Source organism: Tyto alba, unplaced genomic scaffold (genome assembly GCF_018691265.1).
Source record: "Tyto alba isolate M040663 unplaced genomic scaffold, T.alba_DEE_v4.0 Super-Scaffold_7, whole genome shotgun sequence".
In the NCBI taxonomy this organism is placed as follows: domain Eukaryota; kingdom Metazoa; phylum Chordata; class Aves; order Strigiformes; family Tytonidae; genus Tyto; species Tyto alba.
Window position 1 is genome coordinate 39,404,790 of NW_024881328.1, and position 1,146,901 is coordinate 40,551,690.

The 1,146,901-nt window shown below is 42.2% G+C and overlaps 10 protein-coding genes and 3 long non-coding RNA genes across 35 annotated transcripts; 6 read left to right on the forward strand and 7 right to left on the reverse strand.

The window, feature by feature from the left end:
* Positions 1 to 3,184: 3,184 nt before the first annotated feature.
* On the reverse strand, positions 3,185 to 124,205 carry IKZF2 (IKAROS family zinc finger 2). 8 transcript variants are annotated; one of them, XM_042784214.1, is made up of 9 exons: positions 123,993 to 124,205; positions 122,510 to 122,545; positions 121,154 to 121,202; positions 120,321 to 120,425; positions 61,332 to 61,598; positions 51,489 to 51,656; positions 27,609 to 27,746; positions 20,159 to 20,302; positions 3,185 to 14,288 (listed from the first exon to the last, which is right to left on the reverse strand). In XM_042784214.1, the coding sequence occupies exons 3-9, from the start codon at positions 121,185 to 121,187 to the stop codon at positions 13,564 to 13,566; spliced, it is 1,581 nt and encodes a 526-aa protein (XP_042640148.1). In that variant the 5' UTR covers positions 121,188 to 121,202; positions 122,510 to 122,545; positions 123,993 to 124,205; the 3' UTR covers positions 3,185 to 13,563. The 8 variants fall into 8 exon arrangements, with proteins under 8 accessions (XP_042640148.1, XP_042640149.1, XP_042640151.1 ...); XM_042784215.1 differs by having other exon boundaries at positions 121,154 to 121,235; XM_042784217.1 differs by lacking the exon at positions 122,510 to 122,545 and adding an exon at positions 122,962 to 123,040.
* LOC122152442 lies at positions 123,097 to 124,024 on the forward strand. The gene is made up of 2 exons (XR_006164558.1): positions 123,097 to 123,193; positions 123,734 to 124,024. It is a non-coding gene; the product is annotated as an uncharacterized LOC122152442 (long non-coding RNA).
* A 53,187-nt stretch (positions 124,206 to 177,392) lies between the features above and the next one.
* On the forward strand, positions 177,393 to 598,682 carry SPAG16 (sperm associated antigen 16). 5 transcript variants are annotated; one of them, XM_033010723.2, is made up of 17 exons: positions 177,393 to 177,474; positions 181,325 to 181,371; positions 181,788 to 181,886; positions 187,273 to 187,400; positions 193,374 to 193,511; positions 199,230 to 199,337; positions 199,961 to 200,078; positions 201,496 to 201,565; positions 207,134 to 207,282; positions 247,665 to 247,795; positions 388,562 to 388,705; positions 412,586 to 412,771; positions 437,580 to 437,706; positions 471,785 to 471,850; positions 487,737 to 487,863; positions 597,388 to 597,603; positions 598,582 to 598,682. In XM_033010723.2, exons 1-16 carry the CDS (start codon positions 177,414 to 177,416, stop codon positions 597,564 to 597,566), a joined length of 1,878 nt encoding a protein of 625 aa, XP_032866614.2. In that variant the 5' UTR covers positions 177,393 to 177,413; the 3' UTR covers positions 597,567 to 597,603; positions 598,582 to 598,682. The 5 variants fall into 5 exon arrangements, with proteins under 5 accessions (XP_032866614.2, XP_042639767.1, XP_042639766.1 ...); XM_042783833.1 differs by lacking the exon at positions 487,737 to 487,863; XM_042783832.1 differs by lacking the exon at positions 598,582 to 598,682 and having other exon boundaries at positions 597,388 to 597,747.
* Positions 598,119 to 650,907, forward strand: VWC2L (von Willebrand factor C domain containing 2 like). Of its 4 annotated transcripts, none has more exons than XM_033010724.2 (4): positions 598,119 to 598,900; positions 601,040 to 601,506; positions 619,941 to 620,070; positions 650,248 to 650,907. In XM_033010724.2, exons 2-4 carry the CDS (start codon positions 601,096 to 601,098, stop codon positions 650,394 to 650,396), a joined length of 690 nt encoding a protein of 229 aa, XP_032866615.1. In that variant the 5' UTR covers positions 598,119 to 598,900; positions 601,040 to 601,095; the 3' UTR covers positions 650,397 to 650,907. The 4 variants fall into 4 exon arrangements, with proteins under 4 accessions (XP_032866615.1, XP_032866616.1, XP_032866617.1 ...); XM_033010725.2 differs by lacking the exon at positions 650,248 to 650,907 and adding an exon at positions 626,552 to 629,047; XM_033010726.2 differs by lacking the exon at positions 619,941 to 620,070 and having other exon boundaries at positions 650,248 to 650,383.
* Positions 636,421 to 650,240, reverse strand: LOC116965805. Of its 2 annotated transcripts, XR_004409664.2 has the most exons (3): positions 649,696 to 650,240; positions 646,730 to 646,878; positions 636,421 to 642,005 (listed from the first exon to the last, which is right to left on the reverse strand). It is a non-coding gene; the product is annotated as an uncharacterized LOC116965805 (long non-coding RNA). The 2 variants fall into 2 exon arrangements; XR_006164514.1 differs by lacking the exon at positions 649,696 to 650,240 and having other exon boundaries at positions 646,730 to 647,673.
* LOC122152430 lies at positions 650,821 to 656,527 on the reverse strand. The gene is made up of 3 exons (XR_006164513.1): positions 656,442 to 656,527; positions 654,874 to 655,036; positions 650,821 to 652,205 (listed from the first exon to the last, which is right to left on the reverse strand). It is a non-coding gene; the product is annotated as an uncharacterized LOC122152430 (long non-coding RNA).
* A 15,821-nt stretch (positions 656,528 to 672,348) lies between these two features.
* On the reverse strand, positions 672,349 to 716,603 carry BARD1 (BRCA1 associated RING domain 1). Its single transcript, XM_042784390.1, has 11 exons — positions 716,444 to 716,603; positions 716,291 to 716,347; positions 712,630 to 712,775; positions 704,996 to 705,990; positions 696,356 to 696,436; positions 695,414 to 695,586; positions 687,587 to 687,695; positions 685,871 to 686,006; positions 684,741 to 684,833; positions 674,567 to 674,664; positions 672,349 to 673,856 (listed from the first exon to the last, which is right to left on the reverse strand). Exons 1-11 carry the CDS (start codon positions 716,575 to 716,577, stop codon positions 673,527 to 673,529), a joined length of 2,352 nt encoding a protein of 783 aa, XP_042640324.1. The 5' UTR covers positions 716,578 to 716,603; the 3' UTR covers positions 672,349 to 673,526.
* A 15,143-nt stretch (positions 716,604 to 731,746) lies between these two features.
* ABCA12 (ATP binding cassette subfamily A member 12) lies at positions 731,747 to 818,657 on the reverse strand. Of its 2 annotated transcripts, XM_033010734.2 has the most exons (55): positions 818,246 to 818,656; positions 813,876 to 813,969; positions 798,978 to 799,125; positions 796,264 to 796,352; positions 794,751 to 794,860; positions 793,830 to 794,015; positions 792,854 to 793,032; positions 789,763 to 789,875; positions 788,571 to 788,664; positions 786,657 to 788,440; positions 784,292 to 784,754; positions 783,541 to 783,656; positions 782,753 to 782,859; positions 781,033 to 781,286; positions 780,802 to 780,914; positions 780,205 to 780,329; positions 779,203 to 779,376; positions 778,113 to 778,277; positions 776,976 to 777,177; positions 776,244 to 776,383; positions 775,564 to 775,683; positions 774,294 to 774,384; positions 772,761 to 772,940; positions 770,984 to 771,299; positions 768,252 to 768,366; positions 766,580 to 766,909; positions 765,810 to 765,879; positions 765,574 to 765,708; positions 764,714 to 764,869; positions 763,765 to 763,942; positions 762,020 to 762,238; positions 761,175 to 761,371; positions 760,616 to 760,776; positions 758,757 to 758,981; positions 757,636 to 757,774; positions 756,055 to 756,307; positions 754,721 to 754,807; positions 753,443 to 753,536; positions 751,796 to 751,923; positions 750,814 to 750,901; positions 749,308 to 749,413; positions 745,786 to 745,840; positions 745,115 to 745,292; positions 743,093 to 743,208; positions 742,325 to 742,484; positions 740,694 to 740,962; positions 739,819 to 740,029; positions 738,034 to 738,143; positions 737,275 to 737,419; positions 736,995 to 737,129; positions 735,535 to 735,638; positions 735,172 to 735,264; positions 734,607 to 734,712; positions 733,761 to 733,898; positions 731,747 to 732,541 (listed from the first exon to the last, which is right to left on the reverse strand). In XM_033010734.2, exons 1-55 carry the CDS (start codon positions 818,312 to 818,314, stop codon positions 732,422 to 732,424), a joined length of 10,053 nt encoding a protein of 3,350 aa, XP_032866625.2. In that variant the 5' UTR covers positions 818,315 to 818,656; the 3' UTR covers positions 731,747 to 732,421. The 2 variants fall into 2 exon arrangements, with proteins under 2 accessions (XP_032866625.2, XP_032866623.2); XM_033010732.2 differs by having other exon boundaries at positions 784,292 to 788,440; positions 818,246 to 818,657.
* Positions 818,658 to 846,311: 27,654 nt separating this feature from the next.
* Positions 846,312 to 869,843, forward strand: ATIC (5-aminoimidazole-4-carboxamide ribonucleotide formyltransferase/IMP cyclohydrolase). Of its 2 annotated transcripts, XM_042784291.1 has the most exons (16): positions 846,312 to 846,451; positions 847,067 to 847,193; positions 848,979 to 849,055; positions 850,125 to 850,191; positions 852,506 to 852,594; positions 853,744 to 853,895; positions 854,028 to 854,184; positions 855,899 to 856,024; positions 856,193 to 856,300; positions 857,548 to 857,633; positions 858,913 to 859,002; positions 860,634 to 860,762; positions 861,736 to 861,828; positions 867,751 to 867,933; positions 868,846 to 869,001; positions 869,489 to 869,843. In XM_042784291.1, the coding sequence occupies exons 1-16, from the start codon at positions 846,430 to 846,432 to the stop codon at positions 869,606 to 869,608; spliced, it is 1,782 nt and encodes a 593-aa protein (XP_042640225.1). In that variant the 5' UTR covers positions 846,312 to 846,429; the 3' UTR covers positions 869,609 to 869,843. The 2 variants fall into 2 exon arrangements, with proteins under 2 accessions (XP_042640225.1, XP_042640226.1); XM_042784292.1 differs by lacking the exons at positions 846,312 to 846,451; positions 848,979 to 849,055 and having other exon boundaries at positions 847,084 to 847,193.
* A 4,131-nt stretch (positions 869,844 to 873,974) lies between these two features.
* On the reverse strand, positions 873,975 to 928,316 carry FN1 (fibronectin 1). Its single transcript, XM_042808472.1, is given in 47 exon segments — positions 873,975 to 874,826; positions 875,232 to 875,342; positions 875,558 to 875,664; positions 876,249 to 876,374; positions 877,617 to 877,781; positions 879,226 to 879,364; positions 879,928 to 880,394; positions 881,233 to 881,322; positions 881,857 to 882,036; positions 882,255 to 882,344; positions 882,583 to 882,759; positions 882,938 to 883,025; positions 884,139 to 884,326; positions 886,209 to 886,478; positions 888,195 to 888,308; positions 889,111 to 889,266; positions 889,976 to 890,140; positions 890,550 to 890,666; positions 891,066 to 891,335; positions 891,915 to 892,004; positions 892,981 to 893,163; positions 894,215 to 894,487; positions 896,819 to 897,010; positions 897,771 to 897,857; positions 898,164 to 898,332; positions 898,690 to 898,784; positions 900,392 to 900,658; positions 903,870 to 904,142; positions 905,540 to 905,734; positions 906,290 to 906,379; positions 906,490 to 906,618; positions 908,243 to 908,419; positions 908,544 to 908,721; positions 909,948 to 910,069; positions 912,456 to 912,599; positions 914,223 to 914,351; positions 916,258 to 916,410; positions 917,332 to 917,508; positions 919,012 to 919,191; positions 919,677 to 919,877; positions 921,268 to 921,426; positions 923,949 to 924,086; positions 924,215 to 924,346; positions 926,109 to 926,246; positions 927,714 to 927,842; positions 928,111 to 928,201; positions 928,203 to 928,316. Coding segments are annotated over 47 exon segments (7,464 nt in total). The 5' UTR covers positions 928,281 to 928,316; the 3' UTR covers positions 873,975 to 874,751.
* Positions 928,317 to 1,094,471: 166,155 nt separating this feature from the next.
* On the reverse strand, positions 1,094,472 to 1,116,767 carry MREG (melanoregulin). Of its 5 annotated transcripts, none has more exons than XM_042783927.1 (6): positions 1,114,402 to 1,114,599; positions 1,112,121 to 1,112,280; positions 1,103,581 to 1,103,671; positions 1,101,687 to 1,101,850; positions 1,094,920 to 1,095,008; positions 1,094,472 to 1,094,754 (listed from the first exon to the last, which is right to left on the reverse strand). In XM_042783927.1, exons 2-6 carry the CDS (start codon positions 1,112,157 to 1,112,159, stop codon positions 1,094,586 to 1,094,588), a joined length of 552 nt encoding a protein of 183 aa, XP_042639861.1. In that variant the 5' UTR covers positions 1,112,160 to 1,112,280; positions 1,114,402 to 1,114,599; the 3' UTR covers positions 1,094,472 to 1,094,585. The 5 variants fall into 5 exon arrangements, with proteins under 5 accessions (XP_042639861.1, XP_042639858.1, XP_042639860.1 ...); XM_042783924.1 differs by lacking the exon at positions 1,114,402 to 1,114,599 and adding an exon at positions 1,116,639 to 1,116,767 and having other exon boundaries at positions 1,094,474 to 1,094,754; XM_042783926.1 differs by lacking the exon at positions 1,114,402 to 1,114,599 and adding an exon at positions 1,116,639 to 1,116,767 and having other exon boundaries at positions 1,094,637 to 1,094,754; positions 1,094,885 to 1,095,008.
* Positions 1,116,768 to 1,125,831: 9,064 nt separating this feature from the next.
* LOC104358456 (putative methyltransferase DDB_G0268948) lies at positions 1,125,832 to 1,130,466 on the forward strand. 2 transcript variants are annotated; one of them, XM_033010729.2, is made up of 7 exons: positions 1,125,832 to 1,125,935; positions 1,127,049 to 1,127,177; positions 1,127,449 to 1,127,609; positions 1,127,902 to 1,128,115; positions 1,128,767 to 1,128,867; positions 1,129,549 to 1,129,686; positions 1,130,238 to 1,130,466. In XM_033010729.2, the coding sequence occupies exons 2-7, from the start codon at positions 1,127,067 to 1,127,069 to the stop codon at positions 1,130,326 to 1,130,328; spliced, it is 816 nt and encodes a 271-aa protein (XP_032866620.1). In that variant the 5' UTR covers positions 1,125,832 to 1,125,935; positions 1,127,049 to 1,127,066; the 3' UTR covers positions 1,130,329 to 1,130,466. The 2 variants fall into 2 exon arrangements, with proteins under 2 accessions (XP_032866620.1, XP_032866618.1); XM_033010727.2 differs by lacking the exon at positions 1,125,832 to 1,125,935 and adding an exon at positions 1,125,956 to 1,126,427.
* A 1,553-nt stretch (positions 1,130,467 to 1,132,019) lies between these two features.
* LOC116965807 (interferon lambda-3-like) lies at positions 1,132,020 to 1,136,138 on the forward strand. The gene is given in 7 exon segments (XM_033010731.2): positions 1,132,020 to 1,132,042; positions 1,134,896 to 1,135,100; positions 1,135,372 to 1,135,449; positions 1,135,631 to 1,135,774; positions 1,135,880 to 1,135,960; positions 1,136,042 to 1,136,119; positions 1,136,121 to 1,136,138. Coding segments are annotated over 7 exon segments (627 nt in total).
* Positions 1,136,139 to 1,146,901: the final 10,763 nt, after the last annotated feature.

Here is a 1,146,901-nt window from a genome sequence, read left to right on the forward strand (position 1 = left end):
ACATACGAGAGGACATGCACAGATGACAGCATGCCCGTAAGAGCTCAGAGGAGCACTTGCATCTTGCAGAGAAACAGGGTAAATCAGCTTAGCTCCAGGCCATGTAGGCTTGTAGCAGCTGAGGGTCCGGTCCTTCAGGTGCTGTACCTCCTTGTGACACACAGCAGCTCGTCCCTCCTAAGGTGGGACCGGTTCAGAAAAAGGTTTTGGAGAGCCAGAGCATCTGCAGTACTGCTGACAGCGGGCTGCCAAAATGCCTCTTCACAGCTTGTGTGAAAATACAGCTGTGTTTCAGGCATGTCTGCTACGGCTCGCCTGGAACTGAAAACAGTTTGACAACTTTACTCGAGCCCAACAGCAACTGCAGAGCTCCCTTTTGTAGATTAGTCTTGTTTCTCCACCGTCATGAATCACATTCAGAGGCAAACCTTTACACTTGTTTTTTTAAAATCAGTCACCAAGAGACAGCCAGTGGCAGGCTATCATGGCAGATGAATTTGAAAAGGGAGGCCGGTCAGATTTTGCAGCTAACTGATAAAAACAAATCAACTGCAAAAACAAATTCCTCTACTTGTTTCAAAGAGGGAGAAAAAAAAAAAAAAAAAAAGAGACGGGCTTCGAGCAAGATCTCTTTTTCTTCTCCATCTCAGAGATTTCTGGGAGTGCTTTGAATGCTTTATTTTAGCAAGGAATAAAAGTCCCTGCTCCTGACAGATTGCAGGGTTCTCTGCCCTGAGAACAGATCAATATTACAGATCGCAAATAAAATAGTCAGAAGGATTGAAAACAGGATTTACAACTGAATAGCTACCACACCTACATGAAAATAATAATTTACATTCCTCACCACGCCCTATAAACTACACACAGGCAGCCTGAAACAGGAAAAGTAACAAAAATAATGGGAAAGAGCAGCAAATAGTGTCTTGACATTATTTGAACTGATATGAAAACAGGAGTTGAGGGCAGGGAAGTATTTCCTCTTGAAACCAAACAAAATAACCCAGAAACCTTTGGAGGGTTTAGAGTTTCAGGCTTTCTTATTGAGCAAAAAAAATCCCCAAATCCTCCCAAATCTATGAAAACCAGACACTTTCCATAGAGAATGGGTTCATTGAAAAGCAATTTTCTGTTAAAAATCAGTTTTGACAGGGTAGTTTCATCCAGGCTCAGATGTTGGATGCCACAGTAGTGTTTGCCAGGAATAAAAACAGGCGTTTAGCTCTGAAGGGCTGGGCTGCCAGGGTTAAAGATGATTTCTTCCCTCGGGAAGAGGTTCCTCTGTCCCAGGGATGGCCGGTGACAGATCAGAAGGGATAGAGGTTCACGATTTGTGTGGGAGTCTTGTATAATCTGTTCCTATTTTAATGTGAACATGGGTGGTAACACGGAATTACAGCGTGTGGAGGCGGGCTGGTGTGCGCGGATTAATGAAAAATAATGAGATAATATTGAGCATTTATACAGTCTCATTAGAAGGGCTCAGTTTCTCCACTGACAGAAATCCCTGGGAAATGTTGTACTCTGGGACACCATCCCTAATCTCTGTACCAGGAATTAATAGGACACACACAGGCTATTTCACAAGTATATTCCTTTGAAAAGAGCTTTCATTCTTACCCTTAAATTTTAAGCGACCTGAGTACTTGCACAGTAATCCTTTCAACTCATATTTCATTGAATCCAGAAGTCGTTGTGGCTCTTAAGGTACTCTGCTGTGAAGAAAAATAAACACTGATAATTGCATGCTGGAAATTACGACTTGCTTATATGATACACGAAGAAGAGACAAAAATAAGCACTGAAGGGCAGAAGGGTAAAGCTAGGTTTACTGAGGACTAACGACATTAGGGTTGACTAAAAAGAAAAAAAAAAAAAATCAAGCATGTTCAAACTGCAATCCCAGCAAAATTTATTTTTAGTCCCTCGATTATTGTGAGTTTCATAACACAATTTTGAAGGCCTACCGTTGCCTCCCATTAACATGGTTCTGTTACATATTCTGTGGTGTCTTGGTGGGAAATGATTCATTGGAGGGCTGGGATATGACATTCGAATACAGAGATGGAGAAAAATGTACTTTGATTCACCACGTTTTAAAAACACAAGTTTACCCTCAGCTTTAGTAATTTCTTGAAAGTACTGCATAAAAATAGAAATATTAGCACCATAGTAGTGAAAGCCAGGAACCAACACTTAAACCTTTATTAACTGGGAAAACTATATTGGTTTTGGTAAAGCTGCAGAAGGCACTTGTCAGAGCACGCTGCTCAAAATTCACTTGCGCTGTCACGGCCTGTTGGTGACGAGGGGAATTTCAGCTTAATGCTGAGGTGCTGGACAGGCAGGTCAGAAATAGGTCGCCTACCTGGCTACTAGATTGATCCAGTCGATCAACATGAAGGGTGATGCTGCAGTTTAAAAGACCCGCTGCAATTACATCATTTGATCCACTAACAGAGAAAATGACGAAGTATTTTGAAACCAGTTGCCTCCCATAGGGCAAATTGGGACTTGACGATGACAGCATATGCAGACACTGATCACTGGAGTAATTTTTAAGCCTCTGTTACGATCAAGCAGGAAAAGGCTGTTTTCAGTAGAGTAAGTTTCCCAGCAAAACCGATGCAGGGGAAGGATTAGCCACGATTCCCTGCTGCCTAGACAGATTTGAATGGGTGAGGTCATCCTGCCCTTTGCTTGCAGCTGCTGACAGGGTGGTCTGGAGAAAAAGGCGATGGTACACCGTGGTATGACTCTCACCCAGACACTTGAACAAGCACAACCTGCTGGCCCTGAATGGCGGCCAGATTTTTAAGACTCTCTTCCTTAATAACATGAGGCCATGCACAGAATCTCACTCCTGCAAGTGACTCAGCAGCCTTAATGATTTTCAGTCATTTAGTTTCTACCTGTGAGCTCTCCCCTCATCTTCTCAGACCCTTATCTGAAGTCAATGAAAAGAGCATCACCACCTCCAGTTGGTCAAGCCAGTCATTTCTGTCTTAAAATGGTACAACATGATTTCTCCTTCAGGCATTAAATATTTGGACTGTTCCATTAGCTGAATCTTGCATCTTTCTGAAGCAAAATCAGTAATCTGGCAACCCTGAGCAAAAGAAAATGGGAAATTCTGCTCATCGAACAAAAGCATTCCTCGGAGACAACATACATCAAACATGACTTAAAGGAAGATTAAGTTTTATTCAGATGATATCTTAAGGAGTTTCCGTTCTCATGTCAATGATGAACACTTTTAGTATGGGGAGAGGCTGGTTAATCTTTAACCAAGACTTTACAAGAGATTCTTAAAACAAACAACAAACAACTTACAAGGCTTCATGAGATTTTCCTTTTATTCTGAAGTTTGTACTGTGAATGCTACCAGATTGATAGCTGCATTACGAAAGAAAGAACAAGTTAAGTGCTATGAACTACCCAATAAATCCCTACTGAGAAGATCACCTCTGGATACAGCAGAGGGGAACTCAGCCAAAAACCCATGCTGAGGGAAGGCGTTCAAAAGAATTGTTTACGTGGTCTGAGTGTTTTCTAGAAAAAGTTGGACCTTGGGCCACTAACTCATTTCAAAAACATGGTAGACCAACTGGCAGGTGACCAATGCCACCATTTTACGTAGTAGGACCTTAGGGGGAATACTTCTCTAGCTCATGCTGAAGCTGATGAAGGGAATGTCATTAGCTTCAATGAATATTAAAAGTGGATCTGTGCCCAATTCGCCAGTCTCATAATCCATACTCATAACCCCAACTCATAACGCATTTAGTCTCTCTAGTTAATTAACAGGATTTGTTATCAGGTAGAAATGCAATTCATTTGAAGTGCCAAATTCCCATGCGTGTTTCCTGCTGCAAGAAAGAAAACTGTATGTATACACCAATGTTTCCAGAAAGCTTGAATGGAAACCCCTTTCGTGTCAGAAGTTTATTTTTATTGGTAAAATATTAAATAATATACAGAATTAAAAACTGCACTTACACTTCTGAGAAGAAATAATTCTTGGACAAATTATATGCTTGTTCCTGAGATTCCCTACATTTATTCCAGTAGCTGTGCACTCAAGACAGTACAAACCTTTATAATATAATCCTTTTCACAAAGTATTACAAAGTTTCTGCAGCTTCTTTTATTTATACACACATACAGACTCACACTCTCACATGGCTGTACAACACTCACACATGTACAGAGTACACACATACAGATGTGGAACCATATGTATGCATGTATACTAAGAAGGAAAAAAAATAAGTCCCATAGTTCAGTCTATAGCGGCAAAACGTTTTTAGCAGGGGGATACAGGTTTACATTAGGGTTGCTCACATGCACCACTGTCATAGTGATCATTTCTGAACTCCTTTTGTAAGAGCATGTTCCAATGACCACGTAGAGCAATGGGACAATTCCCAGTGTCTTCACTGGCTTTTGGAATAAACTCTGATTTCTCTGTTGTTTTTGTTTGGTTTTATTTTTTTATTTTATTTTTTTTTATTTTTTTTTATTTTGAAAGATTTGAGCTCAGAACATCTGTCACAGAACTAAAAGTTTGTAACCTGGGAGAAAAGTGGTCATTTGCCAGATTACTCACCCGGCTTGCTTCAGGAAAACAGCACTAAAGTGGGCAGAGTGCAACTCTGTATGAGGCAGGGAAGATGCCGTGACAAAGAGGTCAGACCTGATAGCCTGAAATTACATGCACAAAATGGTGCGTGCTTTGCTGTGATCCCACTGCTTCAGTGCGGTCCCTGTTTGGGGGAGGACCTGAACAACCTACGTGAGGTTACCAGAATTTGGCCCAAGGAGCATGAACCTGTGGGCAACTGCAACAGTCGCCCACCAAATGCATTTTTCTTTTTGAACTCAAACGCAAGAGTCTGGGAAATAATTTGGCAATCAATCAGAACAGGATACAGTCTCCTCACCTTTGTTATTTTAAAAAGAAACATCTTAAATACAAATTTAAAAGACAAAAGTGGCTACTGTGCATGCGCAGTAACTGCCTTTCAAAGAAATCTCAACGGGATTTTTTTTTTTTTTATTACGTACCTAAATACATATTTACAGAACAGCGGCTTCAGTCTACTGGGGGAAAAAAAAAGGCATTAAAAATACACTATATATAAATATGTATGATATGTAAAACAAGTCCCATCTAAACTTATATAAGACAAGGACAAGTCTAAAGAAGCTTTTCTGGTCTCTCAGGTAGATAAAGGACACGAGTCCTGTAATTCTTATGCAGGCAAATCTCTCCCATTAGAGTAAATGGCAGTTTTGCCCTAGCTAAGACATTAGGCCTAATCCAAAATCCATCATCAAAGTCAACAAGAGTCTCCACTGAGTGGGTTTTGGATCAGACCAAAAGAGCTTTTTTTTTTTTTTTTTTTGTTATTTTTAATAAACATCAATATTAAGTGCTTTACTTAAAAAGAAAGCTGCAATTATAAAAGAAAATGAAGGAAGAGGCAAGAACAGGTATGTCCTTAATTCATACACTGGATATGTTTCAATGTCAAATAAAAACAGGAGTTAAGGTATGGGCTTTCACCTTAATTTAGTTTCTCACCTTTTGTCAGTCACAATCTTAATTCACGTAGTTAGTTGAACCTTATCTTTGAATGTATTTAAGACAGAGCATTTTGTTTCACTGATTTGTGTAGACTGAGGAAAGAAAAAAGAAATCATTGTACATTAATAAGACGTCAGGGAAAGTATTGCACTTGAACAGAAAAATAACCCAAAAAGGTGGTTTTGTTGGTGAATTTTTTTTTTTTTTAAACTAATATAAGCAAATCATCCATTTCTGCAATAAGCATGTTTAGAAAGCAGGATCCAAGAACAAAGCATAAGAAACAAATCTGGGGTTGGTAACCCCCACCCTGGAATACAACAGTAGTAAAACTTTTTTTAAAGCATTTTCTTCCAGCAGGAAAAAAAAAATTATATGACTTTTTTTACTTTACAATTTTAAGTCTTTCTAAACATTTGCATTAAAAGTTTCCAGTTTCTCATAGAAAGATATACATTTTAGGAAAAAAAAAAAAATACAACCAGAAAATAAAACCAACTAAAAAGGAAGGCAAATATACAGTAATTACATCACTGTGGAATCATCTCGGAAGGTACCCTAGATCTTTAAAGTGTTACAAAGAATATGTACCTCAATATTTTTTTTTTCCTCAAATCAACTATCTTTTTTTCTTTTTCCTGTTTTTAATATAAAACTACGCTTGAGTACAAAAATATGTAAACAGACTGTACAGCCAATGAACAAAAAAACCCCCCCCAAAAAAACCCAAACAAAAAACAAACCCCAGAACCCTTAGACAGCCCAAAGCTACAGGAGATATGAGCAGGCCCAGACTTAAAGCTCAGAGAAGGAAAAGGGGGAGAAAGAAAGAGAAAACCACTGAAAGCCAGAGGAGACTGCTACATGGCAGAGGAAGTGAATATGTTCAAGCTCTGAGGACACTTGACAATTCGTCAAATAATTGATCACAGTTTCAGAATCTGAGCGACTACAAAAATAACCAAAAAGTCCTTCCCTTGTTACAGTGTGTTCAGGAACGAACATCCATTTCCAGTAAGCAATGTCAAATCCCAGTAAGTGCATAGTAGGGGATTCAGTGACCTCTACCCTTCAAGAAGCTTTTCTTATTCGATGTCACTTGAGGTAAAACTAAATGGCCCAATTTACTGCAAACTGGCCTCGTTGTGCCAATAACGGAGTCGTGCTCTCCACCGTGCCTTGCGGGAGGCGTCTGTATTTCATCTGTGATTGATAATACAGACGAGAGGCTACCGGTATTCACGTACCGCTGAGCGCGAGGGATTAAGGCTACTACACAAATGTAAGCGAACCTTCCCCACAGAGCCCCGCCAACTGGGAGCTGGTGACTGAGGCCTAACCAGAGCTGCTGCGCCCCACCACTTAGCAAGCAAGGCCCCGATCTCACTAATAATGGTAATTATTAAGCACACGGCGAACTGCGAAGCTCCTGTGCGCTTCCAGATCTAATCGAAGGGACGGCAGCAGGCTAATCGCGTGCTCAAATGTTTTCTTGGGCTGCAGTGCAGTCGCCTAAATCAACACCTGCTGCAGGAAGGAAGCATCTGCCCAAGCTTCGGGCCAAGCCTCTCCCTTTCTCCCAACAGAGTCCATCCACATCATGCGAGCCCCTCTCAAGACATGATCCAATTAACTTCGCCATCATTCACTCTGTTAAAATACTTCACATACTGCTAGCAAATACATAACAGTATTTTTTTTTTGTAACTGTATAAATAACATTAGGTTTTACCACAGCAATGTAAGTCTTTGTTGAAATGGTCATTTCTATCCATTAGGTCCCCTGATTTGTATGTAAAGGAAAAGTTTTTACCGAAGGAGAGAGCATGGGCAGTTATCCTCCCAGATGAGGATCCACACGAGCACACTGATAACCACCTTCCCAAAGGCCAGAAGCAAAGAGGAACCGGGAATGCCTGTCTGCATGATCAACTGAACACCTAGGTGACTTAAACAGATACCAGTTTTATTGTTGTCTTGGCCTGTTAAGCGTGCAGCATGGCAAAACGTCAGCGCACCACCTCCTCCTGACTGTCCTCTGTTCACTTCAGAGCCTCAGTGGAGGAGAAGGACAGAAATCACTCCCAGGCATGGCTGTAGGAGGGTAAATTAGAGTGACGTTCTCCTTGACCTCCACTTCTGGACAACTCTTAATGGGGTAAAAGGGAATATATTTACTATGAAACAAATTCTACCTCTTTCCTACCTAATTCCTCCTTCCACATACTCTCTGTGACTGCTGTGGGCCCTGAAGCCAGCGGAGAGGTGCCGAGGAGCTGGGCTCGGGGTCTGATCGAAAGCACGCTGGCCTAGTCCCCTCCCTGCCCAGGCCGGCACGCTTAGATGCTGCGCCCGTCCGTGCAGGGTAAATAACTAGATCTGAAACTAGGTCACCAACCAGCCAGGAAAGTACCAAAAGAAACATGGCGCTTTTCAGCAAAGTGTTCCAGCTAATAAACCCCCACAACATCTTCTACAGGTGGGCTTCTCTCATCTCTCTGTCAGTTATTAGGGCGGCAGCAGCACGGCAGTCAAACTTGCAAACCATTTCCAAAGGACTTTTGTTCTTGCTGGATTTCTTCTTCCAGGTTGAAGCAAGCGGCAGATGCTTTAAAGTCTGCTCCTGTTCCTAAGCGGGAACTTAAAAGCACAGCAAAATCCACTTTCGAGAGTTGCTTTACTTAAAGCTCTGGAGGGGGAGAAACAGGAGCGCGCTGCCCTGGCACGCTGCAGGGCAACGGGCACCCGGGGGCTTTTGCAGCGAGTCTCAGTGTCGCTCTGGGGACGCTGTGTTGGTTGGGACCAGCTCTGAGACCAGCTCTGGCTGGAGAGCTGGAATGCCCTTTGCTAGGGCAATTTTCAGCCCTTCCTGCTCCTAAAAAGCCAGCTGGCTCCAGGAAATCTCACAGCAAAGGATCAAGATGGCCCTCTCTCCCGGTCAAGCTGCTGAGGAGGGTGCAGAAGGGAAGAGGGATCTGCCTCACTACGCCATAGGAGAAGGGATGTTTACTTTGGGTTGTTTTTTGTCGTGCATTCTGAAAGGGTATGGTAGGATATCATGAACGACACCACGAGCTTCCAAAATGCATTTGAAAAAGGCACATATACAATAAAGCATATATCTAATTATACAATACCATATATATAAATATACTTTCTCAAAATCTCCAGCTGCCCTAGACTGCAGGCCATTACTGCCATCCATTTTTGTTTTTAAATGATACTAAGCCAAGCTAAGATGCAAATTTCTAACATCAAAGCCAATTTTGTCACACTTTCCCTAAAATCCCATGCTGAGTTTAGGCGACTCAGGTATCAGTGCAGCCTCCCTCCTCCCTCCTCATTACATTAATAATGCACAGCGAAGAGTTAAGGAAAGGAGTATTATGTAGCGAAGAAACTATATTACTGGGGCTCTTGTCCTTGACTGAAATAAGCACCTTTCCCTAAATTATCACCAAAGTTTCTTTCTGGAAGAAGGAACGTCTGTTGTCTGGCTTCTTTCAAATATGAAAAAGCTAGCTCTGCACCTAGACAACAGTAGTAATGTCCTATATTAAAGGCCAGTTTTGAAGGGTTTGGTTTAATTCGTGGTCTCCTTTTATATCTGACAGCCCCAATTTAGGAATGCCCTTGTAAACAGAAAGAAATTTGGGAACTCTTAAAATCGAGAATTTCTTCACTGTTTACCAAATATACTTTAGTTCCACATGGCTATTTTGTGAGCTCTGTCCTCACATTGTAGAAACCACTACCATTAAAAAATCAGGCCAATTAACACATTTAGGTTCTTTCTCTCTAATACAGACCAATAGAGGTTAATGCCTAGATACCTTTCACACCACATCATAGATGGAAGCACTTTTTAAGGAGAATAAAATTGTTTTAATCCCATAAGTTACTGAGTAAAGAGCTAGCTTTACTGAAAAATGCTATATATTTTGGTGTGCACTCCTAAATGATTGCAAAGAGAGGTGGCTGTAAAATTCATTGGCCATAACAGCAGATATATAGATAATGCCCTTTGCTCCAAGAATATGGATCATACCAAGAGCAGAATAAGCAGTCACACTTCTAGTTCAATTAATAGGCTTGCAATACCTTAAATTGAGTCAGAATCTTGCCATTTTTGATGTAAAAAGAAGCAAAAGGGTTTACTGGCAGGGATGTGTGCAGCAATGGCTTTTTTTTTTTTTTTTTTTAATTAAAATGGGGAATGCTCACAGGAAGCCAATTCTAAATTTGCAAATGCATGTTTTTAACTGGAAACCTGATTCCAAGAATTTCAAGAGAGTCCAATAAAAATCAGCCAGGTTTGATTTCCAACACTAAATACTTAGAACAAATGGATCCGCAGGCCAAGGATTATCTCCTGAAATTCCTAGTACACTGTGAATGACTAATGGACTTGACAAAACTCAAGAGCTTTTCTTAGAAATCTGCAGAGAGCAAGCAAGGGGGAAAAAAAAAAAAAGATCTCTGAGGCCCCATAATGCACACTTCCGTGTAGGGGCAAATTGCTTTATCTAAAACCCTCCAATTTTTTTCAGTAGGAAGTGAAGGCTACAATAAATGCTAGTCCAAAACTTTGTTCAAAATTTGAACAAGAATTTAATCTTTCTCCTTCCTCTAGCTCTAGGATGAAAAACTTCAGTGAGTGTTCTGAAAAGGACATTGATAACAAAAATTAATGCAACCCCTCTGGCTTCTTACTCTCCAAAACATGTGGGTTTTGAGACATAACTAAACCAGACGGTCTCCCCACTGCCTCCCCAGTTCTCTGTGCCTGTGATACCGGGACAGGGCAGTGCTTCAGTACAGATCATGCAAGCTACCATTGGAACAAGAAGTTGGGCTTAACTGAAGCCAGCTACTAAACCGCTGAGCCTCCCCATCTGATCTTCTAAACATCTACGGAATATACACTACAGGAGGTATCAATGAATCATCAGTGAAGGAAAGTGCACACTAACGAACTGCAGATATAATTGCAGCTAACTTATTTGTGGATACACAAGAGATTCTCTGCCTTTCCCGTATTCTGGTGCTTTCCCAAACACGGGCAGAATTTTTTAACACTTTTTCCCTAGTGCTACCTATTCCAAGAAACCGTAGCCCACTTTCTTTCCACTGACCACAGAAGGGAATACGTAGTGTTGTCCCCCAGAGACTGAAAAGGGATTGCCAGCAGCCCTTTTCTCTGGTTCAGGCACATGTCTTTCTGGAGGCCCATGTAAGCCTAGTGACCTTCAGGGCCAGCATCTTTCCCTTTGCATATTGTTCTTGAAAGATCTTTCCTGTCTCAGCAGATATCACAACCACTTTTTTTTTTTTTTTTTTTTTGGTGGCATGCTGTAAAAGCAACCCCTCTTTTCTGAATTTGCAAGCACATCCTGATGCAGAACATGGCTGGCCGCTTCCTAAGCCAACCTTCATAGCGGCAGAGAAGCAGCCGTATGGAATAGAAGTGATGCCCTCCAGCATCTCCTTGTTTTATTCCTGCACAAAGTCCTTTGATTGCACCAAGCACAAGAAAATGAGAATGGTCTGGAGGATGGCAGCAGTTCATTTGCCTGAGTTTCCTCTACATTAGGACAAAGAAAGAAGGAGGAGGGAGAAACCCAACAACATTAAGAACAATGTTGGGAATAGGTCTTTAAATCTGTCTCTCCAAAGCCTGTATATTCCCAGCCTTGATAGGTCTCACATTACACAAGATGACATTTCTCTCCATATTGTATTATAATTAATAGGCTACTGCAAGACTTTACCAGCTCCTACTTAATAGCATTTCAGTGCTGGGAAGCAGTCATCAGGTAATCTGGCCATGATCTACTGTATCCTTTCTAAACACAGGTTCTAGCTGCCAAGAATGTCACCATAAAAAGATTTCAATCAATACCACTCAGCTCCTACTTTCAAATGCTCCAGGTCTAGGAAGAGAAGAAGAAAAAAAAACCCAGTACCCTCAAAACGAACAGCAAACTGGCATATGCATCGAGTACGCAGATTGAAGTGAGCAGATGGGAATTCATTATGGCCTGATCTTGCTCTCTCTTTTATACTTTAGTAACTTTATACTTTGGAAAAGGTCTCACCAAGCGCATGGAGACCGTGTGCACAGAGGGGGTTAAACCCATGCAGATCTTTCCATTCTCAAGCTGTGCTCTTGTTGCCAAACAACAACATTTCAATTGTGATTGGTACAAACAGTTGGGTTTCAATGGCAATCTGTCATGTAGGTTTAAGCCTAGTTTTTACTGATGTAACCTGCAACTTGCTGGGTGGTTGCTGGCTTTGTTTTTTATTGGGAGAGAAAGAAAGGAAACAAAACAGATTGGTGGTGTTTTTTTTTCCCTTGTCCAGTCTGTAATTCAAGGACTTGCTCTGGAGTTTCTTTCTCCATTTGTTTTCCCTAGAATAAAATCAATAAATTGGGAATAAAAATTACATCTGCAAAACCAAATCAAAGCACAGCACCTGCATCTCCATGTATCACTTTCTGAAGAAGTAAGGAAGGTCATATGTGATCTGTTCATTTGCAGGGCTTCTGTGCTCTCCCAGAGCAAAGGCTATCTAGCAAAACCTGCAAACACTTCCACCCCTAAATTAAAGCAGAATTGATGACTTAAAACCAAAAGCAAGTCACTGGTTCCATGAATTAGCAAGTTGTCAAAATTAGTTAAGATGTCAAAAGGAGAAAAAATGGTCAAGGCTCGGATTGTGATGTAGCTGAAGTAGTTGGGGTAGTTCCACCAAATTCAATGGAGCCAAGAGGATGAATGCTGGCCAAGGATCTGGATCCTAGCATTTTCCCAACTGCAAGTCTTAGTTTAGGCTGTTGCCAAGAGGTTAACACTGTGGTAATAGAATGAGAAATTATTTATATAATTATATATCTCTATATACACCTATATTTAAAGAATGCTTTGCTACTAGTACTTTTGTCATTTTAAAATCTGTAATTTTAAAACAAAATTATTTCAGATGAGCAGCAGAACCTCTTGAGTAAACTACAGACTCTCTCACCCACTCCTAGGCTACTTACTGTCCCAGAAGCAAGCTTAAATGTTATTTCTAAATGCTGTTTCTTAAAACATAGGGTGCAACTAAGTAAGTAAGGCTCCCGAGGGTCTCTAAGAAGCCAGTGAGTCAACACATAGGCATGGAGTAACAGCAAATCAACAATTCTAAAAAAGGTGCTTCATAAGTTAAGGAAAATAAAAATACAAAGCCTCGGACTTACCACAGAAGGCCCTCAGACTTATGAAACTAAACTGCTGTAATGTGGTACAGTGTTAAGACATACATTTCTTTTTTTTTCTTTCTTTTTTCTTTTTTTTTTTTTAAACATTCTAGAGGGGCAATACACACTGAACCCAGGAAAACAGCTCACCCTAGAAAGTAATATCGACTTTGATTCGTGCTCCTAAACCCCTAACAGTTTTGCTTTAAAAATAATTGTTCATTCTGCAGAATAAAGTTCCCCCCTCCTTCAGCCACCAACACCCTGCACCGTATCTACACGTTTGACAAAGGCTCTCCTCCAAAATGTTTCTACCTATTCATCTGAAATTGTACGAGTGGCATCTCATTGGGACTTTAAAGCACCTAGCAGGGTTGAGCGATATCCCGAAACAGGACATGATGTACAGCTGATTGAGACAGAAACGGACTGCCTTTCAATTCCCACAGAAAGCGAGGCAGGTCACTCACCAAAAAGTGACAGCAACAACAATCCCCTGTTTTATCCCTTCCCTTCCTTCTTTCCATTCTTAAGCTGGGCAGAGCAAATGAGGTTGGGTCCACAAAAAATAAGGTTAATAATAATAATTAAACAACAGCAACAACAACAACAGCAACAACAACAAAATAGGCGTCTCAATGTCTGAGGAAAAAGTGGGATTGTAAGTGCAGTATTTCTTCATGTGCAGTTCTTCTACTTCATACGAGTCCCCTTTGGATGAGAAGGCCTAGTGGAATGTGTGCTCCCCTCGGACTATGTGCGACGAGAACTCATAGCGGTCCTGGCTTCGGTAGCCACAGATGTTGCACTCTAGCGGGTCCCGGTAGCCGTGGCAGCCCATGTGGATGGTGTACATGACATGGTCCAGGAAAAGGACGCGACAGTGCTCACACTTGAAAGCTCTAATCTGCTCCCCTTCTCCATTGATGACCTTGTAGATATCCTTTAAAGAGCCCTTAGAAGCTTTTGTGGCATCCAAAGCCTTGGCGTCCTCCTTCATATAAGCCGGGCTTGGCTTTCTCTTGGGATTTAAGGCAGAGTTTCCTTGGTAGGACTGGCGGTCTTCGTGGCTGCTCTCTGAGTCAGTAGAATCCAGGCAGCTATTGCTGGGGGAGCCCTCTCTATCCTGGGTTCGACTCTTTGGTCTGATGAGGGAGATCGGGCCATCCATGTTGTTCTCGTGACTGTCAGCTGTTTCCCTGCTAATGGGCCTTTCTATCCTGTTCGGATGATAGACCTGAGCGTAAGCTGAGCTGATGACCGGGGACACCTCTGCAATTGTGCTTGGTGTGTGCTGCATCAGGGGGTGAAGTGCCTCAGCTCCAAGGTAGGTGATTGCATTGTTGATGGCTTGGTCCATCATGTGAGACTGCATCAGCTCAGCCTCCTTCTCATAGGTTAGGTTCATATCAAAGGGGATATCTGGATAGCCAAATCTCATGAGCTTTTCACCTAAGGGACAAGAGCAAATGAATGAGAAAAATCAATGTAATCCTTCTAAGGCTTCACTGTAAAAGGGGTAGGGAGGGACAGGAAACCCCCGGCTTGGGGTGAAAGTTAGCCTCCTTCTACTTGTTTACTGACCTCCTACAAAGTTCCTCTCCTGAGATGGGTAAAACAGCAACCTCACCAACATCTTTTTTTATTTATTTTTTTTTTTATTTTTGTATAGTGAAGCATGTAGCTGCAGTGACCTCCAGACTGATTTTAAATCTTCCGCTGGGCCTGACTGTGCCTGTACTTCAAGTTAGGAAACACATGTTAACTGGTAGAAAATGGGATTGAACCTCTGAGGTCAATGAAGCTCCAACAGTTTATATCATTAGACAAACTTTCCCAAAATTAGAGGAGGCAGTACACCATGTATCCCCCACACTCTGAGGTTCCTCATACGTATGTTACAACAGGGCTGCATAGTGAGAAACCTAAGCAATGGTACAGAAGTGGCTGGTATGGTGGCACAATCCTTCAACCAGCATAAAAAAAAAAAAATAAAATGACTGCATGTGGCCACAGAATGAAACAAGTAATAGGAGCACTGGACGCTGACCTGCCATCTCGCGTTCAGGCTATAATATCTCTGTAGTTTGCTTCCTCAAAAAAAAATAATCCTATCCCAATGTTTTGGACTGAGAAAAAAAGATTCACACACCCCGTGTCTATTTAAGTAAGAAAACAAAATAGAGAAACCACACATATAGCTTGGTTTAATTTGGTAAAAGGCAAAAGCAACTTTAATTGACACAGGATAAATAAATACATAATGATGAAGAAGCTGGCTGATTCATCACTCTGTGAATCCAAATACACATCCCTGTAACCTTTTTAAATCAATGGCACTACAGATATGTGAAACCAGAACCACATGCTGGTAAATTATGCTAGTCACAGGGTATGTTACGTATCACAGCTCTCCTTCGAAGTTAACAAATTTACCACTACTTACATCAGGGCTCAGCTCAGCAGCATTGCTTTTTCAGTGATGGCTTTAGAGTGTCAGTACAAGAAAGTTCATATAATAACCCTTCTTTTTAAATAGAAAAGGTTATACGTAAAACTACGTGTAAGATACAAGATATACATGCTCATATATGTTCACACACACACAAATAACAGCTGGTTAACTTTTTAAGCTGATTTTACAAAGTCTGATAAATAATTTTGGTTGATTTTCATTGTCTTTGTTACTTTTCACTGCCTCGGTACGTAAACCCAGACTTTTCTTCAATAGTGTAAGCTAATAAATTCAAGGAGTCACTACATACAACTAGTTTGGCTATCCAAGAATTAAAGAACTCAAGAATCTTCTATCACCTTTTGCCAAAATTGCTTGGAACAAAATGTGTATAAACCACCATAAGAAAGAAACAGAACTGTAATCCCAAATCTCTTCCAAATAGCATTAGTACATTTCAACATAGCTATCACTCAGCATTTTATTTTTGACTATAACAATTCATTCCACTTAGCGCAGCTTATCTTAAAGTGATGCATAAAGAGAGAAATAATTTTACATTACCCATGGAACAATCAGGTTATCCTTGGAGATGATGCATCAGTTTGGGTTGGGAATTTAGCCCTGATTAGCAAGGTAATGAAACGCAAGTCTAAAGTTAAGCACGCAAACATTCCTACTCTCTACAGCAGTGTTGCTTACATGTTTCTGATTAGACACCATGTTCATGTACTTCACTACCCTTCCCTACAGCTGGCTGTGCTACTCTTATAGCTGACCAAAAAGCAGCATAATGTAGAAAACTGTTCCTGTTACACAGCAGACATTTGGAGAAAAATATGAAGGAAGAAGCTACAATGACAGCCTTTGTAATCTAACATGACCTAAGGATGATTCTTGCCATCAAACATCCTGTTTTGAGTGTTTCTGCCGTGGGCTGGCAGTCTTGCTGTCTGCGATGGCTGTCCTGCCGCTGATCGGATGGACAACTCTCTAACAGGAGGTGGCTCCAGCCTCACTTGCAATTGAGCAGCTCCCTCCCAGCTGGGGCCAAAGTGGGACTGGAGGAGAGCTCCAGGAGGCACATGATGTCTTTGGCACAGTGGGAAAAAAGAAATGAAAATGGCCATTGGTCTCTGTCACCTGCTCTGGCCACCTGTATTATTCCTGCATTTGAATAAAGAACTGGATCTAGTGAGAGCCTGATCCAGCCACCGAACGAAGTCAGTCCTTTGTAGGCTATATAGATATAGAAATAATACCTATCCTTTATGGACTACTTGCATGAATGACGCAAACCTTATTTTGATTCTTTTATCTTCCACATTTAGCTACTCCACCACAGAGAGCAGAGAAAACTAAATTGCCAGTAACCTGAATTATTCATTCTTTTAATTATGAACCGGTTCCAAAGATGTCAGAGCCTTAGAAATGGAGCATGACATTAAAAAAGTAAAATAAATTATAACATGGGGAGGAGAGGGCATAAAACACAGAGCTCAGAAGAAACATTAATAAATCAGTGCAACATGGTTTTCAATTTTAATTCCTCTTTAGCCAAATCTGTACTTAGAACTAACCAGATTCATCATTTAGAATTTTCACACAAAATAATGTTCAATTTCTATTTATTCTTGCCATACATTAGTGAAGTAGAAGAGGAAACATTTTCCACGGTGGTTATCTTATTGTATGACATTCAAATAAACTTCAAAACAGGTATTTGAAGCTAGATAAAAGCACACAGACACAGCGGTCCTGTGATGTGATACCTGCAGTCCATCTCACCAAGTATCTAAAGCAACTGCAACGCTGGACAGTTGGGAGAAAGCTGCAAGAAATCTCAGAGGAAGCAGTTACAGAATCTACCACTGGGTAAATGTCTTCCTTACTCCCATTTAACTAGAAGCTGACTCTAATTTTGAAGCTGGTTGATCTTCATCTGTTCTGAGATGCCTGTGTATTTTTAATTCTTACTATAACAACTGTGGTCTTATCATAAGCCACATAAATGTCTCCTTTTGCATCCCGACAGTTCTTAACCCCAGTGACACTCTGGGAGAGTAAGCATCATACTCAAACTGAAAATACGTGAATTTGCTTCATGTGATCAGGTTGATGATGGTTGCTTTCAATTTCACTAGCGTCTGCTTCTCCCTTCATTGAAGGAAAGGCAAAAAGAACTACTCTGACTCCTGCACATCATAAGTTATAGTTTCTGCCTCCAGTATTTCAACAGGTTTGGTAAGACTAGTGCCTCAACAGCAGATATATAACCAAGTCTCTCACTCAGAAGTTAACTCTATTTGCCATATGCTGCTTCCTCGCCTCCCGAAATTTCAGCCAGAGTAGAGACTGTGGTCCGTAACCAAGGTCCCTTGGAGATTGCTGATCAGAAAGAGCAGTAAAGCATTGACAGATGTAGCATGCAAAGATTTTAGCTTATGCTTACATGACCTTCTCATAAATACCATTAAGTTGTTTTGGACAGGTGCCATACTTGCAGTACGCACAGGAAAATTTCCTGCAAGCAAGAGAACCATTACAAGTTCTTCCTGATAGAGTTGAACAATATTTCATCGCAGAGAAAATGGGAAGAAAAGTAAGGTCATGGTGAAAAAAAGAAAAGTAGCAAAGCAGAGAGTGCTGTTTTTCAATTCAAACACTGTTATGCCATGAAAGATCAGAAAAGGCAGAAAAAATAAGATATGGTAAATATGAAAGAGGACACTTTCCCCCTACAGCTGGATCTGGACAAAAAAGCTGCATGTCAAGTGAAATCCTGAATTCCTAGCCCCAGGAAAACGCAATACCAAAATGATCTGTTACACCTATAGAAGAAACCAGTTTCTCTAACAACAAAGTAACATACCCTACTGATGAGAATAATAATCTGCTATAGTGTATCTCGGGCAAGGATTTCCTACCAGTAAATGTGCCTTTGAAGACAATAACAACATAAGGTTAATTCCATGTAAATGGACAAGTAAAGTAACCTTCCTGATCTAAAAAAGAGACTATAATCTACAGATTCCAAAAACGGTTTAAATTTATACCATCCAAAAAGTGGGTTGCCTCATTTGAGAGGTATATTTACAATCAGTGAACTATACTGTTTTGAAAACAGGTATGGGTAAACCAGAATTTAAGGGAAGGGAGCAAGGTCTCCAGCTCTCTCAGTTTCTAGCCCCTGCAAAGATAACCTCTGAGAGATATTGCAAACACAATTCTGTTCAAGTCAGTGGACAACCCGGGGGGAAAAAAGATCAAGAGGTGTGCAGTGCCCTTCTTTCTTTTGAGGCTGTAATGTTTCTGAGGTATAGACACACCAGTTTAAGTCTCAGCACGGTTAACTATTTCACTGTTGATCACAACCTGCATGAACGTGCAGCACTTGTTGAGACGACGCTAGGGAAACCTGCTATGATGGGGCCATGTTTACAACCTCATAAAGCTCGAATTGGCTTGTCAGTAGAGAGGCCTGCTCCCATTTCCATCCTCTTCAACCCCAGCTGTTGTCATCGCAGTAAATTAAATCAGAGTATAAATCCTCCAGTTCTTGTCAGCTGTATAGTAACTCATTTCAGACCACTCTTAAAGACAACAGCCTAAGAATTAAGCTTTTGTCTCAGAGGAACTAATAACAACACAGGTAATACTGATGCCTCCCAGTGTTCCTCCTGTGGGCTGGATTGTTCCTGACCTAACCTTGGCTTAGCACTGATACCTGGGAATGGTCAGATGGCTGAGAGCAGCCAGGTCAGTGTGTTAGTGCCCCCCAGGTGAGCTGCTGCATGCTGCTAGCTCCCTACTATTCAAAATCATGTGGGTTAGCTTAAAACCACCTTCAAGTGGTGATTTAACAAATCCATCTGAATCTGCATTTAGCTGAGGGGCAATGACTTTTCTAAATGGTTGCCTTAATTGCTTACAGTCCTTTGATCCTCTCTCCGTAAGTGTCCTCAGTGTAGGCAGAATGAGTATATGACACCCTTAAATTCTGCACAACTGTCCTTCCAGGGACTGAGTGTGGAAAATGCATATTGCATGACTTTGGAGCCTAGCAGCATACACTTCCCCCAAATAATTCCCCATCCCAGCTCCTCTCCAGCTCCTCTCCTAAGAAGTTCAGCACTGCCTCAGTAGCAGTAAAAAGAAGCTTTAAACTACAGCTCAAACCCATACTGTTTCCTGTTAGAAGCTGAATCATTTTAAGATATCAAGACACAAAGCAATATATGAATTCTGGGCCTAGGATTCTAAATTTGGTAACCAAAAGTCATTCAACGCTGTTTTATATTCATGCATTAATAAGTTTATTGTGTGCAGAATGCTGCACTTGAAGCAAGCACTTCTGCCAACAGAAGCGATGTGATTTTACTTCCTCATGCCGGCATTATCAGACCAGTTGTTGCCAACTCTCAAGAATTTAATACAAGTTACAAGTCTTAAGATACTTGTTGTTTGTTTTTTTAACACACACACATATGGAGTCAGATAATTATATGAGAGCCTTCGTTCTTATTTGCTGGCGCAAGGAGAGGGAAGGTGACAAGTCTAAATCTCAAAAGGGCCAGAGAAAAGTTAAAAAAAACCAAAACAGCCTTAAGGCACGGTAAAAAGCTCGAGATATTCTAAACCATTTTCATGATTCTGGGGACCTCACTTTTGAATTCTCTGGATTGGTAAAATTAATTCAATAATTTTCATGATTTCTTGCTGTAATTTAACCATCTCCATTGTTGTCCCTCCCCATCACAACAAGTTCTGAGCACGCTACTTTTCCCCTTATTCTTTTGGCTATTATAGATGACAAGTAACCTATACCTACACACTAAAAATAATAAAAGGCGTATTTCAAGCTTACCCACAAACTTCTGTGGGGTGGAGCTTTTACGCTTTCCCATGTTGCTTGTCAGCTTCTCTATAACAGCAGGTCTCTCAAAAGGCACCAGAGAAATATTGTTGTCCATCACAGGCTCTTGTTCCTTACAATCTTCCATAGGAGGTACTACATAAAACCAAAAAATCGTATCAGACAAGTCTGGTCTACACTTCACAGACAACACAAATCATTTGAGCCCTGCTGATTGCGCAACAAGTGCAACACAATATAAAGCAAGGTGCAAGAACACACTGGGCATCAAGATAGCAACCACCTTTAAGCAGAGCCACATTTACAGATTGCCTCTCTTTGGGACCCTCTTCGTTAGCAGAAGCCCAACTATAAGCATTTATTAAAGGACTTGTTTTGTTCTGAATACTCAAGATCTCCAGTGAGGAGGGGACACTTTTGAAAATTCACTCTGTAGATGACGTTTTCTATCATTCTCCCTTCAATATTGTCACCTGTTGCCAATGTAGCTTTTTAGTTAGCATTCTTTGTGTATTCCCTTAACTTCACGCTTATCATACGGCACACTTACTGTTCTTGCTTTCTTTTTGTGCTAATCTCAATGATTAAAAAACATACAAGTCATTGATGACTTGTGCTTCCTGGGCCTGGCTGTGTGTTCCCCAAGACAAAGGCTTCCCAAAAGAAGGATCTGTTTGTTAAAGCATGTTTCCTCTCTCTATACGTGAGATTGTAAAATCAACAAACACTGTACTGGAATTACAGCATTAACATTGTATGGAAATTCCCTTCAGAATCAGTTGCATAAACTATCAATGTTTTGATCGATATTTTATCCCTTCAAACACAGACCTAACAACTGTGAATGCAAGTCTTCTGAGTCTGTCTTCCCACTCTCTGGGATCAGCAGGAAGCATTCCTGTGCTATGTTAGGGGAATGCTCATTTGAGACAATAACAACAAATCAACGACCTCTTCTGCCTTTACTCATTTCACTCCTCACCGCTTCTTGGGTTAGGGAATAAGGTGCTAGAGCAAACGAAGCACAGGAATTGCACAGGCTTCTGACCAGGGTAGTGGCCAACTTGCGCAGGGTTTTATGTCACTTGCTGACATAGCGATTACACTAAATACCTACAAAGCACCCTGATTTTGTTCAGCATCTCATTATAAACACCAAGGAGGGCCAGTGGCACTGTGCTGCAGATCAGGCTCGGAGAGTCCGAGTCATTTGCAGTATATGTCAAGTGTGATTCCATGTGTAGCTCTGTTCTGCTGCCATGAATTTAATACATGGCCTAATTGCCCTGCATTCATCTCCAGAAGGTAGCAAGAGAAACCTGAGAAGGATCAGCCACTAGTCCATGTGCTAAGGGCATGGCTGAGGTGTAGAAGATTTTTTGAGGGGAAGAATGGATAGCAAAGAAATAGAAACTGGGACGATCTTGCACAAAGTTCCCACAATTTGTAAAGTGAGCAACCCAGTGCATACTCTGTGTTAGATAAATTTCCCAGTGAAGTCACAGGTGGTACTGCAGAGGTAGCACAGAAGGACTGAAACCCCTATCTTCTGCTACTCCTCCTCCGGTCTCTCATTATAGCAGCCTTCTGTGTCACAGACACCTTCTCCCATTGTGTGCCATAAGTGAATACCACCAGCCTACTTTCCTCCCAGGTAACTTTACTACCTTCAGGATCCTAATATGGAATAATCACTCCCCTGTTCTTAAACATGCAGCTGTTTGCTAGCACATAATATATGAAAAATGGGGTGATAAAAGCCTTGTCTTTGCCTTCTTTCTAGTATGGAAGAACAAATACCAGGCAATTACAAAACAGAGTATCTGCTCAGGTGAACTTCTAAATTCAGACATTCATAATAAGAAAACATGGCAATTTATTCATTTGATTCCGTTTGTGCCTCCGCTGCTATGGAAAGCTGAGTACTTTGAGGCTTAGAATCTACCATATGCTATAAACTGATTTACTCTGCTGCTTTTTTATTTGTACAGGATGCTCCCCCTGAGAAACACAATGGTTTCTCATTTACAAGGCAGTCCTGCTGGCATCAGTGAAAGAGAGGAAGAAAAAGCATAAATATGAAATGAATCTAATGTTGCAACAAAATGGGATGCAGTGTTCAAGTGACCTAATTAATGCCCAGTGCAGACTGGGAGGTCTGGCATACTTTAATAGTTAGGGTTAAATTTTTAAGGTTATTTAAATAGCGTGCTTGGTCGGGAGCTATCTGTACTAGTTCTACTCAAGTATTTACAGAGAAGATTTTGGAAGAAAGGAAAGATTCTGTCTGCTGATTTTCACTGGGAACTGGCATCTGACCGTCCTTTTGGCTTACCAAAAAAGAGTGTATGCATGCACGTGCACACACACTCTGCGTGAAACCCTGGATCCCTGCTCAGTGGCAACAGCCATCCTCACTGCGATGGGCCAGGTTTGCACGAGTGCCACTTCAAGGACTTCCAGTCGTTGGTGTACAGGACATACAAGGCTAGTAGGGGGGTACGTAGGGAGGCGTAGAGGGCTCTAAATCCCTCCTAGGAAGATTTTCTAAAGGTATGCTGGCTTTGTAGGACTGTACTTGCCCACAAAGTCAGTTGAAAACCTCCTGATTACTTCTATAGCCATATGATTAAGCCCCAAATGCATTGACATTTGTATGTCTTACAACGAAGAAGTAATAATTAAATAATTCTACTGTTGGGCATATGTGTGTAAAATTTACTAGACGGATTTTGAAACCTTTCTTCCATGAAAAATGAATAGTGCTAAAAAAGACATCTGCTCTTCTCTCAGTCAGGCAAAAATTCTGCTTGGACTCTTTTTAAAAGTAACATCGTCACCAATAAAAGCATTTTCTTTTCTATCTTTCATGCTGCAAGCTCTTTTTCCCACCTCAGAACTCAACTCTATAATCCAGAGCACGGCTCTTTTGCAACAGAATCACGGAATCATGCCAATGTTTGTGTTGCGAGGGGAATAAGTTACTGGAAATGTGTTTTGTCATGTAGATTTCCTGGGAGAAGGGAGAGATGGAAGTAGTCTAGTTTCTGAAACCATTTAAATTGCATGCAAAACCCGACCAAACAGGTGAGATGTCACATTTTAGAAACCCAAAGAGTTAAGCTAAAAATCACATTGTCAATTTTAGATACATTAATTTTCATTTCAATGTAAAAATATACAAATAAAGGGCAAACAGCCCAGGCTGCATAATATTTCCATTTTGAGGAAAAATAAAAAAATTAAAAAGGGGAAAAGCAAACTGATCACACACAACCAACAGTTATCACAAATCAGCTGCTCTGTGGTAGAAGCTCATGTGTACACATCTACTCTGCGGTAAATGCAATTCCTTTTTTGTTGTATTTCATTGTACTTCATTCCCTTGGTAGTGGGAGCTACCCAAGAACAGTTGACATGTTATAACTAGCTTTGATACAGCAACTCATTTTAGGCTGTGAACCTGTGGTCAGGAGCTCAGGAAGGCTTTTTAATTCTAAAAGTTCAAATTTTAGTACGTTTCTCTTCAGGGATGTGCTTAATCAGCTACCAAGGCGTGCTCGTGGACTGCCCATGCAAACATTCACCACTTCTGACACTGTTAATGTCCTCAATTGCAGTTAACACCCAATGTTGTTTCTAAGCCCAAACCCTCAATACACAAACATGGATTGTCTTCAGAACAAAGACTTTATTTTCCTGAAGACATTGGTCTTTCAATCATAGTGCCCAAAGTGACTAACTTTTCGTTTCTGATTCTTAATTTGTAAGAAACCACACATACATACTACTAGAAAAGTTTATGCTGTTCCAGTGTGCGTTTTGCTGATAAATACTTTTGTGTGCAGACAACAGACACTGGGCTAAGTCTCAGCGGGTATAAATTAGTATTACTCCATCAACTTCAATTTCCTTTCTGAAGCTCACAATACTGCTATTTAAAAAAAGTGTGTGCACGCAGAGAAATGACAGGAAATATTCCCATGGGCCCTGTCTGAAGTGTCCAGTGGGACCAGTGTTTTAACGATGTTTTAAGCAACTCTGTAAGGGGGAAGGACACAAGGCCATTGTGTGTTTTCTGTGGAGCTGGCCTTTGAGCCTTGCACAGCCTAGGGCTAGGCTTCTTTCTCCTTCTCCTAAAGAGTATCCTTCCGCACCCCACTTTAAGAAATTCCCTGGACTTTTTGCTTTGTGGAGATGGAGAACAACATATAACCAGGTGTAAACCATAGCCAGCCTTCAATATTTCTCCCTGTTTGTTCCCACAAAGGTCACGTTCTTGGCATTCAGAGACTGTCACTTCTGTCACACCCAACACACCGCTAACTAGGAGACCGCAGACTAATTTCTACCTTCGGGGCCAGCACTGTTTAGCAGAAAACTGTCAACAACAAAGTCATGGGAGGTCTCTTGCAGCAGCCGTGGTGCTGAGCAGGCAACAGGAGCTAGCCACAAGGAGGGGCAGCTCAGCAAGCAACCGGCACTCTGCAAGATGATGCAGAGGGACCAGGAGACTTGCACATTCCTACCCACACACTGAAAGTAGCCCTCTTTCCCCTCCTCTCTCTTCCCCATGTGGCTTTAAGTCAGGTGATCTAGCCATCTGCAAGACAAAGATAATTGAAATTAAAGGCCTCAGCAGGCCGCTGCGAAAGCACCCAAGTAGATGTCTGTAGCATGCCTATAAATTGATCAACTTGAGAACAGTGCTTGAAAATATTCCAAACTCTCTAGGAGCTGCCTCCAGTTTTCTGGAACAATTCATTTCTGCAGAAATAATTTAGACAGATGTTAGATGTTGGCCATATTGGTGGAGACCAAGCATAGCCACCTGTGTCCTTAAAGCAGGATGCTGGTTGGGATAAGAAAATCCCCATTCCTATCTATTCTGTGCACCGTGGTGAAGCTGTGACCAAGAGCCATACCAAAATGCATTCAGAGGCTTCAAAACACTCAGCAAGGACAAAACACTTAAAAAGTATTTGGAAAGAGAGTTGGGAAAGCTTAACCCCAATGTGATGCAAAATAAAGCAATGATCAAAATCTCTGAAGCGTACACCCACTCATCCTCAGGAATATCCATTCCATATGTGACATGGAAGAGAAGGAAATTAATACATTTTTCAGGGTTAGACTAAGACCTAACTTTGAGCTGAGTAATCATTTGCATACTCTTCCCTGGTGTCTTTATAGTCCCAGGAGAAAGGACTTTGCTGCAGACCTCTACAGGCTGCTGCTCATGACCGTCACTCCCGTGCTGAGCTTCATGGGTGGGAGCTGTGCTGGAACGCGAGGTGAGATTTATTACTGGTCCCAGCTGAATTTGGAGCTCCCTGTCGCTGCCTGTCCTCGCTGTGCACTCACTAAACAGCTAAACGAAGACAGTGGATCAAACATCCCCTTAAACATTCACCAGGGGAGATTTAGACATACTTGCCCAGAGGAGAAAAAGGCACTAGTTGAATTCAAAGTGCTGTTTTAAGCTAATTTTGTTGAGAAAAGTGAAGTGGCTGTGTGAACATTTCTATTTTAAGCCCAAGCAAAGTCAGTCAGGCTGTAAATAAAAGAACCGTCCACATGGGGTTTGCACTGGTTTAACTTCAGTTGGTAGGAAAATCAATGCAAGGTCAACCATTCCAGCTTCTCTTGGTAGACAAGGTTAAGGAGTTACTCTTCTTGTCATAGCATTAAGCAGCTTAGAAAAAGCTTTAGAAGTACATTATCAACAAGACTAAACCCGATTTTAATAAATAACTGAATAATAAACCCAGAAGTTGAGTAGAATTTGGAAAGGTCCTCCACAATATGACCTCTGAAATAGCCTGGCTGTCATAATTATGTAAGTCTACTGTTATTTCCCTAAGGAAAGGCTGACTGAAATCATCATCCAGATGGTTAATACAACAGGCACACCCTTGTAGAGTGTATTTTGTTAGGAATGGAGTCAGTGGTTAAAATCCTACTATCAACCAAGCGCTCCATCTAACGGACCAAGCACACAACAGGTACCTGCAAACGGCAAAGCCCTGAAATCAGTTTTTCCACTGACTTTTACAAGCATAAAGTCAGGTCTAAAGCAGATAATCACTAACTTTAATGTCTTTGAAGTTATTAATTTCATTTTAAATGTTGTTTTTAGTCTCCAGGGTGTCTAAAAATATAGCAATTACTTAATAGAGCTGTATGAACGTTTTGGCAATACGTATTAAATACGTTTAGAACATCTTTATAGGATTAAATTGTTCATGAAAAAGTACCCTTTAAAATTTTTTTGGTTATTTTTTTTCCACCAAAAAATAACCCATATTAGAAACGCTGAATAGATTTTATTTCAGGTTGTATCTTCAGGTTTTTTAGAAATGACCTTTCAGAACTTTTACGCAATTAATTTCCAAATGAAGCCATATGACTCCACTCAACAATGAAAAGCAAAATGACAAAAAAGAAAAGAGGAAATGTTCTTTTGCCTTTTCATTTACCTACAATCTAACTTTTTGGTATTCTCAGATACATGGTAATTTTTAACCAAAATGGAAAGCATCTAATTTTTGTATTTTCTGATTAATAAAAAGTTTTACATATTTAAAGTACCAAACATCTGAAGACAACTTTTGAAAGTTAAAAGATGCTCTGTTTTAGAAAAGTTTCTGAAACACTAATTTTGAGTAAAATTGTACCAGTTTTTGGACAGCTACCTTTCAGCATTCAGTGCTACAGATAAGCCTACAGCCCTGAAGTCTGAGACATTATGCTCACTACCCATACTAATAGCTATGGAAATTTTTGAAAACAAATTTACAGAGTTTGACATTTCTTGCTTTCAACAATCTTTTTGGCAATCTTCAGTTTTTATGTATATTAACACATGCAGTGTTAATTAACATATTAATACTAACACATGTAAATGCATATAAACATTTTTTTCTTTGGTTATAATTACTTTCATCAACACTGTTGAGTTCCATTCTGCTCTGGAAATTTTTATATATATATCCCTCCCTTTTTTTTGGATATAAGATAATATTACAGGGAGTAGAAAAAATGACTCCTGAATACCTCCATCATCCTTATCTCTTATAATAACCAGCCACTATCAGAAAGGAAGGGGAGGGGAATCATACATTTTAGACATGGCTGAGTTCATTTTTAGGGTTACTTCGCACAGGTGGCTTTGCTTTATTTTCATGACTGTATATTTATACATACTAGAAGGCGAAATACTGACTTTAAAAAAAAAAAAATAAATCCAGCAAAACCAGTGCTATTAAATTGGACAGAGTGAAGACTTCACCCATCTTTTCTCTTTCTGCCTATCTGAGTATAAGCAATCTGTAAGACGGAAGTGATGCAAAGCTGAAAAGAAGGAAGAAAAACAGATGGAAAAAAAAACCCCAAGAGATGCTCCAAGTCCGAGAGACCTCAAGAGGTAGTTTCCACCCACCATGGTGACTCATGACCTGCCCGGCAGCCTCCATACTGACGTTCTGCAGATAGTTGTGGCAGCGTTCCTTGTGCTCCTCCAGCGAACTGCGCTGCTTGTAGCTCCGGCCGCAGTAGTTGCACTTGTGAGGCTTCCCCACTGCGGAAAGAACAAGAGCATCAGGTCAAATCCACTTCAACCCACTTTTGCTATCAAAAAAATCACACCGTTGCAACAAACAGCTCTTGCGATGGAAAGACACCCAAGAAAGGTTACTCGAGTCCCAGACCTTTTTCCCAGCCCCATTTTCCCACCGCACACACGTCCTCCCACCCACCGGGTACTTCACCCCATGCGTTTTTCACACTAACGCGCCGTATCAGCAGAAGGAAAAAGAGGCGGACTTGTTGGTCGCAAAGCAAATAAACAGACGACAAGAGGGGAAAACAAACCAAACAGCTGAATCACACCTCAGCATTGCCTGTGTGTCACCGTGTCTTGTGGGAAAGAAACTTCTGAGACATTTTGCCCATGGCACGAACGGTTGCCTTCACAAAAACGAGCTGCCCCAGTGGCCTAATTCTGCTCCCAACTGTGGGGAAACCCATTACGTGGCCCAGAGGAGTTGTTCTTTCATTGAGAAAATGTTGCCAAAATTATGAAGGGAAGGTTGGAAAATAAAAGGCAACAGAAAGTAACTTTGGTAACAACACTGTTACATGCCAGAACTCAGTTGCCACCAGTAATTCACAGAGACCAGACAATATTAAAATATATATAATATAAATACGGGTATACATATATATAAAAGGCCATCTAGAATAAAAATCAAGCCAGAAAAAATGCAAGATATAACTCCAATTTTAAAATGTTTTTGTTTTACTCGGCAGCATTATGAACAAACGGCAAATGCCTCTTAATACATGCAAAACCTGGCACCAGATTCTCATAAAGTATATCCTTTTCATAGCATGTCATTAAGAAACCACAAGAATGGCCTAACCCAAGGCCAGAAAGCTAGCCAGAAGTGTATTTTGCCAAGCTGTGCTAATAAAGGCTTTTAATATAAACTTGTAGAACATGAACATTTATTCTCTAATAACTAAAGAGCTATTAAGTCAGTACTGCAAGTCTAGTAAAACTCCATTGGCTGCAATTTTTAGAGCTGGCTGAAGGATGAGGATGGTCAAACTTCTTCCAGAATCTCGAAAATGTTAGGTAAGAATTTTAGTTTCCAGCCAAAAAAATTGAGAACGTCCTCTGTTGGATAATATACATGTTTCTATTGGGTTTGTCCCAATACTGACAGCTTTTCATGGTCATTTACTTAATGAAATCCAAGCTGTACTAATTGCAGCCAAAATGCACTGTCACCACTGGGATGGGAAAGTGCAGGGGAAACTGCGGGGAGGACACCCGTGGCCAACAAGAAGCCGGGCAGAGGGCTCCTTGCGTTGGGGCTGAAGCCCTAAACATCAAAGACCCAGAGTCAGGGAAATTCTCTGGGGTTCTGCAGGACTAGCACATCCCACAGTGTGTGCCCCACATCACCCATATGATGGAAGATGAAAATGCCCAAGTCTCCACTATCAGAACTGGTCAAAAAGTTTCAGAGGTTTTCGTCTCAGAAAAAAGGGATTCGATGAAATGAACACACTTGCAGAAAGTTTCTGTTTTTCTCAAAAAGTTTGTTTCTGTGTGCAGTTCAGTGACACAAGCAAGTTTGCCAGCGGGGGAAAAAAGCTGCTTTTAAAAAGCATCCAGACTAGATTTACTTCTCTTTACTTAGAGATAAGGCTTATCCTCAGTAAAGTAGTGTGTCTTAGACCAAACAGTTGTTGTAGTCTTTATTTTATTTTCCTCACTAGCTTACACTGTTGCCGTAGCTGGCGCTGGTACTGGAAATCTCAGTGGAGGCCAAGTGTGAGGCTCATTATCATTCCCAGAGTAATTGCCCTTGATGTGAACGACCCGGATCAAGCCTCAGCTCTTAACCATAAACCAGCCATCTCATTCTAGAAGCACCTTTAGGAAAACACACTGGTGGCTCCCTAGGATGGAAAGACTTTTATCATCACCACTACAATGCTTCATCATGCATCTAGACGGCATCAATGTCTGCCACTCTGACACCTTTATTAGAAGCTAAGTCAGTCAAAAAAACGAGTCCAGCTAAATGGATCAAAAAAATCCAATACAACTGAAGGGATTAAGTTAACTGAGCCGAAGCACAGCTGAATTAGCCCACCTGGTTAGGTTATACCAGGTTATCAAGCAACTTAGTTAAACTGTAAGACACAAGGGAAAGGGATGATTGTTTTCAGATTTCAAGAGGCAGATACAACTAATTAAATATATTATCATTTAGCATAGAGAAACATATTCTGCTCCACGCTGACAATATATAAAAAAAATCAACAATAAAAAAAAAGTTTGTATTACACTTCTTCAAATGGCTGCTCCCTGCAATGCAACGATTTCAGAAACATAAGGCCGAGCGTTTCCAATGATATCTACGATAGTCAGCTACCCAAATTCCATCAAATTTCAAGGTTCATAGAGATGATAAAAGCCAATGATAAAGGCACAATTTCTACAGAAAATATGGGATTTGAGGAACATAACTCCCCAAGGAAAGAAATACTCCAGCACACAGGTTCCTTCCTCTGGGGAGAAGATTAGAGAATAAACAACACATGACAAATGTTAGTTATGTTGCCTAATACACGACTGGAAGCTGCTCTGATACAACTGTGAAGAACGCAGTTTGTGAGCTCCAGTTGAGTAGGATTAAATATAAGCCCCCTCGGGTTCATTTCCAAATTCTGTCCCCCCTGCTCTACGGATGCAATCACATCATAGCCCCACATGTCAAAAATCTGATATATACTATTGAAGAGAAAAAAAAAAAAAAAAAATCACACAAAGTGACTCTGACTTGGGTTGCAACACAATTGATCAGATCAGACCACAATGGAATCAGTTCTGATAGCAGCAGTCTGTGTCACCAGCAATTCTCACAATGCATTTGCTAAGAGGTGCAGCTAGCTGAGGCCGCAAATACGGTCTGGATCTGAGAAACCTTGTTGTTGTGACAAATGTCAAGTCATTGAAATAGCTGCAAATTTCCCCTCGTATTTGTGGACGTGAACGTTGCCAGTGCGCGTACATTTTTCCATATTTCATATTACCCAATAGAAAGCTGTAAAAAATGTGTTAGCGAATTCAATTCTGGTGATCTCCTCAACAGCAGACTTTGTTCCACATAAACCACTGCATGAAACCACATGACTGCCAAGAGAGATTTCAGCCTCTGTCAAATACTGTATAGTAGGTAAACGTTAATAGTCAACGTTTGGCCCCAAAACATGTGACTTGAACTACGAGGCACGACATTGACTTGAAGGCAGAGAGCACAACAGTGCTATAGCCTACCAAAATGCTTGCCAAGACCCAATAAAGGCAGCTCTTTCCACCATGGAGCCATTTCCACTGTGAAGCCACTCAAAGTTTGGCTCAGCTTGCTTGGTATGAAGATCCTCACTGAAGACCATGGTACACGGACACCACATTCGGCACTGTATGTAACCACTGCTGCCAATGGTAACAGCACCCAAGCAAAGTCAGTTTGGAAATCCCTGGTTTGGGGTAATTATTCCTTTATCACCTATACAGGGTAAGCAATCAGATAAAAAATTACCATCACTCATTCTCATAGAAATGACACAATACGGTGAATGCAAACCAGCCCAAAATCTTGAGAAATCTTCAATCTGTTGTTGAACTGGGAAAGACCAGGGTACTGGGCAAAACCCAGCAGCCATACCTATGAAACAGCTAACGTGAAGAACATAAAAGAACACTTTATATTTCTTACTGAAATGTCAGAATTTCCATGCATTTAAGCTCAGATTCGTACAGATGACAATGTGGCACAGAAAACCCACAGTGGAGTCTAAGCCTCAAATGGAAAATATTATGACAGTCACAGTGAAAAAGACATTTAAATTTGAAGTACACTTTTTACCATGAAACAGGTAAACCACTCGTCGAAATTCACAGAGAAACAGAGTTTCCTTGTGAAATTAAAATGCTTGTGTGGAGGGAGGAGGGGGAAGAGGAGGAGGACATAAAAGGTAAGGTGTTTCTGAGTTAGGAATACTTTGAGTCCTGTGGGTGAACTTTGATAGCTGAGAAGTCTGCGTGCAGCGACAATGAGATGGTGTAACTCTAAGGTCAATATTCAAGACAGAAAGCAGACTTGGGCCTAGGGAAACTTCTTTAAAGTCATAAAAAAAGGTCAGTGAAAGAGAAAGAGCCCGTAAGGCATTTGCGCAGCATTTTGTTCTCAAAAGAGATGGGAGTGCATAGCAGAATATAAAGTAAGTCAAAGGGAAATAACAAGGCATCCCAGGTAATACCTTGCCATAAGCATATAACAGCTTACAGAGCGGGTTAAGAGCAACGGTACGCTTTGCTGGGCTAAAATCCCGTCTCCATTAAGACCAATGACAAAACACACACCGGTTTCAGCAGTCAGGATTAACTACTCCCACATTTCCCTATTTTGGATACCACGTTTTCCTCTGCAGCAGCGCAGAGCGCAACTCCTTCCCATCCACCTGCCCGTGTCCCCAGCCCCTCCGACTGCTCAACTGCTAACGTGACCGGCTCATACAGGAAAGGGCATTACTACAGCCGCGCGACATAGGGCAGCCCAATCCAAGGACTAAGAGACTTTGCACTGAGCTTTGCATCACACTTTTATTACTTCTTTATTATTGCCCCCTCAGGACCTTGGAAAGGAAGCCAGCCAAGATTTCTGAACTACGTGGCCACCTGACATAGCTACTTTAGGTCTGAAGAAGTCCCTCAGATAGCAGCGCAGGAGCCCAACTTATTTCTGTAAAATCTGAACTCCTACTTAGCCCCTAGCACCCCAGAGCTGGAGGAAACTCCTGTACTCTCCAATTGAAGCTTTCTGAAGCTGCATTGAAGAAGTTCAATTCTGGGGAGGGGGTTATACTCTCACCTATCAGTGAGGTTGCAGAATTGTCTGTCACAATCATAACCAGTATTAATTCATTATTTCTTCTTTTTTCCCTAAAACTGGAAGCTGCCTGGGAGAAGGGAGCTGTTCTGCAGTCACACAGGGCCTACCACAAAGCAGTCCTTTGCCCTGAACAGGACTTATCACAGTAAGATCAGTTCTAACACAGAGGTAGGAAATATGATTAAGGTGCTGGGTTGGGACTAGGGAGCATAGGGTTCAACTCTTAGTTACGCGACAAATTTTGTGACTGCAGGCAAGTTATTCTGATTTCCTGTGCTTCAATTATTCATACGTATGATTAAGGTAATAATTCCCTTCTTCGCAGCATGTAAATGAATTCATGCACTTTGCGAGATGCAGAGGCTCATTTGGTGAGCTTGCGCAAGTAGGTAGACACAGAAAAAATATGGCCCATATCTCTACTGAGAAATTAAGGACTTAATAATGCACTGTGATTTTATTAGATATGGGAGTGAACACTAAAGAACAGGAGGAGATATTTGGGATGGCGCAAAGTAGAGGATCAAGCAGGAATAAGAAAATCAAATTAGAAAAAAACCAGGTGGCATGTGAAGCAATTTGCAGGCATGGTGTCCTTTCAGGCCGTGAAACGGTCACACCAAGGAAATGTAAAATGCCCCTGAACTTGCTGACACTTAACACCAAACAGGACAAAAAAAAAGTGCGTGCAATAGTCACAAAAGGTGGATAAAATAGCTGGTGCAGTCCTTCCCACCTCCAGCTTCCTTGAGCCAAAGAAGCAATTGTCAGAGCCAGGGAGGGCCAAGGCAGCACTGAGGTTTCGGCAGGAGGGCTGAGGCTGCAAAGAGGCGACACACAGTCCCTCCGGTTCACTACTGTAATTAAACAGTGCACTTTGGCTTTTCTAGAGCTGCCTAGCTCAAAGCTTCGCACACAAAAATATTTACATGAATAATAAACCCCTGAACAAATTAATCACAAAAAAAATTAAAGTCAGACCTAAGCCCATGCTGGCTCTGAGCAGCACGTAGCTTTGCAAAGGAAACTGCCTCCCACTCTGATGCTGTATCTCGCTGCTGTGCTTAATGACTGTAAATGTGTTCATTGAAATTCATGGGGGCTCTTTGATTTGTTGCTTTTTTTTTTTGCCTGGGAGATTACACACACACAAACGCACAATAATCGGTATATAGTGGAGTTCAGAAATAACAGCAAGTCGCACAGCTAACCTGAGTCTGTCCAAGACAACCTGCATGCAGAAGTCACAACATGTAACCTCTAAAATAATGCTCCAGGCTGCTGGTGCACACAAACACACAGAATTGCGACATGCAGTGTCAAGTACTTCCACTTCTGAGTGCCCAACTTATGACATCTGAAAGTGGTCTGATTTTGAGAAAGAACCAAATCTTTAATCACATTATGAAAACTTTGCCTTCATCTGGTAATGCTTGCCAGTCCAAGCAGTGGCAGCAATACCTGGGGTATGTTTCATGGGATGCAGATACATTTCTGGACTCATGGACTCCTGATGTCTCCATTCTACAAGCGCTTTTTAGATTACCATGTTTCAGGCCAAGTCTTAAGGTTTGTGAAGCCATGTGGTAAAGGATAGGTTCACTAGATCATGCAGCAGAGGAAACCATACAGCTAGATCTGTGCTTAAAAAGGTTTCTGAACACCTCAAGAGGTTCAAAAAACAAAATCCAGCATTACAGCAGGTGAAGCCTACATACATGCCAATAAGCAACTAGTACTTTCTTGACTTGGAGCTTGAAATAGAGCACTTGACTCGCTTCACGACCTCATGGCCCAATGCCTCTTAGTAAAGATTATTATCAATTGCCTATTGATATATATGTGGCTATTCAATATTTTGTGAGCCTCCCAGCAAATGAAAAATGGCTTGTCCTTACTTTTTGCACAGCGGCAGTCAACGATAATTTATTTCTGTTGACAACTACCACGTACTGTTACAGTAGCCTTATGCAGCTAGCAGCGAAACACCACTAGATACTTGAGGTACATCAGCATGCTGTAAAACAATGGCAAAACATTGCACCTACACACCCTTTGTTTTCTAGACACGCCTGCTTTTCCTATAAATATCTCCAGGGCACAAAACAGCAGCTTGACACCTGCATCTACCTGCCAGTTGTTTACAGTATTGTAAAATAAGCGGCTAGCAGTGAAATACTGTACTAGTGCTCAGTCCTCCTTTGATCTTCTGCGGCAAGCAGTATTAAACATCAGATTATACGTAAAATCTGAGGACTTCATCCATGCTACATTTTCACTAGAACGGACCACAAAAACATGCACACGCAGAAAACAAGTAAATACACTAGTTAGGAGAAACTTTCAAGCATTATACGTTCTCTACTCTCTCTAAAAACACAGGCCGGAATCTGGTGTAAATCAGTAAATGTTAGTGCTCATGTACAACAGCTAAGGGGTTGGGGTCCTTATTTGTACCTTCAAGGCAGTTCTGCCTGCAGCCTTTTATTACTTTACTAGTTTATTATGATTTATCTTGCAGCTGCTGGTGGCTCTGTTATTTAATCTGATTCATCAGATTGTGTTTATTTATTAACTGATCTGCAGGATTTTACAGATAAAACAGTGTTCCAATCTGCCACAAGGGTTATAAATAAGTAGGTGGCATTTTTGTGCCAGAAGTTTAACAAACAAACAAACAAACTCCTGCTTCATTGGCACAGCCACAGAATTACTGAACTCTCCCCAACCATCCAGATACTTGAAGGGCTCCTGCCACAGTCTCGCAGCACCCATTAAATGATCAGAAACAGAAAGGTGAGAATCTTACACCCCATTTTCTTCCTTTGCAGCACGGAAGACAAACAGTTCACTTTGTAGGTTTGCATGTTGCATCTATGTATGTGTGAAAAATGAAGGAAACTATACCTGTCTGTGTGAAACCATACAAATTCATCACATACTAAATCAAGAAAAACACATATAAGGACACTTACATGTGAAAAGATGAAATTCACGGTTACTTTATTCCAATTCCATGTCCCAAGAAACATACATTGCACCACACAGAAGCTCCCCTCATATGCTTCTCTTGGCTTACCTTTATTTCCTTCAATATAAGAACTTCAAAGCTGGCAAAAGCACCTGACACTCATTTTTTTAGTTTGCATTAATGGCAACGGAGCTTTCAGATTCACCTCCACGTATATTTGAAAATTTCGAGTGCAAATATTTTGCACTTGTGCTGTGAGGCCACTGAATCAGGCGCGCTGTCCTTGTCCCATACCACCATGCCCCAGTCCTCCAGGCACCCCTGGCACTGGTGGGGTTCCCAGGGGTTTTGCATGGATTCTGAAACGGTTAAACACTATTAAAAAGGGACTCTGTTTAAATAGCACTCCGGTGGCGAGATAAACTAATAAAAACCAGGAAGTCAACTAAATAAGTGGGTGTTTTATCACCTGGCTAGCTTCAAAATCGCTTAAAGGCAGCTAGGTTTCTGACAACTTACTTTTAAAGGGGGAGCAGCCCTGCTAGGAATACGAAAGAAGTGACCTCCTCCCTGCAGTGCCTCCATACTAGCTGGATGTGGGTAGGAACTGGCTTAAGACTGAGGTTAAACCTTAACTGGCTGTACTGGCCCTTGATAAACGGAGCGTTAATTGGTTCACACGACAAGCCTTCCAAAATACACTTGTTGGCATCAATTCGTTTTAACCCTGCTCCTGGCATGCAGCGAGTAGCAAAAATTAAGAAAGAAAAAAACAAGTTTAGGTTGGTCTGTTGTTCTCCTCTGCCCTGCCCTGTCCCATGTGCTCCCTGTCAGTGCCACAGCTCAGCAGGAATTTAAGGAGGTGACTGGAGATCCACACGTCTACACAAGCCGAGGTCTGACTGCAGGTGGAGAGGAACAGCTCAGCCAGGCAGCGCAGGGTGTGGGTACCTTGGTGCAGAGCAGGAATGCTGCTGGACAAACACTCCCTTGAGAAGTGCTTTTGTTTGTTTTGGGTTTTTTTCCCCCCCCCTTTGGGTAAAACAAGTGTAGATGTTGGGCCGGATTTGTAGGTAGCATCAATGGAAACAATACCCTGAAGTGAATTTACATCAGCTGGTTACAGTTTATATTTATTCCAAGTGCTGTCCTTTGCATATCTTGCAGAAACCCTTTAGATTTATAAAGCCAACAGAACCTATGAGTTATCTGAAGCAAACAGTGACAAACATAGTGTTACCAGTTATTTTATACTATATGAATAAATGGACACCAACAGAATACATAACATTTAACTTTCAGTATAGTTTTCTCCTACATAAAATCACTGAACAAGCCCTTAACTCCAGCTCATTTCTTTTCATCCCGTGGCAGGGAGTTCCACTATTCCAGCTACACGTTCCCGCATAATAAAAGGCATTTCTTTTAGTACCTGACACCTTTTAATCTTTTGTCTCATATTAGGAGATAGGAACAAAGGGCTCCAGTTTCCCTTTACGTAAGGTAGTTTTCCCTTTTCTTGTCATTGTCAGAAACAAAGATTTGGAAACAGACAATTAATAGAAAGCTTTCATGAAGATAGTACCAACATGGGAGGAATACTATTGACAGCTCCTGTTCTTTTACCAACCAATGAAGTTGGGAGTTTTCACTTATTTTGATCAAGACCAGCAGTGAAGGAAACTTCGCTTCCAAAAACAGGTCAGACTGTGAAACTAATGGGCTCCTTTGGGACATGAAAATTTTTATTCGTACTTTCCTTACTGCCCAAGAACCAGTGTGGCCCATGCTTTTGTGTCACCCTCGTAAAGATCTGCTGTTCAAGCATGTGGTTTTGCCATCTCTTGCACAGCTGTCAAACGAGGTCAAACAGAAAAAGAGCTGACTGACTCCATTTACCTATGCAGGTTTCCTATCCGCTCCTGTTGCTCTCTGCCAAAATGCCTGACAACATATATATATTTATCACCAATGTTACAGATGAGCTTGAAATATGGGTGGGACTTTTCTCAAGCAGACAGTGCTGAGCCACGCTGTGCTGTGCACTTTGGAAAACCTCATGCTAAAGACTTCCCCAGGAAGAGACTTTTTGTGGCAGCTCAGTGCTCCCAAATGCTTAGCCCAGCTCCCATCACATTTCCTCCAGTTTCATCAAGGCAAATGAACCTGCTGCCACGAGGGCTGGACAGACACCTCCTTTCCCTGCCACGCTTGTCACCAATACTTGTGGTGTTCACTGCTCCAAGTTATCCATAGTACTTGGCAGGGGGAAGCCAGGATGATTTTTTACAAAAATAATTCTTAGCACAGATAAAAATTAACAGTAAAGATATCTTTGAAAGAATGATGGGATCCTTTAACTCTCCAAGAGATGAATCTGGGATACTGGACAGCTTCTGTTCTAGCACAAACCCCTCCATAAAGTGTCTGTGTCTGACACTGAAGCTACGTTAATCTTTTTCTGGGTAATAAAATTCAGCAATTCCTGTTAGCCTCAATATCTTTCCTAGCTGTATTTTTTTTTTTTTGTAACACAAAAAATAAATGACAGTTCCAGAGCACTTCCTACAGCCCAGGATTTTTTAGATTCGCTCAGTGGAGAGAATGAGAAGGGAGGGAGGGAGAAAGGGAGGGAGGAAAGATTTGAAGGTTTTAGGATGTTTCTTTTTTGGTGCGATTAGTTTTGCACTACAAGACCTGGATAGATTCAAAAACTGTTATCGTGACTGAAAGGGAGATAGACAAAATGAAAGGAAATTAAATATGGGTGTGAAATTAAACTAAAAGAAAGAAAAAGAAAAGGAAGGAAGGAAAAAGCAATTGAAAGTAAAGACAGAAAATCTGGAGAACACAAAACAGCTCTCTGAACATCCAGAAATGCTCTTAAAAGGTTTCCTGCAAAACCAGAGAATTTAGGAAACTCTGAACGTACTTAGCTGCATTCCTGACAGAAAAACACCCAAACAAAAATTCATACTGAAAGTTCCAGTAGGCTATTAAAAAGAGGTGTTTTCTCTGAGAAGTCTGAATCAAGAGGGAAAGAGTGCAAAACTTCTAATTTCTCAATAGCTGGGAGAAAAAAAGTCTCTTCTCATTTTCTTCCTTTCTCTGTGTGTGTGGTGTGTGTAGTCTTTTAACTGGGTCAGCAGACAGGGATTTAGGACATCTGAGTTCATTCCTATATGTGACACTGATGTCTTGAATGCCTTTGACAAGCCCCTTTTTGCCTGTATTCTGGATTCATCCTCTGTAGAAGGTGGTTGGGCAGTAAACCTTGATGCCCTCTTGACTTAGACTTGAACCCTCCAAGAAACAGCTGTCTCTCAGTAGAAGTTATATATTACCTGACACAAAATGGCCCTTTCCCTTCTCCTCACCAATGGTGCAATCCTATTGCAGTGCCTGTACCCCAGCCAGGTCAAATTCATCCCAGACTTCATGCTGATTGAGGCAGGAATCTCATGCATCTCAACCAAAACTGTACTTGCAGTCTCCTGAAGCTGGCTCATCATTAGCCCTTGGGACAAACTCATTGCTTGTAGAAGACTAATGATATGAACGTAAAGGATATATTTTTCACAATATAGCTGGCATGGACATTTTACTGTGGCACGTAAAAGTCAAACAAAGCACTTTTCCTGGTGGATGATCTATTCCTTGAAGCTGAGCAGCTTCATTCCAACGAAATATGACAAAAATCAGTCCTTCATTGCTGCTTGATGGTAATGTAGCTGTGGATATTGAGATACACCTGATCCTACAGTATTATCAACACCTGGAGTTTCACCCCAAGTCAGATACAATACTATGTCTTCCTTCAGCTACCAGCTTGTGGAGTCAGTTGACCAAAGAGAAAAGCTAGTGTGCATGTTTTCTCACACCCTCCCCACTCATGAAATAAATATCATAAGGTAAATAAAAAGGCCAGTTTATCACCTTTCACTCTCATCTGTAAGCATCTACGATCTGAGGGATCCAGATTAATGATTTTGTAATTCCTAGGGTTAGAAACATATCAGCAGTGTAAACTATGAGGCACTGTGCCAATATCAGTTGAGTTTCTACAGATTAGTACAACCACAGTTGCTATCAAAAGCTGTCATTTTGTTCAAAAACAGTTTTCATGAACCACCTATTTTCCTACTGGAAATTTTCCACTCTCCTGTTGTTTTAAAATCCAGTGGAGTTAAGATGGCTTTTCTCCCTAAATGTGCTCTTACTTACCCCTTAAATCATTATCCTGGTGTTTTATAGGAAGAAAACTAATACTATACATGAATCACAAAATAAAGTGCCTCCTACAAAAGACATCACTCTATTAGGAACACATTCTAAGTGGCACATTCACTATGCATTTAATTTTTCTTTACAGTATGCACTCCATACCCGGTACGCTGCCAGTATCAGTTTTTGTTTTCATAACCTATTCCTGACACTTAACAAGAACTGGGAGTGCTGCTCCAGGATTTGGCAAGAAGGAACAGGTTGTGGATGAGCAGGTTTCTCTGACTCACCTCCACGGATCAACAAGGAAAAATAAAAGGGAGAGGGTGGAGATTGTAAAGGGGAAAAAAAAAAAAAAAAAAAAAGGGAGAGAGAGAGGGAGAGAGAGAGGAATGACGTGTTCCTTTGGATGCGGTGTGTAATGCAGCTGGCAGACTGCCTGCTCGTGGTGCCACAGAGTTCCAGACATGCCAGTCCAGCTGACTCAGCTCTTCGGAAGAAGGAAAGGGAAGGGAGAAATTTCTCAAATGTTTCTGATATCCGAGGGATGGGGATTGCTAGGCTCTCCTCGAAGATCTTTGAACCTGTCTTTCACACCAGGGACCTGAGTGGTGCCCCCAGAGAGGTATTAGAGAAAGATGCTCACACGATAACCTTGTACAGAACTGCTTATGCTTGTATCAAATCATGTCTCTGTGGTTGTTGGAAAATTCAGCAGCACAGCTTGATCCCACAAACCAGAAATGTCAGGCCTTTCTTAGCCAAGGCTAGCTGCTCTCAGACAAGCCACTGTCTCCAAGGAGACGAGCAAAATGCATGCACATGAAGGGTATCCAAGTGAGAGAGAGTCTATGGCCCATGTCGCTCTTCTGTATAAAAATTTCATCATCAGATTTTCAGCAGTGTATCCTTTGCATGTGGTTTATTTTCTAGGAAGAGCTTGAAGCCCTGAAATAGTCTAGGCTCTGCCTACCTGTGAGACCAGCTCTATCCCATGATACAGTACGGTGCCGCGGGCAGCTCAGAACAGCCCTGGTCCTGTTCAGCTGGGGGGAGACTCTGTGCTGTCCCAGGCTTCCACTCCAAACTGGAGAGGCAGGAGGAAAGAAGCACTGATTTCCCAGCAAAAGGAACTGAAACACAGGTTAATGCCCAGATCGTCAAAGCCCCTAATTCTTGCTAAAATCAAGCAGACCTCAGTGCTTTTGAAGATAAGAGCAATGGTGAACTGGCCCCAAAATCAGCACTAGGATGAACTTGTCTTAGTTTTCTGGTCAAGAGCCTCACCATGGGCCCTCAACCATCTCAGAGCACATGAGAGCATTCACTCTGGTCTCACTGGAAGGGAGTGAAAGGACATGTGCTTGGGGAGCACAATCTCACATCCCTAAAACAGAGTAGCTGGCTCTCCAGGCAGGAGGAATGTCAGGGCAGCAACATCCCAGGGAATTCTGTTGCTTGACACTGAAAATCCTACTGAATTGCACCATCCCACCGATCACTTGCAGCGCTTCCCACAGAGGTACAGTGACTCTGGCATATTTAACAGAAAACACCCGAACAACCTTTAAGTAGAGGCTTTTCCAAAAGCGAGTGCTTTGCAGTGTACAGATAACTGTGTGGTTGGGGAAGGGTCCCAGCCAGGTGCTCTTTGTCAAAGTTTCAATAGGCAGGGCCTCAACAGCATTTCTCCAGCTTCAGGAATGAAGATAGAGATCTTGTGTCTCTGTTGCAAGGCACGGAGGGAACTTGGGGCACCCTGTCTGAAATCAACACAGCACAGTTATGCAAAACATGTATGCAACTGGCATCTCTTGTGTAATCCTGGCTGTAATCAACCTCTCTAACCACTCCAGAAAGGAAGGAGGGGCAGAGGGTGGAGAAAGTTCACACTTAGATCAAATAAAAAATGGGAATATATCCAGAGAGCTTTAGTCAGGTAAAAACACAGTTCCCTCTCACGGGAAACCTCCAGGACAAGTTTCCTTGAACTTCACACAGGGTTATAAATAGGAGGAGAGTCACACAGAGTTCAGTACAGGTTGACTGTAAAAAAATCTAGACAATCTCATTTTCCTTCTTGAATGATATCCATCAATATCTTAGCTGTAAGCCAATTCATAATTACAGGTTGCTGAGAGCTCGAGAGAAAATATCAGTAGCAGCTTTCTGCAGCTCTGCAATGGCCTGGTGTTAACTGGGTTATTTTTTTTCCCTTTTAGTTTCTCTTGGCTTCCTTTCCAGATGGCAAAAATACCTCTCTCACACCCTAAAGCACTCATATATTACCAAAAATGTCAGTGGCCGTTCTCCATTTCGCACTGCCCAATAAAATAGCTCAGATAGCAGTGAAAGATGGTCTCGAACCACTGTTTGATTCCAAGTTCAAACTTTCTCAAGCCGAAAGGTTTCACAAACTCCTTCAAGAACTGACAAAAGCCAGCTCCAAATGCTGGATCTCCTTTCCTCAGAGACAATATGCAAAAGCTTTTTGCCCTAGAAAGTAATTTTCTCAGGGGGAAAAAAAAAAAATACTATCTTCCTCCTTAGAGATGCTGTGGTATTTTGCTGCTCAAACGGAGCACCTGCAAGAAGTGGTCTTGGTTTTGCTGAGATATGGCTTCATCAAGTCAAAACCATTTTCTCATCTCAAGTGCACGAGAAAGCTCTCAGTCACCTCTTGGATCCCTGTTCTGCAAAAACCACTGCAGCTACTTCAGAAGGCTTCCTCTGGAGCAGGAGGACTCCTGATGCACTGCATCACGTCCCTCAAGCTTATTCTAACGCAATGAGACACCCAGCTCCCAAAGCCTGTCTGGAGCCTGGACATGCAATGCCTGTGTTTACAGCTGCACCTTAAATTCTGATTTTGTATGTACATATGACAACTCGAGCATAAAAATAGTGAATTTGTGAAACAGTCCCTGATGACAAGGAAAACAAAGCCAAAAGAGGCTTCTAAAGTTCGAACTTAAAGGAGCAAAGAACTACACATCTTTAAATACCCAAGCTACTAGGCCCCCACCTGCCAGTCTGTCCGTAGTAGTTTTGGTGCAGAAAGACAAGTAATTCACATGAAGCTACCTTGGTGCTTAAGTACCTGAATGTGCAAATTGGGTCTCATGGGGTTTTCTTCGATTTCATTTTCCCATCACTGAAAAATGGGTAACAACGAGGCAACAACACATAGCCACTTCACACAGGCTTTGGGCTGATGAGATAGATAGGGTTCATAAAAGAAACAAGACACAAAAATTGCAGGCTAAGTAGTAAGTCCTTTAGCATTATTAATAATCACCTTACTATTGTGCCTAAGATAATCATGCCAGTATCAGTGTATAATACCTCAGTGGTTATGGTAACAATACAAAGTTATTATTCCTTCCACTTTGTAATTATCTCATTTCACTATTGCACAAAGGCTAAGTAAAACTAAGGAGATAATATGCAGAGCTATGCAGCAGGGGCACCCGCAGCACGGGGATACTCTGCTACGTACTTACATGACCTTCATTGCAGCAATATGCATGCACCTTGCAAATTTGTGCATGTTGCCCTCTCACCATTATGACGAAGTTAAGAAGTGCTCTTTATTTTGATTTCACTCACAGCAACTGAGGCAGAGATGAGGTTAAGTGGTCTGCATCTGTACTGGCCCGTGTTTCAAAAGCGTAAAACGACTTCACAATTTAGGTCCCTCATAAATGAGTGACTAAGAGTAGCAAAAGATTCAAAATTAGTAATAAAAAAAGAGATTAGAGGATTGGAAGATAAAGACAGACTAGAACAGAATTAATGCCAGACATATGACTACAGCCTATCACAGTGTAAACTGAGCACAGGAATTACTCACAGTCACAGAAGATACTGTTAGGAAGAGCAATAATCTGCAGCAAAAGAAACGATAGTTTAGGTTAAGTATCAGGATGAGAGTCACATCTATAAAAAGCAGATGGGAAGTGGAATTGTCTCCCTAGGGAGGCAATAGAAACAGTCTCTCTGGATGTTTAAAAAACAGGTTAGGCACGCTGTTTAGGAGGACTGCTGCTCTATATGCGGAAGTCTTATCACATTCATCTCCTTTTTTGATGCTAGTGAAATCCCACATATAGCAAAGCGCAGAGGAAAAGGAAAGTCGCTGTCTCGTTTGCTCCTCTGAAGCGCGATGGCTGGCCTAAGAACTGACATCACCCAGCAGTGGAGAAGTGTCTGTTTTCTCTCCAAATAGCAGCCCAGTAGGGCAGGCCCAGGTGCTTTGTTCTGGTTGTATATAGCCTGAGGCAACACAAAGAGGGACAAAATCCAGCTGATGATGCCAGGATGCGAGTTGCTAATGTGGAGGGGAGAGAGGAAACACTCAGAAAACTGGACATCAGCAGTCCCGTCCCAAACACACACTTCCATCTTGGCACAGGCATTCCATCAGGAAGAAAGGAACTGGTCACAATTAATGAGCGATGATCCCACACGAATCTTACACCATGATGACGCTGTCTAAACAAGGACCTTGTTACCCCTAAGCGCTACGGTGCTATCTGACTTTCTGGCTAAGGTGACAGCAGGTTCAGGAGGTCTGAAGAAAGGGGCAAAGGACACACCATCCTCTCCTTGTAAGCACCCTGTTGCACTGCAGAACTGAAACCTTCCCTGGGGAAACTTTCCCCATTTTGTGGTGCAGGACCTCCTGCCTTAACCCAAAACTCTTCCTTGACAAGGGTCCAGAGACTTAACCTGACACCAAACACAATTCTGCCACCCTGTCTCATTAAGGAGAAGCAACTTGGGTGATCAGGGAAAGGAGGAGACGATGCAACCTCCCTCCAGATCTGCTCTCCCTCTTCTCTCTGCTGAAGAATGGAGGACTTACTGGTAGACCCGGAGGTGGCAGAGACATAGCAAGTCCACGTTCCACTGAAAGATACAGCAGGAGGCACAAGACTTGTCTCGCAGATACCATGATAAATCTTAGCACCTACTAATCTTGCTGTGAATTGATATTTAGAACAAGGATACTCCCATGGTGTTGGTGTCTCTCATTGCTGGCAGAGTGGGTGAGTCTTTCTCTATTCAGCCAATTTACAGGCAGCCCCCAAGCACTAAAGGAACAGGCCACCTCCTGCTTACGCTGGGGCACGAGAAACAGGGAACTGCACAGCGTCTGTTCCCCTGTCATCTCAATCACACACCCCGGAGAGAGGGGGAGGGAAGAAAAAAAAAAAAAAAAAAAAAAAAAGAGGAAAAAAGCTGATACCCAGTCCTAAGAGAGAGAGATATTCATGAGGCTGGTACACAGCACATCTACCTTTGTTCGCCAAGACCACTTCTCCTGTTACTCTGTCTTATCTGTCGGAAACAGATCTCCTGAGTTGAACAGTCAAAGATTGATCCATAACTACCACAGATAAGAGGGAATCTTTATGGAATTTCGAGACTTCTGAAAGTCCAACAAACAAAAAGTGAACAGGTCTTGCTTTGGGTGGAACCATATCTTCTCAGAAGTTCCCCCAAAAAACAAAGCCCAAATGTACTTTTTCTGGAAAGATCATGATCCTACAGCATCTTTAAATCAAAGGTGATTTCTCAGTGATAACTATGCTCTGTAGAAAAGGCTTAGCATGACCAAGCTTGTATACTGAGATAATTCTGAGCACATAAAAGATGATCTTTCCACATAGCTGATACGAATACTTATCACAGTAGTGCTCTGGAGGTGAAGAGGATCCCACCACTTCAAGGATCAGGTTCAGATGGGGCTTTAGCAAAGCATGGGATCCAAGTTGGCTCTACAGAGGATTAAAGTTTAAATAAGGATGCCTGGGGGATGAAAGACCTGGCATACCGAACACCTACCCTTGTACACATTTTGATCTTACTTTCCAAAAATGCACATACAAACAATATGGAAAGCAGAATACCAGAGATTTTAGGCACTCTACAACACAAAGCGAAGGCCTCTAGGTACTGGAAGCATTAACAAGCAGAGATGCTGCAGTATTCTGTACATGCTAATAACAGTTCGGAACCTGGAGTCCGATAAGAAAAACACAAAATGATTTTGTGACGAGGTTAATTCCACTGAGTTTAACTGAAACAGCACAAGAAAACCTGAGAGGAAGAGCATCTCTGCCTGATTAAATAGAGCTCTAAGTATCAGATCAACAGAATAAATGCCCACCAGCTCATCACAACTGAGGGAAGATGCTATTTGCTAACTTATTTGCAGAACTGGGATTTGCATGCAAAATATCCCCTCACCTCTTCACATACTTGCTTCATTTTTCACTGACAGTATCCTACTTGTTCGCATTTTTTTTTTTCCCCATTCACAAAGTGTTTGCCCAGCTCAGAGTGTAATGAAAATTTCAGGTCCCAAGATTCTTCTAATTATGATGTTCCCAACCTCAAAGACGCGGTTACACGGTAGATACTGGGCCTTTTGAGAGTGGAGATGTTAGTAGTGGTAAAAGTCTCTTCAAGATCAAACAAGCAGTTTAAAACATTGACTCTTCGTTATTCTTAATAACCATCCTTGCCACCGTTTCAATAATTCTCACTGGCTTTTGACAGGCAGGACTTCATGCACAGCATTGTGTTTTTCAGTACTGTGCTTGTTCATCCAATTTTTCAGCTGGACTGAGACACTTGCAGGTGGGACGACTCTCCCAAACATGTATTGAGTCAGGCACATTGTCAGAATTAGGAACCAGGTTCCTTCTGCCTCTGAGCACAGTCGCACACACAGATATCACTTGTCAGTTCTGCCGACAACAGCCATGCAATTGCAGGCATGTAGGACATCTCGAATGGCTCACTACCAAGCAGGAGGAGCTGAGAAGAAAGTCTTTATGGAGAAGAAGAGATGAGAAAGATAGACTTGCAAACCAAGAAACATAGACAGAGTTACTAAACCACCTTTCCATGAACAAGGCATTTACCTTTTTAATTATACATGCCTTTTATCTTGCACACTGTACATAGTTTGCGAAGATTGTGCTTTTGGGAGTTTTAGCCTGAGCCTTTCTTTTCAAAACAAATGCTTCACTGCTTTTCTTTTGCAAATAAAATGATACCATTAGTTCAGTGCTATTGAAGAGCTGGGCCGTAACAAACAATGTGCAGCAGCAACGGAGGAAGAAGAGGGGGAGGAAAAAGCAAATATTTGTTAAAAGCAGAAAAGGGGAAAAAAAGCATTTTCTAAACAGGAAAGAAGTACCTTGGAAGCAAATTTTAAAATGTATTGTGAGAAAAAGCTTCTGTGACAGGAAAAAATAATGATCTGACTACTAGATTTTTAGGAAGAAATAAACAATAAAACTGCTTTCATATATGAATAACACTTACATACTCCCACAGTAAAGGAACGTGATTGAAGTTGCCAAGATAAGTAGGAAAAATTAGGAAAATCCAGAATTAACGTTGCCTGAGGAGGGTTCAAGTCACCAGTTTGTGTGTATCCACGACAAGGCAGTCTTTTAATCACAAAAGTCACATCATAATTTGCCCACAGGAGCATCCTTGCTTAATGCAAAGGATGGATGGATGGTTATCGCTTAATCAAAACCTATTCTGTATTTTGTTTTCCCCTTCACCAGTGATTCTATCCCTCATTTATGGCTTACTACCCAAGCCCTGCTCTGAAAACCAATGCACTAATGTTTTCTATGGGCTCTTCCAGATTGCTCATCATTGCAGCCTTGACTTTTTAAAGAACTATCAAAGCATTTATGTTGACAACAGCATTATGAGGGGAGGGCTGACTTGGCTCCATTTTAGACACAAGAGAAATTAATGTCAAAACATAACTGCTAATTTTACGTGCCCATTTGAGGATGCCTGGCTTTTCGGGGTAAAACAGCATCAGGTTGTATGTCATATCTTTCCAAGCATGGAGGTCAACATCTAGGTGGCTTTAACCATCAGACTGATCTGTCAGATCAACTGTCTTCCTTAAAGCTTCTGGTTTTTGTTCATTAGTTGCCTACAGTAGAATTCATCTCATCTGTTTTGCATCTGCCTTTGTCTCGTTGTGCAATTCTAGAGATGATAGAGAAGATGGGCACGTTTCAGGGTGAGATAGCAGGTACTCTGTGACTGCCATCAGGAGAGTGGCTTTGCCTGGATGTTTTCCTCTTTAAAAACAGCAAAACGTAGGCAAAGTGAAGCCAATCCCTGCTGGTTTGTCAAGTGCATCCTGCAGGAGGGGGCTACCAACTTTTGCTCCAGCCCTCCACACTCACATCCTGGAAGCCTGCTTGGGCACCTCTCCTGTATTATTTGTGTTGTGGAACTATGCAGTTAATTCTGAAAACAACATCTGAAAGTCCTGTAAGTTCCTTGAGGCTCATGCCCACTCTTGGTGTAATTCTGTGCATGAATCTCTCCCCAGGCATTATCCTACTGATGTCCTGAAGGCATCATTATACTTCTGAAATCAAAGAAGCTGCATGTGGGAGGAAAATATAGACATAAAGTTCATCAGAACTCCATATGTCAGTAAAAGGTAAATAATCACAGGAGTAAATCACTGCAAAATAAGTCCTTAATTATTTAGGGTTAAACAGCAGCAGCATTACAGATGCAAAGTAATATTTTGTTAACCACTCATCCTGGGAACATTTATATAGTAAGATATTATTGTGCATAAGAAGGGGAGGCACAATGTGGATTGTGATGCTTAGAAACATTTTCAAATAAATAGGAAATAATATTAAAAGGCATGAACAAAAAATCCATCCAAAGCAAAAAAAATAAGCTGTCATTTTTTTTTTTTTAAGGTTAATAGTAGTTTCAACTATTTCAAATCTCTCTCAGATGCATCTGCTAATTTCTGCTTGCAATTACATTTCCGTATTTTTTCACCTTTCCCGTCTTACTGCATGAAAACCCTGCACTAAGCACAGGAAAAATTGACTAAATGGCAGTAGTGAGAGGGTGTAGCTGACTAAGTGGTGACACAAACAAAGTGCTTTCAAATTCACAGATCAAACTAGAAAGGAGAAAAAAAAAGAAAAGATATTAAAAAAATTCCTCAATTCCTTTCTTGAATACTCTGCCTTCATAAAAAATGAGTAGTTTAAAACCTTCTTGGGAAGGAAAAGAGTGGGGGTTTTTTTGATTAATAGCACTTTCATATTTAAGGAGGAAAAGGACATACAACGTAAGAAATTGGTTTTGCATTTATGAAATCATGTGCCAGATTCTCAGCTGGTGCAAAATAGCAGTACTTTCCTTGCTTAGGGGATGTAAATCCAATCTATATCAGCTGAAGGTCTGATCTAAAGAGCTTTCTTATAAATATAAAAACATATTCAGACTCACCTCTATTTAGACAGTAAGTGCACCAGATTGAAACTGGATTGAATTCTTATATTTCAAAATAGTTTTTAACCTCTTCTTTCTATATTTTATCTGATATCCTCTTTGAACAGAAGTAGCAGAAGAGGTAAACATTTATAAAATCAAAGAATCATTTAGGTTGGAAAAGGGCTTCGATGAAGTTTACGAGATTTGCTATACCTTCAAGGTCTTCTTACTTTGATGTGTGTTTTATTAAAGCAGAAAGTGCTTGTACAGTACACTGATACGACTGTTTAAAGTCTCTAGGGAACATCTACCCATCTTCTCCTTGAACCAGATTCCACATATGTATGTGGAAACCAAGCAAGCTTGCCTATGTAACAGGGACGGAAAGACACCTTAACTTCCATGCTCACGTTCAGACTGGCATTTCACCTTCATGTAGGTGGGTGCCAGGTTTTAGGGCAATATCTCAGGTTTTTAACTCTTCATCTGCGAGTGCTCTTTTAAGAATTGTCTTGGAGAGTACAGTGGGAGCTCTTGTCTGTTCCTGCTGGCCCTCTGCTGACAGCTGTTGTAGCTGATTGCTTAGAGGGGTGACACTTTCTCCACTGAAAACAAAACATAAAACTACAAATTGAGTGCAGCTGAACACAGGTAAGTCAGTTCGGGAAGGAACTCCAGGGGAGCTTGTATGCCCAAGAAGCTTAGGTGCCTTCTGAAAATCGCACACCTTTACATTTCATCCTCATGCAAAAAGCAGAAACATCAGCCATGCGCTTTTCGCACAGGAAGAACAATCAATCTCTATCAATGGCTGTATCTAGGTAACAAAACCTATATTCATATTATGAAAACAATGTTCAACCGCAATGTTCATGTTTTGTAATGTGGGCTATTTTATGTCACAACTCGCTTTTTTATTTTAATTGTGAATATTTTTATCATGTTTTCTTTTTTACTAAATTTCAAGTTGAAACTACGGCTATGGTCAGATGTGTGATAATTGCACCTCACAGTTCCACAGACATTTTCCCTTCCGACTTTCAGATCAAATCCTCACAGCTGACAACTCTCAAGCAATTCTCTCTCAGCCTAATCCCACACTTGCACACCCTTGGAGGCTCATGCATTCTATCAGCAGTACGTTTGCATCAATACAGCCTCCTGTGCACTCCAAAGTTTACCTGGAGAAGCTTACCAGCTTATCCTTTCTGACACTTGGAAATGTCAAGGCAACTCTGTATCCTAAGACCAATCTAATGCTCACAAAACAGAAACCTCTACTGAAGTGAGGCTGACCCTGTAGAAGAAATGCATATGAAGAAGTCGGGTAGCTCCATGATTACATTTTCACATGCAGAGTTTCTGTCTGTGGCTGCACTTCAACCACTGTGTTTTTGTAGTCACACATTTGCTAACGCCTCGGAAAAGTTCATCTATAATGCTGTCACTTGTAACCAGTCCAATTATCTCTGCTCATTCAACAATGAAAAACACAGTCTCCTATAAATGGCCTGGACACAAAAGTTGAACATCCTAGGAGATAAAAAATGCAGCAAGCTAAGATCTTACTCAGGAGTCCTACACAAATGAGTAAGCGGGCACAATGCAGCTGCGTGGTGTAGTGTACAGGGAATAGAAACATATCTGATCCTGATCGTCAGGGCTACCAATGTAACTACTAACATGCAGTTATGCAACAGGTATTTCTTTAGAACATATCAAGAAACTATACCAAGTAGACTTGATACAGACATGACACTATCAAGTGGCAAGGCAAGACAAACGCGAAGCCTCTTAGCCACCTTCTGCTCTAGGATGAGTGCTGTGGCTGCCAGGACTTAGGACTTCACAGCAAGATGTAACCGAATCAAAAATGCAACTAGGAGGTTTTTGCAAGATGAACAAGTATGAACTCCACCAACATATGGCATTTATTAGATGAAGAAATGGGTAAGAACTGCAAAGCAGGCTTCCAAGAGTACACAGTTATTCTTTTCGATCTTTGGAATTTCACAGCCACTTTGGGGCTGAGAATGTCAAAACAATCTGCCAGCGAAGCCTGGATACACCCAAGGAGACATTCAAAGGGAAACGCGATAGCATCAGCAGAGGAGCCCAGTTACACAAAAGGAGAGGTGTGGCTGAACCACAATTTTTCTGATTCACATCAAGGCTTTCCCAAAGTTCAGAGCTGCGCTATCTGAAGAGGATGACACAGACCCAGAACTGCGCAGACGATGATACAGACCCAGAACTGCCAGGAACACAGAGTTATTTTCACAACCTGCTTCACTTGAACAGTAATGGCAAAGGAAAAAACAAGAGGGAAGAGAAGACGAGGCGGGCTCACCAGAGTGCGTCCTGAGGTGTCCTGTGAGGGCGTCCCTCCGTCGGCAGGCATAGCTGCAGAAGGGACATTTGAACGGTTTCTCCCCAGAGTGCAACTTGATGTGCCTCAGCAGGTTCCCCTTCTGGGTAAAAGAAGCTCCACATTGGTTACAGTGGAAGGGGCGTTCACCTGGAAGGCAATTGGAAGGGAGAGAGCTGTCAAGAAACATTGGAAGACGCATGGAGCCCCTTATCCCACTCTTTGTAACAGTGCCATCTGACATAGGTACAGTCCCCACCACCACCAGCACGTGGCAGTTGCTAAAGTCCGAGGCCGTTTCTTTTGCACAATGGGCAAAGCCTCCAATAGTGATTTGAGGCTCTTTCCTTTAGGTGATTAATGCAGCCTGATTTTCTTAAAGTTCTCCACCTCAGAGGTTTTATCCTTCATGAAAGATGAGCTCTGCTCAAAATTTAGATCCATAACCGTGGTTCTGTAGTATTTATCTCTATGGTTTTGTATTTATTGTTAGCGTAGGTCCAGGCCGTATGAGTATTTAGACCTGATTGTACCAACTGAACTTGGACAGATGTTAAGGTCTTTGCTCCAAACCAAATCTTTTGCTTACATTATACTTGAATTGAAATTCCTTTTTAAAGGCTGCTTTGCAATGCTGGAATGGCATGATGAGAATCGATGCAAGTGAGAATCAAGCCTACAAGCTTTGGGCAGTAGCAAACACTGAGAAAAATCTTACACCATTAAACTGTGAAATAAGCAAGCTTGTGCTCTAAGTAAAACTAATTGAAAAGACTTGTTTGATGGAAGGAAAATAAAAAAATATCAGAAACTACACCTTACCCTCTCCCTTCACCCCATGCATTCACACACACAGAAGTGTTCAAAACTTATTTTGACGTTAATCCTTCATATTTGCCCTGAACAGTGGTCATTGGGTCCATAAAAACAACCAACCTTCAAAAATTATTATTACTATTATGATGATGATGATGATTAGGAAAAAACCTGACAAACTCACACAGGTTTTGTGAAATATTATCAAAACCATACTCTGTGTCAATATTTGTTGAGGACACTCAGTCTCTGTTCCAGCATTCTTGGGCAGACAGTCACCTCAAATCATCTGCTTATGTGCCTCTGTGCAAACCAATAGGGCACAAGCATATACTTGTGCTGGCCACTTGCCTAAGTGCTTTACTGCAGCTGGGCTTTAGATGCTGAAATGTTTTCACCAAGCAGGGCCCCAGTTCAACACGGTCTTGAACATCAGATTTCAGATGTAAGCAGCCTCATTCATTTTTTCAGTGCATCACCTATTGGGGAGTCTGGTGGGACTTTCTGAGGTTGAATTCACTGGCCTGAAGCACAGATCTCATGAAAAACAAACATATTCTGTGATCTGTCACATCTCTTCAAAGCCTTTTTCAATTCCTTTAAACTGATTACTCCCTCGCTGGGAAAAATTAACGCTATGTTTTTACAAATGTAGTTCATGTGTCCAGCGTAAAGTCCAAAACATGTCTGTAGATTCAAATGGAAAGAGAAGGAAGAGAGCTCTTAGATATCCACAAGCAATTCTTGCTTCAGTGGTTTAAATCACTGCCAGCTTTATGGTCCTGCCAGGAGGGCAGCAGAAGGCAGGTGTGCCATAGATATGCCCTACCTCTGCAATTTCACTTCACGTGCGTGAGCTGGAAATTACATCTGAAACCACTGCAGATGCACTGAAGAAGATACTAAGGTTTCTACAGTCTTGCCAAGAACATTATAGAGCAATGATAAAAAAACATCAGGACATAAAGCTCTTCTTCCAATACACTGAACACGAGCTCATTGGAATTGATAAAGAGTTTGTGGTTTCCCTTTCGAACTCCCACACTATACTTAAAGGATCTGATTAGCCATTATCATCTTCTGTATCATTTCAAAATGTCCATAACAGAGATATGTAAAGAGACTGCAGTAGAAAAATATATGGGTTTTTTTTCTTTTCTGTTTTGCTTTCACTGTCTGAGAAAACAGGCAAAACCCCTTCCTTTGACACGTTTCTTCGTATTCAGGAATGATAGCTTCAGTTTCAGGATGACAACATTAAAGAAGGTAGTGAGTTTCTAACCAAGTCTGAAGTCTTTCCTTTTACTCCTGCTGTGTTTAAAACTATACAGTTAGTATGTTTTATGCACTACATCATCCCCTTATATTTCATATTTTGGAGGCCACGTAAGAGCAGGTATTATTCCTTGATAAAGTGGCAGCTGAAGAGATGCTGAAAGGCTCTGGTCAGGAATTCAAATAGTCACTGCACCACACAGTTCGGTGGCAAAGATGACGTGAAAACACCCACCACAAAGTCACCAATACTCTGCTCCTCTCTTTAAGACAGAACCTGCCACAATAGCATGTTTTACCTTAAATAACCTTTATCTCTATTTAAAGCCAGCATGAATTCATTTTTCCTACTGGCTTAATTCTGGGTAAATAGCTGCTTTGATCTGTTTGTTATACTTTTGTCCAATCATTTGATTCCTGCTCCTTGTTTAAGCTGCAGGCTTGGGGGATGACTTGTTAATTTTGGTCACACCTTTGCACTACTGATTAGTGACTTTTACAAATAGCACAGCTAATCTGAGAGACCATTGTCCAAAAGAAGGGTGCACACAAAAAAGTAAAGACTTAATAATAAGAATATTTTGCTGTTTTTTCAAGAACTCTGCTCTCTGATGTCTGCTTCAGATACTAGCAAACCAGACTTCTTTATCACTCCAGTGCCTTTAGAAGACAATTATTTACCCCAATACCTTTTCCTGGTAGGTTTGTAAGCAGTTCTCCAGTATTATTATTTCCTAATAACAAAAGAACCACCTTGACATCCTTATTCGCTTCCCTATTTAAGGTTTTATCCACAGGCTCAAATTAATCACACTTCAAACTAAACATCCACTCACAAAAAGTATTTAAATAAATTTCTCCTCTACATGACAGTCCCTGGACTGTGTTTTTCTGTCTTTAGGCGTGATGGCAGCACAGACATATCAGAAACTAAGAGACCTATTAAACAGGTGGCATACACGACTACAAGAGGGTAATGACAGTTATAAGCAGGGTGTGTTTTTCACCATTTATAGCTATGTATTTACCATTTGACTCTATATGCTTACATTGATTTATTAAAATAAGAACTCCTTATAAGAAGAACATGTACTGAGAGGTGACTAAGCAAGCTTTTTGCTTTTCAGCACTGGAAACTATGTGATTGCAATGTAACTGCAAAATATTTTTAGTCTACTTGAAGTATTAAACCTTTTCTCTATTTTAGAGCTAAACCAGGGCAGAAAAACCTCAAACCTTAGTGATTTAAAAAGGAAAAAAAAAAAAAAAAAAACCAAAACAACTTTCTGAGTGGGGAGAGGGGGAGGAACAGCTACCCAAACAAAAAAGATGTTTCTTTTCAAGTCCAGATTTAAGATCTAAAGCCAGACAAAACCAAGAATGCTTAAAAAGCCTTGTTCTCCAGCGCAGGGAATTTAATTATCTGAAGTTACTTTAGGAATGGACAAGGCAAGGTAAGCCAGAGCTGCCAAGTATTACCTTTCCTAAAGGCTTAGTAAGAGGAGCTCAGGCCAGGGAACAGCCCTAATAATGAAATTAATAAATAAATCCATGGGGTTTTATCATTTTATAGTTAAATGAAGTATTCATTAAAAGGTACTTTTTCAAATATTTATATCCAAATGACAGTAAAATACTGCTGAAACTTCATAGTTTGTTGTTTAACATTCATCCATTACAGCTACGTCTCCTCCAGGAAAAATAATAATGAAATATTACTGCTCTTTAGCTACACCAGTATCTAAAGTACACAACTTAACTTGCTGTTGTGTAAACAAATACTGAGATGAAAGGTGAAGTGGACCAAGGGAGTCAGGGTTATTAGCAACACATAGCCCTTTCATAAGTACCTTTAATATATGGCAGCTGGCTGGAGACTTCAGAGCATGAGCTACCAACTCAGTCTAGCTGATACAACCTGAAACCAGGCGGATGAACTGATTAACTTCCTACTAATAGCTTTCATATTTTACCATGTATATGTCAAATGTTATTTCAAAAAGCAAACCAACTCCTTTTTCTGCTTAATTGGAAGCTTCCCTGCACAATAATTCTCCTTTACCGCCTCAGCACGGAAGTGCTGCGCAGAAGTTTCAGTATGAGTTATCCTTCTTCGAATCTCATACTGGTGCAAAATACATCAGTGATATTTTCTGTATCAAAACAGAAATTTGACTGAGGACAAAGAGCCTGCAGACCTTGCAACCAAGGAGACTTAGATTTTCATAACCCTTGGCTGGTAACTTCTGTGCCTTTGAAATCAAACAGAGCGACTCACAAAATAATGCACTGGTTCTCATTAACAACACGGCCTGTTTTTTTCTACAGCAGCACTCAAGTCCCTTCCTGTGAATGCTTTAATTATCTTTTTTTAAAAAAACACTGGTTTTAAAGTCTCTTCATTATAACAAGGAAAGTCAGGATAGAGTCCTACTACACAGAAGAACCAGGTCCAGTGGGGCTACTTTTAACATCTGTCCCGGCTAAATATATATCTAAGATCTCAGCCTTTTTTGTTTGGCACAGACTTTTGACATGCAAAGAATAGCATAGGTACTCCTCAAAAACAATTTTTTTTTCCTAACCTCTCAATGCAAAATTACTGTGTCCATGCTGCCATCAGAAAGTATTTGCTCATACTAATAATATTGATTCTCATCCTTCCACAGTAGGCTTTCTGTTAAGATTTAGTTAAAACGAAACATTTCTCCTGATTCATCAGATGCTGCAACTGCTCTGCTTTTGCTCTGTCCCAGGAGCACAAATGAAATACCAGCTGTGCTACCGACACACTGACAGGCAGGGAGTTGCAACCTGCCTTTACTCAAGCAAGATACAGAGCAGCAGAATTTGTTCCATTTCTGTATTTGTTATTCTGGGGACTATCTAGTCTGCATACCTACTTACTGTTCTATCAGATTCACTTAACAGACTGCACATCACTTGAAATCAGTGATTTTACTAGGGCTTTTTGTTCAGAAAAAAATACTTCCAGGTAGGGCAATTTATTATAAAACAGTAAGAGACAAATCTCTCATGAAAAATTCCTGGGAAATCCCGGGTCAATTCCAAGTGTCTTCTGTACACAAATTTATGAACATATTCTTAAGAGAGAAAAATCCTTTAAGCAAACTGGCAAAAATATCAGAACAGTTTAGCTACTGAGTGCTGTGAGTAAAACGCATTCTTAGGCAGAGAGCTGTTTTGAAAATCTAAGCTCCCCTTCCTTATGCCTAAGTAGAACATGAGACTTTTGGAAAAGCTAGATTTAAGAACCTAAGTAGCAAATATCACTTTTAGAAAATTGGCTCTACAATTTTTGATTCAGTGCCAGATTGATTCATATTGCAAGCCTGCACTAGGTTACAAATTACAACTTAAACCAAATCAAACCTTTCTACTAGAAAAAATAACGCAGGCAGTTCAATGGAGTTAATCATAATGTGTTAATATGACCATTTGTTTAAATTTGTTCCTGGTTAGCTGCTTTAGGCATAAAAGTCTTTTATACTGAACAGCACAATTGGGTTTTTCCTCCTTTATTAATGGTGTCCCAAAAACTTGAACTGTGCATGAAAAAAAATTAAATAGCATTCAGAGTTCCAGTGTTGCATATGTTCAGTTATAATGCCATGGATGCTAAAGCAGAACCTGAGGATCTTCCTCACAGGCACATAACGCATCCCATTTCACTGACTTCACTAAAATGCACGTGGAGTGCAAGTAAAGATCTGAGACCCTGGTATGGTCAGTACACAAAAAAAGCCTAAAAGTAACCTATGAGGAGCCCAAAGTGAGCGTGGGGCAAGACTGCTACCACCGATGTCTGCTGCACCGTGCCCTGTACCCGGGAACCCAGATTTGCTCTGCCACTGTCCCGCTGTGTCCACACAGAGAAAGCATTTAGCCTCCGAGTGTTCTTAAAACAGTGAGGATGATTCCAACTCTCCCTTAGAAATACAAAGTGTTTCAAAATCCAGCAGTAGACTAGATCAAGGACTGGACGTCACAGTGGAGAAAAATCACAAATTCACAGCACAAGGGAGAACAATGCGTGGACCTCGCAGATCACAGAGGCAGCAGCACGGCTATACCAGCAAATGGTTTCTGCTTTACCAAAAATGGGGAGCAAGGAAATTTTAATGCAGGCCCACTAGCAGAAAGCCTAAAGAGGTAAGAAATCACTGGAGTTCCTTTTCATTACCTCAGACAAATTGGATTATTGACCTTTTCTTCCTCTCCCCTTCTCTCAACATCCCCAAGCAGAAGCCCCTGGAGTATCCAGTGGCAATATTATGTGACCAGTCATCTGCAGTAACAAAAAACTCTGATAAAGATGTTGCGATTCGGGGCATGTGCTATGGAATATGAAATTTGGACTAAAAGAAGATAGTATGAGAAAGGAGGAAAATAAATCAAACCTGATGTGCTATTTTTCTGACACAAGGACGTGGCACGTGAGGGAAGGGGTGAGGGGTTACCCTGCTCACTGAAGTAGGGAGCACATCACGCTTAATTCCCTCATTGAGCGTTTTATTTATTTTCTGTCAGCGATGACAAATAAATAGAAAGGCCTTCTCCCGATGCCCATGCAGATTACAAAAACACTTCATCTGAATTATCAGCGTTTTCAGAGAAATGCTGTGTTCGGTGGTATCAGACGAGCAGCGTCACGGGCTCCGTGACAGAGCTGCCGTGGAGCAAGGCATCGCTTCCACCACGTGCAGGAGGCAGCGCTTGTGTGGATCCGAGGGTGAATGGGAAATCCCTGGCTCAGTCTGTCACGGGCAGGGGCGACTCCAGGCACTGGAGAAAAGGGATCCTCCAGCAGATGAGGATGAGAAATGGGACACTGAGCTCATCTACGGCACATATTATTTTCCCTGTCCCTATATCTGTGTGACTGAACTACCATAATGTGGCAGGGAAGACAAGTGCTCCTCAGGAACAGATGAATAATGGCTGGAGAAAACTGTGCCCCTTTACATGGGTAATGCAGCCAAAGCTTTATGGCACAGCTTCTCGCAAAGCCTGCGTCCCTGGTGTGAGGAAAGCCACACTCTTGTCCCAGCACACATACAAATTACAGCCTCTACTATGGACCACAGAATTTTGTGTGATTTACATAGAATGCTGACAGGTTTTTTGGGAAGAGAAAAGGACTTTCGTTTTTGCCAATGCAAACAACTGGCCAGACCATGCTTTGGTTGTGTACAGATAAAGAGGAGAGCAAGGCAGGATTCAGCTCCCAAAACATACTTAAATTGCCTTTGTGAGGTAAGGATTTACATGCCAGTTGCATTAGTTGATAAAGAATATCATCCTTTTCCACTCACTGGGGACAACCTCCCTTCCCTCCACCATTCTCCCTTGGGCTGCAAAACCAGACTACCCACAGGTCAGGGCTCATTCCAGAGCTGGGGCCAGCCCATCACGCCCGGCTGCCAAGGAAGTGGCAATATATTTTAAAATGCTGCACTTTAGAAGACAGATACCAGTATGGTAAAAATACTCTTTAAAATCAAGGATGTGGAAATCCAAGCAAACTTTTCCTTCTGTTGTGGACAGAGAAGTAGCAGCATGTATTAAAAAACAAACAAACAAAGTGGGGGGAAAAAAAAAAATCCCCCGCAAAATTTGCCAACTGGTTTCCTGAGAGTAGAGCACTGAGCTGCACAGTAAAAGGAATGTCATTTCTGTATGCTTGAAATCACCTGTATGGAGCAATACATCACAGCTCCTCTGCTCAGATGGGAAAAGAGTCAAAGCTCTACAAGGAACCAGCCCGAAGGAAAAAGCTACCACTTAAGAAATTCCTACCCGTGCACCCACATACAGCCATCTTGCCTTCACACAGAGGAGATTTGGTTCTCTTTGCTTTGAATTTGCATGTCGTCTTTAACATGAAAAAGGCAGCTTGTCTGTATTTAAAAGATGCGCTGGCTATTCAGTATCTCAGAGAATGCAGACCATTTAATTAAGTACCTAAACCTAAATTTAGCAGGTCTAATTTAGCCGCTCAAGTTCAAATACGTGGACTCTGATGCACCTACAACACATATGCTCAGATAGGCACAAGTGCCAATGAAAACTTTTAGGGAGGTTGAAAGCTGGGGACTCAGTCTGTTACATTCTCTATTCTCTTTCCCTTTCCTAGTAGTAGCATGTCAAATTGTTAATCAAGATTTTGGTTCTCCAGCTAATGCTTTTCCCCTGTCATAACTGCTGTCTAAAATCATGACTGCATCGTAAATGACACTGCAATGCTTTGCTTTATACATTTATGTTAAGTTATTACCAATACAATTTATATACAGGGCATTAACTATGTAATATATATTTATTATTCCTCCGTACAGAAATTCTATTGATTTCCTTCCCATCAAGAGCACACTACTTGACTGCAAACTACCAGGTTTACAAAGGGATTACCTAAAGTCTTTCTTACTCTACCTTAAAACCCCACTTTTCTTTTTATATCTTAGCAGATATCTCAGTCAATGTCTCTCACCCCATTAAATATTAGCAGAGAAAGATAAAAAACAAAGTATCTTTCATTTTGTCTGAAAAATATGAAGAACAAACACCCACTGAGGCTCCAACACAGAAACCTGTGCTTAATAAGATTTAAGTGTGCGTCTTAAGGGAAGCACGTATTGTAGCACTTCAGGTGACTTACACGTGCATCTCCTAAAAGTTAAGCACAGGTTTACATGCTTTTTTGAATCAAAGGCTCTGCCACATAGACCTCTGCAAGACCAGAGAGCATTGTCTTCAGGCACCATCTGTACTTTTATCCTGTGGGAGGTAACTGTCACTGCCCCCTGAGGAACAGCAGAGGCGAGTGAGCACCAGCCTCTTAAGCACCCCAGTTTGCCATATTAGCCAAAACTCCCCTCAAAATCCCTGTTTTGAACTCGGGGCCTCATCTTTCTGGCCCCAAAGACCCCGCTCAATCAGCATATCACAAAGGTTTTTGTCTGCCTCTTGAATTCTCAAATCCGTAAGCCTAGTAAACTGGTTTGGTCTCCAAACAGTAGTGGTACTAATAGTAATAAAAATAAATGATAGAAGCGTGCAAACATTGAAAGATGCCACAAAAATGATATCTGGATGGTGAGGGTGAGACAAGCATTAGCCCCCGAGAGCGGTTCGGGCGAGGTTTCCCTGCTGGAGCTGTCAGGGGATGAGCAGCAAGCCCACCCTGGCACCAGGATCGCTAGGTAGAGAGTGTCCCCTGCGGGGTTTGCCAATCCCAGGTCTGCCAGCCCACCAGCATCGTGCCCAGCCGCTTGCAAAGGAGGTGTGAGATCCCGGGGAACCTGCCTGCGTTGTCCGCCCACGAGCACCTCCAAGGGGAGACCATCTAAGACTCACCACAGAAGCTCAAAAGCCTTGCGCATGCGCACACACATGAACACACACACACCCTCCCCATGCCAGACTCTCATCATCTTACCCCTGGTCAAGAGCAGTAAAAAAGGCAATTTCCAGACTTTTGTGCTGTTTGAGAGCCAAAGGCTGGAAATCAATGTTAAGGAAGCATCATGCTTGCCAGAAACACAGCATCACCAGAATTTGGGGAGCAGGAAGAAAAGCAAACCAATGAAGCCCGTCTTTCCCCTCCCCAGCCTCCTGCTACCCCACGAACGAAAAGGGAAGAGAGAAGAGTTGGCAGGTAATATCAACATCAGACGCCACAGGCAGTCATCAGATTTTCTTTCAGCTGCTTACCAGTGTGGCTCCTTTTATGTACCATTAGCACATTGGGCCCAATGCAAACCATGCCACAGACGTCACATTTCAGTTTACCATTCGGAAGCCGGATTCCTCCCTCGCTCGATAGCTCCTGGATCTTTCTGTTATCCGCCATCTCGTTAGTCTCAGTGAGGGGCTCTTCCAGGCTGCTTCCTTCATCGTGAGCCCTGATCTCATCTTCCTGACTCAGGGGCTTCCTGTCACATTCCTCATCACTTTGCATTTCTAGCTTTACTGAATTTGCTGGAAAAAAAAAAAAAAAAATTAAAAGTGTATTTTCTATGTTCCCAACTGATAATATCATGATAAATTTCTAGTATTATTAATATTAAAGCACAGCCCCGAAGCTCAAACCAACATGAGGGTCTTGTGGTGGTGATAGCACCACAAGATACACCTGCATATTTCTTCAGGGCCTTATTTGTTTGCTGGTTTGTTTTAAATTCCTAATTTCTATCCCTGTTCTACAGCTCAGAAACTAAGGCACAGCGTGATCCAGAGACCTACCAAAAATTACAGATATGCAGCAGGCTTAAGAACCGACCTCCTGCTTCTTAGCGTGAAACACAGGAGCTCCCTTCCTTTCAAGGAGCTCGAATAACAAGAGCAAAGGACATAGCCAGAGCTGCTTCCTCCAGGTCTCTCCTGCCTTGAGCTAGTGCACCAACACACAAAGTTTCCAAAGACAGGACGCTGCACCACCACAGCTCTTGGAAGCAAGCACCCTTCGCAGGCAGGGCTGTTCAAAACGCAGGAGCCTAGTGAAGCCAGGCTTGTGGGCTGTGTCAGTAATCTCCAAATCATCCTGCCTGCACGGGCAGGTTTCCTGACGGAGGGGAGACCAATCTCTGGATAAGCCTCCAGTGCTTTTTTGCTACTATCTTCTGATTCACGTAAATGGGACACTGCCAAGGCAAACAGGTCCGAAGCGAGACCTATGCTGCTGGCTTATTTATATTTGCAAGTGAAATAAGGGCAGTCGGAGATCTTTCTTATCTGCCTGGTTAGACTGACGGGCTCACCACTGATTTCTGTGATCCTCAGGTCACAGGACAAATCTCTAACTATCAAGAGCTTGTGGGAATCCACAAATCTTTAAAGAAAATGAATGCATCGGGCTTTTTCATGTAGGGGTGTCGGTGCAGGGGTGTTTTACTCACCAGACACCCCCATTTCAATGCCTCAAGGGTTGGCTGAAACTGCTGAAAGGCCTGTCCCCGAGCCACACTCTCGATCCACACTGACAGCCAGAAGGCAAGCCCACGTGCCTGCTTCCCTAAGCCTTGATCCTGCTGAGGGGTTTAAAAAGGAGGTGATTCAGCCTTCATATCTAAGCAGTCTTTGACCTCTGTACTAAGGCCATTAGCACGAGTGCCAGTGACAGCAGCGGACCCAGAGGGCAAGCGCATGCCATGGGCCTGGCCGGTGTCTCCACACGCCGGCCAGGTGTGCTCCAGAGCAGCCCACGGGGCCCCTGTCCGGGAACCCAACCACAGAGTTCACAGTAAATGTGTCTGATGGCTGTAAGGCATCGCAGTTTCAAACAGCTGGCCTGGAAATGTTAAGAACAACAACAGCCCCTACTACTTAGACTTCCTCCTTCATCCGGCTTTCTCCTCCTTCCCCAGAATTTACGGTTAAAGAAAATACAAGGTTCAGAGACTGGTGGTGATGTCGCAACTCTAAATCACTGCTGTTACTCCTAAGCAAAGCATAGCGAACAGGGTAAAGACACCAGAGACCAAACAACGGTAAGATGCTGCTTTTTAATCATAAAATTGTTGAAACACATCTTCCACTATTCATCAAGGCACTAATGGGAGCTAAGGAATGAAAGTACTATTACAGCAAAGCACATCCAGACCAAGGACACATCCAGATCAGCACAGGCACCGACATCAAAACGGTCTGTAACTACAAAATGTTTGAGCGCTTCATTTATAGAAGGGAATTGATATTTTTGTTGCTACAGAGATGCATTTATTGTTTACAAAAAAAGAAACAATGGCACAGACTTAGAGCTTGACTGCGACCTGGCCCCAGCCGGTGCCCGGGGGCAGTGCATGGCCGTGCTGGCCTGGGTATGGGATGGCCATCCCCACCTACACCCAGCGTGGTGGAAGAGCACAGTCCCCCCGGGACAGCTCTCTGTTCCACAGTGCTAATCCTGGTACTAACAGCAGACACAGTGGGAATATGTGGATGACAGCAACCTCTTGGTGGCTGTGAAAAAGACTCCCAAAACTTTATGGAATTGCCGATCACGCACACACACACCCCAAGGACAAAATATCATTTTCTTAATAGCTTCTTCTGCGAGGTCGCCACCACCTTCAACAAGGGGAGGAAGAATGGCAGAAACAGGTCAACAGGAGGCTGCTTGCCTGGCAAAGGCGAGGGAGCTTGCCGCACCACGGCAGCAAGAGAAGCGATGGGAAGCCACCCGAAGCTTGTGCAGAGCCCAAGGCATGGGGGGGTGGCACAGCCATCACCAGACCTCCTGACCAGAAGGACGCACCCTCGGCAGAGGGGCTGGAAGAGTGGGAGCTCTGCCAGCTCCACGGGCTGGCAGGGAGAAAGCTGAGGTCCCAGTCCCACCTCCCTGTGGAAAGCACACGTTGGTGATTTATGGACAGTCCACTTTCAGAGCTAAGGAATGGCAGTTCCCTCTAATAATAGCAGCCTTTTGGGGTATTCAGCAAGTCTGAGAATGAAGCCTGAATAAACGGTTTGCTGTCTTCTGGAGCAGGATTTAATATACTTGGCCACACAAGTAGCCAGAGTAGAGCCAGAAACAGTGCCCTGTGCTCCTCACCTAAAACCCCGCGTTGCTGCCACAAGCTTGAGCACTCTCCACATACAGTAATGCACAAAATAACCAAAAAACCTCATACCAATTGTGTATATTTATATGTACTCACGAGAGAGATAGAAAAACTTGTATCTTACGTGTCTTCATACTAATGTAAGTTTTTGTCTCTGTTTCTCTGACACAGAATAAAAAACAACTGTAATAAGTGCCGAGCACCACGAGTTTCCATTCAAGTCTGTGGACCTCTGCCTGCTCAGCACGTATGAAAGCAAGGCTGCAAGAGCTTACAAACTGGAAGATCACTTACTTTATCCTGCTCTAGCGTTTCTTTCTGATGAATGATGGCTTTCATCCAACAGGATAAGCAGCACAACAAAACGGAGCAAGCCGTTTGCTGAAATGCAACCTCCCCAAACACGCAGTGCTCCACGGCTCCTGCAAACGTAGCTCACAAAGCCCAAGTAATTCATGTCGCATCTTTCATAAGCCAGCTACCTTGCAAAGTTGCGCCGGCTGTTTACTCTTCTTCCTTCCCTCACCTTAACACACACACAGAGCACTGTCGTTGCCATTTTCAGAAACCCTTCCCTAGCTCTTGTTGCTGCGGGAAGGTTTCCTTCAGCTGGGACTAGTCGCAGGTCTCCAAGGAGGGGTGCACTGATGCAGCAGGGATCTCCTCAGCTCCTTACAAGGGTTTTGCTAATCAGGTCATCTCCACTGCCTTACATCATACTGGTGTATATACTGGGCTTGTGTGGTAGCCTACATACAAAACAGGCACTTAAATTGCATAGAGTTTGTTTTCTCTGTTCTCAGCCAGCCTTTGAAACTACAATCGCGTTGTAGCACTCTGTTTTCACCTACAGCCACAAACTCAGAGAGCATAATGAACGCTGCTGCAAAATAAAAAGGGATTCAAGGGATGTTTATATGGCTATCCCTGCATCGTACACAAGTCACCACGTCAAATTTCACCCTGGGTTCCCTTGCCTTTCTTGTTCACACACTTGCTAAAAGTGGCAGGCTTTCTCATTCCTTGGCAAAGCAAAGCATAAATAAGTAAATGGAAAAAATTTTTAAAGTTTTTGGCACTTTTCCTAAAAATCACAGCAGAAGAGATAGCAGGCATAAACTCTAATCCAGCTCCCTGCAAAAGCATGAACTCGAAGTCAAACCATTTCCCTCCAGTTAATACAAGTTCCTTCTATGCTTTCCCACACCAGCACAACAATACCTCATGGTGGAAAAAAAAAAAAAAAAAAAAAAAAATGGAGAGTCAAACACCCACAAAAACTTCTACCTATGAACACAAAGCTAATGGCACATATTCACCAGACCACACAGCAATGTTTCTTTCTTTCTGGTTTTGTTTGTTGCTTTGGGTTTTTTTTTGTTTGGGTTTGTATTTTTTTTTATTTTTTTTTTTTTTTTTGCCAGAGCACCAACCAGCTGATCCTGAATCACACTTTATCCTGAGTGGCCAAATTGAATACAATTATTGTTAATGTCTCATAAGTGGTAATTAAACTGTAATTCCCTATTAAACAGCATTTTGGCAAGTTTTCAGTACCAAAATATTTCCTTCACCCACAAATTAGTGTAGCTACAAACCAGAAGTTGGAAGATCCACCTAAGAAAAATTTTCATCCTCTGTCATGGAAATTTGTTTCCCTCAAAAGTCAGATCTTGGGGGAAAAAAACCCCTCCTGTCCTGCTGAGAGATATGATCCCCAGGTGGGATGTAAATTAAAGCACTGGCCATCTTTTGCTTAAGCAAGCAAGCTAGAGTGCAATTCCCACCACAGAACAAAAATCCTTCTGTCCAACACAACAGGGAGCAAGCAGCAGGACTGTGACCCTCTGTCTCCTCCGCTGTCTGCTGTCTTAGGTCGTTGCTTATTTTATCCGTGGCCTTGGAAAACCGGGCTGGCCACTGTCACCAAGGGTTTGTGGTCTCCAGCTAGAGGTTAGCCTTTCCTGGCAGCAGCCACGCACCACCAGCCTCTTCCTGCTGCCCCCGGAGCAGCAGAAAAAGCAAGCCGGAGCCCTCAAGCCCTGCCGCGCCTCTTCCCCCATCCCTCTTTCTCTCGCCAGCAGGAAACGAAGCTTTGGCCCAGCTTCAGATGCTCATCCTTGAGGAGGCAAAATTCAAATCTGCCGCCCCCGAAGAGCCTTGGGGTGGCTCTGTGGGCGAACGCAGCGAAGGACATCTGCAGCTAATGCGGACACAGCGCGTTCTCTAACCAAACTTGACTGATAACAGCGGGCAGGTGGTGCATTAGCTCTCCCCGGGTCTGCTGCAGATTCCCTGCCCAGAACACAATATAATGCAACAGTCCAAGCCTGGATAACGTGTCTGCCTTTACCCCAGAACACAAAGAAATTAAGAAATTGCTACTTCCCTCTGAAAAAGGAGACCGAGCTCTAACTGCCGCAGCACAGTGACAGGCAGCTACAGCACAACCTTCTGCGTGTTGGCTTGTCAATGGTCAGTGACACCATCTATTTTAACCATGAACTTCTCCCAGGCAGTGGATTAATAACACTGCTAATTGGCAGCTAAAGACAAACAGAAAATGACCCAGCTTCTCACATGTTTTGAACCTGGTTGCGTAGTTCTTACACATCACAAGACTCAGGTGTTGAGTGTTTCTATATTATTAAATGCCCCGTTTCAATACTATTAAAAAGCACTCGATAATGGTGAGTGGAATACAGTTAATTTTAAGATCTGGAATGGCAATCCAGTAAGTGTTTTCTATAATGAAAATTAAGGATGGGGGGAGGGAGGGAGAACTCTTCTGTCTTGATGGATTTTGAAAAATCAAGGTAAGGATTGCCAAAAGGTGGAACAATGTGCCCTAACTCTTGTTCAGTCTAAGAGCACTCTGGTAGCAAAAAGGGTCCTTAAAGAGGGTGTTTACACCACTCCAGAAGCATAGTGAGACTTTAATGCATGTTTAAACATACCTTCCTTGTGGAATAGTATAAAGGGGGTCTTAGTGAAAAGAAAACTTCATCTTTGCGTTTCTTATTGCTGGTAGAATTTGCTCTTAATTAACAATGCTTTCCAAGCCCATTTTGGCTTAATTGTGAGCTATTAAGTATGTAAACAAGGGACCACCGAGAAGGATATTCCCTTTTTAAAAAGGCATGCATAGAAAGGGTGACAGAACCAGGCAAGGAACCTGCTCTGTTGTTTCCTCACAGCCACAAAGTACTTTGCAAATAGGTTGGCATTAAAAAGCAAATTAGCCGGAAAGTGTATCTAGTTCCTGAGAAATGAGCAGGCCTCTCCTCCTCCCGGTGCTGCGCTGGCACAAAACAGGTAAAAGCTCCAAAAGCCGCGTAAGCGTGATGCTGAGGAATGAGGAGAGTCAGGTCTGCTCAATGCCCTGGCAGCACATCCCCTGCTTCAGGTTAGATAACTGTGATCTCCAGCAGAAAGGAAGATGTCTCGAACGACACCTGTGGGCAATGCTGCTCTAACAACTCTGTAATGGAAAATGTTTCAGTTGGGGGTTAGAAAGGTGTATTTTAAGGGAGCCGGTTCTGCTTTCACAGTAGATTGAGGCTTTCTGGAGGCTTAGAGAGAAGTGAAGCTGTATCTGGATGGAACAAATGAGGGTGAATGTCACCTGCAAAGAGCGGGGAATTACCCAGCTCCTTTCTTGAGTCAAGCAACAAAAGCTCAAGCAGGGCCTCTTGCGTTACGCATGGACATCCCCGATGCTGGGTGTCAAATTTGTTTATCACAAGCTGCCAAAGATTTAGCTTTTGGCCACTGAGGAAGTGGGAATCTTAGATGGTGACACCATGTTGTCACGGTGACCTCAGCAGGCTTATGTCCAGTTGTAACAGTTAAACCAAATATTTCACAACTAATATAAAGAAGGAGGGAAAGGAAAGATTTTAGAAGCTGAGTGCAGAGTCCTTTTCTGCATGCAACAAACGGGATTCTTCAGGCCCACATGGTGGTAGTTAATACGCCAGAAATTCAGTGAGAAATGATCAGCTTATTTAGGCATCCTCAGAAATTTTTAGTTTTCACATTGAAGAATCTCAGTTTAAGCCTGTTACCTCTGAAGTCAATTTAAACTCTCACTAAATGCAACAGAATACTTATTTCATATCTTCCGGAGGTGGTGTGTGCAGTAAGTGTAGACTAACAGGTCTGTTACACCCAAGTTTAGTTTAAATTAGGATGTGGTTGCATAGCTAAGCCAAGCTTCAGTCAGGTTTTAGCTGACACAAACTGTGGTTGCCATCCTCTTGTTCCGCACCCCTTCCATCTCTTATACTGGCACCAGTGCTCATGGAACTGGCTGGTAAGCCAACCTGGTTGAAAACTAACCTTCCTGAGAAAAATCGACCATTTTCAGCTGGATCAGGCCCCTGACCTGGCGTACTGTGCCATCACAAGAATCAGCTTTGGCTGATGGGGAGCAGCACCCTGGATGTCACTGCATGCTTTCAGTAGCACTGCTTTTAAAATACCAGGCAGCTTCTCCCAACCCAGCTGTCCACGGCCAGACACAAGGAATGAAGACTGCAGTAGCAAAACCTGTGGAACAGCTTTTATGCTCAAATGGCTGCGCACGCTTATACAAATATTAAACTGAAAAGACCACAGTTACAGTTGGAAGGGCTCTGATTTAAGCACAAGGTGTCCCAGCCAGTGCAGCATTAAGACCTGAAATTTCTTTTCCATCATAGGACCAAATTCTGATGGTTCCAATGATTTCTGAGTCGCATTCAGTCAGAACCCTGCTGAAGTCCAAAAGCTCAGACATTGAGTAAAGAGTACTTTGGTATAAGTAAGGATGGCAGCATCCAGACCCGAATTTGCCCCAGATGCCCAGCCTTTAGGCTTGACTGTTTGCTCTCCACAAGTCACCCATGCTGCATACTTCTATCTGGCAAGAGTAAGAACTCCTAATTGAATATATATGACTGCTCAGTGTTGCAAGATTACTCTCCAGAAGGACCTCAGGCCAAATTTCACCCACAAATGCATCTACGCAACTTATACTTACACAAGTGAGAGTCATGTATTCATATCCCAGGGTAGGGAAAGTACTCCTAATGACCCATCCTCCCCCTCCTTTTTTGCCTATACTTGCTAAGTACTTATGGTGCAACAAGTATTGTGCTTAACATAATACAAGGTTTCTGCTGATTCCCTACAGATGCAAGGAAGGGCTTCCTCACCCCCATGCCCCCCTATCCATTTGCAATGTCAGAACCAGGCTCCTGTGAAAGATGAGTGCAAGGCAGTGGTACTCGGCTCCTAGCTGCTGCCCCCTCTACTGATGCTCGAGCTAAGCCAGTTAGCAGGCGGCAACTCACGGATTTTTCCTTAAAGTCATATTAGGACCAACTGTTGGATACATTTATTCATTCTACTTTTGGGGCTCTTTGATGGGGTGAGCGGGAGTAGGATTTTTCCTTTTCCTCTCCTTTTTCTGCTTCATGAAACGTGCTTTTCTGGGCAAACGTCATCTAGCAAACTTTCCGCCTTTATGCAACACCTGGTCAGCCCTTGTGCTCCCCTGCTCTCTCCTGCCGCATACCGTAATCACTAAGACCTTCTGCCTTTGTCTTAATGACTCCATGCTTGTTACAGACGGGCAGGTGATGTTGGGGGAGCTGTGGTGCATAGCAGGTGTTCACCAGGGCCCCTTTTCATTGTAAACTTTTATTTCACAGTTACTGTGAACCGCAGGAGGCAGGGTTCGGTGACGTGGGTGGTCGTTCACAGCCCTTTCCCTTGTCGATCTAAAGCAAGTCTCTTACTGTCTGCAGCATGTACATTAAATACTGTCAGTCTCCTCTCCTACCACAGCTCTTTTTTACTTCAGCAGAGTTATTTCTGATACATGCTGGAAAGCAGAGAGAGGAGGAAAAATAAAATCAGGCTCAGTCCTGTAGTGAAACACTGTCTCTCAAAACATTAAACCATGAACACCTTTTTATTTTTAAGACCAATTCTAATAAGGGAGTAGAAAAACATATACTCATTGAGCAATGACACAACATTCACCTCTAAGTGGATTTTCTAAGAGGCTGCTGAGAGCTCTATATGGTACCCAAAACTACAAGTCTGTAATGGAAAATGCTGACAAACTACAGCTATATATGGATCATGTCTTATAAACAAAAATAAAGTGATTTATAAAACATCCATTTAAAGTGACCGAAACCTCATTGCTCATTCATTGTCATCTCTGCTTCTTAAAAAGTGCATGACTTCCTAAAATGCTTTCCAGTGTACGCAAAGAGTAGTAATTAGAACAGTAATGATTATTTCATTTATAAGGAACTTTCCATCAGGGATCTGCACCATACTTGAAAATACACCTGAAAGTTGTTTGAAGCCAATGGAATGACTTCTTTGGGTCCAGACCAGGTACTTCGCTTCATTTTCTGGCATTTTTACCACTAGAGACATTATTTTAAATACGTGAAAGGCTTTCATTGCAAAGTTACACCTTTGGATCACTCACAGCTTTCAAGAAAAGATGTATTTATTTTTAATTATATAAACTCTAAATCATCTTAATGCAACCTGACCTAGCCATGTCCTCCTCCACTAAAGGAGGCACCTCCCCTGACTCATCAACCCATGGAAAATTATAGGATAAGCACCTGCCACAAAAATATTTTCTGTCTTTGTCACTACATTGTAAAAAGGAGATTAACAACAAAATCTGTTTCATTTACTTCAGTCAAAGCCTTGTCTGCACCCTTGGGGCAGGTGGCTGAAGCAAAGCAATGGGCAGATCCCCAGGTACAGGACCATTTGCAGCCCTGGATCACTGCAAATGTCTGAGCATTAGGACTTCTCACCATGCACTTCACAGTCATTCCTGTGTTGGACTCCACCATGATTACAAGAAAAAAAAAAAAAAAAAAAAAAAAAAGAAAACAGTTTTGCCTAACCACAGGCTGCATAAAGTTGAAGGAAAACTCTTAAAAGCCGGTGTCTTTGTAAATGCTGAGTTCTGTCAGCACAATGCTGCTTTGAGACCTGTATTTTTACGTGAGACAGTTGAAAAAGAAGTGCATTTCCCTTACTTTTTTTTTTTTTCTTTACTGATTTCAGATGGCCAATGGGGGACGAGAATTTGGGGATCTGGGATCTAGAGAGACCCGCTCACAGTTCAGGGCAGTATTACAGACCCCAGCAGCATTGAATTCAGCACATTAGGGCAGGACTTAGAGCACAAAAATTCACCTACAACTGAAGATGCACATGAAAGGGCTACTCTAAGAACCAGACACTGATGGCATGTTATAAGGATGGCAGAATTTGGTTCAGTCCCTTAACTTTTCCAAATTTAAAGGCCAGAACAGTTTATAACCATTTTCTGCTTTCAGAAGTCACTCAAAGAATCTAAATCTGTTTAAACCCAAAATTTAATATACTAAAAATGGGGGGAGGGTATCTCTGTTGCCTCCCTCCCACAACTTAAAACACACCAGCTATTAAAGCAGCAAGATATTTAAATGACTATTCATTCTGATTTTTTTTTTTTTTAAAGCAGTGCTAGGCTTTCACCTGTATCATTATTATGTAGGCAGTGACAGATGGCAATGGAAAAATATAAAATAACTCTTGGAGTATTAACTTTTTTTCAGTACCGTATGTGTCAGATTCTTTAGCATAAATAAATGGCATTACACAGTCTCATTAAATCTATACATCTGTGTAGTAACTTGCAATTTATGGATATTTTCTGACACAATGTTCAAACCAACAGGTTTAGCTCACATGTTTCTTTTCTCACCATGCCATCTCCAAGTCACCAGAAAAGCAAACAAAAGCAAAACCCTACAGTAAATATTCCTGAAGAATTATATGAGAAAATTTGCTATTCATCATCTACACATATTTAAGGGAATGAGAAGGGAAGAGGGTGGTGGGATCATGGAAGAAAGGGGCTAGAGGGAGTTAGGTACCTAATTATCTGTTTTACGTGCTAAAATTTACATATCTAACAAGTAAAGAATGATTGCTCAAGTTAGATTAAAACAATAAGAACGGGGGGGCACACACACATTTTTCTCATATCAACCACTTAAACAGCAAAAGCACCCACCACAGTACCCACCCAACAGCGCTGAGCAGATACCCCATCGACTGCTCAAATAAGAAAGGACTAAGGATTGCAGGACTCAACCCCAAGCTGAAACATTTCACACTGCTGAGGAGGTCATACGATGCACCGTCACCAGACAAGTTGAAAGATGCTGCAAGTGGCTTTGAGTACCATTCGGTATTATTCCAGAAAGTCAAGAAGTTGGAGACGTAACAGATTCATAGACTGAAGCACCTAACACCTCCTCAGGAGATACTCCTGAGCCCTCTCCCGAACACGTCCCATAAACTCAGCTGCTCCGTGGAAACTGCACATTGAACCACACGCACAGCCATGCACACAGCTTCTCTGATGGATGGCAGAATTATTTCATTTGTTTGTCTTTGGTTAGCTGTAAAGCAGTGTGCGTCCTTTGTTTTACTAAGGGGCTGAGGCTGGGCAGCATCGAGGAAGGTCCTTGTTTGCCTTGTTCTGGCTTCAACAGCCCAGGTTACACGAGGAGAGCGGGGACATTGCTCCTCCTGGGGCACAGGACCCCAAGGAAGGCGGGATGAGAGGAGACAGCTGGCTCGTACACTTGTACATACAAACCTACTACTGGGAGCACTCCCAGGCCCAGCTTCATTCATCCTTGAGCAGGAGCAGGGCAGCTGTGGGGACCTCAGAGCTGCTACAGTCTGTCCCAGCTAAAGAGTCTCTTTTGGGACAACAAGTTGTCTTTGGGACCCCTCTCTTTAACACAACAGCCCACTGGTCCAGGCTGGTGGAACAGGATGAAGCACCACTTACTGTGACTAAACATTTGTTAAAGATAAAAATCCATAAGCACAGCCGCAGTCAAAGAGCAAGTGCCTGCCATGGAGGAGTACAGCAGCCCTGCAACTACATTCCCACTAGCTGTGTTTCAAAAGGCACCTCCTTTTTCAACTCCCGTGATAGTACCTTTGGAGAGGTTCTCCAAAAAGCTCCAACAGAACTGGAGAGCTGTTAATACCTCCAAAATATCAGAGAGTATCAAGAAACACTCCTGCCTGAACATCAAGTCACATCTTACAGACAAACTCAAACCTCATGTACATGACACATTCCCATTGGAAAGCTTAAATTTGGCATTAGCAGCAACTTCTGCACATCACCCTTTTGTCTCCTTGGGTAAAGGATCTGTTGGGAGCTATTTACGTACTGGCTCTTTTCCTCTAGGAGGAGCTGGTATCTCTGCCTAAAATTAAGATTGCTTGACACTTCCTACGACGAGGCCCTGTTTTTTACTTGCTTATCACTTTGCCAAAAACAATTTAGGCTGAAATTTATAGGCAATATTTTAAATTTTTTATGTGAAACTGCAAATCAAAACAGTTCAACTGGCTCTGACAAAGAGGTCAGAGAAACCACCACCACTGGTTCTTAGAGTTCAGGTAAGGTAATCCATGACTGGCCAGACTAACGAAGCTTGCTTTTCTATGGATTTCTACCCACCGTCTCTTTCAAGCCCTCTTCCCTTGCAGTAACCCCAGCTGGGGTACCTGCTGCCAAACAAAACAAGTAACATCCGAGTCCCACTTGCCTTTCCTCTCACTAACAAAGGCCAGCAATCCCAAGAGATTCTCTGCCCATGACCCACATTTCATCTCATAGGTACACTTCTATTGTGTCAGTTCACCTCAAAAAAAAGTGAGACCCTGAGACATGAAACATCACTGACATGCCTCATTTTGTTTTTGAGGATGGGTCATCTGCATTTAAAAATCGTTACTCACTGAAATGAAAAGAAAAAAAAAAAAAAAAAAAAAAGGGAAAGGATTTGGCATCCTAAGAGCCTCACTAAAGCTCTTTAAAGTGCATAATTCCATCACTGTACTGTACATAGCATACAATCTCTGAGGGGTAATTATCCATGGATTGGAAGCCAGTGTGAATATACACACAGTCAGTCAATATGATGATGTGATTGTTGCTGCTGCTTCTCTTTTTTTTCTTTTTCTTTTTTTCTTTTTTTTTTTTTTTTTTAAATCAATTTTAATTGTTGTGGATCTATTTCTGCTAATAAAAGAGAGTGAACCGATTCTGGTCGGATAGATTTCTGGATACGGAAAATGAGTGAGCAAAACATGTGAGAGTACTTACTGTATTACCAGAAATATTTATAAATGGCTCTTCCCTCCCTCAGCTGGCAGAATATCAAAGCACTGAGGAAGCAGCACGGATAGCTTCTGAAGGGATGGAGAAAGCAAAAGTCCACTCCTTCATCATCAACCTGGGAAAGCAATGCCACAGAGCTCCGGCAGAAGCTCTGCCAGACTGGAACTGCTCTAGCAGCAACATCTCCCCTCTTGTCAAAGGGCTAACGCTGTTCTGAGCACAAACTGTATCAGAAAGGATCACAAATGAGCCTCTACAGGGAATATATAATGTGTCTACTGGGTTATGACAACACGTGAACTGGAGACCCAAGGTTTTTTGTAATTCAGATGTGATTCCTGGGACTGTCAGTCATTCCAGCTGAGGACAATCACACTCTCTGAAGACTTGATTCCTACACACATCAAGACCAACCCAGTCTCTTTGGGCTTGACAGTAGTTCAGCCTTCTCTATAAAACACAACACTATCACAGTGCATTAGGTGTATTTATATCAGCAAAATAAAAATGTGGAGACAAGCGCATTTTCAAGAGGCACACGGAAAATCATCCATATCCTTGTGTGACAACTTGGCTGAGAATGAACGGTCTCTGCACCATGAGCTCCTGCAGACAGGGTTTCTGCAGACCACGCACACATGCAGAGCGCTCTACCGGGATGCGGATTCCTGGCACGGGTATGTGCTTTTGCGTAACTCATACCTGCACACGGACTAATGAAGCTTTCTAGAATTGGATTAACCAAATACACGCTCTGAACTCTGATCGTGATCTGTTTCCCCGTATCCCACTTGTGTTAATGCAGAGGCATGCAGGCCAACTGTGGCCTGCAGATTCACCCGGGGGGCACACGAGCACCCCGTGGGGCTTCGGGAGCCTCCCCAGCCTGCTGCTCATTCCCATCGGTGGAGAACTACAACAAGGCACACCAATTCCCAAGTTAGCTTGTGCATGTGAAAACGCCTGGGGGTCCTGATTCAGTGCAATCCTTAGGCAATCACTGATCTTTAACGTTAAAGTCAACAGGACTTCGGTACATACATCGGTAATTACATGAATTCATCACCGGGCTGAGCAAGCATGTTCCAGCTCACAAAAGCAATGAAAGGACAACGTGCAGGAAGAACGAAAAGCCTTCAGGAAAGGATTAGTAGTGTCACAAGTTAAACATCTCCTCCCTGATGACATACAGGATTGGGTCAACTGTGCAGACAAGCGAGAACGCTGTAGCATTAAGTTAGAAATGGTAATAGCCTGCTCAAACTACTGCCTGTAGTAGCATTTCAGATAACAAACACAGAATACTAATGTACAATAAGCAATAGTTTAATAGCTCTCCTATATAGAAGAGGTAGAAAATTTTTCAGTGTTTAACTGCACATCGTTTCTATTCCAGATCTCCTACTTGGCTGTTTTAACTTACCTAGCAGATTTAAGTGTAAGAAATAACAATAAACTTCTCTCTGTAATCAACCTCTGAAACCCTGCAACTCTTGCTTTACGGTTCTAAAAATCACAACCTAGGAGGGCTATAACCTAATAGCGATATACTGTCATTAAAAGTCTACTGAATTACAACAAATAATGTAGAAGGACCTGAGCGACAACTCTGCCCCACTATTTTAAAAATAGATGACAGGGGTTTGGTGACAATATGAACACATTTCAGTTATATAGTACTAAGTAACCTACCACTAGTTATGACCAACCTTGGTCTTTTAAAAAACAGCATTATTTTAAAAATTGTCTTAATCCACACTAAACAGACAAGTTCCTCAGATGATTATGTCTTCTCATAAGTACAGAAAATATCAAGAATTTACAGTAGGTCATTCGAGTACCCTCGCTCACAGCAAGCAGAAAGTAGTTCAGCACCTGCTGAAATAATTGCCAAGCAAGGAAAAGATAAAGATATAAAACAAATTTATTGGCTGTCTAGCGGACTTTACATTCAATTTTCTCTTGTCACATTCTCATCAAGCGCCTGTGCCTGCACAATTCTAGTTGCAAAGGTTACGATCAGAACCGTGTCAGATTCAACTACCCTGGTGCCAAATCTGATCTGAGGGGTTCAGGAAGGCAGTATGCATTCTCCCAGGTAGGACATATAATTTTATGTATCACATGTGATGCTTCATTTATCTGCTTTCATGTGCACAGTGGATCCATTGATTTCCTTTAATGTTCCCAACATTCATAACCGCCATTATTCATGCAAACGTGCTAAACAGCCTTTGCAGAAAGTGACTTGTTCGTATAAGCAATGCCTCGTTACTACTCTGTTGTCAAGTTTCTGGTCTGGGGCTTTGGGATCACTGCCTTCCTTAAACACATCATCAACAGGGGATTCTCACTCTAGGGTAAGAATAAAGCATCTACCATGACGCAGAGCCTGAGATGCTTAAAGCTTGATTTATTTTAGGCAGCTGCACCCCGCATACACGGAGGTGGAATATTCCAGTCTCCAACTTTCAGTTCTGGTGGGAGACATAAGGAAAACAGAGTTTTTGCAGTGACTACTGAAGACAAAAAGAAAGAAATAATCATATGGGTCAAACAAACAGAAACGTTTCATTTGCTATGAAAATAATTTAAGCTGACTCAGGACATTTATTTGAGCAAAAAGAAAATAAAATTTTTCTGAAGTTGTATAACCTCCCCCTTTCAAGTGCTGGCCCTTCTGAGCTGAAATACATCATTTTGAAACAAACATGGAAATGTTTTCTGCTTTCAAACATCAAAAGCCATTTCAATGATGCTGAAGTGCTTTCTCCCCCAATATTTTCATCTAACTTGACTTAAATTTCATTCTGGTCCCGCTCACAAGCTGCCTTTTTTGACAAATTTATTACTTGTCATTTCCACCTAGCAGCTTCCACAGCAAGCTCGTTCCCCAGCAGGCTGTGAGGATACAAGCCAGTCTCAAGGTAGTCTTCTGCATCATCAACTAAGGAAGCACTGAACTCATTTAAATCAAGGAATTTCTGAAACAGGCGTTGTTTAAAACTAAAGCAAACATTTGAAACCTCTATATGTCCTTAACTGCATGATGGCATAGTTACATAATATTTTGGAGTGTCAAACAGCTGTGGTTCCTATCCCTTTCTTCAGCACAGATGGTTAATTCAGAAGCCTTCGCTGCGTTCCTGGCTGCCCAGCCACGACAGGGATGTAGGAACTCTGCAGTCGCTCACCGCCACGGGGCCTGGAGCCATGCCCTCTGCTGTGTCTGGAATTGATCCAGCTGAAAAATAACCTGAGGTGGCAAAGGGGTTGCTGGTGGAAGTACAAGGCTGGGAATAAACAGAAAGGGGGAACCGTGGCTGTGTGTGCCTGCGTGAGTAGGGCTGTCCCCAAACACAAGGCGCAGGCTCCTCAAGGACCCAGCCTTCAGCTCCTGCATGCGCTTTCTGCCTACCACGAGGCTCAAGTCCGGGTTCAGCTCTAACTCTGCTCCCAAACACAGGTGAGACCAGGAGAGTCAGCACAAGGCTGCTATAGATACTACAGTGCCTAGCAGAATTTATAAAAGCCCCTCACTTCTCTGAGATCTAAGCTTCCACTCAAAATCCGTCAAGGCACTTTCATAAATCTTACTCGCATCTAGTTGCATCCTTAGGTGCCTAAACACATGTTTAATAGGAATCTAAATCTCTTTACAACTCAGTTCACCTACAAAATAGAGGTTGTAATTCTTTATCTTATAGGGGTTCAGCGACAATAAATTGATTAACGTTGGAGATTAATGTTCATGTGCTGAAGTCAATGGAAGCAGAACCAAATCCTAATTCAGCCTAAGTGACATACACTTCTTACAAGAATCCCAGCATTTGTAAAGCCAGTGCCTTCTCTATCAAGGACAAGATACATCTGTTTGCAAAGGAACTTGCACAATTTTCACTCATATATTTTGGCTGAAGCTAGTAGTAGCAGCCTGCGCTTTTTATGAGCCCTTTAAAAAAAATATCTCTGTACATCCTTTAAGTTCTCTACTGTTGGGTTCAATGAGATTAATGCAGAAAAACTTGGAATGTAAATCCAAGCGACAACTGAAGTTTAACACAGGCTGCAAGAAAAAGAAAGGCAGGAAGGACTTTGCATATGTTTGCACAAAAGAGAAATTGTTCAAGCGAGTGGGAAGAAATTTCTAACACTGATGTTTTATAACATGACCCCATGCCAGTTGAGATGTCTTTCATAAAGACCACATCACGTACTGTTGATTCCATGACTCATTAATTCCAATGCTAAAAGACAAGTATGGCTGGATACTATGCTAAGAAGGAAAATTAATTTGTGTCACTACAGTAAGTTTTTCTTATATTGCAAATGGAATATATTGATTAAAAACACCTCCCTGAATCTGGATGTTGATTTAAGGCAAAATAGGTCATTAATAATAATAATTTGGAAAGAAAAAGTAACTATATCTGCTTGTATCTACTATTATAGTATCTACTTGAAGAGACACAGAACAAAATCCTATCAAATATTTAATACATTTTATTCTCTCCCTCTATAAACACAGTTCATGACTAGCTCTGGCTTTAAAGAGGGGTTGCATTATACTGAAAGTGTTAAGGCTGTCATTGAGAAAGTCATGAAGATGAGGCAGACCCCGACTCATGCAGAGGGAAGAACCCTACCCCCTTCGGGGTCTACAGCGACACTGTGAGCACTTGCTCAGGTTGCCTGAGTCCAAGGTCTCCGTGACACTGCTACAGCCTCTACCTTCTAAACTGGCAAGGGTGTTGATCACGCATCTGTTTTCATCAGAAATTCCATCTGGATTTTAGAAATCTTCTCAATTTAGATCTCATCAAGACTTGCACACATCTGCACAGAGCTTTGATTTCTAGACACCAAAGGCTTCCAGCAGGAAAAAAGCTTCTCTGAATAGTTTCCCACCCACTCTCGCAGCAAGACTGATAACAGTACATTTGTGCCTGTGCTTTTGGATGGAAAAGGTACACACATATATAGATATTTACACACATGTGCTTCTGTTGGTAAAGCTATGCTCTCTTCTCAGCTTGGGTTTGGCTGTCCCTGCTCGAAAAAATATCACAGCTTCCTCAGCTCATCAGAACACTGTCCATCCTAGAGCCCAGCACCACAGGTTTTAACGAAGAAATGCCAATGCTGATAGGTTTCGTTTCTACTGTAGCTTTATCTGCTGCCTGGAAAATTTAGGTGCAGGAAGGAACGTGGGTATCAGCTGGATACCAAACATCGTCGGCCACTGGTGAGTCAAGCAAACGGCAGGAACGGATTTGACCCAGAGGTTACCAACTTTTCAAAACATTACACGTGACCATTCCTTCAGTAGATTAGATGACACATTCTCAGCCAAATGCAAACCAGCAAATGGGATTGTTATCCCCCTATTTGCCCTCTTTTTGGAAAAAAGGGAGGGCAAACTTTCAACCTTCTTAAAAAGGCAGTGAGCTTTCTGCATTCCTGACCTTTCACTTGCAGAGGGAACGCTTATTTCTTGCTGAGCTATGGCTCTGATCATCCTTGCCAAAGCTAAGATGTACACGAGCTGGCTTACCCTTGTTTCCACTGGCTGCTGGAGCACGCCAAAGAGACTGTGTGCCCTACTGCCTTAAGCACCGAGCCAAGCAATGTGATACTTTTCAGAACCTTATATAGCACTTTAAGAGTTGTATAGAGGAGCTCGAAACAGGATGACATAGAGGGCAGCGGTGCAGGGAAGTTGAGAAATGTCTTCTACTCTGGCTGTGAAGCAGATCAAATGGTCAGTTCTAAAGTGGGGCATGATAAACTCCCTAAATTTTTGGAGTCAAAAGTTAGTTGAAAGACTAGAATAACACAGAGTAGGAGGGGGAAATGGATGTGACCACCCACAGACAAAAAAAGAAGGTTTATTCAAGCATTGCAATATGACAATCATGCAATGCAAATGCCCCTGTGAAGTGAAAATTTGCAGTCGGTACCGGAGGCCCGAGGTTTTAGCATTCACAAGGCAGGTCAGCTAACCGAAGCACTCCGGAAACTGCGTTTGGCTATATCACTTCTCCCAGTAAGCCCAACAGACAACACTTGTGCTGAACTACTACTTCTAAATACCCAACTTACTGTCTGAACAGACTTACTACTACCCCTTCCCTCAGAGCTGTGCCTACAGATCCTAAACGATGCCAGGGTCCCTTACTGCCCAGTGCTCTGTTTTACTCAGCGTAAGAAAAATGTGCAACAGCAAGAAGTCAGGGGGTCTGTACCTGCAGTGCCCATTTATCTATCCTGTTATTTAGGGCAGTTCCTAATACATGCCACAGTGCTACAATTCTACTTCTGAATGAACAAAAAGGGATCAGAGTTGCATTTTACAATCATTGCAGCATATATCTGGGGTACTGTCTACCAATATCAGCAGAGACAGAATGTATCTTCAGGCCTGAGGAGAAGAGAATTTGGCCCAAGATGTTAAAGGGTTATTTTAAGGAATGCTTTTTTTTTTTTTTCTCCCTCTCTCCATTTGTTTGTTTTGGAATTGATACCAGGAAAAAAAAAAAAAAATGTAACTAGGAAACAGAATACATAACCGCCTGAGGTGATGTACAAGAAGTTTCTTCGCATTCTCTGACTTTTTCCTGGTTAAAACCAGTTTGCCTGGGGATGGGCCAGCTTGGTTTCGGCTTCTCCTGCTTTCCCAGCATTCCACAGACTAACATGACCTTCATTAACTCAACACAGCAACTGGATCAGGCTAACAAAATCCAACACATGTAGGCACTTGTCCCCCTTGTCCTCAAGGGTAGAGAAACAAGGATACAGTTGTTCCAAAACTGGCCTTGCCATTTCCAATCCTTATCCTCACACAACAGATGCTATCAAGACTGCTCGTGGCTGGCCAAAGGCTGCAGCAGCTTCTCTGCACCCTTTCTGCCCGCTGATTTAACACCCAGTTGCTCTCTTAAGGAACTGTGGATCTAGTGAAGGAGCTTCATAAAAAATATAGTTTACAACAAATGATAAATAACTAGTAGCCGGCTCTATACTTGTCTTGGCTGGGTGTCAGAGTATTTGCTACTGAGATTATGGACTTTTCCCAATTTAAAAAAAAAAAAAAAACAAAAAAACAAAAAACCAACAAACCAACAAACAAAATAAACGAAGCAACAACACAAAACCTCAGAATTGTAGCAATCTGGACACAGTTTGATGGATTAGGGGGCGTGGGGGAAGGAAAGAACTAGTCAGCCTGCAAAACTACGTATTTGGAGATGCAACAGAGATAGTGGGGAATGCACTGAAGATAACAGCCCGGACTCATATTTCATTATTTATTCAAACTTTTCATGTTTTCATCAGAAATTCAACTAAAAAAAAAAAAAAAACAAAACAAAAAAAAAGGCCAGTAGCTATCAGCAGCAGGAAGCAGGACACTATTACAAGCTTAAAAAATAATTAAAATCTCTCACTATACCATTCACACTCAGGACCAACACTGACGAGCCCAGACTCTGCAGCGGCAGGTCTTACATGCTGCCTACATCCTGCTGCCTTCTGTAAAACTATTTTTCTGAATTTACAGGTTAGTGAACAAGTGAAGCTGCAAACCTAATAACTCCAAAATTGGACTCTGTACCTCATCTAGAGCAGAGAACTACAGTACATAGAGGGACTGCATTATTTTATTGACTATGCTGTTTGTCAGGCTGTTACTATTACTTGTGACAATCTCACAAATGCTAAATTGGATCTTAATCCACAAAGGCTCCTTCAGTGAAACCAGCTCTTTGCAAAGCAACAGATCCAGCAGCAGATGCTGCAGCCTTGCTCTAGATGAAGGCTAAAGCCATTCTGAAGCAATTCAGTAAATGGATATTTGCTTTAACTGAGACAGGGAACCAAAGATAGCTGGGTGGGATGCTGGCCTGGTCACTTCCTCGAGGAGACAAAAACTGGCACACCTACTTGAGGGTCACACAAGAACAAGGAAGACCCTTGACATATTTCTGACCATGATGTAAGTTTAAGCCCTTTCCAGACTGGGATCCTTTCACCCATTCCTTCTTAAAAATCCATAGAAAACTCCATAAAATCCACAGACTAACTAATCAGAATGGAGATGGGCAGTGGGAGGTTGTGGAGAAATAAGCCTGAATGAAGTGTTGTGTAAGGAGTGTTAGGGTTTTAGGGGGGTTGATTAGTATAGTTTGTCACATCACCAAAGTAAAGAAAGTGAAAGTGTGTTTATCGAACTTTCTAAATATGAAACTTCCCAGGACTTTGCTCCTCAGTAAGGATTCCAGGTACCACAGGAATACCAGAAGGAATAAAAAGTATCATCGAGCTTGTACAGCAGTCGCTATGTCTCTGTTATTTGAGCGAATTGAGAAGTCGGTCATTTTTATCCCCAGTTTAATCTCAGATGTAATCATCTGGTGGTGCATGTACTTAACCAAACTTCTCATTATAGTGCATACGAATTCCACTAGCAGAAGGCACCCTAGATGATGCTACAGAGATCATTACTGTTATGAGCATATAGTAGATCAAAACAACCACTGTATTTAAAGTAACCAACATGAGAGATGTCTTTGCCATACTCAAATTCCAGAATGGCTTTGTGCACGCATTCCCATCTGTCTTTGTCCTTCCCCATGGTGAGTTTAACTATCCGCTCACCATTTAGTGCTGCGAGGGCAAATTTATGCCACCTAGTTTTACACATCTAACAGCTAGTTAGCCAAGTCCCAGCTAGCACTGTCTAGGTTCCCTGTGAAGTCAATCCAAATAAATAAGCATCTCCAGAGGGCAAATAATTTCATCCCACCTGTTCTGTGAGATGATGATTTCTGAAGGAGCCTACAGAATAAGATGAAATGACTAGTTTGGACTAGATATCAAGCTTCTGCAAGGCTGAAGTTCCTCAAAATGAACTCCATGTGGACAGGACTATTCAGTGCAGAACTTCACAGATCCTTCCACGGAATTTGAAAATCTTTTAACCAGCCATTTGTGCCGAAACCATTTATTACTAAGACAACAGTCCTAAATCACCTTCAGAGCAAGTCATCCTCACTAGACATCAAGCAAAGCCGGACTGTATTGCTGTGCCTTCACAACTTGGGGACGGGGGGGCAGCACTCATATTGCCCACCACCACCAGCTCCCTTCTACTGTCTTGCCTGTTTTGTCCCTTCAGAAATCCTAAAAGGACATGGATTACCCATACCTTCATTGCCATGTTTTCCATGTGATGTTGAAGTCAAGTTCTTACAATATTATAAGCCCTGTCTGGACTTCAGAAAGTTTTAGTCAGAGTATTTTACGTTACTGGAATTTCTTATAACAAATTCCCTTTTGCAGATCACGGACTAATTTATGCCAGAAGAAAATCTTGTACTTAATTACTTTATTGATTCTTGGAAAAAGAAATATAAGCTGAAACTGGGAAGAGGGAAAGATAATGTGCACTTGTCTTCCACATACAGTCAAAGTCCTTCCAATGATGCTGGTTTTAATAATGCCCAAGATCTACTCTTCTGCTCTACAGTGGTAAAAAACAGATCATTTTCTTTCCTCTATTCCCATGAGAGAAACAACTGCAGAGAAACAGCAGGAATGAAAAGACATTGTGGGGGTTGGGACACTCACCTATGAAAGCTTTCACATCCTACAACTTTGCAAGTACTCATGGAAAACATGGTACAGTGAGAGAGAACTGCTGTTAAGTCACTGTGGAGCAATGAAAGGAAAACTACCAGTAATGAAAGGGGCAGGATGGTTTAGAGAAGTCCAGAGTCAGGTAGGATTCGGACACATTAAGGTCAGAAGAGGTTGTTACGATCTTCTAGTCTGACCTCTCTACCCACAGAGCTTCTCCTATCAATGCCTGCACAGAAGCCACAGCTCGTTGGCTGTTATCTTCCCCTAAACCACTGGCGCTCTGTCTCTGTGGGTGCCCAAGGCAGGTAGTTCAAAGGTTTCTATCAACTTGTTTCACTCCCTTGTAAATGACAAGCACATTACGTACACAGCTCTTCTGAGGACAGTCCTGAACTCTAATGGTGTGACCAATGTAATTAACTCAGGATTCATTACAGGCGTGCTGTGATCCACCCTGGAAATACCAAGACACGTGGCTGCCCACCATGCTAAGCCTTCCTTGCCGTCAAGTTTCCAGCCAGGACACTGAGCAAGGCCAGGTTTAATCCCAGGTTATGAGCATGTATGAGAGCATACTGCTGGAAAAGAGCAGATTAATAGAAGCTGGAGTTCCTCCTAACTCTGCAAGCATTGCTAGGGCAGAAGTCCTCCTAGCTGACTCACACAGTTCCCCACCCTCCCTGAAAGAAGCAATCTTGTTGGAGAGACCTATAAACTTAAACAGAAAAGAAACCCTATGGGTTCTCTCAGAGGAAAAAAAAAAGGAAAAGAAAAACAGGTGCTAAAGAAACACACAGAATTTAGCTACAGTTAGATACTTTCTAGGACATTTTACCAAAAAAAAAAAAAAAAAGTAATGGAGAAAAAGAACTACTTTCTTCAATTCGAAAATTTCCTATTTTCTGAAGTAATTTTTATAAAACACTGCATTTGGGTTTTTAAACTCTGGCTTTTCACAGCCCCAGGTTTTCTCCTGATTTTTGAAGCACAGGCTGGTCACACATAACTCAAGCAGAAGAACAGGCAGTGCAACAGCCTGAGGTAGCAAGGATAGGAGAACAAGCAGGGAAGGGATGAGAGTCCTGTCCTCTCCCTGTTGCCAGCAACTCTGCTGCTGGAACAACAGCATGGCAACACTGCACAAGCCTGGGTCCTGATCTGAGGGATGGAAAAAATCATCTCTTCTTCCTACAGTGAAACTTCAAAGGATTAACAGGTTTTCTGTGCTATTTAAGGGGTGAAAAATAAAAGACTATTTAGCTTTTATTAAGAATGTCTGCTCTCAGGTTAGAGATTATTCTAATAGGCATTATCACCCGTTGGTTTGAGTTCTTTGGTTGCTGCCTGAGCTGAGCTGGAAAACAGATTTGTACTCCCTGCAATAAATTATCGACTGCCATGACTTTCAGGAAGCCCAAGGTGTGGTCCTTGCTGGCAGGTATGAGGGTGTTTGTTTGCCAGCCTTTCCCCCAACTGGAGGAAAGGTGCTCATAAAGTAAAACTGCAGAAGAAAAGCAAAAAGCGAGAGCCAGGATTCTCCTATGTGACTTTTCAGTGTTCAACAGACATGCACATTTTGACTACGTTGAACAACCAAAGTGTACATCAGAGCACAGATGCACCCCGCACCAGAAAACTGGGTTTTATATTGGTCGGTATTAAAATGTATGGAGACATCTGACCTTTGCTACATCTCCTTCTTTAGAGCTGCACGTAAACATCATGAGAAACACAGAAAGCACAGATCACACATGCGCCACACAGACGGATCAGATCACTGCTAATGGCCACTAAAGGATATTCATGCCCTGTATGGAGATGTTTCCAAAGATTCCAGTGGGATTTAATTAACTATTCTGCTCAATACCCATCCTGAGAGGCAGACAGGGAAACGTCCTTACCCCTTTCCTTGCAGAGAGGAGAAAAATGAAACAGAAAGGTGAAGCAGCTTGCTTAAGTCTGCCCCGTGAGCCAGAACTAGATTTCACCACCTCCTTCCTCCCAACCCAGTTTTCATTCCTACAGACCAGACCACCTCTCAGCTCTTCTCCAGGTGAGCAGGTAACACATGTGTACTTCATACCACAGAAGGAGGAAAAGTCATAGTGAAAAATGACTCAAGGACTCAAAGATTTGGTGTGATTTATAACTAAGCACTCTGGGAACAGTGGAGGCTGACGATATTCGAAAGCGAGTAGTTAAGAGCATAAAATTAGGACTGAAGCTAAAGTGCTGTGCTAAGTGTGACAACCTGACTGCAGACAGTAACTCCTGTTGCAATTCTCCAGTGCCCTCAGAAGACTTCAGACACAAGGCAATTCGTATTTCATTCATGAATCCCTGGTACTACAGCCAGTTAACATCTCAGCACCCTTGCCCCACATTTTTCCTCTTTGTACAGCCAAAGATTAGTTTTAAGTTTCAGAGGAAGAAAATCTTTATCAATGGTATCATTCCTTAGGGCACTGCCAGTACAAAACCCCAAGGGATGTAAAATTAAATGCCTTGTGTCCTTAGATCTTGTAAAGTGTATTTCCTAGGGGTTTTGGTTGCTGAAAGGTTCAAATGACACCAGGCCGTTCAGAGTTGTCCTTCGTGGGTGTTTTCATCGTTCTGACCTCCTATTCTAAAACACAACTGCTAATTCCTCCTAGTTAGAAACATGAAATGTTAATAAACCAGCCAGCTCTACTTCATATCATTATGAAGCAATGCCCCTCGCTATCTCATGGTTGTAAAAAGCTGGACTTTAAAATAAATCTTAGGTTCTGGAAACAAAAAGATATCATGCCTAGACTTACAGCAGGTAGAACAGTACAAATATTCCAAGGTGAAATGCTCTATGGCCAGAGGCTCTGAAAAAGAGCACGCTTAACTTAAAAGCCCTGAAGTTACAGGCTAATTTCAGTACTTGGTGAATCTTAAAATAAAGCCTCCATGTAAGCCTTTTTAGGATTGTGGCCCTCATTTGTTTCTAACTGAAGAAATGAAAACTATCATTATATAGCTCTGGAAAAGGCCTATTCCCAAATAGATTCTATTTACAGGCCAAATTCTACCCTCCCATGTTTGCATGCAACTCCCATATAAAAATTAAAAACCGTCCCCTGAAGATCATGAGATCATGCAAATACACACGGGCTCCCAAGCATGCTCGCCCTGGCCAGAGCCAGCTTTACAGAGGTTCCTCTAAAGCACCATCTGTTGCTCCCTTGCTGTCGTGGGCACCGGTGCCCGCGGGCTGATACCCAACCCCCCTCAAAGCCTGTGCTGCTGGGGTGCAGCGCTGGCCCTCCCGACACATACACACAAGCTAATTTAGAGCCAGCCCAGGTAAATCTGAAGCAGCTGCATTCACACCTCTGACCACACTGCAGATGTACTTTGAGGGGAGCAGAGTGATCCTGAATTCGTTTGAAAAACTAGCCATTCATGGTCTAATTTCAAAGACAAGCTTTTTTACCTATTGCAAGACATGACAATTTTACAGCTGCAGAAAAAATGAGTTTCCATAGGCATAAGAAAGGTGCTGCATTTTAGCATATTTAAGAATTAAGAGTTTCAAGATCACAAGCACTTGCCTCGTCTCCTTGAAAGCACCACCTCAGCCATGTCCTGGTGGGCCAACACAGGTGAAACCAAAAGGGCATGTCAACATTTTAAATCAAAATCACCACCCTTCGGGATGACGGACTACAGCATTTCTTGCCGAAAATAATTTTCAAATTCTTTTGATAAGAAATACATTTGTGCTTTTTTTATGCTCTTTGTGAGTAAGCAAATCTGCCTGGCAGCCCCCTCTCCACGGTGCTGCTGAATTTTGATTGTGTGGGGAAGACGGGATGGCTGTTAACCTCCGTATTGTCGGGTCAGCATCACAACAACATGCTCCTCCAACAATCCTACACCTCCTGTCAAAGCACTCCTCTACCTCCGCTTGTTTTTCCAAGTTTAATTAAAATCCACCACAATTTCTTCCCATCTGCTCTGAGGGGTTGAGCACCTCTGCCTCGCTTCTGCTTCTGGAAAGCAGCAGGAACAGAGGGGTTAACGCTCTGTATTCAGAACAAAAACCACAAAGCTGAGGCAGATCTGCACTCATCCAATCCATTCCCTGACAAAACTTGTTGCTAGTCCTGTCTGTACCATCCTAGATCTCCCAGGTTTCGCTGGCCTCTAGCCAAAAGTGTCGTTTTACTCTCATAATGAAGGGGGCCAGAAGGATTTATCTTTCCCAACCTCTCCCTACATTATGTCCATCCCTGCAGAGCAATCTTCTTGTTTTTCCACATTTTCTTGCAGTCTGAAACCCTCCCAAGGGCATATCCCCAAGGATCTGCTGAGATGGAGGGCTTCTCAGCTTACAGCTTCTGCCTACAATGCTGTATTTAGCCCATTAAAAATCCCAATAAGGTTACACATAAAAGCTCCTTCAAAGTTTTGGCCCTGACACTTTACTCCTCGCCTTCTAAATCAAGTTATGCCTTATTTGAAAATCTTTAGAAATTGTTTGGAGGAGTGAATGATCTATTCTGAGGCTTTAAAATTAGATCAAAAGTATAAAGTTGCTTCCTCCCCAGCCACTGTATTACTAAACAAGGAAACGGTCACACAATAAAATTTCCACAAGAAGAATGGAGTCTGTAAACTGAAGCTGTCACAGGTGAAGTAGTAAAAAAAAAAAAAAAAAAAAAAACCACAAAACCAACAACCCCCCCCCCAAAAAAAACAAAGGCCAATGCTTTAGTATTTGTTAAACTCCTGAAAGCTAATTCAACAATATACAAAACACAGCTCCCATCTTCCAACTTGCATCAAGAACTGCCTCCCCCAAAACCACCCCTCCATAAAACCAAACCTCTGGGGTCAAACGTTCTCCCCAGAAACTAGGTAGAGGCTGAGAGGTTCAGGTTAATGGGGGAGATGCCAATTTTACCTTTATCTGCTTGAGATGTCTGCTACTGTGCTGGAGTCAGGGGATTACGGACAAGTACAAATAACAATGTTTGCCCACTGGATCCCTCCTTTCCCTTTTCAGTCTCTTGCCTCCCTACAACGTATTGTGACTGAGATAGCCACAATATTCCCACTGACTCATGAAAGCCCCTCAGAAAGCACACCTGAAAAGCAACCAAAAAAATCCAGCTCCGTACAATGATATGTTAGCTTTCTCTGAAAGGATTTACTTTCCCAGGCCTCAAAGACTAATCCAAGATTCAAATTTTCTCCTCCTGGCCCATGAAGAAAACTCAACAGTAAAAATTCTCCAGCTGGAACCTAACAATCCCATCGATGAGACACAAATACCTGTTTTAACGTGACAGTTATGACTCTACTGGGTCGGTCAGTGCTACAGTTAGAGTAGAAACCTCCCTTATTTTTAGGCAAAGCGAGCAAATAAATGTCTGAAAACAGGGGGAAGGATCTTGAAGCCGGTAAGTGCTATTTTTACACACTAATTGCTGATAAAACCACACTTAAGGAAAGAATGACCCTCAGCAGCGCATCCATTGTTCTCCATTGCCATGCTCTACTGACGGGAATCTCAACTAGATCGAGCCTGCCTCAAGTTTTACTTTGTGTTTTGATTCCAGCTTTGATAAGGTCACACCTTAGAAGAGCCATGCACAGTGTAACAGATGGGAATAAAGCTTTCAGCTACTCCCAGACTCTGCTAATAGCATTTCTAAGAGAAGAAAAATCAAAATTTTTTTATATCTATATAAATAGGTACGGGTTTTCAAGTTACTTTTGCTCCCACCTCATCCCACCAGCCCACATGGGGATGATTTCTGCTGCAGTGGAGGCTGTAACAGCTGAGAACGCAGAGGCAAATACCCACTCAGGCAGGCGGAGCGCCTGCAACTGCCTCCCCCCAAGGACCAGGGCGGCGCCTGGCCTGCTCTCTGCCGAGCCACACTCCTTGGGGAAGCAACTCCTACCATGAGCTCTGCAAACCACCCAGATCCCCAAACCCAGCCTACTCCTATAGTGTCAAAGACTAGTTTATGCTCGGACCTTCCTTCCCAAATGAGCCGGCCATCCTCCACTGCTGCTCTGCTCCTGGCCCTGATTTCACACTCTCAATTCACCCCTCTGAAGCCTCAGAGCCTTCCTTCGGTCTCCTTCCTGCTGCCAGCTTGGGATCCAATCCATCTCGGGTCTCATTAGTAAAACAGCAACTGTGTCAAGTACAGGATATACTACAAAATTAAAAAAAATAAAATATATTTTAAAAAAAGTGAGGTAATGGTGACCTAATTTCCTAGACAGGCTGTCTGCTAACCACAACTTTAAGGTTTCAGAGTCTTTGGATCACTATCAGCTTGCTCTAAAAATGCCTTCTCTGCAAACCAGAAATAAGCATATTATGTTGTTTTCAGATAATACCATCCAAAAAAAAAATGAAGGAAGGCCACAAACTTGCATCCCCGTGAGTAACAAGCCAGGAAACTTTTTATTCATATCAAACTTTTAAAAGAAACATGAGCTTTTATACATAAAGGTGCTTAACTCTAGTGCATCACAAGGATGATGCTGTCACACAGATGACCCTCTACCAAGATTTCTACAACACAGGTTTCATCTTTAGTGAATAATGTTAGAAAGACCTTCGGTTTAGTATCACTTTATATCAGGTCAAGAGATAAGCGGTAACATTATTAGCCATAATGCTGAAAATGAACTGTGGGGAGAAAGCTTTGGAAACTGCATGCCATAAGAATGAAATGCTAGGAAAATGTGGAAAACAATTTGTTTAAGACTGTGGCGGCTGGACTGAGGCAGAAGAGGTCATGCTTAGCAAAGCCTCTGGAATTCCCAGGGACGGTACTGCAGTGACGTGAAGGAATTTCGGGGGATGTTCTATACTCAGAGGGCTAAAAAGCATTTCACAAGATTCTGCACCAGACAGCAGCAACAGCTAAGGTGAGGAGTTTTGGAAGAAGATCTAAAGTAGGAGCCTATACAGTAAATAGAGTTAAGAGCAGGAGCCAAAGGGTACCAAAAGTGAAAATATTTCAGGTTGGAATGAAATCAAAAGATCACTCCAGAGGTCATTTTAAACTTCTTTTAAAAAATACACAAGTACTCATTTATTTATACAGATTCTTCTTGTCTATTTATGTGTTCGACTGAAGTATAGTAAGTCCATAGTGTGGTTTTGGTTTGTTGTCCCCTTCCGCGTTTCAGTGTATTACATTCGTACATCATTTTACAGTTACTAAAAAGCAAAATAATGAAAATAAATTGAAACAGGGCTGGATCAGTGAAAAAATAGTCATCATACATTGAGTGATGTTTCATAGACGTGAGCCAGAAGTAGCTTCATCAGTATACAGCCAAGTGTGCCTAAATAGTTCATAATTGGAGGTTAGTATACACAAGTACTCAAAACCACAAACCCAGTACATCAGTCAATTAAAAAAAAAAAAAAATAGGCTGCATTTACACAGGTCACAAAGACATTTGGTCTGGAAACTAAAAAGATCTAGAAAACCTGTAGAGGAGAAAGGGCAAAAAGCCTAGCTAAATTCAAGACAGAGCATAGGGGAAACTGAGATGCAGTTGCCTCAACCACAGCTGAAGACAGTAAGGCTCCTCCATTCTTAACTAGGGATCACAGCAAAAACGTGGCTGAGAAATTCTGGTACCATACACAGTAACCAGTAAAATCCCAAAGTACGTGGTTATTCTTCTAGAAGGCTTCATTCTATAAGGCTCTTAGGTGCATGATCAAATCTTGTACAAGACAAAGGGGCTTGGTAGCATCTTCAGACTCGGGGTGAATGGGGAGAGGGCTACTCAAAGGTGAACAAGCACATTACTGTTAAACTAAATTGTATGCTACCAAAGTTGGATCTGAGACGTTTGCTAAAAACCCATATTATTACTATCCCAGAAACAGTTCAATGAAAAGCAGTCAGGAAAATGCCAAATACCAAAACCGATACATTTTGAAGAACAACTGAAGGAGGCAGGTGATTCCCAGCAGAAGAGACAACTTCTAGGAGACCTTTTTGAAATTTTTTATCACTACAGGAGGGACAGACGTTGTTCACATGCCAAATGTTTCACAGTGGTAAAAGGTCCAGAAAAGAAGGAGCAGTATAAAAAGAACATAAGTAAACAGATTTGCTTCAATGCCTAGTTAACTCAGGCAAATGTAACTTGCAGAAGAAAACTGAAATTTTTAACTAGGCTTGGAAGAGACTTACTCAACAGCAGTTCTGGATGAATCCACCTAAGCTCCCGGATCAACTGGTTTGTGTTGGACCAGTCTCTGCTGAAAAGCCAGCCAACAGCAAAAATCCAAATCCAGGAGCTCAGAAGGAATAAAAGACAGCGAGCATAGGCCACCTGATACTTCTTTCAGGAAAGAAGTGAAAAATAAAATTATTCCGAAGACTGCCTCCTTTCCCTGAAGTGTCCTCAATTTTGCTAATTCTACCACCATCAAGCAGACAAAAACGTCAGCTTTGCTCATTTGGACTGAGCTAAGTACCTCAAATGCTGCAGATGACTGACGTGGTTTAAGAAAAAGAAGAAACTTACCATTCTTCTCACACAGCATTTCTTACAACCAGCTAATGTTAGCAAAGCCTTTGGCCTCTCAAAATATCCTATACCTAAACTGCAACTGTGAGCTTCTCTAACGTGGCACGGCTATTTGCCAAGTGATTATTCAGCAGAATTACCATGAGAACAGAGGAAGACGCTTCTCTACTTCCTGGCTTTCAGACACAGATATTTCTCAAGTCAACTGCTTTGCTTTTCTCCAGCTTTACTGCAGACCATGGGCACAGAAAAATCCTGGACCCATCAGGTCTTACTAATATTGCTAACACAGTATTTAAAGGATGCTGTATTACACTGAGGTCTATTTGCACCCATAGACCCCAAATGCCATTTTCCAGCTTGCCTCCAACAAACAAATTCCTTGATAAAAATAAGAGATAAATTATGTTCACTCTTCCATTTAAAGGAAACAAGTGAAAAAACTCAAGTGATAAGTTTCCAACCAAAATGTACTTTTTCTTCTTCTTGTCAAGCAGCCATTGTAGAAATAGTAACCCAGCAGCGGAAATAGGTATAGACATGGAAACAAATTTGCAATAACTGATCCCTATTTGTCACATTGTCCACGAGATAATGAATTACCATATGCCAAGAACCAAGCTCAGGGTGAGAAGGTACTCATCTGTGATGATTCTTATATCCCCCAAAACCCACCAAAACACCAAATTATATTCAATGCATATGCATGCATAATTTCTTATTGTTCAGGTTTGACAGATGAGATATCTTGAGGTAAGGGTGGTTAGAATAGCCTTTCTCCTGAATAGCACTATAGATATATTCTCCTACATAAATATAATGAACGTATTTATCTCCTAGAAAAGCCTAGCCTCTTTCATCATCACATCAGGCAGCCCAGAAACATGAAAATTCTGCATTAGAAGATAATTTTAAGGCAGTCTTTTTTTTTTTTTTTTAAGAAGCACTTGTAGTAGTTTCTTCCAGTATGTACTTTAGATACAATAAAATCTGAGAGCATTAGGAAATAACTACTCTTAGTCTTTAAAGAATACAGTAAGTCTTAAATGTGTGTCCAGAAAACTTCCGACACTTATGGGTATGTTTTCAAAGCAGCTCACGGGAGGTACATGCACAAATCCCATTATTTGTTAACAGGATTAGTGAACACTGCTTTGAAACTATATCCCAGACTGTTTTGGCCACATTTGGAAATCTCAAAGACATTATAAATTATTCTTGGTAAGAAAACACTGGCCTACTAACTACTGTCCAAAAATTCCAGTCAGCCAGCCCCAATTAATCCCTTGTCTCATTTACTATCTGGGCAGTATACCTTGTTGATCTCACAGAAGTGACATTACACCATCCTATTTCATAGTAGAGGAGAGGTAGATTGTAAAATTGAATTTTGATCATTGGAGTGAATTCATTTCAACCATACTACAGAAAAACAGCATTCCTTCTTACAATAAATATATGGGAAAGGAAACCAAACAATGTTTTATTATGGAGCTTTATGTTAAATAAAAATGATGGTACATTTTTAAAAATTAAATAAATGATTGATAGTAAACCAGAACATCAGATGCTCTAAATCAGAAGCCCTTATATTAGATCTATACTTATGGCATTTCACACCGACTGAAATTTTGGTACCAGCTGAGGATTTTCATTCTGTATGAACGTCTTCCATAAAAATCAAAGCAAATTTGCCAGAATATTTATACACAACTTACAGTAAGTTTTATAACAAAAAAAAAAATATATAGCTCAGCCAAAATTTTCATAGCCATTAGAATTTCAGTTAGTCAAGGGAAAGTTAAATCTCCAGTGCTCCAGACATAGGCCTGAGCCTTGATTTCTGCCACCATTCATTTAAAATTGAAGATGGGCCTAACCTTGCCCTGAACAAAGCAAGTGGAAAAAGGAACACACTAGGTTTTCAGACACCTGACCTACTGTTTCTTGTCACTGGTGAGGAACACTGAATCCTTAAGACTTACTCACTCAATCAAACTGCTTCCTTGTACCCAAGATTAGGTTCTGAGCATAGAGGAATAGAAAATAATATACAAGTCACTGAGTATGTGCATAAGAGGTATGAAACATTATTTTCAAGGGAAAATTGTCAGACTAAAACCTATGTATTTTAATGATATTTATTAGGAGTAGGGACATATTGTTTAAAATGTACTTTTTTCTCTACTCATTCCTCTCCTCCTCAAAATATTTAGCCTCCTGCATGGCTGGCCTTGAGCCTGGATAGCAAGGATTATCACAGAGAAGTGAAGTCACCTTGCTCCCAACAGCTAATGAAAGAGCAACACTGAACAGTGCCACAACATCACATCATTTAGCCTCCTTCCACAGGTGCTCAGTGAGATGACTTTCCTTCTTCCATCTTCCTCTTGTAAGGAGAGGAAGAAACGCAAAGGTCTGAAGACTTTCATTTTTTGCACTGCCTTGTGGCACAGCAAACAAAAAAAGAAACAGACTCTTAGTCCTCACTAACTCCAAGCTCCACCAGCTCTACAGTAAAATACAGAACATGTCATCCCACTAAGAGTTCAGAACTATGCCTCCGTGTATCTTGGGGCTTCTTATAGGCATCTGCTTCCCTGCTATAGACCTACGATAGGTCTTGCCAAGGAAAACCTTGGTTTTCCTACTGAAACTCACATCAGTGAACAGGGTAGCAAACTCACGCTGGAGTTTCAGAACATCATGGAAATTATGTTTCTGCTGCTGCTCAATTCAACTGTGGCCCATGAAAGGCAAGACCTTGTGTATGTGTATGTGCACAAACTTTGTAGGCCTTGGCCTGGACTTCAGAGCAGAGGGACTGCCACCAGACTCTGAGTGAGCATTTGAGAAGATGAGGAAGGCGTTGCTTATACCGCCAGGCAGGCCACACAATTGTTGACCCCTATAAAGCAAAAAGGCACCTCATGGCCCTACGTGACTTTCAGCCCTCTGCTGTCAGGCCATGGTGCCATATGATCCCATTCAGAAATGTGTCAGGCTCCTGCCCACATTCTGGCAGAAGCAAAAGGGTAACTTTGCTTTATTCGTTGTCTGCAGGTTCTCATGACCATTTTAAGCTTCAATAGCTTGCCACCCTATCTGATATTTACCTCTTCCTGTACCTTTCAATGGGCCCAATCCCTTGCCCTTTCAAAAGGTTTAATTTACCAGGCTGACTAGAAGTGGCAGAATACACCTTCATTTCTTGACAGAGAAAAGAGATTCCCGAACTACTCTGAAAAGGGAGTTCATGAAACGGAAGATGTCTAGTCGCTGAAGCACAGACCTCTGCGTGGGCTAAGCTACCCTGGTTCTCAGGCTTGTAAAACAGCGTCAACATTTCCCTTCTCCACTGGAAATGCTTTACCTGCAATATCACATCATGGCATGTGCCTTTTTTGTAACTTTATCATGTTGGTGCCTGGCAGACATCTGGTGTCACCTAAAAGCATTCAGATCTTTTTCAGGCATGCAGGTTACAACAGAAATTCTTATTAGTCCCTGTGTGTCAGACCTTGCACCGTGCACTATTGTGTTTCATCTCATTTTCATTGCTCTACCCAAGTGCATCAACTCTTTCCGTATTATTTTCTGAATCTCTTTCACGCTGATATTGCCTTCTCATTTGACTTGGAAGATACATCAGTACCTCCTCATTTTTAATGGCAATTCATTAACAAATATTTGGAACAAATTTGTTTTGAGACTGAACCAGAAGGAGCTTGCAACCTTCTTGTAGCCTCATAATTCCCATCTATTATAGCCTGCCATGATCTTCCATTTAGACATCTTCTTAGGCGCTTTATAACAGCAGTATCAATTTCTATCTTCTTCGTTTAACTAACAACTTTCTCAGTAATAGCATATCAGCCGCTCTACCAAAATGCAGACAGGTTCAGTATACTGTGTTTCTTGTTTCTAAGGTAAATAAATTTTATTAAAGAGAAAGACATACTGAATCAATTAATGATCAAGTGATTTAATCACCTTTTAAAGACGAGGCTTAAAAAAGCAACCAGGAAACTTCAGTTCAAATACTGTAGTTTCACCTTGTCTTGCATTTGCACTTCTCAGTTGTTTTCTAAACAAAAACTATCAGCCACAGAGACCAGCAATTTTGCAAGTAAATGTAAGCTTTATTGTAGATCAGGCAATTCTTTTTATTACCTCAGGGGATATACCATGCACTTATTTAAAAAGCTTAAAATTCATTTATTCACACATTTGTTTTACATGTTAATATATTAAAGGTAATTAACAGCTTCATTTACTAGATGATTTTTAAATTCATGATTTATATCAGTCTTATCCTGAACACAAATTGGAATTGGCCTCAACTCTCAAACCAGTTTTTATTCAGCAGCTTGCAGAGGAGAACAGATCTTTCTGCTTTTTCACCTCCTAGCTGTCTTACCCACTTTGACTGAACTCTGAATAAACTGAAGAAAATATCCCTCTACCAACAGAAAAAGCAACTATAGTAATAAAGCACTTTCAGCAACAAGCTGTGCTTTTAGGTGCCGATTTTGTGACATCCCCAATTTTAGTAGCTAGACATTCTTTAAAATTTCAGCAACAAATATTTAAGCAGCACTTTTGCTGTTATTTAAGTGATTTTTTTCTGTTCCTGTTGATTTATGTTTTCAAATAGGCACTCTCAATTTCAAACTTAAGCAGGGTTTTAAAAAGTTACTGAATCGAACCTCAAAAACCAACTAACATTTTAAAACTTCCTTTTTAAACTATTGAATATTTATGTACTCTGGTGTTCAGCTTGCTCAGCCTGCCTTTGGACAACTTTGGTTGCACATGTTCCTGAAGGCATCGTGAAGCGTTTTCCCCCCTCATCGTCTCCCTCCTCTCTTTACTCAATTCTTTGTACTATTGAGGTCATACCAATCCAGCTGTAGTTGCTTACATGACTTTTGTCCTGAGATATGCCAGTGGCTACTATAACATCCCTGAGAGTGGTATTTATGAAATTACGCCTTTGTGGACATTTATTTTAAAACCCCAGACTTGTGCAAAATAGTGTTAGCTAAGAGGAAGTGCACAGAGTTTAATAGACAGGGATGGGCATGTTTTGCTAACTAGCTAATCAGACTCAGAAAAGCATAAACCCATTTTAAAACTTCCTGGTAAAACCTGGTGCTGTCACAACCAGCCAGTCACCAAAGGAAAGAGGAGTTGCTCTCCGTATTGTCCTCCTCCCTTCATTTTCTGCTTCGTTCACTCTGTGGGTTCCTCCTTTGAGCAAACCAGTATTTAAGGCAGCATGAGCTCCACTTGTCTGCACTGGCTGGCCAGGTCAAATAGCTTCACAGGGACACTTAACACATACAAGTGCTATAGGATAATCCTGGAGTCCTGCCCAGCATTCCCTCTCTTGCTTTCATAATCATAATCATACATAAATTAACTGGCACAAATTAAAAGTTCAGAACTGTGTGTGGAATATTGTTGCATGCCTAATGCCGATCTTCAGGTGCATAATTAATTGCTCTGTGAGGCATTTTGAGGCAGGGGGAATAAAAGCTCAGCATAAATGCCGATACAACAGTCTGTAAAGCCAGTGGACTAGAACAGAAAGGCCTCCGAGATCAGTAGCTTTCAGCTAAAACTCCTGCTATCATTATGCAGAGGACTAATTAGGATATTATTTGTTACCATTTGGAGGAGCAGCTTCTCAGTTTGGTTAGAGGTGAGCACTAATCAGCTGCTGAAATCTAAACTGATTATGTCTGAAGTGTCGACAGATGCAGAACTCCCCGAGTGAAGAACGAACATGTGTCAGCTTTTTGTGACAAGCTAAGGGAATACTTGTTTAACAGAAAAAAACACGCACATTATTTAATACTGTGCAACAGTCATGTACAAATAGAATGAATCATATGGAGATAAGTGGGATTGAATGTACCAGTCTAACACATAAAAATAATTATCTAAAATGTCCTTCTCAGCATAACCAAACTCTTTCCCCACCGATGCTTTCTCTTAATAGAGTTGTCAGAGGTAAGAGAGGGCAGAAAAAAAGGAAAACCTCTCAGACTTGTCAGCAAAGCATCCTGGTTTATTGCTCTATAGAAGGTGCATTAACACTGTTGTTTAAACAAGCGTTAGAAATAAGTTTTCCATTCCTCAAACACTACACTCAAATCCTTCCTCTGATCCCAAAATACCTGTGCACTTACATTTTTACACAGTAACCTACCACCACCTGACATATCTACACACAACAAAATAGCGATCTTTGCCCTAAGGAATTCAGAAGGGAATTTAATGGCAATACTCTCATTCCTGCTTCACAGCAGTTCAGAAGTAGCAGAAAGATCCTAGTTCTAACCAAGACAGTCATGCGGGCAGCCAGGGGGGACTGCCAAACTTGGCAGGCCCTAAAAACGTTTAAAATTTTGCCAGAGAGACACTCCATCCTGTTTTCAAAATGCCATGGGAGCAAAATCCAATCAATTTCCTTTGATCTTCTCCCCCAGAGCAGCTCGGTCTCATTCAAAATACCCTGTAGAGTCAGGACCCAACAGCTCAACACCTAGCAGGAATAAATATCAACACTCCACTTGTATCAAGTTATGCAAACGCATTAGTATTTGCGGGATTGGGGCTTCAAAGACAAGATTTGAAAAGTGAAAAGAACAGAGGGATACAGCATCAAAAATGGCATGTTTCAGCATAAATCACCTGTTCACACAATTACCAGCTACAAGACAAAGCAGTTATGATGCTCATTGCATTAAGCGAGGCAACAACTTGCACACTTCTGTCTGCACTTTGCTAGACCAGGTATACGGCTAAAAATGTGCAACAGTTCAAACTGCTGTTTCATCAGGAATACGATGAATAACAAAGACACTGCAAAAGCATCTAAACTACATAAGGTGCTGCTGATATATATGGAAAGACACAGCCCATATCCCAAAAAGCTTTAATCCTCCTGAAAATTAAAATCCAAATGAACGTGTGGGTTTGAAATGTCATTGTTCAGCACCAGCCAATGAGATATTCCAGTCTGAGTTTCTGAACCATCTGGTAAAGCATCACAACAGCTTTAAGCATCCAAGGATCTGTCAGGGGCTTTAGTTTAGAAATACTAATAATCCCATCATGTGCAGCTCCTGCTGAATGGAAGATATACCTACTCAATGACTTACTCCCCTCTCCTCTTCCCAACCGAGCTAGGAAGAACTAGCCTGAACAAGATTTGTTAAAATTTCTCCATTCAAATACAGCGTTGTTCAAATGATTCAAGAACTATTACCCTCCTTCAGCTTATGAGTCTCAGTGAGGACCTTTGGTGGGCCAAAAGGCAAGAATAATTTCCAGGACAAGCATTTAAGGAAGAGAAAGCTTTTTTCTCTGAACTACTTAATGCTACTGATTTTATGCTAGGGATTTCTTTGTTTCTTACAGTTTACCTTGACTCTTAGAGGTGACATTGGGGGGGGGGGGGAAAGAGGATGGGAGCTACATTAAACACATTTAACACTTCTACACAACACACAGAGAGAGAAACACTGGTCTGGTGAAGTGAACTCACAGCGGGAAGACAGGCATTTCAGCTTGTTTGTGGCTCAGTGGCTGACTCACTGCACATTACTGACCAAGTTACTTAGGACCAACTCTTCAAGGGTCCAACTTTGTGTATTCTTGGCCCATTTTCAAATGGTCTGGCAACCCATGCCATCTCTAAAAGTCAGGCCTACAGCATCCCAAGGGAGGCATGCCAAAGACAGGTGACTCTAGCTAAAAGAGAGGGTAAGCTCTTCTCCCACCTCCATTCTCTGAAAGTACAAAGGATGCTGCTTGTTCATCATTAAAGATGGCTTCGAAACCTTTGGATGAAATACCCTTTCTGAACCTTATCCATAGCCTGCCAGCACCAGTAAGGGGGCTTGGGGTTCTTTTTTCCTTTTAATTCCAATAGGGTTTAAGCCACATCTGCAAGCATCAAGTTGAACTAGCAGTTTAGGTCTGCTGACCCTAACACGTGGCTTGTGGTCAATGTGTTGCACTTGGGAGATTTTGATAATGCTCACAGTAACAGAAATAGAAAAATGAGGTGACACAGAGACCTGAATACAATACGTTTGCAGCACTGTTATTGCCCACAGGCTGAGAGTGGCTGGTGACTGTTTTCTAGAACAGCAGTTTGCAGTCACTAGGATACTCCTAGGGACATGCACACCCCAAAAAAAAGTAGAAACGCAAAGCTTTTTTAAACAATCTTAAATTATGAGACCCATAGCTACAATGCAAAATGGTTTGGGGTCTGGAAATCCGAAAAAAGAATAATTAAAATAAACGCTTTTAGAAGAAACCAGCCTTTGAAAGTAGTCTCACAGTCTAGCCTTGCTAGAAAGGCACTCTAAGCCTAATATGCAGAATCTTCAGCGAAGTTGTCTAAAAATACTTGGTAAACAGCTAATTAATTTTAACTTATTGATTAAGATGGCATCTCTTAATCGTTCAATTTGTTAAATATTTCTTTGAAGAATTTTCTTTCCAAAGAGCCACTTACACCGATTTCTGTAACTTGCCATTCAAGCTATCGGTAGACACATACGGATTCAGGAGCACTATATACACGGTGGAGACCTTTGAGTAGTTCAAAAAAACAGCAGCAACAAAAAAAAGCAGAAAAAGATTTGTCTTAGAAAACCACACTGGAAAATAACCACTCGCAGGTAATTCTAAATAGAGACTTGTGAAGTAAAGACAGATGCAACTGAGAGCTAATAAAGTCCTATCTGTTAAAACTCAGCATCCTGTGAGCTGATATTGGGCTTTTAGCACTCACCATTCTGCAAACCACTGGAAAAAAATGGTAATGGGTAAAACCCAAAAAGATGTGATAAAGTCTTCCTATTTCGCTGAAAAGCCACGTCATTTGCATGAACACTTCAGCAAATCATTGCAGAAAAATCAGCTGTCAGTCAGCTGCTGCTTCTATATCACTAGTTGACCAGAACGGGGGGGAGGGGGAAGTTATTTTCAAAATTAAGAATTGTGTTGATGTATAAAAGCCATTGAACAGTACGTGGGCCAATGGAGAAGTGATGCAAATTACAAGGTATTGAATTAAAAAGAGTCAAAACCCACAAAGCCCTCACTAAACTTGTATGCTACCAGAATCTGAGCAGGAGGGACAGTTATACGTAAACGAAGAAGTATTCTTTATTGATAGGAAAGCAACCCAGTAAGGGGTTCATGGCCTCAAAGAAGAAAAAAAGCAATTCACTAGACAACAACTTAATGCTGAATGGAAACCTACCGAACGCAGTTGACAAAACCGACTTTTTTGCTGGCATCTGGGCCTTTTCCTATAAGCATCACGACTTCACACTTTCCAGTGCAAACCAAAAAAAGTCAAGCTGCCCCACAATCAAGCCATGCATGAAAAGGATTACAGTGAGGGAATTTATCACAACAGTAGCCTTAAATTTTAGAGCGGCTACAGAGATGAGAAACAGTGTTTGGCTTCTGAGTGTCCAGTTTTGCCCACCACCAGCTCTTCCACACCCCCTGCCTAAGATGCAAGTTTGTGAGCAGAGAAACACATGAATAATTCTACCCATATCGGTATTCCCATGGCCTGCTCTGATAAGCCAGGGTATACATGTGCCAAATCACAAGCTAAACTCATGCTTTATACTTGCTAAACCTCTGGACATAACCTGAGATTCTCAAAAGGAAAAGTGTGACGAACACTCTGGTCTTCTCTGCCTCTCAAAGCTGAAAAGGCTGGTGAGCATCCATGTGCTAGATTACGGTGTTCTCAGAAGGGTAAAAGGCAGGTCCTTTTACTCATCCCAAGCCAAGCATGCCTTGTATTGGGGCAGATGACAAGCAGAATGAAATTAGGCCTGGACAACAAATATCATGGATGTAGGAAGATACAACGCTACCGCTAAAGAATGACCCGTTTTTCAGTCAGCAGCAAAACTGGCTAAAAATAATAGTAATTTAAACTCAAACAGAAAATAGAGGTATTTTTCATTAAAACTGATTATTCAACCAGCTCTAACAAAAAGGAGATGGAGGAAGAATGAAAATAAAAGACATGGAAATGTAGTATTAGAAGTGCTCCATGTTTTGTGGCTCCTACTACAGTAATAGCACCTTCCTGCCCCATCCACAATTTTCTTTGCAAGATCAAAACCAAATCGGCCCAGCACCTCACTCGATATAATTTAGCCTTCCACCGAGAGACATAAATAATACTCTCAGTCTCCCTCACACAGTCTACTATTTATCAGCTACAAACACCTTTACCCTGAGATAAACTAGGTTTCCAGCTCTCTAGATCAGGGGATAACTTACAGCATCATTTTGAAAACGTGTTTGCCCAACTGGGGAGAATTCAGAGCAAAAAGGGAAGTCCTGCAGGATGTGCTGGCCTCTGATAGTCAAACCTCTGTACTGTTAGATGAAGAGCCAAGACTGAATGAGGAGGAGGAGTAAGGAGAAGAAAATGTACACATACCACGACTTCACACTTCTACAACACTTTCTCTCCACAGTCCTCTACAGAGAAACAAGACATGAATCTTTATCATCCCCATCTACCAGGGATGAAACTGAGGCAGAGGACAGAGGGAATTTCCCCCAAGATTGAAAGAGTACTGGGGTGAAAGCAAAGTTCACACTAAAAAGTTTTACTGTCTCTCAGGATTACGCTAATACTACCATCCTTGTTTCTTCCAACAGAAGAATCCTACCACATAATTGCTTCTCCAGTGCAGAAAAGGACATTGAACTTGGAGTTCAGGGAAGCAGGAGGAGGGGGGCGGAGAAGGGGAGACAAGCAGAGTTTCAAATCTTTGGTGTGTATTTATAATGTTGTAGAGAAACTGCATTTCAGGATGGAATGATTATTGATTTCTTAATGGATTACTGCTGCACAAATTTACACTCCCCCCCAAAAACATCAATCTTAGGATAATAATTATAAACCTATCACAGTGTATAGAGCATTCTCACTGAGTAGAAACGTATCACTATCTGCCGGGAAATGGCCAGTTTTTCTATTTCTCCCACTCCAACCACATTACAGCATGGCAAGGAGCTACTGAAAAATACATGCTATTATAAAACAAAGTTTGTAATAGCCACAGGACATACCTCTAGGCAACTTTCATTTAGCAGATCCTTTTAAACTGCTGCCTTTAAGACAATGCTTGATCCACTAGTGAACAAGTTAATTACTTATTAGAATCCTTTTATGTTATTTTTATCATAGTAATGAAGCAGCCCCAGCATAGAGTGAGACTCCTTAATGGGCAACAAACATTCACAAACCCACACACCCTCACTTTTTCTGCTTACCAGCCTACAGTCAAATGTTTCTGTAGCTAAGTAATTTTTTAGCAAAGGCATCCATAGAACAGCTTTTCTACAAGCAGCATCACGTTGCAAAAATGACTGAATTACCACAAGGACTTCCCTTGACTTCAAGAAGCGTCAGACTAAACCCATGGAGACGGGGCACTGTGGAAATTTAAAAAAACATTCTGAAACAAAAACCTCAATACCCCAAAGTTTGTGCAAGGTGCAGGAATGTGGAAGATTCAAGTCTGGCTCTGCTTAGTGGTTCCCACCCATAACACCACCTCTGTCCTTCCCACTGTTTAACTAGAGACGTTATATGAGGTTATAGTCTAACCGCGAGCCACGAGCCAAAGGCAACCTGCAAAAGGGCTGGATGCAAAGCCAGCACCTCTCAGCTGCTGGCCCTGTTTCTCTGCAAGAGGTGACCACCTTTCACACTGGAGCAGAGGTGGCAGAAAAGCCAATTTGCTGCCTCCTTGACCAACACAATTTACAGATCTGTTAGGTCCAGGCATTAGCACAGTTCAGCATACCTTCGCCTCTGCAGAAACATCAGCACCAGGAGCTTCCACCTCTGCTCAGACATCACCCTCTCACTGTGTGAGACCATGCAATAAACTGGATCAGTGAATCGATCCAAGCTAAAAATACCCCATTTTGTCGTTTGGCTTTTCCTTTTTAGAAAAACTGCTGGCATTGCCACAGAGAACAAGGCACATTGAACTCTACTTTGAACACTTGCCTTAGTAACAGTCATCTCTGCTAGAAGGGCATGTGGGGCACTTGCCAGTCATAACATCTTTAAACAGATCTAACTAAATGACAGCTCACACATCCAGTGCCGTTAAAACACATGCAGGTTAAAACCTGGCACACAACAGATCTTCAAGCTCCTGCAGCACCGTTCGACTGCAGTTTGCTCTGGAGCAGAGTTGCAGTTACACCCTGCTCAACACCAGTCTCACTGTACACATTCCTGAGCCTTGCTGTAAGCAGCAGGTAATAGAATAGCTCGTAGCAGCCAAGTGCTAGAATTTAAATGGAAAGACGAGGTACAATTCGATTGTAACCTGGCTGTTCCCTTCCATGCCTAAAACAACTTCATATACAAATGCAGCCAGCTGATGTTCCCCCAAACTAAGCTTGTAATTACCTACAACTTGCCCCCATGAAAGGGGTCTGCTCCAAAAGTGTGTGGAACTGGATGGAGAATCTCCCATGAAGTGCAGTGGGCTTTGGATAGCTCCTAAATTACTCCTGAGCAAGCTCTCCAGCTACACAGCATGGGATCAGCACCTTAACTCTCATTTCTCCAAGAGGTTACAATTCAATTAGTGCAGCAACTTCTCCCCTTTCTCATCACATATCATTCCTCCCCTAGCCCAGGAACTAGTCCTAGCTGCTGCAGGACAACAAGAGCAGCTCCAAAAAACTTCCTCTAGTCAAAAGGTGGTTAACAAAAAAAGAAAACAGCCAGAGAAAGCAGTGTTCTCCAAGGTACACAGGCCACATAAAATAAAAGCAAGGGCCCAAAGCACAACATTTGCCATCAGCTTCAATTAGCAGCAAAGTGGGGTTTGGGAAAACAAGGGCCTCTTCAGAGCTGCTATAAGGCAAAGATGAAATCCCAGAATTAAAAACAAAATCCCCACATGCATATTAATATTCAGAGGCAATTACCTTTCAGCTTAAAGTCAGCCAACATGCATCTTACTACAGCAGCTCTTAAAGCAATCTTGTTTACAATTGGAAATGGATTACATTATCTCAGCTCCACCTATCCACATAATGCAGAGCAAACTGTCAAACATAAAATTACAAAATGGTTATTGTAAGGTATCCCCTTCAGCATAAGAATTAATTTGACCTATTTTATTACTAAATTATTACTCCCACACAAATTTTCTATCATAGATATCTATCAGCGCTGACATTTATATTCCAGCAAGGCACTCTCAGATGCATATTTTCTTCTCCTCCATCTCAAAGGTGTATTGAGCAGATTTGATGTAAACAGCCTCCTGCCAAGCTAGTTAAAAATCTTTAAACTTTATATATACAATTAGACTGTGACAATAACCATTTGCTAAAAAAGAGAGAGAGAGATACCTACACTGAGTTTCAGATTCTGATACAAAATGCTTCACAAGTTAAAGAAATGATTAATCTAAATTTAAGGAGGACCTACAGATATTTTTACTATGGCTCCGGCAGGTCGTTCTGATTGTCACCAAGAGACATGACTTGACACAATGGCCCTGATTAAGAATGTGCTTAAGTCCTACTAAAGCCAATGGAAGTTAATCATCTGTTTAAGAGCTTTGCTAAATCAGGACCAGGAGACATTTCCAAAAAATCTGAGCCTAAATTGAACACACACTAATTAGCTGCACACACCAATTACATGATTATGGATGAAACACAGTTGTTTAGCATTTACAACAGCACACTTTGTGTGGAATCATTTAGAAATAAGGGCTAATTATCATTCTGTAACAGGTCCCACAATGCATTATAACCCATATATAGCATGTTAATTTTAGTTGAAGGAATAGCTTAAAAATAAATTAAAAAAAAAAAAATATCCTTCCAGTAATACTTGTCCAAATTCTCAAGTGGATCAAGATCTGACCCTTCTGGAACTTCACTGTGTTCACATTGTGAACATCTGAGCACTCCAGCTCAGCTGTTTTCTTACTGCTACATTTTGCTTACAGAAAACATTAATTCTTGCATTTCAGAATGTTACATTTGTACTCTATGCTGCCTAACAACTTAAGTCCTGCACTCAGGAAACAAACAAATTGGCATGGATTTGCATATCCAGGATTACAAATATCAGCAAATCACTTCTAGCAAATTATTGTGTGTACAAACCAGGAGTTGCTGAAAGTGTAATTGTCAATGATCTCAACCATTTGACCTATTTGACATTAGCCAGGATTGCCAAGTCTCATTTTTATGTCCCCCTTAGCCTGATACTTACTGGTTTTTCTTAGCATCAAGAATTTTAGATAAGTGACCTCCAGAGTCTCCACTTTCATTAAGAAAAAAAGGCATTCCCAACCCCAGGGACTGCTGAAAAAACATGCTTCAATGCAAAACACAGCTCAGAAATTAGAAGATACATCAAGCATTATTTATTAAGCACACACACACGAGAAAAAAAAAAATCTCATGGCATGTAAGGCAATCTTGCGATTTAAAACTTGACTCATGATTGTGAAAGTTTGGAGTTGGCATGCCAACTTGGTGAGCCATCTGCTCACCAACAATTTATAAACGAGACTGCTGCCAAAGCCACCCGATTACTCAGTTCTAATATTAGTGATGTAACTAAAACATGCTCGTAAGGTTTTTCTCCCCATGAACCAGGAAGCACAAGGGAAAAAAACCTCACAAAGTTAAAAATAAAATAGGTAAAGTGTATCTATGCTCAATATTCCCTTCAAGTCTGATTAGTAGGAACATTCAAGATTAATTCAACGCTTCAGTTCTGTACTTCCCTCTGAACCAAGTCAGAAAGAAAAAAAATCAGTAGTTATTACAAATGATGAGACAAGGTGAATCATATATTCTGTATCCAATATCCACTTCTTTGTTAATGATTCAAACAGTACTTTGCTAAAATAAAACACACTGTGCTAAAAAAGCCCAACACCTCATAATAGCACTTAATATATTTTGACAACAGATTTAAAGAAAATTTTTAAATTAAGATATTGTGCATACTGGCTAGCAGGCACAACTGCTGATTTTACTAGTGCTGATAATTTCACCATTAGAACCAGGCAATTTGGGATAAACCCACTATCCTATTTAAACAATTCCTTTCTTATTAAAATGCCAGATTACATATAGCAGTGAAAAACTGCTGGAAATTAATCTACAGTAAATAATCCTTGGGGCAAAAGATACTGTAATGAAACTGCATGGAAAATTACTCACTCAATCATTTTTAAAACGTTGAGTCACAATTCAGTTTTGTTGGCCTGAAACTCCAGATCTATCTCCATGGCAAATCAGTAGCAAATCCCGAAGCACAGCCAGTATTCCCAGAGCTCAGACACGCGGACGCGCTGCTACGGTCGTAAGCCCAGGAGCGTGCAATGTCTTACACTAGCACTTCCACGCAGCACCTTCTTCCCAATCAAGTAAAAAAACAGTTTAACCACTGGCTTCAATGGGAGCAGAATTGGGATGTTTCTGAGTGCTCTATGGGGGACACTAATAAGACTGAAAACACAGGCAATCCTGGTGCTATTAATTAAGAGGACAATGACAGCAATAAACATTCCGCTTCATTTCAGAACACCTTGCTCTATCACTGCCAAAAGGAGTAGCTTTTAAATCTGCATTTTGAAATTAAATGCATCATCATTACACAATTACCGTTCTAATTAGCCTCCTCAACAACAGATCGGCTTTATTTACGATTAATTTTGGTTAATGAGTTAGTTGTAGTTTTATCTGACAGATAATGGGAGAGAATTAATAATTGCTTAATCCACACAAAATTTTGTTGTTCACATAGTGCACAAAATTTTGACAAATGATTCTGAATCCTAGCCAACAACCACCAGCACATTTTCACTATCTGAAAGCAGCCAAAGCTCAGCAAATGTTACCATATTACATTATAGTAGATTAAACTGTTTATGTATATAATTAGAATTATTATTATTATAAACTACAGTCATAATTATAAATTGAAATTTCGTCACCAGCTCATAAGGAAGCTTTCCCCCTTCCAAAACACCTGGCCTGAACAATTAATTCAGGTCATCTCTCCGATGGTCAACCAATATCTACTCCATTTGCAGTCGCTCATGAAAATGATGCAGAGACTCAAGCTGGGGAAGGAATTGTCTTGCCCCCATCAGGCATCCTGCATGTCTCATACCTTTGTCCATACCTCTCCAATGAACTCGAGCCTGCCTCTGAAGCCAGTTTAAGGTCACAGTCCTAGTTTTTTAACTAGGCATTGGTTTTAAATGGCTTTAAATCGTCATCTTCAGTTGCCACATTGCCACCTTCTCTCAAAACCACTTTCCCCTTCCCAAATGCAGGGCTGGTTTTGCCTCCACCCAGACCCCAGCACTGACCTCACAACAGGAGACACGTCAGAAATTCCTCAAAGGGACTCACACACCACTAGTTTCATAAGGGCGTTCGGATGCCACAGCAAAGGCGAGGAAAACATGACAAGCGGGGGCACCGAATGACATTCACGTGTTTGAGCAAACAGAACAGACGATGGCGATCAGCAGAGGCAAAGCAGAACCGATACCCTAGTGCAATCCTCTTCTTGTAGCACAGCAGTCTGTTGCTGGGGTGCTGTCTATCAGATGCAACATAAAACTTAAGGATCTCCCCGTATACAGTCGCTAAGGAACCTTGGAGAATTATACTGCAATTATCATTCACGTTTCTACAATGAAAACACTGTTTTTACTCTTTTCCTAAGGCACTGTACTCTGTTGTTCTCAGCTGTTAAAAAGACAACCAGGGTTCCACTGCAGGAATGGCTGCAGTTGGGACACAGATAAAGCACCCTGACATGAAGATGAGCAAGTACTTTACAGAGCATCGTTATAGATTATTTCCTGGAATGCACTGCAGTTTGCTTTGGTTTTGAATACATATGTGATATATATTTACTAGAGCAAAAAATCTCACTGCTATTGATTTTTCTATAAATATTTAATGGTTACCAGTCAGAAGCTAAATTTAAGTAACAATAGCGCTAATGACATGAAATAAATGAAGCACTTTAAAAGTGTGAGAAAAAAGCAAATACCTCTTTACAGCATTTTAGCGCAAGAGCAGTAAGACAGCAACCTGAAACCATGTTACGTGCTGATAGTCTGAGTCATGTCTGGTCTCACAGTCCAACCAGCGAGGTGATTTTGCACAAACAGCTAACAAAAAAGTAGGTTCTGCGAGCAGCAGACGTAGCAGAGACTGCCTTCCAACAACTTTTTCCCATGCATTTGACATTTGAAAAGGGTAGCGCTTAGTCGTTTCTCCTTCAGCAGAGGCAAAATTCACATACCTCTGCTCTTTCTGGCTTCCTAATTTCGTGAGACCTGCACGATTCTAGTATTTTTCAAGCCTGTACATCTCTCTTGTATGTGACCGAAACTCTAAGTGCCTTCAATTTGTATTTACACACATTGCACATGTACAGGCCTGTCATAAACCAGGGCTGGACACATTTTGATATTTTTTTTCTCCAGCTGCCAACCCTCTCTGCTTGTTATTAGCTAATTTGGGGGCAGCTGACTTGTGATGGCATTTATACTCTGAGAACATTCTGGTTTGAGATTCACATATAAGCGCGCAGGATTTTGGAGAAATAAAGAAATTGTGCAACTGATAGAATATAAATTTGGAAGAATGCAAGAATGAATTCACAGAGCTCTCATAGTCATATAATACATATCTCAGTGTCACCTACTACCGGACCCTTAAATACACGAGTAGCACATCACTCTTCTGAACTCAAGAGCTACCTATAATCTGACATTTTGAAGTCACATACACAAATGATGAAGCTGACTGCCTCCCACCTATAGGAGCTGAATTCATACTTACACTAATTTCTCTAATTTTTCTCCACCTCTTCAGCCTATAATTTTATTCACCCATTTGTATCTCTTCAACTGGCATCCTTTGTGAAGCTCTTAAAGATTTATTGTTGAAAAATCATGATATAACAAGGAGATATTATTACATTACACTCTAGAAGAATAGATTAGCCAAAGAATAATACCTAACAGTGATGGAGAGGCAGGCCTGTGTATTCAAGCTAGAGGAAATTTTCCAACAGGAGGTTCAAGTAAAGCTAATACTCCCAATTGTTCCACACAGCTGCACAGAGATGTATTAAAACTCACTCAGGAACCACCTGTGCTAGTAGCAGGGTCAAAACAACTGTTAAAGTTGACCCGATTTGGGGAGATGAAACCGTAAAACTATTACACACATCTATGTCTAGGACATGCCCACATCTGAAAGGTGATGAGGATTAAGGCATGGTGTGAATTTAGGGCCCGATGGTGTATTCTAACATATTTCTGTACTCGGGCAAACTCTGCACAGGTGCCGGATCACTGCAGACTTTCCAGAGATGGAGGGAGAGAGGCCCCTCACAATACTACACAGGCAATACAAAGGCTGTACCTAGGAACAGACAATTAAAAGCAGTATGAAAAACCACTAATTAAGAAGTTCTGTTCCCCTTCAGGGGCCATTATCTGGACAAGGCAAAACACACACTGCAGGGTATCAATTTCTCAAGAAATAAGATTAAAAACCACCAAAACCAAATCCCATTTTATTCTTTTGCCTGAACCTTCTCCCCCTATCACAGACCTGGCTGCTAACCAGAACAAGGTCTTCAATCTACTGCAACTCTTTCCTGGAAACTTTTAAACCATCCATGACTTAAAGAGAATAGCTACTCTTCCCCAAATGAATAGACCTCATATCTCTTCTGTGTAAAAAGACTTGCTGTTTTCATACAGAAAGAGGCAACTTCTTTCATTTTCAAAAGAAGGGAATTCACACCATCCTGTTTGCTGCTCTTTGGACAGAAGCAAATGTTTAATTCACACTACTGGAGTTTAAAGGATGCACAGATATAGTTAACAAAAATTCTCTCAGTTTGTGTTTTATGGCTAGATCATGACATAAGAGACCACATTTCCTTGCAGAGGGAACCATAAAATGTCTGAAGGCTGAACTGAGGACTGGGAAGGAGTAGGTGTGAATTCTTGTATGACTGCACACACACACACACACACTCCCAAATCAAAGAGTAATTATGAGAAAAATTAACATGAATTTGAGCATATCACAGGCTTCTCTAGCCAGCTTTCTGGGCCACTCACCAACAGAACTTTCATAGACCGAGGGAACATGTATCCCTTGAGAAAAAACAGGACAACATTACTTTCTTCTGCTGGAATTAGGGGGTTTTGGAAGCTGAGGGGAAAGCAAGGGAAACAAGACTAATAAGAGAGAGGCTGGAGAAGACTCCAGCCTGCCATTGGAGTCACAGCATCATGATCTTTAGGATAATACTTGTCTTGTTCAAGTGGAAGAACAAAGGAGATAAACAAGAAAACATCCCTCATCGGAAACTTGAGCTTTATCACATATGTGGTTTAACTGCAAATGGAGCACCTCTATTATAAGCCCTGCCCAGATCTTCCATTAGCTGGAGATGAAACATGGACTGTCTTACCTCCTCAGATAAGAGGAAACTTCCTAAGAAGAAAGGTGATAGAAAGGACAGACAGACGAGGTGAATGGGGTTTCTGTGCTTCAGTATGTCCTACCTTCTTTGGAAAATACTTCAGAATTCCACCCACCAGGACAAAGGGCCTGACACCCACAGCACCAAAACGTGTCTGGGTCTTCTATCCCCACTGCATGAAGCTTCAGGGTGGACAGTAGAGCTGAGTCTTCAAAAGGTCTTCTCCAGCCCAGCGATAGGGAAAGGACTTGAATATTCCCACTAGTCTTCCCCTTCTCTCTCCCCTACTGAAGTGACTACACCTGTGTGCTGAACAGCCTCACAGGTGGTACCAATATCTCAGCAGAAAGAGAGGGTGAAAATAAACAGGCTTTGTAGCTTCTCCAGGTAACATGAAGCCATGGTGGGGAGAGTGGAGGTGGGTCTGGAGTGAGACAGATTCCTTGGCATAAAACCCGCAGCCTGCTAAGACGAAGGGCTCCTACATATTTAGAGATGATGTACTCTGACTCTGCTGCCTTCTTCATTCACCACCAGCTGGTATTTGCAGATAGTCACACCCTCCACACCAGGGTTGGGAGTGAAGTTTGGCCCTGGGGCTGACCTCCAATCAGCTACAGGTGTTCCCCCGTTCCTGAGGGGGCACAGGGATCCCACCAGCAATCTCAGCTTCACCAGAAGGGAGGCCAGAAGCCCTGCGACCTCCCTAGGCAGGCCAAAAACAGAACAACCATGAGTTAAAAGAGCAGGTATGATGCCCATGGAACCCACCATCTCTGTGGTGCTATCCCTCGGCCACACAATGTTATAGGAATAAACCCCAACCTGGAAAGCAAAAATAAGAGGAGGGGAGAAAGCAAGTCAGTTAGAAAAAGAGGTTCTAACTCACGGAAGTTTACACAACCGATCAGCACAGAAATGAGGGGGGGGATCAAGCAAGCCCCTGCTTTTCCAGGAGCAGTGTCTGCTGTTTTATGGTATGCTCCAGAGTAACACCTGTAACACCGCTTGCAGGTGACCCTGTCAGCCAGGGCTATGCTCACAGCAGGAGCTTCTGCCGGCATCGCTCGGCCTGTGAGGGATTACAGTTTTTCAAATCCACAGGCTGACGCAGCAGTGCCAGCAGAAGCCGGTAATGTAGACCTGGCTCCAGATCAAGGGCACATTTTGCTGGGCAGTATAAATAGGGGTTTGTCCACACACAGCCCTGGTAAAGCTCAGCTGTATGGGAAGAGTTAAAATGCTGTGGTTGCTCTAACATCATCACACCAGAACAGGGTGCTTTAGGACTATCGCAATTATTCCTGCACAGGACAGGAAATAAGCTACACTGGTAGCTTCTGAATGCGTCTCCTTTGTGGGGCTGCAAACATTACATGTAAAACATCCCTTAAGTTGTTTTGTAGATATTGTAATAGAATTCCTACTTTTGATAAGGCCATCCAAACCTCCATCCTAAGTGATCTACAGCCCCTGCGATTCAGAAAAAAAGGCAAGAGAGGGGGAAAAAAAAGCAGCAGAAAAACATGAAGGGACTCCCCTACGATGACAAGAGTCGGGAGAAAACCTAGGCCTCTGGTCACCTAACCCAGAGCCATACCTGTCAAGCCTCACGGCCACTGGCTGATAATGGCAGCTCTGCTTCCTTCCATTGGGATGCAGCAGTCAGCCGCCTGGATCCAAACAAGCATTCACTGCTCTAGGCAAGGGACAACACGCCGTGGCGCAGGCTCAGCACCCAGGCTGGCAACAGGTCTTGTTACTACAGAGAGCAGTGGCACAGCCTTCTCTGAAATTTTCTACAAAGCTGCTTCAAGGTGGATCCCCCCCCCCGCCCCCGCCAAGTTTCATTCACTGGGATTACTGAGGAAAAAGTAGAAGAGGGCTATGCCTTTTCCCCACAGCTAGAACAGCATCACTCCTTCAAGGTGCCCTCTTGGCACTGGAAAAGGAGGACGAGCAGCCCTCACCCTCGGTAATGCACGAGGATGACACAGGTAGCTGCATTTCCACCTGTAAAACCTAGTCCTGCAAACCAGCATTTAGCTGGAGGACCAGACAGAGCCTGTGACCCACAGGAATGGGAATCAAGCCCTCGATCCAATTTCCCAGGAGAAAATACCCATCGATTTCAACAGGGGTGACACCTTCCCCCAGGTTAGGGATGGGAAAGACAGAGCACTCTCTAACGGGTATTTCGTTTCCAGCTGCTATCAAAGTGCCGCATTGCAAGGAAGATGAGGATTGCTCTTTTTGTTGGCATGTCTGAAAAGGAACTGAAATTCCAGAAGCGAACATTGAAAACTTGCTGACTACCAAGCTAGCAAGAGCACCGAGTGTTGTAACAGGGTGTGTACCAAGGAAAGTTAACCGAACCTGACACTCCAAGAGAATAACAGAAGCTCCCTAAGAAAGGTGTGTGCTGCAACAAAGCCCTGGCAGATGACCTCTCAAAAGACTTCCATCAGAATGAATAAAAACCTATTTAATGAGATTAACTGATCATTTCGCTCCACCCTCATTATAACACTCAGTGAGAGAGGAATGTTTTTTCAGCCAAGTATCTGACTCCATAGGGAATGCCAGAGAGACTGTGACAGAACATATGAAAAATACACAGGGGAACCCTCCGCCATCAGAGTGTGAGCTACAGATAGTAGTTACTTAGACACCTACTAGTTTCAGTGGTTACTCAGTGTTCGTTTACACAGAATTCGTATCAGAGGAACTGTTTCATGATTTTAAACATACCAGTGTGAAAAATCTAAGCTGATGTGGATGAAGCTACAACAATCCAAAGTGCATTCCAGGCAGTATGTAATTTCCAGGTAACCCTTTTTTTTTTTTTTTTTTTGATAAAAAGAAACAAACAGCATATACTACTTTGCAGAGCTTCAGTTTCTTAGATGTGGAAAAAACCCTAGGTTTCTATTTAAAGCCCAATCATTAGCTTTTTATTTATTACTTTTCCTCCTTAAGCTTCAAGTAAACCAAGCCTATTGGCTAAAAATTTGATGAGTATTATTCCCCCTGTGAACTCTCAGGGAATCTGCGGTTAAAAGACTGAAGCCAAGTCAGTGCTCCTGGAAGTGTCAAAGGAACTCGCTTCTTCCAGTTCCGTGCCACACTTTGAGCTCATCCCTCCCTTATACCTAAGCTCACCTTGGCATAGTGCACCTTCACTGCCCTCCAACCTGTAAAACCACAGGTATATCTGTATCGGGCATCATCATGAAATTCCACAGCCACATCAGGCTGTCAAGGTTGGAAAGTCAGACACAGAGGACTGGAGGACATGTCAGGTGGCTGTCAAAAGCCCACCTCTCTGCACTGAGGCAGGATCAAAGATACCCAGACCAATAAATGTTGCCTACCCTACTCCTTAAAAGCCACTGAGGAAAGAGGTTCCTCGGCATCTCGAGGTTATCCAGTCCAAGTTTTTAGCACCATATGCAGTGTTTCACACTTTCCGAGATACTTGCAAGAACTGGAGACCTGAATCTCCACTTCAGAGCACAGCAGTTTGGCTGCCAGAATTCTTCATGCCCTCGTGCACCTGTCAGGGGAGTGACTGCCTCAAAGCACTAATTCAGTTCCCCCAATGCACCCCAGCCCCGACAGCTTCATCCACCCTCTCTGAAGAAAAGCATCCTGTAGAGGCTCAGCCTCCATTTCCCCATGCTCCTGAAAAAAACACATACTGAGCCAAAAAGAATCCCAGCACAAGGTCCAGCCTCACGTGCCTGGGCAGTAGACTCTGGCGATAGCAAGACTTGCTTGTTGCGTAGCCAAGGCATGAAGCAACCTCTAATTTTATGCAGTTTCATTCCAAAAGGCAGGCTCCACAGTTGTGTTTCTTCATTCATACAGATGTGGTCCTGATACAGCTGTGGTACATGAAACTTTCTGCTCCGGTCAACATAACTGTGACAAAACAGGGCCCATGTGACAACATAAGGTTAAAAACCGAAAGTAATCAAGAAAAATCTGGGGCTTTGAAGTTACAAATAAAAGAGTGCAACTGATAGTCCACCCCAGTTTACCCTCATCACTGGGAATGCAGTATTTGCCACATTATAACAAGACTTTGCCTGAGTTCTCTTTAAATACTGCCACTGAAAATCACTCGCACTTAATCCTGTTGTCCCAATAGCTATCTTGTCAGACAGCGCGATCATTCCCCACCACGGAGAAAATGCAATCACCTCATTATTCTCAGTAACAGAGTCAGCTGACAAGGCTTATTTTCTTAATAAATTATTTCCCATAACTTAGTAACACTTTAAGCTACTGATAAACACATCTTGAAAGCGTACCACAATTTTAATCAGTTTCAAACATCAGATGTTGGGTTTGATATTTATGATTGTTCTGACTCTGCTTCATGTAAGGGCTCCTTTTGTCTATGAAAGCAAAGATAAAGTTATCTGGGACACCCAGTGTAAAGTCTCCAATTTAAGAGGAAGTTTCCTCTGTCGCTGACTGTCAGATGCTAATAGCTACTGTTATTGTCTTCTGTACGATACCAGGCAAACGGTCTTAGAGGAGTATCCTTCCTCCTATACAAAGCAGTCATCGAGTCAACTAACCGAACAACTGTGCCGCTGCAGTTTCTAAAGGGCACATTCTTCTAAATCCATTTTAATCTACAAGGGAAAAAAACCCAAAATCTCTAATAACTATAGTAAGAACTCGGTGTGGTATTTTGAGGAGGTGACTGGGAACTATTTCTTTTTAAAGCCTCTTTTATAAGGATTCCCCACCAACCTTTAATTAGCACGCCAGTTCCTATTTGGAGGTTCCTGGTCACTTCCAGCCCAGACCAGCATACGCCAAAAGCAAGAAGACAGACTCCCTTGAACTCGGCGGGGTCTACGGGAAGGCTTAGGCCGTGCCAGAAATGCTCTAGTACCAACACGACATTAATTGAGCAGGCTGTTAATGCCCAGCTCTGGGTGTTAGCCTTTGGAAGATCTTTCCTACAGATCAGAAGAAAACCTGGACTTCCAGATTTGGGGCTATGTAAACATATCCTACGTACTCAGCAGGTATAGCACTAATTTGTCTTGCCGTAGAGGAAAGCGAGATGATCTATCAACCTATTCAGTTTGACTATTTACACGTATTTTAAATCTTTGCTTACATAAAACTACAATAAAGTATTTCAGAACAGAGCATCTGCCAACGTACATACAGTATTCTGCTAAAGGCAGATAGATACCGTAAGGCATATGTAAGATCATTAGTTAGCCATGACAGGAGATTTACTGTGATTTATCTTTCAGGATCATCTCATTCACAAGGAAAATTGAGTGTCAGCCCCATCCATAACCTATACATACCGTCTAAATACTTGAAAATGCTAATAGGTTAAAGGATGCAGTAGACAACTCTCCAACACAAGCCAAAATACTTAACGTGAAATGTTTTGGAATAGAACCTGAAAACACGAGTAGCCCAGCCAGAACTCCTACTAACATGGATTGCCAGGGGCTAATGAACATTGAAAACTCTTTACCTAGCACATAATTTTACTGTTGCTGGGAGAGCACTGATCAGTCGTTTCGGTACAAATCCAAGAAATTTGCTTCTTATGGTTTTCTCTCTGTTTGAGCCAGACACAAATTAAGGCTAAATTAAGAGCTATGGTTCAAAACGATTCAATGGAATGCAAGAACAAAGGTCAAAACTTAGATCTCTGCCCTGCAGGTGCACATCCTGAGCGCACAGCTAAATAGGGCCGTCCGCCTTCTGGTAATGATTGGCAACAAAACCAGGAGTGAGACATGTGGGGTCTGATCCATGTACCACCTCCGCCCTTAGCAGACCCTACCCAGCCAGAAGTACATGCTCTGGGCTACACTGTAACGGCAGGCCAACAGTAAATCAGCCTCCAGTGACTCCACTAGAAATTAAACCATACTGAAATACAACACAGCCACTTCCTCCAGTTGCAATGAAGGATGATGGATCTATCCAACAGGAGCTACTTAATTCATACAAAATATTTTAGATAGACATTCCTACTTACCACGTCCACCTCTCCTAAAAAAAAAAAAAAATATTAAAAAAAAAAAAAAAAGAGAGATCACAGGTCCCTGGGTTACTGAACCTTTAAAAGGATTTCCTGTGCCCCACAAAACAGGTGGAACGCTCTAAAGCACAGCCTGGCAATTTAGCCTGTACATGCCAGATTCAAGATCTGGCCAAAAAACTTAAATGAACCAACGTAACATCTGCCACAAAAGCTGACAACCTCTAATCAATACCTTCCATGCTTAAGAGAGAACAAACCAACTCTCTGCAAAATATTCTCATGCCTGCAAAGAGTAAATAAATTACAACAAATTTAAGAAGCTCAAGTGTTGCTTGGCTTAAGAACCCCAGGCAGAGCCCCTGATTTTTCAACAGCAGCACATGCTTAATGCAGAGCAGCAGTGATGAAAGCAGTTGAGACACCTGTGAGATACCACAAAACACATTTGAAAAAAATAAGATCTTCACCAAGGCTGCAGATACATGTATGTTGCAAGAACTAATGAAGCTTTAAAAACATTGAAAATGTTAACACAATGAGCAGGAAAATATTGAATGTGTTAAAGTATTTTTGCATGACTTCATTCCAGATCTTTTTATTCCCTAATTTGACTCTGGTTTTTAGTCTAGATTATAAAGAAGATTTAAAACAGGCAGCTTTTTTTCCCTTCCAATGAAGGCTTCCCATTAATAAAAAGGAAACAAAGAAAATGAAGAAAGTGAGTAGTAAAACTTTTACAACATAATAAAATATATCAGAATCCCAGTGCAGCAGGATTGGAATTGTCTAAAGATGCTGAATTATGATCGGTTGTCATATAAAGTTCAGTCCAGAGTATTAGCAATCATATTCTCTAGCAACATGTATATAATTGGGAGATCTTCATAATAACCCTCAGCTTTAAAGGCTCATAAAAACTGCGTTTTACTCGTAATTTGCAGGAGGAAAAAAGAATTCTTAAAGGCAAGTAACATCTTTCTCTCAGTAAGAAAGACTCAGAAGGCAATACACTGTGTATTTTAAAGCAAGCAACCCTAAAAGCTCTCTTTTTCTTTCACAGTTTTCAGTAGGTTTTTGTACAAACACTCAGTTAAAAAACAAATATGTATCTATAGTACACAGGCTGGAAAGAAAATGAGTATCACATAGAGAGGAACCCTCTGAAAGTATATTGGAAGCAAAGCATGTTACATTATTTTTGAATACAAGTACAGAGTTACTTTAAGGTAAATATCTTGATGTAACACTGTAACCAACAGTAAAAGGAGCTGTGGCACACACACAGAAAAGAAAGGATGTTGGTTTTATGAAATGTGTGTAAACTAAATTTATCCACCTCCAAAACATAGCATGAAATTAATTATAAAAATATTATCAGCACTTGACACTCTGTGTATGCTCCCAAATGTCTCTACATTTTCTCAATTTCTCCCTTGACATTCTAAAACAAAATCCTTTCAGTTTGTTAGAGTGTCAACTACCGAGTGCCATAAACTTCCAATTACCCCAGCCACTCTTGGACTTGCCGAGGCAAAGCTGAAGTAATGAATAGGATGCTGAAGTTTCTATATGGAATAGTAAAATACAACCTGTCACCAAGCCCAGATATTTTAACTTCATACTTTTGCCAGAGTAAAGCCTTTCTGTAAATAAAGTGTGTTTGTTTTCAAATAAAGCTACTTCAAGCTGTTTTGGGAAGCACAGTAAGTAATAATAATAACAACAACAACAATTTCCATTTGGATCTCAATACCTGGTGAAACAAAACCAGCACATGTCAAGCCTAGTGTTTTCCTACCTGGAACAGGTAAGGACCAGCTCTCAAATGCCACCTTGGGATAGTTCAGACTAGTAATCCCGTTCATGTTTAGATGAGACACCAGTATGAACAAGAAAGAAGAGAAAAGCAAAAAAAAAAAAAAAAAAAATAATAGGTCTACCCTGTCCTTCTCTCGAATGCCTACAGCAGTGGTTAAGACCTGGTAAGCGAGCCGAGGACAGACCCAGAGGACCAGACTAACCCAAACCCACTGCTAGAGAGAAACAGGTTTAAGAGGAGACTTACTGCTTGCCATGTGACTGGGGGAGGTATGCTGCCCATTGGGTGTGCTGGAGGTGAGGTCAATGGCCATGCCGGAGTGCTCCCTTTCGGGCGAAAGCTCATTGTCACCTGCTTTCACAAAACAAGTCCCCCGTAAGTTTCCATCCCTTTCTTCAGGAGAGCAACACAACAATTAAAAAGTCCAACTCGCTCGCTCCCTTCGCCCTTCCCTCCTTTATCAGTGGGGGTCTCCCACAGCCTGCAAAACCTGAACTCTCGGGGCCACAGGTAAACATCTGACTGACTGATTTTAAGAGGCTCCCCCCCCAAGCCTACTGTCACCAGTCTTCTACACACACATCTGTGACAAACCTTGCCCCAGCTGCTTTGTCTCAAGAGAAGTTAGGATTACTTTTCCATTTGCAGACACCGAGAATCCAGGCTGGGCAGGAGAAGACTGAAACAGTACTTCACCGTACGGACCTTCTCCCCAAAGCTCTGGGTTAACTGACAGTTAAACAAAGCACTTATACAAACCCTGACACAGAAAACAGGATAAATGCATAGCAAAAGGCAGAAAAAGTTTTTGGCTGAGATTTGGATTTCTGAAGATGAACTCTCTCTCATTTGCAAAGTTCATTCATCCTCAGCAAATATTCAAACCTAGAGGTACTTGCCCATGCACCCATCCCCAGGCATTTTTCAGTCATACACAAAGTTTATCTTTAAATGCTATTAATTCAGCATCATCTCAATGCAAAGCCCATACATGAGGAAGCTAAAGTTTCAGGTGCCTGCATTATAGAAAGGATAGTGGGAAAAGTAATTCAGAATAATCAAATGAAATGACTACTTACATGTTATATATCCATCAGCAGCCTCTGCTTCCATAGTCAAAGTGCAGTGCTGCAAGGCAGAAAAGTACACCCTCAAAGATGCCTGTCAGTATCAACCATTAAATGATTAAACTTACTTAAAGCCAAAAGTAGTTGCCCATTTTACTGCTGTTGCAACCATTGCCTAGAGAAACACACAAGTGTACTGCATGTGCTCATTTGCAAAACACTGAACTCTTCCTGCAAATTATGTGAGTAGAGAAATTCAGCTGCCTCCTGGGCAGGCAGCACTAGGATCAGCCTGGCCAGACCGTACCCCCATCTGTCCCCCTATTTGCATTTTTTTTTTTTACCTGCTCTGAGAGTTTTTTTCCCTGACTTTCCACTTGTTTTGTTCAAGCTGGGATGGTAATGCTTTATCAATTATCAGCTCTCCCAGCCAGAACAGACTTTGAGGAGATGGATACTATTAACAATTGCTCTTTTCACACGCGCTCCGAGAGACTCCATCCTGATCTAAACAAAATAAAGTCCTCCCGTGTCTGCTCCCCTTCGAGAAAGCGACTACACCTCTTTGTCTCACACCACCGTACGCGCACACACACACCCCTGTACACGCACCTGTTCGCTCTAACCCTATTTATCTGCCACAGCATGGGGCCAAACATCACACTTAATAATCCCAGATCATGCATTTTGTGGTGTGAAGCAATCTTAAAGTTTCTGGAAGCACTTTGCTGACACAGAACAAGCTATTACTTTCCAGAAACCCAAGTAACTGTATAGAATGACACCCCCTAGCTATCATTTGATATATATTGAGGGGGGGAAAAAAAAAAAAAAAAAAAAAAAAAAAAAAGATCAATAATCATAACTATGTTCTTTTAAGTGGAAAAGTTAAGAATCTGACATGACCAGAGGAGAATTTTATTTCCTCTCTCCCTCCATGGCCTCTTTTTTGCCTTTAGTTTCAAAACTCTCACTGCACCAGGCAGCTAAATTATTCACAATGAGCCATTTCTGTATTGATCGCCAAGTATATTTAGCCCTGGCTCCTGGAATTTCTCCATTACTTACTGGAAAACAGGCAGCTTCACTTCTTGTCTCCAAAACCACTTCCCTCCCCCTCCCTTAACCCGCTTTCCTTCCCCCCCGCCGCCTTTCCCCCAATAAATAAATACTTTTCTCTGTGCTCTTCTTTGGTATAAAGCAGATCAAATTCCCAAGGCATTCAGCGCATAACACTTAAATTTCAACCTGCCCAGCTGCTACCAAACTCTCTTCAATTACTGATTTTCACATGAACCTTAAAAAGAAATCTCTAAAAAAAAAGTTTTCAGAACAGGTAAGCCGCTTCCTCAAGCCCTTCAAAATTACCTTATCTTCCCCCTAGTCCAGGTAGGCAGGCACACACTGAGAAAAAGAAAGAAACATCAGAAGCAACAGGGAAAGATCATCCCAGCCAATGAAGTGGAAGAAAGGGGAGGAAGGGAGGAGGAAGAGAAAGAAAGACAAAAAGAATCACAGAAACATCCATAACCGAAATTAAAACATGGTTTGATTTTTATTTTTTATTTCTTCAAGGGGGGGAGGAGGAGGAAGAGTCGGGGAAAAAGAAAAAAGTTTGGTCACCATTTTTAGGCTGGTGATGGCAAACCCCAGCTGCTAAGCCTCCCTCTCCACAGCGAATGGAGAGAGTTTTGCTCGTGCTGAAGACATAGCAAGATAGGGAAAGTTTAAAAAATTATTTTTAAAAGGGGGGGGGGGGGAGAGAGAGAGAAGAGGGGGGGGAGAGGGAGAGGGGAAAGAAACCCGCCCCCGGCACTTACAGGTGGGGCATGCGGAGCCGGGGAGCCGGGCAGCCCCGGGGATGAGCCGGCGGGGAAACTCGCTCAGGAATGGCACATACTTTGAAGGAAGATGAAGAACAAAAAAAAAAAAAAAAAAAAAAAAAAAAAGAGAGAGGGAGAGGGAGGGAGGTCAGCCGGTGCTACAGCAGTGCGATTAACCAGCGGGGAGAGAGAGAGAAAGAGAGGAGAGAGAGGAAAACTTGATCCACCGGTTCGTTACGAATCGGCACGAAAACGGGGGGGAGAGGAGGGGATGTGGGGAGGGATGGGGCGAGGGGATGTGGGGAGGGATGGGGGGGGGGGGGGGGGGAGCCGGCAGCCGCACTCACACCCCGCGCAGCAAACCTAGGCCAACTTCCCCGGAGCGCTGCTCCGGCCCTGGGCGACACCGGGCTCCGCGCCTCCTCCCTGCCTCTCCCCACCCATCCCACAGCCTGTCAAAAGTCATCGAAGTCCTGCCTCGGTTTTCATTTTATTTTATTTTCTCCCTTTCCCCCTTCCCCTCCCCGCCGGCGGCGCCTCAGGCCGCAGCCCCCCGGGGCCCCGCAGGTGGCGGCGGGCGCTGAGGGAAATGGCAGTTGGGGCCGGCGCTGGCTAACGGAGCGGGGGGAGCCCCGCCGCCCCCCGGCACACGCACACCGCCCCCCGCCGCCCCGCTCGGGATGGGTTTGGAAAGGGGAGGGGGGGGGAAAGAGAGAATCGGACGCGCTTTTTTTTTTTTTTTTTTTTTTTTTTTTTCCTGTGGGGCTAGCAGCAACAAGTCACCGGAGCCCCCCACCGCCGTGCGGGAGATGCAGCCACAACCGCAGTTCTTCGCTCGGGGACCCCCCTCCGCACAGCACGCAGAGCCCCGCCGCCGCCCCCTCGCACGCCGGACGGAGCTGTCCTCCCCACCCGGGGAAGAAGGACCGGGGTGAAGGGGAGTAGAGGGGGGGAAAGGGAAGGGAGAGAAGAAAAAAAAAAAAAAAAAAAAAAAAAAAGAATTAAAAAGAAGCCAAGCGCAGATTTACCTCAGCCGCGCAGGCAGTGAATCACTTCCATCACCCTTTTGTTTGTGTTTTTATTAGTGTCGGCTCTCTCTGCCTAGTGGAGGTGTGTTTGTGCACGGCAGTTGGCTATGGAAACTAAGGCAGTGGAGCTGTAGCTAAGGGTAATCCTGTTTTTACTTCCTCCATCTTCAGAGAGCAGGGTTAGCCTGGGACAGCTGGTCAAACCCCGAGAAACCGATCCGGCGGCGGCGGCAGCCGCCCGCCCGCCCGCACTCACACACACACTCACACACACACACACACACACTGACGGACACGGACACACGGACACGCTCGCACAGACACGGACACGGCGCGCAACCCCGCGGGGGGGGGGGGGGAGAGGGAGCGCGCGCGCGCGCGCGGCCCCAGCCACCCCGCGGCGTAGCGAAAGGCGGGGGGGGGGGGTGTGGGGGGGTGGTGAGTGAAGAACTGGGAAGGGGGGGCGAAGGGAGGAGAGGAGGAGGATGGGGGGGGCGCGGGGGGCGGGTGCCCGCGCCGGCAGGGCCGCTCAGCACGCTCGGCAATCGATTAGAGGACAAGTGCCGCCGCCGCTGCCGCCGCCGCCGCGTGCGCTCCGCGCCTCACGCGGACGGACACACATACACACGCGCGCGCGCGCCGCCCCCTCAGGGCAACGGCGCGTCCGCGTTCCCCTCACACCCACCCCCCCACACACACCCAGCGGGCTGAGCCCCGCACCCTCGCTGCCCCGTGTGTCCCCTCCGCCGCCACCCCGATCCTCCTCTCCTTCCCCTCAGGAGCGGTAACCGCTGGGCCGCCGCCGCCGCTGCCGCCGCCGCCGGGCGGGTGAAGTTGCCGGCGGGAGTCATGATTCAGCACTTCTATTTTTAACCGCCGGGCGGCCGCGGGTGCGCAGCGCCCGCCGCCCGCTTCGTCCTGCCGCTCTCCCGCCTCGTCAACCTGCCGCGGTGGGAGCCCCGGCGGTGGAGGGCAAGCCGGAGGACGGCGTAAAGCCGGCGGGGAAGGGTTCGGAGCTGCCCCGCTTGTTATCTAATTGAACGTTCAAAGTAAACATGAGGTAATTTCTTTTCCCTTCTTGCAAGCGTTACGCTCAGAGAGAAAGCCTGGTTAAAATAAAAGCCTCTCCACGCTATTTCTTCCTACCCCCTTCTCCTGAGAAGTCGGTGTGGTGGGGAAAGGGGGAGGGAAAAAAACAGCTTTATTCTCCTGAGGAAAAAAACCCTTGCTCTGCTTCACAGCCGAGTCTGAAGGAACACCGAGTGCCTCCGTCCCGCCTCAGGAGCCTGACCCAAGCCCACGGCAGCCGGCTGGCACGCCTGCAGCAAGGCAGCACTCCACGTCTTCGGGCCAAGGGTGAAAGCTTCATGTGCTTTCTCCCAGGAGCTCTCCCTTGTCATCGACAGGTCTTAGATCAGGTGAGATAGCATCATCCATTTTTCTTCAAGCATCTCTTTGTAAAAGCCGAATGGCTGGGTGCTGGTGACAGTGGTAATGCCATTATTAGGCACCAGAGTTAACGGTCTGTTAAGAAGCTGTGGTTGCGTATGCCATGCATTACATACGCAAATATTATTAAATTCAAATTTGCAATGTTAAGTACACAAACACTAGGAAGCATCGGAGTTCGAGCTGCCCATACACCTTTGAGGATTATCACCCAACAGAGCAGCCGACAGGAGTAACAGGCAGTTATCCTTTAACTTCACTGGTACCAAAGGGGAATAACGCACACATTTTGCCAGCGAGTTTCAGACGTGCACTGACAAGAGCGCCTTCGTCACTACATAACCACATTCTTCATGTATCAAGAGCCTGGAAAAGCTCTGGGTACCTCAGACTTTTTGCTTTCAAGCAAAATCTAAACTACAGCCTTAATGCTGGCTCCAGCTACATGCAAGTGCAATCCTGTTGTTAGAGGCAGTAAAGTAAAACCCAGGTTTTATTAGCCCAGCCACTTCACATCAAATGACATTCTGCTTTGTAGTGGCAGAGCCACCCTATCCTGAGAGAGGGAGACAAACTCCACTTTTAAAAATACATTAAATTATTCAGCCAGCCAAAGACACTGGAGTTAAGAGACAGCTCGCTCCCTCCCCAGCGCTACAAATTTTAGCCAATTAGTCATTACGCCACCTCTGTGAAGTGGGTTAATTTAACTCTTCTCATTTTGCATAGGAAGGAGGCAGAAAGGTTAGGGGACTGGCCCAAGGCCACAAAGAGCACGCAGAGCTGAGCCTAGAAAGCAGACTTCTTGTTTCCCACGCCTACGTCTCAACAACTAGACTTGGCTTGCCTACATCAGAAAATAGACTGGCATAGCTATAGCTGTGTAATTATACCGTAACACTTTATGCCGGAATAACTCTCCTTGTGGACATTCTCCTCCAGATGCAAAGTGACTTCCCAAAAGCTGTCCAAATGAATTCACTCAACAGTGCACACTTTGGGGTTTGCCTTTTTATTATTATTTCTTTTTTTTTTTTTTTTTTCCCCCCTCTTCATTTTGGGGGGTCAAGATTCCTGAGAAGCGGATCTCAGCAGCATTTTGAAGCCTTTGATCACTTTTACAGACCATTGAAAAGCAGGGGCAAATGCAAAACATGTCACTGAAATGCTGCAACTCTTGTTGTCAAGATTTTTATGGTGCTTTTCATCAAAATGTTGAAAACTGAAAGCTTCCAGCTGGCTCTCCTTACAGGTAATAATTTAATAGCTAACAGCTTTTCTCCCAAAGCTGCTGGAACCTGCTTGAACCATGGAGGCTGGTGGGAAAAGCCAGACCCATCCTCTACAGTAATTATTTCTGATTTTTTAATCCTGCTGCTCCATAAGCTTTCAAAACCGAATAAAGCTGTGAAAACAAGGAGGAGTGACCAAAGGAAAAGTAAGGGACGGGGAATAAAGTAAAAGGGTTTGCCTTTAAAATCAGCTGCTTAACTCCAAGGACTGCAGAGATGAGCGCATCTTCACTACAGCAACATGGGGGTGAGTCACTGGCTTCAATGCAAGATGCGGCTTGGGGTCTGCAGCAAGAGCTCCACAGTGATTTACCTCAACCACACACCTGTGCCCAAACGGTCCTCGGCAGAGCAGCTGCCATCATCTTGAGGCCCAGGCACTGGTTTGGGGATCAGGACAGCAGGGTTCACATCCAACCACAGTCAGAGGTCCTCCGTGTAATTTCAAATTTCAGCCAAGTCATTATTTCGCCACGTTTCAGTTCTCCAATTCTGAAATGCGGTGAATAACGCAAGGAGAGGGTTTTTTTCTGCCGAGCAACGCCCCGAGAGCGATTCCCAGCTCTGCCGTGGACTTCTGCTATGTTATAGGCGTCACTTCAACACACCTCTGCAAGAGCTATTTCTGGAGCTCCTGTGAAGCTGGTGGGCAGCCCCTGCCCCTTCCATTTCCATCGGCCAAAAAGACTGAATTTCCACGGCGAGACCCAAGCAGCCTTCGCCGGCCAGCAAGCCGAGCTGCCCCGCGGATCACAGCCTGTGCTGACAGGCACCTAACTCTTGAGACCTGTGATGCCCCTCCAGGCATTTGGTCAGTCTCCATGGGCCCAAGTTCTCCTGGGTGCTGGAGATAACAGAGTTTTCTCATCAAACAGGGACTCTGGGAGAAGAATTGAATTCCTCATCGCTTCTCAGTAACCAGCTTTGATTTGATAGGTCAGTGATGAGCTCAGCGTGTTTTCAGCAAAATATTAAAACATTTAACCCATATGTATGTATACCTATGCACATGCACGTGGAGAATTACTACTTAAGGCAACCATAATGCTTTAATGTAAATGCCAGCTTAAATTATCTAATCTTTCTTTTTTATATGCCTGTACAAGGTCAAGGTATTCTAGGAGTTCACTCCCAAAAATCTTATATTAGGTATTCACATAAATAGTAGTTCATCGCAGAAAAAGCTCCATCTTTATTTGGATTTATCTAACACCCTGTTGCCTTGGACAGCTCTGAACACTGCAGAGCAGCAGACCCCTGCATCAGCTTTCTTGCCTTTAGACTGATCCCTCTCCTCTCTACCCACAGAAGGGGCACTCTGAAGGCAAACTGAATCAAATCCCAATATATTTTGAAGAGGACTAACATAGACCTTTCTTTACTTAACTGTGTGTTGGGCAATCTAAAAACCATATAAGCACTAATCCATTCATTAGCCCATCTCCTCCTCTCTACTACAATAAAGCACTGTTTTATGCTTACATGCATCAATAAAGAGACCTATAAAGAAAATAATGAACATACTTTAATATCTTCAGAGTATACTCTATTAATTTTAAAAGGGATACAACATACTGTACCCCTTGTATTTCACCAGGATAAAAGCCTATAGATTAATTCCTATTAAAACAGTTGGTATTTTCAGGACATGCAGATGTAATTTATGGAGAGGCACAATACTCATAATAGCTCAAAGGCCACAGAAACTGTAGATCTGTGTCTGTTACTGTAGTTGTACAGGCATTCATTGTACAGAGCGCAGTTGAAAAGGCAGCGTATGTAATCTGAATACTAAATTTGTGAATAGTTTCTCACTTGGGCTGGTTAGGCTTTTCAAGAGCAGCGGATGCTTTGTGGGGGACTTTGTAAAACATTCTGCTAATATATCACACAGTTGCTGTATTTTCTTCTCTTATCTTTACTGCTAGAGCTTTATTCATGAAGACACAATATTAGATTCTTAAAAGAGCACCAGCTCCTGCTCTGTACTCTCCACCTGAATTCAGTGTGCTCTGTGAGAGCCAATTTTCACAACAAATACTTCTTCCTTCTTCTATAAAGTGGACAACTTTAAGTGTATATAACTCAAAAGTACACAAGAAACAAAGATCCTTTCCTTCACCCCTGCATATTCCAATTGCTATATCCAAGTTACTTGGAAAATTGTATTATATTTTCTGGTTTATTATCAATAATAAAAACATGCAGGTTCTCTCTTTTATTATGAAGGTATAAATGTACATGGATATATCACTTGTGAGGAAGGGCAATTTTAAAGTGTCCTAGCAAAATTTAATTATGACACAAGCTACTAACAGAGAAGCCTTGAGACTGGGATCATTTTAATTCTTTGCTTGTACAGCACCTAGCACAATGAGGATTTATGCATGACCTAGCTTCCCACTTAGTACTTCAACAAAATTAAGAATTAACTCTTGCTTTGCTTATGGATGGAAATAGAATGATACACATCAATAGAATGATACACATCCATCAGGGAACAGTGAACAACAAGTTACGAAGTTCATGAAGCAGCTGATGCCGAAATATGCTGGATCGATTTAAATTACGGAAGCTGCTGGAGGCATTTAAGCAGATAGACGGTTGTTACTCAAGCTGAAATTTGGCAAAATTTTAGGTGTCAATTATATTGAGTATTGCAAAGTACCATGGAACATTCAGTGACAAATAACCAGGCTCATGGCTTTGCAACATCTGAAAATTTGGTGGGAATGGAGTTCTTCCATTTCTTCACGACAGGATTAACCTGAAGGCTGACTCTCAAAAGGACAAAAGTTGCCATCTGGGTTTGAAGTGGCTTCTACAATACAGAAGACTTGTACCAAATTAGGCTGCAGACATCACGGGAGCAGGTCTTGTAAGGCTTCCAACACTCACCTCCTGGGTTCAACCTCATACACTACCGCTGTATTCATAATTCTCATCCGGGGTGAAATACAGGATAGACAAGGCCACCCTGCGCCTACATTTATGAACATGAAAAGAGTTTCTATTGCAGCTTTTTAAAACTGGACAAAGAACTGAAGAATAAGGACATTTTCCACTTTGAATCCAGCCTACCTGTAAGAGCACGCCCGAGCCAGTGGCTCCCTGGGGCCAGGAGCCACAGGGGTGCCCCAGGCCAGCACGGCAAGAGCCTCACCAGCCAGGGTCCATCCCACAACCCTGGCGTGGTTTAACCCCAGCCGGCAACTCAGCCCCCCACAGCCGCTCGCTCGCTCCCCTGTGGTGGGATGGGGCAGGGAATCCAAAGGGTAAAGGCGAGAAAACTCCTGGGTTGAGATAAAGACAGTTGAACAGGTAAAGCAAAAGCTGCGCACACAAGCAGAGCAAAGCAAGGGGTTCACTCCCCACTGCCCAGGGGCAGGCGGGGGCTCAGCCATCCCCAGGGCAGCCGGGCTCCCTCACGGGTAACCGTGACTTGGGCAGGCAAACGGCATCGCTCCGAACGTCCCCCCTCCCTCCTCCCTCCCCCAGCTCTAGACGCTGAGCATGACCCCACAGGGGCTGGGAGATCCCTGGGGTCAGTTGGGGTCAGCTGTCCCGGCTCTCTCAACCCCCCAAAAACCTTGTGCCCCCCCAGCCACTCGCTGCCGGGGTGAGAGGCAGAAAAGGCCTTGGCTGTGTGTAAGCGCTGCTCAGCCACAACTGAAACATCCCTGCTTATCAACAGTGCTTTCAGCACAAACCCAAACCATGGCCTCATACCAGCTACTATGGAAAAATTAACTCTATCCCAGCCCAAACCCCAAGCGAGGGAGTAGGGCTCGCCAGAGGTGATGGCCAGGTCTAACCAAGAACCTCGATCTTTAGGCAAGTCTCCAGTGGTGAGGCAGGTCAGGGATCATACCAAGAAGTAAATCTGCAGGTCAGGATCAGGAAGGTCCATAACTAGGCAGGAGCACAATCATGACCAAGCAGGAGACCAGCACTCCCCAAGCACAGCCCAAACAAACAGCAAAGCATGGGGCTGAGCTTAAATAGGCTCCTGGCCCAATGGCAGCAGTGTGGGTGAAGGCCCCAGCTGAGGCTGACCAGGGTCAATAAGGGCTGTTAGTGCTTTCAGGGTCCTCACACCACTAAGCCCTGCTTCAACTCTGAACAGATACGCATAGGAGTTTTCAAGCAAGGAAACAAATAGCTGGCCTTATCATAAAATTAGATAGTCTAATTGACTCTTGCTCAGCAGGAGCATTTAGGCATCCCACTCCTCCTTTGCTGAAGGGTGATGCTGTGCATGAGGGAAGTAACTGGCATGTTTTAAGCTCATGTCTCACCTTACCTTACAGGAGCTTGTGGGTCTCTCTGGAAGTTAAACAGGCTGTTTTCCCTGATTCTACCTGGCTGGTTGCGTGATTTCCCTCAGGGTCCCAGGGCCTGTCTTTGAAACATCTAAAGGACGTCCTGTTTATTCATTTCACTCCTCACTCGCTACATTTCCAAAAAGAACAGCACCTTTCTTCAGTGTGCATCATGACAAAGAAGACAGCATGGATTTACTGGCATGTACTTTACCCTCGTTAGTCCTTGTCCCTCTTCCTTCACCATTTTTCCAGCATCACGTTGGTGCTTGTAGGGAACCAGGGAGAGGCAGTGGGTTGAAAACTAGTTGCTGTAATGGTCAGGGACTAAACAGCTAAAGCATCATTCAGGCTGACAATGGGTCCTGCAGGTGTGAGACTCTGTAACATGAGCTGAATCAGGGGACAGGCACGGCTGTCCCAGGGCAAGGATTAGTCCCCTCTGTGCTGCCTCATGCAACGCATGGAGTGGAGTGAGCAGTTCAGTGTGAAGTGTCACCTCTACAGTGAGTGCTGGGGGTGAAAAGCTGCCATCCAAACCAGTCTTTTGAATGTTGCAGAAATGGCAAGTCTTCAGAGTCTCACGACTAATGAAGTCAGAATGTAAAATTGTCAGAGAAAAAAAAAAACACCCAGCCCTTCACCGCCAGAAGTGGCACACTGAGGCAAAGGCTGATGCTCTGTCATTTCAGAGGTGAAGGACAGTCTGGGGACTAAGCCCAAGTCTGGATTGTGGATGACTCGCTTTCAATGCCTTGCTTTGGAGGAGGATATACATTGCCCCCTCCATTTACAAGGGCTATTCTGCTATAGGCACCTTGTTTAGCCTCCTACTCTTCAGCTGCTTCCAGAGTCCGTGGAAAAGACTAATGTGTCCAGACTGCAACTCCAAGCACCAAAATTAGACACCTGCTTGTAGTCACTCTCCAGAGGAGCATTTATTTCTCCATTGGCCACACAGGGAGCCTGGAGATATCAGCTGGCTAAATTAGTTCCTTACAGTGGGTGAATATCCCCGTTCATATTTCCATTCTTCACCTAGAAAATAAAGCTGATAGTATTTCTTGTCCTCTGTCAACTGTGTTGATAATCGGGAATGCCCCAGTGAGAGGGGCAGGGACTCGGATACAGCTGTGATGGAGGCCGTGCGAGTGTGCAAGAGAGAGCCATGTAAAAAATATGGGGTTCGTATGCCTCTTCTGTGCCCATAAGCAAATCGTCATCATAGAAGTGTCCTGGGGTTTGACTGTGAAAATGCAGGCACCTTAAATTAACTGGCCACATAATCAGTTTTAAAGTGGAGCCAGGTTAACTTTGATTAACCACAAGCAACAATTTAGATCGTAAAAATAAAACATTAGCATCTTTTTACGCTCCTCTCAGTGTTACATGAAACAATGCTTGACCACAGCCTTTTAAAGCTCCATGTTAATTTTTATTGCGAAGCATTCCTCTGTCTCACTCCAGCAGCAGAGCTGATGGAGTGCTCCACAGCCTTTTTTTTAGGATACTGATTCATTTAGTGGTAGAGGTTTTCTTCATTTTTTCAAAGTTTTATTTATTATTCTTATTTTACTCCAGGAAAGGAATAACATTTCTCTACATCCAGACATTACCCACACATAACTGTGCGAGCAGAGAAAACATAACTTCATTCTTGTGGTTTGAAAATGCCTCCTTTTTCCTGTTTGTTTGTTTTTAAGAGGGAGGTGTTTCCATTTTTTAGTTCTCCTTTGGGGATTTAAATCAATGAAGACATCATTTGATCTCTATATTAAAAAGACAGTCTCTTACTCCTGGCTACTGCCAATACACTGTCATGTTTTTTCTGAGATCTGGAAGAACAAATGTTACTTTCTGTTTATTAGCAACATGAGGGATTCTTCTAATTACGATTTTGGGTGGTGGAACCATGGCTAAAGAAGATGTCATTTTGCCAGTTGTCTTTTCTTCACTTGCACGGGCCTGGGCTTATACCACTAATACCAATAGAATTTCTCCTACTGACTTCAGCTGAAAATACTCTATCTAATATCTACAGCAGTGAAAAAAAAAAAAAACAAAAATCAGTTTTTACAGCATTATGAATGAGGACATAAATAGAAAAAAACATTGCAGATATTATCATCATTTTTGTCTTAAAAATTCTTCTCTGAATTGCTCTCACCAGTTTATTGCGTCCGTACACTGCTAAAGAGTATTCTTCTCATAACAAAACTTTCCTCATTCAAAACACAGAGTTTATTATGAAGCCCTATGGAAGTACCAGGTCTCAGCTTACTCATTGCATTAGAAAGGCAAATGCTTTTTGTAGCAGTTTACTGCTGGTTTGGTTTCGTTGGGATGGTTTTTAATTCAACAAGGGTATAATTTTACATTCAGCTCTGAAGTTTGGTTAAAAATAGCAACTGAAAACGATCCTTAAAATCTGAAGATGTTTTCCATGGAAATTGTATCCCAAGTAGCTAAAGGTCTTTAGCATTGACTCGATCCTAAAGTGATTTCCACACTATATTGAGTTGTCTTAATGGCTGACGACAAAATCATGACCGTCCAGAGAGGTTATACTAGATGGCTCATGCAAGGCTTTTGAACATTTGCACGTATGACCCTTGGAAATAAAGTGTTTGTCTGGCTCTAGGCGGTGGCTTCTTCTTTCGTAAGGCAAAAGAGCTCTGTCAAAAACCCTCGCTTGTGTGTCATTGCCCTAAAATCAGAGATACTGAAAGAGGAAAAACTAAGACAATGACTTCTCTAAGAATTACTGTCTGTGACTGCTCTTAAAGTAGACCGAGCTATGAAAAAAACAAAACGCCAAACTTCACATTTCTCCATGGGAATGGCTTTTCTCCACGGCCTCCTTTAAGAGGTACTTTCTTACTTTAGATAAGGGAAGCTCCATCAGCTGCTTCATAGAGCAAATCTGACACCCACTGGCCACCCCCAGTACTTGAAACGTGTTGATCTATTGAGCAACCCTTGTTTCAGGGCAGAGCAGGAGAGACTAGGGGTGGATCACCCTTCTAGCTCATCTTAGCCCTTCTTCTTTACAGTGCTTGACCTCAGCTTTGTCAGTGGTAGCCCCAAAATCCCGCTGCCATGCAGTGGGACGACGCATGACGGAACGCTCGGGCTCCCTTTCGCTCTGTAGGGAATCATTCGTATAAAGTCCTTTTACATGACAAATGGCAGGGCTCCTGTCCCTTTCTGTAGGAAGATGGAGCAGCTTTACTGGCCATTTTTACCCTGAAATTCAAGAAGACATTTTATTCAATCAACCTCGGGCTCGCTGCACCCACGGTCCACCACACCTCCCCGCATCAGCTATTTGCAAGCAGCCATCCGTGTGCTGGTTGCTGCTCAGCCAGACTTACTCAATTCTGCTCTGGCGGAGGTCTGTATCTTGTGCGTCCCACATTTCTCTGAGGTATCCTTGTTCCTCGTCACGCTGTCACCTCTGATCGCTGGAGCTTTATTATCAAGGCTCCCAAAGATAATGTTTCCTGTCGCCCGTGTGTTGTGTGAAGAAGTGTCCCTTTCCGCCTGCCTGTCACAGCACAGGCCAGAATTACATTGGCATTTATACATTTATTTTTCAATCGCATTGCATGCTCGTATTTGATTTGCTATCCACTTAGGCACTTCCAACATGATTGCCTTGTAAGTAGCTCCTTCCTACCAAATCTCTTTGTTTTAGATTCTATTTATCTCCTCATGGAGAACTTCAATCTTCCCGAGGTTCAATATAATTCTTTTATTTTCTCCACATGTCATATATCATCATGTGCTACCCTCTGGTATTATTCCTCACTCCCACCTGGTCTGTGAAACTCTTCTCCACTCTCTTATATGTTACTGATTTCATAGAGTACATTATATTCTACACGGAACACGTCACTTTGCTGAGAGGTACGTTATTATATTTTATGTAACCAGCATGCCCTTTTATGCCTGTGTGATCAGTTTGCACTTTAGCTGTTTTAAACATCCTGGTAGTACATTATTCAAACTTGAAAGCATGGTATCTCTAAAGCACTGTCCTGTTTCTTATCACAGTTTCCAGGCAGCATAGGGCAACTTACATAGTTAAAACAGGGAAGAATGGTTTTTAACACCAAGCAGCTTCATCCATGCACGCTGTCCCTGCCCGTGCTGCTGCCTGGGCTGGCTCAGCCTCAAACAGAAAAGAAAACCGGGGTGAACTCTGCGCTCCCTTTCTGAACACTCATACACTCAGGTCATCTCACAAGGGTTCTCAAGCATAGGCGAGCTACTCTAGTATTTTCAATAATTATTTTTTCAGACCCCCAGCAGAAATGAATAGTCTGACTTCATTTTAAAGTTCTCATTTTAGCTCTTAACTTCAGGTGAGCAAAGCACCACCTTGCATTGCTTTAGTAACTTGTTGAAGTTACGAGATTATTTGCTGATGTTTAATGGCTGGTTAATTAATAAGTTGAAGGCAACATGTGACGGCAGCCTCCCTAAGATGAATAGAGGCCACAGCATTGCTCTGTATTCCCCTAATGCTACTTACATCCACTTCGGCCTCAGCAAATTCTTCTCACCCGTGGCCTGACTTCACGGGAGGCTGCATCGCAGGCTGGGGGGGTCCTGAGGGGACACGAGCACAAATGCCTCTGACAGCGCCATCGGGGGGAACCGGCTAAAGATATTAGGGCCACTCATTGCCACATACCCAGCGTCAACATACAAGGAAGGAAGATCCCACCTTGGCTTTCCAAGCCCAGGGTCCAACTGCTTTGACTTGAGCCTGGTTGTTAGTCCAAGGCCCAGCTCTGAAGCGTTAGCCTTCCACAGGTGTCAGGGAGGGACAAGCCGTGGGTCTGGGTTAACAAGACAAAACCCCTTGGCCCACAGCTGTATGATGTTAGTTGTGAGCATGCAGAGACGCCTTGTCTGCCCAGGCATTTGGGAGTGGTGGGGAAGGAGCTGGAGGGAAAGTTCCATCTGAGCAGACATACCGGGAAGGGATGCCGGCTTCTGCAGAGTCATTACAGAAGGCGCCAACCAGAAATCTGCCTCTCGCAGTACAGATATTCTTTATTGCATCTCACTTGGGTTTCTAGTCATGCCTGAACTACAGTTTCTCCCAAATTACAATGTGCAGCCTCGTGGCCAGAGGATGGGGAGGTTACTTGGAGAATTTGGAGCCTGCTCATCCCTGCATGTCACCGTGTCCCAGAGGCGGTGGCCGCTGATCGGACGGAGGGGACACCCTGCTGCCTCCCGGGGGGGACTGGGCTCCCTGAGCTCCCTCTGCAGAGAGGGGGTCATGCTGAACGCTGGACCGAAGCAGCAGGTACCTCTCCCCTGCCTGCCTTCTGCAGCGATGACATTATTACCATAATACTAAGCTGCCGTACACATGGCTGATGGCTACACATCATTTATTGATTTTTCTTGCTTAAAGCTTAGCCATGATTTCAGGCATGAGAAAATCTGTTACATCAGAATGATTTGTCAGTAAATTGCTTTTTATGTTAAAAAGGGAAGGGAAAAAAAGATGTTCAATAAAGAGTCCTGGGATTTTCAGGCTATGCCTTAGGTAACGGTGGGGTTATGCGAATACAGGTTAAGTCCCCGCCTCGCTTCATGCCCACACAAATGACATGCTTTATCTGCTGACTTCCGTTTGAATATGCTTTTCCATATCAGACTAGATTTTTCTTGATATAGTGGGATTCCCAGAGGAAAGAATTGTTTGTAAAGACGAACCTCACATTGTTTAGCTTTCAAATTTCATTTTTCAAAGCCATTTCTGAAAAATGACCCACCCCATCGCTCTCCTGAGTATTTGCTTATTGGAGGTCTGCCAAGAGGGATAATTTGCTCCAGCTGTCAGCGTGGGGGCACAAGAAGACGCTGTATGTTTGCAGTGGCACAGGACCCATTTTGGTCATGCGATTCTGTGGACACGTTTGAACGCAGAGTCCCTGCGCCCTCCCATGCTATCGGGTCATCGTTCTGGAAGCCCAGTGCTGTTTGGATGCGAGTTATATCGGCGTGTCTCTGCTGGGCCATTCCCCAAGTCCATATGAAGCATATGGCATTGATGTACAACCCTGATCTTATTCATGTTTGACTTTTTCAAACTAGACACCACACCCACTCTACTGCATCCTGTTGAGCCCTCTTTCACCGTGCCATAAACTGCGAGGTTTGTGTCTTACTATCCGCGTTTCCGTCTTCTCGTATTAATACCGAGTGATATATCTGCAGCAACAGAAATAGCAGTCTCTCCTACACAGCAACAAGTGATTCGAGGACACTTCTGAAACACGTGTGGGAGCCCTTTGCAAACTGACACCGACATGTTTGAAGGTTTCGATGCTGAGAAATCCCTCAGAGAGAGACAACCTGGAGACCATTCAAAGTCATCTATGCATATATTTTGCTGCGGTCATACACAGGTGGAAACACCACCCAGCAAGTCTGTGCTGCTCAGTAAAGCCTAATCACATACCCCACATTTATATGTGCTTATTTTCTGGCTGAGGGTTTGCTATGAAATGAGAGGAACTTCAAGACACTGAAACCTGGAAAAAAAATGACAGGCTAACAGCCTTCTGATTTGTCATACCTTCACTGAGATGTCTCAAAATCAGCAGAGAGATCCAGACATCCAGTCTAAACGTGCAATCCAGACACTTTCTGTAAGTGATATCAATTCAGGGAGGAAATCCCAAGAGCCAGCTTTAACAGTGTTTTCAGTGCAGACTTGTTTATAGACTCACAACCGGTATTTCTATGATTTTACCAGCTATGTTTCTGTTTGGAGACAATTACTTGTTTTTCACTTTGATAACTAAGAACTGCAGATGTGGTTGGGGTTTTCTTCCTGGTCTCTCAGCCTTCCTTTCAGCTACCTGAAACATGCAGACTTTTTCCTTTCTATTTTCAGGCTTAGGTCTCAATCCAACAGAGCACTTAAACCAGTATCTTCATTTGAAGTTAGCCCTTTTTTTCTTTTTTTTTTTTTTTTTTCATCGGGAGGTTAAATTAGATGAACTCCACCGGTGTCCTTTCCAACCTAAATTACCCCTCCACACACACACACATTAATAGTAACAGTACTCAATATTTTCTGTAATATTCTCCCATGGGCATTACAGAACAAAAAGTCTCAAAGATGTTATAATCCACATACACAGGAAGCAAGGACAGAGAGAGAAAGAAAGGGCAACATAAGGTGCAGAAAAAGAGTTGGTTTCTAGTGGTCTAAGAATTTTTTGCAGTATCACGGGTATCAGGTGGAGGTTTCAAGAGAAATTGTGTACTCATCCCAATTTTTTTACCCTTCATGCGTGTTTAAAATCCATAGCTAATTTCCAGTCTATCAGTGACTCTTCTGGTTTGGGTTTTTTAATATTATTTTTAAAGGTATTTGAAAAATAAATACATTGATCAAAGAGTATTCTGGAACTGTAGCTTGCTTTCTACCTTTTCATAAATAATGGCAATACACAGCCAAGGCATAGTAAGCATGTGGCTGTAATATTTATTGCTTTCCTCTGGGGAGCCATTTATCTTACAACTACTACAGTTTAGTTTCAGAAACGTGTCTGATTGTAACACTTGCAAATGCATATTTCGAAAGTTGGCTCTGATAATTTATGCACTCACGCTTCCAGATCACACGTTATTTTTAAAGCTTCCCTTTCCACGATGTTCCTCATTTTCACTAAAACAAAGAGAGGAAAAAAAAAAAAAAGCCCACCTGTGATATACCTAAAGGGAAACCTATGTAGATGAAAACTAAAATTTCCATCACATTGTTCTCTATATCACATTAGTTCTTTTGGGCCACAACCTACACCATGCATACTAAAATAATAAAAAAAAAAATAGGTGAAAGCTAGAATTTAGTATAAATTTCTATAAATTTGTCAAGATCATTAGTTCAGAATAGGAGGGGAAAAAATAAAAAGCTATTCAAGTTTATCGTACCTGAAGACTCATCCCCTACAATTTACCTCAACAGATAGAAGAAAAATGTGTAATTTGGTGGAATGCTTTCCATCAAAAACCCAAACTGTTGGGTTTTTTCCTCCATTTTAATTTCTGCCAATCAACCTTGAAAAATGCCCACCCTAAACTTAAGTTTTCTACTTTTGGAAACATATTTCTGAATTTGAGGTCTTCATTTTTCTCAAAAAAAAAAAAAACAGTGCCATGAAAGGACCTTATTTCACTATCATTTTTTTTAGTTAAAATTCAAATTTTCTGTTAAAAATGTTTTGATTAAAACATTTCAGCTCATTTTAATCTTGATTCTTGCTTTTAGACCATAGCTGCAGGCATGGCAACAGACTCAAGAGAGGACAGAAACAAGGAGAAGTCCCCAGCAAAAGTTCTGTGAAAGGAAAACGCATGGAGGATAAGTAAGGAATATTATTTGCCTTATTCTGATAAAGTTTCCAATATTCAATGATTTCTTGACACCATATTTACCAAATGAAAGCAAAGCCAGAGTCACAACTATCAGGGCTTTCCAGATCACTTTTTCTCTGCGTATTTTACCCCCCCACACAAAGTACAGTTGCTGAGCGTGAGCAGTTCCCAACAAACATCCCTTACACAGAAGGAACTATAATGTTTCTGGCCATTCTTATGTTTGCCAGTGAGAAACCCAAAGGGATCTATAACCTCCTACCCCTACCTATGCCAGCTTGTGTTAGGGTGCTATAGGCCAATTTTGGCATGGCAAAGGCCATGTTATCATATTTCCTCGTACCAGCTCCTCTTCAGGGAGGGAATATACCTTATCACTTACAGTAGGCCGGCTGCCCCAAATCAATGCCAGATGTTTTTAGGTGTGCGTTTTGCCTGGGCAGCGGCGCTCGTTGGCAGGGAATCTCTTCGAACAGCCCGGCCACAGCAAAACGCGCGCTGCGTCCTTCCACTAACCGAGCTCCCAGCGCTCCCTAGGGCCATCTGTAAACCCCTCACCCCCGTCCTCCCCAAACTCCCCACCATCCTCGTGAGCCTATCCCGACAGGAGCCCCGTGCAAGAGGAACGCAGGGACGCAAGCGCCTCTCGCAAAACCAGGCTGAGGGAGCGCGTGGGCTGCGTGCTGTCTTCTCCAGCCTGAAAACTTTCCCCGGCGAAAGGTTTTAGAGCAAGAAAGCGAGGGGTAGTTTACAAAGCAACCCCCAAAAGTTTCCACTACACGTAAACTTTTTATTTTTTTTTTTTTTCCTGTGGTAAAAGGCAGATGAGTTTGATGTTTATTATCAGTTTTTCCCATTGTCATTGTGCAGAGTTAATGTAACTGCCATGCTATAGTAATATACATCTGCTCTTTGAAATGCACTGGTGAATGTCAGTTAGGCAGTATTTATGCTTTTCATGGTGTCAGAGTAATTAACAGCTCCTTCGTTTTAAGTACGTCATGAAACAATACATTAAAAGTCCCCGCAGAACACACCAGAATGGGTTTAAACAGTAGGGAAAAAAAAAAAAAAAATCATAAAGATCAGGGCTGCATTTCAGCACTTCACTTTGAGTACGGTAAAGTTTAAACCCAGGGCAAAATCCTACTAATGGGAATTAAGCCAGGGGTGCCTGGGCTACGCGCCGGCACGGAGATGAGGGTGGAGGAGCGTCATTTGCTGAGGCTCTGGACTACAGACACACGAGCTACTTGGATTCCCTTTTGTTCTCCATCTGTCCACCCTAAAGCCTCTCTTTCTTTCTTTTTTTTATTCATACAGCATTGAGTTTCATTAAATGTTTATGACCCTATTACAGGATACAGTTTTAGATTACTATAATAAAAGGGAGTTGATAAAACTTCATTATCTGTGGTGGCAGAGGAAGAATAAAATCTTACACCTTCAAGTTTGTCCATAACATTGGTTGTAATAACTCTTTTAAAAGCCAAAGCACACACACACAAAAAACCCTGAAAAGCCAAATTTGCTGTTCCTGGATTCAATGTCACCATGTCACTGCTGGAAATGGTATATCAACCACGTCAGGAAAACTTTACCAAAGCCACAGTTTCTTTGTCACTGCATATATTATTTCAGGGCAACACCTTTTTGTTCCCTGGGTTACTCAGGTGGGAAGTACATGGTGGTTAAAGTAGAAGAGTATCAGCTCAGCAAGGACAAACGTATACCCGAGTCGGGGTGTGGAGCTCGGAAATTCCTGTGATCTTTTCCTTTAAAAAATAAATTGCTGGTACTTTAATCATTTATCATAAGGAAGAGAGTGTTTGTTTCAAAGGCACCGAACGAGGGCTTTAAAACTAAACTCTGCTCATCTTTGGCTTCTGAGTGAATGCAGGAGTAATAAGGATTTTAAGATCTGCAGAGATGTTTTAATTCCTTTATGTTCTGCAGGTAAAAAAAAAAGAAACCTCTTTTCCTCCCTCTTACCAGGTGTGCAAGAAGGGGCATTTTGATAAAATCCAGTTCTGTTTTGAGTTTTATAAAATCAGAAAAAAATATTACCAGTGAAAAAATGCCTCACTACCAGCCCCTGCAAAATACTCGCCTCTTCCCCTCCCAGGCTTTTTCAGAGTCTGATTTTGTTTAGAGGATGAATTTGGCCGGGCCGTGCACTGGGGCTGCTTAATCACCTACCGCTGGACTGGACTAGGCCTGAGAGGTACCGCACGTCCCCAGGGCCCGGGGGAGGCCATGGAGGGCTCCGAGATCCACAGCCCGAAATGCTGGCGGGGTTCAGGCTCTGACACCCCTGAGAGGGGAGGTTTGGGAAAGGTTTCTGCAGGGGAAGAAACCCATCTCCCATCTCTCACCCTTTCCCCAAAAAACATTTTCTCTGCATGGAAGGAGCCACCGCCACTTGTCGGCAGGGCAAGCTGCAGCCCCGCTTGCCAGCTGCGGGCTCCAGATGTGCTGGCGGAGAGCAGGCACCCACCTGGGTGCCTCCCCTCTCCCCACCTGCTCCCAGCAACAAAAACTGAGGGTGCTGCTTCTTCTGACAGTGGTTGCCCCTCCATCAACCCCGGTCAAAAAGCTGCTGGGGGCACCCAGAGGGTTGGGGACTGGTAGAGAGAGGGAAAGGGAGAGGGAGAAAGGGAAAAGGTGTCCCCCGGCCCTGCGCTGCCGGCATCTCCCCGCAGGCAGAGGAAGGAAGCCCACCAACAAAAGAGAGAGGCAGGTGTGAAGAGGGAAGGGTGAGGAGATGAGAGATACGGGGCAGGCTGAGGCTCTGGATGGGAAAGCTGCATTTAAGGAGCTGGTTTTGTATCTGAGACAGGCAGAAGGAGCACGGCCCCTCCCTTAGTGAGGGCACCACGGCCCTCGTGCTGGTGTTGCCTCTGCTTGGAAAGCCTTGGTCACATCTCCTCTCCGTGCCTGGGGCAGGGCGAGATGGCCTCTACCCAATATAGTCGTCCTAAATATAATGCTGGTTTGATCGCCTTTGGACTAGCGGCACTCTGCATCGCCAGGGCTGGGCATTGCTGGTTCTCCCTTTGCTCACCTGAAAACTCATCTTCGGTTTGTGGTCCCGGGCCTTGCTACCGCTCCGGTTTGGGCTTTCAGCACGCGTGCAGGTCCCACGCTTGGCCTTCCAGCTGGAAGCACAAGGGCTAAAAACAGCTCTCATTTAAAACCTTCTTCATATATAAGCAGAAATGCTGTGAGAGTTGGCAAAATCGGGAGCTTCTTGGCTCTACCATTTTTATGTAGAAGTTACAAGGGAAACTTAGCACATTCCTGATCCTGAAAGGTCCAATAACCAACTTCTTGTACTAAAAAAGCCCCGTTGCACACACAGGATCATAAATGCGTAAAGTCTAGACACATGATCGTGTGTGCGTGCACTAGAGCCAACAGTCCCGTATTGTAAAACTCAAGCAGGTCCAGGCTTTGGCTCTCCAAACTGGCACATGTGCAGACGTCCTGCTGGGGCATCTGGTGCTAGAAAAACAGCAAGTCAGCAAACAAACTTTTGTTCCTACCTGTGAAAAAGATCAGGAGGTGGAAAGAGGAGGTTGAGGGGAGAAGGGGGATGCTTAAATGTCCTTTGAATCAGATCTCGTGATGGTTGGAAGCAAACGATCTCCTGCCCTATAAGAAACTAACCTCAGGTACACTTCGTACGTCAAAATTTTAGTTCAGCATCTTGGATGGAAACTGCTCAACATGAAAGAGGCAGTTTCATATAGATGTCATTAGGATTCAGGGTTTCTGCCCACATGCAAGAGAGTGGAAAGCTGCTTTTAAGACATTGTTGGAGCAGCCCCGTTTGTTACATGGGTTTGTGGGACGGTCTGCGCCTCTGAGGGTTTAACTAAGGTTTTAACTTGGGGTGGCTTGAGCCCCGGGGGAGAGAGGGGGTTCAGTGTGTGCCAAGGCTCCTCAAAGGTAAAAATGAAGTTGGTGCCTATTAGTCAGAAACCACCACAAAGCTGGCGAGCCGCAGGATGCTGAAGCCCTGGGTGTGCTATTTAACACCTGCCAGCTTTCAGTGCAACTGTATCCTATGAGGCTGTTTCCACTTGCATTTGTGGTTAGCAAAACCAAACCCCACACCTTCAGCAATTAACACTTTCTCTCTAAGGTTTCTGCTGAAATGGACTGCCGTTGCACGTCCGAATCTCAGTGAGGAAAACACAGGTTGAATGCTTGAACTATATTTTTTTTTTTTTTTTTTTATGGAGGCTTTGGTTTCAGTAAAGGCAGATGTGGCTCGGCAAATGAGGAGAAAGGGATCAGGGAGATGAAAAGACAGCGAAAGAAAAGGAGACCGCTGAGAGCGCACGGCCTCCGCGGAGTAAAAATCTTTCTGGATACTCAAATTCCTTTGAAAATCCAAAGCCATAGGGATAAAGCAGCGAAGCGCCTGCCTTTTAGCTTCTTTTAAAATACCCTCCAGCCTGCGACCATTTAAACAAGGGTTAAGGAGGGGGATTAATTCTCCCACCCCCCCAAAAGCAGCCTCCTGCCCGACGCCCTGCCTGCTCCACCCTGTTTCGGGTCCCACAGCCCAGGTCACACGCACGCAACGAGCTGGAGCCCGCGCCCCGGCCTTCGGCTTGCCCTCGCTGCGGTGGGGCAGCCTGGAACCTCGCTCGCAGCCCCAGAGATGCGACTTCACTGCACTCCTCCATCACTTTTGCTGCCCTGAGGGGAGGGTGGTTCTGCTCCCAAAGCCTGGGGAAAGCCTGACAGACCTCCACTCGCTGCCAGGGGTGCAGGGAGGGGAAGAAAGTATGCAACGGCTTTTTGGAGGGAGGGGGGGATCTGTTCTGCACCCCTAGCCAGGGAGTAGGGGAGCTGTTGAAAAGCTGCTGCTGCATGTGCAAGTCCCTTCTGGCCCCTCTCCCTGCCCCAGAGCAACACAGACATTGTGGATTTAAGGTCCTTAAAAATCTCTGGAAACTGAAACATTTTTAAACTTGAGTGTCCCACGGGTATTCCTCTTTAACGAGAGAAACTAGAGGAATCAGCCACTTGGGAGCAGAAGCAAATATTTATGCATGAGCTGCATTTATTAAAATCCCTTTCATGGTTGACCTCTTTTTTTCTTTTTTTTTTTTTTTTTTTTCTTTAAGGGGTAAAATAGCTTAAAAACAAACCCTCTTTGGATCAGCATTTCAGGCTGCTCTAAACCAGGCGTCCCCAGTAATCCTACTGTTTTAACTGCAAACACAGCTCGTTGCAGACCTGTTCCCCACCAAACATCTCAAACTTCCTAAGCGGGAAGCCCTGGCTTTGCCTTCCAGTTAAATCAACAGAATAAAAGGGGGGGAGAGACGACACTACCCGGCAGTGTCAGCCTCAGAGCTGTGGGGTGGTTCAGGAAGAGCACAGCCCTCCTCAGTCATTAGCATGTGGCAGGAGTGGGAAAAGAGAGGATGGGTAACAACACAGAGGGGGAAAAAAGATAAAAAAAAAAAAAAAAAAAATCTATGCACAGCATTCACAGCAGCTGAGTCTGTCCCCTTCTCCTCTCCAAAACCAGGAGGGCTCGGATGAGACACCTGCATGCTCGGAAAGAGATGGAAGTAAATAAAACACATTAGTTAAGCAAAAAAACAAATGCAAGCTCAGACAAATGTAGGATTTTCAAGGACTGGTGTGCCGCAAGCGATGCGATGGTCTAAATCGAGTCTCTGGTGTGATTCTGCACTGCCTGAATTAAACCAATGCTTCTCCTTGGCCGCCGGGGCCACCCCCGTGCTGTAGGTCAATGGCTACATGGCTGGTATCTACACATTATCAGTGTAAATAGATTTACGTAAGGCCTTCCAGCTGGAATGAACTATTGGGAAAATGCCCCAAATACTGGATAAAAGCGGTGAAGAACAGGTTCAGATACTTTGGGCCCGCTTTGACTCCTGACAGCAATTAACTGGTGGTCCCTGAGGCATTTTGATTGTGGCATCTGACCATCATCAGCTGCGCCGCTGACCGAGCAGGCTGGGGCTCATGCACACACATGCCTGTGGCTGCCTACGGAGCAAGGTTTGGCCGTGATCCGGGATTTCCCATGGGCTTTCACGCCATCCCATAAGCACAGGGGTGACCCCAGTGCTGTACTGGGAATGGTTTCTCAGAAAGCCTCCCCACTCTGCTTTTGTTATCCCGGCAGCGAGCGGGTGCCGCACCTAGACATGACACATGCGCACAAGAAATAAGTCCTGTAATATTCTCGCACAACTAACATGGTAAGTTAGACCGCATTCCTGTCTTTCAGTTGTCAGGAGAGTGTGGAAAGAAGATATTTATCGCATTAGTCGTGGATGATCAAGGAGAAGCCTGGCTGTTTAAGGATGCTTTATTAATGAATGCTAGAGGACATCTACCCCTCCTAATGTACAAGTGGCTCGTTACTGAAAAATGCAGGGAGATAAATAGCCAAGTCCTCTGTCTTCTGTGGCTGTTCAGTAGGTGTGTTACACTTGACATGGGTTATTTATGAGCCTCAGATAGTGCCCAAGGCTAAACCTACCATTGCCATTAAAAAATAAAAGCAGATGTAACTGACAGTGTTCTGCTGCTGCTGTTTTAATAACACGAATGTCTTTCACATGACTTAAAAGGCCCAATCCGAAGTGTATCAAAGTCGAGGATAATTTTTCTATTGACTTCAAAGGGTTTGGGATCAGGCTTAATAACGCAGCTGGTCCCTCGCCCTCCTCCCCCCGCGCCTTCTCTGGCTGGAGGCATATCAATACCTCAGACAAAACCTGTGCTGCCTGTGCGACTGCTGCTGCTGCTGCCCTGAAAAAGCGCTGCTGCACCGCTCCCCCAAATCGCCCCGTCCTTCCAGCAAAGCGCCCATGCCCCACGGGGGATGCTGCCCGGGAGAGCGGGGAGCCGGAGGCATCTTCTTCCCCGGCTGACTCTTCCTTAGCAGCGCATCGACAGCTCGTGTGAAGCTTCGGAGCGGGTCAGCTGGCCCACCGCCCTTAGTCCCACGTGTCGGAAACGCGCTCCTCTCCAAAATGCCAACAGGAGGGTGTGCTGCTGTAAGGGAAACCGTTCCCTAGGGCTTCACCTGCCTGCGCCTCTCCCTCTCCCCCAAATCCTCACACACTTTCTATATTCAACCCACAAATAGAGCGGGGCGGGGGGGGGGGGGGGGTTGGAAACCCACAACTGTTTAGTTAATCTCACTTTGTGTTAAATAATGAGACATATTTACATCCGTGGCCTTCCCTATAGCTCCTGCTACAACCAACCAAAGGGCAGTCTGGCCATCTGGAGGCATATAATGACCCTACAGCCCCTGTATACCATCCTACAGCCACCTTTTCCACTCCAGCAAAGGGGAGCGGAGCAGGCAGGGTTGGCAGGCGATATATGGTTTCCATACCTTGCCATCGCGCTGCTCGCTCCCTCGTGTGCCTGGATTTTTACCAGCCAACCTTAATTTCCACAGCAAACCACAACGCGGAGGCCTTTGCAACCGCATGGCTCTGTGAGCCGGGTAGTTAAGGCTTTTAATTAAAACCAAAGGAGCTGATGGCTCCGAGTGTCTCATAATGCCTGCTGGCTGTCTGGATGTGGGAGGGGGCTCTGCTGCGTGTCATACCCCCCCCTAAACCCACACAGCTCTGCGAAGGCTCGGGAAGGCACCCAAAACCACCCTGGCTGATGGAGACGGGGATGCTGCAAGAAGCCAGGAACACACAACCAGCCTCCCTCAAGACTGCAAAACCAGTAACACCAGGTACGCACGCAAACGCGTGGCTGGAGCGGAGCCTTTTAAAACATAAAGTTAATGAAACTCCAGCTCCTGACGAGCTGTTAGTATTTTAACCCTCCTAACATGAGGGAAGGTGTAAGGGCGCCGAGGGATGCAGAGTTGTCCCCAAACTTGAGGTGCCAGTGGTAAAACGCCCCGGTCGCAGCGAGCTTACTGGGGCAGGGAGGTGCAGCGAGGGAGAGGGGCGTCTCAAAGAGCACGGGGTACCCAACGGCGGTGGCTTCAACGCAAAACTGCTTTTAAAATGAAATGGCTGAAAGAGCTGCCCCCTCCCTCCCCGAGCGCGCTCGCTGCCAACACGTTGTAAGCGCTCTGGAAAATGCTGCTCACTTGCTCTGCGGTTGCTCATGACAGCTTGATTTGGATGAGAAGAGAGAATTAAAACAGTCTTCCGAAGAAGATGAACGACCTGCATCCAATGCTACTGTTTTTTTCTTTTTTTTCTTTTTTTTCCTTCTAATTTTTTCCTCCAAAGCAGTGCTGTCCTTCCAAGGGCCAAGACACCGTAAGCACCGCTGCCTTTTTAAGGAGGCCGTCGCTGCTCCTTAACTCCCCTTTTATTGCACACACTGCGCCCAGGGAACACGACACCAAAATAAATTTACCTATGACTTCTACCAGCTCCAAACCCTGTGGGCACATCACCTCCTCACAAACACCTCCACGCAGAAAGGAGAAATTTGCCCTCAAGCAAGCCGTTTTGGCAGCACCGTGCTCGGGTGAACTGCACCAGATCGATCCCACCTCGCTGGATTTATCCTGCCGGGCCGGGTACCGGCCCAGGGATGGGTTAAACCGAGCCCGCCCTCCTTAAAAGAGGGGAGCGCCTTGCTCCCACAAATGGAACTCCTGCAGCACACGCAGACACTCATTTTAATGACTATACTTTGTTGTAACGTTACCAGATATTTTAAAGAGCATATCACTCTAGCAGAAGCCATTGCCATCTGTGCTTCCCCAATTAGGAATGCAAGCAAATATGTATTTTACAGTAACATCAATAAAATGTAATGCGCAAGTGATGTATCTTTGGTTTTGTTTTTTTTTAAAGACACAAATTAGGGAACCAGTCAGTCTTGAAACTGCGGAATTCCCTCGCAGAAAGAATGGGGGTTTTGTAACCAAATGAACAATCCAGGCAGGGCCTCTGTCACATGGATTTTAGTTTTCAAAGCAAAATAAATGGGCTTTAATAACTTTTTTTTTTTTTTAAATGTATCATTACTTTGAGAACATGGCCCACACTTTTTCAAAAAAAAACAAAAAAAAACAAAAAAAAAAAAACAACAACAAAAAAAAAAAAAAACAAACAAAAAACCTGCTTGCCAGGCTATTCATTAGTGAGCATCCCATACGATACGCCTGAAACCTGCCTCCTGTCAGAAGACAGGTGTTGAATGTTTTCAAAAATCTTGGCTCTTTTTTTTCCACTGCTGGCTCGGATTGGTCACCCGCAAGCTGAGCCTCTGTAAATCAGTGATTCAGAGAGGAAAACGCTTTCTTTTCCCCAATGCTTCCAACAATGAGATCTGGGTGCTCTGCAGATATTTTTGGTTATTTCCAGAAGGTCTGTTCCCTGACGGAGCTGGGCCATCACCCTCCCCGTCACCCCACAGCACCCAACAGCCTGGGGATAGAAAGAAATGCTTTCAGGGAGCAGGAGAAATAAATACCAGGGGAGGAAAAAAAAAGCATATTGCGGAGGAATCGAGCGGGTGGAGATCCCCGGTGCAGGGCTGGAGAGCCCGGCTCCTGGGGGGGACGAGATGGCTGTGGGGGGACGCCGGGTACCGCAGGGGGATGCCGGGCGCCGCGGGGTCTCTCACCGGCGATGCTTATCAGGCTGCCAAGTTGCAGGGCGAGGGCTCGCTGCAGGCTGGGGAGCTGTTTGAAGTCAGAGAGGAGCCGTTAGAAACCTCCAGCCTGCCGAAACAGCGCTTTGCACTGCGGTCACTTGCTTCTTTCTGCCTTTCTTCTTTTTTTTTTTTTTTTTTTTTTTCCATCCAACTGTGTCTTAAACTGCTTTCTAGAGCATGTGGCCCCCCAAAGGGGAGGGGGGGGACCAACCCAAACAAGGTAAAAAAGCAGCACATTGTCTGCGACTGCCAGCAAGGCATCCCCTCCCTACCTCGTGCTTAATGTGATAATGAATCTTCCCGTAGGAGCTTTTGTGGTTTAGGGCTTACTGAATGTAACACAGAATACACACAAAGCCACGCTTCTCTCCCTCCTCCTCTTTTTTTTTTTTTTTTTTTTTCTAACCAAAATACACATCTGATCAAAAGCCAGGCTGCAATTAAAACGTAGCATAGTTTAGGGGTTTGGTTGTTAGGTTTCTTTGGTTGGTTTTGTTTTTGTTTTTTTTTTGTTTTAAATGCCACTAGATGGTATTTCATCAGCAAACGAAAGCTAACAGAGTGCAAATATTTTCTCCACAAGGATAATGACAAAGGTTATACTTTGTAACTCCACTTTGTGCTTTACCACTGGGCCCTTTAAAAAATATTTTCAGTTAAAATAGTATGCAAATAGCAAAGAACTGTGTCACACAGAAAGGTTATACCTTCTTCATGCCAAAGGGAGGCGAGCGCAGGACATGCCTTGCTCCGCCCGAGTTTCCCATTTCACCATTCCCCAACCCCACCTGGAATTGCATTGCACCCACGCCTGCCTCTCCTCCACCAGCTTAACCATGGATAACTTCTGTCTGACAAAGATTTCGGGGCATCCCTGCACAGTGCTGTGGAGACCCAGAAATTATGGGCCTTAATGGTGAGGAAAGCCATCAAGGTGCTGCCGCCTTTCTCCAGGTTTTTCACCAACTTAACGGTGGAGAGAACAGCAGAATCAAGCCCTTCTACGGCCTCTTCTCCTCCCTCTGCTGTAACTTGCTCTGTGTGTGTGTGTATTAATGTGCTGAAGAGACTCCTTGGTGTACCTGGAGGCTACACACAACCTAAAGGAGCAGATAGCGGGTAATAAACCTCAACTAATCCAAGCGAGGTGAACATGAATGAGAGTCAGATGTGAGGTCCTCGCAGATGTTCACCGTGGAGCAGCTGGTGTCAGTCGTGGCATTTGAGAAAATACTTGCAGGACCAGAGCATCAATTCTGTTTTCAGTCTCTTTTTGTGTAATTCCAAGTATATTTCCATTATCCATATCCATAATCCATTAAGATCTATACTGATGTGCAGAGATCCCTCCTTCAGTCCATCGGTGAAGAAGGATGTTCTCAGGAAGAGTTTCTCTATTTTCACAAGCCTCAAAATTTTCAAACGTGAAAGGAAAATAGGCCATCAAATCTTCATTCTTCATATACCTATCTATACACTAATCGTTACTGTCTTCCTTGTGGGATACAGGTGCAGTACCTCACTTGAAACTCTGATCAGAGTCACTCATATGCACAATTAAAATTATGTAGCTGTAGAGATGTCCCTGAGCCTTGTTAATAAAGAAATAATTCAATTTGATGGTCATCTTCATTTCTGTCTTAACCACAGCATGTAAGATTGGAAATACATGTGTTTCATTTCAGTTAATTACTCTGGGCATGCACACAAATACATGTGCCCCATAATTAATTACTCTGAGCTCAGTGAACTTTGCAGGGACTCCACCACAGTCGACAAAAACCTCTTCTCCCCAGTTTGGCCCTTGATTTCCCTGTACCTGTTCGGGAGCCCATTCCAGGGAGAGGTGGGCACGGGGTTTATTTTTTTTTTTTGGTGCTCCGGGAGCCATGGCCAGGCGATGTGCGGCCGGCGAGGAGGTTAGGCGAGGGAAGGCGCCTGCCTTCCCCCCCTTACAGCCATCTCTGATCTCAGCTGAAGACAAAATACCAGGCGAGAGGGAGCTCGGGTCTGGCCAAGTGCAGCTGCTCTTATCTCCTTGGGTAGGAGAAGAAAGCCTTGGCACTGGTGAGCAGCTTCAATCAAAGCCTCTTAAGTTTCTCCAGAAAAAGTTTTGCGTGGGAGCCAGCCCAGAGGAGCTCCAGCCCTAGAGAAATGCCTGCACCCCGTCCCCGGGCTGCCCTCGGCTCCTGCACTCCAGAAACAACCCCATTTAGCCAGGACAATTTTATGTACATCAAGAATGATGTTTGCATCATCTCCTCTGGCTATTTCTCTGCCTCCTCCCCTGGGCTTGTTCAGTGCAGGACAGAGCAAGCAGGAGGTGCCACCTGCAGCAAAGGTGAGCTAGGAGAGGCATTAAAGAAAAACCTTCTAGTGGCAGGGGAACACGGGCATGGGAACAGATGAATTACCCAGGCAGGTTGTGTTCTCCTTGTTATTAGTGTTTTCTAAGGTTGGAGAAACTTCTCAGGGGGGTCCCAAGCAGCTTCTGCAAGTCTCAGGATAGATCCAGCCATCTTCAGGAATCTCTTCTGGCCAGGCTTGCTGCAATTTCCAGGGGCCTTATACCTCACAGGGATTCAGACACTCCCTTGCAGCACCAATAACCAATTTAAGAATTTCTGATCCATTCAGGAATTAATTTCAACTCCAATTTAACGGCAGGTAAGATGAAGTCCCAGTGGCAAACGACCATCAGGACATTACAACATCCACGACGGAAATTCAGCAGATCCCACTCAGAAGACACTAGCTGCTGCATTATGTTTATTTTGAATTTAGAGGCTTGTGCTTAGCGACAGGTTGCCAGTGTCCATCTGTAGCTTGTTTTTTGTTTTCATCCATGCTGCACATTTGTGTGACAAGACGTGGGCATGTTCAGCGTGGAACAAACCTGCTTGTTTTTCACCTCCAGTCTACCCACAAGGAAGGCTTGGCAGATCCCAAGCCTGGCAGCTTTTTCCCCAAAGGCACCTTTAGAAGCTCAGCAATCCCATCCCCAGCCCCAGGCACGCCGGGCTCAGGCAGGAACTGAGCCTGCCCTGTGCAGGAAGCCTCTTCTGGCCAGGAGCAGAAAATCCCCAAAGCCCCGATGCTCTAGAAATGTTGGGCTGGCTTCTTCCTAGTATTTCAGCTATAAAAGTCCTACACTTCTCATCACCTCATCCATGGAGCAGAGGATAGCTCCACCACTGTTATTTAACAGCTGGATCCACAGGCCAGGGACATTTGGGCATCAAACCCACTCACTCTCCCCTAAACTTGCAAAATCCCTTAACCAAGGCTTTACACCCTACGTGCATCATCATCCCAGCACCAATTCAGCAGGCGAAGCGCAGGGTTAGTGTCTGCCAACCCTCACACGGCTCTTTCCACTAACTCCAGTGCACTCCCCGCAGGCCTGAAGCTGGCCACATATTAATTATCTTGGTCAGTTAATTAAGCTCCCAATTTTTTTTTTTCCCCTACTGAGGCCTTTCCTAGCATTTAGGAGAAACATTTAAATGTGCTAATAACCCATCCCTGAGTGCCCCCAGCTATTTAAACTTCAAGTTGCCACAAGCTGCTCACAGGAGAGAGGACAGAGAGACGAGGCTGCCTTTTGCAGCAGATTTTGGGATTATCACAGCCCTCTGCGCATATTCAGAAGTACACAGGCATACAATTAACCAACGAGTATGTTTCAGTAACAGAAGAGTCTCCTTTTGCCATTAGTTGAAAGAAGGAAAAAAAAAAAAAGCTGATGATTTTTAAAGCAATTTCTTTAAGGGAGGAAGGGAAGCGATGCATGTTATGCAATTGCAGTGACAAATAAGGAAAGAGTTCTGCCCAGTCTCAAAAATAAGCAAGAGGTGAAACGACGCTGACATCCCCCCTAAGTCACTGGAAGCAAGCTAGCTAACACACGGCACATCTTGCAGAAGCCTGAATATTGTTTTTCCTTTCTCTGCTCCCTCTTCTGCAGAGAGGAGCATCCTGTTAGGGCGCTGGGGGGAAACAGGAGGGAGATCACCCGTGCGAACCCCGGGCTGGCTGCACGCTGTGGCACCCCAGCCCTGACGCCGGGCAGAGACTTCACGGCTCCCTGGTAGCAGCCGTGCCCGAGCCGCCCTCCCGCGGGCGCCAACCGCCGCGCGAGGCACGCGCCGCAGTCAGATGGCAACGTAGGAGCTCCAGAAGTTGTGCCAAGGCTCTGGCTGGGGCGGGCGAAAGAAAAAAGGAAAGAAAATAAAATAGTCACCCACGCAGAGCGGGCTTTCTTTGCAGGCTCGCCGGCAACGGAAAGCTCCTCGGTGCGCCCTGAAACAGCACCTGAGCATCCCAAAATCGGCGAAGAGAGAAGCCAAGCAGGCGGTGGCACGGGTTCTCCTTCTGCAACAGGCACGTTTTAGGAAAACTTTCAAAGAAGCAGCAATCTCTCTCCCTGAGCACAGAAGCCAAGACTTTTGAGGCTCTTCTCTTACTAAATTTAAATTTTCACAATAATTCAGCTAAGGGAAAACAAAGAAAACCTTGACGGCAGCAAATTTGTATGCAAGACTTCGGCAAAGCCCTTTCAGGCAGCGCAGCTGGAGGAGGCTGCAGCCCATGCTCCCCGGGAAGGCGCAAGGGGGAGAGCAGGGGAAGCAGCTGACACGTGAAATGCTTTTGGTGGGATGAGACCAAACGTTAGAGGAAGCCTGCCCCACATGCACAAAGGCTACGGCATCGGTATTTTCAGGAAAAATCCCCTGGGAAATAGATAACCGAGCAAGGATAGGTGAAAAGAGAAACTGTTGGTTATTTTTACAAACTGTCCCTCCTCCTGCACGAGCAGTATGGGAGCTGATGGCCCCGCTCCTGTTGTGGGAGCTATGTGCGAGCTCTGCCAGGACAGCAACTGGCAAAGCCCACCTCTATCCTTAGCTCTGCCCTGAGCCATCACATAACCTGGAGCAATTCCCTGCCACCCCATGGAACCCTGCTCAAGTGGCAAGATCTTCAGGGCAGAGACCTTCTGTGTGCATAACACCTGGGAGGAGCAAGATCGGGGGAGATCATCTCAAATATGGTACTTTCCCTCATCATCATAATAATGGCTGGCTGTCACCCACCCTGCGCTCAGTCACAGGCTCTGACAGCTTGGCTGGGAATCCAATTTATTTGTTGATGTCCTGATAGCTCCTACCTTTATCACTGAGAGCTGCTCCCTTTGATCTACACACAGTAGGAGACTCCAGCAATTTCAGAGGCTCCAGGCAAACTCCTTGGAAGGGAAATCAGCCCAGTGTGGGACTGAAGAAGATTTATGACCTCGTTAGTCCAAGTGAGGATTTTCTACCCCGACTACAACTGGGCTGAGACTGGGCTCTGTGAGTGTTTTGCTGCAGAAAGCTGGGCACACAGGGCCAGTCATCTCCTTACAAGCAAGCAAGGTAAGAGAAAAAGCCAAACTAGCACAAACAAGGAATATTATTGTCCTTATTTATACTCCGCTCGCTCCTGGAGGAGCGAGTTAGGACTTGGGCCACGCTGTAAGAAACTCACCCCATGTTCTGCCAGCAGCAGCTACCAGCTATGACCAGGACCAAAAAACCATCACAGGCACAGAGGACCAGCCAGAGAACAGACCTCCAAATCCCCCAAAGGCTAAATACAACAGGACTAACCAAGGAGCTTTGCACCCACAAAGGGCCAAAACCTCAAACTCCTCCCTCCCACACCCAGGGCACTCACAGGTGGTGTGCAAGGGGCTTTTAAACAAAAAATACACCTCCCTTAACAAGCCCCAGACCTCAGGTTGTAGCTGATGGTAATTGAAGACCTCCTCCAGCTGCAGCCAAATGTCCTCCGTCACCAGACTCTCTGTCAGCATCCCAAGAGATTTCATAGTTTTTCAGAGGCAAACGCATAGCTCTCATGTTTATGGAGAACCCTGGTTTAGCTTAACGGGTGCAAAGAAAGAAAGAAAACAAACAGATCAATGAAAAATCCTGTTTTGGGATGCTTTTCTTTAAAACCACTGACTTCGTTTTTGCAGGACTTGGCTCATAATTTTTGAATACAGGGGAAAAGCCAAATACTGAGGGGTTTGGAATCCAAACAAGGGCAAGACGTTGGCAGCACCCCTTGTCCTCAGGTGTTCCTCCAGCCCTGTGTCCCCTCTTGTCCCCCCCAAGCTCCTTCGAGCTCTGGCCATGCTGTGGGGCTGCAGACACCGCTCCCTCCGCAGGAGCAGGAATAGCCAGTGGGGCTCAGATGCGCTCGCTAGTCACGCCCTGTACTAACCAGAGGATTTTCTTTTGTGGGGTTGTGCCTTTTTTTGTGTCTCACTAAGGATGAGGGAGATATAAATATGTTGGGTGTTCCTGTAATTGTCTGGTTTGTTTTGTCCCTGTTCTGTTCAGTGTGTTAGCATTGCTCCTGTTTGTGACTTCAGCCTCAGTCTTGGGACATCACTTTGTTTTCTAGATGTCCCACTGAAGTTAGAAATCTCCTTTTTCTGGGAGTAAAAGCTCACAGTAGTGATGGAGGTAGAAAAAAGTTAAAGCTGGGAACCTTCAGCTGGGAAGAGTGAGAATGTTAGCCCAGACACTGGCAAGAAGAGAGGTGGGGATTGTGATGGACTGTAATGTCTTTTTCTGGTTTTTAATCTCTTGATGCTTGGTCAGTTATATTTCGGCTTTGTTGGGGGGTTTTGCTTGTTTGTTTGTTTGTTTAACACCTGGGCTTGATTGCAGATGTTGGTTTGCTGTTCTTGGCAGTGGATGGGATGAAACATGCTACTTGTGTTCCTCCTGTGCATGGAGTCTGACACGGGTTATAGTCTGAACTGCTCAGCAAACAGCAGCCCTACCAACATGACGTTTTATTCTGTACAAGCAGACAGGACTCCCCGCTTCGGTGCTAATTTAGAAGGAACAGCCATCACTCATGTATTTCCCCTCCCGGTTTTGACAGGAGTACCACCAAGTGGCTCAAGATTTTGGAAGCAGCACTCAGGAGGCTGCAGAGCCTCAGTTCACGGCCTTGCTCTGACAAAGGAAATCCTGAATTAATTCTTAAAGTTTTTAGGTTTTTTTTTGTCTGAGGATCGTAGACTGAACTCTGAATTTTAAGAGTTTCAAACATTATTAACATTTATTTGCAAACAGTATGAGCTGAGAGAGACTTGCTGCAGGCATTGGGTTTCCATTCCCACACCTCAGAGCTTCTCCTGCTGAGTTTACAGTGCAAGGACAGATGGACTTTTTAAAGGCTTTCAGCACTAACTTTGGCTTTCATCATCCCCCAAATCCACACTCAAATGTAATGAGCCGTCGACTAGAAAAAGACACCTCAACTACACGTTTGTAAAATCTGCCATTCTGCTTATGGGAGAATCCCATGCAAGGATGCATCTCACACTAACACGCGTCTGTGCTGTCCTGGGCATCTTTTTCAGTCTGAGGAAATAAAAAAAAAAAAAAAAAAGAAATCACCAATTGTACTTTAGAAGTGCCATGCTCAGGCTGTGGGGAGACAGCAGAGGTTGCGTGTTACCAGCATCCCTTTGCTCTGCTGAGCTGCAGTGGTGGCACCACCTGTGGCACTATGCCAAGGACTGGGGTATGTGCAAAATAACCCTGATGATGTTATTTGATTTTCTGTGAAGTGGAGGATTGCCTGAGCTCTGCAAGGTTGGGGTATCGGGCCTAGCTGACTGCTGAAACGGGTTTTGCTCACTCCTTCCCATGAAAAAGGTGGGGAGTGAACACCAGCCTGCGACAGCCCTGTTGTTCATCGAGCACCGTCTGACAGCAGCTGCGTGCTGGCATGTTTCAATTATACTTCACCCATTACCATATCCAGCAGTTTGATTACTGCCACAGTTAACTTTATTATTTGAAAAATCTGATCAAGCTGAAGAGGTGCCAACAGGTCTCCTGGTTAACATTGATACAATAGCTTGACAAAAAGTAAAAAAAAACAAAACAAAACAAAACAAAACAAAACAAAAAAAAAAAAAAAAAAAAAAAAAACAAACCAGAAAATCCCCTCCCTCCTTTCACCTAACCTGTTCCACTGGTCAGGATGCCCTCCCCACTCATCCCATGCCCAACCCACTATTCTTCAGTTCACACTTCAAAGGCTGCTCTTTCTGAGCCCACTCCCAACATTATACCTGCTTTGAAGTACCTGGGCCACATCTTCATCACGGGCAAGGTGGTTATAAATGGAGCCTGAGGAGGAAAAACCTCTTAGTTGGCAATTCTGCCTCCAGAGCAGCTGCCCTTGCCCCATTTTCCTGCCACACCTTGTTAAATACCTACAGGAAATTGCCTGCTTCCCCAAGGTCCGCTCTCCAGCGCCTCACAGAAATGCAGAACAGGGATTAAAAAAGTTATTAGTCTAACCTGGCTGTGTTTTCCACCTGCCTGCTCTGGTATAAGGGATTGCAGGAGGTGTAGGGCAACAGACCCAAGGTACAGCTCTCACTTTATATAGTTTCAATCAATGAGAGGCAGAAACCTCTTAAAAAGGCAACCCTTGCTGAGGCCCTGAGCAAAAACCCACGGAAACAGGCATTAAGATTCATTACTGTCCTCTGACATTGCTCCTGTGGCAACACTGAATGACAGAGCAATGTTTTAGAGGTAGTAATTTTGCAAACATTTCTTCTTCTGCCTACAAAAGTAGCACATCTCTCATCCTCCTGCACAATCCAATGGCTGGTGTAATTAAAATGAAGCCAGACTCAACTAATTTGACATTCAAGCAGTTCAGATTTAAAATATTCTCTTGAAAAAATGCACTTTGCTGTTAAGAAGCAGCACATATGTTTATGTATGGATAATGAGCCTTGCTGGCAAGGACAATTAAGTCTCCTGTAAGCATCTGTGGTCATTCTCCACCCGCATTTCAGAGGGAGACTACCTGTAAAATATTTGCCATTCTCTAAGGTAATTGTATCATCCCTTGTACTTGACTCTCAGTGGCTGCTGCAGTGATTCTATAGAAGACTATTCCTTGCCATTTTCCTGATATGCCTTCCTATCTCAAAGGAAGACTGCACTCATTGCCTAAAGTTAAGTGTATTTTATCTTTATTCCCCTTTTACATCGTATTTCTGCCTTCGACCTGTTCTTGCAGTTACTTATAAAATAAGCACAACCTAAAAGATTGGATTGCCAAGTGCAATGACAATATATCTAGCAGCAATTTCTTTCAGCCGGGTTTTACCAGCATCTTGATTTGGCCCTACCACACGTCCCAGCCGCTGGTGAAACAGCTCACAGGGTTCTACAGGTGTGGAAATTCAGGGAGAGCCTGACAGGAGCTTTTTCCGTGGCAAGAGGGGCTGGATGGGGCCAGCCCTGATCAGGGACAAGGCAAGAGATCCAAAGGAGATCAGGTGCCGCCACCCACCCTCGCCAAAATGACCACGTTTCTGGGTTTTTATGAGATTTTTTTTTTTTCAGCCTTCCCAGGAGGGAAGCTCTTTTCCCTACCCCTAGGAAAGAGTTATATCGTATTTGTTTCCAGGATCCAACTTCCAAGCAGCCCAAGCGTGATGTGCAGCGAGGAAACGCAGCCCTGCAGGAGAAGGGGGCCGCTCCTCCCAGGGGAGGGCAGAAGCCTGGCTGCAGTCAGGCCCGCAGGATGCACTAGCTGCTCCCGACTTTTTCTTAACTATAACTTTCCGTGCAGCTAGATGGAGTCAGTGCAGTATGAGCGTGCACTGGGGCTTTGCTCAGGCTGGAGCTATTTCTGACACCTTTTCTCCGCGCAGGAAATTTGCTCTCCCGGCAATTCCCGCGTGCTCTGAACCCCAGGAACACCGTAGGGCTGCACTGAAATGGCTCGGGTTGCGAAGGTGGTGCACAGGTAGAAAGCTTTATGCTGGGTTGTGTTCCCATGGCAGGAGCCCACAGGAGAAGGCATTATCTTAGGAGCCAGCCCTACCCTTGCAGGGCTAGCGATACCGAGTTCCCGAGCCATACCCATACTTTACCTTATCATTTAAAGAAGAGCTGAATAGGGGAGTAGCAAAGGTAGCCCTGTGCACGTCAGCTCTCTTGCTTTTTAAAATTCTGTATATATGCCCACGCTTTTGGGGCAAAGAATAACCTAGTGTGGTCCTGAGGAGTCCCCTTCTGAAAGTGTCTTTTCCCCACTCACAGCAATACACTTTTGGTGCTAAATACAGGGTGGTTTTTCAAAGCAGCACACTTGGGACCAATTACTTAGCTCTGGACCCATTCATCTACTTACACCCATCTCCACCCTCTTCCCCTTGTTATATTTTTGGCATCTTTAATATGTGTCAAATTCTCAACAGAAGAATAATAGTCCTGAATGAGAGGCCTGGGAGCATGTTATTAAAGGACCAACTCCGCAGTGTTGCACAATAAGGATCTGCAGTCACGGTGCAGGGCAGTTTGGGGCATTAGTACCAAGCGGTGTAGTTTTTTGTTAAATTCCTTCTTTTATAAAAAGGATTCTATTATTTATTCACGTTAGGAAAGTTGAGGCTACCCTAAGCTCAGGTGAAAGCAAAAGGCAGCACTAAAATATCATTAAAAATGATAGAAGGTTCCAGGTCAAGTTGGCTATTGCAGATAAAGCTACTATCATCTCCCGTTAGTGACTGGGACTGAGCGCCAAGTGTTTTCATTACACACCAAGTAAGAAGTACTTTATAAATCACAATAACTCCTGACACGCAATAACATCCAGTCTTATTAATATAAACTGCAGGGATTTTTTTTTAAAGTCTGCTGGCAGTAAAACCACCCCTTCCATAAAACGTTGGCATTCACACATGCCCTGCAACTCCTCACAGCACCTTTAAGCACTAAAGAGGTTCATTACCTCATACACTGAAAAAATAGAGTGGGATTATATTATTGCTTCAAAATACTTTTCCCCACCTCTCCTTAAGTTGGAAGGTGCTGGTTGTAGGTGCACCAGAAACCCGTGGAGGTACCTGATTGGGAGCAGCCAGCCGCGATCCAGCACCACGTTGTCTCTGCTCTGCTGAGGCACCGTGGGTTTTAGCACCCAAGTGCTCTAAACGAGGACAGAAGAGCATTGTGCTCCATGCTTTCTTCTTCTTTCCATCTAGAGACAGCTAGGTTTTATTTCCTTATTGTGTCAGAAAGCAGTGCATCTCCCCCAAAGCAGCTTGCCCACATAAGCCATAGTCTCCCCCAGTTTAGGGGCTGCAGGTGGCACCTCCTGTGCTGCAGGGAAAGGGCTGGAGGTTCCTGGAAACTCTCCAGACCCCTTCTTTCCCCAAGGAACTTCAGCCAAGATGACAATGTGTTAGCTCACGTCCCCATTGCTAAGTGGTGGCGGGGGGGGGGGTCCGTGGCCACTAGGATCCCACAGACTCCTGGCCCCCACCTTGCTGGCTCATGCAGTCCTTCCTCCTCCTCCTCCCTCCCACTTATCTGAGAGCTTTCCTGTGCTCAGCACCCACAGCACAAAGTTCTCCTCCCTACTGAGGGTCTGCAAATGTTTTCCTAACACAAATGAGCATCATCCCAGGAGACACTGCACTCCCGTGCAGGAGGGACGCGTGAGCTCCTGCAAGGAGAAAATCAGAACTAACTGCAAAGAGACAACTGGTCGTCCTCCATCCACCCACCAAACAAATAGCTCTTTGTGGTACTTATGTATAGCAAATGTGTTGCAAGAGGAAGATGGTGTTGCAGTATAAATACTAGGATAGAGAACAACTCAGTGAGATACTTTTTTCCTATCTTGCAAAAAGGAGGCTTTTTTTTTTGAGATTCCCCTCCCTCTCCCAGCCCCTTTCCAATTCAGGAGAACACAACTTTGTTGAAACAGGGAGAAGAGACACTGCTCCTCCAGTTCAGCCCACACCAAAGGAAGCAGGAAAAAGATCTGAGCCCAAACTGAGCAACAGAGGGACTTGGCTCACGCTCTCCATCATACCAGAGAGCCCTACCATTACCAACCTGCCTGAGGAGTTTCTCTCCTTGATGAAGTCTTTCATCAGACAATTTCAGACCAGCCCAGCTGCTACCTTCCTCCCAAGAGCCTCACCAAAACCATCACTCCAGCTTAAATACACCTTGTATTATAGTTAAAATGCTCATCAGGTGTTGATCTTACATAGTTTCATGCCAATGCACCACAGCAGGGCCTCATGCATACTAGCTCTGAATATTGATAAGGATGCGAGAGGAATGACAAGCCCCAAGCTTCTGTTATTTTCAAGTGACTTTTGATGAGATACGTCAGAAACGGCAGGATCATTTCAGAAGTCAGTTGTACTTTGCACCAATAGCTGCTTTTTGTGCATAATGCATCGAGGAGATACTAGCAGGAATGGCTGTAGTATGGGCTTAAAAATAAAATCATTGCTTATAATTGAGACTGCTCCAATAAGGGCACTTAAAAAAAAAAAAAAAACGTAATAAGGAATAACTCATCTTACAGTAAACTTTTGCAACTTTTGGACACACAAGTGAAAGCCACTTTGCCTGCTTTGCCGTGTGTGGAAGCAGTGGATGCTGCTTATCCTGCCTAACAGATGCACAGCCATACGCAATTTTTCTGTTTCTATTAATTGCTGGTGCCTCTCAGTATTGCCTTCGGTTTGCAGCTTCAAGGTTTATTCCTCCCCCCACTGATGGTTCCTATAATGTACACAACAAGGGGCTCCCGAATGTCACTAGAGATGCAACGTTCAAATGCCGCAGCAGAGGCACAAACACTCTTCTAAGCTTCATTTGTAATCTTTAAAGCTTTTTTTTTTTTTTTTTTTGGCAGTTTATTCTTTCTTGCTGCAGGAAATAAAACATGTTTCCTATCTGCACCGTGATGAAAAAAAAAAGAGAAGATTTTAGTACTAATTGGATGAAAGGAGCAGTGTAAAACTTAATAGAGAAAATAAATCTAGGAGGGGGGGAGAATTAATGCATAAAAGTCCTGTGGGTCTCCTAAAGAAAGCGAATGTTTACCTGCACTGAGAATGTGTATTTTGAAGGTACCTTAGCCCGGTAACAAAAAGAAGACCAAGTGCAACACGCCCTCCTATCAGTATTTGCACTCCGGATCGTTCCCTGGGGTTGCAACCTCACGGCCACGGGTTGTGTGTCCGCAGTTTTCGGGTACGCGTGTTTCGGGTACCCCCCAGCTGCTGCTGAGGAGGCGCGGCGGGGGGAGCCGAGATGCGCGGCCGCGGGAGATGCGCGGGCGGCTCTGCGCTGCCGTCAGCAGATGTCAGCATTGCCATGCGCCTGGCGGGAGCGGGCCCGCCGCCCGCTCGGGGGGGGGAACCGTCACTTCGGGGGAAATGAGCGAAACAGTCACTGCGAGAAAATGCTAGCCTCATAGGCAAGAGCATTGAGTTTTGCTATTCTGCACGTTTCTGGGCTTTTAAAAAGTATTCACGTTACCTAAGGTCTTAAGAGGGGTAACAATGACAGCGCTAAGTCTTTTTTCCATCGGTTTAATGCCCTGCTGGAGACTCTTTGAAGGTTTCTTTTCACAGCATACGACCGTGAGAAAGAGCGTATAACAAATCATGGCTCCTCTGTTTGACCACGCAGGGGCTGAGAGGGGCAAGAGGCCTCTCTTCTCCCCGCTACCCCTCAGCGAGGGCCGCCCCTATAGCTCTGTGCATCCATTTTACCAGCCTGGGACAGGCTTTCTGACAACCCCTCCGTGCCTTGCGGGAGGCCAATTGTTCCTATTCTCGAATCTCTGAACATCAGCAGACAAAATGTTCCCCCCCCACCAGGTCCATGCCCCCAGCTTGGTTCCCCGCAGGGCTGTGGGGCGAGGGTGCAGGGCTGGGGCCGGAGGTTTCTCCTCCTGGCGCAGAGAGATTCGTTGTTTTGCATTAGGGTGGCAGCATCGGCCGTGTGATGGGGACTTGCAGCAGCCCCGGCTGGCTTGGCAGGAGCTGTGCATCCTGCACGAGCTATAGGTGCTGAGCTATACGGGCCGCGCAAGCAGGGGAGTGCAGGGCACGGAGGGGCAGGGAGCAGTCTGGTAGCGCGCACACACCGCCAGGCCCTGCAAAGCTCCTCCAGAGCTGAGGTTCTCACCCGGTTGAAAATCGAAATGTTACTTTCTGGCAGCTCTGGGGTGTTTTACGGCATGAAGCGGCCGCAGGCAGCCCACGCCTGGCCAGCTGGTGTTCACCGGGCTGAAGCTGAGTGAGGCATTTGCCACGGCGAGGACACACGCGAGCAACTAGCCTTCTCGTCCCTGCTGTTCCCTCCCACTTACGGCTTTTTGGGAGTTTGGGGACAGAAAGTTCCCGCCGGGCTGGGGGGAAGCGATGCTAACGAAAGGGACTTGGTCTGGAGGGCGCTCGGGTGAGAGCAAAAGAGCCCAGCCACCTGCCAGCACTGCACCCTCGCTGTGCTCCCCAGGCAGAGGAGGGAGAAAGGGGATGTCTGGCAGGAGGAGAGGAGCCAGGGAAATAAATGGAGGATATAACAGTGCATTGACTTAAATGGGAGGTTTAAAAATGATGATGGAGTGCAATCGCCGGTAAAGATGAGACAGGATCATTCATCCTGGAAGATTTCTCCCCTCCCAACTTCTACTACAGCCCCTCTGGCAGCAGACGTGTTTTCAGGGAGGCATCCCTCTGCTTGTGGGATTTCAGGCTTTTGGATATCTAAAAGGAATGCTTTATTAGAGAGAATGACACATCCAAAGTCTTGCAGTCTTGTTCCACCAGCCCTCTTGGGATCCTAAAGTGGCACTGAACTATTCTGCCAGAGCCGCACAGCGCCATAAAATACTTCAAATTTCATTTTAATTTGCACAGGGCTTAGAAGGCCTGGAACAGCATCATTTATGAGCAGTGTAGTCTCCTCTTCTCTTGTCCTACAGTGGTTCACTGGTGGGAAATACCATTTGAAGATTGTCATCATCACCTTAAAAACATACTTGCCAGCTACAGTTTCTGGAGCAGCTGACACTTTTTTTTCTGGACTCCAGGCTTACAGAAACCACAAACCTTTGAAAGACGTGAGTCTTCAGATGCTGCATGTGGGACGAAAACCACAATAAGATCAGAATTTTCCATTCTAATCACACGCAATTGTTTGGACTGATCACAGCATCCTTTGTTTCTGTGGTAATTACACTGGCCTTGAACGCCACGTACTGACATCCCAATGTCTTCTGATATTCAGTAACTGCTTCTGATCAGTGCTGATGTGAACGAATTAAAGTTAATAATATTGCCTCCTATTAGGGCAATGGTTGCTGGGCTCTAATTCAATGCTGCCAGCTGGGAGCCAGCCTGAGCAGGTGCTTTCACTTTGGATGTGAAAAGAGACATGATTTAAGGCCTTGGTGAGGAGGCTGAGATCTTTTTTGTTCTCCTGGAAAGGAGGGAGAAGAGGTAGGTAGTGATTGCCTGTTAGAGATAATACTCTTATTAAATATGCTTTTTAGTAGGTGCCTTAGACCTTTTTGCTAGCATGGTAAATATTAAAGAACGGCTTTTAAAATTGCAAGGCCTTATGTGGTTTTGCCTTTCTGCAATAGAAGGGGAAAATTGTTTATTTTAATTTGCTTCTATGTTATAAAGAGGTCATGTTAGGATAGATAGCTTTATAATGAAAAATATATTTGTATAGTACATGAAGCCAGCACCAAAATGCTTTAAAACTCCTTCATATGTGTTAACATTACTCTTGAAGCCTGGGGCCTGAATTCACCATTGTCCTGAACTTGGTTCACCTTGTTGCAAAGCAGATGCAAAATCTAATTTGTCTTTGCTCTAGATGGGTGAAATTAAAAGCCAAGGTACTAGTGAAAATGACAATACAAGACAGCTGGCAATGGCTCCTGTTCCTTGCTGGTGCTTGCCTTCTGGTTAGGTCCCCTTGCAAACTGACGAAAGACATATCTTTGCAAATCATTTTCTAGCCTGCACATGTGTTTAATTAGTCTCCGGTCTGCATAAGGAACTGCAAGGAGGAAGATAATTATGCAGGCTTCATGCTGTTTTGAGCTCTTGTGCATTGCAATTTCTTTTCCAGCATTCAATTAAAAGTTAAGCGCTTTTTGAGGCTATCCAAGTAGACAGCTATTGATTCTTCACTCTGTAGCAGAAGCTCTTCTTACAGTTTGTCAATTTGTAAAGTTGCTGGTTGGGAGCGAAACTGGGTAGCACACCATCCTTGGGGAAATACCACAATGAATTCAAGGTGTGAGCTGCAAGATGGCTTCACACTTCAGACCCAAATATCTGATAATTTAGAAGTGCCTTTCTTTTTTTTAAAAACATTAAAAAATAATTTTCTTCATCAATACAAGGACAATCTGTAATGTGTGGAGAAGTTTTGAGAAGCTCTTGTTATGTGAGCCAGTGCACTGAAAGCTGAGGTAAGGAAAAGGGATTTTTAGGTCTGTCTGTAGTTGAAGAATGAGGATGAGGATCTGTGGGCTGTTCAGGAAAAGTATTTCAAGACCCTTTAGCTGTATTGACAAGGCACTAGTAAAATAGTGTTTTGCATAGCTGTCTGATCATCACCTCGACAGCTCCCTGGGACAGATGAGAAATGTGAGTAGAAGAGGTGCTTGGACTGCGTGGTTCTGCCTGGCAGGGATCCTGGCTCTGCCAGTGATGTTTTTTTCTGTAGAGGATAAAGTGCCACAGGGAGGAGCAGGTACCATGTGCCTTAATGCACAATTGAACTACCATGTATGTCTCTACAACCTGTTTTGGAGGAAAGAAGTGTTTTGTGAGATATTCACTGTCTCTCCTTCAGTTGTGGACAACATACACGTGTCCTCAGTGGCCACGGTCTATCAGTCTCACAGAAGACAAGTTGATGTGACAGCACCGCAGACGAGAAGGGAAGAAAATTGAATGTGTTTGGTTTTTTGTTTTTGTTTTTGGTTGTTTTTTTGTTTTTTTTTTTTTTTTTGCTATTAATGGGTTGCCTCAATAATGTTTGGTCCATGGAAATTTACTCTGCAATATCAGGAGGAGAAAAAGCTTCCACAAGGACCTAACCCAAAGAACATTCACCCATATGGGACCTTTTCCTTTATTTTAACAGATCTTGAATTTTTCCTCTAATAAAGGACCAGCCAATACACTATTAGAAGAATTGACCCAGCTAGTAAAGAAATTCCCTGTGCAGAAGTAAAGATCTTTATGCAGTAATGGCTAAAGAGTAAAAAGGATGGTTCAGAGGAAGATTATAAATAACCCCATTAAGAGCCCTCGTTTTCACTGATATAATTACAGAAAATACAGGGAAATTTTATGGGCAAAGCAGATAGTCCTTGTACTGGCTTTCAGCATTGGTAATGGCACGTAGCTTAATGGTGACCAAATGGCCCCTTCTGCAAGTGTTCAGTCGTGGAGATCCTCTGCTCTACCACTTCTTCACATCTGATCTACTGGATATGGGCTGCACTTCCCTGCAGCTGGGTACAGGCTTTGGTGTTGAAACCAGCTGAGCCGGGTCCAAGTTCTGCTTTGTCTTTTCTCCTGGGTGGCTTTTAGGGGGCTGCAGAAAGTGGTGGCTATGGCTGGGAAAGCAGGGAGGCTGCAACAGAGGGTCCTGCTTCTTCAGGAGGTTTTTCCCACCCTCCCAAGTTGGGGACACAGGCAGGAGATGGGTATGAGCTGCTTATAACAAGAACATTTTAGATCTACAGTAGCATAGCTCACTCAGTCCTAATTAGCTGTGACCAGTGGAAATATAAAGCTGACACAGTACAGTGAAAGAAACATAACTGAATATGCGCCTAGGAGGAAGGCTGTTACAGAAATACTACAGTAGAAGATGAGTCTTTCCTTAATTAACAGATTTATGGTACAGTGGATGCGAGATGAATTGAGATGGTATGGTTAACTGTGGTGAACAAAGCTGTATCCTAACAACCAGTGGCTCTATAAAACTATGTTTGCAATGAAATATCATCATGCTTGTCTGCCTTGGCGCTATCGAAGCTGCAAAGTTGAGACGTGTGCAAGAAGAAATGTTCAGGCATGGAGGCTTTGGCTGACTTTACAATGTCCATCTGGGAAACCTGGATCCAGAACTGGCTTCCAGCTTTCAGTGCCAGTTCAGACTGGGTTTTTCAGAATGAAGCTTTTAGTCTGTGTATATCGGTACTGTTGTCATACCCAGGCACAGTGACCAATTTCATCAACATTTTCTCAAGACTGAGAATCGTTGTTACTTGATAATATTAACTTGCACTAATGGTAGTGTTAAGCATTAAGATGTTGTGTTCTGTGTGATGATGAAGCAGGCAAAGTGCTTTAATGGTGTCAATACTTTTCATATAGGGACTGCACTCTTCACTGGAGGGTGTTGGGGAATGGCTGAAGTTGGCTAGAGGGCACTCACCTCCATTTTACAGGTGGAGACTGAGAGCGCTGGCAGGGTTGTAGCCCAAGATGCCTGCAGTTTTTATTCAGTTCAGGTGCCATCGTGCTGTCAGCCCAATTTCATCCAGGGAGTCTCGTGGGGGATTCTGGAAACCGAGGCAACTGGGATGTCAGGTCTGCAAATGTCCAATTAAACATCTTAGTTGTACAGAAAACCAGTGGTCTGTTATGCTACTTGCCATAAAGCCAAAAATCTACAGGCCTATTTTGCCTGTTACATAATTTAGTGTGCAAGGTTTTTAGGTTATTCCTTCATTCCTCCTGTGTTTAAAACTGTTGTTCTTCAGGGACGCTTTGGGAGGAGTGATAATATTTTTGTGTTAGACTAGCTGATGTAGTTAGGAAAAAACAGACTTGTGTTTGGTCCTACCTACCCTCCTTCAGATATAAAAGGATTGGGGCTAGACATCACAATTACACTGATCTTGCTAGCCATTCTCAGTATGAAAAAAGGCTGGGGGGAAAAAAGGTTATGTTTCTACTCTTTTTCATCAGAGTTGCTATTTAACACAAATTATCCTTTTCTTGTGTAATCTAATTGCCCAAACTTCAGCCATTTCATTTGTACAAAGTAAGGCAACCCATGGGATATTATACAGATGTAAGAAATAGGGTCTCTGCACTGTCTTAATATATTCATAATAGAGATTCATGCACAAATTAGGAGAAAACAGACTTACCCACGTGTTTATGAAGTATGGCAAATCTAATTTAGGAAACGGAGGGAAGAAGAAAACATTGCTGACATCAACTTTACCTTCCTTAGCCTTGGATTTGCTGGGAAATAACATATTGTAGCTATTGCTATTTTTATAAGCTTTGTGCAGATCACTGTGCCCTGTGGCTGTTGAAAAGAAAATAACACGTAGCTTCCAAAAGGCTGGTGATTTAACTTGTGTCACAATGAGAGCCTATGAACAGTGGACATTATGGGTTCAGTTTATTAGCTCCAGTCCAGCTCCATCTTAAGTTGATAGCAAAAACCTCATCTGATTTCACTGGGGTTTGGACCAAGAGGTTGCTTTTTGCCTTTAGCAGTAAGTAAAATCACTGGGTGATGTTTGCGTGCATGCTATCCGCAGTGATTTTTGAACAATTAATTCTATAGTCAACATGTCTCACAAGGTTCAGCGCGTGCTTGTTAGAGACAGAGCCTTGAATTGGAAAAATGGACCATGAAGGTGATTATTTCTTTCTGAATTATTCATTGGGGAATCTTCTGCTTGTAAATGAGATAAATGTCTTTGACACAGGACCTGACCACCTGCCAGTCTGAGTAATTGCTGGCTCACTGTGAAATCACCTGGCAAGGGCTAAGGAGGGTGAAGACTTGGCAAGATACTCTGCCTTGCCAACTGGAGTGCAAAAAAGAGGCCGTCCAGGTTTAGGAGTGTTCCAGCTGATAGGACACCGGGGGCCTGACATCATGTGTAGTCTACCAGGACAGCTGCAGACAGACGTATACTTTGCATTGTGCCATACATGCGTGCTCCCTCCTGAGCAGAGGGGGACAGGAGGAGGAATTCAGGTCTGGACAGCTGTGTACTCCTGCAACAACTCCAGCTCACTCAGAACCCAACTTCATGTGTAAAGATGTTTTTGTCCACAAAGTTGTTTTTTTGAAGCAAGTGATCTTGCCTTCTGCAAGAATGGGAATTACAACTGTAGTCACTTGTCATATGTTCAAAAATATGGATTTGTAGTCCCTAGCATGTGAAAACTGTAATGTTTCCTTCTGCTTAAAAAAAAACAGAAAAAACAAAAAAAAACCCACAAAACTTTATAAAAAGTATAGAAAGTGAAAATTGCGCATCTGTGATGGAAATGTCAAAAGGGTTATGTATAGGCTACTCAGCCTACTTTTCTTTCCATACTTTGTTTCAGATTTCCCACTATCGTATGGAACTGTCTATAAGGAGCTACGCTCTGATGTGGGGCTTGAATTGATTCTGGCCCTGGGAAAAGGCAGCAGATACAGAACTGCACATTGCCGAGCTGGTATTGAACAGTCATTTCCGAACAGAACCCTTTCAAGGGTGATCAGCTCTACAAAGCACAGCAAGGTGAGTTGTGGGTCTTCTATAAGGGACAAGATGGTCAGGCAGATGGTCATGCTGGCCTATGATGATACTTGTATTATGTCCCAGTAAAGTACAAATGTGTGTTCAGAAGTTTTGAGGTGAATTTAAGCGAGGGAATTCCAATTCTTCTCTTCTGAACCAGCTGTATATTTTGAAGGGACAGAAATGCCTTCACAGGGAGGTATTTGTTAAAAGATCTGGTTAATCTAAACAGATACATTTTGTAGTCCTTAAACAGCTATATCATCTCCACTTCCACTGGAATAAACTACTATTAGAAGTAAGGCCACATTTCTCTCTATTCCTGACCAGTGGAGAGGAGTCAGCTGTCCTCAGACTGCCTCGTAAATGCAATTTTAGACAGCTGGCTGCCTCAGGATGGTAGCAGAGTAACCAACATGGCAAGGAACTGTCTCATCTGGTCAGAACATAGCACTGGGAAGAGCTGGATCTGAAATGGCATCCTTCTCGAGGACTTGGGTACCTCATCCCTGGCTTCTGGGAGTGGACTGGAGAAGAGGGGGGCCCATATACAGCAAGCTGCTTTTAGACACTGGCACTGCAACCGCTCTTTCTGGAAAGGGGACAAAGCTGGCAGAGCGAATTTTTAAGGATTCATAGTCAGTGAAAACCTATAGGATTTTCCTCTTGGTTTCAGGTGCCTGGGATCCCTTTAGGCCTCTCTAGATTCTCAGTTTATCTGAGGGATTTGTCTCTAACTTATCAGGAACATACTGAAAGTATAAAGTGGCATGAATTATAGTAAGAATTTATATCAAGTTAAGCTTCTGGTGTGTGAGCTAGCACATTTTAAACTAGTTTGGGCATCTTCTAACGTAATGTAGGGTGCTCAAGATTTAGGTATAGTTTAAGAGAAGCTGAATTACCAATATTTGCTCATTCTATTCTATACCAAAATGAACAAATGGATTGATAGCAGAAGTTATGGCTGTGCTAGAAGCAATACGAATGTAAAAGCAAAGAACTTAAACATAGCATTTTCAGACTTCAATTTTGTGGCACTTCAATATTTAAACAAAATATTACAAAAACCACAAAGCAAAGCTTTGACATTTAAGTATAGGGTGTCAATATTGTACTATTTCTTTCATCAGATACATGAAAACGAAAACCATAAAATGCTTCATTCACACCACAAACTGCATCAGTATTGGATATAAAAGGCATTTTTTTTTAATGGATAACTTATCCAAAATGTTGAATTTTTACAGAATTGCTGCCTGAAGTCCTATCTGTCTGTTAATAATAACAAAACAAAAAGATGGACTTAACAACTTGTTCAGTCTCCATGTATATATTAATATACAGAAACCAGCATACACTGCCACCCTCAGCTGAGTTAAGACAGATTAGAGGTGGATGACTTGACTTCTAATTATTTATATCTTCACATTGAGAAAATGACACTGCACTAAGAAGAAACAAAATAATAGAGAGGAAGTAAAATTCCATGCTTGGTCTTGCTCAGTGCAACTGGCTTTAAGCAGTCAGTGGAAGGCCTGGCTAAATACTCTGATAGCAAACATTGCTTTTTGGCTACAAATCCACTGCTAGTCCTTGCCCAGCTTGCATCAAATTGTGACCTCTCAGACAATTTTTTTTTATAATTTCCTGGTTGTTTTCTTGGAACAAGAGTACACAATATCTTCTAGGTGTGTCTCTGAAAGAATACATTTTAAGGAAATACCCAAGGATTGTCAAGCTTGCTAACAACACAAATGGAAACGGTCAGATTTCAGAGGAGATCGGTCAGAACAGGGAGAACCCAAGCGAAAAGAAAAAAATGAGTCTAAGTAAGGAAAGCAGCAAAGAGCAGGCAAATGCATTTTGGGGCAACAAGGATGAGAAGTGAAGTCTTCCGTGATGTAGCTCAATAAGATATGGATAACGGAGAGAACTGGTTGTAGGGAATAAAGTGAATTTTGTTTAAGCATCCAACAGTTTTTGAATAACTTGCATTTTTGCTACATATATTCCTTTATGTGTATTTTTAACCTGTCTTTGACAAGACCAAATTTTCTGTCAGGTCTTAATGTGTGCACATACACACTCTCTCCAAAAAAAAAAAAATCGAGCAGGAGACCAGCTAAAATTATTCTGGCATGTGTTAATTGATATGAGACTCAGGCTTCCAATACGAAGATGCATTACTTGGGTAACAAGTAGTGGATTACTTGGAAGCATGGTAAAATAAACAAAAGTAATGATTTCTGCTAGCTTTCCTATTGCTTGTCCTTTAGTTTGTGTGTTTTCTGACATGATGGTATCTCAGTTCTTGCCTCTATTACTAAACATAGATGACAGTGATACAGCACTTTGTTCTCTCTGGCCTTTTGTGTTAAGGATGGTGACTTTCCTTTTACAACTGTCAGAGTTATAAATTTTTTTTTTTTTAGCTTGCAGTAGGAGTGTATTAGCTGCTTTGTGGTCAAAGTTAGTTAATATGCTTTTCAAATTTAGGTAAATTTAATTTCAAAGAGGAGAAGAGTGTATGAAATGAAAAGCCTCTAATTATCAGGAACAGATGATCATTAGTTCCTGTAAGCTGCATAAATAACTTTGTGTTCATAAAGCTGGAGTTTAGAGAGAACATGGGTCACTTACACTTCTAAAATAAAAAATTACTACACGTCACCTGTCTTCTCTCTCTTAGCAGGATATATTCTTGTCTGTGATGCAGAAATACTCCCAAATTTAGTACATGGAGAGCCAAAATGTACCATCTGTCCAATGCTCCTGAGAATTTTTCAAAGGCAGCAACAGCAGAAGATGTGGAGGCTGTAGTTCGTGGAAACAGCAGCATCTGTGTGATAGAGTAACTCTTTTATTATACATTACAGTGTACAGACTAGACTATATACGTTACAGTTCCAGTGTCTGCAATGGGAAACCTGCACTTCACAGCACTGTGCCTTGTGCAGCCCGTGCTGTGTGATCACTTCGTACTGATGTCAGTCTGCATTATTGACTAAGTACTTGACTGTTCACTCCCAAATGTTCCTGGAAGCGCAGTCAAACCTTTTCATACTTCTGTTTGCACTCGTATCACTGGGTTTTGAGCAGAGCATTGTCTCCTTCTTTCCCGGGAAAGAGCTGTGTGAGATTAAAGCCAGACTAAATTCTAGAAATTTATCAAAGAAAAACAGCTTTTGCCTTGGGTGATTAAATAGTATAACTAGTATTCCAGCTAATGCTAGTTATGCTTTTAATAAAATGCATAGGAGAATGAACAGCAGCAGAAGTGCTGAAACACTGGGAAACAGTCAGTCTTGTTTTCACACAATCTCAACTCAAACCCTTCTTTTCAGAGACTTGGTATATTCTAGATATAATCTCCAGAAATATCTGGAAACGTAGTAGAAGCTTATACATTGAATGTTCTTCAACAGAGACAAAAATAGTACTACATCTAGTAACTTCAGCTTAACTCTGAATGCCAAATATCTAGCATTTTAGTATTGCTTTTCCTAACATTCAAAAAAAACCCACCCAAACCCCACCAAATCGAGTATCTTTTTTTCCTGGATTAGCTTTTTTTAGGTTTAAATTATTTGAGACTCGTATGAGCACTAGCACAGGAGCAAGGAAAGAGGCAGGAATGCACAGCAGGAGGGAGAGTAGAAAACTTAATAATTTAAGCTGTTATGGGATCATATTTACTGAAAATCCTACTCCATTATTTAAAGCAACCGTTTCTGTTACATTTAAAACCCTTTAAGGTTACTATGGTCCCTAAGCTTTGCAAATGTGACCTTTATACATATGAAGACCTGGTATTACAGCTACTACACTGTACTGCATACTGTAGTTACACTGTATTTGGCAATCCTTATATTTTTAGATTAAATTTTTTGTTCAAGTACCATCTTTTTGAGGCTTTGTTGTTTGTACTAATAAATTCATTTACTTGGCTTCCTTTATCAAAACTACCTTTGGCATACATTGTTACAGGGAAAAAAAAGAAAATTAAAAATCCTGCTCATAACTTTGGAAAAGTGAATGTATTGCTATAGCATGGTAAAAGTGTTACTACTTTCCAAGAATGAACATTTAATTGGATATAATATTCACATCCTTTAGAAATGTGTATGTGCCCCCCCTCAAACTTCTACGGGAACTCTGTAACATAAATACACACAAAACACAAGGATGTCAACCTTCCCACTCCGTTCCTCACCTGCAATACTCTGTATAATGCCACCAGCTAAAGAAACTTCCCTTGTAAGCTTTTCTTCATTTCAGAGTCTGTGTTGCAAGTATCCTTGATATGATTCTTAGGATAACTGTTAGCCAAATACTGCATGTTTACTCTCTTGTTGTACAAGCAGCTGCCAGATGGTAATACGGGGGAAAATACATTTAACGTCAGTCACCTAACTGGAAGCCAGATGGCACAGCAGAAGCTGGAACAAGATGTTTGCCAACTCATTCTGGCTTCCAGCTGTGGTCCCATCTTCCACCATAACCATGTGGACAACGGCCTCTTGTCACTGTAATGCTGCCTTCATAGCACTGCTGGCCACGCTGGGGGCTCATTCAAAAACCTGAGTTGATGGCATTCCCTTGTCCCTTTTCCCCAAAAGTTGCACTGAAGAACAATCAGAAATGGGTGTGTAAAAGTCAGCGGGGCAGATAGTTCTTTGCTGGCTGCTTGTCTGTTGTGGTGAAGCTGGACTTTGTGGATCCCTTCCTGAAGGGGAGGGAAAGTCACTGGAAGTAACTTATATGGATGTTCTAGTTTTTTTGTTGTGTGTGGGTTTTTTTGTTTTTTTTTTTTTTTTTTAATTCATCAGGATTGTAGTCAGTTTGCTGCTTTGAATTCAGTAGGAGGGGATATCTTGCTCTGAATCAGAGGCAATTCTTCAGTTGGTGGTGTAAAGCTGGACGAGTATCTGGCCCTTAGGGCTTGGGAGCTTGTGCAACACTTCTGGAGCATTCCAGTTTACCCAGTTCTCCTGAACAATCTTTTCAAAGACTATAACTTGTCTGGCTGATATATCTGGCAAAGGTGTATGGCTTAGTCTTTGCTGTGTGAGAAAAGTAAACAGGCTGTCTAATGAAATGCTCAAGCTACAGTGGATGCTGCTTCCGTGTCTTCCTCATGAGAAGTTATGGGATACAGTAACAGCATTGCTTATTGCCATTTGGGAGATGATAATAATTTATAACTCAGACTGTTATGAGGCTATAAAGCAGGGTGAATTGGGTGTTTGGAATTCAGCTTAGCAATAACCAAATATAATGTATTTATGGTAGGTGGCTTTCAACAAGGTAGAGAGAAACAAGTTGGCTTGTTATGCCTTTTGAAGGAAAATTATTGTACCATCAGGTCATTTATATAGTCACGATGGGATGACATAAATAGTTTAGAAGCTGCCAACAAAGCACTGTTTCCAAACAAAGCTCTTAACCTTTGGAAAATAACAATCAGTGACCAGCCAAATTGTCTTCAAAAGCAAACAAATAAACTCTGAGTCCTTTAGGATACTGGCAAATCTCCACATACCCTAGAATTGCTTATCTCCTCATTTCAATGTTTTTTTATAGAAAAGTACCACTACAATGACCATATCTGATTTTTTTGACAATGCAAGCCACAGGATGTCCTGAGCTGGCCAGTGTCTGAATGTAGAACATAACTTTTATGAAAAACTCTGTCACTGCTAAAACCTTCCACTAACAGTTTCCATTATACTTGGAAATAGGCTTAACATTTATTTGTTAACATTTGGATTCGGTTGTGATTTATTTTTATATAATTCTTGACATGGTTGGATATGTTTGTATCTTTGTGTAGCCTTTTTTATCAAATCTGTTTTCCATGAACTTCGATCCAGCTGTATATTCCTTTAATAAACCAAAATGACCGAGATCCTTTTGTCCTTCACTATTAATTGTTTTTCAATCTTAATCTTCCCTAAAGCACTTCTTCAAGCCCTTTTTAAGCTTTCATCAGACTTATTCAGCTGTGGATACCATACATTTCCATATTTTAGTGAGATAGAAAAGTCCTGTAAAAAATTTGTAGGGAGAAGTTAGGCCTGTAGAGGCAGGGAAAACTGACAGAAGTGGAGAAGGAACAGAAGGGTACTGTTTAGCATTTTGTTTCTTCAACTCCATGTAAAGGCTAGCAGCAAACCTGTGGCTGAGAGTGGTACTCACTTAAGACATTAATCATCTGTGCTTGCCTGTATGACCCAAGTACAGCTACGCTTACTCTCTGATTTGTGGTGGAATTGAGAAGGCCTCAGAGAATGAGGCCTTCACTAGAAGCCATCCCAACTGCATTATGACTTTTTTTAATACCACAGTTTTGGAAGTACTTGACTCATGGGAGTTGTGCTTTATGATGGCACTTCTGCTTATTTGTTATTTTTTTGAGATGCTCTGCTGGAGTTCAGGACTGCTTTTTTGGGTTGGATATGGATGAAAGAACATTGTTCTGATCACATCACTTTCCTCTGAAGGGAAGAAAAAACAACCTTACAAAATAAAAACAAAAGCGTGTTGGTATTTGCCCTCCATCTCCTGAACCCAGATGAGTTCAAGTCCTGACATGTATCAAACTCAACCCAGTGGTAAAGCTGCCAAGCATGAATTTATGAAGGAATACAACAGTTTTTGTCGCCTTAGAAGTGCTGTGACAATCTTGTGCCAAAACACTGTTGTTCTAATACAATTTGGAGATTTGACAGTGTCAAAGTACTCATAATTTCTCAGGAATATGTCTACAATGGGAGAAGAATGGCAATCCTGTGTGATAATCATTGAAAAGAAAAATGCTAAAATAATAGTTTCACAGATAACAGGCCCTCTTGCAGGAGTGCCTCTTGTTTTTTTTCAGGCTAAAGACTGGATTGAATGATATAATTCAATTTTACCCACTTCAATCTTCCATGATCTTCAGACTGTATTTCAATTGTTAGATTTTTTAATTTTTTTTAAAAGCTTCAAGCAAAACTCGTGCTTCTCCTTTCAGGCCAGCTATTAGCGCTTTTTGTTTAGGCATTTGTTTTCAGTTACTTTGCATGAATTCAAGCACTGATTCTGTATTCCTACTGCACATAAAGCCCATTAACTCAATGGAAATTTAGGACTGGGACCGCTAAGCTTATTTGAAAATAAAAAAAAGGAACATAAAATTTTCTGTTGACTCCTGCAACCTTACCTCAAACTCCCAAGAGCCGTAACATGTATTCTCTACAAATGTACAGGATGTGGTATGCTTCTTTCTCAAACTTTTGCCTAGGAAAACTGCTCTTAATTAAACTGGAACATACTCCAGGAACTTAATTTAAGCAATTAGTCCCACAGGACTGAGCTCAGGTGAACCGGTAAACACCTGTTTCAGCTACAAAAATGTTTCCACTGACTAATTAGTCCCTTTTTATGAGATGGAGGCAGTTTTCTCCTCCATTCTCCTGTTGTTTTCCTTCCATTTAAGAAGATGAGCGCCTTCGAGCCAGAAAGGTCGCAGCTTCCAGCGGGGAGGACCCTGAGGGGACACGGAGGCCCACCCTGGAAATCTCCACAAACCTCCTCGCGGTCCCCGCCGGGGCCGCTCCCGCGCTAGGAAAATGCGTGAGAAGCTTCGCCCCGACGCCAAGACAGCACCCCTCGGGACCTCCGGGGGCGAGAGGGCGAAGCGTGAGTAACGTTAAATTAAATTAAATTAAATTAAATAGCCGCCGGAGCATCGGGGGACGGGGGGTGTCGGTTCCCGCCGCTGACCAGCCCCGCGGCGGCGGGCGCCTCTTCTCGCGAGAGGAGGCGGCCGGCAACGGCAGGACGCGGCGGCAGCGGCCATGGAGGAGGAGGAGGAGGCGGCGGCGGGGACGGGCTCTGAGGCGTCCTTCTGCCTGCAGAGTATCCTTCCTCCTCCTCATCCTCCTCCTCGCCTGAGGCGGGGGGTGCGGGGGACCGTCTCCTCAGCGTGAGGGGTTGGGAGCGGGGGGGAAGGGGGGGAAAAGAAGCCCGCAAAGCCCAGCACCTTGTTGCTTGGTTCTGTGGGTTATTGCCCCTGGAGGCTAAAAAGCGGCAATGTGCGGTGGGTTTTGTTTATTCCCTGCAAAGGCAGTAGGGTCTTCCTCACTTCAGCGTGGTGTTTGTTTTCCTTGCTGATGGCAAGAGGCCTTCAGTGACCCGGAGGAAAAGCAGGGTCATTTAGTCCTCCCCTGCTGATGGGGCAGTGTAAGCAAAGAGTTAAAATTCTGAAATGAAAGACTATTGTCGCCTCTCTTGCGCTAGTTGGTGATCATGAAACTAAAATACGGAGGGGTGATGACTTGATACTTAGACGGTCCCAATATACTTCTGTAAAAGGGGCTCTAATTTCCCGGTGCCTGCCGCACAGAGTAACTGGCTAGATATTCGTGGTTTTGTTTAGTACTGTGTCTAAGCAACTTATAAAGATGATACAATAACCTAGACATAATTTTATTTCAAGTGGCTTTTAGAGGAAAAAAAAAATCGAGTTCTTCTCACAATTGAGTTGTATCAAATTATGTTAGGAGTTTATGGCTTTTAGTTGTGTAGTATTTGCTCAGACCATGCAAATTCTAGTTTTGTCATTAGATCAGACTAGCTCTTACCTATTGTTTAGTTGTGAGCTGCCAAATCAAGATCTTTCAGCTTTATTTTAGAGGCAAAAAAATCAGAGCCCAAGTGTTAGGCTCTACCAGTACTTTAGTTTTTACTGCCTTGCTAGTATTAAGATGTAAGCCAATATAAAAATTAAAAAGAAGTGGAAGTTGTCTTTTGCAAGCTTGTGCCTCAGTTTCTACCTTCCTGAAACTGCACAGCTGTTTTCACACCATGTGATATGCTTAAAAAAGCACTGCATCAGGACATCTGTTGGGACAAAAAAAAAAAGAAAGTGTTGGGAAAATACAGCAGTTCAAACAAACCAATTCCTGCATTTTATTGTGCACCTGAGTTTTGCAGAAAAGAAAAAAATCTGTATTTTTAGTATGTTAGTCTGTGCATGGTATTTACAATCATGTGTTAGTTTAGACCATAGTAGATCACAAGGACGGTCAGGTCAGTAGAAAATTCAGGAAAAAACCCACAGTGTTTGAAAGTATTTTACTTATCAAGGGTAGTGACCTTTCTATCTGCATTGAAAGGTATGATAAATGCAGAAAGAAGTAGTTGAGATGTTGGGGCAGGATTATTCAGAAGATAGCTCCAGAAAAAGCAGTCCCTGATCAAATCACTAGGCATGACGCGATGAATTGCTGGGGACAGTATTTATTTAAATATACTTTAAGTTGATAAATACTGTGATATAAAATAATGAAGAGGTTTAGGGATTTTAGAAACGTGTGCAGGTACTTGGTTCATATGTAGAATTACTACATATATATATAGAAATTGTCCCCTGCTTACTAAAAAAAACGTTGTACCCAAGTATTCACCCTATACAAACACAACCACACTTGTAAGACTCTCATTCTTTAAAGAGAGTATGTATAGTCAGCTAGCTAGCTAGCTAGTGCTAGGGTATCTTAACCTAATTTTAGAAAAGGGTTTTTTTAGAACTTTACCCTAACTAGTCAGCCAGTATTACTGTGTCTTTTATCTTGACTTGGCTGCTGTGAGCATCCTTCTTGCCTTTTCAAATAAAGGAAACCTATTCTTCCTGCTTTGCAGTCATGCCTTGCCATTCACTTTTTTGTGTGTAGTCAGCAACTCAGACGAGCTTTTCTCCCTCTGAGTTGAAGGAACATTGTCCAGGATCTGGGAGCTGTTTCCCTAGGACATGGTCAGATGCTGAGGCGAGGACCGAAGCGTTCCTGTTGTACCAGGGAGCAGGCAGGTAGCTGAGGGCACCCGAGTCCCTGGTCGTTACCTCAAGTCTGTTGGGTCAGCTCTTAAAAGTCATGTCTCGGCATGAGCTATTTTCATCTCTGTTCTCTTTGCTTACCTTGGTGGTCCAGCATACGGTCCTGCAGTACCATGCGGAGACAAGATGCGTTTGTTCAACTGCACAGTTTCTTTGCCCTCCCATTGAAGTCAGAAGAGTCAATCCAGATGTCTTCTGATAGAGAACAGATTTAGGCCGATTAAATCTAATAGTCTGGGGGTTTCTTCCTTTTTTTCCTCCCTTATGAAAGAAAGCATAGTAAACATTTTTTTTTTTTGGAGATGAACCTTGCAGAAGCATAGTTCAAGTTGTAGAATTAAATGTTCCAGAATCAGTCAAGGTAGAAAATGAAGCTTTTGCAGAGAAGTGACTTCAATTCAAGTCCTGTGTTCCACACCTGCAGTCTGTGATGCAGTAATTCGGGAAGTAAACTCAGGGGCATGAGTATTGCAGGCATTTGCTTTCGTGTACTAAGCCTAGATGGGACATTCTTAAGAAGTGTTCCTGCCAGTTTCCTATTTATGTATACAATTTTTATAGTAAGCATGTACTGTTATCATGCATTTGGAGGTATGCAGATGTGCTTCAACTTGATTACTGAAAATCATGCCTTTATTCACTCAGTAACTTCCCTAGTTATTTGTTTGTTTGTTTTGTTGTTCTTGTTTACAAGAGAAAATAATACCTCTAATTTTTTTAATCTCAAGCCTCTAAAAAACAAATGGTGATTATCCCTTCTTGGGACATGATCTTCAGCTGTTAGCCTTCCAGATGGTTACAATTTAACTGATAGTTTTGTTGATGCTGTCATGCTGGGGTCTTGAATGCAATGGTAGTTTTATATATATAAATATATATTTATATATATATATATATATTACTGTGAGATCTGTAGCAAAAGGCCTGGTTTTTAGGAGAATAATTCAGATTTGTGCAACTTGATGCAAACCTGGAAAATTATGTTTGTGGGTTTTTTTTTGTCTTTTTTTTTTTTTTTTTTGTGGTTTGTTTTTTCCCTCCCCTCTGTGTATGAAGTACTGAATTGCCAGCTTTTCTTTGGAAGTTAATTTCTGGTTTACTTACATGGGTCATTTTTAGGCTAACTGATTTTCTAGGGAAACTCACAACAGAACATCTTGCTCAAAAAAAACATTTGAATTATACTTTCATGAGATGTGAGGCTAGCGGATGAAAAAATGTTCATTTGGGTTACATTTTACACCACTTGTAGTTATTTTTAATTAAAGGTTTAAAGCACTTGAAGGATCTGTAGATAATTTCCAAATCAATTTTTACATTTTGAAAGTTCCTTATCTTTTTATTGTAGTTGTGTTGTAGTTATTAAGGCATTTGTATCACCTTCAGTAAATGGTCCTCTTGTGTTCAGTGTTTGATCTCACATGTTCATGTTTGAACTCACATGTCTGAATTTTATAAATATGCCATTCTCTGAGAGCATAAAGCTAGTTATTCTTACAAGCATAAAGTCTTTGGAAGTCTCAGTGCAGTAAAACCAGTATGAAACTTGATGATTGGGCAAGTGAGAGCAGAATTTAGCTAGTTTTTAATTCAGAACTGTGCTTAACTTGTAACTTGGACAGATATGATGAGGCAAATTTTAATGGTGTTTAAACCTGCTATAAAAACTTTGAATGTAAATTTTGTCTCTGTGTACGTAATTTTCACTGGAGCTGGGCTTGTTTGCCTAAAGGTTGAAAGAAGCCTCGGAAGTGTAAAGTCTTGTGTCAAAAAAAACAAGGGTGAAGGAGGTGATAGCAGATTTGTAGATGGTTATTTTAAGTTGGAACTCATCACGTTCATCAGCTGTTTCAGACTTAACAAAATCTGCAGAATTTACCATAACAGATGACTCTAAAGATGATTATCAGTATGAAGAGGTAATTTACTGAATTGATTATCTTCTGATATATGTGGTAGAGTATTCCTGTTTCATTCTTCTGTTTTACTTCATTGGTCACAAAAACATCCTAGGACATACGACATGAATCTCCTTTTATAAAGTGTGATGATGCTAGGCATATCTTTATTTTTCAAGAGACGATTTAGTGTCAGTTGATTTGTTATCTTTTATTTGAACGTTAAATACGTTTTTTTAAAGACAGGTATTTCTATTTAGATGTTTCAACTTATAATGAATATTTCAGTAATATAAATTCTATTTAAATATGGCAAAATATTATTTTAACAAGAGTGATATTAGTTTCAGTAGTTGTTCTGGGGGTTGAAATGGTTGTATTCTGAAAGAAAGATGTGTAAAGTATGTTGATATCTAACTTTAAATCCATGAATTTAGGTTCCAGCAGATGATGAATTTAGTCTTCAGGAAGATGATGAGGATCTGTCAAAGGCTTTGCAAGCCATTCAAGAACAGGCTGAAGATGCCCACATTTTAGTAAGAACTTCCTAAACATTCTACGACTCATTCTGTAATTCGTTTGGCATTAGTGGCTTAAAATGTACATATCATAATTTATTTTAATTATGAAATATTTGTGTGGAAAAGATTGTCTCTTATGTTTTAGAAGTTTCTAGGGGTAAAAAATGGAAAAGGCAACTTCTGTTTTCTGGGTTTCATCTTCCTTTAACTTTTGCTCATTTTAAGTTCCATAAACAACCTGATAGTGCAAAACCAGGTAACAAATATATAAATAGATTCTTTAAGATATATTAATGTTATTACAGTGTATTGGTATTTTAGGATTTGTTTCTTTAGCCGAGTAGACCGAATGAGAGTGTGATCCCTGACACAGTAAAGAAACTGCATCCCACAGAAGCTTGTATTTGAATACTTTGCTAAAAACGATTACTCATGTGCTGAAAATAAAGAATGGGCTGTTACACTATGTTAAATCAACATATTAATGAAATTATCAATCATCTCACATCATTAGTTTTTGACACTTCTTACATTTACAGTTTGATTTCAAACTGGTCATTTAATAGTTCAGGAGTTACACGATGGGATTGTTGTATTGCATTTTCTAAAATATGATTTACTTGAATTTACTTGTTTATAACAATCTAATGGAAAAGTGCTTTTCCTTACTGTTTTTAACATCACCGCTGTCTTGTAGCCTCATCAGTAAGCTCCAGTCATAGTACTTCTTCTGCAAAAGCAAATGATTAATAATGAAAAGATAAAATTATGTGATTATTAACATCACAATGGAAGAAAGTGTGCATTTTCTTCTGCATTAGTACATATCAACAGATCAGTTTGTATTTTAGATCAAACATTGAATGAAAATGGACAATACCGGAATTTTATGTGTTTTGAAACTGAATATGCCTGAGAATTAAGGGGAAGATGGTAGAAGGTTTTAAGACAGAATGTGCTTAAAGTTAACCAAGTAGTGGAAATTCTTAATGTTCTTTAGGGATAACTGAAGTTATGTCTGTTTTACTGTGTGAGTTGACATTCAAATAAAAAGTGAAACAAGGAAGAATATTTTCAATCTATTGATCTTTTGACAGTGCTATATTTAAATAATCTTTTTCCTTTTTATTGATTTGTTGAACTTTGAGTGGTAGGAAACAATATGCTAGTATCTATTTCATTTAATCAAAGTGAAGAAAGTGTTATCTTTCCTTAAAATGAAAGAACAACATGTGTGCATAAACACAAACTCTCTTTGATTTTGTGCTTATGGTAATAGATGTCTGCCTTCTGGCTTCTTGACTCGTTATTTGGGGGCCTCATTTTTTCCATAAAATTGAAACTGAAATAATGTTTTTCAGCCTTTAGACAGAAAGACATGAATAGAAAAATGTTTTAATACACTTGCTAGTTCCTTGACAGCTTTCATAACGATTTACTGTGTATTTTGTGAGGCTCAGTGACTAGATTGTTTGATGCTAATTCACTGGAAAAAACAAGTGCTGCAGCAAATGCTTTTGGTGGCCCAAGTTAGAAGCACTGTTTCCTGTAAATTAATATTGAATCAATATCCAAACTCTGAGCTAAGAAGTACAGTAGAAAGCTGTTGTCTTCACGTGATAAATAATTGGTATACTCTTTCAATTATTAGCTCCTAATCTTGGCTAAAATAGATTAAATTAGCTAACAACCGTATTCTGCAATCGCTGCTCTGATAAACAGTTCTAAGAGATTGTGTGTATTCGCTGTTCATAGTAACTTGTGTACCTAATCCCATATTAAAGATTCCATTTCAATACTAGACGCAAATCTTTTTGTTAAAGAAATTACATAGAGAAGGCACAGATGAAGTGAGCACCCCAAAATACTTAAGTGGTTTGCCAAATGCAGATGCTATAAATATCCACAGTTTCTAAATTGAGTAACTACAGTTTCTTTTATGCTCTGTTAAAAAGGTCAAGTATAACCAGGAAAATCTAAGAAAAATGCTTGTTTTCAAATTTCCTTCCAAAGTAATTAGCACTAATTACTAAATGAAGAAGAGCAAACATAAGCAAATGAGAGACGGTGCTATTCACGTTTAAAAAAATCAGTGTGTAGGATTTAAAGCTATGTTTTTACAGGGGATATGGAGACATATTTTCTTTTCTTCTGGTTCTCTGCATGTGTGTAGTGAAATCACTGGCTTTTAAGGATCTTGGTGAGGCTCCCTCAACAGTTACAGTTCATGTTTCAGTTCAGATCCCACCAAGGAAATGAGGGCGATGGAACTCTAGTCTCTAAATATTGTTTCCGCCTAGCCTGGTGGTGAAATGGCAGCTGAATCAAAATACAGCTGTGCTGGGCAGCACATGCCTGGGATAGTGGTGATTCTGCCCGCTGTTCCTGTTCTAGTCATCATTTGTCCTTTTCAGTCACAACTGATCATTTGTTTTCTGTTGTCCTTGTTTTGAGACATTGTAAAGTAATATAAATAATTTTTAAACACAAGTAACTGAATATTTTTGCATATGAATCTTCAGCTGGTAGGGACCCTAGGAAAATATATACAGAATTTCTGGAAAACCACACACACAAAAGAAAGTTGGCTGAAATACTTTCTTCAGTACTTACAATTATTACTCTTCCATTCCAGGATCTTTATTTTTGTAATATCCCGGATGATACTCTGAAGTCACGTTGCCCTTTGTTACCCTTATATTTTATCTGGGTTTGATTTATAATTTGTTTGATCATGTTAAAAATCTTTTAATTCCCTTTATTTTTCTTTTTTAGTTTAGTAGTAAGTTTTACAAGAACATCTCATTTAATTTTCCAGAGAAATTATTAATATATTTGGTGTTAATCTTTCTTAATTGGACAGAAATTTTTGTGAGTGTTGTGCAAGTCCTTAAGGTGAAGCTCTTAGCAATTATTTTATTTTACTGGCCATATTTGCAATCCTTACACTCAGAATGTTTTAAAGCTTTTAATTAAAAAATAAATATTTAACCAAGAAATACTTAACAAAGCAAATATTTTGCTTGTTTATTTTGATTTAATGGTCAGAATCCTTTAATAAGATGTTTTTGTCTGTATAGCTTCTCTAGGGTGTGTGTACCACGTTAATAGATTGTATCTTCCTCATTTCTAAATAGGTAAATATATAAAAAAAATTAGCTGTGCCATTCTGTGGGTAGTCATCCAAGGTTAAGATTAAAGAAAGTTGTTAGCCTAGTATCACTCACAAAGTCTGCGGAAGAGCTAGGAATTTAATTCTGGTTTCCTGAGGCCCTGTTCCAATACTGTGCCTGTTAGACTACATTCATTTTTCCCTGTATTGTTCCCTGCTCGAGCTTCGGTTCCTGAAATGATTCTCAGTGCTAGTATCTAGCTAATAAATTCTCTTCTGCACAGATGAAATGAATTCCTATCATATTTCCCGTTATTAAGGGAATCAAGCTGTGTCATTTCTTCTGAAGACCGGCTTTATAGATGTGTTTGGGAAACTACAGGCAACAATATTACACATTTGCCTCAGAATAAAGAAAGAAAAGAAGCAAGAAAAGGGATGCAGCTGCATGTCTGCAGATGTACTCTGGTTCTTGTATTACCACAATTAGAAGATAGACCTGTCCGATGTACTGTATCTGTAGTAATAAAATATGCTAACTATTACATTGCACTTGGCATATTGTATTATTCATAATACAGTGTTGCATGGCCTTGATCGTACATGTACAATTCTTCCTGTTTATATTAGGTAGATTGCTTGGATTAAACACAACATTATCTGTATTATACAAAATGGCTAGGATATTTTTCCAGTGTTTTTATTTTATCAAGAGAAACGCCTTTATCTCCAGGTAATTTATGCAGTCATGTTGATAGAGCTCCCACTAAGGACATGAATAAGCCATAAATGAATGGAGTTATCAAAAATCCCTGGCCTACAGATTCTTTTTTAAATGCATGGAGGAAATAATTTGCAGTCACAGCCTTTAACATGACTTGATGAATATCTCACTGGATTTTTTTTTTCCATTTTGTTACTATTGAAATGAAGAAAAGAAGGAAGGACGTGTGGAAGCTGTTTCTGCTTCTCATCTCTTTTCTGCAGTGGTGTGGGGGTTTTGTTGGATTTTTTTGTTGTTGTTTTATGTTGCTATGTTGCTTGATTTTGTTTGTTCTGTGTTTTTCTTTTCTTTTTTTTTTTTTTTTTTTTTTTAAACAATATGTGGCACAAGTTATCACAGAATCTGAGTTTCCTTCAAGTGATAGTTGTCAAGCCTGGGTTTGTTCTGTCATCCTCTCACCAGGAGGCAGGCGTGTGCAGTGCGGTACCTTGTCTTAGATAGTAGCCTGTATTGTCAGGCAGGTCCTTTGTAGCATTGTGCCCTCGTGGAGTTCCCAAATGAGGAGACCCTTGTATGGTAAGTTGCTATCATCTGAAGTCTGAATTCAGGCCACCTCTTTGGCTGCCAAGTTATTGCAGTCTCTCTTACCTGGGTATCTTTAAATGCATTTTGTAGGGTGGGGGGGGTAGTCTCAGACTGGGTCATATTTTCCTTTTTCATACCTCCTTGCATCTTGAAATCTCTAGGAAGCTGAATATCAAGCTGTGGGCTGAGTGGGCTGAATGGGGTTGGGTGAAGGAAGGAAATTTGCATTCCAACAGAAAGCTGTGAAAGGGATTTTTTTTTTTTTTTTTTTTTTTCCCCTCTGCAGTAGGATTGCTCTGTTTTGTTTTGATTCTGCTTTTAGCAACTGTGTTTGACCCATGAGATGATCTTATCTGAATAGCTGTCTATCCTGAGGGAGCTGGAGGAGCTGCCTGTGAAGCTTCGGTGTACCATCTGCATTCTGCTAGCACAGTGTTGTCTGGCAGCTTCATTCAGTGTCTGCATATGGATGTTGAGAAGAAAAGGGAGAATTGATCTTTGTGAGACTTCCTAAGAGGTCTGATGACGGAGATGCAGTTCTTCCAGGCTCTCCGTTACATGCATCGTTACAAAAAGAATATAAGGCATTTTACTGTCACCTTGAACTTCTGCATTTTTCATTAGATGAAGTACTGTTTTTTCTCATCAGTAGTTTTTTAAGATTGCCGAAGGGTGCAGGACTGTGAGAACTAACACTTTTCTCTCTGGTCAGTGGCAGAAGATCATCTATCAGTTTAAACAGTTTCAAGTCCATGTCAGATTATGGCAAGTTCAGAATACTTGCTTAAATTGGGTGATTTTTGAGCTACTTCTCTATAGCCCTTCACAGACCTTGACATTAGAAGGATCAGTGACTACAGATCTGATCAATCCAGCTGTACTTCAGCGGATCTGTGACTTTAGATGACTTCAGAAATAGAAGGTATAGTAATTACAGTTCTCTTGTAGGTTTAATAACAATTATCAAATTTTTATTTCAGGCTTTGCAATCAGTTCTGACTTCTGAGAAATCGGTATCTGAAATACCTGAAGCAATGGATGACTTCTTCTGCAATTTCCTCGTCAGATTGGGAATGTCCAGAACCCTTAACTGCTTCCAAACGGAATGGTAAAATATTTTAAGTCACCATGTTACTTTGAGAATTAGGAAGTAGATGCTCAGAATTCAGATGTTTCCAGTATTTCAGGACACATTTCCAGAAAACTCTACTGAGGGCAACTAATTCCTAAGTACATAGTGCTTTACCAAATAAATACATTCATGGTGAGAATGAGGATGCAAACTATTGTTTTAAGGACAGACTACCAAGGATGCTGACTCCAGCTACCTTTGGAAAGACTGTATGCATTTCACCCAACGCTAGACATTTATGAGCCTGAAGTGGTCGCCTCTTTTGTGACCACTGAAGAGAAATACTCAGTTTCAGGATGCAACTCATCTGAGTTGTTTAAGCCATCTCCTTTAAGATGATACAAATTTCAATACTTTTTTAAAGTATAGTCTGCTCTCCACTGACTACCAACAAAAACTAAATCCAGCTAGAGCGCAGAAGGCATCACTGGATCAAATTAGTACAATGCAAAATGATCAGCATTTCATTTCAGCAATGCTGAGAAATCTTGGGGTTTTGTTATTTTCTTGCTTTCCGGAACATGGGTGCCTGCTAAAAAACTGAGTATTTTGTAGTAGTCTGTAGTATTTGCACCTTAATTGTTTGGATGGGTTTGGGTATTCATCATAGCTACCTTACATTTTAAGTAGAATAATCAACATTTTTGGTACTTGGTAATTTTTGATACATCAGTCAAAATAATATGGTTGGTTTGGTGTTTTCCTTTTCAAGTGTAATTCATCTAGTAAACAGAAGAGTAAATTCTTGAGCTCTTGCTGTCTTCTTTTCCCCAGCTTTTATAGATTGCAGGGATTTTGTCCATACTTTGTGCAGAAGTTTAAACATGCAGCTTTGTCTATATTCCCCAATTCCTCCACTACTCTCTTCATATATGGAATCCCACAGGATGTATACTTTTAAAATATTGATTAAGAACGATGTGATAGGAATGCTGCAAAGCTTGAGGGGAGAGCTGAATTATTTTGGAGCAAAAGATGACACTTGTAATACTTTCAGTTACGAGCTTGCTTTGAATCTACAAGTTAACTTAGAAAGATTGTGAGAAATATAAACACCTCTTTTTGAATTATCTTGTAGTCTCTAAACGTGAGAGGTTCAGACTTTTTTTTAATAAGGTCTTTTGAAATTGTTTAGTTTGAAAATTAGTAAATTTGAAAAGTTAGAAACATCTTATTTTTCCCCTGCAAAAGCCTTGAAGCTTTTAAGTTTTCTTAGAAACATTCTCTAATGGAGAATCATTACTGTAATTTGCAAGGCTCTGGTCTTATTAGCATAGAGCTCACCAATTGGGTGTTGCCTTTGGAATTAATAATGATCCACTTTTTGATAGCATAACAATGCAACTTAAATGATTCCTTAGAGAAGGAGCGCTATAGTTCTGTAATCTTTTTCAACAAAAGAATTGATATGAATAGAATTAATTCTGAGGTTTAACAGGTTTTATACTAAAAGAGAATTAATACTAGACAGATATAAATAGTGACCTTTTTAAGAAGCTCCAGCTTTCTTTGAAGCACTTAGAGTCTGAATTCATACCAATGGCAAAATTCAAATTGCTTTTTAACAGAGCAAGTGCAGGTCTTAGCAGGTCCTATCTTGTAAATCCTTAGCTATACATACATTTTTTTTTCTCTATAAGTAATATTTTTAATTTCAGTAGCATTACAAATGAGCTCAGCATGTTAGGATCTAATCTTACTGTATTGAGACTTTTGCTGCTTTAATACCTTATTTCAAAATGTTTCATGTTGGTTTGAATTGGATAATTTACAATATTAATGAAAGTGAGAGCAGATTAGTGTACTCAGGCTCCTCATTATGTATTGGGACGACACTCTCGTTCTCATGCTGTGGTGATCAAGTACTAATGGAATTTAAAATGAGAAATTAATTAACGTAGAGAAAATTTATCAAAAGGCTTGCTTTGAAATAATTGTCTGTCTGAGATCTAAAGGTCACTTAAATTGGACCAAATTATCTGTGTTTATTTCAGAGTTTGAGAAAACATTCTGTTATTCTGTCCAGCTATATAAAAGTCCATAATTTGATTATGGCTTATTTTAATCCAAACCCACTCTTTTTCTGTGATGTAATTAATAATTTTATCACACTTGTAGTGATCTTTTTGCTTACATGTTTTTTTGCACATATACTTTTTTCTTCCAGTTATACTTTAAGGGACTTAAAATTAGACTTAAATTATTTTTAGAATATCTAATTTACCATTAAATTTTCTATTCCTTTGATATACAAGACTTTATATTGCTTTTGTTGCTTATTGAAGATACTTGATTGACAGCTTTGGAGTATGAAGTGCAAGGCCTGATCAACTGTAAATTCATGCATCTGACAGTCTATACCTCCTAATCCCAAAGAGCTCACTGCTGCTGGCAGCATGCTGAGAGTATGATGAGCAGATGAATTATTTGCTGTTCTCACATATGCGTGGAGCTATCACTGTGATTGGTTAGTACACTCGCTGGACTGGTAATCTCTGACTAAGTGTTCCTAGAGACCTGGCAGTGTTTCAGCTTGTGAGTAAAAGGAGAGCTGCAGACTAATTACAGAAACATGATTTGAAAATTCTTTTCTGTTTGATGTGGTTAAAATTATGAATACATTTACGTGACCAAGCACAGTTAAAAGCTATGTCTCTCTTGTGTATGCCTTGCAAAGGTTGCCTGGGTTGTGCATAACGGAGCATACACAACAATGCTACTATAACTTCTCTGAGCATAAAGGTTGACTTGTTACAAAAAAACTCCTTTTTGCAGAATCAAGAAAATGGATATAGGTTGTGAGCCTCCATGTCACACCTCCCTGAAGACAGTGGAAACAATTCACTTCGTTCAGGCAGATCTAAGTTTCCTCTGCTCTGTGTTCTGTTTGGCTTGGAAATCACATGGTCACGTTAATGTACGTTGTGCTTTGAGTTCATAAATCCTGAGAGAAATGAGGGTTATCAGTTCCAGGGCAGCATCACACTAAAACAGATCCGGTTTTTGGATTAGAACGGGTTCAGAACACAAATGAGGTAACCTTATGTTTTGATTTGCAAAAAGCCATGAGGACATACCTACTTTCTTGCCTACATAACAGGCATAAAATGATAATAGAAATGTTCCCCTTACATGCCATAGTAGATTGGGGGAGTACACTAGGGCAAGAAGGTGCTTTGTTCTGTGCTCATTTTTTTCTTGCCTTCTACTGAAACTGTTTAAGAGGTTATCAGTTGGAGTGATAATTTTCAGTAGCAAGTTCTTGTAAAAGCTAAAACTTGAAATTTTAATCCCCGAATGCATCTGTACGTGAGTTATCCCTTGGTAAAGGATTATCCTCAGCTACATATCAGATAGTTCATTGCAGGGCCTCTCTGCAACTTGATTCCTTTAGAACTTACAGAAACTTGAGTTCAGTGTAATGTATATACTAATAATATATTATTTGTAGTCAGTCTGCACTGGGCTTTGATCATAAAATCATAGTTGAGCATCTGTTCCGTATATTTCCAGATTCTTGGTTAATTTTAAACAGCTATTCAAAAATAGTAACTCAGTTGTTCTGAAGAGTTTAGAAAAATACCTGTGTGTGCATGGAACTAACTAATTTATTTTGCATCACAGTTCCCTTCTCTAATGGAAAGTGAGAACAGTAGCTATTTGGCAGTCGGCTAGGTGTGTAGGAATTCTGTAAGTTTTACAGGGTGATGAAAGATAATGAGATTTCACGACGCAATTCTGTTGTTTGGTTTTCTATTCCATTTCTGCTACATGCACAGAAAGCCTTCATTTTTAGTAGTGTTCTTAGACAAAGGCATAGTGAATTTATTGGCATTAATTGTATTTCATTAAAATTGTCTTTCAGACTTCTTAGCTCTGCTGGAGGCTAAGTTCATCAGTTATCCATCTCTGATGTCTTTGTTCAGAAATTTTACGGTTTTCATGAGGTACATCTGCAATGAGAAGTGCCCTCATTTGCAGTATTTCCAATAGGAACTGTACCTGCTTATCAGTCAATGTTTGTTTAAAAAAACCAAAAAACCTACTTTCTTAGTATTAAAGTCTGTTGCTACTGTAATTTAGTTAAGAAAACGAAGTGATGATAGAATGAATTTTGCTTTGGACATAGTCAGTTTAACTTTTCAAAAACCTTTCATCTACTGGTGGTGAATGTGACAGCTTAATTCATATGGATGGGCATTCCTACAAGTATCCACAGAGAGCAGGTAAGTAGCTGACCATGGGAAGTCATTTGGACATAAGAGTTTCTAACATTCTTAATTTTTTTGGAGGATGTTAAGTATAAGTTGCTTATCAAGTAAGAATCCCTTATTTTACAAACACCTTTTGTTTCTGCAACATGTTTTACTAATCTAGGAATGCTGTACTTACTGTCTTCAAGTTTCAAATCTGCTGTTTGTGTCCAAGTCCAGGAGACAGCATTTAGTATAATTTTAATCTCTCATTACTGCTATTCTTTTCATACTTCCTTATTACTTGGAAAAGAAGTAATGCACAGATTCAATATATTTTTTCACCTGAAAAGGCAAATAATGTTCATATTACTCTTTCTAGTGTGTTCCCACCCAGAACACCTTCCAGCAGCAGTCAGGATCAGCAGGGAAATAAGATTGTGAGGCTATAGTCTTTATCTTATATAAATAATTTATAGCTCCACTGAACCTGTGCTGAACTGATATCATGGACAGAGTAGTGCACAATGTCTTTGTCTTCAGAGCGAGTCTGTAAAAGTTCGTACCGACTGAAGATCTTGCTCTTCTGTCTTCCAGGACAGAAGCAGATGAAGAAATAGGTGTTTTATTCATATATGTACTGGATTCTGGAATCACCTCTGCAATGTCTGCTTCCACAGAAGCATCTTATGCTCGTATAAGTAGACTTGAATCTTGATGTCTTTTGAAATATATTGACAAATAGCGATAGCTTATAATGGTTCCTTGAACAAGCATGATGCTGCAAAAGCGCCTATTTTGTGTAGTGACAGTCACCTTTTTTAGATCAAGTTCAGCATTTATGAATCCTTTCTTGTATCACTGCTCTACCTCTTTGCATAGAAGTTGCTCTGTATTAAAATGCCTTTAAATTAAGCCTGAAATGAGTATGCCTACGTCTTCTCTGCTGCCTATTAAGAGTATTCTTACCTTTCACTGACATCCTACCAAAAGAGGTAGTTCTAACAGATACGAGACTGACTGAGTAGACTTTATTGCCAGGGGCTGTAGAGATTCCTAGGTTGTTACACAGCATTTCATGCTGCTCCAGACTCCCTTTACTTTTGAAAATGCAAGTTAGTCTGTAGAAGTATTTGACTAAAGCAGCCTTCAGGCTCTTACATCGTGGAATTGTGTTTTCCTAGGGGCTGTAAAACAGGTAAATATTGGTAAATATATTAAGGAGAGGACAGCATAAGTAAACAAGAAGGAATGAAGACATTTCCCTAGGTGAGCTCTGTATTCTATGTTGAAGATAACCTCAATGAACTATTCTATAAGCGATCTGCAGCTTTGTCATCTTATTAGAGCCCTCAAAAAAAAGAAAAAAAAAAAGATCTTGCATATATTTGAGCATATGAGATAAAACAGACTGTGAGTATATACAAATGTTATTTGAACAATTTTTCTTTTTTTTACTCTCATTTAAGTTATTTGGAAGAAAAGAAGGAAAAGAACAAATGTTTAAATTGAAGTACTGTGTTATACAGGATGTGTCTTTTGACTATTATGAACAGTAATACATTTTAGAATGAAAAGCAGTAAAATAGAACACAGTGCGGTGGGATAGTACTGTTGCTAATTATCATAAATGCCTTGAGATGCTAAATATATTTGTGATTCTGGTTTAGGTAAATGCTAGCATAAGAAGGGAGGCATCAGTAAAGTGAGGAAAAGGAGACATGGACTAAATATCTCTCTGTTTCTTTTCTACTAGGTATGAACTCATAGAGAGAGGTGTGTTCACAGCTGAAGATACTGGACTGGTTCCAGCTGCGTATACCCACAACCAGCAACTTGAGGCTGAGAATATGCGTTTGAGGAAAGATTTGGATAACTATAAACTTGCTGCAAAGTATGTTATTTGGTCTTAATGAAACTCATATGCAGTAGTAAATGGCCAGATAAAGTAAACCCAAGTATTTAATGGAATTAATAAGTTCTGTTTGTTATTCTGGCTGTACGTATTTTTACATCTAGGTGACATTTATAATTAAAATTCAGATTTCACTGAGCTTTATTAGGAACCTAAATCTTAATTTCTTTTATTTGTATTTACTGGGCTATAGAAAATAGTTTTCAATATCTAGTAATCACAAAAAATTAGTATGAATAATCATGAGAGTATAGTAAGTAGAACTAAAAAATAAATGGTTATGTGCATTTTTTTATTAAAATACAGTACTATAAATTACATCTACTACAAAACATCAACAGAGGAAAAAAATCACTCTACATTTATTCTTAATTTTTTTAATTGCAAAAAAATATGTCACTGTGGCCCTAGTGGTAAATGGTATGTCAGTGCAAATTGCCATCATTGAGTATACTCACGTACATTGCAGTAGCTGATTTCACAAGTCAGTTGTACTTTGGTCATAAGAGTTAAAGTATTTAGTCTATATAATGGAGAGATGCAGTAATGAACTACATGTAAGATAGCCTTTTCTGAAGAATGGTACGTCTGCACATGTGTGTGTTCACTGAGAATTTACCCTGAGACCTAATAATGCGCTCACTTCGGTTTTGCCAGTGCATAGTTTTAAAATATGGAGCTGTAAAAAAATATTAATTCCATCTCTTCGATTTTCCTCAAGATTGCCCAAGCTACTAATTTTCGTTTAGATTGTTCCTTTCTGTGAAAAATAGCTACTCAGATCTTAAATAATCATTGCTGCTGCTGATAATGATGATCAAATTATTTTCCAATGATAATGATTTATTACATTTTAAATTAATAAATTAATTTGCTGTAGTCTAATAGTTGAGTAAATAGCTTTAATAATCAAGTCAAATATTGTGTAGTCTAAATATACTGTTGCATTGGGAGATGGGCCATATAGAAAACATTCTTTTATTTTAATCTGCAGCTTCTTTGGACAATGGATAGGGATTGTATGTCTCATTGGAGTGGGAGGGTAAGAAGCAGTAATGCATATTAAAAGAAGGAAAGACAAAATTCTGAAATTTATTATTGTCAGTAGTAATTCTAACCAGGCTTTCCTTTCTTCCCCCCCACACCTTTTCTCTTTCTTTTTTCCCCCCCCTTGTATGAAGCAGAACATGTTCAATAAAATAACCTGAGTGGATTATGACTTGCTAAGGGTTTTCCTGGGTTTGTTGCATTGCTACAGGATTGTTTAAGAACATAAAGTTCAAAACCATGTCACCGTGGTCATGAATGAGTTGGGGTTTTCCCATAAGTATTCTTACATCCTCTATTGGGTGCCAGAAAATTTTTTTTATAGCAGATGCCTAGTTAAAAGGCTGAAAGATGACATGATAATGTGCAACAGGAAGAAAGCAGGGGAGGGAGAAGACATTGCCAATGTGCTAGGTTCTTACAGGCTATCTGTTAAATAAAACTCCCAATGCTCACTTCAGTGAACTGTGCTAAAAAAATAAATAAATCCATGAACTGAAACTGTGCCTAGCTTTTTCACATTCTAATGTTTGATGAAACCCAAAATCGCAATGCTGTGGTGGTAAACAAGTGAGTCATGTCACCTGTTTGGTATTCCAGAGAGGGCAGTGAGGTATAGGGCAATTCCAGGTTCACAAATTAGAAGTGGGTAAATTCTGTTCATTGGCGTTTACTGCACTTACTCTGTATGTACCTTGTTAAAACATTATTAAAATTAGTCCTTCTTTCTCCTCTTGCAGGAAGAGCTTTGTTTTCATAGTCTTTCCGCTAATGTTAGACTGGAGTATATGTAGATGTGAAATAGTTTGTCCTAATGTTTACTACTTAATTTTTCAACCTTTTTATTTCAAATAACTTTCAAAGTTTTCATTGATACTAATGTTAAAAGTTCAGCGCTTCTGTGACATTCGTACTACTTCTTTTGTTTGGAATAATTTATTAATTAAACCAGTACTGTTTTTGGAATAAAGGGTGAAATTGAGCATTTCTGCTGTATGTACCATGAGTTACAGTGTTCCTTTATGTCTTTTGGATCGCAATACTCTGTACTAAATCCTTTTACTGTAGTGACTGTTACCAGCATTTTTTCTTGTTCATACATTCAATAACTGGAGTCAGTATCCTTGCTATGATAAAGCAAATATTCTAGCAGGAGCCAAAATTACCTGGAGAACAATTTGAGTTTTCAAGTATAGAGAGAGAATTTACCAGCTTACACTGAAAAAAAAAAAAAAAAGTGTAAGAGCACTAAAAAAATGCTGATTTGACTGGTCAGAAACCAAGGATTTGTGAGCAAAGAAAGTTTCATATTCTGCTCTGTGGATTAGTCAGAAAACTTTAATTGTGAGATACAGTGCTGTGAAGTGTATTTCAAGTAAGCTTGTAATTACATTTGGTATTTCTCAGCTTGGTACTCTTGACAGCCATCTTGCAGAAAAGAGATGTTATTTGGGACTTAGGCAGTATGGGGGCCCAGGATAAATGACTGTAAACTGATTACCTCCTGCTCTAATGTTGTTTTGCAATTGGTGGAAGAGATTCAGTGTCTAGAATCTAGCTGCAGTTGTATTTTGGGTATTTTAATATAGTATTTGCATGATTGTATGGCAAGCAGGTGGGCAAATAGAGTAGGCTGCAGGCTGTTGGTTACATTTCACTGTGGTGTTTCATTATTTAAAGAGAAAATCACAATCAGCTTTACTTCCTGTATACAACAAGTATGTATTTTTAATAGGCTGCCCAACGTCTGAAGGCATCTTGAGATGCAACAAGATCCCTGAATGCATACATTAAAAGAAATAAATACCAGCATAATTCTTTTACTCCAAAGCTAGTGATAGTTATTACCTTAAGGTTTAGATCTGCTACTAATCTTCTAAAAACAGACATTGTGTTGTGATAGAAATCAAAACTAATTTGACGTTGGTTAGCCATGTGACAGTAGTTAAAGTATACCTTAAGTGTACTTCCTTTCTCTCTTACCTTGAAGGCTACAGTTGAGCCCTGATTGATTGGTGAGGGGTGGTGTTATCTGCTGCAATATTTCTTTAGTGGAAGCATAGATATTCTTCCCAATATGCAAGAAAAATTTGAAAATAAGATCTCTGACAATTAACTCTTATAGGAGACTAGTTAATTTTAATTCATTGTTTTCAGTGATAATTTGTCATTCAAGCATTTAATATTCTAGTAATATTTACTTGAATAATAGATTGTAATTTCATAGCAGCATTAAACTCTGCCTATCTGATGATTTAAAATACCTTGAATCCTACATATTTTGGTGTTTTCCTTATGGCCAGACCTTTTGTATTGCCTTTGTATTTAAACATGTAGGTAGACAACATAATGGTATATCAGATTTAAGACTGTATTAATCACAGGGACTGCTAACTGTGGTATTTCTGAGTTCTTTAAACATTTAGGAGTTTATTAGAGAGATGGAATGGAAGCTGTGTACAGCTTTTGTCTGAGGATTGTAACTGAGTTCTCAAACATCAGTTAGGAACTTTAAACGTTTGCGGGTATCTTTCTGTCGTGATTTTTGGAAGCATGCTCACAAATATTCGCCCAGTTTATAGCTGCAGTAACAGTCAAAATATAAAGCAATCCTGGGAATCATATTTATTATTAGTGTTAGTGCTATCACCAGCAATAAAATCCTCAGCTGATCTCCTATTTCTGTGCCAAAATCTAACCATTCCTGCACATATTTCTCCCCTTACACCATGGAAACAATAAAGTGTGCACTTTTTGTATCGTGCACCATATTTAAATGTATCTGTTTAATTATGTGGTACATTTAGCATTTGTGCTGCTAAATGCTATATAGAGTAAAAGCATGAGAGTATATATTTTCTAAAACTGTTTTTATTTTGATTAAAATTTTAGGGCTACATCTTGCAGCATCGCGGGGAATAAAGTCCCACCTGTATTCAGTGGGAACAGGGCACGTAATTCACCTTTGAAAATACCTGCTTGGATTTATTGCACCCTGTCCTCTTCTGCTATTTTTATGAAACTACTTGCTTCAGAAAAGTTTAAATGGGGAGACCTGCAGTCTTTGACATATATCTTAACCAAAAGAAATGGATATTGGCTTTGCTCTGGCTGTAGCAACATCTTTTACTTTCAGAACAAGCCATCTGCTTAGCTCTGAAGGGGCAGGTTTTATATTCAAGATCTTATGGCAAGTCAGATTTTGAGTGGTGTCATGATGGAATTGTTTCACACAGCTATCCTGAGACCACTGATTCATTTACCTCTCAAATGTTTTGCTGTTCATAGGAGCTTGAGCAGAATCATTAATCTGTGCTTTGTATCCCATACCAATATCCTAAGTTACTCTGTTCCCCAACTTCTGGTGTTCGTCCACATGCATACACAAAGCTGTGTGCATGCCCACAGCTCCTTTGAGCTCTTCACAGTGTTATTGCAGGGAAGCCCTGCCTGTTTTCATTTCCCTGCCAGCTTTTTCTCAGCTTTGAATGTATATATAGTGGCATTAATTCACCGTGCTCTTCTTCAGGTCTTTCTAACTATTCCTGCTACAAGCAACAATTCGCATAGAAATGTGCACATATAAATATGGTAGTTTGTATAGGTAATAAATATAGCAAATGCATATATTGTAAATATAATTTTTTTGTACCATTAAACATAATGCACTGGTGTGTATGGGTCGTCCTCCTGGACCTGTGACTTTACCATACTCCACTGTCATAGTGGTTTTCCTAACTCTTCAACTCTTTTTGGAGAGAAAATGAGCTTTATTTTTGCAAAGAGCAAATAGCTAATTTGTGCGCAAGGTAATTTCAAACTTCTTTTCCAATTAATTCATCTGCTAATCTTTCCTGCCAGACCAATATCAGTAAAGGCAAGGAGAAAATGTACGGAATATATATGGAGTATTGTCTTTTATATTTATGGATCAGAGTATCTCATCGTGTCCCATGGCTGTGTGTAGAATGTGCTTAGAGGATAACAGGTTATCAGTATGTTGGTAATTAATTTTGAAACGGATTCCTTTTGCTTCCTGCTGTCACAGACAGGGGCCACTTGGGGACTGTCACATACAGGGGACACTTGGGGACAGGCTGCAAACATGATTGAATAGAGCCTAGCACTTTTCTAGCACTCTTTTTTCCCAGAAGCTCTCTATATGGACGTATTTGTAAGGCAACAATGCGAATTATACTTCTTTGTGCGTCCTTCTAACAGGTAACATTATGTTGGGCTCTAAATGGGATGTAGATATTAGAAAATAAGTGTTGCAATATATTCTAATGTAGAATTTTAAACCCACAACAAGAGTATTGTTTTCTAATCAGCTGTAATTTGAATATGTACCTCCACAAGACCCCTTGTGCTTAAAGTAAGGTTGACCACAACTCTGAGATTTTTAATGCCAGAATCCTTATGGATTCTATCTAAACTGAGGGTAGGTGAAGTGCGCCCATGTATTTTACATCAGCTGGCAGCAAAAAGACCTTAAAAGTACCTGTTCTCCACCACAGAGCATACTACCAGAAGTTTCCAACTTGGATACAGTAGGTACATGCATATCTGAGAATTAATTCTAGAGGTATTCAGCATACCCTGATGTGCAATTAATAGGAGGAAACTTTTTTATTTTCTGTTTACATATAGCAAAGTAAAAGAGGCTTTCCTGAAAATGCAGAAAGAACGTGACTTCCATCGAATGCATCATAGGCGAGTGATCCAGGAGAAAAACAGGCTTATTTGTGACATTAAAAGGTAAAAAATTATTTTAATTACTATACATGTAGCATTGAAGATAATGTCTTCAATTATTGCCTGGTATAATGAAATAACTTTGTGGAATTTAAAGCACCTAAAGTAAGGATGACTGCAGTTAGTTAGTGGCCTGGTAAATAGCAGTTCCATCTGACCGTTCTGCCATGTCTCTTAAACAATTTCTAATTATTTTGGGGGTATATTTTCCATGGTGTGATGTGGCATTAGTAAATACGTAGTATTTCTAATAGTTGACAATATAAATGAGATTTTCTTTTACCCAGATCTGTTTCTATAAATATGTAGTGATTTCTGGGTTTAGATCCTTTGTCTATTTTAAGGGTAATTGGTATCATACCGAGTTCAGAACCTTTGCATTCGTGATTTTCATAGCTGATATTTTATGTTCTTTCACATCTTGAAATTCCTATATGAAATTTGTCATGTTGCTTCAGTTGCAAATAAGCCCAAACTAGTCCATTGACACAGAATTGCAATCATTTATTTTATAATAATTCCTTAATTTTATCATTCTGGAATTCTGGAAGTTTTCTAACAACTGTTGTGCTACTTTGCCTCCATTAGTAGAACTTAGTAGTCATTTGTCCATTTCTTGTTCACAGGCTGAAGGCACATTATGCATCATATGAACCAGTGCTGAAGCAGCTGACTGAAAAATACCAGACTATACTGAGACAGAAAATGTTAACTAGTTTGGAGAGAGACCGAGCAGTTGAGCAGGTAAAACTGTGGTGAACACTACTTGCAAAGCTGTGAGGAATGCTTTTGGGTTTTACTTCAGTAAATACACAGGATATTTCTGTTAAAGCAACTCACTTATGTGATAGTTTGAAGCAAAATATTTTAGTGCGTTTCATGATACTAGGTGAAAGTATGTGATATTGAAAGTATGTGAAACACAGTGCCTCAGAGCAGTAGTTCTCGGTCTGTGCTTGCTCAGTGCTGGTCTACACAAGTCACCAATGTGCAGACCCTGTTACGCTCTCAGTGTTGACAGCTTAAGGAAGAGTGGTATTCCCACAGATACACATGCTTCCAGCTATGCCTTTAGAAATCTCTTATTTTAACTTTCTTTATTGCTATTTATTATTTTTTTTTTCCTAAATATATTCAGGAATGACCTACTAGTTTTGGGGAAAACACATTAAGGTATCAGAGACAATTCTTCTGTCTTGTGAGTGGAATAATAGAGTAGAATTTTACTTCTGTAACCTTATCTGATGTATAGGTTGGTATACAAGGTATTCTGCCCCTTTAGCCAGAAGTAGTATAAGCGCAGTTAGGATGGATGAAGAACAGAAAATTCTTGCAGGTGTTTAACTAATAGGTTACTTGCTCAAAAAAAAAAAACGAAGGCAAAAAAGAAACAAACACCTCTCAAAATGCATTGCATTTCAACAGTAGCATCAATTATATGAGGGTGACATGAAAGGAACTTACCATGCTTGCACTCCCTTCTAATAGTCCTCATCCCTCCTTTCCTTCTTTCCTCTGCCTCCCAGTTTTTCTTGGGTCACCTGTGGGCTTACTTTCAAAAGACTGAGGATTATATGTTTGAAATTTCAATAAGTGAAAGAAAATATCCTATAGAAAAAGAAAGGTCGCTGTCCGTATACAGTTATGTTGAATCAGGATTACAAAACAGAGAACAGTTCCAGTGCTATGAATTTTCAGGAACATATGGGAGACGTACCCAGTTTTGAACTGTACACATTCTGAAGTGATGACTTCTTTGGTAACACAGAACACCATATTTTGTGGGTTTTTCTTACGACAAAGCTGTATGTCATATTGTGCCATGAAGTTAAAGATCAGTGCAGTGATAGCAGTGGCTAAAAATTGATGGTGCAGTAAGAGCCCTAGTATTCTATATGTCTGCATTGTTTTAATGGAGCTGTAAAAGTATTTTGAGAGGTTCTGGATGGCTTGTATTTTATTGCATTGTTTCACTGGGCCTTTCCAAAATTTTGAATTAGGGGCAATATTATAACTTAGAGACAATAATCAGAAAAGTAGAAAATTATAGATGGTATTTATTACTTAGATATGCAGACATAAATGCCATGTGTTGTGAACAGACAGTTAAAAAGCAGTGTTTTCATATTACCTCTTCTTTTTCTCTTCTCTTTAAAATTAGGTTACAGGTTTGCAAGCCACATTACGAAGTTTAGAGTCTGGATGCGCTATGCAGATTCCTGTCACAAAAGGTAAAATATTCCCATCACCAAACTCAGACTGGTTATGGGGTTTTTGTTGTGATGCATTTCAAGATCTGGTGTAACAGTAAATCAAAAATACTTCTCTATAAACGTTTTATCAGCTGTCCTGGTGACAGAGAAGCAATTTTATCATTTGAATATTTATTCTTAAATGTATCCACAAAGGACAGTGAGACTGCTGATGGCAATGTGGAATATGTGAGTAACTATGGAAGGACTTATCCTAGAAATCTATTTTGTGGCTGATTTTGTTATTTTATTCACTAACACTCTTCTTTTTTTTAATGTGAGTGTTCTTTCAGCTCACTCTTAAGAAGATATATATGGTGGTGTGGAAACATTTTGAAAATACTGGTGTCGTGAAATCCAATCTCTTATTTTAGCATGTCCCATTTTTACAGGAGGTTGCTAAGGTTATATAATACCTGCTGGAATAATACCTTTATCTGTATGGTACTACACTACTTCCCTGGTGTTTTGGATAAATGCATAATTATGGAATTATTTTTCTAACTCTATCAGAATAAAAACCTAGCACCTTTGGTTTCCTAAGTAAATGAAGCCCATGCTATCACATTCTTTGTGAGTATTACTCCCACTAATAATTTTGAACCTGTTTTCCAGTTGTAGCTACATTTATCAGTGAGATAAGTCTCAAAGAAACCAAGTTTTTAAGACTCCTGAAAATAGATGAGTTGATGAAAAAGGGAAACAGTGAGCTCTACCCTCTGACAACAGAGTGTTCACATGAGAAGGGGGATGCTGCACCTGTCTTAGTCATGAGCAGGACTCCAGTCAGAGATTGCAGTTTATTTGACATTAGAGAACCCCAAATTTCTCAGCCATATAGGTGACCAGGTAGCAAATATTATACAACTTCCAGGTGAAGCAGTTGTTGCAATTAGGCTGTTTTTTATATCTGTTTGTTTTGTGTTTTTTTCCAGCGACCTAAATTTCCTTTTGCACTGGTAATATACCCCACATAAAAAACCACTGAGTTACCCCAGCCTTTGACAATCAAGCTTCATTAGTTCCCACGTTCATGGAGTTACTTCCATTGCATAAAATTCCGGTAGAAGAGACAAAGCTGAGAAAAAGAATAGCAGCCACATCAATTTTTTTGGTTTCTTTGGGGATTTTTAGTTGAGTGAACAGACTAGCAAGCCCTCCCTTGCCTAGTAAGATGGCTTATTTACTATTAATGCAGACATTTCAACTACTGTCCAGATATTTCTACTGCCTGCCTATTATGAGCGTAGCACATTCAGTTTAGTTTTTTTCCTTCGAATCCTGTCTAATGTAGGTTGAGGCGGTTGGTCTCGTGGATTGTCATGAATTGATGTGAGCACTGGACTGAGATCTAGATATCTGAAAGCTGCCTCTCATCCTAGCTGAGGTCTTGGTTCCCCTGCAGCAGTGGGAGGCTTACATTGCTGAGGGAGCCCCCTGGAGCACACCCTGCTCCTTGCTACTGTTTAGTTAAGAGCATAGCTGCTTTCATTTCTGGGAGAACCTTGGGAGGATTCTGTAGTCTTAGCCAGTATAAATTAGGCAGTTATTTTATTTTGTATACAAGCAGATAGCTACTAAACCAGTAACTTCTGTAAATAAAGACTTCAGATGTGTTAACATGGTGGAATACTGAAGCAAACCTCTTCAGTGTTCACAGTATCTTTCTGGTTTGGGATTTTGATGCCTATTTTTTTTGTATGTTCCGTCTCAGCACAGCACATTTCAGGCTGCCAAAATACCTTCCTGTGGTTGTATGTACTGGATATGCTCTGCTGTAGTCTTTAAATCTTGTTACAACGAAAAGTGTAAGCCTCTGTCCCACTAGAGAGCACCGTGCTCATTTTCATCCCACTTCAGATAGGGAGGTAGAGAACAGGCTTTTTATTTTATGTTAGTTTAGGACATGCAGCATTCAACTTTTCATTATCGTCTGGCTTGAGGATATACAGTGTGGGTTCTTCCCCCATGCTAGTGTTTTACGGTATAGATGCCCCATCTGTCTCTTTTTCATATTACACATACTCTCATTTGTTGTTTGAGTGATTCTAAGAACCACTCTCTGGCTGTTCACAGTACTTGTTTATTCTCCAAAAATCTTGAGAGCACTTTATAATACCAAAAAGTGACAAGCAGGGGAGCACTTGAAAAATAATAATACAAAGGAAAAAAAGTCACTTAGTCTCCAATACAAATTATTTGGCTCATCAGCCACCCACGTGCTTGTACAAGCCTTAATTTGCTTCATACCCTGTGTATCATAAATTAAGCAGTATTTCAGTTCATTTCTTTCCAGTGTTTTGTCCTCTAGTACTATGTAACTTTTATTGCTCTGTGTAGGTCACACTCATGTTTCAGTGGGTGCTACTGTGTCTTATTCTGGTACTTTCTGCTGCCTCAGGAAAGATGGTCATGTTCTGTTGCCTCCTGAATTCTTATTCCTGAGACAGTATAAAGGCAACCTTGAGAAGCAAGCAGTGCGTGCACACTGGAGCGATGTTTGCTGCATTTTTCTCTAAATTTAAATTCTTAGTTTGGAAGGAACCAGTGCCGTTGGACTTGCAGATCTCTGCTGTAAGGAGACCGACAGGTGCATTTTTTTCAGTTGCCATCTTGTCAGGGCTGATTTTTATGCATTAGTGCATTGATATGTTTTAGTTAGAAGATAATAAACATTCAGACTGGCAAGGTAAGATGCCTTTTGCCAAGGTAAGATGCCTTTTCTGGCCAGCTGTCTGCTTTCACTGCAGTGCAGAGCACGGAGGGAGGAGAGTGGCTCTGCTGGGCAGCAGGAGATTGCTCTGCACTGCTTCTGGTGCTGCTTCTGTCCCACAGCTGCAACACCTGAATGCTGGATTTGGCTAGAGGGCACTGAGAGTGGCTTTTAAACAGTGTTGGATTTGCTGAAATGTTCGAGGTTTTGAATAGTGGCAGTGAGATCCTGCACATGCAGTGCACTGTGGGCTTGTTTTTTTTTTTTTTTTTATTTTTATTTTTTTTATTTTTTTTTTATTTTTTTTTTTATTTTTTTTGTTCGGTTTGGTTTGGCTTTTTATTGAGCGGTCATACAGTGCATTTTGAAGAGCAGAGGGAAGCTTTGTAGCCCTCGCAGTGAATTTGCATTGTAAATTTGTATCTAATGGCTAGGTAGAAAAAGATTAACAGTAATTTTAGGACAACTATTCTGGACTTACTGCGTAGGCTTTGATGTAGCTGCTTCAAGAGGATAGCATCCACAATACAGAGCATGTAATTTATTTACTAGTTTGGGGTTTTTTTTTGCTGTCCCACTGCCAGACTGCTTCTTAGCTTTGCAAACAGTGCTTTGTACATAAATCCTTCAAGAGAAAGTTCTCTTCAGAAGTCTTAAAAATGATTAGAAGTTGAAATTTTATGTCCTATTTACTTACCTTGCTTGTCTAAAGTTGATATGAAGGAAATCTAATAGTTGGAGAGGAACTAGGTAACAGTTGGGATTAGGACTCTGATTTTGTAGACTGTTTCTCTGTCCCTGCTATGCTCTCTCAGAAGCCAGCTCTGAAAGAAAAGTTGTATTTTGAGTTAAGATTATTTTTAAAAATGATTGGATGTTTTGTATAAGATTTGTATAAGTTTTGTATATGATTTTGTATAAGTTTTTGTATATGATTTTGTATAAGTATTACAAACTGGTTTTGTTTTAGTTTTAAATCTGGTCCTCCCTGATGTGGTAGTGAGGTCATGCATAGAGAGATCTAATTATCAAAGAGAAATAACTGATTTTTTAATTTAAGTTATTGGTGTATATTAACAGAGCACTGTCACCCTTACTTACGGATCAGGACACAGTATTAAGTGGTGCTCTGAAAAAAGACCACTTTTGCCTGAAGGAATTAAGCAATGTTGATTGTGGCTTGCTTATAAACCTAAGTGAACGCTGCTATAACAGCTGGTTCTAAAAACATGTTATAAAACTGTTACTTGCTCAGTACATTTCTTGTATTTTCTAAAAACAACAGCTGCTTATTTATTATCCAATTATATTCAAAAGTTGAATTCAATGAGTTTTCTTTACTCATGGTTGAATTAACTCATTGCTAAGCCTGTTAACTGTGCTTTCCCTTTCCTTGATCTAATGTAATTGCTCTTAGAAGGTCATGCAAAAAGAAATTTAAAATGCACCAGTTAAAGTACTTAAACCTTGTTGTCCCCATTCCATCTACAATATAATCAGAATAGAAAAAGTGTAAACACAAGCTGTTGACATCTTAGTGCAGTCCCACTAGTTCTTTAGAAATTGTTCTTTTTTTTTCCTAATGGTTACTGACTTTTTAAGCCTTTCAACTGTCATAACTCTGTTGGTTTATAAGTATGTGTATTTCAAAGGAACAACAAAGGAAATGCTTTGTGCGCAACATGCTAGTTGCAGTTGCTGAGTGTGTAGACGGTGTTTGACACGTAAACCAACTTTGCAGTATACAGTTCCTCAGAGAAAGGTGGTATTTAGGATATCTGTGACAGTAGCTTTAGCTTTTAAAGCAGTAAGAATACAGACATTTTGTTAGAAGAGGCACAGTTCTTTTTATCAGTTACTGTTTTAGTCAGATTGGATATCCAGGAAGGTCTTGTTTGCTTGATCCACTTTCTTTGCCTCAAGGTGGAGAGGGTGGGTTTTTTCTCTTTTAAGTCAGAAAGCTTGCATCTTGAAGTCAAGGTCCTAATAAAACTATTTTACAGGAGCAAGCATTTAGAAATGCAGTGTCAAATACTCTGGTTCAGTCTGGATTTTAGATGTATAGCGTGTCTTTCAATCTGAGATTTTTTTCAAAGAACTGGAGCGGTATAAGTACCCAAATCTTGTTGGAATTCAGTATTCCAGTCCTTCTCCTGTAGGCCCACGTACATACTGCAACAAGATACAGGGATCGCAGGGGACTGTGTTCAGATATGTGAGCTACCAAGACAAAGACTGTCAGAGAATAGTATCCTTTCTGCCAGATCATGGCAGATGCGTTGTACAATAGCCCACGTGTGCTATACTACTTCTCATATTCTTTTCAGCCTATTTTGATTTACAGCTATGCTACCTGCTTAGGATTTTTTTGCTGCGTTACCTATTCGTAAGTACTTCTATGTTTGAAATGTGCGTTGGGAGAAAATGCAGGGAAGAAAAAGGGAATGCAGGCTGTAAATCAGAATAACGAATTGGTGGTAGATATTGGATAGGATGATGTTTCTTCTGGCTCTGAGGCAAAAGAGGAATTGCGTCCATTTTACTGGGACTCTCCTGTCCTGCAAGACTCAAAATCATTGCTGCATTTTGGGGGCAAAATTTAGGGTACCATTAGGTAAGGTAAAATAGAGCTCATGAAAATAATTTGTAGAGCAGAGTTGTATGTAGTCTTAGAATACTTTATATGGAAGGCGCAATATCCTGAATATCTTTATAAAAAGCTGTGTTTCTTTTAGAATTTCACGTGTCTAGCTAATATTAAGTAAAGAGATATCTTCCAGAAGAGTAAGTAAAAAATGCATTTTGATGCTATAGTTGTTGGTTTTATTTTATAGCAGGCCACGAAATTAAAAGGAAGAAAAGATTGGAAGGTCCCACCCAGAAAGCTCTTCAGGAAGCCAGGCAGCAAAAATTCCTTGATGCTGGAAGTTCTTCATATAATCCCACCAAAGATGCAAAGAAGATAAGCAAGACATATCCAAAGGTATGCAGCATTCTTTCCAGTTTTTCAGTATATAATCTAAAGTACACTTTAAACTTTTACTAAGCTGTAATGAAAGATACTCGTCCAACATGACTGAAAGAAGTAATACTTAGTAAATAAGACAGGTAGGTAACAAGTTTTTCATTTTTAATATGAGTTTCTATTGCAATTAATTTTTCAGGGAATAATACAAACTGATTAGTTGAAGCTAGCAGGCTACCATTTTGAGAGTCTGTTGTAATTACTCTGCAGAGGAAGAGCACAGGCTATATAAATATTTGTTCTGCTGTATTTGTTTTGTAGCTATAGAAATCCTGACCTATTCTGTAGTGTTTGCAAACTTTTCAAGCGTTGCAACTTGTTTGTTTCAGCTGGGTCTAAAAGGTATAAGGGAGACTAAGGGCAAAAGCTTGGTGGTTTCTTAATAGTCACTGAAAATATCTAAACTTGAGTATACCAAAGGTGTGTTGCTGTTTCAGTTTGGAAGTTGTGTAAAATCAAAATTAATTCCTGATTGATTTTTTTTTTTTTTTAATTGTTGAAATGAATTTGTTTTCTTTACTTTATTCTACTTGGTTTATTTATTGAGATTGCATTTTGGGGACTACATAACAGTGCTTTTTATTTTTCCAGAGCAAGGTAAACATTCTAATAGCTAAGATTTCTTAAGCTCCTTAAACTGCTTTACTGGCCTATTTTCATTTGAGAACCACAGTTAGAGTTTAAACTGTGTTTTTTGAGGGAAAAAAAAAAGAAAAAAAAGCTTTAGTTGACATTGATGGAGTCAGAATCAGCTTCAGTCTTTCCTTTCCCTGTCTTCACAAGAATATGTCCAAGGTGATTTATGTTTTTTTTGTGTTTCTATCTGGCTTTGCAAGGGCATTTCTTCTGTCTGACACTGGCGACGCACCTCTCCTCTGACAAACACACCATTTTATTTCTGTTTTCATCCCTTTTCTTTATTCGGAACCTTCAAATTAAAAAAAAAAAAAATTGCTTTCTGAAATGCTTCTCACCACATATTGGAAATAATTCTCTGTACTGTCTCCCCACCTATTACCACCCGAATATTACTGAGGCACCTGGCAGTCAGTCCATCTCTACTTTTCCTGGTTTTCATTCAGTGATTAGAAACTTCCATCTTTGACTCTTACTGGTATCTTTTATTTTCATTTTGACTTGTGAACCAATAAGTATTTCTTGGCTTGTGGAATCTTATTTTTTGTTCCTGGTTCTACTGAAGTCATCAGGTTTTTTATAGTAAACTTCAGTGGAGTTATGCTTCACCTCTAGAATATATAAACTCTACACAGGTAGTATGCCTGTCTGGCTCTTTCTTGTTCTTTGAAATTCATGAGTGCTGTTAGTTGACTGGTTCTGGCAAGCATCTGTGTTTCTGCAGATCTTATGTTTCCCAAATGAGTCCTACCACAGGCCCAGATGTCTTTATTTAATCAATGGATTAGAAGACTGGAGTGGCTCCTGAAACAAGACATCAGAAAATATGGACATGTTTGAATGCACTAGATTTTACCATAGCTAAGCAATAATCTAAAACTTTTGTCGGCGACTAACATCTTTTCCAACAATAGACCAATACCTTTTCTTCACTTCACATTTCCTGGATCTATTTTTTCTAAATATTTTCTTTTTCCTAACAAGGGATACTACCTTAGATACCACATATGAATTGTGTTAATTCATAGTCTGTTAGAAACAAATAGCAGAGGGAATTATGAGTCTGTAGAGGGTGAAGGGATGAGTTAAAATTGTGTTTCAAAGATACTCACAGAACTTTGCCTCATAGTGCACATTTATTGAACCTACAGTTCTAATCTAAGTTATTTTCTTAAAATAGTGCATTTTTACTGGACAGTTTAGTTGTCTGAGTGTTTGTTTCAGTCAAAAGGATTAGGTATAAATGAGTGCCTTGCCTTTCTTAGAGCATTTTCTGTGATACTTGGAATCAAACTTGTGTGGTGTCTCATCTCCTTTGACCTATATCGAAAGATCTTTTAAATTCTACTGTGTCTTATGTGACTTACATTCTTTGTTACAATGATTCACCATGTCAGTGTCTTCACTGAAGAGTGTACCATAAATGATAGTCTTGTTCTCATTTACAGTAATGGAAATAGCTCTTTAAATGTTTCTTGGGGGTGGGGGGTAAAATTGATTTACATGCATTCAGATTAAGATTGCACTTCATTTAAATTTTCATTAATACCACAAAGGAAGTAAGAGTCAAAGCATAAATTGTTCAGTTCCATGGCATTCAGGTGAGGAATATACAGAAGAAATAAATGCAATTAAAGATCTTGTATTCAAACAGTGCATTTATGACAAAATAGTGTAAAAGAAAATAGAAAATTACAGGAAATTTATGTAAAATATTTTTTATCTGTCAAATATTTTTTATCTGTCTTCAGTAGACGTAAGTGAACATTTAAAGTTCATGAAAGTTCAGAGTGAACAGTTTATCCAATTTTAAAATTTAGGCATTTGGATTATATCACGCTCAGTAAAAAGCAAATACATTGTCATGAAATTGTATCCTTGAGACAAATTATAAATGTTTGTATTAACTGTACTGTTACATAGGAGTGAAGTATGGTGATGAAAATGATTTAAAATCTTTTCTGTATCTTGCAGCTAAATAGTGATCTAACAAATGCTTGTGCTTTTAAGTAGATGCAAATATGACTCATAGCTGCGCTAGAACATTTACTTCAAGGACAGACATATATTGTGTTATTGTAATATCCTGTAAAAGCTAACATGAAATTTAAAACCTACGGTCCCTTTGATACGAAGTTTATCACTGAAACAGTAAAAAAGCAACTGGAATTTTTCTGAGAGAGAACGTATTCTCTTGATTTTAAAGTCTTTGTTACCAGACTCAATTAAATTATACAGTAACAGGCAATTAGGCTAAACTGTTTACATATCTAGCCCTTAATAGGCCAGTATCAATAGCATTAAATATTCTTAGATTAAGAATGTGAATAGAGTACTGCTTTAAACTTTTAAATTAATTAAAATGCACTCACAGGTCATTAAAAGTGTGGAGAACCTTTGATAATGTGATTTTCATTATCCTGTTGAAATATACTTTTCCTATTTTTATATTTTTATTCTCTCAGATTCCTCACACAGTACATTCTGTATTTGATTGCTTTTATTAGTTATTAGCAGGGCAGTTGCAACTTCTTTATGTTCTGTAAATACTATTTCCACATATAATGTACGACAAGGCAGTTTCATTTTCTGAAATATTATTTGGTGTAAAACTTTATCAAAATGTGCACTGGACGTTTCTGGAGTTAACGCATTATCTGTTTCTGTGGAACAGATTTTGAAAATAAGGCCAGTGATATATTAAAAATCTTACAGAAGTAAAATCCAGTGATGATACAGACATAGCTTTTTGTAATCAACAAGTCTTTGGGTCGAAATATCTCATACATGTATGAATATTTCCCAAGTTTCTCCTCAATTCTATGGAAGAAAGCATACAAAATTTAGAAGAGCTACAGTTTCTGTGCTCTCAAACAGAAGAGAAGGTAAAACCAGATGATTACTTAATCAGACTGTTGAGCTTGAATACAAATTAGCACAGCCACATTGGAACAGAATTGGAAAGATGTCCCAAAATAGTTAGGAAGGTTTGCAAATGAAATAGGCAATCATTTTGTGTTTGTAGTATGGTTAGTAAGAAAGCACTGCTTTGATATTTGGTAGAGGACTGACAGATAATACTGGGAATATTTATTTCTACAGTCCTTCACTGGTATAATAAAACTCTGGACAGATAGCTATGAAAGTACCAGTTACAAAGATAAAGGATTGCAGTCTAGAGAAGAGAAAATATAACATCCGTATTTCAAATGAGATAAAAAGTAAAAGCTAAGAAATTATAGACTAGACAGTGTAACTTAAATTCCCAAGGAAATCTGGAATGAATACATGAAATTTTACTGAACATCTGGAAGAAACCAGGAAAAGAAGTGATAGTGGATTTGCAAGGAAGAAGTGCTTCAATCCAGTCTAAATTGTGTCAATAACAGGATGTGAGGCCTCATGAATAGAAGAGGAGCAGTAAATGTTGTAACTTATTCTCAAGATATGAGAGCTCTTAAGTGTTTTATAAGGCTTTGGATATAGTCTCACAGATCATTCTTATTAGCAGCTGTGGAAATCTGGCCTGACAGAAATTTTCCTAAATTAACGGAAAACAGATTGGAAACATGCAAATATTGATTAGGCTTTTGCTGGGATATGTCGTTAGTAATGATCTGGGAAAATGGAACAGAAAATATGCTGACTAGGTTTGTGGACCAAGTGAACTGGGTTTGGTGGGGATGGAACAGCAAGTTCAGTTGAGGACAGAAGTACAATTCAAAACTTGACCTGTTGGAGAACTGATCTAAAGAAATAACATGCAGTGTAAGAAAAGGTACAAAACTCTACCTTTAAAAAAGTGATAAACCATGCAAATACAGAAGAAGAAGATAAGAAAGAGTCAATCAAATAGCTTTTATTTAGAATAGGCTCTAGGGTTTGTTGTATAAAACAAGTTTAGCATGAGTCAGCAATAACATAATATTGCAGAATAGCTCAAAACCACACTGCAGTATAAACCAGGAATATTGTATGGAGGATGTGGAATATTCGTCTTTGTTCAGTTGGCATGTAGCTTTGGCTGCAGAATTGTGTTGTGTTTGCTCACAGCTCTTCAGGAGACAAGTGGAGCATCTACAGTAGAGCAATAAGAATGATCAGAAGTCCATGAAACCTAACTGTCAAAGCAGAGGTGACAACTGAAATTGCATAGTGTACAGAAAAGAACACTAAGAGGAGGCAGGATACATCCTTAAAATCTGAAAGAATTCTGTTAAAAAAACCAAAGCCAACAAAACAACCTGTTAGTACAAGAAATAATAAAATAGAAATCCAATAAGAATGATTCAGATGACATCTTGCACAATTTATGGTTGTAAATATGGTGAGGCACGGGCATAGATTGCCTAGGGAGTTTGTGTTACTGGAGCAGGACAGACAGATTTTTCTCAGGAATAACATAGGTGCAGTGTCCCCTTGGGAAAGGGGATTTGTTTAGCTGTCTAGCTGTCATTAGTACTTTGATTTTCCCCCCAAAATTGTACTTAAGGGGAAAAGCTTTCTGCCTTGCCCTAACATGGCAGGCCACTTTTAACTTTCTATTACAGAATAACAAAATCGAAATATGTTTTTATAATTCCCATTTGACTTGATGGTTGGAGAAAGGGGAAGGACTCGCATTAGTGCCTGCAGAGGGGAAAACATTCAGCAGATATGCCAGCCAGCAGGTGTGTGTGTGTGAACTGATGAGCATGGCTGTACCTCTAGAACAGGTACAGCATGTGCAGCTGCTTGTCCAGTGAGACTGTCATCAGGTGCACTGGGGGAGCTGGTGTTACTGTGGTGATAGTGGATATGAAGCAGCAAAGACGATGTATCTTCAGAATAAGATGCTTCTTCGACTTATGGAATTAATGCTCTGTGGCTCAAATGTGAAGAATATGATCCAAGATTAACTGGATGTAAGCTAAAAAATGGTCTTTAGTTGATTTTGATGGAATTTAAATTAAAAGAATTACATATTTTGTTAGGCAATACTTTATTTTTTAAAAAACTACTGTAGACTTGAAAAGAGTAAAAAGAAAAAACTTTTTAGATGAAATCCACGCTTTTGTTTTAATTTCTGGATGATACTCTGTATGTAGTAGATGAGGTGATGATGGCTTTCATTTTAGGCTTTGCCTAAACATGTGTTTTTAAATACAACAGACCTGTGTGGAGAAAATAAGAAAATGTTTAAGAATGTTAGCTGCATATAAAGCTGTATAGGAGAAAAAAATTCATACACCTGAAAGGAAAATTGATAAAAGACACCGTAGATAAACTTTTCCATCCATCATTGCAGCTTTGTTAAATGAAGATGCTCAAAGCCACGCGTTTCTAGAAATAGATTGGTTGATATTTGAAGTCATTGGTACTTGATAAAATTACCTTGCAGAGCATCCACATAGTTTCTTTGTGCTAAAGAACATTGCTTATTTTGAGTCATTATACACTACTAAGAATAATAAAATAACAGGCCCCCAAGACTGAAAACAAATACAGAAGAAGGTTGGAAAGTAAGACCCATTTGATCCTAATTTTAATTGTAGATATGCTTGGCATATTCATGTATTTCTTCCTACAGTGGAGTGTAAATAGTGACAGATTTTAGAATAATAGCCTGTCTTCTGTGAGACTCTGAATCTCACTCTTGCTGTAATCATTTGCAAAAACTGCTGATAATGAATTTTATAAGATTTTATATGCAGTTGGTTTGATTTCCTGGAAAAGGGACCTACTGAAATTATAATTAAGGGAAAAAAACCTTTGAATGTTATTGAGAAAATGTAAAAAATATGAAGAATTTATATAAATATAAAAAATACAAAGACTTTAAAATGTTTATTTTTATTGATTGCTGTTGCTACCTTCCTCAGGACAGACAGCCCTGTCAAATGTAAGGAGAGTTGGGAATTGTTGTGCATAAGGGTTTCCTTCATCCCACAGGAGTTCCTGCAGTGCTTTACCTCATTATCCCCTTTGGGCTTTATGATAGGATTTGACATTGCATGATTTAAGAAGGAACTTGATGACAGAACAAGACCCTCCACACAAAGCGCACACAGCAGGTGGTGGAATGATGCTTGTAAAGCTCTCAGTAATGTCATCATTGTTTGGCCTTTGGGACCATAATTGAGTAATTTCATTAACTCTGGAATAATGCTTTGTGTTCCTTTTTAATTAAAGTGTCAAGACCTTAACATTTCTCTTGGAAATCATTAGGGAATTTTGGAGTGGTCAAGGAGGAGAATGCTTTAGTTGTGCTGTTCCTCACTAACAAATACACAGTGCTTACAGCACACTTTTTGAAACATGCTAGGTGAAATGCCACCAAATGGGATTCTGCCAGTACAACTTCTCTCTAACTGCACAGTTGTAATGCTCTTTCAAATGTTTAACGTTTGCCAAGGTCTCTATTTTAAAGGAAAGAGGAATCACTACCATTAGAATGCACTGCACAAGACATATAGCAGTGTACCCTTGGTTGGGTGCCTGGGATATGGTGTTATTGACATAAACTTCATTACACCTGAAAAATGTCAGTTGTTTTTAAGGGGTATTTCGTGTGAGAAGAAAAATATAAATTCCACAGTAGTCTATTTCCAATTATAATTCTTCTGGTTTTTAAGGTCTGTTTCATAATAAAAATTTTATAATGCAAGAGGAGGGAAAAATTATGTAATAATTTTGGAATCCTACATACATAGTTTTAGTTCCCAGTACAATAAAACAATGATCTGCTTTGGCATTTTAGGGTATTGATGAAATACATATAGAAATGCTAATTACATATCAATGTAATTGATATAAAATTGCAAGTCTAAGTGTTCATAACGGCAAATATATTTGATCTGCGGAATAATCGCCACTATACTTTTAAAGAAATATTCTTCCAGAAGGAACGTTTGCAATATAAAATTCAGCAGTTAACTTACATCAGTGTTCACGGATGTGGCTAAAAGGAAGGACAATATGAGAACTACTGCATGATGTACTTACACAAAAAAAGTAGATTGAATGAGGCCAAAGTTAACAGTACTAATTGGGTTTTGTTTTTCTATTTTAATGCGGTTCAGCTTAAATTATTCATGCATAAAACTAGACCCCTTTCAAATTACTGAAATTTGATTGAAATACGAAATGAGCACTCAGACCCCTAAAATCTAGAAGGAAGGGCTCAGGTGCTCACTGTGGTATTTTTATTTTAAATTAACTATTCTATACTAAGTTATGGGTTTTGGTGTTTCAATCTTTTTTTCCAATATTTAAACAAAGCCTTTGCATATGTAAACATCACTTTAAGGAAAATGAAATTCAACATTAGCATTTCGTTTTCATGGTAACGAATCCCTCTAACGTACCCTAAGTACTCTGGCAGGAACGTGCACTGCTCATCGTGTTCAGGGTTGTTTGTCTTGTATATTCAAACAGTACTTCTGGGAGTAGAAAGTAAAGTCTTAATTGTTTTTGTTTGAATGCAATGAAATAAAATGCTAAGGCTGTATTCCAGTTTATGAATTAATAATCAGACAATTTCCTCCAGAAAATTTAATTATTTCTCCTTGAAGTATCGCAGACTATGAAGATAATGTTAATGGGTCACAGGACTTCTCATAATTGTACTTCCAGTTCAAGTGTAGTTCTGACAGGTTTGATCATGATTACAACTAGTTGTTGTATAATCGTGGATTTGTTGATCTGATCTTCTCTTACATGCGGTATCCAAAGTGAAATCTCTGTCAGCGTGGAGACTGATGTCTGACAGAGTACTGAAAATTTATCAACTCCTCAGTCTTCGGGAGGAAACATCATCAGGAGGGCGAGAAGCTATTATTGGCCTTTCTGTGTTGTCTGAGAAAGATCCTTTGAGGTTGCTGCCTTGCACCCCCATTCTGAGTTTGTCTGTAACACCAGCTCCCTTCATACAGATCACTGAAAAACTGTCAGATGCTAACACCTTCATTCCTGTCAAGTAAGGGTTTTGCTTTCCTGAGGATAGGTTCCTTGGTGAAGGATTTCTGCTGGCAACTAACCGGTAATGGTGTATATACAGGTGGGCTTTTTTATGACAATGGAACAGAAATAATTTCACAGAGTGATGTTTAGACAATAAAGGTGGATCAAATCTGCTGCTGCTAAATGCAACCACTTGGTTAAAGCTGAACTGCTAAACAGCATACACAACACAATTTTATGGACATGTTAAGAATACTTTCATATTGTCCTGGGTTGAGTGAGTGGTGGAGTTTTTTGGTGGCAGGGGAGGGGGCTATCGGGGCAGCCCCCTGTGAGAAGCTTCTCGAAGCTCCCCCAGCTCCATGTCAGCTCCACTTCTGTTTGGGAAATTGAGCCAATCGGCTGCGCCTCTGTGATAACGTATGTAAGAAGGGATGTGGTGACGGGCAGTCGGACTTGTGAGGAGGAGTTGCTGCAGCTGCCTGAACACCAAGGTCAGTGGAGGAACGGAGGAAGAAAGGAGGGGGGAGGTGTGCCGGAGCAGAGACCCCCCTGTATCCTGTGGTGAGACAGCAGGGTGGCCCCCCCCTGCCACCCATGAAGATCTACGGTGGAGCAGACATTGATTTATGGCCTGTTGCTCCTGCTCGCCTGATCAAGGTGCTGTGCCCGAAGAAGGCCAGGGTCTCGTGGGAAAAGGTAGCCCCGCTGCTGTAATTCAGCACTGGGAGGATTGCAGCATGCGGGGGAGTCCCACGCCGGAGCAGCTCGGGAAGGGCTGCAGCTGTGGGAGGGAATCCAGTCGGAGAAAGTTTGTGACCCATGACGGAGCAGTGTGGGGAACGCTGCGGCCCATGGGAGGAACTCATGTCGGAGAAAGTTTGTGGAGGACTGTCTCCTGTGAGAGGGGGACCACACTGGAGCAGGGGGAACAAGTTTTGGACACTCCCCTCACCGAAGATAAGGGAAGTGGCAGCGCTGACTGCACCCCCCATTCCCTGTCCCTGCGCTGCTGGGGGAGGAGGTAGAGATATCGGGAGCAGAGCTGAGCCCGGGAAGAAAGGAGGGGTGGGGGGAAGGTGTTCTCAAGATGTGGCAATGCTTCTCACTGTCCTACTCTGTTATGTGTTGTTAGTGTCTGTAATAAATGTATGTTCTTTTTTTCTTCCCCTAACGAGTCTGCCTTTTGCTCGTGATCATAAAAGGGGGATTTTTCCCCATCCCAGTCCTATCTCGGACCCCAAGCCTGGCTCTCTGTCCCTTCTCATTGCCGGAGGGGAAGGGAGAGAGAGCTGCTGCATTGTGGTTGGCTGCCAACCAGGCCCAAACCACGACACATATAAGTGCAGTCTAATGTCTTACTGTGGAGTTTGGCCATGATTTCTGAGCTTTGTCTTTGGGGCAAAAGTACAATACATTTTTTTAGTACTCAAGCAGTTTTGCATCTTACCTAAAAGAATGTTTTCTTTCCTGTTTTCTTTCAGTCCTCCTTTCTTCTCCCTAACAACTACCCTTCTTTTTCTTATTTCTACTCACTTTGTAAACACTTGAAATTCTTTCAACTAAGCTGCTGAATTAAGAAGTTATTTACACAAGCTTGAAAGTCTAGTATAGAATTCTGTGATTCAAAACAGGCCAAAACATGCTGAAGTCATGTCAGTATTGCCATATATACTCAGCTGATGGTTTCAGTTTACATCTCTTGTATACTTTGTAACATTTTTCTGTATTTATGTTTACAGGGTTTTTTTATCATGTTGTGTATATACAGCTCAGATAATGTGCTACATATTGTAAATCATCCAAAGGAGATCAGTCAATCAGATATTTAATTTACCACACATCTGAAGCTACTTTTATTTTTGCAGGAATGCTTCACTCCTGGTTGAAGGCAAACCTACCCAAAGTTTCTGGAGCACCTGTAGAGGAATTGTTCTCTTGAAGCAATACAGCAAAAACTGAGATTGCTGTAATTTAAATCTGTCAAGAGCAATTGTCACAAATTTTTATAGGTCAAAAAGTAAAAGAACGAATAAACAAGAAAAACCCCACTATATACAGTGCTTTTAAAAATTTAGTCACGTGTACCAGTCATACTTGTTAATGTGAGAATTCTTTGTGTGTATTTCCATACTTCTGATGTATACTGACTATTATTTTTTAAATTGTTTAGAACACTTAACTCTTGTAGCTAATTTAGGAGCCATGCATATAGCTGTGACATCTGTCTCAGCTGTGTTATAGATACATTTTTCATGCCTATTGCCTAAGAAAATGGCCATAAAAGAATATACGTAGAAGTAAGAAAAATCACAAGCCTTTTTCTTCACACTTCATGTGAAAATTGTTGTAGTGCTATGTGGTGTACAAGCCCTGGCTTAAACTCAGCAGGTAAAATAATCAGAAAGAGCAGCACATATCTATGTTAATGTAATAGTTAGAGAGAATGCCCCAATTACATGCTTCACCGTGGATCACAGGGTTGGTTAATGTGATGATATCATCCTTGGTCTTGCATTAGTACAAATAAGAAAAACCGTAATGAAGATAGAGATGAAGTAATAGCTGTTTTTACTTTTAAAGAGTATCCTGTGGAAATAAAAAATCCTCATTTGAGTGTATTGTACTTGGAAGTTTTGATACACAGTCAGTTGTTAAGTAATTGCTTTTGTTCAAACGTAACAGCAATTTGAAAGAGATGGTCTCTTGATTTCTGGGATATAAGGCTGTTGTGATCCGGACTGGGAGCCCAGGGAATAGTAAAGGTTCTGTGATCCCCTTGGATTAAATTAAGGTGAAACAACATCAAACGACTGGATAAAATGTTTTACTTGCAGTAGAAACACCTTAAACTTGGCAAAGGGTAGTAAGCAATGGGGTCTCTTATTGATGAATCTATAAGAAAGAAAAGGACAGAAAGAGAGAGAGGGAGAGAGTCTGGTTTACCGCCCAGGTTCCGGCATTGTCTCAGATCCAGTTATCTTGGGTGGTGAGTGCCCACATAGCAAAGTTTTCTGTCGCCTTTTAAGCTCATCTTGTCAGCTGATTAGCATACTAGACAAAGAGAGGAAGGTGTTCTGTGAGCTCTTTTCTATGAGAGATGAGGAAAGGGTGGAGCATGGGTTTTATGCATGGATGGAGGAGGCATGGGGTGCACCAACCCCCTTGTCCCATTGAGTCAGTGGTTGTGCTTGTCCTCCCCTCCCTTATTTTGTCTGCAGTTTTTGCTTAGGTCCATCTGGTGCTGGTTATTTATCTCTCTTATCAATCTTTTTCCCCAAACATATAGTTTCACTCAGGCTACGCTTCCTTCTTTTGAGGCTTATCTAAGGAATTTGGCACTACAGCAGCAGGGAAGGGGAGCCGTGCACCCTTCAGTGCACTCCACGCTTCCCTGGGCAGCTTTCCTTGGGCTAATCACAAAGGCCACAACTTGTCCTTGAGGCTTGCTGTGTCGAGGAATGTTTGAGGCATTGATTCCTTCAGTCCCTTACAACTTTGGCAGCTTTTTCTTCTGCTGCTCCTGTTTTGTTGTTGACTAAGCTTGCCTTGTTCTGCTCTCGCCTCTCCAGCTTCTCTTCTGTTTAGGAAACTAATAGTTTGCGGCCCATTTTTGCCTGCCACCAAAGCTTCAAACAACCAGTGTATGTAGGCTTGCCTTGATCTCAGAAATCCACCCAGGCTAAAATAGTTTTGGAAGTAACAACGTAGAGAAACTGAAGGGGCTTTGTTGGCGCTATTGTTTATTTATAGAGTTTTGTTTTCTTTTAATGGAAGACAGCCTATTACATACTAATTAAGTATTTTAGAAACTGTGTAAACATAAGAAGGAGAGGGGAAGGCTGACAATACTTGGAACACGTTTAAGGTTAATTGGATATGTCCTGTGTTGTGTTCTGTAACTCCTGTATTCTTTCTAAAAACACAACCAAACAAACTAATATACTCATGTATATTCTTAACCTTGGTGCTACTTTAACTGATTTTTTTGGTCTGAGAATCATAGCAAGGAGCTCTTTACAATCTGTGTGTGTAGTTTATTTCCATTTTTGTCAGGATACACACACACAGTAAGCTTCTAGCCACCATCTGGTCATCTGTACGAGTAGACAGGCTCAGTGGCAGTAAAACAGGCTGGATGTGCCAAAGCTGTGGTTAGGAGCTTAGTCAGAACATGCCAACACCTGTGCAGGAGACTATTCTTATTCAGCTATATCAGCTACTCAGCAATGCTTTAGATTATCGTAAATTTTATACCCTTTGAAACAATCATTTTCTGTTTCTTTGGAATAAAAAGTTTGTTTTCTTAAATAATTTTTGAAGGTCAGGAAAGCTTTTAAATTGGAGATTTGGAGCTATAAATACTGTTCATAATAGTGCAAATCCTGGTTTTATTACTTTTAAAAATCTCTTTACTAATTGAATTCATTCATCATGAATTTCATGTCAGAAGTTACTGTAATAAAAGTAATGAGAAGAAGCAAGAAAAGGGTAACCTTTTTGATTCTCTTCCCAGCCAAATGTATTTGAATGTCATTTTAGTATGTCATTGGGTTGTTCTAGTCAATAAATTAATAACACAGCTGAGGTTTGATTTTATTAGTACTATCTTTTTGGTGAGTCTGCATCAACTCTAATTTGGCTATTATTTTTAGCTACACAAGTATGTGCCTGTGTTTTACGAATGAGAGGTTGACCTACTTGTAGTTAATATTGTCTTAATATACTTTAGCAGCACACTGAATACATGTAAGCTATTTACCAACGGGTTTTGAGGTTTTCAGTTTTTCTTTTCAAAATAGCGTCTGTACGTTTAGCAGTAATTAGTATCTAAAGCCCTGCAAAGGTGTTTAGGTTCCCTGTCATAGAAGTTAGTAGGAGCAGATGCCAGTGTGATTCCAGTATATTTCTCAATCTGATCTGGAAGCAGAATATTACAGAATTTTTCATCAGTTAGGAGCTGGAAGTTGGAGGCTTTATTAGGATTTCCTTCAGGGCAAATACAAAGGGAGTCCAGAGGTACAGTTATGGCTGAAACATTACAGGCCTTTTATCTGATGTGCAGCAATGGCTGTGATCACATAGAAAATATCTTTAAAAACATACTAAATGCCTTTAGTAACTGCAGTTCCTTTTGAGTAAAAATTTTGTAGGGTTTTTTCCAGTTTTACTGTGTGTAAGCTCTTGCCAAATATTGCCTTCGGTGCCTGCAGATTGAAGGCTGAAGCACAACAAAAAGTGATTTAAGGTGTTGGTGTGACAGCTGAGGATAGAAATGAATGATAAAAGAATGAAATGACAGGTGACGAAGACAAGGCAGCTCTATAAGTAAAATGACTGGATCTTTGAGGAGTTTGAAATAAAAAGGCAATTTGCAACGTAGTGTAGAAATTAATGTAAGCTTGAGGAAGCCTGGAGAACAGGTGATTGTGACGCTTGTGTTGCAGGTGAAAAGTGAGCTGTAACAGTTCTGTATTTGCTCAAATACCAATAAATGGAAGTTTGCAATCAGGCCGTCTAGATCAGAAATGAGAAACTGAAGAAGACCTGCCAGCAGAAATAGATTTTATACCCAGATACAAAAGGCATTTTCCAGATATGCTGTATTTCTGAAACTACTTCTGACCTTATGTTGTTGTTTTCACTGTAAGAACACTTGGAAATACATGCCAATTTCCCAAATGGGAAAGGTGGCAGTGCAACTCTCTCTCTTTCTGCATAACTGGAATAATTATGTTCCACATCATTTTCCACATACCATATAAGTACCTAGGAATAAATGGAAGCTAGAAAGATAATATTAGAGTGAAAAATTGGTAAGAACATGCAGATAACTATGAACTGCAAGTAAACAAAGAATGAGGCAATGATACAAATTATAGATGATAAAAAATACGGAGATAAAAGATTATTATGATTTAGCATTTCAGAGGACAAAAGTAGAGCAAAAAAAGCTACAGGTAAATTTGTGTGTGGAAAGGCGTAGTGGAATTTTTGTGTTGTGAAATCAGAGAATGAGAGGGGCCTTCTGATACAGGTAGAATATTGGCAAAGGACATCTAATTTGTCTCCTCCTGTCCATTTGCGTTTACTATAACGAGGAGTGTGTTAAGGTGGCTTGCTATCCTAAAGCTTTTACTAAAGTCATAGAGAAAGATGCTAAGAAGATGAGGTAAAGTTTGACATTTACTAAAACAAGTTATTTCATAATGCAAGGGGGAGCGAAAATCAGATTTAGAATGGATTAATTACGTTTTTACATGGATTATTACTTTGGATAAGGGAGAGGCATACCTGCCCCAGCATATTCAAAGGGCAATGAGACATAATTTTATGACCAGTGAATCAGGGCTCAAGGGAGAGTTTGAACCTCTGCAGATTCTCAAGAATTGGGAAAGTTACAGGAAAAAGCCTTTCCTAGAGGAGTAGGTGGAGGAAGCAAAGGCAGTGGTTTAAGGCATAAGGATCGACACAGTAACAGCTCGAGATGGTACTCTCCTAAAAAGCTGGGTGGTATGCCCCGTTTGCACAATTTGCTAATTTTATTTTTCTCTAAACTAATTTTGTATGCTGCTAGGTTCTGTGTGCTCTATGGCAGAATTCTTTGGAGTACTCACTTCTCAGCCTGTTTTTTCCCACTAGCGTCTCGCTTCTCTTACATCCAGACTGCATTTTTAGTTTTTCTAAAACTTTTTTTATCCAGAGTTTATCTCTAGAAACATGCCGTGAATTAGCACAAGATGGTGCAACCTGTGATCAGATGCATTTTTAATTTTTCCTGGGTTATGTTGGGGTTTATGTCTTTCTTCATTGTAGATTTCTGGTGTTGTCTCTTTAAGCATTACGCTCAAAACTGGTCAGTGAATTCTGTGGGGTTTTACCCACTACTATCTCATAACTGTCAATAAGACTACTCTCTGAGCCCACGGAAGTATATTGATATATAACACTCTTAAAAATTAATAAAGCTAATGCCGACATTCTTCATACTCATCCTGTGCTGTAGCTACTAATGAATGAAATCTGACATCTCCAGTAAAAGCTTTGAAACTGTTAAGGCAGTGCCCAAGTGCCTCAATTTAGAATGAAATTGCAAGTTGTCTTGGTTCTGTCTGTGGATGAGCAGTTGTAGAGAATTGGTTTCAGATATTCTGTTTGATTTTGTCAGAGTGGATGGAACAGAAAGCTGTTGCATATGAAAGAGTATTCCACCCTTTGAAAGGGGAGACCAAAAAAGACAAATAGAATCTAGTTCCATTTCAAAATTGAGTTGGTTTTGAGGGGCTAATGGTAATAAAAAGCAAGATAAACTGTTACTTGCATTCTTACTAAGGTTATATGATTTTGCATACAAAAAAAAAAAAAAAGAACAGGTCTATTGGGTAAACCATTGCTGTTTTTCAGAGTAAAACTCATTTTGGGTCCCCATGCCATCTGTCCTAACCCACATAAACAAATCAGTTTTCTACTGAGAGTACAGAGAGTAGGTTTCAATAATTGAATAAGATCTTGCAGTTTTTGATATCCCACAGGAATGCTCAGTAACTTAAGAGTCAGGTGGGAATAAAATAATTCCATTCTTTCATCATCTTCTGTACTAAGAAACTGTCTCAGTGAGATCGTGTCAGGAATCTGTGGGTACTTCCAAAACTACCTTTAAGATGTAAAAAATGACTCAAGAAATGGAGAACTAGAATACAGGGAACTAGGAAGCGTATATGTTCAGTACTAATATTAATACGAATCCCCTGATTGTAGAAGATAATTTAACCAACATTAAGCAGTTGTATAAAATCCACATAAATTACATTACTAATATGGTGAAGTCTGACATTAAGCCTTAACTGGAGAATCATCAGCTGTTATCAGAGATATATTTTTTTCTTGTAATCTACTTAGCATTTTTATATGTGACTTGGAAAAAAAGAATCTCAAAAATCTGATGAGGATTTGATTCAGAGCTACTGATACAGTGAACAGATTACACAGTGCAGAGGTCTTATTTCATGAAGGGGCCAGGTAAGTGTGGAGGGGAAGTCTGGATCACTTGGTAAACTAAATAGAAATTAAAATCTGCTTTTACTATAGTGTCTGTTAAACTTCATAGAATCATAGAATAGTTTGGGTTGGAAGGGACTTTTAAAGGTCATCTAGTGCAACCCTCCGCTGCAGTGAGCAGGGACATCTTCAACTAGATCAGGTTTAATTAAGTAGTTCATCACTGACTGTGACAAAGAGAACACATATATTCTTAATAGGACTGTTTAGTTAGACAAAAGTAGAATAGGATTTAGTAGATGAAAATTGAATCTATACTAACCCAGAATGTCCTTAAGATGTTGCTTTTTAAGAGAGAATGTAGTTAGGCACTTTATATATGTACTGGCAGTTACAGTAAACTCTTGAGTTCTGAAAAAAATGACAATTTCTAAAGTGTTTTTTTTTTTTTTTTTTTTTTTTTCTTTTTTTTTTTTTCTTTTCCTAAGCTCTGTGTAGCTCAAGTAGAAATTAATTCATGGAAGTGCAATGGCCTGGGTTTTATGTGGTCCAAATTCAATCACAGATGTCATCTGGTCTGACTTTAAAATCTATGTCTTGATGATTAATTTAGCACAGACTCACTTTCTTGCACCTTAAGGCAGTTTTTAGCAGTTTCAGTTTCACTGCTGGCATGTTTGTGAAGTCAGTCTGGCAGTACCTCACTTACATATTCTGTACTATCCACTTCTTGCAGTGCTGAAAATACGCTGAGTTACAGTGATAGATAATCAGCATTATCACTATTTGATATAGTACGTATTGCTAACAACTATAGTAATCAATTAATTAGCTTTTTATTATAAAGAATCCATTACTCTCCAGTATTGGCAAGTTGAGTGCTTTGTACCTGCACATCAGAGTACTCTTACAGCTTTGTTTTTGTTATTTATCATTACATGGAGCTTGGAATACCGGTTACTACCTGTCCTGAAGCTGAATTGGTATGATTAAATGCAAAGGGGAGTAATACGGACAGCATCTGTAAAGGATAATTGCAAGTAAATCAATAACTAATGGTCCCTGAATGTGTTTACTAGTTCATTGTAGTGATACATGGACCTTTGTAAACCCTATGTGCCTTATAACAGTTATTGAGATTATTGCAATGTGCACTTTAGTTGTGAAAAATTAGTGTATACTGAGAATATAATGCGATTTTTGACATTTCTGACAATGCCTTAGAAGTGGAACATTAATTTGAGGAAAAATCAAACTTGTTTGTTAATGTTTGGAAAGTTAATAAAAGAAAGGCAAGTTTTAAAACTTGTTTGAGCCTCTAGCATCAATATTTAGATATTACTAGTGGTAGGAGAATCTTTAGGAGAATATATATTTTTCTCTTATTAGAAGTGCAAGATAGGATCCTGTCAAGCTAAACAATCCAAAAAGTAGTAGAGCTTTTCCATGCCTCTTTTTACAGTGTATGTGTTAGAAATAAGATCAAAGTTATTTCAGATAAACTGTACTTTGAAACATCGGTAAACGAATGTATGATCTTGTATTAACTTCTAAGGAATTTTGTCCTCCATTTCATCACTGCTGTTTCCATGAAGTTTTCCACTTTCACTAATGTGATGTTCTGGGGTATTTTTGCTGGCACTTACTCATCCCCTCATTTTGCACAGAATTTGTAGGGACAGTGCTTACAGTTCTGGGATGCTAACTGTGTGTGATTGCTGCTGCTTGGCTTAAATAGACAGTTTGTGTAAGAATTCTCTCTAAACTTGCTGGAAACTGTGGGAAAACTGCATGTAAAGTGGAAGAATGTAGCAATATTTGTTTGGATGGGGTTTGAGTTTCATGGCAAATCTCTTTTATCACTTCTGCGCTAAGAAGATTGTTCTGGTGAAGATGTTGCTGTTATTTCAGAACTCTTGGGCTTGTGATTTTGCCATCTTGATCAATGGGAAGATACTTATTACAAATGACATACCATGTGTGCTGGAGGAAAGAATTAGCGAAGAAACATTTGGCAGTATTTCACAGCATCTGAACTTTTTGATAGCTGATAAAACTGATGCTCGTTTTAATTATGATCTTTTGGACTAAACTTCATAATGACTTAACAAACCTGTATTGGGAAAATATTATAAATCAATTTTATTCATTAAAAATCAGTATTTGACCTACCAGTCTTAAGTATGACAGGGCCTGTGTGAGCAGGAGTCTTTTCAGTTTCTGTTTCTTTTAATCACTGCTTATGTAAAGTAGCAATGGTGTTTTTTTACATACTAATTTTTGGGGTTTTTAGTTTGAAGAAAAACAGTATCCACTACATGCAGTAATACTTAAAATTTGTAAATTCAGATTTTTCCTCTTGCTTCAGGTCTTACGCACTGGTTTTATATATGAACATATGGGTACATGTGCGTATAAATTTTTTATGTATCTTCTGTACATATGCAGTACATATAGTCTTTATATATAATAGCTATGCTATAATTAAAAAATGTTTATTATAGAGCAATGCATTTGTCATACTGTTACAACAATTAAGCCTATTTCTATAAATTGTGTCCAGAGGCATTTTAGTGCCATCTTGCTATATTTAAAGAGCCAATATTTGCCTGTGTAAATATCTTCTCCACCTACTGTGCAATTACAATATTATTTTTCTAATGTGCATTGGGATTCTGTAGACATGGAGGTAGATTTTATATTATCAGGCATTCAGAAGTTCTGTATATTTCTCAGTGGATAGAAAGGGGAGGAAAAAACTACCCAAACCAATCAACCAACCAAAAACCTGAACTGGTAACAGTTGGGACGAAATTTTCAAAATGAAATATTTGAGTGGAAAGAGAATAGGGAAGAAATAACATGGTGATTCCACAGAAATCTAATACTGACATTTATATTATACTGTGTAAAAATAGTAAATTTTATGTCTTTAAACTGTTCAAAGTTTAAAATTACGCTGTTGCTTAGTACTTCTGATCGAAGCAGATGCAGGCTAACCCTTTAAAACTGTTTAAAAGCACTTAGTTAATTAAAAAATCATTAAGGCAACATTTAGGCCCCAAGTTTATCTCCTGAAGGTGGTGTATGGATGTGACAGGTACTTACTGGTGCAAGACTTTAAGAAGAAGACAGCTGACTTGCCTTGTTGACTGATGCAGGCTGGCCTGTTGGCAGCCGCAGTCCGTGGCGGCGATTCAGGCCGGAGGAGCCCCGTCCTGTTCACACCAACCGGCCCTTTGCCCGTGCCTGGGGTCCTGCCCCGGGGCCTTGTGCTGTGGGGGGGCCGGGGGTGACAGCGCTGCGGCCGGCCCCGGGCAGCAACGCCGTGTCCCTCAGCCCCCCAGCAGCCTGGCGTCTTGCGCTGGCCGGTGACGGAGGTACGCGAGGGGGGAGCTCACACGCGCGAGTAAGATCACTCGTAAACTGATCTCGCTTAATGCAATGAACGATCAGAAAGCCCGTTTATTTGACAGATAAGTTAGTGGTTCTGGGAAGGAAGGAAGGAAGGAAAGGGGTTTCTGTGGAGGCAGGAGTGCGAGGCGGGTGAAGTCCTCACCTGTGTGAGATCACCTTAACGTACTGTACTCGGAAGCTGTGAAACTGCAGCGGTGCGCTTGGGGAGCATCACTGTGGCAAGCTTCCTCACCTTCCAGCCGAGGCAGAGGAGTCTCTTCAACACTGTCAGCAAGGAGGCCGGGGCGCGCCGACGGTCCTGCCCCCAGACACGGGCGCGGGGGGTACGGCGGTGCTGTATGGAGTGTGGGCAGTGCCTGCCAGGAGAGGCTCGGAGCCCCTCGCCTCGCTGGCTTGAGCAGAGCTCCCCCAGGGCCCGGGGCTGCTCACGCCAGGACTGTGTGATCGGGGACAAAGCAGCCCGCGTAGCTTGCAACTTGATGAGCCCGTCCCCGGGAAGATAGAGGGTGTGCTTGGCCTTGGGGGTAGCCTGAATACGTTTCATTTTCACAGCAGAACTACACTGTGCTAGAGAGACATGCAAAAAACCTATTTTTCAAATACAGAACTTGGATGAACTACAATTTTATTAAGCACGTCTGAAAGTAGTTTTTGTTAGGTTCGTTCTCCTTTTCACCTTGACCTCAGGTTATCAATACAAATATGTCATGGTAACTTACTGCATAATGTGTACTGAATTTAAGGGTGTCTTTATTTCACATTTGTTTAATATATTTGTTCTTTTAACACTAGGTTCCCAAAGAGTGGACAGCAAGCTAGCTGTTACTGGCTCTAACCCCAGAGTCTTAAAAAAATCAGTCTCAATATTGCAATGGGAAGAACCATACGTGAAGCATGGATTTGGTATAGGTTGTGGTTTAGTAAAAATGATAACATGGAATCTATGATACCATGCCATACATCCATATGTATGATCTAGGGGACTTTTTATACATCTAGATCTGAACATGTGATGTTTAATAACTAATTTATTGATTCATATGGCTGTTCCAAGGAAGCAAACAGAAATTAGACAACTTGGTTGAAGAAAGCATCTAAATTTGTTAATTGGCTCTACTATAGGATACTTCTGTAGTGGAGAAAATTCATATTAATCACTATGAATGATTTTGAACATACATATATATATGAAGACAATACTGAAACATATTTTGGAGTATGTCAGAAAACTGAAGTAACTCATGTCTATCATATAATCAGAATTACCTCTTTAACATGCCTAATTGAATTGTACAGCACATGCAGCATGTGCGGTTGTAACCTAAAATATTGCAGAATTTTAATTGCACCATAATCAAAATTTAAAGCTACAAAATAAAATTATAATTGGAAGAAGTTTCTGTATTTTATTGCACCACTGTTTATTTTAACATTGAACATAAATATAGTAGCTTTTTCAAGCGTAGGCCTTTTAAAGGAAGGGATAGGGAACATCTTTGGGAATAGCACATGGTTATTTGTGACTTACAAAACTGTTATGAAAATCTAGGCAACTAAGTGCATGCCTTGTATAATCACAGTTTACTGCAGCATTTTGATTAATATTATTTTACTTCCGCTTGGCAAATGATCAAGGTGAATTTTGGAACTTTTCACTTGTTCATGCACAATTGTTATATATGTAGTTGTGCTGTACATGCATGTGCATTTATTGTATGAACATAGATGTTGTTTTGTGACTTATAAAAGGTTGATTATTTGTATGACATACAATACTATACTGAAAAACAAACAAGCATATTCTATCGTTATGATGTGGTGAAGCTATGATGACAAGAATCAGGTCAACACATTCAGAATTACTACCAGTTAAATATGACTGAATTTATTGTTTCATGTGTGAAGATTTTACACTCATAATTCCTGTTAATGGCAATCAGAAATAGGTAGTGAAACTACAGAAATATGAGTACCAGTAGAAACTTTGTATTTTGAAGTTGTAATATTGAATTGCCTAATCTTAAATTAAGAAATTAATTTTAATTGCACCTATTGCAATGGGTGGGTATGGATGAGGAGCAGACCAAGAGCTTATGGGTCAGGATTAAGGGGAAGGCAGAGACAGAAGACGTTATAATAGGGGGTCTGCTACAGGTCACCTCACCAGGAAGGTCAGGAAGCTTCTATAGGTACATTGGTGATAACAGGAAGAGTAGGGAAAATGTGGGCCTGCTCCAGAAGGAAATGGGAGACCTGGTTACCTGGCATATGGAGAGGGCTGGGGTACTCAGTGACTTCTTTGTCTCAGCCTTCACCAGCAAGGGCTCTAGCCACACCGTCTGAGACGCAGAAGGCAAAGGTAGGGACTGGAAGAATGAAGAACAGCCCACTGTAGGAGAAGATAAGATTAAAGACCATCTAAGGAATCTGAGCGTGTACAAGTCCATGGGACCTGATGGGATGGATCCACAGGTCCTGAGGGAACTGGCAGATGAAGTGGCTCATCCACTGTCCATCATGTTTGAGAAGTCGAGGCAGTCCGGTGAAGTTCTGATGACTAGAAAAGGGGAAACATAACGCCCATTTTTAAAAAGGGAAAAAAAGGAAGACCTAGGGAGCTACAGGACAGTCAGTCTCACCTCTGTGCCCGGTCAGATCATGGAGCAGAACCTCCTGGAAACTAGGCTAGGGGACATGGAAAATAGGGAGGTGATTGGTGACAGCCCCCATGGCTTCTCTAAGGGCAAATAGTGCCTGACACATCTGGTGGACTTCTGTGATGGGGTTACAGCATTGGCAGATAAGGGAAGAGCAACTGATGTCATCTACCTGGACTTGTGCAAAGCATTTGACAGTGTCCCACATGACATCCTTGTCTCTAAATTGGCGAGATGTGGACTTGACAGATGGACTGCTCGGTGGATAAGGAATCGACTGGATGGTCGCACTCAAAGAGTTGTGGTCAACAGCTCCATGTCCAAGAGGAGAGCAGTGACGAGGGGCGTTCCTCAGGGGTCGGTGTTGGGCCCGGCGCTGTTCAACATCTTTGTCGGTGACACGGACAGTGGGATCGAGGGCACCCTCAGCAAGTTCACCGACGGCACCCAGCTGTGGGGTGGGGGACAGGCGGGAGGGCAGGGATGGCATCCCGAGGGACCTGGGCAGGCTGGGGAGGGGGGCCCGGGCAAACCTCATGGAGTTCAACAAGGCCAAGTGCAAGGTCCTGCCCGTGGGCCGGGGCAATCCCCAGCACAAACCCAGGCTGGGCCCTCGAGGAGTGGCTGGAGAGCAGCCCCAAGGAGAGGGACTGGGGGGGCTGGTGGGGGGAAAACTGCCCGTGAGGCAGCCCCGTGCGCTGGCAGCCCAGAACCCACCCGTGCCCTGGGCTGCAGCCAGAGCAGGGGGGGCAGCAGGGCCAGGGGGGGGATTCTCCCCCTCTGCTCCGCTCTGGGGAGACCCCTCTGCAGTGCTGGGGCCAGCTCGGGGGCCCCCAACAGCAGAAGGACCCGGAGCTGCTCGAGCGGGGCCAGAGGAGGCCACGGAGATGCTGGGGGGGGCTGGAGCAGCTCCCCTGGGAGGCCGGGCTGAGAGAGTTGGGGGGGTTCAGCCTGGAGAAGAGAAGGCTCCGGGGAGCCCTTCGAGCGGCCTCCCAGGGCTTAAAGGGGACAGGAAAGGTGGGGAGGGACTCTTTGTCAGGGGGTGTAGGGATAGGAAGAGGGGTAATAATGGTTTTAAACTGAAAGAGGGTAGATTTAGACTAGATAAGGAAGAAATTTTCTTTGATGAGTGTGGTGGAACGCTGGCACAGGTTGCCCAGAGAGGTGGTAGATGCCCCATCCCTGGGAACATTCAAGGCCAGGTTGGATGGGATTTGGAGCACCCTGGGCTGGGGGAAGGTGTCCCTGCCTGTGGCAGGGGGGGTGGGATTGGATGATCTTTAATGTCCCTTCCAACCCAAACCAGTCTGTGATTCTATTAACTTAAATTCCTGTCATCAAAGAGTAGTAGATTAAGAGTTGGATGATCATTGTATCACTTTATTGAGACTGTAACTGAACTTGGCAGTCACAAATATTAGTACTTTCATGTACTAGAATAATTTCATTGTGACTCCTCACCTTATTGACAGAGATTGTTGGTCATGCTATATGTTGTAACAGACTAGATTAATTAAAAAGAGGAGTTAAAAACACGTTTGATGAAGTATCTGGGGTGGTAGAAGTGATGGAAGAAGCTGCATGTAGTATTTCTGCACAGCATAAATATCCTTTCTAAGTTTGGACATGTCTTCAATGAATAGTTTATTTTGTGGACTGTTCTCTCTTTGGAAAAATAATCTGTTCATCTTTATAAAGTCTTTATTTTCCATTCAGTGTGGGTACAGATCAATTTACATCTGCTAATTGTTCTGTGGTCAATCGTGAGCAAGGTCAAGGAGCCATTCTAGTTTTCAGCTCTTGTTCCTAGACTCCAAGCTCTCAGTCCTCTAAGTAACTGTGCAACTCATTGGGTGTTTGTCTGCAGTCTACAAATTCTGTTACAGTCCCCACATTTGAGTGGTGTATTTAACAGCATCATCCAAGATCATGTTGCTTTAAACTGAGAAATGTGATTTACCTGGGTGTTTGTGAGGAAGTTTTAAAGTTTTAGCAGAAGCTAAAATGTTACAGTTGCTTTATTTCTGTAGGGTTGGGCAATATGTTTTGCATGGAGTAAGTTTCTTCCTTTCATACCGTTAGTTTCTGGAATAGTGGCAATAAAAGTTAAACAAGCTGTAGTGCTAAAAATTGGAAGAAAGTTATTGCATTTCAGTGATGGATCTTTTTATAATTGTTAGCTTTCTCTTATTGTTCAAATCTCTCATATTATTAATAATTGAAAATTATGGTTTTAATAGACACAAGAAAAGAAATAAAAGCAATAGTGAAGTGCAGCACTTTTCGATCTTTAAGTTTATCCTTTTTATAGCAGAAAATAATTTCTGTAAATTTATCCATGAGTGCTAATAAGAGATCTTGTCAAAAAGGTATCAAGTGTCTGTGGTGTAGTTTCACATTTATAGTAGTATTACTTTCTGGTTTCTTTGTCGCATAGGCAGCGGCTGTAGGAAGTCTTAATTTGGCAGATCCTTAAAACTGACATTGTCAGGAGCAGTTTCAAGTTTAAATTTACTGTTAGCGCCTGTTCACAGACTGTCTGAAGAGCTGCATGAATACCCTAGCCCTGAACATGAAGACAGAACAGTTTTACCATTGCTTTTTTAATTAATCTGACTTTTACTGCCTATTACATATTATCTTCATGTTTATTTTATTTAAAAAAAGGAAAAAATGTCAGGGTTGTAAACTGAATAAGGAGGATTTATGTGGCCACAACCTTTGTAGGTGATTTTTATGTTTTTTATTAGTAAGCCAAGCAAGATGTAGCATGCAATAAAAGTTTTACTATGCTCTCCTGCTATTGCTTTCAACTTCCTTTCCTTGTATTTCAGATGTTTGTAAAATAATTGTGGTCATGATTAAAATAGTGAAATAAAGTGCAAATGTGTTGTAGTACAAATATTATAGACACTGGAACATTTTGAAATTGAGTTTTGTCAATATTAAGAATCATACAACATTGGTGAATGAATACTTTGCTGATGGAATGCTGTTCAGTGGGAGCAGTAAATATCTTCATTTTTTTTTTTGTAGCCTGCTAGAAAGGGATACCTTATTCCTTTGATTACATGAAAAAATTGATAAAAGTACTTGGCTACTGTAGTTTATTTTCAGTTTCTGTCACCCTTGCAGCAAACCACTTAATACTAATTCAGTAGTTTCCTGCATAGCATTTGGTGCCTTTTGACCACTGCTCTCAAAACTAATCTACGTGGAGAACAGATTAAGAGTATCAGGATTTTCATCATGCGAAAAAGGGAAACAGAAACAGATTTGAATCTCTCTTAGCTTATTTTGAACCTTAAAATAATCTTTAGTGTCTTATGTCATCTTATTAGTGGCCATTATTCACGTCTTTCCTCAGGAATTGTCTGATTCTTGTAACAACGAAAAGTTGAGGAAAAGTAAAATGGGGTTTGAAAATCTCATACTATAGTTTGCTTTTTTTAATGTTTTGGCTTATTTGACATACTTTATTTTTGATAGTCTGATGACTAAGATTCATTCATTGTGAGCAATTACTGCCAAGACTCTTTTCAGTCTTATTTATATATTTGTAGTTTAAAAATGTCTTTATTTCTGCTATTTGAACGTATGGGTTCTTAGTAATCCTTAGGTTGTTTTGAAAGCTGTGATTGTTTGGACAGAAACCGAGATAAAGTGTTGAACTGAAGTCCTATTGTGAAAACTATATGTTTAATAAGGAGTTTTTGAGTAGGACTACTACTCATTTCCACGGGACTACTTTGATATTTAAGAACTAAAATATGGAAATGTCAATATATTGAAATTTGTTTACTCTGGAAAAAAATGAAAAAATACAAACTATATCCTCTGCAATATAAGCATATCATATTCTTCAGGAAAATTGAGCAAACAATTATTAAAATTAGTTTTTTCCTCTATATGTTTAACTGAGTAAAAAGATAATTTCAGTGTTATATAGGTGTAGCTATCAGCGATTAGTGCAGTACTTTTCTAAGTACAGAAATGCAGAGAGAGTCATGATTTTTGGGTGAGAATTGAGAATAGAATATTTCCTTGAAAATTTTTAGTGTTACAAGTCAGGATATCTTGCTGATTCTTGGACATAGACGATAGCTATGCCCTGGGAAGAATTTCATTTTCATGACTTTGTTCTCATTTCTGAACAAGATATCTAGTATTTGCTTCTTAAATTGAATGTATGGGATACACCAGCATGTGTGACTATGATTGTGCCCCTTGCGCGTGTCTTGACTGCAGTCTTAGAATGACCTTGATAGTTTTCAAACTGGAACTACTGATGATGATAGTGGTCAATTTTTGCAAAAAAAAAAAAAAATAAAAAAAAAATTGAAAATTCCTCATCCTTCTCCCTCACTGAAGGACTCTGAATCACTAAATTACTGTCCAATGATCTTTGCCTCTGTTAAGCTTGCAGTTTTGTTTAAGAGATAAATTAACAAGGCTTGATCTTGCTCACGATTGCATAGAGAAGCTACTTCTTTTCAACTTCAATTTCTTACCTCTGAGAAAGGAGAAACTCAGAGCTATGTATAATAATGATATAGACAAGGCTGAGCTGTGATTTAGATAAAAAACTGATTTGGATGTTTTCTGTTTTGTATTGAACAATACTACGTTTTTCCTCAGCTGAGGGATGATTTAGATCAGCTTCACTTATCTATTCATTGTCTTCTGTATGTTTTGACAAGTGAGTCTCTTGCATCTTCATCAAGGGAAACAAAACCTGTAGACTTGCTCTGAAGAGCCCCACTATCAGAAGTGAAAAGGCAGTCTTACTGTAAAAATTCAGGACAGGAAAGAAAAGGAAGATTTCTAAGAACTGTAAGTGTAAATTGTCTTAATTGCATAACAACTTCCATCAAGACAAGATTTGTGTCTTATTAGGGAGAATTAAGTAACAGTTTGAGACTCTGAAGATAAGAGTTTGGTTTGCAAGCTCTCCTAGAGAATTTCAGCTTGATCTGGGGTAGATCACTGAATCCTCATACTGTTCAGGCTCTCCACTTAAAGAAAAAAAATAACAAAAAGGGGGAAGAAAAAAACCTGCAAGCTACTCCTGCTCCAGTTTGTTCTTGTATATGAGCCTGTGAGATTTTAGGGCAGGGAATGCTTTTATGAGTTCATGCAATCCTAATTTCTGTAGGGCTCTCTAGGTGAATCGTGAGAATCAGTGATGGATCCTTTTATTGCACGGGGGTGTAGATGAGTTTGCATTATTAGCTTTGCCAAGGGTCTAGCATTGATTGGGATGTCTTCCTTGTGCCTATAGAACAAATGGAGATAACAATGCCTACTCCTTTCTGCTAATATTTTTGAGAGCTATGGAAATAATACATGTAAATGGACTAAGAGTCATGACTAACTTTATGAGTGACTCATAGTCTCTTGCACCTGTAACTTCAGATAACAATGATAGTGGAGTTTCTAAATGACAGTTTGGGCAGATACAGTGCACCATTTGCTTTTACCATTGTCAGGGAATGAGGACAGGCAATCAGAATGGTTTTGGCTCACAGAGATTCCTTCTAGGATGTTATTTTGAATGTAATGTTCCTTGCCTTTGATAAAGTAATAGGATGTTTAATTTCACAGGCAGGAAATGCATTGCTTTCTCTTTTATACTGATGTAAGAGAAAAGCTTAATAGCTTTTCGTGTTTGTCATAATACAAATGTTTAATACATTGCAGATACAAGAGCGAATAAAACTGTGATATATTGCTTTGGTTCCTTAGTACTCAGTACATGTGTTTCTTGAATTTTGGCATGCACTCTACCCTTGCCAATCCTGAAGTAGCATCAGGCTTCACAATCAATGTTCGTAATAAATGTTTCACAAAGCCTTGTTATGCAAGATCTCAACTGGTGTAATGGATTCTCTGTTGCCCTCAGGATTTAGCAATTGAAAATAATAGAATAAAGATTAAATAGTGACACTTCACTGCTAAATTTTTTGGGGGGAGGGGGCCTATCTTCATATTAGCATTCTTGAGCATTTTTATTGTAGGACATTTTTAGGATAAAGATACCACATTTATTTCACAGTGATAAAAATTTTTATTTGGGAAAAAAAAATCTATATTGACTTTTGTAATTTCATAGGTAGCTTGTTTGTGTGCCTTTTGAGGAGCTCAGAACCTACATACTGAGCTATGCTTCACATAAATTGAAGTTCCGATGAAGCTTTGATAAATCAATACAGTAATAATACATTTTGGAAATACTGTGAGAGAACATCTTAAGCTGGTACTGCTTCTAAAGTCCTCGGTAGCTTTGTCAGGCAGGAAATCAACTTGGCAACAGACTTGATGTGTTTAAATTGTGGCTTCCACCTGGTGTGTACTGGGTAGCGACTGATCTCAACATTTCACCTGGCCATGACAAGCGATAGCACTGTTCGTTCTGTTCAGACCCTGAACTGTGAACCATAGGTATGAATTATCTCCACAACTGAGGCTGAATCTCATGTTCTAGTAAAATAAAGGATTATCACACCAGAAGAAGTAAAAAGTACCATTTCAGAAATAGTTCAGATATTCAGTAAGGAATTTTAATACTACTAATATTTTTATATTATCCTTTCTACTATATTCATGAAACTTACAGCAGTATCTCCTGAAGTAGTATCTTTTTTTTTTCTACCAAAAAATGCAACTTTCAGTCACTTCTATTCAGAGTTCTTAGGCTTTCCTAGAATTGTTCCACTCTGAAATAAGTAAGTCTGGTTACATTTAGTAATTCTTTTTCTTCCAGAAAGTGAAAGAGATGCATTTTACAAAAAGCATGCTGATTGTATGCTTTTTTTTAATGTTATCATTCTAATAGCTAAATTTGTAACTCTTGAAAAGTAAAACTTTGTAAGACAAGGAGCACATAAACATTATAAGATTTGCATGAAGGCAGTGGCACATACCGGGGCTATACTCACTTTCAGTTAATCTCCTTACTCTGCTCTTTAGTCTGTGTATAATACATACTGCAAACTTATTTTAATGACTCATAAATTTGGAAAATGTATAGATTTTTCTTGAAACTGGCTTCGGAGACCTGCAAGAATATTATAGCTGAAACACAAACAGAACTTGACATGTATTTCTATAAAAATGTGTAACTTTAGCCACAAATTTATTACGATTCCTTCCTGGAATAACAAGGCAAGATGACTTTTATCTTTATTCTTTACTTATTTGTACTTTACATATTTATTTCCTAATTCTGAATGTTTCTGATTTTGTTTAGTTTTTTTCCCCACATAGTCTTTCTCTCCAAAACTGTTCTTATCTGTAAGATAAGAATACTTTTCAATTCTGTTAACGTTTATCTTCCACAAGTTTCAAATAGAATTTTAAGAATTTAGGTGTTCTTTTAGGTTTGTTTTTCTTTCTAGGCTCCTTTTTGCTTCTTAGTACACCCCTAGGTACACCTAAGTAAGTGGAAATACAGAAAACTGTATTTAGCTAGACGGCTAATCTATTTGAAATGTTAGCAGCTTAGTACATGATACAGGTATCTTGAGAATACCTGAGTTAAGACCACAAAGGATGATCTTGATCATTTGCTCTTCATGACTCCCAGATTCTGTCTTCCTCTCTGGTCAGAAGAGAAAGATAAGACCAATGTCCTGTGTCAGTCACCATTCTAAGTCCTTACCATTCCATGGAAGTTGAGTTCAGTGCTCTGGGAATGTGATTTCTGAGCATCATTAAGGCAGTTTGAAGCTGAAGTGTTGCATGTTGGTGTGGTTTAACCCCAGCTGGCAACTAAGCACCATACAGCTGCTCACTCACCCCCCCCACCCAGTGGGATGGGGGAGAGAATCAAAACAAAAAAAGTATAACACGTGGGTTGAGCTAATGTACCTATTTCTGTCCTATTAAACTTAATAAGACAGAAAAGAAATAAAATAATGGTAATATTAATAAGAATAATATGAAAATAATAATAATAAAATAATTAGAATATACTAAACAAGTGATGCCCAGTCAGTTCCCGAGCAGCGATCCACCCCTCGTGGCCAGCTCCCCCCAGTTTATATACTGGACAGGATGTTATATGGTATGGAATGTTTCTTTGATCAGTTGGGGTCAGCTGTCCTGGCTGTGTCCCCTCCCAACTCCTTGTGCGCCCCCCGCCCCGTTCCAGCCTTCTTGCTGTCAGGGCACGAGAAGCTGAGAAATCCTTGACATTAGTGTAAATGCTACTTAGCAACAACTGAAAACAGTGTGTTATCAACATTATTCACATACTAAATCCAAAGCACAGCACTATACCAGCTACTAGGAAGAAAATTAACTCTATCCCAGCCAAAACCAGGACACAGAACTATAAGAGCCTACAAAATAATTGCATAGGAAAATAATATTGAGAAGTTTTTCTGCAAACAAATCTCTGTATGAAGATTCTTAGCTTCAAAGAGGAAACATAAATATGGTTTAGATGGAACAAAACTTAGCAGTGAACATCTACAGCTTCCATCAGACCCAGTCCTACTTTTTGTATAATCAAGTATAAAAACTAAATAAATGAAAAACTAGACTTTGGAGTGTTTTTGTTAGGCTATGTATGTGATTGAAACCAATCTACTGAAAAATATCTTCTAGGTCTTGGGTCTGTAATAGATGAACTGATCATTAAGTCATTAGCCCAGTTATTTTCACGATAATTTAAAAAGTTTGACTCAGGTTAACAGCATCCTTACAGAACATGCAGTGGAGAGAGCTTCTTAAATGGGAGACAAAATGATATTTTTTTGATAGTCTGTAGTTCTGAAATTTGCTGTATGCTCATTCCTAGAAATTAACAGGATGGCTACCATCGAGTTAAGTGCAAACAAATTGTAAAAAAAAAGTTAGTGGTTATTCCTGCTGTGTGTATACATTTTCAGATCAAAATACATTGATTTTATTCCATTCTTAATCTTAGTGGTTGATGGGCATTTTAAAGAGTACGGTAATTTCAGTCTTTCCTTTGAAAGCTTTTCACAGCAGGATGTCCTGAAAATGTTGCAAACATGAGTGATCAGCTAAGTCTTCAGAAAACTGTATAGTCTTTGTAAGTGGTTTTGTAATGACTAGTGTAGTCCTTAAAATATATTGTGCGGTTACCCTTCCATTCTTTAATGACAATCTATTTTTAATAAAGCCATTTAGCTTGGTTAATTAGTTAGTAATAAATCTCATAGTCTGCTGACTAATCTTAGAAAATATTTTAGATCACACTGATTGAAAATGAGGCTCCAGGGTTAACTATATATTATATATACATATATATATGTATTTTGACTTTTTATCAGCATTATACTGGCAAGAAAAGTCATTTGAAGAGTACAGAAAATCTGCCTCTGGATGCAAGTCATAGAGCTCACCTTCATGGAAAATAGTGGTAGAAAAAAAATAGGCCATGGAAAAATGGAGAATAGCCCATGCCAGTAATTTCACAGAGAGAGGCTGATATAAACCTTGATTCCAAGTTCTAGTCCAGTGTTTTATGTCAGTAGTATGCTATTTATCTTACCCATTTTTTTCCTTGAGGCTTCTTGCAACCTTTGAAGGTTCTTTCTCTACAGTTTAGCCCTGTGTTTTGATACAGCTTCTCTTCACTGCCTGGTGTATCTGGAAGCTTTCTTATCTTTCTTGTCCTCAGCTTCTGAAGTTTCAGGTCAAAGTAGATCATTGTTACTCTCACTTAAACTGGTACATTCTACTACGCTGTACTAAGCAACGTAATTTACTTTTGGAACTTAAAAGACTATTTCCAGCTTTTCTAAGAATATCACTGTAGCAGACTGTAAAGCCAGCACAGGCTCACAGATATTCTCCATTTAATACTACCTGATCATACTTGTGTAATGCCCTTTTTGGGACATGTCAACTGTGCATAGGTGAGACCAAGTGGACTGTATAGTCGTGACCTCAGACTATATGATCTGCTTCTGATCGAACTGTAGAGTGACCTGTGATAGGTCAGAGATTTACTCTATGGCCAGTACTAAAAATACATGTATTTAATTCCGTCAGTTTAGCTCTATCACCCAGTTCTATAGTAACAGGTTTTTCTTTTGGTTTGGAGCATCTATTTGCTATTTTAAAGCTCATGGTTAATCATTAATAATAACTTGATGCTCACATGCAGATACTGACAAAAAAAAATAATACTCAAACTATATTCTGTATCAAGAAGTAATACCAACTCTCTTTAGCAGAGCTGATCTTTTTGAAGTTGTGTTGTGAGTTTTGAATACTACTGTATGCCATTTACCTGCCTAAAAACCTGGACGGTTATTTTGAGTAGATTGTAAATAAGTGCAGATTGTGGTGTCCAAATAGCTATTTGAAAGGACCCTGAAGTCTTTTTCTTTAACTTGAATGTTATTATGAAGGGCCGTTCTCTCTAACTGAGGGCAAGTTTCTTTCTAGGGCCCATGCTGAATAATTTCCTAGTTCCTTGTTTGGGAAAGCTGATGTGTGTGTTTCCTTCTATCCAGAATCCTTCTGATGCTGCAATCCCTTTCTGCCCCTCATCTGGCACAGCCAGTTCTGGTTCCAGGCAATCTGTATTCTTTTTGGTGAAGAGCCTGAAAACTGAAGTCTGCTTTTGTCTGACTCGAGGTCAATTTGAGAAGGTTTATTGTGGAAAGCCCCCTCACGCAGTCCCTGCTACAGTCGGAGCTGGTGGCTGATGTGTCTGGCGCTGTCTGTGCTCACAGTCTGCAGGTCAAAGGTATCAATCTCGAGGAAGTCGCTGGGCATCAATTGCTGAAGCCAGTCCTCACTCTATCAAAGTTTGTTTTCTTTCATTAAGGTGATGCCATTAGTGTAATATGTATCAACCATAGTGATGATGATATGCAATGACAGAGTTATTTGGAGATTTACATAATACAGTTCAATTTATTAGCTGTTTTCACCTAAAATTAAGTCCTCTTGAGGCACATACTAGAATTCCCTCATCCTTCTGCATTACCCACCAACTGCAGCCAGGTCCTTGGGCAAAAGTAATTCCATGCATGGGCTTACCTATACCTGAAGCAGGAATAACACAGACAGTCTTCCCCAGCATGTTTTTAATGTGCACTACCAGAACTTTATCTCCATCTACATTGCGTAGAAGGTTGGACAAGGCAGGGACAGCCTGGGTGGCAGATCCTCTAGTATTGACTAACCAGGTGGCTTTTTCTAAATGCGTGTCCCAGTGTTTGAAAGTTCCACCACCCATTGCTCTCAGCATGGTCTTTAGCAACCCATTGTACCGCTCGATGTTCCCAGAGGCTGGTGCATGATAGGGGATGTGATATACCCACTCAATGCCATGTTCTTTGGCCCAGGTGTCTATAAGATTATTTTGGAAATGAGTCCCGTTACCTTACTCAATTCTTTCTGAGGTGCCATGCTGCCACAGGACTTGCTTTTCAAGGCCCAGAATAGTGTTCTGGGTGGTGGCGTGGGGCGCAGCATATGCCATCCGGTGGTTGCTTTCACCATTGTGAGCACATAACATTTGCCACGCCAAGTTTGTGGGAGTGTGATAAAATCAATCTGTCAGGCCGCCCCATATCTATACCTTAACCATCACCCTCCATACCAAAGAGGTTATAACTGCTTGGCTTGCCTGATTGCATCATGTTTCACATTCATGGATAACCTGTGCGATAGTGTCCATGGTTAAATCCACTTCTCGGTCATGAGCCCATCTGTATGTCTCATCTCTTCCTTGATGACCTGAGGAGTCATCGGGCCAGTGAGCCTTAAATTTTTCACCCTTATGTTGCCACTCCAGATCCCCTTGAGCCACGTTAATTCTAGTAGCTTGGTCTACCTGACGGTTGTTTTGATGTTCTTTCAGAAGCTCAAGTCTTAGGTACATGAGCATATACATGACATACTTTCACAGCCAAGTTCTCTACCTGAGCAACAATATCCTGTCATAAGTCAACAGCACAGGTGGGTTTGCCTCTACGCTGCCAGCCACTTCGCTTCCACTGCTGTAACCACCCCCACAGGGCATCTGCCACCATCCATGAGTCAGTGTAGAGACAGAGCACTGGCCACTTTTCTCGCTCAGCAATACCTACGGCCAGCTGGGTGGCTTTCACCTCTGCAAACTGACTGGGTTCACCCCCTTCAGCAGCATCTGAAACCTGTTGTGTGGGGCTCCACACAGCAGCCTTCCACCGTCGATGTTTCCCTGCAATGTGACGGGACCCGATGGTAAATAGGGCATATTGCTTCTCATTATCTGGTAGCTCATTATACGGTGGTGCCTCTTCAGCTCGGGTCACCTCTTCCTCTGGTGACATTTTGAAATCTTTGTTTTCTGGCCAATTTTTGATCACTTCCAATATTCCTGGGCAGCTAGGACTCCTTATTCGTGTCTGCTGTGTGCTGAGTGTGACCCACTTATTCCACGTAGCATCAGTTGCATGGTGTATAGAGGGACCCTCCCTCTGAACATCCAGCCCAGTACCGGCAGTCGGGGTGCCAGGAAGAGCTGTGCTTCAGTACCAATCACTTCTGAAGCAGCTCAAACCCCTTCGTTTGCTGCCAGTATCTCTTTTTCAGTTGGAGTATAGCAGGCTTCGATCCTCTATATCCTCAACTCCAAAACCCTGTGGGTTGACCCCAGGTTTCCCCTGGTGCTCTCTGCCAAAGAGACCAGGTAGGGCCATTCTCCCCGGCTGCAGTGTAGGGCACATTTTTAACATCTTGTCCTGCCCAAACCAGCTCAAGGGCTACTGCATGAACTATTTCCTGTTTAATTTGTTCAAAGGGTTGTTGTTGCTTAGGGACCGATGTAAAATATTTTTTTTTCTGGGTCACTTGATAGAGAGGTCTTACAATCTGACTGTAATTTGGAATATGCATTCTCCAGAAACCCACAACACCTAAAAAAGCTTGTGTTTCCTTTTTGCTAGTCAGTGGGGACATAGCTGTTATTTTATCAACCACATCCATTGGAATCCGACGCCATCCATCTAGCCATTTTATTCCTAAAAACTGAATCTCCTGCACAGGCCCACTTGATGGCAAAACTGGCTCTCAGAAGGATTTGAACTATTTTATCTCTTTCTCAAAAATTTCTTCTGCTGTATTTCCCCATACAATGTCATCAATGTAACACAGGTGTTGCAGGGCTTCACCCTGCTCCAGTGCAGTCTGGATCAGTCCTTTGGCAAATGGTGGGGCTGTTTTTCCTCCCCTGTGGCAGTTGATTAGAGGTGTATTTGGACAGCCCTCCAGGTGAAAGCAAACTGTGGCCTGCATTCTGCTGCCAAAGGGATAGAGGAGGAGGCACTGGCAATATCAGTTGTGGCGTACCACTTGGCTGCCTTTGACTCCAGTTGATATCGAAGCTCTAGCATGTCTGGCACGGCAGCACTCAGCAGTGGTGTGACTTTGTTCAGGTCCCAATAGTCCACTGTCAGTCTCCGCTCTCCGTTAGACTTCCACACTGGCCATATGGGGCTGTTAAAGGGTGAGTGAGTCTTGCTGATCAGTCTTGCTCTCTAGTCGACGAATCAGTTGGTGGATGGGAACTACAGAGTCTCTGTTGGTGCGATATTGCCATCAGTGCACTGCTGTAGTAGTGATTGGCACCTGTTGTTCTTCGACCCTCAGCAATCCCACAACAGAAGGGTCCTCTGAGAGACGAGGCAAAGCAAACAGCTGTTTGATTTCCTCTGTCTCCAAGGCAGCTATACCGAAAGCCCACCGGTACCCTTTTGGGTCCTTGAAATACCCTCTCCTGAGATAGTCTATACTCAGAATGCATGGAGCTTCTGGGCCAGTCACAAATAGGGGTGCTTTTGCCACTCATTCCCAGTTAGGCTCACCTCAGCCTCCTACACAGTCAGCTGTTGAGACCCCCCTGTCACTCCTGAAATACAAATTGGCTATGTCCCTTTAGATTTTGATGGCATCAGGGTGCATTGGGCACCAGTGTCTACCAGAGTCTTATACTCCTGGGTGTCAGATGTGCCAGGCCATCGAATCCACACAGTCCAGTAAACACAATTGTCCCTCTCCTCCATCTGGCTGGAGGCAGGGCCCCTCTAATTCTGCTCATAGTACCCATTATTGATGAAGGGGTTAGTGCGGTCTGTGCGAATCTCGGTCTCATCCTGGTCACTCACTTCTTGTAAGAATGACTTGGAAGTTCTCCTCATAGGATCAGGAGCAAAGTCAAATCTTCTACGCAGTTTGGGTAATTGATTAGCAGAGACTGGAGCGGCATTTCTCCTGAAAGAACCTTGATTTGTAGCTGTTCTTCCTTCCAACTCTCTCACCCTCTCTTCTAGAAGGTAGGTAGGTTTCCCATCCCATTTTCTCATGTCATCTCCGTGGTCGTGCAGGCAATACCATAGTATCCCCCGTGGTGTATACTGACTCTCTCGAGTAGGGAAACGTTTGCTCCTAATAGCTGGGATCCTAGTCCTTGCAGGTGGATAGTAGGACATGTCCTCTCTGAGTTTCTGGACTTCTCTGGATATTTCCTCCACAGCCACAAGAGTGGAGGAAGGGAGACTGTCTTCATATCGCCGGAGTCGGCGAGCCAATTCATCCACTGTTGGTCCCTCTTCATCTCTCCAGTCCATTATTGCTAATACATTGGCATGCGGCGATGGCGCGCTCCGTATAAACTTCCGCCACATGGACCGGGTGCACTGGACTTCATCTGGGTCTGTGGGTAGCCACACATCGTCTGGGTCATAATAAACCACCTCCCGCACGGCTAATTCCCTCAAGTATTGGATACCTCTCTCCATGGTGGTCCACTTACTTGGATGACATATAACATCTTCTTTGAAGGGGTACCTGTCTCTCACGCTTGACAGAAGTTGCCTCCAGAGGCTGAGGTTTTGTGTCCTACTTCCAATTGCCTTGTCAGTGCCCCCTTCCCTAGACAGGGATCCTGGCTGCCTGGCCTCCCAGCCTGCCACACTGTTGGCCCCACTATCCCAGCATCGGAGCAGCCAGGTAACAAGGTGCTCACCTGGATGGCGGCTGAAATCCTTTTGCAGGTCTTGCAGCTCACTCAGGGGGAGGGATCGGGTGGTTACCACTGGTTCTGCCTCCTCCTCTTCCTCCTCCTCCTCCTCTTCTCCTGATGGCCCTGGTTCATCATCATCTTTTACAGTGCAAAGTGATTTTTTTGTATTTTTGTTCTTATGTATGGGAGCCACTGACACCACGATGGGTTGGTTCTCTGGTTCACCTGCAGTGCCTGTTGTAGGGGTCACATTAGCTGCAGTACCTGTTGCCAGAACTGGAGTGGCTGCAGTGCCTGTCGTAGGGGTCACATTAGCTATGTTACCTGTTGCCAGAACTGGAGTGGCTGTAGTGCCTGTCGTAGAGGTCACATTAGCTGCAGTACCTGTTGCCAGAACTGGAGTGGCTGCAGTGCCTGTCATTTTGTTATCAGATCTAGAGACCCCTTCTTTTTGAGGGTACTGCATAGTGGTGAGCAGGGCTCGGTAGGCGTGGGCCAGGCCCCAGCATGTTGCAGTGATTTGTGTCTCTCTGGAGTTACCAGGATGACAGCACACCTTTTCTAAATACTTTACTAGTTTCTCAGGATCCTGCACTTGTTCAGGGGTGAAGTTCCAAAACACTGGAGGTAACCACTGTCCTAGATACTTGCCCATGCTGTCCCACACCCCCTGCCACTCATAATTCTCCAACCTTGGGGTAGATCTCCGAGTGAGACTCAGAAATAGTTGCATAACCCTGAACAAAACCTTAACCACGGTCAGGAACACGACAGCTCCTAGCAGTAAGACAATGACTTTAGTGTCAGCATTCCAAAGATATTCAAAATTCCCAACATTCTCAATTGTAAGCAGCCCAGAGAACGAAAAGATGGAAGAAGGTGTCTCCTGCTTGGGTTGGCTCTCCGAGGAGAAAAGGTAAAGGGTGTAATTGTTAACCCATTCCGCTAGATGACCCCCGAAGTACAGAGATGATGACCATGCTGAATACAAATACCAGACTAATCTCAGGACTGACATCTTTATCATGCCATAAATCACTGTTACATAGTACAGCAAAGCAAAAATCTTAATCCACCTCCCACAGGTGATAAGCAGCAGCATGGGGAATATATAGGGCAAGTAAGGTGATGTATAGCACAACTGTAAAAATGAAAACCACAATTCTAGGAGCCAGTAGATCGACATTGTAGCAAAATGAACCATCGGCATTATAACAAGGACCTGATAAACCACTATAATGAATGCGTATAACAAATTTGGTATAACACACGGATCAGACCTGTCATTATCTCAACCCTTGAGCCCCACATTGGGCACCAAAAAGGACTGTTGTAGTTTGAACCCGGCCGGCAGCCAAGCACCGGGCAGCTGCTCGCCCACCCTCCCCGGCCTGGGGATGGGGGAGGGAACTGGAGGGGCAAAGGGAGACTCGTAAGTTGAGATAAAAACAGTCTAATAATGGTGATAAAATAAAACAGTGACAGTAATAGAAAGTACAAACAGGCAATGCACAATGCAATTGCTCACCACCCGCTGACTGATGCCCAGCCCGTTCCCAGCCAGCGATCCCGAAATCCCAAGATCCCGCAGTCGCAATCCCGGAAGCGAGAGCGAGCCCCCTCCTTCCCTGCCACCCCCCCTTTATATACTGAGCATGGCGTTACATGCTCTGGAATATTTTGTTGGCCAGTTTGGGCCCGGTGCTCTGGCCCTGCTCCCTCCCAGCTTCTTGTGCACCTGCGCAGGGGCAGGACGAGGTGACTTGGAAAGTCCTTGGAATCCCAGCAATAACTGAAAACATCAGTGTGTTACTAGCATTTTTCTCATACCAAATCCCACACTGAATCCCAAACACAGCACTGGTCTAGCTACTAAGAAGAAACATTAACTTTATTCCAGCCGAAACCAGGACAAATATAAATGGAGTGATTTGGACAATGAAATAGCTCTTACATTCCAAATTGAAGGAGCTTTCTGGCTGCCAGTTGATGAAATGATAAGGTTTCTAGAAGTTAACTTATTTAAATCGTTATATGGTCCAGTGCAGGATAGATCACTTCATCTTAAATTAGTAGTTTTAAATGTACTGTTAAACAATTTTACAACTTTTTATTTTTTGTTTAATTCATTTACCTGAATTTTGACTTTAACTTTTGACTGTCTTCCACAAAATACTTGCTAAAATCAGAGATTGTCCTGAATTTAATATAGGCGATTTTATACTAACAATTCAACAGCCTTCCACTGCTGTTATGTTGAACTACGTAAGTGGTTTTTTTTTTCTAATTTGGAGGAAGAAGGGGTTTTGCTGTTATAAATGGTGAATTTATATTTGGTTGCAGGTAATGATTCATATTGGTGGCTGATCTCTTTCTAGAGCAATGCTGTATAACTGTCCAGAAGTCAGCTCATAGGAATATAATCTTAAAAGAACAAATTAATAAATCTTGTAGTATTCAGTTGTTCACTACAGACCCCAGTCTTCCAGGTATGCCTGCATGCAGCTTTAACAATATGTATCAAAATTAATCAAACCAGGACAACAGTGATTTAATAAATTGGAAATTGAACAGAGGAGAAAAATAGAGTGGAAACATAAGAAAAAATTGTGTTTTCAAAACAGTAACATAGTAAGTTTTATATTGTATGAACTTAAGCAGCATTTCTGATAATTAATTTTTTTTTTCCCCCCTAGGATTCAGAGTTCCCTGTTGATACTCAAGTGATCCCATACCTTGTGCGTGGTGAAGAATATACTCAACCTCTGAAATCTGGAGAGTATAAACTGAGCAACGTTTTAAAAGTGCACGATTTAGCAGTGAGCTGGTAAGAACCATTAACAGTACTTTAATTTTATTGTTATATACATGTTGAGCTTTATTTTTCAACAGGTCATTGAGAAGCATTTGCTTTAAGTAAATTTCTGAAAAACTACTGGCATCAGTCAGGGGGACATTTGTTCTGAAGAATATGAAAGTGGAAAAAATCATGAAATTTAGTGGGAGCATAAATACAGTAAAACACTTGGGCAGAATTGTTTACAGATTATGAGATTCATCTTTTATGTAAGAAGGGCTGGATTTGGTTAGTAGATATAAAAATGGGAACCAGAGATGACTGTAAACTCAGGTTCCAGGAAACTGAATTATAATGCTGAATATTTTTGCAATTTGTATTTGATTGCAGTTTATTCCTTTGGGTCAAAAATCAGAGGAGTTTAAATTTAGGTTATTTTGAGCATGCAAATAGCCTGTAAGCAGTGACATTTCAGGGCTTGCTAGCTGCAGCTGAGGAAGAATAAACATAAAAATATTTTAAAATAAAAAAGTTAGAGCTAATAGCAAAGTTTAGACAATTCTGTCACATTGTCTAGATATGAATATATTTTTAAATTAAGTTTTAAAATAATCAGTACTTCTGTCATTCAAATACATTTCATGTAGCTTGAGACTGTTCTTGCTGCACTCAGACTGCTAGTAGATTACTTCTGAAGGTATCTCCCTAAAGAAAAACTGTATTCCTATGCTTCATTTTAGAAGCTTAATTTCTTGTTGCATCTGAGAAACATAATCCAATGGAGTTATGTTATTAAAGTCTGAAAACTTGTGCAGTGTAATTCTGATGCAATTTAAGAGTTTGACAATTGACTGACTTGTTAAAAAAATAAATGCTGTGAAGAATTAGAGTAGTACACCATATAAACAGTACACAAAACCAGAGCCAAAGAAAGCAGTGGCACAAATTAGAACATGCTGATGTGGGTATAAGGTAAATCTTGTCTGTGAAAATGGAAACAAAATTTACATATTTAATAATTACAATGTAAATGTCTCAGATACTTTTTTTAGGTGGCTGCCCATATTTTATAATAAATATCCACTGTACTATTTTGAGTTTTGGCCTAGCTGGGTAGGCTTCTGCTTAGTCTCTCAGATGCTCAATTCTGGTTTTCTACCTGGCTAATCCCAAACCTGTATCTGTAAGGTAATATTTTGAAAATTTTTCTCCTGTATCATATAGTCATATCAGTCCAATCAGGAAAGAAATCTTGCAACTGGTGCCTCTGTGCTGCTACTCTGAGAAGGCTGTAGTAAATCCACTCAAAATATTAGCGGGTTATTGGGCTTATAGCTGAAGAACAGTAGATGCAAGACTGGTGTGTGTTTAAAAAAAAAAATTAAAAAAAAAAATCAGTCTGGATAAGGGGGAAGACACTCCCACAATTGACAAGATTTTCAGTGAGTCAGGTGAAGTTATGATCAAAATGTGACCTGTACAGGCTACAACATCACAAGATTTACACGCATGACAGGCTACAACGGGGCAAGTCAAAAGTAATCATTTTATGTTAATATTCACCTTGTTAAAAGTTCTCCTTTACCTGTAGTAGGAAGCCAGGTTTGAGTTGCAAATGACTTTGAAATGTTGTTGCAAACTGCTTGTAAATGTTAAAATATGTATTATGTGATTGAAAACAGTAAAAGTTCACAGGCTGCCAAGAAAGGACGCCTCTACCTAAATTTCTCAGTTATCTTGAACAAAAACAGAGAAATATCATACATGTTCATGTAAAACTATTTCTTGTATTCCTTATCTTTCTTCAATTATATTTTTATATCTTACTGAAAGTATTATTCTAGATCCTTATATCCAGTGCTTCTAGTTATTGCTAGAAGAGATACTCATATATTGGGGAATTCTGTGTATTTTCTGAAGTTAATAACTGGGTATCACACCTTCAGGATACAATGCAACTTTAGAAAGCAATTTACTGGAATAAAAATAAATTGGATGTCTTTAAACTTATTTGAAAACACTTTAGAACTTGCTTGGAGAAACAGCAACTAAACTGGAAAAAACAGTGAGGATGTATATTTAATTTCATATGCTGGCAATGTGATGTTGAATTTCACATAAAAATAATGCTTTAAAGAAAGTAAGAGCCTGGGATAGTGCTCTAAAATTAACTGAAATGCTTATTTTAAAAAATGTAAAAGTATAAAAGTATGTAAAGAACAAAACAAGAATTTTAAAGTGTTCTTGAAAAAATGTAAACAATCTATTTGACCTTTTCATTTGCTTAAAAATCTCTGTGTACATGCTGGATTGTAGTTTCCACATGTTTAAATGTGTCTAAAAAAACCATTTAAAGTTCATAGTCATTTCAATTAACAGTTTTTCCTATCTGAATACCACTATTTAAAATCCATCTTTTTCAGTGATTGAAAAGTCCAGTTTGCTAAAGGTAGGCCTTTTTTTAACAGCATGTCCCTTACTGTATGTTTTTTTTTAACACCATGGCTAATTTCAAATAAATTTGACAGAGGAATAACAGACTCAGAAGTAGTGAGGTTCCCATGTGTTTCAAGAAAATGTATCTCTGTGTTGAAGAAACGGTCACTTTAGCACCCTGTTGGCTGCAGGTGACCAGGAATTCAGAGAGGGAATAGAAGCTGTGAATGCTCTTTTTTTTTTTTCAGAAGAGCTTCAAATGGAGCTCATCCCTTATTAGATGTTATAGAATCCAATCTTAGGCACACAGCTAATGCACACAGATCTTAGGTTATCATTTTTAGTTTGACACACCTGCTATTCGGTCCTGAATCTGTCTTTCCTTGGAAGTCCAAGAGGTTATTAAATGCATAAATCGAGATTTTTCAGAGAAGAATGACATAAATTAAATTATCTATATGGGCAATTAAATAAAAATGGCCCATTTAAAGAAATTCTGAACTTCCACTAAATGTATTTATAGTAATTATGATTGTCTATTTGATTTCACAGACAGAAGGTGGAAATCAGTATCTACTAGGTGAGAATTATTTCTTGTGGTTCCTAAGATAGATGGAAAACATTCTATTGACTTAGGAAACTAAATTTTCTTTTTTACGATTTAGGTGTTTCTCACCAGAATTCGTGTATCAAAAAGACAGAACAGAATCTGGTTTGTCTATGCATATTACCAGGTTCCTTTGCATTTCGCTAGAAATTGGAGCACCTGCAAATCTAAACCCACAGTTTTTACATGCCTTAGAGCTGATGTAGATCAGTTCTTTACACCTTCATCAGTATTCATTGAAACTTGTATTTGCAGAGGGGGGAAAAAAAATCCTGTGGGAAACCATGTTTGCTTTCAGCTAAGCTGAATGTTTCCCACTTTCCAAATCATCATATAGGCATTCCTCTTCTGCATTAAACTCACATTTCTCCAGTGTCCTTGTAAATATCTTGGTAAATCTCACTGTGCCTGCAAGAATCATTATAAGATCTATAATGCTTAAATGATCTTCCCAATCTTACTTGCTTACTGTTCACTTTCTTCTCACCTGCTGTCTGCATCTTTCACGTAGCCCCAAGAGGTTTGCATGGTTTTCCATGGAAGGTACTTCTACAGTCACCGTATGCAATACTACATCTGTCATGGTTTATATTGTCTTCACTTGGGAGAAGAAAGATGCCCATGCAAACATTATTCAGTGCATTTTTAATGGTTAGTACAGTGTTGGAAAATAGGAAAATGTCATGTATTACTTTGGAGAGATGCTTATCTGAGATGCAGCTGAAAAATTAGCAGTCATTTACAATACTATATTTAGCATACAGTTTAATGTATTTTGTAGGTAGAAAGTGGTTCTATTTCTCTTGTTTAAATATCCTGTCAGAAAATTAGTGTTGTGGAAATACTGGCTATTTGCAGTTTAATTATGACCTTTTTAAATATCCCTTAACTCAAGTAGAATGACAGGTGAAGGCTCCATGGCCTTTTCTTGCCTTTTTTGTTAATTTTTTAAGAAGTTGTCTTGTTCCTCTCTTTCCCTCCCATGCCTCACAGACAGGGGCTACAGTTCTACATTCAAAGCTTATTTGATGTTTATCATGTATAGTAATTGCTGTAAAAATTCCACTTTTGATTATGGGTAGAATTTGTAAAGTATATGACCTAATACTTTAAATGGATGCTTTACCTAATAAGTATACCTGCATAAATGGAAAATGTATCGTATTATTCTTGTTTACATGTAACGCAATGTTCCCAAATCCTTTATCCTTGTTCGGTATTTTGTAAAAGAAAAAAGAGAGAATTGCAAATGCTCTGCTGAAGCACAGTAAAAATATGAAGCTGGAGATAATAAAGGAAAGCAAATACAAAATGTTTAGTGATTATCTAGGCTTTCCTGATGGGCTCAGTAAAAGATAACTTTTCTGTAGGGACTAATTCATCATTATATCTTGTTATACTGGTTTCACCCATTTTTTATCAGTGGATGCCAGAGAAGATTTTAAAAAACTTATCTCCTTGGGAACCATGCAAATTGACTTGCAATATAAAATTGTGTAGGTGATTATACAAGACTTATTCACAAATTAAACTTAAAGTTACAGTCTTGTAGTGTCTTGTGCAAAGTTATGGAGGTAGAACTGCACAGAAATTATTGCAAAATCCTGTACTCTTTCCTCTACTACTTTTTCTCCTTCTTAACATATAAATGCATGTGTACACACAGATGTACATACACATGCACACAGAGGAATAATCCTTGCAGGAAAGAGAATTCTTTATGAGTTTTGACATGAGGAACGTCTTTTGAAATAGATTATAGTCTTAAATTTGTTGTAAAATTAGATGATACTGATCTCCATTGTCTCTTTAGGGTTTCAAGTTTTCCACTTATATAGGTGATGAGGCAGAGAGAATTTAGCAGTAGTGTGAAGAACCATGCATTTTGTTGTGTTGGTCAAACTTTGATACCTGGGCTATGCTCTGGTTTGGTCCCTCTTAGATACACCTCCCAGTTTTCTATTTCATTCCCAAACTTCTGTTTTCATAGAGTTGCTTGTGGGAAGAGCAGGCCATTAAGATTGTGTTGTGTATAAACAAAGTAACAGAAGCAGTGCAGATAATTTTTAAGCAAACATCGTGGTAGTTTTTTTCTGTTGTTCCTCCTATTTGGAAAGAGCTCTGTATTAACATCTCAAAGCAACTTTCTCATAGTCTGTCTTGTCACTCCTTGATATTCTTTATTGTGATGTAGAGTTCTGACAACAGTTATCCTGATGGTTTGCTGAGACTGCTGCCTGTCACACTGACGAATGTTGTCTCCCTTTTTTCTGTGTTCTTCCCATTTGTTTCCCTCTCTCTGTTGTCTTAGAGATGGTGAAGTAATGTAATTTTGTTCCATGTCTGAGCAATGCCAAGTAAAATAGGGTCCATCTACCCAAAAGGTGATCAGTCACATGAATCATATTGTGTCCTCATATAACACAAGCTAGAAAACAGAGGATTCAAAGTCCAAAATTCATGTGGTGAAATCTCCTGTTGAAGAAGAAAAATTTGGGGAAGTAGGAAAAAATCTTTATTAATAATTTAAACTCTCTTCTTGCTTCCCTAAGGCATTAAAAAAGATATTTTTTTATTAAACTACATTTTTCCATTAACAGTAAAACTTTTTAATTGTGCCATCATGTGCTGATTTCTTGCATGGGTAGCCACAGTGAATTGGAGATTTGCATTAGCAACATCAACTGCTGCTTAATTTTCCTACGGAAATTATACCTGTTTGTAAAGGAATATGCATACAAGGGAGCTACTGCATATCCTAACCTCTCATGCTGTAGCCATTTTGATCATTTTAGCTCCAGCATAGCAGATTTTGAAGCTTTTCAACTTCGGTGATTCAGAAGTGACCTGGGCTTTTTCTTTTCACTTTGTTTTGTATCTTATTCATTACCATTTCCACCCCATGCTTCAGATTCAAGTCCATGACTGTTAAAAGGAAATTTGGGTTTTTTTTAAAGTATGGATTTCAAAACTGTATCTCTGACAGCTAACTAAGATTTAGCTCTGGAATGGAACTGTTTTTTCTTATCAAACTGCTCTGGAACTATGAGGCTTGTGTATTTCCCTGTGACTAGCCATCCCAACATGTGATCTTTCATGTTAGCGCTTTCAAAATATTTACACAATGTTGCTGAGACAAAGGAACACGTTTCTAAAATATATTTAGGAGAGAATGCCCTTGTTTTCAGATCTTAGACATTCCATGAAAACCAATGTATCTCCTTGTAATTCTGTAAGCAAATAATTTATAATATTGAACCTTTCAAAAGCTTACTATATAAGGAATTAACTTTTTTATTAAAACTGCAGATATCCCTTTTCTGTTATTGTTCTTCAAAAGCCAAAGCTTTAATAATTTCTTCAACTTGTATATATAACACTGAGGTCAAAGTTGAAGAAAGTGAATCTCACCTTCGTATAACAATACTCAGTCCCTACTGTCTAGGTGTAACTCTTATTCAGAGACAGTGAGGTGGACTGAAAACTGCCTGAATGGCCAGGTGCAGAGGGTGGTGATCAGGGGCACAAAGTCCAGTTGGAGGCCACTAACTAGCGGTGAATCCCAGGGGTCAGTACTGGCTCCAGTCCTGGTTAAGCTCTTCATTAATGGTCTGGGTGACGGGGCAGAGCATACCCTCAGCAAGTTTGGAGATGATACCAGACTGGGAGGAGTGGGTGACACACCAGAAGGTCATGCTGCCATCCAGAGGGATCTCAACAGGCTGGAGAAATGGGCCTACAGGAACTTCATAAAGTTCAGCGAGGAGAATTGTAAAGTCCTGCACCTGGGGAGGAACAACCCCGGGCACCAGGACGTGCTGGGGACTGTCCAGCTGGAAAGCAGCAAAAAAAGGACCTGGGGCCCCTTGCGGGAGAGAAGGTGAACGGTATCTGGGGCTGAGTCAGGAGGAGGGTTTCCAGCAGGTCGAGGGAGGAGATCCTTCCCCTCTGCTCATCACCGGTGGGGCCGCTCCTGGAGTGCTGGGGCCAGTTCTGGGCTCCCCAGCGCAAGAGAGACATGGACTCACCGGAGAGAGTCCAGTGAAGGACCACGAAGGTGAGGAAGGGACTGGAGAGTGTCTGCTGTGAGGACGGGCTGAGCGAGCTGGGGCTGGGCAGCCTGGAGAAGAGAAGGCTCCGGGGGATCTCGTTCGTGTGTTTCGGTATCTGCAGGGAGGGTGCAAAGCAGATGGAGCCGGGCTTTTCTCAGTGGAGCCCAGTGACAGGACCGGAGGCGACTGGGCACAAACTGAACCACAGGAGGGTCCCTCTGAACGTATGGAAAAACTCTTTCGCTGCGAGGGTGACCGAGCACTGGCACAGCTTGCCCAGGGAGGTTGTGGAGTCTCCATCCTTGGAGATATTCAAATGCCATCTGGACATCTAGGTGGCCCCGCTTGAGCAGGGGGGTTGGACCAGATGACCTCCAGAGGTCCTTTCCAACCTCAAGCATTCTGTGATTTAATTATATATAGAAGTGCGCATAAACACATAAATAACATGTATATTTTTTTTTATATATATAGTAATACTTTTACATATATGTGCTATTCATTTTAATGTCTGTTGAATAAGTGTAATCAGTGCAGTTGCAGTGTTGGATTTCTGTGTGTGCCGAAATATTCAAATACTCAGTTCTGCCTCTCTTGAGATAATTCAAATTCTGCCTTTTTTCAAAAGTAGAAGTAGCATGAGTGGAAGCTTGGGTTGATCCTTATCTCCTTGTATATATGCAAAGAAATTCCTATTGCTCCTATTTTATTTCCTCTCTCCTCATTTTAACAACTTTGAATATGTTTGGAAAAGCTAATGCAAGAGAGATGGTTAATGTAGAATTAACAAGAGTCACTCAGTGCATCTTCCTGACACAAGGGAGAAAAAAGAGCTGCTTCACCTGAGTCACTGAACAGATCAGTCTGTACACTTGCAGCAAGCTTTTTTTTTTTTTGTGGTGTTTTAAATTGTTAACTTTATCTGACACACCCTGACAAGTATTTTAGCATTAAATTAATGTTAATAATAAATTTGCTATATCTGTCTTTACAGTGTAGGAAATTCAAGTAATTTCCTTCTATAAATGCTTGCATTAACGTCGTCTTTTCCCCATGACTGAAAAGTCATTTCACTCACCTTGATGAGAAGTACACAGGCGTGTTACCACTGCAAAGAAATGAAGTTCTTATCCTCCTGCCAAAGGACAAGTGACAAATAGCCCTAAAGCCTCCAAGTGTGGTGCGGGTACCCCTACCCCCGCCTCCAGCGGGATGGGAAGAATCGGCTTTGCCTGGCTTGTTCCCCAGCGGTGCCTCTGCCCTCGTGGAAGCGCGTGTGGCAGGTGTCGGTCCCGGAGCTCAGCACCCGGAGGGCCCGGAGCCCTCTCAGGCGCGGCTGGATGAGGCCGGTGCAAGGCAGCCGGGGCTCGAGCAGCTCGCAGAAACCTGGGTGCCTGCAGCCCAAGCTCCGAGCAGCCAGCATGGAAACGCCAAAGCTCAGTCAGGGAGCGAAGAGTGCCGGGATGCAGTGGGCAGCGCAGGTTTAATTTAGATCTAATGCGCAGTAAAGACAGAGCTGGCGTATGTATCTGCGTGTGTGCTCATACGGCTCTGACTGCCCCGCTAGCTGAGGCCTCATGCACGCACTTACCTCCTCGGCAGTCCTGCGAGGCAGTATTATCCTCATGTGAACTAATTCCTGCAAGATTAGCTAAGTGGGAGATCCAGAAATTAAATTCATGTCTTCCAAGTCACAGTTCAGTGCTTTAACCTTCAATTTCAGAGTACCACTGTTTCCTATACAAATTAAGTTCTTAATTTCCTTCTGCATTAAGGCCCACATTGTAACGGTGAGATTATTTCACGGACTTCAGTCTGTTCATTATTGTACAGTCTCTAGAACAGCTTTAATGCAGTTTATACGGAAGAAGTACTCATAGGAAAATGTCAAATGAAGCTTAGCTCTCTGTAATACAGTTTAATAAAGAGAAAAAGTGAGCTCTCCGTGAATAATCAGCAAGAACTGTGTGGATCACACTTTGATAAGCTCTGTGAGGGCTTGCTGCAGCAGTGCTATGAATGCACACCTCCTGGCTATGACCCTTTCAGCCTCATTTGTAGCTTTTTCTACCTCACACAGTAATAAGAAGAGAAGAAGATTGTTCCCTTAGCCCCACATTTGCCTCTTTCCCCCCACTCGCTTTTTCCTGGTCAATGTGCCTTCCTGTTCCTCTCGGTAAGCTTAAGAAGCCTCTTAAGTCTTAAGAAGCCTATTTATTTCTCAGTATCTTTGTCTGCAACTTTGGCCAGAAGTGATTATTCCTGTGGGAAGGCATTGGCCATCACTTTAATGGGCAGCTTGAAACCGTAGCAGTAATAATTTGAAATCATAGTGTGGTCTTTTATGGTGCACACAAGAAATGAGCTGGGTATCTCTGTAATTCTGTTAGTGAACAAGCATCTTTATCAGAAAAACAAAATTTTCGGGGAAGGTCAACAGAGGGAAAGCATATAGTTTTGTGGGGGCTTTTTTATTAGTTACCTTCAGAGTTTTTGAAGCAGTTTGCAGAAAAACCTGGAAGTACTTGTTTACAAAAACATGATTGTAAAAAGATATTGTCTTATCTTTATTAAGGCTCTTGCATATTCTCCCTAGACCAAAAGGTATGATGCCTGATAACTGTCAGCTGTACTAAATTTGGTTTATTTTCTTTTTATTCCCAATAGTCTGTGGACAAAAAAGGGGCTGAATGGATTGGGTTACTAATTTTCTGCGAAGTGTTTTACTGGAAACAGTCAGCCTGTGGTGATCCAACTATTCTGAATCCCAAATACACTAATAACTAAATATTTAATTGACGCGTGCTTATTTTGAACAAATGTCATTTATAAAATATAAAAGAAATTGTTTTGACACTTGTCACGTGGGATGAAGTGCTAAATTTTAAAGTTATTTTGAAAATAACTATAAATATATATAGTGTGAAGATATTGAGATTTTATTGAAATAAAATATATTGGTGAGCTTAAAAAATATACTAATTTGCATAAGGGAATTCACATTGTGGAAATGTGGGGTTTGGGGGTTTTTGGTTTTGTTTTTTTTTTAAAGTGCTCAATCTATTTTAGAATAGAAAAATGCTAAACTCCAGGATTTCCAAAAGGTGAATAGTATCTGTCTTGACACTTCATTGACTTTGATACAATTCTAAATAGTTATCTGCAAAAAGATCCTCAATTACTGTACAATACTGAAATTTCCTTGTAAACTGAAAATCCATTTACATTTTTATTAAAATTTTAGCACCCATTCAGAGCTACTCTTCATCAAGAAGTGTGGAAGGAAGTGTTTATTAAGGAAGCATTGTTTTGATTCCCTGTCAGTTTTTAAGTGTTCTAGTATTTGGCAATTAATTTCTTGATGTAAAGATGTATATATCTTTGGAAAAAGTAAATTTAAAAAAAAAATCAAGTTTTTTAGGCAATCATATCAATTAGCCGATAGACATATAGCCTATATACAGTTAGCCTCTAGATAAGCCGTTTGTTTTCTGGGAAAGCAAGGAGTATTGCTGAGTGATGTTTCTGAAAACCAGAGAGTGTTCAATGCATACTATGTTGTGGTAGAAAAAAAGGAAGAGGAACATAATAAAAATATAATGCCAAATTAAAATTTATATATTCTAAATAGATAGAAGGGACTTACATCAATACAAGAATAATGCATAATGTTCAAAAATCAGTTGCTACTCTGAAATAGTGTGTGAGGTTGCACATGCTGTGTTTTAATGAGGAATTCTATTTGCCAAAACATTTAATGCATTGCAGTTAATACCATAACACACATTTCACTCTCTTTGATACTATCTTGTAGAAATTTTAAATTGATCTAGTAATGCTTCTGATCTTTCCTTATTCTTAGTCTGACCTATGAAAAGATCTACATGTATTAGAAACCTGTACTAATGATTTCTTTTTTATTGGCTGAGTTAATAGAAACTGAAATCATGTACCATTCATTTGTAGGCCAGTTTCATAACTTGAATATAAAATCACTAAAGGTTTTGGGTATTTATGGTTGCGATGATTTAGAGACACAACACTTAACACAGAGGTACATAAAGATGGCAGTTTCTATTTGCATAATTATCTCCTTATCCCTTCGGATTGAAAAATCTCATATTGGTGTTTTATTTTGTAGGATGTTAATATCTGAAGTTTAAAAAAAAATATTAATTTGCTTTTTCACTATCTAAATATTTTTAAAGGAGATTTTTAATTATTAAAATGAATGCAGTACTTGAACTATAGTAGCTGCAGTGTCTCTGAAGAAAAGCAACACAAATATAAGAAATTTAAAGAAGAAAAGAGGCGCACTTACTCTTGTGTTTGAGTGGGTAAATATCCAGCAGACCCCCCAAAAAAACCCTCCAGAATTATTGGATTGTGGGCAAATTTGCTGCATTGTTGAATGAAAGTTCATAAGTATAAAATAACAGTAAGGGGAAATATCTGTGAAAACTGAACTGATGGAATCACTACAAGAATGATATGAAGTGTTTCCTCAGGACATTCACATCCTTTGTGCTTCAGTGTGGTTAAGATGAAACGTAACTTTTAATATCAATTACAGAGTTTTTTCAGATACTATCTTTTGTATGTCATGGAATAACCTTTAAATTACTACAAAATAGTTGGGATTATTCCATATAGACACGTAATTGTAGATACTTGACGAAGACAGTGGGAAACAAAAAGCATAAAAAATGGTCTTAGCCAATTTTGTACATTCCATGTGAAGATGAGACAGGACACAGGACAAAGGTCTGTGCTCAAAATAATGAGAGATTGCCTTTTCTTTACACTTAGGAGGTGTGGCTGCCTAAAACATAAGGTAAAACTGCACTCCCTTGTGGTCTCACACTACAGGATGATCTGAACTGCCTAGAAAAAGCATCTCCAAGGTTACAACTGCAGTATCTAGGGCTCTGCATTCTTAAACAAGCACCAGTTCTGTTGCACTTGAAAACACATTGTATTACAGAGACGTATTTCCAAGACAGAATTATAATTGAAAGAAATTTAAGATACCGTAGTTCAGAAATGTCTAGGTATGATTGCTAAATGCTGACCTTTTGATGTTCTTACAAAACAGATTATGAGAATTACTCCACGCTTCTGCTACTGTCTCATATTCAGGTGTGCCTATGCATTTTCACATTTAATCTTTTTCATATACAAAAGTGTACATATTTAATGTGCTCATAAAATATACACATTGCTTCTTTTATTTTGCCACTCCCAGTGATTATTTTCTTTTTATTCCTTTTTAATTTCAATATTTACTTCATGGTAAATTCTGAAAATACCAGTATTGACCCACTTTGGTCTATGCAACTGATAAGATTAACAGAAAAAGTAAGAGCTGAACTTAGTTTGAAAGGTAAAGTTTTAAAAATGTTGAAAAGCACTTTCAAGTCCCATGGGAGGAGAATAAATTCCCCTGGGTTTATGACTTGCAATGCTGAAACTGAATTCTAAAGGTTTGTTTCACCTGTTGGCCTGTTCTCAACACAATTCCTTCCATGTTCCTCTACTTCTGATACCCACTCTTAACCTTTCAGAACTATTTCCCTGGAGAATTTCCAGCATTGTATCATAAAATGTCCAAATACAATTGGTCAGAAAATGAAGTGGTAGAGAATCCTTTATATTTGGAGTGCTTTACCGAAGTCTGCTTTCTTAAGAAAACCGACCTTTTTAGTAGTTTCACTTCTGTAACCGATGCCAATTTTTATAGGTCAGGAATTTACATATTTCTTGCTATAGTTAACAGAGCCTGGAATAACATACCACTACCAGGAATTCAGTGACAGATTTAAAACATGGTTTTGAAGGAGATGCCATAAACTTAAGAGGCTGTGTGCTGTCTGTAATGAGTGCTTTTGTTGTGTTTCTCCTGGCTGTGAGAATGATGGCAAGTCCTTGTATTGAAACAAGGACTTATGAGCAGGTGAAAGATTCATAACAGTGATGAGTTATGGTTATGGGTTTATTTACCAAATAGACTTTAATTGCTGCTGATAAAATTAATTAGGACTGGCATAAATCTATAAAATTTCTTGAGCATCTTAATCAGATCACGCTGGTTTGTGTTTCTTACCTGCACTAGGTTCTGTGCAGATCAGCTAAGGAGTAAGGGATCCCTAACTAGGGATTTGGGAACTATGAAGCGGAGCAGATGTATGGCAGTAATAATTGTACTTGAATCTTTTCACTAACGTGGAAATTTTCAGGGGCAGTACTCAGCTTCAGGGACAAATTTCCTCTATCACTTAAGTGTTCAAATTCTAATTCAGATCCAGCTTTCAGCAGTTGCTGTGCAGGTATATAAACAAGCATCCAGAAGAGACCAATTCTCATGCAGGGATTTGGACAAAATGACTAGATTTCCTTGGGCGTGCTCAGCGTATTCCGAAAATTTCATCCCAATTGTAGATGTTGCTAATATTTGGAAATCTACAGAGTTTTTAGTTCAGTCTTAAACTACATAATTAAATTCATGTTAAGATTTTTTAATCATCAAGGTAGGATAGAATGTCTACTGAGGTGAGCAAGTAACAAACTGCTCTGTCAAACCAGACAAAAGAACATCTTGATTTTCATTTTACACTAATTGATACTAAATGCTAGAATATTACTTGCCAGATTTTCTTGTATCTCATTCTTTTCTTGTTTCAAAACAATTAGACTTACAGCTCTAACTTATAATCAAAACAAAATTGATGGAGATTTCCATTTCCAGTCCCTGGGACATAGATATTTGCATTTGAAAATAAAAATGTCAACCAGGTGAATGTCTGTCTAAGGCTATGATTGTCCTTGTTTCCTTGTGAGTGTTCATAGTCATGAAAGTTAATGGACTGCAACACTGGAAACAGAAGTTTATACATTTTTCAGGGCTATTTCCAGACTGAGCTTCTGTACTGTTGATATTTATGTTTGGGTTGTTTTTTTTTTCCTAAAAAATAAACCCATCTGTATGTGAAATGGCATGTTTTAGGCAGAGGCAGTCCAAAACAAAACAAGTTTGCTTTATTAAAATTTATAGCTTACAGTTGTTCATGCAGTTGCAGACAGGTTTTTTTAGCCTGCTTTGTTTTGATATTTTGATTTAAAAATTATTTCAGAAACAGAGGTTATTTTAAATCTTTTCCATTAATTTCTTGTGTTGAAAAGAGCAAGCTTGTGCTTGGCTATGAAGGAAAACATCTTGGATGGGTTCCTAGCTGATACTCAAAAACATCTTCCTTGCAAAATAGTCTTTGAAATGGCAGAGGTTTAAGAATAACAAAATAAAGACAAAATAAACCTTATTATCTAGAACTGCATGACAAATTATTCCACATCCTAGAAGTAGCAGTTAAGGAAGAGAGCGAGCCCTCCCCCTGCACACTGGTCAGAATTTTTTTCCATGTTACTGTGGCCAGCCAGCCCCAGCACCAGGCTGGAGCCTGCGGCCAGGGTGCCTCACCTCCCCTGCAAAGGGCTGGCTTGGAAAACCTCCTTTCTTTCCAGTGCACAGCTCAAAGGGGTTTTTCACTAAACATTAATATCAGTTGGAACGTTACAGTGCAGCTAAGTGAAACTAAAATGATTTTCTGAAATAGAGACATATAAGCTGTAATACTGCGGGGTTTTGTTCACTGTTTTTTCCCCACTGGCCAAGAATCTTGACAAAACTGCCTCAGTTATTCCGGAATGCACTTTGCAAAAGAGGTAGGAGGGGGTACTTGTTTACTTATTTTTCTCCGAAGCTTTCGCACCCTTTTCATGCAAGATTAATTAACTAATTAACCACCTGCTTGCCTTTGCTGGCTCCGCCCTGGAGCAAGGCCTCCTGGCGCAGTGGGGGCAGCCTCAGGGTGGGCCTGGTGGGCAGGGGCCGTCGTGTTTTGTCACACAGGTGGTTGTGCAAAGTGCTTTTTTGCTACGGCTGACGTGGAAAAAACAAGGCAAAAATCTCCACACGCGGAAAATACTGTTTTATTATATTTCGGTGTGCTTAACTGGGTAAGAATATTTTACTTTCTACTTGATAAATTGTTTTCTTCAGCAGGTGAAGGCTGATTATTTTGTAACACCGCCTTCTGGTTAGTAACTCTTGCTACCAATGGAACTTTTCTCCTTTGTTCTTGGTGTTTGAGTAATGTGAGTTAGGGTCTGCATGTTGCTTTTTTTGTTTTTGTTTTTGTGCTCATCGCTAGATCTTAATATCATTAAATTGCTATTAAACAGTGCCTAATTGTTAATATGCTCTTGTATGCTTTGTGGTTTGCTGTGTTATTTACCTCAACAGAGCACTGTTTTATGTCTTTTACCTGATATTTTGGAGAAATACTCTGACACCAAATGGATTGGAGTAGTTTCTGTAACTTCTGAAGACTGCAGTGGTCTGAGGTGAGTGGCTGCCGCTTTCCTGTTGTAGCTGTGTGGTATCCTTGATGTAGCTATGCTAAATCAATTCATTTGGATTAATTTATTGGTCTCATTTGTAGAGTAGTTACAGTTTCTTTCTGAGTTTCTTTGAATTAAAATGTGTTTGTTTTTTAAAAGTTAATAAAGGCCTCATGGTTCTGTTTGATACTTGTTTTTTCCATGTGTTTCAGAGTTATGGATTGGAAGTATTGAGAAACCAAACCTCATAATTCTGCTGTCTAAACAACTGTAAATCAACTTTTAAGACATCTTTAAGGTGTCAATAAAATTTTACAGGAATTGATGGCTACCAAATACTACAGTGCTTTCTCAGGCACTGTTCTTTTAATGTACACCTGCTTATAAAAATGTCTTAGTAAAATACGTGCATATTTATATAGCTGCTTTCAAAAGCAGAGGTGCCATCAGCTAGAAAATGAGTAGCACTTGTTTCACCCAATCAGAAATAGTTCTGGTGCGGTTCCATGTAGTTTTTCAAACGACATTATGTAGCATCCTTTGATTACTCCAAAGTACAATATTTGCTGCAGTTTTAGTGGCTGACTTCAGGGGGAGATAGGGAGGCAAGGAAACTTTTTCTGTGCTTTGAACAGTGTTTAAATGGATTGGTTACCTCTCAGAAGATAAATAGTGACAGAGAAAGGACAAACAAGACAACAGTAAATGAAGAGAGATTGATGTCCGCTGAGATCAGTGAGTTTTCTGTCTAAAAATAACTTTCCTGGGTTTCTGAATAGTCAGGGAAAAAATAGAAAAAAATATGTTGGTTTAATGCTGTATCCTGATGTACTGGCAAGCAATTAAACATGCATGGAACTCAGTGTGCCTCAGAAAATGAAGCAGTAATGCTTCATTTAATAGCTTTTGGCCTCTGATTTTGACTCACTAACTATATAATGACATGGGTTTGCACTGCTGATATGGTAATTGATACCTTTGATACTGAAATTCCTTCAACCCCATTTTGCATTGCATGTTGTTACTGTATAAAGCAAAACACTGCAGTGCATATTTCAGATATTTGAAGTATTATCTATCTTACAGTGCAGTGCATGTCATATCCAGATGTAATGGTGCATGCACTTCAGCATATGTGTGCTTTAAACTTACTGTACAATAGAGTACTTAAGTGTGCTTTTCAAGTGAATGTTCATGACAAAGTCTGCGCTATTGAAGTGATTTTATAATTCTCTTACACAAGTTTAAGTGTGTATTCATGGAAAGGACCAGCCCAAAACCCTTTTATTCAAATGCAGACAAAGAGGTACTGTAAATCCTTTCTTTTAAGAGAGTAAAGTCAAGACAGAGTTCAAGAAGTAAAAAAACTTGAAAACAAGAGTGTAAGGGGATAAACAAGGTTTTAAAGTCTTCTGGGGATTTTTTCGTGTGTGTCTGTTTCTTTGGTGGTGGTGTTTTTTTCTGTGCTTGTTTGTTTCTTAAACAGAAGATGTTATCTTTGGCAAATAGTAAAGAAAAACTGCTTAGTTTAATGCCTGAATTTTGTAGTGAGGTTAGAGTTGTGTGACCTTGCAGTTGGAAACTTTGGACACAGGTGAAACTGAGTTCTGCACAGTTACGCTTTTGGGGTTGTGGGGGGAAGGGGGAGGGAGGAGAAGACAAAAGAAAATGTGGCAGTTGGTATAGTTTGAATAGAGTAGAGTTGGGACTATGGTGGCATAACTTGCATGGTCATTCAGTATTTCTGAGTGCAATCTTTTGATAAGAATTCTCAGGGCCATCTGAATTAAACAGTAGCTGCTAAATATTTCAAAATAATTTCTAATCCATGGGCATCCTTCTCAACCTGTTCTTATGTTTAAATGATACCCTACTTGGCCTTGTTTGCTTTCTCATCTTGTTAGCATTGGTTACAGACATATTCTAGTGTCACTTCTTGAGCTCTTCATCCTCTTTAGTTTTCATATTAATTGTGGTATAAGGCTGAGTCTGTTTCTGTAGTAATTTAGAAATGCTTTTTGTGATTGGATTGAGGAGGGAAAGGTGATTTTTGTTTTAATCTTTTTTCACCCTAAAAAGTATAACTACCTACTAGATACCTTTATTTTTGTCAACGAATAAAAATACAGTCAGATGAAGACAACCTCCAGTAAGATAACTGGAACCTTTTTGAATATATTTGTGAAATTTGGCATAGCTAAGCAAGTAACTGTGGCTGTTGATTAGTAAAGGTTGTGTTGAGAGAAAGAGCAACACCAGAAAAGGACTTTGAGGTTTTTCTGTATTGTCATTTTCCAGGTAACTAAGTGGTTAATAATACAGATGCTATGACTTCCTAAATATAACAAAGGAGAAGGAAAGCTTTGTTAGAATGCAAGGGGTAGCTCTGGTAGCTACAGAAATTCGGGTTTGGGAGAAACAACTTTTGCTCTACGTTTTTGCCATTTCTTTGCCAATCCCTTTCTTTGGGACAGACTGAACAAATTGCTCTATAAGAAGCTGGTGGGGGGAATGGGAGCACAAAATCCATATGGAAAGGACATAGCAGTGAAGCGCATTATCACATAGTAGCAGTTATATCTTAGCTCTGAAAGGCTTATTATGTGTGATTGTGATAATAAATTATAGTAAATTTCCTTAGCATTTAAAACAATTTTTAAATAACATTCTGGTGTAAGCTTTTTGGAAAGACCTGGGGGAATTATTTAATGTTAAACAGAGGATTTTGATATTTTTAATGAGCAGGGACTATGTGCAGAGTGGTTTGGCAGTATTTCAGTTTTTGTAGATTACTTGGATCTGTTAATTAATACAGCCCTTTGAGACCTCTTTGTGAAGATTAATGGCTTCCCTGAAGAATAATATTCCAAATGCTGGAGATCTGCAAGACTTTTGAGACGAGTGATATTTCAAATTATGCCAAAGTTTACTAGATTAAACATTATCTATCGATGGGAGAAGGACAGAAATTCACAAGAGGCGTGGTAAAGACAAACCACCCATTTATACCCATTTTCCCTATCTACACAAAATATATAAATTAAAGAATTTTTAGATTACATTAAGATTTAGAAATAATTAAGTGGGGGGAAAATGTTTCAAAATAAAGTTTAAGAGGAACAACTCACCCAAGAAGAGAAGCACTCTGTACATCAGGAGGAGGTTTATCCTCCCCCCCCCATCTTAACAACTGGTGGTCTTCATAACTTAGATATGAGGATTGAACCTACTCTAGTCTTGAGCAGAGTGACAGACTGAGTGATCCTGGAGGAAGTTTGAGCAAGAAACTGGGCCTATGGCTAACTTGGGAGAACTGGGGTTTTTTCCTCAGCTTTAGGAAATTTAATGGTCTAGACTTCTCTGACCTCCGCATTGAACCAGCATCTTTACAGGAAGATTACTGCTTTGAACTACAGCACAAATTGATATTCTCTACCAGTCATAAACTAAGCAGTCTTCCAATCCTTAATTTACTATTAAATAGAGTGTGAATTGTTGATGTGAGCTTTAAATTCATCCACATTACTGTAATCATGCCTTGATCTGTACTCTCATCACTTCCAATCAGTCATCACTGTTGTCTTTGGAAAAACTGTAGTATAGTGTAATGTCCATTTTCTGGCATACAGAGAATACCTAAACAGTGCATAGAAAGCATGTTTTACAATGTCTTTCAAAGATTATATTCTTTACTTTTGCTGTTTATTGTTGAAGTCTTCCTTATTAATTCTTTTGGTCTTCTACTTTTGTGTATGATTTTGAAGTTTTTAGCTGAATCTTGCTGTGTGGTAGTCTTCAAAGGTGGTTTGTTTTTCACTTTTGATGACTCAAGTTTTCCTATGGAATACATGTCAAGCCCTTCAATTTATTCTAGTCAGATTTAGAATGAAGTTGGATGAAGACACTAATCCTGCTTTTTTTTTGCCTTTCTACCTGCTGCTGATTTTTCTGTTATCAAACCTCTTTAATTTTTTCTATGGCCCCTTTTTGTTTGTGTTTTTGGTTTTTTTTTTTGTTGTTGTTGTTGTTGTTGTTGTTGTTTTGTTTGTTTGTTTTCTTTTTGGGGGAGGATGGGGAGGTGTTGGTTCCGCCCTCTTTGGGGGAAGCTACAGTTAAACAGATAAACTAAAGAAACTTGAATAGTTTCGTTTACATGTGCTTCCTTTATGACTGTTTGCTTTCCTCTCTCATGTTGAGGTCAGGCCATTTCTAAGGCAGTATCATGCAGTCCTGCAGAGAAGAGCAAGGAGCACAGATACGTATGGCTGTAACAAGTGTAAGCACCTTATTAAGAACAGAATCAGGTTTGTGGGGTTTCTGAGCACCTCAGAATTAATTTTGTACTGGGAGCTGCTCTTTGCTGTTCTCTTTGCCTTTGAAATTTTTTATTTTATTTTTATACTTTGGAGCACACATTGATAGATGCTTATCAGCTTGAAAGTCCTCTATTGTATATCAGAGGGAGCCCTTTGAGCTGTGCTACGTTTGCTGAAATGAAGTCATATGAGGCTCTTTTCTCAGGTGCTGTCAGTAACTTTCATATTCTTTTAATTTAGGACGATGGTTTAACTTCTGTCACCAATTCAGAACTTAATTTTTGTGTACTTTGATTTTTGTGACCCACCTGTACCACCAGCAGAACCTTTCAGTTGAGTGAAGGATTTCAAAATAATGAACCCAGTTTTAAGCTTGATTTCAGGTGTTAATTTACTGTGAAATTCACGTGTTTCCAGACCTTTTGCAAGTCTTAAATACCTGCTGCTTCCTGAGTGATTTCCTCTTTCCGCTGAAGCCCACTGACTGACAGTTCTTACCCGGAGTGAAAGGTACAATCAGGGAGTACTTTTTCCTGGGTCAAGAGGCACCAGCTTTAATACAGTTCTCATTCCATGCTGTTACAAGCCCCACAAAGTGTTTTATACTTCCTATTGCATTTGAAAGTAATAAAATAGTGTTAGTGGAGGGTGAATAGATGATAAATGAAAGCTCTTTCATTATAAAAATTGGATGTTCAAGGCCTTTAGGAACTTCTGTGAATTAAATGGCACAAAAGGTATATGAGTTGAGAAATCTTGGCTTCTTATCCTGTGAAAATGCTTACAGAATTCAGGTGATAAAATACCTGTTGACAAGACAGTTAAGACTATATAGACTTTAGGCTTTCTGAAGATTTATACAAATTTTCTGTGAGGAGTATCATGCCTCTATAATAGGGGTGTGTGTTTGGAGGGGAAGAATGTTTGATAAAGGCATTATAATGCTTATTGATATGAAGGTTCTGCTTAATTTAATTTAATTAAAATGGAAGTCCTCCAAAGTCTTGTATCTGGAGATTTGCTCTTGCACATGAAAGGTGCCTGTTGCTCTTGAAATGGTGACAGTGGCTTAAGGAAGCAGAATAGTTTGTTCTGTCATTCAGTAGCACGAGTAGGGAATATGCAGTCTGAAATTAATTGTTCTCCTACTTATCATCTATAAGTTCTTTAAACACCGGAGATTATTTGCAGTAAGCCAACTCTAGTGTTGGTGATTCTTATAATTATATGAGAAGTTTCATGGAATTGGCTTGCTTTTTGCCTGTTTTCTGTTGGTTTAAATCTTATGTGACAGAATACATGTGAATCCTTTCCTATAGTAAAAAAAAAAATCAACAAAAATCACAACCAATAAAAGAAAGCAGTTGTGAAGAGCAATTCAAAACCATGCTTGTTTGTTTGTTTTTTTCCATTTGCTTTTAAAATCTATTATTTTCATTCTGACTTTATGATTGTAGAACCAGACAGCATTTCTGCCAGCAATTCACTTTAGCTAAGGACTCTTGAAATTCAATCTTGTGTTTTCCAGTTTAGAAGTCTTCCATGTTTTGTTGATGCATCTTTTGGATTTGGCTTTTTTTGTTCTATTGATTCCTTTGAGCTTTATGTATTTTTTCTTCTTTTCCCCCACATGAGTAAACATATTTTACTTTCTTATGAATTTGTGTTATATTTTAATCTGTGTGAGATTTGAGGGGGTGGAGCTTGGGTTTTGTGTGTTTGGGTTTTTTTAACCTTTTCTAGGTTGGAGGCTTTTCAGTTTTGTAAGGTTATGTTGGTGTATTGGTGTGCTTCATAAAGGCCACTGCATATAAACCACAGCAGTTTCCCTTGGCACTACAGAAGTCTGTTTAATTACAGTTTGGAGTAGATTGCCAGAACATTGGTACATTGTTAACCCTATGACTTCTCAGAAAGCAATCCAGTCCCATAACTGTATCATAGCAGTGTTACTTTAGGCTTAACTTGGCTTGAATAAAAAGTGATACAGAGTGATGAATTGTCATATGCTAATAAGTGGAAATGTGAAAATTTATTTCACTTTTACCTCTTTTTAATTACTATTTTTTGAACGGTTTTCACTGAAAGGCCCTCCCTTTATGGAACTTGGATAAAGGTCCTGTAGAACTTGGCAGTATGACGTTTTCCTTCATTAATTAGTCTTTATATTACTGATGTTTAAATAACCTAGTAGTACAAAATAATACAACATAATTTGGGTGTTTACAGAAACATCATTCAATTTTTCATTTCTCTTATAAACCTCCATGCATTCAAGTTTTTGAACATGTCTAGAATAAGTGCTTCAAACAGCTGTTGGTGGATTAAACAGTAAGAGCTTGACTGTGTGCATTTCATAGTTAAGTAAATTAAATGGAATTTGGAATACTTCACTAATGGAAAAATTGTCTAATTCTTGTTGAAAATTGAAGATAGGCTTTCAGTGATGCCATGCTTTCACTTACGCTGTTCTTTCACTTAACAACTTAATGCCTTTCTGCTTACCCAAAAAGCAAAAACTCAACGACGAGTGATGGAACTGCAGTCTCTTCTTTGTTGTGTCATTATCAGTATTTTATTCTAACACACTGACGTTTTTTGCATGGTGCAGTAACCTCAGTCAGCAGGAAATGCACAAAATAAATAATTGCAACTTCTCTATTAGCATAGTATAGTTCAGTACACTACAAGCTGAATAAAATGAGAAGAATTAACGGAGTTACAGGCAAAAGCCCCAGAGCAATAATGATTCGGGGATATTAAATTAACAAGTAATTGCATTAAAATAAAGTCACAGTCCTGACTTAATTCACAATGCTTTTCTTATTGCTGAAGTGGGGGCTCCTGTGTTTCTCTTACTCTTGTGGAATGGAGCTTGATTAGAAGATCTCCCACTACTCCACAGCGTGACCTTACTTTCAGTTAGTTACCATTTGTAGTCACTGACAGCAAAGTAATACCATAATGCCAAAACTGTGCTTGGGGCAAAATCTTACTTTGGACAAGGATATTCCAGGATTGGACACCCAGTAGTAACTGGGATTACCTTTCCTAACCTCAGTGAGGTGACAGATCAAGCCAGCTTTCCAGGCCAGCAGAGGACAGGATGAGGTATTCTCTGAAGACATCTGCTGCTTTCAACTGAGATGTGGTGAGTGCTCAGCCATGCATCTCTGAGCTGTAGTTCTCTGCTAAGGCAGGTAGCTCAGACACAAAGAGGGGCAGAATCAGTGCAGCCTACAGCTGCTCAAAAGCAGATGTAATGAGTCTCTGCTGGTGTTTTCTGCTGCACCAGCGTTGGGACTATGGACAGACTATTGGATCATCTCTCCCATGTGGTTTCACACCGCTGTTCAGTAGAGGGCAATGTCCTCCATCCCTTCTACTAATACAGCAGCACACACAGAGGACAAAATTTATTTACTCAGATGTTAAATTTCTGTGAATAATGAGCTGTTACTAAAAGTTTTGTTTTTTTTTTTTTTTACAATTGAACTAGGGCGTCATTTCTCTTCTTAGCAAGCGTTTGCAAGAGTAAGCAGGCAGAGGAGGAAAGAAATTGGGATGAAAGGTGAAATAAACTTGTTTATAATGAGTAATATGATTCTGTTGACAGTATTCATACTCTACTACTTTTATTTCTTGAAGAAAAGGAGATTTATTGAATTATTTGATGTGTATGAGAGTATGTGTGTTGGTTACTCCACTCACTTTAGAAATCAGTGGCCACATAAAAACAAGATTAGAGAGAAAACAGATGTGAGGTGCACAAATAGGGAGAGATTGCTCTGTGATCCCATGTTTACTCATGCTAGAGAATCCATGTGATTAAGAAATTTTTGTTAATGTCAGAAAAATTGGAAGGAAAAAGAGTCAGTTTTCAGTCAGTGATGAAATGGATATTTGTATTTGTAGGGAATGAGGCTTTGTAGATTCTTTTGCTTCTGAAAATGCTTTTGTTTTCACATGTATTTTGTTTTCACTGTATTCTTACTGAAATATTTCAGTAATTTTGTCTTTATTTTTCAAATACTTGAATTTTTACAAGCTTTCTTTTTGATGTAGAACTTTAAAGTAAAAGAAAGGAAACAAATTATTAAAATTCCGAAAGTAAAGGTGACCTACCTTGCAGAACAGTTTCTGGCCTGTACCTGTGTATGCTTCTATTGATGAATTTTGTTGAAAAGCATGTCATGTTGGCTTTTTAGATATTTGTCAGAACATGCCAGGTTGTCCCGCTCAGGGTTACTTTTTTTAAAGTCAGGTATTTCTGTTTCCTGCGCTACATAAAAATTGTGTTGCTGTAGTAGTCAAGTCCAGTAATACCTCATGGAATTTTAGTTTTCAGACTTAGAAAATAATTTCCATATGGTTCCCTTTATCTCATGTCTAGGATCAAGAACTAATCAAAATTGTAAAGAACTATAGAATGTGTGGTTGTACCTTGCATGCCTTCTTCAAACCTTACATCCTTTCAGCTATAAATGTGCAAACAAGGAATGATAAACTGTGTTTCAGTACCGTGCTGTTTCTTGCATGTTCAGCTAATCTCATTTGCAGCTACTTTAGGGACTGTAACTAGAATTTCCTGAAGCTTGCATTTTGTATCTCATAGCTGTTGAAATGGATATGTTTTGGATTTATGTGTACTCACTTATGAAAGCGATGTGGTTTCCTTTCCATACCTGCACATTATGTAACATCTTCTAAATTTTATGCAGTAAGTAAAAACTGCAGGCACAATATATGCCAAAATTTATAAAGACATACTTGATGGTTTTGGTTTTTGTACATGTCATTTTGCAATCACATAAATGTAGTATCTATGCCACTAGTATTTTCTTTAATAAATTTGAATTGAATTATCTTGGTGGCTTTTTCCAGCTGCTAAATATAATTATTTTAATCTGCCTTCAAGGAATTTCAACTACCTGATTTTGTTTTGGGGGTGGGGGTGATGGAAAAGAAAGACAAATAAGCCAAAGCTAACTCTTTCTTCAAGCTGTTAGCCAGTTATCAGTCTTCTGGTAGAAATGAGCCAGGGAAGAAAAACTTGTAGGCTAAAGATGAGGGTACAATAAGAGACGTGTGGCATGAAACATCTAGAACTGTGTTGCACTGCAGGGCTTCGCTGTTGCAGACACTGACAACCAGAGCAGCAGGCTAGCAACGTTCCTCGTGACAGGAAGAGTATATTCTGGGTACCGTAGCCCTGTTTCTTCCATTAATCTTGTGTTATATGTTCAGTGGTGTGGACTTTGTATAGAATAGCCATTAAAAAAGCCTTCTGTGGGATTAAAAGAGCAGACTGCAACTTCAGCTGTTGCGAAAGGTGAATGATGAAAATGAGTCTAAGTGTGCTTTTCATCCAAAGGCTTAAGGGAATAATCACCAAACCGCATCTGCTAAGGTCACAGGAAAGATGAAATTTCTGGTTTTTAACAATCTGAACTGTGGAAAGTGCATAGAATGTAATTACTTAACACTGAATGATAGAGACATGTATGACTCTGAAGTGCAAGAGATTAAATGTTCTGACTGAAAAGACACCAATTAAAGAAGGAAGAGAACACAAATATTTCTTAGAAATAGGTGTATTAATCGTTAGTAACTACAAAAGTCACTGCTCTTACTCCAGACCCAGTTCCTTATCTGAAGCATTTCAAAATCTCTGGGGGATAAAGGTGGCAAGATCAGGTGTATGCTGTAGGATAGTGAGAAGCTAAGAGATGACTGGTTAACAAAACATATTTAAGCTGATTTTGTTCTCGTGTTGAAACTTGGTTTTCCAAGGAGGTGGGGGAATAAGCTTTCATCTTTCCTCCTACCATTCACTTTTTGTATGACTGCTGATGTTCAGAAGGCGACAAAGTTTTTTTGAGTGGGGTTTTCGAGGTGTTAATGTGTGTTTGTGTATCTACACTTATGGTTGCTCTCTCTGGGCTTTTAAGGCAGCCTTTCTTTTTCATTTACAATAACATCTCTGTTCGGACTATCTAATCTATCAGATACTGAAATTTTCAGTGTCACTGTTATCATATCTGTAAGATTCAGGTGAGTTACATCTAAATGTTAGACTGCTGTTACAGTTGTATAGATCGGGTGATAAAATTTATAGACACAATGGCACTTCTAAATCTGGCATTGTATACAAATACTCCTTCAGGACTAAAGACCAACTTTTGAAAAAGTGATCTTTGCTAAATATATTAAAACATATTTGTGCTTTAACGTCACTTACATGGTTGACTTAGTTTTTGGGAGATTCTTCCATTCATCAGGATTAAGCAAACCAATGACATCCTTATGCGCAAGGTTTCAGCAATTTTATTTCAAACTGAACTTTTTCTTCTGTTGCTCCTTTAGAGATGAGAACCAGTGAGGCAAGATGTGTACACACCTTCAGTGTGGCCTAACTGAGAACTTGGGAGTCACTGGTGATGGTGAGCCCAAGTTTTCAATGTGAACTAGGGAATTGATTTTTGTAGTGGAAGTGAGCTGATGTTACACTTACCTAACTTTATAGTTAAAAAGCTTGAATACCTGCAAAATTACTCCAAGGAGCAGAATGTCATCTCGAAACAGGGGCTTTCTCCAGTAAGCATGAAGAACACAGCTTGAGCAATGTAGCTTTTTGGGCCAGTGTGAAAGCCAGAGGTAGTAGAAGCCTTCTGTCAAGACAGGCTTTTTTTTTCCTGTTGAGTTGCAGTTCAATAGTCACTTTAAACCACGTTGCTGAAGTGTTTAGTTCTAAGTTATAGTGTTTTGTTTCTCTCGTGCTTAGGTGTATAAGTTAAAACATTGTTCAGAAGGTTTGTGTGTGGGCTCGAGTCACTCCTGGAGTCCTAAAGTAGCATTGTGTTGTTTTCTTTAAGTACGCTTTTTTTATGGTAGTCTTTTTGTCGCTGTCGGTGAGGTAGTTCAAATATTGCAAGAATTAGGTGCAACATGCAGCAATGTGATATTTTGTCTTTGGCCTATTAATATTTTAGTATGAGACCTGGTTTGCAGAAGCCCTGAGTCATTGTGTCATTGGATTTTGTCATATTGCATGAATCAGGCAGTGGTAGATCCTGTGTGTTCTCTAGTCCTACTGAAGTGAATGTTTATTTTTGAGATACTATGGGTAACTGTTTCTTCATGTGTTTATATCACTCAGCATGGCCTTGAGAAAATTAGGGACATACTTAGGTGGAAATCAGCTCTAAACTACTAGACCTTCTAGATCGGCTAAGTGTTGCCCTTGATACTGCATTTTGGGAGTATGTGAACTGCAGTCTAGCAGTGATGCTTCCAGCAATACTGGAGCAGTTTGTGGGTAGCTTTTTCCTGGTAAAAATGCAGCACAGGTTGCCAGTGACAATGCTGTGTAACAAGCAACTGCCCTCCTTCATTTCATTTTTGTTGTTGTTACAAAACTCTGGGACCAGTCTATTCAAGCCTATTAGTTTGCTCATAATGGTGATGCTGTTAATAGCTGTAGGGGACAGGCATGTATTTTATTTCTGTATAAATGAAATGATGTTGTCTTTGTCTTTCCAATGTCTTTAAATTGACAGTCTGCACAGGAGAAGAATAGAGAGTATTGAAAGGAAAAATGGGCCATCCTGTCTGTTGAGATGGACTTTACCTGTGGCACTTCTCAGCTAGGCCAGTGCCTGCATCTCCACCCACACTACCTCCTCTATTATTTTTGTGACAGGATAGATGAGCAGTCTCTTGCATGAAGCGCAAACACATGTGTGCATGCACTTCTGTCCAGAAGGGGCCCCTGCCATCTCTGGGTACAAAGTGCTGTTTGTGATAAAGGTTTTGCCCGGTGCTGAGCGGAGTCTGGCAATGCTCCATTGTATGCTGAAGAAAAAACGATCGTTTTGTAGTTGGAAGTCATCTTCTGTAATGTCTCTGTAGGGTATCCAGGGTCTGTATTTTTGCAGAGTACAGTGCTATATCAATAACAAAATTACCCTGTGTGAGTTATTAGTTTATATAACTGCTACAAGTCAAGTCTCTTTTCCTAGTTAAATGTGTGAACCAAGGTTTTCATCAGTGTGGTTGAGATCAGCACTGACTTTTTGTAGGAAGAAAGGTAAATTGATATACTTGGTGTTTTCATTACCTGGCAGGATTTCAACCAGAATTGTTGGTCAGTTCTGTGAAATAGGCCTGCTGGGGACGGCGTGAAATGCATTGGCTATTTCTACGGTGGTGAGGTTGACAGTACGACCTCATACAGCTAATTTTAAGTAAAGGCTTGTTTGATCGGAAAACACTTACTTAAAGGAGAAAAAAAAAAATCGTGTGGTGAGTGTTCAACCCTGTGTTGAGCATGCAAGTACACTAAATTGAATTTCATAACTCTGTGTGTGTGATAATTACAAGTAAATCACCATTCTTCAGGGTAATTTTTGACAGAAGGATAATGACCTTAACTCAGTGCAGAAAATTCAGGCTGTTCTCTATTGACAGAAAATCGGTTAGAATCTTGAATTATTTTTGTGCAGCTTCTGAACGATGACGTGTGCAACAAAAACGAGGTGCTGTATTGGATTGTGTAGTACAACGATGCCTTGGTGACAGTGGTAAACGTTATAGTTGGACAAACCCATGCGTGTATCTTGGGAGAATTTGACCTGTGAATGGCAACTGTAGCCAAAATCCATAAAGGTGAGGATTTCTGGGGTAATAGGCAACAGTTTAAAACGGTGTTTGGTGTAAACCCAAGCGGAGTGAGGGCGAGCCAGCCGCGAGCGATGCCGGGTACCGGCACAGCCCTGGGGGTGCTGTCTCTGGCTGTGGGGCCGTGGGGAGCACCAAGAGTGTGCAGCAGTCAGTACTTCTCACCCCGCCTGTGCTCTCAGGCCTTGGAGAGTGAAAATACAGCTGGGCTGGGCAGAGGTGGCTTTTTCTTTTGTTAGAGTAACAGTAGCTGTAACTACAGCAGTGCTTGTAACTCGGTTGTCATTGCACAGATCTACTCCTGCAGTTTCAACAGCTGTATTATGTAAATTGTGTTGTAAAACTTTACTGTTAAAAATCATTTTTATCAGTTATTATTCTCCATGGGGATTTTGTTGCTTTCTCACAGAAGAAAAATGGGAGTATAGAGGAGAGTTTTTCCTTAGAAATTAGGCTCAAAGTTTGGTTGGTTAGTTGTTTGTTTGGTTTTTTTTTTTTGGTTTTTTTTTTTTTTTTGTTTTGTTTTTTTTTTTACAGTAGTATATCCACACCTTCTTTTTCTGTTTCTCCATCACCACTGTTTTGCTGACCTTAAAAATGGGGCCAGAGAGCTGAATTTCTGATATGGCAAAGCTCATTTCAAGTCTGCTTATGTTACTTTGTGCTGTCGTTGATGATAGACTACCCTACAAACAATTATGGTTTAAAAATTGTATCTTTGTCCTGCTTTAAATGCCATCTATATCTACTGTCTTGTCTCTTCTGTAGCTCATCTTTTCTGGGTGGAATGACCACATATGAATTGAATTCTCTTGAATTCTGAAATGGTATTACCACTTTTTCAATTTTATTCTTCTGTTTTATTCAGTCAGGCCAATTCCTTTTTTCTTTTCATAGCCATTCCATCTGATAAACAAATTACAGCAGGTGAGATCGTTGATTTCGAAGTACAGTGCTATAACCAATGTACATGGCACAGCAAAGTCTGCGCCTGTAGAAGTGCAGGAGATGCAGTGCCTGCTCACGGGTTGGCTTGCAGAATCTGAATTGTTTATTGATCAGCTCTAAATCATGATGGACTAGCAGGTGAATTGATAATACTTTTGTGCTAAGAAAATGGCTTGTATGCTGATCCAATAGTTTCACTTCTAACAATATTCCTCTTCTCCCTTGCCTGCCCACCCCCCCCTTTTTTATTTTTTCTAAAAATGTCTGTTAGTGCTGGCAAAATTTTCTTGTTCATAACCCACATTTCAAGACTTCATTGTTTCACCTTCAAAATCTGTAGTCCAAGTGTAAGGGTAGTAGGAGATGTAATGCTGGGGAGGTGACGCAGGGCAGAAATAACTTGGTTCATACAGGATGCTTTTTTGCTGTATTTTAGGGGAGCTTTTGAATTTGCTCTCATGTCCAGAAGCAAGTCTTTTTATCATGCGGTTACTGCTACCCAGTTGTCAGTATCAATTCTTTCAGTGTAGAAGCTTGGTAGTTTACAGTGCATGTACAGTTTGGTATCATTAGAGCTGAGTAACTTTTAAAATATCTGCTCTTTTTACTTCCTTCTAAATTGTAAAATTAAATTATTTCCTGCTAGCCCTTCCACAAGTGTCTGAGTTGAGAAAAAAAAGTGCTATAAAGACTGAGAAATGCTGTAGTTGAATGACAGGTATTTATAGTGACCATGACTTAGAGGTTGAATTTGGCAGGCTGTGGATTAATAAGCGGAAAAAGTCACTTCAGTCAATACTGAGAAGATAATCAGTCTTTGCTATGATGTGTATTTTTGTTTAAATTTTGTTTAAATCCATGTCTGTCTCATTTTCAGCTAAACAGTAAGAATTTGATGTATGCAGAGGCTCAAGAATTTTTATATGTATAGAAAGATACAAACCGTTGCACTCTTGAAATAATTTTAACATTAAAATGAATTCTGGGGTTGTGCATTTGGCTTGTGTTAGTCACACCTATTATAAATCTTTCTACTGTGGCAGAAGATACTTTATGTCAATAAAGGAACACTTTCAGAGTTTCAAATTAAAAAAAAAAAAAAAGATTCATTTACCTTTATGTCACTAATATGTAGCTATTAGCAACAAGTCAGCATTGGATATCTTGTAAGCATCATATTATGATATAGTAGTGAAGGGTAGACTACAAAAGGGCAGGAAACACTCATGCATAATGTTTTAGCCTTAAGAGAGCAAGGGCAAGTTGGAGTCAAAATTCTGTTTTCATCATTGGTTCTGATTTGCCATTAGTCTTGAATCTTTTAGTCTGAGAATCAATTTAATTTCCACTTCAGGGTTCAATATTTTCTCCTGTTTTGTAACCTCTAACTGCAATATTTCTTTAAAAACCCGAGATTTTATATTGAAAGTAAGATGAATTAATCTTAAGATGTACAGAAAATTCTGAGAGCGTAAAAGTATACATTGGGAAATGAAGTTGTTCTTTTTACAAGTGATATTTTGGGCTCCAAACACGGTTACACAAAACCTAATGGAAATAGAGGAATGTTAGTGTGACATACTGGCAATAATAACTCATAATGCTTATACAAGTTTGAGGGTAATATAGAAAAAATAAAAAACACTATTGAGGAATTGAATAATCATAATTCTTCGCTGGATCAAAGAGCTGAAGTTCTTCCCAGCTGTACTTCCTGGAGCTGTTTTTGCATGTCTCTCCCAATAGATATTTATGGATATTCTGTGTCTTATTTTGGGGGGAGTTTTCTCACAAATGAAATATAAAAGTTCAGTGATGTGATACCAGTGTGGAGCTGCATTACACTAAATACCGACACATTTCAAGATGTGTGACTAAAACCTGGGAAGTAAGCTTAAAGGCTACTTCTCTAGATTCCCCTTAGAATTGCACCTGAATTCTCTCTTATAAGTCTCAGCAACTTTTTAGTCTCTCTTAAGTAGCTAGTAAAGGGATCAAATAATAAAGTATCTGCATTTTCTTTACAAGTGCATTTCAAAGTTTTATGGAGGGTTAATTGCAGAAGTTTTACTGTTAGAGAGTACTGTGGCCACCTTTGAAAAGTACGGTGTTCCGATTATAATTTCATTAAATCTGAAATAATGAAATCTCAGTCTGAGCAAAGTAAAATGTTCTTTACAACTCAATAAATTAGCTTTTTAAGTATTCTTGCATAACTTTGATTTCCACTAATCAGATGAAGTGCCACATTGGCAGGAAAGATATGCTTATTGCTGTCTTTTCTGAAAATGAAACTCGACAAAGCAAGACTAAAAAACTGATTTTTTGGCAAATTTATACCTCCATATGTCTGCAACTGTAAGCAGATTAGCAAATCACCTATAGAATATATTGTATTTCTTAATGAGTGCTTTTTTAGTAAATCCATGTTCAGTCATGTTATAGACCTTAGGGATCACTTAGTGTTTTTATTAAGTGCCAAATTTTAAAATCCATTCATTCAGTCCTGCAATCGTTAAAACTGTTAAGCAAAGTGTATTTGTGATTTGTGAATAGAAATTTCGCTAATTAAATAATTTAATATAAAGGATATGCAAAGGTAGCAAGTTTCAGATATGTCCTTTTACGACCCCACAGCTTTGCTGCTTTTAATTGTGAAACGGGTCAGAAAAGGAGCAAATCAGTCTCTTAGGAAATTTGTTTTAAATCATGAACTTCGTGTACTTTATGAAATAAAGGGTTTGAAATAAGTACCACATTGAATGCATCAAAATGGCACACAAGTGATTTAAAATACCTTCAGTTATTTCATTTCTTCTTTTTATCCTTTAATAGACCATTTATGTGTCTTCCACTACTTATCATCAAAGGGATGACTTCCTCATAGTAATATAATGCTTGTTTAACAGGAAATTGAATGTAACCTATCAAAATGTAGACCTATGCTAACATTTATTAACTGTGCTATTTGGACAGTTTGAAAGCTTTTAATGTTATTTTTGCAGAGATGTGCTGTCCTCATCCAACATTCATGAAGGCTTTATATAATAAAATTCAGAAGTGCGAAAAGATGACATTGCGGTAATGCTTTCTATTTTTTCCTGTTTTCCATTTGAACAGTTAAGCATACAGAATCACTCGTCACAAAGCTTATTATCAGAAGTACTTTTATTATGCAAGGAGTCTTAGTAATAGAAGTTACATGGCTGAACAGTACGTGTGTGAGAGCCTCACTGATTCCCATTTGAGTGGGAAAACCCAGTAAACTCGTATGAGTGAATTTGAGGGGGACTGGTAAGGAGGCATACAGAAGTGGTATGTGCGTTCCCATTCTTGTTTCCCTTACGGACAGGTGGTGGTCTCACTAGTACATCAGTACTTGATTATAGCAGTTTCAAGATCTGTATTTTGTGTTCCTGTACTGGCTATTCACGTTACCCTTTAAGAAACTGGTTCCTGCGAGTGTGAGGAGCCTGCACATGACTGTTAGATCCTGGTCTCTGAAAGAGTGGATGGGGAGAAGTTAGTCTAAGCTCTGTGTTTGCTGAAGCGTGGGTAACATGGGTAAGAAAGCAAGACAGATTTACCTTCCACTGTGTGTAGGTTCATTGCAGGACACTTCTTTTTTGGAGGCTTTTTGGAAGTGCTCCGGTGATTCTGTAAGGAGATAGTACACATCTCTTACTTAGCGCCTAGCACTTCTTCATACAAATACGTAAAATCTATATTTCCTAAAACTAATAAAATTTGAGGGCTGTGTGTGATATCCTATTTAAGTGTTCCATGTATTGCAGCTTTAACAAGAAAGTAAAGTTTATCATTGAATGGGCATCTGGATTTTAAGGTGTAACAGCTGCGGATTGTGGCTTGGAAAGATTTTGGTATTTTGGTTTTCTCAATTATTAGAATCAAATGTTTTATTTCAGGGTGCTTTTAATGTCATTTTTAGTCCGTTAAGTAGCCTGTTTTAAGAAAGCACAGAGAAATAATAAAGAACGGATGTGTATGCAATAAAATTAATAATGCTTACCTGTGTAAGAAAATAACAGTGTTTATAATCTTTCCATTTCATCCAGTATGCATTAGCCGACATGACTATTTCTATTAGAAGGCTCTCTGTGTCCAGGATGTTACTGAATCAGAGAATAATTTAGACTGGAAAGGACTGTAAGAGGTTGTCCAGTCCAATCTGTTGTAGAAGATCTGGTTTTAAAGTTAGATCAGGTTACTCAAGCTGCTTCTTTACAAAATGCATCTAAAAGGACTTAAAAATGACCTCTGACGCATCAGAGTCTCTTCCAGTGTGGAGACTGGAAACTGTACTGTTTACAGATTATTGCAAGTTTTACATTACACTGCTTAAAAATAAAATTCTGATGCCTCGCACTAGCTGTAGTTATGCACCTTGTTGGGTATACTCTGGTATGAAATGTAAATACTTTTGTGATCAGAAAGTGTAAATATTGTAGTATTTAGTATTAGTAAATATTAAAAGCCTATTGGAAGAGTTGCTTGTTACATTTCCAGTATGGGTTTGTTTCTCCAGTGCTGGATTCCCGTACATTTCTCTTCTCTTGCACAAGGATATGACAGGAGAGTGGGTGCCCTCATCTGTGCCCTCTGGACCAGCTGGATTTGTTATGAGCTGAAGCTGAGAGCACTGGAAGGGCAGAAATCGTACTGCTGCGAAGTTCACTTCCTCCAGAATTTACATACTTTTCACTTTTCCACCCTGGTGATGAAATGCACAGGTTTTTAATTCCTTGTAGATGACATCGATGCCAAAAGCTGCACTATTGAAAGGGAATGCAACCCTATTTGTTTAATGGAAAAGGAATGGAATGGTTGCTATGACGGGCCATTGCTCCCAACTTCAAGATGCTCGGAAAGAATGTATGTTGGCTAAAATTGTCCCAAATTAACCTGCCATTCTGTGAGAAGTCCCAAGATAGCAAAATGATATGAGGAAATTTTCATTGGACCTCAAATTCAAACTACTGTTTGAAAACATGAAAAAACCAGTATTTTTTGTCTTGGCGTTTTCCTTAACATTACCTGCTTGCCATGTGTACGGTACAATTGACTAGTTTTTTCATGAAAAGTTTGTTTAACTGAAAGCCGAAATTCTGGGAATCCTGAGTCTGGGAACTGGTGGGTAATGTGTGCAGAAACCTTCTCCTGGAACATGTCCTTAATTTGTTATTTCCAGCTCTGTTTGCAATGAATAACGAAATCTATAAGAGAAGATCACTGTCCCTATTAGGTACCTCTTAGTCTTGAGTTTTATGCTTCCTGTCTGATCAGCGTAGTATTTCTGGCATAAATGATACATTCAAAAGACAATTAGGAAGACATTGTAGTTTAAAAAAAAAAAAAAATCAGTTCTCTGCAGTTTTATATCACTTCATCAGAATAAGACATTCTCTCATGAGCGATCCTGCTCACTTCTGCAAGGTTATGAAAATACTCTGTAGTGTCTTTGTGGGGGATTTCCCAAGCATTAACTGAGAACAGACGCATTAATTTCAGAAGTGTGAAGCTGAGGCACCATTACAGGACTTTCCTGAATTCAGGTGTGAAAGCTGTAGTTCACATATAGCGGCGATAAGCAGCTCTTGGCACTTACTGATTGGGTGTGCAGTCCCTTACTTTGCTACGAGCTGCTCATGTAACCTGTGTGTGTGTGTAAGTGTTCCTATGGTTCTCTAGAAGTAGAGAATGAAATCAGAATTTGAAAACTGTTGACTCTTGAGCATGCAGAGAGACCTTTCTTTTTCTAGACTCCATCTGTGTTTTAAATATTTTAACGCGTGACGTATTTTAAGGTATTCTCTGAATATTTTCTAAAGAACTCTTGAAGGCTTCAGTCTGAAATATCTTTTCCTTGATGCAGGATCAACCAACTGCTGACTGCTGGTGGAGACAGAGTTGCCAGTTTGAGTATTAGCCACTGAAGAATTTCATTGATGGTTGCTTTTTGCAGGGTTAACTAAAACTAATTGAATTTAGCTATGTACTAACCAGGGCGCAGTAATACAACTACATAAATGGATATGATGGCAAAAGAATTGTTGTACAGAACTCTGACCTGCTGCTTCTTACCTGTTCGTAAAAATAGATAGGATCAATGAAAATGAAGGATGGAAAGGAGAGAACAGTAAATTAGTCAAGTAGGCAACCCAAGAGAGAATAGAATTTTACATTTGAAGATTCTTGTAATACCCTCTTTTCAGCGAGACCATAATGAAAATCAGTACAAAGGATAAAAGGCTGCCTCCAAGTGGGATGAATATTAGAAGGTATTGAGAAAGAAAGCAAGATTTAATGACTTGCTCACACAAGTTGTTTGGGACAGAAGCTCTGTCTCTACCAATAGATTGTTCAGGGCCTGAAACACTCAGTAAAAGGTAATACCAAGGTAAAAAAATCATCTAATAGTACAAAAAAGAAGGTGGTCTGAGGTCATTGCAAGATCATAAGAGATAAGATCATACTAACAGTAAAAGGGAAATTCAACTGAAGTTTTCTGAATTAGAAAAACGTGCAAGTAAGGTTAAATGAAGGAAGGAATAGCACTCTTACAAGCTATTGAAGTTTTGGTGTTTTAATTAAAAGACAATTGGATTTAATGTTTGTGGGAATGGGATGGGGTAACTGAAGCTCTTGTTATTAAGGATGGGGTTCTTTATCCAAGAAATAATTTTAATTTCCTCAGCCTTTACCAAAACTTGTGTTGAAAGAGAGCAAGATATTGGATGTCAGGAACTGCTTATAAAGGAATAGCACTCCTTGTATTGGTGAAATCTGTTGTTTCTCTTGGGTATCTTTTGATAAGTCCTAAAGCTGGGGTAGAAGGCCAGCCATTTTGAAGTGTAGTTGAGTGGATGTGTCAGTAATGAAGGGTCTCTAATGAAGTGCAAGAATTAATTCCATTTAAATGTCTGTCTGAATTGCCGATGCAGATGTTTATAGGAAGCACAAAGCTCAGTGTATGGAAAGCATTCATAGGGAGATATCCATGCTGCCTTCCTGGGTGAGAAAGAGGACTTAACATGTGAATTATTAATAATGTACGAACAGCTCAGTCAAGCACAGCTCTCGTTTGTGTCTCTACTGCTAATGAGGTATTTACAGTTTCAGGTGAAGAGAATGTGGTCAGAAAACCACTGGGAGGGAGTGTATTCCCTGAGAGTACTAAGAGATATTTTACCTAAACTGCACAGGCTGGTTCTGCGAGCTGCTAAGGTGAAGGTTTGGGGGCTGGGGGGAGCGCCTTTGGGTTATCAGGGCGAGCATCCTCAAAACAGCGGGGCAGGAGAAAGGTTCCCTAAGCACACAACGAGTTGTGATGGCATTATTCTTTCTGTGTTCTAGTTGGAAGTGCTCTGTATAAAGTGAAATTTGTTAACCAAATACAGCATCATTGAAGACGGGATATAAACCTTTGTTATATCAGAAGCTGTCTAAATAGTTGGCAAATACAGATGTGTAATTTAATATAGGTTGTGCTTAGAAGAAGAAAACATACGGTTCATCTAAAGAGGGGCTTTCTGAAGCAATATTTTATTTACAGTTGAGGAGGAAAATGATGGTTTAAACACCTTACTTAGAGCAAAAAGTTAAAAATACTTACTTTTCCCTGCCCCCAAGCCTTCTTTTCGTCTGCAGCCATTTTAGGCATAGCAGCCATGCAATTAATTGAAGCTTACTAGGAGCCTGTAATGAAAAGTCTAACATCATGTAACTGCTTTCATTAATAATATCATTGTCTTTTGTCAACTTTAATAGCAATTGGGTTTATCCAGCTGGAAAAAGTTAGACAAAGACAGATAGACAGGCAAGTCTGTTTACTGTCAATTGACTTAAAAAGAAATGCAGCTTTGCTTTTTAAATACATCAAACCTGACATGTTATTCACTTTTTGAGCTTGCTTTAAGAACTTTGTATGTGGTTGCTGTCAAAAGTTGGTCTAAGGGAAGAAAAGGTAGTTGTGGAGGACCATGGTTGTAACTTAATGGGAGCTACTGTTCTTGCTGTAAATATAAATATCTTTGCCAATCCAAACGAGCTAGAAATTGAAGGGAAAATTTAAATCACCGTTAATATTTGGCGAAAGGTTTAAGCAAGCATTGCATTCTTTTACTGGATAAACAATTTTGTAAAACATGTATCACCGACAGACTTTGAAGTACATACTGTTAATTACTGTGGTACTATGGTTATAATTTTGTAGCTGTGAAGGGCTAAATAATGTCAACACACATGTCAATGCATCCCTTGACAATCAAAACCTCCTAGTGAAGCGTGTTTATGAGTTACTGGTGGATGAGGAGTGTTGGTTAAGGACTGATCACTGGAGCAAAAACCATCTGTCATGATTATGCCACAAGCAAGCATTTTGTTATTGAAAGTCCTAGTTACCTTTATTCCCCCATGCTGAAATCGTACTGTAAGTTATCTTAACATTAATTATTCAATAATATGCTTCTGAAAATGTACTCTGTAATCACCCTTGTGTGTTTCATGGTTGTGGCTTTGTGCTTCATTAAATAGTAATTGGCTGGAAGTAAATGATCATCAGGTGTCAGTCTCCGCAAGATGCATTGGTTTGCTATCCACTGACAGATTAGAAAGTGATTGGAAATTATTTTCGTTATTTCTTCATTCTTTTGGCTTATAGCAGACTGATTAAGTTAAATGATAGCCATTTAATAGCAGCATTTAGCTATAATCTGGAAAGTAACAAGGGAGTGATTGCTTTATTGATGGCTACAGTGTGGTGACTACTATAGCAATGTTGATAGAGACATAAAAATAGGGTTCTGTTTTCTTCTGCTCAACATTTTATATAAGTGATGTTTATATATGGGATGGGAATAACACATGCACTTCTCAGATTGGTGGTGGTGAGCAATTTCAGCTCTTCAAAGGGAGAGAAGATTCTTGAAAGCAGCATGCCTTCTCTAAGAGGATTTAGTCCATTAAACGTAAGCTTGTAGGACAGTTTCTCAGTAGCAGTTCTACGCGCAAAGTAGAGGCAAATACCAGTGATCTGAATAATCATAAGAGTGTATTTGGTGAAAAATAATACAGATTTAACAGTGCTGGAAATCTGGAGGCAGACACACTGATGGACCGAAATTATTTCAAGGTAAAACAGTGGAATGTGTATCAAGGGAACCATTAACTGAAATACCTCAGGATGGAGTCTCATCGGTTGTATCCAGAACGGCACATCCCTGTGAATGGCAAATTTTAACCCTTTGAGGCCAAGAAGGTGGTCCTGACCCATTTAATTGTCTGCGTTTAGACATATGCCTGCATTATTAGGAAAATGGTGGTTGTTTTATTGGTTTAAAAGAAAAAAAAGTTTGCATTTTCTTTTGGCAAAACGTTACACCAAGAATTCTTAGGTGGTTTATTCTGTCAGGATACCTGTTAAAAGGGGGAGAAGTGTGAAGTTGAAGGTGATATGTGGCATCCTGACTGTCCCTGAAACTCTATTGTTCCAGCAGTAAGCATTAATGATAAATTACTGATACAACTCTAGCAGTACTGGAAGTCTGATACATGTTTACAGAGGAAGGATGAAGCAAAGCTGAGCTGTGCAGTATACGATTTAGCGTTAATTAGGATGACCTCCAGGCATTTTTGAATTTTACAGTACAGAGAATAGCTAGGAATCATGAAGGCCTGTTTGTCTCTTGCCTACCAGGCAGATGTTTTGTACATTTAAGGAAGGGGTCAAGTTTCCTTCTCAATATTTGATAGTTCTACAGTGCTTGGACGGAATTACTGCCTTGCCTGTTTTATTCCTACTTGGGTAAGAAATCAACTTGAAATTGCTGCGACTTGTCTAAGTGCCATCATGCTTCCACTGCTTATGAGTTCAATTTTCAGTAGCTTTTCTTTGTCCCATGATTTACTTGGGTTTGAGTGTGTAGTGTGTGAAATTGGTAGAGAGAGTGAAAAAACCCACAGATTTTTGTCTATGCGGAGCTTTGACAACAGTGACTATATTATCAGTAAGTAGATAAAATTCTCAGTTCAAAATACGCAAGTGATCACTATCAAATATCACTTTCCAAAAGGGCACAGTGGCAACTGCCAACATTGTTTTCTTGCCCACTGAATAGTTTTCACACATGTTGTAGTAATGAAATTAATGCTTATGAATAGTATGGCAAGTAAGTGGCACTGATTAGGAAGCAATAGGGACTGCGACATGTTAATGTCACTGGCTGTCTTGTGTTAATATGTGTTGGGAGGAATACCAAACAAATGATAATATTTGACCCAGTGGAGGTGTACAGTAGGGATACTGAAAGAACTGATGGAGCTGATGTCTGTCTTGATAAGGAATTTTTTTTTTTTTTTCAGTATTACTTAGCTTTAGACTTGCACTAAGGGAAGGATGCGTCAGGTCTGAAAGCATACAGTCTTGGCGTTGATTTGGTTTGTGGTGTGTTTTTTGTTTTGTTTTGTTTTTTTCCTGTAGTATATTGCCTATAGTGAATGCAAATTGGATTTGAAAAATAACATAACAATGACCAAGTCTTGTAAAAACAAAAACACATACTCTAATTTTTCCTTAAGAGTTAAGGAGAATATACTAAACTATGATAGTTGTGTACTATCCAGAGTACCTCACTGGAAAATCCCCTCATTTTCTTCTGAATACGTGTATGACAAGCAGATATTAAATTTCACAGTATTTACGTTCATCCTTGTTATCTAGTACTGCTTTGAAGAAAAACACTGAAAATAATAGGCTGCTATGGTTAAGAACAACCCAATCAACATCTTTCTTTTAATATTTGGTTACAGTAATAGCACATGAATGCACAGAAATGAAAACATTTGTGATTAATTTCTTTTGGAGTATTGGAAAGAGTTAGGACCAAAGATTGTCTATGTGTGGTCTTTCTGCGGGGATTCTCTTTTGGCAGTTCTTGTGTAATGCAAACTATTTGACTTCTTCTAAAATACACACTCGGTAATTAGTTGATGCCCAGTTTTAAAACCATGACATGCACAGAAGGTAAAGCACTCGGCAGGAACAGTTGTCAGTAGGAGCTGTGTTTGAATGTTATGCAATGGTGTTTTGTCAAGTTGGGTTCTATGGCTCCTCACTTAGACACTTTTAAAGCTTTTTGCAACCATTTAAAAACGTAAATAGTTTTGCTCCTGAGGTTGTTGGCCTGAGAAGATTAATTACTGGTTCTGAAGGACTGAAATGCTGTCAGTAAAAAGTGCTGTAAAAAAAAACAACAAACCCAACCCACAACTGAAGACGTTAATTTTTTCTTCACTTTAAGGTGCCACTGAAGTTTATTAATATGACCTAACAAGAATAATAGTAGTAACTTGCATGCCTTTCAGCGTAAGGCCGCAGATTAAATACTGATTAATTGTTCAATGATTGAGTGGTGTCTACCCGGAAGAGCCATGTGGTCACGTTGTTGAAAGTTGTCTTTAGGTACATAAAACCTGAAAAGGGGGGTTGTGGGCTGCTCAGTTTTGCCCCTTTATTAATTTCAATTCGAGATTGTGTCGAGTTCAATTTTTGTTTTTTTTTTTTTTTCATACTTTGGAATACGAATCTCATTGTACTTCTAGATTTCAGAGCACAGTGACAAGATATTAGAAAATAGGAGTTAAAAAAACTAGCAGAGAACAGTTATGTATTATTTCAAAGATGCTGAGGCAACACATATCTATCTAATAGGATTCTCTACTAAAGATTGTTCTTCTCCTATTTTTTCTTAGACCTTGATGATGTTTTAATATATTACCAAGGTAGTCTGTATTTAATGTCAGAGTGTTGCTACTGTTAGTGATGACTAGCCTCCATACAAACTATCCATTGACATTTCATTCTCTGTGCTATATAAAAATACCCTAGTGACAGCCCCTGCATTAAAATTCACTTGTGAGATACAGTATCCAGACAGCAGTGTTCCAGATTGCCGCTGGACAAGTGTTGTGGGTGTGAATGTGTGCTAGGAGGGATACCAGAACACCCTCTTAAGCAAAAATACGCATGTGTGACCAAGCTGATTTAGTTGTAAGTGTTCCTGCATAACACTCCCAAATTATTTAAAGGGTATAGTGAATGGTTCAGAGGTACACTGAGCTGCTTAAAGTAATTGCTGTAATTGAAGCTGCTGATCCATGACATTTATTGATGTACTTTGCTGATATTTGTCCTCATATCAGCGAGTCTGGGTGATGCATCAACTATCTGAGTTCACATCTGCCCACTAAAAATGATTGGGGTTTTTTGGAGGGGGTTGACAAAAATAATTTCTATGGCAAAAGTAAAAAGAGTTTATGCTATGTTTCTCTTCTGATGAAGCATTTTATCAGCTTTTCCTTACGTACTTTTTAGCTACATCTTTATACAACCCATTTAACAAACAAGTGAAAATACTGCTTATATTTTCCTGGCCACATGAACAAATGTTTGAAAGAGATTATTATTGCAAGTCTGTTGATACTCTGTTGTCTGAACTCACAAGTGTTTCACATTTTAATGTTTCTGACACCTTCAAATAAAGGCTGAGAATTTTGGTAAAATCAATACAGACTGAAATAACAAATCTGTTGTAATAATAAAGCAAGTTTATCACACCAGTAGAATTCTTTCACCAATATCTTTTATAACATTTTGATCTTCTCACATTGGGGGGGAAACTGTGGTGAAAAAAATTATCTTTCAGAAAGATTTCTAAATGTTGTTCCTCTCCTTCCCTGAAATGCCTTTGAAGTAGAAGGCATTGGTATCTCGTGTAAACAAGTGTTTGTTGTGTTCAGTTCAAAGAATTACCCAGAAAGCTAGCATGGTGAGACCATAAAAGCAATAATGGCTAAAATACATGCAAATTACTTAACTGAAATTTATGGATGCTTTTAATTTAAAGTTTCCCAATTTTTTTGTGAAATCCTCAAAAGTGTTTTAATCCCAGTTGAAAGCAAAAAGGCTTAGAGGGTTGTAAGCTTTTATAAAAAATGTGAGGAGAGAGTACTAAGTGATAATTTAGACTTTTATTTATGGAATTACAGCAAATCTTTCTTTTATAAGGTTGCACTGTAAGGCTCTTATCTATTGTTTTCTACTGTGTCTCCCAGTCTGGACAGGACATAAAGGGAATTTAGGATCCTGATGGGAGTAGAGATGGTAAGTGGACAAGGATAAAGATTTACTTTTTTTTTCCTTTGTGTCAGTTTTTCCCATTTTACTATATCATTTTTTCAGCAAAGAAGAAATGTTTGTAATGACAAAACAAATACTAGTAAGATATTTGCTGTCTGACATGACTCAGCTTTTTTTTTTTTTTTTTTAATTGGTTAGATTTTAAGTCCACTTTGGCCTTTCAAGTGGGTTTCCTTAAGCAAGGTGTTGAGTCAGATTTAGTTCCATGTTTCTGATTATAGTTTAGGAATACAGTATTTCAATAAAGCTTTTCGAAAATGACAGTGACATACTAATTATTATGCAGACAAGTATGAAAGTAAGTAATTCAGGTATTGCTTGTCAGTAGGGATTATTGTGGATCTAGTGCACTTATATTTTGTGGTGTATGTAAATAAGAATCAAAACATATTTGTGTATTCAACTTTTTCGTGTCTATTAAGTTGTTAAGTGGAGCATTACTGAAAAAACAAAAGCATAAACCGCCAACAAAATTTGACAGCAAATCTTTGAAAGAATGTCAAGATTTATATTTAAGATACATGATGCAGTTTATTTGCACAAAAAAATATGCTGTTTAACCTTCTGTAACTCTTGGTCTTAAGTAAACTGTTGATTTTAAGATCTACCCGAACACAAATAAGCTGTTTTGTTTTTTTTTTTTTTTTCTTAAAGCCAATTTGGCCTTTTGGGTGTACATCAATTGTATGCTTGGTTAGATGTCACTTTTTGTAGGAAAGGCTACATAAATCATGAGTGTCTTCCCCAGAAGAAATTCAAATATGAAATTTTATTGCTTTTTTATTACTAAGCACATAACAGTATTATATTGTTTAATGAAATGTGACAGGCTTTGCTGCAAGAAGTATAATGAATGCGACAGCTTTTTTGCATTTAACGAGATAAGGTGCAAACATTTTTATTTTCAGGATACAAAGTGAATGTTTAGATTGGAGACAGATATAGGAATTCAACATAATGTATATATGTGTAATGTTGCAGACAGCTGGTAACTTTAACATTATTTCCTCAATAGATCTTCAGAAGGATAGTATCTGACTTTCACAAAAAAAAAAAAAAAAAACCAAACACCAAAAAAACAAAAAACCAAAAAACATTTGCCCAATTAGAAAAAGAGCCATTCTAAAGTTTGTATGTAAATTGGGAATAAGACTTCATCTGATTTTGTTGTACCTTCTTCCCCATCCTGTCCTGGGAAAGTACTTCTGGTTTCCTAGACCCCAAAAATATTGCCAATTAGAGTTTCCTTCCCTCAAACTTTAAAAATTTTTATTAAAGGTGCATTAATAATTAATGAGAGATAAATGCCAGCAGGCATCAATGCTTTCTACTTAAAACTGTATTTAGTAATTTACTTTCAGCAACCTTAATTTGGTTTTGTTTGTTTTAATTTTTTAATTTGAAGAATCTATTCTGTTAGGCTAATAGTTTTGTTCAGAATTTACCTCCCTGTAGTTAATTGATCACTTTTTAACTGCAGATGTTCACACTGGGCAAATTTGAAATAGAGCACTTACACAATATTCTGGAATACAGAACGGATGTTGAGGATCCCGTAATTTTTGAAACAGATAGTGCAAAGTGGAGTAGCCATAGTGCTATAATTGGTTGGTAACAAATATTCCAGTCATATTACATTGCTGGAATAATATTTAAAATACAAAATTACTTTTCTTAGCATTTTCAGAATTTACTTATCAGTCAGCACTTTTGACTGCATTGAACTTTCTGCTGAGAGTCCTATCTGTTAAGGTAGTTCAAGATAGAATGTCATTTGTTATGCTATTTATGCCTGCAAAATACAAATGGTTATGAATTTCCTAGTGCATTTAGTAATTCTCTGCGTGAATGGTGATAACTTACGTTAACTTAATGGGAAATTGTGGTATTAATACCTGCACGTACTATGTATAAGAAATGTAAGTGCATACAACTGCTTACTGTAATGTAAACTCAGAGAAATAAACTTACATTATTTTAATTGGGAAGTTCTGAAATGAGGAAGTTTAGGCATTGACTTCTAAATTGGCAGTAGTTATTCTGATGAAAGAAAATTGAGAAATTAGTGAGTAGATGATGTTGAACATTCTAGGTTCTTGCATATGTTAGTAACTTGGAAAAAAAGGGGAAGTTACTATTTCCATCAATTGAAAGTAACTGGTTTTGCTGATGAAGAGGTGCTTATATTCTGATGTGAAATCAGACTCCCTGATGAACACAAAACTCCTAGCTGGGCAGATGCTCTTTTAGAAGAAAGTAGGATTGCAGCTATACCTACATACATCCAGATACAGATTAGATTATTCTTTATACTATTTATGTGCAATATTAACAATATTCTAGCCAACTGTGTGAACTGTAGTACATTTGCAAACAGCTTGCTTTTTCCACAGGATGTTTTTATTTCTTCATGAGTGATGATTTTTTTTTTTTTTCTTTTTTCCCCCTGTACAGTCAATTACATTCTTTAAATAAGAAATAAAATGCCGGTGTGCTTACAGCAGGAGTAGGATCTTTTTAAAATGGCAGCATTAAGGAAGATTCCTCTCCCTTTTTTCCCTTTTCAGTCTCCTTTTCTGTCTACTCAAGATCATAAATTTTAATGCCATTTTCATCTGCTACAAAATACAGATGTCTCTTTGAGCACAAAAAAAAAGAAAAAAAAAAAAAAAAAAAACCACAACAAAAACCCCCACAACACAGAAAACCAAACCAAAAGGTTCAGTGATGAAGACAGTGTTCTTTCAACTTTATTTATATAACTGTGACTCGAGCTGAACAGGCTTTCTCAGTAGCATTTGGAAGCAATTTCATCTTCTGGCCTTCTTTCCAATTTGTGTCCAGACATGTGCAGGATAGAGTAAGAGCAGTGCTGTCACCTTTGATGTAACCTAGTTAGGGGAAGTCAGGGTAATAGATGTTTTCATTAAGTACCTCTGACCAGTGAGACTCAACTTTATTGATGGCTTATAGTGATACTGTGTAGTTCACCTGATTAAATCCTAACCCCCTCAAGTATGGAAGTTATTTAAATAAGTGGATATTATTTCATCACCTCAGTTTCCGAGTATTTTTGCTAACGGGTGTATGGTTGTTCATGTATGTCTGATGTTAGTGATTGTGTTGATTGAAAAATGTTATCACTTCCTACAGTACTTTACATTTTACTTAATTTTGTATCTTTTCTTTGGCCTTCTGTGTGGTAAGGATGAAGAATATATAGTGTTTTAGGCTTTGTTGTATCATTTTGTATGTTTTCAGCAGTAGTACTTCTCACCAGTTGAAGTTCACTGGTTCTGCATTATCAAGGTGCAATATAAATGTAACTGCTGTCTGTTATTTTATAACTAAGCCTCTCAAACACTGTTCTATTTCAGTAATTCTTTGCAGGGAGTAATTGTCACAAAGGGGCATTATTTCCCAGTACAACTTAGAAAATAAGTGAGATATTAGGCTGGAAAGCCTCCAGGCAAGGAGAAATTGTCATTGTTGGCTGTATTCATCTATTGTATGTACAAGGTCTCAGGCAGCTACCTTGATCACTCTTAAGTTGGGTGTTTTTTGTTTTGTTTTGTTTTGGGGTTTTCTAGGGTTTTCATTTGTTGTCTTTTTTGGTGTTTTTTTGTTGTTTTGTTTTTTTTAAGTCTGAATGATCTTAGTGATTTGAGATTTCGTTTACATTTAACACAGAATGCTGAAGGAGTCGATAAAATAACTTTTAGAAGCCAGAATGAGAATTGCCACAGGACTCCCCACTGGCATTACTTGCTTCATTTCTTCTCCTCCTTCATATAATGCCTAACATCTACTGGGTGGGAAAGAATGCAGAATAGGAAACTTCTTCCCTTTCTTAGTGTCTTAATATTTTACCTTTCTTCATCTGTACTTTTCAAACAGCACAGTTGGTGAGAGTTAGGAGGTAAGAGTTAAGGAAATGCTGGGACTGCTTTGCTTTAACGCAGAGTATTTGCTACAAAGTAGTTGTCAGGATCTCTAAAGCATGGCTCCTTTTCCACTTTTGAAATTTGGAGAATGTATTTTGTGAGCTGCTTGGTTGATTGTTGCATGTCCCTGTAACAGGTTTTTTTTAATTCTGTGTAAAGGTCTGATATTTCTGCTTTGTTAATTGGGACATAAGTTTAAGAAAATTAACCTAATCTAAATGTAGTGATAATTTTCTTAAACTATGAATGTTTATGCTTAAGTCTGTGTTTAAAACTTAATTACTACCTTTGAAAGAAAGAACCACAACCCACTAATTTGCTATTGTACAAAAGATTAGTTCATGATTTTCTTGAAGTCAAAATGTGGTTTATAAGTCTCTGCATCTCCCCCTTTGGCTGGTGAGATTGAGTCCTACATCATATTGTGGATACAATAACTGTGTATTATGATCCAAACTTCAGTATCAAATGTTGAATGTTCTTGAAGTCAGAGCAGTTGGTATATGTTGGTGTGTGGCCATATGGAAGCCTCACAATACAGTTGTGTAACAATCACTTTGATATTAAGCTGTTTAGTTTACTTGCTTACAAATAAGAATAACCATCCTGCCTTCTATCTGGCTGTCATCTTTTTATTTTTCTCTGTCAGTGATGGTAGTATAATGGTTGGGGTTTGGGTGTTTTGGTGTTTTTTTTTGTTGTTGTTGTTTGTTTGGTTTTTTTTGTTTGTTTGTTTGTTTTTTTGGTACTGGGACGTCTTTTATTTTTTTAGTGAAAGAATATTGCCATGTTTGCCCAAACTATTTTTAATTGTAACTGGAATACAATACCTTTTGCTTTCCAATATCATGTATCTATATAATAAAAACAGTTCTCTCTAGAAAGAGTTACAAATTTCTGTTTATTATTAGGCTATAATATAGATCTCTTTACAGAACATGTGAGCAAACAAAATGTATAGGCTGAATTGCTCTCTGCATAAATGGGCAATAAGGAGACTTTGCAAGGCTCTTGCTTCATTTACTTATGAAAGTTTGAAGGCATTTACCTGTCAGGAAAAAAGACTCATACTGAGGAGTTTTCAACAGAGCCAGGATTGTTGCCTTTATAAGCCAAATACATTTATTTTTAATGTTGACTGCAGTATGTCTAGGGAGAAGTACATTGCTAGCAGGAGAGGTTTAAAAATAGGATTGTCAACCTCCTAATGTGTCCTTACTTTCATGCTTTCAACATCTGACCTAAGTATGCTGTGAATCAAATGAAAATCAAATTATAGCAGCGTAACTATTGTCTCACATCTTGATGTAGTGCAAGGAAACAAAGTAAAGGAGAAATAAAATTTCTTTTTATTGCAAGGAAGTCAGCACTTGAAGGACAGTGCTTCTAGTTGACTGCAAGTAGCAGAGCCTGGAAGAATATTTCTGTAGACAAATTCAATATGTTGAGACGTTTAAGTGTAATGAAATTTGGGATAAAGTTCTGTGATTTTTATTGATGAAATACTTAGCTTGGTACAGGAATACAGCATTATCATGGGATGTTTGCACTGCTATATAAAACATTCTGAATATTTGAAAGTATGATTTATAAGAAAAAGTGTTTTGTTTGACAGATTGGCTTTTTTAATATGCAGTGAAAGCATATTAGGAATTAGGCTTCCAGCTTCTTTGTTAGTTACTGCATTGGAAGCTGTATTCACCAAGTTATTGTCTAGATTTTAATGAAAATTAGAGATACTTGTCCAATTCCTTATGCTTTATGGTGACTATCAAAATATTATATGTGAACTACAAAACTTGATGTCCCCAGTGGAAACTTATAAGAACATTTAATAGTGAACCAATAGGTTTAATTGAATACTTTGCAGTTCAGAAACTGGAAGAGGACTTACGTTTAATCCAGATGGTAAAAATCTCGAGTGATTCTTTTTTTTTTTTTTTATTTTCAAGGTGATTCATAAATCAGTTCTGAAATTTTTGGCTTGGTCTCTAGCCCACTGAGCTGGAGGAGAAGCAGAAAATCTTTAGGTACCTTGAGTAGCCATTTTAACTGATTAAGGTTTAGATAAATATTGCATTAATAGGGGTGGATACTATTTTTATTTTGTGTATGTAAGTTCAGATATCCTTTGCTTCATTTGTTCTGTGAAGTTACAAAAGAACGAATTCTACCTTTAGGGTTTCTAAGATGGCGAAGGGGAAAATGGGAGCTCATAAGGTCAATAGGCATGTTAAAACCTTTCTGTTTGGTTGTCAACTACATTGAAATATGGGCTCTGAGAGTGTTCATGATTCATCTTGAAATCTTTTTGCTAATTAACTGGTGTTTACCAGATACGGAAGTTTCTAGGCCATCACTGATGATAAATACCATCAGTCTTAGACTGATTACATACGTAAGATTTATGAATATGATCCCAAAATACTCTGTATTTCAAAAGTACTATAGCAGAAATTTTGACCAAAAACTATCATACTGCTTTGCAAATCAGCTATGGGCTATGAAACAAGTTGTGAAGAAATTTGTTTGAAAAGGCAGCTGAATTGAGTAACGGTCAGACTTGGGAACCTGGCTGCAAATGGCAATACAAGTTATTCAATGTATACATCAGAACAAACCTTTTTATGTTGAGAGTGGTCAAGCACTGAAATAGGTTGCCCATAGAGACTTCAGAGTCCCCATGGACTTTGGAGATATTAAAAATGTGACTGGAAATGGTTCTGAGCAACCTGGTCTAGATGAGCCTACTCAGAGCAGAGGCTTGGGCCGAACGATCTGTAAAGTCCCCTTTCATCCTCAGTTATTATGTGATTCTGTGAGTCCGAAGATCCACCTGAAATAGACCATAAAAATAAAAATGTATTATTCATCAGTTCAGAAGCACTTCTGCAAGATCTTTATTCAAATTGGAAAGTGAGCTTGAAGCTGTATTTAAAACTACACTAGTTCAGTTCAGGCTTTTGATAGTTTTTCATCAAAATGCATTAATGCATCAGAGTACATTAACACATTAATAAAGATGTTGTTAATTCTCCTATACTATAATTGATACTGACTGCAAGTCTTAAACATACTAATTTGACACTATGCTTTTGCTGTGGAACATGCTTATGTTTTAAATCTTCAAACCAAGTGGAAAAAGTAATTAATACATGGAAAGTATGCAAGCTTAACTAATTTGGTAATTTTCCTGATTTCTCATAGTTATGAAATAAATAAAACTAAGAAATCTTTCAGTGTCTAGAAATAGGATTCACGAAATACTGTAAGGGAAAGCATTTGCCCTAAAATACCCAAACTGCAATTGTCTTTTGGAAGAATGGAAAATAAGGGACATGAATTTCATTTTTTTACTTTGCAAGTACCGTGAAGATGTAGTCATTAAGGTATCTGCAATAACAGCTTTAAGTTAATAGAAGTTATCCTGCAAGTGGAAATTAATGAACAAATATTTTATTAGAATTAAGCCTCTGATTCTTTCCCTTCAGTTAGCATGAAAAAGGTAAACCTTTGACAGTCTTCTAGTTTGTTGCTATGATTTAGTAAGGAGAAAAATTGGTATTTAACTTAGGCAGGATGAAGAGGCATCTTGCTAGCTCTACAAATGCATTTTGGGTACAAAGTACTAGATGAAATATTTCATTTCTCTTTTAATGATGGGTTATTATAATGAAAGAGGAATTTGTCAGCTAACTGGCTACACAGATGGTGTTCCCAGGTGATAGTTTGCTTCAGATTCAGAGGAATGAGGTATTCTGCAATTCAGTTTTGAGTCCCACAGAATTAGTCGCTACTGACTAAGATGGTTTCTGAAAAGAAATAATGAAATATGGAGGGCTTATTGTAAAAGCAAGAACTATTCTATTCCATGACATTTTCAGCAAGTTCAGTCATGGACAAACAGATAAGCTTTTTCAGCTTACCGAAAAAATGGTACAAGAAAAATCAATTAGGAATTTAAATTGATCTGAAGAACTACTTAATGTTTCTGTGAAGGTGTGTTTTCAGTAACTGGGAATGAGGTATCAATCCATTCCTTGTTGAATGGGAAATGCTCATTTCCTGTCAAGCTACCACAGTTTCAGAAGCGTTTCACTTGAATAATGTGTAACATTTATTTTTTTTCAGCCTTGGGAGGAGTAGATATCAGAGATCAAAATTTTGTGTTGATCAGATTATCGCATCATCCATAAATTTTGTGATAGATACACTTTTACCTTCTATAAGGAAGCTAGTTCTGTTTCAGCAGACAAATCCACGTACTTCTATCCCTAGTGTGTTGAACCTAACTTCTGTCAGGATGTTGCCAAAATGATGATGTCAGGTTTTCTTGAAGTTCTTGTCCATCAGGACTTCATATTTTGTGTGCAACGGTAAGAATGAGACAAGAATACGAAAGCTAGCCATGCAAAACTGCGGCATCAGCCAGGTGCTATTTTAGCCGTTGAATGTCTAAGCTCCTGATAGAGTTAGGATCAAATAGGGCTTACATGATGCATCAGTTCTGCTTGACCAGCCTTTGGAAGTCCATTATCTAGCTGGTGTAATTGATGAGAGTCCTCTGCTGAATGCCTTCATTGTGTTGATAAAAATGTCTCAAGGATTTGTAGAAGTTTATTGGTACAAATATCTAGCCAACACAAAAATTAACATGGTGGTGCTATCTAAACATTAGGATTTCGCTCTCCTTTTATGATGAAAGGAACCACAAAAGAAGGTTTGCAAGTGAGTGCTAAATTTCTCGATTTGTTGGTTCCTGCTCTTAGCTAAAAAAAAATGTGGCAATTTGCAAGCTAAATGAAATTTGAGAAGTTTCCCTTGGAAAATTTATCTCATTAACTGTATATCACATAATGATTAAATATCTTTTAAAGAATTACTTAGGAATACACTCAAGTAAGGTGTTTGGTATTTGTCAACAATTGCTGAAGGCTGGACTTAAAAAGAGAATCAATTTCTTCAATAATAGGAGATAAAATGAACTTGTATTTGATGTCAGTTGTATAAATCTTTTTTTCTTTTGAAAAATTTAAGGGATGCTACGGAGTTACTTCCATGTCTACTAGTTAGGCTTTTTTAGGACATGATGGTGGTGAATCTTCAATATTTCTATGTTCATATAAATATTTGTGTTCTTGAATCTTACTAGAATTAAAATGTATTTTTTTTTAAATCTGTGACAAGACTACTGCTTGAAGCAATACCAGGAAGCAGTACCACTCAGGTCACTGTTACCTGCAGTTCATAGTGCATGCAGGTAGAGCTAATAAAATGTGTCCATAAGAGTTACTGACATTAAAAATAAAAGAAATTAGAAAATGTATTTAAAACCACTGAACACACACTCCCAACCCCATCCTGTCTTCATTATGTTCAACAGCTAGCCTATTCCATCCGACCGCTGTCTGGACTACTTGCTGCTTGTGACTTTAAACAGACACCCGATTCCAAGTAGCTTGTGCACCATAAGCAAAACCTGAGGTATCTCAAACTTCCAGATTGCAAATGCATCCTGTGCAGAGTTTGTGATTTAGTCAGTTGAAGACTGGGATTGTTCCGGAAGCATTCTTCCTTTCCTGTTGCACTCCACATGGATTCAGGACAGCTGAAGTTGTCTTACGGTGTACATTAATGGCAGTAACTTTTACTCTGCTTTGCTGCTACCGCTTTGATTGCGGTCTTTGCTTGACCGTGAGTAGCAAACAGCACAGTTGCCTTCTCCATATTAGAAGGTTCAGTCCTGTTAGCCGCTTCTGAATAATCCTAGATGAAAGTTATACAAATGTAATACATGAGGCTTAATAACAGACGTATTTGAGAAGGGAAAAAAAAGTTCCTGTGCGTGTCCAAAACTAAACAAGTATAATTGATAAAGATACTTTCAGAAATTTGCTGTGATGATGCTACTTAAATTGTTGAAAACAGTTGGATCACAGCCAGAATGGAAAACTGGCACAATCATGTTACCTTCTTAAATCAACAAGTTTGAAGTTTTAGGTGGCTGCGGACAAGTGATCGGTATTCCACACAAGCACTAGTCTGTTCCCTAAAGTTTAAGGGCTGATTCTGTGATGCACCTATTTATCTCATGCACACCAAAGGAACGTAAGAAAACTAACTTAGGTTGAACCAGAAGGTCTTAGGTTTGTTCTCCTATGTCCTAATCTGATGGCTTCAACAAAAAAATGCCAACAGTATACAGGCCTACCATGCTAATGGAAAAGTTTTAGATTTGTATAGCTCAGTTCACCTAAGGATTTAGCATGCTTTAAAGTACATCAGGTTTGCAATTCTACTGCAGCATACAGCCGTTTACAAAAGATAAACTGAGCCATGGAGTTCACAACCTGAAGGAAATTTCAACTCTCTCCCTTTGTGAAAAGAAACTGCTTCAGAGCCCCACTTTTTCCCTTGCTGCTTTTCCTGCAACTGCTGTTGTCTGGAGAGGAGATTAATATGTTGGGGAGAAGCCTGAGCTCCAGTCCTTGTTCTTCTTGGTAATTGGATGCTGAGTTTTGTGGAAAGGGTATCTGATCTCATCTGCCCAGAGTGCATCAAGAACGCTTCGTTCAGCAAGGAGGGAAGGAGCAGTGAATCTAACTGAATGTTCCACTTAGGTTTTTCAGGCATTCAGGACTGCAGCCTTCACTGTGGAATGGTAATCAGATTCAAAATGCTCTCTTCTGTGGTGAGTAACAGTGGAGGCAGAGAAAGGAGTGAAACCAAAAGAAAAAGCAGAAAGGGATGGGAAAACCTCCCCAGACTGTTGAGGTCATGAACGGATCGTTCAGATCTTTGTGTATACAGAATAAAAAAATGCTTCAATAGCAGAAACTTTTATAATGTATTCTGCCAGATTATAGCAGTCCCTGGAAAACGTCTGTTGCAAAGATGTGTGAGGTAGCTCACGTTCTGTTTATAATTTTATACAGCCATGCACTTCTTATTTTATTAGCACAGTATACAGCAAGTTCAGGAATACAGAAGAGGTGTTCATGTTGCATTCCAGCATTGGTACAGGGAACCACAGAGTTTGATACCTCTAAGTTGCAATTTAACAAGTAAATTCTTTTTAAAATTAGAGGTTTATCTTTTAAATCAAAAAATTTCTAAAACCTTTCATGTCCATTCCTCACTAATTTTCAGATTTCAGGTTCAGTCATGAGAGATACCCATTACTGATTTTCGAATGTTGTCATCTTCTATAATTTAATCCAAATAACACCATAGGAATTCATGTCTCCTTCAGTCTTCGGTTTATTAAGCTATATAAGTCAGTCTCCTTGTATCTTAACCTGCCCATTTAATTGTGCATTTTTTTCATTTGTACCCTTTCCAGTTTGGGTTCACCTTCCTTAAATTTAAGTAACCAGAATTTCACATACGTTTTAAAAGAGGTTTTGATGCATTAAGTGGTATTTTCCCTTCTCATCTGATACATTTCTAGGCTTTATTTTCACAGATTGGAGGAGCCAGTGTAGTAGCTCACTGCTGCTGAAAGAGGAAGGTCCTGCTTCTCTCCTTCAGCTTTCCTGTTTGTATGAGACTGTTTAATGTGTTAGCCTGGGATAAGGGGTAAACATTTCAGAAAGTGCTTTTCCACTGTGAATGTGACCAAGCACTGATACACGTTGCCCACAGAAACTGTGTGGGCTCCATCCTTAGAGATTTTCAAAAGCCATTTGGATGTCATCCTGGACACCTGGCCCTGCTTGAGCAGGGGGCTTGGACCTGGTTCTCCAGAAGTTACTGTCCAACCTCATGCGGTCTGTGATTCTGTGGTATATTATCAAAAAAAAAAAAAACCCAAACCAAAAAAACCAACAAACAACAACAACAAAAAAACACAAAAAAAACCAAACCAAAAAAAAACCCAACGAAACCCAAAAGCCACTGCACTAATGTGTTGAACTGAGTCTCAGATGGACCTGAGACATTTTTGACAGGGAAGAGGCAGGACTATGGCCTGGAGCTGGCAAGGCAAGAATGGGGATCATGGAAAGTAGAGACAGGATTAATACAAACTGTTGTTTTCATTCAGCTGTTGATGAAACTATGGCCTGTGGCAGCCTTTTCCATGGCCACATTAAGTAGTTTCCTTCATATAAAATGTTTCTCACTTCCAGCTGTTAGTGTCTCCAGAATTTAGCAGAAATTATTGTAGGCAGTTGCATGATCTCTTGATTTGTGGTACTGAACTACATCCATTTCTCTTGCTTTGGTTCCATGGTGACATCCAGTTTTATTACTCCGGTTTGCCTATGTACTGAGAATGCAGTCTCATCTTCTTAGGACCTTTATTAGAGTACCAGTATTTGTGTAAGAGTTGCTTATGGAAATACTAAATACTACTTGTCACAGTTGGTTTATGACCAGCTTTGCCTTGAACGCTAGCTACCTCGCTGAATTAGTTCAGAACAGTATGTTTAGTAAAATTGGTGGGGTTTGTTCAAACAGTTCTGTATTTTGATTATTGTTTTCTGCAAAAATTATTTTAAAGCTTTGCATGCTTTCAAGATCACATCAAGTTTTAAAATTGGCCAGCTACATTCTCTCCCTTAACTAGAGCTGCAAGCTTTGTTTGTACTGCTGTTCAGAGTTGCTGTCTTCCAGTTAGGACCAAGGTTAATGTTATTTAAAATCTTAGTTAATGGATTTGCCTTTTCTTTTCCAGCTCTTTTATTATTGTAGAGTTAACGCAAATCTGTTAAACAGTTTCTTCCTCAGCCTTTTTTCTTTTAATGGGCCACACTCTACTCTGAATGAGAATTTATATAGCCAGGGCTCAAGGAAGAAAAAATTATTCTTATGATGATCTTTTTGATTTACAAGATGAATGACTTGTACAACCCAGTGTCTGCCTTCTCTCATCCAGTTTCTTTGAATTTTCTCTAACAGGCACTGCTTTAAGTTTCTTATATAACATGGCATTCCAGTACATCCTGCAGTTGTTTAATAAAAGGATTACTTTAAGTGTGTATTTAATTGTACTCATTTAGATAAGAGTCCATCAGAATGGGGCTGAATGCCTCTAATCCTCTTTAAAAATGAAAACTGCATGGGGACATTGCTGTCTGTAGTGGCTGGCTCTGTTCTGATGGAACCAGTGGCCCAGTTGGCCTTTGGATTCCTGTGAATACAGCAGCTGGCACTCAGCACTCGGGCAATCTTTAATGCGCAGTTACACCACAAATGTGCATAAAAAAGCAATGTAGTAATAACTGTTGTTTTGATAAAATGTTATTAAAAGCTAAAGGCCTAAGGAATTGCATCATGTCAATGGTTTCAGGTTTTAGCTTGACAGCTGTTGTTGTTCTTTTTTTTTTTTTTTACACACTTCAGAAGTGTAAGTAGCCCGTTGTATTATGAATTAATAGTATTATAGACAGACGCAAGTATAGGAACATATATAGATTTAAGATATTGATGCCAGATTTGTATTACTATTGTGTCAGTATGAAGTTCCTTCAACCCAGAAAAAATTGCATTATTAACTCTTCCCTTTTTAAAAATAAGATACTCATTTTAAAGATCAAATTACAGCAGTTTATCTGGATCTCTGTAAAAGTGAAAAAGCGATATATTGTCTTACCAAGGTTTTTCTTGTGCCCTGTGTAGCTCACACACACAACCTCTTCATCATATTTGTTGCATGCTTTATAGTAAATCAAGCTGACTGAAAATAAACAACAAAGAAAGGTAGAAGAGAAGTTTATTACTGAAATGCAATTCAAAGATGATGAAACTTGGTGAATCCTGCATCTAACTACTTACTGGAGTAAAAGCTCATAAATAGTATATTTAGGTGGAGCTCAAATTCATCTGAGGCTCATACCTGACCTGTTGTTTCAGGGCAAACTTAGAGTCCAAAGGTTCATCTTTTGCACGACTTTACTGGAATATCTGCAAGTGCAAGTTCCCAGGTTTGGTGCTGTAAATTAAATACTATAAAATTTAATTTGAATATGCTGCCTTTTTCTCTGTTCATAATGGAATACTGTAAATCTGCTAACATGAGAAATTGATAATATTCATTTTTCAGCTTTCTAAAAAGTAGTTTTAAAATTAATTAAACTTCTCTGTAGAAAAGCCATATATAAAACATATGTGTAGAGGGAAGTGCGACAGTAGATTTTGAAGTATGGCTTTTAACCCATGTGGTTGTGACCTGGGCTGAACTCAGCTTCAGTGTACTGGGACTACATGAGTGGGTTGGAACCCTGCATTCGGTATGTGTTTGTGTTTTTCATGATTCTGATATTCTGTTTTTTTTAACTCTCAGCAAACTTCAAGGCATTCTTTGAAACAAAGGAACATCTGGTTTACATATGTGAGAATCAAACTGGAAAAAATTAGTGCAATATGCAATACATCGAAGTTTAGATTTAAGCTGAAGGTAACTTTTTTGGCGTCTGAATACATTTGTCTTCGGCATAGAGGAGAAAATTAATGCACCTTTCTTTTTCAAAGGATCACAGAATGGTTCGGGTTGGAAGGGACCTTAAAGACCATCTAGTTCCAACCCCCCTGCCCTGGGCAAGGACCTCTTCCCCCAGCCCAGGGTGCTCCCAGCCCCGTCCAGCCTGGCCTTGAACCCTTCCAGGGAGGGGGCAGCCACAGCTGCTCTGGGCAACCTGTGTCAGCGCCTCACCACCCGCACAGGGAAGAATTTATTCCTAATACCCAACCTAAATCTACCCTTTTTCAGTTTAAAACCATTACCCCTCATCCTACCCCCACACCCCCTGACAAAGAGTCCCCCCCCACCTCTCCTGTCCCCCCTTTAAGCCCTGGGAGGCCGCTCGAAGGGCTCCCCGGAGCCTTCTCTTCCCCAGGCTGAACCCCCCCAACTCTCTCAGCCCGGCCCCCCAGGGGAGCTGCTCCAGCCCCCCCAGCATCTCCGTGGCCTCCTCTGGCCCCGCTCGAGCAGCTCCGGGTCCTTCTGCTGTTGGGGGCCCCCGAGCTGGCCCCAGCACTGCAGGGGGGTCTCCCCAGAGCGGAGCAGAGGGGGAGAATCCCCCCCCTGGCCCTGCTGCCCCCCCTGCTCTGGCTGCAGCCCAGGGCACGGGTGGGTTCTGGGCTGCCAGCGCACGGGGCTGCCTCACGGGCAGTTTTCCCCCCACCAACCCCCCCAGTCCCTCTCCTTGGGGCTGCTCTCCAGCCACTCCTCGAGGGCCCAGCCTGGGTTTGTGCTGGGGATTGCCCCGGCCCACGGGCAGGACCTTGCCCTTGGCCTTGTTGAACTCCATGAGGTTTGCCCGGGCACCCCTCTCCAGCCTGCCCAGGTCCCTCGGGATGCCATCCCTGCCCTCCCGCCTGTCCCCCACCACACAGCTGGGTGCCGTCGGTGAACTTGCTGAGGGTGCCCTCGATCCCACTGTCCGTGTCACCGACAAAGATGTTGAGCAGCGCCGGGCCCAACACCGACCCCTGAGGAACGCCCCTCGTCACTGCTCTCCTCTTGGACATGGAGCCGTTGACCACAACTCTTTGAGTGTGACCATCAGCCAATTCCTTATCCACCGAGTGGTCCATCTGTCAAGTCCACATCTCTCCAATTTAGAGACAAGGATGTCATGTGGGACACTGTCAAATGCTTTGCACAAGTCCAGGTAGATGACATCAGTTGCTCTTCCCTTATCTGCCAATGCTGTAACCCCATCACAGAAGTCCACCAGATGTGTCAGGCACTATTTGCCCTTAGAGAAGCCATGGGGGCTGTCACCAATCACCTCCCTATTTTCCATGTCCCCTAGCCTAGTTTCCAGGAGGTTCTGCTCCATGATCTGACCGGGCACAGAGGTGAGACTGACTGTCCTGTAGCTCCCTAGGTCTTCCTTTTTTTCCCTTTTTAAAAATGGGCGTTATGTTTCCCCTTTTCTAGTCATCAGAACTTCACCGGACTGCCTCGACTTCTCAAACATGATGGACAGTGGATGAGCCACTTCATCTGCCAGTTCCCTCAGGACCTGTGGATGCATCTCATCAGGTCCCACTCTTGGGTTCCTTAGATGGTCTTTAACCTGATCTTCTCCTACAGTGGGAAGTTCTTCATTCTTCCGGTCCCTGCCATTGCTTTCGGCATCTTAGTGTGGCTGGAGCGCTTGCTGGTAAAGACTGAGGCAAAAAATTCATTACAGTACCTCAGTCTTCTCCGTAACCAGGTCTCCCATTTCCTTCTGGAGAGGGCCCACATTTTCCTTACTCTTACCACCACCATGTGTATAGAAGCTTTTCTTGTTGCCCTTGATGTCCCTGGCCACATTTAATTCTGTGAAGGCATTATCTTTTCTAACCTGGTCCCTGGCTGCTCGGACAGTTTCTCTATTCCTCCCAGCTACCCGTCCTTGCTTCCACCCTCTGCAGGGCTTTGTTTTTGTGTTTGAGTTTGTCCGGGAGCTCCTTGTCAATCCATGCAGACTTCTGGCATTTTTACCTGACTTCCCTTTTGTTAGGATGACTCACTCGTAAGCTTGGAGAAAGGTGATCCTTGAGTATCAACCAGCTTTCTTGGGCCCCTCTTCCCTCCAGGACTTTATCCCATGTTACCCTGCCAAGCAGATCTGTGAAGAGGCCAAAGTCTGTTCTCCTGAAGACTGGGGTAGGGAGCTCGCTGTGCACCCTCCTCGCTGCTCGGAGGATCTTGATCTCACCCATTTCATGGTCAGTGCTGCCAAGGCTGCCCTTGAGCTTCACATTCCCCACCAGCCCCTCCTTGTTGGGGTGAACAAGGTCCACTGTAACACTTCTATTCACTGGCTCATCTATCACCTTTTAAATCTAGTCTGCTAAGTAGACAAAGCAGTTAAAAAACAAACAGAAACAAAAATTAAACCAAACCCAAACAACCAAAAAGGGACCAAGGGAGGAACTCACAGGGTTTATCTTTCTGCAAGATACATTTGTTATGAACATGAATAGTTAGAAAGCTTTCTTATCAAGACTTACATGTGATAGAAGAAAAACTCTCCTGTAGGATAGGATCTACTGATTGCAGATTGCAGTCAAAGCTATACTTTAAACCAGCATAGCTCACTAGTTCTGCAGTCTGTTCTTGCCTTCCTGGCACTTGCAGAACTGCACTTTAAATTTTCAAATGCAATGATATATCATGATCACAGGATTAGTGTTATTTATTTTGTATTTTGCTAAACTGATAACTCATCTTCTTCCTCCTAGTGTCCATGGGGATATCTTAAAAAGTACATACTCACTGTCTTGTAAATGGGTGGGGTAAGGACTCCTCAAGCTATGTATAATTGCAGAAATAGTTGCATTGCTCAGATTATGTTAATGCTAAAATGATTATGTGAACTTTAGCTGAATAGTTGTCTAATTCTTCCAGTTGTGCCTTAATAAATTGCCATAGAAAAAACCATTAATTATCTGATCTATAAAGGAAGAAATAATTTGATCTTTTTCCAATTATTACTGAGTAATTAAATTATAAATTACTCACATGTAAACTAATCAGCATGTAACAAGATAGTACCTAAGACTGCAAGGCTCTTCTAGTGTGGTGCAGTAGAAGTTAAGTGGGGGCTAGCGTTAAAGAATTCTAACTCACAAGCATAGTGCAAAATGTAGGGTGTATAGTCTAGTGGAAAAGTGAGGAATAGGGAGACATAGACATTTATTTCTGCTCTTTGTAATTCTCATTTAGATTAGCAATTCCTATGAAAAATTATGCTTGACTTAAAGATTTTATTAATAGCTTTCATTTTATTAGCTACCTGTTATATAACTATAAGGGCATCTGTTTCTCTAAGAACATGATATTGTTCTAGATTAGGGGATTTTTACATTTCTATAAGCAATGCTTTGAGCCCGTTTCCTTTATCTCAGTAAAGCGAAGAACAACATTCTTCTTGAACGGACCACAGTTTAGGTCTTTTTTGATCTTTTACAAATAGGAGAAACACTTAAATGGAATTTGCATTTTTCTTGAGAAATCACGTGTGAACAGAGTGCACAGATTAGAAATGACTTCAACACAAAACCTGAACTGAGCTTAGTTTAATTCTAATTCTTCTGTTTAGCTAGTGTTCTGTTTCCCCTGTAAATAGGTATACATGTAGATCCTTGGCTGGTATTACTAGTTCGTAGCACTCTGTTTAGGGTTTTGAAAATTTTCTTTTCAATTTGGCAAAGTCCAGAGAAACTTGTTTTGGTTGACCACAAATAATATTGTCATATTCTTCAGATAAGGAAGAAAATTGGGAAAAAATAGGATTTAAGGAAGTAAACATGTTTTGTTTGAAACCAGACTTACATGGTTCATCTTGGCTTGATACTTTTGAACTTTTTACCATTACATTTAGAAGTATTTCTGTATTGAACATTTAAACATTTCCTACAGTGTGTCAAAGTTGACCTTTCTGACTTCGTTGGGAAAAAATCCAACCTAAGCTGTGCATAAAGATTCAGCACAAATGGAGTATTTCAAATTGAGCCAGAACTGCACTTGGAGGAGGTGTCCCTCCCTCAGCCAAATCGGCCAACTCTTTCCCTGACTTAATGAGTTTTATGCAATCCAGAACTTGAGACTCCTTTTTATGGGGAAGTTCCTGGATTTTCTTTACCATAGCATGCTTCATCAGTTTTCAGTGAGCAATTTAGCTGACCCTTTGTCTAGACACTCACTGTAAATTATCAGCCATTGCCATCTCATCAAAGGGCGAACAGCATTGTTAAGAATTTGCCTTGGAGTTAACTTGAAGAAGGAAAAAACACTAATAAGAACCATTTTTCTGACCTTTTTTTTTAATCTTTTCCTATAAGACATTTTATTGAGAAAGGGAGGAACTGCCTGATTTCAGTCTTTTCAGCCTATTTCCTACTTCAAAGTCCAGTAGAAGACTAGGCAACAAAATCCTTGCTATAATTATATGCATCCAAAATACCTTGGAAATTTTATTATCATCTATAGTTTTAATGGAGCATCTTCCAAATATCATGATTAAACAATCAGTTCTTGTTGTATGTGGGTTTAGTTTCCTATAAAAATTACTGATTCAACAATTAAAGTAGGTATAAAGTTGAACCACATTTTAGCATGAGATCTCTCCTACAGTTTACTGTTTCTGATGATCATTGAGTAACAATCTGAAAATAATGGGAGTACTGAGAACGTCACTATGGTTTTGGTGTGTAATAGGCTTCCAGTCTGAGACTCACACGAGACTTTTTCATAAAACTGCTTTTTCTGCTCAGGGTTCTTCCTGCTGATGATTCCTAGTACTCAGAAGAATTGCAGTAGTTGTTAATTTTACCCATTTTTAAGTGCTGAAAACAACCTGAGAAATTCATTAGTGATGTATTCTTAGAGCTGGCTTTAGCCCTTCAGTTTTTCTTCAACTTCCGTTCACTTGTATTTTCTAAAATCAGGAAAATGTAGAACATCAGAAAGCTTTTCACTTTCCATGTTAGTGGAAAGAATGGAGATGTTATTTACTTGTCTTTCAAATAGGAAAATACATGTTTGGGAAGAAAACAAACTTCAGAAAGTCAGCATTTTTGTTTCCATGATCAGTGAATTTTTTTCAGGGTAATGATGGTACTTAAATGCTTTATTTCCCATTTATCTAAACAAATGATACCCTTTCAAGCTAGGTTTTAGAGGTATGAGATTAAGTACAGAGAAAATTCCAGTTCCTTACTTTCAATGTTTGTATGGGAGTCAAGCACAGTATTGCTATTGCTGTCATATAATGAGATGATTACTACCTGTGGAAAGGCCTTATTGAATCAAAAATCACTTAGTAAAGCAGCCTCACTTTGATAATTAGAGACATCACTTGCAAGAATTAGTCTATAATCAATTTTTTCAGCTAGTAAATGGAGATGCATAAAACTTTTGAAATTTAAAAGCTAATCAAAGTGTTGAGGGAGGCACAGGACCCCTGGAATGGCACTAGCTTCAGAGAAACCTTTTCAGTCTTCCTCAGCTGCTGGTGACTCCTGGAGCTGGAAGGGCTGGCTGGTCTTATGTTCCTGGTGGGGAGAGAAGTTCTAACAGTTGATGGTCTTCAAAACTGACTTTTGGTCACTGGGTAGGCCTGTGACAACGTACGTACCCTACTTAATGTTTTCGTGAGCAGATACTAATCTTCCAAAAGTACGTATTCAAAGACGGTATATAAATGTGTTTTGAAGTCGCAGGTATTAGGATTGAAGAGAGATTAGTGGAAGTTAGCAGTCCATATCCTTCTAGCGATATTATGTATTCTTTGATCTCTCTGCCTAGAAGTGCTTTTGTCAATTCTTTTTATGTGCTTCATTTCACCTGTGGTTTACAGAAACAGTACTGGATATTTTTGGTAGCTAGATAACTGTAAAAATTGGGAGGAGAATTTTTATTTTTTCTGTTTATGTTATCAATACAGATAATATTGATAGGTATCTATGATTAAGTTTGAATTGAAACTCTCAAGGAATTGAAGACTGTGAGCGTGCTTTCTATGCAGAGTATGGTGAGCGTTGGATTACTGATCCTGCTTCTGTTCAAATGCTGCGGTCATGTTGAGGTTTTGTCTGCGCTTGCAGTTCACTGTCCAGCAACTCCTCCCCAGGTCCCTTCTTAAATACGCTATCGCAGAGGCGCAGCTGATTGCCTCAGCCTCGGTGCAGAGGTGGGGATGACTTGGAGCCAGGGGAGTTTGGAGAAGCTTCTCAAGGGGGCCACTGCTGTAGCCCCCTCCCCTGTTACCCAAAAACCCCACCACTCACTCAAACCCAGCACAGCACATTGAATGTATTACAAAGGTTCAGTGTTCTGTATGTGAGACGTTTTACGATGTGATACATAAAGTCAATGTTGTTTTATATTCTTTAAGTCTTCATTTAACTTTAACAACTAGGTTTTTAAATTAAGATTGTGTTTATTTTTTTTTTTTTTAATGTGGACTAAAACTGGGAGTAAGCTGCACTTCATGTTTTTTAAAACTGGGATTCAGAGAGTTAAATATGCAAGCTCCCTAAGGAACTTCTTAAGAATCCTAAAAGTGTGACAGATGAGTCTTACATCTGTTATTAGACAGACCCAGGGAACAAGATGTGCTTTCAGGGACCAGCAGTGACCTGGAGAAGTCTGTCATACAGCAAGGCAATGGAGTACACAGCTTGGCACATACTGAGTGAGTTGATGTAACTAAGGGTAGAAGAGGTGAAAGAACTATTCAGGTGTCAATGCATCTGAAATCCTTCATGGCTTAGTCTGCTAGATATGTAAGCCTTTCTGTATATCTACCTTACCGTCCATATTCCTGGCAGTCTTTTAAAAAACATCCTCTTTGTAGCTAATACCTTCATATTTGTGTGGAGTGTTATTTTGTAAACTAGAGTAAAGGCAGGAAGGAAAGACAACCTTGCACTTGCTTGCTTTTTTTTTTTTTTTTTTTTCTTGCATCCTCTCGCAGACAACTCAGGTAAGAGGGTGGTTAGATCTGCTGTTTCTGTGCCTTTGAAGACAGTAGAATTCACGGTCTGGTGCTGAGTGGGAGACTTGTACTCACGCTGTTTAATTCTTTGTTTTTCCATATGTGTATGAATATGTATTCTATATACTACTTTAAATATAATAAACTTAATGGTATTTACATATGTATATAGTGACAACAGTCTATTATGTATAATACTGAGGGGTTTAGAACTGTAAGTTTTGCTAGCTTTCCTTTAAAATAATAATAATGTGAATAATGGCTGTTTAATCACCTACTCCTCTTGGCAGCTGTTTCGACAGAAGACTTAACACAATGTATTCCTGTAAGATCCTGTCATACTCGCTTTGCAGGTGTTAAAGAAACCGATGTCATATTTTACCAACAGCGCCAACTGGCATACAGCTGTCTCTGCTTGAATGTATGTAAAACTCTTCAGAAATTGGAAAAAAATATATATTTCAAAGAAGGAGGAGTGGCTCAAAAGACTTGAGCCTCTCATATCATTAGTACTTGCAGAGAGTGGAGTTCAGACATTTTGGTAGCTAAATAAGAAAAGGTCTGTGATGGTGATATTCCTGAGGGGCTTAGAAAAAAAAGACTTAAATTTAAGTTCAGTTCAACTTCTCTCTTCAGAGTTGCTTGTTTTGTAGAAGGAACTTCTATCTCCACTTTTCTTTTACCTCTGTTGGGAGGTGGCTTTTTTATTAATATGCTGTTGCCTGTGGGGAACTAATACACATGCTAAATTCTATTAAAAGTAATTCCAGGGCTTACCCACGCGTGCAGTAATGATGATCGTGAGCATCCAAGGAAAATTAGTGTATGATATCTTAATTAAAGCAGGGTAATACAATTTTAGTTACAGATTAGATAATTTTAAGACTTTAGAATGTTAAATTTCATTTTTATTTTCACGCAATTAATATTGGTATAGCTATTTTGATTGTACATTGCCTTGTTAATGTGAGTTTTTTTGGGGGTGGGAAAATGTATAAAACCCGACAGTCTAATTGATGAGAAAAATTCTGTTTATTTTGTTAGACTGTGTTTATTTGAAAGTCACTTAGTTACTTGCCCACAAAAAAAATTTGCATGCATGAGAGTGAAGAAAATAGTTTCTGTAGTACACTGTATAACCTTGGTTTCATCTTTCTCATTAACTTCGGTGGTATACTGAATTTTGTCGTCTGACTCTCTAGTTTGTTTTTTTAATGGTGAATTTGAGCTCGTGTACATGTTAATGTCTTGAAGTCGACCTGTGCTCTGAATCTTAATGACGCTGAACTGTTTTTGCACTAAAATAATTGAGTTACACAGTTCTGTTTAGACATCTGTGTGATCACTCTGTAGAAATCAGGAGCAATTTTTGTCTATTTTGATGTATAGTTGAGAATAACTCCACTTTCGCCAATTAAATGTATGGCTAGAAATCACAGATAACTAAAAATATGTCTACACTGCCTCTAGTGATTACTATATTGCTAGCTTGAATACTGGCAGCATGAAGTTTAGCCCAGGATAAGTTTTTGATTGTTACCCATTTCCTTGGGTAACCTACCGTGAATCTCTTTACACTGCAGCTATACTGATGTGATGTCTAAAGTGCCAAAGCAAAATTACTGGCTGTACAGTCAAGTTTAAAACTAACCCCACCATTTTCATGTGCCACTACCATCGTAGCAATCTTTTTACAGGACTCTGGCTCCTGACCGCTCCCCAGTATTGAAAGGTACAGTATCAGGCAGAACTGTTGTTTCTAGTCTGCTGGATGATTACCTAGGTGCTGTTGGTATCTTGCTGAATTTCAGTATAGTGGGATTTATTCATAGTCTGCAGAAGAAAATCCTCTCATCGGTTTTGAAGAGCACAAGTCAAGCCCTCTGTTAACAGGACAACGGCAGGCTCATCTCTGCATGCTGCCTCCATCCTCTGACACTGCTGAATGCTCCCTTCCTGCTCTCTGCCAGCTGCCTCTTCTCCCACATCTGGAGTTTTCACCCTGATATGTTCATCTTGCTTCTGGCTCTCTTAATACACCTTCAACACATGGAGTACTTTCAGCTCCTGTTATGCCATCTTCAGCCTGGGCTAATCAGCATTTCTTTGTTGCCCTTACTGGACAGCAATCAGGCCTGTCCTCAGCAGTTTTCCCGTGGAAGCTGCTGGAAGGGTTTGGCATAGAAATGGCTGTAGAAGGGCAGCAGTTACTCCAGCTGGAGGCCTTAGCTCTGTGTCATCCCAAGACGTGTACGAGTGATCAGTTTGTTTTGCAGAACCCATCATCTAGTGGTCTTGAGTTAGCAGAGGCAGCTGCACTTCAAATTAAATTTGAGGGTGTTTGCAAGAAGTACCTGTGTTCGGGGTGCCTCCAAACTAATCCCTTCTGGACGAGTTATCAGAGATGGAGGGACTTTTGCACTGGAATGCCTTATCCCAGACAGAAACCATCATGACTGTGAGTACATGACAACATACATACCCCAGCATGTGTTTTAGAAATGTTGACACCAAGGCTTCTAAGCTGACAGAATTTAGGCCCTGATAAATCAAGTTATATGCGAACCCTAATTTTGTAAATAATCTGTGCAGCTCTAGCTCTCTCAGTTATCTATTTAAGGGAGATTTATGCCAGTCTGGCAGGCTCTCACATTCTGTATCCACAAATGTATTATCCATCTTTAATTTCAGTGGGTACTTCTCACAATAATTACCAGAACTCTAGATGTATACGAAGTATTAATCAGGAAAATGCAGGTATTGGATTTTGCTGAATTAAGGTAATCTGTTAATTGATTGAAGATGATTCACTGCAGGTTGTGGTACTGAACTCTAGAGATACTTTACAATACTTCACTGTTTCAATGATTTATGGACTTGTCATTTTATCTTATATGAGGAATTGGTTAAAGTGACCTTGGAAGGATATTTTCATGATTGTTTTTAATACATAAGGGAAAAAAGCATAAAAAAATTACTCAACTGCTACGTTATAGAAATAATTTAGAACTTCGATAATGTTGTCAAATGTCTGTGCTGTAAACAGGATTTAGACAGATACGGTCTGTGTAAGGAGACTCTGGCTTTTTACTTCTCTGAACATTAATAAAACCTCTCTGAGACCATTCCCCAATTTAAATAATGAATGAGCTATTTTCTTAGCGCTCTTTCACATATATATCCTCCAGTAATGTGTCTTTATGCACTAAATAAAAGCTGGGAACGTTTTTTTGTTTATTTCTTAATGTTGTAAGAGTTGCATTTTATGTGCTTGTATCCACACTCCCATGGGCATGTATTAATACTTGGAAAATGTCTAGGAGAGGTAGGCTGCCGCACAGAAAATGGGAATGCCATGTCTTCTGTGATTTCTTTGAATGTGATAGTGGCTCCAACTATAGCAGCAACAGAAATATCCTTTGCTTCTCTTCCAAGGACTGCCTTGAAAAATCAGTTCCTGTATTCCGTGCAGAACTGCATTTCTGGGATAAAGCTGTGATACAAGCCTACGTTTTAGATTCCTATAATCATATGTCTACACTGGCCTTAAATCTAAATGTTTCTGCATAGTCTACGTAGTCTATACATGGAAAAATAGTAGGACTTCAGAAATCAAATTAAATGCCTTTTAGACCAAGTTGAAGGTCTTGGAGATGAGATAAGAATTTTTAAAAGTATTCATAATTTATTTCCCCCCTCTGTGAAAACCACGTTTTGGTTATACTCTGTTTCTCTTTTGCGTTATATTTTAAAATTAATAATTTTACTATTTTTCAACTAAATTCATGTATTTAATTCTAGCATAGTCTACAATTGCTAGTTTTTGTTCTACATTACTTCTGATTCATAAGTAAGCAAACTGCATTTTATGATCAAAGCTCTTGGTCTGGGTTAGGTTCCCTTACATTGCTCTTAAGGGACCAGTGTGATAGAGAGACATATCCAGAGTCTTAAGGCTAGGTTCAAGTCACCCTTTTTCTTGCAACATAACAAATAAGATTTGGGGCCTGGGCTGGAATTGGAAATAGAAATGGTACAGCTAGAATACCTTCTGCTGATGAAAAGTTAGGCAAGTGGTCCTTCTGAAGCTGTTCTGGTTGGTTAATTTAGATTTATTCTGCACCTACTCCATCTATATTACAGAGAAATGTTGACCCCAGGCTTACTGGTCTCAAAGACAGTTTACATACACTTATCCGTGACTTTTTCTGCATCAGGGATTACTTCAGTGTAGCTGACTGACAATGAGAAGCGGTGGTAATGCCAGCTTCTAGCTGAGTTACAGGACAAGAGCATTACCGGCAATCTGATTTAGGTTACAGTTTAAGAAACACTGAAGTATATACTCTCTGGTTATTCTCATCCATGGTATTGTGTAGTACCTATTTTGAACTGTCAAAAGAATTATAACATTTGACATAGATATAAATAATGTGAATGTCAAACATCTGTTGCTGCGGGGCCTTAAAGTCTGTAGCCTGACTGCCAGGGCATTATTCCCTTGGTGTCACACTGATAATATTTGTGACAGCTGAAAACAGAGTTCTGTCAGTGCTGTCTCTGTGTCAGCTACCAAACCACTAGCCACAGAGTTAATCTTTTCCATCAGTACATATGTTTGAGTAACTGTTAATTAAATCTGATTTGACTTTGCTTACTAATCTGCCTCCCGGATCAATCAATACATGTTTCTTCTTCTGAACCTGAGTATTTCTTTCTGTTTAGAAAAATCATGTGTTATTAATACAATATTTCAAATGTCTTGTGCTTTGGAGATGGAGCAAAGAATGTTTGCCACATTCATAAGGACTTCCAACGTTATTTTAGATCTGAAATAATGAGTTAGGAGAAACAAACAATATCAAGAGAATAGAGTAAGGAAGAACTTAAAATAAGTTATGAATTGTATGTGCCTATGTATCTTCTTGGTGTAGCTGGGATGTTTTTAACTATTATTGTTTGGGGAAATAAAAGCCTGACTCTACATCAAAGTAGATGTATTGCATACTAAATTTTAAGAAGCAGAATCTAATTTTCTCTCTTCTGTTTGTTTGTTTTTTTTTCTTTTTAAGATTTGAGAAGGTATTCTGTAAAAAGAGGAAAAGCAGGCCTTAATTAAGACTGCAAGTTCCAAGCTGGTGTAAATCTTCATACTTCTGTTAGAGTCAGTGTTAACCATCCCAGTAGAGGGGTTTGGTTTTCATGCCTGTGTGGACCTGAGTCATGTCGTGAGTCTGCAGGGAAATAGATCATTTAAAAGAGCGGTGGTTATTCAGCCTGCATGATTTTTGTTTGGTTTTCCTGTGGAGCTGGGTGTCATTGGGGACGTGACCTTAAAGAGTCATGAAGACCTCAAGGGTTTTGTAATGCCACCTCCTCTTATTTCCTTCTCAAAACTCAAAGCTCTCTGTCCTTCTGTCATTTGCCCTCTACCATGTTGAGAGGAAGGATGCATTAGTGGTGTTACAAGCTACAGTGCAGAAAATGTGTAAGTTCGAAGTATCAATTACTACTCTACAATGCGTAGCTAGAGAGAGGGAGTTACTAAGTAGAAGAGAGAGGTTTGTGGTCCGCTTTACTGCCAGACATTCATTTTCAGTGATCAGTCTGTCTGTGCTGGCTGAGGTTTCCAGTTCAGTTATGACGCAGGGTGTTCTGAGACTTTCAGAGGCTTTGTGCTCCTAAATCAGGGTCTGTTGTGTTGGCCCGGATTGAGAAGGCAAGAAAGAATTCCAGACAGCAGATATTTAGTGCAGTGATAAGATGGAGTAAGCAGAAGAGGTTGGTAGTATAAGGATGATGTGAATTCACTGCTAGTAGGCTGCTGCAGCCTTGCTGTAGTAGTAGAATATAGTCCTTTTGCTTCTGAAAAGCATCCAAGTCTCCGTGCAAGGGAAATTGTAGGGCTGATATGTTCCACATATAAGGAAAACACTGACTCTTCTTTGCAGTCGAGAATAGAGGGGTGGTTTTTAGTACCTGTTTCTTAAGACAGAATTGCTCTGTTTTACCCTTTCTGTGGAGTTAAACCCATGGCTTCATCTTAGTATACAATTTAACCACCACAGTGAGTTAAGAGAGGAAGATTATCTGTCCCCTGATAAAAGCTGGTAAGCTACTGAAGATCCTTACGATTGGCAATATGGTGCACTGGCGTTATGTAACTGCAGCCAAGCAATGTGGGAAATGCAATTGCAGTAGCAAGACAGAGTTCTGCCAACCCACCCCACCTGTTGTGTCCTTGGGGAAGTTGCTGATCAAACCAAGTGATAAATCTGAAGCCATGCTAGTTCACTGACAGGAGGTTTAATTTCTTCCTAAAGAAGAGGAGACCTCTTTGTCTCCTACATTCCTTTTCCTAGGCTATGGGAAGAGGGAAATTTTTTCACCTTCATCAACTACAAATGAAATTCTCTGTGGCTTTTAAGTTCCAGTAGTTGAAGTGGTGTCACCCAACCCTTGTCTGCAGATTGCGTAAGAGCGCAATGGGGTCAGCTTCCTGGATCCCAGAGCTCCCCTGAACTTGGTGCTGGAAGTGACAAGTTTTTTCTGATCTTATTTCCATGTCTGAGGTCAAAGCTGGTTTAACTGAGGTCAAAGTCAAAGTACTTGTAGTGTTTTCAGTTTCATTCAGTTTATGTGATAAATCATACCCAACAAAAGAATTGGTATCCCTTGACCCTTTATATTAACTCTATTCACAGGTAATCCTAGGGTTGATTCTTTTAAATTAACCTAGTACTAATGTTGAAACTAAAATTTTTAGTAGTGAATCATCACATACAAGCTACAAAATGGAAAGAAATAGAAAACCATTTGTCTAAAAGGAATATTTGTTAGACAGTTAACATTTTCTTCTCAATAGTTGCCCATGCTTAGCTCAGATTGCTTTCTGTGTAAAAGAGCTGTCATGCTCTTTTCTTAAGTGCTATTTTACTTTGAGAACCTATCAGTTGTTTTTTACATAAGTGAATTTGTGATATAAAGGAAAGCAACAATTGCTTTTTTAAGGTAAATTGGTGTTTAAGGTTGTACTGCCTCATTTTCACTGTGTGCTTTGGAAGAGGAAGTAGCAGAGTAATTTTTGAGATCTCAGTAATTTAATTGTGAAATATTCAATAGTCAGTTTTAAAATAGTAATTTACAATCTTTCAATCTGTTACATATCTCAGTATTTTCAGCATAGCAAAAAAATCTATGTAGAGTTTTGCAAGAGGTGGTAAATTGTGATAGTTTCTAGGAAATCCTGCTTTCAGATAAAACATGACAGAGGCTACTATATCTCATTTGAAAATTTTCATTATATTTTGTAATTGTATCTGATGTCTTGCCACTTTTTTTTTTTTCCAAGAAATACAGAATCATAGAGTCATAGAATCATTTAGGTTGTAGAAGACCCTTAAGATCAAGTCCAACTGTTAACCTAACAGTACCAAGTCCACCACTAAACCACATCCCTAAGCATCACGTCCATACGTCGTTTAAATACCTCCAGGGATGGTGACTCAAAATATACTCTCTTGGTTTTTGGTCTTGTCTTGTTTTACTTTCTTACTACACATAATCTTTTATTTTCTCTATTTTCTTACTTTACAAAGGCCATGTTCATGCTGGGTGCCTAAGGTGATATATGTTGGAGTACATTTGCCCTAGTGACAGGGACAAGTATTAGTGGTACAAATTGCAGTTCATAAATTAATATCCCACCTTGACTTTGTGTCTTCAGTTTTGTTAGCAGTTGAAATCATGTAGGATTCAAATATAAGGCAAAATGAGAAGATAACAAATAGTAACAAAGCTGGATTTTTTTGTTAGTGGTTAGCTCCTAATTTTCTTGGTGCTAGGTTCTGAACTTTGGGCATCTGTTCTGAAATGTTCAGCTGAACAGGTGCAGGGCTGTGGCTCGAAGAGATCATTGACTTCATAAGAGTGCAATAATACAGCGTTGATATGCAGTGCAGTGTCTCATCTATGTGTAAATTTTATCTCTCATCCCATCCTGTTCCCCACCTGAGTCTGAAGTGTTGACTTTTCCACGAAGGATATCTAATTCTTTTTTCTTTGGTGTTAGAGTCATCATACAGAGAGGAGGTTTGACAGTTCAGGGTGCTTATGTGAGTAACGCAAACCTGTTTTTTAATGAGGTTTAGCAAACAAAATGTGGCGTATGCATTTTAACTCCGACACGTAGATGTCTTACATGATGCCTGGAAGTTCAATAACTACCTTAGTTTTAAGAGGATTCCTGAAGCTGTGGTGTCTAATTTAGTGTGCATGCATCTACACTGTATTAAAGATTGCTGAGAAATGCAGTATTTGTTTCGTGTCCAAACCCAGGAAAAGGTCATATTTTAGTACTAATAAAATACACTAAGTGTTGCATCAGTATTTGGTAGAAAATGAATATAAAAAAAGCCACCAAATATATAAACGAAAGCATCAGAAAACTTTGGTTATTTCAATGACTGTTTGTTCAGGACCATGAATAAGCTACCTGTATGTTTTTTTTTCTCTCTGTTAGTCAGATTCTTTTTTTTGTTTTGTTTTGTTTTGTTTCAAATTTACACGTTTCCTCTGTTCTTTGAGAGTTAGTCTTATGTCATGTGAAATAAAGCACCATGGGGTCCTGTTGTGCTTCTTTCCAAGTGAAGGTTTTGGGCTTAAAACTTTTGGTTTACTGTTGAAATTATTTTATTTTTCCATCATAGACTTGACTTTGGCTTTTGATTTGATATGAACCTTTTTTGGGCCTGAATTCTGCTGTCAGCATAATGCGTGCCTTCAGCAATTCTTCAACAAATTATTCACAATTTAGATTGTGACGTCCTCAAGGCAGATACATTTATCTTCATGCTCAGGGCCAAGTAGGCCATCAGGATTTAACAAATAAATAGTATAATGATTATTAATAATCTTAGTTCCTTGTAATTTCTTTCATAGAGAAACTGGGAAGATTAATTATATACGTGTTTGTACAGTGCTTTCAAGATGTAAAGTAGTATATAAATGCCAAGTATTATTATTACTTAAAGTCTCATAGGAAGAAAAGAGATATTTATCAGGAGCTGTAGCTACATGATGATGAGATCATACATTCAGAGTTTTTGGTATCTGGCACATTATCTTTTATACCCATTATGTAGCCATGCAGGAGAGATGTGCAAGGGCAGTTGTTTAACTGAAAGAAAAGGCCACGCTTATTTTAGTGTTCTTTATTGAATAGAAATTCATGAGAGCTCCAAAAGGTGCACAGGTAAAATTCTTGTGATAGTGTCGGTTGCTAGGAGGTATATTCTAGATAAATAAAGTAGGGCTTCAGTAGGAGTAAAAAAGCTAGTCTGTGAAAGTATGTAGGAGGCCTTATCTTGGCAGTAGGAATAGGTTTTGTTAAACTGCTGCTACTGCCAGGGCTAGGATAAAGGGAAACGTCTCCAAACAGAGATTGATCAGAAGTATCCAGTGGACAATTCACTTGGCTAGGCCGGGGTAAGAAAGCCATATATATAATCCAGCCTCTCAGGACCTTCTTGTGCCTGTGCAGGACTCTGCGTCCTACTTAGTGCCACCGGTGGGTGCATGTTGTATCATCTGCTGTGGCTATTTCTGTAGTTGTATTTCCTTTGGGCTGGAAGTGGGTGTTTTTCTGTATTGCGGAAGAATGGTTTTGTTAAGTATTAGCTAAACAACAATTACCCAACACTACTGCTAAATCCCAAAGGATTTAATATTCTACTACAGTGAAGGAAAAGTGCACTTGAGAGAAGGTTTCTAACAGGACTGAGCCTTCTACACTGAGAGGGAACCTTATCCTTCAGCTTCATGCTTTTCGCCTTTAGATATGGGGAAAGAAAGAAGACACAGACATTCAACTGAAGTACAGAGGTCAAAATGAAGAAGATATCCTGGAACAATACAGGAAAAAAAGTCCTTGCAAGTTAGTACTGAATTGAAAAGTTGCAGCCTGGATAAATCATGCCTGTAGATCTTGATGTAGCTCTGCATCATTTAGACCAAGGCTTTACCTATATGGCCGGAAGAGACTACCTTAAAAGCACCAGAGCTCTCAAAGATGGGAGTAAGATACTCTGCAGCAGTCAGGTCGTTCTTTACTATAAGCCAGTGTAGGTGTTTGTAGATAACTTGTTATTTTTGTGGTCTATATATGTGTACTTTGCTGAGTTTAGTCTGTATATACTGTAAGCCTCTTAGGTTAAAAATCATGTTGCAAGGATGGGAATAGATGCCTATTTCCTGGGTTGTTTTTTGTTTTTGTTTTGTTTTTCTTTTGTTTGTTTGTTTGGGTTTTTTTTTTGGTCTAATGGCTTTGCTGTTAGCTATTCAAATCCAAACCACTCTTATGGTAAGAGTTTATCTAGTAGCTTCACAGTGCTCCATAATTTCTGGCATGGCAGACTGTTCTTTCCTTTTGCATGGATGATGTATTTTCCTTTTCAAGACATCTTCCATGATTCACCTTAGCTAGCATGCGAAGTGAGTGTCAAACATTGTACTCAATCTCTTTCCTTTTTGATTCAAGGGCATCTTCCATGTGTGGAATATTACAGGAAATATTTTTATATTGGAAGGGGATTATTGGTGTATTGGTGCAGAACTATTCTCTGAAAGAAAATTCACTTCAGTTCTGAATTTTGATAGATGGATTTACTGGAAAGTTGCTTTCAAAGCAGCAGCTTTCTGCAGGATCATACTTGAAAATATAAAGTGCTTGCTTTCTTTTTCTGTACTGATGAATTTAACCTACATTTTAATAACTTAATATGGCTTAATACACACACTCACCTGGAAGGCTAGAATTGTGAAGTCATTTATTTGCAGTTTGTTTACTTCTGATAATTTGGAAGTGTAGTAATGACTGTACAGAATCTGCTTTGTCGCAGGAAGGCTTCATGCCCACCTCTTAGGAAAGATTAGTGACTGCTGTCCTAGAGATGATCCCTTTTGTGGCAGTGGGTAATTCCAGGACATCTGCAGGTCAGTGTGTCCCTTTCCAGCTTTCAGGTCTCTTTCTGAATTTCCCTGCTGCAAACAAATTAGAAGCCTTAATAGAACCAGTTGTCTTGTGGCACGGGAACCCTAAAAACTATGCTGCTGAAAGATAATACAAAAGCTCTAGAGGGAAGCAATTTGCAGAGAACAGATTGTGCAGCAATAATCTATATATGTTTCTGTATTGTTGTGATGGGACAAGATCAGATGAAGTGGTTTGGTAATGGATTGAGTCTTCACTGTCGGAGTTTTTCTTGCCACTCACTCTCATGTCCCACAGAGATAAGCTGTTCTTTCAATGCTATTATTCACTTTTCTTTCTGGAAGACAATGTCTGAAGAGTATCTCTGTTATGTCCCATGGAACATCTACATCAGATTTGCTCTTTGGGGAAATTTTAGAATTATTAATGGAGCAAGAAATTTTCTGAAAGCCTGTTCTCCATCTACATTCTCCTCCCTGCAAAACTGAGCATCTGAAGAAAAGCAGTTAGGGTCAGTTAGATGGCCTCAACCTCAGTGTTATAATGTTGGACTGTGAATATTTTCTCTTTTGAAAAGCATTCTCTCTTGTCTACTCTTGTATACCTAATTTTGTTGTTTAAAGGAGGAATGACATAAACAGAAGTAAAATCTTTGGGGAAAAATCACAGAAACATAGAATGGTTTGGGTTTGAAGGGAGCTTAAAGATCTCCTAGTTCCAACCCCCCTGCCCCGGGCAGGGCCCCCTTCCCCCAGCCCAGGGTGCTCCCAGCCCCGTCCAACCTGGCCTTGAACCCTTCCAGGGAGGGGGCAGCCACAGCTGCTCTGGGCACCCTGGGCCAGCGCCTCACCCCCCCCGCACAGGGAAGAATTTATTCCTAATACCCAATCTAAATCTACCCTCTTTCAGTTTAAAACCATTACCCCTCATCCTATCTCCAACCCCCTTTCCCCCCCCCCCCCCCCCCAAGAGTCCCTCCCCACCTTTCCTGTCCCCTTTAAGCCCTGAGAGGCTGCTCGAAGGTCTCCCCGGAACCTTCTCTTCTCCAGGCTGAACCCCCCCAACTCTCTCAGCCCGGCCTCCCAGGGGAGCTGCTCCAGCCCCCCCAGCATCTCCATGGCCTCCTCTGGCCCCGCTCGAGCAGCTCCGTGTCCTTCTGCTGTTGGGGGCCCCCGAGCTGGACATGGCTAAAGTACTAATCTTTCAAAAATCCAAGATAGTGAAATTGAGTGAAAAATATAAAATACGAACAAGCAAAAATCTTGGGCAAAATACAAAGATCCCCTCTGCGTGGTTGAATAAGTTTGTCTTCAAGTCAGGACATCAAAACAATTGTAGTTGCTGAGGTGGCAGCTTGGGGCTATCTTGGCTGAAATCAGTGCTGCAGTTCTGTGGGCATGTTAGGGAGACAGAAGCCTGTGTTGCTGCCAGAAGGAGCAAGTCTCCACTACTTTTAGTCCCTTTTTTCCAACATCTTCATTGCCCTCCTGCTTGTAGCGGCAGTTTCATACGGCTGTGCTGTGAACTGGATTAGAAGGCTGGTAAGGATTAAAATTAGCCCAGTAAAATGAAGTGCAGTTATTTTTAATACAGACAAATTCACTGGCCCTGGTTCATTGTACAGGTCTTATATCAACACACTCTCATACACAAGGAAGGAGGTGAGGGGCATAAGCAAAGAATGGGGCTGCAGTGTTTCCTGGAAGTGGTGTCTGATTCTGGCACAAGGTGTGTCCAGAAACACAGTCTGAGAACATCCTAAGAGCCATGAATTATGCTGAGGCTATCCCATGGATTCACCAGCTGTATATCTGTATTAGATCTGGTGGGTTTGTAGTTGTTCTTAACTATTTTAATATGTCAAGGAGAATTCTTCTTTATCGTATATACGTTTATTTGCACCAGCTGTTTATGTGTTGCTTTGTGAAACTCCATGCATACTATGTATGTACAGAGTACACATAGCATACACATAAGCAGAGTTTACTCCGTGTGATTATAGCAATTATAGGTGCTTCTAAAATAATTTTACCTTTCAGTACTCAGGACACCTGTGAAAATTAACTATGCGTATAATGCAGGAACTCGCACCTTAAAAATAATTTCTTAATCAAAATTCTGTTAGACTTAGTTGAAATTTCCTAGGCTGGATGTGAATAAAAACTAAGGAACTCAGGATGTAGTCTGTGGAAGGTTTTCATTTCCTTTCTTAGTCAGGAAAACATGGCAGGTATAAAATGTATTAATCTGTGCCTGTTATTTGGCATGGGGCCACAGAGGGCTGTCAGCATAAGTAGGAGCAAATTAACGTGGCAGTTCTCATGCTGGAGTCATACTGTGTTAATACAAGGCTTCAAAGTAGATAATATGAAACCTGAATTGTGAGTGTAATATTTAGGGCTCTGCCGTTGGAGTCGTTTATCATGATGATTACAGCCATGCCTGGGATTCTGGGCTAGTCGGGTTACCTTGTTTTACATGCTTGATTTCTAATGAAATACAGACCCAGTGGATGCACATTAGTTAGGGCAGGGAGACTGGCACAAAATAGACTTGCAGCTTGTTTATAGTGACCAGCTGAGGAGAAAGCAGCCTCTTGAGGAACAGAGTGAGCTCAGTGGTTGTGCTGGGGCAGGGAGCAGGTTTGGAGAGCAGCGGGTTCACCGGAGCTGCAGCAGTAAGAATTTGCATAATTAGGGACACAGGCCCATGTAGGCTTGAAGATGTAAAGTAACAGTAAGGATCTGTAGTGTTACATGTCATATGCAGTCTCTTTCTGTTATCAAACTGACAGCAGATCCTTTGGATGGTTTTATTTTTATTTTATTCCCTGTTATTTAGCAGCTCCTAAAACTGTGTCTGTTACTTTTTAACCTGTATGCAGTATATAATTGGTATGTTGATGTGTTATATTTCTCTGCTTTGACAGGATGTGCACATTTTTTAGTGGTTTAATCAAGATGGCAATGCCATGACAACATTGATTTAGTAATATAATCTTTGTGTCATGAAGCCTGATAATAAGACTGTGAAAGGTACTGTTGGCCCATTAAAGCAGGTGCTCTACTCTACACAAGCAGGAAGACATCACCCCTTTACAGTCTGAGCCCAAAATTAGTTTATAAAATTTGGTGGTGTGGACCCTGTGTATAAGCCAAGCTTGTTGAGGTCATTATGCCAGTGTGGTTGTATCTGGATGCAGACATATGCTTACCGTACAAAAGAACTAATAAAAAGTCTTTCAAACAGAGAGATGTGGTAGACATGAATGATGCTGACACCCACAAACATTTGCAGAAGCTCTATCTGAGCTTTGTACTTCAAGTGCAAGGGTTTATGTTTTCATGCCATTGTTTATTTTTAGCTCTGCCTATTTATTTTTAAGCTTTCCAGGCTGGTTTTGGAGTGTTACTGTGTGTGTGCTTACTTCTTCAGTCCCTGCCTGTCCTAGTTACTTAAGCCAAAGAGGGGTGGCAAAATACAGCTAAGGAGACTCGACAATGACAACAGGTAGTGTGTGCACGAGGGACGACTAATGAGAACATAAATTCAAAATGTTAAGTTTTCATAAATTTTCCTTCTAATTCCTCTGCTAATTCACTGTAAAGTCATCTCATTCTTCTCAGTGTCGTTGTGAAATGATGGTGCTCTAGAGGTTAATGTCCAGAATAAAGATTCATGGTTCTGACTGCTGTTTCCAAGCCTGGTGCCAGCTTACTGTTTGGCGGTTGGCAAGTAATGTAACCTCTCTGTACCTTCACTCCATGGTCATAATTTAATTTACTTCGACATAACTGTGCCTCTGCCACCACACTTTCAGGTCCATTCCTTTGTATTTTTCAGTGTCCAGATTAATGTGTGATACATGCATGTACATGTCTCACAGTATTTGGGTTCCATTTCCTAGTAATTTTTACATAAAACCATAAACAGATAATCTGTATGCTGAGTAAATATTTTAACAGTATTCATCATTGACATAATCTCCTTGCAACATAATTGATTTCAGAGGCTTTGCAAAACCAAGTTCGAGCTCATTTTTTCAATCACTTAAAATATACAGTCTTTGCTTAGACTTTAAAAGATCATTAATGAGTTTCATGATCATTTGCATGATCACTGAAAGGTGTCTCGCTTCTGTATTGACATTACCTTACAGTGATCTTCCAGTGGAGTATGTAAACATAACTTAATGCTTGTCAGGGTTTCTAATAGGCACAGATATTTCAGTGACTGAAGTGCCAAGCTGCCTGGAGCAGCATCTCCCAGATCCACTGTGATTTACTTACTTGGGTCCCATTTCTTAAAAGCAAGCAATAAGATAAGAAAACCTCCTTTAACATTAGAATATTGGCTTTACAATGCATTTTTCACTTGATTTATTTCAAAACTGTACATACTTTCAGTGTATATTTACATTGTCTTTATTCTGACTATCAAATACAGGTTTCAGCTGACTTGTGGAGTGTCTGACAAACACTCTGAGTATATAGAGTCTTGGTGTGCTCTTTTGTGTTGAGTGTGCAATGGAAATTTTAGTATGTAGTCAGTGTCAGTCTGTTTTATCTTGTGCTGTGTCAAATTTTGGACAGAGCTGCTCTGTAATAGCTGGACATGGGAGTTAATGTACCAGGAGTGTATGGGCTTCTACCAGTAGTCGCGGGTAAGTGACATCTAACAATCAGTGCCTGAGCTCACATGGGTATTGGAACACAACAGGTAATGTTGCTGAGTTCCACTCTCTTCTTCTTACATACCCAGCAGAAAGTAACTGCAGTCTATTTGTAGGTAGCTGAAGCATTTCTCAGGAACTGTTTGCTGAGGAAGGCATTAAAGTAGAAGGTGATGTGGTTGAAGTGATGGTAATTCAATGTATTTATTACACTGCAGTTTTTGAACTATGTATTTGTCCTGAGTCACTACTACTTCACCCAGGATAAATCTCCCAGTGAAGAAAATGCTTTCAATTGGAGTTCTAGTATCTGCAGGCTGTGATTTTTTTTTGATTTTTTTTTTTTTTTTTTTTTTAAATCAACACCCCAACACTTCATGTGATAAATAAACCGCAGGCTACATTTTTACACAAGCTAACACATTTTTAAATGATCATTACTGACTTGCACTTTTCATATCTGTGTAGTTGTTCACAGTACTGCAGAAGTGAAAGCAACATTCACCCCAATGTGAGATACATATCAAAGCTCTTCTAATTATTGTAGACAACTAAACAACGTGAAGACATTATCCTATGAACAGTTGGCCTCTCATGTTTTGTTTCCTCCCTTGTGTAAAGCATCTTATGGAGTTGGCAGTTCTGCAGGGTTTGAACTTGATCTTAATGAGAGGAGAAGCAGTAACACTTTAAATGAAGGGCTCATAGCAGTCCAGACAACAAAATGTGCAGATGTTCTCTATTAAGAGCAGAGTAATGAAATTGGTTTTCTTGTATCAAGCACAAGGAAAAAAAACTGCTGTAGTTTAAGCCTTTTTGATACCATGTTATCAGTAGCTCAAGTCAGTTATTTTGCTATGTGGGCTATTTAGCAGATGGGTTTTTTGTGATGCATACTTCCCTAAAGATACTTCTGATGTGTTTGTGAACTATAAAGGAGATGTTGTGGCATACCAGTCATCTATTACACCTGTATTAATTGTTTGGGAGAAATATCTTGCAGTTAAGGATTTTGAAAGATGACGCTTGATGATCAAGAGTGATCTGTTTCCTGAGTAGACTGGCGTAGGTCTACGTTCTGTGGGATGTGGTGCAGTTAATCATCTTCTTCAAAAACCTGTGATGTGAGGGTATCCTTAGCAGAAGTGGCAGTGCCATTGAGGCTTTGAGTGGAAAACTGGCTGTCACACTTGCTCAGCAGGAGCAAGGGCCAGACTCAGCCAGCTGAATGCTCTTAGGAACCAGTAAACCCAGAAAGTCAGGCTGCCGTCCAATATTTCTGAAAACCTGACAGGCAGACTGGTGGTGTTGTGAGCACAGAGTCTGCATGAATGCAAACACAGAGGCCCGGTGAGGAAAATGGAGCACAGCGACACCTTGGGAGTGCGTGGCAGTATCTTTTCAGTATACAACATAAGTAGAATTTCCCTTCACGGTAGCTTTGGTAGTGATCTATTCAGTTACTTATCTGCTTCATTTGGAAGTACCAAAATCACAGTTGATTTTGAACTGGCAACAGCACGCAAGCCTTCTTCCTCTCCCCTTGATGCCATTCCACTGCCCATCTGCATGGCTTGGGAGTCCTTACAGTGCTTATCATGGCTGGGACATTTCATAGGTTCTCTTTGGAGGCACTTTTCCTCCCTCCTTGCCAATACATGTTCATGGGGAGCACCTGATAATCTACAAGTTCAGGTTTGTTTCAAGAACGGAGCTGCCTCAAGAGGGAGACTTTTCTATGTACTATGCTCTGCATTCAGCATCAGCTAAACGTTGTGAATTTGGCCTGGGCACATTGATAAATGATTTTGCAAAGTGGCAGTTTGCCTTGGGTTAATGGAGATATTCATATGAACAAGTATTTATTGTTCCTTTATAAATCTTACAAATTCAGTTTAAATTTCATAAAGATACCTTTACTTTTATGCATACGTGCTCTGGAGAAGAGAAACCACCACTGTTTGGATCTTCTCTACAGTTAAACCATTTGGATAATTTGCAAATGAGAAATTTAAATTCAGCACTTCTCCTTGTCTCTCAGGTGAAATTCTGGTAGTTATGATTTGTGTGGTGACACCATTAACATGCATTTTGGAGTTAAGATATAAAATGAAGTTATGATCCATGAAGGATGTCAGTATTTCAGGATCTTAGATTGAACTCTTTCTGGAAGAAAATTGAAGATTTTGGAATTCACTGTGAAAGAAAAAATAGTGTGAGCTGCTGTGGAAGTGCATGTCTTGCAGACTGACTCCAGAGTGTTTCATCCAGTAGGCAGGGCACCAAGGAACTTGGTGGGCACGGTAGGAGGAAACTAAAGATCTGTTAAGGATTCTCCTGGCTTTCATCAGAACTTTGATATTGCTTCCATGGGGTGTTTAGAATTAGAGAAGCAGGGAGAAAATTAAAAAATACAGTCTTCTCAGTAAATGTGAGAATTCATTTTGAAGGAGAGGCTCTTTTCTTTCAGTGCTTAGCTCTTGGCACGTGTAGAATAGCTCATCATAATTCCTCTCAGTAGCAGTGTTGGTAGCACTAGGGGAATTGCTTATTATGTACGTGATGTTCATCTCATTGCTGCCTCTTCCTTCTCTCTGCTTTATCCCTTGTGTCTTTTCATAATCTTAAGGTGGGAGCTCTTGAGGCAGACACTTTCTTATTTGTTTCCACAGTACTTTTCAAACTGGACTACCTCGTACTAATTGGACCATCTACAGCCTGCCCTATAGAAACGAAAAAGCAGACATGGCAGCTTGAACTAGCCTTTCTTCGTGTTTAAGCAGAACTTGATTACAAATACCTTCTTTAGTCTGATCAGTAGCCTCTTTCCTTTCCTTTTGTGCTTGATCCACGTGGGAAATGTAACTTTAAAGGTAGCCCTTTCACAGTGTAACAGCAAGGCAAACTGTAAAGGCTCTGCATAAATCTAAACTGCTTGGTTAGTCTGAAATACTGTATCTTTAAACTGGCAAGTACAAAGCCGTCTTTCCAGCCAGATTATTTAATAAGTAATGGTTTAGATAATGTAAATGTATACATTAGTATCTGTTGCAGCACTAAAATTTATATGCCGTTTTAGCCTTGGGAGCCAATAGTTCTGGAAACTTATTATTATCATGCTTCATAATAACTATCACTAATGCTGTATACCAAAATACAGTGCTAAGAGATGTAGGCCTTGCATGAGGGAAAACTTCAGTTACATTTCATGAAACATTTCAGTGTGTGAGGATTGGTACTGACTGGTGGGAGTTTCTGATAATGTGTCTTAACGAGTCACTGAACTATATTGACTTTCTGTTCAAAATGGTGGTTATAATGACGACTTCCCTAGTATCTGGAGATTAGGAACAATAAACAGGTTTAGGATATGGCATAAGCTGGGAGGTAATTTTTGAACTTGTAGGAGGGATGGGCTAGGCAGTTACCCTGAGTTCAGCCAAGGTAAAGGGACATTGGAAGCACAGCTTGTTGCTTCACTATCCTCTCTATTAGAAAGACTATGAAAACATGATTTCTGAGACTTCCAACTGTATGTGTTTGTGTATGTGCATTTTGCCTATTTCCATAACATATAGGAATAATGTTTTCTGTGCTTTTGTGGTAGAAATTCTCATCTCTATTTAACAACCTCCCCTGCTGATCCCTGTGGGTCCTGAAATCAGATAGCAAGTTGGGTGAAAAGCTGAATATTGTTACTTAAAAGGAAAGGGCTGTAAAGAAAGAATAAAATTCCCAATATTGTAAGAAAATATTACCTTGTCTTTGGTTATGTGTAGCAGGTAGTCGAGTGTTATCTGAAATAATTCACATAATGGATCATTCTGAAGCTGATCACCTTGCTGCTTTGTGATGTTTCATCACAAAAGAGGGTATGTAATTAAAAGAATGGTCAGCCTCAGAATAATGTTCTTGTTTGCTTCTGTGTTCATGATTCAGTCAATATCAATGGTATGGATTTGTCTTTACAGAGTATTTCATTTGTACACCTTTTCTTAGATGACCATGAGGTTTTAAGTATTCACTGTTGGAATACCCTAATGTTTTATCTCATAGCTTAATTTAATCCTTTTGGACAGAGTTAAAGGAACTTAGCTTGTTTCATATCAGTGTTGATTGAGAAAAAAAAAAAATTCAAAGAGAGAATTCAGATTAAACTTTAGTTCTACTTACAATCTCTGAAGCTTTGGGGAAAGGACAAAGACTGAGTCTTAATCTTAAGTTCTGTAACCATCCCCATGGAGAATTTACTTCGTCCTGCCTCAGAAACAGCACGGCATAGTTCAGTGCCTCTCTTGAAGGTCAGTGTCTCTGTCTCTTTATACATACTCTTACATTAAATTACCATTCACCACTATGAAGTGTCTTATGAGAGTGTAAATGCAATTTCTAAGTTTCTGCTGTATGTTCACAGCCACAGGTTGAGCATCCAGTTAAAATACTGACCATAGCAAAATTAGCGTACCCTTCCACTGGAGATGGCTGACTAGCACACATATTTCTATGTGAAACCTCAACACTTGCAGTCTTCACTTAATAGGAAACTGCTGAAAATAGGAGCGTGTGGAAGGGTGTAAGGGTCATGCTTGGTTAACAGATGTGTTCTGCCGCAATACTAAATAACACACAATTATCTTGTGTTTACTTTTGGTGTATGTGGCCTTCACAGAGGTATCCCTACACTTAAAATATCAAGCCAGTGTCTCGTGGAAAGTGACAGTGAATGACTAATGTGTGTGATGCTTTCTCAATGAAAAGTGGATTGCCTTTTTGTTGTCCTGATTTGGGATTTTTATAAATAGAGGATAAAAATCTAGCTTGTCAGAAAGTTATTTCAGGAAAGTGATATATAAAAGGGAATACATTGCAATAAAAGATCTTCCTGGATAGAAACATCAAAAGCATGGATATTTTCAGTTTCCTGAAGAAGACTAGAGTAAGCACCAATGTTAGACATTCTTCAATGACATATAAACTATCAGGTGCCTGTTTTTCTTGCCTTAGGAATAGGAAGTATTTTTTAAGTATGATTATTTACAGTTTTTCACTGTTTCGTAGTTCCTTTCTGTACTAAAACTATGGCGGGGCAGAGAGAATGCATTTTTCACATCTGAATTCTTTAATTTTCTTTTTTAATTCACTAAAGACCTGGACACAGAGGCACAAAATCATACCTGTCAAAGATTTCAATTAATCCATTGTATTTCTGTACATATCTTCCTAATGTGGATAATCTAATATCCGGTTTTGAAGAATGCGAATGATGTGTTGATGGATGTAGCTACTAGCATTGAGAAAACTACTTTTTTTTTTTTTTTTTAACTTTGTGTCAAATTTAGAGCTGTTATAAACAGAAGCTTCTATGATAATACTTACTGAAATCACGATTATGGTTATCAATGAAGAGAAGGATAGTTCTCTTCGTCTTAATACTGTATTTTGTACAAACAGAGATTTGTAATCTCAAGTGACTTTGTACACAAAGACCAAAAGAAAGCAATATTGTTTCCATTCTTGATTTGAAAAATGGAGGTGCCATAGCTGATATGTTTATTGCATGGGTAGTGATTGCTGTGCTGAACCGGGGTGAAAGGCTCAACAGTGTAGAGATTAAGCACATAGCTCATAATTTAAGGTTACAGCAAACATCGCTGAAAGCAATACCCATTCAGTGACTTGCAGGAGCATTCTTCCATCTGCTTACCTCTTCATTGTACATGACCTTGCTTCTCCTGTGATAACTTTGAAACATTTCTAAAAGTGTTCCTTTTGTGTTTGCACATGTGACATCAAGTAATCTGTTCATTCTCAGAAACAGCTGTGTTTGTAGCCATGTGGAGTTTAAAATCAGCAGTCCTGAGTTCAATCCATAATTTTTTTAACGAGTATTCTGCATTTTGTTCAAATGGGGACCTTAGTCCCAGAAATAGGACTAGAGCAGGTCTGTGGCTGTGAGGGATTTCTAAAGACCTTTTGCTTGGGGCTACACACTGTCTTCTTCAGAGTGAGTGAGGACAAGGGGTTATGCTCTTCAGGAAAAGGAAAGAAATGTTGTGGTTGGGACTGAAGTTTAACGGGTGAAGAAGCCCACCTCAGTTGTATGAGGATGAAGAGCAGAAAAAGAATTGATGGGTGAATGCACTCCTGTGTGAATAGTCACTACTCATTCTGGGGGGGTCATTCTTTGGGGATTACTCTGATCATCACTTTGGCAATTTGAGCAGTGCTTGTTGATCCTTACTTGGAAATTTCCTTATACTAGTGTGCTCTCCTGTGCCAAATCTAATTGGTTTTGTGGTTTTAAGTCCTATCACAATGTTTACTTGCCTGCATCTGCCAAACACTTGTGTTTCTCCTGCTGGGAAGAGCATGTGGGTGGGATTTGCTAATCTGAATGAATAGTTACGTGTTCCAGTTTATTTAAGCTATTCTTTAATGTGTAATGACATGATTTTGTTTTGACAGATGAATGTTGTTTCTGTAGATCTGCAGTGACATTGCTCCATTTTGACTTTCTGCTGTCATCTTGGTACATTTATCCTGACACTGTTGTATTTCATCTTGATACCATATTCTTGATTTGACATTGCAATGCCACCTCCATAAATTTGTATTGACGTTCCTAACTCATTTTCTTGGTATTTTTCAAAGTGAATGAAAGCCTGACACAGTTAGAATTGGGAGCAATATAAAGGAAAAATTGTGGAGATGTATCATAGAGGAATGAAAAGAGCAGAGATGGTGCTCAGTGGGGAGAAACCAGGTGTGCAAGATGCATGGGTGGTGCTTACAGGGAGCAGTGTGACATCTTAGGGGGCCATCTTAGAGAGATAAATGTATTCTACTAGCACGTTGTCAGTACAGCCTTAACTTTTTCAGATCCTTTGTAAAGTCTGTCTCTGGTGCTCAGTGCATCTTGGCTACGTTATGATGGTGGTGTGCGTAGCTCTGTAGATGAGTGCTCACTGCCAGGCTGCAGAAGACTGATTTGAACATCTTGTCTGTCCCATATATTTTGATATTTCCTGTGTGGTTTATGAAGTGCCTTCAGATCCTCAGCACCAGCAGTGGTGCTTTGAAAGTATATATGCTGCTTTATTATCATCAGTGTTTAGAAAGATTTAGGTTAATAAGAAGATAATGGTTTTAAATATGTGTATATTGTCTAGTGCACTATTGTCCGCACTGTGTGTGTTTTATATTAAAGTTGTTCAAACTTTTCCATAAAGTATAGGGTACAATATATTCAGGGTATGGAAACATTATTGACCCTAAAATTGTTTAGTTAGAATAAATCCTTTTTCTTAAAAAATTAATGTTTTAGTAATTTAGTGCCTAGGATTTTTTTTTAATCAAATATGTTGCCAAGTCATTTTTTTCTCCATATTTGAGAATGCTTCATCAAAATAATGTGAAAATAGAGGCAAAGTTAATGACACCCTTGTATCTCCATTTTGCCATCATCATAAAATCCTGAATCCTACTCCAGATGATTAGTAAATAAGATGAAGTAATTTAGCTGAGAGAATTGACTAGCTACAGTGCATGAACTATAATTGTGATATTAATGTCAAATAGAGTTAGTCATTTCCAGTTATATTCTGCTCTTGAGCATGAAGTACTTTTGCCTCTGAAACCCTTAAGAGCTGCATGCATGCAAATAACTGGAACCTGGGTCTTGAGGTCCCAGTCAACAAAACATATTTTGGCCTGTGAACTGAAAAAAAAATACTCGTGCATTGTCCTTACCCTTTCCTATGAAAGGATTCCATAATATAGGTCATGGAGAACACCTCTGTTGTTGTAGGTCAAAGTCTGACTGGATATAAGGAGAAACTATTTTCACCATTAAGACTGACAAGCATTGGGACAGTTTGTCTAGAGCAGCTGTCAGTCTCTATCCTTGTAAGTTTTCAAGACCCAACTGAATTAAGTCTTCAGTGATTACAGTGCAGATGTAGTAATGTTATAGATCAAAGGCATTATAACTTTCGGAGATTTTTTTTTTTCCTTTTTCCTATGTACATATCACATCCCTCTCAGAAGAGGGAGAAAAGTGACTTTAGATTCATAAATCCCCAACAGAGTGGACAACAGTGAGAGAAGTCTCAAAGTCCAGACATTTACTAATTTCTCATAATGCAGTAAGTGGATTCACAATAATTGGCTAAGTATGTAACAGATTATGGCAAGCAATAGAGTATGACTTGCATTACCTAATGATAATAAGGAAAAAGGAAAAAAGAAAATGAGATAGGTAGAAATAGAGATCACCAGTCCACATTCCTGTATTGGTCCCATCCGAGTTAGTCAAGGATGCATCTGTTGTCTCCACTTCTTCCTCTTCTTTTTTTTTTTTTTTTTTCACTCCTCACCCCCCCTCAATTTATACCTACTTTCCTTGGGACCCTCACATAAGTCGACTTACCTGCCCACATATCACATGTATGGGGAGGGGTAAAGTGCTTCATAGGATGATGTAACTAGCATAATCTTGTTAATCTTCATTAGTGTATGTAGGGATGTCACCTTTAACATGCATTTTGTGGATAATGAAGCAAAGGTCATTCACCGAACAGATGGCCCTGAGCCTTCACAAGCTGCACCAGAGCAGAACCACCCTGCCTTCACAGGACTCCCTCCCCCAGCCCCATCCTGTGCTATCTGGCCAGCCTTATCAGCTCCAGCCTCCACATTATCTAGCCCATGACTATAGTTTCATTACTTCTGACTGTTTGAGACATTCCTTGGCTTGGAGGGCCTCCGCTCTCCCTCATTCCTTATCTTTACCAAGTCTTGGTTTCATCATTGGCTGTTTTTCTCAGTCCTCATTTTGGAGAGCTACAAGTCATCTCTCACAATATAAGACTCCATGTTGATCTTCTCAACCCAACAGTCATCACTGAGGCTCTTCATATGCACAGTGGTCAGCAATTCCAGACTGGAGAAAACGGAAATTGTACAGGAAACTTGTATAGGAGGCTAGTTGTTTAATTGTGCAGCATTTTTGACTCGTCCTCATAATTCTTGTTTAGTTACTGGGCAACGTGCTGGTGTTATACCTAAATGATTATATTTTGAAAGTGGAATCTTTGCAGATGTCAAGAGATAGTCTAGCCCACAAAATTCTGATTGATTACCTCCATGTGTGACTGTGGCTTTTAAATTGGTAGGTAGTGCTTTACTAGCAGCACAACCTCAAAGGCACCAATTCTATTAAAGCCTCTGGATTAGGCTCTCAATTACCTTGAGTTCCACTTTCAATTAGACTAAACTTGGAAGAAATTACTGGCCTGCTGCAAAGGTCTGTGGAACAAAAGAAAATGAGAAATTGCTTATTTTCCAGCAGGCATCTAAACAAATTACACTTGGTGTTTCAAGTGGTCAGGGATAAGCTGGATTGCAGCCAGGCTGGGCTCATTCTGCTGCTTATACTGCTTAGTGGCAGTGGAAGAGGAATATTTAAAATATCTCACAAACTTCTGGATGACTCTAAGTCCAGTTCCCCATAGAGGGTTTTTGTAATCATTGTTCAGTGCAGAACTGCAGGAGAACTCGGTACAGAAGATACTGGTGTGGAAAAAGCTGATACTGCCAGATCTGTGGGGAACCATATGGATTCTGCCGTGGGCAATCTGCCAAGTGTGTCCATAGATGCCTCTAAATGTTTTTTGGGGGTTTTCTGTTTGTTTGTTTGTTTGTTTTTGCTATAGGGTTGCTATTGAAAATCTCCAAGTGTAGCACAGCTATTGCACAGGATTTGCATATCTGATATGCTGCTAGTCCCAGAGAGCACTGCTTGTACAGGTCACTAAGCCAAGAAGTGCACAGTGCTTCAGGCTTCCCAGAATTTCCATTTATATAGTAGTGTGTATTTAAAAGTACATTTTTTTTCCTACTGTTTACCATAAGATAGCATCTGAAATTGCCCGGCTTTATGCTGTACTTAAACCAGAAGACATCTGTAGTAACTGTTTGGTAATGATTATAAAACTTTGACTGCAAAGCTGCTTAGAATATATGAAGAATAAACCCATGAATTTTAAAAGAAGTGAAAAGGAAAAGGGGGGGGGGGAAAGGGTACAATGAAAGATTAATTAACATAAAAATTATTCAAATTTAAATATATAATTGTGTTATACATCATGCAACCATGAGAAACGTTGAACTATTTGGTGGAAAATGACTGAAAATGTTGTAGGCCCTAATTTTGTAATCACATTTATGAGAACACTCCTCCTTTTTGAAGACATTAGGACTTCACATCAGTGCAGTGTTTGTCTTTACAGATCACTTTGCCAGTAGCTGAGTCTCAGGGCTGTATTATAGCATCAATTTTGAGCAGAACTGTCTGTTCATCAATAATAAAATCTGCTTTAAAAAATCCCTGGCAGAGTCTAGCTGTTTCCCAAATACGTTAGTAATTTATTGTGAAATGGAACATTGGTATTTTAACAAAACATTTCCAAAATTACTGAAATTAAGAAAGCCAGACTTATTTTTTTTTAATAAAGCATGTGATAGCTTTCAACTAGGATAATTGTAGTATGTAATTTGATTTATTAATTTTGTAGCTTCCTTCTGGTTTCACTGCGTTTCTTTGCAGAGCTATAGTGTGTGTTTGGGCGGGGGGGGGAAAAAGGATCAATTATCTTTCTGAAGTTTAGTAAAAGTTGAAAATAATTTGATCTGAACATGCTTGATTACTTAATCATGGAAGCACAGACTGGTTTGGGTTGGAAAGGACCTTAAAGATCACCTAGTTCCCACCCCCCTGCCACAGGCAGGGACCCCTTCCCCCAGCCCAGGGTGCTCCAAGCCCCATCCAACCTGGCCTTGAACCCTTCCAGGGAGGGGGCGCAGCCACAACTTAATACCCAAAGTATTATGAAATGATCTCTTTTTCATAGTGATACTTTATCATTTCCCCTTCATAGAGTTTAAATATGAAGGGAATTTCTTTGCCAACTATAAAAAGGAAAACTGAGTCTGTAACAATACAGTGTTCACATAGATCTTATGACTTCTGCTCTTATATGAATTAGAAAAAAATCTTTGCATATTTACATATAACACAGAGCATGTCCTTCTTTGATTTGGTACAGAGTAGGTCTTTGCATGGTAGTCTATAATAACCCCCAAAACAGCGATAGTCATACACATAAATGATTTTTTCCTTCTGTCAGCCCAATTCATGACTTCTCAGCAAAATAATGTTGAATTACATTTTCACTTGATTACTGTGGTGTAGTCTTTGTGAGCTCCACCACTCCACAGCTCTTCACACATCTCCACCCACTGCATAACTGGGCTGACTCTGGAGGTTTTAAACATGAGTAACTACTGCTGATTGAGCCAATGGACTTTAAAGAGAGAGGAGAGAGGTAGTGTTCAAATGCCCAATTCCCATATGTTCTTGGAGCCAACTGCTTTCCTGATTGAGTTTAATAGTAGTCTCAGAGGAAAATCCTGCTGGTGAACCAAAGGCAGGCAGTACTTAACTGATTTTAAATATAAACTACTACTGCTGTAATAAAAAAAAAATAGAAAACCAGAATGTCCTGTAGTTTCTCAGCAGTTTTTTATTTTAAGAGAGGAGTCCCCAGATAGTGGAGAAAAACAGGATGCTGGAGAGAAAACAGACTTGACTTGAAGTAAATGAAACCTTTTCAAGTTGGAAGCACACACTCAGGAGTTGCTGAGTTTATTCCGCATGTTACAGCAACACCTCGCTAATCCTTTCATGTTATAATTGCCACATAGAAAATGTGCCTTCCTCTTCCTGCTGTGAACACAGGTTTAACAGCAGGATGTTGTACTGAGGGCTCATACTCCAGTTGACTTTATTGACTTCTTGGAGTGTTCTGTATTACATTTACTATAGCATTATGTTAAAGCACAAATGTTGTGAAACAAATTACAGTGGTCAAAATAAATGAACAAATAAATGAACCAGATTAACTAGCATGTGCCAGTTGTTTTCTACTGCTCTAGCCATGCAAAACAACTGTAAATACAGTGTAAAGAGACACAAAGACCTCAATTACTCTCCTACTTGTTCCTGCAGATTAGCATGATCTTACTCTATAGCTAAGTGATTTAAACAACAGTTCTGAGAAAGACTGATGAGGTTCATTTACACCAGTGTAAATCTACAGCTTCTGGTTTTTGATTAAACTTTTATGTATCAAGCTGTTCATCACTCCTTTTAAATGTTGCTGTTTCTGTAACTCATAATAGAGATGAGCTCTAGGTATTTAGTGAAATGGGAGAAAAATCTGAGGGTTTTTTAGATGTTTGTTCTTGTAGCATATAAAACCTGTGTATCAGTTTACAGCAAATCTTCCAAGATGCTAATTTAATCCATTTTTAAAAACATAATGGCAGGAGAAATTGCCTACTACCAAGTAAGCAAAGTCAGATAGAAATGTTGTATCTTCCATTACCAGTGTGAATTCTGATTCATTTTAGAATCAATAATAGAAAGTTTTCACTGAATTGCTACAGAACCGCTATCACTAACTTTATGGGTTTCAGTTTGTAGTTACAAGCAAACAGTTATTTGAAAACTTGTTGGGTCTTAAACTTTATTGGACATCCCATTGGTGGGAAGGAGTTGCAGTAGTGCACTAATACAGGTATTGTAATACTATTTGGCTCCTTTTCATGCTGAATATCACCTTACTTCATAAGCAGAATTATTGATTTTTATGAGGATATTCTTTAAGAAAGTTTGTAGGTAACTCGGTAAGGATGCAGTCTGGCCCGGTGTGGTTTAGCATTTTTGACTAGTAAGTCATAAAAGGCATGCAAGAGAATACCTGAAGGATTTTTAAGCACAGGGTTTGTTCATTTTCAATGCTACATTGCCTTTGTAAGACTCATCAATGAAGTGCTATTGTAATAAATCTTGCTTAGGTAATGAGAAAATACATTGAATGCAGGAATTGGAAAACAGCTGTAAATTATAGGCTCATTATTATTAACAGAATGTTTTTGTGACAAGCAGTAGATTTCATGTTGAAGAAGAAGTCTAGTTCTGCAGTCTGGGAGAAGAAGCATGATTTGAGCATCAGAAGATAAATGACTGACTCACAGGACAAAGATTTAGGAGACTAAGAACTGGATATTGCCTTACGTAAACTACATAGCTTTCCGTATTTCAGCAGATCTACGGTGACTAACACACATGAGTTCTTGTCTTAAAGACAAACAAAACTCTTTAATGAGTTACATTGATCATGTCACCTTGCCTACTGTAGTCTGATAAAGTGAGAGCCACACTGACTTTTGACTGTTCTTGGGCGCTTCCCTTTCCTGATGTAGCACATAGCATCACCATGAACCACTGGTATGAGTCTTGATGTAAATCTCCAGGGGGTATATGGGGTATCATCTGAGGGCCCACCCAGTTTTTGGCTTCATGATGAATCCTTAATCCCTCATCTTTATTTACTTGACAACTTAGCCCTTTGCTTCAGCCTTCCTTGTTTGATGTCATAATTTGGGTTTCTTACATGCACCAAATTCTCTCTTAGTTTTGCCTGCTTGCTCTAATAGACTTTTCTTCTGCTCATGTTTCCAATTTTTTCATAATTATTCCTCTCCCTAATTTCTATTATGAATAGAGTATCTTTTAATGACCCACTAATATTTTTTCATTTCAGGACATCTCTTTGTTCCTTCTTCCTCACCTTGCCTCGTACAGTTAATAATTTTGTAGTCAATACTGTTAACTCTGGTTTCTTCAAGTTTCCTACTACTGCAAACTCCTCACTGGACTCCTACCTCATACTATACAGCTGCTTTCAGTGCTGCCATTCCAGTGCCACTATTTTTTCTTATACAGGTGTGTTTGTATTCTTAACATACAGATTCCCCAGTCCCTTCATTTCGATTTTGTTATTCTTCCTTCACAGTCAAGTACTTCATTTATGGTTTATGTATTTCCATCAGACTGCCAAGCCCAGCAGAGTGCTAGTGTCTCCCTCTGCTTCTGCATCTATTTTCTTTTACAACTCAGTGGAGGAGATTTCCTTCTCCTGTCTGTTCTCAGGAACAGCTACAGCTACTACTTTTCTTTAGGGTTTAGCCACTCACTACTCAGATCCATCTCCTCATCCTATACAGCTGCTTTCTTTTCTATCATTTTCTCTTCACATTTCTCATCCTTTTTTTACTCTCCCCCATACTAATGCGTTCTGAAAAGTGTTATGTTCCTGAAGTTCACTCCAAAGTATACCCTAGTCTAGTTTCCATCTGTTTTTAAGAACAAACTGTTTCAGCAAGCCTAAAATAATGATTTCTTGATCAAAGATCGTAGCCTTTGCCTCATGGTTTCTCATAGATAAAGCTGATCACTTATGTGCCCTCTATCATAATTTCTACTCCTTCTGTTACTGTGCAGTTCTCTGTCTCTGCAGTGACTGCTACAGCTTCTTGCACCATCATTTCTGTATTTCCTTGTTCCTTCCTTTAGTTTGTCGGAATGCTGTGTTGCTTTTGACTGTCATCTCTGTGAATCTTATCACCGGATGACCTCTGCTTCTCACACATGCTCAGGTACCATTTTTATGCAGATGATTTGCAAATCTGTTTGTCAGCCCGCAGTTTGTTTGCCTCTGTTCAGGCATGCATTTCATCTAGCATCTTCAGCATTTCTGGCTTGACAGCTTGCTGATAACAAAGGTAAAGCAGAGCTCTGTATCTTCCCCTACAAAACTCTCCTGTGTCCCTCGCTTTTTATCCCACCCTCATCACATTACCATCGGCAGTCAGTTGATGTTTGTTATCTAGACGCATTGAGTTATGAATTCTTCTGCTCTAGCTTTAATGTCACTATTATCTTTTCCATCATCTAGGATGTGTCCCTGGCGTCTTTTTTTTCCGTCTTAAACCTTCCATTTAGATTCTTTCTAGCTCTTACTACCTTCAGCCGTGGACAAAAAGGCATCTGTTTTCAAAGTTACACTTCTATTGTTTTAATTGCCTTCCTTACCACCAGTCTTTTTAGTCTAGTGCATTCTAGCCACTCCAGCCAGGATCATCTTTATCTGAGACAGTTGAGCTCACTGGAACAAAAGCAGAAATTCTGTTCCAAGTTATCAATGAATGGTTTCATACTCTTTTAATCTGTGAAGCTGTTGAGACATCTCTTACATAGCTAGGAGTCTGCCTTAATTTCCTCTAATTCTCTAGAATGTTTTCCTAACAATTCTGTTCTCAGTATTTCTTTCTTTGTGCTTTCATGCTTTCTCTCTCCCTTCAAATTTAATTTCTTAATCTTGTGGCTTTGAGACTTCTCCACCTATCTTTGCATAAATATCTCCTTTGTTTGCCTTCTGTGCAGCATTTGTCTAATCTTTTTAATAAGATAAGGCAAGAACTTAGCTTTTACTCTGTCCTCTTTTATTGTGAGTTTTTATACTATTAAGACACTGTAAATATTTAAAACATTATCAGTAAGACTTCATAGGTTTTCTTTTCTCCATTGTAATGGGTTTTAGACATAATGTCATGGTTTAACCCCAGCCAGTGCCTGAGCACCACGTAGTCACTTGTTCACTCCTCGTGGTGGGATGGGGAAGAGAATCAGACAAAAAAGTAAAACTCATGCTTTGAGCTAAGAACAGTTTGATAATTGAAATAAAATACAATATTGTAATAATAATAATATTAGCAATGAAAAGGGAGCTAACAAAAAGAGAGAGAAATAAAACCAAAGACAGACAAGTGATGCGCAATACAGTTGCTCAGCACCCGCTGACCGATGCCCAGCCAGTCCCCAAGCAGCTCTTGCTCCTGCTCAGCCAGCTTCCCCCAGTTCATATACTGGGCATGGTATGGAGTAGCCCTTTGGCTAGTTTGAGTCAGGTCTCCTGGTCGTGCTCCTTCCCAGCTTCTTGTGCATCTCCTCACTGGTAGAGCACGGGAAACTGGAAAGTCCTTGACTTAGGGTAAGTGCTACCGAGCAACAACTGAAACATCAGTGTGTTATCAACATTATTCTCACACTAGATTAAAAATACAGCACTGGACCAGCTACTAGGAAGAAAATTAACTCTGTCCCAGCCAAAACCAGAACACACAATTGTTACAGATGAAGATGGTAATATACTATGTACAAAATACACTTGCTGAAATTAAATTACGTGGAGATCTGTGGATGGAAAACAATGGCAAACCTCTGCACATGCCCCTTACTAGGCAGACAGTGTCCGTTCCTTTGGTAAACTGGCAAGATCACTTAAGAAGCAAGCTAGTAGATGTCTGTAGCCAATATTGTAGATGGTATATATAGGTAAGCAGACAAGGAACATCAGGCCATAGCAAAGAATCTAAAATAATTATTTTTACTTTTGTCCATGTGGTTCCCACATAAGAATCCTTCCTTGTGGGGGATTTAGCACAATATTTGTCTCAAATGTAAATGTCTCCTAGGACATTATGGGATTATGAAGTGTGGAATAAGTGGACAAAAGGAATAGTAATAAGTCAACAAGATCAGATCCTGTTGAGTCAAGAACTGGAGCCAAAGCATCTGAACTGCTAATTGTGATGCGTAATGTCTTCCTTAATATTTCCTTAGTACTTGAGAACTTAAAGTAACAACAATGAGCTCAGAATTGACCATTACTGCTCAGAATAATGTTTTTGCGATTCTGATAGGTGGCTGTACGAGAACATCAGCTCAGCACTTAGTAGTGGTCAAAAAAGTAAATCTAACATGAAGAATTCTTAAGAAAGGAATGGAGAATAAAGCCAGAGACATCACTGAATAGATCTATAGTTTGCTGACAATTGAAAATAGTTTGTATAGTTCTGGTCCTCACATCTCAAGAGCAATATAGTGGATTCATCAGCTGTCCAGAGAAGAGCAACAGGGCTGTTCAAATGCTGTTTTACAAGGAGCAACCAAGTAAGCCAGGTTCTTCAGCCTGGAACACAGGTGGCTATAGAATCATGAGTGGCTTGGGAAGAGTGGACAGGGGTTGGTGGCTATTTTGGTGGTGGTTTTGTTGTGTTTTTTTTTTTTTCCCATGTCTCTTCTAACACAAGAACTGGAAGATAGGAAATTAAACCAACAAGAGGCGTGTTGAAAGCAAACATAGAAGTGGTGGTTCTTGCATCCATCCATTGTGGATATTTGCAGAGGCTCAACAGAAGATTAGACAAAACTCATGGAGTAGAAATTTGTCAAGTTCACAGAACATGTATCTGGTGTAAGAAGTCTAAGCTGCAAGTGGCTGACAGCTGGGAAGTAACAATTTCCTATTCTGTCTTCCCTGGACATCCACTTTTGGCAAGTATCAGAAATAGGATAGAGGGTTATGTTAATCTTTGATCAGAGCAGTAGTGCTGGTTTGCCGGTACATTCAGGCATTATGAGCAAAAGTATTTTAATAAAACTACAGCATATTTAAAGTATACACTTGGTTATCATCAGTAATTAATTTTAATTTTTAAAAGTTAACCTTCTGTTCTTTAGAGACTGCATGGGTGGCATGTTTTCATTTGCACACAGAAGGCACTCTAGTGAATATGTGGAAGATGTATTTTATTTTCATCTGTAGTGTACAACGATGGTATAATTTTTCACTCTAACAGGTTTTCTTTAAAGCAGTAACAGTGAGCTTGTTGTATTTTTCATCAATGCATTGCAGGCTCTGTGGCTCCTTCACATTTATTTTAAATAACAAGATCTTGTTAATAAAATTAATGTTGATCATCTTTCTTTCTTTGTCTGAAATAATCTGCCTATCATAGTAAGTGATCTGAGTCCTTTTTAATGATGAACTTGTGCTGCAGGTTCACTGCTTTTGCTTAATTATCTCCATAACCCACTCACTGACAGATCTATGTTTTGAGAGTTACAATAGACTTGGGGTTTTCCAGCAGGGTGTTTAAATCAGATGGTGCCTTTTCTATTTGTAAGAAGAAAGGAGAGCTCAGGAATTTGAAGAGTGTTGCATTATGGTTGTATTAAAAAAAAAAAACAAACAAACAAACAAACAAAAAAAAAACAAAACCAAACAAACAAAACAGATTGGTATTGTAGTGTAAAAGCTTATATTCATTTTTCACAGATCAAATGAGAATAAGTAAATTTGCATTAACTATAATGCCTGAACTAGCAGCATAGCTACTTTAAATTCAAAAGGAGAGAGACAAAACAGATATTCATATCTAAGCATCAGGGTAAGAACATTTCCAGGTGGAAAGTGGAAATTAATGGAGCTATGACAATTCACAGCAGCTCATATATTTGTGTTTATAGTTTGTTTCCCTGCATCACTCAGTTAAAGGAATTAAGGTTGTATTTTGTTTCTCTTCTTCAGCTGGATAGCACTTCTACTTAAATTTTGTGAATGTGATTTCATAGAATCTATTACTATTAGCCTGGAAATAGCTTTTTATTTTAATTTCTGGGATTGTTATATTTTAGGCCTAGTTCTGTGTGTAAGTAATACTGTTTGTTTCTTTAGGAACTAAAATAAAAAGAAATGTAATAACTCCTGAATGAATTGAAGCCATGAAAATGTGTATGATGATAAACTGGTATGGAGTTCCTCATCATTCCATACATGCGTCTGGGAATGGAAACTATATGGCTTGACTGGTCTGTGGTATACCTGGCTGTGACATAGTATCCCTGAAAAGTGTAATATTTCCAAAAGACTTGCTGGCTTGATTGAATTGAGAGACAAAAGCAGAGAAACAGCCTGCTGGGAATATTAAAACTTATTATTTTTGTAATTTTTTTATATTAAAAAGTGCTTGCCATTTAGCAGTTCTGGGGAAACCCTTACTCTTTAAAGACTATTGGCTGGAGGTGGTAAATCAACTAATCTTTTTTTCCCAGTAAGTAATCCCATGAGTGTGAATTTATACAGGTTTTCACTTTCAGGCTTGCATTTACCAGTGACCTCATGATGAGGTTCTTTTTCCTAACAATAAAAATGCTTTTTATCAGTTACTTAGCTACTAGTGGAAAATAATCTATGGTATTAAATCTGAATTTGCTTGTAAAAGCAGCTGTTCTCTTTTTATACAAATGAATGAAGAAACTAATATATTTATGATCAAAAAGTTCCCCTGTCCATTTTCTTGTATGAGGTTTGCACTTGTTTTGTTACTAACAGAGAAAAATGAGATTAGTCAAGGAGGAGAACCTATTATCCTGGTTATTCCATTAGCTCTTTTAAAAACAGAGCAGTGTTAAACATTTGGGTAAGAACTTGAGTAATTTAAAGATGGCTTTAGAATAGACACAAGTAACAAGCTTATAAAGGGTTCACTAGGTTTTCTTAGAAGTACTAAGGTCCTTGCAGTATCCAGGTGAAGTTTGAAAAGATAGGGGAGAGATGCAAAAAGCTTGTATGCATCATGTTAGCTACCTCCTCTTTGTTTTCCTTTTCTACCGAGGCTAATAAGACTGTCAGATTGATGTAGAACTTCATGCTAGTTAAATTACAGCATGTAGATTTACATTAATATAAAGCATTGAAAATGAAAAATAACCCATTGCGGTGTAGGTGAAATTTATTTTATTTTTATAGCTGATCTTCATACAAACTTTGTTAGAAGTTTTCTTCACTTCTTAGAGAAAAATAAATACATACCATGTGAAAAATAAGAGGTTTTAATATAAAGAAACAGAGAACATTTTTACCTTTCCCATTATAGTACCTAAGAATATAGAAATTATTTTCAGGAAAAGATGTATTGCTGTAAAGATCAGGCATAGTTTCTTGGGGTCTGTTTTGTCTTTAAAGAAGCCTGGAATGTACAAGAATTCTGAAAAATTATAAAAAATTCCTTTTTTATTATATAAGAAAACAAAGTATTTCCTGTTCTTACAGTTACTTGTGTGAGTAAAGGCTAATCAATAATACAGCATTTTTTCCATAAAAATGAAACAATGTTATTTTAAGATTTAAGTAAATCTTTTTTTATTCTGTTAACTTTATGAATAATTATTAAATGAGCTATAAGCTAAATTGCTAAGTATGTATTTTAAAAATCAGCATTCATTTAACTAAACTTCTCATCCAAGTTGTGGAACATGTATCCCTCTCAGTGATCAAGATGGAATGTATATAAGTCTCAGCTATTACAGGTGGATAAATGGAGAGCAAATGTGAGTCTTGGCTTGGCAAGAACAAAAGCAAAGATGTTTGTTTTCTTATTGTTTCTTCAGGAATATTCCATCTGAAAACACACATTTCAGTCTGAATAATTTCAGAGTTTCTGTTAGGGTAAAAAATAATTTCTTGAGGTGAATACCCCAAATGTTTGCTAGTGAGATACTTGAATTGTTCATGTAGTGTTAAACAGAACTCGCCATGCCTAACTAGGCATCTGGGTTTTAAAATAAGACCCTTCAGAGACTGCATTTAAAATTATGTGTTCTTTACAAATTAAAAAATTAGATTAATGTCACCTCTGTGTTTATCCCTTAGGGTGCAGTTGCATAACTGAATTTGCTTGTACAAAACTGTCTTATCCTAAGACACCTCCTGAAATTGCAAGCTGGGCAACTGTGGCTGTGTGTTAGATCATTAAAATGGCCGGGCTTCTTTTCGCTTCTCGAAGCTGTTAGAAGGGAGTCAAATCCACTGGGACGTGTTCGTAGAAACTGCAGTAGTCTCAGAAGCACAGGTGAAGAGTTATAGGGGATATTCTGGTGTCTGTCCATCAGTGGTTGTAGTTTTCAAGAACTTCTGGGGGGTTTTTGTGTATTGAGGGGTCATTTGGTTTGGGGTGACTTCATACTCCCTCTCATTTTTTTTCAGGTGTTTTTTCTTCTGTGATTTGGTCAGATAACAGTTGTATGAATGTACTGGTCTTAAGTTTTCAGGGAGTGAAAAACACATTTTCTTTTTATGAAATGATGTTGGATAAACTGTGTAAACTGGTACTGTGTATCAGCATGTGGCTAATGGTCCTGCTCCCTGAGGACAGACACCTGTCACTAATATGTAACGTGCCCATGGCCATGGGATATGTTAACTTTTATAGACTGTGATGATATCTCCGGGCACCAGATTGCCATGGGATGGAAGAATCCAAAGTTGCTGATGGAGTTAATACAGATGACACAGCATCCTGAGGTTTGGCTGCATGCACGGATGAGAAATAGTGCATTGAGAAATGATTATGAAAAGTTAATATTTTAAAACAAGAAGGGCAGTAATAGAGTAACAGCACTAATCCATAAAACTTCTTTGATCTGACAGTACACCATGTATTATTTTGAAATGTTATGAAATACAATTTTTACATTGCTAGACATCTAACATCAAAAATGAATTACAGTAATTCAGATTACAGAATTTAAAACAATTTTTAAACAATTTTAACCCTTCTTTGTCATAAAGAATCCTTAAAACTTTCAACCCACATGGCAGTTCCTATAGAATGTGCTGAATAGCACACATGAACTGCTTTTTCTTGTGACTTTTTATATAAAAGCTCCTTAGAAGAAGACTGTTGGTTCCCTTGGTGTCACTGACCACAGGAAAAAATAACTTGTCTAAAAGATGTAGTAGCACATGACTTTTAAGCTTTTGTTAGCGTGCATGGCTAAAATTACTGTATCTTGTGAGCTTTAACTAGAATGTGCATATATGAGATAAACTGCAACAGCAGTGGTAAAAAAATGTGTTTTATTCTCTACAGCAACATGGAGATCAAAAAGACTGCATTAAATAGAGGAGGAACTAAAATGTATTACAGGATAACTTCCATAGGCAACATGTTTTTCTTTTCTTTCTTCCCCTTTTTTTTTTTTTTTTTTTTTTTTTTTTTTTTTACACCAAGGACTCTCAGGTTTTTATGAGCCCAGATGGCTTTAGAAGTGTGCCACCCAATAGCTGGAAACTGCTGGGAAGAAGGAATCCTTGTCCAGTAGATAGCATAATTGAAGGTCCTTCAGTGAAATAAAGTATCTTTGAAGTGACTATCTTGTTAACTTATTACTTAGCACATCAAAGTGAGGAAAGCATTCCTTTATTTCTTGTAAATGCAAATTACAGCTCTTGATTGTGTGAAGCTTTCCCTCAGAACCTTGCAGATGTCCCAGCTGATTTTGATGGTGAATGTTTTGTCATTGATAATACAGGAATAGCTTTCAGTTTTTAATGGTAGGGGTGTACTTTGGTGATCTCACTGCAGCAAATTGCATATGGAAATTTATTTCTCACTGGATCTTCCTTTTATGGTGTTTATGTTATCACTCTGAAAAGTACTAAACAAAAACTTAAGTGTTTTTCTACTTTACCGTAACATCAAGATCAGACAATGAATGTTGCAGTTTAATATTCAAAATGTCTGGTTTTCTGGGTTGTTTTGTAAGATATTATTACATTTTCTCAGTGATGCTTAAAATTGTTGTATGATAAATTGCAGTGTCTCAGTTAAATGATATTTATAGACTGTCTTGTCATTTTAGTTAGTTTTCCCGATCTTTGTGTTGCATCAAGTACATGTTGATCTTGTTTTCTTGCTGCGATCTGTTTTTAGTACTACGACTGTTGTCATGCTAGTCTGCTGCTTACCATGGCTTGGTGAAGGGCAAAGAATAGCACGTGTTTTGCTACTTTTCTTTATTTCAATTACTAGATTTATAGCATCATACCTGCATGCAATATTTCTCCTAATGGGATGTTACAAACCTTATCATCACGTTTTCTGAAAATGTAAGAGAAGGCTTGACATCTTGGAAAGCAGCGTTCTCTGTCTCCAAATGATGGGTGGCTTAATGGGGTAAGTAGGGCAAGCAAACTGGAATGGTGCCCCAATCTTGTAAAGGATGGCCTCATTTGTTAGCCTAGTAGTCCGTTCTGCGGTACAGCTGGTTACAGTAACTGCACGGTAAGCCTTTTCTTTGTCAGAAATGGATGAGCTTCCAGAATTCTATTCGCTGCTATAAAATGGCATAGATAATATATCCCAATGAATCTTTACATCCAAAGAAATGGAGGAATTATAGGAACCTTTGATCCTTTTTCTTTAGAACCCTCTTGTCTTGAGAGGGAGCATCATAGCTGGGGGCAGCTTTCTCAACACTGCAGATATCAGTGCCTGTGTTGAAGATGAGACTTGTGATAGGACTGGTGTTGTCTGTAGTCTGGGGAGAGGTAGAGAGAAGGCAGTATACATTCCTAAAACTGAAGAAAGCGGAAGCACTAAAGACACTGAGAAAACCAAACAAACAAAATTTCCAATATGTAATAACAATGAGGGGATAATTAGACTTGTTACCTGAAGAGCAAAGGATTGTCAATGGAGTACTCTCCAGGTGCAGCAAACAATGTCTCGTGTATCCATCCATAGTGGAGGAATGCCGACATAATGGCAGATCAGCTGAGCAGAAAGCTCTTTTATTCAAGGAGATATTCAATGAGCCAGACTATATTTACATGGGTAGTAAGATCACTTGGCTTTCAAGTGTCAGTAGAAAACATCAAAACCTATCCCACTTTTCCACAGAGACTGATAAACGAGCTCTGTAGTCAATGCTGCAATCACAATTATTGTCTATATATCTTCATACAGTACAGTAGTGCTACAGTATATACCTCTGAGCTCTGCTATTCCACACAACTCCTCCTGATGTACAGCTATAAGGGCTATTGCACTTGTATACTGGGACCTAAACAGCATCAAATGCCTCAAGTTCCTTGTCTCAGAGTGATTAGTCATATTCTGAAGGGATAATTTAATTGTTTAATTACCCATAGCTGGATTCTACTTCTTTGTCTGTTGTCTTGGTAAGTTTGGCTGACCTGGTGTAGTTCTGGGTATAATCAGCTGTGAAGTAAACAAATGCAGAGGTAGCAGTTGGTTTCTGGGCTTTTTCCATCTCTTGCCAGCATTGACAGCTCTGGTTTTCAAGAAAGACTTGAATTTATTTGCCAAAGATCTAAAATATTAAAGGAAAGAATTGAAGATCCTAAAAGAAGAGCTCCCCCCCTCTATTTTTCTTTACTAATAAGTCAATGTTCTGCTTTGAATTTAAATATTATGATGAGAAATCCTAACAGTAGTGCCAACAGACAATAAATACATACAATGCTAACAAAGATGAATTACAGCTTGAATGCAAGATCTGCTTTTTTACCCCTGTATTTCAGGAAATATTTCTGACCTATATGCTTTGCTTAGTGAAGATGATCACTGATCTTATGTCTTACAACAATTCATTACCTTTCTTTTGAGCTCAGTCTTAATATTATTTCATTCAGATACTGTGATGGAAATTCAGCTAACTGGCAGAATTTATTTCTTTTATGATAAAAAAAAAATGAACTGATAATAGCGTGGAACCTCTGCAGCAAGTTGTAAAGTATGTATGAAATTACAAAATAAGATCTATGCTTACGCGACAGAATGATGGCTTCAGTCTCTTAGGCTTTGTGGTGTTTATTGCACTATTCATTGTGGATCCTGAAATGGGAAGTCCAAAACCCAGTGAAGTAAGAAATCCAGAACTTTTTTTTTAATATCCCATATTTAGATTTATGCCTTCTTATCCTAAATACCCTTCTAGCTATCTTTTTTGAGTTTCCAGGAAGTCATGCTTAATGAATCTTTTAATCAGTTAAAATAGTGGCAAAATAAACTTTTGACATTTTAATTTTATATCCCATATTGCTATTGTAGAGCTATGGGTCACAGGAAGAATAACAAGCGTTCACTGTCTTGTATCAGTGTTTCAGTGCTGGTGTAGGCAGGTACAACAAGTTACCAAAGTGATCAGTGGCAGTTTCCAGGTAACTTATATGATAAATATATGCTAACTCTCACTTTTATGTAGTCACGTAACTCATTGTTCAGAGACACTTAAAGATACAAACTAATTCCTTACCTGACTTGATGCATTTTCATCATCTTTCTGGATGTGCGAAGTTATTCAGCTGTGAATTGAAGCTCTTGAAAATAATGCATGAGAGAATGGCATGGGGCAGGGAGCTAGAGAAACACCTGATGGGGAGGGGGGAGGAAAACAACAACAAAACCTGGAGACACATGTGTCAAGATTGAAATTCTGTCCTGGGGTAAATAACCCCATGCATCAGTACTGGCTAGAAGCCAGCTTAGTCACAGCCCTGCTGGAAAAGTCACAGCTGAATATGAGCCAGCCATGTGCAGTTATCCCAGAGGAGGAACACAGTATACTGGGTGGACTGTGGCCAGCAGATACAAGAGAAGTGGTTGTCCTCCCTTCACTTGGTGCTGCTAAAGCCATACTTGAAAAACTACATCCCGTTTTGGACCTCTCATGTCCAAATGGGCTTTGAGAAACCAAAGAGGGTCTAAGCAGGTGGCTACCAAAATGAGTAGGGTCATAGAGCACACAACCTGGAAAGAGAGGTTGAGGGAGCTTGTCTTACTTAGTTGTCCACAAAAAGGAGACTGAAGAGGACTTCAGTTAACCTACAACTACTCTGGGAGGGTTACAAAGACGGTGGGAGCCGGACTTTTTCTAGTGGCAGATAATAAAATGGGTCTGTGCCCACAAGATGTAGCCTAGGAGGTGTAGACTGGACATCAGAAAACACTGTATCACCTGGATGCAAGTGCAGCCCAGAAACAGGAACCCAGAGGGGTGGTGGAAACTTAATTCTTGGAGGTTTCCAAGAGCTGTCTAGAGAAAGCCACAGCTGATTTGATCTAGCATTGGTGATAGTCCTACCTCAAGCAGGAGCCTGGACTAGAGACCTCTGTTTCTACCTTTCTGTGATTCTAAGGAAAAAAAAAAACAAAAAAACGAAAAACCAGAGGAATGTATTTTACTACTTAGCAACTGATTTACAAAGTTTCTATAGAAGACAAATCTTAGTAAGCATCAGCAGAAAAGCAAGGCAAAGAACATGTTTCTTCTGTGTATATAGTTCATAAAGGAAGCTTTGCAAATTGCTAATAACTGTATCAACATATGACTCCTTCATTTGAATTTGTGCTTCAATGAATTTTGCAATTTAATTTGTGCAGTTCTGGATATTTCAGCATATCTCAGTGAAGGGAAGATCTTTTTTAAGGGACGCAGCTGTTTGGGCTTCCAGTCAGTTTCTCCAAATACAAGTGCTATCAGTATTTCTGCTTTCAGAATTACTTCTCTATATGTGTGTTTGAAGTAGCACCATCATCATTCAAATTTCTCAGTGTTTGCACCGTCTCATTTGTGATGAAGTAATCGAAGCCAAGAGTCCCACTAGCAAGTAGCTAGTACTTTCTGGTGTAATTTCTTGATCTGTGTGCATTACTACTTCTTTTGATTTTGTATGTCTGTGCCTGTTATTTACTTAACATATTGCTTTATTTTAATACCTAGTTAAATTAATTGAAGATGCTGTTTGTGCTTATTTTCTGTTAAATTCATACAACCTACTTAACAGCTTTTTGAGCCATCCTGGGGAAGGAAAAGAAGCAATAAAGTTATTTTTGTTTTACTATCACTTTCATTCTAAGGATAAAAGAAGAGTAGCTGCTAGATAAGCATCACAGTGATGTTAAATAGTTTTTCACATGTGTTTGTAGAGTTGTGTGTTGTTTGTAAACCATCGCAGTGTGTGCTGGCTTGTTGTAAGCCAAAATGTAACTGTCTGCCTGACTTACTTGGAACTTGTACATCTTCAGAAGGTTTGGTCTCTCTGATATCTTGGTTCTTCCGAGGCAGTAGAGACAGAAGTGAAAGCAGAGCTTCACTCATTATTGATAATTTGTCAGGTGACAAGCAAGTTCCTGCTGTGTTGGAACATCTAATTGGTACAGCACCTGACCTAGTTATGTTTGTTAGGAAAACATCAAGATAAAACATTATTAGTTTATTTTTTTAGTATGAAAATCAGTAGGGTGCAGGTTCTTATACCGAAACGTGCTATAAATACAAACTCATGCTATATGCAGAGCACCTGAGCTCCATATACTTGTGCTAGGCGTGCTATACAAGCTACACATGCTTGCATTTTATTTCTGTTTTCTCATATGCTTAGTTGCCTGTATTTGTTCTCTGAGAGGAGAGCAGAACCACGTGTCCCCTCGTGTTGTGAAGCAGCACAGCTGTGCTGCATCCTTCCGCCAGCCCCCACCGCCCCCGTTAGCTCGGCAGTGATTTCATCCCGGGTAGGGCTCTCCTGGTGCCAGAGGCCGCCTGTCTGCGGGTCGAACTGGATCAACTGCTGTTTAATTAGTAAATTCCATTTTATGTCACTCTGTCGTCTTGCCTGGATTATGCATTGAGTCCTTTACTCAGTTCAGCCTTCTCAATCACAGACCACTTAGGGGAGGGAAAAAAAAAATAAAAAAAATCTTTCCATGGTATTTGTTAACTTCTCTGCTGTCTGATAAATGACTGCCCCTTGGTGGCTTAAGCACTGTCTTAAACAGCAAATGTCTCAAATGCAAATAGGTTCTGCGTTGCTCTGTCCTTTTCGCTTGCTTTTTACCAGTCTGGAGCTTGTTTACTCTTAGTGAATTATGTGCCCTGATAAGACATGCCATTTTTTATTTTAAAAAGATAAGCTGTAGTGCAGGTGAGGGTACTCTTAACTGCAAGCAAACAAAGCCAATGGATGCGGTCACACTGCCAGCTCACTTTTCAGTGCCCGTGCCTATATTAGCAAGTTTTGTGGGTCAGTAGGAATGAATCTGAAACTTTTGGTGTTGGTAAATTAAGCAGTGGCTGGTGTACCAGGCTGCTTTCTTTTTTCTTGCTTGAAATAAGACAAATTACAGGAAGACTCGGTGTTGCCTTGTTTGAGTTTGCCTCTGTAATGTACTCCTTCCTTGTGTTCCCCATGGGTGTGTTTTCCCCTCAGACACTCTCTTCAATGCAAAGATTCTGTTTGGGTTAGCATCTCTGTTAAGGCGTATCAGTAACTTAATTTCAACTTTAAACATGCTTTTAGTATAATCACAGTTTCCAGTGTTGTCAGAATTAAAATAAGTTTCAGAAGTCCAGGGAGAAAAGCTGTTTTTTTCTCTCAGGCTGCAGATCCTAAAATGTGGCTTTGAAACTGATGATTACATGTTGGTTTCAAATTGCCAACTGTGTTACTTGCTACACTGCAAGCTTCTTGCAAGGACAGATGGGTATGGCTAACAAGAAGATTAAAGGAGTTAAAGGGATCTTCTGTACTAAGTTCAGAAAATGGATGTAGAAAATAACAGCCTTTAAAAGACAGAAACTCAAATGCTCATTTAAATTAACAAACCTTGGAGAAATACTGTCTTCTAAAAGTAATGAGAAGGGTTCTTTTAACACTTAATCAAAAAAGGTTGTTGACCCGTAAAAGAAATCATGGAAGCTGCAACCATTTGGAGATTTTAAAAGGATATCCGTGAAGGTCATCACATAACAGGTTTCCCCTAGTCTTGGCTAAAGAATTTTTTCACTGAGGATTTTAAATTACTTTCTGTATCATTAAGAATATGTATAGTTTACATTCATATTGCTCCCCTAAAAATGTTAGAATAGAAACATAGCATTTTCTGAAATTTTATGAAAAAGACAAAATGCTATACATAGTTAGAAAAGAAGAAAAAAAAAAACCATCTATGTGCAAAAGGTATCTACTCCCACAAGTGTTCCTTGGCATAAATGCTGGGACCCAAAGGAGTTGATAGAGACTGAGAACTGTTATGGTAAGCAAGAGGGGACTGGGCTTTTAAGCAGTAATGTTTTTCTTTTCAAGTAAAGCAGGGGACAAAATAGAAAACTTAACTGGCTTATCCCAATGTGAGAAGAGGTCAAATGCTTTGGGTTTGGGTTACTTCTGCGGATTCTGGTTAGTGCCACCATAGCCTGTACATTGGAGAAAGATCTACACTAGGTAATGCATGTGATCTCTTTCTGGAGAGAGAGAATTGTAATAGTACTCCTCTATAAATGGGAAAACAAAATTGAGAAGCAGAATGGGATTTCTTAAAAATAAATTAAAAAAAAGAGATGGAAATTAAGCCTGAAATTGCAGGAGAGGGAGAAAGAGAAAGGTGTCACAGAATGTAAAAGGGTCATAGGTGTGTGCTGGGTATGCATATGTAAATATTAGGATGAGGACCATGTAAAGCTCTGAATGACCACATTAAAGATGATGTCTGTTAAAGGCTTTGATCAAAGCTAAATTTTTCCATTCTGTTCTAGAGTGTTTCTTTCAGTTGCAGGTTTTGAACAAGGCCCATTTGCTGCAATGTGTAGCAATTTGTATGCCTTAAAGCATCTGATGAAGCATTCCTTCAGCAGCATGAAAGCAGAAAAAAACACTTTTCAAAGCTATGGAGGGGGACGGTGTTTTTATAATTCAACCAAGGAGATCCAGCTTTTGTCTGTACATAAGCCAAGGATTTATTCCAAGGATGGAGTTGCTCTACCTAGAATAGTTTTGTTAATACCTGCAACTAGCAATTCAGGAGAAATACTACATTAGTATTACTATATTACTACTATACTAGTAATAGTTGTAGCTATTGCTTATAGTATATAAGCAAATTATTAGTTGACTTGATTGAGTGCTGATTTTGGCAGGTCCTGTAGATATTGTTTATTTCCTTGATTTGTATCAGAAAGGAAGAAATCAGATGTCTTTCATCTCCGAAAGCTTACGCTAATTTTTATGTGCCACTTTATGCTTATTTGTAAACTGGGCTAGCAAGCTGGTGAATTGGTGGCAGCTAAGAAACAGTTAAATCATTGTCCTTTCCATTGTCTTCAATTTATATTCCTCTGTGTCAATAGTAGTACAGCAGAATTTGGTCTTGAGAATTGAAATTATATAATGCAGGAACAGGACAGTAGGTAAGAAATAGCAAATCAGAATAGTTAATTTATATTGTGATCTGCACAGTCAATGGTACTGGGGCCAAAGATGGGATTCTAGATACGATAATTACCATGTCATTATTGGGACGGATTTCCAACACTACCTTTGCTTTTTAAATGAGGAGGGCAGGTGACGGAAGAGGTTAGGGTAGGTTTCACATTAATTTCGGTGTATGTTGTAGTACAAATGGTACAAAGGTTTTATATTCAGCAGTAGGTTGTGATTATTATTTAAAACCTAAAGGAACAAAATTTTGAAATTTTTTTTTTTCCTGTGCAAATACATAGCAAATTGAAGTTTTTCCTGAAAGTTTATTACAGTTTGTGTAACTAAAACTGGTTAGCCATTATCACTAAAAGTCTAGAATGTTTTCTCTCTAGAAGAAAACCCAACCTGATTCTCTCAAAGTGTATTGCAATGCAAGTGAACAGTTGATTGTTACCTGTGAGAGCTTTTTGGTTTCACATCCTTTGGACACCAGGCATCTTTACTCTCCTAGGTAAGAGCAAGAGCTGAGTGGAATGTTAATTCAGAATATTTCTGAATTTGTCTCACTATTATTTATGTTTTCTGCAGGAGTGCATGTTTTGATTCTCTGGGGATATAGTGGAGTGGTTTTTTATTCTAGAGAAGGATAACGTTATTTTGTAACTTTGGCTTTACCCATTTACTCGGATCACATTAGTTTTAATTTGCATTTTTGTGTTTGCTTGCTTCCTCCAGTCTGTTACTGTGTAAATGTTGGCTGGAATGAGGTCTTAAGGTGAGTTCAGTTTCCACAGAAAGATGTCTTTTTCTTTACATCTATATGAAAACCAGAGAAATTTTTCCTAGCCATCTCCCCAGGTTTTTCCCTTAAGCCAGGAGGCTTTTCCTTTTTGTCATGTCATCATTTCTGCTTGACATGAGACTTCCTTGTGCTGTTCCTCTCTGTTTTCTAGTGATATCATCTCTATGTGGAGCCAGACAAGTAGCAGTTTATCCATGCAAAAAGATCCTTGCACTGTCTCAGCCTGAAGCCAGCAGCAGTGGGAGCTTTACAGTAGTATTTTTCACGTAAAAAAGGCGGAATGGCACCAGGTGTATGATGGGGACTTCTGGCCTTGGCTGTGTTATACCAGTCTAGATAAAAAAAAAAAAAAAACAAGATAAAGCAAAACCAACCCCCATGGAAATCTCTATTTTTAGTATTCAAAAATGAATGGTTATTCAGGATAAGAACTCCTCTACAAAACGGGGATGTATTTATGCTGCTTTGGTCAAAAACCTAGAGAAACTTCAGGACTGTTTTATGTGAATATTTAATTGCCGTTGTCATGACTGACTAAGGAATTTGAAGACCGTCTTAGATAAAATTGACCTTATAGACTTTTGTGATGAGTACGTTGAAATTCTAATGCATAGCCAGCAATAATCTAATGTTACAGCAGGTGTTTCTTTCCTTTTTAATTACATGGCTTCCACTGTTGTTAATATGATATTATTGACAGATGAGTAGTGTCAGCTATGATAATCAGTCTGGGGTTTAAAAATATCAATAAATTATTCTAATTTTAAAGGATGCCTTTTGCATTAATCATTTGGACATAAAAAATTCTTGGAGAAAGGGCAGGTTGGATCTGGGTTTTTTTAGGTAAGCTTGGCTTCTTGGTGACTCCATTCATCTAAATCCTCAGTCAAAGAAATGCTCCACACTCTGTTATAGAGACCTAATGAGAACTCTGGAATCAGGTTTATCAAGAGGAGATTTATTAACTGTGTAAGCACAAATCATATTCAGATTGTTGCAGATTTAGGAAAAGCTGTGTTTACAGTGGCAGATTCAGGGGCTTAGTACAAATATTAACCTAAGTATTACTAAGCTAATAGCATGACATTCATACTTACATTTTGCTTGAAAGATGGATGATTTTTAAGAAAAATAAGTAAGGAAGGTTTTCACTCCTGCTACTGTTTGCCCTCTGCTATTCATTTCCTTATCAATTATTTGCAAAATACTACTTTGTTTAGATGAAGGTAATGTTTTCTTTTTAAAGCTGATGATTAATATTAGGTTTTACGTAGTCACGGCTGGGAGAGGATTTCAAAGTTGTGATTTTGCAAATCAAACTGTTGAAGGTATTTCAGAATGGCTGCATCAAAAATGTCACCCCTCAACACCAGTCACCTTCTAAAATGTGCATTTTGGAAAGTAAATATTGCTGAAAGCCCCAAAGAGGTAACTAAGATGGTAATTACTATATAAGGAGTTGATGATAATTGTATGAAAAGCATGAATTTATTTCAACTCTTCAGAGAAGAACAATAAAAAGTTGGGAACAAACTCAGGGCTGTGATACTCTGTGTGAGTGAACAGTAATTGATTGCTGTCTCTAAGTTAGTGAAAATTGTTACCTCTTACATTCATGATTAAATAGCATGTATACGCCTCTGCATTGTGATTAGTTAGAAGCAGTAAACAGTAGGGTTTTTCCAGGTCTTCTAATACCGATATCTGTTATACTGGTGATGTTGTTATTAGTAGCAACACTGAGATACTGCAACACTCTAATTAAATCCAGACAGTTCAGGTGTAAAATTTAAAATTGATTCAGCAGTCTCCCGGTGAGAAGATTATACTCTTTTGTTATTCTGTGGTATGTAACATACCATAATTCTGTTGCCGAATGGTTATGTGTTAGGATGAACTATTTTATGACAATTTGGCTCAAAGCAAAACTATAACTCTGCCTATATTGTGGGAAGGAGATTACATTCTGAAGTCCTTTCTGAATCGACATGCAACCTTATAAATGCTTGAACCTCCAAGACATATTCATCCCTGTGTATGGCTGTTGTTGCATCGTGATGACTGTAATGTTGATTTCTTTGGGCATTTTTGTCGCTAATTTCTACTACAGAAAAAAAATATTTAAATAGTATTTTTTTTTTTCCTCATTAGCTTATTAGTAGTCAGAATATGTAAAATCTTAAAAGCCATCCTTCAGAGGTTTTACTTTGAGATTATCTCTTGTGCCCTGTGGATATACAAAGAAGAATTGTCTGTTAAATTGTGTGCTTGTGAAGTCAATTTGGAATAACAAGATTTCAACAGTAAGTTTACACTCTAAAGGAGGAGATACAAACACTGTAGGATTTAATACATACATATATATATATATATATATTTCAGGGCAACATGATTGACACCCAGATCTCACTGAACTTTCTTAGCCCCCAGCACAGAGCTCACAGAGCTCTAAAAAATTAGGGACAGTTACAATTACCATTTTCCAGGTGGAGAAACAGGAGCTCCTGGGATCTGATTAGCAGTCCCAGTGTAGGAGCCGCATGCCCCAGTACTAACTCTGTGACCTGCTCCTGAGTAGCCTCAGGTGTCGCAGGGAAGATGGGCAGCTCCTACTGAGAGACCTACTTTGTGCTTTTTAAGCAACCAGTTCCCATCTCTCCTTCCCTCCTTCTGCTCCTCATTTCTCACCCTTTGCCACTTACAAGCTCTGTGACTGCACCTGTACTGCAAGCAAAGGTAAGAACATTGTGCCGTGCAAAGGAGTGGTCAGTATAGAATCTTACAGTCATTTAGGTTGGAAAAGGCCTTTAAGATCATCGAGCCCCAAATATAGTTCCAAGCGACTTAAAGAAGAACATTTATGATGCAGAGGCTTGATGGCTCCTCACCCATGAAGTGGTTTTCCAGGGCTGTTGCTGCAGGGCTGTGGAAGCCTGCCCTGGCGATCGTGTGCTTCTTGCCAGAGCAGCCCCAGGACAGCAGTGCCCGCCACAGCTGGGCACATCCCTCAATGCCTGTAATTTAGCTGGATCTCTCTTTGCCTTGGCACTTCTTCTAGAAAACAGGTTTGTCCTTTTTTCATTCCTGGCATACTCATCAAAATACATATGCATTTATATTATTTATACGTATGCATGCAGTGCTCATGGGAAGAAGCTCGACTGAGAACACCAGACGCTGTGTAGAACAGGGCCGGACTCACTTTTATGTGACTGAACACACAACACAACTATCAACTTACTTCATTATAGAATAGCTGGTCCAGTGGCTGCTAACTGGTGCGTACCTGCAGGCACCAATTTGTCCCAGGTGTATCATGCTGCTGGCGGGGAGAAGGTGTAGAATTGATCCAGTCACCTAGAGGTGGGTCAGGACCTGATCATCCAGAGGTCTCAGGATCTTACTTAAGCTTTCCCTCTCTCCTGTGATACTTGTGTGTGGTGGTGCTTATACATAGCATAACGAAAAAGCTTGCATTTTTCATTCGATTCCAGAATGCTTAACACAACCCCACGTTCTGTTGTCCACTTAAACTGCTGTTATTAATTAGCTGATAATTTCATCTAAGTCACATGAGAAAAACAGGAGTCCAATTTTAACCTGATTGACTGCAACACTTAAATATTCACTGAAAAGTTTTACTTTCCTTGTTGTCTTTAATCTATACTGGACTAGGATTTAAATATAGATAGCCTCTACTGTAGTGTTTAGTTGCCTTTTGGTAATATTGGCCTTTTTCTTGCAGTGTACTGAACTGCAACACATAACCTAGCATTTCTGTTGGTAATCAAATATTCTAAATCTTGTTGAGTATCTCCCTTTTTACTTACATTTTTAAATTTTTTTGTTACTGAAATTTCCTCTGAAATATTATCCATAGGGTATGATTAACTTAAACATCTATATTCTTCTATGTACATCTTTTCAATACGTGCCTAGTGGAAATCCAGGACCTTGGAACAGGATTCAGATATATTTTTCTCTTGTGCTTTGTCATACATATCACCAGAACCTAACTAGTATTTCAGAGATTTGATAACCATGTTAGAAAATAGAGAAATTATGGGTAAAAATGACAGTACATGTCTTTGCTCATACCAGTTCAAGATTTCTTCTTGCAGTACCGGCATTTTGAAGTGTGTTGTTTTAGCTTTCATGGACTCATATAAAGAGCCAGTAGCTATCCGAAGATGATCAGGTTTTTTCATTGTATTAAATATAAGCTTGTATCTGGTATTTTAAAAATAAGTCTTGCATTACTCTTCCACATTTATTCCTAACCTTGGTATCTTGTATTCCTTTTTTCCATTAAGACTACCCTTTTTCCTCTTTATTGATGAATGTGTACTGATGTTTTTCAATGTTTAGGGGTCTTCAGTACTCAGACTTGTGCAGATGAAAAACAGTGCTGTCCTGGTTTCCCTTCATCTCATTCATACCCTCCCAATTTGTTGTCTAAAGAAAACATTGCTGACAGAGGTGCCCTTTTCTCCCACTCTTGGGGCTATGTCACCCATTCTTCAGTGATTTCAGGCTTTCATCTCTTTCCTTCAGCACTTTAGCTTTCTGCTCTTTTGTTTTCTCCATGCTCTGCTCTGTTTTCATTGCATCTGTCAGTATCTGTGACCACTTTTCCTCTGTAAAACCCTTAGTACAGAATAATACTAGTTCCTGGTTTTGAACGTGATGGGATTATCTGTGTGAGCAGGAAGATTTGTGCTAATAAATATTTGTAGGAACAAAATTGTCACCTGTATGGATCAAGTTCTTAAAGGATTAAGTTTTAATTCAAAGTTTTAAAAAATCAGAACTATCCAGTCCCTATCCAGATGCAATTGGAGTGAAATTCTGATTCCAGTGGAGTCAGTGGGAGGTGTTGCTGTGGTTGTCAGCTGGGGCAGAATTTCGTACCCTGCATTTCTTAGTGATTTGAGAAGACTCACATATTTCTTTCCAAAGATTTTTATATAGATTTAGCCAAGGCTCAGCTACACTAGTGTAAGGGTGATGGTTGAAAGCAATGAAATGTCTTTCTAGACCTAAGCATTGATATTCTATTTTTAATAGAAGCCTCTTAGTTCCTTCTTTGCCAATAACTGTTTTGCGTTATATGTGACAGGTACATTTCCATACTTCATCTGTTCATCTGTTCCTGAAATTTCTACTTTATCATTATATCTTGCAAGTTAACTCCATTATGATGCGATATGATGACCTTTTAATAATCTTTATTTGCAATTTTTGGATACCTCAGAAAGCCTGAAGAATTTAGCTGAACTTTAATATTAATAAAACAGAGTTTAGCATTTGTAATCCATAATTTTATTTCAAGAAGTTGGTGTAAGAAATGTTAACCTTTGTAGATGTGAAACTTCCAGATACGTGGTTTGCTTTTCAGACATACAGAAGTGCAGTTTCTTACATTAGTTGCACAATCAGTACCTTGTTGTTTTAGATCAGAAAAAAAAAAAAAATAGCATGTCATTTATGTGTCAGTATTATGAAAGACAGAAAATAATCTATCATAAAGGAAAGTGACTTTAACTATAAAGAAGCCAGTAGTTTTCTCTTACTGAATTGACACAGTTTCTTTAAAACGTGGCATGCTGACTGTTTTTCCAATAGTTTCATTGGCTTTTGTAAACTCTTAATTCATTCTGTCATAAAATATCTTTTTCTTCTATGGATTCTCTTTATGGACCATACAGAAAAGAAATACGAATTAAAGTAGTTTTGTTTTCTACATCAGTAAAAATGGTTTTCTGTTACAACCAATTTAATTGTGACTTTTTTCTTTGAACCTGAAACAAGGTTCCTTCCATTCTGCCTTCATTAAATTTGCTATTGAAATGTGGGTGCTTGTAGAGGAAACCAAAATTTCAGAACTGAGACTCCCTGAAGATAAATCTCCAAGGAGAAATTTGCTTTCTGATTTTTGTTTTGTTTTGTTGCATGTATACAGGACTGATCCTGTTTCTGGGGGAAAAAAAAAAAGTGTATGTGAAAGTGTATGTGTCTGTGTGTACAAACAGTGATGAATAGATACTTGCACACTGTGAAATAGTTTTGCATCTTGTGCATCGCTTGACAGTGTGAGACCTCTGTGGAGTCTGGGGGACCAAGAAAGGTCTACTCCAAGTAAAATGGGAGCAGAAGGGACATAATTTTTTTACTTTCTTCCACTTTAAGACAAACCATATGTGAAGCAACCATGAGCCAAGTCCATGTTTTAGAGTAACAGGGTGGTTACTAAGTGAGATAGAAATGCCTTTTTAACACAGGGAGTAAGTTGTAGTTCCTTTGCCCGAGTCATTAACAATACACCAACTAACATGAAGGCATGCAACATGTCAGACAAAAATGGAGAACTGTAATGTATGTGTCCTGTTCTAGATGTTGCTCTAAGTCAGCATGAGGAAATGCTCTGAATTGTCTTTTAAGGGAAACTACAGTTTGGCTATCACTGAAACGCTTGAATCATCATTATTGTATACATCCCGAGAAAGCTTTGTGTTTCTGGAAGATAGTGATTCTTGAACTGATGGAGCTTTTCTTTTATCTTATGAGTACTAATCTGCCATCACAACATTTCTAAATTCAGTCAAGTCGCTTTTGTTTTACAATGAAATGAGAATCGGACTCTCAGAATTCTCATTTTAACTATCAGGAAACTTAGAAAAATGTTCTGGTTTACTCTGTTAGTAACTATTTTTCAAGATAAAATATTCACTGATAAAATACCATCTTTCCTAAATTACAGTAAGTTGATTACCATTTTTACATAGCATGCCAAGGAAGTGGAATTGCTGGTGTAATATAAGTATTGAGACTGATAATAGGACTTCTATGGGTCTGAGTACACTGCAGCCTCTCCAGTATGGCATGTGCTCCATCAAGCCTCCAGTCATCTTGGCAGCCCCCCAGTGCCTTCACTCCAGTTTGTCAGTGGTGTCCCAGACTGGGCACGGTACCCCAGCAGTGTTCTCACAAAGCAGAGAGGAATTGTCACTGCCTCAACCTGTTGAGTACAACCTTACACTAATACAGCACAGTGTGTGTTTGGCTTCTTTACTAAATGGGCAAGCTTTTGTCTCATGTTCAACTTGGGTCCATCACTACCTCTCCTTCCCCTTGACTTCATCCCAGTCCTTTTTGGCAAAACTGCTCACTAGTCAGTCCCAACACCTATTCTGAGGTGTTTTATAGAGAATTTGCATCCTAAATGCAAGAATTCACATGTGCTTTGGTGAAATTTAATGAGATTCCTGTCAGTATGTACCTCCAGTGTGCCAAGCTGCCTCTGAACAGCAGCCCTACCCACCAGCATACTGACTGCTCCACCCCAGGGTGGCTGCAGACTTGCTGAGGGCGTGTTTGGGTCCATCATTCTGGTCTTGCATAAAGACGGTTAACAGACTCAACCCCATCACTAACCCCGAGGGAGTGCTGCTTCTGACTCAGTGCCAGCTGCGCTTTATACTGCTGATCACACCCCCTGAACTCAGTGCAACAGGTAGTTTTCCAGCCTTTATAGACAGTATTTCTCACTTCTGGCTGTATGAATGCTGGAGGTTTGACTTGGCCTACAGAGGCTCGGATGGGACAGCTGGTTGTCCGTTCCTGTAAAAGACTGAGTTGACGCTGAATTTGTAACGTAAATCTTCTGTCTTTAAGTGTTAAAACACATGGAAGCCCTCCAGCCTTGCTTTGCCTAAAGGGAGGTTTCTGCCCCTGCATACGCACAAAGGTTCCTGCAGAAGGGTATTGTAAGGAGTTACTGCGTGGAGCGTGGGCTGGGGGTGGCAGGGCGTGTTGGTGTGCGCGGTGGGGCTTCTGTGCCGGGTCTGTGGGAACCGCAGCGGCCTCTTTCTAGGAACTGCCTGGTACTTGGAGATTCAGAACCAAAGGCGTGTGGTGATCCCTGTGAAATGTGGGTTGCGGTTGTCGCTGGAATCAGGGTTGCACTTTTATGGAGCTGTGCTGCCCCTTAGGGATCCTTACAGGAAATTCTAGCTCTTGGAGTACCAGGGAAAATGCAGGGGCTGCCACAAATAGGTGCCATTTAAAACCAAATTCCATGTGCTCATCAGGGAGTTCTCATACTGGCCACGTGAAGTGCTGCTGGAACTTCTGCCATTGATCTGTTGCAGGGAAGCATCCTTTTGCAAGCTGAATACTGGTGTGTAGACTGGCAAAATTTCATCTGCGGTTTTGCGCTTGAAAAGTGAATTGGGTGAATCGGTTGAAATAGCTCTGTTCCTGACTGTCATTTATGCACAAGAAATGGAAATGAGGAGCTTTAAAATTTTAGAAATAGTGTCAAAAACCCCCCAGAAGGTACATTTGAAGATACCTGCTTTACTATTTAATTTTACCCACCAAACCACATTTCTCTTGTCTTCCTGATCTTATTTATATACCTGTTACAATTTATTCTTCTCCACTGAGCTCTGTGTCCCCACCCATTTCTGCTTGAATGCTGCAAGACACCCTCTAATGCTTTCATATCTCTAACGCTTCTTTTAAGGACAGAACAAACTGTTGCACTAAGCCTGTTAGACCTTTCAGATAGCTTAACAGATGTAATTTGTTTTCATGTTTTCAATCCATCCTATGCAGTACTGTGCTTACAGTAGAATAAATTGTCCATTGTCTCGCCCTACTTACATATTTGTATAATATTTATACATTTACAAGTGCAAGTACGTAAGAGAAACTGTAGGGAAATTCCATTAACATTTTCTGAAATGTAATTTGTTTCCTATTAACCTAGGGGAAGAAATTAATGAAAATTTACTGTGTTAAGCTCAGAAATAAGTTTTCTGGAAATTAAGCATTTGAGTTTTTTATATATTTATTGAATATTTTAGACAGCAACCCACAGCTCTGGGCACAGTAGAATAGTTAGAAAACAGAAATTTCTGTATGTTAAATGTCTCCTGTTCATCTTGCAATTGATTTTTTTAAGTTTATAAATTAACAAGAATTGATAATACTGTCTACCTGTTCTCTCCTGACACAGACAATTGTGTGAAGCCTGACACTAGAAGTGCCTAAGCACTGGCCAAAAGAAACCAATTCTAATTTGTGTGAAATATGAGGATGCTCTCTATTCATACCTATGTAGTGTACCAGATTTAATGTGACAGACCAGTTTTCTTGCCCTGCAGAGTTCTGCTGCCACTGTGCTGTGTGGTCACAAAGCCTTTTGCATCCTACAAGAGTTAGGCCTTCATCTTCCTCACCTTCAGCCTGCAGGGAATACTCTCCCAGCATGTCATGTGTAGCCGTACTGTTTCTTCCAAGTTCTAGAAGTGAGTGTGTGTTAGGATCTTGCTGTGGCATCTTTGTCAAGCACCGGCGTAAGTATAATTTATCAGGTATCAATAAATGATGGAGAAAAAGTTCCAAACAGACCTTTTAAGGGCTGGAAACAACCCATATGTGTATGTGCACCTTGCTGAAAAAAAACATTCCATGCAGAATCCAAAACTTCACATTTCTTTCTTTTTCTCTCTAACACATACACTTTGATTTTAAGAGTATTCATCTGTTTAGAATAGTGAGATGCACAAGCTGCCCTGTAGATTATATGCAAAAGTATTCCCCCCCTCCCCAGAGGACATAGAAAATCAAGTTAGAGCTAACACAAAAGGAGGACTAGTCTTAGGAGTTGCTTAGTCTGGTGATGGTAGATTAAACTGAACTGTGTTGCTGTGTTTTGGTAGTAGTTTGCTTGAATTCACGCAAGGCTGCTAGAAAATAAGTTGTTTCTTGTGTGTATATATATGTGTGTGTATATGCATATAAATAACATAATATCAGGGTAATTAGCTGTTACAGCAGTGTCAGAGTACAGGAGAGAGAAGTCTGTTGTATCTCTTACTCTGAGTTTGTTTTTTTTTTTCTCCTGTGACCGTTTATCACCCGTGTCAATTGCTGTGAAACACAATTCCATCTTTCCAATACTATTCTGTTAGGCCTACCTTTTCCTTAATTCTTTATTGTAAAAAAAAGCTGTCACAGTTTTATTTGAAAAAATACACTTTTCACATTCCTTATCTTACAGAGACTTTCTGCTCAAGTATCTGTCAGTGTGTCCTTTATGCATTGATTGCACATCGATTTCATTCTGTATTTGAAATGTACTTTGTCTTCTTCCTCTACCACTTTGCGTATGTTATAGCTGCTACTTCTGCATGAATGAGTCATTGGAAAAGAATTGTTTACAGATCTTACTCTCACCCTTTGGGCTGTGGTACAAAAAATTTTCTAAATATGTATCCAGTATTTTTTCTGTGCTCGACCATTATGACATGGCAAAATGTGAAGAACTTGTGATCTGTAAAGTAAAATGGCAGATGGAAATGGCAACATTTGTTTATTCATAGAATTCTTTGTGCTGAGCCTTTTCACTTCAAAGGGAACCATAAACCAACCAACTCTTCAGTCATTTGGTCATTTATCGTTTGATAATTTGAAGGCAGACAGGAGAAGAGACCTGACTTGCAAAACTGGATTATGAGCTTGTGGAGAATCTGTTTCAACCAATCCAGGGTAAAAATGTAAAGGATTTTACAACTCATTTATTTGCACATCTGAGAAAGGGGGGAAAAAGAAAAAAAAAAAGTTTGGAAGTTGGTTTGTGTTACATATTTCTGCTTCACTCTTTCCATGGAAGCAAGATCTAGAATCCTTCAGGGAGGAAAAAAAAATGAACATCAGTAGAAAAAAGGTGAACTAGAGATGTATTAACAGAATTCATAGTACAGAATGGATTTAGATCTGGATAGCACTACTGCATCTCTGATTCGTTCCTTTCTAGCCTCTTTTCTGTCCCTAGCTAGTAACTGCAGTAGGTGAGGAACTTGTGTGCTTATCTGCTCCCTTCCTGTTGTGTGGGAATAGTGTTCAGTTTAGTAAGTAAATTATGCCATCTGGTGATTGCTGATGTACGTGTGGGGTTAGTGCTTTGGCGGAATTTGACCCTTTGAAAGGGTCATTTCCTGCTGTCTCTTGTCCTCCTTCTTTTTTTTTTTTCCAGTGATAGGACCTTTCTTGTCTGTTATACTGCTCTTAATGATTTGATTTTGGACACAAAGTTCAGAGAGTTGGTGGAGCCACCTCACGCTTTTACAGCAGTGCCTCAGGGCGGGCCTTGCCGGTCTGGTACAACTCATTCTTTACTCCCAGAGGGTATTTATGATGTTTATATCCCACGGCCCCATGGCTCATGGCCTTGTAGCCTTGTTATAGCTAAAACTTGCTACCTCCGCCTTCTCCTTTCCCTCCCCGTTTCCTCTTTCTTTCTACATCTCTACATTATTTCTTTCTCCCGTTGCCCACCTGAATGCCACTTCTGGTGCCTTTGTGCTCCCAGCGTCCCTCCTGCTCTGCTGCTGCTGTCATCTCCCCTTCCCCTCAGCATTGTTGGACTGGACTAGCATGGGAATGATGCTATACCTTGCTTCTATGAGGCAGGACTATCTGATACAGGGTAGGAGGTAGGATTCCTGATGAATGAGCAGAACCAAAATTGATACTAATTTTTCATTTACGATGGTAAGGATCTCTTAAGCCAACCAGCATTTTACCACTGCTTCAGCAACAGTGTTCCTTGTCCTTCTGTAATCTCGTGTTAACCCTACTACTCTCCGCAGTAGGTGTCTGCGTGCTGTGTAAAAGCTGTAAAAGTCAGGGTTAAGCACAGAGTGATTGCATAGCGCTGGCTGATTTCTCCAGTGCCCTTGGATGTGCTTGGTGTGCTCAGCTGTGCTCATTTGTTTGGTCTGGTTTTGGGGAAAGATGCAAGGAGGGGGAAGCTCAGGCAAGTTGAAATAGCATTTGTCTAACCTCAGGACAACTTTTTCATCTATCAGGCAGAAACAGCTGCTTTTAATTAAAGCGTCAAGGGCAGTGGAACAAAATGGCAAAAATGATCACATCTTTCCCATGTGGGGTGTACCAAATCAGGCGTCTGTTTAGAAAAGGCCTTGAGTCCCAAATTTACCGACACGTGTCATGGGCCGCAGCCAGCACCAGGGCTCTGCTATGGCAGATAGGAGGTGAAGGAAGGGATTTCCAGCAAGGTGCTTGAACAATCCTGTACGCTCAAAGCCACGGGATTTTTAATATCTATTTTAGAGAAATGTTTCTTGAGGAGAAGAGTTTTACAGCTTCTCATCTTCCCAGTGTAAATAGGTTTTGGAAGAATATTTGGCTAAATCATGTTGAGAGGAAAGTTGGCTGAATCAATAGAAACAATTTCACCTTTCTTTCCTCAATGGAGTGTTTATGCCATTGACTTTCTTAGTAAACTGAATTTTCCAATTTTTTCTGTAAAAGGTGACCCTGTACAGATGACTGGATGGCACTGGAGCTCTTCAGTAGTTATCGATGTCCAATGACTTTAGTAACAGTTATCTGGGGGTGCTGACATGATGAACATTTATTTCTTGGGATAAACACAATGGTTTTAAAAAAAAACTCTTCAACCCTGTTTGCCATAATCTGCAGTAGTGATTAACAGACAGTGTTCTTCCTCGGAACCCTTTTGATTTAAAAATAAGTAAATAAGAATATGATTCCTTTACTTAACGACCAGTGCACTGCTGATCTTTCGTGGGTGGTAGCTGGTAAGGATACAGATGAAAAAGAAAAAGACAGACATTTCCAGTATGTCTTTTGAGACAAATGTAGACATAAAACTTTGTGTGAGCTAAAAACCTTAGCAAACTAATAACAATAATAATGATAGTAGTAATAATACTAATAATAAACAACTGAAGAGTTAAAAGTTTAATTTAAAAGAAAGCTGCTTCAAAAACGGGGGGCAGGGGGTGGGTGCAGGGAAATAAACTTGCCCACATGTTATTTGAAACCCGTAGGATGTGCCGTGCAGCCACACCACCACGCGCCGGTGAAGTTTGATGGGTTGATCGTACTCTGATCCAACGGGGAAAGCTGCACTGTTTCTCATCAGCAAGCTTTTCAAAACATTTCCATTCTAATTAAATGTTTGATTTGCTGCTAATGGATACAGAAAGACGAAAATGGTTCTTTTTGCAAACAAAAGTAAGAAAATTACATTTAAAATTGTAATGTGTCTCAGGGAAAAGATACCTGTGCTATATTGTTTAGAGGGATATGTCTCCTAATGGTATCCAGTTCTCGGTATTGTAAAACTCTGAGGAGTTTCTCATGGTCTCTATGCAAGGTCACTACTTAGTTTTGGGGTAAAATGGAAGGATGGTCTTCTGTTACTGCCTCTGGCTGTAAGTCCTAGTGAAAAACACATGTATGAAGTATGTGTGCGCAGTGTAGATAGGAAGAAAGAGATCGGAATTCTCAGGTAGTGTGGCACTGAAAAATGCTAGGCAAATTCCCTGTCACAGGCAGTGTGAAAAAACAGTATATGTGTGGGGAGAAACACGCACCAGAAGAAGTGGAGGAATGGGGTACAGTAAGTTGATGTTTTTAGAAATATACACTGATGTCTGTAAGAAGAGAGCAAGAAGGCTGTCATGTGGGAGAGCAGTGAGTAGCTACGCTACGGCAACAGATGCCAACACCGTAACAACTTTCTGCATTTTATTCCTTTCTGATTTTGGAGAGGCTTGCTTCATGGGTGGTGGGTGTGCATTTACAGTGAGGTAGTTCTTAGTTCTTTTAAGTTTGAAAAAGGAGTGAAGGAAGCAGATAGTACCTGCAGCTACACAGGTAAGCTTTACAGATCATTAAGTGGAGTGAACTGTCTGTATTTAAGCACAGGAGCAGTGAACATTGTAGGACACGTGTCACTGGGGCTGTGTGTCTGGGCCAGTCTGGCTGTTCCCGGTATGGTTTCACCTTAACCTTCTACCAGACTTCTCACCTTGCATTGGTGCAGCCGTGGTGTCACCTGGGGAGAAGCCCAACACTCTGCAGCAGTGGCTTCGGAAGAATTTCAGAAAGCCTTTTCGGAAGATGGTTGTATGGTATTCCTGCAGGAAAACTATCATGCAGCCCTCACAAAAAATGTTGAAGACATGTCTCAAACCTTTCTCGCTTCCCTTGAAAAAGGGCAGTTTGGCTCCCGGTAACAAGACAGACGGGCTCTCTAGCAGCAGTCGAGCAGAGTGGGCGGCCGCTCACAGCAGCCTGTGCAGCGGCAGGTAACGACGGCGCCCGCCTCGGTGCCGCAGCCGGCGGGCCCTGGGCGCAGGGCGCTGCGTGCCTCCGCACGGCTGCAGCCCGTGGGACGGGGGGTGGGCGGCGTGGATGCTGCCTCAGCTACGGCTGCTGAAGTTCCCGTGCTTCCCGTGGTTTTCTGCATTTCTTTCGCTCGCGGTTAGCTAATTAATAATTTGCATTAGTTATGGTGAGGGAGTTTGCGGAGAAGTGAATTAATACTTAGTTGATATTAAAGAACAACATGATTGATGTGCTAATTACACGCATACTTGTTCTCAATATTCTACTTTATTATATGGAAATATGAAGGCCAGCTGCAATAGCAAACGCCGGTAATATATATACACAATAACAAGGGCAAAATGTATTATTTTTCGGGTTCATAAAGCATAGTTTTTTTCACTGTGTACAACTCAGACAAGAACTGGAATATTTTCTCACTGGATATGGGGCAGCTGGGATTAGGGGCTCAAAAGTGTGTAGTGCGTGAGTGATATGAGTACACAGGGCAGTAGTTAAGTTTAAGGTTGCAATTAATGCTACTGACACCAAAATAAATTGCTGTAGTTGTTCAGCTCCGCTTTGTGGGGTTAATTGTGTGCATAAAGTTATGCATGTAACTTAAGTGTTTGACTTTGTTACAGTTGGAACATAAAGCGCAATCCAGGATCATATTTTAAAATACTGTAGGAGCACTCCATTTCTGTATCCCCCTCAATTAGCCTTGTTCTTTCAAATTTGGTCTTATTTGGAACACCTGGATTTGTACAAAGAGCCCAAATTCCTCTGTTCATCTCATTATATGTGCAGGAGTAGGTCTTAAAATAATAAATAAATAAGATGTTACGTACGTAAATGTGTATATAACAGTGGAGCTTTGCAGTGCTCTATTTAAGAGAGACTTTAGCTGTGGTTTAACAGACTGACATATTTTGGTACAGCCACCTTCTGCATTTTCTTACCCTTAAAGCCTTAATGGCCTGAGTACATTTATTTATACAGGTTTGCAGGGCTAAAATAAACTAGACCAGATATATTTCAGAAGCTTTAAAAACAGTTTAAAGTATATGTTTCTATAAATCCCTATTTTATTACTGTAAAGTGCAGTTTCCTGGAATAGGACATAGGGTATTGTTTCCTTCTGCACTGCTGCAAGGTACAGACAGCTAATCAGTGGCATTTACAGAGGGAGAATCAAGCACATTAAGCAACTGTTTGCACAGTGCTATATGCTGAAATACTAAGTCAGTCCAAATTCCCATGAACTTTAATGGTATTTTTTTTTCTTCTAAGCAGTTCTCTGTACAAGTCCCTTTAAATGAACATCGGATTTCTATTGATTACATTAGCTTTAGCATCTGGCTGCAGGGACTCAAGTGTGAACAGTGCAAAACTCTATCCCTGTTACATGCAAAGGAAAATAGCATTTTGGCATGTAAAGAAATCTCTTGATGTTAAAGAGATTCCTGTGGCCACAGTCCCAAACACCGCTTTGAGAGCGTAACTCTTGCTGACCACTTACAAGCTGTATGTAAAGAGACTGATGGATGAAAATGAATTTGTTGGAACAGACTTGGGAAAGACCCCGTTTCAGGGCAGGTGCTTTATATTAAATGTGTGGCTCTGTGGTACACAGTGCTGCTGTAGTTGCTTCTTTTCTCAAGCCACCGAAGGAATTTTGCAGAATCGGGCCCTGGACTTGCTGTGGATGTTCCTTTGGATGTTTTTGGTGTGAACTGGGGAAAAGGGTGTTCAACATCTCCAATGCTGGCCTTACGAACTTCCACTGCACATAACAAACTGCTCTGCCCTGCGTAGTACACCACTGAATGGCCACGTGGGAGAGAGCGGTGTGCCCGTCACCTTTCCTTGATAAGCTGAACTTGAGTACCAGCGTCGCTTCTTCACTGACTGAGTCTCGACTTCAGCTCTCTATAGCTATTGTAAGAGATTTTATTCTCTACAGTTGCCATTTTTAAGACAGGGAGTTTAAGCTGTTCATGCTGAGATTGCTTTCCTGTTTCACTCCACGTGGTGGGGGAACCAATGAGGCTCCTTTTTAGATGAGTATAGCTTTATATAGAGTGGCTTCCCTAAAATGTATTGTTTACTTGGATTTTTAGATATTTTTGTCTAATGGATGTTATTTGTGGTGTGGGTTTTTTTATTAGAAATTGGAACAATATTCATCTTAAAATTGAAGTTAATATGACATGAAGTATTCTGCCAAATTGGAGTAATTAATGGTAATAAAAATAGTCAGTGTAATTGCTGATTTAATGGTGATTTAAACTCTTATGTACTGCATCTGTAACATTAGAGCAGAATCTTTTGTGTTGTTTTTACTTTAAGCAATCTCTTTAAAGTACTTACATAGGAAGTGTTATTTAGTGCTTCTAGGATTACACTAAACTAATCTAAGACGCGCTTCATTAGTTTTCCTACTATGTGGAATAAAAAAATTGCCAGCATTGGTCATTAAACTGCATTTTGCACTTCTACAATTACCATATTGATGATTTTTTTTCTATGACAAATAGGCTAGAATTCTGTTGTGCACTCTACTTCCTAGCAGTTCTTAAATTTACAATAATACTGAGCTTGCAATAGGCATGAAGGGGGGCATTCAGTCTGCAGTATATATTGATCAAATGTAAATGGTATTATGCAGATATTAAAATTAGAATGTGTGAGAGCTACACATACAAACTATACTTGATCAGCTCTTTTCGTAAAGCTGATCAAGAATCATCATTTAGGTTGTTTGTTTTTAGTTAGTACAAAGGGATACTTTTAGTGATACGAAATGTTCCGATATTTTGAGTTTAGAAGAACTGGGGTTTGAACTTCAGAAAAAAAAACAAAACAAAACACAACTTGTGTGGTCTTTCTGGAGATACTATACAGATGTCACACATATAGATACTGCTGAAACTTATACAGACTCATCAGTGACTGAACGGGCAATCAATGAGTATCCTAACATTTCATCCAGAAGGATTCTCTAAAGTAGCTGTTGGCAACCTTTCCTACGTTGCATGCTAGATTCTGTTCACTACATAGGCAATGTCTTGGTAAAAATACGCAGCAATGCAGATACGCTGACTCTCAAAAGGGAACTATTCTTCGAGGTTGTGCTCCATACCTTTGCTTCATCAGATGCAAATCTTGCAAATATATACATGAGGTTTTTTTGAATGACTTGCACAAGATGAGGTACTCTAGTTCATCCATCTCTTTCCTAAAGGCATCGTTACTTTTTTACGGAATAGATGGCTTATTAATAGCATTCCCTATAAGTCTAGTCTCTCTTGTGTCAAAAATAACCAGAAACCTCTCTCCTCATTCATAATCCCCTGACACCTTAATGATACACTACCATTTTCATGTGTAAAAAAAAAAATTACTTTAGAAAACTTGCTATTTTTTTTTTTTTTTTTGGTGGCATTTGGTCAGATCCTGAGAGGTCCTTAGCTCTCTGCAGGCTAATACTTGTCTGCTAAACGAAAGTATAGCAATCTGGGGCTTTTTATCTGTCATAAAAGTAAAAGAGCTATCTGATGCCCATGCATCAGGACACAAAATGGCCGTAGCAAAATGAAACAGATGTTTTTAGCTATTTTAAGACTCAGATGTAGGATACCAAACACTTAGAAAATCCTAGGTCTTTCTATGAATGGACACTATGTTTCTTTCCTTTGGAGTCATGACTTAGTGTCTCACAGCACTAGGACAGGCAACTTTCTCCCTCTTTTTCCTGCTTTAGAAGCAGGGCTGTGTAGTATACTTTAAAAGTACGTATTCGTTACTTCTCATTAATGAGCACTGAAGAAAACAGCAGTGGTCTTTTGACACTGATCTTTATCCTTCATTATAGCCCAGCTTGAAGTGAATCAGAAGTCATTTGGAAGCAGGATAAATGCTGACTCTTGAGGTTAGTGTTGCTACAGAATTGCAGTTGTTGAAAATAAGTAATCATTTTAGTTGTGTGTACATTTATACCCTTCCAGCACAGTCTATGTAAGCGCTGTCTTTGCAGGAGCCTGGCTTTGGTTTGAATGTTTACCACAGCCAACAAAATGGTTACATGGAGGGTTAGAAAGTCTTCTTGATTCTTCCTGTATGACACTGTTTAAGGAGGTTAGTGGTAGCCAGCTAGTTAATAGCCTAACTCCATGGCACCGCAGAAGATACAGGTTGTTAGGACCATCGTAAGATTTAGAACCACTTGTGAACATACAGCTGGGGTCTGTAAATGGTAGCGGATGGTGAGAATACTAAGAAAGGTGAAAAACTGAAGTCTGGAATCCCATCATTTGCATTTGGATGTGACTTGGGAAAAGGCATTTTATTCTGAATATGCTTTGAATTGAAAATCTGTATCTTGCATGACTGAGCCTTGAGAGGTTTGTTTTGTAGATGTCAGTAAGTCTTGAAAAGCATAATATCTAATTGATGGGATAAAGACACCTTTCAGATAACTCCTGCAACTTGACTATGTCTCTCATATGTATCAGAGAGACTCATGCTTACCAGCAGTCATTTTTAATATGTGAATGTTTATATAATTTCAAACTCTTCTGACAATCTTCTTTAATGCATCTTTATAAGGGCTAGAACCACCTTATTTAAGAATTTACAGGATCTGGTATGTTATAATTTTGGAGTCTGGGAAGATTTAGAGGAAGATGTGGCAATCGGGAGATTTGACCATGAAGATTATTATTCTGTGTGTGGTCAATGTTCATTCCAATAAATTATTTCAAGGTTTTGTCAAAATGTAAATGTTGCATTCATTACTATAATATTAGGATGATAATGGTATAAATGGAATTTGACTGAGAGAAAGGTGGGAAAGCAGCCATACACTTTCCGTGCCAGGGAGGACAGCACGGCATGTCCAGACATCACCATAGACTCGATCACAGTTGCCTTCTGTGTGTGATGTTCCAGTTACCAAACTGTTATTCAAATCCTGACCACTTAAAGGGAACGTATGTGTTCCATTCCATTTTTGCAGGTATGTATTACGCTGAAGAACTGTAGGTATGTAAGCAATCAGAGAATATGACCAATTGTATGTGCTTTATAGGGCTGGATAAATGTCACAACTGCTGTGAACTAGATAAAGGTTTGGTTTTGTTGTTGGGTGGTTTGTTTTGTTCTGTTTTTTGAATCTTTAAGCAACAGCACTTGGAACATGTCTTCAGCTTTGTGTGTGTGCGTGTCCCACAATGGATAAGTCTCATATTTCTTCTATTCCAAATTCTTTTCTTTTCAGTACGTGCTGGATTTTGAAGGGAATTCTGAGAGCTATTACTAGTTTTTGTAAAGAAATGTGGATCTGGGTGTCTCTACGGTTGTTTCCTAGAACTGAAGAGCTTTGCTTTCTGTTTTCTTCCCCATAATGCCTATGGACAACAAATGGGGCAGGGGGTGGGACAGGGAGGAGGTGGGGAGAGAATTTGCAAAATATGCCAAATACATAGGAAATATTCTAGAAATTACATGATCTTCAAGGGCTTAGCTTTGCCCAGTAGGGTAATATTTTTCTGCAAGTGATTGTACATAATTCTGTAGCAGAGCCAGAAACTGCAAACAAAAAATATGACTTGATTCTCCTAAAGCAGCATTACTTTGTTCAAGTCTCACAAAACGTTTTAGACATTCTTAACCTCAGTTAATAATGTCTGTGAAGATTAATCCATAGAAGTTCTGAGGAATGATATGGTAGAATCTATCAGTCAGTAAGTCTATAATTCTATAAGTCAATCTTTTCTATGAGTATTTTCTCTCTGATGTAGTGAGCAGAGTATAATATGCAGCTGGAGCATGAAGCTGGCCTGATTTTAAAGTAAAGTTCTGCAAAAACAAAAAGAGCGTAATTAACTATTGCAACAATTTAGCAATGCAAATGGGGCTTTTCTTGCATTTGAAGTTTTAAAATAGGTATTGTGTGCCTTTCTAAAGGATAAGTTTTAGTACAAAGCAATGTAATGGATTGGGCACAAGAATCTCTTGGTTGAACTCCACAGCCTGCATTTCAGTTTGAGAATTTGCTTAGGAAACCAGTTCCGTTCAGCATTTTCATTATCAGTGAGGGTGATGGAATACAGAATAGCTTATAAAATATGCAGATGATGCCAGGCTGTGAGGAGGTGCAAATATCTTTCTGTATCAGATCAGAATTCAAAATAAACTTGGCAAATTGGAGAGATGGTCTGAAATCAGCAAGGTGAAATTCAATGAAGTGAAATGCCACATGATATATTTAGGAAAAAGGAATTCAGATAAACAAATACAAGATAGGGAATACCCATCAAGAGAAGAATATGGGTAAAAAAATCTAGAATGCGTTGCTGTTGCAAACTAAGGAAATGGGATTCTGGAGTGTGTGGTGTTTATAACGTTGGCTAATTATTCCAAATCAGGGTTAGTGAGGTCAGAGTTGACTTATTGTATCCATGTCTGGTCATGACTTTTAAAAACATTTAGAAAACTGCATCAGTTAGAGAACTGAGTTTACCTAGTTTAAGACAATGTTAATAACAATCAGCTGATATATAAAGATTTTAAGACAAAAGGTAGAGAGAAATTGTTCTCCGTATTCCTGAGATAAGATTTAAGGGAGGTCTCTAATTTGCATTCAGAGTGCTGAAGGTTGTGTTTTAGACAACGCTTTTTGAAGTATGAACCCCAGGAAAAAGCCGCCTAGAGGTGTTGTAGAACGCCCTTTTCAGTGAAAAGTTCTACAAATCAATGTTGGGTGAGTCTGCACAACCCTTCCTTAGCACAAGGTGGACTGGATGATGCCTTTCAGCATATGTTTCTGTACTTCTGTGCAGGAAATGAGAGTAGAGCAAATAGCTTGAAAAATGTTTCTCTTGAAATGTCGTGGAAAAGTTGAACAGCCTTCTTCAGTGGGGAAAATTGCACAGCTGTGGGGATAGACAAGCTACTTAGCAGAGCTTTGCATGCCACCGGGATTCTGCAGCCTACAACTTGGGGATCGTGGGACTAGAGAATTACTGTGATCCTCTCTGAACCTAAAATCCATTTCTCTCATACATACATGTCTGGTTACAGAGATCATCAGAGGAAGAACAGGATTCGTATGTATCAACTTTGCCTCTTAGTCCTAACTGTGAAGAAACTATTTGTTTATGTAACTTTCTTCCCACAAGAGTTTCCATTAATTCTGTTGATGGAAGCATTCTTCAGCATTATGGTACTGAGCACAGAGCGTAGTACCCTGCCTTCAGAAGTGAGAAACAAACACAGGAGGGAAGCTGACCTTGAAGAGTTAATGCTTCGGTTTCTGATTAATTTAGAAATGTGAGTTGACAGTTTGATGCTCTAATTGCAAATTATATTTTTAAATATTTTCTTTCATCAACCTTGATAATTTAACAGAATTTACCAACTGGCAAGTTTCAAGTAGTTTTCGTTCCAAACTCTTACATACCACAACACTGATCCTAATCATCTGAAAAATCTGCCATGCAACAGAAGACTGGAAATTGCTAACAGTAATGAACAACACTAATTCAAACCAGGCCACAGGTAGAAGCTTTTGCGAAAGCAATCTGCATCTTTTCAAGTTGGTCAAGCTAAAATTGCCATCTAGAAAATCAGTTTGCCTTTCATTACAAAGGAAGACAAGCTATTATCTCAGTACCCAACAAGTACCTAATGCACAGATCAAAAAATAGCCAACAACTCTGTATTGAGTAGGGAAAATTTTATGCCAGTTTGCCTACATTGCCTATCCCTTTGCTTCTCTGCCTGTGAAGTGGTTCACTGCCACAAGTGCAGAGTAAAAATATACATGGTGTTCCTTTGCCAAGGTTTGCTCATGGTCTAACCCTAGTTATCTATAGCCTCTTCCCTGCTGCTCTGGAGAGTTGTCCTATGAGCTGCGATCTCTTTCAGAATTTTCTTCACTGCAGATCTAAGCTAATCCTGTATCAATACTACTCTGAATGCTGTAATTTAATACTCATATGGGACTGCCTTTCCCTAAAAGATGTAGCATATTTCATAAAGGAAGTGATAGTAAACGATTAGTTACATGGTGATGGGCAGTATGAGTCATGGTATTTCAGGAGAGGAAGTACAGCTTTCACTACAAAGGGAAGATATTGGGAAGGGTCATCAATGTTTTAACATATTAATTGCATCTACTTGTTTGTTGCTACTTTCATTCACTTTCTCTTTCTGGCTTAATTACTGCTCTTTAAAGTATGCTGGCTAACTAGTAAGTTGACTAAGCTTGAAAAATTGATTCAAATACGTATTCAATAAGAGTTTGTGAGCTACTGGAATCACAGGGAATAATTCCCGAGTTAGCTGGGTTTTTTTAAAGCACCATCAGTCTTACAAAGATTACCCCAAACTATTTGATTTCTTGTTCTATTCACAGCTCTGTCATCATCTAAATCGTATGACAACTTGAAAAAAACCCAAACAAACAAACAAAAACCATAAAAAACAACAGCAACAACAAAAAAAAACAAAAACACAAAAACAAAACACCACCACCACAACCCCCCTCAAAGCTCTCAGAGATTTTGCAGACTGAAAATATACAGTTGCATTCTCTGGATTGAGATGGAGATCTGTTAGTTGCCTGCTGCTTTGGTTTAAGGCAAGTTAGAAATGCACTGTTTCTGTAATGTAACAGGTAACATTGTAGACTTAAGTGATTTTTTTGATTTTTTTTTTTTGGCCAGCATTAATTATCAACAGCCTTGTAAGCAAAAGGAAGGAATGAATAAGTAAAGATTCTCTAAGAAGTGATTTAGATTCATGCCAGTAGTTATTTACAAGCATTCCAGATAAAAGGCTTAACGTTAGGTTGCAGAGGTTCACAATACAGGAGACTATAATGACATAAACAATTTGCATGTTATTATATAGATTCTAGAAAAATTCTCTTTCTCTGATCTGATTAAGAGCTCTATCTTGAAAAGGATTATGTATGTTTTTAAGTTAATACGCTGTGAAATCATCAGGACTCCCAGCAGTGCATAATTCAGGAACGTGCGTGTATCTTCAAAGGACTGAGACCTAAATAAAACACATGCAGATCAACAGGATAGTTTTGAATTTTTCTAAGATTTGATGCAGGGCCAAATGTAGTTGTTAAGAAGAAAATTATTTTAGACTGGCCCAGCATGTACATAACCAGATCTAAGGTGGTAAAACCTAAGTGTGTTACAACACAGAGCTAATACAAATGAATGCGTTGTGATAATTGCACACAGAGTGGATAAACAGAAAGTGATCAAAGACAAAGCATCACAAAATGGACTTTATTAATTTATCACTACAACTACGTCTGTACCTGTGAGTTATAACGATGTGTTTAGTATAATTATTTGTAGAGGCATTGTATGTGGTATGGAGCATTCAATTTCTGAAAGTTGCTTTTTGTTGAGAGGAGAGCTGGTCTGGGCAAGTTAGAAAGTGCATGAATTTATTTTGCTTATTCACAAGAATAACTATGTTTGCTCCTGCTATACAGCTAAAATTGAAGATTTTGTGTGCATGGTGAATAGAGTAAGTACATAAGCTAGCACTGTAAGTTATTAAGTCTTTTGGCCTTTTAGAGATAGAGGTTTAAGTTTCTGGAAGACTATTTTCTAATTACTTTCTAAGGTGAACAAAGATCTGCTGGTCAGTCTAGAAGGTTAACTTTAGGTATGTTGAGATCCCAGGAAGTTTTCTCCCTCACAAATCCTGAGTCATAGGAGCTTGGGAAGCAGCCAGGAACGTCACTAGACAGGATAGAGATTTTTTTTAAGCATCGCTGTGGGCGTGATCTATCACTGACTTCCAGACAGGCATTTACACAAATGAAACAAAAGATATTAGCTTTGTGCTATGGGTATTTCTCCCTGCTTACGTTCTTTTTGTGTTTTTTTGCTTTATCCTTTTTTTGTTTGTTTTAGCTCTTACTTTCTCTTTTGAAAGCATTTTTCCCTCTTCCATTTTGTCAGGAAAAGATAAATTTTAAGACCTCAAACAGGAATGCAAAGCTTTTCAGTTATGCTACCTTTGCATAATAAAACCATGAATTAAATGTCAGGGTTATAATTATTGCTGAAGTATTCTGGCTGGTGAGACTGGATAACTCAAGCCAAGATAAAAAGGTGGTAGAAATAACTATATTAGAGACATGTTGTTCAAAGAATATATAATAGGATAAGTTGTAGTGGGCAAAATCATTGATTATGCTTTTGTGGTGTTTGGTTTTAATTTATTGGTGGGTTAATCTTGGCTGAGGGCCAAACACCCACCCAGCCGCTCTCTCACTATCCCTCCTCAGCAGGGCAGGAGAAAATTGCCTGAAAAAGCGCATGGCTCCGAGATAAAGACCAATTATTGTCGCGGGCAAAATAGACTCAACTTAAGGAAAATTTATTTAATTTCTTGCCCATTAAAATAGATTCCAGTAGTAAGAAACAAAGACAAACATGAAAGCAGCACCTTTCCTTCCGCCCCAACTCTCCTTCACTCCTTTGCTGCAGACCCCTTGACCCTTCCATGAGGGGCAGGGGGGAAAGGCCAGGATGGAGCAGTTTCTCTCTGTTGCTCCTTCCTGCTCTGGTGTGGGGTTTCTCCACAGCTGCAGTTCTTCAGGGAAAGTCGACTCCAGTGTAGGCTCTCCATGGCCCACAATTCCTGTCAGGAAAATCTGCTCCCACATGGGCTGTCTGCAGGCGATAACCTGCTCTAGCACCACGGAGCTCCTATTCTCTCCTCCTCTCCCCATCCAACGTTTTCTGCCCTTTCTTTAATGTTTTCCCAGAGGCGACACCAGTGTCAGCGATGGGCTCCACCATATCCTGTGGTGGGTCCACAGCGGAGCCGGTGGGAGCCGGCTGTGCCTGGCACGGGGCAGCCACAGCTTTTCCTCCCAGAAGCTGACACTGCAGAGCACCTCCCCGGTTATGCCCTGTACAAAATATTGCTGTTTGCTTTTGTTTTTTTTCTCATTCTCATCCCCACTGCACCGCCATTACGTAGATGAGGAGAGTAAGAGATATGCCAAAAGGTGTTGCAAACAAAGGAATGAACTCCATGTTTTCCTGTTGCTCCCTTTCTGCTCGTGAAGTGAAGGGATTTTCATGACTGCCAGCTGTCGCCTTTCAGTCAACTGTGAGGTAATAATCAGCCTTTCTATTGACCTGAATTTTTTTGTGCGGTCTTCTACCTCTTTACCTATCATAATTTTAGAGATTTACCTTGATTATAGTTAGATCCTCGGAGTGCGGCCGCAGAGGAGAGGAAGCAGTGCCAGTTCTCCACAGGGAGCAGCCGCATGTGAGACTTCACTGGCTGGTGGGGGGGGGTATTGCCTCAAAAGCTGTTGTGAATACAGGAGGTCAAAAAATGTGACCAGGTCATGCAATCTGCCCACCCATCGCTACAGAAACTGTTCCTGATGGTTTGGTTAACCTGTCTTGGGTCTCGGCGTGACTGGCTGGTGACCAGCAAAATTGGGACTGGAGCACTATTTCGGCTTTTACAAATTCTTTTCAGTTTTCAGGGCGCAGTCCAGCAATATAATTAAGTATATGCGTGTGAACAATATCACTGATTTCAGTAGGGCTGTTGATGTCCTTGTATTTAGGCACATACTTTATTGTTCTTGTTTGAGGTCATAATCAGTAGCCATCCTCTAGAGTTCAGTGCGTGTTGTGTCCTTGCCTTCAAAGTCCACACTGTTCTTCCATTCTGATACGCCTAGAGTGCTTGATGGTAGAGAAAGAAATACCGGCAATTTCCCAACAGTTTCCATTATAAAACTGAGGTTTTCAGCAGTTTATGACTTCACCCAAATGTAAGTACTAGGACCAGAGTTTCTTGTGCTTGGTATTGTGAGTAAGGCTGAATTTTTGTGTAAGAAAACGTTAGCTGCAATGTTTATATGTTTGTTTTAGTTTTGGGTTTTTTTTTTTTTTTTAATCTTGGAGGAACTCTGCTGCTCTCATATTTTGGAGCAAGAAGTGCAGCAGAAGAGCTTACTGTTTTGAAAGCAGCTACTGGCATTAACAACAGTCGTCTTTGCCAGTATCTGAGAATGCAAATAAATTTGATCAAATCATGAAGTTCTAAAAATTACATATCGCAAGTGATATTCAGTACAATGCTGTATTAGAATTTGGCAGCTAAATGCTGTCTATATTGAGAACATACTTTTATGTGTAACTTCTATATGTGCAATCACAGAAAACTGGATTTTGTCCTTGTTTCTGCCGTGGATCAGTTGGGTGAGGCTGGATAAGTCACATTAATTTTGCATTCTTCATTCTCAGGGTGCCTAATTTTTAGATTCTTTAGGTTAGATTTTTATTTCTGGACAACTCCTATTCCTGCTATCTCCTGAGATCTCTGGGGCGCTAGTAAAAAAGGCTGAATATGTGGTGATTTTGTGAGATACTTTAGCCACTAAAATGATTTCAAAATTTTAGGGGTTTTTGTAAACCTTACTTCCCTGCCCCTGTGCAACTGCGTTTAACTGCTGTTATGCCTTAGCAGAGGTGTGAGATGATGCTTTCTTTGTTTTATAATTGCTCTTCACATACGAGCACTGTGTTTTGTCCCTTGAACGAACCGGGGCTCAGCAGGAACATTGCTACATTAGGACTTCAGGGAACCTCGAGACACCAACCAGTCTCTTCTGCTAACCACGATGGAAGTAATCTACCTAGGTACTACGTGATAGGTGTGCAGAAAGCTTTAAACACAGGCTAACGATGTCAGATGGCTATCGGTTCCAATCTTTCAGAAACCTTATTGCCAGAAATTTTTCCTTCTCATCTAACTGAAATCTCCCTTGCCTCAGTGCAATGTAGTTAGTGTTTGTATTAAAACAAGCACACAGTTAAGGTTACGCAGACAGCTTTGGATTTAACACTTTTTAACCTGAAGGTTGATTTTATATGTGTGAAATGATCAAATGTAGTACATGCTGAAATAGAGAGTATTTTGCATCTGAAGATAACATATTTTTATTTATGCTTCAGTCAAAATAAATTAAAATAATCAATGATTGTTTTGAAAGCAAATTACTGGGAGCACTATATATCTACCATGGCAAGTGCTGAAGAGATGAGAATGTCTTACAATGCCAGAATGAGTTGTGTAAACATGGGTATTTATATACTCAACAGCAGCAGATCTCTGAGAGTTTTTTTTGTGGGTGTTGTTTTTCTTTTTTTTTTCTTGGCTGAGTCTCCTCTGATCCCACTTCTATCCCAAAGGAGGAGGAGGAGAAAACTAATGTTCCTATCACACATGTTCCATTATTGATTTCCATTCCAATCTACCCAAAGTCTTCTGTGCTGGAAATAATTAGACCCTGTGAACAGAGATGAAGCAAAAATCTATACAATGCTGGATTGCCAGAAATGAAGACAAGGGTGCCTAATTAATGTTGCATATAGAACGCCTTTTGGATGAATGGTCTCCCCTTTCTCAGAAGCAGCTCAACAGTGGTTATGTCACAAATTTGCTGTTAATTAAATAGTGTTCACTGTGTGCCTGTAAAAATGGCATGGAGAAAAAAAAAAAAAAAAAAAAAAACATTGGACAGCAGCAACATTATACAAGAGCTCTGCAATTAAAAGCTTGTGAAAAATAAGCTAGCAGGCTTCATACTGACGGCAAGATCTTTTCTTCCCTATGAAATTCACTTTATGGATTGTCTCAAAGCTCGTTAGGATCATCTAGTCACTGAAGCAGTTTGGACATTTCAGCAATTGGACTGGAAGTGTGTTGGGAGGATCAAGAACAGGAAGAGCGTTCCTGGGAGGTGAGGCAGGGTGAATGATGGCACAGCTCGCATCCAAGCCCGTGGGCAGGGGCTGCTCAGAAAGTGAGTCGGGATCTGGAGGGAGCCAGTAGATTAACTTCTCTCTGAGCGAACGGTGGACTGCAGGCGATTTAAGTTAGATTGTGTAACACATCTTGGGAACTGAGAAGGCAGATATTTAGGAAGAATGTAATAGATAACTGATGGAAAGTCTTCACAACAGGCATGCACGCGGCTGATAGCAGAAATACCTGGAGGGAAGAACTGGAGGGTATCTGAAATAGCTGAAAGAGATGAAAAGTAAAATGTAGACTGCATCCATATGACACTGTTTTCTTGTTTGTTTTCTCTAAATAACACAATAATAAAGTTGTTCCCAAAAGAGAAGAATCCAGTCTTTTAACTGCATCATAGACAGGCCTGGATCGGTGTTTAAGCTTCCTGCACGTGCTGTCGAGGGTTTTGCAACAGGCATTCTCGTCTCCCTCCCTAGTCTTCCTGAATCCACTTCTGTTTCTTTTTCCCTTGCCATTCCCTTGCTGTGTCCAGAAGAGCTGAGGAGCTTGTTGCTAGCAAGTAAAAGATACTCCTGCACTGGTTTTGCTCCCGTGCGGTGCACGGCCAGGTGTGTGCCAGTGAGGAAGGTCTGCTGTTTTAGAGGCTGAGAGAAGACTCTGTGTGCAACCCTGATGGATTTGTCTTAATAGTTATTAGCCCGCTCATTTTTCTGTGAAGCTGGTCTCCTTTTTAGCAGTCCCCAGAATAACAATGCTACGTGCTTATGCATGCTGCAGAAAACAGCAATGGGATTTCTGGCATGTCAGAGGTCTCCGATAGTAGAGGGATTCTGGGACAGTTCTCATCCTGTAATTTGCAAGCCACTGGTGTGCCTTCTTTCAGCCTTTAATTCTCTCCTTTTATCTCTATTCCCTCCTTGCTCTTCTAGATATCTGTTGTGGCCGATCTAAGTGATACAGTTGCTTTCTGTACATCTCTGGAGAATTTAAATAGCATCATTCCCTCCTCTTTTCTTCCTATAAATGCAAAGAAAGTTTCTCTTCTTTAGGCAAAGATAGAAAACTTTTTTTTTTTTTTCTCTAAGAAACTAGAGAATGAGTAAAACCCAGGCTCCTTGGTTGAGCAGATGAATTCAACTGATGAATCTTTAGAAATCTTCCTAGACTGTGCCTTAAACTGCAAGGAGATGTGTTTTCTGATGAAAATCTAGTTGACATAAATATGTTTTTAGCATAGATTTGATGGAGGCTATTATTTTTCCCAATATAGTAGAAGCTGTGGTTCTGCTTTAGGAATGTTATTAAATAATTTTAGTGCAGGAGAAAGGTAGTATTAAAACAGAGATTTTTATAATAGCATGCCTTCTAGGACCTCTTTTTTCTTCCCATTTGGCTGCGTAGCATCGTCTCTCTCTACTCTCATTTGGTTTTAACAAGTATTTTTCTCTGCAAATTGTCAGCTCTGATGTGCAACTGAAATAGGTGCACACACAGGTTGTGATTCCGCTCCCCATTGTTGCGTTGTGATTCGGAACTCCAGATTTAATGTATTTAAATAATCTACTCTTGGGACTTAAGTCAACTCCTAGATACTCTTTGATGTTCAAGAAATAGTAAAGCATTACAATAATTTAAATCAAATAACCAAATCCATATGAAATACACTACTTGTTATCTTTCCAACAGATTTATTTTCTTCCCTGGATCCATTTTAAGCTGCACTGCAGTTGCCAAATCAAAAATAAACTGAGTTTTCAGTATAGGGGTGTGATAAGTGTATGATTTCCATTACATCCCAGTGTGCTATATAATAAAAAATGAAAACATGTAACACACTTTGAGTATAGAATTGAAATGGATTTTCTGACCTAGTCCCAGCGAATAGGTGCTAAAGTGATGGCAAAGACTGTAGCTCCTGGACTGTAATTATCATTTGGGTTATTTCTCAGTGGTGGGAGACTTTAGACCTGTGGGCACAATGAAGGAGAAAACAAAACAAAACAAAAAAGCAGAGTCCTTTTGTCCTTTTCCCTTTGGCCATCAGCAGCAGACTGACAAGCCAATGCTTTTGAAGTTATTTTGGGTGCGTGAAAAAGTGATTCACGTTCATGTGGCTTGTTCATCCATTACCCTGTTGCATGTTTGTAAGAACATAATCTAACAGAGTATTTTAAGACATATTTGATTGTTTTAATCAACTGGAACTTCAGGACAGTGTGAAAACAATTCTGGTTTCACAAAGGTTGGTCATGTTTTGTTGTTTTCTTCAGTAGCAGCAGAAGCTCACCTACATAGCATGTATTTTAAATTCGTAAGAGCACAGGGAGCATCACTAGATCACTAGTTGTTCAGTCCCTCCAGAATCAAAGTCCTATGTAGCTGTTGCCCTGAGTTAAATGAATCTCACTGCTGTGTATTTCACATAGAATGGAATTGATACAGAATGTAATCTGCCTTTCTTTTCTGTTGTAGCTTGGCTTTACATCCCCAGAAAGATGTTGTAGTCACTGGCAGTGATGACCACCTCTGGAAAATGTGGGCTTTACCTGATGGGAACATCATCATGGCAGGTGAAGGTCACACTGATCGGCTCTCAGGCTGCTGCTTCCATCCAAGGTTAGTGCAAACAGTCCCCTGAACTCCCACTAATCCCTTCTGGGGAGTACTTGTTTGCTCTTTCTTTGTTCACTGGCCTGCTTTGATGACTTTCTATTCTCAGTGTAACCCTGCGCTCTCTGCTGAATTTCCAAACATGTAGATAAATGTTCCTCTGGCTTTCAGTGTGTTGACTTAAGATTGATTGCTTTTAGTATTTTGTACATCTTAAACTTTGTCCATGTGCCAGTGCACGTAACAAGGAGTAATAAGCTTTTTAGGTCTCGCTATATTCATTTTCTCCGTGTTCATGCACTATAACAAACACGATTCCATTATTAATAAAATACAGAAAAGTTGATTTCTTATATTAGGCATTATTTGTCATATGATTAAGAGTATTGGAGTTTACCTAGAGAATAAGAACATGAGCATTCCTCCTTTATACAGATTTGAAGCTGAATTAATAAATAAAAGTGAACACTGAAAATGAGAAATAAATATTTAGGTTACAGGGGTCATGAGAATAGGCCAAACATAAAGTAGATTTCTTGGTCATTCTGTTGAAAAATAGAATGCCGTTTTACTCTCAGAAAAAAAAAAAATATCCATTTGTTAACACTGAGCCTCTATATGTTAAAATGATTTTGCATCAGATTTGTGAGGCTGCAGTTGTAATAGTTCTTTACTGTTATTATAATAAAGGTCTGCCAGGCAACTCACCTGAGATTCACTTACAAAAAAGAGCATTTTTAAACCTCCAACCTTGTATTTTCATTGTATTTATTTTATGAAGCAATACTAGCTCTTTCCTTCATGAGAAGGAAAAGTATCCTGTTTAACTTGTGGTTCTTCCTGATTTCTGGTATTGTAATGGGTTAGCAAACACACACAATCTTCTGAACATAAGGAAATCCCCTCCCTCTTCTCAAAACCTCAGGAACATGGAGTCACGCTTTCTGAGGTGAATTAAACATGCACTCACCCTTCTCATGCATCTCTTTCTCCTGTGAAACAGGCTTTTTCTTAAGATGCTTGTGTCTCCATGTTCTCTTTTTCGTGTGTATATCCTTAGAAATAATTTTATACATTAAAAGTAAAAGAATAATATTTAACTTAAATAATTGCATACAATATAGGAGGAGAGAAATGGAAAGCTCAGCTTCTTATTTTAAGATGGTAGAAAAATTTTTCTATTGCACAGAGTTTGTGAACATGCTGGACATCCTAAGTCTAACTTGCAGATAAACAGAACACTGCCTTACCCCTTACCTGTTATGAATATAAAACTCATCACAGAGAAAGAAGGGAAAAGACAATTAGAAGAGCGTGTTATCATTTATAAAGCTGCTGGGCATGCTAATCAGATTTCGATAATGCATTGTTACCATGACACCCGCTGACTCAGAGGCTCAAAACTATTTTCTCATTAGTCTTTGACCAGAATACAGTCCTTTCAGTAAGCTTTCCTATTTCTCATTCAATTATTGAAATTAAAATGAGTTGAGGTACATCATCATTCTCTTGCAGTATAAATTGACTCCTGCTGAATGCTCTGGAGTGATTCAAAAGCAGTGCTGTTAAGATTTTGTCTTCTGTAACTGGATAAAATATATATAATGTGACAGAATACATTTAATCAAACTTTATTTTTTTTCTTTTAATTCGGGGACTTCTATGTATCAGGTGTTCTGGAAGTAAAAACAATTAAATAAAAATGGAAAGTTCTTATAGAATATTTCTGGAGTCAACTGTAGATAGCCTCTAGTTTTGTTCCTGTTTTAAAGATTTAAAATAATGTTCATCCAGAAGTTGAAAAGAAAAATACTTTTGTGGCATTGGGCTATTGAATTGTGATCCAGAAATCTGGGTAGAACTCCCACACTTTGACATTCTTTCCTTTTTGATAGAGCGTTTCTCCTCTGTTTCTTCTCTCCATCCATAAAATCAGATTTAGAAGAATCTCCACCTCTGGTGTGAGAAATACCGTAGCCACAGGACGTGTATGCATGCACAGCCACTCACACACAAGTCCACTTTCAAATCACCTATGGATAGCATGAAAATAATTCACAGTGTACTAACAATATGAGGAGAAACAAATCTAGAGCCATGATGTGAACTTAACTGGTGTTTCTGCACATACAAAACACTTAAAATTCCAGAAATCCTTTTTCACATGTTCACAGTGTCCTATTACTTGAACAAGGGTCTTTCTCATGGTTGTCTCTGTGCCACCACTGTGTAAATAGGGGAAAGGTTGCAAGTCTCATTGGTAGCTGTGTAGATCTGTAATGTTCAAGCAAAAGGTGCTGTTGCATTTCTATATACACAGCTTCTCCAAGAGCAGTGAGAGTATGTGGGTTGGTAGTAGGAACTTACTGCTATACAATAAAAGGGTAGAGACGTGTTTCTAGCTCTGGACCTTTCCTGCTGATTAATACATATTGGTGTTGAGGATTGTCACGTGAATCTTTCCCAGTACTGATGTACAACAATATCGTTAAGGATCATAATGCCATTGTGTCTTAGGGACAAAGGCCACTGAGTTTCTGAAGAGTTGTTGGATGGAGGAGATGGAGGAATCTCATTTTCCCCCCTCATTGATAATGTGCTTCATTCCGTGATTATTTTTGCTTAAAAACACGTCTCCTTCACATCTGAGCTAAGTAGAGTGAGGTGAGAGTGCATGGTTTGCTGAAGCTCTGCAGCCCAGTGGTGTATAATTTTTTTACATTGCACCCAGTACTCTTTGGTCTGTACAAAAGGTCTTAGTCCCCCATGTGTTCTCCCTGCATGGTAGTGGCTCCCAGGACAATAGATGAAGGGGAGCAGACCAGCTCTGTGCCTGTGAGGAGAGCAGAACACCTCTGTTGTGACACTCTCTGCAGATCTGAAAGTAGAATTTTGCCTTAAGCTTTTTAAATAAAAGTAAAATTTCAAACAGATCCCATCATCTACAGAGTTCAGCAGCTGGAAGGAGAGGGGAGAACAGTGCTTCCTTTTTGAAGCTCGGGTGAAAACTGGTCAAACTTCAAAAACAAACATGATTTTTACTTTGGTCTGGCTGAATAGGACTTTGCAGATGAATTAGCTGTGGTAAGTTCCTGTCACTCTTGAACAATTTAGGAATATTTTCCAACGTATCTTTTATATGCGTGAAGGAGTGAGAGAGTCAGAATGACTCCTGCCACAGTTATCCACGTGGGCTTCCTGTTCAAAATCTGGATAGCTGGAGAAGAGCTGTGTAGTGTACCTGTGGATAACGTGTGGCCTAAATGTTTGGAATCACAGACAAAAATCTGCATCTTCTGCCAGCTTCCAGAATTTGCTGAGGATGTTAATGCTGCACCTTTAAGAACCACACTCTAATTACACTAAGTTATTTCATGACTTGTACTAGATTTATTTATCTTTATTACTAACCTTCCTGGGTGGCTAAAGAATCAAGCTCTGCAGCATAGCAGAGGTGTTTGTTAATGTCCGATAAAATCCCAGTGAACAGTAAAATATTGTATTCTTGCTCCACATGTGTGCTGGTATAATACATAATGTCCTTAATATATTCATAAATATTAATCAAGTCAACTCTTCTAAAATGTTTGTAGCCCTTTTCATGCAAACATTGTTTGAGTCTATGGAATACAATGAATTTCTGAACTGAAAAGAAGTACAAACTGTAGGTTCCTAAAGCTATTTAAAACTTGCGCTGAAAATTGTCAGATTGTCAACTCTTTTGTAATGTCCTGTTCACATGAGACAGAAGCAGAATTGGTTGCATTCTTTCTGTTGCTGTTTCAACTCTCACAATTACTGAGGAAAGAAGTCAAAACTCTTACCAGTTTATTTATTATACCAAAAACTACCAGAGCAGTGATCTTGGACTGTATGGATTTTCTTTAAGTTCTGTTGCTATTGGAAAACTGGAGGTGGGTATTGTCTCCTCAGTAATTAGGAAAAAAAAAAAATAACATTAATGCATCAGGCATCTTGAAAATAAAGATAGTTAATGTTTGCTGTCCTAGAAAAAGGTGCCAGTGAGGGGCTGCAAGAAAAAGATGAGGTGTTGGACCAAATGAACAATCTATGTTCTGAAAGAAAAGAAGCAGCTCCAGGTTGTATCTCTCAAAGCTTAAGGAGCTGCTGTTACCCTCATGGAAATCTGTGCATGGATAGATGAGAAAGACAACCTTGTGGAGAGAGGGTGCAGAAGAAATTAGCAAAATATATTGAGGATGGATGTGAGGACTCGGAGAGTGGTTGAATGGGTTGGGGAGGGAATAGCAATTCCAGGTGGGCTTGAACAAGAAGCTTTTAGGGGAATTCTGTGGCACATTGGAGCAGGCTGTGGAGGTGCAGTGATTTTGAGGCTCCCTGAGTGACTGGGGGGGTTGTGCGAGACAGCAATAACACATTTATGAATGCTTGGTCTCCAGAAAGCTCTAAGCACCTGTCTCTAAAACCAAGGTCTCTTACAGCTGCATAAAGCTGAGCAGCACAAAATCACTGCTGAACTTCTGTTGGCCAACACAGAAGCAGCCAACAGCTGTGAAGTCTGCTCTTGACTTTAGCTATGCCTTGTCTTTAGTGGAAATTTGAGGCTCGAAATGGGGAAGACACAATATGATTTGGAAAATCCAGTTGGATGCTCCAGTTGACCTCTTCCAGGCTTAAAATCTGCGGTGCTGTGGGTGGCTGAGTACTGTGGCAGCCTTTTGAATCTAAGTCCAGAATGTTGCTGACAATCCTGAATGAGAGAAAGGAGCCAGGATAGTGATGTTTTCTCAAACTTTTAAAGATCAAGTGACTGATAAATGCGAAATTCTGGAAGTAAGACTTTGTCACAGTGGAAGGGATTTCTTCATCGTACAAAAACTTTTAAGGTTTAAAAAAGTAAATTCCTGAGCTGAATTGACATCAAAATAAAATGAGAAACTGAAATGAATTCTTGCTCAGGTAAGTCCCTGATTTTGTTTTTTACATGATTTTTATATATTTTATTATGTCATTTGGGCTTCTGAAGACACTATCCAGAGATGAATTTTAATATGAAAGAAGGGTAGACTGCAAGACCCAGAAAAGCAGCAATCAAGGAGTGGAGGGAAGGTGTGGAGAAACCTCTGAGAAGAGATGGGAGAAGGGGGCAAAATTCAGGAGGGAAGGTGCTCACAGGAAGGAGGGGCAGGCTGGATTTCAAGCCAACCATGCTCAGTTGTTCAGAGGTAACAGGCAGAATCTGATGCTGCTCATTGCTCACTGTGTCTCAGAGGACTTGTGCTTGGAGAAGCAGGGAAACGTTGAAGAGTGAAAATCAGACTTGACAGCTTGGCAGATACATGTACAATTTCAGGATTTCACAGTGGACACGCTTTCATAGTTTGAGAGCCCAAAGTGCTTTGATTATCAAGGTGAATTACAATCAGGGAGCATGCTTCTTTTTTTGTCCCCCACCTCTACAGCTCTTGAACGACATTCCAGGCTGAACTGGTGAGGAGGGTCCCATTAGTGGTAGATGCCGATGCATTGATCCACAGCAGTCTTCTTGCCAATTATAATATTCTTATATATCATTGTGTGGTGAGAAACATCTGCAGGGTATGAAGAGAGTCAGACAATATGACACTAAAAATAAATGGCTTCTTTCTTTTTGCTTACATTTTACAAATAATATTTTTTAAATAACTAAAACTGTACATGGCCCATGAAGCCTTAGCAAATGAAAAGCATTTAATGACATATTGAGTGACTAGGTTCTTTAGTCACAATAACAGGATAATTTAAAAAATTCTACTGACATCAAATATATTCCTCCTCATACTTTAATAATTCCTAATGCTAGTCTTAGATTTATTTCTATTTCTTTGGGAAGAAATAGGAATTATCTATTATGCCATTTTGTTTAATGTACTGACTTTCAAGTATTGATGCTATAGTTATTTGGTGAAACTATGTAGACTTCCAGATCAAGCTGTTATTGCTTAAGTTATGATTCCACTGACTCCAAGATGTTACTACAAGCTCATGTTTGTTAGGTTTAGCTAAATACAGCAGAATTTGTCTGTATGTAAGCTATGATTTAACATTAAGTTGTGCGATTTGACTATGCTACTGGAGGATCTTTCTAATTAGAGACCTTGACACCCACTTTTGGGGCTCTTCAAAAAATCTGCTGACAGGAAGAAAGGTTTCAAGTCAGTGATTTCAAGTGTTGGTTTTTGTTACCACCCATTGCTTAGAGCCACTGCCCAGACTGGGTTAACAGTCATGCTGGGGTAACACCACCCATGTTAACCCACTCGGGACCAAAGGAAGTTCTCCAAGATGTTGAGGGAGGAACAGGCTGAGAATTCGGCTCCATCAGGGACCCTTTCAGATTCTATTATGGAAAAATTTCAGCTGTGCTGTGCTCAGGTACCATCCTGTTTATTGGGCACCAGATCGTTTTTCCAGTGGCATTAAAGGGTTGTATGGGTTTTTGTGGGATTACTGCCCAATCCCAAACTTGTCTACACAGGCCCGGATAATTTACTGTGTAGGCTCTGTATTGCTCTGCAATATGCTTCCAATTTGTCAGCTACGTGCAGATGAGTCCGGAGTGCTGAGCACACGCTGCCCAGGTGGCCTGCAGATGTGCAGCAAGCGCAAGACATCCCAGAGACGTGTTCAGCCCATTCAGGAAACTGCTAGATTCATTATGGACAACAGAGGTATACAGAGATCTTGGAGAAAAGATGAGATGATTTAATGATCAATCACTCTTTAAATTATGGAGTACCATTAATTGCATCTTTCAGCCTGAGATTAAGGAGCCGAAATGACAAAACTAGCCTTTGTAGGTCACAGTACTCATGGCCCGTAGATGCCCATGGGGGAGGAAGGGACCTTCACTGCCCTGGGAGGGTTCACAGGGGCCCTTGCTAAGAGAAGCTCTGTGTTCAAATGAAGAGTAAGACTAGTCAGGCAAGCTGCTGAGTCCATCAGAGAGCCAGGGAGGAGGAGGAACTAAAATGTCAGCGTTCACCCTTTCTGTGTGGCCACTGAGCCAACCAGACTTACAGTCCTCTCAGTTAAAGGATCTTGGAGATTACTGTTAACATATGGTTCATAAGCAGTGAGCTTCAGAAGTTTTTTTTTTTTTTTCTGCTAGTTTTGAGTCATAAATGCTCAGTCTCCACTTTATACATTAAACAAGGCTGAGACTTAAACACCACTAACACCGCTTTAAGCATTAACAAAACTGAAAGTTGTAAGATTGGTATTAATCACGAAGGTTTCTATTGGCTATAAGTGGAATGGAATTATTCTGATTTGTGCCTTGAAACAGAGATTTTAAAACCTAACTCAGGGTTCACTGCAGAAACAGATGGTTTTTATTTATCCTTTTATTACTATTGATAGCTATTAAAGAAATACAAGATAGTCTGCTACATTTTACTTAGCACTTTTGAACAGGATTTGTATTGAAAAGGCATAATGATATAATTTCTTAGAGGATCTTGGATTCTCATATAGTTCAGCAAAGCCTTTAGTTACCAGATTACATAATAAATTTGAGAATAGTTAGAAACTTCTTTTGAGTGGCACGATTAATTTTTAGTCATCTAACTGGCTTTATGTAACACATGATATTTAGAAGGCTGGGCATTTGTTAAGATATTTTATCAAACTGAGCTAATACAGGAAGTCAAAAGAAAAAAAGTTGCATTTATTTATTCTGCAAAGAAAAAAATATTTCAGAAGTCTTTCAGTCAGTTTCCCAGCGTACAGTATTAACCATGTACTTAGTGTTTTCAAGCATAGCAAAATTTTAATTTCAGAAGCAGCTTTGTTTATTTCAGGATCTTTGGCAAGCTTCATACTTTTTATACAAGGAAACGGTCTTCACGTAACTTCATTCTCTCTCAGACCTACAAAGTCTACTGTTTTTATTTCACAAACATGTTTGAGTGGGTGGGCGGGCATTAGATTTCCTTTGGGATTCTCAATCTCATTATTTTTATCAATAAAAAGCCTCTGCTGGACAAAGGAATAAATCACATATAAATGAAATATGAGAGATTACATGAGAAGCTCAGCTTTTGCTTACTCTAATCCAATATCTTTAGCCAAACATCTCAATGTCAAAGGCTTTATAAGTATTCTACAGGATCATTCTGGCAAAGAGAAATCAATAACCAGGTAATGGATTTGATTAAAATTTTTCCCCTTCCACCCACTCCCATAAGCCAAATGTTTCTACCCATACTAATCTCTTCTGGCACGTTGGTTATTCTCTGTGGGTTTTTGGGTTGTGTACATATATAATATGTCTTATAACATTTCAGAGGGCTGTGTTAAATATTGGTGAGTATCTATTTTAAGAAAAAGCCATGTTTGTATCTCATTTTATTTTTCTTCAGACCAGTTCTGCAGTGTACTTTGGGAAGATAGGGGATGATAGTAATTGTAACTTTGCTACACATTTAGATCCTGTTTTGTTGTGCAGAAGTTGCCTTTTTTCTGCTACTCCTCCCAAGCTGAGGAGAGCTTTCTGACACAGGCCAGTGTACCCAGCAGATGTCCAAGCTTCTGGAGATACTCTTTGTTGCCAAACATCAGGTGTCTTCTTTATCCCGGTCTTTCTGATCTTCTGACTTTGAGATGGTTCTATCAGCAGGCCACGGGCCATCTGGAACATTTGACTTTAGAAATATTTTATTAGACCATTAGTGTTCTGCAAGAATGTTACCTCTCCTTTAAAGAAGTTGTTTTCTGCATCAATAGGAAGACCCCAACAAAGTTGCTATTGCATGCATTTTGAAGTTGAGTCACAGCTGCTGTAACTGTAGAAATTTGTTTGGACTTTGCATCACTTTTTCTATTTTTAAATATATCCTTCAGTTACCAGACCTGTCCTTGAAAGCTATTCTAAACTAGAGATACTTTGCAGGACAAAATGCAACTTCTTTCTTTTATATCAGGAACCTTAAGAGTCTATCATCATATATTGATTTTAAAAAGCAAACAGTCCGCAGTTTCAGAGTGTGGTTACTGAATAGGCATCACTTTTCATCCAGAATGACCATGCTTTAATGAAAAACTACCTTTGGCTTCTATTTCTTGGATGGTGGAAATATTGACCACTCAAAGTTTGAGTGATTCACTAACAATATCTCCATTACAGTAATTCAGCAAACAGCAGGAGAGAGAAATGCTGATGACAGTTGAAGAGAGGAAAGGGAGGAAACTCTCTGACAGAAGAAGCAGTCCTCCTATAGAGCAAATGCAAATGTGTATCTGAAATAATTACAGGAAGAAAATATGATGTGATAAAATGCTGTCCTTTTAAGAAACTGATCTGTAGTTATTTTCACAGGTAGCTTTACACTCTTACTGAATTTTAAAACCAGAGTTTGAAAACCTATTACAGTTTTTGTGTAAAACTAATAAATAATAGGAAACCTTTTCAATATTTAAGGTAAACCATGACATAATATTTTGAAGACCAAAGATTTTTATACCACAGCCATTTTGTTGATTGTCCTTTTAGGTATTTTCTGCTGGTTAGCACGCATGGCTGAGATTTTAAAAAGCTCTTGTACAGTGGCATCTGGTGAAAGGTGTTTGGAGTCTGGTTGTTTTAATTATTTTTCTTTACCCTTTAAGGCATTATTGTAACTGAAATGAAGTGAGGTCTCTCGTGTTTTAGAAATTTCTGATAGGATGCTTACACCAATTGTTTTTTATCTTTTTGTGTATTGCTAAGGAGGTGCAGTTGTAAACATTGTGAAAAGTGCAGTTGGTTTCTTCATCTGTATGTTTTCTGTCTGCTGTATGTTTTCTTTTGTGTGGAAAACCTAGTGAGAAACTTAATTTCTCTTTGTCTCGGTGGAGGAAGACAGGAATGTGGTTTCTGAAGTGTATGTAAATCCTCTTTCACTGGGTGTGTATATGAGCATATGCCTGCTTCCAAGCAAGCTGACAAATTACAGGTTTTCCTGAGTTCCCCAGAGTTAAGACTGAGTGGCAGTTTGCTTTCAGCGAAAGCGAAGACTCTGCTAGGAAGGACAGTTAAAGAGTCTGTAAGAGGGCAAAGAAAAGAGTCGGAGGCAATCTGCTTCAAAGGGATGTTACTCAGATTTACGAAACACCAACAGAAAAACCCAGGGAACCCCCGGTGACATCAACCCCTGACGAGCTCTCTGCAGGTGGCTGGAGGACGCTCAGTCCCCACCACCTCATGGGCAGAGGGAACACCAGGACCAGCACATCCCAGCACATCCAGCTCGCTCCCCTCGGAGCAGCGGCTGCCCCGGTGCCGAGCGGGGCCCCGGAGCTGGTTTACTCCTGAGGAGGAGACGAGGGGCCAGAGGGGAGGACTCAGCCCACCCGGCACTGGCCAGAAACGTCAACAGCTTGAGAAATGGGAACTGTGATAACATGAAACCCTCATTTCTGCAGCTCTCTACTGAAACAAGTCGTTAATTCATACAGCTGTAGGTTTGAGGAAGTATTGCATTTCCCTCACAAAGCGATACCCCTTGATTTTACTCATTATTTTTAATTATGTATTATATTGGATGATATTTTTATACTTTTCTGTGTAGCAAATGTATAATTACAATTTTTTTTTCTTCATAGATGTTAAGGGTCTGTCTAGTCTTACACACATGCACACACACGTTCTCTCAAATAAAAATGAATCCTTGGCCACAATTTTTCAAAGAATTTTCCCTGAGAAAGTGCGAGTGGGTCCCAAAGGATCGGTCTGTCAACACTCTAATTTGTTTTTTAAAATAGTTTTAATATGATACTATCGGATTCCATTTTGATCAAATCAAGCAATTTAATTCAAACTCAGGATTCCATAGGCAGTTCATAGAGGGCTTCTGTGGGGTTTTTTTTGTCTAAACTTTGCCTTGTTCATTTTTGGTTTTTGTGTGTTCTTTTCAGATGAACTAAGTCATTTTTTACTGATTAATTTGTTGCCCCTCCATCATAAATATGAAACATCTCTTTTAAAGCTTCTTTAAAAAAGTTGTCAGTCTTCATACTCCCAGTATGAAGTATTTGACCTCAGATACATTTGAACACCTATTGGGAATAAAAAAATAGCTAGTCTTTGTATAGTATCATTTACATTTTTATTTAGCTATCTTATATCACTAAAATTTTATGCTTGTCTATAAGGTGAATAGTTTTCAAATTTTCTGAATGCTTTGCTTACATAGAAATAATCTCACTTTCCTTAAATTATTGTCTTGTGTTCTACATTCTCTCGTTACCTGAATTTTAGACCTGAAAACAACCATATTTAATATTAGGAGCATTAAAGCAATCTAATCATATTGGTTGAAAAGGCACAGTGATTCTCAGTTTCACAAAACTGGTGTCAAGTTTAATCATTCTCTTCACAACAGAAGTTTATTCAGTTATTCAAATTCAGTAACATTTTGCTGTGATTGTTTTGACTCTTAGAAATTAAGAGGAAACTTTCTGATCAGCTGTGTGGGTAATTAGATCTGGTGTTTACTTGAAAGAAATAAAATAATTTCTATATGATAACTGCTTTGATAGAGAAAGGGAGAATGAATATGCAGTTGGAATCTCTATAAAGAGTACCAACCTATTAGTTCAGCTTCAGTGAAGCCGGGAATAAGTTCTGTGACAGTTTTGCAGAAATTTCCTTGCTCTTCAAGGACTTCTTGGGTTTTTTATCCTACACATCACCTTGATTTTCAGTTTCTGCTGGTTCTGGTACAACTTCTGCCTGAGAGTAACCAGAAGCAATTCAGTTTTGCAGATCTTCATTTATTTAGGTTGTGAGATAAAGATGTTGTTCACTGTGGTGGCTTCAGATTTGGAGTAGTTTAGGTTTTCTTCTAGCTTCATCAGCATCCCTATTTGAGGATGGGGAGTTGGAATTACAGAGAGCTGGCTGCCTCCTTGCTTGGGTTGGTCTTCGTTACAGTGGTCTCATCCTGTGTTTCTGCTGGATGTCTCACTCTCTATTATGAGTCTTTATACACGTCAAAACATCTCTCTTAATAGAAACTCTTGTGTTATGTTTCTTTACGTACATTTATAATCTTGATGCCTTTAACATTCTTGGTTCATTATTGTTTTCTTCTGTGCAATAAAGGCAATTGTTTTTTCCCTAAAGTCTGCTGCAAGGGTTCTAGTGGAGTAGCTAAGGAGATATCCATGTTTGTTATATTGTTAAAATGTGCGTTTTCTAAAGTGTAGCTGTTAAAATAACAAACATTAGTGTTAGAGTTGACTAGAGAATGGCAATTCAATTGAGGCAATGTCTAAGATATTTGAATTGGAAATAAACCTCAAATATTTAGAATGTTTACAAAAATTGAATTGAACTGAAATGTCTTATTTTCAAGGTCGGAGGCTTAGGTCTAGTATAAATATAGCTTTGATACTTTTAAAAAAGATTGTAGAAGGTGAGGGGGCTTTTTTATCAGTAAGGCTGATTTATTTGATTATATTTCTGGCTTGAAGTATTTAGACAGAGGTTCAAATCCCTGTGTTGCCTGATGCTGCAGGTTTTTGTTATGCCTGTGCCAGTTCTGTGGCTGGCTGCTGTGGCAGGGCAGGATCCTGAGCCTTTTCTCCTCAGTCCGTATCCAACCACTCGCTTCCAGTCCCTGGACTTGGGCAGCTCTGGTGCACAGTGAGCCTGTTTGGAGGACTTGACTGCCAGGAAACTTCATTTCCATTTTTTTTTTTTTTTTCTGCAGGATTATTTTTCTGCTAATATAATGCTAATGAGGGGAATGTGTGGCTGAGGAATGCAATATGAAACCTCATCCAGTCACAGTGATCTATCTGGCATGAGAAATAGTGCTCTGAATTAGATGGAGGAAAAACTTGATTACTGGTTTGTCACATTTGAAGTCAGGACCTTCCCTTTCACACGGTAGCGTCAGTGTCCGTCATGTATTTAATCTTGCCAAAAATGATCTAACCAGTACTATTCAGTAGCTGTTGGAACAATGAGCACTTACTGGTTGGTGATGCATTGCTTTTAATTAGATACTTTAGCTCAAATACACAAGATTCATCCTTGCAAGGTTTAATATATGGTTGTTTTAGTCTTGGATACTATTTAATTTCACTGTATATCTGTAGCATTTCCTAATGCGTTTCTTTTGTATTTAACATGGTATTTCGTAAACCACGTGAACTTTTTGCCATAACCCTTGAGCAAGATGTTTTGGGATCAATCCACGGAGATTCTGGATTTCCTGGTGTGAATCACAAATCATTTTTAGCATCTGATAAGGTTTAATGGTGGAAGTAAGGAAAATTTGTCTTGAGTACAAACTCCAGATATGAATTGTACTGTCATTTATTTGTTGTATTTATGCATTTTCCCTCATGCTGTATTGTTGCAGTAATTTGGATAACTTCGGGTACAAAACAGTTTCAGAAGCACAAGTAGCAGGGGGAGTTGACTGTGAATGAGCATTGGGACTTGTTTGACTGTTGAAGGACACAGGTGTGGGACCATGTTCCTAGCTTGTTGTAATTGTGTTCTTTGAATTTCAGTAGTGTATAAATAAAATGAATGGGGAACAGAAAGAAAGAAGGCCACAGTATGTATGTCCGTGCTTCAGATCAGCTTTGAGAGTCAGTGGGTTTGGGGTTTTCGGGTTTTTGTTTTTCCCACTTTCTTGGGCAGACAGGTGTTAGACTGTATGGCCTCATGAACAAAAGCTCAGTTTTCATGCAGAGCCGTTCTATGAAAGAATGGAAGATTATATTAGTTTTGGTATGCTGCTTTCTCTTGTACCAACCCAGGATTTGGTTCATGTTCAGCATTCTCATTTCTCCTCCACTCTTTGACTTTAAATTGTTATTGATCACTGTCTCCATTAATGAATTCCCTGCCTTTGGTTATGTTCATATCCCCAGAGCATGGCTCAGTAACATCTTCACTTGCCCAAAATACAAACACTTGGCTAGTGTAGCATCCTGAGTGATTTCTTGGGTTTCGCTGTTGAGATCATTACACAGTGTGAGTTAAGTATTCTTCCAGGTGCCTGGGAAACGTTCAAATCCCAGTGCAGAACTTTCCACAGGCTGTGAAATCTCTGTGCACTCACCGAACTCTCTATGCATGTGAATATGCAGCTTAAAAATGATGCTTTGTACAAAGATGCAAATGGGATTAATGGCTGTGGTTGATTACTAGCTATTGATTGAGATTAGACATCACTGGACAACCATTTGGGGATGATAATGGCTTTGAAATGACTGATCCACAACTATGCATTTCAGAGAAGCTGTGACATAGGATTATCATTGTTAATATAGGTCATAAATCTGTTCTGTACATGGAATTCATGTATCTGAACTCATTCCAAACTACATTTTTCCCTACTTCGACATCCCTTCATTAAAATTTGAGGTTTTGGAGTCATTCCAGTGGAGGACAAATGACCCATGCTGGATGGGATGGGTGTTGAGATTAAGTATCACACAGTAATAGCACACTGTTTAAATTTATGTTACGGATATTGATTGGTACTGTGCATGATTTTATGTGGGCTAAATACACGAATATATTTTTTAAATGTAATCGTGTATAGGAAGAATTTAACTTACTTTGGCATTGTTTGAGGGAAAGTACTGGAATGGAAGAAAACAGATACCATTTCTGGAAAATATGGTATTTTTGCAATGTTTACTCATTGTATTTAATTTCATGTAAAATAATTATTTCTCATTAAGTTAGTGGAGGAGAATTTACTTGGCAGTTATCCTGAAGCAAGATGGCACAACTGGACCCAGAAATGCTGCTTGCTTTCAGCATAAGCAGCCCTCATAATAGTTGGAGATCTCACTGGCTAGGCTCCTACAAGCTCTCTGCTTCAAATAAGATGCCCAAATGCTCCTACCCCTTGGTAAATAAATGTAAAATTTTCGTGTTAGATGCTGGACATGCACTGGCAGAAAGCTTTTAGAAGAGACATCATTTTTTAATTGTAGAAAAAATATTTTTTTTTTTCTTATAAAGGTAATTATTCATTGGTCTTTAAATCTCGCATAGAGCCCTGTATTGTCTAATGCCTGCTGTTCTGCTGACATGCATTTTGCTACATCTGATCTCCAAGTTTTGTCACTAGTATCTTTTGCCTTTCAGTTTTTATTTCTTACCTGGTGTTCTTCCAAAGGCAATTTTACATGTACTAAAAACTGCCTTCTACCAGGTGCCTAAATTATTTTAAAATCTCATTTAACCACTTTTAATTACATGACGTTGAAAGACGCCTAACTCATTTTTTATCCAGTAAAAAGACTAGCCTGCAGTGAATTGCAACACACTCAATATTTCTGTGGGGGTACCAAGCTAATCTTAGCAAGATAATGGATTTGAATGTAGCAGGCCTGACTGTGGTCTGTATAGATTGTAACCTGAATTGGAGCAATCTGCTACCTTGTGGACAGAAAAAAAAATCATCATAATGATCCTGAATGCAGAGTGTTCAGAGAGGGCCAAAACCTTGAAATAAAGGAATAATCGTGCATTGAAACAGAGAAAGGCTGGTAAGGGCAGTGGGAAAGGCAGCAGGTGAAACAGGATTTCTGTGTGTGTATGGTAAGATACAGCAGCTTCTGTCGTCAGTACTCAGTTCAGAAAGGGAAAATGCTTTAAAATATGGAGGACTTTGTAGGTTTAAACTTGTTTATAAACAACTTGAATTTGTTGTCTGAAAATTCACTTATACCATACTGGGACTCTTTTTGCTAGTAGGAACATGTTATATTAAAATTATCACAGATGTGTAACTGTCACTGTTGAAGTGTAATGTAGCCTCAAGGAAGTTTTAATCAAGAAGGTGAACTTAATTAAACCAAAAGATTTTTGGTTTTATGATGCCTAGTCCCAGTGTCTGCCTTATCTAGAAACAGTGACAAGTGGTTTTACACCCAAAGACTGCTTTATTTTTTTTTCCATTGATGTCACATCCAGCTGTCAGGCAGGTGGACGGACAGGGGGAAATGTTTACCCTGTCTTGGGTCAATATATAGGCATGAAATATGATAAAATGATCTAGCGATTAGGTAATGTAGAGTGAAAAATTACCTTGAATTTTGCTCTTGGCATCCTATGCATTGACAGTTTTCTGAAGATTTCTAGCCAATAGCCTTGTGTCCCAGGTTTTTGCAGAATAGTTGCATTTTTCTTCTCAGGCAAAAAGCCATGTACCTATGTAGTGTCCACCATCTGCTGGTTACTGCCGTGCTTCCTGGCTTTGAAACTCCTTAATTGTTTATAGAATGTCAGTTTGTGATTGATTTTGCATTTTTTAAATTGAATTCTTTTTTTTTTTCCTTCAATTTTGATGATAAATGAGGAAAAGAAAAGGTATTTTCGTATTTCTACTGCCGAGTATTCTGGCACTCACCTTCTGTATAAATGACATTTTATATCTATTAATAAAACAGGAGTAAAATTAAGCTTAAGATTATTCGGAATGATGAGACATATTACAATTACTACATAAGATGTGTCTTAGACACAGAGTCCATGAGGATAATTAAAACAATACCCCAAACAAACCATAGATATCAGAAATCCTAAGGGTTTTAATAAGAAATGTCACTGTAAATAATTAATGTGACTCAGAGTTCCAGTAACTAGAAAAGTGAACTATATCTCAAGTCTGTTTCAAGGTTACAAAATCTATTAGAAACAAAATCTTTGCTACTGAGTGTTTTGTTCAAATACAGACTAAGAACGTAAGGATGGCTGCACATGCCAAATTCTTCTGGACCATCATCCTGTCCCCAGCAGTGACACTCACCAGGGGATGCCTAGAAATGGATAAGAATAGGAAAGGCATTTTTGAGGTTTTGTCTTGGTACCCTCCTGGACTCTTCATTTGAAATGTTCTTAAGCCAGATGCAGTTTCCATGTAATCCTTGAAGTATTCCTCTTCCAAAAATTTGTCCCGTCATCCTTTGTACCGGCAAAGAGTTGGATCCACACTGTCCTTTATCAAGGAACTGTGCAAGCCTCCTGCTTGGTGTGGAAAACATCACCTGTTGTATTTTCAGTAGTTTTTATGGGAACTGTTTAAATAATATGTTGACCCCAATCTTTTTTTAAATGCGGCCCAATTTTCACCTTCTCTGGTGAGAAGAAAACGAGGGGCAATGACAGAAAGCAAAGCGGACAATAAAGAAGAGTTACGATGACTGCACAGCTGAACTGATGTTTGGTATTTCCGTCCCTTACCTTGCTTTTAGTATCAAATGTAAAAGTGATTAAATATAGTTCTCATAACCAAAGGTGGGACTGCATTGGTAGATATATATTTCCTAAGTGTAACTGTCTAGATCACTGGTTTTAACCTTGTTTCAAAGGAAAATGGAGCTTACAAGGATGTATCCCCCCCCCTTCTGCCATACTACTTCTTCATGTGTTCCTTGTGCCCTCTCCCATGCTCTCTAGTAACTTTTAACCTGCAGGCTAATTCTGACAAAACTTGGAATGCAGAGGTCTGAATGACCAATCAATTCCTGATATATTTACTTAATTAGCAGCTAAGATAAGAGGGTCAAGAGGCAAAAGATACTTCCATAGGAATTCAGGCTTCATTTGTTCTTTTTTTCATGGAGTAACTCAGTTTTTCTAGACACTTCCTTTCTTTATCTTTCCTCTTTGTCCTCGCATAAAATGTCATCAAAATTAAAGTAATCTTTAACAGTATTTGCAGTTCTTCCCTCGGGCTTTGCTGTGCTTAGGGTCTACCTGCACTGATACTGCAAATAGTATAGTAGCTTTTAGAATTTTGCTGTAGAATAATTGCATAAATAGAAGTAAATAAAAGAGATGTAATTTTTTCCAATTAAGCAATTGGCATATTGATTTTAAAGTGTTTTTCAATTACGATGGTAAAAGACTGTTAATCCTCTAATGTCTTAGACTGTATGTTTAAAATTTGTTGCTGAGTTGCTGGTGCTTATGTTATATGTTTAAGTTCCCGTCAGATGCTACGTGTTGCTGCAGCTCTTTTAGGACAGAAAACTTTAACACAAGTTGCATTTATTTTAGTGTGTTGCTTTGAGAACTACTGTTTGACATCACTGTGTGTAAGGCTTTGCTCACTGCCTTTTGATTTAGACTGTAATTGTCTCAGAAAAGGACCTGGTATCTTAGTTTGTCTGTAGAACACCGGGCATGTCCACAGTGCTACATAAATAATACATAAAAATGCTAGCAGCACAGATGCTGCTACATTCACTTAATGCCATGTAGAATACAGTAACAAAATTGTCTGATTCACAGTACTGTCCCTGGCAACTGCTAAAAATATTATTCCTGTGATTAACTATTAAGATGAGATATGTTGGACAGAGAAGTCTACCTAATTATTATTTACCAAATAAACTGTAGAGCAAGATGTTCTCTCTCCAGCAGTACTCAGAATAAAGCTGACCAAGAATGCTCAGTGTTTATGAAGAAGTATTGCTCCAGTCAGTGATGTGAGAGGTTGAAAGAGGGATGTCTGAGGCAGCTAGATCTAATGATACAAATGACTTTATTGGGTTTTTTGGCTGTTGTAAAATGACAATCCCTGTAAATTTTGAAGGATGGGATCTGTGGTCCTGCTTGTCAGCTGATGTTGTGAGGCAGAATAGGTTGCTAGCTCTATGTTCCACAGCTTCTTCAGAGGTAACCCGAGTATTCCCCCTGGAGTAGCTGAAGGTTCAGATCTAAGTCCATTGTCCAGAAATATCTGAATGAGGGTGCAATATTTGAAGCTGCTTTAACTGTTGATATTTTGCCTGATGTATTTACAGGGCAACGCTATCAGAGTAGCTATAGCCTTCATTTGACTGGTTTTTCAGAAAGGTAATCAGTCACCTGAAATGTTGTCTAGTAACTCTGTGCCAAAGTCTCCTGTTATTGCTGAATATGTCCCTTAATTATTGATATGTCTACAACTCAGTAAATATTAATGGAGAGGTATCTTATGGCGAGAACAGTGTTGCTGGAGGAGGGAGGAATATATAATGAAAGGAAAAGTGTGTGTTTAGAGTGTGACGGAAGAAAGGTTTGTTAAGGCTTGAGAAGTTAATGCTCCATCTGCTTTTGTGGAACACGGAATTAACAGTTCCAAAGCCTTTTTCCAGTCTAATTGTTTCTGGGAGGGCAGGTTTATGGCATCAGTTAGGAATACCTGAAATCAGTTGAAATGTAGAACTGTAGGCATATTTAGTATTAAGAAAAAAGACCTAGCCATAGAGACAATGTAGGTGTTACAGGTGTCATAGACTCTCCGTTACCTAGAACTTTTGAAAGTTTATTCTACACAAATACTTTGTTCTAAACTATACAGGAGTATTTCTTCCCATATAATGCTTTGGTCTACTAGAAAATCTAAACAGAAAACCCCCAAAACAGACCAGGCAAGACCCTGCAGTCCCAAATAATTGGGTCCATAGAGCACTGTGCACGAATGTACAGCTACTTTTTTTAAAAAAAATTGCTAGCACCCAACTTCTAAAAGTTGGCAAAGTTATTTACATATATGTGAATGTGTTTCGGGTGACAGAAAAAGATAGGATAGATAGGATTTACATTGTTCTTGTCTCCTAATCTGTTGTCTGGTTCTTTAATTTTTTTTTTTTACTAAACAAAGTGTTTTATTATCCTCTAAATTAAAGATACATACACTGCACAGGATTACTTGGAGCTTTCTCTGTTAGTGATCAATCTTAAACTCAAATGGAGATTATGTATATAGCTGCTGATAATTAAGACTGAATATCTAATGTTGTATTTTCATATGTTTTTAATACAAAAATCTGTATGCATTTTGTTTGAAAATCAGTCATATGATAGAGGACTATGTGGGTATCATAGACTGCTAAACTGACAGCCTAAATAATTAAAACCATCTACATTTCCTGATACTTTCTTTTCCCAAGATAAGATTATATTATACACAGAGAGCAGTAGTGCAGTAAAGAAAATGTTGCAGCTGTGGATAACAAAACATTACCTTAGAATTTGGGGTGTTTCCTTTATCTCCCAGGACCAAAAAATGTCACAGAGAGCAGTAGTGCAGTAAAGAAAATGTTGCAGCTGTGGATAACAAAACATTACCTTAGAATTTGGGGTGTTTCCTTTATCTCCCAGGACCAAAAAATGTCACAGATCAGAAAACGTGGTTATCGATCAGCTATTAAGTAGACAGTTTTTTTTTTTTTTTTCTAAGAGCACTTTAGATGCACTTTTTTTCCCATTACAGGTGTGTCTGGTTTGAATACTAGTGCGTGGTGAAGATGTCATGGCCACAAAGTGCAGGCCTGGTGCTGAAACAGCTTTGACAGCCGTCACTCCTATAAGCAGCAGTTTGTGCTTCCCAGAAATGCTGGCGTTAAGTTTGTACATGCTTAATTGCAGATCCTCAGCTGGTGCAACTCCCCTTTCTTTAACAAAGCGATGCCTTTTCTATGCCCAGGGAATATTAGAGAGCTTGTGTTGCAAGGGACTGGGTCCCTCTGTTCCTGAGTATTTTTGCCCTACTTCCACTGTCCCTCAAAACTTTTTCCTGCATATGCTACACTTTTGTTTTCAGTCTCCACCTTTTTTTTCTCCTTTGATCTGTAAGGAGTGCTAAACCTCATTTGTAACTCTTTCCCCTTCCACAGATTGCCAAATTGAATCCATTTGAACTACCTTCCTGCTCATATCTGTTTTCTGAAAGATTTTCATCACTGCCTGGGTGGTGTAGTCTTAAAATTCAGCCCAAGGAACCAGTTCTTCATGTAGCATTTTGGGGGTTATATATTAAAAAATGCATAAGCAATAAATCTCTTTTTGTGATTCACAACAGTAGCAGTGCATACTTCCCTCTGAATCAATTATAGATTTCATCAGTCCCGCTTTATATCTGCTTCTGAATTTGTTTTGAAATAGCTCTTATTTCATAAATGTATAAAGGGTATGGTAATTTGTCATTTCACTAATTTTATCTGTCTCCAGAAGTGAGATCTAGCTTGAGTTATTAAAAGTACAAGTGTTTCATTAATAAAAGCACATTTATTCCTAGCAGCTTGACAAAATTAGGGTCTCCTCTGAACCCTTACTCAAGCTTCAAGCCTTTATGCTTTGGTATATGTGAAAAAAGCTTCAGAATTATTCCTGTTCAGTGTTAAAATTTTTGAGAGATTAATCTCTCAAAGCTTTGTTTTAGGCATGGGGGTGTAACTGCCTTAATGAGGATTACAATGATAGTTTCACAAAAAATAGCAATCTAAACCGTAAGTTTTAAAAATAGTCAAAATTTTAAGTAGGTGATATTTCATAATGGCAAGTTCCCCCTTAAGATCTATCAGGTAAATGATGCACATATTTCAAGCTGTCTTAGAAGGCACTTTTACAGAACAATCTGGTGGGCATCTATTGGAAAAGAAAAGGAAGAAAGGAACAGTATTAAAAAAAAAAAGTTTGACACCACCCTGCCTAGACCTTTTTTCTTTTTCTTTTTCTTTGTCTTTTTTTTTTTTTTTTTTTAACACTGAAACAGTCAACTAAATATCTCTCAGTATATTCTTAGGATGATGCTTTACAGTAGTGCTTAGGATCCACTTTGAGCTGTTTACAGTTCCCACAGTTTTAAATCCAGAGATTTGGAAGAAGGACTTCTACCACCCGTGATAGCACATTTTCCATTATTCAAATAAAAGCAGAGTTTATTGGATTCAAAAGGCAAGATCTTATTGATGGTGGTGAGATAACAGCAGAAATTGGTCTGAAAAAACAAGGTTAAGTTATTTTTGGACTGTATTTTTGTGTATTATCCCCAAACATTTTTCCTGATTTTTTTGTTTTTTCTTTTTTTTCTAAGTAAACAATAGAAAATCTCCATTATTCCTGGTGTTATTTGGGAAGGTTGTGTTAACTTGTTTTCAGTATTTTAAAAGAGTTTGGGATGAAGGGGCTGTAGATCAATTGATCTAACTTTTATACTGGGAAGGCTGGTAGAAATGATACTAAGAAGCAAAATTACAGGATACATGGGTACATTTGTTATAGAGAAATATTGGGAGATGTCAGCATGGCTTTGGAATTTGTGTCAGAAATCTGTTAGAGTTCTCCAAAGGGTTTGCTGAACATTTGATCAAGGGAGATTTGTAAATTAGGTATAGTTGGATTTTCAGTAATTTCTTCTTAAGGTCATTTAACAAAAACTCTCAAAGAAGCAAAATTGTCCTGAATAAAAAGGAAATTTATCTTGTGAGTTTAAAAACTGGTGAAAGGGTAGGAATAAAGTGTCAGTTCCAGAATGGAGAAATTATTATTTGAGTCCCACAGGGATCTGTGTTGAGACCTAAGTTACTAATTTGATCTTGAAAATTGGGGAAGAGAATGAGGTGGCTGAATTTGCTAATTAGTTAGGGCAGTAAAAATTAAGGTTGCATGTGAAAAATTACAGGAAGAGAATTCCAATCACAGCAGTTTATTCAACGGTGAAGTGGCAGATGAATGCAAAGTAATGCACATAAGAAAAAATGGTCCTAATTGTTCATAGATAAGAATGGGTCTAAACTAGTTATTAGTCCTCAGGAAAAAAGTCTTAGAGCCGCTGTAGTCAGTTCTCTGAAAATCTGTGTGTAGTAATGTCAAAAATGCTAATTAAATTAAAAGAATACAGAATAAACCAGACAACACTACTATGCATTGTATACCTTCCTTGGGTACCTGTTTCTTCAGTTTCAGCTCAAAAGGTGCTGAGAAAGATGGTAAAAGTGATCAAAGAGGTGGAATGACGTCTGTATGAGGAATGAGTCAATAGAGTAGGAGTCTTCAGCTTTGCGGGTAAAATATGATAGGGGACCTGTAATACCACAGTTGGTTTAGACATGGTAGATGTGTAGTCAGTGTTTACTTTTAATCACAGTATTAGAATTAGGAGCATCAAATGAAATGAAGTAATGCATTTAAGACTGCAAAATAGTTTTTCACACAATGCATAATTACATTTTGGAATCTATTGACACAAGAGATTGTGGGTGCCAAAGGTTTGCATATGTTCAAAAATTAATTAATTGTGGAAGAAAACCTCCATGGATGCTTGTTAAGTACAAAGCTTCTGCCTCAAAAAAAAAAAAAATTCTGAGCCACAGGCTAGGTCTGGGAGAGTTTAGTAGGAGAATCACTCTCCGTACTTTTTCTTATTAGTTTCTTTTTATTAAGAATCCCCTACCAGTTGTTGTGTAGCATGTTACTGAACCAGATGGACTTTTAGTCTGAAGCTATATATCTGTGCTTAAATGAAACAGAACTACACTAGTTTATATTTGAATATTTGGCCAAAAATTTGAGTTGAACTCTGTATTTTTCATTTATATAACATATTAACGACCCCAAGAGATAGTGAATCTATTAAAGTGTTTACACTGAGTCAGAAGAGACAAAATTGCGATGCTTAAATTATAATTTATGTGTAGAAAATGGTATGGATTTGGGAAAAGAGAAAATATTCTTCCCTGAAGATATTTTATTCTATTTTGAAAGCAGTTCTCTGGGCTTAAGTTATTTCACTGATAAACTCATAAATAGACTACAAAAAGTAAGAATGTAATTTTTGGAACCCATATTTACTTTCCTGTGGAAGATAGCTACTTCGTATCTCATTTCTTTTCTTTTGATAGCATATTTAATACATGACTGCTTCATCTATGATGTGTCAGAAAACTGTATAAAGTAAAAATATGAATGTTTTCAAGCATAATTTTTTGTTCATATGTCTTTTAATGTAAAATCAACAATTGCTGCTTACCTTCTCTTTCTAAACATAGTTAAATTATTTTGCTGCCTGCTTTGAGAAATCTTCACCTATATCCTTGCTAAAAACTACTCTTTATTTTTATTCCTCATAACAGTGGCACCCACCTGGTCACTTCAAGTGGGGATACCACAGTGCGGATATGGGACTTTTCAAAACATGGATGCCTTCTGGTTTTAGAAGGACATACCCACGCTGTATGGGACTGCTCATGGCATTCCTGTGGTGATTTTGTGGCTTCTGCCTCCATGGACAACACAAGTAAAATATGGGATGTTAACAGGTATGGAGTTACTGGATATTCTTTATTAGCTGATTGATAGCTTTTCTTAATAACCACTGGTTTCTGTTTTAGCCTAGTGAGAGACAGATGTCTAGCATCAATTTGTGGATTTCACTTCTGGAACACAGATGAATTAAAGGGAGTGGTGCAAAAAACAGGCTTTGATGTGATTTACTAGATAAAGGCTTTACTAAATTGGAAACTGGGAAGGACTTAAGTTAAGACAGTGCCAAAAAAAAGTATTTGCTTTTATTTGGCATCTGTTATTCTGTGGTGGTGGTGTTATTTTAGGGTCAGAGCTTTGTGGATTTTCAGTATGTAATTTAAAGAAATAACCTCACAGAAATGTAAGTTTGTTTTCCACATGGTATTTGTAGCTCATGAGTATACAACACACTCTAAGGTTGGACAAATGGAAATTTATTTTATTCATTACATAAGCTTTGGCAAGGTGACTCCTGATTAATAAATCAATGTATACCTCTTCATTTTCTTTATTATCCAGGCAAATGCATTTTTATGAAGGTGCTTCTAGAATATTAGTATATTCCTGCTTACCAATTAATTATTAGTTCCTCAACTTCCTTCAGTTATATTTGAGGTGACATATTTTGAATAATTTACACCTTAAAGGAATGGAATGGTTTTGTTTGTTTGTTTGTTTTTTTCAAGCTGTTCCTTCTAGACTCCTGAATGACTTCAGAGTAATATTACTGACACCTCTGTGCTATATTAGGTTTGATTTTTAACAACTGAATGTCATCAGTCCACAGGCAAATCTCCAGTCTCATAGGTGTTTTCCCTGGTTCTTCATTATTGAGTCCTAATGGATTTTTCCATTTCCTGTCAGTCTTTTTCTTTGCATTTGAATGAGGTGAAATACTCCTTCAAGCTTCTTGTTGGCCACTGCAGGGAAAGAAGCTTCACTGAAAAAGGAAGGGAGACTTTCTTCTTTCTTTCCTTTTGCCTAGATCACTCCCTGTCTGCTGCAATTGCAGAGAGCCCTGCAATTGAGACCTAGAGACCTCTTTTAGGAGTATGCTTGGTGATTTGGGAGTGTTGAGGGGTTTTGTTGTAAAAGTGAAGTACTTCTCTGATAAGCATGTATGAATTGAAATTTTTCAAAATGTTGTAATTTAGCCAGATTTTTTGAGAGCTAATTAAAACACTGTCAGTATCAGATTTTCAGTCTTGCTTTCAAATCATGAATTGAGGAAGCATTAAATAATAATAAAACCATTGTTTTCAAAATGGGATAAGCAATGTATCCTTTCATGAATTATTCAGGATTATTTTGGCTAAACTGAGAGCAGCTGCTTAAAACAAAAGCTTGAAACAAATACTTAATTTTTATAAAATCATAGACAAAGCAGTTAAAGTTTGGCAAAGCTCAAGACAACTGAGAAGTGGGTTTTATAACAGAAATTGTCAGCCAGTTTTGATAACTTCCACAATTACTATCAGTAATAAGAATTAATGGTCAGTGTTTTGCCTAGGAATAAAAACACTAGAAATCTGTTGTATTGTTGCCTTTTTCTTAACTTGTTGTAGGATTTTAATACTTTGATCATCCTTTGTGGCATACTCATGACCATTAAGAAAGAATACTAAGAATAGCTTTAATTTTATGTCAGAATGGTTTTGGATTTGCATAGACAAAGGTTTTGTTTAGACACTTTAAAATACCTGCTCTACCAAGGAAGCTTTTGTAGTCAGAGGAATCAAAGCAAATCTTCATCACCAACCCATGCCTCCCACTCACACTCATTACCAACTCTCATTTCCACCTTCAGTGTATCAGATGTGCATTTTTGCATTTGAAAATAAGCGAGTAAGGAGCACAGCCATGATGTGAAAGGCAAGTTATCAGCATAAAAATAACCTTAAATCATGCAAAAATCTCAGTGGCTAAAGGGAGCAGGAGGTGGCACAAAAATGGGGCCGAGTAGGCTGAAAATAGGAGTATTTGTCTTACGAAATAAAAAAGCCTCACTTGGAGTCCTCACTGGTGGACTTTCAGTCTGTTCACAATAAAAGCCCATGTGTTCATTTATGTTAGATTACCTAAGTCCAAAAGAGAATTGAGCTCTGTTTAGCTAGTCTGTTTAGATGAATTTGTAAGCACATTTCAATGTGCTGTAGAAGTGTATGTGGTGTAGGCACTTAGGATAAAATGAGTACAGTGGGAAAATTAGATGCTCTTGAAGAGCTTCTGTAAAAAGGGATTTGATGACAAGATGTGGCTGTTTCAAGCTTAAGACATCCCACCTGAAGACCTAACTCTGCAGAACAGTCAGCTGCAATTGCTCCTCATGCCCATATTCAAGTGAAAAATCCACCCATACAGAATATATAGCAAGATCTGGAAATAAGGCAAAGGTATTGACAGATTAATCAGGCTGGTCGTTTCCAGCCCAGATTGTTAATTTGCTGGTGCTTATATACAGAAATGCTGTAGAAAAGAACCTGTAGTGTATCTTGGCTTCGCAGTACTAATTGCCAAACTAATTGGCTGAGTTTAGTAACGCTAGTCCTAGGTGTTTCCCAGAGTGCTCCCTGTAAATTTATGATGTGCCTGGATTTCTCCCAATACAAATGGAGCCAGCTGTGCTAGGTACCGTAGAAATACATAACATACTTCAGACTTCTTTACGGTGTTGGTGTGTGCAGCAAAATGGGAAGGTGGAACAGGCTTGACACAAGGGTTTTCAATGCTTAGGAAGATTTTTTTTTTTTTTCTGTCCCATCCTCACAGAGTATGTGCTTATCTAGTTGTCATCTTTAGACTTCTCCCTCTCCAGGTGTCTGCCAGTTGACACAAGCACTGAACAGGGGACAGAGCACAAGATAACATACTTGTGGTAGGACAATAGTCAGTGATCAGTTATTCTGCTTAATCTAGTGAATTATTCTTTCTACTAATAAGGAATTAACATTTTTATGAACGAGAGCTGCATTTCTTCCATAATATTACATATTTGGATGGATGCTTGCTTTCAAATTGAATGGTCCTGGAAAGCAGCATGTTATAGCGGGGGGGGGGAGAAAGAAAGCAGAATGAATATCAAAGCTAGAACTGCCACTTTTCTAAAAGAGATACGTTTCAAATAAATGCTACAAATATAATTACACACATTTCTGTGACGGCTGGCAGTCATCTTTTTATGCCCAGACTTCAAAAATTTGGGTTTATATATCAGAAACATCTTTTTTGTAAACACAGCATTTGAAATACCTTCAGTAGAGTTCTCTGTGGTTGAAAACTTGGTATCAAGGAAGTGGACAGGCTGCTGTCTTTTGGCACCAAAACCCAAGGTGCAACTTTCACAATCATCAAATCAATTATTGTAGTCCAAAGAATACAAGGTGCAACATCTCTTAAATAGGAAAAGATTTTCAACAGTTTTAATAAATTATGTTATTCTTTGCCAGTGATAAAATTTAGCCTGCTAATTGCTTGAATTTTGTTTTATTAGAACGTGAAACTACTGCTGATTTTGTTGTAGCTGTTGTTTTTTAATGGATATTAATCACAAGCATTTTTCTTTTGCGTCTATTGGAAGTTTCTGTCATATATCTAGCCACAAATAGCATTCCTACCAGGAGGATCATATGAGGTAGCTTTGTCACTAACAATATTGTTCTCATTGACAACTTCCAAGCCCTCTAGTTAAAGATATGATCCGAGTTTAAAGAACAAAACAGAAAACAAACAATTAAAAATCCAAGCACCTTTCTTCTTCCCTGAAGACACAGACATATGCTGAGATGCAACCATGATCCAAGTTACTGAAGGATTTAAGGGAGTCTGAGTTCTGGTGTTGGAACTTATAGATACTTCCTGCTGGGAGAATTGGCTGCTTTAAAAGGAAATGAAAAAGCAAATGGTGTAACATTGGGGGTGAGGGGGCGGAGGGACACTGAACAAGGAACAAAGATAACCAGTGTGCCTGCCGTGGTTAGAAAAATCAAAAAAACAAAACAAAACCATCAGAACACAGACATATCTGCCATCTTTACGGTTATCCCATCTTCTTAGTGATCATAGGAAGCGACTTGAACACATAGTGGGGGAAGAAATGAAGACGCTTATTGTTTGTCAACAGGTTTTTATTCAGCACTATAGCTCAGATTGAAAATATATAGCCAGCCATGTTAATAGCTTGGCAAACAGTTCCAGGATTGTTTTCTCAGACCATAAATTCAGGACCATCAAAGTAATTTTGGCAGGATTAATTTCAATTATCCAACTGTAAATATCATCAGAGATTTACAGCCTGATCTCTGATATGCTAATCAAACTGAACATCATATAGCTCATGTAAACACAGGTGGTTATTTAGTTTTGCAAACATGTGCTGTAGACTGTATGTTAAATGCAAACATTGTTATTTATGCTTTAAACTTGAGAAATTATTTGCACCAAAGTCAGAACAGTCAGAAATTTATTTTCTTCCTTGTTTATCCATTATATTGTCATTGGACCAGTTCTCCATTTTTCTTTGGTTTCTTTCAGTAGTGCAAAATATGGTGGGGGTAGGCCACAGAGAAATGCAATTCTGTACTGTCCTGCAGCAGACCTCAGGGTGAATAAATGTTTGTGAATTGGAGCCATTGCTGCTTTCTATTTGCTGTTTTTTAATCCATCACTTACTTGTTTTCCTTCTAATTTAACAGTAATTTTTGTCTAGCTCCTTGAAGTTTCTTCCATAATCAAAATTTTATTTTAGAATTCTAAAAAATGTGATTGTTTACATCAATCCTGTCAGTACTAGTATCATTTGGTGCATTTGTTCAGTTGTAAATTTAAAAATTAACTGATCTATCATGATCACTGCTAATTATTCTGTATGACCACTAATATAGTATCTTGTTATTAATATATTCTTTTACATATTTCCAAATATACACAAAAATAATTTTTGACAACTTTTGCTTCTCTACAGGACTGGGAATTTTCACTTCCTTACCTGGTGTCAGATGTGTATGACATAAAATTAATTCCTAGTTTATTTAAATAATTCCTTCTTTTGTTCTTGAGCCTACATTAGAATTCGTAGCTTCCGTTTTAACTTCTCTCCACTTGGTAACGGCTGATTATAGTTTTATATCTTCCCATAAGAAGCATTTTAATTTGCGGAAATTTAGGGTTAGTATGCATTTAAAAGAAATTAAGCAGGGATGGATTTTGTCTAAGTAGAACCCCTAGTCAACTATAGCTTTCTTTGGAATGTTACCATGCAGTGATGATACTGCACATTTTTTATTATTAACACTTCTTGACAGTATGTGGTGCAAGACATGATTAATTTGATTTTTAAATTCTTTCATAATTTTGGTTGGTTTTTTTTTTTTTTTTTTTTGGTATTAATCTCTAAGAATTGAGTTCATGTTGCTTGAATTGCCAAGTTGGCTGGTCAAACTAGTTGCTTTGTACCATCAGAGCAGTGTGAAAAGGCACAGAGTTTAGCCTAACATCTCCTGGCATCTTTTACATTCATACTCTTGTTTATTTTCCCTTAGACAATGGACAGCTTTTAAATTAAATATTTACTTAGCAGATTTGTAGTTATTTTTCACCACACCAAAATGTATCTGTATCAGGACTCTATAAAATATCCTTTGAAGAAACTCAGAAAGATTGCCTAGTTTCAAAATGGAGCCATACTTTCACATTTTGAATCAGAATGAGGGCATGTAACCAGTCCTTGTCACAATACTCCTTTTCAAATGACACTTACCTGACTTGCTTTTCAGTGGGACAGGAGCCACAAGCTGTTCTGGCCAGATACTGTGTTTAATTGATTCCAGTAAAAGTGAAGCTAATCTATTTTCAGAAAAGACAAATGTCCTCCAGGAAATTAGAAGGCAGGTAGAAGAACTCGGAGGAAATGTGGAAGAACCCTCTTTGGGTAGTTTTTAATGTCTGTCCTGACAGCACATCAGGAAATGCTTGCCATTTTGATAAAGGAGAATTCCCTTTGGAATCCTCTGAGGAGTACTGGAAAGACAACCTGCTATTAATCCCTCAAATCAAAATGAGGCCTATGCCCAAGTCTTCAAATTTATAATTATGCTAGAGTTCCATAACACATTTTTCAGGACCAAGAAAGTCTAAAACCTAGTTGTTATAATTCCCAGAGAGCCAAATGTAAAAATCAATTTGAAGATGTGAATTATCAGGAAAAAAATTATATCCAAAGCATAGCTGTTCGGTTGAGGGGAAAATACAGCTTAATCTTCATAATACTGAAAAAGATGTATCTTGAAGTACAAAACTTAAGACGTGCAGCTTGAACTCCATATTGTAAATTTATGTAAATCGTGTTACAGAGTTAGCACAAGACAACAGGCATTAATAATGAGAAGTGCTCAATATGGTCACATATTTGTAAGTCCAAAAAGCCAGATGAGTCTTACCGAATTCCTATGGAATGCCTGAACTGGGCAAAGTGATATTTATATTTGGTGAAACTAAGCAAAGAGGTGCTTTACTCAGGGACATATAGGGAGTTACTACTGAAGCCATCATTAAAAACCTAACTTTCCGTTCTTTGGTAACATTAAAAAAATGTCAAAGTGAATAGTCTTCAATCTTTCCTCCAGGGTGAGAAGAAAGTCAGAATTGGATTTTCAGTAGTAATATAGATTCATAAGGAACATATGTTTATATGATTATTATTTCTCTGTCACTTAAGGGATGCAGTGATAAAGCAATGCTGGACTAGTTTGCAGTTGCATAGCAATGTTCAAAGCACACATATACTTAGAGAAATTAAAAGCATATGCTGTTAGCAATATTGCAAAGTCTGTCAGCCTTCACACTTTGACATAAAGTAATCACCATTTGGGACACAGAAGAAACACGTCTCTCTGGTATTACACTGTTAAACATGATAGGAATTGTATAGCTTCCACTGAAATGTTTGTATTGGTGGTTGCTGGCTACAGTTCTAGATAAATCAGTGTTCTCTGGTTTTTACTGGAACTGTCTATGGCAATTTAGGTTTTACATGAGAAGCATACTTGAATTTCTTAGTAGTTAAAATGACAGTATTTTTTTAAATATGAAAAATATTTTGAAGTATTTTCTAAAGTATTGAAAAGACAGAAATGTAACACCTTTGCTTTGTGGTTTCTGCCACTGGTCTTGAAATGTACAGCACTGTTTTTAATTAAGGGGCAAGCAGGGAAAGAAGTTACTACTTTTTTTTTTTTTTCTTTTTAAACTAGGGTACAGTGAATGGAGCCCCTTTCTAGAATGTCTGAGTTCTTGTCTCTGCAGATATTTCTAGTAGGCTTATCTGAACGCTACAACCAAATACCTACACAAGATTTCAATCTTCTTTTATAGAAAGATAGCAGAGAAAGTTGCACTTGATTTGCATAAAATGAGGTATCCTTTTCTTATCTCACCAGTTTTCTCGCTTCCATTATTTCAGCATCCAGTATGGCTTGGAAAAACTTAATAGATGTGGTTGGGGTTTTTTTATGTTCCACTTGCCCTCTGTCAGCCCTGGGATGCACAGATTTCCTAAATTATGTCCAGTTGGCAGAGAGATTCCTGTTGGGCAGTGGAATGCTTTATTTGTTTTAACTGCTAGGCTAATGTGATCTTCTGTAAGTTGGACACCTTTCTACTTGGTTTACCTTACTTGTCAAAATGCCTCCCAGATTCCCTGACAGCAAGTTCAAGAGCAGGATGAATTATGAAGGTAATACTTCGGCTTCTTTACATCAAATCCTAACCAAACCAGCTGGCAGGTTCAGAAAACTTAGTCCATTTTGATAGTGTATGTTGCAGTACGCTCAAGTTCTCTTTTTCTCTCTTTGACAATGTGCAAGTTGAATTCTTTGTCTTATTTGCAAGCGTGCAGGTACTGTAACTATGGCTTCTGCTAAATATTGTTCAGATTTTGACAGGGTGTTTCCACTGTCTTACACTCAGGGTTTGAATGCAAAGGATCAGCAGTGCAGATGTTCAGCATATTTTAAGTCATAGTATAGGTTTTCGCTATGTATGCATACTCATTATCCAATTGTTCTCTTTCTCCTTCATGTTACATTCACTCATTACTGGCAGTCTTTTCTTTACCTAACCTGTTTTCCTAGAAATATTTTCTTACAGTATCTCAGCCAAAACAAAAATGAACTGTACCAATGGAGAGTAATTCATACAGCAGTGAAAGCTGTCAAGATATTATTACAGATTTCAGTGAAGACAACAGTTCATTAAAATGATGAACTTCAATCATCACAACCGTATCCTGTCAGTAGCAGTTAGTGCAAATATTACACGTATAGTCTGTGATACATGTTAAAGCAGAGTACTGTTACCTAAAATCAGTGTGCTGCAACACAAGTAATTGTAGATTGTTTCCCTGCATGTATCTCCAGGGAATTAACAAAAGCAGGAGTATATCTTATTATTCATAAGAAGAGATACTTTGATAAGCATATCCACCTGAATGTTGAACTATTTTTAGCTACTAATGTCTTTTAGTTTGAAATTAGATGTGTTGGTCATTTGATTTCAAAATGAAAGTCTGCTGTAATGGATGCCTTTATACATATAAATTCTTATTTGAATTCTTATATTCTGGCTCTAGGCAGTCTTTAGAAGTGAGGGGATGCCTTTGGAGATGGATTTTTTTATTTTTTCTTCTATTTCTTTTTTTTTTTTTTAAGGGTTCAGACTTTACACTAAATTTTATATTGCCAGATTATTTTCTCTCCCAAATGCTTGAACTCTAGTTGTCTACCATGTGTATCGCATTGAAGAAAAATACATTCGTCTTTGATTAGCCTCAGCTGGAATATGAACACAGGTCACATCTTGATCCTTAAACAGTTGCTTACGTACAAAAAGGTTCTCCTGGGTCTTTTACTGATGTTGGAAAGCATTGGATTGTGTTTGTACATTCTTAAAATGTGAATGAATATTGTTTTCAACCCAACAGTGGTTTTCAAAAACTTGGGACTCGTTTCTGTCCTGAATCTTAAATTTCCCTAAATGGTAGGACCACATACATGTAATAAAATTTCTTTGGTACCCTGTGCAGATTTTTCTTTGGCCCAGATCTCAGAATCTTCAGAGTAGACTTTGAAAGCTATAAAGCTTATAACCACGGGATACAAGTGGTTAAGTCTTTGAATTATTTACGTAGCCAGTAATTCATGCTTCTCATGGAAATAAAGGTGGGGGGAGGGGGAAGTGTGCCTTAATGGAAGTGAAAATCAGGATGAAGGAAACAAAAATATTGGCAATTTCCTTTCTGCACCTACTATATTCAGAATAGGTTTTCTGATGTGAATTGAGACACGACATCATGCAAAAATCTCATCCTAGACTAGCCAGTATCTTTCTCAGCTAGGAATCAGTTCACCATCTGAGAGACTATTTTTATGCATCTATTTAGTGATCTCAGAGCCTGCAAAGCCGTGTCTATCTGTAGGAAACCTATTAAATATGAATTGGAATTACCCAGTTGATGCAAACCCAATTAATTTCTTTATATTTTAGTATCTCTTTCAAACATATTTCTTTCACCTAAACAAAAATTCTAGATAATGGAGTTTTAATATTGAGACTTCACTAAAATGTCAACAAAATTTGTAAATTATTTAATAGAGAGCAGATAGTTGTGGACCATTTCTGTTGCATAAAGGGCATGCCAGTTAGCTCCACAGTGTGAACATAGTTGAAGTTATACTTGTGTATCTCATATGAAGTTCTAAGAAAAAAATGAAATTACTATATGTGATGTTCTGCAGTTATGTTCTGCCGACTAGAAAGCCCTTTTCATAGATTTTTTTCGTATCAGAGTTTTGTTTCATACTGGTATATATCTGAGCTAATTGTGTTTGGAAGGCTAGGAGGAAAATAAGGGCTTGAGAACACAGCATAAAATACAAGGTGTGAAGTTAGCAGCTAGCACTGTGGGTTGATGGAAACCTAGTTCTAAGTGTGTCAACCTTTTCAGTAATCCTTACCAGGTTATCACTCATGGGTTGGCAATACTTTGATTATATATTCAGCACCTACAACAGTTGTATGAACTAAGCTTTGCTATGTGCAACTGAGGGTTTTAGTAGTGACCTGCTGGAGATCCATTTGCCAACAAGATAAGATGATATCACAACTTACAGAATTACAATGCCAGTATTAAAAGCTTGGCAAGTACCAATCTGTCGGTTACCAAATACACCAGTTAGGCTTTGGGGACCAGAATTTGAGATCTCTATTCTGTGTCTGAGTAGTTTTCCTGCTGAAAACACAGAGCCAGTACTACAGTTTGCTACAATGATATGAACAGAAATGCTAGTACCTGTAGCTTAAATCAGTAGGCCAGGCTTTTTATCCCTTACTCCAGCAGCTGCTTATTAGAGAACCTAGAATGATATTGTTTTGTTGTGACTCCGTGTCTAAGAGCACAGCAAATCCATTATTCATAATACCTTCCCAAGTTCACAAAGCCACTGAATAGTGCTGCCTGTCTCCTTAAAGCTGCTACCCACTCAAATCCATTTTATTTGGACAAATAGAGAAACTCTGCACTGAAGAAAACCAATTTGAAAACACACTGAAATTCATTTTCCTCACTTAAATATTAAAGTGCTTATATTTATTGCATTTCAGCCACGTTGCATTGTTTTCAAAAAGGATTTGCTCATTTAATAGGTCTAAAGGAATTTTACTAAATTTAAAATATGGAATAAACTAAACTAACATACGACAAGAATAACATCGCTTTTTATGCAGTGAATCTGCACTGTAGTTTAAACTCATCCATTAATATTCTGTGTAACTGCATAATAATTCACAATACCACAGTACTGGCCCAGGCTCTCATGTATCTCTGCATTAGTGCAACTAGGGTGGTTTGTTTTTTTTTTTTTTTTTTTTAATAAACTTGTTTTTTATTTGAAAAATGAGAAGGACTAAAGTTCCTGGTTTACAATATATTAATAAATAAATAGGGGCCTCTAACATTCACTTGTCATTGCATATAGTTTTGATGCCTGATGCATTTGCATTTGGTGTTCAGGGAACACAGCTTGCAGAAGTCCATTTATGTGTGCATCGGTGTACATTACCCATGTTGCATACTTGAGTATTCCTGAATATGGGTTGGGATTAAGGTATAGAAATGCCAGTCTAATCTCATATAAAAAAAAATAAAGAGGCTACTGAAATTAAATTATGAAGTGCTGATACTGCTTTATCTATTCTACGTGGAATTTCATCACTATAAAGCTAGACCAGCAAATGGATTTGGAGGTAAATTAAGGGTGGAGTTTTTGTTTCGTTGGGGGGTTTTTGGTGGCAGGAGGGGGGTGGTTTGTTTTTTTTTTTTTGAGGGCTGATAGCTGAATTAAGTTAGTTGTATAAAAAGTATGTGGATGTAGTTGAGTTACCTAGATTTATTCTGCTGGTTTCCTATAGAGTTCTTGTTTCAGTTTTTCCCTTTTGTCAGTATTTTTACAACAGTTGATTTTTTTTTTGGTAGGAAGGCAAGAACTTTGTTTTAGAAACAGTGAAAATGTAGGTCATCCTTCATGCAGTTTAATGTCGACTCTTAGCAAATAGAAGCCCTGAGAGAGTCACTTCTTGTTCTTCAGTGAGACAAATCTTCTTGTCAGCTTCTGCCTAATTCTGGTAAAGTCACATAACAAAGTTCTCACCTAAGCAGATGATAGAGAGTGGGCTCCTGTCATTTAATGTGCAGGAAGAGTTGGATCCCTAAAAGTGCCTGAGGGGTTGATCGAAAATCTGTTGGAGCGGGAACACTGTTGCTTTTGAAAATCCCATTAGGGATCTAATTGATTATTTAGGCACCCAAAAGCTGTATGAATGTGAGACTCTGTATTGTCAGGGAGGTTTGGAAATCTCACCCTAAATGTACAAAGTGATAGAGAATACAGTATGATCGATATCCGTGGGATGAACTCAGAGCAGGCTTTGGCAAGGTTTTTTGAGATTTCAGAGTTACAGAAGTAGCATTTTTTAAAAAATGTGCTGTTATATGCTGTTATAGACTTAAAATCCTATAAAAAACCAATTATTTATTACATTCATCAGTGTCTTTTCAGAAGAAATAGATCAGATCAGCCTCACAATAAGACATCAGGATTGAACAGAAAATGTGCATTCCAGTATAGCATAGTAAGTTTATCTGGTCTTCTGTTGTAAAGATATTTCAAATTTTATTTTTCATTGGCACATTTCTCATTTTCTGTGTTATATGTGGCCAATCAGTAGTTGTGCATACAATACCATATTCTTTATCTATTAGTGTAATCAAGTAGAAGAGTGAAATAAATGATAAAAAGGAAAAGAATGAAAGAAATGACAAAGAAACTCTTCAGGGTGCTCTAAATGCACCATAAAGGAGATCTGAGTATTGTGTTTAGATGGCTCACCTTTTCACCAATGTTTTATTGCAACAGCAGAATCCTAAAATGGTACAATAACCTGTTTGAGTAGAACAGTTCTAACATAAGCATTAATATACATATGCACAAAATTAAATCACTTGGCAGTGTTCCATCAAAAAATATATATACTGTTATCTTTCAAAATCAACTGCAGTAAGTTCTTGGATGAATTAAGAGACATCTGGATTTAGTTGTTCAGTGTTAGCCAAATAAGGCAGAAGTTTTACCTGTAAAGTTTTTGTGGTTTTTATGTTTTTTTTTTTTGTTTTGTTTTTTTGGTTTTTTTTTTTTTTTTTAAAGCAAAAATAATAAACACATGGTAGCTTCCATACTGACTGTGAAAACAGGACATCAGTTCAGTGCTGATGTCAGCTCATATGATAATTGAGGATAACCCACTGTCACCAGGGAGCAAGACTTTGCTTATTTGGCTGCAGAACTGCTGAGCAGAAAACATGCTGGTACTAGTTCTGCAGTGTTTAATGTCAGCTTAAATGGTTTAGATCTATTTTATTATTACTGAGATTGCACTTATCTGATTATCTAGTACCCATACGCCTTGAGGGAGTACGAGATAATTGTTTAATAAAATCAGGCTATGGTTTTCAATAAGTGATTTCTGGTGCTCCTGTCCTTAACTGTCTAACAAAAAAAAATCCTGTAAGGGAACTTGATGTGCAGAAAGTGCTGAGCAAGGGTTAGAGTCAAAAAATAGTATAAACATCTCCATGTACCTTTCTGAACCTGCGTGCACCCTGCTTCTCAGTTGATGTCAATAATTCTGGGATAGATGGTTATGTTTGCTTTCGGTGCTTTGCAAGGGAGACCCAGGCATCTCAGAGGAAGAGAAGACTGTGTTCTAGTTCCTGTTCTAAGGACTGAAATGTTACTTCATCCAAAAACTATGAAATACAAGAGCTGACCTTGGAGGGGGACCGCTTCAGATCTTGTCACTCTGAGTGCTGTGACCATTGGTCTACAGAAATTTTTTTCTTCAGCAGACTGAATTTATTTTCTGAAAACAGTCAGACTCAATGAAAAAGTTAGAAAGATATAGCTGTGAACGGATGGTTTTACACAGGCGTTGACTTTCCTGAGGCAGAGGGAAGAACTAAACCTAGCTTTTGAAATTTGATCTAGGAATCTAGGGTGTGCATCATGTTAGGAGGGGGTATCAATGCAGTTTGTGTGGTGCAAATCCCATAGGTGTATGTTACAGATGTTCTGGGAATGCCTACTGCATTGAGTTCCTTATAGTAGTGTTAACAAATGTATTGTTTCTGACTGCATTCAGGGGTGAGATAGGTTACAAATAGCTAAATACTGTCAGGATAAAAATACTTTGCACCATTCCCAGACACTGGTCTTTTACCATTATTTAAAAGCAAGACCAAGGTTCTGTGTATGACCAACATGGTCCTTGGAAAGGATGCGTATTAAGATCTAGATTTCGGATATAAATGCCTAAGTCTTGTTCCTGTCCCATGACTTTTGAAGTAATTTTTATTGACCTGATTCTAACCTTGGGAAAATACGGCTATTTTCAAATGCAAACTAATCCAAAATTGAAGCATATAAAAATGCATCTCCCTTCCGAAAAATCTGGATTGCAAGTAACATGCTTCTGTTCAAACTAAAGTGACTGAAATAAATCATCAAAGTTGATTTGGAGCCCAATTTCAATGGAAAGTGAGCTTTTGCAACAGCTGTTGCCATGAGCTGAAAAATGCCCAGTGCTGCCAGCTATTAGGTGTTGACTAGTGAGATTTTAAAGATATCTTGACAAGGTACAGAGTTCAACTGAGCCTCCATAGTAAAAGATAATGAAGAATATATTACAATCTTGTATGAAAATGTATGTGCTATATTGCAAAACTTTTAATCTCAGCAGTTGTCCTCTTGGAACCAACTGAAATGTTATAAAAGTATTTCTTGCCCTCCTCAAGACAGACTTGGCAACTGCAACCCTTTTTCTGCTGTTGGGGTGGTCACGGTGTGCTGTCAAGGCATTCAGGCTTCTCTGGCCACCCTTGCTACCGTGACTCAGTCCAGAACAGCTACACATGAAAAAATGGTTGTTTCAATTCATGATGATCGCTTGTTGGTGCCTCTGAGATATGCATATGGAAGTTTTAATTTCTGTCGCTATTTTTAGTTTTCTGTTGCTAAGTTTGGCAAAGTGATGTGTCTTCTAGTCCTGGTTCAGTTGAATAATTAAGAAAATACCTAGATTTAAAGATGTGCTTAGTTCCAGATTGTATCTGTAAAGGATTCTACACCGTCACTATACTGCTTTAGAAAAAAGTCTGATCTTGTAATTGTGGATACTGTTCTCATACAATAACACTTATTTTGGGTGCGCACTGTGATGATACAGGTTTAATTATATTGATATCGAATCATACTGTTAATGGGGAAAGCTAGAACAAAATGACTGTGAACCATTCTCAAGTAGAGATCTTATGACTTATTGATTTATATTTCCTTGTAAAAAAAATAAAGCTTTACACTAAAACCCCTTTATCTGAAATCAGAAAATAATACAAATGATACTTCTTACACAACACTTCACTTGTTCAATAAAATGTAAGATGTTAAGAGGCTAAATCTTCAGTATAATAGTAAGCAGATTCATTATTCATGATTCAAACCAATAAAAAAGAAGATAGATTATTAGCATACACTGCTAGTTTTTCACATCCTTTAGTGAAAACCTAAGTAGAATATTATTAATTCAGTAATTTGCACTCTTCACTCATAAAAAACATGTAAAGCTATTGTCAATCATTTATTATTCTCAATGTTTATCAACACACATCCTCATTTTGAGTAGTATTCAAGTCACTCAAAGAACATAATGTAGTTGCTTATATTTCGTCTTTGTCTGCTTTTGCTAGATAGCTTTAACCAAACATGGTACCTGTAAATGTCTGTTGTTCTGTAAAACCCAGCCAACCACTATCTGTGTGCGTTCTATGCAGAAAGATGCTCAGTAAGCAATGGCAGAAAATAAGGGTTCTTATTATTTCTCAGGCTAGCATCAGGCAGTCAACTTGTATGTTCAACACCATAGCAACCAGGGTGTCCTTAAAACTTTGCCTTTGTGCTTTTTTCTCTGAGAGTATTTTTTTCTCAGTGATACGTCTTAGTAGGCTGATCAGTATCTCACTAGTAGTGGAAGTTTCCACACACTCAATAAATACACAGCTTTTAATAAAATATGTATAGTAGAGCTCTTCCAAAACAATAAATATGGTGTTATAATTAGCTACTTTTTCAGTAATACATATTCTGTTACATACATTACAAGGAATTGAGACAAATAAGCATTTTAATCCCAAAGGCAAGACATGAAGTTTTGCAACCCCTTGCATTTATAGAACACTATTTCAAGGACTGTGATTATTTGGCTGTTATCTAATTTCACTGCAGAATAGAAATCTGACTGAAGCATTGCTTTCTGCTGGTTAATTATAAATTTATTAGGGGAGTTTTGAACAAATGTCCCTCACTATTAGACCTTGCTGTATCTGAAGTTCAAGCTATTAGATTTCATTTCATGTAAAGCATTGCCTGCTTTTTCTGTTCTGCATGTGCTTTTTCGTATTTTTTGTGTTCTCAGGTATATTCAGTTTTCCCTGTCTGGGTATTGTTTGCCAGAGAGGCTCTTTCAAGTCACAGAAATAGGACAAAGTAATTTTTAGAACAGCAAAATATGTAAGGAGGCAAGGTCCCTGGAGATGAAATAAATTTCCAACACAACACAACAAAATAGCTTTCCTGTTCTGTTTGGGCGTTGCTCTTTGAGCAGCTTGTTAAAAGCACACAAATGCGTAAAGGGTAGCAAGGCTGTGCACTGCTAGTGGAGGTGGTGTGACAGTGTCCTCCCTCGCCCCCCTCCCCAACCTGGCCTGGCTGTCCCCTAACCCTGCTCAAGTGATAACCACCAGTGGCGGTCATAATGGATGCGTCTGGTGGCGTGGATTTGGGGAGACAGCAACCCAACAGCCAAGGGCTAATTTGAGCAGTGTGCCCACCTAACCATGACGCTGGTCGGTGTCTAACTCAAGCCAAGTTTGGAAGACACTGACATCTGTAGTCGGTATGCAGATATGACTATGGGTCAATCATCTTACTCCGTAAGGAGTGGACAGCCCAGGGCTCATTGAGCTCTCCTGCACGGCAGCGGGCTGCGCGCCAGGATCTCCCCTCGGGGAGGGACACCTCTCAAGGTGACTCCTCGAGGTTGAGAGAATCCTTATCGCATCAGATACTCGATAAGTTAATTGGGAACACACACTGAAACTTTGACATCTCACCTAAGGGATATAAAGGATTGATTGTACACATATAATGCTTTAGACGTAAACTGTTGACCAAGTTTGGGAATATGTGGATCCAGCCACACCTAAACTCCCCTCTGAGGAGGAGTTTAGCGTGCAAGGGGGTCCTTTCTGAACCTCATGACTTAACAGAAGTGTCTCCCTGACAGTTTTGTCTGACTCTGTCCTCTATGCAATGAATAGTCAAGTGTACCTTGACATCAAATCTTGTTAAATCAGTGTCACATTTACAATCGAACTTTGTTAACTCACTATCTTATGTCAATAAAATACATTGTTGCTTTTCTCTTTCACGTGAAGTGCATCACTCCATCTGCAACAGGTGGCACTGCAGAATAAAAGAAACCCATATTTGTATTTGAGTTGGAGGAAAAGTTTACAGACAAGCTTATGCGCACACTATGATGGACTTGCTTTTGGCCCACATTCCTGCTGTGGGTAGACTTTAACACTTACGTGGTGCATGCAAGATTGAACCCCAAAATATGTGGGACTGGGCTGGGCTGGGCAGCACTCAGTGTGCTCAGGCCTCATGAAATGAGATCCAAGGTTGAGGGCCAGTCATGCTCAGACATTGCCTTTCAGTTTTCTCTTAGAGTTTTGCTAAAAGAGGGGGCTTGCAGTATATGTTAGACAAATTCAGTCCAGACTGGGGTCGTACCTGAAGGTGTAGTTGCATCCTGTGTGAGCACAAAAGCTCGCCCTGTGTGTGCAGTATGTTCCTTATACAGGCAGGGCCAGAAGAGGATCGTGACTACAGTTCCTCACCTACTAAGTCACTGTAGTTTTTATTACTGATTTCAGCAGGAACTGAAGCAGGGCTGGTGATGCTGTTGTTGAGTCTTTATAAATGGGTCTTAAAGGAAAACTGCCATGCTCAGTTCAGCTCCTGAAAAGTAAGGAGAAAAGACATTTGCTAAATTTCAGAGAAGAAATCTGCACTCTGAAAAATAAACTGCTGCAGCCTTTCAGAACTTACCAAGTAATACAAAAATGTTAAAACAAAAATATTAAAGGTGACGTGTCTTTTAATTAAAAGAAGCAATTTAATCAATTTCAGAACCTCCGTGTTTTAAGAGTATGGCTCCAAAGTTCTCATGTTTCTCAAGGAGGTCAAACAAAAGAATGTAACAGTATTTTATTGCAGACCTGCAAACTTGCTGAGTCAGATGAGTAACGTTGGTTTATATGCCTAGAAAACATTAATAAAACATTAATATCATGTTTGGGGTTCTTTTTTTTTTTTTTTTTCTTGGATAAGCCTTCCTAGTTGCTAAGCCTTTGCTTTGCTTTTGGCAGAAGGAGGAGGAAAAGGACCAAAGAAGGGAAAGAATTGCACCCTTGAACTTACCAGTTAAGTCCACACCACTTCAGAGATCAGTTTTCTTTTACATGCTCAATTTACTGTGCACTAGACCAGAAGTGTGAGCTGTCAGGCTCCTGTGGTGATAAACCTGGATCTAATCCTGCTCCTACTGACATCAGTGGCAAACCTTGTGTTCCTTTCAGTGGGAGCAGGACTTACACACCATGGTTGTGCGATTCAGCCAGCCTCACCTGGCTGAGACGAAGGCAGGCTCTGATGTGAGTGATGACAGGAAGGTTTAATACTTAATCCTGCTTCTGCTCACTGTGAATTTAAAAAGTGTAACTATTTAAATTAATCAGAAACCAACAATATAAAGCGATTTCACATGACTTAATAATTCAGGAGTAATTCTGCAAACTGACCCTTGCTAGAGAAACCCTGACTTAGTGTTTCTTTCAAATTGGGGGATTGCTCTTTGTTTTGTAGAGCACTCACATTGCGAAGATTAAAACATTCTGTGGGTGCCGACTATGAAGATAAATTACACAGGGCATGATTTAATTTATATTTTCTTTCTAAATGCTTATAAATACTGGAGAAGAAATGTTTACATTTTCGCAAAAATAGTAGTAGAGCATACTTCAGCATGCATTGTCAAAGTGTCAAGCAGTAGTTTGGAAGAGGGCACAAATGAATGTTCACAATTTGAAGAGAGCTTCATTTTATTGAAGATAAGTAATAATTGAACGAAGTGGCTCATATTGACAGCATCATACTGGCATATATCTTTTCAGAGACAAATGTACTTTATAGAGGAAGTGTCCTCACATGTCAATGTCTTATAAAATGTGTTACATTTAGTGAAATAATGGGTCAAGAAAAAAATCATTTTCATAAATGATGGTAGGCACTTTTTACTGAAATACTGGTAGTTTTACATTCTTGACATGAATAATTGGTTGTGTCATATGTGAAGCTACCTAGAAATAAAATAGGGGTCATAAAATGTAAAGACATGATAGGATGCATTTATAACAGCATAAACCAAACTGGCATTTTAATGTCTTAAGCCAGCCCGTTTGCTATACTTGCCCATTGATCTTGGCTGGAAAAACTCTATGCCTGATTCAAACACATTTTGGAAATAAAGCCATATAATGGGAAAGTGATAGGATTTGTTTTTGTTAAAAGTATTCTCCTTTTAACTGTTCCAATTATATCACTATAACAGGATTGAGGCTGGTTGTTCTGTGACCTTACAAAACTTCCTCAGAAATGTTGTGTCCCTATTCATAGCCGGTGACTTTCTGGTGTAATTTACCTTGATGTTTTACGTGCTAGTGATTGCAGCTCCCATAGAAGAATGTTATTCAGTAGATGTGAGAAAGGGTTTAGTTTAGTGTTCGTTCTGTGGGATGATGTGAGAAATTAGTTGTTGGTTCGAGAGCATACATTTAAAGTATTCCTTTGGAAGGCATGATAGTTGGTAGAGGCACTGACTCAAAAGTACATGCTTAAAATCTCATTAATTTCAATTGGCTATATATGTGCTTTTAATTGCCATGCTTGAAATGAGAATTAATATAGCATGGCAATAAAAGAAGTAACTATGACTACCTAACTAATCTCTGAAATAGTATCACACCCACCCACCCCCAATTTTTACAACTGGAGCTGAACATAAAAACTATGTGCTTTAGAAAAACAAAAAAAAAAAAACATATCAAGAAGGGACACAGAGCTTGTCCTGTTTTCATAGGATTTCTAGTAAGCACATGTTGGGTGTTGGGTGTTTTTTAAAAAACACTTTTAAATAGCAAAAGAATTGGCAACTTGTAATGTCGCTTGTTGTTCTGGTTTGCTGCGTGTCTTTGGAAATGAGTACTAAGCTGGTGTGGAGCACTGCAGGTTGTCCAATGCTTTGTGCACTGTATAGCCTCTAGCAATAAATATGTACCAGGCAATTGTAAAATGTTCCCATCAGGGCGTGCCGGCTTGCTGTCCTTACTGAGTTTTAACTCCATCTGTGCAGATAGGAAAGCATACAGGGTAAGAGAAATCTACCCACTATCTGTATTTTCTTTTCAATTATTGTACAGTTGATGAAATACATAATTAGTGCATTATTTGGCTGCTGTTGTACGTTAGTGCGGAGCCGCGGACGAACGACATGCCGAGACGGGTTCAATGTGGGTGATAGAGCATCAATCTACGTGTCTCTTTATTGGTCCAGGGTACATATATTTATACAGACAACGATAATTATTATGCCTACTAGTCACTAGCTGATTGGCTTAAGCTCTAAGGGTCGTATTCGCACGGTCCACCTACTTGCAGTTAGCTAACAGCACAAGCTTCTCATAACACTAAGTTTCTCATGTTACTATTTCTAATTCCTCTTGACTTGTTTTCGATACACAACAGTACCATAACACAATGTTTCTCAGACCACCGTTACCATAACACGGGGTTTCTCAGACCACTATTCCTAATTCCTCTTAACCTGTTTTCGACACACCACGGTACACAAGGCCGAAGCGTCCTTGACATTCCTCATGTATCAGCAGCTGGGAGCAGCTGCAGGCAAACCCTAGTGGGGCCCATCATCAGCGAGGCAGCATCAGCCCCTAGAACAGGCTCTGATCGTACAACTGCTCGGTGGGCTCAGGACCCTTGTCTCTGAGCCATTCTCCAACACGTTAGTGTAGCGACGGCAGCCTTTTAATATTCAGCAAAATTCCTATGTAAGTGGAAAAGTTTCATAACTTCTGTTTTCAATATGGTTTTACGGAAAGCCCTTTTGAATTTGAATAAACCATTCTCGAATGTGATTCTCAGAAAAGAAGTCTCTAAAAATTGAGCAAGTAAAAATTTCCTATCACTGTTGAGTTAGTGATATCAATAATGGTATGATTAATTTAAATGCCAACATTCATGGTATAGGTGTGCTTCTTTATAACTATCAGTCTGTCCATGTTTGTTTGAACCTGTTAAGAAAAATCGAAACCTGGTGAGATAGAATAAAGGCTGATTTATTGATAGATGTTATTACCTTACTGGATTTAAGGGAAAGGAAATTGACTTTGTAGAGAAAAAGAGAACATTGAAGATAATTAGTCATGAGTCAAGAAAATGTGTTAACTGATGTTTTACATTGAAGAAGTAGTAATAACACAGGTAAAGGATGAGGGTTAGAATTGGTGGCTGAGATGAGGTTCAGAATGCAATCTGCAAAATACTGAACTACTGAGCAATATTTCTACCATGACATCATTTATTCAGGACCTCTGTCTCTGGATGTAAGCAACAAGAGTACTGCAAGTGCCTAACCTACTATTCATAGATGATTCCCTTTCTCTTCTGAACTAAAACGTTCAGAGGTGGTAAAGCTTGTATCCATGAGGCTATGTGTTCATAATGAAAAAAACCCACAACATTAGATAATGAATGTTGCTACAGATTTATTCTAATGTAGATAAACTTGAACCATTGGATAGAAATATGAGCTCTCATGAAAAACAGGATGACGCTCTACCCTTCATATCAACTTCTTTTTTGTGGAAAAGGAACACCTAAATAAAATGTTCCCCTTCCGACCAAAAGATAGCTTGTATACAACACAGTCTTGCTGAAATTATGTCTCAGCTGGAAGGAAGGATGAGTTTATTTTATGTAGCAGTTGGAGGTTCTTAGAAATATCAGTCAGTCAGTTACCAGAGTGGTAAATTAAATCTTGAGAGCCAGAGCTCACTCATCAGTACGCAATGATATGGAAGTGGCAAGGAGAGAGACAACTGCATCAGGTCTGGGTGTTTATATTCTTGATGGAAAAGTACAAATCATTTCCTTCCCTTCTGCTGCTGTCATGGTCCATCACTTTAGTCCATTTTCACCTTGCTAAGGGATTCTGAATGGGTCTTCTTGCTTTGACACCTAATTAATCTCTCACAAGTCTGTTCTTGCAGCCTGCCAGCTGGGGATGGTCCATATCTTATGTGAGCGACTCACAAACAAAATACTCCTTTTTCCTTCACTTTCCTTCCTTTTCCTGTGTTCTTGCATCCCAAGCCCCCTCAAGCATGTTGAAGATGTTATTCTCCCCCTGCCTTTGAAAAGGACATATATACATCCTGTTATTACAGGGAAATATCTTCTTTTTTTCTAGTGGAACACTTAACTGTGGTATGTAAAGTTGTCTATGTTTTCAAAACTAATAAGTGCCCACAAAAATACACAGCAGGACTTTGCTTGTCAGAAACTGTTCAGCAACTCAAGGTCCTTACAGTGTAACAGGCAAGCAGGAAATCATTGGTCACTTTTTCAAAATGGCATACCTGTACATGATCTGAGATGAAAAAAAAATCTCTGTTTTATAAAGCATTACCATGAGACTGTGAAACAAAAAAATATTTTATTGCCTTACATCAAGTGATCATGAATATCAGATATCTTGTGCACCGAGCTCTAACAGCCACAGTACTTTATGACTAGTTTAAAATGAGTTCTTGTGATAAAATAACACATGTAATCTATGTATCAGATAATACTGAATAGTATAATGTATTACCTATAATAGAAAAACATAGATTCTGTAAAATGATACCAGTGAAATCTAATATTCCTTTGAAATGTATTTCCTGGATAATATTTCTTCTCAGAAATAACTTATCTCCCTTCTACTGTCCGTTCTGTGGGGACAGGATTGGTGTTCAGCTCAGTGCAGCATATGCGTTTGAGTCTGGGAAATGGAAAGGCATTAAAATAGGTCTGAGAAGTCACTTTGTTAGATCAGTGATTGGGGTAGTGTCCAGCAAAATCCGTTAGCTCTACTGGCCTGTAACTGATCTGCAGATACTGATCTTCTGTTCTGTTGATATAAAACCTGCAGGAGCTCCCAGAGCCTCCTGGTGGCACACAGGCAAGAAGGAAAATAAAAAAAAAAAATAATAAAAAAAAAGGGGACGGGGAGGGGGGGACACCACATCTTTAATTCCCTCTGCTGACAGCTTCCTTAATAAATATTGTAAGAAATTTCTCCATTAAGAGCCAGCCAGTAATCTAATTTGCAAGCCCCAATGATATATTCAGCAGCCAGCTCAGGGGAGGTGTGTTTCTACTGTCAGAATCACATGAGCAGAGAATAAAATTCTGAGCTCTCACTGAGAGCTGTAATAATTTATGATGAGTTGTTGGCTTTTATTTTTTCATACTATTTTTGAGTCAGCTGAACGAAGAGGATAGAACTTCCACTGACTTTACATTGATTAGATTTTTCTATAGTATGCTCACCTACCTCTGTGTTTTCAAAAAGTATAAGAATACAAACGCTGCAAATTTGTGAAGTTTCATGTATATCTAAAGGAATCATAGACTGAAACCCATATCACTATGGGCAACTCTTGTATACAGCCATAATGGGTGGAGCAAGCCAGTTCATTTCAGTTGTCTCCCATCTTGACATGCTTGTATGGGAGTTAAGCCTTTACTGTTCTGTTCAATTTGAATAATCCCAGATTTGTTTGTCACCTTTTGTGTGGTCCTGGTGAGTCATCCTTGGGCTCTTCCTTCTCTTCTCCTGGACTCCAGTTTAAGGAATGTTCTCCTCTGGTGTGCACACAGAAAACAAAACAGAAGCCAAAAAGCTTTAATAAGGTCACAGCTATGTAGCCAACTTCAGGCTGTTTTGTGAGAGAACGGATTCTCTACAGCCGTGTCATAGTGGTTGTGCTTCTATTCCTTACAATGGGAAAAGCTCCCTGTCTTGTGTTCCATCTATATCATGTTCATACCCTGAACTGAGAAGGAACAGTAGTGTTGTCTCAGAAATCAACTCATTAAAAGGTAAGAAAACAAAACAAAAAGATCAGAAAGCAAACCAGAAACCTCTAGGTTATTACTTCATAGCTGATCAGCTGGGAGAAGATGGGATAGATGGAAGTCTTGAGCCTTGAAAGAACTTCCAGAACCATGTTACATAGTGCTTCCATCTGAGCTGTGGTCAGTTCATGGTGAAGACCTCAATGCTTGGGGTTCACCTCTGTTTCTAACGTCTGCTTTAAGAACTTACAGTTCATAATAGCTACTGGTGGGGCTCATCCATAGTAAGAGACCTCTTCTTCAGGGAGAAGGCCTCTTGGGTGACCAACAGTGTCAAGACTTTACCATCGGTGAAGAGGTCTCAGACATCACTTAATTTCTATAAGTCTTTCTGCAGACCTTGAGAAGAAAGTCAGGCTGCCAGCACCCTCTAGCTTTCTTCAAGGTGCACATTGGCATGGTGCTATAGATTTTTTTTTTAGACCCCTTGTTACCAAGAAGGAATAAAATACCTTTAAAAAGCAAATGGAGCTGTCCCTATCACCTTTTCATTCATGTTCCTTTTAAATTCTGCATCAGCAAGGTTTTTGAGGATGCACCCAGGAAACATGAAGTAATGCTTTTATTGTTGCTCCTTACAATTCAGTTTTTTAAAACCTGTTTCTCCATTTCTATTTACCTTCCTGTTATAGCCTTCATTACTGGGAAGCAAACACTAGCTGATGTGTTTTTTTTCCCTCTGTGGTGTAGCGTTTGGGTGATGAATAGCTGTCAATGGTCATTTTTTCTAAAGAGTAGCTAGGAGAGATACATGAAATGCATTACTAATTTACCTAAACTTGTCTCTTGTTCTTACTATCCTGGATGGAAAGTGCTGTATTTCTGTGCTTTTCTTTTGCAGTGAGAGATGCAGATACACAATGTGTGGCCATAAAGATTCAGTCAATAGCATTGAGTTTCTTCCGTTCTCCAACACCGTTCTCACTAGCTCTGCTGACAAGACTTTATCTCTCTGGGATGCCAGAATGGTAAGCAGTCTTTTTCTTGGTCTCTCTTGAATTCAGGCAGAGTGATGGTATGTACAGTGTGAGAAAAGTTAAAGCCAGTGTAAAATCAAAATAGAAAGTAAGGGTGATGTGGCAATAGAATATTCACTAACATAGCTACTATCTTCTGACCAAAAATACCACCATATGACATTTCATTGTCATCTGAAATGACTGAGTCCTCACAGCGCAACAAATGGACGTGCACCAAGGTCACTATATAAACAGGTAGACTTAATTAGGTGGTTGCGGTTTTAGCAACTGATGGCCCGGGTCTGGAAGACTGTACTCTCTGCTGTATCAGTTCAATAGATAGAGCAGCTGAAGGTCAGTTTTGTTGGGCTTCTTTTGTAAGTGCTGGCATGTGCAAAGGAAAGGGGGGAAAATGCCACAGGAGAAACACAAGCTGCATAGAAGTCTAATATTCTTCCTCTAGAAGGCAACCTCCCACCCCCATGAACTCACTGCTGATTTCTCGTGGAATATGTATTACTTTCTCCATAATATATCACTGTAGGTAGTGTCAGAAATTCTGCATCTCTTCCTTTATTCTTCTATACCTCTGTTCCTTGGTATAGTTATAAATGGATTTAGTGCACTGGAAAGTGTATTTGTCTCTGCTGCTTTGCAGACCAAGTATGTAAACCCTGTTCAAGTAGAATACAAGAACAAGGCAAGAGGAATTTTTTTCTCTTTCATCAGAAAATTCAATAATTATTGCTGCTGTTGTGGTATTTCTCATAGAGCAACTCTTGAAATCTCAAGCTGCTACTTCAGTTGCCATTACGGTCAATTTGCATTTCTCAAACTGTGTAAATAGACAAGATTCCAGCCCAGAACAGAGAAGGTTGTATTAACGGAAGGGATTTGAGAGGAAGGAGGCAAAGAGCTATTGCTGTGCATTAATAGGTATTGTCATCAGAGCTATACAAACATGGCATAAGAAACACTGACATGAAAATGACAGTGGAATATTTGAGATGCTCATTAGGCAATTTCTATTTATGGATCCTAGAAACAGACTGAACAGAAGGTCATTTAATAATAATCCTGGGCATAAAGCACAAGAAGTTAAAATGAAGACAGTCAGGACTCATTATTCTTAAATGCATTGGTTTGTAAGAATATTTGATATCCAAATATGAATAATTCAAAAAGAAAAAAAAAATATTGACATACAAACAAAAGTGAAAAACTCAGTTGAAAATTAGATTTTTGCTTTGTTTTGTTTTCAATAAATCCTTCAAGGAACTTTATCTTGCAAATGTCTCAGTAATCTCCTGTTCATAGCAAATTAACAGATTATGAAAGAGTTTTTCTTCTATAAACATATGGAAAAAGCCTGCTCAATCTTCATTCAACAACACTGTTTTTCAGCTTTGGATAATTTTGCCAAGATAGGGAAGACCCCTTCTGAAAAGAAAACATTGTATATGGCATTTTGTTTTGTATTTTATTCTGTTGAATTTTTTCCCTATATAGTGGAAAATCTTGCAGATTTCAGATACATGCCTACATTGAAGCATCACTTTAAGTGTTGATATCACGGTGAAGATGCTATCTCCCTCTAAATAGTGAATGATATTAAATGTTCCCTCCAGAAAGAAGATGAATGATTCTTTCCCATTAATTTGGAACAGAATATTTTCTCACCTCTGTGAGATCAATTAGCATTAAGGAGTACATTTAAGATAATTCTAATGAAACATGAAAATCACACTCCAGTTTGTTTTCTCATATATTAGATTGATATTGCTAATCACATCTTGCTCTTCAATCATTAACTTTAGTCAGCTCTTTATTATTAAAGATAATGGATGCAGAGAACTGTAAGTCAAAGCGGTGTAAGTAGAATGGACAATGAACTCTGGATTTGGGGCAGAATGGAACATCAATCTTTGTAATTACTGAGCTGAAGCTATAATGCAGCCGACAGACTTTGGAAACACATGGCATTACTTTTTTCTTCTTTTGTTTTCTGGATAATATAGGGTCAGATCTAGTGGTTCAAAAACATCTACAGCACACTGACTAATTTTAAACCTAAGATGTGTGTTGACTATAGGGAAATGAGAACACAGCAGGATGAGTAGTATTTAGATGATTATGTCTCTTCCCAAACATTCTGGGAGAAAATATGGAGTTGCTGTTGGACTTGGATAGGAACCATCCTCATGCCGTGCCAGACTCCCAGTAGATTAGATGTATGAGACTGAGGCTGCAATTCACTGGTAGGAATTTCTTGCCAGTAAAGCTCATGGCGCTTGTGCCAAGATAAGCTGTGGAATTTATTTCTCTTTATGCCAGTTTCATAGAAAGACAAGCATATTCTGGCTTTTCACCAGGCTATTTTCTCGCTGACACATCAGAGTGAGCATCTCTACTCATGAATTGCAAAGTGTGTCCAGTGATAAATGTGAGAGGTGCAAAAGTACGTGAGACCCCAAGAGTACAAGTTCACCTGCTTGGGTTAATTCTTCTCATGATAAGTGGTCTGCCACTCATCTGCATCTCCCACGTTCTGATGAGTAATTTCTTGGGGCTAGTCAGATTTGTCTGGATAACATTTGAGCCAAGCTGAATCTTTGCTCTTTCTCAGACAGATAAAATGCCAAATATTTATACACTTAAATAATTAAATAGAGGGGAAAAAAAGTACTTACATTTTTCATTCTACCTGTTGGAAACTTACTGATTTAGTAACTGTCTCATCTGCTTTCTGATTTTTGAAATGTCAGGTTCTATAACTAGATATTTCATTTATTAAAAAGTTGTGCAATGACTGTCACTTAGAAGTCAGTATTCAGTAGTAATGCCCTAAGGAATGTGCCTGACATATGGAATTTGGGAAGACCTGTGTGTGTACTTAACCACGCAGTCCCATTCACATCAGTGATACTATTCTTGTGAGTAAAGTTCAGCACATGCACAGCTCTGTAAAGAATTAGATTCCTACAATTCTCTATTCTTCTATTTGATTTTGTGGAATAATAAGCATTTGAGATATTGTTTGGTAATTGTTGTCCATTTTGGTCTCTACTGGTCACTGATATTCAAGTGATTGTAGTTTAATTCTTTAATTATCCAGAAAGCATTTCTGACTTTATGCAGTGTAGCCCAGTGATTTAAGATGAGCCCTATTTTTCTGCATCCCTTTTGCAGAAGACTGCTAGCATATAACACAAATGAAGGGATCCCATTCCCACCCCACTATCAAACTAATATCCCTGACATCCAGGCAGGAAGGCACCTCACTTGGCAGCTTTTTACTATTTGGGTCAAAGCTGATTAAATAGGGGTAAGACAGCACAGAGGAACAGTGACCAGATGCAAGTTCTAGCTCTGCGTATCAAACTGTATCCTTGACAGTAATTTGTGGGCTGAACAGCACAATCAAAAGTTAGAAGCTCTGAGGTAGTGTGGTCTTTGATGAATAATACAGGCACCAGTCTCAGAGGAAAAAGGGAAAAACAGAATGAGGTTGTCCAAAATCCTGCCTTAACAGCAGCAAATAGCTCCCAGTAAGGATAACTCATTCTCATGGAGCCAGAGCCTGGCTGTGGCCATCATGCTTCTCGAGGACTGCTGTAAAGCTTCCCCCTGCCCCAAAGCGTGGGAGGGGAGGGGGAGTTCAGGCAGAGCCTCCTGTCAGGCTCATGCAGGGGTATTTCTTGATGGGCGTGGAGAAGTTGGTTCTCTCTTAGCCCCTGGAAATGGTTTGTGAGTGTGGGACAGACACGCTTTATATAGTAGGGCAGGCTGGACTTTTAGGGTGATATTACACTCGGAGGAGGACTTTAGAAATAAGTTGTCAGTGAAAAGAGTGATAGGCAGCTTGATGTTCCTTTAGGGCAGTTTTTTTTTTTTTATTTTAATATGGCACTGGAAAAAAAAGGGTTTTATGTACAGCCCTTATTAAAGAATTATTTCCTAATAAATTGAGGCTTCTCTACTCATGATGTCTGCTTATCATTTTCTGCTAATGGCATTTGAATGTTAGCCAAGGTTTGATAGAGTTTAAGTTTCCATGCAATTAGGTTCCTGGGCAACAGCAGGGAAACCCAAATGAATGCCCCATGCCGTAGGAGAAGTGGCAGAGGGTGCTGAGCCCTGCTGTCAGGCACCACCTTTCCTGTGGTCCACAGCAACCCCACCAGCCTTGTTCTACAGAGTGGTTGCAGGTGCTGGTGGTAAGGCACTGCGTGGGACTTTTCTTTCTTGGCTTTTCATGATCTACCCCACAGATGTTTAGATCCTGAACAGATCTGTCTATGAGTCCAAAAAAACAATAAAGTACATCCCCAAGAATTTGGGGCGGTGTAATTTGCATTTTTGCAGCCTTGTAAAAGGTATCTGATTTAAGGCGTACAGATCATTTAAGAACAATGGCTATTTAAAAGGGCTTTTCACACAGTGTCATAGTAGAGAATAAATATATATACCAGTTTTAGAGTTCTCCGCTAAGGTTGCCGGTTGTGGTGCGGCATTTTAATCATGAGGGCTTAGTTGCTTACGTGTTTCATATGGATGTAGAATAATTACAAGTATGCTGATCTAAGTTGCAGTCTTATTTTTTTCCTTCACAATACAACACATCTTGCCCTACCATGCGGTTTCTATGACATGGGACAACCCTGCTGTGGTTCCTGTTGCAACTGGATTCACAATCCTGAAAGCTACTTCACTCTTACTTGATTAAATTCAGTGGAATTGTTCCAAACCAGTAATTTCCTTAGATAACCTTTTTTCTTTCTTACAATGAATTTATCTTTTAGACCACTTATTTTTCAGTGTTGATTTGGTCAGAATTTCGTAATTTTCAAATTAGTAATTTCCTAAAGTAACCCATTCTGGTTTTGTTTTTCCAGTGAAATACAAATTATCTTTTAGACTACTTGTTTTTCAACATGGATTTTGTCAGAACTCTTTTGTCAGTAGCTTTAAAGTATGTGGGAACACTCAGATCTTTGTAGGGATGCTGCTTATCTGTGGTGGAGGCTGTTATGCCTGTGTTCATTTGGGGTGGGTATTCCCAAGGCAAATTCAGGAAAAATGTCAGAGTATTTATGGATTAGACATAAGAGGCAGGCACAGAGCATCCAAAGGGAGTTATTCTGAAAGCCGATCTGATCGTCTTTACATTTTTTGGCCTTGTCCAGTTGATTTATCCCCAAGTAAATACCTTAGACACAAAATTATCAGTCAGAATATCCTCAGGGTATTGGATTTGTCAGTTTTATTTGAACCCTTTTGAACTCCTGAGGAATGAATTCAAGAGCTGAGTGGATAGACAGCATGGGTTGTCTGAAAAAATCTTTGACAGGCAGTTTATGGTTCAAGTCAATCCTCTTCAAATATAGGTCAAAGATTGAAGTTGTCAGTATTGGAGATGAAGAGTTCTTCCATGCAAACTTTGAATCTCTTAGTGTAATTGAATTATTTTGCTGTAAATAAGGGACACGCAAGGATAAGTCCAGTTCCTGGCATGCAGTGTAACAAATTTTGTGTTCCTGATTCTGTTCTACGCATTTGTAAATAATGGGTTCATATTTTAAAACTCCCTGTCTTAATATGAAAAGGAATTTGAATCACAGTAAAATATGAAATCAAGACCAAATAGCTATGAATACAGATTATGTTTTCTCCAAGAAGTAATATCACAAAAGACAAAAGTAAAACTTGAAGACGTTTAAGTTAAATCTGTTTGGGATGCTTTCCTAGAGACTTAGCACCAGTTTTTTCAAAGACAAAAATATGGCTGAGGAAAAAGGTCTTGATTTCTTTCCGATCCTGAAGAATAATTGGGAAAAAAGCTTGATAGGGTCACTGTCATTTTTAAAAATACTACATTATGAGTTTCCTCCAAAACAACTTATGTGGAAAAAGTAATATTAAAATAAAATATTTCAAATAATGAGCCTATAACTCTGCAATTTGGATCAGTTGACTGAAATGCAATCAAGGAAGTAGCTTATGATCATGTTTTGTTGTGGGTTTTTTTTTTTTTTTTTTTCCTTCCTGAGAGGCAGGAAAAAATTTCCCTTCAAACTGTATTTAGCTGCTGTCCCCAGAATAACCTACAGTTTGGAACTATGACTGTCTTCTGTTGGGCCTGCCATTACTGACTTGTCACTCCTTTTTCTTGCCTGCCTTACTTTGCTCCCAAATCAAACCATTAAATCCAAAGTTTAACAAGCAGTATAATCAGTTGATCTTGTGGGCTTTTTTCCCTATTAAATGAGGTTTAAATTAGACTCTAAACACTTTAGATCAGAGAAGTTGCCGCCTTCTGCAAAGCTCAACAGTTGGACTTCACAGTCTTAAAGGTCTTGTCCAACCTAAACAGTTCTGTGATCCTACAAGTCTAAAGCTCCAGGTGTATTAATGGCTCTTAAGAGGTTATAATTATTGTTTCACTAAGCTGTTCCTGTTCATCGGCATGCCTGGGCCTGTTCACGGGATGTCAGAGTCCTTTTGCCAGTGGGAAGGCAGCCCCCTTTGGTCACGTTGTCTTCCTCCCTTCCTGTACAGTGGGGCTCTGCCTGAGTTTCCTCCTGCCGCTAGACATTTGCACCCTTCAGGCCAGGCTTCTTGCAGTGCAGCCTGGCCTGGTTTTAACTTCTATGTGTCTTAGAGTGAGTCTTGGCTCCTTTCTCCATACCATTGCCTTTCCCATGGTCAGGGCAGTCCTCTGACCCTTCCCTAGCAAGCTTGTAGGTGTCCCAGCCTTTGAATTCCTGTTTGCTGCCAAGCTCACAAACCTCCCAGCACAGCTGATTCCCTGCCTCCCTCCCTCCTCGCAGGTCACTGCAGCCACCTTTCTGCAAGGCTTTGTGCCTTTCACCAAAGCTGCTGCTCTGGTGCAAGGCTGTCTTTCATCCACATGCTGTTTTCCCTCGCGTTCCCCAGGATGGTCCCCCCTAATCTAACGATGGGTGATGGGGAGGGCTGTTGGCCCCGTGTGTCTCAGCGCACTCGTTTCTATTTATTCGCGCCTTACCAGCTAGAGGGGTTGCTTCTGGGAAAGGCATTTTGGAGTGATGTAGTCATGTGAAGCACATGCCTATAATTACAAACGAGGGACATCCGTATTCCAGGCGGCAGGCCGTGCAATTCACAGCTCCACTGACAGCCCCCTGTGATGTATCACTGACGCCGGTGTGTTGTAAACTTGCAAGGGCAGGCAGAGAGGCAACAGTGGGATGGAGGAGGGTATTCATTCACTGCTGATTGAATCAGATTTCATCAGTTGTAAAATTAGAGTGGATCAGTTTTCAGTTACTGCTGGTTATCTTAGAATATTAGTAGTAATTAGAGAGCTATAAATAGATAAAATATTTGAAGTTCTAACAAGGGGAAAAATATGGCTATAGATTTCAGTAAACACTTACATAGTGCAGCTCCTGGTGTGCCGTACAGGGAGTGGGTTCCGTCGGAGTGCACAGTGTAATGGCATTTGGCTGTGTCACTGATTATTTAGAAATGAAGTGAGAGAAGCAGGCTGTATTCCTGTCTGGACAGCAAATAGATTGACCTGAATCTGAACTTCTTACCAGCTGCCTGTGTATATCTATAATGTGTGTGCATGATATATTACAGTAAGTATGAATTTAATTTTTCTGTCACCAATGTCACTTTGAAACAAAATGGGAGTAGATCTTTCAAAGGCTTTGGGAAAGGCCTGACTGCAGAATAACATTTGCATTGACTTCTTGGTCCTAAAACTCTAATTAAATTATTGATTATGAAGCTGGCTGCTTTCTTAATAGTTCCTAATGTAACAATTAAAGCAAAGTAAGTAATTAAAAATTAAAAGATCGGTCCACAAGTACAATCTTCAAAAGGTCATTTTCAACTTAATCGCTTTTTTGAAAGAGGCAAGAATAAAACAAATGAGTCATTAGTAAAAAAGCAATTTAGTGTGTGTATGTGTGTAATAATGTTCCTACCAGATTACCACTGGCCACATAATACCTAGATTAATTAAAAGTAATAGCTAAATTTACTTAGTTGATATTATATTAACACCTCTCTTCCCAGACCAGGCCTCCACTGTGTGAAGTGCAGTAGAGGGTGCATAGCCATAACATGCTTCTACTCCAGACAGCTGATAGCTAAGGGAGAAGCCAGAAACTTCAGCCAAAGAGAGCACAAAATTTCAGTGAAATTAAGTTATTTAACGTGATAAACACTGCTTCATACTGCACAGACCATTTATTAGCAATGTTTTTATAGGAGTGAGAAGTATGGGGAAATTTTTAGAGGTCAATCGTGTTGTTCCATGGATGTTTATAGGTGTGAAAGGTAGTAGGGAGGATGTTTGCCAGAAAATTTTCAAAAGACCACTTAACACTGTTGCCTTTGACAGCAGAAGTGAGAGGTGATGATGGAGGATTTAAGAACTGCTAGAAAGTTTGTAATCTACAAGCAAAAAATAGTCACTCATAGGCAAGGTACACAGCCAGGCACTGTTTGCCTTCTCCTGCGTGGAGAACTACTGAGTTTCGTACTGGTTGTATTCTGTTCTGCGGGCTTTCCGCAAGGCGCTTGTAATGTTATACGGAGTAAAATCAGTCACAGCTTTTGCATCATCTCTGAAATTTAGCTATCATGTCCTGACAAGCCAGGGAAGGAAGCACATTTGAGATGAAAGCTCTGTTACAAATACTTTACCCTCTGCCACAGATCTTTCAGTATAAAATGTCTAGCTTACCTATCACTGCAAAAGTAGCTAATTGGTCCAATAGTTCATAGGTATGAAGACAGCCTGCTCTGGAGCCTGATATAAATGTAGTCCATTATCACCATACTGCTTGCACACGCAAGCTAATGGGAAACTAAGCCAAAATTTGAAGCATGGATGTGGAAATTTGCTAAGCAAATACCTGCCGTAGTCAGCACCTCCTGTGACTGTAGAACATGTGTATTCATTCCTGTGCACAGGGAAATTCATTAAACCATGGGAGACAGAATTCAGATAAGCATGTGAATCAAAGTAGTATATGTCAGGGCTATCTAGGAGTCATCTAATATTGTGAGATTTACACACGTATGGGGAACTGAGCTCCCATGAATAGTTACTGTGCACAGCAACTGTAAATGCTTTCTCTAGGTAGTAATTGTCATGCTGGCTACAGTTAGATGCTGCTTCAACACATTTTCTCAGGATCAAATCCTATTCTTGATGAGGCAATAGGGGGAAAAAACTACTATGCTGCTCAGGTTGTATGAGAAGTAGATAAATCTGGTAGTCTGTTAAGTTAAAGGCAGTGCATCTTAAATTATCTTTTTCCTTTCCACAATTAATTGTAGAATCTTCTTTCCTCACATGTTAACTAAGGAAAGCGGATTATAGACATGAACATTTTACGGATGGTACTCTTAGTGGATCAGCATGTCTGCCTCCACCTGCACGCCTACAAGGCTCTACCATGTTATGCTGAAGAAAAGAGTGGGTAATTTGTTATCTTGCCTTTTAACAGGATTCCCCACGAGCTGTTTTTATGTGCTACTAAGTACAGAGCTGCTGTTCAATCAGGTTGAAGTAAGGCATCTGGACACACTTGTCTACACAGAATATGCTACGATGGGTTTTTACTTTTCAAATTCAGAGATGACACTAAACTCTCTAGTACAAGCATGAGCTGTTACATATCAAACCATGTATTCCACTGTCCCTTCCCAGACGTAGCTGTAAGAACGTTTCAGAAGTCTGATGACATGGTGACTGCAGCTATGCATTCTCAAAAAGATCTGTTAAAAACCAAGCCAACTCCAAACCTTACAAATTAATTTCCTTTCCACTACAACAATGTTGTGAAGTAAGTAATACATTTTCAATAAATAGCTTTCCAGTTTGGTAAGTACTGAATCAAAATGTTGGTGCTGAATCAATCTGTTTCTTTGTACAGATTATTCCCTTCTAACTGCTACTGCTTGTGTATAGATTTATTCCCATTCTAGTTCCTCACAGTCTCAGTGGGTGGCTTCTTTAGACTTCCTGCTCACACGTCCTTTACATAATAGCAGAAGAGATATTGTCTGGGAAACGGCTTGAAATGAAAAGCAGGCAGACCTTTGGGATGCCTTCAGCTGTGTGTTCAAAAAACTGGAATTTCAGAGCTTGCAAGGTATTTCTTTTAGAACTATTTTCTTGCTGCTTCATGAAAGCTTAAGTAGTCAGTTTTAAGTGTCATCTGCAAAATAGTTGAGGGTCTTAGTTTTGAAGTAAAAGTTGTAGGCTGTCACATTGGTTTTGAGTAGGATGCCCCATGCAGCGTTGATGGATAGTGGAAGTTTGCAGTGGTAATTCATACTTCAAACATTTCCCATATGATAGCATTTTTGTAGTACATATTTAATGTACATAGAACTGCCAGGCAGACACAGGTTTAAAACAGTTTTATGCTCTGATACCCCCCAAGGCAACAACACAGACAGGTGGTGTTCACATTTTATGGTCCAAGGCCAAAATGCAACTCGTTGATTATAATTGAAGTCAGCTTCTACATTTATAAGCATGATAAAAAGTTGAGGACATTTTATGTTAAGAGGCAGCGTGGTTGGTCTAATATGAAACTGATATGAAATTTGGGAGATGATGCTTCTCTTCCTCACACGGCCAGGAATTTGCTTATGAGTAGCAGGCTTATCACTTCTTTTTCCATTTCCCCTTTCACCCTTTCTTGTTGATGTAGACTGCAGCATAGGGTGTGAAAAAGACCACATTAAAAAGTGAGAGGCTTGCCATCTCACAGTGCGCTGTACTAATAATCTAAAGATGATTCAGCTGAAGTCCTAATACACGAACATATTCAATTTTCTCTTCTCTCTTTTTCTCCGCTTGTGCCTTTCGGGTTATTCTGTAGAAAGGATTAAATTGATGCAAATGAGAGATAGACCTGGTTGCTAAAATAGTGGAGGTGGAATGAAAAAAATTATGACAGTTGTCCTGAGAAGGAGCTTCAGGTATTGTACAGTATTGATGTGGACACTGGGAGGCATTAGCGTGGGCTACTGGAGAGGAGAAGCAATGAGGCAGCACCTAATTTGTGTTGTACAGTTCTATTTAAAATTGCTCCAGTAGACTGATGGGATTTCATGCTGCCTATAGAAATAGGAGTGCATGTTCTTTTGTTGTCTTGCAGACGAGGTAATGTGACAGTGTTTTAACAGTGAAATTGTTTAAACTAATAGTGGCTCACTTTGTGGAGAAATGTCTGTTCTGGCATGCTGAGAACCCCAAGCGTCCCCACTCAGCATCAGTGACTACAATGCTAATTATATGCTGTTATTTATGTGATGCAATGAAAAGAGATCTGTCTCTATCACGGTGTCAGTCTGGACTTTCCTAACAACAGGACAGCATTCCAATCAGTGGTGAGAACTGCTGTGTCATTCTAGTTAGCAGCCAGGGTTTCTTGGATCATAGCATTTGCCCAGGCTCTTCATCTGGAGGCAAGTTTCTCCTCATAGTGCCATGAGATCGCTTACAGAATTTCCTCTGTGTGTTTTCTCCTCCTGTGTCTAATGGTATCTCCTGTGTTTTCTTAGAACAATTAGGCATGGCTCAAGGGTACACATTTATCAAAGCAGCCAGCACCAAATGCCTCATTCCTGCCGTAAATCCCAGTCACACACACTATCCCATGCCAAATCCAACCGTGAGTGCACTAATCCCTTCACAAATGCTATATCTGTATGCTTTATGTCCTGCTTTCCTGTCAGGCTGAGGTCCATCAGCTTCTTTTCAGGAGTGCTGTCTCAGAGCCCCTCTTGATTTTGAGGTGATTTCAGAGCTAGGGCAGAAAAATAAGCTTTAGCAGTGGCATCGTTGTCTCTCAGGTTCAGATTTCTGGCAGCACCACCATCATTGTCTCTCAAGTTCAGATTGCCGAAGCACCGCTAAAATTAATTGTTTCAGGACCTAAAGTGTCCTGGCACCAACACAGGAGGAATGAGACACTGCCAAATAGGTACCACCAGTTGATCCCCTGAGAACTGACTGTTCCTGCATCATTCAGCGTGGTTTTTCAGGACAGAAAGGATTTACCAGTAAATACTGGTTTTACAGTTTATTTAGCTTTTCATTTTCTCTAAAAATAAATATGTGATTACTGCGTTTCTGTTTTTCCTCTTTTGTGGCTCAAGCCCAGCGTCTCTGCCTCTAAGTGGGTTTCAGGCCTGTGTTTTGCAAATGATAGTATTTTACATGCCAGTCCTTTACTCAGCTGATTGTTTCTTTCCCCTTTCTCTCTCCTCAAAAATGTTTTATAGAGAAGCAATAATCTTTCAAAAAGAAGACATTTATCACATGCAGATTGGAAACACTGGGACAAAACTGATAGGCAAGAAGCAAAATTTAGCAATGTGACAAAGCCTTTGTATGTAATCTTCCCCTGTTGGTGACTAGAATAAATATCAGTGGTCCAACTTTCCCCTGTGAACAAGCTCGTGGGAAAGGAGGTACTTGGTGATGTATGCTGATATGACTGTGCCACAGTCCTACTTTTTATTTAAATCTCTCCTGTTTCATACTAGGTTTGTGCAAAAGCAATGAAGAGTTGCTTCTGCAAAAAGTTGTGGAAGAACAGGAGTGGTTGGGACTAGACTAAGGCCAGGTAGGACCTTCTGCATATTGCACTCCAAGATCTACCCCAATCCTGCTGCCAGACCTGTCCCCCTGTCCGGTAATGCCATGCAACTGGTTTTACTAGTTGAGAGGGAACCCTAGAAGGTTGAATCTGGGACTCGGTGTCTTTTGGAAATGCAGGTAGCATGTTCACCTGTCGCAAAGCCCATGCCTTGGGAAATGTGTAACATCTTGACAGATGCTCTTGTTTTGACTCTACTTGCCATATATTTTGAAGTTAATCTTTATAGTTGTGATGATTACAGACTTCTGTCATTTTCCTTTTACCTTCCTTCTGCATTCAGTGAAAATTTGCCTACAGTCACACGGTTTATGTTGGTCATGGCCATCATACTCTCTGCTTTGGTTAGGCAAGAAATGGAGAGACCTGCACGTAGGGGAGCTCATGAACATGCCTTGTCAGGTGTTTTCTTCCACCAACTCCCAGATGTTTCTGTGGTTCTCCTGCAGTGCTACCATCAGAGAGATGGGTTAGGGGATAAGTTAAAATTAGACCTTTAGATGTAAGAAACTTGGGGCCTAAGTATTTTATTTTACACAGTTAAAGTGCTAATAAGTGTCAGTCATATTAGTAATGAGTATACTCTGAGTTTAAAAAAATGTCAAGTTCATAGGGAATAGGATAGGAAATGCAAGATGTTTTGAGGAAGAAAAATAGAGCAGTTTTATTCTGGGAAAAACTGCAACATATTTGAATAATTTTGGTTTAGGGGCAGGGTTTTTTGTGAATTTGGTTCCCTCTAAAATCTTTCCTTTCCAATTCTGGAAAATGGATTTTGCAAGATCTGCTGTGGATTCGCAGAGTATTCCCATTTTTCGGTCCCTTTTAATGATGTTATTAAAAATTAGCCCGTTGTCAGTTCCTCTCTGAATAATGCAGAGCCTCATGTCTCAAATTCCCCCTGCCAGCGAGAGCAGCAGACGTGACCCGTGATGGTGAAGTTCAGCTGGGTGCAGCTGAGCACAGGCAGGCAGAGGGCTGACACTCCCTTTCTGGGGCTGGCTGAGGACACCTCGCAGCTCATCAACCTTAGGGCACACATGCACTCCCCTCCCGTACAGTCTTTCTGAGACCTGACATCAGGGCACATAGCATCTTTGGAGCTTGAAGGCTTTATTTTAGAAGAATAATTGTCCCACTTTAAATAGAGCAGCGTTGCTGTGGCCGAGACTGATTTTTTTTTTTTTCCCCCCTTTGTGACATTCTTTGGTTATTACTTTTTTTTTTTTTTTTTTTTTTTTTTTTTAAAATCCAGAAACTACTCTTTCTCCGGAGGGAAAATGCACATATTGATGTCAAGATTTTATTTTTAATTTAGATCATAGTGTTTCCATTGGAGTGTGACTTTCTATAAATGAGAGTTAAAGAATTGTTGAACACATATCTGCATGTTAAAAAGTGTGTGTCTACAAATGTGGGGGAGTATGTGTGTACACATTTTTCTAAATGTATTTTTCTCTCTCAGAAACATTAATTAGTAGTCAAGAGTAAACAGCTATATTAAACCTAGAATGATAAAGATGTCCTAGAATGATAAAGACATTATTTGACACTGCATAATAACTGAAAAAAAAAAAAAAAAAACCAACAAACCAGTAAATAGTGCCTGCTAGTGTAATGTTCAAAAATGGATTGGTTTTGTGATGACAGCCTGTAACTGCCTGCTATTTGACTTAGACTTGTCACTTTTTAAAAGTTTGGTTATTAAACAAATTAATGAAGCAGCTTACTTTAGTTACTAGTTTCACTCAACATTAGCAAGTGGATTGCATTTCCTAATTAGCATGTAAGGAAATTGATAATAAAGCTTTTCCCTAAAAATATGTATTGACGATTTTCACACCTTTATTCCAAATTTTCTCATTTTTAACCTGCCAAAATGAAGTAAGTGTCTGTTGGGGGTATGAAAAAAGTAATTACTTTCCTTTTCCTTTAACTTCCTTTTAATTAACTTTTAATGTATGCTGTTACTCAGGGAGCATCCCTTAATACTAAATGTGTCTAAAGCAGAGAAGACAGAGATTTAAATGATTTAGATAAACATCTGCCTGACATAGAGGCATAAAATTACAGATTCAGAAAAACACTGGCTTACTGCCAGCATTCGCAGACAAAAAAAAAGCCACAAAAATTGTTTTCCTTTTCCATAAATCTTCTTCCTTTGTGTGTATGAACTTAGAGGAAATGATCAAGCCTTCTGGTGCAGGTTAACATGGTTTGCAAATGGTGTCTAATAATATAAGCTTTCTGAATATCACCAAATTGCTCTATGACCATCACCAAATTACCAGAGATTTTGAAGGAGGACATGTTCTTTCTGGTATAAAATTCAATGTTTTGACTTGTTCTAGAGCATCCCTCTTTTTCTTAATTTACAAGAAGAAATGGAAAAAGAGTTGCTGTTTCTATCCATAGTTTCTGCCTACCCTGCCTATATAATACTAATCCATACTGCTATTAAATAATTCTGTTTAGATAAATTGGTTCTGTCTTTAGCAATTTAGAACAGTCTTCTAAAGTAATGTGCAGTAAGAGTGTATTAAAATAATTGCCTGCTATTATTTTCAGCAATATTCAACTGTCAGAATGGGTGTAATAAAAAGACATATTTTGTCAAAATCTCAAGGTTTCCAATAGTTGAATCAATAGAGTAAACACAATTATTGTTGTATATAGTTTTCCAAATTATTATGGAAGTTAAGGATGTGTTACAAACCTAACCACAAAATCTCTCTTAACATTGTTTGAAAATTACCTGATGAAAGAGAATTTCACCACAAAATGCTGATTGACCCACATATTTTTATGGAAAAAATCAATATTTCACAAACTTCTCTTACATGATAGGCAGCATCCCACTGAAAATTTTCTTCATCCCCTAGAGGGGGGTTTCAGTGCCAGCCCCCCCCAAAAGGGCTTCCAGACCTTGGAGTCTGCAGTGCCTGGCACGGGCTGTGCAAAAGAGCTGCTCTGCTGCTGAGGACCTGGGGAGCCCGAGTATGTCTGACCAGAACAGATACTGTTCAAAAAATGTGTCATAAATAGAAATTTGGCTCCCCAAATCTTGCAAAATTAGTCATGCAGTCTTTTTTTTTTTTTTTTTTTTTTGCCTTTTTTTCCTTTCCACTTCTGGATTTTCACAGAATACTGCACAACTGGAGATACACCAAAATGGAACAAAGTTCAGTAAAAAACACATCCTCTGGCATCTCACTGGGTTTCTCAAGAGTTTGAATGAGGGGTGAAGGGACACGGTGTTGAGCTCTTTAGCAAGACGCATCAAATCTCAGCGTGGCTCTTTGCTGTATAAGCCGTGGTGTTTTCATGGTGCGCTCGGACCCTGCTGCACAGTGTTTCCTCTGCAGTCTTCAGCCCACTGCTTTGTGCGGTTGTGTTATTATGGAAGCGCTACACTCTGGCTGTAGTAATTCATCTGATTGCAGAACATGACTGACTTGAACCGTGTCGTGTCATCTACCTTACAGTGGTGATGTTGTAACTCAGACGCGTCGCTTGCGACAGGTGGTGTACTCGAAAATTCGTAGTGGACGTTTCACGCAGGGGACGTGCTGGTTCTGAGAGAGGTGTGGTCTCGTTTTCTACCCTAATTTTGCATCTCTGAAAAAGGAAGTGACATCCTTCCTGGGAGGAAGAAGTGGTATTTTAATAATCAAACACGTTTCTGAGATTTTGAAAAAAAACCTTCCTGCTTGGATTATGATGCAAGGTCCATAGTTTGAAAACTTTCTGTGTATCAATACGTGGATGAAATTTGGGTTCTGAAAAACCAAACTGTAGTGTCTCCCAAATTTTGAATAGTCTTCTTCGACAATTTTGATCTATTTTTCAGTTTCTAAAAATATACTTAAATCTAAACTTGTTAATATTTTAGAACAGAAAGTTGTTTTGATTCAGTAAGCCACAACTTTTTAAAAGGTTATTTCCAACACTGCTGATATTTATTTTTCCAAATGCATGTCAGTTGATCTATTTAAACCAACCTGTTTCTTGATCGGGTTTATTGTGAAAAAAAGTTTATTTCCTTCCAGTGAACGTATTGTCAATACCTACCTCACTTCTTCTAGTTGACAACACTTTTATAAATAACAGAATATTAATTAAAACATGAAAGAAAGCGTAAATGTGAGTAAAATCAGACCTGTGTGCTGGGTGTTCCAAGACTGTTCTCGCATGAAAGCTCTGGAATAACAGTATATTCTGATTTCTTCTGGCTGGCTGGGACTCCACCCACGATCTCCCTTATACAATTAATGCACCGATGAGAAGTGTCACACACGTGAGAAGTGTCACATTCAGTGCCCAGCAGTGTGCGTGTACCCTGACATACGGGGAGCTTTCTCTGGATGTTTTATATTGCGGCTGAGGGGCTACAATCATCTTTTGCCAGACTCTCTGTTACCTTCTCTCTTTATTGCGTGGATCCTATTGGACTAAACCCAACATACTGCTATGAGCAAAAGCAGTCGGAATGATACATGCAATGGCTTCAAGATAATAAAAGTTAGGTAGACCTTGCTCCATTCTCTGTCAGTGTTACTGTCCCATTTTTTGAGGAGAGGGATCTGGGTGTGCAAGAAAGGGAAGACGACAGCGTAGAGTAGAAAAGATCATGTTTTACTTCCCTATCGGGTAACTATGGATGGTATAGGTTAGCAGTGAGAAAGATGATCGAAGGATAAAATCAAGTATAAACGAGAAATATGTAGTAAGAAAGATGGAAGGAAAAGCAGTGAAAGAAGAGAAAGCAGTGGTGTCAGGAGGAAAAGAGGACATAAAAGAGCTTAAGGAAAGGAAACAGCAAACAAAAAATCAGGACGTATTATATATTTTTGGTATCTGTTTTCTGCTCGGAAGCTTCTACCAAATAAAAGGCTCTATAATAGTGATTGATTTGTAATCTCTAGTGTCATTGCCCTCACTTCCCCCCAAAGCCATCTGGAGGCTGTCTGTAGACAGCCCATTGAAAAGTATGAATTGCAGCAAAGAAATTCTGCCTGGCAGAAAGAGGGATTGGTAATCAATTCCCTTCCTGCCAGGCAAGGCTGCCTTGCTCCCTTCGCATTTGCTGTCTGGTATCCTGTCTGCAAAAAGCCGTCAGAGATGGTACCCAGGGAGGAGCACAATGATACCAGGGATTACAAATCAATCATTCCCATTGTTGCTGGAGCCTGCCGTTGAATGCTGAAGACAGACAACACGTCTTCCGTTCGATAATTTAGTTGTTTTTAAGGATGAACAAAAAATTGGGTGGCTTTTTAAGATTCACGGCTCTCTGTGGGCCGGTGGTGCCCCGGGGGACGATGTCTAGCTGAAGAATGCGCTGGCAGCCGTGGTGCAGCCTGTGCTTGGGGGGAGTGGTGGGACAGGCATTGCTCCTCTGCGACTGCCACGCTCGTTCTTTTCGCAGCCTGTGTCTTCCTGTATTTTCCTCACCTTTTCGTGTGTCCAAGGATCTGGGCAGACAGCATTTTTGAGGAGAAGCATGTAGTGTCTGCTCAGAAGTATGAACAGAAGAAGCTGGGACCTGCTCATGATGAGGAAGGGCGGTAGTGGAGGAGGTTTCGCAGCTGTATCCTCAGCCAACAGCAGAGCAAGGTTGTGGGAGGAGGAGAAAACAGTCCCGAACTCAAACCCCAAAGGAGAAACAGCTTTGGGGCAAAGTGCTAGAGCACTCAGAGCAAAAAGGCAGGATGTTCCCAGGTGTGAGCTCTTCCTTCCTCTTTTGAGGCCAAGGTGCCAGGCAAGGGCCTTCAGCAGCAGCTGAGGAGGAGGAGGTTAAGGTATGGGGTAGGAGCACTGTCCTTGCACCCCGCTGTGGTGCTCTGAGGTGGGATACGGGCGTTCGGCAGCCGCCACGTAGCTGCACCCCGCGTGTTGCCCTGGCCCAGGCAGAAAGGGCGACGGCGGCAGGAGCCGGGGCGGGCATGTCCCACTGCCACACAGCTTGGGCAAGGCCCTCTCAGCCCTCCTGTTAGGGATACAAAAGGAATAAATAAAAATGTAAAAGAGGAATTACTAAAACTGTCCCTTGATAACTAAATGGTTGATCATAAATTGGAGTGTCTATGCAAATGAAGTAAATAATTAAAAACTCCAAGAACAGCACTGACTAGGTGGTTGATGGCTGGCAATTATAAAAGCTGAATTTTTAATATGCATACATCTAAGGAGCCAGTAAAAATTAGCTCGTAGACTAATGGACTTGCCTTTCTTCCAAGGCAGAATTTTAATGAGAGCATTATTTATAGCAGAGCCCAAGAACGAGCATTTTCTTGCTTAGTCTCGTTTCTTCTTTGCTGACACTTTATTCATTAACCTCTGAACTTCTTTAGAGAAGAATAATACTCTACACAGTGGAGGGCAAAGATCACCTTGACCCCCTGAAATTAGTCATGGGTCATATATTGTTAAGAGAGTTACTTCTACTAACAAATAATGTTTATAAAACCCCGTTGATGGTGTGTCCTCATTTCATGCTGGTTTTTGAGTCATTTATTTGCAGTTCAGTTCACTGAAGAGAAAATGAAGATAACTTGATATCTCATAGTGCAGTGCTTCTTGTGCCATCTTGTCTAGTACAGTGAGTAGATATACACCCCGATGAGACCTGAGAGGCTATTCTGGCCATATATTCTTACTGTGGGCAAGAGGTGCTTTGTGTGTGGCTTGAAGACTTGCAAGGGCATGAATTTATTTTTGAGCTCAGACACTAACTCTGCCGTGTCATTGCTGTGACCCTGCTGTACAGCAGCACGGCTCACACAGAGGGCAGAGCCCAGCTACATCAGGGATCACAAACCAGGGCCAGCCTGCGCTGCTGTGGAGCCACTGCTGGCTGGAGAGGGAGCCCAGGGCGTCCTGCTTCCTGCTAATTCCCTGCAGGGAAGCAGGGTGAGAAGGACACAAGCCCGGCAGAGCTAGCTGCAAGCAAAACCAAAGTGCTTTGGTTGAGATTTTTAAATCTTATTTGAAAATTTGCAGAAATTGAATGCACGCTATAGGTCATTTGCCTTTAAAGTGCTTTATGTACTTTCCTTTTGAGCTTCTTTTTGTTAAATGCATATTTTTTCTAATTAAAAAACAAACAAACAAACAAACAAAACAAACCTTATTGCGTTTCAATAATCAGGAAAGATCTGGTTTAAATTTAAAAATTACGATACCAGTAAAATTAATGAAAGAGCTCTACTTCTCAGATCTAGGAATAACTTCGTATGCAGTCCTCAGTGATGAGGGAAACAGGAAAGAATGAGGAGAAAAAGAAAACAGTGTTTTATATTTGTTGGGGCTTTATAATCAAATTGCACTTAAACTATTAAAAAAAAAAACTAAAATGGTCTCATTTAAAAAAAAAGTATGATGATGTCTTTGAAAACACAAACTCTTACCTGTATTTCATTCTTCACTAATTGAAATCATATGGTTGAAAATTTTGACCTGCAAAGCATATGTACTAGGCCATGTCATGCTGAGTGCTCGCGGTAGCTGAGCAATTGAATGAAGTTTTGTTTTGCCTTGCTCTGCTTAAACATAGTGTCAGGATTCCTCCCGCAGCTTTCAGCCATGTATGCCAGCGTACTGCCTTTTCTCCACGTTGTAAAGTGGGTGCTGATGCCCTTCTCATTGGAGAGTAAGACTTCAACAGAGGCTCAATCTTTTTCAGGGCGTAAAATGCTGTGAAAGCAGTACTTCTTATTTATAGCAATTCTTATTCTTGAAATTTGGATGTTCAAATGATTGAACACTGAGAAGATCACTACGTAAGAAGTAGCATTTCATTTGGTAGATGCCTGAATATTGTTATGGAGCAGGATTGTTGATGTGCACGTCTAATGCAGATAATTTTTTTCAGAATTATTTTTTTAAACTCTTTGTTTTTTGACATTAATATCTTCTATCTGAGATGTGCTATATATCTTAAGAGGTTATCAGATCTGTGTCTGACTCGGGCACTCTTTCATCTTACTGAATACTCAGAGAGGTAGAAGTGCGTTTGGGAATGTTTTTAACTTTCCATCACTGGAGCTGCAGGCAGGGTTGAGACAGTAGGGCCAAGACTTTAGCAGGATACAGAAGTGCATGGACATTCATATTCACAATGAGACCATACGATGTGTTGAACATGAAACGTATTTCATTAATTTTTAGTATGGATAGCAAGTTTAGACTTGAGAACATGAAATAATATATATGGACCTTCCTCAGAAGTAGCTGGATTTTTGTGCAACTGGATTGGAAAACTGGAGCAGGCATACCAGGGCACAGCAGTTCCATGGCCCGGGAAGTTTCAGCTGGCATAGGAGGGACCGTCTCTTGTCCCGTGTTAGTAAGTAGTGTGGAGGTGACCTGGAAAATGACTGCGAACCCTCGGGTGCAAATTAGCAGCTCAAGTATTGTCTCGGTCATTTCACTTTCCTTTGCTGTCAGCTTACTGTCTGTGTGAAGTGAATCAGCCCTGTTGAATTCCCCTTTTGGGAAAACATCCACTGGGCAAAACCAGCCAGTGCAGCATTGCAGCGCTGTAGTAAATGACTGAATGAACTGAACTTCTGAAGTACTCCCTGGTTCTTCCCTTCCCTGCCCTAGTCATGGTGTAGTTCAGAGCTCAGTGGTGTAACTGTATGTATTGAGGTGTCTGAACACAAACCTTCTCCACTAAGCCTACTAGCTGTTCCCTAGTTTGCATTTATTTTCCATTCTTTCTTCCCAGCTCTTGGGTTTGCATGTATTTCTTGAAAATGTACCTGTTGTACTCGTTTATATAAAGTTCTGCTAAAAATAAAGTTCCCATAGGCTCTGTGAAAATCCTGGCCATTTTATCTAGCGAAGGCTAAGTAAGAGAGTGTCAGCATTTTTCATTACAGCTAATAGAGAGCTTTAGAAAACTAAGCTTTGTAGGTGCTTCCTTCCATGTATATTTAGTTCAAATTCTTGTGGTTTTCTCAGGTTCAGATATTCACCCAGAAATGACAGCAGCTCCCACAGTCATTATTAGTCTCTGCAGAAAGCCCATGCCTTTGCATGCAGCTCTTAGTGGGAACAGGCTATAAATCCAGCTTCTGCGCCTGACAGCTGTCTCGGCAGCCCCTACAGCAGCTTTGTATTCTGTAGCTCGATTCTTCATTGCCTGTGGGTTCACAAATGTTAGGGGCTCCTGCCGGATAAGGGTTTGTCCCCTAGCCTAGCTCAACTCGCGTGTTGGCAATAGCACGCACAGGTTTTATTGAACGCGTCCCATTCTCCAAGTCTGTCTCCAGAGAGGACCTTCCAAAAAGGAGCTGGGAAGTGATCTTCTGAGAGATCTCTGCCCAGCCATGGCTCTGCACTGTGCCCAAATGCGGTTTCTGAATGAAGTCCTTTCATCCACTAGTCAGTCAAGATGCTGGGGAAAGCTACTCTGCTGCCATTTCAATTGGGGGCTTTTCAAGTTGTCTCTTGTATTTTATTTCTTCTCAGATTATTACATTTTTATTCGTTCTGTCTTGAAAGACTCATTGCCTATTGTAACTGCATGTCCTTTTTCTTTTTTTTTTTTTTCTATGAGGACTTCATTTACTTAGAAATACTGAATATATTACAGAATAAGGAAAAGTAGAAAGCTTTCCTTTTACCCTCAACCAGCTGAGGGCTTGGTAGCTACAGGATCCAAAGTGTCAGGAATATGAGAAAAGAAAACATAATGGCAAAGAAAAAATAAAGAAGTGACTTTCTATATTGTAAAATGTTGCAAACAGAAACATTTCATATTTCCCCCGCTGTCAATGTGTAAACATTGAACAACAAGTCAATACCACCCAGTGGTGAGTGGTTCTCTTTCTTCGTTTTAATCTGTGCAGCTCATCGTGGTGATAGGAGAGCATCAGTGTTAGGAAAAGGGAACAATTTTTACCAGGATTTTGTTGCAGATTCCCCACCCTCTTTCCCCAAACAAATTCATGGAGGCTTCAAGGCTTTCACTTTCCTTCTTCAAGAATCAGAACACAGACATTTGTTTTCTCCCTTGCTGCTTTGTATTCCTCCCTGGCTGCTCCTCCCATCATGTTGCTGAAAGCTGTGTTGTTCTCTTGTTTGCCTCACACTTTAATTTCCAGGGGCTTTGCCATAATGCCGTGGCTTCTTAGCCTAGGAAGGTTACCATTCCTGGGGCAGAGGAGGTAGGAAGAAAAAAAAGTCCCAATATCAGCTTCTGAGTGACAACGGTCTGTGTTAGAAACCCATCTATTCAATCACTGCATTAAACAAGGGCAGATTTTCATCAAAAGAGGCTCCCAGAGGGGTTACTTACTTTGAAGGAAATACATTAATTAAAGCACTCTACAAAATAGGAGGTGAAGAAATGCATAACATTTCAGCTAGCTTTTATGCTACGCTGAGCACTTTTTTGACCTTCATCTCCAAATGGTAAATGGAAATGCAGTTTTGAAAGCCTTTGTACGTACTGGTAGCACAATTTGATTGTTTCCTCTGCAGTTCTTCCTAGGAAAAAAAAAAAAAAAGCAGCAAAAATATGATACTGTTACCATACTTGCAGCTGAAGCTGTTTAGAGCCCAGGCAGACTAACATTAACAAATGATGATAATTATGCTTGATTTGCATATTAAAATTGTCTTAATTAAACACTGATTCTGTAAACGTTTAAAGGCTGTAATCGATCTTTTGCAGGCTCTCTCGGTTATTTATATGATCTAATAAAGGCTAGAGGCTTTGTTAATGAGACCTCTATTTCCTAACTTGTATGTGTCAATGAGATTATTTCACCGACAATTACAGAGCAGACTGCCATTAATAACTCACAAAACCCAAATGCTGGAATTCTGTTGTATGAGGCTACGTACATGATGTAACTCCTTTAATGGGAACCTGCTCCTTATATTTTCTTTCTGTTCAGACAGGAGCCCATGCCACAACCCCTGCTAGGGAAAAATCCTAGGAAAGACATTTCATGGGAAGATTTTATCAACGTAAAATCAAGCTCATGGTGTCCTGTGAGCTGTTTGAATAATGGATCTAATATTTTTACAGCGTTGAGCTTAGTCATAATACAGTTGGTCCCAGATCTGATCCTGGCAACTCTGACAGTTAGGCTGAACTTTGTGTGAAAGTTTTTTTTAATTTAAGAGGTAATGTAATCATGCTGTAATTTTACAAGAGGTCTCTGAAAAGGCTTCCAGGAGTTCTACTTATCTTCAGTACCTCTACATTCTTGTGCCATGATGTGAGCATCTTGGGAAAATGGTTCTAAAATAGATAAAGAGCTCTTGCTTCTCAGATTCTAAATGTTTTTATCCCCTCTGCCCCCAATATCCAGACAAAAAACATTTTGGGGAAAGCGTTCATATTGCTTTGGAATAATTTTTTTCAATATTTTTGTTAGTTGACATGAAGGTTTATGTATTTATGTGTATAAGTATGTACGTATTTATAACTTCTTATGTCATTTGTTTTGTTGTGAGATATTCTCTGTAAGGATTTTCTGGTGTCAGCCCCTCTACATGTGCTTCTCTGAAGGTGACATAAATAGTTGCATACTCTGTGGTCCTCTAAGTCCAGTCACCAGATACAGTGCCAGTATTGATGGATTAGAAAATATATTTATTCCTATTTCATTTAAGTCATTAAGTGTATTGGGAAACATTAATAAGCTTAACAAAGCTAAACCACTAGAGTGTATTTTTAATGATTAAAATAATTTTTCTGTGAAATGATCAATGAACTCTATAGAACAGATGGGACTTCCAAATTGGTGTTTTGCCTAATTCCTTTCCCACTGAGACTGAACACAGGTTTCTACCGGGAGCAGCGCTGTGGTGAAAGAGGAATATTGGTAATCCTTAGCCTGAGATTCAGCAAGGTACTTCCAGTGGGAATGCTTTGTATGATGGAAGTCAAAAGGATGTATTTACTCATCTTTGGTCTGAGCATAAGCATATATATTGGCATAGGTAATTTCATATGCAGTGAAACTTTACATCAGGTGGAAGCTTTTTTCTAGCAAGGGCATTACCAAGTGTTCTCATTCTGTGAGTGAAACTGGAAATAATTTTTTCGTAAGCTTCAGTAGACCCCAAATCTGTTCCATTTTGTGATACGATCTTGTGGCAGTGTAAGGCAATGGCAAAAAAGGATGATGCCTTTTCAGATAACTTCTGTATCTCATCTAAACAAGAGACTAAAAATAGCTTATAAAGCATGCAAGTTTATGAGACAAAGTTTACTTGTTCCTAAATGTAATGGAAGTTAACCATCATATTATTGAGATACTGAAATAGTAATTAAGTATTTGTGCATTGAATGCTAAATAAAACTTAGATGTCCAGAAGACCTACTAAAAAAATGTAACTATTTCCATCACTACCCAGAGCTTCCTGCTTTACTTTCTCTTTTCTCTAGAAAATCGTATTTTTGGAAATATTGATGTGAATTTGATTTTGAATACTTAGAAAATTCTGAATTTGAAATTGTAGAAGATTAGGAATATTTTTGATAGGCATTTACAATCCTTTTTTCTTCTTTCACTTAGTGTATGTAGACAGTGTATGCAGGATCTGGTGTACAGAAACTATGGACACTGTATTTGTAAGAGCTGATTTCAATGTTTTCTCCTTTTCCACTGGTGACTTTTTTTTTTTTTTTTTTTCCAAATTTTGAAATCTAAAGACTTTTTAAAATGAAACTGTTCTTTTTTTTTTTTTTTTTTTTTTTTTTTTTTTTTCAGTGACTTCTTTTTCTAGTGAATAACTTCTTCAACTTTTTCTAGCCAAATAGTCTGAACTCTCTTCTCTGATCTCAGTCCCTCAGGTCAGCAATGCCGTTAGTCCCAAAGTGGCAGTAGTTGGGAAAACTGGGTCATGGTGAGCAAGTGATGTGCTTTCCATTTCCATTCAGATCCTGGTTTCTTTGCCAAGACCTCTACTTTGGGAACTGGTCAATCCCTTCCTGTTGGTTAATGGAGAAAAGAGAAATCAAAGAAGAACTTGACCTCAGAAGTGCTATTCAGCAGTTTCAGGTTAACAAAAGAGAGCTGCAGACACGTTCTGTTAAGTTTGCCTTTTCTTGTTTTTCTCATTTTGGTGTTTTTCTCTGCTTATCTGCCATTTTAAATTTGGATGTGATGCATTTGATGCATAATGACTGCCAGCACAAAATTCACAGTGAATGCAGGAGGCTTACAAATTTGTTTATGCCAGTAGAAGTAAACACTCTCCAAATGGCTGTCAGACAAGTAAAACTTTGATCTTACTGGCTTACTCTTGATTTATACTGACTCTTTGAAGGGAAGAAATCCTTCACCTTTTTATTTTTTTAAAAAACCTTCAGGGCACCTCATTTGTCTTATTCAATAATCACAGTTGTGTACATACCTGCTTTTGCCTCTATACTGTCTTTTTCAGTTAAGAACACTTAGTTTTTCCTTTCTTTTGTTGGGAAAAATAGCCAGTGTTCTGGTATGAATTCACATCAGGCAACAGTTTAGCATTTGGGCCAAAACTGAGCTTCGAGTTTCAAGACCACTAAAATCCTTCAGATTGATAATCAACTTCTCATCTTCAATAAGATCAAAAGATAATACATCATGCTGCTTCGCTCAGTTGCTGATTTCTTAAGACATTTGTTTACGGGAGCAGAGTCAGATTAGCAGGTAAAAAGCCACAGTCCTTGGGTGCAGACACTAAAGACAACGCACAGGAGTGGTGGGTTCAGATGCAGAAGTCATACGTGTGTAGAAGCTGAACTATATACAACTGAACAGCTTCTCATACCTCTTGTAGTTTTCTTGCAGGCCAGAGGCTCTTCACTTCTGAACAGAGGAAAAGTAAAAAACGTCCCAAGCATGAAACTTAAATTTCAAACCCTCTACCTTTAAAAGTGGGAAGGAAGAAACAGTTTCCCATGTAGCCCTCTCACTTTTTCTCATATAAAATTAAATTAATGTATTAATTGTTTTATTCTGCTTTCATGTAATTTCATTTTCAAAGCTAACAGAAATTCTTCTGTATTTCTTTTGTGTTTTCACTACACTCATAACTTTTTCCAGTTATATTCCACCAGCAACTTCCATTCACATATAATTCATCTTTTTGATCTTTTTTTACATTAAAGCAATAGAGTTCCTAATGTTTGACAGTCCTGCTAGGTTTTTGTCATTCACACATTACCCTCCTGAAAATGTGGTATGTTTTGCAAAGTATTGGAATATCAAGTTAATTTAAAGTAAACTCTAGTCATGGTAAAAATGGGCTGCCTAATTCTGTGGGGGCAAAGGCTGTATCCTGTGCTGAGAAGTCTGTGGTTAATGGACTTCAGCATAGGGGACTTCCCTGGCCATCCCTGCTCTTACATCGCTAATCCTTCCCTTGCTGGAACATTTAAACTCCAGGAGTTATGGTGGATAGGAGGAATGCAATTACCAAATTTGGCTCTTTTGGTGCTGACAGGGTGTGATATATCTTCACCTGCATTATGAATCCTTATTAAGATGCATTAGCTTCTATTACTAAAACCATCTGCCAGTATCAACCAGGGGAATAATATACAGGTCTGCTTTTTGTGAAATAATTTCAGTATCTTTGAAGGATTTTTTTTTTCTATTTATTTTCTTTTAAAGGAATGATGGGAGGAAATAAATTTCTCCCTCTCCTCCCCACCCTAGATAATCTGTCACAGCCACACAGGTGGAACTTGTGCTCATGTGTGGTCTTTCCAAATAGAGATGACTTTCTCTCTTCACAGGAGCAGGTACAGGAAGGTATCTGCTTGCTATAAAACCTTTTTTCCTTCTTATATAGTTAGAAGTTTGATGTCTCTTACAGGAGTTTAGTGAGGAGAGAATCTCACATGGTCATGTCTGTTTAAAGACTGCCTGTGGTTACAGATTTCCACAGACTGCAGTACAAAAATCCAAGTGTCAGTGGAAGACAAAAAGATAATTCACTTTCATCTCAAGAACAAAGCTGAACAGAGGAGCTTTTTTCAATTTTTTTAATTCATGAAACATTTATCTTAGAGTCAGGTTATATTATGCTGGCAAGAATTTAATCTGTCAGCATTTCTACTATAAACTCCCGTTTTTAGTGTTTTTTAGGAGAGCCTTAGAGGTTCACTTTGAACAGATTGAGCACACAAAGTCTTGGCCTAGAAACATACTTTTCCTCCCAATTAAGAAAAATGAATATGACTGCATGTTCAATGCAAAGGACATATTAATGCTGCGTTCAGGTGAAAGTTCAGATGCAGAAAAATTAAATAATTCAGGAGTGTCCCAGAACAAGGTTACCTGAGTTTTTTCCATATTTTTAATTGCAGGTGTTACTAACTGAAGTGAAAGGAAGGCTGGTCTGCGATGAAAAGCATGGCGTTAGGTTTAGCTGGCAGGCAGAGCACTATTTCTAGTTTTTATTGCCTACCAGCTTCAGAAGAACACTGTTTCTCAAGTTTTTAATGTTTCACAGTATGAAACTTGTTATATAAGTTCATGCATTTTTAAGGAGATTCAAATTTATTTTCTCTTTCTTTAGGAAGATGCAGTGAATAAATTAAAAAAAAAAAAAAAAAAAAAAGCTGTCTATGAGAATAGGAGATCACCATAATAGCAAAGAGCCCAACAGTTGATGTACTTCCACTTTGGTGTACAAACCCACCTCTGTGAATCCTTGGGTAATAAGGCACGCAGATGACCATTGCAAGTTAATTTTATTCCCCAAATACAGGATTACAAAACATCCAAGTAATGGCCTGGCCTTACCCTTGGTCTAACATCAAAACCCAGTCTTCTCCACATGACTTTTCCCCCGAGGCCTACCCCAAGCAAGGAGAACAGAAGCAAACTCCGTGGTGAAGGTTCTGTGCTTGAGCTTATCGAGTAAAAACCTGTGGTGACAGATGGTAAAATTGTTTTCCAAATTTATTCACTGCTTACTGTACAGATGCCGTACATCATGCGCTCACAGCGCCTCGGAGAGGGTACCTGGGCGGTGGGTGCGCTTGCGTTGCTTTGCGTGGTGCCCTCTGGGTGGGGCAGGATGGGGCAGGTGGAGAAGAGAGCGGCTCTTGCTGCGAGCAGCTGGGCTGGCCTTGCAGGGGATGCACACAGGCTGCCTGTGTCGCAGGAAATTGCTGAAGTGAGTTATTATGGGCTGGGCTGAAGGCAGAGGCTAAAAGAAAGGAGCCGTCTTGCGAAGGCAGAGGGGGTAGGTGTTTTGAGACTCTTTCCTCCAGTTTTTGTGTTTACTTGTCATATCCCATGAAAATTAGTTTTCTCTCTTTTAAAAATTGCCTTGTTACAGCTGGTACTCTAATAAAGGGATCCATACCCGTTTTGATGTTGCCAGTGCACCTACTTCAAGGCAACAATGCAGGCAATTCCCCTGCAGCGTGGAGTGACTTCAGAGCCCACAGTTCTGCTGGATACGTGACACATTTTCTTCAGAGCTTGCTGGTGCCTTGCTGATGTAAAGCACAGGTAGACCAAGCAGACAGCCACATCATGAATAAGGCAAGGATTTGAGTAGGAGTCACACTTTTAATTTTGTACTTTGTTGTAAAAAGGGAAGCCCTTGGCCATATTCAGCAAGGGAAATTGAGAGACAGGTTAGACCTTCCCCAGTGAGTCAATAGCCAGTAATCACAGTATGCTTGGTATTATGCTTGTTTCAGGAAAAGTTCAAGGCTAGTGAAATGAGCTTCCTAAGCATTAGATTATTTTACTTTCTGTAAAGTTACCTGTGTAACATCAGAAATTTCATTCAAGATACTCTCTTTTTCCCCTCAAATAAAATGAAACCTTTAATGAAAAACTATTGGGAGGTTTTGTTTGTTTGCAATATAGAGACTGAGGTGAAGAGTTCCACTGTTGAGTGCTTCATGGTTTGAGCGCTTTTCTTAGTTCAGTCCTTCTGAATGAACGTATTTCTTTGAGTTAATTTCTAAATGAACCAAGAAATTACAAATAAATCTCTTATCTGAACACGGTTTATATAAATCTCATACTCGGATGTTGTTATCTAAAAGCTTATATCAAACTAATAGAGATAATTACGTATTGCACCTAGTTAACTACACTCAGCTTGATCTAATGAATTTGTTACCTTGATTTTTGAATTTGGTGAAGTAAGTTTGTTCATGTCAGACTTTCATGTATAGCAGGACTGGTAAAATCCAGAAAAATAATCAAAACAGCAGAGTTTAAAAATCATGAGTAGTTTTTAAATTATTTGCAACAGTTTTGGGCTAATGACTTGTTAGGTTTGGGAGTTTTTTGTCGTTGCTGCTAAACTGGTAATTAAAATAAGTATAGGAAGGTTCAACTGCTGTGCTACAGCTGCAATATATTAATGATGATTGTCTTCAGCCTGTTTTGTCTTGCCCTGATGTTTGTATAGCTATATGGCCACAGTAGGGAGGATTTACAGCAGAATGTCACTATTGATTCTGAAATCTTGGGCTTTTATCCTGTGAAAGGAAGAACAAAAAATCATTTGAATTTGGGTTCTTTGTTTAACTACTTTTGCAGCAGGATTACTATTCGAAGATCCATAGTTCCAAAGGTCAGGCTGCTTTTCTACAATACTAGATTGCATTTTTAAAAAAATAATTGTTTTCTCTATCTGAAGTCTTAGATAGCTCCAGTCCAAGGCAGGCAATTAATGTCTCTGTTCAGTGGAAGCTGAGAGGTTGATAGGCTCCATAACATAATTCCATGGTGTTTCTAACCGCTGATTCTAATGTTAATTTCTGGGTTTCAGACTGAAAAATTATATGTGTGTGTGCATGTGTGAATAATAATTAAATTAAAAAAAAAAAAGCAAAACAATGCAGAACACTTCATATTTTGTTTCTTTGAATGTCGCTGTTATCTGTGTATTTTCTGCAGAGGAAGAATGTATGGTTATTAATGTAATTGGGCAGTAGCTCAAGGAGTGAATAGAACAGAGATTTCCTCCATTAATATTTCAATCAAGACCTGATGACTCAGTTAACAATAATAATGTATTCTCCAGAATTTACTGCCCTTTAGTCTGCTAGTGTGTCGTATGCAAGGAGACTAGATAGAACCTATGGGTTAAATGTGGAAAAAAATGGGCCTTCTTACAGCTGCAGAGTTCTGCTCTGATGTTTTGTTGTTTCTCCTACTCTCAATTTGTGATAATGCTGTCTCTGTCAGTAGGGTGATGGTCAGTGAGAACTTGAAGGTAGCAGCAAAGAAGCATAATTTTCCCTAACTGATAACTCCCCTAACATTAAGACAGGCTCCTCCTTTTTTCCTCTGCTCCTTTTCTTGTGATACAAGTCCCAGATGTTTGCCCCTGCTCATCTTGGACCTCAAAGAAATTCAGTTAAATGGCAGATGTGTACAGCTGGTTCCTGGGTGACAGAAGCTGTTAGTAAGCCAAGAACCAATTTGCAAGGCGCTCCAGTGAAATTCCCCTGGAGAAGCGATGCTCCAGACTTTGCTCCAAGGGAGATTAAGCCTGGAACGCGGAAACCCTGTTTAGTTCCACATTGAAAGAAGCAGTGGTCCTGGTGGTGTTATAGTAGATTATTTTATAATTAAAGACTGAAAAGCAGAATGCATGCACAAAAGGGCTCTCATTAGCTTACTGCTGAGCTCTGGGTGCAGAAAGCTCAGTGCTACCTTAATATTTGCTCTGATCCAGAGAATATTTATTACTGTTTGATTTTGCTGGGACATTACAGCTAAATAGTAAGCTTTCCAGTTTTATTTTTATGGCATCTATGTCTGCAAAACTCAGATTTCCTGGTGTTGGTAAAGGAAACACTAGCTGTGCATTGAATAAAAATAAAGTGGCACTTAAGAAATTAGTCTCTGCAATAGTATTGAGAAACACTTTACAGAACCGTTTCCTTTGTCTAGCTTTTATTATTATTATTATTAAAATACTTTTCAGGTGGTTTATACTGGATTGACTTATGGAAGAGAAATTAGAAAGTTCACATTCATTTTGTGGCACGGCATCCATGTGGGTTTATTTATTTTTTTGTTGTTTGTTTGTTTGTTGTTCGTGTTGGCATGCTTTTTCTGCATTTGTGGAAAGGTTATTGTGTATATATTGGTATTTGAAAGTGTCTGAGGGTAAATACTATGTCCTGCTGAGCAACAGCAGTTACTTTACAAAGGCTATTCTTTACATGCAAAACATGCATCAACATTTGGTTTGTGACAACAGACTGGGTACAACTGATATTGCTGCTAGGCCACATTTTATGTCCTTAAAATTTTTTCTTGCTAGACTGCTCAGATGTGTTTAGTTATCTTTGTCTCTTATTATGTATCTTTATCAAATTTAATTTGTCTGTCAGTATCTTGGGAATTTTGTGTAGTCACATTTCTATTCCAACAGTAAATTCATAATTGCATTATAAACATTTAAATTTTCCTTTTATCAGGATTTATTGGTTCATATTTTAATATTTAGAAATCATGTAAATATACAAGTTCTTTGGATAAGGTTTTTTTAGCACTTTTCCCCCCCGTAAGTCTGCTGAAAACTGTGGAGGACTCAAGAACTGCTCTCTGACAACCTTTTTATGCTTAAAGTGGATGGTGTGGTTGCTTATTAAAGGCAGTGGTTTGCTTTTAATAGTCCAGAGCCTTTTTTTCTTGTTATCTTGTATCTTGCAATCCTTCCGTGGGAATAATACTGATTTCCTAGTTTCATCTCAATAGCGTATGCAGCCTTGAAGCAGAGACTACTTCAAGACAGAAAGGTAAATGCAATATGCACTAAGATACAAAATGGCACTTGCCAAAGTAGCCTGCTGTCTTTTTTTGGTGACAGTTTTTAAACAGAAGGAATTTTCTGAAGCATTAATTGTTGGGCTTTACCAGAAATTTGTATTCTAATGCCATATGAACAAGACTTGAAAGAGTCTCCTTGGTCTCTTAAGTTCAGGCAAAAGATCACATGCAAGAGGTCATTTATCTGCAGACTTTTCAAGCAGCTTCATACAATTAATCAGAATTCTTTTATCCCCACTACTCGGAGTGGAGGGGTGTTTTTGTATCTCACTGTGTGAGAACTGTCTTCTAATTTCCAGCTGAAATTTATCTGCAGATAATGAATACCCATATGTTCCTGCGTCAACACTGCTCTTCAGCTTCAATAGCTCTTTTCCCTCTTTGCTCTTAACCTCTGAGATATTTACAACAGCAATCTAATCCCCTTAAACTGCTGTTTTGTTGGTCTGAGTTCTCCTAAATGGTTCAGAGATGTAACATGAACTACAGAGTATTGTCGAGTAGTGTCTCTCCAGACTTACTTTGTGGTCAAACCTCATTAAATACTTTCCTGAAAAGACTTGTTGCAAACAGGGAGAATATACCGATAAAGCATGCTGATGATAAAAATGTAGGAGGTTTTGTCAGTGAAAAAGAGAATTCAAATATCTTTTGTCAGAGTAGGAGTGATATTTTTTTTTTATGGATGGGGGAAAATAATAATGGAATTAAGATGATGGTGTAAACTCTAGAAGCATGACAGAGGTATGATTAACCTATGTTACCTCTGCTCCCGAGAGATTGATTCAAGCTGGAATAAGTACAGAGAAGGACTGTCGAGATGAGTGGAAAAATTTCAGATCCTGGTTTGGGGTTTTTTTTGTCTCTCCAGAAAAATACAATACATTGTCTTTCAATCCCGGTGTCAATAAAATGTTTTCTTAGAGTGAAAACTTGTTCTTCAGGATATGATTACACTGTTCAAAGCTGGATTTCACTTTTATTAGAAAGTATTTTTGTTACTGTTACCCATGAAGCTAGTGATTTTTATGAAAACAGAGAAGTGCATCTATTTTCAATACCTCTGTCTTCCCATCTTGAAGACTGGGGTTTTTTAGCAGGAGATACTGTGGTTGGATGCTTCCTGTACGGGGAGAACAAGTCAGATATCAGTGATGACATCTGACATATGTTACTGTACTGTGTAGGTCACTTATGGCCTAATGTGGAAGATGACAAAAGATAATTAATTTTGATTTCATGCTTTTGTGATTCCTTAAGGAAGACTTTAATGGTGTGTGTGGAATATCGAGAGACATGTATTGAATCACTGCCTAAAATCAAGAGCTCAGTCTTTTGGAAGCAGTGATTACATCTTCTAATTCAAACCCGCTGGCAAGGGAGATGCCTTTTTTTAGTGATATTTGAATGCACCTTATCTGCTAGCTATTATATGAAGTAAGGATATATATCTTTAGCAATTGTGAGAAATGTGTTCCTCTTCCAGCAACCAGGAGCTGTTTTTTAGCACACAAAGTGCCTTGGTTTGCACACTGCCATAAAATCAAGGTCTTTCTATTTACAAGGTTACAGAATAATTTATATCACTATAATTTATTTAATTACTTTCTTTGTGTGTTTAATTCCTAGGGTCTCCGTGTTTACACATTCTGTGGTCACCTGCATTCCTGTAATCATGCTACATTCAACATGAGAGTAAGTTCTGCGTGTGAATTTAATTTTTAAATTTTTTTTTAATCATCATGTTCCTTGTTCTGGTAAATACCGTCATGCACTTTGATGAAACAGATAACTCTGTGGCTGAATTCAGTATTAGTAATGACTTCTAGAGTGGCTCAGTGTGGCACACGCCTGCCAGACAGAGCAGAGTCTCAGAGGCAGTTATAATAAAACTTCCCCCTCCTTGTGCCTACCTCCTTTCTCCTTTGATCAGTGCATGAAATCTGAGCCATTCTCTTTTGTCATGATCGTTCAGTTACTTTACTTAAATGAAATTTGCTGTTAGGTTTTTTTCCCTGGATGGTTAATTTTATAGTTGTTGTCTAAAAAGAATAATTTTGATTGGAATTGGTGACAGACTGTGATCTGAATGCCTGTTAACTTTGGAAGGAAAGTAATTTTTCTAAAATGTTTCTTTGAGGTTGTAAGAAATATTCTAAAATGATCAAAGTGTTTGTGATGTATGGTTTCTCTGTCTCTCCTGGCCACACTGCTCTTTAAAACTGGTGTGGAAGTGGTGAGGCAAGCGTTGGTTTCTGCTACCACTTGCACTCTTTTCTCTCAGGGACCATCTTTCCTGAAAAATATCTCAATGGTGTCCCTGCTCCCTGTGCTCTCACTGCCAGTTTCATTACCAGCAGAGCCAAGGTACTGAGTTTTGCTATAGGAGATCCTGAATATTCTCCTCTTGTTCAGTACCAGCTACTGCTTTACCAACTGCTAATGTCAACCCTATTTTTTAAGCTTATGTCAAGGAGGGGAATAGTAATTCCCAGGGCATCTTCATTCTTGGCCACATGCATGTATTCCACAGGCACAACCTGCCTCTCAGTGTTTTGAAACACTATGGTGTAGAGCAAGGAATATTTAAAAGTAGCAAGAATTGTGGGGGAAATACTATAGCATTACTATAGCATAGTCTTTAACGTATTTACAAAGAGCCTCATGATCTAATGTGACCTATAATGATTAACAGGAAGCTGAAAGACTGTGTGCTGATAATCTTCCAGATAAGCGTGTTATTTTGATAAAGAATATTATAGTTGGCATTAAACTCTAGACTAAATCATTGGTTGACATTCTCAATGATTGAATTAGTAAAAATGGAAACATCTAGTGCAGCATTGATTAAACTGAGTGAGGAATATAATTTTAGAAGCTGTAATTGCAGTTATATAAATTAACTCTGTAGGTACTGGAAAGCTACTGAAAAGACTAAGTAGTTGGTCCTGAGTTGTACAAGTTAGAGTTGTCACATTGGTTGGCTAGCAAAGCAAGTAATATATTTCAACCAAATATAGTGCCAGAGAATTCTTTTCTTACCCTCTAGTGCTTGCCCACTAAGAAATTAAAATATTCTACCCTAAACAACCTGAGTAAGGTGTTTTGAGTGACAATTGTTTTGTTAAAAGATAGATGTTTTATGAGGAAAAAATATTTTCATAGAAGTATTAGTATGTTCAACAATACTTTCATGGGAAATATTTTTGAGATTGATCATGGACTGTTTGGATAAAGGTGCAACATCAATTCCAGAGAGGCCAGCAGAAAGCCTAATGGTTAGACATGGACAAAGAAGCTTTGCAGCCAGGCAAAGGTTTGTTGGAAAAGTCTGGTTTCTTAAGTCTTAAATGGCAAAGCTGAAGGCTGCTGACAGAATCCTACCTGGATTTTTCTTTTTTTATTTTTTTTTTAATATCCTAATGTCACGGGTCTGCAGATCCCATGCTTTGTTTATAGTCATGTCTATAGGGTTGGACTCTATGGGTGCAGTGCTGTAATGCTGAAAGATCCCAAGAGATTCACTCCTTTTTCTGCTTAGGATATAAGTCAATTTAATCAGGCTGCTAAATCACTTCAGTGGGCTTGTGATAGTCATGTCTCAGGGCTGCTCAGTGCCCAAAGGAGTTTTGAAATAACTTGAAATTCTAATTGCACAATATCCTGTAGAGAAAACACAAGAACAGAGGACAAATTTTCTGGTTAGATCAGAGAGCCATCCAGGCAGTGTGTCCAAAAATTAAGGGATATTTTAGGGAAAGGGTATTGTATGAAGAAGAACAAAAAAAAAAAAAAAAAAAAAAGAATAATGCATTTATACAAATTGAATAAATCCTCATTAAACTCTGTGAGACTGATTAAATCTGAGTTATTTACTATACCATACTTCTGAAACTGTAATTAATAGGTTTTTGTTAAGTGAGCAACATTACAGCCAAAATGCTTTAATAGTGCTCAGATTCCATAATTAGCCATTTCTCTGTGGAACGTAACTGCCAGTTTGGCACTTGAAACATGGCCATTTGTTGGAGGCTGCCTTGCTGGGACATGAGCTCTCTGGAGAATCTGGCGGGTAGTCACATTGCCCTGATAGAAACTTCTGTAGTTGTGGTTATGTCAGGGCTTACAAAACAACACTTTCAGCAGTGTGTAAATTCTGCCATTTTCCAAGTTCATTCTCTGCCTGTGGAAAGTTTGAGAAAATTTGAGCAAAATCCATACAGCTGCTTTTGAATTCAAGATGTAGAAAAAGGCACCTTTCCTTTTAAAAGTTAATGTTATCATTCCTTTTACTTCTGTGTCCCCATAACACAACTAACTTTGTAGAAAAAAATGTTTCAGATGTTTCTTTTCCATTGAGGGCTAAGCCTTTGAGTAGAAACATGTGTGTGTGCTTGTAAGGAAGTTTTTTTAGCGGCTCGTGCGTGTGCTCCAATTCTCTTCAAAGGCTCTGCGTGCAGTAAAAGATGCGTGTGAACAAACCCTAACTGGGAAAGCAAAGGTACCCATTGTAGGGAAACCCAAGTGAGACTGCACCAAAGAGGCAAAGTAATTTCCCCAGTTTTTGAATGTTACTGGGGTTTGAGGTTACCCCATTTAATTGTTGGATTCCATATAACTGCATAAATGTAGGCTTATGGTGGGCAAAAGATGGTGGAGGGAGCCCCATTGGTACCACAGTGCCTACATCTGGATGTCAGGGCAGGGTTGTCCAAGTCAGCCCTGGCCCTCTCCTTCTGTCTTGTGGATAATTATCGGGAGGATATTATGCATCTGCATAACTCATGCAAAGATGAAAAGTCAAACCACTAATATTTTTACATTAGTACATGTTTTTGACCAGCAACTAGGGGAAAACAATGCCATTTCATACAGTAGAATTCATAAAATGAATGGTGATCTGTTCTCAAACATTGCCACGTAATATAAAATCTAAGTATGGCCTAAATAGCATTTGAAGTAAATTTTGTACATACTTTGCGCAGCATTTTCCCAGCTTAGCAAATCACCTATGCTAATGAAGTATAAAGACTATAGATGCTTGGTTGAATCATTATGAATTTAAAGTAGAACAAAATTTGCTCCCTTATGTGTGTGTATATATGTGTTTGTGTTCAAATAAGAGTATGATTATCATTCACCTGTGTTTGTCTCTATCTGCCATGCAGTGTTTGTATGTCTGCAGGTTAAGAGATCGTTACAGAGGTTACCAAGTTTCCTTAAAGCAAAAAAAGTATTTTTGCAATTACAGTTAATGATAGGAAAATCTAAAAGACTATAAAAAATATACTTGGTAGCAGCTGCCCAGTTTTACCTCCCCAAGCCAAAACGCAACAGCATTTAGGTCATTCTTCCATTGATTTACTGAAGGACAAATAATGTCAGACTGTTTTTAAACAAAAACAAAATTTCAATTTTGTTTACCTCTTCAGCAGTCCAGTTGGATGTCAGCTACCATTTAGCTGGCCAATAATATTGATATTTGATGTCAGTTCTTATTCATTACTGCACCCAAATGATGCAAAAGTCAGATCTTTCAGATGTTTCTATGTATGGCCAAATAAAGCCAGGGATGTCTGACTGCATCTAACAGACACAAACAAGAAAAGAATGGAATACAAAATCAAAAACCTATCTGCTCTTATTGTTATTTATGTATTCAGAGTGTTCACCTCTTTGCATAAACTCAAAGCCAGTTACTTACAAAGGTTACCTAGTAATATCAAACGTGTTCAATTATACATGCAAAAGGGCTAATAGGTTCTTCCTCTAGTTTATTTCTGTCTCCATGCATAAGAAATATAATTACAGAACTGAATTACATACTAAATACAGATTTCAGTATCATTAGTTAACCATTTTCAGGCCATCGAATGTTGTTAGAAGTAAAAAAAAATAAATCTGTCTCTGTGTCATGGCAAAGAACAAAATCTCTATCAAAGTACCCTCATTTCACATGTTGGCAAAAAGCTCTTTCTGAAAATAGTTAAACTCTCAGAAAACTGTGCTAGAATCCACTTTCACATCCATTCTCTGAAATATTCGTGATATTCCCTATTTTTGAAGTAATTTTCCTGGAATGCTCTCTTCCCTTGTCTAGGCATACTGTTTAATCACTTCCCAGCGTATCTGATGCTACTGTTAGTCACAGACCCCTACAGTTAGCACATATGTACCTGTTTTATGCATTACGTGTAGACCAGATAAGATGTTCTGAAACCACTCTAGGAGAATTGGGTAGATCCATCTTTATTTTGATCAGTTTAAATATTCTTGCTATCAGAGTCTTATTATAAAAGGCTGGATAAGCGAGTAAGAATACGTCTGGCATATATCCTAGAAGTAAAAAATTCCTCCAGCTCTTTCTGTGAGGAAGCTCCAGTATATATGGACTTATTTGACATGTTCAGAAAGCCAGGGAAATTATTGATGCATTGGTTTGCAAGGGGGTGGCTTTCCCAGGGTTCTGTCTTCCTGTGTCCTTGAGAAAAGACACAGTCTCTTAGCAAAGGCGCTTCAATGGGACCTCAGAAATCCGAGCCTGATCTTCTAATGTCACACCTTGATGCTTGTGTCATTGTTTCACATCACCATTTCTAGTTTTTTATCAGAGATCATTTGCAAAGAAAAACTTAATAATAGGTGTCATACACCTCAGTAAGTCAATGACAGAGAAAAATCCTTTTTCCATTCGCATACAGCATATGGTGGTGACCAAAAAGCCTTAAGTGTCAGTGTTTAAATGCACCGACTGCCACTAGAGTTTATGTCTGCAATTCTAAATCAGGCAAAATGCAGTTCCTTCGCTGTTTTAGTTTGGAAGAAATTTGACTTCCTGGATTATTTTTGGATCAATTTCCCGGTTATAATTTCTTCTGGAAAAAAAAAAAAAAAAAGTATAATTCTGTTAGTCTTGAAGTTTGTTTAATCAAAGCCCAAGTTGCCTTCAGAAACTGAGAATTAACCACCTTCCTGTTCTCCCCAGTGCAATTTATTTGTCTGAGATTTTAAACCCAGTCCTGTCAAGATTAACTGAAGATAGTCACAGGTCAGGAAAATTCACCTTCTTTTGTTTTAAGCATTCAACACTTTATATTATAAGAGATGAGATTAGCTCATTCTGCCACAGGACCTCTCTCCTCCAGCCTCAGTGTTTATATCCTTCTTTCATTTACCATGGGGTTGATTTTTAATTATTTTTTTTTAAACCCAGGAATCCCTTCTGGTGCTTTTTGTTGTCACCATGCAGGTACTCTCAGTAAGCCACAAAGTATCTTGTAACATTCACCCAAACAAACACAGAGAAGCTTAGATTTGAAAAGACCTATTGTTATTCTTCCTGATGGTAGGTTCTAGGAAGGTATTTCAAACCCATAGAGAAATCAAAGAATCTTACTGTATCATTGATCATTGCTGAAAAAGCCACTGCCTCGTGTTCCCTTTTCTTGCTTTGCCATGGGAAAAAAAGGAATGTAGTTGTTCCCAATAATGATATTTGTAGAGACATCACTTTCAGCCTTCTTTGTCACCATTACAGGCATTACAAGATGAATATCTGCCTGTTTGCAGGTATTACCTTATGTCCTCGTGTTCTGTAAGAGGCACTGCGTTCCCACCTGGTCAGTCCTTTCAGTCCTCTCTTTGCGGCACATATTCTTTGCTGGATCTCCTACGTGCTGTGAGTGCAAGATATATATCAGGTTAATGGGGTGTCTGCTAGCACCTGGACTCTATAAAAATGAAATAACTGAGGGACGGCTGCTCTTCCTTGGGAGCAAGCTGCATATACCATAGTGGCTGAAAGTCTCTAGTCATGAGTACTGAGACTTCTGTGCTCCAGAAATGGACCACATGGAGATGGTGCAGGTGAGGAATGTGGGGTAGGGAGCAGGACAGATGTCTGCTATCATACTATCTCATACGTTTGTTTTGAACCAGCAGTAAATGGAACATTTAATATTTCTATTTGAATCTTTTAATCAGATTTTGCTCTCGTTTAAATGTTTGCATATGATGAAGCTTTGTCTCAACTCTTCATGATAAAACTTTGGGGTAATGCATAGACATTTGGATTTTACACAACTCTGTAAAGCCCAGTAAGAGAAAATGTGGTATCATTTTTACCTGGCTTTGATATAATTTTTTTCTGAGCAACTTTAAAAAAACAGGATGTTTTAGGTTACATTGGCTCTTGGAAAGATCCTCAGCAGAAACTGATAATTAACTGACCATGCAGTATTTTCTTTGATGTTTTTGGACTTTATATTTACAAATATAAACATAGGTATATCCATTAGTCCATAAGTATAACAGAAATAAAAATGCATAACCTCACGACATCCTTAAAGTCCTCTTCAAAGGTCATAAACTCTCCTTTTTTTCCTGAGTTCCAGCCAAACCTGATGCTATCGTTATGGTTTGGCGTTGGTTACAAGCAGACAGGTAACAGCTTTTCCAACAAACAGCATGTTTGTTCAAAGTTGACTATTCAAAAGGGTTTATAATAAATTTGGGTTAGAGAAGTGGGTTTAGTTTAGACCAATGCTTTGTGTTTGGTAAGAGGACTGTTGAACTGTTTACCACTTACCAAATCATGGCCAAAGGGAAGCAGGTTGCTTGAAACAGTGCTGTATATGTGGTTTTGTAGTACATGGCTTTATACATTACAAAGTTTGATATAAAATTAATTTATGCAAGAGTGAAAGTAGGGCCAAATTTGGAAAGGCCTCTCTGTTATGAAATGCAATTAATCTGTAGTTGAATAAATATCACTGTTAGAAGGTACTTGAATATCAGATTGATTTAATCTGAAAATAATTGAGAATGCACAGCTGAAGTCCATCAGGAATAGGAATGCAGATTATTCTATTTTGATATTTAGCTGGTTTTTTTGTGAGGTAATTCTCAAAATAATGGGACAAGATTTGATGAATTGATCATTCTTTCACCTGAAATACTTTGAAACTGGGAGGAGCATTCATACACTTACCAAAGTTCAGAATTGGGCAAGCTTCTGCGAATACATTTTAGATGTTGTTGGTATTTCTTCTTTATGCATTTAGTTTTGCTTAAAAAATGCTCAGACACAAGATAAAGAGAGAAATTTAAGTTGAACTTTTTCATTTTATGTGTTCCTTTGATAGTTTTTGTTTAAAAAAAAAAAAAGCACATGTAGTTTACTGATGCTTATTTTCTTTCGGTGACTTAGATGTTCTGCATTTTAAAATGGACATCTTCACATTTCATCAATAGATCTATTGCCATTAATACTAGTTTATGAATTTATGAAGGTATGTATTACATCCATATTTTAACATTATTGCAGTGGATACTAGCCAGTTTTTAAAAATGTACTTATTTAGACTTTAAGGAACTGAATGACAATAAAATCCTTGTACATGAACATAGCATACCCTAGGAGTTTGTTACGCTTATTGCTCTCAGGAGTGTCTAATCAGGTAATGATGGCACCTAACTTCATTTTAGTTGTGGTATCACTCAAAATACAGAGAAAAGCCGGTAACAGCAATTGTCATTCATCTCCCTCTCTCACTGCACAGCTCCCAGAATTCAAAGGCACTTCTTTGATGGTTAGAAAGGAAAAACAAAATTGATTATTTTAAACCTCTCTGCAAAAGATACCGCGCTCTTTGCGATACTGTTTCAAGTGCAGTGTCAACTATGGCTAGCAGTAGCTCTGCAGGGAGTGCAGCGATCTTGGGTTTCATATGTAAATTTATGCAAAGGACTTCTACAAGCCTAGCATGTGTTGTTCTCCTCAAACACCACAAGGCACTTCATGCTACTTGATGTGGCAAAGGGAAGAGAGAATCCCTCTGTTTCACACAGCAAGAGGATAACCGGCAGAGTGCATGTAAACAAGCTAGAGAGCCATGATCCATCATTATTTTTGAAAGTTAGTAGAACTGGAAATTCTGCTGCAACAAAGTTCTGCCATTCCCATTGATAACTTTCAACGGACCTCCTCCTTTGAAGGACACAAGGGGTGTTCTTTGTGAGTCTCCATGTGCTTTGAAAGGATAAAATTATTAACCTAGAAATAGTATCATTTTAGGATACACTTCATCTTGATCAAAATAATCACTGAGAAGATGAGGATAAGTAAAAACATTCTGTCTTGGTATCTTTAAGTTTCTGAGTATGTGATGGCCCATACACCTGTTCATTTATCAGCACACACATCTCATCCACGTGTTTTTTCCACTTCCTGATATATTTGAGCAATGGACTTCTATTCACCGATCACATTGAAGAGTCATCTGTGCCTCTACCCTTCTGTAACGAATTTCCCTTTTGCTCGAAACCCCTCCTGAGGGCTGTCTGGTTGTTCCCTCTGCTCTGGTTGGTTGGTTGCATTAACAGCACTCACCCCTCAGCCAGCACCTCTCTGCTTGCATCTCTCCTTTGAATTTCCCACCAGGACTTGCTGTCTCCAACTGGATGCTTCTGCAGACAGTCCTCATGTTACAGCTGAAGCTGGTCAGGTCCCAGCACGTCCCAACAGTAATTGCAAAGTATTTGATCTTGGGCCATAATTTCGAGTGACTAATTTGAAGAACCCTACATTTTTACAGCACTTCTGATGAACTAACATTCTTTCACCTTCACTACAGTAGGTGATCAGTATGTACGTGTTCTGGACTACAGCATCGTGTGAAAGAAGAAAGCGTTGACACAGACTTACCCTATTATGTTTGTAAAGCATGTCTTGACTTACTACATTCATTATGAACCTCAGCTGCTGGGGTGCCTGAAGGAAAAGGAGCCAGCAAAGGAATTGGAGCTGGGACAGGAATGATCCCTGCTTCCCACAGGCATAAAACATCAGTTATCCTGAGGTGCCTCCTTTGAGATAGTGGGGTAGGTGCTGATATTGCCACTTAAATGGGATTAAGAGAGAGCTTGGAACAGGTTCTTGTAGTTTTTAATCCATAGTGGTTTTTAACAATAGGTATTATGTTGTCTGTTCAAATGCTCACGGTGAACATATTGCTGGATTAGAGGAAGAGGATGCTTTTGCCCCAGAGCATGGACAGTCACTATGCTCTCAAAATCTGCACACTGAACCATAATATGAAGGGGTTACAACAGATCAGTAATCACAGTAGGTACGGTAAAAATAGCCAACCTCTTACAGCAAGTTGTGCCAGTTCTACACAGTGCAAAATTAGGAGTTGTTCACTGACAACTGCTACTAAAGCTGGAGGGTTCTTCTGGAGGAACCAACAGTGAAGCTCTGAGAGATGATTCTTTCTGCATCAACATCTTGGATTCACCTCACCTCCAGAAGAGCTGGTGTTTCACCAGTTCATGTCTATTCAAAGCTGTAAAATATGCCACAGGGAGTGAGGACCAGAGCACAGTTGCTTGAGCTCTGGGTGTTCAGTTGCTTTGAAACATAAATGGTCCTTTGTCACTTTGATCACAGTGCAGAAGTCGAAACTATAAAAGGAAAAAGCTAGTAAGAAAACACTGGCGCTGCCTTTGTATAACCCTTAATCACCCCTTTTCCCCCACTCTTGATGAAAATAATTATTAAAAATAGACCACTATGCTTTCAAAGTGGTAATCAGTGTAACTCTATTTTTGCCAGGCTAAGTAATTCCACGTCTTTCTAAGATGCTATTTTTATTTGAAACTGGGGTGATTTAAGCCTGATATTTCAAAAATGGGTGGTGATTGATTAGTCATGAGTCTAATAATGAACTACATCTGCATTTTTTCCTCCCATCTTTATCATATTTTACATAATTCATTTGGCTTAATTGGATGTTAAAATCTTTTTCCCTGTAACGACTACATTCTAAGATTCTACTAAGATTCACCCGCTCCTGCTTGGATAGTTCTGAGATCTGCCCTTGCTTACTGCTGATCAGAAAGCCCAATTCCACTCCATGGGATGGGATGGCACAGGGATGGGACTGTCTGCCATGCCTGTGTGCCCCCTGTTACTTTTTTTGAGTATAGTTAGTTTTTGCATGACAACAAGGCCTGAGACAATAACTCTCATCAGGTTTCTGATGTGCTTCATACTGTAAATGTGGGAGGTAATGATTCCTTCTCTTTAAAATATTCACTTTAACACATATAAAATGGTGGTATAGTTAAGTGATTTAGGATGTGTCCCACAGGGAGCATCTCAGAAACACAGATTATTTGAGTCTGTCTCAGTTCGACGTAGCTGAAGCTATTCCTCATGTGGCCACTTTGTCTCCTGGCACGTAATGGCAAGGAGTTTCCACCACCCTTTATGTGAACTTTTACTTAGTTCACGGACTGGTAACAAGCACATCAGCCCTTTGTTATGCCAGAAGGCAACCAGATTCCCAATAATAATGGAAAAGAAGAATAATTATCAAGCTTCTTTCTAGTTAACAAGGAGCCTAGAACTTGGATCTGTTTCCACTGAGGTTGATAAAAATCTTAGTTTAGTCATCATAAGAGTCCCTTAAAATACACTTCATACAACTACGTCTGTTTTGAAAACAGACTTGCAAATCAATAAACTTGGCTGATTTGATATGAACTTGTAATAATGAAAATTAGTTACCTGTTCACTCACTATTTTGCCTTTTTAAAAATATTTGCGAAGGGTTAAGAAACAACTACTGACCTGCCTTCCAAATGAAACTCCTGGGAGGAGTTTATCTCAGTCTTAATTAGATAAAGTAAGTTGTTGCAGTTCATATATTATTTATCTTTCAGCAAAAATCCAGATGTGTGTTCATAAACAAGAGACATAATTATTCTGATTTTTATCTTTGTCGCTGGTGTGAAACAGCAGTTTTCAGGAAATACATGCCTAAAGTATATCTGTGATTAATTCCATTGTTAATAATTATTAATATTCACAAGAAAAAATGTATATTTAAAAAAAGGAAATAAGAAAATGGATTTTAAAAACTTCCTGGAAATTATACAAATCTGTTAATTCCTAATGTTACAATTATTTGTGTTACAGTGGTTTGCAAGTGCCAATTGAGGTTAGGATTATGGTGTATATGGAGTTGAGCATACCCATTTTAATGGGAGATCTTCTGTAGTATAAAGATGTTCATAAAGTAAGCAGGGGAGGTAAAGAGTGGAGGGGGGAACTGTAACAGCAATTAAAGGACTTGCAAAGTTCTTTAAGTGGAGCCTGGAACAGAACTAGTCTTTGAATACAGACTAGTTGAATCCTTGTATAAATTCTTTTATTATTTCAGCATGCACACACAAAAAAGTACTAACCTGATTATATAGAATATGAAGCAATTCTTACCAGTTTTATGAATCATTCTACATGCTCTTTGATTAGAGGAAGTAATAGAACTGATCTGTGGCTGCTGCAGCATAAAATGTAGTGTAAATAAAAATCAGTACAATGGCAATCTGCTTTTGCACATTTTCTCCTTGGATCTCATTGTCTCCTCCTTTTACAGGAGGAAAATCAGTCAAGCCCTGATGGTCCAGCATGCTGTTGAGTAAAATACATCATCAAAAAGACATAATAAAAAAGACTTCAGTGTAGCAAGAAACAAAAAGAAGAAAACTAAGAGCAAGGCAGGGGGACCTTCCATGAATAACTAAAATAGTAACTGTAAAAGGAATGAAAAAGCCAAAAGCTCGTAGGAGAATTCGAAGTGATTCTGCATTAAAGCTTTTGAAAATGGCCCATGGCCAGATGCAAATAAGTTCATTTAACATATGATTTATCCCTTTTTTTTTCCTTTGAATATTATATATCTTTGAATTATCCTTAAACTTGGTTACATTCCTGGTTTATTTCTTTGTATTGAAAAGTTGTTACCCCACATCTACAGCTCACTTGATTTAGAAAAGGTATGTAATAGAGATGACGTCAGTTGAAGAAGTGGTGAAATGTAATAGCTGGCTCATTAACAAAATCTTTTTGGCATGTTTTTAGTGTAGCAGCTGCCTAGGTATCAATAATAATTAAGGTATTTGATAATAAGTCTGCGGACAGAGTATGCCAAGGCTGATAAAATACTTGTTTGCATGTGTTGATGTGCTACCATCAGAACCCAATGTTTTCTTCTGTTTGCAGATGAGGTCTGCTGCCTTCTCATGGCAATTAGGTGCAATATGCAACTGGGTGTTGCATTTTATGCACAGTATGTTTATACCGGGCATCTAGGAGGAAATTGGTAAAAGGTCTGCAGACTTTTGACAGAAAGAACTGGTTGATCTTGCTACTGCGATAGATTGTAAACCCTCTGGAGCAGGACCATCTTCTCTAGCTTGTTTACGCAGCACCTACCGTAGTGGGGTGGTGCTCCCCGATCAGGTTTCTCTGACAGTGCTTCTGCTCAGATAGTATCTGCAAGGATCACGGGCAGGGGGGCTTTTCCTTTCTGATGTGGCCACAAATCACCTTGTGAAAGAGAGTTTAAATAAAAAGTTAGGGTGATTCAGTGTAGCTGCTACCTACTAATGATTTGACTGTCTAAATTCCTGTTGGGAGGGAAGGTTTGTGTTTCTTAGGGATCTGTGGTAGAAAGGGGAGAAAATATATGGCAGAGAATAGGATGTCAAGAGTGAAAGAGCATGGGGTATGGAACTTCTCTTGTGGTGTGCTAGCTCCTGTAGCAAAATTAATTCATAGAGGGAAGAACCTGTAATAAAAGCAGATCAGATTGTTTTCACAGAATTATGCAACTGGTAACGATCCCTTCATCAGGGCCATTGGGAAGGTCAAAGTCAGCTCTACAGCTGCAGTCACTTTGTGGCAGGGACTGTCTCGTATCAATGTTTGCATAATATCTATTTCAGTGAATCATTCTTGGTGCTATATTAGCTGGACTGTGCTGTTACTTAAGAGAGAAATGTCGTATTGAAAATCCATGAACACCACTGTTGATGACATAAGAAGGAGTCACAGAGTACCCACTGGAGTGTCTTCTGCAACTACACTGAGTGGGTTATGTGCAGTCTTACCCAGGTCAGCTGTCCATTGATCTAGTTCAGTATTGATGAGTTACCAAATCTGTAATTAAGGAGCATTTATTCAATTGAAGTATATTAGACACATACAAAACAAGATTGAAGACAGGAATATTCTGAAACAAATCTAAGCAAAACCAATCCTCTGCCCCTGCCCCTTCCTCCCTCCCCCCCCCCCCCCCCCCCAAAAAAAAGTATTATTTACTAAAATTCCTCTATGAATATAAAAAAAATCAGGAGTGAAATGCAAGAATGTGTCAAAGTCATATTAGAGATTATGAAATAATTGGTATGAGGGATACTACTGATTTCCTAAGTGGGCTATTGATAGTGATGGACATAATTTTTGCAGAAGAAAGTGGAGAGAGAGGATGGTGAGGTATGGAGAGCTGGTCCAGAAGCTGAGTGCTTACATTGAGGAATGGAGGGATCTTTCTACATGCACCTACTCAGTCCCTCTTCCTTTTACTGGTGGATAGATAATGACCTAAGAAAAGGAGATGTCCCACTTGATGGTGCATGTCCCGCCCTTCCACTTCATAGTTGCTGCAGTGTGCCAGCTTCACTGAAACCTCTTCTCTGCTGAGATTCACATCTATAACCTCTCTGAAAGTCAGGTTACAGGCATCTCAGAAGGGGCTTCCAAAATTGGTGATTGATTTTGCAAGAGATGCTTTATAGAAGTCAGTGATGGGTACATTGGCAGTTAATCCAGCCTCTGTGCTATCTGAGAAGGGCGGGGAGGAGAGGAGGAAGAGCTTCAGCTGTTCAGCCCAGGAAATAGTGTCCGAGGCAGGGATATGAATGATACTGTACATCAGGGTCGGGGAAGAAGGGAGCAATATTTCTGAAACAGAAATAAAAACTTGTATTTAGCCCAAAGGATGTAGTTTGAGTGTGAAGAGGTGCTTTTAAACTCTCATTTTATACTTAAGGGCTGGAAGATTTATAAATGCAAGGATCAGCAGCAGGGGGTGGATAGGGGAACCGCTGCTAATCTGGAATTCAATACTTTACCATGGCAAGCATATGAAAGCATTGCTTGCAAGAGTAAGGGACTGGATTTGATGGCTCCTCCAGTCTCATATCCATGATGATGTTTTTTTTTTTTTTTTCCATTAAAAAAATTTCCATTGCTTTATTGAGATCCAGTTCAAGCCATGCAACAATTTGGAGTGTAGCTGTTTTATTTGAGGGGGTTTTGTTCTTTGTTTCCCAAATGTCCTGCTTGACTTCATTGCTTGTATAGGCTGAACTTCATGAAAGGAGCCAGATGAAATGAAAGAGAATTAGGTGTCTACATCTGGCGAGATAGTAAAAGAAATAGCTTTTCCATAATGCTCAGCACCACTATGTTGAGGTGATATGTAGTTATAGTTACTGAGCTTTTTTGAAAAACAGCGAGTTCTGAGAGTTTACACATTGCTGACTGAGATCTCCAGGCAATGATTACTTTGTTTCTTGGTGCTAATCTGTATTGGTCCCTGTAACAAGCTGGAATGGAGTTTTGACATTTTAGGTCCCCTCCAAATGAACCTAAAGATTTCATTATACTTCTACCATGATAGTGTTTTGTAGGCCATTACTTTCTACTCGAGAAGGCAATGGGTGTTTTCAGATCTTAATTCCTCTATTTGCTAGATAACTCCACACATTTTCTTACAGGTATTATTTATGTGAAAGGCGCAAAAATTAACTGAATATAAAAAAGGTCATGGATGCAGCATCTGACCCATGTTTTACCTAATTCTCGGTTCCATACCATTGTGTTTCTCCTTCAAAAGAATATCCTTTAATCCTTAAACTCTTGCATAAATTGCAGAAGACAGTCACTTTGATAATTCATGAGTGCACACCATCTGAGCTGGTTTGGGGATTTTGAATCTTTATTTAGGGAGTTAAAATTAACAGTAAATGTTTCTACATCTGTAGATAAGGGGATTAGTTCTATTATGGTGGCAGGAATTAGCTGAAGTAATATTTGGCCATCCTTTACCCTGCCTTTTTTGATTTTTGCATTTGTTCATACGCTACATGTTCAAAATACTTCTGCCACATTTTAATTGGTTTTTGTTTTTTGGTTTGTTTTAAATTAATATTGAAGAGAGGCATGGGGGACAAGGTCCTGCTATCTTTCCTTGCATAGATAGTTCCTGAATGCTTCTGACTCATTGAAAGGAGTGAGATCATCCTTAGCATGCCTATTAATGAGTGTGCAGCATTGGAGTGTCTGTTTTGCTCTCATCTTATGCTTCACATTGAAAACATGAGTAGACAGATTAAAAATCAGGGTTAAAGGGCCGTTCCTGTGTCTCTGTGAGAAGAAAAGGTATGTTCGTAGGGAACACTGGTATCAGAATTCAAAATAACCACTTTTCTCTTTTTTACTTACAGTTTCTTCTGAACTGTTCTCTTTAAAAGTCATATTGTATTGTTGCTATTCAAGTCAACATAGTTGTTAAGAGGCTGTGATAACCTCACATATAATAACTTACAGTTATTTAAATATGTACAGTTTCTATGTCTGGCAGTAGTGGGTATCCAGCCTTGGGTCATATGCTTTATTCTTTGCAGAAGTACAGAAGTAATGCCTTTATTTTGCTTCCAACATTGACAGGGTGATACAATTGCTTCCTGTGACTCCTCTGGTGTGATGAAGCTCTGGGACATTCGGAAGTCAGTCCCTATTTTATCCATAGATGCGGGCCCGCATCCTGCCAACCAGGTCATCTTTGATCACTATGGTAGGATTCCAAAACAACTTTTTCTACCTAAGATGCAGTTTATTTTGAAATCTCGCTAATCATTCTCTGGTTCTGAAGCCAGATAGCATGTGTGAAGCAGCACAGATGTGTTAAAGAAGAGATGCCTGATTGTGCTGATGATCAATACATTGTTTTCTATGGAGTAGGTTGGCAGATTGGACTAACGGTCCATTTATATAAAATGAAAAATGTGCAATAACAAAAAGTGCAGTTAATTACAAAAGTATTACATACCTATGTTCTAGTAAAGTTTATTCGCCATTACTGTTCCTCTGTTTGCTAATTCTGTAGTTGCATTTCATAGGCAATCATACTAAATCCTCTAATAATTGCCTCAGAACTTAATTGTGTTGATGGGACTGCTTACTCTGCACAGAGAATTAAAGTAACCAGTTATTTTTCATCATCAACCATGTATTACCATGTCAGCAATGTTGTGAGTAAACATTCATTTTCATTGGAAGTGGGGCTGGTGTAAAACATTTTTTTGGTTTGTTTTAAAACCAATATTAATCTTCAATTCTAAAGCACGGACAAGCACTCATGTTACACCACAGAATTAGGTCCTAGTTTAGGAAATCGTTCTTACTCAAAGGTAGCACGATATGATATGATAAAATAATATACAATGTAATATAAATAGCTATATTGAAAAATATGTATACATTTGCATTATATGTTATGTGCATAAAATATAATGTTTCAATAGAATATGAGAGATAATTAAGGAATCATTAAACAAAAATAATAGTATGCTATTTTGTCATAATAACCCACATACTGTGGAATGCTTAATATCAATATATTGAGTCACTTGGCAGAAAACTTTGCCATCAAATTCTGTATTATTTGCGTAGTGATTTCACAGATCTCTCTGCTGTACTATTAAATAGGGTATTTTTATTTCCAAGGGAAAAAAAAAATGCATTGACACTGTCCATGTTTGACAGCTTCCAAAAGACAAATGTAACCACTATTCTATTTATGTGTGTAATTTGGAATAAGAGCTCATTTTTTGTTCTGGAGGATTTGAAGAAGTTTTGCGTTTTTGTTTCTGGAGGATAATGTGTCATTGGCAAAGGAACTGCATCCCTGAAAAATGCAGTAGCGATGTTTCTAGCCAGATGGGAACTTTCCAGTAGAAAGGTTATCAGCTTCAGGTAATCTAAATGGGCAAATTTTTCCATCATTTGGATAAAATCCAAAGTTTTCTCTGCAGGAGTAACCACACAACAGAGATATCAGATTGGAATGGATGATCACAATGAGGCATAATGCAACAGGATGCAATCACACCTAGATAAAGATAGGAAAATATCTAGCTAAAAGAGCTTATTGCAGTTCCTGTTGTTCGAAGAGAGATGGTGCCTGCGTCACCTAGCTAGGCACAGAGGGCAAGGCACACCAGGCACTATCCACGCACACAGGCTGAAAAGGCAACGCCTGTTCTGGATAGGTGCCTTGTAGAAATACAGGCATACTAATACCTATTTGTTACGCAGCATTATTTAATTTAGTTGATGAGTGGCTGGAAGGAACGCATTTTCTGCACTGCATCCGGGGGGAACGATGCGATATTGTTTAGCAAATCTGGCCTCGCTTGGGTGCAGCTGGTTAGGCTACTGCTAGCAATTCAGTAACCAGTAAAAGAAGCCTAGTTTGAGGTGAGAATCTCTGGGACCCCAGGTTTGTGGATGTTTTATCTCATGCGGACACCATGTAGTCATAGCTTTTTTTCGCTAATACCAGAGTTGCCAAGCTAGCTAAACCAGAGTTAGCCTGAGTAATCCTGAAATGGCCCTTGATACATCAATGAGAGAGGCTGAATGATATGCCCATCTGCAACAGCAGAGGGCTAGATCAAATGACCCAGTAGGCTCCTGCATTGCTTGTCTAAGCAGTAATTCATGGATTTGGTCAATCTAAACCATTCAGTCAATCATTTGAGTGGAGTTAACTAAAAATAATAACCGTGTTGAAATAAGTCAAACAGCCAGAATACTCCAAAAACAAATGGTGATGGGAGAATATATCCTGTGTTTAACTGACAGCCTGTTGGGTATGGGACTTTTGTCTCATTTGGGACTTCTGTCTGTGGAGAAGCTTGGGTGCGTTTTTCTGACGTTGTCAAAGTGTGGCTTAATTTCCAGCTGTATCACTCAGTCTCTCCTGGTGATGTTATACCACCTAGTGTAAAATACTTCACTGCATTAATAGTCATAGACCCTGGGAACAAACTGCTCAGCATGCTACGGGTAGATTTAATTACTAGATTAGAGAGCCAAGGTTGAGCAGTTTTTTCCTCTGCCCAGTAATTATATAAATTATAGCTAATAATGATAGAAGGGGTTTATGAAAAGTTTGGTGGTATCAGCAAGCGGGATTGAGGTCAGAGATAGTAAGGCTGCAACTAACGGAAGACTTTTTGCTTGGTTTTCCTTTGTATTGCTTTCAAGCAATTATCATTTCAAATGCAATATAGACAAGCACATCTTACCTTTTGGTTTTAATGGTACTATCTGTTGTCAGTATGACACTAACAGGATGGAAGTTGCTTAACAAAAAGTTAGTACCAAGAATGAGTTTGTAAGTCGCTGGGATTCTCCTTGATGGCATTACTGGGGATGGTCCTTGCTAACTCTAGTGATGCGAATGCTATTCATAGCATAAGTGCTTGGCCATAAAGCCATTTTCTGCTTTATTAGAGCCGCAATCAGATCTTAAATAAGTTAATGAAAAAAGTTGTGCATAAATTTTTCTGCTTTAGCTACACTCTGCCTTAGCTTTTCTTTAGCTCAGCTTACAGGTGGACTTTTTGGTATGGCATACCTGTGAATGAGGGGAAATTAATTACATGATTAATTATCATTGCACTTTATGTGGATTTTCTTCTTTCCCCCAGTCTTCCTAAAACTAGCTCATGGTCTTGCAATGGGAAGTGGTGATGGAGCTGGCCAGGACTCAGCCCACTGAGGGCAATGGTCTTCAATACTTTGCTTAATCTCAGAAGTACAAATGAATATGTCCTTTGAATTCTGTGTGCTGTGAATGGCCTGAGAGAGGGGACCAGCTGTGGTTACTGTGCAAGACGGACCACAGTGTAACTGATTTTTAAACAGAATTTACTTTTATTTTTTCATATGCAAGTTAAACAGCATCACCATGTGCTTATATGCTTTTGTAGCATTCGTCAATCCCTTAAATACCCTCTTGTCATCACCTGTTGTGTTTCCAGTTGCTGTTTAGAAAATGTGCTTAATACGATTAATCACAGCATAGCGTTGCGTATGTAAGTTAGAGAAACTGTACAGGATTCTGATTTATATGCTATGACGTATTTATTTATTATCATAATGTATTAAAAAAAAAAAAAACCAAACCAAACAAACCCCACTACAACAGCAACAGCCCAAAATCAATAGCAGTTACAATAAGGCCAAGGGAGAGCAAACAGTATTTGGAAAAACATACCGGTATATTCTGAGAACTGGAGATGCTTGCTTCCATTCAATCTGGGCAGTGTTGCTCTCAGCATTGGAGAGGTGTAAAGAGTATGTGATTCTTTTGTCAGAGCATGAATAAATAGCCATACAATGCCTCTGATTATCTCAGAAGGCAATATGTACCTGTTTTATTTAGAGGGAGAGTATATTAAGAGAATGTAAAGGTTGTAAATTAACGTGAAAGCTGAGAAATGCTAGGATCAAGATTACCTTGTGATAGAAGTGGTTTCTTTTAGGAGATAGGAATTGTGGGGGTGCAGAAGACACATCATTTTCGGAAGTGCCTCGAACAGATGGTACCACTGTCAACCATGGTGGGGTCAGGGTAACTGCTCAGTGTTACTATCTAAAAGCAAGCTTAATTTGCTTAATTACGCATCACATGACATTACACAGGACCGTTACCATGAGATAGCCATTAGTCCAATGGTTTACAACTGTTTGCTGCTTAGTCTAGAGTTGTTTTTGGTGTTAAGCAGTGGTCTAAAGAATTTATTTCTCTGTATTATAACCCACCCTTTACTGAACGCAGCATTATTGATGGGATTTTCTGGGATGCTGTTGCTGAAGCATTTTCAATATGTGCACTTTACATTATTTTGGCTATTACTGATAATATTAAATAATTATAATAATATTATTGATAATATTAAAGTCACAGGCAATCGACACAGGCCTCATGAGGGATCAAGGCACAGAGATCAAATCTCAAACTGTTAGAATTTCTGCTGATACTGAATCTTCAGGTAAAGTTCCAGAATTATAGTTTTCAGATTCCTTAGCTGGTAACAATATCTGTGCTCAGAACAGAACTGGCAGAAATAGTCCTTGTAAATTGAGGGAAAATGTTTAGAAGTATCAGTTGTATCTTTAAATTCATATGTGCCTATCTGGATATATATTCTGTTTCTTAAAGGAAACATGAATAATATTGATTTATTATATGGCAGTCTCATTTATTTAGAGGTTTGATCTTGCAGTGAGGTGACTACTCAACTTTCTCTTTGATTTCCTTAATTTCAGTTGGTATATTGGCTGGAACGACAAGCTGGTATTGAGGTGCCAGATGTCTGTCTTTTCTCCTTCTTTCCTTCACATTTTTGGTTAATTGGTACTGCTTAAGTGGCACTTTAGTAGAGTAGATAAAGCTGAGTCTTGGCAGTGTGTGGGTTTTTTCTGGGGTGGAAGAAGCTGTCCTTTGCTGGGAAGCTATACGGTGGATTTTGCAATTGGAGCCTGGATGTGGGAAGAGCAGGGGATGTCCCTGTACCTCTGGCATCTCAGGAGGGGACTGTGTCCAGATAGCAAGAGAACTGGAGCAGGACTCTGTATCTCACTTTTTTTTGCAGTCTCTGAAGCTTACTTTTGGTATTTGCCTCCCTCTTGCTTACAGTTAAAGTTATACTTGATGGCAGAAAAATCCTCTAGTGCAGAATTTACCACTAATCTTTTTAGCAGCATCTGATTTTGTCCATATAGTGCAATTATCTGCTGACATTAATGTGTGTTTTTCCCTATGACCCCATTTCTGACTAAAAAGCTTTTTTCATTACAACACTTCACTGCTCTGTGTTCTTTAATCTCCAAGGCAGATTACTTGATAACATCAATTGATTCCTTAGGGTGCTTTTCCTCTTGTGATTCAATGCCTGAGTCCCTACCTCAGTTCTGACTGTGTGTATACTGTCACAGGCAATACGGTCTCAACTGGGGAAATTTTTACTTAATTTAAGCTATTGCAAGTTAATGCAAACTTCTGAACACTGATTCTGGATATTGAGAAAAAAGAAAACATGAAGAACTAAACAAGCACTTAAGTAAATGCTTTTCCTCCCCCTTTCCTAGTCTCAGCTTAAGCCAAACATCTCTCCTCCCTGCTTCCTAGTCTCTGCTTGCCTTGGTTTTGCTGCGGGCTGTTCTCCATCATCCCAGTTGCTTTGGTGCAGCAGTGGATGATGTGGGAGTTTGGGGTTGGGTGTGTAGTGGATCCTGTCTGCCACTCATCCATGCTCCTTCCTGCTCTTCCTCCACTGCTCCAGGACGTTGCTGCTTCACTGCAGGTCACCCACGGGCCACAAGTGTCCCTGCCCGGTCGTGGGTGTATATCCATGTGTGGACTGATGGAGCACTGATGTAAATTAATTGGGGTCTTATGTGTAAATTAATTGGGTGTCAGTGCATAAACTGATTGGGCACACATGCATAAACCAATGGGGCATTCATGCATAAGATAATTGGGCATTCATGCGTGAACTAATTGGGTGCTTGTGCATGCATTAATTGGGCACTCAAGCATGAATGTAGTAAACTCTGCAAATTGATGCCCAATATGCAAAGAGAGATTGATATATAGATAGGTTGAAGTAGATATAGTTCTTAGGATTTGTTCTGGCATTTGCTTTTTTACAAAGAGCTCAGACAACTCCCAGTTCTGGTTATTAGTCAGTTTGGACTTGCTACAGTGCTGTAGCTTCACCTTGCAGGGTGGCAAGATGATCAAGCCATGTTTTTAGAGCACATCTTTCCAATTCCTTTGAAACATTTGCTCTTTACTTAGAAAATTGAGACTAGTTCTTCCTTATTTTGCTGCCTGCTTTGTTTCTCATTCAGGCTTTTCTCAAGTCTCTTCGTAAAGCATAAGCTACAGTCCTGTACATCACTCATTCCATTCCTTTCTCCCATCATGTATTGTTTAAAGTCTGTCCCATCAGAACCCTTTTCTTCACCATGGGTTCAGCACTGCAAGATCTGTATGTTCTCACTGCATTCTTACACACCCTTCTCTATACAAAATAAGAATTCACACGTTCTGTTTCTTTTAAATGTAATTGATCCACATTCTTACAAGTTTTGCTTGGCGAGCAGAAATGCGGCCACCCACATTTCTTACTTCTCCGTTCTTTATCTGGTGATCAGCATTTTTAGTTTGTCTTAATTTTCTTGGCTTCAGCTTGTCTCCAAGTGCTGTGTCAGTGCTCTGTGTCTGAGCGCTGTTCTTGTGCGTGCCTCCTCTGCCAGGCCAGGGCAGGCAACGCTTCTGCAGAAACTGGGCCCAGTAGCAATCAGTCATGAAAAATTCTTCCTTCCTTTCAAAATGGGATAGAGCTAAACTCCAAAGTCAGGCCTTTTACTTTACACAGACAAGTTGCAAGCAGTGGTGGATCTCCATTTCTCCTTTGTCTTGTCCATCTCTTTCTTTCTCTTGTAACTCCAAACTTGAGTATCCCTGTATAAAACTTTTCATAACAAGGAACCGTCAATCAACAATCAGACAAAGGTTACAGGGAGAATGAAAGACATTTTTAGAGTCTGTGACATGTGTTTGGTCCATGTCTGAATGTCCATACCTACTTTAGACTAATCTCTGGGAAATATACTTTCAGGTCCACCATTTGTTGACCAAGCTGTTTTTGTATAAGCAGATTTTCAAAAATCATACCTCAGATAGAGGGAATAGTGATGGGCTGGATCCCTCACCCACAATAATAGAAAGGTTTTGTGCTTTGTCCTTCAAGCTGAAATCCCTGCTTTGGCAGAGCTTTGCGAGAAGAAATTGCTGTTGCCCCAACTGTGTGCTCTTAGGTACTGCACCGGTCTTGATGCTTTGTCCCTCGGTAGCCTGCTCAGCCTTCGTGTTTGAACTGATGAATCCATTAGTGGACTCCCTGGAGAGATTCCCCTGTGGTCTGAGTTGGTTTACACAACCCATGACCTATTTTCTAGTCCTGATCATGCTGCTTAGTCTTGGAAGTCAGATCGGCAACACATCCATGTCAGCTCTCTTTCTCTGAGGAGTGCTTACAACATCTGTTGACCATCCTTAATTATTCCTATGGTCAGCACGGGAGTAAAAGGATGTGCTGGAAGACTACATTATTCAACAGTAATTCCTTGTCTCATAATTCTCACTTCTCTCCTCAATGCTGCTGTATTTCTTTTCTCTCATTCTCAACACTTGTTTTCCTGACCATAAAATTCTCTAATTTGGAGGCAGTGGGTAGATTGGAACATACACAAATGTAAGCTGATTGACAGATCATTTTGTCTCTTTGTTTCATGGGGGTATGAAGCTATCACTCTTCTTCTTTCTGACTGTTGCAGTTTTTCAGAAGGGAAAAAAAGTTGGCAATGAATTTTTCCCCTTTGTTGATCAAGAGAAGACTTGTGCCACGCAGTATTTCTGTTGTGTCATGACCATTTTTCAATATGAGCAAACTCCACAACATTTAAATATGCTAGAAAGAAAAGAAGAGGGATTCTTAAAATATATGACTTTATTTTCAGTACACACATAATTTAAAATTTATGAAATATTTGTCCTTTGGAAAGGAAAAGGAGGTGGCTTGGAAACCCCTTATTTTACATCTTTTGCCCTAGTTGCAGGATAGTATTTTGTCTCTGGCTGTGCTTTCTGTGCTGAGCTAATGAGGGTGGGGACTGTGTACTACTGCAGGCAATTGCTTTGAGCACTGAGCACTTTGAAGAGATTAGCCCCATTGATATTCCCTTCATCTTTGTTAGAGAGGAATGCTTCATTCCCTGGAGTGCAAGAAGATGGACAGCTATTTAATAGAGCCAGCCTTTTTCAAGTAGATACTGTAGTACTAAATATTCCCATCTCACTTGTCTGCCTATACCCAGCATAAAAAACAATGTTCTGGAAGCCAGGGTTGTGCCTCATAAAAGCAATATATTGACCTGTTCGGGTTTTTTTTGAGGACCCCAGGTTGAATAGATTATTATCTGACTGGTTAAATGTTACTCTTCAATGAGAAGCAACAGTTTCAGCTGTTCAGGCAGTCATCCAAAATATGGTGATGAGCAAATTGTTTGTTCCAAAAGTAAATTAAGGGAATGTCCACACGATTTTTGCCATCCTTGTACTAAACTAACAGAAGCTGAAAATTGGAGCTTTATGCATCCCAAGTGGGGCATAACTGATCAAAATTTTGATTCTCCAACAGCTATCCACAAACTGAATTAAAATGGTTTGCAACAAGTTGTTTTTTTTTTCCTAATCCCATTTAAACTAGTCACACGTCTTAAAATAATAATGTATTCAACATTTCATCTCTAGTATTTACTGCTTTTATAACTTTACTAGGTCCATGCGTTCTATTTTATATTTATTGTTTACGTTAATTCCAGTTTACAGAGTGCTACAATTAGCAAATTCCCATGTTGAATGTATTTACAGTGGTTGTATGAGAACTCCTTTCTTTCACTCAAACTGCACAGCTCCATCTCAAGCCTGGCTTAGATACAAGAGCTTCATCTCCTGATTAACTTACTCCTGCAGACAGTCAGAGAGTAAGGACCTGTGAAGGTCATCATAGCCTTTCTTCCATGAAAGCTCCTCTTGAATATCATCAGCTATCCAGGTCTTGTGTTTTAAGTAAAGCACCTGTATTTTATCTATAGAAACGAATCAGTACTGCATTCATCATTCATATCCTGTAATAAAAGAAAGGGATTTTTGAAATAAGGTATCATACTTGTGTGTACTTTCTGTGTGTTAAATATGCAGAATACAACAGCCATGGTGTTTTCTGTCAAGGACTGGATAGGTCAGGGAATCTGTAAGGGAACAGCGATTTGCATCTTTGTCACTGTTGAAATGAAGTATGTTTTCATCACTAACAGAGAGTCATCAGTTAGCTGGCAGCTTTGTGGACAGATCCAGAATTGTGTTGGGAGCGTGGAACATATGCTTGTAGAAAGAAGAAACTGGGTGGGTTTGTTTCAGGGAATCAAATACTTAGAAGGAGACAGAGTCCATTTGGATTGGATGCTTTGGAGAAAAAAATTCTTGTGACAACCTAAGCAACTCAAATATGTTGTTTCAGATTTAAGGATAACTGGGGTATTTTGGTCTATTTACTGACCATTCTTTTCCCTTTCAAGAAGCAAAGTTCATATTTTGAATGAAAACTTTGAAGTGAATTGTCAGACACTTTCATGTGAAAAGATCTTTAAAACAATCTGTAAACAGTATTTAGCTTTCCACTTTTTTGGGGGTAAAAACTGTGCCACTCTATCTTGAGTTTGAATAACACACTTTCAGTAACTCAAAACCTACATTTTTTCTCAAACTTGCTGTTTTTCCAGTATTCCTTTTTAAAAGTAACTGAACTCTAAAAGAAGATTATTCACGTCTGGGTACCTATCTTGATTACCAGGAAGGTTTTGATTCCTTGAAAAGCTTTTCCACCTGGCAAGTTAAATATATTAGAGAGCTACTTCTTTTCAGAGCATAGAAAGTGGCATGTCTTTTCAAGGAAGGCATCATCTTTAAATTGAAAGTATGCTGTCCTTAGCCTTTTTTTTATTTTTATTTCCTTGACAAATTGTCACAGGAGCTAAAATGAGTAATCATCAATAGCAAGTGATCCATGGGGCTATGCAAAATAAATTGATTAACAGTATAATCTCCATACAGATGCCTAGGAGTGCTTGTTATTTTTTATTAGCCAATCTGGGAGAGTTGCTTGCATTTCATGGGCTAGGTGGAAGAAGGTGAGTGAGGCAAAGTTCAGGGCATCTCTGCAGTTACCCTGTTGCTGCTAGCAGACAGAACTGGCTGCAGTGGTGGTCTAATGTACACAAAAAGGTGTCATGTTTGCTGAGAAGGAAAAAATGCTAGAAATTTGCTCCTACTGCAGTATCTGCCAGCCTCTTTTTGTCAAGCCTGCATGCCAACAAAACAAACCCATTGGTTTGAAATGAATTTGAGGCCTGAGACAAAATCCCCTTTGTTATGAAAGCATTATTTTCATTCCTTTGTTTTTAATGCCATTCCACTACTAAGAAAATCATGATTTAGATGCCTTTGAGGCATTTAACTTATGCAGGACTATTCATTTACAGAAGATTTCATGAAGTTTTAGGGTGAGATAACTGACCTAGGAGAGAGTGAGTACAAAACTTGCATATCCTCTTTTTCCAGATGAATATTACTAGGAAGCCTTCAAGCTGCTCATAAATATTGCCCATCATTTTGTTAAGGCTCACACCAGCAAGCACATGGTCATTTCCTGGGCAGAAAGATACTTTTTCTGTGCTGAGACTTTTGGGCAACAAAATAAAGTATTTGAATTCCCTTTCTTTTTCTGTGGCAGAATTGTATGCATGATGGCGAATGAAGAAATAAGGAAGAAAAGAAATTCTATCAACAGTCTCCAAAGCCTGACTAGGATATTTGAACTGTCTGGGTTTTTTTGTTTTGTTTTGTTTTGTTTTTTCCCCTGGAATTAACTTCCTTTATTTCTTTGCCTGTCTTTCAACTTGTGAAAATATCTTGTGAAAGTATCACATGCTTTTGGGGAGAAGGGTAAAATCTACTTACCTATAGCCTTTCCTCTCTAAATTAAATTGAGTGAAAAAAGGAAATAGCTTTATCTTTTTTTTTTTTTTCCTTCTAGAATAAAGCAGAAGAGGTGGTGATGATGGAGAGTTCTTTAATGTTGGGTTCATGTCAAACATCATTCCCCTTTTCATGTTTTATATTGTAAATGAATATGTGTGGAATATCTCAATGATCTTGCTTGGAAACACAGAAGAGCACAAATGGAGTGTTTCTGAGTTATAGCAAAGGTCTATTTTGCCAGTATCCCATCTGTGCCAGTGAGAAGGAGGTGGTGCTTAGGGAAAATAGATAAAACCTGAGTGAGAAAACACTGAGGTTTCTCTCCTACTCTTCTCCAGTGCCCTGTGGATTAGGACCTCCCAGATCTGGGGACCTCATGCACTTTGTCTGGTGTTCATGGATCTCTCCTCTGTTGAACTTTTCTGATCTTCTGATTTGGAACTTCATTACATTTCAGCTTCCAACAGATCCTGTAGCAATGATGAAGTACTTCCCCTTCTTTGCTTTGAATCTCTTAATGACACATTCTGATTCTCATACTGTGGGAATTACTGAATAATTGTTCCTTGTTCAACCTCTTCATGCTGACACATCTTCCACTACTCTCTTTGCAGAGCTGAAGAGTCCGTGTCTATTTAATCTCCGAGGTACATAAGCCATTCCTCATCTTTCTTCATTTGTTGCCCTTCTGTAAATCTTATTTCGGGTACACTCTTTTAGAAACAGAGGAGGAGGACGAGGCCTGTATAATCTGTTCAAGATGTGCTTAAATCATGGTTTTAAATAGAGTCCCAATGAGGTTTCCTGGTTTTGTTCTCTAGCTTTTTTTTTTTTTTTTTTTTTTACCCACAGTAGATCTTGATGTTACATCAAACTGATATTTTCGAAGAAGTATCCACAGTGGCTGTGAGATCTCTCTCCTTAATGACAAAGGATAGTTTACAGTCCATTGTTCGATTTGTATAATTAAGAATATTTTTGTTCATTTGAATAATTTTGTGTTTTTCAGGCTTCAGTTTCATCTGCCACATTATTACTTAATCTGGTAGCATCTTGAGATTCTTCAGTGAGTTTGTGAAATGTGCTGTCATCTTGAAAACCGTAAATAATATTATACTATCAATGAATGTCACCTCAATATTCACCTTCCCAACCTTTAAAAAAAATATTTAGTGAATGTGCTGACTAGCACAGGTCCCAGGGTAGATGTCACATTCTTCTGTAATCGGATTCTGTGTTTCCTGACTATGTCCTATTGGAAAGCTCATTTTTTTGTTTGTTTTGTGTTCTTGTTTTTTTGTTTTTCCGCCTTCTAAATTTTGTTGTCAAAAGTTTTTGGAATTCAAGTAACTTATGTCAGTCAGGTCACCCTTACTCCTTTGCTTCTCAGCACCATCAAAGAACTGGTGTAGATTTCTGATATGTGATTTATGGCTATAAAAGCTACAGTAACTCTTTACTATGGTATTGCATTTCTCCATGCATCAATTAAATCCATTCCTTATTACACAATTGACTTCATTAGGCCTTTAAAGAAATCAGATGTGCCAGCTGACAGTTTCTCAAGCTCATTTCAAAAGTTGCTGTAAAGTTTGCCACCTTCCCTCCCTTTGCTCCTTGGACCAGGTTAAGCAATAGGTCTCATACTTCAGTAACAATTTCAGTTAATTTTGTATTATTTAAGGTTTTATAAAACTCCTGTTTGAATACTGTCTGATTCTGGCAAGTATTTAATCACTTTATTGTAAGGTTTTTGGACTTCTGTTCCCTGCTGAAAAACCAAAACAGCCTGACCAGGTTATGACTCAGGAGTTACAAAAGCAGTTAGCTCTCTTCATAGTTCTGCTTGCTGGTGTGATTGAGGCTAGTTGGATATGGTTGAAATAATGCATAGGTGGCTTTAAAATCCGTCATGGAGGAGAGGGATTTAGGCTATTGGTACATGGGGCACCTAGGTTTCTTTGCATCTTTAAAGGAATGGATGACTGTTGCCAGTAAAGCAATGTGCCGGCAATTCCTTCAACCAGAGACATCTATCTATATAATATAAGGTGTTTTGATTTCTCAGCTGGATGTGCATCTGAAATTGGATGGTAACATTACAGTTGGGTGCTAAGGTCAGGAATTAAATTGTTAACGCTGTCCTTGGAGTGCAAGATTCACTGGATTTGAGAATTTCATTGTGCATTCCATAAAAACACAGAACTTAGAACACAGTCTGTTAAATTCATTACCTTCCCTGGCTTCCATGCCAGAACTGTAGGAATAGTTGAAAACAGCCTTTTATTTGGGATCATCCCTTTCTGTATTCCAGACTGCAGACACAGCTGTCTACTTAAAACCCTAATTCACAGTTATATGTATTTGGCTAAACAGGTCTTTGCTTACATCAGTGAAATTAGCCCCCTCTCCATTTTGTGTCCAGTGTTCGGGGTTTTTAATTTTTATTGTGTATTCTTTTTTCTTCAGTTTCATATACTAGCCAGTCGGGCTGAGTGACATTGGAATGTCTCTGATAGTATAACTGGCATTTGTAGTAGTGGCTAATTAATGATTAATATTTTAGCTGTGCTTGCAAGCTAAGTTTAGGCATTGGCAAAATAAAGAGTTGCCTGGAGTCATTGGCTGATGGACCAGCAAAATAATGGGCTTCATTTAAGCAGATGAACCCTCTGAGTCACACCATAAGGAGGGCAGATCTGTGCCAGTGCTGGCCTCGCTCAGCGCTGCGGCCGAGAGGGCTCCTCCACCGTCTTCCCTGACCGGCTCCAAATGCCAGGGCTGAGTGCACTCCCTGGATTTAGAAACACGTGGGCTTCCCGGTACAGCTTGTACATCTGATGTGAAGCATTTGAATCTGGGACTGTTGAACCTTATGATACAGATATTGTGATTGTGGTAATGTTTTTGTAATTTTTAATTATGAATTAACACATTTATTATAGATTTTTCGTAACATGCTTGTGTAAATTAGTAGACAGCTCTGGTGCTTGAGAAGACATTGCAAGAATGGTCACACAAAATCAAGGAAAAGAAGGTTTTTGAGTACAATAAACACTTCTTCCCTGGCATCAGAGCAAAACATATGGAAAAGAAACAGGAGAGGAAATCAATAATGAGAACCGACCCCACAGAAATTATTAAACATTACCCCACTCAGAACCCCCCAGCAAAAGAAAAAAGATGCTCTCCTGAAATATCACCCAGTCTTAGCTGGTAGCTAGATAGATCTAAGGTTTGGAGAGAAGACTGACGTTGTTTGCTGGGAAGTGCTGGGCATTCCTATGGCATCACGTTCCTCCTGCAGCAGGTTCTCTTTGGCAAGCTGGGGTTTACTGGGCCAGGGTAGAGGGCATCCTGAGCCTCAGCGTTGGTGCTTTCAAGGGACAGACAAGTCTGGGCCTCAGACCTCCACAGAGGATTTCTTCTTGACTTCTGCCATACTGACACAACATGCTCTGGGTTGCTGTTGCTATAGTCCAACCTAACCAGCTTCAGCCAGCTTCGTTCTAGCAGGCACCATACTGTCTGTTCAGGCCATTCTCTGAGACGTTGTAGGGGACCCAACTAAGAAGATACCATGTGAATGCTGCAGCAGGCTACTCTGTTTGTTTGTGGTTCAGTAAGTCAGACAGCTCTCTGGTAGTTTTCAAACACAGCTTCACTGGGAGGCCTAGTTTAAATTTCCTCCATGCATGCGTGCTGCCGGCCTGAGGACTCTTGAGGCTACCTGCTTCAAACTCTTACACTGATCAGGGACTCTGGTACATATTTTATAACAATTCCTTTTCATTCATTGCTCATTTGTTTTCTGTTATTATTTTCCTTTTACTGCTATAAAAGCTCTTCTGTTCTTATATTTGATGTTCATTTCTGTAATTTGTCCTAATGTTCTCTGTGATTAAGTTTTAGTAGTACTGAGGTGAATGTCTAAATAATGCAGTGGAATGCCAGAATGACACAAACTGGGTTGCTCAATAGATGAGAGCACAATCACACCCATTAACACAGAGCTGACATTCACCTCATGTACAAGTATGTGAAGATTACAGTCCTTTGGCTCTCTACAGTTTCGCTCTAATTGTACATATTCACGGTCTGTTTGGGCTTTTTAGAATTATGTACCAAGGGCTGGACAAGGAGGTTTGATTACCAGAAATTACCCCATTAGGTGTGTGAAGCTGTCCTTTATGTAAAGATGTGGCAGAGTGACCATCAGGATCCTGCCACTGTAAAATGGTAGATATCGCGCTCCCAGTCAAATTACCAGCGTGGCTCTATCAGCTGCGTTGTAAGTACTGTTGTACCGTGTATGCATGTATCTGAAGTGCAATGCACTGGACTTTGCTGTAGTGTTATCTGAGTGGTTCTTTTCTTACAATTTGTGGAGGAGAAGGGAGAACCATACCCCAGCACCGCATGGCCATGAGCATGGAAACACAACGCTTGTCGGTACGTCCTCTCCATAAGAAGAGCACCTGGAATAGTTACTGTACAGAGCGTACATGCAGTGTAGCCCAGTGAAAATGGAGTCAAGCATTTCCTTTCTTCAATTGTACTAGACCAACAAAAGTAAAAACACCTCTATACAGTCTGTGATTTAAAAGCAGAAAACGCACCTCAGCCTATCTACCACCACACACATAATCAGTTTTGGTATTTCTAAGCAAAACAAAGACTTCCAAAGGAGCTATTGTGAACAGATGGACTAACATTCATAAAACAGACAGTTCCCTTTGTAAGTGGTTTGTTTGAATAAAATGTATTGTTTCCATTGAGATTTAAACTACAGTTTGCTTAAATTATTTTTATATTTGGCCATGATATTGTGAGCATATGAAATGGGCAAAATGTTAAGAATAATTAAGCGGAGTGGTCCTGAATACCCTGGTGCATCTGAAAAATCATATATAAAAGAGAGCAGCTATCTGTGGATCTGCCAGTTTTACTTATATAAGCCCATCTGTTTACATCTATGCCTGTTCCCTAAAGAAGAATACATCTTATGTGAAGAATTCCCACCAGATCCCTCAGACATTTTATCATTCAAGAATGTTCTTCCTGTTTGTTCTCTCTCTTTCCTTTATAAGAAACTATAGAATTAATGTTTTTGGTGCTGTCTCTTAGAACATTTACAAGACAAATACTGGACTTACAATATAAAATTAAATGAGTTTGTTCTCTTCTGATTCCAAAATGAATAAAAATGGTTGCAAATCATTTACATATACATTTGACTCACACTGGCATATAGTCTTGTCTTCTATTTATCTCTCCCTCCCCGCTTCTTTATTCTCATCTTGAATCCCTCACACCATCTCTAGTTAAACCTAAGATACAGGTTATTTTATATCTAATTGATTGTGTGGAAAGGTTGTTTGCTGCTTACATGGTATCTGGTCAGTGACAGATTATAAAACTACTTTTTTTTTTTTCTTTTTAAAAAGGTATTCATGAGCTCCAAATGTTGTATTTCCCTGTATCCCCCCAGTCCTAGGAGTTCTGAAAATGTGGAGATAATGTTTTACTGCTGAGAAGCAGTAGATGTACATTCCCTGGCTTATGTTCCATCCTCAGAACTACTTCAACAACAAAATTATCAGAATAACATCAGATATAAGCATGTGGATTTTTTTTTGATCTTTTTATTAAATCCAAGTATCAAAGTGGATTTATCCACCCTCAAAGATAAGGTGGGGGAGGCCAATTTTTGAAGATCATTTGAATTTCTTTCATTTTGTGGCCTAATCTTCCTCCTGCTCTATTGAACTTCTGTAAATTGTTTTAGTATTCTTAGAACAAACAAAAAAAATCTCTAAGAGTTCTAACTTCTGATTTAATTATCAAAGTGAAAATTCTTTACATAAACTTTAGTGACACAGCAAATACAAAATAAAATGAGGTCAAGTCAAAAAAGGAGCAAATTCAATTAGCCCCTTCAAAGAAATCTTGGCTTGATTTTGAGTTCTGAATTACAGATTTAGAATAAGGGTGGGATTTTTTCCTGCCAGCTTCTATGTAACTGAAATACGTTAATTCATCTCACTTCTAATAGTAAGTCCCCAACCAATTTTAGTGGTTCAGATGTACCGCTCTCTTCCCAGATCGATAATTCCATTCTGGCCACTAAAACAGTCCTTATATTTTGGGCTTCTCAGCTGCTGATGGCAGGCAGCGCATCATTGTGCTCTGCCCAGGTTTGACTTATTATTTATTTATTATTTTATTATTTATTTATTTATTAAGACCTGATTGTCCTTTGCTGCCAGCTGCAGTGCACACCCCACCCACTTCAGCACACCTCTGCAGGAGTCCAGCAGCCTGCCCGCCCCAACACGGTTGGGTTAACTTAGGTGAGGGAGAGCAATGTGTTGCACAGATTAATTAATGGTTTTGCACAACTGTAGCTGTCTAGAACCAGATGCAGTTCCTAGCAAAATCCCTCTTGCTTTGGTGGGAAGGTAGTGAGGCACATAAATGAAGGTCATATTGTTAGTAAGTTGCAGCTCTAAGGTATCTGTTATTGCTATTCAGTTTTATTAGCGTTCTCTTAACACTAGCTTTCTCTTGAAATCTCTTTCTTCTGTCCCATGCTTTCTGCCTGGTGAGAGGTTGCTGCATTGGTGGGGCTGGGTGCATGATACATATCTCACGCGGAGAAGGAGGGCTCCAGCATCCTTTCCCAGCGTACACACATTTATACTCCCCAGCCTTTCATAGCACAGAATTTCTATGAACTTTTATCCTTCATTGCCAAGGTGATACTAGGGTTTCTGCATCACTTCTGAGGAATAACTTTTTACCTAATATTTGTTCTCTCTGTTGTAAACAGTGGCTAGCTGTGTTTTAGGTAAGTAAATTATTTCACGGTAACCTGTTTGTGGCCTTGGATGCCTTAGAGACAGAAGGAAATAAGCAGGGCAGTGCCCTCTTGACAGGGAATGGCTAAAGGCAGGTTAAGGGATACGTTTGTGGTGCCATCTCTCTGTAAGTGCTGGGGCAGGATGTAGCGTGCAAAGGACTGACCTCATCCGAGAGGGTGTAGTGTGCGCCATCCGACATTTTTGTGGGGTTTGATATTTGTGTGGAAGATGAGATGGACTGGTGGACTCTTGAACTGAAAATATTCTTGGGATTTGGGGTGTTAATACATTTTTTTCCCTGAAGGGAAAAAACAAACAAACAAACAAAAAAAAAAAACAAAACAAAAAAACAAAAAAAAAAAACCACCAAAAAAAAAACGTTAGACAGAAGTAGATCAGATACTTAAGACCAGTGAGGTGATAGATATTTATCTCTGTACCTAGGGGCTGTGGAGACAGCAAACCTTAGCCAATGTGGATTAATGCTTGATTTCCTGGTGCTAACAGTAGCACGCTGCAGGGTTTTTGCTGGTGCTTGAAGCGACTGCCCTTGATTACACTGACTGCACTGGTGCACTTTTTCACGGACATCTTCTTGGTTATACATAAAGCGGGCAATGTGTTGCTGTTCCATATATAAGTGGTACCTGAGAGTGTGCAGATGACATCTGAATCATGGGAAGGAGTGAATTTAGAAAAATTAACAGGGCACAGACTGCCCATGGCTTTTTTCCTCAGTAACCCACAAGAACTGAGTTTCCATCTGACTGTATCGGAGTTGTCATAGTGTTAGGAGGTGCTGTTTGAGCTGTTCTTTGACTAATTTTTTTTAGTATGTTAATTCTTCTTTTAGCAGGTATTTCTCATAAACAGCATTCACCTGCTTTTTGCTTTGTTTATTGTAACAGTGTCTTTTATAGATAGATTTTAAATAGAGCTCTCTCTATCTTTTGGGGAATCTGGGTATAGTATTCTTCAACTGTTTAACTGTAACAAAATACTTTTCCCAACCCATCCAGTGATTCCATCAATCCAAAGCAGGGATTAAAGGAGAGGTTTTTATTTAAGAATAGATCACAGCTAAAGAAATTTAGAGTATTATGGGATTCTCTGTTGAGGCCTTTGAAGATATCGTCTAAAACACTTTTTAACTACTTGGCTCTATCAGCTATGGGGGAGTTATCACCTACTATTTCCAAATAGTTAACAGATAAAGTCTTAAAGGCTTGGAGCAATCCCAGTTGTATGGTGAGTCAATTTATGGGAAAAATATCTCTTGAATCAGTATTTAAAACTTTATTACAGATGGCTCAGATATTGGGCTTGATTTATTCTTTCTGTCTTCTGTAGTGACATGAGTGAATTGTCTACAGAAAAGCCACATCATACTTATTACAAAATAAAGGGCAAATAGGAAAGTGAGTTGCTTCTTCATGGGCCCGGAACAATTCTTCCATTTTCAGCAGAATGGAGAATGCAAAATTAAAACCAGGTTCTTCTTAGGTTGTTGCAACAAGTTCAGAACACATTTGTTTATACTTAGCATGTGCTTGAAGGTAGCTTATATAAATGTCTTTTATACATACCAGAGAAAGTTGTTTCACCTGATGATAGTATTTGATTTGATTTTATGCCTCCCTAAAACTATCCAGTATTAATTTAAATCATGCAAAGCAAAGAGGAGGAAGATCTTAATTATTTTAGTTTGGTTATACCTTGTCAAATTTGCTTAGAACTGAAAATTCCTTGCACCCTTAGAAACAGAAAGTCCTTCTTTTACTGTGTGGCACCTGAATATTTGCACTAGATGTACATCAAGGAAAAAACCTCTATTTTCAAAAATTTCTTAAAAACATATATAAAAAAATTCCTGCAGCCATCGTAATTTTTTCACACTCCTGTGAGGAGAATGCATGGCGGTCTATGCTGAGTTGTTCTGAGAACACATACTCTGTTTTGAATTAAAATGAAAAATGTACTGGGATTAGAGGTGGACTTCAGTGCTTTATTTCTGATTTTATCTTCATGGTCTATGTAACACAGGCCATAGTTTAGGATTATATTTTTTCAAGGATGGTTTTGATTTCAAATTTTTAGGTAATAGTGAAAAATTCATTAAAAAACATAACTGAGAAAATCTCATCGTCTGTACTTTGCGTGTTTGAAATATGATGAAATTTGTAAAATATCACTGAATTAGAACTGGTTAAAATAGTTCTCTTGTGCACACATTGCATAAGAGAGAACTATTGCAGAAATAATTTGTTGAAGTCTTTTCCACTTTCTCTTGACATTTGATAGAGTTCTCTTGACTTTTGGATTGCTAAGCTGGGGATCCTTGGATCAAATCCATTCTCTATCTTGACCTTTTAAAAATATCTGTGCTTTAAAGTCTGTAATATCAGACGTTGCAATGAAGGTTGAAGAAAACCCACTGGGCAATTATGGAGAAATCTATCCAGTGTGTAAGATGCTTCTCAAACCCAGCTACTTCTGATTGACTCATGAGCTGATGCATGGAGGTGTGTAAGTGATCCGATTTTTTAACCTGTTGTATATTTGGAAAGAAATAAAGTGACTGAATGGCAAAATGTGACATTAATGCCCAAATCAGTTAACAAAATAAATGTGATGCTATTATTCATGGTATGTTAAGAATAAAAATCATTGACATTGTGTGCATAAAATAGATGCAAATAGTGGCAGAACCTATTAGGCTCTAACTTCAAAAATATCCAGCAATTATGCAACTTAAATTAGCAATCTTAACTTACCCATATATTTACATATTAATGGTCCTAAGTGGTAATTGTAATTGTCTCTCATCATTGCTTACTTTGACCCTCATTTTTCAAATAAGAAATATGAAATTCCATTAAGTAACACTAACAGTAGAAATTTAATTTAAGGCACTATATCATCAATTAGCAAACCCTTAACACATCTCACTATTTTCACATGATGCTTACTTGAAGGAAGAAAAATTAATTATTTTACGTATGTCTGAATTAGAGGATATCATCTTACGCGTGTATGATGGAAAGGAGAAATAAAGTATATTAGATTTCCTGGCCTTGATCCAGTAAGGCATAAAAAATTCCTGTTGACTTTGCTAGACTATTCGCATGTGGTTGATCAAGGGCAAAGAGCTCTGTAACATATGGAGTCAAGGCCAATGCCAGCATCTTTTGACTGGGAAAGACTGTACTTTTGACAGGGCTTATCTTTATACCTGGGCTTTTTTTTTTTTTTTTTTTTTTTTTTTAATGCAACTAAGTGTTCTCACAAGTAGGCAAGAACTTTCTCCAGATAATTAATGCATCTAGTTTATCTTTATACTGTACCTTACTGAATGATTCTCCTGATTCATTCTCCTTCGTGGGGAATGACATACCCATAGATGTTCTGCGTTATAGACCGAGATTAGAAAGCAGCATTTGCATCTGGCCAATAGGTCTTTAGTCATGAAATCGACAAATGGAGCTAATGTAGAATAATAATGTGTGAAGTTGCTTCCAAGTACCGAAGACTAAAATACATTTTACACAGTGGGCTGCTCTCGTAAGAAAAGAAAAATAAATTACAAAAGCCATTAAAAACTAAATGCCTCTTATTCGTCATGTCAGTGAGGCTATCATCATCTGTTACAGGACATTTATGATTTTTTTGGACTGCAAATGTTACTCTTCTCCATAAAAGCAAGAATGATTTTTGTTATTTCCTTAAATGCCAGCCATGTAAATAATGTCTCTTTTTTTTACCTTTTTTTCAAGGCCACATTTTCAAGTATTTTAGTGTTCTTTGAAGAGCACCTACATGGTGAGAATTTGTTAACATGAGTAGCATTATTAAGTTGCCAACTATGGAATATACTGTAAAGTTAATTTGAAGAAAACGGGTATGATTTCCCCCCCTTTTTATATGCATTTCCCCTGGTTATCCATGTAAGTGTTAGGCTGGGGGTTTTTTTGGCTCTGAGGTATGTGGTTGATAGAATAGTAAGTGTAACCTGGAAATACTTTGACAGAAGCTTCAAACCTTCATGCTTGCGGGTTTTAAAGATGAGTTATGAAGTTTGAGATCTGGCATCAATAACAGGCTAACTTGGTAGAGTTTCAAGGTGTAATTAATAAATTTCTGTGTGAGAATTCGCTTCTCCATAGCCTGATTGCTAAGCTGAGAGCTGAGGATGCTATGCTCTCCTGCACTGCCAGTGTATAAAAGCTCATCCGCTGCTCCACAAACGTTGTCCTTGTCAGCTATTAAGTTTCTCAGTTCTGTTTCTAGGAGGATTTTGTTTTTCCTCTGATGGATGCTAATTAATTCAGATTCCATTGTACTTTGAAAAATCTCAGAATCATGTTTATTGCTAAGATTTAAACTGGCTGTAATCAACAGATTGAGTGGTGAAAAGAATATCGGGTAGCAAGATTAGTACAACATAATGAGCCAACGTACTGCTGCTACCACCATGAATGATGACAATGTGCAGAGAATATATTAAAGGGAGCAACGACTCCCATTATTTTGGAGCCTGTTAGATCAAGTAACATCTCCAGAATTACATACACGGGATAGAAAGTTGATGAAATCCGGAGGCAGACTAAGGAAGTTTGCTATTGGCTTTTATCTTTACATGCAGATCTAGCAGCCAAAATGAATTACAGTTATACATGGAAATAGCTCTGGGATACACGACTAGCAGAAGAATGGTGTAACTGTCAGGGCAAGGCTTTGCACCATTATTCACAGAGTCTTAGAGGCAGTTAACCTGACTTCACTCAGCTGAGTTTTGGGGAAGGAAATAAACAGCATAACTTCAGAATGAGGGTTTTTTTTTTTATATTGCATATTCACCATAGAAAGTATTTCCACATTAAAGATAGCTGTAAAACATTAAATTAGGCAAATAAACCCTATACATGGGAAAAAATTGAAAGTAAATTTAGCCTACCAAGTCAAATTTGAATTTATTTTCATATTTCAAAGTGGTCATGATAAATAGTTAACTTTTTGCAGTTTAGCTAGCTCAGTTCTTACAACTAGCACGGACTTGATTCTTTCAGAGAACAAAACTTCATTCAGGTATGAAGTGTGCTCTAAGCAGAACAAAGCTGAGGATTCTGAGCTAGTCCGGCAGGGGTAAAAATGAGAGAGGTTTCTTTATTGTAAAGACTCCAGCTGACTGCTTTTCCCCACGGTCCTGACTCCAGTATCCAGGCTGGCACAGCTGCAGGTTAAGGGTTAGTAAATGAACCTTTAGGAAGCAATTCACCATGACACTGTCGTTTCGTGTAGAGATTTTGTTTGTGTGTCCGTGTGCGCTGGTGGTGAGGGCAGCACAGTGAATCTTAAGATGGAGTATGATGTACTTTTGCAGGAGAGGTGGCGAGTGGGCCGCTTGTTTGTGCAAAGTCGCCACTACTTGAAATACTGCCAGGCAGAAGCACTCAAATGAGATGGGCTGGGACCTGCTAGCCCCTAACTGATTCAGGGGGGGGTTGTGTATATTCTGGTGATGAGGTGGTTAATGCAGTTGGCCCCAGTGCAGCAGAGCCTCAATGCAGGTTCTCATTCAACAGTACTCTTGGGTAGAGCATTTAGCAGCCTCATCCTGGCCCTTGTCCACATGGCTGTGGAGACTGCAACATTTAGCTCCCAAACCCAGTGCTTCCCATAAAAAATAAAATTAAAAAATGACATTTTGTTGTAAGTACTGAGGAGAAATATCCATGCAGTGGTTTTGTCCCTTTCCTCTGCGGTATTTTATTCCTTCCACTCCTTGGCAGGTGCTTCTGGTCACAGTCCCTTACATGGATTCTATCGAACGCCTGCCTTTTGGGGATGCTGTTTCTTCAGTGAAGGGAGCAGAAGGTGCCTCTGTGTCAGACAGATGAGAAAGAAACAGGGCAGCAGGAGAGGTAGAGCTGCTGTTCTTTCTCCTGCATGGAGTGAGCAAAAGCAGGGTCTGGACAGAAGAAGAGGGAGGAATCTGAAGATTTAGGAAAGAAAACAGGGACAAGCATATAGTCGACAGAATCAGTAAAAAGAATTGGGCAAAGTCATTTGTGTAGGGGGACATGGCAGTATTTATTGACGCCTGGGAAAGAAAAGTAATATAGGGTCTGAAATGGATTGTTTTAGGAAAGGGAATGTATTGATTGTGGGGGAGTAGATAATTGATGCTGGAAGAAGGGAATTTGCATGTACAGCCATAGCATGCAAAAATAAAACATGTTTGCTGGCAAGAGCAGACAGGCATTTTGAATATGCAAATGTGAGTTTGCATATACATGTGGAAGTGTTATGTATGCAATAAATCTCTGAGTAAATTTTGCATGTTCATTTTGTGTCTCTGCTAATACAAAACTATGGTGAGCAGAGCTTGACTGGGGAGAGAGCAGGGAGGGGGATCTGTATGGGACTGAAAACAAGGAACTGTACTGTAATTATGTTAAAACCAAGCATTACAAGCAGTAAATGCAAAGTTATGATTACTATTAAAAAAGACCCACGCATGGTAATTTATGGAAATTAGCAGTTTAAGGCATCTAAAATCCTATGTACTGACATAAAATTATGCTATAAAATTATGATTAAGGCGATTTCCTGTTTGTGGCCCCAAATTAGTTTAGTTTTTAAAGATGCCTTTTCTCCACGTGATGCCACTTCAGTGAAGGGAAAGAGACGTTCAGTCTGCATTTATAACTTCATGGGAGCAGCATAAAGCAGAAGGATTATGTTGGTAAACTTAGTCTCTGCATTTTTATTCATGGATTACTTTGCTTGTGATTTGAGGGCCCGACCATTTTTGGTGCTACTTCTAGCTCTTAACCTTTTGTATTCATTATTTTGTCTATGCTTGAGTTTAAAATACTCAATGCAGTCTCTTAAATAAAGAGATCCAGAACTGAGGACAGAACTGATAGAACTGAACTATATGACCGTTTTCTCCCTTCGTTTGCTTTAAATAAAAAAAAAAAAAAAAAACCAACAACAAACAAACAACTTTTCAATTGGAATACTTAGTTTCCTGTTGGGGAAATCCTTAATCTCCTACATAGATTTTAGTGTTTTTACCTTGAAGTGAAAAGCAATTTCCCAATCAGCCCTATGTTGAAGTTATTAGTGTTGAAGGCCACAAGGTGTATGTTAAGTGCTCTTCAACTTCCACTGACAGTTATTCCAGGAAATACAAAAAAAAGTGGTCATTTTTTTCTTTTTTAACCATTAAAAAAAGAAACATAGACACATTTTTGCTCTTACCTTCTCTCTTTGTGACACAGTTGTCATAATTTCCACATTTTTTCTCTTACCTTCTCGCTTTGTGACATAGTTGTCATAATTTCAACTGGCAAAATGACTTATTCTGCATTAGTGGTAATAAAAACGTGGCACTTGAACATTTCTGTACAAGGTAATATCTGAAGGAGCTGAAAAGAAAACTGAAATCTTGCTTGTAGGAAGACTTAAAAATAGAAGATAATTTATCATGCTATAAATAGGGAAATATTCATGTTGGAATAAGTAATAGAAAATGAACAAGTATAAAAAATTAGATGTATCTTTTTAATATTAATTGATGTTTTAAATGGGTGCTTAAAATCTGGAGTTGGATATATAACCATACCTAACAGGGGCATAATTCTAATTCATCATCAGTGGAACTTCATCCCTAAGCTGTTCAAGAGCCTAGATACATATCGCGGTATGTGCTGAACACAAAGTTGTTAGGCTGGCTTTCATCTCCCAGTTTTGAAGGGTTGGCTTTCAGCTCTTGGATCACAGCTGTAGCTCCATGAGCAGTTCTGGCATAAGTTCACAGTGCTGCTCAGTGGGACGGACGTTTCTTGTCTCCCCTTCCCTTTCCCTGGCACTGGTGGTGTGTAGCTGCTTTGTGAGGCAGACCAGGGAACCACTTCAGATAAAATCTACTCTGAAAAATGGAAGCGACTTTTCAGCTGTATTTGTTTCCCTCTTCAGCTCACAGCACAGTCGCCAAGGATGTTTGTGCTGGCAAAAAGGAGAGGAGCAGAAATGTGTTCCTGGGAGCGGGCTGGAAAGCAGAACCACCATTTGTGTCAGCAGTGCACTTGCTGTTGGGATAAATAAACTTGAAATTATACCATCAGAGGTGTGGGGGGGGAAATCTTAATTCTGTGCAGCCACAGGCAGCTTCTGGTCTGACAAGAAAGTGAAGCCAGTTTAATGGCGAACTGTAACTAAAGGAGGCAATTCTGCCCTCCTATTTCCTCTTCTTGTCCCTTGCCACCTTCTCCCTCTTCTTCCTTGAGCCGTCTCTGGTCTTACCTGACATCTCAATGAGCCAGTTCAGGGAGTTAAGCCTACAGAGAACTAGCCTGATGAACAAAAAGGTATGTGTGGGGGTGTCTGTACTCCTTTGTGTTTGGCTCTTCAGCATGAATGTGGTATAAGAAGGGGCAGGAACAGGGGCTGTAAGGTGGACTGGGCACTGCCTTGTTGGATGGGCTTAAAGACTGCACTGGCCCTATCACCTGACAGCAGTCATAGCCAGGGGAAATAATTTGAATTGAACATATAAAATGGAAAACGAGGATGATGAGAAATTCAGAAATCAACAGCAGGATAAGGCAAGGGATTTCCTGAGGATGTTAGATGCTAAGCCTCCCATTGAAATTCAGACAAGTTCCAGCATCTACTTCCCATAGGCTCTTTTGAAAAGTTGAGATTAAATTCTTTAACTCTTTTATTATAATTACTAAAAGCTTAATAAAACATTATGTGTTTTGGATGAAACTCTGGCCCTGCTAAAAACAAAATTGAGAGTTAACTTCTCCGAGGCCAGCATTTACCATACTGGCTTTAATGAATCTATTGGATATATTATATGCTATGAGGCTAGTATGTACTTCAGAAGAAAACTCCACAACTTTCATTAGAGCAAACTGAATATGTTTAGCACTCTCATGAAATAAGAATAACACTTTTGAAATAACAAGTGCAGGATGTCAATTGATTTAATGGACAATAAGAGGTAACGCTTGCAATTGTGAGACTTTAGAAATCCAATTATTCCTATTAATATGCTTGCATTAAAGAGCCATATTTCAGTGCTGTCCCATGCCTCGCTTGTCTTGCTGCCTGTTATCAAACTGAAGCCTTTAAAATCTCCTGTTTGCATTTTAATTGGCTTTGGGAATAAGCAGGAAGAGAATAATGGAAATAAGTGGCAAAATTAAAGTAGTGCTTTTGAGAAGCTGGAAGCATATAACAGGCATGTAACAGACTCTTTCTCACTAACATAAGCCCCTGCTTCTGATACACTTGCGTCTGAGACATCTGAATCCTTTTTGTCTCATCATTTAAAAGAGGGGGAAGCAGGCTTTTTAATTCTGAACATGCTCTGTGTGTGTTTCAGTGTTAATATCACAGTTGGAGTCTGGAATTATATTCACTAAGCTCTGCCTGTATTTCAAGCCAGCGTGCTAAAGTGGAGAATTTAATTCATATAAATGTTGAGAAACGGAGGTGGCAGCAGGGGAAGGTCTGCAGGCAGAGGTGAGTGCCATCAGTGCTAAGCAGATTTCCCCGGCTCGCGGGACACCGCTCCTTCACCGCGGAGGGTTGAACCCTCCAGGGTCCTGCGGTCGAGCCTCCGCCATCGTCGTTGTGCTCCCTTGTAATAAAACACAGCAGTTTTTAACCTCTCAACCTCAGCCCTTAGGGAATCTACCCGGCAATACATGGATCAAGTTTTCTACAGTGATGTTGTATACAGAAATGTTTTTTTTCTTTATTTCCCCCCCTTTTTTTTCCCCTTCTTTCACCTACTACATACCCTGATTGCACTTAAAAGGCGTAGTGGTGAACCCTGTAATTCAGTAAACATGGAATCCTGTCACAGACTTGGCTGAATCTCCTGAAATGCAGAATTTCCAAACATAGTGATATTGAGGTCAATTCAATCTGTGTACGTGTTCACTGTGTTGTCTGACATTAGCATTATGATCATAAGTCTTCAGAAAAGGCCAACAGAGGGGCACAATCCAGAAACTGTTTCTGTAACCTGGCAATACCAAAGATCACAGGGGTGAATGGCAACCCGGGGAGCTGTATTTAGCTGTAGAAGGCATGGCTATGTTGTTACTGCAAACAAAACTCTCTGTGCGTCCCTTTCCCTGTGGATATAAAGTCCTATGCAAGTCAACATAACAAATTAAAACCAAACTCCTAAACTGAAGTTAATGCTGACTGAGCTGCAGCCACTTTTCATAAGTCCCAGTTACTATAAACGCTTGAGATGGGTTCGTTATTTGGCACTGAACCTCAGAAGCCTTCCAGCAATTCAAATGTGGATATGAATGGTTATTGTTTTATTCAAAAGTTACCACTCGTGGCCTACAGTATGACTAGACTAAATTATTAATTTCTGGAGATTCTAATGGAAAGAGAGGAAGGGAATATTATTCAAAGAACTCATTTGGAAACCAAAATGCTATTAGGGTGTGTAGGTTTCCAATTTGGACTGAGCAAAGGATAATACATCAGCTCTTTTTTCCTTCCCTGTCATACTCTGTTCTTAAAGCATGAGTGGGATGCTCTCCAATTCCAGGTGGAGGGAATAGATTTATTTTATGCTGAAAATAATGAGCTTGTATGTGTTTGTGTGTTTGGTTGAATGGGAGACTTTTGCATCAAATGGCTGTTTATATTCACAGACCTCTGCTGAAAGGGAGAGTTGTAGATCATCTGACAAACGGTCATCAAATACAATACACTTTTCTTAGGTTGTCAAAATCTGGGGAGTAGAAGCAACTGGAGCAAAATGCATGGTTATGGTTAGAAATAAGGAATGCTTAGTTTTATTCAGGCAAGGGAGGTCAGGTTGGATCACTGCAGGCTCAGTGAAATGGGTGCACGGGGAGCTGCTGGCTTCCCTGCCTCCTCTCGCAGCGGTTTCTGTTGAATCGCTGATGGAGTGGGGGTCCCGTCTCTCTCTGCTTTGACAGACGAGGAGGGGGCATGTAATCCAAACAGTGGCGGACAAGCGAGCACAAGAAAAACTTTTCTATTATATATTCTAATGCAGCATCTCATGAAAGTAAATACAGGCACAGAGGCTCCTAATGAGCTTGCATCATTTTTATATCATTTTTATACAGGCCCAACAAAACCCACCCCACTTTTTAAGCAGAATTCAGGCTGACTTTAGAGTTGTGCTGTTTTAGTGAGTTCCAAAGGAAGAATATGCTTCATTTTATTTATTCGTATGGTGCTGCATTAATATCGGAGAGCAATAATGCTTGAAATCGTCTAAACAATTTTCTGTTTAGCACTTGAATCTATCAAGAAGAAAGTGTCTATCTTAAATGAGCATAAAAATCATTAATGTATTTTCCTAAGGGAGACAAAATCTGAATTTTATATAAATTGCTTTAAAGGTTTAAATACACATACAAAGATATATTTCAGAACATCAGATGGCTTAATAAGCATTGTTTAATGTTATTTCTAAAATGTGTGGGGTCTTATGGTAATTGAAATTCAGCAAGAATATCTGTACTGTTGTGTTTTATTTAGCTGATGTATATTTATATAGCTATAAATTGGGTTTGATTTGCTTTTAAATTTTAAGTGCATCCTACTGGATGGAATTACATCCTTTCTTGCTAAAAACCTCAAGCTGTTATCTTTTTCTTTTGGTTCACTCTATAATTTGCTTAGTTTTCCTTCTCTGCAGTACAAATGGATAAAAGCAGGTAGCAAAACAGAGAAACACTAGTGAAAAAAGCATGAAAAAGAGCACCAACAGGAAAAAATAGGGAAAGAAACACACACTTATCGGTAGCTGAATAGTAACTGCAAATGGAAACCTTTCAAATGCTTTTTTTTATCTCAGCTTTGGTGTTTAATGTATGTCTGCACCCAGCAAAGTTTAAATATTCTCTAAGCTGCTCTGGCATCAGAGTGGACTTGGGGTCTGAACTCTGGGAACTCTTTACAGCTCAAAGTTATTCCTGTGCTCTATTAATAGTACATAGCAGAAGCTTATTCTGAGCAGGTTACATCCCTGTAGTTCCTTATTCGGGAAAGTAAGATGGAAGTTAGCTGGCTGAAAGCATGAGATTGCAAGGTATTGTATATATAAAAAGGAATAAGCAGGGGAAATCCCTCAAGAAAACCCTCTTACCTTGTGTACCATGGTAGACCCTGGATCTGACATTGAACACCCTTGTGTTCTGCACTAAGCTGTGCTAAGTGAAATGCTTCTTCCTTGGCCTACTTGTTCCTCCCAAGCCCCTGAAAGCAAAATAAAAAGATTACTACCTTTTGTGAAAATACAGCCCGTTCCCTCCAGGAGTTCAGATCCACCAGCAATCATTGTAACTCACTATTAGATTGATTCAGCACCATGCTGGGCTTTTCTCTTACTTTCCACCAATTATGGAGGGTGACAGAAAGAAGAAGAAGAAGTACGCTGCAATAAATGGGAAAGAAAGTGAGGAAAATATTGGCATTTCCTAAGATTTAGGACATGGTCACAGTAAATCCAAAGTCTTAATAGGAGCCTGACTTTAATATAAGAAAAACACCAGAATCAGTCTCCAAAGGCAAATAATTTCTGTGACTTCTCATTTCTGACAGAAATGCTGGCTCTTCATGTAATTTGTCTGGAGACATCAGTGAATCTTAATCTGTGGAATATGATACAAGCATGGTTCGTAAATGCTCTGTTAACCATTTTTCTGTATTTAAACTGGAATATGTTTTGAATTCCTACAATATTCTTTCATAACTATCAATTTATACACTGCAAATGTGTACCTTATTAGAAAGAAAAGTGGAAAATCATCTCAAGAGCTGTGAATAAGACTTTGCATCCTCAGGTTTGTATAACAGGCCTGAAGGCAGATTTCCATTCAGGTATTTATTGATATGTATAAATTTTGTCCTGCAAGCTGGCTTCCCCTTTCCACACTCAGCTAGTATTAAAAATCTGTGTACCAAGTGCACAGGACTGGGTTGGTTTTTTTTTTATACGTTAAAAATTTTTTCTTCTTTGCTAGCACTTTTATATGTTAGACTTCTTAGAGACATTGTTCAGACACAGATTACAGGAGGCATGAAGGATGGAAACACCCCAACTGCAGAGGTTCATACTGTGACACTGCAGTTTCTGTCTTTCCACTGTTTTAAATTCTATGTTTGTTCTCTCTAAAATCTGACTTAATCACAGTCCTTCACTCTGTATCTTCCCAGAGTGGAGTACCCTTTCTATGGCTTGATATATCCCATAAAAAGCTATTTCTCCAAATGGCCTGTCTCTCTGCCTTGGGCCCAAAGGGACAGGAACACTGAACTCTTAAGCTTCCATTTATTTTGAAATTTCTGTGGCTGAACTCGAGATTTCCCTCTTGTGAAGGCCCATTCTGTATGTAGGGCAATGCTCTGGTGTATTTTGGAAGCTTCTGAAGTGAGGGAGAAAAGAAAGTTTTGATGTGAGGATTGCAACGATCAGCTCGCAGTAATGAGAGGATCCAGCCACAGCATCATTTCAATAGTTGCAGGACTAGTTCCATCAATTGATTCTGTTGCTGTGCCTGTTTGATGTCAGGGTCTCTAATGTTTTGTGTTATCAGTGTGGTGTTGTACAAGATGGGAATCTGCCTTAACACTGTAGATGCCTCCATTTGAAAGGATTTCTCTAAGTGGTAATGTTTTTTCTTGAATCTGAAGTCCCATTTGAATCTAACACCTTCCCTGCTCTCAAAGACCAAGCATAACAGAATCATAAATTGTCTCTGTCAGGGAATCTGTCAGAGTTACAGAGAACGGGAAAAACTGTGTATTGGACAAATTTCTCTGTGCTGTTTAATTCTCTGAATTAAACATGGATTACCTCCTCCTAAAATAGAGCTCCTTGGGGACAGGATAGGTTCTTCTCTCAAATAAAGTATTGGGACAATACCTTCACCATCAGAATGGTACACACTTGTCTGTATAGTGATTGACTATAAGCCCACTTTAAAATCCTTCAAGTTTTCTTTTTCATTTCATCCTGCTCAAGAAGGGATTAGAGTCTCACTGGAACAGCTCTCACTGGAACAGCTCTTGGGATGATGCAGTCCCTGAGGTTTTGGAGCATCTTGTTTTCTGTTTAGCTCTTTGCAGAGATAACTCAACACTGAAAGACCAATGCCAGAGAATGCTGGCTCTTTCCCTGATGCCTAGAGATCTAAAGTTTCATATCCACCTCTTTCTGTGTCCCTTTCAACGATAGCATCTGTTTATATATGTATGAAGTGTTTGATTTGGGAAAGCGATTTTGCCATCCTTTTTTCCCCAATTACATTGTCAGTTGTTTTGCTTTTACAGCAGACAATGTCCAGAATTTTACATATGAAAATGTATAAGGGTCACCTTGAAGAACAACAGAGAAAGCTTTCTCATTTCTCTCTCAGCTTCCCTACTAGCTCATACACCTGGTTGCTTTCCCATTTTTCTCAGAATTCACTTGCCTTAAGTGTTGCGGGAAAAAGTAGGATTGTAAGGCAAATCAGTTTGGAAGGAACTGCAGGAGATCTCTTGTCCAACCTCCTGCCCAGAGCAGGGTCAGATGTGACATCAGACCAGGCTGCTTGAGGTCTTTATCCAGCCTGCTCTTGAAAACCTCCAAGGTTGGAGAGTGTACAACCTCTCTGGGCCGCCATTCTCACTGCTCGACTGTCCTCATTGTAGAAAAGTTTCCTTTTATTCAATCTGAACCTCTTTAGTTTCAGTTTATGCCCATTGTCTCTGTCTCCCACCATCCACCACCTCATAGAGCAAATACTCCAGCCCTTGACCATCTTGGTGACCCTCCACTGAACTCTCTCCAGTTTATCAGCACCTTTCTCGTATTGGGGGCCCAAAACTGGATGCAGTATCTACATACAGTCTAATGGGTGCTTAGTTAAAGATGGATCACCTAGCTGTGCTTCTGTTAGTACAGTCCTGGATGATGTAGAGGCTTCTTTGCTGTCAGTAGGAAAAATTTGGGTGACTATCCCAGTTCTGGGCTTTAGTTCCTAGGAAGGATTTTAATTTTCTGAGGTGTTCCCAAAGTACTCATAGAGTATTTCAAGCAGAAGCTTCGACTGATAACATCCTGGGGTCCCTTCCAACTTGAATCATTCTGAGTCTGTGAGTCTATAAGATTCTTCAAAAAATCAGTGACCGGTAACCTAGTTAACCTCTCCTTCACCTACTCAGTGTTTGAAGGGTACTATTGAACAGAAGGCTCTGCACGTGCTATGCCTCATTTTTAAAAAGAAAGCAGTTTTCAATGGTATCAAAATAGCAAAAAGTCAAATATTAAACAGTCAAAATATAGAAAATATTACATTATTGACCAAAAGGCACAGTCAATTTTACTAGTTAAGCATTCAGATTTTAAATTTTTATTTCAAATATCTGCTTTTAATTCCTACATTTATTGCTGTTACAATTTGTTTACATTTATTGATTGTTACAATTTGTTTTTCTTATATATACCTTATACATAAAAAAACATGATACAGCCTTTGGGGTTTTTTCCTGAAATTCCTTAAGGAACCACACGAACAAGGGAAACATACTTCTGGGTACTTTTTACTTCATTACATGTAATAGAAATACTACCTGAAGCATCCTAAATGTTTAAAAAGACATGAGCATTTCAATCCCTACAGAACTTATACTATACCATGTAATAATTTGAAATCTTACAGTGGCTTTCCTTCTGATCTCACCACTTTTTTAAAACGTAGTACACAATTTTACTGCAGTTTTATCCTTGTTCTTACTGGGAGCTAAAGTGATAACCTCTCTGTTTTAAGGCTTCTTTTAAAATGTAGAATTGTGCTTTTATTATTTATTGCTGGTTTTTGTTAGTACTTTAGTACACAGTTTAACAGTTAATATGGTGAATTTGGTTTATTTTTGTAAGAAAGGGGGGGGGGGGTGTCATTTTAAAAATGCACTTATTTACACTTGAGAAAGCACTTGCCAAATGGGGCATGTTATTCACTGGCCTCTATTCAGGGATTGAGTAAGGACACCGCAGTAGTGCAGTAGTGCTCAGCAAGGGCAAATTCCATCTTCTGAGACCAAAAAGGGCCACTATAGAAATAGTAAGAAATATTAACATTTTGAAAGAGATCTTGAGATATCGGGAGTTAGATCATCCTGTACACAGGCTACAAACATCTGACCAGGTTAGTACATACAGACATTAGACTTTTTCCCAGTAGTTCTTCTGCAAAGCATCTAAAAAATTTAAGTGGCGCACCACCCCTTTCAGTAACCACCTCAGCATTTAAATACACACCGCCATGAGATTGGATCTTTTTTAGGACTGAGTTTCTCTAGCTTCCAGAGAATGGATTTTATTATGCCTTTATCAAATAAGACTAACAAATTCCCTGCGATCAGTTCCTTGGGCTGCTGCATGTAAGCTTACACATGCAGTGACATCACCTTTCAGCCTTTGTTTTCATAAGCAAGAATTACATTTTGTGAATCTGAATGGGTTTGTGTACACCCAGCTTCTGGTCCGAGTTGGAGCATATTTTTAACTGTCCTAACTTCTCCTTGGTCCCCTTGCTTTGGACATGGCCACATGAGGCTGCTGAAGCTTGGGAAAGCCACGTCATCCTCAGCCAACTGTCTTCTGAGAAGCAAATACTGGGGGAGCTGTCTGTTCTCAAAATAACTGATGCCTCCATACTTTTCTTCTGTTTGAATTTTACAGTTAAAATCAAGCTTTAATTATTGTGGATATGATTTTATACTGTTGTTTTGTGACATGGATTCTCAATATGCTTTTCCTTCTCTTTGAATTCTTATTCTGACTTTTGTCAATATATAAAAGAAGTGAATTCACTTGCTTACTCCCACAGGGCCCTGTGATTGTTGTTCATATTGTAGAACAGACGAGCTTGGAGGTGAGTTGTGACAATGATTTTTGTATCAGTAGTGGTGGAAGTATGGCAAGTAAGATCAAAGCTGGTATATACACAGTGTAAGAGACAATACCTGACCTGGGGGACTTAGAGATGTATCCACAGAGGCATTTGGTGCCTCAGTGCCTTTAGGAATCTAAGCTGCATATTCTAAGTAGACAATACAAAGGAAGATGGGCAGAGAAATGGGTACGGGTGACTTGTCCAAGGTTATATGGCAACACCCATTACAGAGCTAACAAACAAGCTGGGTATCACTCCCCCTGTTGTCAGGGCTCTGAGAGCATGAGTTCACATCTTCCTTTTTTTGGTGTGTGTGTGCAAGACACCTTTCCAGATAAGACAGAAAAATGGAAAACCTGGGGATAAATTTTTGTTGCTGGCTTTCTGCCTTTTTCTACCCTATTCCACAGTGCCCTATTTTTAGAAGTAATGCATTGTGCCTGCACACGTTGCAGCAGCTGGGCTCTCCGAGTCTTCATGGAATAACTCTTTATAGGTTACTCAAACTCATCAAGCGAAGTGAAATGTTTCCCAGCATTATGCTTTCTGCAGATCTTTTCTACAACAATAGGACAGGTAATTGTAATGTAGATTATTCTAGTCTGCATTGTAACTCTCAGCAATACGGAGAAATGTTTCCAGCGATTCTCATGTTAGATATTGATTTGACTTTATCAGGAAAGATCTTCTTGCTTTCTGAGAGTTTAAGAAGCAGGAAGGCCATGAATGAAAGACTCACTTGAGGCTTTTTGCCATCAGAAAGACTGGGAATTATATCTGCAATGGTCAGGATAGTAGTGGCCCCCAGACATCTAAAGCTCAAGTTCCTCAACACTGACTGCAGTAATTGTGTTTCCCTGAATCGAATACCTGTTCTTTTCTTAAGTCTTTGAGGTGCAAACTTCTTCCTGCAAGTGAATTTCTAAGGAAACTTACTAACTATTGTTGAAAAACAGTGCTGAGAAGAGCTGTGGGAGCTCCAGCATTTTACAGCTCTAACAAAGATCTGTCACAAAGACTTGCGGTAAAGCTATCTTGCCTTGAGATGGCAAAAAGAGTAATAACCTCTTGAGCAGCCCTCCAGCCCTGACTTCTGAGATTCTGAAATGCCCACTGGATTTCCGGGAGCTATAGAAAAGATGTCTTGAGCAGCTAAACCACAGCAGCTCCCAGACTTTTGGCTAGAGGGCTGCTGTGTTCTATTAATGCTGACTGGCCCCAAACTACATTTGCATCTAATGGAAGCTCGTAAGTCATTGCAGCAGATGAAGCATGCTATGTTAGTCCTCTTGCTGCTGAAGAAATGGCAAATGAGGCCACTGAAATTAAGAGTTCTTGCTCACATCATCTTCCCCAAAATGACAGAAAAGCCAGAAGGCTTCCACCTTGGGGTGGAAGCACGACTGCACTGCAGGGTGATGCTATTTTCTGAGGAGGGGATGGGGGATGCCAGCCCATTAGCCCAGAACTCCCAGGCCAGCACTTCTTGAAAGCTGAGAATTAAAGGAGGTACTGCAGATGGCTTCAGAGCTCCTAGAGCTGCCACATTCAGAGTGAAGCTGCCAAGCACGCTTGTGTCTTGCGCTGGATACACACAGGTTTCTCTGGGTTCTGCGGTTGCAACACTGCTTGTGGGGAGGAACAGGAATAGAAAAATTCAAAAGAAGTAACTGACAAAAGCAGAGGCTTGCCTGCTGTGTTCACATCAGCCAGCAGTTGCAACCGTGCCTTTTGTTCCAAGCCTTTTGTAGTCAATTTTCCTTGGAGTGATAACAGAATTACCGCATGAACTCCAGCAAGAAGCAAACACAGACAGTCCAGCAGTGCATTAGGCCCATTTCTGATGAGGCAGAGGTCGGGGCTGAAACGGTGCTTGAATTCAGTGACGTAATGCTGGGCCCAGTACAATTGCAATCCCCTCGTTTCCCCTGCAATAGCAAGAGAGTTTTGATTTTGTTTCCTTACATAGATAAGGAAGGACTTATACTAGTCTGCCCATGCCAGTTCAAATACATGAATACTTACTGGCAAGTATCCAGTGAGATTTACACCATGGTTAGCTCTTAACCTATATACAGCTTTCTACCTTTTCTCCTTGCTGCTGCTGATTTTGTTTTGTTTTTTTGTTGTGTTTTTTTTTTTTAAGCAATATGTGAACTTGATTATTGCATTGTGTCATGGCTGTAGGAAATACTGTGCAGAACAGCAGCTCCGTTGCAGGAGGAGAGTCCTTGAGACTTGTCAGCCCCATTAAAATCTGGAGACCATACAAGAGCATAACCTGCCAGGCTTCCTTTCTTTTCAGTCACATCATAATTGCTGTACGTGGCACGGAAAATGTAGTATAGTAAAAAGCTAATATTTTGACAGAGTAAGAGATCGATGGAGTAAAGGCATTACTCAGCATTTTGAAGATCTGCCTTGTCTTAATGCTGCCTTTCTCTCCAAGGCTGATGATTTATGAAAGCAGAGTTTGGAGTATTTTAGTGTGATTTTAGGGGATATCCTCTGATAAGTAGGGAAATAAAATAGGTCAGGGAAATTTTCAGAATTCTGTCTTCATAACAAATCAGTGATTGCTCTTTGCCCAATGGTGTATAAAGCAAAAATTCTTGCTAAAAAATTGAGAGAAAAGCTAAAATTGTAATGTTTAATTATTATTAAACACTATTTCATGTCTTTCATTTTGATTATGAACACCAACAATTGACAAGACCAAAAGACGAAAACTAAGCTTTCCTTAAGAGTTTCTAATAGGGAGAGGCTAAAACTAGACCACTTAAAATTCATGGTTACATCACCAAAATATGTATTTGAAACACTCTGCATGTGAAATCTTTGCTGAAAAGCTCTGCACTCGAGTAGATTTGTTTCCAAGTCATACAGTAAAACTACTGTTGGATTCCAGTCACTAAACCATCGGTGAACCTGTGGAGTTGGAAATGTCTCAGAGGCTGTTGTGTAACATTTTCTGGTGACACAGGATAACCCCCTCCACCGCCCAGAATGTAGAGCAGCCTTTGTGAGAACAGCACATACCAAGTGAGTGCTCACTTTTCAAAGTCAGATGAAAAATCCACTCTTGTACGCTAATATATTCCAAAGCAAGACACAATATTGCAGGATTTATGTGTGTGGCAGAATGTGCAGCATTTCTGCTGCAATCAGAAGAAAAATAGTAATTTTAAAAATTACATTAATATGTAATTATATGACATAATATCAGGTCATAAACGTTGTCATTTTGTGTAATGCATGCCTGGATTTTGTGAAGGTTTCAAAAAGCCTTCACTCAAATACTGTGCGATATCACATGAAAACAACTGCCAAAATACTTAGAATTCAATAGAAAAAATTTGCCTTATTTTAGGCAGCTTACTGAGAGATTGCAGAGATCTCTAAAGAGAGTTATATCCACAGTGCGATCGGAGATGAAATAGTAGAGCAGTAGGATGGGATATGGACTGTATTTCTTTTTTGTCTCTTGACTGTCTTGGTCTCTGAGATCTGTAAGTTCAGATCAGGGCTTGGCAGGAGAAGTGAAGCTCCATCTGTCTTCCTGAGCTAGTTTTGGCCATTAGGAACAGAGAATGTACAAGTAAAAGGCAGCTCTCCTGGGTGAGCATGTTTACTTCTCTGTAATTGCAGACGAACATGTCAGATAATAATTTTTTATAAAAATGGCCTTAAAAATTATTAGCTTTTAAAAGACTGTTTCAGAACCTTACTGTCCAGAGAGTTAAAAACTTTATTCTGAGTTCCAGCCCCAAAGTAAGGGTACCCTTTCTTCTTCTGTGTATATTGGTCCTTCTCTCCTCCTTGGTATTTAATCATCAGCAGAATTTCACTGAGCAATCATACCCTCTGTCAGCCTTTGCTTTATGTGGATAGATAACTAGGGCGTTAAAATGCCGTCTCATATGATCATCTCCCTGGTTTCTTGCTGATCCTTATATTAATATATCCCATGTTCCACCTCAAGGCAGTGTCTCCTTGGGTTGCATCACACTGATGTGGATGGCTGTATCATCTTCCTACGAGCATCATCTCCCTATGACCAGCCAATATAGCTCCCGTGCCCTCAGTTTATAGCAGAAATTTGTATTAATCTCCAGGGCAAGACCTTGCACTTCTTACTACCATAATTTATTTAATTTTTTTACTCCAGTCCTTAATGTCATCCAGCTCGTCTTGTATGTGACTGTGATCCTCATCAGTATGGTCACTGCCATCTAACTTTGTGCCATTAATGTTTAATTAGTGTGATTCTTCTATTTTGTGCCAAGATAACTGATGAAAATGCTAAATAAAATGAGTCTCAGGACCAGTCCTGGAGGTTTTGCATTAATAAGCTTCTCCCCATTTGATAGTTTTTCTTTTACGACATCTTATTTCATCCCCTTCAGCTAGGTTTTTTAAAAGCATGTTTTGGTGCTAATTCCAATATTTTTGAGCTTAATAATTTCCCCATGTAGCAGTTAATTTGACACTTTACAGGAATCCAGATAAAGTTTATTCACTTTTCTTTCGGTCAAAAAAAATCAATTGTCTTTTCACAAACAAAGGATTGAGTCTTTCTTGCTGTGGTGGTAAACCCACTCCATATGGAGTTCAGTTTTCCATGTACCCCATGTTTTCAGGCGTTTTTGAACTGATATAATGTGTGATGAGAAGCTGATTCACTTGTCTTCCTTTTTGATTTTAGGTAATGCCAAGTATGTGGGGGAAAATATTATTTCTAAGGTCTGTGCTTTTTTTTTTTTTTCTTAAAAACAAACAAACAAACAAACAATCTCTAATTTAAAATATTTTGTTCACTGTTTTTCCTACAGCAATATCACAGAGCCCCTCATTATATGATAACACTGACCTTATGACAAACTGTTTCTGTTCCAAATACACTTTTGAAAGTGTTAACCAGCTTATGTCACCTGTTTAATTTAAGGAAATTTCCAATTTCTTTAAGATGTGTCAAAGCTCTTTATGATAAACCTTTAATTGTTAATATATCCTTTACATATAAGCTCCCAGGAATTATTTCTGAGAATACATCTGCACAGGGGAACAAGAGTGTGACTATGGTAAAAACTGCTGGTGGAGAAGCAGTGATGGGGACTAGTGTCCTGAACACACACTCCAAAAGACATGATCTTCACCTGTGGATGACCTGAAGGCCAAACTATGTTTTTTTACTGCTATTGCTACCTGTGCTGTCTAGGTTAACAAAACACGTGTATGCTACAACCTGTAATACTCCCACTCCCTTTTTGACTGGGAGATGTGCTGGTGTGCCAAGGACTCAGAGTCTGCTGGCATCCTCAGGGCAGAGGTTAGGATATCCAGTTTCCATCCTCTATGCTAACGCCCATTCCTATTGGAAGTAGGCTATAAATTACCGTTGTTCAGAGCAGACGGGTTCTCTTCACTTAGTTCCACCAGGACCCAGGCCTCCCCAGATCCATGCAGTTCGTAAGACTCTTAAAACATGTAGAAAGAAGAAGTGGCCATGTCCACTGTAATATAGTGTAGTTCCCTGGTGTGCTAGGTGTTGTATCGGTGGGTGGCCGTATCTGAAGTCTTTCTTCAGAGAGGGTGAAAAAGTCTTTGCCATCACAAAGTGGCCTCTTCTATTTATTCTACCTGTTTTTCAATTGAGAGTTTGCTTATGCCTGTAGAATCCTCATGGTGATTTTTTCACACCATCTCTGCAATGTGCATGAACTGCTGCACCCCAATTTATGAACCTGAGAGACGAATCAGAGGAACCCCTTCAGGATCCACTTGTTCTTTCAGGATCTTGCTAATACTACCACACACATGAGATCCCAGCTGGTAAGCTTGCATATTATGCAAGATTCTTTCACTTTGGTGCATGCAGATGGAAGAGTTAGTATGGGATCTGTATAAATATTACAATTATCTAATGTTATTTCAGTGCAGGAAATCATTAAATGTGAGAATTGTATTTACTTTTTCCATCTCTTTAAAATTTGGTGATATTCAGATGTCTTTTTCCAATAACTTTTAAAATTCAGTTAATCAAAACATACTATTTGTATTAGGGTTTATTTCCTAGTCAGCATTGTGTTTAACCAGTCTTAGTTTGTCGCTTGAGATTAATTTTAAAACCTGTAGATTTTACAGATACCTTTGTTTGATTCCTACTGCATAAATACCACCCTTGTTCTCTCTTCTGCTCTCTCTCCCATATTGCTTTTCCTTTTTAAAAACCAAACAGTCGTGAATTGTTTGGAAGTTTCATTTATTTCACAGGAATATAAAGCATTTCCCATTTTCTTCACCAGGTTTTATTATACTGTTTTGTGTCTACACACAGGGAGGTTGGGGTGGGGGGGCAGAAGTTTGATGAAGCTACCATATATATCTTATAATTTCTTATATTCTCTTTACAAGATAATACTGCCTGAGTTTAAATACTCTAAAGCACTGCTTAAGCAACTACTGTTTTGATACAAATTTAACTTTTATTTCTGTTTATAATCAGAAAAAATAGTAGCTATGGGTTAGTACCCCAATCTAGAGGAAATATTTAATTTGTTCATTCTTTTTCTTCTTTTAGTTACTTAAAACTCCTGCATACGTGCCCCTCTGTGTACACAAATTTTGGATGTGTGCAATTTTTGCTCCTCCACAGTCTTATTTGCTCCAGATGTTGATTAAATATTTTGATCTGGATTTTGGCATTTAGGGCCAGGTCTCTACTGCCTTATCTATGAGCTTCCTGGCACAGTGGAATACATGCAAGCTAAGTGAAGCTCTAGAGCTACCTCATATCCCAGCCTGAGCTTGAGTTACCTTTTTGGAGTACCGTAAGCCCTCTGGGAGTGCACAGAGGGAGCAGTGGCTCTCTGTGGTTTCAGACAGTGAGATGCATCAGATAGAGGAAAAGTAGGAATTGTTTTTTTTTTGTTTTTTTTTTTTTTTCTGTTCCATCCCTGTAAAATGATTCGACAGATGCTTACTTCAGATTTTATTTTGATAGGACTTGAAGCATATGAGCCTATGAGCCTTTGCTGAATTACAGTCTAAAACTCTATTGTGAAGGTTTGATTGGGTTTACTGAACATTACGGGTGTTCTTCTGGGTAACAGAACTGCAAATAACAGTGACCAGAATAAAATTACAAGTGTCCAGCATTAATTAATGCATTTCCATTAGTAACCCTGCTAAAAGGTGCTGATTAAGAGTTATAATTGCATTTAATCCAAAAATTTAATGTAATACCTTTTTCTTTTTGTTAAAGTAATGTAAGCTTTATTAATACTGCTGAAGTGAATACTGCATAGGGTAAATTAAATATCTGTTTCATAGAATACGTTGCGTATATGTTCTGTACTGTTTGTGTCTGGTCAGCTGACCTTCTTGTTTGTTACTCTGAGTGCCAGCTAGTGCTTTTTCTATTTCAATGAACATTGTTTTTATAACATGAAATGCCACTGTGTTTTTCCTTTGGCAAGTGAATGTCAGTGTCTGCAGAGTAAGAGCTGTTCAGAGCACTTGCTGGCAATCAGGGTATTAATCATTACTATACTTTGCTGCTCACTATAAAATCCTCTCTTTAAAAACATATCTTTGTAGTAAGATTGAGCACACGGGTTCAAAAGATTCACATTGTGACTGAGAACTTGTATTTCAGGTCAATGAAATCCACAGAACTAGCTGATGTTTGTGCACTTAGAAGGCTGACATCTGTCCTTGATGAGCTAGGTTGTTCCCTTTTTCTTTAAAAGATAAAAAAGGCAGCTACTTGTTCATTTGTCTTTGTTTGTATGCCGAGCTCCTGGAAATGCCAAGCTGTGTACTTCGTACTGGTTACCATGCATCCCCTGTGCTGGCTTGGGGAAATACCTTAAACTGGGATCTTCAGGGACACCTGTAGCCATCTTCAAATAAATCAGAGTCTGAAGACATCCCCCTTTCTCAACAGCCTCTCTAAAGCTCCGTGCTTCCCACCGGTAACGCAGCGTTTCCTTTCCTTGTGGGAGCTGTCTTTGTCCAATTTCTTTCCCACACTGTGGGGATCTGGGGTGCTCTGTGACCTCAGGGGGTCAGCCTGGGTGTGCAGAGTCAGTGTGGGTCGGGCAGGTAGTCAGTCTGCATCTCACGCATTAGCACGTAGAGTACAGCTTTGTAAATCGTATTGGGTGCTGAAGCTTGGATGTGATTGACAGTACTGTTCTGAACATTTTGTTTCACTCTTCAGTCTAGTATTAGACTGAATCAGCTGGTGTTTTCAGGAAGAACATCAGAAAATCGTTATAAGGCCCTTCTAAGTAATTTACTGCTCAGAGCTGCATGAGTTAAACCATTAAGAAATTGATTCACATTTTTGCCTTCACATATCTAGTTATGATTTTTGTCATAGTGTGCGTTGCATAAGATATTGTTCTATATGATGTTGTATGTGATATTTTTGATTATTTACAGTATTTCTGTATTATGTTTTTGTCTTGTTCCTTACCTGTTTTGATCTATTCAGAGTTCAGTAACATATCTAATATACTTCTCTGCCACCCATCTTTCTCACATCTTTATTCAGGCAGCTTTCTTAGCTCCCCTTTAGCACAAAATCATGATTAAAAGGTAAATCTTCATTATTTCTATTGAAAAATCATCATTCTTTGGCTCTTCCTTATCTTTGTATGCTGATTAATGTTCACATTTTTGCCCAAAGCCTTATTTTTCAGGTCAGGTAATTCACTTCATGTACTGTTTATGTCCTCTGCAGTTTCCTGGTATAGATGTTTCTCTTATTTAGGAAAGCAGATGAAACCGTATTATACTTTCAATATTTTTAAGGTCAAACATTTAAAATTCCCTCTATCTACTCACTTGAGATGAGATACTTGGAGCATTTCTTTGTTCTGTTTTATACAATCTCGTAAATCTCTGTGAAGAACACTGTTATAAATCAGTAAATAACCACCAAATTTCCAAAGTATCTACTGACACAACAGGTTGCAGAACTGAGCTGCAGAGGCACACCTGTGGTTCCCTCCTTACCTTAAGATTTGGGGAGACATTTTGTAGGTGGCTACTCTGCTCTTAGGGCAAGAGGTTGCCGTTTTTCTGCCAGTCCTCTGCTCCCTTTCTTGTCAGAAAGCTGTCTGAGATGGAAAATGTCAGCCCTGTCAGATGTGTTCCCTTTTCATCTGGGAATTGGCTGGTTTGAAGAAACGGCAGGTTGGGTGAAGATGCAAAGGTGCCTCCTGTCTTTGGCAAGAGAGGAACCTTGCTGTGCCTAGAAGCAGCTTTCAGTCCGCGAGCATCAACGCGGCCTCTTGGCGTGACGAACGGTTTCATCCCACTGGCTAAGACTGAGGTCGTTTGCAAACCAGAGAGGTGGCACTTCAAATGGGAAAACATCATGTTTGTAGCTGAGCTTTTCTCCTTTATGATTCTTACAAATGGCCATGACAATAATTTAGAGCAATGTATTTCAGTTCTCTGTGCCAGTTCCTTGGTGCACTTAATACTTCATTTGTAAGCAGTTTCGCTGTTTCTACGTGGCATCTGTCAGGTTTTTGCTTGGAAGCAGCTGTCCCCATCACGAAAAGGCGTAATTTGAAGTTTCAAAGTCATGTCCTGTGAGAATTCAAGCTGCTTTTGAACTTGCTTTTAGTTTACCTTCAATTGTTTCTTTAAAGATTCTCAGCTGCATCTTGTACTGTTGGTAGTTTCTGTCTGTGTAAAATGCACAATAATGCCAGGAGGCTTCATTGTTTTGTTTTAAAAAAATACCCTAAAATCTGTCTTTCAACAGCAGTCTCCATAACTTGACAGCCTGCTCACATTTCTCTGACTTTCAAAACCCTCGGATCAGAAGAAGGAATTATCAGCAATGCTGTCTTTCCCTCCGATTGGCAGAAATGATACACCATTGCGCTACTTGAAATTTGTCCATCTTCAGAAGATTTATATAAGAATTAAGTGGTACATTGACCCTGTGTGTTCATGGAAGTGAGTTTCAACCAGCAAGAAATTTCTTCTCTATGAATAAATCAGAATTTACTTGCTGTCCTTGAAAAAGAGCATAATGGTTCTGCCTATGCAGTGTCCTATAACATGACGTGTTCATTACACCAGGGCAAATGGGATGTAAAATGTCATCACTCTGCATTCACAGCACTTTGTTTCCCCTTGCAGCACAACTTGATAATCTGACAACAGAGAATCAGGACCTTTTAATTTTAATGAAAAACTGACCCACATTCTTACTCATGAAGTTATTCATCATGGTAATTTATAGGTTATATCCTACCCACTCAGAAAACTAGGATATTTGATAGAGCAAGAAAAAACTGACTTTAAATCTTCAAGTACTTCAGAAAACTTGTAGTGATAAATGGGTTTTAATTAATTTAAATATAGTTACAAGACCAAATGAAGCATTATTTTAAAGTTATACTGGAAGAAACTATAGGGTTTTGTGATCTCCTTATTTGTCACATCTTCTGACATGCTAACGTGCAGTGGAGCATACAGAAAGAATCTGGCAATCACAACCCCCCTTCAAACACATTTTATTTCAGAATAACTAGTAATTTAATGGTTCTTGTCTGGTTTTAGCTTCTATTCAGTAGGTCACCGTTAGAATTACATAGACAATTATATCTCATATCTGACTGATGACTCAGAACTGTGTGTTACGTATAAACTAACACTCCCTCCAGACATCCTGAGTGTCATCCTGTTGAAACAGAGTGGAATTTTAAGCAAATTTAATGTTTCCATAAGCTCCGTAGCACAGATTGCTTAGTGTAAGCTGGCATAGCTGTATTAGCGAAGAGTAATTTTACAGGCTAAGCTGTACAATTACAGCTGTATTTTACAGCTGACCTCAACCATTCTTTAAAATAGCTGTTATCAAAAAGAATTGATTACGTTCCATTTCCAGTGGCTCCTTGTTCCTCCTGCAGACTTCGGAAATTGTGATGGGCTCCTGAACAAGCAATTTGCGATCTTGAATCAGATGTTGTGGTCATTGGAGGCTTCATGTCTCCTTCAACACTACTGAAGTCAGTGGCCCCAGAGATTCAGTGAGGTAGATCTGTGCTGTTGACTCCTGACCCGGTCAAGATGCATAAGAAAGCTAATGCAAATAGAGTCACTAGAGCTGTACTGTTTTAATCTGGAGGACTGCAGTTCTCCTTCCTTGTGTGTTGCTGACACAGGAGAATTAACAATATGGAATTTAGCCCTGACCTTGAGGAAGTCTCAGGGCTAAGCAACCTAATTAGGCTGTTTTGCCATTGTTATGATTTGGGTCTGTAGCCCAGTCGCTGCTCTGGTGTGCAGTACATCATGAAGTCAGGAAAATACCTTTTACCATTTACTATAGTTTCAGCGGGCCCCCGACTTTGGATTCTCCCTGTTTCCAGCAAACAGTTCCTGCGTGATCCTTGCTTTTCTTGGGCAAAGGAAAGCTGTCTCGGGAAACATCACGGTTAGCTTAAGCCTGCTGCAGTATTTCCTCGTGCAAAGGGGATTCATCATGCCTCCCTGCATGAGATGTCTCAGTGACCAGTGGCGAGGGTGGAACCTCGACCCCAGTCTGGACCTGGAAATATTACACAGCCCAGAGCATATATAGAAGCAAACTGATGAAAAAACTTAGGTAATTCTCTGTGAAAAATAAGGTGATAGAAAGCTTATAGAACAAACACTACATCAGTTAATTAGCATGAAAGCCTGACAAATGATTATGACCCTTTTCTTTTTTTCTGAGCTGTTTTTCATCTTTCTTTGACTCTCGCATTTCAGTTTAAATTAATTTTTACCATATAAATATTTTAATGTGCCAAAAAAATAATCTGTCTTAGATATAGCTACTTATTTGGTGAGTGGATGATTTCATTTGGCTTCCTTTTATCACATCCAGTAGCACACTAGCTGGAAAAGAGTAACTGTCCCATGAGTGTGAGTAGGCAAGGGTGAAGACAGTTACGAGCTTGAAGAATTAATTTTCCCAGTTCTTGACGGAAGTTCTATTATTGCTAATACAATATAGACAACTACTACAAATAGGAAGAGGGAGGAGGGGTTCCTTGGAAATATTTGGTAAAACATCCTGAAGGATGCCTTTCAATGTCACCATGAAACAAAGCACAAAGGCCATTTTAGTAGCTTCCTTTGTTAGATGAAAATAATTCAACACAAAATTCCTCTGAAATGCCAGCCATGAGATAAATTTAATGTATGGATGAAAAATATGCATGAAATTCAGGACTTTAATTTACTATTAATTAACTTCCAAACACAAGTAAGTAGATTTAGTTGGCACTGTGGCTGAAAGTTTACTTGCAAAAGTGTTACTAATGAACAGAACAATCTTGATCAGAGGCAGCATATACAGTTTCTCAAATGTTTCATTATAGATTCGCAAAAATGTGATGGGTTACGACTGTGCATCTGATTTCTAGTTTATTATCTCTGTTCATGGAAGAATATAATTTAGTTATTTAAATTGTAAATGTTGAAAGTAGTTTGTGCCCAAAGGAAGAAAGTTTGTACGATGAAATAATTTATCACAACTGTTACTTTCCTGACTTGTGCAACTAATTTAGGAATATTGTAGTATTTGTCTCTATTTGTAGCAGGGAAAAGGTTATTTTATTTGAAAATATTTGTTCTGTCTTATGGTAGACAATCCATGTTTTATATGCTTGTGGAATATCACCAAGTCACTGCACAGCCAGTGGTGAGACTGGATGGGGATATAAACAGCTGTTAGAAAATAACATCTTTAGCATTAAAAGCCCCTGTTAGACTTTTGATACCGAAGCGCATCCTGATGTTAAGCTGTGGCAGCTGCTGTGTGGGGCCGAGGCAGTTCTTCGGGGGTCCTGTCAGTCAGACATTCTCTGCAGGTTGGTGTGATCCCTGTGAACCCGAGGCACAGAGGTCCTCTTTTTGGCAGACTTTCTGCTTGTTATTCCTTTCGCTCATCTTGTGATTGCATGTTTTTTTCCTGGGTGTAGGGCAGACAGGACACTCTATCGTTTCCAGAGTCTTTACAAATGGAAAGGAAAGTGTTCCTTTTATCCTTGACCACCTCCCATCCTGCTCAGAACAGGACAGCAGGTCTGCAGAGTATTAGATCTGTAGGATGCGATGTGGACAACTACTGTCACTTCTCTATTTAGATGCAGTAACTATTGGAGAAATTTGTCAGATTTTTTACTGCTGTTGTGTAGGGGGAGGAGAAGAAATAGTTCCAGTTTTGTCTTCCACCCCCAGTGCTATGAGGACCAAGTTAATGGAATGGCTCTTGATGGAGTGTGAGGAAAGCGCCACTGAAGTACGTACTGATTTTTTCACCTGAAGTCCTTGGAAGTCAATGCAAAGTCCCCTAGCATATTTGGCTATCATTAAATTCAGATTATATTTTGATGAGAGCAAAGAGACAGAAATTAAAGAAGTCTGTACCGTGATGCTAAGGGGAAAATGCTGTGTAGAGCTGCCTGAGGTCTGTCTAATGTTGATGAGTCCACCTCCATTTGAAAAATTACACATCGTTTTTGTGGATTTGGGATAAATGTTCTCACAGCCTTTAGTATACTTGCCTTAATCACCATTCCATAATTATGCTAAAGATAAATTTGTGGAGACTTGAAATTAGTGTAAAACATGTGTTAAATTTAAGACATGGTGTACATAATCCATTGTGATATCACCATAAGCAAAATTCACAGGAGATAAGAAACACGTAAGTAACTGCATGGCATAGTAAATTCAGACATTCTTAATTAAAATATGGGCTTCTAAAAACTTTTGGGGATTAATCTAGCCTTATATTTTGGTTGGAAATTGATATTTTTAAAATAGCAGAGAATTACATAGCATAGCTACTTGAAAAGTAATGTAAAAAGAGCAAAATTATGCTTTTCATTTTGAGTACCTTTTTGTGATCTACTACGATACTGATGTGTCAATTCATGGCTTGATACAGTACTTCATAGAATAGGGTTTTTTTAACATTCTCTGGAAAACATAATGTAGAATGTGCATATTTGAAATATTTCAATTGCTTTATCTTCATATGCAAGAAAGTGAAAACCTGTGGCTTGAATAAGTGGCAACAAATGAATGAGGGAGGATTCCCAGACATGCGAAATTGTCAGTGTGGATTGCCTACAATTTTGGCACACTGCAATTTTTCAAATATTTGGTGTAGCTTGAAAGACAAGAAAATGAAATATGTACGAACAAATGCAAATTAGGAAGCAAAAATTGGGTCAGTGGCATTTGCAGTGATTCCCCTTCAAAGCATAGGGAATCACTACAAATACTACAGGTAAGGTAAAGACTGCGATATGGGAAATGTCAGTATTTTAACTGTTTGTGCCCCATGTACCTGTGCCAGCGGGACACCAGCTATTTCAGTTTTGTGGCTTTAGAGCTTGTTTGTAAGTGGTCTCCATGTGGAGCTGCTTCACTTGTGCGGGTAAAAAGACTATGGATGCAGTGGTTCAAGTAGAAATAAGTAATAATTCAAGTCACAAAGAAATGTCCTGTGCCCTTCAGCTGATTTCCGATCTAAATGAATGAATTGATAGAATACGTCTTTATCTATGTATGCGTGTCAGAGTGGTAAAGGATAACTTACTTTAATGACAGTGGCTGTATTTTCAAGCTGTGCTTGCTCTAAGATCTCGTGGAGCTTTGTTGTGCTGGTTAATCAGATTGTTCTGCCTCAAAGAAGCAGTAGTTTAGGTTTAAACTTTTCCAATTCAGCAAAAGAAGAGTTACTATCAGCTTTTTAGTTGAAGTGATTACCTATGGGCAAATGCTGCTTTTCTGACTTTTCAGCAGTTGCATTCTGAAATGGCACTGTCAGCTGTAGTGAAATTCCTTTTTGCTAATCAGAAATCAGATGTGAGCCAGGGGCCAGGTAAGGCGGGGAGTGGAGCGCTGAGCTAGAATTCATAAGCCATGCCTATGAGCAGGACTCCAGGCTTGGCTCAGCGCCAGGCTGGTGTGGTTTCCAGACCCATGGCCTGGCGCTCGTTCACGTATGGATAGAGCAGGTCAGTGACTGTTGCACATGGCATGCGCGCGCTTTGAATTTCTCTGTGCATCATCGTCCTGTGGCATCAATACCCTTTCCATCTTGCTAAGGTGAGTTGTGAAAATAAATACTAAATTCAGGGTACTTGGATGCTCTGCTAGTAGCCATATGAAGTAGATTATGGGTATTTTGGAACCTATGGCACTATCTAATACCTGAGAGTAACTGACTCAGCATCTATCCTGCTATTTTCAGTGGACCTACCCGTGAGTTAAAGGACTTGTGAAGAAGGGCATCAGAATTTGTCATCAGATAAGCAGTAAACATTTCCAAACCCAGGTATCTAGGGCATTTTTTTTTTTTATTTAGCTTTTAAGCATTTATTTTTAGATGTCATGGCTCCACTTGATAGCAGAGTGTGAATTTAAATGTTGTAAAGCAATATAAATGGCCATTAAGTTAGGAAGCACAGTATGACCTTTTGGAAATATTATGCCAAACATTGTGTTTGCTTTGTGAGTTAAGTGGAACTTCTGGAAGGCTGTTGCTGATGAAAAGCACCATCTAGGTCTCTGGGGAGAAAGCACATTATTACAAGATGAATCTGGGGATCTGACAAAAATAACAAAACAAAGCTGTAAGACACGGTTAGATTTTAACAGGAAGAAATGCAGATTGATTGCAGTGACTTTCGTATGCCTTATTTTTCCAGCACACAACGAATGCTTTTTTTTTTAAACCTAACTTTCCATCTTTATAGGTGTGCTATCAAATCCTGAAAGGTGCTATGAAGGGGGACTGTGGGAGAGCATTTGTGCAGACCTGCCAAACATTTATGCACCCACATTAGTAATATTTTGGTCTTATTAAATATTAGAGCGGCAGTTAAGAGCCCCAACCAATGGGATGCCCCAGTATGCTATGCAGTTGCATGAAAAGGCTAATGAGGAGCAGCTGAGGAGGCAGGGAGGTGCAGTGTAAACGGAGATGAGGTGCAGTTGAAGAGATGCAAAGGGAGGCACAGGGTGACAGCTTGGAGTGACGCAGCGGGCGCAGAGCCCAGCCAGCATGAAGGCCGAGGCAGAGTCTCATCAGTGACTCTTGTGGCCAAGGGTGAGGCAAGAGCAGCTATTCTGAGTTGTTGAATATTGACCGATTTTATCTAAAATACACCCTGAAAACAGCAGGAAGTATTGCTTTTGTTTCTTCAGACTAAGCCTTGAGACCTGTCTCTACATGATCAAATAGAGGGTTCGGATTCTTTCTGTTGGTGCGGAAGTGGTTGACCTTCTTCTCAGTTTTGTAAGGGACATCACCACCAAAACACAAGCAGTCATGAGGAATGGCTGCTGTTTTAAGACAGAAGCAAAGTAAAACTGCATTCTGATTCCAGTACACCTTGTTTACAGTCCCTTCTGTATCTCCTCTTTAGTCTATGCTTCACCTTAGTCGGTAGGTTTGTTCTTGAAGGCAAGTGGAGTACCCTAACACTAGCAACGAGTTCCAGTACAGTGTCCCATCTTTGTATATACCACAGATAAAGAAGTAGTTTGCAAATCAAGACAAAACTGGCTTTGAATCCTGGCTTTGTGTTCAATGCATCGCAATGAAGCAGTTTACATACTTCCATTGTGGACAACTGGAGTAAACTTAGATAAGATTTATGAACGCAGAACAGGTATTTGTCATTTGCTTCAAAAAGCTGTATAAGGTGCTGCCCTAGAACAAGTAAATCAAGGATATAACCATTTTCTGTCTGCAGGAATATGTGGTTAAAGCCATTGGTTCTCAGCTGGAGAGATGCATCTCCCCTGGGAGGCATCCCAGCTATAAAGGTTAGGCACATACTGTATTGCAGAAAAAGTGCTGAATGAACAATTTCAACATTCAATTTGAAGAACATCCATAACACCTTTTCCCTCACCATTTTATATATAAACTTATATTTTTCAAATACATCTGGATTCAAAATTAGCTTTTACCCTTCAGTTGGCTTAGCATTGTCATGTGTCTTGGTAAGCTTTTCAGTTCATGCATACATAATCTGCGCTCTACAAATATAACATAGTCTTATTTGCATCTGTTCTTGTTGCATGAAACTCGGGCACTAGAGGTAGGATTTTTTAGACCTTCTTTTTATTCTTATTTTCCAAAACACTCTTTTTGACCTCCCCAGGTATAAAAGGAGTTGAAATTTAAAAGGAGTTTAAAAGAGGTTGAAATAAGTTCAGAAGCTTACCTTTGTATAACATAGCTTGGATGCTTTAAAATACTGGGTTTATGAATAAAATCTTGAAAGAGGATAATTACGTATCTATTGCAGAAGACATTGTCTCTTCTTCTGAAATTTTTTTTTAGAAAAGTGATCATTTTTCAATCTGAGTTTGTAGACAAAGCTGGTGTCCTGGGTTGAGTGAGTGGTGGAGTTTTTTTGGTGGCAGGGGAGGGGGATATAGGGGCATCCCCCTGTGAGAAGCTTCTCGAAGCTCCCCCAGCTCCAAATCAGCTCCACCTCTGTTTGGAAACTGAGCCCATCAGCTGTGCCTCTGCGATAACGTATGTAAGAAGGGACGTGGTGAAGGGCAGTCGGACTTATGAGGAGGAGTTGCTACAGCTGCATGAACACCAAGGTCAGTGGAGGAACGGAGGAAGAAAGGCAGGGGGAGGTGTGCCGGAGCAGAGACCCCCCTGTATCCTGTGGTGAGATGGCAGGGTGGCCCCCCCTGCCACCCATGGAGATCTACGGTGGAGCAGACATTGATTTATGGCCTGTGGCTCCTGCTCAGATGATCAAGGTTCTGTGCCTGAAGAAGGCCGAGGTCTCATGGGAAAATGTAGCCCCGCTGCTGTAACTCAGTGCTGGGAGGATTGCAGCATGCGGGGGAGTCCCACGCCGGAGCAGCTCGGGAAGGGCTGCAGCCGTGGGAGGGAATCCAGTCGGAGAAAGTTAGTGACCCATGACGGAGCAGTGTGGGGAACGCTGCGGCCCATGGGAGGAACTCATGTCGGAGAAAGTTTGTGGAGGACTGTCTCCTGTGAGAGGGGGACCACGATGGAGCAGGAGGAAGAAGTTCCAGAAGCTCCCCCCACCGAAGATAAAGAAAGTGGCAGCGCTGACTGAACCCCCCTATTCCCTGTCCCTGCGCTGCTGGGGGAGGAGGTAGAGATATCGGGAGCAGAGCTGAGCCCGGGAAGAAGGGAGGGGTGGGGGGAAGGTGTTCTCAAGATGTGTCAATGCTTCTCACTGTCCTACTCTGTTACATTGTATGTTCTTTTTTTTTCTTCCCCTAACGAGTCTGCCTTTTGCTCATGCCCATAAAGGGTGACTTTTTCCCCATCCCAGTCCTATCTTGAACCCCAAGCCCAGATCTCTGTCCCCTCTTATTGCCAGAAGAGAAGGGAGAGAGAGCCGCTACGTGGTGGTTGGCTGCCAACCAGGCCCAAACCACGACAGCTGGTTAAGCATTGCCAGACAACTAGACAGCTAACAAGCTTTTCATGTTATCAGGCAGTCATATCACCAAGTAACCTTGTTGTATTACACAATCAGTCATCTCAGTGTTTACAAAAATATGGTATCAGGTTGTATGAAAATTTGTCATGCATGTGAGACAAGCATGTTAGAAAGTATGACTTAGGTAGAGCAGTTCCAAATTAGAAGCAGCTTTCCTAAAATTTCAAAGTATTAAAGAGTTTCCAGGAAAAAAGTGTGTTCTCTGTGAAAACGTTTAGCACCTTTTCTAACAGCCTTAGCTTAATAACCTTTTGTGCAAAGTGAGATGGAGGCAGGCCTGCTTTTCACATAATTAATATTTTTGTTAAAGCTTACGTACACTGCTCATTCCTAAATAAAGCTCCCTCCCTTTATTGTAGTCAGACTTCTTTCTGAAATGCGTTTTGAAATACGATTTCTCAATATGAAGTCAGTGTCTGTACCAAACCAACATCCGTGCAAAGAGAGGTGTCCTAGAACCCTAAACAGGTAGAGATTCATCTTCTAAAAACACCACCGAGGAACAAAATCAGACCCCAGAGCACAGATAAAGCCTATGACACCTCAACGTGACCATCCTACCTCTTTCCAGCGATGTACCCCTCTTCCAGCTAACCCCAGCGATGACTTGGGTTTGCCGAGACTGCAGCATCTGCCAGCAGGCATAATCCTAACCTTTTTACTACTTAGCCAAGGCACTGCGGGTCGGATGTCTGCAGATGGAAAGGGACTGTGCGTGTGGGTCTGCAGTGAGCTTTGTGCTGCTGTAGGTTAACGGGTAGTAGCAGCTGAGCGTTACCACAGGCGGTGATGCCGGGTGTACGTATCCCACCCTTGCGGTACAGGCGCAGCTCCCGCCTGTGCCTCTCTCCTGTGTGTCGATGGGAGCTTTGTGATTTGCAAGCTAATAATGTTTTTGGCGCAGTTTTAGCTATAGAACAAATCCTTGTTAGTGATGTTTTCTGAAGCACAATTTTAATAATGACATTCTTCACTTATATGATGTAGCACTTTTCAAAGCACTTAGAAATTATTACCAAAGTCTCAAAATACATCCTTAGGGTAAGTTTAGCTCCAGCAGTTATTCAAGTTGAGAAACAGAAGCATAGGGGTTTAAATAACTTGCCAAAAGTTGTAGAAGTTTGTAGTAATGCTGAACTGGATTCTTGGACCCCCGCTGTCTACACAGGATAACGGCTTTCTCTGTATCACCCTTGAAGCATTATCCTTTGTCATTGTCCTTTTTTTACTGTTTAAATTAAATCAATCTTCTAAAGACTGAATTTTGCTTCTTTTCTCTTTTGTACATATCTGTTAAACAAAGCACATTTCTTCAGATACCATTTAAGTTGTAAAGGGCATTTGTTTCATAACATACTTCTTAATTGCACCTTTCCAGTTACGACTGCTACTAGCTTTGGTAATGCGGGTACATCAATCATCTGTCAAACTGTGGCAGAATTCTGAATTATGAAACACATTATATGTAAGCAAAAGGCTGCAAGTACTTATTTGGGAAAATAAAAAGAATAATTATATGCATTGCCTTAAACAGTTGAACCTGGGTCCTCAGGTGGTGTAAATCACCATAGCAACATCGAATCAGGTGAATCTCACTTTGCACAAATGAGAGATCTATTCTATTCATTTTTACTTCATCCCTTGATGACTTCAACAGTTACTCGCAGCTTCTCTGTCCTTTACCTCATCCCCTAACTTTTTGCACTGCCCTTATTACTTCCTGGATCACATTCCCAGCAAACCCCTTTTTTCCCAGGGCGCTCCTGCCATCACAGAGCATCTTACAGCTCCAGGTAACACTCTCTCCTTTCAAAGCCAGCTGCCTTTCCTGACACATAACTCCAGACCCCTTCCAGTAATATCACCAGCTCCTGTTGCTCATTCCCTTCCCTTTCAACTCCCTTACAGCAATCTCTTTTGTCTTGTATTCCCTTGCTCTCCCACCCCTTCAGCCACCTACCCACGCACTTTCTCTTTACTCTCAGCATGATTCGTGTTCCTCATGGTTTGTCCTCTTTTCAGCCTGGATGCCTAAGGAAATAAGGCTTATATAATTGGTCCATCTGTCAGACCCTCTGTGTGTTTGTCAATCCTCCTTTAATAACTTGGAACCTGTTTGCTAATTGCAGCTAAACCAGAAGGAGGGGCCGCACGGTATGTGATGGCAAACTCCTTAAAGTTTCATGAAAATGAGTGACTGGGGAGAGGACGGAGAGTGTGAGTGGTGGATGGAGGAATATGTAGAAGAGTTCAGCCCTTATACATTATATCTGGCAGAAAATGGCTGTCCAGTAATATTCATTCTGTAGTTTGGTGCTATTTATTGTCTGCACTGACCAGAAGGAATAGGTGGGATTAACTGGGCAATTGTGGCAAGGAGGGTAGGGGCAAGGCAACAGAAGATACAAATCTACCTCGGATTAGACAACCTTAATACCATGGATTGCAGAATAATGGTTTTGCTTTTTCAAGCTCCTTGTTCAGTTTGATTTTCCTCCAGATTTTCTCCCCAGTCTTTATCCCTCTCCACCTGTTCTTGTCTCTGAAGTTTTCCTCTTTCCTTCTTTTTCCTTCTTTCACCTTCGTGTCCTCATCATCTTCATAAATTCCTTTTCTCCTAAGGAATGCCTCAATAGTGATTTCAGTCTTGCATTTCATCCTGCACTCCCCCACATACTCTCTTGTTACTGCTAATTGTGCTCCCTTCCTGGACTGACACTGCTTCCCGAGAGGAAGGAGAACTGCCGTAATGATTGGTGGCAGCAATGTCTTAACCGTCTTCTTAGAGCACAAACACTGTCACAGTGTTTGAAAAGCTACATTAATTGAACATAGATTTGTTCAAGCTGCTCATTGAATGGATTTCCCTCGTGCCTGGCTTGTGTTACAGCTTATTTTAGCTATAGACTGAGTCTGAACAATAGTTATTACTCCTGCCAACGGCTGCCTCCACCGGCGGCCGTACCGTACCCTGCTGGATCTGGGGGCAGAGGACCTTGCACGCACCAGCGCAGAGACTCAGGCAATTGTGAACACCAACAACTGGATGCTAAGCATGATCCTGGGTTACTGAACCGTGTACGTGGAATGGAAAGAAAAAGACTTTTCATGGCATAGATTTTTACTTAAGATCAGCTTCTGCAAGGAGGTTCATCTGCCACCTGCGTAGCAGTTTGGGGATCTTGGTTATGCCTGTCCTGGGGCCAGGACTGTTAAAGGGACTGGCAGGGAAAGAGGGGGTGTTCCTGCCTGCTGAGGCTCCGTGACCGCTACGATGGTCAGTTCCATTCCTGCGTTGGCTTCACGCAGTCTTGCTGTGTGTTGTGCACTGCAGAGGTTCAAGTACGCTCCTTCCCACCTCGATTTCCTTCGGCTTGTGAGTCGTCACCCGTCTGTTTCTGCCTGCTGTCCTATATGCCCTATAGAAGTGTCACTGCCATGCAGAGTGTTCCCGGGAGGGCCATCTCACCTAGCCCCCCAACCCCTCTTCCGCAGCTTAGACTACTGCACAACGATTTGTTGCAAGCTGAATACATCAGTAGAGAAGTAAGTCAGTGCATGCAGGTTTGCTAAGCCACAGGCAGCAGGGACGTTTTGATCCATGCCCATCCACAAATGGCCTCACTCAGCCATGTAATCTCCAGGAACTGAAACAGTGCTTCTGCTAATGATAATTTGGCTATAGCCAAGCACTTCTTACAGAGCCTGTGATGTCTTACGGTAACAACTGTTGCCCTTCAGTGTGGCACAAAAGAAGGAGCTGTGGAAGCAGTGAGAGATCCTCTGAGAGAAGGACTTCCAGTATCTTCCTGCCATTACTAGTTTCAAAATGTCTCAAGTCTGTAACTGGAAGCAGTGTTGGTGGCAGTCAGTGGTTGCCTGCGTGTTTTTCTTTTACAAATACAGAGTATTGCTGGTGGTGTGGTCTTCAGAGGTGCCAAACAAACACAGTTCTGGTTAACATCAGTGGGAACGCCATATCTCTAGGATTTCACTGCTGCATTGGGATCTGCATCCTCAGGGTCTGCGTGTTGGATTGGGCTTGCTGATTTAGTGCTTTAGCTAGGGCACAGGTGCAGTGGCCCCGTACATGTAAGCACGATATATTTGCATTTCATCTCTCTGAATCAGCGCAATTCCCCTAACTACCCTCTTCAGTAAATTCCTAATTGCCAGCAATTTATGTCTCTACCTATTTATTGCAGCTTGCAAAGTTTGCAGTAAATTTGGCTTGTGATTTTGTGTTTGTGCGTGTGTGTAGCAGTTAAATTATTTATGTTCTGAGAACTTTAAAGAAACATATGCCTTAAAATCATCAAAGCATTTACTACTTTTGCATACATGGTGAAGTCTCTTTTATTTTATTGCATTACATTACTAAATAACCTTGGTTGTTATTCTTCAAGGTCTCAGTGTGTTGAGCCATTAACAACTACGGAATGTATCTAAACTGCATTATAGCTGCATAACTACAAGCTAAGGGATAATCGAAGATCTGTCAGGCTTAACGTAAGCATATGGACAGCTCTCCACTACTAATATAGGAAAAAAAACCCAATTAATTTGGAATTTTCAGGCAGAATTCCCTAAGGACGCTTTTACCTAAATGATCTTCAACTTACACAATGCAAGTGGAAACACCAATGTGGGAGAATAAGGAACTAGGAGCTATTATGCTCTGAAAGGGAAAAGGAGCACAGGAATATTTAATCTACCTATATGTATAAAATTAGTACAGAGATAAACAATTTGATGAGTAATGATGCATGTATTTAATTCATTGTTTTATGCATTTTAAAAGAAAATGCAAGTAGGTGGAAGCTTGAGCTTAATTAAAATATCAAAAGAAGCATTCAGACTAGTTTATTCTCTGCTAAACATTGAAACACATGTGACAGCTTCTGAAAATTGCAGTTTCTGAAGTGGAGGAATCAAAAGAATCTGTGAAATTTAACAGAAGTTCTGGTTACGCTGCAGACAGTGGGCTTTTCACAAAGTCTGCAGAATTTGTGGAAATACAATATATTGAACCTTTCAGGCATTGCCACCGGACATGCCTTTCATCACCTGAGTAACATCAGTGCCAAAGTTGTGGAAGCTGTCAGGTGTTCTGACACCACAGTACTATTCTTTATGGCTTTGTGTGGATGTTCTAGCTTTTCTAGTATTAAAGCCAAGAAGTGATTAATATAAAGAGAAATGTGGCACTGCATGGTAGAAAATACATTTTTCTTCTCAGGGCCACTGTCAAGCAACTTTTCAGGAAGAATAGCACAGTTTAAGAAATCCAGATCTTGAATTCATGTTGACTCAGAAGGGATCCAACAAGAGAGAGCTGAAGTTTTAATTTCCAGCCTAGCTGTGTGCTGATTCCGATCGGCAGAGGTTAGAGCAGAACAGTGGCCACAGTGCGACACAAGAGCCGAAAACATCTTCGGAGCAGCGAAGCAGCTGTGAATGGCTGTGTCCCTCCTCCAGGTACACCCACACAGCTGGTCAACTGGTGTTCCTGTTATACAGCAACGCCTCCAGGATGTAGTCAGAATTGGCATGGCATTGTGCTGGTGTTATCTTCATCCATATAGACATGGGGTTTTCCTCCCAAGGACTTACATAAGTCCCAAGATTTTTATATAAGCATATACAAGTGACATATGAAGTATGGGAGTGGAAGAAGTACAATCTAATATATACCACTGGGATATAGTATAGTAAGAAGTAATATATATATCCATAAGAGAGAGGCTTAGTGCAAGAATTACTAGAAGAAGTTATTTTGCCGGAATCAAGATAGATCTTTGCCATAATGTGTTTACCAGCGACTCCTGTATTGTGATTTATTGAGAAGCTCTGTTATTGCTTTTAATTTTGAAAAGTCATCTATAACCTGTTCACAGGAATGAAACTCAAGGAAACCATATGTTCAGGGTATTGTTGCTAGTATGTTATGTTTTATGCTTCTTTGAGATGCCTTAAATGATTTCTCTGTTGTCGGGTCTTTATTTTGTGGGTATTGCAGGTAGCTCTAACAAGTAAATTAAATCCTGTTGTGTTGCTTCTCCTTCTTCAGAAAAGCATCTGGTTAACATCTGTCTATATGGAAAAAACATCATGCAAATACAGCAGGGTTTTTTCCCTGATACTGTAAATGTCGTTATTGTTTTCTTATAGTCATTTTGAAATAGGTAAGTCTAGAAGTATGAAGGTGGCAATGTTAACACAGTAATTGAGGAAGGTTGTGCCACATGTACCAACTGCAAGGAAGGAGGAACAAAGATGTTTGTGTGAGGAGCCGATAAGCTCCTGTGCTGTTACAGCGGACACATGCAAAATCAGGCAAGTCTAGCCAACCCTCTATCTGCTCTGTCACAGCTAAATCGTGGCATAGTACAAGCTGTCTGCAATATCAAAGCCCCATCAGAAGTGTCACATTTTCTTCATTTCAGTGACATGCATTGAACGTCCATGTCATGTTTTGCTTTTTTCTGTGTTTAGTTGGACAGTTGCCCCATCACTGACACTGAGCAGTGAAGTTACAGGGTTTGGATCATATATCATTTATTGCAGTAACATTGCAGAGTCCCTCATAAGTTCCCTCTTGGCATTATATGGCATGTGTCTTCAGAACAAAGGAAAAAAAGACTCTCTCTTAAGGTAGTAATCTCAGCGTTGTGACTCTGAATGCTATTCCCATGTAGCAGCCTTGCAGGTATGTATGTGATGCACAGTAAATACGGAAATATGAGTATTGGAGTATCTGGACTAGTTGTGATGTTGCTCTAGCAGCACTAACAACCTGTGCTTTGGGCAAACGCTGTGTAAGTGAGCCTGATGCTATGTGCAGCTTTGGAGGTAGTGGGAGCAGATGCTGGTATCGAGCATTCACAGACAACCACAGACATAACTTCAGTTAGCTTAATAGCCTACCAGTATATTCTTTCCTAGAGGAGATGTTAAATGTATAGCTGTTGTTTGACTGTCAGCCAGTTACAGATCTGGGAAGTCCATCCAGAATCAGATACACAATAACTAGCTATATTTCTGGAACAAAAAAAAAAAGCGAGTATGTTTACCTAGACATACTTGCTGACCTGAGAGATGTTTCGGTAGGTAGTTAAGGCTAGTAAAAGTGGCAGGTGAATGTGAGTTATTCCAGATGGCTTCCTGCTATTCTCTAGGGAGATCTCCTGAACATGAAGTTAAATCCTCTGTGGAAAGGGATAAAAGGTCTCATCCACAGCTATGTGCAACTCTTGCTACAGTCAAGAAGCCACTGTCTTGTCAGAGCTATGTTTTGGTCTCTGAAGTGCAACAGGAAATTATTGTGCACCTCTGCTTCTGTATGGAGAAATCTGATTTAGGAAAGGTGAGGTGTATATTAGAACCAGATCTGAATGGCTGGGCTGTGTCTGTCTCTACTAGATGTGTGTATGCAAATGAAGGAGACAAACATCCTGCCTTGCCTGCATATAAATGTACATTTCAAAAGTTTTAATATTTTTGTACCTGAACTTCTTAGGTTCAGATTTTAGAAGTCATTGTGTTTGTGGGTTTGTTTTTTTTTTTTCCTTTCCTAAATTAGCATATCTCAGGTTGTTAGGAAAATGCATGCAGTACTTTGTCTGTCGATTGAAGCATTAATTGCCTTAGGCCTTCACGCTGTAACAACCTGAATTATTCTTTCATATTCTCCTTCAGTTCTCTATTTTCTGCGTGCCTTAGAAATAGTGGAAGCTGGACTCGGTCAATGTGCAGGAAAGTAAGGAGAGTCCCTAAGCCCTGGGTTTCAGTCCATGAATTAACACGGCTACTGGGATAAGAGGAGTATATCTTTCCTCTTCTCTGAAGTGCTTAGCTCACTATTTGTGTGCCGTAAAATAAGCAGCAATAACAATAATCCATGTCTGACCATTCAGAGGAGTGAATCCACCGTGCCTTCAAGCAGTTCACAGTCAGTAAATGGGATCATATAGTGCATATCATCCACATTTAGTGTGACTGCCTGGTACAGAGAATATTGATTATTTTTCCATATTATAATTCTGAGTTTATATCTTCATTTCCTTCCCAGCAGAGAACCGCTCTTTTAGCCCAATGTGTTTCTCAATAAAGAGAAACCTGTGAAAGGTGTGGGTTTGAACTGAGTGTGACTGGTCATGGTGCTCAGGGACGCCCACGCCTGTGTATCTGGTGAATGAACACAAACAAGCATTTCTGGCAGGAATACTCCTGAACTTCTGTTTTCTGTGGACTTCACACTGCTTTTCATATATCCTGAGCATCAGAACACAAATAATGTTGCCATTCCTGGATGACAACATTTTTTTCAGCAAAATGAATTCTGAAAAGCTCTTCAGATTCTTACATTAAAAGTCTCAGGTTATTTTCTTTACCTCTGGATTACTGGATATTGTTCATATCGCATTAGAACTTAAGAGTTTTTCCCTTGCTACACAGGAGAAGTTACTTAGCTATTTTAAGAACTTAAATTTAGTTCCAGAAAAAGGTGGAGAAGACACACTAGCTTTTGAGAGAAAGATGAAGGACAAGGCTGGTTTTCTGCCTTTCATCTTGATATATTGTGTAACAGCAATTGGACAGAGAAACATTCTTCCTAATGGAGGGAGCAAGCTTTTCTTCAGTATGATGGGCTCACGTGTTTGCAGAATGGATGAAAATTCATAAAAGGTGATGAGGGGAGCCTGCAGCAGCCTGGGGATGCTGGGCAAAGATACTGACAGTCAGTGCCGCTACGTGTTCGTAGATGTAGATGGGAACTATCCCAAACAGGATAATATGTTACCAGATATGATTTGATATTGTTGTGATCCAGTTACTACCTTAGAATTTCCTTGAGTTTGCACAGTGATGTTTCTCTTCACCCTTTACCTACTAAATTGCAGGGTTTGTTTTTTTTCTTTTCTTCAAACATGGGTAAATTTGCTTTGTTGGTACTTTTTAAATTATTCACATGCAACCTAGGTACTTGAGCTGAAATGGAATAAAAAGCTTTACTCCAAACCAACGATGCATTAGAAGAATTTTGGCAGCATTTTATATTGCTCCAACACTTTGTGTTTAATGAGGAAAATGCTTTAAGTGCACACATACCATTGTGGTACAGAGAATGAAGATATTTGAGTAGACTGTTCACATCTGTGATCATTCCAATCCTGTCCTTTTTGTTTAAGCGGCAATTTAAATTAACATACAAATAAAAATGTAATATCTAGAGCTTTTAGTGAAGTAGACACAGAAGTTATCAGAGGGAAGAAATTTAGTAAAAATTAATAGTAAGCTTATCTGGGGCTTACTAAGGTGCAGGTTCATTAAAACCAATTGTTAATACAAACAATTCCTCTTGGTCTAGAGTTTACCAGTTAACCGGGCAGCTCATCTAACATCTAGAAACATGTGGCAAACGTGTTGTCAACTCTGCTTTGCAGGATTAAAGATACATAATTTAAGGGGTGCTGTAGCTGATACTGAAGAAATCGGGTACATACAAACTTGAATATCTTTAAAATATAAGTGTATTTTCAAGGTGAAAAATATACTTAAACCAATAAACCAGAACCTCAGCAGAGGTCACTTGACTTTGAGATTTTAATTTTAATTTACTCATACTGAAAAGTTGGGCCCTGTTTTTCTGTGCCATTTTCCCTGCTGGAAAGTTGACATTTGTGTAACTCTAAAGCGTGTCTACTCTTGTATAAAGGCTGATGATTTGGTTCATGATTTTTTGAGCATACCAAGAAACAAACCTTTATTCAGCATACAGGTACTACCCTGCGCAGACACAGGACGTGACCCGCAACTGCTGTGTGCCAAATTAATTCCTGTGCTGAGAAGGCAGTTATGTGCCAGCTGTAGCTCCAGCATGTGCTCTTAACAGACATTCTACATCTGGAACGGCAGTGATTTTGCTATCAGAATATAATTTATGGAAAAAGTAAAATCCAAAGAAAGTCCAGTCATGTTGACTGTGGATGATGCGAAGGGAACAATGGGAAAACCTGATAAGGGCAAGTACCTTTTAATCCCTTTCTCTTCTGCTCTTTTTTGTAGTGGAATGAAACAAGGGCTGAGGGAAAGAGTAGAAATGATGAATGGGTGAAAAAAAAAGAAGGGCACTGATCTCACTTGGTAGTTGCTTCAAACAAGTGTGTCCTCAATGGGAAGACAAAGAATTCCTGCTAGTTTATGCCAGCTGTGAATCTGACTTCTGTTTGTTACTTTCATATTTTTTTTTCTTATTAAAGATTTCCCTTGTTTTCTTTTAGTTTCCAGGAAAAAACATCTGCCCAAGAGCATAGTTATAATGAATCCTCTGTAATTTCATACCAAAGCAATACTTTCAATGATGAATACCTGTGGACTAGTTTCCCTTTATAAAAGCAGCTCTGGCTGGATTGACTATCTTATTGACTGAAAAAATATTTTGAAGATATGCCTGTTGTTCATCCAGAGTTCTTTTTTGTGGGAAGAATAACCCCCTTTTCCAGGCAGCCCTCCACCAATATATTTTGTCTTTGAAAATTTTCAGCTTCTTCTCTTGATTGTTATTCAGTATGATCTCGCTTGCCTTTTCTCCTTGCACAAAGACAAATTCTGCCTATAAATTCAGGAGAAGCTTTCTTCATACTAAATGAATTTCATTTAATGCATCTTAGGGGGAAGCATTTAAACCATGGTATTGCTGAACTTTGCCTTTCTGAGTTTCTTTGTTAGAATGACCTGTCATTCCTTTCTTTTGATGATTCAGTAAGTAATTTCCCCAAGCATTTCTAACCTTTAATGTTTGGCTCCATTCAGATTCTCCAGGATGTTTCCTTTTCAGTCCTTATTAATCCCTCTGTTAATACGTGGTTTTTAAACTGAGTACCACATAACTTCAAAAGCATACCTGTGTTACCTGCATGTTTTTCTTGTCTTCTTCCTCTTTTAATTCATGCTGCACCTAATTTTGCTCTCCCTGAGTCCAAAAATCTAGAACCAGATCTTCTATTCTTGGTAACCTGTTTAGAAATAAATCACTTATCTCTCTTTTCTGAATCAGGAAAGGGAATTTGGAACTGAAACTACAGGTAGGAAGAGATGCTGCTGACTATTGCAGCCTGTACATTCAGATACAAAGCATTTAAACTTCTTGGGGTGGAAATGTTTTTCACAGTAATCAGAGCGAACACTCAAATTAAAGAAAATATAGCTCAACCTTTTTATATTGGTCCTGTGAAATAAGTTCTGATCATATCCGTACCTCTGGAAGGGAAATGAGTGTGATTAATGAAGCAAATCATACATTTTAATGTGTATGATAAAACAATTATTCCAAAGAGAAAACAGTACCTTTAGCAATTCAAAATATTGTTATTTGCAATTTTTTTTAATCTACCTTTTATTTTCATTGCCTTCAAATTCAGGTAGCCTGGCATTTATTGCCAAGACATTTCAAGTCTTTCCCTTCCTATTTGCTTTTCCACCTTCTGTGCGTATAATGTCTGTGTCCATTCCTTCTCCCTCTCAAGCTGAAATGCTTCTTGTATTGCATGTTTTTCAAAGTCTTTCTACAGATAAATTAACCACATGAGGGAATTTTGCAGCAGTCTTTCCCATTGCTGCTCTGTGGAAGTTAATAGGAATGTACAAAGGGTAAAATACGTCTCTAAACATTAGATCCATTAACTTACTGACCTTTAAAAAGGTCGGATGGCAACTGAGTCTTGATATGCCTAGTAATTTTCAGCCATTGAAAACTAACTAAACATGTAAAAGTGAAAAACTTAATGAAATACTGAGGATGTATGCATATCATATGTGTCAGATTCCACTGAAAGTACTGGGAAACCACTGGTTTCAGCTAGCTTGTGAAAGAGGCTAGTATACTTCTTACCTTATTGAAACAGACTGACTTTTCCTGTGGTCCATTATTCCATACTTTTCAGTGGGATGTACAGTGTACTGGTTTCACCTCAACTCCTGTTGAAGACCAATTTATGTCCTAGAACATAAATGTTGTAGCATCATTCTTAGTGTAGTAATTATAGATGTTTGAAGACCTCACATACCTAATGGTTTTAATTTCTAAGTTATATTTATTAATATCTGGTCATTGCAGTGGAATTATCTTCTGTTATGTTTTTCTTTCACTTACGGTCATGCTTACTGTTGTAGTGTACATTATCACATCAGGCTTATCCTCACTCAAACACCATTTTTGATCTGCTATATTACATCTTTAAGGATCTTTGTTTTCTTGATCTTCTTGGGCTTGCCAGCTGTTCCACTTTCGACCAAGCTGATAAACTACAGTTTACACAGTATTACAGATGAAGTTTCAGGAGGAACTTGGAAAAGGGCATTAATACTCCTTCAGTTGTGCTGCATATCCCTGCTTATCTTATGATCAAATGTGTCTTTCTCAGGCATGATGTGTTGGAAGCAGGAGAGATAGCACAGGCATGATCAGTGGACTGTCTCTGTGATCAGTGGATCGCGCTGCTGTGAAATTGTTGATGAGCCATATTCCAGTCTGTAGATCTTCCCTAGTTTCTACAGAGAATTTCTTCTGTATTTAAGGTTATTCACGTTCCTAAGAGTAATAAGAGTAGCAGTTCATTTCAAACATACCCCTTAGTAGGGAGTTGTAACAGTCAGTGCAAAACAAATGAGTTCGGAGCCTTGGGAAATACTTTGAAGTTGCTATATAAGGTTCTGAAACTCAGAAAGGTGAAGTGTCATTGGGCACTGCAAGATAACTGCACTATTTTGCAGTAGTCTTATTTTGTAACAAGCTAAATGTGGGAAAGGAAACCTTTTACCCCATGCTGTTTTCCTATATCCTTCTTTTCTCATTCTCTGTCCAGTTTCCCTACGGACAGCCATGCTCCTCAGCTCTGGCTCTTGGCATTGCCCAGTCTTTGTCTCTGGAAGGTCTTTGCCTCTCATTTACTTCCCACACAGCTGTGACAAGTTAAAATGCTACTACCTTGTGCTGCTTGCCATTTCTTCTCCCATGGACAATATAAGCTAAGCCTTTGGATTTTGCTCTTGTGTAGATATTTTTTACAGAGACTGCTAGAGGAGTGGCTGCTTCTGGCAAAAAGGCAGTCTGGGTAGCACGAAGCAGTTATTTCTTACACTGACATGGTTAGCGGTAGTAGTCTGTCTGCCTGTGCCTCTGCCAGCATGCCCGTGGGCTGAATGCACTGTTGGTGACACAGGACCACACTGCAGCCCTTCACCTGGGAGTGGAGCTGAGTGTGCTCACGTCACGTTCACCTCGTCCAAATGTCATTTTTCATTGGGAACACCTTCTCTCATGTCTGTGCCCATTGCTTTGCCTTTCCTTGAAGCATCTTTGTTTCTAGTACGACCTTTTCAAAGAGAGAGTGCCCGCACCTCAGTGTGTCTTTTAAAAGTGTGTCTTTACAAAATGCCACCATTTAATACATATTTCATATTGGAACTCTGTATCATGGAGCCTGCAGTCTGGTTTGATGGTGTGAATGTTGCTGTGTGTGTTACTGAGTTGTCTGCAATGGCTCCTAGATCTTTTCTTAAGAGATTTGAACTCATCTCTGTGTTGGAAGTTTGATTGGAATAAATATGCAGTAAATCTATGTGTTAAAAGCCATCCAGACATCTTAATGTTTAACCCAAGCAAAAAAAAATTTTTTTTAATTATTTTGATTTCATGAGAAAGCTAATTCCACTTTGACATGTTGTGGGAATGTCTCATTCACATGCATCTGTAATCTAACCAATTATCAATATTAGGATAACAACTACTCAATACTGTGCAGCTGCAAATAGTAGGGGCTATCTGTGATGTGTTTGTATCAATTCATAAGGAACACTGGATGTGATGTTATTACTTCAAGAGTAGACTCATTGATTTAAGAGGGGCTTTTTGTAAAGGAAGACTGTTAATCCAATACGAGTAAAGTGACTGGAATCTGGTCTCTACAAATTCAACATATTCCTGTTGAGTAGCTGTAACTGGAGCTGCTTACAATCTTTAAATTACGTATTTTCAGGTCCAGTCTATGCAATATGAATCATAATTTTCACAGTCCCTGTATCTTTTCAGATTTGATTTTGAATCAGAATTTTCTTATTTTTTCTCTATACTGTGTGCTGATTTGAATTATTTGAAAAGCCTTCTCTAGTATATATCCTCGATGAAGTAACAATTCCTCAGTCTTTCCAGAGACAGATCAAAACCTGTGCAGTTTATCCAAATTCAGAATGTCAGTGCAGACTTCTGCAGACCCATATGATGAATGAATATTTCTGAATCGTGTTCACCATGCTCTTTCATCAAAGCTCTATTGCTTATTTCATATTGTTGGATCTCTTTTATAATTTTCATGTCAGCTGTAACTACATTTCCTCAATTTTTTTCTCTGCCAGGTTTGGCTGTTACATTGAATGTGAACAGATTATTTTGTGGTATGAAGAAGATCAGTCATTTAAGACTGAAATTTTTCCTGTGTACAGTGCATCTTGTGAGAAAGAATAGTATTAAAGATGTATATTTACGTTTAGAGACAATTCCAATTTATATCTGACTGCTTCTCCAAAATTTACCAAATGAACATCAGTGCTTCAAAGCAACAATAGATGTTGCTTCTCTAAGTACTTTCTCTTGTTTAAATATATTTAAACAAAGTCAATAGTTTGCAAATAATAGGCAGTTAACATGTTTCAGTTGAGAATCAGGCAAAATATTCTATTGCATCTTTCTAATTTGTACAGTTTATATGATTTGTTCCTCTGTCTGTGAAAGGCTCCATCTCAACTGCCTCTAATCATCTAGAAGTTGCTCCCTCTATGATCTCTGGAGAGATAAAGAAGTATTTTCTGAATAATGATTCATCTCATCCAAAAACATTTAAATAAGTCACAAGTATAATCTAGACATGTAACCTGTAGATAGCCCAAGTGTGGTGAGATATACTTCACCTTTGATATGTGATACTGTAGGAGTTTTCACATGTGTTTATGAAGATTAAAGATTTCTTTAAAATGACACATAATAAAGATCAAGACCACATTCTATTTCTTGCATATTGCAAAGTGATCCGTGCCCATCTTTCAGGACATTCACGTTTACACAGTTTAATCCTGAACTTCTGCCTTCCACAGTTAATTAGTGTGATGTCAAGAGACTGGAAGGAAAAGGCAGGGTGTCTTGTTACTTCTTAGAAGACCCTTTCACCTTGTCCTGGTATAAACCAGCCTTGCTGCTTCCTTGGGCGTCGCGTTGTGTGCCTTGGGAAGTGTGCATCAATAAAAGCTTCAGTAAAATTCTTCCTCTCTCTTAACATCGTACTTGTACTTGCAAGGTTCCCACTGCAAGGATAGCGAAGGCTGGAGGTCGTGTTTGAAGATGAGGTTAGTCATCGAGGGGGATGGAAATAAGGTTTAATCCGCTGTTAAGGGAACAAAGAGGAGCTGAAGCAGGTAAATGATGAGCAGGAGGGAAATGAGACAGCAAGTACTTAACAGAAGGGAGTGATTGAGAGCTCTTAGGAGTGCCAAGGTGCTGGGAGGAAGAGAGGTTTGGAGAGTGGAGTTTGGAGAACAAGTTCTCATCTCATTGTCATCTCAGGAGTGTTCACTCTGCGGTACTTTTCATTAGAATGTGTGTCTTCTGTAATCCACTTCAACATGTGTAATTTGCGTCGGGGGAGCAAGCTGGTTTTATCCTTTTCACTCCGAGATCGGTGCTATATCCAGTCCTGTTACTTGAAATAGCCAGTCTACCTTCATTCATAAAGCTTCAGCTTTCTCTGTAATAATAACAGTATTCTTGAGCTGATTCAGATTCATATCTAGGCAGTTTATTTTTGGATCCCAAGACTGCTTTAAAATGTATCTTAATACAAACTTCTGTTAGTAGTTAACTGAGTGAACCTGGTTTTGATTCAATGTCCCCATGATCTCAATCCCAATAGCTTTATTTTATATCTTTTTTTTTTTTTAAGTGCACCTTCTATAATAAATACACAGTCAAAAGAAAATGTGCTAATGCTCTGAACAAAGCAAGCTTTGATTTCATGGTTTAGCAAATCAGTCAAATTTTATCATCATTGCTAGTTGGTGCTTCCACCAACACAACCTGTAGCAACCTTTTTTTGCCTTTGGAAAGCTTTGGAAAGCTTAACTCCCTCACAAACTACCAAATTCCTATTGATCAAAGCAAGAAAGAGGCAAATCCATTTGTATCAATGACAAATGGATTTAAGATACTATATTTGGATCCCTTTAAAGTAAATAATCTCTATAAAAGATCTCTCTGACTTTGGTTTTAGCTGGATTTCCAATATGAATTTTCCCTGTGTTGTAGAAGTCTCAAAATAAAGAAAGAGTCAAAGTGCTACATATAAATACTTACCTATCCCCTGAAACTCACAGTGTTTTTGTTGAATATCTGCTACTTGCAGGGAAAAAAAATAACAGTACCAGATCTCATCTGACTTGATGGTGGAATAGCTGAAACTCTAATTAGTTGACATTAACACATAGTGCTGCAATCTACTCGTAATGTCATGTTACTTCAAAATTATCACTCCCCTAAAGTTGGTCATAATGATTAGAACTTCTCAAAATTGGCTCTTTCTATCTTTACTCTTTTCGCGTTGCCAGGAGATACATAATGGGGGGAAGTGGCCACAAGTGGCCCTAAATATGTGTGATCCCACATGCTTAGATTACCATGGTAGTATAGTATCTTTAAAATGATCGATTTGCTAAATTGTCTTAACTAAAAATAGTAAGGCAGTAACTTAGAATAAATGAATTATTAATATTTTTTCCTCCCTTTAATACCCAGAAAAATATAATAAATAAATAAATTTGGGACCCACCAAAAAAAGATGTGGTCCAAGGCCAATCAAAGTCAACTGAAAAATAGCTATGACCATCACTGGAATTTGGACTTTGGAGGATCTGAGAAAAGGAGATGGTCAAAATTAGAACTTCAGAAAGCCAAATATTGCTCCAAGGATCTGCTTCATCCTCTTTCAAGTGTAGTCTTTTTTCCCAAAAGCACATTTAAAGAGTGCAGAGGGCCAGGCAAGGAAGAGAGAGAGCTCACAATAGAAAGCTTTCTTGTAAATGCAGTATGTACCCAGAGGATATTAGAAGACTTTCGAGTAAACTGTGTGATTGTACCCAGGCTGAAAAACACAAGAGCCTGTAATTATGCTGTGTTGTATTTATTCACTGGTGAATTCTTTTAGCTATTTTTTCCCCTATAGGATATTCTTTATTTACAGGTCGTGTGTTTTGGGTGTACTTCATTTTTAATACCATTCATAATTTTGCTTTGGAACTATGATATTTATTAGAACAGTATAGCATATAAAAGCCACCTTTTTGCCTTTGTGCAGCTAAAAGAAATAATATATATAATACATATCCATCTCAGTGCTGAATATATTAAGGCACATTCACAATACTGTACATTTCAACATCCAACTCTATGATTTAACTCTGCTCTGTACTATTTTTTTATTAAATCAGACAGATTGGTGATCTATTTTGCAGTGCATGGAATGTAAGCAGTCCCTGGTACTCTTCATTCTCTGCACACCCTCTGTTCTTTAAGATATTTATTGAAATGGTTGGTGAGGTGCAACAAGCCAGACATAATATTCCCCCTGCCTTTTGTGCGACTACACCGTAATGAAGAATTAATAACAGATTCCTGAAGAATATTAATCATACTTTCACAAGCCAGTAGGGAACAATTTAAGTGCAGGAAAATTAATGTAACAGTCCAACTCATAAGCCCATGCAGAAAGTCAGGAGAAATGGGCCCTGCTAAAGGGCTTTCCTTCATCTCTGATGCAGTGAGGCATTAGCGCAACTCGTCGCATAGACCACTGAGCTGCCTCCGTCCTCATCAGACCTTGGCCTTCCAAAGTGTCTGGCCACGTTGTCAGCACTCCTCCTGCGTTTCATGCATAGGTACTCACTGAAGAGCCCTCTCTTCACAGCATGGAGAATAGACCTAAACGGCAACCATTCATCCCTTCCTGTAAGAATATTCCCACGTGGAGATAAAAGGCAATCTGACAATCTTCATACATTAGCATATAGGGGGAAGAAGTCATATGACCAGCAAAAATATTTACTTTTGATATTTTAAAAATATCTATTTTTGATAGCTTCAACATACTTAATTACAGGCTTCATTCTTTTTCATTTTATGTTTCACCTTTTGGAAATAGACGTGAAATTAAATTTCAAAATGAAAAGCAGGTTTAAGCAAACTTCCCTTTGAGACTTCTCTTCCCAAAGATGTCAGAATGAACATTCTGGCCATTCCTAAATTTTTTCCGATGTTTTTTCAGGTCTGGAGAATCACCTGAAACCTCTTCGTTCATGGGAGCAGTTTCAATTTTGACAAAAGGGTGTTTCTAGAGAAAAAAAATAATTCTGTCAGAGACAGTCTGACTAGCCAGAGGGCAAAGTTCCCAATGAGGTTTTACAATACTGTGTTTTCTTGACGTGATAAATCTATGATAACTCTGCAGTAGTTAGTGCCTTCCATTTTTGCAAAATGCAGGGTCAGAAGTTGACCCCGCAAAACATATTTAATAAAAAATTATAACGATCTGAGTATAACCTGTAAAAGAATTAATTTTTCAGGATCTCTTAAAATATTATACAAAGGGTAATCATGTTAAAAGAATCCTATTCATTAGACACTGTGTTAAAATGAAAAAGGCTTTATAAAGGAGACTGTAGTGTTTCAATGCAGTCTTACTTCTTTTAATCGGGATAAACATATTACATCAGGAAGTGGTATATATTTTTAGTAAGTTCTCTGTTGAGGAACTTTACTAAATAAAGACTAAATCTTGGCCCCACAGTTAAGCACAGAAATGATTGACTAGTGGGAAGAAGGGGCAGAGGAGAGGGCTCCTTGTGAGTGGGATGATTATTTTGGGGACAAGTCTCCGAATCCTAGCCCAGTTCAGGGTTTGTTGTAGTTTTCACAGGCATGTGGAATAGAAGAGACTCCAGTGAAGCAGTCATGGAAAATTGTCAAAGAAAACCAACTCAGTCTTTTGTTATTCTTGAGGATTTTTTCATTCATCTCTAAAGTGTGTTCCGCGGGTGTAACTTCACGCTGCCAGCTGCTCACCCGAGTGAGTGGGCCCTGCTGCTGGGGGCAGGATGCTTTGCCTCGTGCCGGCAAGCCACGCCGGTGGCTCCCGATGATTCTTCGAGGAGGTGGGCTGCTCATGGCGGCAGGTCGTAGCGGTAGCTGCTCGCGGCAAGTTCACGGTCACTGGGGCTCAGCCTTTCTCTTCTTCCAGCTCATCCTTCATGCTTCTTGCTGTCCTGTTGTATGAAGAGGTAAGGATAACAGCCCTAACTTTGCACTTGGTCGTGGACTGACGTGCAGTGGTGCAAGGAATTTAGCCTAGCTGACAAACAGTAAGTGCTTGTAAATCTGAACTGAGGCATGAGGGTGTGCTGTGGCTCGGAGGGGTGGTGTGTGAGGACCTGCAATAAGCCAGCTGAACCTGGCAATGCTTTTTCTCCCCCTCTTTTGGCAGGAGGGGCCTTTACTCTGAATTCTGTGACAGTGTTATCACAAAAGATGGACGTGGGTCATTCTTCATCCCTGGTCAGCCAGCAACAAGGGTCCCCTCGCCCCACCTAGTAATAAAGGTGGCAGAAGTGGTGTCAGTCCTTGGAAAAAGCCCACAAATAATACAGATTCCAGAGACTCCAAGACCTTTAGTATTGCTCTGACTCTTGCTTAAATGTAGGGATTAGGACGGGATTAGGATTGGCTTGTTGTCTTCTTCCTTGATTCACTTCTCTAGGTACACATGGCACTAGCCCCCAGTTTAAATCTCCAGAGATCACGCAAGAGATGGAAAAGGCTCATTTTGGTCTTCTTGCGCTTGCTTTAGGGCAGGAGCATCACTGGTCCAAAGTGTTGAAATGTTTCTTCTGAATCAGCATGCTGGGTATAGATTTTAGATCTTTCAGGCATAGGAAAAATATCTTTGCATGTTGAAAGTAGCAATCAAAATGCAGAGTGTCTGAATTCAAGCTCTGATGTAAACGCTAAACAAAATCCCAATCAGCTCCTAGCAGAATTTCATAAGGGCATGCAAGGAATGCCTTGATTAAAACAGTGGTCTGCTGAGCCTGATTTCTGACTGCTTCTCATTGTATTAATTCAAAGTTTTTCTCTTATTGGAAAATTAACTAGCAGGTGTAGTTTAAATGAACTGTAGCAGACTGGGTTTAGTGGTGTGGTAAATAGATTGTGATACTCATTTCCAATTAAAGTTCTTTTGCAAAGATCAATGAAGCACATTCTCATAAATTGAATCACAGTAAACTAATAAACAAATTTCTTTCAGCCTGGTGATGGCAAATTCTTATTTCCTTAACATGTTAGATCACGGTATCATCATGGTATTAATTATGTGATGCATGAGCAACAAAGAAGCAATCGTTTATTTAGCAATAATTTTATATTTATTTTTACCTTGGAATTAGCTTTACAGATAATTCCACACCTATAGGCAAGGAACATTAAGCAATAGAAAAAGGAAATTTCAAGTGAATATTCTTAATGCTTGACATTTGTCTATCAACCAAAAAGAATTTTTAAATGTTGTTGATGAATGTGCTGCATTGTTTTGTTTTGCTGGTTAAAAGGGCCACTGTGTATGGAAGGGTGCACTGTAACCTTTGAACTCAGTTAGTATATGAAACATTCACATCAGTAGCAACAGTGTTCATGAATAATAGAGCAAAGGCTTAACTCTGCATCTGTAAACACACTGCTCTAGTCATTAAAAAAAATAAAGATAATAATTTACCAATCTGAAATGTCAGCAGTATGTTCTTAGCATATAGTAATGGTATGACAGCTTATTGGGATCCTACTCTCACTATATAAGAATACATGTTGGTGCTGAATAGAGCCCAGATCATTGATTGAGGTCCCTGGGGGGCATACCAGCACACAGACTAGGCTAATAAAAATGATAAAATAAAGCTCTCACTGTATAATAATGTCATTTCTTGAGATCCTGTCATTATTGTAGGCATGTGAGATGCCTATCAGAACGGATTAAACATCCCCAGAAGGAGCTTTTTCAGGCTTCCACTACAGAAGATTTCATAAACTAAGCTTGGGTTTAGAAGGCCAAACTCTCTTCAATCCCTTTTTAGACTGGTAGAAAGAAATCAGTTTTGCTGGAGGCCATTCAAAGCCCTGAGGTTAGACTTCTCTGGTGTGTCCTCTGGAGAGGCCCATCTCTCACCTTCAGCTATAGAGAGAAGTGAGAGAGAAGACAAGCTCATTTTATGAATATCTTCTATGTAAATAATAGTATTTTGTGAATCTTTTTCTGAATAGATAGTTTTAAATCTGGACATACTCATCTTCTGTAGTCATCTTCATGGCAGTAACGCATCCACAACATCTTTTCCTTCCACTCAGCAGAAGCTGCTGCTTTATTGCATTTTGGATCTTATTTTATTCTGATTTTTCCATCGGCTGTTTGTCTCAGGTTAAATTTATTGCTAATGACTGACTCCCTGTTAGTAACATTGAAGTGCATCCTGTAAGGACTCCCCAGGTACTCCAGAGTTACCTAGGAGTTTGCAAGTGGAAAGCTGTCCTTTCTTGCCTTGGCTGGGCACCAAATGTGGAGAAATCTACTTCATAAAAGATGAAAACCTTGTGGTTGCCTTTGTCTTATTTTTAATGCAAAACATGTCTTTGGAAATTTTGCAGTCAGCCAAAAATCTTTTTCAGGCTTAAATATAGTCATTGTGCAAGTGCAGGCTATCCGGAAATCCAGCATTTATTTTCCTTATGAGACCAGAGCAAGAGATAAAAGGGAGAGATTTAGGTCATGTAAAAGGGAAAATAAAGTGGCTGGTGACTTTGTATAACTCACTCGTGCATTTCCTTTTCAGTGCTGCCCTTGTCCTTGAGTTCCTTGTGTTCCTTGTGTTTGTCTAAGAGGTGAACTGTAAAGTACAATCACAGTCATTTTCTTTTTCTTCAGTCCTCTGGCAGATAGCCGCAATTCTCTGGTGATAACATATTTTCTGTTCTTCTCAGTGATCTTTTTATAAAAGCCTCCATAAAAGTGATTATTATGTTTCAGTCATAGTGCTAGGTTTCTTGTGGGGGAAAGGAGAATGAAATAACAGAAATCTGACTGTAATTATAAATCATGAGGTTTGCAATATGTGACAGGTTCCAGAGTGGAGGTGGGGTCTGTATCTGGATGTGCCCAAGTCCTGCTGGTGATGCAGAGTGGCCATGGTCACTTGAAAAGTGTAGTGCCAGATAGTTCTCGCAAGAGGTAACACACCTTCCCACTTCACACCGAGCAGAGTCTGTCTTAGCCCCTAGATCCACCTTACGTCTTTCCTGAGTCTTTTCCAGAAGACTTGAAGTTGTAATTCTTCCGAACATGCAAAAACCCCTGTTATCTTCAAGCTGTGGATATCCTTGCCCAGCATGTAAATGCCTGGTCCTCTCGGCTCACTGTGCGGCATCAGAGGCGGCTCGAGGCGGTGGGTTCACACGCGGCCCCGGGAAGTGTCTCTGTTGCGGCTGTGCATTGTAACTCAGTATTGCCCAGTGAGTTTTATGAATGAGCGTGAATTAGTTGTGATCAGGAGAAGTGCTAGTATTAATCAAATGCTAGCCACAGATGCTCTAACCACTGGGAAGCACCTTTCCATCTCACGCATTCAATTTGAGTTATTCTATTAAGCTAGTAAGTTTGGAAACAGAAGGAAAGTAACCATTCCAATAACGTAACGGACTTGAGATGGGAGGAAAATTAATCTCCGGCTTAACAGACTGAGAAATACTTACTGTAGTGCAAAATAAGGTTTGTGATATGATGAATTACTTGTGTTGTGTGGAACAGGACATGAGATGAGAGAAAGTTTAAACACAATTTTCCTGAGAGAGCAGTTTGACTTGAGTTTATTTGCTATTGTCATCCAGCATCTCTCCTTCACAGAAAACATCAACGGACCCATCATTTGTGTAGCTGTCAGTTGGGTTGAACTGGAAGGCATACCTATATGTGGCTGGCTGGATTTTATATTTTCTTACATTAAAGTTTGTAGAAAGTCTGTATATACATAAAGCTGAATAACTAAGGGATTTACTTAATGCTTACACTTGTTTCTGTGCATAGTCACCTCAGATTTGTATGTGAGGAGAAATTTGCTGATTATCTTCAGGGACCTGGTTAGATTTCTCACCAGCTTCACTACGCACACCAATAGCAAAAATCTTGTCTGCACTGAAGTCAATGACAGCATTCCCACCACCTTATTAGGAAAAGGACTTCTGCCTGGATCCTTAGGAGAGAGGATAACACAGATTTCTGTATTAATATGTTTTCTTCTCAAATGTTGAAAATAAAGATCAGAACTATATGTTTGTAAAAATATTAACTGGTACTGGAAATGCTAATTTAATTTTGTGCATGAAATAATGATTTTTGATTCATAAAACCTCAGAATTGTTAGCATACAACACCAGTGTCCATAGCATGAGAGCTGTTGTGTTGGTAGGAGAACACGTGTAGTCTCTCTGGAAGTAGGGCACCTCGTGGTAAATCTTTCTGTGATCTGTATCAACAGAACAGCAAGTTTCCTTATTTGCTCCCAACCTTCCCCAAACCCTTCTTCACAGTCATCTTAATTACATTCCCATATTTCAAAGTTAAGCATTTTATCTCTGGCCTGAATTAGCATTACATCCAAGCCACTCATGGGTAAAATAGAGATGAAGATATTGTATGTGCTAAAAACTGGTGTAGGTTCAAATCAGCTGGACAGAATCACAAAAGGAAAAATCCAGTATGGGCTGTTAAATATAACCAGACTGCCCTGCCTCAGGAAAGCTGCAAGTTGCTGACGTCCAGGAAACTACTCTGATGAGGTATGACTATATTCCTGCCCTGTTCTTATACCCTTTCCCAGGTAGGGAGGATTTAGATTAAATGGGCCTTTCGCCCCATCTGCATGGATTTTCTTATATTCTTAGGGTTTTATCTACTATACTAATCGGATCCTCGCTTAAAATCCACTTTTTCCAGAGATTTTTTTTTCTTTCTTCTTTTCATGTTCTTCTCATCTTACATGGGCTTTGCAAGGAAAGTGTCATCTTTTATGACTCTAAAGCCTGATGTAAAACTATGAAGTAAAAGTATTTTTAATTCTTAAAAATAGTTCAAGATAACTGACAAACTGAGGAATAGCTGCTGAAATGGAAATGGAAATGGAAAAGACCTGTGGAGATTTGTTTATAAATTTGGGCTTCTCTATTCCCTTGGGTGATTTGAGTGATTCCAGCTTACACAGAGTTTGAGGACTTTGATCACCAGGTAATGATGTGGTTAACAGAAGATTGGATTTCCTGCAAGAAGCAATTACCTTGATTGATAAGAAAATTTGAGAAAATTCATTCAAGACTTAATGAGATTGACAAGGTCGTGGTTGAGCCAGGCATCCACCTTGAATAGATAAGGTTATGTGTTTAGAAGAAGTAATCCAAAGACAATAAGCTCCTCAAAAAATGGATCATTTTTATCTACGCTGAGATGATGAATGAAAACATTAGACTTTTGCCTGTGACAGAGAGTCTGGGGTGTGAAGATCAGGAGAGATTCTTCACAAAGTCATTTATAGCACTAGTATTGCTGCTGTCCCTTTTTTAAACCATTAAAAAGAATATAAAAATGACTTTCAGAATCTTTGTGGCCTCAAAAATCATCCTAGACCTTTATCTTACAACTCTGTGAGGTGTTTTGTCTGTCAAGAAAACTGGAGGTCATAAGAGAAGGGATATCATTCCTGACTGCGTGCTCATCTCCTGCTATCCACAGAGGGGTCCCCTAGGGCTGTCAGCGAAGCCAAAATCGCTTTTTTAAATTCATGAATCCTGGACTCTTTCTTAGCCTGGGTTAAAAAAAAAAGGTATTGCTAAGATAACTAAGTAAGACATTCAAAGGAGATAGAAATAGGTGAAAAAAAGGAGATGATTTATTGTTTCAAACATGCTAAGAATCATTTATGGAAAGATACATTTACATATATGTAATTTCTATCTTGAAGTGGTGCAGTGGATTTTGTTATTTTGTTTTCTGTTGCAAGTGATAAGAAAAGGACATGGCCAGCAGAAACAGTAACTAATACTTTTTAGTGTACTTTAAGTGTTTGACACCACATGAAAAGTAAAACCTGTGCTTCAGTCCTTATCCCAAGTCTAACTATATGGTGCTCTTCTGATTACTTTTTCTTGATGTGTCATAACCATTGGAACTGACTAATTTAGAAATTTCTACCTATATCTCATCCTAACTCCTGGCTCATTTTCACTGTTTTTTTATTATTTACTTCTGCATAGTGATTCCAACAGAGAGTAGCCTTTTAAATTCACATGGCTTCCCCCTTGGAATTAGTCTGGCATAGAAATCTCTTAAAAGGCAGAAAGGCAGTGTACAAAAAAAAGGCACTTTAAACTTACTTTGGACGAGTTTTATCATTCTATTTCAGAAAAATGTGTTCACAAGAGCTTATATTTGTGTATACAATATTTTTTAAAGACTTTACATGTAGTGGGGGTAAATATGTGATAGGGAAAGTAACTGAAAACAGCGTAGGAGATAGTTGGATATATTCAATATGTAGTCTTTGTTGGACTGAAAGCACTTCTCTGTACACTTCATTCAGTTTTCATTTAATAGATCACAACAGAATGAATGCAAGCAAGGTAAACATGTGTTTGTTTTTCTGTGGAGTCTGTAAATGCATGCACAGAAACCTGCAGCTCCTGATCCACAACAGGTAGACTAATCCTACTTTCACTGAGCCAGTGCCAAGTATCTGTGCCTTAATTCTCTCTTCATTTCACTGTTTTTACAATTACACATAGTGAAAAGTATTCTCTGCTCACCATGACAGGGTTTCTGAGTCATTTCTACAGAACCCCATTGGGCTTTTACAGAACACTTTTAATTTCATCTCTAATAAATTCTGCAGAAGTCTCCTAAAAGCCTAAACTATACCTTTGATGAGGCAGTGGTTCTATTTCCAGATTTCAGTAAATAATATATTGAAACTACTCATACTTTATAGAATTTGTTTATACTGTTATCAGTATAAACCCTGCATGAAAACACACTTGAAATGCTAATAGATCGTTCTACCCTTAGTTTGGAAGGATCCTGCTGCACTCTTAATGTTATTAGCAAGATTAAATTATGAGCAGTTCTGCAGTCAATGGACAGGATTCTAACCTAATTTAACAGCTTTAATACCAGGACATAAGACATAACGCAGACAGAAAATTTAAAATTATGTGGAATTTCTTCTTGTGATGTAAATAACCCTTTTTTAACCTTTGCCTTTTGGTTTTGCATTTCTAATGGAAATGTTTTTTCAGCAATAAGAGTGAAGGGGTGTCTTCAGTGACAGATACGTTACTTCAGAAGGACATTTTTTAAAGGAGATTCACGAGAGGAATGTGTTGGATAGATGCAAAGGCACCATGCTCACAGAGCAGTTTGCTAGGCTTCCTGATGCATGTTGGAACTTCTTTCTTGCCTCAACAGCCATATGATTTCTCCTTTTGTTCGGGTTATGACTGTTGACATTGTTTCTATTCCTTGTCAGTTTGCAGAAATTGTACTCCCTTCTCTTACCCACATTGCTGTTCTAGTCAGCTTGGTTACAAAATCCAGCAAATCTCTATTTCTCCTCTGTGAAAACTCCCTAATTACAAATTGTTACAGACACAAAAACCTTGAGTGCTGTAGCTGTGTTTCCCCAATAACAAGCATGGGACTCAACTATGGACATACTACAGGATCTTAAAGGCTTGATGGGATGAGATTTCCAACATATTCTTAGTGGAGCCTAAAAGACTGGTATTCACTTAGGGTTTTTTTCCTGAATTACCAAGATGGTGTTGGTAATTACATCTTTGTCTTTTGCTTCTTGCCTCTTGCTGGATCTCTGCAACAAGGGTGGAGTGCTTAACTACCCCATATATCATGGTGTTTCCTGTCCTCACGCAAATCTACTCAGAAGTTTAGTTCTGAACTTTAAACCTTACTGAGACATCATGTATTGACACTTTCATCCCTTAGGATTTGATTTTCCAACGTTATCCAGCCTAAAACAAAATATTTCTTACATTTCTCAGCTGGAACAGATGGTGTTGAAGTCCTCCGAGAAGCATTCCTATGCTGTTGGCTCTTCTGTTGTGGCTGTGGTCTCTGGTTATTTACTCTGTTGTTAGACTTTGACGCTGAAGGTGCCTAGAGCTTTAGATAAGCTACTTCATCCAACTGGGGCAAACATAAACACCCAGCACTTTCTTGCTCAAATTTAGGGGTATATTGCAGAGGCCATTCATTTTTATGCAGTAGGAGTTGTGATTCCTAATGCATTCATTAGGGAGAGCAACTTGGGGGGTGGGAGGGGTGGGGTGGAATTCAGAAAAGAGCACGTCAATTTGTCTTCCTTTATTGATAGCAAACCCACGAATCTCCTTGAGCTGGAGATCTGCCTGGGATTGATGTCATGTTGAACCTAAGCTCTCTGAGAAAAGTTTTAATTCCATTCTTAAGGTTGAAAGACAGTAATTTTGTGTCATTCCTCTTATTGTATGGCCTTTACTCTGCAGAAGAGGAAACCAGGTTAAGTCAATGATAGATGTGAAGTCATCAAATCTCCAGAACTTTGTCACCTAGTCATTCAGCTTCATGTGATGCAAATTTAGAGATGACATAAATCAACAGATAGGTTGCATGCCAGTGAGTGGCTGCATTGATAGAGAGAGTGGCAGCCTGTCAGGGAAGTAATTAATAAGAAACCAATCTGCCCTGATCTATCTCAGTACAGTGAGGCACTTGCTTAACTTTTCACACATAGATAGCTTCTTGGAAGCCATTCCGTCACTGGAAGCCAATGAAAATATTCACATACTGAAAATGTATATACCTTTAGTTGTGTTACAGTGAAATACTTCCTGCTCCTTCTATGTATGTCCTGTGTGTCTTTCTGAATCTGTGGATCTTTATCCTAGCTGTCTGGCAATTCACACATACACAGAAAAAGTCACTCATGTTTCTTGCTTTATGAAGAAGAGGAGAGCTTGTAATGCTGTAATGAAAATGCCAGTACAGAAGAACGTTCCACCCTCCCAAAGAGAAGTGAATTTAATTAACATAAGTCCTCACTCTTCTGGAGGGAAGAGAGGTATAACTCCCAGGTTCTGCAGCGGAAAAAAAAGGACTCTGGAGACCCGTGAATGATCTTATCCAGCATGTTGTAAAACAAAGTATTTTGATAAAGTAGTAGTAGGAAACTGCTTTGGGTTGGGAATTGTACTTTCTGACAGACCAGATCAGCAAAGGGGAACAAGACATCTTCCTCATGTGTCCACGGATGTTAAAGAGTTCTCAATGAGAACTCTTCCCTTTCTCTCTCTCTTTTATGAAGTAGCTGATGCCAGAAGTTTAAGATGAGTGAAATCTTCTAAGACATCATGTTCAAGTTTGGTAGAGTTCCTGTTTTCTTGATCTTCCTCTTCCTCCATCTGTGTTTCCACCAGCTGTCAGTTGCCATGTTAAATCTGGCCTCCGTCTAGTTTAGCTGGTTTAGGTTTAGCTGGTTTGGGGTTTGGGAGAGGAGAAGACAAGGGTTAATCAGCTTGTGTTTCTACTGCTTGTTTAACCTTTACAATTAGAACATTAAAGGCTGGGAGGGATTTGAAATGAAACTTCCATTCAGTTTATGGTGACAGCTTCAAACTGACTTTGCTTTACAAGGATTTAAAATCAAAAGAGTTTTCACTTTTTCAAAAACCATTCAATGCCCTTTTTTAGCTTAAACCCCAGGGATAATTTTTCACTGTTCTTGATAGGAACTCCTTTGGCACACTCAGCCTCACCAAGTTAGCATTCATCCAGGCTTTCTAGCTAATGTTTTCTTTACTATCAAGAGCTGTTGCAATCCAGGTTAACCTTTTAGTGGATTTGTCACAATGCACCATCACAGCATCTAAACAGGCATCAAATTAACCTCCCCAATCTGGTGTGAGGGGTTGTCAATTGACTGGGAGTACCTATTGCCTGACATTACATTGTACAGTATAATACAATTCTTATTAAAATCATTTCTAGGCAAAGCCCTTGATACTGTATTTTAATTATCACAGTCACAAAATATTCTAGGCAGGTTATTGTCCTCTCTTTTTTCCACTGAGTATTTCTATGAGCTATTTTTGTAAAGTGAACCATTTAGCTGAAATCAAAATTGAGTTTAATCTAGACATTTGCGGGAACACAGAAATTGTCATAACACATCAGAGCAATGGTTCATCTGGAGTTGCTAAGATGTCTTGCCTTTGACAGGAGCCAAGACCAGATGCTTCAGAAAGTGGTTTAAAACCCCTGTAATGGATAATTCAGCAATAACATTCTGGGGGGTGATGGTGGTGGTGTGGTTCTGGCCAATCTCAAGCAGGTAGCAACTGCCTTGTGTCCTGAAGTATGAGGGCTGAAATCCCTTAAACACGATAACAACACACCTACCATGACTGCTCACAGAAACTTGGTCATTTAAATGTCACATTTCTCATTTCAGTGAGCACACAGATTTCTGTTGCTTTCTCTGAAGCTTCATTTTCCCAGCATTGTACTTCCTTAATTATTATCCCTGTACACCTCTTCCCAGCCCATGTTTTTCTCTTTGTCTCCATGTGGGGAGTTTGTGCCCATTTGAATAAGAAACAGTCTCCTGTCTTGCAGCTTCCTGCAGATGCTTTTGAGCACTTGACAAGTCTCTCCAGTGCCACAGCAGCAAGGCACTCTCATCCATCCCCGGTGCTGTAGTATCCTGTCAGCAACAGCAGCATCTGCTGCCAGGATACTACAGAACAGAAATCTGTTGGTAATGACAGCTCTTCCACAGCTTCTTCAATCTGCAGCTATCAGAAACCCAGCTTTGGACAACAGCCATTCTTTCATTTAATACTTGGATGGCTGTCTGGCTGGGTTGATTCCTATCTACCTGGAAGTAATAGTAGTTCTAAATTGCCTGGAAAACCTCTCTCTCTCCCAGTGTGGACGTGAAATTTCAAGTATCATATTTAAAAGAGAATTTGGATGGTATTTTTGAAGTGTCCTTCTGGAGAAATATGCAGTGCCCAACTGATTTTTATTCTGGTATCGAAATGAATATACATTGAGGATTCCTGGGAAAATTTGTGTAGAATCCGGTCCGTGTTTCAAATGCACAAGTTAATGAGAACTTTGCACGCAAAGGGACCACGAGATGAGAACTGTGAACAAATCTGCCTTCCAGTGATTTTTTTGCCAAGTATTCTTCAGCCCGCTTTATTCTCAGATACAAAGTTACTTAATGTAAATGACTGAGAATATGCACTAGTTTGATCTCTTCTCTTATCTCCTCCTCTGCTTCTGGTGATTGTAAGGAGTATCTCATGGCAAAGCGCTAGCTATGCAGCAGCAGTTCACCTTTTTTCTCTTGGGAGGAAACCTGTGGCTTTCTGTTTTATGTCTGCGAGGTTCCAGAGGAGAGCTGGGACGCATCAAGAGACAGGGATCGGGCCTTGATTCTCCTCCTCATTGCACTGGTGCTATGCTGGTTTGACACTGCTGAAAAATCAGCAGCAGTATACCGATACAAGAACTGAACAGATCGGTTGTACGGACACGGGATGGGCATACGCAGTGATGTTTCATCACTGAAACCCTGAGATGAGGCTCAAAGCTCAGGGATCCTTCTGATACAGTATGAGACATCTTGTCATGCTGCCACGGGACTAGATCCTGGAACCGAAGATCCATCTCTTCCTCAGATGGGCTCAGCATGAGTACTGTTAAATTAATTTGGCACTAAAATAGATTAAATACAAATATTGACCTTTTTTTTTTTTTTTTTTACCGTTATATTAATCCAGCAGGATAACTGCCTAAATAAAAGCTGAGCTCTGTTGCATTAAATTATGTTTTATGCTGGCAATATTAACATTAAAAGAATGACCTTCTTAAATCTGGTCTTAATAGAAATCCCCTGATGTTTTTAATGATATCTTTATTACAGTTCTTATCCTGCCATGATTTGCTTTTGTTTCCCAGTAATTACTCATGATTAATATAGGATGGTATGCAAATGCTGTAGTAGAGCTATAGATTGAGTTTGTTTAAGGCAACATTTATAGCTATGCTGCCTTTCCTCCCCCACACCCACCTTGTTCGTTTTGTGCTCTTTCCAGGGTCAAGCGTATCTCAGTACAGAAACTTTTCAGAGCTTAGAATTTTGTTGGGTTTTTTTCATAGTTAAGTGTTATCACCCTAATTTTTCTTTGAAAACTAGTAGCATAATGTAATTTAAGAAAAGGTCCGTCTTTTGAGTGCAGTCTGCTGCAACTGATGGCAGGATTTCCTGTGATGTCAGTAATTAATTTTTGTGTACTTGACCCTAAAGTGAGGTTTTTATCCTTCCATCATAAACAAACAGTCGAAATATTTTTATTTACATTGTTTACTTGATAAGGGAAAAAAAAAATGGCCAACTTTCTTCATCTTCACTTTAAAAAACCCCTTTCTTTTATTTAAGAAAAGTTTGGCATTCATCTATTTCTATCCCAAAGCAAGTTTCTTTAATGCTAGTTCTCAGAACAGCCAAAGCAGATGCAAATCCAGTTGTCAGCTTGCAATGCTGCACCTGAAGATTTCTATAAAGACACAATTTTTAGCATGATTAGAACCTCATTACAAACACTATAAAGCTTAATACGTTTTGTGTATTTAGCAGACTGTAAATTAGAGGATTGAGAAACTTTTCTATTCAGAGATAGATTATAATTTCAGTTTAGAATGGAAAGAGAATGTGTGTTCATTATGTTGGATAAATTGGAGATCTAACTAGCTTGCCAGCAAAGGCACCTTTGCTGGCACTTGACCTGTCAGTGAAATTCAGTCCTGTACATGCTTTTCTCTCCCATTGTGCTTGCAGAAGTGCTCAGAGCAATCATCAAGCACCGAGTCAGTTGGGTTCTATTGATTTATATAAAAAAAAAACACAAGCCATTTTTGCAGCTTGCTCTGTTTTTTTGATCATTTTTCAAGTTGATTCTTTGAAATTTTTAGACTTGCGTTGCAAGAAATCTGGGACTGCCATTTTAGCCCCAGCTTGGTTAACTATCATATTCTTCTAGACAGAAAAATACCCCAACATACTAGAATTGCAAAAGAAAAGTAATGAAAAATTTTAACCCCAGCACTGCCCAAACTTCAGTTATAGCAAAAGGTGTATGTCAACAAGCCCTCCAAGTGAAGGTTGAGGGGGAGAGCAGCCCTGCAATCTCTCGGCACTTCTGTTTGGGGCGATGAAGATGCCTAGTGTCCTGGACAAACAATCAAGATGAACAGAGACTGTAGCCTGTCGCAGACAGACACGATGCCTCAAAGTCGGGCTACTTCTCTGAAAGTTGCCAAACCTCCTAGTTCTGGTTCACTTTACTGATATCAAAGTCAATTCCCACCAAACTTGCTTGTAATGATAAAACATTCATAAAGGCAGGCTGTATCTTTACTCCTTAGAACAGTGGCTCTTCCCTGTGAAATTACCATATTTTACAAAGCAGATGACTCATATCAAGAGCATTCTTAAGGCCACTAAGAAATAGATCTGTTCTTCAAAAAATTCTGCCTTTTCATTAAGTGTAGTTGGGAAAGCTAACTTCAATGCAGATCATTGCCTGCTACTATCTTTCACCCATCACAGATGGCAGGAGGCACATTTGGGACCGTTAATAACAGGAGCTGTCAGCAATTCTTTTAATGATATAACCATGCTGCCTCCTCTAAACAGAAAATAACATGATTTGTGTAGCAACAACTATCGCTCAGTGATAGGGACATCATCATCTGTCATCTCTGTTTGTTTTATTTCTAAGGGAGCTAATCAGGAAACTGGCAGTGCTTTAAACTACTACCAACTACCAGTCGCCTTCTCAGCTTCAAATGCCATGCAAAGCCAGCATTTGTTTTTCCTGTGACTGATCCGTTCTTCTGGAATACATATAAGCTACATCTCCGCATCCAGTCAGTGGGATCCACCATTCAATATTCTTAACTTTTCCCCAAAGATGCTTGCAGATCTACTTAGGTCTAATTCAGTTGTGTTCTGAGGGATTTAAAAGTCCTTAGCTGATGCTGCAGTTACCTTGTTCTACTGCATTGGCTCTGAGACATTGTAAGCTCAGATTTTACCTGTTCATTTTAACACCATTCTAGACCTTCCCATTTCACTTGCAAGACTCCTAACTTGGGCTCAGCCCTTTCACAGCAAGTGACTGATATAATTCTGGACTCTTGGATTGCTCACAGATTTTCTAACTTGTTTCTGATTCTCCATCACATGCCTGATGCTGATGGGGGAACTGGTTTGCCCTGTAGAGTCTTAGTATTTCCCTACAGGCAGGTCAGTGACACAAACATCTGAGTGCTTTGGATATGCTCCCGTTTTGTTGACATGAATCATTGTCAAGGACATCTGGTTTTAGTTTGCTCTGTAGCTTGAACTGCTCCTGAGGTTCTTAGAAATACTGGAAAGTGAAATCTCCCATCTTCGGCAAGGTAGAAGATGGTACACTTTTCTCCCTGAACTGATGTTTGTCTTTTGTTTTCCACTGGTGAGCAATAATTTATAGATAGGTGTCTGCACACACCTAGGAAACAGGATAGAAGGTACTGGCAGGGAGAACATCAATAATGACATCTTGATTCTTATTTTAATGTTGAAACTGCTGGATTTGTTTCATTTTGTTTCCTTTTATCTCAATTTATTTTTTCTAGCATGTTTACTTTTCCTGTTGACATAATATTTTCTTGATTCATATTCTTTAATGCTATATCATTTTCCTCTTATTTATATTCATCTCCATTTTCTCTTTATTTGTTCCTTTTTCTTTCCTCCACTTATCATTTTGCCTTTGTTAAATTTCCTAACTTTTTATCTTTTTTTCATCCTTTGCGGTATACCAGCCACTCTTTGCTGTGATCAAATAATATAATTGTGCTTCCTCTGACACTAAGGAGATAACCCCTTTGTGTGCATCCCTTTCTTGCTAAGTGATACAGACAATTCTCAAGTGATGACAAAAGCCAGCTAAGCAGTGTTGAAATATAAACATTTTCTGGCACACTGCTGAAAGTGTGCATCGGAGAGAGGTGGTGCCATTTTGATTGATTTGCTGGTAGGATCCAAGGGGAGGGATGCTGCTGTCCAAGTGTTGAGAGTCTTTACTAGCAGCACAGATGACAGACTTAAGACAAGCCCTAAGGAGTATGTCTTTGAAATTTAATAACATAAGAAGAAAAATATTCCACACTTCACTAGCAAATCTAATGCTACACAGTAAAAGCATTATGAAGCACTTTTTTTTTTTCTTTTTTTCTTTCTTTTTTTTTTTTTTGGAAAAAGGAAAAGAGCTGGTTTATAAAAGTTGATTAAGAATGTGGTTTCCATACTGCTTCATCTTAGAAAATCATTCTGATGGCTGATGTATGTTTTCTGGCACGTTATAAATTTGAAATGTATTAATTTTCCCTGCTGGGGAAAATGTCGTTCAAGAAGATTGGGGGAGGGGGCCTGACATCCTTATTATGCTGTCACATAAAGACTACTTGTTCAGACTCTTCAAGGTCTGTGTCTCTGAAAGAGTGACAGACTAATAGGTTCTATTCTTAAATTCTAAGTATCCTTGATAGTGCACCAAGCAATTTATCTTTAAAATAAAAAGTGAAAAAAGTTCTGCTGTTACATAGTTGCAGAAAGTCACTGGGAGATAGCTGAATAAAATTGAATTTCTCCTATCTTGCAAAAGTATAAACACAGAGTATTGACGTGCTTGTCTCTGAGTACCTGTATCTTCACAGTATAGGACCAGATGTAATTACCAACTTACTATGAATTTCATTCCCATCACAGGATCTTGAGTTGGGAATATCATGTGCTTCCAAGCCTGCAAGCAACTGCAGTATTTCCAATGGGAATAATGACTTTAGATGACATGATCCATTGTGGCGTGAAATAAGTTCACATTGTTACATGTATCTCGGTGAAGCACAAACAAGATTTAATAACATAGAAATAAATCAAATACAAAACATGTATTTATTCTCCATCAGGTCCGTAAGTTCAGAAACCTGGAGCTTAATAGTAGTGGGAAAAGAGAGAGATGACTTTCAGGACTTGGTGTTGCTGGTATTTTGCCTCTGATGTCATAATTTTTGAATCTAGATGTAGGTTTCTAGCTGAGAAAATGCAGTAAAAGATTCTAGGCATGCATTTCAAAGAGTAATAGATAAGCTGCATAAGCACATAAGAAGCAAAAGCTTTGACAGTGCAGGGAATTTGCCTAAACAATTCAGATAGTCAGTGAATTACCTGTTCCTGCTAAATGAATAACTCTTACTTAAAAACATCCAGATTGGCCCCAGACTGTGCAAACTAGGCAATATAAATGCAGCTCATAAAGTTCAGCCACATACAAACAGGATGAGAAAGCCTTCATTTTTTAAGCAAATCAGGTGTATTCACAACATTGTCTTAGTTTTGTTTTTTCTCGAAATCACAGAATAGGTGGGAGGGAAATGGGAATGCTGAATCGTGAAGTGACGGCAAGAACATACAGGCAAACCGATTCACGGTTCATCTCAGGATATCATTGTGCTTCCTTGGGAAGCTGTTTTTCCTAACTTTCCTGATTCTGCTCAGCTACTTTTCTAATGACTAGTATCAATCAGCAAAAATGCAGTTTCTCACTCCACTCTAGAAATCTAATGCATTGGGAATTATCCATTGTCTCTGGAGGAAGCCCAGTCCACCCCACTGTCCCCTGTGGGTGATCCCAGGTGACTGTCATTCCTTTCTCCATGACATACTCCAGCTACAAATACAGCTCTCCCTAGTTCATCCTTGCTCCCTGAGCCAAGTCATATGCTCCCCAGACCTCTGTATTAACCAGGTGATGGCTTTGAATTCTGGCAGAACCAGCCATCTCAAACACACTTGTACATAGATGCCTTATTGCATATTTTTACCTCACGTTGCCTTTCTCCTACATCCAACCAGCAGCGGTGATTAGAAGGTAACCCCTGTTAGCTGCACACCCCTCTACAGTACTCTGTGTCTCACGGCTACCTCCAGTTAACATCCTGTCTCATTTTAACCCACAGAAAAATGCTAATTTTGAACTACTCTTTCATTGCTAATTTGCTTAATTTTTTTTTTTACACCCTTTAGTGTCAGCAGTGTTCATAGCCACAATGTTGTGGGGCATTTATTGAGAAAAAATTAACTTCAGATTTCTTCCAGTATGGGATTTCTCCTGTTGCATCCCTGCCACTGTTTTTGCTCTTCAGAGCCTAGCTCCTATGTAGATTTAACTCACCTAACCATAATTTGTTTTTTTTTAACATTGCCTGTATTTTGTTCTTTCATGAGTGACCTCTTGCTTAATTTGATACACTTCTTTATCTTTTATGCCTGTGTCCTCCAAACAGAACTTTCCTCTTCTGCCAAAAACAATTTGGGCAGTTTATTCTTCTTAATTGATACTACACACTTAAAAATAATTTACCAGCCCAGATGAAATCCGGTTGATTTGAAATGGTTCTGGTTTCTATGCTTGCCTTAACTCTAAAATCATAGTTGGCTGAAGTTTAAGAAACAATCATTGGTATACATCAACAAATCTCTGCTCAGACTTGATTTCTTTTAGTTATTGTCATACTTCAGACTTAGGCCAGGCTTTTAAACAATGAAAATGCAACTCTTCAGATAAATCTGACTTTGAAACAAGGATACATCTCTCTTTCCGTAGGGCAGATTAGTGAGATACAGCTAATATCAATAAAGAATATAAAAGTACTGGGGCCACATTCTGTTTTCAGACCACCTAAAGCTTGCAGCTTGAAGATACCAAAAAGGGGACATTGTTTTACTTAACTGGGATGCAGGCGAAGAACTTCAGCACTTGAGCATGTGTGGATTTATAATATACTCTGAGAGGCAGAGAGTATAATACCCTCAATGAGGGAATTACAAGTCTTCATTTGAAAGCTTTTCATCTTTGCCATATATAATGATACTCTTTTTCATTTAATAATTAATCCAAACACAGTACAAGTTACTAATGAAAATAAGGTTGAAATACAGTTGTGCAGAAGACAAATGAGTATACGAATTGCATACACAGGCAATGGAGGATGCTAACCATTTGTAATATGCCTGTGCCTTTCAGAGGAATTAAAGTCTGACTCCATGTATCCCATTGAAGCAGCCAGTGTGGTGAGAACTGATCTGTGTAGTACTAAGAGAATTTCAAAAGGAGTTTTTCTGACATGACTTAATGTTCTAAGAAACAGATGCAAGTTCTAATCTTGAATTTGCCATTGACTTCTTCTGTTCATTCAGATCCAATACTCAGCAGTTTTTGCTGACTTAAGTATTTGAATTATGGGTATTCAAGTACGAAGGGAAAATGTGATTTTAATTTTTAAGCAGAATCTCTCTTTAGCATCCAAAACAAGGGAGTTCTTCCTGTGTCGGTTTGTCTTTTTTCCTTATTTCTTTAATTTAGAGAGGATTCTACACTTCTGTCGAAAAATTTAGACTTAATGATTCCAGATTTCCTTAAAAGTATCAGTGTATCTCAGGCCAGGAGACACCCGCAGAAGCTTTGTTGGTTTTGTGCACAGGATGGCTTGATCACGGATGCTGTTTCTTCTTCCTGCATCTCAGTTTCATAGTTCCACTAAAAGGGCTTCTGGGAAGCCTTTCCCAGTATTGCTGCTGCATATCACCAATTCAGCACCACAATACCATGTCTGCAAATGAGGGGAAGAGTGTCTGTGTGGTGGTGAGCCGCTGTGGTTGGTGTTGGTAAGCCAGCATGTTTTCAGTATGCAACAACTTTGTGAATTTCATTAGCAAATTAAATCCCATTGCATTAAATAATTAAGTAGATTAACCGATGCCCTCCCCAGTTGTTCAGTCACCACCACGTGAATGTGTTCTAATAAAGTCCTGGATCTGTTATGTCTCTGGGATGTGCAGCTGATTCTTAGTTAATGCACTCTTGCCATAATTGCTTTTTAATACAGTGGATTAGAAGATTATCTTTAAATTAAACTGTATTTATAACAACAAAAAGAATCATATGAATTACATGTTAATCAGTAGATTTTAAGAGTTAAATGATTTTCTAATATTAGTTATTACAATTACTTGATGTCTTTAGGACCTCAGATTTAATCAGTAATTTACCCATGATTTACTGTGGTGCAAAAACAAAATTGTGAGGAACAAAATATTTCACCAATAGGGATAGAGAAACAGATAAGATCGAATTATTTCTAGTCATTATCACCTGTCTGCTGGAATTCTCATCCTTATTATCCCAGACATACTAGCTCAGGAACAGCTACAGTAAATACAGAAACTAGATTTTTCCTTAGGCTGGATCCCTTTTTGAAACTTCTGTTCCTTTGCTAAATGATCAGTAGCTGCAGAGCACTGTAGTCCTTACTTTGTTCGTAGTCTATGGCCAGGACAGTGGTCCATCCTTCAAAGAAAGCATCACTTGTGCAATTCAATTGGGGCAGTTCTTAGTGCACCATGGGTATTAACCAGAAATATAATTGAGGGTTGGATGCCAAATCAAAATAACTTTCAGCAGAAGCTGAAACTTTGGTGACCTAAGTCATTCTGAAAACCTAAGCTGTACACTGGTAATTAGGATGCAGTGAAAGTAAAAGAGGTGTTAGGGCTGCTGCCTATAGAGATGCGTTCTTCACTTTGGGGTAAAACAAGAATAAGCAGGTTGATACAATATAAGAGTCAATTTTTCCCGCCTGCCTTCTTGATTTATTGCTGACATGTTTCTACCTGTTAAACCGTCTATAGTGTCTGCCCCTGTTCAGACTTCAGAACTTGCAGTAAGTCCTGTGGAAGGCTGTTTTTTCAACAGCCATTACTAAAAGCATGAAGAACATTAAAGAACAGGTGCCTTTACTGAAGCAGAAGGAACTCTGCTGAACAGCTTTCTGATTGAGGAAATTTGACATCACTGGCTTCAATTGATCTTATTCAAGTCTTCTGTGGTTTTGAAGAAAGTGTCGATAAGTTATTTGAGTCGTGGAACTCCTAGGCATAAAGACTTCTGAATGAATTAGGTAAATGAGACATTGCAAGCTAAACAGGTGGAGTGGAAGGAGTTGAAAAAAACCTAAATGAATGAGATGTCTTTGGAGAAAGAAGTTTGAATTGGTGTAGTTGAGGAGTGGAGGCTGTCGAGAGTGGTATGGTGAGAATCGTTAACGATGATCTCAGTAGCAGTGTTTTGCTATGGGGAAGGCAGAATGACAGAGTGGTAAGTATTAGGGAGGACATTGTGAGAAGGAGCTAAAGGTGATTCACTGGAGATGTCATGGAAGAAGTGGTGAAATTGTATATAGCTGGGATGTTTTGATGGAAGGAATTAAAGCTAATGCTGAGGTTCTTGACCTGCTTATTGCTCCTGAAGAATAAGGGAGTCTGGAGAAGGCTCCATTACAAACTATTTGGATTATGGTAAGATTAAAGCAGACCAGAAGCCTGTGTTGGATAGAGTTGTCATGGTGAGTTTCCCCCAAAAATATTTCATCTGAGTTCTGCTTTAACCACACTCCTTGATTTTGCAAGCAGAAATGAGAGCAAAGAAGCAAATCCTTTAAAATCAAGCTTATCAGGCCAGACTTCAGTGTTAGCAGTATTGGCATCTGCTACTGCATTTATATCTGAAGTTAAAATCTTGGCCCTTAGCCTGTGAGCAGCAGTTTATGACCATTCTGGATACAGTTCAGAGCTATGCTGAGTGGTTACATTTGAAAGACATTTTTCAATTACAGAAAAACAAATTTGGGAAGAGGTTCTGTTCAAAGTACTTGCTGAAATTCCATTTATGCAGCCTGGCCTGGTTGCTTTGGTTATGTTGCTAAAGCTCTTGTGAAACCCAACCAACTCCCTGGCAAATGTATTAGTACCGCATAAGGAAAACAGGAGCTGAATCTGAATCAAACCTTTGGATTGGATACATATGGGACTCAGAGTTTGGACCTGAAAGTAGAACCTGTTTTTTTCCCCAGTAGTTGAGCCTGTTTTTTCCTAGTAGCTGCTGCAACCAAAATCTCAATACTGAACATCTCAAGCTTTTGAGAAAATCTAGAACCACATATGAACCCTCTTTTAAAACAGATGTAATTTAACAAAGCTACATGAATTTGCAGCTTTAACTCAAAGGCAGTAGATCTGAAGACTCACAGTGGAAAGAAAGAATAGACACAAAAGTATCATCTAATGGAAATGTCAGATTAATTTAATCGCAAAATATAAAAGTTAATAACAAACTTACCTGTATTATGGAATCATCCCTTCATCTGGAGAATCCAGATGAAAGAGATCTGCATCCCTGGGAATGGAATCACAGGAGTACAATGGCATATTGTTGTGGTTTGAGCCTACTCAGCAGCTAAATGCCACACAGTCGCTCACCCACCCTCCCCCCACTTGGGAACGGGGAGGGAATCGGAGGGGCAAAGGGAGACTCGCGGGTTGAGACAAAAACAGTTTAATAACAGTAACAGAATAATACACTGATGGCAGTATCAGCAGGTAATGTACAATACAGCTGCTCACCACCCGCCGACCAACACCCACCTGCTCCCAGCTGACGATCCCAAACACAAAGTCACAGCAGCCACACTCCCAGAAGTGAGAGCTCCTCCCAGCCCTCTCCTGCCTTTATATGGTGAGCACAATGTCACATGACATGGAATATCAGCCAATCGGGGCCCAGCCCTCCAGCTGTGCTCCCCTCGCCCCCGCACACAGGTGAGGGCACTGGGACCTGGGGAGCCCCTGGGGTCTCAGGGTGCTGCAGCACTCCTCCCGCTGCCAAAATGAACAGGAACTCTATTCCAGCCCGAACCAGGGCACATATTTCAAGCAAAAGTTCTCCCAGTATGGAGGAACACAACCTAACTCACAGCTTCCTTGTACAGAAAATAAGTTCCTGAGATTCTGCCCCAAAATCATTCTTGTTTACCAGAGGAGAATCATAGAATCACAGAATGGTTTGAGTTGATAGGTACCTTCAAGATCATCCAGTCCCACCCCCCCTGCCCCGGGCAGGGCCCCCTTCCCCCAGCCCAGGTTCCTCCAAGCCCCATCCAACCTGGCCTTGAACCCTTCCAGGGAGGGGGCAGCCACAGCTGCTCTGGGCACCCTGGGCCAGCGCCTCACCCCCCGCACAGGGAAGAATTTCTGCCTTAGATCTCATCTAAATCCGTCCTCTTTCAGTTTAAAACTATTACCCTTCATCCTATCTCTACGCTCCTGATCCAGAGTCCCCCCCCACCTCTCCTGTCCCCCCTTTAAGCCCTGGGAGGCCGCTCGAAGGTCTCCCCAGACCCTTCTCTTCTCCAGGCTGAACCCCCCCAACTCTCTCAGCCCGGCCTCCCAGGGGAGCTGCTCCAGCCCCCCCAGCATCTCCGTGGCCTCCTCTGGCCCCGCTCGAGCAGCTCCGGGTCCTTCTGCTGTTGGGGGCCCCCGAGCTGGCCCCAGCACTGCAGGGGGGTCTCCCCAGAGCAGAGCAGAGGGGGAGAATCCCCCCCCGGCCCTGCTGCCCCCCCTGCTCTGGCTGCAGCCCAGGGCACGGGTGGGTTCTGGGCTGCCAGCGCACGGTGCTGCCTCATGGGCAGTTTTCCCCCCACCAACCCCCCCAGTCCCTCTCCTTGGGGCTGCTCTCCAGCCACTCCTCGAGGGCCCAGCCTGGGTTTGTGCTGGGGATTGCCCCGGCCCACGGGCAGGACCTTGCCCTTGGCCTTGTTGAACTCCATGAGGTTTGCCCGGGCCCCCCTCTCCAGCCTGCCCAGGTCCCTCGGGATGCCATCCCTGCCCTCCCGCCTGTCCCCCACCACACAGCTGGGTGCCGTCGGTGAACTTGCTGAGGGTGCCCTCGATCCCACTGTCCGTGTCACCGACAAAGATGTTGAGCAGCGCCGGGCCCAACACCGACCCCTGAGGAACGCCCCTCGTCACTGCTCTCCTCTTGGACATGGAGCCGTTGACCACAACTCTTTGAGTGCGACCATCAGCCAATTCCTTATCCACCGAGTGGTCCATCTGTCAAATCCATGTCTCTCCAATTTAGAGACAAGGATGTCATGTGGGACACTGTCAAATGCTTTGCACAAGTCCAGGTAGATGACATCAGTTGCTCTTCCCTTATCCACCAGTGCTGTAACCCTGTTGTAGAAGATTGTTGAAGGTGTTTGACAGTGTTGCTTTGGAAACCTGAATTTAAATTAAAAGAATTTAAGCTACCTATGCTTATGCAGTCTTAGGAGAGGGATGGATTGGGCTTACAAAGCCCTACCTCATAATTTTAGTGTGTAACTGTCTCTGTGAGCACAGAAAAGAGCAACATCTCCAAGCAATCAGTAGTATTACAAATGGCAAGTTCAAGGAAAAGAAACACAGTTCAAGGCACATTTTATATCTTAACCTGATATACGAGAGACTTCTTGGGTCTAGTAGGACGATTTTATTTTGGAAACTGTTACACGTCATGGACTTAGGCTTGAAAGAGCAGTCAGTTTGCAGGGTCTGAGACAAACTCATTCAGACTTGACCTGTGCTGGCTTCTCAGGCAAGGGATGAATAATCCATAAAGAATTAAAAATATTTTTTTAGCTGTTAATAAAAGCAGTAATGTACCAGTCAGTCCAGGACAACTAGTGAAAAACAATTCATATCTTTCAGACACTTAAAGCATAGGAGATGCCACAAAACAGTCAAAAGTGTTAACCCCGCTTAAGTCCTTGGCAGGGATCACTGCAAGGAGCTGCATTCTAAGTACCATAAATCTGCAAAACGTCTGATGTAGCCTACAGTGAGACTTTTTGGTTTTTAACTATCACTTAGCTGTATTATTACAAGATATTTTGTGTATACCTGAAACTATAAGAACTATATTAACTCAGGATACATTTTCAATACTCTCTAGCTACGTCCCATTACTTCACCATAGATTTTTATTGGATGCTATCCAGTGATTCAGTATTAGTGTCATAAATGCTGTTATGACATACGACATTTGTTATGCTTGACAGCAGCATTCATTACTGCAAGCAATAGCAGCCAGACTGCATTTCCTTACAGTATTTAGCCATTACTCGATGAGAGGTGAGAGTGATTTGGCAGCTGGTAGGAACAGAGCGGCCCAAGGAAGTGACACTGTGTGTTATCTCCCATGGTTCAGCTGATGCCTTGTGTGCACATGCAGCCAGGTGATCTGCTGTTGACTTACAGCAGTAAACACTTCTGTTATTATTTATGATTTTTTTAATAATGCCTAGAGTCTCCACTGGGCAAGCTCTAAGAGTTCCTGCCCCAGTTGGTCTGAAGAGTTAAGCTGAACAAAGTAGTGTTACTGCTTTCTGTTGCGCATAGGGAGCTGAGGCACAGGGAAATTAAGTGACTTGTACTGTCAGGGTGTACGACAGTTATTGGAACTGATCTCCAAACTTGTCCTACCTCCGCCTCAACCACAAGTCTGTTGATTCTCCACTAATGCTTTTTCAGGGTGTGCATGGATTTGTGCCTATAAAAGTTATTGTGTTCCTGCAGCAAATGTTCTTTGGCAATTAAAGTACTAAAGACCTACATTTTTGTTCCCTTCCCTGTGAACAGAAACTCAGAGCATCACCAATACAGTCACTTAAAGCTACATAAAAATTCACCTATGGTTTCTGGAGGCTTACCTGACTCATACCACCTGGAAGTATGTGCTTGGCTGATCACACTCTTAATTCTTGCAATGGGATTTCCTAAATCCATCGACCATGTGGCTTCTGTGGAGCCATGCCACCCTGTGTGATTAATTTGACTGTTAGTAGTAGCAGAGACTGCTACATCTCGGGGCATCACCCTGATCTGGGGGCTGTAAAATATTTTTTACCAAGCTTTTAAATTTTTTTTGGATACAAAGTGGAATGCTAAAACAGGAGTCATTCAAAAAGGCCTATCCCAGGATAATTATTATCTCAGGAAATAGTTCGTTCAGCGTCACTGGGGGACAGGAGCAGAGTAGGAGCAGGAATACAGATACCCTTCTCCCTGTGAAGTGAGTGCCATAATCAAAGGCCATTGACTGCTCTAGTCTAATTTACTCTTGCTCTTCTCTCAGTTTCATTTCAATATTGAATCAAAGGAGTTTTGCATTACAGAAAACTGCCCACCGAGCTCATCTGCTACGTTAGTACACCAAAAGACAAAATGGTTCAGGTGTAGAGAGGTTTATTTTAAGCAGCTGAGTTTTATCTATGCTTATCACTGAATAATCGTGACACCCACAGCTCCCCTCTCAAAAAAACCCCAAACAAACAAAAAACACAGAAGAAAGTTTAAGAAAAAACTACATAAGCTTCGTAAAATGTAAAGGCTTCTATTTGACAAATATAACTCCATGGGTAAGTGAGCCAGCTAACCTCTATGATAGATTTATGCCAGCAGCATTTTCTAGCATGGGACTCCAAGGGCATAAAAGTCAGGATTTCATAGTAGTATAAGGCTAATGATTAAAGTATGTGTGATGGTAGTCACAGTAACGGCACTGAGCAGGGAAGCACCCGCCTTTCTCTTAGGTGTTCTGACAGCCTGATATTAAAGACCTGCAAGTGTCAGAAGATGTAGGAAATCAACTGGCCTCTCTGACAGATTTTACAGCATAGTGTTTGTGCTGTCAAGGCAGTGAATATGACAACCCTGAGAAATGACAGTAATAGGAATGTTTAGGTAAGGGAACAAGCCTAATAGAGATGCCGCTGTTGACAATAACATGCTTATGGTAAAAGTAGACTCTTTGTTTGAGCTTTTACTTGAAGAAGATTTTATTAAGCCCATTTTTCTACTTCTGTTTTTCTGTTTTGTTTTCAGAGTCTTCCGGTATGTCTGTCTGTTTTTACTACCATGGTAAAATACTATTTAGTTGTAATGTGAAAGAAAGATACAAGTCATTAGGTAACACTCTGTTTCACTTAAATTATCATGATAGTGTAGGCAACATCTGAAGTCTGCATTGATTAGAATTAAAAAGCACCATTTTTTTTTATCCTGAAGTTTATAAGCAGACAAAAGAAACTAACTTAAGAGTTGAGGGAGCTGAAGTTTGAGAAGATTAAGGATGGCATTGAACCCATCTATTTGGCTGCCTAAAAAATGAGGTAATTTGTTCAAGCTAGTCATGGGGCTACCTCTGGAGTGAATGGAGAGTGGGGACCTGCAGAGCACGTTTTATTCCACTCATCTCTTTTCAGGCACCATAGAAAATGCACAGACAGCTATGATAGACTGGGCATGGAAAAGTCAAGAGGATAACCTCAGGCTAAGCTGGAGGCACACACAGCACAAGCCAGGCTCTGCTTTCCCAGCTGTCTGAGCAGTGCTTTAACCAGCTCTGCATGAGCCCTCCTCTCCAGGGAGCATTGTGTAGGGAAGGATCTTGCCTGACAAAAAACAGAATCCACATACATTAGATCATCTTCTAAACTTGAAATAATAATGATTACAACAAAACTAGCTTTAAGGACGAAACAGATGTGTTCCCTGATCTTATTTGCTAGAAAAGACTGATGAGTGCAAAAAGCATTAGGAATCAACAGTGTTTACCCAGAGCTTCTGCTCTGATCTGTGCTCATAAGGACACCAAACTTCTTTTTAAGGAGCATGTTCAGAGATAAAACATTTAGGCAGAACATTATGAGGTAAAGCAAGATAAATATTATTTTACCTCAAAAGTGCTTTTTTCTCTGAAGTAGTTTTCATTACTCCTGCTTGAACTCTAGAAGTAAACTGAAGTTTGGCTTCCAGGTTTGCATGGGCAAACCCTTCTGTCTGAGTCCATCTTCATCTCAGACTTCGATCACCTGCACTGGTTATTAGCAGTGGTGTAAGGGCGGGCTCTTGGGGTCAAGTGATTTGTATAAAAAAAAGAAGTGCTAATTACAGTCCGTTTCAATAAGCTTAGAAATATAGCAAAGACAAGTCCATTATGTGAGAGTTAATAGGGTTACAAGATGTCGACAATGCACGGGATCTGCTTTGTTACCAAATGCTACTTAAATTATGGATTGTTGCCACAGCATGAGAGTTGCACCAAATGATTAAGACTTGGGTTTAATAGAGGTCATTGCCTATGTAAGTCTGACTTTCAATGGGATTTAAGTCTGTATGCCTGGAGATGCATACAGGTGCCTAGTTACATTTTCAGCAGCTCTGGTATACAGAAGTCTGCCAGCAGTTCAAATCAGGGAATTTCTTTTGAAAATGTCTTTGAGGTGCCTGTTTGGAAGTTTTGAGTGGGATTTAATCTCAGCCTGCCTCGGCTGCCTGAAAATGAGCTGTGTGGAGTCCCTCTGTAGTCAGTGCAGAGGCGCTCACCTGCGACGATAGCTGGCTAAAAGAGGCAGGGTGAGTTCCTTTGAAAAGGAAGTTTTTCTTACTGGTAGTTGCAGAAGGAGCCTAGATGAACTAGCTACTCGTCTCAGGATGGCAAGGTTAGATGAGATGAATCCCACTCTGTGTCAAAAAACGATTACGCATCTGGTCATTCCTTTAGAGTTAATGGAAAGGATGATGCATATGCTGTCCAAGGGAAAAATAAATCACTGTTCACATCCTGGTCTCATCTTCTGTAACACAAGCATATCCATCTTATTGTTTGAGAAAGGAAGGAGGATCAAAGAGGCTTTAACTGAATGACTGCAGGCACCTGAAAATAGAGAGTGGGGAAAAGAGAAAGAATAGAATATTAATAAAAGGTTATCTTCTATTCTCTGAATGCTTTTAAAATGGTGTTTCCATTAGTCAGAGCTATGTTCCTGCATAGCTGGAAATTTTTTTGTCTTTTTACATTGCTCAACTTCACTGAGTTCTTAAAAATGAGACATACTGATGCCTAAAATACATACAGCTACAGTCAAGTAGGAAGGTCAGAGGAAAGCATGGTTTTTTACCCAAATTCATATTCGGGGACCTCACTTGTAGCAGAAAAAAGAATAAATTTCAATTTTTGGTGACAGCAGTTTTGCTGTGACTTAATTTTTTAAGTTATCCCATCAGTAAGTTTTATTTTTCTTAATAGAAATTTTTATTTGACAGAAGTGTGACATTTTTTCCTCTCAGACTCTTAAAACACCAAGAAACCAACTAATGTATTATGGAGATAATATTACGAGTAGTACAGTACTTGATATGCTGCTTCCAATATATAAGTTTAGCAGAAGAGAAGACCTTGTTCTTCAGAGTAATATTTTAGTATGAACCTTAACCATGCTCTGGAGCATTTGCCATCACATAAAAAGTCCTTTAGAAAGTTTCTTTGTAAGCAGAGCTTCAGCTTGGCAACTTCTGCGGATAATTTTATGGTGATTTATTCCTTTTTGAAGATCATCAGGTGATAGTGATCTTTACTCTTTTCCTCCATTGCTTTCTTCTCATGCAGCATTTTAAAATTCGACGTCTTTATCGTGTTGTTGCCCTGGTCAGCACACGCCCAACCACAGCAACAACATTATTGATGTCACCTTCTCTGAAGTTTCTCAGCCAACAAGTGTTGAGGAGGTTACTGCTCTGCTGAGGCTCCAGGCAGCTCCCCCTTGGTGCAGTGTCACTGAACACATTCCCCCCTTCATGGCGATGTAAAAACCAAGCACTGCCTGTTGGGGTTTTTGATTTCAGCAGAGCTCAGTGGGACTGAGATCCCACACCCAGTAGCATTCCAAGGATTTTTGCCAGAATGCCATCTGCCTTGTCCCTCATCTGTACTTTTTTCCTCAAGGTAGATTCACTTGGAAACAGATCTATGTGTGTGCCCACATACAGATACTCTAGGTAACACTGAAAGCTAGACAAATGTGTTCCTATTATATGCACAAAAATATTCTTCTTTGGTATAAATTTTCATGAAAAAACCTCCACTCCTGGACAGAAGATGGAGATTGTTGTCGTTTTATTCTCAATCTATTATTTTTTAATATATTCTGAATATATTCAAGCATGCCTCATTAGCACATCCTGAAAGGTTTTGACATCTTGAAGACTCTGCTCCAAACGTTTCTGCTTTAGTACTTTCTGGTGTGTTTTGAAACTATTCTGAAAATCCAAAATGCTACCAGAAGGCCAACTAAAATCTAATATAAACAAGCTCAAGTCCAGCTGAAAACTAGCTTTATAGTAATGATCTGGGTCTAGAAATCCTTATAAAAAGGCTTTAAGTTCTTTTATATAAGGGATCTTCTTCTACCAGATAAATGCTTTCTTTGCTCTGAGTAACTTTCTAGTGATTTTTTGATTGAAAAAGGATTTGTTGAGTTCTGAGATCTGTTTAAGCTCTGGAAATAATGTCCCTTCCTCTAGGTCACATTTTCCACACAGTAAGAATTTAAGAGAAGTCCTCTTTTTCTGTTGGCCAAACATTACTCCACACCCTTACTCTTTGAGGGAAATGCATAAGGCCACATCCTGCTGCACACTCACTTCGCATCACGGATAAATCTCTATACACAGATTTTTAAAGACAATAACTGAATTTCTGTTAACACACTGCCTGGGTAATTTGAGTTTTTCTGTGTTCCAGGGGAATCACTTTCCACATTTGTAAATGTCTGTTGAATAATTTGTCTGACAAACTTCTCCACACTTCCTTTTCCGTTCTTATCTTCTTCTAATACTTGGGTCTAGGAAACTGTGTTACATGCCCCTACTCAGTCTATAAAACTGCCTTTCTCTTTAAAAGGTCTATTAGTGTACTACTAAAAGCCAAATAAAAGAGAATTTGTTCATTATAAGACCTTGTGCTGTAACTCATTATTGCAATAATGAATCTGTTTGTGATGCCCTGATCCTGCCATCATTTAAGCACATGATTACACTGAATTGAATGACTTCACATGCATAAGGTGAATCACGAGTTTAAGTGCATACTGAGATGAGCTAATTTTCCCTAATATACTTTGCCAAATCTCTGTCTATTTAAATACTTCTGAGAAAGGAAGAAAAAAACTCATTACATTAGAGAATGACAAAATGATTTTATTTTGTTACCAATATATTAAAAACCTGTATCAGCAGATCGTTGGACCTCTTCTCTCTTTCCCAGCTTGCCTTTTGGTCTCCATTACTGAGAATATTTCGTAAATTGCTGCAAGTGAATTACAACCTGCTCAAGATTATTCTTCTATGCCCTCTCCCATGAAGGATCTAAATAAACACAGTGGGAAGGCCAAGGGAGGAGGGGGGGTTGCCATTATTTCCAAGAGAAGAGTATTTAGGAGGTTTTATTCGCATTTGAGAATGGAGGACTTATAACAATGTCAAAAAACTGCATTCCTAAGCAAAACATAGTGTACATTGGGAAGACAAGAAATAATTGCTGTATTTGTTGAAAGCTGTTTATAGAACAAAAAAAATGTACAACATCTATCGTATGGTGAAATCAGTTGCCTGGTAAATAACATTCTTCTTGGTGTGATAGTAATGAAGAATTTTATCTACAGCCACTGAAATAATAGTTTGCAGCATCTGTAAGCGTTTTATTTACTCTGATTTAGGCAAGCACACTAACATTTTCATGAAGAATCTTTGTAGTGTTTGGCAACCTCTCCATCTGCCATTCCACCTCCCTCAGAAAGGTTCCTCAAAATGAAAGTTTCGACTAATTTCATACCAACTAAAAAACCATGGGCCAGCTATACTGCTCGAGACATACTCACCCTGCATACCTGAGCTCGCTTTGTATAGGGGCTGGTACCTGGTACCTCTGCATCGTGCCCTGCACAGACAAGACTGCAGACCCAAGTCCTCTCCTGGCTGCCAGGGCACCCATAAAACACGTAACTATGGGAAGGCAGTGTGATCATGGCCAATTAAGTTTATAATTATCTGTAGCCTTGTCCTCCCTGAGCTACTTGCTGTATTCCTTGTTGTGGTTGGTTGCTATTTAATTATACTTAGACTGCAGATTATTCAAGGCAGGGACTGGGTACTACACCTAACCTGAGAAGGTGGCCCGTTCCTAGGAGACTCTCTAGGTCGAGTGATCGTCACGATGATGCAAATGGCTGTGGCTCCAGTAATGAGAAAAGATCTTAGTTCAGAGGGAATGTAATCCACTAGGGCTGTGTGAGTTATAATGTTATCATGAAGAGAGATTCCTTTTAGAAAGGGAACAGGAAAGAAATTATGTTTGGTACACAGTGTTATGTAAGGAATTAGTAGCCTTTGGTACATAAGGTTTCAAAAAAACCTCTTCTCTTAAAATATATTCTGTTGACTAATAATCATGTGCCAAAATTAAGATAAATTACATTTTGCCTATTCTTGAATAGAGTTTAAAATCTCTGAGTAATGACATGGGTGGAACCATTAACATAAGTCCTTAAAATATAAGTAATTTCTTGATGCTTTCCACTTTGGGGCATCTTTCTTTAAAAAATCGCACAACAAAACCAGATGCTGCTCTGCGTGCATACGAGAAATCAATGGATAGGATCAATATTCCCTCCACAGGTAATAAATGCTGAGAAGCATTTCTGTCTATCCAAATTGATCCTAGAGAATTCTTTAAATTGGTTCTGATGTGTATAAAAATCATTTCCCTATTGATCAAAGCTTTTCTTTCTTTGATATGTTATTTCATCTCAGCCGTTGTTCTCTGGCTTCTCTATGCAGTTATGATAAACAGAATTTCTTAAATCCATGCAAGATTATAATTTCAATGAAACAAAAATAACTGGGTTTGTGTCTTTGAAGATGAATGCTCTGCTTACAGTTAGGCAGTGCAAGTATTTTTAAATTGGGAAAGTTACAACATCTGAATTATTTACAAGAAAGTCTAAAGTAACTGCCACACTTTTATTAGAAGCAGTTGTCCAAATCTAGCACCTCACCTAGTCCATTCGCTCTGGGAGTAAGAGCTGCTGCAACAGTGAGGAGGGGTTTTGATCTTCCACTGCCCTTGTTCTGCTCTGTATCTGAGCAAAAGAGTTAATGTTAGCGGCTGAGTCTATGGAGAAAATACTACTCTGAGATAGCAAACAGTGCTAGTTATCAGTATGGATGGCTCAGCCTAATATGCTACAGTAAGTTGTGGAGTTTGTGACTTTGGTTACAATGCTACTTTATTAGCATTTAAGCTGCTAGACTACTCTAGAAATGTTAAGTACTTGCCTGCTAAAACAGGAATTTTCAGACTATTCGATAATTGAATGTTACATAATTTGTAAATTAATTTGCCTGAAGAAAAGTTTCATGCTTCAACCTGTCTATAAGGGGCTCTCCGATGGGGCTTGCTGGCGGTTTGTTCGGGCCCAGCAGTGTGCGGCAGTCTGCAACGAGAGCGGGATGCGCAGGGACGACGCCGGGCAGGGTAGGTCTGTTGGAGCGTTGGCTCTGAACAGGGCTCTGTTTCCAACTGTTTGAGCTGCTTGACAGCCTTTACAGTTGTGACTTGTTTTAAGATGAAATCTTAAGGCTTTGGCCAACATCATTTATTGACTGTCAGAGCCTAATACGAGTAAACTGGTCTGCTTTTTAGGCTTTCCCAGTCCGAAGATGTAACTGTTTCCAGCTGTTTGAACTCATAAGCCAGTAAAGCAGTACTTAATGTGGTCTTGGCAAGGTTTCACTCAAAATTCATTTTACAAAGAAGACGGTAATCATGGCTGTGATTTCTGTTAGTCTCTTACGGAATATAAATTGTCAAACTGTCTTTTGACAAGTACAGATTTTGTTCCCTCTACCCCAAGTAATTTGGTTCCGTCAACCCAGCAAATTAATCTTGTCTAGTTTTGTCTTCTGAAGAAATACAATAAGAAATCAGATTGCTTCAACATACCAGCACTATTTCAAATTTATCCATCGGTTCAAATTAGGACATGGATTTCATATTGTATTCACATGATTGGCTTTGGTTTTCTTAGTATTTACATAGCAGCATAAGTATGCAAAGTTCCTTGCAGATGAGAAAAAGCATGTTGCTTACTTATATGTAACATAACTGAGCTTCACTGAATGCAGTAACTTTGATTTTAAGCTCACGTTTAGGTCGGTGTGGAGACTACAGTAAAATGACTTTTTTTGCCAAATTCTTGCTTTTGACACTTTATGGCTATAGCCTTTCTTAGGCCCGTAACTTTATATACATTTGGAAAATCTACAGGGCCAGATTTCCATACAAGATTAATTCATTTTAATTACCCCATTCTCCAAAGTGGGATACATGTCTTAAAAGTAATTGCATCTTTTGAGTTACTAATTGATTTTGGAGTTCAGTTCTGGTCTCCAAACAACGTAGGGATGTGGTTTTAGTATCAGGAATAGAAGGGCGTGAGTGATTTTTATTGTTTTGTTAAGTACAAATGTATTTCCAGCCCAGACAACAGCACTGCATTTGTAATTAATCAATGCCTAAAATCAAGAGCATTGCCAGTCTGGAAGCAGCAGCCTGGCGAGGTAGTGTGCATGAGATTATGAACAGAGTTTTTTTCTCTGTAGGACACAGGGACTGGAAACCTATGGCGGTGGCTTACTCAAATGCTGGTGAAAAAGGGGAGCTGAAATGCACTGATCGCTCAGAAGAAATTCAGTTTTGTCCAAGAAGAAAGTTTGCTGTTCAGAAACCCCACGTCCCATGCCGTGCTGCTTCTGACAGCTTCTGCCTCGCAGCTCCCAGGTTTGCTGGGACTTCAGACTAGCATTTTGATGGAAGCTCTGTGTTTCACCCACACCACCTGGGTGGTGGTTTGGGGGTCTGGCTCAGCTCTGGATTTCCCTGCGGGTCCCTGGGGGGGAAGCAGCAGCGATATCATGGGCTCACTGAAGCTGGAGGTTTGCATGTGGAGAAAGCATGACCAGCCAAGTACATTTAGTGCACAGATAGTTTTTTCTGGGATAGGTTGTCATCCCTCTTAATGATTCCTTGCACAGAAGCTGTTTACACCTTTCATTGCCGTTAGTGCTTTTCTCTCTCTACCTTTTCTAACTCATTGCATCCTTTCTGAAGCAAGTGACCAGATGGTCAGAGCTTATGTTATTCTAAGGACATAATAGGGGTACATCAGAAAAATTAGTACCTATGTTCTAGCAATGGGCAACAGCAAATCAGCTGTAATTAGCACAAAGGCTGCCACTGTAGGGTCTTTTTGTCATAGCGATGTGCTTTGTCATCACTCCTGTCCGCCAGTTTGAGGTGGAAGGATGAGCTCAGGTCTGGCACGGGGCCAGCCAGAGCAAAGCTTCACTTTAGCTCCCTGGTTTGCCCGTCTGGGAGGCGCATCGGCAGGTCCAGAGCGGGTTCTTTGGAAGCCTGGTGAGCTGGAGATCTAGGGGCTGTGAGATCTAGAGGTCGGAGTTGTTGAGACTTTGCATCTTCTAAGCAGAAACTGTTCATTTCAATGCAAATCAGTGTAACTCTTGAGTTCAGTAAGTTTGCGTAGACCAGCCCCACCTGACAGTTTGGTCACAGCTATGAAGAAAAAATTATCTCCAGGCTTTTATCTTCCTCTGAGTGTGGCATCAAAGTGCCTTTGTTAGTGCACGAGTACATATCCTTCGTAAAAACAGAGCTTTGCGTGACAATTATGTAATAGATTTTGTTTGCTTTCCTAATTGGAGAACATTTTGAAAGAGCAATAAAACACAATTTGTTCCCTCTTTCCAAAACGAAACGTCTCCTTTTGGAAGGAAGGAGGGAGTAAATTTACATTATAATGAGCAAATTGTTATGAGCGTGTAGATCAGTGTTGACATAAAGGGTGATGGAAATGAGATGTTCTCATTTTGTGCGTTCCCCTCCCCTTTTGTTCCCTCTCACAGGCGTTTGCCTGTGCATCCTGCTGCTACCAAGCGGGGAAGTGGCTGTACTCACAGTCAATGATAGTAACACATCATAACTCAGGTAACAAAAGTCCATATGAAGTGCATCATTCTTCCCCAGGGCTGCCTCATGCACCTAAACCCTTTCCCCAGCAAGTACTAGCGATGAAGGCACACTCAGTTTACTGCTGCACCTCCTAGCTAGTTGTGTTTTGCTTTTTATTGTCCCTCTCTACTTTCCTATTGGTTTTGTCATTTCCCGATACTGTCGGAATATTGGCATGGACTGACCAGATGAGAGTCCTATTGGTTTGCTTTGGGCATATGACTTATCTAGCAAAGAGTTTAGAAAAACACAGCATTGGGGTCTGCTATTGTCTCAGTTACCAGTCTGTCCCGCCCTGACTTTCTGGAAGTGAACTGCAGTTGTCCAGATCTTTTCTCCTTCCTGTCCTCTTTGTAACAAGTGGGTTCGTTACTGGTTTTGAGAAGCTGAAAGTGCCATTAACCCCCTGCCCAGCTGTTGCGGTGTCAGGGCTCCAGGCAAAATGGCATTTGTTTGGCTCCTAGAGAAGTCATCCCAGCGATTGCCTGGAGAGTCTGGCTGCAAGCAAAATCCATATGCAATGCTTCTGTCAGCAAAGACTTGCTGGAAGAGAGTTTATAATAAATATTCACATCTGCTGCTTTGGACACTCTAATCCATCCTACAGATCTTTGCTGTGTCAGGCTTTGTTCTAGATGAAGGAGCCCGGTAGTTATAAAGGTTTGCAAATAGGGCATATTTATCATGGTTAGCTCTACTTTCTAGTTCCCTTTCTTGCCCAAATATCACACTAAGCATACCTTGTGATTAAATATTCTCAATGCATTTGTAAGATGTTTTAGACTATACGTTACCTTTGATAGAGAAGATGTCAGTTGTTTACTTCCCGGGCTGTCAGCTGAAGCCATGGGGTGGCAAGGAGCAGAGCGGAGAGCACGGTTGTGAATTGGTTTGGATGGAGTCACAATGTATGCCCTGGCTAAACATTACCTCCCCTCGGCACACCCCAGGCCCTGGGGCTTGCACCTTACTAGGATTGGGACAGATTCCTCCCTACTACCTTCTGTTGGGCTGTATGTTCCCACTGGCTACTTGAATGACTAAAAATAACAAAATATCGCCTGGTTTTCATAATCTTCCCACAAATTATGACCTCGGTGCCAGACTGACTTTGTCAGTGTCAGTATTAATTATTCCTCTGCTGGAGATGTCTTTGCTCTCAGAGAGAAAATCCTGATACATAAAAAGAGCTGTAATCATTTGGAGGCTATATTGAACTTGCTCCTAATAGAAAAAGGTGTTTGACCAAGATCATGACTGGCAGTACAATGATTCCATTGTTGGGAGGACCACGTCAGCTTTGAAATGAATGTATTGATCCCTTTTTTTTTTTTTTTTTTGTGGTACGTGAAACTCATGATTATTATAGGTAATTTCTAAAAGGAGAGAGTCTTTATCTGTTGGCTGGATAAGTAAAAGGTGCTTCAAACATATCACTTACCAGCTGTTACCTCTGCTTTTATTTAAGCAGGAAGATAATAAACTTATAAACACAGTCTGCCTCCTTCAGAGTGATGAAAACTGAGTCCGTTTGGTTTGTAAATAAACACATGGAAGCTGGGAACTCCTTAGAACCTCCTTTAGGTTTTCTTTCCTTTTTTTCTACTGTTAGACCCAATTCTATACTAACAATTTCATTATCATTGTTTATTCCATGAGGATGTAAGGGAGCAAGGCACTCGGTTCAGTTAGATGCCTGACCTCCTTGAAATTCAGTTGAAAAGCCACATCTTCATTTCTTACAGAGCTGTACGAGAAAAGCAGCTTCCAGAGCATGGACTGCTGCCGATACCTCCAGGCGTCAGGAGAGCATCTACTTCTCCAGTGCTCAGTCTGTGTGCCGGAATCTGGCCCGGAATAATTGTAACAGCTAGAAGTAAAATAGCTGTGCTTCTAATGAGTAGCGTGCAGGGTCTTCAGATTCGCTTAATCACTCCTAAATCCAATCTCATTATTATCGATCTGACCAACTTTCTGATCATTCATCTCAGAAAACAGGAATATGCATGTTTAATCTTCAAAGCGGCACCCTCCAAACTCCCAGCGCCGCTCCCTTGCTTTCCCTTCGCAAGACCTGGTAACTTCCCTCTGAATTTCAGGTCGTGGCGTGGCTCTGGCGAGCGGCGATGGATCCGTCAAGGTTCTGCAACTGGAGTCCGGGCAGCTCTCCAGCCTGCCAGGCCACGACGGCGGCGAAGTGCGCAGCCTTGGCTTCCAGCACCGGGCAGGGCGGCTGCTTTCCGGGGCTGCCGACGGAACCGTTGGCCTCTGGAGCTGAGGACCAGCACACGGCTGAGCGTGGCCTTCATCTCAAGGTGTTCCGGGGCGGGGGGAAGTGGTTGGACAAACATAGCAGCAGCGGCTTAGGGTTTTCATACTTAACGTTTGCAGTGGGAATAATCACCCGAGACGAGTGTTACTCTGCATTTCGTCCAAATAAAATCCCCAGTTTCTCCCTCTTTCTGTTGACACAGTGTTTTCCCCAACATCAAGAATCTCGGCGCTTTCTGGAGAAATAGCTTTACAATGACGCCTAATGCCAGAGCAGACGAATTGCAAGGAGATTGATATTTACTGTAACCCACCAGGAGCCACGAGAGCGGGGCGCCCCTTCCCCAGCGCCCGCCTGGGGGAAGATGTGAAGTTTTTAATGATGGGGGGATTTTTTTTTTTTTTTCTTTTTTTCCCCCCTGCAGCAAACGCGCCAGAGTTGGGGGGGGGGGGGGCCCAGCCGCGGCAGCAGCGGGCGGGGAAGCGGCGGCGGAGCCGGGGGGGCGGGGAGCGCGGCGGCAGCGCGGAAACACCGCCGCCCGCGGGGAAAGCGCGCCGCTCCGCGCCACGGCGCGCCCGCGCTCAGGCCCGCGGGGCTGAGCGCCCCACCGCTGGATTATTTTTTTTTTTAATTATTATTTCTATTTTTTTTTTTTCCCTCCTCTTTTCCCTTTTTTCCGCCCTCCTCCCCCCCCCCCCCTCCTAAAAAAAAAAAAAAAAAAAAAAAAATCAGGCAGCGAGCGCGGAGCTGCGCGGCCATGCCCGGCCCCGGGCCGGGGGGTCCCCGCAGGGGAGCGGGGGTGCCCGGCCGCGGGGCTCCTCCGCCCTCCCTCTCCCGCCTGCCCACAGCCTAACCAGCCCCCTCTTCCCCCCCCTTCCCCCGCCGTGGCAAATGTAGGCTCGCAGGAGATCCACTGGGCATAGGGAGGGGATATAGAGGTTGTGGTTCGTTTGTTTTCTTTTTTTTTTTTTTTTCCTTTTTTAATCTATCCCCCCCCCCCCCCCCCCCCCCCTTCCTCAAGACCTGAGGAAATCCAGCCCAAGTTCGGCGTGATGACTGTGCTGCTGGCATCGGGGTTTCTCCGCGGCATCCCTGCCTCCGGACCGCCTCGCCGCTGCTCGCTTTGAATCCTCAGCACCGGGTTAAAGCTTAATTCTCATGTTGTGGTTGCTGGGCTGCCGCTCTCCCGCGTTTGGCGATGGGAGGTGGAGGAAAAGGGATTGTCCGTGAGTCAACACTGAAAATGTGATTAGGAGGAACTGCTTGCACTAATCTGTTTCTAACCTTTTAGTCCATGTTGGCCTGTGACCCCTTTCGGCTTTCAGATCGAGCCTGATTAGGTAAGTGTAAATTATTCACTTGGGGTGAGGGAAGGCGGATGGAAACGTTTTGCTCGGAGACTTACCTACAATCCTGGCTTCTCTCATAGTGAGAAATTATGAGAAAGTTCAGCTGTAAACTAATTCTGAGCTGAGCAGCATTTGTTTACTTGTTGAAATCTGCCCGTGCAAGACGTCTGCAGTCTGTCTGATTTCCAGCATCGCCGCTGAGCCGAGCGCTTGGGAGTTGCTGTGGGACATCTCAGATGCTGTAGCAAAATACAGTGGTCTTATTTATGATCTTTGGAGAACTTTTCCTTTATAATTTGGAGAGCTTCCTCATCAAACTTCAACAAATTCTCCCAATTGTTTCACATTTCCTCAGATATGAATTACTTCATTAGCTCCTGCTTTTCTTTCCCCCCCTAAATTTAGCCCACCAGTCTGCAATGTTGCAACCTACCTGTAGCATTTAGGTGGGTGAGATTTTCTGCTCTATAGATACGTAAAGCAGCCGTATCTGCATGAATCACTTGATTTCCAAACAGCATGTTACAATAGATACTGCTGATAGTAGTAACAGGGTACATAGTCCTTGTGATGGAAACGTAGCTAGTACTTCAATTAAGAAGATATCTTTTGAATTCGATAAAGCTTGTGTAATATCCGGTGTCTCCCTCTGTTGTGGCTTTGGAAAAACTGCTTTGTCAACAGGATCCCTTAGCTGCTTCTCTAGGATTAAAGCTTTTTCCTCCTGCTGCTGCTCTTTTTTTCTTCAATTACGGGAGAATTAATTGCTGACCACCTGCAGTCCAGCAAAAATCCCAATACATAAAAATTATCTCCCGGAGGGGTGGAGGGGGAGTACGTGTTTGCCTGCGTGTATAGGTTAATGCATGTTTGTGTATACTGTGTGTAACTGTGTGTGCACACTGTGGGAACGGAGGAGGAGAAGGAATCACACACACACACACACACACACACACACACACGGCCCATTTTTGGTGCGGGCCGGCAGCCACCTCCAGCGTTCCTCACTCCACGTCGTGCTGCTAATTTCATCTCATTTAAAAGTTTCCCGTAACACTTTGCCCGGTTCCCTGAAGAGAGGTCAGGAACCATTTTGCGGCCGGGGTGGCGCTGGCTGTGGGCGGCTGGGCGGGCAGGACACCGCGCCGGTGGCAGGGACGTGGCACGGCGGGCAGCCAACAGCACACCCGCGCCACGCACGGAGCCTTCGCCCGCCGCTGGCTCTCCCCGGGGGCCGGGCAACCCTCCTCTGCCTCGCCGGGTCCGTCCTCGGCTCGGCCGCTTCCGCAGAGCTCTCCAAAGGTCGGGCCGTGCCGCATCGCTCCCGAAGTTTTAGAAAGGCTCCAGCTGAATCAGGCAAACCCGTTGCAGCGGCTCCGGGCATTATGCAGGCGTTTAACATCCTGCTGTCTGCGTTTCTCCCTGGGAATTACTGAAATGCTGAATAATGGAGCAAGGGGAATTGCATCTTTGCTTCTGTCGGGATTATACGTACCTGCTGCAGGCTGGGCTGTGGTGGTAGCCCAGGTAGTCCCTCTTCAGAAATGCCATATATAAAATTCTGTATTATTCTACCCCTTGCAGACCAAGTATAACCAGCACCATCTTTCATACTGGACGCAGATCTACCTACAGATTATGCTTTTCTCGTTTTTCAACTCAAGGTTCCCACCTCAGTTGAATGAAGTGGGCTGCGCACCGTACGTAGCACAGAGGGACAGTGGCCACAGCGGGAGGTTAAGAGCACGCTTACACGCGGGTTCAGATCCCTCTGAGCTGCCCACCACCATGCAGTTTCAGGCAGCTAGTTTAATTTCTGGTGCATCAGAAAACTCAACTGCACGAATGAGGAAAGTAAAAATTAGGTGATTCTGGGAGACACCGTTTCTGCAGAGACATTTTGTGAGCATATGCTTCCAGGCGTGTGTGTCTAATTTATGTATTTCATATGCTTTATTCTCTCTCTAACAATAGTTGAGAGGAGGCTTAATTCCAACGAAGCGGTGATAGTTATCTGTGTGGTGTGAAAGCACTGATTTATTCTTGGGTGCTGGTTGAGACTATGGCCTTTATAAGTCAATATTCCTTAGAGTTTTGAGTTTACTCTCACTTAAAAATATTTGTTTTCAGACCACAACACTGGTCTCCCTATGGAATCAGCTGTTTCCATCTGGCATTGAGATCCCATGGAGAAGCTGAGGAGGGGAATGGCTCTTCATATCCATGAAGCCTGGATACTTCTGTTTGTAATCCCTGCTTTGGTCACTCCAGCTGCCATCAATCATGAAGACTACCCCGCCGATGAAGGGGACCAGACCTCCAGTAATGACAATCTGATCTTTGATGACTACCGAGGGAAGGGCTGTGTGGATGACAGTGGCTTTGTGTACAAACTGGGAGAACGTTTTTTCCCGGGACATTCCAACTGTCCCTGTGTCTGTACTGAGGATGGACCTGTTTGCGATCAACCAGAATGCCCTAAAATCCACCCAAAGTGTACAAAAGTGGAACACAATGGATGCTGTCCAGAATGCAAAGAAGTGAAAAACTTTTGTGAATATCATGGGAAAAATTACAAAATCTTGGAGGAATTTAAGGTATGAAACCCTTTCTTCAGTATTTAATATTAATATGCTGTAGGAATTGTATTTCTGTTGGGGATTCGAGGCACTTGGTATTTGTTTACTTCTGCTAACTGATGCTAAAGCTGAAGTCCTTTTTAGCTGTGATGCAGGTCTGGCTAATGTAAAAGCTGCCACCTCCCCCCTTATGTGCACTCACCGAGGGCCAGCGGTCAGTCAGAAGCCCCCGTGTGAAATGGCAGCCCTCTGAATCCGCTACTGTGGGCAACCTCCCTCTTTGCTCACAGCATGAATCAGGTTGGAGCGTGTAGAAATGGTGGTAAACAAATACTGAGTGCTATTTAAGAACCCCTTTTCCAATTTCGGTAGCAAAAATTGATGGCATGGTACTGAGAGTTATTACTCATAACTGTATGAGAATGCGAGTAAGTAGATTGCAAGCTATAGTTAATATTTTCATTTCAACTGTGATAAGTCTGGCTAGAATGGCAGAAGATTAATTCCTAGGCAGATGACCATCTCAAGTAATGAGAAGTATGGGGTTTTAATTGTAATGGTTAAGTTCCTATTAGGAATGTTGTAAAGAAATCCTTCTGGAATGTATCTTAAAAATAAGACCAGGTTTTCAAAAACCATCACCCTTGACGCAGCCTGCATCTCTCGTTCCAGTGAGTTTGACTGCATGTTGTCAGTTCTAAGGAAAGTAGCGTTTCACAATGAAGAACAGGGTCTGTAAAGGGAGTAGGTATACAGAAGTTTGTTCTCCCAGGTCACGTGCCTTTAAGATTCATTCCTCCCTAATTAACGACAGCGTACAACTCTTGATGGCTGTATGCCCAATCTCATTATAAACTTTCCAATTAATTTTCTTCTCTGATAATGAAAATACTTCTCTATAGGTCTGTGTACTTCGCAGGTTCTCGGTAACACAGATCACAATTTTCTCTTTCCCAGATACTGTAATTTTCAGTGAAGGTAGGACTTAGTTCCTTTCTTCTATCATGTACTGTTTATGTTCATCTTTTTCTGTCCCTCTGTAACTGCAGTCACTCAGTATGGGCAAGACAGTTTAATGTCATAGACATAAGGCAAAACAAATATATGAGGAACATCTCCTTGAGGGCCATCCTAATCAACCCCGTTCTCTGCTTTGCTTTGCTGAGGAACATGAGGACATTGATCTCATGAACTGCTTAAGTAACAGTTTCTTCTTGCCCTAGGAAGGCCCAGCCCGATTTGGTCCCACAATCATGCTTCAGTGATCCCATTTTGAACTGCTGTGTTGTCGGGTGGTGAAATGTCCCACCGAGGTGTAATTCCGATACGTGGTCAGGTTATTATGTGAGAGTTGTAAGGACTCTTTTTGGAGAGATTTCAGGAAGGAGAAAGTTACAAGGACTCTTCCTGAAGAGATTTCAGTGGGAGAATAATGAGATGGATCTTCTCATTAAAATATCTTTTGCACGTGAATGAAGTACAAAAGTACTATTCACTTTTCCCGAAATACATAATTGAACCTGATAACTGCTTAAAGGATAGAGAAACAGAATTTAGGGAAGAAAGCCTATTAGAGAGATTTGGAGCAGTCTGGTTCACTGTTTGCTGTGTTCAAAAACTGTGGGGTGTTGCATGGAAAGCAAAGTTCCAGTATTCTGTGAGAAACACAGAGTAGATGGTGGCACACCACTCACGCACATGGCAATCTTCAGTCCAGGGCTAGTGTGAGATCCTTCAGACTTAATTTAGTTGATGTTTGAGCTTTTAACCTGGACGTGTGTTTTGCTGAGAGCTTGATACCTTGTGGAGTAGGGCAGAAACCATTTTTTTTTTTTAAATCTTTGTGTTTACCTAGAATAAATAGTGAAATTCTTTTTTTTCCTCTCAATAGTGGAAGAGATTCAGGCAATGGAAGATTACTGTGCACTTCCAGGGGTGTTTTGGGGGGGAAAAAAAGGAGCATCTGTGACCTATGACTTTATAAATGCTATAGGAAAGACAGAAATTCATGATGCAGGAAACTGCTGCTATGAAGTGAAACCTTGACATCATTGAAGAATCCAGGCATTTTGCTGTTTACTTCAACAGAACAAAGATTTTACCTGCTAACTCCACAGATGGAATTCTGAGCAGTTCATCGGTTTTGCAGGCCCTGAGCTCTGCTCTTCCCTCATCCTCTTGAATTCATGTGGTCTGCAAACTTTCTTAAGTCCATTCCACGCACACTGAGGTCAAAGAGGAGAGGCTTTCTCCAGTTGTTCTGACTCAAAACCAGACTGCTTGCAGTGGAATCGGAGGCACTGTTTTATGTGGGCTCATAACCCTTTCACCCACTTGATTTACTTTTGGTAATATATAGGTTCCAAATCATCATCCATAGGAGTGCTTGGTACTGTTTAGTTACAGCGGAAATTATCCAATGTGTAAAAACCTTTTACAAGTGTGTGTTTGTGGGGGTGTGTGGGTGGGTGGGTGTGTGCCAGGACTGACTCATCTTGTAGAAATTTCAACTGTCTGATCTTTCACAAATTAGGATTATTCTTTTCCTCTAGGAAATTTTTTTCTCTAGGATATCAACATCTGTGAGAGGTTTCCATTTGGGAGAATTTTCCTGTCTTGTTTCTAGATTTCTGTTTAGGTTTGGGTTGAGAAACCTAAATGTGATTTACTCTTTTTTTTGTCTTACCACTCAGAGTAACCATGACTATCTCAGGGTAAAGGAGTAGTTACAAAGGCCCATTGCCTGAATATTAGCTTTCTTGTAGCGAACTCATCTTGTACCTCTGATTTTTTTTACTCGTAACAATTATAAGCACAAAATATAAACATGACAGCAAGCCATCTAGCTTAGACAGCTGTCCAAATGTTTATGCTTGTGCCCTTAAATCATTAACATGTACAAATGAGATGCTGAACTGAAGTTCAATTGTAAAGCTAAACCCATTAGTAGTTCTTCTTGTATCCTTTTGTAAAACCTTGTGTCCCTGACAGATGGTTTAGTAACCCCATGTAGCATCTTCATAGCTCTGTTACGGGTCCTGGGAGATCTCTGTGGGTTTGGAGCCCCAGCTGCCCATACGGAGCCTGCCTTATCCCCTTGGTTTGCCTGGAACTTATCCCCAGCTTCGGCTGAGGCTGCAGTTCCACCCGGAAACCCTTGCAGAAAAGGTCAGCGTGGTCCCTAATGTGAATCAAGATCCGACCGAAATGTGTTTAATATGTAGATTGCTGCCTAGTGTTCAGGATTTTGACTCCTGTGGAGCAATACGCAGGAGAAAGGGGAAGTCTGGTGGCTTTTACTGGGATCCCTGTATTTCTTTTCCAACCTCCTTTTCCACTGCTCGTCAGCCTCAAATCTGGTCTCTCGGGTCTCCTCCAGTCCCTCTCGGAGGCAAACGCGGGGTGACGGGCAGCTGCGGTCTCTGCAGGGAAGGTGTGAAGGATGCTGCAAGTCTCAGGCAGTCTTTCCATTTTCTCCAGAGAGAACTGGCAGGGACTCTCAGGGTCACTTAGTAGCTTGATTTTTCTCCCACGCATCAGCCGTGTTTTGATTTCAGTCCTGGAGGTTAAGGTTGGAGTCCCAGGTGCTCTGAGCTCGGCTGTACTAGCAGAAATCTTTCAGGGAGGTTGTTAACCCTCCCCTTTCTTCCCAGAGAGAGAAAACAAACAAATAACAACTCAGAGAGCGTCTCGGTTATTGTAAGTACACACGCTTGTGTTTTAAATGAATGTTCCCAGACAGCAGCTTATGTAAACTTAAGGAGACAGTGTACCGCCAGCGTGATGGATGTTCATTGGCAGCTTATGGAGAAATCGTGCAAATGTCAATGAGACAACAGTTTTCTTAAGTGCTGATTAGTTTTTACTCTCCTGCATAACTTACTGGCAGAAAAGCACATGCCTACCCAGATTTGAGAAATGCGATTTACAGCATGGTTTAAGGTACATTTGTAGCCACATTTAGGAGCCGTTTGAAAAGGATTAGGTTGTCAGTTTGAAAAGTCCATAATCACTTCTCAACTTGCTAGGTCTCTCATCACCCAATATAGGCATATCTAGAGTGACTTTCTTTCTGTGGACTCATATGAATTTGTAGCAAAATACAGTTGCTGGGAAATGAATGATGGGTTCACAAGAGACTGTCAAGCTGACATCTTGAAACACTCTTCATTTTAGACCCTACAGGCAGGAATTGCTCCCTGTCCCTGCAGAAGAGTGAGTCCCAGTGACATGGATTTTGGTGGCATGGTGCCATCCTTCTCAAAGTCAATGGCAGAAATTTTCTAGCCACAGACATTAAGATACCTCCATTTGCCTGGCAGGACATTGGGTGGGTTATCCTTGGGTGGGAAAACGAGAGGTTTTGGCATCACAACTTGGCCTTCCTGGTAATATTCAGGTCAGAAGAGCAGCTTCGACCTGCAGTTGTGAACTTGAGCTTGGAGACAGCTCTGAACATCAAGGGTCTTTTCTGGGTGCTCTTCAGTGGCCACTCTGCTTTCTGCCAAGCACAGAGCTGCAGTTTCTTCCAGCCATTGGCTCTGCCAATGCGTAACCTCTGCTGCTGCCTTTCACCTGCCTGCCCTTCCCAGTGACTTCTTCACTTCCTTGTCCTCTCTCCTTCCACCTTCACTTCTCCCAAATCCATCCTCGCTCAAAAAGTCCCCGGATGATGCCCAGATGTTTGTCCCTTACATGGAGAACAGGTGTGGAAGGATGTGAGAAAAACCCTTGCTCCTGGGCAGGCCTCTGCACTGTGGGGGAAAAAAAAAAAAAAAAAAAAAAAAAAAAAGAAGAAGAAATAAAAAACACAAACAAACAAACAAACAAAAAAAAAAAAAAAAAAAAGGAAAAGGGGAAATTTTAGCTTCATTCTAGGACAAAATCTTCACTGACTTGAAAAGAGCCAGGATTCCACTGCTGGAGTTCTACTTTATTTTTCTTTTCCGTGTTTCTTGCCACTATATGTTAAGTTCATTGCTTTGTTTTGTCTACAAATCATCTGTAATCCTTCAGCTAGGGCTTCTGTATCTCACTGACTTTATATCTTCTTGAGCAGCACTTTGCACAGTAGGGTTCACAGCTCTAGCAGGGATCTTCAGGGTATAATCAGAATCCAAAATAAATGAGGGACTATATAAGCATAGCATTATCATATACTAATTCTCATCTCATTATGGAAACCTTTACTTCAGAACAGTGGCACCTCCTTCTCCTTTGTTAACGCTCTTTAAAAATTTTAAATTAATTGTGTTTTTATTAATGCAATTATCTCAATATAACTTAACAAAGAAAGACCTGTCATCAAAAGGCGTTAGCAAGTGCAAGAGTGTATTCTGCTGCTATCCCAGCATCTCTCAGTCCCGGAAATACAGTGTGACAATTCTGCCACTGAAGAAAAAGAGGCAGTGAAACCAAAAAGTGATTCCCCACCCCCAGAACCATGCCAGAAATAGAGATTAAGTGGTGCAAACTACAGCCTTGCTCTGACTACAAGTTACCCAGCCTGGGAATGCGACCTTATCAAATACGAACGAAACATTTGGGATGTTCCCGGAGCATTACTGATGGGATGCTGCTGTTAGGTGAGAACCAAGAGTGTGTTGCAGCCCTGGGTTGAAGGGGAAGGGGTTTGGGGCGGGGGGGGAAGTGTGGAGGTGTCCGGTGCCGGGGGGGTGCAGTGGGCTGCTCTGAGAGTCCCTCGGCCCTGCCCGGGTGTATTGAACTGTCCAGCTGCAGGTTTGGACTGTGGATGCTGCGGTTTATGGCAGCGTGAGAGAACAGAGGTACAACACCTTAAATCTAAGGAGCATCCTTAGGCTGCTAGAAAAACAAAACAAAGCTGCTTTACAGACTTTTCTCCTCTGTTACATGAGCGTTCTGTTTCCTGGTGAATCTTGGAAAGCACTCAAATCATGGCAAGCTAATCATTGCAAGAACTGGCATTATTAAAACCTTTTGGTAGTATACTAAGCCAGTCATCCCAATCACTAGTAGTTTTGTAGATCTTTGCTCATGAATTCCAAGAAACTGATTACTAACCCAAGGCAGTATGGGGCCCCGATTTTAATATTGGCATTTCTCTCTCCAGGATGTGTTCAGAAGGGTTTTTTTCTACTATGACTCAAACAAATAGGGCTTTTTTTTTTTTTTTTTTTTTTTTTCCTCATGTGTTCTGCAATTTCACGTACGGCTAGAAAATCATAATACAAAAGAAATTTCAATAACGTGCCTGTGCTTTAATAAAAGGAGCCATGAACAATGCCAGCTCTGAAGATAGCATACAGCCATTGAAATCAGACAGGGGAAACAGAACATCAGTCAGATGGAAAAGTACGATTTATTATCTTGCTCCTGGCAAAATTACAGTGACAATGTCTATGCAAAGGAATCTGAAATTACTGACTTACTGTATTTCTGTCATAATTTGTACCAAAAAACCATGCTAAAATAGATAGGCATGTCACATATTGATCTATAGTGATAGCTATTTTTTAAATTATGTTATGTACTTAGCTGCTGATTCTATAACATATATATTACATTAAGCACAAGTATATTATTACAGCAGGTGAGAGAAGATGGGCTGCATTCAGAATTTGGCTACAAAAAATCCATGCTGTTGTTTTCCCCAAGTCACAGTAGTACATGGAGGCCCCAGGCACTCAGAGCTCGGTGGCACCATGACAGCTACACACATGCTCTCTCAAAGCTCCCCATTGAAATAGATGAGACCCAAAACCTGAGCATCAGCATGATTCCAAATCACCGGGACTTCAGCTCAAGCCCCTGTGTTTTAAACACAGTGCACTGGTGTGGGAGCACAGTGCAGAATTTGGCCTGTATGTGCAAGCCCAAGGGAATGGTATTTTTCCAGTAAATATGACACAAGAATTAACATGTGCCCAGAATTTGTGCCGCCAAAGCTGTGGCTGGGCTTTCAGATATTCGCTCCAGGAAATAGCCCATCAGCTCTGCTTGCCTCCAGAATTGGGGGCTGTCCAGAGAGCTACTGAAAGAGAGGAGATATCTGCGTAGCCGGAGAAGAGGCTTTGGCACTTCCACTCCCCTCCATTGCTGCTGGAGCCGTGCTGTTAAGAAAATGGGATCTGTAGTACATGCAACTGTTATCAGCTCCTTCCAAGAGTGGTGAAATCGAGTCTGAGGCTTTATTATCGTGCCAGTCAATGCTCAGCGGGGCCAAGGAGAGAAGTGGTCATCCGTTGGCTCTCCCAGGCTATGTCCACCTCTGTCACCCAAGACGTTTCCGAGGCCTGGTGAGTGTGAGGTCCTCAGGTCATCAGCTTGCAAAGAAGGATGTTGTCTGTAGAAATGTTGACAGATCATCGGGGAGAAGTTTTTTAGACAACCAGTTCCTAGCAGAGCGAGGGGAAGTGCAGGTGTGTTTGTTGCTACTGGAATGTGCTTTATGCAGAATTACATTCATTAAAAATAATGCTCAATTAGCTAATCATCCTAGTTATTGTTTTTAAGACTATAATTAGATAAGTCACGCAGTGACAATTCTCGGTCTCGTTGCAAAATAAAAATACATGTAGTATTAGGCTTCCTTACTCTTTGTTCTGTGGTTCAGAAGTAATTGTTTGGGAATTATAATAAAGTCGGTATGCTTGGAGGAGCATTAGGGTTTGAAGCAGCTCTTCACATCAGGGAATCTCTCTGTTTGTTAACTGTGGTCATCCCAGGCAGGAAAACCTTTCTGACTGAGGGTTAACCCAGTGTGCTCCCTGTGTTAGCAGGCCCTAGTGTATTCTCTCATCACAGATAACCTATTCAAACCCGTTTTCATTTCGCATCATTCCCACCTTGTGCTCATAACCAAATGTGCTGACATCCCCTGAGAGGCAGAAACCTCCTGGGCCCTGCTGGCTTCTCTCCTGAGGGTCTAAGCAATGGCAGCTGGATACAAGGGGCAGGTGGGAGAATTTGGAAAACGCCGCCTCCGTAGTGCCAGCTAGTAAAGAGCTGCTTTATTCTGTGGGGCAGGTTCTCCATGGATCGCAAGTGTCCCACTGGGATGTTACACTGGTGTAAAGTTCTGTACTAGTCAGGTACACCTCGGTGGAATTTGCATGATGCTGACCTGAGATAAGAATTTGCCCGAGGGAGCTCCCATGAAGTCTAATTCACATTTCCAGCTGCCAGAAAGTAAAAAGTGAGGCTAGGTTATCAAAAAAGTACAGATAATGGAGAATGAGAGAGAAAAAGCAACCAGGAACAAGTCAGTATTTGATGTGACGTGTTTGCCCCTCTCCCACCTCTCAGCATGCAATGGAAACAGGACCAGTGTCGAAGCCCAGGAGCAAAGGAAACCAAAACCACAGCCAACCCGGGCAGACACGTGATGTTAACCCACTGGTACAACCACAGCTGGCTGCTAGACAGGACACGGCCTTGAAGCAGGGCTTGGAGCCAGCGAAGGAGAAGGGGATGTGTGTGCAGATGTAATCGTGGGTGCTCAGCACCCTTGAGCTCCTGTACCCTCAGCAACGTAAAGGAAAAAAGCAAGTTATCTCCTCACTGCTCCTTGGACGTAGACTTGGGTTCAGCCACCATGTCTTTCCTCAGGAGGAGAAAAAGGCGATACGGCAACGACAGAGCGTGTTAATGGAGATCAGTAATGAGCCGTTGTCTCCAGCTCCGACCCTGGAGGGAACCCTGAGCTCAGCGGAGGTGAGCAAGAGCAGAGCATTCAGGAGGGAGCCGCTCCTTTTGGGGGGGAAGGAGGGAACAAATTGGTGTGCCCGTGGGACGCAGGAGCTCTTGCTGCAGCAGCAGGGGGTGGGACCGGCTTCCCTTCGGGCACAAGAGGTGCAAAACCGTGGGAAACTCTGCGGCTGAGGGTGATACAGCGCTGAAATCTGCAGTGTGGGGCCTACTGCAAGAGGGGCTCACGCCTTCCCTTGAGGGCCACCACCCTGCCGGGAGGCACCTGCCAGGGTGATTATTTCCCGCTGCCCCAGCTGCGTCTCCAGACAAAGCGGACTGACTCCAAAGGTTGCCTTCAGTTCGGCCAAGCTGCCATCATCTGGGTATCTTGTGAGTAAAGGAGTCACAGGGCCAAATCCATCACTGGTCTGAATCTACCTGGCCTGTACTGTGGCTGTGGAAGGTGCAGCTGACGATTCGGACAGAAAGCTGCAGGAGAAGGAATGGGACCAAGATCCAGATCTCCTCCTCAGTGACGGCCGGTTGTGTTATTCCTACCTCCTTAATACAAATTCAGTATTTCATCAGTACCTAGAGCTGATCTCGCCACCTTTTCCCACCTTTCGACGTGAATGAAGAAGGAAACAGCAGATTCAGGTATAGGGAAAGCACATGTAAAAGGGATCACGTTTCTCCCCACGCCCTTGGTTCCTTCCCCCTTGCCCCAGGAGGCTTTGTCCTAGATGAGTCTCCTTCGTCGCAAGAGCTGACAGGGAGGGAATGGAGAGCCAGAAGCTGCCAGCTGGGTTTGCTTTCCCTGTTGATATTAAAAGGAGCTTAACAAATGTGAAGCGCAAGCAAAACATTTTGTCTGTGTCCGAACGGGGCTGAGCATCGCGCGTTGGAGGCACAGTCCCATCTGTCATATCTGTAACCTTTCAAAAGGAGTCCCGTTCCCTGTGCACTGGGCATGTCTGAACTGAAAAACTATTGTAATAGAGTCATAAAAATTATCACCAAAGTAATAGAGAACTCCAGTCCCCTCAGCCCCAGGGTAGGTGAGGTGCAACTATTGTAAGGAATAAAATGAGACATACATCAAAACAAAGAGAGCGTTCTTATGAAATAAGTGCAAAGTCATGTTGTTACAGAAAGCTCTGCTGCTGCTCTCGGGAGAGAAAAGCAACCACGAGACTGCAGATACACAGCTCCTGTGGAAAAAGGGCCAGGGCTTGGCTCATGGTTGTCTCTCCCTCCCTACCTAATGGAGGAGTCACTCTCCAGATCCAGATGTGGTTCCAGGAGCATTTTAAACCCATGAAGTTGTGTGGCACGTAGCAAATATATGAGTACAAAGCTCCTAATGCCATCACAATCCTGGATCATCAGATGTGGGCCCAGGATACCCACAGTGAGGCACACCATCTGTGCTTCTCTCTGGTTCACTGATCTGTAGTAGCTCCTCAGGAATTTTTGCAAAAGGATGGAAAGGATTATGTTGTTTCCAGGTAAGGACAGGCATGGTTTGGGGCTGAGAGGAGGAGAGGCATACATGACCTGGCGAGGTTACAGCATTTTTATGTCTTTTCATCTCCAGAATCTAACCTGGTCACCATCCTGTTGGAGAGACTCTTGTAGCTGTGAACAGGCAAGCAGCAGTTAGGAGTAACTAAAATGGAGCTTTGTCTGGAAAGCTGCAGCATCTGTAGGCTAAGAAAATAAGCAAATCATCTTCAACTTCTTTGTGATGGGGCTGCTTTGAGTATAGGATGGAGTCACCATTTATAGAAAATGTTTTCAGTAATGTATTTGTCCTTTCAGCCGAGTGAGAAATTTGTCACTTCATTTCAGTCTTACATTAGTAATGCCTCTGTGTGTCTTGGGGGGGTCCCTTAGAAATCTCAGCATCCACTTCTGCTGCTTCTTGGAAGCCAGCTCCTTTTTTCAGCTGATCTGCAGTATGGTGCAAGCATTTTTCAATTTTTGGATGGCGCAGTTCATTTGTATTGCTAGTGCTCCATGTAAGTAGGATACAGCTCCAGTTTTTCACTGCAAATAAATTATCTAATGACTTGGTAGTTTTTTCCTGTTGCAAAATCATTTGCAACCTGATGGCATTTTCAGTGATTGTACTCGTCTATAATCACTCACCAGATTGGTTTTTTGAGCAACTTTCCACCTATGGAAAATCCAAGTCATTATGGTTTCTGTAGCATAATTGATACTGTGTCTCCACTAGCTGGACTGAGGATTTTTATTTTTTTTAAGTCAGTGAAAAAATGAGTGAAATTTTTTGCCCTGTGCAAGTTGTTGTATTGGCACACACACGCACACACAAAAAAAAGAGCAATTTACCAAAATGTTAACACAATTTAAATGGTTCTTTATGCGCTGATAGTAGTAAAGGCAAAGTGAGCAGCCCAGAAGAGAAATGGGATGATTTCAGTCTCACCTTCAGGTGGGACTCTCTAGCTAGCCTGTTCTCTGCAGTTTGGCACCTGCAGAATTTCTCAGTTGAAAGCTTTCTCTGAACTTTCCTGCAATCTTCTGCTAATCTGCCTGAGATCACAGGCAATTTCAATAACAATGGAAATGATTCTAATTTCAACTCCAGGAGTATCTTCGATGAATGCTATCCCAGTTTCTTTTTTATTCATCTCCCCTGGTTTATGACTTCCCACCTCAGCCATAATGCGGAAACCATTTTTGCCTCTGATTTTATTCATCAGCTCCTTTTTAACTTTCTTCCCGTTCTTGCTTCCTACCAATAAATTCACCACCTGAAACTGTACCTACAAAAATCATTTCCATCAGAATTGCCATTGTCCTTAGTGTCATTAAAAGTTACAGCTACTCTTAAGATGTAAGTGCCCAATTTGACAGACTTCGCTTTACATCGCTCTGCTTTTCCTGCTGTTTTATCTGCACAGAGCAGGATGCTATCAGTCGAGCCTGTGTCTGTGGGGAGGCTGCATGTGATTATCCATAACAGTGCTGGCACACAGTCTCTTGAAAATGGAAAAATGGAGCGGTTGGCTGCAGCAATAGTTTTCAGCTTTCCTTCCCTCAGAGTCCAGCACTTGCAGGGGATGGAACACATGCAGTCCTTCCAGGGACATGTAGGCAAGAGGTGCATGTGGGTATAGTGGATCCATATCTATGGCAAGGTACTGACAAATGTGTGCAGAAGTACCAGATTAGATTCATTGCATTCAAAACAGCCTTGACATCAGTAGAAATGGAGATGATGGCATCTCCTTCTCTTGAAGGGGTTTGCGCTTCCTTTTCTAACATGTTCTCAGAGTGGAAGGAGAGCATTGCAGCTCCATATTCAGTAAAATCACCATGAAAAGCACTTTTTTCCTTTGCAGTATAATCCAGAAAAGGCATATACTTATTCCTGATTTCTTTTTTGGTGTTTAAAGGAGGTGGGAGCTAACACGCCTGATTGAGGTTTGCAGTGATATCAAGAGTCCTGGCACCTGCTCTGCATTTGCTCTGGTGTGGTAAATCCTTGGGTTTCCACAGGACTCAGAAAACAAGCCCACTGGCTTAATTTCTTGTTTATACACCACTTCAAATTCTGGTCTATCAAGCAGATTTCTCCAGTCATTCTGCCCATTTTGTAAATATAGCCATTTGACTGTGAAAAACATCACAGGCCTCAATAGGAGGTCAATTCAGTGGAAAGTCTTCTAACTTGTGCAGCCCCTTCCTGGTGATCAGTATGTGTCTATTGTAACATGATTAAATGGTTGTAAACACTTACATGAAGCTTTTCTATTTCCTTCCTCAAAATAAATGTCAAGTATTTATGATATAATAGTTGTAAAGTTTGTATTGCTCTGTAGTTGTTAGCTAGTAGCTGTGTATGGGTAAAGGGCTGTTGTACAATAGGCAGCATGAGGATGTGATCCTGATCGTGACCACTTCATGGGACTTTGTCAATGAGATGAAGTCTTTGAGTATGGGATTATGGGACATCCTTGTACAGATACCCTCCTACAGCTCAGCTGGAGAGTGTGGGAAGGAGGGGAAAGAGGGCAGCCCAATAAATCCTGACAACTGCATCTCAGAATAGGTGACTAGAAGGCAATTGCAAGAATTTGCAGTAGCTTTAAGCAGCCTGTATGATAGCTCCAAACCTTCTTCCTTCAGGCTGAAAACTCAGGTACAAAGGAAGTACCAAGCAATTCAGTCTTTTATTGAAAAGGTAAGGAGAGGTCCAAAGTCTCAGGAAGGGGCTGTGCTAAACATGCCTGAAGCAAGTCAGGAGCTGGCATCTAAATTAGCAGAGCAGGAAGTCTCAAGGATTAACAGGTCTGTTTACAGTTTGTTTTAATGATGTAAGACCCACTAGCTCCTGAAATACTTAGGTGCCAAATAACGCTTCGCTCCCAGAAGGCTGCTTGGAAAACAGGCGCTGTTTTCCCATCTCCTGGAGGGGAATGAGCCTTAAACCTCGAGTCTGAATGAAGCCATCTGGATTTATCACAGCTGATCACAGCAAACTGCAGCCTTAAAACTTGGTCTGAGATCTGCTCTGAGCTGGGTGACAGCCCCCATATAGGAGCGAAGTGAGTGCACTTGGAAACCACGGTTAGCCTGGTGAATGTGACAGCAGAGCAAAAACTGAGGAAATTTGCTTTTGATTGACAGAACAAACCAGTAAAGAAGTATCCATCAGATGACATCTTCGGAGTTTTTCATTTGTCTTAGGTAAATCACTCCTTTTCCACCTCTCTAGAGATGTTTGTGTAGAAGCAGTCAAGAGTGATTGACAAGCGGACGTATAGACAGAGCAATCTTTATTAGAGGCAGGGAAGAGGAGGGCTGCAGTATAATGTTTCATATATATGTGTATATGCTTCCTCCGTTCACTCAAGGAGAATACTTACTACTCACTAAGAAGCTTTTGCAGAGCAATCTACATGTTATAGAAAAGTCTTTCATGTGTTTGAGGCAGCAGAGAGGTGGCTTAGGGTGCTGTAGTTGTGGATAAGGCATGAGCTAAGGGTGAAATACAGTTAAGGTTCAGTAAGTATTTGGAACAAGAAAATTTCTATGACTGAATGAGATGGCTCAGATGCACTCAAGCTTAGGTCTCGCAGAAGCTTCTTGCAAGATCATGCCTAAAAACCTGTAAGTTTTGTGTATGGGTTATTTGTGTATACTGGCTGCCTTGGTCTAAAAAAAATGTTTGATTCAGATCTCTTCAGCTGTAGAAAAGCATAAAAGAGTAGATTTAGACACTGAGTTTTGAATTCCATTTTCCATTTTCTTTTCTCCATTTCTCTCTTATGTTTGGGAAGAATTAGTATTTTAGACTATTTTCCCAAATAACTGTTTGATCATGCATCTCTCTGTCCACCAGTCCTTCTGGATGATTTGAGGGCCTGCTGGAGCCCTCAAGTGTAGACCTCCCAGAGATACGAAATTTCTGTGGTTTTATGAAACCTAGTAGCTGACTAAAGAAGGACCCATATGGTGCCCAACTGTATGAGAAAGGGAGCCCCTTATCTCTGTGAGGAGTATCTGGATAATGTTAGCAACCATAATTCCTACATGTACTGGCATTTGCTTTTCCTAAAGAGGGTGAAAATGGTGGGGGCTGGTATGTATGGGAGCGAAAGTGAAGATTAGGAGATATGGTATCCACATCTTGTTTGGCTTCCTGATTTCCCCTGCTCAGGGTGCATCTTGGTTTTCATTCTGTTTCCTTTGCTCCCTTTTTCATTTGTTTGTTTTTATCGTCTATCAAGTTTATCATTATGTGCTCACGCACATAAAATCTTTATTAGCCGTGCGTATTCTCTATTCTCTGTTTTAATTTTCCTTCCTTCTTTCTTTGTTAACAAACTCTGCTGATAGCAGATGTTTCCCATTTGACAGCACCTGAGACTAAGGTTTTCCAGCCGCGCAACTGAATGAGTGCTGGCTCCTTCCCCTGGCCACCCCGCTGTGTGGGATGGGACCATCCCCTGGTAGAAGCAGGGGAGGAACCTGCCCTCCGGCCAAAACTGGGGTCACAGTGCTCCTTGAGGTCAATAGGACAGAAGAGAAATAGAAGTTGGGCCGTGGTCTTCGGTGTGGTTATAAACAGGGGTGTTCAGGGTCCACATCCTTGTGCTTGTTTGGTCTCTTTGAAGCGACTGGCCAAAGGAAAGGTGAATCAGGATCAGTGCTGAAACTGAGAAGGTCCTTTGTGCTCTGTGTTCCACCTCATCTGCTCTCAAAAGCCCTGGAATGGTGGATAGATGTTGGCCACATCTGCTTCCCACCAACTTGGTTTGACGTGACCTGTGCACTGACAACAACCAATGTCAGAGAACGTATCTCCTCCCTAGTTCTGAGGGTTTGTGCTCTCACCCCCGTTGTAAGTGAAAATCGGGTAAAAAGAATTTCACATGCTTTGCACCAGTTTTCCTAAGTCAAAATTCTATATTGATACCTTCTACAAAAGGACCCGGTTTCTCCTCTGGTTTTAATGGTAGCTCCATTTCTTAAAACATATCTTGAACAGTAACGGACCGTGCAATTGTGTGGGCATGTATCCGTGTTGTTGCTGGGCACCATGCACACCCTTTCCTTTGGGACAATGGTGGAAGAATGTTTTTGCAGCAACATCTCTTGAAATCCTTCCTAACAAATCCTTCCCTAGTGAGTTTTCTAAGAGATTATTCTGCCTTGGACAGGGGGAGTGAATAAATCATCTTCTGGCCCAAGCCTTTTATGATCCTGTAATCTTAACACGTTTTCTAGAATATCAGTTTAAGGGACACCAATAAAGCATTTGCACAGTCCACGTGGGAAAGGCATAGCTTCTGATTTGTGTCCTCTCTCCTTCATACTTCAGAAACCCTTTCTATTCTTTTCGACCTTGTTTTTCAGTAGGGATGAGAGTTTCTTTTCAGGCATTGATGTTACCTGGTGTTTGAACTTCAGTGGCTACAAAAGTGCAAACCACCCCTCTTCCATGGGGATGAATCTTTAAATAGAGATTCTGGGACTTAAGAAATTTGACAGAGCTGCCTGGTGGATCCTGTGAAGTGCTCCTCATCATGAGCAGGACTTGCACTGGGAGCGCCACTGACCACAGGAGAGTAACTGCTGTGACCTGGAGAAAAGTAAGAGCAAATAAGGTAGATGGAAGAATCAGGAAACAAAATTTGGGGGCATCTTTCACCAGCTCAGCGTTCTTCATTGGTTCCTAGTGTGTCATTTTGCCCCTTGGTCTACATAATGCCTATGTAAATAATAGAGGACTTTTGTGGCCAGTTTCCCATAGTTGTTCCTCAAAATGGGTAACTCCAGGGAAATTAATAGCAGGGATGCAGAGCATACAAACAACGGTAAAAAGATGCTCAATCAATGTGCTTGGGGAAAAGTCCTTTCTGAAAGGGCAGGGGTTTGTAAACCAGATCCCAAAGCACATCCCATGGGAGAAAGCACCTCGACATTCACAGAATCGGTGGACAGGAGGGCTGGAGTCATCCATGGGGCTGAACGTCTGGGGAAGAGCCACAGTAAGGGGCACTGGCAATTGAACAAAATAGTCAGATGGAGGAAGATCCTAGAGGCAAGACCAAGTACCTCGAACTTGATAAGATGGGGAAGAGGAGGTGGCTGAGAAAAGTCTTGCCATCCATGCCAAAGCAGCCTTTGCATTTGCTGGCTGCTCGTTCCTTGTACCGCCGAGGCGTGCTTTCCTTCTTGCCTGTGGCTCTTCCCTCCTGAAAAGCTGCTTTCAGTGTCAAGCAACATCATGGTTTATTACAGTGTCATTTTCAGGTTATACCAACAATGCAAAAGCAAAAGATGTGTTATGTCATGTCTCATTTACTCAGTCGCAGAATCGTTGAGGGGCGTCTTCTACTTGTGCTCATCATCTTTAAGCCTGGGCTCAGCTAAGTTCTTGGGCTGCAGTCCTGGAAACACGCCACGTATTTCTTAGCATTGCAGCCACTGTAGTAGTGAAGATGGGGACAAGTCCTGAAGGATATGTCAGTGAAAGCCTCCACAAATCACAAGATCTAATTCTACTGCTCTATATAATTAGCGATTAAAATGAGTAAAAACAAAGCAGCAATTTTCTTATTGATCCCTCAGCAAATAGTTCTGTCTATTTTCTTCTGTATTGTTTCTTCTTATTAAATAGCCTTGAATAAGAAATGTCAGTCAAATGAATTTAGATTCCTGGTACTTTCAGACAGAAATCAAAGCAGGATTGAATGAGGAAAGATAATTAGAGAGAGGAATTCCACCTCCACAGACTTCTCCCCTTGCTCAAGGAGTGCTGATTTTATCTAAATTGCCAAAGCCGTGAGCAAATGAGAGGTGATGGGAATTATAGACTGCAGATGCTGAGACAAAGCAAGGGAAGCTTTAATTAGTGCATTTTAAGGTAGAAATGAATTTCCTGGGAATAAATTATTTGACTCAAGACATATGGAGCTTCTTAGAGGTGAGCTGAAAAGCTTTTTACCTGCCAGAACCAGGGCTCACAGGTTGTATCTGTCATGTAGAAATGAGGGACGCATCACGGAGGTCTGAAACACGCAGGGGATGAATCCTTCTTTCCTTTGTATCTCACTTTTTTTTTTTTTTTTTTTTTTTTTTAATATGGAGCAATTCTCATTGCTGCAGATTCCCACCAATGCAAAAAAAAGCAAATTTTTTTCCAATACCCATGTTTACTCATTCAAGTGCTAGTGGTGGACCTACTGTTGCTGAGGAATTGGGAGTTACGTATTAAACCTACAGCTACTGAAAGGAAGTTATTTTCCTTTCAAATTCTCTTATTCTCCTTTCTTAGCTCTGTTTTCATCATTCCGTCACACTTGCACACACGTAAGGACACTGGGAAACTTAAAACACTGACCTTTCTATTTTTCAAGAGACTTCCACAGCTTTTCAAAGGGTGAGAAAGTGACAACTCTCTACTGTTTGGAGGTAGATAGAGATTCCTGTTTGAACTGATGGAGCTGAAACGAAACCATTTAGCTGGGTGCTTTAATCTAAAACTCCCTGACTTCAGCAGAATTATTCAGGCTCTGAATTATTTACATACTCTGCGTGAGGCAGTTGCTCACAAACGTTGTTGAAACAGGCAGGAGTGGGGCCAGGGCCAGATCTAACGGTTATGCTATGGGAGTGCTTACAGCCCCCTGGTGCAAGTGCTGCACAAACACAGGATAAACTGTTTTTGCCCCTCCAAGAGCAGCTTTATTCCCCTCTGCTCTGGAGAGCAGGAATGAAAGCACATTGAGAGGCTGGCGGATGGACAGGCCACCCCAGCAGCACCTTTGCAACAGCTTGGCCTTTGCTGTCAGTGCTGGTTTCCATGAGGTACGAGTATGACCTGGAAAATCACCCTGTCCTCCCTTCCTGGGATGAACCACCGCTCGTGATCTTCCCAAAATCCTGCTCTGCTCCCAGCCAGATGTGTAAGATAACAACAGGTAGGGAGAGCAGAGGTATGAAGCTTCAGCTCGGTCTTTTTGACAAAATGACCTAAATTCTCATGAAAAAAAAAACCAAAAAAAAAAAAAACCCACACCCTCTTTGGGAAAACAAGTATCACACTCGCTGGTTTTTCTAATGTTCTGGTTGCCTGTTTCAGATGTTGCTATTTTGTCCTATAGGTTCATTTGTATTACCCATGATGAATGAATGCGGTCAAGAGGTATTGAACGCTGATGTGTTTATCTTATGGCAAGATAGAAATGTTACAAACTTGTGAGCTACGGGAGGAAATGGGCTAATTTTAGATTTGTTCCTAGCCCTCGCCATGCGAATGGTGTCGCTGCGAGCCCAGCAATGAAGTTCACTGTGTTGTAGCAGACTGCGCAGTTCCCGAGTGTGTCAACCCAGTCTATGAACCAGAACAGTGTTGTCCGGTCTGCAAAAATGGTAAGAAAGTCCTGTATTGGCTTTAACAAAGAGATATAAAGGAAACATTTCATTAAAATGTTGTTACTGATGCATCCGTAGGAGATTTGCTTCCATCAGCGCAGGCTGGTGTTGGGGCTGTTACTTCTCCTTGTGTGTGGGCTTCAGTTACAAGGTGGCAACTGTGAAAATTAAGGCTGCCCTTCCAAGTCTTTGTCTTCTCATTGAAGCTGATGGGATTGCTGGCTTGAGTAAGGCTTTACAGGATTGGGTCCTGATATCGGTGATAGTTGTTTCATGTCTTTGCTTTTTTCTCTTAATTAGTCTAACATAAAATCAAGTATATAAGAAAAGAGAAAGTCTTTGTCCCTAAATTAAGAAGTCAATGGTTATTACCTAGAGCCAGGGGAAAACTCACCAAAATCAGTGGCAAACCTTCCATTGGGGCCAGTAAGACACCCACCAAGCCTGTAGCATTGTTAGTTGTGTGCTGGAGTCTGTGTGTGTAGCGTTGGCCCTCGTTGTCCTGCTGAAACGATTTCATGAATTGGAGTCCGATTCAGCAATACTCTCAAGAAAGGCTTTGGGATGACTGAAAGTACCTCTCTGGAAAATAAATCCGCTTCCAAGCAGGTCTCCCTGGTCTTGTACCACAGCCTGTACACACATATGTCTCTGGAAAAGCACGTTTCTCTTACTGTAGATATGAAGACAGATTAAAAGCTGAGCTAGCTTTGCATAAACCTCTTCATGGCTTTCTTAACATGTAAGAAATGACTACTTAGACTCATCTTCTCGTGTTTAGTATTCACTATCCATACATATTTTCTCTTACATACATCACTGCTGCTGGAAAAGAGTAATGGATGCTTTTGGATCTAAATGAAAATGTTTACAAAGAAATAACATTTTCAACACATTTTCTGCTCTTTAAGACAGAGAAAAAGTGAAGAGTTGGAAATGCAAAATATTTTTACTAAAAGAATTGTCAAAATTAAGAGTGCTCTGGAAAATTGTACCAAAAATACCACTTGAAATCCCAGGGTTTATATTATACCATGATTTTTACTCTAAACTATTTTGAAAGGTTTTCATGTAGAGTTTTATGTTTCTGTTGAAAAGCAGAAAATGTTTGTAGGAACTTTCATTGGTTTGTCGTTGCTGTTGATGAACTTCAGAGAAAAGGTATGTTAACGAGCTCTATGCACCGCCTTTGCATACGGCCTGCTGTGCTTGGGTGTGAGGTTTCCCATCGCACTCAACAAGATTGATGACTTGGGTTGATGACTGGGAGGGGTAACACTGCCCATCGCCATGCCTGTCACTGTAGCTCAGACTCATTTACACCCGAACAAACGCCGCTCGTGTGGGTTTGGCCCCTGTGTTCCCATCGCGTGTAGGGCACCATGCCGAATCCCCCTCATTTACGGTGACGGCACTGGCCAATTCCTTCCCATCTGGTTCACGTCACGTGAATCCAAACTCTGAGCATTTCTCAGGCTTCCCAGGAGGGCAGACTCAGAGGTGGCTTCGCACAGGTCTGGGAGCTGCTGGATTTCCCTACCAACCCTTCACCACCATGACCATTTCCCCCGATAACCAGGCTCTGTGGGGTCGGTGGCTTTCTGTGTTGCAGTCCTCTACATCTCTGGTGACTGGGAGTGGACATTCAGAGTGCCCAGATAACCAGGAGGCAAGGGAAGGAAGCAGCTCCTACTGATGGGAACAAGAACAGGACAGAAGGCAAATTGGCCACCTGCTGAAGGGGCTCCAGGGCACACCGTAGTGATTGGAACCCTCAGCTAGAAGCCAGGAGACTTCCTCCACGGTTTTGCCAGATTTCTCCACTCCTCTCTTCACTCATCTGTTGGAGATAAAGTTCTTGGAAACCTGTTTTAGGCAGGGAAGTATTTTTTCACCACCCTCTTCAGAGCAGCCTGCATGCCTTGGGGATCCTGGTCTCTGGGGACTGCAGCACAGCTCTGAGCCAGCAGTGGATGAAGGGGAGAGGCGGTGCGGTGGCGTGGTTGTTCCTTGGGAAGGAGGAGGATGCCCTACACGAGGGGGGTACTGTGGAGGGGAGATGAACCCCTCCTTGTGTCCCAGCCTGGCTGTAGGGATGAGATGTGAGACCCCCCAGCTGGCAGGGCTTGCTGCTCCTCCTCCTGCAGCTGGAGCTGACTGGCTAACATTTGGCCGCTGCTTGTAGTTTTGGCTTTATCCTTCGCAAATGAAATGAGATAATTCACACAGTGATACAAATCAGTAGGCACCAAGATAGTCTCCATTGTCACAGGGAATTGGATGAGCAAATTTTGTAACTGCTCTTGGATATGGCTCTGAGTGTGGTGCACACCCTTCTCCTCCCTCGTACATTTTGGGAACTTTATGTGAAAGAGTCACAGACACTGCTGTGTCTCTTGCCCACTGAATCTCTCTGACACATCCTAATGAATGAGGATCACAACAGTTTAAGCTGTCTATTCGTCTTGAGACCAAGATTTTATCTTTCGGCTCTCCACTGCAGCCAGTCAATTAAAGCTCAGTTTCACAAATGCATGAAGATAACACAAGCTGACAGATCCACTTAAATGAATGAAACCTCCCTCCCCCCCCCCCCCCCCTTTTTTTTTTAATTTATTTGTGTTTTTTTCTTCCATCCATCCAGTGGCTTTTGCTTTCTACCGAAGTGGTAAAGACAGTTACAGTGCCATGTTTCAGTGTGATGAAAACATTTTGGCTTAGTCTCAGTCCCCGTGGTCATCATTTTAGACTGGCAAATAGAAGAGCTCAAGGAATGCAGCTTTTGGGGGCAGGGGGAAGTTAATCCCCAGAACAACACGTAGTGCAAATCCTCATTTCAAAAGCTACTCCTTAAAATTTTGGTAAGGAAAATCCTCATTTTAGGTTAAAACATAGCCCTGCATCATTTGCTGCACTGTGCTAGCAGCATGGCTTACCTGCTTGTTTAGCTGTTGCTGCTATTAAGGGGTGAATAATTTCCTTTCGATAAATTCAGATAGATTTTCATGCCTTTCTTAATTATGTCTTGCAAGGGCAAAAGTGCTATGAGGCAGTGAGGTTAATGCAAAAATCTGTTGATTCTAACATACTCGACCTAAAGATTCATAAAAAGCCAATATCAATTTCTCTCCCTCTACCATCATTTAAGAGCAGTCTGAACAAGTGGCTTTGCAGATTTATTCCTTATTGTCAAAAGAAATAGAATTGTTATCTTGTGTTTCACTAAATGCTGAAGCTCATGCAGAGCTGGCTCTGCTCAGCAAGGGATGCCGCATTACACGCAGAGCAGGTGGAGTTCACTGGGAGGCTAAAATTTGGGGGTGAGGGAGGGAGAGGACGATTCCTCCTTCGTGTCCCATTGTCCAGTTTGTCAGAGTGGATTTTGAGGGCGATGGCTCCAGGTGCTGCTCAGCATTTCTGTTGTGGAGATGAAAGGTCACTGGATTTCACGTTTCCTGGCAGCGACGGACTGCAGAATTATGGCCCCGAGTTGTTATTTTTAGTCATTGTGACTTCTCCAGACGAAAGTGTGTCAGCTATTGTTAACTCTCTCTCTCCTCTGTGGGATCTAAAACTTGCCTATGACTGTTAAAATCAAGCTCGTGGCTGCCACCATCTGTGCTGTCCCTCCCGCCCCCCGGTTCTCATGCCATTCAGTGAGAATATCCATCCACTTCGCTTACACCGAAGCATCTCTGAGCAAAAATCCCCCATGAGGTCCCCATCCTCCTGTGTCTAGGACTGCAAATGTGCTGGTCTGGTCTTCTCCTTACCTCCCACGGGGTTTTCTCACCTGACCATGAACTTTTCATTTCCAAACCTCTGCTTGTCCCTCCCTGCAAGCCAATCCACTGCTGCGGCTTGCGCCTCGTTACCGGTGGGACGTGTGCTTTTTTAAAGCCCTTCCTTGCGCGTTGCTGCAAGGTTGCTCTTTACGTTTCCTTCAACCCTTTGGACGTGGTCTGGCAAGGATGCAGGGACCGGAGCGGGGCTTCTCCAGTGCATCATCCCATGTGTCTCTTCATCTGTGATCCAGGCTAAACAGGTTCCTCTTCACTGCCAACTCCAAACAGCTCTCCCCTACCGCTGTGCGCAAAGGGAGAAATTCACCGCCCAGCGCTATTTGTTCAGAGCCAAAACCACCCACTCCCAGCGTGTCCTTTTGGGGAGGATGAGCAGATCCAGCAGACGGTCCCCAGGTGGCCTTGGAGGTCCCTCCTCCAACGCCGTGCTGAATTAGCGACACGCTGATCCTTGCCCACTGCTCGAAGGGGGCTCAGCTTCACGCCACTTGTGCATCCGTCCCCCGTTTGCTGCTCCGTGGAAGAAAAAAACAGAGGCAATTTCAAATTAGCAGCTTCCCAGCTGCTCAGGGAAAGGCTGGAGGTGACTGGAGGCAAGGAAAGGGCAGCGCAGGGTTCCCAGCGACCCGTGTTCCCCAGATTTCACAAAGTGCTCCTTCAGAATTGTATCCCAAAATAATCTCGATGTTAGCAAAAATTTATCATCATGGGGAATTTTATGGCACAACCGTGTCTGGGAAATTAATTTAAAAATTCCAATAAATGCCACAATAGAATTGTTAACAACTTTTCCTCTGTAAAGTGTGAAATTCTTTTCAGAGCATTTCAAAGGCGCCTTCACCCATTTACACATACATTAACACAATTGCTAAAATAGACTTTGCCTTGGCACTTTCATTTTCTTGAGGGATGAACAGAATAAGCATTATAAATTTCTGGTTTGGGTTCTAGTTTTCCTTTTAATTTAATTTTTGTTGCCACCAATCCTCAACAAAAGAATTTGTTACCCAACAAGGCAGATAAAAGCTAACATGTCCACAATGAAATACTTCCTGGCAAGTGTGCTTACTCACGTTAGCGTGGGCTTCTGGAGACATTCGTGATGAAATACTGGGCAGCAGGAAGACATTTTGTAGATAATCTGTCACTGAGTCTTTAATTAAAGTTTTAAATTACCACAGTTGATACAGATTTCACAGTAAAGAGTCTGATCCTGCCCACCACGCACAAGTAAAAGATCCCTTTGACTTTCAACAGATTTTACCTTGGTAAAATAGCATGTATTCAGGCAAAGCTCCTATGAGTATTTATTGTAATATGCTATAAATATTAATAATTTCATACAAATGTCTGGATCATGAGGGCACGAGCACAAAAGCAAGTAAATAATAATTTATTTCCATGCATATAAAGCCACATTTTACCTAAGCTTCTCTCTTAATTTACTGAGAATACAAACTTGCTGCTTATTATTTCTTTGTTCGAGTTAATTTGAAATAAGCATTCTGCACCCCAGCCTGTTCCTCCTGTAACACAGCGTGTTTTGCCCAGCAACCCCCCGAGGGTTTTCCCAGCCCATCAAAGCCGAGGGCAGCCTTTCCTTTAGCAAACCGATACGCGTTACACGTGTCCCTAAGTGAATTTTGCACGCCACTGTGTAGAACAACGCCCGGGGGCTGACCTTCAAGGCTGCCTTTTTCTAGCAAGCGGTACGTAGAAATGTATTTTTCTAAGCGGGAGATTTTTGGAAGTTCCCGGGGTCCAAAGGGATGTCCTTTTAGAAAAGGTCCCCCACGTTGTCCTGCTGTGGACAGCGGCAGGGTTTGGTGCTGGGACGTGGGCAGGCAGCCCCCGGGCCAGGCTGTTCCCGTCCTGCCCAGCCACGCGCTGCGTGAAAGTGGTTTCAGGAACTTCATTTACATTCATAAATTAAGCAGGGTTAATACTGATTACCAGGTAGACCTCCCAGGAGAATCTAGACGCCACAGAAAGAAGTGTTGGTTCTGAATCAGGGAGACAACCAAATCAATGCCCAGGTATTGTCTTTGGGGGTCAATGTGATGTGTTTATTTTGCAAAACACTTTGGGATTCTGGGGGACAAAAGGCTCCATATAAATGTAAATTATGTATTGTATTTCAGGTGAAGATAATGGATTAACAGTGCAAGTTGTTAACCAATCTTGACAAAAAGAACTTTCCCACGTGGTCTCTATTGTTCCAAACTATTTTGAAAAGTGCCAAGATTTTAATATCAAATAATCCAGTGCCTGGATATTAAGTTACCTGTGCTTTATTGCATAAATATAGCTTCTTATTTATCTGCAAGATGTGGATCACTGAATCTCCAAGTCATTGTTTCGGAAAGCATCTGCTTCTATCATTATCAGTGACAAAAAAAAAAAATATCAATGAAGTGTGGAAAATATTACTAAAAGTTTGAGAAAATAAAAGGAAGGTTTTGGGGAGAGGATGTTTTGTCTGCCATTTGATTATATACAACTGTTGCAGGATAAAGGTGACAGAGACAATGTGGCAAGAGGATGAGAGAAGACTTCATATTCATTTACTTTATGGAAAACAGTGGTTTGGAGCCATGGGGAAATTCCTTTAAAAAAAAAAAAAAAATACACAAAAAACCCCAACTAAATAAAATTCCTCTTCTAATTTATTTCAGGAATTCCTGAAATGGCCAGATTTTAAGATTGCAGTTAAAACCCCTTCAGTCAAAGTCTATGCAATATGCTGATTGGTTATGCAGATGCAAGTTGAATGTGACCAGCCAAGCAGAAGATGGATCCCCCCACGCCGGACTTGGCAGGACCCCACGATCCTCTCCATAGGTCCCAGAGACCGAAGCCCGTAGCGTAGCGTAGCTGCCTCCCCCTTCGTTCCTGGCGGATGAAGTATTACTCACGGCAGCCAGCCAGCTCTCTGGGTACTCAGTTGACCCCACCACCCCCCCCCCATCACCACCACCCCATGCAGATGCCAGGCTGAGGGGTCACGGGAAGGACCTGCTCCTCTTCGGGCAGCGGTTGCCCAGCGTGGGGGGGGGCCGGTGGTTGTTTCACGGCTGACGCCTTAGCGCTGCTGTGCTGGTGCAGAGGTGCCACCCCCCAATCAGGAGTCGTCTCCCATTTTGCAGAGCCTGTAGAAGCCACCGGAACGTCGCGACGACAGAGCCCTCTGCACCAAGGCTTCGTGGCCAGCTGGGCAAACCAAGGGCTTTGGAAGGTTGAATGCAAAAGAAAATTCCTGAGACTACAAAGGATGTATTTCTGATTGTTTGTTGGCTAACGTTCTTCGTGTTTTCCAGCAAGAGTGTTAACTGTGGTGCCCTATTAGCTCAATTAAAGGAGCGATTTGATTACCAACAGAAGAAAAAAAGGATTGATTTGAACGCTGGTAGAAGATCAAGACTGAAAACAAAGCGGGATATTTGGGCCAGGCAGTTGCCGACCTGACAAAATACTTCCATACTTGCTTTACTATTCCTTGGAAAAAGAGGTCATTTCACTGAAACTGATTTTCAGTGGAGCTCATTCACCTCCGTCACTTCAGGCCAAGTGGTTAAAGGGCACGTAGATGCTGAAGTTGCTGATGAGCGTTAGGTCCATAAGCATCTGTCAAGAGCTGGCCCCCCCATTGCTTTTGGAGATCTCACGCAGCTGGATTATCCAGATGCTTAAATGCCCTGCTGACTCAAGAGTATAACCTGCTCTGTGTGGAGACGACTGTTGGAAGAGTCACGGTGAAAAGCTCTGGAAAAGTATATAGAGGTTACACCTTCCAAAATTAGCCGCCCTGGTGCTGGATAACATCAAAGGGAACTGAGCTGAATCTGCCACCTCCTGAAGTTTAGAAGAAGGAGAGGCTAAAAGAGGCAAGGGAGAGGGAAAGCCTTTAGAGAACAAAAAAAGACATGAACTGACCGGCGCTTAATGTGATTAACGCTATCAGACAGCTCAGTGCTCACACAGAGCGGTAGCTGCTGGCCTGTGTAGCGTCAGTGACAGGGACGCTGCCGGGAAAAGCTGAATTCAAAGAGTGCGGCGGGAGGGAGCCAGTGGGACAGCAGCCCCTTTCGACCCGACGTGTTCATCTGCACGCTTACAGGTCAGCTAATGCTTCCCAAAGCTTTGTGGTCTCTTCCTCTGTCCACGAAGCAAGGAAGGGATAATTCACATATGAAACAAGGCAGGAGACGACTCTGCCAGACAGCCGAAGGCCAGACAGGAGCTGAAAGCCGCTATCCTGAATTTGTACCTCAGGTCCTAACCACGTTTCCAGGCTTCCACCCCAACAGAGCTCAAAATTAACGTCTACCAGCAGTTGAGAGAGAAGGGTCAGGGAGGATTATGAGAAGTCATTTGTTGGATGGGACTTGCTCCAAAGCTCTTACTAAGCGGACACAGCTCAGAGAGATGTGGGAAATACGTTACATGGTCTACATTGCTCTTTAAACTCAGAAATATTTATGAAGAAGCATCTGCCCACGGGTGATCGTTTCTGCTTGGGAAAGTTGCTGAAATTTGTGTGCACAAGCCTATGGCAGTGGTAGTTCAAGATCCACTGGCATCATGATAGTGTATTGTAGAGGAGAGGGTGGGTTTGGGCTTTTTTGGGGGAAAAGGTTCCTAGATGCAGATTGGGAAACCAGTTTCCTTTTGCAGAGCACAAGCAGCCCGAGCAGTACTGAAAATAAAGCGGGCGTGGTGTGGCTGTTCCCCACCTGGCCAGATTCTTGGTGTAACTTAAAAGACCAGAAGTGACATTATTATCCAGCTGCATTGCTGTGGACCATTTTTCTGCAAGAGTTGCCGAAAGCCAAATCCTGAGTCCGTGTCACTTGGTGTCACGTTGGCAGTGTTGTTTTACTCTGAGTTACTCCAGCTGAGGATCTGACCTGCAAGAGCTAATAGTGTCTGGGTGACTCAGGCAAATTGCAGGAGGCTGCCGTGTTTTGCATGGTCAGGCTTTCTAAAAGGATTAGAGATGGGTTTGCTTTTGCTGCTCCAGAAGGTTGGGATTATTAAGCGTATCTGTATGAGAAGAGTGGCAGACACTGTCTTCATGTATTTCTAATTTAATGAATGTTTAATGCTTCTTTTATTGGAGCCTACATATATGTAGAGTAGAGGACTTTAACAAGGGGTTGACTAATGTCAAATAATTTATGTCTGAGCTGCTCCTTTTACATGAAATGCAGACTTTACAGAGCAAAGAGACTGAAATGAAAATATGAATTAAAGATTAGAGCTAAGAAAGTCTGAGAAAACTTAGAATTAGAAAAGGCACTTAGAAGTTTTCTCTTCCTGCTTCCTTTCCTTCCCTCCACCTTTTCTACATCTCCATCCTCTCTGCTTCTTTGGTAGGGTCTTGCATTTCAGCCACAGTCTTCTGTCTCTTATACACCTACGCACCTCTGCGAAGGAAATCATTGCAGCAATCTCATTCTGGGTATTACTGTATGTTTGCACAGCATCCTAGCCTGTTACGCTTGCCAGCTCACCAATCAGTTCAGCTGGAGAGACTAAAAAGTATTTTTAAGGTGCGTTTTTCTTCACCTCTATCCTTGATTTGCTGATGGAGTGCATCTCCCGGGCAGAATGAAAATAAGTGCAAGTTTAGTGGAACCGTTTGCTGGAAGGACCCACAATTTGTTACAGCACGCCCGGGTGAGGGTGGAAGAACATTATTTATTTGTGGTGGCGATGCTGCTGTGTGACAGTGGTTGGCCTGTGCCACTTGGAGAGGGTTCCTGTAGGACAGGCTCGAGGCTGGTACAGTTTCAAGACTGCCGTCAGGTATTGCCTGTCCCCGTTGTCCAGAGATGCTCTTCTGCCCATAAACATCAGCATCCATTTCCTTCCACGCCCTTGGCCCACCCCTCTCCCTCTCAGTTAGCTGTCTCCGTGCTCTGGCTTTCCGTGGGTGCTTTCAGCTCTCAGTGCAGGCCTGAGAGCTCAGCACCAGGGCTTCGCTTCTGCAGCAGGAGGCTTTTCTTGCCTCAGTTCCTGCAGCACAGGCTAAGAGCTTGACTGGTTGGGGGTAGTTTCTTGCTTTCTGTGTTTGTGTTTAGAAAACCCTCCTGCAATGTTGATCTGAATTCATACCTAGGACTGAAGAGCTTAGGCTTGATCATCAGCAAATAAAAGCCCCGTGGGAAAGAGGAGGGGATGTTGCTTTCTTTGCTTTGGCTGGTTGGGTTGGCGTGGTTCAGTTCCTTGCAGCTCTGGCCGTATTGGTACAGCTAAATAAAGGAGGGCTGGGCAGAGCACTCGCCCACGGGACCCTGATTGTCAGCACTTTGTAATGGGTGGCACCCCTAAGTCACAGCACTGTTTTAGCAGGCTTTGGATGCTCCACCACCCAGCCGTGTCTTCACCCCAACCCCGAGGCACGTATGCCCCCTTGATGTGAAGGGACCGTCACCCCACTGGGCTGCCAGGCCACCCTCCTGCTAGCTCAAGCAGTCCAAAGAAATGCACACAAAATAATTACATCTTAGGGTGCAGAGGGCACCTCCTGGGCTCCGGAGGTCCAAGGAGACGTGTCGGGTGGTGCGGATGTGGCCAGTCTTTGCCACATGGCATTAGAGCCGGGGGGAGGGGGGGGGGGGGTTGTCTCATGCCCTGTTTTGTTTAGCAATATGGGTGTGCTCTCTGAGTCCCTCCACAAGAAAAGCTGCCACTGCACTCTTACCCCTTATCATTTTTGTCTCCAGAAGCACTAAGACCCCGGGAGACTTCATGTGCAGAGACTTGAGGTGCAGAGCTCACACCTGAAATAGGGACTGGGGAGGAAAGGAGGCAGGGAGGGGCAGCAATGCACCCCAGGTGATACAGAGAGTCATTAGCAAAGACGGTGACAGCCCCATAGTCCTCGTAACTTCTCTGTATCTTGAGCACATACTGCTTTTCTGCTGGACTGAAGGAGCCCATCCTTTGGGGTGTAGGCATGTACTCGGTGGGTCTCGCTGCAAAACATGGTCACTCATAGCAACCCCGTGTAGGCATGCCTGTATTCCTTACCATTTCTTTTTGTACACAGGTTCTTGAAACTTAAAACTGTAAAAATCAGAAATTGCTCATGGTAGAAATTTTTAAAAATCAAGCTAAAACCCCTTCAAAACAGTATGGAAAACACCACAGACTGGCAGTTCTATCTAAGAGTGAAATCTGTGCTGTTTGCAATGAACTCCGGATGTGTCTGATCTAATTGTATGTATGATTTAACCTTATTGTTGCACAAAATATATCAACTGCAAGTTAGATTTCATCTCCTAGGAAGGTGGAAAGGCAGCCAAAGCTCCCCTTAGGTACCCCCAAGCTCCTGCATCCTCATCACATATATTCTACACCATGTGAACAATATTTCTTGTGCATGGAGGCTCCCCAGGTTTATTCTTTTCAGGTAAACTCTAGGACGTACATATTCCACTTGTACCCATTTCTGAAATCATAATTGCCACAAGGAATTCAGTAAGTAGTTTAAAGAAAAAAACCCTACGTGTGAGCCAGTCCTACAGCTGCTGTAAACTGGTATAACTCATTTTACATCAACTAAGCCACATTTTTGTCCCCATTAAAAATGTGTTGTGCCTGGTAGCACTAGTAGGGAAGCTCATGTTTGGTAGAATAAATGGAGCAGGAGCTGATGTGCCAAAAAGAAAAGTACTGATGTCCTGCACAAGGATCTGTTGAGAGAAATGGCTCTGTATGAAGATGAGCACACAAAGTTCTCCCCAACCTTTAAAAGCTCGGACATTTTTTCACTGCAGCCAGTTGAGCGTATTTGAAGAAGATGGGAATATGCCGGTCAGAAAATGCTGACTCACTGAAACATCCCTGGGAGAAAGGCCAATTACAGCAAACTCGCTGTTTGTACATTACAAAAGGTCGGGAAGAAACCTTGAAATGATCAGATGCCCCCATTTTAATGCTTTCAAAACGAACGGACTCAAATCTAGCAGGGTGGAGGGAGTGACGTCATTTTGGATGTAGATCTTTATTTTATAATTTGGAACATTTCAAATAGGGAAGACCGAAATGAAGGGGGCTTTTGCCAATTTAATTATTTCAGAGAGCCTGCTCTGATTTTTATTAAAACCAAAAAGTGCTTGTGACTTTGACTTTTCCTCCCCATTTGAGTGGGAGAGGAACAGCAGAAATAGCTCTGACGGTGATGGGAAACATCCTTCGGCCTGGGTAAGGAGTTAGGTCCAGGATGGGTTTAAAATACTCTCCTGGGGTTAGATGTCTTTGGGGCCACCACCTTCCACACCTGGCTGGAGAGGGCTGACAGCACCCACCGCCTCTCAGGAAACCCTCTGCATCTTACAGGATCAGGCCTGCAGGCTTTGCTATTTGCAAAATAACACCTCGAATTGCACTTTCTCACCTGATTGAAATGCATGGGAAATGTCAGGAGGCGCAGGTGGAGGAGCCCTCGTTCGATATTGCTTCGGTACTCCTGAGCGTCTCATTAGCTCGGGTCAGCGCGTGTGCCCGATTCCTGGTTTGTGAACCGAAATACCAGCGTCCTTCCGTGCCGCCCCCTCTCAGCTCTCGCCGCGTACAGAAAGGACTGCAAAAACCGGGGAGTAAATAATCCCCGCCGTCAGCTCCTCAGGCTGCGTCCAAGCAGAGGCTGGGGGGATGCGCTGCAGCCGACTCGCAGCGTTTCAGCGCCGAGCCAAGCTCCCGTGGCGAGCCCAAGGCTCCGATTCCGTGCGGGCCGAGCCAACCATGGGTGTTCCTTCCCGAAGAGCCTCCTTCTCTGATCTCTGCCTCGTCGCAGCCCCCCCCCCGCTGACGTCCGAGGGACTCCGTCTGCATGAGGATTATTCATCTGAACCGGGTCCGCAGCAGCACCCGGTGCGTCATCCCTTATCTCCCCGCAAGCAGGGGCTGGCAGCCGCGCGGGCACCGGCCCCTTCCCGCCGGCTGCCGCGGGGCCACGGAGCGGGGCCGCGGCCGCCAGCCAGCGGGGAATAAATCTCACTTGAGTTTGCTCGACGCGCCGCAGCCGATGCGCGGCTGAGCCTCTGCTACCCTCCCCGTGCTACGAGGAGAGCGGCGAGAGAGAATTTTTGGTTACTTTGCGAGCTGTGTCAAACAAAAAACCAACTCTATTGCAGGAAATGTCAAACGGTAATTATCAAGGACTTGGAAGACGGTGATTAAAAATGGAAACCTGTCCAAAATAGTAACAGTTTTGCACAGAAACCAGGGTTTTTCTTGGCTACATTCATGCCCCTCCCCTAGAGAGCAAATAGAGTGTCATCCAGTTTCTGAGACTGGTGTTAATTGGCCTGGCTGCCTTGCTCCAAGGGAAACACCCCTGCTTTTTCAGCAGCTGTCCCCCTCTCTCATTTCTCCTAACAGCTGGACAATGTTGTTACAAGCAAAAAATAGCCGGGGCCAGTTCCTGCGCCGGTATAAGCCTCCAGATCCGGGGGTGCTGCTGCCGTTGCCCCTGCAAGGCGGCGCTGCCCCTTGGGACGAACGGCAAGTCGGAACAGCAAAGCTGCAGCCAGCTGTCCTCCCCGGGTGCATTGATCTGCGGAGGCAGCTTGCTTGTCTGAGCTAGGAAGGCCTGCACATGCCTCCTACATTGCTGCTCAGCCTCCTTTGATCTGCTGCCATTTTTTTCCCCAAAAAGATCTTGCCAAAATCTAGGTAAGGGACTGAGAAACACAGAGGGGCTGTGCTTGGTTCAGCTCTCCTGGGCTCGGTGTGATCCTCCCAGATCCCTTTCTTGAACAGTTTTACCCGTAGTTGAGGGACTTTCCTCCCTAAATGGTTGCTTGGGTTTCCCAAGTGGATCAACCTGTGAAATAAAGGTGATTACTTTTCCTTACAGATTTAGCCTAATTTACATCTATGGATCTAAATGCTTGAGGAGTGGGAATGGCCTTGGAGGAAGGAAGGAATTAGAAGCCCCCAGCGACAAAACCAAGGCGTTCCCTACTCGTCTGTTACATGCAGTAGTGTTTTTTGCAGTTTGGCTAACTGGGAGCAGCAGCAGTGACCACGCTTGGCAGGCTCACATGGGATGCTGACAGGCACCGTCGGACTGGCCGTGCGAGCTTGCACCCAGCAGACAGGCTGGGCTCTTCCAGCCCTGCGGGTGCGCCGGGGTTCCACAGTGGCGCGTGAACGCGTTTGCCTTCTTGGAATAGGATTTGCCAGATGTGAAGGTGATGCTCAAGGTGCACGGTGCATTTTGTCCTCCCGACTGAGGATCGGGGCTTTCTAGGCACGGCCTGCTCTGGTACATGAAACGTTGATGCAGAGAAGCCTGCAGTAAACCAGGTATTGCGTGTGCTGGCTGAATATATAGGCTCCTAGGTGGGGCCAACCCAGTGGTCCTCCGTCGCTGTAGGCATTAATAGGCAGGTCACTGCCATGGGGGTGAGCAAAGGGGCTGCATATCATCGGCTTTCTGTTTTCTGCTCATCTGTTGGGGGGTGGGAGGGGGGAAATAATGAAATGAAACCCTCCCCCCATAAGCTTATTATGTCCAAAACTTTCCCAACTGGCAATGAGTCTGGCGGTGCTTGCAGACATGGCAGCTTTTAATGTCCTTTTAATAAGGCGTTATTGCTGTCTTTGTGGGGTCTGCTACACCCTTGTTTTTCAGCATTACCCCCCACTGCCGTCACACTGGGAGGGGATAACCTCGTGGTGAGGGGCTAGCGGTGAGTCTCCGACCCCTTGCCTTTTGGGAGGGAGCCGTTCTGGCGGCGTCGGGTAGGTCATCCTAACAAATGACGTAGGCACCGTGTCCGTGAGCGGCGTCGATAACATGTCCGATACGCTGTAATGCCTGGTTGTGCATTTCACCCCGCAGTGTCTGAGTTTCTACATTTCTCAGCTGAAATCAGCTGCCGTGTCGAGGATTTTGGCTGTGCACCCCAGGAGGGGGATCTCCTGGGCAGAGCCACATCCAACACTTGGACATTAGCAGCCACAAAGCCACAGTTGCTGCTTCGGCTTCTTAATGCAGACAGGCAGCCCGCGTGTCAGGGGTGACGTTTTCCTTCTTTTTGTGTCTCCAGAGCAATCAGCGCCAGTGTGAAGCTCATTTGTTTGTCCCCCACGTGTCATCATGCCCCTAAGGTTTCACAGGACCTGTCCTGATTTTTCTCCCAAAATTTCCCAACTGAGAAATTGCTTCAATAAAGACAACAGAGTTTATTCACTGGGTGTGACAGTCACTTCATGGCCCAGGGAAGAAGGATGCAAAGTAAGAGTCGAGGGGATAAATAGATGCTGTTTGCTCTCTAAAGCATCCCCGGGAGGTTTACCCAGCCCTGCCCTGTGCTCTCTAGAATTATTTAGTCTTGCTGGCTGATGGCTGGCTTGCGGTATGGTGCTTAACGGCCCCGTTCTGCAGCATATGGGCTCGGCACATCGATAACCGGCCGCTCGTTAGGGAGTTGGGTCGGGCTGCCCGGCGGCAAAAGTCAGCTCCCAGGCAGCCGAGCGGGACTGGCCGCTAGCAATGAAAAGCTTCTTGCCTCGTTTAGTCACTCAGCACTGTAATCGGTGGCTTTTAATTAAGGCAGAAGGCAATCGGTTGCGGAGGGCGCGGGAGGGGGGCACGGATGCTGGGAGGTTGGAATAAATAAGAAGCCAGGGAGAGGAGGAAGGGAAGGCGTGTACACAGCGAGGGTGCCTGGCGCGACAGCGCGAGTTGGCTTTATTTAGACATCAGTGCCCCTCCCTCCCGCTTTTTTTTTTTCAGCGAGTACAAAAGGAGCCAAAAATAAACCTCCTTGGGCCCTACTGCAGGATCTCAGCCACGGTAGGGAGGGGATCTGTCTTGAAAGCACTGGGGCAATGCTGTCTTCAAAACAAACATTTCCCTGGCTTGCTTCTGGAATTAAAACCCTTTCGGAGACAGTGATGCTGGTTATTGTAGCCCCCTGGGTGATGGCTTTCAGTGCGATTGCTGCAGAGGAATGAAGAGGAGAAAAAGAAGAAAAAAAAAAAATGCAAGGGGGAGGAATGCAAAGCCAAACTAATAGAGTAACTTCTGGTGTTGGCAAGTTTTCATCTTCCAAGGTCAGCCCTGATTTCATTTGGAGAGTGCTTTGCTCTTTTTAGCAGTTTTGGCTATTGCAGCCATACGTACAAAGGACCATCTGGAAATCTGTTCCCAACTTTAGCAAGCGTTAGCATCGCGTCGCCCCGAGTCCATGTGTGCTCGCTGGCTGCAGTGGCTCCCTGTTGAGTGTGCTTGGGCTCCCGCTCGTGTCGCCGGCGAGGCAGGGACTGCATTACAAACCCCTGCGTGGAAGGCAGCCAGGCAAGGTGCGCACAGAGCCCTCGAGTTGCCCCAGGAATTTCTATCCTCCTTTAGTTGTGAGGTTTGGGGCTGGTCTGCAGTTTGAGGTGCTTTTTTTTTTTTTTTTTTTTTTTTCCCCCCCCATCTTTTTTGGCTGCATGTAGTTGTTGAGCTCAGCTTTTGGTGTATGCATTCAAGAGTACAAGAGCGTGTTTCATTTTCCAGATTAGAAAATGCTCAGAGGTATAATCAGGTCCTTCCACAGTATTTAATTAACCATAATTAAAGGCATCTACACAAAGTACCAGATTTTCAAAGACTATTCTTGTGTTACATTGCTAATGAATTAAGTAATTAATTGGCATTGAAAAAATACAATAGGAAACATCAATCTTTTAAAGTAAAGCATTTTTTAGGCGATTTATAAAATCATTAACTTCTATCAGGTCAGTAGCTGTTCTGTCTAAATGCGTCTTCTGGCTTTAAAAAAATTTCTAAAGGACAAAATGAACGCAGGACAAATAAGGCAGGGAATACTTGCTAGAGTGTGGAAACACTCAGGAATGGGGAAATGCATTTGGAAGTCGTCATCCATCACTTTGCCACTCTCTCCTGCAGTTCCTTCCCCCCGCAGCTGTCGGAGAAATCGGGGCAGGTCCCAGCAGAAGGGGATTTCAGCCCAGCAGTCCCATGTCTTGTCTCTCTAACACCGAGCTTTTCAGCTGCCTGGGGTGGGGTCAGAGAGATGTTTTCTTGAGTTTCCTTCTCTGTGTCCCAGGCAGGTAATTAAATTCCCCAAACAAATGAAGGCATTATGCTTCTGCCATTGTGGTTATTCCCTTTCTCTGGGTAATCAATCATTTGTACAGATATGCATAGAAGTGGGAGCTCTGCCTCTGCAGCCCGACCTGAATTCATACGGCTGAAAAAAAGGCAAATCCAAAGGCCGGTGCCACTTGGCTCTGTTAAACGTCCTCCAGAAGAGGCGATCCTTCAACTGGGAGGGGAACCTTTGGTGACTGACTCAGACATTTAGCTTTTATACACGTGTATGTTCATTAAATTCACCTTTCACTTGGGACTTGCCTGCCCGTGGCCAGTCATTTCTGCGTCGGTCGTTGTGGAGGCCAGGAGGCTGGGGAGTGGTGGTGAAGACCATGGAGGCCAGCTGGATGGGAATGGTGGTGAAGATGGCAGGAGATGGGCTTGCTGTGTGGAAATTGGGTTGTGCTCAAAATCGGCAGCAGAAAACCCAACAACTTAAACATGAGGTGAGAGTAGAAAAAAATGGTTTCAGCAGCAGCTCTCTTCTTACATGAAAAGTTTTTGCTTTGCTTTGAAGCTCCGTTTCTAACATGATCCCATGTTCAAAACATTAGTCAGAAAAATCCATTGCCGGGTGGGGAAAAAAAAAAAAAATTGGGACCATGCTGATGCCCTCAAAGCATCTCACGATGGCAGAAAGGCAGAAAGGCATTTTCCTACCAATTGAGACGTTCACACAGTCATCTAGATTGCGATGCAGCTCTATTTTTCAGAAAGGAGCTGAAGGTTCATCCTGAGGGTGTGGTGTCCTGCAGCTAAAGAAGCCCTTCTTCCCGTTGGCAAGGGGTTTGTGCAGAGGTTTACTCATACCAACAGGCAACCATTGCCGCCACCGGTGTGCACGGCGGTGCGACCGTCACCGTGCACCATAGTTCCGTTAGCCAACCAACGATGGGTTGGGCTGGATTTTCAGTAGACTTCACATTTAAGTGCACAACTCCTCAGATCGTGTATAGTAATCCTGGTTCTTCCCCCCAGCTCCCACCGGTTTTGCATTTTTTTTTTTCCCCCTCCTGTTTTATACAAAATTAGCACTGTCACAGTTTCCACTTCATTTATGACTGATATGAAAAAAACCCCACGCCATAAAACATCATGCACAGCTGTAGTGACCAAGTTAGATTAAATTCTGGCTTTATACTGAGTTGACGTGCAGCCAGCTCTCTTCCATACATCATCTGTGATTGCAGTTAAGAATGAAATACTGTTTTAATTCTTACACAAAATACGGGGTTTTTTTCTGAGGGAAAAAGATATAAAAATGTTAAAATGGGCCATAAAAATCGTTAAATTTTCACACCGAGCACAACCAAGAGGTGAGTAAGTTGGCTAAAAGCTCAAAAGACCCAGAGAAAAAGTCCCGGTTGTTATTCTTTCGTTGTTAACCTTCGCCTTTGAATGGAGATACCCAGGCAGAGAGCAAAGACCTGGCGCTTTGGCAGTCGAGGGCTCTTTTGCCACTTGCTTCCCGAGATAAGGGTGCCCCTCCGTGTCCGCGTGGCCAAAGAGCTGTTGCTGCTGGCTGGAGCTGCTGCTCCGTGCTGGTGCCCGAGGACGGTGCCTTGGGAGGTGCCCCAGCACCACTGCAGTGGGCAGGATGAACAGGCAGCCAAGTCCCCGGCCGGGTTTGCTGCTCTGCGTCCCAATTCCCATCTTGGGTGACCTGGGAAGCAGCGGCTATAAGGGCACGATCACCTGGACCGAGCCTGTCCCACCGCATGCACTGTCCTGTGGCTGCTCTTGGGACCAGAGCTGGCGAGGTGAAGGCAGCAGAAACTCAGTGGAACACTCTATATAGATAGACAGATAGAGATATATACCCCCTGGATCTATATTTCTTCACCTAAAGGTTTCATCTCTGGAAGGTCCAACTTTTCCTCCGTTTGGCTGTTGATTTTACTAGTAACATTGTTAGCTGATGCGGTATTTATTGGCAGTTTTGTGAACCGATTATTTTTAAATTAACTTATTTAATACCAGCTCAAAAAAAAAAAAAAACCAACCCACCTCACTTTATTTGCCATGTTTGAACCGCTAAAGGAACTAATGTACCTTCAGTGCTGTTGGAGTTCATTTTAGGAAATACCTATTTAGACAACTTTTTAAAAAACCTATTACTTACCTGAAAGGTTATAATGACCTAGGAGTAGCTTCCATGGCCTGCAATTAAAATCTACCTATATTTAAAAAACAAAACAAAACAAAACAAAAATTTTAAGGTATTCTCCCAAAGCTTTATGCTGTCTGCGAAGAGATTTTTTAAGAGCAAATCCTTTTTGTTCAGTCAGGTAAATGTTGAAACATGCATTTCTCACTTAATGGATGGTTACTGCTGTCTCTGAGGTGTTACTGTTTTCCTTCTTCAACCTTGAATGTACACAGTAAAAATCTGGTTTAGAAAAGCTCTTTTATATGCACAGTATCTGCCTGTGCAATGCCGAGGACCTCGCCTGTGAGGGCTTTTTACCATAAGCTAAACTTTTCAGTGCTGATTAAGGCATTTGCACACGTAGATCCTTTTAAAATGGAGGAGTGTGTAAATCCCATAGGTGACTTTGAAAATGCCAGCCTGCATTTTGTATTAAAAGAGGTGAGGAAACCCCTGTATTTGAGGCTATCTCTGTAGTCCTGCAATTTTCTCTCCTGCTGATCCTGAGACACACCGCGCGTCGGCTCCGCCGTGACTTCGGTGCCGGTGGTTCAACTTCAATGCTGCCCTCGGTTCGGGTGTGTTATTCAGTCAGCAGAGTTTACGATTACGAATTTGGTAGTAGCTATTAATTTGCACTGCGACTAACCCTGCTGGTCAGCAGTCCGTAACCCACTGTTGGATTAGAAACCCAATAAAATGGGGAGACTGGGGGGTGGAGGTTTTGTGGGCAGTTCGAAGTGCGCTCAGATGTGCTCCCAGCTTTGATTTTGGTGCACTTGGGATCAGAAACAGGCTGGATGCACAGGCTTGGGGCAAATACCCTTAATCGGAAGCAGCAGGAAATGTACCACTTGCCCTCTTTTCTTTAGCGTGCGCAGATCAGTTTTATTAGATTATTTACAGTAGTCTTGGATTGTTAAAAACTGATTAAAAAGATTTGTTCTCACGGTTGAGACTCCCGGTAGTTTATTATCGTATCTCAATCCGCAATATTCCTGCTGGAGGAAAAATTCTGCTCCTTCTGGGCTGCAGCCCTGGGAACTGCCCAGTTTGGCATCCCCCTCGTACCCGCCGGCGTCGGTGTCGGCTGTCAGTCATTGTCACCGCTCGTGGCTGACCTGTTTTCTGCAGATGCCTGTACTGGAACAGGCGTTTTTCTCCACCACCTCCGTGCTGCCTTCCCCGCAGCGAGCCGTGCCCCGTGTCCGCTCTGGGGCCTCGACGCGGGCAGCGCCGTGTCTCAGAAGGCAGATGACGGTGCTGCCCGGGGATGGGCAGGTTGGAGGTGACCATCAACCTTGGGCTGGGTCCCCCATCGTCACGCTCATCCCACACGCACGGCTGATGAAGAGAGAAGCGGGGCTGCAATTTTCGGCGGGTGCTTTTTAACTGTCGAAGAGCCGCTGTCTTTATTTGACTTGCTGAGTGATAATCTCAAGTCTGTCCACTCAGCTCAGATCTGTATCAGCGCTGGTAGATGTCACCACTCCTAAACAGACTGCTTTTAAATTGCATCCATAGATCTTCCTTGCACCAAAACATTCCTGCTCCAGTATTTAGTGATGCCTGAAGTTATGTCTCCACATCAAATTAAGTAACTGTGCTATCAATAAGGAGGAGTAATGCGGTGTATTCCCTTCTGGATGTTTCCCTGTCCCTCATTTGTTTGCTGCTCCTGATTAAGACAGATAACGAGCTATCAGTAATTTTCTAACCGCGGTGCAAAGCGGTGAGAATTAAATCAGTCTGTGTCACTGGGAGCCAGGTCATAATTTAGGGAACTCAAGTGGGTCCCCTGCATTCATTAGACTCTAAGGCAGCAGATGCTTGGGGTTGTCTGAGCAAAGCCTGGATGATGTGAACATTTCTGCATGGGGAGAGCCAGAAGGTGACGTGGGACCACCAGGAGATCTCTGTCCCGCTGGGCTGGCTGAGAGCTGCGGGTGTGTTTGATCTTATTTATTGTGCTGGCTTCATTGCTGGCAAAAGTCAGTGGAAAGGCTCCCACTGCCCTGGATTTAGCTTTTCAGCTCGGTCTCGCCGTTTTAACGCACTCCTTTTAATGATGTAGGGCTTGCTTAGCGTGAGCAACTTGGATTTAGATCGGAAGATACTGCAGAGATATATATATATATATGTATTTTAATGCAGAGATTAAATAACTTTTAGGCATCTTCAGTCACCCAGCAATGTGAATTATGGATGGAAAAATCTCTCATGTAAATAGGCAGTGCTGGAGAAGGGCTGTTAGCATCGTCTTGTGAGGAGTGAAATATGCAGAGACGGTGGAAAAGAACTGCAGATCAGCTTCAGAGGAGATTAATTCTTTGGGGCAACGGTGTGCAAGATTGAAAGCTTGTGGATGGTTAGGTGATACCACCAGTTGACTCCAGGGAGATTTTAGCCAAAGCCAGTGGGGTTTGCCCATAAGTAAAAGAAGAAAAGGTTCTCATTTTGCAACGTTTTAGACAACAGAGCGAAACTGGGGGCACTTACTGGAGGTGCCATCTCTCCACGTGCAGTTGGACAAGGCAGCAAAGGAAGAGTGAACCTGCCACCTTGGGGTCACCTCAAGGAGGTGACACTTGTTACCATGCTTAGGAGCCATCGTCATGCGATACTCTGCCTAAAAGTGAAAATATCCCAGGCAGAAGGTGGCCTTGTCACAGAAACGTCGCTTGGTCCATCGTTGCACGTATCCATATTTTGGTTCCTTTCAGCAGAGAGGGCAGGAGTGGCATACTCACCGTGCCAGGAGCTCTTTGCAGTGTCTGTGCTGGTGAATGAAGACCGGAGCAGGCTGAGATTTGCTGGGAAAGCTTGCACAAACCTCCTGTCCTTCCAGAAAAAGTGGCTGAAAGCAAATGAACAACAAAAAAACAGCTGTGGGAAATGTAGCTTTCAAACTTCCTTGGCTTTTTTTATATGTGTATCTATATGTGTGTATATATATATGTATACACACACACACACTTACATACAGCAGGCCCGTGCAAGGCTTTCTTTTGGGATTTTAAAATACTGACAGCAACGAAAAAAAGGGTCACAGAGCAGTTCCTGAGCTTTTCAATGGCAGAGGGGCCAGGGGCTGCTGGGGCCACCACTAGCCCTGTGCTCACTCACAACTCCTCCCCAGAAATCTCCATGCCTCCCTTGGCTTTCATCCCTCAACCGATGGAGGAGGATGGGACGAAACCCACAGCGATTTCATCCCGGCATCCGCTCGGGATGGAGATGGAGATGCCCCATTTCTGGCGGCTGCCGTGCCGGGCAGGGCTTCCTTATCCCCGTGGGATGCGATTGCCATCCAACAGGTCTGCGGCGGCCCGGCGCGGGGGGATTAGCAGACGACGGCTTGTTTGTGCTGGTGACCAACTGTCACCTACCCACGCCGAAAACACTGCCGGGCTCCAGCGCGCGGCGCTGCCAAGCTGAGATGCGCAGCCGACTGATTGGCATTTGGGGCGGCAGATGGCTCTGCAAAGCGTTTTGCTTATGGCGACGAGGACTGACACCTCCAGCATCCCCCGCCTACCTGCTGTAGGGATTTTTAATTTTGCAGCGCTGAGTTTGGTAGGCTTGACTCCCAGTCCCTCCCAAAGCCAGAGCAGCACCCAGATTTTATTGGGGTGGTGGCTGAGGTGGTGATGCAGCCTCCGCGTTTGGGTGCAAGCAGCTTATGAGAGCTTGTTTGGTGCCAGAGAGGGTGAGCGGGATGGAAAGGGGCTTTCAAAGCCTTGCCGGGGATCTGGATGGGGGCACTGACCTGAAACAGGCCCGTTTCCAGCCCTGCAGGAGCTTTTGAGCAGGTTGGGTGGGGGTGGACCTGGGCTGTAGGGGAGTCCAGGGTGAGTGTTTTCACCTGGTGTACGTATTGGGAGCGTGTGGGGTGATTAGATGTCCTCCGATTTGCAAAGAGCTGTGTCTTCCATCGCCTGGGGGACATGGACATCACCTCTGGGAGCAGGGAGGAGGCAGAGCTGCAGTTTACTCCACTCCCTCCTGCCACCACTAAGAAACAACTAGCCACAGCCCAGGGATCAGACCTGGGCGTTAGCAGGGTGTAAACACCCACCCAATGCCATGGTATTGGCAGCCCCGTTTCCAGTGCACCCTCAGGCTTCAGCCATGCTTTGGGCCAAAATCTTCAGCTTTGGCCTCTTTCTAGCACAAAAAAGCTCCAGGGCTGTTATCTTTTGGGGGGATTTTCATCCGCCCTCTCCTGCAGAGCATCGCCAAATTTAATTTTCAATAAGGCAGAGCTCAGCATCAGCAGCTGACTGCTTTATGTCTCACCTCTGGCTTCACCCGCTGCCTTCTCCTCCCCCCAGGGAGAGCGGGGCAGGCAGTCTTGATACCAGGCAGCAAAAACAAGACTTCTTCCCTCCTTGATTCGTTAATTAAAGCCACAAATTGAGCTCTTTTCTTGCAATCCGAAGCGATCGCATAAATAGCACTGACAGAGCTAAAGGACCATTTGAAAAGATCCTGCAGGATCAGCAGAGAACAGCTGTGTTAACCCCCAGAAACGGGGGCCGTGATTAAAAACAAGATGCTGGTTTTTCTTCCCCCCGAGCTCAGAGTTCAGCCTGGACATGGAAAAAGCGGTAAGGTGCAGACAGACGGCAATTTCTGCCCTTTGCACCAGAGCCTGGGGATCACTCATATTTCTGCTGTGTTCTGCCTCTTTCTCTGCTGGGGAGTCACCCACGAGCATCCTTGTGTGGGTTTCGGGGTGTAATCCTCACCTGGTCGTTGCTTTGCGAGTGGTTGTTTCAGCCAAGAGATGCTGGATGTGCCGGACACCGGCACTGGAGACCGCACGGCTTGTGGTTGGTCGTGGTGAGGACTATGAGATGCCTGTTCTGTGGAGACGTGCAAAGACAAATGCGCCTTCCCACTGAGAAGACACTTGGCCACGTTCACTAGAAATGGCTGCCCCAGTTTGACAAAGATTGCTAGCAGTAAACGCCCATGCCCTGGTGCATTCATGGTCAAGCTCCAAAAGCAAAGTCATCGAGACTCATTTGGCTGAATGAGCGTCCATGGGGATGTTTTCAGGCTGTATCCATTCCTAAATACTGTTGGGAAACACCACTGTTTTCTGCTTATACCTTGCAACTTTAATTGTGGGGCACATCACACGGGAGCCTGAGGGATGGCTGCCTAAATTGTGTTGCTATTTAGCAGATATCTGAATTACTGGTGCAAGGTAGATAAGCTTAGCCATCAGCAACTCTCTCCTTGATGTTATCCATTGACTGAATAAACCAAATTCTCTTGGAGTCGGCCTTGATATTTCCTAAAGGGATGGGGAGGCTCTTAAAGGAGTGGCAGGAGACACAGGATTATCATCAGAAAGTATTTAAGTAAGAGGAGACTACTGCTCCTCATGTTGTACCATGAGAAGTTCCAGTGAAGGTGATGAGCTTCGCTTGGTGCAAGATATTCATGGCAAATCTGAGTATCACAGTTGGCTTGAATTCATTCGTGCTTGCTTGTGGTGCTTAACATTTGATTTCCTTTTGTTGCTTCTTTGCACACACGAAGCTAAATTCCAAGCTGCTGTAAGCCACGGGCAAAGATGTTGAGTTCAGTAAAACCCACCCAAGAAACAGCTGGGCGTAGCCTGCAGCCTGCAGCCCCCCAGAGCTGGGCTGTTGTTCAGCACCGAGCGGCTCCAAAGCATCAGCGTGACATTGCATGCTCGTGGCGTTGGAGAGCATCAAACCCCACGCTCCTGCTATTTCCAGATTTAACTCGGTGTCCATACAGGGTGCTCTTGCATGGACCCACAGTGTTTTCCTCCGCGTACCCACAGTGCTGTGGTGGGGACTGTGCAGAAGATGCAGCTTGCTCGTGAAGCTGCTCCTCTTGCATTTGGGCTGTGAGGTTTTTTGTTTTTTTTTTCCCAGCGTGATAGGTAGATCGGGGGGCTTTTGAATTTCTTTAAAGCACCACTAAGTCCTGAGAGGACATTATCTCACACCCTTGGGTACCGTTGTGTGATATCGCAGGCATGCATTAATGCCCACACGTGGGATTAGATTCCCCCAGTACCAGGGGTGCAGATCAGCAGCACAACATGGGTTGTCACCCAGGTATCTGATCTTACGCGTACGGTTGCAAAATTTGCTGTCACTCTTCCCAAACAACAAAGCATATAGGATTTTTCTACATCTCTCCCATCAAAACAGCACCCTAATGTCCCTAATATATCTCTATAAAAATCTTCACAGTTGTTTTAGCAAACAGCCTGGGGTGCCGTGGTCCTTTATGAGTATTAACTACGTTAAGCAAAGCAAATCTCACAATTACATTGTCTGTGGGAGCAGGAAACTTCTCCCATCGGTCTCCCTGAGCAAGGAAATGAGGGTGATTACTGTCCTGTTTTCATCGCAGTCATAGTTTAAGATGCTTTTACAAACACCAGGTCGACATCCCTTGCCCAAAGCAGCTTCCTGTTCCTAGTGCTATTATCATTAACTGTCTTGATGTGCTTGACATGTCATCAAATGTTTCTGAGCAGCATCTTCCTTTGAATAATAATTAAAAAAAAAAAAAAAAAAAAAAAACCACGTTGCTGTGCTGTTCCGTCTCATTCCTTCTTTGTGATTTTTTACATCAGTTTGGCAGATGCTGGTCTCAGCCTGCTCCTCCGAGCAGCACAAAGCCACAATGGGAAAGCTCAAGACAGTCCCCAGCAGCATGGGGTTGGGGCACTGATCTAAGGGAGGGAAAAAAAATAGGAGAGAACTTCAAAGAGTCCAGTTATCTCTGCTGCAGAGGAAAAAAAGGACTTGATTTCTTGCTCTGAGAGCCAGTTGCGACTTTAAGGGCTGCAGCTCCTCTAAGGAGCATCTCAAAGCCACATAGCATCCCCAGGTGTTGGATGTTATCTGCAGCAATGCATTAGCCATTGTCTCTATAAAAAGCCAAGGTTGCTGGAAAACTCCCCCGTGGCTGTGCCGTTGCATAGAAAATGCCACTTGTCTGGGGTGTACTTTCCACTAAATTTCAGCAGTGCAGTGCCCAAGTGCATCTTTCTCGTGCCTCAGCTGCAGGTGCGATGCTCACTGCATCCCATTTTGGACAAACAGGATCCACTTTTCCAGTATGAAGGTGGGAGAAGTTTAGATGAGGAAAAAAAAGGGGTCTGGCTGTTAGCAATTGTGCTGGAAAATTGGATTTCTGGCGGTGGGAAATTAAGTTGAATTAACACAAATGGAGTGTGGAAATTTTGCCTTTTGTTAGAAATCCGTGTTTCTGTAGGGGTGGGGACAGAAGCAGGGGGAGAGAGGATGCAGAAACGCTCCATCCAGCTTGCTTTGGTGTACAAAAGAAAACATTTCACTCTGGCAGTGCAGAGGTGACTTTTGAGGGAGTGCTGGGAAAAAAAAAGGTCCAGAGCAGTGGTAGTGTCGGCCTAAATTAAAAGTACTAAGGTCTGACAGAAGAAATAGATGTCGCGAAACAGTAGCAAAACATCACATGGGAGGGCAGATGTCAGTAGAGCCCAAAGCCAGGTTTTCATCCACTTTTCTAAAAGCCAAGAAAAAGGAAAACAAACCCACTTACTGTAATTTTTCCCTCAGCTCAGCCTCTGAATACAGCTCCTTCCTCAGACGTGCTCAGGTGGTGTTTAGCTGTCCAGCCAGGGGTGCTTGGTGCTGCTTCGGTGAGGGCTGGTTTGGCCGGCCCCTGATGTTCCTCCCAGCCTTCAGTCCCTGCAATTTACCCAAAACAGTCATAATTTTTTCTCTTCCCTTCACCCAGCCTGTTTGTGGGGGGAATGGCAGCATCCCAAGGATTTTCCGTTAGTCACAGAGGCGCTTGCCAGGTCCTTCCTGGCTCAAGAGGTGCCAGAGATCAGAGGGGCAGATTATTAGTGTTTAATTACTATTTTGCAGAGCTGCCCTATGTCCTTGGCCGGGGTGGGGACGTTGCTGCTGTGTTGTTGTCCCGAAAATGAGTGATCCCCTCTCCGCCAGCGACCTCAGAGGCATGGGTGATGCTTTTAGTACACCCCCCACCCTGCTCTTTTCATCATGATGCCCGCTTTCTGCTTCTTGGCTCTGAGATAGGGACGTTTATGAAGGGTGAATATTTTTTTTTTTTTTTTTCTAAAATGACCCCCCCCCCACCCCAGGGAAGCTCAAATGGGAGAAAGGACCTGGGGCTGCCAGAGGAGGAGGAGGAAGGGCAGCTGTGGCCGTGATGGAGCAGCCATAGGGTGGCCAGATAAGCAGGAGGTGAGGAAAAATAAGCTTTTCCCCAGTTTGCAATACCCCATCAGCCAGTCCCAAGTCGCTCACCCTCAGCTGACCGTCACCCTGAGCCGTGCTCGGCCCCGGCAGCATTTCAGTGGTGGGATGCAACCAAAACCCTATGAAGGGGGCGCAGGGTCCCCAAACCCTGTCTGGGTGGCAAAGGTTGGCCCACCTACGAGTGAAAAAAGTGCTGGCTCCCATCGCCACCAGCCTTCTGTGTTTTCAGCTGCGTTGAACGGAATAAATCCACCGTGGTTCAGCACCCAGAGAAGGCTGTGTCTGGAGACGTGTGTGGGTGTTGAGGCAGTATTGTCTTCTCAAATGACATGATTAACAGGCAGCCGCAGGGCAAGAGAGAGAAAACAATATTCCCCTTTCCTTGCCACCCTTATCTGCAGAGGAAGCTTTTTCTTTAAATTTTAATGAAAAGGGTTTGTTGTTTTGTTTTTTTTTTGTTTTGTTTTTTTTTCTTTGCTCTGGGAGCGTGGAGCAGGCTGTTGTGTGGAAGGCAGCCCATCCTGGGCATCCCTGACATTAGCAGGCAGTCAGAGCATCCTAATAAAGAGGGACAGGCACTTCAACTTCAAATACGACTAGCTACAACTGTTGGCATTTTGATTGCATTTGAACCCTGGACATTTAATGGCAGCAAATGAGCCGACCTGGTGGTAAAGCCCACACTGGGTGTCGTAACACAACAGCACCCACTGGACCTGATAAAGCAGAGAATTAAAACCTGTGATGAAGAGCACAGGCAGCAGCACAGCCAGCGCAGGGACCCAAAAGCTGTGGGAAGAACTGACAACTTCAGTGGGTTGCCAGAGAAATACTGCAGTTGGGATGACAGCCTTTCCAACCAGGATTGTGTCTTCCAGAGAGACGCCAACTTCGGAAATCTTCCGCTCGTGACCGAACCGGGTCATGACTTTTTCAACCACATGCGTGTAACGAAAAACACAGATAGAGTATATGTGTCCATACATACATCGAGTTTGGCTTTTCTGTATCGCTGCGGGTCCTTGGCTGGTCACTCCTGGCTTTGGAGTTCTTTGTGCTATGGAATGACTGAGGTTGGAGGGGACCTTTGGAGGTTGTCCAGCCCAAAGCCCCGCTCAGAGCAGACTCAAACCATCCCCTCGCCCAGTGCTCTGCTCCTCACCCGCCAGCGGACCAGCGTAGCTCAACAAGTGGTGTTGAAGTTCCTCGTTCGGAGCAAAAACGTGCTTCTTCCTGACAGATTCACGTGCTGGCCAGGTGAGGGAGGAGGCATCATCCCCCTTTCAGGGAGAGACACGGACCTTCCCAGTGCCACAGCCTCTGGAAGGAAGCAGCAGCCCTGGGGTACACCCAGTCACCCCAAATTCTGGTACAGGAGCCATCAGAGGCATCTTTCTCAGTCCCTTCTGTTGTGGCTTCATTGAGAAGGGTATGAAGAGTTGCTGTAGAGCTGATCGGCATTTGAAGAGGCCTTTAATAAAGGCGGGAGGTCCCTTCAACACAAACAACGTCCAGGCACCAGCTGGCTCGGCAGCAACCTGAATTGCTTGCGTTTGGTTAAGCTCAGCCCTGTCAAACTTGTGGCCTGTTGAGCTTAAACGCAGGGTCCTGAGGAGCATCTTAATAAAGTCAGGGCACTAATAAATCAGCGAGCTGAAATGAATAGTTCTCCGAGACTATAAAACTTGAGACCCCCCCAGCACTGGGTTGGCTACAGCTCATCCTGTTTCCAGCCCCACAGGGACCCTGTTTTCCCTTTTAAAACAGTCTTAAGCCTTATTTTAAACACTAGGAACTTGTCTGTAACTTCATGTCTGTACACGCTCTCATCTTTTGAATGCACCTCATGCACCGGAGGCATAGATTAAAAACCGGTGGCTAGCCAAGGGGTGACATTTCAGAGCAGCACTCAAGCCATGAGACACTTTTCAAATGTCTTCAGGCTTCCCTGATGCCACAAATGTGACTGCCTCAATTTTTTTTCTGTTTGCGCTGACATTAATTTCTGGCACTACCTGATGCAGGAGCGAGAGGGGAGGAGAGGGTTGGCAGAGGGACAAGCTGGGCAGTGGGTATTTGTGGGGCTTTTATGAGAAGGAGGAAAGATCCTTGCTGCTTTGCTGCTCAGTTTTGATATTGTATAATAGAGAAGCCAAAAAAATTGCCAATAATGAGCAGATTAAAGGAATCACCCTTGAGAAAAAAACCAGATTTTTATCAGAAAGCTTATTTGGGAGGTGAATTATTTTTGTTAATTTGATGCTATAAATCATTTACCTTAATAGCCCTGAGCTGGTGGGGGGGATCCCTGGGGTTACTGGGTGTTCGGGCACGGCTGCCGTGGTCCTGGGGGATGAATCAGCTCCGGTCCCTGCAGCCCAGCGCCGGCTCACCGGGCTGGAGCAACGAGGGCTGGTCTGTGTCCTGATGCTTCTCCTCGTGGTCTCGTCCATCTTGCAGCCAACTTTTAGGAGAATGAGATACTAAGTTAGCGGGCAACTGAGCAGAAAAATCCGGGTGCATCGATGGGGCATCCAATGCTATTTGTACTAGGGGTTGGGTACAGAAACAGGAGGAGAGTTTCAGGGAATTTTTTTTTTTTTTTTTTTTTCCTTTAGTCCCTGAGTGAAGCCAAAAAAATGAGCCAAGTGATGGGTGCGGGGCGAAGGCGGGGAGCATTGCTGCTGATTTTGGCAGGAACACAGCAAGGGGCTGGGGCTGAACGCCTGCTCCCCCAACCCCCATGTACTTCTAGCAGAGCTGCCGCACCTGATTTAAAAGCAAACCCAAACCAGTATTTATTTCTATTACCCCTGTGTGTTTTTGCAGGCCCAAACTGCTTTGCGGGAACCACGATAATTCCCGCCGGCATCGAAGTGAAGGTGGACGACTGCAACATCTGCCACTGCCACAACGGGGACTGGTGGAAGCCGGCGCAGTGCTCCAAGCGCGAGTGCCAGGGCAAGCAGGCTCTGTAGAAGCAGAACCTCCCGCCGGCCAAACCGCCCACCGACGACGACGATGATGATGACAATGACGAAGGAACGGCTTCGACGCTGCACACGCGGCCGACCTCCCGCCAGCTGCCACGGGGTCACCAGCAAAAACCTGTGAGGGTTTCACACAAGCAGAGATTTCGCGCGTGGGGAAGGGGCTCCCTCTCCCCGCTCTCCTGCTCTTCTCTCACTTTACCCATTATGTATCCAGTATCTAGGTATCTACTCTGCTTTTGTAATTATCAGTGCTTGATAGGGATGCGGTGATCAGATTTGGGGAGGAAAAAAAAGGAAAACGGCCCATGCAAGTTCTTGGACTGGTGACACCTCCAAGATGCCGATCAACTCACCGCTCTCACTTTCTACAATGTGGATCGCGGGGTTTTTCAAATTTATTTATTTAAGGTTTTTTTGCTATTGTGATTTTTATTTTATTTTTTTTTTAAGCCTCTTCCTAAGCTGGGATCATTGGGGCAATACAGCTATGAGTGAAGTGGTGGATCGTTTTTATCGTGTCTATAAGGGGGTGCCGCTAAGGACAGGAGGGAGGTAGAAATTAAAAAGGGGAGGAAGGGGTTAAAAAAAAAAAAAAAAAAAACAACAAAAACAAAAAACCAAAACACAACCCAACTGGAATGTAAGCTGCAGAAGGACCGCGGTAGATGCACGGGTATACAACCAGAGAGCCAAGACACAAGCTGCATCTGTGTTACACTTTCTCCACTGAGTGGGGACAAATAAAGTCAAAGACACCTCCGCAGTCACCGTGACCCTGACCGGAGCACGAGCCAACACCGGCTGCGCGGGCAGGCGGGGGCAGTGAGCCAAAAGCACTGGAAAGTCCCCGAAAAAGCAGTGTTCCCCCCCCGGGTTGTCTCCGTGGGATGCCTGGCTGGGGTGTCGGTGGCGGAGCAGGGGGAGGAGGGTCCCACCCGCGCCCCAGCTGCCGGGCTGAGCCCCAGCCCTGGTTTGCGGGCGCGGAGGCTGCTGTGGCTGGAGCCCGGGGCTCCGCTTCATTGACTTCAGCGACAGCGCGACGCCGCGAATCAAAATTAAGATCTTTGAGATCCCCCCACCCCTCCCGCCTCTGCCCATCACCCTTAAGGGAGGTTTCCAGAATCATCCCATCGCTGTGCCAGCCCTAAACTGGCGGGTAAGACCCTTTGCTGCAGCGTGAGGGAGCTGCCCTGGCTCTCCCCCAGTGCCCGGAGCATCCCTGCTGCTGGGGATAAAGCAAGCCTGGGGGGAGCTGAGGGTGGGCTGGCCGCGGCCACGGGAATCAGCTCCTGCTGAAGGGTCTCTCTAGAAAGTAGCTACATGGCTGCCTACCTGCCTGCCAGGAGGAAAGGTCCTTGCAGTCCCCGCCAGCAGCCGAGGGTCCCCACTGGGCTTTTCGGCACCCGCCACCTCTTGCTTTCTCAGGCTGCAGCTTCCGAGCGATACTGTGAGCGAAAATGCCACCAACGCCTGCCCTGCCCTGGTGAGCGCAGGAGGAGCCGCTCCCATCCCCATCCACGCTTGGTTTGTTGCTTTTTGGTCACGGCCATGACCATGGGTGACGGTGCTTATTTTGTTCCGACTTCAGCCCAGCGCCTGCTCTTAACAGCGGCGGCAGCAACTCGTCCTTTCTGCATCCTCCACCGAAGCGGATCCGCATAGTCCGTCTTGGTTTATGCACACTGTTGCCTTTATATCTTTATTTCTTCCCCCATCTTTGCGTTTTACCAGAGGGCAAGGGGTGGGACGAGCAGTAGCGCAGTGATTGCCGTGCTTCGGCTGAGCATTGGCTTCCTGCGAGTAGAACTGGTACCATTAAAGAAGTCATCGCCACATTTCTTTGTAAGCTGTTGCCTATCAACGACTATCCAGTTTCAAACTTTTCAAACAATAGTGTGCCTGAAACTAGTGAGAAAAAAAAAAAAATCTGTAAAAAAATGGGGGGGTCTAGAAACAATATTTGATGTGTAAAAGACTATATTATTAAAAAATTATTTTGTTAAATATAAAGTGTGTGAACCAGCAAAAAAACCCCCCAAGTTATATATTTGTGGTGTATTTTACTCTGCTGATCATCATCCCCTCAAGTTCCCAATTCCCCATCCCATCTCCGGACTCTCTGCAGTGTTGGTGAGTGCAGCAACGCAGCTGGGCCGGGAGGAGCGGGCCCGGAGCCTGGAAATAGCTGTGCAAGTCCTACACTGGGGATGGGCAGGGCTGCCCAGGGAGCTCCTCAGCAGAAAAATCAGTAAATCAGCTTTGCTTTGTCACAAGATACGCGCCAAACTGGGATTCCCTTTTGGGGAACCGTCGTGGCCCGACGCAACTCCCAGGCTCTCGCTTTAACCTCCATCTGGTTCTGTTGTCACTGGTGCCATTTTATATTTGATGCCACTTCCTGAACATGGAAATTTGCTTTCAGTTCACAAACTCCATTTGGTACCTCCAGATGCATCATTATTTACGCTGATTAGTAGTTACTTTAATTAATTACAGCTTAATTACTGTAGTTAATGTTTGTACAGTGCTTGGAACAAGTACAGCACTATACGTGCCACATATTATTATTTTCTTCATTGTTAATTAAGCACCATCTCCATTCCATGCTGTACTACTTCATTACTTCCCAAAGAGTCACAGCAGTGCCCTTACCCCCACCCAGGAGCACTTTACTCCTGGCTCTCCTCAGGGATGCTGTGGGGCTGGCTGCCACGCAGCACGGGAGCGGGAAGAGCAGTATCTACGGCGAGTGGGATTGCTAAGCAATGTGGGGATGCTCATTTTTTTTTGCCCCCTTCACCCTTTCAGGACACTGAGTCTAAAAAACAAATGGGGAAAAAAAAAAAAAAATGCCGGTGACAGGGGGACGCCCCAAGGACCACGCACGGTGATCTTGGAGCGTGTGGTTGGGTGAAGCGAGGGGGAAGCCCTGCAGATCCCAGCATAGGTGTTTCTGTGAGGTCGCCGCGAGATGCTGGCTCGGGCTGTAGGAGGGACCCGGTTCCCCCAAACCCGGCAGCGTTAGGGCCCGTGGTCCCGCTGAGGGATCCCAGAGCTGCCCCCTCCTCCGAGCACCAAGGCAGCGGCGGGGCAAGGGCCGGGGTCGCGGGGAGGAGAGATGGGCACAGATCAGCTTTGCTGGGGGCTCATGGGAAAGGGTCAGTGGTCACGGGTGGGCAGTGTTTCCACAGCACCCGGGGTGCTTGGAGCAATAGCCCCCAAAATCACTGCCACCGGCTCTGCTTTGCAGCAGCCCTTCTCAGGCCAGACAGAGTGGATCCAGCATTAAAATCCCGTAAAGCACTCTCCAGATACACTATTTTTCTTATGAACCAAAGAGTTTCAGCCTCATCTCAATCTCCTTCCTTTCTGCCTTTTTTTTTTTTTTTTTATAAAATGTTTTAGTTCATTTCTCCCTTTAATTAATCACAGCTCTGGGCCAGCCAGACCCATTAACTACTCTTCTCATTTAGACCTTTCAGAGATGCAGTTTGCAGATGCAATTTAATTTGTTGACCCATGATCGATAGCAATTAATACCATCTCTTTAATCTTGTTGAAAGGTTCGTCTTGGGCTTCCAGAGGCTGCCATCTCAAGGGAAAGGTGTCTGATACATATGTTATTAGATGGGGGAGCACAACCTCTTCCACACGTGCTGTCCTTCCCTTCCCCCTGGGCTCACACTCTTGAAAATACAAGAGAGATTTGTGGGAGCTGGAGAGGAGGAGAAGGTCAACAAAAGTGATGGAAGATGCTGAGGGGTAGAGAGAAGAGCAGGGGGCTTGGTAGGGCAGAAAGCCAGGGGAAGGTGGAGTTGATGGGTTGGAAAGATGAGGGATAAAGGGGACAGCATGAGGGGAGTCAGAAATGATAGTCGAGGAGACATGGATAGAAAAGGAAGCCAAAAGAACTTGAATTGGAGCAAAAGAGCGGGTCAGAGAGCTTGGAGGCAACACCTTCAGCACGAGTAATGGTGAATCTTGTAGAAGAAACACACTCGGAGCCAGAAAGACAATTCTTCCTCATGGGGTGCTTTACACCCAAGTCTCACTTTGAGGTGATGCCATTTTTTGCCCTCCCGAGTGCAGCAGATGCATACAGCCTCCCTCCTCCTCCTCCAAGCAGTGGGAAATCCCACCCCGAGAGCATCCCCTTTTCCCCATCCTCATTAATATGCCGTTACCCAAGATTATTTTATAATTACGCAATTATTTCCTGCACGCCCCAGGGAGGAGGAGCTGTCCCCGCTCCGGAGCACCTGCAGTGCATCAGCAGGGGCATGTCTTTCTCCCCCAGGAGCCTGCAAGGCACACCCCAAACCAGGCTAAGGCTGGGAAAAACCTGGACTTTGGGTACTCCCCATCCTACCAGCCCACCCAGAGGACTGCCCGCGGCACCGGGATGCTGAGCGCCAGCGCTCCGAGTCGGCAGCACGCGATGGCTTCAGTGGCACCTACTGACCTGTCTGATGTGACCGGCGCCTGGCGCGGCTGTCCCAGCCAGCAGGGACGCCGGATCCACTGCAGCAACCCCTCCTCAGCCACAGCTCCCCTACATGCGAAGGCAAAGAGCAAAGCCTCGGCTTCCAGCACGGCACGAGCAATGACGTGTTTCTCTTTGGTGTCTGTTAAAGGGGAAAAGAGGGCCCAGGTAAATGTAGAGCAAACGAACGCCCTTTATACAGCAAAATTACACAGTTTTGCAACAGCAAGTCAGTACAGAAAATGAAAAATTTATCAAAAATCCACCTTCCTTTGTGGTGTGGAAGCTCAGCTTTTAAAACACAGGGACTAGAGCGCACAGAAATGACATAAATACCTGTATTTACAGATTTAATATAACATGCATATATTTATATTTGCAGACATACTTCCTACCTTTTCAGGGTAATTTTTTTTAGTGAAATTATCTTTTTACCATGACTAACTGTAGTATCTGAAAGAGCTCTGCTCTCAGAAGATGCCAGTTCATGCCGCCACACAGCCACACTCTTCCTGCGTGCTCCCAGGAGAGACAGCGACACCCCCGGGCCACAGGCTGCAGTGAGCTTTGCACCCAAATATGCCCAGCATAAAACAATGTCCAGGATGACATGGTGACACGTATTTCCCTGTCAACATAGGAGCTCTGGGAACATGACTATTTCGGTTCACATACCAAGGTGACAGAGATCCTTTGAGTTCTCTTTAAGGGGCTTCTCAAAGCACAGGATTTTGTAGGACAACCATGAACTTGGTCCACCCTCCAAGCCACCGAGAGAGAAGCTGACCAGGGAAACCCTTTAGCCACCATGGCCATAGATTGGTGTCCAAATAAATAGCAGAGGAGCACAGAGTAGATGGTTGGTATTTTTTTTCCAGCAGCTCCACACAGGAAAAAAAAACACCTGAGATCCACAGAAACCCCTACAACATATCATCTTAATGCAGGTAACTGCCCTCGGTCACTTAATTACTCCTTTGGCAATTCCCTTCCCTGTACCCATGGACATGCGTGCTGACAGTCTGCGAGTAGGGAGCAGGCAGGCCAGCACCAATATCCCATAAAGTGAACAGCAGCCAGAGGCCCTGACGTAGCCAAGGGATCCATATTAAGCCACATAAAATATTATTTTGGGCCTTACTGTGCTTTATGTGCATAACTAGCCCAAAGCAGGAAAGAATAAGCCCTTGACATGCCCATGGTGTGCTTCTGGGCACAGGATGTGCAAGCCCAGACAAAGGGATAATTATACACAAGGACACTGGAAGGAAAGACAAAACCCAACAAGAAAGCTAAGTTGGGCTCCTTTGGGATGCCACAGAACTAGATGGTGTCCCCACCAGTGCTGCTGGTGCCCTCCTCGCTGAGGCCAGGGGCTGGGTGACGGTTGCACCCATCCACACAGATGGTCTCATCTTTTGGGCAGGCAGCTGGTTGGGTGTTACCGATGGCTGTTCAGCAAGAGATGGACAAAGCCCCGCCTTGCTCAGGGAGCTCGTGTCCTCTGACGGTGCTGGTTCCCCTGGGGTCACTGATTCATTAGTTACCTAAGTCCCTGGGAGCCGCCAGTCCACGTCTTCTTGGCACTGGGCTTTCCAAAGAAGGTGGCAAGAGGGTGGGTAGAGTAGCACCAAGAGACATTATCTGACAGTTTCAGAGCATCCTTCCCAACCCATCCCTCGGCTCACGCAGCATCCGTGGTGCTGGTACCTGTGCCTGACCCTGTCTGCACGCTCAGAGCTGTGTCCTCCACTTCAGTGGCCCAACTGATCAGGCAAAAGGACCCTTTGCCGTGTGACTTTCTGATGTTTGCTTCAGATAGAGGAGATGGCGATCTGGCGAAAGGAGGGAGAGAGGGAAAGAGTGAGCCTGAGCTATTAGACTTGTTTCAGTGGGACAGAGCAGGGTGTCAATAATAATTAATGCCACCATTAAAGATGCTCATTTAGATTGTAAGGCATCTGGCACTGGAAAGGATGCCGTCAAGGTACTTTTGGTCATTACAACACACGGTATTTCATGTTGCTGTTCTCTTTATAGTGATAACCCATGCAAGCTTGAAGAGAAACCGCTGGGCCACTCTCCCCCCTGGTTACCTGCAGGGATTATCCCTTCAGGTATTTCAACGGTGGCTTAGCTCTGTGTTTCTCCAAACAGCCAAATCCTAGCCTAGGGACTTCTGCAAAAATTATATGAACCTGGAAGGCAAAACTCCAAGGAAGCAGGTGAAAAATGGGGCTCGCCAGGCTTTACATTGTCCCTGTGAATGATGCACGATGAGGAGAGCAGAGCCTGCAGACCAAGCCTTGGAGCAGGCTGCGAAGATGGAGCTTCCTACCTCCAGCTGTGCGGCCAGCGTGCCAGGCACTGGGGGGACTGGGGCTGGTGGGCTCCAGCGTTCAGAGCCTTGGGTCCTACCTTGAAGGACTTCAGAGGAGGCTGCAATAAAGGCAGGGTGAGGCGTTCAGCTGGCCTGTTGAAAAGCATCACCTTAAGTGTTTGCATCATCACTGCCACCAAGTACGCGATTAATAAAAATCATTTCAGTTTAATAGATGGGGACTGGTGATTTTTGCTCTTTTCATTAGTTAGATGGCTTGATGGATGCACCCTCTGCCTTGCTTGAACAGTTTTCTGGATTTCCTAGGGCCCAGCTGCGGTCCTATAATTTAGCCGTATTTGCCTTTTCTCTCTCTCTCCTTTTTTTTTTTTTTTTTTAAAGGACAAAAGCTTTGGGAAAGGGAAGAGAGAAAAAATGTGAGGAACTTGCTCTCCAGCAAATAATCCACTCCCATACGTGCTGAAACGCTCGTTTTGCAGTCCATTAAGCTCAAGTTAATGCAGGTAGAACATGTCTGGCATCAAGAGGATGGTAAAGGCTTCGGGTTTTAATTTTACTCAGATGAAAAATCCTACACGTTCCTGGCTTGTGCCGGTACTTCTGCAACAAAGACAACAGGCCCCCCAGGAAGCATGAGGCCAAGGTTAAAGCACTTCTAAGTCAAGATGCTACGATACCCAAAGAAGCAATTTCCAATTGTATTGCATATCTTCTGGTGCTTTATCGGCATGAATAGAAACTGCGAGGGAAAGGGGTGTGTGGGGACCCATTGGAGCTGCAGATGGCTTTAAATTTCCCCTAACTTTCTCTGGATTCAAGGTTATCCTCTTGGCTTGCTGCAGGCCTGCACGCTTGGGCTAATGACATTTCTAAACAAATAGTAGCATTGCCCCTCCTCGTGCTGCCAGTGTGGGAAGAAAGCAAACGGAGATGTGCCTCGAAACTAAACCATGTTTGTTATCATGCTGTCAAGCTCTTTAGTCATTGTGGTTTTACCTAAAACCGGTGGGATTTGGGATGGCTTGTCAGCAGCGTGAAAAACAACAAATGGAAGGAAACGCAGGTGCCTCAGGCACCGGGGCAGGAGGCACGTGGGAAAGACAGCCCTTTGCAACCTTTAAAATTTCCCTGATGGTCAAAGACTCTCCCTGGGTTAGTGGGCAGTGCAGGAGAAGTGGAGAGACCAGAAACCCCGTGAGGTGGAGATACCACAAATGCCACGAAACAATGGGGTTTCCCTGCCTGCTCCTCTCGGGTGCTTCTGAGAAGATACAAGGCTGCTCTCCGTCCAGCCGGAGCTGGAGACTGGGGCATCGTCTGCCATCCCACCTCTCACCAAAACTGCTAGCAGCAACCTGGGCTCCATCCTTCTGGCTCTGAGAAAGTGGGATCACAAACCAAAGCCACCACTTCCTAGGCCAAACTCACCCAATATTTGTATGCTACCAGTGACTGTGATGCCTTGTAGCAGAAATACAGGGACTTTCTTCTGTGCAGGGGCAACAGTGCTGGAGCCTTGTCCTAGGGCAACCTTGAAGTGTCACAGCCTTCCTGTTACCAATAAAGAGAAAAGAGAAACTGAGCAGGTTAGAGAACATGAAAAAGAAAGAAACATGAAAACAGCTGAGCGACATTCCCTTCAAACAAGTACAATTTGGGACCAGAAGCTGCTCCTGGAGAAGATGCAAGGGAAAACCTTGGCCTCCTGTGACGATGCTACATCCAGCACCAGCAACACCAGGAGTCTCTCATCATTCCCCATCCCCAATATTAATAGCTCCATTCACCACGGCAAATTATTCCCATGGGTATGAGCAACAGGCCCCTCAATCCAATTTTCTCATATCTATTTGGTGATAAACATAGATTAATCCGATGCCAGCTAATCTGCACCACATCTCTGACCCTGGAAACTTGTGCCTTTTGCAGGTGAAGGTGAACTTGGTACTTTTCCAGATGCTGTTATTTGGATGCACCGTGTAATATCAAAGTGACAATGGCTGGAAATGCAATATCAGTAAGATAGATCACATCAAAAACTGGGCCAATTTAGTTATATTAAATTAGTGCACAGTCTCAAATTCCTAAAGAGAAGCAGCTGGCATAAAAGTGATATAACTATCAATGCAACATCTTATGAGTTTTATTCCTTTTAGTTTTTATTAACAAATTTTTCATCCTTCCCCTGCTGTGGAAATGCCATGTGATAAAGGGCGAGGGCTTGCTTACCTGCAAAACAAGAGTTTTATTACTTGTTCTGAAATAGATCATTTACAACAACAAGTGGTATTAATAAAGTTCAGGGATAGCCAATTGCAGGGAGCTGTGTTTCACATCACTGTGAGCGAGCGCTAACTTTAGGAAGGAAAATGAAATGTTAACCAAAAAGCCATTTCCAAGAGAAATAGTCCCACTGTACACAATCAAACTAATAAAAGCATGCAGTCATGTAACACAAGGAAATTCCTCCTTCTCTTGGTCACAAATAATTTTTTCCTCATTTCCCCATGTTCTCGGTCTCAGAACACAATTGCAGACTTCTATCAGTTTTGTTGGCAAATTTATGCAGCTCTTTACTGCTCACCTACTTCTCATCTCAGTCTTTTTCATTAATGAATCACGGAAGCGTTAATTAACGTTTAAGAGGCAGATAGCAGTGTGTTTTGGTTTTTGTTTTTTTGGGGTTTTTTTTTTCCCCTCCTTCTTCTTCTGTGGACCACTTAATCAAAGGTCCGCCTGTTCAGTTTTAAGTGGAAATCCAGAAATTGAGAACAGCTGCATTTTCAGATGTAGATTGTGATTTACAGACCCAGCAGGAAACATTTGAATATAAAATTTTAAATGAAAAGGGACCTAAAGGAGCATCAGTTTCCAGAAGAGGCCCAGCCTTCATCAACCCTTCTGGAGATGCCTTACAAGTTAACTTTTTTGTGGAATAATCAAACCTATTGCAGTGACCAAGGAAAAGGAGAGCTCTTCTGAAAACTTGACTCGAGACGTCAGCTTACCTGCACTCTTGGCAGCAAAACGAAGGCAAAGTCTGGATACGTGGGCTGCTCTTTGGTCTTGGTGGCTGAAGAGTGGAAGAGCTCCGAGGTGGACTTCCACGCAGCTGTGGTGTGGGGGAAATGGCACCAAGGTCTCAAGAAGGTGGGACCCGGGTGTCCCTCGGCCATTGGTATGTCCGGTGGCTCTTTACCCCTGGCTTGTGCAGGAGGAGGTTGAATGTTCAGGGTAAACAGCCGTATTTTATGGGTTCCGATACAAAACCCATTCATTCTCATCGAAACAATAAAGACTGAGGGCTTAGCACTTCTGAAAAGTCAGGTTTGTGGTGTTTTCAAGACTGAAATCCTGAACTGAGACGGAAAAAAACAAAGGAACCAAAGTTATTGGATGTGATTTAGTCAAGGGCTCCGGCACAGGCAGGGCTGGATGTTGGTGTCTCAGGATCCTGTCCTTGACACCAGTCATCAAGATGTGCCACTGGGATGAGAAAGATGCACAACGATAACGGCTAAAACTAAAAACAACGAAGGGGAGCTGCTTCGAGGCAGAACAGGCTAACTCTGTCTTCTCATCAGACAAACCCTTTGACAGACCCTCCCAAGGCACAAATCACTGCGTGTGTGCCATCTTTCTAAATGAAATGTTGCTACAATAACAGATCTCAAGTGTCCCCTGAAGGCACGCTGTTCGATATTTATAATCACTTCATAAACACATGAGAAATGGCATGGTACAGCCCTACATAATCTATGTGCAATGATCCTTGGTGACAAAGTGTAAGTGACCAAATCCCTTTCCAGGTCTAATGATACTTTGCTCTAGTAAGCCAGTGATATATCTCATATGGCAAAAATAAAGCACTCATGCATAAAATTAATACAGTAAGCTCTGAAGTCATAAAGCTTTCAGTCTGTGATATATTAGATGGGAAAATGACTAACCTGTAATTTGAGTTCTCCCATTGCCTTATTCCCCATAGGTTGTAGGGTCACCTAGGCATTGCGTGATCAAACCAGGCCTTTTCAGAAGCATATGAATTATTAACCAACCAGTTAGGAAGCCCATTAGGATCATGTGCATAAAAAGCCCTGCGAGGACACAGGTAGCAGCTTCTCCTCACAGAGGTCAATGTTTCCAAACCTGCATGAGAAATCTTACGGCAAATCACTTCCATCAACTTTGCTCCCCTTACTCCTTCTGGAAGGGCTCGTGGTTTGATCAAAGGCGTTGGGTCTAAAGTCTACTTACTGAAGAAGCTGGGCCCTCTTTCTAGGCAAGTTTCTCTTATTTCTTCTATTTAATAGCAGAAATGCAATTATATAATTGGCCTCCAGTATAATTGGGAACAGTTTTCTAGAAATGTGCAAAAAGCATGACAGCAATGCATTGCTTCCAGAAACACCACTTTGTTTTTCCACTCCCGTGAGCCTCCGCCACGTCTTGCACACACCATCCATCCCAGTGCAATGGCAGACTGGCTGCTGGTTATCTCAGAGGGGCTGGACCATGCCTGGGCCTTTGTGCTGTTGCAGACTCATTCATCACACGTTGCATAGCCCTCCGGGAGCTCGTGCCGCACCCTGGTCTTCTCTACCAGTGTGAACTGGTGTCAGGGGAAATTTCTCCAGCCACCTTGAAAAGGTGAGGAACCATCCAGAAAGCGAGAGCAGGGGTGGTGAAGAAACCAGCAGTGCCAAGACTCTGCAGCATGAGTGAGGGCTATGAAAATGCATTGCCACTGCAAAACCTGTTCCATGCAGCACCTTGCTGGGGCCCAATGGAAAGCAGAGCATATAGTTGCAGACACAAAAACCCTTCATAAAAATATGCTCAGTAGTGTCAAATATTGAAATTACCTCTCTGCACGTGTGTTGCATACCTTTTCATTGATGACTGTAGCAATTTAGGGATCAGAAATCCAACCCAATGACAAGTTTTCAAGGTCCTTCTATACGAAAATGCAGACGCTGCTTGCTCTGACTGTGGATGCAGCAGGGATCACACACAAGAACATACTGTAGACTCCATCGATCTGCAATCCATCCTTTGTTTCAACCAGAAAAATAATTATCCTTTGCATGCGAAAAGATCAATGATCACTGGGCTTAAAAAAAAAAAAATAAAAATCAAACTCCAGCTCCTCAATCAGGAATGCTGCCAAGCTATCGAATCAATAGGCTGTTAGATACTTGAAGTATGGGAATATGTGAAAGCTATCAAATTATTTCTTTGTTAATAAACTGCTACAATAATTACCATTAGAACAGAAACGGAAAGATACGGATCAGAAATGGAAAGCTGTGAATGGTTTCTCATTAAGTAAAATTAAAGCGCAAGGGATTTTTTTTTTTTTTTTTTTCTCTTTTGGCCTTGATTCTTCAACATTTTGAACTCGCATACCCAGAGCTGCTCGTGCACCCAGCTTTGCGTACCCCCATTGCACCTAAATAACTTAAAGTCAGTGAGCCTCTGGCAGAGGAGAGCTTACCTGGAGAAGAGGCAGTTGAGGTTGGGGGCAAGGGGATGTTGCACTTTGCAGCACTGAGCCCCGTAGGTGGTGGTAGACCATCCTGCAGCAGCTCAGCCTGCAATCCCCGCCATAGGGGTGTTCATATTGAGGCTTAAATAAGACCAGCGCAGATTTTTTCCGTGGCCCACAGATTTTAATGCCAGACATGAATTCTTAGTCTGAACAAAAACGTAGCAGAGGAAAATAACAAGGTTCGGGAAATGGAAGCTGCTGGTCCACAGAGTAGTGAGTTAGATCTCTCAGGGATGGAAAACGGGATATCATGGAGTACAGAGAAATGGGTTAGACATGTGGAAGGATCTGGAGAAAACTGGAAACCTTAAAGTTGAGTCCTGGGCTGGGCTGGAGAGTGTGGGAAGGCTGAGGGCAATGGAGTGGCTCTCCATCAAGGTCTTGGTGGGTGTCTCCAAAGGTGAGAGAGGTTCAGCCAGTGCTTACTGCACGCTAAACACAAAGACAGCCAGCATGAGAGTATCACGACCCAAATTCTTAACCTTCTAAAGTCTCTGGTACTAAAAACATAAGGTTTCAGTTAAAGAATATAACAAGTTCTGCAAATCATAAACATATCAGGAGGTAAAATAAACAGCCAGACCACCCTATTCCTGCTTTCCACTTGTGGTCATTAGAGTAATAGATTTTTTTCAGTGAAAAATCTTGACCTCGTCTAAAGTGCCCGTCAGAGAACGCAATGAGATACACTCAGGGTTCAGCTTCGCTCCAATTAGCAGGACAGAAATTGTGATGCTGGCTTTGAGGGGAGGAGGGAGAAACCATTTGCTCCAGGCTGAATGGTCTTACTGTTAAAGCTAGCTCAGCTGCCCACACAAAGTGTCTGAACTGCCCCGACACTGTTCCTCCTCAGCTTGCCTGCAGCCGAGGGAGCACACGGGTGAGAGCACAGCTTCCTTCACGATGCAGGAGATGCAGCGTGAGTAATCCACTCGATGAAAAGAGCAGGGCTCAAAAACCCCAACTCTTTTTATGAGGAAGAAAAAGGTTGTTGAAGCTGGAAAACACCTGAAAGGTATCATTCAACATCTGCAAATTCCACTTTACCCGTAGTGCTTAGACAGGACAATATTAATAGCCCCACAGCTTTGCACGTACAGAATTTCAAGTGCTTTCAGACCCTTTGCAGACCTAATGTATTTACTGAAATTGGTTGTCTTCTACTAGCACATAAAGAAGAAGGGGGGGGGTGGAAAAAGGACTAATGGATGTACATTAACCTTTTGGTACTAGATTTCCAGATACTAGCTACTAATGCAAAATCCATTAGAAGGAAATGTCTGGGAACTATGGTGCATAAACGTTATAATGCAGTGAATAAGTCTGTAAAAATCTGAAGCAGGCGCGACAGGGACAGAGACCCAAGCAAAGGTGGTTGCAAGTGCAAGGTGATTAAAGAGAACTCTTTGATTTGCTTTGAGCAGAGAAACCCTGAAAAAAAAAAAGGTCTGGAGAGGTGAAGATTTGGAAACTGAGCTTTGCAGATGCCCCTTTTGCGGGGGAATTTCATTGCTCAGCCCAAGCGCAGAGCTTTAAAGCACCTGCATAAACCTCTTCCATCGCCACACACATATATTTTTCTTGCCTCTTTCTCTTCCACTGCTTGCCTGCCTATGCAAGCGTTGCCCAGCGCGCTGGTGGAGGCTGTGGGAAGGGCAGTGGAAGGGTTCTGCTGGCTGCAGCACAGCCTCTCCCCCAGGTGCCTGGCTGATGGGCAGTGCAACAGCACCCTGTAAGGAACTGAGCTCCTCCCCAAGCTCTCGTCCTGGCCTGGGCAGCACCAAAATGATGATTTCCATCCTCTGGGTGCCCAGGCTTCTGCCCACCACGGGAAAAGTAGCCCCTCATTGCTTACAGAAACACTGCAGGAAGGTGTTTTTCCTAGTCAAACACAGGCATCCTTCTTTGAGGCATCACCCCAGAAATAGTTGCCTGGAGAAATCAACTGTTCAGTCCTCCAAGCAGGTACATTTTTTTAAGATAATCATTTTGAAGATAAAAGAAACACTAGGAGCAGCCTGGGCACAGTGTGAAGCAGGAACAGAAGGGGTGAAGGTGGTCATGGCATTGAAGACACAAACCAGCCTCAGATGCCTTCATTTGAGGATTTCTTCACTTGCTGGGTGCTCTGCTTCAAAATGGCAACATTTAAGTGCTTTTCTTTCAGGTATGCGAAGAGAAAGCAGAAAGAACAAGACCAGGAGAAGTGAATATTATCATTTAATACGCAAAGACTGTTTCAATAATTACCTTACTGTGCACTAATTAGGTGTGGGAATACACAACGCATCCCAAGGGCTGGTTATAGCCTCTCTCCCTGTTGCACTCAGGTGTGTTTCACTACCATGATCAAACATTATAACATGTGCAAAGATTTATCACCTGTAGGGCACAGAAGAATATTGTTCCTCAGCAGTCCCAGCTAACAGCCATCTTCTGAAAATGGAAGAGGCCACAGTCCACTTTCATGTATCATATGGAGCCAGCCAGAAGCCATCAGCACCCATCTGGAACTCCCTATGGCTACCAGGACAGGGGCTTGGACCTGAACAAAAGCTATTTTTATCTGGGTGCTGGAGCTCCCAGTAGGTTGTTCACCTCACAGCTCACCATGAAACCTCTTCAGGTCTCTGGTTGTCACCTCTGTCCTTCTGACAACCGTGAAGTCCTCAAAGGACTGGGCATACACCACCAGTTCAAAGGCAGCTTGCACCTTGAATGGGATCAGACTGAGATTCTGTGTACCTTCCCCACCTCCTGGCCTTGGGGCTTTCTCTAGGGTACCAACCAGCACAGCACCTGGGGTGAGCATGAGCTAACCAGAGTTATCTTCCATCTACGGCCCTCTTCTGCCATCTTGAGCACTGTCTGCTTAAACATGGAGCCAGTTCTCCTCCTGCCTCACCAGGGTGCACATTTTTTGTCTTCATAGGAGTACAGCATGCTGTTTGCAGGGAGAAGGCGAGTGAGGACTTTGCACCTTTGTGTGTTTGCGAAGACTGTTCTCTCCTTTTCTACTCACACTCTGTCACTTCTTTGCTCATGCCTGTAGTGCAAGTGCCATCTCCTGTTTCACAGATCACTACAGTGCCATCCAGAGATTGATTCAGAGCTGGTACTACCTTGCCTGGCCTTCAATAGGCACTGTGCTTCCTTCTGACTGGTGGATCGCTAGAACTTGTCATTCGAATGGTGTGTGCCACGACCACGGCATCTTAATGCAGGAGCTGCTTTATCTGATTACTTAATTCCTTTAGGTGTGAATTCGAGGGCTTGAATTTCTAAGCCCGGAGCTCCACTTTGCATTCACAATCTGTCTTTGCAGTCCAAATCCAGTTTAAAGTACCTGACTGCAGGTGCTCAAAAATAAGTGAATACGTATGGCTGTCTCCAAACCTGGTCCCTACTGATAGCTGACTGCAGCTGAGCCCACTGTGCCTGTCCCTTTTGCACCCAGGCCCTGTTAGGATCTACCTGGTTCCCTGCACACTAATAAGGCTTCATGCTGAAATGCACAGGCCTTGTAAGGAGGAAATAAAAATAAGGTTATGGGATTTTCCTGGGATTTGATGAATGTAGGTGGAATGCAACAGGAACAAATCAAACCCCAGCCACTTTTCTCCCCCCCACTTCCTCTGCCTGTTGATGAGAGAGAGCATCCTCAGCATCTGCAGAGGTTGGTAAGAGCTTGCCTTGCTGGCAGGAGCAGTTGTGTCCTATGCTAGCCCAGGGTACAGGGTAGGCTACGTGCCCAAGCATCCAGCCAGCCAGCTCCTTGGGTGAGTCTGGTGTCCTGCGATGGGTGGGAGAACAAGCCTGTAGCTCACAAGACCCGAAGTAGGGACACCCCACTCCTAAGCCACAGACATATGCTGCTGCACAGACCACAGGAGCCTCCAATTCACTGTGAGCAGTTTCTCCATCTCTCATTGAGTCAAGGTCGATTTCATCAAGCAGTTTTTCTGAAGCCAGAAGGCAATAGTCCATGGAAACTCTTGAAAGAGTCCGTAAAAAGACATCACTGGAAGAAACCAAACGCTTATTCCTGGCTGTTCCCAGATGTTTTTACCACACCTTGTTCAACAGGTACACAGCAAGCGCAGAACCACAGACCAGAAAACTTGTACCGTGAGTGGGTTGAGCTGGAGAGAACATCTGCCTCCAATTTTTAAGTTAAACAAAACCGTGACTTTTAATTTAACAAAAACCTTCTGTCTACAACCACAGATAAAATCAGTCAAGCTCGGCCAGGTTGAAAACCTGAACCTGGCACCTCTTCAGAAGCACACTGGAGAGCTTAGGGTAGAAAAATCTTCCCATTTTGACACACGCAGGTGCTGGGACTCAACTGCCGAGAGCAGGAATGAAGGACTGCATCGGGCACGGGTTCCAGAAGCGAAGCGCATGAAGGTCGTGGCCAAAATTTACATTAAAAGCAATAGTTTGTATGTGGGCTTTAAAAAATATGCATGCCACTAAGAGCAGCTGTTTTGAATTCACGTTATATCAGCCACGCAGGTGGCCCTGACTTCATACAGTCAACCAGAGGGCACGTGAAGGAGTTCAACCCGGAGGGCAGCCTGGCTCCTGTGCCCTCTGCCCATGCCAACATCTCCTGCTCTCCTAGCCCAAGCCTAGGGGACACAGCTGGGCAGAGCATACAGGCATTACATCGCTGCACAGCACAAAATAAACACAGGGGAAGAAAAAGATCCAGCACTGCGGACTTATTGAATTAAACATTATTGTGGCTAAAGCAATCAATACAGCATTGATTGCATTATCTGTATTAATATTTAATTCAATTAAAAGGCCCCCTTTTTTAAAAAAAAAAAAACAAAACAAAACAAAACTGTTCCTTTAGATCTTTTATGCCGCAGAAAAGAAGTTGAATTTTGCTAGAGACCATGAATTCCAGCTGGACTGGAATACAGCTGATCTGGGTTTCCCCTGGCATCAGCTGTTCAAAGCTGACCCTTCCAGCAGAGCAGGAGAGACCCATTTCCCTGATCAGGCTGCAAGCAGCACCCAGTACAAACCCCCGCAGAGACACCGTAATGCCCTCAGGGGAAAATGGAGTGCACAGCAATTAGAAAGTTCCAGTTCGGCGCCCTTCATATCGCAACTGAGCCCCAGCTGATCACTGCCAAGAGGCAGCCTCACACTTCCTCCCACTACCAAATACTTTTTTTGACTCCTCTGAGAATTACTAGTTTGCTAAACTAGTAGAAAACTAGCTCCAGCACCACACTAGTTGAAGAAATATGTAAATTTTTATCAGTTCAGCAAGCTGCGGGAGACAGCCAGCTTAGCCATTGCTTCACATCCCATTTTTTAATATAGATTTTAACCCCATTCTCATTGTGTATCTGTTTAGCTCATGGGCTTGCAAAGGTAAGCACTGCTCGTTCTTGTGCAGCCCTGAGCACAGCACTGCTCTCCAGCGTGCTCACCGCAACTGAATAGACATGGCCCCAGAGTAAACCCAGACCGGGGAAAGGGCTGCTGTGCCTTACAGCTGTGCCCATCAGGGAGGAAACCTTTCTGCTTTTTCAAACACACTTGGACGTCCGGGGCAGATATCGTACCGCAGCTAAGCGTGGCATCCCACAGTTAATCTCTCCCAGCCGCGGCGCACCGCGTTTCCAGCGGCCACCGGAGCGAGACATCGCGACCCCCGCTGCATAACAAACCGCGGGTACCAGCCGTCCCGTTGCCTGTCACTGCCTCAGCATCTCCTCGTGGTGAGTGACACCGGCATCTCCAACACGCAGCAGGAGCTGACGGTTTTCTGCTACTTCATCAGGCCAGACCTCCTGCCAGGAATCAAATTGAAGCACAGAAAAAAAAAAAACATCATCTCCATCTGAAGAAAAAAAAAAAAAACAAAAACAAAAAAAAAACCCAACAACAAAAAAACACGGCAGAGGTGGGAACCTTCCTCCCCTTCCCCCATCTGATTACATACAAAATGTTCTTCAGCTTTTAAGGGCAATTTAACACTAGTTAAATTACCGTTAATTTAAATCAAACAAGTCTGAAAAGACAGAACATGTTGCACTGCTATTAAAACCAGCTGAATCTTCATTTGTTCCATCCAAGACACAACCGCCCATTTCCTAGCCAATACTATCTGGCTGTCCAAAGATCTCTTTCTGCATTTTTTAAGCTGATACTTAAGCCTGCTTTGTTGGCTTTGGCAACACAGTGCGGTCTACTTTGGTTACTGGAGAGGAAGATTCAAACCTTTCCATCAAGCTGCTTTTTTTTTGAAAAGCATGGGAGAAAGTCAGATGGGGTCAAACTGATTCACACCAATTAATCTGAGATCAAATTCACCCCATTTCCAAGAAAAATAGGTGATCCTCCAGCACTGAAGTGCAAAATAGGTGAGGGAAGAAAAAAGAAAACCTTTGCTCTACTGTGTTTCATAGACCTGTCCCCAACAAGATCCCAAGACGCTGCTCTCCAGGCTTTGCTGGCAGGCCACAACAGACACTCCTGCCCAGCAGCTCTACTGGCAGTGCAGCACTGGCAGTTATAAACGGATTTTTTTTTTTTTCCCCCCTTCCCTCTACCACCCTGACAGTGAAGCTAGCCCACGTGTATGAAAAGCAGCACAGAAAGCACGGGCAGTGGGACCAGATGATCCCCACCACTTTTACGTGTTTTCTCCAAATGCTACACTCCAATGTGTAAGTTTTACAGCAGTCTGTGGCCTCCATATAGACTTCTTTGTCCTGAGCAGAGTATTTGCAAGAGCTTCTTTAGCCAAAGTACTGATTTGCTGGGAGACTGCAACATAAAACAACTGCTCCAGATTACGTTTGGTCTTAAATGAGACATTGGACCTAGGCAGGGAATACAACCAGCTTCAACTCCCTGCCTAGAATTATTCCCTTCCTTGAATGGTTTCTTTTCAATCACTCCTGCTCCTTCTGTAAGCCCTGCACAGGCTGATCACGGATAACTGTGTGTTGGGTCCTACAGAGCCAGCCAGGTCCAACTTCACCTCAGACACTTGTGATGGAGCAGAAGAGAGGGGCTTTAGTTCAAGCCTAGCAAAGGCTGTGTAGGAGCCAGCTGGGTGAAACATTTGCTGACACCTTTGTTGTTAGAGAGATGCAAGTCTCTGGGCCCTCCCACGCTTGTTATTCATGCAGAAGAGGACTTTGTGAGGACAGAGCCTGAACACCTCCCAGGCATGTCAATTTGAGAGCAACAGCAGCTACCACTGCTTGGTATTTGCTTGCCTGAAACACATGCAGAAACAATACAATATCCAGCTCTCCTGCATTGCTTTGGTAAGATCTTCTTATGGGCCACTCGCTTCTACTTCAGAAAAGTCACTTCTGTGCATCTCAAATTACAAACAAATCCTCCACATTCAGCAACAGGGAACAGATTTTATTTTATAGCCGGAGGAACAGAGTCCAAAGAGAACTACTGATATTTTAGGGGCCAGAAAAACTTACAAGATCTTTGAAAATGCGTAACCAAATAGAGGTAGAAACAGTCAAAAGTATGCGCTATTCTACAACCATATTCCCTGGGATCTACCCAGGACACCGATGCAAGGAAGCAACCTCCATACTCTCAACTATCTTTCACTCCAACACACACACACACAGAGAGAACAAATCCCCAAGCCCCACACAAACCAATAACAACAAAGAAAAGCAAACAAACCAACCAGGCCTCAGATATTTTCACTCAGACCACAGCCATTCAAAAAGATCATACAGTATTTAATAAAAATATTGTCTTCTATTAACTATTAGTGATATTAAATTGACGCCACTGAACCCCAGACATTGCTACTGCAGGTGTTATCAGGTGTCCCAGGTGAACTAAATCATAATGAGATAAGCAAATAAATTTCAAGGGAAGCTGCCTGAAAATCATTAGCCAGATATTTACAGCATCTTTGAGGTATAAATACAAGATTAATAAAAACATCTATAATCCAGAGTGCAAGCCCTGGACTTTTATCTCTTCAAATACCCATATCATCAATGCACATTAAGTATATGCACTTTAGCAGGAGAATACAAATATAAATTCAAGTTATAGCAAAGGTTCTTTACTAACCTTTAACAGATTTTCTGTGATGAACTCATCTACTCCCTGCATACAGGGATATACAGCACCCAAAGCAGGCTACGGCTGTCAGTGCCACAAGTCTACTCGCACTGCTTGAAATACCCCTTTTATTTTGAGCTTGCCTCCTACTACCTTCCTTTAATGCATCCTTGTTCTTGAACTAGAAGACAGTGAGAAACAATCCCTACACACCCTTTTCCACATGCCTCATGATTTTATAACCTTGCTTCCATGAGCCAAAATCCATCCAGTGGATTAAGGGACTTATCCTTACAACAAGATTATTTTTTTATGACATGTTTTATCAAGTGCTATCCCTCCGCTTTTAAAGATTAGCAAGAGTGAATTAAGCAGGGTCTGTGTGGCTGACCTCTAGCTTTTGTGTCCTTACCTGCTGCTTCAGTAGTGTCAGACACCTGCTGCAATCCTGGCATCAGTCTACTTCTACAGTTCTACGCGGCTCTTCACTTGCGTAAGTCTATGTAAGTCGATCACACTCAAACCCTGAATTCCTGAAGAGACCTGAAGGAGATGGGCCAGAGTTAATCTCGAGTACACTTCAATGAGAAGGGTAAGGATCACTCCTCAGTATGATATGGAAGGATTCTTAATGTCATTTGATAGTAACTCTGCTTGAAAAACAAGATTCAAAGGAACAAGACCTTAGGAAGAATTCAGAGCATGGCTTTAAAAGAAAAAAAAAACAGCATGGCAATTTTCTAACACAGTTTCTTTTCAGCTGCTGAGGAACAATAGCGCTTAAGTATCTGTAAATTTGCTGCCTCTACTTTAAAACACAGAATGGGGTTACTGATGGGCCAAATTTCCTCCTGGTACACAGCACAAAAGCTCCACTTAAGAATTTTGCAGAGATTCACTGTTACTTTTGCAAAGAATACTATGTTAGATATATTGACGTGCTATGAAATGCCAAGTTAAAATGTGCTACAATTGTTAAAATAAATGACCAAGTCCACACAGTATCGACTCAGTACCTTATTTGCTGCCAGTGTTTATCTGCACAAAAACCAAAACCACATTAATCCCATGGGTTGTTCCATTTATTAATGGGCCTTGCATTTTCGCTCACTCGCAGAGACATGCGAGTACTCGAGAACTGCATTTAGTGAAGAGCAATGGTTCAAGTCTAGCATAAGTGATAGATCAAGATACTCCAGCTACTGAAGTCCGGCAGATGCTATTGAAAACTGTACCTGTTATACTTGAAGTGTATAGTTCCGAGAGTTCTATAGAGCTTACTGAAAAGTGGCATAGGATCCTGATGGCAGTGGTTACAGAAAACAACTCTCGCACTGAAGAGCTACTCTTGCAGATGGGTATGCTGTCTTCACAGCCCCGTCAAGTTCACAGAAAAAATACTTACATTTCCATTTACCAGTTGAGATACATATGGACTATGTACTTTGCAGCTAAGCTCATGCAAGATGATACTCTAAACTTACCGGCACCGCAAGTTTTATTATTACAAGCAATACAAAAGCAAACAAAACCACTTTTATCCCACAGCTATCACTGTAAATTGTTACAAGACACATTGTAGATTATTACAAGACACCATTTTTAAATTATGAATTCACAATCTAAGGCAACACAAAAGATGCAAGACATTACATAGGAGCATAGAGCAAGGAAGTAAGATTCTGACAGTAACTGATGATCAGTTATGAGAAATATAGCTGCAATATGCAAGAATTAAATATTGCTTCAATGTAGCCAGCTAAGTTTAAGTACAATTGTGCAAAGTGAGGCATAATTCTTTTGTGATCATTAATTTTTTTTTCATTAAAGTAACCATGATAGCAACCATTCATACTTACAGAAATATTTTTGATTACGATAATTTATTAAGGAACCTGACACTTAAAAACCTTCAGAAAATAGAATCAAATTCAAGTTATACATTTACAGGCATGAAAGGACAAAAGCGTAGTATCACTTTTGCTATAAATAAGGAATTTTAGACCAAGATTTTTAAAGATAGTGATTCCAAAAGTGTCTGCTTCCAAATGAATTCAGTCCATTAGTTCTACTCCAATTTCTGCAAGGCTTACCCCAGGCCAAGAATTCCCTGCAAAATTCATTTGTAAGAAGTTATAAGAAATATCACATGTCATCTGACAGAAGAGATGTCTACACAGGCAAATGACTATGTTCAAATGCACAGAGCCCTTTTTTTAAAAAAATACAAATTCTGGACTGGCTGGGAAATCTTGACACATACAGTAGATCCTTGTCAGTGGATACTGAACACAAAATAAAGGGGGTCACGCTCTATCACCTACAAAGGGCTGGTTTAAATCAAGAATTTGAAAGGTTTCATATTGCAAGATCTTCGTTACAAAATGCCAGTGATTATTGCAGTTAAGTTAAATGCAAAAATAAAGCATACTAAATAACCCGAGGCACATTTTTCAATGCAGTATATTTATCTCTCTCCTCTATTGGAAGTTCATTTTTTTCTAGCATCACTGATCTTAGTAACTCATTTAAATGGTCAAAGCTCTCCCGTATACTTAAATGCAAAACAAATCATAGCTTCAGACGAGTGTTTATCAGAGTGCTCCAACTGCTCAAGAGTCACCACATTTTAAAACCTTGCTCATGAGATGCTGATATTCATTTTACAGGAAGGAGCTGAAAAGACATCACACAGTCTATAAGCCAGCTGGAGGGGGCCATCCAGACTTTGCCCCGACGAATTTTCTCCGGCTTAAATTTAGAAGACACATCGTAGATTACATACTGAGTGCAAAATCTCTGGTCAGAAGTAGGTTCTGCATGGTATGCCACCGTGTTGATTGTCTGCGTCACATCACTGTCTGGTTTGGGCTGCCTAACCAGAATTTGTCCTCCTGCTGCTTTGACCAGCTCCACAAGATCACTCTTCTGGTGATGGCTGAAAGATCCCCAAAAATAGAAGTAGCATCCATCAAACAACTTAGGCAGCTAAATGTAAGGGGGAAAAAAAAAAAGTATAAATACAGGACTTCACAACTGAGCACACAGAAAAAAGGTGGAAAGGAACAATTTTACTTGTGCCTACAAAAAAAATGCAATTTAAAATAAGCAACACTAGAAAGTAGAACAGTAACTTAAACATGTAAGGTCCTCAGTAAAAGTAGGCAATTAAGAAAAGCTTATGTGGAAAATTCTTGCTTATGTTTAAATATTTTCCAGGACAACAGGATTTGAAATATGAGCTAGGAATATTTACAGCTACTGTTACAATATATATTTAATTAATTTCTCCAGTGTAATCCAGAAAGTAATCAGAAATTAACCCAGGTAAATACAGAACTGGCCCTATATGGAAAGAAGAAGAGATGAAAACACTTCTTTCTTTCAACTTTCAGATAATTTTGACTAGCTTCTAAAGATGAGGAGGGAAGGCCAAAGCAGCATCACTTCCTGTCCCATACGGCTTCTTCCACAAATGTAATAGAGCCTTCCCTCTGACAAGGTTATAGCAACATATCCACTAATAGAGAAAAATGACAGCTTTATGGGTGTTCGCAGTTCTTTCGATCACCTTGCGCATAATCAAATTTCTGTACAAGACCACATTAAAATTTTACATCGACTGCACATGTGGCAAAGGGCAAAAATGCATGAACCAAAGGTCATTAAGATAATCTGTCTCAAGCAATAAAACCCACCAGCTGTTCTCTGTTGAGCCGGCCTCTTTGTGGGCCACCTTGGATTTCATACTTCTCTTCTTGTTCTCGCACTGTGGTTTGCAGACATGCCTGTACCCCTACAAAAGCCGCAATAACGAAGGCAAAAATTAGAGATCCCATGTCTTAACAGAGGCTTGCAGGTCATTTTAGGGACTGAAGAGTTGCACTAAAATAAAAGCATTACCCACGATGTAAAACACAGCATTAAAGCTTGTGTGCTTTAGCAATTTGCCTTTAAACTTGAAAGACTTTACAACAGTGGTTGAAGATGCAAGTTAGATGGAGAGAAGCAGTATCACTAAAATCAGTGCTGTAAACACTAGGCATTATTAGCTTTTCCTCTTACCCACTAAAGGTCAACCACTTAATGTCAAATGTCAAATTGTTGATCGTTTGGAAGCCTGAAGCCAGCGTGTAGAACCAACTCTGCAGTTATGAAATGGAAGCAATTGCCTGATAAAGAGCAATTACAAAGCAAGCACAAAGCTGTTTCCGAACAGCTATGGCCTCAAATAACAAATCAGATGGGATTTCAAGGTCTCCAAGATCAGCACAAACTGGAGATTTATGCTAGGGTTTAACAGTGGCATTCATTTGTGTTACCACTGCTGCATAATGAGATTGTCTTTTAGAGTCAACGTGTTTTTACCTTGTTTTAAGGCTAGTTATTTTTTCCAATACGGAATGCGGTGATGCTAACGTATCGCTAACGTCAGTTAAATGTACTACCTGACCCCACTTTGGAAAGAGAAATTGCTGTGGTCACCCATTCAAGGATGGAACATTTTGCCTGCACATACACTGCACTCATTAATAAAAATTACCCAGGAAAGTTCGCAAAGCTGATTTTGAAAACTGTTCCATGAGGATTTACAGTGTTGTCAAGGTTGTAACTTTTAAAGTAGTACCTCACTCCTTGCACAGCATTTCTTATTCAGGCACCTTAATTTCCACCGTGCAAATATGAAACCCACAGTATCTAAAGAAAATACAAACTGAACAAAATCAGAAGTAAAATGGGGGGGGGGCCTTGCTCTTAAAAAAGAAGAAAGCCCAAGACTATTAAGAGAAGTATCACTGCAAAGGTACTTGGATACCATGGCAATAAGTAGCCAATAGGCATATCTAATCTAGAGATCTTGAAAGCCAACTGTTAGTAATTTACTACTGGTTCAAACAAACTCACAAAATGCAATGGGAATTCATATTTTAGCTACTAGAAGTCCTCCGATATACTTACATGAAAAAGGAGAAACCTATACAGACAGAAAACCACAACTGGCTGAATACTATAGCAAATATCTCCCTCCATGTACAAGTATCAGATTGATTATTTCCACTTGTTCATTCCTTCAAAGAAAATTAACATGAACTAGAAGGGCAACCTAGTCATGTATTTTCCGGAAAAGCAATTTACATATTCATTATTGATAACAGCAATGAATATTGATAACTTATTTTCAAAGTACTCATAACTCAAAAATAAATCTTAGAGTTATTTCTTTTTTTTTTTTAAATCATCACAACTCAACAAGATTTCCCATGTCCATTTGCCACTTACATGGCTACTCTTCCAAGAAAATACAGATGTTAATGTGTGCCACTTACAATAAAGGAAAAACCATCTCATCTAGTCTTAGGAACAGAACCATCCATTCATTAAGAGCAGGTTTTACTTCAATCTACCATCAAAAGCTCAATTTCAAGGACTTTCACTACAGAGCTGACATTTTTATACAATAAGTACATCACAAATTGAGCATCCAGCATTCATCAGTAAATGAAGCAAATGTGATACGAAAGTAATAAAAGGTTGAAAAGAACACAAAATACTACAATGTCTTTTTGTACTGCTACCTGCCTGAAAAAAAAAATTAGGTCAAGAAGGTGACTAATGTTAATGAAATGTCTGTATTAGAAAATGCAAAGTAGGTTATGTCTGTTTCGCATACATATGTCTGTCCATTTCACACTGTCACATCCTCCAAGCAATCTGTATGCTTAGAGTTCCTTGTCACACCTAAGGACAATCCTCCAAGAGACCAAGAAGAGAAACTCAGCTACATGTGTCCTCCTTTCATTGTATCTATAAGAACCACAAGATAAACATTTGTTTCCTTGAAAAAATGAAAATATGCAAACAGGCCATTTGTCTAGACAGTGTCTGCATGATCAGCATTCTCATTAATTTTAACTTTTCTTAACCAGCTAGAATCAGAACAGATCTCTGACACAAAAGCTATGTATTCCAGACAGAATAAAAAGCCAGGTACATAAGTTCTCAGTGCCCAGGTGTTTTCCTTTAACATAAATATGCTAAAAAGCAACACCACTAGGCCTACACACACCCCTCTTTGTGGAACAACAGATTATGTTTTTTCATGACAGAAAAATGGTACAATTCCCAAATATATTTTTCATGCAAGATGTAGAAGCAGAACTTGCTCTGACTCACAGGTCTTGTCATATTTGATAGAACGGAACAAACGTTTTTTTTTTTTGGAACCATTGTGCTCAGGGACATTTCAAGCAGTCTCATCTAACACTTTGTCTACGTGCAGGTAGCAAAAGAGCAAAGTCAGTCACTGGAATCCTCAAGCTTAGAAGAGGTGATGCTTCAGGCTTCACCATACTTCATGGCAATCTTACCATCCACAGCACAACTAATCCATAGCCGGAGTATCACCCAGAAAGAGACAACACAGACAGGGTAACAGCGAAAGGAGTGTCTTACGCAGAAGAAACTGAGACAGGCGGCATGTCATGTGTCAGTCATGGTGAGCTATACATCCAGAAAACTGATGCAGTTAGCAACCAATGTTTGAGGAAGGTGCTTACAACCCTAAGGTGAACAGTCAAGGGATCCGTATTGATGGAGGAAGGCTTCTTAACTAGAAAAAGGAGGCTAAAATAACTTAAGTGAGAGAGACCGCTATGTCCTTTAACTGCAGACAGTGTTCACACTGATTTCTTCCCAAGTTGGTCATTTCTCTTCAGTGACTCCTGAATACTAGGAAGAGATTTTGTATTAAAGAATTCATACACCACAATGAAAAAATAAATCAGTGAAACAAAAAAGGGAAATGTCCCGCTGTTTTCATTTTTGAGATAAAATGCCAGAGGGCTCAAGCCGTGTTTCTACCTAATTCATTATGCGTTTGTCTAAACAAAAAGCTTTTTATTTGCCGAATCTTCTTCCCCCTCTCTACACAAAACTTAGTGTCAAGTCACTTGCTTCTAGATCACTCATTCTGCATTATCATTTTCAGATGCATGGACTCCAGCTGGATGCTCATTTGCGTTACAGTGTCATTTGGAAACACCAGACATGTACTAGCTTTACCATCCTTCTAATAGATGGTACAACAACCACAAGATGATCTTGTGCTAAAAAATCCCCTCAATTTCACACTTAAGACTAGGGATACAAACAGAAGATTAGAGCACACTGTAGGCTCTTCCAACTTCCCCCCCTCCCCCCCTTTATTTTTTTAAAACAGCTAGGGATTTTATTTTGACAACTGAGTGCTAAGCTGAGTTCACTCAGTAAAGCTCGGGTATTTTTCTTGAGTAGGCATTATTAATTTTAAAGCTGCTAATGTGTGTAAGTGGCTGGATAACATGACAGTTCCCTTTTAATAGTCTCTCCATTCAATATAGTGTCATCCTGATTAAGAGAACATATAAAAGGAAATGAAATTCCATACTGTACTCAAAAGTATATCACTCCCCCACTTCTCAGGGACATTTCCAGAAGCTCTGTTGACCTTACAGCACTCCTATTTAAGTCAGAAGTATAGCGCCCTTTGACCTCAAACAGGAGCCATCTTAAATTGATTCCCAGAACTCCTGAGATTACGGACTCTTATTTGTTTGGCACTATACTGAAAAGCCACCAGTGAGAAACTGATGCCAAGACACTGGCCAAATGAATGGACTGAAAAAGCTAATTGCTATTATCCTAATTAAAAACCAATCAGGACACCATCAGTAGTATGCCACCCTCCTTTCTGAAATCAAGACGGACATCTTCAGTACTTATGCAAAAAAGATTTCAGAACAGGACTGTATCCAAAAAGCTTGAAGAAGCTCTCTGAAAATGGAGGGGAAAGTAAACTTACTTTTGAGAGGACACCTGCAATTTGAGGAGGTAGAGATCACGGTTAAGTTGCTTTCATTCTCACATTCGCAGCGTGTGCATTCTCTACAGGCAAGCCTGTCTAAAAATCTAGTCTGTTCTGTTATAAAATAAAGACCATTCAATTTACTGGGGATCTTGGCTAATCTTAATTTAGTCCTTGATACGATTGCCAGAAAAAGCTGTGGACCTTCTAGGTTTGAGGTTGATCGAATTTATTTGTTTAACATGTTCTCTTCCCTAAAGAAAAGAGGGCGATTACTGCAACTATGCTTTAACAGCCCTCTAGTTTAATCACAGTAGTTGGATCAATTACCTGCAAAAGGATAAGACTTGTACCAAGGCAAGCGGCATTGTTCCATTTCACATGGACCAGAGTAGTTTTGCAGTGCCCAGTTCAAGTGTGCAAGCACTCATTAATAAAGCCTGCCTGACAGAAGACCATTCTGGGGCAAGATCGCATATGCGGAGGGGTCATGCAAGGTTCTTCCCTAGAAATACAGAACATTAGAAGGTTAAAAGCCTCTTAAATAGCTGATTTCACACTTGCAATCTGTAGATATAAACAAGACCATTTGCACCAAATTCTAGTAAAAATTGGCCTGCGATGAAGTCCCTAGAAAATATCGCAGAAAAAGGTTTTAGCTTAATACAACCGCATTTTAGCTTGATGCCACCACATTTGGCAAGAACACTGCTCATTTTTTTCCCCTCATTAGCAAGATCAGTAAAGCATCACTACTTACACTGATCCATATTCCCTCACTGATCAGCTGCCCCTACCTTTTCACCTTCCAGTATATAAGGAGCAAGCAGGTTAAAAGGGTGCCCACTCTAACAGTATTGTTAATTGACCTTTGATACAACTATAGCTACTAGTACTAGAAATAAAGAAATCATTATTTGCAAAATTTAAGATCAGAGCCCTATAATCCTTATTCCTGTAAGTCTTATTGGTTTATAATAAAACTAACTGCATCAGCAAAAAACAATTTAAACAGGATGAAGTACAAAAAGAACTGGTTGCCAAGAACAAGTTGTAATCACCCTGATACCCAAGGGTAGCTCTCAGTAACTCAATTAGCCTTACCGGAGTTTTGCTGGATTTGCATTAATAAAGCAAAAGAGCAGGGGTTAGTCCCAAAAATCTCTTTGAACAGCCAAAAGTAATTTAGAAATACATGATAGCAACAAAGACGACAGAATACTACACATCCAAGATTTAGTAGAGATTGCAACTGAAACTTCCTCAGCTCAGTCTGCAACGGGTTTTAAGACTTACATGCAGATTGAGTAAAGCTTGATGGGATTATTTTCCTAGCAAAGGAAGAAATCTGGGCCGAGATAAACTCTTAGGGGAATCTGGCATAGCTAACATCAATTTACTTTCATCAATAGCATTACTGGTCTCCACTACAGCACCAAAAAGAATTTTTATACTGCCTCTTATATGCTTATAAAGTAACTTGAGAATCAGGGAGGTAGAGATCACATTTGGTAAAACAAGAGCAGTCCAACAAATGGAAATGACACAAGACACTGCAGAGACCAAAATGAATCTGCTTAAGAATGGTATTTAAATTAATCCAGGTGATATTTATTAAACATGATGGAGCAGATGCTTAGCAAGTCCTTAAAGATCAATTCCCAAAAGCTAGGAACATATAATATGAAAATCATTGCTTCCCTTAAATCCCCAAGTGTCCTATCTTTTTAAGAAACCTCTATGCCACAGTGGTTTTCTAGCCTGATCAAAGTGACTGGAGGTAGCCATTCCTAAGCTGCAGAGGTCAGGTTAAATTCCACCGGCTGGGCTCATCCTCTGGATCCCGTCACATGCTTTTAAAGGAACAAGGTAGTATTTCCCATCCCTTTCCTCACACTGGGCTTCCTTAATGCAATGTTTTCTTCAAACCGAAACTGAATTAGAGCAAAAGAACTGTCTAAATATGAAGAACTGAGCATCTGGATAACACAACAGAGGGAGCAGTGGAAACATGGTTTCCTTTTCCTCTAGACCTTATTTTAAACCAGCCCACTTCCTAGCTCTGCAGGCAAAGGCAAACACCACATTTAAGACATTCTCATCCCCACTTTCTCCTCTGCAAACCCCAGCAGCTTCACAGTCTAAATTTGTGCTGACTTTGAAGCAAAACTGTTTCCCTCCTCCTTTCCAGAAGGTGCAGACACTGTGGAAGTGCAGAAGTTCAGACCCTGTTAATGTAAAACATTCCCCTCAGCTGTACACCCAATACAACTAGAACATGAATATGCACATTAGGTATTTCTACCACCTCCCACAGAGCTGTGAGTCCTTTTGTAGAAGAAGGCAGCTGAAGTCTCCCAACTGCCAAACAAGCATGAAACTCCAGTGATCAAAAGTTTGGAGCTGCTCTAAGGGGGGCGGGGGGGGAGAGCTTTGCTGAGTATCAGCCCTTTACCTAACAGATGTTTATGCATGGAAAAGAGACAGTCCAGCTTGAGCAGCAGTCAGCTCAAACAGCTTTGCACTTCCCTCAACTAATAACCTAAACAAGGGATGGGCGTATTGCTCCAAGAAATTCAGGAAGATGTTTTCGCCTTGAAATGTCAGTCATGCGATCCCCTAGCTCTTCCAGTCAGCTCCCAGTTGTTCCTTACAGGAAAGGCAGGGGGTTTTTTTGCATTCTTTTAAGTGATCAGAGCTGAATCATTGCTGCTGCTTCAGGTAAGCAAAACAAACGAAGGAATAAGCAATCAGATGCTTAGAATTCTGCCAGATACTTTGCTGCGAAGAATGACACAAGCTTGTTTCAATGCATATCGTTGCCATGATCATTTTTCATTCCCTGCTTTAGCAGATGACAATCAGCTTAAGAAAAAACAACCCGAAAAGCCATTAAAGACTTCTGCTGGTTTTAATTACACTATTCTATGCTCTACAAAAAGCACAGAGGAAATAGAGTGATACTTGAATCTTTGTCTCAGCCTACTTGCAGAATGATAATGATATGCTACTTTGTGCCCTATTACCATCCCAGAAATAATGAAGGCAATAAAATAATGAAACCAATGAAAGATATGGCCAAGGGCAAAGAGCACAGTGACAACAGTGTCTCAATTGAATTCTGTGCTGCTTTGAAAGTGGATGTATTGCTGACAGTGTATTATATAAGGAAAATATGGAAATGTAACTACTATGGTGAAATTTTTCTTCTGTGAAGATCTAATATTGCTAAATGGCAACATCCTTTCATCCTTACCTTCTACCTGAAGTCAAGAGGGAACTCCAAAACAGAAGATACATGTTTAAATCTTGCCCCTCTAATACTCAGAGGCCTTACATTTAGCTCAAACTCTGCTGGAAAATTTCACGTTACCTCTCTACTGATACTAATGGATGCTGCATCTGTGCGTATAGGCACATGTAAACGGAAACGCCACAGAACTATACAAGAGAAGGAAATTGCTTTTTATTAGAAAAACACAGCTTGAAAGCTTGTCATAACGGAAGAGTTAACGTAAGAATTACACTCTTAAATGAAATACTAGTTTTTGCCAGCATGCAATGTTTTTTAAAGAAGTGGTGTAATTATGTGTAGGCTATAAATATAACTTTAGAAGTAACAGTCAAATGCAGCTTACCTTGTAGTAAAAAAAAATTTCAAATACTCACTTATGCATTGTCAGCATTTCGTTGTGCTACACTGAACTTTGTTTTTTCATATATTTCAATGAAGTTTTTGAACATGAATTTAATTTGAATGGTTTAAAATACTGAACTATAAGCAACTCCTTCAACTTACTCGCAGTGGCTTTGATATAAGTAAGACTGAAGATGCACACTTTTGGAAGTTTATTTGTATCACATTTAAGCAAACTTATCCAAATAGAAGTCAAAAAGCCATGATAAATAAAGAGAGAGATTATGGAAAAGAAAAGCAAAGACCTCTTTTTCCTAGACAAATGTTCCATCAGCAGGAGTCCCATTATTTGTTATAACAATCTTTAACTTGTAATGACTCTGAAGAAGACTAATAACAGACTGGTGGGAACAGATGGAGTGGTGCTGTTAATTATAGGCACTTAGCTGCATCAGACCCCATGAGTTATTACTAACATTTCCCACTAGGGAGGAGAATCACTCGCTTTTAAGTAGTATGTTGCTTACTAAGCTGGCAGCATTAGCAGTCAGGATTGTACTAATCAGTACTAACAACATAAAACTCAGCTGCAAACAAAAAAATATGACAGTATTCCCTGAATAACCCCCCCACACACACACTTTCATTTATTTTTTCTTTTCCAATCACTTCTAAATATAAAAGTTCTTCCACAAAGATTTAAATTCAGGTTTCACCAATTAAATCTGCCAACCACTCAGCTGAAGTTTTCTAAGCATCCAACTAGCAAGAAAATAAAATGAAATAAAGGAAAACCACCCTAGCACATATGATAGAAGGCATGCAGACCTCCTGAACTGAGTGAAGCCGAGAACCTACAAAGCGACTCACCACAGAAACAGATTATTCAGTCCTAGTTAAACAGGATACCATTCCAGAGCACCTGCACAGACCCCTTCTGATTACACAACCCAAACACCACTTGTAGGCCTTCTAAGCTTCCTGGATGCATCCCTACCTCCAAACAGGAAACCAACTCCCTTCTACTTATCAACAAAGGGTCTGGAGGTTATTGAATACATCATGCCTAAGCATAAACAGTATTTCTCCATGTTACATATTCAACAAGAAGCTACTCCTGTAAGAATCACAGTACAAAGGCAACACAATGTTTTCCCATTGCAAATGCTTCTAACAAACAAAAGCCACTCCAGCTGTTGCAGAAAACATTTCTGAAGCAACACTAATTTGACAGACCCTTTTATAAAAACATGGAACAAGCCCACTGACTATCTGGAAGGCTAATGAACACTCTGAAAGAGAGTCCAATGTTTAAAGAGTCTGATCATGTGCCTTATTTGAAAAGCTACTATGCATCTTTTGAAGCTTTAAGCAGTGCCTTCATAAACATTAGTGACTGGAAGATTTAGACCATTAAAGAATCCTTATATTCTGATATTCAGTCACACAGTGGAAAACCAGAATGAAATTTGTCTGTGAGTTTTCCATGGATAATTAACTCATTTGTAGTGTACTTATTAGCTAAAAGGACTCAGCCATAAAGGTCATGGGGAAGAAGATGGCTTTTACAACTCCTGTGAAAGCCAATACTAAGAAATACATTAGAAAGAATGAATAAATAGCAGAATTTGGGGCATAAGTCCACAGAACACCTGAACAAAAAAAGCACACAATATAAAAACAAATTACAGATTGCATGGATGATTACATCAAAACTACTTGCATGCTAAGGGGACACTGCGCATGTCATCTTTCCTTGGAGATTACTGTTTTAGTTGAAGAGCACTCCAGTCTGCAGGGCTCACGTGTACAGAAACGGGTATCAAAAGCTACCTACACATTTCATCTGCCTGAGCCTGTGATGGCAAAGCCTGACAATTTTCTCAGCAAATGGAAAACCTTAGTGGAAAGTACAAACAGGGTTTATGATCAGCTGACAGCATAACCTTGGTTAGAAGTTGTAACTTTCAACAGATCTCAGTTTACAGGCAACACCTTACCTTCCCACAGGCCTTGATCACATACCCCAAGCAAGCAAGAGCTTCCTATCAGTTTCAATGGAAGCAGCTTATAGGAAATCCAAGAATTTAACAAATTCCTTCCTCCCCTCTCAGGATATTTTCCAGTCTTCCAAATCACTCTTAATGTAGGATACTTAGGATATGACCTATCCAGTACATCTAATAATGAAACGCACACATTTGCCAGGGAAGGAGTAGTTGTGTTTAATTAAATCTCTTGTCATTCAGGAGATTAAAAACCAAAACCCTCACATTTTATGTTAGGCTAGTATTGATATTAGGGCAGTTGTTGAAAAAGAAAATTTCCTCTGGAATCCCATCTACAGTTTCTGATTAAAAAGCCTGAAGAATCCCATATATTTAATACTTACATTCAAACTTGAGGACCCAACATCCAGTCAGAACAGCCATCATACATTTGATGGTACTTGGCATTGGAACATCAGGAATAACAAGATGAGTTACTAGGAGAAAGATTACATCAGTAGAAGTAAAAGCACATAAAAATCAGAACTATGCCTGACTGAAAAGCAATCAATCACCATTTAAAGAATAAACAGACTATAATAATTTATCAACCATTCTTGACAGCACAAGTATGTGATTTTTGAGACTAAGATATGAGTAAGTAGAAGCACTATTAGAAATGTAGGTTTCAACATACACTTGCTGTAAAAAAAGGAAGTCACGTTTTTACAGTTCTAAGCTAAGAAATCTTCAGAGGAGGCTCTGGTTTATAGGATAGATTTAGGGGTTTTTTAATCCTTTTGAAGTTATATTTAACTATGACAGGAATCCTACTATGGGATCTTACTGCTTTAACACAAATCTAACAGGACTCAACTCACAATTTTGAAGTGGTAATCAGGTGTGAAAGATGGTAGGGGAAAATTACCTTAGCATTTCTTTCACAAGCAGAAAAAGCAGCACTCCAAAGAAAAACTAATAGAAAGCATTAAGACAGTGTTTGCCTCCTCAAAAGGGAACAAAACGCCCCCAGGCCCCATAATCTGGCTCCATCATCTTAATGAAAAACAAAATTTGAAGGAAGGTAGCATGCGAAGAAATTTGTCAACTTTTAGTTAATGACATGCCCTTTTCTAAAGGCACCATCTGCCTAAAACCACTTTTGGATTATAAAAACTTTACAGGATGTCTCATATGAGCAGAGACCTTAAAATTGGTAGAAGTAGTGTAAAGAGAAGAGGTCTTTGAGGAGGACTTCAGGATTTTACATAACAGACAATATATTGTCAAACTGTGGCTCCCCTAGAAGTCTCTTGCCTCAGTACCCAGGGCAGGCTTTATATGCATTTACATGCAACAACACACCATCATTCTACTACGGCTATAATTCAGGGACTTCAGAAACTGTGCTTACTAGGAACGATAAAAAAGAAAAAAAACACACACAAACTGTTGCAGCTACTATCTTAGAGGATAAAGTGCAAAACTGCAATTACTTATATTTGGACAGAGACATTTCAACAAGACTACGTACCTCTGCTGTTAAATTCAGTACACTTCTGAGCCTTCAGAACTGTTGCTAGTTTTTTCAGCAATTTCTGTTGCTCTGACGTAAGGTTGCTCCCCAGTATACCAAGAGGTCCATCTCTTGGCTGACTGGGGCTCAGTGCCTGCATGAACAGAAGATCCTGCAATAAGCTGAACGTTTGGGAACAAAGAAGGCAACTAACTTGTTTGACAGCTTTAGTTACTAAGAATAAGCATCTTGAAAAACAATTCCTGGCAAGCTTAGTGGACAGGGTCCATAAATAAACCTCTATATAACAAACCAGCTCTAGAAGAAAAAAGTTTGACATCACAGATACTTCATTTAGCTTATGTAAGGTACCAAAAAAGTTTGTGCATCAGTTTTTTCTTAGGTTTTGTTTTTTTTTTTTTTTTGCTTGTTTGTTTTGTTGGGTTTTGGCTTGTTTTTGGTTTGGTTTGGTTTTTTTAATATACCTGTGTGCACACATACAGATGGTTGATCACTGTGTAAACAGCCTGTCTGACTACAGTGTTGAAGGAGAAGAAAAATTTCCCAATAAAGTAGTAAAGCCTCCTACTTTTAGTAAAGTATTAGCAACAGATACACTACCAATGTGTTGAGTAACCTGTATAATTAACACCTGCATTTCCTTTTAGTAAGAAGTCCTTGATACATTGCTCTGTAAGTAATGAATGCTTGTGGGTTTTTATGCAGATACTAGTAATGCAAAGAGAATCTGCTTGCTCAAGTTTTATGCTGACAAGGATGTGGTACTTTAGCTCCTGGGTCTTTGTAAGTACTCCCAGATTCCATAGTACAGACATAGCTGAGACCCAGTTACCCCAAAGCCATGAATCGTGGCAGCCATATGAGCTGGTAGCCATCCATTGGTACACACTCATCCCAAAGCAAATGCAAATACTGAGTGTTTTGTTTGTGACAGAAGAGCTGAATCTTACATTCACTACAGGTGGGAGGAATAGTCATATCCTTGCTGATTTAGCCGCAACAGTTTACTTTTGGCCAATGGATATCTTATTACCTCAACAAGGAGGGATCATAACAGGCTGTATATCCTGGAGTAAACCAGGACCACTTGTGTATCAGCCAGGTCAGTTTAACTACCCTTCATCAGGAGCACAAAGCATTTCATAATGCAGTAACTCATTAAGGCTGAAAAACCTGATTTTGGTCACAAGTCCTGAGAAGTCTTTCGCTAAAAGAGGGGGAAAAACAAAAAACCCAGAACAATCTTCCAAAAGCTGTCTTCAACCACTGAGCTGATATCTTAATTGTCGGACAAAGGACAATACAGGAACAGCCTTTTAAAGGCACCCAAAAAGTACCTGGAGCAAAAAACTGCTGCTGCTTTCAGCTAGCTCGGCTAGTAGAACAAATTTAAAACACGCAGAAAAACAACAATAGCAAAGTTAAGTCAACAATGCTTCAAGAATAACACAGCATTCATTCTCCTATAATAAAGCCACATGACAAGAAACATCCTTTGTTTTCCCAGATTCGGTTGTAACATAGAATATCACCGCTTGTAAGTGTCCCACATACATTCTAGAAACATTGTCCAAGTTAATTTCCCAGCCTATTTTAAATCTCCCTGCAAAGGCAGGTGATGTACTGTAGTTAGATCCAAGCCTTCAATACTTACGGGATGGATTTATCTTTTTTAAAAAAGCAAAACAAAATGAAAAACACGCACACACTTACCTCAGAGGGTTGGTTAAGTGAAAATGATTCATTCTTCACTGGTAACATTAGCACAGACTTCATCTTTTCACTTTCTGCATAGTCCACAGGCCGCAGACCAAATATATTACTGGCAAAACAAGCACAGATGGGTTTAAGTAAATAAAATGTGACTTGATTCTTAACTAACTGGGCACATTAGCTGGGTAGCTTTCCCTCCCACTTTCTTATTAATATGTAATTTCAGCTAAAAACCACAAAGCTTCAAGTAAGAATTGCATCCAAGACAGATGGATACGGAATTACAAGCTGTTGCATTCAGCTGAGGAATAAGGGATGTTCAGAGCAGCATGTTCAGTTAAATAAACCACAGTCCTTGTTAAACTGTTTCAAAATGCACTGATATCATTCACAAGACCCAGAAATTTCAGCTCTAATCTTTTGTTGCAGTCATATAACCAAGAAATGTATTTTTGGCTTATCCATTTGCCATAAAAGACACGACAGAAGATTATATATACTGTGTTAAACACTGGAGCTTGATGTGGTTATGCTTTTATGGGAAAAGCTATCTGCTTCCTACTTGGGAACTGTGGCTCCCTTGCACTTCCAAAATTTGAGTATGCATCTCATTTTCCCTCTATGCTGTTCCACAGAACACATTAGAGCCAATTCATTCAGATATTAGTTGGCTTGCCAATTTTGTTGAACACTATTCATCCTATGTGGCACCTCATAGCTATTAGATATGCTTCAAGACCCATTTCCTTCCCCATTCTTTTTGCGTTACTCAGACAGATATGATTTGCTACAAACACAACATCAAGCACAGCCACAGCTTCTATCTCTTCTTCACACAACTTTACAGTTGCAGGATGGCAGGGAGCAGAGGAAAGCTCCAAACTGCAGAACAGGTGTAATTGCCATTAACAAGCATGATCTTCTGCCAGTAGTCTTGGGAAATATTCTGCTTGCTTTGCTCTTTGCGAGAACAATGGCTATTCCAGATGATCCTCTTCTCCCCACCTGGTGGCTCTCAAAAGGTATAAGAGCTCGTTATGGAGGGGAAGCTTGTCACAAAGAACAAAGCCTTGACTCAGTATCCGAAATCTGGCAAACTTAGTCATCAAACCATGAAACATTTAAAGAGGTCAAAAAACCATTGCATCTTCAAAGCGCTCTTCGTTAGCCACACGTTCCTGTGCAGAGTAGGAATCTAGGAAGCTTTATAGGGAATTCGACATAAGGCCACAACCTAATCCAGCCCAAAGAGAAGCTCAAATCATTAAGTCTTCACTCTGACTTAACTGTGGGGCTCTGGCCAGTGCAAAGCTGAAAAGTGCATCTGACCTCAGCACCTTTCTATGCCCCTGACCAAGCACTGCTCACTAACATAGCCTCTTGGGAAAACAACAATCCACTGAAGTCCCACACAGAAAATTCTGGGATGATATTTTACAATTGCTAATTTTACAGTATTACCAACCCCAAGCTCTTCTGTGTTATTAATGAGTGAAGAGCTAGCACAATACAAATTCTACAGACTAAAAGATAATTGGTTAAATCTCAGCCCAGTCCTGGGAGTTGCAGCCCATTAAATATTGTCATGCTGTTCCTGCTTTGTCATGCATCATCAGGGTAGCTTTTGCCCTTTCTTTAAATAAGGGCCATATTCAACTCAAACTACTGCAGGATAGAGTTCCTTTGAACAATGCACTCAGAGAGGGGGGGGGTGAAATTATATATATTAGCACATACACTAAAAATCACCTTTAGACTTGAAGACTGACCTTTTACTGTGAACTATGGAAGGGGAGGAAATCACTGCATGTCAGTAGCAGAGGTTTGGGAGCATGCCACATGTCCTGCCCCATCCCCCAAAGTCACAGTAAGACTCTTGACTGTTAAAAAAGCCCCTCATGAATGTTTACCATAAATAAATATATAGACCACCACAGTTAAATATAGAACTTCATTACACAGCATTGAAGAATTAATGGCTATTCATACGATGTTAAAGTGGCACAGTTAAAGTATAATGTGACAAACTTGGGAGCTGAGGTCTGAAAAAAGGAACACCAACCCGAGGGGTGGGTTTACGAGTTTTGAATGTTTGCAACAAAGCAGGTTGTTGAGCTTAAGGAAAGTGAGAAAAAGTAGCTGAAACAGGGGAAGAGAGGGTATACAAAATAAAAACTAAGACAAGGAACACATCTTAACAATAGATTGCACATATGGTATTGCTGTAATTTACACATCCTTTTCAAGAGGGATTAAAAACAGATTTGTTCTTTTTAGTTAGGCACCCACTAACCATTCAAAAAGTAATGATGCTCAGAAAGAGACCTTGCCCCGTCTCTGCTGGGCTGGTACACTTATCAGTACAGCTACCAGCAGAATCATTTTTAATGTATTAGGAATGCATATTATTTTTAACATTATAATCAGCATCAAGGACTAGATCTATGCAGCTACAAGAACACCAGTAAGGCACAGGAATGGGAAACGGAAGCTTTTGGCAAAAACGCATGCTCAAATCTGCCTTCATTCAGCCAAGCTGAACAAGAGCAATCATCCCACCTTGTTCAGAGCAAAAAATTAATTTTGTTCCAGTTTGCGAAACAAAATTGAGACATGTACATTAGGTCTGCCCTAACACACAAACACAGCATTTTTAGAAATATCAACAACCATGCTTGTGTGCTCCTACTACAGGTCTGGGTTTGTTGAGAATGAGTCTGATGCACACGACTGCTTAACAGGACAAGTTCCGCACTCAGAGAGAAGACAGACACAATTGTTTCTACAAGAGAGAAATAAGTGTCTCTGGTGCTTAAGCTAGAATATTCAGGTCTCTAAGGCATACTTCTTTCTACCAGAATGCAAGTGGGCTTTTTGCAAGTTGTTTTAAACACTCAAGAGTCAGATGTATCCTTTGATGCAGTAGTCTCCTATTAGTCAGCCATCAAGGTACTGAATAGGCAGTAGAGGGCTCTTACAGCTAGAACAAATTCCAATCAAAGAGTAGGATACGTCTGTGCTGAGAACAAAGATGAGCCCAGTGAAGAGCAAACTCAATCTAATCTGCTGAGTAGGACTTTACATGAGATGACAGATGATATCTTAAGGACTGACAGATCAAAGAACTTCTTAGGAAAAGCTTTAGAAATGGGATTCAGTTTACCATGCAGTATCACTGAAGTCTTGGGTAGCAAGACAACAGAGGTTACTTCTGCAGTCAAAGAGAAATTTAACAGCTACCATCTAAATGTTTCAGTAAACTTTCAGGAAAGAAGCAACCAGAGGGGAGATGATAAGTAGGGAGACACATCCTTGTCAATTCTTCAGAAGCCCCAAACTTTCACAGCTTTTGATACAAGTAAAACAACGACTATGTAATACTTTTTAATGAGGAGTTTTAAGATGCTCCATTTTGACACCAAAAGTTATTTGCTGTTCCACAGCTGAGCACAAAGCCAAGTTTAACCCCGTCCCCACAAAGAGAGTTCAGTACTGAATGGAAGTCCTGCAACCAGGTCCCAGTGCAGTACTGTAACCACTAACTCCCATACGGGAATCTGACCAGTTTGAGGCTCTCCAGTCAGCACCCGTATTCTGAGAGTGTGGTAAGCAGAGATCTTATTTGAACCTGATAGAAGGAAAAAACCTTATTCTGTGTAGCTAGAAAGCCCATCTTAGATATCCAAACAAGGACAGGGTTTTAATTAACCTGCTGTCAGCAGGCCGTTAAGCATACAGTCTTGCACATAGACAGACAAGTCCTGCACTATCTTGATTTAGAAAAAGCAGACAAAAATTATGTCAACTGTCATGGGTCTAATGCCTCCCGGAATTAACTGCAGGTTATAATAGTTTTTGTCCCTATGCCACTCATAATCGAGGACCACAGTCTATTCCTAAGTATTCCCACATGTTCAGAATCAGACTCACAACTACTCAAAGACAGCAAGTGCCTAGGAAAAAAAAAAAAGTAACACAACAATTTTTACTAATGCTAAACTTATTGTGCATGAAGAACTGGCAAGATAGCCCATTTGAATGAAAGCATTTAGGAAGTACTGTGAAATTGCAAATGCACAGATCTAATTTTTCAAATCACTTGGCTTGCTTTGAAGCAAGGAAAAAAGACAGAATTCAAGAGAGAGAGCACATGAAAAAAGCCATAAAAATAAAAATTAGTTACGTGTAGGAGATTAACTTAAAAAAAATTAAGTAGACCAGCGGGACAATTAATAGGTCCACTGGTCCATATAATATTTTCATTTGTAGTTCATCTTTCCCAGTCAGTGAAAGCCTCGAATGGCAAACAAAGTGCCACACTTAGATTTCCAAAAAAAAAAATTTGCCAAAGAATACTGAAATCCCAGGACTGCTTGCTGGCAAAAGAGGTGGTTCTCATTTGCATTTGCTTGGTCCAAAAGATATGTCATTGCTTCACATTACATACAGTTACTTCTTAATGTACTATGTATTAACATGCAAGCAGAAGAAACTAGGCTGAAAGATACCTGAATGAGATGTACTTGCTGAGTCTGTGAACCTGATGATCTAAATCTGAAATTGCGAAATCTCAGCACTCTGATGGCTAGAGTTATGCCCATATCTGTGCGCCTCATGAATTAAGGTCCCTTAGAAATCAGCTCTATTTGCTCCCAGACATATCCTACAACCCTCTGCAGACCAGTGGATCTTACCTGCCTTTGGGCCTGCAGGCAGTAAATACTGCACATCTTTAAAAAAAATATTTCATCTTGCACAATTGAGTATCATACTAAATTCCAAAACTACTGCTCTAAGCAGGCTATTCAACACAAGCTCTGTTTTTCTTCCAGTAGATTAACTCTCCACCACACAAGGGACATTAAGACAAAAAACTGAGTTAATTCTACGATCAAAACAGCAGCAAGACATCAGTCACTTTTGTGAGGTTTCATGCTATATATATATTTCAATGTCCCGAGTAACATTTGAATACATTTATCACGTTCACATTTTACTTAGCTAAAGGAAAAGACTTTAAGAAACCACAGTGAACTAATCAAACTTTCCTCCCCACACCCACAAGGTAATGAAGAATCGCTTTAATATGCTAGGATAAAGGAGGCCCTCTCTCCTAGGCTGAAAGTTAGTTCATCGAGAGCCTGAAGAGCCCACAAAGAGACTACAATGAGTTTTATACACCAAAAAATAAAAAGCAATCTAAAATTAGACAAATATTTCAGTTTAGCAAAATTGGTTTGGTATAGTCTTAGCTCACACACTGCATATCTCTAAATTTAGGCACTCCTCGGGTATATTCCAAAAGAAAATAAACCTTTGAGAAGAGATGCAATTTCTACTCATCACTGCTCAATTTCTACTTTAAAGATCCTGGATGTGAAGGTGAGCACATCCTGCATTAAGTACAAAGAGGCCAATTATAACCAGTCATACTGAAAAGAGGTATAATTGCACCATCTTAAGTGATCATCCTGTTCTCAAAACTGTGGTCTGCAGGTTTCAGGGATCTAGGAAAAATGTCACTGAAGAAAAGCAAGCTTCTTGTCAGATGTGACTTTATTATAAGGGCACCCATATTCACTAGGAAAAAAAAATAGTTAAACTTTCTACATTGAAGAAGGTTCAAATCCAACCACTGTTTAATTGGGACTACAACTACCAGAAGCAGTGGCAGAAAAAGCCCTGTAAGGTTTGCAGAGTCACAATCCAGGGAAGGATCTTAGCATAATTCATCGGTGGAAGCTAGCAGGGCACAGGGAGGAAGGGAGGCAGGCAATAGACAGATTCTCAGAAGTCTCAGACATACAGTTCTTGTTTCTGTTGTTTCTTGGTAGTGTTTGGAAAAGGTCAGTAAAGTCTTACTATTCAAGCCTGAACGCTTTGCTTGTACATCCCTTTCTCTGTCTCTAACACTCCCTGTAAAATTAGCAGCAGGGGGGTGGTGGCGGTGGTGCAATGGTAACATGTACAGAGATAGCCTACAGAGATTTAGAAGCCTCAGTTTTTGCAGGGGGGGATGTACAAGGACTGGATTTTTGCCAAAAGTACCTGTGGTTCCTTTTGCCAGACAAATGAAACAAAGATTAAAGGCTGCTAAATTTGTTTCCAAAAAGATTTTAATTTAAAAGAAAAAAAATGTATCTATATTTATCAATACCACACACTAGAGATTCCAAGTACCCTGGAGATTAAGTCAGGAACACTGCATACTTTGAAGTGGGTTAGAAGCCATTTTTGATACTTAGAGGTACTGCAAGAGGTAGGTAGATGCAGAGTTATGACATATCCTGTATCACACTGTTTTAATATACAACTGAACATTACCTGTATTCGGTGAAAAGCGAAGCCAGAGCTTAAGGTTTACACACATCTTTCATTCCATGATTAAAAAGCTTCTGTTTCAATAGAAACTCATGTTTGCCCACACAGAATGAGCTGAAAGAGGTTTAACTTCAGCTCAGTTTATATGAACACATGCAGCAGAGACTAAGGCTAGTAAGACACCTGAAGAGTCCACTGTCAGTGTTCGAATCTCTGCTGTGCAAATCCTCCAGTGCTTAAGTTCTGTCAAAACCTTGCATCGAAGCTGTTTGTGACATCCTTTCAAATACCAGTGTGCGCCACACAGCCAGTTCCCAACATTCAAGTGGCTTGAAAATTAAGTTTCTGAAACTGTCAGCTTTTCAAGGTGTAATGCAGCGGTCTTTGTTGTTCAAGAACAAAGTAAAGATGAACAAATGATCCTTGTTTTACTTTTTCATGCTAAAGTTTTACAAGTTTGTTGTTTTTTGTTTTAAAAAACAGTATATTAAAGATTAGGACTGTTTTTGAAAACCCTTAATTCTATAAGCTTGAAGAGCAAATACTGAAGTGCTGAAGTGATTAAGCTGAACTTCTTTATGGTTGTTTATGCATCACGCAAGGCTTCATCCTGTCATGATACTATATACACACACACTTATTGACAACATGCACTGCTTTCAAATTTTATACACACAGGCCCTGGCACAATACTACAACACCTAAAACCACATTTAGTCTCTGAAATACTAATAGCTTGCAGGGTTATTCATAGATTAACAGATACTTTAGCACCTCCTATACGCAAATGCCAAAATCTTCAGGAGGCATAACTGTATAGAAGATTCAGCTGGAAACATTTCTAAGTTGTGGGTTTTGGGTTTTTTTTTTTGGTTTTGTTTTGTCTGTGGTTTTGTTTTTGTTTTTGTTTTTTTTTTTTTTTTTTTTTGTTTTTTTTTTTTTTTTTAATGAGTTTTCTGTTTATTTGGTTTTTTTAATTAAAAAGCAGACCAAGGATTAGTGCTCTGATCCAGAATGGAAAAAATAAAAAACCCTTCCCAAATCTCAGCCTGTGTCTATGCCATTTGTTAAGACAGAACAGACTGGACAAAAACACCTTCTTCTAGCAATTAGTATAGTAGAAGTAAAGAGACAAAAACCAGCTGTAGCAGTTCAAAACTAATCGAGCTCAGCATCTTAGATCTGACAATAGCTATAACAAGATGCCAACAGAAAAGCGTAAGAATAGGGTAAGCCTATTTTGTTACTTTCCTCATACAGCCTCCAATACTCCAGCTATCTATGACTCAGATGTCCTCAGAAAAGCTTAGGACAAAGCAAAACAAAAAGACCTACCTGGAAAAAAGGGGGATATAAGTACAGCAGAGCATACGTTTAACATCCACCCCCTCACTTCAAATAAATCACATTTTTTACTAGCTTTGCTTCATATTTACTTAACACGCACCCTGGAAGTTGTAGCTGTAGTTAATGCCACAGTTAAAATAACATCCCACATCTACTTACACTGCATCACAGGAGGCACCGTGCAGAAGCAACAGCTCAACAATGCTCACGTGCCCGTTCCTGGCAGCGTCATGGAGCGGCGAGTCGTTCTGATACCCCGTAGTATTCACCAACGCCTTGTATTGTAACAACAGCTCCACCACTTCTTTGTGCCCGTGATTACATGCCTCATGCTATTTGGGTAAATCCGTAAGTAGCGAAGAGAGAAAATTCAAGTGAAATAGAATTTAGAGGAAGGACCTCCGTTACACCAGTTAACACATTTACTTTCAAATACCTCTTCATAGATGGTAAGGGAAGACGATGCAAGGATACTGCATTACATTCCTGACATGAATTAACTTTGGAATCTAGCACTAATAAAAAGTACAGAGAAGACTGAACAAAGGCCAACTGTGTGCAAATTAGACTACAGGGAACAAAGCCTCCCGGATTACAGACTCAGTCAAGAGTATTCTTCCAGAGAGGAAGAAGTCATGGTTGAAAAGAACCTTTTGTTTATTTTCTGTAATTCCAGTCAGCAATTTTTTCGTTCAGCTACTTGATATCTTTCCAAAGTAGTAAAAAACCACTGATGACATTAAGAACCCATAAATTATACACATTGTCTGCAATTGATTGTTTTCTAGTTATCATAGTTATATTTTCTGCATTTGCAGAATTGGAGGCTGGTAAGATTTCTTGGCATGCCCTACCCCAGCAAAGGAGAGTTGGACTGGGCAGGTCAGTAGTTGCTAATAACTTATTTTGAACTTGTTTATCATCACTACTTCACTTTGCGTAATTCTTTGTCACCTAAATTCATGTAAAGGGAACTAAAATACAGGAGAGGAAAGGAGGGATGAAATGAAAACTGATCAAAAGACAGATGACAAAAAAAAACAAAACAAAAAAAAAAACAAAAAAACAAAAAAAAAAACAGAAAAACTCTTCAACACTCACCAGGGGTGTCCAGCCAGCATTATCTTTAACATTGGGATCTGCCCCGTTTTTCAGCAGCTGTTCAACAGCTGCTAAGTCACCCTACACAGGAAAAAAAAACATAGTTATTAAAAGGTATTGAAGAAGGTAGATGAAGACAACAAAAATTTAAGAGATGCAGAATCATAAATTTAGCTGCGGTAAAACTGTTAATGATACGAGACTTCCATTTAGATAGTCCAAATAACAAAAGCTCAACTGGTTTGGAGACCATGGTTTATCATTACTGTCCATTTAGAAGCACCTACACATTTTACACAAAGACATATTTTTAGATAAAAACAATGTATATTACAGACAATGCAGAATAAATTGACAAGTTTGTGCTGATTGCTATCTGTCCACTAGAGTCAGTTGTAAGGATTAAAATCAGGAACATTTATTCAGAATTCCTTTGTCCTTCAGACTGGATTTTTTTCAAGCTCATCTAAATAACTGGCTAGAAACATGCATAAGTGAAACAGATTAATAAGCCTGACAAGCTTCTATAAATTGTTTTCCCATAATTCAAAAGGGAAAGAGTTTTATTGAACACTGCAAATACTATTCCTGCTGAATCTCACTGACACTTTCCCTAACAGTTATTCTACCAAAACAGTTTTCATTTGCTTTTTGGAAGAGCACTATATTCAGTTTTTACTACAAACAAGGAAATGTATGTGGAAAAGGATGGAAACTGATGCAGAGATCACAGGAAGAGGAAAGAGGCTGAGTAGAGACAAGGTGGAGAAAGCAACTGGACAGGATTTGCAAATCAGAGGTTTTGACGCTCTTAAAAGGCAAGTACAAGACAGTTGGTAACAAGATTGGAACATATACAGATGCAGCTATAAATAGACAAGGAGAAGCGCCCTGTGGAAGTGGAGGCAAGGAAACCACTGCAGCACAGGTCTTAAAAATCAGGTGGGAAAAGTAACACAAAGATTAAAACCAGACAGACCCTGACCCCATTCTCCTTTCACAGCACTGTCGGCACCCCAGCACCCTGGTACTTAAAACTCACTTTGTGCAATGTCAACCAGTTCCTGCTTCTGGCATTTATTACTACAGAGCAACAATTGTAAAGGTCGGCCCTACTGGAAGAGGCGCCATGAATTCTGTTCTGAAGTTTTTGCTGCAATGCCAGGAACGCTCCCCACAGCTGCAGGTGCACAGCTAACGGGGCCAGACTGTCCCACACCTCTCAGCACCGGGTACCACCTCAGGCCAAAGCAATGACTCACCTGCTCTGTTACAATTAGGAGCAGTTAAGCACCATTTCTTAGCTACCCCAACCAAGCATTTCAAGATGACCACTAACACTTTCCCTAGGCCAGAGTATTATGATCCCCCAAATGAACAGACCAATATATAAACTGTCATCTAGCTCTTGTCCTTGGCCAAACTTGCAATATATAATATTAGGATCAGGAGGGGGGAAAAGAAGTTTACTCCACGATTTACAGAAAGTTCTGTGCCCTTCAGCAGTGGCAAGTCAAGGAATTCCTGTTATTCTACAACATACCTTAGAAAAAGTGAGATAATATTAAATTAAGCTTTAAATACAACAAAAATAAACTTACTCTCATTTTTTTGTTATCAAAGAACGCTTTCGAAAAACAAAATAGCTTTAATCTTTACTCTTTAGCTAGAGAAATTATTACGACAGACTGTGCTCAGCAGAAATAAATTCAGCAAGCAACAACTGGAAACTCAAAATTCACCAAAAAAATGCTGAGAATCACTAGTGTTAAAACACTCAAACAAATTAATACATCAGAGATAAATCTCATTCATTATATTCACAATCTAGATGTCCTAGCAAAACGTTACCTTCCAAAGCAATTAAAGAATATGCTGCTTTAGAATACTTTATGCTTGCAAGGTAATAGACAGTGCTCAGCATTAGGTCTTTTTCTACAGAGAGAAGATACAATTATCTATAATGAGCGAGATCTGAGCTTATCATTTAAAGTTAAGTTTGCAAACCTGTACAGCAAAGGTTTGACATTTCAAGAGTACTCCTTTAAAACAGTAAGCACAGCTAATAATTTGTGTGGGCATTAGGTAGTATCACAGCTTTTCAGAATAGTTACGTGAACGCAGATTTGTAAAACATTGCTGCGGTTTTATCAAAGGAAGTGTCGCTGCTGTGGACACCAGTAGTGACAACATCCACAGACTGAACTGGTCTAAGCCAAAATTAGAAAATTGCTGTTTTGCTGTTTACAGGAGACAAATATTGTCATCACCTTAGCTGTAAATTAAACCTGCTCCCTGCAACCAGCACCTAGCAATGAGAGTGACAGAAAGGGAGGGGAAGCTGTCATGCCATTGTACTGAGCAATGACTGGATGGGTCCTGTCACCAGGATTACAAAACATATGTTAACAAAATTGCTTACAGCTAAGAGAATGTGCCTTTTGTCCTCTCACAGGCTCTCAGTCAGTTACCATATTGTGAATATTTAGTTAAAAAAAAAGCAGAAGACTAAATTTCAAGCAGAAGATCCTTAGCAGACATGTTAACAAGTCCCTCTTGCAAGCATAACCACCATCATCTGACAGTGATCTACGAGTAAAAAAAGTGCAGTTAACACCTTGACCAGTTCTATCACAGTTGATGGAATTACATTTAAAAGCTAATATATGTTTTGCTCAACTCTAAACAAGGAGTAAGGACCTGGTAGGGGCAAGTCCCAGTCATAAATATCTATACACCATATGTCTTTCCTCCACAAGCAAGAAAGCAGAAGAGACTACACTTATTAGTATGGAATTACTAATTCAAACATGCTTCAAAAAGTTGTGCTTTGACTAATCCTGAAATCGACTTGGTACATTTAGTCCCTTGAGTTTACTTGATCTACCAATGCCAGCATAAAACCACCAGTTCCAAACACGGAGTCATAACCATACCAGATGATATAAGAAGGGGCCCTCACAGCGTTTTAGCAGTCTGTAGCAACAGCAGAGTGGAAACGTAACTGGAGATACTACTTGTTCATGAACAGAGAACACGACAAACACCAGGTAGAAAAATGCTAACATTAACAATTCACAAGGAAGTGTTTATTTTTAAATCTCATTATCAATGAAGGATTACAACCAGCTTCTGAAGAGGCAGAAACTACCGCAGAATGTAAAACTATCCCTTTGGAAGAAACAAAGCAAAGGACATTTTAAACTCATAACAAAGCTTATGTATAGTGACAACACAATAATGCAATGGCTTTGCTCTTCCTCTGCTACAGCTTAAGGGAGCTCTGAAAACCACAGAAGCAAGAAAGGCATTAGGGCCATCTGTTGGCAGATCTGGAAGACAGCATTAGCTTACACAGAGAAGGGTATTTGCACAGGTTTACAAACACTTCCCTCCCAATGAGAATTTAGTTCCTGCAGACACAGATGGCATAAACCCAGAAACCCATCCTCACTTGGCTTAGACAAGGTTTCTTGGTTTGTTTTTTTCAAGTCAGTTTATGTCACAGTTTTAAGGCAGATGGTTAAAAAGAACTGCAAATGTCCTTTCAGCCCTATTTTACAGGGTGGGTTGTTTTTTTTTTTTTTCCATTTTACCCTTTACTATTTCCATTACCCATAGATATTTTCCACCCAAAAGTCACATTTAAATTAAGTTAATGAAAACATATTCTATTAGTTCAAAAGAGAGATCCAAAGACTTAGGGCAGTACGTGAAGCTAAAAACCTGTGCCACTCCAACCAAACATTTCCCCCTTTATTTGCAAAGACAAGCAAGTAACTTCAATCTTTAGGCCAAACAAATGAACAAAGCCCCCCTTTCAAACCCAAGTACATTTGCTCATTTAAGTCGGGGGGGGGGGGGGAAAGCAGGAAAGAGAAAACTAAGTTATTTACAACTCATAAGTGGTCAAAGTGGGCAAATATTAATTATAGAGGGCTTATAGTAATTGTGAATGCTCCACCTAACTCCTTCCAGGAACCAGCAAGTTTCTCACCTCAAATTTCTCAAATTAATTCCCTACCCAGCAGACCATTTTTTAACTAACAAGCATACAACCAGTAGCTATGCTTAACCTTTAACAAAAAGAAAACATTCAGGAAATTATGTTTAACCCACTTCAGAAACAAGAGAAGAACCAAACATTACAGAAAAAGAAATGGCAATTTGTTTCTAAGCTTTCAAATCAGCACGTGGGAAGATGGATGGCTTTGAGACACGTCCAGTTTTCATATTCTTTAGTTCTGCATTTGAAACCATTACACTGCTTCTTATTTGTCTTAAGCTACATACTGGATACTATCCATAACAAGGACACTGTTTACCAGTCCTATACCACTTGGCTTTAACTTTAGAGTCAATGTCAAACTAGAACTTCAAAGCAGTCTCTGGTGCTACACCTGCATCTGAGTCATCCTGCTAGTTTTCTGCCAGCAGACCTCATGTCTCCAATGACATGGGTATTATCCACACAGCTAAGTCACCTGCCGCATAAAATCATGACATCTGAACAAAAAGTCCTTGGACCAACGGATGCATTCATTCACTGAAGCAGCTGGCAGGAACGATGCTGTCCATCCACTGCCTTCTGCTCCAGGGGGGCTGGGAGTGTCTGACCACGCAGCAGCACAACTCCACTCTTGTACCTGAAGGCTCACAAGGAAAGGCAGGAGGGGAGACCTTCCTCCCATGTGTATGGGTGACCCAAATCTCAACCATGATACACACCTATCTGGTACCAAAATCAAGGAAATGCACAGCTGACTAGGTCAGACATCTGAAAAAAGATCTAAAAGGTATTCTGATGTTGGCCATTACATGCTCGCAAAACCACAAAATCTTTTTTCACTCTCCTTTCTAATGTGCCATTAACTGGTAGCAAAGCAATAAAAAGGAAGAACAGTCTCACAGGCTCAGAAGGAATTATTTAGTAGTTATTACAGTGTTAAGTGCAATGAATATGAAGAGTCCAGCACAGCTGGCTAGCCATGGGTGAAGCTTTTATGAAGGCCTTCTTGGTCAACTGTCAAAACTAAACAGTCCCTGAAACAGAAGGCAACCAAAACTGGCCCCAGTATTCCTTCTCTCTTTCTTCAGACTACGTAGATGCTCTGCACAGATGCAGTTTCTTCTCTCCTCAGAACAGGGACAACTCTCAAATTGCTTCTACCTTGAAGCATGAAAATCAAAACTTCCTCCCCCAGCTACCTCCCATCCACTCCTTTGTAATGGTGCAGCTGTTGCCATGGTCCTCTTACCCTGTTGCCCTGCAGTTCGCTATTCCTCTTCCCCAAATCCACAGTGACAGCAATTCCACGCTCTGCACTCACCCATCACCTTCCTTTCCAATGCAGAAGAAACACAGGCACAACCAAGACACTATGATTTTTTTTTTCTCTCTCCACAGTAGATTTAAGACTCTGTTAACTAGTTTAGTACCGTGCTGCATTTTTAATTGTCACGTAAGAGCTAGTCCTGTGAACAACTTGATATTTTACTGTAAAACAACAGAAAAATCCTATGTGGGAAGGCTATTGATTGGGCAATTTCCCACACCAGTTTAGAACATTAGGACTACAATAGGTGACATTTTGTATTTTAACTAATTGGAAGTTTTACCTTCAATGACTATGGAAGAAGATAAACATGACTGCTGTTTGCTATGGGAAGAGCCACATTTATTTTAATTCATTGGTTTAACTCAGCATTTAAGTTCATCTACACTAGAACCTTTCTTGAGAACCATTTTGATTTCAGCAAGTTAATAACTAGTAGTAGTAAATGAGGACAATCCCTCAGAATCATTTGAAACAGCACAATACACTTAATTTTAATGCCTGATAATGTTGTTTATTATCTCTTTTAAATAAGAAAAAAAGGGAGAACTCAATTAGCTTTAATTAAATTCAGGGTATTAGACCCTAACAGCTAATGAAAATAATAGAGATTTATTTTTATAATTAATGAAGTCCAAGAGAATTAGACTTTATTTCACTTTAGGGGGAGGGTGGCAGCTACAAGTCTGTTTCCCATTACACACGTGGAAGAACATTACTGGCTGTGGAAAGAACAAGGAAAAAAAAATCACCTATAAAACAAAAATGGAAGGGAAATACTTCTTCCAGAAACAGAAAAAATGACAGGTCTATTTTCAAAGAAAAACACAATGAGACTTTACATACAGTATAAACCTTAGTATTTTCAAGACCAGTTTCTTTGAGAAAACATATTTATCAGTTCCATAGCAGGGTTCCTACAATTTAGAAACATACAAGTTATACGAAAGATACATACATGTCAAAAAATGTTTTCTTGTAATCGACACAGATCCCCAGCAGATTCATGGTAATTAATCACTACTATTTCTTGTTTACTGTTTCAAAAAGTAAAATGTAACCAAAACCCATGACCAGTAGTTCTTTAGAAAGATCAGATCCTCACATCACACTGGCTTGAGCAACTTAGTCTTAACCCTCTTTGACACGGACTAGTAACAGTGCCTACATTTCCTGGCTACCAGGGGATGCAGCAACTTCTTAGGAAGGCCATAATAGACCTGTGATTAAGCTATATAACAAAAACAAAGAACACCACAAATGAAAGGAGATAATCTGTATAACCTCCTTCTACAGATGAGGAACTGGGGTTCAGAGATAGTGAAACAACTTCCTTAGAGTTGCACTGGAAGTTTATAGCTGGAAAGAAAGATACTTGCAAGTAAACTAAAACCATCACCAAAAGACCACTCTCTTTGCCTTATTTTAATTAAATTTAAAAGAGTGGTAACTTTGAGATCACTCTAAAGCACTACCTAGTTAAACAAGCCTTTACTAATGAGCACCTCAATGCAAATGGAATCGACAAACTAAAAGCACAGCAGAACTAATGAGGAACAGAAGCAACTTCCCATTTTAGCTTAGTAATTATAAACATTTAAAGACAACACCAAAATGAATTCACACACAGGACTGAAAAAAAAAAAAGCATTCATGTGTATGCCCACCCCCCCGCCCACACCACAGCTGGAGGTCAGCTTTTCAGCCCACTGAAATAGCCCTATCTCTTTCTCAGAGAGGGCTGTACCAAAGCCAACAAGCAGTGCCAGCCACGCCACTAATCTGGGATAGCCAAAACTTGTTTATTCTTTTTGTCTATAGCATCAGTGTTTTCATTTTTACTCATTTATCTTCAAAACTCTTTGCAGTTGAAAAGGACATTATTGGCACATCACTGTTTACCCCAAATCTCACATTGAGTATCAGACATATTGCTGGAAACCATACCTGTGTGAAAATTTGTCAAGGTAGATAATTTTTTTTTTAATTAGTCAGTTATAATAGTATTCCTTACAAACTCCCAGAAAATCACGGAAGGATAATTTGTAAATAGGGCTTTAATAAAAAGGAATATACAGGACTTCTGATGAGAGGTAACAAGAGATGCCTCCTTTAAAGGCCTCAAGTCCTGTGAGGACAATGTTTCATTTTCCCCTCCCTAATTACATATTAATAGCATCGAATAAGATATTTGAACTCAAGTCAGTTTGGCTGCCATTTCTATTTATGAAAGCCTCGTGCAGCAGGAGTGGCTTATTAGAATGCCTTTGAAAGAAGACACAGTTATTTATCAAGAACAGTTTTTCTCTCAACAAATAGAAGTGCTGAATAAATGCCAGGATGCTTACAGGTGAATCAGTTATAGGATGGTATAGTATAGGCAGTTTATTAACCACACCGTATTTCTATATTATGATTTAGCACAAAGTACATTTAAATTGCCAGACTACAAACTCTTTGAAATGACCTCTCAGGAGAGAGCTGCCATATTAGTGCCTCTGATGGGTCTGACTGGGAGCATTCAACTTACCCAGCTGCATGCAGCTTTCACATAGTAATAGGGAAGGACAGCCCTCACAAAGAGCAAAGCCATGGAGTTCTACCAGCAGGAACTGGCTAAGATAATAACAGCCAAATGAGTGGCAGCTGTCATTCCAAGAATAACATTGATCTTACACAAGACTACTGAGAACATCCCAGCTCTGTCCTAATTCTCCCTTCTCCACTACCTGTGAGGACAGCATGCTCAGGGCACAGGGCTCTGCATGGGAACCCCAGGGCGCAGCATTTCATTCCTCTTGAGCCAACTCTTGCAGCAGATGGAGGATCTCAAAGATTATGAAATAGTTAACCTCGATTCAGATTGTGAGTTATCCTCATGTAGATAAATCAGATCTTGTCCTGGCTGAGTTACCAGGTCAAGTTAAACTGATCAAGATTATTTAGTCACATCTGAAATACTTAGCTAAACTCCTTACGGCAAATCAAAGACAGCTTTCTGGCATATAAGGCCAAAACATTTGAATGCTTATCACTTCCCTGAACTCATAGGTATAACTGACACTGTAGTACATGGAGTTTCTCAAGTATGAGCATCTTGGATCATTCCAGTATTAATTTCTTTATGAAATCATAGAATCATGTTGAAAACCTCCCTAACAAACCTAGAAGAAAAAGACCATAAGATGAGATTTCCCCCACTGAAAGAGGATGTACCTAAGTAACTGGTTTCCAGGATATTTTTAATACAACATTGTCTTTTTAAATCTCTGCTTAAAGTTGAACTAGAAAATGATGGTCCTACCTTGATGGAAGCAACGTGGAGCAAAGTCTCTCCTTTGAGATTTCTTCTGGCAATTTCTTTACCTCCAGGAGACTTCAGCAGAGAAGGACTCCGTGGTATTCCTACTTCATCACAAGTCTTAGAAATAGATGGGGTAGAGGGACATTTTGAAAGTGAAGGGGTATTTATTGCTTGAAAGACTGCAGAACTTCTTGTCTTCATTTTGGTGTCAGTGAGTTTCAATACAGAGGAAGAAATCTGAACTGGTGTCTTGTGTTCAGACGCTGGGGAGATGGGGCAACCCTGAGGTAACTCCTCTAAGCAATCTCCCTGCTTGCCCGACTTCTCAGTACTGCTCCTCTCAGTTGTTCTTGGTCTTTTAGACTGAGAAGTCACTGGTAGTCTGGATTGTTGCCTTCCACGTTTCAAAGGTGTAGTTTCATTTTCTATTGGCAGAGATGTCTCAGTAGCACAATATTTTCCCTTTCTGACTTGTACAGGGCATGCAACTTCACTGTTATCTTTCTCCTCTGAGGATTTTGCCTGTGCTGATATTTCCACATCTGTATTTTTGCTGGAGTCATCTTCCTTTATAGACTCCTGCTGAAGAGTCTCTTCGGGACTATTTGGTTCTGGAGTACATAGGACTACCGGTTGGCTGCAGATGGTCACACACTTTTCCTTGTCAGTCTTCTTAGCTCCTCCTTTCTGCTCAGGCTTCTCTAAGCTCCACACTTTGTTAATGTCTGATAGATGTTTCTTCTTCATCTTCTTACTCTGTGCCTGTGTTGGCTTCTTTGTCGGCTTGGAGGGCTTTTCACGAGGAGGGGAAGGAAGGAAATCATAAACTGAAGATGTGTCTTGACAAAGGTGATCGCTTTTTGTTGCAGGCTGAGTGCTGTTCAGGACACATCGAATCTTCCTACTTTTTGGGCTGAACCACATTTTTATCTGTTCCTTTTTATTCTTTTTTTCAAAGTCTGAGTCAGTTGGTGTGGACACATCTGCCGTTGAATCTAAGTGCATCGGGGAAGAAGAAAAACAATTTGTAGAGTACTCTTCGGTAGAATATTGCAAAGAAAAAAAGAACAGAACAACAACTGTAATAACTGACAAAGTGTTACTAAATACATCTTATGTGTGCCTTCATTTCTCCTGAAGAGTCACATGTAATGGCTTTAAGACAACGGGCAAGGTCACACGCCACTCTAGTTCAGGGATCCCAGTGCAGCTAAAGCTATCCATGAGGCAAGTGAGCACCCTGCTAGAGAAGTTTCTCCATAGTCTGTGTTCACAACACAGCACATGCACAGCAGATTTTTGATCAGATTATAGAGGACAGAAGCTGGTTCTCCACTGAGTTTTCCTTGGAAACAAGTAGTCTACCCATACACAAAAGAGCACAGAAACAGTTTTCTAAAAAGGCACTGCAGTTCATCTGCAAATGAGCAATAAGTGCAAGCAAGCAAAATAACATCCTTATAAGAATGCTGAACATTCCTGGGAAATTTTGACTGATTCCACAGATACAGCAGATGAACTAGAGGAATATATAGAAAAATCTGTAAGTAATTGTGTCCTATCATTTGATCCTTTATCCCTTGATAGTAAATAATTCCAAGCAAGCAAAACATTTTGAGATCTCAAATATTTCTTTAAAAATAGGCGGTGGAGCAATTTTATAAGTCACATCATGCAGCGTATTACAAATCAGTAACCAAGATGACAGAGGAATACCCTGTATTCCCAGTGCACGAAATAACAGTTGAGGACAAGGGCTATAAACGGTGTCCTCAGTGGCTTAAGAATAAATTAAGAAGCATAAAGCAACCTCTAAGTTAGACATTAATTCAACAACTTTTTCAGTGCAAAAGAACTATAACATTTTTTACAGATTTCTTCTTGGAAACCTGAGTTATTTTAGGTTATCTGGACAAGTCCTCCAAAGTAAATGCACAACTTATTCTTTCTGTTGCCTCCAACCTCAGGGAGGTTCACATTCACAAAAATCTTGGTGATTTATAGCAATCAATCACAAAATCAATATTAATTTTGCCTAGTGAGGCAAGTATGGTATTATTAATAAACAGAACTAAGATGAAGACTAGTGGTTTTGTTTAAAAATTCTTCAAAAAAAACCATGCAAAGTCTCGATGATTAAAAGCGACAGGCAGTCGCTGCCACAGTGTATTACTTTCACTTCAGTGCATTAACTTTCTACAGATAATTTGTCTTCTCCATACTTTCTCTTCTATTTTTGGTGTTAGTAACTATAGCCTGTTTTCCACAGCAAAATGTGATAAACTCACTGGCAACAGACAAACTAGACCCAAACACATTAACCACAAAAAAATACATTTGAAATTTCATTTAAAACTGTATAGCTAGTAATTCAACAGCAAAATAGACATTTTCTGTTTTCTTTCAAAGCAGTATTTCAAGGTTAAATGTTTCCTCAATCTTGATTTAAATTACCCTATTTATCCCTTGAATTAAAATATGCTAGATATTGGGAGATTTAGCTAGAGGAATATGTAAGGCATCAGACCAAGAGTATCTTTAAGAATACAGCTTGAGGCTAGCTAATCAATCATTTAGGTATCTAAAGATAATCAAGTACAGAACTGCACCTATTTTCTTCTGTAGGACTGGGCTTGGTGCAAACAGAAAAAAAGCACCAAAATCGATACTGAAATCTCATAACTAGCTAGCCTTCAGAAAGTTATCATAGCCAATTTCATTCTGACAATAACATCTAAAAAAAAGGAAGAGCTTGACTGCAAGCGGATGTAAAATATAAACCACAGTTACTATTTACTTGTCTTGCCTTCACTGTTTACACAACTAGCAGATTTCCTTCTAAAATATTTACCTTGCTAGAGCAATCAGTCATATCCAAGTAAAGAGCAAGAATAAAATCAGCTTGCAAAAGTAATTTGTGCAACAATTTTGTGATAGCCAGAATTCTTTTTGATGTGTATAGCACAGTAAGACTTTAAAGTCCAAGTGACAAATTCAATCAAAGGCAGTGTCCTTCAGAAGTGCGATCTAAAGCAGCATAACACAATTAAGTATTTACACTGGAAGCTATGTATGTACCACTTCTGGCAGCAAGAAAGCTTGTGAAAAAAATCAACCACAAGGGTTCTTAAACTGATCTGCTCATTATTGGTTGCTCAGCAGAGACTTACTAGTCAGGTTATTACAAACCTGCTGAAAATACACCAAATAAATACCTTCCCAGGATTATTCTTCCTCACATGCAACTACTTTAGGTGTAAAAGAGTACACTGCATATTTCAGAACAGGGAGGCACCGATGGGACATGATGAAAAGGCCGTGCATGCTGTGAAAGAGATCAGTCACAGCGAGAGGCCAGCTGTGCACACCCAGAGCATCTCCAGAGCCTACTGGGGAAGGAACTGAAGTTTCTGCCAGCGTGTGTGTTCTCTCAGCCATTCTTCAATAACTCCGTCCTTTGGAATACTCTGTAGCTAACATCAACTGTACCTGAACAGTTCTGCGTAGCATCTGCAAAGAGGATTATTCTTAGACACTGCTGCCCCTTTCCTCCGTTTCCAAAGCATACAAGGTAGGATATAGAAGTAATAAGGACAAATGACCAACCCTCCCTGAAAATCTAATCCTTTGATGGACCCAGATCTGTGAGAGAGAGACAGACAGAAGAGACACAGTGCTAAGAAACTGAAAGGAAGTTCTTATGGCTTAATATGGAAACATTAACTTGTATAAAGAGGTGGTTATCTGGTAGCTAAGTGCATTCAGTTAAACTACCTTCAGAGAAAATTGCCTATAGAAAAATCAATCCAAAGGAATTCTTTGCTGTCTCCAAGTTGGAAGCCAGAGCTTGCAGCATCTCAACAGGAAAGAAAAAATGACTATATATGATTAAGATTTGCCTTTTTAACACATAAGAAGTATCCTCCCAAAATTTAGATGCACTGAGACAAAAGTAAAAGCAGCAAAGCATGTCTTACTAATTCTAGATTTTAAGCATTTGCAATAGCAGAAAGACTGTCCACAATAACAGTATTGGAATCAGCTGATAGTAAATGTAGTAAATTTACTTTCCATTACATATTAAATGTCACATGCATATACACAAAAATATCAACTGAATTCTTTCTAAATTAGACTTATTTGCACACAATAAGCACAAGTTACTTAATGCTGACATTTAATAGAGTTGAATTTCTTAAGCGTTAAAAAGGTTGAGAGCAAACAAATATTAAGAGATATGCAGTGCCTTGCAACTAGAGCACTACATCTCCAAGTTCCGCTGTAGTGCAATAACAGGCTAGAGCAGGAAAAAAAGGAGCAATTAGAAAATGTGGTTTAGCTATCATTAATCTGCATCAAAGGAATATAATGATGCACATTGTGTGCCTTTCAAATTATTCTCTATTATGGGTTGCAGAACAGAAGTTGAGAAATCTCTTTGACAAACTAGTCCCTTATTAAAAATCAAAGGGAAGTGCTTTGGTACCATCTGTGCAACATTAGTGCCTTCACTGAAGAATGATTATTTTGCAAGTTAAGTATTCAACGCAGGGGGAAAGGGAAAAATTCCAGCTATTCAAAAACCTCATCTTTAGCTATTATGAAAAATGTCATAGCATACATGAAATGCAATGTAATCTGTTACAACAGTTCAAGATCTTTCCCCCCACATCAGTAAGTGTGAAACTAAATTACGACACTATAAAGGCTAACGAAAAGTTAATCTCTCCCACTGTCCACCAGCATCAATGTGACCTTAGGAAACTTTAACCAAGGGTGGAATAAGGCCTTCTGTTTGACAGTGTTAGTGAAGCAGGTTATTTTACAAAGAATAAGGTAAAATCATCTATAAATGGTTGTGAAAATCTACGTCAATCTCTTCTTTTTAAAGAAGACCACACAGAAAAATCCACTGAAGTGTTTACAAGTTCACTTTCAAAATCATTACTGTAAATTAACCTTCTTCATCTCTAGTATATTATATATTCACTATGTCCATGATTCAAGAAGTTCTTACTAATCACCCACCTATGAAGCCCATCATCCCACCAACTCCAGTTCTCAATATGTCTCAGACTCTGCAACATTAGAGCTAAAAAATTTGAGGTGCAGACATCCCATCTGCCTGCCAGCCAGATAGTTTCCTCATAAAGGTACACTAGGCAGTGAAAAGGTCAGACAGCTCTCCTCACCTTGACACAGACTGAGGATGTAACATCTCTAACAAGTGAATTAATTTTGAGACTCAGCATTTGTTACCTATTGCATGCATTTTCTAGGTAGTTTCAGGTTTGTTGTTTGTCAGATCCCCCTTTAAACACCCCAGTAGTATCCTGTTGTGCCATTTGCTGTGCTTCCCTTCAATTCCAAAAGGAAGCATTAGCCATTTTGTGCAGTCTTTCCTGAATTATTTGCTGTTGCTTCTAAGAATACACACACACACACGCAATTCAGCAAAAAGCTATCCTTATCCCAGTGGAGTATTAAGTGAGATCCCTCTCATATTCACTGGGGATCCTGGGGGTAGAGGGATGTTTATATGCGAGCTTAACCCTATCCTTTTCAGTCACAGTAGTTCTGTGTGTTTTTAAAGGCAACACACATAACTTACTGCGTTCAGTAGGTCTGTCGTAGATTAAAAAATGGGTAGTATGATGCATTTGCATTAGAAACTTCAGTGTCAACAAGGATCCTTGGGGCAAGCCACAATTGTCTCAAAACAAGGCATATAAAACAAATATACAGAAGTCATACAAAACAAATGTATGGAAAGATCCCTTTTTCAACCGCTTCTTTTCATTTCCTCCACAGAAAAATTGATTTTTCTGCCCATTTCCTTTAGTGGAATATAAAATACAATTTCTGACCTTATAACAAAAAAGAAAAGAAAATATTGTTGACAGGAACGTGGCACAAGTAGTGCCATAAGAACATGAAAGCAACACTTCAAGAAGAGAAGCCCTGATTCTCCAAACTCAAACATATTTCACTTTGTATACATTAAATTCAAGATATGCATCTATGGGAGGTGACAGATTTGCCAGTGATGAGTGACAAAACATCCTGAAGGATTTGCTCTCGAAATCTCTAAAGCAACAGCACTCTTATTTGCCATGGTACAAGATATAACTGGCTGTTTAGTTAGAGGTGTGCTCATTTACTTCTGTATCCAAACCATTCCTGACAGTGAACTATCACCAACTCGGGAGGTTTTTCCTTTAGCCTCGGTATGAAACATCCAAAAGGCCACTAATCCTTAGTACACTGCAAAGACTGGAAGTGATGGAAAGTAATCTCCCACATCAGTTCATAACTTCGGCTCCAAATCAGACACTCTCGTAAACTTCAATTTTGTGTCTGCTTTTAAGTCAGAACAAGGAACAATAAGAACCTTGTTTTGTTCTGTGGTTTAGCCACACCATGCAAACTTTATTTTAGAAGAACTATTGGATTAAATGTATTATTCAACTTCTAGTACAATTAAATATCAGACCAATTTTTAAGAGCTCATCCATCTGTAAGAGTTCTCCAAAATGTTTAAATATCAACAATACTACCGTGTTGTATTTTAAACGCTTTATTTATGGCATCACAAACACCTCCTCTCCGAGATTCTCTTCCAACTGTGTTTTTAAAAGCCTTCACCACTTAAAATGTTTCCCTGAAAACCTATTTAAGACATCATCTACATTTCCTGTGCTCCAGAAAATTTAATCACCATAGGATTTGGTATCTATATAAAATGTATTTCTTTACAGTTGGGTATAGGCTTCCAGCCTCCTCACCTAAATGTATTTTGAAGTCAATAAAGAACTACCCCATAAATGAACATGAAGATGCTGATGGGATTAGACTTAGAAAAAGAATCTTTAATTTAGACAAAAATAATAAGAAGCAACAAGGAAGGAAAGAAGAATTACCCTTTCTGTATCTGACAGCAAAATTAATGTTTTCTAAAACTTGGTATTACATAAAAGGCTCCTCTCTGAGCTTGTAGAATAGACATACATTCCTAGAGTACGATCTCTGCATCTTCTAGCACAGTCAGCAATTAAAAAATTCCATTGTAGCAGACTAGCTGATTGTGAGGGACCAGAAAATCAATGAGTCCAGACTTGCCTCCTTCCCCTTTTAGGCAAGGAACACAGGTAATTTTTTTCCGTGTGCAAAAGCCCTAAACTGAAAATTACTGGGACAACACGCACATCTCGGTGTGCAAGAGGCAAGAAAGTATATGCATTAGTCCTTTAACAGGGCCCCCCTAAAGAAGTGTACACTGCAGAACTTTACACATTTGTGCTCCCCGAAGAGCACAAGATATGACAACTTGTGCCCCTGCTTTGTGCAGCTAACCGCCACGTGACTTGGGAATCTATCCCACTTCCGTCTAATTTTGGAAGACAGATTCTAATGAATTATGGACTAACCTGCTCATGCAGATTTCTTAGTAAAACAGATTCAAAGAACGAGCAATCCATACAGACAGTTCTCTTCAAATCAATTTTCCAAACATGATTCGGAACAGCCTTTCGGAATGTTAAACAGGGCTGCACCGCTCATTCGCTGTGAAGCCTGTGAAATGAAACGGAGCGCTCTGGATTCATCGGCCGCCGGAGCCCCGGGGCCGCTCTTACCTGAGGTGTCCGCACCCAGCAGATGCCGCAGTTTGCTGCAAAGCTGAATCATGTTATCTAGTTGGCGGTTTATCTGTGCATCTTGCACCCAGGCTGGAATGTGGCACACTGGGCATTCTGTGCCAACACAGTCATCCACGCAAGATCTGAAAGCCAAATGTAAAAATCCATTATCCAGCCTAAGTTATCTACTGTACTCGCTATCAACCTTTTCACAGCCAAACGCTCCGCAAGAATCTCTTATTTTAGCGTTGACAAACCACTATTGTAAAGCCCACATGAGTTAGTCACAATTGCAGGAGAGGACATATTTATCACGGCAAGTGACAAGCCATAATTAAGCAAACCAAGTCCAGAGCCTTGTCAGGACACTGTCACGAAAGACCTGTTATCTTGTGACTCCCAGACTCACAAGCTGGTACAAATTTTAAAGGTATGCTACAGCTCTGTTGCTGCTTGTCTCCAGGTAACAATTAGGACTACACATTTTTTTTTATACCTCAGCTAAAGGTAGGGCCACTCTTTTGTGACCTTCTATTTTTAAATGAGTGACAAAAAGCCAACCCATAGTAAACTATCATTTCCACCTTTTCCTACTTAACATTTTCTTGATATTGTGAAGTTTCACCTGTCTGAACACTTTTCTGTAAGAAGTCCCACATGGGTCTGCAGGTGTTCTGAATATTCCATCACTCTTCTCTTTCAGAGCATGTATATCAGAAGATAATGGAGAAACAGATATACTCAGTAGAGGTCATTTAACACTTGTAGCTTCTTAGTAACACTATCCTCCCCATATAAGCTTAAAATTTTTTATTCATTTGATTAGTCCAGTGAGAAGACCTTACGATTTGCCATCTGAGTTATAACAATGGCCCTTGAATGTTGCATCTCAACTCTAATCTATCCTATTAAATATAGGTTATAATCTTACATACCCAAGACTGAATTAATTTCAAAAGTCTCCACTACCTTACCACCACGTAGCATGCAAAATTCCAGCCAAACATATAACATTTAATGTGAGTAGATCACGTTAAACATTCAGAGGAACAGAATGCAAGTAATATCAAGGCACTGCTAACTGGAGAGGAAGATCAAAGTCTATGCATCTCAACTCTAAACATAGTCACCTCAGAAGCTGACAGACATACACCCCAAAACTAGTAGTTACCAATACCAGAGTTAAAACTACCACCACTTTCCTTACGAGGAGAGTTATTTTCAGATCTGTTCTCTGCACTGGCATCTCTCCCTCAAACACCACGCATGTATCACGCCTTCAGTTAATCCCAAAACAGGAAACGTGGCATGTAAAAATTGCTGCTAGGTGTGCTTTAATCAGCCTGCTCTGCCCGGAGCAGGCAAAGGACTTCATGGTTGAGGGACTCCTATGATCAGGAGACTGAAGTACAAGTCTTGGCTCTGACATATTCTAGATGACATTGACAAATCACCTGAAGCAAAGATAAGAACTAACCAGGCCTCATTCTCTAGGAAAGTTGGCCTCAGGTCTCCGCTGCCTGTAAAAGGTAGTGGAAAGGAAATGCACAATGACTTTTATTCCACGACATTTCCTAATTACTTCTAGCTGTTGGGTTTTTATAGTTAATGGATGATGACTGTAACTAACTTTGCAGAGTTATTCAGTCAAAACTGCAGAAACTGATCCCTGCCCATAATAAAACCCATGCTGAGGAAGAACCAGTTACATTACATGTGACCTGATTATTGCAGTCATTAGTTTCACATATTTCACTTCAGGTAACAGAAGCCAGCTCCAGCCATTCACATCTTCACATCACACTATACATCCTTTCCATGTATATTAATAAACATCTGTCTCTAGCAGTGGATCAGAATCAGTTTACTGTCTGTATACTGCAGATTCAATCCACGTCCTACCACATTTGTTTGTAAACAACTTAATCTAAATTTCCTTAGGTTTATTTAAAAAAAAAATGCCTATCCAAGACTAGGTAATCAAGGGACATATTAAATTGATGACTAAAAGGTCAGGCATATAAAAGAGAAAAGATCAGGTGTAGCAGTAACTTGGAAAATAGCAAATAAACTATTCTTCTGGAATAAGAAATAGCTGCTAATGAGTGCTTAAGACTCCTATTAGCTTCTCTTTCCAGCCTCATCAACGCAAACTGCACTGACGTCTTGAAAATTTTTCTTAAAAAAAGTAATACTTCAAACAAACACTGGGTGTCTGAAATCTATCACCTAGAATACACTGGGGTTATCCAAAATAAAGCTGCAAGGCCTTAAATGTCCAACAACTGAACAATTATGTTTATTAAGCCACCCTCACACTATCTTTCAGCAATCCGCACTACACCTGAGAAGAAAATATTTTATTAGATAGATATGAACATATTTACAAATAACTTGTACAAGCTTCTGAGGGTTATTTTACCAAGTACTCTATGGGCAGGTAGCACAAATGAAACAAATAACAGAAAACTTGGTCAGATGGCAGAATCTTCTATAGCAATTCATAGCAAAGCTGGGAAAGAACCCACGTGTCTGGATAGAAATAAGTCATTTGTGCATCTTTTAATACATCCATACTGTCCCGTAATCAGTTACTCCTTAAAAAAACAAGAAAATCTTTTGCTAGTATTTTACCCTCCAGGCCTTCAACACTTTTAAGTTCCCATTAGAAAGGTGCAGCTAAAGGCAGGGAATGAATACACAGCCATGAGGGAGGCTTTTCCTCTGCTTTTATTGACAGAGTGGTTTTGGTATTAACAAGAGGCAAAGCTGAATATCTAGACTGGCTTACAAGCAGAGTTTAGAAAGCGTCTACCCTCTCTGTCATAGCAAGCATAGGATTTTAATAGCTCACATCTGGGCCACGCAGAGAACATGTTTAAGATATATGACTGATCTTTTAACTCCCTGTGTTTGCATTTGCATGCCTTGAAGAGTAGCGACTTTCAGGACAGCCAGAAGGTTCCAGCACCTTCCCCAAAGGAAGTTCTGAGGCACAAACATTTCAGACTCCGCCTGTATTGACAATGCAGTGAGCAGTCCTAAGACAGGCCAAGTGACTGCCACCTCCTCAGAACTGCCTCGTTGGCAGGACATTTCTAGTTTAACTCTTTTTTTTTTTTTTTTAAGACACATTATTTGATAAACTATTAGTAAAGGGACTCATGTTATCTCAACGTGTTCAGATGGGTGTGAATACAAGATCAGTTACAGGGGCAGGTCTGAAGGAGCAAAGCACAGCGGAAGGCCAAAGCAATGACAAGCAGCACTCAATCCACTCAAGCAGAGCAAAACCCCTCATGGAAACAGGAAGCACCTTTCCAGGCTCCTCTTTTTTAATTTGTTTTGAAGGGAGGAAGAGGAAGGAGCTAAGAGATGACGAGAAGAACTAGAAGCGGTTTAGTGCACTCCCCCCTCCATCAGTCAGAGGGATCCCTTTACACCTGGCCAACACCCCGAAGCCTCGGACAGCACCCCAAAAGCCTGACCCCCGTAGCCAGCCGGGCTTACGGGGCGGGAGCAGCTCCCGCTTTCCTCTCCCGCCCACCCAGGCGGCCCGGCCCCCGCCTCCCCGAGGCGCCAGCCGCTTCCCCACAGCCCGGCGGCACGGAGCGGGCCGCGGCGCCTCGGCCGAGCCCCGGCGCACCCCGCTACTCACCGGCAGAAGACGTGCTCGCACCGCCCCAGGGACACGGGCTGCCGCAGGACGCCGGCGCTGCGGGAAGAGGAAAGAAAAACGCGGCGCTTTTAACACGCGTGGGCACGGCGGGGGGGGGTGGAAGGAAGGGGACGGACACACGACATCTCTCACCAGCGGGAGCAGCTCAGCGCGCTCTCCAGCCGCACCAGCGCGGCGCGAGTGAGGGGCCAGCGCGGGCCGGGCAGCGCCATGGGGGCGGCGCTGAGGGGCTGGTTGCCCGAGCGGCCGCGCAGCGCTGCCCGCATCGTTCCCCGCTGCTGCTGCTCCAAATTCCCCGCCCGCAACCGCTGCGCAAGCGCGGAGAGCTGCGCGCCCTCGGCAGCGCGCATGCGCGGGCGGGGAAACCGCTCTTCCCGCGCTCCGGCAGTGGGGCGGGGCCAGCCCTGAGGGGAAGGCTGAGGGAAATGGCGGGCTGGAGTTCAGCGACCTCAGTGCCACCCAAACCGCTCCAACCCCCAGACCTTTTGTGCTTTATACATCTTTCCACCATCTGCTGATCTATAGCGAACGCGTCTAACAACAGCACCAACGGCCCCTACCCAAGCGAGGCCAGAAACGGGCAGGCTGTAGTGCTGAGGGCCTCCTCCCCACACGCCTGGCAGCCAGGTGGGGCGCCACAGTTTTAAAAATTTAATTTTCTTCCCTCTCTTCCACCCATCCACCAGCTTCAGTCTGACAGAGATATTTCGCTAGTTGCCATTGTTATCAGTTCTGAGAGTGTATTTTTTTTCCTCAGCCTGTGCATCCAGTTGCATCTTGGGGTTCAGCCCAATCTCCCACTTTTTACAAGCTGCTGTTTTTGAGATGGTACCTCCATAGATGCAGCCACTGCCATCGCTGTACAGTGTAATTACTGAAGCACATAAAGCGGTTGCAGCAGGAATTTATCACTTTCAGGTGGAAATACTCCTGGCCAAATAAAAGATAGATCAGGAATGCCAGGAGTGATTTATAACGGGCTTACTGACATTTTGTGTCGAGAAGCTCCACCGGTGAATAAGCATCAAGCCATAAATCTTGGAGCAAACATGATTAAAGCAAGCGAGTTATTCTTTGAGGGAACTTCATCATAAAAGGACGTGACAGTGCAGAGTCACAAAATTTGGTTGGCGACAGTTGTAGAAAACAGCCGTCAGCGGTGCCCCAGCAGCCCGTCTGAAATTTTGGCAACGTTTCTCATCCCGTGTCTCCCTCCATTTGCTTCCTGTGGGTGGGTGGTTTCCCCCCGTCCCCACTCTCTGGGCAAGGTGAAAGCAGTGAGATGTCGGGTACCACCACCGCTGAGCGATGGCAGCCTGGCAGGGGGGACTAGTTTGACCATTGGTGGCAACAGGAGCATTTTCCAGAGCTCTTAGCTCATCTAGAAAGAAGGACTTCCCCGATGAGTGTTAAATCAGGGCCAAAAACATTTCTTGGTAAGTTATCATTGTCTTCCAAGAAGGAGGTTCTTCACTTTTCAGGTTTCACACTCCTCTGCTTTGGTAGTTCGTTCCTTCTGCAGCTCCTTAACACTCGAGATGTTATAAATTGGGATTTTTTTTTTTTTCTTTCTATATGGAAGGTTAAACATTTATCTTTGCTACTAATAATAGACAGAAGTGCAAGGGAGTCATCAAGGATGAGGAATCATAAAATCTCTCAACTCCACTCATCTGAGAAAATTTGCTACTGTTGTCTGGGGCAAGCTGATGTGTCATAGGGTGAAACACTGTCATGCTGGTTTAAATGGTGGCATATCCAGCCATTATTAGATCAATGCCATCCTCTCTCCTAACCTGCTTGACTCCAGCAAACACCTTCTTGGCTTTCTCTGCATTCATGATAACTCCCAATCCTTATCCATGAGAAAGGAAACTGTGGAAGGTCCAAAGGGTTAAACAACAGCCGATCCTTTGCAGGTGACTGTTCCTGCAGAGCTGGGACCTGCGCCTGGAGGGAGAGGGATGGATGGAGACATCCCCATCTGCAAGCTGACACGGAGAGGAAGGCTCTTTGTTGTCACCAACAGTGTGGTAGCTACATCTGCGTGCCTGGATCCAGCTGTGAAAAGTGTGGTTGTATCTCGGAAATACCCTGTTGTTTTCTGGTCCTCAGGAAACACCCCGCTGCGTTAACAACACTGAGCGGTGTCCCCTTTGCTAACGGCCTGTCATCCTTGGTGGTGGGATCGGCAGGCCCTCTGCCACGGAGGGAAGCAGCTCTGGGGAAAGAAACAACAGCCATGGCGGTGAGCATGGAAGTTAAACAAAATCAAATGCAAACCACACCTTGTGAAGAGACATGTAGGTGACGGATGCTCCTGGGCAGCAGGCAGGCTCAGGCAAGGTTCTGACTGTGGTGAGCTGCTTCACAGCACAGCGTCCTCCTTGCCTACCTTGGAGGAGGAAGGGGGCAGGGAGAGGTGCCCCGGGCCATGTCCTGCCCAAAGGAGAGCTCATCCCCAAGCCCAGTGAGATGGGGGACTGGCACGTCCCACAGTGCCTCTTCCCATCCTGTGTGCATGCACCAGAACATCTGGATGCAGGAGAGGGATGACACAGCTGGACAGGGAACCCTCGCTCCTTTCCTTGGGCTGCAGGGGATGGAGCTGGGACAGGGACCCGTTTCCTCACGCTGCCAAAACCAGGCTAAACTCCCCAAATAAGCTAAACCAGTCTTTTGTCCCTTAAAAATGAACAGTCGCCAGATGCAACCTTAACATCCTACTCCATCTTACGTGGCTGTTGTCTGCTCATTCTGTGCTCCAAAAAAACAGCACCCGGTGTCTCCCAGTGCACCAGGGTTACTGAAAGATGGCAAAAGGCCTTGCTGCTGAGATGAAACTTTAACGCAATTTGAAGCGTTCAGCGCAGGTTACAAACAACACTTGATCCATAGATCTCTTGAGTCAACCTGGCATTTATGTTCACAAAATATGAGATGCTGATATATACTGTATAGGACAATAAAACAGGTAAGTACCTCGTCTTCCTTTCCTCTGGCTGAAATATGTTTAGTGTCCCTCTCAATAAATCTACGTGTGCGCACGTAGTCTCCATTGTGCTGAGACATTATGTGCAAATTTACAAACATTTACAACTAAGCCAAACTGAGGCAAAGCACTGCCCTGGGCAGCCAGCATCTAACAAATACTCATGTTCGAGAAAGATGTAAAAGTCACGAGTGATTCATTCTCCCTAATTTTATAAAGGTTAAGGAATTGGCGCTCTTGGAAACCTAAGAAACGTCTTCCCCTGCAGTGAATTACTGCAACCAATTGGACAGTCAGAAGCAAAAAAAAATGATGCAGAGAACAGGGGGAAGCGAGAAATATATCTCTAAATTTGGTTTATGCAGTATTTAAAGTACAAGTAAAGCCATTCCAGGCAGTATAAGGCCCACACACTCTAAAATAAATTTGTTGCATGACAGAAAGCCAGTAAAATGGTTTCAGCAGTGGTGTGATATAGTGCAACAGTTGCGTTCGGTACGTGCATGAATCAGCTGCTCCATACCCTGCCGAGGCAACGATCATCTTCGCTGTGCTAAACTGATAATGTGATTTTCAAACAATGCAGGGCTCCAGAGCAAAACCCATGCTGAAGGATGGAGCTCGGCTTCCCGGCTGATGAGGAAGGTAAAAAAATCCTCATCTGCCTCCTGCTTAATTTCAAAGCATTGCCCGTCTGGTAAAGACCCTTTTATGTAAATACACCGGTACCTGATATTTTATTCATTAGTGAAGTTCCCCAGCTGTTTTTTAATCAATATACAATTATTACATGATTCATCACGTAACAGGAAGGGGCGTGCAGAGGAAGGCAGTTGCCTGAAGTCTTACAAGTCAGTCAATTTCCTGGGGGTTAAAAGAGCCAAAGCACCTGCCAAGAGGGGGTCCCTCTCCTCTCGTCCACCCGAATACGGGACACATCCCGAAACCACCGCTCCCCACCAGCGCCACCGCAGCTTCAACATACTGAGCGCCCGCTGCAAGTGACAGGATGGGTCTCCTTCGGCAGAAGACTGAAAAAGAAAACAGAGGAAGGGCAGCATCGCGCTTTGAATTCCCTCTTTCCCCAAACATCTGAATCAAAGACTTTAACAGGCTTAGTTTGCTCCTCGGGCCGCCCCTCTGGGGCCAATTTTGCCGTGCGCCCAAAGCCCTGTGAGCTTACCACGGTCTCAGAGGCATCATAGGCTGCGGCGCCGACTTGAAAGATACGGGGCTGCTGAGATCACTCGGTGCAGTAATTGGTTAGGGCCATTAGACTATCGAGCTTTAAGATTTCAAATATTGAGTGATTTGATCCCCAAAAGGAAATAATAATAATAAAAAAAGTCTATTATACTTTCAGAGTAAGCAGCACAGTCAGCATTGCATTACACGGCATTAAATTATTAGTCAAGTCTCGATAGCAGAAACATCTGCCAGTGTTAGACATGGCATTTTTAATTAAAGGCAGCAGCAGAGAAGCCTGTGGTTCATCGGTTCTGCTTTTGCTGTGCGAATTGCTAAATCCAAAGGGCACTTGTACAAAAGATTTGGTCAGAACACATGCTTTGGACCCAGCACTGCAGAAGTGCGAGCGGGAAAACAACCAAGGTGACAAGTAATTTACATCCACGTCCACCGGGCCCTTCACTCGGTGAGAGCTTTCTGTGCATCTCCAGCTGGGTCAAAACTGCAGGGGATTTTACGAAATTGAGATTACCCTTCTGTTTTTTCCAGAAGTGGGAGAAGAGGGGTTTCCAACAGAAAGGCAAGAAACAGAGAAAAGCAAAACAGGAGGGAGCCCAGCTGGCTGCCCACCAGCGCTCTCGTCTCAGGGCACGGGTGGCAGAAACGTCAGGCCCCCCGGATGCGCGCGGCTGCCTTCCCGCTGGGGCAGAGGGGGCCGGGATTTCCCTCGACGAGCCCCGCAGATGGTGTTTGTTTGCTCAGCCACGATAAAAAAGGAAAATATTTGGTGCAATCTGCTAGCAGGCAGAGGCAGACATATGGTCGGTGCGATGCAAGCCCGGATGCTCGGGAAAACACAGTCAAAGCTTCGGCGCAGCTTTTAGATGTTGGATTGCCCTTGAGTTGTGTGGGACACAAGTCCAAGGAAACCTTTCAAGAACTTGGGTGCTGGTTTTGTACAGTGGCTGCTGTGGCTTGAACCCTCTTATTATTAGCCCCACTCTAATTAGTCCAATTATACTATTCCTGTTCTACCAGAGTTATTATAATTAACCCAATTTTAATTAACACGAGCCTCAGCTCTGGCTCAATGCTTAGAGAAATTCTCCCTAGTTGGATGACCGTTCATCTGGCACACACAGAACACAGGTTGGAAGGGATGGAGGCAATTAAAGGCAATTGCTTGCGCGTTCGGACACGGCGGAGTCAAGGTGCAGGTACAGCATCGCTCTCGTTCTTTTTACCCCTGACTTAGGAGCCTGTTGTTAAATGTATCATCCCAGCATCAAGCCTGTGGGAAATCTTTGGGCCACTGCAAAACATAAAATCCTTTTTATTTCCCTTTTAGTTAAATTTTAAAACCTTAATTCTTCCGATTTCTGTTTCCAAAAATATCAAGGCCTATTTCTTAACCACCAGCTAAGACAGTGCTGGTGACACTAAAGGTTTTGGCGAGGTTTTCTGGCTGTGCCAAGGGGGCGATGGGGCCACAGCTCCTGAGGCTGTGACACACGTGCTGCGATGGGACCCTCCACCCATTTGGAGTCTCCGTGTCCATCCCAACCTAAGGGAAAATGCCAAGGGCAGCACATGCTCCACTGTAAACATTGGCGTTTTGAGTGTTTGGTTTTGTGTTTTTTTTTTTTTTTTTTTTTTAAATGAAGAAAGTACAATCGTTTCCTTTCCATCAGGGTGCCTTTGTCAGAATTTAATTCCATTTTTCCCTGCACGTCTCCTTTTGAAGATGCACAGCTGAGTGTCCCTTTGAAGGCCTTGCTTTTAAATTTACCGTTGGGTTGCCATGTGCTCCATGAGGTCGGTCAGGGATCTCCACGCCATCTGTCAAAGCTCAGCACCTCTGGTTTCATCAGGATAAAGCAGATTACTGGGACTGCAGGTGCTGGGCTTAGTTTGGGGAGAAATTGCCGTGACTTGTTAACAACAAACCTGCCTCACTTTGAAGAATTCAAAGTGGGAGGGTTGACAAGACCCCTCAACTACATGTAAGTGCTCAAGGGCAGGGACAGATGCTGTGTCCAAGCACTGAGATGGGGATCCCTGTGGGGTGAAGCTCCATCCCCACCGAATTCAGAAATGCTCTGCGAGGAGGGATGGGGCCACCCCTCCGGCCCTGGCATGAGCTCCACACCCAAAACACCAGGTATGGTCACACTGGTGCCTCTGTCAGCCTTGCTCTGGTGCATGAGTGGTTCAGCCCCACCTTAAAGTCAAATCAGGGAAAAAAGAAAAAAAAAATAATATATATAACCTCCAGGAGTATGGCTGGCATTTCTGGAGACTAAGAAATGGGTGGGTAGTGCTCCCTTAATTTAAATTTAAATGCTCCTTCCCTGCTAAGCCTTCCTTCCAAAGGCAGCAGCAGAGGGCTCAGCAACTCACAAACCCCCTGCCTCATGTTTTTTAAACGCAAAAGTCAGAGCTGAGCTGCTAATAACAAAATAAGGAAAAACATGGGGTTACTACAGCGGTACTTGGGTGCCACGCAGCACCCGGGGGATGCCAGCCCTGCACCGGGGCTGGGGGGGTGGCGCAGAGTGCTGCCCCTCCAAAACGTGTCCAGGACCTCCCGGTTTTGCTTTTCCCCTAGGTGCTGAGTCAGCGTGTGATCACAAGCCAGATGTTGCTCAGCTGCAGCTCGGCCGGAGCCACTGCACACCCTCACCTGCAGAGCTCACCGAGAATTTTCCTGACTTGCTTCCCGGCAGGAGGAAACTAAGGAACAAAAGCCCCAGCACATCTATATGCGTTTACAATAAAGGTATATATTTTTTAAATAGGTAAGGATCTTCTTTTTTCTATACTAATCCATACTAAATCCAAATTAACACGATAGCGGTTCTTGATGATTTATGTCGTTATAATAAATAACAACAACCGCGTGCCGCTTAGCTGATGATTAATGATCCTTACTTACAATGCGTTCAGCTCAGGTCTGCAGTTTACACTTGCAAACGTCAGAGGAGAGTTCAGCTTTCCTTTTCTCCTGTATTTTGAGGCCACATCATAAATCCTGTACAAGCAGCCTTGACGGCTGCATTTTAATCCACAAATGGGATTGCTATGAACTGCCAGCAGAAACACCAGCCTGACCCGAGAGCCGTGGGGGCTGTTTCCCTTCGGTCTGGGGTACAGGGACAGGTCTGGCTTTGCCAGCCTCTGTGGGGAAGAGTGTCAAAACCGTGGCGGCAGCCGATGCCGTCGCACCCTCCCCTCTGAGTTACCTGGGTCTGCCACTCGAATGTACCACGCTGTGAGCACCAAGCCCTATTTTTGGGCTCCAGTTTTCCTATAATCCCTCCTCTTGCTTCACCTCCGAGGCAAGTGAGATGGTTTGTGAGCTCCTCGGTAGAAAACCTCCCCTCCCAGAGCCAGTGCAGACCCCCAGCCTTGTGCCCACGCTGCTCCATCCCACTGCCGGGACCCCACTGGTCCTGAGCCATCCGAGCCCAAAAGGCTCATTTTTCCTGCTCCACCCTGCAAACAGGCCCTTGGGGAGGGGAAAGCCTAACGTCACAGACTCTCCCGTTTCCATTAGATCAGTGCCGAGCACCTCTGAATGTCACAGCCTGGGTGGATGGAAAAACAGCTTCCCATTTTTTAAGATGATTTCAAGGACTCATATAATCATGTAGGCTGGCGTGCTCCGTTACATGGCCCAAGCAATCCCACCCGGTAATTTCTGCCTGAGCCAGGGCTCAAAAATGCCAAAAGGGGTTGGGAGGGAAATACAGCACAGCAACTTTGATTTATCAGGATGAGGCTGATGAGTAACACAAAAGCTTAGCAGTCCTGGGATGACACTTACCTCTCCCATTTAACTTAGGGTGAGAAGTGGTGGTATATTGTGCAAAGGGGCGCTATATTTGTGTCACATACGAGCTGATTTCAAGCACTGAAATCACCCTGTGTAGGATATTCACAGTGGAAAAATAACCCCTATAACACCAAGACTCTCCAAGGGAGCTGTGGAGGTTTCTTGCTCTCATGGGTCAGAGCTGAAGCCCCACTAACGCTCATCCAGTAATTACATTTTTCTGGATGCCAGCAGAGTTATGTCTTTTAGGCACGTGGGATTTCTGTAATGGTTGAGATGTGAACTCTGCCTGAAACTGCATCCCTAGGCTCTGCTGCCTCGGCCATCAGCAAAGGCAGGGCGGCCGGCGTCGAGCAAACCGCCCCGGCCCTCCTCCAGGCTCTGCCTTTTCCAACAGCTCCATCCCTGCAGGCATCTGGGGGCCCAGCTCTGGCACATTAAGGACCTTTGAAAATTTGGCCTTTTTTCTCTTTGTGTTTGGGGTTTTTGTTGTTGCTGTTGCTGTTTGTTTTTTTGTTTTGTTTTGTTTTGTTTTTTTTAAACACCTTTTTCCCAGTTTAAAACTGAAGCTTGGTGGGAGAACAGTTCACAAGTAGACTCCTCAAGCACCGGCTGGTACCTTAGGTGCGCATCCACTGCCTAGTTTTCAGCCTCAAACCTCCCAGTTAAGGTCCCCATTGCTACAACTCCGTGGTATTCCCTAATCCCCCAAAATCCCAGTTTATAATGCAGCCCTGAGGAGCAGGGGCCTCCGGTTAACCCAGCGAGCCCCAGCCAGCCAGCCAGGGTGGTTTCAAACAGACGAGCTCTGCCTTTGGTGCCATCCGCCGATGCGTAGCGAAGAGCTGTTTATGGGTAAAAAAAAAAGCTGCTTGCTGAGTCTATAACGAGGATGGTTGAACACTGAGGATGTAGAAGGCGGGTTAAAGGAGAGGCCTCGCTGCCCGTGCGAGGGAGGAAACCCGTACAGCCGCTCCAGCGTGTTCACACACGGGGTTATCACAGCATGAAGAGCCAGCCCGTGAGTAAACACTCCCTTTGCAGCACTGCACTCCCTGGAGAAGCTTTAATAATTTCTAGGGAGGCACTGAAGGCTAATCAAAAAATGAATAAAGAAGTCAGCCTGAGCAATCGCTCTCTTCCTCCTTCGCAGCAAGCCTCGAGCTGCCCTTGTCTGGCTGATCAGGTGCAGCTCTGATTTCCCCGGGTTCCTGAAGCAGAACAGATTCAGCAGCATCGCAGCCTGCTTTGCGGTGATGGATGGGAATGATTATAATTGTTAATCTGATTAAGCCCCTGGTCTCACCTTTTGCTTGTCTTACTGACATTGAAGGTACTTAAAGAAACACTTGAGGAGGAGCATATGAAGATGTATGAAGCACGTGCTTCTGTGCACCTATCAGTATTGAGCTTAGGGCACGATCTGGTGCAAGGTGACGTGATTTCGCATTAAAATTGGATCCCTGGGTTATCGACGCACACCGGTCCTCAGGCTGGTGGTACAACGGGCAAAGAGGAGTCTCCTTCTGCTTAGTTTTCTCTCTTTGACAGGATTTTAAATAGGAACTTGGGGAGAGCAAGATGTGGTCCCACAGCGTGCTGCAGTTACAGGCTTCCACAGGGACTTCAGCTGAGGCTCCAAGCCAGGGACCGCACTCCTGGCTCGCATCCGCTGCGTCTGGCTGCTCTGAGGGTGTGGTTGTGCTCAAGAGTAAAGGTAGAAAAATATTTTGGGTTGCTATACCTCACGTAACTCCCCAGAGCCGGCTGAGGAACACCTAGAAGTGCTCTGGTGTTTCTAGCATTTCTTAATGTTTGCATTGTTAATATTTAAACAAGCTTTCTTATCAAAGTCAGCTCAAATGCTTTAGCTTCCGCAGGTCCTGGGAGCAGGGTACATCCAGTCACTGCAAGAGGGAAACCTTATGTACAAAAAATTGTAAAAATCTCTTACCTTTCAGAAGCACCTGGATCTTAATTGCTTTCCAGCAATCATTTGTTAGAGAAAATTGTTCATACAAACCTGAAAATGGTTTCTGCGTTTCTCCACTGCCTTGCTCCTAGGGCTGGCTGGAGATAAATAAAAGGCAGCCCCTCGGGGTTAGGTTACCCAGCTCAGGGCAGGGCCCCGGCTCGGCCTGGGAGCTTCTCCAGGCTCCCACTGCAGCCACCCAGCAACGAGAGGATCCCTGAGAAAGTGACTCCGGCTCTTTCCGTCGAGCTCCATCCCTTGTGCTCCATCCAGAGCAGATCTGCCGGCAGAGCCTTGCCCGCGCCAGCCCTGGTATGCGGCGCCTGCGGGAGCAAGCGGGGAAAGCCCTGCTGCAGAGGTGCTCAGAGCTGGGGGCTGGCACCCCGAGCAGCCCGGGGGGCTCGGGGCAAGCGGGGACACTGCTCCGAGGCCGGGCCCAGGAGCTCTTCCCCCGGGAGAGGAGCGGACCGCCACTCGGGGATGCGAACCCACGTGAAACTCCTCTGGAGCCCTGACGGCTGCGGGTCACCAGGCTGCCTTCAGCTCTGGGCTGCTGGTCCTCTCAGCCCATGTCTAGTTGAAACTGCACCGGTGTAATTAAAGGTATTCTACTAATTGGATGCGCAACCCTGAGGGAACTCCTTTAATTGCATTTCAATCTGGTTGGCATCGTTTTAACTTAAATTCATTGCCGTCTTGCACAGAAATAACCCAATTGGGTCTGGTTATGGAGAGGCATATCATCCTGCTTCCTCCTCCCCCTCACACTCTGGATGTGCTGCAATTTGTTAGGCTCTGGCTGTGAGAAAGGCACCGCGCATTAAAGCGGAGGGCTGTGTAAAACCCCTTCAGCTGGTAACTAGGACATAGACAGTAGAGGGCTGAGAGTTCACCTTGACCTGCTAATGGAGGTAAAAACCTCAATTATTATCCTGTCTCCACTTGGATTTTATCTTCTCTGTGTTACCATAAATTCTGTCATGCCCTGAAGCTGCATTGTTTCTTTCTGTGAAGTCCGTGAAGACCTGAGCTCTTTCTAAGTGATGCTTCATTTCTACCCAACACGCTTGCCTGTAGTGAAAGGCCCAGTGCTTAAAATTCAAGAGCCACCATTAAACTGAAGGCTGGGGTAGATGATCAGATTGTTGCTTTGAGCCTTAAAGCTTGTGGGAGCACCGCCGTTTATTTCTCTTCTCTCCCAGCACGGAGCCCTGAGAATTGCTCTCCCTGGTGATGGCCTATTTCCAAAAGTCCCTTCTAGCAGCCATTAGCAATGAAGTGGGGGGCTGCACCCCAGCGCCCCGGAGAGGTGCCTGGTTTCAAGCTTTGCTCCGTGGGTTGCAAGCACAACCTGTATTTTTTTCTTCACCCTGGGCTGAATGTGGCCACTGGGACTCTCTCCAGTTTTGGCCTCCGCTGGCCCTCAGGCGCTGCAGGATTGTATCAGGCCACGGTCCCAAAACATTGATAGATACCCTTTGGGGGGGTCTTGTGCAGCTCCCCCCATGCTATGGATATTTTGAGGGGGGGCCCGGTCTGGCTCAAAGTGGGCCGTGCTCCCTCTGCTGCTCCGAGCACAGGCTGCACCCCCGTGCCGCGGGGCCGATCGTCCTCCCTCGTTACCCGTGCGCCAACGGGAGGGTAGCGCCGGCTGTGTCCCTTACTAATGTTGCTCTTACTATCTCAGTGCCATCTTCCTTACTTCCACCCTCTCCCTGAACAACTACATTAATTAGAGTGATTTTTTTTTTTTTTTTTTTTATTTAAACACTGTCATGGAATAACAATTCTGGTAAATTCTTTTTTTTTTTTTTTTTTGTCATTCTCCACTGCTTCTTTTCTCTGTTGCACTCTCATTTAATACACTGTTGATATTTTGTTATAGCTATGCAAGATCACAGCTGTTGTCTGGAAAAAACAAAAAGAATAAAAATCACGCTATGTGCTGTTGCCATCCAACAACCATTTTTGTACCTCCACCAGCTCACAAAACCCCTCCTTTCCCTATTAAGAGCAGGAAGATCTATTTTTCTTGGCTTGTAAAAAGCCAAGACACCTCACAGTGGCTTCAGTGAAGCTGCAGCAATGTAAGGGAGCAGAAGCCCCTACAAGAGGCTGGGGCCCCATCCTGAGCCCGTTACGAGGTCGGATCCTGCAAATCCCAGATCACAGGAGCGACCCCAGGGGCAGCAGGTCTGTGGGCACCACCCGCTCCTGTGCTTTACTAGTTGTGTTTACCTGGAACGTGTGCATTTGACCTGTAAACATGTTTTCTGATCTGACAGAGTAACAAAACCACTCCTGCTTTTCTCATGAAAGGACAAAAAAAAATCCTATTAGACCCTGAATTTATATTTACAGTAGCGGTCAGGGCTGAGAGGACTTCTGCCTAACGTCAGGCCTCCCAGCCAGCTTTCCTGGCCCCTGCCTGACCCTGCGACTTCAGCCCTTGGTGGCCACTCGCACTGAGGCCGAAGCTGAGCAAGGATTGGGCTGGGGAAGCGCCGTGCGCTCGGCCGCAGCGCGAAGCGATAAACGAAGGAGCCGGGATGGAGATTCGAATCGCCGTCTCCCAGCCCGCAGCTCCAGTTGCCAAACTGATTTGAATCAGCCTCACAATCCACATAACCGATTACGAAATTCCTCCTTGACTCCCTGGCTTCGGCCTCGTTTGGCGATTGCACTGCGTATACCCTAAGCCTGTAGTATTTTAGAGTGTTTTTAAATTAAGCTCAGTTCAGGCCCATGCAGTTCTTATTAACAAACAGGGTTTTGTGGGATCGCTCTGGCAGGGCTTGCCCGGCCCTGCTGCCACCTCTTGCCTCAGGCAAGGGTTATTGGGGTGGCTGAAGAGAGGCGGCATTGAGGAGGAGCGTCGGCATTAAGGAAGAGAAATGAAAAGCTGATTTTCTCCCCCGGCCTGCAGCATTCATCTCTCGCTCCTGCAGAGGTGATGTGCAGGGGTACGCATCGCCCCTCTGTCCCTTCCAGGGACACCAACGTCGGTGGTTTCAATGATCTTACCTCCCTGCTCAGAGCAAAGAAAGGACCGAGTTTGGCTGCCCGGCTTTTTTGGAAAGGAGAGTCATGTAAAGCGGGAATTTCTGAGGGGATTCAGAGAGGGCCGACAACGGGGGGCACCTGCTGTTACACCCCAATGTCAGCAGGGTGAAGATTACCGTGGGCACGGAAGACGGGGGAGTGTCCCCATCCTTCCCCTGACGTGTACAGCCTGCCTGTAATCCTGAACAGATTTTACCAGTTGTTTCCTTAGGCAGGGCTCTGTATTTCTGGCCACCTGGGGAACCAGAATCAGCCCTCCCTGGGGAGACAAAGGGACTGTGAGAAACCTGGAGCTGGTGTTCAGAGGCAGGATAGTGTCCGCTTACGCATTTATCGTCCCAGAATCGAGCCGGGGGCAGCTCCTGCCTGCGAAAGGGACAGGTTCGACCCGTGAGGCTCCGCAGGGAGTGCGGACAGTTGTAATGGGGCACAAAAGGTAATTCGGCGCCTGGAGATGTTATATACAACCTCCCTGCCAGATGCTTCAACCCCCTGAACAGTTGTAACTGCTTCTCCACAGGTTTCAATTAAATTCCCTTAAGTATGTTAACTTTGGCTTGTTTGGACCAATACCTACTGACTTGATTGCAATAGCAGATGTTTTATTTTTACCTGCAAGTGAAAACGGGGAGCGTATATCATGGCCGTGACACACTTTTCATGAAGCAGATGTTTCTATTAGTGCCAGAATTGGGTGGAAATTCAAAGGATGGTTTTTGCTTTTTGTGAAAACTCTATTTTACCCAATTAAACTGCAACTTGCTGAAGTATTCCAATGAATCACTTCCTTTTATTTTTTGTTTTTTTTTTTTTTTTTTTTTTTTTGATTAGTAGGCTCTAAAGGGACAAAAGAATAGCTTTGTATCAGTCTCCCTCAATTAAATGTAAAGTACATCTGGACAGAGTCTGAAGATTCATCTTTCACTGGCAGTTGCAAAGCCATCGACATAATAAAATAATACTCTGATTGGTATTACAAGGCTGCATTTAAATCATTGGCATTCATGCTCTGAGTCCTTTGCAGGGAGCACAAGCCCTCCATTACAGAAAAGCTTAATTTTATACTGTGATCTGTATAAGATATGCAATGAAAATGAGAAAAAAAGAGCTTTTGCAGAGCTGGAGACATAATAATAGAAGCTACAATGAATGTCTGGGCAGCTTTTTCAGTTCCTTATAAACTGCAGGTGTCAAATGCATTCTGGAAAGAAGCTGAATTCCAGTTTTAATTACAGTCAGCAGGTTGAGGCATAATTCAGGACTTGATAATACCTTCAATCCATAACAGAACTCCTCCTGCTATCAGTAAGAAGTTTACACCAAGATCAAGGAGAAAACATGACACCCTTGTAGCAGCTGAACTCCAAACTTCAGCATCCCAGTGTAAAACAAGTACCTATTCCTTGCACGATTATCTTAGCAAGCCTTGGCATCAAATGGGAACTGAGCTAGTAAAACTCCTCTGAAGATCAGGGTGAGAAGGATGGGCCACTGCAGCTTTCATCTAAAGTTTCCTCTGGCTCAAATTAGCTTTGGGGAAAAAAAAAAAAAAAAAAAAAAAACAGAAAAAGAAAAAAACAAACCCAACACTTCTGGTTGGAATTGTGTGTGTGAACCCAAAATTGAGTGCCGTATGGGCCTTTCCAGGTCTTAAAAGGTGAAGTACGACCTGGCTTTATCTGCAACTTCTTTTACCAGGAACAGCAAGTTTACTGAGCTCAACGAGTTTAAGTTCATGATGTGCTTAAATAGCACCACATACCTCAACGCCCTGACCCAACACTGAGTCTCTGAGGCCTTATGCTGATACATATCATAAAGAGCAATATGAAATTATTCTATCCATGAATGATTCTGGGGGGAAAAAGGCAGGACGTGCGTGCTGGTGTGCTGAACTCAGCTGCTGGGAGGCTGCTGCTCAAAGGCAGGCAGAGGTCTCATTTAAAACCAGTGGCAGAGGCTCTGAAAGAGAAGCTAATTATGCCTCATTATGTGGGAAAAGAAAGCTGTAGGGTTACAGGGCAGCCACCACTCGGGTGTTGACGAGGAAGGTGACTGAAAAGGATGCAGAGAGGTAGAGCCGCCTGGGAGAGGGAGGTTTTCTGAGCAAGGGAGATCTCGTTGCTTTTACTCTGCTCGGGGAAACACAATCTGAGGAAGCAAACTTCTTCATATCAGAGGATTGAACCAATCTACCCTCCTCATACCATTCTTCTGCTGTCATGGAGAAGCCCTGAACACCAGCCAAAAGGAGCAAGGGGCTTCTTGGTGGAATGATTTGTTGGGTACCAAGAGCCTGGGACTGCCTGGGTTGGAGGACTTCCTCGAGGAGTTACATACAGCTGGAGTTAACTACGGGGAACAAACCAAAACCGCCAGAAGGGCTGACTTTGAAAATAATTCTATTTGTACTGCCATAACCCACACGTACAGATAAGCTTTAGGTCATTAACAAAAGATGGCCCCCACCAACGGCACATGCGACTCTCAGTACCTAACACCTACGTCCTCACAACACCCCCGCGAGGGAGGGGAGGGCCGTGAACCCCATTTCACCTGTGGGGAACCTGTCAAAACTGAGTGACTTTCTCATGGTCACCCAGAAAGCCTGTTGCGGAGCAAGGAGCGGAGCGTGGGCTTTCAGAGAGGGCAGCCGTGGGGCTGCTTTTCTGTCAAACACCCTGCGCTGCCAACAGCTCCTCTGCTCCATCGCGGCCATTTCTGCTGTAAGCAAATGGCCACGAGCAGCAGGTGATGTCAACTAGGTCCTCGCAGGCATTAAAGTGATCCTAAAACAAGAACTGGGGGGGGGAAAAAAAAAAAAAAAAAAAGGAACCTGTGGAAAGACCAGTCTGATTGGTAACCAAATGCCAGTCTTAAATGCCTACCATGTTCCTAGTAACAAAATAAGTGCATATCAAAAAAAAAAAAAAGTACTTTAAGAAAATGGGACTTTTTATCCCCACCAGCCCAGAATCATAGAAAACACAGGTGGAAGAACCCCGAGGGGGTCATCAGGTCTTTTCCCCAGCTTCTACAATCCCCAGCGGTTGGGTCCCTTCAGTAGATGGAGCTTATGGTGCTGTCTTGGCTACTTGTGTCAGAGCTGTCCAGTGTCACGTCAGGACCCACATCCGCGCCGTCAGGATCTGCTTGATCTTTAGCAAAGTTGATGAAAACCTAGAAGTTTAAAGGAAAACATTCAATATGTGACAGCATCAATAATTCGCAATATGAATGAATAGAAAAAAGGAACGGTTGTTCATTTGACTGTGAGCCTGGAGACAGTGCTCAGGAATGGATTCATGCTGGATTTGAGAACTGCAAATGTTGGGCTTCTGTGGGCTGATGTAAATAAATGGATGCACGCTCCTGTCCCGCTGAATCGACACCCGGGATGCAAAGTTCCTGCACAGCACCCAATTGTCCTGCAGCTCATGTTCCAAAAGTGCTAGTGAGGTAAGACCCCCGTGGTGGCTTGTTTTGATCACAGTGTAATACAGCTATATTATTACTTTATAAACCCATCTGTCTGTCTATAATTGACATCCGTGCACACACAACCGCGTATTATATAGATAGGTATATATGACCACACATAACAGACTTACCTTAAACAGTATCTAATGAATAGATAAAGTATTCTTACTAGAACACTACCTGCCATCACATTTGCACGTAGGCAAATCCAAGCTGTCCTCCCACAGAGCATAACCTGGGGCTTCCTGCTGTTTGCCTGCCCGTTTCTCTCACAACCACTGCCCCTTATTAAAACACCACTGAGGATCTCCTTCCCTCCTCCCCCAGGTCTCTGTTTAACAATTCGTACAATTACAGGGCTGCAGTTTTTGCTCCTTTCTCTGGGACAGACTTAATATATCAGATGCTGATGCTCAACAGGATGATTTCTTCTGGAGAGTCCTTGCGGCATCCCTGCTGACGTGTTTCCTACAAGACGTTGGTGCCAGTGGGAAACTTCTTCCAAGGAAAAATGGAAGGAACTTAACCATGAAGCTAAGTTGGGAGCAATGCTAAATGAACTTACAACCCAAATACAGTACGAGAAAGAGCGAAATCAAGCAGATTTCCAGGACTGGTGGAGAGTCGGGGTGATTCATAATCCTGCCCTTCATCCGCACCTACGAGGCTGCTGAAATCAGCAGTGGCAGAGGGAAGAACAGATCCTTTATGCTACGGGCAGCTTTCTGGGTGCATTTTCCTAGTGCCAGCACAGGTATCTGGAGGCAGCAGTATCGCTGAAGTATCCCCAGGAGAAATACAGATGGAAATCCCTTTCAAAATACAGTCTATTGTGTGCAGCAGTCCATCATGTGTAACCAACAGTCTGCTCCCCTGTTAACAGTTTTAAATGGATGGCCACACATCTTTAATTCCTTACCTCCTCTAACGTCGTTTGACTCACTGAGAAGTGCCTGATATTGAAGGTTGCTTTGCTGGCTTCCAAGAGATCAAATATATTTGCTACCCCTCCTGCAGAGACCGGAACGTGATATTCCACCATGCTGAAATGCTGATCCTGTGGGGACAGGAATGATGGGGTGAAGTGAAGAGGCTGCTGCCTATAAAGAGCCGACAGATCCGACAGCTGTCTGGCTGAGAACGAAAGAGGATCTGAACCAGGGGAGAATGAAGGGGCAGAGGGTGTGCTCTCTCTCCTTCTGGCTCACAAAGGTGAGCAATATTGCTGACTGATGTTTCCCCACGGGGAGATTTTGTGGGTTCTGTGACTGGGAAATGGTAACTAAGCTCCAGAGCTGGAAGCTTGAGGGTAGCTACAGTATTTCCCCGCTCCGAGTCTGCCGTTTTGATTAATGCAGAGATCGGGTTACGGACAACAGATGGGATTTGTGACTCAGTTACTCTGGTTTTACAGTTATTCAGTTACTGGGAGCACCCAGCCATCTTCATTAGCCACTGGGTATGAAGTGGGCCTCGGTGCAGGGCAGGCCTCAGTGGGACCATTCCCGGGGGCAGAGGGTCACCTAACAGCTGCCTTATGGGATCACTGTAGCTGTTTGGCTGAAGTGATTTAAGCCACCAAGGCACCTGGGTGCTCCAACCCTTGGACAAGGCTGCTGATAGCACCGACAAGTGTGCAGGTGTGAATCCCTTACGCTCTGAGAGCACGGATCTCCTATGTTACGAGACTTCTACCTTGCCAGATCCTCTTGGTTAATATGAAGGGATTGAGAGGGCCTCTCCTGAAAGCATTTGTCCTGCTTACCTTCAGGCACGTGTTTGGAAAGTGTGACTTCATGAACTCTGTCAGCATCTCAGTGCAAACTGCGTTGCTGTTTAAGTGCATCTTCACAGTGAATCCTCTTCCAAACCTAGGGGAAAAAGAACATCACAGTTAACAGAGTAGAAAAGAGAAACAGATAAAGAAAATCCTTTGAGAGTGCTGCACAGCCTCTTTGGGGAAATCTAATCAAGGCAGAGTGCATCCTGAATGGGGTCAGGGTTGTTAACCTGGAGTGAGACTTAATAAGAAGCCAAGCTATTGTGATAACTAATAAAATCGAAGCTCAACCCTCCTAACATGCATTTCACATTTTTGAGCAGTGAACAGATTACTTTGGGGAACACATCTCTGGGAAAAAAGGCTGTGGGAGAGTAGAAAGTGCATTAGTTAACACAGAATTTCAATGGTGTAGTAGGAAACATAAACCAGAAAACGACGTTCTTTTGATGCCTTGTTAACAAAGGTCTCATGTTCTGAGCCCTCAAAGCTGTAGGTTACTAACTCCGTACGCCGTTTAATGACAGTGAAATAGGTACATTTTTCTGACCTGCTCTTGATATGCTGCAAAGAGCCAATGCACTGAAAACTCCCGTTCACCATAATAGCCAGCCTGGTACAGAGAGCTTCACATTCTTCCATGCTGAAAAAACAACCAAGAAACTCTAATAAGTCATTGAGAAGATATTACAAAAAAAAAAAAAAGATAGTTAAGTAATCAGAGAACATTACTGATCTTCCCTATTGTGTTGTGGGTCTCTGTGGGTACCCCCATTCAGCCACAGCAAACCCCCAAATCTGGCATAGCTCGACGCCCTGAAATTCTGCAAGGACCAACAGGGAGTGGGAAGGATGGGCCTCCCCAGGCCTCCTGCAGACCCCGGAGCCAGAGCCAGAGCCAAAGCAGCCCTACCTGTGGGATGTGAGTATCACTGAGCACTTGTTCTGCACTTCCTCACTGATGATTTTCCAAAGGTGGCGTTTAGCATTTGGATCCATTCCAGAGCTCGGTTCGTCCTATTGGGAAAGACTGAATGTAAATTTGCACTCAAAATTGGATCTTCCTCACACTTGTGCTCATCTTAGGTTCTCCATTAGCGTTATGTTTGCTAGTAAGGACCCACAGGAGAGCTTCCACTGGTAGAGACTTAACTTCACTCGCAGTAAGGATTTCACTGACACGTCCTACACTCCCTTCAAGCAGAAGCAAGTCAGCTTGACTAAGACGTCCATCCTCACTGCCCTCTGGAGCCGCACAGCTCCTCTGGTCACCAGTGGAAACTCTCAAGCTCCGTTGCGCTCTAGAGGAACTGACCAGCTGTGACAGCACCGCCTGAGACCAACCCTACTGTGCGTTTCACACTACGGTGTTTTAAATTTCCACAAACGCCACAGGCGTAACCGCAGACAAGAAGCTGTCAACTGCCACTCGGTTCCCACGTGCACCTGCATCTTTCCTCTCTCTCATATGCAGATGAAGCAAGTGTTGTGTTTCTCCACCTACAGAGACAGTAAGGCAGAGATGCAAGCTGGTATACTGTCTCCTACTTTATGCATTGCTGGTGAAATTGTTAGCCAACTTCCGACTGACAAATTGTTATTGTTGAGGACAATGCCTTCTATCAGGCAGAAATAAAACAGCTTGGGCCCAAGGCAGCAGTCAGTACAGAGGGAATTTCCCCACCTTCTATTTTTATTGAGAGTTTTTTATCTCACAAAAGCAGCTAGAGCACTGCTGTATGTGGTCAGGCAGTAGCGCTGGGCTTGATACCAGTTGGGGCAAGGGAGATTTATGTCCACTAGTTACCAAATTTAATATTGGGAAACCTGCTCACAGAGCACTGCACACGTTCAAAACACAGGAAGTGGAAAAACCGCACAAAAAGCTGCATTTTAGCAACGGCATATCTTATGGAAGAACTGGAAAGTTCAAAGTGAAAGACGAAAGGGGAAGCCAAACATAGAAAAATAGTTTAATTTAATCCTGAGGGAAGTTGCTCCTTTGCTCTCCTACAGATTTGGAGCCTTGGATGTCGCTCTTGCAACACTGTGCAGGGTAGTCGATACAAAAAACCCAAGAAAGAGCTGGGAACAAGGAGAGTTTAATTGGCACGTATAAGATCTATTTTTGACCTCTGAAAGATGCTAACAGAGAAACTGGCAGACTCACCACTCTCTTATGCCCTCAAAGAAAATTTGGGTGCTTGCTGGAATCTAAATGTTCCTCTGATGCATATGTTGTCAGGCTAAGTACAGGCACTCGGGGAGTGTCCTGTAAAGCTGTGCCTGAGGAGGTTTTGCTAGACTGTCAGAGCACCCCCGCCAGCCCAAAGATCTGCTCGCCTTTCCCCCAGCAAGGCCCACATTTCTCACCAGCAGCAGAATTGATGGATTCCCAATGAGAGCCAGAGCGGTCGACAACTTTCTGTTGGTGCCGTAGCTGCACAGAGAGGTGACTCTGTCTTTGTAGGCCATCAGATTCAGCCGGTGGAGAAGCTGGAGTACAACCTGTGGCAGCAAGAGCACTGCTTTCACAACAACATCCAGGCACAAATTACCACGTGCGTATCTATTTATTGAAAGACTAATTAAATCGAAGTAAAGGCTCTCAATAACTGGGAAATGCTTTAAGTCAAGCCCCAGCGCTACTCACTCCTTTGATCTCTCTCTCTGGGATGCCATGGAGCCTAGCATAGTAATACATGTGCTCTTCCACCGTCAGCAAGTCATCCAAGGCATCTTCTTGAGGGCAGTAGCCAAAGAGTGACCAGTGTGCCTCACTGATGTCATTCAAGGACCTGCGTAGAGAAATTGGCAAGCCGCTTTAAACACAGTGAATCGCCAGTGCACTCTGGAATCAGACAGGAGAGAGTAAAAACCCTTTCTCCTGCTTTTTACTCCCCTCCCCGACCCTTGAAAGAAAGCGCTATGAATTTGCAGGCCTTCAGCTTTTAGGCCCCTCCGTTCTACAAAGGAAAAATTGTATTTGCGACATCTGTTAGCCACGGTGTCCAGGACGTAGCTCTGCAATTACTCCAGATGGCACAGCTGCCACCAAACGTACTCCAGGCAAAGAGCGCTTTCAGATGAGTCCTACTGGTCTCCAGGTACTAACTCAGAAGTGGGATCACACTCAGCTGAGGATCGGAGTCCGATCCCCTTTGCAATGGAATGAAGTGGAAGAAACACTGCTGAGAACAGCCCGGGTGCAACAGCAAAACGCAGAGCCCTAGGTAAGCAACCATGCCATCTTCGAAGGATGAAATTCCATGCCTTATTTATTTTTGCTCCATTTTGAACGTCTGGTTTTGTTTCAGACTTTTACATTTCCTTTCCTTTGCCATCCGGCCTTAAAAACTGCTCCCCGGCTGATTTGCTCACGCGCCTTCCCCAGAAATCACATCTTCCATACCCAGAATGATCCTGGACCCGCAACCTTCCGCTGGATGCTCCGATATCACCTGTCAGCATCTTGAAAATGGTCGTCTTTCCAGCTCCGTTCACACCAAGCAAGCCAAAGCACTGGGTTGTGGGAAAGAAAAGTAGAAATGTAAGCATGCTGCATTTATAATGCAGAAATACCGCTCTGAAATGAGCACCCCGTGCATCTGATCTCTTCTTTTCTCTGGACCCTTGAGCAAGATGAATTGCAAGAGAGGCAGAGGTACTCAAGAGCATACGAACGTTATAATGGAGGTTGTTTATGGTGCAATATACTGCAGCTTATATTAGGACCGTTCGTTTAATACGGTGAAGAATCAAGGATGTGTCCCTAATAGAGTCATTCCTTTTACTGCAAGGTGCACTTTTGCAGCGAGCTCATCTGACAGGCCAAACCCTGATCATCTAATTTGTGCAAAGCCTCCCATTGACAGGAACAGAGCTATTCATAGGGATGAGGTGAGTGAGGTTTGTGCTGTCACTGGTAAAACCTTAATGTGACACAAGATTTTTGTCAAATAATCTCACTAATGCACTACATTAATAAGATTAAGAACCAGCTCCCTGTAGAGTAGTTCAGTATCTCATGCTAAAATCTATGCTTTATTGCTAAGGTTGGGGATACGCAGTTGTGTGTTGCATAAGCAATTATCATTGTGCTGATAATTACTATTATTTTGATATCGTTAGTACAGACCAGCTGATCTGGAAAGCCTCATGTGCTGGGCCCCCTGCAGATGGGCAGCATCGACCCAAGGCTCTTCTCCACCTTGAGGTCTATGCAGGGGTACCTGCGCACAGCCTGTATGCTATGCTATGTACCTGCACACAACCTGTGGTGCAGGGTCTGCTCACAGATGGGGAACAGCACCCTAAACCCCACCAGCATCAGGGCGACTTCTGCCAGAAGTTAGAAACCTCAATGCCAGTTGTGGCTTGGTCAAGATTCCTCTGGCAGGAAGATCAGCATCACAGTCCCCACGTGAGGCTGCTGTCCTCCTCCCAGCACTCCACATCCTTTCATCTCAGTGGGATCCAGGCAATTAAATAAAAATCAGGTACCAAGCATTAATTCCAAGCCTCCCCCACAAGTCAGGCGCACAGCCTGAGGCAGAATCTGGTCTCTGCTTTCCTCTGGATCTCAGAGGTGTTTCTGTGTGCTCCTGTCTTTTCTCTTCTCATGAGTCAGTGGTTTTGCAGGTAATTGCACTGACATGGCCAAAGAATGTGGGTTTTTTATTTTCAGAGTTAGTTTTAAATCCTGATTCATGAAAATGTATGTTCAGCTTAAGTGATTTGTCTTTCCCTGATGGGAAAATACAAGCAGATCAGCCTGACTCACTGTCTCCCATGCAGTTTAGGTGAATGTTCGTAACTGGACAAGTTCTGCTGTCTTCATTTGCCATATGGTAACCCACAGTGACACCCCCCCCAAGCCTGAGCTGTGCTAGGTACTGTACAAACACAGCATGGAGACACTTTGCTCTGCATACAGCTCAATCACTGTCTCATCCACTTTCCCTCATTCTAGGGCCTTCCAACCGTCACTTGGTGTCCCAAATCCACCAGGAGCCTTTCGTCACTACTGTAACCCCAAAAATCAATAAATAAGGCAAAGGAGGGAAGGAAGAGCAGAACAAGCCGTGACAGCTGTGCTGGGAGAGCCGCAAGGACTGGGAGAGAAGACGACAGTGGGACTGTGGATGTTTCAGTTTCCTTGCCCAGGGTGGAAGGCGTGGCTTTTCCCCTCGCTTACCTCTCCAGCAGGAATCCCAAGGCTGATGTTTTTCACAGCCACGATGCGTTTGTGAGGAAGGTGGTAGATCTTTGTGAGATTCTGGAGCTGCACCACGTCGAAGTCAGCTTTGCCAGACTCCACCCGGCTCCTCTCTGCCTGGACGTCCCCGTCCTCTTCAGCCGCGGGCGGCAGAAGCGATGCTTTGCCATGTACTCGGTCAAACAGGAACCTGCGGGGAGAGCAGAGGGGGGGCCTCACCCTCTGGCAAGCAGACAGCAGTGGGCCCGTGTGCTTGGGAGAGATACTAAGCAGCCTTCCTGTGAGGTCCCAGGGCATGCAAAGAATACTCAGATATACACACAGTTTCTATTCTCTTCTGGTATTCGCTCTGTTTAGGGAATTGAAAAACCCAACGTTCTCTTTCTGCCTATTTTTTTATCCCTTTTTCAGCAAATATTCTGAGCTGGAGCAGGTCCTCCCTTGCGGACGCACCAGTAATACAGGTGACAGAACTGTTCTCACTCCTCCCTGTGTGCACCCAAGACTCACATGTGTGCAGAGGAAGACTCACATGGAGGGGTTTGTCAGTGGACTGACTGCTCTTACTGACCAGCTGAATATCAGCTCACCAAGCCCAGAGCCCCAAAACGAGGGCCACAAGCTCAGCCAGCAAAGACTGCCAAGGGACTCTGATAACGTATACCTCTATTAGTTAATACTCTAATTACTGGTAGGTACCGGGACTGCTGCCAGAGAAAACTTACTCCATGTTTGCAAAGTGTCTCGGAAATTTATGGGTTTCATAATTGACAGTGACGGTGTGAGAGCCCAGAATTAAACCACTGAGCGCTGGCTTGGTCTGTGTTCATTGCGAGACTCCAGATGTTACTCACTCTAGTATGTTGTTCCAGACTCTCTGAATCATCCTGTCATGGACTGTAAGACGAATGGCAAAAAACACGGTGCCCTGGATAAACATGGCAAACAGCTTGGATGTGGTCTTGTCCAGCTCAAAGGTTTTGTCAGGGTAGTCCACTCCATAGGCTTTTAAGAAGCCCAGCAGCGCCTGATCCTGCGACAGTTCAATCAAGCCATAGCCAAAGCAGAATTGTGGGAACAGAAGGAACACATGCCTTAAGTTTTCAGCGAGATCACGCAAGCCCTGAAAAAAAAAAAACAAAAAACAAAAAACAAAAAGCAGCACAGTCAGTCACTGTTTTTATTCATGGAATAAATTCATAGGTTTTACTGTGGGACTGAAGTATAACAATTACATTGGGATTTGCTCATGTCTCAGAGCAGAGATAAATTGAGAGCAAAGAGCTCTGGAGACAGCTCGTTTCACAGGCGCAAGGTCAGAAAAGTCAACAGGCAGCTCTGAGGTTGTGATCACCCATAGCGAACAGCAGCCGGTTCCCAGTGCAGCCCCTCACTGCTGCTCCAGCCGCCTCACCCTCTGCACACAGCAGCCCAAAACCCAGCCACGAGCCAGAGCTGAACCTGCCACTGAGCTGCACCGTGTCTCCCAAAACCCCACAGCTGCCAGACCAGCCCGCTCCCCCGGAGCACTGTCCTATCTGTTCTCCTTGGACAAACATCTCCAGAAAAGACAAGATTTGGCTTTAATAGATCTAATAAATTTCCCAGTTAATTCATGGCAAAACAGCCCAGTGTGCAGTCTCGCACTTAAGAACTCTTGTACATAGAGATTCGGTACCTTTCCAGCAGAAGAAAGGATTAGTGCACACAGCAAACTGGAGAGGCAGTAAATTAGCACGGAGAGAAATGGACTCCCCACCACTGGGGCACGGAGGGATAAAAGGTGATCATAATTGCACATCCCTAAAATCCAGGGGGTTGCTAAACAAGCACTGCCCAGCTAGAGAGAAAAATCCAGCCCAGCTATTGTTTTACAAAGCAACTTGCCCTTTATAAAAGAGGAAAACTAAATGTAAGGTATACGTTTTCTCCCCGTGATTCCCAGGGCTATCTCAGTTTAAGAGAAGGCTTTACTTTAGGGAATCATCACTGTCTCGAAGGCATGTTTCATCCTCACAGGGAGGAGATGATTGCATTACAGATCTAGATGACAGCCAGCCGGTGCTGGGCTTAACGCAGCACATGTCAGACTCGGGACAATGACATCTAGCTGTCACTCTCCACAGTTCGTGCTGCAAGAACTCAGAAACGGTTCAAAGTCCCTATCAACTTTTTATCAAACATTTACACCCCTCTCCTGCCTTTCTCTGCATCGGCAGTTTTCTGCCTCTCTTTTTGTATTTTCCCCTCTGTCACCACTATTTCCATCTTTGCTGGGGGGGTGCAGATTTACAGACAAGCAAGATTCATATCTGGCTCACGTCCTATCTATAGGGAACCCCATTACTCCTGCGACTAGTGTCCTCTGCTTGGTCTACCTCAAATATCTTGAAACCAGCCAGCTGCTAAGGGCCTGATCAAAGCCACCAAACTCAACAAGAAGCCTCTTGTTTCACCGAGGGTTTAGTGTTAGTAGGGTTCCTACCTGGTCCGTAGCCTTTTCCTGGGAGAGCAGAAATACAACCGAGTGCGTAATGATGGTATTGATGCCAAAGAACAAGTTGACACAGACATAAACGATGAAAGCCATTCCTGTTTCTTTGAAAAATCCAGCCAGCAGGTACATCCATGAAAACGTTGCATACCTATAAATTGCCAACAGTGCCAGGAATACTACAGTAACTCAAAGTACGATTGAAAACAAACAACTAAAGACCTCAGACAACATAACAGTTCTGCTTTGGCATGCTTTCCATATTACAGGAGTTTAAAGAAGGAAAAACGCTTTTGCGTCTGTTAGAATTTGGAGAAAAAGTTTATGATACATACTTTGAACATGGAGCCCTGACTGAAAGCAGAGAGACTGGGCCTGGAAGATTCAAAGCCAGGGAGACAGTTTTGCTAAGTTTTCCTGAGTTGTGCTGCTGTGCTTGTTTTTTTCCTCTCTGATTTTGAAACGCTCCTATATCCTGAACTTTGCAATAGTTCAGTAAGCATCTGCTTACAGCTTGGGCTGTCACTGTGACCTTGAATATTTCATACCCTCACGTGGAGTTTGCTTTGAATAAAGCAGGCATGACAACAGCAGTTTAGCTCACTGCTCCTGGAAGGAGCAACTAGTCACCATTGGTAAAGTGCATGTTGAAGAAAAAAGCCCACGTATTCCTCCTTTGGATCTCAAATTGGAGCAGCCTGCAATATCCAGTTCCTCACTCTGCGCAATAATATTTAAGTAACTAAGCTCCACACTTACCCAAACAGTAACAGCAGAAGAAATACTGCCAGTAAGTTATTGTTGTTGCAGAAAGCTGGTATTTGGAAGGATGAAATAACTCCTATTGAGAGTCCAATAGGGACCATAAAAAGTACCTGCAAAATTGTATTAAAAAGATGCTATTAGGACAGTAGCTCTTAAAGCATTTTTCTAGAACTATGCAGAAGCAACAATGCCAGGTCTGAATCTGGTCCCACAAGTCCAGCTCGGGTTTTCTAAGGGGAGCCAAATACTGGAGGGGTCTCAGTCCTCCTGAGACTTTGGGGAGTCTTGCAAACTAATTCCCACAAAGCCACTTTGAATAGGCTAAGCCTCAACATTCAGGACTGCGGGCAGAAAGTGCCTTAAAAAAAACGCTTGTGAATGAAAAATACCCCTTTGGGGTTTCTGTTAGCCTTGCAGTCAGACCACTTCATTGTGCCCTGTAAATCTAGTCTTTATAATGTTGAGTCAAGCCAGGGACCTACTGTCTGCCTTGAGAGCTTCCTCTTTTCCCAGCTTTGGGATTTAACAGAATTTGCTGGCAGGGATTCACTGAGAAATATCAAGTTGCCGAGAGCGCTGGATTAGTTTCAGCCCGCTGAATACTGATTGTGGCAAGGGCTCTGGGGACCTTTCCACAGGCTGATTTACAAATATGCAGTGCTGGGGAGAGGGCCTGGATGAGGGAAGCAGACACAGGCCCGCCCCATCCTCACCCCTGTGCTGCGACTCGGGGCTGCTCTGCCAAGCCAGACTGCGGCCACGCTGCCTTCAGACCCCTTCCAAGCCCCTCCTGCGAGGCAGGAGGTACGCGCGCCGTTGCCTAATCATACCAGCCCCTATAAACAGGCTGTTCAGTGGTGAGCAGAGGATCGTTAGGACTGCTTAGTTAATATGCGTCGGCGTTACCAAAACGCCTCGTGTGCGGGCTGTGCTCTGCAGGAAGAGTGGAGGCTGGCATTCCCCGAGGGATTTCAGCCCTTAGCCCTCGCTGCATCAAGGAGGGCTGGCCACCCAAATGCCCCCGAAGATTTTGTATTTTCAGGAACTGCTGGTATCACTGGGATTTTAGGCACTAGCAGAACCGCATCAATAGGAACGCGTTGGATGCTGATCACCATTACAGCATAGCTGGCAACGCCAAAGCTCACGAGCAGAGGCAGCCTGCACTTGCAGATCCCTACCTGTGGGAGGATTTGACATTGTGCACCGAAGGTAATTCATAAGACACAAAGCACTTTAGTCTGCAGACGCCGTGCACATTTATTCTCTTAGCCCAGCGATGCTTTCCAGCAGTGCTATTAACCCTCTTTACCATGAGGAAACTTACCTTCAGGGAGAACAAGGGCATGCCTACGCCACGTAATGCAGCACAGTGCTGGGGAGCTCAACTATCTATAGGAACAAGGTGGTAAATCTACACAGCGCAGTGCAGCACTGTAGAAAGGAACTTGCTCAGGTCCTGGAAGGCATATAGCTGCATCAGTAGCTTCCCTTGGCTTAAAACCCTTTATAGTATATAATCTTAAAGAGAGCATTCAACCTAGCCATGGATTTTCATCCAACAGGGGAGTGTCAGCTGTGAGATGTCTGCGAATGTCACACCCTGTGCTCCCAGGGTTTCCAAGATGGCCGTAGCCTCAAGCCCCAAGGCCTTACCCCAGATGCATAAAGCCTGCACGACAAATAATCTAGCCCTGCAAGCTAACAGAAAAGCAGCTTGCTGCTTGCATGTTAAAATTGAAATCAAGCTCTGGCCTGTTGTGTGTTGCTCTCATATAAATGTGCCGAGTGTTTTGCATACACTCGAGAGAGAAGGAATGCCTTTGCTTAGCAAAACCCAGTGTTGCAGTTCACATTTAATAGTCTTCAATGCCTTGGAGAACAATTACTACATAACACTCTTGGTAGTAATAATATGAAGAAGTCCAGGCAACCAACTTTAAATAAAGAACTTTTTTTTTCCCCCCCTCCTGCGTAATGCTACTCTTGGTGCATTTAAGAATGTGAATTATTTACCAGATCATAAACGAAGTTAGTCACCCAATAGCTTGTCATCCCAATGCCTGAAATATGCTGCAGTTGTTTGGCTTTGGTTTGATGTTCTTTTACCACGTAGAGCACAAAGCTCGCCGTTGTGATAGAGTAGCCAACCAAAATGGACATCGAAACTATGATGTCGAGTAAACTGTTGAGCCTGAGGAGAAAGTGGAGAAAGAGGTATATGGTGAGTCAAAGTGGCAGATTTCCTTCGCTGCAGGGGCAATTGTTTAGAGCTCAAAAGCAAAGAGGTCTGGATTCTGCACCAGCATCTTTTGCAGATGGCAATTACACCTAGCAAATGGGACTCACAGCACTGAGTCGCAGCGCTGTACCATAGCACCGACTGCAAAGGACAAAGGGAAATTTATGTAATTATTATTATTGTGCCAAAGCACAAAAATGTGTGATGCTGTAAGTGACCTCCAGATCTATATGGGATCCTGCAAAGAAACCCTAACAGGAATCAGGGGCTCTGTTGGCAAGCAGGATGCTATTCATGCGTAGAGGGAATGAAGACAAGGAAGAGAGCAGTTTCATCATTTAGAGGAAGATACTCAGTAATTCAGGCTGGTTTATGGTTTCCAAGAAGCTGGTTTGCTCCTTTTCAAGCTAAACAATTCAAGCATCAGCCAAATTAATCTTCTTACATTACTTGTTCTTGACTCTGTCCTCCAGGATATGGATGAGCTGATAAGAAAATACCTACAAAAACAAAAAGAAAAGAAATTGAAGTTGCGGCTAACTTAAAGCTTCCTTCACCAGTTCCCGATATTGACAGTAACACAGGAAACGGTGAGTAGAGAAGAAAAGCAGATCAAAATCTGGTCTTTGCTCATCTGGTCATCTTTGTGTGATCTTGGGCAGGGTTTTGAGCATCCTCATTTTCACCCATGACTTCACTCTGACGCACAGCAGTTCCAAAATTCAAACCCTAGGCCTTGTTCCTGCAGCTATCTGGCTGACAGCATCATTCACTTCAGTGAGAGCACTCCCACACCTAAAATTAGGCACATGCTTGTGCATCCATGTGTTTTAGGTTGGATTCCTCAACACTGACAAATTCAAAACTGAGTAATATGTTTCATTTTAAAGCTGCTTTTCCAATATTGGCATCTGTAGAGATGCTAGCATAAACCCAAGTAAGCTACAGACATTTTTGCTCCCAGTTTGGCAATGAGTTGATCTTGAACTATTCTGTCATATGAAGCTAGGAAAAAAAAAAAAGTTCCAAAGGAACTAGCAAAAGTCTAGTTACTGCATTTGTAAGCCCAGTGCGATGCTTTCAAAAAATTTCCCTTAAAAATGGGTTTGTATCAGGCACAAGCTGCAAGAGAGAAATCTTCTGCCCATGGGCAGATATCTTCGTAAGATTTAGTTTAGGTACTTCTTTACCAAGGAGAAGATCTAGCTCAAAATATACTAGTATTGTTCATCACAGTGCATTTGCTTCGTTCAGAGGCAATTTGTGACTATAAAAACAGAGTTTTCTAACAAAGGGAGGAACCGGGGGAGCTCTGGTGGGCCAGTTCCAACCTCCAGTGAAGGTCTCTGCCTTGGTCCCATGGAGACGACAGCCCAGTCTCTAAGACTCTAGCACCTGAGAAAGGGCTTAGGCTAAGATACTGATGTGGCTAAATCCAAGGTTCTCAATCCATATTTAGGCACCTAAGGAAATACCTCAGTTCTCAGAGAGTGCTGGAAGACCTCGAGCTGCTATTAAATCCAGAGAGATTTGCTAGAACATGCCATCTCTGAAATTTAAGCTCCTTACAGCCAGGTGCCTGACTTTCAGCAGTTATAAGAGGAAGAACTATTCTGGGCTATTTCCCCTACAAATGAGCACTCCGACATGGGGACCAGAAATGAGGAGACTGTGGGTTTAGCTGACCACATGCCATACTGAGCAAATATATTTGAAAGGGAAGATTTCCTAGGATATTCATATTGAAGGGGAAAAAAGCCCTCAGTCTTGTCATCAGTGAGAGAAATGGAATTAAAATCTTGGGCTGCTGATAAAGCCACACAAACAGCCAGGAAATGTTTCCCTTCTCTAAAAGACAGACAGAGAAAGAAAGATACCGTCTGTCTAATCTGTTAATACTTCACTATAAAGCCATTTTCCTTTACTGAAGCTTAGGCTAGAAGTCAAAATTTCCATTTCAATGCTTTCTCTTTTTTGTTGGTTGGGATTGAGAGAAGAGAAAGCACAATATACATAAGTCAAAAGCTATTATGACTTGCTTAGTGATGGGGTAAAAAGCTTTTTATGTATTTTTTTAAAATATACACAGTCTAAGTCAAACCTCTAAGGCGGGACTGGCACCTCTTTCAAACTGCTGAAATGGCAACACACTTTTATCTGGCCATTTCAGTGGTTCTTAAACTGTCATTTATTCGTCACAACAACAAATAGATTGAGCTGCCAGAAACATACCACACAGATCGTCTGTTCAATTGTATTTCAAACTGGATTTACACTACCCCAGGGGAGCCATCCTAGTCCATTCATTTTATTTCCCCCATTCTATGGTTTGGATCATTAGTGGGAAGAGGAGAATTATCTGTCTGGTCATATACTACTAAGCATTTCTTTCCAAAAACACATAAGCAGCAGGACAGATGGAATAAAAACTGCTGCTATTCTTTCCCACTGAAAATTGTTATTTTGCTGGTATAAAGCTTTCCCGGTGAAAACTTTCTGACTGTTCACATGAGCTTCCTGCCTTTGCTCTTGCTACAGCATGTGTTGGGAATACAGAGACAGGGCAAGAAGCTTCACTGCTTAATAATTCAGCTGCTCTGGGATGCTCCTGCCGCTGGAAGCGCCTGGCTCGGGTCTCCTCTCTCTGCACCCGGGCAGAGGCTGCAGCTCTGCGATATGCTCTTGCAGCGCACACCGAAGAGCTTGAACCTTCTGACCGGGAGGGCATTCTGCAAATCTCAAAGGCTTGAGCCAGTGGGCATTTTCGGATAGCGGCGGGGACGAGGCACGGGTCGAGCTTGTTGTGAGCTGAGCTTGTTGTGCAAGGAGTTGCAGTGCATCGGTGTGTGGAGGTGGGAAGACAGGCATGCTGTTTGGACTTGTAATCAGCATTCTGCTGTTTCTTTAATTCACGGCATGACACTCAAGGCTTCAGACCAGATGCCTTTTCCATTATAGTTCAATTCAGACACATCAGTGAGGAATAATCTTATGAGCAAAGAGACACTGTCACCTATTGCACTGTCACCTGGAACAGCAGGCCTCTGAAGTGAGGGGGGCTCGGCGTGACCAGGACATGGCTGGAAGGGCACCATTCATCAAAGAAAATCAATCTGTAGGGCATTTCTGCACACGACTGCTACTCTTGTCAGATCCCATAAATCTCTGTATGAGATTTCTCAAAATGCCATCACCATAAATCTTTCTCTTCTCCCTGCACCCCCTCCATCTCTAGAGGCAGGCAGACATACACAGATATGTTTGTGCCCATGCTGCACCCTTCACTGTAGGCATGAACCCTAAATGGGTTTTATCCATAATAAAAAAGTGGCTAAGCCGTGATAGGGTTTATCAGCAGGAATTTGGGTTGCTGCATTACATTACCAAGGAGAAGCTATGAGAACTGATAACCCCAAATGGGCTACTAACACTCCCTGGAATCTGTGCGTGCCGTGTGTCAGAGGAAAAATATAGCTGAAAGTTACGTTTCTCACTTAATCTCACTCTCTCTCATTCTCATTCAAACACAAACATACACATACCCACACATCCGGAGTTGCTCCCAGCAGAAGGGTGATATATTAAAATTTACTAATCTAAACCACCCCCAGAGATGACCTAAAGTAGCCTTTCTATGCATAACTAATGGACACCTATCAAGAGACAGCTATTTCAGTACCATGATGAGAAGCAATAAATCAAACCGCAACCATTGGCATTTTTTGGATGAAGAAAGTGTTTTATGTAGGAGCTGGGGTCCTCCCTGCCCAGCTCCCCTGAGTCTTTGACTAAGACAAATTAAATATGTGATTTATTCATGTTTTTCAATTCTGTTTTTAAAGCAATTGCATAATTGGGAATAAAGAAATGGCCTCATCGAAGTCTAAGTGTTGTCATCAGTTTCAACAGAACCAGAATATTTCCCTCAAAGGGGAGAAATTATCTGCTCATGCAAAGGGAGACTTACCATATCTGGAAGTCTCATTTTTTGGCAAGTTAGCTCGAAGAATGAAGTTGTTCAGGCTGTTGAGATAGGCTGGAAGGCTGTGATAACCTTCAGGATTATACCACACCTGCACACAATTGAGAAATTGAAACAATTTGGGAGAGAAATTGTTACTGATAACACTTTGGTTTGTTCTGCTTCACAAATGAATCATTCCATGGTTGTTATCTGAAGTCATAAGCTCAACAAGTCAAAATCCAATGATTAAGCCACATCAAATACTGAATGGGTATAAAAGTACATTTCACTTTCAGCACAAGCTGTCCCATCAGCTTCATTTGCCTTCTGGGAGAGAAGAAAGAAGCACTAGCTGGATGCGTGACAAAGTGTACAGAAACTCATTTTCTTCCGTGTAATAAGTTGCTCAGATCTGATGAACATCAGTAGTGGGGACTTCCCAAAGAAGGCTAAGCAGACAAATGCCTAATACCCCTTGAAAGCCAGGGGGAAAAGGTTGCTTTAGGGCAAAAAACAGCCAGCTGTCACCTTCTCATTCAGCAACAGCCCTTCCCTCCCCAAGAAAACTTTTCTCACCTATACTACGATTAACCCTGAGGACCGAGGGGAGAAATCAGATTACAAGACATGCACTTTGGGGGGATTTGCCTTCATCTACTTCAGGCACTTCACGGCACCCAGGTTGGAGGTGTAATTTGCCTACCAAAGGGCACAGAGCCTAGGCTATTAAGGTGAGAGGCTTAAACACAGCCCACAGCATCCACCTTTGCACATTCCCAAGTCCCGTGTGCTCAGTGATCTCATTCTCCTTGCCTTAGCAAAGCAAGGATTGGATTTTGCCCTGCTTCCAACACTATCAGTTTCCAGGTATTAAATCTGATGTGATAAGAAAATAGCTATAGCTTTCAGATCTAAGATAAAGCTGTAAGATTGGAGGGGTTAAAACATCTGCAAATTCATTATATGAGCTCTGAGTGTTAGTGAAACAAACCACCGCTATTCCGTTTTATTGGAGCCACCTCTGAAAAGAGCACTGCTCTTGCAAGAACACTCTCCTGGTAGCTAGGTTTTGCAATGAGATCACAGGATCTTGTCAACAAACTTGCATTTCCCTGCTACCTCAGATTTCAGCCTTGGTACGTTTAACGCTGATGTGTTACAACATTTTCACTGAGAAGAAACAGAGAAATGGGTATATCGGAATGTACCTGCTCTAGTTAAGGTACATACATTCTCTCATGAGATAAAGGTGCTAGTAATTGATTTTTTCACCTCTGTATAAATAAAATTATGAGGGCAGAAAAATTGTCCTCTGCTAGCAAGAGATGTCAGACCAATGAAGAAAAATGGGGAGAGAAAAGGAAATGAGCTGCAAATCATCTCTTCCATGCCAAGCTGCAGATTTCAGAGGTTTTTGCTTTATTTTCTGAAATATCCCTGAACTCAATGTCACTTCTGCTGGGCCCCACACTTGCCATGTGCTAGGATGAGCAGATGGAGGTTAGTTACCTTAGTCAGTGTTCTGTTGGGGGGCACTGGCCTGATATCGAACTGGAGATCTGTGGTCAAAGGCAGCCCGAAGCTCCAACCACCATACCTGAGTGAAAACCAGAGAGAAATGCATCGCTACCCTCAGTCAAAAGCTTTAATAACCCGTGGCTGGTACATGTTAGCATGCCACTGTCACCCCAGATAACTTGAAAGAACTTACCCCAATCTGTAGTGTGTGGCCAAGCCAACACTGCTGCAGGAGCCCTTATTAGGGGGGGAAAAGGGAAGCAGGAACGTGGCAGCACTATCACAAAACTGTGCTGAAAGCCTCCATTTGAGGAACATTTTGGAGGAGTGTGGGCTCCTAACCCGCTTGCCTACCACACTGGAATAAGATGGCTGTTTCTTACCCAGAAGATGAGCAGCTCAGTTTAGATCTATGGCAGATGAACATATTCCTTGACGACCTTAATGGCAGGCTATTTTTGCCCCAATACATGCTGCGTGGCTGTGTTGCGGAGTCCAGACACACTAACAGATCTAACAGCCCCATGGTGCAAGAAAGCGTGCAATCTCTAATTTCACTGGAACGGATGCACTCGTTTAAGTCAAGCACACACCGAGACTCTTCAGACAATCAAACTTGGAGGAAAGCCTCTCCCCAGGGTTTACTTCATGAGAGGCTGTGTCAGATTTTCCTCTTTTTGAGAATTTCTGAGTCAGACAAAGGCTTGTCTGCAGATCCAGCCATCAACGGAACAGGTGATCGACAGGTTATCCCTAGGCTGCTACGATCGAGCAGAGCACTTGCATGAACCTTTAACTCCATGATTGCAGGACATTTTACCTCCTTTCACCAGATTCACAGAGACCATCAGCAGAGACGCCCTTCTAAACCCCTACTGCACTGCCACCTCTTCAAGCACAGTGGATATGATATGTATAAAGAGGCCGCTCCCAGTGCAATTCAGAGGAGAAGGACTGGAGATTTATGCTGTACCGTTTTTGCAGGAAGTCTCTGGTAGTTGCCAGAATGTAGGTCTCCACATCATGCCCTGTAAGGTTATACAGTGTCCGTGTGGAGAAGGTCCTCCTGTGTGGGGGGGTGTAGTTTGTCGGTGGACATGTCTGAGCAGAGACAAATGAACAAAAATGTTAGCAGCCGTGTTTTAACTAAAAACTAGCATATCAGGCAGGCAATGGCAACATTCTGGTCCTGGGACTGATTCCTACAGAAGCTGATGATTTGCAAATCAGGGTGCCAAGACACACGGCATACATCCCTGCATGCTGTCCTGAACACATTTAGTGAGGTGCTTAAAAACAATCTTTGCTTAAATCTACACTTCAGTTCTACTGACATCAGTGAGACCTTGAAATGTGCTTCATGCTACGTAGGAAGATTTTTGCTGAATTAAGGCTGATCTTTCTTAGCAGAGCATCAGAGTGACTGCACAGACAACTGCAGAGGGCAAAACAACTCGGCCTCAAACTCTCATCTTGCATTTCACAGCAGCTACACACCACATTTCTGCTTTACTGTCAGTCACCGAGGATATTTTCTGGAGCTTCAGAGAAACCTTGGATTAGTCCTGAACATATAATTTAACATGCTGAGGGTCAAAGTCACATTGACTGTTTCGTAGGGTTGAAGTGGCCTACCAGACAGCATGCTGGCTGCTTCTTTCAGCTCATCCATAACAAAACCCCTGGCCTCCCCTGTTGTGTATCTGTTCCTAACTTTGCATGAGAATACACAAAATAGCTACTTTCACGCTGAGGAACACCTGCCTGCACCTGCTAGAGGTGAGAATTAGCTTTGAACATTATCCTGACTTACTGGAGAAATTATGCCAATACTTCTAATGATGTGAAATTGATTGTATGTCCAGAAAAATGCATAAAATAGCTGCATTTTAAGGAATGACTAGGAACACTGAATTAAGTACAGACTTTATGTTACAAATGGCATCATGCTGCACTAGGAGCCTGATTTTCTACTGGAAAAAAGCTGAAGACAGGCAAAGAGCACTGGAGGAATGAGAGCTCAGCTTCAAACTGGACTGTAAAACTGTAACATCCTTGGGGCAGAATCTGTCTTTTCCCCATGTGCATGTAAAGACACTAAGCCCAGCAGTGCCCATATCTGGTTCAGTATGTACCACCATAATGCAAATTAATATTATTAATCATCACTATTTACAATATGGAGCAGAGTGAAAGTAGATGGATCTGGACTTTGCATAAAGTTAAATTCTGAAGAGCAAACAGCAGTAATAGCCGTGCTTTCATATAATGACAGCACTTGTATAAAACGCGACTGTCCTCTTGAATACATGTTCACCTCTGCTAAATGGGACAATCATACAACATTCAAAAACACCATTAAACCTCTTCCCACCATGGGAAGCAAGGCAGATATGTTAGCACGTTAATCTTCTGAGGACACTGTTTCCTTTCCTGTCCCCAAACTGGTGCAGACAGTGGTTATTCAGTGTACAATATCAACAAGGCCGAAAAGAGAGAGGAGGAATTTGAACACTGAGTTCCCCTTAGTGCCATGCCTGCCCACAAAACCACTCCCAACCTACAAGACCCCCCAGCTGCCCCCCCAAAGCCTCCTCACTTTTGGGTTTATTCAAATTACCTGGATGCCATCTGTGCAGTTGCAGGCAGAATACTTAGTTCTCTGGTTTCCACTGATAATCCATTGGCCAAGCATGTCCTCCTTCAAACACTGCCTGAAAATGAACACATTTTCCTCTGAGGTTCTCTAGGCTCAGGTGTGCAAACGATGCTAATTGCTGTCATGTTCAATGACAGCGAGGACAGCAGTGAGTAGCTTCAGCAGGAAAGCAGACCTTGTCAGCTCTGGGCACCTCAGGGAATACCCATCCTCCCGCTGCCTTCAGTGCCTCTCAGCAGAGAGCCCTCGCTACTGCTCTCTGTGCCTGGATTCGCTCAGCTGATCAGAAGGAATCCAAACACCACTTCATTCCCACAGTACACAGTGTTAGGAGTTGGCACGCAAAGGCCAAAATCACCTTACAGTGCAGAAATAAGGGCTATTGTCATGGCAATAACTGGGGGGTCCTGAGATGGACTGTATTGACTAGGCAGTAAATACTCACTATAAATATTTGCCTGCAGATATGTGGCACGCAGGAGCATGCAAGCCCGCTCAGGATTTTACTACCACTTCCTTGAATATATATCTGCAGAGCCCAAAACAAACCAGCCCTCAAGGCGCAGCTTTTAGATACAGCTAACAACAGCTATGCTGAGAACTTTCTGGGTGGGCTCGGCGTTCTAACTGGGATTACTGGGGAGGCAAGGACTTCTTCCCTGCTACGAGAATAGCTTGCCACCACCAAAGCTACTCCCTTACAACTCACAGTAATAAAGGAGTCCATTTGTGGTGGTGCATACTGCTCGAGGCAAGCAAAGAACACCAGTGTCAAGGTCCAGGGACTGTGTGGAAGTCCCAGTCTTAGCCTTAAAGCACAGTATAGTTTCCTGTCTTCAAAACTATCTCCGATTCTGTGCTGGCAGACACAAGCCTTTGCTCCAAGCTGCACGGGAGCCCCACGGGCTCTTGGCAGGGCTGAGGGCTGCTTCACATCAATCATGACCAGGCAGCTCCCTGCTCAGAACCGACTTGCATCCCACCAGATCAAATCCGTGAGCAGCACAAGCTTGTGCCTGCCTGCAAAAGGCCAGTTAGACATCTCCTAATGAGCTGAAAGAGTCTGCAAGTCAATCTGAAGAGAGGCAGGAGATATTTTTCCTTCTCTGCGTGTGGCACCAATGTATGAAAATTCTGCAAATGATCAAAGGTGGTTATTAAGATCTAGTGGCTAATAGCGTTATGTCAATTCTCCCGCAGATTCTGAATTTAAATGGAGGAAAACCCAGAACTACTTACGAATTGCTTTCATTCATGCATGTGTTATCTGTTCCAGGGAAAGCAAGCATTGAAGCGACTAAAGCATCTGTGGTTTCATTGAAATTCCTAAGATTTAACAAAGAAAAAAGAAAACAGGAAAATGTTCAAGGTACTTCCACTACCACCGAGCGGAGGAAAACTGTGCCTGAATGAAACAGGATTTATTTCAGATGATAAATAAATGATTATTCATGGTGCTAGCCATGCAAATCACTTAAGTACAAGCAGTACATGAGGACAGTCACATGGGTTTTAAAAGACTGCTCATCACTTAGAGCCACACAGCTTCTCCAGTGATTTGCTGTCTCTAGACCTAAGCAAGATACTGAAGAACTTATGAACAATCAAGATTCTGTTGCCAGGAAAAAAGCATCTACTGCAATTTTCAGGCACTACTTCCAGCCATGACTCAACCAGCTCTCTCATCTGTGATGTCCACTTGTTCTCAGTCATTCAAGTAGATGCTTCTGACCCAGCTCTCTAGCAATGATCCATCAGGAGAAGTAGAGAACACTAGGAACAGAGGACTCAGACATGCAGTTCTGGGTCATTCCCACATCTAGCGGGGCTGAAGGGGAAAGGCATGAGCAGCCCTGGGAAAGAACACCTAAGAGCAGACATGCTTGCTTTAGAGCTAAATCTTATATTCCTGACTTAAAACTGAGAACCACTGGGGAAAGCCAGCAGTTCACATCATGAAACACAAATTGCAATCATTTCGGTAGCAGGACTTTTAAGCACAATGAAATAATTCAGTGGTGACATCTTAATCACACTGAAAAAGCGCCTGCCCTTCAAACTGACTGTGTGCTTTGGAGTAGCAGGGCCTGGGCAGGAGAGCATGTCCTGTGCTGACAGAGAGGAGGGCGATGCAGACAGTTCACAAGATGGACAGAATTTGATCCCAGAGCTGTAATGATGGAGACAACTGATGTGGGGGTCTCTGTTTTACATCGGGGAAAGAGTACATATGTTAAGAAAAATCACTATGGGACAGTATGGCTGTCACAGGGCTGGAGGACTCCAGTGGGAAACACAAAGAATATTCCTCACATATTTTGCAGTTAATTCTAACTGAGAAGTTGCTTTTGTAAAGCTTTCTGATTGCTGATCTGAGCCAAGCCATCTCCCACAGAGATTCTTTAGGAACTCGGATTTCCACATGTTACCTGCGTAACATAACTACACAGATAACACAGCTACATGGTATCTGCAGAACACCTTTCCACTGAGCATGCTTACAAATAATCCTAGTGGTAAAACTGGCTCTTTATGAACAAATGGGTTTAAGGATCACAAAGAACGTGACTTACCCAAAGAAGTCTGCCTGGTCAGATGTGCCGTACAGAGAGGGGGAAAGAATCAGTTCAGGATATTCGGTCTCCTTAGTTCTCAGAGTCCCAAGTCCCATCGCAGCCATCACAAAGAGGACTGGGAGGATGACCTGAGCAATGAAGCCTCTGACATCCCGCCGGGTATGGTGGAATCTCTTAATGAACAAAGCTGATGTCTTCTTAAGCAGCAACGGCAAACCCTGCAGGCTTTTTGATCTAATCAGCAGCTGATCTGGGTACAAAAGAAGAACACATTTTGTCACGGATCGGGATTTGCGAAATGCGGGGAATTGATGGTTATAGTACCCAGGGAGTATATTTAGCTTCCTGCACTCCTTTACAGACAGTAAAAACTGCCACGCTGGAACGTACGCAAGGGTCGGGCTTGGGACATTTTGGCTCAAGTCATAAGCCCATGTAACACCAGGGCTTTTTGTTTAATGTATACGTGTAGTGAACACATTTTGAGATCTTGAAAGAGGAACATAGGCTTCCGGATGCAACAAGTTATCACCTACTCAGCTGCAACTTACAGGGGAAATATTATTCTCTTATATTTGCAAAATGAAAATTTCCATAACTTAGAAAGCAGGTTCTCAGACAAATCAGTAAGAAGATTAAACCTGAAATAAGAAAACAAGGCACATAAACCAGTTGATCTTTTGCATGGACAGGCTTGTGGTATACTACAAGTGAAGCCAAATCCCGTACAATCTATTCCTCTTTATGAAATATTAACTTATATAATACAACATGAAGCAAATCCTTTTCAGGGCTCTCACTAGGGGTGACACAAACCACTTCTCTACACATATGAGTTCCCGTTTACAGTAACATTTACAGTGCAGGTCAGCTCTGAGAAGTGAGTACAAAAATATCTCTGCGTTGTCCCTTGGATGCCTCCCGCACTATAATGCTATATTTACAAGTACAAAAAAATGTTTCTAGTCTGAGAAATCATTTCAACTAGGTATTTGCTCGTCTTCAGGCTGTGCCACCTTTTGCCGCTCTCAAGCCCTCAGAGATACTGGTGTAGCTTGAATCTCTTCTGAATGTGAATTTATCCAACTGTCTGGCCCTTTGAGCTGTTTTACCATAATGCAACCGCTCAGGCACAGCAAAAACCAGCAAGGAGGACCCAGCTCAGAGCTGTGCTGCTTTTGCAACAGGCTAAGGGGTTTCCACAAAGTTTCTCTCCAATTCTACTAGTTATGTAGAAATAATCCTCTACATCAATTACAGCAATTACTTTCAGAGGAATACATTTGCTCTTTCACCCACACACTGTATCTGATTAGATTAAAACCTGGATCAATTTAAAGGAAGGTGGATGCAAACAAAACCCCTCTGTAATTTATTCAGTGATTCAGACTATTCCAAATCGGTGGATCTAAACAACTGTTGAGTGCTGTACTTCTAGTGATTTATTGGTTTTGGGATTCCTGGTTGGGTGAAATGTGCTTTTCAGCAAAGAAAGAAGACATGGGACTCAAATCAGTCCATCTGTCACTTCTTGCACCTGCGACAAATCTGGAATAAAACCTGGAGGTAATTTAGTACCTTCTCTTTCTGTGAAGGTATCCGTGCTCATAGACATTTTGTCACTGGCAATTTGACCACCTGCTCCAGGCAGCTTTTGGGGCAGTTCAGCATCTTCTTGCTGGTCCCTTCCTAGCTCTTTTGTCAGATTGAGAAACACCTACGGAGCAAAAAAATATGAAGGAAGAAAATTGGTCCAAATTACTCCATTTACCAAAACAATAATCAGAATCCACTCTCCTACTTTGTAGCCGTAGTTGGTGCAGCAACCGTGAACTACAATCCTCTTTCTGTTCCTTTTGTGTTGAAAGAGAAATTAACTTTAACTTTTTTCAATATAAAATTGTTGTTGTCCAGCTCCTCATCACCTCCTGCCTCTCTTCTGCAGCAGCAGTGGAAACTTAAACCTTTGCAGCTGCCCCCTGGACTGACCTTGTCCTAACACCACCTGCTATGTGACTACTGAGTAGGTGTAAAGAAAGCTGCAGTTCAGCTCAGGCCCTACGCTACTCTACTCCCTTCACACCCACACAGTGAGCAGCGCCCAGATGGATCTCCCTGCATGGCACAAGGGAAGAAACAAGGGAGGGCTGTTTCCCTGGGATATTTTCCCCACTAGCCTCTGACAATCCCAGCTGCCTCCATGCTGGGAGCGTGCACAGTCGTGTCACCCAAGCTGCATGTGGTACATGCTGTGTAACTCATTCTTGCTGCCTTAGGAAAACATTTTAGAAGCAAGCAAGAATTTCTGAGCAGAAGGGTAACAGTCTCCCTCCCTCCTTTCTGCAAGTCAAGGATCATCACTGCTCATCATTTGCTTTTTGTTTCTGATGCAGCTACGTTTGTGTTTATTTGACCAGAGATGGGCAGAAAGGCGCCTGTGTTACTCCGAGATGCACCAGGTAACTCACTTGTACAATACAGCATCCACGCTGAAGTTCATCATTTAGATGGTTTGCTAACTCCCTCCCTGTTGACTGCATCTGTAGACAAACCCAGATTCATGGAGACCAGGAGAATAGTTCAAAGAGAAACACATCCAAAAAACATGCCACCGTCTAGCCTAGAAAGCAGAGCTAGCCAGTGCTGTGAAGTTAATCTCCGTAACGTTTCATCAAATTGAGCAGATCCTGAGCTCATACCTCTTCCACAGTTGTGTTTGAAATCCCGTAGCAACCAAGGTGGAGGTCACTTAGGCTGGTATCGAGGGCTCTGAGAAGCGCCTGGTAGGCCCCTGAGACTGTGGACTTGAAGGGGGGAAGCACATACACGAGCTCTCCGCCAATATCCTCCTTGAGATAAGCCTCTGGGAGGTGGGACTGGATCAAGGATGTCACTGCTGTGGTGTCACACTCCTCTATCATGTTCTGAAAAAGGAGGAAAACATCCTGCAGTCACTGAGGGGGCTGTGAGGTCAAACTTCCTACCACAGGATTTAGCCCAAATGCTGTTCCAGAGCATAATCAGTAGGTGATCTCAGTCCAGGTATGCAACATTTCAGGTTAAATATCAAAAGGAGATGAAAGTGGGTTTCTGGCCCTTGAAGAGGGAGGTGTGGCACTGTGCCCATCTTGGCCCATCCAAGACCTCGCTGGGCTCCCTCTGTCTACAGGGATACTGGGATTGGGCTGAATCAACCACTTTGCACTAGCTAGAGGGTTTGTAGTACAACAGAGAGAAAGCCTAGCCACAAGAGAGCTGACACCTGAACGGGGCTACCAGCACAAATACGCTCTTTCCCCTATGGAACAACAGGACTTGTACGTGTGTCTTTTTGCATTTTCTCTATCTACACTGCCAGCAATTTGGAACAGGGGCTGATCCCTTACGGTATCTGCACGTTATTCTGTGTGCTGGGGCTACCAACAGCACTGTGATAAATGCTACCAAGAGCAGAGTTCCCCCCCTCCTTGCAAACAGAACATTGTGCCTCACACCAGACACTATCGATAGACTCTTCCCATCTGCTGCTTCACACTCTGCACCCAGCCTTGCCTTTAACCCTCAAGGAGACCCTGTTCTTTTTCAACAAAGCAGAGCACTGACATTCCTGTTCTCCGAGGGCCACGGCAGCTGGGCTGATGGCCCTGCTGGAGTGCCTCCCTCTGCTTCAAGGGAAGTGGGGGCCACACATTCTGGTAGAATCCCTCACCGAGAAGCAGCGTGCTCACAGAGGTCCTCAATAGTTCTTTAGTATCACTACCATCCTTGGATCTGTCACTCAGCTCCTGATGATATAGCTGTGAGTGCCTGCATCCCTGAACAAGCCTTGATGGCCCCCCTCGGAGATGAAGCTGCTGAGAGCTCCAGCTCAGCTCCGCGCAGGCTCGCAAACAGAAAAATCTCTGCCCCCAGCAGTGCCTGCTGCGGTGACCGTGCCCACGGGACGTGAAAGGGAGCGAAGGCTCGGCAGGGAAGGGAGGATAAAAAGGACTGCACCGTGCACCTGGGATACAGGAGGCTCAAGTTCAGACCTACGCCTTGTCTATTAGAGCTGCAAGGCTTTGTGTAGAGGGGCTGCAGCTAAGACTCCTGTGTTTTGGGGAAACTCTCCATAATAGGTTGTCTTTGTGAAGGAAACTTATTTATAAAAAACGCATGTGGATTCCAGTATGGGACAGGCAGAACAAGCCAGGCAGCAGAGTGGACTGGAACCCTGTTCTCTCAGTGGTTGAGACATATGAAAAAATGATTTTACTGGCAGCTCAAGGAAACAGTCCAGCATATTCTTGAACCTGTGTGGCCAAACCCAAGGGTTTCAACCCAAAACACATCCCAATTTCACCCAGGCATAAAGTGGTTGCATAAAGAAGTTATTCCATGAAAGTGAAATTATACTGGAACAACCATGCCACTTCAGCCATCGAAGACTGAGATGAACCTTCTGCAACACGCTTCTTTTCTGTGGGACACTATGATGTGCCTCCTTCCTTCCTGTCATACAACTGATTCAGTTTCCTACCCAAGACACCAAAAACTTAGGACCAACTCAGACGCAAACCTTCTTTTTTGTGAGTGTCAGGTGGTATCCATCCCCAAACGTTTCCTTGAGGTAGAACGGCGAACCACAACATTTGAGCCCTCCATGCTCTAGGAAGGCGATTCGGTCACTCAGAACTTCTGCTTCATCCAAGTGATGTGTTGAGAGAATGATGGTTCTACCTGAAAAACACAAAGCTGGTGTCAGCCACCACAGAATAAACACACGTGACGACATGAGACAGGTGAAAGCTATGCTGAATAGGGGGACACAGAGCATCAGCTGTAAAAATCGACTGTGCTTTTTTTGTAATTATTATTGAAATGGGATGAAAGGCAACATTAGAGAGAAGTTGAAAGTTACTGTATTGTAAATCATGTATTATGGGAAAGTTACTTGTCAAATGATGCTGTGAATTTATGGGAACCGACCAGGATGCACCCAGAAGGCCTGCAAAATCCCCGTCTCCCACAATTCATTCCCTGCCGTCTCCAAATCACACAGTTCAAAGCCACAGATACTGTATTTGCAAAAGTGACACGAATCACCTTCGCCACTGGGTAGCATCTCATCACAGTACCTTTTTTATTCTTGGAGATAATTTCCCAAATACTCCTCCGAGAGCATGGATCCACCCCTGTGGTTGGTTCATCTAGAATCACCACCCTTGATCCACCCAGGAGAGCAATAGCGATAGATAACTTCCTCTTCATCCCCCCAGACAGGGAGCCAGCTAGCTTGTGACGATGGCTGTATAGTCCAGTCTCCTTCAAAGTCCTTGAAAACAAAGAAAAAACAACCCCCAAACGTTGTCCTTCAGGCATCTTTTAAAATCAGGGATCTGAAATACCCAAAAAACCCATAACTGCAAATGAAAAACTGCTCAAGTATGGACTGCTCTACTGAATGGTCACAGTGCAGGGAGATGATTCACCCTGTAGCTCAGTCACTGGGATTGTAATTTAAAATAATTTTTAGGATGTTTTCAAAGTTTCCATCTGACAAGTCAAGGTTAAAGGCTCAACCTCATCAACCGAGGACACCAGGATCCAAACTCCCTGGGATGTTCTCGCTGCTTCACTTCTCCGCAGAACCAATAAAGCCGACATCATCTTTCTGACTGGTTGATTAAACCTCTTTCTGGGGAAAACTGTAAAGCAGCAAGGACTAGACCCTTACACCTATAAATTCATCTCCAAAGAACTGCCACAGAAGCCTGTAAACCCCCTGAGGAAGAGACCTTGTTTTCTTGCAGCCTCAGATACCAATATATTCCTCTAGTCAGACCAAGGCATTATTTGAACTCTACACTGGATCTGCAACAGTCCCCAAAACTATTCATTTGAGCTTTGCAGTGGCAATGTCACTACCACACAATAATTTTGACAGCCCACTCTCCCTTCTCCAACCCTGCTATTTGTATACCTCTTCACTTCTTGGTAGAGCTCCTCTTTACTCCAGTGAGGGACTTTGATGTACCCGTAGAGCAGCAGGTGTTCTTTTGTGGTGAGGTAGTTAAAGAGCACATTGTGCTGCATACACACACCCATGTTCTTCCTGATAACTTCCTGGTCAGTCCTGATGTCCTTGCCATACACAAAGATAGTACCTGACGATGTAGGGAACAACCCAGTCAAAATAGATCTGAAAGGGAAAAAAAAAAAAAAGAAATAGAAAAGGAAGTTAGAAAAAGGAGAAGTCCTGTACCTATCACCTTCAAAGTTTCCTTACATCACTATCACACTTCTTCCAGCCAGAGACCACTGACCATTGCTCCTTCTGCTGTCTGACCACGCTTTGGCAGAGCGGTGGCCAATTAACATCAGAGGACATCCTCGTACCCCTCTGCAGGAACGTGAAGGCAAGTACCAAGCTCCCACGCTGAACTCTGGCTACTTTTCACATGTACTTCCATCTTCTTCAGCCTTGCACTCCCCCTAAGTCAGACCACTGCATATTCCATACATCAATACTCATGAATAGCCTTGACTTGCAATTTAATCACTGGGAATTCATATAATGCAGTTATTCTTTATTCTTTGAGGTTTGTCTGCAGTATCCGGACAGCCTCATATTGCTAACCACAACGGAGATTGAAAACCTCATCTTCATCTTACTAACCACATCAGAGCATGGAAACCCAATTTCACTGCCATTATTAACAAGAAATGGGAGAGGACGTCCCGACAAGACACCTCAAAGTGGGCAGCACTTTCATCTAGTTCAAGCAAATAATTACCTGCCCACCAATACCCAACAGACCTGAGTCAAACACCTTCCACTCAGAATAACTACTTGCACATTATAGGTCATTTTTGGTGCTGTCCTGCAGGGACTAAAGGAAGAAGATGCGTCTCAGACCGCCCTTCACCTTCCCAGAGCTTCTCTCTCTCTCCTGGGACTTTTAACCATCATTAAAAAGAAGTAACTTGTGACCTTACTCAGGATTTGAAGCCTGCACTAAGTTTCAAGAAGCTATTACACTTTTCTGCATATCACCTTTGTCTACACTTTGCAAACAGGATAGGAGATGAATTGATAATAAGCTGAGATGAAGCATACATCTGTCTTATTGTTTTTGGCTCTTCTGAGGCTCCTATTTATCAGCTTAATGTTGCTTTCAGAGTGATGCACATACATATCAGTGGAAAAATCAAGTTCTACAGATCTGTCTTAGTGCTGTTATCCAACAACTCAAATAATAATTTATAAATGGCAAGGCTGTAAGGGCTGAAAGGCCAACATATTAACCCACTGTCATTCCAGCCCAGCCAACACACGAGTTTGTAAAGCTGAAGTATACCTTTATTAAGCTTTCTTGCTAATATCCCTTCAGCTTTGGTGTGTGCACAAGCTACTCACAGCTTTCAGAACAACCTAACCGCAGGCACCAAAGTGTCATGGAACAAAACGCTAGAACGGTTGCCATGCTGTGTATTACAGGTACTCTACCAGATTAAAAAGTATGTTCCTAAGCAGAAAAGAACCTTTAATTCTAATAGATGAAGGGACTGCTGAGGTCATCCGTGAGCAAGATAAAACTACAAGAGAGATTTGGCCTAATAAAGTATCTTGTTTAGTCTCCCAACACTGCACAGTCCCACCTGCTATCTCATTCACCCAATCATACACCACAGTATAAAAAAAAAGCAGCTTTAAAGGATACACACATGGTCGTAGTCTTCCCGGCTCCATTGTGTCCCAGCAGGGAAGTGATATTCCCTTCGTAGAAGTTGAGACTGAGGCTGTCCACTGCAGCTTTGGATCCATAAACCTTTGTTATGCCCCTGAGGGAGACTCCCACGGTGAGATCAGTGGGCTCCGGTTCCAGGTGAGGCGGGGGGCCACCTTTGATACCAAAGAGAAGGGTCAGAGGACAGTTACTGTACTGCAGCAGGTATTTGTGCTACTTTTTTCACCCCAGAGATAAGCAGGGCTTTAAAAAAACAACGTAGAGCAAAAGCAGGTGTCTTTCAGCTAGGAATGCAGAGAACTTTTCACAGGATCTGTATAATTTTGAGCTCTCTGGGATTTTTCCTTACTCCTTCTGCAGCTTCTAATAACTCCTGACAATAAGCATCAATCACTTTTAAAAAGGTCTCCTATTTAGATGTTTTGGAGCACCTAAATTAATTTATACTAAGCAAGCACAGAAAATTAGAGGACATACAGCAAAACTACAGTCATTTTCAGTTAGGTAGAATCAGCAAGCTTTCGTGTGTGATTCCATAGTATTTTACAGACTAAATATTTAAAGAGATGAACAAAGAAGCACACATCCCTTTTGCCAAGTGGAAACCTCTATTTGCTTGCACAAGTGTTTTTCTACATAGAGCACTGTAGAGTGAGATACACGCAGCTAAGAGAACTGCCCCACTACAACATACACAAATATGTATGTGAATAGCAGTACTGGATTTTCACACCAAATAGGAACAATGAGTATAATTTAAAAGCCAAATCTCCATTCAGGTAAGAACAGCTTCCAATTTTTCTTGTGCTACAAAATAAGGATTGATACAGAAATGTGCTTTCCTAGTATGGTGCCCCTTTACAAGTTTGGCTTCATTTACCTATGGCGTAAGTTAGTATCACTACCCCAATCTAGCATTCACATACATATCTTATTGTTGAGGGTGGCCTCTTTTCTTAACATCAGCTTGGTGAAAAGAAGGCCTCTTCGTTTCTCATTCCAGAAGGGGAGGTAACTGTTGTATTCAACCCAGTAAGATGGCAGCAAGAAAAAATACCAGGGAGCAGCCATGCCGTATCTACCTGCAAGGAAAAGAGGAATCTCATTCAGGTATCTGTTCCTGAGGAAATATCGCTACTGGGGTGCACTCAAAATAGCAAAAATAAACTCCACAGAGATCTCTCCCGTCTTGATGTGCTCATGTACTCCTGATACTTGGTAGAGAATTTGCCCAGTTCACACAGTAAGAAGCATTTACTAATTTGTTATTCTGAGTAACTTCATAGCTGGAGGGCAGGAGTACTTTACATTTTCCACTGGGTAGATTTCTGTATGCCAGTGGACTGCTTCATTAGGTGGGGAAGAAAAGTAAAAGACAAATGTACTGGCTCTTGCCCAAGGCAGGAATTACTTTTGAAATCAAATGATATAAGTAACGCAACACAAAATCACTCAACTGACAAATGCAGGCTAACATGCTCTGTTCTCATTTTCACTGGGCAGACTGCAAACACATCCTCCTGTGTCCCTGGCTTCAGCTTCTTCAGGAGATCCACCTTCCCATGTGATAAGCAGAGGAACCCTAATTCCCCCTTACTCTGCTCTGTCTCAGTTTCATTAATAGTCTCAGTCATCTTACAAAGTCATGCTCCCTTCGACCTAGAAACAAAGGTATCCTGTGTGTGCAGACTGTCTTACTGCCTGAACCATGGAATCAGCCAGTGTTGTATTCACTGTTTTCCAAAAGAGATGATACAGCGCCAGTCTCAATGCTTTGTATCCTTACCTGGGAAAACATTTCTTATATACCATCCCAGGATGAAGTAAATGAACGAGTCTATCAGAATGAGCCAGCACATCCAGCCAAAGGAAGTGTTGTCTCCAATCATTGGGGACTTATACATGTTGTCCCACTGCAGACCTGCAGAAGGGAATTTAGAAATACAAACAGAATCCATACTAGTTAATGAAATGTCACAATCATGGGACCTCAAAGTCTAGTTTTGTCCACAATAAACATACCTATGCCCTGTGCCTCGTATCGAGCAATGTATTGACTTGCATAACTGAACGCAGTTGGAGACAACAGACTCTGTGGAATAAACAAAATTGAAAACAAAGAACTTATGAATTGGTCCCAAAGAGAAATCAAGTCAGTCAAACAATCAGGTACCTCACTGGCTTGGTCCAGTAGCCAGAAAAATTAGTGGGTTTCTTTTTCCAACAGTCACAAAGAGCACTGGACCAGGCTTATGATGGGTAACACTACAGGTGACGGGCTTTAAGGTCTTCTTAGACCCTGCCTGCCTTTTGCTTCCACACCCACGAGCCAACTCCATCTCTCATACAGGGCTTTATTTCAGGCTTCTGAAATACAGGCTGACTTCTGGAACCTAACACCTAACTATTTCTACCCTTGGTAAGAAACAAGACTTCACATCTATCTCCATGGCTAGGAACTTCAGATACATGTAACTAAAGGACAAGCAAGGCCAGGAATGAGCAAAGCCAGCCCTCCTTCACAAGCCTCTTACCTAAACTCCTTACTCGGACAGCCTCATTTTTAACAGTGCTTCAGTCATGGGACACAACTAATTCCAGCTCTCCCTCAAACAGGCCATGGCCAACTCTTCCGTCATGCTGTCGTACCTGTCAACACCCACTGATGGAACTTATAAAGGCACCCAGCTCACGTATATTTGTGACACAAGCTATAATAAGAGCTGATGTTTATTGAAGGTGAGTGTCTGCTTCCACACACATGATTTTTGTCATCAAAAAGCAGAACTTACCAACAGGCTCTTCACAGAGAAGCTCAAATGATTCTCGATGACAAGCAACACGATGAAGGGGAAGAAGGTGAGGATGTACACGAGACTGCCCACCAAGGCTGCTATGTTGGTGTTATTGAAGAAAACGCTGATGAAGTAGCTCATGGCTATGATGGACAGGCTGTAGTCCATAAGGTACAGGAACAGGAGCGCTGTGTTTGTTTTGGGAAGGATGTCACCCACTTTTAGAACAATGATGAGGAAGGTGACAGTAATTAGAAGGAAGATGGCACACTCTATGAACCAGGCAATGAAGTGGCTGCTGGCATTAACACCCATCATTTTCATGTACTACAGAGAGAAAGGTGAAAAAAAAGGAATCGCAAATGACAACTGTTTATATTAAGAGATCTTTCTGCTGATATTGGATTGTTTCTCTTTTCAGTTTCTGGACAGGGCATGTAGCCAAACCATGCTCTTTCATACTCTGGCATACTGCATGTTGATAAGCAGGGAGAAACCGCGCGCTTACATTTCTGGAATGCCATCGGTTTGCAAAGCAGTTTATTGCAAAAGAACAGCACAGTCAGGATCTGCAAGTATGAAGCGCCACAGCCCACAAGATCCAAAGCAACTTCTGGCTTTAGATTTGTAACTTTCCTAAAGCATTTTGGTTATTTTTTAGAATAATGCTAATTGATCCAGTGGCTTGAGTGTAAAAGCTCTTAAGTGTCTTTGAAACGAAACCATTTCTCACACAACCCCAAGACAAGAAATATTAGCTAAATTACCATGGTTAAGGAAGCAATATTAATTTATACTAGCTGATGATCAAGTCTACAAGACTTGTACAAAACTGAATTTGTATTGATAAGTCCAAAAGAAACTACGGCTGCTGGTGTCTTGTAGATTACCACACACCTGAAAAGATTACTGACACCCCAGATCTTGGAGACAGTGAAACTGGATTCCCTAAACTAGAGTAAGGGGCTGTCAGCTAGCCACTGTGGTTCACTCATTTTCAATCTCATCACAGTTCACAGCGTGCCCTTTCTTGGAAATGTTTTTGGTGAATCGGGATTTGTTTCCATGGTATCGGATAGAAACCAAATCTGCTCAAGCTTTTGTTGCTTGCTGAAGCTTAGTTTTACAAAAGTTCTTTGCTGCTCGTCTCTGCTGATGGTGTTCACACTGAAAACCCGAGTTAATTTAATAAATTCCCTATGTCTCAATGTCGTTTCTTCTCCAATAGGTAACCTGAATGAAAAACTTCATTTCAGAGAAGCTGATGTAATATGTAGCATCTTCTGAAATATTAAGTGTAATAACTTCAAGGATAGGAAATAAGTCACTTTTCATGTCTTTGTCCCCAATAGGTATGACTCAAAGACAATTTTTAGAGAGCTTTAAATCTTCAGGAAACATGTGATTTTGTGAGGTTCCCGTGTTTCCAGTTTTCAGAACTGGAAAGCAATACTCTCACCACTTGAAGGGCAAATGCTCTGTATTTCTATGGTTTTGAGCTTGGTTACAATGTCAGAATTCAAACACTTCAGGTCAAACAATAGGTATTTGGAATATTATTTTCCTTAATGCTTGTTTTGCTCCATTTAATATTGCACATGAGACATACTACCCACTAATAAGGAAAATCTGTTTATAATTTTGCACGCCCCAGAAAGTTTAACCGTACCTCATAAAGCCTCAGATCTTTCTCTTGAACAAGTGTTTTAACAAAATCAGCTATAAACAGCACCCAGGCAGCCATCAGAGCAAATGGAAGAGAGTAGGTCACGCTGGTTAAGAACCTGTAAAAGGCAAATGCAGGCTTTAGCTGAATACGAAATGTTCTGGGGATTAGGGCTTTATACAGAATATATTTTTCAGAATAATACTTTGGCACAGAGAAAAGACATGCTTATATTTCAAAATGCGGAGTATAATTAATAATTATAAAAAAGGCTATTTTGCTATTGCATTACATTTTCTATTCATGAAACTCCTGACTGTTGAAAATCTTTTATCTTTTTTTGAAATTACAGAGGGATTTCCAGATGCATTCTGGAAGTTTTGCTCAGCAGCACCACTGTCAGGAGCAGGAACTGCCATGGGCAGTGGCATCTCCTGGCTCTCTGATGGGGTGCATCCCATTCTGAAACACCACAGCAGCCAGTCATAATTCCCAGTTCTGTTAATAGATAAAATGACCAAATTTTGTTATCAGGCCATTTTTCCTTGTGCTGGAGTTTGGATACAGGTGCTTCCTCTCAAGGTGTCTGTCCTATTACCCTGTGGGACAGGTATTGTGGATCCAAGTCTACAACATGGGCTTCACAATTCTTGGCTCCTCACTTTAGTTAAGACCTTCTTCCTATGCCAAATTTGCGCAGAGAAAAGATAACAATGGCCAACAGTAAATTCCTCCTTTTCTGATGGAAAGCAAGTTTTTAGAGCAGGAGAATCACTTCGTTGTATCTAGAGGGCTTGTTCTTTCCTCCCTTATTTCTAAACCTGGCTTAAAAAAATAATCAGTCTTATTCCTGGGAAAAGTTTCATGTACAATAACAGAAAGAAACTAATATGATTACATTTAGGTTTCTTTTTTTTTTTTTACATATAAAGCTGAAAATTTTCAAAAAACCAATGCTTCCAGGAAATGCTTCCATGCAAATGAAGCCATATTTATAAAGAACAATGAAAAGGCATTTTAGTAGCTCTACTAGTCCTTTGCTGTTTGGGTTTTTTTAGCTACCACCTTGTGCATGATCTCCAGGCTACTAAGTATTTAGCATTTCCCAATACTTTCTGTGCACTGGTGTATATATATATATATTTTTTTTTCCCTTCTTTTCTCTATAGGATGGTAACTACGTGATAACAGTTGATAAACAGCTATTTTATGATGAATTCTACCGGATGCAAATCCAGAGCCTTTAGGTGTTTTAATAATTGAGCAAACTCATGTCCCTGTGAACCTGGGGTGGGGAGGGTGACCTGAAGGCAAGTGGTTTTCTCAGCTGCTCAAGAACAAGAAAAGGAGCAGATAGCACTGTAGTAAATGCCTCCAGCATCCAGTTAATCACTGCACAAAACTATCTCACAGCAATAATCCACATCTTTGCTGCAAGAAGTTGACACTTGGTTTGAATGCTTACTGCGTGGGATGCTTGCAGGCACTTTGCATCCTGTTACCTCGAGAAGGTATCACAGGTCCCCAGCTCTCTTAAGTGACAGGCTGACACAGGAGATTAAGGAGTCTGCTACAGGTCCGATAGGTATAGCTCCCAGATAATATTTTAGCTCATGCAGTAGACACGCAGGCTTTTCAACAGAAAGAGCTCCTGGGTCTAGTCTGCACTTTAGGTCCAAGGGAGACCCTCATGTCAGGGTGGAGTGACCATCCAACCTATTAATACTATTTGCTGAACATCCTTCAGTGCCTTCTGATGGACACTGAAACCCCTTCCCTGTGTGTTTTCCACTCAGTTTGGCCACCAGCTGCAGTCAGGGTAATAACTCTGAGGAACTACCATGTTGCCAGCTTTCCAGTGCAGCCCAAAATTGCTTTGCCAGAGGGGCAGGTCCTCAGCTGTGAGAGATTCGCTTCTCTCTCTTGCCTTTGGCAGAGATGCAGTTTATACTAGCTGCAGATCTGGCTCAAAATGAGTGGAAAGGAAGATGATCCAAAACTTTTTGATCTGCTTCACATTCAAAACTTATTCTGGTCCACACACTGTTCACGCTGCACTGCTCTGTGTAACAGGCTGTTAACCCTGGCAACTCAGTGCATCAAAAGCTTCTCTGTCCTCCCTCATTACTGCACAGATGAATGGTACAATTTCATCTTCCCTCTTATCCTTCTTAAAGCATTCGAGAGGCACCTGTATTGAGAGCTATTCACTATACACTGAACATTAGATAAAATCACTGGAATGAGTAATAAATACCACAGCTGGATAGCAATCTCTAGGAACAAAGCTCATAAACCTAAAGACTATTTTTTCACCCAGTAAATAAATTTTTTAAGTTCCGCTGCACTGTCTGCATGTGAACACCTACAGAACAAGGCAACACTGATATTTAACCCAAGTCCTGCCAACCCCAGTCTCAGTTCCACCATGTGTAGTAAAAAACAGGGACAGCAAATTTTACCTGCTGTAAAACCTATAGTTACCATGACAATTCAGGTACATACAGAGCTCTGAAAAGAGAAGATTAGGCAAACTAAACACAGACCATTTATATTAGAGCCCAAAATTCCCTCTTCTGTTCAGATCCTTGAAAAAAACAAGACAAAACAAAATGCAAAATTACTTCTATGCCATGTGAACATGTTATTAAGGAGACCAGTGCTGCTGGTGAACTCGACCAGTCAGACAAGATGAGCTTACACAAAGCACAGAGACAAAAGCCATGCAAACTTACATATCCTTATTGTAGCAGGGGTAAGGCATGGCCTGGACTTGAACAGCTATTTCCTCTGGGTTCTTGCCAGTCTGTAACTCAATAATGGATCTTTCAATGCTGTCCTGGATATAAATAAACGCCCGGCTGTAAATCTGGCTCTGTGAGGTGGAATTGTGTGGCCCCACTGTCCAGATGCGCTCCCTTATTCTGTTGGTGGTTTGTGTGATCCTGCTGCTCATTCGGATGGTGTAGTTGAGCACAGGAGGCAGGACCAACTCCCCATAAACTGAGCGTCCAGGGCTGCTGCGGCTTGAAGGCAGCTTGAAAATGATACCTTGGAAAAGAAGGGGAAAAGGCTTTTCTTCAGAGTTGACAGCACAGGAGCAGTACACACAGATATGCAGGAAGTCCTTATTTTTATAAGCCTTTTCTACATTACAATCCATCATTTCATTTCTTTGCTGCACAAATAATGCTCAGATGGGTAGGCTGCTTATCAAGGGTCTAGAAGTGGAAACTATACATCACTGCAGCTACTCATACTTTCAAATGTGACCAATGATTTCGGGTGTGAAATACACCCCTAGAGCTTTTAAATCTTTTCCCACTGAGCATTCAAAAAGCAAAGGCTCTCAAAATAATCAGCTGTATTTGGAAAAATCCTGCTGTTAACATGGACTGTCAGGTATCTGTTAGGCATGTCACTCAGCACACGCACCTCTCATGAACATGCCCAAAGGTACTCTATCAACGGAGCCCATATAGTGATGCTGTAACATAAAAACCTCAGGAACACTGTGTTGAAAACTGCTCATGACCTATACACATATTTTTGTGCCCACACAAATTCCTGCAAAACTAAGATGTCTAAGAACATAAAAGCTTTGCAAGTTCCCGTTAAGAAATGACATGCTGTAGATACAGTTTGACAGACAGGACTTTTTCCTTTAAAATGTCTGTTTGAGTAGAGGCAATACCACAAAAATTCTTCTCTCCTGAATATTTTTCCTGATTACTCTCTATATAAAGCACATGATGGAATGGAGGGAAAACATGGAAGGAAACTGCTTTTACGGGAATAGACAAATAACATCAAGGTCTGAAGTTCCAAGCAAAGAAGAAGTTTCTATCTACCCCTCAATTATGAGGCATAAAACCTACCAGGTCACAGGACTGATAAGTAAATCCTAATTGAGGAGATGATACTGTGCATTCTTTAAAAATTAAGTCACATTTGTATTATTCAAATTAATGTAAGTTGCTATTCTCTATTCCCCCTGCCCCTCGGTCACCTGCTCTAAAGCTGCAATCTGATCCCACAAATGGGTAAAGTGTGACTGAGAAGACCCAATATAATATTGCTGGAACATCAAGAGCTTTATGGCCTTTGAACTTGATGATCTTAAAGATCTTTTCCAACCTAGATTATTCTATGATATCTTTCTTGACTAAGCATCCTTTCCCATGGGTGTCTGAAAGAAGGCAGTTGTCCTTAAAATCTCCTAAGAGCAGTGAAATTTTGTTCAAACTAAGAATTAACCAAGAGAAAACACCGGTTGACCAGAGGCTTTCTATACAGACCGTGGAGGTGTAAGAGAAGAGGAGGTGAGTGTAAAACACTACCATAAGGAGGTCTCTGTGCAGGCCCCACCCACATTGGCTCAAAATCGATCGCTGTGTGGTGGGAGCTGTGACCACAACAGTTGCTGGTGGAAAGCCAAACTTCTTACGCTGAACTCCCTCCCTGTAACCAGGCTAACTTTGATTTACACGGGTATTCGAGACTGCCACATACTTGCGAAAAGCTCGTTCTTCAGAAAGAGCTCTTTAGCCACCGTTTCCATTTCCTCTAAGTTTCTGACTGCCTGAATGCGATTAAATGAGACACAGGAGGACACATTTACAGCAAGGGTAGCTAATGTATTCAGCTGATCAACAATGTCAGCGTTGTTCTGTAATTCCAGCCGAATATCATCTGAAAAAAACAAAAACACAAAACCAGTAGCATCACTACACATAGAAAAAAATCCATCACATCATTCCGCTCTTTACACTAACAATGACACCAGAAAGGAAGAAAAAACCCCATCGTACTAAACATTAAGTGTAAAATACATTTCTGCACTTAGCAGTGCAATGAAGGCATGTTGTTGACCCAATTTTTATGTTAATCATTTGTAATATGCTCGTGAGTTTGCCTTTGGGAGGATGCCAGCAATGGGATGTGACAGCCATCTCAAATCAGAAGTTGCTACTAACCTGCTGAGGGTTAGACTCACGTATAATGCTCGCCATTCATTCCACATCTTATGCTTTTTGATGTAATCAACTCATCTGTGGAGCTGCTCTGTCTCAGGGGAGAATGTGCTTTATCCAAGCACATCAAGGAAAAGTTACGTCTGTTGTGCTGATGTGTGTACTAAACCTGATAATCCAGTTTAATAAAGACACTGCTGTTTCCTGGCTGTCTTAAAAGGTGACTGTATAATGCAGTGTAACTAATGCAGAAGAGCTGCTGCAGGCATGATGATTTTATAGGGAGTTAAGACAAGAGATGCTACTCATGAAATAACACAGGGGTCATCATGAATAGTACGTAAATGTCCTTCTGACCGCATCCGACTACAACCACTCTTGGTTTATGCTGGGTTTTGCTGGCATAACCCAGATTTATGTTGACATATATGGCCACTCATTGAAAAAGTGGGTAGGGACAATAAGACCTAGGGGAAGGGACTGTGATCACTGTACTGCGCACTGACAGGGGATGGATGTATCCACCACCACTGTTAGCTGATGATTCCCACAGTGCAGATCAGCATCTCTCACCTTGAAGGAACATGCAAGACCACCAGAGAACAATAAATTCCAGCAGAGCATCTCCTGTAACGACGCCTCTGGCTTCATCAGCCTGGCTACCTTTATCTGATCCCTTGCTCATCTGCTCTGGAAAACTTTTAAGTTGAACCCTAATGTGATGCAAGTGAGCCCTCCATAACATTTCCCAGAAGAATCCTAGGTAGCTCATTTGGAGACATAATTATGGCTAAACAGTGTCCTCCAGTGGCCACACTCAGCTGCAGAGATTCCCATCCCACTATCCCTTCAACACTCACAAGAATCATCCCCTCGCACAAGTCCTTTGCTTTCTAAGAGTCTTTTTCCATAGACCACAAGATTTCTGAATCACAGCTGAAGGTTGCCTTGCACTAAAGCATCCCATACTGGCCAGAGAAGAGCAGTACCAGAGGAATGCTGCAGTTTGATGACTCTGGAGCTCCCAGACCTGAAGTACAAATAGGAGAGCAGCAAATGTGGAACAACTCACCCAGTTCGCTTATTTGACTCAGCAGTTCAGCTGCATCCAAATCCACCATCAGCTTGATAAAAACCTGCACAAAGGGATTCTGCAGGGTGTTCTATCAGCAAGCAAAAAGAAAAACCATCAGTTTTACCAGAAGTCCCTTGAGCTTATTCAGTGTATTTCTAAAACATAACAGACCAGCTGCCTTCACTGAGCAGCTGTACAACCCCTCTCCTACTCCTTTCCTGTACTTCTCTATTTCACTCTGGGTATCGGGATGGGGAAATGTTAGCAATGAAAATGTCATACAGAGCCCTGTGAGTCCAAGCCAGGGTTTCTTAGAGTCAACAGAAGATGGCTGTTGAGTCTCCACCGGGCACTAGTGTCCCTTGGAAAAATCATGGATAATCTTTGTTATTTTAAAAGTGCAGCAAATTTCATTTGTGTCTGTTTTAAGTCCTGTGAACACAGCCAGAGCACAATGGGTAAGAGACCAAAATTTAGCTTGGAGACAAGCAGACAGATTTTTGTTTGGCTGAATATTCATTATTCCACCAATGAGTGCAGTCAGCAGAGAATGTTTCATTTCACTTTTGCATATTCCACTCTGGATTTTCTCTCAGTGCCATGGAAATTACAATGAATACCAGCCACTGAAATTAACTTATAACGCTTTAGGGTTCCAGAGATCTCATTTTCATAGTTTTGTAAGAAAAGGAGACCATTTTTACTGTGGAGAACAGAAAGCAAGTATGTGAAACATGACAGCCTACTGCTTCCTGTATCCAAGCAATGCTAGGCTCCTTAGCAGGGGAAAAAGAAATTTTATTTACATTCACTGAGGTACAAAGACATCTTCTAGCTCTTACGTGTGTACCCAGAGCTACATGCTTATTATAGATACTGTTTCATTTTCTGAAAAAGTCATTTCTTGCCTGGTCTTGGCTGGCTGGATCACTCCATCAAGCAGAAAGTTAATTTACAAACTGAAGAGCATTCCCTGCTCATCTTAGCCCTCCAGCAGGCCTCAGCATGGCCAATGTCAGAGTGCATATTACAAACAGATCATTTCAGAAATAGGATTTGCATGGAAAGGTGTGTCAGGAGTATTTCTGTTACAGGAACAGGCAGGCTGGCCCAGAAACTGTGAAGTCCAGGACAAAAGCCTGAAAAGGGTCTCTCCAGCTGACCTAGGAAGTCCCTGAGGTCCCTGGAACTGCAGTTGATTTCATTGAAGAAATCCATCCTCCCAATTCCCTCTCACGAGAGAGACAGGGGAGGTAGAATCTCATACCTTGATCATTGGAACTGTCTGGTTTAACTTAGTCAGTGAATTCATGATGACAGGAGACTTGTCCAACCACTCCTGGGACTTCAGGGCTAGATCAGCCATCTGCTTCAGGGTTGCATTAGACTATAAAAAAGCCCACAACATATAAGGATTAACTTTTTCATTACCTTACAGCTTTTAAACAATAAATAAATCAATCAATAAAACAGCCAAGATGAAATTTGGTTTCCTAGCACCCTATCACTGTTTGGCAAAACCCTTAACACAATGAATTTGGATGCAAGTACTTAAAAATACCACCTCATATGTGACATTTGGAGCATGTCTTGGATATCAGCTTTCCTTCTACCACTAGTTTGCTTGAGAACAAGTACTGGTTATAGCATTTGGCCTGGGTGACATCTCTATTACTGGAAAATATGGGAGTGAAACTTCATAAACTGAAGGCCTTAAAAAACTGTATTCTAAATATTAGACCAACCGCAATTTTTTGGACACAAGATTCTTTCAAAGACAAAAGATGACTCGTATGACCAGCACTGCAACTAGGAAAACATAATTTGACTAACAGCCCAAACAGTCAGAAAATAAGACTTCTGCTTCTCAGAGAAACAAGCCCGTGCTAGATAAATTACAATCCTTTTGAGTGGGTGTATGCTGATGCACTGGAAATGGAGCCATACCTTTTGCATGATTGCTCGAGTTTCTATGGTATCTGGTGTATAAAGGATCTTCCCAAGCACCATTGGTTTTAAAAAAGACCAAATTAAAGCTCCAGTTGGGGTCTTGACTAGATCCAGGTAAAAGGATAAGCAAAACGGTGCTGCAAGAGGAGAAAAGAAAAGAAAACAAATTGCACAGAGCACAAATAGACCAGACGTGAGAAAGCTACTAGTGTATTTTTTTCTCATCTGCCCAGTTTGCTGCTGTGTCCAGTGAATGACTTTAGGGCCTCTTCATTGACTGCTATAATGTGTCTTGACAAAAGCAATCCACCCCCAAGATCTCCTGCTGCTGAGCTCAAGACAACAAGAGTCACAGTGTTTGAGCCAAGATTCTCTGCTTGAAGGTTAAATGGAGTTTCGTGAACTCAGAGGAGCTAATAATGTCAGTACAGTCGGAAAAACTACACATCAAGAAAAAGCAGTGACCTGTCAAGCCCTAAGACCAGATCATCAGCAAATGGGAAACAGTGCAGTGCCAAGCACTGCTCTGATACATAGGCTGTTTTCCTTCTAACATTTATGGAAATAAACCACCAATAATTAGGGCAGTGCAGATCTTCAGTTAGCATAAATCATGAGCGCTTACAGCCCTCCGGAGACATACAGGGGAACAGCTCAGCACTGGATCTCTCTGGAAACAGTAAAGTTTGGCTCTGAAATGTTTTTGCCTTAAGGAAAAGCCAGACTTACTGGAGTCATGAGGAATCCCATATTTCCTCATCATCTTTTGGACGTAGACATCCTCCACAGAAGAACTGTTGCTTACAGGGTCTCCAAAATCTGGAAGCAAGGACTCAAAAAATAGGGGTGTGATCTCCTGGTTGCAGAGGACTTTTGACATAGACTTAAATGTGCCATGTGTTACCCTCAAGTTGTTTGGTTTAAATAATGCCTGCAGAAAACACAAAATGCAAATAAATTCTGCACACTAAAAGCATCCCACTCTGAGAGGAAAAAGAAGTAACAGAATTAGAAGGCAAGGATAGAACATTTTTACACTGCTTGCTTATGAGAAGTTTCTCTCTACAAAAGAGGGGACTTTCCATGGAAATCATGCTTTTATGGCCAACCTCTGCTATGACAGAGGTGAGAAATTAATTTCCTGGTATGGATTCAATGTTGGAATTGCTTATAGTGTGTATGCAGAAATTGGCTATAATGTGTGCCTGGTGGCACATACACACCCTGGGTTACAAGATAAATATCCCCATCTAGACCACAACCACACGTGGTTCTGCAGTGCACGGGTAAAGTGATTTACTAGAAATGACTGCTGCTATCTAAGCCATCACTGACTCTGGATCAGGGAGGGATTGGATCCAGTGCTGGATGAAGTTAGTGCAACCTGAAGTTATTGCAGTGGTCGGAGCAGGACTGGGTTTGTATCGAATGTTTCGGGCAGTCTCGAGGCTTTGGGTGTGATCTAATTCACACTAAAGCTAGAACAAATTTTTTGCTGTTGACTCATGTGGTTTTGGATAGCCTTTAGTGGGCAGTTCTCCTGTTGTTTTCACAAGCTGACCCTTTCCCAGTATTTTGTTGGAAGTCTACAAGACAGGTGCTCATCCCCTGCATTTTTGTTCCTAGTGTCGCTCCCACAGTACGTGTTCCCTGTCATGAGCAGATGACGTGCCCACTGCTCCAAATCAAAGCTCTGCCAGGAAGGCAACATATAAGTTTGATAGAGACTCTTCTTAGAACACTGCTGCTTTGAAAGAGAATCAGTAATCTATGATTTAACGCACCTTTGGCTTCTAGAGTAAAAAATTCCTGTGGAAACTGTTCCAGTGGCGTTTTGCCCCCAAAGCATACACAGACTATACGTACCTTAGTCAGTGGCACATTTCTAGACCGTCGGAGCTTCTTCAGAGAATGAATAGCTTGTAGCAATGGATCAATGCCAGATTCAACCTGGTGTCTGAAATATTTCATTTTTGTCAGAAGGCCCAACATCTTGTCCACGGGTTTCTGAAGTTCCTTAGGGAAAAACATCTACAAGAGGCAGGAAGAATATCAGTTATGATTAACAGGAATTTGTGCACACATGCATGTACACACCCATACTGTGTTCATTCCAAGACAAAGATTTTGAAATTTTTAAAACTGTTAGGAGGCTTAGGGAGAGGATGTCCCATGGGAAATTAATGGCATTTGTATTCCTAAATCCCCAAGCGCTTTTGCAAACCACCCCCCTGAATATTACATATTCTGAACAGTACATGTTTCTAAACACCTACAGTTGGGAAATGGGTATCAGATATTGGCTGGGATATAATCCGAGTCTCTAAGAGGTAGCATTTTGCACAACACAGGTGTCAAACACTATGAGTGACTTTTGACCCGAGCCAAATTCATTGGCATTCTCATTTAATAACTTTATTTCCCCCAAGATCATATCTGCAGCAGTTTTTAATAGGTATTTTATATGCACTTCCCGTGAATGGTATTCTTACATGCTGTCTATGCAGTTATATGTGTGGGATATTTGAGTCACTTAATAACTTGGTAGTGCCAACTAGACTGGGAAAATATATTTCACAGGACTTTTTTCCAGGGCTTCTCTTTTCGAGGAATGAAAAAAAATTAGCCCAGTGCTTTATTTTTGGGAAGCCTAAACTCAGCTGGGAATGTTCAAGAGGTTGTGACACCACATAAACAACACTAGCAGATAGGGAGGCATTTAGAGTAGGTCCAGTGCCTTTAAATGAGGTTTGCTGGTTTACACCAGCTGGGATCCTCATTTATATCCACACTGTCACAGCATGGATATGCAATAAAAATTACTGCATGAGCAAAGCCTGATCTTTGGCTTGTGTAAATCAGCATAGCTTCTGGCCACTGCAATGGTATTTTATGACCTTTCAGCCACTACATGCAGCACAGACTACAGAAAGCACTCTACAAATCTAGCACTAACCTTGTATAAGAAATTGTAAATGTCTAAGTGTCGTAACAGAGTGACCCCCAGGATGTATGTCTCACGAGTCCTCTCTGAAAAAGAGAGATTGCAGAACTCTTCTGCTACTGTTTGCAGCTGTGGGTCAGCAGGACGGACGCTGCAAGACTCCAGCTGGAGGATCTGAGAAATGAGCTGTGTTTGCACAGAGAAAGAAAAGATTTGTTAGGGGGTAGGCTGCTCGCTCCAGTATGCATGGATTAATCTTGCCTTGCTGTTGTTCTTTCCACAGTGTCATATTTCAACCCTGAGAACTAGAAAATGCCTACCCATTACTCCCGCTCCAAGGGACAAATCCGAAGGATTGTGTTTTACTACCCAGCTTGCACAGTAGTAAAAGCTTTTGTGGCTTCAATTTCCCATTGACTGATGCACGTGAAGTTTGGAAAAGAGTGTGCTCTTTGGGGCTCAGTCCAAACAAGATGGTTGGGAAGGGGAAAAGCATCTGGAGCTCTGCTTGCGCAGGAGGCTGAGGGAGGCAAGCTCATCTCTCATTCTGGGAGGCTATTTCTGGACCCCGAGTGCTCTCACGAATTGTGGTTAGAAGCGTGCTTCTCCATCTGGACCGCAACAACTTCTCAGAGCTGAGGACACCACCAAGGACCTCACTCAGTCCTCATTAGTCTGTTGTAGTGAACTGTGCCCTTGCTACAGATCGGAGCAATCACTCACCAGGCAGTGCATGGCTGCTTACCAGCTACTGGTGACAGCCAGAGAGACCATATGGCTCCTGGTCTCCAATGGCTGACCTGACGTCAATGACTGCTCTTACTGCATTTCCAACGGCTATTTTTAATCCATAACATGCCATGCTGTCTAGCCCTGTGGGATCATCTACCTCTCTCTGTACCATCATCACGCATGCAGTGATCTGCTTAGCTACATTCACTAACAAATTTTGGTTTTAACGGTCTGAGAGGTAGAAAGAAACAAGATCTCCCACCAAGACGAGAGCAAACTTACCTGACTGCTGTTTTCTGGGAGAGATGCTTCCAGAAGAGCATCAACACTGGCTGTGGACATTCTTGTTGTGGTTTTGAGATCCACTTTGAGCTGGTCCACATTTTTAAACACATCTCTTAACTTTTCTGTAAAGAACAATCAACGAATAATTGGTGTAACAGCTTTCTACAGGCATACAGCAATCCCAAGCACACAGAGAGGACTTTAGGTAAAGTATGGAAGTGCGGTACATCACTGCTGACAAAAAAAACAAACCAAAACAAAAAACTTGTAAAATACAGTCATATTTCCTAGGTCTACAATCTGATTTGTGGGCTGGAGTTGACAGGCCTAGTGATAGCAAAAGTTGCTCAAACACAAAGACTTAGGACTTTCAGCATGCAGGACTATTTGGGCTGTACAGAAAACAAAGGGTAGTCTAGAACGGGCTCTAGAATTACCCTAAATAAAGGATCCCAAGGACATGGGACATGGTATATGGTTATTTCATTAATAGAATTTCTTCCCAGCAGCTAAGCAAGTCTTGGGACTTCCAGCAGAAAGCATGGTACCAGTGACGATGTTTAATAAAATTGCAAAATAAGTACAGAAAACTACCTTGCTTGCTAGAATCTGTTAAATTCTCAGTGATGTTTAACATGGAATTCAAAGCAGTCGTATACTGAGGAATCTCTTGAAAGAAAGCAATTTCTGGTATATTTTCTTGAAACCTAAATTGGAAAAACAAAACCACCAATAAAATTTGAAATACGAAAAGAAGGCAAGAGGCCTTTTCCTCATTTGATAAATAGAATATTAAAGGAGTCTAACTCAGAGCGAGAGCCTCACCACTTCATTTGTGTCTGGATGTTTGTGGCATCCCCAATCAGTACATTTTGAAGCTCTTGCAAGATCCTTCTGTGATTCAGTACATTGGCCACAACTTCGCTGCTCCGTTCAATAGTGCGGAATAGCTGCTCATGAGATTGACTTTGTTCACACACTTCTTCAAAGCTAACATTAGGGAGATGGCAAATATGCTGTATTGACTTAAAGCTCTCGTAGTCACAAAGAAGTGTTGTCAGATGCCAGAGGCGAGATATCTTCAAAGGAAATTTTGAAAAGGAAGACAAATGCACAAACACCAGTTAGATGGCAGAATTATAAAAGGCAAGTTTTAAAGTGTCTAGTTGTCCCTTTCCCTTTTTCTTTAAGATTAAAGTTTTAATATATGTTTTTAGTTCATTCAAAAGGTCTCCAATAGAACAGTTCACAAAAATCATTCCTACATGAGTTTGTAGCAGACCTGGCTATACAACATGGCACAGGATCTAATAAACCTTGCAAGCCTGCCCAACATGCATACACAGCAATATTCCATTTGGACTTACCTGTTGACCAATTAATCTTTCAAAAGACCAAATAAATCTACCTTGTGCAACAGGTTTAGCCTTTCAGATACCACCTGGTCAATCTCTACTACAGCATATGAAACTGAGCTGGCTAGAAGTCAGGACTTCCGCATCTGCCAGCCTGTGCAAAATTATAGTCCTTTGCCTGCTCTGCTATTATGGGCTTCCCTCTGGTCTGACATCATTATTTATATTATCAGTCTCTTATGGAAAGAACTGTTTTCTGTTTTGTGCCAGTAAGTACCTGTCACATTGAGGCTCACTGTATTATTGTTACAGATTTAAGCAGTAACAGCACTGCGTACTGTTATCTTTTTTAAAAAGATGTTTTAATCCTATTTCTCTTATGGAAAAATAGAATAACGTGTGTGTATGCTACCAGCACAGTCATGTACGTATGGTGTAAGAAGCATTTTATCCAAATGAGGCATTGCCAAATCCAGAACTGGTGAGGGAAATCTGTGAATCAATATTGCTTAGGTGCTTATATGAGAAACCATTATGGTGTTGCAAGACATCTAAGACTAAGGGAGCATGTGGGGACTTGGACTCCAGCCACGCTGGTGCCGGTATAGCTCCTCAGGCATAGCGGTAACTTAGTCATGCTTATAACTGCCAGTTGGGTATGCACAATTCCACTGGTTTTCAGCAGGACAGAGGTATCTAAAGTTATTTGTGCCTTTGAAAACTCCTCCCCTATAAACTTCTCAGACGAAGCTCAGGCATCCCAGAACAATCTCATCTCTGCGAGGTGCTTTGCTAATGTACTCAGTGTACTGAACTTCAAAACCACTGGTGCACTGATTTATGAGGAATATGCTGCCACTGGCAACCTATGCAGTGCTCATCCTTTTGGGATGGCTGGTGGAAAACAGAAGCCAATCTATCTAGCAGACTGGGAGAACAGGAACACCTCTACCCTCTCAGAAAAATGGGTGTATACTTGGTAGGGACTCATATAAGAACAAGTTCCTCAGCCCAGTTTAATGGTGATCTTTAAACATCAGCAGCAGGCAGGAAATAGAGTTTCAGTCCTAGTTTTTATCAGCTGTTCTTTTAAGAAACTTTTTTTCCATATGCTGTTTTTCAAAACCTCCACTGTACATTCATGTATCACTGCGGGATGTCCTTCAAGTCAGCATTTTAAGCAGACTCACTTTTAGCTTCAGGAGCTCTGGTATGGATGAATGTTTCTCAGAAGTATTATTTTGCATAAGAGAGTTCTTTTTCAGATTAGTTTGCCTCAAAAGCAGTGTGATGTTTTCTGTGTGAGGAAGAAAACAAAAGTTACTTGAGACAAAAAACACCAGACTTGCAGAAATTTTGCAGATGGGAATATTGGCACTTTTATTCTGAGGTCACTGCTATTTTTCACCAAATTCACAGGGCTCAGGACCTCTGAAATCACAGACCAAGACCTGGGTTTTAATCTGGATTATAACTGATCCAGTCTGAGCAGGTGCTCTGGTCCTAAAGAAATCCACCCCACACTGGTTACAAGACTTCTGACAGTGCCCTTCAGAGCACTGTATCTCTATTCTGCGAACAGATAAACCCCTCTGGTTTTACAATAAACTCTTACGATGAATATCTATGTGAAATACCATGTTAACTCTCAAAAATAACTGCTGTCATTTTACGGATACATAAAGCTGTGAGGGGAATATAGGTTTCTATTTGTAAGATTTCTTTATCTGAGTGTCAGCAACTTGTCATCACATAGAGAAGAGCAGACGTGCCTTTTGGATGGAAAACTTGTATCTGCAATGTGACAGAACTCCAACAAAAAGGAGCCTGGCTTCCCAAGGTCTCACAGCTCTAGTTAATTGCCAGTGGATGAAAAGATGTAGCACCATTCCTTCCCATCATTAGACAAAACACTTTGAAAAGACAGGCACAGCATATTCCAGCTGAGGTCCCACAACATTAATGAAATCATGATTACCTGTCAATTTGCTGTCTTCAACTTCAGTGGCATTTATTAAACATATCAGGTAAGGGTTATAGCTGTTATTCACTGTCATCTGTATGATGGTGTTTTCAAATTCTAAAAACAGGAATCTGAAAAATAAGATAGGATTTTCAATCAGCTTCTCTTTCAGAAACAAGGCATATCAGTGAGGAACCTGTCAGCTGTGTAGATGCTGTTCCTTGGCAGCGTAAATAAGAATTCCAGATGAAGCCACGTGTCTCCCATGACATCTCCTAAGTGGGTACTCTCCCAATTTTATTTTATCAATTCTCTTTGCTGTTATCTCCCAAAGCTGTCATTCACTCTCAAATCACATGTATAAGAAAACACACTTGAAAGTTTCAGTGTGGATGCAAGATATAGATGCAAAAATGTGACTAGGGGAGACTGAGAATCAAAAACTATCACACCACAAAGAAGGGGTTTCTGAAGAGTGTACCACTGGTGGCAAGCTTCCTATAGGATTCTGCTTCCACTGTGAACTGATATATGCCAACACAGAAAATTTTTTAATTGCTTTCTTTTAGCTGAACATTCAGTTCAAGGAGAAATTTCTTCTTCTTCTTCAATTTAACCCACGTCAGACCTACTGTCTTAAATTACGGTGATTTCAGGCTTAAGTTGCTCCACCGGAAGAAAATAACATACTTCACGTGCAATGCTGGAATAAGAATGGTGGTCACTACCCGTAAGTGCAATTGCAATACCCAAAAAGCAAACTCACCGTGTGATCAAACTGGTTGGTGATAGAGTTTGGTCACTCTGAGTCCAAGGTAGGGTCTTGTTGTACAGGGTTTCTGCCATCACAATGAAGTGATGAGAGACAATATCAATCACGGTGTCAAAACTAGTTTTGTTGGAGAGAAAAGCCGAACTGGAACTTATATTGAAATCATCTAGCAGATCAGAGAAGTTCAGCCTCTTGAGAATGTAGAGAGTGGCTTCTATGATTTCTAGAGCTGACACATCATTGGCAGAGCTGTTTGCCACTGCCTCCAACAGCTTTGTAAAGGCAGCTGCTTCGGTTAGATTCCTTTTGGTGTTTAGGAGACTGTCAACCACATCCCAGACGCCTGAGTAATAACTCCACTTGGTTAGGTTGAAGGCGCCTTGGAGGCTCTGCAACAGGTCATTCATGTGGAGCTCATCCTGTGCCACGCTGAAGGGCATGGACAGGTTATTCCAGCCTGCTGAGCTGTCAGAGAAATTTAGGGAGTTCAGCACCGTTTCGTTCAGCATGAAAGGAATGAGCATGTGCCACAGCTGGGACGGGACCACACCACCCACATCCTCAACTGGGATGGGGCAGGAGGCATTACTCTGCAGCAGACCCTCCGTGAGAGCAGTCACAGCTCTCACCTTCTCCTGTACCCAGGAGTTTTCCAGCTCAGAGACAAGGTTTAATTGGGAAAGGAAGCTCAGAGAAAGCTGCAGAGACTGGACAGTGCATGACAGCTCCTCAGAAAAGCGTTCACTGCTGTTCTTGTAGATGGCAGCAAACTCTGGAGACAGTTTCAGGTTTGCTATGGCAAGCTGGAACATTTTTGTGAAGGTGTCATTGTGTACTGCTCCACCCTCCATGCCCATGGAATCAAAGAGGGGCTTGCAGGGGCTCCGCGCTAAGGACTCGCTTAGAGTGGCATTTTCAAACAGCATCTCCAGTGTTATGTGGAGCACATCCTGAGCGGAGCAGTTCTGGGGTGTCCCATAACCACTGTCATCTTTCTCAAGGAAAGGACTCAAGGCTAAATACAAGAACTGCCAAATTTTTGCCGCTAATGAAGTATTGTGCTGCAAAGAAGACTGGCTGAAATCCTGCAAGAGCAAATGTGAGAAATTATAGACAATGTCCATTTTTTCCTCAAATGTTTTGTTTAAGTTGGTGTCATGAAGGACTTTCATTCCTGCTTTCCATATTTCAATCAGTCTCTGGGTATACTTACTGTAAGAATCAAATAAGAGGTTGACAGTTTCAAGCTCACTGATATTATAACTTTTCTGCAAATCTTTTAAAATTAAGATGCTTCTTTGTATGGCCTGCAAGTATATGGAGATGTTGGTTCCTCTGGAGTCTTCTTCACCATACAGCTCAAATATGGAGGATGCAAAGTTTACCAGCTGCTTCAGTTCCTTACTGAAAGGAAGACTGGAGTAATTTTCGATGGAACTGAACTGATTTTGCAGCATGTCTAGAAGTGACTGGGAAGTGAGACTGTCTGTACTATTCCAGTTCATGGACTGAAGTACTTCAGCAATATGCCAGAAAGCACGAAGTTCATTTCCCTGCCTTCTGTGAGGAGAACTCTGGAGTTTCTGCATTAGCTTTGAGAAAGAAGAGATCAGCAGATAATGATTACTGGTATTCACCTTTGCCATGGCAGCAAGAAGCTTCTCAAGGGACAAGAGCTGTTCTGCAAAATTTTCAGAAGTTACAGGGGTCGACAAGAAGTCAGAAAATAATGACACTTTTTCATTTGTGCTGAGATAATTTTCAATGTCTTCAAGCGAGATTGCATGAAGTGCAATCATTTTGATAACCTCCCATGCTTTCTCTGTATTAAAATGAGTCCTGTTTAAAATTGTCTGATTCCAAATCACTGCAGCCACAGTCAGAACATCTTGATTTTCTTCTTCGTAGGGATCAGGGTTGAACAATCCTTCACCACCAACTTCATACAGTGGGAGTATTTCTTGAAATATTCTTTCTAAGTCCAGCATGCTGTTTGTGGCAGAAGTTGAATTGAAAAAGAGTTTTAATGAACTATACAAGTAATTCAGATCTAAGGATTTAATTCCTCCACTAGAATTATGAAAGATATGATGTACTAATGTTTTTCCAGGAGCTACTCCAAAGTCCACAAGAATTAGAGCTTTCTTCATAATTTGGAGGAGTTTCACATATTCATCCACTTCTGTTAGGTTCCATTTAGTGGTCAAGACGTCGCCAGTGGCATGCCACAGCCGCGAGAAGTGTTCCCACTCAGACTGGTTGGGAGCATTTCTGCCCACCTGTAGCAGTTCATATACACTGCTATTCCTGATGGAAGGAGTCGATAACAGATGGGAAATCACAGGCAGCCTATGCCAGCCTGCTGAGCTGTCAGAGAAATTTAGGGAGTTCAGCACCGTTTCGTTCAGCATGAAAGGAATGAGCATGTGCCACAGCTGGGACGGGACCACACCACCCACATCCTCAACTGGGATGGGGCAGGAGGCATTACTCTGCAGCAGACCCTCCGTGAGAGCAGTCACAGCTCTCACCTTCTCCTGTACCCAGGAGTTTTCCAGCTCAGAGACAAGGTTTAATTGGGAAAGGAAGCTCAGAGAAAGCTGCAGAGACTGGACAGTGCATGACAGCTCCTCGGAAAAGCGTTCACTGCTGTTCTTGTAGATGGCAGCAAACTCTGGAGACAGTTTCAGGTTTGCTATGGCAAGCTGGAACATTTTTGTGAAGGTGTCATTGTGCACTGCTCCACCCTCCATGCCCATGGAATCAAAGAGGGGCTTGCAGGGGCTCCGCGCTAAGGACTCGCTTAGAGTGGCATTTTCAAACAGCATCTCCAGTGTTATGTGGAGCACATCCTGAGCGGAGCAGTTCTGGGGTGTCCCATAACCACTGTCATCATTCTCAAGGAGAGGACTCAAGGCTAAATACAAGAACTGCCAAATTTTTGCCGCTAATGAAGTATTGTGATGCAAAGAAGACTGGCTGAAATCCTGCAAGAGCAAATGTGAGAAATTATAGACAAGGTTAGTTATTTCTTCAATGGAAGCTTCACTGGCACTTGTATAACGAAGGATTTTCATTCCTGTCCTCAGAAGTTCAGTCAAGCTCTCGAAGGTTTTGTTGTCAAAATTAAAGAAAAGGTCTATAGATTTTAATTTACTGACATTATAATTCAGCTGTAAGTCTTTTAATATGTACAAGGTCTTTTGGATGGCTTGAGTCACTAGTGAGATATTGGCTACTTCAGAGTTTTCCCCAAACTCTTTAAACACAGCTGTTATAAATTCTGACAGTTGATCCAATTGTTCACTGAAGACACTACTTGAATTATTATTCGGCTTTTGTAAATGGCTGTTTAATACGTCTAAAAACTGCCCATACGCTACGATGCCTGTGTTACTCCACTTCATCGATCTCAGTTTTTCCCCAATGCGCCAATAGGCATTCAACTCATCCCACCAGGCTTCACCCATGGAGCTTTCTACTTTCCTCATCAGTTCAAACACAGGCATCAGTAGGTATTGGTAACCAATGTTGGTGTCCGTCATTATAAAAAACATCTTCTGAAGAGCTAGGAGGTAGTCTGGAAAGTTTCTGTAGGACACACGCTTTAGCAAATAATCGGAGAACAAAGATGGTATTTCTTGCATTCCATGGAAACGGTCTCTGAAGTGTTCCAGAAATGATGGCATGCTAGTGGAGAGCATTTTCAGAGCGTCCTTAGTCTGTGCCGTTCTAAAATTAGAATTACTTAACAGAAGTGGATTCCAAATCATCGTAGCTAATTTTAAAGCACTCTGAATTTCTTTCCACTGGGTCGTTACATTGAAAATGGAAGACCCATTAAAGTCACTCTGTAATTGCAGTGATGTGAAGTTATAGATTTCATCAATTATTTCCTTATTATATGGTTCCTTTAATTTATAATCATGGTGTGGATTCATTCCCAGTTCAAGAATTGCATACAATTTCTGTAATGTTTCATTCTTCAAATTTCTGAATGGATTTAAGCTTTTTAATTCACTTCTATTCATTTTTTTTTCAAAGCCTTTGAAACGATGTAGATACTTTTGTATGGCTTCTAAATCATTTGAATTAATGGACCTCTTGACGTCTTTTCTACCAATCTCTGGTGACTTTATTTTTCTGGAAGGGGGGGAAAAAAAGCATTTTAGTGAATATGAAATCAATGCAAGTGGAAATGTAAAGTGATTTAGAGCAAATATCATAGATTTGAATTATACTGTTAGTAATATCCCTTTAGCTAATGTCTTACCTCAGAGCTTCCTCCAATTCAAACCCTAAAGTCCGACTGTCTTTCCAGTTAAAGCGATTACAAATATAGGCGATCACCAAATTTTTTTCTTTATCTACAACAAATATGTAAAGAGTATATTAGTAAAGATCACATTAATTTGGAAACTGAGAAAAGCTCTATGACAAATCTGTTATGGATAACACGCTCATATGAAGTTAGGCTCCTCCAAGATCCTGGTTAGAAATTTGACTGCCTTTTTGGGGTGTAACTCTTCCTGGCCTTCCAAAGGAAGTCAGGATACTACTCGACATCACAGAAATGATTTTCCATCTCAGGAACAGCTCAGTGCCCCTGTGATCTGGGTGCTAATGGAGCTTTCCTCCTGCTTTAGGCACACTTTGCCATTAGTGATGCAGCACAAGCTGGCCTAATGCTAATTTTTCTTTCCCTTCATTTGGGAATGTTTTTTTACTACCCACGTGCAGGCTTTGACTGCAGTATCATTTATGTCTCCTATAGCCATTTACACTCATCTTGCTATCCCCATGCGTCCAGTCCTCTCACTAATCACATGTCCATGTTTTCCCTACTTGCACTGCATTAATCTGCTTTCTTCTTATCCACCCCAACTTCCACAGTCTCCACCAAAGAAGAAGTACTGAATGGATGGCATTTACCAATCTGACCCTTGTAGCATTTAGCTGCTGTACATTTCCCTTGCCCATTCACATAACTCCAGTTAGAGGGGGATGTCGAGGACTCCTCCTTTGCTGTAAGCTAACACAGGTTTAGAGAAAAGAGCTAATCTTGATGTATACAGCTTGTTGTGCTGCTCAGCCCCAGCCCCTACCTCAATATATCTGGGTGAGTTTGACAGAGCCCACAAATAGAGGCAGATTTTGACACACACCACTCGCCGCCCCCCTCCCCCTCCCCCCCAAAAAAATCAAGATAAAAAATTACTGCCTCCTCATTTCCACCGAGACTGCAAACTCATGTTAATTCATTGTCTACTGTCAAAACCAAACTTTTTTACTTTTTCATTTGAAATGAGGTATTTTATTCACTTTTGTAAAAAGTTGAAAGAAGAATTCATTATGCTGAGCCCTGAACAGTATGCAACCTGTATGGTTACTTATTAGTCTGCAGTTTGCTTCTCCTTAGCACCACAGGTTTTCAGCAGAGATATGACTATATGGAGGAGTCTTACCTTGCTCCAAGCAGTTCAGGGAGTATGGAGGATTTGTAATCCCATTCTGAACAGTTTTGAATCTATCATCAGTCACAAGTGATGCAGAGACATTCTGAGCTGCCAGCACAACACTAAATGGAGAAAAAAAAAAAACAAAAACAAAAAAAAAAAACAACAAGGAAAATAAATTGTGGTTACAGGTTTATGAGAAGAAATAAAACAAGTGTTCAAATAGGAAACAGCTGGAGTACAGCTTATCATTCTTAGAATGTCTGACAGACTAGACATTGCCCCTACTTTTAATTATTTGTTTGATCATGCACAAAATACAAATACAAAGGGCTTTGATAGAAAAGCCATGGCGTTATATTAGCACAAACATGTGTTGTACTCATTAGGTGTACTTATTTAAAGGGTTATGTAAAATCTATAGGCCACTTAAATCCTCACAATAGGTCTTAGAAAATACTCAGGTGATATGTCAGCCTAGTGATTCACTGCTGCGGGTGAATCTCCTCCTAAAAGAAATCAAGAAGCAAGCAGACAAAGCTCCAGGGAGAGCAGGGATCCCTAGGGGATGACATCTGTGGAAGGAAGAAGCAATCACAAATAACTGTTATCATTTCCAATTCCCCTTCTTTCCTCTTTCATACTGTAATAATCAGGCTGACAGGGAAGCAAGGAATGTTTTTCAGTCTTGGGAAAGAACAAGCTGATAATCAGGCATATTGTATCACAGAGGAAATCCTTTAAAAGACTGTCTGTTCAATGTGTGCAGGTTACTGAAAACTTCATGGGGACTATTATTCCCTTTTGCTTCTCCTATATAAAGAGTAGCTCTTCACTGTAGGCACAAGGTCACCATGAAATGCAGAGTCTCTCGCCTGCCTGAAGTTCTGCAGGTGATGCACAAAGAACTTAGCTGAGCTGATTTCAGTGGCTTGAATAAATACATAGTGATTTATGGGAACAGACTGCTAGTGAGAACAGAACACCAGGGATCTCTTTTCTCCTCATTTAATATAATGTCTCTATGCAGGTTTCGTGGACTTGGTGCTCACCATTTCCATTCTGCAGAGGTGCTTGTTAGTAAGAGTCAGAGGGAGAAGCGGGGGAAGAAACCGCAGTTATGACTTATTTAGTTGAGCAATGGCAGAGCCAAGGAGGAAGGAGGCATAGGCTTGACAAAAGTGGATGCATATCATGCAGATTAGAAGGTAGCAAAAATGGAAACAAGTTTTGTTGTTGCCCTTTTATTTCAGTCTAGCAGGGCTTTTCCAGACATTAGCTTTAGAGAAAAAGTTCAGCTTACATGCTTATCTGAAAAACTATCTTAAAGCAACAAACAGGAGCATTTGTGAATTCAGTCTGTAAATCAAGTTTGTGTGCGTAATAAAATTTGCTCCTAAACTTTCTATAGAATTCATGATTTTCAAGTTACATTTCACAGTGGTGGTGTTCATCACGTGGTTATTACAGATGCCACAATAAGCAAAAGTTCTTTTCTTCTTTATCTTCATATTTATGCTACAAAAAAATTTCCCGTACAGCATTTCTTTAGGTCAGTACTGCCTAAGTAAAAGACATGGCCAGGCTTGCTAAGACGTGCTTTTGTAAGCATCATTAAAAATACTATTTGTGCAATCTCTTTGCAATAACTCTTTACTCATGCACTTACACTGCCAGATGCTAGGCATAAAAGCACTGCACAGTGCTGGTGATGAAATTCTATGTGCCTCTTTGTTGTGCCTAGGATAACTTTGCCCAGCTCTGCAGCTGTAGAGCAAAGCAAAGCAGCACAGTAAATATTAATTCTTCCTCGGCACTCAAACAGTGCTGGTTCTCAGGCTTGATTCTGCAAGCCACTAAATGCAAACAAATGTAATAATCCTGTCACTGAAACAGCAGCATGGACAAAACATCTCTGAATAAAATTAAAATTCTTGCCACACTGCTACTGACTCCTTTAAGGATACGGACATTACAACTTACAAATAGTTCTCACAGTGCAGTATAGAAAATTACCTACACATTAAATGTACAGGTTTTTAAGTGCCTTGGCAACATGCCAGTGATGAAAAGTGAGTCCCTCTAAGTCTGGGTGTAATCAAAGTGGCAAAGTTTCTACAACCTCTTCTGGCATCTTTACCCAACTGCTCATATATCCAAAAAAAAAAAAAAAAACAAAAAACCACCAAACCAAACAAACAAACAAACAGAAGTTGCCTGCTGTCCTCTACGTGCTGTAACAAGTGGACTATTCAGAACAATTTATAGAAGTGTCAGCCACATATCCAGTAGACGATTTGGAACATAGTCCCCTAACTTCTTGAATAACTCAAGCCTTCTAAAGATCAGTGACAGTTTAGCCCAACTATGGACCATGAAAGGGATTTCAAGGTTAAACCCATTTTAGAAGAGTTTTTATTGTCCTAGCTGCATACTGCATCAAATATTTCAGCACAGTTAATTAATGCAGTTAATCCAGCTCCGGTTTTCACGTAACCATTGAGCCAGACATAGCTGGTACTTTCTTCTTAAAGTCAGACATATTCAAAGCCTCATATGCTAAAAACCAGGCTCCCTCTCTTCTCTGTTTTCTTGGGACCAATCTTGAAAGATAGAACAGCAGACAATACGGTAACCAATTAAAAAAAAAAAAAAATAGTTTATGGCTCCCCTACAAATGCTTGAGGTGTTCCAAAGCAACTTGATTTTGGTTCTATGCTTTTCTGGAAAGGAGCTGCTTTCTTTTCTGCAGAACAACTATCCAGCCAGGAGGTCTTTTCTTCAATCAAAGGCAGTGGTTGTTACCACCTTTTCTATCTGCACATGGGTATGACAGTGCCTCTAAGCAGGCTGGAAAAAAACTGAGTTCACAACAAGATCCCATTTAAAAACTGACACAAGAGTCATTGAAAACCAAAACACTGCTCACTGTCCATAGAGACCTTTGTAGATGCTTTAATATGGAGTCATATCATCCCCCCAAATAAATCATGCTTTTAAGCTAACACCCTTTCTTCAAGAGGAGAGGTGATGTCCTTGGAGTTCAATATACAAACCTATCAACTTTCAATGCTTCTCCTGGCATTTTCTGTATTTTTACCTGCTTGGCTTTTGAAGGAAATCAATTATGTCTTGTAGTTGCATGCTGCCCTGAAACACGTCTGGGGCCATCAAAAGGAGATGCCACAGGGAGGTGTCATTCTGCACTTGGGAGATGAGCATTAGAAATGAGACCATTTCATTGACGAATGCTGCCTGGTACTGTGGGTTGTGTTGCACCTTAACAAATAACAATGCAAGAAATTATTTAAGAACAAGAACCCATGCTGCTGGTGGGTCTTTTTATGTTGTTGAGCTTGCACTGCACTTGTACACAACTCTACAAACAATACATTCAAAGGACTCTAGTGACAGGCAATAACTGAGAGAGTGATTGTGCTTTACCTTCACACCCCAGACTGCACAATAAATTCTCAGTTTAGACAAGCCCTACGATTCACTGTGTCCCAAACAGTTCACAGACTAGGAATACAAGAAAAATTAATATCAACCCTCAACCTGGCAAAAAAGATGGCATTACCTTTAAAGGATTCATTTACTTTAATTATATAGCTTTCCCAAAGACAACTACTGCTTGAATCATGAATTGTTGGATGAGATGCAGGTGACAGTAGATGAAGTTATACAGCTGAGGTAATGCATGATTACATTTATTGTCTTCCCTACCTTTAAATATTCTTATTTTCACCACATCTTCACACCATTCTATCTACCTGTGACTGCAGCAGGGCAAATAAAGAGGAGAAACAAGAGCTAGGCACGGTGAGAACCCTTAGTGGCCACTAGCTGATGGCTGGATGTCTTTGCCTTTCTGAACTGTGTACTCAACTCTAAGGTCTTTGGGCTAATCCCAGTCACAAGAATTAGCTCAGTCTCACCATGCACTATACGCACTTTGGCAGATGAGCAACTCCTAGCCAGGTGGTGTCACCTTCTATCTCCCAAACACTGCAGTAAGGCGTGTGAACGTACACAACTACTAGTTGCAGATATTAGGAAAGATTCCAGGCACTTACCTGAGAGAGCTGACTTCTGAACTCTTGGGTAAACGACTCTAAAAGTGATGAGTCAGTAAAGCAGAATGTCTGGTGGATATTGGCTGCCATCTTCTCTTCAGTGAGATTGGGATGTGCTATGTATCGCGACAAGACCTCACACAGAATGACTTTGAGATTTGCTGCAGTTGAATATTGGGTCTGGCTCTAAAAGTAAGACATAATGTTAAAGGTAGCTTTAAAGCAATACTCTATTTGGGATGGTTTTAAATGCAGTGATGTGACTTTTTCTAAGGTGTAGTAGAGACATCTGAAAAGCACTGTCATTACAAGCACTTACACACACAATATTCCAATAGGTGAATGGTGTCATTGAAATTCCTTAAACTCCTCATATAGATAAACAGAAATGTGTATGCGTTTGTAGGCCTTAATACAAAAACATAGCATACTGGTGTCCATTACATGGTACCAAGTTTCAGTTACAAAGGAGCTGTGCCTATACATAGTCAATACCTACATACTAAACTCACAGTGCCTGTCGTGCCACGGCAGGAGTATTGTGGGCAAATAATGAATTGAATGGCAAAGCCTGCGATGTCATATCTTCAATTTCATGTGAAAGAAAACACACTCTAAACACCTAAACTCACACAAGTTTTGAGCAAAATATCTCAGAGTATTGTGTGCAACCATATTTAGTAATTCATGGTATTATGTCCCAAGATGTCTGGTTTATCTTGTTTCTGCTTAGAGGATAATAAACTAACCATAAAGCTTAAAAGTCTACCCACAATAACCGTCTTCCTCTTCCCAAAGTAAAGCACTTTCACATAATAGGGGAGATCCAAACGCAATAAAAGCTGTATGTTGGTACTTTGAGCTTCTAACTCTTTAAATAAGACAATACATAGATGTTCCCACGTTTATGTTGGGACTTACCTTCCCAAAATTGAGGATTTTGCTGAACATGTTGATGCTTGAAGTCAAGTTGGATGGTGATGAAATACTCCAAAGGCTATTTTCTCCATGAGATACCAAATCCCCAAATGCTGCAATACAGTTCGAAACACTGTATTTTACTTAATGTCTGTTAACCTCTTTGCTACATCAAACCGTGGCACAGGATAGCCGACTACAGCTTTGGGCATGCTATCATTATTAATCTGCTTCCAAAGGTACAGCCAATGGCATCCTGTAATTACTGACTTAAGGGTTTTTCTAATGTAATTAAACCCTGGATTACATTATTTCCTTCTGTAATTTTTTAAAATTAAATGCATTTAACTGTCAGCTTGTACTTCAACATTAATTTCCACCTCTTTTCTCCAGTCCTGCAGCTCCCCCATGCAGGAAGAGAGACGGGTAGGCTTACAAGGAAGACATCAGCTCAAGCTGATAGCCCCATGAGGGAGAATGCTCCAGGGGTCTTTGGCACCAGTGGGTGGTACTCGTTATTCAGAACCAACTCTGACACAGATTTGGAGCACTGCTGCCCACTATACCCAGTGGCACACTGCCATGTCCCCAGCTGATGCACACCAAAGCCAACACTTGCACTGAGCTGCACTCTGAAAACAACACAGCTCACTGAAACCAAAGGAGCTGTGACAGTCTACACCAGCAGAAGCTATGACCTATGATTATTTTATTTTTTTAAATAAGATGTAGAACTGAATTCCTCCCTGATCATCCATGGCCATCAACATGAGTTGGTAGTTCCCATAGCTGTTCTTTGATTAATTTTTTTTCCCCACGCCTCTGCGTTCAGTCCCTCTTGTGTTCTGCCTTTTTCTACCCGTACACTAAAGAGTGAGTGCGCTGGCAGGAATGCTAATTGGAATGGTGAATGGCTGGGGCAGAACAGTCACAGAATGCAAATCTGTAATCATTCATTTGATCGTGAGCTCCCTGCAAAAAGGACTATCCATCACAATGGCTAGTGGACAGTACTAGCCATTACCATCCATAAATAATAATCATAATGATTTTACGGAAAATTTAAGTCTGAAAGTTCCTTCAGGAAAGAGAATCACCAACAATAAATATCCACTGCGGCACAGAAGAAGACTTATTTGCTGGGTAACTGTGAATAAGAAATACATTTGAAAAAAATCATAAGCTGTTTATGGACAATTTGTGGGCAGTAAAAGGACAATATTCCATAAATAGCCAGGTCTTTAATTAATGTCCCAACAGTCTGTGATCTCGCATTGCTCCTGTGAAGCACAACAATTTAATCATGGTTTCTTGGCCAAATTCCAAAAGTCTTTTCTATAGACAGCTACTTGTAATTATTCCCAAGAATTTACACTAATGTCACGGCCATGGTCATGTGCCTGTATAGAACACATAAATCATTTTAGCAGTGCTCTAAGAATTGCATCTCTGTCCAGAGAGCTTCAAAAGATCAGTCTTTAAAGACCAGAACTTTGCAGAGCAGTGAATAACCTACCCAGTGAAGCGTTTCTGCTTTTAGGAACCTCTGCACTCCATGGTGATAGATGGTTGTCCTTGGCCACACCGGATGAGCTCCTCTGCTTACTGGGGGAAGGAAGAAAAAAAGGAAGAAAAAGACAAAAAATAGTAAGACACCTGTAACAAGCCTCAGGGTTTCTTATGATTAAGCTTACACTTAAATACCGTATGACTCAGAGTGGGTCTATAGCTGGATTTCATGGCAGGTGTGTTGAAATCTGGGCTGTGCAAAATCCTGGTTCCTTCTAGAGGTCTGGCATGTATTTTGGGGAAGCACACTGCAGTGCTCTCAGACACAAAACAGATGGAGGGGACCACATTCATGCTTGCTCGGCAGGGACACCAAGGACAGGCAAGGCTTGACATATGCATTTGGTCTAATCTTAAACAAATTCCCACTTCTGGAAAGAAGGTGGCATTGTATCAAGTCCTATTCTGTCCTCCAACAACATATGCTCAGCGGAAGAAATGGTGCAGAACTTCATGGCACTGTTAATGACACTGGGACTGAGCAGAGCGGCCTTGATGTTAGCTGGAACAGCTCTGAGCTGTAACAGTAGGTTGCATGCCCCTACCAAGAAATCCTTCAAGACATCAGGACCTTACTTCAACCTTTCCAAACATTTCACTACAGGGGATAAGAAAGGGTGGAAGATGTTGATGTTGGTCTCAGTCTTTGTACTTAGTTCCCTTTTACTAAGGGAAATTTCAAGTGACCATGTCTTGCACACCCTGGTAAACGCTCCTAAGGAACAGAATGAGAGATGGGAACCTTGCCCATTTTCTCTGCTGGCCACTGGCAAGGCACAGTTTTAGGGTAAGTTATAAAACAGTTTAATAAGAGCTTCGGCGAGTTGCTCAATGGGAGGGGAGAAAAAACCAGTCTGGATTAGCTGAATATTACAAACTCTAGAATATTATACAATAATATTTCCAGACAGTGAAGGGTCACAGCTCAGATATTTTGCCTTTGTGTGACAAACTCACCCACGGTGATTCTGCTCCTGGGGCAGATCTACATCTATTCATGTTGGCATCTGGACCTTTCCCCTACCCAGTCAACCTTCTGCTGGGGTTTTATACTCTACTGTATCCTGCTAGGTTGGCTGTGACTACTTAATAGTTGGGTGTTTTTTCTTGTAGAATACAATATATTTCTAAAGCTGACATTGACCACTCCAGGGTAGGTATACCCATGTAGTTGTGATACATCACACAGTCAACTTTCAGCAACAACAGTGGTCAAGATGTTTATTAATGACTCATGGGACTTGAGATATAGTTTGCCCAAATCCTTTGATTTTCAGTTGGCAGGAAAAAAGAGTTATCTCCTAAACAGCTGTACAGAAACCAAAAACAGAAAACAAGGAGAATTTGTCGCTATTGAAACCCAGGGAAGGCCTCCAGCTTTGGTGCTTAAAGTTCCCTTTTCTTCATTTCAATACCACAAATTAACCATTCTTTAATATGCCCAGGGAAAAACAATGACACTGAGGAAACAAGCGAAGAACTGTGAATCCAGGCATCCAGCCTCTGTGTGGCTCTGCCCTCTTCTGCTGTGTGACCTTGAATTTGATTAGGATTCACCTTGATTAACCTCAGTCATCCACATATTTAGTCATCCAGTCTCCTAACCAATGGAGAGATCCTGCCCATTGACTTGGCCCAGAAAATGCCAGTCCCTCAGCATTGACTAAGGAGGACCCTTGAGGAGCCACCAACCCCAGGATCCCCCATCCTGCCAGCTGGACTCTCTGGTGGAAGGCATGGGGCCCACCTCAGCTCTTCAGACTCCCAAGCTCTGGCCAAGGGGGATTTTGAGGCTCTGACATAGCCACTACGGAGCAGCCTCTCACCTGAAAGCAAAGATGAGCAACCAGGGATCTTGTAAGCAAGACAGGCCTCAGAGTAGCATGTTCTGCAGGGATGTGCCAGAACTGGGCAGCCAAGATGTAGAAGCAACCCTGGCCGGCATGTCTCAAACTAAATGCTACTTGGCTTCAACTGGAATATCAGTGAAATTGAAATGCCTCCACTGAACATTTTAATTTCAACCAACTGACTTTCCAACGAAACATGCCCAGCCAGCTCCATGCTGCAAATCTACACGCTTTTGTGGGTAAAAATTGTTTCTTCATATTCATCTGTTTCCTGATATTTTTGATGACTTGCAGAGAGGACACCCATTCTGGTTGGCACCCGGAAGGTCTACAGAAAGAGCAGTTGTCGCTTCAGAACAAGTGTACCTCAAACTAGAGCTCTTAGGGAACATTTGCCACTTCCACTTGATCCGATCACCACAGTGGCAGATCAGCATGCTGGGCTGCTCTTGGTACAAGTCTTATCCACTGACACCCTGCTGGACCTGACACACAATCATGGAAAAAATGTTTCTTTGCTCTGAGCAGAAGCATTTTTATCAGGAAGTAAAATTCTCTTCTATTACCAGGCTTGGATCAGCTGACACATCACCATCCCTAATACAGACATTTTTACAGTGTCCTATGTTCCAGCCCATATTCTCATTTCTAAGTGTTCAGATATCTGAGACTTCATCTGTTATAACAGATACCTGACAAATATCTGTTGTGGACACACTTGCAAATACAGACATGCATGTTGGCTCCCTCCACCTTAAAGCAAGTTTTGCTTTACAGCTTGTAACACCCCAATGTATTCAGATTCCCTTACAGTTTGAGAGATGAGATGTCATTAAGTCTTGGCAGCAGGTCCTCTGGTGTGTATGGTGTGCCTTTACATCTGGCATCTGAATCACACAGCACGGTTTGCAGGAACGGAAAGAAGCCTGCACTAGGAAGGTTTCGGGGTGCAAGGTAACCTGGAGGAATGAGGAGAAAGAAAATGCCATTATTACGATGCAGATGTGTACTTTTTTGCCATGTGTTTCTATCAGTATGTGCTATTTTCTCTTCCCAAACCACAGGGCTGATTCTCAGTTTCACTGAGGCTCTTTTACTCCACCCTAGCAGTGCTACCTGCCAAGTCCCACTAGAAGCACCTCCTCAACACTGACAAAGCCATTAAAGGCTATTTTAATAAGAGTCAAGCTATTGTTTTATAAGATACCTGTCAGTCCCAAAGCAACTGGAGATTTTCCCCCTTCACTCCAAAATGCAAGAAACAGGCAAGAACAAAAGCATGCTAGGTTTATGATATCCTAATTCTGCCTTCAAAAAATAAAATAGAATAAAAGCAGGCACATGGCCAGAGTAACCTGAAGCACCCATAAGATCATGTTCTCCAAGGCTTGGTTGGATCAGTTTCTATGGAAAGCCACAGTCTTCAGTTTCAAGCCAGGTTGTTAAAACACGGCTCTGTCTCAGCTTTTACCACAGGAAGGGGCAACGGATCTAGGGCCAGACAACCTCCTTTGCTTTTTGTGCAGACCTGCCCAGGGAAGGGAGAGGACCAATCTATCACCACCACCCCCTCCGTGTCTCCTGCCACCTCAGAGCAGCTCCCGTACCATCTGCTTGGTGACCTGCGATGCTGGCAGCCAGCTCTGAGGGGTGAGATGTATGTCCCTGTCTCCCATTTCTGCAAACACAGAGTGGACCCGAGCAATTAGAGACTTCAGTATTTTATGTGCCACTTGTCCCGTGCTGCTTACTGCCAGCCCGCAGAGTTCACCGGCTGCTTTTCCTCTCGGTGACAAATGCTCTAATAAATCTTGAAGCTCTTTTGCTGGATCACAGCAACATATTATTTAAAATAATCATTTGGAAAATTACCTGGCAAAGGACATTGCTATTATTTCTACTATGGAAAGGAGCCAGATTTACAAAAGGCCTACAGGCAGGCTTGTGGTAATTGATTACCTTGCTCTTTAGTCTTCAGAGACGACCCGTGACTCTCACCCAGGCACAGCTTTATCTCTAACCCCTCCAACAAGGACACCGTACTACATTTGTACTACATTTATTAATTACAGCAGTGGTCAAAAAACAGATGTTCCCAAAGGGGATGGCAGTGCTAGGTCAAGTCCCTGGCAGTCAGGTTTCTTGAAGGGAACTTGACTTCCCTGAGCTTTCCTCAGCACAGTCGGTCACAGCCCATGAGTGTGCACTGCATTTTGGGGTCAAAACGCAAAAGCTCATGGTGAAGCATGGGAGTTCCCACTGCTTTGGGCCAGATGGCAACTGGCACAGAGGACTGCTGAGACCTGCACAGCCAAAGGCACTCATTTTGAGTGGCGTTGTGATTCTCTTGTATATCTCAGCAGAGAACTGCCCTAGAAAATTAAAGGAGGTACCTTGCCAGAAGACAAGGCTACCTGCTGTTGGAAGCTCCCTCAACACTCACTGCAGTCCCCAGGCCACCAGGAGTTAGGCAGTGGGCTGAGCCACTCACGGTAATCACAGAGCACCAAGGAGAGTAAAAGATTTCTTGTCCCTACAGGCGGTCCTTCTGGTGTTGGGGCTGACAGACCGAACATATGGCACTCTAAAGGTTTGGCAGTGTAATTAAGTCTGCTGCCCATGAGGGAAACTTCAGAGTAGGGCACTTTAATCTGGAAGCATCCTTGTGTGAATATCCCTGCCACATCCGAGACGTTTGAGATCACCAATTACAACCCTGCAAAATGACATTTTGCACACACTGGCATTTTTCTCTCATCTTCCTTCTGATCTCCCGCATCATCATTCCCAGGCAGGAAATTGACTCACACACCAGGCCAAAATTGCACACCACATAGACCTCACTTTATCAGTGTCTCCACCAAAATGAAGCTTCAAAGACCTGGGAAGCCATGAGGTTCTGGACAGAGAGCACAACCACAATGAAGTGAAACAGGTAGGAGCTAGGAGGGAAATGGCTACACCCTCCACTGCCATCCACATCTGCTAACAACAACCAGGGCCAGGAACTAAGCTCCTGTCTCTTAGCAGACCTGAAGCAGCTAAAGCTGTGTAACTCCTCACTGGACAGCAGTGGGGAACACAAGGATGGGGCTAGGAGTCTGGGGAGCACTGGTCTTGCATGGAGACATGTGAGATGTTTACAGAGAGAAATATGCAAGAGATCCTGATTAATCCAGAGCAGAGGAAGACACTTCCTTGAGGTATAAGTAGCAATAAAAAAAATGTAAAATTGGATTCAAAGGTGGTACACTTTAGACTAAGTAGACAATTAAACAATCAGTTGCTGTATCACAAGCGAGGTGTACAGCATAAGAACACGGTGATGTTATCAGCTCTTCCTTTTTTTTTTTAATTTCTTTTGAAACAACAGCCTGAAAAGTAAAAAGACAGGAATTCATGACCTGAAGTTTGGAAGTGCTGCTACTCATGGGGGTGGCACGATGCCTGTGAAGACATTGGCCCAATGCAATTGAGGTATTCAGTGAGGTTCTGCCAACTTGTATCAGATGTTGAGCACTTTGCTGGCAGCTGGATGCAGCCACAGGGCCTGATCCATCACTGAGTCGCTGCAGGTGTGAACCGGCGTAACCCCACAATGTTCTTGGCACAAAAGAAGTGGCAATGCCAGAAAGGACTTTTCTCGAAGAGGCCAGGACTCTGACAGCAGCTGGAGAATAAAGGAAGTTTTTCAAGAAAGACCATAAGAGAAAAATCTGAAACGTCTGGGCCAAATTCCCATTTGGTGGAAGTTAGACCTATGCTGGTTCTTAACAGAGTCTGTAGCACAACCACGCTCCGTGTTAAGCAGACAAATAACACACAGGTTTATCTGTCAGGATGAAATTAATTGTTACATTGGCTCTGCTCATTGCTCATCAATGCAGATGAGATCTCCACTGACTTCAGAAAAAAGTTTAAAGACCTGGTTCAGATGCAGGCACCCCTTCCGCAGACATGTACCGCTGGGGGCTGTATCCCACCCTTGCTTTCTTGCATGGCAAGCTGTTGATACTGAAGGAGCCACACTATGCACACTGCCTGTTTACACACTGGCCCCATTGAGCCAAGAACAGGGTGGCCAGGCTGGTGTGACACATCTGTCACTCCCAGATAACAAGCAGCCAACCTCACCACCATCAGAACCACTAAGCACTTGTCCTCCTGGTCATGCTGCCTTGAAAATCATGTCCTTCAGGAGCCGCAGAGACCAATAACTTCATTTAATAGAAGCTGAGCAGCACAGCCAGAGGAAGCTCAGCTTCTGACTGTGGTGCCTCTGGCCTGTGTGCTTGAGATCAGAGCAGAGCCAGAGCGTAAGGCACTGTGGAGGAAGCATGGCTGATTTGGGAGTCCAAGCCCCAGACAAACATGGCATAGCCTCAGAGCTCGCTCTTTTAACTCCTTCTCATCCCGCAAAGGAAAGAATTTATGGAGGAGAAGGTGAGTCAAGAGATTAACGTGCTCCCTGCTCCATCCTCCCGCCCTCCATGCACTGGCTCGTGGTAAGGTGATGTGACTCCATGGAGCCACACGTGCTGCTCTGCCCACACATACAAATTTGTTATGTGTGTTGGCCCCGTATGCCACCGCAAGGATGGCCAGGGAGGAAGCTGGCTCCCGACTCCAGTATTTCAGGAGATGTTCATAACTACCTGTCTCTCCCTTGGCTGAGATTTATCCAGCATGTCAACTATGTTAATACACCACATAAGCACTAGCTACGAAACATTATTGAAGGAAAGTTGTAAACACTCTGCAAATTTTAAAGGACAGTCTTCCAATGGGGATAATTTCGCCATCTGAAACATGACACTTACCACCACTAGTGACTTGCAGCTCCTTTTCCCACTGGCACGGATGTGGAAATGCCATATCCAAAGAACATGGATTTCCCTAGCCCTGTATTCCCCAACTTCATAATCCCACATCACACAATAGAGAAGATCCATAACACACGACATAATTTTTCATTCTACTACTGCCTTTAGCTTTAAACCTCTTAGTTTCCTAAAACTACAGTTACCTTTGGAGGGTCACACTATACCGCATATGAGCCAAGAAGGAGAGATCACTGCACCCACTGCTGCCCCATGTCTGAGCTGAGAGGTCACCCTGCAATATTTCTGGTCAAACTGACTTGTCTGCAACCAAAATCTGAGCCCAGATCTCTATCCTGTTAGTAAAGACTGACTTCTGGGTTTGCTAGCAGCAGAATCCCAAGCACAGAGGCTTTTGCTGTCCCCTCTCACTGAGAGCTTTGATTTTCTATCACCATTGAAAGAAGATCACCAAATCTGAAGAAAACAAGACAAAAATCCCAAAGGGTGGAGGAGGCCGAGGGCTCAGCGCTGCATGCGCTGGCTGGTTCTCCCAGATCTCCCTGGATCTAGCTGGGCCAGCCACAACTCCAAGAGCTGAAAAGAAATAAGGCATGCAGAGCAGTAATAATAAACACAAGATGCCTGTAACACATGCAGGCCACTGGAAATTCTGGTATTTCCACATTTGCTTTCATTTGGAATAAAATTAAGAAAATTAATTTCCCTTACTTTCCTGAATGTTGTAAATTCCAACACACCTCCCTTCAACTCGAGCAAAACCTTTTGTTTTCTTCAGGTAAAGGTGCTTGGTATAATAATGATGAAAAATGTCAGGGTAATAATAAATGTCATACAAGACAGCTGAAAACTACTATTTCACTATGACCTCTGAGATTAATTGAAATTGACTAAAATGCTTAAATCTAAGTGGACCATGTTTTACATTGCCACATTGATCTTGCTGCTTTCAATCTCACTGAGGTTTCAGGCACTGGCATTAGCTGAGTCCAAGCATTCGCTTCAAGGAATCGGGCATTTCAGCGGAGCAAACGCAGCCCCTGGTGTCGCCTCCTTCGCCCTGAGGCAGCGAGGCTGCCTGCCCCGAAGGAGCTGAGTGCTGGGAGGGTAGCAGCCACTATTATCCACGCCAGAGCAAAGACAAGTAAATAGGCAGCATTTTCAGGTTATCCATCCAGTACAGGTTACACTCTGGTTTATACCAACCAGTGGTGTCTTGCGTAAACTAGCAACCAGCTCACCCAGTGTGCTGCTAAGTACCTTCCCTTCCCTCAATTCCCTCGCCCCAGCTCTGCCACTCTGAGAGACACTGACTGTATCCCAGCCCCAACATTTGAACATGCAAATCCCCCTAACTATCATGGAGCTACGCAGACTGTATCTTTGGCTTTCCAAACATCACCCATGCATTCCTTCCCCCTTTTCTGCCCACACTGTATTTCTGGTTTCAGGGCTTCCCACCTAGCTCTGACATTCATCCTGCAAAACCAGACAAAATCTGTATTCCATTTTATTCACATCAAAGATACGGGACTTCCATTATGAATGGCCATTTCTTAAATAAATTTAGGTACAGGAACTGTATTTTCTTCCTCCTTTACCATTAATTTTAAAAGGAATGCTGAGCTTCTCTGTTTTCTATCCACCCATAGTTTAGTGTCATATCACTACCACTTCTTGGGCATGAAAAAAATTCTCTTGGCTCCAGATCTCACACATTCTGATGCTACATATACCTTACACATTAAGTCCTTCCATATTTCTTCCATAGTTCATAAAAAATCGATACAAATCTCAACTCCCCCACTGATGAATTAAAGGCATTAATGAGCAAATAACTTCATTAGGAAGTATTGTGTTTAATTGAAAATGCATTCAATCACTGCTAAATCATACAGAGACTTAATATGTGGGACTCTTCAGCAACGAAAAAGATAGCCAAAAAGCAGTTTGATAAAGAAATAAAATCATGATCAGTGATGAAAAAGGTGAGTAAATGATCATCCCTTGCAACACAGGGACAACGAAACACAATAAGATCATGAGGTAACAGGCAAAAGGGAAAGTACATTTTTTAACAAATACCAAAACGTTGTGGAACTCACTGTCACAGGGTGGTGTATGCTGAAAAGTAGACATTCATTAAAAAAATAATTAGACAAATTCTCAAAAATAGATTTGTCAGTGGCCATTAAATATGACCACTTGGATTCAACCTCTTCAGCTTTTGGCTGAAGAAATCTTAAACGTTTCAAGATCTTTCTAGCGGAGGAAACATTCTGTACTTTGTGTTCCTACACAATCAATCATCTGGAGCAGCACCAGGGGGTCTAACCCAAGTGGCAATTCTGACTGTTTATCAGCTGTGATTTATATTTATCCGAGAAGTCACAGAACATACAATGAAAATATTTACTGCTGTGGTGATCTGCTCCAACTTTTTAACCAAAATGTTTTAACTATATTGTGTGCACACAATCTTCTTACTTCCTTTCTAGTCTTTCCCAGTCACACATCATTGCTTTAAATTTTATGCCTTTGCTTTGTTAGAGTCAAAACAACAAACATGCCTGTTTCATGACATGATGACTGATATTGCTTCTCTTTAACCACATGCAACTGCCCATTTCTAGCTTTGTTCATATCTACTTATGAATAACAACTTACACTGCCTATCTTTTGTAGAAAGTTTTGCAATAATGCTAGGGCTTTTGATCTCTCTCCAAAAACTAAACTTGATCATCAAATCTATGGGATAAGATTCATTCTGAAGCAGAGATTTTTCACACACATGGAGAATGGCCCAAATAGGCAGCTGGCGTATCCCTTGATCTATAAAAAGAAAATATTTAATTGCCATGGCACATGTATTGCTGTGACATGGTGACATCTATACACTCTGAAACTCCTATCTGACCTTGAAGCTGGAGAAAGGGACATGAATGTTCCTAGTTTCCTAGGTCTTTAGTGGGAAGAGGTCCAGGAAGCAAATGACAGCTGAGCCTTTCCTTTACCTTTTTCACACCTGCAAGATCAATGCCCACACAAGTCCCACAGTTGTTGCGCAAAAAAAAAAAAAACATCAAACCAATAAAACCAACCGGGGGCGAGGACAATAGGTGTTACAGTTCCTGGCAGTACAGCCCAAATCTTGTTCAGTGTGTCCAAATCCCATACCACAGTAGTGATTAGCCCTACTGATTTTAATGGGATTACTCAGACTGCGGGTTAAACACATACTTAAGAGCTGTGCTGGATCAGAGTTAATGGTTCCATATTGCACTCCCCATTGCATTATCCCTATACTGTTGCCTTTCATATCACAGAGCCCATTTTTAAAAGCACTCCAGTGCTAGCAGGTGATTTTTTTTTTTCACCCTATCTTGGCCAGCCAGCAGAACTGCCATTTAACTCCTCAACTTCACCTGTTGAGCAGACAGTACTGAAAGAAGAGATTCCCTGAGCTTACCCCCAAGTTGCAAGACACCAAACAGCCTTAGTATCTAACATATCAGAATAATTTCCGTTCCTCTGCAAGCCTCCATCACTGCTGTATGTTAGGACAGCTTCATGCTGCAAGATGGCACACAGTAAGCTCAAATACATACAGTGCGACGTAGTGCCGCTGGCACATACCAGCACAGGTCCGGATGGCATACAGCATGGGAAAACCTGCCAGCTGAGCCCTGCACCACACACGGTAAGCACAACCATCTGGTGTTGGCCCACACGTAGCCTACCCTGATTTACAAGTCATACATCCATTACCCAGCTCCTGTTCCATTCTGAAATTTCATTAAGAAATGAAAGCTCGGCAGGACCCCAGATAACTCCATCCAACCCCCCAGATGCCCAGTGTGGCTGGGTGAGATTCAAGAGCTTGTGTTTTTCATCTTTACAGCAACAGCATCTTGTTTTCTCAAGTCTCCCAATAACACGCTATCCTCAGTTGTCTGCCTCCGACAGTGAGATTGAAGCAGCAGACAACTCACTACAAGACTCCTCCCTGTGTTGGTGGCCTCAATGGAGGAAGCATTTCATTGCACAATTCTTCCCTCGAGCATTTCAGGCCCTGCAAATATGACCAGCCCAGAGCAGACAGAATCTATTTCCATGCTTATTAAGACCAGGCAAGCTAGTTTTGCTCGCCCACAGACCTTCACCTTCCACCTCCTTCCTTAATAAATTAAAAATCAACACTTGTATCTGAATGCACTGGGTTCATGTACTGATCAGAGAGATCATAAAAACGAGACAGCATAAAAATTGCAAAGGAGCAGAAGAAGCAGCAGGTGTAGAGGGAAGGGAAAGAACCCCCAAATCAAACACAAAGAACAAAGACGAGGAGATGGAAACCTTCTAAGAGCTATTGCAAATTCAAGTCAAGATGGGGAAATGACAAAGCTGATGTCTGCACCGCAGGGCAGAGCAGATGAGGAGGGATGGATCGCACTGGACGCGGGCTGCATTGTGGCGGGATGCTCCACTGCGTGAAGCACAAACACACCAAGAGAAAGAAGGAACTGTACACTAGCCCTTTTCCTACAGGGCTTTTTTAAGCAATGTTTAATGCAGACAAGGCTAAATTGGTGGTGGTGTAATAGAGCCAACTTGCTCCTGTATGCATGAGCAGCAGGGCACTGCACAAAGAGGCCCTAAGAAGAAAGTCAGAACATTTCCCAGCTACAAGTTGGAACCTAAAAGCCTAAACTCATACATAGACTTTGGGGAAAAAAAAAAAAAAATCTGCACAAAAGCTGTGTTTACTAAACCAATGTCTTTCAATGCTGAGTGCCTTCAGGTAGTCTCCAGCGTCCAGGTTTAGATTCTTTAAACAGAAGTGCCCTCCTTTCCAGAAACACAGACATCAACAACTGCTAACTTCAGTGCAAGCCAAACCATTCAGCACCTCTGGAAAAATACTTCTGCACTCCTAGGTCCCAGCATCTGGATACAGATACTTCAGGAAGTCAATCAGAATTAAGTGACTGCCCCAAGGCCCTGTTGTAATTCAGTGGGGAGGAAAAAATACTGGTTACTCAGGAGTCCCTGTCTCCAACTCTAAACATCCTTCAGTCACACCTTGCAAGGCAGAAGAGTCTGTAAAAAGAAATGGAGGTGCGGAGATTCATAAAAGGAGAGGCATTATAAACATCACAGCACTCTGTTTAGGCTGCAGGTCTCTGAGCTAAGTGGAAGCTTCAGCAAGTTGCAGGGATCTCTATGGCTGGGCACTGCTTATGTATGGAAGAAGGTCAATGCATATGTCTATTCCAACAAACGTGGGGATAATAATTCATATCCCCCTTCAGCACTGCTTCAATGAAACAGAGCATTATAAGGCAGTCTGCTCCCTGGCACAATGGCAGCACAAGGAAAAGAAACAAAGCAAAGTTCATACCAAAGTAAGGATGTTTAAGGAGGGACCTGATGAGGCTATTTTTCTAATCATGCTGCAGTTGAGCACAGACAAAAATATTGTGTTGGGCTGTGTAGAAAAGGGGAGAAACTGGACAGAAAAGAAGGAAAAATGAAGGAAAGTAAAGGAAAAGGAAGAGTGGGACTGCTCCATCAATCAAATGGTGAAGGAGGGCTGGGAGTCTGATGTGTGCTTGTCCGTATACAGAGTAGGTTTGAACCCTTGTGGTGGATTATGCCTTGTATAAATATCCATGACTTATGCAAATGAATGGAGTGGCCTGTGTAGCTGAGCCACCACAACTCCCTGTAATTAGCATGGAAACCTATTAGTTTTTCCACACTACTAGGAAAAGAGAGGGGTTCAGGTCTTTCCAACTACAAAGCAAATTCCTTTAAAGAACAAGCATATTTTCAGAGCTTTCTCATCTCCAGGTTGGTATCTCTGAGGAAGGATGGTGCTGTGGCCCACCTTGCTGCATGACATCTGATCTCACATCTGCATCAGAGCAACATGGGGACTGGGGCAGGGAACAGTCAGAGCTAAAAGTGGCTTCAGTTCCTTAGTTATACAGACTCACAGGGCAGAAGCTCCCTGAATTTATCTACCAGCACATTGCTGCAACAGCCAGAGGAGCAGAGACACGCATGGGTAATAAGGATGGAAGGTGATAAGGATGGAGGGTGATTGATAAGGATGGAGCGTGATAAGGATGGAAGGTGATAGGCACTGCGTGCCACACGCTTGGCAGAACAGACACCTCACCATCACAACCAGCTGCCTTACCTGCTTTCCCAGTGGTATGGGAAGGGGGATACCATCTGCATTTATCCTTTCATTTTAAGCAATATAGAGCATCCTCCTTCTTTTGACACTGCTGACTAGGGTAATTCATGCCTCAGTTACCTCTAACGTGGTAACAGTGCTCAGCACAGAAGTCACAGGAAACCTGTGTCTGCAGGTACAAGACAACACAGCCTCTCTTCTAAGGCACCTCAGATCTCTGCTCTGTGATTCATACTGATTTTTTTCCAGCCAATTCTGGACCTGTTCAAATCCTAGCTACCAAACACAGTAAGACTGAATGGAGTGTAGTTCAGAGACCCTCCTATCCTTGGCCCTTCTCACGGGAGCACTGGAGCCAAGAATGAGAGCAGAGTGTATTTGCTCTTATGTAGAGTTGTGTCACGCAGCCCTGGCTCTAAACTAGATCTAGACAGCTATGCTGGTACTGGCAAACAGTCTAGCGCTCAATTATTATGATATTACCCCAGAATATTGGCTGCAAAGAGCAGTCTGACAGAGCACTCTGCTACCACTAATATCTCTGAAAGCAATATACCTTGCAGGCATCTCCAAGATTATCATGAAATCTGGGTGGAAATTCTGGGCAGAGGTGAAGGGTAAGATGTGCTTCACTGCAAAGAGTTCAGGCAACAAATTCCCTGGCAGAATCTGATGGATTTAAGACCAGACCCAAGAGCACAGCTTCTTCCCATGAAGAAGGAAAAATACCTGTGAACGAGACATGGCTTTGGCAGCATACTGGCTGTCCCTTGGAAAGCCAGGGGGAGCAGAGCCCTGGGTCTAACAGGAGAGCAAGTTTTCTACAGCATCTTTGCTGTAGCACTAAAGAGTAGGGTTACTGAATGAGTGGATAACTAACCACACCCAAGAAGGCTTCTACAGAGAATAATGATGAGGTCAAACTGACAGGAGGGGAAAGGCTGCGAACAGAAAAGGAAGAAAGCGGGTGGGGAGGGTGTGACAGGGTGTGACAGTGCTAGTTAAAGCAAGGAGTATAATTGGGCTTCTCTGTAGACTGAGTGGGTTGAGCCCTGAGGGACAGATCATATCTCATACACAATTCCCATACCTTGCAAAAAGCTACAGTGATGGAAAGGGACTTTTGTCCCTAGTCACTCTAGAAAACAAATGATACAGGCACAAAAGACTGGAAGAGAGCATCAAACCCAGTTCACTGGCTTTCACACTGTAGGCACCCAATCCAGAGCCTCCCGTTCCACATGTGTGCCACAAAACATCCCAACTGCTCCTAGCAAACACAAAGGCTGTAATAAAAAGGTCAAAAGCCACAGATGCGATGTGCATAGTGAGTTGGACGGGGATTTTGTGCAGTTAGACTCTCAAATCATCACAGGAACTGGGCACACAGAGAGAGAAACCTCTCTTTCATTTCTCCTGACAATAATCTCTGCTGATTTGGAAATTTATCATCAGATGCCTGTGAGAAAGAAGAGATGTGTTGGTTTGGTTTTTTTTTTTTTTTTCCTCTTAGATACTAGATGCTTTAGTTGTGAATAAAATGATACATCAGATGGATGTCAGCTCCTGGTTTTCCTCACTTCTTAGTTTTTCTATGACCATCCTTTTGACTGGTGACATTTATTTGGCATGTCATTTCCCTTTGGAGTTCAGTCTGGCACAAGCTTCATTGCATTAGGTGCTACACACAATTCAAAGCAAGCAACTTGATCTTGCAGGAAGCTCTTGCCACTTGTTCATTCTTGACTGACATTTGCTAGGCAATTTCTCTACATAATCCTCAATCTGTTGAATGTATATTAGACATCCTTCAGAAGAACTGTCTTGAATTTGAGCTGTTTTAATTGACCTAATAATAGATTTAATGATATTTCTGTGGCCCTGAACACATGAGATAAGCTTACAGACTGAGATTTTCTGTGGGGTTATCTCTAAAGCTTCAAAATTCAGCATCTAAGTAGCTTATTCTATCTCTGTACCATTGATTCTGTGCTTCCTGACTTTTGTCTACCTGCAATAATCTCTTGACAGCAGAACTGGAAACAACTTCTTGTCACTACTTAATGACTGCATCTTTTAAGGCGGGCAGTGGAACTCAGCATTAAGTAGATTTTATTCCTGTTCAAAAAGAACAAAAACCCCCTTCCTGTAATGATTTTTCTAGATGTGCCCACCCCCACGCCTCCCTTTTTTTTTTGTATCAGAAAATAACATTGCTTTTCAAGCAAAAAGTTTAAACATTTTTTCCAGTTGTCAAAAGAAGAGGGTAATTGTCTAATAGCTATTCTTATTTAACTAGAGAAGCAACAGAAACTGGCTGTTAGATGCCCTGGTTAACATTCTTCTCCATCCCCTTTGGATTCTTAGATGGTCTCTGAACATCTGGATCACAAGAATATACCATAACCATTATCTTCCAGCATAAACCCTCTCTTGCAATAGAGAGTTCCTATCATCCATTTCTAAGAGAGACAGACACCTACATGCATATTTATTGAGACTTGTCCCAAAATAGAATTCATCTGTGGCAGAAAAGGGAACTAGTCCAAAGACACTGCCCAATCTTCCCCTTTCCTGCAAAGCACAACTGATAGAGCTACTTGCTGTTCCTAAGAACATTCCTTCCGATCCATTAATTCAGAAATGCAACCATCCAGAGCAAACACGCTCCAAATAAATATACATTCAAACTAATAGCTATGTAGAGTAAAAAGAATAAATATGTTACCATCCAGCTGTCTCTCCTGACATTCATCTTACCTGATTTATCAGGAACAGGAAGTACAACTGATGGAGCAGTGTGGGAGGACTGCCATTTCCACACTTGGCAACATCTGGGGTTTTCACAAAGCACAACGTGTCCTGTCTTGCCTACTCCAGCTTGTTCAAGGGAATTTGGGAGAACTTAAAATATTTATCATGCCTAAAGAGGCCTTTTGCTGACAGCAGATGGCCTTGGAATTAAAAGACCATCCTAACACATGACAAATGTCCTTCTCCATCAACAACTTGCTGAGATACTTTCAGGAAGTCACTTACTCTGGCTTCCCATCCCCATCTACAAAATGAGGTACACAAACCTTTAGTCAGCTTAGACTGCAAGCTCTCTGGGCAAGGGCTATCCTATTTGCATATCCAGAATTTGTCGCAATGTGGCCCTTTATCACACATCATACAGAAACAAAGACTTTTTAATCAGAGAATCACACACGTCACTGGGTCGAACATTTCCAGTGCACGCACGTCATCAAGTATAGAACTCTCACAACCATACGTTACACATCTGATAGCTACAAACTCGGGAAGCCAACTGTTTGTCCTCACTGCTGGCAGAGTTTGTCTCCTCCCTCCCTGTATCAGTCTCCTTGCCCCAAATATAAAAATCCAACATTGCCCATGCCAGGACTTTGTTCTTGTCAAGTTGATGACACTGATGCAGGTCATCGATGGGGGTGTCTCTCCTATGAATCAGGTGTTGCAAATCTTTCAGTGAGGGTAATTTTAGGAGGGCCTATTCCTACCCTGTGCTGGGAAACCACAGCTCTCACCAATAGTTCTTTGCAAAGCTTTGTGCTGCAACACATGGACATGATTCAGCAGACTAGATGAGCAACATGAAGCAAGAATCTCGCATACACTTTCAGGGTCTCTGCAGTGATAAGGGCAAGGAACCCCTCTAATGAGCAGGTAACAGTGCAGCTCTGTGATTGATTTCTCCCACCACAAAGGTAAGCCATCACTGAAAAGAGGGGCCCAGCCCTTTCTCTCGCTCCTCTCTCCTCCCTTGGGACTGTGCCTGTGACGCCATAGAGAACAGAATCAGGGATTTGATCCAAGTTAAAATTAACACTTTGGGAGGGAAAAAGGCTTCCGCCAACTGGATAACTCCTTGCTCTGTTTTACCACGAACAAATGTGGCCAGCGTTGGTAGCATGCTTCTTCTGATGGTGATAAGGACTCATTAAAGCAGTTTTTAGAGCACATTAAAGCACACCCATGCTCTCAGATGTAGACACGTTCTCCTGACCCAGGAAGCAAGGCTTGCAAGCAAAAATGACCTTGTGTAAACTCTTCATCCATTTAACCACCAACAACTATGCACCCACCCAAATTGCTGCTCTTTGATTTGCTAGAAAGGGCTCACATACACCATCAGGTCACAGGAGCCCAACAAGTTATCACTCCTCTGCTGAGCCTTAGTAGCAAGCTGCCTAAATAGGTGCTTTTTGCCTGTAGCACACACAAGGTAAAATCCTTCATGTTGACCAGCCTTGTGTTTGTTACCTCACCTTCATAATCCCACTTGAAGCCTATGCCCTTACCCATTTTTACTGAGTAAGATCTCCCCCAGCTGCTCTCTTGTCCCTGAATTTATCATGAAAATTTATATTGTTGTCTACAACAGCAGTATCTGAGTGCATCCTGATGAGACAGTTCTTTAAAGCTGTTTCCTAATTATAAAACTAATCTGAAAAAAACATAAACAGAAACAACCTCGGAGGAACACACACATTTTATTTATAGCATGCTGCATCCCAGGAAATCTCCACTGGAAACTACAAAGAACCAAATTTGTAAAAGTAACAAAACACATCAAATTAACACATCAGTCACTGAAATGAGAACTAAATCCCCAAAACATAAAAACAAACCAGTTACTTACAGTTTGGCTGTGGTTCTGGAGGGAATTTGAGACGGATAATGGCCAAGATTATGAAAACAACCACAGGCCAGGAAATTAAAATGAACGACCATACCTATAAAACAGCAATGAAAATATATCGGTTACGTTTGTCGTATTGATGTGCCTCAGAGCTTGTGTGGAATGTACAAGTACTGCCCTAAATGAGTTATAGGATGCATTGTAAATCACGCCTGTCTTGCTATGCATACTATTAAAACCCAAGTATTATCTATGCAGGAAGAAAAACTACGTAAGATTTCAAGAGCAAATTACAAGTCTGAAAATAACACAAGCCTTCCTGTGTTTCAGTTTGGGTGATAATTACGGGGGACAGTGTTTAGACAGCTTTGTGACACTGCTATGTAATAGTAAAAGAACGCTGAGAAGTACAAGACTTTTGGACACACTGATGGCACGATAAAAGAGCTAAGGTGCGAAAGGTTGGCTTCGCTTTCAGTGAATGCCACCTCTCCAATGATGGGCTAAGATTACTTTGATTTGATTATACCTCAAAATTAACGTGCTTGACAAGTGAATTAACAAGTATACAGTTTGGGGGGTTCCTCCCCCCAAAAAGTTTTACTGTTCTTTACAAACAGTAGTTCAGCCTCCCAGTAGAGCGGAAAGAGAGGATTTTTCACAGTAGTCGTTTACAAGATTTGGAGCTCAGGCACAGGGATGGAAGGGGTTTATGGAGTTGTGTAACCAGTCAACTGGAGAAGTCACATTTGAACACCAATCGCCAGGATCCCTTGTATGAGCTTCTGACCCCAGCAACCTAGCTCCCTGACACTTTTCCATTTCCAGACTGTAGCAGTCCATATAGACGAGATGAAGAGAGATGATGTAAAATTGGCCTAGCATGTTGGAAAAAACATGAACATCTTGTCTCTGACATGAGGGTTGACCGTTTCAGTGGATGAGAAGGAAGAAAATACAGTCTGCTAATCATCTAGCATAGTAAACCAATCTAGGTAGGAGGCCCAAAGACAGTCTTAAAACTACAAGCCTTGGAGTTTTGTAAGCTAAGAAAATTCAATTATTCAAATAATCAACTGATTCTGCACTAGCTGGCTAGCTTGCCACCGTGCTTATTAGATTAGTTTTCCATCCATCAGTAGTTCAACTCAAACTACTCTGTGCTGCAAAACTGCTGTGCTATCTTCATGCCAATTTCTGAAACTGCAAAGATGTCTGTCTTCAAAATCATCCTATTCATCGTTTTGCTATTTTTTTCAGATCAGGACATATTACCCCAAACTGTTTTTCCAAAGTAATTCCAAGCCCATAACACGGTTTTCATTTCCTGTAACACTTACTGGAACATAAAAACAAACAAACAGGCCGACCAACAAATCCTGGAGAGCAATTCAGCTAAAGATGGTTATTTTACAGCAACTCCCTCCCTATCATCCCTGATGAGATGACACAGTCATGAAAGTAGGAGCAAGATTCATGCCCCAAAACAGGCAACTGACAGACATCAAACCACAAGGCACCTCCCCACACATCCCTTCAGAGAGGGGACTCCTGTAATTTTAGCATTCAGCAACATTTTAGCTTTTACAGACAAAACTCTTCCTGACTTTTATATATACGCTGCCAACTTATAACAAGATTCATCACTGAAACTAACATACTTTTATATTTTTTTATATCACATGCTTTCCCTATTATCAGTCCCCAAACACGCTGTTTAATGTTGATGAATTCACATGCAAACAGTATTATTAATGTATCCTGCTTGTTTAGCACCATGTAGGCTAAAGTAAAATTATGGGGTAACAGCACAGAAACTGATATTAGTCAGAAGCTGCCTAAAGGAAGGGCAAGAAAAGGGTCATATTCTCAGGGCAAGAAATGAATACTGATTGTTTCTACTCAGGGAAATCTTTGTACCTCCCCATTTTGAGCTAAAATGGTGCTTATACTCCCCACTTCCTAGACAGCTCTTCCCTTAGCATCTCTGTCCTTTGACTTAATTGGATTTAACAGTAGCTGGGCACATCAGTTGCAACATAACAGCATTCCCACTGTTCCAGGCATTTCTAGCTGACAAAAACAAGACAACCACCCTGGCCAAACTGCTTGCAAGTGGAATATATTGACTTGAATGGAGCCATAACCAACCTCAATTTGGCTCTTGGGACATTAAGCACTGTGATGTAGGTTGTGTAATCCTTTGGTTACTGGATTATTTCATTGCTAGAAGTAGATTAAACTGCTCAGACCTTACTCAGTATCTCTGGATGCAGCCACATTTTCTCTCCTCCCTACCTATGTTTAAATAACCAAGCTGCCTAGAAGTGACAAATGGAAAGTGATGGAAGTGCAAGAGGCACTGATTTCTCCAGTTCCCCTTGGCACACTGGCTAAACCTTGCTCCCGAGAAGGCTGCTGCCTAAACTCAAGACCATTCCTTTCTTGGCCTGAGTAACCTGTATCGAGGCCCTCCCTCGCCATGGATGCAGAGCTTCAGCTGATTTCAACAAACACAGCCAAGCAAGCCGTAGCCCTCCCCATGCTGCACAGGCAGAAGGCAGTCTCTCCAGGGGCTCTGCAGAGAGCTCACAGAGGAAATAACGTGTAAAGCAAAAGGCAAAAGCAAATGTGTTTGCCAGCCCTGGAGAGACTAATAAACAAAGCAGGAAAGCACTCAAGTCTGCAGGGGGGAGGACGGGGCTGGCTGGTGCCAGACCCTTCGCGACATACCAGTCAGCCCTGGCGAGGACAGCCAACACCACTGCAGCGGCAGGAGCCACCTCCACTCTTTATCAGAAACTGAGAAGCTCAACAAAATGCTTCCCTCACAAAACAAGCACGCTAAAACAGAAATAAAGCTTTCTAAAAGCTTGGTCTGTAAGTGAAGTCAGATTACACAGGTTAAAAAAAAAAAATGCAAGCAGGAGGACAGAAAGATCAGGATGTGTCTGGGAGCAGAGATCTGGGTTTATCTCCTCACACCCTCACCAGTCTGAGCAAGCTCCCTAGTTTGAAGCAAGAGGGGGAAATGAAGGAGGGTTGCAGGGAGTGCCTGCCATGAAATAATCAGAAGTAGCCAGATTTTTATTTTAATGGACATTTCAATTCTACAGAATTGGTATTTCAACTCCACAGGAAACCAGAATTAAAGCAAGTGAGAGACTGTATGTGAGAAGCACAGATAGGGCTTAGGTTGGCATTTACTCTGGGTACACAAGAACTGAAGGATACCCAAGCCTTCTGCATTTAACAAGGCTGTTACAATTTCTCTTGAGAAATTCGAGGTGATTTGGATTCCTCTGTATCTCAAGAGAAAGTCTCCTGTATCCTTAGCAGCAGTGAAGGATACTCTAAGGTGCACAGCATGTCCGTAGCTCCTATGGAAGATCACAAGGGCTCAGATGAACTCATGTGAATCAGGCTCCAAAACCAAGAGGCAGGACAGGGCAGGCAAGAACAGACCTTGCAAAAGCATGCGGTGATACAAAGCCTTTCACTCCATCCTCATTTCACACCCTTCACGGCCATTTCTCTTCTGTTAGCATTTTCTGCACCTGCCAAGGCTTCCATTCAACCAAAGCAAGTTTAAAAACCATTACACATCTGGATTACTAGGAAGAGGTCAGGTTGCAATAAAAGTCCATGAACGGCAGCAGGCTTCTGCTGAAATTACAGCGCAACTGTATTGAAACTGGACTGGGATAAAACTACTGGGCAGGCTTTGCTGGGACACGCGATGCCACCCAAAGGAACATCTGCCTCCCTGATGCTGCTGCAGTACAGATTGCTCCCTGGACATTTCTGGAAATGGTTTATCTTTTAGGAAGAAAGACCAACTGGGGTGTTTGATTAGCAACACATTGGACTGCACTGGTAATCTGTCCTACCTACATTCCTCAGAGCTACTTTTTTCTTTGTCCATTCTTTACAGAAGACCCTATATAAGGGCACCCCTCATCACTCCCAATTCCCAGGCACTCCTTGGAGGCTGTATGCCAACTGTGAGGTCTTCTCATGTGGGACCAGATAAAGTTGCACAGCTTTTATCCAAGTCTGACCATGAGTTTTTGCATGGTTTTGTTTGCACGGACCACTGCCCTGAATGAACAACAGTGGCATCCATGGTACCCAACCCGGACTCCTGAGCCCTCACGCATGAGCTCCAATGCAAGACCCAATCACTCCGGCTTAAAAAGACCCACCTTCACTTCCATGCCATTCCCTTCCTTCCCTCTGCCTTCATCACCAGCCTTCAAAATATTTCTGTTTTAATGTTGTGACCTTCCTCTCCTGCAGTGCCCTCCTTGCTCCTCAGCTGCTGTGATTCCTAGGTTGCCCCTCCTCTACTACATTGTTTTTGCACTCACCGGCTGCCTCTTGACACTCAGCCAGTTCTTCCACAGCAGGATCCTCAAGTGCTGAGAGAGGGCAGCCATCCTTGGCTGACCCAACCAAAAGCAAACGGGCTATGGATTCTTCCTCCCCAGGCTTAGAAGGCAAAAGCAGAGGCTCTAACCCAAATGGGCATCCAGTGTCCAATATCCAAGCCTCTGCCTCTTCCCCACAGCATAGCTCTGCAGCAGCTACTTCATCCACTTGTGGCTGCTGTACTCCCAGTAACCGTAGCTCTTGTCCTCACAGCAATAGCTCCTAGCAAATTCAACAGGTTATTCTTCTCCAGGCAGGCGGGCGCAGCAGCCTGTCTCCACTTGTGTTAATTACAATATCCAGCCCCTCCTGGCTGCTCGTTGTTCAAGCCCTAACCGATAAAGTGGATAGCATTCCACAAAGATGCTTCTGCTTAAACAAAAGGTGATGCATGCCTCCTCCTCCTCCCCATGATGAAACTAGCTGTCTGCCCACACACCGCTTCTGCTGGAGAGGTGTCATCAACAGCGGAGTTAGGCCACTTGCCAGGCCAGTCCGACTTCCCCAAGTTCGCAGGGAACGGCTGGGAAGAAGAAAGCATCCACAGCATGCATCTTCCTGGCATTGCTGATTTGGAATTAGGTTTTTTAATACTTTTGAATGTCTCAATTAAACCTACCCATCCAGGGAAATTAAATGAGAGAGTTAAAAATATATATAAATGAAAATCTCAGGGATGGATCTAATTGCTCACCTTCCTGCATCTTCCCTTTCCTCCAGGAGGTCAGTTCTGGGGTTCTCACTGATTGAATTCAGTGTAACACATCCAATCCACTGGGAAAGGGATTGCAGGAGCAGACCCCACAAAGATTTCAAAGCAGTACTATAGGTTGAACACTGTTATTATTCAACTGATCATTGAATTCTTCAAGCTAGTAATAAGATATCAAAAAAAAAAAAACCAAACAAAAAACAACAAAACAGCTAGAGATGAAAGGAAAGAGTAAACTGCAGGTACAGAGGGAAGCAATCACAGCAGAGGGGACTGCTCATTGCACCAAGGACTATAACAAATCTGAGTTTTGAAATCTGATACAGGCTTGTTTGATGAGCTCTGGTCATCCAGCAGAGCTCTGGTGCCCCTCGGGAGAGAAGCATGTACACTCAAGTACCCCATCTGCTAACACTGAGATCATCCTCAAAGTGCCAGGGCAAGCCATGGAAGACTTCACTGCTCTCAGCATATTTCATAAAAGAGATCAAAAAAGATTCTCCTACATGGCTTTTCTTCCAGCCACAAACTTTGTGCCTCTAAAATGAAAAACATCTTGAATGAGTCCTTGCCAAACTTCACTCAGGGACAAAAGTGGAGGTGGCAGCCCTGCCATCCAGAATGATCTTGGAGCAGAGGAGCTTTGATCTAAGGGTTGCGAAGAATGCTGAGTGAGAGCAAGAGAGGGGGGAAGAGAGAGATGTGGTACTCAGCGAAGAGAAACAGCTCCACTGGATTGGTTAGGAAATACTTCAAAGGTGGGAATAGCAACAGAGATGGAGCAGTCCCAGCCCCACATACCTTCAGTCTAAATAGATTGGGCATTCCAGTGATGGGAGTGGAGCTGGAGCTAAAATGAGCCTCAGAGGCTTCTCTGGTATAGTCTTGATAGTGATGGGAAGAAACCCAAACGTCTAACCTCCCAGCTCTACATCCATAGGAGAGAGGGGGGTCTCATTTGGGTCTGTGAGTTGAGAACAAGCACTGCTCCTCATGACACTGTTCTAGTTCAGCTACATCTAAGACATCGCCGGATTCATTGCATTTGGTCCAAACACCATTTGCAGACTTGATTAATTTCCTCTCTGGGGCTGTAAAGAGAAATCCAAATATAGATAATTCTTCTCTGAGGGGGTAAGAGAGAAGAAATTTATAATTTCACCATTCACTGCTTTGCCAAGGTCTTTTAAGGCAAGTGTCTGATTGCTTCTTTTTGGTATTCAGTCAAACAACTGTTTCAAAAGAACACTGTGATTTGGATAATAATTTTCCCAAGCAAATGCACATCCTTACTTCCTTTATGAACTGAGTCAACAAACATTCCCCTTGGGAAGTACCCAAAGGATAATTTGTTCAAGCTCACCACTGTAAAACCAAAATAACTCAATGTCAGTTGGCTCCCAGAGCACCTGCACTCAACTCCCCAAAGACCATACTGTTCCAGTTTAAGAACACAAGATGAGAACTTCACTAAGCCAGTATACCTTTTTGCCTTTTTAATTCCTTTACTTAGCAATTCCTGCAGATGGCACAGGAGGCTGTGCAACTACATGGCCACTCCTGGACAAAGTGACCAGAGCAGACAGATGTCCCAGTGACAATGCAAATGTACATACAGGCAGAGGAAGAGAGGAGGGAAAGGCCAAATTCTTCCTTCTCCCAATGAATCCTCAGTTGGTTTATTCCTCTGGTTGAAGAATTAGGGTGCTTCTGGGCTGAAGGGCAAATTGTTGGTTCAGATCACAGCGAAGAAAAGCAGAATCTGCTTCTGTGACCATGAAGGTGAGGAAACCCTCAGGGGAGCTCTGAACTGTGATTTCATTCAATGCAGGTCTTTAGAGACATGACTCCTCACATGTACTGCAGTGGTGGTTGTAGCTCATGAAAATGCCAAGCAGGGCCTGTAGCCTCCAGGGCAAAAAGCTCTCCCCATGCACCAAGAACTCACAAACTGAGGCCTTTCCTTGGGACCTTCTTTCAAGTAGAGGAGTTTTTACTTCAGTAAAAACAAATGCACTCATGCTTTCCAGGTGTGCCAAGTTACCTCTATGAGAAATGAAAGCTTAGGGAAGTGATGCAAGACAGAATTGGTAAGAGAAGAGGATAAAGGCCGTGAGCAAACCATCTTCAAAAGTGCTGGACATGTGCTTCCAAGAGGACATGCCCTTCTGGGTCCTGCTGTATCAGGGCCAGTCACTGCGTGCACCACAGGCACTGTGCAATGCAAGGAATGGATCCGTCAATAGAGAAAACTGTCCTGTGGAACAGCTGCTGCACAGGGCCACACCAGGGCTGCAGGGGGCTCTTTCCAGATCTAATGCACTGGGAGACTGGGAAGAAATGGCCTGCCTTGTAGTTAATGTTTCACCAGTTGCTTGGTCAAAACAACAGGTCCACCTACCAGAAAGTTAAGAGCATCATAAAACGCAAGCAGCTGTCTACTCATTAACACTCTTGGCTTGGGTTTTAAACACAGGGGTAGCCGGCACAAATCTGTCAGGGCTGAATATTTACCCCCTTGAAGTCCATGCAAGACGAGAGGAGAAACCTATTCTGTTGACCACCAGGAAAAAAAAAACAAAACAAAGCACTAACCTTGCAGCGACTACGCATGCTACAACTAACCCACAGCAGAGACTTCCAGAGGCATACAGGCAAAGAGTGGTTAGGTGCCCTCAGGGGCCCGGAGGAGAGATCACACCAGCAGTGAGTGAAGCAGCAAAACCAGATTAACTACCATGCCAGAGAAATACACGCAAAGCGGAATGAACTGAAGGAGATCTGCAAGGGGAGCAATGGGGTAATGCTATGACTCATGAAGAGGCAGGAGTCTGAATTCGGTACTTTCCTCTTATGAAGTTTGGAGTGTCTTTAGTTACCGCACTTAGCTCAGGAGCAAGTCCAGACTGTGCAATAGATGGGCTTTCCTTACTCACAGAGTAAGTTAATATTGACCAGATGTTCTCCATAAAGATCTCAGAGATGCCACGCATAGGGCTTTAGCAGTGAGCTCTCATCCACAAACCCAGCCAGGCCAAGGATTGCCGAGTGAGCAGCCTTCAGCCCCGCAGCTCTGTCTGCAACCTGCAGGGCGCTCACAGACCGGTGCTGAGCAGACTTAGCTGCTTAAAGATAAGTGCACACTTAAACGTCCTGTTGGATGGCGCTTTGCTAAGGTTGCATGCACTAGCAAGGCACTACAAAATATAATTGTGGCCATTTCTACCAGAACAGAGAAACAGGTCCAGAACAGAACAAGAAAAGCCTTCATGAAATGGGTACAATTAATTTTCAGCTCAAAGCCCTTGGCTGCTCATTTTCATGGAGCAGCCCTCTACCAAAAGGCAGGCTTCCCAACCAAGTCCAAATTTTAGGATGCTCTGAAACCAGAATGAGTAGGAATCAAAGAACATCACATAATCTTGCAGCAGCAAGGAAGGGAAGACTTAAAAGTCTATGGCCAACTTAAAACACAGCCTTCCTCACAGCTAGAGAAGCAGCTGCCTGAGGACTTGACAGCATTAGGTCACCCAGTCCACAGTGCCGGATGATGCTGAAATGGCCTAAGACTCTTGTGCTAGCTGGAACACCATTTGCTAAATGATAAAAAAGGCTTTTGTTGATCAACCCAGGGTATTCCCCAGTGAGAGACTGCACATACTCTCTGGATCATTCCAAATTCCTTCCAAAAGCATGGCAGGAGCCTAGAAATGTAGATTCCCCCACACTTCCTGGGTGCCTAATTTCAGGCACCTGAACAAGGCAGAGTTTTCAGCAAAATGCTCACTCAGCATTTTTGGGAAAAAAAAAAAAAAAAAATCAGAGTCCTCAGAAAAACTAAAATGGCCAGCAATATTTTTAACCACTGTGGAAACTGCAGGTGATGTGGCATCACCACAGTACTACTCTGCCACCAGCAAAGACATTTCCACAATTTATTGGTGATATTTTTTCCCCCTATTAAAATGCTTTTGCAAAACAGCCCCTCCTGGAAGCAGTTTTCCCTCCTGTGGTTCATAGTCATCAGTTAAGTCGGAAATACAAGGATGTTGCCACACAGGACCCACTCCAAGGAGTTCAAGAAGAACTGTGCTGATGGTTTTTGGTCAAAAGCCCTTGGATATTAACTGCTCATTTCTACAGATCAGCCTTGTTTCCAGGATCAAGCCCCCAAACCAAGTAAGAGTTTTGGGATACTCTGATAGAAGAGCAGTTAAGCACCAAAATCAAAATGCCTGAGCTTCTTGCAAGTAAGCTGAAAACCTTTCAGATGGGATTTTCAAAAGAGCTCATAAATTAATTTTTTTCACCTTTTCTCAACAATGTTCTGCAGGAACAGATTTAGGGAAGGGTAGGAAAACACAGCTTTTGGCTTTAAAGCCATGGTGTCTCTGTTCAGAAGTGCAGTGTTACCTGCCAGCCCTTTACCTTACTCATTTGCTCCTAAGGTCACCTTCATCCACATTGGGTCCTAGCAAACCTAAGGGTCCATGAATCACTTCCCACCACACCCAGCAGCTGAGGGCTTTATTTGTGAAGCTCCTACCTGCATCAGTTACAAACTCCTGTGATACCATGCACACACAACGCTAAATCAGGATTAAAAGTTAGTCAGAAAAGCTGCGGGCACAAGTAATGAACAGTGAAAGGCAGCTACTCCTGATAGATCCTGGCAGTCACCAATAACCCCAGTTTAGTCTCTCCCTGGTACAGTAAAAGTTCACCAGCAGAGTCATGCAACCCTTTTATTCCACCCTCTTGCTCATCAATTAAGCCCAGCAACGTATAACTCTTCAGAGTATGCATTCAGGCTTACTAACTTGGGGTCCACTGTGCTCAGTTACATATGGTGCCTCCGTAATTAAATCCCTTTCTCATTCTTGTGGACAGGGTCTAACTTTCAGTCTACACACACCCACTGAGCCCCAAGGCTTGCAGGTGGGCATTACCTGACACAACAACTGGCATGCCCGTTTTGATGCAAACTTTGCTCAAGAGCCTTTCTTTGTGAAACCAAGCAGATGATATCACTGCAAGCTTCATTAGTATGTCCTTTAACCCTTCCTCCAGATTATTAACAATGTTAAGACCAGATCTAATGGCAAGGCTTGCAACAAGATTTAGATAGCTACCAGCATCCAACTCCTCTGACATTTCTCATTTAACCTTCTCTGTGCATTCAGCTAGTTTCCAATCTGCGTGGCAACATTTATGTCCTGTCACATGAACCTGGACAGCTAACAGATGAACTAATTAGAGATCACAGTATTTATGGTAAGACTGATAACAAGGTTGAAGCAAGGTCGCTGTGAAAAAGGGATTTGACTTTGCAAATAACAATGGGTATTTCCAAGGCTGGGGACAACCACGCTTTTCAAATGAAAGAGTCAGCAAAGCTGCCAAAAAACTCCAACAAACCAGCTTCCAAATTAAAAGGCCTAAAGACAGACTGTGAGGATAAGGAAACAGCAGAGGCAAGATGCACTTGTGACAACAGCTATATCACAAGTGTGTTGTTCTGTATGCAATGGAAACATATTTCCTGAAAGATTAACATTTTATTAAGTTAATTTTTAACTATACTCGTCTGTACATGATGGGAAGATAAACCCTCAGTCGTGTGGATTTAGAAAAGGTTTTTTCCTTTGTTCCATAACAAATGCAAGATTCACCTCCCAGCTGATTGACTTGAAAAAGTAGAAAGAAGTAACACCAAGAGCGTATATCCTGTTAGATACTGCAACACAGATGAAGCCAGTATCAACAAAGCAGTGATCACCAGTACAAAAAAAAAAAAAAAAAAAAAAATTGCTCATCACGCTTCTCCCATATAAAAATGGGACCTGTTTCCAAGTATTCTCATGCAGGGACAGACACCCTTCCACTGAGCTTAAAATAGTGGGCTGAAAAACCCAAACACATGCCTGGGTCAAGTATAGATGAGCACAGATGACCAAACACCTCTCCAACTTGCAGAACATGGGGCAAGACATTCTTATGTAAGTATTTAACGGTCTTGACTGCACCAGGTTAAAAAAAAAGCTTGTTATTTCAGATCTAAGGACACCACTGAAAAATGAGTACAATTAAACTCACCAAAGCAGAGGTAAAGCACAAGTTCAACTTGTACAGAGGATACCACTTAATTTTATTGAGCTATTCACAAGGCAATCAACTAGACCAAAAACCTGCTCAATGTTATAAAAGTGATCAAAGCAAAGCTTTGTTTAGCTCCAAACAATATAGAGTCTTTGAATATATAAGGCTGACTGTATCTGAAATCAAGTACTATACAGTCCTTAGCTAAGCACATACCTTGATGGTAGACCATTTCAAAGCCCCAAACAGCTTCAGCAAAAGCCCACGAGACTTGGTTCACACATGCTGAAGACCATAGAAGCCTAGCAAAATAAGCTCTGACATAAGAGAACTTGAAAGTAGGAACAGGAAAAAACATAAACCGAGATTGTTACAGAATAATAAAACACCTACTTATAGTCTAATTCTCTCAGATTTAGGAACTGAATTGCAAGCAACGTTTTTTTCCCCATAGCTGGGGCATTCATATGTGCTTCTTCCCACACAGATTTTCTGTTACCTAAACAAGCACAGGATTCTCAGAGCAGGCACTTAACATACACCTGGTTGCACATTTCTATGAGATATCTACAGGTCTGATTATTTCTGTGGGGTTTATCCATCAGCATAACCTGGTTGAATATAACCAACAGGTTTGGAAGCTAAGGGGAAGACCAGACAAGCAACCCCACAGACTCAATTTCTAGAAGCAAACAACAATCTGACAGAGTATTCTAAGGACATGGAGTCACTACACTCTTATTTAATGGGTTTCTAGGGTGTCTATCCATCACCAAGTCACCTGGGTGTTATTACAAAATCAGCTAATTAAAACCACACCCTGAGACCTAAACGAGTATAGGGAGTGTTAATGAGTAATGACAAGTTACACAAGGCCTGTCAGCCTCCTATAGCTGGGAACCTGCTTGCTGTAGAAGAAAAATATGTGTTGTAATAATCTCATAGAAGCACTACGGTGATGGAGGAGCACAGACAGAAGCAGAGAAGGGCTTGCTCTCCTACAGACTGTTTTTGAAAGCTCCTTAATCTATAGCAAAGGTTAAAGAAGCCTTTTCCCTCTTGAGGTCATTGCTAAAAGACAGATGTCCCAAAAGAGGGCTTGATTCTCTGCTTCGTACAATGGAGATGGGCAATCTTCACTGAATGGGCAAGGGAGAGTGGCTCAACCTGAGGCTCAGTAATCATCAGCCTGGGAGAGAGTGCTCGCTCCTCCCTTCCCTAACAACTAGCACCCCAGAACCCTTCCAGAGAGGAAACAGTCTGGTCCTTCACGAAGGCTTCTGATCTGATTCACCGAGCCGAAGGCAGCGCAGTGCACATGAGGAGGGAGGGCTGATGTTTTACGGCCCGTATTTCAAACTGTATGTGCTTGAGCACGAGGCACGGAGCGTGTACACTGGAGAGCTGGGGAGCGGGTCTGGTACACGTGCTGAGGAAGACGGCTGCTCCCTGGGAGTTGCTGTAAGATGTGCTGCAGATCTAGAGTTTGCAATTACCCAGCTGCCTGCCACCAGTACGCCCTCACTAGTGGTTGCACGATGTGCTCTTATCTTGGGAGTTGCCCTTGATACACACAGAGCTCTTGAGCTATGATATGCCCATCCCTGTATGACCAAATGGGCAAGACCCCACTCTAGATTTATACCTGAGAGAGTTGTCAATGCTGGACTTACCTAAGAGCATGCTACAGTTCTATTTTTCAAACAGAAATTACAACAAGACAAAGTCTAGAGTTGATATTGTGACTTCGTCATCACATGAAAACTTTCTTGGCTATGGAACAGAGAAAGAGGAGAAGTTAAACTCAAGTACTGTTGGACAGACTTGCATTAAGGGCACAACAAGTCCAGCACCTTCTGGATAGCCACAGATAATCACACCCAAAACAAGCCATGCTTAGTGGGCATATAGTGATCCACCACGCAGGACCTCCTTAGCAGGTCAGACAGGTCCTGGTTCTACTGGTCCTACCGTATGTGCACTGCAAAGCTGAAAAGCAAGTGGTCTAGGGCCATTAGTCCAGGACCTCTGGATGTCTGGCAGGCCTGGCAGATCCCCCCAGCTGTTAGCAAGGTTGTTTGGTGACTGTATTCTGGGCTTCTTGGTCCAAAGTCCAAGACATGTCAGATGACCTGCTGGGTTTTGCAGCTATCAGGCTGCAGAACTATCCAGAATTCTAGTCACCTCCAGTCTGGATGCCTGGAAATCTCAAACAGATGACCTTGTTTGTTGCTTCTTAGTTTCTTCCTTGCTCAAACCAAATTTCTGTCCGGAAAAACTTTTAAATTCTTAAAAAACCCTCACACAACAACCCCTAGGTGTGTGTCCTTTTGGATGCCATTACAACTACCACAGTAAGAAATCTGTTCTGTAAGAAATTTATAGCCATAAAATGCAGCTGGACCAGTGGTAAGAGAGGAGCACAGGACAGGCACTGTGCCTGTGTGTGAAGATGAATACCTTTTGGCAGGAAGCTACAGTTTGTCCACAAAGGGCCCTGAAGAGCTTTATATTTATGGATAGTACCATTATTTAGAGTCCAAAGGTCTGCCCTTTTTTTTCAGCTTGTTTCAACAAACATCAAAGGAAGATTCATCAGTGTCTTCCTCTCCATTGCCAAAAGGTAGTAGTAATAATAGTAATTGGGGCTCTTTACAGTCAAAATGCTTATAAAAACCATTCTCTAATTATTTAATAATGAGACATTTGATGATGCACTAGAAGCAACATTCATTGCCTCCAAGAAAACAGAAGTAACATCAGATGGAAAATAAGAAGGGGATTGGTGACAGCCAACATGGCTTCACTAAGAACAAATCATTCCTGACAAATTTGGTGGCCTTCTACAGTGGTGTTACAGTGTTGGTGGATAAGGGAAGATCAATTGGTATTATCTACCTGGACTTGTGCAAAGCTTCTGACACTGTCCCACATGACATCCTTGTTTCTACATTGGAGAGACATGGATATGACGAATGGACCACTTGGTGGATAAGGAATTGGCTGGATGGTCACACTCAGAGTTGTGGTTAACGGCTCCATGTCCAAGAGGAGAGCAGTGACGAGGGGCGTTCCTCTGGGGTCGGTGTTGGGCCCGGCGCTGTTCAACATCTTTGTCGGTGACACGGACAGTGGGATCGAGGGCACCCTCAGCAAGTTCACCGACGGCACCCAGCTGTGGGGTGGGGGACAGGCGGGAGGGCAGGGATGGCATCCCGAGGGACCTGGGCAGGCTGGAGAGGGGGGCCCGGGCAAACCTCATGGAGTTCAACAAGGCCAAGGGCAAGGTCCTGCCCGTGGGCCGAGGCAATCCCCAGCACAAACCCAGGCTGGGCCCTCGAGGAGTGGCTGGAGAGCAGCCCCAAGGAGAGGGACTGGGGGGGCTGGTGGGGGGAAAACTGCCCGTGAGGCAGCCCCGTGCGCTCGCAGCCCAGAACCCACCCGTGCCCTGGGCTGCAGCCAGAGCAGGGGGGGCAGCAGGGCCAGGGGGGGGATTCTCCCCCTCTGCTCCGCTCTGGGGAGACCCCCCTGCAGTGCTGGGGCCAGCTCGGGGGCCCCCAACAGCAGAAGGACCCGGAGCTGCTCGAGCGGGGCCAGAGGAGGCCACAAAGATGCTGGGGGGGCTGGAGCAGCTCCCCTGGGAGGCCGGGCTGAGAGAGTTGGGGGGGTTCAGCCTGGAGAAGAGAAGGCTCTGGAGAGACCTTTGAGCGGCCTCCCAGGGCTTAAAGGGGGGACAGGAAAGGTGTGGGGGGACTCTTTGTCAGGGGGTGTAGGGATAGGATGAAGGGTAATAGTTTTAAACTGAAAGAGGGCAGATTTAGATGAGATCTAAGGCAGAAATTCTTCCCTGTGCGGGGGGTGAGGCGCTGGCCCAGGGTGCCCAGAGCAGCTGTGGCTGCCCCCTCCCTGGAAGGGTTCAAGGCCAGGTTGGACGGGGCTGGGAGCACCCTGGGCTGGGGGAAGGGGGCCCTGCCCGGGGCAGGGGGGGTGGGACTGGATGATCTTTAAGGTCCCTACCAACCCAAACCATTCTGTGATTCTATGATTCCATGTCTGCTTGAGGAAAAATTACCACAAAAGAGTGCACTCTCTGTATGTAGATACTAATCTACATAACCCCTTGAAAGGAGCTAGCTGATGCCTTGTTTTCCAAAACTAGTTTCAAGACAGGCTATAATATACATATATATACACATGTATCTCACAAGAAATAGATGAACAAGCCTCAGTTTGTGCCATTCCAATAATTCAGAGGCAACAGTAAGGACATCTGAGCAAATCAGATTGTGATATTTTTCTAGGATATAACTTCTTCCTAGAAGTTAAACCAGAGGATAAACACGGAGATAATATCCAGTGTCAGTCAGATGACATAGGCATTAACCTTCTCACCAGTGCAGGCTGTTTAACTTGTATGAAGAAACCTAGAGTGCGCAAATATCATAACATGTAATAGCAGAAATCATCAACCAACAGATCAAATGTCTCCCATAGGAAAAATTTCTCATCTCAGCACAAGAACAGCAATATTGAGGAGTCTGTGATATCTAGACATAGGCTTGCATGACTACTCCAGCTACTGTAGAACCAACATTTTGTCTCCTCCATTTGCTTGAAGCAAGTTAGGCATAGATTAATTTGGAAAAAGGGGAGGCTAGCAATGGAATAAAATATTGCAAGCAATTCTGAGCCACATGACTATTTTCACATTGTTTTGGGCACAGAAGTTTTCCAAGAATGCAGCATTTTGAGACAGACAAGAGCCTTGGGGCTCCATTAACGTAAAACACTGTGTTCCTACACTACTGGTATGTACAGAGACTCACTCAGTCCCATATATTAATGCCATTTCAATGCAATTTCTTGCAAGTGGTCCAAATGGATGGTTTTTGACAGTGAAGTATCTGAAATTTTATGGAGAAGTTGATGAAGATGAAAATCTTAATTTTAAAAAAATCCTTATCAAGCCTTGGTTAAACAATGTTTTTAGGAAGGAAGATAGATTTTTGACAAAAAATTTCCATGCATGTGAGAAGGTGGAATAACTTCCCCCCCCCAGGCTCTGGAGTAAGAACATAGGTAGTTTCAGCAGCACCTTTCTTTGAATATTGAAGAGTCCCTATAATTTTACTGATTTTGAGAGGCATCTATAGCTGTGGCTGCAATGCTTAGAGTTAAGTACGTTCAGTCCCCTGAAAATTAGGTAATTTTGGGGCCTCTGCCTTCAGCTGGTAGTAAGATAGCTTGCTAACACTACATTCAGGTGCTTTCTCGTGGCAGAGGGCTTTGTGGTCCGTTTCTGGTGCACTGAGTCACTCTCCCATCACCCTCCTCCCTGCTGCTGGGGGGAGACCCAAGCTGGGACTCCCACCACGGTGTGGGTTGTTCAGCCACAATCAGTAACACAGATGTGACCTCTCCTTCAGCTCTGAGCTGAGCAGGAACAGTGCAAATGCAGCCACGGTGACAGGCATGGTGTATCAGCTAACTACACACATATTTCTACAGCTGAGGTTTCCCTTGGAGTATGAGCAGGGCAAAATTGCATCTCCCTGCAAAATCCCCAGAAGAAAACATCTTACAATTTATAGCCCTTAAATAACTCAAAGCCCCACTTCCACAGTCATTTATACACATGCTTACCTCCACAGACAACTGTAGTGTGGAACAGCTACCTGCACACTGGAAGAAAAGCCTGTGATGGCATCCTTGCAGGACTGGGACACCAGATTGTGGGAGCCAGAGGCCTCTCCTTGATGGCTGGAAGGCACTCTGTATGCTATGGATGCAATGCCAAGCACCACAGAAATCAAAACTTAATATGAGAAAATGTGAAAACCCCACACTGCCTTCTCCCTTTGGCCTGGACTGGAAGCTGGAGACTTCCAGATAAGACTCTGTTGCACACATTGGCTTTGAGGCTTTTTTTTTTCTCATTTTCTGGGATGCACAAGTGTCACTTGCAGTTATTTTTTTTTTTTCACAGACAGCAATCAACAGCTATAAAAACAATTCCTAATGCAGCCTGGATCAAGTTTCAAAAAGCCCTCATGTCCTGTGTGTGTGTGTGTGTGTGCGCGTGCACAGTTTCATTTACTATGGCTACAGAACTGCATTTGCAGGGCTATATTTCATTTTTTCTTTTTTAATCTCCAAGGCAGTTATCTATGACAGTGAGTGTGTCACAGGACAACATCACTTGCAGCGATTGCACAAATCAGCCTCCAGCCTCTTGCTTTAACAAGCTGTGCGACCCAGTGATCTTCAGCATGACACTCCTTGCGTTTTATTGCTGGCTGGAAAGATTTGGTTTGAGTCTCTTTCAGTGCCAGAGGTCTTTATTGCTAAATAGCCCTGGCTGTTGAGTAATAAGTGAATTTAATGTACTTGTACTGGAATGCCCGCTTGGAAGGTAGTGGAAATTCAACTTAAAACTGCAATCGGCTTTTTTATTTTTTTTTTTTATCTTTTTCATTCTGTCTCTGAGTTTTCTCTTTGCTGTTCATAAACTACTTCCTGAGCTGTTTTCCATGCTGTTACAGTTCTTTATGAAGCTGACTATCACCTCAGTCCCGCTCAGGCACATGAAAGAGATGATCTAGAGGAGGGAGGAGCAGTGGCCAGTCTCATAAAAGCATTCTCGTACTTGTGCCGCTTTGACAAGACATGAAATAGTCCCATTCTCCCTGACCATCTTATTAATATTCAAAATCCATCCACAGAACAAAGCGTTGCTGGTAACATTTCAGCTGTCTGTTTGGCAAGATGCATGTGGGGAGGACATGGAAGAATTTTATGAAGAAGAGCACCAAGGCCCATGTGGGACTCTTTCATGCCTGGAAGAGGTCAAGGAAGGTTTCTGGGGGCCAGGCTTTGGAGAGGGAATAGAAATCACGCTTTTGAACATTCTGCATCAAAGCTCTCTTGAACGTACCACTGTTGCCTCTGGTATTTTTTGCTAGGAAACAAAAAGCTTCTGTGACAGCTACCAACAGTTACAAGAACAGAGCTATGTTACTACTTGGGAAAAAGTTCTAAGTCTGTCAATGTGGAGCTGAATTTTTAAACAAGTCTGTTTGGCGCTTTTCACAGAGCTTTCCAGCAAGCACTCTACACTTCCAGCAAGAGTACTGACAGTTTACTGGGAGCAAATCCTGTGTTCTATTCTGAAAGAATATTTGCAGTTTGGTGCTCTTGGGTATTTCATTTTTTCCCTAATGTTCCTTGTGCTGGGATCTGCAGTATAAGTGAGAGAACTGTCTTAAAGCAAAAGATCCCCTTTCAGCCCTCACAACTGAAAAGACATGCTGAAAACCATGAACTGTAACAAGACATGGATGTCAGAAACATCATATAATACAAAATTGTCACAATTTTTGAATGCTTTGGGATAGCAAAACTGAACTTGTGGTTGTCCCTCTGCCCATTGCACATGAGAAATTTGAATCTAGGAGTTGTTCCCATGATCAGTGAAGAGAAGCACAGTAAGCAACTACCCAGGTAACACTCCAAATCTGACCACCAAATACTGCAATAAGCTGCTCTTACACAAGTTACAGATTCAGTATTATTTGCAGAAATAACAAGAACCAGCAATTTGGCATCCTCTGAGAAAACTGGTATTTTTCTAATGGGCTGGTCACGGCCACCCCAAATACACAAAATTAACCTCGTATGGTATTCATTATGTATGATTTACCAGCTCGTGCAAGTGTCAATCCAGAACGCAAGACCACACCCAACCTTTTAATAGACGCATTTTTCTAACAGCCACTTTCTATCAGTAAAGCAGCTCAGCTTTTATCCTGGTGGCTGGTCACAATATCCCTCCTGCCCTCTAGCACCGAGCATCCTGCTACGTTAATGTTCCACAACTCTTATCACACCTCTTAAGTCCTGTTCTGGGATGAAAAGCAGGAGCATTGTGTTTTCTGGGGCCTCTCAGAACATCTCTATTGCAGGTGCAGGCTACCAGAAAAGGAAGAAAAAAAAAAAAAAAAGACATCAAGCACAGAAGCAGTGGCTTACTGTTGCAAGGTGATGATAGGAGATGGTTATCTCTGGCAGGTCAGTGTGTGTTGGGATGTCCCATCCGTTATCGAGGTGAGTCTGCTCTACGTCAAAGCCCACGGATCAATGTGAAAATGAGACATTGCCCAGGTCAGTTCCCTGACTCCTGTACGCTGACGCAAACAACAGTAGCTCTTAAAATGCTGCCTGTCCTGCCCCTCCACTCCAAGTTACCATCCCCAGCAGGGAACAGCAGCAGCAACCGTGCCTCTGTGCCAGCGCTGCAGCATAACCATGGCACCCACCGACACTGGCAGCCCATACACACCAGCCAGCCTGGAAATTAGGAGCTGGGGACACCAGGATGTGTTCCCTGTTGCCAAGTTAGTCTACCCTTGGGAGCTGGTCTGAAGCCCTGCAGTCTGATCTGCCAGGGCTTCTCTGGTGAAGGTAGTTAGGTGCAGTTAGTTCAGGTTTTAGCCATATGCCTCAAGACTGTTACAGCTAATCTCAACAGGCACAAGGGGTTTATGAACGGACAGTGGCAAACCAGTTGCCTATGAAAGAAGTGTCATCATGCTGCATCAGGCACCGACTCCTGAGCCAGTGCAGCAAAGCATGAAGCTGTAACCAAAGTTTGCAACTACCCAGCAGCCCTGAAAATATCAGGGTCCATTTTCAGCTACCATGAGTGCTTTGAGAAGTTCCTTTTTTATGGGGAAGAGACAGTTGTCATGAATGCAGGGGAAAACTAGTGCCATCACTGAAGTGGTGCTGTGAGGTGCTCCCACTACCTGTTTTGAACCCCATGGGCTCCTGCATCCACCTTCTGGGGTCTTCCCTGTCCCTGCGCATCTGCCTTTACCTCAGCTGCTCTGCAAGGTGAGGAGGACCCAGTCAACTAACTCCTAAGTCCTGCTCACCAACACATACTACGAAGAGCAGAAAGGAGTCACCTCCAGATTTGCCCTGGGACAAATGTGTCCAGGTGTCTGCGCCCCTTAGCTGCAGTGGGGATGCAGATATGGTGTTTGTTTTTATGTCCATGAGAAATCAGGAAGAATGTCCATGAGAAACCAGTGTAAGAAGGAAAGACAGAGAAGATGCAGACGTTTTTCTCCTCCCATTTTCTGAAGTGGCTGAAACAACACACAGACTGGTGCTGCTGTGCTGTGGCTGCGGGAAACCCTTTTTCAGTTGCTGGAGAATTCAAGGAAGGAAAGTATGAACATGAAGACTGGTTTTGTTTTACAATAAACATCCAGCACAGGCAGCTCAGCTGTGCCAAGTATGGATGAGCATGGCTCTAAGCTGCCTTTTGCTCTGCAGGTACTGAAGAGTCTCAGTCCAAAAGAGTGACTCTCAAACTCTCCACAGGAAGGCTAGCTGATAAAGTCAGTGTTTCAGACAAACCCCAAACTGTTCCATGGCCATCGATGCAGAACCCAAGGGTGCTCTACAACAGAATGACAGGTTAGGTAGGGAAATGCAGGCAAAGGATTCCCAATGAATGGTAACTACCTCTATCTTTGGCACATTAAAGACCACCTCACATAGGCTGGGTGATTTTTTAACATGGAAGGTCCTTTCCTGTGGGGTACAGTTTCCTCTCACTTGAATCAATGATCATTTGTTACATTAATGCAGAGACAGAAACCAGCTACACTGCATTCATGCTCTTTAATTGTCCAGCTGGAGAAATCGATGCTTTTATCGAATTAGCCAGTTGCCACAGCAAGTTTTCTTTGATTTCTAAGCCTCCCATGAATCAATGGGAGTCTGTCATTGCCTCTAAGTGGAGCAAAGCCAGACCCCAAGTCACACAGGTGGATGAAAACACAGATCTTCCTGCAGAATTCTCTGCATTAGGTGGATAAGGGACTATGACTACTTGGCAATTTGCCGAAAAACTACCTCCAATCACTTCCTTCCCTGCCTCACCAACTGCCCTCTGCTCATAACTCCACCCCTGCCTTATCAATTCTCATCTCTCATACTTAGTATCCTCTGTTTTCCTGCTTCCTTATCAGCTTTTTGTGTGCCGTAGGCAAGATCTGCTGCTGCTGCCTCCATATTATCTTAGGTGCAGGTGTCCATGCCAGAAACATCTTCCCTTACACAGACCTGCATCTGAGAAATCTAAATGCCTCTTCAGGACTCCTCTTCCTGTACTGACAGCAATAAGTCATCTTTAATCAAAGTGCTGGTCCAAATATTTTGTATTTTTTTTCACAAAGGTAATTTTGTTGTGGTTGTTTTCCAACCTTCCCATAAAACTGGCCATTTTTTATCAGCACAGCTGGCTGGGAAGCATGAATCATACATAAATTACCACTTTTACTGCATTCCTTCCCTTTGTCAGCCCTTCTGCTGTCAGCTACGTGGGACAGGACCATTATTCTTCAGTGTTTAGCAAACACTCTATACATAATGGGCGATACTGTAAATAAATGAAAATAAGACCTGAAATCAAATGAAAGCTGACTGACAGGACTTTTGTGAAACCATCTGAGCTTTGCAGGTTTTTAATCAGCTGTGCTGCACTGTTACATGGCGCTTACAATGGCTCTGCCCTACTTCTGTAATGTTAGACAGGATCACAAGGAGATGGCAATGGAAATAGGTCTTTAGCTCTCTCACCCGTGGCTCACGTCAGTTGATTAAGAATGATCTGTGTGTTATAGGCTGAGAAGCACCATGGAACTTGTGACTGGCATAAAATGATGGACAGCCCATCATTTATTGCCTAATCAGAATTTCTTCCTGGAAAAGTGGGGGAAGTGATCGAAATTAATGCTGAGGAGTGGCTGGCTGCAGGAGATGTCAAAGTGGAAAACTGATGGGGGAAATTTCACAAGACAAGTTGGCCCATCGTTAGTGAGTGCAGAAGTTCATAAAAATCCTGTGCAAACAAATTTCAGTCATGTCGTAGAGAAGAGAACAAGGGGGAAAGGCAAGGAGCACAAAGACAAGTGCTAACCTGAGCACAACCAAAAATCAGAGGGAAACAGTAAAACCAGCTTAGAGGCTGTTGTATTTCAGCTACCAGATTGAAGTAAAAGAAATGAGTATCAAGACGAAAACAAAACTGGTGCATTGCATGACACAGCTCCAAGTGGGACATCAAACTAGTATGAATAATATTACATGTTATTATTTGTAGGAGAAATAGCAATGTTTTCACAGCACCAACAATGAGAGGCTTGTGGCTGCCCATGTGTTTGAAATGGATATTGTTTGTGTAGTACTGCCCACCCCAAATGCTCAAACCCTTCAAGTTAGGCTTGGAAACTGTGAAACTAGTTTGAAAATTAACGGGCTTATAAAAACACTCCATATATTCTGAATGTCTGCCTTCTAGTTGTCAACCCTCATGCAACTTTCAGTTGCAACTTTCAGTTTTCTGCAATAATTGAACTAGAGTTTCACTTTCTGGAAAACAAAACAAAACAAAACAACACAAAAACAAACCACCAAGAAGTCTTACTGTCCTCAGAAAAAAATGTAAACCACTAATTATTGCAAGATCTGCAGTGAAATCACGCGATCAGCAAAAGCCAGCTGCAAACCAAATGACAAGTCTTTGGACAGAAGAGAAAATAAATACTGTACGGCAGTGAAAAGGTAAAATCAGGAGATGAGAAAGGACTGGAAGGAATTAATCCAGTGGTGGCTGTTTTGGATTAGCACAGATCAGTAGCTTTGAGGTACCTCGTTAAGCAGGGTCCTTTCTGCCCAACTCAGAATGGTAGATTGGCCTGCGGGGAAGAAAATCAGTACAACATATTTTGTTGAGCATCTTCCAAGATGAGCTGATTTCAGAGGGAAATGCACAGGCAGCTATTACAGATGGGCTGACCCCAGCAGGAGCCAGGCAGAGGCACACACAGCAGCCTGACAGCGAGCAGGGCACCGGCTGATGCTCCTGGTGCTGGTGAAGCACCAAATGTAGAGAGAGCCCACCCTCATGCAGTCCTGCTCATGCCACCCCTGAGCACAGAGAGGGTGGCCGCTGCAAACATCAGCAGACCCAGGCCCAGCCTCTGAGCAGCACCAGCCAGGAAGAACCAGCCACAGCCCTGTGTTAAACAAAGGCTGGCATAGTCAGCAATGTTGGCTGTAGCTGCAGGAACTAAGGCATATGCTTTAGTTAATAGTGTGGAAATTTCTTATGGGTTTAACTGGGAGGGCTAAATCTGCTCCGTACGACAGCCCCATCTTATTTCTGTTGTATGAGGGTAGGATCTGTTCCACTTGCCACACCGGGGGTCTGCAACAGAGCTGGAGATTGGATGTCAAATGCTGGATTCCCGCGGCCTTGTCGCTTATTCCCGCTTCTTTGGGAATACAAGGAACCCCGTGAAATTCAGCATTATGCATCTTCCCTACAGCCAAGATGCTTAGAAGAGGATCCCTTTAGCCTAAAACATCTCTGAAGAAAAGAGCTACCCTTTTTCTAGATGGGATGATGCTGATAATCCAGTAAAGTTAGGAACAGTGGATCAGTAAAGGAGGACCTCGGCAGAGAAATGTCAAAACTGAATAAAAAAACAGGATGTGAAGCATTAACCATCCTTTCCCCAAATCGTAACATTAGACCCGGGTGTCTAACATTAATCCAGGAATAAAAAACATTTCACATGATTCAATCACATCTACCCTTAACTCTTAGTCTGAGTGTGCTCCTTGCTATGGTTTATGGCATCAGTGGGATTTGAAGCTGCCTAACACTGGGATTTCAGCCCCTTGCAGGAGTTAATCTATAAAAGAAGAACTCCCCATGTTCCATTTAAAGGATTTTTATCTGACCCATCATGATTAAACTGCCTCTTGCCTAGAGAAATCATTCTTCCCCTGTGTGTTTGTTACAATGCTGATGTGTGCCTGTGAGATGAGTTAAATGGACGTGATCAGACCCAAGCAAGTCTATTTCCAGGTTCTGACAAGGTGTGTACTTATGCGAAAAACAGTGTAAATAAAAAAAAAATCCTACTCTCCAGCTCTCCAGAAATAGCTAAGTGTTGCATATTGTCAGCAAAATTTTATGTTCTGGGAATTCTGTGCCCAGCACGTTTGCTTCTTTTCAACAACATTAAATCAGTCAATGAAACACAGCAAATAAACTGAAGTGTTACCCTGTCCTTATTAGTCACCCAAGTCTTGTAAGACAATGGGATGAGGCCATAATTATGTGATTAATGACATTATCATTAATTAAAAACCGGGGCTGGTGAGAACTTTAGGTGAATTGAAGAACATGGTTGAAAGTCTGTAGTTGTGTTTTGCGAGAAGTCCCATGAAGTTCCCTCTGGCCCCGCTGCCTTGGCCTGAGTCCCAGACTCAGCTTTTACCACTGAACTCATATGGGACCAAAATTGTCACCCCCATGCATCTGTTAATTTAGTCCAGGAAAAACAGCTCTACAATTAAAGCATGACAGATAGCTCCAGTGACTCCAGAACAAGAGCTACTGGGCAGAGATGGGCACAGAGACACAGTTTCAATGCCTGAAAAGTATGGAGACAACCAAAAGCTAGTGTGGAGCTTGTGTGGAGCCACCACAAAGCCAACGCTAATCTTGTTCTCACCCCAGAAGAGTCAGACCCAGCCACCTTCTTCACTGCTGATCTGCAGGAATCAACAAGCGAGTCAGGACACAGCTTGCATGCTGGCAGGAACCACAAGAATCGCGACTGCAGCTCCAGGGTAATTAGTACCTGCCTCACCTCTGCCTTAACGAGGAGTGGTATTTGTCATCCCCATCCTGAAGGCTCCCTGCCTCTTACAGGTGGATTTGCCACATCCACACAGGCAGAGTCTGTGCCTATGACTGATGTAACTCAGTCCTGCTCGGGGCTTCTCATCAACAGATTTCAACTGTGCTGCAAATGTGGACATGTTGTTGCCCCCTGATTGCATGCCAGGGAACACAAACACCCCTCACCTAATTTGCACAGGATTATCATGAAGGAAGCAGAACTTGCATTTCCCAAGTTTGGAGCTGGGCAAAGCCTGCTCAATAGTTTTCCTGGGGATGCTGGTTAAGGGAAGAGTAGCTACATGACTAAATCCTATTTGTCCAAAAAATATTATCTGGAAAATTACATTGCTTATTTTAGAACCTGGAAATGTTCATTTTAAGGCTTCCTGATCAATGTAAAATACTTGTTTTCTAATGAAAAGCTGAAAAACATGATTTTGAGGTGAAAAATAAAAGGGGTTTGTTTAATGATGTTTTCTGGGGAATAAAACCCTTCCTTTTCTAGTCATTCCTAGCCACAAAACTTCAGTGAGATGATTCTGAAAAGCCAGAACTTGTCCTGCTGCAACTGGAGACTCTAAGCAAGGAAGGTCAGAATAGAAAGGAGCGAAAACTGATTATGAAGGCAAGGCATACAGGATAACAGCACTTCAGAAAGCATAAGAAACTCCTGGGGAATCCAAAGCCATGGAGTTCTGAACACAGAAAAGAAACAACATTTATTTTCTTTTTTTTTTTTCCTCCACAATTCATTAAAATGTTATCCATGCTTCTAAGGCCAAAATACAGTGACCTGGTCCAGTTTCTCAGGAGGAAAAAAACAAAGAGGGAGTGATTTATGAAAAAAATGTTTCACTCTCTCTTTCCTTCTGTGTTTTTTTTGTTGCTAAAATTAGACTATGCATAAAATCAGCAAAATCTGAAACTGGACGATTTGCTGCAACTAAGAACATCTTTTATTAGAATAAAAACATCTGCCAGTTAGAGCCTGCTCCAAGCCTTCCTTGGCTGTGGCACTGACTGCTGTATGATGCCGGACATGTCTCTTCATACAACTGTCTCTTTTTCCATCCTCCTATTTAGCCATGATTTCTATTCAGATCACAAGGTCTTGCGGCAAGACCTGTTTTTATCCTATATCCTAGCTCTCGGGGGTCCGGATCACAGCTTGCTGTAATGTAACACACATAAATAAACACCTATGAGTGTCTTTCCAGGAGAGACTCCTTGTGCTCTCTTTGGCAAGCTGCTGTTCTTTCAGGCATGCTGCAAACTGGCAGCTCTGCCTGCATTTGCTGTCAGGTCTCCTCTGAGCCTGTTAGCAATGTGACAGGGTTTCCTGGGACCCCCAGCGAGCTGGAAATGAAAACAGGCTCACAGTGTTTTCCCTTCCCTGTAAACCAGCTCCTGGACATTAGACAGAAAGGTGAGCAGAAAGCTTGATGGAACTGAGTGATGGGGCTTGTGCCTAAACCCTTCAAAGCCAACATGGGCTAGCGTTCAACTCACAGAAATTACTTTTTCCTCCCCATCTCAAGACTCTCTCTCCCCTAGGCAAGTGTCTCAGGGACTTTGTGAACTAAAGATAACTGAGTCTGGATTGCTATATAAAATGCCTTCTTAATCTGTTGCAGTCTCTCTTGCCATGCTTCACTGATTTCCAGATGTTTCTTCACTCTTTACAATCAGCCTTGACTATATTTGCATTCTTTTTTGCTTGTAGATCCCTCACACTCTACAACAGATGATGCCTGGTGGACAGTAAAACTATGTCACCTATCCCCCTAGGCTCTTGCTGGGAGACATGTGAACACCCCACCCAGGGAACATTTCATCATCTCCCAGATCCTGTTGGAGCAAATTCCAAATATCTGGGGAACCACAGTGAATTAACATGCAAATTGAATCCTAAGCCAAGATTCATGTCACTGTCATCTTTATGTATTAGACTGTAGATCATGAAAGGAGTTACGCTCCAGCTGGCTAATTAAGTAAACATGAAGCAAATGAGGGTAGCAAACAAGGGCTAGGGTCTAGGAGCCTGGGTTCAAGTACTGACTGAGGTAGAAAATTCTTCTGTGATGATGGGCAGGCTTGTTAGGGGCAGTTTTGAAAGGCACAAATAAGGCATGAATGGGACCTTGAGATCGACTCCTGCCCTTGTTGAAGTACAGCACTTCCTCTGTCATACAGAGCAGTAAGCTAAACCTGAGGGACTGTGAGATGAGACAAGTTAAATAAAGCGCTTGAGAACAAAACTTCTCCCTGCCCTCTGTGTACAGGCTGGGTCTTCCACAAGGTCTTTCTCAGCACTTGACTCAGCCTAAACCTCAGTGCACTCAGGCAGCTACAGCTGGCTTTGCAGCACGCTTCAGCCTCATCCGCGGAAACTGCAGCCAAAAGACGGGGAAATCAGACAGATTTCCCTGTTTTAAAAACAAAGGTGCCATTTCTTACGTAGGCATCTTTGATGGTTCCATTCCGATGCCAGAAGAAAACCATCCCCATTTTAGCTGTCCTAGCGCGCTCTAGTGGGAGCCCGGTCCATGCACAGCTCCGCAGCATCCCCGCAGGGCTGCTCTCCCGGCACCAGCCTCCCCACCCGAGCACACGAAGCCATCCACTGCAGGTGTCTGGAGAGCTGGGGGCGAAGGGAGGTGACTGTAACACCAGATCCGCCGGGAAAGGGTCAGTGATTTCAGAGCGATTAGAGAAAACGTAAAGCATCCTGGTGTTATTTGAGGATAATATTGTTTCTCTGCAACTAAATTAAAAAAAAAAAAAAAATCCCCAAACATTTCCCCACTTCTTTTTAATGGGAGTTCTTTCTTTCATGTGAATAGCTCAAAGAAGCACATAAAAATCCTCAAAGTGGATGAGATTTTTTTTTTGTTTAGTGCAAAGCCCATACTTGCAGTTACACATAGCCCTGTTCAGTCACAGCTTTCAAGCATCACCTTCCTCCCATAAGTGCACCCTCTACATCAGTAACATATCACCACCCTGGCCTCCACCTTGCCCAGCTGAGGCTGCTCTGAGGGCACACAACCTTTCTGTGAGACACCGCTTTGCCCTTTTGCTTACACATCACAGGCTGCTTCCTCACCCACCAACACAGGATTTCACGCTCTGGGATTCATTGTCTCACTGCATGGGGGTTTCAGACAATAAAGTAGGCACCAATTTGCCAACAGGAGAAACTATTTCTTACCTTTTTATTATTCTTATTCTTTCTGTGCTTGGATAGGAACAAGCCTCTGTGAGGAAAGGAATGGGAACATTCAGAAAACAAATTGTTGTTTGGTTTATGCACCTTTGGGTCTCATTCATAATCCAGAGCATTACAGGAATAACTCAGGTCGAAATCTGCAATATTTATTCTATTACAAGGAAGTCATTTCTTTCACAGGAAAGGCATCAGTCAGTGATATCAAAGGTTTGGGAAAACTGACCACTTACACTGGTGCTTGAACAGGGGGACGTAACCTTCAAACCCCAGGTGAAACTGTACACACACAGCTCTTTGGTGTCTCTGAACCTTAGCTAGTAGGCTAGTCATCATCTCTGCAGCTACGTGGGACCCTGATCACGAATTTACAAGGACAGCCGACAGACAGTATGCCAGCCCCGCGCATGTGATTTAAATGGGACCTCCAAGGAACACCGTAAAACAAAAGCTGCTCCAAGCTGATAAGGGTTGAAAAGAAACTCGAAATGCATCGGAGCTTTTGAGTCTCTCAGTTACTGTGGAGTACTCCCAGCCAGCCTGCTCACCAGCCTAGCTGCTGAAGCTACCCCAGAGGTTTGGTAACTGGTGGCAAGTGGCATGGGCAGTGTGATGCAGCTTTCAAACGAGGTTCAGCGAAGCAATACTTAGCTGCTCTTCTTCTCCCAGAATACATCAAAATGACTACACCCTGCAGTTTTCATAAACCCTTAAAGCAAAAGGCAGATAAACCAGAAGACTGGATATAGCACTAACCATTGAGAAATAGCCCATATTAAATTCCACTCCCATCTCTACTGTTGTGCAACATATGAGATGGGGCATTTGAAGCCTGCTTGAGCATGCACCTTCATGAGTACTCAACTCTGCGGTAAGTAATCCCACAATACTGAGCACAGGGCTGTATACAAGTGCTTGCAAGGCTGTGGTCTCTGTAAGACCGGAGAAACTGAGGCCCAGTGTCTGGCAAGCAGCCTCCTGAAGGAAGAGACCCGATACCAGAACAATGCAGATGACAGCAGCACCCCTTGGGAATGTAACATCTTTCTCACTTATGCTTCCTTGCTTCCCATTTAAGTAACTGTCAGTAAAGAAAACAGGAGTTTGGGCAGGACAGAGATGTATGCATTTGCCTTACATCATGCTAAATACCGCCGTGCTGAGACATCGCAACCTCTTCTTGAAGGCAGCTCAGAAAGAACATAAAAGAGCCAAGGGGTTGTTTGTATGTGAATAGGGTGTGGGGAGGTATATAAATGAAAGCAGGGCCTGGTTAAGGAAAATAAACTCAATATGATGAAAAATTTCAAAGCTGAATTTTTTTTTTTTTTTTTTTTTTTACAGGCAGAGATGCCCACAATATCATGCTTTTCCAAAGCAGCCTCATGGCAATGAGATACATTTATCTCATTGATAAATGTAGGGCAGATCCAGATCAGACCACCGTTGTAACACTCATCACCAATGACACTTCATTTCTGAAGCCAGGGTTGCCCCAAACCAGACCAACCATGGACTTTCACTTTGGTTTCCTACATTTTGGCTGGGTCTTCCTTGGTCCACTGCCAGGCCCAGCCCACCCCTCTGCTAGCTTGTTGGCCTCCTACCCTAACAAATTAATACATGGCCAAATTAACCTGTTTTCTCTACACTCTTCTTGGTGTGTTACATGGAAAAAAAACCCAAACAAACAATAGAGAGCAGACTTACAATTAGCACTCAGAGCCAAGCTAAAAAGCATTGCTATTACTCCCTACAGTCTCAAGAGAAAGGAATCTAGGATATTGTCCTAACAACAGCAAAACCAGGAACGCCATCCCTTTTGTCTGTCTCTATTCAGCTTCATCCTTTTTCTACCTCTCCTTATTAACACAGCAGAGTACATTGCTAATTAAGCCTGATTTTTCTTTCTTGGATGTAAGCCCTAGTATGATTTAGAAATAACCTTAATCTGGTATTTATAATTCTAGTATTTATCTCTTCCCATGATTTCCAATATGATGTTACTGCATTCTTGGCTCAAGACAAGCTTCTGCAATGCTTTAAAACAGCAGGAAAAACTCCAGTGAGACCTCATTCCTATTGAATAAATGATGGGACATGAGCAGAGCACAGGATATTTGAACATCTTCTAAACATCACCGAAACCAGTTAATTAGTTAAGCTCTATGAAGTAAAACTAAAGCTTTGGGGAGGCAGAGTTTGTTTTCCCAGCATGGCCATCCCCAAACCAGGACGTACCCCTCACATCCAAAGCCACACATCCCTCTAGCACACAGCCAGAACACCCCTTGTCACACGTCAGTCCAAGAGAGGACACGGGGTAAACACAAACTGCCCTCCTGCCACGCAAGCCTCTGCGCAAACAGAAACCTCATCTCCTGAGCCAGGGGACAACAAACTGCTGGACAAGCTGAAAAAGCAAACGCCGCTATTTACGCTGATATCGTCCCTCTGACTGTTTGTCTGAAATCAGTGGCAGCCCCATCCTCTTGTGCACAGGCTGAGACAGCCACCCCCTCACTCGAAGTTTCTACGGTATCACAAAACACCCTGCTTCCCAACCAGCATGCGCGCTGTTCCTCAGCTTCTTAGGCGCTGCACCAGAATACACAATTGCTCTCCAACATTGGATAAATATGCAGCACTCTGTCAAATTTTTCATTTTCACATACATTAATCATATCCCAAAGCCCACCTCAGCTGTACAGATCTGTACTCTTCATGCAACTTTTATTCTCTCCAAGGTATGTATTTTCATAATGACAGTGCTCATGTACCACTTAACAGTATATTTTCATTTGGCCCCAGCCACACTTCTGAACAGTAATTTATTACTGCTTGTCACTAGCTGCTACTAAGAGTAATACATATACTGGGTTTATTTAGTGTGTTTAGTATTTCTTGCTTGACTCTTTCTTACACAGGCAATACTGCCCAAGCCCAGAGATTCACAAATCAAAACAGCCAAGTTTCTGGGCCTTCCAGTTGTTATGCACTTCCCAGCTTTTTGTCTGCAAGATCTAGAAACTTTCATTTATTTTTCCTTTTTAAATGGAAGTGGAGAGCCTAATGCAGCCTGCCTGCTCTGGGAGCTGCAAGTGTACAGTGAACACCTACGTGAACGATGAAAACACAAGAGAAGTAAGGAGATGTCTCAGGGGCTTGCCCATGCCGACTTTATCGCTCAAGGACCTGATTCAAAACCCACATACCAGGTCCCCACCAGCCCAGAGGCGTCAGGGATGTGCATGTTAGAAGAAGGCAACCGCGTCCCAGCGTGTTGGACTTGCTACCTGCAAAACGTTTGCCATTTTGCCGGGCAAAGCTACCCCGCTGGGAATGGCAGTGCTGACTGCGTCCTGCCAACGTGACAGGGCAGCCGTGGAGAGGCCTCGTGCAAACACTGGCAGGGTGACGGCCAGGGGCTGCAAATTAACTGCAGAGCTCTCTACCTGCCAAGCAGCACGGGTTGCTGCTGTCCCCAGTCTGCACTTCAACCCCACTGGGGTGTACAGGGGCACGGCGCAGATTTTAACTAGTGATGGTAAATCCAACACGTTCTGTCAGTGCTAGCCTGTCAACCACAAGCTAGAAAGAAAACAAGAAAAACTCTTTTGCAAGGAGTTCCAGGAAATGTGGAGGCCTGTAGGGGAAAAAAACTCCCCCTAGTAATTCCCCTTACAGAGAAAAATAGAAAGTAAATAAAGGGAAGAAAAGCATCATTTTATGATTTGCAAGCTTAATTTTTTACCTCAGACTTGGTAAACAAGTGTTTTGCCTTTGCCCCTGCTCATCGGTAGATTGCAAGGTCTGCGAGAGGATTTTCCACAGGTGAAATTCCAGTGGGTATTTCTGCGAAAAATGAATTGTCCTTATTGTACCACTTTTCCCTGCAATGAGGTATTGCCTCCCCTACACCTCGTTTTTCCCCTGCCGAGTGTGCTGGGTTTCCTGACGCTACGGGGGCCCCAGAAGACCCTGCACCCTGGCCTGAAGGTGCTGGGCCTGCGCCTGGCAGCCCCGAGGCCACCCACCCTGTCCCCGCGGGATCTGGGTGAGGAGGGCACACACCCCCTCACCCCCACGCACACCCACCACGCAGCGTGGACACCCACTCCCACCCCTCCGTTACCACCCCGCCACCTTCCCTCCATTCCCCGCCCCGGCCGGGCCGGGCCGCCCCCTCAGGCTCCCGCCCTCCGTGCAGCGGGTGCCCAAATCCCGCCGGGCCGCCGCCGCTCCTTCCTTCCTTCCTTCCTTCCTCCCTCCCTCCCTCCCTCCCCACCGCCGCTGCGTACCCACCGACGGCACCATGGCCGCCCGGCAGCAGCTCGGTAACGCGGGGAGAGGGGAAGCGGCGAAGCCCCGGGGTGGGCTGCGATCCACCGGTCGCGGCGGTGGGAGCCGCCCCGGGGCGGGGGGGTGGGTGAGGGGATAACCGCCCTCCCGCCGCGCCGCGAAATGGCCGCCGGGCCGAGGCGTCCTCGGCGCCACGCCGGGCTCAGCTAAACACGGGTGGCCCCGGAAGGCGAGGGCCGGCCGGTAGTTCCCCTGCCCGGAGGGGGGTGTGGGGAGCGGGGTGTTGCCTTCCCTCTGGGCTTCGATCTGCGGTGTGACGGAGGGGTTTGAGCTGCCCCCGGGGGTGGGGGGGAAGAGGAGCCGGGACGGGCGTGAGGGGATGTCTCGCGTTCGGAATCCTGAGGCGGGGAGGCGGGAGCGGCAGCGCTGCCTCCTCCTGCCCGGGGGTGGAAAGGGGTTTCTCCGTTATGGAGGTGGGGGGAGCGCTGCGAAGCACTGGTGGTCGCCTCCTTCCTCTCCCCGGGCACCTCGCATCAGAGAAGATTCGTAAATTATAACATTTTATAAAGGCTTCCCTCTCTGCGTTCTGTTGTTTTCTTCCTCTGTTCCACTTCTAAAACCAAAATATTTGTGCTCTTCCCACCTGTTAGCTTTACTCAGCGTCTCTGACAAGACCAGCCTGGTGGAGTTTGCAAAGAGCCTGAATGCTCTTGGCCTGGGTTTAATTGCCTCTGGAGGAACAGCCAAATCCCTGAGAGATGCTGGCTTGCCTGTCAGGTACAGATGCTTTCCTGTACATCTCCACTAAAAATGCTTATTTGGGCCCTGAGGTTGCTTAAACTGTTTAACTGTTAATCATTTTTGTTCACGGGTGAACAAAAATGATTGAAAACTGGTCAGAAAACAAGTCCTCCCTTCTGAAAAAAAAACCAAACCAAACCAAAACAAACCCAGCCCCAAAGCAAACTTTGGAACCTTCTTGGCCAGAAGTTGGTTGACCAGGACCAAAGAGTGTTAACGTGCAGGTCAGCACACAGATGTCAGGAGCGTTGTGTTAGAGATGATGCTGTGTCTGCCTTGAGCCAGCTACACTCCCGGGAAGCAATAGGTTGTCTTGAAATTCATAATCTGACATGAGTGCTTCTTCTCTTTACAGCTGTCCTGGGACAGGACTGACACGTGTCAGGAGTATGTTTAAGCTCACCAGTGATCATTTGCCACAAATAATTTTCCCAGCATGACAGTCAGCTTTTTCAGACTCTTTTAAGTGTGGTGTGTCCACTGAGAAGGGGCATACCCTGGCTGTTTTGGCCCATGATTCCGGGGGAATTTGTTTTAGTTTCTTCAGTGCTGTGATTAGAAAACTACCTCTGGCCAAATAAAAATAATTTCCAGTGCAGTGATAAAAAAAATGTCAATTATTTGGCAGGACAGGTGACCGATTCCTTTTTTGCTTCCAGTGAATGCAGTGGTAGGGTACCTGGGACACATCAGCACGACTGTACAGTGCCTCCTCCAGAGGTGCCTGTCCTTCCTGTTATCCAGCACTTGGTCACGTCTCTCCGACTTCTTTGCTTGGCTATGCTATCAGTGAAGCCTGAAGCAAAGGATGGTGATGTTTCCCCTTCCCAATTTATTGTTCCTTTGCCATCAGAAACAGTCACAGGGAGTAGTGAAACTTTAATTAATGTTTTGGCTAAGTTGGGAAGAAGGGTACTGAGGTGTTGCTGCTTTTGAGGATGGTCTTCTGTCTGTAAATTATGTTGATTTGGGATTTGCTTATATTTGTTATTTCAGTGTATTTGACAAATAACCATACTGCTTAGTTGAGTGTGACCCATGAACTTTGTTTCCATTCGCAGGAAATGCAGTTGTTGCCCCTTTGGCCTGGTGAGGGGGTTGTAGTGAAATTGATAGGATTTCTTTTGGTTTGGGTCACTTAATTAGAAAGCAGTGTCCTTTCTGTCTTCTGTCAGATACAGCTTTTGCATACTATACAGAACTACATTTGTGAGGAGTGAAAGAGCATTAAACCAACGTTTTGGCTGTTTCTACTAATCCTTCTATACCTTAGCAGCATTTTGCTAACTAGTAGAAAGATGCTAACCATAACAAAAACAGTCAGATCTATTTTAATGTAGAATGCCTCATCTTAGAACTACTTCCCAGCCTTCCATAAGAAGGATGCATCATAGTCTATCACTTAGCATAGGTTTTCCCTAGAAATTTAGTAATACGCCTTCCATATGTTATGTTCTTACTGAGATATGAGACACTGAAGTTTAGAGAAATCATGCATGTGTTTTCTCTCTAAACTCCTCCTGTCATTGATGGAAAGGTGGTGATTTTTTTTTTTTTGTTACTGACAGACCAAAATAAAACTAAGTTTAATTTCTATCCCCTTACTGCCTTCAAAACTTCTAGGGTTTAAGTCTTCTTCTAGTAAAACAAGCATTGGCAGTAGATCTGAATTGCTGCCCTGATAGGAATAATAAACATTCAACCTATAGATTAAGTCAGTATGGCACATCTCTTACTGTGCTATGCTTTCTCATTGGGCAGAGATGTTTCGGACCTGACAGGCTTCCCTGAGATGTTAGGTGGACGTGTGAAAACCCTTCATCCTGCAGTCCATGCTGGTATGTTTCTGCTAATACATTTTCAGTCTAAAAGAGAAATCCATGGTCAGTGAGGGTCGGAAAAAGGAGTTGACAGATGCATTTTTTAAGGGTTGTAGGGAAGAACTGAATAATGAGAACAGATTTGCTATAGCAGCAGTGGGAGAGGTGAAAAGCATGGGGTGGAGACATGCACGGTGGCTGAATAACTTCCTCTGTTGCTACGCTGGCATCTATGCAGTTGGCAGAGCTTTTCCTCCTCAGGGCTACCAGTAATAGGGCATCTCTGTAAATGCTGTTACACGTTCTTTGCAGAGTCAGTTTTAGATGTATTCAGGCAGAGAGCTCCACTGAATTTAACCTGTGGATGAATCTGGTGTGCAGCATGAGGAACATGACAGCGTAGTCTTTTAATGTGTGATTTCTGCATGTCTAATCTTCCTTGGCTCCTCTTCAGCAAGGGAGCTGTCTGGTAATTGGTCAATGTGCACATTAACTCATCTGCTTTTTCACCTTCTCTTACTGTGCTTGAGATCCCTCAGATGGAACCTGTTGCCCATCATACTTGAGGGCTGGAGACAGTCTCCTCTGACAGCCTTGAACCCAGGATTGTGCTGTTGCTTACTGTGTACCAGACAGTCACCTGCGTGTTTCTCTGAGTTCCTAGGCCCAAGCTGCTCAGCTAGAGGCACAGCCTCTCTCACTTGTGTTTCACAGGCTTTCTGTGTCAGTGGCTGATGAGTGGCAGGTGTCCTTTGTCTCTCCATGAACTTCTTAATGACAGTTTTGGTGTTTTAAAGGTAGCAACTGAATGCTTATGAAGTACATTTTTGAGGTTGCTGTTCAGCACCTGGAATGCTCTAGGATTTAGCAGCAGGGAAGAAAACCGATCAGTATGGAATTTGAACAGTCAGTAAGGCAGAATAAACGTAGAAGAGCAGGGGCTGAGGACTGTTGTCTGAACTAGAATGAGAAAGCTTATGATAGAAAGTCTTTGAGGAAAAACAGTCTGATGGAAGGTGTAAAATTTAAAAAAATGTTGGTGATTCATTTCTTTTTTTAATGAAGGCTTACTGTTTTTTGTAACTAGGCATCTTGGCTCGCAATATTCCAGAAGATAATGCTGATATGAACAAACAGGATTTCAGCCTTGTAAGGTAAATGTTGGGGGGCATGATGCAATTCATCAATAATTAAAAATGAACACTGGAGACCAGTCAACACCAGTGAATGGGAGCAGTGGGGGCTGTAACATCTGCACACCAGAAGATTTGCCATCTTCTTCCTTCTCCTGGTTGGGAGATAGTGTGTTTTTAAAAATACAATTTTCTACAGAGGCACCTTCGTCACCTACAGCAAGAGAAAACTAAAATCAAGAAAGTTACAGTGTGGTTTCCACAGGGAACAGAGGTTTCAGTGTCTGCTGGTTATCTGGGAATTTTGACACTTTACATTTAGTCAGTGTTGGGCCACGTTGCACTTCCTTTAGAAGCTGATGCATCTCCCCTCAATTTGGCTCTGGGTGTCTGATCAGATGACAGTTCCTGATTTTGAAATATTTGCTTAGTAAATATACCCTTTGATATTTGCATAATGTTTACTGAGTTTCAACACATAAATAAAGAGTAGATGTGAAAAGCAGGTCAGGAACACGCATTGTTTGTACAGACAGAAAACACACAGATAACAGAAAGCTCGCTTGCTGAGAGCCATCATGAGAGCAAGCGAGCTGCAGCCAGAAATTGAAGTAACACAGTGTGTACGAATGTACCAAAGATTTTTTTCTGTTTTTGTTAGAGTGTATTTACTCAGTGCACTCACACAGGGCAGTTTGGGACTATATTTAACTAACTGGTTTTAACATTTAACTAGTGATTGTGAGTAACCAGTTCTATGTCAGTGAGTAGATCCTGGTTTAGAAATGAATGGCTGAATTGAACATAGGAAACTGTAGGTATAGCCAGGATGGGAGGCAGAGTTTGACTGTGGTGATTGGGCCAGAATTCATGTTAGCTTTTAAAATTGTCTTTAAAAAACGATGTGCCTAGGATGGATGGATTTCCAGGCTGAATTTGAAAACATTAAATTTAAAATCACAGGAATCCTCATAGATGGCTCAGCAATGCTGGCTCTTTAGAGTATGCTGCATATTGAAGCAGGCTCTGCTGAATTGTAGGGGGAGCAACATGCCTTTACATCAGTGACTTAGGGCGCATCCGGAGTAATAATTTGAATTTGGGTTGTCTGACATGAAACAGAAGGAGCTGATACTCAGCAGGAGTGTCATTGCGTAGTTATATAATAAAATTTACATACCCAAGTCAAGGTAGGGAAACTTGATTATATTGATTTCCACAGGTAAAAGAATTAGCAGTGTCAAAGCCCACAGATTTCCTGATAGTTAGCAACAGGTTAGGGGCGTGAATGGATTGAGGGGCGGGGGTTTTAGAAATAGGACAGACAGTAAAGACTTCGTAGGAACAATAGAAACATAGGGCGTTCTGAAAACCATATGGGAAGCTGATTGTCCCTTCTGCTCCAGTTCATTACACACTGTAGAGACAAAGGAATGTTAAAAGCTGGACACAAATGTATGCATCACAGCAATTTGCTGCCATTACTGGGCATGCGTTAGCGTTTGGTACCTTCATATATTCAGATCAAGAGAGTAAATTAATTCTTTTGGATTAAAAACATTTTTTGTGAAGGTCAAAGCAGATACCTCCTTTTGCTACAGTTCATGTGGCACTGGTAGGATGGGACAGGGTAAGTTATTACTTCATGCTTTCTGGAATACAGGCTGCAGCTTCTTCCCAGTCAGATCAAAAAACTAATTCCAGCAAGGTTCAGTCTTACTTTGAGAGGGGAAAGTCAATTCTCCCCTCTGCTTTCATGTGCTACAGCGGCTTTATGGGGTCCAGGCTGTGCATTCAGGTTTTATATGCTGTTGGTATTTGAAAAGTCCAGAAGGTGATACGTAGGTCATTTTCTTCTTGGAAAATTAGATTGATTATACTTTGTTTGCAATGAACCTTGCCCTGGCTGTTTACTCTCCTATGAAAGTTGGGGGGATGCCTATTTTCGATACCGCTGAGAGCTCACTTTGAAGTCCTTTAAAATGGCTCAAGTTGTGTGCCAAACACACTACACGTTTAAATACAGGCCCATGTCTTTAAATAAACTTTTGCTTTAAACTAACTCCTGTAAATTGTGGTTCTATCTGCTGTAACGTTGCTTAATGCACAGAGTGCAGTTTAATTTCACAATGCATTGTACCATCACTTGGCCTTTGGCTGAACACCACTGTCCCTGAAGTCTTTGGAGAAAGAAGCCTTGGCTACGGGATTTCATGTTGGTCTCAGATCTGAGAGTTGAGATTGTAAAAACATTGGTGATAGCTTGTGCTTGTCAAGCCCAGTTTGGCATTTTTATTTCTTACTGAATATCCCTGCTTTTCCCCTCACTTCGTAGAGTTGTAGTGTGTAACCTCTACCCCTTTGTGAAGACTGTATCTTCTCCGGACGTGACTGTACAAGAGGCAGTGGAAAAGATTGATATTGGTAAGTCAAAGGGGGAGAGCAAATCCATTCTTCGGGCAGACCTCGTGGTTCTGGTCTAAGTGGTCTCTGTTCTGTTCTTGTCTGGTGGCCTTGCACACCCATAAAGTCAGCTGGAGAGTTTGGGAGTTGCAAGGAGCAGACTGAAAGCATAGTTGGGTAAACTTCATTGCTTTTAAGCAGACCTACAATTAAAATGGCAAGTGGCTGTTGTAACTGGCTGGCAAGCCGTGCTGTGTAGGTGGGCAAGTCATTCACTGCCCAAAAGAAGGAGCCTGATGTAGTGTAGAAGGCTGTGCTAGGAGAGGCCAGGTGGAGCATGCTTTCTACTGAAACAGAGAGCAGATTAAACCTCTTTTGCAGCCTCTGGCAGTGTAATAAAAATAAAAACCATGAGCTGTGGAGAGAAAAAGCTGAAACCACTGAAAGTACTTTGGGGATTGCTGAAAACTTTGCTGCAGGAAGCTGTTACAAGGAAAGGGGTTGGTCGGTGTACGTGGGAGAGTAGTTAAGACCTGAGTTTGGAAGTATGGACGCCTGTATCATCAGCAGTTTTGCTCTTTCTGCTAGTTATTAACCCCAAAAGGCTTGCCGTTCCTTCACTGCAGCATCTCTGCTTGGCAGCTTGTGAACAGTACAGGCACAGTTTTGTGCCATGAGGTTGGACTGGGATTGAATTTTCTTGCAGTAGTTTAGTTCAAATGATGCCCAGCAGAGCTCTCTATTAAATGTTTTATGGAGTAATACTCACTCTGCATGTAGCACTGCCAGCCCCTGCTTTTCCTTTGCAACAGCCCTAGTATCTTGTATGATTTAAAGTGGTGTAATAGCTGTGCAGAGTCAGATTTAAGGGGGAAGCGTGGCATTTTATCTTACACAGAGGACTTGGGCAGGACTCATTAATATTTGCAGAGAGATTTGGGGACCTCTGTTGCTTGGCAGCGTAGAAGTAAATCTTCCTATAGACCCCTCACCAGCCTTGTGCTGGTTTTGAAGAGCAGTCTTACAGTCCCTTCACCTTGCCGGGGAGACGGTGGCACACTCATCCGGCACAGGTGATTGATCAGTGCACATCCCTTCTTGGCCTCAGGTGTGGTCCTTGATGCCCTGTCCAGAAGGGAAGCGCTTCATGCCTCCACCCTTCTCTTGCAGGAGGAGTTGCCTTGCTGCGGGCAGCTGCCAAGAACCATGCTCGCGTGACAGTTGTGTGTGACCCTGCAGACTACTCTGCAGTAGCTAAAGAGATGGTGACATCAAGGGACAAAGACACTTCCATGGAAACCAGGCGCCACCTTGCACTGAAGGTTGGTTATGTTTGCTTGCAGTGAAGGGCCAGGCCAGACTCGTTTGCCTTTCATTCATTCGCTTCTTTAAACACCAAATCCTTTGTAAGTTGATGTTTGTAAGCTGACAAGTGTCCCCCGTTCCGTCCCCAGGCTTTCACCCACACTGCTCAGTATGACGCAGCCATCTCTGACTACTTTAGGAAAGAGTACAGCAAGGGGGTGTCCCAGCTGCCCCTGAGGTACGGCATGAATCCTCACCAGAGTCCTGCGCAGCTCTACACGATGAGACCCAAACTTCCCCTGACAGGTGAGGCCCAGGCCGTGCTGGCCAAAAGGGAGCTCTGGGATAGCTGGGAAAGGAGGTGGTTGGGCATGTCTGCTGGCTGCCTTCAAAACTGAAATACTACCTCGTACCTTAGTCCAAGGGATGGCCAGCAGAGCCTTAACAACTGCTTTATTACTGAGTGGCACTAGCTTTGCAATTAAAAGTTGGAGCTCTGTGGGAGAGAAAAGCTTGTCTGCTGACCTTCCCCAAGACTTATTGCAGGTTTGTGTTCTCTGCTGGTGTAGAATTGTGTCTATGCTGAAGACACTTTGAGGAGATTTACTTGGTCCGTCTTCAGCTTCACATCAGATCCAGATTTTGCAAAGGAAAATCTTATCTTTTCAACATGCTTTGCTCCTTTCCATTTTCCTTATTTACTATCTTTCCAATCTTTTTGTGTCACCATGTAGTCTGTCTAGAAACCAAGCTGGTCTTCTCTAGGTTTGAATGGATTTTGTTTTTTGTTTTTTTTTTTCTTCTTTCTTTGTTGGTTTTGAGCAGAGGTTTTATTACCTTGGTTTTCTAGAATGCTGCTTCTGCTAATGGTGGCAGAGGGAAGGGATACTAGTCTCACTTGCAAGAGTTTGGGTCGCTGGTGTCTCTCTCTGCCATTTCACAGGCTGTGCCACTTGTCACAGCATTGTTGCAGTGAGGGAGACCCCTGTTTTGGAGAGAAAGAAAGTCTGGCTACTCTTGCTCTTGAGATTGCTTTTAATGGTGGTGAAAACCAGCTCGGTCTTGTGTGCAGGCATTGTCCTGTTGAACAGACAACGAAGCTTTGGGTTGCAGAATTTCCTTGTTTCAATTCTGGGATCTCATAGGAAGCTTTTCCACACCTGTACTGGAAGTTGATTTGTTTGCAAGTCTGCCTCCCGGTATGGCAGCAGAGCAACACTGTGTTCATTTGTGCTGGCCGTGGACTATTGTTAAAATTATCTTTTCCTCCTGTCTCCCAAAGTGCTCAGTCTTGCCATTGCAGTATAAGCAGTTCTTGCAGGGCCAGGACTAAAGGTTTTGCGAGCAAACTTTTGAACGGTCTTTACTCTTGGCATGGGTTTCTGATGAAGTGACCAGATGAAGCATTTTGCTAAAAGCTTGCCCTAAATTTCATGCTTGTGAGTGGTTCTGTTTACATCACTTAGAGACAACATGTGCCAGAGTACTTGGTTGAATCAGAGCCACAGTCACTATATGAAATTTCTTTACTAAATTTGTAAAGAAATTTACCTGCTAGGGAGCAGGGGATGTGCTTTTTGTGTTCTTCCCTGACAGCTTTACCTATGCACCTTGGTCAAAATCAAGCTCTGGTAAGCTCCCTCAGAAGGAGATGGCTCTTACTCCAAATGGCTGCCAGTTGAAGATCTCAGAGAACATAAGGGGGGATGTTCTTTTTTTGGTTCCACTCTCACAAGAGGAGAGGTGCACAGGGTCAGTGTGTGTCTTACTCCAAGGTCATATCAGCAGCTTCTGGTAGGGAAGAGAATGGTATTTGCATCTCTTGAGTCTCAAACCTGTGTGTTGCTCACAAGTCACTGAAGCTTTTCAGGGCACTTAACTGGGTTCTGAGGAGGCAGCCAAGAACAATTTGCAGTCATTTCAGTTCTCGGTGGGAGAAAGCTTTTCTGCTTGCTCTCCAGACTCGGGGGAGAGGGGTCTGCCTGCTTTAAATATGTCTATTTGTGCGCTGTGTTTGCAGTGGTGAATGGCTCTCCTGGGTTCATCAACCTGTGTGATGCTCTCAACGCCTGGCAGCTGGTGAAGGAACTCAAGCAGGCGTTGGGCATTCCCGCTGCAGCCTCCTTCAAACACGTCAGCCCTGCAGGTGGGTGGCTCCTCCTTGCCACGCTTTCCTCTCGAACAGACTGTGTCTTTTGGCAGGCCCTGCCTCTGGTGTCTCTGTCTCCCTTACCCTGGCAGTCTGGGGAAGTCCCAGGGGCAGGGACTGGCGAAAGGTTCTGGTTGGAGTGCCCTGGCTTGTGTTTCCCACCAGGTGCTGCTGTTGGAATACCTCTGAGCGAAGGGGAGGCGCAAGTCTGCATGGTGCATGACTTCCACAAGACCTTAACGCCCTTAGCGTCTGCCTACGCGCGAAGCAGAGGTGAGAAGCCCAGGAATAAACTAGCATGCCCAAAGAGCTGAGCTTAATTCTCAGCACCTGAGCAGCACGCTTAGCACTCTGCAGGCTCTTCCCTTGGCTGTGTTCTCCTCTGTAGAGTTTTTCCCCATAAGGGCCTGACTGACTAAATGGACTGACTGCCTATCAAATATTGTTCTCCAAGTGAGCAGACTTTGTATATTGTTTCAAAGAAGCTAAAACCGTTTTAGATTCTGTTCCTTAATGTATGTAGAAGACCTTTAGAGATTTCTTTTTTTTTTTTTTAATTTGAATGTGTACACACACATACATATAAAAATCTGTGGGCCTTTGGCTAAAGGATCTGGATAAACAGCTGTGCTAGTGGCACACTCAGCCTTCCATTGCAGATGGGGTGCTCAAGAACACTTAACCTGAGTAGAAATGTTTCTGCCCAGTATTTGGTGGGTGGGTTTTTTAATGCTTTTTTGCCGCAGAGCTCACCCAAAAAAAGCTAAAAATAAGTAAATAAAAATGTCTTCCTCTGCTTAGCTGAGATACTTTGCTAATTCTCTCATTGTCCATGGCCTTCCTAGAAAATCTGCACAGATTATAGAAAACAAAGCAAGCTTACCTGATAGGGGACGTGTTGGCTTGGTTTCCCTTTTCACCACTTTAAAGAGGAGATTTGAATGTTGCCCTCAGAAAACCATTGCATGATTGGTGGAAGACTGAACCTTTAGAATGGCAGGAACAAAAGAACTGATCTTGCTTAGTAGAGCATCTGTGATGGGAACTGTGTATACCTTAGCTATGCCATTAAATAGAGAGAATATTTATTAAAAAAAATAGCTTTTAGCTACATTTCTGGGTCTGGTTTCTTGCAGGAAAAGCCAGATGTGAGCATAGGCATTTAAAAGCTTTCCCCTTTTCCAACTGTCTCCCATCTAAAATCTTTCTGTATGATTCTTGCCTCTCCCTGTCCTCTTGCCACCATGGCTACAGCAGAGCTGCTTGCAGCAATGGAGGTAGTCATTACAGAGTTAGAGCTTTGACAAATGCAGGGGAGAAGGAAGAATATCCGAACTGTGGGAATAGTTAAAGGTGTGTGTGTCTGAGGTAGGATTTTTCATCCTTGTTGTTCTTACATGGTCTTTTTTCTGTGGGATTGAATTATTAGCTGTCATGGAAATAGACTGGATTGTAGGAGCAAAGACTTTTCTTTGTGTTATGCTATAGTTTGATAAATTACTAAAAATGCGATTTTGCAGGTGCCGATCGGATGTCGTCTTTTGGTGACTTCATTGCCCTGTCTGATATCTGCGATGTGGCTACTGCCAAGATTATTTCCAGAGAGGTTAGTTAAACAGCAGCAAATCATTTGAGTGTAAAAAGGAGAATCGTACTAGATGGAGCCATTGGTTTGTAACAGCCATTCTGTTTGAATTTGACCCATTTTACTGAAGCCTATTTATTGATCCATTTGTGTGATTCGGTATCTGGCATGCAGAATTTACACCTATCTTTTGATTCGTTTTTCTTCCTACCAGTTAAAACCTGGCTGTGTGCAAGAGCGTGTGAAATAGCAGTGCTTGAAATGCTGCTTTCCGAGAGACGATTGTAAACCTCTGCCTCCAAGGAGGCCTCCAGAAATGAACCCTGTCACAAGTATCTGGTTGAACAGGCCATAACTGGAACAATAGTGGGGCTGGAGAGCTGAAGGCCAGCCTCTTGCCCAAGGCAGCAATGTGGATGTAGATTGCTACCTGCCAGTTGGTACAAGTTAATGTGTAGGCAAAACCACTTTCCAGGCTGCCCTGTTAACTTTGCTGGATTCAACGTTAACTCCATAGCTGACTGCATCGCACCACTTGCTGGTTTAAATACAGAGTTACCCAACTGAGAGTTAATGCTTTACCAAACACATTCATCCTGTTACACTTTGCTTATGATTTTTTTTTTTTTTTGAGAGGGGGAAGGCACGATGCAAAGGGCTGTCTTGTCCGCTAGAGGCTTCTTTTCAAAGAAATGAAAGAGCATGTTTGACGGGTTGTGAGGATACCATTTGGTATACTATTACTTAAAAAAACCCCAAACCAAACAACAAACCCCCCACATTGTAGGATAAGGATATGGAAGGTGGATACCACTTCATGGCACTAATGAATGTAAATACTTCTTCATTTCAGTGCTGTTAACAGCTCTTTTGCCAATATTTTTGTCTCATCAGGAGTGTCACTGTTGAAATAAGGATTGATTTTTTTTTTTTTTTTTTTTTTTTTCTCTCTCTCCATGTTTACTATTAGGGCTGAGAAGTGAGGATGTCCTGTGTGAGCTGTTTCCCCCTGGAGGGGGATATTAGTTATTAGCTCAATTCTGCTTAAAGTGATGGTGAGGGATTTTTTACTAACTCCTGCTAAGAACTTAAAGTGCTCTGCTGTTTCCAGGACTGAAACCAGTGTTATAATAGTGCCTTTGGTATTGTATGGTACAGACAGACCCCAAGAAGTGTGCCTTCAATGCCTTCTGGAAATGGCAGGTGGAGTTTTCAGTATCAGTTCCTGGGTTTTGTGCTTTTGTTTTTGTGTTTGTTTTGGGTTTTTTTATGTGGAAGCTGAAGTCTGTGTGTGTTGCAGGTATCTGATGGTGTGGTAGCTCCTGGCTATGAGGAAGAAGCTCTCAAAATCCTTGCCAAAAAGAAGAATGGTGGTTACTGTGTCCTCCAGGTTTGTACTCCTGCTCCACTTGAACCCTCTACTGCTTTTCCTGTACCTGCTTTTCACAGACGTTAGTGTCCAAATAGCTGGGGGGCTGAGCCAGGCACCCCTACAGTACATGGAAATGTTTCCTCTGGGTCTCTGGGGATTCCTGTACGAGCTGGAATTCCACCAGCAGTGTTGTGATCACGTTTAGCCTATAGTCCTAGAGGACAGTATTTTCATAATGCCTTTCTTGGCTTTTAAAATGATGTGGATTTAAAGTAATTAAATCTATGAAGCAGCAAGAGTACTTCAAAGAAACAGAATTTCTGTGATCTCCTTCTGCTCTTCGCCAGCTTTCCTCTCGCTTTTGCTGAATTATATCTAAGATATAGTGCCTCAATGATGTTGAGAGTCTTGGCAGTGAGCAGCGTGTGTAGTATATCACTGGGGGAAGCCTTGTCTGGGCACGTGGTATTTGTAGAGCAGTCTTCAGTACAGTCAGTGATGAAGGTGGAGTTTGGACCTGGGATGACACACCTTTACACATGACAACCAGGATGCTTGTCAACGAATATTAATACAGCATGGTCAAGTCATTGTCAGGTTGCCATCCTAGTTGCCACAGTATTGTTGGGACTTCAGAATTCTCCAATTTTTGTGAACGTGACTAACAGATTACATAATGCTGTCAGAGCAGCCAAACAGGTCCTATTTCTGCCTGACTTTGGAGAGGCCAACAAGCAGAGAACTTCCTTATAACATTACAAAAAGAAAATCCAGGGCTTAGCTGAAGTTGCAGTTGTAGTGTTGCTGTCGGGGGATACTGTAGAAGATGGCTCAGGAGCTTCAGGCAAGAAGGAATGAAACTGCAGATCATCTTGGCAGCTGATTACCTCCTGAATTCAATTAGCTTTGCAAGGATGAGGTCGTTTGGTTAAGCCTGTATCTTCAGGGCCTGTCTGCAGAGGGATGCTAAGGAAAGTTGATCTGAACAAATTTAAATGGATTAGGGAAGCCACATAAAGTGTGTGCACGCTCCTGTTTAGAGCTGGTAGCCTTAATCCAGTTTACTTCATGTCTCAATAACCTGGCCTGAGGCTACCAAAATTCTAAATAAGCCAATGCGTGGGTAGACCTGAACGCAGTTTAACAGTTCCATTTAACCTTACCCCCTACACTGGTGTAAATTAACTGTGCTGCATGCTTGTTTGGAGATGTGCCCCAAGAGAGTGCATCTCTGGAAATAATCGCTTTCGCTGTTTTCTGTAATGTTGAAGAGGGTTGGAGTTGTACCTTGAGGCATGTGTGAAGCAACTCAGATTTTTTCAGCCTTCCTGTGGAAGACTGAAAGACTCTTTGTGTGTGGATGTTTTCCCCTTTCTGTGAAAGACTGGAAGACTGTAGATTTTTATGGCTTGCAACACGGGCACCTGTATATAAGCACCCATACTGCATTACCTCTCCTCCCTCTGTAAATGTCACTTTGTGCTGTTGAGGCCTTGCTGCTCCAGTGAATTGTGATTACCGCTGATGATCTGACACTGCTTTGCTTTCTATAAACGGTTGACTTCTGTTGGATTCTTTACGTTAAAACACATTATCTAAGCTTGTACGTTGGCTTTGAAGAGCTCTAAGAATGTTTTATTGTTTTTTAGATGGATCCCCATTATGAGCCAGATGACAATGAGGTTCGAACCCTCTATGGGTTGCATCTCATGCAAAAGAGAAACAATGCAGTCATCGACCGGTCACTGTTCAAGAACATTGTTACAAAGAATAAAAACGTAAGTGCTGGAAGATAAATGACCTTAAAAGACTGGTGGAATGAACTAGTGTGTTTTCATCAAGCAAGCCATCGCTGATATATTTTAAGAACTCTTAAAATATTTTAGTGATATTTAAGTGGCTTTTAACTAAACAATGCAGCAAACTTTCTGGACCAAATATACTTGGGCAAATCAGGGTCGTTTGCCTTTGTTGTGATTCCTTGCATAAATATAAGGAGCTGGACCTCGCCTTTGATCTCCAACTAACAAAATATTTGTATTTCTTATAAATAAGAAGCTACCGTGTGTAGTTTCTTAGGGTGAGACTGCCATGTGCTACAGTTCCATTGTGATCTCATTCTGACTCACTGTTTACTTCTCCCTTTTGTGTACAGTGTGTTCTATAAGCTCTGGCCGTGCTGATATTGCTCATCAGTTAGAGCTCACATCATCAGAAAGTTATCAGTTATTTCTTTGTGTCTGATTTGTTCTCATTATAAAACAGATGTTAATGAGCACGTGATTAGTCATGGGCTCAGAAGCAAGTTCAGACACTGAGGTAATAAAAATAATTTTAATAAATTAGTCATGGAACTGACTTAAAAATAATACTTAATGCAGATATTGAGAGCCATTATTATCATTGTGGTCCTCTGTGTGCTTAAGCATGTGCTTAGCTTTTTGTCTATAAGCATATCTGATGACAGTGAGCAAATACAGAAGACTTCTGCAGGCTTAGGGCCAGTGATAGAGCCCTCTTGACCTGGTAAGGATGAGTCTTATGCCTACGAGCTACCAGATTAGCTGCCAAACCAATCATTTACAGTTTTTAATCTAAACAGAATCTGCTGGTAATTGAACCAAACAGGATATTTTTAGTTACCTTGCTTTCCCTCTCTGTGATACAGTACTTGTGCTGGCTTTGGGGGTTTGCAGGTCACTGGCTGGTTGGTGGTGAGGATGGGCCGTTGATAATGGTGTTTTGTTTCAGCTGCCTGAGTCTGCTGTCCGAGACCTGATTGTTGCCAGCATCGCTGTCAAATACACCCAGTCCAATTCGGTTTGCTACGCCAAGGATGGGCAGGTAACCAAATTGGGGCAGCTCTGTGGAGTGTGCTTTCACAGCCAAGCTGGTCAGGGAGTGCTTCTGTCAGGCTGGAGTTTTAAAAATCTTTTTGCATACAGGAAGCTATTAATCGGGTTCAGATGAACTGCCCTAGACAGTGCCCTGCAGAACAGGAGCTAAACCTGTGTTTCTCAGAAACGTTGCTTCAAAACCTCGGTGTCAGTTTTTCATGGTAATGACAGGACTGGTTCTTTCAATGATAGGGTTGGAAAAAGCTCTGACGTGCTTCTGCCAGTTTGGCCTCGAGTCATTTATTTCTAACTACTCTGTCCTCCTATATCATTTTTTGAGGGCACGTACATATGTTGTAGTCTGTGTAGAGCCTTAGGAAATGACGGTAGTTTTCACAGCTGGATTCTGACTGTCCAAATGGTTCTTGGTTTTCTTTTCATTTTTAGTGTAAGAAAGATGGGATGTACTTTCTTTTTTCCCCTTTGGGGCATTTGAAATCTTCTGTTGTGCCTGATTTTTTTTAAAAGCTTTTGATGGATGTTGGGATTTATAGGGACATTATCAAACGTGCAGTTGATATAAGAATCTTGAATTAAAAAAAAAAAAAACCAAACCCTTATTTCCAAGTTATCACTAGGTGTTCAGCTTATATCAGTTATCCAAAAGTTGTAAGTGTATTAAAAATTGTATTTTTCCCAGCAGCTCATTCTCATAATGCTGTTGTTTAGCTGGCTCTGTCCTCTCCATGGTAACTTTTCATTAGGCCTGCACTCTTTTTAAAAAATACAGAGGAAAAAGACAAAGAATGTTTTTGATCTTGAGCTTTGGTACATCATATATCACCGAAATGGATCAAACAGTGTACCCTACAGGTACAGCCTGTGAATGAACTGTGCCTTTTCTGCATTGGGACTCATCTGCATTTGTCAGATTGTTGTTACAGCCTGAAAACATTGCAGTACTGTCTCTCTGTACTTTCTGGGGTCATGTGCTGTGTGGTTCTTGAAAACATGTCTTTGGAGATTTGGCATTTTTCTTTTATTCAGCTTTGGGGCTTTTTTCTTGCTTTTAAATGGTTCTCTGTACTCGAGAGTGTTAGTTCTCGTAGCCCCAGACAAAGGTGTCACTATCTTTGCTCCTTTTCCCTTATTACAGCAGCAATTTCCCCAGTGCTTTTACAAGCCTGGACTTAACGTGGTGCCGCAGATGTTTCTGAAATGTGTGTGGTAATGAATATACCATATGGAAGGGAGAAAGCATGAGGGGGGAGTGAAAAGCAGTGTGGGCAGGCAGGGATTTAACTAGCAGGGCTTCGGCGATATTTTGCATATTTGCAGGCATATATTTTAATCAAATACGAATGTATATTGTCTTAGTTTGCCGTATCTGTGACAGGGAAGGTCAAGATCAGAGGTCTGTGTATTGCACTGAGAAACAAGTGACTTTTGTAAGAGCAAAGGTCAGCAGCCGTTGCAGTCACTTACTCGAGGCGGCGGTGTATCGGTCGTGGGGACTTCAAATCAAAGCTTAACATCTTCCCAGAGAGACTCATTACAGTCGGAACACAGAACCATTGTGTGGCACGCTGTAGGTCGTGATGGAGGAGCTCAAGATCGGAGCTCCCTTCTGGTTTTAAAATCTCTAAAAGCTTCCTGAGCCTGCGTATTGAGACCATTGTTCTTAAGGTAGAGATGGGAAAGAAATAAGGTCCACTGAAAACCAGTTTTAGTAAGACAGTGGTTAGCTTTAGGTTCTTTGTGGTGATGCTGTGCAGAACTAACTACTGGTCACATCACCTACTGAGACATGTACAGAAATATTTGGGTGCAAACAAAGACGAGCACAAATCAAGAACTCGGGGTGGAAAGTAACTTCTGGACTGTTACACTTAAAATGCTTTTCCAGGATTTGACTTGTTTTGGGTTATATGAGCCAAGCCCGGGAAGTCCAGCTTGCTTTTGGTTTTCCAGGGGTTACCTCAGCCTCCCAGCATCCCTACTGCCCAGCAAAACTCGCGTGTATCAGACGTCCAGGGCGTTTTTGACAGCTTGGCTTCGCTGGGTTCCTGAGTGGATTGGCCACTCCAGCAAGGGCTGGTGCTCGTGTTAATAAGTTCTAGGAAAGCGTGGAGTGGGAGGAAGCTTTTATGGACTTGAGTGTCACTTAATTTGCAGGAAGCCAGCTGCCACTAATTGCAATAAACACTTTGACTTGTTTTGTCTGACTTTCAGCACAGTGAAGCCAGTCTGTAACATGTTGATTTACGCTTTCTTTAATGATACCATCATGTTTTAAATTAGCAATTGGAAATTATTCTCTTTCTTTATTCTCTTCACAGTAGGATAAACCAAACCTGTTAATCTACCTTGCTGTTTTCCACAAATGATGCCGACATCTGTCAGTTACCTCATTGCTTGTTCATCTTCCCAATTGTGAAGGCTGTTATTTGATTTCTATTCTTCCAAATGTATTTAGGGTTTCTGTTTTCACTCATGATTCAGGTTAAAGCTGAGTAAATCCAGGCTGGTCTGGATCACTTTGAAAGGATCCTTTGGGCGTTATCCATCTTGTCCACTCTGTGCCCTTGCACAGTATTCCAGAAACGGGGCATGTTTAGCTCTCCTGCGAGCCGCTGTTTTGGTCAAGTAGTTCTCAATTTTCACTCAAGCTTTTTTTATTGAGTGATTTTTTTTTTTTTTTTTTTTTTTTTTTTTTTCTACTCACCCTGTATTACTGTCTCCTTTCGCTCCTCACACTTAATAGGCTCTGCTTTAGTACTTTGTGATTCCCAGGAGATTAAACTTTGAAAGAAACTTAATTTTTGTGTAGAAAATAGGCAGAAAATAGAGGGGGAAGGATTTTGAGGTTTCAGCAGTGTTCTCAGATGGAAGAAAGCCAACATTTGAGGAAGGGAGAGAGGAGGTGTAGGAAGAAGGAAGAGAGGGAGAAACACAAAGTGAAAAAGGGGGAGAATAGGTACGTTCAGACAGACCAGTGTGAAGAGAGATTCAGCTACAAGTCTATAGTTTGCATTATACAGAAGCTCAGCCTTCTGATTTCTCCTCTTTAGAACAGAAATTCCAGGCTACACTGAAGAAATCTTCCCCAGCAGTGTTTCATCAAAACACATTTTTCTACAAAAAAGGACTTCTCTTTCCTTGGATCATCATTTTCCTGTGAAGTGCATCTTATCGACACGTTCTGCCCAGGCTGTAACTGAACTTCCTTCTAGAACAGTGTAGGCCCCTCAGAAGGAGGCACAGAGAAGCAGCTTTTATATTCTCTTGCCTGTTAAGCCATTATAAAACTTTTATGTGTTGCAGATACCTCTGTAGATTTGGGGATGCCTGTGAACAGTTTATAGGACACATCACTTTAACTGAAGTACAAAGTTCTGGCCATTTTGGAGTTGTTGCATACGTGCTAAAGTTCAGTTACGCACCTTCCGACAAACCTTAAGTCACAAAAAATGTGAGATATTTTGAGTAGCTCAGAGGGAAAAGGAGAACGCCCTTTTTGAGAAGGGTGATGGGATGCTGATGGGTAGAGCTGGATTTCTGATGAGTGCCCGTGAAGGAGCTGTGTGTGTTTGGGGCTGCACTGGCCTGGAAACACTTTCTCCAGAACTGTTGCCCTTGGCGGCCGCCGGCCAGGGCTTGCAGCAGACTGGCCAGTTCCAGCGCAGGGCCACAGCTCCTGAGATGAAGATGAGGCACCGTTCTGGCTGGGGAAGGGCAGAGAGGCCATTGTACTGCTGGCGCATGACATCCCATTGTTTTAGAAACTTGGGAATGTTTCATGGTGTTCTGGCCCCTGCTAGGAGCAGTCTGTCCAAGTCCTCTCTATCATCTGCATCCCCAGCTAAAAGTTTCTGCCTTAGCCTAGCCTGGCTTGCTAGGCCCGCTCCTAAGGGCTGGGTGACAGTTCATTGTGTGCAGTGTATGACTATTTTAAGTCTTCTCCTTTGTCCAGGGAGAGAGGATAAACCACTCTGGAAGAGACGCTGTACCTTGATGCTGGCCTTGGGCTCCCTGGAGAGGCAGGGTCCCTGCCAGTTTTGAAGGTTGAAGAGGGTGGGTGTGGGAGCAGAGGTTGGCCATCGGGAGCGTTTGTGGGGCTGAAGGCGTTGCTAAGCCGTGAGAAACTTTGCATCTATTTAGTATTTGTGATAATCGTTGTGGATTTATTAAGCACTGCTGACTTCAGTTAGAGCTGAGCAGATGATATTAGATAGCAACCCAAGGCTTTCATTTGCTCCCTGGGGGAATAGTGTCCAGCAGCGTTTGTTATGGTTCTGGTAAGAGGTGAAGTCACGGTGTCTTGATGAATGAGAAGACAAATGATTCATTGCTTTGAGGGCAGCCTTTGACTTACAGCTTTACCATCTGTTTCAGTCTGAACTGGAAACTGTGAGGCACGGGCCAGGACCGCTCGCCTCCAAACGGCGTCCCTGGAGCCGTCCCCCATGCGAACAGTCTGGTGAACAGTTTAGCTGTGGCTTCATAGGAGGAGGAAACAGTGGGAGAGAGACTTGTTTTCCCTCAGAGCTCTGGTTTGAAAGGGCAGGAGCTCTCTTTGGAAAGCAAGATCCACAGCTCTGAAAGCTGTGGAGAAAAGTTACCGGCCCCGAGTTGGACAGCCAAGGTGGCTAGGTCTGGCCTCTGTGTGCCTGGTGTGCTGTCAGGGCGGAGGGACAGCAGACAGTCTGGAGCCCAAGAGACCTCAGCTCAGTCCCTTGCGCTCCCAGCTGTGGCCGCAGGCAGAGCATATCTGCAGAGGCTGTTCTGCCAGCGTCCAGTACCCAAACTGTCTCCAGCCACATTCCGTTTTCCGCCGTGTCAGCGCTTCAGAGCTGCCCTTGTCTCCAGTGCGAGTTTGCACCAGCCCAGATGGGATGCAGGAGCTTGTTTGCGTTGTGCGTCCCACCGTGACAAATGGCTTGCAGCGTTACCTGACCACCAGACTCCAGACTGTGGAATATCCAGATATAAATACATAAAATACCCAGAGATACTTTAATCTATAGCGTACCTGAAATAAGTGATGGAGGTCGAATGTGTCTGATGAGAACGCCAAAGAAAGTGGTCTGATAACAGCAAATGGAAACTGAGAAAATACTCTTATTTCCATAGCAGATTCTTTGAGGTAAAGATCACAGTTTGGATTTTGCTTCTGGAAGCACTAGCTCTGTCTGATATCAAGCACACATGCTATTAAATAAGGTTAGCAGCAGCCATTTTGAAAATCCCGGACTCCCTGGCAGGTGGCAGAGTAGGGGATGCGTTGGGAGCTCCAGGGCCTTGGCAGTTCATGCACTGTAATGGTCCTACTGCCCCACCTTCCTGATGGAGCAGTGGATTTACTTTCTTACCAGCCTTGACAGACAAACCGCCCTGTCATCCACTACGTATCACAGCTGCTCCGCTGGAGCTGTGTTCCCCTGGCCCACCAGGGAAGGGGATGGTGTTTGGGTGACCTGGGCTCAGACTTTAATCCTCAAACTGAAGTGCCCTTTTCAAGAACAAGCAGGCAGCCTACCATCTCCTAGCAGGCATATTTGTTTCTACAACCAACAATTTTGCCTTAAACAAAAATCACACTTGTGTCACTCTCCTGAGGCTAACAGTTGGACTCTGATGGCTGGGGCTGTGTTATTTAGCGGGATGACAGTACGTAGTGTCCTCAGAGTGAGTGTCAGCTCAGCAGAGCTGTGGAAGCTAGCAGTGCAGGGAGCCGACCCTGTAGCTGATTGACAGGATTGGGGATGCAGGTATTTTCAAAGTTTTCCTCACTAATTACCTACACACTGCTCCAGCGAGGAGCAGCTAATTTGTGCGATGTCTCTCCTAATTGCTTGGCTGGAATGCAGCCCTGGTTGGGATCTCTGTGTAGCAAGGTGTGATTGTGGTTTGTACCTGCATGCTTCAGGTCATCGGTATTGGGGCGGGCCAGCAGTCCCGGATCCACTGCACGCGGCTGGCTGGCGACAAGGCAAACAACTGGTGGCTGCGGCACCACCCGCGCGTGCTCTCCATGAAGTTCAAAGCTGGCGTGAAGAGAGCGGAGATCTCCAACGCCATTGACCAGTATGTCACTGGGACCATTGGTGAGGTAAGGGCTGGCTGAGAGGTTTCCCTGGAGAGTCCGGCTTCTGCGAAACAAAGTCGTTACGTAGCGCTTAAGCCTGGGTTGTGTTTTGTGTGTGGGTGTCGGTGAAAGATGATCCCAAATTGCGTGGCCGGGGCCCTGGGTGGTGACGTCCCCAAGGTCATTTAATGGCAGAGTGTCCTGATTTTCCCCTCCGGTGCGGCACCCGGTGCTCCGGGTGCTGGAACCTGCCCTGCGCTTCGGGGGGTGCAGTTGCTCACATCCCATGGCTCCCCCTGGCAGTTAGGGGAAGGGTTAAAGCTGCAGTTAAGGTTTCAACTCTGGCTGCCCTCCCGGGGCTCCTGTCCTTCCCTTCTCGCGCGGTGGTTGGCTTGTGTGGCGTTCCGGATTCTCAGAATCCCTCTGACCTCCCTGTTACAAGCAATAGCGAGACAGGAAAATAGCATCTCCTTTTTAAGTACTGAAAGCCAAGAGTGGGACTGGGGGGCCTCGTGAATCATCTTGGAGAGCCGTTGCTTGTTTAAGGGGGTAAGAATTGGAGCAGTTGCTGTTTCAGAAGGTGAATCATAAACCAAGCTGCTGTTTGTCATGTGTTAAGTCATCCAGCAGATCCCGTTCGTGCGCGCTGGCATTTACACAGAGCAGCATACTGCAGGCCGGCCAAGCCAGAGCATCTTGGAATTAAAAAGGGGGGGGAAGAAGGAATCCCTCAAGCCCTGGGGCGAGGAGGGGGGAAGGATGCAAAAGGAGCTGATGTGTTCCCAGCACCGCTTGGGATTTTTCAAATCCCTGGTATGGTGTGGGAGCAGAAAGCACCGCCGAGCTGGGAGTGGGAGGGATGGCACCATCCCTCATCCCTGCGCCGGGGACTGCCAGGGTGCTTTGGGGCTGAGCTGGCTCTTTCTGTTCTCGCAGGACGAAGACCTGGCGAAATGGCAGGCGATGTTCGAGGAGGTGCCTGCGCAATTAACGGAAGCGGAGAAGAAGCAGTGGATTGCCAAGCTGACTGCTGTCTCCCTCAGCTCCGACGCGTTCTTCCCTTTTAGGGATAACGTCGACAGAGCTAAACGGGTAAGGTTGTGGCGGGGCCAGGGTGGCAGGGTGACTCCGAGGAAGAGGCTGCGCAGCCTGGGGGTTTTTTTCAGTTGAATTTTGTGCGGACGCTGCGGAGAAATGTATCTGCTCTGCACTGCTGGCTAGAACAGCGCATCCCAGGAAGGATTGTTCTCGTGGTTACTGGTCTCACGTGGACAGTAATTATCCAGCCATCGCTCGGTTTGTTGGTTTGGGATGAATAGAGGATTAAAGTTTATTAAACCGTTTAAGAATATCACGACAAGGCCTGTGCTTGCAGAAGAACCATTTTACTGTTATTTCTGAGCTGTGGAGAGATGAGGAACTCCCCTGTGAATGGCTCTGGACGACGGAAGCCTTTGTTTGTTCAACGCTTAGTATGGTGGGATGCGGATGGAGGACTGGGGCTGCCAGCTAGCTCCTTTTCAGGGGGATTTGGGTCTTCCATCCTCTAATCCTTCCACTTATCTCTGTCTTTGTTCAGAGCGGAGTACAGTTCATCGCCGCCCCATCTGGCTCGGCTGCCGACGAGGTTGTGATCGAAGCTTGCAATGAGCTGGGGATAACTCTCATTCACACCAATCTTCGGCTGTTTCATCACTGAGTTTGCCCTGGGCTGTTGTGGTCCCTCTTCGGTCACAGTCTCACCAGCAGCAGTAACTGGAATATCACCAGCTTAATTGGGAGGCACCTGCAGTCTGTGCTTAGCAAGTGTTTGTAAGATCTGTAAATGAGATCTTTCCCGGTGTTAACAGAGAATGAAGGTGCAAGAAGTTGGCCTCCAATGTAGAAAATCGGTCTCTTTTACGAATAAACATACGGTTCTTAGCTATGTGGAATCTGTAGCCTTGTGTCATCCAAATGCAGCGTCCTCAGGAAAAAGGTTTATTTTTGAGGTAAATCTTGCGGTCCAGACTTTACCGAGTCATTCGAAGGCCTATGGAATGCCGCGAAAGCCTGGCTTAGCCCGGCTTCCCAACAAACTGATAAAAACCTGTGTTGTAAAAACTGAACTGACCTGCTGGTAGTTTTCTTGAGGCGCTTCTAATGCGTTATCCTCTTCCCCGGCGGGGAGAGGGGAGCGGGTCCTTTGTGCAGGGCCGTGGTGGGTTGGGCGCTCTGAATGCTGCCCTGGACGCGCGCTTCGGGCTGAGGCAGGAGGGGATTGCTTCCTCGCAGGTGAAGGGCTCGTTCCTGCGAGCGGGACATGCTTGTTCTCATACCGGGGAGTTCAATCCCTGAGTTCAGAGGCAGGCATCTGGGAAGCATCTTGCCTGAAGCCACTTCCCTTCTCCATTGTGTGCAATTTGCATTAAGCAGATTTGAACTCTGATTAGAAAAACAAAGTGAAAATCTGGAGCACAGTGAGAGGAATAAAAGTAACAGCCCAGACACGTTTTTGCTGGCAATCACTGTGACCGTTTCAAAGGGGTTTAGGTTTGGGTTTTTTTGTTTTGGTTTTTTTTTTTTTTTTTTGGTTCCATTTTCTAAAATCTGTTCAGTTTTGGCAAGGAATGGTCCACAGTTTTGCAATAAACGCTTCTGTCACAGCTCTGATCTCAGCTGGTGCAGAGCAGGAAGCCTGCGTGTGTTCCCTTTGCAGCAGCAGTGGGTGTGCAGAGGTAGGAGATGGACCTGGCAGGGGGAATTCGGCTTGTGTTCCTAGTGCTGCTGCTGACTTGCCATGGCTCTGGGCTCCTATTTTATTTCACCTGCCTGTCTGTTAGATCCAGACTGGTTTGAACTGAGCAGAGCAAAGATACTTGCGGCGGGATGCGAGTCATTTAAGACACCTTAACCCACACGCTGCTTTTCCTTTAACACGGTCAGTCTGTTGCTCAGTGTACACGGGTTCCCCTTGCTCTCCGCGTGGTTTAGGCCCTGGGCACTGCCCAGGAATTCCACGTGCCCAGCGCTGCCCTTGCTCTGGCCTGGAAGGGAGCAGTCTCCTCCTCTCTTTTCTGATCTCTACAGTAGATTATTTCTTCTTTTCTGAACTCTGACATGGATTTTTTTTTTTTTTTTTTCCCTTTTCTGATCCCTACAGTGGATTATTTCCAAGTGTCTGGATTAGGCAGGACAGGATAGAGAGGATTCTACTGTTTGGGCCCAAATTAAGAACAATAGCCCCAAATAAAAATGTTCCATTGCTCAATGGCTTGCCTGGTGGCTGTGCTAGCCCCAGCCCCGGCCCATCAGGCTGCTTTCTGTGTTGTTGCTTCCCACGGACTCCAAGTGTTTGCAGTCTTCCCTGCTCTTATTAGTTTATACTTGGAGTTGGGGTTCGGACTCTTTCTTCCACTGTTTTTCTAGTCCTTACATGTCTTTTCTGCCATGCAGTCTTGACCATAGCAGGTGCGTGCCATGCTGTGAGGTTCTCTCAGGAATCTCTTAGCCTGTTCTTTACTTGCATCTTCTAAAGCGTCGACTACAGTAGAGCCTGCTAATAAGCATCTGGCTGCTGCTGGTCTCATGTTATTTCTGCTTAGCATTTACCCTTTGTTTGCCATCCTTGAGGCACTGATTAATCTACTGATGCAAGTTATTAGGTCCTGATCTTCCAGGTGAGATTTCTCCATGAGATGCTGGTAAATGTGTAACTAAGGTGGTATCTTGTGCTTTGCTCCTTGCAATTCTCTACATAGGATCTGTAGAGGGATGCTCCTGCCTCCTGCTGTGCCTGGGCTAAGGCTAAAGGATGCACAGGAGCTGTGCAGAACTGAGGAGTCGCACCTAAGCGTCCCACGTCCCCAGCAAGTGTCCTTGACTTCCCAGCCTCGCTTGTCTGACTTCTCCCTGTGATATTTGCAAGGATTAAAAGCAAACTGCATAGCTCTGCTTCCTACCCCTTTCCCATAGGAAAGGGCATGTCTCTCCTGGCGAGGGGATAGGTCTAGCTCCCCTCAGTGTTTTTTGCAGAGCGGGCTGCTGCCGGGCTCTGTTTTGCGACCCTCACCCTGTGGTGCCTTGCCCCTGGCAGGTCCCGTGCTGGCAGAACAGCTCCCAAAAGCGTGGAAGTAAATGGAGAGCAGGGAGGAACGATTCTCAGACTTCACCATCACTAGCAGAGGATTTATTTTTTTCAGCTCCCCCCTGCAGCAGAGAGCCCTGACTCCGGTTGTTCCTGTGCTCTAACCGAGGCTCCGCGTTAGCTGAGAAGAGGAACCACGTGCAGATGCGCCTCCGCTTGTGGAAAAGAACAGCCAAGGGCTTAACTGCCCCTGGGCTTGGCGTAGCCAGAAGTGCTCTGCCGGGGAGCCCGGCGCCTCAGAAAAAAGCTCCCTGCTACCAGGGGCAGCTGCCCCTGCTCCGAAGGGAGCTCGGGTCGGCCAATCTTAGCTGATCTTAGCGCTCAAGTGGACCCTGGAGAGAAATCGAGCCGGTGTTTAAAGGCCCAGCTGCTGGCGTGTTGCCCCTGTGTGCGCTACGGCCCGGGAGAAGCATGGGAACCATCCGAAACCTCGGTTCCTCTTGTTTCTGATTGTTTCTAAAAGGAGAGAGGTGAGGTTGATACCTGGCTCTCACAAGTTTCTGCCGCTGCTGTGCCCTGCTAGGGGTTTTCCCATGTGACTAACTGAAAATCAAAGCTTTAGCTGAGTGACAAAATACCCGGCACTACCCCAGCCAACCTCAAACAGAAATTGTCAGCAATGGAAAGCCTCGTGCTTTAAGGCGGGGGCAAACCCCCGTATAATATATACATTATAATATAATATATAAGCCTCGCTTGGGAAAGACAAATTAATAGAAATCTAGTTAAAGCAGGAAGTATTCTTCTGTGCCTCTGTGTCTGCCACTTTCAGTTCTCATGGACTTTAGATACTGATTGGGCTGTTGAACATTAATTAGAGGGATAGAAGTGATTTCTGCTGCAGTTTACTATTTGCAAATGTTTTGGTTGCTCTATAGATAGCCATCTGTGAAAACAACTGCCATGTGTGTTTCTCATGCCAAGAAGCCAAATTCTATTTTCACGCTACGCTTTATTCAATCCAGAGCAATCCATTGAGTAATACAGTGCTGTTCTAGCCCAGAGAGGAACGCGGCCTGAGGGATCAGGACAGAACCTTCCACGTTCTGCATTTGCAAGCGCTGTACAGGTTTTTTTGCAGCGGTGACAGCGCAAGCTGAAGGCGCTTCCTGCTGCCTTTGCTCCTTGTGATCAAGACCGGCTTTGTTTTAGAAAAGGTTTTGCAGAGAATTTCATTTGCCTCCCTCCCCACCCCACAAGGCAGAAGCGCAGCAGACCTGAAAGCGGGATTTGCCGGGACACGGCCCCGGGTGCCATCTGTCCCCCGTCCCCCCCCCGCTGTTCCCCGAGACCTGCTGCAGAGGGAAAAGGGAAGGATTTCTGTGTCGCTGTTGCAGCAGCACCCCAGGGTGTGCTCACTAGCACCTGAAGAGCCTCAGTTCTGGGTCATTTGAATTTACACACTGCAACTGGAGCTGAGGGTTGAAAGAGGGGGCGGCGGCCCCTCGGGAAACTCTTGTGGTGGTCACAGGTAAGTTACTCTCCGTCGCAGAGAGGGGAGAACTGAGCACATCCAACTACAAGGGCGGGGTAGCCTCACTGATTATGGCAACTCAAACACCGAAAGCGTTTTTGATTCTAGGTATTTCAGTGGCTGGCTGGATCGAGGACCATCTCTTTAGCTCAGTTCCTGGCCAAAGCAGGGACCGTTTTCCTTTCCCTCCCCCCTTTCTCCCTCCACCTCTTCCCCCAAAGCAAGCCTCTCCCTCCTGCAGCGTGGCATACATACTCAGCGTGTCTCTGCACTCTACTGGGGCAGGGGGTGCAGCTGGAAGTCTTTAATTAACAAACTGCTCTACAGAGATTCTCTCGAGGTTTACTTCATGCTTCGTTGAGGTGTTTGTTCCGTCTTGTTTCAGGGCAATGCTACTCCAGCTCGGAATAACAATCTTCATCCTAGATTCCACGGTAGCAAAGAGAATCACTTAAACTACCTGTCTGGTTTGTAAATCTTTTTATTAAAAGAGTTGTTTTTTTCTTTTCCACAGTAGTAAAGCTTTGGCACTTACAGTATAAAAATAATCACTGATCATAATTACACCAAATTCCTCTTTGTCAACTGCATACTAAGTGTCTTCAATACATTTTATTCCCATATAAAAACACTTGAAGGTCAGGGGAACAAAACTGATAAATAACAGTATGAGATATAAAGATACAGCTAGAAAAATACTAGGATCATTGAGAAAGAATTAGGACTGTGCATATTTTAAATATCACAGTGATTGGATTTGCTGTTCCTATCTTATTGCTGGCTGCACGCTTATGTGAAAGCAGAAGTGTTTGGTGGACTTTCCTATCGCTAAACCTCAGTGATGTTGTACTCAAATGTTCTTTGCATAGCATGGGAACCTTCAATTTCGACATCTTCCTTCCCCCCCTTAAGATTTTGATCCCCCACCGATTTGTCATTGAGCATCTTCCCCCCTTTTTTTTCTCCTTAAATTTGAGAATACTGACTGGTAGTCAACACTTTGAGGAAAAACAAGACAATCGCTATCAATCATGAGAAAAGTCTGAAAACACTCCAAGAGTGGCGCTTGGAGAAGCCGTGAGTTGAGCTTAAGCTGGGAAAATGGCTCCAGAGCAGAAGGCCATTCTCAAAAGATGCAGTTTTGCTAGCATCACTCCAGTTTGGATGGTAATCGTGGCAGATAGATAGGTATTTATACTTTGGTTTGTCTGTTGCCATTGCCGCAAGAAGTCTTGCTGGATGTTACTTTCCCCGTGGATGTTGTGTGTCTGCCTGTACATCTAGGGGCATGAAACACTCAATGGGGCAGTTGACGTTCTGTCAGGAGGGAAGGAAATCAGTTAGCGCTCTGTCCTGGAAGGACGGACACTCGTGGGGTGTGGTTTGGGCTGAGAGTCAGGTGTCAGCTCGTGGAGCCGGTGAATCCCTCAGCACAAAGCACAAGGGCTGGTGTACAGCAGCGAGTGTGAAGACCGGGAAATCGCTACGCGCACCTCCGCCAGAGCATGCAGGCCCGGCCCAAGGCTAGGGAAGGAGAAGTGGCGCTGAGGGGAGGGTGGCACTGAGCACTGGGTGTGGAAGTGTGAGCTCAAGCGTGCCTTCTGTGCCGGCGCGCGCTTCTGCCCGCGCAGAAAGCTGCCGCGCTCCTCTTAGCCCCTGTCCGCCCCGTGCCGCAGACCGGACTCGCAGGAAGGGGAGGGCAGAGAAGGAAACTGTACTCACGGTGTTCGTGGCCTGGTGGTACCTCTGTGTAAACTGGGTGTAGGTGTGGCCGGCAGAGCCTTCGGGGGCCACCTCCACGCTGGGTCTGCGGCAGTTGTCACAACGCCAGCCCTGGAGAAGCGACCCGCGCGCGCCGGTCAGACCACGCTGCTGGCGAGGGCCAGGTTGCTCCCGTTTTATACAACGCAGGCCCCAATGCAAGCACTTAAGCTCTCCTACTCATTATTTTTCTTCCAGGGGCCAGGCATTAGGCACCACCTGACCTGAAACCCGGGAGTCTTAGGGCTGCACTTCCAGCACAGCCTCCTCTCCCCAGTCCTGCTTACCTGCTGCCCTCCGTAGCAAGTGCAGGAGCAGATGGCCCCGAAGTACTCCTTCTGCCACTGCTCTCCAACTTGGTACATCTTCCCATCATCGTAGCACGTGGTCTCATCTGGGGGGGGGACACACAGGAAGAGCTCAGCTGCATGGCCTGTGCTTGGTTTTAAGCACTCTCAGAGCAGCTTGGTGATCCAGCTAGTGCGCTCTCCCTGCGGGGCCGCAGGCTGGCAGGGGGAACATCAGGCAGTTTTACAGCTCTCCCGCTTTAAACGAGAGCATGAGGGTATTTGCCTGACAGGAGCAATGCAGTTTAATTCCTAGCGTGAAGCCTAGAGGCTCTTCAGGCACCAGGCCCTGCAGAAAAGTCCTGTGTTACTGATTAGGGTAATTACACCCCTGAGTGTGGTGACATGTCCCTCTTGTGTGGCTTCGGGGCTAAAGGCAGAGAGATGCTGAGTGTGCGGTGACCTTCGCTAATAACAGGGTTTTCTTTTTAAGCCCGGGAACGGCAGGTTTTATGCCTCCAGCTCTTGTGAGAACAGATTCAATCTGTCACCAGTTCAGCCTCCAAAACCTGAATCGGACATAGCAATACCCCGCTCGCCCCCGTGGCAGGACCTTAACGAGAACAGCTCAGAGATGCTGAAGCTTCCTGAATGGGAGCTCAATTCAATTAACGTCAGAGGGGAGACTTACGAGGTTCACACTTGAATTCTCCTTTTCCATTTCCAAGGCAGGTGCAGCTCATCATCTGGCCGTTCTCACCCTGCCGGTCCCACTTCTCCCCGATCTTGTAGTTTACACCATTATCGTGGCACCACTCTGGAGAGGGCAGAGGAGCAAGAGAAGCAGGAGTTAGCCCCCCACACTGCAGTGACACAGCAGGGGGAGAACAGCTTGGCAGTGACTCGGGAACCAAGAGAGGGGTGGGAGAAAGAATCTTTTCAGCTCCTGGAAGTCCCAAGGAGGAAATGGGTTCAGCTCCTGTGGCTTTTAACTGCTGAGGACCCTTACAGCTCTAAGAAACAGCTCGAGGCTCTTAGGAGAAGTGTAAGTAGGATGTGACAAAGAGTGGGGAGGGGGAGAGGAGGGTTGGCTAGTAGGAGAGGAATAGAAGTGAAAGGGAATTTAAGAGACATGGGCTGGGAAGGAGGGAGAAAACTATTTTAAATGGAACAAAACACCAATAAAACTGTATCACAGAGACTGGAAAAACACCCTGGGTAAGCCATGTGTAGCAAATGATGAAATACAAGTATTAAGCCCATAAAACAAGTGTCTTCCCTGCAGTCACTTCTCTGAGTTTATGAAAATTACAGAAATACCCTCTTTGCTCAGGTTACTGCACCATTTAAAAGGACGATTTCAAACAGCTGGATAGGTGTTGTGTTAAACCACTCCATCGCAGACTTTTGTTCCACTCCCTTACATGAAGTTTGATACCCTTCCATGTAAACCACAAGTCCTGCAAAGAATAAAACTTAGTGCCCCAGCAGAAGTGTTGCCTGCTTGAGAGAGCTTCAAGCAGCAGCTGACAAAGTCAGAAAACTAGTTCCGCAAGATGCTTCGCAAGTGCTGTCTGCAATGCAAAACAGGCTCTGTACTGGCTGTAACAGCCACTGAAATCCACACAAGGTCTGTCTGGCCCAATACAGCGGCGTATGCAGTTAGGAGAGGAGAGTTCAACCATGATTTAATACTTAAAGATGTCTTCTTAAATGACTACTCAGATACTGTCACTGAGGCATCCTGCCTATCTCACTTGTACACCTGGCAAGGGTAGGGAAAACAAACCAAATGTTTAACTTGGGTGAAAAAGTCATGAATTATCAATACAGTATCGACTGTTGCTGATGCAGTGAATGGCAAGACTGCCTAAGCTGCACGGCTCAAAAGCAACCAAAGTTTTCCATCGTTTCTCACGATGCAAAACACCGCTTTGGTTTAAAAACTTCAAGAGCCTGCATTCATTTGCATCATGTTTGGATCAGGCTGGTTCTGTCAAACGTGCCATTAGTGCTCAGGGAGCTTGGGGACGGGGGCAGCCAGCAGCCAGCTACTCACTAGAAGAATCGCATCTGAAATGACCGCTGCCAAAGCCTAAGCACTGGCACCAGAGTTTAAAGCCTGTTTCAGATAAGCGCTCCCACTCCTCGCCAATGGAATAGAAGGAGCCAGTGTAAGTGTCGAAGCAGGTGTCGTCAGCTGGCTGGTTCAGTCCTTCAGACACTGGAACAAAAAGAGAAGAAACAGGCATCACACACGGTAATGGGAACTACTGAAAGAAAGAATGTTTTTCATTGAATTCGTGCCTTTTTTTTTTTTTTTTTTTTTTTGGAATTTACAATCTCCTGCCAGCAATAGAGCCACCCCATGGGCATATACTTGATGGTTCTGTCAGCAGTCCAGACTCCCTGTGATTTATTTTCCATTTGCATGTGTCAGAGCAGTTGAATGATAAAAAAAACCTGACACGAAGGCTATTTTCATTTTGATTTGCCAAGTTTCAAGCAAGTGTGAGTTTTTGCATTTGCTGCTGGAGAGCAACCACCTGACTTAGCCTGTTTTTAAGAGAAACACGCTGTGAGATGCTGGGCAACAGCAGGAGGCTGGTAGCTGCATTTTGGGGGGGGGGCACTTTAGATTCTAGCTCATGGCAGGGAGATGGGAAAAGGAGACCAGATCGCGTTGGACAGACTGGATTTCATACTTCAGGTGTGTGCCTTGAGTGGAAGGTGGGTGTTTTACGACCACCAGTTCAGTGTGTGATGATCAGGGGCAAGAGTTAATGCTCTCAGCCTGTATCTGTGACAGATACAAGGCAACTGGGGTGCCAGAAGGGGAGAAACTGCCTTATTTGCCAGGGGGGTGGGGGCAGTAGGAGACTGCCTGGAGAGGCCTAATGGGTAGACAAAGTAAATCCTTAACTCTTTATTTCCACTTCTCTCATCCTCTCCTCCTCTTTGTCTTGACCTCAAAATACACCCAGGAGGAGATGGAGGGAGAGAAAGAGTTGTTGACCAGACTCCTGTGCTGGTAAAAGCAAAGCCCAAGTCCCACAGGGCGTGTGTGGGCTCTGGGCTTTCCAGCTGTGGCAAGTGCCATCTCAGACCACAAATACTTGTGTGGTTGGTCACACGGCTTCTAAGCGGTGCCTGTTTGTGCTTAATCAGCGTCTCTGCAGGCAGCCTGCCCTGCTGCCAGACCTTTGGGATGGTCTAGTGGTGCTGCTGGCTAACACATACAGCGGCAAATGACTGACAGAGCAGTTAAGCTGGCCACCAGCACCTTCCCGTAAGCATGATGTGTTTTTGTGGCAACAGATCTTTGCTGCTGGGCAGCGGTCCGCAATCCCCAACTTCCTTTGAGAGCAGCACATACCAGATCTCTTGCTCTGTCCTGGGCACTGACCCCAGAGGAGCGTATGGAGCCTTCAGAAGCACATTCTTCGTGATTCGAGAACAGATCAGAAACAGCTCCAGCCACACCGGCAGTGTGTCAGTTAGCCAAAACCAGCGGACCTCACAAATCATTTGCTGTCAACTTTCCTGGCCAGGAGAAGTTTCCTTTCTGAACTGTTCTCAAGCCTGGGCACCAGGTAGGTTGCCTGGAGGAAAGGCAACGAGGCAGGGACAGCAAAGGTTCACCTAGACCCCGTAACGCTTTTACTCACCAGTATTGCCAACTGTGACCACCTCCTCCAGCACCTTTTGCCTCCGGTGGTCTTTCAGGGCTTCCACTATGATGTTGTAGGTGGCCCCTCTCGTAAGACCAGTGAGCGTAGCACTGGAGGAAGTGCCAGGAACCCTGAACTGCAACAAGAGGCAATGCCAGGTCACCGAGAGGTGACTCCTTAAGTGTCCCCCTCACTCATAGGAAAGACAGGGTGTTTAGGTTGGCTTCTGTGCTCTGTACCGTGCCCGAGCCAGCCCATTCCCCTCAGACATTCTGAGAACTTCAAATGATACCAAGGTAAACCTGACTATGGTTTGTGAGGGCTCTGTTATTACTGCCACTTCAGTGAAACAGAAACCAAGGGAGACAAAGGAGAAGGGCTAAGGGAGTCTTTGGCTTGGAGAAGTAAAACCTCAGTCTTTGAAAGTCCCAATTGTCTTCCTGACTGCCCCCTTCCCTGGTGAAACGTTGATACTGATGGCATTTCAAGGGCTTTCTGGTCTAGCAGTCTTATCCCGTGGCCTTCTCCATGAAGGAGAGGATGGAGGCTTTTATCCTCCTCTCAGCTGCACGTCAGTAGGACCTTTTAAGCCAACTCCAACTGTCATCCCCTTCACACAGTAAAGGGCTGGACTCCCACGAGACCTCTGCTGCCACAGGTGAGGCTAACACCGTTCCTGTGCTCAGACAGTTCAGTTACCTGCAGAGTGTCTTCATCCTGGCTGACTGGCTGGCATGAGATGATGTACTCGGAGCTCTCCAGCAACGGCCTCCAAGAGATGGTTGTCTGAGAAAGAGCTTCTTGACCCGTGGTGTCGTTGCGCCTGGGCCCACGGGAGTGAGGGTATGAAGGTTCCACTATGATAGGCACTTGGTACCCAGGGATTTCAATTGCTTCATCTACATTTGGTGGTTGCCGCCTTGACCCCGGCCGAAGGGGAGTTGCTGTCGTGGGTACAGGCCGCCTGTAGCCGTGCTCCTCAAAGAAGACTTGTTGACCCTGGTGTCCTATTGTCTGCGGGTGCCCAGAGGTGCCTGGAAGTTGGATACCGTTTCCATTGTCATACCTATTGTTTGTGAGGTAAGGGGTCCCCTCGTCAATGGAAGGTACGTCGAGGATGTCGGGTTGGTTGGGGTGCGGTCTGGTAATCAACGTGGGAAGCTCATCTAGCCAAAGAAAGGTTAGAAGCCATAAAGCAAAGCGTGGCAAATTAACAACGGTTTATTAAACAGCTAGAGTGGATGCTGTACACCGCTCGGAGCATCGAAGATTAGCAGTCATCCCAAGGTGCAACACACTTTTTATGACCTCACTGGGATTGTGAAGGTAATTTCTATCTCTCCCTATATTTAGGTACTGTATATTTATACGTGTATCTTTCAGGCACAGGCATAAGAAGTGTGTTGGTATGAAATTTTCATACAGCTGAGCAACAGTTTTGAACACTGCAACCCAAAGAAGCCACCACTGCTCAAATGGAGAAGAAATGATTACAAGAGATATTCACAGGTTATCGGTTGAAGAGAAATCACTGGTGTGCGGTAAGAAACTACCTCCTTGATCACATTTAGATATACAGCTGATGTTTCGCTTGCTACAGGTGTCTCAATCTCGCACTGTGGAGGCTGTGAAGAGAAATGCACTGGGCAACAAGTGAATGGATTTTGCCTTTGATGCCACCATGTGCTAGATAGAAATGCGAGTTTTGACTCTAATTTAATTATCAGTTAGGTACCCAGGCAAGAATCAAGCACCAAACGTGTTGTTCTGTTCTTAAGCGTTCAAACGCAGTGAAATGCAGTTAATGTAACTTCAAATCTTACCTCCTTCATCCTAGAAAGGAAAAACTCCTTACAAAGGCTATTTGACTCATAAAAAGTGCGTGGCTGAACGGTGTGAACACGGTATTTTAAATAACATTATTATTTCAGTCCTGAGATTGCATTCTCCAAGTGGAAGACGTAACCTCCTATTGGCACACAATAATCCAGAGCTTTGTTTTACCTGTCCTTTTTCTGCCAACCAGTGGTTCACTCTTTTGATTGTTCTTCACAGCAATGATGTAGATGATGTATTCGGTTCCTGGTTCCAAACCTAGGGAGGAAGGACATCAAGCAGTCTTAAACTCAAGAGTTGCTTTTCTTCTACGATTATGTGTGGGATGTAAGGCAGAATGAGAGGTGGGTGTGGCTATAGTATGAGTATGTGCATTTTGGATCTGAAGTTTTCAGAACAGTACAGAGAGTCCAGCCTCTGGCTCCTCAGAGCAAGTTTCAAATCTGACCGTGTCAGCTGGGATCATGGACACTGCAGACACAAAACCTAATGAGTCTTCAGAATGTGTGACCGATGGGGTGCCAGAGTCATGGGCTTTTTTCCCTGAATGGAGGACAGTTGTTTGTTTCCACTGCCACCACATCTGTGGATCATTCAAATCTGATGGCTGATCTGGTCAGAGAAGCGTAGTGTGTTTGTAGGACAGGTGTGCTTATAAACCACTGTCATTAATGGAACAAGACTCTCTCTTTCTCTCAGTTGCCATCAACACATTTTATAATTAGGCCTTCTCCCTCTCTTCAAATTTAAGTGTTTCAGGTGAAGCACTCCCAGACAAAACGAGACAGGTACCAGTTATAGTAGCCTCGGTGGTGCCGGGCCGGGGGCGAGGCAGAACCTCCTTGGCAGGCGAGCCAGGTTTCTCGTATCTGATGATGTAGCCTGTGATCTTGGCTCGTGGGGGCTGCCAGGTAGCCAGGAGGGAGTTGCTTGTGGTTGTAAGGAAGCGCAGGTTAGAAGGAGCATCGATAGCTAGGTGAAAACAAAAGGAAACAAGTCAAATGCAGGTAAAGGCAAGCACATTCTTCACCTGAACTGCACCGTCCAGCACCCTTCTCAAACTCAGGAGTAAAACATAACACTGTAAGTCACAGTAAGTACGATATGTAATCGGATATGGACAACTTCTGCCTGACCATATGTAACTACCGTGTGTTCGCACGAGCAGAAAAGACAGACAAGACCATTACCAGTGGAGGCATCAATCACTACTGGGGAACTGCGTGCATTCTCGTTCAGAGTGTAAAGGTAGATCTTGTAGTCATTGCCGGGTTGCAAGCCTAAAATGAAGTTGAAGCAAAAATGTTAGCTCATCGGAGGAAGCAATCTAAAAAGGGCATCAGAACGTCTTTCAACAACTTCTTCTTGGAGATTAGTTTTCATGACCCAGCTATTTTTTCCCCACCATTTGCTCCTACAGTATTTCTCATCGAGGAAATTCAACTACAAAACAAGAGCGCAGTGTGCCTTCTGGTGTGACCCTGGAAGCTCCTGCACCCGCAGAAGCACCTCACTTACCCGTGATAGTGAAAGTCCTAACATCAGGGCTGATGGTCCTTTGAATGGGGTTCTGGCCACTCGCTGGGACGGCATCCACTTGGAAGCCAGTGATGGTCTCAGTCTTGGTTCTCCAGGTAATGGTGATGGTTGTCTCGGTGGCATCTGTCACACGGGCCCTGCGAGGGGGACTCACATCTGCACGAGAAGGAAAAGGTCTCCTGTCAGGACTGTGGGGATTGTGAATCTCACCAGCAAAGGCCTTTGCTGGAGCTTTGTATAGAGCCCTACTTTTGAGACAGAGCAAGATCTCTGCCTCGGGGCCTCTGCACCTCTCATGATACTAACTGGTCATTTGGGGAGAATCACTACTCACTTTCAAGAGTGGTGACCACCCCCTGGGCTGGTCGGCTGGTCAGAGAGTCCTTCAGGGCATACACGCTCACTTCATACTTGGTTGCCACCTGGAATGGACAAAGTTATACCGTGTTACGAGAAGGACCTGGCCACAGCAGGAAATACTCCTGCCCTCGTCCAGTGTTTGGTGGAGCCACACTTCTCGGTCACCAGTTACTGAAGTAGGAAACCTTAGAATGACTGAAATCAGTGAAGGATTGATGGGACAATTCTAATTATTTCCATCTGTAGTAAAAGAGCAGACACGGACCCTCAAACAGTGTTGTTGGTAACACTAGTGGTGCACATGTGCACATCCGGGAGCAGAGGCAATCCTGAAAGAAGCTTCTTTGTCATCCTGCAGTTTGGAATTTGTGCTTCAAAGCTGATTCTTCAGGAAAAAAAAACTAATTTACGTCCTGTTTCTCCTGGGGTTAATGGATGCCATTTGCTCTGATAAGATCCTCTTGCTGTGAAGAAAAGCGAATGGTGGAAGTTACAGCATGGTCTTTCGTCCTTGACTGCATCAGACCAGGAGTCCACTTAGATTAGAATGTTTTTTTTAAGGCTCATTTTTGAAAATGATTCGTAAAACTCCTTAAAAACAGATCGGTAGCTTTTTAAGATACCGGGAATCATAAATGCAGTGATTTTCAGCCTTTTCTACTTCAGGAACTCCCGAAGTGTTTCCAGTGGAGAAGACTGCTATATAGCAAATTTAAGCCTATTCACAAAAGACTTGATTTTTTTTTTTTACTTACATTTTGTAGAATTCTTAAAAATTGGCAATAGACTGCCAGAGCTCCCATTTCACAGCTTGAAAACCTCTGCATTAGGTCACTTTATCTGACCTCTTTTGTGAAAGATGAGTAAAAGCATTTGACTGGGTTAGTGTTGATTGTGAACCTGATAATTTGCATGTGATTAAGGCCTCCAGTCTCTCTGTACTAAATGAGGAAGGGAAAAGAATGCAGATTCAGCAGGCTAATTCCTTGCCTTTTAAGAGCTACGGTAAAAAGTAGTCACAGCTGACAGCTAGTCAGACTTCAGAGTAAGACCCTTAGGAGCTGTAACCATCTACTCCAGCTGAGGCTCCTGACCCAGGAATTTGAAATTGCTTCAGGTTTTCCTAACGTCTCCTTCCCACAACACAGTCTGCATTACACAAAGAAAAGAGTTACCATTAATCCAGACACGACAGCAGACGTACTGTCCGGCGAAAGGTTGATCTCTTTCATAGGACCAGTCTTTTCTTTGGGGTTCACTCTGACTCTGTAGCCAGTGAGGCGAACGTTTGGTGCGTTCCAGTTGACGGTAAGACTGGTGGGAGTTACCTGAGTAAACTTCAGGTTTGTTGGAGGTGGGATTGCTGCAAAAATCCGGTTTGGCACATGGTTAGTGTAAAGAAGACAGTCTTGGATACAACAATATTCTCTCCTGAACGAGAACAGTTTTAGGCCTGAAATATATGGGCAGGAGAGCGGTGTGCCTTCTGCCAACACAGGTGTGAAGCACCGTGGAAGGGGACAGGGTATTCAGGAGGAGATTGCCAAATCTACAGTAACGCTTTTCAGCAAAACTAAAAAGATCTCGCTGCTTGAACCCTGAAGTTAGGCAAGTAACAACACTTGCTGTGATACAAGGTGACGGCTTTGGGAGGTGCTTAAATCTGTAGTAGGACAGTCTGTTTTAATTCTTCTGCCTGTCTGCTTTTCTTCATACAGCTAACAGTTTAGTCCTGCTTCACTTGCCTATCTCTCCCCATTTTTAAAATACAATGGAAGATTTACCAAAGTCAGTAGGAAGCAGGCTCAGGAACTGCAAAGAGGATCTAAAAATACTGCAAATGCAGAGGGGAAGCATTTTACAGCCACTTACACAAGTGTAAATTACTACACAGAGAGCAAGGCAATGGAAAAGCAGAGCTGTGGTGGCCGTAAGGCTCATCACACAAGAGTCTGTCCATGAGCTAACACCTCCGATACCTTTAAAGACAAATGTTTGCATAAAGAAAGAACCATCCATTGAAACATTTTCTTGCCTTACTGTTGGCAATCCTTGGGCTGTAAACAGGGGAAAAACATACCTTACCATAGTGGCTGCTATTAGCACACTGCTGTTAAGTTTTCTAATTTTAGGGAGTGGAAATACAAGGTAATTCGCCCTTGTTGCTTTGCTTAGAGCTCTATCTAAAGGCCATGAGAGTCAATGGAAAGTCTTGAATGACCTCAAATACACTTCTGAACAGCCCACAAAGGGTAAACCACAGAGAGCGGGTTTTAAAAATTACCATATTTGCATTTCTGGCAGGTAGTCAGCCAGCTGTTTCAATCATTACAGCACTTTGCTTCAGTTTAGTATAACAATCTGTACACTAGGAACCACTGTCTTCATTACACCCCTGGAATTATAGTGCCAACTTTTCATCCGCAAACGAACGGGAGAGCTTTATTACAAAGGTGCTACCTTTGTAATAAAGACACATCTGGTAGTGCTGGAAGCTTTGCAATGGATTCCATGTTGCTGGGAAGTAGTTACATCTCAAGCAATTACCTTCCTTTTCCATTTTCGCAAAGGATTTGTAAAGGTATTCTACGTGGAGTTGGATCAGACTGGCACGTAAGGGACTCTCCTGAACGGAGCACGTCCTCTTCTTGTGATGTGAGTGCAGGGAGTGGGCATGCCCACGGAGCTGTAGTCCTTCGGGCAGCGCCAGTGAAGGATCTGGAGGCTCTGTGAGACCTGAGGGTTAAGCGATCTCCTAGCCCTTCAGGCTGATCTTTTGCTCCACCCAACAGCGAGGACCCGGGTGGGGCTGAAAACTGCCCTAATCTCTCTGTTGTTGGTAACTGCCTCTCTGCTTGCAGGTGCCCCGTACCATAAGGACAAGGCAAGAGCATTGCGAGAGGGTGGTTCACTGTGAATTAGGCTCTGCGACTCGGGACCGGGCATTGCTGATCCATTTGAGGCCTTGGAGAAGGCTGTAAGGTAACATCGCTCCCTCCTTTAGAATCTGCTCCTTCAATCCTGCTGCTCTTTCCTGCCTTCCCTAATGCGGACGTCGGCTGACTCCGCCGGCAGCCAGCTCTCCAGCACCAACTAAGCCATCTCTCAAGAGCAATCACACCCCTCTGGCTGCCCCTGGGGCTTCCCCGGCAGGGAGCTCCAGTTGCACATGGAAGCACACTTTACCCAACAGGGCAGAAGCCGCTGCTGCCATGGCCTGCTGGGTGGTGGAGTTAAAGGTGTACCTGTGGACTGGGTCCCAGTGAGGGGCAGGCTCTCCATGTCATCGTATATGGCAACGATATTGATAGTGTACTCAGAACCTGGCCTGAGGCCATGCAGCTCAGCAGTGTCTTCTTCGCCACCTGGGGCCGGCAATAGCTCATGGATTCCATCCTCAGGGCTTGAGTAGGTCACCCTGTACCTGGTGACTTGCCCCTGCGGGCTTTCCCAAGCAATTTTGATGGAATCAACATCCACCTCAGTGAATGTTAGTCCTTTAGGGCGGTCAATGTCTGTTAGGCAAATTAACGGTAAGAGGTTATGTGATAAAAAGCAGGTTGTGGGTGAGGAAAATAAAAAGCATTTCTATCACATGCAAAGCAGTTTTCGGTTTTGCGCGGGAGAGGGGGCACTTGATTCTCCTCTGGGCTGCACCTTGCACACATGCTTACACCCGTGCAGAGTAAGGCTGAGAGTTCACGGGTGCCGGACAGCAGGAAGGCAGTCTTGGCCTTGTTGAAACCAAAAGGACTGGCATTCCCATCCTCAAAGCAGCCAGGACACCAACTCGAACCTATATCTGAGTCCCCTGGGCACTAAAACCCTTTTTACGCAACTCCAGCAGCATTAAGCTACCTTCAGGTAGTTAAGAGACAAAAAGAAACAGGAATTTTAAGACCCGTTTCTACCATCAGAGCCAGTAGCTGGTTCCTAGTGCTAGAGGCAGCCAGACAAACCCCCTGGCTCAGGAAGTTTGGATTCGTGCTGCCTGTGCTTTTCACTGTTGTAAGCTGCTGTGCAAAGCACCAGTTCAAGGAGAATCAGTCCCGCTATTTTCTTTCATCAATTAATATCCAATTAACACACTTATCAAGAAAACAAATTACTCAGTAAATTATATTTTTGAATCAGTTAGAAACAAACTGTGTTTCAGCTTTGTGTTGAGTGCACAGGGAATGTCCACAGGTGCAACTGGGCGATACGCACAGTTCCCAATTAGACCAGTTCATCAGATTTTCCTAGCAAGGTGGGAGCTCAGTGCTAGGCAGCGAGGTAAGTGAGCCTTGCTCCACAGAAGTCTAGTGTGGCTACCACAGAGCTACACCCATTTGTTACACAGGATTAGAGGATCTGGCAATTTTTTTTTTATATTGGATCCAAATTAGGCTTTTCTATAAGATTTCAACTTTATTTGCCATGTTTATATTAGTCCTGAATTTTCTACATTTTCTAGTTGGCAAAGGTGATTTTTGTCCCGGAATTTGTTGCTTTGAAAATGACGGGGACTCTCTTCCCATCTCTGCAAAGCTTCAGAGAAGCTCCTCGTGTCGTTAGGACAATTCTCTAAGTATTTGGGGCTGAGCTGTGGTTTTGAATACAAGCCTGAGCACGAGAATAACATGCGTGCAAATCCCTACCCCAGAGGTGTCCCTGAAAAAGGCACTTGAGATCCGAGATATCCCTCTGAGTTACATGTTCCCTCTTGCCTCCTCTCTGTGTCCAGAGCACTGCTGTTCTGTACGGGCAGATACAGCAATTGGAGGGCTGAGCTGTCCTTTCTCTTGCAGTGCTTCATCCCAAATTCTTGATGTAACTCATGCGGTTTCTTTTACTCCCTTGCACAGGGTCACTGTTCCCATGCCCAGGCCAGTCCCTTAACAGGAATCACCTTTGCCACCTAGCTCCAGAAAGGAGATCTTTGCACATTTTTTCCACCGATTGGCTGACGGCAAACAAAACCCCCAAAAGACTTTGTGGCTTTAGTGAAAGAAAATCAGAAGCACAGCACTTTGAGGGGGTGCATTTTGCCAGTGTTTGAGGGAGAAGGACTGCATTTTTGCCAGCATCTGCAATTTAGGGGCACGGTATTTGTCACAGGGCAGACCACCTTGCCTTCTCCCGGAGACTAGGCACCTGCCACTTGCTTTCACTGGGAACCTGATCGCGCATGGCAGATTCCAACATCAACAGATAACATTTGTTTCGTTACCGTGAAGTGAAATACGTACTGGTGACAGCTGTCTCAACCAAGGGGAGGCTCTCTCCGTTCTGGTTCTGAGCATAGACACTGACCATATACTCAACTGTGGGCTGCAGACCTTCGATAGTGACTTGCGTTTGATCTGGCAGGAAAGAACAACGTTAGTCCATCTGCAGCTGCACAGAGCTGCAGAGAACTGGTCTCTAAGCGGCCCTGAATGAAGAGCCTGTATGAGCCTATAAGCCATACTGTGAATAAATGTCATTAGAACGAGACAGGACTGACATATCAAGTCTGCCTTTTGCTTGCACTGTGCTTCTCTGGCTATGCGTGACAGGGCATCTGCAATTTGTACCTGCTCGAAGGCCCCACAGCTAAAAGGGCAGGTTGGCACAGTGCAAGAAACAAAGCAGGAGAAGACCGGCTGTTTTCTGGGATAAGACTGACCATTAACCCAACTGCATCGCAAGCATACCCGAGTACTGATCTCTGCAGATCCCACAAAACACACAGTGCTGCCAAGAGCAGCCCGGCAGCTGACCTGGCAGGCTCTCTGGTAGCAAGGCCAAGCCCAGAGCGTATGTGACTGAGTCCATGCTACGACCAAGAGTCACGTTATGTGACCTTCAGAAGGATTGCAGAGGAAGTCTTGCTGGATGATAGAAAATCCAATGGCATTTCTTTGAAATTTCAGAGACACCAAGGTTGCCAGGATCAAACCTCTGCAGCACAGTTGTGTCAAAGAAATGTGAAGCTTTTGGGGCAGAAATTTGCCCTAGCTTCTCCTGGATGGGACCCAGCTGAAGTCAGAAAGGTGGCAAAAAATTGCACAAGCAGGAGAAAGTCTGGCTTCAAGCATACACCTAGTGCCCAATAGTGTTGATTCTAGCGGTCACGTCTTGCCTTCTTTACAGATCTGGTGAAGGATGTCAAGGCACTCTTACCTGCAGGGACGTTTTTAGTTTTTGTGGGCCCGTGTCCTTTCTTGGGGACAGCTGTCACGCGATAGCCCGTGACCGGGGATGTTGAAGGGAGCCATCGGATGCTGATACTGTTGTCCTGGACGTCAGTAACTTGCATCTGTGATGGTGTGTCTATTTCTGGACAACAAAAGTAGTTTTTTCTGAGTATGTTGGTACAGGAAACCCTCCCTCCACTGTTGCCCCCTAGCTGAAGTTTATTTTGCTCTTCCTTTTCTAGGCTGCACTTCTTAGAACAGAAAACTCATGTTGCTATTTATTTGTCCTTCATGTTAGCCTAGAAGGAAAAAAAGCCTTAACCATGTTGTGTGGGTGACTGACCTCATATCAATGTTAGTCGAAGATTTGTGTTGGTTTAAAGGCTACTAAATGCCTTTATCTGCAGCTAGGGTAGGGCTAGGATTAGGCTGTATCCAGATCAGGAGTGAGACAACAGTCCTGGAGTTAGAAAGTCAGGTCTCACTGGGATCACATAATATGACAGTGCACCAGAGTTAAACCAACAGTGACCCCATGATATGAAAAAGCCCAGCAGGATTTCCACTCTGCAATAAGCAGTCAAATATTGCTTGTATCCCCATCTGGGCTCCACAGGGTCTCCCTCCTCCAAAAGTCCAAGTCCACGATCCCCTTCTATGTCATGTCATTACCGTGCTGGGACACCACGATACGCAGCTCCACTGAAAATGATGGGTTTACAACATAGGCCATGACTTCTAAAAGAACCTGGGGATCAGTGATACAAATTTATGGGGACAAGCCAACACAACGATGTAGGGTTTGGGGTTTTTTTTCCTTTTTTAATTTGTTTTGTTTAAACAGGTCTCACCTGTTTTGTAGGTGACAGTGACTGGCTTGCTACTGGCAGGGCTGTCTCCACGGCCAGTTACAGCATACACAGTGATGGTGTAGTCTACGCCAGGTTTGAGGCCAGTGATGGTAGCAGTAGACATGGTGCCAGGCACTGTGAACTCCTGCACGGGGCTGCTTCCACCTAAGGAGGGTGAGGTAGAAAAAGAAACGTAATGGATCTCTAAATTATACATTTTAAATCATTACGAAAACCAGAACAATCCTATATTCCTCAAGCTGAAGAGAGGACCCTCTTGATTTCAGTGGATCTTGGGTCAAAGTCTTTTTCAGATCAACACAAGGAAAAGAATGAAACACATGTACAGAGCCACCTCTGAAATGACTGCAGTGTTCCAGGTGCTCTTTCTTTTTGGTAGACGAAAAATGATTTGCTCTCCTTTTTTTTTTTTAAAAAAAAGGCACCTATATTTGACAATCTTCTCTAAATATAAAGAATCTCAGGGGATACAAACTTGCCTTTGCTATTTTGCGTGGCTTTCTAGTGGCCTCAAAATAGAGCTTCTGGTCTGTTCCCAGCAGCCTGCCCTCACCTGTTTCACCGTAAGTGATCCGGTAGTATCTGACTGTCACTGCAGGAGCATCCCAGGAAATCACAAGGCTGGTTGGGCTGGTGGGGGTCACTTCCAAGTCCCTTGGAACATCAGAAACTAGAAATATAGAGAATTGAGAGAGCGTTTAAATACAGTTAACGTACATCAGCTACATCTTCCACCTATCGTGTTGTGCTCCTCTGCTACTCATCTGTCTCAGTTCTAGCTCAATGCACACACCTCTGTAAGTGATGTATCTGGTCAAAAACTACCCAGCATTGGACTATATTTAATTTAAAAGTTCTGCTGGCCCTAAAGACATCTGACTTGATCTGAAAGTAGCACAGGCCCTCCCACCTTTTTCTAAATCAGGCGCTGCCTCAGTATCACAGGCACTTCCCCGCGAGCAGAGTTTCAGCAGCTGGTGGGAAAGATCTGGTTTAACAGCAACTACTTTGCTAGAGGACACCCAAAATCCCCACGGTAACTTTTACCCAGCGTTCTCTCAAGGCTTACCCGTTGTTTGTTGGCCGACCAGGGGCACGCTCTCCTCCCTGCCGTTGACGGCGATGATGCTGACCACGTACTCAGTCCCTGGAAGCAGGTTGGTAAGGGTGATGGAGTTCCGTGAGGGGGGCACACGGTCCTCCTTGGGCCTGCCAACGCCATGCTCTGGGTGATGCCGGATTTTGTAGCCCGTGATGGTGGCACGAGGAGCAATCCAGTGGACGGTGAAAGAGTTAGCAGTTATATCCGAGAAGTCAAGGCCACTGGGGGAATCAAGGCCTGGGTATTTCAAAGAGACAAGAGACTCAGCTCAACCCAACTACTGGTCATCATCACCACTGCCACGTTTCATTATGCTCAGTACCATGACACTGCTAGATCCTAAGCCTAATGCTGTTCAGCCATGGAGCTAAAAAAATACATGTTCGGGCATCAAAGTGAGATAAACAAGAACTGGAACACAACTGCAGGAAAAGAGTGTATGGCACACACAGAAAACACAGCATAAAACAAGGCACATGACCAGACAACTCCTTTACACAGTTATGAAACAAGGAAGACTCAGCCATAGGTATGACAGGCTCTGCCTGGGCTTGTTCTCAGTCAGACACTGTCAGTACGTTCACACCAGGGTCTGCGATGCTCTATTCAAAATCAACAGTGGTTCTGGCTCTCAGACATAATGAAATGCAAAATTTGCTAGTGTTTCCCAAGATGTGTATCTGCACTCTTTTTTGATAGCTAGCTCATGACCCATCAGCGAGGTGGCAATACACAAGGAAGAGCAACCAAGTCCCGTTAATGAATGTTCAATGGGTGACATTAGCTGTGCGTGTGTCTCAGGGTGCATCAAAGTACCTGTTTTCTGGATTCCAGACAAAGGCGCACTCTCATGTTGCTCAGAAACACTGTAGACTCTCACCAGATATTCAGTACCAGGGAGCAGATCTGCGGAGTTTAAGTACAGGAATTTAGACGTATTTCTTTACTAATAGCTAGAAGTCACTCAACCTGCACAGTTTTAACTTGTCTTTCTTAAGGGAGGTAATCAGGCTTTGCTTGATGGAAGATCTGAGCCCCCAGGACAGTGAAAAATTTAAATAGTTCTTTTTGTGTCATTATGGTTGCTTGCAATGTTTTAGCCTGAAGGAGCACAGTATCCTGTATCATTGCTTTATTAGTTTGTGGAGACTGGCTAGAAGCGACTACCTTTTGTACAAGGTCCCTTCTAGTTACATAGTAGTTTAGTTATACACCAGGCCAAAGCTTTAGCTGATACAAACTGGAATAGGGCCAAGGATTTACAACACAGCTATTCTAACTCAGATGAGGTCCAGATCAGATCTCTTCTTCTGAAAGCGGGCATTGTCTCTCACTCAACCAACCTGATTCTAAGACAGAGAAAAAAAACTCCAAATATAACACAGCTTTTGCACCAGCAAAAGTTAACATCAGCTTTTTGAAAATGCCCACGTTTTGTTACCATGTCCTGTAAGGTTCCAAACAGTATTTATTTTCTTGTCCTGAGCATACAGAGCCAAAGGAACAATGACCTTTTGCACATTCTAATCCTCTCCCTGAACCTCTGCACTGCAAGCCCTTGACATTTTTGGCAAACCAGGTGAGTAACACGTATTTACTCTTAATACCTAACCAGGCTGCAAATCAATGCAATTGCCCCACAGTCTGATTCATCACTGTCCTTGGATTGACAGGAAAAACTTTCCTGTGGTTTGGCTTTAACGTGGGTAAAGCAAGTGGCCAAACCCCATTTAGTGGGAATCTGTAGGAGGCTACTTTGACATCACCTTAGCTCAGCTGAGAATGTGGACAGTTACACTTAAGAGTAAGCAATTTTTCTTTTGCCTTGTCACATATAAGGGGCCTCTTATATTTGTTTGACTTGCGTAGGTAATCCACTTACTTGTTAACATCACCATGTTGTCTGAGGGTGAAATTGTCAGCTCTGCAACATCCTCATCCTTCTTCACAGGTGAGTAGCGCACCAGGAAACTGCTCAGCACGATGGAAGTTGGTGCGGTCCAAGTCACCCTCATGGTGTCAGGCCCCACATTAGTGAAGCGGAGATCAGTGGGAGGAGGCACAGCTACATAGCAAAGAACAAATCTATCTCAGTTCTCTGATTCATAAAAAGCTGATCAAGATGCACGTTCAGGGAATCACCACAGAAAGTACCTCATGCATAACAGACTACTGTGTCAGACCCATGCAGACAGACTTCTAAACTACATTCAGTTCTACTGTAGTTAAGAGGAAAATATGTCTGTACTACTGTCAGGCTCCTTTAACCTCTTGGCAATTCCTGATACTTTAAGTATACCCTGTGGGGCTAATTTGAAAACAAGGTAGCAAGTTTCAGTAATGTGCTTCTTGCAGCTGGATTTCGTCTTACAGATGCAGAGCCAAGAGAGGTTTAAAGTTGCCATACAGCAGCTTACAGATGGGAAAGTAATCTCATCTAGAATTCATACATGCACACACAGGAGAGGAGAGGGTACATCACTAATTTCCTATGGCTCTACTTCTACTCGTGTCGAAGGATTTACAGCCTCAGGATTTTCAAACACAGTAAGATTTCATGCAAGAACCAGTTTTTGAGTTCGCCTTCTGCTCATGCACTAGAGAGACCCTTGACGGTATGGCACGGCTGTCAGTGGCATGTACTCAGGGAGTGGTGTTTCATCCACACCCTTCGGGGCATTGTAGAAAGAGCGGGGCCACCACAGAAACAGACTGCTGGAAGCTCAAACAGTTGTCAAGCCTGGAGGGTGTCTGCTGAACTGCTCTACCCTTCAGCACTCTTATTTTGGGGAATTGCAGTTTAAAAGTTTGGTGAATACATAGCTCGTGTTTCAGGCTCTTGATTCCAACTGGATCCTGGAAATCGGAGTAGCAGGAGGTGAATGAGCCTGGCACGTCTGCAGCCATCCCCAGTATTAAAATGCCTCAAATTAGAAAACTGAGCCATGCATATCCATCCCCAGCTGCCATTTAGAAAAAGGAACGAGCTGGGTCTGTCTGGCTTCCCTCCAGTGAGCAGCTGGATTCCTCTTTGGACAAAGCCCCGTCATCCCGACAGCCAGTGACAGCATGAAACACCGTCCATGTCACAAAACACAGAAGTTTTCAAAATTCACCCGTTTGCTGTGTCAGAGTGGTAGGGGCGCTCTCTCCGCCATTAATGAGTGTGATTACACTGATGTCGTAATCAATGCCCGGCTCCAAGCCTGTGACTGTGTAGTATCCTACCGAGGAGTCCACAAAATCTTCAAAAATAGGGACACTTTCTCCTGCCGCAACTACTGTGATGCGGTAACCAATAATGGTGGAGGCATTTAACGGGGTCCACCTCAGGCCGATGCTTGAGTCAGTTATGTCAACAAAGCTTAGGTCAGTGAGTTGGGGCACCTCTAATGAGTTAAAGAGCAAACGGGAAAGGCAAAGACATACAGAGGCAAAAGACAAGGGAGAAAAAAGCAGTGTTCATCACTATTAACATTGACAGAACTTTAGAAGCAATTGCGGTGATATGCAGAATTTCTCTTGGGGTTTGAGGGACTAGGAGGGGGTTTTTGGTGTTTTTTCCTGTTTGTGGGGGGTTTTTTGGTGTGGTTTTTTTTCTTTTTATATTTTACCCTTCAATGCAGTCTCCAGATGCCTCGCCTGAAACCCCAATCCCCTGGGACAATGCACTACCGCTTTAGACATACAATTTCCAAAAAGACCTACAAGAGGCACTTAACTTGCAACAAATTTACTTTGAGCAATGATGAGCCATAAAGACCCATCATTTTCTGATGAAAATACAAACAGAGAAAACATACCCTTTTTTTTTTTTTTTGCAGGTAGAAAACAAGAGATCAAAGTTTATTAATGTAAAATAAAACAACTCCTTGGAAATAATAGTTGATCGACCCTCTAGAATTTTTGTCATGTTTGAATGGTAAATTTAACTTACCACCAGGATTATAAAAATATCAACCCATTTGAAGAGGCTAAATCAGACTACACCCTCAGCTGGTGAGAACCATCATAAAGCTTCAAGGGTAGATCATCCACTATCTGAACTATTTCCATTGGCCTTTGAAAAAAGTCTCGAATCCCTGTGACAGTTTGAGGATCTGGCCCAGAATTCCCCAAGTTCTACTTACCACTAACTGCTGCGATATATGTGCTACAAATGGATGACACGGAACGGTGAGTAATAGAACACTTTCTTGGAAAGATTGCAAATGGTTAAAAATGAACTTTAAATGATAAGAATTCTGTACGTGACAACATCCCCATACTCAGAGGTTATGCCCAGCACATGATGTGGCCAAGAGGTTGACTTGAGTTGTTGGCTAAATTGTTCAGCGTCTCAGAACTGAGCCAAGGATCCTCTTTAATGACCTTCCAGATATTGCCTAAATTTCTGTATGGCAATCAAGCACATCTGTGACTGTTTTCTCTATCGATACTATTCCTCCTAGCAAAGCTGTTCTTTTCCTGCATGTTAGCACCAACAGATGTGGGCAGGGAGTGGGGACTGTTAGCTGCATCTTCAGTCGACAATGGCCAAACCCTCAGTTGCTCAAGTCAATAGACTGGTATTGATTTAAGCCACAAGATTTGGCTCTGTGACTTTAGCAAGGTGATCCTGAATTCAGTGGGAGCTGATGGATGCTCTTCCTCACTCAGGATCAGACACCAGTAGGTGAGTCAAAGATGCAGGACTCGGCATCCAATCTGTTGGATCATTACCAGTTAGCTTGAAAAGGAATTATGGGACAGTAATATTGCAAAAGACTGGCTTTAATATGTGGTTATGTTCTATTTTAACGTCCTTCTAGGAAAAGACTTATTTTACAGAACAGATGCAAAAAAATGCCAGCTTTCTGTAAAATCATTTTTTATCCACATGGAATGCATGTACCATATCACCTTTAAAGAGTGCTAAGAGCCAGAAACATACATTCTTAGCTTTCCCCCACCAGAAGATGGTCAAGGGCTAAAGCTCTTACTGCTTTAATTATGCAGTATCACAGTATTAGTTCACCTCCAGGGAGCATACAGCACTTCAGTGAAGCATGGAAATTTTAAAGCAGTGTTATAAGAGCAAGCAAACACAGTAGCTGGCATCATTTCAGGGCTGAGCAGAAAACAAAAACAAACAAACAAAGCCCTCACAGAGGAGAATGAAATGAAACCATTTGGGGAGATGCATATTAATTTTGCTACTGTGGCTAAAAAAGGTAGTTTCTGCAGTCATCGCAGCATGTAATGTGAGGTGGCACACACCACTTTGTGTCCCAGAAGTGCTGCAGTGATGAACCTTGCAGTCTTGGCTTTCTTCTCCATCTTGCTGAAGTGATCTGTCACTATTGCTGCCAAAATCCCTCCTGTGCTCACTTCCCACTCATAGGTCTCTTCACTTACTTCCTATTCCCTCCAGCTGTGCTCCAGGTGCAGGGGCACTGCAGGGCCAAGTGAAATCTCTGGTGCTTTCCAGCTCAGTGTACTGATACAACAGATCCATCCCTTTACCACCACCCTGTTGACAGACAATGTAGGCTGCCCGGGCAGAGAAGCAGATGGGTATAAAAACTGCCCTGTCACATGTCGGCACATGGTTATTTTGCTTCTTGAGACTAAAGTCTAAGCCCTCTGCCATCAGACTAATAGGAGTTCTGCAGCGTAGAGCTCTCAGGCTCAGCAATTTGACCCTGAGTAGCTAAAAGTGCTGCTCATCTTTTCATTACCTTGTGTGATGGTTTCAGAGATGGGGACACTCTCCTGGTCATCCTTGACTGAGTAAACGCTGACATTGTACTCCACACCGGGGTTTAGGTTTTCAAAGGTGCAGGTGGTCTGATCTGCACCTACTACTTCCTCCAAGGTAGAGCCCTGTTGCCCATTGGTAGGAGCAGTGGTCACTCGGTACCCACTGATGCCTGAAATTCAGATAGAGCAGTATGCAGTCATTTCACGCTGTGCTGATTTACACCAGGCCTCCGTAGGAACAACTGAGGCAAACCCATTACATTTTACAAGTGATTTTGCCACCCTGAACCCAGAAGGCAAGAGCTTGCTTTGTCAAGCACCCCAAAGTGAGCTTCCCAGGAGGCAGACAGGTCACTCGCACAGCATCACGTCGGTTCCCTCCGCGACCTTCCCAAACTGAAAATCTCATGGCATGTCAAGAAAAGATACATCCGCTGACTGAGAGTGGTGTTTTGAAAAAAGTTTTCAATCCTTGTTTTACAGAAGTCAATTGCACAGCTCCCATCAGCTATTGCGGGAGAAGAGTTCATTTTGAACACTTTCAGAAACCCCACGCCTACTCTCAACAACACGAACTGAGTTGTCACTGCCAGAAATCTTTTTGGTCCACTTTGCTTTCCCTCCCTTGGACATTTTTTTTTTTTAACCACTGGGGGTATTTGAAGAAATCCTTTAAACCTCTAAAACAGCTAAAATATTTAAACATATTTATACTCAAAAATAGCATTTTACACAGAATGTAAATCACAAAGAGTCCTATGGCAACCTATACTTAACTGTGAATTATATCCTTGAAAATATCTAGAAATATGTACATTTTTCCTTAAATTACTCAACAGCAAGCTTCCCATCAAAGTGTCCTTAATGAACTGCAAGGCACCACAGAACACATGTTAGCATTCTGGAACAACAGTGAGTTCATGTAGTTACCTGGTGTTGTGCTTCTATCCCAAGAGACTACCAGGACCCCGGTATCAGGATTGGGCTCCAGGCGCAGGTTGGTTGGTGGAGACAATGCTGCAAGCATTCAGACAAATGGGTCATTTATGGCACTGAGAGCCACATTAGCTCCCTCGGCATCCCTCCTCCCCAGATTACATCCATACGCTTCAGAATTAGCTAAAAAATATTCTCCTGAAGTTGTGACTCTGCACTGCATGAGCTAGTGCTACTGTCACCTACACGTCAGAAAGAAAAACACCTTCCAGACCACGACAGAAGGAAAAGACAGGAACTGGCTCCAAGAAGACAGCCATCCATCTGGGGAGCACAGGGGAAGCAAGTGGAAGAAGGAATAATTGTGGAAAAACAAATGTGTCGTACGTGTAGTCACTCTCCTGATGATGGGAGTCTCTCTCTCCTGGCCGTCCATCAGGACTGTAAGGCTGTAGGTGTACTCCACTCCAGGGGTCAGGCCAGATATCACGATGCTGCCAGAATCAGAGATGACCTCCCGGGGAGCCTCTCCGCCTTGGCTTGGGCGCACGCCCAGCTGCAGAGAAGCAGCAAAGTTTGCTTTTCAGTCTCAAACACCCCTATCCCAGCTAAGCATCAGCATCCAGACTTATCATCCAACGTGAGTATCACGGGCCTGTGTGCTTCAAGCCAACTGTTAATCCTGTAGCTTGTGTTTTAGATGTCTGACTGATGAACTTGACCTGAAGCCCAGAGGACACCCTTGCACTGACCTCTGTGACCTAGACTTGCCCCCTGTAAGCAGCCTCTCTTTCGCACCTCTCTCCTTTGTGCTACTGTCTTCACTGCAAGCCATAGCAAACAGCTTTAATCTGTCCTCCCTATCACAACGAAGCAATAAGAAAAAGAAACACGAGATTACAGTTTCTCTTACCTTGAAACCAATCCTTGGGGCAGGTGTCCAGGTGATGACAATAGAAGTCTCAGTCACTTCTGTGTTAAAAGGAGGAACAGAGCCAACAGGCTGATCTGTGAAATGAATTGACAGTTGAAATCTAGCTGCTGTGATGGCACTAAGCAGAACACCTGACCTACCACAGTCCAAAAGCAAAAGGTAGGTGGTAAGTGCTGCACTATATCACTTATGAAAATCCAGTGATTTGGGAGGGATCTGATAGATGACTTCTGTCTGCTGCTGGGCTCGGTAGACACAGAATGCAAGTGATTTAATCATAGCCAGTGCTTTTGTTGCTCCTGAGGAAAACGAAAATATTGAACTGGGCCTCATGAGTCCTCTACGCATTCAACCCCAAGATCTTGGGGAATATTGTTTTTGGCACGACACCTATGTTGTTCCTCAAAAAACAGCTTTTTTCCTTCACCCCCCCATATGCCACTTAATCAGCAGAACACTACACCCTTGTCTGTCATCCAGCTGTCGCAGCTAGGATCATCTCATCCCTCACCAACATCTTCAACTCTTTTGAAGTCAGCAGAGTGAAAAGGAGCTCAAAGTCAATCTGAGGAATCTGTGGTCTCATTGATATCTGTCAGGGGCATCACACAGAAGCCAAAACCTTCATGTACCCCAGACTCAGTCTAAGTAACTCTACTGAGTTTAATCTGAATTGACCTTTTTATTAATCAAGAGAATTTGTGAGTGTAATATGAATTGACCTTGTTATTAATGAAGAGACTTTGTTTATTAATCTATAGTTTTAAAATGGACTGGTTTCATTCAGATATCCGAGAATTTGAAGGCAATATTCAGCTGACATATCCAATCATATCCTAACAGAGAAATGTTTATAGCTAAGGCTGTGTCAGGATAAAGCACCTTGCCAATGTCAACAGTGTTACTCCAATTAAAAGTTTGAACCTTTATTTTAATTTCACATTGTTCTAAAAGAAACCCCATTCTCTTTTGTAAAGAGGATGTGGTTCTGGGCCTGGATGGCTTTGAATTCTTTTAGTTTATATGACTGCTTCATCATTATTTAAACAGTGAATCTATTTGTTCTTTCTAGAAGTATGCGTGGGTTCTTACAGAACTCCCTTTCCTCTCAAAGTTTGCTTAATATTTCTTCCAAGCCAACAGCACAGTATAGATGACTGAAATGTAAAAAAAAAAAAAAAAAAAAGGAAAATGCAATGTTTGTGTCAGTTTCTGTGACTGCAGTTGAGCTGCTTTAGATGGTATGGTTGGGCTTCAGAAATGACTGCCTTCAGCTTTACACAAATGACAGTCTCATTATTCCTTGCCCATTTTAAGGGAGCTGTTTGCTTTCCTTGATTTGTCATGCCAAAACCAAACAATTGGAAAGCTCAAGTAAAATTAAATTTCTTTGTCATTCAGTTAAACAAACCTGAGGTACCAGTAGTAAGTTTTCCCTTTTGTTTTTAATCACCAAAAAGGTGAAATATATTTTACTAAAAGCTTTTTGATGCAAATAACTCTCTTTTTTCCTGCCAAAGAGTTCAGAAAGAAGAACACGGAATACTTCCCAAGCAGTTCTGCTGGAATGCTACTTCAAAAGGCTGTTTCTGTAAACCAATTCACAATAGCCACTTTCAGCACAAGTTTTGAAGAAAGGCCAGGGCGTTAGGGAAGAGGAATATGTGTCTGTTACACTTACAAGTTGTGAAGACTCCAGTCTCTCTGGCGCTTTGCAAGTCGTCTTTAACTGCCACAAGGTACACTGTGTACTCAGTGCCAGGCTGCAAGTTTCTGAGAAGGTACTTGGTGGCAGAAGGTCCCACATTGTAGGTCCTTGGTTGTCCTCCTCTTGTGGGACCTGCAGTCAGCCGGTATCCTGTGATCACAGCACGGGGCCGCGTCCACAACACTAACACTGAATGCTCCGTAGTATTGAGGAATCTCAGGTTGGTAGGGGCATCGAGCTCTGGGGAAGAAAAAGCAAAACATGCATTGATTTTCCAGTTCAATCTCTACCTCACCTCTACTTCCAAAGTGTGTCTGTTACCACGCAAAAAAACCCATGGCCGTACAATGAGGTTGTTGAGCTCGTATTTCTCACTTGGGGTGTGCGTGTAACAGTAGGGAAGAGAGAAGGTGGGGACCTCGAGAGAGCGGGGAGTAGAAGTGAAACAACTATATCCATGCCTCGGTGCCAGCCAGTAGTGTGCTGGGCCAGGCAGACCTGTGCATTCCGGGCTGCGCTGATTTGGGTCGCTGCCATACGCGCCGTCCCACGGGGACGTCAGGCTAACGGGCTGAGGCGAGACAGATGAACCCAACCGCACTCAGGAATTTCAATAGTTTCTCATGAATGCTGAGCATTTTTTAAAAATCAGCTCAGTTTAGGCTTGTCAGCATAAGCACGGAAACCTAACATTAGCCCTTTTTCATTAAAAAGATTTATTCTTTTAAATCTTTGCCCAGTTCTATTCCCTGCCCTCTCAAAATCCCTTCCCAAAACAAAAAAACTCCACTTTGTCATTTTAATGTAAAAATAAATAACAGTCAGCAACTTTCTGCAGAAAACCAGTTCCTAGATCTACTTAAAAATAATCACACTGTGGAACTGACTATACAACAATTCTAAGCATGCTCATCTCTCCCATGGGACTCATGCAACAGCTCTTTTTATCACTGCCCTGGGAAGCTGCTGAAACCGATAACCCAGAAAACTACATAAACAAGAGGCTGAAGCAACCCAGCTCCTTCAGCACTACACTGGAGCCCAGTGAGTGGCGGAGATGTCGCTGCCTTTGGCTCAGACAAGGTGAGGCTCAGAGGGGGAAAGACATTTCAGCAATTTGACCCCCACAGCAGGCAGGGTAGCACTGGCTGCAGCAAAGAGATTATAGCATTTACGTGGCAAGTTTCTCCACTTTTTCTAGGTCCCACTCACATGCTGAAATTAAGACCGGTGAGGAGAGGTTCCATCAATGCTCTTTTTTTTGAAGGCAAATGCTTTTTTCTCCCCCTGAGTAAATAACATTTTTCGGGTAAAAATTAATGTTTTCATCACTCTTCCAGTGATTCAGCAGGAAGTAGTTTTTGTCCTTTTTGGTTTTTCTCCCTTTTTGAGGGAGGGAGGGAAAAGGAAGCGAGGCCTTGCTTCTTCCACCACTTGCAAAGATGGGGGAGATAGTTCTAAAAGACAAAGGATGAGTGTGACCCTCCTTAGGCCCATTTCCAACCCACAGGCTGAGAGTCAGCTTTTTCTCTTCTTGGTACTTAGATCTGTGCTAAATCTCATCTGACAAGGATTGTATCTTCCTCCAATTTGTAGCCTACAGTCAGTTCCTTTCTGCACAATTTAATTTGCCAGCTCTATTAGGCTTTTATCACTTCCTCTCCCCATAACAAAGGAAAAAGGGGAAGATTAAAAAGCCACACACACATTCAGGAGTTTATTTGTAGACTGCTTTCTAACAGAAGGCCAAAAAGAGAATCACATTTACACCGTGGGAAGAGACTTTTGCTGCAGGGTTTTCCTTGGGAACTCTGAATGATTTCTGTTTCCCAGGACTTTCGATTACAGGATGCAATTTATGTGAATACTTTCTGAAATGTGGTTTAGGCAAAGCAGTTAAGCGGGTGATCATAGCCTATGGAAAATGATTCCAGACATTTGTAACTACCCCTGTGCTGTCTGAATCAAATGTCTATGCTCTGATGTACACTTCTGTGTGTGGACTTTCAGAGGGGCTCTACACCTAGCCAAGGCTCCTGAAAACAACCACAAAACATTACAGATCTAACTGGGAACTGAGCCCTTCTTGTTCTAAATGCTTCCAAGAGAGTTCAGACTCCTAAGTAGCATCCTTGCTTTTGAAAGCCTCGTTTGAAAGAGGGAGGAGGGTGTTCACACTGTCTGCTACACTCAAATCAAATACCTATGTCAAAGGACAAACAGAAGGATCCCATTCTCCCTGCATAGTCAAGGAAGATGGTAAGAGGGAAAGGCACTGTTCACGGCTCCTATTTTTTGGATCTAAGTAAACAGTATTTCTCAAACAGCATGGCTTTGTTCACAGGTTATCCCATTTCCTTTCTTTCCCTCTCATCTTTGTAAGAGCTGGGCTGCTGAAAGTATAAAAAAGCAGATGTGCACTGCTGAATTTTGGTCCTTTGAATAATGTGACCCAGTCAAAGAACACCACAAACACCGAGTCACCCAATAAGCAGGATCTGTTCAAATGAACTATGTCCCAGGTTTTGTCTGACCTGCTTCTCCTGGATCAAAACCGGAGATAACCACCTGAGCCCGTGCTAAATTCCTCTTCTACCTGAAAGCCTACATCCTGCCCAGCCACAGCTCCTCTCTTCTCTGCACTCCTGCAAAGCAAAGAGCAATTCCTGACAGACTCTGTACTTTGCTTGTCATCTTGCCTCACACCGGTCATACAAGCTGCACTGCCCCTAGATCATTAGCAATCAGGTTCTGAGAGATCCTGCACAACCCTTCCTGAAAAATATATGCTCCCCATGGCTCCTGTCAACAGTCCGTTGAGGTTGCTGCAGTCCAGTTCCTAGATTTCACTGGGATGACAGTGAAATTTCTGGGGTAGTGAGGCAGCCTGTGGAAAGCCAGGCCTGACCTGGCAAAGCTGAACTGCAGTCCTTTTAATGACAACGCCTGTCCTTACATGTGCATGCAGAACTCCTGCTGCTGACAGCGAAGCCAAATAGGTATGTAGCTGTCAGAAAGGAGATAGGGATTTTCAGAGCAATCTCAGCAAGGCTCTTAAGTCATGCTGAAATCTGCCCTAAGGTATCCTCAAAAAAAAAAAAAAAAAAAAAGAAAAAAAGAAAAAAAATCACAGGCTGTGATCTGTGCTGCAAAAGAACTGCAGGGCCCATCAATTCTCAGTCAGTAATAAGAAAGTTGAATTCCAGCCATGTGAAATTGTTTTAAAGCACCATGAGAGTTAAACTCCCATTGGAAAGCCCTGGAGGAGGATAAATCTGCTGAAGAGATCATTGTTTGACTGAATGAATTCCCAGCCCTGTCATCCTACTTATGGGATACCTCCTGGGCTGTAACTGTTGCACTTTAAGTGCTCTGTTTATATATTTCTCTAAGCGACAGAGAAATATGCACTTCAAAAGGTTGAAAAAAAGCATGAAGGAAAGACACTTACTGGTGGTTTGCTCTCCAGTCAAAGGTTTGCTCTCCCTGCCGTGGCTCACGGCAAAGATCTTAAAGAGATAGGTTGTTCCTGGGAGCAGGTCAAGAACTTCAGCAAAAGAGCTCCTGGTGATAGGCAGTCTCTGGCCGTGTTGGCCAGGGCGATTGACAGGGATCACTTCCACTCGATAGCCAGACACTTGGCTCTGCGGTGGGGTCCACATGATGGTGATCTTGATGTCAGAAACCTCCACAAACTGCAGGTCTTTGGGTGAAGGAACTTCATCTGAGAAAGCAGAGCGACAGAACGGTGTTAGAGGGAGCCCTCAGCATTGGCAGGAAAAGCTATAGATTTACATGGAAGAAAATGAAGTTAATTTTGGTCGAACAATGGCTAGCCCAAGAATATTTACCACATTAAAAATGTCATGGTAACCTTATTGTAAACATGTATACACACAATCCCAGACAGTATCCAAGCAGACTACAATTCAAAATATTACTACATAGTTTTAAGTATTTTATGCCTTCGGTCACAGAAGGCACCTTGCTGCTCACAGAAAGAGAGCTGAAAGACCAGATGTAATATGCTACAGAACTTCAAATATATGCAGAACCAAAAGCTTGGGGGGGAAAAAGAAAAAATCCAGGGGTTGGAAACAGGAACCTCCTTTTAAAATTAAAAGACAGGGTTTTCAAAACTCATGGCATGTTCCAAATGCCTATAATTAACTTAAAATCCATCTTTTATAATTAAACAAGTACAGGGGCTGATCTGGCCTTACTGCAGTCAAAGACAAAATCCAGTTCCCTCTGTGTTGGTCCACAGTACTGCACACTTGAATTCCTATGCTCAAATTAAATTTCTTCAGATTAGGACTGATACTGCTCTAAGGTTAACCAATGCACATTTTTGGAAGATACAGATGCCAAACCATAAAATCATTGAGCTGAGTTCATTCCTGGTAAATTCCCATTTTGCAAACACGTGCTTGCAACTTGCAGGACCATCAAATTCCACTGCTACCACATCAGGTCCCAATTCTTTCACTGTCCTTTCTTTTGGTTTGGCTATTCAGCCCAATTGGATACTCAAGGAACCCTGAAACCAGCAGTTTTTTAAATTGTGGGTGCCTCGAGTTTAGATCGTATGGTGTTATTTTGGCACATCAGTCAATGCTGAGTAATCTCCCATCCCCACTGACTGCAATGGAAAATACTGGTTAGGACTGGAAGGGAGAGGGAGACGTCAGGTGAACAATTTGGATTTGTGTTGTGGCATCTGATACATAATCTTAAACATCTGCAGGCCAGGGACTGAGGCAAAATGATTTACCAGGCTCTTATGAAGATCTGTTAGCAGAATCCCCCCAAGACAACTTAGGAAACTCTGATCTCTCTTTTCCGTAGACACAATGCAAGACCAACCTTTTGACCTGCCCGCAGTCTGAACCCTCTTAATGAAGAGTGGTGGCTTGACTGTGTCAATTCGCGAGTATGACTTTACTATGGAACTTCAATACCAGTGACATTTACAATTAAAAACCACAACAACGACAAAAAACAGAATTGAGTTCATTTAAGGATTCATTTAGCTAGAGCAGTGCGAGCCTGCATTGTCACTTGGCTCTATGTACTAACAGAAACCTCAGTGACTGATACCCAGAACGTGCTGATCATTACCTGTGCGCGGGACGCCTGTGGTTTCCTGTTGGATGAAGACAGGAGTACTTTCCTGATTTTCTTCCACTGCGTAGATGCTGATGTTGTACTGAACACCTGGCATCAAGTCACTGAGTGTTACAGAGGTTGCAGTGTCAGGCAGGTTGAGCTCTGTGCTGCTGCCTTCCACGGAGGGTGTATAGATAATTCTGTAGCCTATAGCGAGAGAAGTATATGTAAGTCTTCAACCACAATCAGTAAGCCAGCACAAGAAATGCTAGAAATGAGATAAACTAATCTCTCTACTAAGGTTTCATAAAAAGAGTCCTGAACTTCAGCAAGAACTGTGGCTTGCCTGTGTGCTCACATCCCATCTATAGATCGCACACTCATAGTGTCTTACAAAGCATAATTTGACCTGGATTCGAATATTTCTGAGTTTTGTCATGTGATTTAGGTTTGTACCGTTCTCATGCTTGTTACGGAATGGTCTGGATGACGGACACAAAGCGAAGGTCATGGGGCCTGCTTTTATTTATTTAACACAAATCCAGAAGACACTGTTTTGCATCCAGCCTCCTGAATTGCTTGGTTCAGACAGTGAAACCAAGCAAATCCTGAACTGCCCATGTGCTTTCCAGCTGGTATCTCAGGGCAGAATTATGCACTAGCCCTCTGTCTAGAGCTATACTACTATTTTTTTTTTTTTTCCCCACCTAGATTTCAGATTCTACCAATAGTACAAAATAGGTGCACTCCAACTAGATAAACCTGTGATGGGAGCCTGTGGTCTGCTCCAGCGAATGACAATTGATGTGTCATCTACACTTTCCACAGAATGATCAGGAGGTGCATCAGGAGCTGTTTAAGGGAATAAACAGAGGACAGCAAGGGTGAGGATAACAGGCAACAAAAATTTATTGAGCAAACAATAAAAACAGCGTTTGAAGTGCAGCAACACCCAGACATACCTGTAGTCTGTGAAGTAGACAGGATCAGATTCTGCTCTCCTTCTTCAGAGATCTGATAGACATTAACAATATACTTGCGACCAGGAAGCAAGTCAGGGATGTTGACAGAAGTGGCTGTGCTTGGAAGATCTAAGGAGGGCAAGAAAGAAAAAGCTGCCTTAGCGACTCTGTCTTCTTCCTTTCTCTCCAAATGAAGTAATTGAGACCTCTGTTCTAATCTGAGCTGAGCCACAGTCTTCCTGCAATAAACCAGCAATTGTTCTGCACTGTGTCTTTAGTCCACATCAGAAAAGTTGTGTGGAGAGTTGGGACAGGGCCCCACACTCAGCAGGCAGGCAACACCTAGGACAGCAAGGCCTGATGTGTGATATGGCAGGGCAACTTGAGCAGCAGCTCCCTGCACACTGCTGGCATCTAGCCATCTCAGCTGAGTACTCGCTTCATACCCTGATAGTCGTATTTTCAATACAGACACATATGGAAAAATTTTCACATGAATAGGTTATGTGGAAAGACTGACTCATGAGTGGAGAAGAGTGACATTAGGAGGGCTGATGAACTTCTCTCCCTCTTCCTTTCCCCCAGATGTCCACCTATATGCCAGATGTAGGAAAGTCCCCATGAAGCAGCTCCTTACCGGCCAGACTGAAGCCAAGCATCTTAAGGAAAACTGGGAATTGCCTTTCAATTTGCCTGCAAACCTCTGTCTGTAGACAGATGAGCTTAGGAGCTGCTTCACAACACAGCTCAGCTGTCTGGGCAGCCAGGGTGCAGACAAGGAAGGTGGTGACAGTGCTGGCAGTCCCAGTGTAAGCCACTTCTGCTCATGAGTCCAAGCCTGTGAGCTCAGGGGAGCAGCAGTCCAGGGAGAATTATTAGGTCACAGGATTACTGTTCTTTTTCTTATTTTGTTCCTCTATTGCACTCATCTCCGACTAGCTTTTATAACCTCAAATCCATGTGAGATATTGCTGTTACCATTGTTAAGACAGGAAATTAGGAAAAAAAAGTTAAGATGAAATTATGTGTGGTGACATCGGGCTGTACAATAGATGCTGGAAAAGTGGACTCAATTCCTAGGGTCTGAGTCCAGTGCTTTTAACCAGCTTCCCAGCTTAGCTAAATTGTCACGTTATCAAAGATGAGTAAAAACTGATCCAAACAAAACAACTGACAGAGCAGACTGGAACAGACATCCATGTGATGACAAGTAGCCAAGAGAGGGCATTTGGGAAAGATTTCTCTCTGTCCATTCTGATGGAAGGACAAAGGTATAGCAGCAGGTTTGAAAAATAGATTTGGTTCTCATCTGCACTGCTGTGCACTTTGGGCTGCTGTGGAAGCTAGTAAATTTACATGATTTCAAAAGAAAAAAAAAAAAAAAGACAGGACAAATTCTTGGAGCTGAAAAGAATAAATGTATCTACCCACAGTTATTACGAATCCATCACACCTGGCTCAGGGAGTTTTCCTCTGCAGGATCCTAGGACATGTTTCTGAGAGGGTATTGCTATATACTTGCCTTGTTCTCATACTCTTCCTGGGACATGAATTTACAGCCATTGCTCGAGAAAGGACAATGAACTAAGTGAGTTTATAATCTGAGGTAGTCCTGCCACTCTCATATCCGAACTGAACCATACTGAAAGATAGTGAGATCCTCGCTATTTACGCTGGCTATACTGAATGTCACAGAAAACAGCAATGTACTATTAGCAATGCTTTGGTCCAGGAGACTCAAGCACTGTCTCACCAAGATACTGTGGCTCATCACCCTCCTCGCTCAGCTCATACTCAACACGGAATCCAGAAACTGTGTCAGAAGCAGAAACCCAGGAGACAACAAAGCTGTTGGCTGTAATTTCAGTGACTGACTCTGAAGTAGCAACCACGGGAGGAAGAAGAGTTGTCTCTCCTGAAACAGTGTTGCCTACAAGAAAGAAGAAAGAGAGGTTTAATTAACTATCTCTACTTTTGTGTTAACTGGGATGCACGAAACAAAGACTTAGGTGAAGGAGATGAGGTTTCTTTGGATGCCCTGCTGTTCAACTTACTTGTCACTGCTGTGGTGCTGGTTGTGGTAAAGTCAAAGCGGGTGACTTCTTTGTGACCATACCGCTGAACGCTGATGAGCTGTCCTTCATATATCACACCAGGCTTCAGGCCTGAGATGGTGTAGGAATTCTGGTAGCCGGGGATGGTGGCTTCCTTCCACTGCCTTCCAGAGTTTTTCTGCAAGAACAAGGACACTCCAATAGTGAGAGACTCCCTAGCCCGCAAGCAGGGGAATCTAGTGACCTAACCTGCTTACATGTTTACCAAGCACTGCGATATTCAAACACAGGTATGACTTGAATGGCTAATGCACAGACGGACTCAAGTCAAAGGAGATGAGAAAAGTATGCCAGAAAGGAGGGCTGATGACATTTTGGGTGATTAAGTTTTACTGGAGTAAACTGAAAAACAATCTAGCTTTGAAGCTTTTCCTTTAAAAGGAGCATTATTTGCAATATATAAACTAAACTCATTCCTTTATCAAAAACACAGTAAGGCATGAAGGAATGGCTGGAAAATGCACATTTGAAGGCTGTTCGCAATAACACTCTAAGCTATCATCTGAAAACAATATACAGAAAAGTTCTTCCCTTCTACCCTGTGTTTGAACTCTATGGGAAGCTCTAAAATAATGCTCCATCCTCTGAGGTTTGTACTCCAGTGCTTTAAAGTCCATTGCATTCAGGACTTGATCCAAGATACACTGAAGTCAGTAAAAAGACTTGAGTGCCTTTAATGGCTTTGGATCAGGGCCTTTATTGTTCTCTAAATAACAGGCAGCATTGAGGTATTAATGTTCTTAATCATTAAGTGGTCTTTTGTGAAGCTGTACTCAGGGGAACTGTAACACAACTCATCTACATTGGTTAAACTGATTCATTCCTCAAATATGACTGAGCCAACAAGCAGTGGTTAACCAGCCTTGGTTTAGACGTTAGAGAAGATGGGAGATGACTGTTTATTTAATCCTATGCTAGCTGTTTATATCTTCATACCTTACTCATTTTTACCTCCTCATTAATAGGATATAATCTGTCCCAGTTGTCTCCGGATACGCACGTGGTACTAAAACAATGTTTCTTAGGATGAAGAACCTTTCACAAAGATTTACATTAGGTAAATTAAGGAAGGGTATAAACTTGACTGCTTACTGAGCTAGTGCCTTGGTTAATAAGATACTTCATGAACACAGTGACCAGTAAAGTTTGGGCAGGAAAACATGAAGTGTTTATTACAGTACTGGTTGTCTTTGATCCTCAGAGTAACTGTTGACCTCAACAGGACAAGGACACTGAATTAGCAACAAAAGTTTGCTGAAATTGTGTCAGCTACTACTTTCAGACACCATAAAAATGAAAATAAAGTATTTTTTGTAAATGAACGACGATGAATGTGGCACTCACCGGTCTCCAACGCAAGATGTACTTGGTGATGTGAGATCGTTCAGGAGCATTCCACTGGATAGGGTGGGAGTTTGGCTGGTTTGTACTCTCTGTGATGATCACCTGAACAGGCCCCGTTGACCCTGAAAAAAACAATTGCCATTTTTAACATACTGGAGATGCTTTTCTTCTGCTTTTGTTGTGGAGTCACCAAAAGGCAAGGAAGTTGTATGGCCCGCACACTATTTCTATACATAGGAAATAAGTTATATTGTCTTCCTATCCTTAACGCTTCATTGCTACTTAGAAAACTGGTGAATTAGAATATATTCTGTGGGGAAGTTAACATGCACTGTTGGGATTAATTTCGTGTGAGTTATCAATAAAATATAAAACCGGAACAGTCTAGTATAGAAAAAAATCTGCAAAGCGAAGTCGTGCTGTTCAGAGAGGGAGCTTCTCAACAACTAACTACTTTCATCAATTAATACCTTCTGCAATGGGAGTTTGTAAACAGATGAGAAATGTCTGTCAAATCCAGGTCTAATTTTGTGGCATGGTGGGAGCCAATTCCTGATCTGACCTTGAATACATCCTGCAAAGAGACACTAGTCTCTTCCTATTTTACTAAATTTCTTGATCGGTTGACTTGAAACACTGAATTTTCATGTGGAGCACTCCACAGGTAGTGAGGCATGTCTTCTGCACACAAACCACACCAGCAGGGCTGGTGAAACTCTTGAGATAAATCAGGCCCACAAACTCATGAAAATGTAAGTTCGGCAGCGCTCTAATGCTGAAGACTAATGATTGCATTTAGCTAGATCAGTCTCTAGCGTATTTTCTCCACAAAGCTCTCCAACAGAGAAGGACAGGTTTTATGATCCCATGGTTCTCCTTTCAGTTCTCCCGAGCCCTGCTGGTGAGGTTTCACTGAACACTTAGCAGTACCCTCCTCATGTTAGTTCTTGGAAAATCCCAGCAAAGAGCACCCTGGAATCTGCAGGCAAGTGTCTCGGTTTAGCCATTAACAACTTCACCCTCCCCTTACATTTCTAATTGTAATTTATTTGGACAACCACATAACATACATACCTGCTTCATATTTAATGGGACTTAAAGGCAAACCTGTGCCCACATGCAGAAAACTTCAAAGCTCACCTAAGCCTAAACCTACATTCAGAAACATTAGATTCAGTTTGCTTAGACATTTTCAGTCACTCTGTTGTCTAAAGAAGCCCAAAGCCCTGGTCTCCAATCTGGAGTCATGCATATTTCACATTGCTCAGGGAGATGTTTAAGCAGTCTGACAGGAGTCAATGCAGCTCGGCAAGGCCCAGTAAGAAACTCAAGAAAAGAAGTCCAAAGAAGGCCTGCTTCCTATTCTTGCCCTCCTTAGTTTGCTGCCCCAAAAAAAGGCAAGTCCATAGTTCTGTCCACCAAGTGTCCTCTTGCCTTGTCTCTGGCTCACTAGCTGCATGGCCATGGATGGAAATGCAGTCCGTTCACTGACAACGCTGCTGGGTATAGGTCAGGTTCAACTGGGTGCTATCGCAAAGACCTTCTATACGATGTGCAGGAAGCAAGTCACAGAGAAGAGCTACCCACCTTATTTATGTGAAGCATGTAGTTGCAGACGTCAAAGAGGCTAGTCCCCTTTTACAGCAGGGGCACCTATATTAAAACCTTCTTTCTGAATGAGCCTGACATTCCCTTTCTTACCTTTCAGGGCAGTTAGGGTATAAATACATTGCAGCTAGTGAGCGGACAGACTCTTCTTAACCTATCTTGATATAGAAGCAGAGAATCACCTCAGCACTGAAACTGAGAGATCCAGTCATTATGCAGTTCCTCCATATTTATGCTCAGAGATGGGTCGGGGAACAAATGATATGACCACAGTCTTCTCCTCCCAATAGGGAAGCCAAAACACAGCCTTAATATTTCATTTTATTCAGATTAAGACAGTGGCAGTTGCAACCTTAAACAGGAAAGTAGGGACATTCCCCTTATCATGTTCTGTTCAGGGAACTGAAACAGAATAAGCCAACAAACAGGCATTGCCTGTCCCTATAAAGATTTCCTGGAACTGACTGGGCAAACAAAAGTTCAAATATTTAATTTCTTCAGGGCACTGATCAGGAAAAATGATTCATTCCATAGTGGATTTTGCTTCTCTAGTGAGTGCAAAAGGAAAGACTATGCATGTAAGAGTTTTAAGCAATAGAAATGGACAGTTGCAGGTGTGACATCACTAAATACCAAGAGACAATGTAGACCCAAGTTGTTGTGTGAACTGACAGTCATTCTCTAAACTAGCCCTGGCCTCAGGCACACCTGTCAACAGCCTGGCCCCCTCTTTATAATCATGACACCTGTTTGTGTCTGCTGAAGGAGGGGGAAATAGTTCTGTTTAAAAAGGAAACCAAAAGAAATAATGTACAGAAGCCTGAACAGATGAGGGGCAGAAAGATTGCTTTCCTCATGTATTACTCAGCAGATGAGTTGGTTATCTGTTGGGTTTCTTACCAGGATAGGTCTGCAGAGGCTGGCAATGCCATTCTCCAATACCACGACCATAGCAATAGCACTGGTATCTGACTCCATGGACATACTTCTCCCACGAATCTCCGATTTGGTAAAAGGTACGGGTTTCTGAATCCTGGCACTGATCTGAAGGCACAAAAAGAGACAGTCAACCACTGTATGTTACTGAAACTATAACGAAAAATCTGTGCCATACACAGAAGAGTAAGTCACAGGATACTTTTACACCAAGAAATGTAACACCAATGTGTATTTGCATATATAGTTACATAAAAACAAAGTGGCAAGAGAAACTGAATCTCAGCTCAAGGTCCTTGATATGTCACTGCATGTGTTAAGTTAGATACTAGAGGCCTAATTCAGCTGTGATGCATTTCTTAAAATACTGGTAAGTACAGGCCGCCCACCTGGCAAACTTCCCAGGGAAATCAACGGGATGTTCCTTGAAGAAAGGATTTCTTTTGGACTATCTATTATGGAGCCCAATTCTACTTCAGTCAACTAAGTTAATCTCTCATCCAAAGCTAAACCATGTTACTCTCAAGGAAACCAATGGCAAAAGTCTACTGGCTTCAGCAGAATTCAGTTATACTTTATAAGTCCGAAGTGACCCATTAATTTTCAGCAGAGTCTTTCCAGATTTACCACTGTATAAACCAAAGGAGGACAGATCAAATCCTGAAATCAGCTTAGCTTGTGTAAATACAACACAGTACCAGTGCTTCAGTACACTTTCCAGTCTGATCTACACCTCTGTTTCTGGCTCAATGGAAATTTTCAGTGAGAACTAGCATTATGATTGCTTGTGTAAACAGGAGCCTTGTTTAGAGAGAGCCAACAAAGTTAAACCAATTGCACCATTACAGATAGCTGAAATCAACCCCCCTCCCTCTTTTTTCGAAGTAGTAATTTTCAGGAGCTTTACAATCCAAGTTCCTCCAGTAAACCTGTACAGATATTACTGTAAATAAAGCAGAACTCAACCACTAGTACTGTCTAATAGATTTTCTTGGCAATAGTTCGAAGCTCTCTTGGATTTAGTAATTGCAAACCAAACAGTCAGGTCTTATCTTCCAATCTAGGTTCACTAGGGAAGCAGGGGGAGGCACAAGAGATGAAATATCCTCATTCCTGCAGAGAACCATGATGGTTTTAGCTAACCTCCAGAGTGCTATTAACACGTGTTCTCATCCTGAGCTTTCTCTCTGTCAGAACAAAGGGCAGCCAAAAAAATCAATTTAGTCTAAGGTAAGTTAATATACACCAGTGCTCCTTTCTCAGTTCAATGAGGAGACCTAAAGATTTTTGGATAGAGAAAGGAAAGAAAACTGATCCTAGCATCTGTGCCTAACGTATTATTTTGTCGGTGTTCAGTCTGAGAGCCCTGCCTGCTATGCTGACAGCCCAGGTACCAGAATTCAGCCAAATAGCCAGAGCCTGGGGCTAGCACGCCCTGTTACCACAACCTGCTCCATTTAAGAGATGTGTTGCCACAATCCAGTACTACATCATCATTTACCTCTTCTGTGGCACGTCTGATTACCCAAGCTTATCTCCTTAAAACTAATACTACCCTGGCACTTACCCTCCAGTGAATCCAGTGTTACTTCTACTTTTGCAGTTGTGCAATTCAGAGCAGAAAGTGGGCAAAGACTGGGCCCAGTTTCACACACCAGTTTCACCATACCATAACCAGTTTCTACGTAGCCCCAGAGTGCATTTGGCAAGCAGGAACAGCTGGTGACTTACCAACAGGATCACATTTCCATCTCCCCCGGCCCTGGCCAAAGCATGTGCAGTTCAGCATGTGCCCCTCATCATGACGCTTGTGGAAGGTCTGGTTCACATCATAGGTGATACCGTCCACAATGCACTGGTCTGTTTGAGAAAGAGCAGACAGTTTGTCAGCAATAGCTCTAAGCATTAAGACAGAATCCTTCTGGTTCACACATCGTTCCCTTCTCTTGATCAGCTTACAGAGGCTGACCATGACAAGCTCCATTCAAGCAAAAGGGAGCCCTCCTGATATCTGTGATCATCACAGATTAGTGCTGCGTACACACCGTACACACCGCTGCTCCCGGGTTCATTTATCAGCAGTGTGCAAATAAGCACCACTTGCAGAAAAGAGGGCTGTAGGATGCAGTCCAAAGTACTGTATGTTATTGAAACTACATAACTGCCTGGTTGCTCCTTTTGACAGATTCCACATGTGAAATAAAATCTAAAACAGCACACAGTCTCTCACTACCTCCTGCGAGGAAGGTCTAGACTGAAATACCTCAGTGAGTACTGTCTGCAATCATTAGAACTACACAAGAAAAGGGCTGCTCCAAATTCATAAAGATACCACAAAGGGGTACAAACATCCTCATGACGTTACTCTGCTGGGCATCTGCTACGCTTTGCAGTAAGCTAAAGACAGAAGCAGGTCTATTACACATCCAAGATGCTACTGGTGCCTACTAATCTACTATTCCCTCAAAATACAGTAACCAGATCCCCAGTTCATGCTTAAGTACAATGGTATCAGTCTATTAGGTTCAATGGTGATGTGTCAATCTGATGCGGCCCAGAATTCCTAATGCCAGACTAGTGACAGCAAGGAGCAGAAAGACAAAACAAACACAAAACCCACCCCAGAAGCATGTTGTTTTGTTAACTGGGACCCAAGAGACCCAAGTTCGTTTCCGGAGTCGAGCACAGACCATCTGTCCTTGGGGAAGTGACTCAGTTAATCCCAGGCTTTCATTCCCCATCATACTTTCCCACACCACGGGCATCAGGATAAACTGGGCAGCACTCAGACCCTCCTATGGGCGCCAAGGACCTTCTCTGGCTGCTATGTTTAAACAGCTCTACTTAGATAACCTTTGTCTTTTGAAAAAGCGAAGTATCTCAACGTGCCCCTTATCAAGAAAGACCACTTTTTTTTTTCAGAATGAAAGTGCAGAGATCTAGCTGTGTAGGTGGAAAAAGGAGTTGCACAGACCAGAACTTTTAGCAGAGCATTCCTCACTATTCTGAAGGAAACACATTTGAAAAAAAAAAAAAAAAAAAACACAAAACCAAACTCCCAAAGCCCTTGAGTGAGCCTTTCCCTATAAATTATATCCCATTTCAGCAATGGTGTTACGAGTCCTTTCTTGGCTGCTTGACAGCAACCCCCCTGCCTTTTCCAGACATGAGGCCAATGCTGTGAGCTAGCTGTAGGATGATCAAATGTCTGTGCTTTTAAGTCTTCTTTTTTTGGTATTGCTTAAACACTTCTCCACTTGGACCACTCATATAAATAAGTAAATAAATAAGAGTAATCTCAGTGCTGCCCTGCCAACTTTTCATATAGATTAGCCAGCAAAGGGCTAATCTAGCACAGAGGAATTGAAAATTTCATTGCAGAACAATAAAACAGGACAGGTCTGCATTCAAACTTCAGACTAGTCTGGGGTTTTGGCTGTTCTTGAGAGAGGGAGGTGCCTCTGCTGAGCAGTCTGTAAAGTCACAGTGGTGCTGATTCCTAAATGTAGACAAAAGGGGTTAGGGATACCTACTGATCAAGATAATCAAGGTGCTTGCTAGCCTGCAAAGGGCTGAAACAGTACTTTTGCAGCATGTAAACAAGACAGGAACTTCACTTAGCTCCTCTGATTGCTTTTCTACTCCAAAGAAAAGCTTGGTAATATAGTCTTGAGTCTGGGCTCGAACTCACAGTGATGGGAAAGAAAACCAGTTTTTCCCACACCTCCAACTCTTAAAGTGGTGACATCAACATGAAAATCAGTACCTCTGAGCTGGGAATATGCAATGCAAGTCCATTCTCCGCGGCCATTTCCTACACAAGTACATCTCATCATATGGCCCATGTCATGTTGTTTATCCCACTGGTCCCCAACGCGGTACATGACACCATCATTGGTTGTGCAGATTTCTTCATGGGCTGGTTGAGAAGAAAGCAAGAGGATACTTTATGTGGCTAGAATTAACAAGGTCTAGAGGGCTTAGAGCATTTGCAATGCCCCTTCATACCGTGTGGTGTTTTCTGCATCTTAACAAGGCAGCTACAGGCACCCACTCAATTTCAAACAGCATTTTTTCTGAGTGATGAGTGTAGATCCCTTGTAGGGGCTCATTCATTTTAATTTTCATTTGAAAGCTACTAGAAAAATCTGTACAATGTCCAAGGTGTGAAAGAATAAGTTCTTGTTGTATACATGCCTTTATATGAACATAGCCATTTGAAGACCCACATGTCCCACAAGCTGTTTAAGGGCTCAGATGCTCCATTGCCATTAGTTACCAAAGAACCTTTCATTTAAAAATTAGTAGTCATGTTCCCTCCCACACATCCTCTCCTGACATCACAGAGATGGGCATGGATTGTAGGAATGAACCACAATATTGACTTTGATATTACTGCCATTTTCAGGCTAGCACACAGGTATTACAAGTACAGACTTATTTCTAACCACAGATTGGACAAGAGGAAGCGATAAGCCACGAGGGAGAAGCTTTGGAGATGCAAGATAAAAATGTCACTTGTTACAAAGCACTACAGTCCAATGCTCCCTAATGGATCTACACCAGTTTGTAGCAGCTGAGAAGTGTGCCTACCCCTGGCTTGTAGCAAAGAAGTGAAAATTGCCTTCTCCCAGCATTGCCCAAGTCTCTGCTAGAGGTGATCAGTGGGGGGAAAAAGAGGACAAAACAGAACTTCAGAAATGTCTTAAAGAGTTTTGGTCTGGGATACAGCTCACTGAAAGTCCTCAATAACTGACCAACGACAGACAGCTCTCTACTTTCCTGCTCAAAGAAAAAACTTACAGGTATTCCATAAGCCTTTTAAGGTTCTCAGCCTTACCAGCCATAGGGCAGAAACCAAATTTCTGGTCAGCGTCATAGTTCTCAGTGGTTCCACACCACTTCATGTTGTCTCTCCGTCCCTCAGAAGTACAGTCAGTGTAGTTGCGGTTGTTGTACAGGAAGGGGAAGTGGCACAGAGCACCATTGGAATTGCCACCACGTGTCTGGACCAAAACTGTACAAAAGCGAAAAGAAAACAGATGCAAATGAAGCCTGCACTCTCCCACAGCATGCATGGAAGAGCTCGGAAAACAAACCACCATCACTACTTTTTCCCACATGTACCCTGTATATTATCCACAGGCCTCTTTTTTGGGCTTTAATTCATTCAGATCTGGAAACATAAGCCTCGCACAAGGTCAATTCAGGTCAAACATTGCTTTGGAAGAAGTTGTGAAGCCAGCCATGGGATTTCCTGGGGAAGAGGGAAAACCAAAGCTTACTGTGTTTGGGAAGTAGCTTTGCAGACCCTTTGTGCCAAAAAACAGGGAATCAAATAACCTCACAGTTCCCAGCATACCTCTATTATCTCACTGAGGCTATTACCCAACTGTGCCCTTTGGCTTAAAGTAAAGCCTCAGCCCTCGAGAAAGGGTTACAATTCAGTTATGTACAACAGGACAAGTCAAAACCTCTGTGCAGGTTGGAAGCTTCATGTTTTGTAAGCAGCAGTGGAAAGAAGGCTGTAATCTACCTGAACTACTCACCTCTTGAGCAACTCTGCTTTACAAATAACGGAGAACAAGGAGGCACTTACTGAAGTTTTTCTATATTGATATTCCTCCTTCCCCACAGTGTATTACAAGAAGTCTCACTAAAACAAGAACATTTGTGGACAGGGACAGTGTTTGGTTTTTTTTTTTTGTTTTGTTTTGTTTTGGGTTGTTTTTTGTTTGGTGTTTATTTTTTTAAAGAAAGACTATTGTATGTGCTGCAGAGAAAGGCTTGACTTATCAGAAAAAACAACTGAATAGAGTTAAAAAAAAAAAAAACTTCTCTGCAGAGTTAAGAAGCAGCATTTTCATGTGGGAACATGAAAAATTCTCTCTAAGGTCAGATTCCAGAGAAGCTGCCTGGATACTGTTCCATGGATATCTGATGGGCTTTCCAGGAAGCACAACCACACAGGTAGATCTGGGCTGTGAAGGGAACACTGACCATCCCAGACAAGACGGAATGCTGCTGCATTAGTCATACACCAACTCTTGATCAGTGATCACAAATCACATCAAAATTACTGCTATATATGGCAACCTGGCTAGTCAGTCAGGATGGAGGGAATGACAGAGGACTGCACAAACTGTACTCCATGGATATCCTCTTCTTTGCTGCCTAATATGGGCATTGCTCTAGCAGTTCAGCCAAGCAAAGGCAAAGCTTAAGTATCCTCTGGGCCAAAGCTCTATCCTGACGAGGTACTCCTGTTCTAAGGTCAGCTCACAAGACTCAAAGGCTACACCTGTATCCTCCTGCGCACCCTCCAAAGATGCCAAGGGGACAAAAGTGCCCTGACACCAAGCAGCCCTCCATCCACAGGGCTGCCTTGCTGCTGAGGAATGGCTACAGCTGCTCCAGACTACTGAAACTGTTCCGGCAGCCTGTCGCTATGTTCTCTGCTCCTTCCTCCATCTGTGCATGAGGGTTATGTGCATGTGAAGATTCCCTGAGAGGAACTTACCATTCTGCTCGGTACAGAAGGAGTATCTCCTGTCTTGCTCAAAGTTGGAAGTGGTGCTGCACCACAGGTGCCCATCTGTGCGGCCTTCAGTGGTGCAGGAATAGAAAGTCCTTCCGTCATAGGTGAAAGGCAGAACACAGGCTTCTCCATCAGAATTGCCACCGTATGTTTGGGTCACAGCTTTAAAACAAGCCAATCACAGCATTAGACTCTGGCTTACAGCAATCTCTAAATCTTAGGGCTCTAAAATAGCAATAGCCCCTCTGGACCAAGTCACTGGCTGCTGCGAACCCACATACTGCCATGGACCTGGGCCAATAGGCACCAACAGATGACTTAGCTCTGCAGCTGTGTCATTCTTTTACATTCTTTTCCAAACATATATTATTGCAGCTCGATTTGAATAGTTATTAATGCTGCTCCCCAAGGGCTTTGTTTTCCCTCAGCAGGTTATATATAACTCAATGGGAAAAGTTTCTGCACTACAGAACCAGGCATCAAATAACCAAAACAACTATTTCTTCATTCTTTGCACCTTTCTCCAGCATGTCTTCCACAGAAGATGTTTCTGATACACACACAGAAGGATTCTAGCTAGAAATTAAACCGCGAAACAGTCCCAAAGATCTCACTGGACTGAACAGGCACTAAACACAAACTCATACCTATTTCCTGGCAGCTGACTCCATTGCCCAGGCAGGTACAAAGCATTTGTTGGCTGCCCTGTGTCTTGAGCCACTGCATGCCCACGGAGTACACCACTCCATTGTCAGTTATGCACTGGCCATACGGCTGAGGCTGGGGCTGTTGAGGCTGGGGCTGGTACAACGCAGTCTGTACATTTGTGAAGCTAGGAGAGCCAGATCCTGCAGCAAAATACGGGAGAGAAGTGAGACGTTACATGCACAGCTAAAGAACAGAAAGCTTCAATTAAATGCTGCCATAATAAAACCTCAGTCACTTCATCGGATTGAGGGCACCCATCTCTTAGCTTCCCTAGACACGTTTTAATTATTCTACTTAGCAAACTTCAAAATTAAAAGAAGAACTCCCACTTCTGCTAACGATAACCTCTGGTTTCTACCACTGCAGAGTGGCTTTAAGGATTAAGACTGACAACTGCTTTTCACAGGAATTGTTTAGAAACATTTTTTTGGAAAAAAATTTTTTAGTTGAAGGAAATTTAGAAAATCAAGATCAGTGACAAGACAATAAAAAGATACCAAGGAATTAGGGAGATCAGGCAAAAAGGATTAGTTTTTAATATGTCATTGAAAAAAAACCAAAACACGAACATATTCATTTTTTCTGGAATTTTAAAAATTTGAATCAAAGGTTTTGGTCTATTATCATTTGGAATAGTGCTGAGAGACAAAGAAGCTTGTTGTCCACATTATGGAAATTTTTGCTAATGATTCCCACAGGAATCTCCACAAATTCAGCTCTGCTGAAATAGGGGAAATAATAATGGAAACATAATACTGGCACCCTTGGCGCTTTGTACATTTTGAACTTTAGACTCTCAGAGTTTGAAGTTAACCTGCTGGTACCTAACAGTTAAAGGTCATTTACCAAGAAAAATTTAGTGTAGGTACTGCATAAAACCAGAATTTTTACGTTGCATTCACCAAAAGGAAACCTAGGTCCTTAAAACAGCAAAAAAGAATTTAGGAGCTGAAGACTTTAACAAACCTTGGGCAAAAAATACATTCTACCTATAAACTAGGCAATATTTCATACCTAAATTACAAACCATCTAATGTACGTGTATTAAATAACATTGTATACATTCCTTGGCATTTCTGTCTTTTTCAAAGCTCAACCATTAGTAGGTGTATTTATCTTGTCAAAGAAACCAGATGGTCTCAGTGGAGTTTAAATTCAGGACATTTCAACAAAACTACCCCAAGGCGAATACATAAATTCAAATAGTAACTTGAAGTGCCATGCTTCCAAGACAAAGCTAGTAGATAGTTCCTGTGGGTGCACGGCCCTAGATGTGATTTACTGCACTGTGATTGTGCAGGCAATCACATCTGTATGTGCACAGGAACAAGGTATAAATTAGTCTTATCTACACATGCACGAACAAGAAGCATCTCCTGAACTCTGACCCTCTTTGTTGACGAACTTTCCCTGACAAGACTCCTAGATGCCTAAATTAGGATGGCAGAATTCAGCACCAAGTCCTAACCATTACAAATGTGCCATTGCTTGTCCCTTCCACCACCTTACACATTATGATGCTCCACTCACCAGTGCTAGTCGTATGCAGTGATGTGTGCCTTTCACATTTCCATTCACCTCTGCCATTACCAGTACAGATGCACTGAAGCAAGTTTCCACGGTTATCCTTCTTGCTCCAGGTGTCTCCAATTCTGTAGGAAGTCTTGGTGTCATGGTCATTGCACCTATCTGTGTAAGGAAGATGACTGTTAGCTACTTCTGCATTGGATGGCTTCACCAAGCAATCTGTAGTACTGAACCACCAACACTATCAAACAATCTGACAGTTTAAAGATTTTATTGAAAGCCCACCTCATTTTCTGCAGCCCATTATCACAAGTCCTGTATGCACTGCAGCCTGCACTAAACTGCATAGGCTGGGTGCATCTGAAAATCCAGATGCTTTAGTCTAAGAGAAAATTCCCATTTATTTCCAGAACGATGATTTTACTTTGTAGCCATTGTCAAAGTTAGCATCATAACATTCCCAGTGTGAACATGGTAAGCTATATTCAAAATCAATGTGAAAAAGCACATTCTGGATTGAAAACATTCCTGCTAGCTACTTTTAAAGCTATTTTAAGCCCTTTCTGTCTAGCATAGACCTTTAAAGCTTAAACTTGTTTTATTATTAAAAAAAAAAAAAAAAAAAAAAAAAAAAAAGGTGCAGAAGTCTCTATAGCTGGGTCATTCCATACTATACACAGGGCACAGTTCCAAGTCTGGGGCTCTACTTCAGCTGGAAGAAACTCAAACCTGTTTGAGGACAATATATAAATTCCATTTCTTCCAAAAGAAGTGTGCATGAAACTCCAGTAAAGTTAACATAAGGTGCTCATGTCATACCAGGAGTATTAGACTTTCTAAATCTCCCTGTTGCTTTTAATGACCCACAGCCCCTGATGAATTGAGTAAATGGGTTCAAAGGACAGCATAACAAACTACTTTTATCTGGATGTCAGATCCACATGGATTAACTAGTTCTTCTTCCATTACAACATTTTACCTTCTCATTCAAGGGCAACTTGATACAGTGGCTCAAATATAATTATGGACCAATGAACATGGATTTATGAAGAACTGTGGAAGGACATATCATGCCAGATTGTCATTGAAAGAGCACATGGGATAACAATGTAGAAAACACATTACTAATTCACAGTAGTTAAAGTGACCAAAAACTGAGTATTTGCCAGAAAAGTGGTAAATTGGTGAAGTATTCATAATGTAATTTGGCAAACATAAAAAAAAAAAAAAATGCCTGATGGATACTCATATTCTCAAGCTAGACAATGAAAAGCTGAAATGTCCCCCAAGAAATCAACCGTGATTCTGGAAAACACTGCCTATAGAAGATACAGAACAGCAGCACGTACCGAAGCGCAATGCCACTTTGTGGGCTACAGCTATCACTTTACACACATAAATTTGAATTTGATTACATTTGAAAAATAAAATGAAAAATGAACAGGTCATTTTATTGCAATTTCCCCAATGATACAACAATGCAGTCCTGAATTACTGGAGGAAAGATACTGCCAAATCATTTTTATTAGTAATAATAATTCCTCCAAAATTCACAAACAACACCTTCTGGTTTATTCATTCTTATCTGACAGTTAATGATTTTTCCCCATGTGTTTTTAACAGACTTAATATTGTCAAGGCTGGTTTGAATTTTATAGCTTATTTCTTGACCAAGTCTCTCCAGGTCTTCTGTTTTAATCCCAACCCTCCTTAGTGTTTTAGTTCTTTACATGTCTGCTGTTTATATCAGCAGAAAGCCATTATCTCTGTGCCCTGAGGCAACTGAATACCAGGCAGTTCAAAGGCTACAGGAGAGTTTCTCAAACCTTGCATAACAAAGGTGTAAGGTACAAAGTTAAATTTTTTTTAGGCAACTGGTGTAAGCTCCACAACAGAGCTTGCTCCTAACAAAGGTGGAACAGAGAGTGGATAAACAAGTGAGATTTTGGGATTTTAAAAACCCTGTTTGCTTTGCATATACAAATAGAATACTTACAGTAATGTCCTTCAATGATGTGAAAACTAAAAGTCACCTGCACTGGGGTAGCATGTTTACACTGAATACGAAATGGTGGGGAAAACTAACAAGCAAGATGGGAGAGCAGACAAAACAAATCTTCTTTTAGCTAACATACATACTAAACAGTAATAAAGAAAAAAATAAGAAGACATTTTAGTCTAATCTGGCAGATCCTGATGATGGAGCAGGTAAATATTTCTCTTTAAAAGCACCTAATTCTCCCTCAGGAGGCTACTTTAAAAAAACAGAAATGGAGATACTAGGCCAAACTCTCCGCCATTTTGCAGACTTAAGGCATCGCCCTGACTTCTTAGGGGATGCGCGGCTGACTCAGCCGGACTGACTGAGCCGGTTTCTTAAACCTTTCTCCCTACAGCAGGTTAAAACCCCAAATAACCCAGCCACTCTGTCACCAGCACAAATCATCAGCTCTCTGGCGTGTCCCCAGGTCACAAATGGCAACTGGGACACAAAAACGCTCCCCTCTCACCTCAGAGGGGTCTGTTTTCCACCCCCCTCTCAGCCGTCCCTCTAAAACTACCACCACTTGCAACAGGGCAGAAAAACGAATACGAATACCTTTTCTTTTTGATGCAAGACAGGTTTGAAAAATAAATAAGATAAATAAAACGGAGCCGCTGGCAGGCGCCAGGCCAGCACTTACTTCTGGAGGTGCAGGTGATGCGGCCGCTGCCCTCCCCGAGGCAGGTGCAGTCCACCATCATCCAGCCCTGGTAGGGCTTCTCCCAGGTCTCACCCACAACGTAGGACGTCCCAGCCGTGTTGTCATAGCATCGCTCAGCTGTGAGAGAGAAGGGGATAAGCGTCTGCCCAGGGCTCTTCCACACGGGGACGCCTCAGGAAAGACGAGGAAGAAGAAGCCATACACCTTGACCAAGCTGGGGGAAGAAGGAGGGAGCTGTCACCTACCCACAGGCTTGCAGGTCCACTCGCCCTTCCCGTTGCCCAGGCATACGCACTCCAGCATGTAGCCACCCGTCTCATGGGGCCGGCGCCAGGTATCGCCAATCTTGTAGGACTGGCCACCCTCATGGCAGCGATCTGCAGCAGGAAAAGAGAGGAGCTGAGGCAAGGGACCACACCAGGGGCAGGATCGAGGTGACAAGGTACGGGCCACCCAGCCAGGGGTGAATGGGGTCGGTTGGGGCAGAGGTGGGGGGCAGTGAGGAGAAAATGGCACCCGCCATTTTTTTTTCCATTGGTACCCGCCCTTTTCTGAGTCTCCCAGGCCCTGTCCTCTCTCCTCAGCTAAACCTCTCCAGGTTTCAAACCACCACTGAGCCCTGACTGGTGAAAGAGGAATGCCGGGGCCTGAGGAGGTGCTGTTTCTCCCTCAGGTCCTGCTCACAGCCTGAGGGCTGGTGAGGGAGGGTTTGCCTCCATCTTGTTCTGAGGTGGTACTGCTTGGGCCTCTCCATAGCTGTCCCTGTACAGCACAAGGGACAGGGTAGCCAGGCCAGCATGTGGAGAATAAGGAGGTGCTTAGTGTGACACCCCACTGGGACATCAGTCCTCTTGTGTGTGGAAACCCTGCCCTGGAAAGGCAGATTCCCAACCTGTGGGTGTCCCACAGCCCCGAGGCAGTCACTCGGCCCCAGGCTCAGGGCGGGAAACATAGCGAAGGGCAGTTTGCAAACACAAGGTCTTCTTCCAAGGAAGAGAGGAGAAACACATCTCTGGTCATTTATTTGGAGCCACTAAAACGTTTCATTGGCTCGTTTATCAAAGCAAGGAATCTGAGAGTTATGAAGATTGATTCAAAGCTAGCTGCAGTCAATGAGACTCTCCAATGGGCTCTAAACCAGGCTGATGATGACAAAATGAGACTGCTCTTATGTTTGCAATTTCCTTACTGACTCTTACTTTACTTAGAACACTTATCATCCCTGCCCAATAAAATGCCATTAAATTCAGAAAGGCTTTAGCTCTGCTTGTTATATTCAGTGCTTTTTTTTCCATGCTATAATGATGGCTGGCTTCCGAGAGCTCTGTGGCAATGCTACTAGGATCAGCATGTGCATCTTAAACAAGAAACTGAATACTTTTAAGAACAAGACTTTTCTCAAAAGGTGCCTCAGGGACTTTGAAATCTCAGTCTAAAAGGCCTGACACAGTGATCTTCATCCGTGCTCACAGAAAGTCTAATTATGAACTGAAGGGAAATTGTGAACAATTCAATGACTCAATATGGAAAAGATTTCCAGCCAGAGACATGAAAAGGAGAGCTGGGGAGAAAAGACCAAGGGAAGACAGAGAGGAACAAGAGGAAAGTATGGGTCAGGCTGGTGAAAAAGGAGTTGCAAAAACACATCGAGCTGGTGTCTGAATATCAAATCCCAGCTCCCTCAGGGACAAGTGTTGGCATGACATTTTTGGAGGACAGGGGAGTGGCTCTCAGGTGTTATTTATTATCATTTATTCAGAGTAGCCCCATTAATGCTGATGGTGTTACTGTGACTCACCAGCTGCAGAGCTGAACCTCTTTTTTCCAGTCAAAAAAATACTTTCGTAAATGCACCTGTGAACATGTAACAACTCTTGTATATAGTAAGTGTATGACTGGACACCAACAGTAATTTTTGGCCCATGTTTTTACACATAGCACTTCACCTCTTAAATAAGAGGAATTTGGTTTTGCAAATGTATGTACATGGGGCAGGACTTCAAATTCCAGTATTTCAATGGGCTTTGGATTAAACCCTCCCAACTCTCACTAATGGGCACTGGGAATATTGTGTAAATTGGTCTGGAAAATATGACACTAAGGAACAATAGCTCTAGTAATAGGCTCTTAGTTACATACTGGCAATAGTGCAGCTGATTCTCCCACGTCCAGCTCCAATGCAAGTACAGTCCCAGATCATGGAGTCCTTGGGGCGCTCATAAGTCTCCCCTACTCGGTAAGTGGATCCAGTGTATTTGTCAAAACAAGTTTCTTCAGCTATGAGGGGAGAAAAATCAACTTCATGTAACCATGCCAGTAACATGTACAGTCAAACACACATTCCTTGCCTCCTCACATCGCTGCTATTTTTTTTTCTGGGGAAAAATGCGTATCAGTCTCCTCTTTCTTGCAGGGATGGAAGAGCAGAAAGGAAGTTGGGGACCTTGAGGGGGCAAATTTCACCCATGATGCTGAATAACTTCAGCTTCCCTCCCCCAGTGAGACAAAAGCTGAGCATGGCATGTGGGCAGGCATGCCCTGAAAGGATCAGCCCCAGCTGTTTGAAGTGCAACAGTACAGAAGACAGGAGGGAACAAACATCCCCTAGAAGCTGTGTGCTTTGTCATGCTAATCCTCCTCATTCTGACTTGGCAAAAAAATGAGTATATTAATCCCAAATTCTGCAGCAGTCCCACCAAAGTCAACAGTGCTACTTGCGAATTGTTCACACTTGCACAGGAGTAAGGGACTACAGAATGGTTATGTCGGTGATGCCACCAGACATGAGATCTGCAACAGAACAACCTTCTTCACTACTGGACACAAAGTTAAGTGTGCCATAAGGAAAACTTTGTTATTAGACTTTGAAACTCTAAAATCTGGGAATCCCTGCAGGGGAAGGAAAGCAAGATTAAATCCCCTTTTACGGAGGAGTAAGGGGACTGAGTACTCCTTAAAATACTCTAGCCGTGAGGCAGGCAGCACACAAGCCTTGCAAAACTGATTGCTGAGACGTTCCCATCTGTCTTACATGAACACTATCAGCCAGGAACCAGTTTTTCTGTCTTGTATCTCCAGAGCAACATAAAGGAGTTAAGGCAAACCAGTGGCTTCAGACCAATAAATACAGATAGATCACATCTGATAATCTAAACTACATGGTATCCCAGAGAGATGCATCTTCCAGCAGATGTGGCATTTAAAGTTCTTTGTTACCTAAACTTTTTCTGCAGAAGACTAAACAATCTCATTTTACACTCAATTATAGAAAGCTCGCAGCACAGCCAGGGGGGCTGCAGAAAGTTGTAAGTTGAAATATTTTTAAACAAGCTGACGACATTGCACAACTATGAAAAGTTGGGGTGAAGCAATCAAACAGCCCAGAGCCAGCGCTGCAAAGTGACTCCAGATTTGAACTTCCCTGTGCGAGTCCAGGAGTCAGTTCAGTTCATTATAAAGAAGAGGTTGGCTCCAAAATTAACGTTTAGATCCAATCCTCCTGAGAGATGAGTGATGTTTGGCTCAGGGTTCTGGTGGCAGGCCCATCGCTAATGAAAAGCATTTCTTAAAATCCCAAGCCAGATCTTCAGTGTAATTGAGTGTAGATCCGTTACTGACCCTAAGTACCAAACTTCAGCTGAAAACCTGGTCTGGCAGTTATAACTCGGTACAAGGCTTAGCTTACTCGGCATCAAAAGCCACGCTGGGGTCTCGAGGCAGGCAAAAAAAAGACCACCAACTTACGTTCAGGCTTGCTTTCGCAGTTAAACCCTCTGCTTCCACCATAGCAGGTACAGACCAGCGTGTTTCCCAGGTAAATGCGCTCCCACTGCTGATTTATCTGATAGTATCTTCCGTTGTCATAACAGGTCTCTGGGGGAGGGGGGAAAGGAGGAGGACGGGAGGGAGCAGGGGGGAGAAGAAAAAGAAAAGTTTGGAGTTACCGGCGGCAGAGGCAGGGAGGGAAGGGGCACGGCACAGCCTAACCGCCACGGTACACGTGTGCGGGTCCCGCCGAGCCCGAGGGGCAGCGAAGGGCCGAGGGACGGAGTTGGGAGGGGGATTGGGGGGGTGTCACCCAGCGGGGCCGGGGCTCCAGAGATGCCGGGCCGAGCCCCGCCCGCCCCGGTGCGGTACTCACGCTTGCTCTGCGCGGGGGTGCCCTGAGGTACCGAGGTGGTTTGCGCTTGCCGCCGGCTCTTGCCTCCGCGGCGCTGCCCCCCGCCGCCGCCGCCGCCCCCCCCCCTCCGCCGCTGCAGCCCCCAGGCAGAGAGCGAGCAGCGCCAGCCGCCACGCGGTGCGGCCCCGCATCCTGGCACGGATCGCGGCAAGGAGCACAGCAGGGATCGCGGCGCTGCTCGCAAGCAGCCCGGCAGACGGGACAGCGGCGCCGCCCGGGCGCTATATAGGGCGGGCGGTACGGGGGGGGGGCCGCCGCCGCCCCGGCGCCCATTGGCCTCGGCGCCGCCGGGGGCCGGGCGGGGGCTGCCACCGCCCCGCCGAGCGCAGCCGCCCCCCTACCCCCCCCCCAACACCGAGAGCGGCCGCCCCCGCCGGCTCCGGCACGAAGAGCCGAGGCGAGCGGTGGGCAGCCCCGGGAGCCCGGCCCCGCCAGGAGAGACGGCTTGCAAGGCGGTCGGGCCATTTTGTGGAACATTTGGCTTAACAAAATGGCTTTTTTTTGGGGGGGAGGGGGGAGGGAGGCAAACCTTTTTCCTGGGAGCGACACTGCCTGTGAGCTAGTACTGCTCCGTTCAGGAGAAATAATGTTCTGCTCAGAGGAGAAGGTGAGGCGTAACATACGTGTACAGGTTGGAAATAGGAAACCGTAAGTGGTATTTTATCTGCTGCTGGTGACTCCAGGTTAAAATCTTTCATACCTCACTTGGGAAAAAACGCTGTGGTTGCAGTCCATTCAAAAGAAATTTAATAGCCCCTTTCTCTGACTTGATTTCTTGCTGTCCAAAGTCAATCCTGAGAACAAAAGAAAAGTGAAAAAAAGAAATGCAAGGCTTTGAACCCCTTTTAAGTATATGGGATCTTCAATGTGATGATCTGATGTAACCCTGCTGTATAGAAATGTTCTCCTTGTCTTCTTCCCATAGCCATATCTGCTGCTTGGGGGTGGTGGTGGTGGGGTCTCTTTTTCCCTCGTTTGAAGGAATACTGCAAAGCAGAGAGCATGCACTGCAGCTGTAGCTCTCGGCAGGAAGCTGCTGGTGAGCAGAGCACAGCGTGCCCTGTACAGCGCCTAGCCCAGCACCAGCACTCAAGTTCAGATCATCTAGGAAGGTCATGTTGCTAACTATTTTCATGTCTCTCACACATACTCTGTTTTGGCAAGGGGTTTATTCATCTAAAAGTCTGCTGTGGTTCCTGATCTATTAAAGCAACTCTTCAGAGAAATGTGAGTGTGAAGTAGTCTACAGTGTTTCCAGACACCTTAAGCTGAACATCCACAGGTCTCCATAAGAGTTCTTCAGCAAGTTGAGCTTTAGTTCCACTTACTGCAGACAAGTTGTATTATCTATCTTTACTGAAATGCAAGCAATAATACCTCACTTGGGATGAAGATTCTTTCAGTAGGCAGTGTGCAGACCCAGCACGTTTTGTTCCAGGAAAGCATGTAGTTGTGATGTCAGGTATCTGTTTCCAAAGAAGTTTCTATTCCTCTGTATGAGGAATGCCCACAGATACATTAACACAAGCTTCCCTGCTGAAAACTTACTGGAAATTGAAACCTGACCTGGCAATTGAGGTGAGCTGTGGTAAGCTAATTCCCATCTTTCTTAATTTTTATTTTTAGTTCTTCTGCGCTGCATTTTTTTTTTGAGTTACCGGACACATATTATCCCTCAAAATCACAGAATTAAGATGGCCATAGCGGGGGAGAGCATTAGCTTTTGAAGCAGGACACATCATCATAAACTGTCAAATATCCAGTTTCCTAAAATGAGAACCTGCTTTCAGAAAGTGTTCCTGCTTTTCTGAGACCTAAGATGTGAAGTGTCATCCTTAAATTCCAGTTTACAACGTATCTGGAATTCTCTAATAAAAGCAAGGTGAAAAGCACATTGTCAGAAATTATGCTGTATAACCGTTTTTAACTGGGATGTACTTTACCTAGCCTGCTCTAAAGGAAGCATTACTGAGTGGAAAGCAGTGGAAGAGTTTTCCTTCCAGGAATCATGTATGTGCAATGAGGTGGCAATTTTAGGTCATTTTTCCAGTTACTGTATGTAGGTCTTGGTCAAATTTTCAATTTCTTTGGTGCAGCATGCAGTGTAGTGCTGCTTCTGCACAGTGCTTGCTTCTGCACACCCTTCCAGTGAGTGTGTGAACAGGTCCTGCTGCTGCCATGAGCCGCTAATAAAGCTCAACTGACATGGAAAAGGTAGTAGTAATGAGGAGACTTCAAGTACAAGAGGATTTTGATAAATAAAAACTGCTAGGGGAAACCTGCTTAAAATGTCAAGAGCTAACTACGGGTAATCCATAAGGAACAGGCTATGGTGGAATAAGCAAACATGAGGAAGCAACCAGCAGTCCTCACTGTGGAGCAAGAGCCCATGGGTGCTAGATGCTGTGCAAATGTAGCCGAAGAGTGCTCCAGGGAGTTTATAACCTCTGTAGGTCTAGGCACATAATACCCACCAGCCCTCTGCAGGCATTAGAGGAGGAGAGTCCCTGCTCCCAAGAAAGAAGACTTTTAGATGCATTTCCAGGATGCTTTTAGTGACCCCATCTCCAGCATGCTGCTTTTAGCAACTATTTTTAAATGTCATTTTAAAAGTTCATATACTGGATATACACCCCATGAAGGGTAAATGATTGATATTGACCTCACTTATGTCTACTTCAAGCACAGCTCATGAAATTTTGCATTGCGCTTAGGTCTTCAAGGAAAGTATAAGTATTTACACAAAACTGAAAATGGAATTCAGTCTCGAGATTGGATGAGAAATACAGTGTTAGCAACTGTGTGACTGTGTCTAATGCTTTCCACATCATTAGTTAAACAAATACAGGGACAAATGTAAGATTCTTATTTAAGAAAACATTACTGGAAGCACACAAAACAGAACGATAATTTTCAACAATGCTCAAATTAGTTTCTTGTGTAGCCATCATTTATTAGCAGCCAGAAATAATCTTACGAGTTGTATTTCAACACAATTTGGAACAGCCTGGTTTCACTTCTAAAGGAATCTCTGACAGTAATTATGACACAGACAGTAATTATTATATTGCATGCTGTTAGACTTTCTGAGATATCTCTTATTTTGGGAATTGGATGTTACTCCTATGTCTGTCCTGCTGTCAGTTTGTCCCTCGAGCTAACAAGAAATGAAAGGAAAATTCACCTGAAGTCTTTCTTAGGATGAGATCAGTTTGAATTTATAACCACCCTTCTGTGTTTTTTGCATCTGAATAAGGATTAAGAATGTCCTGAACCTCTGGTTTAGCCATGGGTACTCAGATTCATGTTCTTGGTCTTTTCAAAATTTTTTTTCTACTGAAACCGTAACTTTTCGACTCTTGGTAGGAAAAGGCACATGCCTTTATAAGTTTCTCCTGACTTCTGTTTCTCCATTGTACTGCTCTGCAGATAAACCTCTCCACAGGGTCGACCATTTCCTTTACTGCACACACTTGTGGAAGTCTACACGTACGACTGGGAGCACAGTCTGTCCCTGTAACCATTCTCCTGCAAATTCCAATAGCAAAGAGGGAAGATGAATCAGCACAGAAAGGACCAAGCCAGGTCACTTGTTACTCTTTTAGAAACCTTAGAAGAAAGGCCACACGGGCTTAATCATCTCCTTCTAAAATTATCACTCATAGGAACAAGAACCATAAAGACAAGAGGTCAGGATTCCTCCCCTTGACATAGGGAGACCATTAAACGCTTCCTGCGGTTCCCAAATATTTTGCAAGAGCTCCTGTTGCGAGTTGAAAATTTCTGAATCATCACAATTTCAAGTCTGTGGTTTTTGCTAGGTCACAGCAAAATTCATTTCAAGGCTGCTGAGGCTCTACTGCAGTGTTTCATTCACTCCTGAGTGTCTCATCCAGGAATCTGGAACACTGTGCTTTAAATGAAATTCATTCCTTATGCTGGTTAACTGCAACTTCAGCGGTACGTAACTTTATGCTGGCTCTTAGTGTCAAAATGAATTTCATTGTGTATAAATGGTCCATAACAGGGCATTAATTAGATCTTTGGCACTCTCAGTGGAAATTCCCTTCTCTTCTCCCTCCTCCCCAGTCTTTCCTAACAAAATGTTCAGTGTCATCAATGCAGAAAAATGCATTTCCTTTCTCTAGCTGTCCATGGATCATGTTGTTTAGTTTGGTCTACCCAAAGTGTTGTAGTTTGCCAGTGATGAGAAATTCATAGCCACAGCTCTTGCTTGGGTCTGCGGCACTGTCAGCCCCAGGCGCTTAACGCTGTGAGTCACACCCTGTAAAATCAGGGGAACAGCTTTGGAGGGCAGCGGGGGAGAGATTTTCATTCTTTTCCAGGTAGAGGGGTTCATTTAGGGGTTTCAAGTTGTTTGTTTGTTTGTTTGTTTATTTTCCTGATTCTTTAAGCGGGGTGTTTATATCACATACAAAGTGATTTAAGAATGGAAACTGGGATTCTGACATGTTTCCTGATGCCAGAACTTCAAGAAAAATGAGAACTCTCATGAGACCCGTGACAATGTGAATTGGCAGGCAAGTAGCATGGGACAGACACCGGTTCGCAGGAAAAGCTTTTGGAAGGGCAACACCAACTTGAAAGAACTGAAAACATGTTCTTCATCATATTTTGAGATGTCTGGCAGAGATTTTCACAGATGCCCGAAATGCTGTTCATGTTACCCTAAATCCTTTGGAAATCCCAGCCTGACACCCTGCCGGGGAAGTTCTGCAGCACTTCTGGGAGCTTGTCAGGGCAGCTCTGGAGTCTGGATTGGCATTTTGGGATGTGCCACGAGCACTGTTGAATGGGGCTGTGGGACCTGGCTTGGGACACCAAGCATGGTGTTGCCAGCTCTTGAAAGATGTTACTTTAGGCAGGGTTGGAGCTATTTTGTCTTAATGAGGGATGTTCCATCTCCCCAGCTGATGTCTTCCCTTCTCAGAGGAAATCCCCCTCTAACTGGCTGCTTGTGCAACTTATTTTCCTCCTTTCAGAGGTTAAGCAGCCCCCAAAGACCGCTGTGGGCAATAGGCAAGCCTTCTTTTCCTCCAGCTCACAGCCCCATTCTCTTTGCATGGAAGGAGATGGGATCCTGCAGCTTCTCCCCAAAGCAAAGATGAGAGAGCTCCAAAAGGCCCTGAAAAGGGGCATTTGCACTAGAAGGGATTGCTGCAGGGAGCCTGGGCAGCACAGGGGTTTGCATTGCTGAGCACGGGGGTGACATCACCCATCAGGAGCCAGGAACCCCTTCCACAATTAACAGGGGAGAATTAACAGTGCCTGCAATCATGTGCAAACCTGTGCACATTAGGCATGGACAAAGGAAGGAAAAAAGTTACGACAGCTGGAAAAGCGCAGTTCCTTATGACTGTTATTTTCTTTTTAATTTTTGCGTTTTGGCCAAAATCCCACCCAGTGGTGGTGAGGGAAGGCTCCTAATTCTAGTGGCTGTTTTTATTTAGTCATTACGGGTTTCTAACAACAATTTGACTTGAATAATAGAGTTTTTTTTCTTTTAATGGAAAGACAACGGTTGGTTATGTCCATGTTGTTAGCATAACTTACATCTCCCTCCAAGCCCAGAAACAGAATTGAAACCCTCCCTTTTTCCACAGCAGTCTTAAAGGTATTAAAGCAAAGTTAAATAACAGTGATATCACCACCAGCAACATGAGGTGAACTTGGCCACAAACCCTGGTGTTTGAGTGCAGTTGCTTTTATTCTCTCCCAGTGAATATGGCAAATCACACCGAGTCTTGTTTGGTTTTAGGCAGGCCTGGTCAAAATCCAGAAATAAATGCTAGTGTTGGGTTGAGCTTGGCTGGCTGTGAGGAAGTTGAATACACTGAGCAAGCAAGCAGCTATTTATTATGATGATTATGGGGGAGTGCGTAACGGGTTGAAATTGAGAGTCACAAAGGGCTGAACTGAGCCAGGAGCATCCAGAAGGAAAATATTTTGGCTCCAAGCTGCAGTTTGTCCCCTGTTTCCTTCTTACCCCTTCCACCCAGCCTTACATGGAGCCAAGGAGTGTGGATAGGTCTTTGCTGCCAATTTTGAAGGGTTTGCTTTTATTTTTTTTTTTTTCCTCCTTCTCTTACTGTTGGTAACTGGATTTTTTGGCTGCACTCTTGGAGATGAGAGAAGCTCTCACTTTCACTTGTTTTTCAGCCCTGCCCAGAAGTTCTTGTTGGACGCCTTTTATACTTTCCAGCTTCTGGGGAAGAACTTGGGTCTTCTCCCTGTCTTCCTTCTCACTTTCTTTTCCCTGCTCTTCCACCCTCTTCCTTCCAGTAGTCCAGGTCTCCTGGCCAGCAAGATGTTCCTTGGTTTCTGATGTATTTATTTTAACTTGGCTGTTTCTGTGGCCCAGCAATATTGTCACTTCTCCTGTGGGACTTTCACAACTATTTCTCTTCTGTGGGTGGGAATCCAGCCCAGAGAGAGGCCCAGAATAAGGCATAAGTGCTGTTTCTGACTTATTCAAACACTTTGTGGAAGATAAGCTTCAAGAAATTTTAGTAAAGAGGGCTAGAGTTTCATTCTGTGTCAGTCAGTCAACTCACAATTAGTCTGAAGTCAGAGCCTCTTGCAGGTATGATTGTTACCTAGGGAGTGTTGCTAGTGAAGAGTTTTGGTCCTTTATAGGCATAGGTATTGATAAAATTTTTTTCCTCCCAAGTCACTTCTGTTGGAAACCTCTAACTGTAGAGCCAGGCTGAGAAATGGAGCTACCTCAGACCTACATGTCATTGCTTAACTGTTTCTGATGTGGCTTTAGGTTAAAATCTAGATGTGCTTTGATTAATTTTTGGTTGAAAGATGGACCTCATGGCAAAGGACTTTACCAACTCAGAGAATTTCTGCTCTGTCATTAGTACTTCGAATTAATTCCTTACTTTCAAATGCTGATTATAGTGGACTAGACCTTTTTTTTTTTTTTTTTCCCCTGGCAATCAAAACTGATAATAGTCTGAGTCTGCATATGTTTTTTGATTATAGTCCTTGTTCTGGTTTTGTGGTTGCTTTGCCTCTTGGACTGGCTTGGAGTTTGTATTTTCAGTCTGTACTGAACTACCTATCCATGAAATCATGGACCATGCTTTCCAACACTCATCACTTATTTCTTTTACCTTTCTTACAGTATTAATGGAATTTGCAGTGTTCCTTATTATTGAGATGATGAAAGATTGTAGTAACAATAAATATACATGGTTTTCATGGGTCATTTTATGTAATTCTTTCTGCCATCTATACTGATACAGTCACACCAAAAGACTTTCTATGTGCAAATTAAATTTCTATCAGGGATAGTATTTAGTCATTAATGTATGTATGATTGGCATAACTAGATACGCTGCAGGAGCTTTTCCACTGGGACATCATAAGTGAAAACAAGTCAGCTTGTCCAAAACAAGGAGCCATGCCCACGTTCCAGGAATCCATTTCAATAATTCCAAGTGCTTACACACCAATTTAAAGCTTCAAAGTGTTTTGCAGGAAAAAATGATGATTCAAACACATCTCTTCTCTTGCAGAAGTCTCCTCTCAAGACCAGCAGGTGCCTTTGACTGGTGTGTGGGGAGGGCATGGCATCGTAATTTAACCTACACTTTCTTGTCTACACCTCTCCTGTAAAGGCATAGGAGCAGTCGCCAGGCAGGCACTTAGGCATGTAATGGATGGAAAACTAAATCCCTTACCTCATTGCAATAAGGTGATTGCAGTCCAGCCTGTTGAACAATAAAATTAATGTTTTTCTTAAAAGGAGCAGGATTTGGCCCTGTTAGCAGGTTGATCTAGGGACTTTCCAAACTGAGTAACTATTAGCATTTCCTTTTCATAGATACGGAAACAGAGAAAAAAAATGATGTTTCAAAGGAAATAAAAGCCTAAACAGTTTGACACAGTCTGGGGAGGAAATATGATCGTTATGTTGTCCGGGATAGCTTCTGGCAACACCAAAAAAGTAGAGCATAATTCTTAAGTGAAGTAGGAAGTTTTGCGAAGATGCATAATATCTTGTGGTCATACACTAAAAACAAATACCCAAAGCTCTTGATGATGCATCTGGTGTTTGTACTCACTGAATATGTCCCAAGCCAGCCATATTTATTGGAGTCACATTTTTGCTTAGCCAGGTCATGCAGAAATTAAAGCAAACATTATCTACATATGTATAATCAAATTTGGGTATTCAGCTGGCTAGATTAGTATAAACCCCCTTGCTGTCTATTCCATAGGTGAAAGATTTATAGGGACAGGTAGAAGCTTCAGAGCCTGGAGATATACATGCCTTCTGCATTGGATTATACTCTCCAGATTTATACACAATGTGGAAAGAGGCTATAGCTAACTTTCCAGGAACAGCATTCATATTTTCCGTAGAGTGCGTTAGTATAAAATGCAGATTACATGCACATTAAATGAAGGGAAAGTTTTTGACAGTATGTCTCTTCAATTAATTTATAATCAGAAATGTCAAGTATAACACTGAAAATAAGTGCTACACATGGCATTTATCTCCTGACTGACACTTCCTTCTCACTGTTTTCAGGTTCTGTTTCAGTGGTGTGCAGGGACGTGGAAATGGGAGGCTATAAAGGGCCTGTATAAGTCTCCTGTCTTTAGAGAATATTTTGGTGAAGCATGGCTTCTAAAAATTACTCTTTTTTTTTTTCCTCTGGCAAATAAAACAGCCTGAGACATTTCTTATATGGAAAGCCTTGATGGAGAAAGCAAAAAGGGGAAGAGAGACACATGCCTTTGATAGGATTTTTTTATAGAAGATGGAGCATCTGTGCATGGGAAAGAAATATTTAGGACAACGAGATTCTAAGTATCATAGGAAAATCAATAGTATTTTACCAGTGTTGTTGTAAGATGACTCTATGGTAGAGCTTTGGGCTCTGGAATACTGGTGTTTAAGCACCTCTGAAATGCCCGGGGCTCAGGTCAACGTACGGACATCTACCTCCCATGTGTTTGAGACTTAAGATTGTTTGACAGGCCAGGTTCAAGAGACTTGTGAGCCTAAGTCTCATTGAAAGACAGTACAGCTTAGGTTTCTTAGTACCTGAGTCTACACAGACATGTCATTTAGGCCCCTGGCTCCTGTAGGCACATAGTGCCTGGTAGCAACATTGCCAAGGGGAAGGTGGGTCAGCTGGGGGAAGCAGCATTAGGCTAGAGGCAACCCAGCACACTGAATTTGTTGCTGTTGTTGGCTCACAGCTTAGAGATCTGCAAGGCATTTTTTGTAGCTAAAAGGCTCAGAACCTGACCCTGCAAAGATTAATTAAAATGTCTAGCTTTGCCTGTTGCAGTAATTCCACTATTTGATTTACCTCGGCTGTCACCTGAATAAAGCTAGGCATGTGCTTTGTCTCTCCGGAGCCCGCTCCCCGCACCTCTGTGAGCAGCATTTAAATACATCAGTATCCTCAGCCTTGCCACTGGGAAAGTGTGTATGAATAAGCTGCATGACAGGGTCATAAATTACATGGAGAGTAGAACAAATCTTGGCAGCAGATCATAGCTGCTGGAGAGATGAGAGCTATGGCAGACACATGAGGAGAAAAGGAAAGGAAGACTAATATTTAAGAGGAAGGCAGAAATTTTACTACTAGACTCTGTTCCATTGAAATGAGACCATTTCTGACCTTGGTTTCTTTGGGAGCAGGCTTGGTCTCCTAATGTCTGTTTAATGTTTTTCTTTTTGTCTAACCTCTCAAGGAAGGACTGATGCTTTAAGGCCATTAGAAATTCTGCCTTCTTTATAGAAAAGCCAAAATCAAAACCATAAAGTGCAACTGATTTTTAAGCAGGCCAGAGCAATCCCACAAAAGTGTATATACGATGCATGCCTATCTCTGAATCCATGGGCTGCAGCTATATCCTTAAATTTGTGTGTCAGCCTTCGTGGGCTATGGGCCAAAATACTCTTTCTACATCTAGCGTCCATCACAAAGTCTAAACACCATTACTGTGTAAAATTAACGTTTTTCTTTGAAGTTTCATAACCTTATAATTCTCATAAATGTGTTTGAAAACTGTAGTGTGACTTTAAGACATGCTTGGAAAACCTTCAAACAATTACAAATATGCACACAAAAAAATCTGTGCTTAGATGAGGTAATCCACAAGAGGGTTTCCATTTGGCCTTTTGAAAACCAACTATTTCATATATAAATGTCAATGTTAATTAAAAATCAACAAAGCAGGAAGTAAAAAGCCATAATGCTGTATTGGTTATGATCTGAATATACTGATTAAGTCCTACCCCATTACTTAGAGTTTATTCCTGTTCTTGGAGACAGTCAAGTTTTTTAAAAGAAAAAAACAGATATGCACCCACTGGAGGATGCAGTGCATCAGATGATTTCATATTGAAGTGAACATGTGGAGAACAATTTTCAATGACATTGTGGGTCCTTGCATGATGCCCGATTAATAATGAAAATTGAGTGTCCTAATCCTTTTGGCATCTGTAAAAATCCCTCCCATGATTTAAGCATCTTGGCCAAAGTCCTCTCCCTGGAGAGCTGCTGTTGTCTGCGTAGGCTTATACCATGAATCAGTGAGACCTCATGAGTTAATATGTGTGTGCTTGTGCTCTTAGCTGGCTTTTATGAGTGGTACTAAATGGCTTTTTAGATCCGGTCCTCAGATACACAAAATGTGCCTTCCAACACTGCTGCTTATATCCAAGCTGCTGGAGGGAATAGGAAATGGCCTGAGCTTAATCCATCCTCAAGACAATCTTAAAATGATTCATTTGCGGTTGTCCTCAAGTGCCACACAGCAGGTTTCACTACTACTGAGTTTTTCCAGAAATCTGCTTCTTTATTACTGCTACATACATTACTGCATTTTTTTAGGGATGGAAGTATATGCCAGTGCATTCAGGGCACACTTCACTACCTCACTAGTGAGACAAACACTTGAAAAAGTTCCCAGATCATAGCACTTTACATCAGAAATCATGTACAGATAGAATTAATTGCAAAAAACATGTGCTATAGTATGTCCAGTGCTATGCACACCATTTCCTTTTATGACTGCACAGGGACACCTCAAACATGCCTCAGCTAAGGGTGACTGCTTACATCTTTAAGTCCTGCTAGGTCAAATTGCCTCCTAAATGGTAGACACAGTGTAAATAGAATGGTGAAAGCTCACCTCCTTTCCCAGATAAATTATCTGTCCTGGGGACAGGATGGGGTCAGAACGGTGTGTGCACACGTGGAAGTGGTGGGGTGTGTTAGGTGAATGGGAGCCCCAGGGTAGGAAGCTGGCTGGCAGAACGAGGTCCCCCAGGAACGAGGGGGATGCTCAAGGTTTCCATCCTGGGTGCTGCAATAAACATGACTGAAGTCTGCGTTGCCTGCCTTGTGAGGTTTAGGAAGTGGAAAGGAGACTGGTACGTCTCAAACAAGCTAGTTTGCATGGTGCTCGTTATCGATTAGTGTCTTTTTATGCTTCCGTGGGGTTTAAGGCAAGGAGGAGCTTGCCAATCCACACGCTTCCCTGAGGAGAAAAGCTGGCATGTATGAGAATGAGAGCTTTAGCGCTGCCGTAGGCTGCTGTGATGAATGTCACCTTCCCCGTGCTGCTTTCTTGCCCGTTTGATCTGACATGCTGCCTGGACTGGTGCCCAAAGGTGGAGAGAGTAGGGCTGAGAAAGCAGCCCTGTGTACCTCCTGTCCCACAGAAGTTATCCACTGGATTTCTGAGGATCCTTTTTAGCACCTGCATGTGAATGCAGCTGGTCTTACCGGCCGATCAGCACCTAACCCTCCTGCTATGCTGCTGAAGTCATTGCCAGTGCAAGTTCTGCCATAGTGTATGTGACTAGGGGCTGTGATTATGTAGTTCTTAGACAAGCGTGTTCTTGTTTGCATACGTAACTCCAGTGAGTTCTATGTTTAAAGAGGAGATTCATCTCCAGGGAAGGTAACACTCTGACATTCAAATGCCACACCACATATTGGTCACTGATTGGTTTTGCCTTATTGGAAGAAGAGACTTCATTTATAAAACTTGAAGCCTTGATGTTGATTTTAAATCCAAGCATAGCTTCAGAGTGTTTTGATCTGGGACTTTAAAATTTAGATTCATATTCAAATTTGCATTCATGCACCTACTAGATAGTCGTGTTGTATAAATTCTGTATAGATGGACAAATTATATAATGTTCATTGGGAACTACAAGACATGACCTTGTTAAACTGGTGCTGGAAGAGCCAACAACAGGGACAGCATCACAAGCATCACCCGTGAGTGATAACTTCCAAAAGTAAAGTTTTGTATAGGGAAAAGGCTCAGCAAATGCCCATAACTGCCTGGAAATTACTAGAAATCAGTCTTCCATCTTTCCTGCTGCAAGGGAATCTGAGTGAGGCTGCAAGCAACTGCTGAATCCTGCAAAGAAGAAAGGAAACTTTTCACCTGTCACCATTTGCAAGTTGCCAGAGGCAATGAAAGTATAAATACAATAACTCACTGCAGTAGCAATAGCTTTGCAGTGAACTGCACAGTCACCCTAAACACCCGTGTTATATTATAAGGGTATGCTGAGCATGATGAATGCTTCTGGTTTAAAATATTCCAGAGAGAACATTTTTTTATCTTTCTCCTTTTCCAGACTTCTACCAACTGTATTTGCATCTAATAAAATCCAGATGCTTCTTGAAATAAAATTGCTGCTATATCGGATTGCAAAACTTCTTTTAAAATTAAGGTTGTGACATTTTTAGCAAATGTTCCCTTTCGCTGTAGTGGACTCGGAGCAAGAAGCAGTAGATTTTATGATAGTGGAACCCAGACAGAAGGTGTTTATTCTTATCTGCTAACAGTGGTATTACTGCTCTGTGGTGCTGTAGTGGACAGTTTCTAACACAGCTTGTATCTAATATTTGTAGATGGATAGATCTTGGAAAAACTACTTCCTGAGAACAAGTCTGATTTCTCCTAACATAGTGTATACTTACCTATATGCAGCTACATGACATCTGAAAAATGACTATAGAGTGTCAAGATGACCTGAGGAATTAAAATAACAGTATACATGCGGAAATTTGGAGGCATACTTCTGAAGGAAGACATTTTTGGGTGCTATGTCAAGGAAGGTTATGAGGCATCATTGTGGTGGTTTGTGACACACTGTGGCAGAGGACCAAGCTAGACAAAAAGTGAATTTGTAGTGAGTCTATTATGACTACAATAATAACCATATTTTATGCTGGTATCACAGCCTGTTTTCATTTTGTTTAAAAGACCAAAGGCCTTTATGTGCAAACCTTGGCTTGCACATACCTGTCTTAAATCATCTCCACTACCACTACGGTAAAATACCTTGCCTCCTTCTGTATTTTGTATTGTCAGTGATCCCTGTGCACAAATACCTCTTCCAGGAATCCTCCTTTAACCACATCTCTGGTACACGCAGATTGCCCCCAACCTAACTGCACTATTAAGAAGTATGTTTCATTTTTTTTAAAGAACTGAGATATTCTGATTGCAAGAACTGGTCCCTCTGTGTTCAGAAGGAATTCACATGTGCCCAAGTGCTTCTGAAAACCTGTTTCCCTTTCTGAAACAAATGCATCTCAAATAATTACTGACTGCTTTTCCCTAGGGTTCCCTCAGGTCAGGTGCTACATGGAATAGCATGATGCTAACTATGCTCTCTTTTTATCCTCAAATTCTTTTCAAGTCAGAAAACTTTGGCAGCCCTTCCCTTTAAAAAGCTGAAAGTTTACAGGGAGAAAATTGGTTTTCAAGTTCATCTTTGCTGGGAAAACAAGCCTTCATTTTCAACAAACTAAATGTATCATTTATGGAGAGAAAAAAGTCAGAGAAATGTTTCAACTTAAATGTCATGGTAAATTCTAACAATAAATGAAAAATAAACGAGTTTGATGTCCATGAAAGTTTCTAGTTATCCTGATACTGAATCGAAAAATCAATACTGAGGGAATTCAGGAAGGAGAGATGTTAATGCAAGGATTGCTTCCTGCAAAGTATATTAAAGGGCCATGAAACCAGCTGTCTATTTTGGATGTTGTAAGTGGAAATGACATAAGGTACAATAAAGAAAAAAAAGATGGAGATCTCCGCTCTGCAGATCCTAATGTCAACCACTTAGTCTGCTAATGTGTCTGTGTGTACGTAAATGCATGCTAGTTTGTTTTGAAGGTACTACTGTACAGAAGATAAAGAACATTCGGTGTCTCTAGTGTATTTAGATTTATAAAAAACTTACCCTGAGAACAAACACAGAAGATTAACTGAGTCTTCAGACTAACTCACTGCATTTCCCCCTCAAAATAATATACTATTTTTCAAGAGCTGTCATTTCTGTCTCCAGATAAATATATACTGATGAAACGTGGGTGTGTATAGGTTGACAAGAGTCACAGCTTTTATTTCATACCAGCTGTGTATCTGCAATGTGATGGACATAAGTACTCTGCAAGGCTGTAGCAGAGAAAACTTAAGCCCATGAATTTCACTGGTTATTGTCCTTCACATTGAAGATGTTAGGATTCAACGTTTGAGATCTGGGCTACTTTCAAGTCTGTGGTAGAACTTCAAGACTTCAGCTATTAATCATCTTGACTGCAGAGGGGAATTGGATGTAGACTTGTTTACTGCAGGTACTTGTAATCATTGGAAAGTAAGGTTACAGGACTCAAGAGATCGCATGCTCCAATCCTGGGCTTGAATATGCCAGACGTGTAGACTATTCCAGCAGACATTGACCTGACCTTGACTCTAACCCCTCCTGTGAAGGAGATTTCTTCAATAACCCTCCTCAGGGCTACACCTTCCTCGTTCAGAAAGTTTTTCTTAAACCACCAGACTGAAAACTATACTAAATTATTCTCCTTGTTGATGTTCCTCAGTGGTCTCAGAGTGTGACATCTTGATTTTCTTAAACATGTCTGTGTACACACTTCAGAGCACTGGCTTTGTGACTCACTCTCTTTTCTTTCTTTCTTTCTTTCTTTTTCTTTCTTTCTTTTTCTTTCTTTCTTTTTCTTTCTTTCTTTCTTTCTTTCTTTCTTTCTTTCTTTCTTTCTTTCTTTCTTTCTTTCTTTCTTTCTTTCTTTCTTTCTTTCTTTCTTTCTTTCTTTCTTTCTTTCTTTCTTTCTTTCTTTCTTTCTTTCTTTCTTTCTTTCTTTCTTTCTTTCTTTCTTTCTTTCTTTCTTTCTTTCTTTCTTTCTTTCTTTCTTTCTTTCTTTCTTTCTTTCTTTCTTTCTTTCTTTCTTTCTTTCTTTCTTTCTTTCTTTCTTTCTTTCTTTCTTTCTTTCTTTCTTTCTTTCTTTCTTTCTTTCTTTCTTTCTTTCTTTCTTTCTTTCTTTCTTTCTTTCTTTCTTTCTTTCTTTCTTTCTTTCTTTCTTTCTTTCTTTCTTTCTTTCTTTCTTTCTTTCTTTCTTTCTTTCTTTCTTTCTTTCTTTCTTTCTTTCTTTCTTTCTTTCTTTCTTTCTTTCTTTCTTTCTTTCTTTCTTTCTTTCTTTCTTTCTTTCTTTCTTTCTTTCTTTCTTTCTTTCTTTCTTTCTTTCTTTCTTTCTTTCTTTCTTTCTTTCTTTCTTTCTTTCTTTCTTTCTTTCTTTCTTTCTTTCTTTCTTTCTTTCTTTCTTTCTTTCTTTCTTCTTCCTTCTTCCTTTCTTTCTTTCTTTCTTTCTTTCTTCTTTCTTTCTTTCCTTTCTTCTTCTTCCTTTCTTTCTTCCTTCCTTCCTTCCTTCCTTCCTTCCTTCCTTCCTTCCTTCCTTCCTTCCTTCCTTCCTTCCTTCCTTCCTTCCTTCCTTCCTTCCTTCCTTCCTTCCTTCCTTCCTTCCTTCCTTCCTTCCTTCCTTCCTTCCTTCCTTCCTTCCTTCCTTCCTTCCTTCCTTCCTTCCTTCCTTCCTTCCTTCCTTCCTTCCTTCCTTCCTTCCTTCCTTCCTTCCTTCCTTCCTTCCTTCCTTCCTTCCTTCCTTCCTTCCTTCCTTCCTTCCTTCCTTCCTTCCTTCCTTCCTTCCTTCCTTCCTTCCTTCCTTCCTTCCTTCCTTCCTTCCTTCCTTCCTTCCTTCCTTCCTTCCTTCCTTCCTTCCTTCCTTCCTTCCTTCCTTCCTTCCTTCCTTCCTTCCTTCCTTCCTTCCTTCCTTCCTTCCTTCCTTCCTTCCTTCCTTCCTTCCTTCCTTCCTTCCTTCCTTCCTTCCTTCCTTCCTTCCTTCCTTCCTTCCTTCCTTCCTTCCTTCCTTCCTTCCTTCCTTCCTTCCTTCCTTCCTTCCTTCCTTCCTTCCTTCCTTCCTTCCTTCCTTCCTTCCTTCCTTCCTTCCTTCCTTCCTTCCTTCCTTCCTTCCTTCCTTCCTTCCTTCCTTCCTTCCTTCCTTCCTTCCTTCCTTCCTTCCTTCCTTCCTTCCTTCCTTCCTTCCTTCCTTCCTTCCTTCCTTCCTTCCTTCCTTCCTTCCTTCCTTCCTTCCTTCCTTCCTTCCTTCCTTCCTTCCTTCCTTCCTTCCTTCCTTCCTTCCTTCCTTCCTTCTTCCTTCCTTCCTTCCTTCCTTCCTTCCTTCCTTCCTTCCTTCCTTCCTTCCTTCCTTCCTTCCTTCCTTCCTTCCTTCCTTCCTTCCTTCCTTCCTTCCTTCCTTCCTTCCTTCCTTCCTTCCTTCCTTCCTTCCTTCCTTCCTTCCTTCCTTCCTTCCTTCCTTCCTTCCTTCCTTCCTTCCTTCCTTCCTTCCTTCCTTCCTTCCTTCCTTCCTTCCTTCCTTCCTTCCTTCCTTCCTTCCTTCCTTCCTTCCTTCCTTCCTTCCTTCCTTCCTTCCTTCCTTCCTTCCTTCCTTCCTTCCTTCCTTCCTTCCTTCCTTCCTTCCTTCCTTCCTTCCTTCCTTCCTTCCTTCCTTCCTTCCTTCCTTCCTTCTTCCTTCCTTCCTTCCTTCCTTCCTTCCTTCCTTCCTTCCTTCCTTCCTTCCTTCCTTCCTTCCTTCCTTCCTTCCTTCCTTCCTTCCTTCCTTCCTTCCTTCCTTCCTTCCTTCCTTCCTTCCTTCCTTCCTTCCTTCCTTCCTTCCTTCCTTCCTTCCTTCCTTCCTTCCTTCCTTCCTTCCTTCCTTCCTTCCTTCCTTCCTTCCTTCCTTCCTTCCTTCCTTCCTTCCTTCCTTCCTTCCTTCCTTCCTTCCTTCCTTCCTTCCTTCCTTCCTTCCTTCCTTCCTTCCTTCCTTCCTTCCTTCCTTCCTTCCTTCCTTCCTTCCTTCCTTCCTTCCTTCCTTCCTTCCTTCCTTCCTTCCTTCCTTCCTTCCTTCCTTCCTTCCTTCCTTCCTTCCTTCCTTCCTTCCTTCCTTCCTTCCTTCCTTCCTTCCTTCCTTCCTTCCTTCCTTCCTTCCTTCCTTCCTTCCTTCCTTCCTTCCTTCCTTCCTTCCTTCCTTCCTTCCTTCCTTCCTTCCTTCCTTCCTTCCTTCCTTCCTTCCTTCCTTCCTTCCTTCCTTCCTTCCTTCCTTCCTTCCTTCCTTCCTTCCTTCCTTCCTTCCTTCCTTCCTTCCTTCCTTCCTTCCTTCCTTCCTTCCTTCCTTCCTTCCTTCCTTCCTTCCTTCCTTCCTTCCTTCCTTCCTTCCTTCCTTCCTTCCTTCCTTCCTTCCTTCCTTCCTTCCTTCCTTCCTTCCTTCCTTCCTTCCTTCCTTCCTTCCTTCCTTCCTTCCTTCCTTCCTTCCTTCCTTCCTTCCTTCCTTCCTTCCTTCCTTCCTTCCTTCCTTCCTTCCTTCCTTCCTTCCTTCCTTCCTTCCTTCCTTCCTTCCTTCCTTCCTTCCTTCCTTCCTTCCTTCCTTCCTTCCTTCCTTCCTTCCTTCCTTCCTTCCTTCCTTCCTTCCTTCCTTCCTTCCTTCCTTCCTTCCTTCCTTCCTTCCTTCCTTCCTTCCTTCCTTCCTTCCTTCCTTCCTTCCTTCCTTCCTTCCTTCCTTCCTTCCTTCCTTCCTTCCTTCCTTCCTTCCTTCCTTCCTTCCTTCCTTCCTTCCTTCCTTCCTTCCTTCCTTCCTTCCTTCCTTCCTTCCTTCCTTCCTTCCTTCCTTCCTTCCTTCCTTCCTTCCTTCCTTCCTTCCTTCCTTCCTTCCTTCCTTCCTTCCTTCCTTCCTTCCTTCCTTCCTTCCTTCCTTCCTTCCTTCCTTCCTTCCTTCCTTCCTTCCTTCCTTCCTTCCTTCCTTCCTTCCTTCCTTCCTTCCTTCCTTCCTTCCTTCCTTCCTTCCTTCCTTCCTTCCTTCCTTCCTTCCTTCCTTCCTTCCTTCCTTCCTTCCTTCCTTCCTTCCTTCCTTCCTTCCTTCCTTCCTTCCTTCCTTCCTTCCTTCCTTCCTTCCTTCCTTCCTTCCTTCCTTCCTTCCTTCCTTCCTTCCTTCCTTCCTTCCTTCCTTCCTTCCTTCCTTCCTTCCTTCCTTCCTTCCTTCCTTCCTTCCTTCCTTCCTTCCTTCCTTCCTTCCTTCCTTCCTTCCTTCCTTCCTTCCTTCCTTCCTTCCTTCCTTCCTTCCTTCCTTCCTTCCTTCCTTCCTTCCTTCCTTCCTTCCTTCCTTCCTTCCTTCCTTCCTTCCTTCCTTCCTTCCTTCCTTCCTTCCTTCCTTCCTTCCTTCCTTCCTTCCTTCCTTCCTTCCTTCCTTCCTTCCTTCCTTCCTTCCTTCCTTCCTTCCTTCCTTCCTTCCTTCCTTCCTTCCTTCCTCACCAGAATAACAGGAGTGGCATCACAGCCAATCAGGCAGAGCATGGGAATCATCATCTGGGTCTTGCCTACACTATTCTACTGCTTTTCTCCATTCCTACAGCCCAAAATGAGAAATGTAATTTTTGACAACAGCATCTCACCGATTTTTTTATGATCTGAAGTTTCTATTATCCCTTAATTCTTTGCTAGAGTTCTGCTGCTGAACCACATAAGCTCCCTTTATTGCTGAGCAATCTCCACTTGTTTCTATCAGATTTCATCTTATTGATTTCAGAGGTGATGTCAAGATTGTTTTGGATTCAATATCCTTGAAGTTCTTGGAAGTTTTGGTGACTTTGGGCCACACACAAATGTCATAGTTAGGTTCTATTTATTCTTGACAGCTGTACTAGGGAACCATGCTTTAATTGGAATAATTTGAATTTTTAGCTTAAAGTCAGTCCCTGAAAAAAGAGCATTCATGACTGAAGAAATTCTAAACATAATCATATTTAATGCAATCCTTATCCTACCTTATCTCCTCTTTCTTTTGATTTTTGAAAGAGATCAAAGAAGTGATTTATTCATAGTCTTTATAAGTGAGCGCTAGCAGTTATGTTCAATGTGCTAATAACGTGCAGCAGCAAAAGAGAAATGAAAACTGGATTATGTGGCAAATGTTTGTTTTTTCCATGCATTCTAATTATTTGCTGTGGATGTATCATCCCAAGAAATATGTAAAGTTTACATACAGTGTAACAGACGGAACAACTTTCAACAAAAATTCCTTTCTTTCTGGCTGAGCTTCATAAAAACAGCAATTCTGCTCCTAACGCAAACTGCAGTTTACGTGCCTCATGTACATGTGTTTGTGTATATGTGTGTCTTTTGAAAACAAACCAGGGTGAATCATTGGCAGAGCCTAGAATAGCAGTCTCACGGAAAAATCAGTTGCCGGCAGGCAGGTAGGGGTGGCAATTTTTTTCTTACTTGCATGAATCTGAAAGATGTTTTTTTTCCCTTCGCATCGTATTCCTAACCAGTTGTGTCTGTTTCTGCATTCCCATTGGTATACTGAGAACTGATGTTCTTTTGTCAATAGGTTTTTAAATATAGATCCAGCCAGGCTGCTGATTTAACCATACTCTATATTGCAGCCCATGAAAATATTTGGTAGGTATTCAGTGGGGTAACTACGTTCACTTGCGAGAATTTGTACCAGTCTTCTCCATTATAGAAACTAGACTGCCCCGGTACCCGCAGCCACCAGTAACACTGAGTATGTGATTACTTCTAATGAATTTGCAGGGAATTAATATTGGCAAAAATCAAGATATTACCAAGACTGTTGCACTCACTGGGTAGGAGGCTGCTGCAAGAGAAGCACTCCAGCCTGCCTTGGCTAGAAAAGCTGATTCAGGGAGGGTTTGCATGGGGTGAAGCTACTGCCTCATTTGTTCAATTTTTTGCTACCCTGGTGCGATGGAAATTGCAGGTTTTGTAGTGGTGGTGGTTTTTCTGATGAGCATGCTCAGCCTCTGGGAACCCCATGGGTTCTTCTTGCGCACCCAGGCTGCCTCCAGGGATACATCCTCCATCCTCTGCCCCACCCCAGCCACCTCTGAGCATGAGATCCTGCTTGCTCCTCTTCCCTTCTCTGGAGCCACACTCATCCGGCCCATCACACAGACCCATACTCTCTCCTAATTCTGTATCCTGACTTTCAGTCTTGGAGGATGTGCCGGAGGTTATACTGAGCTCTGAGAGGCAGAGAAAGTATGTCTCAGTCTTACAGTCGACTGAAGGATTTGCAAAAGCTTAAGGTGACTGACAGCATTCTGAGCTGCACAGAGGTCTCGGTGGAGGAATTACAGCATGTAAAACGATGCACAATTAAACACCCAGGGTATTTACTGGATCTAAGCTTATAGCAGCTGATTGTCCTCTATATTTTTAATTTTTTTTACTAAACCATTACTGGCCTAAACCAGATCTCCGGAGGAGTACATTAACAGGACTATTATGCCATCTTGTTTAATAAACCTCAAAATTTATTTCCGCTGGGAGCTGTAAAAAAATAACATGTAATCTCCTCCAGGTTAGTAATACATTGGACACATTGGCAGTCACACCTCCCTGATACCAGGATCTTCACTGACTTCAGAGCTGATGGATGCTGTAGGAACAGAGATAAACTTGGCCCTTGGTTTGATCATGAGTCTGATTTCACAATCAGCAATTTTTGCACAGAGATTAAATGTATAAGTTTGCAATTATAGAAGACATTTTTTCAGGGAATCCATGCTTTGGCTGTCTTGAGCGTGTGAAACCCCTCAAGAGAGGCTCTACAGCCAGGCTGCTGCTGCCCTAATTAATTCTCTTGCGCATTGGCATTTACAAGCAAATAATTTGACTCGCTCTGTTTTATTAAAACACATATTGTAAAGTGCTCAGCTAAAGAGGAAATTAAAATTTCCTTTCACACCCAAGACTTTTCCTGGTAATACAAATTGATATTACAACAGCCATCATGTTGTGTAGACAAAGCAGGGCTAAACAGTCAGAGACGTACTTCGCAGAGAGTGTGATGAAGGGTGTTTGTGGAGGCACGAAATCCTCTTGCTGCGGAGCTGGGGCAAGAAGGGGGAATGAGAATAAACCGAGCAGATCTTTAGCTGGTGCAGTTTGGCGTAATTTAATTGATTCCAGAGGAGCCACTCTCCCTGACACAGTGTGGGTGGAAATCCTCAAAAAGTCTTGTGCTGAGGACCTAGCTATTCATAAGCTGTCTGTTACAGAGCTTTATTTTTACCATAGGCAGCTCTGAAACAGGCTTGAAATGAAAGGTTCAGGAGAGAGGCCAAGGGCACAGCTATTGCAGCTGTTCCACAGTTGGGATGAGAGATTGCTCCACAATATATTTTGATCAGAGACAGTTCCATCCTGTAAGAACCTGAAGGGCTTTTAATTATTCACAAGAATAATTACCAGTGGAAATACTTATTCAAGGCAAATAAAGGAGAAAGTAGCTGTGATTGGGAGAAATGAAGCAGCGTATCCACGCACCATCCGTGCACAACAGCATTTACAAGAACAAGAGGGGAAAAGCTGCTTTCCTGGTTGAAGCCACAAGTGAAATTATAAGCAGGCGAAATCCCATTTGAAACTGAGCCAGGGCTGTGGGCTATCACTCCTACTCTTGTGGCAAGGGCAATGGGGTTTTTAATGATGCCATACAGTCAATAATATAGAGTGATGCCTCTCGTGAGAAGCAGGAGGATCCCCTTCCAATTGACATTTTCTACCTCCTCAGTGGACTTTATCCTGTGTCCTTGTCTTTAGGTGACAGTCATCGAAAGTACTGTGCAGTGTCTTACATGTCTCTTAGGAATCTGTATCTTTTCTTTAACTTAATAGCTATTACTTTTAATTCTTTTATGATCCAAGTGCACTTGGGTGTTGAGTGCACTCCTGGGTAAGAATATGTGGGATTCAGATGCCCTGATGGAACATTTTTCTGTTGGAAGGTACTGTATCTCAAAGTAAAAACTTTGGAAATGTAAGGAACATGTCCACAAAATTTATAGACAATCCGATAGGGCATTTTGATAATATCAAATACCCCCAAAATTGGTGAAATTTTTATTTTAAATTTTTTTTCTAGTTTCAGAATTTTAAATATTTTCTTTTAAAAGCTGATATGAAAGTGGAACATGGGTCAGATTACTTCTGTTTTGCTCAGAATCTATAACGTAATATTCCTGTTAAATTTGAAATGAAAATAAATGCTGAAATTTCAGGACTTTTGAAATGCCTTGAATGCAAGTCTGCTCTGACCAGAAAGTCAGATTTCTGGTTTATTAGCTCAAACACAGCTCTGTACTAAACCTCACTGATATGAAATAAATTCCAATGACTTAGGTCTGACTTTGCCTTTCTGCACAGGTGTGTCCCTGATGTCTGTTAAATGCTTTTTCTGCATTACAGTCCTGGGGAGGCCACCAAAGAAAAACAACTGCACCTTTTCTCTGTTTTTTCAGGATCTTTGGAGCAGCACAAACATGAGATCCTGTGGGATATTTTGCCCTACTCTGGTAAATAGGGAGTTGTAACATGTAGGATGGGGCTGGTTCCCTTGAAATATTTTATTGTAGATGCCTGTATGGAGTTGGAGTTTATCAGCTCCTGATGTATTTCATGCATGGTTGGACTTCTGTCCCACTCGCTTGCAAAACCTGCTGTATTCCCTGCTTAGGGAAGAAGCTGGCAGTTCAGGAGTGGGCTGATTTGAAAAATAAGGATGGAATGTGCTCTGAGCTGGAGCAGTGGTAATGGTGGTTTCGATTGAAGGGAGAGCAACTTTACCTTCTTAATCATCCTGTGTTTGCTTAATTATCCCAAAGCATGTCTTTCATTCCTCTGCCTCCTCTGAGAATGTGAGACGGGCTTGTTATAGGTATTAGGAAGTATGAAAGGTGAATTTCCCCTTAATTTAACGTATTTCCGAGTTGCGCACTCTCCCTTCAGAACACAGCTGCTTTGACTGCTGTTTTTTGTTTGCTTTTCTTCCAGCAGCCTTGCCTTTCTTTGGCCTGTTTTTCCATCTTCTCCTCCTCCTCTTCTGAGTCATATGTTGACACAACTCAGCGTTGGCCCTGGTTGTTAGAGTGGGGCATTGTTGCTGTGTGTAAGTACAAAAAGGGGTTATTTTCATGCTTGGCATGTGAAGACCAAAATTCCCTTCACTTCTATTTCTTCGAAGTCAGGTATTTAGTGTCAAGATGTTCAACTGGTGCCAGTTCACTTTCACGGTTCTATTCTGGTGAGCATCAGTTGGAGACGATACAGACAACTGACACTGTACGAATTAATTTTTCCTGTTTTCAGCAGGGACTTGCCTTCTCTGAGGTGATCTTTGTTCACCCCCTAGACTGACCCTGGTGAAAGCTGGCATCATAACTCTGAAAGGTTCCTTTCACATGGGTGTCTTATTGCCCAACACATATCACAACAACACAACAACATGCAGTACTGCTACAGCTGATTATTTAAATCCTCTGGTTGGGATAGGGAAGGGGACTGTCTGTGTATCCTATGTTGAGGCACATATCGTGTCCTGGAGTGACTTCAAAGTTGATTTGTTTTTTCTGAAATGTCCTCACTCTCCTCCATAGCCCTGTTTTTGGTGCTAGAAAGCGTTTCCAGTAACATGCAGGTATAGAAAGCCCTGCCCTGATGTCAGGTTGTAAATGGTGATGAAAGATAGCTGAGAACTGCAACTGTGTTGTGGCATGGCCAAGGTCATTTCATTATAGAACAGCTTCCCACATAACGATAGCTCAGCTGGCAATCTTGTCCTGATCCGTGGACCTGATCAGTTTGGAAGACCTTAGTCCCTGTGACCACAGGAATGAAGCTTTATCAGGCCACTCCTATGCACTGGGGTAGCCTCTCCTTCTTTCCTGCTAACTTTCTGACTGTTTTTATTGATACGAAGACATCACTAATGAGAGACTGAGCTGAAGGGTTTACAAAATAGCACTTCAGACTTTGTAGTTTTAAAAATAGTCTTAAATTATGAACACTTCTTAAATGACAGAGATCTAATCTTCCCTCAGGAAAATAATAGATTGGGGAGTTGTTGCACTGAGCATTTAACCGACTTTCAGGGGAATCAGTGAGCTGTTCCTGGTCCCCCTGCTACAACATTTTGGTGCCTTGATTTTCTTTTCTTCTGCCTCTTGCCTTCCATGCTGAAGCAGTAAATATTTCAAGGCAAGGTGTCTCTTACAGTTTGTTTTACAAAACATCATACGTTAGAATTCTTGATCATCATTTTAGGCCTTGTGATGCTAGCATAAGATAAAAGTGAACATTGGAACATTGCTGTCTCACATATTAGAGAATGTATGCTTAATGGAACTTTTCTTCTCCTTTAATGATGTGCTTTGTTTTTAGAAGGATTTCTGGATTTTCTATTCAACTGTTATTCTTTTCTCTGTACTCTTCCTTCTCTAGGTGATTGCTCGGTGTTGCGCGGTTATTATGTCGTCACTCTACTCAGAAGACGGTATACAATGAACATGGGTTGTGACTCGCTGCTAAAGATGGATGAATCTGTGTTTATTTTTTAAGAGAAACCATGAGCCGTTTCTCCAGCTCAGCACAGGGCTGATTTTGCTTTAGTGGGTTTTGTGACCCCTTGTCTTTGTTTTTGGCAAACATCTGTCCAACCATTTTTATTTACAACAGTACATTCATGGAAGAGAACATGCCTCAAATATGGAAAGGAAAAAATGTGACACCCTCTGAAAGCATTTGCTCAGCTGTTTTGGAAGTTCTTTGTGGGTGTTGGAGTGTTTTAATCATTCAGTAAAAACAATGCCATGCAATTTAGCAGTTCAGAGGCCATTTACACAGCCTACTCACTATTCTGAGGCTGGAATACATTCAGCTGGTCTCGACCACCAAAGATCTACTTAATTCCTTAAAAACTGGCTTTATGAGGTTGGGTGGTTTCATTAACACAATTTCTAAATGGAGCCCTTGCTGAACAGTTCACAAGCAACTCACGTTCAGAAATACTGTCATACAACATTTTTTTTTTCCTCTGTGCATCTTTCTAAGACCGTGTTGTAAAATGCTTTACCATCAGTTTTTACACAGCCTAATTAAAAAAAAAAAAAAAAGAGTTTGCTGTAGAGGAAGTGATTCAACAACAGGAGAAAAAATCCCAAAGAGATGGAGCCACACAAATGAAATAACAATCCTCCATTGGGGTGAGTTAGGCAGAGCAGAAGTACAAACGAAAGTAATAAGATGAGTCTCTGGGGGACCAACTTAACATGAGATCAGAGTGGTAGGATGAGATGAGTACACTGGAGATCTTTAAAACCCAGGGAGTGACTCTTAATTGGATTAAATGCTGGATGAATGTTTAGAAGTATAAAACCAGTCAATGTGTCTGAAAAGAGGGAGATTTGCTCCCGCTTCTTGCAACAAGAGATTGTTCTGTTCATGGATTTGGGATCCTTACAAGTTTCTGAGAGTAAGGATTTGGGAATTGATCTTTTACAAGGCAGAAATAATTTCAAAAGTAAGGACAAATGCTGAACAATTTCCATAGGTGAAGATGGTCAATATTGCTGGAAGGGAAAAAAAAAAACGAACAGGCAATAATGTCTTGCTTTCCATCCATGGGATATTAAACAGAGTGCTTAACCAGGTAGCTGGTGATTAATAGAAGCATGTAGGGTTTTATTAGAAAAAGAGTAAGGTAATCAGAGAAAAGACTGGGTTTATCATTCTTTGTAGCAAAACACCATTCAGACATGAAGGGCAGAATTGGTAGCAGAGAGAAAAAAGGGGGAAAGATTTGTAGGGAATTTTGTTGAGACAAATGGGTGGTGAGCACAAAGCTCTGAAAAAGCATTGTTTTAAAACATGACACACCAGCTAGAATCAGATAGCTGCTTGTGAAATGCTGTTTCCTTGCAAAGTTAGTCACAAGTGCCTCTACAGCAACAGGAAACCAGTATATAAATCACTGCAATATTTATTTATTAATTTAAGAATACGTGGGGTGATCTGCTTCTGTAGTATGTCTGTACTTAATCTATTAAATAAGTGGCCAATGCTCTCAGCAGCTGTTTTCCATGCCTCTCACTTCCTAGGATAAAACATGATATTATCTGTCTATATACCCATACCATAATACTAAAACATAACATGTTTCATGTTTAATCCTCCTTGTGATAAATTCTGCTCTCAGCTTTAGCCTTGCTTTGAGTCTTTCTACTTTGCAAGGGTAGGCATTTAAAGAAGGATTCATATTCCTGAGGAAGACTAGGTTGGTTTACAAATTGTGAGATCATTTCAGCTGTGTTGCCTATGCTTTGTTTCCTTACACAATCATACTCCTCTCTCTTCAACTTCTGAACCCACTGACTAACGTCAACCAACTTCACCAGAAAGGTAGAAAAGTCAAAAATAATTTTGTTTCTGTAAGTGTCAGCAGTAAATTGTTGAGTAGGAGAGAGAGATCTTGTGACTGAAAGGAAAGATTGAAGTGTGAGTTCAGGTGTGAGTAGGTCTGACTGTGCCCAGGAGAGATTTTATGAAAGCTCCACTAATGGGGAAATGATTGAGAATCCACACATCCGATGTGGCTCAGTAGCAAACCAGCTTTCACAGCGTGTTGAACTAGTAAAATTAATTGGGGGTGCTTTTGACTTGTGGCCTTTGAATTTGTAAGGTTCTCTGTTCTGCTTTCCTCTACAATCTAGCAGTTTTTTCTTTTTTTACCATGAAAGTCGACATTGTTCTACAGCTCTGTGTCTTTAGAAGCTGAGCCGTTAAGAAAAATGCCAAATAAAGTGAGATTAATGGTAAAATTAAAAGTGTTGACGGCACAGCAGATGTCTTTGGAGAATCTTGGATTATAACAGTACGGAGGCCCAGAGGTGATGTGCCACAGGAGCTCCATGAATCTATGAACATTCAGGAAACAATTTCATGGCCATTATACTGGGTAGGATTGACAGAAAAAAATATGCTTCCATATATACACTTCACTCAATTTCCCTGTACCTTCTCATCGTCTGACTTATTCCACTGTCTCCCAGGGTTAACTCTGGGGTCTCTTTGTGCTTCCTGAAACTGCTCAAATGACTTGAGAGATATTAAAAACTTGCCTAGCCAAGGCCTTGATCAAAGCTGCGCCTCCTCTGAAGAGGAGGCAGGTTGCACAGATGACCTCCAGAAGTCCCTTCCAACCCACGCTGGCCTCTGAGTCTGGCACTATGACTCTTGTGACATTGCTGGCTCATCGTGGAACACCCTTTGAAGATATTTGCAAGGCATCAACTGGCAAACTAATGGCAAAGCAGTCTGGTATTGAGGATCCTCTTTTTTTCTGCTCTGCATCAGTCTGTTGAAAGACAGGCAGAAATAAGGCTGAAGGATTGAGCTGACATATGCAGCCTGACTTGCAGGCACCCGATGCCCTGTAACTAGACTTGGACAGCTTGAGGGAAATTGAGGCCAACAAGTTCCTCTGGATCTAGGTCTGGGTGCAGGCAAAGTTGCCAGGGGCAGACGCCTGCTGGAGGTGCCAAAAAAAGACCATGGTCCTGCTACCCACTTCCTTATGCCAGAGTCCTGAAAAGCAAATGGCTGAGTCTGTTATTTCTGCTGAAGAGGAGATGGGGATATGTTGGGTTTGGCTTTTGCAGGAGGCTGTAGTAACAGCAGACCTTTTCCTCTCCATCCATGATTTGTTCCCTTGCTCTATATAGACAGGAAGCCAAGCTTTTCATGTTTCAGAGAGAAAAAAAAGAGATCTGGAAGCTTCCCACGGGTGTTTCCTACCCAAATCTCTTTTTTTTTTTTTTTTATCCTGAAAATTTAAACAAGGCCCATAAAGAGAAAACTAGAAATGAGATAGGCCCTAGAAGAAGTCAGAGAGTTCAGAGAGTTGTGCCTCTCAGCCAACCAACTCATGAAACAGGCACCCTCAGACCATGAAGTTGGCTTAGCTATCATGAGGGTTTTGTACACAATAAATAATGTTCTTCCCCCCTACCAGGTGTCTTTTTAGGTGATGTCTTTAAAGATGTTACATTAGACTCAAGTTTTATTATGTGTCCTAAGAACCGGAACAGGAATTTAACAACAGGACCAGTATTTTACCACGCTGTGCAGAACCTGGGGCATTAAAGAAAATAACCAAATGTTGAAAGACCCATTAAAAATGGCAAGAAATGGTAACATGTTTTTTTGTAGGCATTTGATTCTCTATTTTTCTGGTGAAGACTGTCTGTGAAAAATGTGACAAACTGGGTTCCAGAGTGTCTCTTTGTCTGACCAAGGCCTCTGATGTTTTAATTATAACTGAGAGCAAATGCCTATTTCCAAGATAAATTTAAACTCGCTTCCACAGGATGGTGGTGGGTGTTACTAAAATAATGCACTCTCCAACCAAAACGAGGGGGGACAGGGTGGAGAAGACACATGCAAGCTCTTGGTGACTGTGAGGAAAAATGCTGACAGAAAACTTGTCTGTTCAACTTCATTAGACACAAAGCATCAGCTTCTGTAAAACAGCGTAATTTAATAGCTGAGGTAGTCATTTTGCTTTGCACCAGATGAGTCACTGGCCTCAGTCTTCCCTCTGGTGAGGATCTGCTATGTTCTTCTGGAAACAATCATTACTGCAGATCTGCAGATACATTTTTCTTTCAAAGCCCTTTTGTATGTGCAGGCACAGGACGGGTACTGTGTGCAACCTTAGTTTGGCCATTCTTATAGCACATTCTGGTAGAGCATTATTTTTGTCTGTCAAATAAAAAACAAAAAACAAACCCTCTATAGCTTCCATGATCTATTGACCTTGGAAAATGTACAGATACTTAGGCTTTAACTGATCTCTGCTCTACCATCTGGCTTTTTCCTTAAGGCAATGGGATACTTCGTTGGTTACATGAGAAGGAGGTGAGGCATCGATACCTTCACTGCCACCGAGGCCACAGTCATGAATTGTGTGGGTTCTCTTGAACTATTGCTCTTCAAAAGTAGCTACTGCTTTGGTGGAAATGCTAACGCTTCCCTCTGAGGCTGCGCAAAAAAAAAAAAAAAAAAAAAATCATGATATAGCTGTTAATGGAGGAGACAGTGGTCCCTGTTTGGTGTTCCCAAGCTGAGGAGCGAGGGTCTGCTGCCATACCCTGCCCTGCTGGGGAGCTGTCTTTGTGTAAGACATGACTCCCCTTAAGCAGGAGTCTACCACCCCCACATGTGGACACATCCGTGCAGTGGATGATGTGGGATGCTCCTGGACCAGTAACCTGGAAATATCATCCGCAGTTCCCTTCCAGCCATGTAATCACCCTCCGCTCCACTGAACCAGGGTGAGTTTTGCCATTCATCTCCTTGGAGCAGGACATGCTGCTTAAAGAGTGATGGTTAGAAGTACGCAGGAGAATTAATAACTTTGTTGCACATTTTTCTGGTGGATTTCTCTTTTCCAGCTTTTCTTAGTGGGGGAATAGTAAAAAAGCTGGCTGTACAGCTGTTTTCTTTAGTAAATGAGGGATGTCAGTTCACAAATTACAATTTCATTTGGCCACACCTTTCCTGTAACTGAGTAATAATTAAAATCACATTAAAAATTGATTGTAATAGAAATAAGAGAAATACTGATGTTTCTAAAGGGCTGGATTAGAAATAAATAAGATTAAAAATAAATAGGATGGCTTGGAAACATAATTGTTGAATTGGATGAGGAATGTGATTTGAAACTGAAAGCCCCTTTCCATTATGATCGTTCGCCTTTAAAACCTACAGGGTAAAGGAAAATTGCCTGGAAATTTCCAATCAAAGTGGAGTTTTGATGGAAAACGCCAATTTTTCTCAGGCCCACATTGTAAGATTTGGGTGGACAAACCCCTGTACAGCAGTGAGGCAGGCTCAGTGTGTGGCACGGGGCTTAGGGAGAACAGCTGAAGGGAGGGCAGTGCAAGAGGGACTGACCTCTTTCCTCTGTTACACATAATTTTATCATGTATTAAACAAAATTTGAACCAAATTAAGCTTTGAATTTACAGGATCTTTTTGGTTGTTTGAAAAGGAAGGGGGGAAAAAACAACCTCAGCTCCTATCAGCCAGGAGCTCAGCATTTGTGACCAGCTGCAGCAGAAAGCTGATGCTCATTAGCAGAAACTCATTACTGGAATAATGAGGGGAGGGGGCATGAGGACTACAGGGAGTTTTATGGTATGTACCAAGTGATTGCTGCTGTACCCCTTTAAATAGAGCAGAAGCAATTTGGGTGGTGCTTTATAAGGGAGAGTGCAGTAGGTGTTGGCTCTCTAATGTTTGGAAGAGGTGGTTCTGGGTTATGCTATGTTATTCATTCTAAAGAGGTGTTTCTGGGTTATGTATGTTGTTCCTGCTACTTGATTTTCTATTGCTTGGCCGACTATTGCATGAAGCTTCTTTAAAAGTTCAGAAACATAGGAATTTGTTATACAGGATAGTCGATTTCTGAAGAAGTCTGCTGTTAGATGGGTGCTGTCTGAAGGGGGGCGTTTCTAAACGCTGCCAACTTTGCTCCATTCTAATTATGCCCTGCTACCCTAAAAATCTTTACAGATTGTTGAGCTAACTTTAAATCTTCCTTTTGCACAGCAGGATGCTTAAAATGAAGAATAATTGACATTTTGTTGCTTTTGGTACTGCTTGTGTTTTCTGCTCCTACTAACCAATGGTGACTCCTTTTGCCCCTGCTTGTTTTGAGTAGCTCCAAAGTGTGAGACTGGCTAGAAAACCCTATGAAAGCCCAGGCATGAAGATGATTGACACAGTTTTTTTCTGTGCTCTCTTTCAGCACTGTGCATGAACTTACATCTAAGGCCAGCAAGTGGTCTGCCACAGCTCTGTGACTGACTGAAGAGAACAGCCTCAATGCGTACAGCAGGTAAGGCCTTTCATTTATTGAATTGTGGGTATTCTTTGTATTTTTTCAGTCTGGTCCACTGAGTTTCATAGATAAGACAACTGTTCTTGGTGCTGATGTGCAAATAAGTGAAAAAGAAGATGTAGTAGTGGAAATATAGGTATTCTGAAATAGCTCTCCATATTGTCATGTGGGCAAATTGAGGCCATTTGTAGTACAGAAGCTTAAAGACAGCATCTCTTCACGTGTGTGGCAAATGAGCAAATGGACAGTAAATGATTGACCATAACGAAGAGATATTGATTCACCTGAGAAGACATCCATGATGTTCTTCAGAAATAGCATCACAAATACTGAGTTTTTTTCTTGTTTGGTTTTTTTTTTTTTTTTTTTTCCCTAGCCAATGTAAAGGAGTAATTTTCTCTGCGCACTTCAGTGTTTGAGAACTTCCTATTTGGCAAACAGAAGAAATATAAAATCTAGTTTCTGTCCTAAAAAATAATTTTTGCTTCAGTTTTGTGGCCTTTCTGAAATGTGTAGGATGTAAATAGGACTTTACTGTATTTTGTCAATTATCCCACTTCTAGTGTTTTTTCATTTGAAAACCACTTCTTTGTTCTCATATGAAAATGGTAAAAGTCTTGTTTTCTTACTTGGGGAAGTGTTAATATTTCTGCAGAAAACATTGAAAGTGTTTATGTAAGGAGGTCTAGACACAGTGATATTTCCCTCTTTGAGCAACACACAGAAACAGAGCCTGAGACAAAGCCTGGCTTGTTTATGGAGTGTGGCACAGATAGCAGCTGCAAGCAGTTAAGGGTTAGAGGAATCCTTTCATAGCTGCTGTCTTCCCCACACAGACCCACCCATTTCTTGCACTCCTAGTCCCTGGGGAGTAGGCAGAGTAAGGTATCAATGTAAAACACTCTTTCTTCTTATTCCTCTTGTTAACAGTCTGTTTTGGGAACAGTATATGTTAATCTTAAATAGATAATACCTGCAATACTTGTGACCACTTTCTTAACGTGTATAATGCTTGTACTACTAATTCCCCAAAAGCCCTTAAAAGTTCGTCTCCTTGTTTGGGTAGTTTTACAACCAAGGAAAGTAGGAGGGTTTTCTGGTGCTCTTGGTGTTCCTTACTGGCACACAGAAGAAAATGCATTTTGTTTCTAAAAGCCAGGTACTGCTTTGGTCTTGAGGGTGCTTGGATTTCTGTCAGCCAACTTCTTTCAGCTTTTGTTAGAAACAGATGTTTGTTTGAGGCAAGCCTGTTCCTTAGCCTTTTGCCGATGCCTTTGGAACAAATGGTGGTTGTCCAATTGTCATAAACAACCATTCTTTTAAGTGTGAGAGAAGAGTACAAAGAAAGGCAATGTGTCCTTTACCCATGCATCTGGTGCTCCTGCCCCTTGTCCATCCCACTTTTCCTGGTGAAAGAGCAGTACTGCTCCTCTATGGTATGTTGTCAGCCTACAAGACATGGGATGAACTGGATAATTGCCATCTGGAGTATCTGTAAAGGGGGAGCTGTGGTGCAAATTCTTGTCCAAATTAACAACTGTTTACCGGTGCTATATTTGCCTGTGGCTGTGGTCATTTAATTCTGGGGTAAACTTCCCATCAGCTTATTAGATTCTGGGGAAGTGCTGTAGTCCAACTGAAAACACCAACTCGGATACCTCCTGACTACCACAAAGGTGTAAGATACCTCCTGGAGACTTCTGGCCTCCCCCTGCCTTGCTCCTGGTTTCTACAACTCTGGCAAGGCTGGCTGTTGAGGGCTCAAGTGAAGTGTGAGCCATTGCCTACTTTCATCTATTTAAACTGAAAATATCATATTGGTACTTCTGTTACAGCATGTGCAAATCCAAATTCTTGTGATTTGGTTGGCTGCAACTGTCACAGCCTTTGGGCTTCACCCTGCAGTTCTCTCCTGTGGTAAAATGAATAGTGTGACCTGCTGCTAGGGTGGTGGTGGTGGGTTATCAGCTTTATGCTATTTAAAGCAGCATTAAGCTCACAGCGTGAGGAGGTTGCAAGCCTGATATAAGTACTATCATTTTTTTAACTAGCTGAGAGCCCTGTCTGTGTTGAGAGTCAGTTTAGAGTGGTTAGAATAACAGACAGAATTAGAGCTTGGACTATTTATGAACTGATGGCAAACTGAAAAATCTTCTTACCAGTAGGTAATTGGGATACTGGGCCATAGTGATCCACCATAATATCCCCTCTTCCTACTTCTGCCTCTGTATCTACCCATACAATAGAGATCTTATTTTTCTAAACAGTGCCTGAAAACCATCATCCGTGCACCACATCAACAGCACAGGCAGAAAAGACTACAGACTGTGGCCTGATATTTCTCATTTTCCATTCACTTTTTGGATTATCCCAATTTTAACATTACTGTCACTAAATCTCTGTATTTCTTTTCTCCTGGCCATCCCTTTGGGGTTTTTTTGCTTTGACGTTCTTTCCAGCTCATTTGCTGATTATACAAGTAAAATATCAAGGCAACATTTTCTCCACTGGATTGCTACTTTTGAACAAACATAACAAATTCCACTCACTGGAAAGTTACCAGTGCAATTAAGTTCTTTGGTGCATGTGTCTGTGATCTACCTCCTGGAAGCTTTTAATTTTCTGTAAATAGAGAGCAGAACAGTGGTATCTGCCATAACTTATTTGAACATATTTTTTTTTAAAGACTTGTCCCGGGGTGTGGGGTTTGAGCCTGTTCTCATGCAAATATATTTTGCCACTGATTCCCCAGTTCCATGTGGAAAAGCACTGATTACAGGAGCTGTTACTATTCGTGTGCATAGTGCCAATGGCTTACTAAGTGGGAACTGCTTATATGAATAAACCTTTTGCTGGTTCTAGTCCTAAATTACAAAATGTCAGCCATTTACTAAATGTTAAGTATCTTTCAAAAGGCTGTATGATTCATGGATGCATTGAGAGAGTATGCATCACAGGGCTGAAACCCCTAGGGCAGCAGACTGGTGGCTTCAATGAAGATATTGCCCAGATAATTACTACCCTGAAGTCTGGCTAGTAGAAACTGAGATTGGGAGCTTTAAATGATTTATTTATAGTCTTAAGTTTGACTGGTTTTGTTTTTTTTTTTTTTCTTCATCTGTTGATCTAAAATTGTTATGAGGTGTGGAAACTGCAAAAACGGGGCTGAAGCAATAAGCAAGGAAGAGAAGCTGGGGTCAGTTTTAAGGAATACAAAGCATGAGTTGTCGAACATTTGTTGACATGTAAACAGTGCTCTCTTAGCAGTATGAAGATGCTGATCATTAGTAGTCATGTCTGAAGTGTACTGACTCCTCTTCACAGGGTGCATTGCTCAACAGAGGCTTGTGATGAAAGCTAGGGAGGCAGACTCCTGAGAGCAGATGTCGTAGGAAGCCTTCTGACAAAGTTTCCACACAGAGAATTTGCTTTAACAAATTCAAAGCCATTATGGTAAAATGCTAGCATGAGTGTAGCTCTGTCATAAGCAACTGAAGACAAAGGATTTCCTTTCAAAATAATGCTTTCACTGAAAATATGTTGAGTTACAGTATTATCAAACTTCAAAACACTGTTTGAACAAGTTTGCTCAATGTTATTGAAATAGTGATTTCTTGACTCCAACAGACATTTTCCTGAGATAGTAAATTAATTATTGAAACATGAATCTTCTCTACTTTGGTATGAAAACTGACTTGAAGGTTTACAGTAAAATTGAAGTGTCAGTTCTTAGGTTTCTAATTGGGAACTCTGAGTATGTCCAACATACAGAAGGAAACTGAGTGGCAAGGTAGGAGGTATGGCAAACCCTGTTTTAGATGTATACCTCTGAGAATGTGACTTTCATGTATTTAATTCCTGTGTAATCAATGACTGGGGACCATGATGCTAGGAGTAGTTCACAGAACATCATTACAAGTTGACAGTGGAAGAAGAAATGTAGTCTGCTCCCTTAGGAGATCCTCAGGTCCATACTTGGTAAGGTGACATACTGATTTGAAGCTTTAAAGCTTATTCTCACTTATTTAGCTGATTTCAGCCTACCTTTCCAAACTCCAACGGAGAATTAAGTGAGTGTGAAAATGATGGGGGGAGAGTGAAGTACAGAGGAAGTGGTGTCCTTACTGCAGGGGCGGGCTGGGGACCCACTGTACTGGGGAAGGCACTGTGGAGACTAGCTCAAACACTCCTCAAAATACTGAGTGTCAGTGCTGTGGACATGAGTTAGCCCTTCAGTTGAGCTCCTGTGTGGCTGAAGCCGGGGGTGCATTTAAGTGTTGAATGGAGACTGAAGAAAACATCTGTAGAAGGAAACAACTCAAGATGCTGCTGGCATGGGATTGTGAAGGTAGGAAGTCCTATGGGGATGACTACTTTTGGCCGCTTCTCCCTCTGTGGAAGCTACGAGGGAGACAACAAATGTGAAAGAAAGGGGCAAAGATCTGGAGTGAGAAACCTCCAGGCTGGAAACCTCTGCTGTCAAGGATTGCTGAGCACTGCTGCCTATGGCCCCCTCCCCACCTACTACTTGTGCCCATCGCCTGTTGCCCCAAGAGCTGTCTTCCCTGAGGCATGGCTGAACCTGCCTGCTGGGAATGGCACTAATTGAAGCTGATGCTGTGTGACTTCTTCCTTCCACAGCTGTAGGATGAAGGTGCTGGTTGTTACCCCATCCCAGAGCAGCTGACTCTGACCCTCTTCCAGAGCATCATGGGGGACAGCAAAGAAATACTTCAGCTGTGCTGACTGAAAATCAGACTGCTGACTGATTGCCAAAGCATGGAAGGAGAGATGGGAGCCTGACTTTGCAAAGCAGCCTCCTGCTGCCCTCTAAATATTGAGTCAGTGCTAAGGATATAATTCCCTTAAAATATTCTATAGTATATATCTGCCTCTTTGGCCAGCTGTCTGCCCTGGTCTCTGATTGTCTCAAGTGGAGAGACTTCTCCTTTGAACAGCTTTCTCCAAGGGGCCAGCTGTAGGGTTTGACAGTTAGGGGAGCAAGGGCCATTTCTAATTCCCAAGTAGTGACTATTTTCCTTGAGGGAATGAAGCCTATTTAGGTAGAATGCTTTTGCAGTGGACTGGATCTTTCAAGTACCCCCAGACAAAAAAAGAGTTGCTTAATATTGACAGAAAAATGGGAACAGATTGGAAGAGTAAAGACAGAAGAGATTTTCTGTGTTCATTCAATAAAAGGGTTTCTGCCCGATGGGTTATGAAGTTCTTATGTCAGACCTATCACAGAAGAGGAAGTAGTGGATGAGGTAGTTTAATTGTTAGCCCCAATTAGAGAAGTTCTGAGACTATCCTTTCTCTTCATTGTAATGTCCAGAAATCCAAGTTAAGATCAGAGCTCTGTGATGCATAAGGAATGGTGCATGTTGTAATAAGTATTTGTTATATTGGAAGCTTGGTTTCTGGGAGAATGAAGAACTGCCCACCATAGCAGAAGATCAGGTTCAAGACTATGTAAGGAACCTGAAGGTGCACAAGTCCACGGGACCTGGTCAGATGCATCTGTGGGTACTGAGGAAATTGGTGGATGAAGTGGCTCAGCCACTATCTGTCATATTTGAGAAGTCATGGCAGTCCAGTGAAGTTCCTACTGACTGGAAAAAGGGAAATACAACTCCTATTTTTAACAAGGGAAAAAAGGAAGACCTGGGGATCTACAAGCCAGTCAGTCTCACATCTGTACCCAGCAAGATCATGGAGCAGATCCTCCTGAAACTCTGCTAAAGCACATGGAAAATGTCTGGTGACAGCCAACAGAGCTTCACTGAGGGCAAATTTTGCCTGATGAATTTGGCAGCCTTTAATGTTGTTACAGCACTGGTGGATAAGGGAAGAGCAACTGATGTCATCTACCTGAACTTGTGCAAAGCTTTTGACACTGTCCCACACGGCATCCTTGTCTCTAAATTGGAGAGACATGGATTTGGCAGATGGACCACTCAGTGGATAAGGAATTGGCTGGATGGTCACACTCAAAAGAGTTAGTCAAGAGCTCAATGTCCAAGTGGAGACCAGTAACAAGTGGCATTCCTCAGGGGTTGGTACTGGGATACACACAGACAGTGGGATCAATGCACCCTCAACAAGTTCACCCACGACACCGAGCTGTGTGGTGTGGTGACACGCGGGAGGGCAGGGATGGCATCCAGAGGGACCTGGGCAGGCTGGAGAGGGGGGCCTGGGCAAACCTCATGGAGTTCAACAAGGCCAAGGGCAAGGTCCTGCCCGTGGGCCGGGGCAATCCCCAGCACAAACCCAGGCTGGGCCCTTGAGGAGTGGCTGGAGAGCAGCCCCAAGGAGAGGGACTGGGGGGGCTGGTGGGGGGAAAACTGCCCGTGAGGCAGCCCCGTGCGCTCGCAGCCCAGAACCCACCCGTGCCCTGGGCTGCAGCCAGAGCAGGGGGGGCAGCAGGGCCAGGGAGGGGATTGTCCCCCTCTGCTCCGCTCTGGGGAGACCCCCCCTGCAGTGCTGGGGCCAGCTCGGGGGCCCCCAACAGCAGAAGGACACGGAGCGGGGCCAGAGGAGGCCACGGAGATGCTGGGGGGGCTGGAGCAGCTCCCCTGGGAGGCCGGGCTGAGAGAGTTGGGGGGGTTCAGCCTGGAGAAGAGAAGGTTCCGGGGAGACCTTCGAGCAGCCTCTCAGGGCTTAAAGGGGGGACAGGAGAGGTGGGGAGGGACTCTGGATCGGGGGTGTGGGGGTATGAGGAGGAGTGACTGTTTTAAACGGAAAGATTTAGATGAGATCTAAGGCAGAAATTCTTCCTTATGCGGGGGGGGTGAGGCGCTGGCCCAGGGTGCCCAGAGCAGCTGTGGCTGCCCCCTCCCTGGAAGGGTTCAAGGCCAGGTTGGATGGGGCTTGGAGGAACCTGGGCTGGGGGAAGGTGTCCCCGCGAGTGGCGGGGGGGTTGGAACTAGATGATCTTTAAGGTCCTTTCCAACCCAAACCATTCTGTGATTCTAAGTTTATCACCTAAAGCGGGCGATGAATATTGCTTTCTTGATGATGTTGGGCTTTTCAGACATAACTGGAAAGCAACAGTAACGTTTTGCTGATGTTTTTTCAGTCACAATGTGGGAGAAATTCTGTACCTGTGGGTCATATGAATAAACCATGAGCTGTATCTTCCCTTCACTGTCCTTGGCTTCTTGAAATGAGCTTGTAATAGATAAGAAACGCTCTGAGGCAGAGGAAGAAAGAAGATACCTTGTCTGAGATCACAAGGTAGGTGACAGACCAGGAACAGACTTCAGAAACCTTGCTTTACAAGCCGATGTCCTCCTTATCTCCCATGGAGCTTTTTGTTAGTTTTGGGCTAAGAAAAGATCTGTGTGCTCTCCAATACTTGCCTAGAAACTGTTTTCTACCTCGTTTTGCCCTGGCTATGCCCTGTACTATGAGTGCTGTGAATAGGGTGGTGTCAGTGCTGGTGCCAGTCCTGCAGTAAAAAGTTTCTCCGCATCTAAATATTGGCACTTGGCTGGCTCTGGGTGGAGTTTAGGTCGCCAGAACAAATCAGTCCTACTGGGACCAGGGCTGATGGGACCACTCTTGCAAGACTAGATGTAAATGTCTGAGTGTGCTGAATGGAGTCAGTAAATGGCAAAAGTTTGTAAGCATTTGGATCAGGCCTTAAATGGTCACATCAGCCACAACCTACTCTATGCCAGGATCATAAAAACATGCTAAATCCTTGTTTGCCAGCTCTTGATAAAAGAGCAAAACTGTCATGCAATCCCTTGCAGATAAAGCTGTGTGTTTAAGCACTTGGACTCTATAATTTAGTGCCTTTTTTTAAACTGCTCAAAATTGATGACTTTGTTGCAGCAGACACAACTTCAGTAGATAAATATTATTTCTAAGTGGTGTAATGGTGGTTTGTTATCCTAACATTCAGGCAACTCATACTGGTCTACTAGCTAAAATAGTGGAAAGTCGTTTCTTCCTACTTTTAGGTCTCTGAAACTTTCAGGATTGTCTTTTCAAGCATGTGTGGAGCTGGTTGCTGAAAATATAAAAACTCACTGGGCAAAAAACTATTGCACTAATGATTGAGGGGGGGACTAATTTCAGAAAACCCAGAGTTTGAGTCTGCTTTTAGAAGAACTAGTGCTCATTCAGTTTTTCACAGCTTCTACAAACTATTGCTGTTATGTGCTGGCAACAGGTATTTTTTGAGTGAAGGTGCTTTTTGCTCCTGTTCTTTTTTTGGAAAAGCTTTGAGAATGAACTTTGTCACGTGTTACAAGCCAAAAGTAATCTTGCCTATTACAAATGGACAAATGGAAAAAACAGTGAAATTCAGTGCTTTTTGAACCTCCAAATGGTTTGGCTCATGTTCTGCTCTAGACATGGCTAATATTTGAGGTGAGGAAGTTATCTGACTGTTCCAAGTGTGCATTGTTCCTTGTCACCACAGTATTCATCTGAAAGTGATCTCTCTTGGCTACTTCTGGGGGGGGTAACAAAAAAAAAATCTGTTCCATTTTGCTTCTAAATGGGTCTTCAACTCTCACTGAAGTGCAGTTAATTCTGTGTTTGAACATGCAGTGAGCCAGGAGACCAGGTGCAAACCTGCCAGTGAAAGTAAATGGCGAGGCAGAAATGTGCAAAAGGGGTTAAACGGTTAAACAGCACTGGAAAATGTTCAATGGGATGAATGCAGAAAGCTTCAGTGGCATTTCACCAGGAGCTCAGAGAAGAGAAATATGTCACAACAAGTATAAATTTCTTTTAATATAATATAGCATAGTCCAAAAGGGCTGGAATAAATTGATGTAACTTTGTTGATTACAGTTGATGTGTTTGGCATCAGCCACTAAAAGCAGCTGATCATATATGGTATTGGCTTGAGTTTGTCACAAAACCCAAAGGATTAAAATCACTCTAAGTCTGATGCTGACTTTTGAAACTGTTTTCAGTTTAGAGTTCTTAATGGCTTTGAAGTTGCTGTTTGTAATTAGCTTAAGAGTCAGAATTTTCCTGTGTACCTTACACCAAGATATGTCGCACAGGAAATCCAACATAAACCCAGAGTACTGATTTTATTTTTTTTTTTGTGAGGATGCTGCCTGGAATAAGGTGCCTCACTGCATGGTGCTTGGGTTTTGTCCAATAGCCATCACACTGGGACTTCTGAGGCTGCATCTGAAAGTCAGGCTTGAAAACATAACAAAATGTCCGATCTGAAGGGGGGAGAGAGACTTCCTATTAGGGTGGAGTGTTTACTTTGCTCTGTGAAGTGTTTTTTATAGCGTTCTTTATTTCTTCAAAGCTCTCTGTGCAATCATTTAAGAAACCAAAATGCTGTCAGCCTTGTTAACAGCAAGTCCTGGAAGCATTTTTCAAGCCACCTCTCTGATTCATCCTGCCAGTTTTCTTTTGGATGTTTAATATATATGTAAACAGTTTATTTTTAAAGCTTCATGCTAAAAAGGGTTCTCCTGCATGTACTTACAGCTTAAATTTTTGTAAAGAGGTTTAATTGACAGCAGTATGGTTATATTGGTGCTCTGTCAGTCTGTCCAAACGTAATACTTTTTGCTCAGAACTCTTCCTTAAACTGCTTTTAGCTTTACTATGTAAGGAACTCAAAGTATTTAATTCATTTAAGGCCTAATTTAGCTATATTCCTGTTGACACAAAGGTTTGTATGTAGTCCTCCACCACAGGCAAAGCTTCAAATGGCAGGAGCCCCAGCACCCATGAGGCTGTCTTGTATCATTTTCCATTATATCCAGTGATGAGGCTTTCATAGGGCATTCAGGATTTCCATCACATTCCCTCTATTCTGTAGGTTACAAAACTGACCCCAAAGAGGTTGTGGGCGAAGCCTACAGGCCTTGTTCTTGTGCAGCCACCTCTTTGCCTCTCTGTCTTTGAATTCTTCCTAGATGAGATAATTTTCATGGTGCATTAGAGGGAATGAGGTAGATCTGTTTTCCAGAGGGACTATACCCAGCTGCTGCAGGGAGTGTACTGTGGGCAGCAGTACATTAACAAGGACCTAGTGATCTAGTCTTTTTGTATCAATAAAAGATGCAGTCAGGTGGTTGTTCAAAACCTCTCTGGTAAATGTAAACTCCTGTATTCTGGATCAGCTGATCCTGTCTACTGATGTCCCCTTGATCTTCACAGGTGCCACTGACTGTTGTGTGCTTGCCCAAAAGGTGTGAGTGTACTTTGGATCATAGGAACTGGTGAGACGTGGTTTCAAGCTCCCTTGGATGTAGCAGGACTGCAGTGAGCATAATTATTTTACAAACTTGGAGGCGTGCCAGTCATTCAGAGCCTGCCACTTCCAATAAGTTGTGTACAACTCAAATTTACATACAGTTTAATTGTGGGCTTGAGTTAAAATGAAAATCCAGAATGAAAGCAACCAATTCCACTTTGAAATTGGACAAGAGACATTGAGCTTGCTAAAAGGAAACACATTTCTACAGTAGTGTCTCTCCACCAAGACTGCTAGTGTAGTTTAGTCTGCAGAACTGCTTAGATAAAGCTTGCCATATGCTGGGGGGGGGGGAAGTCATCGTTCAACAATTCCTACCAAAAGGATGACTTCTTGATAAGACAGTATCCAGGAGCAGTGGTGGCATCTTTGTCACCAAAAACATTTGTGTGGCAGATCTGGTGGGAATCTGACATGGTGAGCCACAGCTGTGACTTTGGAGGGTGTGCTGTGGGTCTGTAGGGAGTCCTAGGGAAAATCTATGCTGTATCAGATGCAATTTTAGCTCGCTCAGTGGATCAAAAGCTGCAGGGTTTTTAGGCTGGGTTCAGCACTAAACTCCCAGAGTCTGAGTCAGCCCAGAGCAAGCAGTTGTCAGTGTGAAGAATACTTGGTGGACACAGTCGGTGTGGTGCATGGTACACACATAGTTAAACACATCTTACTACCAAGCCTGGGACAGCAGAGATGCACCTGCTTGTCTTGGCCTTTCTGGCTCTACAAATAGCTACTGTAGGTATTCTATGAAATGCTGGAGGACTTGCCTTGTGCAGTTTAATGCTAAATACACAGAACAAGCTTGCAGCCTCAGGTCTTGATCAATATAGGTACTTAAGGGCAACACAAGTACTGGTGATATCGCAAAGTTCAAAGAGCCTGCTGAAGTTTGACACTGCCCACTATACCTGGTATTGTACAGAAAAAGGGGGGAAGGGAGGACAGCTAAATCACTTAGCATATGACTAGTCATGCTAGAATTGTGCTGACCCTCAGAAACATTGCTGCAAGTAACACCTGCTTCCCCCATCTTGTTTTAAGATCAAAATCTTTGCTTTCCTTTTTGTTCTCCTAACCGCAGGGGGGCTTGGCTTTTACCTGTGGGCAGTATTCATGCTCAGATTAGCATGATGATGGAGGAAAGAAAACCCGAGGGAAGCTTAAGCAGTACCCAGCTCTTGTTCTGACCCTTGATTTCCCCTACCTGATAAGAGCTAGCTTCCTTCTCCCACAGAAGACTCACAAACAGCAGTTGGTTATACAGTAATGGAGATTAAGAAAAAGGAGTTTGCTGAAGACCTCAGCGCTCTGGGAAGTCTCTTCTTTTAAACCCTGTTTTGCACTTTGCTATCGTGGTTTATTTGAGTTGTTCCAAACCCAAGAAAGGAGAAGGTGTGCTGCCAGCTCATGGGTCATTAATTTCCAAACCATGCCGAAAGGTGCAGAGGTGAGCATGTTTTTCTTAGCGTTTTACTGACAACAAATATTTGTGTTTGGAATATTTTTGTGAAAAGCAGAAACCAGGACTGCTCACTGGCTTGGAGCTGCCCATTGCACCAATCTGTAGTAAGGTATTTGGAAGACCTTAAGGCTGCGTGGCACATGTCTAACAGGCCATGGCAGTCATTCTCAGCCTAAGATTTACAGGATGATAACAGATTCTGGGTTGTTTGTCAGCTGTATGCTAATACTTTGCCATCAGTAAAACTTACACGCTCCAGTCAGGCTGTGAAATCTTGGAGCATGTTCCCCTCCAGCTCTCTCTAAGCTTTGCTGTGCCATATCTCATCTCTTGCAGGTGATTCCAATGGTGCTCAAACCAGTGGCACTCCTCTCTGGGGTTTGCTAAATTAGGATAAAACATCTCTGGTGGAGGCTAGATTTGTCACAGGATGAAGAGGCAAGGTTTTGAATGTGAATGTATTGCTAAATACCTTCTGGTATGCTTTTTGTTTAGAGAAATTATGTTAAATCCAATCCTGGTGAAGTTTTAACTTTTATGTTCTGCTTTTCTGTCTCTTCCTTGACCTCTTACTCAAACTTCCTTGCTCTGTTTCTTGGTGCTTCTGTGGTATAGAGCTGCTGAAACAACTTTATCTTACTTTGGAGGTGTCTGTATTTCAGTGGTAGATGAGAAATATTTCGTGCAGACTCAATTCTGCAAATACATAAACTGGTGACTAATTTTAAATAAATGAATAATCTCACTGAGTTGAGAATATTCCTATGAACAAAAGTCCTCAGGGGTTTCCTAGGCTTTGAATGGGTTCCACATGTACAGCTCTTTGGGAAGAAAGTTTCTCTACAAAATACAATTCTAAATGTTTGTATTTACACAAAACTACATTCCTTCAAAGTTAAAGGAATACCTTAAATTTGTAGCTTAAACAGTGTAAATGTTTTGTTATAGGTAGTTTCAAATATCCTATTTTCTATGCCAATTTTTATGATATTAGTTATGGTTTCCTATAGTTAAAAGATTGTTTTTTCTTGTTGCTAAGCAAAAAACACACAAACAGCAAAGCAAACTAAATACAGTCAGGTTAACTATTTATAAGAAAGCTATATTAAATGTAAAACCAAGTGAAACCTTTTATTTTTTTTCATTAACAGTACACATATATTTCAGAGTAATAGTGAGATTTTTGGACAGAAGCATAATTAGGACTATGCACTCTAAGGCAATGATAAATTGGGTTTGTAGGGCTGCACACTTAATACATGCCTCAAAAGGTGACTGCAGAGCTGTGCAGCTTTAAATCAGCTCTGTACGTTCAGACTGACCCAGGTTTTATGATTTGATCTTGGATACTATTTCAGCCATGACAGTGTTGTATTTAAACACATCCAAAATGCTGTTTGGATAAATAACATTATAAATAAACATAAGGAAAAGCTATTTTAAGTCTTAAACGCATGATGAAGTTGCCTGCCCCAATGTCTTTAGTTACACTGCAGGCTGTAGTTTTTCCAAGTAATACAGTCTTAAGGGTTTTGGAGGGTTGGAAGTTGTGTTATCTGTAACATGGTTTTTATCTGGGTTTTGCGTGTTTCAGTGTTAGATCTTGTGAGGGCTTTTAATGTGGAAATAGTTGATGCTTTGAAATTCCTATACTTTTTTTAAAGAATAGGTGTTGAAAACATGAAACCCTGAAAACCTGGGGGGCTGAGAGGGAGCCCTCAAGAAAATGATGTGAAGGATAAAAGGAAAAATTTTCATGACCTGAGTGTAGATGAGAGCAATGTAGGTGCTGCATGCACACATGCATGAGCTTGCAGGTGCAAACAACACCAAGTGTGCTTACAAACAGGGGGCAGCTATGCATTTCTGTGCACGCATCTGGTTTGGTTAAGTCTGGAAGCAGTGAGTGAGCATTAAGCTGCACATTGTGCAGATGTCCTCAGAAGTGAGAGGGGAGGCTCCCTTGGGATGCAGACAGTATGCTGAATTTTATTAATAGGGTGCTTGAAGTTAGAGTATGAGAATGGTCTCCTCCACAAGTGCAAGGGAGAACTGGTTTATGTGGCCTGTGAAAAGACATGGAGTTCATGCTGGATATTTTTGGATCCAATTTGTATGCAATACTTTAAGGTATGCTATCTGTGTAACTCAATTTACAAGTGTGATAAAGGATCTGTAAGCCACTGATCTTCAAAAGCCAAGAAGGTATAGTGGGAGGTATTTGTGGCCTCATTCTTCTCCCCAGCCCTTCTCTGTGCCCCCAAATCTGCTGTTACCTGTGGTCAGAGGGTGGATACAGTGTTAGATCTAATATGATTGCTGTTTGGACATATTGGGGTTATAAGAGCAACAAATGTGAATTATCTTAGTGGCTTATCAAAGAGGTATTGAAATAGGTTGAAATTGCTGATAGTGTACTAATATATTCAGGTGTGAATGGGAAGTTGTCAAAACAGCTGTTAACAGTGCATGTAAGGAAATGGGGACCACCACCTATGCAGGGATATTTTTGAAGCGTGGAGAACTACATGCTTTTCATTAGGGGTTATGTTTAATTTGGAGATTACGGTATACAGTGCAAGGGGCTAATCTCTAAAAGAGCATTGGCAGAGCCTGGCCCTGCATCATTGAGGAGGCTGTAATTGTACAGTGACTTCAAATGTGTGGATAATATGATGGAGAAGGTATGGAATGTCTTCTAAGTGTAACTAACAGATAGGTGCATGCAAAAATGATGTATTACAGCAGCATATTCTTCCCCCAAATATGCCATGATGGACACTGTGAGTTTATGTCAATATACATTCCAAATCAGTAATTTTGATGCACCTGGATTTTGTTCAGATCAGGTATAATAAAGTTCTGTAACTAAAAGAATTGTAGGAACTTCAGCTTCTCAAGAAAACACTTCTGAAACTCTAGCTGAAAATCATCAATGTCCTGCCAGAAAAGAACACTTTGGAAAAGTAGAAAACAAGAAAAAACTGTCCTGAGTTGCAGACACAATGCCCTCTAAGACACAGCAACCATAACCATGCAGTTCACAGCTGTTCTTGTTACTTCTCCTATGCTTCAGATATTCATAATTTTCTGCTTTTAAGCAATTGCTTAAGATAGAAAAAAGGGGATATCTCTATTTGTATGACCAGGAAGATAATATCCTATGATTTCCTGGATGAGGTGATTTTACTTTGCACAGAATCATTGCAGAGACTAATTTTTTTCAGTAGGATAATCTGTATTGTTAGGGGGGAAGCGTCCCCAGCAAAAAAACTACATTGTAAACATGTACCAATTTTTGAAAAGTTTAAACCTAAACCACCTCAATTAAGGTTCTGCTTTAGAAGTTTATGGCAAGATCTGTATTGGAATCAACAATCCTGTAGTTGAGATTGGCATGTAGGGCACAGCAAAGTAGCAGGGATATGAACAAAAGTTTTTAAGTATCCCAGGATGTCTTACCCACTAAACTAAAGAGAAAAAGAATGCTTATTATTGTATTTTTGATAAAAACCTTCCCTAGGTCCTTGATGCTTCTTTCTGCCAAAATTTCTCATCTGGGTTAGTAAGACTAACAAACTTTTTTATCTAAACATTTCTGTATAAAGGCTTTTCCTGGTTTGGTATAAAGAAAAGTACACAAATTCTGATTGCCTTTTTCTAACAAAGCATACAGTCCTCGTGAAGGACCAGTTAGAGACACTTTAAAAAAAATGCTGGGTTTCTCCTATTTTCCCCTGCAGCAGTGAGAAACACTACTTCTAGCCTCTCCTAGACCTGTCTCTTCAAATACAGCCAGCTCCTGCCTCCCCCTGTGCTTCCAGGGTTACACCTTGACCTGTGCATCTGTCAGGAGATCATCCCTTTTGCCCTGTTTTACAAGCCTTCCAGTGATGATGTCTGAGACCTTGCCCTGTTGCTGCATGTTGTGTGGATGCTGCTCTCCTTTTTTTTTTTTTTTTTTAATGTATCAGGGTGTTCATTCCCTAATTTGTCATTAAATGATTCCAGCTGTTTCAAGCACTTCTATGGCTCCAAATGCTTACAGAATAGTCTGTTTTCAATAAGTAGTCCATAGACACAGTAGGTCCAGTCTTTCTAATGCTATCATTATGTGAGGATCAAAATATAAAAATATCAAGAACTAAGTTGTCTTGCTTTTTAGAACATGTTCCTGAGGATTTTGATTTCTATCCAGCTATGGTCAAATAATACCTTGTTCTAGCAGATGAGCAGTGAATTTCCAGTAGGGATGGTCTTAGGAGACTGGTAAATCAACATGTAGTTTCATCTCTTCCAGGCATTTCTCCTTACTTTCTGCCAGCCAGTGTTTCTCTTGAATGCTTTGATTTTCTGTAGAAAGCCCTCCTTGTACTATTTCTCAGCTTCTTGTTTTTCTTTCCCAATCTCCAAATGTTTTTTCTCTTTAATCTAGTTAAGTACACCATTTCTACTATCGGGTACTTAAATCATTAAAGAAATCTCAGTTCTAAACCTCTGTAATTATCAAATAATCAAGTCACTGATATCACTGGTTGTTCTTTAAATTTGAGTTTTGAATATTACTCAACATATGTGGAACTACTGAACTATGAACTGTAACCTCATACTCGGAGGATATTAGGGAGTCCTCACCAGGGACAGCTTTTTGTAAATGATCCAAGCTGAGGAAAAGCTGCACTTGAAGCTGAAGCTTGCACTTCTGATTTTTAGAATTCAAAGCTGATCAGGTGTAAGGATGCTTCTTAACATATCTGGGGACAGTTCATGCTACATGCCAATCTGGCTTCACTGTTTTGTGAATGCTCTTAGAAACACTTGACTTGCTCTTCTAAATATTAAAGTCAGTTCCATACTGTGGTCACTATGGATATGTCCAAACTAGCATCTGCCTAGCTAATACATAAGTAATCAGAGAAGGACTATAAATCAAACTTTAAGAACGATGCAAAAACCCCTGGGGCACCTAGTGGCTTATTTCCCTGTCCTGAAAGTCCGTGCTTCTGCACTCGCTGCTACTGGTAGCTGTGCTGGCTCCTGGAGTCCACCTCTTCTGCACTACACTTATTGGTTAAATACAACACAAATATTAATACAAAATGTTACAGGCAGGCCTCCTTTTTTTTTTTTTTGTAGCACTCCTAGTAGACAGATTTTGCTCTCTTGCCATATTTGAAGCCTGTAATCTTTATTTATAGCAGCTCTGTACCAATAAATCCCTGTTTGATGCTTAACTCTTAAGAAAGAAAATAGCATTCATTTTCAGTAAATCCTGTCAGAGTTGCTGCTTAGCTATACTTCATGCAAAGAAAGCTTTGACAGTGGATGGGTGGGCGGGCTAAATAGCACTGTTGTGCTCTTCTAGCCTTCCAGTTGCTGTGCTGCCTGGGACACTGAGAAGGACCAGTGCTGGTTTGTACCCTTGCAGGGAGGCTTTCTTACACCATCATGGCACAGGCAACTTAGCATTTGAAAGCAAGTTGCATCAGATCTTGATGAAACAGGGATGAGGATGACAGACTTATGTACCGCCCTGACAGCTCTGCCTTGGAGGTTTCTAAATGCACTGGCACTCATGACTTTTTTCTGGCTTTGGATTAAGCTGTTCCTAAATGTTTGGATTTACAGGGATATCATCCAGCTGCTATACCCCCTCCTCTTGCAGAGCAGCACGATTCTCCTCACCATATCCTTTTTTCAACAAGATATTAACAGTCTGGGTGTAAGAAAAGAGCAAACGTTCCAGATGCCCACATGTCTGAGAAGAAATGTTGTGATAGTACACTTGCACAACATGGATACATTCAAAGTCTATAGAGTATTATCTGGTAGCTGCCTTCTAATTGGTCTGGATCTGGAAGAGTGAGAGCTCACATGTGATATAGTGTGGTCTCATCTAGCTGTCAGGAGCCCATTTCTCTCTTGCCCATCTGCTTGCAAAACCCTTTGGTAAGAATTATTAAAAAATACCAAACTGTAGGGTGCCCCAGGATATGATCTGTTTTCACATGCAAGAAACCAAGCAATCAATAAGATAATAAATAAAATAATTTAAAGAGCCAGTGCTAGAGCCTCTGAAATCACATCAACTTTACAGGGGGAAATTGCCAGACTGGCATCAGCTCTCAGTAGCTTTAATTTCAGCTGTGGTGTGTTCAAGAGGTCAGAGTTTAGCTTGGCAGTTGTTAATTTCAAATGCCATATCCACTGACTGCAGTACCAGATTAAAGATAAGGCTTGGGATTTTAACTTTCCTAATTTTTCAGTTTTTGAACTGAATTCCACTTCTGTGGAGAAAGCAGAACAACAGCTAAACCCTAAGAACTTGTATTGCTACACAGGATGGGCTTGGAATAAAATTTTATGTGGGAGATCTCAGTGTCTCCAATTCACATGCCAGAATTGAAGACCAGCAGGGTGAAACTTTGTGAAACATCTCTCCAGGAAAGTTTTACTTTAAAAACCAGCAACAACAACAACAACAAAAATATCCCAGCTGGCCAGGAGAACAGTGAGTGAATTGATTTTAGTGCTCAATTCTGCCTTTATTTTACACAGAAGACTGTTCCTCAGGAGTGAAAGATGCTGTAAGGTCAAAGTGATTTGCCCATCTGGTAGAGGATATAGAGTATTTGGAGTCTGAACAAATAAATGATAGTTTCATCAGAAGATCTTAACTCTGAATCAGGGAATTAATCTCACCCTGTTTAGCCTCTGTCCATGTACAAGTCAACCCAATTTTGAAATGGAGAAGAAAGCTATTGGATGTATTGCAGTGATGGGTATGGTAGGGTGGGAGACTTCCTCAAGAAATCTGGACCAACGCGGAGCAAAATCAGCTTTGGGGAGTGATGACTTAACTTGAATTCACCCACTTCATTTGGCTTCTACTGCTGGAAATTCACTGCTTGCTAGAAGAGGCAAACTGTTTCCCACAACTGGGATGTGAACAAACATATTTCACAGTAAAAATATTAACCCATAAGAACATTGGGTTTATTTTAATACCTCTTCTGTCTCTCATCTTAAGTACAAATAAAGCTGGTTTTACTTCATAATTTCAGCAGAATAGATTGCCCTATTTGCCATTCACAAGTATCTCCTAATGGAAAAATAGGAACTTAGGAACAATTTGCATGGGAAGGTGAGTGAACTGCTTATGTAGATCATATTTAGCAAATTAATCAAATCTCTAATTACCTCCAAGGTGTATAATGAAACCCCACATAGCACTTCACAAATGTAAGGTCTGAAAAGTGGATATTTTTCCATGTCAAATGTCTTTCCTGCCTCACAAGAGCTGTTGAATAAAGTGACAAACAGTGCATATGTTGCAGTATGAGCTGATTGAATAGTTACAAATGCTTATTAAATCAGAAGATGGTGGATAATACAATGAGTAGGGGGTGTTGGGAACTGTATGAGTTCTGTCAGTTCTTTATATATGAACTTGATATCCACTGTGAGATTATCCTCATTATTTTCTGGGGCAGGGAGTCTGTGGGGAAAAAAAAGGAAAGGGAAATATGTCCCATCAAATACAGAGGGGGAAGCAAATCTTGCTTTGTGGTGCAGGTGTCGGGTGCTTGTTTGGAGCCATAGAAAGGTAAGTGCCACTATCTCTTGCAGTGCTGAGCTACCACTGAAGTTGATGAGATCTATGGTTTTTAGATGTCTGCAGTTTGTTTGAACAACCAATTTGCAGCATCTTAAAAGGGGGATTTTCAGAGATGTAATATCCTAACTGGAACTGAATGTGGGCACTGAGAAACCTGGTAGTAAAAAAACAAAACAAAAAAAAAAAAAAACAAAACAAAACAAAAAAAAAAAAACCAAAACCAAACAAACAAAAAAAAAGATCAGCACCAAAAACTTAGGTCAGTTTTGCAAAAGCTTTGAAAGGCACCAAAGGATTCGGAACTAATTTAGATTGAAATGAGCTGAAACGTTTTGGCTTGGATATTCTCAGTCTACATTTCTTCCCTGTGATGACATTCTGTTTCCAGTTGCGTCTGTCTGGAGCTCTTTCCTTTGAAAGATATCACTGATTTGAAGAACGAGGCGTCATAATCCATGGGTCTTCCAGCAAAATATTGAGGGTACTGCATTGCAGATGGCTACAGTCAGAAGCCATTGTGCAGCTTGGAAACTGAGATACCTCAGGACGCCTAAAGCTCCGGATACATTCTTTGCTCTGTTAAATATCTCACAAAGTGCAGGTGTGATGCTATTTAAGTGGGAGCGATGCATAGTTTGAGCACATCTGCTGGATTGCACCAGAGAGAGAATAATCTGGGTACTGGTGAGACAGCAAATGTAAGAATTAACCAAAATTCAATAAATCTTTTAGCCCTCTTAGACATATTAAAGCATCCTAATTGTTGTTGCTACTGGTACCTCTTAGCAGCGTTCCAGTGGTGAGGTGTTAGGTTGCTTTAATGTAAAGGCTGTTTTCAGAGGGTGCTAGATGTTCTGTGGACACTGGGTTGGGAGCTGACAAGCCCTGTGTGAACAGAGAAAAGAGATGGTGCTCGAGTGTCTTCTATTTCTCACCCCTACATTTTTAATAGGGGCATGGCAGTTTGGCGGCTTCTAGATACTGTGAACATTGATTCTGGTGGACTTGTAAACTACTCATGTCCCTTTTCAGGTATGGGGGAAACTTTACTGGTTTAATATTATACACTTTCTCCTCCAGGAGTTCTATCCTGGCTTAATTACAGAAGAGTAGATTAGCTACAATATTGCAATATGAGCCAAGCATTGGAAATGCTTTAGGGTAGTGCTGGGAATGTCCTGCTTCCCTGTCTGGGAAGGACACCATTTTCTCTGCTGGAGCTGGGGGGATTAATTCATGCCCCACTTCTTGATTTGTATCAAGAGACCAGCAGGACTGATGTGGTCATTTGTTGCACTTTGACTAAGAGGGTGTTGTGTCCTAATTGGCAGCACTAATTTTAAAGCATTTTTTCTTGCAATTATCTAATTATTCCAACTTGACTGTGTTAAGCAATTTCTTAGTGGAACATTACTTACCGTTAAAAAACCTTTGTTTAGATCTGCTACTTTGTTTGCTTAAACTGAATGAAGCAATGATCACTTTGGTCTCCTAAAAAGAAACATTAGCTTTGAGGAAAACAATAAACTATTTTCCCCTTAACAGCACCTCCCTTCCATTTCTGTTTGTTTCTCTTTCCGAGTTCCTCTGAAGTGATGGTCATTTGGGAAACTCTTTATAGAGAGAGGTAGTAGTTCAACGTTGTTATCTCTGATTAAATAAATTTCTCTAATTTCTCATTAATGAGAATATTTCTCTTGGTGGTTTTTTTTTTTGGTTTTTTTTTGGTTTTTTTTGTTCCCCTCTGGGAGAGATTTTTGAGCAGTAATGCTCTAAGAATGTATGGCTGAATTTGCTGCTGCTGCTCTGATTTCAGTGGAGTTGGGCCAGCAGAGATTTTGGCCCACTGCTTGTCTACATTTCTCAGAAATGCTTTTCTGAGCAGATTTGCATTGTTTCCCAGAGGAAGGCTAACTCTGCTTAATGTATTAATCCAGGCAAGTTTGTAAATGCAAGGACCACATGGCAAAGCATATATATGGGAGCAAAGGCTACCTCATGTCCAATTTTCTTAGTAGCTTTTATAGTGCTTGAAACGGTCAATAGTAACTCTTCCATCTTCATTTAGTTATAAGGATCTGTTACTCATTTGTCTGTCACCTCAATGTGTCTCTTCTCCCTTGCAACTTTTGATTGAATAAAAATGTCTTGCATATCACAGGACCAAATCAAGTAGTCAGAGGGTTTCCCACTCTACATGTAGTGAGGTTAAATCTGGCCCATAACAAGTGAGCTGAAAAAACAAGCAGGTGCTCATTGTGCAGTAGCTTACTTCAGCTCAGCTATGATATACTTTTAAATATATTATAAAGAGCGTGTCATGTAATGAGCAGGGTGAACTATGTTTACCGGTATAAGTGATTTCAGGACACTGATGCATCTTGTTGGAAAACTATCAATTTTGTTATGGACAATTTGGAAGCATCTCTGTCTAAATCTGCCTTAAAAGGTCAGCTGGGAGGGGCTTGAGTGATGTATTGCTGTTATTGGACACTTGCAATGTGGAGAAGTCTTGCCATGCTTGCAGCTTTAATCCACAAGTGCTGGGATATCTACATGATATAAACATTTGTGGTTCTTCATTGTAAAGTCATGTAACTTAGCAAGCTCTGAGCACTCAGCCATGTGTGATCTGCCAAACTATGAAGCCAGGCCCATGCTATTACACTTTTTCCTGAGCCCGTATTCCTCCTTGTTTGGACTTCTGTGGCTTATTACAGGATGGGGTGCCTGTCACTGAATAAAGTGAGCCACTTAAACTGAGTTGCAGTGAGGGAGAGCATGTCTGTCCTTGGAGTAACAGAGGGAATTCCAGGAGGTTAAACCTGCATCCCCGCTCCCAAATGAGTGGGTGATAAGCAGCAGGTGAGCTGTAGTGCATACAAATGTCTACAGGCATCTGACTTCCTCAGAGCCCTTACTTTACAGAGGGTTAATGTAAGAATCTTGTCTCCAATCCTAAAGCACAGCTCAAAACTGAGCTGTTGGGATCCACCGAAAATATGTTGTTTTGGAGAGGAGGGAGGGATTCCTTCAATTTCTGCAGCTTTCAGACCTTGTTGCAAATATTAGGCTGTTTGACTGCATATCTTCCTGAGAACAGACTGAGTTGCTGGCCGGTTCAAATGTTCCTTTTTGCACAACTGGCAACATGTCTCTGCTTGCTTATTAGATGTGGAACAGTTGTGGCATCTCTCCCCTCTTTGGACAGAGGCACAACATGGACTTGTGGCTCTGTACAAAAGGCCACAGCCTTACTGACAATATGCCATCATATGAGTCACTGAAGAATAAAAATATTTTAAGCTGTCTGAGCAACTGTGAGAAAGATACTGGTATGAAGAGTTTTCTGAGCGCTAGCCTGACTGGATCCATCGTTTCATGCTGTTTCCAACTGCCTGCTGTTGCAGACAGACTTAAGAGCAGTTGACTGCAGAGCTAGAGGGAAATTTCTTAAGTGCTCCTTAAAGAGGGACCACCCAAAATTCCTGCCCAAAGATAGGAATAGTAATTAGGGATGAACCCTTCTGTAGATGAGAAAAAAAAGTAATGGTCTACTGCTGCTTAGAAAAATCTTATTCTCCTCCTTTTTCAGAAGCCTTTCTTGGTTATGTTGCTAAGAGGTACTTCTGTTGGGGTCTAGAATATGTAACCAAATACAGGGGGCAGATATGTCTGCAGTGTCTTCTCTAAGCTGTTCTTCCAAAAGAGGGGGGTTGAATATTTGTGTGACTGACCAGCCTACCTGGAGGGTGTGGGGGTGAACCCACTGCTTCCCAATCTGTCCCAGTCTTGTCTTTGTCAGGCTTCAGTAAGAGATAGAGAGGGAAGAGAAATGATGATGGGGACAATGTTATGCTGCAGTGGATCTGTGCACTAAAGTGCTATTCTCAAGCAGACTGGAGGGGAAAAAACCCTTCTTCAGCAGAGTCTGAGTAGACAAGGTACAAGCTATTTCTCTTGCACCTGTGCTAGTTCAAGAACAGGAATAAGTGTGGCCTGCCTGGTCTGTTTGTCCCCAGAACACCGTAATCATTTACCATAAAACACCAGCCAAATGAGCTTCCATGAAACATACTCTGAATAAATATTTTCTCCTTCATCTATTTCTGTAAAAAGGGTCTTTTGATGAAAATATCATTAGTATGTTTGAAAAAAACATCCCCTGAGTAGTTATTTACTGAGTCTTTAAATACACAGGCTGAATAATTGACTCCTGTGAAAGTGCTGCCACTGTAGACCAGGCAGAAATGCCCCCTGTCTCAGTTGGGAGGCTCCAGCCATTTCTTCCCTGTGCTGCAGACGGTCGTGAAGCTGCATTTGTGTGGATGCCCGAGGGGGGAACCTCGGCCACCACTCCCTGACCAGTGCATGACACAGCGTCTTGGCCCTTGCCCTTTCCTGTGCACTGTGTACCTGGCTGGGCACACTTGGAGAATGGGGGCCTTGAAAGATTCGGGACACTGAAACCTACAGAAGATGTCAAGGGGAATTGGGAGTTTTCAACATCTCTTTCTGGTAGTGCACAGGGCTGGAGTCAGTCTTGTCCATCAATATCATCTAAAATAAAAGATCAGCCTCAATAACTTGCATAGAATTTAAAGAGTTTCAGTGCAGTCTTTGTAACATCCTTGTGTCTCTGCCCAGAGAGGGCTGGTGGTATGGTGGTGCTGCTCCCTCCCATCGAGCTGAGCACTCTTTCTAAAAGCCTCAGGCAGTGAAGTATAGAGGCCACCATCTACAATCAACATGACTGTCCCCTCACTGAGATCCTTTTCAAAGTGAACAGTAGTATGGGAACTACATCTTGGATGGGAATCTACCTAACGGTTGACTTGGCAAAAACTACTTCAGAACATGCCTTTTACTAAACATGACCTGTTTTCCTGCAAGCCAAATATACATACGTATGAGATATGTAAATATATCTGTGAATTTGAGAGGCTGATGAAAGGTTACTGTATAAGCAATTGATAAATCCTTGACCTATTTCCCGTCTCACTGAGCATTTTATGACCTAAGGAACTGTAAAATATCTGTAAATTCTGATGACCAGTAACGTACGAGATGAATAGCCAGCCCGTACTGGGGAATGAAGCATGAGCCACTAAATGGACATGGTCTTGGTTTCTTTTGCTGTAGGTATTACAGATGTGTCGTGGTTTGGGCCTGGTTGGCAGCCAACCACAATGCAGCAGCTCTCTCTCCCTTCCCCTCTGGCAATGAGAAGGGACAGAGAGCCAGGCTTGGGGTCCGAGATAGGACTGGGATGGGGAAAAATCCCCCTTTTATGATCACGAGCAAAAGGCAGACTCGTTAGGGGAAGAAAAAAAGAACATACATTTATTACAGACACTAACAACACATACCAGAGTAGGACAGTGAGAAGCATTGCCACATCTTGAGAACGCCTTCCCCCTATCCCTCCCTTCTTCCCGGGCTCAGCTCTGCTCCCAATATCTCTACCTCCTCCCCCAGTGGTGCAGTGGCAGGGAATGGGGGGTGCAGTCAGCGCTGCCACTTCCTTCATCTTCAGTGAGGGGAGTGTCTGGAACTTGTTCCTCCTGCTCCATCGTGGTCACCCTCTCACAGGAGACAGTCCTCCACAAACTTTCTCCGACATGAGTTCCTCCCATGGGCCGCAGCGTTCCCCACACTGCTCCGTTATGGGTCACTAACTTCCTCCGATAGGATTCCCTCCCACGGCTGCAGCCCTTCCCGAGCTGCTCCGGCGTGGGACTCCCCCGCATGCTGCAATCCTCCCAGCGCTGAATTACAGCAGCGGGGCTACCTTTTCCCACAAGACCCTGGCCTTCTTCGGGCACAGAACCTTGATCAGCTGAGCAGGAGCAACAGGCCATAAATCAGTGTCTGCTCCACCGTAGATCTTCATGGGTGGCAGGGGGGGCCGCCCTGCCGTCTCCCCACAGGATACAGGGGGGTCTCTGCTCCGGCACACCTCCCCCCTCCTTTCTTTCTCCATTCCTCCACTGACCTTGGTGTTCATGCAGCTGTAGCAACTCCTCCTCACAAGTCCGACTGCCCTTCACCATGTCCCTTCTTAAATACGTTATCGCAGAGGCGCAGCTGATTGGCTCAATTTCCCAAACAGAAGTGGAGCTGGCTTGGAGCTGGGGGAGCTTCAAGAAGCTTCTCACAGGGGGCTGCCCTGATAGCCCCCTCCCCTGCCACCAAAAAACTCCACCACTCACTCAACCCAGGACAAGATGTTATTTCTACTCATGTCCTACATCTGCTATAATGTACTTGGGGTTCTGCAAGACATTGATTGTGAGCAGCTGAAAGGTCTTTTTAGCCAAGAATTGATCAAACTTTTGTTATCTTGTGTTTGTCTGTATTTAGGAAAGGATGCAGCTGGGTGTGTAGAAGCATACAGCTATATCTGTATTGTTGGTGGGAAAGAAGACAAGCTGCAGACTCTCCAGCTCCCACTTCTGTAGCATCACGCCCTGCCTCTGTATGTAGCCAGTGCTGTGCATGAAGGTCTAGTCCTTCTGTCTGGAGTTTTTTGGGGCTGTCAGTGTGCTGCATTCTGATAGGAACTGAGTTTAGCAGTGGAGCTGTTAAGTTTTATAAGATGGGCACCATATTTAGAGTAAGTTTTTAGCTACAATTATGCCTGTTATTCCCTGAAGTTTAAATTAGATTAGACGGGGAATTTGAAAGTAATCACGTTCTTTGAAGGAAAACACAAAATGCTCACGAGTTGAATGAACTATTTTTTTTTTTTATTATTTTTATTTATGCATGTAATAAAAAAACTAAAATACATTGGGTGTACTAAGAATCACTTAGTCCTCCAAGTTACTGAGATCCTTTGAAGTTTGCATGTACTTTCAGTAAAGTGGTTCTTTAAAAAAAAAAAGCTACCTTTTTAAATCACTGTCAGCCTGCATATTTAAGTGCCTAGAATAGGTCTTAATTTAGCCCTGTGCCCTAGAATCTTTAAGGTGTTTAGGTGTCTGCCTCTGCCTTCAGGTGCCTAGTTAGGCCTAGCAAAATGAGACTTAGGATCCTAAATCAAATGGTGCTTACTGAAATATAACCTTTTAGCCAGATGCTGTAGTAGAAGTCATAGTTGCCCAACCGCTAACGTCTAGATGTTTGTTCTATTGTTTTTCTCTGTCCTGGATAGATAACTGTTGATTTAGAACCAGATCAGTTGTGTGGTTTATTCGATTGCCTGCCTAATCATTCATTCATTGATTGCTTTTTCTATTAATCATTAATATTTTTTTAATACTCATGAAGGTTTGGTATTTTTAATATAACCTTAGCCAGGAGTTTACTAGTGTATTTTGGCTGTTTTCACTTCTCCATTAATGAAGAGGTGCTATAATGGTGCTATATCAACAGTTCTACAGTGCCAGAGCAACACTGTCACCAGAATCTACCAGTGAGTCTTGCTCTGTGTATTCAAATACAGTATGGATAAAAATGTTGGCTATGACTGTGCTGTTGAAAAGGTGATGGGAACGTTTTGTAATCTGCAGTCACTTGTGTGGTGTATTTTCACGGGGAATTGAAAGTTTAAATTTATTAGTATATTACTATCATGCACGTGTTGAAACCAAGAACCTTTTGAGGTTTAATGATATATTAAGTATTTTTGCATGATTCTGGGAAAGATTGTTAATCAGACCCCTTCTGTGATACCAGTGCCATGCAGAGTGGTTAGTCTAAGCTGGCATTGAGTCCTTCACATCTAAACTTGGGGATGGACTGTTTGAACCAAACCTCTTCATATAAATAATATCCTGCTTTCTCAATAGCCTCAAAAACCACAAAGATACATACCCTAAGTGATAGCGGACTGAACTGAAAACCTCCAACTTCCCCTGTGTCCCAAACTCATCTAAGTCTGGAGTCAGATTTGTGTGGGTAGGAACTGCCTATTTTAAACACATATTTTGAAATGTGTGGTTTAAGGGCTGGAAATTATGCCTCTGTTCTAGGCCTTTTTCACAGTTCCCAAGCTAGTATCTTAATAAAATAATATTGATCGTGCTTATATTCAGAGTGTTAAGGGGAGAAGGGCTTTGTGTTCTCCTCTACCCAGCTCATCTTCAGGCCACAGTGGTGGTCCAGCAGTGGCAGCACAGCAGTATTGCTCTCTAATGCTCTGCTTGAACACTTCGGTGCCCTTTTTAGAAGACCATTTCACATTCATCCATGCTGTTATGCAGACAGCACTTAATTTACTTACTCATATAACTGCCTATTTGGTTTCTGTTTCCATGGGAAAAGCAGATGTCTGTTGTTTCTGCTACTTAAAAAAGCTTGGTGTGCTCAACAGACCAGAAGAGCCACATGTCCCATTCCCAACATGGGCTCTTCTATCTCTTTTAAGTCACCTTGAAAATTTCTTTTATATTACTGTAGCTCTTGTCTTAAAGTAACAAAGCTTATGGTTGCAGGAGACTATGCATAAGATGTTCAAAGCAGCAAAGGGAACAACCTCTATTTCTTAGAGCAGGCAGGGTATCAGTCATCCATCAACGTCAGCACTACAAGGATACATTGCATAAGGCATCCCCAGCTTGAGAAACCACTGGAACTGCCAAAAAAGATCAAACAAGAGGCTAGTTGGTATGATGTTTATCAAGTAAACCCCCTGCTCTGACTGGGTGAGGAATAAGCTGCTTTCCATAATGCCAAATGTTTTTCGAAGAGGGTCCTCTGAACGGAAGTTGCACAAGGATGTATATATGGGGGGGAAATAAGCAAAAACAGTATTAGATATGACAACAGTTCTTAAGAAAAAGCAATAATTTGAGCATCAGGCTCAGTGGACAAAACGACTGTATCTGGGAAGACATCAGAAGAGGAGAGGTCTATAGGCTAATATCATAACTTTGGTAGATTTGGGAGCTGCTGACTGTGATGGGAATGCCCAGCTGAATGTTGGTGCTAACATCGCTCATTAACATGCATATGGTATGGCATAGGATCCTTTACATCTAACACAGATGTCCTTGCCAAAATTGGTGTATAAATGTACATTTTGAGCTGTCATTTATCATTGTAGACAAAACTAAACTGGGCTAGATGCTATATTTAAAGCAGAGATGATAATAGTACTTGCTATGGTTATAGGCTTCCCACAGTACTAAGGAAACATATGACAAATCCAAGCCAACTATTTTTCCAGATTTTGTGCCAGAGTTCAGTTTGCATAGGTGGCAGTATTGGAAACTCTCCAGAGAAAGCTTTTTATCTGACCATTCATTTCTACTAGCTGTTCTCATCTTGAATCCCACTCAAGTTGAGTCTAAACCTGCCATAGGTGAAAGAGCCAACCACTCTGCTATCCAAAACAACTCACTAGTTTCAAACCTACCGCAGATTGAGACAAGTGAGTCTCAGATAAAGGCAGAGCTGGGCTTTTCCATTTCCTCTGCTTATCAGAGCCAAAAGCCCTTTTCGAACAAGCTGAACTCCTTCAAAGGAACTAAAGGGAGAATATGGATTATTGGCTGGTTGCTTTCTGCACAAACATGTAGGATTTCACCACTGGCACGGGCAAGTAAAATATCACATCGTGTGCTGACACCCACCCACTGAGCAGATACGTGGGCAAATGTGAGTTTGCTTGTGGGCTGCTCTTGGTTCACTTCAGACAGTTTGGAAGTGAGAGAGGGGAGGGAGCTGTAATTAGTTACCTCTGCCACTGGGAGTTGTGTCTGCACCTCAGCTGGGTGACTGACACCTCTGAGTAAGAGCACTGAGTGATTAATAAACTTTGTAATGAGTTTTTAGACAAAGGGTCCATTGTAGTGAAACTTTGGGGAATTGGGCTGTTGTCCAATATCTGAAGATACTGCATACTCTGGTTCCACATATAATATAAGAAAAATTCTGGAACTCTTGTATAACATAGGTACTCTTCTAGAATATACATATATACACGTACTTATATGGAAAAAAAATCACAGTGGTTTTACTTTTTGAGCAGTTCTAACAAGTGGCCACCTACTCTGGTTCCTTTCTGGAAACCAGAGGTCTTGGAAGCTGAGCCCTTTGATCTGGGGAGCATTTCTAGCAGTCTTGGAAATATGACATACCTCTTTCAGACCAATGTCTTCTGTCTGTATCTGGAGGGAGCCAACAAAGATGGCCACAAATGGGGTCACCTCTGAAGTCCAGGGTTGTGAATGGGGACATGATAGAGATGGGTGAATCCATAAGTGTATGAAGATGAAACAGTGCCCAGCAGGTTGAAACCTCTTGTCCATTGCATGCCTTGAGAGCAGTAGTTAGTCCTAAGCTCTCTTAAAATTCCTGAAGCCACCATGTATCTAAAGGCTTGAGCAGCCTCTGCAAACCTTTGACTGATGTTCTGTTATTCTGTTATATATGTTATGTTTCTGTTGGATAGCAAAGGAAGGATCAAACTCATGACTATGAGAATATCGTGAGTTTGTTTAAGCACTTTGAAGGCTAAGTTTCCCCTCTCTTCCAGAGAATACTCTTACTTTTTGCTGAGTTCTGAAAAATCAGACTACAGTATGTCTAAAAGAGCAGCTAATGATGCTGGGTGAACTGGTTGATCTTGGATGTGGAGTCTTACTTGCAGAATCTGCTCCCATGGGATCCCCACTGGAGACGGTTCCTGACTGCAGCAGTAAGTACAGTGTAAGGCATTTGGTATCCAAAATTCTTTTCTTTACAAATTAAAAACCATTGCATCTTTTATATTCATTTGGGTCACCTACATTTGCTCAGTCTGTTTCTCTGTTATATTTCAATGGTTGTAACAGTCACACTGAAAACACTAAAGAATTTGAACTAGTGGGGAAGGAACAGTATGGCTGTGTTGTACAATCCTTTGACAGAAGTCACTTTTTTGCCTTGTCTCTTTAGAGTATGGCTTATTTATAACATAGTGAAGATACTGAATAGTGCTCAACAAAAGTCGATGGACATTTTTTTTTTTTAATTGGGAAGATCTCGATAATGAGCTGGTGTCAGCTGACAACACTTTGCTATTCAGTCAGCAGGCTGGGACCTTTGATCACCATTTATTCAAAACAGCTGAATTTGCCACTTTAGAACTGCCTCACCACCACAGCTCCCTGCCACTGATCTTTTCACTTGTGGATGGCAGTTGAAGATCACTATTTTTAAGTGTCCTTCATAGTTATATCTTAGACTTGCAGTTAAAGTATTTAAGTACCTACTTAGGTCTATGCATGCAACTGCCCTATTGACTTCACTGAGATTATTCGTGTGTTAGCCATGTATTTAGGTAACTCACCAGATTATAGTTTAACTACCTATAAAAGCTTTCTCTGTTCTCTAGTCCAGGAGAAACAGGAGCTGTGCAAACCTGGAAGGCATTGCCAGTTGGAAGCAAAGGGACCCCTCTCATTAGAGGCCTCATAAGCCTGGGGTTACAAAATTAAGCCGAAGCATAATAGGAGTATCAGCATAAGGTAGATCTTGCCAGTAAGATGTGAAATGCTGGCTAAAACAAATATCCTTACAAACCTGTGCAGCTGGATTGATGGGAGAGCCTGATTACTCATCCTTTCCTGTCTAGACAGACCTAGTTTTTAGATTTCATTTAAAAAGTTAATACTTATCATATTTGACTGTCTTGGTGCTGGGGTGAGGTTTTGCAAGTTACTGTCAATATGATTGAAAATGTAGTTTGGGAAATTATTAGTAAAATGGCCTTACCTTTTGCTGTAGCTTAGTGGAAGAAACATGCTTTTCTCTGTTGGGGTATAAAAGAGGGGGAATCTCCCCCTGCCTCCTTTTCAGAGTTCGATTACAGCAAAGAGCTTGGCATATTCTAGCCTGAAATATTTGGGGAAATCTTGGTCCATTTCTTATAAACGAGAAACATTGCATCATATGAAGTCTTGACATAAACCTGAACAAAAGCAAGGTTGTCAAAGGTATCAGATGTATGGAGGAAGGAAAGTAGATGAATTTGTACCTGGAATACTTTTATACCTTGGTATAGCACAGCTTGTTTAAAACTATAAAGGCAGAAGGTGACCCATGTAACTTGGGCCCCAGGCTTTACAGTGCACGATGATGGTGAACCTGTCTACTTACTCAGTGCATGCCAAGGTAAGGCAAAGGGTTTATTTTTCTCCTTGTATCTGTTGCTCTGTTTGAAAAATGATTTCTCATTATTGATGGGGAGACGAGAGGATGAAGAGCCACAGAGCTGGCTGTATGCTGAGAAATCTTTAAAGGGGGCCTTTTGTTCTTAATAAGTGCCAATTACTTATACATGGGACATCAGAGCTGAAGACCCTGATTTGAACCAGTCCAATGTGTTTTGGTAGAATCCAATAGATTCAGCGGGAAAAAACGTAAGAAATATGAAATTTCAATGAAAATTCTTACCATTTTGACCAGATTTTACATTGTAAAAACCTTGAATTTTGTTGGAGGAAGTTATGGGCTTTTTGTTTTCCCTTGCCCTTTAATTAATCTGGTCAAAATGGTAGGAATTTTTCCTTGAAATTTCATATTTCAGAACATGTCAAACTGATCAGCTTTTGTTCTCATTTTTAAGCTTCTTGTAATATCTATTAAAGTGCTGAGCAAAACGTAAAGAATCCAAAAAGACTGAAAACACTAGGGCTGTGTGCCAAGACTTTACAGGTGAATAAAGAAGCATGATGACATTTACCAAATTAATATTTTTAGGAAAAATAATACGGCAATAAAAAAACATATCTCCTATCGTTGCACTCTATTGAGTGAATTCCAGAGCTTTAGAAAAAAGGAGTAAGAGAATGATCATGGATATTTACTCATAAACTAGAACAGATAATCAATATAAAACATGGTATTAACTTAGTGCTGCCTATTGCTGTATTAATTAACTTCTGAACATAGTGATCTAACTTTTGAAACCCAGCCAATATTGATATCTGAGATAGGGACACCTGAGTACACCTCCCCCTTCAAATGCTGTTTCTTCAAACAGATAAGGTTGAGAATATGAGAATTTAGGCCCTTCTATCAGAAGGGGAACCCCAGGCAAGTCAAAGACCCAGATTTGTAGAGTCTCTGACTCTTAAACTGGAAGAGAAAAAGGGGTGCAAAATACCTGAAGAGATCAGTGCTTGAAAGGGCATGGCTACAGCGGAGGTAAGAGCTAAAAGAGGATCTCGGTCCTGTACTTAACAGGGTGTTCTTTCTAGGTAGTCTGTACTTCTTTAGTCTACTATGAAGACTGTGGAGACATGGTTATATGAGAAACCCAGCAGAGTACTAGAGATGATGCTGTGCCATACCAGAGTGTGAGCTGACTTCATTAATGGTCTGGTTCTGATCTCTTTTCACTGGCTACAAATTTTAGTAAATCCCTACTGATGGTTTTGGATACTCTAGCTCCAAGTGTGTCTGATTCTGAAAGCCAGTCAGATCCTGAAAGTGACCTTGGAGAGAAGCTTTAACAGGTATTTGAGCTGTCCTTTCATCTTTTATGAAGAGTATCATGCTAAGTGCTCTTTGGCTGCTATTTCAGGGAGCTGGCCCAAGCAAAGTGGCAAGGAGCTCATTTTAATAGAGCTGGACTCATTAACATTCCAGATGCTGAAAATGTGCACAGCTGGGTCACTGCCAAAGAGCAGACCTCCTCATCTGTGGCTTTCTGCTGGCCTAAAAATAAAGTTCAAACTGACTTTATTAAAAATCTCTCTATATGTATACCTATATAAACATATATATTTATACATATATAAATACACATTATGGCCAAGCTGATGTTTGCCCGTTGCCTTCTTAAAGGATGAAATCCTGCTCTGTCCTTTGCTGATAGACAGTGTCAGATTGCAAGAACTATGTTCACATGCAGGTCTTGAGGTGAGAAGTTAGGTTTGCCTCACTGTTGAGATGCTCTGCTGGTTCCTGAGCTCAGAGGCACTGTCCCTTTAGAGTACCATATTGCCTTGGTTAATATGGCTGTATCCCCTCTGTGCCCAGGCTAGCATTTCAGCATGCATATGCAACTCTAATGTCTAGTGAGTGGGAATATTTATTTTGAAACCTACTTTTTTAAAAGCTGTAATAGGTGATTATATGAAAATAACAACTCAGCTGGGATAAGAAAAAGATCAAATGATGCTAAGAACTACCAGGACAGGAATAAGAATAAACCAGACTTGTGGCAACGTACAGATCCTCAGCACATCATTTGCGTAAGAACTGGATGTGATATTTGATACTCAAAAGAATAAATTCTACAGAGAAGGACAAAAATAGATGGTGGGTGGGGAATGGCTTTTGTACAAGAGGTGACTGAAAGTGTTATTTGTTTCAGCATGGAAGAGATGAACAAGAAAAACTACCTTTAACTTCATGACCTGCAGGGAGAATGTCAGTGGGAAAGGCTTAGTCACTCATGGTTTAAAAATCAGAGGGATCAGATTGAATTACTAGCTGGATTCTTCAAAATAGATGAGAAGAGGTACTTTGTCACACAACACATGAATCAGGTGTGGAAGTCATTGCCAAAAGTTGCCAAGCAACTACTGAAATCCAAAAAAGGCTTTAGAGAAATTACTGGAAAGAAGATTTATTGGTGATTATTAAACACAAAGGTCTGTTTAAGCACACAACTCTGGCTCAGGAAGTCTGAGCTGCACATCGCCAAAAACTGAGAGAATAATGGGAGGTGTTGCTAAAGTCCTGTCCTCACATGCTTCCTTATACAGATGGCTGCAGCAGTTGAAGGGAGGTTGCTGGGCTTGGATGGCCCCATAGTCTAATCCATGGTATGCAAGTCCTCTAAGACAGGTAAAAACTTCCTGATTCAATAGGCTGAAGTTGAAAGGCTGACAGCAGTGTTGCAGGACTGACCTAAGAGACATCATATCCCCTCAGCCACTATTTAAATTTCTACCCTCTTTCCTTTGAGGAGCTAGTATTCTGGGCTTGATTTTTTTTTTTTTTTTTTTTTTTTTTTTCCAAAAGGCAACGAGAGCTAGATCTTTAAAGATATTTGGGCATTTTACTCCTTATAGTTTTACTCCAAAAAAGAGATCACCTATATTTAAATAGACCTGTATGCTTAGCTCTTCTATGCTCTGTTTTGTCAGAAGAAAGGAGTACCTTTCTCTAGCTACTTGCACTGGTAAAGGCCCCTTTCTTCACCAGGCTTTGCCTGTTCTTGGATTTGTAGACATGAGTTTCTACTCTGGAACTTAAAAGTGACTGGTCCGTCTATCTTAGCAAGTCACTCAGTGACACAAAACAAATGAGGGGTGGGGTGGGGAGAAGCTTCATAAATCACAGACATGGACAGGATTGATTTTAGGTGAAAGGGAAGAATGAGAAAAAGGTTAGCAAAGTTAGTGCAGAAAAAAACGGTGGGAGAACAGTGTCAATGAATATCACCCTAGGAGGAGAAGTGGTGGTTGCACAAGGTCAGCAACGTGCTATCAAATAACAGTTATGCTGAAAGATTAATTAGGCACCTGTCTGAATGGTGACAGTTTACTGAAGTATACCGTGCCATTGCAAACCTTTCAAAGGTGTCTGAGATGGGAAATATCCATCTACTGTTTGTTTACCTATACATGGTGGCTCAATGAGTGTATTTGCAAATGATCCTAGTTTCCAATAAGATGATGTTGTTGGATATAACCACAATTTTCCCAGCATAGTCTAGTTCAAAGTTGGTCTTGTGGGTTTATGGCTGTCTAGTTCCCTCTCAGTTCTGGTACATGGGCTCATTTTTAATTAAACACCCATCATTTAAGGAACTAAAAACAGTCCAAAAAAGTTTTGTTGACCAAAGTCTGAAAATATGAAATGTTCTTTGGGGGGTTTTGGGCGTGGATCGTGAGGCACATTTTCGTAATATTTAGTATGTCATCTTCAAGTAATGCTTTTAAACCTCAAAACTCCAGGGAAGTTCTGTAGGCTTTAGCAAACAGATGTTAGCAGTCAGGAAAGAATTATGATTCCTGCCCAAAAATATTCCCTCCTGCCTATCAAGATATCCTGATGTGCAACACTTTCAAGATATGTCTCTTATGACAGAGGGGAGAGAGTGTTTCTGCAGGTCTGTGAATCAATAGATTAAAAAGAGGTGTTGAGTCCCTCTTAATCAATCATCAAGGCAACGTGTCATTTGGGATGTCCTGATTAACAGAGCGTGTGTGTGTGTGTGTGTATTGGTGCACATTTTGTCCCTATCTAATAGCTGCCTAAAGTTCTTTGACTCAGCTGCTTCTTGTGAGTTAACAGTCTTTTATCTTAAATATGTGCACTAAGATCCTACATATCCTGAGTTCTGTAATCTACTTCAGGGATCAGTGGGAATTACTAACTGTGAATCCAGACCCCTGCTGTTATGAAAACTGGGGTAGGGTTGGCCCCAGAGGCCTTGATGAGGGGGAAATGGCAATATCGGGTTGACGGGAAAAGTTTAACTTCACCTCCGTGGAACTGCATCAACTTTCTGGCATTTTCTATTTAAAACTTAATGGCAAAGTTATATGGAGGTTGGTTCCTGAGATGCAGCATGAAACCATGGCTCACTGATCCAAAAGAACTGGGAGCTTCTGCTCTTTTACAGGTGGGGAGGGCTGTGAAAATGCTTGAAAATGAGCAGGCATTGTGCTGATGTACGGTGAGAAACCAAAGGACTGTCTCTACGTTCCCATTGCAGAGGCACCACATCATAAAGCAACTTCATTATCTTTGGGTTGATGCAACTCCATGCTGCATCCTTCCCGTGGGAGAGCATAAAGGATATGTATCCCTCATTCTTTAGAGCTCTCTTGCTTTAACATTTAATGGAGGTATCTGAAATCTTGCTCTAGCTTGCTTTCTTTGTAGCAGCCGTCAGCGTGGTTAATATAAAAATATAAAAAGGCATCTTGTCTATACAGCCAACTGTGAGTCTGTGGCCTCTTGTTGCCTGCTGCCCTCTAGGTTCATGACCCTATTCCCATCAAAACCTGAACAGGATCTGTGCTTCCACACAGCAGGTCTGTGTTCTTGAATCCAGAGGTGGCTGGAGTTAATCCCTGCAGATGACTTCCCGGTTTTGCTGCTCTTTCCACCCTCTCCTGGGCTATAAAGAAAAGGGAAAGGCAGGATGATGGTTCTGTAAAGAGAGTTGTAATGCTTGTTGGCTGTGGTGCGCTCTCCTGCTAGCTTACACATGACCTTCTAGCGTTTTGCTGCTGTTACAAGTGTATGTCTTTCCATATCTTTGTTTCCACACTGTATTCCTGTTCCTGAATGTTATCTTTCAGTGTGGGTTCCAGCCTGGCAACTTCTTTCAACTTCCTGTTGAATGCTTAGCTTTTGGCCTTTATGTCTAGAGAAACAGCAACCAAAATCAAAAGTTTTAGGTTTCCCTTTGGTGCTTTTGTCAGTGGGAAGCAGAGAACTGTCTTTGGTTTCTTCTTCTCTGTCCCTCACTGAAAATATGGACTGATTTTTCTTTCTTTGGAAAGCCAGTGTCCAGTCTTAATCTCAACTGGTGTACCATTTTCTTCTCATATCTAACCAATGGATCCAGTGGTATATTTCCCCTTTTATCCTTATGCTTGCTTATACTTGCATGATTACTGTTTCAGTGAAGGTGAGAGTCCCAATTTTAGTATTTTGGGAATTCTGATTTCTGAACTTGTGGTGGGATTTATTAATAATTTCAAATTGATAAAAATCACTCTTTTAAATATCTCCACTTAATGTAAATACTAAATTTAGGATCATGTTCTACCAATATTTACCTTAAGACTTGCTCAATCTTCACGTGAAGTTTGCCAGGCTTTTATATTACAGTAAGGTGAAATTGGCTGCCTGTGAAAAATAAATCTCTCTGATTAATATACACTGATTTTATCTGTGCAGTGTGTATTTGACCTTTCCATTCATCTTTAGAAAAGCTCCCTGTGTCTGTACTATATTGTCTCATTTTACAAATGATTCATCCTCTGTGGTGGTGGGGAAAGGACATAGGGGATTCCCCAGAAAAATGTTGCATTGGCGGTAACTTCAGTTTATTCTTCTATGGAAATAGATAATACTGTGCATGGATCAGCTGTTTGGAGACAAGCCCTCACTCGCTTGGGTGCTTGAAATTAAGTTCCCTTTGATTTGGGATCTGTGGTGGAACTGGTGCTTTGAGAGGTGTTAATTAAACTTTAGAGGATTATGTTGTTTTAATTATGCTCGCGTAATTGCCACTAGTTCAGAAGGAAGCTGTCAGGAAGGCAGTGATGAACCCCAACTAGAAAACTACAGATGGCATAGGCCAAGTAACTGTTTCTCTGTGATTGCTATGAAGGAAAAGAGGTGTTCCAAGAGCAATGTTAATGATTGTATTCTTTGCCTAACTCAAAGTCCATGAAGTCTTTGGAAAGGCTCCTTTTTATACTTCACCAGGCTTAGGACATGCTCACAGGGCCCAAGAAAATACATGACATGGACATGGTGCTTTGCCTGAGCATGAACCCAGACATGTGCTGGCAGATTTCCTGACTTAAGGTGAAATCCCTTGCAAATGGTTCAGTCAACCCAATAAAAATCAGAACTGCAATCTCTCAGTTTAGGAAAGTAGAGCGTTATAGCCTTCTGCTGTCTGAGCCACTTAAAATGAATGACATGCTGAAGAAAGGTAGAATTTGCAGATTTATTTATTTATTGCTTTCACTTCTTCAGTGGCTGGATGTAAAGATACATTATGTGATCGCAAGTCCAAGAAAGGCGGTTGCTGGAATGTTTTTGAAAGCTTCCAGAAATAGAGTGAGAGTCTGAGCTTGGATTGAAAAGTGCAAAATTCCAAGCACAGAAGCTCGTAAGTTTTGTTAGAGGCAAAGAAAGCTTACATTTATAGTTGTTTCAGGCCTGATCCAACACTTGCTGATGTCAATGGAAAGCCCTTTGCTTGAGTTCTTCATCAGCAGGGTTCTGAGCCCTGAGAGAAAGAAGATTTATGGAGAAGGCTGTAAATGGGCAGTTTACACCTTTCACCCTGTTTAGCAGAGGGAGCTGCAAAAAATTAAACTGTGGCAGTTTCACTGCTGAAGACGTTTGAACCATGAGAAGATGCAACAGTGCTAGTAACAAGTGCTCAGATGCTGTTATTTGCATTTCCAGGATTTTGAAGGGGTAAGCAGTGACTGTGCAAGTGGTGGACTTGGAAAATACAGTGTCTAGCTTGGTATGTTAGGAAAAGCATGCTTGGTTTTGGTTTTTTTTTCAAGAGACAGGGTAAAGTATGACAGCACCACCACCGGGGCACTGGAGCCAGGCCAGATATACATATTTGGTTAGAAAAGAAAAACAACCATCTGTCTAGAAAAGGATGTAAACATTAAGTTTTAACTTTCTGTCTTAGCCTCTTCTGCAACAGAAAGGAAGCCTTGTATGTTGAGCTATTCTGCTATGCTGTTAAAAGCTACTGTAATTCAGACTGTGTTGAAAAGGAGCAATTTAGGGATAGATTTTTTTTCTTTTACTGTATTTTTCCAAAAGATGACTTTTTCACATAGGTCCCTTCTGACTCAAGAAGGGAGAAATCATTTGGAAGGAAAGAAATCTCTACTGATGGCTACTCAGAGGAGAAAAGCGGCCAATGAGCACGGATGACCTAATATTAATAAATGCCATGGATGATGCACTGAATAATCTATCAGTTGTTTTTGTTATGCTATTCAGAATTTTAAACTTCAGGCTTCCAAGAACCACAGGCACACTTACTTTTTTGGGGTGTATGCATTACCATGAAACTTTGACTTGGAGTATCAGTTCAAGCAGTGACACATACTCCAATAGCATAATAGATGGGCTGTAATGTAAGGCTGGAAACCTACTGAATGCAAAGGGACCTTTCACCCCTTCAGCAGGGCAGGATTCAGCCTCATAGTGGCTGCTGGCCAGCTGTCTGCTGGCATTGTAAACCAGGTTAACTCCTGCCCCAAGAATGACTGAACTGCTGTCTAAAATAATTTACTGCTACACAATCGTGTCAGACCAGGAATGGACGTACATCCATTAACTGAGGACCTGATCCATTCAATTCATAGTCTCTTCGTTGTTCTCTGTCCCTCATATTTGGTAGCTGAGGAAAGGGAATCCTATTCCAGTTTGAGTTAGGTTGGGTGCAAGCAATCTTCAAACACAGAGGACCCTTTTCTGCTGTGACTGATCTTCCATATTGTGCTTTCTAATTCTTCTCCAATCTATCATCTTTGCCTTGGGCCCTTTCCTCATATCTTGTTGAAGCTGTTGAATATGAGACCATTTCTGTTCAAACCTCAACTACAGTCAAGAGTTGGATGGCAGATCTAGACCTTAAATGACAAATTTCCAGTTTTGCCTGTAAGACTCTTGTTACGGACTTTCACGATGTCACTTTTTCATTCTGTTGTATATGCAAGATAGGCAAATACCAACTAGCTGAAACCTGTTATAAAACTGATTTAACCATTAATAGGGGAGAAATGCTTCCCAATACAATATTGCAGTTTTGACTTACTTAAAAGACCAGTAATTAAACTGTCTCATTCTTGCTGTTGGACTTGTTCTTCAATTCCTGCAGACTCATTAGAGGTGATTTTGGGGGGTATTCTGGAACCTGGAAAAAATACAGCAGAGGTTTGACTTCTGATCACTGATCTAAAATCTGAGGAGATGGCAGAGGAAGATTTGGGGAAGGTGTCCCAGGCTGCTTGTGCAATGGTGGGATATTGCTAGGGAAATGTATGCTGGGAATATAAACACAGCAGGTCCAGATCCAAGGCCACTAAAGGCAATGCACAGGCTCCCACTGACTCTGTCTTCGTGCTGGACCAGACTGTTTCCTCCACCCTCTGTGCTGAGCCTGGGGCTGGAGTGCATTTCTACAGTTGAGTCATCCAGGCACTCAGAATAGGAGCCTCGACGTTAATGCATCTGGAACAGCAAGAGCCTGGCCAAGTGCCTATTCTGATTTGGTGAAATATTCTTGGCAACTACCTAGCATTTTTAAACCAGTCCTTCATTAAATACAGTTTTATATGCCAAAGTATGCCAGTTTCACTTTATATGCAAACTATTTTAAGGAGACTTATGTGCAGGCTTATATTCATGATAATAGCAGGAGATGCATTGCCCCAGGCCACGATAGTGGTCCCCGGGGGATGAAAACTGGCATTTGCTGTGTCAGGCAATGTAAACACGAGTGCCTCACTTATTTCTGTCATCTTTCATCTACCCCACCTCTGTAAACCCAGATCTGGCCACAAAATCTCAATCATATGGATTCCCACTGACTTCTGTGGGGCTCTTCTGGCATGGAGGGGCTTCTCCAAATGAGCTCAAAGCGCTGAGACCTTTCAGGGCACAGGCTGCTCTGTTCAGCATGAGTCCTAGCAGGCATTTCATGTGTGGTTGTAGAGCAAGTGGTGGCAATGTTGTTGATGACTTCTACCTATATGGGAGGGGATAAATGCCAGCTTCTTAGAAAGTTAATTTTAATAAGCCAAAATCACTTTCCAGATTATTTTAAGATGATACGGGTAGTAAAGACATAAGTAGCAAACTTTGCTTTCCAAACACATTGGGAAATACTGTATGGTTGGGATCAGTACTCTGCTTTGCATAGTATTGTCAGACTTGCTGAATTTGGCCTTCTAGGGTCTAATATTTTGCTGTTTAGCATTCACACAGCTTATGTGTGCCTTTCCCTCTCCCCAAACTCCAGGGCTTGTGTCACATCCCACTTGAAATAGTTTCCTTTGCAAATCCTTCCCGTGAAAGACAGGAAGGAACCATATGGCAACACCGGGCTAGATTCAAATTCACAGCTGTTGCCTGCAGTGAGGGAGTCAGCATGCGGATGGAGAAGTTTTAGTAGCAGGAGAGTAATCTCAGACAAGGGGAGAGTGATAGGCATGTTCCTTTGCACCCCTCATCCCAGCTCTTACATTCTAGGAAAAAAGGGCAGGAGCCACTGAAATCAGCAGTTCTTGACTTCCTGAGGGAAAGCAAGCTTACATGCAGTCAGGATCCTCCTTGGCCCTGGACTGGCTTCTATATATGCTAAATCTTCCCAGTGGGTGAACAAGCTGCAATTCTCCCATGCCTTCAGCTGGGATGGGGGAATTAGCGTGTGTCTGGCTGGCCCAGATCCTCTCCTTCTATAGTGGAAATGTGGAGGTAGCTCTGGATCTTACATGTGGGAATAAAGTGTGTTTGAGAGGTTTTCATACCTTCATGTTAATGCATAAATGTGTTGCCTTTCTGGAAAGAGATCACCAGCTCTGTATTTGCCTGTGCCTTTCTCCAAAAGAGGATATGTACTCCAATTCCAGCAGAAGTGACTTCAAGGACCATGTGTTTCTCATGTGCCTTATCTGATGTATTAATGTGGAACCCATTCATTTAATTCAGGTCATGGTTGAATTAGGCTGGAATGGGGTCTACCCTGGGGCACTCAAGGTATGGAGCTGGTGAGTACACCAGCAACATCTGAACTCAAGTTAGGAAATGTGTCTATCCTAGGCTGGCTCAGGGCTTCTCGGGTGGGCACCTCAGGTAGCCTCATTCTGTAATTGTCAGTGGCTGGGGCTGCTCTGGGAAGGGGAAGGTGCAGTAAACCATCAGCGTGGCACCTGCGCGAAGTAAGCATGAGACCTGCAGGCGTTTTGTTATACCCTACTGCCTGTCCTGCCTGTGCTGAGGTGGCCCTGTGTCAACCCTTCATGCCTTTTGAAAGATGCTATGGATTTGCAGTGTTGATTTGCAAACCCTTCAGATGAAGCTGTTTCATTTCTGTTGTGTGTATTTTCGTAGTGTGCTGAGGGCAGTGTCGCTGGCTAAAAACGCACATTTAAAATAATATTTTATCTTTTCCTTCTGAGATGAATGCAGTGTTTTGTTTGACTCCAGGTCGGGGAGGGGGTGTGTGGATGATTTCTATTTTTTGGTGCACTCAAAATCTTTAAATCATTTTGGATGGATCTGAAACAAAATACTGTGTTTTCAAGTTCAGCCAGGGAACCAAAATGTAATTATTTGCACAGCTGTAATCATACTTCAAAGGAGATATGACTCCTCCTGAAGCCCCAGGTGCATGAGGAGGGCACTCCAGCCCCTGCATGACCTCTGCATCCCTCCTCTCTTCATCCATGGAAATGCAGGACCAACTCTTGCCCTACTATTTTATTGACCGCTGTAGCATCCTGACTAAAGGGTTGCATTTTACAGTAGGAAACTCAAGGTATGTCTACACTATTTCATCAGTAAATGCAGCTCCTCCTTTGCCATGTGCTGCTGTGCTGTGTTAACGCGGTGCTGACCTTGTCCTTACAACTCCATCAACATCATCCTCTTCCCTGTTAAAAATCTAACCGGCATTAAGACGCAGCTAGACAAGGTTGTGTGGAGCTGAAGGCAAGGGTGAGGCTGCCCTTATGTGTGCACACCTGCATGGGCCCCAAAATTTCTGCCTACAAATTCCTGTTTATAAATAAATAGGAGCAGCTTTCATCCCATTAGCAGCAGTCCAAAAAGTTGTGTGAAAATCAATGGGCTTAGTAAAACAAAATTTTCCACAGAAAGGTACCTCTGTGAAAGTCTTTATGACAATGTTTTTTTTAAAGTTATAAAACTTCAAGCAAAATTGTTAATCAAAATGTTTTTGTCTTCTGGCAGTCAGTATGTATTATTGATATTTGCATTAAAATCTTGGGGAAACCTTCTTAAAAACCTTGTGAAGGTTTGAAAAAACAGTGTCTGCTTTAAGGGATTTCAGGACAAAAATAATTTGAAAATCTGTTTATTTTTATACTAGCAAAATAGGTTTATGTAATTTAACCAGATTGTCCCTTTGGCTTCCTCATATCTCAGTTTTGAGCTACTGTCCTAAGGGATGAGCACTGCTCATGTGGCAAGGTAGAAGTTTCTTCAATTCTGTCTGGACTTGATCATCTTTAAAAAAAAAAAAAAAAAAAAAAATACTTGGGTGCAGACTGTATTTTAGTTCTCATGCTTAAAGATTTACTTGATACGAGAGGGCAAAAATATGCATATTCTTAGATCTCTTTGTCCTTTGTGGTTCTGTCATAGTCTACTCTGCCCAAAGTGATGTGATGGATGGTACCTGTTTTCTCCAGAGTTTGTGTATAAGGACTGTTTCTTGTTATGTTCCTTTCAAGCGAAAATGAGAAGGAATGGGGCTGAAAAAATTGAGGAAAAGAGGACAGAGGCCAGAAGGTCCAGATAATCTGTCAAAAAGCCACATGGTTTCATAGCACTGAAGAGTTTGGCCTGTCCAGTTTGTCTGCAACTGGGTTTTAGTGGAGATGGAGGAATTGCTGAAAGGATTGCAGAGTGCAGCACAGTGAGGCGGCTCTGCAGGGTCTGGGAACATGAAGAGAAAGTTTACCAAGTTAAATCCAGTGTGTTTTTTTTTTTTTTTTTTTTCCTTTAATATTGAGTTCTATATCTGATTTTAATGGGTATTTATTCCCAGCTTGCTTTATAGGGCGGTTATTAAAAAAAACAGCCTCTTAAAAAAATTATTAAAAATTATGTTTCCATTGGCAGGGGAACACTTTCACAAACAAGGTATGTAATTACTTTTTTAATTAGCAAGGGACCTGTCCTTTCCTTTGGTCACTGACACAGTGTTGCCTCTTTTTAACCACTGGGTGCAGAGATTTTTTTTTTTTTTTTTTTTAAAAAGCTTTTGGGAAACTCCAGATTTAGCACAAGTTTGTTAAAGCAGATTGGAGAATTCTGGTGCGCTTACTTCTCCAGCAAGGCTGTTGGAACAACTCTGTGGTCTGGGCGGGTGTCCAGTTGGATGTATTGATACTTTGCTGGAATAATCCAGGAAAGTTTTGTTGCGAAGTTGTATCTTGACTGGCAAATCCTGCTCAACAGTTCTGTGAGACATGCCCAGCCTGAGCTTTTAGCATTGCTTGGGACCACCTGTCCCACCTAAATCTGGGGCAAAAGTGAAAGGTGTTCTTGCACTGCCCTCTAATTGCTGTCTCATTTCTCTCTCTATAATCCAAGACCCTCAAATAACTTGAGCTGGCATCAATTCCTTTCAGAAATCCAATGCTGCTGTGTCCCCTGGGAGTTAGAGATAGTTGTACAACCAACCTGCCATGTCCTGGCTACCTGTGTCTGTAGCATCTTTCCACTTTAGTTCCCAAAGCGACTGAGGTGAATCCCCACCAAGGAACTGAGGCTCCAGTTTTTATGGGAGTTAAGTGTCCATAGGTGGTTCTTCAAGGAAACAAGTTATAATCTGGAGGACAAATGTTTAAAAGCTGCATTTATCCCCAAACAATCTCCTCTGCTAGAATCCATTTGTTTTTATGTGCCCATATTTGTGTTGCTGCATTCTTAATACCAAATCTTATGCAGGCTTGTGACAGGATGTGGCCTCAAGGAAGACCGAGGAGGAGGTCTGTCTGCCAAATAAAATCCCTGTAAGGCTGTCTGGCATTGATTAGACAAACGGAAAGCCGAGACATCTGCTACGCTGTCGAACACTGCTCCCTTCGCTATCTCCTGCTGCCACCCACGTTCTCCTCATACGTGTGTCCCGTCCACCTGCCCTGTCCTGACGTGTGCTTCGTACGTCTAGACAGGAGTCTGTGCATCTGCCTGACAGCTCAATAAAATTCATTCTCCTGGATTGTCTGGACACCCTGGAAATGCTTGCTCTGGGACACAAACATTTGTGGCTTACCTAGAGCGGCGTCGTAGCCTTAAACCACAAATATTTTGTGTCCTGGAATTAGCCTCGCATTTATAAGTGTGTTGGTTAAAACAGCAACAGAGATCTAACCCAGAGACCCCTGTGTTACACAGGCTGCAGGGATGAGAGAGATCCCCTTTTCTGACACATCTGCCCAGATGGTTTTTCTATACTGGCTGCTTCTGCAATATATACAATTCCCTTCGCTGATAACTGTTAATTAAATGGTAGGCTCGGTGCCTTGAAGCAGTGTCTTCTGAGACAAGGAGGTAACAGGCACTGTGTTTATGGCCCTTAGCAACATGTGTTCAGTTTTGAACAACTCATCAACAGCATGATGCTGGCAAATTAGTGGGATTTTAGGGAAAAGTGCATCTACAAGCCTGGCACAGAGGCGTTGTCACAGGGAAGGTTTAAACGTTAATTATGAGTCACTTAATTGAGCAACAGTAAAGAGTCTGTCTGCTAGTGACTCCCTAGTTCAAAAGGAGGGAGTTGCCCCAGAGGAGACTGAAAGCACCTGATTCCAGAAAGGGATCCCCACATCCTTAGTCAGCTTCTTGCCTGATCCCAGAGGCAGATCCACAGGTCCTTTCCTCCTTAGTAATAGTAGCCTAAAGCATCCCCTATGTTGCTTCCCTTTACCTGCTTGTTTCTGACCCAGTGGATGGCATGGCTGTTTGATAAACCAGCATGTTAAATTGGGTCAGTGAACTGCTCCAGGCTATAAAATAATCCTAGAAGAAAAGTCTAACCTCCTCTGTTCACTAATGCTGTGTCCTGGGAAGCCCCGAGATCAATTGGGCTGTCAAAGCAGAGGGGTGATGGATGGGAGACAGGCAAAGGTGGGAACTGTTTAAGCTGGCATAGCTGCTGAGACTAACACGGGCTGACTTCACCAACCACCTAAAATCCTGCTCACAGTTAGGTATGCCTGTGGTCTGGACAGAGCGAGACATATTGGTGCTTCCTTACTCCTTCGTCCATAAATTAGCTATCCTCTGGTTTCTTATGCATAGGGTTCAAACTAGTGCACCTTCTCAGACCATGCAAAGGCAGGGTGGCTGCTTAGCACAGCTCAGGGCAACAGTGGCATCTGCCCCCACTCAAGAAATTATGGTTACAGCACACTCAAAGGGTGAGCTATGCTGAGCTTCAGGTCTTCTCAAGGTCAGTCAAACCCAGCACATCATCTCCGTCCTTGCCCAATGGTTTTTTTAGCTACTGGCTTGTAAAATTTTGATGGTGGGATGGAGCAGTCCCACTTACAAATGTAAAATTCTTTGCAAGCTTAGGGTCCTGCGCCCAAACCCTTTCTGTTTCCAGGTTGCTGCCCAAAACACTAGCAACAGAGTTGTGCTAATTCTCAGCTTACTTCTCCTGGCCTAATGGCTATGGTATGCTGGGAAACGGAAGGAATGAGAGCACCAACTTTGCAAAAAAAAATGGATGCTAGGGCAGTCTTCTGCAAAGCAGGATCTGCAGGTTTAAGTCTCTCCAGCAGCGAGCTGAACGCCTTTGCAATTGCCACCAAGCACTGAACTGTCAGATGAAACAGGAGATCACACAACCACTCCTTCAGATTTTAAAAGATAAACTCTTAGGAAAGCTTTTAGGCTGGGAATCTCAAGTGAAAGGAATTGCTTGCAATTTAAGGTTAGGTTGTGAGAAGATGGGATTTAGGAACTACTCTGGTGCAGTTTCCTAATGCAGAGCAATTCCTGTTCTGTGGCAGTAAATCTGCCCATATGCTTTGCAGTGCATCCAACTTGGATGCTTGAGTTTCACTAGGTGAAACTGCACTCCAACTCTGAACTCTGGGTTAGCAAGGATTGATTTATATTCTTAAATATATACTATTAATTATAGAAGATGCCAGCCTTCGACTACACTCAGAGCCACTGGCCTGTGATCCTCCCACTCCAGAAAGGTCTTTTTGACCCTGGAGCATTTCTACAACTTCTTGAAATTTGCTGTTGAAAACCACTTTATGAGAATCACGCCTGGCTTGTAGCAAACAGTGGTGGCCTTACTTATTGCCTGGGAGAAAAAAACAAGAGGGAATCCAAGGGCTTTGGCTTGAAAGGCCTGTAGAGGTTACAAATGACTTCATTCAGCATCAGTCTTTTAACTCTGGTGGCAAACAGGAGCAGTCGATGAGTGGAAAGACAAAAGCTTGTTCCAACTCATGTGTGACATCTTTGCTAGCAGGGAGTGGGGAGCCCGAGAAGCCTGTGGACACACTTAATTGGTACTTTCTCACCACCGAGCATGGCCATGTGTGGGTCTAAGGCCGTTCTCAGGGTTAAATTACCCTAATTCTGTCTTGTTGGATCCGACCACCTAGCCAAATAGCTGGATTTCATCTAACCCAACTATTTTGCTTTTAACAGATAGGAGGCCTTTTGATGGCTGAGCCCTTCGTTCTCTAATTCCTCCTTTTTCCTTGGCTCAGGTTTGCTGTAGTTACCCGTGGTGTTCTCGTGTCTGTGCCGACAGCATCTCTGCCAGCCAATTCCAGCAGGGACAACTCTGAACTGTTGTTTTATTTTAATCAAGATATCTGTCACTGTTATGTACAGTGTTCAAAACACCCGAGCTATCAGACTGGTCTTTTTCAACATGGGCTCTATCTTGAATAGGCATATAAAAATGCTGGCTGGCTTTGCAGTTTCAGAAACAGGCAAGCAGATTGTATAGAGTAGCTTTGTGCCCTGTTGACTCTGAGGCTCTTTGAAGATGCTTTAAATATACATCACTTGCTGGTAGCTCATCATGTAGTCAAACAAGGAGATTTTATGATTTAGAGTTATAGAAAGGAAGAAATCAGCTAATGTAAATAACAGTCAATGCATGAAGGATGAAGTAATGATTTTTATATTCATGATTGTCAGAAAATGAAGTGGGGACTTGTGGAGTATCTTTGCAACAACCCCTTAAAATCTTTAGCACAGGCGTAAGCGTAACCATTACATGGAGCAGCGGGGTCTACCTATTCACTGCAAAGTTAAATTCTGCTTAAGTGTTTTGCTGGATCAGGCCTAGCGTATGAATTTCTTGAAATCCTAATGGCTTTACTTCATAAATATTTAACAGAGACATCACTATCTTAGGCTTACTTATGCATTCAGAAGTCCTCAAAATGAGGGCAGGAATAAGGCTTAAAGAAACCCAATAAATGGACAAAGGAGTGCACAGAGCCAAATTCCTTCTTGGCAAAGGTCCTCCAGCGTTAGAGCATTCGATGGACAATATTTAATAAAGCACTTGCATCCACACTTAAAACTTGACAGCATTAGCATTCCCCACCTCTCTTCCTTATCATAATTTTTCTTCAGATGATATTGAAATTATGCAGAGATGATCATTATAGCTCTCAAGATATTTGTGTTATTAGAAAGTAGAGGTGTTGAATAGTGTGTGTATCACCATTGCCAATATTTTGGATGGGCTAGTCTTGCTGTGCAAAGACGATTCCCTGTCTTAACTCAGTCCTTTGCAAAGGATAGCAAAGGACTGATTTAAGATAGGGAATCTATGGGACTCTATTCCCCTTTTCACTGAAGGATAAAAAACTAATTTAATGCTTTTTTTTTTTTTCCCCTGAGACTAGAAAATTATGACTAAACACAATTTATTATGAGGTGACACTTTTCACTGGAAAAAAAAAAAAGGATTTTTTTTTTTTTTTGCAATTTAGCAATTGGAAAGGGGGATGCTTGAGATTGTGAGGGTGATCAGTGGTCCATATAGGAGATAATATGCAGTAATTTTTTTCCCCATCTTCTGCTGCAGAGTAGAGTGTAGTCAGAGCTATTCCCTGTGAGGTTGCATGGCCAGGTGTCCCCAGGGGAACAGCACAGGGCACTCCACTCCTTATTCAGGACCCAAGTTTTTTGGGGAAATCCCTTTAGCCAAGAGCAGAACAATAACTCTACATGCTGAGACATTTAACTGTTATTTGTAGAGGGTTTTGAATGCCCATTAAATTTTGTTTCTAGCTCTGCTGAGAGCCCGAGAGGCTGGAAGATGGCAGGGAAATGGTTAGATGGTGGTCAGGAAGCCTCGCTGAGGATGGGGAGCCCCCCAGCACCACTCAAACAAGAGCAAAAAGTCACCTACCCCATCCTAAAAAATGAAACATTTTACAGTTGTCCATAAAGGAAATAAATTTGTGCTGCTTTATCCCATGTAGCTAAAAAGGGCTAGGAAGTTGTGTTTTCTTATTAGAAATCTTTTTGCCAGGGGATAAGTTTGTTGACCAAACAATAGTTGTAGTGTAACATAGGCTGTTTCCAGGCTTAATGCGAGCTTCTTGCTCCCAAGATGGGAACACCCGACAGGTCAGGGAGTGATGAAGCACAAGTCCTCCATGGGAAAGTCAGCCGAGAGCAGGCTGTCAGGCTAATCAGCGGTAACTGTGAGGGTCAGAGCCCTGTCTTCCTTGGACAGAAAGAAAGTGCCTGCACTGGGCTGGCTTTGAGATAGGGAGATGTGCTGAATAACAGGAGCCTGGATGGCTACCCAGGTAACATACAAAACTGGCAGTGACAGCAAAATTTCAAAAGATGTTGTAAAACACAAGAAAATTTTAGGGGATGCGAGTTCCCAAGCCTGGTCACCTGAATTTGAACACTATTTCTACAATTAGCAATGAAGAGAGGTGAATTCCTTCACTGTGTTGATATAGTCCTTAGTCCTTCACTCTTTTCATGAGGCTTGGAAAAAGGACACAGCAACCATACAGTATCTGAGGCAGGTATTTTCCTGGACAAATGCTTTACAGTTACATGGTGTTAGAAAACTCATAGGCTTTCTGTAGTATATTGGTGCATATTCAGCCCTTCTTTGCTTGTTTTAAGCTCTGCAATATTCAGGAGCTATGTCTTCATGTATATGTGTACTGTGGCTAGCACACTGGGCATGATTTTGGTAAGGGATGGATTGGAAGGAAAAAAAGAAGAGGGAGCAATCTATAACAACTTAAGGCTCATAAGTATTTGGGGTTTTAAAGTATTACGGTTGCCCAGAGCTGAGCTATTTCAACTGTCCTATTGAGAGGAAATGCATGCTGTACTAGTCTTTCCAAGTATCTGACCCTCTTCTCCCTCCCTCATTGTCATTCATTTGCATTTTGTTCCTGTTGTCCTCTCACCTCTGAGTGATAAGGAAGCTTTCTTCTTTATTTTTCAGATGGGTGAAACGTAAGGCAATTGGAGACTTGCTCAGGGTCAGATAAGGGGCCCTGCCTGAGCTAGGACTGAACCACCCTTTGGCACATTATTTACTGAAAGAGGTCCTGAGCTTGTGCTCAGATTTGTATGGGTGTTTTTTTGTTTGTTTTTTTTTTTTTTTTTTTTTTTATTTTTTTTTTATGTCCAGTGGTTTCATCTAGCTTTTTTGAACTCAGAATCATCCATGGGTGGGAAAAATGCTCCCCCGTGTCTCTAAGTTGAAATGAAAGGTAACACACATTCCTCTTTCTGTACGTAACTTCTCCCTCTCCCTCCCCAGCCTGCAAAGCCTCTTGCTCAGGCTGCTCACCTCTGCTCTCCCTCTCACCCACCCTGATGTGGCTGGCAAGCCCACTCTGGCTCTGTGTCACTCCTCACCTGCCTGGGTGTTTTTCCCCTGCCCGGACATGCTGGAGCCTGGGTCCAGCACCTCAGCTGGCCTCTGAAGACAGAGGCACTCTCAGACTGCCCATCTTCCTTCCCGCAGCAGCTGCCCTGGTAGCAAAGGCAGTAAATCCTGTTTCTGACCGCAGCAAGCTGTCCAAAAGAAATAACTTTCATGTCAAATACCCAACAGAAATTCAAGCTTATACTCCAGCTGCATGGCTGCGCATGAGAATCACGCAGATGATCGTCCGAGGGGCTCTCCACGCGGCAGTGCAGGTGCTTGATTTCTCTTCTTGCCCAGCAAACTGCCCCGGTTTAGGCCCAGCCACCCCTTTCCCCTTCCTGCCCTAGGCTGAGCGCTGCTTTGTGATGGGTGTGGATCTATTGGAAAACTAGCAAGCCAGACCTTCGGAGATGTTTTTCCAGGGGCTGGGAGCTGTGCCTTACCTGCTCCACCCTGAAAGCCTCTCACAGCAGGCTTGCTGCTGCGGGGCAGAGCTGCCGAGGGAAGATGGAAGCAAAGGGCAGGACATGAGAGAGCCTGGGGTCTGACAGCCTCAACAGCATAGGACATGTCTGAGGTTGTGAAACCCTTTTTTCTTTAAAACCTGTAAGAAGGGTCTGAGAGGTTCAAGGGGAGGTAGTGATGGAAGGAGGTTTTCTGATTTTTTTTTTATATATATATATATATTTTTTTTTACATGAGAACTAAGTTAGAGAAGTTTGGCTGCAGAAATTTTGCCTGTATTTGTCCTTTCTCTTCTGGAAATCAGTAAGGGGAGAACTGGTGAAGATTTTGTCAACAGAGGAACCTTACAAATAATGCTGAGTCAAGAGAGGAGTAGGTTTTAACGTGAGCCATTCTTACTGTAGGTGGATCCATGTTGCCTTTGGAAGGCTGTGATATGAATCCCAACTGGGGGGGTCTCCAGCACCAGGAAAGGGGGATCCCTTGAGCTGAGGAGACCAACCTTCCCTCCTCTTTGCACTGCTCTCAATTAGAGATGCTACAGGACCTGGTAATGGGCTCTTTTGCTGGTTTATTAACAGAAAAGCCCAGGGAGAGGGGAGAAGGCATTTGCATTCATAGGTTGACCCTGCTGAGGATGGGGAGCCCTCTAAACAGATGCCCAAATCTTGCTGCGAGCCCTCTAAAGCTGCTTGCTGTAACCCACGTGGTCACTTTGATAGATCTTGGTGCTTGCTGGCACAAAACCTTGCGATGGAGGGGTGCTTTTAGGCAGGGTAAAGCAAAGTGGCAGGTTTGCTTGATGGTACTTGCTTGATAGAAATCTAACCAACCAAAGCTTTTGTTACCCTCCAGCCCAAAATGTCTGTGCCTCATCCCATGTTTTTCCTTTGAGGGCTGTTGTCATATTCCTTTCCTCGGGGGCAAATCCTGTTGCTCTACCAACTGCAGGCTTGCTGGAGAGAAACTCACTGTCCCTTTTCCCCCGCCGTTCCTCTTCGCCCTCGGTTCCCCCTTTCCCCGGGAGGGGACGGGAAGCGCAGGGCTCTGCACAGCGCATCTGTCTGCCAGGCGTTTTGCTTCATTGACAGAATCCTCCACCGCTTTTTATTAAAGACGGGAAGTGTTTTGCAGGCTGGAGGTGACTTTAGGTCTGCTTGTCTCAAGCTTTCTAGTGACTCATCTGTCTGCAACTGATATGATGTAGTCTGATATATTTTTTTAAACTGCAGACAGCGTTATGTGCTGAGGTATTGAAAGGCTGATTTCTGTTTTGACTGTTGTCATGTTGGCTTGCAAAGCATAAGGTATGTGTCACTTTTGGGGGTTAACCGTTTTCATTCAGTAATTTTATTAATAGCTTCTATGCTCATGAATGAAAAAAAAATGCAACTTGTTGAAATTGGAAAGAGTAGGAGGAACTTCTCATTTTTTTCTGGTCTGCTGTGGATTTCAAAGGCTTTCCCCAGAAAGAGGCACTCACAAAAGAAAGCTGAGTTTCATTTTGCCTGAATGGAGCTTCAGCTAATTACAGCAGATTTGACTCTGACTGTGTTATGCTACAGAATATATTGAGACTTATGAATGAAACCTGTTACACCTTTGCATGTTAAATATACAACACTGATGTCTGGAGCTGTGTAGTAGTAGCTTAAAGGCTTAGAGTTTAGAATAAAAAAAAAAAGTCAGTAGATTGTATCAAGCTCATTAAAGAGGTAAAGGTAACATACCAATTAAAGCACAATAGAAATCAATTTAAAAGGGTTGTCTGAGACAACTTGAAAATATTTCTCTGGCCACCGATCACTACTTCGAACTCAAGAAGTGAATGATAACAAATATGCCATTTCTTTTAAAAGCTTCTGTTTCTTTTGCTTTTAAGTGTATTTATCTACATGCTCTCACCCTTCTGTGATTCCTCTGCTTTCTGAATAAAACTTACCTGTTAAGTAATTTGGATGGCATTTACAAAAGGCCCACAAGTTCAAGAACTGTGCAGCTTTCAGATGAAAGTTTTATCATGCCTTTCACGGGTGGTTACGTTGCATGTCCTTCTTTGCTGGTTCAGGGCATTTTCCACCAAGCAGAGCATCTCTTCAGAAATTATGAGCTTGGAAGGGAGAGGATCTGAACAGGCCTATCTTTTATTGCCAAAGTAACCCAAAGTTACAGCTGGAGGGGAGATGCATTGAAGGTGAAGAGGCTGGGCGGGGGAATAAAATTTCAGCTCTGCTGCACAGTTCCTGGTCCCGATCCAGTGCGATGAGAGCTTGCGTCTGATCCAGTGGGCTGCAAATGATGCCTGTAATCTTTGGTCCCTAAGTGCCTTGCCAGGATATTAATAATTCTGTATGTCAAAGGGATGGAGGAAATGAATTAATTAATTTAGGAGCTCAGCTTGTGCATTAATGAAGCTGCAGGGACAGACAGACAGAACTGCCTGAGCCACTCGCTTAACAACAGATACTGGAGAATAAACAAAGCGTGGGAAAATAGGGAAAGAGATGAAATGTCAGCAAGAAAGAGGAACCCTCCTGAGACCCTTGCAGTTTTAGTGTGATGGTGTTGCATTCCTCCCTCAAAACAGAAGTCCCTGAGGTTGAAGTAACAGGAGAAAGCAGAGTCCTGCTCTGGAAGTCTTAGGCAAAGAGGCGGAGGGGCCAGGTTATCCCTCTGGAATTTTTATCAGATCCAGCTGCTTTTCTCCAGGCTGATTCACCCTTGTCTCTAAGGAAACGTGGGGAAGAGATGACGTTTCTAGCAATCTGGAGGGACTCGCAATATGCCTTCAGGGCACAGGGTGTATAAACAGAAGAATTTGAGATCAATTACCTGTGCTGTTTAGGTTGGCTTTTCCCTCCCCTTCCTTTGCTGACCTGTAACAGAACTTGTATTGAGGTGATTCATCCCCCCAAAGTCTCTTGGTTACTATGGAATACTTTGCAAACAGCTTGCACACACGACATAACCGTTTCAGCACACATACACGTAACTGGTTATCAAGGACTTGGTGGTGGGCTAGTATGAAGTTTCCTTAATTGTGTTTTCATAGTAGTGAATTTGCAGTAATTACAAGGATAAAATTTTATGAGTAACAGAAAAAAGCCAGTGCCTGTGATTCATGATGGCGTTTTGTTGAAAAAGATAGGCTCATGTGAACAAGGCCTCTGAATATATAGAATAGAAAAGGGATTATTTCTCCATGGGACTTTAAAAATGCTTTTCACTTGGGTGCAGTTAACAGATGCAATGAAAACACCTGGTTTCTTTGCAAATACAGCTACTAGCAATCTATATTTTAAGAATATCAAAGACCAGAAATTCTGCCAAATCAGTGTAGCTCTGCTCATTTTGACAGTGATTTTGGTTTAAACAAGCCACATCCTTAGCTGCATTTTTCTTGACCAAAATAAGTGGCCAAAAACTACGAAGTTTCACTCAGCCGTCTTTACACAGCCTGGTAGATCAGTATGTGTATCTCAAATGTCTTATCTGTGCTGTGTGCTATTTGACAGAAGGCTCCACATTCATGAAGCACTTAAGATGATCTTTAGAGTTTATTGTTAAACAGCACGTACAAAATCACATAAAGAAATGATCAGAGTCCAGAATCTTGAATTCTTGACTCAGTGTATTCATCAGATTTGTTGGTCCCAAATACATCTTCTAATACATCCTCCATTTATACAGCCTCCATAGTCTTGTAGTCTGATACATGTGATTCCCCAAGTCAAAGGAAAATCTACTTAGGAACTAGAGCAAAGCAAAACCCAGCTTGTTCTCACAGGGACATGACTCCCCGTGAGAAAACAGGGGTGGTGTTACATGGGATATTAAGTAATGCTACTGAACAAGGCTGTACTCTGGGCAAAACGAAGGTCAAAGACTATAAAAGACTCACTGGGCACACACCGTACCATAACTACATTCACTGCTGGGGTTTGCTCCTGTGTGGGGTTGAGAGGAGTGGGTGGAAAGAGGTGTTGTTTGTACATTGAGCTCCTGTTAATGGTTACCCAAAAGCAAACTTACACCTACTCAATGGGACATTGTCCTGTCATCCACTTGTATTGGAGAGCAGGTGACCTTTTATGCTTGGATGGTGGAGGCAGTTGCCTAGGCCGCTATACTGATAAATGCAGATGCAAACACCCTTGGAGTTTCTCAGCTCCTACTATGCTGATTTGATCCTAATTAAGGCCTAAGACTAAGGGAAATTCCATACCATAAAACTGATTTCTCGTACCATACGGCGCACAAATAAGTCTTGTGAAGGTGACACTGCATCTGGGTCAGAGCTGATTTGCACCGACAGCTACGCCATGTTCCTACTCTGGCAACTTCAGTGCTTGCAATGACCAAGAGTTCAGCTTGAGCCCGGAGAGGGACCCCAGGGCAAGCGTGTCAGCAGGTTGAAGTTGTGAGGGCACCTTGCTCTACAGAGGGAGGGAGTTGGCCAGTGCAAGATGAATCACAGAAGTGTGCCGGCTGATGTTGTGGCATTTCAACTTTTGTCATTAAGCGGTTATATCTTGACTTCATGATAGGTCTCATCCGCTATCATAGATGGCTCAAGGTAAATTCATAGGATAAATGTCACCTCCACTCCCACCGGCAATTACATGGCCTCTTTTCGTCAGCTGGAGCAATGACCTTCAGTCTTTCCATTATAAGGTCCAGTAAGTACCTTTGGACTGAGCACAATTTGAGCCCCAGCTTAATGGGAGGGAGCAGGTGGACAGAAAGGAGAAGAATAAGGTCCCTGTTGTTGCTCATCTGTGCCCAGACCACAGGCTACTGCTTTGCAAACCACAGGTCAAGTCATGGGCCACAATCTAGGAATCTTTAGTCAACAGCACTAGGTAGCTAAATTTAATTTCTGCCTGTCCTAGCAGTTATGCCAGAGCAGAGCTGCAGAATCCTACGCTGCGGCACGTTGGTTTTGCATTAATTAAATTTTCTCACATTAGAAAAATTATCTATAAAAGCAGAAGAAAAACCCCATCCAGCGAATAGTCTCAGTTAAACAAACATGTAAATTTATGGTAAGCCCAATGAACTACTGAGAAGCATCTACTGGCACCCATAAATGTGCTGGCTTTCAGTCTTAATTACCCTACATGCTGCTTTACTATGTACTTCCAACCCATGGAAAGAAAATACATCGGAGCTAGATATAACAGCTGCTCACGTGTTACAAAGATTCATCCATTTAGAAAAAAAAAAAATATATATATATTTAATAGTTCTGAACAGTCAGGTTTGTGTTGATAGCTGGCTTTCATTTATTCGTTAGGGTCCTATTATTCTTTCAGATCAAATCTGAGACCAAGCAAAGTGTGAGCAGTTCTGTAGATGTGAATTTGTGAAGAAAATTGCAGTGCTACTAATTTCTGATTAATCCTGACTCCTGCTTGAATGCAAGCTCTTTATAGCTGGATAGGAAGTAAAGCTGGTTCACCCTAAACCCCAAAAGAAGTCTAAAAACTATATATCTTTTTTTAGAGAAGTGTGTATTTTAAAGTCTCTTTTAATTTCCTTACCACCACCCTCACCCCCCATTTGGTTTGTATCTTTGAGAAATACCTACTTTTCTGGTTTTATTGCACTTTCTCACACCTTCCCCTCTGGAGATTTAAAAATCTGAGATGTTTATAAGCTCAAGCGCTCTGATTTTATTAGTCCTTTAAGAGCTCCATGTATGGCTCAGCCTTACAGTCGGCTGATGTTCTTCTCCATCATTTAAACAAGGCTGTTAAAGAAACGAAACCTCTACGGACAAAACCCCCTAAAGATCATGTATCAGACATTTGGCAGACTAAGTAGAAGCTCTGATAATGCTTCTGATGGACTGAATGAAAGATCTATAATCCCTTTTCTGTAGTAAATGTGGGCAAATCTGGATCTATTCCTCCTAGCAACCAGTAATTTGACATAAATTACACAGCAACTGTTTAGCAGGGTTTGGAGGGTGGTGGGGGTTTTTTCTTTGCCCTGAAGATGAACTTCATTTGCAGCAGGGCTGCCAAATCTATTTCATTGTAAAGAAATTTGCTTTCTAAACTAGATACCCCCAGGGGTTGAAATTGTGTGGAAGCTGAGCCGAATCAAATTGCTTGGCTATCTGTATTGGTTGGATGTACGTTAACAAACAGTATTGTTCTTTGCATCTTATATTTACTAAGCTATTTATTTATTGGCTTCAGGCTGCATTCCTGGAAGCCCGGCAAGCTGCTAAAACACGTGGAGCCCATCAGAGAGCTATTGGGGAGGCTCCCACCTTAAAACGGGTGGCTGTGTTACTGGCTGAGGAGCAGACGTGGCTTTTTGCAAGGACCTGTCTCATAACGCCTTGAGAATTTCTCTTTGCGTGCTGGTGTGTGTGTGTGGGGGAATCCCATCTGCTGTCCTTCCCCCTCCCAGCCCTTCTGGGTGGGCGCTTGAGCCCACTCGTAATCTAGTCCTAAGGCTTTGCTGTGGCTGACAGTGTGACTTGCAGTTGGTTTTCACTCTTCGTTAAGTGCTAGTATGGACATCTGATGGAAATCGCTGTCTAGCCCCAAGGAAATCTCAGAGCAACAACAAAATGTGTCGAAGTTGTAGTGCTGGACAATTCTAACTTTCCTTCTAGGAACGTGGTTGTAGACTAAACCTTAATTTTTTCACAACAGCAATTAAGTAATGCTGTTTCACTTGCAGGGTAGGAGGATGGGTTGACTGCTGGCTTTGAACCTATGGGATCCAAGCTCCAAGGTGTCTGTAGGTGCCACTCCAATATAAATAAACCCTTTAGCAAGTGCTGCTTGTACCTACACTTTGGCCTCAGATCACAGCAGCAGGATATGTGGTGATCTTTTCTGCCTCTGAAAATCCTCCCCCCCAGCCTATCCACTATTGCTATCAACTTACAACTTAACTATACTAGAAAAGGTAAGTATAGTGCTCAAGCTCACAAAAAAAATTTAGTCCAAAAGGGGAAAAAAATGTTCTCTCAGCCAATCAGAGCGTGGAGTAAAGAATGAGTCATGTCTGATGTATTTAAAAATATACGGCCTGTTCCTGTAATGTAAAACATTGCTACAGCTCACTGTTCTAATACAGTGGAAATTCCATATTTATTTCTCATGAAGCCTATCTGTTATGTTATCCAACTGAGTTTCTTAGAAACAGCAGTCACTCCAGTGTTTTAACAGGGGACTATAACCAAACTTTCCTTTGTGATTTCAGTGTAGGCTTGTCTTGACAATCCATGAAGATGATGTAACCAGAAAACAGCCCATTAATCTCATCTGAAGCTTTAAATTCCAAGGTGCAATAAATCAAGTTTAAATGAGTTTCCACTGAACAAAAGTAAAGGGGCTTTATGAAAAACTTTTCTTTTCAGTGAGGGTTTCCTTTACTGAGTGTTATTATATAATTCTTCAAGCAGTATCTAGTTATGCTAAAGCAGGAGGGCACTGATGAATTTCTTTTTGTTTCTGCATCCTTATAAGATACTTTGTTTAACAGATGCAGAAGCTGCTGAAAGAAAAAAGAAGGGGGGGTGGTAATTTCAGTGTCATACTCCTAGGGGGGAAAAAATGCAGACTTTATTTCTTTATGGCCTCTGGATGAGACTGATTATATGTTGGAGAAGTGCAGAATTACCAGAATCAGCTGGAAATGTCTGAATGCTCCGTTGGATATGAGTCTGTAAGCTCATTTTCATGTTCTGGCACCTCTAATAGAAATACAAAATGAGTTGTGTTTGTAGGTTATGTTTTTTTTAAAGCAGTCTGCAGCACTGAATCTTGCCCTGTTCTTCAGCACATAAAATGTGGCAATGCTGTGTGTACATGAAAGGGTATAGCAGAGGTGGATGAAAATGCAGCTTTATATGCCTTTGTTGGGTGTAGACGCTGGAGAATGTAATGTATACAAGTGCACGTGCATATGCTTGACTGTATACATACAAGTACACTACGAAAAGCACTTGCAGTTAAGGCTGGCTGTCATTTGGTGACTTTGCAGAAGTTGTTGGCTGTGCCTCTGGGTATACACCTGTCTGTGTTCCCCCAGACTTCCTCCTTGTCCGCCCAGCTCCCCCAAACAGTGACATGCGTTGCTCTGCAGAGTCAGATGTCAGCTAGAAGTGGAGGGAAGGTCTGAAAAGCTACAAGTCTGAAAAAAAAAAAAAAAAAAAAAAAAAAAAAAAGGTGCTCTGGCTTTTAGCAAAGTTTCCTTACATCTTTTCAGTACCTGCCAGCTCCTGCCTGCTGTAGGATGCAGAGGCTCTAGGATTACTAATGGCTGCACCAGACCTGTCAGGCTCTGCAAAGCCTCCAGACAAAGTCACATCAGCTATTCAAGGCTTTGCAAAAGAAACAGGAGGCCCTACAAGGGGAGTCGAAGAAGGGAGGAAAAGTGCATTTATGTCCTCATAGTGCCGTCTTTGAGATTTTTGATGCAACGTTTGTAAGCACAAATGCTGTGGAAGCAGGACTTGGCTGCCTGACCCAATGCGTCCTGAGGATGACTGGAGTAGATCTCTTGGCTCCAGTGGGCCCTTAATTCTTTAGGCATTTTTTAAAAATCCTCCAAACTGTATTCAGAAGCTAGAGATACATTTGAGTATTTCAGTTCCTTTTTCTCATGTAGTCTTTTCTCAGAATGGTGACCTGGGACAGGGCAGGGAAAAGAAGAATTCAGTAAAGCTAAGCAGGACCATTTTACCTGGAGCTGTTAGGATACAGCAGTGTTATCATCAATCTGAAAGAGCCAGTAAGCTTGCACGCTGGGATGCCATCAGACGGGTAGGAAAGGGCTGAAGCAGTGATCTTTTCCCCCAGCTCAGCTATAACCAGTGCAGCATGCCCCTGGTGAAAGAGGAAGGAAGCCCTCCTGCATGTGTGACTTGTCTGGGATGCACAAAGTTACATGGTGACCTTCTGATGCATGATTTTTCCTGTGCAGAAAGTGCAGACAACAGTGTTTTCTTACCTCGCAGAGCTGTGAGGAGAATAAATCAACACAGTTTGAGAGATGCCCAGACGCCACCACCGCCCAGGCAAGTGGTTTTAATTGGAACTGCTGACCAGCTCAGGAGTCCCGTCATGGGACAGGGCTCTGCTCTGCCTGGCACGGCGATGGGACCAGCCCCAGGGAGGTGCTGGTTTAGCCAGAAACACACAGGGATTAAGGGCAGCTGCCTCCCTTACTTGGTCATGTATTTCCCTTGCACAACACAGTGAGGGGCTGAGGAGACAGCTGTGGTTGTCTGAGGGTCCCCTTTTATCTGCGTTACTGTTTGCCAGCAGTGATTTTGGTTTTCCATGAGTAACTTTATACCTGCTTGGCTTCTATATATTTGTGTTTTACACAAGGAATAAAAAGTAGGAGAATATTGATTTTCCTTTTGAATACAGTAATGTCTGGAAGCATAGTGGACATGAGAGGATATGGAGAGGTCTCTCTGGGTATCATGATTAAACTTTCATCAGGGAGGGGAGGGTACCTTTGTTATGGAGGCCAATCTCCCCAGGGGCTGCTGAATGCCTCCCTGCCCCATCTGCTCTCTGAAAACATTTAGCTTTGATGGCAGGGCCAGGTGAGCTGCAGAAGCCATGTGCTCTGTTGCTGCCAGAAGTGCAAGCTGCCGAGGCTCTCCTCAATCACAGAGCTCTGCTTCCCATCTTCACGTAGGTGTGCTTGTGTCTAGGCATCCTCCTCGATGCTTACTGAGGACTGCAGGAGCTGGACTCTTCTCCTCTCCTTCCCTCCCTCCAGGATTTCTGTCTGAATGTGGAGACCTGTGTGGAGGTTGGTGAAGTAGTAGGAAACATTTCTGATCATTCTCAGGAGTTTATGACCAAGGAAAACCCAACAGGCACCTGAGTCTAATAAATGTCTTGGGTCACTTTCCACTGGATAGAGTAAATGGAGGGCATTTTTATTTTTATCAAAAATGCACCAGATCAGTGCTAGCTGAGTAGGCATTCAGTGTAAGGAAAAAATCATAAACTAGCTAAGCTGATACTTGTATGGAGAAGTCCCCTCTTCAGAAAATCCAGGTAAAGTAGAGCTAACCATTTGAACAGGCATCTGAGTCTGCCTCTTTGTCTGAATGATCTATGAATATTGCATGGTGAAAACAGGGAAGAGGAATCATGTTGTCACATTCCTTCTGCACTTGTGACATCAAATACCATTTTGTTGAAGATCATGGCAACATCACATTACTTTGCTGTGAAAGAGATGGAGCAGAAGGGCTGCAGAAGAAACATGCATGTTCAGGTACAACCATTTACATCAGGGTTCATGTTGCTCCCTTAGTTCAAGAATGTGTTCTTGAAAAATATGTCCCAAGTCAGTCACAAGCTATTGGGCCTGTTAGTAGTGGCTAAGGTAGAGAATAAAGGTATTTCCCACCCACAGAGAAGTTATAACAAAGGCTCACTGGCCTTGGGTGATGGAAGAGGTGAAGATGTATGAGCAAAGGAATCCCTTCTGGCCTTAGCAAAATATATGAATCCACACATTTCCTCCGACTTGAGCAAAGCTCTCACTGAACTGAGGAAGAGCTGAAGCATGCAAAAGTTGGCTGCAGTATCTTTTGCAATAAGTAGATGCAGTAAGAAATAGCATGAAAGGAAAACGGTTTTCTGATTATATGTGACCTAGGCTTATAGAGCTCTCCAGCATAGGAAATGTTCAGCTGGCCAGCAGACCAGATTTGCTGTCTACCTTACTGGGTGATCTCTTTAAAGCCGTGTCAGTGTGCATCTACTCCATTCCAAGAAGTATTTTTAGACAGCTTGAGAAACACAATAGGTTTGCTAGCATGTTTTCTTTTAAGCTAACTAAAGGCATATGTGAAGGCACGCCTTCCTTAACAAAATATTTAGTGAAAGGATCTACATCTAAAATCAGCAGAGGCATTTTCTTGGGAAGTCTAAACTTTCACAATAAGAAAATCTCCTTTTCCAACTCTGGGACAATCGCCTTTTGTCATTCCCTTGTCTCTGCTTGCACTGTCACTTTTTCCTATATATGTTATACTGTTTTCCAATAGTAAGCACCCAGGACTGGCAAATAGGTTCAAAACTACTGCATCTGCTTTTTTTTTTTTTTTTTGAGAACTTTTCTATTAAGGTGCCTCCCCATCTAATTTCTACTTTTCCCCCTCCTAAACTCTTCCCTGCTTTATTAGATATACTGTGAGAAATTCATAGTGCCCATTTCATAGTTCTGGCTAGCCAGCTTGTGTTCTCTCAGGCACAATGCAGATCAGACACAGTTTCTGATTTTGATCCCTCTACGCTTCTTCCCTGAAGTTAGGAGACTAGAAATTGCTTCTTTCGTGTTTCTTTAAAAGCCAGTCTTTCTCTAACTGTATGCAAACAAGGCATCTCCCTCCAACTCCATTCTTGCAGCAAGAGGACAAAAAAGGACAGCATCGTCAGGTCACACATAAATGGTCTTGCAGAGTCATCAGAGGCAAGAGGCATGATGAGTCAGCCTTGAGTCATAAACATCCAGCGCTAGAGTCTGGCTAAAGAGGCCTCTGTTACCAGCCTCTTGGGGGAAGGAATTTGCACGGCCTTGAGTAAATATCCAGACTCCTAGAAGCCCACCACATTTGAGCTCAAAACCATGTCCTGGAATAAAGGTTGGAACCTGTATTCTAACTGTATGATCAGGGGAAACATCCATTTCAGGTAAAGGAGATTAATAAAGGAGCTTAGTTTATTCCCTTGAACGTAATGATGAAGTCCAGTGCAGGTGTAGAAAGATGTGTGGACCTTTTGATCTCAGATTCAGGCTTCTGGAGGGATTTTACGTCTCTTCAGGACCTTCTCTGAATGCTGTTAGGATTCTGGGACTCTGGGGCCATTGCAGCCTCGCATTGAATGGAGAACAACGACAGGAAGCGCAATGAATGAATGCAGAGTCTCTCACACTCTGAATTTATGAAAGCCCACGTATTTTTCCTTAATCATAAGCACCTCTCCTGATTCCCATGCCAACAACCCAGCAAAAAAGCCCATGACTTCAAGAGAGGTATCAGCTCTTTTCCCAGGGCAGGGGAAAAGCAACATTTACCCATGTATGTTCATTTCCAGGATGGAATATGATGAGAAGTTGTCATACTTCTCTCTCCTTGTCATCAAGTGTCAGTTGTTTTGTGTGCTTAAACTCAGAATCACAGTGTTGGAAGGATCCTCTGGAAATCATTTAGTCCAAATGTCCTACTCAAGTAGGGTTGGCTAGAGCCGATTGCCCATGACCGTGTCCAGTTAGGTTTTAAATATCTTCATTGGGTTTTGATGTCGGAAGCTATTTTTTAAACTGTAGTGAAAAGAAGCTGCAAAAGATCTTTTTGAAGAGCCAGGGAGCACAGCTGCTTACCATTGGGCCTGTGTTGGCCTCACTGGGTGTGTTTCAAACCCTCAGTCTCGGTAAATTGTCAGAAAGGTGTTTTTATATCACAGGGAGAAGTGAAAGGGCTATTCTCGAATGATGCAGTTTCATGCCACACACAAGCACAAAGCTGCAAATCCCAGCACTGAACAAAGATGTAGTCCTGGACAAAGCATAGATCTTTATCTGAGCTCCCTGTGAGGGTCTGGGTTGTGGAGGAAACCTTGGTTTTGGTCTTGTACAGTGCTTCTGACAAGGTGACAAGCTGGATGTGGAGCTTTTGCTGCGCAAGAACCTGCTGTTGAAAGAATCTGGACCAGGCACAGTCTCTGGAAGAAATAAAAAGTAGTTGGGAATGGCAATTTTGTTCCTTTTCCCTCTGCATTTTCATTTTTCCCCCCCTTCTTTTTCCTCTCAGTAACCTTGGTGAACCTTTAGAGAAGATCGCCTGGGGGACCAAGCTCCCGTGTGAGACTCTTGGTGAGAGTGCCCACCTTGGCATGGCTGAGCAGAGTTTCTGCAAAGCCCCAGCTCCTGACATGAGGGTGTGGTGTGGAATGTTAGGTCTTTGGCACATCATAAACCGATTAAACTGATTGGGTCACTGTCTGTCTTTCTCCAATGAGAAAAATCAACGGAAATCTGGCATAGTGGAAAATTACCAAAGGTAAACAAAAATGCCAAAGGGAACAGAAACTTCTTCAGATGTATGTCCAGGAAACCTCAAGGTTTGCAGGAAGCTGTGCTGGTGATTCAGGGGGTGGTATTCTTCCCTTAGAGTTAGTCCTGAATCCATGCCTGGGTATGACCACATCTGAAATACAGCTCCTCTGACAGCACAGTGCCCATGAACACTGCTAGAGGGCTGGCTTGTTGATGGATTTTTCTTGGAAAACTCCCATCCAGGAAGAGTTCAGGCTTGACCAACTTAGCCAATGAAAGCTGGCAGAATCACAGCAAAAGCTTTGTAGCTTTGCTTGAGCAAGCAGAGGAATTCAGAGGTATCAGATCAGATCCTTAGTTAGTAAAAATCAGTGTAACTCTGGTTGAATTGCAACTGCAAAAAATTGGTCTAACACCATTAATAGCACAACTCTGCTCATTAAATGAGATGAGAGGAGAGGAGCTGAAGACCTGCTTACTTGCTATAGTTAGAAAGAGATTGCTATCACCTCTAAGAGCCAAGTAAAATGCATTGTGAACAGTGAGGCAAAAGCGAGCAAAACACTGGTATAACGGTCACTGCTTGAATGAGTTTCATCTCTCTATGTCCTGCCAAGTTTGAAACACTTTGCTTCACGTAAAGGGAAGTTAATTGGCAGTGGATCTCCCACCTTTGCTGAAGCCAGTGATCTTACAACAGCCTGTTCAAACATCTGTGCAAAGTAAGTTGGTTTGCTGCAATGTTGAGGACAGGATGTAGGATGGCAAATCACTTCATTTGGCACAAATTCACACCCTGGCTGGAAGGACCACATAGCAGTGACTGGCTCAGAGGCTTGAATACCTTCTCATAATGATGGCTGAAATACGTATAGAGGTTTGTGCTGCTACTCCTCTGCAGCAGTAGCTGTTCTGATAGAGTATCTCTGTCTGTAGATCAGTCTCTGTGGTGTGTTGTAGGGAACAGAAGGTCCTTTAGCTGGAGAACTTTAATGCTTGGGAAGAACAACAAATGACTAATAATGAGACCTTTTGTGCAGTAAGGATTTAATGTTTCCTTACAAAAGAAGAACCTATTAAATAAGGCAGCTATTGTGGGAACGTGAGAGTGATAAGGCCTAAGGAAACACATTTAATAATAACATTCCATCACTTGATACTAGAATGGTAAAATGGCAAACAGCTGAGAAGTTATTTTCCATAAAAGTTAATACACTTGAAAGTAATGGGGCTTTCTACTGATTAATGCTTTATAAAGCACTGTGTTGATGCAGATGTAGTCCAATGGATGTCAGTGGTGTGGAAGATAAATTTTGTTTAAGTGTTTTCCTGGATTAAGTTGAGATTATAGGACCCATAAGAAATTTTGGAGCTGTAACAGCTCTTAAATCTGTCATATTCCACATTAACTAGAGACTTACTAGGCTCCTAAAACACAGGGGTTTATGCAATTGTCAGGTCACGTAGCTGCAGCTCAAACAATACCATTGAACTTAGTATTACCTTTGGGTAACACTTGACAAGGCTTTGGTCAGATACTCATGTACACGTGGACTTGTATAGATGTGAGGGGGAGGAAGGAGAGAGACAGAAGAGGAATTAGCACTGCCCCAGTTGTTTTCCTGTTGTCCTATATTGCTTCTGGGAAGTTAGGTGTTTCTGGCAGTATTCCTCTCCAGAGCTGTTACGGTATCTATAAACCCCATGCTCTGGGACTTGGGGAACTACCTGAATAGGGAGGGGACTCTCTCCTGCATGACCAAAGCCCCTTGTTCACACCTGAGCAGAGTCTACAGTATTTGCACTGGACCTCTCTATGAACACCTTACAGAGCTGACGATCCTTGGCTGAGGAACAGGTACATCTTCTGCGGAGTCCCGGTCTGAATACAGAGGGGATACTCCATCACTCCAGTGCAGCGAAGCAGCTTCACAGATTCATTCAGTCATTTAATTTCCTAACCCATAGTGACAGATGTGGTGCTGGTCAGAGTGGGTTCAGCCATAAAAATGTGGGAGCATGCTGAAATGGATAATAGTTCGCTCTTTTTCTGCTGACAGCTTTTGACAGAAACCATTTCTCTGATCCCCAGATCCACCCATGAATATTACGAGCTCAGAAATAAGGCCTGCAGCCAAACCATTCTTGGTATTGGTTTTGCAAAAGCAAATAAAAAACAAGTGATGAGGTCTGTCCATCTGTTTTTAACCCATTTCTAATTACAGCGTGTTTTCTCAATACAATCAATTCCTCCTGTTGCCCTGGTGGGATCACTTAGATGGTCATCAGGAGCTGATAGTTCTGGTTGAGCCAAATTCCAAGGAACCTGTATTTCTCAATATGTTACAAAGCAACGCTTGTGTGGCAAGATGGTTTCAAGCTACGTGCTGTACTATAGCAGCGTGCTCAAGTGTTGAAGCTCGTTCCTTAGTCCCCATGGCTGTGTCAGCAGGCTTTGCTAAGCTGGCTACTAAGCGAAGGGGACTACTCAGTCCCTTCTTAGGGGACTGAACAGTGTGTGAGAAAGAGAAGGAGCCTTGCTGCAGGACTAGGCAGGGAAATAAGTGCATTGTCAAACACAAGGAGAGCAGTGTGACAAGGCAGGCACGTGCTGACCTGACCAGCTCACCTTGCAGGTATAGCAGGTAGGTGTCATTGTGCCGCACCAGTGTGGTGTCATGTTCTGGGGCAGGGACATTGTAGACAGATTGAAAGTATTGTCTGTAAATTGCTGTCCACAGCTTCCCCACGAGTCAGTGCAGAGGCAGCCAGATAATCCACGTTACAGTATTTTGGGAGGCTGTGCTAATTATGGTGGTAATACTGAAATTGTAGGACGGGAATATTCTGTTAAGGAGAGATAATGAAAGACTTAAAGAGCTTGCTGATGGTGACTTTTGCTAATAATTATCTACAGTTATGATATATTTTCATTAAATCTAGTCAACATACCAGAAAGAAAAAAAAAAAAAAAAAATCATTCAGATATTTGCATGGACTGCATGATTGCTTTTTGGCTAAGAGTTTTGGGTTTCTGAGCATTGACTGAAAGTAAAAAACAAGTTTGATCTCAAACATTCTTTTGAGTTTGTCCTTTTATACCACACAAAAGAAAATGATATTCTGAGAAGAATTTCTGACCAAGTCTATTTTTATGCTAATGACCTCTGCAGAAGATGGTAGTTTTTCTATTACTCACCCTTAAATCAAAATCAAGCTTCTGGGTAGGATCTTACTTTTGTGGACACAGACAACTCAATCCCTGTAACTTGTTTGAGCAGAACAGCCAATTCCACCATAAATAATTTGCAGAAATGTGTGTAGTTTGTTTGGGTTCTGTGGAGTTTTCTGTGTTTGGGTTGTAATTTTTTTCTGAAAACATCCTTTTTCCCTTAGTAATTATGTTACAAGCGTTTAACTGGATAAGCAGTGCCAATGAAAACCCTTCTGAAATATTTCTCATGGTCATCCTGGCGGTAGGACTTAAACTTAATGACTCATGTGAATCTCTGTTCCTCTCTCCCAGTGGGAGCTAATAAATCCTAATGGAGTATCTGCCACCTTTTAGCTCTAGGAAAGATGGAGGACGTGACCTGCGTTAGGACTCTTGGTGGATGTAGGACACAAAATCAGAGACTGAAGGAAGCTCGGAAGAGTTGAGGAGCACATGGTGGTCCTTCAGCTGTTCTACACATCTGTAGCTGGAGGCACTGCAGCAATCTCTGTTTGCTTTACCATGTGTTGGTGCCACCTGGCACCGAAATGTCCTTGCGTTTGCATTGGAAGAAATGAGTTGCATTCTGTTTCTTAAGGAGATGTCGGTTCTCTGCCACTGCAAGACCTCGGGACACCAAAATGTCTGTGGTCTCTCACTCCCTTCCAGTAACATATTAGAGTTTTTGAGGGTTTTGGTCTTTTCTGCTAACAGCCTTATTTTGTTAGGTCTGTTTTATGGTTGTGGCGAGCGTGGAATGGATGTGCTGTGGATTTTGACTGGACTAAACACCTCTGCTGAGCTTCTCTGGGATTTGTGGGGAGTGATCTCAGTGTCCCAGCTGGTCTCCAGTCCAGTGGAGATAAGTGATGTCCAAATCCCATTTGCAAAGCACCGTCAAGGGGATGATTTACTGACTGTAGCTTTCATGAACGATGGCATTTGTACAAAGTATCAGCAAGAAGCTCAAATGGGGGATTGGGGTCCCAATTTGCGAAGCATACGGATTCGTTGTGCAAGGGGGTGGCTTATGTTGTCAGTGTGTCACAAGGACTAGCAGCTGAACCCAGCCAGACACAGAAGCCCAAATAACAGTGGGAGGATGACTAACGTGTCTGTAATCAGCAGGCACCACAGCACCATCGTTCATTGCTGTCAGAGCTGAGGCAGCTGCATAGATGAAGAAGTTATGTCATCCCTCGCAGCCTTGCCCCACTTGATGCAAGGCTGGGCTGGAGCAGGGTCTCTGCCTAAATGTGGGAGGTGGGAAGGTTCCCCTGTGAGACAAAGGTCCTCACAGGGACCAAGTGCCCCCATTACTCTTAGGTACAGGACGGCCAAGGGAGCTTCACGAGGCTCGGGCAGGATGGGGGTTGTGCTCGTGTCTACCAGAGCTGGGTGATGCAGGAGCAGCCTGAAGCCCAGGGTAGGTAGGAGCCATGGGGGAAACGATGTGAAGTGTGATTTTTCTAGTTCCCACCTGCATGGTGGCTAGCTGCACTCATGGATAGCGTCAAGGTAGCATTGCTCTCCAGCTCTCCTCACCAGTTGACTGCAGCACATGGCTTGTGTTTTAATTCAATACACTCAGAGGAAACGTAAAAGATATATAAAAATCTCATGAATTGGCTAGGTAATCTGAGAGCATATTTTAAGAGTGGGTGTCAAGTGGGAGCTGTCTGAGGGGAATTTCTAAGTGTAGGTACTTTGTTGTAGGCATTACAGAGAAGTTTGTCCTCGTGAAAGTTATTTTCAGAAAATACCTTCAGCTCCTGTGGTGATCAGCCTCACTGTTCAGGGTTATCCTCTTTTCTATCAACAGCATGCTTGGCCTCTGCCTGCCATTTATCCAACATGTGTCAATTTAACTCTTATTTCAAAAAGAACAAACTCTTTCTCCCTTCCTTCCCCAAATATGTCCCCAAAGAGAAGTTAAGTTATTCTTTCTTTAATGTGAGACATCTGGTCTCTGGGATCTGCAAGGAAAGCATGAAAAAAATTGGGTGGAAAAACATCCCAGCTTTTACTATCATGTCCCACAGAAATGCCTCCCACAGAGCTCCATGAGAAAAGTGAGAGTAGAGCTGATAAACAGCCACAGGCCAGCGATTCACTCCCTCCACTTTCCTTTTGCTTTACATTATGACTTGCAGCTTCCCAAGCATCATTTGCTTAGCTGAGGTGGAACACCAGCTTTCATCCACTGCTAAGGACCCTTCAGATAACTTTGCAGCATATCTGTAGGTGATCAAAAATGCTCTGGCCATTTAGGTTGGGTTTTTTTGGTTTGTTTGTTTGTTTTTTTTGTGTTGTGGGTTTGTTTTTTTTTTTTTTTGCGAGGGAACCTGACTTTTTAAAATGTTGCTTTTTTAATGAAAAGACTGTGAACTATGAAAAAATATCCATGGAAAACTTTTACGTTTAAGATGAGCACTCAAGAAATCCAGAAATGCTTCTGGTTTGCACTCCAAACCACAGTTTTTTGATCTGGAAATGTTGCTGTGTTAATTCATGGGAGCTCTAGCACAGATGCCTTATAGCACCAAGCTTCCTTGGCTGTGCAGCATTTCCCAGGATGCCTTCCCGTCATGTCTTCTCTTGTGGCAGGGCACTGATGTAGCATGGGAGGCACTTGGCTTGCAGAAGATAATGGGAAATTATGGTCATCAGCCAAACCAGAGGTTCTGTACTGCAGAAGTTTCCCTAAGTACAACGATTTTAGTTTTAGCTCAAGTTTAAAGATTCCTGCCCCCGAGGTTAAATTGTTACTAGTCGTGTTGTTGAAACCACAGGTAAGTAATTAGAGCTTGTCATAAGATGATTTCACTTTCTGTTGGCTTCCTGCAGTATTCCGTAGCTCAGATCTGCAGCAATGGATTCATCATTACAAGAATAAAGAAAAGAGTATGACTCTCAGTCACTTTCTGAATCTCTGCATCTTGAGTTGGCTTGGCATTCATCCTGACTCTTAGCATAAATTAGAGCAGCCAGAGGTTTGGTTTAAATTTGTACCAAAGATGGCCAGGGACTGACTCCAGGGCTTAAACCAGACTCCTACACTCAAGCCAGGTGTGAGGCCACTGAGTGTTACAAAAACTTCTTTCCTATTCTAACTGGGAAACACACCCAGCCCTCCTGGGTGAGAATTATTGTCATTTAAACCAAGTCTGGCTTCGGCTGGGTGTCAAAGTACAGGATGCTGAGTTTGTCTTGGAAATGTTGTTGCATATCTCAGTGTTTAAATGGGTGTGAATTGGTCCACTGACCTTGGTTGTGAATGGTGCATGGTTGGAAAATCTCATCTGGGCTCCTTCTGGAAAGTCTGAGGGTTAAATCAGATGTGAAGTTAAATATAGCAGAGTCAAGTCTGAACGGAGGTCTGAATTCTGTGTCCCGGTCCAGACAAATTAAAATGAGGATGAGAACAGATCTGCATGGCTTAGATCGATTGCTGGTAGATAGGAAAGGAGTTACACAGGAATGCCTTCTTTATTAATTTCAGGAGGTAGGAGGATGGTTATTTTGCATGAGATGAGCAAAAATAGGAAAATTTCTGGTGCAGAGATCCTCTCCTGGACTCTGTAGACCAAGATAAGCCTCTGAGGTCCAGGAGGCTTTGAGATCTTACTAGAGCAGCTAGGAAATCTGAGGAGTCAGAGCACTGGCAGCACAACAGGCAAAACATGATTGCACGTCAGGGTGAGAGACAAGTTATTACAGGAATCAGAAGCCATGGAAAGGGTGGGTTTTGTACCATATTATTATAACTTAAAATGTGCCCTGAAAAAAGCAGTGGTTATGATCCAGACCTCCAGCTCTTTCCAATAGTTACCAGCTCAGAGGCTGAGGTAGGCTGTTGGAGAAAGGAAGGATAACCCCACTGAGTTTTTGGGTGGAGTCATGTGGATTTGTGACATACTTATTAATACTTTCCACTTGCAGAGTGGTTCCAGATAGTCTTTGAAGATTGCTGGCTCTCTGCTAGGCCCTGTAGAGTGACCTTCAAGACACCATCCTTCACTTACACATCTGTTAAAAAATGAGCAACGTTGAGGACAGGGAGGGGCTCCTTCCTCAGAAATGTTTGGGAACCACTCAGCTGTAATGCTGGCACACAGTAGTCACTAAGAAGGATGTGCTTGCCCCTGGTTAAGGACGCGGGACTGAGAAGGATGATGAAGAACATTGTAGCAACTTAGGGGATGGCTGCTGAGGGCTCATCCATTCCTGAGCTAGGCAATCCCTCCAAATTTCAGAACTTCTCAGATACTCAGGATATCTGACAAAATGTTTATATTGGTGGATCAGAAGTAGCTTGGGGCCATTCTCACCATGGCTATTTGGTGGCTCTCCATTGACTACAATGCAATTCTTGGCATGGAGTAACACTTTCATCATGCATCCAGGAGAGGGCAGAGGTAGGCATGAAAGCTTCGCTAGCTGTTTAGGCCGCGGCTGTCACCAGCTGTGAGCCGGTGCCTCTGCTCTGATCCTTGGTGCAGGCCCGTGGCTTTGGTCAGGTGGGACCGGGGCTTTCTGAACCTCTGGTGCAGAGCAGGCCTGCAGATAACTCCTTCATACTGAGGTTGTTTTCTTTGCCATTATAAATTGAAAAGAGACAGTGATTCACTGTAGCTTGAAGTCCTGAGGGACTTTCCACTGATTTCAGCACCCGAAGCAAGAGGCAGGGCACACCCTGCTCAAGGAGGTCTTGCCGGGCAGAGACAGGGCAGTGAGGCCGTTCACTTCCCCCTCCACCACACTTCACTGAAGGCATAATCTTTGCACCCTCTTAGAAACCTCTGGATCTGCTGCTTGTATGTGGTGAGAGTTCCTCTCATGAGAAAACTGTGCTACCCCCATAGGATAACAAAGAAGATTGGAGGAAACAATGTATGTTTTCCCATGTGGTGTTTCTGGAAAGTTTTTCTTTTTTCTTCCACACTTCCAGTACAGATATGAGTCTGGACCAGAGCCAAACTTTGTTTTCTCTTGCTTTTTAACCCCGTTTTAATTCCCATGAATTAGGAGTTGCTTAAGCCACAGACGGGAACCTCTTGAATATCAGTGGCTCATCTTATGGGTCCTACTCTGATTACAAATGTTATTTGCAGTTGTTCCTGGATTGCTGTAATGGAAAGATTTGGACATGACCGATACAATGCTCTTCATACAAGAACTTGTAATATTTCCACATAGTAGTTGGTGCCTTTCCATTTAAATGGGAAAGACAGAAAGAAGGGGGACCAGGATCATGGCAACAAGGAAGTGCCCAAAGCAAAATGTTTCTGGTAAGTATGACTCACAAGAGTCAAAATACTTTTCCTTAACCACTGGCCAGCTGAGCAAGAAGAGGAAAAGAAGATAAACAGGACAGGACAACAGAACAGCATCTCTGCAAAGTTTCCAGTCCTCCTGCCCAGTCTCTGAGCACTAGTTTCCAAACGTCTTTCCCTCTTTTACAGCTCATTGGCAAGGATGGCAGGTGCTTCAATAGGATCCTTTCGTATTATATTTTCCAGAAAGATATATTTTATGGGATTCTTGAGGATTAAAGTAAAATCCAAATAAAACTGAGAATAGTAACACCTTAAATTGAGTACAACTCTGGTAATGATATCCTGATTGCCTATAAGTCTTTAGAAGCATCTGTCCCTCATTTTGTTGCTAAACTACACACACATGGGTATGCATATATTTATACACACCTGAAACCTTTAAGAACCAGGGGTTGCAAGCCCAGATTAGACCAACAGTTCGCATAGCTGTTTCCTGGCTACAAGAGTGGTCGTTGCTCAGTGCTTCAGAGGAATCTGTAGAAAGCCCTTTATGAACCAGTTCTCAAGAAATTCTGCTTCAGAATAATATTTCAGTCTGCAGTTGTTAAAGGTCAGCTTCAACCTGAAATATATATTATAACTTTTCCAAGCGCCTCTGATTGATTTAGATAACTCTGGATATAGTTGTCATCTGTAATTTCTTTATGTCTCTGCTAAGCTGTCAGGCCCACGTTCTTCAGTGGCAGGGACTGGTCATGCACTGCATGTTCAAAAAGAGGCGAAGGCTGTTTCCTCAGATCAGTGGTGATTAGTTGCTTGAAATGAAAGTCTTGAGTATCTTTTCTGTTCGCAGGCAAGCTGTGAGCAGTTCACTAATCCTGTGTGGGATATTCTCAGTGCAGAGATGCCTGCACAGGCAGATGAAGCTCATCCTTCCACCTGTAGCTCCATCAGGATACTTTGTGGAAAGCTTTCTTTGAGGCCCAAGGAAACAGGCTAGCATTATGGTGGACTAAAATACTATCTTTTTCCCTCCCAACAACAGAGAACAGTATCTTCTCTGAAAACAATGCAGCCAAGTGTTTTTCTTCCATCAGAAAAAAAATTATTTTCTGCTTGGTCTCCAGTACTGGCAATACTGGAAATATCAGAATCACTCTTTTTGTTTTTTTCTTTTTCTTTTTTTTTTTTTTTCCAGCAAGACTGGGATATCTTATGACATCTTAGAAATTAAAACATCAAAAATATAAAGCTTTCCTTACTGTTCATTGACACTGGGTGAGTTTCCACTGCACTTTTAGCCTGAGTTTGAACCCTGACTTCAGCTTCACACAGAGAAGCCTCCGTGGGCGTGGTTTAAGATAAAGTAAATTCAGGAGGGGAATATAGATAAGAAAAGGGTGCTGTATTTCACTGGAGTTCAGATCACCCACTCACAAGTTCTGGTTGTTCTCCATTTAGTTGCCAAGCTGCTCCTTACAGAACACACATTCTCCATCCACACATTTGGATGTTCACCTAGACCCCAGTGCAAAAGGGGTAGAAATATTTTTTTTTTTTTCCTTTGCAGTGAAGAAAAATCAAAACACAAGGATACAGAGTGTAGGACAGTAAGACTTTTTACTCAAAGTTCTAATCAAATGGCAAATTGTACTGATAGATGAATCCTACTGATGATCATACTGATAGATGTCATTGGACTGATGACATTTACTGATGTCTAAAACTCAACGTATAAATTCAAAATAAAACTGGATAGACATTGGAAAAAAAAGTATTATTTTGATTGTGGATTCCCTTTTTACTTCTTTCTTAGGAAACTTGGAACTTAGTTTTTCAGAAGAAACAGTTATCTGTAGGGATCTACTTAACAGAGATCCAGATTGTAAGTGAATTTGGAAAGTTCATTGTCGTATGTTAATTCCTACATTGTGCTCACAAGGAAAAGCAATGCTGAATGAATGCAGTGCCGGCATAGATTTCAGTCTCTTGTTACATCTTGGTGCAGAGACGGATGCAGCCCAGCATGAAACTGGAAGTCAGAAGGTATTCCTCTTCTGTAGTTTCTGACAGGCGCCGCAAGCACATAACCTAAGAACAGAACTGTAGACTGTGTTCATTTTAATGGCTTTTCATCAGAAAACAACAGCCTATCAGCATGTCCTGTATTGTATGTAATACCACAGAAGCAGTTAATTAATTACTATAGTCTGAGATTTTTCTAAACTCTGATAATAAGCTCCAAGACCTCTGTCAGTCTTCTGCTGACACTGCCCCAGGAAGCTATTTATTTTGTACCTCTTCCTAGTACGTATGATCAAGCAAATTCCTCTGCCTCTATTGCAAGCCAGATATCCCTAAATACAAACTGGGAGTAGATGAATACAGGAGGAAGCCTGAAGCACTGACAAAGAAAATCAGTGCAGGTGGGTCTGACACTTGACAACCTATTTTGATGACTTTAAGTGAGTCAAATTTAGGGTGGGATTTAATTGTTGTCAGCTTACTGTACATGTGGCACTGCAGTGCCCAGCTGCAGCACATCCTAAATTAATCCCAGCTGGGAAGGGGACGTGAATAATGGTACAGCTCTAGAAGCAGGTAAGAGGGGCCAAAGTTTTCTCTGTGAAATATCTGTGGTTCTTACCCTGGACAAAGTCAAAGTAAGAATGAGGAACTGTAGGGTCATCTGGGTCTGTGTGACTTTCTTAGGTGACTTTGGCCAGGTCCCTCCATTTCTCTGTGCTTCAGCTCATCATCTAAGTTAGAGTTTTCTCAATTTGTCCATTTATATTTTATTCTCCTCAAAGCGGGATAGTTTTGCCTCTTTGTAGTTTTTTTCCCCTTTGGGTATGAATGTGATAGTCACACTCAATATTTGCACCAACGTACTCATTAATATCTAGTCATCTGGTACAGTGCTAATGAAACTTGTAATTAAACAGTAATTTTTGCTAGAAATGTTTATTAGTGCTCAGTGCATTCAAGGAATCATGGAAGGAGACCTCAAAATAAAGATTTTCTTTGTAGGTAGTAGAACTTACAAAAATGATACTCAACTGTAATTTCCTTTTGAAGTAGTATTTTCAAACATAACATGGAGTGCAACAAGTTTCAAATATTTCAATATCTTTGAGGAACTGTGAAGAATTAAAATACATAGTGCTTATTCCTCATTGCCTTGTGGTGAGATAAAAGATTTAAAACCATGGCTAAAGCAAAATATGCTAAATTAATCCTAAACAACCAAGCCCTGAAAATGTTGAAATCATCCTTTTCTGCTGCCTGTAATGTTGTGTTTTTGATCCACCAGGAAGTGCTTGTTTACAACCTCAGCAATTTATATTTCTCTTTCGTAAGAGCAAGGCATCATATTGTCTCATTCCTGCTTCAGTTATCTCTTTTGTTGCTCTGAACTTATATTGCTCAAGCTCCAGTCCCATTTGCTTCAGCAATGAAAGTTGCATAAATGAAGCAATACCAGGAGCAATACAATCAAATTACAGCCCCCAGAAATGGAGTGGGGAGGGAGAAAGGAGGAGGAAAAAGAAAAAGCAAGGTGAAGGGAAAGAGACTTGGGAGAAGGTTCAGAGCAACTCTGACAGTGAAAAGTAAGAAAGCAGAAATTATAACATTTCTCATAGAGAAAATGAAAGTTATAAAGAAAGAATGCTCTCTGCAGTTGAAGAAGATTATAGGAGATTACAGCAGTATTTGTAGGAGATAAGTGGTATCATCAGGAGATTTATGAGAATTAATTGCATTTAAGCAAGTTATTGCTAATGGAAGGTACAGGGATCATCACTCCTTTGGAGACTTTCCCGCCATGAGTATTGAGGATGCTTGGTATGCATTTCTCTGCTGATAATTCAGGCATTGCTAGGTTGGTCTTAGCCTAGATTAAGTCTTTACTACAATCCTACTACTTCAATATTTAGCTTTAAAGGAGCTGGCTTTAAACTACTGGCTGAAGTATTGATAAGACCCCACCACTGCAATGCTGAGCTCAGAACAGGGTACTTTTCCTGGACAAAAATGTACTGAAGGGTAGATGTACTTTAAAAGTGAATCTGATATAGCTCAGAAATTGCATGATGATCTGAAGTCTTAAGACAAAATGGTATTTCTCCAAGTGGTTAGAAGTAGGTACATTACATTCTCACCGAGGTTTGCTTTTTTGTTTTGGGGGTTTTTTTTGGTTTGTTTTGTTTTTTTCATTTGTGGCTGGAAATTCAGACTGACATATGTCTGAGCTATGGTCTTTGAGATGACATGAATGAATACGTAGCACCTGCAGGCAAAGACAAATGTTGCAATTGAAGATCTAGTTTGGGGAGAAAGCTGAGAACTACTGAAACAGTATTCAGAAAGGTGAGCTTGATGTAGCTGGCTTTTAAGGTGTCTTGAGTGTCCGTGCTGGGCATCATATGGAAAATCAGAAGTGTTTGTCCACTGAAATGCGTCAGGTAGCCATGCTGCTAGAAACACTTGAAATCAAGGTAGAGAAAATGCTGAGCAATATGGTTGCAAATGTAACCCTGATGGCAGAACACGGCTGCCCAGACCCACAGAGTTCTGCTTGATGTGGGCCGTAACTGCCTAGCCTGGAGACTAGGCACACCAAAACCTTTCCGTATGTCTTTCTGGTGGTCTGACCTTGAAATTAGGATGTGCTGGGTAGTGTAAAAAGATAACAGAGGTTGCTTTTTCTAAGCTTCATCCTTATCACACTCAATAGAGCAGGAAGCAGAGCCTGGCTGCCCAGGAGTTTGATACGCTATGGAGCAGGTCAGCAAACTGGCTCTTCCCAAGCTGCTCATGTTTCTCTCTCAGTCGCATCATTTTTTCCATGTCGAAAAGCCAGTACTCTTACTGTTAACAGAGATTCATACAGTGCTTTTTCCCAACTGTGCAGTCTCCTTCTCGACGTAGAAAGAAATAATAAGGTCTAGTATCAGGTTTTATTTCTGTGCGGAGAAGAGGGAGAGAGCATACATCTCACTGTGCATTGGCATATGGTTTCTGCAGTTAGCAGCAAAATTGGGGTTTGGAGTTTTTTTTTTCCTTTCCAGGAATAGATTATGCAGTGAATAGTATAGTGTGCCTGATAACACAAAACAGCATGTAACCCCATCTCTAGCTTTGGCCAGAAAAAAAAAAAAATAAAAAAATTCAGTGAACTGTGGCACCCTGACTTCATCCTAACTCTTGCTGTTGGTACAAAACACCAATTTGCTGCCCGAAAAAAAAAAGCGCCTCTCACAAAAAGGAGACACCAAGTGTTTCAGTTGCATCTGAATTATGAAGTGTTAGAAGTCTTTCCCAAAGCAAGACTTCAAAGTCTTTAGCTGATCGGATAAACATTTTACAAACATTTCTGCTGGGGCTGCAAAATCTTTTCTCTCCAGCGTGCCTCAACCTAGGAGAACGAATAAGGACAGCAGATGATGCTGAAGAGATGTCTGCTGCGTTTCCTGATTGTAGTAGACAAAACACATAAGGATTCCCCCCCTTTCTTCTCTTGAAATTAATGCTGATCTGACACAATGTTTTCTCTTTCCTTCCCCCTAAATCTGGTACAATCTCTTGACATACAGTTTAAAATCTGAATAGCCTATAAAAGTAGGATCTTTACAGTTCTCCAGCCTCCATCATCTACCAGTGACGGTGGCTGTGTACACAGGGGAATCAAAGCTTCCTTTGAGAGGAAATTTAGGCTAAAAAAAAGAAGAAATAACAACAAAAAGAGTCTGTTATGTTTAGGAAAAAAAAAAAAGGAGGTACATAAAAATATTATTCTCTTGCAAAATCATTACCACCACATCAAGTGATGGTCCAAGAAAAAGAGCCCCACTGCCTGTCATAAAATCATATTCACAGCTACATATCTAGCAGAGATCTTCTCCAAAAGTTTCTTCTGAAGCTGGCACATCGCCGTAAGAGGGCATCACAGGGCTGGCACAGCGTCCCTTCTCACTACAGGAACGTGATATATGATTAGTGATACTCAGTGCTTTAAGGGTATTAATTGATTTACTCTTTGCAGAAAGCCTTTTAGACAAGCTGGGTTCAGATCTCACAGGAAAAGAGTCACTGCAAATACGAGCGTTGTTTATAAGCAAGTTGGGTCTCGAGGGGCCTATCCTTATCCCTGTCACGTCTGCAGAGCTGCCTGGGAAACATCAGCAAATCGTGTGCGCAGCAGATCTTCTTGTAAACACACGAAGCCAACTTTGTAGCTCCCAAATACTGGTTTCTGCCTTGGGGAAAAAACAGGCGATCGCCTGTCATTCAGGAATCCCTCCAGTTCTCCCTTCTCTTGATGGGTTTGTCACTATTGCAGCCCTGTGACTCTGAATCTAGAGAGTGCCTGTTAAAATTACCTCTCAAAAATTATTAGACTCTGGCATGAAGCTGTGCGTGTTGGCCATCACATTGATCTCTGCATGCTGAGGTTGAAGCCAAACTGAAAGTCCAGGCTGCTATTTTCCAAGCTAAAAGCTAAGGTGCCGTAGCTTTCATTTGGCATAAAGAGGCACTGCTGCATCTACTTGCTAGAGGGGGAAAAGGAGGGCTTATGTACAGTGTGCACCCGAGGTTCAGAGGTTTGGTTCCTATTTCACATCTGGGCAGCAGCAACTCTTTTGGAAGACCTTGTTGCAGCTCAGGAGCTAGAAGAAAGAACTGGAGAGACAAGAGCTTGTAGCAGAGCGCTGATACCCAGCAGACGAATGTGACACGGAGCCAGTGAGTGAGATTTTGCATTTGGTGCATCAGCAAGGAGGAAGGAATATGCCAAGCAACAAGCACAAAGTTAATGAGATGGGTATTTCGCTTTCTCAAGCAAACAGGAGGCCTGCATGGCTGTTCTTTTGTTTTCTCGCTCTTCTTTCCACACACAGACAGACTTAGAACTACAAAGTGCTGATACTTTTGCACATCTGCATGTTTTAAACTTCCAGCCCTGTTTGCAAAATGTATCTGTCCTACGCCAGCCTGCAGTTTTAGTTGTGTAGTAGATACTGATTATTCTGGTAAGTAAGGGCTGCTCGCTTGAGACAGGCTGTGGGATAAGACCCTGGTACTGTAAGCATCTCGAAACACAGACTTTTCCCTTGGGCTTTTGGTAATGCCCCAGGAGCGACACTCATAAACAAAAAGATCTCTGGGATCAACGTTGTTCTCTAGCTCAGGGTCCTACATCTGCAAATATTTGCACAAATGTTTATCCCTAAGCACATGGCTGGGCCTGTCGTTTTCAGGCTACTTAACTTGAAACAGTGGGGAGCTGTGCTCGTTTGGGAGGGAGCTTGTCTTTAAACAGCACCGGAGCATAGAAAAGGCAAGAGGGGGAGAGAAGTGGTCAAATGGATGCATTTCTCTCAGCCTCACTGGCTGTCATCATGGCAGGAGAGAGAGCTTCCAGTCTGCATCTAAAGTGTTAGCAGAAGGTGAAAGAAAGCCTAAATTGTGGGCTGGCCAGGGTTTGTCCCAGAGCATCTTGTATGGACCTGAATAGCTGTATTGCAGAAAACCTTTCTGTTTCTAACCCTGCTGGGAGCAGGCCCTGCCTGGGTGTGCAGTGTTACAGAGTGTGCCCTTTCCTGAAGGTGTGTTGCCTACCTCCCACTGTGCTGGCTAATTCTCTCAGTCGAGGGTCACCCCATCAAATATATGTCAGTTTACAAGCCCAAATACACAACTGATTTTCAGCAGTTTAAGAAGTTGTCACTAATCAGCTGAGGTGCAGACACTGGCAGGGTATGCTCACAGCCTGCCCACCTGTGAGGGAAAGGAATTGGGCTAAAATCTCCAGGAATGGGACTGTTCTGCTTTCCCACTGGACAATAAATTGCTGTGGCTCAGCAGACAACAGTGGTGACTTCTTACACTGGCAAACACAACCCCAGGTCTCATCCCAAAGTCTGTAAAGGCATAATGCACAATGGTGTGTAAATAGGGTGTTTGCTTTTTAAGTTTCATTTCGCTTCTAGACAGGTGAAAGATGATGCTCACGAGAAATTTCTGCAGAAATGTGTGATGTAGCCTGTAGTCAAGTCACCAGGCCCTTCTAACCACTAATTTCTTTTGGCCAGGGTTTACCCACTGGCCTCACTTCAGTGAAGTAGCAAAGCTAGCATATACTCTTACTTGGCCCACAGGTTCTCGTGACAAACAAGAGCAAAATTAATAATAGCTTATTAAGGAAGATTTATGACAAGTTTAAATAATTGCTTCATGTCTTTTCTGTCTCTGTGTGTGTTATTTCTGTAAAATATATCAGAATATCTCAGACACCTATTTACTTTTAATAGCAGTAAGAGAAAAAGGGAATGATGCGAACTCCTCCAAATAACGGGAAAGTTGTTTCTGCTATATTTGGCTGTTCTTTATTTTCAGCAGGCAGTACAATGCAAAGCAGACAGATAGGTTCAGGAGCACATACTACTTGTAAATAAACTTGCTTGCCACTAAATCTCAGACGAGAGTGCCTGTTGGAAATGTGCAATTGCAATTTATGAAACAGGAAACAGATGTATTCTGTATTGTAACCCTCTGTGGTTTGGAGTGGGGAGGTAGGAAGGGTATGATAGCTAAGGTCAAAGATATACTGCAAAGTAAAGGACTATTAACTCAGAGAATAATAAGTAACACTTGTCACTTACTGCCACGCTTTTCTCTGTGGGCCTCAGAGCGCTTTGCAGACAGCAACTAATTAGCCATTGACCCCTCTGCCTGCAGTTCGTGATAGGGATATGAAGACCATGATTTGGTGATATGATTAATCCATCTCTTGGGTTCCTAGCAATAGATCAAAACATGATAGCAGAGTGATGCAAAACAAGACAATCTAGTGTAAAGCCACCTTTCTACTTCAAAAATGTTCTAAAAAATGCACCTGGGTGAACTCTGTTGGCGAGTGTAATGCTACATTAGGAATTGTCTGATTTCTAATAGCCAGGCCAAATCTAGCACAAAAGCATGAAGACCAGCTAAATTTCATCTTTCATGCTCTGGATAATTTGCAAAAATCCAATTGTGTGAGCTGGCATAATGAAAGTTGCACCCATGATGCAAATACATAGATCTGGTTCCAGTTACCGTGTCTGCAGGACAGAGGTGACAATTTGCAGCCCCAGCTCCCTGCAACTGGGCTCATAAAAGTATTTTTGGCCACCCAAGGACAGCTGCTGAGCCGTTCTTGCTTCGAAATTGCTGCTGGGTGGCCTTCAGCTTGGCTTTGTCTGTGTTTTAAAGGTTAGCTGGTCTAATTGCACTCACCAGCGCTCCTGCTGTGGACAAAATTTACATTAGTAAAAGATCTCCAGCTGAAATAAGTGCTCAGGTGCACTACTCAGTACAGCAGAGCTGCTGAGGCTTAGCAGATACGTGTCAGCTGCCCTGCATTTACTACCTACATGTGTGTTCAAAGCCTGCCCAAATCGCAAAGCGACAATGTTCATTAACCTATAATGAAAAGTGATGAAATTGATGCATTTTGCTTCAAAACTGGGCCCAATTAAAGCTCTACCTGCCTGGCTGTTTGACTCATCCCTCTGCCAGAGGTTGTTTATCCAGAGCAACATTAGCAGAAGACAGTATGTCCTTACCTTAAATTTATGGGAAGGTGAGACTGTGTCGAGGGTGAAGATGTCTTTGGCCAGCACAGCCAGATTCACGGTGTCACCGAGACCTGATTCAGCAGGGTATGTACGTATGCAAGTTAGTGCAACAACCTTGTGCTCACGTACGCCTCGCTGACCTTTCACTCCAGACATGCCAGCCGTTGTCTGGGCACACACTTCCTCTTTGCTGATGGGGCACGTTTGGAGATGACCCACAAAATGCTTCTGGCCAGTGATTCATCTCTGGTGGCAACTTTATCTGGCATGCATTAATGTGTCTGTCACCGGAATATCCAGCCTTTAAACTGCTGGCTAGATACCTTTGTGAGATAGGACTGTGCTACTGTCCCTGTTAGCAAACAGGGCAGTGAGGCACCGAGGCAAGGATCCCTGGGTCTTAAGGGCTGAGTTACCCCTGCCTGTGATGTTCTGCTGCTATTCTCCTGAAAAAGGGAGCAAGACAGTAGATAGGAGAGGTGTCTTTGGATATAGGCTACTGGATTTTATCTTCATCTGAGTTCAGAGCTCAGCAGCAGCTCTGAGATCTGGCCGTTCTCTCAAGATACTGCCTCCACGGCATCAGGGTCTCACAGAGCTTAGCAGGCAATCCAGGAGCGACTGATTTTGTTCAGAGGCAAATACCACTGCTGAGCCGTGTCTTGCTTAGAGGCAGGGACACCTACATCCACCCCGTTTTTGTAATTGGTGGCATACCTATCTCTACAGCAAAACAAGAATGTGGTGAAGTGGCGTGTGGTCCCCTACCTCTGCACCATGCGCCCAACCGCCTGCTACTTGCAGCGTGGCCACCAGCTATGCTGCCAGCTCTGCCCGCTCTTACATCCAAGCTCCACAGCAAAACAGGGATACAAATGGATATGAAACTTATTTCAGGCTAAATTTCTGAGACTGGCGCCTTTCTTTTCCCAGCAGTCCCAGTGGGCTTTGTTTAAATTCCCTGATTTGTTTTTACTGTTGGAAACAAATTTTTGAGTCTGCTCTGAAAAGCAAAACTGTGTTTCCAAAGCGTGGGGACTGGCAAGAGTGTGAGACAATGAGAAAAGTAAACTGAACTCCACGAGGAAGAGATTTTACCTGGAATTTGATTTCTGTGTCAAACAAGAAAGGATGTCAGAACTTGACCTAACTTTTGATTTCTCTATCAGCAAGCTCAGAGTATTGGGAAAGAGAGGTCAAGTGGCTCTGAGTGTGCTGAGATGGGCAGCACCAGCGCGACACCAGAAGCAGAGACAAGGAAATTGGCACATCGGGTTATTTTTCTTTCTTTGTGCCAAGTGAGAGCAACTGGGGGGAATAGGTTGTTGCAACGTAGGAAGGCGGAAACAGCTGCACTTTCTGCTCTGCCAACACTGCAAGCGGCCACGGCTTGGGAAGGGTGTGCAGTGGGAGCTGCGAGATGCTCGAGCATCAGAGCAGGGCAGCTGAGGTCACCAGGGTGGATTTCAGAGTGAGAGCTGGCTTCTGTTGAAATGCTATGTGGTATTGCTGTGAGAATATGAAATAAAGACGTAGTTGGAACATTTGTTGGTTTGTTGCTAGGCAAACATTTCAAAAACAATCATATTTTACAAACTGATCATTTCTTGTCTTTTTTTTCCTTTTTTTTTCTTCCTGAGGCCCCCAAGAAATTGTCTGAGGCAGACTGATTTTTATCATCATATCTATTCTTTGCTGTTGATGTGACTGAGCACTTATCAACTTCTCAAATCACCCATGAGTTAATTTTCATCCAGGTATTTGGAGCATTGCACTTCAATACAGGGTCGCTTCAGATCCTAAGGCACAGGAATTGTTTCTTCTCCATGAGAACAGGCTCAGGGAAATCAGTTTTCACAGTTGTATTGCCAGTATGAATTTTCCTCTATGTGGGGATTGGAAACACTTATTTCTTAGACATTATTAAAGAAAGTGCAATCTGTTCCTCACAGTAAAACAATAAATAAAACATCAAGTACTTTAAATTAAACACACCGAATCAAAGCTATTTACTTTATAAGATTACTTTGTAAGTGAATTTAAGCTACTTGTCAAATATCAGGATTACTGCTGTGAAATGGTCCCTTTTTTCCTTCATGAGTGGTGGAAATAAACCTGGATTCAGCCTTTGCCATGTGTTTCCCCTTGTGCTGTGATATCCCACTGCCCACAGTAATTTGTTATTTGCCAAATGCGCTTTCGCAGATGATGTCTCTGGTGTCCTCCCAGGCCAGATCCAGGCCAGCCTCCTTTCCTCCCTGCGACTGTGGGGTCGCGACGATGAGATATGCTTGCATCGGTATAGCAGGACAATTATGTGTGGATGTTTCTTAAGACACACAGGTCAGTGTTGGGAGGGCAGCCTGAGCATCAGCTATGCTTTGTCAGCAAGAGAAGGAAAGGGTTGTGCGTTGCTCAGAGACCCAGTTGCTTGCTTTTGCTCTCCTGGGCTGTCTTTAAGGCCTGCATTCACCACATTTAATTTTAGGCATCTACCTGGTACATCTCTCAGTTGCTCCAAACTCCTTCTCTGGGATTACAGCCATAAAACAGTCTCTGGAGCTGTAAACCCTGCATGCTGACGCACGCATGATGATGCACTGTGCTGCATCCAGCAGCCTCCTGGCATGTCATCAGCCCCAGACCTCTATGTCTGGTTTGTCTGTCCCAGGAAAGCTCCAAAGCACATAAGCCTGGTTTTCTACAAGCTAGAGGCAAGATTGTCCCTGGCCCAAATACCAGAGCAAAGTTTTCCTGCCTTTCTCAAAGCCACGGGCTCCTAGCCCTGCTCTGGGCTAGCTGGCCCCCCAAAAAAAGCTGCTGTTTCAATTTCCCCTCTCCTAAATATATCCCATCCTGAACAGAAGCCTGGGCCACCCATTCCATGTTCCCTCCATGCAGACAGCTGAAGGTAGAAGGTCTGTATCACCCCAGGTCCTGAGCCACTGCATTCAACAACGGCAAGGGACACGGGTGGCCAGTTTTCAAGGCAAAGGATGCACATCACTTCCTGGGCCTCTTGACGTAGCACTGATTGTCACTGCTGGAGCAGCCTTCAGAAGAGCAGCCATGCTGGTTAGTCACAAAAATTAGCAGCCCGTTTCTCGGCGTTGACTACTGCTGTGGGTTTCATTTGGTTAGTATCAGCAGAGGATTACAGCTCAGATTTATACCTGCCATTCATTACTCTACTCAGCGTCTAGTATCTTCTATTCTCTCCCGTCATCCCAAGATGACAACCAGCTCATCCCCAAAGAATACATGGGATACACTTGAAAGCACATGACTTCGCTCTACTTGCAGAGCACAAACTGCTTCCTCTGTCCAAACACTTGCTCCTAGTACACTGATTTCCCCCACAGCACTTTGGGTGTGTTTTATCTCCTCAAGGGCCACAGAGGAATCCACACTGTCACACACAAAAAGTGGTTGTGAATGAATTAGTCTTTGTGTCTCAGCTGGAAAATTATAATTTGAACCATTCCACTGGAGCAGTGAAATAATACACGCAAAGTGCTTCAGAGAAGCCCAGCTTGGAGGCTTCTAGTGGAAAAAGAACGGATAGACAAAAAAAAACCTGGCATGAGGGAGAATGTCATGAGATCAGCCCATAGAATATGCTGAGGAAGACAGAAAGCGACTGAATAAATCTAAGTAATTTGGGTAGCAGTTTGCATTTATTAAGTTCTGGCTCATCAGATGTATCAAATTAGGCAAGTACACAAGTGCCATGTTTATCATACCAGGCTCCTAACAAGCATCCTCAGTCTTAAGGAGCTCCATTTAAACAAACAGATGCAGATGGGGGAATGGCTGGGAGGTAATGAGGTGGTGAGAGGAATGCATGTTGAATTCAGCACTTCTCTGTCTAACTATCAAGCCATTAGTCCCACCAGAAATTCCCAAACATCGTGCATGAAAGATAGGCTTTCCTACACCATGTTGTCTAAGTGGCCTCGACCACATGGTGTCTGCTACTGCGAGAGCCCAGGCCCAAGCCCGGCTCCCACTTCCATAGAGAGGCTTGGAGAAATCCAGGATTCCTGGGGGTGCAGGATTTGCCAGTGATGTGAACCAGGCCTGTCTTTGCCTTCTTCCATGCAGACTGGCTTCCTGCGTTGAAACTTTTGTTCTTCAAGTGCTTTGTCTAGTCTAATCGGGCTGCGAGACTGAAGGGGAATGCTCTGATATTTAGCATGAATATCCCAAATGGCATTTCCATCAGTTCCTCCTTGTTGCATACTCTGACTGTAACCGACAGCCATAAACAGCAAACTCATTTGAAATCACCACAGGAAAGAAAAATATAAACAAGTCAGGAGCAGATCTCATATGCAGAGATAGACAATTTCTCCTTAAACTCAGCTTCTCCCATATCCCCCAAACAGTAAATTCACAGATGCGATCTTAAAACCAAGTTAATAGGTAAACAGGCGTATATCCTGCCTAGAGATTAGTTTTGCATGCCAGAGAGCTGATACATGTCTTCAGTACCTGGGTGACTGTATCTCTGCAGTGCAGTTGTTGCCTTTTCACAGAAAGGTTAGTTGACCTGTCCCACATCCTAGGTCTCTTACTAGCTTTATGAAAGTCTGAGATTTTGAACGTTTTTTAAAATATTTTTTCTGAACAGATACTTAGTACCTTGGGCATACTTACTGGGGGCTTGTAAGTGTTTTTAGAGTAGTGGTATCACCGCTCTCAAAGGGTGGCTTTATTTTCTCTTAAAGGTTGTCTAAATGTAACTATTTCAAAGTATCTTAAAATTGTATGCATTTATCCTTTAATCATTCCTATTATTCTTGCCTGAGTTTTCTCCTTTTTCCATTTAGGGTTGAAATTGCCAGTAAATTCCGTGCAGTCTCACTAGCGATCCCTTTGCCAGAGATGTGCCGTCTCTAACGCACACAGCAGTTACATACAAATTGAATATAGCCATCTTGCCTTACTGTTTTATAAATCTGTGTCTCAGATGATAACCTCCACCATGACCCCCGCTTTCAAGTTGTATTTCTTCCACTGAATATCTGCATTTTGGATCACTCTCCCTCCCTGGCATTCACCATCCTACGCTGAGTCTCATTTCGCTGTTTCCTCCTCATATTTCTAAGTGCTTGGTGCAAACCGGATGTTGGCTGCATGTTTCAAAGTCATTTCAGATGTGAATGTACTCACTCCTTTTTATTCTCAAGGAATTAATGAGGTTGCTAAATAAAACCAGACACCAACTTTAATCCTTTTACCGCTCCCGTCCGTCAGTATCTCTGCTTTTCACAATGAAACAGCTACTATTTCTTCTTGTTCTATGGTTCTTCCATCAGTTTGCTGAATGAAGGGTTTCACATCATCTCCACTCTAAATGTCTCTTGAGACATGATACTAAAAGTTTTATTCCTTTCACTGCAACGTCACCTTCCATTCGTTCGGGACTATTTGTCCGTGTCTAAAACAGGGTTGTGGTTTATTTGGTGCAATGAGTTCTCTTCCTGCGTACGTGTGAATATGCAAAGGAGTCTAAAAATAAACATATAGGCTTAGCACCCCTGCTGTTTCTTGCTCATAGTACTGTTTGTTTCCTGAACTATAATTTGCCCTCAAAGGATACAGCTAATGCGGATTCCTCCTTCCCACATAATCTTCTCTCTGTTTATGCAGACAGCGGGAGACATGGGCTCTGACCTGTTGGGTTGTGTCGCCCATCCACGGAGCACAGGGCAAGTTGATCTTGGCACTGTTTTCCAGGACTTTGCTCAGACCACCTTGCAATGACTCAAGCTCAGGCTGTTCCCTTTGAGAGTCGATGCCACCATCGAGCAGATTTCACAACCAGAATTCATTTTTGGTCCCCAGCTGCTTCTTTGCTCATTTTGTCCCCTTCATCCAGATGCCACGTCCCATTTCCTCACCTTTCAATTTGACTGATGCCTCCAGCACCTCTGGGACAAACTGTCTCCTGTTACAAGCCTCACAATTCCTCAGTAAATGCCCATATTTTAAAAAATATTGTGCACCCAGCATCTTCCCTAAGGACCAATGAAAGCTGTTGAGTGCTTAGCACATGTGAATCATGGTCGATTCTAGATACTTAAACAGGGACTTTAAGCCCTAACCTCTAGTTCTTAAAGTTGAGGCTGTAATGTAGGACTACAAAAGGATTCACTAAAGGAGTTGTCAGTACGTATACATCATCTATATATAGTACCAAGCTCAACCCAAAGGAGGTAACCTCCCTTATCTCCACACTGACAGGTTTGAATGCACAACTGTTTCCACTGTGTGTTCATGTCTTCTGCAGGCAGTAAAGTCGCAACAACTTTTGAGAAGACATTTATTCCGCAGTTGTTACAGCCCATGTGCTTTTGTATGTGGAGCGATATTGGACTGGCCCTGTGAAGGTGGCACCTCTGCTCCTGACTCAGCCAGTGAAATGGTGGATGATGCTACCTAGGTTGTTTTTCTGCCCCTATTAGACATTCCTGAGATCTGCTGATAAGAAGGACTGCTGTATCTGTAGTCTGTGGCCAGGCAAATATATATCTGCATCATACCATACAGTGACTTCTTTTTAATGCAAATGGACAGCACCTAATTCTCACAACGTTTAAAAAGGCAGCATAATTCTGTTTGAATGGAAGTTCTTCGGGGTCAAGATCCTATTCCCATGAAAGTGAATGGGAATTTTTCCTATGGCTTTCACAGAATCCAGATCTGGCAAGCCATTAATGCAGATCTGTCACATTTCTTTCTCTTTCTTCATTAAGTCACTGTGATTTTTTTCCTGGGAATCAGATTAGTGAATTCTCATTTGACCAAATACCTCTCTGAGGTACCTCAGTGAGACTGGAACATTTCCTGTGGCTATCGTATCCGCTTCAATATCCTTCAAAGTGAATGACACAGCCCTTAACCATTGAAACAGGCTTTTCTTTCACAGCAGCAAAACTGCAAACCAGCCTGGATAAGATGAGAGGGACACCATAAATATTGCATAGGGTCTGAGGCATTTACTGTAAATTCAACAGGAACTTTTCCAGCTTCCCACTGGGAGAGATTTCTTGGGAATTGAAAACTCTCTGGAGCTTGTAATAACTTCTTAAGTGATATCAGGATTTTTAACATTCCATATTACACAACAGGAAGCAGAATCTTAATAGAAACACTGCACACTGTTGCCTTTAATAGGAAACAGAGTCTATGCAGCAGTGGAGGAGTATTTAAAATATTCTTTACTTTTTTTTTTTTTCCTTAATTAAAACTGATTTTAGATCATTTTTAACTTACTGAACTCTTTATACTGCTGGATTCAAGAAAAAGCGATGCAGGACAAGGCATGACACTCACAAGAGCAACCTGTTATACTCTACAGGCTAACTGGATCCTCACTCCAGTTCTCTCAAACTGCAGAACTGGGCTGGGAAGCCCAGGAGAACAGCCCGTCTGATGAGTGCCGTCAGGCTTCAGCTTGGTGTTTGCACGTGTCCAGTTCTTGTATAGGTATGACTTTGAGCTGGATCCAGATCTGGGTATTTTTCAGTATCAGCAGGACCTCCTAAACTTTAGATCGAAGCAAGCTGAGTTTCCTGTTCAGCCCCTCTCAGAATGGGGGCTAGCTTCAGACTTCAAGTCAGCAACCTCTGGTTTTGTTCAGCTAGAATATGAGTGTAGGATGGAAAAGCCTGACTGGGAATTGCAACCTCACATCAAGGGAACGGGACACTGGTTAAATCTGCAAGCCAGACTTCTGACTCCTCATTTATGCTGAATTTCAGAAAAGGCAGGGAGAAAGGTGGGACCGTTCCTGCAAAGGAGTTTCCATACCCTCACTGAAAATGCCAAATGCTTCCCTTTCCCGTTTGCACGGGTGAAAAAACGCACTCAGTGCAACATGTATAGCAAACTATAGTTAGCAACGCGTTAGTAACTCCTTCACAGAGCGTTTACTCGCTGGGATCCTAATTCACTGAGGCATCACTTAGCCTTGTGCTGCTACATTTGGCGGTCAGAGGGGTTAGGTGGTTGTCTGAGGCTGAGCATGTGGTCGGGGTGGTTTTTGCTGGCCATATAGGCAACAACTGACAGCGAGGAAGGATTCCCCCTGCTCCTCACCCTGGAGAACTATCTTTGTGCTCTGGCATTCAAGGAATACCCAGACCATTCAATAGTCATAAATGTTTTTCCTGACTTTCAGCTGAGAGAGATTGTTTCCAACTGATGTTGTTTTTTTATACAAACCGCAGGGTACATGATCTTGAATCAAACCCAGCCCTTTCGCTTTAAGGTATTTTGCGGCTGTTTCTTGGGTCTGAGCAAAGAACGAGGCTCGAACTTCTCCTGCCCCATAAGCAAGTGGCTGGTGAGTAACACTTGTGAGTAAGCCTCATCAGATGTCTGTGCAAATGAACCTTTCCCCCACCCAGTCTGAAACACGTACAAAGTGATCCAAAGAAAGTAGAGGTTTCTGTGAAAGCAGGCAGGCAGGAGGACTCGAGCAAGCCTTGGCAGCGGAGCTCACCTCCGACTGCAGGGAAGCTCTGACCGGAATCCGGACTCCTTGCCTCACCCTTGTTTCATTTCCAAATTTAAATGTGGGATAATGTTTACAGTAAATACAGGTCACCTCCACGTCTGGGAAGGAACTTCATCTCCATGCGCTTCTGTGCTTTCAAAAGAGTTGCATTTTATAGCAAGTCTTTTATTTATAAGTGGTTGGAAAGGGGCTTCTGTTTTAATAAATGAGTAATCAATGGGTAGCACCCAGCAGCTTGCTGGCGGTAGCGTATAATTTTCCTGTCTGTAACATGCTCAAGGAGCTCTATTGACTATTTATGAACTCTGTGCATCACTTGGAAATCAGACTGCGCTGTGAAGGGCACTCGATTGCTGCAAAGACTGCTGAAAAGGCAAATATGAGAGGCCATGTATTAAAGGAAATCTCATGCCTGAGAGTTGCACTAGGCCCTGGGTGCTGTAGGATCACCCTGTCAGAACACAGTGAGAAAAGGGCTCCTGTGCTTTTTCAGCCTCTCCCAGAAAGAGCAGGACAGACAGAAATTTCCTCCTGGAAGTTTGCTTGCATGGTCATCTCCACAGTCTGGTACTTTTTGCTTGTGTTTGGAGTCATTTCTGGGCAGAGCTGTTGTGAATACTAACTAAACTGAGACTGAGATCTGGTTGCAAGCTACTCAAGAAAGCTGTTTTTTCCGTCTGTGCCAGAGGGTTGTATGCTGAGTTCAGATTCAGACAAACCCTTATCTGACTCCCATGGAACAAGCTTGGAGGGACAGAGCTGTAGCGGAAAGACCGTTCCCAGCTAAAAGCATGATTAGAAAAATGATGCTATGGTGGGAAGCAGCTCTGGCCTGCGCAGTGGCTGCAGGGGATGGGACCACGTAGCTCCCTCCGAGCTATTTTCCCTTTAAAGAGGAAGCTGCCTCCTTGCCCGGAGCTGCGGGAGTCCTGTCTTCAGCTGCTCCACCCTGCACCTGAGCTTTGGAGCAGTGGCCAGCACAGCTGGGCCATGGGCCTTGCGGGCTGATGAGAGGGGACATCAGCCACAGCCGCAGCCGGGAGGGATGGGGAGGATTGGGTAACTCGCCTATCATCTGCTTTTTGCTGCTCTGCTGTGGCGCATGGGAGGGGAAGCCGATGACAGGTCAGGCCTTTTACCTCGTTCCAGCTCGCGCTCTTTCCTGCAGGCCATGTGTAACCTCAATTTCAGCATTTGTGTGCCCTTGGGACCCAGCAGATGCAGATTTCCTTTTCAGTCCTGCTCCTGGCCCGCAGTATGATTGTAAAAAGTCATTTCGCAGCTGCCTGCCTTAGTTTCAGCTCATGCCTATCTCTCACCCCTCTCAAAGAGATGCGGAGCATGAGGTCTGTCCAGGGACTAAGTTACCTGTAAAAGAGATCAAAGAAAGGTCCCGGTTACAAAATTAGATTCCTGGTTAGTGGCTTCTGACCTTTCCCATTTCTGGAACTGCAGTTCATTTCTGTTTGTGATTTTGAGCAAGTCTGGGCAACTTTGGCAGATTTGGTGTCAGGAGTTTCTGATCCAGATCTGTCTGCAAGAAAAGAGGATCTGGGTGTATTTTTGCCTTTCCGTGACTGAAAGCTGCTGTAAGTCCCAGAAAAGCTTTTCCAGCGTTAATAACATTTTGTGGCTTCTATCCTGAGGCATATTTAAAAAGGCTTGGTTTTCATAAGGTGGATAATAAGGTAAAAATTGTCTCCTGTTACAGTTTCTTAAATCTAGCCCTTCTCTTGGTTAGTACCAGAACTGTCCCCCCTGATCCTGAGCATTAAATTCAACTACTTAGACTTGTTAAAAACTCTAGGTTTAGCTTCCTGCTTAAAGCTGTAATTTTAGATCCTCAGTGGGTATAAATAGACACAAATACACAATACAGTTATGCTGACTGACATTAACTGGGAATGAGGCCCAAACATATATTCCTTCTCTTCACCTCCGCTGTCTGTCTTTCGAATGCAGACACATACACACATACCCACACGCACACTTGTACGGACCGAGCCACTGGAAACGTTTTTGGAACTTAATCTCCTGAAAAACCTATAGCTTTCCTTCTGCTGTGTAAATTGATCTGTAGGTTTATTGGTTAAATCTATCTGTGAAATCAAATGACCATAAGAGGAACTGTGGGCAGACCTTTGATGGCATTTTTACATGACAATTTGCAAGAATACAAAAGTCTGCAAATTAATGTGGTGACCCACCAGAAACTCTGGAAGTTTAACATTCCTTATCCATGACTTTATGTATACAGTGTTTGGAGGAGGAGGCTTTTTCTGGAGTTTTTTTCCCTTTTTTTTTTTTTTTTTTAAAGAAGAATAATTATAACCCAGCAAACGTTTTGGGAGTTAAAGGGGAAATCATCTCCCATAAGTCTGTCTGGAATGACTCAGCTCTGTGTTGGGGATCTGCAGTGCAGAAGTGAGGATATGAATGTGTTTCTCAGCCATTTCTCAAGGGATAGCTGCTTCCCACACAGCCCTGTGGGTCCTTGCTAAGAACCACCATCCCTCCACCCTGGACGAGGGCCATGCTCAGCCCTTGGGGACGGGCAGGAGAAGCAGGAGTCTATAGGAGCCATGTACGTGCTCATGTGTTAGAACACATGGACATACCCACTTCGGCACAGGGAGTTCTGTTTTTCTCACGTAGCGAGTGAAGGACTTGATCTGAGGTCAGCCATCACGGGATCAGCAGGGCACGTTGGTCCCATGTTCATGGGGCACCATCCCAAAGGCTCATTCCCCAGCTTGGCTTCTACAGCTGGAGTTGCCGGCCACGAGAAGGCTGTCTGTAGGTAGTGGACATTACCTATCACACGTTATCTTTGCCTTCTCCCCCTTGAGCACTGTTTTTGGCAGCTCTTTGCAGCAGCTGGTCACTGCAGCCTATATGTGAACAAAGCAGCTGGTCAGGCTTTTTTTTTCTCCTCCCTCGTGAAAAATGGCTTTTAGAGCACTACTTCCCATGGAGAAATTTTCTTTTGCATGGACAGTCCTGAAGGAGGAGGGGACGCCCAAAACACTGAGTTGCCTGTGGAGGATGCAAATATCTGATGATGTTTAAACAGAGGAAAATAACCCCAAACACATCCATTTTCACTGGACTCGAGTGCTTGGGTGTGTTTTCTCACGGCAATAATGTATGATTAACCTTAGGTGGTTTCCATGACCGATCAGTCCTTTTCTAAGGGCCTGCTCTGCACTGGCTGCTCAGGGCGTGAATTCCCAGCGTTGTCATCCCTGCCCCTTCCCAAGCCTTAAATCCCTCTTGGAGAGGAGCATCTGAGGGGATCATCCACATGAGGCTGGATTTATAGGAAGCAGGCGAGAAAGGAGGGGGAATATTTGCACATTCTTTCGAAACATGCGTTGGAAAATTTCCCTAGGAAAGTGCTTACACAGCTTTAGTTACTGTACATGTGCTTTGGATTGTGTGAAACCCTATCTGCTTTTTCTCAGCAGAGTCCTGATCCCCACGTGAGAGAGGCAGACAGACAGGCAGACCGGCAGAGCCAGTGACGGTGACTTGCTGCAGAGCCCCTTCGAGATCCCACAGGCAAGCACTGAGATATTCACCCACCGCCTGCATTTGTTGGTCCGGGTGGGTGGGAGGAAGAGGAGGAGATATTCCTCCCTGGGCTCAGGCCCAAAGAACTTGTGAAAGCAAAATATTTGGGGCATAAAGCCTTTGCTAGAAAAGATGGTCGTGGCTTAGAAACGCCTCAGACTTTATCAGGGGATGAGTCTTACGTGTTAGCAGGTCTGTTCCCCAACTCCACGTCTTGATGTTGCTCGTGCAGCTGGATACGCCCTGCCCATGGCAGAGCAAGCTTTGGATGGCAAACCCAGGACAAAGCCCCTAACACCCTACGTGTACAGGAGGGTAGTGAAGGACTGATCAAACACTCAGAGCTTGATCTAATTAGTCTCAAGTCTCCATTACTGCTCTGTCCTACGCGTTGACGGTCTCACTTCCTGCCCAGAAGTTTCTGGGGCTAAAGGCACAGACAAACAGCTTTGTTTGCCTTTCCTGGAAACGAGGAGATTCCCTTCTCTTCTTTGCACATGTGTGCCTCGAGAAAGAGTCTGAGGAAAGAAATGATTATGGACATGTGCGTATGTGTGTGGACAGCCATACTACCACTGTAGATGCCAGCAAAAATGAAACCTTTTTGTTGCTCCTGGGAGGATACAAGGGCAAAGGCACCTGTGAGAGGACAGAAAAGCCCCCTCATGCTGTAATGGAACTGCAGTGCTGGAAAGAGCAAGGGGCAGCTTCCAGGAGACAACTGGGCTAGCACTATGGTTTCTCCACTGCTGCCATCCATGGAAATCTGTGTCCCCACAGGGGCTCTGCATATATGTGAGGAGGAGGAGACAGCTCCCTGAGAGAGGGGGTAAGGCAGGGGAAGCATTGGGAATGTGAATGCCACAACAACAAATCTGTTAATAATTACAGCCCAGCAGTGCTGCTAGCAGCCGCTGCTTTTCAGGCTGGACCCTCACCCTAAACAAATATCTCAGGCACCCCTGGACTCATCTTGGCTGAAAGCTAGGCAGGGTCTGGTAGAACAGCAACTTGGGGGCAGCTTCCAGTCTCCTGAATCAGCATTTTGAAGGCTAGACATGCTGAGTTCCTCGCCTTCCTTCCCCCAAGGCGCGTGTGTGTGTATGTATATATATATATATATATACACACAAATATAAAACACACATATAGCTATGTGTTAGTACACGCACTCCTGCCTCTGTGAAATGTCAGCCAAAAAATAATTCAAAGATTGCTCAGACTGGTTCAAATGCTGCTAGGCTTCAGAAATTACACCCCCCTCCAGGAACGGGTAAGAGCTGACACAAAGCAGCAAAACCCAAAAATTTCCCAGCTGTTGTGTCTGGCCTTTTGAAAACAGGAATTCCTTGGTACAGAGCCTGAAACCTTACTCTTTCCATTCAGCATTGCCTGAGGGCGCTAGCATTAAAAGGATGTATGAGAAAGGATTTATTGTTAGCAAGGTGCTTGTAGCAACAACACTCTTTTTTTAAAGACCTGAGTATAGACGGACATTAGGAGAATGGGAGGTTACCATTGCTAGGTCTGTTTTTCTTCCCAAGACTGTCTGCAGAGAGCCACTACTTGCAAGGAACACATTATGCTCCAGAGTCCGATGGCCCTACAACACTAGCAGAGACAGCTCATAGCTCTTTGTGGTTTAGTCACGTTGGCTGCAGTCAGGGCTAAAGAAACATGGAACAAAACAGGATGATCTCAGGACAGCATCATGGGATAGCAAGGTATGATGTTCCACTAGGCCTGTTTTACCTGACTTTTCTCCAGGGACATCCGTTCTCAAGGGCTGGTAGAACAAACACCGTAGGTGAGTGCAGGAATAGTCTGTGATTCCCTTCGCTGCTGTCAGAGTATGTATAGATTATTCCTAGAAATTGAGGACTGGGATGGGGAGAAAGTTTCACCAAGACCTGGATCAAGAGTGGAAGCTATTCTCTTTTAAATTCCTGGTGCACAGGACCCAAGGCAGGTAGCATCCCCATGAGAGCATCCCTGGCCAGGGTGACAAGAGCTGTCTGGCAGCATGAAGGAGCTTTAAAATGCTCCACTGAGCCCCGGTCTGCCTTCCATAGGTCTTTGGTACATGACTCGATGAACTGAAACTTCAGGTAAAACACTTAAAAGCCCAAAACACTATTGTAGGTGTTGATTACATGGTATATGTCACCTTAAGAACGTAGAAGCCCACAGCTTCTAAAACAGTCTATGTTTCCTCCAGCTTACAACATTACTGCAGCTATTCCTAGGGCAGTCAAAACCTATAGCTTTTTGACCTTGAAATTTTCCCTTCGTGGTTTGTGACACTGTCTCTAGCTCAGAAGGCTGTTGGTAATGTGTCTTCAGTTGCATGAGGATGCTGCACAGATTTATGCTAAACTTTGTGTTTCCTCTGACAAAAGCAAATCTGTGGGAGCTCAGAGCTTTCCTCCTTTCAGCCTCCCCCCAGGCCATCCACATCTTCCCTCCATCTGACGACACAAACATGCAACTGTTTCAGTTCAGACTCCTATTGTTCACAGAATGCTTTGATGGTAGAAAGCAAACTTTGTACTTGGAGAGCTTAATTTGCGTACCAGCACAAACTCTGATTTATAGCCGTATATATAGCTGCGTTCTACATTTTATTAAAGCTGTGTACATAGTCATGCCACTAAAGTCAGCTCCTTTCCGTCAGAACTCCACACACGAGGCTGAATATTGGGATCTGGGCATTGTGATAAAATTTTGAATAATCAGAATCTCAAACAGTTGGAAATCACACTGATGTTTGTTCTATAAATGTTACTTTTAAAGGTTTCTTTCTCTATATATATATGTACAAAGAAAAATCTGGTGCAAAACATTTAGACTTGGTGAGTATTTTAGCGTAAGTGTAAAAAATGACCTAGATGGAAATTTGAAACAGGCAAGTTATGATTTGTCTCATGGTTTAACAATGATTAGTTTGAGTTTTTGGTAAAAAATACTGCAAATACAAAATCCTGGAAGAGAGAGTTGAAAAGCACCTGGTGCTTATTTTGGCTCTAGGAAATCTGTTTTTTTGAAGTGAAAAGCATCTGCAGCTCCTGTTGATTTCAGAAGGAGGACGCTACCTCCAGGATTTGAACATCGTATGATGGAAACAGTTAAACGCGCATCTTTCATCGCATAAGTCAGCACTAAGAAAATGATCTCATATTTATTTATGGCCCTAGCCAAATTTTTACTCATTTCCTCTGTGACAGGTAATGAATTGCCTCAGCTAGAGTCTTCACCACCAAGCTTTTAAGCAACATGATGCACCAAATCCCTGTGGCATTGCTTGTAGACTAAAGAGGTCACGACTTCTGCAGCAGAGTAGACAGGAAGGGCTGCCGTGATGGCTCCTACACACCATCTTTTGGGTACCACCTTTTCCCAAGGGCCGGTGGAGGCTCCAGACCACTCATTTGTGCCTTCTTACATGTCTCAGGAGACCATGATTGTCTGTGTCATGTTTCCCAAATTATCAGACCTTGCAACTATCTCACTGGCCGGCTCCTCAGTTTTTCTCCTGCAGTAGGGAAGCTGAAGACTTGGGGTTATCTTTAGATCAGTGAAGTTAGTCTGTAAGTGAAATATAAAGAGCCAATCCACAAATAACAGTAAAATTTTAATCATTTGGCATGAGTCATTAGCAAGTCCATCGAATTAATAGTGCGCCTTTAACCAAGGCTTAAAATCATCTTCATCACTTAACATCATTTTGTTTCTGACCACTAGTAATTTGTACCTATAGCACGTGTGCAATGTCCAGTGCTCATTTCTTGTTTATCCAGCCAGGAACTCCTTGTGGAGCTGGGAAGAAAGATTCACTATTATATCCAATTCTAAGAGTAGCTGGTTTGTATTTTTAAGTTGATCGGTATTTCCAGTAACTGTTAGGGCTGTGTAAGTGGAGATACTTAATACTGTAATTATAGTTATATTCCATTATGTTTTATTTAAATTATTTTTTTTCTTTTTCAGTCTCAGTTATGTTACTATGCTATTTTTAGGAATGTCCTCCTGTTGTTTCTAAACTAAGGCCCACAAAGCTCTGCAGGCTGACTGTCCCGGGGCTGACCCATGGGTTGCACCGGGCTACAGATTTGATGGTCCCTCCCGTTAGCTGCTATGAAGCTTTATGTCCCACTGCCACAGGGCTTGACATGTTAGATGTGTACCCCGGTATGTGATGGGTCCTGTTGCTGCTTAGTAGTTACACAAGCATTAAAACGGATTTAGGAACCACTTACCTACTGCAATCTTGTTCTCAAAGGGATATGGCTTTGTCAATATTTTACAAAGAATTAACCCTAAGGCATGGCCTTGGAGAAAGAAGTATTTAATTGGTTCAGAAAGAGCTAAAACCTGTTCTCATAGCAATCAAAGGAGGTTTTGCTATTGTTTTATGAAGTTGGAAGACATTCAGAGCATCCCGTGATGGCTGCTTTGGGTTAGGGGAGTTATGATTATGGTTTCTATCGCTGTTCTTTGAGTCGCAGCTTGCTGCAGGTGCATAAAATTCAAAAAGTTGTGGTTTTGGTGTATGAAATAGAGACAGGCTGGGGAAATGGAGGGGGATGGGGTGGGAACTCCAGGTTCAATTTCAGCCTGTGGAGTGGAAGGTATACATGGCACCTTTCATTTCCCCCACTGTGAAGCTAATCTAAAATTCAGAAAAGATCTTCCCTCTATAAAATAACTTGTACTTTCTACATAAAGACTTCTTCATTGTGGTACCCATGATGGTTATGTTGATGTCAGCCTGAGAGCCCTGAGGAAGATGTTCTTCCCTCTAGAGCTGCAGGTGTGGTGGAAGAGCATTTCTGGGGGAGGATACGGTAACTAGAGTCATTTCTTATAAACAAGGAACAGTCACAGAGTGCTTTTAGAAGCAGAGTCTGTCTATGCATACCTCCAGAAAGCTATGGCACCCATCTGTACAATCTACTTTCCTACACTTTTAGACAGGTGTTTATACATGTGTTTCACTAAAAACATTCAGGTAACACTTTCCAACAGTGTGAGAGTGTAAAGGAAGCTTTTATAAGCCACCCAGGCTGGAACTGGCTGATTTGGAAAGCTGGCACTATGAAATTTATAAGACTCTTCCCACTACCTATACCAGTTGGAGTTGTTTGTATGTAAAGTGAATATTTACGTGCAAAAAAATATGTCCTTGCAATTTAAAGAGTCCAAGGGATAATTAATTTTCATTAAACAATTCACAAAACAAAGGACAGCAATGAAAACCAGGAATTCTCCCTAAATCACTAGTTCTATTAAAACCTGCTTTTCTGGAGCACTAGCGCAAGGAAGGTGCCGGTCCCATGACAGGAGAGAGGTGTGAGGTGAGGCCTTATCAGTGGCACATGCACCTCCAACTGGGCAGAAAATAAATCACAGTTCGTTTTGAGGCCTGCCGTGGGGCTGGTTCTCCCTGCTAGCCCATATAGCACTAGAGCTGATTTCGGGGTGGAGGTTCTGGGCCGTGAGATGGGGCACCGGGCTGGGGGAAGGGAATTCGAGAGTGTTGTAAAGGCCTGTGGCTTCTGGCTTCCAGAAGGCTTTGGGTATGCTGGTATTAAAGCTTTTGTCCATCCCTGTCATAATAGGTGAGCATCTCCCTGTCTTTAACAAAACCACCTTCCTCAAGCCCTATATTTCAGTGTCAAGACAGCAGTAGAAAGTACCTTATCTCCAGATATATGGGGAACTTGCTGTAAGGACTGAACCTGGGTCTCCCAAGCTCCAGGCTTTGGCTCAAATCACCAGACAACTCCTGCCCTCTTCCTCTGCAGTCACTGATCCAGAAAAAGCTGTGGTCATAATCTGGTGCTAAATCTCTTCAGATCAAATAGCTGTGCTCTTAACAAAATAATCCTATAGAATGACTTGGCTCTCATCTGAGAGCAGGAGGAAGATCTGGGCAGTGTATTACAGTCAGGGCACGGCACCAGGAAATTAAGCTTTATTATGTGTGCTCTGGCAATGGAGCACACACGGAAGTGATGTTTATGGCATGTGCACCACCATTCTGTCTCTTATTTCTTAGTCCTTTGCCCATCACAGTACGGTTGGGGAGTTTTCTTAGGGGAAAGCAAGTCTAATTTCGAAGCTTACTGTGGAGAAAAACAATCTGGCTGTGATGTTTTCCTCCTTTCTTTTTTTTTAAGCTGCCAGATGAGCCGACTGCTCTGCCCTGCCTGTCTCTGTTCACTTCTGGAGTGAGTGGTGGGGCATGAGCCAGATATAGAGAGGGTAAGGTCATCAGCAGAATAGCTTGATCCCTTAACACCCACTTTCCTCTCCTGCTAACAGTACCACATGGTCATGAGGCCAAGAGCACCAGTGTGCCTCATGTTTGGAGCTCAGGGCAGAATATAAATGCGTTTGTGCCTCTCCGCTGCTGCCCAGACCCACATGGTAAGGGACAAAAGAGTCACTTTGAGACCAAGTTGTCTGCTACATCACAGCATGTTAATAAGACTGTGGATTAGCAATCTGGCATTTAAAAGCATTACTGTATTTTTTCCCCCAGCTCTAGGAACCTGGTGGTGGTAATGAAAATCTGAAGCCATGGCTTCAGTTGCTTTCTAAAGATTAGATACCAGACTATAAGTCATGAGATTTGATGGCTGGTCTTTAGCTGTACGGTAAATCTTTTTTCCATTTCCTCTGGCCAAATCTAGGAAAAAAAAAAAAAAAAAAAAGCTGGAGTCATGACCCAAAGCAAAATCCCCAGCCGCTGTCAAGTTGCTGGCATACTTCTTTGTCTCAGGGAAACTCTGTTACATTGGTGAATTCCCAGGTTTTATTCTAGGGTATCATAATAGTGATAATCGGAGGACCTGTCTCTACGGATCTGTTGCACAGAAATATTTGTGATTTTCAGAAGAATACCTTCTCTATTAACAAAAGTGCTTACTGAACCTTGAGTTAGCTTTCATCCATGTTTGTGAAGTATTTTGCTGAGCATAGCCAAAAGGAGGTGCATAAATGGCAGATTGGTAGTTTACAGTAAAAAATTTTTCCTGAGAGGCTTTTCAGGAGAAAATGAGGAGATGCTTTCAATATGTGAAGGTCTCAGCCGGCTAGCGACTTCCATATTTCAGACATAGTGCAGATATCCAATAAAGCAAAATACAACTCTCCTTAGCTCTAGAGCTGCAAATGACATATTTATAATTGGAGCCCCAGGAACAAGGTGTTTGTGGTTCAGTCCTACTCATTTAATACTTCTCAGCCTCTGTGTGAGCTTGAACTTTCAATTTGTTCAACACATTAATGCTAACCATTGTTGAAGCCACCAGGTCTCTCTCCAATGGATTTCCTATCACAACTATTTATTTTACAAGATCTCTCTGTTCCCAGATACATAATTGTTTAAAATTGCTGGAAAATGTTTGGCTGGGCTTGTTCAGAACTGGACCTTTGCTCACTCGCAAGGTTCATGAACCTTCACAACTCTCTAGGTGAACTTAGCCTGACTTTTCCATGTATAACTAAATCCCAGTCTAGGTCAGTATTATTTAGTTTCATGTTTCACTACAGACTTTTTTTTACAGCTCAAGTTTTAAAGACCTGAGCGTGGGACAGATACAGGGCTCCCATAAACACAGGCAATAGCCATGATAATAATTGTGCATCTCGTTTGTTTTATCTGATGCTGAAATGTATTTTCCTGTAGCGAAATCCTGGAGCAACTGTGATGTGAGTTAGTAGCAAAGCAGAAATAGAAGAGGAGTGTTTACTGTTGATATGTTAAAATAATTCCACCAGAGTTTGGTTTACTCCAAACCTCTATTTGGTCTAAGGCATTGCAAGTTTGCAAAAGTACCCAAACTGTTGAGGGAGGCAACTTGCTTTGTTCCGAAATGACCACAAAAGGGCAAACACACTGCTAGAAATGGACACTGTAATGCATAGTATATGAAATCTGCCAAAAAGTCTGAATTGGACAATTCTCTCGTGCTATTTCCTTATAAGAGCCCAAAGAGGCGGTGCTTTATGTCAAGAAGCATGAGTCAATCCTCAGAGGAGGATGCTCAAATGGAAAACAGATCGAAGGAGGGCTCTGCAGGCTGTGCTGCTGCAGGTCCTGTCCCTTGAAGTGAAAAGCAGAAGGGAGGAAAAATGGGATCGGTAACAAATGATGTGATGGCAGAGTGTCAATCATGGTGGAATTTCATCCTGGCCCCATATTACAGCGGTGCTGGGAGTGCTGCTCCAGCGAAGGCTGCGTCAGCACTTTGTTTAGCTTATACACCGATTTATTATCTGCTCTTTGGGCTGAGGCTGATTTTTCTAGGAGTTAACCTGGCAACACTTCTCTTCATGTCTTTTCAGCGAGTGTGTAGCTCAAGAGCTGTTTAACCTCTCACCCCTGCGGCCTCAGTTCCAGATTATCCTACCACGGCACAATTTTCTTGGCGTGACTGGGGTTGTAAGCCTGAAATCCAGGCTCTACAGCAGACAAGGGTTTGTGCAGAGCTCCGCCATCCTCAGAAAACACCTGCAGCCAGTGCCTATCCTGTCCTTAGGCTGAAAGTCCTTTGGTGGCTGATAGAACTGGTGGATATTTTGGGGCAGTTTCCAGCTAGTTTGAATACGAACATTGTGCGTGCCAAGGGCAGTGATTTACAATTGCAAGCAGTGGAATTGTCCCACATAATTAGTTACTGCCTGTCAGATAAGCTGGAATAAATGCGTCTTCTTCATCCAATTCTGTTGTTAAATGAAATACAATAGCTTAAAATCCCCTGTCTTTGTAATGGGACATGAATGCACTCAGCTTGCCTGGTGGGTGATGGCTCATTAACCCATGATAACTTGATCAGACCAAGCTGAGACAACAAACAGCAATAAATTGCTAGAATGAGATGCTGTTCTCTCAGAAGCTCAGGTGTTGCTTTGATAGGAAGCTACAGCACCACTTACTGTAGTGTGAAGCCTCTTGCTTAAATCAGTCCCTGTGTCTGAAGTTTGGAGCGTGGTAAATATGTCACCAGTTCTTCAGACATCTCCTGGGACCCATATACCAGGAAGCCTGACTTCTATGTCAGACAAACTGGCAGAAATTTTAGAGTTAGTAGGTACTTGGATAAAACTGATAGGTTGGGGAGGAGTTAGTGTGGCATTTGTAGGGAGAAATCACAGTTCACAAATCCATTACAACTGTTTGAAGTGTCAAACAACCCTTAGCTAAGGCTGAGCTGGCTGACGGAAGTCTTTTAACAAGATGCCTTGCTGGGAGGGAGATGTTTCATGAGTTACAAGCTTGTAATAATAGCAAACAAAGGACAGGATGAAATCTTCAGATTTTACAGTGAAGTGTTTTACAAACACTCAGGAGTGTGGCAGGGAAAGTGGTCATGTTTGCTAATACAGAATTATTTAGAACTAAATCTGACTGCAAAGAGATGGAGAAGGATCTCCCAGTACTGAGGGGATATTCAATAAAATGGCAGGTGAGATTTGATTTTGCCAAACGCAAGGTAAAACAGACAGGAGAAAGGGACACCAACCACAAGTGCACCCAGTTACCATTGCTCCAGAAAGTTTACTATGGATTGGCCTGTACAAACATCAGCTTAGTACTCACTAGAGACCAAAGGGTAGGACTTATCTCAGACCAATAGCAAACAGCACAGAAAACGCTCTTTGTGGTTATATAAATCCCTGGTGTAGGGATTCTGTGTGCAGTCCTATTCATCTTGCCTCACGAAGGATATAGTAGAAAGACACGGAGGAGAAAAACAAGCAAAGGAATGAGTGCCTTGAAGGGATATGTGAGAGGGCTTTCAATCACACACGACGTGGAGCATGCAACTTAGAAACTCTTCCTCATCAGGGACTGAAAATGTAAGAGGGTTCAGCACAGTGCGGGTCAGGTTCAGGGAGGAGGAGTCCATCCGTGCCGGTGGCAGTCCCTGACCCACTGGTGGCTGCAAGGAGGAGGGCATGCGAAGGGAAGGATGCCTGCAGGCTCCCCTCTTCTTGCCCTCTCTCCCTAGCTGGGGCCAGCTTATGAGGTTCGATGGGCCTTTGATTTGAACTCAGAAGAGCCGTTCCTATGATACTTTTTACCCTGTGTCATATGTTTAGCTGCCATTAGGGTCTATTCACATGCTCTTTTTCAGCTAAAAGCCTTACAGTGCTGGCCTCCTCCAGCAGCTTGCCATGACCATCTCTTAAAGATAATCCTCCCCTTTTCCAGCATAGATTGCCCTTGGTCCTTCTCAGTCAAAGCCATATGTGTTAGTGAAGTCTTTTTATTTAAAGTGCTTAAGCTAAAGGGCCACACTTGCACTGAAATGCTTTTGTGAGTCAGCAGGCAACCTCCGCTAAAAGGAAGGTGGTGAGAAGCTGTGGGCACTGATGCCTTTTTATACACAGCTATAGGATGGAAGAGACGTCCCAGGAGCAGGTGTATGAACCTGCACTGGTTTATAAATCAGTCCACCCCTTGGCTGGAAGCTCCCATTCTAGTAAAGAAGTTTTGGATTTATTTAAATCTGTGTCCAGTCAGCAGTTACATTTGATTTACAAAACAAAACCCCATTCAAGCTAGGTAAGGTTATCTACCCTTGTTCTTAGCTGCAACAGTTTAAAGTCTGGTCCAGGATCCTGGAGGGAAACTTTTCCTGGGAGGTCCTAAAATCTGGTGGCAGATGAACCTATGCCATTGAACCGAGGGTGGTTGTTTTTTGTTTTTAGAGCAATAAATGAAACATCTCTTGTGACCAATCTCACTGTGAAAGTCCAAGGCAAGCAGTAGATCTTGAAAGGAGATCTAGTCAGATAAAAGAGTATTTGATGATGAAAGAGAGGTTTGGGGCTGTAATGAGGGTGGAAATACTAATCAAACACGGTACCAGAGGAGAGGGCTATCTTTTTGCTAGGATTTGAGCTGCTTTTGTACTGTGTCACCCACACCAGTGATCACAGCAGCTCAGCTGTGTCCTTACGAACCTCCGAAGTCTGTCACATAGTTACTATTTTGCAGGGATTTTCTAGTCCTTTTAACATAGGAGTTTAGCTTTTCCAAAATTAAAACATACAAAGGTTCACCATAAATGACAAAAGTCCTGAAATGTAAGGGTAAACGGCCAGGAGTAAGGGGCCTAGTCTCCAGAAAGCAGGTGCTTCAGGGCTGCAAAGGAAAGACACCCAAATTATGATCTAAGCTGGAGCAGGGAGGCTGCACGCAGGAAGGTGTCCAGTGATTGTTGGAGAATAGCTTGTCTTGGTCACTGACCAGGATGATTGCATGTTAAAGTTATTGCTCTTCCCAGATATCCACCACGCACTGCAAGTCAGTGGCCAAAATCAATTAGGAGCGATCACATCACACCACAGAAGGCAAATACACTGTCAGTCTTTCATTGAGCAACAGTACTGCTTATTAGCTTATTGAGGATGTAATAGGAATAGCATCAGGTGAATAGGTCATGACAGGTTATTTATGCATCGGATTTCCTCCCATTCAGTCTGCTTGCAAATTGACCTTGATTTGCCCTGGTACATTCATAATCCTGAACTACTTGGTAACTAATTCTGGTGGCACAGCTCATTTGAGAAGGCTCCATTTCAGCCTTCTGATAAGTGGGCTGTTTTTTTAATAACCCTTAACTCTCTCCATCCAAAGGTTTCAAGGGAGCCTGTATCATGATGGAGGTGTTTTACGGAAGCAGTACGGTGAAATACAGAGGAACCCGGCAACCAAATGCCAAGAGCAGAACCCCTCCACTGCCACCTTCTTAGCTCAGTGCTTTAGCCCCTGAACTTGGCATCCACGGCCATATGCAAAGCCTGATGACATCCCTGAGTGCCTTCCCAACGACCCCTATAGGTTTTGGGTCAGTGCTGGATCTCCTCGCTCCTCTGTTTGTGATATCACAGCCTGCTTTCATACAAATGAGTGGTGAGGTCACACATTCAGGCCCCCAGGTCTGAAAGCACTGAGGTCAAAACTCATTTCAGTCAGGGGAAATAGAGCAGAAAATTATTTGGCCCTACTCAGAGACAAGGGAGAGGAGAGGATGAGCTGGGAAAGAGCCCACATGTGCTTGAACAGAAAGCGTCTGATGTTTTGCAGACCTGGAGAGGAATGTTTTGCGAGATGCAAGACGCAGCCCAAGCTCGATGAGCTGTTACAGCTCTTGCTTCAGAATAAAAGCCCAGCTCTCCCGAGAAAGCCACGTGCTCATGCAGAAGGGACAAGGAAATGAGCTGTTTCTCCTAAAGCCTGCCTGTGTTATCAAGTCTCAAGCATAATAATGCTTTTCCTTGGCCTGTGCAGCTGGGACCTGAAACACTGAGAAGTGACGAGCTTGTTCCTGACACCCAGGAGAAAACAGCTCAGAGGCACTCCCGGCATGGGTAGTGCTTGCAACTTCTGTTGGTGGTCTAGGGAAATTACCAACTAGATGCGGCCACTTCTGCATTTTCTAGAGTGTCACAATTTGGGGTCGTTTTGATGAAAGTCTGGTTGCATTTGAAGAGCTCTAATTATCCCTTCCAGCGATGTGAAGGACCAGCGCACTGCCTCCAACATGTAGAAAGTTCAGGGTCACCCTGACCCAAACTCTGAGTCAGACTGCCCAAAAAATTCTCCATCTCCATGGGCAGTGTGTTTGTGATTGCCCTGGTCCAGCCCTGAAGGCAACCAGGGGCTTGGAAGAGTCCTGGAGAGGCAGATGGCACAAATGCAACACTCCTGAGGCACTTTCTGGGGTAGTTTGAGAAAAGCGCATTTGCACTTTGGGCCAAAGCTGTGAAGAGCAGGAATCTGGCTGAGGACACCTGCTCTGGCTGCTAAACGAGTAGTTGATTCAGCTGCATTAGATCCAGCTGTCCCCAACATCTCTGCTCCAGCACCCAATCAGGCAGATCTTCTTATAGGGTGAGATCTGCACCTTGACACTTAGATTCTGCCTGTTCCCAGGAGCAAACAGAGGAAACAACTGTCCCCAGTGACATAGACATTAACAATTGCTCAGGTTTCACTGGAACACTCTAGGAGCTGCAATTTATAACAGGTACTTATCATTTTACTATGTTGGTTTTCTTTCTGATGTGGTGGGGCTTGACAGTTGATATTCAGGTATTGCACTTTTTTTTTTTTTTTTTTTTTTTTTCCTGCCATCCTCCTTACAGGGGTTTGCCAGCCAGAATCTTTAGTCTGACAGGGACATGTTGGCAAATGTCCTAACTGGGCTCTTGGGTGGTATAACGGGGCTGCTCAGGAGGTTATGTGACAGAGGACTAGAAATTATAATGTCACTGGGAACAAAATAAGAAATTTTGGTAGATTGCATAAGAGCTCAGAGGTGTTTGTGGGACTAAGGGGTCTTGGAGCATGTGGACCTGACCCCGAAGAAGGCTTGAGCTGTGAGACTGAGGTGTGCAGACATGTGTGCAGATACATATGACCTCTTCTGGGATTTTGTCTGTTTGTGTCTCTTTTAGTCTCTACAGTAAGACAAAGTTGGTAAGTGACTTTATATGGTGCAGCTTTCATGTTCTCCATGCAGAGGCCAACATTGGTCAAATGGTGGTACATAAGTGCCAATGAAGTGGCAAAAAGGGTTGACCTGCTATGGTGGGTGTTAATGATAGCCGGCCACCAGGAAATGGGAATATTTTCTGAAAGGGAAAGTTTTCAGCAGGATTTAAGAGCAAATGAAAGGAGCCCCTGAGAACTCCCAAATCTTACAAAGCTGTAAGTTCAGTGAGAGAGAAAAGCAAGTTCATGTGTATTGTGGTGACAAATCAGATATAAGGAGATGGAAGAAGTTGCTCATACTGGCAAGCCCTTCAAGGGCATGTAGATTTCCCAAGCTCTCTTTAAAAAAATAAACAAGCTTTTTTTGTTAAAAAAAAAAAAAAAAGTATCACAGCTGTTTTTGCAGGGAGTTTCTCTGTCAGGAAGCAATGAGATCTTGCTGCCTGATTGATAAAACACACACAGGCTTGGAGTAAAGAGGTTTCATCTGTTGTGGTCTTCAGGGCATCACTGTGCTCTGTAATATTTAAAAAAAAAAAAAAAATTACTCTCTCTGCTGACTCATGCTCTGCTCTCTGGAAACTGTAGCCCTCTTGGCAATCCCCTTCCTTTCCACCCTACACCCTTGGCATTTTTTTCCTTGACGGGGGTTTTCCGATTTTTTAATTTAAAAAAAAAAAAAAACTCAAACTACATCCAAAAGAGTATAGCTTGTTGAAGGCAGTATTTTGTCTCCTCTGATCCTATTGGGACCAGATGGAAGATTACAGAAAAGCATGCCAGTGTAGCTGGAAAAAACTCTACATCTCTAGCTGCCCATGTACTGTTGTCTTGCACATGTCTAGCCATATGCAAGGCAGACCTGAATGTTTTTTTCCCAAATTACTTCTGTAAATCAACTTTAAAAGAGTTAGGGTGAGAATTGTGAATGTTTCAAAACTACTTTAATTTCCAAGCTTTCTGGAAGACAATCCAATTTAAAACATTCAGTTGCTTGTTTTCCTAAACAGCACTATTTTGGTGTTTTTTTTCTATTGAACTGATGTTTTTATTTGGGATGTGTTTGTAAGATGAAGGCTAATCCGGTCTAACAGTTGCCAAATCAAGACTGCTGGTATTTTTCCCCCTTGAAAGATTTTGTTTTTTCTGTGCTCTTCTCAGTGAGAACTAATGTGGGAAGTGCTTTGAGAATCCTTGGAACATGGTTTGCTCAGGACAGAAAAGAGTTTCAGAACCAAGTTGTGCTTTCAGAGTCCTCGTATCCATCAGTTCTTTTCAGCCTGGTCTTCAATGTCTATTCTAGTCATTGGCTGCTGTTTCCAAAATAACAAACCCCGCAGCAGTCAGGAATTCCTGGTCTGATTTGGTAGCCTCAAGTATCTCTTCTGACAAGCAGCAGGGTGGATAAGTGGTGGTGGGGGACCCTTAAACATGCAACAATATTAATGTTTGGGGGACTACTTAAAAAAAAAAAAAAAAACCAAAACAAACAAAAAAAAAAAAAAACAACCCAAAACCTGAGAAAGTCACAATAATACTTAACTTACCAATAATACTTAATTTTACTGTTATTACTTTTCCCGTCTTGAGATTCTTCTTGCCCATCACCTAGTTACTACTTAGCATCAGATACTTATGCCAGTTTCAAGTTGATGCCCCTGCCTTTCAAAACCTTTTTTCAGTTCATTTTTTTTTGTCACCATGATTATTGTTACAATAAGAGCAATCATTATTTTCATAATCAGAATGACAGATCATCATGGGTAATTTTGGCTTTCGTGATTGTAGTGACTAGTTCAGATAGCTGAGTTGAAAGCATAATGTGTATTGTGTTTTGGAGGAGGATGAGGATATAATCCTATGTTTTTTTCCCAGGAATAGCATGTCAAATGTGAGTAAGTGTCGGCCACTCTCATCCTGTTACTAAGTTTTTCTGTATCTGTTGTGTACCTATCCATACTTTTAAGTTTCCTCTTCTCTTTGGTATCTCAGTCATGTAACTACTTGAGATTCTACATGTTTTTTCTTTTAACAAAAGGAAAGCTTTGTCTTCTGTGTTGCAGAGAAAGTCTTGACAAATGCAAAAGCAAATTAGATATATTCAGTTGTGTGATTAGGCTGAAAAATCAATGACTTTAAAGCCTGGTGTTGTCAATAAAAATCCTTCACATATTTTATTCTAATAATGGCTAGAGGCTGTGTTAATCTAGTAAATAGTCTCTTCAATTCACACTTCTGCTTTCTCACTTGACTACTGTGGATTTCTTCTATAAGAAGTGTGGATGAGTCCATGAATGCAGCTGAAAAGTGGAAAGTGGTGCTCTCCCTAGCATTTTGGGGAGTCAAGTACTAGCATATCTACTGGCAAGCCCATTGCAAATGTTCACGTGTGCTCTTTGGTGCCATAATTTGCCCCTATTTGTTTCCCAAAATGGTCCCTTCATTAGGACCTGGAAATTACAGACTATCTATGGTGTGGCTGTATTTCTTCCAGGATGCTCAGTATAGACCAATCTTTATCTTTGTGCAATTGAAGTAATGAGGGTGAGGTGAGTTTAGGAGATTTTGGGGGGATTGTTGGGATAGTTTGTTTTGGTTTTTTTCCCCATTGGTAGTTGAGATGTGCAATGCTATAGGCCTACTTGGCTTTTTTCCCCATCTGCTTCTGCTTAACTTGGTGACTAAATTCACATCCTAATAGCAATGAGAATCAGCAAGAAGCAATTGACTGAAGCTGTATCTTCTGCCTTGTCTCAGAGAGGCTTCTTGTGAGAAATTTAGAAGAAAAACAAAGTGGGTCAGAACTGCAGCTTACAACCTGATCATCTGTAAACTAATCAGCAGAGTTACTCCAGTTCAGACAGGTTTGGACAGTTGAGATTCTGCCCCCAATTCTCTCATTTCTAGAGCGACCAACCAACCTCCTTCAGCATTCCTCTTGCATGGGAAATGACACACTTGTTCAGTTTAAGATGTTACTGCTTTTTCAGCCAAGCCATATGAGCTTGGGCTCCCCCTGTACAAAACAGATGGCTACTTGAGGGAGCCAACTTTATGGGACACTGAAACGGACCGAGAGAACAGAAACGTCTAAATCTTTGTCCTCTCTTCAGAGGCTGTGCCTTTTTAGTCTGGTCTTTACTGGAGACAGAAGAACAATAAGACTGCAAGTTTACCATCCGTTTCTCCAAAACTTGGTTGCACCGAGCCTATGCATGGGACTGTGTAATGCACTGCTGCCACAGCCTCCCAGGAAAGTCACTATTTTTGCATGACCTGGAGCATTTGCCATCTGCCTGTGTGTGTCCCCTTGTGCTGGGATTCGAGTGTTTGAGGGCAGGCACCATATTGTTTTGTTCCATTTCATACAACACTTGGCAAAGAAGAAAGAGAAGGGCGTCTTGGCTCTCTACCAGGTCTCCAAAGTGCTAAAATAATACTAACCCTGTAATAAATCTAAAATTCTTATTATTGTCTGACACTCCGCAGCTTATTTTGGCTTTGGAAATCTGCGAATTTGGACAAAAAATGTAAAAACTTGTCAACGTGGAGCAAATGAGAGCACCCAGCTTCAGTCTGTTTAGCAAGACATAACTATGAATCACTGCTCCTTGGTGAGAAGAACACAGGATTTCCTGGAAACAAATTCGGGCCCTGACAGAGCTGTTTGATCTTCAATTGCTGTTTTGTTTTTGTTTTCTAAGCAGCAATAACATCATTTTAAGCTATAAACAACCCATTTTCCCTTGTCCTTGAAGTGAGTCATTAATTAGTTAATAACATGAATTAATTACTGCCTGTGCATAATTAAAGGGGCCATATTGGTTTTATCCACTATGTTCTTTCTAGTAGTGCATTCATATTAATAGTCTCTCAATAGCCAGTTCTCCTTGCCCCCCTCAGGATCAGCTCCCCCTAAGGCCTGGTACAACACCTGTGCTTGGGATGTAATGAAATGCAACCATCAAACTTACCCAGGGATGACATATGCAAAATAATTACTCTCATATGACAAAGAGAAGCCCTGAGGGCTGCGTTCACAAAAGCATGCCTTGTTTTTTTTTCTTGAAGGTTGGATCCCTGCCTGCCCTGCGCATGCTGTTGTCCTGGGATGGGAATTTCAATGCTGAGTTTATGGCCTGAAACTTTTGACAATTGCTTCATCGTATTTGGTGGCTAAGTAAATGGTTTGTCTAATTAATTACCAGGAAGATCTTGCTGATGGGGCTGCGGATCGTTCATTGTGAAAAGTTTATGTGCATATTTCAAGCTGCTAAATGAGGACACTTCATAAGTCCTCAAACAAAATAGACTTTATTCCTTGTTGGAGGTACTCCTGGTAGACAAGCAGGGAAGAAACAAAATGCAAGCCTGCCTGGGAGAGCCTGTCCTCTTCCTGGGAAGCCAATTTAGTGCTTAGCTTGGGCTCCTGGTGCTTGGCTCTTGTCTCTTCCCTCAATGGCCTGTGTCCTGTTGACACATGTCCTGGTTTGTCCCTTGAGTTAAGTTTCAGTAACATGGTAGTCGCAATGAATAAGACGTACTGCACAGACAACAAAAGTAGTTACTTCCAGGAACATATCTCTCTGCCAAATCCCTTCACCAGACCTGTAAAGGTGAAGACCTGTGCTAAAGCAGAATTAATCTAAAAACCTATTCCATGCTTCACAGCATCTCTCAGTAGCTCACCCATTATGCCTTTATCACATCACATTAAAAATGCCTTTTTTTTTTTACCCCCTCCCTCAAACTGAACAGAAACCTGACCAAATTATTCAAAGGGGAAAAAAAATAATCTGTTGGTTTCCTTTATTGAAGTGGTAAAACTGCCTCAGTGATTCCAAATCGCTCTGCATATTTTGGGGACAAATGCTTGTCATTCTTACAAAGCTCTTGGTCAGTCTGGGCCATTAATGTGCTCAGCCTGACCAGAGTACCTGGGCAGCCCAGGAAAGCTCAGACATCTGTTTTAAAAGATGTGACATTACCAGAGTTTCATCAGATCCCTGTTGTTTTTGAATTATGTCCTTCCTCCCTCCATGTGTTCGTTTTTCACCAAAGTCTTCCAAGTTACCTTTGGTAGACAAGCAGGTGGACCCGGGCCAAGCATGGCCCTGTCCTGGCAGAACCATTAACCACCTCTGTGTCAGGTGGCCAAGTGCTGCTGCTGGTGTTGTCAAGGGGTGGTGGCTTGAAGGCAGTAAAGGGGAGAAAGCTTGATGGTGAGGAAGGGTGGAATCCTGACTCCCAGCCATAGCTTATTCCAAAGTCCTGCTCCAAACCTCCCTGCCTGGCTCCTCTTGTCTATCCTTGACCTTCATGGCCCCTTATTTGTTTTTTGTTATGCTGAAATATGTGGTGGGTGGTTTTGTTTTGTGATGGGTGTTCGGGGGGGAGAGTGTTTTGTTTTGTTTTTTTCCTCTCTACGTGACCAAGTGTGATCTGACTCTTGTGCTGTAGGTGATGGGCTAAACCAGAATTCCCTTCTCTGTTGCTGCCAGTCTCTAAAGGGTTTGTTATGCCCAGGTGCGCTGAATGTCAGACAAATCTACCCAGTGTAAACAGGAAAAACTCCTTCCCTCATGCTTCTAGCGTGTCTCCTCTGGCCCTTTATAACCACTGATCTTTTGATGCTTTGCTAAATGTGGTGCACACCCCACACTGGCAACCAGCTGAGACACATGTCTGAACCGAGCACTTCGCTTGCATAGATGACCACTGAGTCTTTTTTGTTGTAAGTTTTTTGGGGTAGTTTTCTTCTATCTGCTCCAAGAATTGACAGGTGAAAGAAATGAGACGTGGCTGGCTGTCGCCGTGTATGATTTGTGTGGTCCTTGGTGGGGACTGCAGGGAGCTGAAGGAGTGAAGTCCTCCCTCTTCCGTACCTCCCACTGAAAGATCCAGCCGTTGCACCGGGGCGTACAGCCCTCCGGAGATGTTTGGATGGGGTCGGCGAGGGGGCTGCGGTGGGGGAGCGCTGAGAAGTGGCTGGGACCAGAGGAAGTTTGAGTTAGTGAGGAGAGAGCAGGGCAGCAGTCCAAGCAGATTTGAGACTCTGCCAACTACTAGCAATGCAAATCTTGCTGATAGGTGGCTATCAGCCCATCCTGCCCGGGGTCAGCTTCCCTGCAGGCGTGAGTCGTGGCCCCAAGCACGCTCTGCTCCCAAGAGAGTTGATTGCAGCTTGGCCCTTTAGGCAAGAAGATTACACCAGCATCAGCTGATGTCATGATCTCATTCCCAAATGCTTTTCCACATGCTTGAGATGTGTTTAGCAGGTAAGGGAGAGCTGGCAACTGTCACGATTTGCAAAATAAAAAGACGCCTCTGCTCTATTTAGCTCCTTCTAGCTCGTTTGACTAGGAGCTCCCCGTGGGCTTAGCAAGTCATGTCAGCATCTCTGTGTCTTCATCCTGGCTTTAAACCCACCCTGTGAAATGTTAATGCTGGCTTCGCTACCCGAGAGTGGGATCATGCTAGCCAACAGGGTCAAGGCATTGAAAGCATTATGGAGAGCTTCTACAGCCCCAGAGGTCCAAAGGCCACTGACTCTCCTCGGGTTGTGGAATGGAAGAATATTTGAAGGGATTGAAGAGCTGTGTGTTTAGGGTGTTTTTTTCTGCTGCTATCTCGCAGGTCTCTTGGAAGAGGTACTGAGCCACTCAAGCAGAGGTTGTGACCTGTCTGTCCTCTAAGAGGTGTGTGTGTTGCCAGGAGTCAACATGGGCTTGACCTGATTATGAGCCTTTGTATGCAGGACGTGTCCTGGGAGCTGCACAGCATATACCAATACCCTTTCTTAGCTGCAGCTTCTTCCTCCCCCTCACACCCTCTCTCTGCTCTGGAGAAACCAGCCTGAGGCCATGAACCCACAGTGAATGTTAATGAAACCAGGCCAGTAGAATGATGCGTGTTCCCTGCTGTGCCCAAGGCCCTGATGATAGGAGTCTTTTGGTCCCAGCCACAGGCACTGCCGTGATCTCTGCATGATGCTTTGGATCAACCGAAACAGTGGTTGCTGGGGCTGACGCTTGCTACTGTGTAGTTTGGTCTGGTGAGAGCAGATCCCCTATTTCCCAATCAAGAGGGCATGAGGAACACATCCCCAATTTAACTCCTCGTGTCTAATGCAAGCTTCCCTGTAGCTTATACAGGACATAAGGGGTTTTACAGGGAGCCCCAGGTGACATTCAGTTCTTCATGCTGTCCCGGTGCTTCTGTCCCTCGTGGGCAGCACTAATCCAGACAGCTGCAACCTGCTGCGATCCTCTCAAGCCGCGTGTGGGGCGTGTGCATGCTGTGGGGACCTGGGGGGGTCTTCCTCATGGTTGGCTGGGAAGAACCTCTCTCGTTCATCACTACGGAAAAAACGCGTTTTGCTTCCTGAAAGCAGTATTTCACTGCTCTCAGGGGGGAAAAGCTGAGTGTGAAGGGCTGTCGACAAGTATTAGTGCTGGTATTACCGCCCTCTTCCTCCTGTGGAGGAACGTGGCTGTGGGCAGGGCTCAAGTTTGGATAAAGAAGTGAGGATGGGCCTTATTCTCACATTCTGCTGAACGGGCGCACTCTGTGGCTGGGGAGGGGATGTGGCTGCTCCCCCTTTATCCAACCCAGTTGTCAAAAGTTATTGCCTCAACCTGTCTTCAAGAGCAATGCCTTGCTTCCTTGGAGATCCGTGGAGCTCACCGGGCTCAGCTGAGCACAGCTGAAAGCATGTGAGCAACTTGCGGGCAGATGCTGCATTTGTTTCTAGTAACGTCACCTTAGAGAGCCCTCTTCTCAGTGACTCTGGCCCAAGCATGCATGCTAAGCTAAAGGTAGAACTGTTTAGGAGACACTGACCAAGTTTGCTGCTGCCTTCCCTGCAGACACTCATGATCAAAGAGGCACTGGAGACAAGAGACTTGCATTTCAGTCCGCAGCCAATAGGTGAGACCTTATGTTTCCTCATGTGCTACTGCAGTATGTAAGAGCAAATGAAGAAATAGCTTATGAAATCCTTCTTAAAAACCTCTTTTAATGCAAATTCCTTTCTAGGAACCTAGCCTCATGCAGTATTTCTAGGCTTGACTCTTGGTTTAGGAGCAGCAGAAACTGGGGAGATCATGCTGATTTTTTTGTTCTTCTTTATCACAGATTTCCTGGGTAAACCAGCTCAATTTTTCTTCCCCTATAAAATATGAGGAATAATAAAAGCTTTGTATTTCTGCAGAGAATGTAAGGGTCCATGCTAATAGATGCTATTGGTAATAAGGGGCTGTGACAATCAGCTGCTTCATGTGGTCACAGGTCCCTACCGAAAGAAGCTTTTTCCAGCCTGACCCAAGTGGAACCAGAAACGGCAATGAGCTGGGAAGCAGGGCATGGCTGGTGGCCATGCTTGTGGGGCCTTTGGATTTGGTGTGAGGTGAATCTGACAAAATTCACACAAGGTACAGGCTTGGCAAGTTCTAGGCAGCTCCTAGCAAGCTCTTAAAATGAGGAGGTAAAACAGGGCTAAGCAACCTTTCTGGATGAGGGGACACTAGATTAAAAACAACCACTTAGTTCTGCCACTGGTTCAATGTGGATCTGACACAGGGCTCTTCTTACATCCTCTGAAGCTTAGGTACTTTCTTCTTCCCCATCTTTGATTCTCAGTTCTGATGAGGAAGTCATCAAGAACTCTAATGTGTATCAATAAGCTGTTCATATCCATTTGATACCGACTTTTCATGTTTCAGTGAGACCGGACACGCTAATAAAAATGCCATGAGAATCACAAAAACTGAGGCTGAAAATACTGTATCACAGAACAGTGTTTCTATTGTGAGTACAACCACAAAACAACAAGAAACTCATCTCATGACGATTAGCTGTGTGGGTGTTCTTGTTTCTAAACACAGATTTCCATATGCAAGTGATGTGGGCAGTTCCCACTTCATTTATCCTTGTTATTGAGTTCACGTACAAACAATCCAAATTCCAGATATGTTATTTCATGGTGATAAAGTGAATGGGATCCCATAATACATAGCTCCTTAAAGCTAGGTTAAGTGACCCTAAAACTGAGGGGCACGTTCTGAACTGATGTAACTGAAATTAATGGGATTGCTCCTGACTCTAGTTTTCTGTATGTTAATTGTGGCAATTTCAACAGAGCTCTGCCTGTTTCTAGAGTATCTTGTTGCCCCCTCTTTTTCTTTCAGATTCCTTAAAGAAAGTAATACTCCTGTATATCCAGAGGAGAACAATGAAGAGCACCCCTGGTTTGTGGAGAGATAACATGTTATGGCATCCTTTAACATATCAGATGGAGGGACTGGGGGATGGAATATATAACAAAAACTCAAAAATGCTGGAGGACAGACTCTGAATTCTCTGTGTCTAATGATTGCATTCAATCTTGTGAGATGTTCAAGGGCATATGTGGGTGAGGGAAATTGGAAGAACAGCTATGCTTCTGGAAGAAGTGGTATAGCAACTCATGCCTTGCCAACACACCTAGGTACCCCTCGGGGTAGCAGAGGCTGGCAGTATTTTCTCTATTTCGGTCTTTTGGAAGACAGGAAACTAAGTTGCAAACAGTAGGTTTCCCTAGCAAGGGTACTGGAAGCTTCCTACAGGGCACATCTACCTAGAGCCAGGATTCTCAGTGCTCTTTGCAAAACTAAGGGATTTTGTAGGAGGGAAAAAAGCATAAGGTCTCCTTTTCCACCATGCTTTTCAAACAATTGGGTAAGACGTCTGAAGTGAGAAGTCTTATCATAAATTATTGTTCTTGGCAGATTCTCATGTTCTGTTTCCAGCATGCAGCTCTTGCTTTGTGTTTTTTCGCCTGTATCTGTGCTATGCAGATGACGTTATTTGCGATTAAATGAGAGAATACAAGGAAAAACTTAGTCGGCTGAATGGAAATCATGTGTCTCCCCCCCCTCAATGTCAGGCAGGCCTTAGTGAGTTTTTGGATCAAGTTATTTCATGGTCCTCAAGGCTGAAACTGGCTTCCAACAATACCCACTCTTACCGTTATTCCAATGATGACTAATTCTAGGAACGGATGTACTGGGGAAAATTGGCTGAAGAGCATCTCAGACATTTATGTTGTGGGTACAGGACTCATCAGCATGGCTCAGAAGCAAAAAGCATCTCCCCAGTTGTATATTCTCTTCCCCAGCAGCTTTCTCTGAAACCAGAGAAACCTGAATTAGACAGCTGGTTTAAAGGAGTCTTTTCCAAAGCATGATTGAAAGGCAGAGGGCTACGTGGGGGTGGAAAGGAAGGTCCTGGGTATGCTGAACCTGTAGGGGGAACCCAAAGCTTCAGGGTGCCCAATGTAATATCACAAAAGGCTGCTGTCAAGAGGTCTGCTTTCCCCAGAGGAGTTTCCTCTGCCTGTCTGTGAATATGGAAGCTGCTTTGCTGCCCTCCAATTTTTTTTTTTTTTTTTTTTTTTTTTCCCTACCAACTCCTTCAGCCCAGCTGATTTTATGTATCAACCCTCTGCATGCTCCCTAGCTTGTACAGCCCTGGCTCCAACTCTTCCCGCTCATGGCAATCCTGGAAAGGATTAATTGTTATTGTCTCCTTTCCATTCACAGTGTCAGTGCCCAAGAAAGGACAATTCCAAATATGTTACAGGAGAGAAGAGTTTGCCATTAGGCTGCCTTTGAACTGAACAATTGAGGTATCCAGCTGTCCTGCTAGGTAGTTCAGCCGAAGGGTGAAAAGGGTTGCCATAAGGGCAGCAAGGAAACCTGTAGAGTAGTTCCCTGCCACTCTGAAATCAGACATAATACAGAGTTAAAGGACTGGCTGTCAAGGCCTTTGGAGTAATAAGGGAGAGCCCTCTAACAGTGGATGCAGCTCTCCATGCATTCGGGCAGCAGCCACAAGTCATGGGCAGAACTGATCTTTCCTCTGTAGTGAAGGCTTAAGAACAACAAAATGTAGGAGTGAGAAACGTAACGCTTTTCCCCTACTTCCAAAACTAAAACTAAGCCAAGTGATGCATTTTTTCCACTGTATGGTTTTGGGGTTTTTTTTTTGTTTTTTTTTTTTTTTTTTTTTGTGTTTTTTTTTTTTTTTTTTTTTTCCTAATGGATCTTGTTCTCATAGCTCCATTTCCTGAAGCAATTCCATTTCTCAAGGTCATCCTAAGGCTGCGGATCCTCATGGTATCACTCTTCCAGTGACCTCCCTGGCCTGGTAAACCTGCATCTAAAAATTGTTAGGGAAACTAAGAAACAGGGAAAGCTTGTCCCTGTGCCAAGCTGCGCTTTTCTTATTATTGTATCTCCAGCTATCTCTTTCTGTGCTTTGGGACTTGCAGACTAACATTGCTTCTGATTCTCACTTGAAGATGGAGATTTAACCTCATGTTTCAAGGTTTGGAAGTTAATCCTGAGTCACCATAACCACATCTGAGATCTCAGGGTCTGTAAAACACCTGGCAGAATGGCATTCACTCCCTGACCCAAGGGTCTACTTGGGTAACTTCAGCTACTGGAAGCAGGGTGTGTAGTTTCTCTAACTCGTTTCGGAGGCTGGAGCTTCCTTTTGCAAGTGCCGGCCTCAGTGCGGAGTGCCAAACATTGGTGTGACTGCCTTAAAGGACTATGGGCTAACTTAGTCCTTCAGTGTGGAGAGGAGCTGAATGGTTTCTTTGTACACAGATGACTGGTTAACTCTATTTTAGGTTCACTTTTGTTCCTTATTGACCCTCTTCTCCCTATTATTCTCCCTTGTTTTAAATCAGATGAGTCCAAACCAAAGACTAAAACCAGGAACTGCATTGGGGTGAAAGCTGAGAGCCTGGGTCTGGCTGTCATGAAAGAAGGAAATCAATTGGCCTTTGTACTCTTGAGATAAATAGCACAGGGGGATATGGGTTTGTGGCTCGAGTTTGTAAGTTCACAAATGTTATCTGCTTTGAGGAAAGCAAATATTTGATCAATCGCACTGGATGGAAACTTTGTGGGGTGGGGGAAATATGTACACAGTCTTGAATTTGTGCTGTCATTGTTCAGATGTGCTCAGGGATGTCTCTTTGGCTTGAACTGGTAAATGAACAGTCTAGTCAGCAGGATGTGAAATGCCCCTGATAGAGAAGGGGTAAGAAGTTCAGCATTAAAAAAAGAAAACATACTCCAGTGTTCCCAAAGGAGAAGCCTTTAGCTTCTGCTTCCACAGATATTTTCTGGATGTAGGTAGGCATCAGTGTCTGGCGTACTGGGGAGAGGAGCTGGGAAGAAAGGGAAGTTCACGGGGTAAATCCTGCTTGCTGCAACACTTGCAGGAGCTGGGAAGCACTCATGGTCAATCTCAAGGACTGCTTGCAGTGGGAGAAGCATTTTGAAAGGCACACAAAATTACAAAGCAAGAGAATGTTCTTGCTCTTTGTTCCATGCTTTTGCTGCCAGAAAACAAGATGAGGCTGCTTCTTGCACTTTATTTCAGAAAATAATTTCTGTAATGGTTACTTTATTAGAAAGGAAACATGGAAATTTACAGGAATGGAATAAAAGCTCAGCCTAATCATCATTATTTACCAAATGTAGGGACACCTCTAGTGGCTCAGAGCAAAGGTTCATTTTTCCCAGCACCCTTCTTCCATAAGTGGCCAGCGTTGCGTGCAGAGGGGAGGAAAGCAAGGATAGCACAATACAGTGAAGTGTCCATGGACTTACCCACCTGATACCCGCCAGTCTGGCCTGGGAACCTCTGAAGCCCAGTGGCTGTTTCTACATCTTTGGTCCAGTTTAGTCTTTCGTGTATGCTGAGATGACTACCAGATACCAAATTTTAGTATGTTCCTTTTCTACTTAACAGCATTTTACATGCCAGAAATTCTTTTGATAGCCTCTTTTTGTGAGGTTAAATATCTTCAAACACTAATAGAACTGAGTTCACTGTCAGTTTATTTTCTCCAATTTACTAGCAAGAAATGCATACTTTTATTATTATGGTAGAACTTAGAGGCCAGATTGCTCATTGTTTTAAATCAGGGTGTTTCCATACAGAATTATGAGTTGTTCTATGCTTTTATCTACAAACCAGCTGAGAATTGGCTCATGCAACAAACCCACACGTGTGGGTATAAACCCAGACAGGATAAAAATAGCTTTTTTCACCTCTTGGTGTGCAATTCCCTTGCCTTTCTTCAGCCCATGGTAAGAACCAAAATTTGACTAAATACTGTCTTGCCTACCACAAATGGAGACTGGGAACAAGGATCTAATATCAATATATACCCTCTGAACCCCAGTAACTCTGAAGCCTGCAATTATGTCAGAGAAACAGTGAGAAAAGCAAAGTTAGGATAGGGGTGGTTAGTGGCTGGTCTTGTGAAAGCATTGCCAAGATCTCCAGTGTCCACCAAAGGTGTTAAACTCCACATATGTTCTGCAGAGGAGTGGGAGAAGCGTCAGGGAATTGCAGTCATCTCCCTCTTGTGCAGCTGAATTGGGAGTCCTGGGGTCTCTCTGAAGTGTGGAGATAAACCACATCCAGGGAATATTGCAGTAAGTGAATATTGCAAAACACGTCTGGGGAATACGCCTGCAGAACTTGTGATGGATGAGAGAAACTCAGACCTTGCCATCTGTCTCTAATTCTTGCTATTCAGTGAAAATGGCTGCCGAGCTGATTCCAGCCACGCAGATAGATGTGCTTTGGACCCCACTGCTGCTTCAGGACTTAACCTATTCAGTCCCCAAAATATGTATATGTATTTGAGATGATTTTACACCAAGTTCTTTCTTGACATATTTTCCATGTCGGGTCTCTTCAGTGAGAAGAGACTTTCTCCTGCACATCTCTCCCCCAGCTGGGACAGCATCTCTCCCATTCCCCGTGCAAAGCTGTGGACTCTTTGATCTTACCCTGGCTAGTTGACCTGGGTTATCCCAAATCCAGTGAGGAGCTGGGCCCTGTGCTGTGGCTGACTTGCCTCCCTGCCACCACTCTCTGGGGAAGGACACCTCTCCTGGGCAGCAGCGAGACGTTTCAGCCTCTGTTCCACTAGCATCTGAGCTGCTGTCCCTGACAGCGCTTATGGATACGCTTTTTGTTCCTAAGAACTTGATGCACAAGGTATCTGCTCATGAATAATTGCAGATGAAGTTCCTTCTCCAACATTTGCATTAAGCCTACTTTCAAGGGTGTTTTTCTGCTGAATGTGAGCTCTCTTCTACTGAAGCAGTGCCAGATCAGACTTTTCCAGTCTGAAGTCTAAGCAAAAAAAGGCTCTTTGTCTTTCAGCTCACACACTAGACTGATGTGTAATATTTCATAGTGCCTGCTACAGGACAACAAAGAGTTAAGCTGTTGCTTTGGCTAAAACCTATCCAGGAAAAATGCAATAAATTTAATTCTGCTATATCTGGACTCTATGATAAGTCTAATGGCATGAGGTATTGTGCGGTGCAGCCATTCGGTGTTCATCCAGACTGATGTCTGCCTTACATTTTGAATTATTTGCAGTAAGTACAAACATGTGCAGTACATTTTTCTTACATCTTATTCTAGTATTTGTATGATATTTTGTTAATAGACTTCTCCCTTCGCTTTCCCCTTCTGCCATCCTGGGAATCTGGTGCTCTTCTCTTTCACGTACAGCTGTGCTTTTTGAGATTGCAAAGACCTTTCTCTGATTTATCAAAGTCCACTACAGCCCACCAGGCCCGCTCTTGCAGAGCAGCTTCATTGCACACCGTGCAGCAGGCAGAGGCAAGAGTTTTCTTGCAAAAGGAGCAGGGATTCGAACTGCAAGATGCTCTGTTTCTTCCAACACGTGTCCCTTTGCAATTCTAAGAGTGGAGGCCAGCAGGATGCAAAATTTGCTCTCTGACAGTGTCACCAGCTCTTGCAACTCTTGTGTTATTTTGTGCTTGAGGACCTTGATATAAACTGAAGAGGTGAAAAAAGTTAATAAAACCCTAGATATCGTAATTATGGACTCAAAGCCTGAAAATACAACTCTACTGTCTGACAAACTGAGATCAAAAGAACCCAAGCATTACTACTTAGAAAGCCACTTGCCTCATTTCTCAAGGTTTGCTCCAGGATTACTTGTAGTGCTTTGCAGTTGGCAAAAGGGTGGGTAGTAAAATAGCAAGTCCTGGTCTGTGCTTCAGATGTGTAATCATACCCCGAGCCAGGCTGTCAGTCAGCCTTGGGGCGAGAGTGAGCTGTCCTGAAAACTGAAAGAATTCACATGAGCGACAGAAGTGATTGAGTGGCTGAGGAAAGATGTCCTCTTTAACTCCTAAATTGTGTATTTATGTGAACTGAACCGCTGGGATTGTCGGTTAAGATACTTGCACGTTTGTTTCCCTGCTCTCTCATACATCCTCCCTCCAAAATCTCGTGGTGGTGGAAATAAGATGAAGGGACCGGTGCTGTGGCGGATGGAGATACCTGTTGAGAGCATAAACCCCACTTGAGCAGACCTGCTCTGGGACCAAGGGAGGCTTAGAGAAGACCAAGGTGGCAATCTGGGCTGGGGACAAGGGCTGTTGTGGGGCTGTTGCTTGGCTTTGGGTTTTATTTTTTTCCTTTTTTTTTTTTTTTTATTCAAATAAATATTGTGGTTCTAATCTTTGATGGGCTGAAGGACATGGGAGCCTCCCTTTCCCAGATGCTTTTTTCTGGGAATCTACGCTCTCCCCACAGTGCACAGAATAAACAAACTAGAAATTTTGGGTTTTTAAAATCAAAATAAATAACTATTGTTCTGCATATTCCCCCCCTGCCTCCTTCCCTTCCCACCATCTCTCCAGCTGCCTTCCCTTGACCAGAGCATCCCTTGGGAACTCCTCTGTCCCAGATGTGCCGGCAGTCCTGAGATAACACGTACCACCATCTCCTCCTGCTGAGGCGTGAGGGCAGCCCTTGCTGTGTCCTTACCTTCATGTCCAGGCCTCTAGAAACCAGCCCCAAAGTAGCAACTAACCAGCTTGGTGGTCTGAGGTGGGACTGCAGCCTGGGTTGGACCTGCTGGCTTTAGGCTCTGTCACAAGCAAGTGACAACACTGCCTGGTGCAGGTGGATGATTTTCCTCTCGATTCCAGAGTTTATGGGCTTTTTGTCCTTCTAACATTAGGTTTTTTAAAAAGTTACAATACTGGTATGTGGGTTGAAGGAACTTGCAGAGGCTGCAAGGTAACTTGTAGAGTTGATGCTTTGAGCTGGTCCATGTCGGAGGGTTGGCAGTATCTGAGAGTGAGATGTCACTAATTTGGGGACCAGTTGCTGTCAGGATAACTGTGTTTAGCTGTTGGTGTGTTGCATGGGGGTAAGCAACCTCTCTGGGTGCCACTGGGGAAGAGTGGATGTTGAAGTCCACTGTCTTACACTTAAAGATGATCTCACGAGCTCACCCTGTAAAAGCTTTCTCTTGTCACCATTTCACATCAGTAGCTATTTTTATTTAGTGCCTGGTATAACAGATGTCTTCTCAGGCCTCGGAGACTTGGACAGGATTTGTATTCATGAACTGTTGTGACCAGTGGTTAAACTGGGAGGAGCAGGATATGAAGGTGTCTCGGTGTGGCAGGGAGTGGTGGGGGGAATAAAAAATAAATCTATTTGCCAAAAGAAAAAACTACCCTAAGCCACTGAGCCTTGCCTACTAGGAGAGGAAGAAAAGGTATCAGGGTCTTCTGAGTCCCAGGCACTCTTAGTATGGCATACAGGGTGTAGATGCAAAGATGATAAATTAATATGAAAGCTGGTGACAGCATTTCACCAAATGTTGCAGTTTAAAAAAAAAAAAAAAAAAAAAAATAAAATCCAGTAGGGCACTTGACTGGTTGTAATTACCCAAGGCAATTTTGGGTGAGAGCAATGCTTTGCTAATTCATATTAGCTGTAGTGCAGCTCAGATCCTGTTGGTTATTGCTGGGTACCAAAGACATCAATCGGACGTTGGTGGCCGATTAAAACACATTAAGACACAAGGCAGCAACTGGAACAGTTTGCTGCAAGCCTGTGCCAGTGCCAAGTCTAATTACAATTGCTAACGAGCATGGTTTTACAAGCTGTGTGATAGGTGGAGATGGGGCATCTTCACTGAGGCCCTTCTATGAATAAAACAGTCAGTGGAGCATGTCCCAACCTGTGGGCTGTGGCCACAGAGACTGTGGGAGAGGAAAGAGCAGCTAGGAAATAGGTGGTTGCCTTTAACTGCTGCAACACCACAGCTCCCCAAGGCTGCGGGCACGAGTGGTTGTAAGGAACCGCGAGTTTCTCCTGCACCTCCTGCCTCTCGGGTGTCTCCAAGCACAGCAAGTGAGTCCAAGTCTGGCTCTGCACCCCTGCAGAGTTTGGGGGGTTACAGGGAAGGAGCATTTACTTGCAGCGAGTAAATTGAACGGTGCTCCCTGGCTCATCCTGGAAAGACTGGGCTGCTGCTAGCAGCTCTTGGGAGTTTTGTTTCTCTTGAAAATGTAAACAGCTGCAAGAGGCTCTGAGGGCAAGGAGGGGAACTGGATGATGAAGGCAGATGATCCCAAAACAGGGAGAAAGCAGAGAAATGCCCAAGTACAAGCACCACCCTCACTGATGCTCAGCTTCTTCATGAAGCTCTGCAGGAGCCCAGGGAGGTGCTTATGTTCCTATAGCGCAAGAAATAGTGCTTGAGCCCTTATCTCAGCTGTTTCTTTGGGAGAAGCACCACAGCATCTCCCCTGAGGTGTCTGGGAGTTTGGGGCTTTTCCTTATTTCATGAAGGTTCCTATTTTGTTCCAAGGTAATAATGGGCTCTGATCCCCAAACTCCTTCCCACACGGGGACTCTTCCCATAACAACAAGTAAGTTGGTAAGTGAGGTTTGCACTGGTTCTATTAGGGAAAATAAGTGGAAAAAAAAAAAAATAAAAAGGAGAGACTGAGGCCCCTTACCCCTACTTAGGTGCAAATTAACCAAAAAAAAATAAACCCAAAAATTCATCTTGTTCTTAAAAATCTAGGGAGAAAGCCTCCACAGGCAAACTTGAAGGGCAAGCAGAGAAAAGTATGAAAGAATTGTTTAATGTGTAACCAAAATCATCGTTGATGCAACTTAACCTTGTTATTACTTCTACTTTCCACCACAACTGCTAAGAAAGGATTAATCCATTCTTCTTTGTCCTGGGTGTATTTGAAGGTCATAATCATCTGTCTTCTAGACTAAACAACCCTCATTTTTTCACCCTTTCTTCATAAATAGTGTCTTCTGGCCCTTCTTGCTGTTCCCTTTTGGACTTTCTTCAGTTAATTCACATCTCGGAGCTCGGTGCTTGGGACCGGTCACTGTGTTCCCGGCTTCCTCTTCGCTGTGAAATTGCAGCCAGTGTTTGTGAATCTGCTGAGTAAGTGAAAGCTTGGAGTTACCCAAGGCAAGTGTGGGGGCAGTGTTATGGAAATTTGCCTCTTGGAAAATGAAAGTGTCGAGAAAGGACACTAAGTCATAATCTGTTGACCAGCACTGGGTCTGGAGATGTTGGTTCCTGATACGGAGAGCAGAAGGCCCAGGAAGGGGGTGCTGTCTGAATGCCAGCCAAGAAGCAGCACATCCCATAGCAATGCAAACCAGCCTTTTGATCTGGATTGCATGTATGCTGACATCCCTGTCTTACTAACATGTGATTTCTGCTCTGCAACAGCTTGCACCCAGTGTGTGACATCTTTTGAGATCAGATCTTCTTTATTGTTGACCCCAGGGACGTGGCTAATAAAATCATGGCACCATTTTGTCCATCTCCTGGTCCTTAATGGCATTTTTCTGCTTCCTCTGTGCCCGCCCCACACCCCACTCATCCTTATATGTCCGTTATTAATCTGTGAGATAGGTATGCATTAAAGAAAGACTGTTTTGATGTTTCACCGGATGGTTAATGGATCTAAAGTCTGGATCACACAGACACTTGAACATGAGCTTAATTGCTGGACTTCATGAGCAAGTCTCTCCTCCGTATGCATGAGAAAACAGCATGATACAGAGATATTGTGGGACACCAGGCACCAAGACATTTGCCTGATGCTGATCTGCATCTGTATTTACTCTTCAAGGAGCTAAGCAGTGGTGGGAAACTCCACCATGGTGCAGCAGAGGCATGGCCAGTTGTTCCACTGTCCTTGCTCTGGGAGCATGAGTCCTACATGGCAGCTCTGACACCAACAGCTCTTGCCTCTTGCAGTGTAAGGCTGACTTGGCTAAGGTGTGCTTTGAGGAAAAAAATACCAGGATAAAGAATAAGCTCTTTTCTCATTGTTGGGCTAATAGCTTAGGTTACTCCACAGATTTACTTCCAGAAAGTGCCTTTTTAAATGTTCTCTTATTTCTGTTAGGAGCATCATACTTACGGAAAGATAAGTATGAAAAAAAAAAAAAAGAGCAAAGGTGGGGGAGTGATGTCTGGTTTTGGTGGCTGTTTTTTCATTTTGTGCATAGTGCTGGTTCAGTGGATATAGAAAAGGTACCACCTTCTGCCCTTAGCATAGGGCACCTCGCTGCCTTCAGGAGCTGGGAATAAGAGCGCTCCTCAGCTCCTCAGCACTGTCAACCCCATTTAGAGAGGAGACAGCAGCCAGGGTCGTGTAACCCAAATGCAGACACCTATGCTCAAACACATGCTCCTTATTCAAGGCCTGGTCCGTTTGTCCACCCACTTTCTAGGCAGGGCAGTGGCCAAGTAGCTGCGCCCAAGGGTGTGCCCCTGCACACAGGGGAGCACTCAGTGTGGGTGTCACAGTCTTACCCCCCCCCCCGCTTCCATCAGCTCCAGAACAGCATCTTGGTTTGGTGGAGCACCAGCAAACAGCACCCTCAGCTCATGGAATACACAGGGTGTTGTCCCAGTTTGACCAGTGTTGGGCTTTTCTCGCTGCAGCATCCTCCAGATGTGGCTAAAGCATGGCTTTTGTGCCTGGGGTGGCCAGGCCCTGTTTATAATTGACTCTCGTTGTCAATAATCAAGGAAAAGTGCTGACAGAACTTGTTTACTTTATGTGGGTATCCCTACCTGGCTGTTATTCGAAGTCCCCGAAGAGCAAACAGAGGAGAGGAGGGCTGTATCAGGAGCTGCTGAAATAAAAGCGGGACAGCCACAATGTGTGCCGAGCCAAATGCTTTGCATAGTTGCGCTGTCAGCAAACACAGCAAGCCAGAGGGCAGGGAACCAGCCGCGAGCACGGCTTCTTTCTTAGCTCCTATTTGCCTTTGCGTTTGTTATCTCGGACATAAAGAGGTCTGTAAGCCAGGGATTTGGGCAGTTAACCTCAAATAAACCCTAAAAGACCTACTTCAGTGAAGTGTAACAGTGTCTGTTGAATTTAATGGAGCTGGGCTTGCTCTCACCAACGGTGATTTGGACTTGGAAAGCTTGCTGTTTCCTGCAAGCTAATGGCATTTTTGGGGGGGTCTCTTGCTTTGTGTGCAACTTTGATTACTGCTTTTTTACCTTGGCTTTATGTCTGGCTCCTCTGTACAACTGAGTGTGTGTACACATGTGTGAGAGAGAATAGCCAGCAGTGAAAGGATGCACGGCTGTAAAGACAGACATTTGGTTTTGCTGTGAAATATCCTTTATACTCAGACAGACAGCAAATATTTGACACTGAGCAAGAAAATCAGGTATGCTGTTTGACAAAGTGGATCGCTGTGGAAAGCGGTGTCGTGATTCACCAGCAGATCATTTCATAGCCTCACCCAGCCCCATTACTTGAAAACACTGTTTAGGATCAAAGTATCCTGTAGGCAGTCAGTTTTGTTTCTTTAAACAAAACCAAATCATGCTTTATAAGGTCAGCAAGCTCCCAAAGAGTGACTTGGTGAAATACAGCCGCAGATGGATAGCTGTGGCATGAAATTAAATTGTTTGGAGAGGCCATCAGCAGCTAACATGATTCACAGGGAGAGCTGGGTGCGGGAGCGCTCTGTTTTCACTTTTGCAGGTTGATGATACGCTGATGAGTAAAAGGAAGCTTGCAGCAATTAGAAGTGCTGGTCTCTGCCCTTGTCAGGTAGGGTGGCATGGATCATTTCTAGCTCTACTTGTTGATTTCTTGAGGACTTCTGGGTGTTCAGGTGCAGGCTGGAAAATCAGCCCTACCGTGGACTGTTGGAAAGAGAGCCAGGAACTAGAGTTAAATATAGGCTTTGACCAAGCAAAAAGTTGGCCAAATGGGTCTGTTCTCTCGCTCTATGTAATTACGGGCAATTGAGAGACCATTGAAATAAAATACAGATCCAGCAATTTGGAGGCCCTGGAAGATAAAAGCTTGTTTGCATCTGTTGCATCCCCTAAAAGCACCAAGCTGTTTGATACAGCTTCCAGGACTTGGGACTTCAGATGCGACCCAACTGAGAGCAGCAATGCAGAGGAAATAAAGCAACCCCCACTTGGAGTGACAACTTCTGGACAAAGACTAAGGTGGCCCCACCCCCTCTCGGAAAAGCTTGGCCAAAGGCAGGCAGAAGCAGAAAGAATTAAATTCATATGGAAACCCTATTTTAATAGGATCGCATCCAAGCCACAATTTGGGAATTCAGAAAGCCATGTCCCATTCTCTGGTTGTCCCTGCTATCAAGCAAGATTTCTTGCTGTTTTACTTATTTATAAAGATAAAGCACTGTACGTTCACGGTTCTTCTGGTGACTTCAATAAATGTAGACTGACCACCTCGGTGGGGTCACAGTGCAATCTAACATGTCTCAGGTGTAACTCCCCTTTGCACTAATTCAGAACAGTGTAGCACAGTCTCACTGCACCACCCTGGCCCTAAATGACCTACAGAGGTATGCTGGGTCCCAAAACCCAGAAACCTCAGGATTAGTGCCCGAGGATTAGGAGGGTGAAACAGCTGTCCTTCCCCCGGTGTCTCCATGTAGCCCTTCCAGCAAAAGCTACCAGCCATTTCACAAAACCTCAACCACCTATTTGCATGGCATTTCCAAAGAAAGGTGCGTAAGATCTTGGGTGGTTATTCCTTTTCAAGAAAAGCTTCTGCATGTGGATTTGAACAGATGAGGATGAAGCTTACGCTGTTGCTGAAGCAAATCTGTGCGTGCAGGGGCTGATGGGGGGCAAAGCCCTCTTCAACACACACCATCTATTCTGAGCCTCTGCCAGCTTTCTGCTAGCCCTCGTTTGTTATTGCTGGGTGTATGATGAAGGAGGAGGTGCTGATGGCAGCGCTTAGGGTGAAGTCTGAGAGTTCTCATTTACTCCAGACAGAGCATACAAGGCAGAGCGGTTTCTCCTTCCCTCCCTGCCAAGGAGGGCAGGATGTTTATGTGCTGCTCAGCTAAAGGTGCCCACAGCCTGAAAGCCTCTTGCTCAATTTTACCTGGTAATTGGGATTTCTTATTGGCATGTCCAGTATCAGTGGATCCAGCTGAAACCTGATGTCCCTAAACAAACCCTGCCTTCAAAGCCTGGCTTGCAACGTCCTCAGAGAGGTTTCTGGCTTGACATCATCCTGCTCAGAGTTTCTTTCAAACAGTCCCTTGTTAGCCCAGGGACAGGGCACATCCCTTGGATGCATATTCACAGCCCCCATCGCTGCTCGGGGGCCAAACAGCAAGAGGATTTATGAGACGTGGAGACCAGAGCCCGGAGGAAAATATTGGGTAATCAGAGAAATGGCCTCAAGGAGCCAGTTGGGCTGTTTATCTTGCCCTCAGCCTCCCCTGGGGAGGCAGCTGCACCATGTCACCTCCGTCGCACAAATCCCTGCCCAGCCTCATTCATAAAATCCCACAGAAGCCTTATATTTGTAAAGGGAGCCCTGCCCAGGCCGGGTTCAGCGCAGGCAAGCTCGCTTATCAGAGTCAGACTGCGCCCCGGGCGAAAGCACAAAGAGCTCCTTTATCCCTCCGTGCCCGAATTCAGGCCAGCTCAGCTGGGGGCTGCCTTCATTCCCCGTGTGTGTGCAAGGCTTGGCAGCAGCAGGAGCAGGCCTGCCATCAGTGATGTTTGGAGGAGGCAAGCACCAACCTCCAGCGGGTAGGACAGAAATCCCCAGCTGCCCACAGCTTGAGGAAGGAAGGAGCAAGGAAATGGTGTCGGGGAGCCGGGAAGCTGCCTGCTCTGAATCAGCTCTGTGGGAGATGGAGGAGGGAGGGCTGAGCAGTTATTTTTTTAGTGTGGTGTTGTGGTTTTTTGTTTTTTTGGTTTGGTTTTGTTTTGTTGTTTTTTTTTTTTTAATACCATCACACATGGGCCTGTGGATCACTCCTGCGCTGCAGGAGCAGCACAGCTGCAGGTCAGACCCTCAGATGGTGTAAATCAGCGTGCCCTGCCGTGTTGGAGCCCGATTCGGATCGAAAGTATGGTTGCCACCTGCCTGCTTTGTTAACTGGATTAGCCATTTACAGGCAGTCACTCTTTTATGGCTTCGGTGTCTGGTTTTCCAACATAATTCTTCCTTTCCCTGTCTCAGACTCTGTTGAGTCTGGCCCCGCACTCTCTGTAACTGAAATATAAGCATTGCTGTGCATCAGACAGACTCAGGCTTTCTTTCTGGGTTTTTTCCTTTTTTTTTTTTTTTTTCTTATTATTTCTTTCATGGTGACCCAGGGGACTATGGCTGTAACTTTAAATACCTTCCAGCACCACTAGCTGAAATGAGGTTGGGGAACAGGATGAATTAAAATATGCTTCAAAGGAGTACACAGGAGGAATACAAATAGGAACAGATAGCCTGAATTTAATCTTTTATAGGGTCTTTCATAGAGAATAATATCAGCTCAGGAGGGGCCAGTGCCTGTAAGGGTAGGAGGAGACAGCCGTCTGCTACCTTCTCCTCTTCCCAAAATCTTTTGTGGAGAGACTGCTGTGCTCCAGGGTGGGTAAATGTAGGGTCCCAGGGGCTTTTTTCAGTACTCCCATCAAAATAGATTGACTAAATTCTCACCTCTGCCTGCCAAGGAATCTTTCTTTCCTCTCAGAGTAGGCGTGTGGTCCTAAAGAAGACTAAAACCAAATAAAAACCTCAATTGAAATGGCAGAAACTGGTTGTACCCACTGATGTTCTCCAGCCCCCTGTGCTCCGGCCGAGTAAGGTGCCAACATGTGCAGTACAAAGCAAGCAAAAAGTACATGCAGCCTGTGAAAACATCACATCTGCCTTTTCCCGGGGTGGAAAATAATTCAAAAAAGCTGTAACAAGTGCTATAAATTCACACTGGAAAGTTAATAGCTAGAGAAGCGTGCGTTTGCTTCCGCCCTCTTGTTTACTGAAGACTTATACCTGAGAGTCAGAGCAAGTGCCCCTCGCTCCTCGCTGTCATAGATCACGTATCGACCCAGGCAACATGTCACCAGCTCTCAGAGGGAGCCCCTGCCCCGTCTCGGGATGAAATCAGTTCTGTATCTTCAAAAGACACGAATCATTCAGGGCTAGTTGGGGACGGAAGAAATTGTACAAATATGGTGTTGGAGGCCAGGTTCCCAAGACACCTGGAATTGGCAGAGCTGCGGTGATTTATGTAAGCGTAATCCAGGGCACAGAGCCTTCCCCTTGTGCAGCGGTCACAGAGGTGATCTCGCCCAGGAGAGCTTGCCAAAGCCATCGAGAGAGGGCTGTGTCCTGGGCACCATCCACCTTCACTGCAGGGTTGGAAGGAGTCTGATGGGATGGCATCCTGGGAACACTGTTACACCAGGGCTTGGGTGTCCTCATGCCCCGTTGCTGCTCACCAACCTTTGAAGCTACAGAAACATCTCGAGGGTGCTGCCTGCTGCGAGTGATGGTGCTCTCTTGGCCTGGGGCATGCAGGCTGACATCCCACTGAACTGGGGAGGGGCTTGAGAAAGGAATTCGAGTGAAAAATAGAGTTTGGCGCACTTAAAGCAATAAGGTAAACTGCTTCAGTCAGGTGTGTTTACAACTTATTCACAAACATCCATGCTGACCTCTTCTTTACCCACAATTCGCTGTTCCTTGCATGTAAAACCCCCTTTCCATGCAGGATTGTAAGATTAAATGGATGTATTAAGTCTTTTCGTGTATTTGGACAAGATTGTCCTGCAGAGAGCTAGTTCTCACAGTTGTAGCTTGAAGGGAAAACCCAGTGTTAAACTGTTCACGACATCAGAATCATTGTCCGCCCTCTCCAGCTCGCTTGTCTCCACCTTTCCCCTCCTTTTTATCCAATGCTAGATCACCAAGTGCAACTAGTCTTTAATGTAAAAGAAATGGAAAAAATGGAGAATAACATCTCCAAAAGAAGCTGCAAACACAAGAATGAAAAGCTGGATGGTGCGGACCACTCTCCTCTTCTGGATGATCCTTCTTCAGTGTTGAGAAATGTGTTTATTTTTACTTAGAAACTGCACAGTGACTACCATCCCTCCCAGATTTAAGCCTCAATCTCTCTCTGTTGAAGTCAACGGCTGCATTTGCATGAATCATTAAAAAAGGAAAGCGTTTTGTTATCTCTAGCAAGTCTTTCTGCTTAGTGTGGTGGGTGAGAGACTCAGTCCCAGGCTGGCGGTTACGTCTGTACCACATATTTCACAGTATAGCTGTAGGTTTGCCGACTGTCGGTTCACATAGTTTCATGATTACATCTTGCTCTAAATATAGGAAAAGCCTGGTAATCGCTGACGTCAGGCGGTCCTGTTCCTAGTCAGCCCCCTACCACCTCATTAACTTTTAAAATGTGCAGGTTTACGATAATAAAAACTGGGAAATAGGGAGGTGTGAAAGGTAAGGCTCAAAGGTAGAAACATGTAACAGCAAACCTAACAAGAAATAGGAATAATAAAATGAAAGAATCTGAAAAAAGGTGATGGCTTGAAAAATGAGCCCCAGTATTTATAATTAGGAATGTAAATTGTCACTGTTAAGAAAAAATAAAGGCTGAGGAGGAGAGAAACTGCTGCTCTGACCCTGCAGATGGTCTGCAGTAGCATGAAGCACGTGCGTTGCTGTTAAACTTCTTGAGGCCTTCGATAACACATATATCTAATTTAAAGAAATTAACATTAGCAAGTGGTATTTATGAGTATAGGAGCAAAAACTGCGCTGACCTTACCGTTAAACACCCTGCTTGTTCCTCGTCTGTCTGGCAGGGTTTGTGCTGGCTCGCAGCCGGGGGGGGGCTGGATCCATGCAGCCGGTCCAGTTGCCCACACAGCCTTCTGAAACTGAGCTTTCCGTGCACCGCTGCTGTCCGAAGAGCGAGTAATAGTGAGAGGATGCTGCGTTTGTGACCGCGTTTGGCCTCTGCAGTGTGTCTGGGCTGAACTGAGCTTATGGGGACAGCAGGGCTGCAGGGGAGTTGACTCGGGTCTCGCTTTCTCCCGGGGTGCAAGGACCCGGGTACGTAGTTACACCCACTCCATCGGAGCTGCCCCGGTGGAGACCCGGCTGCAGCTTCACCAGGCATCTGATGTGCTCATCAGTAGGATATCACTGAGCACCTCAGCGTGAGAACGGTGGTCCTCGGGTCCAGTGCGACTCCTCGGATATTTAAGCAAGAGGCAGATTTAAGTACCTGTTGGGCTTTCCAAACCATTCGCCATTCCCAGTATGTTTGCATGTACTTTGGGGAAGCTCCTGCTCTTCTGCAAAGCAGAATTAGAGCATAAGTTGCTTTCATACTTTGTGCATCCTGTAATTCCCCTCTTTTGTCATAGAGTTCAAAGAAGTGACGCAAACCGCAAACTACGTGATTACCCAGACTTGGGTCATTTCTGTGCTGCATCTTGTTCGTGGAGGTAGAAAGGAAAACTGAAAATCTTCAGCATGCAATTGGGCAAGTTAAAGCCAAACAACACTGCAAAAGTGTGTGTCTGATTAGTTCGGGACCAGTTGCTGTACGTTAACTGTCTCCCCGTCCAGCAGATCTCCCAGTTCATAAACGTTCGTGGAAGAGAAAGGCTGCATCTGCCTTTAATTGGGACAGATAAACTGCAGGCAAGCCAAATTCCTAGGCATGCCTGCACATGTCCTTTGCAGAGCTATAGTCTCTCTTGGGGATCTCACTTAAAAATAGTCAAAGTGATTAAAAGATGCCTCTCTCTTATGTTTTGAAATGTAATTTTCACTTGAAAAGCAATCACGATACTACTGACTGCCGTGCAGCACACTTTGTTAGTAGATCTCAAAGCAGTTCACAACAAAGAGTTAAGTATTAGGCAGGGTTAGGATTTAAAACAAAACTAAAACAACTGATTTTCTGTCTGGAAATGCTGATTTATCAGAATTGAAGCTATTTGTGGGAATAGGTATTCCCCTGAATTAAAAACCCCACTGTTTTAGCACTGCTTTAAAAGGCACTGCTGTGATCTAAATTTGAAGTTTTATTTTCTGGATAGAAACAATGCTTTATTTGGCTTATACTAAAAAGCTGGAGAACATTAAAAAAAAAGTCAGAATTGAAGCAAAACATCTTGAAATTATTATAGCAGAGTCTTTTGGATAATAGCCTTGTGAAAGTTTGAGAGATACAAAGTTTTGCTTGAAGACAGATGCAGAAATATCAAGACCTTGACAACACCTCCAGTGCAGGAAGACAGTTTTGCCATCAGCTCTAGTAGGTACGACCTCCCCATCCTGCACTTGGATGACCTGAAGGGCAGACAGAGATGGGGCAGGACTGGGAATGGAAATTGAGTTTCCAAATCTTAGGCTAACCCCCTATCAGCAAGATAACAGCATTCCCTTCCCTGCCACCTTGCTTCATGGCAAAATGACTCACTGGGAACTGCTGACTCTGTGGGTGCTGCTGCTAACCTGATGGCCCCTCTGGGCACGTCCCAGGTGGGGTGAATCACGCTGCAGGGCTCCAGGCTCCCATCACTCCTCCAGCTGTGCTCCTTCACCTAAAGGAGAATGGAAATGCAAGGTTAAAGCTAACCCTGGTCACTTGAGTTGGAGGTATCAAAGGAGTGTTTCATAGAGGCATTAACTCATTCTAAACCTGCCCGCCAGATGAGTTTCACAAATCTATTTCACTTTTTTAATTAAAAAAAAAAAAAAAAAAGTTTAATATATTTCCTTTGTACCAACCACTACTTCTTTGGCTAGGTGAAGTATTTTGTATGCCAGTAATGATTTCCATAGAAATTTCTTGTGCCATTTTCTGAAGAGGAGAGATTATTTCAAGCAAGAAGAAGGTTGGCTGGGATGACTGACCTGAATTTTCCCTGTGATCCTTTGGTCACGAGAAATGGTTTGGGCTTTATTTTCTTCCTTCAGGCAAGTACAGGTAGATCTTCTCATCACTTGTGGAGATCTTTTCAGAAACCATACTTGTTATTTTTGAGACTTTGATGCAGAAGAGAAATAGATGGGCAGCTGGCAGGAGTTTTGTTTTTGACTTCAGTGGTGTCTGGACTTGCCCTGCTGTTTGTGTCTCCAAAGTCTGACTCAAACCCAGTTCAAGCCAATGGAAAGAATCCCAGCAGCTTAACAGATATAAAGTTGCCACTCTTGAAAGGATAATCTTTTGGTAACACATCGTTTCATAAATATCTGTCTCTTCTTTCTGATCTGCTGGTGAGCTATCATCAAGCAGGGTTTTTAACGATGGTCATTCAGGCATGCACAAACACATTTCATCCTGCTGGTGCTACCCAGATGATGTACTCTTCCACACCACCACTACGTATTTTGGCACCGACGCTGTACCCAATGCACACAACCTTCTCCACTTGCCAAATATTCCTTCCTTTTCTTGGGCGCTGGCTGGGCTGCCTATTTGCCTCCATTTGCTGCCCTCTTGTCTGTGCTTTGATACGGCTCTACCTCTTTGGCTGTTCCCTAGCTTGACTGCCTAAATCTGTTTATTTTAATGCTGATGCAATCCTATCGTGTGCAGGGTGCCCACCGCCTCCATGGCATCTTCCTTTCCTAATCTGAGTAAGACAAAAGGGTCACCAGAATTGATTACCGCTTTGAAAAATGACTGTTCTCCTTAAATAGTAAGGGTATGGCCTGTGGGGAGAGGTGGTATGTTTCACTAGACCAACTGATAGAAAAAACAGACAGGCTTTTGGTGGTGCAAGTCTTGTATCAGGGAATTTAGGAGCGGCCAACGAGCAGATTTCTCTGTGGCCTCCCTTGTGCAAGGGCAGCTCCCCTATGGACGTGGCCGCACCATCTGCAATTTGTAAGCCAAATAAATGTTTCTGATAATCCATAACTTGCCTAACAAGAACGCCCCATGCAAAGCCAGTTGTTTGTCTTCAAAGAAATGCTTTTGGAGAGCTATTTTGTGGTAAGTCACTCAATGTTACTGATCCTCATTAGATTAGAAAAGTACATGCTTTCCCTGCAGGAGGAGTATGTAAATGTTGGAATTTCTAACATTAGAAATGATTGAAACTGAGTGGTTTGAAATGGTAATTTTTCCTATAGATGAAATGTAAAAGATGACAGTTTTCTTTCCCATGTCTGTTCTCATTATTTATCAGAACTTACGGTGTGATTTACATCCACAGCAAGTAAAATGAAAAGCCTGACTCCTTTCAGGCCACTACCTCCCATCTTCTCCTGCTGCTGCTCCAGCATTTACCAAACACCTGCACTGCCACCTTCTGTCTGTCTTACAGCTCACAGCTAAATTTCTACCACGATTTTTTTTTTTTTTCCTCATCCTGCCGAATTCATGATGTATGTCCTAGGAAAACTTGGAATACAAAGAAGAAACTATGTATGCACGTGAACAGTTAAGATGGTCTGTAAATTGATGTTTGTTTCTAGCCAGTCTCTATTACAGACAGCAATTGCACTATACCTAACTCCTAGCTGTAATTTAGAGGACGGGAACTTTACAGTGTTGCTCCCCATGACTCAAAAAAAACTAAAATACTTTGCTCAGCCACTGTTAAGCCAACACATTGGCCAGCGATTAGGTAGAGGTGTTTTTCCAGGTTTGCTCAACAGCCTGACTGATACAGGCAATGTCTGAAATAACCAAACGGGTGGTGATGGAAGACAAAGCTTAGACAATCACTTGTTATAAATCAGGATTCCTCACTTTGGAGAAGCTACCCTGATTCATACCCAGTGGTTATCTGTTTCAAGTTATCACATGAACTGTGCTAGTTGTGTCTGCTGCTACTGTGACTTAGGAAGGGGAAACCAAAGTGGAGCATGTCGATGGCTTATGGATGGAAGGAAACTGTCCCTCCTTCCCTCCTTCTTTCTAGTTGAAATACTAGTTAAATACAGAGTTAAGGGGAAAAAAAAAAAAACAAAACAAAACAAAACAAACAAACTTGACATGGATGTACTTTAAACCCTCTCATATTGCTTATTTTAAAGAATTCTTGGTGTTTTTCCTTTCCTGGCAAAGCAAGGGATGCCCAAGTCCACCCTCTGTTTAGAAAAATAAATGTTCTTGGTGAACATGCTAATTCCTGCAGCAGCCAGCCCCATGCTGAGTGATACTTCCAAGTAGGAGAAGAGACTCTGGCCCCAGCCCTGGAAACCTTGGAAAGAGAGATGGGCTTGCCACTGTCTCCCGGAAGGTGCCAGAGCAATTATTCAATATCTAAACCCCAGCCTTTAACAGAAAGCCAGTTCTTGCAGGCTCGAGAGACCTGATGCATGCAAGAAAAGGTTGGAAACCTTTCCCCTGCATTGTAAACACGCTTTCTCTCCGCATGCTGCGGCGTGGCTAAGGGAACAGTGGCATCTGGTGTTCGCTGGGCTGTCCTACAGCCACCGCTTCCCAGGTGGGTGCTGGCAGGATTTGCTCCCCACATGCAGGTAGCTAGTGGCACCTGAGGCCTGCAGGATGCCAAAGGCATCTGTGGAAGCATCCAGGCGTGATACAGGTCATATGGGAGACTCAAGCCCATGCGAACGGCAGCTGGAGGGGACTGGGTGGTGCATCAAACGAGAGAAACACAAACTTGCTTCTAGTGAAGAAGGCAATTGCTCATGTTGGGAGGATGAATTCCCCCCACCCAGGACTGTGGCAGCAATGTAGCATCACCAGGGATCCTTTGGCTTGAATGCTGTTTGAGATTTGTATATTTTATGAAATCTTTCTTCCGTCTTTCTCAATGCAGAGAAATTTGCTGGCCAGTGAGGTGCCCTGGTCCGTGTGGTGAGGCAGCCTGTCCACCCAGGGGCCTATGACACTCAGTCTGTGCTGAAACAGCTCCAGGGTGTGATGCTTGACTGTGTGTGTCTGACTTGGTTTTACCATCTGAACATCTCCTCAGTTTAATCTCACACTCTCAATCTGACACCCAAAATGCAAGTGCTGCCCAGGAGCCTTTTCCTTGCCAGCACGAGTGATTTTAACTTGTCCAAAATCTGGAATGACTTTCTTTGGGAGATGTTTTTTTATGCCTCTTTCCCTGTCTTTGTTCTTGCCATTAAACAAGATAGTCCCACCATATCTGCTGTTTAGACATGGGTAACTTTTCCACTGTCAGATCCTAAATATGTCTTTTAAACACCTCTGGCAGGCCAGTATCAATAGGCAACTGGGCGGTATCTGAACCTTATGACGAGTATGGGCCATCTCTGAGTTGCAGGTGGAGGGCCCTCTATTGCTGGTCCCTGAGAAACAGCCAAAAGGCTTGCTTGGAGGCAAACTAAGCTGTGCTTCCTTCTCTTGGCAGGAGAGGAAGCCCAAATCTGAGGAAAACAAAAGTTTAAGACGTGCATCTTCCTGGTAATTTCTAAGCAGATTAGAAAAGGCAAATTTCTCTCTGTATATTGCTAACTGAAATACAATTTGTCGGTCTTCTACCTCAAGTGCATGAAAGACAGGGCATTTCCTACTGAGATGAACATAGTGATAAACTTCAGCTTGGACCTCTACGGAAACAATTTCTGCTGGTTTCTGTAGTTTTTCGGCTTGCAGATTTTTAGTTCTGCATCCTTAACCAAAAGCTGTTTCGCAGTATTTGCAGGTTATCCCGTGACCAGTTTTGTCCAAGTGCTGGGACTGACAGACCTTTTCCTGTTCACGTTGTGATCGGTGCGTGATCTGATGCGCAAGCACCTGGGCCTGGTTACTCCTCCCTGCTGCTCAGAAGTGAGCAGCTCCGCTCTGATCCGATGCTGCTGTTAATTCCTGCTCCTCCCTGTGGCTGTGCCCAGAAACTCAGCGCTTCCCCGGCACGGGGCCTGACTTCGGTAGCAGAGATCCTGGTCATTGTCCCTTTTAGGCACTTTCTGTCCTATTAAGTTCCAACAAAATGCATTTTGTTGACATCAGAACTGGTTTCACAGCTACAAGTGACAGCAAGGGGTGGTTCTGCAAAGGCGCTCTTAACATCAACCTCTGCCACCCAAACAAGCAGCACCGCAGCTAACACTACGCCTCTTCTTCCTGCCCATGAGATTTCGGAACTCATCAGGTGGTTCTACATAACATGTAGTACTATAAAGTGATAAGATCCCAAGGGCTGACTTTTAGGTCATGTCAGGTACTTTGGCACGGTGTTCCTCAGACTGCCAGGTCTCTCTGTTCTGCAACAGGTTGTTCAAATCAAACCCTGGAGTTGCCATGCACTGAAGTTTATTTTCTATAAAAACATGGGATGTTTTCCAAAGTGCGGCTGAACTGCTGCTAGAAAAAATACTGAATAAATCAATGGCAACTGGGCACCTAACTCCATATCCTACTGAAATCAAATTCAGTCCTCACCTCCTACAATGACTTTAGTCCTAGGCTGGCAAATGACCCTACTCTTGCAACTCAACAGGCAATTGTAAGTGTGCGGAGAGCAGGCCAGAGAACCGTATGCTTTACAAATACCCCAACCCTCTTGCTATCAGCAGTCAAGGTAAATGTTGTTGCCTGAAAAGAGTTACAGAGAGTAAGAAACGTTAGTTTTGTAATGTGTCTTATTTATTAAACTCAGTTTTCACTTGTGTCCTGAGCTGACAAAATCATTTCCCAGGAAGACTGACAAACAGAAACTATGCATAAATATATATCTTTCAAACACGGTAGGTATAAACAAATAAAAGCTCCATTTTGCTATTTTGGGAGGTTCTATGTAACCAGCATTTTCAGCTGGCCAATTAGCAGCATATGTGAATAACTTCCACTTGTTTTTAAATTATCAAATCCAGTGTTTTAAAATCATTGCTTATTATCAGACAAAACCCCAAGATATAAAGGCTGTTCATTTAAAATCCTCATTAACAGCAGAGATGGTATATATTAACAGTGCATGCAGCTTTATAGTGTGGCTTTTTTATGCAATTGAGACCAAAATTTTCAGAAAGTAAGATGTTAGGCAACCACTCTCAGGATGTTACATAAGCCAAATTCTTAGCTGGTCTGACTTTGGCACCTTCCTAAAATCTACCTTCTTTTAAGATGCCAGGCTGAGCACCCCCCCAACACAAACACCTCCAAACCGGTAATGGCTGGGAATGGAGCACCCAGCTGTGACACTGCTCCAGGGCTCTCCCGCCCGGCACTGACCCCTCTCCCAGCCCCGTGCTGCTCCTGCCTCTTTGCCAAATCCCTCGGGACCTGCCCGGTGGGGCTGCCAGGGGCTGGGGATGGAGGAGAGGACCAGCACACAGAGAAACGACGTGGACTTGCAGATGACTGAGGTATTTTGCCTCCCTTGCTGGTCCTCCCGGCCAGCTGGGTCGAGGGAGGCAACAGTGGCAGGTACCAGCAGAAGGTGGAAACGCAGCTCTCCTCGCAGCCCTTGCAGCTAGAGGCATCTCCATTTTTGCAGCTACTGGTAGCAACGCCTGGGGCGGTGGGTGCCCCCCCCCCCCCCGTGCCTGTCACACACTACTCAGCTAGCAGTCTCCCGCCGGGGCTACGCTACCGCCAAGTTCTTGCTCCCTTCTGCTTGGGAGCACCCTGGGCCCAGCATGAGCCTTCCCGTGCCTTCCCGGCGGCAGCACGGCTCGCTGACCTCCTCGCTCTGCTCCGGCTGGCCCGCTCGCTTCTCTGCAGGAAAACAAGGAGCGGCACTACTTGTGCGAACCCCTCGGCAGAGGAGCGGGCTCCCGGAGGGAAGGAAACCCGCTGTCCAGCTCGTGCCACTGAGGCACATTCCTCAGGGCATCACGACAGAGATACACTGCGGGGCCTTCTGGCTCCCGTCCGCTCTTTCCCCGCTGGGTCTCTTCGGATACACCGTGCTGGCCATTTTGAAGAACTCCTCTGCGGCATCCAGAGCTATGAGTCGATCCTGCCAAAGCAACGAGGTTTTATAGTCACTACGGGCTGCTTCGGGCAGCTCCCTGGTCAGGGTCCTCCCTCCACAGCTGCTCTCAGGTTAAGCCAGAAAGTAGGTCTCATCTTTTCCCACTTTGTTAACTGTTACACACAGCTTAAAGGAACTGGGAGGGGAAGGGAAATTTCTCGTGCTACCTCACTGACGTTTCCAAGGAAGCTGAACATCCAAGCTACAAGTGCAACATCTGATGGGGACGCCCCAGCTGTCACCGTGTATTTGAGTGTCCTCTGGTGCAGTTCACCTACCCGCTCCCCTTTGCCTGAGCTCACTTGCAGTGGTGGGGGCGGTGGGGAGGAAGGCACGCTCGGAGCTACTCACCACCACGAAGAGGTAGCGCTCAGAAAGCTCCCAGCTGGTCGGGAAGATGTTTGTCTCTTCAGCCAGCTTTAACAGGAAGTCCCGGGCTTTGCCCATGTTCTGGGAGTCGCTAATGATGCTGAGTTTCGTCACTGACAAGAGGGAGTCCACTTCCTTCTGGAAACCTGGGAAAGAAATATGTTACAGAAACGAGCCAAACATGCGAGCAGGGTCATCCCTGAGCCCTCCAGGCTCTTGCAAGGTTCCTTATTCCCCCTCCACCTTGGGCTGCTGTGTTATCTACCTGCTAAAACAAACTGGCGTTTCCCCCAGGCAGGCTCTGTGTCTGCACTTGGGGCAGGTATAAGCCTGCTGATGGGGAAAAAAATCACAAAAACATTCAGAGCAAGTTTGTTGCTAGTTTTCCAGAGAAGGCTAGGAACATCCACACCCAGGGTGTTGCTTCAGCTCCTGCAAGTTCTTGATGTTGCCAAAGCTTTCAGGGCTGGTGGGGCTTCCTGAGCACCCCAGCGACTACACCTGTATGTTGTTGGGAGGTAAGAGCGATAAAAAACCTGCAGCAGTAATGAATGCATGGGTAATTGTTCCTGTAGCAGTCAGCATCTGAAGAGAGCGAATGCAGAGATCTTTGAAGGCAATGGCTACCGTTAACAGTTTGTTCAGCTCCAGGGAGCGGGTGGTGATGCATCTCACCAGAAAACACTCACAGGGGAAAGAGTCTTATGATTAAAGCACAGGTCTAGATAAAAGAAGGTAGGAGGTTTCACATCAGGTTGCACATCCAGCTTCGCTAAGGCCAAATGATCCCTGGCCTTGAGATTCCCCCACCCTTTGCAAAACGGCTCCGGAGCCATTGCGGACGTGAGGGAGGTGTGGGAGAGCCTTTGTCAACGTGCAGTAACAGACGTAAGGATGTCAAGAGATCCCTCCCGTCTTTGGTCTGTACAGGCTGTGCGAGTACCGTGGTGAACGTGAATGCTGATACCTAGTTATGAATTTGTAAAGCTCCTCCCATCCAGATGCCAGAACGGCAGGTAGGGCCGGAGTGGCTGAGATACCCATCTCTTTTGCTCCCAGTGATAATATCCTTGAACAGCCCAACAAGTGCGCTCGACTCGCACATCCTCCTCTCGTTTGCTGCCAACCCTCTCCGGGGCACGATGCAAGTCACCAAGCCGACGTGCCGGCACGGCACGGCACGGCACGGCACGGCACGGCACACCTCCCCGGGCCGCGCAATGGGGAAAACCACGCGTTGCACCACGCAACGGGGAAAACCAGGTCACGCCGTCCGCTGCCTCCTCCAGAGGAGCAGCAGCTGGGCACACAGGACCGGTGCGTGCAGTTCACTGGTTGCAGGCTAGCGCGCGGCAGCAGTAGGAGGGCCACTGTTGGGCAATTTCGCTTGGTGAAAAGCGCATTTATAATCCACTCGGGAGCAAACAGAGTGGGTGGTTTAGCTCTGATCAGCTGGCACGGGCTAAGGAAGGAAAACAGATATATCTGTGTTCAAATCTGAAAGGAATATTCATTTCTCCCTGCTTATCTTGTTTAGAAAAACCCAGGGTGAACTCCCAGGAATCCCTGCTAAGTTTGCACAAGGAAGCCTGAAATGGATGAGCGTGCGTGCCGGTATGGGCTTGAAAGTCTCTCCCGCTGGTCGTGGTTCGTGGGCTTTTTGACGTGCCTGCAGACAGGGTGGCCCCGTCTTTTCCCAGCCCTGCCTGAGCTCTGAGGAGCCTCCGGCAGGCTCTCAGCTGCTGTGTGTGGGCTACCTGATGGCACTGCTCTGCAACCTTGGTTTATTTTCCTCCCTCCCTCCTCTACCAGCCTGATTTTGTGGAGCCTCTCATTCGGTACCACACAAACGACAGCATTTTGTCCTCTAGCTTACCTAAATCCTCCAAAATGTGTTTCCACCTGCTTCTCACTTCTTTTCGGGTCTGCCGTAAAGTATAAATATCATAGTTGAGCTTTTGCCATTCCTGCAAAGCAAAAGGATAAGACATACTCAATCATTTGCACGCGGGAAGGTCTCTGCTGCTTTTCTAGGAATTTCAGCTTTTAGAAACGGAGCCAGAGTTGAACTGTTGATGTTGGCACTGAGGGATCGATGTGAAGGTCGATGCCCAGACTGCTGTTGCCCCTGAAGAAATCACACCGACCAGTGTAGAATATTTTAGCTTAACATGTGGTACACATCTCTGTATCTCCTCTGCACATACAAAACAGGCTTCCAGTTACCCCAAAATGGGATTACAGAATTTAGTTTAGGCGTTGCTGATGACCAGGGTGGTCTCCTCAGTCAGACACGAGAGAATATAATTCCAGCTCTGTGCTGGAAAGTATAATGCTGTCCTAGGCTGGAGAACAACACGAAATTCCAAATGTAGTTAATTTGAGAGGCTTCAGTGTCTTTGGTCCAAAGCCCTATACCCCAAACCTTGACACCCCTGCTAGAATCAAAACCTGAGGTTGTGAAAATACCTTATCTGGCCCTTAGCAACTTGGGAAAGCATAGCCACATATTAATAATTACCTTCTATAAACTATTGCAACACCTTATTTTCATACCCTTGCAGTCAGACTGGCAGGGCACATTTTCTTACAGCTGATAATAGCCCATGGGAAACTAAAAGTTTGAAAAAAAGTTATTGGCTCTCGGTATCGTCACACACGCAGTGGCTTCTGCAAACTGCTCAGCCCTCTCTTTGGCATTTAACTGGAGCAGGCAGGTTTTCAAAAGCACTGGAAAACGAGAAAAAGAGACTTTCTTCAAAGGCTGGGGTACCCTATTTTAAATAGCAGATAAGAGGGATGCACACTGATGGTTGAGGGCTGAGCTGGAGTCATTTGACATAGTAACTATTAGTGACTGACAGTTACTGGAGTTAATGCCTCACTGAACTACTCAGCTTAGAGCCTTGCACTTGACCTCGAGCTTTATATCTGCATAACAGGACACTGTCTAAAAGGGAAGGGTTTGAGGTTATTTATTAAAGTTACACCAGCACAATTAAACGCATGTGTACAAGCAAGAAAACGAGGAGTACTTTTTCTAGCTGAGTTTAATCAAAGCACACACTGCGAAGGATGCATGTACACAAGCATCCACACAGTGGCTCAGAGCACCACTCAGATAATTTCTCTGCACTAACAACCTTAATTGATCTAATTTCTCAGCAACAGATTTCATAGATGCACTCCTGCAGAATAAAGGGGTGTTAATCGGTGCTGTCTCCCTGGGATTGTCCTACGTGACACACTGGGTTCAAAGGGGTTAAACAATACCCATGAAGGTTGGCTGTGTGTTAGAAATCCCACTGTTTCTCTGATACGTGGTACCTTAAAAAGTTGACCTGATTCAGTAAAGAGTCGGAGATTTCTCAGTGGCTTTTTGCTAAACCCAGCTAACATGCCACAACTGCAGAGAATTTAATGACGAGCCTGTTTTCTTGCTGTTCAGCAATAGCTGCAGGAAGCCCTTGGAGATTAAGCTTTGGAAGAAGCAGGGGTTAAGACACTGCTAAATGCAGGTCAAGAGAGCTGGGGAAACACAGCTCGACCCTCAGCCACTCGCTCTGCACCACTCGTCCTCCTGGAGAGCAAAATCCCCTTCCTTTTCAGCTTTGGGTTGATGCTCGCAACGAGCCGGCTTTGCCGATCAGAGGCGCGTTTCTCTCTTGACTGCAGTGATACTTGAAAACAGCTTTACTGTTGGCACAGGAGGGCACCTGGCTGCCAGTGCAAGGCATCAAAACGCTTCTTCAGCCCTTCCCAACAGAAAGGAGGCAGGGACAGGACTCCTCTTTCATGACACCAGCTCGTAGCTAGGAACTGAGCTCTCGGTGCTAAAAGAAAAGAGGGGGTTTATTGTATTAAAGCTTTGGGGGAAGCTTGTTGCACACTTGAAAGTTTTTAAAAAGGGACTAAAAGGCTGCACGGTGCCTTGCTCCCCACTGGCAGGGATCCCTCAGAAACCTCTCAGCCCGCTCGTGACCCCGTGGTATGAGCAGAAAGGAGAGCAAACCAGTCTGGGCATGCTGGTGGGGAAATAAGCTGCATGTCTCTGCCCTCCCACGGAGATAAACAAGTGCTTTAATGCAAGCGATCGATCGAGATGGCCACTGTGATTCCAAGCAGGCTTCACACTGCTGAATTAGCGAGCGGGGCGAGGTGGAAAAGATGTTCCTCTCGCCAAAACGTGGCGTGCTGGCACCTGGTAGCAGCCTTCACGGCTGCAGGGATTTACCCCCTGTAGCAGCGAGCCAGACTCCTTGCTCAGCTAACCGGTGAGCAGTGCTTAGCATGCAGGGATACTGCCTCTGATTTTCTCTGGATTAATGGCAGTGTGTTCTCCCCTGTCTGTTTTTGTTTTAAGAGAATCTAGGTTATGGCTTTCGTGTACATTGTAGTGACTGCGTTGCGTTATGGAAGTGAATATGGTGCATATTTAGTCCCAGAGGACCTCTAACAGTGTTCTGTTGATGAAGAATCTGGGGAGTATGCAAAGGAGCAGTTTTGGTACAGAAAGTGATGCTTAACAGTGGTGTCTGGGGGGAGAAACTCTTGTTTTGGTAAGATTTCTTTTGTCTGAGCACGGAGTTGGATGTATTTCTATTTCTGTAGAAAAAGCTGGGAGGAGGACGCTGCACACGGTGCCAGAAATTGTAAAGCAACTATCAGAGATTACCAGGATGAGCTTGGGCAGCTACAGGCTGAGCTCTCAAAGGGACTCGTGCCCTGTCCTCCATCAAGAAACCACCGAGTTTTCCTGGGCAATTCCTTGTAGCAGAGACATCTTAAGTGCTGTGGGCAGGAGGTTGTCCTCGTGTTGTTTTAGTGAGGAAATAAAGTTAAGAGCATCTTTCCATCCCCGAAATTATTCTAAAAAGCCTCTCCCTTTGACTACACAGCAGGGGAAGAGCAAAGCTTGTTCTCCCCACGCATAGCAATGGGCAACATCAGAGCCTTTGGGGAGGGTTGTCCCCCAGGCACATCCCGTGAGTCACCAAGCTGTGACCTGCGGAAGGAGCCTCTCGTTTGGTCGGGGCCAGGCGGCATCACGAGGCCGAGGCCGCTCAGCACCCGCTGCCAGGCAGCCCCAGGGCAGGCAGCTGGGGCTTCGTGACGAACCCCGCTCTTCCTCAGCCCTCACTGCCCCTCTGACAGGTGTCCCCCCCCCCCAAGACCTTTTCCAGCGAGGTGTCCCAGCCTGCGTGCAGGCGTGGGACGTGCAGCTCTCTCCCAAAACTTAGCTTTGTTTCGCACCTTCTGTGCACCTCCGTTCCCTGTCCTGCCTCTTGCAAAGGTAGATGTAACTTCTGGGGCGTCAGGGAGGCTCCTTGCACACAGTACTGGGAAAGTTCAACAGAAGACCTGTCTTCACCAAACCCCTTCCTGTTTCTATGGGTCTGGGACATCCCAACTATGCATTCGAAATCAATTCTTTAAGAAAAAATACCCTTTTGCCAAAATCTGAATTAACCACAGGAAACCAAAGCACACTGCAGCTCCTGGCCCTGTTTTTATGCATCCGGTTTTGCCCTTTTAAACCTACATAGCCGGGCACAGCATATACCAGTGCGGGCTTGAGAAGACCCTTTGTGCATGATTTAAAAATATCCTGGGAGCAGCAGGGAAACCTTGCCACCTTCTCTCCTCTGTGTGCTCAGCCCTCCAAATATTTACCTGGAAAACCTCCCCAGACTCTCTAGTGTGAGGTACTAAATCTGCAAATGGCAAATGGAAGTGAGGAAATGCTGGGCATGAAATATAAGCCAGGCTGGCATATAACTGAGAGCTCTGGGAAAAAAAGGTGCTAAGAGAACAAGCAAGCACCATCCAACTTTTCATCTCTGCTTGTATGGAAATTTCCTAATTAATAGGTAGCTTTCTTTGTGTTGTCAAAGCAATGCTCTACCAAAGCTTTCTCCTTTATTCCCTTGAAAGCAATTGGTGTCACCATTCTGTTCAAGAGTTATTTTGGAAATGAGGTCAAAACAGAGTTATCAGGGAAAGACTGCAAAATATCATTCCAGGCAGGTACCACACCACAGCCAGGGCTGCTCCTACTCTGGCTCGGTGACCGGCCCCACTGGAAGGAGCTGAGCAAATACCAACTCTAGATCCATGCTCATATTTTGAACCATTAATCTACGTCTCGCTTAGAATAAGCTTAAATCGGATTCAGTTATAAGAGAGGCATGCAGGAGTTAATAAAAAATTTTTCGTGTTTATTAAGTGGGTCAGTTCTGGGCTCCCCAACCAGAATCCTCAACCCTGGGCAAATCCCATTACCTCCTTATGCTCCAGCAACCATGTGTCACAATACTGACCTTCTCTGTAGTGTGTTTAAAAAAGAATAATCCTGTGGGAGAGCAGGAGAAAGCAGAAAAATGGGCCCTGTCAGATCATTAATGGGCTTGCCAGGAGGATCATGCCAGTGTAGCTCTCCTAGCCAGGCTCCTAGCAGAGATGCAGGCTGAGGAATTGCCTTTGCCAGCAGGTTTACGATCCCACCTTCCCCAAGCAAAGAGGCCAAAAGAATAAAAAACCCACTGCATTTACAACAAGCCGTAAGAACAGTGGTTTTTCCTTGGTCATAATGCAAAAGCACACCTTTAGTTTCTGTTCACAGACCCGTGGCACAGCTGCCCTAAACCCGGCTCTTTCTCTGAAGCCTATATTAGTTCAACAGCTCAGGCTCTCTGCCCAAATTGGGTAACTCCATCCATCCCATCAGAGGATGCTGAGACACCAGGGCCACCACAAGCTGGACCTCACGGAGGGGTTTATCTGCCATATCGTGCATATGAGCCCAGCAATGGGCCCAGTGCAGCTTTCACTGTTAACTGGAGACTTGCCAGAGCCACAGTAGTTCCCCTTCACCATAAAATGCTCTCCTCTGCACTTGCATGGGACGTGCTGGAACAGTGGCCTGGCCTGTATCTATGCATCCTGTTTTCCTGGAGGTCCTCATTTCACCTCCAGATTTAGGGTTTTACATTATACCACAACAGGTCAACGATGCTGCAGAGCAGGAGCAGGGAAAAAACCATCTTTTTCTATATTCGCAATGTTGACCCCAGCCTTCAAAAGCTTTGACGACAGCGTTGATCTCCAAAGGCTGCATCAGCTTTACAAGCCCCCTTAAACCAGCCCTTCAGCTAGAGCTTTTCTGGTTTTCTCTGCACACACCCTCCCTTGCCCCCACTTGGCTTCCCAAAGTGCATCCAAGCACACATGCGCTCACCGGCCTCAAGCAGAGCGAAATGCAAAGCTGCAAGTTGCTCAGTCCTTCTGATTTTAGGAGGCTCCAGCAAATCCTGCCTTGTCTACCTATTGCACGGTGGGTTTGGCAACCGCAGGGTGCACCGACGGGCTCCACCACGGCCAACAGCCCCGTGAGTCGTCACTCCCAGCACACGGCGTGGAGCAGGACGTGAAACGGGGCGCACCCGGGACATCAGGGTGCTTGCTTTGAAAAGCTTGCTGCCCTGGTTCAGCGAGGAGCAGGGTGGAGCCATCCTTATGCAAGCGAAGGTCACACGGAGCTTGGGTTGGAGCTGCCACGTTTCCCAGAGCAGGGCCATGGGGAGCAGGCAGGGAGAAGAAGCAGCTCCGCAGGGATCGAGTGTTGGTCCAGCCCCACGGTGGGGGCAAGGAGCTGGCCCCGAGCGGGGGACACCAGTGCTGTGAGCTTTGGTGAACGACATGCAGAAAATCGACTGAGCTACGGGGTGCACTCGGTGTTGGAGGGCCTGGCCCTTTGCATGTAGTTTGGTTTAGTTATTTACGGTGATCCACGATGCCCGAGGTGCCCAGCCCAGGAAAGAGCCATCCTGGCCCAAGCCCACTGACCTCCTGCACTGTGCCCATGTCAGCACTGCATCCTGGCCCACAACGTCTCCTGTCCTAGCTCACAGCACCTTGTCACTATGTGAATAACCATTAAAAAAAAAAGAAGAAGAAGAAAATACCCAGGAAAGCAGAATTGGGTTAGCCCGATTAAGAAAAATGTGATACTGGTTTGAGGCCAGGGTGGTGCCGTACAGATAAAGCACACATGACACAGAGCGACTTGCTCTTTGGGATCCTTTCAAGGTCCTGTGCTAGGAAATCCCTAAGATAAAGGTGAGGCATGGCAAAGCATACAGTAAACGCACAGCGGGCCAAAATTTCTTTGTGGAATGAAGGGAGAGAAATACAGGGAGTAGTTCTCCTTTCAGTTCCATTTTAACCAAGAGAAAAAATGGACCTATGGTTTCGTAATGTTTGTGCCCTGCACAAACAAGAAACTGTTTCTCTGTCCCCTGTTCTGCAGCATCCACACGCGCTCCCCAGGGACTCTGGGAGCAGAGCAGCCCCCAAAGCGGATTATGGCTTTTGCAGCCCAGTGCTGTTTTGCAATTAGACTTTTTTTCTCTCTCGCAGGACTGAAGTCTTGTAAGGGGGGGGGGGGGGCAGGGCAACACAATCTGGCCTAGTTTTAAAATGCTCACTGGAGTAAGGAGAGATTTCGGCACCCAGAGCTGAACACAGGAATGTTGGCTTTGTCAGCCAAGTCCCCTCCCTGTCCTGCCACCCAGAAAAGGCTGCAGCTGGAAACTGCAGCAGCTTGCCAGCCTTATATATATTGTGCCTCAGTTTCCCTCGCTAGGAAAGAGAGACAGCAGAGAGGCTGGCAATGACTAGCTGCAAAGGGCACTGTGCCATATTTCAAATCAAGTGTATCGTGTGTTGGCTTTATTCAAAATCAGCCTGATGTTGCAGTCCTCAGGCTTCTTTACTAATTGCACTGCATAAAAACCCAGGGTACGTGATCTTACATTTGTTGTGGAGAGGAAGCCCCATGCTTTTTGTACCTTCCTTTTTCACTGGCAGGCACGGCGACTGCTCAGACCCATTAAAACCCTACAGGTGGGCTGAAGGCAGGGAGAAAGGGGAGGGTTCAGGGCAAGCAGGCGCAGGACCGCTCTCCTGCTCGCCCATAACTGATGCTCTCCTCTGTGATCTGAGCAAGGCCGACACGCAGCTCTCCCTTGCCCAGGGAGATGTCTTTTTGGCAGCCCATCCGCTTATGATACCATTTTATAAATAATATCAGCTTTTAGGAGGCTGGTGTCATAATGAGCCCTAAATCAAGCTAAAAGGCCACGTGAATGGGTGCGGGCTGAAATCAGGAGCTTCAGCGCTGCCCTGAAGTGCACCCGGCCCTGCCAACAACTCGGGACCAGAGCAGCCTCCTAAATGGAGTCATCCTCACGTCCTTCAGCCGGTTGGGGCTGGATGAAGCTCCCTGCCTTCCCCAGGGCAAGCAATCGCAAGGTAGAGAAAACAGCAGTGGGAAGGGAAGAGAATATCCTCAGTTAGAGATGTAAAGGTTACGTGAAGCCATGAAAACATTACAAAACCATCTATTGTAAACACCACGATTAAGTCAATCTCCATCAAAAAAAAAACCCAAACCATGAAATGGGGCTTTTGGCCAACCGTATACAAGGATTGCATTATCTCATTTTAAGTTTAAAAAATTGTAATTTTGATCTTAGCTGTACCTCTGGAGTTTAAGGCTTCTTGTGAAAGCTGAGCTAGCTTTTTTGGTTTAAGGAGACTATCACAGGAGAAAGAGTTACAGTCTTGCTGTCTCTTGGATGAAGTGGGATCATGCTGAAATCAAATGTGAAGCCTCCAGGCTTTCCTGCAAACATTCTGAAGTCTTAAAAGCAATCAGAGAGGAGAAAATGTGTCACTATTCGCTACAGCCTGCTCCTAATCAGGCCACTGAACTCTCCTTTGCACAGAAGTGCTTTAGTGCAGGAAATCGGGGCTGCAAAGCAGCCTCTATGTAACAGCAGTGATTTTTCCCTTCCGTGCTAAGAGCTGTGCTAGTTCTCTGCTGCTCAGTAGTTGCGGCGTAACCCGTTAGAGGAGCATTTAACTTCACACGTCGCTGGAGCGGCAGCTCAGCTCCAGGCGCTGCCATTGCCGGGCAAACACCACTGCAGGCAAGGGTGACACCAGTCCGACCGTGGAAAGGCCAAACTGGGGAAATATTGGACGAAAAATAAGCAGCCTGTGAAGCTAGGGAATTGAGCTGGGCATCCCAGTGTTACCAGTACACGTTTGCGGGTGATGGTGGTAGAGATGCTCGCGGGGCATCGTGCATCCCAGCTCAGGGCGGCTTCTCCTGGCTCAGCTTCTGAGGGATGAGATGGCTACAAGATGCATCCGCATCGGATACAGGATAAAATCTGGAGAGTGGTGGAGCAGATGAGGGGACCCGATGCCTACATGAGCCGCGCTGGGGGACTCTGGGGGCTTTATAGTGGCTTAACGGGTGCTTAAATAAAGGCACTGCCAAAGCACCCGGTGAAAGCCCCGAGCCGCGGTCTGCGGTGAAACCGGGCGTGAGGAATGGCACCGCCTCACCTCCGAGTCCTTGTCCAGCTGGTTCCTGACCACGATCATGTTGTACAGCACCCGGTCGTCGTCCGCCTCTGTGTGGGTCACGTCGTGCGGGGTGCTCCACAGGTTCTGCTCCTCATCCCGTGCCAGCGTGGCTCCGAAGGAGGCGTAGGGGTTGTTGTTACTGCAGAGAGGGGGAGAGGCGAGGCAGCGTTAGCTACCGCAGCATCACGCTGCCTCCTTTTACCTTCCCAGGGTGAAGTGCCCGTCGCTGTGGCATCCCCTCTTGCAGCCCAGTGTCCTGCCTGGGACAGGGGGAGGAGGAGGAGGAGTGGGGAATGGGAAGACAGACAGCGTTTTTTACCTTAGCAGACATCCCGACCACGCAAGCCACAGTTCAACCCAGGCAGTGCTGCCATAAAAGGCGTCAGGCACGCAAATTTGCTAAAGACACTGGGTGTTATTTGAGCAGCTAGGATGGAGGAACTGTGTGCACCCATCTGTGACCATGAAAGGCGGCATCTCCCCACTGCTCCCCATCACACCTTCCCACCCCAAACCCTGCACGAGACCCCCCCCAGTCTCTCCCAGCTTAACGTGGGAACAGTTCTAATTAACTAAGACTCAAAAATCCCGGCGGCTCCGGAGGGTATTTTCTCTCTGCCCGGCTAACCCCGCAGCCGTGCCAAGATCCCTAGAGGCTTTGTGAGCAGCAGGCAAGGGGACGGTGCCACTGCAACGCCTCTCACTTGCCTCCTGGCCAAAGAAGCAGCTTCTACCCGTCTTCTCCCCAAAGGCAGTGCCGCTGGGCACGGTTTTATTTCGGACGAAACACGCGCCACCTCTGCTGAGGGATCTGGGACTGGTTAGCCCAGGGAGGAGATGGCTCGGGGGGATGTCACCCATGTGTGTAAGTACCTGATGGGAGGGAGCGAAGGAGACGGATACAGACCCTTCTCAGTGCTGCCCCACGACAGGACACACTTTGAAATATAGAAAATTCTGTTTGATCCTAAGAAGGGTGGGTGAACACTGGTACAGGTTGCCCGGAGAGGTTGTGGAGTCTCCATCCTTGGAGACACTCAAAGCCTGACTGGATACAGTCCTGGACAACCTGCTCCGGCTGACCCTGCTCGAGCAGGGGTTGGACTGGATGCTCTCCAGAGGTCCCACATCCATGACCATGTTTCTGAGTGACCCTGCAGCACTGTTTTCTCCCCAAGCAGCCCAAACCCCACCGAATCAAGCAGACAATCCTCGCAGGTGCCCCCCCCACCCCAGCAGCTCCTCTACCCGAGAGCTACGGCAATGCACGGAGCTGTGCAAGGACCTGTGCCAAGGCACAGAAAGGACTTTTAGCCCCATCTTTATTTGGGGATGGAAACGTCCTCAGCCTGCTTGTAAACCGCAGGCTTTATTTGCTTAGCAGCCAGCAAAGCAGGGCATCTTCTTCTGGGAAGGCTGTTGCCATTGAGGCAAGGAGCTTTTCCCTGCACTGGTGGCAGTTCTGTGTGTGTTATGGCTTTATGTTGCTACTGGGATGTGCATTTTTTTTTATAGGGTTATTTAATTCTGCCAGAAAAACTTTTAGCAGAGGATTTACATCATGTTTCTAAACAAGGTGTCCAGACACTTGAACAGAACAACACAAATGGAGAAATATTTCCAGCCTTATCTAATAGTCTCATCAGCCATCCTGTGGCAATACCTGCTCACTTCTTGTTAGAACAAGCCACTGTTTATTCTGTTTACTCTCCAAACCCCATTCCTTTCGCAAGGAACCCATCCAGTGAAACCTCTTAACACTGCGGGCGCTTTATCTGTGACGCCAAGCCATAAAAAAGATAAGAGGAGCTCCAGAGCATAGATAAAATAGAAAAAAAGTCATTCACATCAGCATTCCCGCAGGAAGGTTAATTAGACTTTCAACAAACCAAAAACCTGAGCAGCAGGTAATAAGGGAAAAGATAATCTCTTACCATCTCCCGCTGAAGATGAGCAAACAAACATAACTTGGAGGGTGTGGATGGCATAACTTAGTCGTTCCTACACCGGAGCCAGCATGGGTTTGCTCAAACAGTTTTTCAAGCATAAAGCAGACAGGATCCCAGCCTGGAAGGGATCTCTCAGGAGCTAGAATGGGTTCGGTCCCATCCTGCCTTCGACAGGCTTCTTCCCACTCACTGGCCTACCGGTACCCTTAACGTCTGACCTAGTTTAAAAGCCAATATTTGGCAGGAAGACTAACATGCCTTAGCTTTTAGGAGCCACTCCCCCACAGCTTGCAAGGCACTTCTCAACGCACCTTCACTTCCGAACGCTGGCACGGAGCATCCAGCAGCCTGTAAGGGACGTGGGCAGTGCCCAAGGGTCGGCAAAGCCACGCAAGCACAGAGAGCTCTGCCGACAGCGAGCACCCCCAGAGCACACTGGACTTCCAAGCTCCATTTAAAACGAAGAAATGGGAGGAAAAAAAAAAAAAAGGAGCACATGAATGGCAGCCTGCTTTACAGGTTACAGAGGTCTCTGCGGGACCAGGGGGGACTCACACCGTTTCAGACTCTGGGCTTTGTCCAGAAAATGGTGAGCGCTAACGCTTCATCACCGAATTTCTGCTCCAGGCGGCTTGCAATCCAGATTAAACCCATTTGGGGGGTTTGGAGCCCAAATTCTCTGTTTATTTACATCCTGAGGACAGCACCCGAGCCAGATCCCACCTTCGCACGTCGCGAGGCAGCCAGGCAGCCTGGATGCTGTGTGCTGTGCTGCTGCAGCCCGGCTCGCTGGCTTTGTCCGGGGTTTCTTTCCCCAGCCCCACACCAGCGCTGTGCCTGCACCCGTGCTCCATCCCCACCTCCCCCGGCTGCTCTCACCGGCCTCGGCACGGGTCACAGCTCAGCCTTGTATACGCTCAGGTAATACATGCACCGAATTATACACGTATTACCTCCTCCTCACTGCTTCGTTCTCTGACACATCACATTTATGAGGCTGCAACCCGCTCTGCTTGGGGAAAGTAAGGTGAAAAGTTGTAACGTCAACATTTTGGTAGCAACACCAGCTCTCAAAAACTAAAACTCAGTGAAAAGCTCTGAAATCTCCAGCAAGTGATTCCTTTTAAACGACGCTGCAATAAAAATAAAAATATACAGCAGGCGTGTTCTCGCAAGATCCCCGCATTGAAATAAAACCCCAAAGCCTCCCGAAGAGGCACCAGCCAGCGATTAGGCTGTTGGATTAATTACGCCGGCACACTTGTGCAGGAGCGGGTGCCTTTCAAAGGCCCAGCATTAATGCAGGCTCTCCTGCTTGCAGCCAGCACGAGCTGCATCGCCAGCGGAAGGCACGTTACTGAAGAAAGGTGAGGGACAGCCGCCCCGCAGAGGCGGGGGGGAGCCTCTCCGCACGTCCCATCGTTAGATTAATGCCAATTTTCCAGGCTGGAGGCCCCACGCTGAGGATTATATGGTTATTATTCAGGTAACTGCTTTAACAGCGTGGCAGCAGGGCGTTTCAAGCCCTGTCGACGGCTCTGCTATTACCCGGTACCTACACAGGCCGCACTGGGAGCATCCCACCCTCCTTCTCGAGATGCCGCTGTCCCACCGATGACACGGGGAGGGCACAGCCCCTGCCCCCCCGTCCCGGGGCTGGGGTACCCACCGTGGGCTTCGGTGACAGCCAGGGCCCTGGCTGGCAGATGGGGAAGGGGGGCGAGGTGCTGCAAACCCCTTGCCCGGAGGTTTTGCGGCGGGCGAAACCTCCTCACGAGCTCCTCTCCACGCCTCGGGGCTTTATCTGTTCGTCCAAAAATCCCACCGGCCCACCCCAACCTCACGGCTCCCTGAGCGAGACGGACGCGACCGAGGGCGGCGAGATAAACCTGCTCTCTCAAAATCGCCCTGCGAGGGCGGGAGACCCGTCTGTGGAAACCCCAGCGTGGAAAGGCAAAGGCTGAACGGTTCCTCCGGGGAACACCGAAGCGATTGCCGCCCTCGGTTCGCTTTGCCACAAAAACCCCGGCGGCACGCCGCCCGGCCGGCGGGCACCGCGCCGGGAGGTGTGACAGGGAGCCCGGCCCCCGGTGCAAGCCAACCCAGGCGGAAAGAGAACCGAAAGCAGTTTGTCACTGCCGGGGAGAAGGAAAAAAAAAAAAAAAAAAAAAAAAAAAAATCCCTTTAGAGCCTCGTCCAGCTCTTGCAAGCGCTTGCCAACCCCCCGCGCAAGGGATGGTCAACTCCCCACGGCCGGCAGCGGCTGTAAAATCACCGGGAGGTTGTTTTGGGGTAAAACGGGGCTCGGTTTGACGCACCGGGGCAGCCGACCTGCGGGGAAAAGGCACTGGGGTCCGGCTGGTGCCGGCGTGGGGGGGAAGAGGGGCTCACGCGTGGCTTGTGGCCACGGGGACGGGCCCACCTCCGGTGGGGAGCATCCCTCCTCCAGCGCAAGGCGGAGGCGAGGGGGGGGGGGGGCTCAGCCCCAATCCTCCAAAGGGGGTGGGGGGTTAGGGAAAGGAGGCGGGGGGGGGGGGGATGTCCTCACCTGAGCAAGGGCTCCTTTTCGGGGGGCGGCGGCGCCGCCTCCCCCCCGCAGCAGCCGCAGCAGCCCCCCAGCGAGCGCAGCCAGGCCCCCAGCCCCATCGGCGCCGCGGGAGAGCCGCGCAGGGCGGCCCCGGCCCCGCCCCCGGCCCCGCCCCCGGCCCCGCCCCCGGCCCCGGCCCCGGCCCCGGCCCCGCCCCCGGCCCCGCCCCCGGCCCCGCCCCGGCCCCGGCCCCGGCCCCGCCCCCGGCCCCGCCTCCTGCCCCGCCCACGGCCACGCCCCCGGCCCCGGCCACGCCCCCGGCCTCGGCCCCGCCTCCTGCCCCGGCCCCGCCAGCACCAGCCGCTCCCACGGCGGGTTGAGTTCAGGCCCAGGCCCCCTGCGCCCTCTTGCATCCTCACACGCTCGCCTGCAGCCCTCCCGCTCCCCCCTGCAACCCACCCCCCCCCTAAACCATCCTGCGCCCTTCTGCACTCCCCCGCACGCTCTTGCACCCTCTTGCATCTTCACACCCTCTCCTGCACCTTCTTGTACCCCCCTAAACCATCCTGCTCCCTCCTGCACCCTCTTGCACCCCACTGTACCCTCTTCTGCCCTCTTGCATCCTATTGCACCCTCCCACACCCTCCTGTACCCTCTCGCATCCTCACACGCTATCCTGCGCCCTTCTGCTCCCCCTTTTACCCCCCTAAACCATCCTGCACCCTCTTGCATCCTCACACACTCTCCTGTACCTCCCTAAACCATCCTGCACCCTCCTGTGCCCTCCTGCACCCTCTGGCACCCCACTGTACCCTCTTCTGCCCTCTTGCATCCTATTGCACCCTCCCACACTCTCCTGTACCCTCTCGCATCCTCACACACTATCCTGCGCCCTTCTGCTCCCCCTTTTACCCCCCTAAACCATCCTGCACCCTTCTGTGCCCTCCTGCACCCTCTTGCATCCTCACACACTCTCCTGCACCCTCCTGCTCCCCCCTGTACCCCCTTAAACCATCCTGCACCCTCCTCTGCCTTTCTGCTCCCTCCTGCACCCTCACACACCCTCCCGCACCCTCTTCTGCCCCTCTGCATCCTCCTGCGCCCCCCTGCACCCTCTTGCACCCCACTGTGCCCTCCTGCACCCTCCTGCACCTTCCTGCCCACTCTTGCATCTTCCCATACTCTCCTGCCTCCCCCTTGCACCCTTTTACACCCCCCTGCATCCTCCTGCACCCTCCTCAAGGCCCGTTTCAGCCAAGGCACAAGGGCCCCGGCTGAAACGGGCCACCACTAGCCATCACAGCATGGCCAGAAAACAGAAACCCCCCCTTTCCAAACCTCCGCACGGCTACGCCTCCAGGCTCGTTCCCGCCCGGCTTTTGGGACACAGGGCTGTGATCCTGGGAACTGCAATGGGAAACGAGCAGGGGGTGATGGCCTCAGCTGTCTCCTGGCACAGGGGTTTTGGAGGAAGGAGAGAAGAGCCTAAAAGATTGCCCCTTTCCCCTTTATTTCTCCCTTTCTTACAATGAATATTCCTATCATATGCCTGAGTTGGATCCCAAGGAAGAAGAAAAAAGCTTAAACACTGAATTAAGATGGTCCGGGATCTCATTTAATTATCACGAGTTTGATTGCGTTTCAGAACGGACCGTCAAGCACCAGCCAGTCCCCAAAGCAATCGCTTTAAGCGTGGTTGGCCGCGCACATCCCAAAGAGTCATTTAATTTTAGTACAACAGCTTCCTGACACCACTGAATTTTCTGCCTATCCCAGCAGACATAATAACATAATGTACTATGTCCTCATGCCCAGCACATGCGCACAAGGAAAGGTGAAATAAAATCAATTTGCACTCACGCTTCTCTCTCTCTTTTTAATTCCAGGGCTTGTTAATTCATCATCAGTGAATTTATGGCCCTTTGGATGCCCAAAGTCCCTGGAAAGCAAAGCTCTGTGCTAGACAAGGCACAACCATTTCGTAACAGCGCCGCAAAATGCCCTAAAGGAAAGTACTCGGCTCGGGGACTCCGTAGCATCCGAATCCAGGCCTGGTGAGGTTTATTCCTGATGGTTATTCCACACGGAGGAGGGGGTCGAGTGCGGAGGCTCACAGCCCCCTGCCAGGGTGCAGAAGCAGCCGGGGGCACAAGGGGCAATTCAGCCAGAGCACATTTAGGAGAAGTCAGCTAAACTGCACGGGCACTGCAACCACCACACACAGACGCAGGCAGCATCAGCCGTGGCTTCCCCACGGGCTCGCCTCCCCTCTCCGGTTCTGTAGCCACCAGAGGAGGCAGGAGGTGGGAAACCTCCGGGCACCTGAAACGCAGGGGCTGAAGCTGAAGGTGGAGGCACGTGGTGCTTCTCAGCTATTGCAGAAGGCCTCTCCAAGGTGTCTAACCTTAGTCGTCACATCTGACGCTCTCCCAAAAGCATTGGAGCCCAAGAGTCCTCTGTTTCTCTCTGACTCTTATTTGCTCCCAAGCATCTAAAAATAAACATTTCTAATGAGGAGAGGAGAAACCCGGCTGCCAAAATATGGGGGGGGCTGCTTCATCCCACCCAGGTCCAGCCCTCTCTCCACGTTACTGCATTGGGAGCTGTGGATGGCAATGAGTTTCAGCAGTAAAAGCCGACAGCGCCACTGTCGTGGATAAAAGCATTAACACGGTAATGATTTAGCAGCAAATCAAGATTTATAAATGACTAGCAGCACTTAATCATTAACCAGCTTAAAGGTTTACAAAATAATTCAGTAAAATACGTTATAATTAAAATAGCGACAGCTTCGAAGATGACAAGATTCACACTAACTTACCACGCGGTACCTTAAACCAACATGTACACACGTGCACATTCACAAACACAAGCTGTACAAACAGACAGACAGAAGTATTTGGATCCAGCGGAATATGTATGTGCCCACGCTCATGAAAACAACCGTGTATACCCAAACCCATCGGTGAGCAGGTAGAACGGGTGAAAGAGAAGCTAGCTCAAGGTTACAATTTCCCTTTCCTCGAGCTGAGCGTGACTGCTCACAAGGCGCCGGCGTTCCTCAGCGGGCAATGGTTGAGACTCGAGTGGGTTGACTGGCCTCCCGTTGGTTCTGACACTGGACGGATCCCTTAAGGTTTTTGGTACCCGAGAGACGTCCCAGCTCAGGGGAGATGCTGGTCCCAGGCCCGCTGCGATCCAGGAGAGCTCAGAGGGTCTCACTCCATGTTGTATTTAGAGGGTCCAAGATAATTGACTTTTATCAGGTACTTTTCACTCCGTCCCGGCTTGAACAATGAAGTATTCTGGTGTTTCCCACCAGCCGCACAAGAACTTGACGGCTGTGCAATTCTGTTACTGTTCTCCTTCACCACATCCCAGGCTGTGGGGAGGTGATGGGCTGCTATTACCGCTCCCAAGCCACAGGGAGAGCAGGAGCCGGGCTGGTCAAAGGGGCACCTGGACTCTCTGGTTCCCTGCCATTAGCAGCGCGTACCTCCCTGGGGTTGGGGTGTGACCCAGGAGGGGTGTTGGAACCACACTCAGCACCGAGTGGCCCCGCAAGGAGAGCTGGGGGGGGGGGGGGGGGGTGTGGGTGTGTGTGTGTGGAGAATTGCACCACCACAGCCTCAAAGCTGGCGGGACTGCTGGCATCCCGCCGGGAACCGGCTGGGCCCACAAACACCGAAATCACCACCTGGTACCTTCGCACCTCGGGAACCCGCTTGGCCACGAGGGCTGCAGCGCCGGGCTGCGGTGCCACCGAGGTGAGTCGGGGCCGTTCGGGTCTGTTTAAGGCCATCGGGTAACGAGAGATCAGTGGTTCTACCGTTACAAATTAATTGGAGACAACGATAAGCTGGTGGTGCTGCTGCTTTCATCGGCAAATAAAGCCGTAAGATGAGCCAGGAAGCACACGGAGGAGCCGCCAGTCCCCGCGCGGGGGAACAGGGGAGCTCGGCGTGCTCTGCCGTGGGTTCTCAGGTGACCTCTAACTTTCATTTCATTCGTCAGCACCACGATTAGTCTTCTCATCTTCCTTAATTAACAGGTGAAATGATGGGAGAAGGATTTGTTTCTTATTGTTTCCGCAAGATGCTAATGCTGGGACTTTGCTCCCAGCCGGGGCTCTCAGCTCCCCCGCGCGCTGTGCATCAGCCGTTCACCGGGAAGGATTTATGGCAGGATGAGCTAAGGGAGGAGGCAGGATTTCAAAGTCGAGGGCGCTCCCCTCTGCAGACTTCCTTCTCTGCCCTCGAGCTTGCCCCCGCCTGCCTTTATTTCTTCTCCAACCTTTTGTGTGCTTGAGCACGAGAATAGCCAGCCTGCTGTTAAAAGGATCTGGCAACTGGCAGCGACACTTATTTGCACGGGGACGGATGCCCGCTCCCCAGAAGAGTCACTGCTGCAGAGATTCCTTTCTCCCCCTCTCCCTCGCTTGTTGATGCACTGGGTCTCTCTGTCGTCCGGGCTCTCTTTCCACACAAGCACTGATTTTTTTCTGGGTTGCAGATGCCAGGGACTGGGCAGGGACAGTCCCGATCCCAGCCAGGGCCTCGAGGCACAGCTGTAACACACAGAGCCATGCGATCAGCTGAGACATCCTTGATCTGTGACTAACTCCCTTCCCTACATGGAAATTTTATCCCATGCCCCGCCGCTTGTAAATCAAGAGAATTATGTTCTTCATTAATTTAAAGTCTGAGCCCTCTAGGTTTAAAAAGAGCCTTGTAGAAATACCAAGTATTTTCCAATCCCTTTATTCCCCGTTGTGATAATAAATCTTGTTCCTTTTCCATCAGAGAACAAATAAACAGGGGAAAAGTCTCCCAAGAGCTGAAGTCTTACTGGGGTCTTAAAAGCAAATAATTTTCTTCACAAGGTAAGAGAAATCTCACTGGCTTCTTCGCAGTGTAAATAACCCGGGTGACAGAGACAGAAGTGATGCCAGACGCGTGCCTCGAGTGTTTCACCCATTCCCCCTCGGGCGCTGTGGTCGGTTTGTGTTTTCATACCAGCGCTACCTTCCTGGTGGAGAAGGACCCACCCCGGGGTGAAGGTGTTTACACTGTGATTATTTGAGCAAGAGCCTGCTGGTTACAGACTCTTTTGACTCCTCGGTGTAGTTATCACCTAAATACACGTCTCCCGAGCTGTCGGGTCAGAAGGAGGACGGTGTCAGCCCCATCCTGGGTCAGTATCCTGGTGATGGGGAGGTTGACCCCAGTGCATCCAGCCCTCCCACGGCCTCTGTTCGCCCTTCCTGCCCCCCCTCTGGGCATCCTCCCTCCAGCACGGTCCAGCAAAGAGCTGCCGAGTCAGTCGAAGATGAAATGAGATTTAAAGCCATTAAATTTGTAAATTAACTGCAGCGCTGCAACGGGGCGACTTGCCTCCCCTCCCTTTAGCTCCATCCGGTTGCAGGGTTCGGTGCCACAAGGCCAGGGCTGTGTAGGACGGGGCTCGGCTTCTGCCACAGGTCGTGCTGAGGGTGACATACGGCTCTGGACATCGCCGTTCCTTCCTACTCACTCAGCCTGGATTTCTTTTCCCCGGATAATGTTTTGAAGCTCATCACAAGAAGTAACGGTAGTGCCAGCACGTGCGTTGGGACCCTGCTTGTCCCACTTGCTCCTGGGGAATTGCCCGGTGGCAAATCTCTAAATCTCTAAAAATCCAAATCTCTAAAATCAAGGCTGCACTGCTTTGCCCAGATCTGAAGGTCCCCTCCTTCACCTTCCTCTGACGGGCAGGGGCAGCATGCAGTGGTGGTGCTGAATTACAAGCAGCAAGCCCCTGACTTGGCTGCGGGCTACAGAATTGCTGCAATTTTAAGGTCTGTGTTCAAAGACCTGGCCAAAGGGGCACCTCCGCTACCAGGGAAAGAGGATTCAGGACTCGCTTCATCTTCGAGAGGCCAAATCTTGCAGCTTCACCTCTACACGGCTGCCAGCAGCAGCGGGCAGAGACGTCCAGCCCAAGGAAAGGAGGGGAACGAGAAAACTATGAGTATCCCCAACTCCTTCAGGTGCCATGCATCATCTCGGCACCTTGAGTTTAGCAGGATGTGGTGAAGTGCTGCCCCTCTCCCCCCGCACCTAGCAGCAACCACGACAAAATTCCCTCATGAGGATGCAGCCGGCCAGAGCGGAGGTTTTCCCTCAAATTCCTCTGGGTAGGTGTGGGAAGGCGACCTGGAGTGTTTCCCGGGTGGGGGATTATCCACAGAGAAGGTGGAGAATTGAACGCCCTGATCAAGGTATTTTGTAATTGCTTTAGTACTCAGAGCCTCTAAAACTGGGAGACCCTCCAAAAGATGCAGCTCGGTGTATCTGGCAGCATTTGAGCTCTGTGGGCAGGATCCTACAGGCAGAGGCTGGAGTAGGAGTGGTGTGACCTGGAGGTGAGTGGGACACTGACTTCATCGCAGAGAGGGAGGGTGGAAGGAGGGGGAATGGCACATCGTTAAGGAAAAGAGAAAACTCCTTATGATTTTTAAAGCCACCCAGGTAGAAAACCAAAGGGCCCAGAGTTGTGGTGGCTGGGCTTAAAATACAGTCACAGAGACAGTAAATGAGAAGGCGTTTTCCATTTGAGAAATAGGTGTAATTAATTAGAAGGTGTTTATGAGTTTTGTAGCTGCAGGAAAATAAGCCACTTATGAGTTCTCCAGCTGAAATTAGGAAAGATTTTTCTGTCAGAAAGTTATTGCTGGGGATGGCGTGAATGTAATTATAGAGCCAGGATTGCTCCGAGAGTGACATTTGTATTCTGGATAAAATGGAGCAGATCTTCCCCACCGGCACCAAAACAAAGTAGGAGGGTGTCCTGGTTTCAGCAGGGAATAGAATTAATTATTTTTTTTTCCCATTCTTTCTTAGTAGCTAGAATAGTGCTGTGTTTTGGGTTCGGTATGGGATTTGATATGAGAAGAATGTTGATAATGCACTAGTGGTTTTAGTTGTTGCTAAGAAATCAAGGACTTTTCAACTTCCCATGCCCTGCTCGTGCTCAGGTGCACAAGAAGCTGGGGGGAGGGGGGGGGAGCACAGCCAAAACAACGGACCCAAACTGGCCAGTGGGTTATTCCGTATCATCTCACGTCATGCTCAGTGTACAGATAAGGGCGGAGGGGGAAGCTCGCTCCGGCTCCCAGGATTGTGGTTTCAGGATTCTCTCTTCCCTGAGATCGCTAGCCGGGAATGGGCTGGTCATCGGTCAGTGCGTGGTGAGCAGTCGCATTGCAAGTTACTCGTTTCTATTTTCTATTATTTTCATCATTATTAATTTCTTTTATTTCAATTATTAAATTGCTTTTATCTCAACCTACCAGTCTCCTTACACTGACCCCTCCAACGCTCTCCCCCGTTCCCCGGGGGTGAGCGAGTGGCTGCCGGGTGTTTGGCTGCCGGCCAGGTTTAAACCATGACAGAGGGGAAAGGAAATCTTCAGAAATACCAAAGCATCTGGCTAAGATGCTGTCAGATGTTTTGGTTTCACGAGGCAGTGCTGTTTCCCTTGGATGTCAAGTCATTACACCGAGAAAAAGAATTCAGTATAGTATTTACTGATGTGCAATGAAATGAACCACGATAGTAGAAACAAAATGGCTCTTTCCATATCAAGATGAGACATTTCAGCACTGCAAAGTTGTTGGTGAAAAACACCAACAAGTGACTCGGGAAGACTGACGGGAGTCTCATTTGGGCTCTTTTTTTTTGGAGGTCTATTCATTCAGAACCCCGCTATATAATTTAAATCCACAAGGCCTGTAAGTTTGGGGAACAGGTTGAGAAGACCCCAGGGTGCTCTGGTATTCCTTAAAGCCTGTGGCAGGGATGATGGACACTAATTTTCTGTGACTGGAGTATAACTCACATTTGGGCTAAGGCTCAGCGATCCAAAGGTCAAGGAGACCAATTTATTGCTGCACGGTGCAGGGCCGTGGGAGATTAGCTGTCACTTGGGGAATATAAATAGGTCTAGAGTTGGGGTAGGGAGAGAAAGGCAAGTGAATCCAGCGTGCCAAAGGCTGGGGGAGCTTAGAAAAGGACTAGTCCCATTTGCAGCCCCTGCCTGGCTCACGTTGTGTTTTACTGGAGGCGTTTGGTCTCAGCTGTAGCCAGAGGATAACCGGTTAAATACCATCCGTAGGTCGCCCATGAGAGCAGCCCGTGCTATGGGGACCTCAGAGTTTGGAAGAGGGCAGGTGACCGAAGCCCGGGACATCATCCCTTCCCGTATGCAGTCACGCTCTCAGCAAAGCACACGCAAAATTCAGGCATCTAAACCCCGAAGAGGCCAGACTCTTGCCACACTACGCGTTACGAAAAGCCTTTAGTGCCTGTGCTGTATTTTCCCCCCTGTGCAGAGACGCACCCCCAGGGCCAAATTAAGCAGCAGGTGACCCGAATGAAATACGCGGGACACAAGCTCAGTAACTCCAACCCACACTTTGATTCAGCAAACTGCTTCAAGGTGGCCTCCCTCGTCAGCCCCTGGATAGGCTCCACGGATTTCTCTTCAAATTAGGAGGGGCTTAAAGGCTGTGCTAATTAGCAGAGGTCTCTTCAAATTAGGAGGGGCTTAAAGGCTGTGCTAATTAGCAGAGGTCCACAAGCCCCGTGAAAGATACAAACCGAAGTGAATTTGCGTCAGGTGAACCTCGGCCCGCTGCCTTCAGCTCTATGTAATTAGCATTAATTAATCCAGTGTGCAAAGGGGTAAAATCCTGTCCCAAATTGGGGTGGGGAGGGGGAGAAAGGCTTTGCCTAGTCCTTAAGTACCAGTGCTCTGTGCTCTTAAAGTTGGTGCTGTTTTTTTTTTTTTCTTCTTCTTCTCTTTCTGCAGGCTAACAGGAGGGGGTTTCAGCACAGCCAGACCCCTCTGAGTGTGGGTTTGGGTGCCTGAAGCGTTTGAATCCCGTTCCCCTGCTACTTCGCCGCAACCTCCTGGCTTTCACTCTGGGGGTGTGCGGGGCTGCCAAGAGACACCCCCCCCCCCAGGTTCTTGGGCACTGCGAAAGCTGTCTTTAATTAACAGCCACCGAAGCTGCGTGAAAGGTGAAGGCTGAGCTCTCTGGCTCCAGGATCTCGGGGGGTTGGGGGCCCTGGAAGCCGCCCGCCCTTTTGCGGAGGGTGTGTGTGTGTGGGGGTGTGTGGGTGTGGGTGTGTGTGGGGGTGTGTGTGGGGGTGTGGGGGTGTGTGTTTGCGGGGGGAGTAGCCGGGGCGGGCCGGGGGCGGTGCCTCCCCGCCCGCTTTGTCCCGGAGCTCCCAAGGGGGAGGTGCTGGGAGCTGCCGGCGGCGGGAGCAGCAGGCGGTAAGAGGAGGGGTGCAAGCGGGGGTGGGGGGAGAAGGCTTCTCCGAGCACATGGCAAGCGCCTGGGGGGGGAATCCCCTCCAAAAAAAGGGCTTTGGCGCGGCTGCCGCTCCCCGGCTGGGAGTATCCAGCCCTGAGCTGGCTGAGCTACGCAGCTGCTCAGCCTCTCTCCTTGCGTCACGAGCTGCAATAACCGTTTCTTGCCTGACGTGGGAGATCAGCTCGAGAAACTCACTGTCGTTGCGTCCCCTCGTTCCGTCGGCGGGGCGAGGCGCCGCGGTTGCCCACCCCCAAAAAAAAAAAAAAAAGAAAAGCAGGAGGGAGTCCTCCTGGCAGGCTCTTGGGGTCCTGGTGTCACGGCCACCGAGCCCGCGCTGGGTCGGTGCCTGCTCGGCCAACCGAGGGAAACGGGACACGGCGCGATGGGCGAGCGGCGGCCGGTGGGCGCAGGGACCGGCTGGTTGACAGCGAATGGAGGGGTTCAGCTGCCGGGTAAGTGGGGGGGGGGCTGCTGGGGGCTGTAGCTGTGACAGCGGCTTTGGGTGGCCTGAGGGGCCCCGCGGTGAGGCCGGGCTCGCCTCCGCCTGTGGTTCTGCGTGACGGGTTTAATGAGGCTCTGGATTGAAAAGAGACTTTGGAGCGTTTCCGGGGCACGAAGGGACCAAAAAAAAAAAAAAAAAAAAAGGTTCAGAAAACATTGCGACTGTGTTGTTACTACTAAAACAGATTTCCTTAAAAAAACCACAACCAAACAAACTCTTCTGCTGTTTGTTTCACTGATGCTCTGCTCAGTCCCCCCCCCCCCAAATTCGCAGATACTCCTGCTGTAATGGTGATTTATTTCAGAAGACGCCCAGGTGGGTGGGGAAAGCAAAAGGAGAAGAAGGGTTTAAAAAGCCTAGAAAGCTTCTCCTCCTCAGAGGCTGCTGGTGTGCTTCCGCGATTAGCTTACACCCGTGGGAGGGATACTTGGAGAGCGGGTTCACGCTCCCTGGGCGGAGCCTCGCGGGCCCCGCCGGGAACCGGGGGCTCTCAGTGCCGGCGGTGTCAGGCTGAGGAGGCCGGAGGAGTTGCAGCCCCCGGGGCCAAACCCGGCTCGCTGCCCCCGCCCAGGTGCCAGGTCGCCCAAGCATGGCCACCCAGATGTTCGAGGGGCGAGGGCACGCGGCTGTCTACCAGAAATACAGGTTTGCGCCGGGCGAAGAGCTGCAGCGCACCATCCTCGCCTACCTGCAGGAAAAGGTGAGCGGGGTGTGGGCAGGCTGTCTGGAAAAAAGACAAAGTATTTGTGGGCAGTAGTATTTACCCTGCTGGGAGCGTTACCTTGCTTGGTGCTCCGGGGGAGAATAAATCGATAGGGCTCAGGGAAGGCGTGGGCACAGAAGAACATTTAGGTGGGTTGTGCCACGCTGAGGCTGTTCCTCCGTGGATGCTGGGGGGGGGAGGAGTGGGGTAAAAGCACAGAAATTGGGCGGCCGTCCGCCCGCTGAGACGCATCCACTCCTCCTTGCAGAGGGCAAACCCGGCGGAGCTGGTGGTAGATGTCGGCTGCGGGTCTGGGCAAGGCACCCGCTTCCTGGCGGAGCACTTCAGGAAGGTGGTGGGAACGGACATCAGCGAAGCCCAGATCCAGGAGGCCAGGGACACCCCCTCCCTGCCCAACGTCTCCTACCTGTGAGTGTCGGGGCAGCAGAGCTCAGCCGAAAGCAAAACTCGGCTCCTCACGCAGAGGCGGCGTTTTGTGAGCGTGACCATCGCAAGAACCAGCGGGCGCCAAAGTAAATCCCGTTTGCTGGGATTCTTGGTGTGAACGGGCGTTGTGCTAGGCTTACAGTAGCCGTGGTCTTGCATCCCAAATGATCATCGTTGACTCTAAAAAAAAAAAAAAAAAATATTTGCACTGACTTCATGTCCTCCTTCCTAACTTCCATATTACACACTACCTGTTCTCCTTCTCCCGCTCCAGTGTGTGCCCTGCGGAGGAGCTGCCCTTCGAGGGTGCCTCGGTGGACCTCCTGACTTCATTTACGGCCGCACACTGGTTTGATATCGAGAAGTTCATGAGAGAAGCCAACCGGGTGGTTAAGCCGGGCGGTTGCGTGGTCATCAGCACCTACACCGTGGACATGAGCCTGCGCTACGGGAGCTGCTCTGAAAAGCTGACCGAAGTCTTCAGAGAGGTGGAGGGGTGAAATTTCAACCTCGGGGCTTCCCCCTCCTGGGGTGGGCAGGGGGAAATGCGTGGCACTTAAATGCAGAGAGGAGGGCAATGGGCTTGGGGAGGGGTATGACTAGAGGACTCCCACTGCAGGATGGGGCATGGGGATGGGTAAATACGGGGACGAAGCCGAGATGGGGCCTAGTGGTTCCCACCCAGTGCCGGGGCTTGGCTGGCTGAGGAGAAAAGGGACGTTAGGGGTAATAGGGCAGACTGTGGTGTGGCTGCGGAGCAGATTTGGGGGGCTGGTACCGTCAAAAAGACTTCTCCCGCTGCCCTGACTGCAGTGAAAAGAATGGAAAGTAGAAACTGGAAAGAGGCTTTTTTAGTGATGTTTCTTGACAAAGAGTGTTTTAACAACTCAATAAAAGGAGACTTTCCACTGTAAGAGCAGTGTAGGGAGGAGGACAGGACCCTTATCTCTGTAATAAAATAGGATCCTTAAGTTCCTGACACTAAGCAAGATTTTGGTGTATTTTAATGCAGGGAGTATTTTTTTTTTTAAAGCACATGTATGAATGCATCAGATCTAGGGCCAAGCAAACCTGAATTAAATTGAAACCGAGAGCTTCAGGTGGTTTTGTGTTTGTTTTTTAATACACTGTCTTTACAGACCTGGGACCTGCTTTTAAAATACTCGCATAATAGACTAAAACTTGTCTTGGAAGACTACAAAGAGATCTTTGAGGCCTTGCCGTTTCCAGACAAAAAGAGGTGAGCAGGAACCCCTCGACACGCCACCAGGAGTGGCTAGAGGTGGTAAATACCTTTGCATCGTGGCAGAGCTGTGTGGTTGCATTTCCCACTCCCCCTGGATTTAATGCAGCTCTAGGCTGGGCCAGCAACTGTGGTCTGAGGGCTGTAAGGACCCTTCCTGCTCAAGGCAGGATTGGGTTAGATTTTTTTTTTTTTTCACCTGGTGGTTTATGATAATTTTGAGGCTTCTGGGCAGATCACTTAATGGATGAAGGGGGGAAAAATGGAGTGAGAGAAAGAACCTGCCCCAGAGCTCCAGGGAGCCTGCGCCTGCCTGCCTCCCCACCAAGGCACGGGGCAGGGGCTGGCTCCGCAGGCAAAAAGCACGTGGTGGTGGTGTCAAAGAGGTGTTGGTGTCCCGCTGCTGGAGAGGAAGGGGCTCTGCAGAGGAGGCCTGTAGCGCAAGGGCTGGTCAACTCACAGACTCCGTTAGGTGGTCCCTGGGACCATCTCCGCTTCTCCAGTAGCGCATCAGTTAGAGCTCCCGACCCACCGAATGCCACTGTCAGATGTTGTTTCCATCTGTTGGACCTTTGGTGTCAGGTATTTTGTTCACCACCACCTCAATCTGTTGTCTTTGTTCTGCTGCCTTTGAAATTTAACTTGCCAATGCTCCTTTCCTCCCTGTCTCCCTTCTAGAATCACTGATATCTTTGACAAAATTCCCATGACGATTGCTGGTGTGATTGGTTACTTGGAGTCTGCCTCTCCGTATCAAGCCTTTTTGAAGAATGACCCCAAAGCTGCAAAATCCCTTCTCGAAGAGACTGAAAAGAGGTGAGAAAACCACTTGTGGAAACAAGCGGGACACAGAGGACCTGTGTCACGAAGAGCGAGCTTGCGGAGACCCCTTCAAAGCTGGAAGTGAGCTGTGCAGTGCCGCGCTCCCTCCGTCCCCCAGGTGTGGATGGATGCAGATCCTCAGCTGCTCACAGCATGATTGACCTCAGTTTGAGTCAGTCGACTTAAACTTCAAGTCCGTGTAGCTGTATGGTGTTCTTGTATCCATCCAAGTCTTATGTCAGATGTACCTTGAGTTTCTTTGCCTTGCTCTTGATTAGCCCAGGGCAGGAAAAATATTGACAGTTGCATCTTAAACAATCTATTTTGGCCCAAAACAAGGGCCTGCTGCAAAGCTGGGAAGGGAGGGCATCCCTGTGCCTGCTAATCTACTCACTGACCAAAACAACCCTTGCGTGGGGGTGTTGGAAGCATCAAGACCTCTGTGCTTTGGGTGGAAGAGACCTGTCTCTGGTGGTTGATGTTGCCCCACGTCAGGTGGGAGCTGGCTGGGCAGAGCGAGACCCTTCTTCTGCTTCTTGTTTCAGGATGTTGGAGACGATGGGAGTTTCTTCTCGGGAAACCCCGGTGGAGTTCTGGGTGAGGCACGTCTGTGTGCTGGGGTGCAAGGGACAGTGAGGAAACCCTTCCCCTGACCTGGTGTTGGAAGGGAAGGGAAAAGTGGGTTGCCTTCTAATACCCTGCTTGTAACCACTCTCATTTCTTGGGGAGATTGATGCTTATTTCAGTAATTAAAATTTTGATTTATGGAAAGCAGACAGGAGTTTATGCCTGCTCTCCGGGTTCCCATCCACCCTCTCAGCACTGGAAGGGTCCAGTTTCAGACTGGTGGCGGTTGGATTGCACGTGGGGATGAGAAGCGCAATAACAACTGAGAAATCTGCTGCATTTCTTACACTATCATCATTTTAAAAGCTGAAAAAAAAAAAAAAAGTTTCTTGTGGTTCCTCTTTTCAAGACAGGCTGCAGAGCACCTGCTGGGGTGGCAATAACTGCACTTCATGGGCACTGCTTACCGAGGCCCCGAGCGGCCTTCTGTTTCACGAGGTGGGTGGGTTTTGGGTAGAAAAGGCCATTTTCCCCTTTCCCTGCCCAGGCTCAGCTAGGAGCTGTGTACTGTCTTCGAAGGCCAAGCTGGGAAGGGGCTATTCTCGCCCACTCCATCACCCCATCCCCAGTGCAGCAAAGTCTCTCAGCAGCTTCTCCACCCCCGGCTCGCCCGGTGCTGCGCCAGCGCTGCTGCTCCGGCCCTCACCCTCAGCTCAGCTCGGGAGTCTTTTCAGAGCAGGTTTGTGTTCCCCTCGGCCCCAGCCCGCTATCGCACACCCACGCTGCAAAAGGAAGATTAGAGGCTGCGTTTTGGGGAGGGGCGGATGGAGGCAGTGGGGCTGAAAGCTGACCACAGCCCAGCACGGGTCTCCTCCTGTTTGCTTTCCACATATTTTAAGTCCAGGCACAGCCTCTGTGGGGACCTTTCTCTTTCCTGTAATTCCTGCCCTTGGCAAGAAGGCTACCCTGATGCCACGGGGAGGGCTGTGGCCTCACCCTCTTATGTTAAGGAGTTATTAAGAAAGGCAGAAGTGATTCTTCTGCTGCCTTCCCCAGAGAGAGAGCATCTGGAGGGAGGCTTATAGGGGCTGGAGCTGTAGGGCTCCAGGGGGGTGGCCCTGCCATGGGTGCAGAACCTGAGCCCCCTTAACCCTGGGCACATCTCCACTGGGGCCACCGAGTGCCGGCGCAGCTTGCCTGGGGTGGGGAGCAAAGGCTTTGACCCCTGCTCGGAGGCTCCCAGGTGGGTGGTGGGATCCCAGGAGGACAGCAACGTGGAGGAAAGCCCACTGGTGCTGTGGGGCTGGTCTGTCTGTGGCACCACGTGGGAGAAGACCTCGCCAAGCAGCGCTGTTGGATCAAGCCCTGCTGCTGGTCACCGGCGAAGAGGCTGCCCTGGGGGTGCAGGTTGCATTTGGGTGAGGAGCGGCCGTAACCCCTCCCTCGCCGGGTGAGGATGAGGCTGGTGGCTTGTCATCTCCTCAAGGAGCACTAGAGGTCTCTCCCTGGCTGGGACTGCACCGGGCAACACGGCTACGCGGAGGCGGGTGGCCTGTACGGCTGCCTTGGCTGGGGCTGGCAGGGCTTGTCCTTTTGAGCACCCTGTGTCCCTACAGCGAAGGCTCTGGGGAAAAAAGTGCTTGTTTGGGTTTGTGTTTTGTTTTGTTTTGTGTTTTTTTTCCCTCCTCACTTTAAATTTAAAACACCTTGTTTCAATCCGCTCAATAATTAACAGCCCTTCCTTCCCTGGCGTTGGCGGGATGGTGAGCGCATCGGTCGTGACGTAACACCAGGGATTGCATCACCAACGCGCTTGTCACGGGCCAGCGTGGTGGCTGCTGCAGCTTGTGTGTGCCGGGGGGCGGTGAAGGGGTTTTGGGGTGCGTAGCGGGGCTGGCAGTGCTTCGGTGGCACTGACACCCCGGGCCGCTGGGGACAGGTTTGGTGATGGCTTCCAAGCAGAGGCCACCTGGTGTCCCCCGCCCCGGCACACCTGAGCTGCGGGCAGGGCTCCTGCACACCACCCAGGGTTTTTATTTTTAAAGGTGGCTTTTTTGGGGTGCTGCTTTGGTTCTTTCGATCTTCTCAGACCAGCGACTTTAGCCGGAGGCAGTTCCTCTCGGATGAGCCCGCCAGCTCCAAAAGGGGTCAGAAAGGAGAGATATGGGCTTGTCCTTACCCACTCCAGCAGCATGGCTTGTGGCCAAGGCTTTTCCACACTTGTGCGATGCGGCAACCACTGAGTCACGGGGTGATTGCCTCACTCGGTGCTGATGCCAGCAGCCCTGCCTGTTTTCACTTTCCTTCCCATGCCCGGGACCCCCCATGCACCCAGGATTTCTTGCTGAGAGCAAGCTGAAATGGCTCCAGCCCCCTGGGCTGCGTGAATCCAAGGAGGGGGCTCCGTTGTCGCCACCTGCGCTGCTCTCCCGGCACTCAGGGCCGGGACCCACCGGGGCTGGAGCAATGACTGTGCCAGGTCCCCGGTGCTCTGCAGACCCCACCGGACACGGCGCCGTGTCCCCAGCCCGTGCTGGCTTTGGGGGACTCTCGGCAGTCGTGGCAGGAGCCAGCGTTGTGGTGGTTTGGAGGAGCTGTGCCGAACGCAGCCAGGCGTTGCTGGGGACCGGGGTGTGGTGGAGCGCGGTGTCGCCACAGGATATTTGCCGCTGTGCCGATGCCCAGGGTGGCAAGGCCACATCCCGTCAGGGAGAATTCCTCGCCGCTGCTCCGCCAGGCACGCCTGGGTTTGGCTGCAGCTGGTGGCGAGTGAGGCACCCAGGAGATCTTCAGCCCTTCATCACAGCAGTTCTGCGTGCTGGGGGGCTGTGCTCATGGTCCTGGCTTCCCTGCTCAGCTTTTGCTTTTCCTTTGGTGCCTCCGGATCTCCTTTCGCCCGCACGAAGAGATCAGGTTTCCCTTTGCTTCCTCAACCACAAGTGACACCCAGGAAATAAAAGCCACAGCGGCGGGGAAGAAGAACCAAGGCAGCTGGCTCCCACAGGCGTGTGATGCGGCTCCGGGACCTGGCGGGTCAGCCGGCAGTGTCCCAGCGCTGCCCTCAGCGGGGGCCTGGGGCAGCGGTCTGTGGTGGATCGCTGAATGTTCCAAGTCAATCTTCCAGCCCTGCTCTGGGCCCGTGGGGCTGCAGACACCCCAGCACAGCAGGCACTGGACAGCACCATCGCGACGCTGGATGTCACTGGGTGCTAAGGACCTTGCTCCGGCCCCGCTGGCGGCTGCCGGGGATCCCAACCTGGGTGCCAGAACACCCCAGTCTGTCTCGTTCTTCAGCCCAGAGGAGGAATCGCCCTGTGGTGCTTGTCCTGTGAGCTGGCTGGGCTCCACCATGTGGGACCTTGAGCCACCGTTGCTCTCCAGCCCCTTCACTGCGACCCGAAGTGTTTCAGCCAGGGCTGGGACACCCGCTCCCTCCTCTCCCTCAGCGGGGGCCACGTTTGTTTTTACACCCATCAGCTTTTTTTGCTAAGGTGCTGTCTATTCTGGCTGAGCTGTGCCTCACTCTGGTGTTATACGCAGGTAGTTCTGCTGGTTTGGGCTTTTACTTCGTAGTTGTATCGAATGTGAACAAGTTGCATTGAATAAAAAATTACTCGCTATATTTAATGCTTGATTACTGCATGAAACCAAAAGCACAGAGGGGACGACTTCACGTGGCAGGAGGTTACCTCGAGGGAAGGAGAGATTTTGCTGAATGGGAGCACAGTTCCAGCTGTCAGCGGCGAGATGTCAATACATGATATTTGTGTTTCCAGGCTAAACAGGGAAGAAACCCCAGCCAGCTCCAGCGGCTGGTGGGGGTGGCAGCTCCGCTCACCTCTGGCAGCCTCCCTGCACAACCCGACATCCCACCCAGAAAACGCTAGGTGGAAGTGCTCCTGCTTTTGTGGGGAGCCTGGTCCCTCAGGGCAATACACACATATGGCTCTTTTAACCCTTCCCTGCCACGGCTGTTGTGCTACGCTTCCTGTGGGGGAAACCGAGGCATGAACCGCTGCTGCCTCTCAGGAAGCACCGAAATCCTCCCGGCCGCCCTGAGCCCTCTTGTCCCCGGGGGGCTGTGTGCGGGGGGGAGGGGGCTCCCACAGAATTTAGTGCAGTGCCGGGCTGGGTCATGCCCAGGCTTCCCCGCACTTCCCAGCGCCTCTGCGCCGCTCGACGCGACTGCAGCTTCTCCCCATTCAGCTCCCTCGGAGGGGGGTGCACGCCGACAGCACCCCGAGCACCCCCCCCTCCCCGCATCCCTGGGGTGCTGGGTGCCCCGCCGAGGCAGGCAGCAGGAGGCGGGCGCTGCCCACACCTGCCGAACCTGCGGCTGCGGGATTCCCTCTGCCATCGCTTTCGCTTTCCTGTTTCCAGAGCCGCCAGGCCACGGATTTTCCTGCTAATCTGAAAGCGCAATCAGGCCGGGCAGGCAGCATAAAAAGCCAGGGAGAAGATGGGGAACAAGGCAGCCACAGCGAAGGAGGCGAAGCAGCTCCTCGGGACCGGCCACCAGCCCAGCAGCCCTGCAGCCGAGCGAGCCACCTGTGGCAACACCGTCGGGCATCTCTACATCGGGGATTTAGCAGCCCAGAGCACTCTGCCTCGTCCTCTCTGGCTTCTTGCACCGCAGCCCCCTTCGCCCCATCGTAACCCGCTCAGCATCAGGCTCCCGTCAGCAAAATGCTGCACCTCATCCTCACCCTGCTGCTGGCGCTGGGGGCCAGCCTCGGCGATGCCTTCCCCCGAACGTCCTGAAGAAGAGCTGCAGCCTCTCCAAGTACCAGTTCCTCGTGCCCCACGAGCTGAAGGCTGTGCAGAAGATGAAGGAGCAGTTTGTGAGTATCGCGGGCAGCAGGGGCGGGGGGGGCTGTGGGCTGGCAAGGCAGAGGGGATGCCAAATTCGAGACCCTGAGTGAGAAGGTGGATGTTTTCTGCAGCGGTCTGAGGACGAGGAGGATGTCTTCCAAGGGAGTTTGGGGACAAGAAGGATGCTGGGCCAAATTTCGTCCCGGTTTCAAACCCCTCTAGGCTGACGACGGTTGCACCACATCACCAAAAGCCAAGGTGACCGTTTTTTCCAATCTCTCTCTTGGTTTTTGCCTGCAGGAGGACATCATGCTGCTGTCGGACCGCAAATGCAACACCAGGCTCTTCCATCGGAAATGGAACACAGGCGAGCTGTCGGTAAGAGCAAAGCGATGCTGTAAAAAGGGGGTACGCCCCCCCCCCCTCCAGCCAGGACCTCCTGCCAGCTGGTCCCACCTCCAACCGCACCCCCGGGCAGGACTTGGAGACCCCCCCTGTCCCCCAGCCCCAGCCCAGCCCTGGCGCTCTGGGTCCCTAACGGGGATGCTCCCACCTGCAGGTGCCCGACCGGGTGATGCTGGTGGAAGCCGAGCTGGACCTCGCCACCACCATGCTGGGGCTCCCCGCTGCCCCCACGTTTGCCGAGACGCGCCTGCGGCCCCTGGCCTTCCTCGCCCAAGCCCGGGAGGACCTGCGAGGCTGCGTATGTGATTCCCCCCCCCCCAAAAAAAAACCCTTCCTTGGCTCCGTGCAGGAGCGGCAGCGCCACGGGGCATTGCCAGGCCTCACCCGGCCGCTTCCCTTGCAGGTGGCCAGGGAGGCTCCTTCGCATCAGCCCTCAGGGAAACTGAGGCACTGGCTGCAGAAGCTGCAGACGGCCAAGGAAAGGGTAAGTCCGGCCAGCGAGGGGCTTTCGGGGTGTTCACCTGCTGCTCCCCATCTGCAACGCTAACCTCCCCCGCCACCGCAGGAGAGCGACGGCTGCCTGGAGGCCTCCACCATCCTCCACCTCTTCCAAGTGCTGAACGACCTGCGGTGCGCGGCCCCTGCGGGAGCACTGCACCTAGCCCCAGCACCGCCGCGTGCTCCTCGGCCCTGAAGGATGCCCCCAGGACTGGGGAAAAAACAATTTTATATTGCCTCGCCGGACTGTATTTCCTATTTAAGTGTTTTTCTTATTTATGTGAGCTCAGGGAGCAAGTGCTTTTTTACAGTCTTTTAAATTATTGTGTATTTATTAGGTATCTTTGTTTTGCTGGTCTTCAAAACACTGACTGTTTTTAAGGAAAACTGGTTTTGTACTTGCTATTTATTACAAAATATGTGATATAAATTATATAAATTTATATATATGTATAAAATATTTTTTTACATGTTATTTAATATGAAAAATAAAATAGATACCATAAACGGACAAGCGGCTAGCACATGTTTTTACTGTGCTTTGCTACATCACCCCTATGGAAAAGCGAGTTACTGGGTGGGGTGAGGGAGGACGTCAAGGTCATTTTTGAGCATTTGCAAATTAGCAGAACTTTGGCACTCGTGTTCCTCTCCAACTGTCTGGGGGTGCACCCTGACCACCCTCCGGGGGTTTGCCTCTGGGGACAGATGGATGCTGTTGTAGCCGGGGCTGTCCCTGCCCACTCGGGGCCGGTATTTCCAAGAGGGATGCGCGTGTTGGGTGGTGCAAGGCAGGGCACGAAGCTGGAGGAGCCCAGAGCCTAACACGATGCTCGCAACCCCGCACGGGGCAGGCAGGCCTCCGGATCCAGCCATCCCGGGAGCTCTCAGAAGGTCCCTGAATGATTTAACCACCAAACCGGAGGTGAGGATGCGCGAGGAGCCGAGGAGGGCAGGCACCCAGCAGGGAAGACAAGGGGAAGGACCCGTGAGAGGACCCAAACCTTGTTCAATCTCCATTTTCTCAGGTTCTTTGGAGGCAGGTCACCAGGGGCGGGGCAGCCAGCAACGGTGGCCATGCGTGTGTGTGTGTGATGGCCACACTCGGTGCGAGCGATCACCCAAACCTGGGGACCACCGCAAGGCCCGGGGACCCGAAAGGTGCAGGTTTGGGTGGCAAGAAGGAGAGGAGCGCGGGGGAGCTGACGGGGCCGTGGTGATTTCATGGTTGCTGCTTTCCCCAGGTTGCAGGGTCAGGGACGGAGCTGCCAGCGGCCTCCCGCAAAGGGACATGAGCCACCAACGCCGGCCATGAAGAGTGTCCCCGGCACTGCCTGCTCATCCTGCTCAGGCTTTGCAAGGATGCTGTCAAAATGAAACCTTGGTGGTGACGGAGAGGGAAGAAAAGCTTTATTTTCCCTTCTGTTTCACAGACACCCGCACAATTGGGCTGTATCAACTTCGAGGGGGGAGGAAAGCACACCCCGAGGGGAGAGGGAAGCCCATCCTGCTGCAGGCATGGGAACGCACTTCGCCCTGAAACCAGAAACCCTGGGCAAGAGGCATTTCCATGATACACGGAGCGGCTTCCCTGGGACAGGGAGAAACTAGAGGCTGGACACCAGGCGAATCGGGGAGCTTTAATAGAGTTTATCATCTGGCCATGCCCCAGGTGCTACCCATCTGCTGCCACCTCATGTCCGGAGTGACACCCAAGGCAACGAAAAGCCGCCCACGAGGGAAATGCCGTGGGGTCAGCGAGAGGGATGGGCAGGCAAAGCCCCACGGCATGTCTGGTACAGCACATCGACTCCTGGTTTGGGATAAAATGAGCTCATCGCTCAAGCAAGAGGCTGCAGCAGCACTTTGCCTGTCTGGGCACGCGCTCCCAGGAAAAGGCAGATGCCATCAGTGCCAGCATCTGTCCCAGCGCCCACACCTCCTGGCCCCGCTCACAGCTTTACCCCTCGGTTTTGAAGTCTTGTGAGAAAGTCTTGCGAGAAATCCCTCTGTACGTATGGCCAACTAAGGGGGGAGGTTGTTTTTAAAACATTTCTGGCCAAAAGCGGTATGCTGCAATATCCAAACGATACACAGGTCTGGATAGGAAAGCCTCATGAGGGCAGAAGGTGTTTAGTCAGTCTCCAAAATATATAGATTGTCCTGCTCTCATGAAGGTAGCTACCGAGTCATCATGAAATGCAGCTGCTGTGAAATGGCATGCGATGCCACTGCACCCAGGAGGGAGGCGCAGGGCTGCCCGCGCGCCCATCTCCGGGGAAGGAAATCAGCTCCATTCCCCGGGGCAGCGGCCGGGATGCAGGGCAGCGATCCCGAGCGGAAGGCGAGGAAGAGGAACAGCAGTTCCTCTTTATCTCTCCGCCCGAGTTCCCGAGGCATCGTTTCCATCACGGTGCTCCTCGCCCCATGCATCCTGCCAAGGCAGGAAATAAAAGACGTGCCGATGCCTTCCCTGCACGGCCGCCTTTGGCGGGTTAACCTCCCGGTATCTCCCATGCAAAGCAAGCTCGCTGCAGATTAAATCCAGGGTGACTATTTTTGTTCCTTTGCCAGGTGGGCCAGGCTTCAGCGACGGGGTGGCCAGGCTCCTCGGGGTGCTGGGAGCGGGCCTGCAGGTGCCACAGCTGGCCAGCGTTAGCCTAAGACCCTTGCCAGCTTTTTGTAGCTCAGGAGGAGCCCCTCTGCCTCTCCTAGAGGCTGCTCACATGTGGGTAAGAAGGGCTTTAGCCTTCCCCATGGGCTCAGGCATGGGGTGCCGGGAAGGTGATGCTGGGGAGTCAGAGCCTTTCTGAGCATTGCTGAGCGCTTGACTGGCTAACGCAGAGGGATGTGAACAGCAGTTTTCCAGCCTCCCCAGGGAAAAGGAGCGAGGCGCTTCCTTAGTTTCAGTTTGGATGCAGAAGCAGCAGAAGGGAAGGCAGAAAGCCTTGGTTCTGTGGAGTCTCCCTAGAGCCCCGGCATTTGGAGGCACCTACTCTAGTTCCCATGTGGACTCCGACCTCCAGCCCCAAAGGCAAAATTTACTGGAAAGAAACTCAAAGGGGTGGGTAGACAGAAGCATGTTTAACCTGTGGTGGAGGGGAGCTTTCTGGGCAAAGTTGTGCTGGAAAATGCTCAAGAAAGCATCAAGGTAGACCAAGCGGTTGGAAAAGGAAGGTGAGGGCAAGGATGCAACTCCTGGAAAGGCTGCCCCAAGCCAGCAGCTTGTGATTTGTAGCATCGTGGGGAAAATACTGGTGTGGTGGAAAGGACTGAACTGTCAGAAGGAGGAATCTAACTGCAGTCGCAAGAAGACAGCTCTGGGGTTGAAGAGCACAAAACACCCCGTGGCAGAGGTGATCGTGGCTCACCCCAGGTGACCAACAGGCAGAAGGGTTAAGATCTTGTTTGCATTAAATCTCAGCCCTCGCTGCCCGGGCCAGCTCCTGGCCAGCGTCCCCCCGGGTGGATGAGGGGAGGGAGTTTTGTGCTGGGCAGCCCCAGCTCGGAGCAGCAGCAGCTTCGTGCTCGCTGGGTGTCCACTCATACATGCGAAGTATCTACCCGATCTTGGTTTTGAATTTAGAGAAGAGTTTCTTTTTGAAAGGAAAATCCTGTGGAATTTGAAATCCCAGAATCCTGAAGGATGTAAATAAAATAGGATAAGGTCCTCGGGGAGTTGGCAGATGTCTGGGTAAGGTAGGGCAGCAACAAACTACTCGACTGCTGCTCTTTTCTGCTGAGGTTTTTGAACCGCTTTCAACGTCCTCTAAATATCTTGGTCCTGCGACAAGCGACATGGCTAAGATGTACTGCTGAGATGTTCCGTTTTCTCCCTCCAAGAACTATTTATGCAATGGAGTTTTATTTGGGTAGGGTTGTTTTTACTTCACCTATATACACGTTTCGTGCTTCTGTCAAATAAGCAGGGGAAACATCTACTGAATTACAGAAAAGGCAGTGGAGTTCGGGAGTTTTTTGGTTCAGCCTTCTTTACACTGGTCCTGAGGCAGAAATTCGGTGGATTCGCCAGGAGCATTGCCTAACACACTGCAGGTGGCACTTCTGCAGGCAAATCAAAACAGCTGACAGCTGAATTTTACTGATGGATCACGTTATACGCTCCTGGGTCATAAACTACTGCTCCAAACCCACTGACCAGAATCCAGGTTGATAATATGTAAGGAATAAATGTGCTCTCGCTTGTTAGCGGGAGCGTTTCTCAGGTGCGTCTGGCACTCCGAGGAGCAGGAAAATGAGTTGCTGCTGGTGTTATGGGATTGTACTGTCTTCTCCTACGCTAGATACTGGTGCTCGATGTTGCAGTTTCTCCTTCGGTGCTGCTCATAACTCAAAATAATAATTCCTGTCTCTCAGCAAGCATACTGGGAATCATTTTGTTATGATTCCGTGTTGCCATCTGGGGAGACAGTGTTCACTCAGATCCAACTGCTTTTAATTCGCTTTGACAAAAAAGGTTATTTGAAAAGTAACCCTCACTTTGAACTCCAAATGACTTCAGCTGCACATGTACGAGTGGCTGATGGGTTACTAGTTTTCATGCAAAACCCAGCACTCTGGAAGACAGGAATGGGCCAAAAGAGAGCTGTGCAAGGTTCCCGGGACACCAAAAGGCTGCCTGAACTAGGAATGATTGCTTTCTCTGCACATCTGTCTCCTTTTGGCTGTCACCTCTGTAGCCACGATTGAACCGTTTCCTCTGTCTCTGGAGAACTTCCCCCAGTGACCCACGTTCCCCGACTCTCCCCCTAGCACTCGTGCTCCCATAGAAACGCTTGCAGATGGGGCCAGGATGGATTTCTGGCTCCAGGGAAGATGGTCCTGTCCCAGGGTATTCTTTGGGTTTTTGGTATTTTTTTTTCATTAATCTTATTTCTGTGTTCTCAGAAAGGAGGACTTGCTGCCCCGAGACCACAATCCTCAGTGCACAATCCCTCTTTCCACTGCACAAGCCCCTGTCTCCACTTGCTTCAGATAAAAGCCTGAAATCTTTGGGCTCAGAACTGATAGATTTGACAGATAAATGCAACAGCCTTTGAGAAGGAAAAAAAAAAAAAAAAAAAAAGTAGATTTACAAAACAAAACGCTGTGATTTATGCCAAACCTGGCAGAAATGGGACAAGGTGTATCAGGAAAATTTAGTAATTGAAATAACTTTGGTGTAGACATTTAAAGACTCAGGTTATAAGAAATGGCCTCTTATATTTGCTAGAGTATTACTGTGAGTTGTCAAAGTAATAAGGGAATTCCAGCTGGCTTGTGGGAAAGGTCTAAGAAAAGGCATTGGCCTGCATAGGCCCAAGATAATGGTCCCATCCCTAAATGCTGGAATGAAAAAAGATGAAGAAGAAAAGTCCAAATGTGTTTCGTGAGTATTTCTTGAAGTCGTTCCTGGTCTGCCCCATGGTCTCTTGTCAGTGAGGATGTGTCTGGCTGGGGTGGAGGACCACGCCTGTGCTTTGTTTTCTTGATGCTGCTTCAAGTGATGTTTCCACAAGGAATCTTGTGTAGCAAAAGAGGCCCACAATGCATCGGAGTGAAGGAGCTCTCGGTCCCTGTTCTGTCTGTTGCTCCTTAAATTTCTAAAGGCTGTTTCTCTCCCTAAAAGCTGATGAGCTTGGGGCTTCCCGGTTGGCTGTACTGTAGCTTTGTAGGTGCAAGACAGTCAGAGTTAATCCCAACCACCTTGGTTGCACTCCAGGCTACCGCATGCGCCTCTAGTCTCGAACTGCTTGGCTCTTCATCCCTGCAAAACACTGCCTAAAACTTGCCTTGGTTACTGTCATCTCAACAGACTGTGGTGTCATTCACCTGCTCTGACCGTTGTACCTGAATCACGGATGTAGCCAACCTGTCACACCGGGCTGGCGCGTAGGTATGAGTCGTTAGGGTGTTTATGGGTAACAGATTAGGGGGATGGACTGAAAACCTTAAGGGCTGCTTCACAGAGGAGCAGGTGCCCAGGCTCTGGCAGTGTTAGGAGCAGGCATGCCCTGCTAAAATCAACCCAGAATCTATTTTTCAAGGAAGAAGAAGGGTTCTGGGTTAATCATCAAGCAAGCCAATAGCTGAAAATGGAACACTCTCTCATGGTTCCTCTATAGTTTAACCCCAGCTTCAAAGTCCAGGCTGTCGCTGGAGGCTGTGATCACCATGGATGTGAAGTCCTGCAGGTACACTATGCTTTGGGAGATGAAAGAGAAGATTACTCTATCCAAGAAGTCAAGATTAGGACTGGTCTAGGCAAGAAACTCAAACCTTCAAAAAACAAATTGAATCAGTGTGGGGCTTTTGGCTTTTTTTTTTTTTTTTTTTTTTCCCCCTAGACCTGCAGGTGAAACCTGGATTTCCCATCTGATTTTGAACCTTGCTCTAGTGTTTTGTTCTCTGGTTTTAGCAGTGCCCAGGTAAAGCAGCAGCTAAATTCCTGGTCAGTGCAGTCTCTGATAGTTATCAGCAAACATGTACACTGATTTTAAACAGAGGGTTGCGTGATTGTTTTTATGAAGTATACATCAAATCTCAGCCACTTGGTAATCAGCATGAGACTGAGCCCACAGAGCTGTTTTGTTCTCTTGGTGTGTTTCCCCTTCAGTGCTCTGCTTACAAACTGTCCATAGTGATGCACAATTATCGACTAACGGGAAGCCAGTTGTTACTGCAAAAACTCTTGAGATGCCTTTTTCATATGACTTTGATAAAGCAGTGTGTGGAAAAATGCTCGGATATTGCCATCATGACCACAGAAAAATGACGGCGATCTGCTGCTCTTCTTCCAAAATGGCTTGCAGTAGACGTGAGTCGAAGCATCACACATGGCAATGATCCCACATGCCTCACATCAGTGATATTTACTTTTTCTCAGCTACGTGGGTATGAACGAGCAGCTGTAACACCGCAGTCACCATTGCTGCAGTTAACGTCACACAACATCCTCTTCCTTCCAATACTGCAAAGCCAGTTTTGGGTCTGGTGTGACAGGCCAGTCTCTAATGATTTCCATCTGAAAGCAGAATGCTCTTGTTCAAGAAAGGGAGGGGAGAAAGCCAACGCAGGTTAAACCCAATGGAGCGAACGAGGTGGTACAAAGCAAAGACTATTAGTGAGTGCATTTTCTGCCACACCAGAGAGTTGTCCTGCTTGCTCACTGGCTTCCTTCACTGTTTAAACATGGCAAATTGTGCGATACCATGTTGCTTTTATCTTTGTACTTAAAATCAGATCCTTTATCTAAAAAGAGCCCTAAACCCCAGATATATCCCTAACCTGCACCTATTTTAAGGCCTGAAACCGCGTGGCCTTCTCCATTAAGGTCTATACTCTTGCTTTTCTGTAGGCAAAATGTGTGATCCCAGCTGTCCTGGCTTGCTCAGTGCTTGAGTACAAATGCAGAACTAGTATCTCTTCAGAGATCGCGAACTCTGGGACCAAAACGTGAGCAGCAGGGACTTCTGCTGTATTTTTCAGCAGACAGAATGTGTCTGGATACAGAGCTAGAATTTTTCAAGTATGTGCACAGAAAAGCTGTGCTTAGAAAAATCATGAGGGAGTTAGGATAATGGCTAGTTTTCTTTGTTCCCGACAACATGAGAACTTCCACAATTGCTCATTAAGGCAGGAGCTGATACTTTAACAAAAAGCAGACTTCCTCTGCTTCATCCCCAGCAGAGAGATGTGTTAAATAAAAGCATGAGAAAAAGACCAAAAGGGACACAAGACAACATAAACAGTCTTTAAATGGTGGCATAGTTTAAATGCAAGATGCTCATTTCACCTTTTCTAGCTTTAAAAACAGTTGCAGTTGGGTAATGGAAAATGACTGGGTAATTGACTGAGATCCAACAGAGGAGAAATCTTGGTTTTGTTTGCCGCACCAGGTGATGTCTGCAACTGCTCAAATTTTTGCTATGTGAAACATGAAATACTTGCCAGGTCACAGACACAGTGATCGGAAAACAAAATACTCCATCATGTGTGCAACAGCTGAAAGTGGGTTTTAAATATTAACAATTTTGAACCAGTGTTTTTAAGTACTAACTGATACAGAGGTATAGACAAAACATTATGAAATTACTTCATAAGCTACTCTCACCAGTGGTTATTTCCTTAGGTGCTCAACATTTGAGAATCTCACCTCTTCAGCAGCACCTTTGGAAAGAACCTGTTTTGATGCCTCAAACACACAGTGCAGTGCCCGATTTGGGGTATTCACCAAGAGTGTTTTCACTGGAGGAGTTTGACTGAATTTGCCCCAGATCAGCTGGTGCTTGTTAAAATCAAGTTTCTCTGTAAGCAAACACTATGCCTCAAGATCCCGGTCTCTTCCCTCTTGGGTGACTGAGAGATCAGGTTCAGGAGCAGCTTACACTACGCTCCTCAAGCCTGAGTGAGAAAAGGAGGTGAGAGAATGAGAAAAACATCTCGTCAAACAGAAAACAAAACAATGGATAAACATGAGTTGAGAAAACGTGGCAGTGGGAAGTGTGCATGCATGCCATGTATCCCTTGTGATATGTATTTTGTGTATATACACCACGTTCACTTAGTTTTTCCCAGACTAGATGTTGTGTGGGTAGAGAGGGATCACAGTAAAAATAGGAGACTCTTGCTCCCAGTAAACAGCACTGCTGTCTCTCTGTCTAGACTTACAACAACACTGTCTGAAAAAAAAAAAAAAAAAAAAGAATAACTGAGCCATGGGTTTAGATTAACCTGATTTTCAAAGACTTTTCTTCGTGCTGTTATAAATTGAAATTGTTAAGTAGTTCCAGAAGGTCACTGAACATCAGATGCTGAATTTTGCTCATCACTAATAAGAAGAATTGGCAGAGGGTGCAAGGAGGCTTGACAATGTTACAGCCTGTGCTGGGAAGTATTGGCTTGGCTTTAATTAGTCTTTAGAGGAGGCAGTAGCTTTGTTGACAGCACCTTTATGAATTGGCTCATAAAAACATTTTATTAATCCCAGCACAGGTCAGAGTGACCAGATATTAACTGAACTGCTGTACTGCAGAAAAAGGAAGGACAGTTGGTGATATCTGAAGGTAAAATAGAAGTATATTTCTTACTAGCAGAGTTACACAGAGGCTTTTCTAAGATGTTTGGTGTCTGAGTTGCTGACAAACACAGTCCCCGTCTGCCTGGCAAAGGAGGAAGGACCCACTGCCGTGGCACAGCAATGGAAGAGGAGGTCTGAACCCAAGATGGTCCTGGCCATCTCCTGCATCTCTACAGCTAAGCCAGTGGGCTCATTTAGGATCAATATACACTTGGATTCAACTGTAATCAGAAAAAAACCCCGAGGATTTAGTGTTTTGGATCATTTTTCTCTTAAAGTGGTCAATTTTTAAATATTCCCAGCCGGTGTGTCCATGTAGCATAGCCATGGAGCCAGGGTAGGAAGACTGCCACATTCACTGTTTCCAGACATCGTCAGCACATACACCGATGTTGGAGGTTTTCTTTTTTTGTAATTCCCCTCTTGCCTTCTATGCTGCTGAAGCCAGACAGCGGAGAGCAGGTTTTTTGAAACACATACCTCCTCTCCTCATCTTTCAGTTACAGTTTTTTCCAGCTGAAAACCAAAACATGAGCAATTTGCAGTGGACAGGCCGTTACTAAAAACGACTATGGAAAAGGCAAATGCTTTTCAGCCGATTCAACCAGGTGCTCGCCTTCTGCATTAAGCCTGTGAGAGGGTTAAGACAATTTAAGGCCTTCAAAGTGGCGGTTCTGCACTGGTTTAACTAGATTCGACTAAGCTAAATTCCAATTTTTTTTGGTGAAGGGGAAGCGGTATCGTTCCAGTGAATGTTTAGGACACAGTGAGTATTTCAATAGCTGTCTGCCACACTTCCTTCTGTCTGATCTCTAGCTTTGCTTTATCACACCTTCTAACCTGGATGCTGCTCTAACAGCTTCATTTCGGTTCCCTTATTCACTGGAAGCTACTGAAATAGAAGTTTGTTAAGTTTATCCACCTATCTTAGGTTTTACAGGTAGAGGGTCTGATCTAACCTAATTCTGAAAGCTTCTGAAGATCCGACTGGTCATATTAGTTACCATATGCAACATTATTAAATGCATTCTTATGATCTTTTTCTACACTCATTTGATCCAACTGGTCATATTAGTTGTTACAGTATTCAGCGTTATTAAATGCACTCTTATCATCGTTTTTTTATGCTCATTTGATCCGACTGACTATTGCTTCCACTAACCTGGTGCTGGAACATAGAAAGTAAGGGAATTAATTTAAGCAGGCACTAAAGCAAAGGCTACACCAACACCAAGCCTGCTGTTTAAGCTCCCCTTCTGAAATCACCCTGACAATTGTTGTTTTTTCCCTCCTTCTCGTGATGTTGCAGTTTATCACCTTTCCCTGTGACCCAGTGCAACTAACACCGCAGCCGAACCAACCTGCCTTTCCACAGCCCTCCAAGGTGACAGCTGAAGGTGACATCGGTGCTGTGCAATGGCCATGCTCCAGGCCGGGGCTTCATCCTTCTCGCTGTCAAGGGAGGGGCGGGGGGCCGGCAGATTTTCCTCAGGCGCTGCGGCAGCACCAGCACCCGCTGCGGCTCCAGGCCGCCTGCCTACCCACTGCGCCACAAAATGGCGCCGCCCTGCCGGCGCCGAACTGTCTGCCCGCCCGCTGCGCCACAAAATGGCGCTGCCCTGCCGGCGCCGAACTATCTGCCCGCCCGCTGCGCCACAAAATGGCGCCGCCCTGCCGGCGGAGAACTGCCTGCCCGCCCGCTGCGCCACAAAATGGCGCCGCCCTGCCGGCGGAGAACTGCCTGCCCACCCGCTGCGCCACAAAATGGCGCCGCCCTGCCGGCGGAGAACTGCCTGCCCACCCGCTGCGCCACAAAATGGCGCCGCCCTGCCGGCGGAGAACTGCCTG

Bases quoted from the DNA above. Each gene is read 5' to 3' on its own strand.
- IKZF2 (XM_042784213.1), bottom strand. From the start codon at position 121,187: ATGGAAGCAGAGGCTGCTGATGGATATATAACAT. The intron at 51,657-61,331 runs GTAAGCAGCTGA...ATTGCCTTCCAG, and splicing joins ACATAAAAGGAGCCACACTG to GTGAACGCCCCTTCCACTGT. The intron at 20,303-27,608 runs GTGGGTGGAAAC...GGTTTTATGTAG, and splicing joins GCAGGTCATGAGTCACCATG to TACCTCCTATGGAAGATTGT.
- SPAG16 (XM_042783830.1), top strand. From the start codon at position 177,414: ATGGAGGAGGAGGAGGAGGCGGCGGCGGGGACGGGCTCTGAGGCGTCC. The intron at 199,338-199,960 runs GTAAAAAATTAT...TCTTGTTCACAG, and splicing joins CTTATTTGTGACATTAAAAG to GCTGAAGGCACATTATGCAT. The intron at 201,566-207,133 runs GTAAAATATTCC...TTTATTTTATAG, and splicing joins GCAGATTCCTGTCACAAAAG to CAGGCCACGAAATTAAAAGG.
- VWC2L (XM_033010724.2), top strand. From the start codon at position 601,096: ATGGAGAAGCTGAGGAGGGGAATGGCTCTTCATATCCATGAAGCCTGG. The intron at 601,507-619,940 runs GTATGAAACCCT...ATTTGTTCCTAG, and splicing joins AAATCTTGGAGGAATTTAAG to CCCTCGCCATGCGAATGGTG. The intron at 620,071-650,247 runs GTAAGAAAGTCC...GTGTTTTTGCAG, and splicing joins TTGTCCGGTCTGCAAAAATG to GCCCAAACTGCTTTGCGGGA.
- BARD1 (XM_042784390.1), bottom strand. From the start codon at position 716,577: ATGCGGGCAGCGCTGCGCGGCCGCTCGGGCAACCAGCCCCTCAGCGCC. The intron at 684,834-685,870 runs GTACGTAGTCTT...TCTTTCTCCTAG, and splicing joins TACTGAATTTAACAGCAGAG to TAACTCATCTTGTTATTCCT. The intron at 674,665-684,740 runs GTAAGTATTAAA...CGGCTTTTGTAG, and splicing joins TTGGGTCCTCAAGTTTGAAT to GGGTACAGGCATGTCTGCAA.
- ABCA12 (XM_033010732.2), bottom strand. From the start codon at position 818,314: ATGGCTGCCCTCTCTCAGCACTTGAGGATCCTGCTGTGGAAGAACTGG. The intron at 781,287-782,752 runs GTGAGTCTGCTT...TTTCCTTTGAAG, and splicing joins CAGAGCTCCTGAAGCTAAAA to ATATCTCGCCTCTGGCATCT. The intron at 772,941-774,293 runs GTGAGTTGTTCC...TGTTTTTTTCAG, and splicing joins GAGTCAAATAAGCGAACTGG to ATGATATTCGGCTGGAATTA.
- ATIC (XM_042784291.1), top strand. From the start codon at position 846,430: ATGGCCGCCCGGCAGCAGCTCG. The intron at 852,595-853,743 runs GTAAGTCAAAGG...CTTCTCTTGCAG, and splicing joins AGTGGAAAAGATTGATATTG to GAGGAGTTGCCTTGCTGCGG. The intron at 857,634-858,912 runs GTTAGTTAAACA...TGTGTGTTGCAG, and splicing joins CCAAGATTATTTCCAGAGAG to GTATCTGATGGTGTGGTAGC.
- MREG (XM_042783924.1), bottom strand. From the start codon at position 1,116,736: ATGGGGCTGGGGGCCTGGCTGCGCTCGCTGGGGGGCTGCTGCGGCTGC. The intron at 1,112,281-1,116,638 runs GTGAGGACATCC...CCCTCTCTGCAG, and splicing joins GAAAAGGAGCCCTTGCTCAG to TAACAACAACCCCTACGCCT. The intron at 1,095,009-1,101,686 runs GTGAGTAGCTCC...ATTCTCCTTTAG, and splicing joins AGCGCTACCTCTTCGTGGTG to GTGAAGGAGCACAGCTGGAG.
- LOC104358456 (XM_033010727.2), top strand. From the start codon at position 1,126,407: ATGGAGGGGTTCAGCTGCCGG. The intron at 1,126,428-1,127,048 runs GTAAGTGGGGGG...GCCCCCGCCCAG, and splicing joins TGGAGGGGTTCAGCTGCCGG to GTGCCAGGTCGCCCAAGCAT. The intron at 1,127,610-1,127,901 runs GTGAGTGTCGGG...CTCCCGCTCCAG, and splicing joins CTGCCCAACGTCTCCTACCT to TGTGTGCCCTGCGGAGGAGC.